General features: G+C 38.6%; 4 protein-coding genes, 1 long non-coding RNA gene and 3 pseudogenes across 13 annotated transcripts; 4 read left to right on the top strand and 4 right to left on the bottom strand.

Annotated features, from left to right (window-relative positions):
• Positions 1-3,435: 3,435 nt before the first annotated feature.
• HDDC2 (HD domain containing 2) lies at positions 3,436-18,220 on the top strand. The gene is made up of 7 exons (XM_070417628.1): positions 3,436-3,555; positions 5,091-5,212; positions 6,308-6,410; positions 10,333-10,401; positions 13,961-14,099; positions 17,825-17,917; positions 18,026-18,220. The coding sequence occupies exons 1-7, from the start codon at positions 3,475-3,477 to the stop codon at positions 18,133-18,135; spliced, it is 717 nt and encodes a 238-aa protein (XP_070273729.1). The 5' UTR covers positions 3,436-3,474; the 3' UTR covers positions 18,136-18,220.
• A 5,395-nt stretch (positions 18,221-23,615) lies between these two features.
• Positions 23,616-82,017, bottom strand: TPD52L1 (TPD52 like 1). Of its 5 annotated transcripts, XM_070417625.1 has the most exons (9): positions 81,802-82,017; positions 45,379-45,494; positions 42,254-42,402; positions 35,694-35,795; positions 33,294-33,308; positions 31,980-32,018; positions 28,713-28,773; positions 27,204-27,285; positions 24,159-24,233 (listed from the first exon to the last, which is right to left on the bottom strand). In XM_070417625.1, the coding sequence occupies exons 1-8, from the start codon at positions 81,818-81,820 to the stop codon at positions 27,241-27,243; spliced, it is 546 nt and encodes a 181-aa protein (XP_070273726.1). In that variant the 5' UTR covers positions 81,821-82,017; the 3' UTR covers positions 24,159-24,233; positions 27,204-27,240. The 5 variants fall into 5 exon arrangements, with proteins under 5 accessions (XP_070273724.1, XP_070273725.1, XP_070273728.1 ...); XM_070417623.1 differs by lacking the exon at positions 27,204-27,285 and having other exon boundaries at positions 23,616-24,233; positions 81,802-82,016; XM_070417626.1 differs by lacking the exons at positions 31,980-32,018; positions 33,294-33,308 and having other exon boundaries at positions 81,802-82,016.
• Positions 82,018-99,828: 17,811 nt separating this feature from the next.
• RNF217 (ring finger protein 217) lies at positions 99,829-213,466 on the bottom strand. Of its 2 annotated transcripts, XM_070417622.1 has the most exons (7): positions 213,165-213,462; positions 212,313-212,891; positions 142,716-142,949; positions 128,915-129,079; positions 112,487-112,688; positions 108,658-108,729; positions 99,829-107,278 (listed from the first exon to the last, which is right to left on the bottom strand). In XM_070417622.1, exons 1-7 carry the CDS (start codon positions 213,183-213,185, stop codon positions 107,205-107,207), a joined length of 1,347 nt encoding a protein of 448 aa, XP_070273723.1. In that variant the 5' UTR covers positions 213,186-213,462; the 3' UTR covers positions 99,829-107,204. The 2 variants fall into 2 exon arrangements, with proteins under 2 accessions (XP_070273723.1, XP_070273722.1); XM_070417621.1 differs by having other exon boundaries at positions 212,313-213,466.
• Positions 212,325-215,845, top strand: LOC139012145 (uncharacterized). Its single transcript, XR_011471815.1, has 2 exons — positions 212,325-212,510; positions 215,205-215,845. It is a non-coding gene; the product is annotated as an uncharacterized lncRNA (long non-coding RNA).
• A 63,899-nt stretch (positions 215,846-279,744) lies between these two features.
• On the bottom strand, positions 279,745-1,063,277 carry NKAIN2 (sodium/potassium transporting ATPase interacting 2). 4 transcript variants are annotated; one of them, XR_011471813.1, is made up of 8 exons: positions 1,063,030-1,063,277; positions 688,013-688,150; positions 625,965-626,045; positions 413,187-413,387; positions 306,047-306,107; positions 286,199-286,280; positions 285,459-285,572; positions 279,745-282,237 (listed from the first exon to the last, which is right to left on the bottom strand). XR_011471813.1 is itself a non-coding variant. In XM_070417620.1 (7 exons), the coding sequence occupies exons 1-7, from the start codon at positions 1,063,081-1,063,083 to the stop codon at positions 282,228-282,230; spliced, it is 627 nt and encodes a 208-aa protein (XP_070273721.1). In that variant the 5' UTR covers positions 1,063,084-1,063,275; the 3' UTR covers positions 279,745-282,227. The 4 variants fall into 4 exon arrangements, 1 of the variants encoding a protein (XP_070273721.1); XR_011471812.1 differs by having other exon boundaries at positions 285,484-285,572; XR_011471814.1 differs by lacking the exon at positions 1,063,030-1,063,277 and adding an exon at positions 974,451-974,520 and having other exon boundaries at positions 285,484-285,572.
• Positions 402,982-413,071, top strand: LOC139012772 (NADH dehydrogenase [ubiquinone] 1 beta subcomplex subunit 9 pseudogene; annotated as a pseudogene).
• Positions 1,063,278-1,099,274: 35,997 nt separating the features above from the next.
• LOC139012819 (microtubule-associated proteins 1A/1B light chain 3B pseudogene) lies at positions 1,099,275-1,099,607 on the bottom strand (annotated as a pseudogene).
• Positions 1,099,608-1,110,560: 10,953 nt separating this feature from the next.
• LOC139012818 (nucleophosmin-like) lies at positions 1,110,561-1,143,961 on the top strand (annotated as a pseudogene).
• Positions 1,143,962-1,153,433: the final 9,472 nt, after the last annotated feature.

The raw sequence follows: 1,153,433 nt of genomic DNA, 5'->3' as shown, positions 1-1,153,433 counted from the left end.
GCTCCCAACCTCTCCTTTTTTTCTTTTTTTTTTAATTCTGGGATTTATTTACCTTCTTTTTTTTAAAAATATATTTTATTGATTTTTTACAGAGAGGAAGGGAGAGAGATAGAGAGTCAGAAACATCCATGAGAGAGAAACATCGATCAGCCGCCTCCTGCACATCCCCCACTGGGGATGTGCCTGCAACCCAGGTGCATGCCCTTGACCGAAATCGAACCTGGGACCTTTCAGTCCGAGGGCCGACGCTCTATCCACTGAGCCAAACCGGTTTCGGCTATTTACCTTCTATGGCTGTCACTGGAGCTGAGAGCCGGATCCAGCTTGAGGCCTCGGCTGCTGAAAGCAGGTATCTGAGGTTTGTTTAGCTTCTATAATTGAAACACTGTTGCAGCTCCAGTTCTGAGGCCCGGCTGGCTGAAAGCAGGTATCTGGGGTTTGTTTACTTCTATAATTGCAACATAGTTGCTTAGAGTGCAGCTCAGAGCCCGGCGCGGCAGGCGGGGAACCTTGGCTTCCTCCATCGCCAGGGCAACCAAGCCTCCTGTTCGCTTCAGCTGCGTGGCTGCCGGCCGCCATCTTGGTTGGCAGTTAATTTGCATATCGCCCTGATTAGCCAATGGGAAGTGTGTCGGAGGTACGGTTAATTACCCTATTTGTCTTTTATTAGATTAGATAATATATAATTTCTATAAAGTGAGATGTACTTGATATAGAAAAGGTTTCTACTCAATTATTCCCTTCCAAGTTTTAAACTAAGATTCCTTGGCAATAGTGCCAAACATTGCTAAATGCTCCCTTGGCGGGGAAAATCACCTGAGCTTGAGAACCGCTGATGCAGACCAACTGTTAACCTTTTTATCCTTGAAGATATAGCAGCAGAAGCACTATTTCTTCCTGAGATGTCTTAAGCGGGGGAGAGTGGGGAGAACTTAGATTTCAGTCAGACTTGGGCTTTACTGTTTAGTTAGTTACTTGAGCATACTCATGAATGTTTTCTGGGCAAGTTTTCTCAGATTAGTCCATTGGTATGTATCCCCTCCCCCAATTCCCCCAATTCTTTGCAGGTAATGACAGTTTACAAAATCTTCACACACAGAATCTCACTTAATTCCACAATGATAAGAGGTGGGTACTGATAACCAATGATAAGGGTGTCCCAGAGAGAAAGATTTGGAGGAACACAGGCCAGAGCTTCGATGCTGGCATCACCGTTCACTAGTTATGGAAACGGAGGCCAGTTCCTTAGCTTCTGGGCAACTCAGTTTTCTCATCTGAAATGCGGGATTATTAATATTTCAGTGGGATATTGGGAGAATTTTTTTTTCTAGTTTATAACAAGAGGACCAAAGCTTTGTGAACTCTACCACAGCTGCACATGGAAGTAAGTTTCTCAGTAGTGGGAGGTTTTGCCCCTTTTCTGCTCAGAGACCTCTTCAAGGATCTAACAAGCAGAAAAATCCTCATAACTATCACAGCTTTTAGACACTTTTAGAATATTCACAGACACCTCAGAAGTGTATATTGAGTCCAGGTGAAGAATCCCTCTAATGAGAACCCTCTCGTTTCACCTTTTCTTCCAATGGACTCGAATAAGTGAGTTGTTTTCCTTGCCCATTGCTTTAAACTGGCATCCTCCTTCTGTGGGAAGAAATTGGCTTTTGTTTCCCCTTCTGGTTGGCCAACACTATTCCCCTTCTTTAAAAAAAAAATCTCTTTTCTAGTGGCCCCGTCCCTTTAAAATGAGTTGCAATACTTATTCCCATTCTCTCTGGAACCATTTGATTTGGAGTTCTGCTTGCCCCACTACAACGGAATCTTCTCTTATTCAGGTCACCAATGACATTGAATTTGCTAAGTCTGGCAGTTAAATCTCAATGCTTATCTGATATGACTTGGTTGACCATATTCCTTCCTGCTTGAAATATTTTCTTCCTTTGACTTCCAGGACACAGCTACCTCGTAGTCCTCTTCCTACCTCCCCGGCTGCTTATACTTGGTCTCCCAAACTCTAAATGTTGAGTTGTCCCAGGCCTTAGGCCTTAGGTAGCTTTTCTTCTTCACCCATAATTTCTCACCAGGGTCCCATCCAGGTTCATGGTTTTACATATCATCTTGTATGTTGATGACACAAAATTTTTACCTTTCTCCTGACCTCCAGATTATATATTTACTAGAGGCCCGATGCATGAAATTCGTGCGAGAGTAGGCCTTTCTTCCCCAGCTGCTGGCACTGGCTTCCCTCCGGCCCTGGCTTTGTCCGGGAGGACGTCCTGAATCACGTCTGGAAGGATGTCCGGTCTAATTAGCATTTTATGCTTTTATTATTATAGATCAGGACCCCTAGTAGGCATCTCCACATGTCCTAAACATCTGGTTCCTACCCTTCCCCACAACCTACTGTTCTTGCACTTTCTCCAACTCAGTAAATAGCAACTCCATCCTTTCAGTTGGTCGGGCCTAAATTTGTGGTCTTGACTCCTCTCTTTCTCTCAGACCCTATGTGCAATCTGTCACAAATCCTGTTAGTCCTACCTTCAAGTTGTACCCAGAATTCAACATCTCGGCACCTCTGCTGCTGTCACCCTGGACCAAACCAAAATCATCTCTCCAAAGCAGTATTTCAGTAATCTCCTAACTGGTCTTCCTACTTCCTGCTTGCCCCACATAGTCTATTCTCCACATTACCCCTCTCCCTGAGTCCTTCAGTATGCTCGTCCACCAAATGCCTTTAAAAATCGTTACCACTGATTGTTGACGGAATTAAGACAATGATTGAGACAGAGCCTGACCGACTTCGGGGGGTATGGGGGCTCTTCAGCACTTGAGGTGCTAAGGGAAGTTGTGATTTCATCCTGGCATTGTGCTCACTCTATAGCCCATTTATGTTGATCTCCAAATCCTTGGCTACGACGAACCCCAAAGTCCTACCAGTACTTGTCATTACTAATGAGCTTCTCTTCAAAGTACTTTCCTTGTTCCGCTGTGCAAATGTTTATCGTTTGCCCATGTTTAAGTAGAGTTCCTTATCTTTTCCCCCCACCAGACTCTGAGTCCCTAAAAGGCAAGATTTTGGTGCAATCTGGCTTAGCCCTCCTCCTCCTCCTCCTCCTCCAAACACGCACCTGCCCTCCCACCCTCACCCTGGAACTGGCATCCTTTTACAAGTTGGAGGGAGCGCAGGTAAATGGAGTTGAGCAAACCAGTCATGAGCGGCTGGCGTGTGCCAAGCACTGTGCCTGCCGTGGAGGGTGCAAGGCCCGCGGGTCAGCCACCAAAATCCTACGGTTTAGACAGGACAGAAGGGCCTGGGCAAGCCATGGCGAGAAGGCAGAGGAGGGGAAGAAGAGGAGGGGGAGGAAGGGGGAGAGGTAAGGGGAGGAAGGAGAGGGAGGGGGAGGGGAAGAGGAAAGAAGGGGGCGGAGCTACAGCAGCGGCCACGCGACTCGCTCCGCCCGGGCGATCGGTGACCCCATGGCTGCGGCCTCCTCCGCGGCCGCCTCGGGCCCCGCCCGGAACCTGCTGCAGTTCCTGCGGCTGGTGGGGCAGCTCAAGGTGAGCGGGCCGGGAGCCGGGTCCAGCGGGCGGGCCGCGCGGGGAGAGGCGGGCGGCCTCGGGGCACCAGGCTCCCCGCCCCCGCGGCCTCGGCAGGAAGCACCTCCGGGTGCCGTTGCCCGCGCGGGCGGCAGGCGGCGGGAGCGAGCCGGCGGGGACGGGGTGTCCGGGCTGCCAGACCGACCGACCGACCGATCCCGGCCGAGTGGGGTCTAAAGCGCCGAGTGTCCGGGTGGGGCGGCTGCCTGCGTTCGGAGGGAGGGGTGCGGGCGGCCCCTTCGCCCCGGCCCGCGTCCGCCCCTAGTCCTGGTGCCCTTGGGGCGCGGGGCCCCACACCTGGGTGGGTGGGGTGGCTTCCGAGCACCCCCCGGTCCGCAGATTGGAAGTGGGTGCGCCTGGGGGTCCCCCAGCGGCTCTCGGAAATGCCAGCCTTGTCCGCGGCCGCACCGGCCCGACCTCGAGCTAAGCAAGTGGGGCCCGGTTGGCACTCGGGTGGGAGGGACCCCGAGCCTCTGTTTTCCGGAGGGTGCGGTGGTCTACGCTTCAGTGACGTCACGTTCGGGTCCCCCCCCCCATCCCCGCCCCGCCCCCACATCCCCTCTCCCTGCCCCCACCGCCGCTCTGTTAAGATTTTGCTAAATTGCCGAAACCGGTTTGGCTCAGTGGATAGAGCGTCGGCCTGCGGACTGGAGGGTCCCGGGTTCGATTCTGGTCAAGGGCATGTACCTGGGTTGCGGGCACATCCCCAGTAGGAGATGTGCAGGAGGCAGCTGATTGATGTTTCTCTCCCATCGATGTTTCTAACTCTCTATCTCTCTCCCTTCCTCTCTGTAAAAACTCAATAAAATATATTAAAAAATAAAAAAAAAATAAAAAGATTTTGCTAAATTTCTCTAAGTTCATTCTCCAAAATTATCTGTTTCCTGCCACTTTTACTACAGTTTATACAATTATTGAGAAATGTAAGCTTCTAATCCCACAAGATCACATGTGATGCGAATAGAAGGAAGAGCCCTTAGAAACGCCTTGGCCCCTCTGCTTCGGCGTTTGGAAGTCTGTCCCCTGGTCAAGTTCAGAGCCTCCACCAGCGTTTTCCATCGGTGTCTGCCCAGTGGCCTTGTTGGGAGGCAGAACTTCCCCAGTCTTGTCGTGATGAAAAATAAGCTACTTTACACGTTTATTTTTGTCTAAAGGACTTGTATGGGTTCCGAGATGTATAGCTCAGTGACAGGAAGGGAAGGGGAACGTTAGGGGAGGGTGTTTTCAGTGCCTCGATTATTAGACCTTTGTGTTGTGTTCGTGGGAATTATCCCCCCCCCCCCCCCCCCCGCCAACCTTTCTCATTCTCTGCTGACTTCACTGCTTTATTTGATTCCAGATCTTGATCATTTCGGTTAGTTATGTTTGTTTTTTTAATATGTTCTGAAACCATTACCCCGTTTCTGTGCCCTATTTCCTGGATTTCTATTGAACAGCCTAGCAGATAGTGAAAATATTTATTTTATAAACTTCTTCCTCTAATTCATTTTCACCAGAGAGTCCCACGGACTGGCTGGGTGTACAGAAATGTCGAGAGGCCAGAGAGCGTATCAGATCACATGTACAGGATGGCAGTTATGGCGCTGGTGACCACAGATGATCATCTGAACAAAGACAGGTAAGCTGTGAACGTTGGCACCTGGCAGGCAGGGTCTCCGCTCTGTGATGATGCACCACTCTTCATGACTGAGGCCTGTGTCAAATTCTTGTAGGTTCGTTTCTACATGGGAAGAAATTATTTGAGGCGACCCACACAGGTTCAGGATTGGGGGGCGGGGTCTGTGTGTGCTGATTGCTTCCATTGTTCATTGCACTCTGGGTTTTTTCCTGGCCAGTGAAAGAGCCTGCCTTGGCTGGTGTGGCTCAGTTGGTTAGCGTTGTCCTGTGCACCCAGAGGTTACAGGTTCAATCCCTATGCAGGAGGCAGCTGATCAATGTTTCATTCTCACATCAATGTTTCTCTCTCTCTACCTCTCCCTTCCTCTCTCTCTAAAAATCAATTAAAATATTAAAAGAAAAAAAAAGACTGATAACTTCAGGTTATAAAGCTAGATGATCTGGTTATAGCATTTACTTACTGATACAAAATTCAGAAACAATCATTTCTCCAGTAAACTAGTTAGATGGCAAAATAAGGACCTTCATAGAAAAATGAATAGAGTTGGGCAGGTCTGAGTTCAAATCCAGTGACCAGATTGATGTTATCAAGCTTTTAAAATGATATTTGAAAAACCAGCCATTTCTAAAAAAAAATAGGCTATATCCTCTGCACTCTCATGTATTGTGTTGAATATTACTAAGCAGTTTTTTTTAAGTATATATTTTTATTGATTTCAGAGAGGAAGGAACAGAGAGAGAGAGAGGGAAACATCAATGATGAGAGAGAATCATTGATCGGCTGCCTCCTGCATGCCCCACCCTGGGGATCGAGCCCACAACCCGGGCATGGGCCCTAACCGGGAATCGAACCGTGACCTCCTGGTTCATAGATCAACCCTCAACCACTGAGCCACACAGGCCGGACTTAACAAGCAGTTTTGATTCAAAGCTGTTGAAAGTTTTCATAATATAGTTACTGTAGAAAATACTGCATTGAAATACTCTCTGAGGGTGGAGAAAGAAAAGTATATTATGTAACTTCGAAACAGTATAGAGAAGGGGTTTGTAGCGAATACGCTTCTGTGTAATTATCCACCATTTCTCGCCTGGTCAGATGTGTACGCCTAGCCCTGGTTCACGATATGGCAGAGTGCATCGTTGGGGACATAGCACCAGCAGATAACATCCCCAAAGAAGAAAAACATAGGCGAGAAGAGGTCAGTGTTGGCTGTTGACTCCACAAGAGACCACCAGCAGAGCCTGTCGCTGAAGCACAGCTAAGTCTGTTAGACCCGTTGGAGCAAAGGAGTGCGCCACCTCCGCCGGTCTCAGTGTTCAGGAAGGGCAGGGGAACGTCAGGGGAGGGTGTTTTCAGTGGTAGAGCCTTGGCTGGAGCATGCTTAAATGGATCTCACAAGAAGGGCAGCTAGTTGAGGCCACAGGCTGCACAGAGTTTAGGGCATAATAGTTTGGGTTGGTGGGACTGATGAGGCAAAATCTTAAAGACACTCTTGAAGAGTAAGCCATTAGTGCTTGCTCTGAATTGGATAGTTTATAGTTTTAGCTTCCAGAAGCAAGGATTTCCCTGGAGTAGGAGCCAGTTGGTTTCTGTTTGTTCTCAACCTTGCTTAACACAAGAACAGGAAAGTGTGCCTGCTCCCAGCCTTGTTTAGCACAGGGACAAGCAAACTGTATTGGTTTCCATTCTCATGAGTATGTGGACATAGGTAGCATGGCTTTCATTGGGACAGGGGAAATAGCTGGAACTTGAAGGAATTATCCATGCGAGTTAAGCTCTTTGGAGAGAAGTTCTATAAATTACAAGTATAATCAGTTTTATAATTGTTTGTTGGATTTTAAGTTAGTCCTTTAGTGGTCAGAAGTAAAGAAATACTTGTATTAGTAAGAAATGAACAACATCAATAAAATAGGAAATCAGTATCAGTTCAGGCTGTAAACCCAGAGGCCAGGGCCAAAGAGGAAGACATATTTACAGCAGAGGCCGCAATATCCGAGGGGGATTTTAATGCTGAATAGCTGGTTCTCAGTTCAGGGATCATTGCAAGCTACTTGTACTGTAGGCCAGAAATCCTAAACTGCTAAATGGACAAGCCCTTTATCAAGATGGTTTAACCGGGCAGGTGGCCTGAGTTAGCTGTTCTCGGAGCTGAGGAGAGACAAACTTAGCCAACAGCATTTTTGCCTCTCTACAGGCAGAAAAGCCATAAAGAATCCCAATTTAGGAATTTCAACATATTCTAAATTATGGGAACGAGAGGAATAGTATAAGGAATATTCTTCTTGCCAAAATACGGGTGTCATCACAGCCTATAGAAAGGGTGGAAGCTAAGGAAATGTTTCTCCATAGTTTATAGACTGTCATTGTGAGGTGATCACGTTCTAAGGTATAGATGTCTCTAATCACTGTGTTGTACACCTGAAACTAATATCATATTGCATGTCAGCTATGACTGAAAAATACAGTTTAAAAAATAATATTAAAAATTCTTAACACGTTAAGTGCCTAGCCTGTTTTGTCTTCCGGACGGAAAGTATAGTGTCAGTCACCAGTGATTGACATGGTGCTTAACATGTTAAAAAAAAAAAAAAATTCCTAGGTTGATTGACAGAAATGATTTAAACTGGGATCAATTAGCTCAAGATACAGAAAGGAATTAGCCCTCAACCAGAGGATGTTGAGAAATGACTTATGACATAGAGAAAAAGAAGGGGAAAACCTCCTCGATTATACAGCTCATTTCAGGATATATGGTAGTTTTATTCAAGGGTATATCTTTAAGGGTACATCTGGACATTGTGGACAAGAAATCATGTACTGAAATACCAGAGGGTAACCAGAGACCTTGAATGACATAGAAAGGAGAAAAGACAGGCCGTCCCTGTGCAGGTACACAGGGACTTGGAGGCTTACTCCATAGGGGAGCAAGTCAGAACCTTCTGGAGAAAAAGCACGTCCATAGGAAGGATCTCCAGCTACTGGAGATGGGAGGAGACTTACTTCTGTCCTGACTAGCTGAGTCCTGGCCTCCGTGGAGGGCACAGAGTAGACCTGAACCATCAGAGGGAGTGGTGCTGTCCTCCTGGACTCTGTATCCTGGCAATTATGGGAAACCTCATTAAACCTCCTGTCTGCTGCCCACTCCTTCTGATTCACAGCAGAGTGAATACCATAATCAGAAGGGACAAGGGAAGCATCTTAGAGAACCACAAGTTCTTGGGCAAGAAGCCAAAGGCCTAGAGAACACTGATATTCCATTGCCTCTTCCTGCTGCTGGCAAGGATTTGGGAACAGAGAGAAGGGTCTGGGAGATGAGCCATTCTTCATGCAGATGGTACTCATGAATAAGAGGTGGATGTCGGAACCAGGCATTAAGATAATTAAGTGAGGGTTTCTTGGCTCGAGGTGGATTGCACATGATGAAAAGCAGGGAGCATCCTTTGCCCAGAGGCTCGCCAACTGCATCAGGAAGGCTTTAAACCAAAGGAGGAGGGAGGAAAAGTACTTGATAAGCCTGGAGGCTGACTGTTTTGAAGGACAGCAAGTATTTGGATGGAAGGGAGGATGAGGGCGTAGAAGAGAAAATGTAGGGGCCAAAAGCAATACTTGTAGTCTGACCCCTTCCTACCAGGATAAAACATACTTTATATTATAACCCACGTTGGTAGAAGGCACTGTCAAGAACTACGGAGATGGAACATGAGGCTTGAGTACATCAGTGGCAGGTTATATTCCTTTGTAAAGGCAAAAACTTACTGAGACAGAAGAAGAGCCACGGTATATATGTATCTTCAAGGGTTAAAGTTGTTAAAGAACTGAGGTTAAAAGAAGAATCACCCTAGCTGATTTGGCTCAGTGGATAGAGCTTTGGCCTGCAGGCTGAAGGGTCCTGTGTTCAATTCCAGTCAAGGGCGTGTGCCCGGGTTGCAGGCTCAATCCCCAGTAGGGGGCGTGTAGGAGGCAGCCAATCAATGATTTCTCTCTCATTATTGATGTTTCTCTCTCTCACTCTCCCTCTCTGAAACCAATAAAAATATTAAAAAGAAAAAAAGAGAAGAAACAAACTGTATTATGCGAGTGAACGTGACAAGATGGAGAAATGAGAAATATAGTGAACTTTTTATACAGTGCTTAGTGTGTACCAGATAATAAAGACTTTATATATATAAACTATTTAAACCACACAACCATCCTTTCGGGGAGGTACCATTGCTTACCTCAATTCACAGATGACAAACCTGAAGGACAAAGAGTTTAAGTAACTTGCTCAGGTTTCCACAGCGAGTAAATGGCCAGCTGGTTTCAAACCCCATCTGGACTGATAGTTTGTAGTCGACTGCGGCACTGCTCAGCGTCACCAATGAGTGTGCATGGTGAATGATGCTCTCGTGCTAGTCACGAAACTGACGCAGATGTTTGCTGAAAGCTTCATGCAGCTCAGAACTTGAGGCAGAATCTTGACTGGGAATTATTTCTAAATCTGTGTGTGAACAAGGCTAATAGGTGGGAAGTGGGAATGGCAGGGCTTGCCATCAGGAAGGGAAAGGCCGGCGCCTTCAGCCATGTGACCTGGACTTTTGTGGAGTTGGTTTCCGAGGGTTATTGGAAACGGTGGGCGTGATTCTGTGGCATAGGCTGCCAAACAAGGAATATCGACTACCTAAGAGGCCTCGAGATGTGCACTTCTGCTTATATAGTAACAAATGATATGGGTTTAGATCCATTGCTCAATTTCAGGAAGAGAGCAATATATTGTTTATCTGTTTTGTTTTTTAGTAGCATGGCAATTTCAGTCTATAGGTAGTTCATTAATGAGTCAGTAATTGGATGTGATCTCCAAAAAGCCAGTTCAGTCCTAGGCTGCATTTATAGAAATACAGTGTCTAGCATGAGGCTGAGGCTCCATTCTGTTCCACTTTGGTCAGATCACACATCAGTAACTGCATTTAGTGCTGGGTGCATAACCTTAAATGGACACAACTGCCCTCGTTGTAAGCTGTAAATATTGTCCAGTATTCTGCTGCCCCTTTGAGGCTATGTGTGAGAGTTTGAGACCAGTACTTGGCTTTATAGAGGAGTTGAAATGTGAACATGATTAAAGTAATGGTTTGATGTTCCAGGAAGCTATGAAGCGGCTAACCCAGCTTCTCTCAAAGGATCTCGGAAAGGAGCTCTATGAACTCTGGGAAGTAAGTGCATATGGTGTGTTGCGTGGTGCCTGGGAGCCTGGCGCGGGTGGTATTGGTTACTAGGCCCAACAGGGTTCCTTTAGGCAGAATAGTCCCTTCTTCCGAAGTATGTACTTGCAAGCGAACTTTTGGAACACTTTGAGTGAGGGAATAATGGAGTGGAGTTGTGTTGCATTTCATACATTAAAAAAAATGGCTCCTGAGTTTATGAAACCAATTCCTTGTATTATCTCCTAAGAAGGAAAGACCTCAGGGTTTGAAAACCTTTACAAAAATTCCTACTCTTGTGACTCCTAATTATTGTAAATATGGTGGCAGTATCTGTTATTTTCTTAGTTAGCCATCAACAACTGGCTAAAGAAAGCTACCTGCAAAATTTACTTAACTACAATAGTAGTTTACAAATGAAAGTGCTACAACAGTCACTTAGCAAGACTTTGGATTTGGGAAACTGTAAAACACTGAGCGTTAAATGATCTCATAATCCCCAAACCAGTAACAGTTGTATGATCTTGTAAAAGTCGTTGGTTGATTTAGTTACACTTGTTAGAGAAGATCTCAGGACAGGGACAGTGGCCGCCCTGGGATGTGACAAGCCTCCTTTAGAATTGTTGCTGCCAGGCCAACCAACACCTACAAAGATGGCAGTGGTTAAATTTCTTTATTGGAGATGCTGTGGGATATTGAGGACTGATGTGGAGGAGAAGAGATCTGAGCTTGTCTACTTTTTGACATGAAGTTCATCTTTACGTGCTATGAAAGGGATGGGGAACTCGTTTTGTAGGTGTTTTGTGTGTGTGTGTGTGTGTGTGTGTGTTTTGGGGGGGGGGGGGAGGGTTGTTTTTTGTTTTTTATTAAGGGCCAGAGGAGAAAAATGAAGACCATATGAATAAATAGCAACATATTTTTCAGACAGAATTATAGAAATTTATTTCTAGAAAATATTATTCCAGGCTCTTAAACTCTCCTTACCCAATCAGCACAGCCCTGCGAATGAAGAGCTGCTCCAGCTCAGTAGGGTGGTCACAGGGGCCCAGAGGTACAGACTGAGGGTACACGTTAAGAATCCGTGTTTATTGGTTTGTTAGCAAAGAGGGTGAGTGTGTATGTGGGCTTCATATCAGCTCCAGGGAGGCTCCTTCCTTGCCTCTCCCTTGCTTCTGGTGAAGCCTCCGCTGGCTTTGGCACCCCTTACCCTGTAGACACATTGCTCCAGTCTCTGCCTCCACAGTCAGGTGGTGTTCTCCCTGTGTCTGTATGTGTACCCACCGGAAGTCCCCTCTTCTAAGAAGGACACCAGTCATTGCATTAGGGTCCATCCTAATCCAAATAGGCATAGATTCCAGAAAGGCACGCATTTTGGGGGAATATTATTCAAGCCGGTATACAAACTCATAATAACTTAAGCATTTTTATAATTCATGTCCAATATTATCAGTACATGGACTTCAATATCAGATTTCTATGTTCAAACACTGGCCCCTCTGTTTAGTAGCTATGTGATCTTGGACAACCTATTGAACCTCTTTGTTCCTTAATTTCCTCACAAATAAAATGGCAATAATAATAGTACACCTATCTTATAGGATCATATGGCAATCAAATTGATAAGTATAAAGCATTTAGAATATTGCCTGATACATAGTAAGCTCTATTTTTCTTCTGTTTCCATCCCATATGTTCTGATTTTGGATTAAGAAAATATAGTCATTCTGTACCCCAGGAACTTAAAATAGTACTAATAGGAAATGCCAGTTAATTGATTTCTGCAGCTATTCACACTATAAATAGCTGTCAGCCCAGAGTCACATCTGTTTAAAGCAGTTAAACATCCTTGATTATAATTTATCTTTGACCATAAAATGTGAAATCAAATTTTAGCAAGTCAAGAGAAAACATTTTCTTTCTCAAAGTATCACAGAAAGGAGCCTACCCCACAGCCTGCATTTTGCTTTGGAGAAATATCCCTGGTTGGAAAGTGAAATCGAACAATGCCAGTACCATTATTTTTTGAGAGAAAACCCAGTGATGTATATTTTGAAAATAAATATGTATTTTCCTCACTGTACCTGTTATAAAATATGTTATTTCCTAATGGTTTTGTAATCTTTTTTCCCACTTTTAACAGAAAAATCCTGGACTGCTGTGCTTTGAGTACTCCATTTATTTTTATTAAATAATGAACTTAAATTTATTAAATATAAATATATAAGTATAACTGTAAACAAACATTTAAATTAAGTGTAACTATTTCCAAGTGCCTTTGAAATAAAACAAAAATATATTGGTTTTATATTAAAATTATTTCTCTGTACAATTTTAAGCTCTATCAAAATTCAAATAGCTGTCTTAAAAGAATAAGGCATTTAACAAAAACTAAGAAACCATCAGTGATTCCCATCACATTATCTTGCCAAGAAAGCATGACAGGTTCATTATGGAACACATCTGGGGTGGAATTACAAATGAGGACTTGGCAGGGAAGCCAGTGGGAGCACTGTGGTGTTAATAGAATGATTCTATGTAGTATTAATTGGGACTTGTGTTCGTGTGGCATGGTCATGCTAAGAAACAGACCTCCTGTAGCCCGTTTCAGGGGTGCACTGAGGAGGGAGGGACCAATGGGAGGAGGAAAGGTAAAATCTGCTCCGTGTCCACTTCCTTCACCACCTCCCTGCCACACACGCCATGAAGAATTCACAGATCCTGACTGGATCGAGTCATAACCAGGACAGGGACAGACTGAAGCCCTCCCTATTTAGAAAGCAAAGACAGCCTGGCCAGCCTGGCTCAGTGGTTGCGCATCAACCTATGAACCAGGAGATCATGGTTTCATTCCCCGTCAGGGCACATGCCCAGGTTGTGGGGCTCGATCCCCAGTAGGGGGTGTATAGGAGGCAACCGATCGATGATTCTCATCATTGATGTTTCCCTCCTTCTCGCTTTCTCTCTGAAATCAATAAAAATATTTTTTTAAAAGAAAGCAAGGACCGATGTTCCAAGTATAAAGTGCTAACCAAAATTAAATGAGAAAGCTAGAAATTTCCTTGAAGGAAAAGAAAACCCAACATTAAATGGAGAGAAATAATTTGAGAAGCATGAGATGACATATTAGCTTGAAGTTAAAAAAGACCTATACCACTCAGGTGGATTAAAACATTGGTCACCAACTGTTGGTCCACAGACCACTGGTGGTCCGTGAGGTCCAAAAGTTAGCGACCTCTGGATTAAAGAATAATGAGATTGAAATGGAGACAAGATACTTAACAGGAAGAAAAATGCTTAGAGTGTCAATAGGAACAAATGGGACTTCCAAGGCTTGCATCTGGTGGGTGGAACACATGGCAGTGTGAGCACACCCTTCTGGCGTGGAGTGGTGATACTGGCTGTGAAATTACAGGGGCGCAACTCTGAAGGCTTTGTATAAGGTGGAGATGTGGCCAGTTCAGAACGTGCTTTTACTAGTAGCTGTGACTGCTTTCAGGTGGTAGAATCAGAATTTTCCTGGATTACCCTGTCGTGAGCCCTAATCATGCTGCTCTAATTGTCCCTTTCTTAGGAGTATGAGACCCAATCTAGCGCAGAGGCCAAATTTGTGAAGCAGCTGGACCAATGTGAGATGATTCTTCAGGCATCTGAATATGAAGACCTGGAGAACAAACCTGGGAGACTTCAGGACTTCTATGACTCCACAGCAGGTACGCAGTGCTGTTTCCAATAAGCATCGTCACCTTTTGGCTTCCTCCTAGTGCCGTAAGTGACGCTAAGCCAGTGAATCCACTGTTGTGACCCTCTTCTGACCTTTCCATGTGGAGCATCTCAAGAGAAAGTGGTGGGATCACGGGGAGAGCTGGCCTGGGGCGGGAGAGCATTGCCCCCTGGAGTCCGAGCTGCATGCCCCTGGGCAGTCTCCTGGCCTCGCCGTCTCCTCTCCGAGAAATGAGCATCATCATACTTGCCCTACGTAGGTCATAGGTCGGTTTTGAGATTCAGGAGAGATGATGCATGTGAAAGTGCATTATGATCTCTAAGTGCTTCATGGGTATAAGGTCATGTGGAGGTGGAGGTAGGAATAGAGATGTAAGACAAGAAAGCCCCAAATGGCTGAAGTCACCATACCTGTGTCCTCATAGCACAGACCTGCAGTCAAACTGCTTGGGTTTGAATCCTGGTTCTGCCCATAAAATCTGTGACCTCCAGTAAATTCCTTCACCTAGCTCTGGGCCTTAGTTTCCTTATTGTGAAAGTACAGATAATGACAGAAGTTACTTTTCAGGGTTGTTTGAGGATACAGTGGGTTAATTCATGTGAAGTGCTTAGAATAATACCTGGCAGGAACCCTCAGCTATCTTCCTTTTGAACCAGTTTCCAGAGTGGGGAGCCAAGTTTCCTGGATTAGTGATGGCTGGTGTGACGGCCGGTGTTCCTGTCTCTCCCTGGAGTAACACTCCACCTCCCCCCGGGAGCGCTTCAGGCTCAGCCAGCCCCCACGGGAGAGCCTTTCTGGGACCTCGCAGGACCCTCCTGTGGCCCCACCAAGGAGATGAGGCTCCCAGATCGCAGACTACGTCCGAAATGTGACTGCATTGAAATGAAGTTGATTGGATTTTCCTTCTCTCTTCCAGCCCACTCGGTCTGCGCTGGCCTGGCCCTCATTATTTCTGTATTGGGCCGTTGTTATGACCGCCTAACTGAGCTGGCTAGGCTCACCATTCATCCTGAGGGTTTGCTTTTATAACTGTGGTTTTCCTCTTCCTCAAAAATAAAATCCTGACACTTTTGAGCGGCCTAAGGCCACTCGCCTCTCTGGTTTCCTTCCCTAAACCTTCCTGTCAGGATGAAGTGTTCCCTTCCTTCTGCTGATCTGCACTGGTCCAGAGCTCACCATGGTGTTCACTGCCTGACCTGCATCCTCCTAATGATGCTCCTGCTGGGGTCTCTTCCCAAACCCACACTTGCTCACCCCACCCTAGCAGGTGTGTGAGGGCCAACACCAGCTTTGTCTCATATGATGTAGGCGGTGCTCAAAAATGTTTGACTTCAGTTAAATAGAATAATGTTGTAAACTGGGGGTCAGCAAACTGTGGTCCATGGGCTAAATTGGCCCACTGTACTTGTTTGTGTAACGTATTATTGAAACAACCACACTCATTCTTTATGTATTGTTTATACTGCTTTTGGGCTACAACAGCAGAGTTGAGTAATTTGCAAGATAGTCATGTAAGTTCACAAAGCCTAAAATATTTAATATCTGTCTCTTTACGGAAAAGGGTTGCTGCTGGGGTCCAACCCCAGCGGGTCCAGGGATTCCCAAAGGTGTGGACGGAGTCGGCGAAGAAGGAATGACACGGAGACCAGCGTTCAGTTGATCAGCAGCCTAGCCAGGATCTCTAGCCAGGAACTCCAGACAAGTTCTGGTCAGGATCTCCAGCAAAGTTCTGGACAGGATCTCCAGCGAGGTTCTGGCCAAGTTCTGGTTAGGAACTGATTAGGATCTCCATCCAGGTTCTGTGTCCATGTTCTCTTGCTAGGTTCTCCAGCCAGGTTATAGCCCGGATCTCCAGTCAGGTTCTCTTGCTGTTTTCTTGCTAGGTTCTGTCTCTAGGTTCTGTGTCTGGGTTCTGTCTCTAGGTTCTGTGTCTGGGTTCTGTCTCTAGTTTCTGTCTCTAGGTTCTGTCCCCAGGTTCTGTCTAGGATCTCCAGCCAAGTTCTGTAGCCAGGTTCTGTCCAGGATCTTTTGCCATGTTCTCTCGCTAGGTTCTGTCTCTATGTTCTGTATAGGATCTCCAGCCAAGTCCTGTCTCTAGGTTCTGTCGTCTGTTGTCTTGTTACATCTGTATTTATACCAGTTGATTCCAATCCTATCAATTTCTATTCCAAAGGTTAGGGCATTTCTTATCTCCATTCCAGGGAGTAAAGATTATGTAGCTTAAGCGTAATTGTTTGTAGTTAAAGTGATTAACTACCCACCTGGCACTTAGTTAAGGGGTTGTATCCCCTCCCTAACCTCAGGTAAAAATCCCCACCTGGGGAAACAACCTTTCTCAGAGAGGTGACCTTGGTTAAAACACATGGCACTAAGGAGAGCAAACATATTAAGAACAGTATGCTATATATGCCAGGTCCTTTGAAACATATGCTGTGCAGATGTTTCTTTCCTGCAGCGACTGTGTCAAGCAGCAAGGATGGACCGGCTCCCAGCAAATTCCCCCTTTTTTATTTTTTAAATGATAGCGCATGCAAATCAGTGGCCACCTCTCAGATTGGGCTGTTTAAGACTCGGAAGACTGACAAGCAATGATAGCAAGCATAGCTATAAACATAGTGGATGGAGTGCACAAGGAGTCTTGTTCCTGTAGAAGGTTGCTGGCCTCTTCAGTCAAGGGATTTCAGCTGTCCTCAAGTCGGTGGTTTGGTTTTCCTTGTTGATCTGGCTAGCAGGTGGTGTCATTGGCGACGGGCTTCCCGAAGCGTCAGAGCGTGAAGGGCTGGATCAAAGGGTCCATCAGGGCCGCGCTTGATGGCGGTGTCAATGTCCGGGTAGGAGTCAGCTGTGCCCTCTGGGTCGGCCGATATGGATAATACCGGGGAGGAGGAGGATGAGGTGGATGGACCGGCTCCCAGCAGGTTGCCAGCTGTGTGTTGTGTTTTTTTTTTTGAAATATATTTTTATTGATTTCAGAGAGGAAGGGAGAGAGAGAGAAACATCAATGATGAGAGAGAATCATTGATTGGCTGCCTCCTGCGCGTCCCCCACTGCGGGGGATCGAGCCCACAACCGGGCATGTGCCCTTGGCCAGAATCGAACCTGGGACCCTTTAGCCCGCAGGCCGACGCTCTATCCACTGAGCCAAACGGGCTAGGGCATGCCAGCTGTGTTTTAAGCAATGATTGGGTTCTAGGGTAGCATATTTACCAATAATGTAACTAAAATATAAGTAAGTCATGTTTACGTGGTGCTTTGCATTTTAACATTATCTTCCATTGACACATTCTCAATGAAAAACAAAAAATGAAATACGAAAATACTAGTGAAATAAAAATGTGGGAACTGGAAGGTCACCTAGCTTACACTCCCTATTTTACTGAGGAAGAAACTTGAGCCTGGATTAAAGAGGGTGACATGCCCATAACTGAGCAGAGAGCTCCTCCTGAGTTTCCCTGTGGCTCCTCATTCAGAGGCTGCCTGATGACGTGCCTCCTAGCTCCTGTCTAGTCGACAGTTTTTGCCTGATTCTCATCCTTATGAGCGGTGACATCTGGGGTAACGGAGAATAAACTCCAGGTGGTCCCCTTCGGCCCTGCTCCAAACCAGAAGGAAGGATCTGGAATTGTGTTCTGCGTTGGAGTAAAACATGGGTCAGATCACAGAGCCAAGCCCCTGACAAAGCCTGGGCTCAATCTCCGTCTTCTTGCCTTGCAGGAAAATTCCATCACCCAGAGATAGTCCAGCTGGTTTCTGAACTCGAGGCAGAAAGAAACGCTAACATTGCTGCTGCTGCTGCTGCCACCACCGGCGAGGCGCACTCCTGAGTTCTCTATGTAGTTGCAGTCCTGTAACCAATGTTTTATTTTCCCATTGAATGTATTGTGTTTGCCACTGTTGGTCTGTTCATTTCCCCAGATGCGAGTCTGTTTATTTTCAATTGCCTGGACTCCAGCAAGAAACATGATACAATTTGGGCCATAAAAGAAGCCGAGGAACAGGATGTGGCCATGAAAATGCATGGATGAAGACTTGGCGGGGTGTGGGGGGGAGGTGTCTTTTTATGAACTAAATAAATACATTTTAAAACCCTAAGCTTTGGAATATTTATTGGAGGTTTTAAATCTACTGAATTTATATCCTATGTTCCTGAGGGCCAGATTCATTGAACGATAGGACATTTAATTATGATTGCTTTTAAGAACAGGTTTTTCAGCCGACTTAGTGATAAGGATCTAGGAAAAAGAATGTATTATAATGCCTTCTCTGCTCAGGTGAAATGCTGCTTTGTTCAGGTGATCACTCTCCGGAACCAGATGTTTATTTTTTATTTTTTAATATATTTTATTGATTTTTTACAGAGAGGAAGGGAGGGGGATAGAGAGTTAGAAACATCGATGAGAGAAACATTGATCAGCTGCCTCCTGCACACCTCCCACTGGGGATGTGCCCACAACCAAGGTACATGCCCTTAACTGGAATCAAATCTGGGACCTTTCAGTCCGAAGGCTGATGCTCTATCCACTGAGCCAAACCAGTCAGGGCCGGAACCAGATGTTTAATTCCACCGTGACCTGCTTTAGGCCTCTGACCATGGATTTGTAAACCTGCTAACAGGTTCTGACCCTTCCCCCAGTTCTGTTGGTCACTTGGAGAATAAATTGGGGTATGCAATTCCACATGCTACTTGTCTTCCTCGGTGTATTGTTTCTTGTCTGATTTACAGATGTGCAGACTTTGATTATAGGAATGTTTACCAAGTGAGAAATAGGTAATAATAAGAGGATTGCCGGGGTCACTGGGCCTCATGTAGGGAACACGGCAGACCTGTTTCTTCCCCTCATTTCTTTCAGGATAAGTAGTCTGCCCGCTGGCCTGGCTCAAGCATTGAATGGTGAGGAAGGGAAGACAACTTGGTGCAGACCTGCTCAATATTTTGCACTGAGAGATTTTGGTGTGGAACATGATGCCTGTCCCTTTAATTTAAATGTCAGTTTCTATTTGAAGAAAGCCTTTTCAGCTGGCACGGTGAGCAATCTAGGCAGCGTTTCTTTGGAAACTCTTTGCAGTCTCCATGGATACCCAGTCTGCGGGAAGCAAGGTGCATGATCTCTTCAGAGGCAGCACACGCATGTGCACATAGAGAGCTGCTCTGCGTGGAAAAGAGCAACGCTGCTTTGCATCCAAATGCTGCTGCATCATAACAGTTTTTAAAAGGAGGTAAATGATTGGAAACCAGCAGTGTGCTTATTATTGGAGATGCAAGTTAGTAGGGAAACAGAACCACATCTATTAGTATTTTAGAGTGTATTCTCCTGGCACAAGAAAACTCCAGATAAGGTTCAAATATTTATGACCAGGAGATTTCCTGTGGCCCTTGAGTATTATTTGCGATGTTTTGCCTGCTATATTTTTTTGTAAATTCACAGAGAGACTTTGGAACCCTCTACTTGTCACTTAATCATCATCTCAGTTTCCATTTACCTACCAAGTGAGGGCTCACGCAGTCCCAAGCCTTCCTCACTGAGGTAATGTGTTTAAAAACAATGAAAATATAATGGCGCTATAAATAAAATATCATAAGAACAAAATTAAGGTCAATTTTTTAAAAAGCTGTTGAATTCACCAGCCAATGTCTACAAATATTTGAGTATTATCCCTTAAAAAATGTAGTTTTCGCCCCAACCGGTTTGGCTCAGTGGATAGAGCGTCGGGCTGAGGACTGAAGGGTCCCAGGTTCGATTCCGGTCAAGGGCATGTACCTTGGTTGCGGGCACATCCCCAGTAGCGGGTGTGCAGGAGGCAGCTGATTGATGTTTCTCTGTCATCAATGTTTCTAACTCTTTATCCCTCTCCCTTCCTCTCTCTAAAAAATCAATAAAATATATATATATATTTTTAAAAATGTACTTTTCACCTGGCTGGTGCAGCTCAGCATTTGAGCATCAACCCAGGAACCAAGAGGTCACGAGTTCAATTCCTGGGTTGCAAGCTCAATCCCAGTAGGGCACATGCAGGAGGCTGCCAATCGATGTTTCTATCTGTCTCTCTAAAAATAAAAAATATTTTTTTAAATGTATTTTTCTTGGGAGATACCTGCTACTTGCCTGGAATTGGTTTTCTGAATAACAAACCCTGTGATTATGATGCGGAGTAAATACTATTCTTGGCCTGAACTGTTGGTTCACAAACCGGCCCCCATACACAGAGAGCAAGAAGAGACCGAAGGAAGAGGCAGAACACTCCCAGTGGTTCTCAACCTTCTGGCCCTTTAAATACAGTTCCTCATGTTGTGACCCAACCATAAAATTATTTTCGTTGCTACTTCATAACTGTAATGTTGCTACTGTTATGAATCGTAATGTAAGTATCTGATATGCAGGATGGTCTTAGGCGACCCCTGTGAAAGGGTCGTTCGACCGCCAAAGGGGTCGCGACCCACAGGTTGAGAACCCCTGTGAGTCTACTAGACTGATAGGGGCAGGTTTAACGCGCAAGGGAACTGGGATATGGGACTTGTCTGGGGTGGCCACAAGGTGAGTAAATCGCTGCACCTGCCGGCATTACTATTCTTGCCCTTTGGGGCCATTATTAATAAGGGTTACTTGAACACAAGCCCTGCATCTGACCATTCAGACGGCTACTAAATGACTACTGGGTGGGAAGCATATACAATGTGCAGACACCAGACAAAGGGCTGACAGAGAGGGATGGCTCGAGATTTCATGATGCTGCTTAGAATGATGTGCAATTTAAAACTCGTGAATTGTTTATTTCTGGAATTTTTCATTTAATACTGTTGGACCGAGGTTGACTGAGGGTAACAGACTGCAGAAAGGGAAGTAGGGGATAAGGAGGACTACTGTACATTGTTGTGGTATCATTTTGTACAGACGTGGTCCTGACCAGATGTCATTTTGATTTGTTACTAAAAGGTCACGTTCATTGTGTGCAAATGCCTTAGCACTTGTGGAACACGACTACTGCCACTGTGTGTGAACTTGCACTTGCAAAATGAGGGTGAAACAGGCAGCTCTTGAGTGAGCAGGCAACACAGCAATGAAACCTCTAGCCCAAGACTACCTACCTACCAGCAAATGTCTTGATTATTCTAATCATTGATGTGGCTTGTTCATGCACATCCTATGACAAAATAAAAGACAACTCATGTTATGGTCCTTATATCACTCCTAGATATTAGAGTGAATAATTTTTTAAAAGCTTTGCAATTAATAGAGGTGACAAGAATATAGCTTTTACCAAACTGATGAAATGAAGAATGATTTAAATAGCTAAATATATGTGCAGCTTTGTGGCATCAACATTAACTTTCTTAATTCTTTTTCTTTTTTAAAAAACATATTTTTCTTGATTTCAGAGAGGAAATGAGAGAGGGAGAGAGAGCTAGAAACATCAGTGATGAGAGTGAATCATTGATTAGCTGCCTCTTACACGCCCCACACCTGGGATCGAGCCCAAAACCCAGGCATGTGTCCTGACCAGGAATCGAACTGTGACCTTCTGGTTCATGGGTCAGTGCTCAACCACTGAGCCACGCTGGCTGGGCTTGAGTATTTTTCTACCCAATTTTGATACTGTGCTTTCAGATTGTAAGGCTGGGACTACTGTATGCAAAAATAGTTTGGTGAATGAAGATACTTGTTTACTAGTACATAAGCGCCATAATTGCTTTTTTTATATTACAATGCGGTGTACTGAATGTGGTAAAAAATTAAATAAATAAATAAAGGTGATGAGGTTACAAAAAAATGACCATTTCAAATGCACTAGGCAACTGCAGATTCGGCACAGAGGTGAGTACCCACATGCAGTGGACGAGTAACATGGTCAGAAGCCAGTGGGGCAGGGCTCAGCTTCAGCCAACAGGCTGGAAGGAGAAATTAGGGCGATCAGCAATGCACCTACTGGCAGGACTTCTTTTTCCACATTTATCCACTCTGGTTCAAGTTTATAGACCTATACCTGTCTCTGCTATGTGTCCAGGACTCAGAGATCATGTGGCCCTGAGCCAGCTTGATTTTCAGTTAGGTACACAGACTGCCCTGCTTCATTCATCAGAATAGAATTTCACAGACTGGCTTTATTTCTAATGTCCACTTCTACTTAATAAATTTTAGAAATGAACAGTGAACATACTAACTATATACAGGCTACATATATTACATGGATTATATGTTATATCCTCTATAATAATAAAAGTGTAATATGCTAATAAGACCAGACGTCCTTCCAAAGTCCTTCCGGATGACCTTCCAGGCAAAGCTGGGGCTGCAAGGGCCAAGCCCCTTGCATGAATTTTGTACATCGGGCCTCTGGTTTATAATAAAAGCCTAATATGCTAAGTATCCGGTTGTCTGGTCGTCTGTCCAACCAATCAAAGCGTAACATGCTAATGATATGCTAAGGTCGCTCAACCACTCACTATGACATGCACTGACCACCAGGGGGCAGACAGCCGACTGGTCAACCAGTCGCTATGACATGCACTGACCACCAGGGGACAGATGCTCCAACTGCTGGGGTCCGGCTGATCAGGACTGAGAGACGGGGCAGACAAGCACTGGAGCCCTCCCTCAATCCCTCCCCAGCTGGCCAACCTCCCGTATCTCTCCCTGGCCCTGTGCACTGGTGGGGTCCCTCGAACTGGCCTGCACCCTCTCGCAATCCAGAACCCCTCGGGGGATGTTGGAGTGCCGGTTTCGGCCCGATCCCGAAGGCCAGGCCTAAGGACCCCACTGGTGCATGAATTCATGGACTGGGCCTCTAGTATTTATATATGTATCTAAGTTGTGATTTTTTACTTTAGTTAGTAGGTCTAGTTTATGTGCATTTTTAAAATGTAAGTATAGGGTATATCTCTGCTACCTAGTAACACATGTTATGTCCCATTTAGAGGGAAAGAGAAGCATATGATGTGGAAGGTAAAAGTTACTGCGGAAATCTGATTGCATTAAATGATGCTTTTTTCATTCATGTGACCAATTTTACAAACTGGCAGGAGTCTGCACTTTTTCTCTTTCTTTCTTTCTTCTTCTTTTTTTTTTTAAGAGACAGACTGGGAGAGGGACAGAGAGGAATATCGATGTGAGAGAAATCGATTGGTTGCCTCCTGCACATGCCCTGACCAGGACCCAGGCCCGAGACCAGAATTGAACACAAGACCCTTCGGTCCACAGGCAGAGTCTCTATCCCTGAGCCAAATAGGCTAGGGCGCCTCTCCCATTTTCTAGCTACTGTATTCCTTTTGCGGATACCCTTATATATTTAGCAGTTTACCTGAGTTAACTACTACTCTTTGTAGGTTAGAGAGACTTTTAGAATTGAAGTTTTAGCATCTTAAAGTAGCTAAGATTATAATATTTACCTATCTCTTTCCATGTTCACCCGATAGCAGAAGTTGATTTAAACTAGCGTCTGCAGAATTATTGCTATCACCTTTTAAGGTCATTGATATCCCTGAAGACTTAAAGAAATTAAGAACTCAAAGTCATCATTAAAGTCCATTATTTTAATTGCTTAAATAAATGTGTACTTAATGTAGGTGAGGCGGACCACAAGCAGTTTGATGAAATTTGCAGGGTCATCCTATTGATGGGGACAGAGGCAGCGCCCCCCAGTGGACAGACTGAACTGAAGGGGGTGCTCACTCAGCCTTCAGAGACATGCGTATGGTAATGGCGTTCAAGCAAAAATCAAAGCAAACATTAACTTATGTTTGAAAAATATGTCTGAATTACACAAAGAGAAGGGTCATGACCAATTTTGTACCTGCTCAAATCAGGACATTTTAAAAGATGACCACCTGTGACTACTTAAGGGTGCGGTCGAATGGTCCATTATCAACACAAATACAAATGGAAATCACTTTATGAAACTTTGTGGAGAGGCCTTTTGAAGGTCAAGGCCTAGGTTCTGCCAGTGGGATTTTGGTCTTCATATCCGTGTGGGTGCGCGGGGTGATGGGCTTGGGCTGGCAGCCCTAGCACTGCAGTTCCTCCTCCGCCCGCCGGGGGGCGCCCGCCGAGCTCTGCGCGCTGGCGTGGGCGGTGGAGCTGAGCACCTCTTCAAAGCTGCCTCCGCCCTGGTTCGTCCCCGCTACTTTCGTCTGAAAGGGGCAGAGAAGCAAACATGCAGTTAGTTCATTTTTTTCTGAAATGTTTTTATAACATCGACTACTCTCAAGTTCGGAACTACTTTTTTTCCCTTGAGACAGTCTGTAAAGGATGTAGAGAAGTCGGCTTCCTTTGGCAGAGGGCTAGGATGTCATGCATGCCTGGGTTCCGGGACTGGAATAGAAACTTAAATTTTGTACAATGGTAGCAACTCTCTCTCTTCTACATTCTCAATCCCTCCAGGAGCATAACCAGATCTGTGGATTCGAATCATCTCCTCACTCACCCAGAGAAACGATTTAATTCATAAAAAACAGACTTTAGATATATTCCCCCAATTTTACAAATGTATGGACATTTTTAAGTGACTTAGACTTAGGATTTCCACTTGAGATTTAACTAGACAATCTGCATTTCTGACAAATGTCTCTTGAAAAGGCGGAGTGGCTCCATGGAACATGATTGTTGGTCTCTGCTTTGAGAGTTGTAGATGAATGAAGTTTTAAGCCCTGGCCACTGCACATCTTTCTAGGCAGTTGCCTTTACAGGAGGAAAAGCCCTTTAAATGGCCCTTAACAACACTCCTTTTTTGTGTACTTGTTATTAAGCATAGACTCAGGAAGAAATCAATTTATAATTAAATAATACAATTAAGTATTTTGAAAAATTCCCTAATAAAAAGTTCTTCGAAAGTATATTCTTTAGTCAGCCAGAATGCTTAATGAAAGTCTTAATAATAGTTACATCAGCCTTTCTTTAACCATTAACAATATGGATAATCACTCTGAGGAAAAGAAAGGTATAGAAAAGGTTGCTATTCTCAAACTGCTGTCACGCCTCACTGTCACCAAGGTGATCCCTCACACGAACATACACCACTCTGGGGAAGCAGTGTATCTGCCTACGCAGCGATGGCGAACCTATGACACGCGTGTCAGAGGTGACACGCAAACTCATTTTTTTGGTTGATTTTTCTTTGTTACATGGCTTTTAAATATATGAAATAAATATCAAAAATATACATCTTTGTTTTACCATGGTTGCAAATATCAAAAAATTTCTATATGTGACACGGCACCAGAGTTAAATTAGGGTTTTTTCAAAATGCTGACACGCCGAGCTCAAAAGGTTCGCCATCACTGGCCTACGGCCTGGCCTGCCCCTTTAAAACCTTAATCAGGGTTCAAAAGCAGTCCAATCATTACAAGCAAACACACACTTTTCTCCAATTGTCACTAAGTGCCTCTCTACCTCTTTAATTACGAAGTTGAATTTTTCCATCAGGTGGGGTACGGGAAATCCATTGAAAGTGACAGATAAACACAGGGTGTCCCAAAACATGTGTATACACTTCACCAGCTGATAGCTCAGTTTTGAAAATGCAATGTATTTAATAAACACTGCCTTTATAATTATGCAAAGTGTGTGTATACATTTTTTGGGGACACCCTATATCTTAGGCTTGGGAATCACAAATACTCAAATTAGCCGTTGTAGAAAGTAGCCAAAGATGATGCATAAGTGAGTGAGCACGGCTGTGCTTCAGAAAGACTGTATGCAACTGCAGTGTGAATTTCCTGTAATTTCATTTTCACAAGTCACAAATATGATTTTTCTTTGTTGTTTTTTTTTTTTTTCAGCCATTAAAGAGGTGTAAAAACCATTCTTAGCTTACAGGCCCTTCAAAATAGGTGACCAGCTAGACTTGGCCCCCAAGCCTCAGGTTACAGACCTCTGCACAGAGCATTCGATTTTTCCTCTCCTCTTAGCACTGGGAAGGAGGGGGTTGCTTTCCATTAGGTGACTTTTTTTTCACGATGCTTATTTCTTTTCTGGGAGAAGCAAGATTAATCCACTGTGATTTACTCTATTAATAGTCCCCGTTCTCCTCCTTATTTTATTCGCATTCCTCTTTTGCAATACATGTTACACACAGTATTGAATCAGATCAGTACAAATTACTCATGTTTTCTTCTGGGCTTTGTTGCATTCTTTCTCTCCTACTTCTTGATTTTCTCACATCAAAATAGAAAAAAAAAAAAAAGAAGGAGGGGACCACTTTGAAATAAAGCTATTTGGCCAAAAGGAGTGAAATAAAGGAGTTTCCTAACTATGTGGGCCAAATGACTTCCTACTGCAATACTTGAGGCAAGGACTGGCTTAAGCAAAGATGTGAACAATAAACCACTCCATATCGCTTCCCCTCGTAATGGTTTTTCAAACACGAATTTGTCACTTTGTCCCCAAAATTATACTTGTTCTTTGTAAAAAAGTTTATTTGAATTAATGAATTGTGTTTCCTAACCTCTCATAATAAAATACCTGGTTGAAAGGACACAAAGAAACAATAAGTGTCTTGCCTTTTTGTTTAAAAATCAAGCTTAACGCAGTATGTGAGCATGGCAATGCAGCATATACTAGTAGACCTGCCAGGAATTCCACTCGTCCTGCTGATTCCCCAGTCAGTCCCTCAGCAGGCAACAGCCCCAGGATCCACAATTGAAGAACATGTCAGAAATGTTGTAAAAGATTTAGGACACAAAAGTAAACTATACAGAAAATAAGCTATATAAAAAAGGGCCAAACATCTATTATTTAGTCTGAAGAAAAAAAGAAATGAGAAATTTGCAATTAATGAGGAAGTGAGAGGTTTTACACAAAGCATGATTATTGGCTATTTTCCATCGCCTGGTGGGCAGAAGCAGAGGGACTAGGCATTGACCGTGACACAGGAAGCGGGTGGGCTGTGAGTCTTGTTAAACCCAGGGACAATCATGCCAACACAGAATTCACTTTCAGGAGGTCTTGACACGGGCTAGTTTCCAGCTGGCTGAGTTAGTTTTGTGCATGTTTGAAGGAGGAGACAGGCTCTCTGCCTTCCATCCCAGTGAGGTAAGGAAGTGAGAAGCTGAGAGTGTGAAAAACACTTAAATCACAAAATCATACGTGAGCTGTGAGCTTACCAGAGTTTCCTAAAAGCAAATGAAAATTGGTTGCTCTTTATTCTTCTTTTGCTTCTTCATAGCTCCTTCTTCTAAAGAAAACCTAAAAAGCATAACTTCTCCTAAGTCAGAAGGTGTCTAACAAGCAACAGAATCCATCTTCTTTGGCGTGTCTTGGGCTGAGAACCAAATGTTGAGAAATTGACTCCTAGGGGCTTTTGAGCCTTTTGTTTTAAGACGGGATATTGGAGCAAGAGAAATGTCTGAGATAACGCATGTCCCTCCCTACCAAACGTTTTCCCTGCCAATGGGGGCAATTCAATGGCTCCTACTGGTCACTCAGGTGATGATGCTGACAAGCACAGGGATGAAACTGCGCAACTAGAAACTGCTGGTAAATGAAACCAGTGAAGGCATGATAGGTGCTGAGTAATTATTTCATTCTTGGGCCTTCCACACCTAATCACAGGCCTAATAAAATAGAAGGTTTCTATGTTAAAGGCCTCCCCCTAAGAGGAAAGACCTTCTAAATCAAAATCAGTAAGAGCACCCAGGGCCTCTCGTGAGGAACAGACGCCCTCACAGACCCTTCCCAGGCAGTATGGTGACAGGGGATTCAGAAGCAGCTGGAATCAGCATGTGCAAATATCTGCTTTAGATCCAGTTAAAGATCATCTGTATTTTTAGTTTTCTCAGTAATAAGGAAATGCAGAAATGGATTCTCTACAAAACAGTGATAATGATACCAAGATATAGGTAAGTCATTGTTTAGGTGATATCTTTAAAAACATAATCTTAGCAGTTTCAGTGATTTTTCCTGCTTTAAACGTTCTATACATTTTAAGATTAGACTGAATTTAATTTCGCTCTTTTTTCCTCTGTAAAATAACTTATCTTTGCTGAAACAAAAAAAGTCAATAAAATTGTTTAGCTCTTACTATGTATGCCACAGGCATATTTTTAGTTTATACCCAGGGGTCCAATGCACTGTTATAAAATAATGCATCATGTGACTCCGCTTTATTTTCCCTGCATGATAACCAAACTGTGTTGTGCTTAATATGTGAATTGGTAAATACGTTAAGGCAGCTGACAGGTAGTGAGTGGCAGTATAACAAAGGCAGCCAAGTTTGTGTTTGCTAGTCCACGTCCATCCCAGAAGAGCATTGAACTGTTATTGAACTTACACTCTAAATTCAGAATTCACAGATCCTTTGGTCCATCCACATCCTCTTACCTACTTTTCTAGGAATAGCATTAGGAGGTCTAACCAGCTAACCAGTGCAGAGATGAATACATACCCCAATTCACTTCCATGAACAATTCATTTCTAGTGGCATATTTGTCAGGATACAGTGACACTACTCAAGCCTGGTTCTATTTGCGGATTTATATGTGAAGCCTGACTGTGCAAGGCCGCCTTCTCGACTGCACCGCAGGTTGGCAGCGCCACCCTTGGAACTAACCACAGCAATGACTATGCTGTCCTGATTCAATGGCCCGAGGACACAAAATTCACTTCATCTGTACCTTAAGACTTGTGACAGTTGTCTCAACCCTCTCCTCAAATGATTTGAAAGTAGGAGAATTCCTAAAATAACAAAAAAAAGAGAGGTCAGCTCCAAAGACCTGTCTGTGTTAGTAACTAAGCTGTCTGATTTCTGCTCTTAGAAACATCACTTCTGCAACAGAGCTAGCTGTCAATGTGGCATCTACCCGACCACGTTTTAATAACATGAATTTCACTTCTGCCAGGTTAGATTCAGAAACCATACTTGACATGGAATTTTTCCAAGTGGAATAGTGAGACACTCAACTGTAGAATTGTACAGCATTTGGCAACAGTACAAACGTAATAATTCCATCATGCACCGTGAGTCATTATCAATGAGTCAAAGGAGTGATAGCTTAATTTTTCATTTACTAATTGCTTCTATCACAACACTCTTTCTCCCAACTTTTTTTTTTATTTTGTAAGCATGCAGAATCTGTCTAAAGAATGTCATGTTTGAGTTTTCTCACTTGGAATTTTAAAGTTATTCATTTCAGTGTATGTGAGACAAGACAGAAATAGCTCAAGGAAAAGAAGGTTTATAAGTTTTTCTTTTCAGTGCCTTCAAAAGTAATCATTTGGTCAACTTTCATAAAGAAGTGTTTCTGAAAGTCAATGCTTTGATTATTATAAGTTGAAATATTACTTATTACTTGTCTAATGCTTTGTCAAAATGGTGTTATTAGTATGTGGCATTTTCCCTTCCGAAGAGGATATAACTAATTGTTCTCTTAGCAGAGCGAAACTTCACAGTCCACTGACATTTTATTTGTGACTCGTCATTGTGTTAAATAATCTATACCATTTGTAACTATAAGTGTTAAATACTTCATTTGGTGCCTTTTGGTTTCCTATACTGGGTTTGGTCACATGACATGATTTAATGACAACATTACCATAGAAATTGATATCACCAAGTCCAACTAAAGAAATAAAAACTGAACTAAAAATGTGTCTTAAATCTTGTGTCCATGTCAGCTTTCAGGAACAAGGACAGCCATCATTTTCACACCAAATAATTCCATTTAATAAGCCAATTATTATTCTCTCTTGAGTGCAGAGGAAAGAAAATAAGAGGAATGGCCTGGAGAAACTTCGGAAGGGAGAATGGCTATAAAATAGGGGCTTCATTGCATGGTGGGGAATGGAGCATCGCTCTAATACTAGGAAAGTAACGTAGAGGACATGGCTTTGAGGGAATCTGGCTTTGTTAGGGATTGCCGCCTAAGACTTGGATACTCCAGATGATCAAAAACGTATGTCTTTGCGTTCTGGCTGCATGAATTCACAATGGCGAGATCGGAAGGCCCACGCATGGCTCCGCACCTTGTATTTGATTCAAACATGAGTCAAATTCCTATGAGTGATCCTCCATAATACCTCTGTTTCAGGAGGAAGAATTAGTGAAATTACACTTGAATGACTCAAAAGTAGACACTTACTGGCACCTGACTTCCATGGCAAGTTCTATCTGGCCAGACTGCTCACGTGACTGCTGTCACCCGTCAGTTACATTAGGCCACACTGGGCAGACAGTTTGCCTAATGGTTTATGGGTATATGTTAGAAGAGTAACGTCATTTTTCTTTTTAAGTTAATTTCAGGCAATTTTATGAGGATTGAATTTGACCCATAAGCCACTAGATGAATTCCTGGTTCATAGAGCAAAATCATGTTAATTTCTTGCAAGCTCTAGACTTAAAATTTGACATAAAGGAGCTCAGAGCCCCTCAGGTTACACTACTCAGTCTGGCTGTTGTTACGCTGTGGGGAGCAAGTCATTCAAATAGGAACAAAGCAATCCTGAATCTATGCTCTCTACCACCAAATTAGGGAAATCGAATACTGTGATTAAATTCCCAAAGTAACCAAACAACCCCAGTGTAGAAGAGACATCGTTGGACATAATGAAACAGGCATTTCTCAAATTAAATTACAGTAGAATACATACTGGAGAACAGGGAGAAACTGTTTACTCAGATTTAATCATATTATACAAAACTACAAACTTTTAGCAGTGCAAATGACCCCAGAAAGGACTTGGCTTTGGTGCACTACAAATGTTAAGAGTAACTGAACCCTCTCTCTAATGTACCCACACCACAACATATGATACCAAGCAGGTTGAAGAGGCAGAGTTTTAACTAAAGTGGGTAGGGTCCCAGGGCCTTGATTCTGCTCCCCTTCCCCATCACCATGGCAACTCAAGGCAAACACCATGGGAAAAACAGTACATCTGGTTCTAGTTTCTTACTTATAAACATGATGAAACATATCACTGAGGTGAGTTTCCAAGGCTGCAAAATTCATTCCTGGCAGCCTTCGCCTACAACCTGTATCCTCTGATTTCCAGTCTAACATCACCTCCTCCATATGCTATGACTATGAGCTTGATTTTATCTGACTGTAACACAAACTCAAGCACACTGGAAGCGGAGGCCATCTTTCTCAGTTTTCATCTTGACAGTAATTTTAATGCTGTTTTTTATTGTTCAACAGATACCTCACCTTAATTTATACCTTAAAAAGCCTAATGATATCCTTTCTAAATCTGCTCCCCCTCATTTAAACTTTTCCTCTCATTTAAACTTTCTTCCAGCCTTGCATTTAATTCTGGGGAAATATATTTCTACCTTTGCAAGTGTGCTCAGAATGTTCTAGGCCAGTGATGGCGAACCTATGACACGTGTGTCAGAGGTGACACACGAACTCATTTTTTTGGTTGATTTTTCTTTGTTAAATGGCATTTAAATATATAAAATAAATATCAAAAATATAAGTCTTTGTTTTGCTATGGTTGCAAATATTAAAAAAATTTCTATATGTGACACAGCACCAGAGTTAAGTTAGGGTTTTTCAAAATGCTGACACGCCGAGCTCAAAAGTTTCGCCATCACTGTTCTAGGCCTTACATAGGTCACTTTGTTTATATCTCACAACAACTATATAAAGTAGCTTTTAATGAAGATGGAGGTAAATTAAATAACTTGTCCCAAGTCTCACATATCAGGAGATTTAAGCTGGGGTGTCTGGTCAGAAGCCCAAGCTCATTGCATCTACACTACTTTTACAGGATTGTCAAAGTATCACAGGTTCTCCCGAGGACCACCGGAAAAGAGAACAAAGTAGTTCATGGCACTTCCTTTCATATACAGGAGAAAAAAAATCCACCAGGTAAATATCAGTAAAGTAACAGTTCATACAAATTCTGCATTAACATTACGTAAAATAATTTACACACATTACCTCATAGCAGGCATACTTATGGAATGGCGAATGGAGTAGCTTCAGGGCAAAAGCAGATTAAAGGGAAGAAAAGAAAGAAAAGAGAAGATAGCACAACATAAGCACATGAGAAACTCCCTCCTCACCGTTCTAAAACAGCAATCTCAACTCTCTGAAGTGTTTGCTGCCCAACCCACCAAGATGATCTTTGTTTTCATTGGGTAGCATGGGCCACAGTCAATTCCAAGGGGACAAGGGAAGAATAGGCCGTACATAGTTGCATATTCTTTTACTTCCTGTAGGTGCCCCATAGGCCAGGAAGTCTGATGTGAATGTCTGGTTCCTTCCAGGTCAACCCAGTAGCCCATGAGCATTCTGTCAAGGGCCTGCTCCTTCTCCACCCCCTTCTCCTGGTCGAGAAGATGGGAAATAGAGCTGAGCTGGTAACAGCTAATTGTTCCACTACAGTGAAGCTCTCCAGAGGAATATAGGTAGTTAACACGAGACAGTCCATTTTCCACACGTTCCAACGCCATCCCTGCTTTCTCCCCTCCCAAGAAGCTAACTGGGAAGGGACCAAACTCATCACCCTTTCCCAACAATATCCACTGAGGCCATTGTATGGGTAGGACTTGACTAGAATGGAAACGAACGGACAAAGAAATTAATTAAAGAATTACTAAAATAAATTCATCAGCATTATCAATCTATTAATCTCCTTAAATAGAAACAGTTTTCTCAGAAAAACAAATTTTAAAAAAAGCATATAATGAGATTCCAGCTAAAAAAAAAAAAAAAGCTTAATTCAGGGCACAGTGCCCAACATATGTGCTTCTCCAGTAACTTTTTCCCTCTTCAACTTCAGAAGGTACGGAAAGTTGAAGATGAACCATCCTATTAACAACAGTCAAAAGATGTTCAGAAAACATGGCAGTCTAGAGAAAGTAATTTGCTGTTTCTGGACCTTACTTTCTGTAAGTTTTATAAAAATACACAACTCTCAATATCCATGTTTCTTTTTTCCTTCTCTCAGAAGGAACTCTGCCAATATAGGGAGAAATGATGCAGAAAGAGATTCCTAAGAGATTGGGCAGCAAGTGAAGCTGGTGTAAATGATTCAGAAAGGAGATAAATATGTGCTTACATAAATTCAAATGCCTTAGATGCCCCCCTCCACCTTCCTTCCCCATCGCCACCCCCCCTACCCCTGTCTGTAACTCCCTGGTCAGAACACTCTCAGGAAGAGAGACTTAGTTTTTGGCGGAGGCGCGCCCACACAGTGAAGAAAGACAGCTCTGGGGAGGAAGGGGCTGAGGGCCCCCAGGCAGCGCTTACCCGATGGAGTGGGACCTGCAGCCGGGGCAGCATGGAGAGAAGAGCAGGAGCAGCATTAGCACATCAGGAGGAAAAGATACACTACACTGGCCCTTGTCCCCTCTGCTAAGAGCCCCAAAGCAAACAGTAATTCCATTCATTACAGTTTTTGAGTCTACTGACTTCTAACTATTATTCTCATGGAAACATAATGATGGTGAAACTCTCTAATGAAATCATGTGCCTCCTCCAAAGATTTCATCTGCACCAGATCACACGCAGTTTGAACAAATTCCTGAGAAGTATCAGGAAGATGCCAATATCATAAAAGGTATTCCATCAGCTTGCATTTCTTCAGAATACTTTCACAAATGTGACCTCATTTTAACTTCACAGGAAACATTTTAATTTGGTAGGTTTTTTAAAAATTTGTTTTTACTGATTTCAGAGAGGAAGGGAGAGGGAGAAAGAGATAGGAACATCAATGATGAGAGATAATCATTGATTGGCTGCCTCCTGCAGGCCCCACTGGGAATCAAGCCACAACCCAGGCTTGTGCCCTGACTGGGAATCTAACCCCTGACCTCCTGGTTCATAGGCTGACACTCAACCACTGAGCCACGCCAGCCGGGCTAATGGGTTCTTTCTAATTTCTGCCCTACGGGGCCACCTTGTCACTGAGAATGTCCCTTAGTGAAGATAAAAACTAGCATTTTTCAAGTGCTGAATACATGGCAGGTTCTCTTCTGCTGCTTTTAAAATAACTTGATGGTGTTGTTACTCTTATCCCCATTTCATAACTGACACAACCCAGGTACACGGGAGCTAAGTTGCACCTGGCTTCCTCGGAACCTGACCATTTGAAGTTGAATCACCTGGGAGCTTGTTACTAAGCAGATTCCTAGATTCCACCCAAGACTGAGGCACAACTCGGGGAGGTGTAATCTTGAAATATGTATTTTAAACAAGATTCAGAGCTGCTTATAAGTCCCCTAAAAATGAAGAAACACTGAGGTCCCACTGTTCAAGTGAAAGATTTCAAGTAAGTATGTGGAGAATGAATTTTATAAACGTGGCAAAATCTATTTTCTTGGATATAACAGGTAATAGGGTCTTCCCTATTTAAGGAATTATTTAACTAGTTTAGATCAATGTTTTAATACCATTGAAATGATTACAAATTTTATTTGTAATAAAATTAAGGTTAATTGAAATACAGAAGGTTTATCTGTTAATCACATGCTGCCTCTGAAGAATTTCAATGGCGTTTGTTATTATTAGTACTCAGATTTCAATGGTGTTTGTTATAATTAGTACATTTCTTAACTCCAGCCTCATGAATACCAAGTTATTAATATGGTGCATTAATATTGGGCACAATCTAGCAATATTTGAAGTAAAAAAATAACTTAAACACAAAGATATAAATATTTCCCTCTAGGTATCAAAGTTGCAGGGTAATAAAAAATTAATAGTTTAAGAATCCAGTGAAACAATTCACACAGATCTTTTTAAAAGAAGAAATTTAAAAGGTACTTTAAAAGTTTTTAAAGAATGAATTTGATTTCTAGAGAAAAAGGAAATTGGTTTATAAATTTAAAAAATCACATAAGCATATCAGCTAAATTCCAAATAAACTATGATAGGTATTTAAACAAGCAAAAAGCATGAGCGTAACAATTCTATATAACTCCTTAGCACATAATATAAAAAATAATGGTCAATACTGCAATGTTTTTCTGGTGACCACAGTGAGGACATTTGGTTCCCAGTTCAAAAATCTTAATGATCACCTAATTTTATATAATAGTGAAATACCGAAAAATAACCAAAATGTGTACGGGGACTTCCATGCACTGGAAGATAATAAAGTCATTGAAAATGTAATAGACATTTATTGACATGTTCACAATATTGCTAAAGTGAAGAAAGAAAACTATCAGAAATATATACCATATAGTAACTTTTTGGAATAAAATGATACATACATAATGTATTTAGCATAGAAAAAATACTAGATGGATGTATATAAAACTGTAACTAGAATAGTTTATCAGAGCATATTCCACTGAATGCATATTTTAACTTATTGGTAAAATTATAATAATTAAAATTCATGTGTGCTGTGTTCTTTTGAAATCCCTTATTACCAGCGATTAAAGACAGCCTCTATCTTCTATTTTTACTAGGTTGGGTCCTAGTGGAAAAGGCATCTTTGGGACAGTCCTGCCACTAAACTGACCTCCAGTCAGAATATGTCCTAATATAATAATTTATCTCAGTCACCAATCACTATCTGCCCCATAAGATGTTAATCCAATTAAAAAAGACTATCTTAAGAAGACTAGCCAATAGATAACGCTCCTCCTCTCTCTAGCAGCCAAGGGCTGAGCACATTCCCGGGGCTCTCTCCCACGGTACCTCATGTCTCCGAACTTCTTGCTGATGGCCGTCCCAACATTGCTGAAAGCAGCAGTTGCCTTCTGCCCTGCGTGACTCAGGGTTTCATGTGTCTTCTTGTAGCTGGAAGTAAACAGAACAATAGTTTATATGCCATGATCACCCATAAAACATTCATCGTCCATCTCTCTCCTTAGTGACTGTTTCTAGTCATTGTTTTGAAATGATGAGTTGGCTGCCACTTATCAAAGGGACAGTCAGACAATTAAATCTGAACTCAGGGAAAAGATTCAGACACAAGTATCGATCTGAATGTGCAGATCTTTAATCGCAAGGAGTGGGACTGTTCCGAGAGTAGAGTCATTCTTAAAGAAGTGTATTAACTTTACGAAGAGGCACTTGTCAATGAAAGCCCTAGACATCAAAGGTGACACAGAAATTTAAAAATGTACATTTCAAAGAGAACTTTAAGCTTTTACTGTTACTATGGGTAAAATTAACCATAAAAAAGCAAATACATAACTAGTGTTTGACTTACTTTTCTAATACTGAGAATAAGAAAGGCACATGAGTTAATATAACACAGTGACTTTCTCAAAAACAGTTTTAGGAATGTAGTACTGTAATGACCTATCTCTGCTCATCGCCTAGGCCCCCCACTAGACTGACTCCTTGAGGGCGAGGAAGCCACTCATCTCTGTGTCCCCGGTGTCTGGCAGAGGGTTACAGGAGAAACTCAGTAAACACTAGATGAACGAACGGATGCTCAGAGAGGATGCGCCTTTGTGGCTCTGAACGGGGAGTCGTGGCAGGAAGAATGGAGAGGAGGTGGTGGGTCCCAGAGAGAGATGCACAGACTTGAGAGGTGATAAGTGACAGATAGAACCAGATGAAAAGATTGGCCTGGGGTTTTGAGCACAGTGACAGGAAGAACCGTGCTGTATCCATAGTTCTGAGAAATTTCTAACAGTTACTTAATAAAGTGGGAAACAAAAGAGACCTAACCTGAGAGAATCAAAATAAATCAAGAAAAAGTTTTGTACATCACTTCACAACATGCCAAGTCATTATGCCGTACACTTTAAACTTACACAGTGCTGTAGGTCAATTATATCTCACTGAAACTGAGAACAAAACAAGAATGTTTGTATAGATTAAAAAAGAATCATAAATTCTTATAATGTACGTACCACCTTCTTCCGGTATCTGCTACTCCCAGGTAAGTTCCCCCAAAGCTTCCTGCTGGGTCTAGAGCACTTACATTACCTGGTACCTCTGAGAAGACTTTATTTTATATCAAATCAGCTGTGTGAGAATGTCCCTTATCCCTCTATCCGCCCCTTCCATCTCCCGCGTCATGTCCTATCATACTTTAAGGAAATGCTTTAAAACATGCGCCTTGGTCTTCCTCGGGACTGAAATCACTTTATTAATATGGCATTCTACTACTGTCTTTTTGTTAGCAGCTTGGAATGAGTTTACCATATGTTATTTATTTACACAATGTCTGTTTTTCAGGAAGTGTCAAAATCATATTATCTAGATCATAAAACCAAACAAAATATTCATGTACTAAACAGACATTTCCTAGCGAATATGGAAAGACCAAGGAAAATAAGGGTCAAAGAAGAACCTGGTGAGTAGGAGGGAATTTGTGTGTCTGGCGAGAGCTGTGTGAGGATAATGGGAACTTTTTGTTGATTTCTTTTGATTATCTCAGGTTAGGTCTCTTTTGTTTTCCACTTTAGTCAATAACTGTTAGGAATTTCTCAGAACTATGGATATAGCGCTGTTCTTCCTGTCACAGTGCTCAAAACCCCAGGCCAAACTTATTAAGATTCAGTATCTCCTCCAGTGACCTCCCCACAGCTAGATCCCAAGCCACACACATCCTCTGTGCCTCCCTGAAGCCTAAAGACAACATAGAAGAGCAGCAGAGATCATTTTTTAAAAAGGAGGGGGGAGTATTTTGTGTTTACTCTTAGATTCTCTCAAACCAGGACATGTAAAAAACTATGACACAAACAGCAACAATAAACCCGGGACACAGGGGATCTCTTGACCTGCTATTGTATGGTTATCTTTCTAGAAAGGAGCTAATTTCAGTCTGCTGTGTAATTATTCCTACTCATCCAGTTCTGTTCCAATTTGAATCCTACCACAGACTAAAATATGCCAAGATCTTTCATTACCATCCCACAGATTTTCTTTTCATTATAAATCAAACTAAATAGGTCATGATTGCCTAATCAGTATGCAAAGTATTGCCTCTGGTAGTCACCAGCGATTCTCTGACAGCTAACATTCCTTTTAGTGCTTTAAAATCTAATTCTACCCAACTAACCCCATCCCAGTTCCCTCACATCAAAATGTTCACTGTATGAGCTACAGAGCTTGTCCTGGAATGGGTATCATGGACACTAACAACAGGGATTTAATTAATGAATGGAGAAAATCGATTTTGCTATCTGCCCCCTCCCCCACCCTAACATGTGAGTAAGACTTTTTCCCTTCCCTCAGCAGCCAAGAAAAAATGGGAGGAAGATGCTCTCCCAAAATTATGTTGTTGACAAACTTCCCTCTTAAGAGAGAGATTGATTCTTTCCTACAAAGCAAAGTTCACATCATCCCTAAAGATTAGTGAGTCCACACTCATCTGTATCTATGAAATGATCTCTGAGGCAATCTCCTCTAGTCCTATAGCTTTCAAGACATCAGAAGGCAGACGACTCCCGAATGTCCTGGACTTTTCCCCACGTTGTGCTCTTGGTATATAAACTCATTTGTCTACTGGGCATTTCAGACTTGATATGGCCAAAACGATTCTTGGGTCTCCCCACAAAATCTGTCTCAGTCTTTCCAAGAACAGTGAGTATGCCTACAAAGTGTCAGCTACCGTCCTACATCCTACACAGATATTATCTCACTGAATCCCCACTTCCTATGAAACAGGTACTAATATGACCTCAATCCGCAGATGCAGGAAGGCCTAGATTTTAACCCAACCCGCTGGAGTCCATAGCTCATGGCTTAGCCACAATGCCACACTCCCATTGCAGTAAACAGTACCCATACTCACCCAGTAGTCCAAATCCAAGGCCAAAGAGTTACATTGGATCCTTCTATTCTCCTCATCCCCTGCCTCCCAACCACTAGGAAATTCCATTGGCCTGACCTCCAAGTCCTGTCCGCTCCCTGTCCACAACTCTCCCTCACCACCATCCCCACTGGATTACAGCAACAGTCTCATAAAGGACTTTCCGGTTTCCACACCTGCCTCCCACAATCTATATCACACAAAGCAACTTCAGTGATCCTTCCGAAAGATGAATCAGAACAGGTCACTTCCTGCTTCAAACTCTCCAACAGGACCCTGAGCCCTGGGAAGAAAATCCCCACAGTTCCTCATGAATCAGAGGCTCTGGCCCCCTCTCCTCTCACTACACTCCAGACACAGCACTTGCTTTGGGCTCCTGAAACCTAGAAAGCTAGTTCTGGCCTCGGGGTCTTTGCAGAAGCCTTTGCCTTTGCGTGGAAACTCTTCCTCAGATCATCACAAGATCTTCCTCATCATTCAGGTCTCAGCTCAAAGCAGCTTCCAGGACAGGATTTCCCTGACTGGGAGCCCATCCCAGCAGCTTCTCCCCGGCCCCCTTCTCCTACTGTAGAGCATCACCCTATGCCATTTAGCACTTCCTGATATTTCCTTATATGTTCATTTTATTACTTGGTTCTTGCTCTTTTGCCTTTCGACACACAAAGAGAGTAGGAACTGTCCATCTTTGAAGCCTGTACCCTGTGGGCTTAGATTAGCCTTTGGATAATAATGCCTCAGAGTAGACACTCATTAAAGTTGCTGGATAAACAAACTGTCATGACCCCTTTAATGGCTTTTTATTGCTTGTGGATAAAGAATAACTCTATTTCTCCACCGGGGGTTGCTCAGTGGTTGAGCATCAACCTATGAATCAGGAGGTCATGGTTCGATTCCTGGTCAGGGCACATGGCTGGGTTTCGGGCTCCATCCCAGTAGGGGGCGTGCAGGAGGCAGCCGATCAATGATTCTCTCTCATCATTGATGTTTCTATCTCTCTCCCTCTTCCTTCCTCTCTGAAATCAATAAAAACGCATTATTTTTTGTCAAAAGAGTAACTCTATTAAGAGATGCCACAGGCCACTTCTACCTGCCATCTCCACAGCAGTGAGTAACTGGAGCCTCCTCTCCTGGGGCCTTCCCCAGGGAGCCTCCCCCAGGAGGCCCCTCCTGCCCCTGTGGCTGGAGAATTCCCACTCATTCTTCTGCTGAAACATCTCTTCCTCGGGAACCCTTCCCTGGGCCCAGCAAGACTCAGTCTGCTTTCCAACCTGACAGCACCAGTATTTCACACTTATCCTTTAACTGGTGATTTGTAACTACTTATAATATAAATAAAAATAAAAACTAAACTCTGTTTTCCTGACTAGCCTATACACTCTATACCCAGAGAATAAATTTATTCTATTCATTCAACAAAAATGTGATACTAAGTAGGATGCCTGACTATAAAAACAATGTGTTCTTCGAACATGGGGAAAGTACAAACTACATACTCTTCCCTGTGTGAAGAGGCTAAAAGCCTTCCTGGAACTTGCCTGCTCCAATTCCATGTCCCAGCAGGACTATGAGTCTCTCATCTCACTGCTCCACCTCCCACTCTGCCTCCATCACACCTAAAGCTAACTCGGGGCACCCTCTGCCCATTTGCCTGCTCCCCCCTCCCTTCAGCAACAAAGGGCCTGGCCCTCCCTTGGGCTAGCTTATCCCTGCAATGCGGTTAGAAAGGCCAAGCACAACATCTAGCCTGCTTCTTACACCCAGAAGGGAGTTCAGGTCAGTGTGGCATGAAGCCTCCAGATCTGGATTAAATACAGAGGTGACCAGACCCTAGGATTGTTCCACCTCACACTGTCAAGGCCATTAATGGGTCTAGGCCACCAAGGTGCAAAGACATAGGCCAAACTGCTGACACATGGGCTCATTTAATTTAGTGCCTAAAATCCAGCTACGCTTTTCAGGAGATTGTTCACATGGTGTTGCGTTATGTATTTGAAATGTATAAACATTGATGTGAGGTGTCTTATCTTCTATAATTGTTGTCAGGTTGGGAAGGCTGGTTAGCCTCTGCAGATAAACAGCTGGGTTCCCTGGCTCCATCCTGCCCTACTGTGTGCCCTGACCCTGTCTGGAGAGCCCTTGGGGTGCACAAGCACAGAAGCATATGGGGTTGCTAAGCTGATATAGGGGGAGAGAGTGGGTCTTCTTTCACCTGGAAACTAAAGAAAACACAGCGGGTAAACAGCAGACTCCTTTAACCCAACTCCTCCAACAAAGGGCACCGTCATACAGGAACAAAAGGTCTTAGACCTTAGCTTTCAGGAGTCAGCAGGCAAAGATGGCCCCCAACGAAACTGAAATAATGGCCACCCATCCCAGGTACCTCTTCCGACTACCAGGCCTCTGCATGTCCATTTACAATTTTATGAGAACAAATGAAAAATACATATTCGACAAATGCTTAAAAATCCTATATAATAAAAGTGTAATATGCAAATTGACCCTAATGGCAGAACGCCCGGTCACTATAACGCGCACTGACCACCAGGAGGCAGATGCTCAACACAGGAGCTGCCCCCTGGTGGTCAGTTCGCTTCCACAGGGGGAGTGCCGCTCAGCCAGAAGACATCTCATGGCTGGCCAGCACAGCGGCGGCGGCAGGAGCCTCTCCTGCCTTCGCGGCAGCACTAAGGATGCCCGACTGCCGGCTTAGGCCCGATCCCCCAGGGAGCAGGCCTAAGCCGGCAGATGGACATCCCCCAAGGGGTCCCAGACTGTGAGAGGGCACAGACCAGGCTGAGGGACCCCTTCCCAAGTCACTCTAGTACAGCGGTTCTCAACCTGTGAGTCAGACCCTTTGGGGGTCGAATGACCTTTCACAGGGGTTGCCTAAGACCATCGGAAAACACATATTGAATATATAATTACACATTGTTTTTGTGATTAATCACTATGCTTTAATTATGTTCAATTTGTAACAATGAAAATACATCTGCATATCAGATATTTACATTACGATTCATCACAGTAGCAAAATTACAGTTATGAAGTAGCAACGAAAATAATTTTATGGTTGGGGGTCACCACAACATGAGGAACTGTATTAAAGGGTCGCAGCATTAGGAAGGTTGAGAACCACTGCTCTAGTATATAATAAAAAGAAACAAAAGCCATGTCATATTATGGAATACTGAGCACTGGCCTCTACTATATAATAAAAAGAAACAATTTTTTAAAAATATGCAATAGCATAAAGGGATCTGAGTAAAAATACAATTTTAGTGAACGAAGTTTAATTTCATAAAGCTACTTTATGGAGCATGTTCCACACACAACGTTTTAAAAAAGATTGTTGAGGTTTTTCCCCTACTTTTAGAGAAAATAATCTTTTTCTAGCCACAGTACCAAGTCAGCCTTGTAGAAAAACATAGAAAAGTGGCAAGATGGCAGACTAAGTAATTAATTAGTATTCCATGAATGTACTTACGCAGTGGTGGTCTGCATGTCATGCCAGCTTTTGCTGAAGTTCTGTTTTAATTCATTCATCAGGTTCATGCCGAGTTTTTGCTTTATCTCAACCAGATGCCTTTCTTTCGCTGATAATACTTGTCGTAATGTTGTAATTTCGTCTTCCAGCTACAAGTAGGAGGGAAGCGGTGGGGAAAGATGTCAGACCAAGCTGAAACGTACACCTGCCCCAGGTATTTGTGTGTGTGTGTGTGTGTGTGTGTGTGTGTGTGTGTTTTCTGCCTTTGGATTCAAACTGTGATGTTAGCTCTTCCTGGGCCTCGAGCCTGCTAGCCTTCAGACTGGAGGCACACCCTGTTCCCCTAGATCTGCAGCTTGCTGACTAGAGATCTTGGGACCTGTTGGCATCCACAGTCACATCAGCTAATTCCCTATAATAAATCTCTTTCCGTATACAGAAACATATAGATAGATAGATAGATAGATAGATAGATAGATAGAATTGGTTCTGTTTCTCTGGAAAACCCTGACTAATACAGAAGAATGTTGCAGTAAGACATTATCGGTTATGAACACTTCAGTTGGTCACTAGCTTAGTCCAGAAAGAATAAAGGTTTGGGAGGAAGGAACTGAATCTGTAAGTCTAAGAGACGGGAGCTTAAGGGCACTGTGTGTTCTTCCTGGGGACCACACACCAAGGAAGAGGGGAAACCAAGAGTGGATGGAGGGAGCCTGAAAATAGGTTCTGCCTGCTGGATAATGCTGTCTGGTATTTTTTCTAGTCGTATTAATACCCATTTTTCTTGAGTCATTTTATCAAGGGGACATTGGCAGTTTCTAATTGTTATATAACTCAAATTTCTAGCACCAATGCCATCATTTCATCCTTTTCAAAAGCCACATCGCATTATGGAATACTGAGCATAAAATGCAGCTTAGTGAAATGACAGTGGGAGTAGATGTTCGTAGCATAGAAATATTGAGCAAGTTTAGTTAAAAAGGGATCCGGCCCGTTTGAAATGAATAAAACAAACAAAAAAAAGACCGTACCCTTTTATGTAATGATGTTTACTTTGAATTTATATTAGTTCGCACAAACACTCCATCCATGCTTTTGTTCCGGCCCTCCGGTCCAGTTTAAGAACCCATTGTGGCCCTCTAGTCAAAAAGTTTGCCCACCCCTGCCCTATACCCTCCTCCACCTCCTCCCACTGAAGGAACTTTGAAAAACACACGTATCACATGGCTACAGTCATAAAATAAAGGCTAAACTGTGTTAACAACAGATTCCTCTTTTAGAATGCAGACTTGACCTAAGATGTAGCCTTTTGGACAGTACTGGCTTATTTTACGTCTCCCAGCACAAGGGCAGGTCTTCCTAGTGCCAGCACTTGGTAAGCACACAAAGGCAGGATGCAATACCCCCTCATCTCTGAGAAACGCAGAAATAAGAGAGAGCAAACACGGAGGCATAATGCATTCTGGGGGATGAAAACGGGCAACCTGGTAACTTGAATACAGTGACGGGAGTCTGGTGTTATTTTCAGAATTCAGGCTCAGAAAGTGTTAGGAGTGAGATGCACTGGAAGCTTATTAATGTGGCCGAATAAAACAGGGATTTCTGAAAACACTGCGGGTTATTTATATTCATGGGGTCTCCGTTTAGAACCCAGGCTTACCTTTTCTTGATTATAAAAGTAACACATACTCACCGTTGAACATTTAGAAAATATAGAATGTGCAAAAAATGCATTGATAGAACCCCAGAACCCAGAAAAATCAAGTCATTTTCTAAAAGCTGGTCTATCACAGAGGTTGCATCTGAACTTAAACCTGGACTGTTATATGAAGGAGTTAAATTTTAGCATAGAATCAGTTGACTTACACTGGCCTACAGAACATAAACTTTGGACACCACCACTGACATGAACAGGTCGTGAACAGAATTCCAGGCTGTAAGAAAACGTGGAGCTGCTGCACGCTCAGTGAAGGCTGACTTTGGTCCGCGCACTCCGGAATGTGTGGCCGGGTTGAAGTCAACTGAGTGGTTCTGGATCAGTGGCCACAGACAAACCCAGCCAAAGAAGCAGGCTCTTTGATTGGAGGTTTGTGCTTACAAAAATAACTTCTGCTGTGCCAGAGGAATAAGCTGATTTTATGAAGTTATTTTAGGGTGTGTCTTGGGAAAGCACCTGAAAAATCTTCAATATGATTATGAACTGTCACGAACACACACTCTCAGGACCTCAGAGCTTGAGGAGTCTGCAGTGGACCAAGGGGGCTGAGGGTACGGTGGAGGTCGGAGCTCAGAGCTCTGTCCCCAGCCTGCAGAAGAGGCCAGAGCCAGGGGTGAAAGCCTTGCTTCCCGATGGACCAGGACCTTCCTGCCCTCGGAGCCAGGGATTCAGAATGGAGAGGGGATGCTGGCTTCACCCCTCTCGCCCTGCTGCGTATTGTACTCGGGAAGCCCCCTGTGTCCAGCCCTTTCCTTCTATAATGTAACCAACCGCTCCTTAGCCAAGTGTTCAAGGGTTAGTAGGTGCTGCAAACAAAATACTTGAACAGAGAGTTGCATTCACAATGAGCCAGGCATCCTCCTCGCCTCTAAGTCCAAATACCCCAACAACTACCTGAGATCTCATGAAGCCTACATCCAGCACAGCTTTCCTCTCTATCCCCAGAGCTTTATTCTTCTACAAAAGAGCACAACTCAGTAAATCCAGTTGCTCTATGACTAACTTTTTCGTGACAAAACTAAATTATTTCGAAGTGTTTGTTGAGCTACCTTCCTGACCTAAAACAAGAACTGCTCTTCAAAAGCAGCGTGTACTTGCAGGGTCTTGAAGGAATTCCACCAGGTTTGTAAGAGGTTTATCATCCCCATGGTATTGTGATACTAAAAGAGTAGGAGCTGCTAATTATCATTGTTGCTTAAGCAGCATAGCCATTCAATTTTGTGCTGTAACCAACAAATAATGGACAATTAGCATTACAAAATACCCCCCCCCAAATAAAACATCTTGCAATACTTCATTTATCAAATTTTACTGAATATAACAATTGTAATATGGGACTTATATAAAAGTAATAGTAACTCTCAAGATCCAGAGATAGTCATTGGAATAATAAGATTCCTAAACATACCTGAACTAATTCTGCCTTTAACTCTTCTCTCTCCTCGTCAGAGAGCATGCTAGAGAAGTCAGCACTGGCTACTGCGTCTTCATCTCTTCCTCGCAGGGGTTCAGTCTCCAACAGACCTTCAGGCGAGATTGATAAAACACAATGTTTAAAATGAATGAACAAATAAGACAAAACAAAAACAGATTTATAGAAACAGAGACCAAAAAGATGGTTGTCAGAGGGAAGGGGAGGGGAGAGGTGAAAAAGGTGAAGGAAAATACAGTAAATAATATTGTGATAAGTTTGCTGATGTAATCACATGGATGAAACTTGGGAACAAGATTCTGAGTGAAAAAAAAACAAGTTGCAGAAGCACAGAGTATGGCTCCACTTATATGAAGTTGCAAAACTAAATAAAGTATTGTTTAAGGATAGATTTATGAAGGAAAGCATTCAGGACCATGGTTTGCTCTGAGGCAGCGGGGGCGGAGAGGGAGATGAAGAGGATGGGAATGTGGGAACCTATAGGACATCTCTGTGGTGTTAATGGTAGTGGTCCATTTTTGGGACACTATGAATAAGTATTTTCTGTACTTTACAATGTATTTTGTAAATATTTTTTGTATACTTAGTATTATTATTCAATAAAACAATTAAAATATACATAGTTTGTTAAAAGTCAAAAGAAAAAGGTAAATAATTATCCTACAAAGTCATTCTAGTTAAAGAGTAAAAATATGGCCCAATTTGCAAAGTTCTTCTGAAGCTGGCCTCACCCTCTCTCTTTTTTTTTTAAATGACTACACTTATTTTATTTATTTATTTATCCTCACCTGAGGATATTGTTCTATTGATATATTAGACAGAATGGAAAGGAGGGGGAGAGACAGAGAGAGAAAAACATCTATGCAAGAGAGACACTTCGATTGGTTGCCTCTCACAGAAGCCCTCACCATGGCCAGGGGATCCAGTCTGCAACCAAGGTAAGTGCCCTTGACTGGAATTGAACCTGGGACCCTTCAGTCCTCAGGCTGGTGCTCTATCCACTGAGCTAAACCGGCTAGGGCTGGCTTCACTCTTAAGTCCACTGTACCCACATCTTTTTGTCTGAATCAATGGTGCACCATCAGCACTTTGTATTACTGCTGATACCCTAACACACATCAGTGAACACGGCATCTTGCTGACCCAAGTTCATCAGATCCTCGTCCCCTCTATGTACTCCAGAGGCCAGTTCCACTGCTCAGTAATGTTTTTTTTCATGAGTAATACCTGTTTATTATAGAAGATACAAAAATAAAATTATCCATTTCTAATTAAAGTCACTATTATTCACACCACTCCAAAATAATTATCCTTTTAGTCCATTCTTGCTGATATTTCTTCTGTGCATACATGCATATTTTTTATGTATTTTATATGCATTTACTAGTACTGTTGTGAAGTTGATTTATTTGTTCATTTGATAGGATATCATGAAAATCCTTTATGTCTAAAACCATGTATCAACGTGCGTACATTCTCGTGTGTGAATGATAATTTATCCTGTTTATTGGGAAGCTGCAGGGAACGTCTCCTAGCCAAGTCATAAGGCAAATCCTTGATGATTTCGTATACATGGTATTACCGAGTCAACGGGCACGGGACGGACCTTTTGAAACCCACTGCATTCATTCCCCAAAGAGGCTGTGCCAGTTTCATGCATATATCAGCAACCTACGAGAATATCTCTAGATTCTGTACAAAAATGTAAATAAGTCATTTAAAGGGGAAACACACTGTCATTTATTTCTGCGAGTAAATATTTGTTTACATGTGGCCAAAGTACTTTTAAAATATATTTTTATTGATTTCAGATAGGAAGGGAGAGGGAGAGAGAGTTAGAAACATCAATGATGAGAGAGAATCATTGATTGGCCGCCTTCTGCATGCTCCTTACTGGGGATCGAGCCCACAGCCCAGGCATGTGCCCTTGACCGAAATCAAACCTGGGATCCTTCAGTCCGCAGGCCGACGATCTATCCACTAAGCCAAACCAGCTAGGGTGGCCAATGTATTTTTAGACCGTTTTCTAGGATATATGTCTAAATCAAGAATCAGCAACAATTCCAAGCACAGGTTTAAGAGATGGGTCTGGAAGGTAAGCTACCCCCCTGCACCTGGGGCTAGGAAGCAGTATGGTAGGACATTCTGGTCTTCTCCCCGACTCAGCCTGGCCCTGGGACTCAGGGATATTGCTCAAATTTAGCTGGAACACAAATTCTCAAAGTTTCCTTCTCTTGACAGTGTGAGAGGGCATGTGTCAGGAAAGGGAATAGACAATAGTTCCAAGTAGTTAGACTTTTCAAGACATCAAACATTTTTAGTATCTTCCTATATTCTAGGAAGAAAATTCAAAATCCAACTGAATTGCTAATACAGGAATTGGGAAAGTTCTAGTGAATTTAGGGAAGGGTAGACCCCACATGCAGCAGGAAGCTTCTACTTTCCAGGTGGGAGACCCATAAACTTTATAAAGTGAGGTATTCTGCACCGGCCTTCAGCTCTGATCTGTCCTATGTCCCACTCCTCAAAGACGTCATGAATATTTCAAAGTCTCACTCCCAGAAACCAGCCATTCAGGAAATCTGCCTGGAGGCCAGGTTGCTAGTTACTTCACCTCTAATTAGATCAATTACCTTCTTCATTCTCATCTTTGAAATTAAATGACAGTTCCCCGTCTTCTTTTTCGACTTCTGTATGTATTTCCCTCCTACAGCCTCTTCCAGTGGGTATTCTCTGAGTGACACAGTTCAGCACAGTGGGCCATGTTTATATAAACAGAATGAAATCAAGACCTACTATTTTCACCAGAATATGCTCTGCTCACTGGGCTAGTGAAGCAGCAATCAAATCATGAGGTCAAAGGGTAATTCCAGAATCAAAAAGGAGTTGGTTAAAAAAGTGATTAACCAGTAAAACCAAATCAGAACCAGAAGGAAAAAAAAAAGCAAATGATAAGAGATACCAAGTGGTAGACGATAATGTGAGAAGGGCAGTAAAATGCATTGAAATTAACCTAGTTCCTATGAAGTAGATATTAGAAGAGATTAAAAACATATTTTTAATAAAAAATAATAGGGAAAACTGTTCAGAAAGCACAATTTTTAGCAGGTACAGTACATTATGAGGCAACTTCTTGAATCTGATTTTCTTTTCCAAATGTCCTCTTCTATAGTTCAGCTCTGGTCAAGTTCAAGAGCCCCGCCCTCTCCTCCAACCCAGGGACCGTATTGATTTCCTGCTGCTGTGCTTCTGAGGAGCTTCACCATCCCCTCTTGGTTTCCCTTAACTCTTCCCATCTTCTAATAGTCCCTTCATTAAGCTCTCTTGAATCAGGCACCCCCTTTGAGAATGCCATCCATCTGTTTCTCTCCTGGGCGCTGACTGATACAGAAAGGCTGCCCCAATTTCCTTTTTGAGCTCTAGAAAAAAAATATCGTTCAGGCCAGCCCACACCAACCTGGAGCACAGCCAGTGCCTGCAAACCAGACAGGTGCTGGGTAGTTGCCAAAATCGGTCCTTGGTGTTTACTTCCCCAACTGACACTTCTGCAGTCAGTTAATCATCCACGGGCTCCAGAACTCCCCACAGTACTTAGGGAGAATCCTGCCACCTTGGCAAGAGGTTGGTGCCCCCCGCAGCAGACACTGGGGTTACGGGCCCTGGCGAGGTGGAGAAAATCTCCCACCAATGAGAGCCAAGTGAGGCTGAATCAGCTTGGAAGGGCTACTGGGCCCAAACTCAGCAGAGAAAGACAAGATCAAGAGGCATATCTGCAGAAGTGTCAGCATCAGAAGATATCAGGCCCCAGCTGCTGGAAGAGCAACGGAGAACACGAGGTGCTACATGGGCCCTTCCTGCTTCCATGTACCTGATACTACCTTAGCCAGGGCAAGGGGAAGGGGCCGCTGACAAAGAAGAAATCTGAGCTAGGAGGTAATCTCACTGAGAAAATGGGTGTTATTTAAAGGGCTTTTTAAAATTATTGCATTGGAATGGACTAGACCTATTTTTCTTCCCCACTTCGCAAAGCCTAAGGGCCCATACCCACATCAGGTACAGATTTTTAAAAAATGGAGCCCATGTATATACACCATGATGTAGGGTAAATAAGTGTTGCCATCCCGCCATAGGAGTAGTTTGCACTTAAAGACAGCCATTTTACTTTCATTTTCATGCAATAAAATATACAGACTTAACAAAGGTAACAGATATCCACAGGCCTGACTCCAGTGCAGGAACTGTGCCTCTCCATCGGCTAGGTGACATTTTTGTCACCTAGAGCACTTGCTACCATGCTCCTGCTTTCACTATACCTACAATCGGCCAGTGGTGACTCATTTAAGTCTTCCATGTGGTGCTAAATGACATAACAAACTGAACCAGATCCACCTGAGAAGTCACTGCAGCTGGTCCCAGCCTTGCTGATGAGGGCCCTCACTCATGGGACCTGGCTCAGGGTCTGGCTCAGTCACATGTTGTTGGGCTCTCACTTAGGCCAGTCTGACTCCAAAGCGTATGTCCTTCTCTGTCTTACAACCACTGAAGAATAGTAAACAAAAGATGTTGGAAAGTACAAATCAAAAGGTGAGTTTTGGATCAGAGTGCCTCCTTTAGCTTTGAAACAAAATCTCCCATTGGTACCAACACACTTCTGATGCACCCCGTCAAGCACTCCAATGGATTCAGTGGTTCTCAACCTTCTGGCCCTTTAAATACAGTTCCTCATGTTGTGACCCAACCATAAAATTATTTTCGTTGCTACTTCATAATTGTCATGTTGCCACTGTTATGAATGGTAATGTAAATATCTGATATGCAGGATGGTCTTAGGCGACCCCTGTGAAAGGGTCGTTCAACCGCCAAAGGGGTCGCGACCCACAGGTTGAGAACCGCTGGATTAGGTCATGCCTTCATGCATATGATTGAAACAGTACAGACAGCTTTGTGTTAAAATGATTACAAACTATGATTTCAGATGATTGACCATATTTTGCATTGTTGAAAAATATATAAAAGTTACAGAATTTCTTTTTTGAAAAAAATATTTTTATTGATTTCAGAGAGGAAGGGAGAGGGAGAGATAGAAACATCAATGATGAGAAAGAATCACTGATGGGCTGCCTCCTGCACAGCCCACATTGGGGATCAAGCCTGCAAGCCGGGCATGTGCCCTGACCGGAATTGAACTGTGACCTACTGATTCATAGGTTGATGCTCAACTACTGAGCCATACCGGCTGGGCCAGAATTTCCTTTAAATAGCAAAATAAGCTTGCATATAGGTGTATGAGAACCATATTAAGAAATTAACAAGTAAATCCATCTCTATAACCAAGCAAAGGAATAAAAGCATATATTTGCAAAAAGAATACAAAATTATCCCAGGACTTCATAAAAGAAAGGCTGCAATAAAGAAGCTTAAGTAAAAATTCACCATGTTTTAAATAATAAATTTAAGACTGTAATATTTATTACTTAATTATACTTTCTTCATGACATTTGGTAAAAATAACTTCAGGCAAATATAAAATTTCAAAATATCTTTTATTTCTCAAGGGAAAAACTATTGAGCTAATCTCATTAATGTTGGATTTACGATTATCTTTAAGTGCACAAAATTTTATACATGCTAATTCTAGGAGGATGGAAATTAAAGTTATAAAACAAATTTCTTTATTAGAATCCTTTCTACACATTTCCTAAGCCTACCACAAAAAATCAAATATTATTTCTATAGACCTCCATTATTGAACTGCTTTTCATTCATTTACCAATAACTTGTATTAAATATGTCTGTAGCCCTGGCATTTTAGCAAAGGCCTCAAGTGCTAAGAACAATACAGTGGGAGCTTATCATTCCTACATCCTCGAGCCAGACTTTATCTTCTCATCTTTTTTCATCTCATCTGAAACCAGACCATATCAAAGGTCTCCGATTGATCCCATAACATATTCTCCCCAGAAACACATTGGGCAGGTGGCATCAAGACAAAGGATTTCAGATTTTACCCAATTTGCGAGCTAACAAGTTAGCCTGCCCATAGTTTCATGGGTGCTGGCAGAAGACCCACGACTCCTGGATCAGATACTCAGCATGAACATCACATTCAGGTTTTTTCCCTTGTCACCAAGTTCCATGGAGGAGTGACATGGAGGGACCTAGATGGAACATGCTCACACAGTGAGTTTCCATCACAACTGAAGAACCCAAGCTCAGGAAATCTGATTGCTTTTCATCGACAGCAAGCAAACCTGCTGACCTCCACCCTGGAGGGAGATATCATCGTTATTCTACTGGACTGTAGGCAACCTGACTTCTGCTCTAGAGATGGACACCATCTCTACCTTCCAAGGCTGTTTCCTATAAACATCCTTGAAAGGATAGTCCAGAAAAAAACAAGGTTGTCAGTATCTCTGCTTGCAAAATGGGCAGAAATTCAAGAGCTCTATGAAGAATCATTTTGTAGAGGTGGTTTCTCATTTTGCAAATGAAGAAATGATGGCTCAAAGTGTTAAATAACTTACCCAACCTTACATGGTTGGTAAATGGTGGATTTAAGCATTGAATGAAAGTTTATCAGGTTACAGAGTTCATGTTTTTTCAACTCGACCACAATATCTCATGCTGAGATGGGACAGGGCTAAAATGTCTCTCTATCCCACCCAGAAAACCTTCAGCTCAGCAAGACTGAGGTTTACTGAAGGTCAAGGTCTGTAAGTTTAAAATCTGTAGCCTCCCCACTGTTGAGCATTGCAAAGAGTTCAGGGTAGGGCTACATCTCCTAAACTCTCTTAAATTGGAGTTGCTCAACTAATGTTTACTGAATTAGATCCCCAAGGATAGAAAATCAAACTGTGAAGTCTTCTTGATGCCCTTTTCCTTACCGTTTTGTTATCTGTCATATTTGTCTACCCTTTTTAATTTTCATTGCCATGACAGTGATTTAGGTTTTATCACTACACACTCAACTACTGAAATCTTAGCTAAATTTTATTTCCTTGCTTGCAATCTCCCCACTACCCAGCCTACACAACACTCAAATCAACATTTTGAACATATTACTTTCATCATGCCAAAACTCCGTTCAAAACACATTCAGTGGATGGAGTCACTTCCAGCCTAAATTTGAAAATTTGTATGCTAGCATTCCAGTGATGATTCCAATTAGCCTGCCTATGATTTTCCCACCACACTTTGAAACCAGCCAGTCTACCATATGCAGTGTCCCTCAGTCATGCTTCTATTCAACCCTATGCTTTTATGCCTCCTCATCACTCTCAAAAGCCTCCACCACTTCCTCCTCAGTCTCCCTTCTAAGAATCCTACCAAGTTGCCAACAACACTAGAATAACAAGTAACATGCTGTGTGCCTTAAACTGACCTAAAGTGCTGACTTTTTTGCTTTCTATTCATATTACTATAACTTACTATTAAATATTATGTACAGTATAAGTTACATTATGACTTGCATTAAAAATTGCATTAACATACATAATACTATTGCTATAATTATAGCTAAACAACTTTATGAAAAAAACATTTCTGACTCTGTCCTGTATAAGTTTATTGTCCTTCTTAAAACATGAATACATGAGTCACCTATTAATAGCCCTGTTTTCTAAAGCTTTGGTTTCATTTAATAATGTAGCTAAAAAAAGAAGTCGCATCTGTAATACTCAGCTTGAGTGTGCACTAATCAGGTGAGTAAAGAAAGATTTTATGCTTTTTACTAAATATATTATCAGAAGATGCTTCTGAGGTTGTAGGAGGTTAGATTAAATTCTTATAATCCATTTTTCAGCTTAAAAAAATTCTGCTTAGGTGACAATTCAAATAGATGCCGATTAAAATTGACTCTAGTGTGTAAAGAAAAATTTGTGACTGGTCAAAACCAAATTTTGGCTAAAGATGGAAGTGACATACTATGAGATAGAAATCAACAATAGCCCTAGCTGGTTTGGCTCAGTTGATAGTGTTGTACTGTGAACCAAAGAGTCCAGGCATCATTCAGGTCAAGGGCACATACCTCGGTTGCACGCTCCTCCTTGGCCCAGGCCCTGGTTGGGTCTCATGCAAGAAGCAACCAATCAATGTGTTTCTTTCACATCAATATTTCTCTCTGTCTTTCCCTCTCTCTTCCACTTTCTCCAAAAATCAATGGAAAAAATATCCTCAGTTGAGGATTAAAAAAAAAAAAAAGAAATCAACAAATATATGGAAATATGCCTTTCCATTTCTCATTCACTCATATGTATAAGATGACTGTCTTCTTACTCCAAGAAGAAACCTAGCTTTGATGTAAAATTCTTAGGTAATTTGTGTATTGTTGAAGTAACCAATATTCACTAGAATACTAAAGATTGCAAAAAACAATGGTACCCAATAGTTAAATATGTACCATGCAGCCTTCAAGGGTGAGCAACCTTCAAGGAGGTCAAACCAATTAGGGATTCACAAAAACCTAAATTATCATTTCTGTGACTAAGGTCTGACCAGAACTCCTATTCAGCTCCAGGAATAATAATCCCAGAGAGCCTGAAGAGCACCCAAGTACCCCAGGCTTCCCTGGTCTCATGCCCAACTCATGGCTTTAGGGTGCTCCTGAAGGCATTGAGAGCTGTAGGGATTAGGGTGATGAATGGATAGGACCTGCTTGCCTGAAGGGGACTGTGACACTGCCCGGGACCATAGGAGTGGCTTGCTTCATGACATCATTTTACTGGGCTAACTACAGAAACTAGCATTGCATTAATACACAGCTTTGATTACTGTGTAAGGCCAGTTGGCCATTCAGGCTGGCATCCTCCGGTAGGCTGCCTACTGAAATGATACTGTATTCCAAGATATCACATATGAAGCTTAAATTCATTTCATTTCCTGTGGTTTGGTTCACACTGCAATGATGAGCCTCTTAGATGACAGTCTCTACTAACCAATCTCCAGGGAGACTGATTTGCCAAGTAGATCAAATAACTTATGGCAATTTCTGTGCTTTTTACAACCTCAGAATAAAATCTACTTGAGGGACTAAATGAACAGCAAAAGATGATTGGTAAGCATTGGGAAGACTGATTTTAGTTAACTGTTAATTCTGTAGAAAAATTTTAAAAAATTGTTTTATAAGTAGGTCAAGGGAACAAGTATAGGAAAGACAGATTTTGTTTTTTTTAAATGAAAGCCAGGAATAGAGAAGCTTACGTTTCTTACGGATGATGTAGTAAATGTGCTCCTCCAGGAGTTGCTTCTGAACTTCACTCCAGTGGGACCAATTTCAAACACAACCAAAGAGTGAGCCACTCAGACCTGAGCTTTTATGCCTCTCATGAGGTCACATGACCTCACCCACACCAATGGCTTCTGCTAGTCATGAGCATGTCAGTGACTACCCTCAAAACCACGGAGGTTAATTTTCAATTAAAAGATGTAAAATATTTATCACAAATCTCCTCAGCTTCAAATGGAAGATTTAAGCATTTAGGATGTTCTTCCCATTTCAAATCACTATTTGTTACCCTTGAAAGACACAGTTTGACACACTTACAAAACAGATGCAACTGTATAAAACAGCAACTCAGGCCACAATAACCCCAAAACAAAGACATAACAACACAGCAGCCACACATTTAAATAAACAACACCAAACAAATAGTTATAGAAAACCAAAAATAGCTAATGTTCCTGATGCATAGACTCTGGGAACTTCCTTTTCTGAGTAAACACCTACATCGCATGAGAAAAATAAAACTATTACAGGAATGTGTATAGACAAACCATACATAGGTTGACCATTTTAACCTTTATGTCACCCATTTTTTATGCATCTCCACCCTCATTTTACTCCCGCCCCTCCCCAACACACACACACACACACACACACACACACACATATTCAAATTTACCTCTTCTGGTACTTGGGAAAGGAAGACAAATATGACAAAAGATAAATCTCAGGATTTAACACCCAGACTTAGATTTCTGCCTTCAGCAAGACTGGAGACAGTCTCACTAGTATCAGTAAGAAAACTCCAGGGTAATAAATTACTCTAAATTCAAATTCATTAAGAAAAAGTAACACTCATTTAAAGAAAAGGAAGTCCCTCCTGTTTCTCCTACTCCTCCCATTCTCCTCCTTCTTAGACCATTAGACTTGAGAACTGGATTTTCCATTCATTTGCTTGGTGAGTTGTCCCGAGATACCCTGGAGACAGACAGATCTGTGTCTGCGGTCAGCTTCATTGGACAGGCTACATTCCCATTCTCAGTCATGCTCACTGGGCTTTATAAAGTGCTGGGCCATCCTTTAGGGCGAGTTCAGGAAAAGAGTAAAACCATTCCTGTTGCAATGGAAGACATCTACTATGGACATGAAGCAGGAACAAATATAACTCCCCCCTCCGAGGCATATTTGAAGAGTGGGGTAGATAGTATGAGGGACCTCTTCAGACAGGTCTGAACTTGTTAAAGTTCTCTAGCCCTGACACAATGCCAAGGCTATGGTTAGGATAATACCATGACGGCCACATGGAAAGCCTGGGAACATGACCTTTGGTACTGCAGCGAGACTCAGAGGCCTGATCATTCAAAAAGCATTGTCATAGGTAAAAACAGTCTTCCCTTTAAGCAGTCAGCTCAGAAACATTCCCATTTCTCCAGTTTTACTTATCAAATCTCTAGCATTTCAAATAACTGTTAATGACAATCTCCAAGAAAATCTGTTTTTCTCTGGAAATCTGGGTAGAAAAAAATAAATGCTAACAGAGATGAAAATGTGTGTTTCTGAATCATTCAAAAATAAAATATGCAAGAATTAGAGAAGTTTAAAGTCAGTCATACACAAGACAATGGAATAGCCAAATAAAATATGAAAAGACAACCTTACCAGTAACAAAGAAAATGCAAATTAAAATCGCAGCGATATACCATTTTTTCATCCAAGAGATTAGCAACAAGAATGCAAAAATTGTATCACAACCTATGCGGGCACTGTCGAGGAGAAATAGGTCCTCTAACATATCACTGGCTTCTGGGCTATGACAGCTGCTTGAAAGGCTTTTGAGAATCAATCTTATAGAAGAAAAAAGACAATCTAAGAAGGTTTTAGATATTTACTGCAGTATTATTGACAATGGTAGCCAACTATAAAAACCTGGATGCCCCTGGCCAGTGTGGTTTAGTGGTTGAGCATCAATTTATGGACCAGGAGGTTCGATTCCCCAGTCAGGACACATGCCGGGTTGTGTGCTCAATCCCCAGTGGCGAGTGTGCAGGAGGTGGCCAGTCAATGATTTTCTCCCATCATTGATATTTCTCTCTCTCTCCCTCCCTCTCTGAAATCAATAAAAACATATTTTTTTAAATAAAAACAAACAAAAAAACCTGGATGCCCATTAGTAGGGGGACAAATGAAACAAGAACAGTGCACCCACTGTGTTATTTTTGAGTTATTAGAAATAATGACCAGAAGGAATGTTCATTGTATATTGTCAAATGTGAAAAGCAAGTTGCTGAGTAGTATTTGCATGATCAATGTAGAGAGAGGAATAAAAACTGCTGGGAAAGGCAGCCTCGTGCATGCAGCCTTTGGACCCCCACTTCACCAAATAAGGATGGGCTTTGGGCCTGTAACACGTCTTACCAGAGATACAGAGTCCATTGAGCCTGTGCCTTGTGAGGGAGTATCTCCAGATATCAGGCTCAGTATGTGCTCTTTTGTACTGCTTCAGCATGGGTGTCAATGGCCCTCAGGCACACCCCCACCTTTCAGTATCTCAGACTCCATCGAGGAGGGGTAAGGGCTGGAGTCCTTCCCCCCATTGTTGATGGTGGTAGAAAGGAGAGGGGTATCCATAAGCCAACTGCCCAGTCTGTGGCTAGGGAAGTAGCGAGGTGCCCTGCTAGCCATGAGGGACTGATGCCCATTATTGAAGCTGATCTTGTTCTGTTCCTTTGTAAGTAAAGGGTTGTTCTATCCACTGCTCAACTGTCTTTTCCTTGGCAACTCCAATACCAACACACAGCAGTGTTTGGATTCCTCCCCTGGGACTGATACACAGTGTTCGGCTCTCTTGGGATTAAAACCAGTACACAGTACTCTGCTTCACAAAAATACCTTATATGTGAACAGAAATCCCCAGGTGTTTGTATGAGCACTGAGAAAGGTGAGAAAAGATACATACCAAATTGTTAATGCCAGTCACTGCCAAAGGGTGAGATTGGAGAAAGAAAAGATTAACTCTCTTTTACATACCTCTGCAATACTTGGCTGGTTACAACAAGCATGTGCAAAGGACTGGATCTTTGTGTCTCCCCAGATACATGTGTTGAAATCATAATCCTCAATGTGATGCTATTAGGAGGTGGGGTCTTCAGGAGGTGACTAGGTCATGAGGGTGTAGCCCTCATGAATGGGATTAGTGCCCTTATAAGAGGCTCCAAAGAGCTCTCTCATCCCTTTTACCAGGTGTAGACACAGCAAAAAGATGCCATCCATGAACCTGTAACCAGAAGTCACCAGCGGTAGCTGAAGTGCCCCACACTTGCAGACCCACAGCCTTCGCTCACTCTGGAGATAAATGACTACTGAAGCACATTTAACAATTAGGTCATGTTGAATTATTGAGAAACCATGTACATCTTTTGGCTCTATTTTCTGAAAACATTTCTGGTCTTTTGAATGGAAAGTTTTTCAGAGAAATATATATTTAAATCTGTGGCTAGTCAATTTTCAACACATTTTAAACAAATGACTGAAATTTAGAACTTTTTAAAAAGTAGAAGATCAAACTACCGTAAGAATTTATTAATGGAATTTATGGCAGGCTACATTTCCTGCATCAACACAGGAAGGGGCCCAAGTTTTCTTTTAAAATCCTTCCTAGTTGGTAAACAAAACTAAAAAATGAAAGCCTGCAAATGAGATGATGGGAAGAAGGGTTTTAATAATAATCAATGGCTTTAAAAATGTATGTTCCTTTTAAAGAGGTGTCAGAAGTTTAACGTGGACAAGCAACATTAGAACAGGGCAATGACTGCTGGCTCTCTCATGTGTCCCAGGGCACCCAGCCCAGGCAGTTGGGTGATGACCCGCCCACTGAGGTGACGTTACCTAACAATGGAACAGTATGGAAATGCAATGAAAGTTGAGCTTTAAAAACTGCCCTATGACTCCAAAGTGTTTTTATGCATGAAATCATTGGAAAAATTTTATCCACATCTGATTTCCAATATTTTGTGATGTAAGTACTCAATTCTATTTAAGGCAAGATACACTTAAATATCTCCTTTTTCCTTTACAGTTTCATTTGACTTGAAATAATACTTTATAGACAGAATTTAACAAGTGACCTTTTTCTTGGTGTCATACAAATATCAGCAGCAATAATTTAGTAAATTATACGAACCTATCAAAAATTTTAGGCTGTATTATTGGTAAAAATTAAAATCCACAAAATCTAGCCTTAGATCCTACAATCCATAATGCAATAAACTAGTTGAGTAGTTAGACTTGCTTATTTAAATGAAAAAAATTAACTTTCCTTTTAGAATCAAGGAAAAGTTCTCTTTCACCAGAATTGGATTGAGTTCCACAGCAGTGTCTAGCATCTCTGGGCTCTTTATCTCCTTCGGTGCCAGATGAGCCAGTAATGTTAGTACGTTAACAGTATTCACCACATTCTTTTTCCTAAGGATGAAGGAAAATCAGCCTTGTCCCTCTTCGCTATGACTATTTAGCCAGATGGGTTCCTCAGCCTGGGCACTACTGGCATTTGGGCAGGGGAATTCTTTGTTGTGTCCTGCGCATTGTGGGATGTTTAGGAGGACATATGGCCTCTAACAGCCAGATACCAGTAGCACCCTTCCCTCCAGGTGTGACTTAAAAATGTCTCCACACATTGTCCAGTGTCCCCTGTAGGACAAACGACACCCAGTTGAGACCCAGTGGGGAAGCTCTGCTCCCAGAGACAGCTCCGCACCCACAATTATGACTCTGCGCACGTGCTGACTGTGTCCACAGTGTGTCAGGCACTAGGCCAGGACTTCTGTGCACATTAATTCATATGGGTAGGTATCACTACCGCTAATTTATAGATGAGAAAGTTGATGTTCAGAGAGAGAGCGTGGTCAAGCTGGGTCCCCCGCTTTGTCTATATTCAGGTGGCATGCTTCAGTGTGTCCCTGGACCTCCCCGTTTGGAATCTAGCCATGTGTTTGTAAACACATACCCCTTCCCCGTGCATCCATGCATGTGTGTGCAAGGGTAGGACTGGAGCAGCCACTGCAAGTGAACAGAGGTGGAAAGTAAAAGAGGGGAACTTCCCAATGTTTCCATCTCCAGTGAAGCAGTGAAACATCACTTAACCTTGCCACTGTCGGTTTAAATACTCCGCAAGACACTGGGAATACAGTAGGCACAGGAGACTCAAACTGCCTTACAGGGTTTAAAGCACTGCGGAGGCCTCCCAGTGGCTGAGCTGCTCCTGCCCTAATCAGGATCCACTGGAAACGAACCACAGATTTTCTATTCTATCCTTGAACGCAGACAGACCTTGGGCCCCTTCTCCTCTCAGAGAGCCAAACAGAGTTCAAGATCACACTCACATTAGGCAGAGAGCCAGGGTCTTGGCTTGAGGCCCAGGGTATAATCCTAGTTGCTGGCAGGGCTTTGACAGTGGTGACCTTCTCGGACCCCAGCCTCTGCTTCTTTCATTGGAGCTTCAGGCCCACTCAGAGGTCCCCAGGCTAACTGATCGCCTTGACCAGAGGCGTTCTCCCAGCCTACACCTGTGAGCCCCAGAAGTGAGCTGCTGTTAACCACACTCTGTTGGGACATCTCCTACCTCCTCCTTTTATTTTCCTTCCGTTGGAGTCACCAGTGACTCTGCTGTTTCAGGTAGTGGATACCCACGTGCCTCTTTTAGACTCTTCGAAAACAGCTGATGCAACCCCTCACCTCTGAGGTGCAGCTTCAATTCCCCATGGAATCGTCTACTTCTAATATGAACACTTCACTTGCTTATAGTTCCTGCCTCTCATCTGAATCCTCGCACTAAACGGAAAGGATGAGCAAGCAACTTGGCACACAGTTCTAATCTTTTTGGGGTACACCTCATCTGAGACGCACTCTTGTTTCTGAAATGTGGCCTAACTTCAAAGAAATATTAAATTATATGTTATTTTAGAAATAGCAAGTTTTCATACTTGATTAGCACCTTAGTTATATTCTAAATTATAATGGAAAATAGACTTTAAAAAAATTTCCTGTCAACTATTCTGCCTCTTAAGAATTCTGAACCTCACACTTACACTCCAAATAGTCTTTACTTCAGGGCCAGGCAGGGAGTAAGAGGGGAGTGTCTCCTGCTTTGGGGGACAAACATTTCTCTAAAATTCTCCCTGGTAGAAAAAGAAGTCAAAATGGACATGAAAATGAGCTGTGGGAAAACTATGAAAGTTACATTTCTGGCATTTCTGAGCTTGTGAACTTGATTCAGCCCCACTCTAGACTGAATGGGGCTGATTGGTAGACATGTGTGGTTTAGAACTATTTAATCAGAGATTATGAAGGGAACAGATAAAAAACTAAAATGATTCCAGGGTTTGGAAGGCCAAAGTGGTAACATTAAAAAAACACACACACACACAACAGATTTATTCTGGAAAAGGCCATCTCTAGAGATTTCACACCAGGAGGGAGGGTGTGTTACAAGGAAAAGGGCACAGCCCTTCTCCCAGCGAGCAGTAAGCAGGACGAAACATTTCAGCAAGCATGATTTTGAATCTGTTTTAGGAAATATTTTTCAGATGACAAATTTAATGTAGCTCCTCATGGTCTAGAAAAGGTTGGGAACATCTTTTCTGGAGATCCCCAGTGGGAGAGTCACCACATGATTATTCTGATTAAAATCACAGACTTGGCCAGATAGTTCAGGAGTAGTTTTAAGGTTGTTGTCTTTTGTTTTCCTGGTCATTTAGAAATGTGACTACACCTTTGAGATGAATTGTAATGCCGGGTCTGCCGCTCACTGGGTAAGTGGCCCTGAGCAGGATTCTCATTCATTCTCACCTCTGTGCCTCCTACATAAAGCAAGGGGGACAGCATGTCATACCTAGAAGTCTGTTTAGATTCCATGTGATGAGGGAGGCGGTGAGTTTTAGAATAAAATCTGATATCAAATATGTACACGAATATAAGGGGAAAAGGAAAGTTCTATTTTCATGGAAATCTATTGTACAATTTAAGTGGAATCAGATGAACACCAAAGACATATTATAGATAAATAATCATTTATTTCAAGTTATTTACTGTCATGTACTTTATATAAACTAACAGAAAAATAACTATATAATATGTAGTACATTTCTTAAAAATAATGTGGTGGTTGTTGGTCGTGCATTGAGACAGAGCCTAGTTGGTAATTATTTATGTTTCCTGTATTTGTAGGACAACATACCAAAACTTGTTTATACCTTAAAACTGTAATTAAGCTCTGACATGACTGAAACAATAATTAAAACTTTGGAACTGCCCCAGATGTTTCTGTGGCTAATCTAGGTTCATGTTTGATCTCATTATTATCTCTGTGACAGTCACAAGGATTAAGGATATGAGATGAAGATTCAAAATAGAATATAGAAAGTCTTAAAAGCAACCACAACTTTGGAAGCTATGGATAGCTTATCTTTCCTTGTTTTCCTGAGCTTTTGATGATTCATGGAGCCAAATTTAAGAGCATCATTCCAGGCCAGGTGACACTGATGGGCAGCTAATGTTGAAAACCATTCATTTTAAATAATAGAATATGATGTAAGTGGTACCATGTCAAACTCCAAAAGAAAAGAGATTTCCTTTATGCTAAGCGAAATAAGCCAGTCAGAGAAAGATAAAATCACATGATCTCACTCATTTGTGGAATTATAATGAACAACATAAACTGATGAACAAAAATAGATCCAGAGCCAGAGAAGCATCGAACAGACTGTCAAACTTCAGAGGGAAGGCAGGGGATGGTGAGAGGGTGGAGGTAAGAGATCAACCAAAGGACTTGTATCATATAAGCATAACCAATGGACACAGACACTAGGGGTTGAGGGCATGTGCTGTGGGAGGGGGAGAGTGGCAGGGGATAGGCCAAAGGGGGAAAAAGGAGACATCTGTAATACTTTAATCAATAAAGAATAAACTTAAAAAATAAAATAAAAAAGAAAAGAGATTTCCGAGGAGAGGTAATAACTAGTTCAAAAGTTCTGGTTTAAAACATTAAAGGATCCAAAGATGCTCGTGTTGACTAGAGCGCCACAAGATGACAATAGTGTCTGTCCGGCATTATCGGGGAATTCCACACAAGTGTCTCTCCCATAGGCCTGAAGTTTACTTAAATTATTTAAAAATTATGCATTTTATACAAAATCTCTTGTTGAAGGGTGATACAGAAATGCAGGGCATAATTATCCTCAAAGAACTGAATATCCTCAATGAACCCAGCTAACTACAAATCAAGAAAGAACGTATTTAAATGCTTTATTTGCGGTCCAAACCATGCACTGTTAGCACAAATAAAGTTTAATTCCAGTAACAAATCCTAAAGGTCTTCCTAGAGATGTTGTTTGATGTTGGACTTATAAAATAAAAGAGATTTTCGACAGGTAGAGATAGGGAGGGAGATCTCGTAGGGAAGAGCATTGGCAGAGCATCAGAACCAAGAAAGTTCAGGTATGGTCAAAGGATGGAGAGTTGCTCGATGATCTGGGCTTAGGCTTTTGGGGGATGGCCTTGACTTGGAAAGGAGTTGGGAAGGAGAAAGGAGGCAGTAGAGAAGCACAGAAGGTTTTTGGGCCGAGGAATCATAGGCTAAGAGATGTTCTTTGAAGAAAACACTACTTTTCTGATGCTTTAATGTATTTAACTGCACTGATGACTCCAGGGGCTTTAACCAGCTTTAAACAAATGCTGAGAAGGGAGAGCTTGTGTTTCTTCCAGATCTTTCCCTGCTGTCAACTGCCATTTCTAATTCATTGTAAACTAGAAGGTGCCAAGGGAAACTAACAAGTCACACTTAATCCTATAACTGAGTAAATAAGCTTGAAATCCGAGGTGGTCCCAGTCAGCTCTTAGGGACTAAAAGGCAGGGGGCCTTGTATTAGCTGTTTGCTTTGTGCTATTTTGTTTACCTTTCAGAAAACTGTTTCACAGAATTCTCTAACTCATGACAATTGATCTATAAATTGAACTGCCCCTGTTATCCTCCCGGAAAACAAAAGCCCTTTGGGTTGTGAGCTCCTGGAAGGCCTGGCCCAGCCTTCATCCCCTCAGCCCCCCAGCTCACTCTGGAAGGCTTGGGGAAGAGCTGCTGCAGGGCGAACGCTAAGCTTTGCACTTGCTAATGCTGATGCTGGCCGGGGAGAGGCGGACATGCATGCGCAGTCTCCGTTCAAGCGGGCTACGTTCTTCATGAATATGTGTTTTGCATCTGCATGCCTTCCATGTGCATATATGTTTCCTATTTTAATATACATAGGCTTTTCATACACACAGGAGCCGTTTCGCACCCTTCCTCAGCACTCCACCGCGGTGTGTGCCACCTGAAACCATGTCATCAAACAGAAAACTCCACACACAGGAAGTCACTGGGAAATGGCTTGGGAATTTGTCAGCGCTCCTTCAGCCCACGGGTTCTCAGCTCCTTTTCTATCACTGCCCTCCTGGGGGCTGCCGTGGCACCTTCAGAAACAGTGACTCAGTGTAGCGGTGACCGTCAGTAGAGAGGACAGTCATGCCCCCCACTCCACCTCACCGGGAAAGTAAATCCGACAGAACAGGGGAAAGGGGGGGAGGAGGAAAATGGAAAAGGGCGATATAAACACAGCAGTGGAATAAAATGCCCTGAATCCTTCTGCCATACTCCTCCCAGTACACTGAGAAGCACAGTATAATAGAGAGTACGGCCTTTGGTGTGAGATGGGCCTGAGTCTAGTCCCAGCAACACATGGTTAGCTGAATAATCCTGGCCATCTCATGGAACTTCCCTAAGTTTCACTTTTCCTCTTCTGTAAAATAGAAAAAAAGTCACAGTAACTATCGCACACAGTTGTTTGGAGGATTAAGTGAGATTAAATTACATACACTGTCGGGTCCCATGTCTAACACAGGAATAATGAATAGATGGCGGCAGTGATTGCTGTAAACAACCAGCCAGGCAGAGCTGAACTGCACCGTCAGTGCCCTTATAATTAAATGCTTCCCACGGAGGGCATGGATGCTAATCAAGCCTTTCAAGAAACCCGGTGGGACACTTGGTACAGGCCCCGCTCCCACTGGAGTGGCCACGCGTGGGCCTGGCTTCATCGTAAGGGGTGTGTGGGAGTCAGGGCAGAGCATGAGGGAGGCAGTCCTGCGGGAGTGCAGGGGGAGGGGCAGATGCAGGCCCACCACCAAAGCAGACGGCGGCAAAGTGTTTGCAACCACAGCCAATATGCTCTTTTCTCTCTAGGCTCTTCATTAACACTCAGAAAAGTGGACTCAGCCAACTAACAAAGTGGGGGGAAATCCATGCTTATTTCCTTAGCAATGAAGCTGGGCAGTCATATATAGGCCTAGAGCTGAACGGCTGGTGTCCTGAGTGCTAGCCATGTGACCAGGCAAAGAAGAATTTCCACTTGGAATCAAAGCCATCCTCAGCTCCGCCCAGTAGTCTCACACTGAAGGCCCAGGGGACCCGTGATAGCTGGACATAGTTTTCTCCCCAACAGCATCTCTACAGACGTCAGCAGGAAAACAGGTGGCTAGGTAGTAGCTATGTCGGGTCCTTCGTTGATCATTTTAAATCTTTTATGATTTCACTTCAATTCTGCCTTTAGAATTGCAGGTTCCACATGCCATTATACCATGTATATATTGGTTCTTTTTCATTTTTCTTAAACTTACCTTGTTTAAAAAAATAATAGTTCATCATGACAAGGTGTGTTGCTGTCCAACAGAGCAAGGGATCAAAAACAGGTACCTGGAGGCCACTGAGGACTGTGAGATGCCCCACAGTTGTTCATTGCCTCCTTTATTCAGAGCTCTCTCCCCTCCGATGATAGGGAGAGAGACACGCTCAGAGTACGTTTGGTCTGATACTCAGAACATCTGCACCCTATTTCTCTATTTTGACAAACAACATGTGAGAATAGCCAACCAAATGGAAAACACCGCTATTCTCCGCATCTATTCTGCTGCAACAGTGATACTTAGTAGTGGGTAGGCTCCTCTACACCCTTTCAGTTAGAAGGAAGAATACCATTCACCCAATTTTGAATATATTGTTATCCTTTTTCCTGTCGAAATTAAGGAAAAAGAATTAAATCCATTATTTTCATGGAACCTGGAAAAGAACATTTGGTCTCTCTCTTCTTCATTGAGAAGAGAAGCGTGGAAAGCTGCTGTCTGTGCTCAGGGAAACACAGCCAGCGCGTGGACAATGGGCGAGAAGCAAGTGTCCAAGGACAAGCTGTTCCTCTGTGAAACCGTCCACTAGGAAAGAAGGCCAGGATGATTATTGAAATAAAGAGACGGAGAAAATACCATGTGAACAAAATAACCCAACACAAACACACACACACCGAAAGCAAAATAAAACCCCAAGGTCAGCGAGGAATTATTCCCTTTAAAAGAAAATGTTAGTTATATTTTAGAAGACAGCTGAATTAAAATTCCACATAACATCATATGCTGTAAATAAGTCTCCATAGTCAAACGTAGAGTGGAGACAAAATAAAAAGGGATATTGCATCATATTTCCTTGGTACAGCAAAAGAGAATGTATTGAGTATTCTTTAAAATGCGAAGGCATGCTGATGTAATGATGATGGCTCTTAGTCCCACTGGTTTCCTGTCATCAGTTTGGTTGTTGCAGTGACTCCCAGGCCACCTACTTTCGTGCGGTTTTCAGAGAGAACGACCTAGGTCTTAATTCTGAAAATGGAGCCCCAGAGGCTGCAGTCTGCTTCATTTGGGACTGGTCACAAGTTAGGTGTCTTATTTTTTGACAATCCTACAAACCAAGAAAAGCATATTAATTCTTGCCAGTCACAGAATCACAGCTGATAGTGTAGTTATATTATGGCCACTATAGTTCATAGAAACGCCTTCCAGTCTGGCACTTTCAGTTACTTTGAGGCTCACTGTTTTCAGCTACAGAAAGAAATGGCAAATGCCTTAAGAGCAGAAAGCTCTATCTATACTTCCTTTCCATCCTAACTCCCAATACTGTAATGTTGGCAGAGAATTCTAGCAAGGGGAGGAAAATGGAAAGCTGGGTCTTAGGAGGACCTATACTTTGACTTCCCCCATCTCAGCACCCCCTTTCTGTCAGGTGTCTTGTCAACTGGAAGCTATTGTCACTATTGCTTTTACTGTACATTCTTCTTTCTGTGCTGCTTATTAAATACCTTGAGGGGGAAAGTCTAAATTTATGTCAAATACTCATGTGGTAAGGAAATAAAATTAAGCTCCTATAATATCAGATTTGAAACTACTTCAGAGTTAGAAGGAAGTGGCAACGGGGTTGGTGAAAAGTCTTATGGAAAAATACCAAGAAGAGAGAGGTTGCCAGTCCTCCTCCTCTGCTCTTTCCCATATGATGAACGAGCTTTTGACAATACCACATCAAAGGCACCAATGTTAATTACTAGGGGGGAAAGTTAGATTAAATAATAAAGTTAATGGCAGACTATGACAGTCTTTCTCTCCTAATGAGTATTTTAAAAAATGCTTTTTAATACACATATTAAATTAGGTTTACTACAAAGGATGCCATAGGCAGAGTCCATTTTCATCTTCTTTTTGAAATTCTTTGTACCCAAATCCAGTTAGATATAACATACATCATTTTCCTTTGTGGTCAAACCCTAAGTCATGTTTTCGAATACTTTCACTTTATGAGCCTACATATAAGCCACCTCTGTGCTTCTGGCCCACACAAATCCTGAATTGGAATGAAATGTACCACTGATCTTACTGATCTTAAGAATTAATTTAGCAGTTTGCCCAACTGGGGTACTTATTATAAAAGAATGTACTTCGTTGTTCTTTAGTTTGCTATGGAAATTCTTTTTTTTCAACATGAGTATATGATTTTCAAGTCTACGTGGGAAAGATAATCCAAGAATGCTTAGGGCAGAGGTGAAATCAACTGAGATGCCTTCTATTTATACCAAGATGACCAGACTACTGTTGGGAAAAACTCATAATCTAAGGTATCAACCAGAGAGTAAAAAAGTATTTGCCCTCAGCTTAAGCTAATGCTCTAAAAGTATCACTGTGCTTTGCCTACGACTTGAAACTACCTTAAGGAACCTGCTGTCAGGATGTCTTCCGTATGAGCTGGCCTTATCAGCATGGACTAAAGAACAGAAAACATACCTAGGTCTGGGTTTGACCTCCCTGAGTAACTAACTACCTTGCCAGCCCAGTGGAAATCTTCTGACCATGGAATGCCATGCATGCAGTTTTGATAGGAGTCCTTTGATGTGATATTTTTTTCAAACTGCAGATCACTACCCATTGAATGGGTCAGTAAGTCAACTTAATGGGCTCTGACCAGCATTTTTTTTTTAATGAAACAAAATAAAGCAGACTCGAATAGAGCAGAAATTATTAGAAATGCACATAGTAAGGGCAAGCAATGTTTCATGAATTTTGGTGTCAGCTATAGTCATTATTTTATATATACAAATGGGATGAGGCCACTTTAGCTATACTCAGAACACAGCTGTGGAAGGAAGAACCAACAGCACATGAAGACAGATCCACTGAGGAATGCAAACGTGCCTTTCCACTGGATAACAAGTTGATGATGCAGCTGTTTAAACAGAGGAGAGAGGTACAGTTTCCACTGGGGTCGTTGGTTTTCCCAGCTACAGCAGCTTGTTCCGAAACCTAACCAGCTGTGAAGGCCTTGGTGAAATGAGCAATATGCTTGGATAACTGTGGAATAGCTTATTCAATAGGTGATGCCATAGAACCTGGACAATTTCTCATGAGAAACCTCCAAAACCAATCTCCAATAATTATTCTTAAATGTGAAGTGTTCCTCTTTCTCCCCCCTCGAACCCCCTGCTAAAACCCTTTGTTCTTCAACACCATTAAAAACCTTGGCACATAAGGCGGTATAAAAACAAAAGTGCATTTGACAGTTTCTGGAGTTAAGATAATACAAGACTTTGCTTATTTTTTGGCAATGTGTGTGTGCACATGTACATACATGATTATATATATACACATGCTTTTTTGCCACTGTTTGATAAAAATGGCATATTTATAGACTCCTCTGTATCTTGCTGCTCTTAATTCAGAATTCATACTAGATCTATGTGCCAAATGGTACAATTGTAAGTCATCCTTTACCACAATGCCGTGTCTAGTGTCACACATTTATTCTTCTGTAGGTCCTCTACATGCATTTTATCCAATTCCAAAATATCTTTGTTGGCACTTTGAATGGAATTAGATTAAATATAGTGATTAATTCATCTATTGAAGTTTTATATTCTTCTTGGATCAATTTCCGTAGTTTATATTTTGCTATGCTTTCTCTAGTTCAGGGGTCAGAAAATGCAGTCTATGGGCCAAATCTGGCCCCGTCTATTTTTGTAAATAAAGTTTTATTGGATCATGGACATGCCCACTTGTTTTTATGATGTCTATTTGTTTTTATGGGTCCTTTGAGCTTCGGTGACAGAATAGAGTGTGACACAGACTATTTGACCCACAAAGCTTAAAATATTTACTGTATGGTCCTTTATAGGAAACGTATGCCGATCCCTGCTCCATGTTTACAATTTATTTTCCAAAAAGTTGTACATGGTATTTTCCAGCTTCTAAAATTTCTTCAATGTTTTAGTTATCTTTCCTTTTTCATTTCTAACTTTGTTCTCTTTTTTCTGGAAATAGGTTCACAAGAGGTTTGTATCTTTTCTAAAATTAACTTTTGAATTTATTTATCCTTTCTGCTACTTTTCTGGATGCTCTTTCTGATTGTATTAATTTCTGCTTCCATCTTTTAAAATTCTTTCTTATTTTAGTGTACTTTTTTCTAGTTTCTTAATTTTAACTTGTATGATTTGTAACTATTCTGTGTCTCAGATTTTGGAGGTTCTCTCTTTCATTATTTTCTAGATATTTCAGAATTTCATTTTTACATTTGACCCAAGCATGTTTCTTAATTTCTAAGTTGTTAAATATTTTCAGTTATATTTTAATATTTATTTCTAATATTGTTGCACAATAATAAAAGAATTTTGTCTATAAAAGCTCTTCTGAATGTTTTAAGGTATTCTTTTTTTTTTTCTTCCTTCCAGATATGTTTGTTATTCCTACATTGTCTCCCCCTGTGTCTGCCTCCACTGCCAAGCCCCAGAGGCTGGCCTCCTCAGAGCCAGAGGCTCATGAGACTGGTTAGGTCAGTCAGAAGCCGTGGCAGCTGGAGGCTGCACTTCAACCACCTCTGCTGTTCCCGCAGCCAAGCACAGACTTGAAGGCATCAACTTTCTGTGGGGGAGGTCTCCATGTCCCCCCGCTCCCCCCCGCAACTTCATGGTATGACCCATTCATTGAGCTGCTGCAAACAGGAGCAGGCATAACACAGTTCTGCAGCCAACTGCAGGCGCAGCAGCTTGGTGACAAGGCAGGTCCCAAAGGGGTGGCTTGATCCCAAATGCTTCTGAATAGTAGCTATGGCAGCAGCAACGGGTGCCCCAGTTTTGGTGAGTAGCTGTAAGAGTTGTTCCTGAAAGCTTAGTCTAGAGAGTCTACCACTTCAGCCATACAGTGAGTCTGTGGTCATTTAACATGGCTCTGGAATGCCTTCCTGTTTAAAATAGGTGGGTGGATTCTGTCCTCTGTAATTGGACCCCAAGTCATACTCTCCCTTTCTTCCCACAGAACTCACAGCTTTTACTGAGACAACAATAATTTCGTACTTTTGGTTTTAGACAAAGTTTCCCTTTCACTATGTCTTTCCTTTTCTCTATTAAAAATCTTTATGTAGATCTTATCTTACAAATTCCCAATTACTACCATCATTTATTTACATTTAATCAACATTTGAGTGTCAATCAAGTTGCTAGAGATTGGCTTTGCAGGAAAAAAGATGGTTAAACCTTGATCCTTATCTTGTTGTTCTTAAAATCTTCCACAGATTTTATAAATGTTTTATTCTCACACAATCCAGTGACGTTTGGTTCATTGTTTTTGTTAAAAGCACTTTCCTTAAGATCTTTCAGTGGAGTCATATGGAGAAATATCAGGGACATCAATATGTGCTTCTAATCAAGGCCCTTCACTAGGCACTCTTCATCTACCTATGTTTCTTTCAAATGTTTCTGTCCTATCATTTCTAACTACAAAACCTGGTTCCAAGCTCACCCCTCCAACGGGTTCTCCTGTCCAATTTTGGGCCAACCTGGGCCACCCTGGCCCTGCTGGATGCCCCAGAATTCTGCATGCACCTTAGTGCTGCTTTCCAAATATACCTTCATCCCTCTTTCCATACCTTTTTTCCTTCATTCCTATTTATTGTATAAGGACTGATTCTATTGAAAATTCCTCAAAAAGGGGGAATTTGTCTTTTTGGCTACCCTCGTTGTTTATAATATAGTGATTGGTATAAAGTCTCAAAAATAACATTCCTTGCATTCTTAATCCCCACTGTGTGTGTGTGTGTGTGTGTGTGTGTGTTCATATGTGATATACAAACACACATACAATGCACATAGTGATTTTTGAGTACTCAGTGCACAAGCTACTTAAATCATCTAGGCCTCCATTTACTCATTGTGAAAGAGACACTGTCACCTACCACACAGTTGTGTTTGGGAGCTTAACTGGGACCCTGTATGGCAATGTCTCCTTAGCAGTTGTCCAGGGTACCGAGTAAGGAAATTGTAGGGATGATGATGTCTGATAGCCAAGCCAGTGCTCTTAACATCCTGACTCCCCCAGCTGTTCTCAGCCAAGGTAATGAATGTTTTCTTCTCTTCATGTACTCCAAAAGCAAGAGGAGGACTTTCAGACGCTGAGCCCAAGGCCTGGAATGTCATCACATCCAGATGGCAGGTTCCCTCCCTTCCACGTTCAACCACTTCTCAAAAACCACCCCCTCAACACTCGTCTCCTGACTATTACAGAGGGAGCCTCTTCTCTCCACCTCACTCTCTCCAAAAACGCAACTCCTACAGCGCTTTGCTCACGACTTCAGCTCACGACTCCTGAAAAAAGGTAGCTTGTATTTAAACGTAATCAAAAGTGACAACACTGTGCAGCTGTTCGGGTTTACCTACTTCCCCTGCACTCTATGTGCTTTTGATGTTTGTACATTTGCCTTAGAGAAGGCACAGTGCTGTTTACATTGATTTTTTTTCAATGCCCAGCCAACTAGCATGCTTTGACAAATATTGGCTTAATAAAGGCTCCCGGCAGTGACTCCGCATCGATGCCTAACTGTCTTCCCGGGGAGTCTCAGTCATTATGCTTAACTGGTTTCTATAAAGCACAGCTGCAAAGGAGCACAGTAGCGCCTTTCTGAAGCCAGAAGTGTCCCGGGGCAGCCCTGTCCATAAGCACTGTCCAGAAGGGGGGATTTGGTCAGGCACCACCAGGACGGAGGCTGTACAAAGCCAACTTTCCAAATGAAAAACTGCCCAAGAATCTCCCTCATGTCTCAGAGACTCCATAGACCCCACAATCAGCGCACCATCCAATACGGACTAACTCTAATTCTCCTGGGAAATCCTGGCCTTTGACAACGTGGGAGAAGAGAGAAACTGCCCGAAGACCTATGGCTCACACCATCCAAGATACACTGAGAAGGCCTGGATGTTCCTAATTATCTCTGCTGACACATTTTAGCATCTGTTTCAGTTCATCAGTGTAGCCCCAGAATCTATACATTGCCTAGCATACAGAAGAGTTCACCAAATGTTTGTCAGTAAATAAATATTATCTTAAAATAACATATGCTTCTATCTAGGTCTGTCCTCGGTTACTAGTATGAAACACCCAAATTCTTTTTTTCTTTTTTTTGGCAAATTATTTTATACATTTCAGTTAGATAAGGAAACTCCTCCTCTTACTAACCATGTAGTGAATGTTCCTACATGCTACCCCAGTAAATAGCATTAGATTACACTTCACAGAAGACATCAACATTGCACAAAATAGGTTCACCTATGTATTTTCTTAATCTTAATTGTTGAAAGTATTACATATGTCCCCTTTTTTCTCCCATTGACCCCTTATAGCCTGCTCCAGCCCCCTGCCCCATGCCTCCACCACCCTATTGTCTGTGTCCATGGGTTATGCATATATGCATACAAGTTCTTTGGTTGATCTCTTCCCTCCCCTATCTCCACCCCACCCATCCCCACCTTCCCTCTGAGATTCCACAGTTGAAACACCCAAATTCTTTAGCTATTCATCCTCTGGTATTTAAATCCCATGACACTAGTTAAGTCTCAGTTTGGTTGCCTCTCTAGAAAACAGACAGGATGTACTAATAAGGTAAAATAGCTCGTTTGCCTCGACACTAACACTGAAATCCCCAGCTACCTTAGTTCTTTGTTGTACCAGGACTAAAATGTTATTTAATTCTCTTGGTTATTCCTAAGTCTTCCTGAAGAGATATTATATTCAGACATCCCAGCTTTCCTGAATTTTGGTCTTGGCATTGTTACAGAGTGCAAACTGAAGAACAGCAATAATCAGAGCTATGGGCCAAAGATGATGGACACATGGTGTCAGGATGGCATCAGAGTTCTGTCCAGTGGAAGATGCAGGTGATCTTAGACTCCAGGTAGAAAGTGACTTTCCTTGTTGAAATGACTTTCAAACACCCCCCTTACCCAGATTGCTGTAAGATGCTGCTCCCCAGAGCAACATAGCCCTCTTGAAACCATCTCTGGATTTTTCTCCAAATGCTCAAACAATGGCAACGTGCGTGAGAGCAGAAAAGACTCACTTTAAAGAAGAGCTGTCCTCTCAGATTTTGGTTCCTACAAAGATCACTGGTGTTGAGTAAGTAAACTGAAGGAATAGTTAGTACCACAGAGTGAAAAGGAAGAAATTCAAGATCATTCTGCAACACCGAAGCTATCCTGTGAAAAAGAACTTGTGTGCTAAATATATACCAGGTACAATGAAATGATCATCATTGTAAAAACAAAACAGTAGTGCACATTATCATAAATCCTGCATAGAAAGGGAAAAGAATTATCTGCTTGTGAAATGCTTTAAGCGATTTTTAAAGTAAACCTTGAACTAAGGAAAACTAGGATTCCTATAGTGGTTCTTCGTTTACGAAGTGCTTTGAGGTGTGTGGGGACTTCTGCAACTCCTCTTCACACTTGAGAGATCAGGTCTCTGAGCAGTTGCCTGCAATCAGGAGCCTGAGTGGGATGACCCTGTGTGTTTGGGCTGCACTATCCCACCCTAGACATGTACTGAGAGTCTACTTGGGTTACCCATTGCTCTCTACACTACACAGTGATAAACGGGAAGCTAAACAGAGCAAAAGGCATGGCGTTTTTCCTCTTAAATTTCATTGTCTCCTGGAGAACTAAAGTTGACCAGGAAAGTGACTGGAGAAGTTGTGTCCAAATTGCAAGATAAAACCATGAGGGATGCCTGGAATTCAGTCAGCTATGTCTGTTAAGATTGAATAGTCTGAAGAATATGAAGGAATGCAGGGTTCCCGCGAAGATCTTTACGGTTGGGTGGACAGTATGCTTCCATTTTGTAAGAGCCAAAGAAATACAAAATCCATCCAAGTGATGTGGGATTGCAGGTTTCCCTTTAGAAGTCATGGAGTGGTGGACATGGCAATTATAAGTTCAAAGTATTCACCAGGGTCAAGAGTGGTAATCTAGTCCTAACCCAAATCTCTGGGACTTGTGCAGCCTCCGGTGTGTTCAGAAAGCCATGCCTCTCTGCTGGAAAGTAAGTTCAGATCAAGTCTGTGTGCAGAGTATCAATCTCAGAGAGGTGTAGAATCACCTACCACCACTCCCTCTACCCCCACATTCACAACCTTCTTCAATTTATTGTTCTCCTTAGCATTTACCAACATCTAGTATACTACGTCATTTATGAATCTACATTATTTACTCTTTTTCTCTTCCCTAGAATATCAACTTCCCGAGGGCAGAAATTTTCATCTTGGTTGCTTGTGTTTTTCTGGAATCTAGAACAGTGCCTAGCACTTAGATATTTTAGGTAATTATTGAATGAAGAATTGAATGAAGACATTAATAAAACCAAAGGTACAGAATTAGTATATTTGTGGGAAGCCATCTGAATATTTGGTATTTTATATTATGTTTGAGAGAATTTGGTCTATTGAGAGACTATCAGGCTTATAATTTCCATTTTAGTGTAACTTGATAATCGATTTAAATGTGATCTTTAAGGGGGAAATCCTACTAAATTTGCAAGTAATATCACAACATTTAAGAGAATGTTAGATTTACTATATCTATATATTTAATTTTTAGATCTAAGTACTTGGGAAGACGAGTCCATTAGAAAATTGAAGTACTTAAATACGAAATTGAGTATATCAGCTAAATTTGTATGTCAGTGATATCCTAGTATTTAAATATCACACTCTTCCAAGTTCCTTTCAAAGTAATTATTTACCTTTGGTCATTTTATAAGGAGAATAAGATTTGCCAGCTGAAAGTGTAAGGTGGGAGCACAGGGCTGCAAGGCAGAAAACTGAGTTCCTGTTCTAGCGCCCACACAGAAGAAACCAGCCCAGGCAAATGCCCTGGAGAATGCAGTGCTTTCATCTGCACAATGCGGAGATAGTATGAGATCGTTTATTAAGTCCCTCCCAACTCTAAATCACAAGACTACTTCTTAAGGACATAAGGCAGACCCATAGTGCTGTGGGAGTTGAGCGGAGAGGAGGATTACTTCCAGTGGGAAAACCAGGAGCTCATTAGTGGGATCTGACAAGCTGAACGGAGGGGAAATAGCATTTGAGGTGGACGCCTGAGCAAACGTGGGAAAGCAGAAAGTGGGTTTGGAAAAGGGGGAGTCAGAGAACATGTCCAATGGTGGGCCAGCCATCAAGTCTGGTCAAGAGAGCACTTCCCCAACATGTTGATGAAGATATGTCATCGCTCAAAACACTCATGTATGAGTAGCAGCCTTTACCAGGTCGACTAGGATGTCAGAGATAGTTTCATAGCACAATGATAGTATTTACTTAGGACCTAAACGAAAAACTGATTAAAGAAATTATTATACCATCTATTTACATAGCTTTTACAGGAAGAATCTGCTTTATAAATTACACAGTAACCTCGGAAGTTTACTTAAAAATAAGCTTATGCTAATTTATTAGTGTAAGGCTAGTGATGACTCAAATATCATGTTTCAGAATCCAAGTTGAGTTTCACGAAACTGAAAGAATAGCCACATAATCTGCTATTTCTGCAAAAGATTTCCTCTGCTCTATATTCTCAACAAAGCTAAAAATCCTCTTCATTAAAAGGTCAGTGAAATACAGAGGTGAATGGATCCATCCTCATCAATATTTCAAACCCTAGCAGGCCATCAGTGAGAACATGGGGGAGGTAGCACATTCAGGGAAGGAAATAAGTGTTTTCAGGTCTAGTTCAATAATTACTTTCAGCATATCGAATAACGTTTATAAGCAACACAAGAATATGGACATAGTTTCTCGTAAATGGCAATAAAGTAGCCAATCAGAGCAAGCCACAAGTGTATTACAGAAGAAAATGCCTCCAAATGATTGTAAATTCTATTTCTTCAAATGAGACTTTCATCTGTCCAGTTAAAATAATTTGAACAAGCCCAGCTGGGGTGGCCCAGTGGTTGAGTGTCGACCAATGAACCAGGAAGTCATGGTTCGATTCCTGTTCAGGGCACATGCCTGGGTTGTGGACTTGATCCCCAGTGAGGGGCGTGCAGGAGGCAGCCGATTAATGATTCTCTCTCATCATTGATGTTTCTATCTCTCCTTCTCCCTTCATCTCTAAAATCAGTAAAAATATATTTTAAAAAATAATAATTGAACAGGCGTTGCTGACCCAAGGTTTTCAACTGCCTGCAAACCAGCTGCCCAGGCGAACCATTCCCGTGGCAGTGGCTGCAGCTCTCTCCTCCTCATGCCTCCTCCGCCCCTTCGGAACCTCCGCACCAGGACGGAGAGAAAAACGGGCACTCAAAGCACGTGGTTATTTGCACATCTCACACTGACAGCCTAAGCATTCGCTCAATATTTGCTTAATGGAGATGGGGAGAAGCTGAACACCCAGTTCTTTGTTTGTAAAATATACATCAGCTATCCAGTCACCACTTTTCTCTTGAGCTGTCCCACATCAAAAGTCTATTTGCACAAGCATTTTGAACGTGCATTGCAGAATTTATTACAGATGCTACAAGGGACACTGAGGAGTGCTTTATAGTATTTCTTGGGAACACATCATTAGAAGCGTCTCTTGTCCTAAGTTTCTCTCCTCCGCCTCCCAGCATCTCATTCTCTCTTCCATTCTGTTTCTTCTCTCTCCAGGACTGTCTTTGTGGCTTTCCTCTCACTTCCCATATTTCCCCCTTACCCTCTCCATATCCCCCTCACTCTTTTTCTTAATAAGAGCAACTTAGTTCTATCTTTACGTTGACATACGCCTACTCCATGGTCATATATGATATATCTACTCAGCACTATTTATTCTGCCATTCGTCATTTTCCCCACAAGCATGGACAGATGCTTTCCATGAACCAGTCACTTCTAGACCTGGGGATATGGCCATAATGAAAACAGTCAAAGTCCCTGCCCTCAAGGAGCTTAAATGCTCCTTGGGAGAAAAAGAAAACAAATAATTATTCATAATATAAAGTGACAAAGTCCTATGAAGAAAAATAAAGCAGAGTAAAGGGACATAGACACATACATATTAAAAGTTTTTATTTGTGTCTTATTTTTTAAGAACATCTAAATTAGCAAGAGCAGAAATCTAAATTTGTCACTAGAAGCTTTTCGGGATACTCAGAAGTCTTAAGCATGCTGCTAAGCAACGGACACCAGGATCTTCAAACTCCTGCCCTCAGAGCACAGCCCTTTCTCCATGGCTTTGCATTCCGTCAGCAAGGCTTCACTGCAATACACTGCATCCCAGCTGCAAGATAGCAGAAATAAGAGCTGCTCACTGATTCCCAATCCGGGGTCCAACATGTGCAGGCTGTACACGTTGGAGAAAGTTCTGTAACTACTATCATTCAGTTTCCTCATCTAAGATGAGAATACCATGACCATCCTCATGACTTTGTTGTATTTATTAAGTAATATGATTTTTTAAAATATATACTTTTTTTTTTTTTTTTTTTTTTTTACTGATTTCAGAGAGGAAGGGAGAGGGAGAGAGAAATAGAAACATCAATGATGAGACAGAATCATTGATTGGCTGCCTCCTGCATGCCCCCTTCTGGGGATTGAGATATAACCTGAGCATGTGCCCTGACCTGGAATGGAATCTTGACCTTCTGGTTCATAGGTCAACACTCAACCACTGAGCCACACTGGCCAGGCTAAGTAGCATGATTAAAAAAAAGTTTTAATATATATATTTGTTATTGATTTCAGAGAGAAGAAGAGAGAGGGAGAGAGGGATAGAAATATCAATGATGAGAGGGAAACATTGATCGGCTGCCTCCTACACGCCCCACACTGGGGATCGAGCCCACAACTGAGAATGTGCCCCAACCGAGAATGGAACCATGACCTTTTAGTTCATAGGTCGATGCTCAACCACTGAGCACACCGGCAGGGCCTCACTTAATTGTTCTGCCCTTATCCAGGTGGGCTCTAAATGAAATCACAAGTGTCCTTAGAAACTGGAGGCCGAGGGAAATCTGAAACAGACAGCAGAGAAGGCAATGGGACACGGAGGCAGATACTGGAGTGATGCAGCCAATGAAAGCAGCCAACAGCCACCAGAAGCTGCAAGAAACAAATTCTTTCTTAGAGCACCCAGGGAAGGGACGCCCTGCTGATACCCTGATTTGGGTCCAGTGAGAGTGATTTTGGAATTCCAGCTCCAGAACTGTGAGAGAATAAATTTCTGTTGTGGTAAGCCACCAACTGTGTAGTAAATTGTTACAGCAGTCATAAGAAACTAATACAGCTATTAATCTGAATATATACCAGGGTTAAGTGGAAAGAATATTTTTCTTTTAACATTAAAGACACTGGGAAGGACAAAATCAACATTATTTCCTAGAAAAATGAAATATTGGAAGATAGTTTTAAAAGATCAGGAACTTTTCATTTTAAAGCACTACCATATGTTTCCAGAAAATGCTACATTCCTAACCAAATTTCCTCTCCAATACATCATTATATTAAAGAAACAATCTCTAGTACCAGGAAAGCAACTGGGAATGCTCACATCCTGTGGGCCCCCAATCCACACTGTTCTCCAGCCCCACCTCACAGCATCGTGTTGCTCATAATCCCACTTCTGAATGTTTTTGTTCTACCAACTTCCCAGAATGTGTCCTTGTTTTACCAAAAGTGACCTTTTCTTTTACAAGTGATCTTTTCTTTTACAAAGTTAAGTGATCTATTTGCAGAAGTTCACTTATGGAGCAGTTTCTGGGATTGGCTGCTGTCTTTATTGACACGTGCAAATGGTGCCCACAGCATCCGGTTGGTCTCCGGGAAGGTACAGGAGGCATCGCATCAGCAGCTGCCTACGTAACCTCCCTCATCTCTGTTCTCTGCAGATCAAGAGGCAGAAAGATAAGCCATCCTCACTCTGGGTAATTCTAACAAACATTGTGCTGATGACACAAACCTGCACAAAGGACTCTCTTAGAATCTAAGAGTCAACTTCATTTAGCCAGAAAAATATGCCAAGTGGAAAGATTTTCTCTTTAATATACACTATAAATGCTTTGTGAATAGTTTTCTTCTTAAAGAACTTTAAAAGCGGGGGGGGGGGGGGGGGGGCTTAAAATGAAAAATGTGAAGTACTGGGAAAATAAGGATTTAAGAGGTAAATATTCATCTCATTGTAAAAGTATAACGTGGGAGCCCGGCTGGTGTGGTTCAGTGGTTGAGCGTTGACCTATGAACCAAGAGGTCACCCTGGTTCAATTCCCAGCAGGGTTGCGATTTGATGTCCAGTAGGGGGCAGGCAGGAGGCAGCTGATCTCTCACAGATGTCTCTCTCTCTCTCTATCCCTCTCCCTTCCTCTCTCTCTAAAAATCAATAAAAAAATTTTTTTAAAGTACACCACCCTCCTTCATATTAATCAGTTATTTTTATTTTCTTCCTAAATGTTTTTTTAAATCTGTTCACTGTTCTCTTCGTGGCTGACCATCACCCTAATTCAAGTGTCCCTAGGCATACTGCATTCGCCTTTTTAACTTGTCCTCCCCACCCACCCAGGTCCCACCCCCTCATGCGGGGAAGGAGAGAGTGGCAGAGAGGCCAGGGGAGAGTAGGGGGCTTAGGTTATATCTTTCCTCTAAAGGTGGTGGCTTTGAGCAGGAAGGGACACTGAGCATCACCTCTGCCCCTCGTTACCTACTTGGTTTACAGGGAATTTACATCCTGTGCCGTCTCCGTCTCTGTGGAAGGGGCACGAGAACACTACCTACCTCCTGGGACTACTGTGAAGAAGAAATGAGCCAACACATGCGAAGCACAAAGACCAGAGACGGGCACAGGGAACGAACTTCACTGTTTTGGTTGGCACCTGCCAGGCCTAAAGTCTTTCCGTCGCTCCCTCTTTCCGCGTCATAAACGAAGCTGCAATTTCACATTTATCACATAACTCTCAGAGCAGTGTCTGTCTCTTCCTCTACTGTAGACTTCAGGAAGCGGGAATCACACCTGTGGCTGCCTCTCAGGTGAAGCAGGCCAGGGACCCCGCGGATCCAGCCTGCAGCTCCACGCGTCTTCGGGACTAGCTTTGCTCCAGCTCACTGAGCCATAGCGGGACCGGGAAGCTTTCAAACATACCCTCGGCCAGCCCCAGAGAGGCCGGTTTGATTGGTCCGGGGCTCGCCAGGGCCGGTATTTAAAACTCTTCAAATAATCCTCATCCGCAGGTCAGGTTGGAAAGTTCCCACCTGCTTCCATTCAGGAGGGAAGGCCTCCGAGCTGACTCTGCTTTTGAATTTGCCCAGCCTCGGGCGCGGGGGGGGGGGGGGGGGGGGTGAATTCTCCTTTCTTATTTAGATAATGGGCAGTTTTATGGACAGGAACTTGGCTGACGGAACAAACAGGAATGGTTCGCGCTGTTCAGACCATTGTAATCCTGGCAGCAAACCCGTGGGGATGGCTCCTGGCCCCGGTGCCGCCAAACCGCTCTCACTCGGGACACTTCTGCCCCTAGAGGGCGAGCGCACAGGGTCATGAACCTCCTCTTTATTTATTTATCTTAAAAGCCATCACTGAATTCCCTACACGGTGGTGTAGAAGAAAGGCGCGATGGTTGTTTTAAAGGCTGCAGAAAGCTGACCTCAACGCAGCCCTTCCTGGCGCTGCTCCCCAGACAGACAGACAGACCCCAGAATCAGCGTTCCTCCTCCCAGCCTCCTGCTCCACATCCTCCACCTCTGCCCCTTTCCAGCCCGTTTGTTCTCGTTCTGCATGAGTCCATCGGGCTTCCCAAACCCCGGTCCGAGTGTGACCCCAGACATAAGGGTGCCCTTCGCGAAGCCGTCGCGGGTTCCTCCAGTCCGCGGCCCCAGGAGTGGGGAGCTGGGCGACCAGACCGGCGGGGCCCTGCGCGCCTGGGGAGGCAGAGGGAGCTCCCCGATCGCGGGAAACCAGGGCGCACCTGTGGGTCCGGTTGCACATCAGCGGGCGGGCAACGCTCTCCTCGCCCGGGAAGGCCGGTCCCCGAGAGGCCAGCGTGTCCGGGAGACCGGGGTCTCCGCGGAGCCCCCACCTCGGCGCGCCCCGCGCTCAGCCGCGAATGTGGGAGCTGCGCGCAGGACGCGAGCCCAAGGCGCGGACCTCGCGCTCCCTCCCCACTCCCCGCGGGAAAGGGAAAGAAACGAGGGTCCGCGACCCCGTACAACAGGTCCTGGGATCCTCGCGAGGTTCAGGAAGCCGGACGACCGGCTGGGGAAAGGGGCGAGAACATGCCGTGGGCGCATCACCTACGGAGGAACCTCTCCACTGAACGTCTTCTTCACCCGCCCCGGCCCCACAGCACAGCCTGAGTTTGGGGAGCAGGAATCATCCCGCGGACCCGGGTGGGAGCAGAGTGGCGGACCCGTGAGGCTGGCCCCGGCCCGCTCTGTCCGAGAAGTTGGGGATGCAGGAGAAGCGCCTCTCTGCGCGCCGGGGAGCTGACCCTCGGGCGATCGGCGACCACTCACCTTGTGCCTGCGCCTCCATGGTGGCCGAGCTCGGGCTGAGCGCGGCGGGGACCTGCTCGCGGAGATCCAGACGGCGGCGGCCGAGTCCAGAGCGCAGCTGGTCGGGCCCAGGGCGCCTTCTCGCTGCACCCAGTCGCGAGCTCTGCGTGCGGGGGGAGAGGAGCCTAGGGCAGCCACCGCCGGCCGCTTCTCGTTACCTCCGCCTCTGCCAGTCCACCTGGCCTCGACCGCGCTGGGGAAAAGCCCGCCGAGGGCGCCACCTGCCGGCCACGCGGAGCACTGGGCGGACGGCGCCCCCTCCTGGCTCAGGGCGCGTGCTCAGGCCAAATAAATGCCTGACCCGGCTCAAGCGGGCCCTGAACTGGGTTGCACCAAGACAAACACCATGGAAGAGAAGAGGGAGGGAGGATTTGCAATACTGAACGATTATTGCTCCTGGTGGAAATACTGTGCGGTTTCTGTCACCCCCTGGACGCAACATTTTTGTCAACTGACCAATATATATCCTGGTTTTATGTGTGTTTCTGTTTAAAGATATCTTCCTTAACATATATTGTTGGTTAACTCATTAACATTGAGCTCAGGGCCAACAGCATCAGAACTCATACTGCATGACATTTATTAAGCTTTTTAAACTTAGGTATTTTGTGCCTGGGACACTAGAAAGCACTTCAGCACTGTGTTTCCGGGCCATTTTAAATAAAACACACACACACACACACACACCAAAAGCACCAAAAATGGTGTATTTGTAGTCTGTGAAAAGGGCGCTTTACAGTATGAGAGCTGAAATAAGAAGGTAGAGGTTAGCTTTGTTTGACCTCTGCTGGGAGGGTTTGTGTCTGTCCGCCCAGGTTTTTCAGGGATCTGCCCAGGTCTGGGAATGACCATGAAGTGCTGTATTGATTTGGGGGTCATACATACATTTCAGCGAGGAGGTAAAATCACAAATAGGGAACTTGCAAATAACTAAGCAGCTGTGTATATATTTTCTAATCCAAAAACCCATAGGCCATGTCTGTAGGTTGGGGAAGCAATCACACTTTCAAGAAGAGACTAGAAGCTTCTAGTTCTGTTCCAAGCCTGGCCTGGCATTGTGACTAGTAAGCAGGGCCAGGAGGAAGAGATCAGCTGGTGTCTCTCCCGCTCAGGCCTTTAGCTGTTACAGAGCTCCCCTATTTCTCCACATCTACACCATCTTCATCTGTAAAATGATATGGACTATTTATTTACATTTGGTCTTGGGTTGCCTTTTTTAAAGTTGTTTTTCTTTCTTTTTTTTCTTTCTTTCTTAAAAGAGATGGCAAAATCTGTCAGGGTAAAGTGACAGTTCCATCGTGAGCCCCCATATTTCCCACCAAAGAGCTTTATGCAGATTCATAGCTCAAAAACTTTATTGAATAAATAATGAATGAACCAGTAGGTTATCCATGCTCAAGTTACTGTCAAAGTACAGACTTAATAAACATTAATGGACTCTTTTTTTTTTTTTTAAATGAATGGACTCCTAAATCTTTGCTTGAGAGAAGGAATACACATGATTTCCTGGCACGTGTAAAAATACATCAGTGTTTCTTTTGTGATGTTCAATAAATTCCTGATTTGTAATCATTGACATTAAAATTGCTGTATAGAACAGCAAGCATAGGGCTTTTTACATGGATTTTGGTGGTAGTGACCATGGATGCACCAAGTGACAAATTAGAGCCAGTGATTGAATCAGTTTTAGAGTCTATTCAGTTGTTCTGGATTCCCTCCCCCCCCCCCCCCCACCTCCCCCCGACCATGGAAATTAAACACCAGGTTAGGCTTGACTCCCAGCTGTTGAAAGAGCTAAAAATAGTCAATGACTTTCCAGCTTGAGTCAGCGAACTTTCATCCAAACTCTGACTCATTTTTCTGATTTGTAAAATTTTAGGCTACCACCCCCTTAATATCTTTTATCATTGTTTATAACAATAAAATATTGATATTCATTCAGAAGAACTTACTGAATATACGCTGTGCCGGGAACTGTGTTAGATGTTAAGGAGATAGTGAAGGGCCTGTTCCTTTTTACCCAGGGAGTCCATGGTCTGGGGAGAAGGGAGTTAGATGCTTTATGTAGCAGTGCACTATGCTAAATGCTGTGTCAGGGGTAAGCCCAGAATGCGGGTAAGCAGTGAGGAAGGTCTCCTAACTCAGTCTGCTGAAGAGATGGAGGAACATCTCTTTGAAGATGTTTGCCTCCACTGAATCTTGAAGGATGAAGAAATTAACCGGTATGTTGCATGAGCCTCCAGATAATGGTTTAGCCAAGGGGGACTCTTGCTATGCCCTTCCTTTTTCCTTGTCACTTATGATGCGAATTTTCTTAACTTCTTTGAAGCTTAGTCAAACAGTCATCTACGTCCTCTGTTCTTCGTCTTTGTAAGGACTCCTGCAATGGGTAGGTGGTTACGTTAATGCAGTCCCAGTTCACTCCTGCAGATCTGATCTTTCTGCAGAGGTGGGGATGCAGTGGGAATCATACGTGTCCGAAGGGAAGGCGTAGTCAACAGTCACTTGTATGAGAGGAACAGGAAAGGACAAAGAAAGTATGCACTCTGGCTCACGAACGTTACACACACACTGAAGGAGAACATGGGCTTTGGGGTCCATTCGATTCTCACACTGAAAACTACTAACTGTGTAAGCTACAGCCAGTTTCCTAGCCTTTCTGTGCCTGGGCGTCTGCATTTCGTGGCAGGATGCTGTGCGAGGTGTTAACTGATGGTTCTTTCCCTCCCAGCCTACTAGTGCCTGTGTTTCTAGAGCAGTGGTCCCAGCCCTCTGAGGCATCAGCACCACCCAAGGGGCTTTAAACCATTTCTGACATTTCTGATACCTGGACCCTACTCCCTGATACTCTGATTTGCTTTGTAAAAAAAAAAATTAAGAAAGTTTCCACCCAGGTAAACAGAAAAAAGTGAAGAAAAAATAAAAAGTAAGCAGGTAGAGCACAGACTCCCCCACCCCTGCTTCCGGGGAGTTGGGGCAGGAAGAGAAGTTTGGAGAAGAGGTGAGAGGTATGTCTGTCTGTGTGTTGCTCTCACTCTTTCCTTCCCTACCCTCCTCACAGCAAGGAGGACCTGGCTTTGACAGTCCCCTCAGGAACTTGGTGGCCAGATTGCTTTGAGAAATGTTAAGGACAGAGTGATTGTCACTCTGTGAAACCATCTAGGCGTGTCCTGGAGCCCCATGTGGGGTGATGAAGTTAGGAGAGAGAACCAGCTGGTGGGCCAACATTCACAGGAGGCTGGAGAGAGACCAGGGGAGGGAGGGGGCAGCAGAGTCCCTCAGGAAGGTCAGGGGGGCTGCACACAGGGAGAGGCAGTGGGGAACTCTGCCTAGAGGGCCTGCTGTGCCGCCCACATCCTGCTACAGAGCTGGGCAAAAGGCAACGGGGAGACTTCAGTGAGGTCCTCCCCAGTCCTCAGGAGGACCTGGAACACGTCTCCTCTTCAAGTCCACCAGCCAGAGGGTGGGCTGTGGAGGCCAGGGGAGACAGGGGACTGCCGTCCTGCCAGGGCCACTGAGGCAGAGAGTCAAGACACGAACGTCAGATGAGTGCAGCATGAGGCTGTAGGGTTCAGACTGAGTGGTTGTGTTCTTAGCCCAATCTCTTTTCCTGAGAGAAGTAACTAAGAGGAATGAGAAGACATCACTTACATTGACCTTCAGGTTGGAATGGGACCATCCGACAGGAGGGATCTGAAACTCGGGGAAGAAAGCAGCCCCCAGGCCTGCACTGGTCATGGAATGGTAAGCGTTTGGTTTTCCTGGATTCCAAAACCTGTAGTTTGAGAAATTTTCAAGGTGATTGTATCTCTTTTGTTTGTTTGGGTGGGTTTTTTTGGGGAGTATTTTTTTTCTGTTTAGTGTTTATCTTGTTTCTGTTGAAAATGTTCAATTCTTTCAGTAGCACTAAGAAAAGAAGTGTGTTGTCAAGTCGGTCTAGGCCAGTACAGGACACAGCAGGGGTAATGGAAACAAGAAAACTCCCAGAGAGAAGCACAAAAGGACAGAATAAAAAGACAAAGGCCTCTACCACACCATTAATTCCTTCATTGTAGCAGGGTTTTCCCATTTCTTAGAGGATTTTTGTCTTGCTTATTCAAAGGTGCGATGCCTTTACAGCTCAGGGTCTCTTGTGCTGATTAGCAGGCTCTGTGGTTAGTGGCTGCGCTTCCTGTGGCTGCCCTTGCCAGAGCCTGACCTTCAGATAAATGGGTATTAGCACAGCACCCTCGTGAGTCAGAAGCAGAAGGTCAGGTGTGGTCTCATTCTTTTTTCAAACACAATGGATGCTTCTGGGTTAGAGAAAGGCCACAGAGAACGTCACAAGGATTATTGATAAAGTTCTTGGAGAAAGTTAAAGGCTCCAGGAGTGTGACATCTGATGACGGCACACCCATCTATTGTCCACGGTCTCAGGACAGACTGCACACAACACTGCAAAAGAGCAACGGATTGCTTACTGACCGCAATGGCTGTTTTCTAAAACTTCCAAGTGACCCTCACACTCTGAAATAATCTACACTGGGTTTTAAATGCATGTGACAGACAATCCAAATCGATCATAAAAACTGGGCAATAATAACATACCAATGTAAGCTCTCTTACACCGGCTTATGTCAAAGTCAAGCGCCTGGCCTGGGTAGGCAGGCCTGTCTCAGTTAAGACCCCATCAGAAAGCTCATATTCGTTATGTGACTAAATGAATAATATTAAATTTTGATTTTGCAAAGTGGAAAATGAATTGAAGCAAGTTAAATTCAAATTGGAAATACTGTATATTGCTCAATGTTTCAACGTATTTGTGGAAGACTAAAATAAATCCATAATTAATCATTATTAAAAAGAATCATTTGGAATCAGAAAAATTTTAAAGCACCATAAATTTTAATTCTTAAATATTTTAATATTTAATATTCTAATATTTAAGCTTTTGAATAAAAGCTAGTAGGAAAAGAAATGCACTTACAGGGTTGTGCAGAGGAACATTTTATGAGATCTCGCTGAGAAGTTCTTGTTTTCTGGTAGTCAGTCCTCCCCATGAGTGATGGTTAAAGAACAGAAATCGATTTATCCAAAGAGTTCTCCAGCAGTATGTTAATGAAACCACTGGTGTGAGAAAAATTAGCAAGTCAAAGATATTCCTTCTAATATTAAATCATAATTAATTTGAGAATTGTTTATATTTTCCATTCGCTAATTTCAAACACATACTCTAAAAGAAACTATAAATTTTATTTTGTTGCTTATGTAGAGTTATATGGTTGTCATAAGTTAAGTATTCAAAACTTTTTTAAAAAGCTATGTAAGCATAAGACAATTGCCGTATTGTAAAAGTCTGTGAAGTCTTTTACCAAGACTAAACAAAAAAAATGTTAAAGTACATTTTTAGAATTTGAAAAAAAATTCAAAACTTTTTTATCACTTTTTGAACATGATTAGGAATTTGGAACAATTTTAATTTATACATTCTTTTCACTTTATATGTCAAAATTAATTTCACAGAAATTAAAATATCAAATATTTGTAGGTCATAGAAAAGCTAGGAGAAAATGTAATTGAATAGAGACATATGTAAAACTTTAGACAATAAAAAAAAGAAAATGTAATTGAAGATTTATTAAGTTTTGAGCTATGAAAAGTACTTTCAAAGTTTAGATTTCATAGAGGAAAATAATTTGACTTCAAAGATTAAAACTTTCATCTATTAAAGATAACCAAAATTAGCAAATTGTAAAATAATTTATAACTATTGGGAAGTGGATGAAATCTCTAGACTCTAAAAGACCTTGCAGAGCTATAATCTTGATACCAAAAACCAATAAGAATAGTCTCAGGAGAGAAAATTATGAAAAATTACTATCAATGCAAAAGTTCTACATAAATGAAGGTGAATAAAATTCAACCGTGTAGTGTGTGTGTGTGTGTGTGTGTGTGCAATCTCCTTGGAGGTAGGTATTATTATCCCCATTTCACAGACAAAGAAACTGAGTCTGATTGGCCTGAGATTATTTAACTGACTTAGGTCAGACAGTTAATAACAGTGGAGCTGGGATATGATCCCAGACTAAATTCCTCAACCAGTGTTCTTAACACAGACAACAGTCTGCCTCCAATTTCTAATTTTCTTTCGCTCCATTCCTGGGAACAATTAAACAATTACTGTCACAGGTCATTCAGTAATAATATCAGAGAATACTCAGTGAAAATATAAATTAAAAACCATGTTTAATGAACGAAAGTCACCTAAAATAAGTGTTGCATAATGTTAATGGAAACATTCGAAGAAAACACACACACACACACACACACACACACACACATTGACTTTCTTTTAAAAATAATGACTTGCATCTGTATCTGGAAGCTCCACTTCTGTGAGTCTAAAGACATCGCTCATCAGTCACCTGTCTTTTTCGGAGGAAGAAAAGGGCTGCTCTATTCATGAGCCGCATCAGCAACGTAAAGCATTCACTAGGAAAAGGAAGAAAATTACCACAACCTGACACACTGCAGGCACTCTCAAGCAATGTGACATTTCAAACCAGTTCAGTAAGGAAACGCATAATTATTCCCCATAACTGTCAAGTGAGAATAGCAGGCCCGTACCTGCTGGTGCAGAGAATCAATCTGAGAGCAAGCAGAGTCTATCTAACTGCGGGAATAATCCAACATCCTGGAAAAAAAGATTTTCTTTCCCTTTTAACTCCTCGTATATATTCAAGTTTTGCTTCATACCTTAAATTTTTTTAATTCCACCGCTATCTCCAAACCACTTTTGCTAAAACACCACCCTGCACTACTATATACACACTCACACACTCACTCTGGTTATGATAACTCACAATGAGAAGATTCACAACCAATTTCCAGTTTCGTACTTGGTGTTTCACCAAGATCTGTACTTTTCAATAAAAGCCACACGGAAGTTTTTAAGTACACAATATAATTATTCAAGTAAAAGGGAAATATTTTCCCCATGATTTATTTGTGGTTGTTGAGCACTTATTCCACCTCTTATTCCATCATCGTGATTCTATTTGCTATTACTCAGACTTGCTTGCCATTGTACTAATTTCTGCTTGGAATGTGGTGTTTCCATATCATTCTAAGAAGTCTATTCTTCTGTCACGACTTTAAAAAAAACACACAAAAAACTCTCACCCAAGGATATGCTTAAAGAGAGGAAAAGAGAGGGAAAGAGAGAAAGAAAAACATTGATGTGAGAGAGAAACATCAATCCGTTGTCTCCCACACGGGCCCCTATCAACCTAGGTATGTGGTCTGATCTGGATTCAAACCCACAACCTTTTGATGTATGGGATGACACTCCAACCAACTGAGCCACCTGGCCAGGGCTATCAGGACTTCTTGTCTCTTAAATTGTTTCATTTCTTCCACTAAGCTCCATGATTTAATTTAATGAGTCTTTTTTTTTAGTACAAATTACTGCCTTCTTGTTTGTAATGTTCTAAAACTACTTTTAGCTCTCAGTTTAAAATTTATGACAACGCAGTGATTGTGTTATGTTGTCCATGTGGGTGATTCAGGCATAATCTCATTTGGCCACCTCTAATTTTTTTATTTTGATTTTTTTCCTACAATGTTTTTCCTTCAGCCACTCTACTGTTACAAATGATCTCTCTAAAACACAAATCTGATCATCTTTATTTTTTTTAAATCTCCATAACCCAGGGGCATTTATCAAAATTTATTTTGCCTTATAGTTTATATATATTTTTCTAAAATAAAAACAAATAAGGTATCATTTAAAAAAAATAAACTACTCCAAGATCAAACACATTAGAAAATATACATATTTTCCATGTATCTTTAATGATAGAATATTGGCTTTAGAAATATACTTATTTTCCCTTAAGAAAAAAAATCAGTTTAAATAAATATATTAAATAAGTAACAGCTCAGCCCTGGCCGGGTGGAATGTTGTCCTATACACCAAAAGGTTGTGGGTTTGATCCCTGATCAGGGCACATACCTAGGTTATGGTTGGGGCCAGCATGGGAGGAAACCGGTTGATATTTCTCTCTCACATTCTCTCTCTCTCTCTCTCTCTCTCTCTCTATCTCACACACACACACACACACACACACACACACACACAAATCACTAAATATATCATTTGGATATGGCAAAATAATATGCAAATAGTAATACCATGAGGAATCAGTGAGTAATCTAAACTGAACATTACCAATTCAAAATTGCAGTGCCCAATATGAACACCAGAGGGCTCCAAATCATAAGCACTTTAAAACATAAGCCTGTAAAGATGACCTTACTTTAATAGCAACAAGTCCAATGATAATAGCTCTCATTTCTTGATTATTTATTTTCTTTTAAACATTTTGCTAGGCAATTTACATATATAAACTCATTTTTTTCTCACAATATCCCTTAAAATTAGCTATTATTATATCAATTTTATAGATAATAATGTTATTGTTTTATTTTAATTTTATCTCTTTTTTAAAAGAGTAGTTTATTGATTTTTAGAGAGAGGAAGGGAGTGGGAGACAGAGAGAAAAAGAGAAACACTGAAGTGAGTTAGATGATGGCATTAACATTTTCCTTATATTTTTAAGTCTATTTCTTCACAGGAAAGCTCCTATGGATATTTTGGAACCAAGCAATTATTATTTTTTTAAATTTAATTTATTTTTATTATTTTACAAAAATACAATTTACAAATTAGTTACACCTTTATCATGTGTGTCTATGTATATGCACACACATGCATACATATATACATATACGTAGTAGTGGTGTGCTGGTAAACCACTTCTCTGCCCTGCCTTCATCGTCCCCCCGCCCCGCCCCGCCCCCACTCCAAATACTCTGGTTTATAGAGTTTGGAGTTTGCCAATTTCTGTAGTGTAAACACTCCCATCCTTGCTGATTTGAAAGTACCAACTTGATGTTACTGAACAAGGATTCTGGAAGAGATGAACATAATGGACTCTCAAAAGCTGATGGAAGCCAGCTTCAGGACATACACATCTATAATAATAAAAGTATAATATGCTAATTAGACCAGACGTCCTTCCAGACGACCTTCCAGATGAAGCCAGGGCTGCGAGGGAAGCCTGGGTCCCGGGTGCCAGAGGGAAGCTGGTGCTGACAGCCAGGGGAAGGAAGGCCTATTCTTGCACAGATTTCATACATTGGGCCTTTAGTATACACATAAAGGTGGAGTGTGTGTGTCTGTGTGTTGGAGGCTAATGTCATTTTTCTTACCTAAAATGCTTAAGAAAATTTGTGGGTATATTTACATGCACAATGTTCTGTGCTCTCACATCTCCTCAGCCCATCCTTGGACCTCAGCCATACAGAAGCCATCAGTTTCTAAGTGAGACCCAACAGCACCCCCCTCAGACTTCCATCTTGGGAGCTCTCTGCCTCTACTTCATTGGATGCTGGGCGGAGACTGGAGACCTTGAGATTCATGTGCAAGCATGGAAGTATGAGCGAGTTACTGTCCCACAGAGCAATCCTTGATGAATGGGGGTCAGAGCAAGTGGATAGACATCTCCTCTTCTGTGTTTGGGGTGGGCAGTTCTGAGGCCCAGTCTACCTGGCTCTTCAGAGGGTCCTGCGGGACGGGCGCTCGGTGCCTCAATATTGTATCCTTGGGGAAGCTGTCCTTCCTTTCTTAGTTCATTCTCCCAGTGGCTCACTTCTGTTTTGTGGATTTGCCGGGGTTCTTGTCCCAGGATCAAGAAGGGTTCAGGAATCTGGAAAAGGCTGTGCATAGATGACTTAGGAATCCAGAGACTAATAAAGAGTCGGGAGACGAGATATAATTTTGAAAGGCATTGGGGGTCAGAGGACCTTCAGCTAAAGGAACTGAAGACTACCTCCTTGTCTAGGACCCTAGCTTTTATTAACACAATTTGTCCTAAGGCAAGGTGGAGATAATACACTTCAAAGAGTAAGGTTTCAAAGGGTACAGAAGCATTGTCATTTTGGGGAATAGCCTACGGCTGTTCAGGTGTTTGGCCAGTAGGAGGCAATAACATGTAGATTAAGATGCCCTTTAACTGTCTGGCAACCACAATCAATAATTCCTTCTCAGGTTTGGGGAAATGCCTTTAGCCATTCCCAACAGGTGACTACATGTGTGACTCAACCCTGTTGAGTCCCCAAGTCTCATCAACCTTTTGGTGAAACTCTTGAAATTATGGCATGCTGGAACTGGTCCCCGGCATGGATTCACATCCCAAAATTTTACCTTCAAGTGAGGTCTAGTCTTAGTCTCTTCCTTCTTGGAGGGCACAGCCTGAGGTTCTAGGCTTATTGCCTGGGCTCTATAACGATAGCGATTTGATGAAATGTAATCTCCACCACCAACACTAAGTAGGTTGTTAGTTAAAGTTTCATCTACAAAATACTTAATTTGCATTATCTTTAGTTTAACTGCCAATTAAGACGATTTGGCTTAGATTGTAACTTCTAATAAAGAAGAGGTAGTTATGTGATAAAATCTAAAGGGGCCCTATAAAATGGAGAATATACAATGGTCTATTAAATCAATTGCCTTGGACTTCTTCTATTTAAGGTTTATACACCAGCAAATTATCAAAGACAAATAGATATACATTTACTCAGTAACTTATCTATTTCTCCTGCCCACATTCACACACAAAAAATAATTCTTATAATCACATACTGGAAGTATATATTTAATTCTTATGCAGTGTTTAAAACAGTATTAGAAACAGTTGTCATAATATTAAAATAGAACATTGTAATTAAGTTAATTTTCACATCCACAAATAAAAAGAAAATATTAATAATGAGTTCAGAAGGTAGTTTTAAGCCATCATCATTCTGGGTTATAGATTGGGTTATATTATTTTTGGCTTAGGTTTGAACTATTTAAGTATGGTAAAACAGCTATTTCTGATCAATGTATTTTTGTATTTTTCTTTTCTTTCAGATAGCCAGAAACCAAAAACTTAACATTGATGCCAGCTAATTCAAATCAAATAAAACAAGAAACACTTTAAACACACAGCATATCAAATAAATTAAGACAAATATAAAATTTAAATAGTCTTGAAAACTTTAATGGAAAATACCCAAATACATCATAACCAGATGAGTAATACTATACTTAATCTAAGTTGCTTATTTAGAAAGAAATAATTTTAAATTTTCCCCATTTTAAAAACACAGAATTTGAACACAAAAGAAAGACATGTACATAATGAGAATTTAGAACATACAAAAAAGAGTACAGGAGAAAATACAAATCACTCTAATATTGTTTGGGAGTGTTACTAGAACCCCATTGTTTTTGAGTCTGTCTGCCTACGTACAATGGCCCAAATAAGTCTACAAGTAGGAGTTTGCAGTATAGAAAGAAAAAATAGTTTAATATTGAATTGGCCAATCCAGAGACGGGAAGCTAATGCTAAAAACCCTACCCCCCAATAGTGTTAGGTTACAGATTATTTAGGGTGAAATCACAAGACACCATGGGCTAGAGGGCTCAGGGTTGTGCCAGGAACTGCTTGGTCAGAGAGAGGTAAGGGTAATAAATCATTTCTTCAGGTGCTAAGGACAGTTTTGAGATCTGCTCCCATGTTCCTTTCTATGGTCTCCTGAAAAAGTAGCCAAATTTTAAAAATTTAGATAAAGTAACAGTATTATGCAAAAAGCTTGAATTTTATAATAAAAATGTCTACCTAGCCGAAGCTGCTTTGGCTCAGTGGATAGAGCGTTGGCTTGCGGACTGGAGGGTCCCAGGTTCGATTCCGGTCAGGGGCATGTGCCTGGGTTGCGGGGCACATCCCCAGTGGGGGATGTGCAGGGGGCAGCTGATCGATGTTTCTCTCTCATCGATGTTTCTAACTCTCTATCCCTCTCCCTTCTTCTCTGTAAAAAATCAATAAAATATATATTAAAAAATATATATTAAAAAAAATGTCTACCTATAGTTTTAAACATATTTGTTCAGCCTCAAAGAAGTTTGGGTTTAAAGATTTGGGGTCTCATTTTGGTTTATTTAAGAGTAACAGCACCTGCCTGGCCAGTGTGGCTCAGCGGTTGAGCGTCAACCTGTGATCCAGGAGGTAATGGTTCAATTCCCGGTCAGGATACATGTCTGAGTTGCAGGCTCGATCCCCATTGTGGGGCACGCAGGAGGCAGCCGATCAATGATTCTCTCTCATCATTGATTTTTAATCTCTCTCTCCTTCTCTCTTCCTCTCTGAAATCAATCAAAATATGTATTTAAAAAAAAAAAGAAGAGTAAGAGCACCACATTGAGTTTCAAGAGCCACCTGGAAATAGATTTCAGAGGGTCATTTGCTTGTATTTGATACTCCTCAGCTCTGTTCCTGGACCCATGCCTAGTGAATTAAATTATTGCAATTTTCCAGGCCTTCATTAATGCGTTTGTATAGAAGATAAGCAACAAGAAGAGCGTTTTTTAAGGGCTCTTAGCAAAGATATGAAGTTGTTTGAAGCTGTTTCCTAATGACCTGGTAATTGTTCAGCAATGATGTGTGAGTGTTCTAACAGCAACCTCTTATTGCCTGAGGTAGCCTTAAAAAAACATCTGATTCTGCTATTTTCATAATTACTGCTACTCTAATACTGAGCTAAATTAGTTTAAATACAAAGTACTGGAATACAATTGCGTCAATTCATCCTTTCTAAATACTTCCCATTTAACAAAACACCATCAGCATTTACCTGTAAAGTGGGTAACTGATGAAGAGTCATCAGGAAGCAACTGTGAGAATAACAGAATGATGCTGAGTGACTCGGGAATTTTGCAGTGATGTGTGTGTGTGTTTAGTTCACAGATTGACTCCTCAGATGACAGAATGGTTCTAGCAAGGAGCTAGCTACATGACTCCAAAAGGCCTTTGAGCAGTCTTTATTCTTGCTGCTCAGGGGTCTGGCTAGGGCCTCCTGGAGTTAATTGCAGCCACAGCCTTTCCTGCAGGGCCAGCTGCTTTTATGGTCAGAGGAGATAAACAGAGGCTCAATGGGAGATCTATTTCTGGGTGTTGAAAGGGCCTCTGTGCTGCTGGTTGAGGGGGAAATCACCCAACCTCGCTCATGGAATGCCTAGATTCTAGACGAGTCTGAACTGGGCTGACTGGGCACTTCAAGTCTCTGCCCCGTATCTGTTCCATGCCAGTAGCTACCTCAGGAATGTCTTCATGGAGATGACAGAAACACAAGAAAGAGCAAGGCCTCTCGAGTTGTAGACTTAGAAGCACCATACTTGCACTTCTGCTTCATTCTATTACCCAAAGCCAGGCACATGGTCAAGTCTAGAGACAGAGGCAGAGGACACTTCAAAGTTAAATGCCCAAGGGGGTGGATGCAGAGAGGGTAAAAGATCATTCGACCCATCAGCAAGACCTATCAATTCTACCTTAGAAGTACTTTCCACACCTGTCCAATACTCCTTCTATCTTATTGCTACCACCACTTCAGTTCACCATGATCTCTCTTACCTATCACCACCTGACTGCTCTGTCCATATCTTTCTTGTCCATTCCTTCTCAGACCATTCTCAATGCAGCAATGAGAATAAACTTAAAAAGAAAACCTGCTCTGACCACGCATTTAATTAAGTCTGCCAAATGGTTTCCTATTGTTCTCAGGATAAAGGTGAAAATCCTGATTAAGGCCTGAATTGTTTTCAATTTTCAATTGAGGGGTTATTTGAAAGCAAGTAGGTGAACCTGGTGAAAGGGAGAAAGAGAGTGAAGAGGGAGTGTGGGAAAGAGAGGCTTTGTAATGACTTCCATGTGAGGACAGCCTGGGACCCCTGTCTCCAACCTCATCTCCTTCCATCCTTTCTTTCACTTTATGGGTGGAACACATCATACTTCTCCAACTTGTACACTATTTCAAACTTCTGGGGTCTTACTTGGACTGCTCTGTGTCCAAGTAGAGTTCTTTATTCCTCCTTTTGGTACAGATTCAAACCCCTCTGACTTTCCAGTTTCCTTCTTCAAGGGAAAAAAAAAAAGAGAGAAGAGCCGTGAGTGGTTTGGCTGAGTGGATAGAGCGTCTGCCTGCGGACTGAAGGGTCCCAGGTTCAGAGAGAGAGAGAGAGAGAGAGAGAGAGAGAGAGAGAGAGAGAGAAGGAGGAGGAGGGAGAGAGGAGGAGAGGCAACAGGATGGCATCATGCTGCTCTAATCTTTGTTTGTTTTAATGCTCACCTGAGGCTATGTTTAGAGAGAGGGAGAGAAACATCTATTCTATGTGATGGGAAAGATGGTTGCCTCCGTATGTTCCCTGACCAGAGATCGAACCCACAACCTAGGTATGTGCCCTTGTTATTGGTGGGGTGTGTGCTCTGTGTCCTCACCTGCTACTGACGGAAGTGGGCTTCTTGGGGTGCCACAGGAACAAGAATTTTCTGAGGCCCCATGGGAGGAGGAGGTGTTGTGGAAAGCTTTATTGATGAGGTAACATGACGGGAGATCCTCTCAGGCTCCCATCTCCCTACATCCCGCCGTGAAAGAAGTCCCATTTTGTCCTCAGCAGAGCTAGGATTAAAGGCAGTGCCCAGAGTTTCTGCTCCATATCAAAGCACAGTCAAGTCCAGCATCAGGCTAAGGTAGCTTGTGTTCCCACCTGCAGTCCACTGTGTGTAGGGTTTGCATGGCCATGGGCCATACAGCTTCTAGGAGCTCATGGTGGGCTAGAGGAAATCCACAGACCAAGCAAGTGCAAGGAAGCAGGAGCCAAGCAAGAGGAAAAAGAGAGAATTCCTTTGTCTGTGGATTATGTATTTCCAAATGGTTGCAGGCTTGCACTGGGGTCCACCCTCTTGATCTTTGTTCCCAGGTTAGACTGACAGGCAAGCACCTTCCCTAGGTGACGCTGACCTCACTGCCATGTGCCCATCTTCTCCTTTCCCCTCAGTGGTTTGCAGGGAATGGACTGGTGGTTTCCTGGGGAGTGTGAAGTTGCAGCTTCCTGGTGAAGCTGCCCATCGGACCATGCTTATAATATCTGGCCTCCCCTTTGCTTTCTTCCTATTATTAATTTTAATAACTTCCTAGTTACAACAGTAACACCCTGACCGGGTATTGAACCCACAAAAGTTTTGGTGTACAGGACGACACTCCAACCAAATGTTCACTGGCCAGGGCTCCATTTTTTTTTTTAATATATTGGTTTAGGACCCACCAATATCTCATTTTACCTTCATTACCGCTTTAAAGACCCTATCTCCAAATAGTCACATGCTAAGTTTCTGGGGGTTAGGACTTTAACATATGCATTTTGGAGGGACACAATTTTACCCATAACAAGGTCATACTGGATGAGAGGGGCCCTAAAGCCAATGACTGAAGATATTAACATCGAGGGTCCTTATGACTTTGATTATTTAGCTTTAAATCCTCGTTCTGGAAATCATGTTTTTCTCTCTCTCTCTCAACACAGAGACCTAGCCTTTCCCTTTGGATAATCAACAACCCTGGTAGCAGAAGCCAGTAGCCAGGACCTGAATAATGATCCCACTGCAGGAAGTCTGCAGGATGAAGATCACATCTTGACCTGTTATGTTTCAGTTCCTGAGCCCTAAGGTGGAGCAATTCTCTGGCTACTTTCTCATGAGACCAGACAGAGGGACGTGGCAAGAGACCTCAGAACTGTCCTCAAGGCCTATAATTTGGCACTGTCAAATTGTACCTTTTAAGTTATTTAAATTCCAAATCTATTGGAAAAAAGACAAGATTCTGCTCTCTTAAAAACTTTTATTAGGCATTGCTGGATGCTGCTGCACACATCATGGGAGTACACGGCACTCCACGAGAATCCATACAACAGCTCAGACAGTGACATTCAAAATAGTGGATTCCCATGACAGTTTTCATCCATCCCAGTAGAGTGAGTGTCCTTATATCCTTCCATGAGATCAGATGTCATAATTAAGATTACCCTTCCATTCTAAATCAACCAACAAAAACAATAAAATAGAAAGGCCCCACCTCCCCCCACAAAAGACAATAGGGATATCTGAGTGTCCAAAATTAGACTCCAAAATATCCCACGGTATCCATTTTGAAAGACTTGCCCCTAAAATTTGTGTGAGCTGACATTGGGTGCTTTTGCTGCCAGCAGCAAGTGAGACTGCATTTACTAAGAAGGAGCAGTACACCAATACATATTCATCGACCATCCTTGAGGTAAGAGATTTAAAAATTTCACTGCTTAAAAAAAAAGTTAATTTCCAAGTCCTGTCCAGCAGGACATATCTGTTGGCAGGAAGATTATTTTTCTGTCAAATATTTAACACATATTTGCACATACAGCCTGTGTCTGTTCTAAGCACATGATTTATTTTAATTATTCATCATACATTCATCATGAAAAGTTGAATTATATACTATGGTACATGAAGAATACAACAAAACTAGCTTTCTATATAGAGCTAACACAAAAGGCAAGGCCAAGAAGAGCAAAATAATATATTGTACACAATGTCTTGATGTCCATTGAGCCCACTGTGAATGAATAACTGCATGGAATAGTGAACACCATGTTTTTTTCAGCATCTGTGTGGAAGTAAATGACAGATAACATGTTGCCAAAGACAAGTTGTAGAGAACTGGTCAAATTCCTGAAGTAGCATATACTTACTTTTATTTATAATGCTTTTTGCCAAGTAACTTTGTCCTCATAGGAGCTATAGGTAACCATTCTCCTGTTTTAAACATTAATAATCATCATTCTTTTTTTTGGTTTAAAAATATGTTTCAATTATAATAATTTCAATTTATGGTGTTTAATTTTTTTATCCTTTGCTTAAAAATGAACAATGAAGTTAAGAAAAACACACTGGCTAACACTGTTCTAGAGACAACACTTTGGATTAAGATAGCAAATGCAGCCTATTTATACCCATAAAGGTTCACTGTCTCATCAAGGCCTTTAAATAGAGGGACCAGGGAACATTCACAAAAAATATATGGCTCTTTAGGTAAGAAACAAAGTCAAGTGAAAAAAATAAGGCACCAATAACATATATAAATGTTGTACACTCTCATCACACAAAGCACCGTAGGAAAGGTTATAGGGAACTATACATTAGTGCTATTGGAAAATGGTAATAAAACCAGTTTCCATAGCTTTTATTCACCAACTTCTTCCTTTCTTTTCAGTAATAAATGTATAAACACAAAAATGGGGTAAATTATATGTTAAAAGCACAATTCATGAAACCAACAGCACAAAATAATCATTTGGCATTAAGAAGTTGATTAAAGTCTTAAATACTCCTTATTTTCCAACATTTTCTCAACAGCATTTGTTTTTTCCTTTCTAATTTCCTTTCAGGGATTTCTACATGATACATTTTAAAACTTTATTTCTACCTGCCTCTTTGTTCAAATACATTCATAATGGTTTCCTCCACATAGTTTTATGAATACCTAAGCTAATAGTTTGACTAATGAAATGTAAAAAAAAGTTAAGAATAAAATAAAATATTTTCCAATATCATTGAAAAGAGTAAATAAAATCTCTTTTAAGTTAGGCTAATTTTAAACATAAAAATATGACATTATTTGGAAAATGACCACTAATTTTACACAAAATGAAAAATAAGTAATATAATGAGATGACAGACAAAATCTGGTACAAAGTACTTATGAAAGTCATTCATCTTACAATTAAAAAATTCTTCTCATTTGCTATTACTCATGGAAATTTAATTAAAATGGGATATATTATGATATTTCAAATGAGATGACAATTATTCCTTAGAACTGCAATTTCTGAGTATACAGCAATATATTAAACATCCAAACAATTTTCTCTTTAGCAATTTACACTCTTTGTGAAAAAAGAGAATGTGAATAATTTAATTGTCCCACAGTTTTGCAGTAGGTATATACACATATAAATATATTTGTTTCATGAGTCTTATAATCAATTTAGTTTAAAATAGAAATAAAACAACTAATTGTTGTGGCAACTTAATAAATAATGTACTAACATAAAAACAATTTAATGCTACTGTTTTTGTATTCCTTCTACATAAAAATGTTTGTGACCTAAAATCTACTACTGAATAATTGCTTTCATAAACAACAAGATTGTCAATTAATTTTTATATGAAAAATCTGTAACAGATTGTCCTTGTCAAGGTAACTGAATTTACATATCTATATCTATACAGTTATGTATCCATTACCATTCTAGGTATTGTATGAATTATAAGATTGGTTACTTTTTTTTAATACCATCTGTATAATTTTAATTATAACGGAAAGGGTCAAATATCAAAAGTAAACTATGGCCATACGGAACTTTTTAAAAAACGAGCCTTAGAAAAAGGGCTTGTAATCAGCTAATTTAAAAAATCATATACTTTATTTAGAATTTTCTTTATAAAGGAACATAAAGCATAATATTTATATCAAATATTAGGTAGTATTTCTTGAAAGGAACAGTGAAAGTATATTTTGACACAGGGGGTATATGTTCATTTTAAAAAGTTATTTTTAAGACTTTACTGGATTATTGAGACTGTTTCCCCAACTGGGACATGAGGGAACACCTAACAGCTTTGTGGGGAACCGATAAAGACAGCACAGCTTGGCAACTGCGAGGCAGAATCTGTGAAGTGCACTATTTTGCAACTTCTGGGGCCCTTTAATACCTGTGACTCTCCCTTGAACTTTCCCACATCGTGTACTAAACCGATATTAAATATGTATTGAGTGTGGCTTGCATCAAAATCATACCAACGAAAAAGGTGAACATTTGCAAATGACAAATGGTTTCTCATGAATAGGGCTAATATCAGTTAATGTGATCTACTGTAGATTACCAAACATTCTAATTCTAAACCCATCGTTGAGTCTTATATACAAATGCTATACTATATAAACACAGCCCCAAATCCAAGCTGTAGGACTTTTTTGCTAACACGAAGACCATAAGCCATACATTTGGCCATTTTGGATGAAACATGAATGAGTCGTTGTCAGGTTGGATGAATGTCTACATGCACTTTCTGTTCAACTAATAATGCAAACACAATATTAACCTTACAGTATTCATGAAGCAATTTCTGAGGCTTGGTTGTAGAATATTTTAGGCTCTATGATCCAACTGACATCTCATTCATTTTATTTCTTGTCAGAGGGCTGGGCAGGGTTCTCCAACTCTGTCCCAGGTACTTCTGATATATTTTAATTTACAGATAAAATAAGCCAAAGTAAGTTATGCTCACTGCCACTGCCTGATTATGAAGTCCTTTCAGTGTTTGCATTTCATTTCCTTAGTGTCAGAGGAGTTAACGGTGAGACAGAATTTATCCCACATTTGGCAAAGATGGGAAGGGAACTGCAGAGGGAAAAAGCAAGACAACCAGAAAATCTAAAAAAGAAAAGAGGAACTCGATGTTGGAGGTGTGAGAGTATCACTTCACACGTAGGGAAGAACATCATTTAACATTAATGGTGGAACAGAGTAACTAAAATGTGGGAGAGGCCAGAAAAAAATAGTTTAGATGGTAATATAACCTAGGTGATTTAGAGTTAAATACACCTAATGAAATTTCTTTTATAAGCTAAAAGGAACAGGGGGTGAGGGGTGGGAGGTGGGTGGGGGGGGGGAGTGAGGGAAGCAGTGGCAATCTTTTATATGTATATTTTTAAATAATAATGTATACAGCAATATATTAAACATCCAACAAACCACCAAACCAGCATACCATCTAATTTATTTTTCTACAGATAACTGTGGCCATTCATACATAAACATCCATTTATGTCATTTGCAGTGTGTCATAAGCATAATTACATGCTGCTAACATTGGCACTATGTGTGTGATATGTGGAGGCTCCAGCCAACGCTCCAAATGGACAGCCACAGGTCTGACACTGCTGTGCCTCTGCCTCTTGGGTAAAGGCTACACCTCCAGCCTCACCACAGTGGCATACAATGGAAGAGCCACACACTGTTAGCTACGAAATGAGTGTCAGTTCTATCCTTAAAGCCACAGTTACAAAGAGTTCCGCTGCCTTTCTCTTTTAAAGGTCTGCATCATTGGTTTGCACCCAAAAGACATTTCACAATATTCAATACTCCCCACCTTTTGGGCCTCTGCGTTTGTTCAGACCGTATCTCAATGATTCTATCAATCTATTTCCGTTTTATTAAAGTAATATTTGTCGTTATACATATTAAACATGGGAGTTTGGAACTTATTTTCCATAGGAGGAGGAAAATGTCATACTTAAGTTATGAAGATTTGGAAAACAAAAATACTCTCAAACTAGCGATTGGTGATAGTTTTCATTTATATCTCGTCAGTGGACTTTCTTTTATAGATTTCATGAAATAAGAAAATGCAGTTAAACCTTGCAGGACAAATTAACTTGATATTTTTAACAAACATCCCAACAAGGTTATTAGGTAGCATTTATTAATTATTTGCTATATTTGCACTCCTGAGACCAATTTTCAGGACTGCAATAATTTCAGAAACTCAGCTACAGTTTTTTCAGGTATATTTTACTTGTTTTAAATTTTCAGCTTCAGATTGCTCCCCAAATTTAAAGAACTGACACATAATTGCTAACACTGTTATTCTACCGCCTCCATCAAGTAAATGTAACCAGTTTCTTTCATTCTGTCAAATTACTTAAATGGCACAACTGTTTTAAAGTGCACAAATGACTTTTAAGGCTATATTTATGATATTAACACAAAACAATAAAGCTAACCACAGGAAAAATTACTTTCCGTAGCTGGGATAGATTTCAGCCACAAATATGACAGGACAGGCATATAATCCAATAGGGAGACTCACATTAAGGCATATATGCAGTTTACTTATAAAATTAAAAATGGCTTTTGGCATAATTTGATTTTAAATTTTGAAGTCCTTAATGAAGTATACCAAGTAGTATTATTTAGGCCACTAACTTTTAAAAAAAGTAATTATGAATTTAACAGGCAGCACAAAAGTCCAATTCTAAAAACAATCGCATTTGTTTAAGGGAAACTGGATGGATGTCTTGGCAAATGTACTCTAATTTGACACAGGTCAGAAAGGAATGCTGATGCTCTGCACATGCCAGAGTGTGTTTCCACCCCCTCCTGCCTCTCCTCTCGTCTTTTAGTGAACAGGAGCTAGAGCATCAGAATAGAGATAAATGAGGTGAGGGTGGGGGGATCACCAAGGACTAGAAGGGATGGATTACAGTGGTTTGAGGGTATTTTAGGGGAGCCATGAGCCATATATTTGGGTGGTAGGATTGAAAGATAAAGGCTCAATTAGGATTTAGGGACTCAAGAGATGGTGGGTGTGGCTGGACAAGGAATCTCCAGACAGGCACCACTGAATCCTGATACCGCAGTCTGGAAAGTACAATTAGAGATATCAGGTTGTAACCCGAGTGGTGTTTAATTACCTTTGACTGTTTTCCTGTCTGATCCACCTTCAGGATACAATAGCACCTATCAGAAAATCAAGGTGGTGGCAACACAATGTTGCTTGTACCAAAGGTTTGAGCCCTCTGGATAAGTCCACATGCAGAGGTTCTTAGGGAACTGCTAAGCTTCACTGTAAAAGGAATGTTTCACATTATTCCACAAGTTATAAACGTCCCAACAAACCACCAAACCAGCATACCATCTAATTTATTTTTCTACAGATAACTGTGGCCATTCATAATTGCCAAGATATTGCTTCTTACTTTTCACAATGGCATAATTAAGTTCCTTTGTGCAGCAATATGCACGGACATGGATAGTGTTTACCAAAAAATGGGACAAACGTGATCGGTTTGGTTATTTCATTTAAATCCCTCAAGTCTTAAAACTAGGCTATCCAAATATCAATGTACCTTCCTTGGATACCTTATAGACATCTCATTAAATTTTATTTTTATTAGAATAACATTAATTTTCTTTTATATGTCTTGGCAAGATATTTCTTTGGCTAATTAAGCAGGAGTAAAACTATCCTGCAAAAGATGCTTTTCTTTTAAAATTATGCACTTCTATATAATTGTTTTTTCTCCAAAAAAAAGATCTCAAATATACAATCTCTATGATCTCATTCACAGAAAATGCATTAACATTTTATTACAAATATGTTATCGGAATCAAATTTAAAAACTTATGGAAATGTTAACACAAAGTGACAACAATTTATATAAAGGACCCTCACTGATGCTTTGTACTAGAGAAGTAAAAAGTGATCTTGATATCAACAGGAGACTAATTAAATAAATTAAAGTATACCCCCACAATGGGATATGTAGTAATTTACAAAAGAATGAGGTAACTCTATTTAAACCCTTATGAAAAGGTGTCTACCAATATATAATAAAATGGAAAATAGTGTCACAGGACAGTAAGAATGCTAATATTCTGGCTGTATAAAACTAATATACACACAGACAGACACACACATGAACAATTGTTTGTATATCTGTAGAAAGTGTCTGGAAGGACACATACCAAATTACTAACAGTGTCTACCCCTAGAAAATAAGGAGTGGGTTAAGTAGAGAAATTTGTATGTTATAATTCTGTATGATCTGATTTTTTTCAAAAAAAGTATATATTAAATTTACGATAAAAACATATAAAAATGACAAGCTTTGGATAGAAAGATATTTTATGTGTACGCTTCTTTCTCCAAAGTAGTTTTTAGAATTCATTCCAAAAGTTATTACTATTGTTTTAACTTCAATGTTGGCACTGACATATAAATAATCCTTTTTAATTCCTTCTCTCTTTCTAAGTTCTTAATGCCACTTAGTTAAAAAAAATTACAAATAATTATTTTAAGTCACCAACAAGAAAAGGGCCCAACTATAACAACTTTTAAAGAGGAAAAACACACACATTTTTAAAAAATCCATGCTATAGAAAAAGGACAATCCTATGCAACACAGTACATGCTTGCTGAAGCATTGATGAAACAGCCTTCACTGGTAACAAATACCACTTTGTATTTGGAAAATTGGAACGTTTCCAAATAATATAAAAATATCTCCCAAAGAATAGTTATTCAAAGAAAGAAATAAAAATCCCTGAGTAGGCCAAAGGCAACAGACACAACACCTAAGAAAATAGATTATCTAAGACCAGAGAGTATATTATTTAGCGAGTTGGTATATATATATATGTATGTGGCATATGTATTCATATCCATCTATGGAGATATTATATATGCATACATATATATCCTACATAAATATATGGATAATATATATACATGTTTCTATGGAAATAGTATATATACACACATATATAATACACATAACCATATCCACTAGATTTAGAATTATTATATTCACGTATTGTCAAACTAACACCTAAGTCTGGAAGAGACAAATTTACAAAAATTAAGCACTTTAGGAAAGAATTACATGGATTTAAGATGGAAATTCTCATTCTCTCAGTTTTAATACTAGAGCATGGAGAATAAGCACTCAATAAATATTTGTCGAATGGATGGATGATGAATGAATGGAAAGATGATTTTGTGAAACTATATAGCACATTGCTTTTTCTGGTATCATGTTACGCTTTAGTAATATGACATTCCAGAACCATACGGCACACCCTCCTCTTACTGGAAATAGTCTAGTCCAGAAGCTACAGTATAGCTACTCTGAGTGTCATTCAGAAACTTCAATACCATGGGCTTTTAGATAAAATAAAAATCATAAATGTTCTTATACCTTGGAGTTCAACAAGACACACTATCCATGTTAATGCACGTTTTTTCACGTCATCTATTTCAACTCACACAAGGTTGCTGTGAAATTAATGCTATACCTATGCAGATAACTAATTTTACGCATTTGGAAACAAGTGAAAACTAGTCTTCTTAGGGGTCTTTACTTCCTTTCTGCTGATGAACTTTTGTGATGAAAACAAAGGAATAACATAATTTAATTACTTGTCCTTTTCAGCTTGGTAAAACTTCCTGAAAATAATTTCTTCATTTTTTTTTTTTTTTTGGTTTCCTTCTCCAAAAGCAGTTTATATTTTAGATAAACCCATAAACACAATTTTTTAAAAAATTACCCCTCCATGAAAAGATACCAACACATTATTCTGCATAGGAAGAGTAAACATAAGAAAAAATCCTTCAAAACTAGTAAAACTTGGGAACAAATTAAAAAGAGAGAAAGAAAGAAAAAGAAGAGGATGGAGTAAATAATGCCACACCTTGACCTAAAGCAAAATTATCTACAATTACAAGTTGTTTAAAAAATTAGCAGAATAGGGATCTGTTTAAAGGGTTAAGCAGTGTTTTCCACAGCAAACCTGTTATTTAAATTAACTAATTCTGCCTAAAAAATTTATTCATATAGTGAAACACGTAAGCCAAAATATAAGAAATCTGAAAGACTGAATGTTCAGGTCTTGAGAATTTCCTAAAATCAGTCAATCAGTTTTGTAAGTTTATAAAGTTTGATAATCCTTGGGTGACAAGGCACACATTTCTCTGTGTGTGTGTGTGTGTGTGTGTGTGCACGTGTGTGTGAGTGACAGAGAGAGAGCAAGAAATAGAAAGGGTCAACAATCGAAATAGCCTGTTGTCTAAATTGACTTTAATTCAGTACATTCTCAAATTATGCTCACAAAGGAACCATCATCTTTAAAGATATGAATATGTGGGAAAATAGTGTAGAGGCATGGAAGTTGACCAGTACAAGGTCACTGGGCCGAGTTTTAATACAAATCTTTATACACACACATTCATACCCCTACATGTATACACTTCGGTAACTCATGATTCTTTCCATTAATTTTGTTTCATTAGTTCCCTTTGGGCACTGAGATTTTTTTTTTAGACAATTACAGCATCTGAAGGAGGAAGGAATTACACTGCTTGGGCCACAGATGAAAACAGGGGCATATGGTGAGCCTTCACCTGCTGAAAGGTGGCCTTGCTTGTTGGTACAGGTGGGACTTCGGCTGTTCACACCAAGTCTCACAGATGGGCTGGAGGAGGGTTAAGGTACAAAGACAGTCCAAGCAACCCTCGGGAGAGGCATGCTCAGACAGTGCTGAGGATAACTGGTTCTTACTTAAAATAATTTCTTCCAAGACCCATTAAGAAGGTCAGAATTACGACATAGGTGTTTATAGTATATGAAAGTGACCATTCTGTAAAAGCAGCAATCAATATCAGGAAAGGCCAGGACACCATGTGGGGAGTGCAACGGAGCTAGAGGCATCGTGACCTGCAGAGAACCACGGAGACACGAGATGGCAGATGGGTCCTCTCGCTGTGTTCCAAGACGCAACTCTCAGACGGGTGTGCCATTCTGGATAGCTCTTCCCCGGACCAGCTTAGTTAGATGAAATGACGTGTACTTCACCAGTGCATACCTGTCCGTGATCGTTTTCTCTGTTTTTTACAAAGGCAATAGATAGGAAATACAAATAAACCTAGGGGTTAAAACAAAACAAAACACTGTAAGCTCATTAGAAGGAGAGGCATTTCGGTTTACACAGTTGAAAATTTTCCATTTTGAAAATGATTTACAAATCATCATAATTTAGCAATATGTGAAAATGAAAAGAGGAGAGATACCTATGGCACAAAATGTATTTACTTGTACAAGATTTCATTCTTTATTCGTTTTCTTTAGGTCTCTCCCCTCTTTCACAATCTCCAGTGATACCAGTTTGAAAATGGAACAATGTTTTCTATCAAAATATCAAACCTTAGGTTTAAGTCTTATTTATTGGCTCTAGTTATACCATTTGCATACTATGATATTCATACTTCAGACAGAATAATGTGTTACTTAACAGCATGGGCTGTGGAGCCAAATGTCAGGTTTCATTCCCAGCTCTCCCACTTATGACTAGCCCAGGAAGCCTTAATTTCCTCAACTGTAAAATGCAGATAACAACAGTATCTACTACATAAAGATTGGCTCACTGTCATAAATGTCAGTTACTTTATAATTCGATCTGTCCTATGTGTGCAAATTACTTGCTAAGTAGAACTTTACATATGAAAAGTTATTCTATTTAGAAAAAAATTCCATCCACTATGTGAAACCATCATCAGAGGCGCCTTTTACCTATAGCATTTAACTTAATGTTCTCTGAAGCGATGATTCTGAACGTGTGGTCTCTGGTCCAGCAGCATCAGCATCACCTGAGAAGTTTTTGGAACTAGAAACCCATGGGCGCTGCCCGGACACTGAATCACAAATTGTGGAGAGGGGTCTGCAACCTGTGCTTAAACCGGCCCTCCTCTCCAGGTGGTTTTAAAGCTAGAGTCTCAGAAACCACTGCTTTAAAAAGCATATTTTAATATATTTCTGTGCATAACACTATACAAATCGCTGATACATTTTCTATTGGTCTGGGCTCAAGTACATGTTGGGTATATGTTCTTATCACTCGAAGGTATCTTTTTCCACTCAGGGCACTCTTTCACTAGAACAAACCAAGGGAGTACCAGAGCCTCTTTTCTTTGATGATCCAACCGGAACTCAGAATTAAAAAAATCTGGGTTCTAGGCCACTGGACTCTTTTATTAAAATACTAGTTGTATGAATATCGTTATTCAAAGGGGGTTAATGATGCTTCATAAGATACATGGTACAAAGTGTCCATAGACTGAACAAGTGCCACACAAATACATCCTATATGAAATACGAGCCTCTGAATCTGTAAATCAATTGCCTATCTAAAGCAAGCATGGAACAGACATCATGTCCACTTAAAAACAGACTCACATTATTACATTTGCACTCATTCTCTATGGTACTCAGAGAATTCTAATCTCAGATACGTTAAGTGTTTCTTACCAATTACAACTGCTATGGCCCCTAGTGCTAATCCCAGGACCAGGATTAGAGGTGCAACAAATAATTTTCCAGCTGGAAAACAAAAGGCAAAACCAGTTAGAGTCTTAGAGCAAAGTTACCCAACAAACATTTCAGCTATGTTTGTTAATATCACAGTGTATATTATATTTTAAAGGAAGTCTAATGATAATGAAGGCAGTGTTTCTCTAAAGAAATATATCAGGTGTAGAACAATTATATACAGATGTAGGTTTAGTAACTTCACTGCAGTCCTGGGCACATTAGTCAAACATCTCATAAATCATTTATCCTTTATAAGCAAAAAAACTACCAAGCTACTGGCTCACTTTATTCTCCCAGGACTTTTCCTTTAGGTCTCTTGCATGTTCAATTTTCAAGATTCTAAAAGATTAAGGAGTGACACAATCTAAGTTGTGTCTCAAAAATATAATTAGCTCACAGAATGGAAAGCTAGTAGGTGCTGTAGAGGACTTCTGCCCAAGCCCTCCTCTGGAAAAGTGATTTATTTACTTCCGGGTCCAAAGAAACCAATATGAACACCTAATAAACAACTATAAAAGGATATTACAGTACTATTTTAGAGAAAACTACCAATAAACATACAATATATTGGAAGTTATTCGAGTAAGTCATCTTAACAAATTATAAAAGGAAGAACTCTATAATAAGTGCTATGTCTAAATGTTGATAAGGATGCCCAAAGGCATCAATCAGCCTTTTTTCCCTAAATAAACAATTGAGCACTGATTATAATAAACACCAGATATATGCAAACATAGCAGAGTTCACAATCAGAATCCCACTAACTTTGAAAGGCACTAGCACACACACAAAAGACTAATAGTTAATATCTTGTTGTTATGTCATAATCTTAATAATCTTCATCCTAAGGCATGTGACATAGCAGTGTAGATTCAGAGCCCAGACACACGAAGAGAGGAGGAAGTAATGGAGAGAGTTGGCAGTAGAATCACTTAGCTGTTTAAAAATAAAGCAGCAACACTATTCTACAAATGAAGGACAGTAATTTGGAATACCCAATTACATAAAAATAATAGAAACATAATGAAGCCAAAAAAAATGTCAGTATTTTTATTCTTAAGAAGTGGTCTTTGGAACCATTTGGAATCATGACCAGACAGATAGAAAAAATACAGTGTTTAACATGTAATTGTAAAAGATTGCCATTCAATTGACACAATTGACACCCTGGGTTTTACTTATAGTTTTCACCAACGACAGAATCCAATTAAGTAATATTAAATCTCATTGAACAATTACAGTTTGTACATTCTTAAAACTATGCTAAACTGGTTAGAATATATTGTTTGCATAATTTATTTATTAAAATATGTTTTTATTTATTTTTAGGAAGAGAGGAAGGGAGAGGGAGAAGGGAAGAGAGAGAAACATTGATGACAGAGAAACATCGATCAGCTGCTTCCCGCACACCCCCTACTGGGGATCGAGCATGCAATCTGGGTATGTGCCCTAACCCGGAATCAAACGAGTGACCACTTGGTGCATGGGTCAACACTCAACCACTGAACCACACTGGCTGGGCTTGGCCTGCATATTTTAAAAGACTCTGTTTCTCTTCTGTGCATGTAGCTCAGTATGTTCATTCATGTGGCCATACATAATGTAGACCATGGTTCCCACACTCCAGCTGTGAGAGAAGAGCAGCCCCTCTGTGCCTCTGCCCAAGAACATCTGGAGGCGGTGGTCCCAAACCAAGGGAGCAAACTGGGTTACATCACGTAAGGACAGCGGGTGGGAGGACTTCCTTAGGGTCAATCCTTCTTCCTTCTTATATGGCAGCAAAGGTAACCCTTTGACAGAGTAACCCCTTTTCCTGCCTTTTGTGCAGATGGGAGAAGTGGGAACCTCTCCACGAGGAGTTTGGTCCACAAGAGTTAGAGGCAGCTGTGCTGGAGGTGGAAGATCTGTGTGGGAGGGAGAGCTTATCCTAGGGCCAGCTGCTCCTACATTGCAGGTTTGTTCTGACACATGCACACACACACACTCAGAACAGAAATTAGGCCCAAAAGAAAATCATTTACAGAAAGCTGACCATAACCTTTTAAAATAAAAACAGAAAAGGAACAGAGAAAAGATTTCCCTGCCGACAAAGTCTATGAGCTGTGCATTCTACAGGCTGCTAACTAACTCGACTCTTGTATGCTCTAAGAAGAGGATTCTAGTGAATGGAAGGAAAAGAACTATCGTGCCACAGAACGGCACTGAAGTAGAAAAGAAAAGAACAATGCAAAAAATTTAGGACTTTGTGTTTGTAGGTTGTTCTCTGCATGCATAGACTTACAAATAGGTTACAGCTCAAAACTTAATTTGCAATTAGTTTTCTCATGGTATTACTATTATAAATAGGGGTTAGATTCCCTGAGTATCCCTCCCGTCTATTTAACTAGTAAGTAAATATTGGTTATATAATTATATCATATACCATTATAAGCAAATCAAGTCATTGAATTATGTTGGCTATGGTAAATTATGTTTGAGTTTCAGTGAGGGCATTTTTATAGAGGTTTTACAAGATTTTAGAAAATGATGGCAACTGGTCTCCATAAATTAAAGTGAATCCTAAAATACATGTTCTCTCTTTTACTTGATAGGAATGTATCATCAGCACCAGCGTGGGTCTGATTAACCATCATATGATACTGGAGAGGGGAGTGGTTTACATAGCAGTGATGGAGAGCTAAAGAGAGCTCTAAAACAGCTTCATGAAGGAACTAGGCAAAAGGAGGTAGAAAATGGGCAACGTGGAAGATCTTAACAAGTGTTGCATATAGATGGGAAACTACCACAGGAAGACATAATGGAGTTCTTTGTGATGAAAAGAGAGGAAGAAATCCCACAGTGGGTACATTCCAGGGGAGTCAGTGCTATTGAAACAACTATGAGGTCTGAAGAACTGCCCACATGAAGGTGGAATCAGGCCAGAGCAAAAACCTGTGTTTATGTTTGCATATCTGTGTATGACATTGTGTGTTGAAGATTAAGAAGGAGGAAAAACTGGGGTTTGTATGCTCTGAGGGCATTTGCTACTCAGTACATTAACTGTTAGCTATTAATATAATAGAAAAGATATAAAGTGACTTATCAACTATATGGATACAATGGAACTCCATTAAGGGCTCTGAAACATATGGATGTTTTTTATTGTATAGCATATCCTCTATGAACGAAGAGAGGGTAGGTATAAGATTCACTGCTAGGGCCCTGACCGGTTTGGCTCAGTGGATAGAGCATTGGCCTGCAGACTTAAGGGTTCCAGGCGATTCCGGTCAAGGGCATGTACCTTGGTTGCAGGCACATCCCCAGTAGGGGACGTGCAGGAGGCAACTGATTGATGTTTCTCTCTCATCAATGTTTCTGACTCTCTATCCCTCTCCCTTCCTCTCTGTAAAAATCAATAAAATATATTTAAAAATAAAAGATTCACTGCTAGGTATTGTCAATATAAAAATAAATGTGACGTTTCTCTCAATATGTGCCTTACTATAGGTTACGGAAATTTAAAAATTAATTTTACATTTCTGCAGAGAAATTAATAATTTGTATTTTGAACAAAATCTGGTGGCTCATGTAAGACAGTCCTGCCAACAAACTTAAGTTTTTAATTATAAACTCAAAGGGAGAGAGAATATCTCCCCCGTTTTGGGGTAAAGGCCCCACTAGGATAGCTGGCAGTGGTCAGCATTATCCTGGCTATTCCATTTCTGAGTTCTGCTATCACTGCTCACTTCCCCAGGGAAGATGTCTCAAGGTCATGTCCTGTACTTACCACAGACCGACCCTCGCACGAATCTCCTTAGATGAGGTCTCTCTGGGAGGTAGCGATATTTGCATCCAAATATACTGAGGTTTGATGTGTGGTCTCCAAAGAAACGGAGCTGGCGGTATCTCTCCCCACATCGATAACAAAAATTAGTGTTACATTGTGAACAGGTCATGTGATCACACCCTTCAGTTCTCTGGATGTGGATCTGTGTCCGCAAAAGAGGGAAAGGGAAGGAAAGGCGATTAAAACTTTCAGCAAGTAAATCTGGCAAATGTTACGGAACAACACTTACAAGTTTTGCCACTATATAAACCTTTCGTACATAGCAGTCCTGAGCCTTTCAATTTGCTTGTGATCATGTTCTCCAGGATCGTCTTTGTGTCAAACACTTCATGTGTGCAAAGCTCAGTAACATTTCAGGTACTCATGCTGTTGGCTGGTTATGACTAATGTTTAAACTAACACATCCCAAAGAAAGCTCACATGTCTTCTAGACATACACCCAACTCAATGGTCAGAAGGCATTTTAAAATGCTGGGAAAGTGGATGTTGTGTAAGCTGTGTTCAACAAGGGGACTGGGGGAATAAGAGGAGATAAAGAGTATTCCTTAAAAGCCCGTATTATGTAAAACTTCTTCTGAATAAACATCAAGAAGCAGAAAGCTCTTTGTGTGGAAGAAAATGATAGGAGCTAGAAGTGTATTCACAATACCATTTTAGTATCCAACTGTAATATCATTTGCAAATATGTTTATAGAACTGTTTGCAGAAGTCTATTTGTGCAACTAAGCACTTTCCTCAATTGTTGCAGTCAAGTTACATGAAACACAACTTCACCCTTAATGCAACAAGGCTTTTATTCCTTTTTCCCCCCCTCCACTCCCCTCCCCTCCCGCACGGAAAACAGCAAGGTTTTTATTCTTGAATAGTCCACCGCATACCCAATGTGGTAGTCACTGCTTCAGCCCTGAGGCCATGTTATAATCAAGATTTTACTCCTTGAGATATAATTGGATACTTGACACAGACAGAATCCTCAGGGACACTCATAAATTGGAGCCATCTTTCATTCCAGGATGTGCACAATTAGTTTCTCAGGTGAGCATTCATGAAAGAGAACTTAGTATTTCATTAAAAAGGTCTGGTAACACTGTCCAACTCTCATGTGATTGAAACAGGGCCAACTAAAAGCAGTCTTCCCATTTCACTACAGGGTAGGCACTTACTACATTCAAACGATAGCTCACTTATTCTTATCATATATATATTTTTAATCATTATATCTAAAGTTCTTTACTTAGGAAATATATTTAAAATGTCTCCAATACCATTTTGACTATTGAGAGTTTCTACCCATGACTTTGTTTTGGGACTAGTGTTCAGTGAATATTTTAATGCAACTGAGAACGTCACAATTAATCATGTGAGCCAAACCCTCAGTGGTTGCTTGACTCATTTTAGTTAAGCCTTGGCCACAGTCCATGGCTTTACATATTTCATTTAAAATAATGTTCTCCTTCCTCGATACACAGTCTAGTTCCCTGAGCTTCTGTAGCAGTTACAATTATGTTTTTCAAAAATGGACAATGATTATGGATAAAGTCACCCAGGAATAAGAGATCTTTAATGTAAAAGGAGTAATTAAAAGGTTGACAGATAATAAAAATTATCCATTTCAAACCCAACTCTGTTTTACAGATTTTGAAAATAAAATTTTTGAAGTTGCTAATTCCAAATCACATGCAGTGTTTTCAGTTTAGTGATTAAATAACTGAAATTTTAAACTTTGATTTAAAGAAACAATATGGATTTTAAAAGAATTTCTGAGGCTGCTTTTAAAATAACCAAAGATATTAATCATAGTAATGGTGAAAGTTTCTTGAGTATCTATATCTATCTATCTATCTATCTAATCTATCTATCTATCTATCTATCTATCTATCTATCTATCTATCTATGTATCTGCCTGCCTGCCTGCCTGCCTATTTATCTACCTATTTGTCTACCTAGCCATCTGGAAAGCTTCTAGGGGGCAGTGACAATTTTGAAGAAATAATAACTAAGCACAGGGCAGCATATTACAGGCACTTAATACAAGATCAGTGAAGGAACCAAGGAAGAAAAGGGCACTAAGTTTCTGACAGGATGTTAGGTATTAAAAATCATTAGGTGGATTGTAGGTTAAATGTCCATTCTTTCCTAGTGGCTGATTCTCAGCAGGTAACCCTCGACCACATAGGGAGGTTGAAAGAGCCTGGGTTTTGATTTTAAGAAGCCCTCTGTTTAAATTCTGGCTCCACTAGCTGTATAAAAAAGCTACTTGAGCCGGCCAGCATGGCTCACTAGTTGAGTGTTGACCTATAAATTGAAGGTCACAGTTCAATTCTGGGTCAGGGCATATGCCAGGGTTGTGGGCTCAACCCCCAATAGGGAGTGTGCAGGAGGCAGCCAATCAATGATTCTCATCAGTGATGTTTCTATCTCTCACTCCCTCTCTCTTCCTCTCTGAGATCAATGACAAAAAAAAGGTTACTTGACCTCTCCCAAGCCTCAGTTTCAATATTACTTACATGTGATAATGTATGTACAGTGCTTAACCCATTGTTTGACACATCCTGAGTCAGAACAATATAATATTGATTCCTCTTTATGCACCGAAAAATGTGAGTAACATGGGCAATGTAACAGCACACCTCCTGATTGCCAGGTGGCCCCCTTCCTCACTTCTTGACATGGGTAATTCTTAGGCAGATGCTGAACTAGAGGACACCTTCCTAGATAGGGAAGGGCTAGCTTGTGGTTAAGGGCAAATGAGCATCTGTGGTCAGAGGTTACTAACAATTCATTATTTGGTCCATATAGGCAAAACTTACTTTTTCTGCTATTGGCCAATCCATCCTTTTAAAATTGTATCGAGCCCTGGCCAGTTTGGCTCAGTGGATAAAGTGTCGGTCTGCGGACTGAAGGGTCCTGGGTTCTGTTCTGGCCAAGGGCACATGCCCGGGTGTGGGCTCAAACCCCTATAGGGGATGTGCAGGAGACAGCCAATCAATGATTCCCTCTCATCACTGATGTTTCTCTCTCTCTCCCCCGCTCCCTTTTTTTCTGAAATCAATATAAATAGATTATAAAAAAAAAAAACTGTACTTTTTATTTTACCTGACAGATGTAGGTTTTATGGGGCCAGAAGGTTATCTGATTTGAGGGCCCTCTTTAAGGAGAAGAATGTAAATTACAAACACAAATGAGATACATGCCTAAGAAGGGACTTGGCAGGTGAGGGTTTCTGAAGCCCAAGCTCTTTTGCTTCCAGGTAAACCCGCCCCCAGCCCAGCATTTCCCCTCTGTCGTGCCTGTTTCTGGGAACGATTCTGAAGAACGATTCCTGTGCCCAAATCCACTTAGCACAGCGGGTGGTGTACAGGAAGAATGTAGGCCAAAGGTCCTGCTGGACCTTGGCACCACTTCTGATCCTTCTTTAAACAACCTGAGCATGTTAAAGAGATCTGCTGGGCAGCCAAAATAAAGATGACTTCGTCATACACTCAGCTTTTTCACTGTGGGCTGTATTTGATCTTGAAATGGAGACAATAAAGCTTAACTTTTCCCGATCACAAAGCGTCGTGTTGCATTTGACTAGCAAAGAGAAAAGGACTAATATTTGTTTAGAGCACATCATGTGCCAAGCATTGTGAACAGATTAGCACATTTAAGCCTCATAACCGTACCATGAGACTGGCATTCTTACTCATAACCAGAGCTCAGAAAAGTAAGCTGTTAGAGTGAATAGGGAAAGGGTTTTGATTCATGTCTGTGTCTTTATCATGCTAATAGCCTCTTATTATAAACTTAAAGATAAAATCAGAGGTCAATCATCTTAGTTAAATGACAGCATAACCTTTGCATTAGTCAGACTGACGTTTCCAGTCTCCTGCACAAGGCAAATCTGAGTCTTCCTGCGTGTCTTAGCTTTTTGGGGGGGACCAACTCATTTCTTCCTTTAAAACAGTATCAAAACTTTTTCTGACAGGAAGCTTGTTCTAGTAAGTTCAACTTGTCACCGACAGTTCATTTTCCTCAAAATTTCACCTATAATTTTCATTGTCACATTATATCTGTGTAATATTGTTTCATTGACTTCTGAAATCTTTATGAGGCAAATTTACTTTTTCATTTAAATCACAAAGACAGTAATTTATAGTCTCTCTGAACAGTCTTTCCTTATTTTTAAAATAATATTCTGAGCACAGCAGGCAACTAAAATATTGTTGGTCCAATATTTCTGTACAGGAAGTGATAAAATTCCAAGCTCTGACAATACTCTACAGTAACCTTGTACACTGTAGGATTATATGTTTCTATAGATTAATTTGACCACTTCACACACATAAAGCAATGATTTAATCACCAGAAAATAATTTCATTAATTTACCAACTGTTAAATACACAGTACTTCCTTTAATACTACTGTGAATATATTTTGATTATATGAAAAGCCTATCTAATAAAAGACAAAAAGAGTAATTGACCGTACCTTCACTACATTTCCCATTGGCTAATCAGTGCCATCTTTGATGGTGGCTAATTTGCATACTGCAGGCAGGGCTGGCCAGCGCCAGACACCATCCAGGCCCCCTGTGCGACCCTGGGCCGCCGGGCTTAGGCGGCGCAATCGCATCACCTAAGCCCCGCCCCAGCCGGGACCCCTGTGTGCCGCCTAAGCCCCCGCCATCTAAGCCCTGCCCCCAGCTGGGCCCCCCGTGTGCCACCTAAGCCCCGCTACCAGCTGGGACCCCATGGCGATCCCAGAGCAGGCAAGTGCAGAGGGCAGGCAGCCCCCAGGTGGGCCTGCTCCTGGGATCACCATGGCAATCCCAGAGCAGGCAAGTGCAGAGGGTGGGTGGCCCCCAGGTGGTCCTGGTCTCTGCAGTGATCTGGTGATCCATGAGCAGGGAAGCGCAGCCTACATGTAGCACCCCACCCTGGCCACAGCTCAAGGGAGAGAAAAACACACAGTGGAGGCCAGGAGCCTGAGAGATCAACACAGAGGGGCGCCTGCTCCAAGCCTCCACGGTGTGGCTGGGGACAGGCCCCCAGCAGACACACACACACACACAGCGCCTGCTCTGAGCCTCCAATGCGGCTGGGGGCAGGTCCCCAGCGGACACATACACACACACACACACACACACACACACAGGACGTCCGCTCCGAGCCTCTGCTGCCAGACTGTGGCCATCAGTAGGACATCCACTGAGGGCTCCCGGACTGTGAGAGGAGCAGGCTGGGCTGAGGGAACCCACCCCCCAGTGCACGAATTTCCTGCACCGGGCCTCTAGTATATTATAACTTAATACTAACAGAAAAACAAATTGATACAATGCAAGTTACTGTGCAACAGGGGGTATTATTTTTCACATTTGTTAAGCAAGTTGTAATTTTGGTCTCCTAACACCCAGGGGATAATATATTTCATATGCTAAATGAGTTCCCTATATATTTCATTCAAGAGCACACTTTGACAATGCCATCTTTATTTTTAAAACACAGAGCCTTAAAATGTAGGCTTAAATTAATTTACATAAATTATTTTCTTTATCAATGAAGCTGTTTTATGATCATTTCAAAACATTCATTGATTTAGCTTGGCTAAAAAAATACAAATACATCACCCAGTGGCTATAATTTAGAATCAAAATTTTTGTTTTTACTTAAGAGACAGAAACAGAGTAGGACAGACCAGATATTCCTAGTCTATTAGATTGAAGCGACAACTCATAAACCACAAATGTCACTTGGTTTGATATTACTCACAGGGTTTTTCTCCATCTATAACAAGTAAGGATGGCTGGTACTTAAAGGAGTTGAATATTTAAACACTAAATGCTGTGAAATACCTCTTTACACTTCAAGTCATGGGATGAATGCTTGGAATATGCCCGATATTTCTTTTCTTTTCTTTTTTTTAAAATATATTTTATTGATTTTTTACAGAGAGGAAGGGAGAGAGATAGATAGTTAGAAACATCGATGGGAGAGAAACATCGATCAGCTGCCTCCTGCACATCTCCCACTGGGGATGTGCCCGCAACCCAGGTACATGCCCTTGACCGGAATCGAACCTGGGACCTTTCAGTCCGCAGGCCGACGCTCTATCTACTGAGCCAAACCGGTTTCGGCCCGATATTTCTTTAATAAGAGTTTTTGCTATTAAGTTCACAACGTAGTAGACAGAAATAACAAAACGGATCATTTCTGAGCCTATGTGATTCATAATACATAGCACCACCTGTAAATAAGAGATTATTCATAAAAAACACATATGCTTCTATAATTTAATTCTCATTATTGTCTGGCAACCTAAAATGGCATTATGTACTGCTGTGGCAGAAAGGTAATGGCAAGGCAATCTGTGTTTGGGCGTAATAGGTCCAGATGATCCTGAAAAACAGGTACGTAATTGGAAATATGCTTACTGTTTCCTAGGTAATAACAGCTTGTTTTTAAAACAATGTACCAAAAGTATTTTGATTTTTGCTTTTCAAAACAACATATTTTTTAGTAGCTGCCCTCCTCAATGTACTTGTGCTTCAATGTATTTGTTTTCTTTGTTACAGGAAATTTCATATACATCTCAGGCTAAGTGTTATGATTTATGACAGAAATTTTTGAAGAAGAGTCTAGAGTACTGTCCAATTCTTATTCTCCAGGGTAGGGCTGTACTAAAAATTAGCCCCTAATTTTCTTCCTTCTTCCCTGGAGCTTATGCCTCATGTTCTCAGAAATATTCAGACGCCAGTTTTCCCCTCCTTTACATTCACTTTGACCCCTTCCCCTCTGCACTGTACCCTGCTTAGCCTGTCAATAGTCCAGGTATTGCCACATCCTAATAAATCCTTCCTTTAATTCCACATGAACTTCTAGCCAATAATTCCCCTCACTCCTCCATTTTTATCAAGCTTCTTAAAAGAATACTCTATATTCTGCTTTTCTTTTTCTTTCTTTTGTTAATCCTCACCCGAGGATATTTTTCCATTAATTTTTTACAGAGAGTGGAAGGGAGAACGAGAGACAGAGAGAAACATCAATGTGAGAGAGATACATTGATTGGCTGCCTCCTGCATGCATCCCGACCAGGGCTGGGGAACCTGCAACCAAGGTACGTGTCCTTGACCGGAATGAAACCCAAGATCCTTGAGTCCGCAGGCTGGCGCTCTATCCACTGAGCCAAACTGGCTAGGGCTCACTGCTTTTCTTACTCATCTCCTCAGTTGGCTACAATCCCGTGTTACTGATACATCAAGATCCACTATCTTTTCTCCAGGAAACATTCAGTCATTCATGCATTCGACAATTATCTATTTGTCCATTGATAAAATCTGAAATGGTCCTGCCCTGGAAGAGCTTATAGTCTACGGTGTAGAAAGACATCACTCAATTGTACAAATAAATATATACTCATAAGCTATGACAAATGCTATGAGGGAAAAAACAAGTTGTGGAGAGAGTACTTGATAGGAGGCGCTTGATGTGGCCTAAGGGCCAGCAGAGGCTTCTCTAGGGAAGGGACATTTGATCTGAGAAATAAAGGTCAAGTAGCAGTTCACCAGTTAAGAGGACTCGGAGGTAGGGAGAACATCCCCAGCACAGAATATTCATGACACTGCATCCATGAAACGAGAAGCAACCTGTACTAACCCTGTCATGGCATTTCTTACTCTACATCTTAGAACTCTTCATCTGTATCCTTCCATCCAAACCCTCTACTCCCCGAGTTGATGAGCTCTAAAAGGACTCAGATCATGTTCATCTTGTTTATTGTTTTATTACAGAGACTTGCCCAGGTCCTGTCACATAGCATGTTCTCAATAATATCTTAAAAAAAACAAATGAGATTATCCATGACCTTCTAATCGTCAAATCCAATTTTTAGATTCTTATGTAATTGTATCTCTCAGTGCCATTTAATCGCTTGACCACTATCTCCTTCTGCCTTTTATATACTCTTGCTTCAATGACACCCTTATTCCAGGTGCCCCTCATAGCACCCTGAGGTTCCTATTTCTTCACCTATCCCTAATTCCACCCAGGGCTCACCACTTTGCACAGACTCTTTAGGTGATCTCTTTAATACCCAAATGGTTTCAACTTCCTTCAACCAGATCTCATTTCTTAATTTCCCCTGTGGACCTGACTCCTGAGCTGCAGACTCATGAAGCACCTGTTAGCTGGTAATATATACTTATGTGCCTTAAAGCCATTTCAAAGTCAAATAAGAAAAAGCAAATTCACCATCATCCCATGGCCCCCTGGTCCAACAACAAAATAAAACTCGGCCCATCTCCATATTTTATCTCAGGTTATGGCATCACCATCCACTTAGACACCCAAGCTAGATATCTGGTAGGTACACTCTTTTTACTTCCCACATCCAACTAATCATCAAGGTCAGACAGTTTTAGGCCTAAGATACTTACCTACTCCTTCTCCGCCTCTCCAGCTGTTTGACCACTAGCTTAGCTCATACTGTCATCATTTCCTCCTACATGTCCACAACTACCTTCATATAATCAACAACAACCAACATGAAAATATCTATCTGATACCACCATTCCCCTCCTTACAACTTTTCATCTGGAGGATGAAATACAAGTTTCTTAATATTGCATGCAAAGCCCAGGCTTCTGTTTGTTTCTATAGCCCCACCTTTACCACTTCCTTCTGTGAACCTTACGCTAAGGGAACCACAAAGTACTTGTGGCTCTTTGTTCACAGCACACGTTTCCTGGCTCTGTGCCCTTGTACCTCCGATTGTAACAGCCCCACTCCTGGATACCATCCATCAGGCCAAAATCCGTCCAATAATCCTTAACAACCCACCTCTCCCTGGATTCCCCAAGATGAATGAGATATCCCATTATAAATTCAACCTCAGGAGAGTGAACAAATATTAAAATTATTTGTGATAAAGATGGGGCATTGGATACAATACAGTTTAGACCGTAGAAAGTATTTGCCATCAAATAATCAGACTTATCTCATAACTAAGGTCTAGACTTTGGTACAAGAAAATAATAGCAGTGATAACACTGCTCCAAAAGTAATGATCTCAAGCAATCTGGAGAGTTAAAACGGATAATCAGTACTGAAGGAGGAGCTATTTTATTTTCTGAATGGGCACTATTTGAAAGCAGTCACAGGCCCCTCCCTGAAGGTGATTTTGTAGTGGCGTGTGTGATACCAGAGAACTGCAGGACTATAAGATCCAACATTAACATTCCAAGTCCTTCAGCAATCACAGCTCAGATATAAGAGCACACAGATAAGGCTTTTGTGCTAATTTTATGTGAACAGGGGCAAATTAATCATTGTCTCTGAAAATACTTTCTTGCCCAAAGCAACCTATTACAGGATTCAAGAGAATAAAATATCTCAAGGGAAATAGCATGACAAGTAAATTTCCTTAATTCCAAAATCACCATAAATTATGAATGAATATAATTCACTTTCCCCTGACTGCTTTTTCCAGTTACATAACCTCTCTGAAACTGTTTCTACATCTTGCAATGGGCAATTACCCTTTCCTCACAACTTTCTTTTGAGAATTAAATGAGACAACAAATATAACTTACACTAGTAGCCCAGTGTACGAAATTCGTGCACATTAAAAGGGAATTAATTGCCCTAACAGGTTTGGCTCAGTGGATAGAGCATTGGTCTGTGGACTCAAGGGTCCCAGGTTCGATTCCAGTCAAGGGCATGTACCTTGGTTGCGGGCACATCCCCAGTGGGGAGTGTGCAGGAGGCAGCTGATAGATGTTTCTCTCTCATCGATGTTTCTAACTCTCTATCCCTCTCCCTTCCTCTCTGTAAAAAATCAATAAAATATATTTTTTTAAAAAGGGAATTAATTACCAGAGATATTTTAATATTGCTATTTGCCCTTTCTCTATAATAGAAGAGTGAGAGATGAAAGAAAATTAGTAAAATGTTTATGAAAATAATGAATAAACAGTAACAAAAGGATATAACAACAACAGAGGCATGATATAAAAATGACAAAAACATTATATGAAAACAACAAAAACATGATATAAAAACAACAGTGATGCAAATAATGACTGACAAAGTGATTAAACTTATTCTAATATCTCCCTGTACACCACATTAAGAGTGAAAACACTTTCAGAGTGCTTGACTAATTTCCCTGTGATGAAGTACTTAGAACTTTAACTGTAACATCACATGCTCTTCAAACTTGAGAGAAAGCAACATATAACTGACCATGTGTGAAAACAGGTTCAGGTAGGAACATGCCTACTCTGTCTAGAGTTTGTCCTTGTGATTTATTAATAGTCATCACAAATGCTGGCATCACGGGAAACCGTCGTCGAATCAATTTAAATGGGAGGCCAGTGTCAGATGGGGACAAATTAATTCTTGGAGTCAGAACAGCCTCTCCCTCTGCAGATCCTGTTAATACTTCAGCTTCAATAATGTTAGGTCGTAATCTTTTGATAATAAATCTGGTACCATTACAAAGACCCCATTTACTATTGAGGTTTCTCAACAGCATGATGATTGCACCCACTTTCAATTTTAATTTATGACACGGCATTCCCGAAGAAGTAATACTATTAAGAAATCTGGTGGGAAAATTTTCCTTTTCAGCATCATCTGTGGAATCAATGGAATCATCACTCAAATATGTGTGAAAATCTCCATCGAGTATATCCAAATTTTCTTCATTTAATTTTTAAACATGCTCATTTTTTTGGACAAAGAATTGCACGTTTAGATATATTTTAATATATAGCAGTGGTTCTCAACCTTGGCTGCACATTTGAATCACCGGGGAATCTTTTTAAAATCCTGATTCCTGGGCCTCATCCTCCTGAAATTGTTTCTTTGTTATGGGGTGGGACCACAACATTAGTAACAAAGAAACAGAATTAAAACTTTATCGTGGGGAGCCGCTACAGTGTTTTGGACAGGTTCAAGCCTTGGACTGATGAGAGGGCACAGTCCTCTCATTGCCACATGCAAGTCCCAGCTTGGAAGGAAGGGCCCTCCCAGCACAATTATAGCCAACAGCTGTAGTTGTAAGCTTAAACCTATGGTCTGAACACGTGGCTCCACGTGCCTGAGTGATGTAGGCTTGATAGAGTTCAGGTGCATGTAGTTGAGTAGGATTGAAACCCAGGAGAATGTTGTAAACATCTTGGTCACGCCCTTACTTTGCCTGGTAGCATCTGCTATAAAATAAAGGCATGGATGTGGGTGTGGTCGCTGTCTCTCAGAGAAACTGCGTCCCACTGAGACCCGGCTTTCATTCTCTTGTCTGTCTTTTCTAAGCCTTTCAGCCGCCCCCACTCAGGTTCACCCTTGGCTGTGCTGGCGTGGCACACTTTATAAAGATATGCCTCCATGCTTCCAGGGCAGGTTCCTGCCTCAAACCCCGTCCTTACAGGAAACAGCTCGGGGGAGGGCGCAGCCATTGCCAAGACAACCCTTGCATGACTGACTTCCTTCTGCTTGGCCGTGGTTCTGGTCGTGATGAACACCACCCAGGGTTTTTATATAAGTAGATACTACATTACTGTGAAAATTCTTAAGAATTTTACCAAAAGGTACTGAATAATTAAAATCTAGATGGCACACTGGAACTTAGTATCTCAGGATTAAGGATCTGAAGGAACACGGAAGTATAAAACTACAATGGAGACTGACATGTAGCAACTATCAGTATATGTCAGACAGTATTATTATAAATACTAGAGGCCCGATGCACCAAATTTGTGCAAGGGCCTTGGCCCCAGCCCCCCGCCCACTGTGGCTGGGGGCCTCTGCTGCCTCTGATTCAGCTCCCGCCCGCTGCGGCTTTGTCTAGAAGGAAGGACGTCCGGTCTAATTAGCATATTACCCTCCTTTTATTATAGATAATTATTGTTATTGTGGTAAGAACAAAAAGGAACACAGAGCATTGTACAAAGGCATTTTCATGAATAAAATAAAGATGGCATATCATACTTCAGCACTCCCTATTCATATCTTGGCATTTCTTTAAAAAAAAAAAGTCAAGCCCTAGCCGGTCTGGCTCACTGGATAGAGTGTCGGCCTGGGGACTGAAGAGTCCCGGGTTCAATTCCGGTCAAGGGCATGTACCTTGGTTGCAGGCACATCCCCAGTAGGGGGTGTGCAGGAGGCAGCTGATCGATGCTTCTCTCTCATCGATGTTTCTAACTCTCTATCCCTCTCCCTTCCTCTCTGTAAAAAATCAATAAAATATATTTTTTAAAAAAAGTCACATGAGTATGACCAATTAACCAATGGACACAGACAGGAGGGGGTGGGGGCATGTGCTGGGGGGCAGAAACATGCAGGGTGAGGTCAATAGGGGGAAAAGGAGACGTATGTATAACTTTTAACAATAAAGAATTAAAAAAATAATTTAAAAAAGTGACTATCCTGTCACCTAGAAATAGGGAATATGTATGTTGACACTGGAATAAAATAAATGACTTAATTACTCATTAATTCATAAATCACATTACTTATATATTAACCTATCAAAATGTATAATTTTCTAATTAATTATCTCTATTCACTGTTTTAGAAAATGTCCTAAATTGAGATGTGAGATTTAGATAAGAGGAAAATTAAGGTGGTCAGCTGCATGCAATCTAGTTCTGTGACTATATTTGTACCAGAATACATAAATGTTTGTATAAATATTCCTCTTACCTTTGTATAAAAATACCTCCTTGGGAAAGGAATGTTTGAGGGATTGCCCTTTAATTTTCTAAATAAAAAGAAAGCTAACCATTTTGAGAAATATTAAACCAACTTTGCTTTAGTAAGCCCATATTCTGAGCAACATTTAACTTTTACCTGAGGAAGGAAAAAAAAAAAATGTTAACAGCCAAATCCTTACACTGTTGTGTAGACAAGCAGAGATGTTTAAACAGCTCCAGAGCTGGAATGTTGTAGCTTTCTGTTCCACTGTTACATTTTATTTATTTCTAATCGTGAACTATTTCAAACATTTTAAAAATCAGAGATAACAATGTCATAGACATACAGGGATTCACTATCTACATTTAATAATGGTAATATGTTGCAATATTTACTTGAGAAATACATTTTTGAAGAGACAATGCTTCCTTTATATACTGCCTTCTTTATATAATTGTTTCTTAACTTCCTGTTTACTTTAAACTGGCTTACGTCAAATTATCAGTTAAAGGGCCAGAAGATATGGTTACTCTTTTGGAAGTACATTTGTTAAGAAAAATATGCTGAAGAGGGCAGAAATCTGGCATTGGGAAAAATGGAGTTTTAACCATTTAAAACTTCATAAAGGAAAAACATGATATGGATAAGAGTCCAAATCTGGTTAAGACAAGTAACACTAATTAACTAATATTAAACCATTTGAGGAACAACCAGAAGATTGGATTATTAACCATTTTTACAAAGTTCTCCCCCACATTCTCAAAGGCTTCATAACTGCAATCTTTAATAAAGTTTAATATTATATTATACAGTAATACTGAGATTTTTAATTCTTCTTCTAAAACAGTGGTTCTCAACCTTGGCTGCACATTAGAATCACCTGGGAATCTTTTTAAAATTCTGATTTCTGGGCCTCATCCTCCAGAAATTCTGTTTCTTTGTTATGGGGTGAAGCCACAACATTAGTAACAAAGAAACGGAATTTCCGGAGGATGAGGCCCAGAAATCAGGATTTTAAAAAGATTCCCAGGTGATTCTAATGTGCAGCCAAGGTTGAGAACCACTGTTCTAAAATCTAAAATTTTTCAGCCTTTAGGAATATCTAGCTGGGGTTTTGCTACACATTTATAATTAATTAAAATAAATATTTATTTAAAAATTTGCTTTAAAGAAAGAGACTTTAAACATATGTGTTGAACAATAAAATTATTTGTGGTTACCACTTTCTGAAAACAAAACCAATAAAATAGATTACTTCAGTTTAAAGAATCATAATGAGTGTATACTTCAGAATAGTTTAAGTATTTCAAGCTTTCAAACAAAACATAAATTTAAAAAAAAACACCATTGCACATAAAAATGGTTAAGATGCTAAATTTTATGTTTGTTTATTTACCACAATACAAAAAACATGTGAGTCCTGATACTGTTTCCAAAGTCACATGCTTAAATGAAAACGGAAACCATTTGTATTCAAAACAGGCAATAAGAGATGACTTAAACTGACATAAATGTTGTGGAACTTGAATCTCACCAAACAGTAGATTCTCTGCTACAAGGTGGTCACTTAAACTGGTTCCACCTTCTTTGGCTCCTCTCCTTTCAGCTATTTCAAAGGTAATTCCCTTCGAAGCCCCTGCCTTTTAGCCACTGCCTCACCAGGGAACCAGCATGCATGCTTTCCCTTAACTGTGCATATTTGTGAAAACTGCGGGAAGTTTTCAGTGCATTCAGTAAAGTCATTACAGTTGGCTGCCTTTTCTTTGTATACGTCAGAGTCCTTTTAATGTTCGATGAGGGATTACAGGAGCAAAGGTATGTTTCTATGTATTACCTCAACTCATTCGGGATTTCCCACTGCATAATGCTGCAGTGTTGCTCATTCCGCATACAGTCTTACAGCCAGGCTAACAGGTAATTGTTTTCATAGCTTTCCAGAGAGATATAAGGTATACTTATGTACAAAAAGTTAAGTTAATGACTTAACAGCACACCTAAATTCCTACTGGCCTTCATTTAGCCTGAAACTGAGCAGTAGCTTTCAATAAACAGAAAAGACAACAGAGGGGGAAAGGCCTTATTGTTCCGTTGTCCATCAATGGATGAAGAATAAAATGTACTGAGCAGCTGGATCGGAAGAAGCCCTAAAATCGAAAGGATTAACTGCAGATGAAATTGCCATCTATAGGGAAAACAAAGAAAGTTTTAGCACAAACATCTTCACACCTCACTTTTAAGAGAGCCGGGTCATCTAAACTATTTCTAACATTTCTTCCAATTAACTAAGAACGTGACATGTTATTCCAGGCAATATTTTTATTTACTATATGTATAAACTAGTATGTGCATTTGGCATAGTGATTCATGCTCATTAACCAGCCTCAGATACTTTTATTGCTTCAAGTTGAATTCACAATGATTAATTTAAAAATTTGTCTGAAACTTCAAATTTTATTTATCTCTTGCTAAGTTTCCAGGAAAGAAATTGCAGAATTGTTCTTAAAGGGAAATAAAGCCCAACTTAGACATGATTTTAAAAAATAAATTTGGCAAAAAGTGGAAACCCCATATGGTAAACTACACATATACATATACACGCATACAATTTTCTAATGCGAACTTTAAAAAACAACTTCAAATTTCAACAATTCCTATTCTGCCAGCATCAAATCCAAAGTTTCCTGGCTGAACTGACTTGCTGCTTTCTCTTTGGACACTCTTTCAACATCAAGGTCAAAGCTCAGATACCTGCTCGCTCCTGCTTACTTGCATGATTATCAAGAGAAAGAGGAAAAATGGAATTCATACAATTCCTAAGTCCTGATTTTAGCGCTTAGATTTACAAGAGGCAAATGATCAGTTTACTGAAACCCTCAAGTGACGAGCAGTGGCAGAGGGAAAGACAAGCAAAGGGTCGCAGGATTCAGAGCCTGCATAGTGGAGAAGTTATTATAATACATGTAGCAAACTGGAAACAATACGTGGATACCATTTTCATACTAGCTTTAGCCTGTACACACATCTCCATTTGTAAGTGGAAAAGAAGAATTTGGAAGTTTAAAGACAATTATTTATATTCTAGAGGCCTGGTGCACAAAATTCATGCACAGGGGTGGGAGGTGGTTCCTCAGCCCAGCCTGCAACCTCTCCAATCTGGGACCCCCTCAGTGGACATCCCTCTTGCAATCTGGGACCGCAGGCTCCTAACCACTCGCCTGCCTGCCTGCCTGCCTGATCACCCCTAACCCTCTCTGCCTGCGGGCCTGATCGCCCCTAACTGCCCTCCCCTGCCAGCCTGATTGCTCTTAACTTCCATCCCCTGCCAGCCTGATCTCCCCCTAACTGATCTCCCCTGCAAGCCTGATCGCCCCTAACCACCTGTGCCTTGGTCCCCACCACCGTGGTTTTGTCCGGAAGGATGTCTGGTCTAATTAGCATATTACCCTTTTATTAGTATAGATAACCACTCTAAATTTTGAAATGTAATGCAAAAAGCATATACATTGTTCATATACAAAATTTGCAATTTAGTTATGTGATATAATTACTCTTCTAAAATGAAATAGCACATATACTTCTTCTCCTCACCTGCAATAATAAAGTCATACCTACAATTCACTCCAATGTTGTAATAATATTACTCAATGACATGCAGGTGCACATGTGTCGGTTCTTTCCACCTAAAGGTGAGCTCACCTTGCACTTTGGACACTTCTGGGCGTTCCGCTGGCCGTGCTCAATCTCGCTGGCCCAGTGACGCAATAGTTTGTCTCCTTTTTTGTACTCCTTGCAATTAACACCTTCATGCCAAGGAGAGTGGCACTTAAAACACCAGACGAATTGGCAAGTGGGGCACTGGATCTGTGTAAAGAAACATAGGGTTAAGCACGAGTAGAGAAATGCTGAAAGAGTCTAAAGGATAAGAATGGTGATGCTTGGAGAAATTAGCTAAATGATTATCATTTATCCAGATTTAAAATATCCCCCCCCGCCTCCAAGATGTAAACTACAATGCAATATGACTGTTCTGTTATTAAAGGAGGAAAGCAGTGCTTTGGCATGGATGATTCGGCTGTTTGTAGGCTACACTAGAATTAAACACTTGGGACATTCTGGAAATCAATATGGTCTTAAGAAAATCTCCCGGATTGAAACAGAATACAATCTGATCCACATCCACACACTCAGGAGGTGGCCTTTAAATTCACTTTCTCTTGAACCAAGTTTCCAAGCATTTCCATTGCTCTTTTTATCAATGGCTTCATTCACTTTTATAAAAATCAAAACGCCCCAGATGTTTCATCAAATGAAAAAACACTGGCAAACATACTGCATTTGCTATACCAGCACTTGCTATGAAGCACCACCTGAAATAATGGATAGCTCCTTTTTTTGCTATCAATCTAAGGGAGGCTAATGATAAAAGTAATACAAAGGATCCTATTAGAAGTATATCAGTCTTGGTGGTTCTGTGGCCTGTTAGCTAGGAAATCATCAGAAAGATGTCATTGTATTTTTCACTGTGTGGCAGTGTATGTGAGAGTGTGTGTGTCTGTTCATTGAAAACATCTGTCCTCCATGTAGCATGGAAGACTTAACCTGACTTCCTTTATTCTGAATGATAGTGGAATACCTAATTCTTACACAATGTTTCTGGTGCTCATTCTCAGAAGACATTGGCATGCCCTAGCCAGTGTGGCTCAGTGGATAGTGTCGGCCTTCAGAATGAAAGGTCCCGGGTTTGATTCTAAGCAAGGGCACATAACTAGGTTGCAGTCTCAATCCCTGGTCCTGGTCAAGGAGCATGTGGGAGGCAACCAATAGATGTGTCTCTCTCATATCGATGTTTCTCTCTCTGTCTCTCCCCCTTCCTTCTACTCTCTAAAAATCAATAGAAAAATATACTCGGGTGAGGATTAACACACAAGAAAGAAAGAAATATCTGTTCAATAAACAAACTTAATTTAAAAAACCAAACCAGAAAAATAACAACAACATGGCAGTTGTTGACTTTCCGACGTGTTAGATTACAGTGAATTAACAAAATAGCTGACTCTGAACAATACTGATTACTGATGATTTCTCTGAATTTCTGCATACTAATTACTTCACATGAGTGAATTTACTGACTACATTTTGAAAATCAGAATGTCTTTTGGTAAACAATACAAAGTCACTACTTACTTTTTGGAAAACTACTTTTTTTTTTACAACAGTGATTCCAATATATACATTAATTGAGTGGCAATTATAATCATAACTCAAAGCACTGCTGTTTTCACTTATGTCAAGAATAGACAATGCTATTCCCATGCAAATGTGAAGTAACAAAAGTACTTTTGCTTTTAATTTACATCAAAACAAAATAATATTTTGTCTACATTTTTTAATCTTTGTGTTTATTTGTTGAAATTGTGTCACATGGTAATGTTTATACTGCTGCATCACATGCATTACTTAGTTTCATCAACAAAATAATTCTGCAAAGGAGGTATGAACACAAGTTTACAGAGGAAACTAGGGCTCACAGAGATTAAATAACTTGCCCAGAGTAACATCACAAGTATGTGTTAAAAAGAAATTGAAACAAGAAGTCTGCCTGGCTCCAAGGCCAGCATTCTTCTCACTGCGCCAAAAGTCTTTCTCATACTAAACAGCATCCTTTCTTTAACGATTGAAAACCAAAGTATAGAAGGCAAAGAAGGTCATGTAACTGAACTATTCAGTAAGTCAGAATTTTACATTATTACCAACATAAGGTGAACTTTAAAAATCTTTTTCAAGATTTTACTCACATAAATTAAGATAATCCTTGACTTTTTTTTTAAAAAAAGGACTTTATTAGTCAGTCACTTAAAATAACCATTTTTTGCCTTTTACTGATCATTAAAGTGAAAATATGTCATATTTAAAGTAAGAAGACAAAGTTAAAGCATGTGAGTGCCAGATCATAAAAGAATATAAAGTGATCATTCCCCTATGTCACTGAACTGTGAAGAAAAGACCTAAATATTACATGGGGCCTAAGTGAATGTAATTTTCAAATGTAATGAATGAAATGAGGAAGCTGTCAGAAGAGGCTGCTTTTCCTCACGTAGCTGCCATTCTGTCAGAAGGGTCTAAATACTTAATTCAGTACCTTTCTCATAGACATTATTCATAATTCTCAATAACTGGGCTCTAGCACCGTCACATAAAATAACTCTCTGGGTTTTAATCAGTCAGTCTTAGATTATATTTATGAAATGAACAAAAGGATGAATGCAATGATGCTTTGAAACTGGGATTAATTCTATGAATGTTAGGTTCAAGGATTTTGTGGGCCAAGTGCTGAGCAATCACTTCCATGGCTCTCTAATGAAGACCATGAGAAATGTGTGATTCTCCTGAGGCACCAGAATAATAAGGCATCTGCCAGTTGGTGTCCCTACGAGGGACTCCGATCCATTTCTCATCCTGAACAACCAAGTCCTCCTGCAGATCCCGCTGCCAAGCCTCACTATCAACACAGACTTGGCGGCAAACTGTGAAAGGAGTTTTGCATCAAGCTCTCAAGTAAAGATGAATCCCGTCTCTCACTGAAAACATTAAAATAACTTTGCTTTGCTTTGGTTTAAACAATAAAAGGACGAACAGCCAACCCCAACAGCCTTGTTCTTCAGACTGCACCTGAATGCTCTGATTACTGACTTTTTGGTCTGAAGATGCCTTATTCATTCTGACCTTTCCCCTATTCAAAACCAGCCTTACCTAACACACACAGAGACATTAACGCTGCATCTTCCTCCATTCATTTATTGATGCCTATTCCTCCACATGCAGTGCCATCTCACAAGTACAGACCTCCCACAGAGCCCGTCCTCCGAGTAACTACAGTCACACGGGGATCACCGTGCTCTAACCTCGCTACTCTCAGTGTGGTCAGAGGAGCAGCACCCGGGAGCTGGTTGGAAACAAAGAATTCGTATTACACCGAGACCTACTGAATCAGAGCTGCAATTTCACAAGGTCCCCAGATGATTCAAAGACACGCTGACATTTCAGAAGCACTGCTCCGGACCATGTGACCCCATCTCCCCGGACACAATGGATTTACAGAAGGAATGCGACCCTCAGCCAAAAACATGTATCCAGGTGCTGGCAAGCAGCCTTCGAGGTGGCTGGTATGCACTTTGTGCAGCAGGCAGCTTACTGATGAATAGAGACTAGACAAGCCAGACTCTGTTTTTTAAAATTTATTTTTATCATTGCAAGTATTACAGATGTCCCATCCCCTTCCCCCCTGCCGCCTTCACCACACTATTGTCTGTGTCCATACGTTATGCATGTAAACTCTTTGGTTAATCTCTTCCTCCAGCCCTTTCCCTCTGAGATTTGTCAGTCTGTTCCATGCTTCTATGTCTCTGGATCTATTTTGTTCCTCAGTTTGAGGAGTGAAATGGTGATACACATACCCTTTGCCTTTGCTGTGGAGGCAAAGATGGAAGCGAGCTTAGTGACCATAGTGCGGATCATGGGACGAGGGGACAAGAAAGGGCAGTTCTGATTCTCCGCGGGGCCTGTCTGCGTGGCGGCGGAGACTGCTCTCCTGCCCTTCCTACTTCCTGCGGAGCTTTGCAGTGACCCTCAGTAAGTGAGAGAGCACATCTCTGTGCTGTGTAAGCGGAGAAAGTCCCATTAACACAATCTGTCTACTGAAATCTTATCCAGATCAGATGCTACTTGTTTCAAGACGTTTTCTCTGCTCCCCCGCAACCGCCCAACAGATTCAGTGTCTGTCTTACAGCACATGTACTAGTACACGTCTCACCTCCCTAGCGGCCTGCAAGCTCACAAGGGTGAAGGCTGCATCTCATTCATCCTGTCTGTCCCAAGTTAAACAGCACAGAGCTCCTGGCACATGGAAGGTACTCAGCAAATCATGTATAAAGTGAATGACTTTGCCCACAGCAAGTACTATATATTGGCTAACATTCAATGAATCCAAAGAAAAACCAACACATCTGATTTATGACCAGTGACTGAGATGTTATCACTACCTCTTAGGTCAGCCGATGAGGTTTACTAAATATTTTACCCACATGACATTTTGCTGAGCATCATGATTAATGTACAAACCCTTCTACCAGAGGCAGGGCAGCAAGTGTTTCAAGAAGAAAATTATCAGAGTTAGGAAACTTAATTAACGTGTCCCGGAATCCATGAAAGGTGAAATAACTTCATATTACATTTTTAACTCTTGAATTCCCTTAGTTTTTCCAGAAATCTGAGGTCACAATAACACTCAGAAGACAAGTTAAACCAATGCACTTTTCCTAAGCAAATGGTATTTTCTCTTGACAGTTCACCATGCCAAATAAAGAAATAACCCACAAAGTTAAAACAGAGTTCAAAACCGAAGAGCTCCCCAGATTAAGTTTTTCTTTGCCTAAATTCTATATATTCCTAGATACATAATTGTCTATCTATATAGTAGAGGAATATGCAAAATAGCCCAGACGCCATAATGTCACGACCGGCCAGCAGGGACCTCAAGCTACATGGCACCTAGCCGGGGCGAGGGACCTCAGGCCAAGCCCCTGACCCCGCAGGGCTTGACAGGGGACCTCAGGCCGTGCCCCCCACCTGGCGGGGCTTGATGGGGACCTGAGGCTGCACCCCCCCCACCACCCAGAGGGGCTCGATGGGTGTGGGGCCAGCTGGGACTGGGTCTCACCAAATGGGGGTGGGGCCGGCCGGTCTGGGTCTCCTGCGTTTTCGAAGTGCGAGCGAGTGGTGGGGGGGACTTGACTCCAGGTCCCGCAGCATGCCCCAGACTCTGACAGGGGGGAGATTTTCATATACATTTTACTAATTTTCTTTCATCTCTGACACTTCTATTATAGAGAAAGGGCAAATAGCAATATTAAAATATTTCCTCTAATTAATTCACTTTTAATGTGCATGAATTTTGTGCACCAGGCCACTAGTTTTAAATAAATCACAAAATCACTGCTTATCAAAGTCAGAATATTAGACAACACCCACGTGTAAATGTAGCATTACAAATACATGCTAACTCAGTTTCCCAAGAAGAATCTGCTTCATTAGAACTTCAGGTGAAGACAAGTACTCAATAAGGAAACATATTCATCAATTCATTTGCTCATTTAGCAAATATTTATTGAGCACCTTCAAGCAGCAGGTACTGAGTGTACTGATTTCAGGCACATAAATAAAAACAAAAATACTTGTCTTCAAGGAATGTACTGAAAGCAGACAGATATAAGCCCAGAGAGGTATGTAGCCATGTAAGAACTGCTAGAGGAGACGCTTAGACAAGTGGGTGCTATGGGATAGACGCTCCAAGGAAGAACGGAGGGTTAGTAAGGCCTTGAAATATGAGTGGAATGTCACTGGGACAAGTGACAATGGGGTAACACCCAGCCTGAGCCCCTACTGAGGCTTGAGAGCACATGGTGCATTGGGGAAATAGCAAGTGCTCTAGTGTAGCCCGAATAGAGATGTCACCTCAGCTGGCTGGACCCTGAGCCTTGCTGAAGTGTCCAAAAGCCAGGTCCAATGAGTCTCACGTTAATGCACCGATGCTCTTGATGTCTCTCTCAAGATACACTGTGGTCCAAAAAACTCCTGATATGAAACATGTAAAACTTAGGGCTGTCAGACTAGGGTCTGCCTAAAAAAACTGATCAATGTGTAAATCATAGGCAAGTCTTGAGTTCTAAAAAGCTCAGTAACAACTTAAGAAGTCGTGACACCTTCTAGACCACTTGATAACAAGCACCAGGCTTGGCTTGCTTTTCTACCCACTCCCCAGCAGGCCTCCAGAGAGAAAGGGTTCTTCACTTGTCTCTTGTGCTGAAGATCCAAGGGATGATGCGATAAAGTGAAAAAAGAAACAAACAGTTCTCAGTCCCACTGCAGGTCAGTGTATGGTAGTTGTAAGCCTTGGTTCTTACACTTATTGTAGTTTTTGTCAGAGGTGGGCAAAAATAGCAAATGAATCCCAACATTTGGCTTCACCCCCCCACCAACATTTTGTTTTTGTTGTTAGAAGTTCAAGCACAAGTAAAGACTCTATAAAATATGACGGCTAATTTATGCATCAAGAAAGGAACAGAGAACAACTTTAACGAAGCATGTCATTAGTAACTAGAGGGTGAAGTGTATCCTAATAAAATTTAGTAGTACTGCATCATAGCTGTGTGATATACATTTTTTCAGGGGTAAAATATATAACGCGCCCATTCATTTAAGCTTGCTTCTTTAAACTGGGTCAGACAACGTCATTTCTCTCCTTACAAATCTATGCTAGCAACAATCACTTAAAAAACACTTGTTCTCTATCGGACCCTGACATCAATAATGCATTAATTCCAGGAGAAAACAGTGCGTGTCACAAACTAAACTGATCTTGCAGGGCTGATACACAATCTAACGCTCAATTCATAAACACTGTCAACTCACTAAAGTGCTGGAGTTGGAGAAAAACCAAAGAGCAAAGCAGCATGCTAACTACACTGTCATGGGAAAACTTTAAACATTTACATGTAGAAAAATAACCTCAAGTCATCTCCACAAGAAAGAAGCTTAAGCACTATTCATTCTTTCATCTACCTATTTATACATGTAAGTTATTTATCAGAAATTCAACTATAAAGAGGTGCAGCTGGGATTTGAAAAAACAAAACAAAGGATTGACAGGTCCCCCAGAAGCAGAAATCGTGGACAGTAATTGTCACTGTTAGGGCTAAAGAACAAGGGAGTAAAGAAGTTTCTGGAGCCCAGTGAGAATAAGAAACACGGGTGAGAGAACACCTACGGGGAAGCTACAGTCATGTAGGGATACAGCTACTGTGAGAGCTGTGCCCTGACTCAGGAAGGGAGTGAGGAAGTAATGCATCCACTATTCTCTTTCCATCCTATCTTTTGCCAATGACAACCCTTGGCCGAATGCAAATAGAAATCAAGATGGTAAGGAGCCTGGAGAAGCAGTCCAGAAAGGCACTTTGTAGAGTACATGACAGGTCAGAGATGATTCAACAATAGACACGGAAGACGATTACCCAAATTCCAGCCGTTCACTTAAGCATTATTTAAATAACACCAATTAGGAAAAACAAACCCATTCATTTTATTATAGTCTTAAAGACCTTAGAAAAGCTCATATACCACTTGAGGAAATAATGTATTTGTGAGGTTTTATAAAATGTGATTTCTACCCAGAAGGTTTATAATTACGAGAAAAAGGAATGCTAAATACATAATGTAGGAACACAGGACAAGTTTTCCTGTTTTTTTTTTCTTTTCCCTTATGGTGAGTCCAAATACCATTTTGTGAGTTATCGAGGTTTTGCTTTATCTTTGTGGGAAGAAGAGTAGGGATTACTATTAGTTTTGCTTTAAGGAAACCATTAAGAGAATTACCTCTAGCACGTTCCCTGTGCTGATTTACGGTATGTCTGCCCTTCAATGCACTCCAAATCAATGTGAAAACGGGGATTTTTTCTTCATCTACACTTGGAAATAAGAAGGAAACCTAGAGCTGCTCCTACCTCAGTAAAATAACGACATTTAACCATTTTCAATGATTTTCATCTTCTCTCTTCCATGAAAAACTACAACTTGCACTAATTCCCCAAACATACTTTTTCCATTTCTGTGAATTCAGTGACCATCCCTCCTCCCAATTATGAACGCTTTCCATTAGATCACTACTGAGCATAAGATCCATGTTTCCTGGAAATCTCTTTAATGCCCCAAAGGGTCTTCAAACTTAACATTATCAACACATTTTAAACTGAATTAGTTTTCCACCCACTAAAAGCACTCGTTTTCCTCAAGACAGAGTCAGTTTCATCCCTCCTTTACTCCCACCATCCATCAGTTACCCAATCTTTTATTCCACTTCGATTCTTTTTGACTCCTCTATCCCCTTCCCAGTAACCCAGGGTTGCTCATTCTGCTGTCCTTGCCAAAAAATGAGAACAAGCATAATAATCTCTAGCGAGTGTTGAGAGCACTTAGGATATGTCAGAGATGGTGCTAAGCACTTTATATGTGTGATGTCATTTAATCCTTACTAAACTCTTATGACAGGTACTATTACCACCCCAACTACCACTAAAAGATGTAGAGACTATACTCAAGGTTATAGAGATGGTATGAGGCAGGGTGAGAGTTTATTTTTTATTTTTATTGATTTCAGAGAGGAAGGGAGAAAGAGAGTGAGAGAAACATCAATAATGAGAGAGAATCACTGATGAGCTGCCTCCTGCAAATCCCCTACTGGGGATCGTGCCCACAACCCAGGTATGTGCCCTTGACCAGAATCGAACCCGGGACCCTTCAATCCACAGGCCGACTCTCTATCCACTGGGCCAAACCACCAAGGGCCAGAGTGAGAGTTTAAATCTAGTTTGAAGTTAGTGCTCTTCCTACGTTTTCCCGCTTGGCACATTCAAAATTTCAAGGCTTAGTTTAATGAGTCTATTCTTTAATGAAGCCTTTCCAATCTCTCCTATCCTTTCTTTTCCTACGCTCTCAGTATTTCCCATCCACATTCATTATAACACACATTATTATTTATACATTGGCCCATTTATTAGTTCCTTTGACAAATATATTTTGAGAGCATACTCTACCGGACACAGTGCGTGATACAGGTTATCAGCAGTAAGCAAGCCTGGACCTGGCCTCCTGGAGACCAGTGGGAAAGAGACTTTAAGTAAATAACCACACAAATACACCATAAAACCCCAGATGGTAATTGCTATGGGGAATGACTTCTGGTGCTGGTGACATGTCTGTCTCCAGGCATCGCGTGAGTGCCAGGAAAGCTGCAACCTCAACCTTTTTATTTCCCCATCACTAACTTGTTCCCTGTATTGATACCCAGTTGGAGTTGAGGTAATAAATTACAGGAACTGTTTAGGTTAGAAATTAGATTTCTAATTGGAAAAAATAAAATTAAATATGCAGAAATGGAATGGTAAAACTTTTTGGCCTCATGACAAGAGTTGAAGGGACACGAAGACAAATATTATGAATGAAAAAGGCTGTCTCAATGTAAATCTCTCAATACAGGAATGCATTTGTTATATTTGATATAGTATGAGTTTGACAGAGTTCAGAATATAATGAAACCTCTATTTATTCAAACTTTTGCCAGAAGGGAGATGCTGAGTGAAGGCCTGGAAGCATAACCTGGCGCATGAGAGAGTTCTTGTTACTGCTTGTTGATATACTAGTATTCTGTTTACACCTTTTTCATCTACTGAGTACAAAAGAATTAACAAGTGGTACTTATAAATACCCCCCAAAACTATTCAAATGAAATCCCCAAATATGATACTTGAGATCTCAAATTTCATGTGAGATATCATCAAAGGTATTTCTTGCTATAAAATAACTGTGGTAGTTTCAAGCAATTTTCAACCTTCTGTGCTAAATGCTTTTGAACTGACAGCCAACGCCATAATAAATACTCAAAGAGTGACATTTTGGATTGAGATATTGTAACTCAATGACACAGAAAGAATAACATTGAAATATACATTACAAAGGTTTTATCAATAAATACAAAACCTGCTGTAGGCTGTAAACAACAATAGAAAGAGATTTTAAATTGCTCAGATATGTCACACAGTCATAGCAACCTTTTAAAATTTATTTGTTGTCTTATGACTCAATTTATTGCATTCAAATACTTGAATTCACTGCTCTTAAAGTTATGATAAACTTGCAAGTGGGTTCTATTTTTTGGGAAATGCAATTTTAAAAAATTCAGCAAACCTAAAAATTATTCCTTTGTTCACCACAAAGAAGGAACATTCTAGTCTCAGTTGGTTTGCTGGCGTATCCATGTCCCTACTCATAACATACAGACAGGTATAAACATGTAAATCAGGCAGTTAATAGTAATGTGAGACCTTGGAGTTCAATGGTTTAATGATGAAAAATGCTACATTAATATTACACTAAACAGTCAAATCATTGCTTCAGGAATTGTTTGAATGAGTCCTGGAACTTTGTACAATATAAAACAGAGGGATTATTTACATTTTCTGTTATGGATCTTCTATAAAAGTAAAAAAGAGTAACAGCCATAGGATCCTCCAATTCTCTGTAGCTTTATTTTTCTTGAAAGTTGCTTAATAGTTTAATTTTATATTGAGATTTTCATCCCTCACCCATTTCTGTGGATTTTAACTGCTGCATAATCAGTAACATTTGTGTGTATATTTTTTAATACATATTTTTATTGATTTCAGAGAGGAAGGGAGAGGGAGAGAGAGAAAGAAACATCAATGATGAGAAAGAGTCATTGATTGGTACCTCCTGCATGCCTCACATTGGGGATTGAGCCCACAACCCAGGTATGTGCCCTGACCGGGAATCGAACCGATAGGTCCACACTCAACCACTAAGCCACACTAGCTGGGCAGTAACATTTATTTTGTATTGAATTCCCCCTCTCCATAAATTTCCTTCTTTGCTCACCAAAAGTAGAAAACCAAGTTTATTAGATCTGAGACTTTGATCCATTTGCCTCCTGCTTCTCTTCTTACCTACAACTACTGCACTGACAGACATTGGAGGAAGCCTGATATTGGGAAATGTTATCAGAGTACCCTTGGTTCATTCAGAATTATACAAATATAGGGTCCTATAATTTTAATATTTTCTATATGAAATACTGTGCATTGTGATAAATTATGCTCATTATAAGATAATCTGGTGATTTGGGATGAAATGAAACCTGTAACATTTCACTATTGCTATAATTGCATCTTAAATTATATCGCCTTTTACCCACTCCATAAAGCAATATATTTTTAAATTGTTTCCACTTTGATTCAATTATCCTATAAAAGGGTAATATGCAAATAGGCTGAATAGTGGAATGACTGGTGGCTATGAGGTGTACTGACCACCAGGGGGCAGATGCTCAATGCAGGAGCTGCCCCCTGGTGGTCAGTAAACTCCCACAGGGGGAGCACTGCTCAGCCAGAAGCCGGGCTGATGGCTGGCAAGCTCAGTGGCAGTGATGGGAGCCTCTCCCGCCTCTGCAGCAGCGCTAAGGATGTCTGACTGCTGGCCTTCAGGGAGCGGGCCTAAACCATCAGCTGGACATCCCCCGAGGGCTCCCAGACTGTGTAAGGGTGCAGTTGGGGCTGAGGGACCCCCCCAACCCCCGAGTGCACAAATGTCGTGCACCGGGCCTCTAGTGTATAGATATTTTAATTGATACAAATTCTAAAATAGTATAGTCTGAGTTTATATATATATTTGTAAATATGTAAATTATAAATATATAAATTATATAAATGTATATTATATAATTTGTATAATATATAATTCTAAATGTAATTTAGAAAAAATTAAATATCCTACATTATGAAATAATAAGTCCTTCTAAAACAAGTAATTTCTGACAGCATCAGAAATTGGAATAACATAGAATTGGAATAAAAATAACCTAAGAATATATACAATCAAATAAAAGTAGTCTATTGCTAAGTCAGCATTCAAAATCACTGTGAGGGTATTATTTAAGTTATAAAATTTTGTAACCTCAAATGTACTTTTTAAGAGAAGAAAAAATGAAAGTTTTTTCTTCCTTATAGTTATGCCTTAAAGAGACAAACGTGCACAAAATCCGTAACAGTGATGGCGAACCTTTTGAGCTCACTGTGTCAGCATTTTGGAAAACCCTAACTTAACTCTGGTGCCATGTCACATATAGACATTTTTTGATATTTGCAACCATAGTAAAACAAAGACTTATATTTTTGATATTTATTTTATATATTTAAATGCCATTTAACAAAGAAAAATCAACCAAAAAAAGAGTTCACGTGTCACCTCTGACATGCGTGTCATAGGTTCGCCATCACTGATCTACAATAAACACATATCATATTACGATATGCTAATTAGACCGGATGTCCTTCCGGACAAAGCCTCGGTGGTGGGGGCCGAGGCAGAGGCAACCACTGCAGCAGTCAGGGGGTACGGGGAGGGGACCCCCAAGTCCCTTGCATGAATTTCATGCAACAGGCCTCTAGTTAGAAAATAAAAAAATTAACTAAGAGGATCTAGCAGTTTCAAAAACCGTGGGCTTTAAGAGGCTTTCACTAACCTAATCTAGCTCATCACTACAATGGTGTGGAGGAAACTCCTAACTAAGCCATGGTCCCCTCAAAGCTACAGAATGAATAATGCAGCATCTATCTCTTCCAAGCCACGGAACATGGGTGAAAACTTACCTTCAATGGAGATGACTTCAAACAGCCTTTGAGACCACTTCATCCTGCCATTCTGCTGTAATGACAAGGATGAAAACTACTGCCGCAGCCTCATCACTTTTCCACTTCCTTTACTGCAAAGTTCCCAGGGCTGCTGCATCTTAGAGTTACCTAGTGAGGCTCAAAAATTTGCCAGACAAGGGCCTGGGGCCCTGGTGTCTAAAAGCGCTCCAGGTGATTCCAATGTGCAGTCAAGGCTGTGAACTACTGACTCGCTCCCAGAGTTGCTGCCTTAGGCTTCTCTGCCTTCAGTCTGCCCTCCTGTGACATCCTCTATTAACACTGCCAGAATGATCTTCCTGTAAGGCCTACAGAATTAAAGTCACACTCCTGAGCACAGTGTAAAAGACTCCACAGGATCTGCTCTTAAACACCTGACCAGCTGCCTCCCACACTCTCTCTCCACAAGCTCCACCAGCTCTTGTTTTCCACACGTGTCAGCCTCAGCCTCTGGGTCTGAGCACTGACTCATCTCTTGCTCTGAAATGCTCTCCGCTGTTTTTGTCTGTTTATCTGCCTGGAGAGTGTCTTCTCTATGAAGCCTCTCCTAACGTCCTAACCCCCAGCCCCTCAACGTGTTCTCAAAGCACAAGTGCACGGGTTTCACGTTTGTTTGTCTGGTTTTGTTGTTTGGTCATATGGAAGTCTTATTTTAGAGCGCATTCTCTCACAATCATTAGGCATTTTTTGGAGCAAGGGGTATGTCTCATTTGCCTCTGTATCCCCCAAAATTAACACACTGCCTAGCGAATACTGACATTTCGTATTTGCTGAATAAATGAATGAACAGCATTTTATACTATTTTCACTTATTACCAACAGAGCTAGACGGGATTCATATTGGGTCTATGAACAACTCAAGCTTATAGTAAATTTAAGAAGTCTTAATATTTATTTAATATTTAGTAATAGTGAGGACAATTTCTTTAAAGATTAGCCTTTCAATTATGCTTCTAGATGAATGTGAAACATGGTTGAAGTCAAAGGAAAACCTTAATTACATCCTCAAGAGTGCTCTCTGATGATCAGCCTCCCAAGACCACACATTTTCAGAATCAGAGCCAATAGATACTCACCTTAGAGTGCGGTTAGGGAAGGAAGCCCACTTAATGCCCACCACAAGTTGGCCTACTTTGGCTGCTCCCATCATGTGACATCTAACCCACAACTCTGGTGAACATGCTTACTTTGTATTTGCTTTCTGATCTGGAAGGGGTGGGAATATGTCCTTTTTTCTTGAAGGTTGTAAAGTGCTTGCATTGAGGGCATGGTTTGGTGCTGGCATCAATACGGCCAAGTTCCAAGAAGTATTTATATTTTATGGAGTCTTCGTGCGTCAGGTTATAGACAACCGTTGTTTCCTCCAGGAATTCAAAGCATTCTGTGATAGGGCATTTGATTTCTACTTGGCCAAGCTGTACCTGCATGAGAGAGCAGATGGGAGAGAAAACAAAGTCATCAGTTATTGCATCTCTCTTCTTTTTCTTCACATAGTATTTTTTAATGATTATAGAAAAGAATCACCTGTTATTTTTTCATGGTTCCTAACATGGTAAATGCTAAGCACATTGGTACCTATATTGAGCAGTACCAAAATGATTTGTAGTGTGTCCAGCGGCTCTCAACCTGTGGGTCGCGAACAATGAAAATACATCCTGCATATGAGATATTTACATTACGATTCATAACAGTGGCAAAATTACAGTTATGAAGTAGCAACGAAAGTAATTTTATGGTTGGGAGTCACCACGACATGAGGAACTGTATTAAAGGGTCTCGGCATTAGGAAGGTTGAGAACCACTGGACTTTAAGCATTCTCTCCTATTATAGTATTTGTGAATGTCAATGGGCCTAAACCACAGGCTCACCAAAGTAGCAAATCATCATCCCACTCTCTGGAAACCCCAGGGTGAGACAGCCACTAAAGGAACAGCTGGAATGACAAGGTATTTCAGATATTTCAACCTTACCCCAGAACATGTCAGCACTAAAATTCAGGCACATGCAACCATTTTAAAAGGACAAAAAAGAGATTATGAATATATATCTATATGTGTAATTTAAAAACTACCTGCTTTAAGTGTAAATTACTACTTCCTTTTATGCTACTATTGTACAAAGCAGGATCCACAGAGGTTTTTCAAATATTTGCCCCAAATGATTTTTTCTATTTTTTATGAGTCTGCCTATACTTGCAATCAGATTTTATTACATCGTTAAAAGTTATGATAATGTTATTATATCCCACATTATGTTTTATCACAAATCATTTTCATTTATAGCTCAAGACAGAAGTCCCCTGAAGATTTTTAAATAGACAGAAACTATGTGTGCTATTATAAGAAACTGGCTTAATGAGATGGATAAGACATTTTAAAAATTAATAAATGTTTCCTCTTTTCACATTCTGTCGACATTTGTCCAGCCCACGTCTGAGCCAGGTACTGGGTTAGACACTGGTGCTTTGCAAGTGTCTATCGGTAAAGAGGCAGTTGTGACACAAAGTGGTGAATATGGCTAACAGAGTAGAGTGTCAGGGAGGATACGGGGGAGGCTTGGTAACCTCACACTCGGAAGTTTCAGAAGAGGCTTCTTGGAAGAAGTGAGGTTTCAAGTGAGATCTTAAGATTAGTAGGACTTTGTCAGATAACATACAAGATGTTTCCACAGAAGAAGACACTGGGCAAAGGCCTGGAAGTAAAGAGCACAGAGCACCCTGCAGGAGGGACACTCATATCTTTCCCACACGCCCAGTGGATCCAATATGTCCTCAGGTACATGCACCCTAAGCTAAAGATGGCAGCCTCAGCGGCACTGGCGATGAGCAGGAAGACTGAAGTGCAATGTGTAGTTCAGAAAGATGAGGCTGTACAGACAGATCAGAGCACAAAGGCAGAGCAGCAGAGCATGAAGCCATCCTGGACGTTTTCCTATGAAAATGGGAAACTGTGGTCTTAGCGTGTAAAGATGACTTCTTTCCATTCCACACAGAAGGGGCTCACCACTTGGGCCATCTCAGTGACTCTTATTTATTGGGAAGGAACATACATTAGGGGGTACCAGCCGGAATACTTTTTGTCCCAGGTCCATGTTTTAATCTGGCCTCCCTCAACTATAAATTTATTTGTTCGAACTATAGAAATGATAACAATGGAAGTAGCAATTCCATAGCTACCCAGGAACAGTCAGATCTTACGGGAATGGAATATCCTTTAGGGACCAAGAATGTAAGGGAGCTTCCGGGGAGTGGCTTATCACGTTACTCCTTCAGCGGCAGTGTTTGTTACTACACCGCATTAGGATACCTGCCATCTAACATCCAACCAAATACCTTTTCTTCTAAAGTGTTTCTCAAATCTGCCTGCAAATCTACTCCATCTCCATAGAACACGTAATTTCCTTATGCTTTCACACTGTCTGCATTTTGCCTATTCCATACCTTCTTTCTGAAAGCTCCAAAATCCCTACCCCACTACATTGAGTCAAATGATCTCATATTTTATTAAACAGAAGCACTATGATCATATTTCCTCATATTTCCACTGCTAACTGCCCCCATATTTTTTTTTGTCTTCCTTTCTTTTACAGTGTAGGGCCCAAATATACTTCCAGGACAATGGCATGAGTCGCTTGAAGTGTTTGTTGAAAATTCAAGTTTACTGGCCCACAAAGCACCTACAAAATTTTAATCATTGCTGATAAGCTAGTCACTGGCAATTTGGAACAATTACTCATACAATCCTTTGAATTACTCATACCTCTTCATACAAACAATATCCGTCTTTTCATAATGAAATGCTAGTCATGGCCTATATCTCTTGGCCTCTACAAGTCTATCTTTCCTCAGGATAACTTCCTGAAAAAAATCACTAGCAAACAAGTCATCATGATTAAGCAAAGTACATTCACTCAACAAGATAACGTATTTCATCAATTCAAGCACGCATTTTTTTCAACATTGTAATATCTCAGAAGTCAAGATTATCTTACAATCAATAGTCTTTAAAACTATGGCATTATGCCATAGTTTAATTTGCAGTGTTTTTATTTTCTTGGTGGCTCAGAATATAATACTACATCCTACAACTGATCATGTCTTAGATTTCAATGAAATGCGGTTTTTATGGGTTAGGCAGTATGAGGGACTCTGGAGAGATAAAGAGAGAGACAGGACTTCTATTGGAAGCCATTTATGATACACAAGTGAATAAACCAGGCAGACTGTTATCAGTTATGACACCAGAGAAGGTATCTGAGGAAGAGGCAACTTAAACTGAGAACTAAAGGGCGTGTCATGCAGAGAACTTGGGGGAAGGGACTGCAGGCAAAGGAAACAAGGATAACGGCCCCAGGGCAGAAGGTGCCCAGTGTGTCTGTGTTCAGAGAACAGAACTGGGTGACTGGAACACCTCCGAAACCAGCCAGGACACACAGGCCTTGTTGGCTGTGATAAGAAGTGTGAATTGTATTCTACTTTCAATATGAATCATTGACTGGTTTTGTGGTGAGTGACATACCCCAAGTTACATGAAAAAATCAGTCATACTCTTCCTGTAGAATGAACAGTAGAAGAACAAAAGCGGAAACTAGGAGAATAGTATGACTCTGGATTGCACCTGTTCTTACCACCACTGGCATCTAACTGTGGCCGTCTTCCAGGCAGGAAATGACAGAAGATGGAATTAGGTAGCCAGAGGTAGGCAGGGGTTCTGTATGGAAGTGAAGCAAACTGGGTTTGGTGATGAACCAGATATGGAGCATGACGTAAAGGAAGAAATCAAGGATGACTCTAGGTTTTTGCTTAAAATAATCCGATTGGTAGGTGCTACTTACTGAGTTTTTTTTTTAATAAAATATAGTTTATGTGGATATGTGATATTTGCTGGAAGTGATTCACTGCAAATTTATTATAGTAACAAGAATAAAGATCATCAATTCATCCAAAAAGCATATTGAGCTCCTACAATATCACACATAAAAAATATAAAGTAGTTTAAGTCATGAATCTTGCCTTAATGGAATATGAGGATACAGTAATTAAATTTGCGTTGACAGTCTTTTCTAGCAACTTGGATTTGACGGTACTAATTCATTTAATATTTTACCCAATGTTTGAAATTCTTTTGTTAGGGATAATCATAAACATATGCAAAAGTTGGCAGATGGGTATGAGACCGTAAGGACTCCTTCTCCAGCTTCAACAATAATCAACTGTTGGACACGTGTTTTTTCTGTGCCCTGACACAGATGACCCTCCCATATTACTTTGAAGCAAAAACCAGAAATTATGTCATTTCATTCATAAATATTGTAGTATTTATGAAAGAAAACAAGTCTTTTAAAAAACATTACCATGATATCAAATATCTCCCCAAAAGACAATAATTCTTCAAAATCAATTCAACAGTTTAAATAAGGTGTCACCAAAATTGTTTACAGGATTTTATGTACTTAATATACGTAAAACCAAGATATTTTTAATTTGTTATTTTCAAATGCTAATACTACTATTCATATCACTGGAAAATACACTTTCCAATTCTTCTGAACAAAAACATGCCCAATCTTGTAAGACAAAATTTGCTTAACTCTAAAACAATCTCCAAGAGTGCTAGTAAGAGATGCTCTTTTCCACTTAGTGCTCAAGCTGCATGGATAATTTGCCACCTGGGAGGACTCAAAAGTAGTTTAGTGACACAGGTGAAGGAGAACTCTGAAAAAGTGGCAGATTAATTAATTAAATCATCCAGGGAAAAGAAGAGAGGAAGCATAAACCTTCGACTTTGAAGCTCAATTTATCAAATGTATGGTTTATGATTTTGGCCTTGGTTTTGAGTGTTGGTCATGATAGTTTACAAGGTGCCTTGGCCTTTTGTTCACTTGATACCAGGGGATTTCATATTTCCATTTTTCCTTAAAAAATGGAACATGTCAGGCCCAGCGGGCGTGGCTCAGTGGATGAGCATTGACCTATGAAAGGTCACAGCTCGATTCCCCGTCAGGGCACATGCCCAGTGTGGGGCGTGATTCTCTCTCATCATTAATGTTTCTACCTCTCCCTCTCCCTTCCTCTCTGAAGTCAATAAAAATGTTTTTGTTTTTTTTTAAATGGAACATATCAAGGTGGCAGGGAGAAGAGAATACCAAGACAAAAGCATTAACAATAATGAAATCTATGCCATTCCCCCTACATGCCAAGCACTGTTTTAAGCACTTTCTGTGCATTACTGACTTTGTGGAGCACAACAGAGTCAGATTCATTTTCAGGTTCATGGATTTTCCCACAAGTTTATCATCAGTTTATTATAGGATGTGGCTGCTTTATTGATAAATGTGATTTTTTGTTTACAGAGCACTGAGCTAGGCACCTTTAATTATAAAAAATAATAATGAAAAACATCAAACCAAATATCCCAAAAGTTCCCTCTGCCCCAGGCAAGATAAATATACAGAAAATCACACTTAGGCACATAAGTAAAAGTTCCAAAAGCCAAACAAAAGGAAGTTTCTTAAAGCAACAGAGAAAATGATACCCCCACATAGAAAATTTTGGCCCCAGGTGCCTTGTGGGTCAATTTTCCTGAGAATTTAAGTATGAAACACCAATATTACACAATAACTCTGAGAGAACAGGGAAAGGGCTGGGGGAGGATCACTGCTCAAGTTGTTTTATGAGGGCAGCATAATCATGATACCAAAACCTGATAAGGATGTTGCAAGGAAGGAAAATTACTGACCTGTCTCTTCATAAACATAGATGCAAAAATCCCAAACACAGTATTAGCAAACCAAACTGAACAATACATGTAAAAGATAATATATCAAGATCAAAGGTTTATTCCAAGAATGTAAGGCTGGTCTAATATTAAAAAATCTATTCATATAACTCACACATTAATAAAATAAAGGAGAAAATCATATGATTATCTCAACAGAAAAAAGTATTAATAAATTCGACATTCACTCATGTTAAAATCTTAACAAACTAGGAAGAGATGAAAACTTCCTTTATCTGACAGAGTATCTGTAAGAACATCTACAGTGAATATCATATTCAATGATGAAGTCATGAGGGCTTTCTTCTCGAGTCTGGACATGGGGAAAATATGCACTCCTTTCATTATTTAACATTGACTAGGGCTCACAGCCAATCAAGAAAAGCAAAAGCAAAATGAACATAAAACAGCTAGAAATGAAACTATCTAATTCCCCATTTCTTGCAGATTGCAAGATTGTATATACAGAAAATCCAAAATAATCTACAAATAAACTATTAGAATTAATAAGTGAATTTAGCTAACTTGCTCAATAGTTTAGTACACAAAAATCAAATGTATATCTTTATGCTAGTAACAAGCAACTTGGTAATAATATAGAAACATACTCTTGAAACCTGTATAATCTTATTATCCAGTCACCCCAATACATTTATTAAAAAGATGGAATAATTGAAACATGAATATTCATAGGAAAAATAATAGCATTATAGCAATATTAAAAATATCAAGTATGAATGAATCTAATACAAGTTGTATAATACCTCTACACAGAAATATTTGAAATATTTTTGAGAAAATAAAAAGAAGCAAATAAGTGGAGGGATATATCAGGTTTTTGAATTGAAAGGTTCAATATAGTAAAAATGAAAATTCAGTCTATATTGACCTACAGATTCAAGGCCATTTCAATAAAATATTCAGTTTTCTTTCTCTCTCTTTTTTTTTTTTGAGGGGAAGGTGAGTTCTAAATTGCAAGCTGATTCTAAAAACGTATGGAGAGTCATGATACTCTTGATCGAGAAAAAGAAAGTAGTAAGACTTGTTCTACCAAATATAAGATGAAGCAAAAAGTTTTAGTAATTACAAGAGTGTGACGCTGAACCGAGGATAGATAAGGTCGCATAACAGAACAATAGAGCAGAAGAGTGCAGAACCGTACCATTTACACATGGACCCGTGATGTGTTGACACAATAGAGCAGTGGAGAAGATTTTTTCCTCCCAATAAGTTATTCTGGGTCACTTTCCCTTGGACTCCAAAATACGCTTAAATATTCTAAAAATTCCAAAAGCAAAAGCCATTGGTAGTTTAGTTATGGAAAACTACTCTGCCCTTCCACAAATCATAGTAAATTCTCTAACCAGCAGTCGCCAACTGGTGGTCCGTGAGGTCCGAAAGTTTGGCGACCACTGCAAACGACTCTGAAAAGTGAAACAAGAAAGCAACATTTTGCAAATATAGGTGATTTTGAGGTTTATGAATACGCAGGTTAGTGCTTTTAACTCAAGTGTGGACACATTTAAGGTAAAAGAGTCAGGGAAATTATTGCAAAGTTGACATGTTGGCCAGAAGAGTAATGTAACAGATCCCTAAATTTGTTCCGGTACACAGGTATTTTTAATTCTCTCTTGGGTCTTATAGGATGTGTTTACCCATGCTTCTTGGTTAAAGGCTCTTCAAATATGAAGACAGTTATTGTGTCCCTCCAGTCTCTTCTCCCAGGAAAACATCCTCACATCTTAGTTCCTCACATCTGGTTTGAAGTCCTTCCCTCTTCCTGGCTTTGTTGGTTGGTAACAGAGTGTGTCACCCAGAAACCAAAGCCATTATGCTAGTCTGGTCTGGCCACTGCGGAAATAGGATTATCCTCAACCACAGTAAAAATGGAAAGAAAGCAAAACTCAAAGAAAAAAGCTCCCAGGAATTTTAAGTTACCAAAATGAACCCAAGAAGTGGAAAACCTGAATGGGCCAATCACAATAGAAGACATTAGGGTATGTTGTCTTTTAGGAAAGCATCTATTCTCTGGGTTATCACCTGCTGCAAGTGAATAGTCTCTTATCTTCCCCCTCTTTCTCTCTGCTGTTTTATCTCTTTTCTCATCGTGTCTGCTTTACTTTCTTTGATCCTCAAATAAGGATCCTAAAAGAATTAATCTTTTATTTCTTAAAATAACCAGCTTGGGGGCTTGCTTATATTGTTTTTTGTGTTTGTGTTGTTGTTTTTTTTTTGTCTTCTTTTTAAAAAAATAATTATGTTCAATGTTGTTCTCTTCTGGCTTTTATTTGTTTTATTTTGTTATTCTTTCCCTAGTTTCTTAAGATGATTCCTTAGTCCCCTTGTTTTCTGCTTTTACTTCTTATGAATACAGTTTTTGCGATGCTCTAAATTTTGGGCATAAAATGTTTCGTTTTCACTTCTTCTTAGTGTTTTTATGCAGTTAAAACTTTTTGGTGTTTTTTTCTAATATTTATATTTAACTTTACTTGATTATGAATAGAGAAAGTGGACTGTAAAAATCTTAATTTTAAGATTAAGACTTTTATTTCTAGCCTATTAAATAACCTTTTAAAATGTTTCTTGGGCATTAAAAACCTCTACTCTAATCAAAAGATGTAAGATTCTATGTAGATGTCTACTAAATCATAACTTTGAGGTTTCAAGTAAATTCTTCTATGAGCTCATTAATTCTTTAGCTATTCAATCTGATCCTTAAAGAGGAGTATTAAAATTGCTTACTATAGTTTTTTCAGAGTATCTTTGCACTTTTAGTTTGTGCATTCTCAGTTTATCCATTTAACTGAAATGTTGCTGGTGCAAACAGGCTTATGACATATCTTCTTAAACAGTCTTCTCCCTATTAATGCTTTTACACTTAAATTCTCCCTCTACCTCATCAGAAATTAATACTGCCACTTCTCCCCTCTTCTTACTGGCATTTTCCTCCTGTGACTTTGCTCCTGTCTTCTCAACGCAACTTCTTGTTAAATCACTTTGCTGTCAATGATTCTATGGATTAGTTTTAATTCAATACCCAAGTATTTATTTAGTGCATGGGCAAGGCAATCGACTAGCTACTTGGGGGAATTTAAAGATGAATAAATTGCTACCCTCAAGTAATTTCCAGTTAATCAGTGGAGACAGACGTGGGCATCAACAACCATAGTTCCGGCACAGAAGCACAAAGGGGAACTTGGCTTGGGCTGTTCTTGAAAGAGAAGGTAGTATTTTAATTCAACCATGAAGAATAAAAAGGACTATTATGAATAGATGTGACTATGTCTTATTTCTTAAAAAATGTGAAAAGTAATACAAAAGACATTTGATGATTTCAGATAAGAAAACAATAAACATTGTGTTTATACAAGTAGGTAAAAGTATATGTGAAAAAACATGAACTTAGAGGGAAGAAGGACTTGCTAAAAATTGATTTTTTCAGGTTATAAATTATTTGTTTTCTTATTTACAGTTCTAATGTTTTCTGTTAAAATTTTGATCATACAGTAACTTTTTAAATTTTGCCTAAGTATTTTCTGAACTATAATAGATGATGCATCCGGAATAATTAGCAAAACCAGTAACCAAAACTTAGGATTGGCCTTGAAAATAGGATAGGACACTGAGCATTTGGGTAAAGGTTTCTACCTATCAAAGCTAAAATCTGAACATTATTTAAGTTTGTTTCTACATACTCTAGGACTCAGCGGTTCTCAACCTGTGGGTCGCGACCCCTGGAAATACATCCTGCATATCAGATATTTACATTACGATTCATAACAGCAGCAAAATTACAGTTATGAAGTAGCAACGAAAATAATTTTATGGTTTGGGGTCACCACAACATGAGGAACTATATTAAAGGGTCGCGGCATTAGGAAGGTTGAGAACCACTGCCGGTAGTCTCAGTTTATGTCGTACTAATGAATTCCGGGCTTTGTCCCAAGCCTCTGCAGTTTGCAGTGGAGAAAGCAGTCATGTCCTAAGTAAACTAAATGCTGCGGGAATCCGTCCCACACGCTGCCGTCCTCGGCAATGTTCCTTTTATGAAGGTGATGTCAAATATTTGTGCGTTTTTTAAAGAAATCCCAAACCTTCAGGGAAACTGTTTAACAAATAGAACAACAAAATAACTTATAAACTTGAAGGTAATCCAAGTTTGACATATGTTCTATATTTTTACTTAAAATGTTTTAAATGTTTTTCACCCCCCGCAGGTTTTGGTCTTTCAGTACTGGCAAGCATCAATGGTTTCCTAAACATCCACCAAGTTAGCACAGTTCTTTAACGTAGAAAGAGCAATTTCAACAGAGTCTTTCATGCCAAAACAAAGTATCTTTGTGCACCATCCACCCAGTTCTAGGAACAGTCTGTTCATTACCTGGAGTTTGTCGATTCCATAAAGAGAAAAATAATTCCTTCCTTCTTGGCGACTAGTTATTATTTCCAGATATAAAATGCTGTTTAGTGTAGAGTGACCAAATTTTCCTGAATATCTATCTCCCAGGAACAAAGCTAAAGTGCATTTGATTCTCTAAAAAGAGAAAAAAACATTGTCTTCTCTTTTGATGTTTGAATTGTATACTTCCAAAGTATAGAGAAATCTTATCCTAGGAGTATAGCAATGTCTTTAAAAAATTCTTTTAAAAATGTTGAGTGGGATACAGAGGTGTCAGAAAAAAAAACTTGCATGGTCAATGAAGACACTATAAATTTTACTGAAAAGTTCGGTGACTAGGTTGAGAAAGAACTGGAATAGTCACAATGCTAAATGTCTTGATTTACTACAAACACATTTTAGAAAATCCTACTCTGCCTCAAAAATAATGCTAACTGTCCTGTTAGTACATCATTGTTCTTTTGTATTTGCTTTACTTTTTTCTATCCAGTCAGGGAGATAGATTTGGGCAGTTACGTCATTCACACACCCCCTTGGTTTCCTGGGAGTCACCCAGGAAAGCAATGCAATTCCTGGGGAGGTTAGGGACTGAATATGGAAACTTGCCTACTAAAAGACGGACTTGATAAACTTCTAACTTTGATTCTCTATTTTTTTCCGAGAAAGGTTTTTAATGTTTATTTTAGTTTTATCCTTTCCAAACAGGAATGCAGAGTGCCCTTTGGCATTCTTTCTGCCACAGAAAAGTGGAGTATTGATGATGTGTTCCTGCTCTACAGTAAAGGTTTAAATTGTAAACCTTCCAGAAACGTCTGGTATTGTCAGATGAACTGAATAATAATGAGAACAGCAGCAGCTTTTGCTATTAAATGTTTAATATCCAGGCACGGTTCTATCCAGGCCCTTTCCATCAGTCACTTCATATTTTCCTGATTAAGATCCTACCAGGATCCCAAAGCACAGAAGAGTAAGCAATTTGCCCAAGTTCACACAGAAAGTGCTGATCTTTAATGCAGACCTAGTCACTGCCAGAGCCTGAACACGCACCACTATGCACCTGCAGGTGCCTGCCCAGTCTTGGCAAAATTAGCCACTTGGAATAATAATGCCATGTTGCTGTTGGCCACAGTGAGTTCTTAAATGCTTCATCAATGTAGGTAGTAAGTGCCTTTCTAAACATGGTATTTTGATAACTATAAGCAGTCCAACCTCCATCTGTCTCCCTCAGGCACAATCCTATAGACAAGCAGATGGTCTCCAAGCTCACCTGGATGTCATCACTCAGTGGCAGCTCTTCTCTGGGTCCCTCTGAGTCACCCCTTCGTCACCTGTGAACCATTTCTAATTTTTGCCTCCCTCCTCAAAGCCTCACCCCCAATCTTCCCTTTCAGCTAAGTGATGCAATCAACAATGTCACCTCCCACTTGACAGGATGAAGTCTAGCTTGGTCAGATGAGAAACCCTCCACTTTCTGTTCCCCATACAAAAGGGGGTACATTTTCTCTCTTTTAGTAGAAAACATGGCTGCCCAAACTTCCCAAGATGGCCTCACCAGGGATCTCAACTCTCTCTGGTAACTTCAGACAATTAAGCACATAAACATGCTCAAGTTTTTCTCATCATAAAAGGAAAACAAAATGAAAACTTATCAGGACCCTATGTGCCTTAGTCTTTACGTGTTTTTTTAAAAAGTATATTTTATTGATTTTTTTACAGAGATGAAGAGAGAGGGATAGAGAGCCAGAAACATCGATGAGAGAGAAACATCAATCAGCTGCCTCTTGCACGCCCCTGACTGGGGATGTGCCCGCAACCAAGGTACATGCCCTTGACCGAAATCGAACCCAGGACCCTTGAGTCCACAGGCCGATGCTCCATCCACTGAGCCAAACCAGTTCTGGCTAGTCTTTACGTTTTATTCTCCTTCAATTTCTGGCCAAGCTAACTGAAAGATAATTTAATGTTCTTGTCTCTGTGTCCACATTAAAAAACTCACCAGTATCTGTCTTGTCCCTCTACTTTGTCACTTTCTACAAAATTAGCAATGACCTTCTCATTAAATGCCCTTGTGAATCCTTATCTTATTCGTCTCCTTTATGCCTTGACACTGTTGACTGCTGCTTCTTTCTTGACCTCTAAGCCATCACATTCTCTTGGTTTTTGAAAATCCCTTCTGTCCTCATCTGCAGATTCTTCCAATGTCTATCTCTCAAAGCTTCCCGCGTCTCCGAGATTCCATTAACAATGAATTGTTCCGAGCGTTCCAGGGTTGGAACTCCACACATACGCTGAAGGCTTCCCCATGCCAACCTCCAGCCCAAATCTCTCCACTGAGCTTCTGACACCCGCAAGCAACTCCCTAATCCATGTCTCCATTCAAATACTTCAAACTCAGACTGAAACCCAACTCACTGCCTCCCCTTCTCTCCCTGGCAGCCCACTTCCCTTTATGTTCCTTTTCACAGGGAATGGCATAGTAACCAGAAAACAAAGTATTATTTTCTCCTGATTTTTATTCTGCCTCATCTCTCCTTCAACCAATCAACAAAATTCTACTTTATTCACTCTTCAAAGAACCACTTACATCTTTTGATCTCCACTGCCACTAAGTCAGTCCAGGCTCTGGAGTACTCGTTTTAAAACACAAATCTGATCATGACACTCCAGTAATTAAAATACTTCAATAATACCCTTGTGCTCAGGATTAAGTGATAATTCCCTAATATGTGAAATGAAGACCCGATTCATGATTTTACTTCTTTTCTGGATTCCCTATGGTCATTTCCTTCATGGCAGGCTATATCCTGAGACATAAGATGGTTTGCTCTGGAGTATGCTGTTCCTTCTATCTAAGAGAAAAAAGGCTGGCAATGCAGGGAAAGAAGCACTTCTGGCCCTGTCTGTTGGTCAGTCCATTCTTCCAGTCCAACTCCTTCAAAGTGTCCTAGGCTGCTCTGATTAGAGGGCATTCATTTATTTTTGTGTTTTTGTTTTTAATGCACCAGTTGCCAAAACTGTGTGGGCTGACCAAAATTCCACTAATCCCTACTATATATAATGGAACTATATAAATGCTGTCTAGTTTTTTAATATTCTCATCATTTTTGAGGGAGAATAGAAACATATTTTTCTTCCTTAAACCAAATAGATCTGGTTTGGACCTCACCTTCTAGAACTAATAGGAAACTGGGTATCTGTCGTATTGGGGGCCTGGAGTGTGGGGATGTGTTTGATAACAGTCTTGGGTGTCTCTTGTATGGCTGAGATTTTTTAAAGACCATTTGGAAAACTGCAAAAGAAAAATTAGGCTTTGTCTTATTCTCCAAATATGACCAATGTCAACATTTCTGTACATTTTTTCTAGAATATACTATATTTATTCTTTGTGCTTTCCAAATTTAATTTCCTATCTTGCAGTCCCATAACATGAGCATTTTCCACATTATTACCATCTGTATCATCATTTCTGAATATTGTATAACATTGCAAAAAGTAGATGAGCCACACTTAACCTGTGGAGGCTGTTTCCAATTTTGTGCTATTATAAATAATGTGGTTATGAATAACTTCACACTTAAAGCTTTTTTTGTATTTCAGATTACTTCCTTAGGATATGTAGATTCCTAGAAATGGAATTACTGGGTCAAAGTATGTGATTATTACGGGACTCTTGACACACACTGCTAAACTATTTTCCAAAAGCCAAATTTATTTACAGTCCATGACACTAACCACTTACTGCACCTTGCTCTATGAATGCCATCATTTAAAAAAAACAAAAACAAGCATGCAAAATAAAACAACATGAAAACCTATAAAACTTTTGCTTTTTTTTGTGATAAGCAAAAATGGCAGTATTATTTGAATGTGTGGTTTTATTTATTTATTTTACTCATTGTAACCTTTAATATATATCAGCATAAATATTGGTTGTTGTTTTTCCCTTTTCTGTAAATCTTCCAGCCATGTGCTGACCTGTAATAGCGTGGTGCTCTGTATATACTCTGCAGTATTCATGGAGGTTATATAACATTCCATGTGAAGTCAGAATAGTTTCCAGCAAGATGAGCCAAAGCAACAAGGCTGGATCCAGAATCCAACCCTGAACAGATGTTTGCTTGGCAGCTTCCCTGCAATAATTAACATAAGAAAGCAGGGCAATTAAAAAAATACAAGCAGATCTCACATCCATGAATCATGGTTCTGTAAATGTCCCAAACCATCTGGTAACGGGGCTCCACTCCTCCATTTTGAGAAAGACCGGCATGACAGTACGAAAGGCAGGGGCCTCTGACTCTTAAATCACTTCTCATTCTCTACCTTTTAATAATAGATAGTGATGTATCAAGCCCTCTTTCCCTGGACTCTATATATACTTCTCACAGGCACATACCACATTTTATTTACCTTGGTAGTCTAGGAAACCACCAGGACCCTGCTTTGCATACAGTAAGCACTTAGAATTTGTTTGTTGAAATAAATTGAAATAGAATCATCAAAGGCCTGGCAGATGTCTGACCTCAAGCCAGAGGATGTTTCTTAATTGTACTGGTAGTTGTTTATCATTGCAATAAACAGCTCTGTCTAAAGTCCTGCTGATGGTGGGAAGTCTGGCACAGGAAACACACCAGCCACACCGCGTACGAAGAGCAAAGAGAGAGAGAGAGAACAGTGCTTGGCTTCTGAGGCAGGTGGAGTGCCTTCCCAGCACGTAAGGTCCTTGCCCAAAAAGCTGACTGAGATATGCGGCAAACTGTGACTTCAGTTTGATAAACAAAATTGGCAAGAGACTATCATCTTAATGTACTTTGTTTTAGCCGAGGATTATTCGTCTCCCCCAATAAACAGATGGCAACAGGCAATTCTCAAAGGGAAAGAGAGGAGTGTCCCACCTGAATCAGCAACCTAGAGATTTTCATTTTAATGCCTCAGTATTATTTTTGATTGTTATATTTTCAAAGCATTTAACTACTGGTAAGATCAATCCCATTATTTTTAGGAAACATGCCAACTGCCTTCAATTCCACATCATTTCTTTTGCAAAATCAAAATCTTCACTAAGTCTCTGTACTTGCAAAAAATTGCCATAGTACTAACAAAAAAAAAGAAAGAAAAAAAAAAAGAATGCATGATTCTCCAAAGAACCCTGCTTCTTTTGGTGGGGAATGTTATTTAGAAACCAAGATCCAAACTTCAGATGAATTTATTTCTACTGGGGTATCATTATTGCCTCTAGACCCTATCAGAGTTATTAAATACACACATACATATAATTTTATATTTATATATTATATAAATTTAATATATATTTAAATATTTTAAAATATAAAACACATATTTAAGGTATTTTTCCGTTATTTTAAAGCTGATCATTTCAAACTGATGTCTCCAATTCTAGGCTAATGCTAAAGGGTTCTTTCTCACATCCCCTCACTCCATATTTATATCTCTTTTCTCCTATGGTGAGCAAATTGATATCAACATATTTATTTATTTGCTTTATTTTTCAATACATAAGAGTTTCTTTTTTAAAAAAATATATTTTATTGATTTTTTTACAGAGAGGAAGGGAGAGGGATAGAGTTAGAAACATCAATGATGAGAGAGAAACATCGATCATCAGCTGCCTCCTGCACACTCCCCACTGGGGATTTGCCTGCAACCAAGGTACATGCCCTTGACTGGAATCGAACCTGGGACTCTTCAGTCTGCAGGCTGATGCTCTAGCCACTGAGCCAAACTGGTTAGGGCCATATGTAAGAGTTTCTTAATTGCTATACCAACAAACTAGCAACAAAAAAACCACTACATAAAGATCAAGATTTATTTGAAATTCTCTTTGTACTCAAGAATACTGTATATTTTGCTGAGCACAAAGCACTGTGTTTAAAGTTGTCTGAATTAATTTTTCTGTGTCTTTACGCAATCAATTTTATAAGTTAGCTCCTTTATTTCCGATTATAGTCTATATTCAGGCTTGCTTTCTTTTTAATCTTTTTAATTTTTTATAAGTAAAATGTTAACATGGTTCAAAAGTCAAAACTATATGAAAGGGTATATAGTCAGAGCATTTTTACTCCTACTTTACCTTCCACCCCATTCCCACCCATCTCTATAGGTAACAATTACACTCTTTTTGGTGTATCCTTCCTATGTATCTTTTTGCAAAATTAAGCACTTATATTCATATAGCATACCCTTCTTTCACATTTTGTCCCAAAGTATTTTTAATCTAGTTGAAAAGATAAAGCATTCCCACATAACAGGCTAAGTAAAGAATGCAAGGCAGAATATCAGTGACAAAAGTAGTCCAGGAAATGCATGCACCTACTACTAAGCGTTCTGGTGGTCTTCAGTAAACTTGCCAGAGGTATTCAGATTGTAAACAAACTTTAACAATCAGTTCAAATGTGCACAGAATCCCAAAAGCCATAAACATCCAAAAATTTGCATTACCAAATATATGACAGAGTAAGAATAGAATTTTCAAAATTACCTAAAGCAAGCTGTAGTCAATTTTTGCACTTATTGCTGACCATAAAATGAGCTCTAATACGCTAGCACTTGACAGAAGGGTTATCACTATGTGGAAGACACTGGAAATCATAACTTCCACCTTAGAATTTTAAAAATGTTTAGTGAGAGTAGAAATAAGCTAAAAGTTCTTTTTAAAATAGAATATACAAGCTAATACTTCACTGTAAAATAGAAGACTTAAAACAAAGAGTTCTAATAAATAACTCTAACTGGCCCCAGAAGTAAAACTCTTTATTAGTGATATGACCTTTAACTAGAAATGGATTAAATATCCCGACATGATTATTTCTGGATTTAAAAGTAATTAAGTAAAGCCACATCTGATTTCGCATAAGGTTATCATAAACTTAATGGATTGGAGAGTAAAAATATATTTGTAGTAAAACATTAAAGTTGTATTATTATTTTAATACTACAGAACACTGATAACATATATGTGTCATTTTTGTTCTCTCTTCATAACATTCATGTGAGCTTATTTTTATTATAATTAGCGTTATTATTCCCATTTTGCAAATTATGAAATTAAGGCAGTTTAAAAGCGAAGTAACTTCTCTAGGGTCACAGAGAATAAAATATTGTCTATGCAGCTTAAAAATTAGAGTTAAGTCACCTATATGTGACTGTTCATCCTTTTTTCATCAATATTATATATGTGTGTTATTTTTAAGTCAAATGATTCTGACAAGGTAGATAATAAAAAAGAGACCCAACTCCCTCCATATTCTAAGAGAGAAAGAGTTAACAACTCTCATCTATTTCTTTTGTTATTACCTTTATATTTCTAGAGAATAGTCTTATGTTTTTATATTAGAAGATTTAAACTTAGAACTCTCATACCTTTCTCACCATTTTACTTATCTCATCCACCCAAGGGTTGTAACACAACTTTTTGTTAATTAATAACCCATACGTAGAAAACTGTGACTACAAGAGTAATATATACTATCTACTGCAGAGCCTACTAGTATATTATAATGATTTAATTTTTTATATAACTATTGCATTCCTAAGACATTTTCTTTGTTTTTCTATCTTCTAGCTTTCTATATATACTATCACTAATACTTCTTAAAGTTCTCCAACTGAATTATAAACTTTCCCTGAAGATTATTTTCTACATAATTAGAACAAATTCATCAAGTTCCATTTCTTCTTTCTGAGAGCACACCTTTTGGAGCCTCTGTCCTCTTGCTGCAGCATGGACTGGTGCTGAGCCTGCAACTCTTCTCCTATGTTACAAGCCCACAGCTTCCTGATTGCATGTTACCCGCTATCTTGCTTCATCTCCCCCGTGTTGGTGGAGAGCATCGTCATGGAGGCAGCACACAATCCATATTTCAGAGTGTGGCGGTGAGAAGCTGATTGAAAATCTGTGAGCCAGATCTGATTGCATCACTGTAATCATGTGGCAAGGTGGCCTTTTGGCTGGGAAATCACTCGTCAGCAACCATAGGTACTTCCCCTGGTGCTATCCACTCTCCAGAGAAGAATCCTCCAGTTTTAGACCTGGAAGTGTGGGGACGGCTGCCAGTGCTGGAGCCAGGGGGTCTGGAAGGTTCATTGCCCTTTATGTGCACTTGCCCACAGATCCCTATTTTCACTGCAGTGCCCCTCTCTCATCACTCTGGGCCTGCAGCACCCCTTCCAAAGCTCCAATTACTCTGACAGAGAGAGAATCACCTAACTGTGCAGGGTCCAGAAAGGTTAGGGGGGTGAGGTTCCTCTTCCTTATTCAGATTTCCCACTGACCCTACTACTTTCAGCTCCACAACTCATCACCATCTTCTAAATAATCTGGCTCCTCCTATTTCAAAGCTTTTCTGAGATCCCCTGGTGCAGACTTAACTTTCTTGTCGGTATCCCCCGCCCCACAGCCCCCCTTTTTTAAGCACTGAAGTTTCAAATAGCCCTGTTAGGTCAGCTATCCCTCCATTCATTTTCTCCTTTAAAAAGAGGTATGGATTTCTGGTCCACAGCTGTCTTCCCCCCTGTTCTCGTTGTCCTTGTGGTTTGAACTCCAAGTTTTGTGAATGCTAACATGTTTGGAAAGCCTTCAACTAAAATAAACAAGATATTATATTTTCAATGAAAATTCTTGTACTCAAGGAGATTTGTCCTTGAAGTAATATGATGAGCTCATTCTGGTATATCAAAATGAGATATGAATTAAGCTGAGTTTTGGAAGGGGGGGCAAATAAATAATTCTTTTTCTTTTTTTTTACTGAATACCAGTGCTCTCGGGATTACCAGGAAGTCACTTAATCTTATGGAAATAAAGAAAACTGTAACTTTCCTCAAATGTAAGGTGGAAGGCTGGACTAATAAATTATTAAAAATACAAAATAAAGATATGAAACAGTAGTACCTCTTGGTTCTGTACTTCATTACTTGATGCTAATGTCAAAGAAAGGGATCCTTCTACCATGCCTCTATACAGAACATAAAGCTCTTCGTAATACTTACATGTTACTCTATCACACACTCCTGAATAGCTAGCATTAAAAATAACTTGTGGTTCTACCTACAGAAACTCTAATTCTATTGTTTGTGCACTATTAGGTTGGATATAAACTAATAGTGCACAATCAATAGTGCACAATAAATTTTCAGATAGATTTTCAGAGCTAAATGCATATGAAAATTTTATTAAGGGAAATAATGTGGTAACTTTTGTTAAGTAAGTGATTCTCTATATCATTGGCTTTGTAATTCTATATACTTTATTTTAACCCTTTACCATTGAATGTGCTAATCCATTTATAATGCTATACTTGTGCCAAAAGAACTGCTGAACACAATTTGAATAGAAAGGTTAAAGTGATTGGTGCCCACACTGTAAAAATATACACACAGTTAAAACTTAATAACTTCTCAAAATACCAGTGGCATTTTAATATACATAACTAAGGAAGGAATTTAATCCCTATTTTAATCATAGGATCATATGTACTTGAGCTTAAAGGCCTATAGCACACATGATCCTTGGCCAAGCAGAGAGAAATGTGTACAATTCCCAAAATAGCATTACCTATCCAGGAACCTTTCTTAATCCATGATAGGTTACTATCTTTAGTTTATGCATTCATGTATATATTTTCTATACCTAATTTATAATTCCACAGGACTCTAATGCAGCTTATAAGAAAAACAAGGACAATAAAGTTGAAAAATAGGGGCTAAAGAACACCTATGTGGCCATTCACCAAAGAGCTAATGTTGATTAAACAGCTTGCTCAGGACAGCCCTAATTAAGTCCCAAATTTCACTTTGTTTTTCCCAGTGCAAAGACAAATGGGAAAAACCATGGCATAAATAGCTTTCATTATCCAATTTTTGAAGAAGCATTCTAACTCACTGGGAGAAAGATTTTTTCCTACGTGAATTTCTAAGAGAATTTGTATGACATTTCATACATTGAATACCATAAAAGGCAGAGTCATCAAATGTCATTTTCAAAAGATATTTTCATATGGCCATGTCTTTTTTCTTTTTAGTTGTTTGTACAGCGAAGATTTATGACAGCAGAAGGGAAAATAAGGAAAGAGAAAAAGTGCATGGGAGAGTCCAGAGAAAGCCAGATGCAAGTTTCCAAGAGTGCTCTCCCCGCGGAGTCACACAGAACGCAGGCTAAGTCCTCCAGCAACAGACAAGGTGTGTGAGTATCCTGGTTCATTCAGGAGCTCAGTACCCACAGTTTTTACTGGGAACAGCTCCTGTAAACTTCCTCTGCCTGGCATCTATCAAAATTCCAGACTCCCAGAAGTAAAGCAGGTTTTTAGGGAAAACTATATAGTGTGCACAGTTTAGGGACAGTGATGCACTCTAAGGGAAAGGTTTGTATCAGTGTAAGAAAATGCTTCCCACTCAAGTTTCCACATGTCAGCCAAGGAGCCAACTTGCAAGCAGGACTTTCTAAGGTTGGCAGGCTCAAGCCTGCTATGCTGAACTCTTTTCTGAACAGATCCCATTAAACTAAGCACTAACGGCCCACTGAATTGATTTCACAACTCATTAACGAGTTTGAAAACACAGTTTTAAAGTATCCCATTTTGAACACATAATATTGACACCATATTCTCCAAAAGGGCCTTCATTTTTCAGTTCCCTTGCATTGTAAAATTTGCCAGAGTGCTTTATATCTTACTTTCTCACTTCCAACTCAATGTTTAACCCTTTGCACTCTGCTGTCCCCTCTCAGGGGACATCGGAATTCTAGCATATCACTCGGATGTCCCCTCTCAGGGGACATTGCAGTTTATTAGTGATTACAGGGAATTGAGTTATTTCAACGCAACTTTTTGAGACATGCATGTTTCCCTGAAGTTTTATCTTGAAATGGCACAAGAAATTAAATCAAAATATCGTAAAATTACTAAGATATATACAAGAAATGTCAGCGGGTTTTGTGTCGGATTAAACAATAAACTACATATTCCCGATGTGGGACAAAGAAAACGGGACTGCATTGTGTGTTCTAACAGGAAAACACCTGGTGGCAGGCGTCAAACCACTTATTACTGTCAAACATGCACTAATCAGCCTGCAATGCATATTGGGGAGTGTTACAAAACTTATCATACTGTACAAAATTATAAACAATAAAATATTGGGTTTTTTTGCAAATATACATTCCTCGATGTCACCCAATTCATATAAGTCCAATATCATTATAATACGTTACTTGGTTCCAAAATTATACTAAATAATACGAGGGTCTGTAAATGCATGTTTCCGCCGCAAAGTAGCGTCGAGTAGCTGGTAGCCAATGTCCAGAATGGTTCGGAGTGCAAAGGGTTAATATTTTTGAGAAACTTTTAGATCTAGAAGAGTACAAAGAATAATGAAAAGCATAGTCCTGCCATCTAGTACTAGCTATGAATGTGTTATATTTGCTTAGACTTTCATTTATGTTTGTATGCATTTTAAAAAATACATAGTACAAATACTGATGTCTTCTTTAATCGGCCTCATTATTCTCATTTTCTTATTTCTTCTTCCAATGGCATCCACTGTCATTAGGTTGGCAGGCCTTCAAGTTCACTTTATACTTTTATGGACAAGTGTATCCATTTTAATAGACAGCCCACATATAGTGTTCTGTGCTGTGCCTTTTTCACTCAACATCTTTTGAGACTTACTTATGTTGGCAGATGAAGATTTAATTTTTTCAATTGAAATGCTATATAATATCTCATTATATGAATATATCCTATTTTATTAATACAATCTGTTTTGGGTGGATTTTGAGGTTGTTTCCAAATATTAGTTCTTAGAAATAGTTTACGCATGAATATCCCTGTAATGTTAGTTATGTGTGAATGAGTATCTCCAGAAGTAAAATTCTTGAGTCTTGGGAGAACTATCTCCTTTGTTACATTACTGTTTTCTTTACGACGATGTGAGGGCCAACGAGGGTGGCTCAGTGGCTGAGTGCTGACCCTTGAACCAGGAGGTCATGGCACAAGCCTGGGTTATGGGCTCGATTCCCAGTAGGGGGGCATGCAGGAAGCAGTCAATCAATGATTCTCTCTCATCATTGATGTTTCTATCTTTCTCTCCTCCCTTCCTCTCTGAAAGCAATAAAAACATACGTTTTTTTAAAAATTTAAGATGATGTGAAAATATGGAATATACAGACAACATAACTCTATGTAGTAGTATCCATATTTATCCACTATATGATTACATATGTACATATAGTTTAAATAAAATATAATAAAAATAAGAAGGGATCATACTATATACACTATTGTAATTTTACATTCGTGATTACTATATCATAACCATATTTCCTGTCTAAAATATTTTAAAGTGCTGCATATATGGCTGTCTCATTATTGAACCAATACCTACCATTCAGCATTTAGCATTTCCATATTTTCTCTATTATATAATATAGTGGTAAATATTTGTGTGTGCATCTGTGTGCATTTTTTATTATTTTCTTAGGGAAGCTCATATAATTGCTGACTTTAAAAGTATGAACTTTTAAAAAGATGTCTGATACATCTAATAGATAGATATTTTTACAGTCACTAATTATATGAAGAGAGATTTTACAAGGATGTAAAGTCATGCAGCCCAGGTTTATAGCTTTCTGAAGACATGACTTCAGACAGGACACTTTAAATGTGTCCCTTTGCTTCCTTTTCTAGAATATCGACAATTTTTGTTGACCTTCTAATAAACAATAGATAGTATATGCACAGAAAACTAAGTAGTTGCTAAGTCACTAGGTATTTAAATGGCAATGTTGATGGCTTTCTGTGAAAATAAAAACATGTGACTAAAAGGATATATACTCACAGGACCAGCTCCTCTCAGAACACAGGGGGTCTAAAGAATATCCTGAGCAGGGTCAACATGTTCGCCAGGAAGCAGCTTTGCTCATAAATTCAATCAAGCAAATGACGAAGTCCTCATCAATGCTATACTACAAATTATGTAGGAGATAGATGACCTTGACCTGAAATAGTATTAATTTTTAATTAAAAAGAGTACTTCCCTATATTACAAAAATGGATTCCTCAGAAAACTGTACCCCAGGTAAATGAAAGAGTCATTAGAGGAATGGAAGTCTTTATTACTGTCCATCAAAATGCCAAGTGTCTAACAAAAACTAAAAGTCTGATTTTTTAACTGTTTCTAACAATAATTGGCTAAAAGATTCAGTAGTCTCTTGAGGCTGATTATTCTACCAACAGCTGGATAATGTAATAAGTATACAGAAGAATTCATATCCTATTCCTACCATCAGTAAGGATACCGCTCAATTAATAGCTGTGCCAAATAATTTAATCATAATATTAAATAGGGGAAATCAGAACTGTACATCAAATATAATTTGATTTATTTAGATGTGCCTTGGTTTCCTTAGCAACACATACCTCATAGAGTTTTCCTGAGGATTTAGGGAGCTCATGCATTCATGGCATTTAGAGTAAAACCTGGCATGCAGTACAAATTTAGTAAGTATTAGTTATTATTATCATTATTATTCAAAATCTCTTCCCATCTACTCTACAGTGGTATTTTGATAAAAGCACCGAAGAGCTTCGCATCTATCCTGGAATACCTAGCTTACTCAGGGCCATCCATCTTGGCCAAATCCCGGGAACACTATGAATGATACTTCCTGGGGCTGTCTACCTGAATGGCGCACACTCTGGAGTGTGTAACATATAAGCCCTGAATTTTATCCAGATACAGTTTCCATTTAGAGAATAACAAGTTATTAAGTAAAAATCTTAAATATATTTTTTTTTGGTAAACAGACTGGTTGACTTCATATAACTTGCATATGTATTTTGGATGGACTGTATTTCTAGGATGTATACTAATTTCACAAATAATTAATTTTCTGTCTTAAAGCAAAACTAGTAACTGCTTTTATTTATTGGTGGTGTTACATGTCCTTTACCTTACAAACATTATCCTGAAAATAAATAATGACCATGTGGGGATTTGGACCTTGAACTACTTCACAAAAAATCTTGTGTCCTTTCCAGTTGCCACTCACTGAATGATTAAAATACTATGAATACACATGGAGTATTCTTATTATATCCCTTGTCTCAGAATTCATAAAATATTCTCTTTACTATATTACTTAACATGAACTAGATATGGTAGATGAATAAGAACTGTGCAATGAATAAATCTGCATTAAGAAACAGCAGAAGCTTTCAGATATTTTTTTAGTTCAATCATACTTCCCAAATTCTGTCAGGTAAGATACTCAGACTTAAAAATCTTCATTCTGTTATGCTTACCAGGACAGGTCTTTGTAATGCTTTATTTTAGTACTAGAGGCCTGGTGCATGTGCACTGGTGGGGTCCCTTGGCCTGGACTGCGGAGATCGGACCGAAACCGGCTCTCCGACATCCCCCGAGGGGTCCCGGATTGCGAGAGGACAGTTCTCGGGTGACACACCCTGGAATTGGGCTCCCTCCTCTCTGGTTCAAGTTGTGTCACCCGAGAACCCCAGCTGCCAAGTCACTGCAGCTCAGCAGCTCCTGCGTTGAGCGTCTGCCAAAATAATTTTGGCCAGCTACCAGTTGGATGGTCGAATGGTCTGATGGTCGCTTAGGCTTTTATATATATAGATTATATATACAGGGTGTCCCAAAATAATGTATACACACTATAACAGCCGATAGCTCAAGTTTGAAAATGAAATGTTTTTTAATAAACACTTTATATTAACATAACCAATGGACACAGACACTGGGGCGGTGGGGGCTTGCCCAGGGTGGGAATGGTTGCAGGGGGGAGGGGTGTCAATTGGGGAAAAAGGAGACATGTAAAACTTAAGATAATTTTTAAAAAACACTTTATAATTATTCAAAGTGTATACATTTGGGGGGATGCCCTATATTTAAAATATTTAGAAATACCTAGAATGCCTCACTTCCTTTTTTTAAACACACACACACACACACATACATACATACATATATATATATATATATATATATATGTATAAAATTGATTTCAGAGAAGAAGGGAAAGGGAGAAATAGAAACATTGATTGGTTGCCTCCTGGACGCCCCTTACTGGGGGATGAGCCCGCAACCTGGGTTTGTGCCTACACCCTCTATCCTCTCTCTCTGCCCCTGCTGCCTCAGAGAAAACCATGGCCCAGGAATCAAACCTTATGTAACCTTCTGGTCAAGGCTCAACCACTGAGTCATGAAGCAGTGCCTCACTTCCTTTCTATTCCTTAAAGTGTCTTACTGCTTCATTTTAAGGACTAGTATCAAACCACTTCTGATCATCTCTTTTATTTAATCTAGGCTTTTAGTAAAATTCAATATATAGTTGTTCCATGAGTATCCTTTTGAAAGGAAAAAATTGGCTTTTGATTTAAAAATAATTTTTGGCCAGCACCTCCTGATGTGTCCCTTTCCATTCCCACTAACATGCATATGAAGACAGAGCAAAAAGACCAGAACCCAGCACCAACAGGCATGGCTGGCAGTAATATGCTACGGGAGTAGACAGAGGAGGAAGAGTAGAGGAATGAAAAAACAAAATGCAATGGCAAACGGAAGCTGTAAGGGAAAATACCATGAAAGAAATAATACTTGGTTCCCAATAAGCACTCATTTTAAAGTTAAAAACGACTATCTCAGAACCTAATATTTCCTTGTTCTCTCACCTAAAACTTCTGTATCTAATTCAATGAAAGATAAACCTACACTAAGGCGTGTTTGCCAATGCGTTCTGACATCACCTAACCAAGAGCTTTTTGAGTTATTACATAACATTGTTAACAAAGCTAAAATAATCAGATCAAGAAACTGAAAGTCACAACCGATGGCACCTGACTGACGAACAGAAGGTAATAAACAGTGGCTGTGGTTACTCCCTGCATCAGAGAAGGTGAGAGCCCAAGGACACTCACTATTGGCTTTTAGTCTTTAACTTTCTACTGTCCCCTAAAGATTAACATTTTTGTGAAGTAAAACCCTACACAAAACTTTAAAATAAAATAAAAATGACTGTGGATTTCTGCTTCCTTCCTATTTCACATCCCCACCTCATTTCTTGAATTCTTGGTTCACTTGATCACCACCATCCTATCTTCAAAATCATTGCTTTCCAAAATGATTTCGTTCTAAACAATCTGTGCAGTGTCTGGCATGCCAATAGCTTAGTGTGTTAACATTTCCAGGTTACAACTGAATTTTACTCCTGTCTTTTTGGAGGTACATCTTAATTGACATCATAAATCTAAGAGCAGAATTTTAGGCACCAATGCAGACGAGGGAGGGTTAGACTTTGTAGCTGGCAGGTCATGCCTCCGAGCTCTCATCTGCTGCCCCCAAGAACAACAGCATTAGGGAGACTCCTAAGGGCACAAAAACCCAGCCCTGGCTTAGCCTGTGATGTAATGAGGTGGCTGGAAACAAAGAGGCGAAAAGCACTTTCCTATAAATGTTGCTTCAGGCATTAAATACCTGGGCCTAAGGGCAAGTATATATTTAAGCAAAAGTGGATGCTTTTTTCCTTAAATTCTAAAAAAATCCACTGTTTTGTATTGAATTTTAAAATCTCAATGGAAGAAGCATTTTGAACAAAACTTCCTAGCGTTTCCACGTGACGTATTTGTACCAGAATAGAAGTTGGTGCAAAACGCAATGCTCCCTTGGCTACTTCATGAACTGCTTATTGAGAAGACAATTATAGTAATGCAGATATTTAATATCATAACTTTTTACATCAAATCACTTCATACATTACAGTTAGCACATTAATACTGAACATATTTCATCAATAATAAGCCAAAAATAATAAAAAAACATGGTATACCATTCACTATGTTCTGAAAGTTCCTATCTTAAGAGGAAGTAATTTACAGTCACACTAACAGCTTTCTATCTACTACTAAATAACACTAGCTTTAATACTTTAGGGCAAACACTCAAGGAGACTAATTTAAGAAGATGCCACAGCTCCCCTTTCAATTCTGTGAAATGGATGAGATGCTGAGAAAACATACAGTACATCCTGAGTGGCCAGCCACCTGCTGTCCATTCTATTCTCTGTAAAAGCCAAACTGCCAATCTGAAACCCTGTCTGACCATGAGATTTCAAGAAAAGGAATGCTGAGCTGTCTTTGCATCAGCAAAAGTTGGAAAAGACAAGTATGAACAACAACAACAACAGAAACGTGTTTACTGAAACCAGTCTAAAACAACTGGAGTAATAAGAGAATATGAACATTTTTAACAGTTCTTTAATGTAACATGGATAAGATCAATTGAAAATAAACTTTCAAGAATATAAAGTTTTTGCAGAAATTTCTCTCAATGAATGGGCACAGAGAGGGAATGCAGCTTGTTAGCTGTTTATCTCTGACAGTAGCTGGGAAAACAAAGGCTTTGATATTTGATCAACACATGTCTGCGTGTTTCAGAGGCATAACACAATCGATACAGTGGTTCTCAACCTGTGGGTCGCCACCCCTTTGGGGGTCGAACGACCCTTTCATAGGGATCGCCTAAGACCATCGGAAAACACTTATATAATTACATACTGTTTTTGTGATTAATCACTATGCTTTAATTATGTTCAATTTGTAACAATGAAAATACATCCTGCATATCAGATATTTACATTACGATTCATAACAGTAGCAAAATTACAGTTATGAAGTAGCAACGAAAATAATTTTATGGTTGGGGGTCACCACAACATGAGGAACTGTATTAAAGGGTCGTGGCATTAGGAAGGTTGAGAACCACTGCAATAGGAGGAGGAAGGGAGGGAGGGAGGGGAGAGAGGGAGGGAGGTAGGGGGGAGAGGGAGGGAGGGAAGAGAGGGAGGAATAGAGGGGGGAGGGAGGAAGGAGGAGGAAAGGAGGAGGGAGAGAGACAAAGAAGAGAAAGAAAAGACGATATATATCTAGTTATAATACCGAGTATAGTCAGCTGTTATGAACCTAAGTCTGTGGCATCTTGATGCCCTATTACATGAATATAGCTCTCCATGGCGGATATTTATTCTCCCCTCCCCCTCTTGCCTCCTTCTTATTCTTCCTAGAAACAGACGCATCATCCAAAGAAGAAATCACTGCTGCTTCTAAGCAAGTGAAAACAATCTACTGTCCAGGTGCCATGTCTGTCAGGGGGCTGGACAGCAGGTGTTTGGAAGAAATGACAAGGGCTCGCTCCTGCAGCACAAAGAAATCTGCCCCTTTTGTCTACATCACCTACCTTTATCCCTTTCGTGAACCTGCTTACAAGTGTGCCTGAGAGAAGAAGAAAACTAGTTCGACAACAGCCTTGATTTTCCTGTCCTGGGCCTTCACCCAAGTTCCAGCATCAGCCCCATGAATATGAGGGGAAAAAATGGTGCAAGGTCAGAGAACAAATCCTCTCATCCGTACATCCTCGACACCTCTGCTCAGAGAAGCCCACTCTACCTCCTTCCTTGTTCTTTGTGAGCTAATTATATAAAATTACATGTAATGTAGTGCAAAAATTCACATAGTAAGGTATCATTTTCAAATATTAAATCGGGAAAGAACATTTTAAGTAATAACTGATTGCTAATGTCAGTAATAAGAAACTAATACTCCCATGCATTGCTAGTGGCATAGTAAATTAGAAACCTTTTTGAAAAGTAATTTGGTGACTTCAGTTCAATATGATGGACTGAGCTGATAGGAAAAATCTCTCCATTAGACACAAACACATAAAATTACTGAATAAGATAAAAACATTTTTAATACCTAATCTTGAAACCCAGAGAACACAATCTCCAGAATCCAGAAGAAAAAGGGATCCAGAAGGCAGGGGCCAGTTACAGGCGAGAGCTGAGGCCAATCAAAGGAAGGAAAAGGATCAGTCACAAGGAGATCGTGACCTGAGCTAAATGCACGAAGGGCTTCCCATCAGCCTCCACTGGAGGAAAAAAGAGAGACATTCCAAGAAGTTGGGAACCGAGGCCTGGACTGTGCTCAGGGCTGGATGCTCAGACTCATAGTCCCCCTGTGACTCATGGACCCCAAACAGAAACCTGGATAGATGACTGGTCTGGGAGAAGCTCATGCCCTACTTCTTTTAAGTCCGGTTCTGTAAACTGGAGCACAGGGGATGTCTCTGGGAAACAATCCCAGGAAAATGCCTGTAACCCCAAGAAAGTGCAAGGTTAAGAAGACAGAAACGCACATGTGAGAAGCATTAGACACCGTACACTAGAGATTTCTGCATCCCAGGCACTGGAGGCAGCAGGACACTCGGAAAAAGACTAAGCAGGCTTCCAATGCTCAAACGGATAAAAGGAAGAATACAAAACAAACTACAGTATTAGGCCAGAATAAGGCTGCTGCATGAAAAAAAGTAAAAAGGGGTGAGAGAGAAATAGAAATTCTAGATGAAAAGCAGAGCCACTGAAATAATCCCACTGACAGCATCCTAACCGGGGACGGTGCCAGGGAAGTGAGCTTCCCTGTTGTCTTTTCAGTGGCCCTGCAGATAGGAGCTGAGTATGACTAACCGCCTGCATTAGATGATGCCTCTCACTGAAATTTCTCAGTTACCATGTAAATTTTGGAATCTTGAGAAGCAAGATCAGGTCGATTTTCTCTTCATTCAATACAACTTAAACATCTCCAACATAAAGGGATACTCTACTGCTATGTTCCCCTCATTACTCACACTTTTTAACCCATATGCTTATGGGCAAAACCTCTCTGAGGAGCAGGAGCTCCTGGGAAGCATTCTCAGGCCTCCGGCCACTGGCAGGAGCTGCCGGAGAGGATGCAGACTTTGCCGGCACTTTGCTGGGCCTGGCAGAGTGCCTCAGAAAACATCTACTGAATTAATAGCCCATTACGGGGTTCTTATAAACGGACACCTTTTCTTACCTATGCCTCAAGGCCGCAAGACGGACACAGAATAAATTATCTTTACCTGCATTTTAAATACTATTCCTAGAAAGTGTAATATAAACCACGCCTGAATTTGTCCCACAAATCATTAATTTCCCATAATTCCTAATTAACCTTGAATGCCTTATGTTCTACAGAAAACCATATTTAATTAATTAGCAATCTATACTTAAAAGCTTTTTACTCTATGTCATTCAATCAAAGAGACTAACATACATTCGTATTTAGGATTCATGGTGTAGGAATTTCTAGCACTGCATCTTAAAAAACTGAAGATTAAGTGTTTCTTCCAAAGGTTTGGACTTAAGAAAAATTTCTTTCAAAGGACTTTCAAAGGAAGCTTTGAGGATCTGTTATTGCAAGCTCCAGTGATAACCACTTGATGACTGAAAACCCAATTCCAATATCTGCTGCTATCACCAAAAAATGTTCCTGCAGAGCTCGGGTTTCTCATCCTGCTGCCTGCAAAACAGAGAGTCTATCTGCTTTCTCATCATCCAGGAATTTCACCTTGTACCCTCATGTTATGCAAGATATATCTGTCTTTAAATTGCAGCGTCAACATCTTTCCACGGAATTTCCTTATTCTTTGATGTCTCAGTGTGCTGATATTTCAATGTCAAGAAGCCCCGGACACTCCCCCGAGTGATCTGAGGCATCATGTGTGAGGTGCAGTTTACAAAATCAGTCCTTTCCAATGTAACTATAAACCCTACACAGGTCCTTTAGAAAATTCCTTTCCCCCCTTTTGTCAACTATTTAAAAAAAAACACACACCTGAATACAGGGTGGGGTAAAAAAAAAAAAGGTTTACAGTTGTTCATATGGAAGAAAATACAGTAATTAATAAATAATAATAAAAGAATAAACTCTGTGTCATGTACTCACAACTGTAAACCTACCCTGTATTTGTGTGACTACAAAACAGTGAGATTGACTTCTTAAGAAACAATTCAGAAGTAATATTTCAACCTAAGCTGTGGCCCTTGGCCTTTGTGTATGTATTTATGCATGTACAAGTTCACCTCTCCCTTTGCACAGAAGGCTTGTAATGACCATAACAGAGGATCATTAAAAAGCTTCAGCCAGGCCAGCGAGCTCAGTGATTGTCGACCTATGAACCAGGAGGTCACGGTTCAATTCCCGGTCAGGGCACATGCCTGGGTTGCGGGCTCAATCCCCAGTTGGGGGTGTACAGGAGGCGGCCAGTCAATGATTCTCTCTCATCATTGATGTTTATCTCTCTCTCCCTTTCCCTTCCTCTCTGAAATCAATACAAATCTATTAAAAAAAAAAAGCTTCAGATCCTCCCAGAACTTAAGAGCCTTGTTCTTCTTCCAATGATGTTATCATGGCTTAGAACACTTCTGTACCTGCCTTTAGGTGCAATTTCTTAGACAGGCAAGAACATTGTTCTTATCTTGAATTTGCCTGGCATTTATTCTCCTTCCAGCTAGGGCCTTCACTGTTCTGCCGACTTCCCCTCCACTTCCACCCCCATCCCTCTTACCATGTGATTCATCAGCCACAGGAAAACTACCCTGGCAGGTGTAGTTGGAGGGTAAGGGCAGAGGAAAAGCACTTAGAGTTGGAAGGCTAAGGTGCAGGAGAGAGGAACCCACCCTGTGATGACAGCCATCACTACACAGGTCCACCATTAACTGTAGCTCAGTAACGGGGTTACAGGTGGATACAGGCCCAGCTGGATACAGAGAAATTACCACTGCATGCCATGTTTCTTCTAATAAATGGTTTGGGATCTGTTATTTATACATTTATCTAAAACTGCCCTAGTGGATTTTTGTCCAAAACCCCCTCTGAGAAAGGTAACCATATTTGATTGCAGAATTTTAAAGAAAAAAACTCTAACTCACCATTAAAGAAAAAAAGATCAGAAGCAAAAATCTAATTAGAGGACATGCATTTCAAGCGCAGAGTTTTTCGAAGTTGAAATCTTTTGGTTGTTGGACAATGAGACTAAACATAGATGTTGGGATCCATTAGTTCTGAGTTCCTATCACAGGCAGGCTCCCCGAACATCTCTAAAGTTCCATTTCTCCTCCCAATCCATTGACCTCACACGGAGATTTTGAGGACTAAAGGACAGTATAAATGAAAGGGCACCGTATGAGCTCTGACAATAGCTACTGACAGACACTCAATAAATACCTGGCTTCTCCTTTTTTACAGTTACCTTTTGAAGATGATAATGATGTTGCTGTCTATCGTCGTTGAGTGTTTATTATGTATTAGTTACTGCATCGCCATCCTATATAATAAAGAGGTAATATGCAAATTGACCCTCATGCTGTAAGACCGTCACAAGCGGCTGCTCTGTGTGGCTTCCACCAGGGTTCCTGCGGCCCCACAGGGGCATGGGGGTCCTGGTGGCCGCTGTGCCTGGTCCAGAGGCGGGGCATTGGGGTGGCACTTGACTCGGGCCATCTGGCAGCGTGCCAGCCATGCGAGGCAGGACTCCAAGAGTTGGAGTGGTCCCATGGCACTGAGGTGGGGGCGGGGTCACGGGTCTTGCACGATTTCTCGCGACAGGTCATAATAATAAAAGCGTAATATGCTAATTAGACCAGACGTGCTTCCGGACAAAGCCGGGGTTGTGAGGGAAGCCCGGGTCCCGAGTGCCAGAGGGTAGCCGGGGGAAGGAAGGCCTATTCCTGCGTGAATTTCTACACTGGGCCTCTAGTTATAACATAAGAACCCTGAGGCTTAGGGAAGTTACAAACTTTTCCAAGGTCACAAGACAATAAGCCATACCCTTCTGACTCCAGAGCCAGTGTTGTTTTCCACAAATGTTTACTCCCTTCTCTTATCCGTTACTACAGAAACATGCGGACACTCCATTCTGCTTCTTCCTGACCTGAACTGTGAATAAACCTATCATGTGTAACAATGTATTGAAAAGCATAAATCCCAGGTTGCCAATCACAGCTATGTATGTCATACTTCGGTAATAAATACAGAAAAATATTCAAAAAATATGAAAAACAAGAACTGTTTTTATTTCAATCAATGCATTGTAGACTAAATGCTAATGCTCATCACTAAGTCATAGTACTGGAAGTCAAGACTTTAAACCTCATCTACTATACCCACATATCTGATTCTTAGCCACCTTCACATGGCTGGGCATGAGGGTGTATATTTATGTATGTGTATGTGTATGTACTTGAATGACAACTTTCAAGTATAGATTGCTAATCAATTAAATATGATTTTCTATAGAACATAAGGCATTCTAACATAATTAGGAATTATGGGAAGTTATTATTTATGTGGCAAAGTCGGGTTATATGTATGTGTATGTATGTATGTATACATATCCTATATAATAAAAGGCTAATATGCAAATCTACTGAACAACAGAACAACCAGTCGCTATGACGCGCACTGACTACAAGGGGGCAGACGATCAACACAGGAGCTGCCCCCTGGTGGTCAGTGCACTCCCACAGGGGGAGTGCCGCTCAGCCAGAAGCCCTGAGCCAGGCTCACAGCTGGCGAGCACAGCGGCGGTAGCGGGAGCCTCTCCCACCTCCACAGCAGCACTAAGGATATCCAATTGCCGGCTTAAGCCCGCTCCCCCTGGGAAGCGGGCCTAAGCTGTCAGTTGGTCATACCCCGAGGGCTCCCAGACTGCGAGAAGGTACAAGGCTGAGGGAACCCCCGAGTGCACAAATTTCGTGCACCGGGCCTCTAGTATAATATACATGACAGCAAGTTCACTACTTTCTAAGGCAGGTCACTCAATCTTTGGCCACCATTATTACTAAATCAATCTTTATAATATACAGCCCAATTTTCTTCACTTTCTCCTTATCCTACAGTGGGGTTTCCAGACTCCATAGCATCCTGGTAGCTCTTACCTATCTGATATATCTGCCTTATACTGTGGATCCAGAACTATCACAATACAACCAGTGGCCTCCTCTGACTAACAGAGTTGGCAAGCCTCTCTCCTTCAACTACATATAACAGAACCAAATAGATTCCACAATATACATTAAGTACTTAGTTACATTCCACTCTAATGTGGGATATGAAGTGTTATAAGCCAGCACACAAGTCATGCGGACACTGGCAGAATTTAGAGAAGAGAGAAGAGGAGAAGGGACTCAGAGAGACTTCCAACAGGAAAGCAAAGGGCCAGAGTTCAGCTGACAATGGAAGAGAACAAAGGAAAGTAGGGTGGCAGCAACAGAAGTAATAGGGTCAAAGGAAATAACTGGTGATGAAGGGAAGGTATCCAGATTGGAGGTAAATGAGGAAATGAAAGCAAAACAAAGCACAGTGAAGCAAGCAATTCTTCTAAGTCCTGTTGAGGGTGGGGGTGGGGGTGGGGGGTCCAAAAGAGCACTGAAATAGAGACACAGAAGCAAAAGTACGACAGGAAGTCAAAGCGACTTAAGCCAGTTAGAGACCATGAAGCTTGTGATGAGCGGAGTGGAAGGCTTAAGGTCATGGTTTACTTAACTCACAAGTGAGCACACTGTTCCAATGTCTGGAAAGTGGCAGCTAAATTCCCCAGCAGCCAAAGAGGCTTCCTCACACTCAATAGCAACTCACCAGACAGGTAGAACTTCATTTAGAAGCTAACAACTAGACAAAGATTGGGATAACCAAAGTAGGCCACCTTGGGTTGTTATGCTTCCCAGTGTTTTGCTCTCTAACGATACCAAAATAATTTCATGCATACCATCCACTAGGAGTTTGACGTTTTTAAAAATTTCTGTAACTAAAGATCCTATTTCATATTTAGAATACAACAGCAAAAATTAGATGGGTACACTCCGCCTTGATGGAAACACAGTAATTCTAGAGGTCTGCCTCAGAACACCCCCTCATCTGTCAGGGATAATTGATGGGGTAACATTTGTTCTCCAGCTGCTGTGCATTTTTTGACTTATCGTTGCTCTGGATCACACCACTCAGCATTAAAAGATAATCATTTTGTTTCCCTCAGCACAAATAATACAAAATCAGTGATGCACGGAGGATTCTATTACAACGTCTTGCTATCACACAGGGAGAAATCCTATACCTCCTTCATATTTGTAGACTTAAAAGGGAAAACCAGACAAGTGTGTGAAATTCTAGTGGGCAATAATCTCTAATTTTAATAACTGTGATTCCAAGTTTTAACTTTATATTTTAATACTTAAAAGAGCATATTTCTGAGAATTATCAGGGGTTAACTAAATTACTCCAACTTATTTCTGTCGTATTTTAAATGCTAGTTGACAAAACTGTATCACAAAATAGTATCTTATCTGTCATGTCATAAGATACTAATCGGTGGTAAAATTACTATGGCATTCCATGTGCCAGTCTTCACCAGACCTTCATTCTATGGTTCTCAAATGAAATCCAACGCACCTAAAAGCACAACTCCACTTATCACTGACCTCAAAGGCATAGCCTCTGAAAACAAATGGTAGCAGGAGTGGAGTATGGGGGGGAGGGGGAGGGGGGAGAAGGGGGGAAATAATAGAGAGATGGATAACAAGGAAAAACACCTTAAGAAGATAGAAAAATATATAAATATTGAATTCAGGATTCCCTAATAGAACTCTAATCCTCAGAATACTTTTGCCTTCTTTTACTTCCCTTATGAGAAAAACCTTATAAATCAGCAGCCGGTAAGTATTAGTCAATAAGGAAATCGAAGAACAATTTAAAAATTAATATTCTGCAAAGTGCCAAATCAATAAGTAAAAGGTAATCTCTGAATTGATGATTGAAAATTTGTGACTCTTATAGTTCAAGGCTGTTTTGAAATTTTTAGATTATGTGCAATAGAAAGATAGTTCTCATATATTACACTTCTATACTTTTCAAACACCTTATAGCATTAAAAAGAAAAGGAGGAATAAAGATATCTGAGATAAGTATCTAATTCTTCAAACCTAAGATTTAAGCTTAATCTATTTTTTAAAAAATCTTTTTACTATAATAATCCATTTAGGACTACCTGTTCCCATTATAAAGCATGTTTTAAACTGGAACATGGAAAACTTCCTCGAAATGTGTTGGGTCATGAAATTATTTCTACACCCTTGAAAACATGCAGAGAGTCCACATTTCAGTCAATATATTTGGATAAAATACATTCTAATGTGTCTATTTCTCTAATATGCATACAAGTCTGAAATGTGCCATGTTTTCCTAGAATACTTGATTAATGTAAGGACACAAATTTCCTTAAGAAACCATGAAAAAATAACATTTAAGGGTGAACAAGTCAACAGTTGTGTTTTTCAAAAAATAATAAAAAGTTTCCTATTTATATTCATATAAAAATGACAGTGGTCAAATTATAACTCTTGTCTGACACCGCTACTACCTCCTGTTGTATTATACATAGCACATCATATAACATTATGTTTTAGTGCTTCTTAAACTGGAATCTAATATACAGTGACTACCACTGTACTCACAGATAGTTTTTTTTAAGTTCTGAAGACAGAACTCCTCTTCAAGTGACGATTTGTGCCTTACACCATTTAAATCGGATATGTCCTTAGATTCTAGATCCTTAAATAAATTAAAACACTGATTTAAGATCAAGATAACGACACAACATGGCAAGTTTTGTACTACCAACTGCCAGGGGCTAAAAGGAAAGTAACAGAGCTGTAAACGCAGAAAGTAAATATTAAATTATGAGATCCCATTCTATAAACTGGGTTTATCAGTAGTCCCAATGGAGACAAGGCTGGAGAGAACCTAGTCATAACATGACCAGTGGCAGAGTAATCAGGGCAGTTTTCATCTGCACTGATTTAGTTTCAGTGAAAAAAAAAAGTTCATTATACTCAACTGTTCTTGTTAATTTGTAGTTTAGTTATTGGCTGTATAACTGCATTGGGCTCTACATTACAATTTGTTTTAGCTCTAGACCTGTGTGAGAGGAATAAGTATGAAGCATGTGGAAAGTATAACCAGCTGTTTGTGTATATATTATAGAGTTAACTCTATAGCAGGGAGTCCATGTCAATATTTTTCCTTTAAAGGTGATCTGAATATTTCTCAATTTTAAGGAATCCTGCTCCCCACTTTCCAACGCAGTCTCTACCATTTCACCTGACTGCACAGCAGCCCTTCAGCGCTCCCCTGCACTGTGAAGATCAGGCTAAGGTGGCTCTGGGAGGTTACCTGCCTGCTCGTAGTTACACGTCAGGTTCTGGCTGACCACAGCGCTTTCCCCTGTAACACCACACTAACCATGTCCGAGAGGTGGAATTACAGTATTAAAGCTTGGGAGAGAAAAGGAAAGACCAATTGTATTTTGCTATTTTTCTAAAAGAAGTGGGAGAGATGAGAGAAGAAACACATTTATAGATCTTCACAAGGCAACAGGCATCCCGTGAAACTGGAGGAGAGAGCTGCCCCGCCTGTCAGCTAGGAAACCATGAATCCCTGCCAGCTCCGAGTGCCAACTGCCCCCTGCACCTGCGGTTAGCTGCTGATGTCACAGGCAGGCTAAAAATGGAACCTGTTTCTACAAGAGGAAATTGGAAATGAAATTTCCCAAGACCAACCACACTCGGGACTTGATTAGGAGACTCTGAACCAGAGCTAACAAGAGCCAGCAGGCCCTGCTTGTCCTCAACCATAGCATATTTTTCCTTGTGCGTTCATTACAGGCTCTAGGTCACCTTGAGACATGAAGTTGTGTGTGTGATAATAAATTTTGCTATAAATCAATTGTAACTTCTAGACTATTTATAAAGGTATAAACTGTATGTTTATTATTGAAAACAAAAGGTGGCAGCAAAAAGCACGTTTGAAGGATTCAACTTCATATATTTATTCAGTGCCTGTTATATGTAAGGCATTGTTCTTGAGCAAAATGGGAATATAGAAAGAACCCTTGCCAACTACAAGTTTGTCATCTTATAGGTGCTTATAGTCTTATGTTACAAATAATTACTATCCATTTGATAAGGGCTATATCTAATATAAAAAATAATGTACATGGGAAAATGGTAGTTAGAGAATTCTGAATTTTGGGATGTTGAGCAAAGTAAAGATCTAGGTAAGCTTATGGATTCACATTAACATTAAAAACACACACACACACACACACACACACACACACAAAAAAAAAACTTCAGTCGATGACTTCTCACTGCCTTCAGCATAAAGCCCCAAATTCTTTGCCCTGAATTACAAGGCTCTTTGTGACTAATTCCTACTCATCTCTCTGGAGTATCTCCTGCTTCTATTGAGCCACTTCAGTTCAATGGGAGAGCTATGCTTTTCCAGTTGTGGTTCTCTCAGGCCCAAACCTCTTTACTCAGTCCCTTCTATACCTGGCTAACTTCTACCTACTCTCCAATCTCACCTGAGACTCTACTCTTTACAAAATCCTCCCTGAGAAACACCTACATATCCTTCCTTCCAGTACCTGCTAAGCTGCAAGATAAGTGCTTTTACTTATATGCCTGCCTGTCTAGCCTGAAATTCCTTGACTTCAAGACATGGCCTTGGCTCTCCAGGACCCAGAATAGTGCATGGAGCATCTAGAAAGCACTCAGTGAATATTTGTTTAATTAGAGAAAAATCTTATTCTCTCATATTTCCTCAGCCTTTTCATCAAAGAAAGAAAAAAAACTACCTACCTGCTGGTCAATAGACGGGCTAATGATAATAACTTCAATAATAACAGTGTGAAGGGGGAGGAGGAGGAAGAGAAAGGCAATATTTATCAGCGCTTAGTACCTACCACTTACTATTATAAATACTCTGTATTAATTCATTTAACCAGAAAACCCAAAACACTTGTGAAAAATACAGATTCCTAGGCCCCATCCCAGAACTATTAAATCAGCATTTCTTGGGGTGGGGCCCAGAAATCTATTTTTAATAGGTGCCTCTTGCATTTCTGAGGTTAAGTCAGCTTTAGGATAACTGGCCTAGCAGTACAGAGAAAAAGAAAGTTCAAATGGTACCATGTGCAGTTCTCATTTTGAAGTTCAATGTTGCCTAATATTTATTATTCCATGATATGTACATTTGAGAATAATCTAAGTGTAGGCAGGGCCAATGATATTAGTTTCTCAGTTTATAACATGGACAAACATTCTGCTAAATTGCAGAATTTAGAAGGCTTCACAGCAGTGTCTTTTTCTGATATCTAAATATGACATCATCAAAGAAACTGTTTCAGGTAAAAGAGGCAGCTTGGTCTTATCAACAAATATGAATAAGTTTATTAAACTTTCGAGTACTTCAAAGTTAGAATTTGAGAACAAAGTATATTATAACAAAGAATATCTTTCTAAATAATTATTTACAAAATTTTAGAAACTACCAGTGTAATTTTAGAATTCAAAAGTTAATCTCTTGTAATACTTTAAGAAATAAAACAAAATTTTTAAAAAAGAGCTATTTGCAGAAATGGATATTAAATCTTAATACTTTTGTAGAGTTGATATAATGACTAATTGAAGCACATATAATATCATGATATTTATCTAACCTCACATTCCTGAGAGAAACCTTACAAAGTCATAAATTATGAGATTCTTTTAATATAGTTAGATTACATTTGGTAGGGCTTTTTAGACATTTTTAAATGTAACTATTCATAAGTGAGACAGATTCTCTTTTTGTGTGTGCCATTTTTGTCACTTTGGGCATTTAAGCTCTCTCTTTGTCAAAGAAATTAGGATTAGATGCCCTTTGAAATAAGAAGAATGTACCAGTAAGATTATCTGGTACCCAACATTTTTTGAGAAGTATTTCTTAAGTTATTTTCTAGATTTCTTGTTTAATTGTAATTCATTCTACTTCCTCTTGTATTAACTTCATAAATTTATACTTCATAAAATTATATCCTTTGATTTAAAAATACCCAGTTCTTCTTTAAATTTTTGTGTTTGATAAAACTATTGCTAGCATTTTTCCTTATTGTTCCTATTTAATTGCAATCTCCTAGGTTCTTTATAACATTTTAATGCACTTTTATTAATTATATCTCTTGTAAAGAACAGATCAAATTAACTCCAAAAAATTTCTTACTCTTTGATAGGGAAGTTTAAATTGCTTATATTTACTGATCTGACTTCTCCATCTTTGTTTTATGCTTTAAATAAAGTTAAATGTTTGACTAATAAAAAAAAGTTAATCTCACACTTTTCAAAACCAAATCCAAATTTTGTACAACAATAAAGCCAATTTCAACCAGAAAAACCTCCCCTTCACTCACTATTCTAAACTTTCATTACACAAACCAGAATGAACTACCATCATCCATTATTTCACCCTGTGAATCAGCTGCATAGCCATTACATTACATCTACACCTCATGAGAAATGCAAAGCATCACAAAGCATCCTGTCAGGTCTGGTCTTGGAATGAATGTTCTACAGCCTCTCAGTTTCTTCCTTTCCCCTGCTGGACTATGTATTATTTATGAAGCTTTCATCTGAGAATAGGGAACATGCTTTAATAGATGTAGCTGAATGTGAGACCAGCATTAAAGATAACAGCCAGTGTTATATAGAAAACATTATCCTAATTACAAAAGTACACTTTTGTGATAACAATGAATAAATGTCCTACTAAAATAATAATCAAAAGGAAGTGGTCCTTAGCATCCCCTGAATGCTCTGCAGCCTTACTCTTCAGAGTGGGATGCCCACACCAGCAGCACTGGCATCACCTTGGAGCTTGGTAGAAAGGCAGAACTTGGGCCCCATTCCAGACCTACCGAATTAGAATCTGCAGCGTTAACAAGATCCCACAGGGCCTTCATATGAGAAGTGCCGCTGTATAATTTTCATAAATAATTTGGGTCCACCCAGTCAGCATGCTTAGTTGGTGAGCATCGACCTAGGAACCAGGAGGTCACGGTTCAATTCCCGGTCAGGGTACATGCATAATCTAAGTTGTGGGCTCGATCCCCGGTGTGGGGTGGGCAGCAGGTGGCCAATCAATGATTCTCTCTCATCACTGATGTTTCTATCTCTCTCTTTCCCCCTTCCTCTCTGAAGTCAATACAAAATATATTTAAAAAATAATAATGTGGGTTCTCTGGGTTCAATTCCAATGCTGGACTAATGAATGACCTGTAGGACCTTAGGAAATCCATCACCTATATAATGAACTTCCTGTGACGATGAGAAAGTTCTGTACCTGGGCTGTTCAACACAGTAGTTACTGGTTACATAAGTACTTGAAATGCTGCTATTGAAACTGAGGAACATAATCTTTAATTTTAATCACTTTTAACTACTATTTTTAAATAGCATCATGTGGCTATCTGACAGTGCAGATCTAGAGACTTCTGATAATATAAAATCTCTTTCTGCTCTAAAATCTTACAATTCTAGATCCAGAAAAAATGATTTTTACAGAATAAAGTCAGGACTGTATTTAAAAGAAAGATCTGTTGAAGACCTACTGTGTGTTAAACCCTCATGCTTCATCAGTGAACAAAACAAACCAAAATTCTTATTCTCATGGTTTACAATCTCACAGGGAGAGAAAGTCAATAAAAATAAATACCGCAAATAAAAGATAACATTATTGGAAGATAAGAGGCTATGGGAAAATAGAGCAGATTAAGAAAGGATGTAGAATGCTGGTTCAGGGATTAGGGTTGGTAGCATTAATACATGGGGTGCTAAGAGGAGGGCACCAGGAAAAGCTGATATTTGAGAAAGGACTGGGAGCACGTAGGAGTGAGTCTTGTAAATATTAGGAGGAAGAGTGCACCAGAGAGAATAAATGGTTTCTGCAAAAGTCATCATGTGAGTAAGGACCCGATGTAAATGAGGAACAACAAAAAGTCCCAGGAAGCTGTATGTGAGTGAGCCATGGCAGGAGAAATGGGAGACAGAGTCAGACAGGTCAGAAAAAGCAAAGGCTCATGGTCATGTGGGGCCTTCAGGACACTCTGACTGTTGACTTTTATCCTGAGGATCCATTGTAAAGGAGAAATATGTCAGATCTCACATTTTTAAATGATTCCTCTGGCTTCACTTGAGATCATTCTACAAAAGTACCAGGGGGCAGAAGCAGGGGGGATAGTTAGGATCTTACTGCTGGACCTCTGGTCAGAAATGATAGTGGCTGGTTCATAGTGGCAGCAGAGGAAATGGTGAGAAGTAGCTGGAGTCTATATATATTTCAAAGGTAGAGCTAATAATAGTGTATGAAATATAGAAAGGTAGTGTGAGAGAAAGAGAAGAGTCAAAGTTGATGTCAAGGTCTTCATCTATGTAATTGAAAAAACGGAATGAACATAACTGAGATGGAGTGTAGAGCAGGTATAGAGGGTACTATAAAGAGCTGAATTCTTCACATGTTAAGTTTGAGACACCTATTACACAACCAAATGGAGTTGTATCACACAAAAGGATACCCCAGTATGGAGTTCAATGGAACAGCCTAAGCTGGAGATAAAAATTAGAGAATCAATGACATATAGCGAATATCTGCAGAAATTGTCTAAGATGACAAAAGGAGTGAGCAAAAATAGAGAGGACCAAGATCGCTGGGAGTTCAAACAAGTGAAGAAGTAATTCATAAGGAGAAAAATAAACAAAGAATCATAAAAGAAATATCCAGTGTGAAAGGAAAAAATCATGAGTCTATGATGTTTTTAAGCAAAGTGAAGAAAATGTTTCAAAATGGAGGGAGTGACTGTGTCAAATACTGTTGAGAAATCAGCCATGTTATAGCAAAAAAATGACCATCAGATTAAACAATGTGAAGGTCATCATGACCTTGACAAAAGAGCAGTTACAGTGCAGAGGTAGAAGCAAAGCTTGACTGAAGTATGTTCAAAAGACAATGGAAAGAAGAAAAATGTGATAGGGAGTATAGACAACTTTTGCAAAAATTTGGACTGTAAGATGAGCAGAGAAAAGTAATACTAGCTGCAAGGGAAAATGAGGCCACAGTGTTTTAATTTGTCTTTATTTTGTGGCTTTTTTTTAAAAAAAGAAAAGAGCAATTTCAGACAGTTCACGTGCTAATGAGAATGAGCCAATAAAAGAAAAAAAATCAATATAGGGCACAGTTTAGCAAACTATTTGGCCTGTTAACTGTTTTGTACAGCCCATAAGCTAAGTGTGATTTCTACTCTTAGAAATGGTTAAAAAGAAAAATCAAAAGAAGAATATTTCATGACATATGAAGCAAATTATATCTAATTCAAATTTCAGTGTCCACAAATAAACCTTTATTGACACATGGCCAGGCTCATCACTGATGCATTGTCTGTGGCTGCTTAATCTCAACAATGGCAGAGTTGAATTCCTGTGATGAGATGATAGGTGACATTTTATTAATTCCTAGTGCTGCACAGTGCTCTATGAATTACAATAATCTATATATATAAAAGCCTAAGCGACCATCCGACCATTCAACCATCCAACCAGTAGCTATGACACGCACTGACCACCAGGGGGCAGACACTCAATGCAGGAGCTGCTGAGCTGCAGTAACTTGGCAGCTGCAGTGCTCGGGTGATGCACCTGGAACCAGAGAGGAGGGAGCCCAATTCCGGGGTGCATCACCCGAGAACAGCCCTCTCGCAATCCAGGACCCCTCGGGTGATGTCGGAGAGCCAGTTTCAGCCTGATCCCTGCAGGCCATGCAGAGGGACCCCACCACACTGGGCCTCTGGTAGAGTTATAATAAGACAGCATTTCAAGTGCCATGCATAAAGTTATTTTTTTTATTACCAATGCAGTCAAAAGGAAATAAAATGGACATCAAATGCCATGCTTTGAAAGCACAGTGGAGTGTGGATTACTTTATTATTCAAGTAGATAGTAAAGGAGTTTGTTTGTTAGGTAGTAACACCATAGCTACACTAAAAAAATATAATAAGTGTCAACATCACCAGCCTAAGCACTCATCAAAATATGCCTTTCATAGAAAAACAATGGTCAGAAAAATTAGAAAATTTAACAAAGAATATCTACCACAGCAGAATTTCTTCCCTAAATGTAAAAACGAAAATGAAGCTGCAACAAAAAGTTTTTAAATGTCATAAATTTTAGACAAGCACCAAAAAAGTTGTTTACAAGTATAGGTTAATTAAATTATGTTATTCTGCATCTGTCAAAGATGTTTCTAAAGAAAAAAACTTGTTTAAGACTATTTGCCTTATGGTGAGAACACTCCTTACAAAGAGTTGCGGAAATTGGGAGCAATGTCAGTAGTCAATTTAAATATGAGGCAAATGATTTCAAGTCACTTTGCTTGGCTTTATCTACATTCATAGATGTATAGACACTGCTTTATTATTGTTGTTGTTTGAGGAGTCAATGCTGAGTCTGAAATGACAGAAAAATTAGTCTTTATGAACAGTCTGCAGGAAATATCCACAGGCAAGGGTATTTTTTAAGAAGTTGAGAAAACACAAATTCAGTACAACCTGAAGTGGAATCTGTTAAGATGTGTTTTAACAAATTGTGGTAAAAATATCTGGAGAATAGAAAAAGGTTAATTTGACAAATTTGTCAAAGCTAGTGAAAATTTAAAGTATTTAAAGGCTATGATTACTCACTGCATTATTCATCAGAAGGTACTTAGTGATACTCAAATCTATCATGCTATTGAACCAGTAGTGTCAACAGTGAAATTCACTTGCTTTCACAGCTGTAACTAGCTCTGTGAATTTTGAGAGAAATAGAAGCTGAATATCCTGACTTGCATGAACTGACCACACAGCAGTTTGAAGGGCTAACAGTGGTAACATTTAACTGCAATTTTTTGAGCTCAGGGTCGGCTTGAAAATTTTTTTTGAATGATAAGAACCACCTTCAATCATCTTCAGAAACTAGTTTTTGTCAAAAACGTTATACTGTTTATTAATGAAATCAACCTAAAATAACAGGAACTACAGAACTTATATGCAAAAGTTGTGCTTTAATAAAATCATTTTGACTACTAACATTTGAATCACAAGTAATGTCAAGCTGCTTTATATACGTCCTGTTTTGTGAAAAATTAAAATGAGAAGCAAGATCTCCACTCCCATGCAAATTTGCTGCAGAGATATTTTCTGAGCTCAATCTACAATTCCAACAGCATTTTGTAGGCCCTCATGCAGGTTCAGTAGCAAGTTCATATTTCAAAATCTATTTAATCTCAAAAGACCACATATGATATAATTCCATTTATTTGAAATGTCCAGAAGAAGCAAATCTATACAGATAAAAAGTAGATTAGTGGTTTCTTAGATCTGGTGAGCAGGGTGAGAGGAGGAGGCAGGGAGTGCCTGACTGCTAATGGGTATGGGGTTTCTTTAAGAGAAAATTAAAATATTCTAAAATGAGATAATGATAATGGCTTCTCAACCCTGTGAATATAGTAAATAACATTTAATTGTACAGTTTAAATAGGTGAACTTACATGTGAAATACATTTCAAGAAGATGTTTTTAAAAATCCATTTAATTGTGCAATTGAGGAACTTCCACCTAACCTTCAATTGGAAGTAATGAATTTACAATGTAATGACATTCTAAAAAGCAAATACCAAGGGAACAATCTAATGAATCCTATAAAGAAATACCAAAAGATAAATGTAAGTGCATGCTAGTGGGTTGATATCAGTGTTTGACAATGCCTATCTGTATGAAAAAAACATTTTAAAGATGAAATATGTAAAATCTCAATACAGATCAGCACTGACTGATGAATATTTTCAATTAACATTGATAATAGGAAACAATAACACTGAACCCAATTAAGCAAATTATCACAAAAATATAGATATTTCTTATTAGATCTGTATTACAAATAAAAAATACTGTACTATTACTTTATTTTCAAGTTTGTCAATAAATCTATAGAAATTTGTTTTTTCTCTTTTAAGTTCCTATACAATACTCTTGATTTTGCCTCTTGGCCAGCAAAACCTAAAATACTCATTATCCAGCTCTTTACATGGGTTTGCCAACCCATGACATAGGAAAAAGAAAATATAGATGTTGAAAAATTTAGTAAGCAAGAAAAGGAAGCTCTTGTACCAATGAGGAGGTTGGTTAAAAAATATGTATCTGAAATGATGAGGCACAATGACTAACATGGAAAGAGGACATATACTAGTAATCAAAACAGATTACAGCAAAGGCAGAAGACAACTGGGGGAAGAGGTTAATGATGGAAGCCATGCATATTATATCTTTGCTAAATCCTGAGAATACTTGAGATCCGTATTTGAAAATAATCATAAAGAAGTCTGTCGCCTGATGGCTGTCCTCTCTTTTCTCTAACCACAAAACCGCATCTTTATCAATGTGGTGGGAAGGGGGGAAAGAGGCTAACATGACAACAACCAAAAACAAAGTCACGAAAGAAGGTAAGGCTTTTATAGAAATAGTGAGCTTTGGCTCTGTAAATAGAAATACTAGTTTAAGATCAAGAATAATACTGTCTTGGCAGTGAAGACAGATGCATACTTGCACTTGGAATGGAAAGTGAGAATTACACTCCTTTAATGGAGATGATCATTTCTCCCTTTGTAACCTATCTAGACTTCTTCTCAAAAGGCCATGAAAGAACTGAAGGCAGAGAGGAATGCTCAGTTCAATCGTCATGTAATGTCCTGATGAATAATTATGGACTATCACATAGTTTCCATTAGAGAGCTTTGGCTAGTACAGGGTAACAAAGGTAGGGCAACACCCAAGAGAGTGAGTTTAAGCCCAATCATCTTGACTGTGGTATGCGGCCTTGTGCTTTGCAGACATGTGCTATCTAGTCAGAAATGCTCAGTTCACTTACAAAATTAGCCCAGATTATCTGTCACCAGGGATATCATAAGAGGACGATTACACAATATCAGAGTCAGAAGAAATCTTGGAGATTATAGTGTTCATATCCCTGATTCTACAAGTGCCACAGAGTGTTAAAGGGGACTTAAAAATAAAAATACTTATTTTCCAAAAATCAAACAAATATTAAAAAGTAGATTAATGCAACATACACATGTTCATAATATCCATTATTAACAAATATTAACATTTTGTCATTATGTTTTCTATTTTTAAATAAAAAGAACATTACAGATAAACCAATTCCTTACCATCTCTCTCTTCCCCTCTAAAGAGACTTAGACACTCTTATATATGGGTGTGTTTTTTATTCATAATATAATAAAACCATTATTTCTTCAATATGTCTTCTTTAAAATTTCACTGCTTTGAAGCTGCTTAAATTCTGAAACTTGGCTGTTTTTTACTTCACATTGTATTTTCAGTATATATTTCATGTTAATATCTATAGATACAGTTAAATTTAAGTGCATTTGATTGTTCTATTTTATGACTATACTAGAACTCACTCATCCACTTCCTAATAATGAAAATTTGTTTACAACTGTTCAACTATTACAAATAATATTATGATACAGTCTTGTACATGCCTCTCACACATGTGCAGTTTTCCTAGGAACAAGCAGTGTCTGAACATCCCTTTGCTCCCAATCCTAACCAGAACTTGGTTTGCATCAAACTTCTTGATCTTGCCACTTGTAAAATACTATTTCATTTTGCTGTTGTAAATTGATGATTTCCTCATTAGTATAAATCACAATGCACCCTAATAATGAATGTAACCTTTTTGTCTATCTTTTTTGGCCATTTATATCATTAAACTGCATTTTCCTAATAAGTGGTTTTTCTATTGATTTGTAGGAACATTTGTATACTACGGATAATAATCCTTTCTGATATATATATCAAAACCACTTTCCCAGGGTATTGTTCTTTACCCTCGTTTATAGTTTCATTTTCCACTCTCAGAGATTTTTGACTGATAGAATCAAACAGTAATTTTCCTTTAGAGTTGTTTCTCAGTTGCTACCTAAAAAATCTTCTCCTTTACCAAGGTTATTCAGACATCTGAAAATCAGTTCTACTAATAGATTTCAAATTTGACTTATACATACAGGCCTTTAATATAACTGGAGCTTATTTTTCCATAAAGAATCACTTTTAATTTTTACATGAAAAGCCAATCATCCTTGCATATTTATTCACTGCAATGTCCACTCTACCCTCATTGTTTTATGAGGAAATCTCCATTACACCCCAAGTCCTCATATACAGCTAGGTCTCAGTCTTAGCTCTTTTCTCTGTTCCTTTGACTTAGTTGTCTACATCTATAAAAATGCTATGCTATTTTAATTAATGTATCTTTAAAATGTATCTCAATACTTAGTTGGGCAAATATTCTCTCCCTACTTCTCCAAATTTTCTTTGTTAACCATGGACCTTTATTTCAACATATACAAAACATACCTGTTGATATACATTAAACTTAAAGACTAATTCAAGAAAACTGACATCTTTATTACACTGCATCTTCCCACTCAAAAGGACATATCTCTGCATTAATTGAGGTGTTCTTTTGTTCCCCTCAATGATTAATCATTTTTTCAGTAGAGATAAAGCTTGTCTTTAGATTTACTTCTAAGAACCTATTTGAATTTAATTTCTTTTTCTCACAGGGTCTGGCTGGTGAATAGTACACCAAGACTTCAGTGGACTGCCGCTGCATCAAGCAAATCTAAATCTCTTGTTGGTGCTAACAGCTTATCTCTGGATATTATAAAATAGATTTTTCAATATTAAGAGAGCATTTTGCATTCAGGAGATGAATTCCCCTTGATTGTGCTGTAACGGTGTTTTTTTAAAAATGCATTTACTGGATTTTACTGTCTAGCATTTTTTTTTAACATTTTTTAAATTAATATTAATGATTTCTACAATATCGTTTTTCTTGTTATTTTTGTATTCTCCAAGTCTGCCTTTATTTATCAAGCTCATACTAGTTTCATAACGTAAACACTGTCCAATGTGCAAAGATTTCTTATACACAAACCCATTAAATGCCCTTTCCTAGAGTCACATGATTGATTATTAAATGTCAAAGAATGAAACTCAAATGTCCTACCTCCAGGCTTCTTTTCAACTGGTCCAATAAGTAAACAATACATTTGATATAGGTCCACAAAGTACTGCAGGAATTAACTAATTAATTTAGTTGGGGTTAAAGGTCACTACTATGCACCTCCCCCCTGACGAAAGTGAATGTTTCCATAGCCGATAAAACAGAATGACCCGTATTTTTCACTGGTCATCTCTGTTTACATAAGTGTATGACTGCAAAGGTAGCTTTGATACATAGATATCTACCTTGAAATAGATGACCTCTAAGGTCCTCTCCAGCAGTGAAAGGTTAGGGCATAAATCCACTGAACCACTCAGGCTCTAAATTTACACCCGTCCTGGCCATATATTTATTCACTACCCCTGTGGATGAAAGGGGCCGCATGCTAACCTGACAAGCTCAGGGAAGGCCTGCATGGCGGTCTTGCAACCTCAGAGACCTAAAGTAACCACAAAGGAGAATTTGAAATTAAATGTTAACTAATGGTGGGTAGTTATATCCTAGGCTGGTATCTTCACTGACAAGGTCAACCTTCACCTTAATTGAGTCTATGTGTCTTTTTGCACTATGATAACATACCCTTGAAATGTCTGGGTAACTTGTAACTTCCCTTTTTCTGGACCCCTTGGGGTATAACCTAATGTGCTGGATGCCAGGACAGATACCACAAATTCCTTCATTATTATCATGTTAATTGTTCCTGCACCCACCTAAGTATGTGTCTATCATTTTACTTTTTGTCCAATCCCAGGGGTTTCCCCCCTTTGCTTTCTCCCACCTCTCTAGTCTATCAGCAATGGATTTCATATAGCCCACCTACATCCCTTCCTTTGATTGCAATCTATAATAATAAAAGCATAATATGCTAATTAGACCAGACAGCCAGACGACCTTCCGGACGACCTTCCGGACGACCTTCCGGACGAAGCTGGGGCTGCAAGGGCCGAGCCCCTTGCAGGAATTTCATGCATCGGGCCTCTAGTGTATAAATACAGATGTAACCTGCCATTCTCTGGAGCATTATCTCAATTCACTCAGGTTCTGCTTCCCAGAATATGTCAACAGTTTGGCTCAAATAAACTCACAAAAATTCTTTACAGGTTTGAATGTTTTTTTACATTAACATCCCTAATTTAATGTGTCTTCCCCAGTGCACTAAATAGCTGAATATTCAGAGCTCTAGCCCATATCTTGTTTCTCATGAACACCAAATAATCACCAGAATTTGGTTGTCTCTAGCTCCCAAGACATGAAAACCTTTTAAAGTTGGCGGTTCTAGACCTTTTTTGGGTAGTGGTCTGAAAATTCAATAATTTTTAAGGATCAACTCACAAGAAAAAACGCATTTTGCATAAGATTTCTGGGCATTTATAACCCTTCTGGCAACAATTCATGAACTGATAAAACTACAAGTTAAGAATTGCTGGGGAGGGAGCTGAAATAATAATGAACAGGAAACACATAGAAAGCTTTTCTTTTCCTTTAATACAAAGTACTCTGTAAAGGGGTCCTTCTACCATGAAATTACATTTCTTTCTTCCATTTTTCCACGTGATAGCAAATATGCTAACCAAGGAGCAACAAATGACTTCCTTTCTGAATTCTTTAATCTTACTAAAACACACACATCAAAAACATTTGAGTAATGCAAACCCATTTCCATTCTTCTCACCATAAAATGAGTAAATTACTTTCACATACCATAAAATCAAGAAGTTCTGACATTTTTTTTTTTCTTTATAAAGTCATCAATAATGTACCCAGGGTGACTTAGGAAACAAGTGTTTGTATGTCACCCAGAAACATTTTTTTAAGTCTTAGAGGTTGGGTAAATTTCATTTCTTTTCAGGTAGAATCTACCATAGCATCTAAAGTAAATATATTGTTAATGATAGATAGTCTAAAAGATGGCAAGAATAATAAATGTAAAATGTGTTATTTATGCAAAATGCAATATAGGAATACTTTCTTGGTAGCTGAGGATCAAGTTTAGAGTACAGAATTTTTATGAGATAGCAACCACATTTTTGCTATAGGAAATATCAATGGGGTAACATTGAAAAATATATCGCATTACCTTAGGAATTAGCTTTTATTTCTCAATAAAATGTTACTTCTGTAACGTGTTGAGGTCCAAAAATTAAATCCCATTCATACTCATGGGGGAAAAACAATGAATTCACTTTAAAATGAGGAAGATTAAGATAGGGGGAAATAGAGTTAGATTCCTTGCAAAGAATTGAAATGAGATATTATAAACCTAATGAATGTTCTAAACATAAAACATAAAGTCCAATTTTTAAATTACTTTAATGTTTGTCACATCTACACTAATAAAAGATAAATATGCAAATTGGTGTCACTCCGCTACCCTTCCCATTGGCTAATCAGCATATCCTTATGCAAATTAACTGTCAGCCAAGATGGCGGCCGGCAGCCATGCACTGAAGTGAACAGGGAGGCTTGCTTGCTCCAGTGATGGCGAACTCCAATGTTCTCCGCCTGACTTGCCGGCCTCTCAGCTGCAACTCTAAGCAACTATGTTGCAAATATAGAAGCTAAACAAAACCCTAGAAACCGGTTTTCAGTCAGCCGGGCTTCAGCCAACCGGACCACAACACTGTATCAAATACAGAAGGTAAAGGCCAGAAACCTGCTTTCAGCAGCGAGGCCTCAAAGCTAAAGCTGGCCCAGAATAGAAAAAAAGAAAAAAGAAAAAAAGGAGCAGTTGGGAGCTTCAGTCACCTGCCAGCCTGAAAACGGCCCTCAGCCCCTCAGCCAGCCTGGCCAGGCACCCCAGTGGGGCCTCCCACCCTGATCCAGGACACCCTTCAGGGCAAACCAGCTGGCCTCCACCCGTGCACCAGGCCTCTATTCTATATAGTAAAAGGGTAATATGCCTCCTGGCACTGGGATCAGCGGAGCAGCGAGGCTCCTGGCACTGGGATCAGTATGACAGGGAAAGGCGCCCCAATCCCCTGATTGCCCTGCAGCTTTGTGTGTGACAGGGTGTGGCGCCCCAACCCCCACCCCCCACGGGCCCTGCTCTGTGTGTGACAGGGTAGAGCCATAACCTCCCCATTGGCCCTGCCCTGAGTGTGACAGGGTGCAGCACCCCAACCCCCTGATCCGCCCTGCTGTGTGTGTGACAGGGGGCGGTGCCCCAACTCCCCTATCGGCCCTACTCTGTGAGTGACAGGGGGGAGCTCCCCAACCCCCTAATCGGCCCTGCTCTGTGAGTGACAGGGGGGAGCTCCTCAACCCCCTGATCGGTCCTGCTCTGTGCATGACAGGAGGGAGCTCCTCAACCCCCTGAACGGCCCTGCTCTGTGCGTGACAGGGGGGAGCTCCCCAACCCCCTGATCGACCCTGCTCTGTGTGTGACAGGGTACGGAGCCCCAACTCCCCTGATGGGCTCTGCTCTGTGAGTGACTGGGGGCAGCGCCCCAACCCCCTGATCGGCCCTGCTCTGTGCGTGACAGGGGGTGTCGCCGTAACCTCCCCGTCGACCCTGCCTTGAGTGTGACAGGGGGCGGTGCCCCAACCCCCCAATCGGCTGTACCCTGAGCGTGACTAAGGGTGGCATCGCAACCTCCCGATCCGCCCTGCTCTGTGCATGACAGGGGGCGGTGCCCCAACTCCCCAATCGGCCCTGCTCTGAGCCTGACCAGGGGCTGCACCTAGGGATTGGGCCTGCCCTCTGCCACCCGAGAGCAGGCCTAAGCCAACAGGTCGTTATCTCCCGAGGGGTCCCAGACTTCGAGAGGGCACAGGCCGGACTGGGGGACCGCACCCCCCCCCCCCCCCCCGCCCCGCCGAGTGCACAAATTTTTGTGCACCGGGCCTCTAGTTGTTTTATAAACACTAATGTACTCCTAGATACCACTCAGCCCCTGTGATTGCTCACAGTGTCTAATTTAAAAATATTTTAAGTTTAGGAAACACTACTGTTACTTAAATTACTTTCATCCAGTGGTGTTTTATGGTGACACAACCCACACATGGGACAAACCTGTTAAATACTTGAGGTTTTCTTATAAATTAAAAAAATATCATCTTATTACCTCCAACAGAAATATTACTAGTTATATGATTAACAGTCGAATGTAATTAGAGGAAACACTTCAGGCCTCTGAAATAAACAATGAAAGTATGCAGGGGCAGGGAACTCAGTTACTCAGCCTGATACAGTTACTTTATCAATGTACTCTTACTAAAAACAAAGAAAACAACAGCCACAATCAAAATAAAAGAGCTATTGTATGGTTAAGCCATGACCTCAGGGCCTTTCCCATTAAAGGCAGAGGAAGTGGAACTGACACCAAAGCGCACACTGTTACAAAAACAAGAATTAGAGGTAGGAGACAAAGCCCAGCTGGTGTGGTTCAGTGGTTGACCTTCGACCTTATAATGCAGGAAGTCAGGGTTTGATTCCTGGTCAGGGCACAGGCCCGGGCTGCAGGCTTGATCCCCAGTTGGGGACCTGCAGAAGGCAGCCAATCAATGATTCTCTCTTGTCATTGATGTTTCTATTTCTCTCTCCCTCTCCCTTCCTCTCTGAAATCAATTTTTTTAAAAAAAAAAGGAAGTAGGAAATAAAGATGTGTAAATAGGTAGGAATTAACTGAGGAAACAAATGACAGTCATCAAAACCATTTTAGAAAATAAGGATAAGAACTAAGTAGAATTACCCCCCAAAATTCTAATAACTTCCTCTGAGAACTAAAGGTTGACCAGTGATACTTCTGTTATCTGTGGGAACGGAAGGGTGGGAGATCTGTGTTGAGCAGAAATTGAGGAAAGAGCTAAAAATAACAAATTGCAAAAAATTAGGTAGCAGGAGATGACTCAACTTTTTGGAGAAATTGATTCTGACTATCAGTAATCTAAGAACTATGGACACCTGCATCAAAAGCTGTTTTCAGCCCTAGCCAGTTAGGCTCAGTGGACAGAGTGGCGGCCTGCGGACTGAAGGGTCCTGGGTTCGATTCTGGTCAAGGGCATGTACCTCAGTTGCAGGCTTGATCCCCAGCCGTGGTTGGTGTGAGGCAACAAACCCACACATGTATGTTTCTCTTTCTGTCTCTCCCCGGCCATGGAAAACTGTCCTCCGGTGATAATTAACCAAAAAATAAAAACCAAAAAAGAAATGTTTTCCTATTTTTCAGTCAGTAACTTGTTACATAGTGACTCTGGAACCAAACAATTAAAACCAAACAAATAAAACCATCCTACACAGGTAAAAGATGAGTGGAAATCAAACTGAACAAAGGTGAATCCTATGCTGCTTGAAAGATAAAGACTGCAGTTGGTACATGAAGCTTCACAACTTTCAGCCTCTGAATAAAAAAGGCTGCAAGAACTGGCATGAGCTGTATCAAACCCAATGCAGTCCCAACATATTTTAAAACCAAAACCCCAATAAGTAAGTGGTAGGATGGAAAACAAGGCCATCTCCAATGCTTGCCGACTAGTGAAAACCACTGTCTGGTCTACTGGTTTGCCCCGCTATCCAAAAGCAGAGCATTCCTATGGAACTTTGATAAGTTGAAATGGCGTAAAGCGAATAAGCAATTACCTTAGGAAACATCTTGCAAACGAATGCACAAAATAAATCGAGACACAGCACAGATGCTCACAGACACAGTTCAAACCTATGGCAGCCTGATGCCGGGAGCTGACTGTAGTTCCCCGGAGGAGCTTGGCGGGGCCACTCCCCCTGCTCCAGGTGCTCGCTGTCTTTCTAAGAACTCCCTGCAAAATTGAATATTCTAGCCCTTAGCCTTTTTCTTAAAAGCGAAAATCCTCTTTGGATTTCTTTCAGTTAGGGAAAACAGGTACCAATGTAGGTCTTTCGCAAAAGCGAAGTGGCATAAAGCAAATTTTCGAACAGCGAGGGATACCAGTACTGCCACTGCCTCCTCACCCGTTTTCCTGCTTCTTTCTTGCCACTCACGCCTGTTTATTCTCCACACTGAAACCAGAATCTTTTTAAAGCATGAATTATCATTATACAACTCTATTAAACTTGCCAATGATTTCGCATCACAGTTGGAATACAGTTTCAGTTCTAGAGACGGGCAACACAGCTCCAAATGATCGGACCAGTATCTACCCTCTGTGAGCCATCTCAGACCAGACACTCCTTTACTCTATCCCTCTGCCCGCCTGCTCTGCGCTGTGCTGAAGGCTTTGTTCCACTGACTATTGTTTACCATTTGGCTCTTACCTCTCCACCCGTATTTGCCATCCTGTCCACCCCAGCACCTCTGTATTCATGGTCACCTGCACACCTCACTTTATTTCCACAAGTGTGTTTCTGAGTATAAGTGCTTGCTCACTCCACCTCACTTGGAGAGACACCCCACCACCCCTAATTCCCTTCTTTTGATCTCCCTGAGCATCAACCATTTTTTAGACAATAACCAATTTCAAAATTTTCTACTCCCACAAACACAGCTTTCTCTTCCTACACCCACTTAAATCAACAATTAGCATCACATACTAGTAATTTAGTCATAAACATTTCCCAATCTTTGTGTAGAGAGCTTACTTTTCATGTACTGAATTTCTAAACTTGCTAAGAGTTTAAAAATTGTCTCTCCTTCTCATAGTAATTAGCATAGTGCTAAGCAAATATTCCCATTGAGTAAATGCTTATAGCAGAATAAGAATACTCTAGCTCCCACATTCCTTTGATTCCCTTAAACCAACTGCATAGTCGTCCTCGAATAACATCATTTTGTTATAACCTTGATGAGATGCCATAAGAACTTAACTTTGTATCAATTAACCTATGTTAAAATTGCTTTCCTTGTAAGTCGTTTCCCTTAAAGTCGCAGAACCTAACGAAGACTTTTAGTGAGTACTTATTGTAATAGAGAACAGGTGTTTTATGGCTCGATCAAAGTGAAAGCAAAGAAAGTTTTAGCCAGTGGAAAAGATTTCTCTGTAGAAATTTCTGCAACTCACTAATTATCTACTAAAGCTCGTGCTTTCTTTCTTTATTTATTTACTTACTTACTTATTTTTGCAGAAATGTTGATGAGATTAATAGTAATTCTTTCATCTTGTCTCAACTACAGCTTTATGATCAGAAGCAGACACTTTATGATATGACTATGTAGGGTTAAGGGTAGTTTATGGCCATAGATCAGAATGTCACTAAACAGCCTGTGGGAAGGCTAACTGCTAACCTTGACCTCATTACACACACGCACACACACACACACACAGGTGTATATACATATGTATACAGAATGACCCAAAAGTTCCAGTGATTTTTAACATCTTAAATTTAATTTTATTAATGATATAAAACATCTTTTTTAAAAAATAAATTTTATTGATTTTTTTATAGAGAGGAAAGGAGAGGGACAGAGAGTTAGAAACATCGATCAGCTGCCTCCAGCACACCCCACACTGGGGATGTGCCCATAACCAAGGTACATGCCCTTGACCAGAATCAAACCTAGGACCCTTCAGTCCGCAGGCCAACGCTCTATCCACTGAGCCAAACCGGTTAGGGCTGATATAAAACATCTTATTATCACTAGTAAAATTACTAATAGTTGTGAAAGCAATGTGTTATAACTGGCTTCCTTATTTTTAAAAAATCTTCGTTCAGCATTTAGTGATACTGGGGCATCTAAGGTCTTTGTTCAACTTATTTTCGTACATTGTTTTAATGACTGTCATAACAAAAAACAACTCAGACCAGTTGCAAAAAAAGAACATTGTTGCCTGTGCTTACTAAATCATTATGTTTACTTTTACGTCTCATCTACTAATTATTCAATGATTATTAATGAAATTCACCTAGTAAATTTAAAACTTCCCAAATATCAGTCAACTATTCTTGCAGCTAATCAGAAACTGCTAAGTTTTTAAACAAATGAGCTAAAAACTGTTTGAAGCAACTCATCTGGGTGACTTTTAAGCCTGTGGGGGAGGGGGACTGTTCCCAAGTTTTTAAAGTTTATAGTGATTTTTAAGGGGAAAGCATTTTTGAACAAACAGCATTATTTTTAGAAATCCTGAAAACTAAAAAAAAAAGCAAAATATTGGGGAAAAAATTATGATCATTTTACACATTTCCTCTCCAAGCATTCCTTCTGAGCTCTCTCTTCATCTTAAGGGTGAAACATCAGTGACTCACCAAGTGACATATTAAAACTAACAACAAAAAGAGGTAAACCCAAGGAATGCCTATTTTTGTTGATTCAAACTATATCTGAAATCCATGAATTTACCCAGAAATTAATATACTTGTATTTTTACAAATCAAGATCAGCAAATAATCCTCTTATGATATCAAATAATCTTGAGTCTTTGACACACACACACACACACACACACACACAATCTATACATATAAAAGCCCAGATACCGGAACGGCAGAACAACCAGAATGACCAGTGGCTATGATGCGCACTGCTGCAGCCAACCAGCCTGATCCAGGCCTTGATCAGCCTCTATCCCAGCCGGCCCGGCCCCCAATCGGCCCCCAACATTCCCATCAGGACGGGCCAACCAGACCCCACCCGTGCACAAATTCGTGCACCGGGCCTCTAGTTTTAATATTAAGCACGAATACACTGGACATATTAAAAATTTCTTTGTCTAGAAGCCCATTATTTTCAAAATATTTCTTTCACAAACAATCTTGAAGAGGAAAAATGGTTAACATGAAAAAACAACACTGAAGTTAATGGTAAGACTCGTTAAAAGTAGGATTAAATCAGAACTCTTGGGAATGCACCTGTCATTTCTCGCCAAGGGCAACTCTGGCAGGTGATAGCCCCACCCCCTACTCTCTACAGACTTAATGAAAGGAATTCTTTCTCCCACTGAGGCTCTACATTCATGTAAAAAGATCACTATGCACTAAAATCAGGCCATACTGAAGTCAATTCTGATTGGACCCAACAGCTCTACTTACACATAAACTAAACTGTAAACATTAGAAAAATGGCTTTAGCAAAGGAAACAAAGTCTAGTGAAAAACATGAGCAACTGTTTTCTTTTACCTGATGTTTTAAGTTGTTAAGCAACCAGAGGAAAGGCTGCAGTCATTTAACTTGCCAGGGACAACTCAGAGCTGATGAGCTTCAGGAACCCTGAGGATGGCCAATAATCAGGGGAGGAAATAAGGCAAGAAGCAACACCACAAAAAAGGAAGTAATTTGCTAGGTAGCCTATAATTAGCCTCTGAATCTTACCGTAGAGAATATTATTGAGGCAAATAGCTTAGGAAGATTTAAAAAAGGATTAGTTATTCACATGAATGAATAAGCCCAGAATTTAGTTACCTGAGCCAGGGAAGGGGGAGGAACACATCATAAAAGCGATATATGCCCCATTTCAGGGTGCACAGGTCCTCAACCAAAAAATTTTAATGGTTATGCTTCTGAAAATTTAAATGGTTATTTATCTGAGAGGAGACTAATCAAATGATAAAATCACCTAATCAAACTAGAATGCCATAAACAATGAAAACCCAATGGTGAGCCAAGTTAACAAAGATGAGCTGGGGCAGTTAATTTTAAGGTGTCATTAGATATAATATTATTTCTGTATACAATATGCCTGGCCTACAAAAAAAAATATCTGTTACATCAACTCTTTTTATTCAGAAAGATACCCAACTTTTTCAAATAATATTTTTAACCACTACTGAAGCTAAAAGTTTGATAATAAAAAGGAAATTAAGTGGTGTTAAGAATTAGAAGAATTAGAAGCTGAAACTGATCTTCAGACATTTCAGTTTACAATGAAATTATCTAAAATGTTTCATTTTGTTTATTTATTTTTAATATATTTTTATTGATTTCAGAGAGGAAGGGAGAGGGGGAGATAGAGAGAGAAACATCAATTATGAGAGAATCATCAATTGGCTGCCTCCTGCACACCCCCTATTGGAGATTGAGCCCACAATCCGGGCATGTGCCCTTGACCGGAATTGAACCTGGGACCCTTCAGTCCATAGGCCAATGCTCTATCCACTGAGCCAAACCAGCTAGGGCTAAAATATTTCATTTTAAAAGTGAATGACTTTTATGTAAGCTTTGCTTAACACTATATGAAGCTTAATTATCAAATTATTCAAGGATAAAGCACACAAAAACCATTCCACCAAAGTACATTAATCAAAATAATGAAATGAGTTGGATATGTTTAATTAAATGATTGACAAGACATGAAATATTTTTTTAAAAAACATTAAAATTGAGGCTCAAAAGCTTTACTATCTACATTCACACCATTTCTGATTTTGTCTGAAATAGCATAGTAACTTAAAAATATGGCCCCCAATTCTTTGACACCTTCACATAAAAAAGTTGGGGCCTAAGTCCCTTCCCCTTGAATCTAGGCAGACTTGTGACTGCTTTGCCCGAGATGCCGTGTGACTTCCAAAGTTAGGACAGAAAAGATCACGCAGCTTCAACCTGGGTCCCTTGAGACTCTGGCCCTGGAGGAAGCCATCCTTCATGTAAGAAGTCCACTGCCCTGGGACTGGCAAGCAATGCCACGTGTGGGCACTTCTGAGACAACCGCAGCTGAGCATCCTGACCGTAGCCAGCACCAGCTGCCAGCCAAGTGAGTGAGCTGACATTTGACTACAATCCCATGAGAAACCCAAGTGTGAACTGACCAGCTGAGCCCTTCCCAAATTCTTGACTCACATGTCACGATCAAAATAAAATGGTTGTCTCACACCCCTAGGTTCTGGAGGAATTTGTTAAGCAGGAGACATAGTAACCAGAACAAGTTTTATAATTAAAGAAGTACCTCAGTGACAAGATGGGATGCCAGGTTAAAGATTCAGGCTATGGAATTCTCTTGCTTTAAAAAGTTAAATATATTGTGGAATAAGATATCCAAAATTCAGGTTCAAATATCTACCTTACTTTTTCTACCAACCTAAATATATTATAAGTTATTTTCAATTATTCACTCAGTCTCTTAAGAAATACCTATTGAGCAACACAGGCACGTACCCTTGACTGGAATTGAACCTGGGACCCTCTCTCTTCTCACATAATTTACAATTAGTGGCATCATCTCATTCACTCCCATGGTTTCAAGTAACATGGGAGTGAATGAGATGATCCCACTAATAGTATATTATGTGAGAAGAGAGAGGGTTTGGGGTAGAACAATATAGACACCAACATTAAGAGATGGTAAACTAAGAAAGCTCAATTGGAAGCAAAAGGAATGGCCAGAGCCCTGGCTGGTTTGGCTCCGTGGATAGAGCATTGGTCTGCGAACTGAAGGGTTCCAGGTTCAATTCCAGTCAAGGGCACGTACCTGGGTTGCAGGGCAGATCCCCAGTGGGGGACGAGAAAGAGGCAGCTGATCAATGGTTCTCTCTAATCCAGCGGTTCTCAACCTGAGGGTCGCGACCATCGGAAAACACATATAGCATATTAGATATTTACATTACGATTCATAACAGTAGCAAAATTACAGTTATGAAGTAGCAACGAAAATAATTTTATGGTTGGGAGTCACCACAACATAAGGAACTGTATTTAAGGGTCACGGCATTAGGAAGGTTGAGAACCACTGATAGTAATCATTGATGTTTCTATCTTTCTCTTCTCCCTTCCTCTCTGAAATCAATAAAAAATATATTTTAAAAAAAGGAATGGCCAGAGAGTTAGGAAGAACACAGGAAAGTATGCTGCCACTGAAACTTAACAGCAAGTGAAATCATAGCTTTTCTAAATTCAATTCCTCTTGATTTCCTTACATGAAGATAAGGCTGAGTTTGGTAGAAATCTTTCTGGGGATCTAAATTTGGGCAAGAGCTTCTACTTCTTCAAAACATGTAACTAAGCGTCTTCTTCTTCTTGAACTGGAAGACTTGTGATTTTGTGCAACACAGAAATCAACTTAAAGGAAAAATAAAATTAATATATTTAACTTATAAATACAGGATGGGGCAAAAGTAGGTTTACAGTTGTAAATACACAAATGTTTATTCTTCTATTATGATTTACTAATTATTGTGTTATTTTCCACACAAACAACTGTAAACCTACTTTTGTAAAATAATAAATTTAAAGTCTGTAAAAAGGTCATGGGTTTTACAGCCAAGTGGGCCTGAATTTAAATCCTTCCTTTGCCATTTTCTAGCTGTGTGATGTAGGGCTAGTTACTTATTCTCTATACCCTTGCGTCCCCTCATAAGACATTATGCTACCTACAGCACAGAAATGAAGCTGTTCCTGATCTCTTGGATCCACTCTTATCAGAAAGCCAACCCCAGCACTGCTAATGAAAATAGCACTGATCATGGTTACATACGATCATCTTGTTGGGACATTCAATGGTAAATTTCAATCCTTATCCTGTTGAAACTTTCAGAAGCATTAGACAAAGATGATCACTTCTTCCTTTTAAAACAGTCTTTGTTAGGCTTCTGGGTAACCATCCTACCTTGATTCTCTTCCTGCCTGATTGGCCTGGCCCACCCCCTTTCAGACTCCTCTCTGGTTCTTTCATAGGTCCCAGGCTCCATGTATGTAAACACCAGTATGCCCAAACTCAATCCTCAATCCTCCACTAGCCACTAACACTCCCCAGGTGACCTCATCTAGTCTCATGGCTTTAAATATCATCTATATGCCAAAAAAGTTCAAATTTGTGTCTTCTGTTCAGCTCTCTCTTCTGAATGCCAGACACCAAATGCCTACTCAACATGTCTTCACGAATGTCTAAACAGCTTTTCAAACTTAGTACAAACTTCTGACTCTTCCTAAACCTAGTCCTTCTTCAGTATTCCTCATCGTATGAAATGGCAACACCATTCTCCTGTTTGGGCTCAAAAGCTGAGTCATCTGTCACTCTTTTTCTCTCATAACACAGCCAATTGGCAAATTCTGTTAGCTTTAACTCAGGATATATTCAAAATTCAACCACTTCAGATCATATTCACCTCTCTCAGCCTTATCTGAACTATATAATCTCTCCTCTGGATTACTGTCAGTCTTCCAAACTGATGTCTTTGTTGACATTCTTGACTCCTATAACAGTATGCTCTCCACAAAGAGCCAGAGTAATTAATCCCTTTTAAAGTTTAGGTCATATCTGGTTAGCTCAAAACCTTCTTATCCCATCTCACTCAGACAAAATGCAAATTCTCAATGGCCTTAAAACCTTATCCAGCCAGCTTTTCCCACTCCTCCTGCTGTTTTCTTCTTATTGCTCCTAATTTCATTCCCTGTGCCTTGGCCACATGCATCTCTTTGCCATTCCTGAAAACCCTCAAGCATGCTCCTGTCTCTGGAACTTTATACTTGCTATTTCCTTAGATAGCCTCATGGTTTGCTCCCTATCATCAAGAAGATCTATGCTCAAAAGTCATCCTGTAAAACAAACCCTCCCTGACAACTCCCCCCAAAACTATAAATATATAAAGAAATCCTCCCCCAATTTCTCACACCCTTCCATGGTTCCTTTTTGTATATAACCCTTATTTCCCCTAATATACTTTACTTATTTTATTTTCTGTCTCCCCTCCAACACAGCCTAGTATATAAACTCCATGAAGGCAAGGGTTTTATCTGTTTTTGTTCTCTGTATCTCCAATACCTACAACAGTGCCTGGTATGTAACAGGTAAGTAATATGTAAGTAAATTAAAATTACGTAACAAAATATGCATTATAGTGCTCAGAATATAGATGTTCAACAAAGAGTTGTTATTATTTGTGGAAAATTAAACACTCAGGTATTAATTACCCCCAAATCGATGTGGCAACAGTACTGGTGAAGTTGAAAGAGAATGTTGTATTCTAGGAATTATTTTCCTGTAGACACTAAATTTTTATTTTAAGACAGAACTTGATATGGGAGGTTCATTTAGTTTACCATATGAAACCCTTCTGACAAAGTGATTTTGAACAAAAGAAACAATTTTTAAACATGTATTATAACTTTAAAGATGTGCCATATTGTCATGAATGATCCAAAACAAATTTAGTAAAATTATGTTTTCTTTCAGTGCAGGGAATAAATATTTTGAAAGGAGCAAGATGTTTACTTGTATTCTATTTCCAACAATTAGAAAGAGCTCTAAGAAATACGTGTATAGAGCAGTAAGAAATGGGTGGCTTTATTACTTTAAATTTCACATAATAGGAAGAACTGCATTTACTGAAAGGTTCGCTGGTATTCCAGAATTGATTTAATAAAGTCTTCCCAGAAAGGAAACAGAAGAGGAAAAGAGACCCACAGATATCTTAAAACTTAAAGGAAAGCCTACGTATGTCACCAGATCAAGCTGAGAATACAAAATACTCCTAACAAGGTAGTAAGATGGCTTCTTGAGGACATTAAATACATTTTCAGAGTATCTCATGCTACTTGGCACATAGGAAGCCAATAAGCATTCGTTAATTGCGTAAATGGTAGACTAACAGATGAGTAAGTTAATTATAAGAAATCATTACTCAGCCAGCTGGCATGGCTCAGTGGTTGAGCATCAACCTATGAACCAGGAGGTCACAGTTCGATTCCCGATCGGGCACATGCCCAAGCTGCGGGCAGGAGGCAGACGATTGATGATTGTCTCTCATCATTATTGATTTCTCTCCCGCTCCCTTCCTCTCTGAAATCAATAAAAATCTCATTTTTTTTAAAAAAGAAATCACCACTCAGGTATGTCCATATTGCCCATCATAAACTCAATAAAAAGCTGGGAGCACAAGTTCTAATATTCTCCTTTTTCTGTCTCTTACATAAGAAGTAAGAAAGAACCTTCAATTATAAAATCTGAGCTCTACTCTAGGAGGAAAAAAAAATCACCACTCGGAAGTTTGAGTTGCTACCTTAGGTAAGTGGTACTAGTTATGTTGTTTGAGATCTCTTAGGCCAGTGGTTGGCAAACTGCGGCTCGCGAGCCACATGCGGCTCTTTGGCCCCTTGAGTGTGGCTCTTCCACAAAATACCACGTGCGGGCGCGCACGTACAGTGCGATTGAAACTTCGTGGCCCATGCGCAGAAGTCGGTATTTTGTGGAAGAGCCACACTCAAGGGGCCAAAGAGCCGCATGTGGCTCGCGAGCCGCAGTTTGCCGACCACTGTCTTAGGCAGTGGAGGGCGATGCAGGGTTCCTCTATGTCACCTCATCTCCAGACAGCTGGAAGAGACAGGTGACACCAGGCAGCCCCAGACCAGGTCCTGCCGGCCCAGAGCTCAGCATTGAACAGGGTTCCCTCTACAGAAATCAAATGCCAGTTAAAATAAGATTAGAACCATAAGAGAAAAAAATAAAGAAATGATTAAAGAGATATCAAAGGAACAGAAGAGGAAAAGAAGGGCATGAGTTAGTAAGGTATGAAAGCAAATGTTACCTGACTCCCCCCCCCCGCCGCCCCCCACACCCCAAATACACAAACACACAAATGAAAGCAAATGTTACCTCACCCACCCACTCCAAACACACAAACACACAAATTCGGTTCACAAAAGAGTAGGGTTACACAGTGACTTAACAGATTTCAGTCTCACATTCTTTGTCACATTTTCAGGACTTCCAGAATCACACCTGGCATGACAGGATCTGTAAATTCACCTGCGTGAAGGCGCCTGCATTCAAACTCCATACCAAACTCGGTGGTTTCTAAAAATATACAGGTTGCTTTAAGGTTTATGGGGGGAAAGTAGGTTATGCTTTTACCCATAAAGGTCTGGATGACTCAGAGTTTAATAATAGGATACGTGAGCTTTCACCCCTAGGTCACTGATTCTAGGACGACTACAGTAGACTGTCATTTGACGGCACTGCCATCTCGCAGCTGTTTGGTTCAAAATCTGTAGAAGAAATGTTCTGCGTGTCTCTATTAATACTCACTTGACAGGTGTATGCATTCCAACTCCTGTGCATCTGCCAACTGCGACCACTTTGAAGCGGAGTGATGAAAGCCACAACAGCTGCCACCTTGAGACAGCCCTGAGCCTGCCCAGTCCTCTCCTGTCTTTATCTAAAGTGCTAAATATTAATACTTCGTATTACAACAGATTTCACCGTCTAAAACCAAAATCATAAAGGAAAGAGATCTGTGGAGAATTTCTGAAATGAAACCAATTCACTTCACATCACTGTATACAACAAAGAAAGCAACAACTTTTCCTCCTAGGAAAATGTGGTAAAAGCCAAACCAGCTGAGAAAGTCAACATTTCTCATGGCTCAGTGACCTGTAGGAGACCACAGACATCCTTGGGACTGTGTGCTTCCGCCATAGTCATTGCTGCACAGGCAGGTCACCTGGAAATGCACTTCTAAATTGTACGTACCAAAGCGTCATGTACCCAGGCAATATGAACCAATATAACTCCCACTATATCTCTATCATGGTGCTCTACAGCCTCTCAGTCAATACCTATGTAGAGCCAAACTCTAAATTAATCAGTTCAACCTTTCACCATGGCAATTGGAAACTAGATGGTACCTACTACACTGAAAAGTCATCCCATTGCCCTAGCCAGTTTGGCTCAGTGGACAGAGTGTTAGCCTGCAGACTGAAGGGTCCCGAGTTTGATTCCGGTCAAGGGCACATACCTCGGTTGCAGGCTCCTGGCCCTGGTTGGGGCATATGGGAGGCAACCAATCAATGTGTCTCTCTCTGTCTCTCCCTCTCCCTTCCACTCTCTAAAAATCAGTGGAAAAAATATCCTTGGGTGATGATTTAAAAAAAAAAGTCATTCCATTAAGAAAGGTTCCCCACAGCCTCAAGTCATAGCAATACCTGGAGAAGAATTATGTTTTGAAAAACAAAACTATTATTTTTAAACCACAGTATGGAGATATTTGTCACTGACTAATTTGTTATGTCTGTACTGAAATAACGATGAGTTACCCATTGACCTTTACCACATATTCAGTCCATGGCTCAAATGGAAATAAGACTCATGTACAAATCTGTATTCCCATCTCCCATATCCACATTCATACCTCCTTTCAAAGAATGCGGTATCTCCTTTTAGGAGAAAGTTAATTTAACCAGGTGATAGTCCAAGTCACATTTAGGGTACATTTTTAATGTTTGTACATAATGCTTAATAGGGATCAGCTTTAAGTGATGTTAAATACTGCCCTATTTGGCACAGACTCGGAAAATGGTGACAAAATCACTAATAACTTTTTATTTGAAATATATCATCTAAATATATATATATGTACATATACATATACACACACATATATTGATTTCAGAGAGGAAGGGAGGAGAGAGAGAAACATCAATGATGAGAGAGAATCATTGATCGTGCTGCCTCCTGCACAATCCCCACACTGGGGATCGAGCCCACAACCCAGGCATGTGCCCTGACCAGGAATCGAACAATGACCTCCTAGTTCAGTGATGGTGAACCTTTTGAGCTCGGCGTGTCAGCATTTTGAAAAACCCTAACTAACTCTGGTACTGTGTCACATATAGAAATTTTTTGATATTTGCAACCATAGTAAAACAAAGACTTATATTTTTGATATTTATTTTATATATTTAAATGCCATTTTTTTTTTTTTTTTTTTTTATTTTTCGCTTAAAGTATTACAAAGGGTATTACATAAGTGTCCTTTCCTCCCCCCCCCCCCCCCCGCCCTTGACAAACCCCTACCTTCCCTTACCCCCCAGTGTCTTATGTCCATTAGTTATGCTTATATGCATGCATACAAGTCCTTCGGTTGACAAAGAAAAATCAACCAAAAAAATGAGTTCGCGTGTCATAGGTTCGCCATCACTGTCCTAGCTCATAGGTCGATGCTCAACCCCTGAGCCACCGCGGCCGAGCTGTATCATTTTATTTTAAAAGGTCTTAAGAATGCTGCAAGTTCAGGCTTGACAGATTTGCTCCTGTCAAAACCAAGACACCTTATAAAACAAGAAAAAAAGCACTAAGTAGGCCCTTTTGATCCGGTTTAGTAAGGCAACAAAACAAATCTGCGGTTTGATTTTGTTTTGCTTTAGAACTAGTGTGTCATTACAGATCATGAGCTGCAATTTCACTTCACTGATGAAGAAATTAAGACACAGAGAGGTTAAATGACACAGAAACACAGACCCTCTGAATAGAGGGGAACTTAGTTACAACTCCAAGCCTACATTTTTATCCAATTAAAAATAATGTCATTTTTTTTTACAAGCTAAAAGTTTGCCAAAAAACTCTTTAGTTCTAAGTTTAATAACAAAGTTAGCAACCCTATCAGTTTTATCTGTCTTCTATATTAAAACCATTAAGTCTTTGTCTTTTGTCTTAAACATCAAGAAGCTCAGAGAGAATTTAGTGCCCAAGCAGAACCCCACTTCCTAGTCGTGGTTTCTGGGGGTTATCTCATCCTTTCTTTGTCACTCAGCTTTTCACAAACTCAGTCACTATTAGTTGAGCATCTGTGATATGTCATACAGTGTCCTAGGTGCTAAAGAGACAGTAGTGAACAAATCATGAGAACACTCCTGTCTTTGTGGAAATTAATTACAGAAATATAAGTTACAGTATGTTAGTGTTATGGACAAAATAAGCAGGAAAGGAGATCAGGGTTGTGGGGTAGGGTTCATCTTTGAAAAGAGTGGTTAGTGAAGCCATAAGGGTGACATCTGTTTGCATCCAGACCTGGAAGGGGAGGAGTAAGCCAGAATCAAAGCTATTGCAGGCCCTAGGAACAAGTGCAGCAGCGGTCCTGAGGTGGGAGCATGCTTGGCCCGCATGAGGCATCTTTTCGTTGTTGTTTATTATTTTAAACAACACATTTTTCTTCATTGAAAGTTCCGTCAAATACTTTGGAAGAAGGTCAGGAACATGCATGCAATCGTAAGTGCTGCAAACAACCTTCAGACACTATGACACCTCAGAAGAGTTTTTAGTGGTTGGCTATTGCTATGATACTTCACCTTGCCCCTCCTACTCCCATTTCTTCTCCACTAGAGATCAAAACATTGACTTCCTAAAACTAACTCACAGAAGTAAAATAAAATAAAATAAAATAAAATAAAATAAACCTGCTCTGGGGGAAAGGCCCATCTTAATGAAGGGAATCAATCACACTGCAATGCAGAGAAGCCAAACCGCAGTGACTACCTCTCTTGAACTTATATAACCCATGGTATCTGTATCCAGTGTTTAACATTAAGCACTGCCTGGTATTGTCACTCTGTTTACATCTCACTATTTGCTACTTCGGATTGTTGTGTGCACATCTGCTCTCACAGTGACTTCCCTGGAGCAGGGCCCATATATTGGAAATGTCTGAATCCCATCACATGACTGCCCATGGATGGCACAAATATTTGTTTGACAGCTTAATTTTGTTTGACGGTGATGTCATTGAAACTACCACAACGAGCAGCAGACATCCTCCTGTTTTAAGTATCTGTTTGTGGATAAACCATGAAAGAAACACCATCGACTCTTACAGACATTTGGATAATCTCAACAATCTTGGGCAAGTTACTGTTTGTGTAACATTCCATTCTGTCTACATTTCCCTTTGCATTTTTCAGTTGGGCACAGGACACACTTTCCGTCTAGACACAGCAGAGATTAGCCACAAAACACAAAGGAGCCACACGGCGCTGCGTGAAATCCTGTTCAGTTCGCTTCAGTCAATGTTATTAAACACTATGAAAGGAAAGGGCCTCAACACGAAACTACCAGATACAAGGAATATAAGTCACTGTCCATACAGTCTAGCAAGACAAACCAACACATAAGGAGTAACTTCAGTGGATGTAAAACACACAGAAGTGTTTTGAAAGTATATAAACAGTGGCTTGGAGGGCCAGGGAAGGCTACACAGAAAAGCTGGCACCTGAACAGCCAGGGCTTGAAAGATGAACAGGCCTAGGACAGTCAGACAGAGATCAAAGGGCATTCCAGATTGTGCAAAAGACACTGGCAGAAACATAACATTGAAAACTGCTGGAAGAATGCATTCAGCGCCTGTGAAGGAAAACAGGTCTGTTGCCCTCCTAATCTTTCCGGGAAGGGGGTGGGGGGAGACACAACAAAAAACCACCAAGCTTTCAAATAAGGAGCAAAGGAAGAAAGTTTCAGCAGCACTTGTTTTGTTAAACCTCTTAGCTTTGCTTTGCCCTTTCTGTGTTGTTCCCTCTTAGATAAATAAAGTACTGTGCTGGAGAGTTCAGTGAGGAAAAGTACTTCAGCTTGACTGTGGAAAAAGAAAAACTGAAAAAATGGGCAAGGGCCAAGGAATAAACAAATTGCCCTTCTGAAATAGATAAATGGGAGCACATTTTAACAGGAAGCACTACCTGGTATTGTTACTCTGTTCACATTGCATTATTTGCTACTTTTTAAAATCAGATGATCATGGACCCTTCTGTTCACCAAGTCCATCCATACTTATTTTATGTTCACAATGTGTTAGTCTGCGACCCCAGGCCCGAGAGGCAGGCTCTACCTTGCAATCTAGTAAGAGAAACAAAGCAGAGGGCAATTCCCTGTGCCCTGTTCCTTCCGCGGCTGCCAACCAATGCCTGAAGCTCAGAGCAGAGTTAAGTTCCAGTCAGGTTAACCAGTGAGGAAAAAACACACACTGGAATAATTACATTTCAACCACTGACTTGCAAGAAACTGTCAGAGGCTCCCGGGAAGGGTGGGGAACACCTCTGCCTGTGAGCAGGGCGCGGGCGCGGGGCCTGGCTGGCCAGTGACTGGGGATGCTGGCAGGGCGCGGAGCAGGGGACGGGGCGCGGTTACCTGGGCGCTCAGGTAGACTTTGAGGCACTCCTCGCACACGGCCTTCTTGCAGCAGGGCAAGGGCTTGATCGGCTTGTCTTCCAGGCACACCCGGCACATCAGCACCATGAGGGGCGCATAGGGATCCCCGACCCCACCCAGGCCAGAGTAGGGTGGAGCTCCCAACAAGCTGGGCGCGGAGAAAGGTTCGGGCGCCAGGTAGAACTCCAGCTCGATGCTGCCGCCATCGGGGGGCAGGCGGTCCGTGGGGAGGGACAGCCGGGGGCTAGGGATGGAGGAGGGGGTGCCGGGAGCGTCCATCACCGGCGGGGCCCGAGGCGGCGAGGCGGGCGGCGAGAGCGGCTCGGCCGTGGGGTCCGGGGGCAGGACGTTCTCCACGCAGAACACGGAGCAGAAGACTTGCCTCCGGGCGGGGGGCGGGCGCCGCTGGCCCAGCACGTCCAGGACCAGGGCGTCCGGAGTCCCGACGCGGATCCCGGGCTTCGGCTCCTCTCCGGGGGGCGCCTCCGGCGGCTCACGCCCTCCCTCCTTTCGGTCCCCAGCTTCCTCCTCCTGCTCTTCCAGCTGCTGTGGCAAAGTCTGGGGATTGAGGGGCCCGGTGAGCGCCAGTCCTGCGGGCGGCCCGGGGGCTCGGCTCTCCGTCCGGCCAGGGGCCCCCCGGCTCCCCGCGGGCTCCGGGGCGCTCGTGTCCGCGCAGCCCGAGTCGCTTCCGCAGCCGCCGCCGCTCGGATCCGCGGAGGCGGCGCGCGGCCCGGGCGCCCCGCCGCTGTCCCCCCGCGGCCTCGGGGGCTCGGGGGAGCCCGTGGCGCCGCCAGCGGGGTCGCCCGCCTCCGGGACCCCGCCGCCGCTCACCGTGCTCTGCTCCTCGCCCATCGCCGCCCGCGGCCCGCGCCGCCGCTGCCCATCCAGCCGCCGGGACCCCCACCCGGCGCCGGCGGGCAGCAGGGGCAGCGGCGCGGCTCCACTCGCGGCTCCGCTTCTGCTTCCGGGTCCCTCCTCCGGGCCGGGGACGCCAGCAGCTCCCTCCGGGGAGCCCGTGCTCCCGGGCCGCGGCGCGCCGGGGACCGGGCCCGGGCCGCTCCTCCTCCTCCTCGTCCTCCCGCGCGGCCGGGCACCGCCTCGGGGGCGCCGAGGGCCGCTCTCTCCCGGCGCGAGCGCCCGCCCCACATGCAGGGCTGGGAGGCGCCGGGGCCGCCGCGCACCCCGGGCGGGGCACAGGGGTCCGGAGGAGGCGGCGTCAGCCCCGCGCCATCGCCGGTCCCCGCGGCGGGCCACGCGGGACGGGCGGCCGGAGGGCGGGGTCCGGGGCCGGGAGGCCTGTGGCACCGGGACGCGCGCGGCGAGGTGCAGCCTGCACGCGGGCCAGCCGCCGGGGTCCTGGGGACCGAGGCGGAGCGCACGACCTCCCCGGCTCCGGAGTCACCTAGCGCCCTCCTCACGGCCCCTGACCCCACCCCTTGGCGCACACCTCCCCACACGTACACGCGCGCAGGCACACGCGCTCACACGCGCACCCCGAGTGGGTGTGATCTGAGCCGCGATGCGCTCCGGCGCCCGGAGTTCACACTCGGCTCCAGCCAAACCCTCCCGAGCAGGCAGCTGCCCTTGGGGCTACGCACTGAGTAGAACTTCCTACCAAAGGACTCGATACTCAGAGCTGGACCCAAAACACACTCAGGGTTTGGCTTCTCTTGCTTCTCTTGGGTCCACCCGGTTTTAAAGCCCTCAAGGAGTTCAGAGAAATAACTCTAGGAATTATCCGTTCCAAATGCGCAATATACAACTTTCTGCCTAACTGGGTAAAAAAGAATCTTGGAAACCCACAAAATAAGACGAAAAAGCGCTGGAATCCTTATGAGAGCTGATAAGTAATTTACAAGATTTATCACTTCTTTTTCTCCTCTTCGGTGTTCTTTTAGGAACTATACTTAACCCTTTAAATGTTCCAAAATGGATAGCACCGGGTTGTAAAATGGCCTGGCCTAATTAATGGACTGGATCCCTGGTGGGAATCATGAGGAGTTTCATTAGCATAATCACATTTATTCCCAAAACTGTTTCCAAGACAACAATTATATTTGAGCCAGAATTTAATTATGTGTTGATCAGTCTTTATTTTACAGGAAGTATTAGTCACCCAGACTGGTGTGTTTTAGTTCCCTAAAGCCAATGAAAACATTTTTGGGAAGCCAGCCCTTGTGTTTTTCATCTTGAGAGAGCATTCAATTTACACATTCATGTAATAGGAAGGAGCTGTGAAGGGTGTACAATATTTTTTCTTATCGTGAAGTTGTCACTGGGTTGTTCTAAACTATTTTCCAAATCAGATAGAATGCTAGAAAGATGACTAGCTATGCAATACTAAGAAAGCAGTGTAACACCAGAGAATATGTCTATCGAGTGCATATGATGCTCGGTTGCATGCCAAAGGGATAAATCCAATTTAGCAGTCTAAATGCCACCTCATTTATCAGTCTGACCCAAGAATGAAGATTTCTTATTTGGAAGATTAAATGCTATTCATGGGTCTCCCACCCCTCCCCACCCTGTCACTCGCACACTCCAACTTGGCTAATTAATTTCCTGGTAGCTGCTGTTTTCTCCAAATGATACTTCTAGTGTTTATTGTTTTAAAGGCAGGAGCAAGAAGCCCCCCTATGTGCTTTTGTGTACCCCACCTGAAAACTATTCTTTCAGAAAGGATATAAAAATAATGTTTTCCAGGTGACCAGAGGCTGAGAGTGAGACCAGAGTATATCTCCACAGTGTCAGTAGCAATCAAATCCCTCAAGGTCCTCCCATGGTTTGGAAACCCCTCCCCACACACATTTGTCATAGGTATTCCAAGAATTTGTTCTTGCAAAGTCTACCATTTTGTTCCTTATCCCTCAGGTTTCAGTTCCCTGGCAATGGCTCTCCTTGACACTGAACCAACTAGAAGTTCTTGCTGGGACTCCTGAAGGCGGCCCATAGCTCTCAGCCCTGATTACTGCCACGACTTCCTTCCTACAGAGTTCATCTGGCCTTTGGGAAGAGAGAAGCATGGCATGTCATATCTTCAGCCCCCAGACAGACTCAGACTTGCCTGAACCATGGGCCCAGCATCCCCTGGAGTTCAATCTGGGATCCATGGGACACCTGGAGCATGGACATGAGTTAAAAGGCAAAGCAAAAACACTGGTTCTACCATCAATTTTCTCTGAAAAGAAAAGCATGAAGCACCCATCATGATTGTGCTGATAGGATTCACTTTTTAAAAAATTTATCTTTATTGTTGAAAGTATTACAGATGTCCCCCACTTCCCCCCCCCCCCCCCCACATTGGCCACCATCCACCCCCCACCCAACCCTCCCAGGCCTTCCCCACCCTATTGTCTGGTGCATGTAAATTCTCTGGTTAATCTCTCTCCACGCCCACCTTCCCTCAGCAGTTCCTCAGTCTGTTCCATGCTTCTATGTCTCTGGATCTATTTTGTTCATCAGTTTATTTTGTTCATTAGATTCCACAAATGAATGAGATCATGTGATACTTATCTTTCTCTGCCTGGCTTATTCACTCAGCATAATATACTCGGGGGCCCTCCATGCTATCTCAAAGGGTAGGAGGTCTTCTTTTTTATGCCTGCATAGTATCCCATGGTGTAAATGTACCACAGCTTTTTTATCTACTCAGCTACTGATGGGCACTTGGGCTGTTTCCAGATCTTAGCTATTGTAGGATTCACGTTTTTAAAAGGATTGCTTAAAAATAAACTCTGGCATAAATTTCACTTGCCTACCACAAGCTTAATATTCCTGAACATCCGTTCATGTCAGGCTATATTCAGTTGTTAGAACAATATAAGCACTATTGCCACTACCAGTTTCAGTTCTCAATATTTTTTAACCTGCAGTGAGCTATGCACCTTCCTTAAGACTTCAATATCAGGAGACTATGTCAAGTTTGAGAATTGATGAAGTCAACTGCTTTTAATCATTAATGAACATTATCTTTTCTATTAGCACTTTTCTTATCCCGGCCTTCAAATAAGACTTGTTTTGGTTTTCTTGAAAAATGTTATTAATTAAAAAATGAAAAAAACCTAGATTTATTAACTTATTAGAAAAATGTTATGAGGTATCAGAAAAGCTATAAATCATTAAATTTTACATATTAAAGGTGAAACTAGTTTCTTAACTGTTGTGGAGAAGAAATACATGATGTTTAAATACCATGAAATGATTATACAGCAAATAGCTGACTTGTATTTCTACCAGTTCTTCAACTATCCGACCAGGTAAAAAGAAATAGATGTCATTTAAAAAATGTATTTCCTGAAGAGGAATGGACAGGGCGGAATTGTTGTCTAGGTCTTCTTCTGAAAGGCACAGTGGAATGTTGGTCCTCCTTTTCCTATTTTCTCCCTTCTTCAGCCAGGGAGGGGGAGACCTTCGTATTATTACGGGAAAGGGCATCAAATAGAAAAGAGAGGAACACAATTGTTTCACTTTCTTTTTCCACATAAATTCCCTAAGGAAAATCCAAATAGCAGACTCTTATAAGATAATGTTAAAAAGAAAAGAAAAATATAAAATGAAAGCCCCAAAGCTTGGAAAACAGAAAACAGGAATAAGAAGGAAGAGGGTAAAAAAAAAAAAAAAAAACAAAGGAAGAAAGAGAAAAAGAAAGGCGGGGAGAGAAGGAAGGAGGGAGGGAAGGGAAGAATTTTATTTCCCACCACTCAAAATAGCCATTGAAACTATAATAATAAAAGCATAATATGCTAATTAGACCGGACGTCCTTCCAGACGACCTTCCGGACGAAGCCGGGGCTGTGAGGGAAGCCCAGGTCCTGGGTGCCAGAGGGAAGTGGTGCCGGCAGCTGGGGGAAGGAAGGCCTACTCTTGCACGAATTTTGTGCATCGGGCTCTAGTTTTAACATGATATATTTCATTCTAGCATCTGCATCTGTGTCTATTAAATATGTATTAAATGATGCATGCTTTTGTTTGTTTGTTTTTTAACTTAGTAATATATCCTAAACATTTTTCATATCATTAAAATATCTGTACATCAAGATTTGTGACCATAATGAATTTTACTATATAGATGTGCCATAATTTATTTAGCCAATTCTGTTTTATTTAAAAATTTGATCATTTATGATTTTAAAAATATGGAACACTTAATATGTTAATGTGTATAATATTAACATGTTAAACCTTGTACACATTCCTAACAGACCACAACATAAAGTCCTAAAAATTAAATTGCTGCAGCAAAGGGTTGATGTAGTATTGAAGCTTTATCACAGAAACTGAGCACCAATTTATATTCCCATCAATAGTGAGAGTACGAGAGAGGCAACTTGGGGAAGTAAGACCATTATAAGATTTTTGAAAAATAAAAAATGCTGTCAATAATATCTTACTTTTTAATTAATGAGCACATTTTTAAATAAAAAGGGAAAGATCAAATATCAACCGTCGATGACCCTTGGGATATTTGCAATGCGGCACTATATATTATGGCTCTTAATTCCCGAGGTGATGGTTGGGACAGCTTCCCCCTCCTCACCTATTAAAAAAGAACTCCTCTTTACCTCTTGTATTGACAATAGTGCTTTAAAACCGTTCAGAGCTAAACTCAGTCATCACTAATACTCTAAGTATACATCCAGGATGCCATCACTCACTTACAAAACACAAGTGTATTTACTCGAGTGCCCCACACTCCTTCCCAAATGAACACTGTGCCAAGGAAATCCATCTCTCAGCCCCCACCGTGGAAGCTCTGAATTAAGGCAAGAAGAGCTTCACTAACTGCAACACCAGCCCTTCCTGACCTGAGAGGCCAGTTCCCTCCTCACTGAAGGAGTCCCTGAGCCCTTGCTGTTTAAAGACAACTCAAAGTTTCCACCACTGTGGTTTTTGTTTACTAGAAAGATGTTAGCCCTATCTCTGCATCTAGAAATCCCCAGTGTCCTCTTCCCCAGCACATAGTCCCATAAAGAGAGAGGCCTTTGCTCTCTGTTCCCCAGCGGCCCTTCTGAAGCGGGTGTCAAGTCCCCGCTGCCTCCTGACAGGCTTTGTTTACAGGAGCCAGAGAAATTTACAGCCCGCTGGCTTCCCCTGTCCAGAGACTGGAATGCCTCCTGGTTGGGTAAACAAGGGCAAGATAAATCTCCTCTGGTACCATCGCCCTCAGCATCATCCTTGCTGGGTAATTCATTTTGTCCAAACTAAAGGTTAATCAAGCATCGAGGTACATGTACCTGACAACAGTTTTAGTTCTGAAAAGAGTAGATTTTCTTAGCAAAAGGGAAAGTAAATCTCTTCCAAATGAGGGAAGAAGGAAAAGGTCATTTAGAGAAAATTCATTTAAAACAAGGAAGAAGTGCTTACAAAACTATGCTAAGTGAAAAAGGCAAGGGACATTTAATGGGTACCATGATTACAACAGTGTAGCATGTGCATGATAAAATAAAGACAAAAGTAGTAGTGGTTATTCTGCTGAGCGCCCCCCTTCCCTGCTGCTCTCCCACCGCCCCCAGTCATCAAGGGTGATGGAAAAAGCAGGCTCCTCACAGAAAGGCCTTGGAGACCACCTGGAGCAGGAGAAGCAAAAACCTGAGGTTAGAGCAGGCTGAGACCCCAGGCCAGAAGTAACAAGCCGTCAGGGGACCCCACAGAGGCGTCCAGGGATGCCCTCCAGATCAGAAGTCCTGGAGAGGAGCCATAGAACAAGCACATCAAACTCAAAGGCTAACACAGGCCAAATAAACAAGGTTTAAGTTTATGTGGGTTGTATTAGTAGAGAGAAATCATGCACCTGCGTGTAAGGGAAATGAATGCAACACAATTATAGTAATCAGTCATTAGCGAACATTATAGTTTGTTATTAATAACTAGAGGCCTGGTGCACAGATTCGTGCACTAATGTGGTCCCTCTGCCTGGCCTGCAGAGATCGGGCCAAAATTGACTCTCTGACATCCCCCAAGGGGTCCTGGATTGCTGAGAGGGCAGTTTTTGGGTGACACACCCCAGAATCAGGCTCCCTCCTCTCTGGTTCCGGGTGCGTCACCGAGAACCGCAGCTGCCAAGTCACCAAAGTGTGGCAGCTCCTGCGCTGAGCGTCTGCCCCCTGGTGGTCAGTGCACGTCATAGCTACCGGTCGGATGGGCAAACAGCTGGCCAGTCGGCTGGTCGCTTAGGCTTTTATATACCAGTATATAAATTATGTATAACAAGATATTGTAAAAATTATGAAATTTTTATTAAAACGTTTCTCACATACTATTATATTGGCTGGGCCACAACTTTGACATGCTTGCAGTAAAAGATGAAATCGACCAGCCCATCCTTGAACTTTACTTTGTGAAACTGACCAGTTTCTGCAATTCCCCCAAACGGTTATTCCCCTTTGGGAAACACCTCCGCAAAAACTCAGCCATTGAAACTGCTCAGCCCTTCTCCATTTAACTGCAACCCACCCCCAACCCCCACCCAATCTTCTCCCTCAGGCCTTGACTGTTAGAAGAACCAGCTCACCCACTCAGCTGCTCCCACTCCCCAATAAAGTCCCTTCCTTCTGGGCAAAATAAACAAGAGTGGTTGTTATATAAGGATGGTGACATGGTGATGATTTTCCTCTCTACTTCCTAAAATTTCTAAAATGCTATGTTGCTTTTATAACAACATACAAAAGAGAGAAAAGATTTTCTAAAAGAGTGAAGGTTTTATTCTAATGAACAGAGAAATAGGCTTTTGTTGATAGGTGCTATTTGCATGCACACTCGTGACAGTTAAGGTAAGCAAGTCCTTCTAGTTGTTACAATTCAATTCAACAAACATTTCCTGTCTTTCAGATCCTGTGACAGCTCAGGAAAATTCAGTTTATTTATTTGTTCAATGGAGAAAATAATCTTTTCCCCAAATTTCACTTCTTTACTATTAACTTTATGATATATCTATTAAACATTTGAATTGTGCAGGAGCATATCTTACTTGTATACGAACATCCAGTTCCTAGCCTCCCGCACAAATTTAGTTCTCAATGAAACATTTTTAAAGGAAAAAATGAAAGAAGGTCTTCTATAATGACTGAAGCATTATATAGAACTGTGAGTCTCAAATGGTGTGCTAAGGTACCCCGAGGCACAGCAGCAAACTCCAGGGGCACCATGGGATATTTAAAATTCGTCAGGGAATCACATGTTGGACACCATGCAAATGACTACCGTTAAGTTGTTGGGAATTTCTTTTGGTCTAAAGGGCTCCATGAAAGATAACTAAGACACAATGCTCCATGAACCAAGTAAGTTTGGAAGCTTGGGTTGGAAACCTCAGGTATAGGGCAGAAACAATAGGATAGAGGTCCTGATCTCTTAGAATTCTTATTTAAAACTTACAAAAGACTCATGTAGTCATTGCCTAAAGGTTTGGTCCTTGCTCTCAGCTCCTAGGAGGTAGCTTCTAGGCAGGCCCTGACTGAAGGGATAGCCTAACCAGTGAGTCTCTTTGTTTCCCTGCACTTAGTCTATGCTAACAATGTGATGGATGTTGGGGTCTTAGGTCATGTGGTATCAGCTTGACCTGTGGAGGGGCTGGGAACTAAGATCAGCCATGTCTATCTCACTGACTTCTAATGAAAAGCCTGGACACTGATGCCTAGTGAGTAACTGGTTGGGAATATTCCATGCATGTTGTCACACGTCATTGCTGGAGGAATAAGTGCTGTCCGCACAACTACACTGGGAGAAGATAGCTGGTGGCTTCATGCCTGCTCTCTCCTGGTCCCCGCGCTGTGTGTCTCTGCCGGTTGTGAATTTTAACCTGCATTCTTTCACTGTAATAAACCATAACTGTAAGTTAACACTTTTGCTGAGTTCTCAAAGTCTTTCTAGACAGAGAATTATTGGACCTGAGGGTACTCTTGAGAACTTCCTCAACTACAACAATCCAAAAACAGAAGTTCATTAACGTTTTTAAGTTTTCATTTTTCTTGTTTTCCCAAGCAAAAAGATGGCATTGAGAAGGTATGGTATTCACTAATGCAAGAATAGGACAAGTTTAATATAAAAGGCGAATAAGAGAAATATGTAAACGTAGTTCTGGACACAAAAGAAGCTTGATTTTTGCTGATAATAGAGATTTAAAAAAACTGACTTTTTAAAAAAATTATACAGGTTGCTTGAATTCAGTTTTAACATTTTGTTGGACAAAATCTATCACGAGCATTACATGATTCTGAATTTTTCCAGACTGACAGCATAAACCATTCAGTTGTATTTATTTTATAATTATAGCAAATAATTTTATCTATTTATCTCCTAACATACTGTTACCAAGTTGGAATGGGAGGACCAGCTGCCTTTGGGGGCTGTTAAATATCACAAGCTGCTTCTCAAACATTGTGGAATCAATACAGCTCAAAATATTTTCTCAAATACTTTTCAAAAATCTCTCAGCCTGCAAGCATCTTAAGAATTTTTATTCACATAGTCCTAACTCATTCACATTTTTTTTCTTCTCTTTAGAAGACTTTGGAGCTGTTATTATGAACTTTATGAGAATGATGCTTTATCTCATAGTTGTAAAATAGGAAAAAGACAAGAATGGGCAAATGAGTATCTATATCTTAATCATATTTTGTCATTGATTATCTATTTGCCTGAACTTTTCCAGGCCTCAATTTTTGCTGCTGTGAAATGGGAAGATTGGACTGGATGACTCTAAGATTCATCTCAATACTAAAATCATTTTCAGTTTAACCAATAGATATTTATCTGAATGTGTGCACATTGTTGTGAAATGTATAGGGCTTACAAATGGTGAATATAACTTAATCCATGCCCTGAGGAATCTTGCAATTAAACAGAGAAGACAGATGCTTGACTATAATATCAGATAAGTTTTGATGGATGCTATTATAGAACTATAAACTCAGGGCCTTGGGAGTTGAAATGCAGGGGAGATTTCTGCCTGAGAGGATCATAGAACATTTCATGGATGGCCTGAAGATGAGTTAGAATTTTGCAGATGGAGAAGGTGGTAAGGATAATAAATATTTCAGTACGGGAATTCTATGAGCAAACATGATGACAGAACATACAAAGTGTCCCCCCAAAATGTATACACACTGTAACAGCTGATAGCTCAATTTTTAAAATATATATTTTTATTGATTTCAGAGAGGAAAGAAGAGAGAGGGAGAGATATAAACATCAATGATGAGAGAGAATCATTGATAGGCAGCCTCCTGCATGCCCCCCCACTGGGGATCAAGCCTGCAACCCGAGCATGTGCCCTGACCAGGAATTGAACCATGACCTCCTTGGTTGATGCTTAATCACTGAGTTATGCCAGCCAGGCTAATAGCTCAATTTTGAAAATGAAATGTATTTTAATAAACACTGCCTTTATAATTATTCAAAGTGTGTGTATACATTTTTGGGGACGCCCCATGTATGGTGCCTTGAGTGGCAGCTAGTGGTCCTGGGTGTCTGATCATACGCAATGTGTAGAGAAAGGATAGGAGGTGAAGCAGAAAAGATAAGTTGGCTCAAAAATTTTCAAGGATTTTGTGCTGGATAGTTCTATTTTCCCTTCTAGATCCACTTTCTGCTTTGTCTACCCTCTCTGCCTCACAACAAGATTTCTAACCCAGTTTAGTTACTTCTGCATTTTACATTTCAACAAAGTTTTTTCTATATTTTGAATGTCTTTAAAAATCTTAATGTTAGTCATAGAAATTAGTCATTATTATGAGACATACAGTATGAGGAGGGTGTGACTCATATACGTTTTTAAGATGGTGCCTCTGATTTGAAGTCTGTTATTTTATTAACAGATTCTTCTGATACTGTTCTGTCTGTGGGTTGTGGCTGGGACTTCTACCACATTTCCCCCCCACCCCCCTTTCCCTTAACTTCATGTAACAGTCTTATTTGCCTATGCCTCATTAGTTGATGCAATGCTTCCCTCTTCATATGAAAGAGTTAATTTAGAGAATTAGTCAATGTGTTTGACACGATTATCCATCTTGTTCTGTGATGTATGATATTTGTTATGTAATTGCTTGCTTCCAATTTTATGGGTGACTAAGAGATATTGTGAAATTACAACTCAACAAGGCTCTATGGCACAGGCTCTCCCACACTTAAGAAACTGTGCAGTCTGTGCCAGCATTTCTCCAAATGGCGTCTGTGGATGGAATTGGCGTCTGTGTCTGGGGACACAATATGCTGACCTCTAATTGTTATCGTGAGTCATGCATGGATCCGCAAAACCTCTCAGACCCTGTGCTCTAGAGAGCATTTATGTTATTATTTTAAGAACAATCCCTTTAAATTCATAGGGGAAATGAAGGAAGAAAATCAGGATAATTTTTAATGTTACCCGTGATAACTGCCAATGAACTTGAAGCAAACACGAAGGCTTTTGGGAAAACTATCATCTTTGTTTCCCTCAGACCATAAGATCAATAAAGTATTTTAAAATCTAGATATAATGCTTACTCTTTATGTTCATTAAAATGCAGCAGTGGGAACTCAGAGTGGATAATCATTTGTTTTTTGTTTATAATACTCATTTGAGAGATTGTTAAGTAAAAGTTAAAATAAGAACTTAGAGAGAAATTCAGTTGTTTATTGAAAAGTTATATTATAATTAAATTACAAAAAAAATAAAACAAAACACATCCAATTTTGGCACCTTCCTGGCTAGGGAGAATTATGATTGTTGGTTTTATGCCATTTTCCTTCAAATACAAAGCAGCCAGATTATTTCTGCTGAGATTAGCTTTGAAAAAGTATTGTGAAGGAAACATTGTGTGTTGGCGTTCCTTCTACCTTGTTTTGCTCATGGTATAGGTGCCAGAATCTTATGCTGCTACATGAAAAATACTGTTGCCCATTATATTCACCTGGCCAGAATTTTCCTTCATCATTTCCTTCATCAAAACCTACCTTACCTACCTCCAACTCCTTCAGGCCTCTGTGCTGCCTTCCAAATGACAAGGAGTAAATATTATCATCAATAATATCACCCATATCTATAGCACAATTTACAGTGTGTTTTTTCACATGCAATATTATCCCATGTCATTATTCAACATTATACCAAGGGAATGTCTGATATACAGAAGTCGGCAATTTTTTCCGCTTCACAATTAGAGGCTTTATATAGATCATTTGAATGTATTCCATCTCTAAGGCCTATAAGCCTGAAATGCCATCATTAGCTAAACTTTAAATAATTATATCCTTTCAGGTCTAAAATATATAAGCAGTTAACACAATAAAATGTGTCAAGGCTGTTCTATCATGACTTTAATTCTCCTGAAGGCTACGAAAGTAAACTGGGATTAAGTTTAACAAAAAATACAACTTTTCAAATACATATCTACTTTCCTTGACATGTTAGATACTATAATTGAATGTTTCCTCCTAGATATTTAACAGGTCTGTATGTTTTTCAATTTCAAAAACTGACAATCAAGTTCTGCTTCAATAGCCATGTAAGTTTCTATTGGACTGACCCTTCCTAACATAACAGCTCTGATGTCCCTACTCTCGGACCATACTTGATAGTTAATTGGAGAGGGCTGCTAAGCCTACCTGTTAAAGCCTTAATCACTGGGCTGGTAAAGAAATTGTAGGAGAATATTTTTGTGAGTTGAACATAGGCAAAGGTTTCTTAGACAGATTATGAAAAAATAACTATAAAAAACTAATTGAAAATTATCAATTTATCAAACTTTACAACCTTTCATCAAGAGACATGCATGAACCATCAAATTTAAGTCTGGGAGAAAATATGTTTAGAACAAATATCTGATAATGAAAGACTGGTATTCACATTGTACTAATAACTTCCATGACTTTAGAATAAGGTCAAATAATCAAATAAAAAATGGGCAAAGAAGACATATTAATGACAAATAAGCACAAGAAAAGAGTGTGTGCATCATTAGTTGTCAAGAAAATGCAGATTAAAAACCTCTACACAACCATCAGAATGCCTAGAATTGAAAAGACTGATAATACCAAATGTTGGTGGGGAAGTTGAGCAAGTTGAATTCTCATACATACTTCTTGGTAATGTAAAGGGGTATAACTACTTCATAAAAAATCCCAACAATTTGCCGAAACCGGTTTGGCTCAGTGGATAGAGCGTCGGCCTGCAGACTGAAGGGTCCCAGGTTCGATTCCGGTCAAGGGCATGTACCTGGGTTGCGGGCACATCCCCAGTGGGAGATGTGCAGGAAGCAGCTGATCGATGTTTCTAACTATCTCTCTCTCTCTCTCTTCGTCTCTGTAAAAAATCAATAAAATATATTTAAAAAAAAAATCCCAACAATTTGCCATAAAACTAAACATATACTTATCCTATGACCCAGTAATTCTACAAGATTTATCATAGTTTAATTCATAAATGATTCTTTATGAAAGGGAGAGGATAAGTATTAACAAGGTGCTATAGACTGAATATTTGTGTCTTCCCCAAATTTATACCAGTGTGTTGAAACCTCTTCCCCCAATTTGATGGATTTGTCTAGAAGAAATAGTTTCACTAAAGCTGTGGGATTAAAAAACATGATTATGAAGTGTTCTGGAAAAGGGTGAGTGATTAGCCATATATTTGCCATTAAAATTCCTTCTTTACTTCCTTAGCAAGCAAAACATTGAATACATTATTGCAATTTAATGGACTAAGTTGTTTGACCTGATTTTCCAGAAGAACATCCATGCAGATATATTTCCATTGCCTTAGATTTATTGGTTCCAAATGTAATTGTATCTGAATTTTCTCCCATTTATCTGAGTGTTATTCATTTTCTTTCTTGACAAACTCATAATTTTTACTGTCTTCCCCTTTGCTATAGTCCTGCCTCTACATCATTCCCAAGGTCATTTTAAAATGCCCAGTGGGATTAAAAATTCCTTGGGAAATAAAAAAGAGATCTCAGAGAAGACATCATAGAGAAGGAGATGAGATAAGTAAGTAACATAGCCCCACTTGTGCTATGCCAGCACAGCCAAGGGTTCCGCAAGCCTGAGGGGGCTGGGGGGCGGGGGGCGGTGAAGAATGTAGAAAAGACAGACATAGAGAGTAAGCTGGGTCTAGGTGGATCTTCCTGTGCCTGGCTGAGGCCACAGAGAGAGATCCAGAGGCAAGCTGATGCTTTTATAGCTAGAGGTAAACAAGTTAGTGGTCACCATAGTTACAGTGTTCTTGTGAGTTTCACTTGTTTTGGCCTCACTTGCTGCATCTCCCTCAGCCCATTAGCTACCCAGATAAGACCTAGGGAGTATCATAAGGTCAAGCCTAATTATGCTAAGAGGGCTGTGCCCTCTAAGCTGGGACTTGTTTGTGGCTTTGCCAACAGGTCAGTCCCAGGCTTAACCCTATAGCCGCTCCCTACACCCACTCTCACCTTAAGAAGGAAGGAAGGATGTGTTGTTGAGATGTCCTTGAGAAAGTGACTGGAGGGGAGCAAAGCTGTCCAGAAACATTAGACCCTTGGAAGGAACGTGGAAAAACACATAGAATTATACCTCATTTCAATCCAATTTGTCAATCCAATCAAGTTGGGTTTGAAAGATATAACCAATCAAGTTAGTGGAAAAACCAGGGTGTTATAGTGCCAAACCTGTTATGAATTGGTTTTATGATTCAGGCAAGTTGTCTAGTTTTCAAGTCTTCAGCTCTCATATTTGAGTGAAAATGGGTTGAACTAGGTGACCTCTAAGGTGTCATTTTGTGATTTCTCAGAGAAGTTTATATATGGCAAAATAAATAATAAAAATAAATGGAAATATTAGCCTGTTAGTTTTCTTGTGTAGATATAGACTCTACTGAATAATCTTTCTTTTTAAAAAAGTTTCTATATGTTAAGATGCTTTAATCATTTCTAGAAATTTATCAATTACTTTCATTTAGAAATTTTATATTTCTTTTCTTTATTGCCAGATAAATAAAATATAACATACTAAGAAGAATCCTCAAAAACCAAAGAAGAGGAATGTCAAATTAAAAGTTTCCAACTCACTTTATTTCTAAGTTATATTTATTGTTAAAGAACACATCTTCACAGTCACAACAAAAGGAAGAATTAAGGCAATGATTTTATTCCTGTAAGAACAGGAAAAAATATTTCCATTAGTAATGTAACATGGTATAGAAAGACACATGTTCCATCTGCTTAGGCCCATGAGAGAATGTTTTGCCCTTTTAATTTACTAAACTTCTCCTCTCTTTCCCAAGTAGCTTGCAATTCTTTCATTACTAGTAACATTTAATATCATGGCATGTGCTTATTCACTATTTGTAGTTCTACTATCATAATGTTTGACCAATTTTCTATTAATTGGTTTTTATAAAGTTATTAACCTGTTGTCTACTATAGATATATATTAACTTGCTTTGTAGATTAGCAATGCCAACCACACTTCACATTATTTAGTGATTGTTCTTATAGACACCATGGTTTTATTGGTGCAATAAATCAGACACGAGCTTATAGGTCAGTGGTCATATCTCTGAAGGTCTCATATGCACTTTCTAATGAGCTATAGATTTCAAAGTAGCATTACTAACTTGGGCCAGTAGGATTATAGCACAGTGCTTTCATTGCTAATCCAGTGAACTGGCTTCATTGGTTCTGTATACCTTATAGCCCTTTCCTAAATAATCATTTTTAATTACTCTGTGTATGCTTTCCAGCATATAGGACTTTATCCTCCAAGAGTTAAAAAGTATTAAAAGTGCCAGTATTTCAAAAGGAACCTGGGAAAAGTAAAGAAAAAGGAACCATTTTGGGCAATAAAGGCAAAAAAAAAAAAAAAAAAAAAAAAAAAAAAAAAAAAAAAAAGAAAAAGAGAAAGAAAAAAGAAAGAAAGAAAAGAAAAGAAAAAGAAAAAGTAGCTTGTCTTGACTTTATTTTACAACTAAAACAGTTCAAGAAAATAAGAGCATAGTTTTAGAACTAGAATTATAGAATCAGAATGTATACTTTGCTTAATTATATGTTCTTGGAAAATGCATTTGGGGAAACCTAAAATGATCATCTAATTTATTTAGAGTTGCAGTCCTATCAGAAGAATCCACATACTAAGAACAATTTTTTCTATAAAGAAGGAAACACTGGGCAATAGTTTTTATGTTATATTAAAGTTAAGTACTAAAGATTTCCATAGTTTCACATGATGAACACTAGGCAGACAAAACTATAACCAAGAAGCAAATGGATTATAATAGACATTATTAAATTAACCAGCTGTACATTCTAATATACAAGTGAATGTTGGAAGAAATTAAGACTTAGTTACTGTATTATCCAAATTAGATCATGTATAATTCTCAACAGAATGGTTTATCATTTCCCTCTGTTTCTTTCTCTTTTTTTTTCTTACTTGAAGCATTATTAAGTACTGAACATTTGTAAAAAATCACTTGGAGTAGTAATATTACAAAACCCTATTTCATCATTCAGATTAAGAGTTTTGTAATATTAATAATTTAAAATATTCCAGGAAATAATGTAATTAAGCAATTAAAATATGATCAATCTGTACATAGGATAGATCAATTTTGCCAGTTAATCATATTTCTCTTCTCCTTAAGGCAAAAATTTCAGAATTAGATTTTTAAAAAACCTTATACTTACATGAGTAGATGATATAAGACTTCCTTCATCATCTGACTTCATCTGTTTCGTAAAGAAATTTACTTTAAAAACTGTCCTTATTTGCAGACGACATGATATTATACATACAAAACCCTAGAGACTCCGTCAAAAAACTACTAGACTTAATACATGAATTTGGCAATATAGCAGGATACAAAATTAACCCCAAGAAATCTGAGGCATTTCTATACACCAATAGTGAACTTGCAGAAAGAGAGATTATAAAAACAATCCCATTTACTATCGCACCAAAAAAATTAATATATCTAGGAATAAACTTAACTAAAGAGGTAAAAGACCTCTACTCAGAAAACTACAGGACGTTGAAAAAAGAGATAGAGGAAGACATAAAGAGATGGAGGAACATACCATGTTCTTGGATTGGTAGAATCAACATCATCAAAATGTCCATACTACCCAAAGCAATCTATAAATTCAACACACTTCCCATTAAAATACCAATGGCCTACTTCAAAGATCTAGAACTAACTCTCCAAAAATTCATCTGGAATAAAAAAACACCCCGAATAGCTGCAGCGATCCTGAGAAAGAACAAAGTAGGTGGGATCTCAATTCCAGATATCAAGCTGTATTACAAAGCCACTGTTCTCAAAACTGCCTGGTACTGGCACAAGAACAGACATATAGATCAGTGGAACAGAATAGAGAGTCCAGAAATTAGCCCAACCCAATATGCTCAATTAATATTTGACAAAGGAGGCAAGAACATACAATGGAGCCAAGATAGTCTCTTCAATAAATGGTGTTGGGAAAATTGGACAGATATATGCAAGAAAATGAAACTAGAACACCAACTTACACCATACACAAGAATAAACTCAAAATGGATAAAGGACTTAAATGTACCACAGGAAACCATAAAAATTCTAGAAGAATACAAAGGCAACAAAATCTCAGACATATGCCAAAGCAATTTCTTCACTGATACAGCTCCTAGGGCAGTTGAAACTAAAGAGAAAATGAAGAAATGGGACTACATCAAAATAAAAAGCTTCTGCACAGCAAAAGAAACCATCAACAGAACAACAAGAAAACCCACTGCGTGGGAAAACATATTTGCCAACGTCATATCTGATAAGGGCCTAATCTCCAAAATTTATAGGGAACTCATACAACTTAACAAAAAGAAGATAAACAATCCAATCAAAAAATGGGCAAAGGATCTAAATAGACACCTTTCAAAAGAGGACATTCAGAAAGCCAAGAGACATATGAAAACATGCTCAAAGTCACTAATCATCCGAGAGATGCAAATCAAAACAACAATGAGGTACCAACTCACACCTGTCAGAATGGCCATCATCAACAAATCAACAAACGACAAGTGCTGGAGAGGATGTGGAGAAAAAGGAACACTTGTGCACTGCTGGTGGGAATGCAGACTGGTGCAGCCACTATGGAAGACAGTATGGAGTTTCCTCAAAAAGCTGGAAATGGAACTCCCATTTGACCCTGTGATCCCACTTCTAGGAATATATCCCAAGAAACCAGAAACACCAATCAGAAAGGATATGTGCACCCATATGTTCATAGCAGCACAATTCACCATAGCTAAGATCTGGAAACAGCCTAAGTGCCCATCAGTAGATGAATGGATTAGAAAACTGTGGTACATCTACACGATGGAATACTATGCTGCTGTTAAAAAGAAGGAACTCCTACCATTTGCAACAGCATGGATGGAACTGGAGAGCATTATGCTAAGTGAAACAAGCCAGTCAATGAAGGAAAAATACCACATGATCTCACTCATTCATGGATAATAAAGACCATTACAAACTTTTGAACAATAATAGATACAGAGGCAGAGCTGCCTCAAACTGATTGTCAAACTGCAGTGGGAAGGCCAGAGAGGGTTGGGGGGCAGAAGGGAGGGGAGTAAGAGATCAACCGAAGGACTTGTATGCATGCATATAAGCATAACTAATGGACATAAGACATTGGGGGGTAAGGGAGGCCAGGGGATTGTCAAGGGCGGGGGGGGGGGGGGGGGGAGGGAAGGACACATATGTAATACCCTTTGTAATACTTATTATAATATATTTTTTAAAAGAATAAAAAAAAAAAAAAAGAAAACACTTTCAAGATTGCCCTCGGACAATTCACTCAATGAACATAAATTGAGTTCCTACTGTGTGAGGAAATATAAAAAAAAAAAAAGAAATTTACTTTATTCTACAAAGCTTCTCTGTTAATTATAGTGTGGATCTTCAAATAATGAGTTAGCAGCTAAATTTCAATAAATTTAATACCTCATGTGATATAACTAAATTCAAAATTAAATTATCTTTAAATAATAAGGAAAAGAATAGAGTTTATGGACTACTATTTCTTATGACTAGCATAATGCCCAGGACATATAGTCTATAGATTTTTTTACATTTCATTTTAAATAATTTAATGATGTCTTTAAAAATCAGGTAATCACAGATTAACCACAATGTTAGAAACAGTTTTTAAATCAGATTTTTCTCAAACTTTTTTTTTCTTTTTTTGCTCCAGTAAGTGTAAGTAATTCTGGGAAAGGTCTTAGTGGCCTGGTCCACTGAGGGATGCGTGAGAAACTGAGGCCCAGTGTTGCTTATCTCTCCCATTCCAAATTAAATCACTCTTCGAGGTCATTGCTTCACAGACCTTTTGTATTGAGATAAGGTTTGAATACAAAAATGTTGTTGAAAATTTGGAACATTTAAAGGGCTTAAAACAAATCAGCAACATTTACAATGAAAATATTCTGCATATAATAAGATCATACAGATTTTTAGAAAAGCATCTTTATAGAAACATTATTTATTTGATGACTTTCTGAACCATGCCTTTGAGAAAAACTCTTTACTGCTCTAGCTCTGTCATATACTCATAAAGCAAATTTCTTGGCTCTCCTTGTAAATACGTTGTTTTTCTTTAACACCAGTTGGACATCTTTACAGCCAGCTTTATCTCTCTCTCTCTCTTTTTTTTGTCAAACCTACTCATCTAAATGTTCACATTATAATATTATGTATCTTCATTTCCCACAGAAATAATTTTTCCACAGTATAAAAATTGTCCACAAAGCATTTTGAATTTCCTAGTAACACCGTGAAACACAATGTGTCATGGCTGAGAAACATTCTCCTAAATCTAATCTGCTCATATGTCCATTTCCTTTTCTACTGATTCATGCTTTTATAATCTAAGTTTCCTATTGGTCTACGTCATTTAATATTTCCCAGACTTGTAGTCACTTTTGCTTCATTTCCTCTTTTTTGTTGCTGTTGAGCTATCAGCCTTTTCAATTCTTTTTTTATTTTTTAAATCCACTACCAATAATTGCTTTTCTATGGACTCATTCCAACTCTTGTAGTTGGTGTATAATGGAGAGAGAGAGAGAGGGAAATGAAAAAAATCCTTGAATCTAGGCGCTGAGGATGGGGGCAGAGAAACTTTGGGGCATGCTCTCCTTTTTCATCCTTCACGTAGTCTAGAATCTAGATCCACGTGGCTCTGGAGGAGTGCCTTTTTGGGGCTGGGAGACTTGGCAGAGGTCCAAAACCACAGTGTTTTAGAAGCCTCGCAAGTCATGAGCATGACTCATCAGGACAATGAAACTGTTCCACTGTACAAATATCCATTTTCAGCAGGAGCTGAGCTGAATCCTTTCACTCAAGCCGGGGCATAGTGTAACTTGCCTGCACTGCTTGTCTGGAATGACAGTGTGAACAACTTGAGGTCTGGACAGTGGCCAACCTTCAACCTTTCTGACACTGCCGTAGAGCACACTGTTTTTACAGCATTGTGTCTGTGGACCCGTATTTCCACCTGGCAGACCTGAGGACCTGCCAGGTGTTTGCTTAAGGAAGTCATTGAAATTCAATGCAAATCAAGGCCAGATTTCCAGGAGAAAAAAGTCAGCAGTATTTTCTAGGCACAAGATGCCAAGACGCGTTATTTAGATGTTTAATATGTGGTTATGGTACGAGTAGTTAGAATAAGTTTTAACTCTTTAAAATGCAAGCCCCATTGCGATTTGAAACAAGAAACACTTTGGTTGGGGTATATAATGCAGGATATAAAGACATTTTTTAAGTTTAGGGAAATTTTGTTTATTTAATGCTGATATACTGCATTATATCATTTCCTGGGGCCTTGTTCAAGATGCAATTTTCTACTGAGAATTTAAAAGTGATATATTGCCATATAGAAAAGTCAAGAAGGGCTAATTGTAGAGAAATTTAATAAAGATCAATAAACAAATAATATTCATTATGAAATTCATTTTTACTCTTCATGGAGCTAGTCAGGTGCTACCTACAAAAGAAGATCCGAAAATGAAGAAACCAGTAAGTTAAGGGACACATAGTCAAACTAAATGAAAAGACTAAATGAATAAATGACATGCTATATCAATGCCAAATTGAACGTTGACAACTTATCTAGATATAGCATTCATGGAGAAAAACCTCTCACTTTCTAGCTAGCATCCTCATTTTGTAGATGAGAAGACTCAGGTCATAAATTGGTAAGAGATTCACTTGCTGTCACACAGCTGGCATGGTTGAAATGACTCTCTGGCTCCCAACCTAATGCTAAGTGAACCAGGTAATAAAAAATTATAGCTCTGGCCAGCTTGCCTAAATGGTTAGAGCATTAGCCTGCAAACTGAAGGGTTGCGGGTTCAATTCCAGTCAAGGGCCTCAAATACAGGCTTTATCCCCAGCCCTGGTTGGGGCACATGCGGGAGACAACCAGTCAATGTGTCTTTCTCACATTGATGTTTCTCTCTCTCTCTCTCTCTCTCTCTCTCTCTCTCTCCCCCTCCCTTCTACTCTCTCTCTCAAAAATCAATGGAAAAAAAATATCTGCAGGTGAACATTAACAAAACAAAAAAATTATACATTAAACATATTCTTTAACCAATAATGTTAAAATAATTTTAACTTTGCAGTATTTTGATTAGAGAACATATTTTTACACATATGATTGTAATAATTAGCTCCTAATAACATCATAATCGATACATTCATATGAATATTGGAACAAACTGATACATATTGATAATAATATGAAAAAACATATTTAAAAACTTTATGGGCATAACTAAGATGATCACTTTTATTTAAAAACTAAAGGCCCAGTGCACGAATAAATGCATGGGTGGGGTCCCTAGGCCGATCAGGGCCTGCCAGGGGGAGGAACAGGATGTGGGAGGTTGGCCACTGGCCCCAAGGAGGGAGCTGGCCCTTGCCCCCTTGGGAAAGGGGCTGAGTCTTCTGCCACCCACTCCCTGATCCCTGTCTCAGCCTGGAGCCCAAAGGCCCTGGCAGGGTGGGGAGAGAAGGTGATGGTTGCTGGGCCAGATGCTGACACTGCCAGCTGGCTGCGGGAGGTTGGCTGTGGGTTCACACTGACCACCAGGGGGCAACTCCTGCATTGAGCGTCTGCCCTTTGGTGGTCAGTGCACGTCATAGTGACTGGTCGACCAGTCATTCTGGTCGTTCTGTCGTAACGGTTTCTTAGGCATATATATATATATAAAATATTTAATTGCAAAATATTCCATTTCATCCCAAGATGAAGCTCAGCTTATTTTCTCATCAGAAATATGAATTTATTTTCTTTTGAAAGTGTTTTGAGGCAGAAACAGGTATCTCTTTGGAAAGAAAATAGGTGCTTGGGAAAAGGGGCACAAAAGCCCAGGAAAATTAGAAAGAAAGAAAACAAAAAACATACAGTTTTATCTTCCGTAATCGAGTCGCTGAAGGAAGCCACTGGAGTGATTTTCAAAAGCAAATTAGATCAAATCTTGCTTTTGCTCAAAATTGGTCCTTGGTTTTCCGAAGCCAAGTAAAACAAAAAGTTCTTATCCTGGCCGCAAAGGGCAGCCTGCTTCCTCTGAGATATGTCCTTTCTCTCTTCCGACTCCACAGAGGACACCTTGGCTCTTTTACCCCGAAGTCATTGCCTCCTGGGGGCCTCCGGGCCTCTCTTCCTGCTGCCTTTTGTGCTTTGACCCCAGATGTCAGGGTGGCTGACCCCTGCGTGCCAGTTGGATCTCTCCACAGATGTTGCCCTTGCAGAGCCAACTTCCTGTAGCACAACCTCCCCACACAACGCTCTCACGCTGACGTCTTTATCCCATCTTATTTTACTGCCTAGCACTGACCACTACCTGAGATTGTTATCTATTGCCTGTCTCTCCCAAGGGGATATCACCTCCATAAAGGCAGGAACTAAGACTTTATGAAAACATACAAACATGCTTTTACTTCTATAAGAATAGTACGATTTCTTTTGCATTTACTTTAATCCCTGCATTGTAAGTGCTTTACATTCATTTTCTCATTTTCTCTTTATAGTAACCTTATTAGAAAAATACTATTATTATCATCATTTACAGGTGGGAAAACTGGAGCTTGTAGATGTTAAAATTTTGCCGTAAGTCACATAGGTAATAAATATTTGGTACAGTGTTCAACCTTAGATCTTTTTTACTTTAAACCCTGAGCTGAAAACCAATAAGAGAAATGGCGTTTCAAGGCAGTGAGGTGACAAAATCACTCATATATTCAAAGTGATAAAACTGAAGCAGAATGTAGGTATAGAGACTCTCAGGGAATAGACTCAGAAAGAGAATTTTTATACAGACCACTGAAAATGCATTATATCATCTAAGATAAGCAAAACTAAACATTCAGTAAGCTCTTAAAAATATTTGCATACATAAATGCAACAAAAAAAATTGTTCATGCTATTATCAAGTCAATTATTCCATCATGTTTGAATATAGAATTATGGATTGTTAGAAGTGGACACTGTTTTAAGATCTCATGCCCTGGCTTTCTGCTTCATTGAAGCTAATACCTGAAATGTCAGAAAGAGACTCTCTTCATATATTAGATATTCCTGGGGTAGATTTTTCTTTCCTTCCTCTTCATCAAGGAAGTTATTTACTCTTTTAATCTGTACTTGATTTTTTCTGAACAAAGTTTCTTTTGGTGAGTGTTTTTGTGGATTTGAGAAAACAATAGATCTGTGTGTCCTCTCAAAGCTCATCTTGGTTATAGATGTCCTTCTATCTAGTGGAGCTGCTATCCAGCTCTACCGACAGCAAAGAGGCCCCTTGCTTGCTCAGGAACCAATTCTTCCCTTTATATAAACCATGAAGTTTCAAAGCTGGCTGAAGGTATAAAAGAATTTCTCTTGCTCTGACCGGTGTGGCTCAGGTGATTGAGTGTCATCCCCTGCACCGAAAGGCCACTGGTTCGATTCATCGTAAGGGCACATGCCCAGGTTGCAGGTTCCATCTTGGTCAGTCAGGGTGTGTGCAGGAGGCAACTGATCAATGTTTCTTGCATTGATGTTTCACCCTCTCCCTTCCTCTCTCTCTAAAATCAATAAATATTTTTTAAAATGAATTTATCTTATCTATGAAGCAGCTGTGAAGTTGCTGTTTCCTGGAGTGATCATGTTGTCTTGGTTGACCCTTTGGGATTCTCAGGTATCCTGGAGTACTTCGTCAGAAGACTATGTCCCAGAAACACAAAGACTACAGTATCAAGTATCAAAGTCACCAAATTAGAGGACTGGAGTAGAAGGTGAATCCATTTTGGTGGAATACATCTTTGTCAAAACTGTTTAAATGCACAGATTACAAGCTAAGTATTCTACTATGAAACACAACTGGCTTATTTGCCTTTGGGTGCTTAAACAGAAAACTAAGTGTAGACTGGCTCAAATTACTGTCAGTGACTCAAGCTTCTTATGAAATTAATCAAACAATTATGTCTAGTACTGGCCCAAACATGCTGTCAGGGATTTGGGGGTAGGTGAGTGAGTAAGAGTGTGAACGAAGGAGCTAGGCCACGCAGGCACAGTTCCGCTAGTCACATATATTTCCTTTTGTGAGCCAAAGAGTAATTCTTGTCTTTACAAATCTCTAATGAAATCCCTAAAAACATGGAACATAATTAACTTCGGAGCTTTTCAGGTGATTGAGGTTGTCTGTGTGTATAAACATGCGGTTCAGTTGGACCAGCTTTAAAAATTCCGTGGTTGGCTTGTCTGTATTTGCTCTTGCTGTTCACAGTGCTTTAAAATGGCCCTGTTAAATCAGACTTTCAAAATAGTGAGGTTCCCTGTTTGATTTACTCATGCCACATAAACCCACGTGGGCTGTTATGAATGCCACATTTGAGAAAATCTCCCATTTGTGAAAACATATTGGGTCACATTAAAAAGGAGATTAAATGAGTCCCTTTTTCAAAAAGTGTTGGGTAGGTAGAAAGGAATGCTGAGGTGACGCCTGTGTAATGGTAGAACTACAGATGTCTCTTTCTCGTGGAAATCTGCTCTCTGGGCTAAATTTCGTCATATCGGGGAAGGGAGAACTATAAGAAGCACGCTTCAAACTAGCCTGCAATGGAAGGCTGGCAAGTTAAATCCTGACCTTCTACAGAGCAAGAAGCAGCCCACACATTTTCAAAGAAACCCTACTGTGAGCGTGGCTATACCTCAGCATTGCCAGGACCGCTCTCCTGCACCATTCTACATTGTAGCAGGCAGTCATTTATGTGTGTGACCCACTTATTTCTACAGCATTTACTAAGGGCACCCTTTGTTTGAAAGGTCTCAGATCCATTGTTTTCAAATGAAATTATATAGCCCATGGATTTAAATGCATATTTAGGCATATTACATAGTGTGTCCTAAGTTAGATAAGGTGGGGTTTTATGGAATCTGGAGTGTCTTCCAGAGTAGAGTGTGTGCCAATATCCAGCAAGGTGCATGTGCGAGCATAGCATGACTAATGCCTACTCTTGGGGACCATAATTCATGGGAAGCAGTGGGGATGAAGAAAGGGATGGGATGGTCAAGATTGAGCCATACCCTTCAATTTAGTGACCCTCCATGTAGGACCAGAATCAGGCCTGTACGGAATGATTCTCAACACTATTAACACTGTTATAAACAAAATGATAGTTATTGAAGAAACATGTTTAGGTCCCTTGGAATAATTGCTTGAAACCCTCAAATGGAAGGATTTACTATGTTATTTCTTTGAAAGCAGAAGAGCGAACAGTATTGCCACTCTTGTGTTTTGGTTATAATTTTACTGCTGCAAGACTTACATTTCACAAGCAAATAAAAGCTCTGAAGGATGTACCCTTTATTAAAGATACTTATTTGTGTCCTTTAACATAATCTGCTTATCAAGTGAGTCCCATGGGAGTCACATCTCAACTGCCGTTATAAACAATTACCACCATTACTGCATTGCTGGAGTTTAATGGGATAAGACATGTTCCTGTCACTCTTCAGGAGCTTTGCGTTTAGTGACCTCTCAAACTTAATTTCGATTCTGTCCCTTTAATATTAGAAATCAAGCCCTTTCCCATCTGGTCTAAGGTGTAATTTAAGGCCAATGTTTCCTTATTGATTTTCTGTCTGGATGATCTAGCATTGATGTAAATGGGTATTAGAGTCCCCTGCCATCATTGTAATGCTATTTCTCCCTTTAGGTCTCTTACTATTTGCTTTATATACAGGGTGGGGCAAAAATAGGTTCACAGTTGTGCATAGGGAAATTATTACAATCCTATATAATAAAAGTGTAGTATGCAAATTGTCCCCCCTACTGGGAGTTCATCCAGAAGGTCGGACAGGGCGGGGGGCCGGGGGCAGGGGCAGGGGGGGGCGGTGACAGAGGAAGGGAGGGAGTACCCAGCTGGCAGCTGGCAGCCACTAGGGACCCTACCAGTGTACGAATTTCATGCACTGGGCCTCTAGTGATAAATAAATAATAATACAAGAATAAACTCTATGTTTTGATTACTCACAACTGTAAACCTACATTTGCCTCACCCTGCTTTTAGGTGCCCTTATATTGGGTGTATAAATGTTTACAAGAGTTATAGCCTCTTAGTTGATTGATCCCTTTAAAAATATATAGTGTCCTTTATAGCCTTATTAGAACCTTCGTTTTAAAGTTTATTTTCTCTGATAAAAAATTGAGCTAATCTAGCTTTTTTGTTTGTTTGTTTCCATTTGCATGGCAGTGCCATTCTGGGGAAAAATTAGAAGAGAATTGTGGAGGAAATGGATTTAGAGTTATAGGTTAAAGAGAGCCCAAGGAATTACATGAATTCCTTAGATATAATTTGACATTCTCACTAAAATAATTTGTTTGCCCAGTAAATATATCTTGACTGCTCATTCTGTAGCAGGTTTTCAAAGCCGAATAAACTGAATTTGAAAGGTTTTTCCCTTTATCGTTCATTGTAAATGTAACTTGTAATTGCTACAATGAACCATAATTACCTAAAGCCAGATTAGATGAAATCTAAGTGCCATCACTATCTCCTTTAATTAGGAAAGGCAGGCTCCAGGGGAAAAGAAAATGGATCCGGTGATGCTGGCTTTTACTTAAGCAGAGCAAGGACATGACATTAGACTGTAATAGTTTAAATCTAAGTACATTAATGTATTAAAAAGCTTAGCATTTAAGAACTATTATTTCTATTATATTGGACTCATATCCCAATTCTCTGAAACCGCTAGTTTGGCCTTTTCTGTTAAAAAGCCTCTTTTTTTTTTTTTTGTGGGAAACATGTGTGTCCAATAAAAATCCCACTTCTGACAACTAAATATAGAAAGAGAATGACTTTATGGGTGGAGTCAATGGATGGGCTTCCCAAATTTAATATTCATGCATTTACTTTTCTCTTTAATGATATGCCAACTGCTTCTTTCCCCCCCTAGTATTTCAATTTATAAGGGAAGATAATTCTAACCTAGCTTGGCTGGAGGGGACAAAGAAAATAGCCTAACGTTTTCGTACAGAGAATATAATTCTACAATTGTAAAGACTTGTCGTATTTGCTTTCACATTTCTAGGGAGTTTTTAAATTTTATTACTGAGGTGGTTATAAATAAGTCCCAGAGAATTATACAGACAAACTGCTTCCAATTGTTAAGAAAATAAAACCAAAAGCAAACAGATTACAAAGATTGAGGCAGACCTTCTGCTGTGGACGCTCAGTGCACAATTTCCCACTGCGTCTTCATGAGGCAAGATCTTCCCATGCAACCCAGCGCTCCCAGGGACCGCTCGCTAGCACCTGTCTCGGAAGGCTCAGTAGGAGCATTTGACATGATTTAATACAGCTAGGAAACTAGTACTTTTCTTTCTTTCTTTAAAAATATGTTTTATTGATTTCAAAGGGAGAGGGAGAGAGAGAGAATCATTGATTGGCTGCCTCCTGCATGCCCCCCAGTGGGGATCAAGCCCACAACCTGGGCACATGCCCTGACTGGGAATTGAACCATGACCTGTTAATAGGTCGACAACCACTGTGCCTCAATGGCCGGGCAGTACTTTTTTTTCAATACACAGGTTTCATTATGGTCAGACAGGGCTCAAGAACTTTTGCTAATGAATTAGTCAAAAGGAGATATAGGGGGTAAAGACTTCTACTCAATTTATACTTGAACTGGGCTCTAAAACAAGATGATGCCTAAGTGTATAATATTCACAATAAGAGAACTAAGGGTTTGAATTACTCTTGTATGCCCTAGAGAACTCTTTTTTTTTTAAACAGCAAAACATTTTTTTTTTTTTGCTACAAAATAATGCATGGCCATTGTAATGAAAACATTCAAACCACAAACCACATCTAACAAATATGGAGTAAACCTTTATAATTTCTTTTTCTCTTTGGATCTTACTGCCCAGAGGAAACCATATTTACAGTGTGTACATAGGGGTCATTTTCTATGCATATATTTTTTTCTGTCATGTGGGTACTATTTTTTTAAAGAATTTATCTGACAGAAATACTTTTATTGAAAATTATGTAATTATGTGGATAAATTACTTTAACCTCTCCTCAACTTTAAAATTGGGGATGTTAATTCTTATTGCAAAGAAGTTTGTTGAGAATTCAATAAGTCAAGAAAAGCAAAGTGCTGCCCTGGCCAGGTTGCTCAGATAGTTGGAGTGATGTCCCACATACCAAAAGGCTTCATATTTGATTCCTGGTCAGGGCACATACCTAGATTTCAGGTTTAATCCTGGATGGGGCACATACAGGAGCAACCAATGTATGTTTCTCTCTTACAGCTCGCTCTCTCTCTCTCTCTCCCTCTCTCTCGCTCTCAAACTGACATTTGTATACTCACTTTCATAATAATCTTATTCACAATAGCTAAACAGTGGAAGCAACCTAAGTATCCATCAACAGATGAATGGATTAACAATTGTGGTACGTACATAAAATGTAATAGTGTTCAGTCTTAAAATGGAAGGAAATTCTGACATTCTATAATATGGATGAACCTTGAAAATATGATAAATGACAAAGTCAATCACAAAAAAGATGAATACTGTGTGATTTCACTTACATGAGGTTCCTAGGGTAGTCAAATTCAGAGAAAGAAAGTAGAATGATGGTTGCCAGGGGCTGTGGGGAGGAGGACTGAGTTAATGTTTAATGTTTAATGGGTAAAGAGTTTCAGCTGAGGGAAAAGATAGAAGATCTATGGCGGTGATGATTACACAACAATGTGAATGTACTAAATGCAACAGAACTATATACATTTAAAAACAGTCAACATGTTAACATCTGATATTTTTCTGTTCAGCCTTTTTATTTTCCTAGCTGACAAAAAAAGTAGATTTGAAGAGAAATAAAGATAATTTTTTCTGCTTATTTTTATATTCACTAGCCCCTTTCTGGGTCTTTTTTTTTTTTAAACATTTTTTTTCCCCAAAAATATATTTGTATTGATTTTAGAGATAGAGGAAGGGAGAGGGAGAGAGAGAAACATCAGATGTGGCCTCCAAATGCACCCCCTCTCCACCCCCTACTCCTACCCGACCAATTGGTGAACCAGTGACCTTTCAGTTCACAGGACAAAGCTCAACCACCTGAGCCACACCAGCCAGGGCTCTTTCTGGATCTTATTCTTGAACAAAAGTGATCTAGTGAGATTAATCAAATATATTCTGGAGGTTTCTGTGATGTCTATAAATTTTCCCAGAATGGAAAATCAACAACAGAATCCTTAAGCTCAAAGACAATTGAATCTAACTCCTGAGTTTTCCAAAGAGGCTGAGATCTGGGGAGATGTGAGGAGAGACCACAGCTATTCTCTGATGCTCTGGATCCACAGGTATTGGAGCTTTTACAGAAGCTGGGAGGTCTCCGGGCTGTACACAGCTTGTGGTGTAAATCCTATTAGCCAGGAAAACAAAGTGCTAACAAATTCCGTAAACATGACAGCTGTTGGAAAACAAACAAACAAAAAACAGGATAAGGAAAAGGCTCAAAAAGCCTTTGATCCCCAGTCACAGCACTTAGGCGTCACATGACCGAAAACACTAACCTGCTCACTTCCTTCTGCTGCAGGTTGGGTTTGAAGGGCCTCCATCATTGAGCTGCTATGAGGTCATAGAGTGTCTGGCATGGAGATATGCACTCTATCAATGTTAACCTTCGGTATATAAAATCTGAACTTATGTATTTCATAAGGAAAGTGAGGTGTTGTTTTTTGCGTGCTTTCCATAAATTCATCAGAACATAAGCATGAGAAATATTTGCCCCTGGAAGATCAAGCTGAGACACATTGAAAGGGAAACATGCAGAGGCATAGGTGTTGGAACACTGGGAAAGCCCTACGGTCTCCTTTAACTTGCTCCTTATCTTCCTTTTCTTTTGGCAACTTCAGGACAACCTCAGGTATCAGCAGATTCCTTCCCTCCTCCACTGTGGCTCCTCTCTCCTCTCAGCCAGCCAGGCAAAAAGACATCTCTTGGATTCCTTTTTCCTAGGCGTCGCTAAAGGAGCATGCAGGACCGTTTCGTTTGAAGGGTTTTATTGGTATTCTCTGTAGAAAAACAGAATACCATGCTGAGGAGGAGGAAAAGCTCAGGAAATCTCAGAAGGCTCTCATAATAGTCATTTTCTGGGTTATGCTAAACTACAAACATTTAGATTTGCCTTCTTCAGAGCCAGTTTCTTTGGAACAATTCTCTTATTATTTCTGATTCTTTTATTCTAAAAAATGCAGCAACCCAAATTCATAGAATGGCTATGATAACATAACTGTAAAACTATAAATTGATTGTGCTATAATCTTCATTGTTTTCTTTCTTAATTATAAATTTGTTCACCAAATTGCTGCCTCAAATACCTGGAAGATTAAGTTAAGAGATATTATTCTTAGATATTCTCTATTGTATTTGAAAGATGTAAGTATTAAATAGCAAACATTCTAATTATTTATACTTATTAGAAACTTATTAGCTATGGTACCTTGAGGTTTGTAGGTATGGCCAGAGAGTAGGCTGTAAGATTTGTAAGGAAAAGAACATCGTCCCATCTACGCTTCTCAAACAGTAGTGGCAGGCACATAATAGATGATTGCAGAATGGTCAAATAAATAAAAGAACGAAGAGAAAAATAACACATTGCCTGTTCATTGCTGATTAATATTGATACAGCCTTGATTATTTTTTCTAGTATGTCCCATTCATCTTTTATGTACTATTATTTTGATTAAATTCCTTCATTAAAAAATTAGTTATGGCAATAATGCCACAATGCTGGGCATTTTTTTTTAAAACTCTAGGCTCACTATCTCTGTCCTATGGGAACAGATTAATCCTAGCCATGATCCTGTATCCTGTGTTGATTAAGAACATTCTGACTCATCCCAGGGATTAAAGTTGGAAGAGGATCAGTTTGGGGACATCCAAGAATGAGTTGAAACAATGCAGTTACTAAGCAAGCAGGACTAGGCCACGGGCTTAAGGTGACATCAGTGAGTGTCAGGCTTCTGTCAGGACTAGTCTGAAAATGATACCAACTGTTGTTTTTTTTCCTTTCTATTAGGTACTTGCTTTCTTTTTTTTTCTTTAGCTACCCTAATTGATACACTTTTTAACATTAATTCTTATTTGTTTGGTGGTTGATATTTTGTCTTTTGCCCCTCACTTTCAATTTCACATCACCTCACTACCTCACTTCAGCTTCCCTTTGAGTATATGTTGACATCTAACTTATGGGCAATATCCAGATGCAAGGGCTGTTAATTTTATCTTATTTCTTATCATAAATAAGATAAAAATTTCTGCTAGCATTATTTTCTATCCCTCAAACCCTATAAGAACATTTACAAGGCATAATTATGTTGTGAAATAAATGTTGCAGAAACCTGATGTGATTTATAATCATTTTGGAACTGGACTAGGACCAGTAGTTAGTTGATTATAGAAAAAAAAAAAAACACATCTTGTTTGCTGCTGTCTGGGAAATAACTACTATATCTACTGTTCTCTGTGTTTCTCTTGCTACTTTCCTTAAAAAGGGTTATAATTGTTGCATAAATTAAATTTACGGTTATATACACTCCTAGGAAAAATTATTATTGACATTTGACAGAAGGGAATATAAATATTCAGAAAACATAGAAGTATAATTAAGTAGACGATTTCTAAACCCTAATTGATCTAATCTCTGAGTTACACTTAGCATAAGAAGAATGTAAAGAATTTGGCTGATGTGAGGAAAGGGTAGAGTCAGCACCTCTGTGACCCTGGTCACGCATCTTACTCAGAATCACTTGACCAATAAACTCGTAATTCTTCATTCAGGCATGGATTGATTTACTGAAATTATTTCCTTAAGATATAAATTCACATTTCTGTTTTCTAACTTTCTTACTATCTATTTTAGAACCGGTCCATGAGAATAATTTTGCTTTTTACTCCAGAAAATGTTATTTGAATTATTACTGAATTTCACATTACCTCACTACCTCTCCTAAGCTTCCCTTGAAGTGTATGTTGACATCTATGGGCAATATCCAGATGCAAGAGCTGTTAATGTCTCAAATGCTCTCTGCCGAACATTCATTAGCGTTTAGTTAAGGTGATTCAGTGAAAACTGTGGGCATTACCATTTACTAAGGACCAAGAAGATGAGTGCAATTAGCAATGTAGGGTTCCAGAGAATAGTGACAAAACTCATCTAATGATATGGGTAGTGTGATGTGGGGAAGCAGGTGGGAAGGGGTGCTAATTGATTGTCCTTCATACAAAAGGAGCATTTATGATGATGGCATCTAAGTCTTAGTGATAGGACTGCATGTTCTAGGAACAAAGAGGAGGCTAGGGCAGCAGGAGGGGAAGGGGAAAAGGAGAAGAATAACAGGAGTTGACATCAGAGATAGGAAAAAAGATTATTCTGGAGTTTGTGTTAAGAATGGACTATAGGTAAAAAATGTTCAGTCCAGGGTGAACAGATGGGAGGCCAGTGTAATAATCCAGGGTAGAAACGAGAGTGGCCTGGATTTAGTGGTAAGTGGTCAGGTTCTGGGTCAGGTTTTGAAGGCAGCACCAATAAGATTTGTTGATCTGTACAAAATAGAAATTGAGAGAAAGAAGATCCATTTTATAGTTATTGCGTCAGTCTCTGTGAATACATTGTGCTGCTTAGAAAGATAAAAAAGCACAGTTCCTGCTCTTAAGAAGCAGGTGACCTAGTACATTGCTTTCCCATTTTTTTCCCCCTGTAACAATAAAAGTTAAATTTTATCTTGTGAGCCAATCTGCACATACATATATCTGCATACTGAAACGAAGGTTTCAAGAAACTACATTTACCAATATCATGTAAAACATAAAATTAATAATAAAACATGATTTTAGTATTATAAACTATTTTATTTCATTTAAAAATTCTGGTAAAAAATCTATTAAGTCAGTAGTTCTTAAACGTTTTGGTCTCAGGAATTCTTCATACTCTTAGAATTATTATTATTTTTTTTAATATATTTTATTGATTTTTTACAGAGAGGAAGGGAGAGAGATAGAGAGTTAGAAACATCGATGAGAGAGAAACATCGATCAGCTGCCTCCTGCACATCTCCTACTGGGGATGTGCCCGCAACCCAGGTACATGCCCCTGACCAGAATCAAACCTGAGACCTTTCAGTCCGAAGGCCGACGCTCTATCCACTGAGCCAAACCGGCCTCGGCTAATTATTAAATACTCTAAAAAGCTTTTGTTTACATAGCTTACACATAATGATATTTACCATATTACAAATTTTAAAAGGTAACTAAAATATTTATCTACAAATGATAATAATAAACCCATTTTATGTTAACATAAACTTATTTTAATAATATCCTTAAGAAAACCCAGACAAAAATTAGTGAAAAGAGACATTGTTTTACATTTTGGCAAATTCCCTTAATGTATAAGGCATCTAGATCTCCTATCTGCTTCTGTGATCAGTCTGTCGCGGTACGTTTTATTTATTTATTTGTTTGTTTTTTTAATATTTTTTTTTTATTGATTTCAGAGAGGAAGTGAGAGGGAGAGAGAGAATCATTTATTGGCCGCCTCTGCATGCTCCTCCTGGGGATTAAGTCCACAACCCAGGCATGTGCTCTGACCGGGAATTGAACTATGACCTCCTGGTTCATAGTTTGATGCTCAGCCACTGAGCAACGCTGGCCAGTCAAGGTATGTTGTTTTACTTGAAGATTATGAAAAAGCCCTGGCCTTACACAGATATGTAGTTAGAAAAAGGAGAAACATTTCAAGAGCCTTTTGAGGGTAATGGCGGATATTCTTTGTTACTACACCAAAATTCAACGAGTGGTAGTTTCTGAAGGGTTACTTGTATCATAAAATCTGAAACCATGTCAATGAACTTTTTAAAAAATTTGCTTTTGTTAATATCACCATCCATCTCATCCGAAATGTTATTAAGTGTTGGAAAGTTGTCAAGCTCATAGTGGTGGATACGGTTTTCAAAATTCCAATTTTTGCTAGAAATCCTGAATTGTATAAAGGCAATGATGATATATATTTATGCTGTTCATATTCAAGACTGTTGGCCAAGTATGTTAGTCCAAAAAACAATAGTTTCTCAGTGTTCTTTCAAGTAAAAATAGTATGTCATTTAAAAAGTATGTAGTTCATCTTATAACCTAACTGCACAAGAATTTCCCTTGAGACATTTTACTTGGCTATTCCCATATTGCCCCAGAGAATATGGAAAAGATGTATACTTAAGGTTGAGATTTAATAAAATGAATACTTTTACTGTTTCATCAAGGACATTTCTAAGTGAAATTAGCATTTTTTAAAAACTGTGCGTGTGCTGCAGTGAAGAATGTAGTGGCTACTAGTACAGTTTGGTGCTACTGCCCTGGTTTTTGCTAAGGGTCTACTACTTTTGCACCATGATTTGAAGCATCATGGACTGTGTTGCAAATCCCAACACAATGGGAAAAGCAAATAACATCTTAGTGTTGTTATAAATGTAATTCTGACCTTACAAATCCCCTGAAAATATCTTGGTACCACCCAGGTTTTCACAAACTACATTTTGGGAACTGGAATGCTAGATCATTTGGTTACTCACAAAAACCCACTGACAGGTGGCAAAGCACAATTTGACATAGAATACACACCAAGGCAGAAATATTTTTTTAAAAAGAAAGAAAAGTGGAGAAAATGAAGGAAATATTATTGAATAGATTTTAGTTTTATCCCTAACCAAACAAAGTCATGGCTAAAACTTGGGGGAGAGGGACTTCAATTTAAGTTAACCAATATGCTTTCCAATATAAATGCCTCTCTTTAATAGGAAATTTCTGTGAAAAAAAATAATCATTTATTTTCCCAACAAATATTTCTTTAGTATCTGTTCTAAGCCAGATATTAATCTAGCATCAGGATTCCTATTATTTTAGGTATCACAAAAAGTAAAGTCTGCTCTTAATCCAGTGGTAGCAATATTTTCAAAAATGTAAAAAACAAACATAAGAATATTTCAGACAGTGTTAAATTCTATGAGGGGAGTATAGAAAGGTAAGAGCAGGCCCTGGCCTGTAGCTCAGTGGTTAGAGCATTGGCCCAAGCACCGAAGGATCTCGAGTTTGATTCCTGGTCAAGGGCATGTTTCTTGGTTGCAGGTTCCATTCCTGGCCCTGACTGGGGCATGTGCACAGGAGGCAACCAATTGGCGTGTCTCTCTCATATCCATGTTTCTCTCTGTCTCTCTGTCTCTCCCCCTCCCTCTCTTCCACTCTTTTTAAAAATCAAGGGGAAAAATATCCTCAGGTAAGGATTAACAACAACAAACAAAGGTAAGAGCAGTACTAGCCAGGCTCCATACTTTAAAAGACTTCACTCTGTCCACAAAGCAAGGAGTCTCTGGGGCCAAGTGTCATGGCCACCCCAAATCAGTAATTCTAGAATTTTCTACTCCCAGAGTCTCCCAATGCTGTTTGTATTCTAAAGGAAAGGATGAGCCACAGGCGTGTACTTCCCTGGGATGATTTCTGGAAGCAAGGAGCCTGAACTGAGATGTCCATAGGTAAGAGCATGAGGTCTTTCTTGGATGAAGTGGAATGGAAGGGAAGGTGGGTGTGGGAAGGAAGCGCCATTTATACTCTCCCTTCTCCTGTAAATGTTAAGGATGGGCCTGAGTAAAGGGAAAGAGAGACTGGGTATGTGATTTGGAACTTTCAATTGATAGATTAGTAGGTCATATTTTAACATGGGGCAGTCTTATAGAGGCCCTATCTTGTGTCAAATAAAACATATCAAATATGTAAATGTTAAATATTAATTTTTGCTATAAAATTACAGGGTTTTTTTTTTTGCTTTTGATAGAATTGATCCATGGCAACTCATTTCATTTACAACTGGCTGTGATTTGATTTCTTGCCAATTATACATGTTTGGAATTCTTGTGAAGAGGAACAAGATAAACAACAAATTATTTGGAAACAATTTTTTGCATTCTTAAATCATTTTTAAAACTGACAAAATGTGTTTTGCAATATTTAAACATTTATTAAGTTTAATTTTGAAGTTTGTTAGTATTTTGTAATTTTTTTTTCAGGTCTCATGTATTTCTCCATGTCCTTGAAAAGCTTATTGTGTTTTAATGGGCTGAACTCTCAGTATCATTTGATAGTCTAGGACCTAGCCTTAGACTGTGTTGTTCAATATAGTAGTCATTAGCCACATGTGCCTACCTAGTTAAATTAAAATTAAGTAAAATTAAGTAACATTTACAATTCAGTCCCTCAGATGCACTAGCAACATTTCAGGCACCCAATAGTCACAAGTGTTTAATAGCTACCATTGAAGAATGCAGGTACAGAACATCTACATCATCAGAAAGGTTTATTGGACAGTACTGATGTAGGCCAATCTATCTGTAGGCCCTGCTATCTGTAGACTACATATCACATTAGTTATGAGGTATTGCAAGCTCTCTCGATTGGGTTGTAAAGAAAAGGGGTGTGAAGAAGAGAGATGATGCTGGTAGACTGCTTTAGATGAGGTTCTTCAAATTGAGAACAAATGGCATGGAACTGAGAGCAACGTGAAAAGAAAGTCTGGAGAAAACTGAATAAGAAAGTGGGTGGAAAAGGTGATACAAACTGATCATTTAAACAAAGTCAAGAATTTGACACCGAGAACTGTGGTACATAGGGTAACGAGAGCCAATTTAGTCAGACAAGAAAAAAATGTGGTTCAGGTATCTGTCTGCTTCATTGAGAGGAAGGAGCAGATCACTGAGATAATACAGAGGAAATGCCAACAGAATCTGGCAACCGATGAAGTGTGATAGGGGAGAAAAGTTAGTGCAATTGAGAAGGTCCTGTCTGTAAGAACGGACAAGCCTTGGGAGGAAATGGGGACTTTAGTGCTTATCCTTTTCAGCTGAGAGGGTGGTCAGCGGGTGTCGCCATCAGAAAACAGGAAGAAGCGTGGGACTTGATGGGGTCAGGGGCCGGTGGGTAAATCATTCACAAAAACGATGGCCGAAGACCTGAAACAGATGGGCTTTCCAAGGCAGGAAGAAAATAACCAGCTTTTCTTGTTTGGGGGGCTCTCTGCTCAGTGAGAGGAAGGAAAAGCAATGCCAGAAGGACATGGTCAGGGAGGTGAAGGGTCCAGAAGAGGAACAGCTGTGAAAACCAGGAGGAAGATTTTAGGGAAAAGGAACAACACACACAATCACAGGTAGAAAGACTTGGGGTTAGGACAGAAAATTAATAACCTTTACCTGTAACTACATCACGGAGAACCTGTCTCTTAGTACTTGAATATGAGGGCAAGACAATGCTATGGTCCCAGGGCATGGTGGGCCACAGAAAATTCTAGAATCAGAGCTTTTCATGGCAAGGAGGACATGCACACTGGTTCCAGGGGCAATAGCAAACTGTAAGCCAGTGTTAAAAGAGCTGAGACTATGCATACAGTTAGTCACTAGAGCAGTGATGGCGAACCTTTTGAGCTTGGCGTGTCAGCATTTTGAAAAACCCTAACTTAACTCTGGTGCCGTGTCACATGTAGAAATTTTTTGATATTTGCAACCATAGTAAAACATTTATATTTTTGATATTTATTTTATATATTTAAATGTCATTTAACAAAGAAAAATCAACCAAAAAAATGAGTTCGCGTGTCACCTCTGACACGCGTGTCATAGGTTCGCCATCATTGCGGAACGAAGACTTGAAAAACGCTGTTGTTTCCAGATGCTATTCGTGAACAATTCCCCCAGTTCAGCCCCCACATGCTCCCTGCGAAGAAGGCACTCCTCGGGCCCAGGTTCCTGCCTGGACAATGGAGGAGCGGAGATGAGAAGATGACTATTTGTTTGGGATGATCAGGTCTATCTTCTGTGGCCCTCTGACTGCTTCTGTCCACATTCCTAAGGCTGCACTTCATGGCTTTGTGACCTGTCTGCCTTCCAATAATAACCAGGTCCCACCGTCTGTTTTTTTGAACCCGCCATCCAATTCTGCTGCATTAAATCTAATTGCCCTACAACAGTGGTCGGTAAACTGCGGCTCGCCAGCCACACGCGGCTCTTTGGCCCCTTGAGTGTGGCCACGAAGTTTCAATCGCACTGTGCGTGCGCGCCTGCACATGGTGTTTTGTGGAAGAGCCACACTCAAGGGGCCGCAGTTTGCCGACCACTGTCCTAGAACTATGTGATGCTTTAAAAGTTCACTCGTGGCCAGGAAGGAATAGAAAGGAAAGTGTTTTCAAAGGTGCTTTCTTGAGTGCATTTCTGTGTTCACAAAGTTGTTTTATTTATATTTTGGCTGAAACTTATTAGAAGTTAGTTCCTTATACCTCTGTAGGCTTTGTGTCTTTCTGATCTGGATGAGGCTGTTTCCTCATAGAAGAGTGGGGAGGAGTTTGGAATCTTAAAGGAAACTGAGAGCAACAGTCTTTGGAATCATAAAGGAAACTTACGCGTAGGTAGAGCTACACCTTGCTATCGGTTTCCACATAAAAACTTTTGCAAAAAAAGTCTATTTCTTTAAAAGCAAATGGGGTAACATTCTTATTTGAGAGCTTTAATCCAGAGCAGTTCGGGGAGCAAGCAGACACTTGTGCTTTCCACTTCGTTCCTGCCGTGTGCATCAGGGCACGTCAGAGTCGAGGCAATGAGCCTGATTTACGCTTTTTTAAAGGCTAAGGGCAAACCTTTCATCACCTTTGATGAACAGGTTAAGGAAGACAGACAGCACCTCATCAAGGTTATACTTTGCCGAGGCTCTTAGCTCATCCAGGGAAGAGTCTAGATAGATTGCTTACCTCTCCAGCTTCATCTATCAGATGCTCACCATCTCAGCCACACAGAACACCCCAAATACGCAATGAGGGGATGTCTCTGTCTGCGAGGTCTGCCTCACACCTCCCCTCCTCTGTGAATCCTCCGGAAAGACCCGAGGGCGAGTCAGTCCCCCTCCACTGTGCTCACACATGGCGCCCTAGAGACCCTACCGCAGGCATGCCTTGTTTTACCAGCTTTGCCTTATTGCACTTCGCAGATGGCATATTTTTCTACAAATGGAAGGCAAGACCCTCCAACAGCAAAAAGATGGCCACTCACCTTGTTGCCATGCTTGCTTTATTGCAGTCGTCTGGAACCGAACCAGCAATATCTCTGAAGTATGTCTGTACGATGGTTATTACTCTGTTCAGTCATTTGCTCATGCATTTCTTCAGTTCCAGTTTTTGAGCTCATTGAGGCAAAGGATCCTGCCTTAAATACTCTTCGTGGTTAAGTGAGAACCACACAATATTTTAATACCAAACACATTTATTTTATAGACTAGGTGTCCACTCAACAGAGCTAAGGCTGTGTGTGTGATAGGAGTTGGGTGAACTAGCAAGGGGCTAAGGTGTGAGTAGGGTTAAGAAATAATGAGTGTTAGCCATGTTGATGTCTGGAAAATTTGTTCTAATGTTTCCATTTTAAAATAGCTCATGTATAGTTGACTTAACAGTTGGAATTGAGTGGGGTATTACTTGGTGTCTCACTATCTGACAAAGCATAGGCCTTGAGTTTTGGGTCACTTGATGAAGGCACCTATGGTGGTGGTAGAATCATCCAGTCACTTCAGTGGAAGAATAATAAGGTCTCTTGGGTTGAACTTTAAAATATAATTTAAAGTAGTGACAAGTGTTATAGTAATCATAGCATAGCAGCCCAATGCAGTGGCTAGTTGGGGAAAAGTATGCATAATTTCTTATTTTGACAATTAATGCCAAATTCTTTTAATCTTACTAGAAGTTTTCTTCTAGTGCAGTTTACATGCTCTAAATTTGTGATTTCTAAAGGGTGTTTTAAAGAACACAGACTTTGCCCTGGCTGAGTGACTCGGCTGGTTGGAGCGTCATCCTGTGAACCAAAAGGTTCTCTCTCTCTCTCTCTCTCTCCCTCCCTCCCTCCCTCTCTCTAAAAATCAATAAAACATATCCTTGGGTGAGGGGTTACAAAAAAAAAAAAAGGAACACAGACCATAGAATATTAATTTATTTGAAGTTTCATTGGGAAACATTGGCTAAAAAGAATGAATGTGGTTTTTTTTTACTACTGTTTTTAGTACTTAATGCATTATAAATCTCTAAGACATGTATGTGGTGTATAGTATATTGTTTTATGTCTTCTTTACAACAGACTTCTCTAGCTTTCTTTAACTATGACTTGAAATCTTAGCCCATTTGTCTATTATAACAAAATACCACAGACTGGGTGATTTATAAACTATAGAAACTTATTTCTCATAGGTCTGGAGGCTGAAAAGTCTCAGATCAAGGCGCCAGCATGGTCGAATCGTGGCGAGGGATCTTTTCATGGTTTCATAGCCACGCCTTCTGGCTGTGTCCTCGCATGGTGGAAGGGGCAGAGGTCTCTCAGGCATCTATTTTATAAAGCAGTAGTCCCATTCATGAGGGTTTCACACTTAAGACTTAAGCACTTCCCAGGGCCTCTCCTCCTAATACCATCATCTTTGGGGATTAGGATTTCAACATATAAATTATGGGGGGGAGGGGTGGGTGGGTGGAGTGTTGAGGAGGACACAAACATTTAGACCATAGCACTTGAGTATCTGGAAAGTTCTTACGTTGGTGCTCATGTGGATATAAGTATTAGAGGCATTTACTCCACTGTCTTCTGATTTAAAAGAAAAACAAAAAAAGTCAGCAAGCCGATATTACATGATCCTGTGAGATTTTAAAAAATTATCCTTTGAACTATACTGATTACTGGTTTTGCTCGTAAAAGTGAGAAGCTAGAATCTGGATACTTAGTATTTATACATACACTAGAGGCCTGGTGCACAAATTTGTGAATGGGTAGGGCCCCTAGGCCTGGCCAGCGATCAGGGCCTATCAGGTTCCCTGCCCCCTCACCTCCCTACCTCCTCCTTCCCTCACCACTTGCTCGCCGCCACCCTTGTCCCCCCCACCCCCCACCTCCCTGCCTCCTTCTTCCCTGCTCCCTCAGCTGCCGCTGGTTGCCTGCTATGTTCTGCGCCACCCCCTGGTGGTCAGCACACATCATAGCAAGTGATCGAACTCCCATTCTCCCTCCCGGTCAAACTCCTGAGGGGACACTTTGCATATTAGCCTTTTATATATATACTAGAGGCCCGGTGCACAAAAATTTGTGCACTCGGGGGGGAAGAGGGGGTCCTTCAGCCCGGCCTGTGCCCTCTCACAGTCTGGGACCCCTCAGGAGATAACGACCTGCTGGTTTAGGCCTGCTCCTGGGTGGCAGAGGGCAGGCCCAATCCCTAGGTGCAGCCCCTGGTTGGGCTCAGAGCAGGGCCAATTGGGGAGTTGGGGCACCACACTCTGTCATGCACAGAGCAGGGCGGATTGGGAGGTTGTGATGCCACCCTCAGTCACGCTCAGGGTAGGGCTGATTGGGGAGTTGGGGCACCGCCCCCTATCACACTCCAGGCAGGGTCAATGGGGAGGTTGCGGCACCACCCCCTGTGATGTACAGAGCAGGGCCAATCAGGGGGGTTGGAGCTCCATACCCTGCAGGGCCAATCAGGGGGTTGGGTGCTGCCCCCTGTCATGCACAGAGCAGGGCCCATCAGGGGGTTGAGGAGCTCCCCCCTGTCACTCACAGAGTAGGGCTGATAGGGGAATTAGGGCACCACCCCCTGTCACACACACAGCAAGGCCGATCAGGGGGTTGGGGCACCGCCCTCTATCACCCACAGAGCAGGGCCCGTGGGGGGGGGGGGGGGTTGGGGCACCGCCCTCTATCACCCACAGAGCAGGGCTGATCAGGGGGTTGGGGAGCCGCCACTCTCACACTCAGGGCAGGGCTGATGGGGAGGTTATGGCTCTACCCTGTCACACACAGAGCAGGGCCTGTGGGGGAGGGGGGTTGGGGGCGCCACACCCTGTCACACATAGAGCCGCAGGGCGATCAGGGGGTTTGGGCTCTGCCCCCTGTCACGCTGATTTGGTGCCAGGAGACCTCGCGGCTCCGCTGATCCCGGTGCTGGGAGGCATATTACCCTTTTACTATATAGGATAGAGGCCTGGGGGCCGGCTGGTTTGCCCTGAAGGGTGTCCTGGATCAGGGTGGGGGTCCCCACTGGGGTGCCTGGCTAGTCTGGGTGAGGAGCTGAGGGCTGCTTTCATGCTGGCAGTTGACTGAAGCTCCCAACCGCTCCTTTTTTTCTTTTTCTTTTTTTTTTATTCTGGGCCAGCTTTAGCTCTGGCTCTAGCTCTGAGGCTTCCACTGCTGAAAGCAGGTATCTGGTTTGTTTGCGTTCTATAATTGAAACAATGTATAACTCCAGCTCTGAGATCCCAGCCAGCTGAAAGCTGGTTTCTGGGGTTTTGTTTAGCTTCTATATTTGTTACAATGTTTCTTAGAGTTGCAGCTCAGAGGCCAGCAAGTCAGGTGGGGAACGTTGGAGTCTGCAGTCACTGGAGCAAGCAAGCCTCATGTTCGCTTCCAGCTGCCTGGCTGCTGGCCGCCATCTTGGCTGAGAGTTAATTTGCATAAGGATATGCTGATTAGCCAATGGGAAGGGTAGCGGTCGTACGCTAATTACCATGTTTCTCTTTTATTAGTGTAGATATATATATGATTTGCTTATAACAAAATGTTATGACTGGTACATATAATATGTCATGGGAACTAAATTCTTATAAAGCTCTTAATTGAGAACAGTATTTCCCAAAGAGTGTTTCATTAAATAGTAGTGCCACCTAGATATATATTGTGTGTGTGAGAGAGAGTCCATTTGCTTAGTTAGACAAGCAGTAAACAACCCAATTGTAAGAAATTTTTGAGTTAGAAAAATTCTAAGAACATTCTAAGTAGGCAGAAATGGCTGAGACCTTGAGGCTACTGCTCAAAGGATTTGAATAGCACTGATGTGAAAGTACTAAATGTGGTAAGTTAGAGATATAGATAGATAGATAGATAGATAGATAGATAGATAGGGAGAGAGAGAAATTGATTTAGATTAGAAGGCAAATGTTCCATCTAGATCTATGAATTTATTTGTTTTTCTGTTCTGCTGTGGAAAACCATCTTAGAACATTTTTGTTTCTTAAACTAAACTGAAGATTTTCTACTTTCACAACAAACAAAAAGAGATGGAGAGAAATGGAGAAAAAAAGGAAATGTTTTTAACAGTAAATCACCCTGGGCTTGTAGAAGGCCCACACCTTTCAAGGAGTGAATTTATTTTGAGCAATGATTACAAAATGGAAATACCAGGGTATTTCCCAATGTAAACAGTGTATTTAACCCAAAGGAGAATACAAAACAAAACACAAGCAACTAAATATAGCATGAATTATAGAATAATGCTTATCTCTCTTTAAAGAAAATTTCTTGATTGAATTTCATGACAATTTGTACCTTCCTATTTTTGGCTTATTTTTGGGGGGGGTGAGGGAGTGGGGGGCGGGGGTGGGTCTTTTATCTTTCTTGAAAGAACCTGACAGGAAATGATTCTTTCACTCAGTCAAAGCGAGCATATTGACATAGTTCCTCATGATGTGACCAGGAAATCCTGTGTAGAAAAAAGTTGCAGAAAAAGGAGGAAAAAATGTAGTTTGCTTACTTTTCCTCAAACTTCCCCTGCCCCACCCCCCAGAGACATTTAAAGTAAAGTCTCTCTTTCTCTCTCTCTCTCTCTCTCTCTCTCTCTCTCTTTTTCTTTCCCTCTCTCTCTTTCTCTCTCTCTCCTGATAATGAAAACAGGTGGAGATTTCTGATGCATTTTTCTCTCACTCTTGGGTGTGCCCAGCCCCAACAGGGCTGGCTGAATCTCCACGTGCAGGAGAAGGCATTTCTTTCTGTTTTGCAGGTTTCTCATCTCTTGCCTGTTAGGACATCAGGTAAGATGTCTGTGAGCTGCCTGTGAAAGGCAGATGGGCTGCTCTGGAATCTCTCTCCTGAACGACAGTAGCGCTGCCAGCCAGGAGGGGGCGCCACTTCAGATTCCACAGCAACCGGAGCACCTACAGCTGCCGCCCCAGGGAAAACCAGATGCACCAACAGTTTGAATGTACTTTCAGGTTTGCTAGGAATGCGCAGACTTGCTGCAGTTGTTTCGCAGGATCCTGGTTTTTGAAAGCTGTTCCAAAGCCGATTCCAATGTGGATAATAATGTGATAACTCTGAGCATGAGGCATCATCTACTAAATCTTACTTGAGGGTTTGCACATTCTTACTAACCAGCTATAAATAAGGAAACGACCCAGCGTGTCTGAGGCTACGCGGTGAGTCAGGTCCATAAATGGTGATCAGAGACCCATCTATTCTCCAACAATTTCCAACCCTTTGTGTTTTACCTATAACCTTGGGTTTTACCTCGGGAAGGATGGGAGCCATTTACTGGTATTATCACCGAGGAAGGGAGAATTGGGACGTTGAATCCAGTGCTATAGAAAATCGTTGTTTTATTTGGAAGGAAGCACAATTATTGTATTTCAGAGACAGAAAACCACGGCTTTTGTATTGACTATGTTTGTCTCTGCAGCTTATTGGGAATTCAGATGGGACTCTGAGAACTCACACATCGCCCTTCTTTGTAAAGAAGGCAGACTTTGCATTCTCCTGATCAGATTCTTTCTTTCTACAGCTGTTTTTGTCACTTTAGAAAATGGGAGCATGACAGCTTAAGATCATGTCATAGAGCTCAAGGCTTTAAAGGACTTTACTTATTCCTGGTTCTATTGACCAAGTGTCTTCACCCTCCCCCTCCAAATGTCTTTTGATACTAGTGGGACTCAGTTGAATTCTTTGATCAGCTAATCAGGATTTTCATTAAGCAAAATCAACAGCAGGATAAACAAATGTCCTCCTGGGAGGAACTTCCCCTCCCGGAGATGATACCTCTAAGGAAGATACTGGCATGTTGCAGAAGCAAGGATGTTGTTTGCCTTGTTCTCCCTGTGTCTCAGGCCCACAGGACAGGGCCTGGCATGAAGTGGGAACAATAGAATATTTATTGGAGGGAAGCGTGAATGAATGCATAAGCAAATGAATAAATAGCAGACTTTCAGAAGGAGCTTCTGATGTTGTTCTGGGAAGAAGGAAGAAAACTGGGCCAACTCTCCTAGCTATTTCTCTTTTCCTTACCTTTAAAAACAAAACGTGGGTTGTGAGCATTAGAGAGGCTAAGATAAGGTCTCTGCCCTCAAGTCATTTCCATAACAGCCATTGATTCTGATGGCTGGCTTCAAGTCCCCTGGTAAGTGCTCTTTCAAGCTGCTCCCTAGATACAAAGAACATGAACTTGGTGGGATGCATCATTGTTTTTCATTTAGGGGGTCCCTTCAACTTTAATTCCCTATATATACTTGGTATTCCATGAGTATTATGGTTGAACTGAATTATTAAGTTTCAAAGCCATGCTTTCAAAGACAAATTTATAATAAAATTTCCACTAACTATAGCTCTTGGATATAACTTTATGCTATATAGGGATGCTTAGAGCATTCCCAAAAGTTCCTTGTCCCTGAACTTCTTTTACATAAGTATTTTTTTTCCTGTGTGTATATTTATTTTGTCTCTGTGTCTTTTTCTCACCCTCAGCTTTCTCGTGAGTAAAATGGGGATACTATTTACCTTTTGAAGGGTTAGTAACATGTAAGAGAGCTCACATGAAAACACTGAAATTGCTGCACATTGCAAGTACTCTGCTCAAAGCTGCCAATTATTAGCATTGTGTGGGATGGATATGCGGGGCAGGTGACAGAGACACTAACACGGAAAAGATCTTGACCTCACTCAAGCAGCAGCACTCCCCGCACTTAAATAGATAAATTGTGATACAACTGTGTGAAAATAACAATGAACAAAGTGCTTAGGAACAAAGGGACTGACCTCACCAAGGAGCCTCCAGGAAAACTTCCCAGAGAATGGGAATTTTGACTCCCATCTTGATGTGCCAGGCAAAGAAAAGAAAATGGGTCACTTCAGTCAGTGGAAACAGATCTGCAGAGACTTGATATATGGGATATGGGATATATGTGAAATAGAAGTTCAGAGTGGCCCAAACTCTGAACTTTGATGAGGGTTCAGATAAAGTGGAGGTTGGGGAGCAGTAGTCAAAGAAGTGGGGGAAGTTTGTTAAAGACAGACTGTGAAGGGACTTTCATGGTAAACCAAGAGATTTGATTTAATTTTCTGTAATCTGAGCTGCATTTTAGGAAATCACCTTGGCCCAGACACTGTAGCAGCGGTGGCAGCAGCAGAGCAGGGAGGCTGAATTGGCCTGCCAGAGCAGTGACAGGCCTGGACACTTCAGGGGCGGGGCTGAGGGGACTGGGCGCCACCATCTTTGTGATGGAGTGATGGTTGATTTGCATATTACTCTTTTTATTAGATAGGATACTTTCAACAATAAAGATTGAAAAAAACAGAGAACTGAATGAAACAACAATGTTTCTTAAAACATCGGTGAGGGAGCTTGAAACCATCAGTGAGTTAAATGATGGTTGATCACAGGCAAGCAATTACTGCTCAACATACTTTTCAGTTTTGTTTAAAAAAAGGGTTATTTTTGCCAATAATACCTGCTGAATTTTAAACAGTAATGAATAAAGAGGATGTCTTTTCTCATTTATACATAAAGTACTGTGTCAGTGTCAATACATTTATAGCTAACTACTAATTTACTTGTTTACTATGTTTTCTGCTTTCCAGGGCAAAATTATAATGATGATCTAGGAACCTCTGTCTGAAAAAATGGGTGGGCAGTTGCGATGTTTTGATTCACCAAATTAGCAGAGTCGGCACATATATGCACTTTGTTTGCCAACTTGTTAAAATGTATTGAGAGTTGAAACTACTGCAAAGAAGGATTAAGCAAGTTTTCTGTTTCAATATTTACTTGAGCAGTAAAGGGCAATAGTTAAGAATTCTAGTTTTTGTGGTCAAACTGCTGACCACAAGTTGTGTGGTTTTGAGTCAAGTAAGCAGCCTTTACAAGCCTTCATGGGTAAAGGATGACGGTAAGAGGACCTAGCTCAGAAGATGCTGATAAGTGAATTAACTTCAACTTATGACGTACAATGCCGATAAACTGCTCAAAAAAAGGTAGTTGGTTTTACTAGAATTACATAACTATCAATTCTGTATATGAGAAAGCTTTGACATGGAAATCTGATGAATAGCGTTTCCTGTATGTGCTTGGTATAAAAAAAACTTGAATGCTGGACGACTTGTAAAATTAGAGCCGAAGAAAGCCAGATAGATTGACCATCTGTGTTACAAGCACCGTATGAGGAAATTGCACGTCTATTATCTCATTTAGTCTGCACAGCAGCCTTGCACAATGGCAATTATTCTTTTCATTTCAGAATTAAGATAAGAGAAATCCTGGTAGGTAATCAACCAAAGACCTTATATGCATAAAGTACTATTATATACATGGACACAGACAATAGGGTGGTGAAGGCCTGGGGGGCGGGGCGGGGCCGGGGGCAGGCTGGAGCGGGCCAATGGGGGAAAAAAGAGGACATATGTAATCCTTTCATCAATAAAGATTAGTGGCAGAACCATCTTCAAATCCCCCAAACCCTATTTTTACTTCCTTGTAGAAAATGTGATGAAGCCATAATATTGATTGAATGGAGATTAATTTTTCCTCCTTTGGAGATTAAGCCATTTCAACTGATTGAAGCAGTTCGTGACCTGATCTTCTTCTGCTGTTGAGTAGGTAACTGCTGGAAGTTGTGAAGCCATTATGGTTTTCATAGTTGCTGGTTGATCTATGATAAATTGCCGGTATGCAGGTTACAAGATGTGACTGATAAAATTGTAGTTAGATACATAGATGGATAGATAGATGCAGCTACCAGGAAAAATAAAAGCCTGTTAGGTTTGACCATAAATGGAGAAAAGACTAATGTTTCTGAGATTCACAGAACTTGGGCATTTGTAAAACCTTAGGAATGTGCCCTTAAACCTTAGCAACCAAGAGAAATTAAGCTAGAAGAAGGATGTGATAAAGGGGAAAATAACCCCTCCCTCCTTAACGTTTTTAAACATCAAAAATGACAAATCATGACTCACTGGAAAACCTTTGAAATACTTGTATATATTCACATATATGAGTTGACATGCTGTTTTATAAACATGCATTGAAAGAAAACATTTCATATTAATGAAATTAGAGTTTATACTGTATTTAGAGCAAAAGATAAATTATTCTATATTCAAATCCCTGGATAAAGACTCAGAACTTTTTAGCTGTCTTTCCAGATTTATTCTATGATTTAGGTATTTTTTTTTGAATTTAGGTAATTTTGGTTCAGAGTTTGCTTATATTGAAAATTTGAACCCGGCCTACGTGGCTCAGTGGTTGAGCGTGAACCTATGAACCAGGAGGTCACATGCCAGGGTTGCAGGCTTCATCCCCAGTGGGTGTCGTGCAGGAGGCGGCCAATCAATGATTCCCTCTTATTATTGATGTTTCTATCTCTCTCTCCCTTCCTCTCTGAAATCAATAAAAATATAATAAAAAAGAAAAGAAAAGAAAGCTTGATAGTTTTAGCTTTAAGAAGGCTGGGGTTTTATTTTAATCCTAGTGCGCCCTCTTCTGGTTACCGGTAGGTATGAGAAATTCTGAATTTTATCAATGCGTTCCAATATTTGGGTCAGAATTTCTATCCACATTTTTATAATTAAATTTCTGAAATGTGACTGTAAATCACTAGATTTTATAGTTCATGAAATACAGTGTGTGATGACCAGGAACCATTTGTACGTACTGGGAACCTCTGTCTAAGGAGCTTACATCTGGGGCCCAAGATGCTTTGCATCTTAGGGGTTGAATGCGAACACCTTAAGGGAAAAAGAAGAAAGAAAGAAACAAATTGATGTTACTCAGTAGTTATCATATGTCAAGTGAGGTACTAGGCATTTGCTAGCCATCATCTCAAAGATTCCAGTGCTTTCTGGTTTAACAAAAAGGAAACTGAGGTGCAAAGAGTGTAAGTGCCTTTCCCAAGATCACATAACTGGTAGGGCTAAGCATCAAGGTTTTCATCCCACACCTGTCGTCTCTCCACCGACACAAGGTAGAGAGAGTGGTTTATGACAGAGAAGAGCATGTGACTCATGTCTCCAAGTACTCCTTTAGCAAGCATGATTAGATTTGTGGATTTTAGAGTATATATTGTAAACATAAGGCATACTTTAATTCATTACATTTTGGTGGGCAGGTAGAGTATAAATACTGTTGGTAAGGTAATCTCTTCATTATCTAGTAAGAAGTACTAACAAATTGTATCCTTCTTATCTTCTTTCTTTAAAACACAAAAAATTGTGTTTTTCTTATCCCTGAAAGGATGGGGAAAAAAAGAAGGAAAGGCTGGAAAGACACTTGTTTTTACTTAGTGTTTATTACATGCTCACTTGATTTATTGCTTACCTTACAGGCTTTATAGGCTAAATCACAACTGTGATTACATTTTACTCATAAAATAGAATTCCATTTTCAAAACGAAACACAGATCTTGCAAAAGCGACTGCTCAGGAATGCTAACAGCTTTTATAATTGCTCATGTTGTTGCTCTATAGAGTGATCACCATACAGTGCTTCACTCAGTCGTATCTGGAAGCTCTTATAACACGGAAAGGCTGTATTATTATCTTTATTTAATAGTCTGCCCCTTGATCTTCTATCTGATCAAGGTGTTAACCTTGTTGAATAATAATTTTACTAATGTGTTTCTGGTAAAACTGGGTCATCGTCAGAGAGGAGAATCCTTTATATTAATACTTTCAGGGCTGGGCTTGTCAAATGTGTAGGTGCTTGAAGTCCATCCTCAGGAAGGCTGCACGTGGAATCATCGGTGGAGGGTGGAGAGTGGGATGACAGCCAACTGTGAGGTGCACAGCAAAGGCACCTTGGGGGAAGAACTTACAGAAAGGCAGCCTTAGGGGCCCCTAGGAGGTATGTACCTAAAGACAAGCAGTTTAATCCCTTTTTTTCTTAAAAATATATATATTTTTAATTAAATTTTAGAGAGAGAGTAAGGGAGAGGGAGAGAGGAACATTGATGTGAGAGAGAAATATCTATTGGCTGCCTCCTGCCTACTGGGGATCAAGCCTGCAACCTGGGCATGTGCCCTGACCAGGAATCGAACCTGAAACTTTTCTGTGCACAAGCTGACACTCAACCACGTGAGCCACACTGGCCAGGGCTCACCCCCTTTTTCTTAAAGATAGGAGGCTCTGAACAGCCAGATAGTAAGATACTATACTTGATAAAACTCATTGACTTCATGGGACTTAACACATTTCTTCTTCCAGGAAAATTTAAACTTTAAAAACTTAATGGTAAACAAATCTCAGCATTGCTTGACAGCCGAGATAAGGACGTGTCCATATATCTGTGAGGGTTCAACGTGGAAAGTCTCAACGCTACTCTGACAGTTGGCAGGGCCTCTCTGAGGACAGCATTGCACATTTAGGTGGACTTAACCATTGTGAATGGTGATTTTTAAAATCTGTTCTCTTTCTGCATTTTGCTCCTGACATAGAAACCAAACTTACATGCTCTTTTTCTTCTTTCTCTTGGCTTGAAATAACATGTACAGTACATAATTCAAGTACACCATAAACTTTCTCACTTTAGTAGGAGAAACACTTTTGTGTTTTATGTCAGGAGAGAAGGGTGTGTGTGCGTGTGTATAATGAGGGCGAAAGAACGAAACATATTTTAAAATCTGCACTTTGCACAGAGGAAAACCAACCTGAATAATTCAAAAGCATTTCTACAAAGCCAGCTAGCTGATAACCTGTCCAATTTTTGCAAAATCCAATCGGAAGAAGTCTTTACCATTTTATCAGCATCTTCTTTCTCATCTTGGCTTGTTAGGGATCATCAAAATGTATTCCCAGGTCCATGAAAGGGACCTTCCCCTTCTTTTTCTACCCACATGTCCTGTGTCGAGCCTCTTCATGGCCCATAATCAGGTGAACTGTTAAGTGAAGATGGCCCTAGGCTGGAGGCCCCCTGATGTGTTGCCATGGAAATGCCATGATCACGGATCCAGCATCAAGTTTGGGGGCACACTATGGAAATGCACGTAGAAAGAAGGCAAGCTGAGATTTCCTTGAAAAGGATTCAAAATGACCTCAGTTATATTCATCCTTCGCTTATACAACAGACATGCCCTTTAAAGAGTATTTTTTATGTGTAACTTTAACAAATAAAATCCTGTAATAGATTTATTAAAGTAGCCAGATAGCTATAAGTTGTCTAGTTTGGAAACATAAAGTATGGGGATTTTTGTTGTCGCCTTTGTTGTTAGTGGGAACAGTACTTTTTCCCCTGGTTATATTATTTTAGGATTTAATTAAATACCCTGATGCAGGGAAAGCAGTCAGCATGGCATTTAACACTGTCGTCAGGATTTCTAAAACTATCCCCTTAAGATTCTCATTCCCTCATTATTCAATCAAACATGAACAAACATGAATCTCAACGTTGCTGTGGAGAGGCTCTACAGGTGTAATTAAGGTTACTAATCAGTTGACCCTAAAATGGGGAGATTGTCCTGGATTACCTGGCACTGAAATCATATTCGCCGTTACGAGCAGAAGAGGGAGGCAGAAACATTAGTTAGAGATGTGGCAGGAGAAGCCAGAAATACTGGAAGCACGAGAAAGACTCCATGCAATGTTGGTGTCAGCCTAGAAGTAGGGGCAAGCCTCTAGAACAGCGGGTCGCGACCCCTTTGGCAGAGGAATGACCCTTTCCCAGGGGTCGCCTAAGATCATCCTGCATATCAGATATTTACATTACAATTCATAACAGTAGCAACATTACAGTTATGAAGTAGCAACGAAAATAATTTTATGGTTGGGTCACAACATGAGGAACTGTATTTAAAGGGCCAGAAGGTTGAGAACCACTGCTCTAGAAGCTGAGGTCAAATCTAGGACAACAGCTATCAAGAAACAGGTACTCCAGTCCTATAGCTGCATGGGAATGGATTCGGTCAAACAACCTAAATGAACTTGGAAGCAGGCTTCTCTCCATATCTCCAGAAAGAAGTGCAGCCCAGCTCACCCCTTGATGTCAAGCATATGAGACCTAGAGAAACTGAGCCCAGAGGACCTCGGACCTCCAGAACTAAGGTGTGGGATGAGTGAATCCTAAGGCTGGGATCTGGAGTGCTCAGTCCCTCAGCTGGCAGTAGGCTGGGACTTCCGTAGGGACTCTTGGCCAGAGCAGCCACAAATGCCTGTTCAGAATGCCTGGACTTCCTCACAGCATAGCGGCCGGGTTCCAGATACAAGCATATGAGAGAGAAAGAGCCAGGCAGAAGCTAGAGCATTCACAAAGGTCCTCCAGGTTTAAGGGAAGGGGAAATAGACTCTACCTTTTCATGGGAGAAAGGCGAGGTTCTGGGGAAGTGTTGTTGTAGCCGTTTTTGTAAGACAACCACCACAGATCTGGAGAATGAGTAGAAATTAACTGAACTAAGAAAGAGGAGGTGGTGGTGGGGTTAATGAAAAAGGTGAAGGGATTGAGAAGTGCAAATTGGTAGTTAAGAAATAGTCATGGGGATGTAAAGTACAACATAGGGGATATAGTCAATAATAACATTCTACCAATAGTGTCAGGTGAATACTAGAATCATCAGGGGGGATCACTTCATAAATTATATGTGTCTAACCACTATGATATACACATGAAACTAATATAAATAAATGCTAAATGTCAACTGTAATGGAAAAATAAAATAAACAAAAAAATAAATAAAATAGAAAAGAGAAAGAGGGGCTGAAGGAATAAGAACACTCTAGTACAGCGGTTCTCAACCTGTGGGTTGCCAACCTGTGGGTCGAGACCCCTTTCACAGGGTGCCTAAGACCATTGGAAAACACATATATATAATTACATATTGTTTTTGTGATTAATCACTATGCTTTAATTATGTTCAATTTGTAACAATGAAAATACATCCTGCATATCAGATATTTACATGACGATTCATAACAGTAGCAACATTACAGTTATGAAGTAGCAACAAAAATAATTTTATGGTTGGGGGTCACCACAACATGAGGAACAGTATTAAAGGGTCACGGCATTAGGAAGGTTGAGAACCACTGCTCTAGTAGAAAAGAAAAAAACAGATCCCAGGCTCTGTGTGAGAGGAGTCAGGGGCATTACAGCTTCAAAGCAGATGAGCGGAGTGGGGGGCCTTTGCTCCTCCTCTTACAATGATACTTGTTCATATAATACTTAAAGATTTTTCTTGCCTTTTTCTTCCTTTGTACTTTATTCTAAAACTTGTCCTTTAAATCTGTAAAATGCCTCAAGCTTTTCTTTGTAATCAGAAAAGGATTTCAATATTAAATGAATAACAAATTAATGAATATTTAAGTAGATAAACTACTTTGCCCTAAGGGTTTGTAGTACAGACCTAGAAAAAAGAAAACCTTGTTTACCTTCTGGGGAAAAGCTTTGAGAGGCATCCTTTAAGATGTTTTTCATGCACATGAAAAGGAGTGATGCACTGATATTGATCTTCTTTGAACACAGAACCTGAGAAAATTATCTTGGGTATTAATTATAAATATTCAAGAACAGCATAGTTATATTTGTTAAAAAGAATTTCTGGATGGGGGAAATTGTGAACTATTGAAATGGATTAATGAAGGTAGTTGTGATTGGGACTTTTTAGACAATTCTTTTAAATAAGTTGTTTTCAACTGTCTGAGATTACTTAATTATGATTCCATGTGGAAAATAAGATAAAATAGATGGGCTAAAGAAAAAGAATTTTTAGAAATAAAAGATTATATGCGACTTTCCTAGAAATTTAGTTTTGGAAAAACAAAAAGGTATATAACATGTGATTTGAAAATGTTGTAATGATAAAAGTTTTGGTCATATCATACCATTACATCACATTTGAAGCGACTTTTAGTGGGATGCTTAAAGCAAAACACAACAGCAATTCAAATATATAATTCTTTTTCTTTGTTGTCTCTCTATTCAGCTTGAGAACTAGTATTCCCTTTGACTATAAATAAGAATTGCCAGCACAGATTCAATCATCCACCAAAACCAGAATGAATTTTAAGGTTAAAAATGAGCAATTTGAGAGATATTTTTGGGGAGCTCTTTTCACATTGCAACTCTAATTAGCAGGTGGAATTTACTAGAGCTAGTATTAAGCAGAATCGAATGAGGTAAAAATTGCTTCTCGATATACAAAAAGTTTTCTCATTTGCACTAGCTCTTTTTAAAGGAAGAAGACACTTAGAGTGTATCTACTGAGTACCTACGAAGGTGCAGCAAAATAGCAGAGAGAAAAGATATGTGTTTATGGATCGGAGATGAATTCACAGCAAAGTACACTGTATTGGGCTCCTGGTCAGAGATGCCTGTCTGTGTTGCACAGATTCCCACTTATACCACCCCCACCCCCCCCCCCCCATCCCCATCCACACCTACTGCAACTGCTGCCATCCAGTGTTCTGCTCTAATCAAGGGAATTTCCAGCCAGCCACTATTTACTTGGCTTTCTGTTCTCCTTGCCTGGGATGGACTAGGGTTTAGTATGCCAAACTATGGTCTGATAACTTCCTGAAACAACTTATTTATATTTACCCAACTTCCTGGTGGACTAGAATGACTTAGCCCTAAAATGCCTGGTGTTGGAGCTCCTGGCCCAGATAGGACTGGATAGTCGGAGCAGGCTCGGGGTGGTGGCCCTGGCAGAGACAGGCAAGCTGAGAGTGGGTGACTGTGGGGCGGAGTCTCCTAAGGACCGAATGGTGAGCATCCCCCCCCCCCCCCCCCCCGCCGCCCCCAGGTAGAAGGACAGTGTCCAGTGAGAGCCCCCACGGCGTGGCATTCCGCATCCTTACAAAGGCCTTTGTGAACCAAAGGGAATGCAGTCTGCTGCTTGGAGTTTTAAAATATTAGCCTAGGGTCAAAACACATAAAAATAATATGGTAGTTAAGGGTCCGGTGGTATTTGCACTGTGTGGTGTTTCCTTAAAATTTGCAATTTGTTTTGACTTTGTTTCTCAGTCTAAATCCTCCATATATGAGAGCAATATGAGTTTCATAGCCTGTAAACTCAACTCTTTGATAGTCAATGCATTTATAGTAAAAGGAGGAGAAAGAATGGGTCTGTTGCCTAAACCTTCTTATTTCCCATGTTGACTTTGCAGAAGTATTTTCACTGTTAGTTTTATATTTCATACATAACAATAACATAATTTAAGTACACTTTTGTTAACCTAGTATTGTTTATGACAGGATAAAAATAGCAAAACCAAGTAAGCTTTGTTATTTTGATAAAATTAAAGAATTGAAACATCTGTTTTTGGTAATGATGATAAAGAAATCTATTGGTTTGCTAAATAATTTTTCTGGTTTTTGATAGAGCTATAAAATTAGTTATAAAATAAAAATTTATTTAAAGATTACCAGCTACTGCTTAAATTTAACTTGGTTTGAATAAAACATCTCCTTCTATACCTTAGAGACTCTGAAAAACTCTGACTGTGCATTCTAATGAGAACCAATCTCTGTCTGAGGTCCCGCCAGACATCTCCTGTTAGAGTAGTGAAGAAAGAATTTAATTCATCTTATTGCGTAAGAATTAATATAATTTCTAGGGATTCATATGGTCTTGCAATTAACCATTTTATTGTTAGTATTTAATACAAAAATTTTAGAAGGAATACTTGGGATGTAAAGCCAAAGAATATATGCTAACAAAAAATTAAAACTAAATTGTTTATTTATTTTGTCTATGTAGCCTTTCAAACACTAGATGGCACTATAAACATAGCATGATAAATTGTGTTATCAGGAAAAAACATTGATTTTAAGACCTTATAAGATGGTGCAGTCTTTATATATATACATATTAATATATGTTTATTGATTTCAGAGAGGAAGGAAGAGGGAGAGAGAGATAGAAACATCAATGATGAGAGAGAATCATTGATCGGCTGCCTCCTGCACGTCCCCCACTGGAGATCGAGCCTACAACCTGGGCATGTGCCCTTTACTGGAATTGAACCTGGGACCTTTCAGTTCGCAGGCCGACGCTCTAGCCACTGAGCCAAACTGGCTAGGGCTGTTTATATTTTTAAAAACTTTTAAAGTGCTACCAGTATAACTGATTATTGAAATAGGTAATAAGATTACCCAACTGTAGCAATACATAATTCATAATTAAAATTGTTCAATGTGTTATTTCAGTGACCCACAGATATTGCCTTACTGAAGGCTTCTTCATCATCTGAGGTTGCTCCCCTCTAAGTTCACTAATAGGAAGAAATACTTTGCAAAAGGAAACAATGAATAGATTCCAGAACTGTTAGATAATTCGATTAATGATGAGACTTGATTCAGTCAAACACATTGATAAAAGATTTGAAATCTTGACATATGAAACTTCCTCCTACAAAGAAAGCATGAAACTCATGATATGCTACTGCATGAGGACATCTGTGATTCATGATTGATTTGTCATTGATCCAAAGAATATTTATAATTAGTCATTGCACAGAATTTTTTGATATGCTCTGATATATCCCAACTTAAAGGGTTTCCTCAATTTGATAGCAGTCCTAAAAATTGACTTATCTTCAATACCATTTTGTGAAACTGAAAGACACTTTTGTGTACTATTGATAAAAAACAAATCTGGATCGGCTATGCTAGAAGAGAGCTAAATTGTCTTCCTTGTCATATAGGGATGTGACTGAAGAGTGTAGCCTGTCCAAAGGGAGCAGTGAGTGAGAGAGTAATGGATGCCAGGGTTCCTATGGCTTCTGGATCTTGAGATATTTGTAGTATTTGTCTGCTTTTAAAAGCATCTCATTTGTTGGGACTTCTTTTCTCATTCCCAATACATATTAATTTTTCAAATGTAAACTTTGTATTCTTTTTCTTAAATAGGGTCCAAACAACTGTGTAAGCTCCAGACTGCACCACCTGGACTTGGATCCTCTCTGCTCCAACCCCTTCTAATTCCTGCTCATGCCTTGTGGAACATCACTTCAGGATATCCATGAGAGAGCAGGGGTTTTTGGAAAATGCTGGGAAACAGAAGGCAGCAGGAAAAGAGGAAGATCAAATATAAGATGAATTAGCTCCATAAAAGAAGCCAGAGACATGAGTCTACAGGAGCTGAGCAGCGCTGTCAAGTAGAGGGCACTGTGGACATCACTCATTCATAGAGTTACCAGGAGTTGGCACCAACTCAATGACGTGACACACCCAATACTTTCCTCCTAGTTAACTCTCTGGCTTTATCTATATTCAATCCTTAATCTTGTAGTCCTATAAAAAGTAATTATTCATTTTTATTCCACACAGTCTATGCTTTTAAAAATTATTGGACTTTTGTTTATGTTGTTCTCTCTTTTAAAAAATTTTTTTTAAAATGCACCTTCTGTTGGTATTGCCTTTCTAATGATTATGTGCCAAGACTGGGTTTTTAAATCATTTCCTTCACAAAAAGGACTCTGCTCTCTTTCCTAAATCTCTTTACTTCCTTAAGCCAGTCAAGAGTAATTTCTTCCTCACCTAGAAAAATGTATCTTTGTTTCTTCTGTGACACATGTCCTTGTTTACCTTGTATTATATATATATATATATATATATATATATATATATGAATGTGGTATTTTCCCTATTGGGCTCTTAGTTTCCGGGTGAAAGAGTCTAAATCTTTCCCATATTTGCATCCCTCATAATACCTACCATAGTGACTTATGCATCACAGAATGCATAAACACTGTTTGATCTGAGGGTCACAGTACATTTTTTCTCTGCCTGTTTATTTGAAATCTTAATATTTTGGTCTTAGGTGGATGCTTATATTTAAAGTAAAATATGCACCAGAGACTCTTGGAGAAAATAAAGGAAGGTGCTTTCTTCTATGTTTATAAGAAATCATGGTTCTGTCCTGATATAGACAATATTACAAGGTCTAGTTCACTCTTCTGGCATACTTCTAGGCTACATCAGGAGTCAGCAAACTACAGCCCATGAGCTAAATCCAGCCAGCTGTTGTTTTTTGTTTTTTTTTTTTTAAATCATTGAAGCATTATTGAAACACAACTATTCCCATTTGTTTTTACCATGTCTATGCTGGTTTTCAAGCTACAATAGCAAAGCTGAGTAGTTGTGACTGTATAGTGAACAATATTTATTTTCTCTAGCCTTTAAAAAAATGTTTTGCTGACCCCTTGTCTAAATCTTGGTGGTAGGTAGCTAGGTAGCCAGATGATTGGAAAGGAAAGCCCAAAATCCATTTATTTTTTAACTTAGATTTGTTCCACAGGAATAAAGTTGCATTACCACCCTAAAAAGAGTGATGTATTAATAGCCAAACCATTAGTACATTAACATAAAATATACCATTCCCTATAGTGCTAATGAACTAGTGTGTTATAAATGTATGTGTATTTGTAAATGCAATAGAAAGAAAGCTGACACCAAATTATAGCATATCTATTTCTATTATCAAAAGAATCTGTTTCCTTTTATATATCTTAATACTTTAAAAATGGACTCCTGAACATTAAGTTGAAAAACCCAACCAGCTGTCTTATACCTTATTTTTTTATCACCTTCCTAAGCCTTTTATCACTTTGACCATAGCCACCTTCTTAAAGCATTCTCTTGGCTTCTTTGTTATTGAAGTTTTGTCACCTCCATCTACAAAGGAGATGGAAGGTCCTTACCTGTGTCCCATTTCTCCTCTTCTCCTTTCCTCATAAATATTTAAGTATATCACAAGGCCCATGGCTGGTCTTGTTTCTCTTTGTTCTGATTTCTAGAGAGCTTTCTTTCCCATGATTTCAGTTTGTATTCCTATGTAAACAATCCTCAACTTCGTGTCTCTACTATATATGTTTATTTATTTTCAGCTCCACAACTTTAAATGCCTGCTGGGAACTCAATTTCTTTGCCACTCAGGAACCTCCTAACTTGGTCATTTTCTTAGTGACTTAAACTCAGTGTTATCTCAGTCCTGACTGCCATCCTTCTGTACCATCTCATCATCTCCCACAGTGAAACCACGTTTTCCCTTCTGCTCTAATCTCTCTGCCAAATCAAAACTACCTCACATTTGCATGATACTGAGTATTTTAATGAGTTTCCTTGTCTCTGCCTCTATACATGTTTCAAACTATGTTATACGTATTTAATATTTGAACGGGAAATGAAGATTCCAGAACATACATTCTCTTCATTAATATTATTCATAATTAAATCAAGAGGACTAATTTAATGATAAAGGGTTTGTTCATTCATTTAACAAACATTTAATTTAACACCAATGATATTCCAGGCCACTGTTCTAGGCTTTACAAGAGCACATCTGTAATCCTTTCAATAATAAAGATACATTTTTAAAAAAGTAATAAAACAGATAAAGATCTCTGCCCTAAACAAGTTCACATCCTAGTTGGGGGAACAGATAAGAAACAAGATAAAAAGTAGGACTATAGTTTGCTAATGTATCTGATAAAAAGAAAAATGAAGAGGGTAAGTGGACATGAAACGTTGAAGGAAGCTTCCACTGAAATGACTTGTATAAAGACATGAACAAAGGGTGGAAGACAGCCATGGGGATACGGGGAAGAACATTCCAGGCAGAAAACACAACGATAAATGGAGAAAAGATGCCTAATGTGTTTAAGAAATAACAGAGACCAGAGTTACTAGAACAGAGTGCACAGAACAGAGAGGATTGGGGAAGGAGGTCAGGTAAAGGAACCCCCTTTCTCCTTTAGCTCTCAGGACTCCGGTTCCTGCTGCCACAGGGCCGGACACAGGCTCCAGGCACCGCAAAGAAGCCATTCTCTGTTGGTCTCTCTGGAGACCCAGGGAGAAAAGCCCAGCATTTGTAAAGAGGAAGGATTTTAGTCCTTGCTTCATATACTCACCCCTGGGCAGCAAAATATGGGCACAGAAGTATTATTCTTAAAACCTACTCTTACCAACTTCCGTTTTTGAACAAAATTACACATATGCACCCTACTGTGCATGGTAGTGTTGACTCAGTCCAGTGAAGGATGGATCTGGTGTGGAAAGCGTGTGCTGTGCCCTGGGATTGGAGGTCTGCAACAGGAGACCTTCACCACTTACTAGACAACCCTCACCAGGCCTTGGCTTCCTCTCCATGCCTTTCACCTGGCCCCGCCGTCTCTGCACCACCCTTTCCTGTTCAGACCTATCTCCGACCTTCCAGCAGAAGGAGATCAAGTCATGGGCAGCACCTTTAAAACCTAGTCTCCCATGAAACACTGAAGGTGAAGGCGTTTCAAGAGGACACGGTGGCAGAAAAGCCAGCTCCCATGGGTGAAAAGGAGGTGGTTCAATAGCTTATGTGCTCCAAATAGTTCTCCATAGCCATACAACAGCAACCAAAAGCATTCCTGCTGGGCAGGCCTGGAGCTGCTGCCCAATTATCCTAAAGATTGCTCATGCACGCGAAAACACAGTGCAGAAACGAGGACCTTGGATGAAAAGACACAAAACTACAGAATATTTAAATTAAGAAGCCAAATAAAAATGCACAAGACATGCCATTGGTACAGAGCTAGAGTGGTTAACATCCTGAGAAAATGGAACCCAAGGTCCAGTTATTCAAGGGAGCAGACAATCGTATTGGCCCAGAATGCAGTGGGGGGCGGGGGGCGCCCAGAAGCTGAACCCCCTGCGCACAGGGCCACGTGCAGAAGCTTGCGCCGCGCTGCCCCTGGGGCTCTCCAGCAACCCAGACCCACCGGCGTCCTCCCGCGCCTCCCTCCTGCGCTGCTGGCTGGACAGGGCGCCCCGGGCGGTCGCCTGATCCCGTGGCCCCAGACCCAGGGGTAGGCGGCTGCGGACCCCTGAGAAGCCTGGAGGCCAAGGGGTGGCCGGAGAGGAGGCCGCTGCCGCGTGGCCAGCGCTCCAGGCGATGCCCGTGGCCGGGATATTTGAAACCCACCATGCAGCGCCGGAGGCATGTTCGGAGAAGGGTGTAAGGACAGAGAAAGGTTTGCTCAGGGTAGACCTGCAGCTTCCGAAGCGCGCACAGCCAGGTTTGGGGGAGCGGACGGGGAGCGGGGTTTGCGGGGGACCGGGTGCCAGGTGGGATGGGAGACATTTAGCATCTGAGCTCCGAGGCGGTGCCTGGAAGGCGGACGCGGGCCCCAGCGCACTGGCGGAGTCTCAGGCACCACCCTCCGGGGCCACGTGTCTGGGACAATTCAGATGAGGATGAAACGGCACTCGGTCTGTGGGAAACACACTTTATTCACCATCCAGACCTGATGGTAGATCCACTGGCTCCCGCCCAGGTCATATGGTAGCGCAGCCGCCTCTGCCTTCCCAGTTTCTTTGCCCGGTCTCAGTGACCCGCGGTCAACAGTGGGTTCAAAAATAGTAAATGGAGATTTAGAACTAAACACATTCAGACGGTTGTTCATTCTCCTGGGCATCGAGACCACACCTCGCTCTGTCCTGCCCGGGATGGGAATCGCCCTTTTGCCCAGCATATCTGCTGCGTGCCATCCCTTTAGTCACTCAGTGGTAACCTGGGCACCTAGTGCGTGGTACCCACGAGGGTCCTGGAACTAGTCCCGCCTCTCTCTGCGGGGGGGTGGGGGTGGGGGGGGGGGTGTTTCCATAGCATCACCTTGAAGTTGCTGCTTTTACTACCTGAAGAAAAAGGTGCAGTTTAGCTTCTCAGCGTTTCATTTTTTCCAGTGCGTCTAATACGAAAATGAATGTGTTTTTCCTGATACTTGAACTAGGGAACATTTCTTTTCATTTTTAATGTTAAGCCCCGGTGTTCGAAGTCCTCTAAGACCAGTGAGCTCACACATGCTTGGGAGCCTCCAGAGGAACAACAAACCGCCGCCACCTTGAAGTTAGCCCAGTGAAACCCATTTTAAACTCCTGATTTCCTGGGTATCTCAATATGTTTATCCTGGTCACCAAGTCGTGGTACTTTGTTACAGCAGCCATAGGACACGAATACAGCGATTTTATTCCGGAAACAAAATGGGGGTATGTTTGAAGTGGGGGTAGAGACAGAAGAATTTTTTACTCTTGGCCTTGGGAGCAAGCAGGGCTAGCTTTATGGGCATGTGACCTGAGCCATCACACAATGGTGCCCTGCTCAGAGGAGTCTGATGTTCGGTTTAATGCTCTATAATCGTCTCCATGAAATTCTTAATACAGCACTTTTGAGCAAGAGGTGAGCAGAGGAGATCCCTGGAGTGACAGCCCACGTGGACATTTGTGATCTAGCATCAGCACCCAGTGACAGTGGCTCAGGCCCCTGGGCACAGGTGCAGCATGCGGGGCAATTGGCCTGGTTTGCCTCAGGGCAGTCGGAGAAGCCACTGGGCTGAGGAGAGACCAGGGGTCAGATTGGCAGTGGTGACAGTGGCAGCAGCAACAGCAGCAGAGGTGACTGCTGTACCCCCGGCGGGAGTCAGGGGCCCTGGCAGCCCTGGGAACTGTGGGAGTCCAGCTCGTCTATTCATTCCCCGAGAGGGCCAGGCCCTGCAGCCTCTACACAAATATTAGCTCTGGCTCAGTGCTGGGACGGAAATTGCTGGGCTCAGGCAGTAAACTCTGTCAGTAAGTTATTACAAGATAAAAGCACACACAGGGACATTGCAATAGAGCGTATCGAAGCTATTAGAGTTATTAGAATTATTCAGAGTTTAGAGTCTCTGGTTTTGAAAACTACTGCAACATTGTAAAACAAATATCCACGGGCTTCCGCATGGAAATGAAGCTTAAAGATTGTAGCATGAGCAGTAACAGAAAAGAACTCTATTTTCATATGATGCTTCAGATGAACAAATTATTGAGATACATTTAAAATTATTTTTCTTATAATTGAAAATACAGTAATAGGATACACAGTAAGTAGGTATTTTCAATTATATTGAAATCATGAACCCATTTTGGCTTCTTGAGCAACTTCTACAAGTGACAGGATATGGCAGAGAAAACACTGAAATGCTACTGTATAATTTTTATTTGAAATTGAATTCAGACTTTTATGAAGGTTTAAATCTTTTTAGAAAAATTGTTTCATGAACCATAAACTCAAATAAAAAAAGAATTATTTATATTTCAAAATAACTTCTCAGAAACTTACCCCAATGTTGTCATCATTTATAAAATACTCTTCATGGCTCCAGTAACAGTTGCATCGGCAGGAAGATTCTTATCGAAATTAAAAATTACAAAAAAAATCAGTTGTGCTGCATTTGCCAAGAGTGACTGATATCACATTCACTATAAATCTATCGACAGCAGATATAATATTTTTAAAGGAAAAACCTTTACCCTGTAGTAGTGGTAGTTAACCAGGGTACTCTGAACCAGGCCCCACAAACTATGTACTCAACCCCGATGGCAAGAGTTACCCTTGAGGTGAGCCAGACATCTTTCTGAGCCTCTACTTTTTAACAATTGGGACTGACAGATGATTGAACTTTAAAAATTGAAATGTTTCTTACGAATATTTAACTGTCATCACTCAAAGCAACACAATTACTGAATATGTTTTGTTTTCCCATGAATCACAAGCATAGGTCCCAGTCGCTCAGTCTTCTGACTCTTCCCTATCTACCTGCTTTTGGAGGTGGGCAGGCTAGTTCCACAGTGTGTGGCGCACCAGGCTGCTACATCCTTTACCAAGGGAGGATTTTTCAGAGTCTTCACTCAATTGGATACTTTCCCAGTGACTTACCGTTTGTAACTCAGTGTCCATTTGCCTGACTCCACCCTGAGAGATAACAATGACAAGAGGCACTGGTATTCAGGTGGCCTCCAGTTTGAGGCTTGGAAGCTTTATGTCTAGACAGCTATGCGCAAAACCTCTCTGCACATGGAGATCAGCATATCCCCAAAGGATATAACGAGTAAAACGAGAAGAATAATGAAGAAAAATGACAGGCGCATGGGAGAGGAATACACAGGGCATGCCTCTGGTAAATAACTCCCCGAAGGACTCTTAGAAAAGACTTACTGATTAATTGAATCAATCCATCATCCTTGGGATGACAGCATCAATTTGCAATCTTTTTGGGAGTTGTTTTATTCCATTGCTGTTATGGCTTAAATTCATAAGAGGGTAGAATGAGAGGTTAAAAAAATATACCTGTTTTATTATTAAGGTGCCACAATTCTGTGCTCTCATTACAGAGAAGGCTCACATTAATTTTAATAACAATTTAGCCTGTGTCAGGGCATCCACATGTGGCTTATAAAAGGATTTCCCTCTCTGAATTTATCTTACAGAAGTCGACTTTCATTACCATCAAAATGTTAAGCTTATTTGCTTCTTAACTCCATAATGTTTAAGGATTAAAAAAACACAACTTTCTTGAAAACTCTAGAGAACAGAAGAAGACATTTTAGGAGGAACTCACCTTTGTTTTCTTTGTTGGCACTGCAGTCGTATCTCGTGACACCTGTGCAGATCCCAGTGGTAAACGAGACCCTTGGATGTATTACCTAGTTCAAATTTTTGTTGAGTTAAAAGGCACAGTGTATATAAATGTCTTAGAGATTTTGCTCTCAAAAGTGATTGTTTCAAGATACTAATAAGTTTAAAATTGGACATAATATATCAACCACGGACAGTGTCCTTTCCTTTCTTGAAGGCAGGTGGAAGGTAGATGTTGTACAATGAAGATAGCATTGAGAATGAGTCCTAAGCTAAGACCCATATATGATGAGAATAATTGGGGCTTCTTTTTTTTTTCTTCGATGTAAGGATCTTGTTATCAAAGCTTCCTGAGTATAAGTGTTGAGTGCCAAAATTTTACCAAAGACAGATAAAATGTCTGAAGGAAGATTATCTTGACAATCACAGGAAGTACTACTCAAGATGGGACAGTTTAAGTAACCTCAATGTCTCTAATATTAGCTATTCATAAATCTGTTGTAAAAGAAATAGCGCCCTAACTGGTTTGGCTCAGTGGATAGAGCGTTGGCCTGTGGACTCGAGGGTCCCAGGTTCGATTCCGGTCAAGGGCATGTACCTTGGTTGCGGGCACATCCCCAATAGGGAGTGTGCAGGAGGCAGCTGATTGATGTTTCTCTCTCATAGATGTTTCTAACTCTCTATTCCTCTCCCTTCCTCTCTGTAAAAAAATCAATAAAATATATTAAAAAAAAAGAAATAGCAAACATTTTAACCATGAAACTGAACATAATTAGTTGCTTAATATAACACACACACATATAGCCCTAGCTGGTTTGGCTCAGTGGATAGAGTGTCGGCCTGCAGACTGAAAGGTCCCAGGTTTGATTCCGGTCAAGGGCATGTACCTTGGTTGTGGGCACATCCCCAGTAGGGAGTGTGCTGGAGGCAGCTGATCGATGTTTCTCTCCCATTGATGTTTCTAACTCTCTATCCCTCTCCCTTCCTCTCTGTAAAAAATCAATAAAATATATTTAAAAAAAACCAAAAAACCCCCCACACACATATACAAGTATATATATATATATATATACACATATATATTTAAAAGAACTATAAACCAATAAGACATATTTAACATTGAGACTATGCTGAATCTAGCACACAATAATTTAGAAGTATTTGATGATTTTATACTATCTTGGGGTCTTCTTTATTAGGTTTCATTCTGACTTACACAGTCCAGGGTCAGCTGATAGCATCTGGAATTTGTTTTATTCTATTCTGGCCAGCGTATACATATTCTGGGTTTTGCTGTGGAATAGCGAGTTATTTGCATTTTCAAGATGTATGGTAATCTTGAGTAATTTCTTAACCTCCACGGGCCTTACTTTATTATCTTTATGATAAATGGGTTGGCTCTCAAAAATGTATTTTACAATGTGACCCATTTAAAATGAATTTGTATTTCTGAGTTAAATGGTCAACTTGTTATAGTACAAATGAAGATCTTGGTAGTGTTATTTACTGAAGGCATGCACTATTTAGTGGTGTTTTATCTTCTTTGAATTCAGAACATAGCTGGTAAGAGTCTTGCACTATTGAATTGATAACTCTTTTCTATTAACTTTTGTCTCTTCACCTTCAACTGAGATGTCTTGTGCATTGACCTCACAGTGCTGTAGCAACCACCTGACAGTCATCCCGTCTACTTCAATGAACCCGCATCAGCATGCTTTTCACACTGGGAGCAAAAGTCAACACAGACTTGGTCTTTACAAGACTCTCACCATGTGGCCCAGAAGTCAGGTACTGCAAGTTGATCTTTGGCTTCTTGGAATGCTACCTCAAAGCTTTCCTTGTTTGCGATCCGTTTTGGTTCTTTGGCTTGTGGAGCTGGTTTGTGTCTGTGTACAGAGAGAGAAAAGACACACCCCAGCCTGCCGCCTTCTGTCCCTTCAGTGCATACAGTGAACCTCAGCTGACATTATGGTCGGGCAATCGCCAATGCCAGGGGTTAATCTTTTCTAACTGCTTACACTACCCCAACATGCTTCACTATAGTTGCCATCAAAGACCATGCCATCAAATGGTTAATAAATGAGCTTTATAAGTTATTTTAAATTTGATTATAAAAAAGTAAAAAAGCTATGTTAAACAAGGGTTTTTAATATAGTGGCCTCACACTTTTGTCAGACAATAGCTTGATGCTAACTCTAGATTCCAGACAGAAGTGGGGAAACAGGAAAAAACCCTTAGTGATAGCAGATAATGAAAGTACGCGTTACCTCTATGACTGAGCTAAAATGGTGCCGTGACCTGGCATTTTCTCTTTCCTTTTGACACATCCCTGCACGGCATGCGACGGGCGTCAGCACCGCCTTCATGTGAGTTCCTAGGGTTTTCCTGTCAATGACATAATCACGGGCACCGGGAGGAGCGGCACGGCTTTCAGGGATGGCTCGGAAACGTGACTGTTTTTCCATTTATTTTTAAAATGCAAATTACACTGGTAAGTCAAAAAAATCACTCTGTTAAAAATACATTCAGAATTAATAAACGCAAAAAAGGAAAGGAAGAAAAAGACACATCAGGTTTGTAACTCTTGCCTTCTGAATATTAGGTTTATAACAAAAGCTCAGCCTAGAAAAATAGCATTCTTCACCGGGTCTTGAGGAGGATACAGCTGTACAACTTGCTTTTCCAGATGTAATCACACGACTGTGCTCACTGCTCCCAGCAACGACCTGTCCACTGATTCCTTTTAGTAGTCAACAATTGGTTTTGAAAAATTTTGGTGGCGATGATAGTAGTGGTTAGGTGGTAAGTTGGCTGCGACTTAAAGGAGGAAGATGAGGGCTTCTTCTCTGTGCATTTCAATTCTTATCCACATACATGTCCTGGAAGGAGGAATCTGATCACAGCATGAATGTACAATGAAACCTCATTTTAATTGTCACATTAATAGTTATATTAGAGTAGTTTCTGGCATGTAGAGTATTTATATTTTAAGAATCAAAGGACAGTACATTGGTAAATATTTTTCTCATATATGAAACATGCATGCCACTATAAAACGGTTAGGTGAGGTTTCACTGACATGTTTGTAATCCTGTGTTTTATTACATGTATGTATGGACAAACATATACAAGCCACTGAGAAAATTCAAGCACAAGTGCTGGAACCCCTTTTTGTAGTTTACGTTTCAATAGCAACCTTTGTTCCTTGATCGTTTTCAAGTGTATATGCGTGTGTATCATTGATATCCATGCAACACAGTCATGGGAATGGTTTATGTAGTTCCGGATGGAATAAGGTCCAAAGTAGGTTAACCCAATAACTGAAACTTCATAGAAACCAAGAGAAAAAGTTGCTTCATGCCAATGCATAACGTTTCAAGTCTGAATTTCGCTGCACTTAAGGATGGTATATTTGTTTAAAAAAATTTGTTTTTAATGTCTCAGGTGGATCCAAGAAAAAAACATGACTCATCTGAGTTCCTGACAAGCCTGAGCTAATTATGTTTTCCACTAATGAAAACCAAATAATGTTTGAATATATAGAACAAAATTTCCTAGAAATTCAGAATATTTCATAAACACAGTGACCTACTATTAAGTTTCCAAAGGCATCTTGTTGCCAACTACGTTAACAGCACAGTTTTTCTGCCACAATAATACAGGAGGATTCAAATACACTCTACCACACAACAGATCCCCCAATCACCACAAAGAGATCTCAAATATGTCACCAAGATAACTATTGCTCCCCCTGCCCCGCCCACCCCAAAAATAATCTCATACGCTGGAAGTTAGGAAAAAAAGTTCACCTACATAGGGTCTTCAATTTGAATTAGATATAAAAGAGTAAACATCGCTAATACATATTCAGTTGGCCTCTGTTGATAGAAATCCACAGCTGTTTCTGTGTTAGTAAAAGACATTTGTAGATACTTATAAAAGCACCTAGAGTGCGATAAATAAAGTCAGTGAGTTATGCCATTTCTGCTTCCAGTAGATAAATGATGTTAGTAGATTATTAAGTTTTACTTTGCCCCTGCCCAACCCCATCAGAAGCCCATATTTAAGAATTATAAAGGTGATGATGATGATTGTTGTTGTTATTGGTACTTGTCTCTTTTTGGCCACTGTGGAGGCTCAATAGTAAAGCACTTTGCTGACAGCTGGCAGTTTTCGTACACAGACACACTGGAGCTGCTGGGCTCTTCAGTCTGGTTTCTTGACATAAAACATACAGACTCGAACTCATTCGGAATTAATAGCAGTGTGTTAGCCTAAAGGAAGTGACTCGGGGATGTCTGCACTGAGATTCTCGGGCGCACAACTTAGGTGGGTTAAGGCAAGTATGTACGGGACAGCCTTTAGGGCAAACAACCTGCCATTTCAGACTTTGGTTACCAGGTCATCATGGCACGTTTTGTTTGTTGGTGTTGGCAATTCTGTTGCCTACGGAGCCGTGGTGCTATCAAGATGTCTGGAGTGCAGAAGACAGGACTCTCAAGCTACTTTGCCCTGGATGACTTGACAGCTCCCAGAGGCCCACGGGCTGAGCGGCAGAGGAGTTAGTGACGGCCAGCAGAGGGCACCAACACGTCTCCTTTTGAACTTCCCAAAGGCCTGGGAGAAAGAAGCCTGCTTTCAGGAAATCCGAGCTGGGCGTGTCCTGCATATTTGTCTGTTTCAGTTAGGAAGAGGAGGCCAAGTGGAACTGGTGTGTGTCTCAGTGTGTGTGTGTGTGTGTGTGTGTGTGTGCGCGCGTGCCCCGGTGTATGTGAGGCTTGGTGTTTGGTATGTGAGGCTTGGTGTTTGTTTTGTCAAAATGTATGTATATTTAAACTCAGTTGCTTCTTGCTCTTCATAAAATGCAGGAGGCCACTGCGAAACAAGTTTTTTTTTGTATGGTCCAAGAGCTGACATTAGGAAGCCATATGTATTATTTCGACCTAAGAGAGAAAGAGAGAAAAAAGACGTTTTTTTAATCAAGAGTGAAAGCTCAGCACCTTTCTCGACTCTCTAAGCACAAGAGCAAGTAAAAAAAAAAAAAAAAAAAAAAAAAGACCCAAGCCCAATTGTGCCTTAAATAGACACTTTTTTCCTTTTTTCTCAGTGCAATCTCCTGGATGGAGAGGCTGCTTATGGTAATTTAAAATCCACTTCTGGGGACAAATACAATGACTATGTATTGCTGTACAATTAGGCTGCCAGAAAGAATGCGATGTTTTCAAATGTGTCTAATAAGCCAGGGGACTTTCTCACAGTTTACACTGCAGGGAGCCCACACCCATCTCTGCTTGTTATGGCACTTAGGTCAGTGGTGGCCAGGCAGCCACTTGTTAGAAAATTAACTTGTGGACACGGGAATGTTTCGGTGAAGAAACTTCATAGCTATTGCTGGTTCCAAAGAGGTTTACCAAACTATAAAAACAAAATAATGATAACCTTTCCTTTTTAGGTGGATTGTAGATATGTAATCTGAAGATTTATAGGCCAAGAACATTTACTAAAGATACAAAATAAAATAAAAAGAGGACTGCCTATTCCTGGGCTACAGGGAGGGGTACACAGCTGTGATGGAAGGCAGGTGGTCAGTGTTTTCAAAGCTCTGCCTCTGAAACAGAAGATTTGCCGGGGACCATGGGAGCCTCACAGCTAAAATGGCACATTGCTTTTAAGCATTTCCTTTCCTAAGGAACACCTCTTACTTCCATTGCTATATAAGATTGTTAGGGTGCTTGACCGGCCCATGATGTTAAATCACTCTTACTTTACGAGACTTATTTATGGCCGGTTGACAGGAAAAGGTACCCCGGAGGATAAAGGTATAAGAGATGCTCAGGTCTGTGCTGCTCAGCAGGGGGTGAGGCTTATGTGTGAATCAGTTTCGCTTTGTCATAGGATTTGAGTAGACAGTGGCTCTCCGGGGATTGATTTTTGAGGTCCACAAAGTTGAAAAAGCCCTTCTTCATTCAATGCCGCCTAATGTGAAATTAAAAGGGGATCAAAGATACACAGAAAGAGGGGAGGGGTGCAGGCATGAATGCACGAATGGAAGCATGGCAGCTAAGTTAGTGTGAAGCAGGAGAAATAGGTAAATTAAGAATCAGGGAATGTAACACCAGAGCAGACTCATGGTCTGTCTACGAATTTGGAAAGAACACCGAACTAAGAGGCCGGAAAGCTGGTTGCGAATTGAGCTGCACACCTGACAAGTTGTGTGACCTTGTTTTCCTTCCACTTGACTCAGTTTCCTCACCTATAAAATAAAATCGTAGTATTTGAGGCCACTCAAATACTACGTGATGAGAGGAAGTTCTGTGGAAGGGATAGTAGTCATATTTTGTTGTTATATGTTGTTACATATTTTAAATATGTCTAACTTCCTAAATTTGAATGCCATTAAACATTTAACTTATTTCATGAGCAGTGAGACTTGAAAGCTCTTATATAATTTTTACTATTCCCTGGAAGTAAAGAAGAAAACATTACTTTTATTATTTTTGGTTTAGTATTTAAAGTATTCTATTTAATAAAATCACAAGAAGTTTGGTCTTCAAGGAATTTAATGCTGGATAAAAAACTTGCAGAGTCCCCTCACTAAAGACATTAGAATTATAAATGCTTGATTTGAAATAATATACTTGATTATGTATAATTAGCATTTTTATGTTATTATTATAGCTGATCCTTACATAAGTGGTTATATCTAATTTATTGTAGTGTGATCACATTTATTGATCATTCCTATTGACCAACACAATGAAATGCTGTGTGATAAAAATGTTATGTGCTATTGTCAGAGCAAGCAATTGCAAGCCTTGTAGATGTCCTGGTTTACTGTTGAGCACAAACATATTGTTACATGTTACTTGGCCTGGTGTTATATGAGATATAGTGTTTACAGAGGAAATCCTTTGGGAATGAAATACAGTGTATATTGATTTGTGACTTGATAAAGTCTTTCCATGAGTAATACTGGTTAGCATAAGCAGTATTCCTACTAATAATCCTATCTAATAAAAGAGTAATATGCAAATTGACCATCACTCCAACACACAAGATGGCCACCCCATGTGGTCAAAGATGGCCAGCAGGAGAGGGCAGTTGGGAGGGACCAGGCCTGAAAGGGAGGACAGTTGGGGGCGACCAGGCCTGCAGGGGAGGGCAGTTGGGGGCAATTGGGCCGGCAGGGGAGCGGTTAGGCATCGATCAGACTGGCAGGGGAGTGGTTAGGGGGTGATCAGGCTGGCAGGCAGAAGCGGTTAGGGGCAATCAAGCAGGCAGGCAGGCAGGTGTTTGGAAGCCAGCGGTTCCGGATTGTGAGAGGGATGTCTGACTGCCCGTTTAGGCCCAATCCCACTGGGGGATTCTTTTCAGAAGGGCTACATTTGCACCCAGATTTGAGAGGGTGCAGGCTAGGCTGAGACACACCCCACATCCCCTGTGCACCAATTTCATGCACTGGGTCTCTAGTAGATTATAAGCTTCAGGAGGATAGGGGTCAATTCTTATCCATCATTACATTTTCCTAGCATCTTCAAGCATCATCTGCATATGATTGGGACTTAAAAGTTATTAAGGGTTGAGGAGAAGAGATATGTTTCAACAAAACCTTCCAGATCTGAGTAGATCTCCAGGTTTTGATTAGGAGCTTGGACTTTGCTCGGTATGTAACAGGAAGTCATTGATAGTTTGTGGACTGGGGAGTGAAATGATCAGAGTGGTCCTTTAGGAAGGTCAATTTAGAGGCCACAAGAATGACGGGATAAGGGTTCTAAAATAAGAATGAGAATGGAAAACTTAAGGCCATGAATGCTAGAATTAGGGCAGTGTTGTGGGGATACGAAAGTGGGGATATGTGAAGTACAGAAGGAATGCTTTGAATGACACATAGTATTGCCTGATATTTGAATTGATAGAGGCTTTTCTATCAGTTATCAGATCTTCCAGGGAACTACAAGGGACACAAAGAAAAATGGAGGCATGCTGCATAGATCATTCCCCTTTTAAAAAGAAGCTGAAAAGGTATGCATAAAGATTAATTTCTCCAGAGAAATACTCCAAAAACACACTTGTTATCCTACATGCTAACGATATTAAAAGGTAAAATGATTCAATGGTGGAGGACAACGACAAGAAACACATATCTTCGAAGAGAGAAGCTCACATTTCAAAATGAATTGGAGTCTTACTTTCTATTTTGATCTTCGCTTGCAATTCAGCATATCACTTGATGCTGATATATAGAATTTGTTATCAGTTGTTATCCAAGGGAATTTGCCTAAACACAGATATAAAAATCAGGCTCTGATCGTATATCTGCTCTCTGGAGTGCTAGAGTTAAGGGTCTGATAGGTTTCAGTGGTAATAGTCTGGCTTCATTTTCACTTTTCAAAACACAAAAATGATAAAGTATTGCTCAGTTTTTGATTTTTTAAACACTATATCTAACTGGAGTGATAACAACACTTATTATCTAACTGGGGATGCTGGTAATAATTATACCAGGACAACCTGTGTAAATCTAGACGCTCCTGGGAAAACCAAAACATATGGTTTATATACAGCCACATATAACCACCTACAATGTTATATGATTTTAAGTATATGCAACTTTCGGGTAATTCAAAAATTAGTATATGATTAGAGGTTTTTTTTTTTCAGCCATGTAGTTGATACTTATATAAGACTTAAGGTAACTTTAGATGTGGCATTTCTAAGTTAAATTTTAAAATAATTATGAAGAAAATGGTATCAGAGTTATCCCAGTCAAAACGATATGAATAGGAGAGAAATGCTAAAGTATATAACTGAAGGAAAGTTGCATGCCATCTATTTTGTGCCACAGAAATTTCCTTCACCATCTTGTGGTACCCCAGATGAAAACCACCCAAGTAAAGTACTTACATGTACATAGGCTGCAGTTGTAAATGAGATGTCTTCTGAGGCCCTTGATAGCCATAAGAGTCAAAGCCACCTATGAAATCAACTGAAAAGGGACAATTGCCTTCATTAATTAACTTTTCAGAAGAGATCAACATCCATGATCAAGGTCTCACACCGATTCCTCAAATACACCTTTTAATAATCTAGTAAATGGAAAGTGACTAATCACAGAGGGAAAAAAAAAGATAGTTTCCTCAAGGAAGTGGTTCCCCACTCACCTGTGAGATTCTATTATTGCTTTACAAGAATCTATTCACTTGGAAGAACTTAGGTACTCCTCTCAAGCTACCAAGATCTAATTTTTGTAACAAGACTCACTTGCATATTAAACATGCTATAGGTGCCAGGGCTGTGTATCCCATTGGTTAGAGCATTGTCCTGATACACCAAGGTTGTGGGTTCGATCTCCGGTCAGGGCACAAAGAAGAAGCAACCAATGAATGCATAAGTAAGTGGAACATCAAATCTCTCTTCTCTCTCTCTCTCTCTCTCTCTCTCTAGTCAACACAAAATTGTAAAGATGCTATATGCCTTTTTATAGAGATTAGCTGCAACACATTACACATGTAAAAAATAATTATGGCTCAAGTGCATGTATCTATCGGCAATTGCATCATAGTAATAATGCTGTATATACTGTGGTTGTCAAGTATAAGGCTCTATGTTGGAGCTCATGAAAATGAACTCAACACGGCTGTCCCTGCCATCATGTGGTTTATAATCTGAAACAGATAATCACAAATAAAGATGAGGAGCAATGTCTAACCAAACATTCAAATGCAACAATACCTAGATATTTAAGGTATAATAAAATATAACAAGAGTTATTGCAGTAGATTATATTTTCCAAAATGCCAAAAGCAATACCTCCTATTCCATATGTGCTTACAATGTGATCTTGACACACCTCCCATCCAGGGGTTTGGGGCTATGTCCCTCCCTCTGGAAGCTGGGTAGACCTTTGTGGCTGCTTTGACCAATAGAGTATGCTATGAGTGACACTAATGTGACTCCCAAGGCTAGATCAAAAATGTCATATACTTCCTTCTTGCTCTTTTGGGATGCTCTCTCCTAGAACACGGTCACCATGTCTAAACTAGGAAATCCAAACTAGCCCACATGGAGAGACTGATGGAGAATCCAGGGATATGTATTTTGGCTGTGAAGCTAGCTGAGGTCCCAGCCAGTATTAACACCCAGACATGTGAGGAAAAATTGCCTCCAAATGATTGCAGCCCCCAGCTGTTGAGTCTGCCCAGTGTTGGAGTTTTCCCAGCTAAGATCCCTCATATTACAAACCTGAGACAAGCCATCCTCCGTGTGCTCTGTCTGAATTCTTAACCCATGGAATCCGTGAGCATAATAAATGATTGTTTTACACACTACATTTTGGCAGCAATGGTTCTTGGAACCATAAATACTAAGAGTATTGTGAAAACGTTTGCTTTTGTTTTCTCTTTTTCCATTCCTGGCTGTAGAAGTTGTGTGGTGGGAATAAAACGAAAACAACCAAAAGGATGACCAGATAGATGATAGGAAGGAGAAATAAAGGGAAATACAGGCTGAATTAGGATGCCCTTGGATATTTATACTTCTAGTATCTTATTCTATCGGCTTAGTTTTAACTAATTTTGGTTCTCTTTATAATGTCTTAAGTGTTACGGGTAGAAAGTGGAGCAAGGTGTGAAGTAACATAAAATCTATGATTTCTATTTGTCTGTTTAGTGGGGAAATCATTTTTGAAATTAGATTTTATTTTTTTGAGCAGTTTTAGGTTTACAGCAAAATTGAGCAGGAAGTATAGAGTTCATATATACCTCCTGTCCCCACAGACATACAACCTCCCTATCAACCTCCCCCAGAGTGGAACGTTTGTTACAACTGATGAAGCTACATTGACCCATCATTGCCATCCAGAGTCCAGAGTTTACACTGGGGTTTACTCTTGGTGTTTTATAATCTACTAGTGGCCCGGTGCATGAAATTTGTGCAGGGGGGTGGGGGTACCTAAGCCCAGCCTGCACCATCTCCAATCGGGGATCCCTTAGGGGATGTCTGACTGGCAGCAATCAGACATCCCTCTCACAATTTGGGACTGCTGGCTCCTAACCGCTCACCTGCCTGCCTGCATGATCGGCCCTAACTGCCTCTGCTTGCCTTCCTGATTGCCCCTAACTGCCCTCTCCTGCTGGCCTGATCTCACCCCCAACTGCCCTTCCCTGCCAGCCTGATCACCCCTAACTGCCTCTGCCTCAGCCCCCACCAACATGTCTTTGTCCGGAAGGAAGTTGGATGTCTGGAAGATGGCTGGTCGACCTGGTCTAATTAGCATATTACCCTTTTATTAGTATAGATAGATTATGTAGGATAGGGTTACTTAAATGGGGGGGAAAGCCTTTTTCATCAGGAGGGGATGCTCTTGGCAGACAAAAATACATAATCCCTATATCTGAACTGATAGCTGGCCATATGAACTATATTGCCAAACCGGTCATTAAAAAATCAAACTGCTTTCTTACACCTTACACCAAACAGCTGTTGCCCTTAAAACCCCTCCTCAGCCCCCACCTTAGGTTCTGCCTTCGCAGTTCACCCAGATTAGGTACTGATTAGTCGGTTTCTATGCCAGTCAGTGTCAAAAGCTCCACCTACTAGGCAGCCATTGGCTCCTTGCACTTCACCCAGATTTGGTTCTGATTGGTTGGTTTCTATGCCAGTCATAGGCTTATCTCTGGGCCTGATCAGAGAGGCAGGGCTTATTAGCAGCCTCTAGGTAGGCCTGGAGAAAAAGAGAGGTGTGGCTGCTGGCCAGGCCCAGAGAGAAAGAAAGAGGCAAGGGCTGATCAACAGCTGCCATGGAGGCTACGGATCAGACCCTGCTTCTCTCTCCAGGCCTCTCTCTGGGCCTGATCTGCAGTCTCCTCAGCAGTCAGTGCTGGGTCACCACGGCAACCCAGCACTGACTGCAGGACTAACTTCTGCTAGGTTGAGCCTTCAGTCATTTTGGACATTATGGACCCTGAGTTTTTATATATTAGGATGGGTTTTGACAAATGCATAATGATATGTATCATACAGAACAGTTTTACTGCCCTAGAAATCCTCTGTGCTCTGCCTTCTTATCTCTGCCTCTCCCCTAGTCTCTAGCAACCACTGATCTTTTTTAAAAATTTAAATTATTTATTGTTTAAAGTATTACATGTCTCCTTTTTCCCCCATTGACCTCTCCCCAGCCACTCCCACCTCCCAGCACATGCCCTCACCCCCCTACTATCTTTGTCCATTGATTATGCGTATATGCGTGCATACAAGTCCTTTGGTTGATCTCTTACCACCCCTGCCCCCACCTTCCCTCTGAGGTTTGACAGTCTGTTAGATGCTTTTGTGTTTCTGGATCTATTTTTGTTCATCAGTTCATGTTGTTTATTATATCCACAATGAGTGAGATCATGTGCAACCACTGATCTTTTAACTGTCTACATTATCTTATAGAATGTCATGTAATTGGACTCATACAGTGTGTATCCATTTCTGACTGGCTTCTTTCACTTAGTAATATGCATTTAAAGTGCCTCCATGTCTTTTTATGGTTTATATATAATTTCTTATTGTGACTTTTATTTTTCAAAGCAGAATTTCCCTTCTCATCAAAATTAAAATAGTATAATGAAAAAAACAGAGACCCTGATGTTGGAAGGATCATGGTTCAAATACTGCTTTGACCATTTGCCAGTTGGGTGACCTTAGACAAATCACTTAACTGCTCTTAAAGTAGGAATTATAATAATTACTTCATACAATTAGCTTGAGGATACAATAAGATAAGGAATATACAGTGCTGGGTGAGACATATGGTTTGGAAAAATAAAATTAAAAGCCCCTGAAAGAAATCAGGACTCATTCTAAGCCTATACAGTGTAGGAGAAAGACAGAAATTATTTAATGTGGGACAACTATGGAGCTATACCAAGTATTTTATAGAAGATGAGTGAAAAGAGAATGAACATCTTCTGTTTTCTGAATTACCCACATTTATACATTAGCTAATATAAGCAGAACCAGAAGAGCTAAATAACAATTTAATGGCAACTATATTTAAAGTTTGTATTTTGAGAAATTATTGTCGATGACTGGGGATTGCTGCAGATGGAGTCCAAATTCTCTTTTATTTGGGTTCACTCTTGTGAACACTAAGACTGTACTTGAGGAATAGTTTGCTGAGGATTTTCACAGCATTAAAGTTTATCTTTTCTGAGGTTCCCTTTCAGTGGGATGGTCCTCAGCCTGGAGAAGAGAGTGGCTTAGAGTAGCTCAAGATCAGAGTAGACGTAAACAGTAGCATCTCCTCCACTGGTATTGAGATCCAAGTCAAGCTCAGGTTAATGTGTTATTATTTTTAAATATTTCCTTAGGCCCTCCCGCCTCCCCTCAGGATTTCAGATGAATAGCAGAAAAAGGCAAATGGTAATTATCACCTAAAGATCATGGAGTAAACCAAGAGATAACCTGAAGAAACAAAGATAAATCTTCAAGTCCAGTGGATAGAATCTTGACCCAAAATGGGAGACAAAGCTTGAGTCCAGAGCAATGTACCTTCCTAAGACATGAGAAAAGGCTGCAGGGAAAATGAGGTATATCTAGCATGCATTGCAAATGGAGCTTGAGTTGCCTGGGGCTTACTATTATTAGCCATGAAGAGAAAAGAAGATTTGAATGTAACCAGGATGGGTTTTTACCATTTCATTCATTGGGTAGGTGGATGGGGGTGTCAAATTTAAACCAGAATTAAAGGGCATATTTCCTGTACTTTATTTTATATACATGCCTGTGTTCACAGACAACAGAATGAGGTAAGGTTATTTCCCACATGCATTCATTCTGAGTAATTGTATGGATGTCTTCCTAAATATCTGAGGGAGACAAATAGGAATAAATGGGATCTACTGACCCACTACCATTAATCTTTTAATGGTCAGAGTCCTCTATTGGTTGTAGATGTCTACCTTTGTTATTTATTCTCTAGTAACTTTTATCTGTTCTTTATAGAAAACTTCCTCCTTCATCTTCTTCCAAACTCCAATCTAATATTCTCAGAATATTCTGATGTGAACCATGATCAAAACAAAAACCCACCTGTGCTGGATTTGCCAGTGATAGTTACAAATAAGTTTTGATTTTCTGTGATGTACCTTTAAGAGGTGATATAGCAAGCATCTTTCAAGATTTATTCATTTCCTTTGTGTCTGATAACTCGTGCAGACATCATATAAACATTTAAGCAGTCCTTCCACCCAGAAATTATTTATATTCTCAGCCCCATCTTGTGTACCTCTGATTACAGCAATGTTTTTCAAAGTAAGGAGAGAGGTTTTCCTTACAGTTACTTGGTGTATTGTCTCTGCTATTTCAATGCTTATTATAAAATGTGAAAGACAGAGGAATTATTGAAGGCCTGAATTAGAATTAGGAGGATGAGAAAAAAATATGACAATGAGTACAAGATAAATAGAGAAAGGGATAGAAAACCTAGGACATGCCAAGGTTTTGAATATGAGGGAAGGGAAGCAAAAGGCAAGATTCAAAGTTGATTCTTAGAAATTAGTTGGCTAGAAGAATGTTGTTACCTTTACCAGAACAAAAAAGAATGTCAGGAATAAGTTGGTGTTTGGCTTAATTTGGAAATGTAGTATTTAATTTATAAGTGGCACATATAAATGGCAAGGACCAGGAAATGCTTGGAAAAAGGGAAATGTAACTGAAATTGGTGCAAAGCAAATTGGGGATTTGCTGTCATTAATTTTTTTTCAATTATTGATGACATTCAATATTTTATATTAGTTTCAGGTGATTCCTTGCTCCCCCCCAATAAATCATGAATTTATTTCTCCTCACTGGGCTTTATTTTGATTCACTGCAATATATCTTTACCTGACAAGTAGTAAATGTACTTGTTTATTTGTTGATTCTTCCACTATAATGTAACTGCATAAGATGGACAGTTTACTACTTTTCCTATAGCCCCAAGCCCCAGAACATAGATTGGCTCATGGAAGACCCTCGTATGCATTTACTGAATGAGCTGTAAAAAAAAAAAAAAAAAAAAAAAAGGCAATCAATTAGAGTATGGAAGATGCTGATAAAATTTCTAAGTGGGATTTAACTGAGTGCTTTTACCCTTTCCTTCATAAGGCCTTGAACAATAATAAAGAAAAGACCTTTAATGGGAGATCTAGAATGTGATTTGATGCCTGAGTCCTGTGAGATTAAAGAAACTTTTTGGATACCAATAGGGACAAGCCACCACTGCCGTTTCTTTGGCCTAGAGGAGCAGAAGGAAAGAGGGGAGGATATATTTTAGCATCAAAATGACTAGGGTGAGAGAGTCATCTACACTAATAAAAGAGAAAGATGCAAATTAACCATCACTCTGTCACTCCGCCACTCCGAAACACCCACAAGCCATGCCCACCAGCCAATCAGGAGTGAGTATGCAAATAAACCCAACTAAGATGGCAGTGGCCACAGAGCTGGAGCAAACAGGAGGCTAGGAAAGCACAACCCTTTGGGGGGATGGGGTGTGTTATCCAGTGATTGCCTGAAAGCTCACTATAGTGCGATGCTATGGAGCACTCTGGCAGGCGAAGCCGCAGTGAATGAAATGAGACTTCTTCCCTCCAGCACTACAGACACTTCACTCCCTAACCCTGTTCCTCCGGATCTTAGGGTCTTATTTTGCATGTTTCTCTCTTGGTTGTCTCAGAATCAGATCTTCAGTATTTTAAACTTGGAAACACATTCACATATGCTAAAAAAGGAAAGTGAAAAGCAGTCCCTACAATGGTGTCATAATAAATAAAACATTTCTTTAATGAGAAGTAGTATGAGTAATTACTTTGAGCTTTAGGTTCTAAAAACTTACAAAAATGAAATACAAGTTCCACCTGATAAACTGTTCTGTGTTTCTGCTGTTGTCTCTTTCTGCCGGTTCTCAGGGAGACACATGCTGGCTTTCTGCTGAGACTGGGATCTTTATCGAAGAGTCTTCTAATAAGAAAAGCCACTGCTCGGACACATCACAGGGACGCTGTGAAGTAGCGTAGAGATTGAGGGCTTTGGAGTCGAAGACCGGGGCTTAGCTTGTGCCTTCACTTCTTACCCGCATCTTACCCACAGGCAGGTCCCAACTGCTCTGAGTCTTACCTTCTTCCTCCGTAAGGGGGGGATGATAAAACAATCCAACTTCATAGGGTTACTGGGAGAATCATATGCGTGTAATACTTACAGGCAAGTGTATTAAAGACATCATGGATAGATTTGGGATCTGATCTCCTTTCGTAAGAGATTTATACAAAGAGAATTATTTGAGTTATGCTTTCAAACACACATCTAGGTTCTTTACTGAGAGGATGAGAACTTTCCATTAGAATTTACTAGAGATTCGCATGGTATGACGTCTGTATACTAGCAGAAGTTATCAGCAGAAGCTGCGAAAGCTGATGTAGTTCTACGGAAATCCTCTAAATGCCCACTTAGTTGGTTAACTGTGGTCTGACAAGCAATAGGAGTAGAAACGTAGAAATGCAGAAAAAAGGAAATACAGTTCATATAAGGAAACTACGTGTATCTGAGTTTCCATATTCCAAATATTTTTGGCCATCACCCTGTATATTATCCTCAGGACACAGAGAGGCTGGGACCAGCCTGGTCTGTGGTCTGTGAGTCTTAGGCACGAATGCAGGGAAAGGAACGATCCAATGGAGTGAGCAAGAATAAAGACACCGAGAGCTCAGCCTCCTGGATGAGGAGGAGGACATAGGCCAATGCTTGGTGGAAGGCTTCTTTGGAGAGGAAAAGCGTACCTACTCCGCTTGGACTTGGGCAGGGCTGTAGGAGGCAAAAGGATATTGCTGGTTTGGAGTGTTGTTGAGGTTCTTGGGGAAAGCGAGGAGTTTTTGTTTGATAGCACTGATTTCCTCAGGGTTTGGTCTTAGGCTTGAGGGGCTTGGAGAGGTTTGGAACGGGTCCTGCGGTGAGTCAGTGGAAGGAGTGAAGGCACTGTCAGCAGCAGGGGAGTGAAAGCAGTGTTGGGCAGGGGAGAGCACCCAGCCGTGTTCGTTGCTTTCTCCAGCAATGTGCAGCCACCCAGGACTGGGGGTGGAGAAACTGAGTCTGAGCCTCATCAGACATGGATGTAGGAAGGAAGGAAGGCTCAGGGTCCCAGTGGAGGGAGGCCCCTAAATGAAGATTTAATATGTTTCTCCAGGAGGGAGGCAAGAGAACAAGGTGGGAGCAAAGATAGGGATTCACGGTGAGGCAGATCATTTTGATATTGGTGATGAAGAACCCTTCGTTCTCCCTAAGGAAGATGATCCCAATGAGCCTCCCTGAGGAAGGAAGTCAAGGGTTTTTATGAAGTGAGTAGTGATGAGTCAGAAAATGATGCATCCAGATACCTTTCGGTAGATGCGGAGAAGCGTGCAGAACATGATGCAGTAACTGAACACCTTCAAGGTGCCTGGGCCTGCTTTGTGCCATGCGGTTTGGACAGATTAGATTCACCAGTGTTTTGTTCTCCCCTGTTAGAATTGCTTTCAATTATACATGACATGCTTTTCAGTTGAAATTGAGAGCAGTTATTACTAGCAATAGGTGAGCTAGTTAGACATGATTGGGTATGTTTCTCAGCTGACCTCCAGAATATACTTAGAATGCACAGACCATTTAGACGCAGTGGCTTTAATTGGGTGTGGGCACATTAATGTACGCATATTACGGAAATAAAAAACAAAGCATGCATGCTAGAATATTCCAATTGAGAAATACTCTTGCCTTGCATTTTTTGCTAACATAATCTGTGCATCATTTTGCAGCCTCCAGAAAGGAAACTCACAAAGCTCCTGAGCCTAAATGGATCATCTTTTTCTTAGAATAACTACTGCAGTTTCAGGAAAGAGAATGTCCAGCCGTTGCTCTAACCTTTTTATTGATAGTTGGGAAAGTCGGAACTAGATTTGCTATATCGAGCTCATTAAAAACACTTGAGATTACTCCTGTGTGAATTATGGCGTATATTTGGTCAATATAGATAAAAAAATGTAGTCCTCTTTTTAAAAGGCACATCTATTTTTGCTAATTGTACATAGCAAAGATTTATCTTTTAGGTTTCAGTTGAAATGTTGCTTCCTTAGGGAATCATTTCTAGTCTTAATTGGGCCAGGTGCCCTGGGTGCATTCCCACGGCACCCCCTACTCTCCTTGTCTGATGGCTCATTACACTTCGGCGTAATATCTCGTGTGAACCATGTGCTGGACCGTAAGTGCCATGAAGGCAAAGACAGTATCTGTTTGGTTCCTGCCTCATCCCTAGTAGACTAACCCCAGCCTACCGCAGGGTGGTCCTCGAGAACGATGTGTTGAAAGAACCTATCTCAGGTATCATAGCAAAGTGATGTGGAAAATATAATTAGAATCAAGAAACTTACTGTCTGCTCCCAGTTCTGCCTCTAGATGACTATTTGATTGGGAGCAAGTGTTGGAGCACTCCTTTCCTCTAAAATTAGAGGATTAGAGTAGGTGGTTGCTAATGTTGTTCATAGCTCTATGGTTCTGCACAATTCCATATTGCTGGGCTTGGTTTACATGCCAGTGATACCAACAAAATATTTACAAAGAGCAAATCTGCAAAGGCATAGTGAGCAGGGAAGTTAGTACAGAAGAATTAATTCCCTCTGGCTACTGCTACTATTATGCATTGATTTTTCTAGTCAAGTTCCCAGGGAGATGGGCTGCTGAATAGGGTATATGTGTGTATAATTAATATATATATATATATATATTTGAAAACTGAGGCATGACAATTCCCAACTGGAAAACAGAGTGATGGAAAGGGGGGGCCTGGGAAAGGGGAATAGGATTGACAGGTTTGTAGCCAATAGAAATACTGTCGCCCCATTCAGTTCATTTCAGTGATGTAGGTGTATGGATGTGTGACTGTGGGCTTCCTTTCACCTCTCTGCTCTTGGGAATTCCTTCAACATCAACTTCATTAGTTACAAAAGCAGCAATCCATATCCAGTTTTCTTTTTATGTCAGGACTATTCATGTATAAACTAAGATCCTTTGTTGGAAACACTTGCAATTAATCCCATAAACCAACAAAGCCAAAAATGCAAATTTTGCACTGCCCGCCCCAGCCACCCTGCTGACTCTGAGCCCTGACCACTGTCTATTATTACACAGAAATGAATTGAAGTTCCCACTTTGGGCCTAACCTAATTTCAAGTGATAATAGGCATGGGTTCCCAGAAGCACTCTATGCCTCTTGATAGTAACATCCTAATTTCCTTTTCTGGTAAATGTTTTAAATAAGATTTCAGCACCAAAGGAAATTAACCTTTAAATTAATTGTAATTATAAAATGCCATCGCTGATTTTTGTCTTCAGCCTAATTACTTTCTATTATTTAAACAAACCTCACCTCCTGCGAGCTTCTAGTTTGTTTCTCCTTCACTCCCTGCGACAGAAGGCCACCCAGTCCTGGCGGAGGCCTCCCCAGCCGCCTCTCCGCTGCTGGAACAGCCTCGTTTAAATGTCACCCAGGATTGAGGGTTTCCCTTACACTCGCCTACCTACAAGGAGCTCTTTCAGCGCTCTGCTCACGGTTCAGTTCTGCATACCCGGTGGTCTTCCTTAGAGATGCAGTACTCAGTACCCCCTGCTGTTAGAAAGGAAACAGCTAAGCCCAGCCTCCTGTTTCCATTAGCTGCCTCTTCCAGAAGGAAAGCACAACTGGGCATAATGAAGTGGGCACCCCCGCCAGCATCATTCATTATCACAAGATGAACTTTTAAAGTGCGGTCTCCTTTCTCAGCCCCAGGGCTTTCAGAGTTGTGCTTCCTGTGCCAGCACGCGGTCTGCTTCTCATTTGTTCTTTCCAGAGGGGCCGGAGGGACACAGCAACTTTATTTTTCGAGCACGTAGATCTACACCTGGTGCTAAAAGCATCCTATTTTTTTTGCTGCCACTCAGCTGCTTTCTTTCTCAGGTCGTTATCCATGCGAGTTTCAAGAGATGGTGAGGAAACAGATACAGAACCCCATGACAGGTGGGCGGGGCATCGCAAAATGGGAAGAAAGAAGAAGCAGAATGATCAGAACATCAGAATAGAAGATACTTCATGGAATCATTTCTGTAAATGTCACCACTTCTCCCGTGCACATGCTCTGGCTTTCTTTTCTATTGAGTCTGATTATAACACTTGAATATGATTCTTCTACTGGATGGCTTGATTGTTCTAAATGAAATACCTCCTCTATTACACCCCAGTGAAAGGCCTTCCCCTGCTAGTCTGAATAGTGTCAACATTGATTCGTTATAAACAAAGGCCTCAATATTGATTCTGTAGAAACAAGGGCCTGGTGCTTGCTTCTGTAACACATAAACTAAAGTTAGAATCAAGGTCCCTATTGTATTGTATCAACAAAAGATAGAGAATGAATCACTTTCTTTTCCTCATATTTTTGAATTGGAAACATAAGCCTTATTTAAAGATGACATGGTGCACATGTGTATGTGTGAATGTGTGCATGAGTGTGTATAAAAAGCAGTATAGTATAACGGAGGAGACATTATGAGAAAAGGGGGAGAGTAAGAAGTAATTGTTGAAGAATCAGACTCAACTTTGACCCGAATATCCAAATTGAAAGACAAAAGCTCATTTCTTTTCTCTTCAATGACCACAAGAGGGAGCAATTTAACAGCACGCTGAAAAAGAGAGCAGCGCTAATTTTGGGAGAGTTACTGTAAAAATCGCTCTGTCTCACTGTTGGGGAATGCTGTTGCCACTGACAGGAACTGGAATGTGATTGACAGGAGGCACATGTATACGTGGGCATTTGTTTCAGGGGTTGATCATTTATTTAGTCTCTTACATATGACAGCATGTTTTTGTTTCTCCTTTTATTCCCTTAGAAAATGACAAAAGGGGCTTTATGCTAATTGGTTATTCATTTAATCGGAATAAAGTGGGGTCTAAGGAAATGTCACATTTCCTTGGCAGTTTCCAAATAGTCCAGGAAATGTTTGTGCAGAGCTGAATGATTCATCATTGATTTCCCAGATACTTACTGAGTCCTGCTCTAGGTAGGGGATATGTTAGATGCTGGGGATATAAGCCATGGTCAAGACAGGTGTGGTCCTCAGTGGCATCCCTAACACGCTCTTACTCTGAAGGAGTCAATATGTGCTGTATTGGTGTCAAAAGTTCACAAACAAGCTCGGTGACCTTGGACACATCAATTAGTCCTAATGGATCTATGAAGTTAAGGTGTTGAAATAGAGCCATAGGCAATAGTTTTCCATTGTTTAAAGCCCTGAAGCATTCCTAGTTCAAAAGAAATCTTAAGTAGGACAAAAACTCATAAAATTAAATAAATGCAGAGCTGCTGTGCTTTGGGGAGTTGGGGAAGGAGCAACATGACACCTTCTACCTTGTCCCACTACAGTTCGGAAGAGCATGGCTAGAGATCAGCAGCATTAAAAGTTTGGGGCTCCAGTCTCGGATAATATGGGATTCTGTTCAGAGATGGGGAAAGTAATTGCAAGTTTTGTTTTGGGACGGAGGCTGGCAGATATGGACGATATCATTTCAACAAGTCACTTTCAGAATTCCAAAACAATGCTATAAAGAGATGATAAAACAATAATATATGATGCTTTCATTTGATTGCTTGAGTATGACACTTGAAAAGTAAAATAGACACATAATTCTCATAACTCTACCTGACAACCTGACACCCAAGAAGTTGGCACCTTTTTTTAAACTGCTAATTGCCTGCCCCTGAGGTTATGTATATAGAGTGATTTATATAAGTAACAAGAAAGAAAGCGCAGGCTAACAAACAGATGTATGGTGTGGCCCTAACAACCAGGTAGATGGACAGATGATAGATAGGAAAGAAGGAAGAAAGGAAAGAAGGGAGGAAAGAAGGAAGACCAGGAGACATATAATATGCCAAAATGCTGAGAACCAGTTCAGAATTGTGGGGGCATTCTATTTTTTTATATCTGCATTTTCTATACATTCTGCAGCCAACATGCAATCTTTTATAAACAGGAAGAAACACATATTTTTAAATGGGGGAGTAGCTCTCCCTGCTCCCCCCAGCCACCCCCAGCCTCCCTCACAGGTGGGAGAGTGTATATTGTGCTCAAAGAATTGCATCCAAACCCAATGATCTTGGCAAACAGGAAAAATGATCAAAACATACAGAATGGAGTTCAATACACAGACGCGCAGGCCAGCAGGCTTTAGAAGAAAAAGATCAAACAAAAATAACAGAAAATTATTAGCCTCAGAGAAGTGAATAATTTCCTGTGGTTTGCTTTTCAAATGAAAGATTCTATAAATCGATTGGGACTTTTATCCCAAGGCCAGTGGGTTTAAAGAATTCAGGACAGGTTTTTGTGAACTCGTGCTTGGTTGCTTGGTTCCTGCATGTGTGCGTCTACATGTTTAAACATCTAGAATTCATTTTTCAAAAAATAAGTCCCCTAGAATATATTTTTAAAATGACATGCCATAACCTTTTCCAGATTATTTGACTATTTAATAACACATCAGATCTCTTTTAGAAAAGATAGTGTCTACTTAGAAAAACGGACCCATTTTTAAAAAAGAGGACTGATGTTTAGTTTTAGCTTAGCTATGAAGCAAAAGGTTTATAAGAAAGCATAATAAAAATTGAGAAATGAAATGATTATTTTTTTCTATTATGGATCAGTGATTTTTTTTTTATCTAACGATGCTAATGAAGCAGAGACATATGTTCTTATTCCTATCACTGAAGTAGGCATCTGACTGTGGTGCAGAACTGAGGATTAAATGAGAGAAGAGCTGCATAGTATGTAATAAAAGGCACATCAGACCAGGAATCTCAGAACATCTTATTTCTTCCACAGACTATTGTGAAAGAGAACAAGTTGAAAAGACCAGAGGTCATAAGGAAAACTCAGCACGGCTGGCACCAGATTGTGTGGTGCAGAGCCTGCCACAAAGACGGGCTCAGCAAGGGGTGTCTGCTTTCCTGGAGAAAGCTTTTCCCCCTAAGACACACGGCTGCCTTTTCATGAACAAATCTAAAACAACTAGAGGCCTGGGGCATGAATTCGTGCACCGGTGGGGTCTGGCCGGTCCTCCCCAATCAGGGTGATCAGGCCAGGCCGGCCAGGGGGAGGGGCTGAACTCCCAGTCGAGGGGACAATTTGCATATTAGCCTTTTATTATACGGGACTAGAGGCCCGTTGCACGAAGAGATTCGTGCAGTAGCCCTTCCCTTCCCCTGGCTGCCGGCACCAGTTTTCCTCCAGTACCCAGAACCCAGGCCTTCGCTCCGGCCGGAGCCTTCAGTCATCGCTGCTCCGGCTGGAGCCTTCAGTCTTCGCTCTGCTGCTTCGGCCTATGTATGCAAATTAACCGCCATCTTTGTTGGGTTAATTTGCATACTCTCCTGGTTGGCTGGTGAGTGTAGTGGAGGGATGGTCAATTTACATGTTTGTCTATTATTAGGTAAGATAGGCTGGGATAGTTGTCCCACTCAAATAGGGTCCATGCATCAAGGCATACCCTCAGGAGCAGGATCCCAGGTGAGGAGCTTCTCATTGGAAGGCAGATCACCCTGACCCAAGCAGGAGGTGCTGACCCTATGCTCCTGCCTGGAGACAGTGAGCATGGGGCTCGGGAGGCCGATGGCACTGTAGCCTGGACCCTCTTACCCACAGGAAGCTGATGGGCCAGTGAGCCAAGGTAGCCCAACTCTGTGCCACATAAATATTTTCAAATATCTGGGAGCCAAATGATTGTGTGTGTGTGTGTGTGTGTGTGTTTGTGTGTGAATATGGGATGTTATGAACTGAATTGTGTCTCTTCTCTTCCCCAATTTATATATTAAAGGCCTTATCTCCCATGTTATTGTATTTGGAGATGAGGCCAAGAGGTAATTAAGGTTGAATGATGCCATAAGTGTGAGGCCCTAATTCAATAGGTCTGGTGTCCTTATAAGAAGAATAAGAGACACCAAGGCCATGTACACACGGAGAAGAAAGTCCATGTGAGGACAAAACAAGAAGCCAGTCATCTGTAAGCCAAGGTAAGAGGCTTTAGAAGAAACCAAACCTGCCAACATCTTGATCTTGGACTTCCAGCCTTTTGAACTGTGCGAAAATAAAGTTCTGTTGGCTAAGCCACCCAGTTTTTGTATTTTACCACTGCAGCCCCGGGTGACGAATACTTGGGGGCAGGAGTGTCCCATCTTTCTGTTTGACACCTATGGTCCCAGGGTGGCTGCTATCTCCCTGGAAGCACAGCAGATGGCAGTGGCGTCCTGTGAGTCTGCACAGCCAGCCGCCTCTCAGGCTGTGGCTCTGGCTTAGCTAATGAAAGGCTGTGACTCTGGTTTAGCTAATGAAAGGCTAAGAGACGTAAGCTTCAAGGTCCAGGCTTTTTCATAGGAAAAATCAATAACTTTGCATTCAAATGTCCATATAAATATTCATCAAACTGGGCTCTAGAAAAGCAAATGAGATCCTGTTTAAAAGGAGAAATAAGAAAAACAAAATTCTCAGGCATTTGACGTGCCTGCAATCTCACTCCTAGTTCAATGAGGGTTGATTGCTATTTCACGCATCTAAGTTTGAGTCCGAACCCTCTCCATCACCCCCAGAGGTCTCTGCGGCTCCCTCACCACACTTGCTGCTGAGGTCTGAGGAGTCAAAACTGAGCCCATGGCTGGTCAGCCTCATACTGACACCAAGAACATTGTAATCTTCCAGTTGCCATACTTGGGCTGTTACCTCACTTAGCACCGTTACAGAACCCAAACTGCTCTCTGTTCCTAAGGGGGCTCTGAGGGATGGAAACTTAACCCACTAGGCAGGCGGGTAGGTAGCACCTCCTCCTGCATGACACTCCTATCAGGATGCTGCATTACAAATCCACAGCAGGCAGGAGCAGACAGAGACCCAGCCCTTCCCTGATGACTCAGACATTAAACCTGTCCCATACATCAGGGCTTACTTTCTGTGAGTACACGCACATGCGTGTGTGTGTGTGTGTGTGTGTGTGTGTGTGTTTGATTTTCAACAAGCCAGGATGCTTTTAAAGGATCAAAATAATTTCCTCTGTGACATAATTACCAAAAATTAGACCGAAATTTCAAACCTTTACCCTTAAGCATTGGAAGTCATGTGTTCTAGGCAGAGTCTAGAGATGAACATACAAATGACCAAGACTATGACAATATATGAAAATATTAAATGAAAGCATTGTACTCAATACTCATAACTGTCTGGACAGAGAAGTAGCCCAGAGGAACATCTCCAGCAGGCTTAGTCCTGTGAACTCTAAGGTAATTCTACTAGGATATAAAAATAGGAAAAGTAATTCATATCTTGTCCACTGAGCAAAAATACTAAAATGATAAAACTTGCCTATGAGAAGTTGGGTTAATAAAGGAAGATAAAGTACTGTGGTCAAAATACATATAAAGACATAAGCATTATTTTAGAGTCTCTGGGAAAATAGTTGATTAGATGCTTGAAAGATAAACCTGATCTTCCAAAACATATTTGCCTTTGGCCAAAACTAGATCTAGGGTGAATTCCCTAAAATGTGTTTTCTGGAACTCCAATTCTCTGGAATATTAAGACTTCTTATGAAAAAGCATTCCGTGTTCAGGTGTTTGGGTTATTATTATACTTTTAACTTTTGTAAATTGATGTCTTAACATCTACAAAATGACCACTGGCTGATCCCAAGTAAGCCCTAGCTCACCTAAAATACCTGGAGACTTTATTTATTTTTAGATTTTATTTATTTTATTGTTTAAGGTATTATAAATAGTAATACATGTCTCCTTTCCCCCCCCCATTGATCTCCCCCTGGCCTCCCCTATCCCCCAGCACTTGTCCTCACCCCACCTACCCAGTGTCTTGCGTCCATTGGTTATGCTTATATGCATGCATACAAGTCCTTCGGTTGATCTCTTAGCCCCCCAACCCTCCCTGACGTCCTGCTGTAGTTTGACAGTCTGTTCTATGCTTCTTTGCCTCTGTATCTATTTTTGTTCAATAGTTTATAATGTTCTTTATATTCCACAAATGAATGAGATCATGTGGTATTTAGATAGCCCCAAACTATATTCTTTAATAGTCAAGTGAACATGCACTTCACGAGGTGCCACTTTTACAGTTAGCTAGCTAGTACTCAACCTGCTTAGCCTGCCTTACCCATTTCTTAGATGGAAAAAAACACAGTAAAGGTGTTTGCCCACAGTTTGCTCTCTCTCTCTCTGCCTTGTGATCTACCCTGGAGCTTTCTGTGTGGCCCTATGTGGCATGAAGTGTTCGCCCCAGGACACTATGAGTATAATAAAACTGCAAAACGATTTGTGGCTTCTCGCTGTGATCTGCATTTGACCTCACTATGTGTCATCCAATGTAATACGGCTCAATCGTGGATTAAGAAAAATTGAATATACTTCTTTATTGCAGTGGTCACAAAGATGTGACTGTGTAAATGTACATTCTAAATTTCCAATGTCAAACTTATTTGGCTTTGGGATCTAGTTTTGAGCAGTATAGCTTGTGGAACCAGTATTTCTAGGGTCCCCTCTGGGAGATACTATTCTTGAGAGATACTGATTATCTGTCTAGGTAAGTTGGCGTGTCAGTATTTTCTGAAGTAAAAAATGCACTGGTGTCATTGTGAAATGAAACCAATCATTATAGCCAAAGGAACTCAACTCTCATATGAAATTTAACCTGTAGACTTTCCTTTCATTAAAGATTTGGCACTAAAACACTGCATGGTAATATCTGAATGCACTTCCATAGCTTGTGGGGTCCGTGCATTTAAGAATCCATTAATCTATTACCCCTCCTAACTTGGAATACATCTTTTGTGCATAAGACAAGTACTCATAGATGTCTTCTCTTGCATATTAATTAGACATCTTCATCTCAACCTGTTCAAATGGAACCCATTTTTATATTCCCATTCTATTTTCCTCAAGTGACATTTCCATGTACCCATTCACTTATACCAGAAACCCAGGAACCTATCAGTGTCTTCATTGTCCCTTACACAGTACCACCCATAGCCCATTAACACTCTGTTTCAGCATGTCTCCTGTCATATCTATGCTGTCCCTCTACGACACGGTCCAGACCTCATGATCTCATATCTCAGTCATTGTCATGATGTCTAACAAGTCTCCCTTTCTCTAATCTGTCCCACTGCTTCTGGTCTTTCCTTCACACTGACAACACTGGGATTTTTCTCAAGTACAAATTTGATTATATTATTCTGTTTTTATAAGCTACCTGCCAATTGATTTGCCATCATGCTATACAAAATAAGGTCCAAATTCCTCACTCTGTCACACCATTTTTCTATTGTCTCATCCATGCTCTCTTTTCTAATCTTCTCTGGATGCCCACTTCTAGCACAGGACACAACCCAGTCATATTAACTTGGCTTCTGTGCTCCCAACATGACCAGCTATGAGATGCTTTGGTACTTTCTCACCTTTTACCTGGAATCACCTTACTCTCACACTGGCTACCCCTAGTCATCTTTCATCTATTCATCTTCAAGACCAAGCTCAAGAGTGTAAGAGTATCCTTCTCTATAACGACTATCCTGGTCCCTTTCCTATTTCCCCCCACTATGCACTCTGGAGGGTTTTATACTCATTTGTCCACACGATTGCTTCTTCCTACCAGACAGTAAATTCCTAGAGGTAAAAGATTGTGTGCTACCAATCTTAAAATCTCCAAAGCCTCACAGAGCACTTGATACACTGAAAAATGTTTTACAAATGCTTTTTTAGCAAAAGGGCCATCATTTCCTTTCATACATAAAATAATATAAACTATGTATTGTGTATTCCTCAAATCATCCTGTAACAGAGCAGTGAATTCTTGACTTTTTTCCCCTCTGTCTCAAAACCCCATCATTATGAATATTTTTGGAAACCAAAAAGCATGAGTCCCAATTTTGATTTTTTTCCTGAGTAAATATAGGTACATGGGCAAGTATCCAAGATAGCACTCAGAGAGACTCGAAGTCTTTTTCCAATCCCCCTCTTTCAGATCCTTAGGTGCAAGGGCGGAGTGAAACCTTGCACCTGCTGTTTTTGGAAGAGCAGAGGACAGTGGAGCCACTCGAGGCCTGCAGGAGGGCACCGCCGTCTCAACTCTGGACCAAGCAATAGGACTCAACGCTGAGACTCAGACACGGAGTTCTAGCCACTTGCATCCAAGAGTAGGAACAAAAAGGAAATATAAAAATTTGCTTTCCTAAAGACAAACTTCTTGAATTAATCGGAAGTTAATTCTTGTGAGAGTTTTAGGAACTATTGTTAATTGTTAAGGCTTGTAGTCCTGGGTAAAACTGATTAGTTATCAATACCTAATAAAAGGTTTATAGAAACAGAACAGTCAAGTTAACCAATTTTAAAAACCACTTCCATCTCCAGTTGCCCCTTCCTATTTCCTACTTGAATTGTTATAAGATCTTAACAGTACTTTCCAATAAAAAAGAAATATGTTTTCAAAATGAATCCTTCCCCAGTTGTTTTGATATCCTCTATACTTTTATGAAAACACTTTAGCCCTATGGATACGAAAGGCTTATCGCCTGTTCTAATGACATGTTGGGGGACATTGTCTGAGCACGAGGAAGGCTAGGCAGGAGGCAGTTGGGAAGATGCTTTGAGCTTGAAAGAAACAGAATAGAGCTTTAGTACTTACAGCTGTCCTCTTCTTCAGTTATACATTTCACAACATAACAGGCGTAGATGAACCCTGCCAGCTGAAACAAAACAAAGGTGCTTTAGACAGGGGGCAAAGGCAACAGAACTGGAGCTTGCTGGGGGCGTGACTTTTCAAAGGCAGGCAGTTTAGGACTAGGTCTAGTGTTCCAAGATGGTCCATCAGACGGGATCCTGACTCCAGTGTGGATTCCCGATTCCAGTGACGTCTATCTGCCTGATAAAGAAATATTTTCCTCTGACCTGCAATTATGTGTAAGACTTGCTAATTGCCAGGCAATCTAAAACAAGTTATTGTAGATGCAGGAAAAGGAAAAAGGAATTATGGCCACTCATTAATGCAATAACATTTGCATTTGTGCCAATCAACTTCTAATTTACCTACATGAGCCACTGACTAGCATAAAAACGCTTTCAGGGAAAAATATTAAGGAGATTCCATGGTATGTGGCATGAACACTCTATCAGTAAAAAGACCTCTTATTTAGACCTCAAACAGGAACCGGGCAGACCAAGTCTAATTAGGATGAGGTGGACGCCTGTGGGTGATGAGTATCCCAATGCACTAAAGTCAGGATTGCACACATCACATTGTCTTTTCTGAAACACACCGCAAAAAGGCCCCTATGGGCAGGCAAGTCTTCACTGACTGAAATGGGTCCCTGTACAGGAGCATGGCAAAGTCCTGTGATATCTGTCCCCTTAGATTGCATTCCCTCATATCAGTCTATTTATTTAGTCAAGTTATGAGCACTGCTGGAAGGAAGCAAACTATCATTCCTGATAAGTGGAAAAATTATTACCCAAAATAATCCAGTTAAATAATCTTTTTAAACAAAATAATCTTTAAAAGTATGTCCTCAGAACGACGATGAAGATTATTCACGATGGCATTTCAGAAAAGCGTTGAGTCCTGACCCCCCCCCCCCCCCCCCACAACAGCATTTGGTGTGGGGAAGGGAGGGGACCTTAGGAAAGGCTGCAGCCTCCCATCGGGAAGCTGAGGAGCAGGGCCCTGCGTGATGAGCCTACTGAAGATCTTGTATTAGCTGGCAGCGATCCTTCTGCAAGAGGTGAGCGGAGGATTTTAAGTCGGATGGGACACTGGTAGTGATGTAACGAGCATAGAACTATTTGGAGACAAAGGGGGGTCCAGTTAAAGGAAACTTTAGAAAATCTCTAATTTGGGTTTGAAGGAGAAAGTACCATGCGACAGTTTCAAACTCTCTTCCAAAGAGAACCGGTGTGGTATGAAGCACTAGCTATCCTGGCTCAGAAGCAGTAACCCTGCTCTGGGAGGAATGGATGGGAGAGAAGACTGTGCAACATATTCTTCAAGGGCTTTTGCTTTCAGATCCAGGATGAGAGGGAATGTGTACCCGCCCCCAATGCAGTATCTGAACCAGTGCACAAATAAACAGCTAAATAAAGATACCACCACTGATGTTGTATTAGCAGAGTTAGTTTTCTTTTAAAAAAAAGTCAACCACCAGCATTTTTTTTCATTGAATTATATGTTGCTATTGGCAATAAAATAGTGATAGTAAGAACTATTTTCTTATATAATAGAATCATAAGGATCATTGCTTTTACAGGACTGATTTTTCAAGTACAGAGGATTATTAAAAACAGTGTCTCCCATTTGGTTTTAGCAGAAATTTTGATTTGACCAAACAAAGTCATATGGTGATTTTAGCATTTTCATGGGTACTGGAGAAATAGATTATACTAACACTTAATCTTTTATCCACCAGGACCCATAAAAATCTCTAATCATTGAGTGGCCTGGCCCCATGGATACTCTGTCATTGGTACTTGGATATGATTGTAGCTAGGTAAAGAGGCAGTGGTTTGATTAAATGCCCCAGTCATGTCTATAGCTCCTTCCCTTCCTCCACATGAAGTCCTTACCATCCATGGCTAATTGCTACAGATTTATTAATAATTTATCTCTTATTTTCAGTTTTAAATATTTGTTACTTGAATTATCAATAAAACTTTTTTTTCACAAAATCACAAATTTTCTTTTGATTCTTACTATTTCATCACTTTTGGATATAAAAATGTAGGTAAACAACATTGATAGATTCAGGACCAAAAAAGTTTAACTTTTCATTAAGCTCCTAGATTATTAACTGCACCACTCTCCCAGAATTCAGGGAAGGCGCTGTATTCTGCTTACCAGTGATCTTTTAATTGTGTTTGGTTGCATTCTTTAACTATCAAGGGAGCAGCTTTGATAGAAAAGTAAATCCTGCTGCATTTCATTACAAAAGCTTGCTGATTAAGAGAACTTTAGCTTTTAAATTGGTCTCCTCTAAATACAAATGAAAATTTGTTTTTCCCAAATTAATCAAGATTCATAAACCTCTATTATCTTCTAATTTTCCTACACCATATAAATTTCCAATTAATTTTTACTCCCTCATGGTGATTTATAAAACTCACCTACAGAAGAGGGGTTTCAAATCATTTCTGACAACTCTGACTGTCTCCCATAAAGTGCAACTCTGCTCATTTGCTACCTGGCTGCAAAGATGAACTAAGCTAGGATTTCCAACCTCAGCATCATTGATATTTTGGGTTAAGCAATATTTTGTGAGGTCTCTTGTGCATTATAGCATGTTTAGTAATATCCTACCATCAAGACAGATGACATTTGGGGCAATAAAAATGTCAGCAGAAATTGCCATATATCCCTTAAAGGGCAAAATTTCCCCCGGTGAGCGCCACTGTTTTGGATACAATCCTATCCTACAGGAATTTGCAATCTTGTAGCAAAGATACATATGCGGTTATAATTTGAAGTAAATTGAGATAAGTGTCAGAAGGAAGGAAGAAAATTGAATGTCTACTAAGTGACAAACAAAAAAATCGAATGTCTACTAAGTGGTTACTAAAAAAAGTATGATATTTTTCATGGAATACAAACCCTTCCTAATGTTATACTTAGCTCCCTTCTAGCCTCATTTCCCACCACTCCTAGTCTCAAAATTGATGCCAGTAGTAAGCTGTTTGGTGGTTTGCTGAAATATATCAGGTAGTTTTCCTCCTCTCTTCTTTAACTCATTAGCCTATTCTAACCAACAAAGCATGTGAATGCCCTATGCCTCCTCCCTCCCCAGCCTGTCCAGCCTTGCACCTCTGAACAATTCTAACTCATCCTTTAAGACGGAACACAATTTCTGTCTCCCCCAAGAGCTGGCAATTAATTATCACTGTAAGGTGCAGGTTGGCACATTGGAGATAAACCTCAAGAGATGGAAGGACTTTGAGAGAGGAAAGGAGAAGACTTCTTCCAAGCAGATCTCAGAAAAGCTCTGGGAAGGTGTAAATTATTATTCATGGAGGAGCAGATGGCCCAGTTCTGAGAAGTTTGGGCAATGTGAAGAGTAGTGATGGTGCCCAAAGCAAACAGTGACTTATGTTGTCATAGTAAATCTGAGTACCTGGAGTTAAAATACAATAATTTTATTTTGTTCCTTTTAAAAGGTGGCTAGAATAATAATGAAAGACACTATGCTAGGCAAATATGCAATTATTCTCTTTGAAAAACTCAAAGTATTCCAGTTGTTTTAGCCTTTGGCATTCAAAGCTGAGCTAAGCCTAAATCTGTTTCTTTTTATTCATCTTTTCACCTTGATACATCTAATATGATTTGTTCACTTCTAATTCACCTGATAGGTAATTACATATCATCTTGATACCATTACTGGCTGAAAGGATATATTTTCTCTCTATAACTAAATCAGGTTGAAATACTTTTTTAAAAAATCTACAAACCAAATTATGATGGTATATCCCAGAAATTCACTTAGAAGCTAATAGGTAAGAGGTAATTGAAGTCTATTTGTAAGTGTTTTAAAAGATTCAATTGTAGTAATTGAAAGTATGACAACCTTAGTGTCTAAAATTCTATCATTTGAACTTCTGTTTCCAGGAAGTTGGAATAAATGTACTTTTCTGTAACTCCCCCACTAAGTACAATTAAAACCCTTGGGCATTATATATATAACAAACGTAGGGAGAATCTGAAAGGCAGAAAGAAGGTAGGTTGGCTAGTAATCTTGGAACCCAAGGAAGGACTACCAAAAGTTTATATACTGTATGATTCTATTTTTAGAATATTCTTGACATGACAAAATTATAGAAATGAGGAACAGATTTGTGTTCAGGGACTAAGAAAGGTGGTTGATTACAGGGAAGCCAAGGTGGCCGTAAAAAGGCAGCCTGAGGGATTCTTGTGGTGATGGAACTGTCTGGACACGACTGCATCAATGTCAGTATCCTAATATTGATGCTGTACTATAGTTTTGCAAGATGTTTCCATTGGGGGAAACTGGGTAAAGAGTACATAGGATCTCACTGTATTATTCTGCACAATTGTTTCTGATTTACAATTTTCTCAGATAAAAAGTTTAAAGATTATACATTTCAGTGTACTATTATTAATGTTAAAAACTTTTGTATTATAATTTAAAAATTTTAAATACATTTAAACAAGGTTGATATCTTTATTTTATTATCTACAAAGACATAATTTAATTCTGAGCCCTTAGACCGAATTGAAGTCCACAATAGTTTTTGATGTTGATACAATATCTAATCATTATTCAACACTTTTTGACTGGGAGTGGAGATTGGGGCTGGCAAACACTATTTTTTTTAAATCTACAATTATCTCATTCTCCAACATATTAGTTCTATAATTCGTTGAAATCAAATAACCTATTTTTGTTCTGAATTCATAATTCAGATTCTATAAACCCTTCCTTTTTTAATATGAATTTAAACAGATGGATATTATGCCCTTACTGAATATATTTTTAAGTTGTAGATATCTTATGTGCTCTTTTGCATCTTATTCCATTTATATAATTTGACATTGCTTCAGCAAAGGATTCCAATATGATTATATCAGTGCTATTAATGAAGGTCTTACATATCAATTTAATGGGGTTGATGTATCATCTCTGGTGTCTACCAGGTTATTCTGATCCCATACTATTCCACTGGTTGGACTATTAGGGAGCATGCTGCAAGTTTTTTTTTTGCTATGAATAATCCAGGTGCAGGTATCAATCTACAATAACTCATGGAGGATTACCTTTAGGGCTATTGTGAACGTTCACAGCCTACTGAGTCAGAAAAGCTTTGCAGAGGATCAGAAACATATCTTAATACTGGCCTTTAAGTATTGTGCTGCATCATCAAGCATGACTGTATTAAACATTTTTTCAAAGATTGAATAAAAGTAGATGTACATGCAAACTTGTATTATCTACTTAATGCTGGGAAATGAACCGAACCAAATGCCAACGCTGGCTTCACCAATAATTCCCATTATAAATTGACCTCTGGAAACTGGTAGTTTTTTTCAGGGCAAACTTGCCAAGAAGTTACCCAAGTTCAAAAGAGTCTAATGTTTTAGTAAAGTTGGCAGAGCAAAAGATATTCAGGCAGGGTGAAAGACAACCAATAAAAGTCAATTGTCATCATGGCTAATAGCTCTCTCAGAGTTTAAATATCACATTAACTTTAAAAACTGTATTGAGAGAGTCATTCAGACATTCTATACATATGAAAGTTGGGAGGTGATAAAAGAAATAGCTTATCTAGTTCAATAGAGTCACAAGATGCCTTTAGTTTTTGAGGTAGGATCCATAATGGTATTTCTTAATCAAAACTGTTCATTGAAAGTAACTGACATGTTGTGCACCTAAAACTAATACAGTGTTGTATGTCAGTTATATTTCAATGAAAGAAATGGGAAATGTAATCAAAATACCCTACCACTTTAGGAGTAAAACTAAGTTTAAGGTTGTAAAAAGTCACATATAACAGGGACTCTCATTTATTTATAATGAAACATTTGAGAAAGAAAATGCAGTTTTAAAATGTTCTGTTGAATGTAAACACTCAATATTGTTGGGAAGAAATTTTCAACGAAATAAGTACAAATGCCTTTGTGAGCAAATGATACAAATAACATAATTTTGTTCAGAGATAATAGGGAAACTAAAGCAAAATTAATTCTACTAGTAAGACATATGCAAAAGTAAATTGGCACAACTTAGGTATGTCAACATTAATAGACAAGATGAAAAATTTCAGTGTATTTCATTGGATGGAATGTGCTGTTCCAAGGATGATGGTGGAAATATAGGGCCAAATTTTTCTGAAGACACTACAGCAGTGATGGCGAACCTTTTGAGCTCGGCGTGTCAGCATTTTGAAAAACCCTAACCTAACTCTGGTGTCATGTCACATATAGAAATTTTTTATATTTGCAACCATAGTAAAAAGATTTATATTTTTGATATTTATTTTATATATTTAATTGCCATTTAACAAAGAAAAATCAACCAAAAAAAATGAGTTCGCGGGTTACCTCTGACACGCATGTCATAGGTTCGCCATCACTGCCCTAGAGAGTTGTATTGAATACTAGTTGCAAAAATAACTAATGTTAAAAGAAGATGCTAAAACTATATTAACATTTTTTTCTTTTTCAGAGGTGTTCAATTAGAAGATAAGGAAAATGTAGAATATATACTTCACCTGTGTCTGCAGCACATACGACAACACCATATTTCAAGAAACCATAAGTGAGATGACATCACTAGAATATGTATGTGTATATGTATATGAATATGTATATGTATAAAATATACATGGAGACTATACAGTGGATCTCTATCTGTTTAATGACCTAAACTCTGGGAAGAGCAATGATGATATCAGTTTAGAACTGGAGGAACATTTCAATAGGCATGCTTTAGGTATCTCACCTTAAGCCCTCTTCTCTATGACATTTCAAACTTCTTGAGGAAAATCAACAATGGTCTGAGTATCAAATTTCATAATTATGAAATGAGCAGAGTGGTCCTAGGTTATCTAAAGAGAATTACTGTATCTCAACAAGGGAGGTGAATAGCCCTGCTTCCATCTGGTCTTGTCAGTCAAAATGCTGACAGTGTTCAGTGTTGGTGCCACAGATGAAAGGAGACATCTAAACACAGTTGTAACCATACTGAAGAGAGAGAAATGAGATATGATGAGTAAACTCCTGGCTCATAGAAGCTTCTCAAAAAACATTTTGATGATGATGATGATGATAATGACAACTATGACAACGATGATGAAGGAGAATCCCCTATACAAATTGGTGGTTAACTGCTTCCTGGGAACATCACTGAAAACCAGATGACCTCTGTGATCACTTTACCTCAGATATTTTAAATGTAAAAAATGAATAAGTTATCATTGCTTAAAAGTAGTCCATTCAGATGTTTTCTGTGTAAATAGGCAGTTAAATTAGCATTTGTCAAAGGACAAAGTGAATACCTCAACCCATGCTAGATTAATGAGTATCCTGTATTCTTCCATGTTTAAGTAACTGTGAGGAAATATATCAAGCCATTCACTATTTGGGAGATGGTGAATAAGACATTATCTTTGGTCTCTAAGATTCTGTCTTACCGACAACTCTAGGGGAGTTGGGAGTCTTCTAGGATCCCTGTTTGGGCAGCAGTCATTCCTTCCAATTTCATCTGAAGATATTAAATAGCTTAGAACCCATTAGAGACCTTTCTGGAATTGGCCAATTATCATCTTCACAACTAAGAGTTAACTTCCAGTTAAGTGTTTCTTGACAAAAATACAGCTAAAAATCATGTCATGAAAGTATCATTAGGATAGCTACACATTGACCTCCAACTCTTTGCTGGTTTTATGGATGTTTAGGCTATGCTTGGAAACACAGGCTATCCTTTCATAGTCTAGAATCTTTGGCCTAGGCTGATTGGCTATGTTACTGGATATAAGAAAAAGTCAATGCTGCCCAACGTTGATGAATCTTCTTTTGGCAGATGAGTGCCAGAAAAGGTGATACATGATAAACTCATCATTATCAAAAATAATTTACTGACTAACAGTATATAAAAATGATACCAATAAGAGTAAAAAACTAAATAAAAAGGAGACATTACTAACTGTACTAAAAAAGAAAAAACTTACTGTACTGAAAAATAAAAAAAAACTAAATAAAAAGGGTCAGTAGCACATACCAGCTAGAGAGAAATGTTGTTTCAAAACGTTGTAGTAAACTTAAAATACAGTTAAATAGGAACCTTAGAGCAATAGGTCTCTTTACCATGGCATCCTTGGGAATAGCTTTATGCTCCATGAAAAGGTATTGTATGTAGCATTCAATGAAGCTTACCTCTGAAACAGAGTACTAGGTGCAATATGTGGCAGAGGAAGATGAGTGGTTGTGAAGGCAGCAACAGAAAAAGAACCCCCAAAGGGAATAAGATATGGATTGGGGATGACACAAATTTGAAGACAAGGTTTTTCCCAAAACAATTTCAAAAGGCACAAAACTGAATCAAAGTGTCACTTAAAAGGCTTGCCAATTCTATCCATGTGTAGCAATAAAATCTAGTTGGACTGAGTAATTTGGGAGTCAGAACTTGGCTATGATTGGTGTTCTTCACAGATCCTTTCTTCTTTTCTATCCAAGTTTCCTGATTTTCAACCTAAATCCCAGATTATCTTCTTCTCACACAACTTACAGTAGTATGAGAGTAAAAGACACTGTGTCAACTACCTCATAATGAAATGATTTCATTAATTACTGATGACACAATTATTACCATTTGGGAATATATAAGCTAGGAAAAAATGCAACTGCATTTGTGCTTTACTTTTTTATTTTTCAATGTTTAAACCTCAAAACACTGATTGCCTAACTAACCCTGGCAATGATTGGGAGGTAGAAAAGGAAAAGCTAGTGATTAGTGTTTAATGTTCAGGTAATAGCTAGCATTGTGGGAGTGCCCACTATATTCTGAGCACATGCTAACATCTTTATAACTATTGTTCTACCTATTCTTTCCAGAACCAAACAGAGTATTTCTATCATCACTATTATTTATAAGTGAGATCACTGAGGCTTAGTGAAAGTAAGTGATGTCCCAAGATTAAGAAATAATTAGCAAAGTACTTGAATCTGTCTCTACAAACCTAAAATCCTATGTTTTTTCTCTCCTAACACAGTATTGTTAACTTATCCAACTGGTAAAACTAACTATACTCTAAAATGAAGGGAACATAAGATTGCAAAAATCTGAGTAAATTCAAATTCAGAAAAGAAAATTTCTAACATGAATTTCACCTACTTTTCCAAGTTAGAAATTTGGATACAGGTGATAGTATTGAGTTTTGGATGAGCACAGCTTGGAAGTCAGCAAGAAACATACTGGCTTGGCTACCAGATAAACCACAGAGCAGTTTAATGCCGCTCGTGGGAAACCTGGAGTATCTAGGAGAACAGGAGTGTTCCTCCCCCTCATTTAATTACCATTTCAGTTCTCTTTCAGTGGTTCCAACTCATTATGATTTTATATTCCTCCTCTGATTTGTTTATATACGCTTTTACACACCACAGTGGGCTTCTAATATAAGAAATACATTGGTGAGCCACTAATTACAGTCAGTTTACTGCCGGTGAGCAAGGCAGGCCTCACATGAGGAGGTATGGTTCTAAGGGCAGGAAATCTCATCAATGGCTCTCCTTGCGCATCAGACAAAGCACTGATAGCAAAGCATTCAAGAACATACGTGATTTGTCTCCAGCCCACACTTCTACCTCCAAGTCTTATGCTCCCCTTTACTTTTCCATATTGAATCGCTGAGCAGCTCCCCCTAACATACATGCCATGTTGGATACCTTCATGCTTTTGAATATGTCATTTCCATATCTAACAAACACAGTTTAACACCATATTATGAGCACCTATATGCAACATGGGCTATTTCAAGTCTACTTCTCAGGAAAGTATTTCCTAAAAGCTAAAAGGCACAGGTATGCACTATTTGTGGTTTGCGCATATAGCATCCTATGAAATACCCATATTATACCCAACTTAATTCATTTCACTGTGATTCATATTAACTTTTAAGCTGGCCTATAAGCATTCTCAAGACTCCCCAAGAATATTTCCATTATCTCAGAAAGTTCCCTCTTGACCCTTTGTTATCACTATTCCTTCCATTCCATCCCCACATCACAATTCTGATTTTAACAACAATCCAATAATTTTGCTGGTTCTTGAAATTTATATAAATTGAGTCATATGTTTCGTGTCTGGCCTCTTTCATTGAGCATACTATTTTTGAGATTAATCCAAAATACTGCATGTACTATCAGTAATTTATTCTGTTTTATTTTCAACTGGCATTCCATTGTATGAATATCCATTATTAGTTAACTTTGCTACATAATAAACCACCCCAAAATTTAGGGTTTGAAACAACACCATTCATTTTTTGCTCATTGTTCTGTGGGTTGGCAATTTGGGCTGAGTTCAGATGGGCAGTTCTTTTCCTGGACATGGTTGACTTCTCTCGTGCATCTGTGGTTGGCTGCCAATCATCTAGGCAGATTTTTTTCCTGCAACATCAGTGTGAACAAGCAAGACCTAATTTTGGGGGGACCTATAGATTGCTATTATTCAAATTTCATTTTTAACTTTTTGGTATGTTTGTACAATGTCATCATCTTCCCAACATCTCATTATACCCTCAACTTCAGTAAAGTTTGCTATGCATTCTTATATGAGTAGTACTTTGGGGAATGAAAGAATCAAGGTGACAATGTACAAGATGAGATGTAAAGAGACAATAGAGAATTCAATTGAAAGAATGGAATTAAGGGTTTTAAGAAAGGCCCTGAGACTTTCCAGTATTAGTGCAAAATACATTGTACATGTGACGGGAGATTTTACTATTTTTTAATCCTAAAGAACAAATTGATCCCAGTAGATTGAAGGCTTTCTCTGGCAAATGAATAAGCAATAATGCCTAACACCTTGTAGACTATCAAGGCTTAATGGTTCCTATTTTCAGCTACTTTCAATCTTGTATCTTTGGCTAACTCATTTAAATAATTATACTTTAAAAATTCCTGATTACATAGTGACACAGAAGGTATATTTCATATTGTACACAGGTCATTGTGAAGATCAATGAAATTATAACTGTGAATGCACTTTGAGCTCCTTGGAGAAACACCATGTGTTGTAATGATTCTCCTTCTCTCTAAAAGTTCATCAGACTCAGACTATTCAGCCATTCCCATGAGAAGGAAGGTAGTTTTTAATTTCTTTTTTTGTCCCCAACATGTACTGAGTGGCTAAAGTGGTTGCCGTTTAGTTTAGTTTTTCCTGTAAGGGTATAGAAGTTGAAAACTGTCAGCTAATTTTGAGATTATTTTATGGAAACATCTTCTAAAATTAAAGTTTAAAAACATAGGGTTTAGAATTGTTTCCTCTACTCCAAATTTTAAAAATACTTTAAAATGTTTACATATTTAAAAAAATTCTTTGTTTAAAGTATTACATAAGTCTCCTTTTTCCCCTCATTGACCTCTCCCTGGCCACCCCCACTCCCCAGCACATGCCCTCGCCCCTGCTACTGTCTGTGTCCATTGGTTATGCTCATATGCAGGCATACAAGTCCTTTGGTTGATCTCTTAGCCCCACAATCCCCACCTTCCCTTATAGGTTGGACAGTCTGTTCGATGCTTCTATGACTCTGGTTCTATTTTTGTTTATCAGTTTATGTTGTTCATTATATTCCACAAATGAGTAAGATCATGTGTACATATTCTTTATTAGTACATATTATTCACATATCTGGGCTCTCATTCTTTCTATATTTATGCCAAACTATTTCTATCCAGATTATCTGCTCTTATTTTCTCCTTCTAATTATTATATCATTAAAGTTTCCTCATTATACACTTGTCAAAAATTATCAAGGAGAGTATAACATTGAGGACTCCATTAAAAAATAAGAAGGGAGGAGAAAACAAAAGTGTTTGATAAGGGTTTAAAGATATGGAGAGAGAGAGAGAGAGAGAGAGAGAGAGAGAGAGAGAGAGAGAAAGAAAGCTGAGAATGGCCCCTTATGCAAAGATTTAAAAACTTTTTATTTTTCATTATTTTAAAATTGTGATCCAGGTGCTATAAGAACCAAGTTTTCATTCTTTAACTGAATATATTAGTATTGACACTGACTTGTAATCCTCCCTTACCCTCCCGCCCTCAATTCCTGGGAAATATGTTCTCCATTTCGTTATATATATATTTTTATTACATTTGAAAAGATACAAAGGAGCACTTTTTCATAGCCCCAGCATCAGAACTCACAGGGAGAGGTCTTCTGTTTTTTCCCTTTTCTTTAAAAATGCTATCTCCCAGCCCTAACTGGTTTGGCTCAGTGGATAAAGCATCACCCTGCGGACTCAAGGGTCCCGGGTTCGATTCCGATCAAGGGCATGTACCTGGGTTGCGGGCACATACCCAGTGGGGAATGTGCAGGAGGTGGCTGATCGATGTTTCTCTCTCATCGATGTTTCTAACTCTCTATCTCTCTCCCTTCCTCTCTGTGAAAAATCAATAAAATATATATATTTTAAAAAAGATGTTATCGCCCAGAAAAGTGAGGCTTGATGACAATCTATCTCCTCACTTTACCTCAATGACTTCAAAACTGTTGAAACCTCATTACTGAATGTCATTGGTGAGCGCCTGTGTGCATTTGTGCGTGTAAGAGTGTGTGTGTGTGTTAGTGAACAATAATTTACATTTATATGTACCAGGCACTCTGTGGCAGACACTGCTCATACACAGATTCTTTTACTCCTCAAAGTCACTTTGTGGAGTTGGTATAATAATTATACCCTGCTTATAGGTGAGGAATTTGGAGCATAGAGAAGTTCAATGACTTACCTGAAGCCACCTGCTGGTAAATAACCCAGACTGGCTGGCTCCAGAATCCATGCTCTTAGCCACTACACTATGCTCTCAACCCAGGTTTGAGTCGTCATTTCTCTCACCTAGATTGCTGCATAGTCCCCTAACTCACTCCCCACTCCCAACCACTCCCCTCCACCCACAATTCACCTGCATTCTCCCTGGAACTATGGCTCTTCAGAATATTTATCTCAGGAACTAAAAGTTCTGTCTTGAAATGCAGCTGTTTAGGAAAGTAAACATAAATGAATACCAAAAGGCATATCTTTCCTTCTGGGCTTTAACATTATTTACATATTAAAAACTTGAATTATAGAGAATAACTTCTTTTCTATTTAAATCTTTAGGCATTAAAAAAAATCTGACCACATAATGATATATTTCTTTGATTACATTTCATTTTGCAGAGGTAAGAAATTTCAGGGTCACTTCAATTATTTCTATTTATTAGTGACAATTAATAGAATACTTCAGTCTTTAAGCTAAATTGTATATCTACAAGGAAAATAACATATAGATTCCCAGCTGTAGGAAAAAAGGAATTTTTAATTTTCTTAAGGGCAAAATAAGTGAGAAAAAAGTCACTTGCCCCCAAAATACATGAGTAATTATCATTATAAAGTGCCTATAATTTGAAGCTTGGTAATCTAGCTATTGTTGGAGAAATAAAAAAAAATACCTCTTAGAAAATATAGTATACTAGAAAGGTTTAATAAAAATAAAAATGCATAATAATATAGCTCGGGCTATATTACAATAGAAGGGCAGAGGAACACAAGCCTATCATAGAAATAAAATGTATAGTCCCACCTTCAGGAGCTTACACTATTTGGGAGGCAAGGGAAACACACACACACACACACCCCACATACTACCTGAAGCAGATGGAATAAAGAACTAGAATGACTGCACTTTCCACTAACTTTTTGTGGTTACTATCCCTTTTTCTACCATCAGGGGGCATATTGAGTGATTGGAGAGCAGATGAACAAGAGAGGTGAAACAATCCACCTTCTATTCTCAGTTCTTCTAGCCTAGAATTTATTTTTTAAACTCAATAATGTCAGTTTCAAGTATGATGCCTTCAGTAAACATCGAGTGTAGGGTATAGTACACCCAAGGGCTCTGGCATTATCAGAGGAAATCCAATGCTGTTCTATTGGGTAGAAACATAAAGTCCATAGTTAGGTAAAAATATCTGTGGAGACTTAATGAATGACCCAGGGAATTTAAGTTTAATAATTTCTCACAGGATGAACAGATATTTCTGCATATTGTTTCAGCACAAAAATCCCCCCAAACCGAACTGCAACTCGACTTAGAAGGATGAGGGCTGGTTTCACTTTCTCCAGAGATGCCAGCCTCAGTCAAAGGGAGCAGAGCATTGAAGCTGGCACAAGTGGGGCACTTTCATATTACTTCGTCCTCCCAGGCAGGACCACTTCAAATTTCCGTTTTGGTCCCTGGGCCCTGACTCTTGGGATACTATTGGTCCTTCAGCAGCTTGACCTCACTAAGAGAACAGAAATGTTCAAGATAGTAAAAGAAAAAAATCTTTATTTCAATTAAATCAGTGTCAAGAGGGTTCAGAAGCTGCCCAGCGCAATAACCTTGACTAATACAGTTTGGTTCCTCGCAGCATTATCATAGCTAAGATGGTGGGTCGCTGCTCAAGTTGAATGAAAGATTGAAGCTACGGGCATTTTCTCACCTCAGAGATAATGTTCTCTTCATGTTCACATGAAATTACATTTTTTTTTCATGGCAGATTGCAAGTTTTGAATGTATACAGTTATATTCTGTTTAAAGAGCTTTTGTGGGGGGGAATAAAATGGGATTAAACAAACATAAATAATGTCCTGTTTTCTGGGTGGTCAAAGTTTCTTAAATAGTTTAGAACTTGTATACATTTGTTGGGGATGATTTCCATTTATAATGTAGGGTTTTTTTTTTTTTTAAAAAAAGTCTGTCCTGTATCACCTTCTTAGGTAAAAACCATTAACCCAACAGGTGAAAATAGACATTCCTTTCAGGAGATTAAAGGCTATCTTCATCCCAACCAACTGCAAAAGACATGCAGAATGACTTGATGTATTAGTCTCCTGGGAAATGGGCAGGTATAGAACTCACGTCTGAGTTCCATCTTTGCCCATTTCAAAAACTGTCTGAATACTTGCTCTTGCCTTTGCCACTCTACCCTCCGAGGACCTAATATTCCAAAATACTGTAGGATTTTCCTTGAGGGCATACCTAGAATCTGACCACTTTTAACCATTGCTGTCTCCCAGCTCCGAGTTTTCATGTCTCTCACCTGGACTGCTGCAAATAGTCCTAACTCATCTCCCCACTTCCCATCATTCCCCTCCATCCAGAATCAACCTGTGACAAAGCGGCCAGAGTGATCATTTAAGAATACTGGATAAGTCGGATCATCCACCATTTTGTTCAAAACTCTCCGGGCTATCCCGTTAAGGTTTTCAGAGTAAAGGCCAAAGTCATTACAATGGCCCATGAAAGAAACCTAATCTGGCTGACCTGACCCTTTCCTCTTTTTCCCTTTGCTCACTCTTTTCTAACCACCATGAAGATTTCTTGCTATCACTTGAACAGGCCCATGGCAGCCTTTAGGCATTGGATATGCTCTCCGTAGCTCTTTTAGGTTTTGGTCAAATGCCTACACCTTCTCCATGAGGTGTATCTGGACTGCCCTGTTTTAAAGTGCACCTTCCTTGGCACGCAATGCCTTGAATTCTGCTCTATTATTTTTCCATAGTAATTTCACCGGATTCATGTACAAGTCCTTTTAATTCCATTTTAAAGCTAATTGTGTGGTTGATATGGGTTATCTTGGCACAAATAATTTGGATAGAAATTGCTAATTCTGGTCCCCTTTGGGGAAATGGAATAAAAGTTGCAATTTGGTCATGACATCCTACTTAGAGAAAACCCCCTCAAACTTTTTTCATGTTCAAACTCACCTCCATCTCTACCCATCCTGAAGGCCTCTGATTCTGTTTCCAAAGTCTTCATCCTCTGGGTCATAGTTGATCCTTTCAGCATGATTTAGATGCGGCACCCTTCTGCTTCCTTTCCTCATAAACTACCTTAACATCCACCTGGACCCTTAAATGTTCCCACTCTACTGTCCTTTTCCCCTCAGCAGGAGAACAATGAAATATTAAAAAGCTCTCTCTCTCTCTCTCTCTCTCTCTCTCTCTCTCTCTCTCTCTCTTCTCTCTCTCCCTCTCCCTCTCCCTCTCTCTCCCCACTATCCATTTGCATCCAGGCTTTTTGAAGGATTATTTTATTCTGCTCTTCATTATGTCTTTCATTCCACAATCAAGAACAATCAAGTTTCTACTTTCTCCTCCATAATAAAACTGTTCTCACTAAGATGATATTCTATGACTCTCAGGATGCTAACTCCATGGACTACATTCAGACCTTATTTTACTTAACTTGGCTTCAGTTCCAACACAACCGAAAACCCCACAGCATCCTGAAATTCTCACATCCCTTAGCCTAGTGACAATAGTCATTTCTGGCTTTTCTCTTACCTATTGATACATTTCAGACTTTTGTTTGTTGTTATTCTCTCCTGAGGATATTTTTATCATTGCTTTTCAGAGAGAGTGGAAGGGAGGGGGGGGTGGGAGCGAGAGAGAGAGAGAGAGAGAGAGAGAGAGAGAGAGGTGAGAGAGATGCATCAACTGGTTGCCTCCTACATGTGGTCCAACCAACCGGGAATCAAATCTGAGACCCTCCTGCATGTGCCCTTGACCAGGAACCAAACCTGAGACCCTTAGGTATACAGGCCAACACCTCAACTATGGAGCCACACCAGCCAATGCCATTTCAGACTTCTTTCTGGGTCTTTTTCTTTTAACAGAACATTAAGTAATTGTAATGTCAAAGTTGTCTCCTGGGATCTCTTAATTTCTCACTTCACTTACGTCTGTATTCATGCTCACATCTTGCACTGCGAATGGACTTAGCATCCTGAAGACTGGTGGATGTAATTTTACTAAGAACAGCATTATACAGAGAAGAAGATGGCAACCTCATTGCTCTGGATGGTGGACTGAAAGTCATATGAAGAGCAAGTAAGACAGATCCTTCAAAAACCTGGTTGCAAATGATAAAAAGACTCCAAAATTCACACCCGCAGTCCAGGTGTCCTTCCAGCACTACAGATTCTAATGCGAAGCTGCCCGTGGGCATCATCACTTGGATGAGCTGTGGTATCTCAAATGTCCTCTGCTCAGCACTGAGTCCCCTTCGTCCTCACCTCTGGCCCTCCTCTCTTGCTCCCTGTGCCAGTGAATAGCACTGTTATCCATTCCATTGCATTAGTCCAAATCCCAGAGGCTATCCTTGACACCTGCATCCTTGCTTCCAACCTACTGAATCCCGAGTTTCTACTTACGAAGGGTCTATACACTTGGTTTTCTCTTGTCTAAACATATTGCCACTGCGTATGTCTGGGACCTTACAATTTCTTACAGAGTTTACTGTAATAGGTTGCCAATTTATTTTCCACACAGCTGCCAGAGTGATCTTTCTAAAATGCAATCCTATCATGTCAGTCTTCTTTAAAAAAACCCTTCTCCTTCCTTCAGAACAAAATTCAAATTCTTTCACTTGGCATATGTGGTATTTCAAGATTTGCCTCCTGCCTGTCACACCAACTTTATTTCCATTGCACTCTATGTTCTAGCCACACGGAACTCCTTGCAGTGGTTCATAAATGCCATTCTCTCTAACAGGTTCCCCAACATCTAACAGCCTTTGCCCCTACTGTTCTTTCTGCCTAAAAGGGAGCTATGGCATTCACCTTGAGAACTTTTCCTATTTCTTCTAAACTTATCTTAGATGTCACCTCCTCATTCTTTGTTTAAGATCCCTACTCTGAGGCAAACCCTACTTATTAAAATGGAATTTAAATTTCATTAAGTTCAAAGTTAAGCTATGCTCACTTATAAAAAACTAGAAAGAAAAACAGAGAAATTACACGTGGTTCTGCCACTTAATCTCTGTTAACATACTCTTGTCTATCCAACATCTATATATCTAGTAAAATGTATATACAGAATACACATAAACCCATAATTTTTCAACAATGTTAAATACCTTCTTATTATATATTCTGTTTGAAATCCACTCTTTTCCCTCAGCAAAACATCATCAAAATCTTCCAATGGTAATAAACAGAAATCTCAGTCATTTTTTAAATGGTTACATATATATATATATCCCATCATAGATGCAGTATGCTACTCAAACCCTTATTATTTTCAGGTAGCTTCAATTTTTTTCATTAAAGACATTCTTTAGAACATACATGTTGGTTAAGTTATCAAATTACTTCTTTAGGATATATTCAGAATGGAATTGTTGGCATGGACACTTTAATAGTTTTACTCGTTTTGTAAAATGTTGTTTAATCCTTCTACAAACAATTTTAAACATAGTTTAAACCAGATAAAACACATCATAATACTTTTCCGAAAGGCCTCATGGTGAAAAAATCTTGTTTTAGACAACACCCATTTTCCTTTCAGGTCTTGATTAAATTAGGAGCCAGAGCTGTTGGGCTGGCCAAGATGCTCATGGAGTCAGACCCTTCAGGGGAGCCCCAGGGGCTTCTGAGAAGTTTTAAAAACAAAAACTTAGAATAAGCAGTGGCTGTTAACTAATGGCGAGATGAGCCATTTCTAGATTTCCTCTTGTTCTCTCTTTTTCACAACTTAACAGTGCTTCTGAAGTAGCAAAAGGAAGATAAACTGGGAATAATTTTTTAGTATTATTTTAATAATAGGTATAATATAGTGTTTGTCTATAAAAACAGCTTTAATGAAGGCATCAGAGAAAGAAGCAGGAAACGAGGGAGAATCACTGAGCTAATAGGAGAATACCGTTCAGTCGTCTGGGTGGCTAGTAGTCTTATAAATAACCTCTGATGGACTTAAAACAGTTAGATGTTAAGAGGTAAAATAATGACTCAGAGAACAGTTAACAGGAGACAGCAGACTTTAGAAGATAAAGAGGAAAGGGGGAAAAAAAAAGAAGCAAGGAAATGACAACGTGTAAATTACATAACAAAATTTTGCAATAGATGACAGACAGAAGCAGTTAAAATAGAAGATATTGTTACTGAAAAATGAAAACAAACCCCTTAATACCTCACTCTAGGAGGTCCAATTCTGTAGGGAAATGGAGTGGGATTGTAAGGTGTTTATCAGTACACTGTTCATGGATACACAGCTAGAATTTTGCTAAGAGGTTAGTGAAGTTTTATCACCTCCTTTCTCAGAAAGACTGAAATGAGTTTGAGAGTGTGAATGGAGACCAATAGGCAGGAAACAGGACATCCCCAAGAGAAAGACTGTCTGGCAAGAGAGAAGCGGATCCCAGCAGGAGAGGGGTTGGGCTTGTCCCCAGGTCCAGGTGATAACCAACATCATATTGCAAGATTCGGTTAGGCACTTTTAACTTTAAAACGTGGTGCTTTCATTTATTTAAAATAGCATGTTTAGTTTGTTAGTGTTTTCCTCTTCTGCTGTTCAAGCAAATATGTCCTCTATTTTCTCTAACTGCTATTGAATGTGACTGTTCTCATTTGAGGCAGCTATTGAAGTGTTGACAGAATCGTCTCTAGAGAGGGCTGCTACCTGCCTTCAACCAAGTTGAAGATAATAAAGGAAAGGAGATAATGCCTGAATTTCCAGAAAGTGTGGTATAAAACTATGCACATCATTCTTTCTTCTTCCCCACTCTTCTACCTAAAACAAGAGGGTCAATATAGAGTGTGTTCCAGGGACCTAAAACGGTCTATCCAGCTATGAGTCTTCAGGTGGGATTTAGGATTAACAGTCTTGCTTTATAAAATCAAATAGGTCTTGAGGTTGCCAGGTAAACCCATCAATCACTTATAATTAATCTAGCAACCTCAACAGTCCGGAATCTATTTCTGTTCCTTTACTGTTTAATGTGTCTGAATTAGAACAATAAGTAAGTAGGATCAGTAAAATGAATGTGTCCTTTACGCCGGTTGCCTGAAAGTTTAAAAACAATCTTTCTCATGGAGAGATGGAGAAAATTCTAAGCCCTTTTATAATTTTTCAAGTCAATCTAGTCAATATTGCCACACAATATATGAAGAATTCCAGTGACCACACATTTAAAAAATGACCATTCCTGGCGCTCTGAATTCTTTATTAATAGGAGGAACTATAGAGGCAGAGGGTGTGGTTTGAAGGGACAAAAACACATACAGAAAGTGTAGGCTCTGCTCTGGATGGAATCTTTTTCTTTCTAGTGTTCATCATTTTAAACATTTCCCCCTGCTTTTTCTTTGGGGAATGCTACAGAATTGTTTAATCATCTGGCTTCGGTATCTGACTGCCTAGGGCTTCTATAGCCTTTCTTATCATGATGTCTCACCATGTGTCACCCTTCCCAGACAGCTATAGGATCAGGATAAGAAAAATTATTTCTTCATGCTGTAGATCTGACAAAACCACAGGCCACTCACAGCCCACCAAATGAATGCCTAGCATTTAAAATCGACCTGAATTAAATGAAGCAGTTGATTATAACTGCTAGACACTCAATTTAGAAACTATGGCTTACAGAAAGAAACAACATATGACTATAGATTGTTCGTTTTGCATGAGAGGAAAAATGTGATGCTATGAACAAAATGAAATATTTTCTGAGGGGTGAGAGAATTCTAACAACTGCGGTGACCCAAGACATCTCTGTAAATGTGAAACTATAAAATGGGTATTTAAATGACATTGACCTTAATATTTCTTCTCTGGAAACAAGCACAATCCAGTAAGAGACAAGGTTTAAACTTTTATTTCATATACCATTATTAAAATACTGCGAATAAGGCAGAGAACAATCAAATAAAAAGGTGTTATTTTTCCCCTCTAGGTGGGAAAAATTTGCAGCATGGGTAATTAGACAATTCCTCTATCTAGAAAATGCTTGAGATGTATTTGGTGATTGCCATCTGTTTACATTTACTCAAAAGCCTTGTGTATGAAGGTTTTGATGTTGCTTTTTTAGTGTAAGAAGCACTGTCGGGTCAGGACAGCCTGATTTGTTGTTTTCCTGACAGTGTAGGTTAAGAGTCCGGGCTCTCAAATGGCTGAGATGGAGGGATGTTTGACAGAGTGGCCTGTGAGTGCTGCTGAGATGCTGAGATGACAGATTAGATTGATGTCTTGATAGAGAGCAAAGAACCTACTGAGAGGGCTGTTCAGCATTCTCGGAGGTGGGTGGGGGGTGGGTGGGAGGTGGGTGGGTGGGGGTTGGGGAAGTTATTTCTTCACACTGAAAGAAATGTAGAGTTTGTAATGCTTTCCTTTGCAATAAGGTTTTCTATAGAACTTTATTAAACATTTAATTTAATCCTAGTCTATTATATTCAATACTAGAGGCCCAGTGCACAAATTCGTGCATGAGTGGGGTCCCTCGGCATGAAGGCGACCCGGGCTGTCTAGCCCAGTCCCATTGGGGCCAATGGGGGCTGGCCAGCTGGGAAGGGAGCGTGGGAGGGTTTTAGGGCACGTCCAGCCCTCTCGCCCAGTCCTGACTGGCCAGACCCCAGCAGCAAGCTAACCTACCAGTTGAAGTGTCTGCCCCCTAGTGGTCAGTGTGCATCACCACTAAGTGTCGGTTGGACACTTAGCATATTATGCTTTTACTAGTATTATATAGGATTTCCACATATTATAGTAACACACCATCTAAAAATAATATAAATGCACATACTTAGTGTTTTTTAAGATATTCTCTTAAGTTAAATGATATTTTTTATTTGAAATGTTCTGGACTTTTTTTCTATAAGCAGTATGGGGACACAAACATTCTGTTTATTTTACTTTTAATGGTATCGCAAAGATTAGAAATCTGAATAATAAGTGGCAATAGCTACATAATTGTCCATGATTCTATAAATGCAAGTGAATTAAATGTTCCAATCAAAAGACATTGGGTGGCTGAATGGATAAGAGAACAAGACCCACACATATGCTGCCTACAAGAGACTCACTTCAGATGAAAAGAAACTCACAGAATGAAAGTAAAGGGATGGAAGAAGATATTTTATGCAAATGGAAATTCTTTAAAAAGCTGGGGCAGCAATACTTATATCAGACAAAATAGACTTTACTAGTAAAACAAAGGCTATAATGAGAGACAAAGAAGGACCCAGCAATTCCACTTCTGGGAATTTATCAGAAGAAACTCAAAACACCAATTTGAAAAGATATATGTATCCTTATGTTCATTGTAGCAATATTTATAATAGCCAAGATGTGGAAGTAACCTAAGTGTCCACTGATAGCAAATGGATAAAGAAGGGGTACATATATGCAACAGAACATGACTCAGCCAAAAAAAGGAGTAAAATCTTGCCATCTCTAACAACATGGATGGACCTAGCATGGTAAGTGAAATAAGTCATACAGATAAAGAGAAGTATTATATTATTTCACTTATATGTGGAATCTAAAAAACATGATAAATGGACAAACAATACAGAAACAAACTTATAGATACAGAGAACATTTTGATGGTTGCCAGATGGGAGGAAAGTTGGGGGGAAGGATAAAAAGGCAAAGGATTAAGATGTGCAAATTGCCAATTATGAAAACAGTCATGAGATATAAAGTATAACTTGGAAAAAAGTCAATAATCTATATATATAAACACCTAAGCGACCGAACAACCGAAATACTGGTTGACCAGTTGCTATGATGCGCACTGACCACCAGGGGGCAGACGCTCAATGCAGGAGCTGCCTCCTGGTGGCCAGTGCCCTCCCACAGGGGGAGCGCCACTCAGCCAGAAGCTGGGTTCACAGCTAGCGAGTGCAGTGGTGGTGGCGGGAGCATCTCCCACCTCCGCACCAGCTCTAAGGATGTCCAACTGCCACCTTAGGCCCACTCCCATGGAGAGAGGGCCTAAGCCATCAGTCAGACATCCCCCGAGGGCTCCTGGACTGCGAGAGGGCACAGGCCAGGCTGAGGGACACCCCCCCCCCCACCCCGTCCCCTGTGCATGATTTTCGTGTATCGGGCCTCTAGCATTATAATAACTATGGTGTCCAATAGGTACTAGACTTATTGGGGTGATCACTTCATAACTTACATAAATATCTAATCACTATGTTGTATACCTGAAAATAATATAATATTGTATGTCAACTATAATTGAAAAAATTAAAAAAATCTTAAAAAAAAAACAGGAAAGTGAACCATGTTGCTTCTTTTTCTTTTCCTTCTCCTTCATGAACACCTGAAGTTACACAGGAAGTTGGCATGAAGCACAATTTGAGACATATGAAACACAAAGTGTGCCCTATAATTCAAACAAAAAAGACATCTCGTGAGTATAACAGAAAAAAAAGATATTTTAAAGAATAATGCTTAAAGATGAGGAAGGCCCCTCCAATCATTTCTGTTTTCAATTCCTTTGTCTAAAACTTTTCTTTAAAAAACTTTAACATTTAAATTTATTTTTAAAATTACAGTTGACATACAATATTATATCCATTTCAGGTGTACAAAACAGTGATTAGATATTTGTTTACCTTATGAAATGATCACTCTGGTAAGTCTAGATGCCTAAAAAATTTCAACCTTTTAATCTATTAAATCTGTTAAAATGATTCTTTGGATTGAGAACACTTAATAAAAAAAGCAAGTTCTAGAAAAACATGTCATCTAGAGCCTTATCTTATTCTCCTGTGAATATTTTACCAAGACAGCAATCATGTAAGCAAACAGTTAAGCAAGAGCTGCTGTGCTTATCCAGTTTCTACAATACGGGCAAAGTGTTCTCAGTGAAGTCACATGCAGGCCTGGGGAACTGGAGCATTAAGGGTCTGAAGGGATCTTTCAGCGAAAACAGAAAGTGATGTAGGCACGCAGACAATACATGACCGTGATTTTGTTAGTAGGCAGAGGAGGGGATGTGTGGGAGGGACAAGTGGCTGAGAATAATTAGGTTTTAGAAGTTGGTATATTTGTGAGTGGAACTGGGCACCACACCCCCAGGACTTCTTGTCATTGTGCTCACATTTTTAAACACATTTTAAATTGATTTTTTAAAAAGAGGGGAGGTGGAGGGAAAGGGAGAGGGAGAGAGAGATAGAGAGAAACATCCAAGTGAGAGTGAAACATCGAAATCAGTTGCCTCCTGCACACCCCCTACCTGGGATCAAGCCCACAACCTGGGCATGCCCTGACCAGGAATCTAACCAGCAACCTTTTGGTGCACAGGACCATGCCAAATGAGTCACACTGACCAGGGCCCTTGTGTTCACTTTTACAAGGCAACCTGAGGTCCTTTTTCTCTCATTTTGGGCAACAAACATGAAATTCATCTGGACAACCTCAATAGATCTAAGAGGCACTTTAAATAAGTGCTTTGGAGAAGGCTCTCCAGTCTCCTGCAAGTCTAGAGTTTGAGGTTGCAGCTGGCTCCTTATGTAAAGCCAGTACCTTGGTACCAATATGAAATTCACTGAAAGCTCAATTTCATACCTTATGTTTTCTTTAAAATAAATGCCCATTATCTTAGTTGTGTCTTATGAAACGTTCTGGGGAAAGAAAAAAATTGAGGTAAAGTGCAGGATGCAAAACATGTGAAATAGCAAAGAACTAAATAGCTCATGAAAATTAATTTTAGAGATGGTTTTTCTTTTTTTTTTTTTTTTTTTTTTTTTTTAAGAAATATACTTTATTGATTTTTTAAAGAGAGGAAGGGAGAGAGATAGAGAGTTAGAAACATCGATCAGCCGCCTCCTGCACATCTCCCACCCGCAACCCAGGTACATGCCCTTGACTGGAATCGACCTGGGACCTTTCAGTCCGCAGGCCGACGCTCTATCCACTGAGCCAAACCAGTTTTGGCTAGAGACAGTCTTATAAAAACACAATAAAGAACCATCTTTGGGTCCCCAGAACCCCACAGTGGTTCTCAACCTTCCTAATGCCATGACCCTTTAATACAGTTCCTCATGTTGTGGTGACCCCCAACCATAAAATTATTTTCATTGCTACTTCATAACTGTAATTTTGCTACTGTTATGAATTATAATGTAAATATCTGATATGCAGGATGTATTTTCATTGTTCGTGACCCACAGGTTGGGAACCACTGCGAGGACCAATTTCAGACGGCCCCCCCGCCGCCCCTTTCAGCTCCTGTAAATGCTTGAACTTTAATGGAACTGGCATAGTGATAGTCCAATCCCACGTTCACCACCAGTTCTGGTAGTGCTATAATTTAATTTAATGAGATTAAAGAGGGCTCTTCAGTGCTTAGAGATTCAGGTGGTGGTACACCACAGGAGGAACTCCTACAAAGGCATTCCGTTATGTACCACGGAGGCTGGGAAGTCTCGACATTAATGCCTGTGCCTGCTCAGATTCTCCACGAGGCCTTCTACACCATTTCAAAGAGCAGCTCAAGAGGAGTGTGCCCTAATCTCAGCTTGAACCTCTTTGGCAGGGATAAAGGCTGGAGAAGATAATTTAATTGGCGAGACATAAGAGGATCCAGTGTGACTCTATGAAATGGTATCCAAGTCACACAGACGTCTTTCAGCACAGAAGTGCTGTGCAGCCGCTTGATAAAACCAGGCGCTAATGTGAGCCAAGAAACAGCAAAACACACATTTCCTTCCTGATTGTGGAGGCCTCTCTGTAAATGCAGTGAATTCACGAAGGGAGGTTTTTAAATATGGTTGGACAAATCTGGCCGTGGTCTCATTTGATAAAGCCATTGGAATTTCCGCAAGCTATTCACTGCGAGTCCAACCCTTCTCACAGAAAGGAGCAGGTATTTCCAGGGCAACATGCTTTGATTGCATTTTCGTATGCGCAGGTTCTTTGAAAAGAACGTTAAATGTTTCAGTGAGCCAAATATGTATAAAAATAATAAGGACTGTAGGTTGTGCTCATCCAGCAGCTTCTGTCTGAGGAGCTCAGGCATTATTTCATTACCCTTTAAAATCTTATCTGGAAGTGCTTTAAGTGGAATCTATCTATTTACATTTTATTCTGAGTAGAACTTGGTGAAAGAATGTGCCAAAAAGTTGCAAGCATTTAGGAAACCTTGTGATAAGTTCATTCAGTATGCTGAATTTCACCCTAAAGTCATACAAATCAAGAGAATAAAGTTTTTTTTTTTGCATCAACACTTAATTGATAGAATTTTCCTTAGTATGCTTTACTCCTTTCCACCTGATTTCTCCCTGCCTGTTCTGACTTCAGGGTAAACGAAATAAAAGAATCCATTTACAGTCAACTTTCAAGTGATAAGAAGCTGTCTAGGAAGGCTCAGAGGTATTGACTCAAAGAAGACTGATAAATACAGAAATAGATGGTTTAGTAGTCAAAGCAAAAACCTAAATACAGGTTTCTTACAGCAAGGTGGAGCAATAATACATGGTAGTGCTTCCCATATTTGAGTAATATATAGACTTCTTCTGAAGCATGGATTCTTAACCATTTTTATCCCATAAACAACTTGGATAGTTTGGTGTAGCTTTTGGACCTTTTTCTCAGAATAATATTTTTAAAGGCCTGAAAATTAAACTCAAAGGCTTACTGCAAAAATCAGTTAATACACAATTATAGTAATCAAAATGTTTAAAAATCATAATGTTTAAATAGCTGCATCTTTAGTAACACAATAAGTAATAAGATCCTGTAACAGGTTTGATGACTTCTGTAATTTTGAATTAGATGAGCTTAAAATATATTCAAGATTTTCACAATCACTGTAATTTTCTGTAAAAATATCAACCTGTTTTTTTGTGTGGTTTTTTAAATTTTTGCCAGTATAGTCATACACAGCATAACAACATTTTGGTCCATGATGAACTGCATCTATGATGATGGTCCCATAAGATATAATGAAGCTGAAAAATGCCTATCGTCTAGTGATGGTATAGTTATCACAGCCTCCTAGCACAATGCACTACTCACATGTTTGTGGTGATGCTGGTATAAACCTACTGTGCTGTCAGTCGTATAAAATACAGCGCATACAATATGTATAGTATATCATACTTGATAATGATAATACATGGCCGTGTTACTGGTTTATGTATTTATTGTACTATTCTTTTTATTGTTATTTTACAGTGTACTTTTTCTACTTATAGAGAAAGTTTGCTTTGAAACATTATGCCATGTATGTGGACAGCAGCCTCATATATCTGGTGTTCATTGTGTCTCTTCATTGCATCATTTTCTCTTGTGCTTGATTTACTCTCATGTTTTATAAATTTAGAACAGCCTAAGGATACAGCGTTTATAAAGTCTACAGTAGTGGGCAGTAATGTCCTAGGTCTTCACATTCACTCACCACTCACTCACTGACTCACCCAGAGCAACTTCCAGTCTTGCAAACTTTATTCATGGTAAGTGCCCTCTACAGGTGTACCATTTTTCATCTTTATATTGTATTTGTTACTATTGCTTTTCTGTGCTTAGATATATGTTTAGATACACAAGTGCTTTCCATTGTGTTATAATCACCTACAGTATTCAGTGTAGTAACATACTCTACAGGTTTGTAGCTTAGGAGCAATAGGCTGCACCATATGGCCTAGGTGTGTATAGGCTATGCCATCTAGGTTTGTGTAAATGCACTCTGTGATGTTTGCACAACAGCAAAATCACTTAATGGTGTATTTCTCAGAACATGACTGTCATTAAGGGACGTGTGACTGTATTCATTTTAGAAAGAAATGGTATATTTTATTTAGAAGTCAGTGAAAATAAGATATGTAATTATTTTCTCATCTGTCTTCAAGAAATTCACATTAAGAACTTATAATGGAGGGACTGAACAAAAAGAAACAAAAAGAGAAAGAACTCATGGACATGGACAACAGTGTGGTGGTAGTGGGGGGAGGAGGGTGGATGGAGGTGGAAGAGGATATGGGGGGATAAATGGTGATGGAAAAAAATAAAAAATAAAATAAAACTTATAAGTAAAAAGACAATCATTTCCTTTTGAGTACACAGTTGGAATCTGACTCAACGGAAGTATCCCATTTCTAACAAGGCCATTTTCTGACCAAGAAGTTCTCACTATTAACAGTCAATTAAATGTCCTCATTCCCTCTGTTTTCCTCAGAATTATGTAAAACTAGTGGCCCAGTGCACAAATTTGTGCACATTGAAAGGAAATTAATTAGAAGAAATATTTTAATATCACTCTTCACCCTTTCTCTATAATAGAAGTGTCAACCAAATTCACGATCAACAATGACAGATCGAAACACATGTGTGCGGTTGGTGCCAGTGAGAGGTTCATATGTATCGTGCACGTGCAAGTCAACTTAGCCTTTTATGGATATAGAATAAACTTGCTTAATTAGACCTTCTTTCTGATTTAGCTAAGCTTTTTCCAGCCCAGTGAAGCACCCAACTTCTTTTTCAGGTAATTGTCAGCAACACAGCAGTAAATATCATCACAAAGCAGATTATTATTGTAGATCACACAAGGAGAACAAAGGGTAAAATATTTAACTGCAGTAGAGTTTGACTATATTCTGTGCAGTGAGAAAACCTGAAGTCATTTTCAAGGTCCTCCATTTCTTACTTCTTTTCAGTTGGGTAAAATTTCTAAGCTTTCTAAATCTCTGTTTTCTGGCTAATGAAAAGAAAATAGGATTCCACCGAGTCTCCTATCTACCTACTCCAGGACTTCTGTGAGGATCAAATGAGATGAGGCATGGGAAAATGCTTCACAGACATTTGGTTAAAGTGTGAAATGTTTGCCCCTGGCTATAAAGCAAGTCGTGTTCCTGGGCTGAAGAAACTGCAAGGAGGCTAGTCGCTAGGGAGAGGAAGCTGGGCATTGCTACATGATGTCATTACCCAGTGCCCAAAGTGACTATTTCTGGGCTGGGCTGGGCTGTGGGCCACATTTTGCGCCATGGGGTCTTGGCAGTGTCGGCTGTGATTTGGTAGGGTGTTGCTCCGGGGTGGTGGTGGGGCCTGTGTCCCACTTGGGGGAAGCCAAGTGTTGCTTTGTGGGCGCCAGGTCCTCAGTGCCGTTTCTCTATAAATGGCCACTGTGCGAGACAGTAGCTCCTGCATTGGGTGTCTGCCTCCTAGTGGTCAGTGTGCATCATAGTGACCTGTCAGACGGTTGGACACTTAGCATATTAGCCTTTTATACATATAGATGGCTCGAAAACAGTGTCTCCTTGAGACCCCAGGCATCCAGTCCAGATTCACTTGCCTGTTAGGGGCTAATGAGGGATCCTGAATGTTCTGCCATTTATCTGCTTGTAAATCTCTTTAATAAGCACCATTTTACATTTACTGGGGTGCACTATTTGTCTAAATATTCATATACTGTTCATATAAAACCACTCTCATGGAACTTACATTCTAGCGTGGGAAATAGACAATGAACACATATATAAGTAAAATATTTATATGTTACATAGTGACAAGAACTTAGGAGGAAAATAAAGCAGGAAAGGGATATAGGACATCTGTGGGTGTCCTGTGTGTGTATGTGTGTGTTGGAATATTAGATAGGGTGGCCAGAGCAGACCTCACTGAGAAAGGGTCATTTGGGTGAAGAACTGAAGGAAATGAAGAGAGAACCAAGAAATTTCTATGAGAAAGATGAACATCCCAGGCACAGATCATTAGAAATACTATTACATTTATATCTTATATAATATAGACTAGATTTTTAGTGAATTTCATTAAATTAAAATAATTTTATAAATGCTTAGTAATAATTGCTGATGTAGAAAAAGTTTTGTCCAAAGCATGTTATGAGATTGAAGAATTTTTTTACCTTACTTATGAAACTCTACTGTATCATCAAGAGCATTGCATCTGGCACATATTGAATACTTGATAAGTCGTCATTGAATACGTGATTAAATAAATGATGAGCCACTGTGTGTGTGGCACTGCCCTGGTTGCTGCAGGAGATGTCTTCTATGAGTTAGATGCTGTACCTGCTCTCCCAGAATAAAAGGGCTAACACCAGGGACTTGGCAAATAAAAAAAAACCCCAACTATGATAAAGGTACAATGCGAGAGGGAAAAAAATGACTGGTGTGTTAAGGAAGTGAAATATAATACATGGTTGAAAAGTTAGAAAAGTTGGTTTTACAGTAGATACTGTTTAAAATCATATTATGGATACTCTCTTGACATAGGAAAATAAAAATAGTGCCCAGGAGAAGAGAAAATACAAATATGAAGAAATACAAGATGTTCAATTCTAGTGAAATAGAGGGTTTGAATCAGAGTAGAAAGTGATAAACTGAGAAAATGCATTGGAACCATACTATATAAGGCTTTAAATTCTGGGTTGAGGAATTTGTAGTTAATTCAGCAGAAATGGGGAGCTATCCAACATTTTTGAAAAGAGGGGGAATAAGCCAACCGAGCTGTAATTTAAGCAGAATTCTTTGTCAGGTTGGCTGCTACAGGGGACAGAGATTAAACAGTGAGCCTCTCCCATTGGGTGAGGCAGGTACTGGGGTCTAATCAAGGGGTAGCTTCAGGAATGGCTTGGTGGGTAACAAGAAAGTCAGAAGGAGGCCAGTGTGCATTGGTGGGAAGGGGGCATGTGTTGGGAGGAGTTGCTGATAGATATTTGAATACTTAGCAGTTAGAACTGGAGGCTGAGGCTGAGTCTCTTTTCAAAAATATTTAAAAAATATATTGATCTCTCTATAACACACTGGTAACACAACAAATAAAATTTTTGGATATTACCCTAATATTTCTTTACCAGTTTAACTTACTGAACTGGATGAAATGCCTACAACAATAAGGAATTCAGAGGCTATAGAGAAAACTTGGTTCTCCTTTATATTTTTCTATCTTCCCTTAAAAAAGAGAATGTCTTAAAGCAACAATATCTTATTTGTTAAGAATAATAAATATGCTTTGGCACTGATATTGAAGTGTGGGTTATTTTATGCTTAATCTCAATAGCAATTAAATTTGAGCTCATGTTCTTTAAAACTATCTAGGTCTATTTAATTTAGTGTGCCGGCATATTTTATATTTCCAATATAACAAGTCACTCCTCATTAGATTAGCTCACTTCTGGATAACCCTAGATAAAATTGTATGCCCCAGGATGCTCTACCTCAACAGGAACGATTACCTTTTAATGACTACACCCTGTCATGCTTTATTGCTTTGGAAAATGTAACATGTATCCCAGAGAAGCCTGTTTTAATTCCACAGACATGCATCAATATGTAGGTTGGTCTAAACTTAGATGAAACATCCCATCACTGTCAAACTCACTCTTGTCAGATGCACTACATTTTTATAAGTAGATGTATCTGGTTTGATTTCTGATCATGTTTAGTTGAATAAAATGTAAATGTTATCTTGTGAATTCTTCCTGTGGCACATGCATCTTGGATGTATGGGAGAAAATGAGAACAGAGATCTCAGAAGTTAACAATATGAATAAATATATGATAGTGACAGGAATTTGATATGCAGAATAAATGAATGGCATGGCAAATGAGGCATCTAAATGACCAAACAAATCTATAGTCTGTATGACAAAATGAAATGCAGGAACAACGAATGTGGAAAACGAGAGGAAATTGCATTAGAAGCCAGGTAAATAAATGTTTCAAATACATATTTTAAAGATAGTAAGGGATGAAATTACTTCTAATATAAAATTCCAGTTCTTTAGCAACAGTTGTTATTTGCTAATAAAAAAGAGGGAGGGCAGAAGGACTTAAAAACAACAACACAAACCTACAAATGAATATATACAATTCTAACTATGTCACTAAAGTCTACTAAAAATTCCATCATCCTACCTCTTTAAAAAATATTTTTATTGATTTCAGACAGGAAGGTAGAGGGAGAAGAAATACAAATATCAACGATGAGAGAGAATAATTGATCAGTTGCCTGCTGCTCGTCCTACACTATAGATCGAGCCTGCAATTTGGGCATGTGCCCTGACCGGGAATCAAACTATGACCTCCTGGTTCATAGGTCAACACTCAACCACTAAAAACATGATACTGGCTGGGCCATCATCCTACCTCTTGATTTTCTTTGGTATATAAGATGCCATTTCCCCATTTACTATAACTATTCTTTTAGTATCCACTGGTATAGAGAACAAGCACTCTTGAGTTTGGGCATTTGCTGAAGCCGATCATAGTGGCAGGGTAGGGAAAGTCTTAAGTGATCTTTCTCCTCTGTCACAAGGAAAACACTAAAGGGTTTACTCCAGCTTCATTAAAAACAGAAGAAGGAAGCTTTCCTCAAAGTACTGCCTCAATCTCACATTTAAGAATGAGGAAGTGGTCTTAGGCAACCAGCCTTGGCTTTTAGTTATTTTGGGCTTTTTTATCCAGAACCTCTGGAATACACGCTCTTTGGTAACATGTAGGCATGTTACCATCACTTCTTTTGCTTGCTCGCTTGCTTATCAATCAATCATCAATCAATCAATTAATATGATTTTATTTAAAATATATACTTTTGCAATAAATACATGAAAGAGCAGCACAAAATGAGCGCATGGAAACTAATGGAATCTACCAGATGTGTTAGTCTCGAGTGTGGATATTCATTTGTTCATTAACTCATTCAATAAATATATGTGTGCCAGACACTGGCTTAGGTATCAGGGCAGAATGCACTTTAAAGAGGATGGAAAATAAAACCTTATTTAATATTTTCATTTTTCATCCCCAGCATTTACTCAGTGACCAGGAGATAGGAGATCCTGTATAAATTCTAATTTAATGAATTAAAGAATGTGATGAGAAATCAAATGAGACAAGGAATTCAGTGTAGCAATTAGTTCAGTTTGCTGGTAGCACTCTTCAGAACATTATTATACTGAATGTTCTATTAGCTACATTCACCACCATAAACATTGACTAAGATCATCCCAAATGACTCCACATTTCCAAGGTTCTCAGGCAAACCTCTCAATAGCTACAGCACACAATTGCAAGCTCAGTTAATTGCAACCTGCTACTGATGCAGGTGTATAGTGGAAACAATTAAACAAGCGTTTTGAAAATTAAGCCTTTGAGGAAGTTACTGAAAGAGTCATGGATATTAAAGTTGAGAAAGATCCTATTGTGCTATGTAATTCATCCCTCGAGGACTGGAATGAGATTGTCTTTGGCAGCCCATTTTTCCATATATTTTCCTACTTGAAGTTTGAATGACTCAAACAAAAGGGTTTCTAACACTCCCATTGGGACAATATTATAAAAGGCCTCATTATTAAGATGTGTTTTTTGATATACATCCTGAATTTTTCTTTGCTTAATTTCACCCCATTAACCCCAATTACACCTCCCTGGGGCAACAATAAACAATTACAGCTTCTTCTCTGAAGGTGTACTCTTCAGAGACTGCTCATTCCTTCCTGGTGTGATATATGCACCCCAGCTGTGCACCTCAGTTCCTTTACTCTTGTTCACCAGCCAATCGTGGCCTTCTCATCACTTTTATTTCCTTTCATTGAATGCCATCTAATCTCTAGGAATTTTGACTCTTGATATAAATCCTCATATGCTTCGTACCCAATGTGGTCCACACATGTGAACTCTGATGATATAATAAGCTATCTCTCTCCAGATTGAACTGGGAACAGGAGTGTGCAAAAAAATTCTTAGTGTAAATGGCATGCAGGAAAAGCTAAAATGACAGAAATCACATTCTTGTTAGGATTTTCATCTTTCTGAATACAATTTTGTGCTAAAGAGATGATCTTAGGAGGCTGTGTCTGCTGTACTGTTATTGTACTGGCTGATTTATAATCAGACTGTGCAGTTTAGCAAAGCTGCATCTTTCATTCAGAAAGCGATTTTGCTTTGCAGACAAGGTGACATGAAACACTTGCCCTCTTAAAAGAGGATTAGAGACTTTTACACTCTAGAGCCCATTTTGGTACAATCACTAACATGAAGCCAGTTTCCACTTTCATATAAGAAAGATCTCTTTAGGAGATATCCAGCTTAATTAACTGAGAAATGACAAGGATGACAGAATTTCACACAGATAAGTATGACTCACTAGAAAGACCCTAACCCGATCTGACCTCTTTAGTTAAAAACTGGCCAAAAGAAGTGTTTAAAATTATGCCTGACCGTGAGCATTAAGAGCCAAGAGGACAAGAAATTAAAGTAATAGTCATCTAAAATTTGAATATTTTTGTTTATTTTGCTTATGCATGACCTATGAAATACTTAAAATATCTTAGCACATATGTCAGAATTCATCCATAAGTTTGATTTGATAAATATAATTTATTTAATAAATACAGTCCATTTCATAAGCAGACTTCGTATCGACCTTCATTGAATGTGTGCTTAGATATACACTCTTTACTTGACCTGTTGTATCAGTAGTATAGGAATGCGTATATGAGCTCCATTGACCAGCGAAGCTCTGCCAGATAACTGCAGGATACAATTGGTTGGTTATCATAAACCTTCACACTCTCCAAACATACAGGCACACACACACACACATACATGCACACACAAGATCAAAATACAATTTTGATAACCATAAAGTTTGATCATCTTCAGAATGGAAGATATAACAAGGAGTAGATGGGAGTAAGAAAGAAGAGAAAAATAAAAGCAAACATGAAGAAAATAAAAGAAGATACACTAGGAAGAAGGTAAGCAAATAACTTTTCTACCATTACTCCCCACTACTTACGGTGATGTCTGGAGTATATTTTAGGGAATTGGAGAATCAAGAGCTTTGGATAAATGTAAAGAGCAAAGGCAAAAATATGCCCCAAATATTAGGATTTAAAAATTCTTCTGGAGGATACCTGAGGTTAATCACAATGCTCTCCCAAGAACAATATGTGAGTCTCCCCTTCTATATCACCTCTTCTGTATTTAGAAGAATAGAAATGGCCGAAACCAGTTTGGCTCAGTGGATAGAGCATCGGCCTGCGGACTGAAAGGTCCCAGGTTCGATTCCGGTAAAGGGCATGTACCTGGGTTGCGGGCACATCCCCGGTGGGAGATGTGCAGGAGGCAGCTGATCGATGTCTCTCTCATCGATGTTTCTAACTCTCTATCTCTCTCCCTTCCTCTCTGTAAAAAATCAATAAAATATATTAAAAAAAAAAAGAATAGAAATGAAGTGAAGATGTGGACCCTGTAGTGGGGTTGTGACCGCCACTGCCTTTAATTTGAAGAAATGGGATTTGAAAAGCAGAGCTACACAACATTTTCTAAGGAATAACTTTTCTGAAATATGGACACTTCTACATATATGTTATATGAAGCCACATTTAAATCTCTACTTTTTAACCCAAGTATGCCTTTACACCTAGGCTTCGGCCATATACTTGCTCTACTGCAGCAAGGGCTCGCTAGGTTCACTTTGCACATCTGTAGAACTGCTGAGGTGCAGCATGATTGATAGATCCCATTAAGGAGTTTATTCACTCATGCCTATCCTGTTCTTCAAGGGACATTTCCAACTCTTCCCTCCTGAAACACACAGTTAGCTTCCTACTGACCATGCCTTGACTAAACTTTAGACACACCTCTTCAAGACTCTTTGCCCCTGACCTCCCTTTTCTTAGAGCACTGACTTTAGAAAATGGTTATTTGTAAATGCTTTCTCTGCCCCATTTGGGATGTAAATCTTTTTTTTTTAAAACTAAGAATTTATATATTGTGTCATTTCCATAGCAAAGTATTCTTAGAAAGATATATGTCTGATTCTTGCCATATTTGAGGTTAAGAAGTACCTCTAAATTATTTAATGGTGGAATTCTTGATAGGATTTACTGCAAACAATGGATCATCAACTGTGTAAATGTTAACCTAATATACATCCACTTAAACTATTACTTAGTACTCATTTGTAAATATATGCCTTTTTAAAAATTAAGGTGTAGTTCACAAACTATTCCATTTGCCCTTTTAAAGTATACAATTCAGTGGTTTTTAGTATATTTAGGAGGCTGTGCAGCCATTAGAACTATCTAATTCCAGAGTATTTTCATCACTCCAAAAAGAAACCCTAAATGTCCAACATCAAAAGAGCAGATATTATTCAACCCCAAAAAAGGAATAAAATACTAACGTGTGCTATAATGGATGAACCTTGAAAACATGACCCATGTGAAAGAAGCCAGACACAAAAGGCCACATATTGTGTGATTCCATTTATACAAATAGGTAAATCCAAGGGATGCAAATATTTTTGAAAGCTTCCTCCAGGTCTTACAAACCAGGGATATCTTCCTCTGGGTCCTGGGGGCCATCCCTTTGACATTTAAGCATCAAGAAAGAGAGCACCCCAATCTCCTAGTTTCTGTGGGAGGAAAGGAGCTTAGCTTCATTGGGCACCCTCCTCCAGCTTGTAATGCACCTGTCATGTAGATACTAGAAAGTTCACTTTTCCTTTGGGTAAGGCCAATGAGTAAACTCGTAGCTTTGACATTAGGGAATCTCCAAATATGTCTTATTGAGAATAAGTCAGCTGTTGAAACTTCCCTGTGTACACAATTGGCTTTCTTGTTTACTATTATTAAATTGATTGGCTTTCTAAGAATTAGCTACTGTCCATGTAGAAACCCAAAATATTAGTTTTTTAAAAAATTATAGTATCTTTTTGAACATTCTGTCAAACTGCACCGAGCACTCACTACATACAGAACACAGAGCCCTGCTTGAACAAAGGTAACAAGGAAATGGAAGGAACAGCCTTTTAGGAATTTACTATGGTTACAGAGATAAAGATGCAAACACAGACATTGCCATTTAGTGTCAAGACCACCAAAGAGATAAAAAAGATAAAATAACGCACAGTCAGAATGGTATACTTACAAGATAAATATATTTAGTTTCAATACAGCATATATAGGGCATCCCAAAAAATGTATTCACACTTTACAGCTGATAGCTCAATTGATGTTTCTTTCTTTTCAGATTTAACTTATTGGAACTGATAATTATTCAAAGTGTGTAAACATTTTTGGGACACCCTATATTTATTAAGTATGTACTATGTGTTAGTTACTATGCTAGGTTCTCCATCCATCCATCCATCCATCCATCCGAAACAGGAATTTCTAGAGGTGAAAAAGGACTGGTTTAGGAAATTTTAGAAATTTTAAAAATTAAGGGGACCATGGAAGAAGCACAGGGCTGCAGAGAAGCAGAAGGTACACTTCCATAGAATAGGGGAGCTGAAAACAGCAAAAGATCTATATTTACAAAATAAAGGAAGGAGGGGAGAAAAACCTCACATGTCCCATGTGAAAGTCTTGAGTTCAGAAGTTACTATACTAACCAGTCTAAAGGAATAGTGACCAATCAGAGGGGATATCAAGGCACAAAGACCTGCAGCCTTTATAAACCATGGAAACAGGGACTCAATAGGAGTCTGTGCTGTGAGATCCTTTCCCCCTCCCACATAGGAGTCTACTTGTTTTTCAATAAATTTTCACCTTTGCTCTACCACCTTCCGTCCGTGGTTTTCATTCTTCAATTCCCATGGACAAAGAACCCAGGAACCATTCTGCCCAGGGGGAACACTGCATGTTCCAGTCCAGAAATCCTGCTTCACATCCATCCATCCAAACTTTTTATAAATGAATAATTTGTGTCTTTTGTTAAGTGGCATAGAAAAATGATAAGACATTCTTGTACTCAAGAATTTCATAATGCACTAGAGGGCACAGATAGGTGTACGCATTATCCCTAAAATGTACTAAATACTAAGTACCAAGGCTTGAGATTAACTATATCCCAAGTTAGGCAGGCTAGGATAACTTGAGAGGAGAGATGGTGAAATGAGGCCTGAAAGAAAAATTAGTTTCTCTAGGGCAGTGGTTCTCAACCTGTGGGTCGCGACCCCTTTGGGGGTTGAACGACCCTTTCACTGGGGTCACCTAAGACCATCAGAAAACACATATATAATTACATATTGTTTTTGTGATTAATCACTATGCTTTAATTATGTTCAATTTGTAACAATGAAATTGGGGGTCACCACAACATGAGGAACTGTATTAAAGGGTCGAGGCATTAGGAAGGTTGAGAACCACTGCTCTAGGGCAAAGAATAACATTTAGCTAAGGCCTATTATATGACAAACACTGTGTTATATGCTTTTAGGTATATTACTTCCAAGCCTCAACACATCCCTGCAAAGTAGGTTTTAATAATCTTATTTTATTCCCAGGCCAGCAAGGCATCTGGTGGTTTAGTAAGTAGCAGAGTGACTAGTTCAAATTCAAATCAAAGTGGCTTCTAAGCTTATTTTATCTTTATTGCACCACATGCATCCGAAGAGAAGGGAAGAGGAAGTCCCTTCCAGGCAGAAAAAGCACATGCAAAGAGAAGCACAAAATGGCACAGACATTTACAAGCATTTTGGATGCTATAGGCAATGAGTAGGAAATTGTGAGAAAGGGGGCTGTATAGTAGGGTGGGCCCAAATTATGAAGAATTAGATTTGTCAGATTTCATTGTGTGGGATTTGGATCTGCAATAACGAAGAATTTTAGGCAGAGGACAAGGGTGTGAGTTAACTATCATAGCTCCCTGGGGGTTTCATTGGAACTGGGAGAGCATTTGGGGAACTGTCCAATAGACCAGGTGAACAAAGATGAACCCCAGCACCAAGGCTCTTAGAAGGTTATCGGGAGTCCTCAGATAGTGAGGAACTCTCCAAAAATGTCAAGAGTTAATGACATATTTTTAATTTTCTTTATTTATCCTGCAGAAATTAATGGCTTTCTTGTTGTGGTAGGCAGAGTAAGGCTCCTCAATATGCCACCTCGTATTCCCTGGAACCTGTGCACCTGTTACTTTACGTGCCTCCAGGATCTTGGCGGATTTGATTCCTGTCACAGATCTTGAGATGGGGAGAGTGTCCTGTATGTTGCAGGTGGGCCCAGTGATCACATGAGCCCTTTAAAGCAGACAACCTTCCTAAATGAGATGCGGCATGAGAAGAATGCCACTCGCCATTGCTGGACTTGAAGATGGAGGAAGGAGACTACAAGTCAATAGAACTGGTGGTCTTTATAAGCTAGGAACAAGAAAATGGGCACCTCAGTCAGACAACCTTAAAGAACTAAATTCTTCCAACAATCTGAACGATAAAAGGCATAAAATCTCCCCTAGAGCCCCGAGAAAAGAATGCAGCTCCGATGACACTGATTTCAGCTCAGTGAGACTATGCTGGACGTCTGACCTATAGAGTTGAGATAATACCTTTTTGTTGTTTTAAACAACTAAGCATATGGTAATCTGTTGCAGTTGTAATAGAAAACAAATACATTTGCATACTAATGTCAGAGCTGGGGGAAGCAGCAAATGGCTCCAAAGAAAGATTTAAAAAATATTTTCACACAGGGGCAGTAAACTAAATGGAGAAAATAGAAAAAAAAAAAAAAACCCAAATAAGGATACAAGATCCCAGTATTGTTATTATCTCTGAACAGGAGGAACGAAAAGGTCAAGTCTATGCTTCACTCTGGAATCTTTTAAAAGAAGTGAAGAGAGCAAGGTAGCTGCTCTAGGTGTTAAAAGGATGCCTGTAGATGTTAGCAGAAATGCTTATGTTCCTTTGTGCTTCATTCATTTATTCACTCACTCATGCTCAAATACTTGCTGAGCAGCTCTGAGGGTTGGTTAGGTGCTGCACGTCCCCCTACAGAACTCCCAGTTAAATGGGGGTGGAAAGGACTATAAATAGTTGCACCGTTGGAAAAGCTGAGATAAGTGCTTACGGGAATTGCTGATCACAGTGCTTCTCCACAGTACCTGTCTGGGACCATTGGCCTGTGATGACAATGTGCAGAGCTAAATGTTAAGAAACTTGATAGCAAATGGACAGAGTGATTTTATGTCTGTTGAATCTAATCATAAAAACAGGCTTATTTTCATGTTTTAAATGTATTTTGTGATAATTTATTTTCCTATACTTTATAAACATCCAGTGTGATAAACTGGAGAAAACCAACAACCCTAGAGAGTTTATTGGTCTAGAACAGCGGTTCTCAACCTGTGGGTCGCGACCCCTTTGGGGGTCAAACGACCCTTTCACAGGGGTCGCCTAAGACCATCGAAAACACATATATAATTACATATTGTTTTTGTGATTAATCACTATGCTTTAATTATGTTCAATTTGTAACAATGAAAATACATCCTGCATATCAGATATTTACATTATGATTCATAACAGTAGCAAAATTACAGTTATGAAGTAGCAACGAAAATAATTTTATGGTTGGGGGACACCACAACATGAGGAACTGTATTAAAGGGTCGCGGCATTAGGAAGGTTGAGAACCACTGGTCTAGAACTTAAAAGAGCCATCAAGAGTAGACGGGGTACACATACAGGGAAGGTAGGCCAATCAGGGGTGTCCTGTCTCAACTGTTGCTTTGGTCCGAGTTTTTAAAAGACCTTCATCAGGCAACATTATAGAACATATACGAAATATTTCAGCAGAAATAACACCCCTCCTCTGTCTGAACACAGGCCCCCTCTTCCATTTCTCCCGTTGGCGCATGTCTAGGTAGAAAGTTTCAGATAGCAAAGCTTTATGCAACTATTCATCCCAACAACTGATGATTTTGAAATCATTCCTATTTGAATACGGTTTCCTCTTTTCCCTCTGTGCTAGGAGCTTGGGCTAACTTTCCTGGGACCTTTACAGCTCTGGCTTCAGCGTACCCTCTCTCCTTCACACTCAGCTCTTTGCTGATAAGGTGCAGCTGGTGAACTCCATCACTCTCTGGACCAGTCAGGTTTTCACATCAGTTAATTAACAGGAGGCTTAATTATGGCTGTGAAGTCATTACTGGAAGAATCCCCCAAATCATTACAAAACAGTATTTTGTGATTAACTGGTTATGAAAATGGCACAATGAAAACCTAACACACAACCTGATGGGATTCTAAGAAGTGAGAAAGGCCTGATGGGGGTCAGAGCTCAGGGAACATGTGTCCCCTGACCTCTGACCTTACGCAGCATCTCTCCACCCAAGGGCCTTGTCCTACAAATCTTATTGAAGCATCCATCTTATATAAAAACTGCTGTTTGAAGTTTTAACCCTGCTATTTTGGCTTCTGTAAACACTTGCTTGCTTAAGTAATAAGGAAAATAAGACTACTCCCATTTCAGAGAGGCCATAAACTATGCCCCAGACAGAGTTGGCAGTGCTGGCACCAAGCCAGGCCTTGAGATATGGTCTCATGGCCCCTTCCCAGCAAGCAGGCCTTCTTTCTCAGAAGGCCCAAAGTCTCATTCCAAATTTGGGAAACAAAGGACTGGAAAAGGTACAAATAGAGAAAGTTTCCTCCATGTTGGGGGCTCAGAATTTGAAAGACTCATTTTTCTCTGGGTCTGTGCATAATTATAATAAAATGTAACTCCCTTTCTCTAAGCATTGCTTGGTTTTTCTCCAGTCTTCTGTAACATTATGGGACAATTAAAAATATTAAATATTATATTTGAAATTGTTTTAGAAGTTTAATATTACTATGAATACACCTAAAGTAGTAGTCATAGAAGGAAATAACCATGAGTTGTAGTTTGCTGCAAATGCCTATTAGGGTTAATGTATATATGACAACTTTTCTTGCTACCCACATTTCAGTTAGTCTTTGTTTACCTCAGGCATCAGAGAGTTAGTAATACATTATGAGTTCACAGAATTATAGAAGTGAAAGTGACCTTAGGAGGTGATCCAGTTTAACTTTTCATCATAAAATGAGAAAATCTTATGGACAAGAAAACAGACTCAATGAGATTAAATGACTTCTAGGTCACTTAGCTTATTAATGATTGAACCAAGTCTAAAAGTTTTCCTATTTCTTGGCCTTGAAATTTTTCTTTGTGTGATTATAAAAGTAATAAATACTCATTGCAGAAAACTCAGGAATTTATAAAGCAATTAAAATCCCGCATAATTCCTTCATTCAAAGGTAAGGATTCTCAATAATTTCTCACTATATGCAGGTATAGATACACATTTTCCCCCTAATGCTGGGATTTAATTGTATAGATTCATATCCTCCTCTTTCATTCAACATTAATATGTCAAAAATATTTTTGTTGCCATCAAAAAGTTCTCCAACTCTATTTTTCATATCTGAATTTATCAGTATGGTCCAATAAGTACAAATATCTGTGGCCATTGGTGAAGGGGAAACTTTTAGCAACTTGTACCTCTTTTTAAACCAGTGTTTTTTAAAATCTTTTGTCCATTTTCTCTATTTTTGATCATATCAGTCTCAGTGATTTATAAATGTTCATTATCTATTAAGGACACTAATTCTCTTATCTCCTTTCTTCATAGAGTATTAGGATATTTTAATGTTTATTATGATTCAGGGACATCCTTTTGAATTTCAGCTCTTACCATGGACTGAATTATGGGTTAACTATCTGAGATCACACAGCTGTTAGAGACAGACCTGACATTGACAAGCATGACATAGCAAACTTGTCTTTTTCTAGCTACACCACACTGCTTTTCTGTATGGCCAAGATCTAAAAAGTAGACATATACCCAAATTTCTAGACAGCTAATGAGAGTCTTACAATACAACTAGCAAACTATTCTGACAAGGAGTAACTAATAAAATCAATATCCTACATTTTTTACTTTTAATTTTCATTCTTTTTGATACCTGTAACTGAAACATCCTCATACTACTAAATCTTGAGATTGACATTCAGTTAATAACTCAACTTTTCTTTTTTACTTATGCATAGGATGTCTCAAGATTAATGACCAATTTAATAACATACTTATTATTATTTTAATAACTGGGCAATCTTATAGAAAGAGAATATTTACATAGACTTGTGCATGTAAATATTTGTCTGATTTTTAAAACACAGCAATGTCTAGATAAAGAATATACAGAAATATGGTAGAGAAATAACAGTACCATTAATATCCTTTTTGGAGACATGAAGTTTTCCTTATTTCAGTATCCATCATTGTTCTAAATTTGATATTTAGTCATAGATCTCAGTAAAGTTTTAAAAATGATATCTAATAAAGGATGTATAAAATAAATTTAAAATTTGTAATGTTATCACATTACTATTTCATATTTTTTTGAAAAGTGCAATTTAAACATTACTACAGATTCATATTTCTAATGATAAGATTTTTAGAAAATTTTGATACCTATAAAATTTTCACTACCTAGAACTATCCTGAATATTAGATTTATTTTTAAATTTCTCTACAAAATTCTGTCATATTAAATGTTAAAAACCCACCCAGTGATGGACAAATTGAATGCCTGGTAGTGTTTACATATCTACTCTCATATATTCATCTAGAAAGTCTTTTTGTAAAATCATCTTTAATTTTAAGTATGTGAGAATATTTACATATTCTGTCACTCACTTTCCCATTTTTTTAAATCATATTTTTTATTTTCTTTAAATTCTATTTTTGGGTGTTTTATAATAGGCACAATAATAATAATTATATGTCGCACGTTATACCTCTTACTGTGTATCAACTAGTGTTTTTAATGCTTCACATATATTATTTTAACTTTTAAAACACCCAATATACATATACTAGCATCCTTATTTAAAGGATCAGGAAGCTCAAGTACAGATAGGTTAAGTAACATAAAACCAATTAGCTAATAAGTGACAGAATCAAGATTTATTAGTACAGTAGTACATATACTTAACATACATAAATCACTACTTTTTATTTTCCATTTTGATCTCATTTCAATTAAAATCCTCCTTTGGGAACTAGACATATCTTTTGCAGTAACTGAACATTTTAGAGTATCCTGCATTAGACTAATTTATCTTCTCCACTATAGTATTAGGTGTCTGAAGAAAATTACTCAGGGGGGAAAAAAAATCAGAAAGGAATCCAAAGCTCTCCCAGCAATACGAAAGTGGTTTGGTATTCAAGCCAGGCAATTTACGGGCTGATGGGATCTTTGTTAATTGTGTGAGACATTTGGCCTTTACTGGAAAATGGAGTTAACATGTAGCCAAGGATGACATCTCCCTGTTTGAACTCTACCATCCTAAGAACATTTCTTGGAAATCATTTTAGTTTTATGCTTCTAAATGGACAGCATCTACCTCTTTAGTGCTGATAGGAAAGTGCCGATAGAGTGATGTGTTGGCAAACATCTCTGCCAAAATCAGCGTATTCCACAACTATGACCACTGCTAACTCAGTAGAAAGGGTTTACGTCATCATTTAATCAGTTGATGGGGCCCCTATGTAACCCCAAATGCATGAAGTAGAATAGATGTAATGTTACTTGCTTTCAAAGTGGTTGGGAATTAATTTCTAAATTATAAGCTTTCTGGAAATGTCTGATGATTACTATGTGGATATTAAGTAAGGGCCCACCCCCAAGTTTGAGAGAAAAAATATATAGATGCAGTCTTACTAATTTTTTTAACAGAGTAGCAGAGGGAATTTGGGAAGTCACAAGTTCAATCAAAGTCATTTGGATGAAATGTGAGCAACTAGAAATGTTACACATAATCACATCATCAGTGACTCAGATGATCTTCTTGTAATACAGATCTGCCCCTCTTTCCACAAAATAAATAAAAATAAAGGTCAGAGAATAAGGACTTGTCTACTTCCCCCTGTACACAAACCAGGTAAATGTATGTGCACGGGGACCAAAAATACTATTCTTATTTATCCTTATCAGGCTACCCTGTTTTAATTCCATAAGCCATTAATCAAAGTAACCATTGTACTCTGTTTCCAATCATCCTCAAAGAAAACAAAACTGGGGGGAAAAAAACAAATTTGTTTCTTGCTATCACTTGCTTTTTAATGTTCATTTTTCTATAATTTTTCTAATAAAATTGGATAATCACTATCTTTTTTGCTGGATAGTTTTATTTTTCATTATAAATTAATATATTGGTCATTATTAACATTTTACACTTGATCTTCGCCAAAAGGCCGAGAAGCGATCATTATTAACATTTTAATAAATTAATATATTACTATTGGTTCTACAGCAAACTCTGGCTATGGTTTATATCAATGTATTTGATGAGTCTCCTGACACTGATTTCCTCTGGCAAACTAGAATGTCTGGGAACCTTGAATCCTGGGATAAACAGTGAACTGTGATGATAACAGATGAGATCCCCTTGTTTGGGTTGGGGGTGGGCAGTGAACTTACCAAAAATACCTTCAACTTTCCTAATTTCAATACTGCCTCTAAGGGTCATGGACTTCATAGAATGGGAGAAACAGGATAGAGGGCAGAAGGAATAAAGTCTCAGGCATGGATTTTTACTCATCACACACACATTCTCAATTCTTAAACAATTCATCATCAATATCTAAAAAACAGTGAGGGCTTATTCAATTCTAAATTTTATTTGTGTAGTGGCTTATTTTAAAAAAGATTTCTATTGATTTTTAGAGAGAGAGAAGGGAGGGAGGGAGGGAGAGAGAGAGAGAGAGAGAGAGAAACATTGATGTAAGGGTGTGAGATGGAGGGGTGAAAAGGCACTCATCGGGGATCTTCAGTGTGTGCTAGGGAGGGAATGTTTCCTGAGGACTGTGTTTGTGATAGTCAAGTTAAGGCAACCTACCAAAATGACAAAATTAGAGCGAGAGACACATGTGATCCTTTAAAACGGATTGCTTTTTACAGGGCCGTGATAGCTTGGAGTATGAACCTGAGGAGTCAATGAGGGCAACATTCCAGCCTTAACATTGACCGTGTGAAAATATGAGCACTCTACTTTTGTTGTTGACTTGCTGGATAATACAGAACAAGTCACTGAATATCTCTAGGCCTTTGTTCCTCACTGATCAAGTTGAGCTTATACCATTTACCTATTAACTAACTCAACTTACTTATTATAAAACATTTGCTTTTTTAATGATTTGTATTCTCAGGAGGATCAAAGTGGCTTTCATGTTAAAATACATGTGAATTAAGACAATAAAAAAGACCAAAGGCACATAAATGTAGGCTGTGATGGATTAGTAAAATCAATTATAAAGCATTTTGCCTTCACAAATTGCAAAATGAGGGTATAATACAGAATCATAATCCCAATAAATAATAACAATAGCAGTCTTCAGCTGCTTTGCCCTGAGGTTCAGTAGAAGTTCAGCTCCTAATTTTCTACTCTCACCTGGCTTAGTGTTTCTATTGAGAGATAAGCAAACATTGTGTTCTGAGGGGCTGGGTGTTCTGAGAATGGATTAGTCAGAGCCTGCGTAGTGTTATATTTGTGATTCACACTGGTATTAGTTTCAGCATTCATTTTCAATACTTAAAAATCATTAGTTGCCATTCCTGTAAAATCAGAGAACAATTTCTACTAGGTGTATACTTTCAAGTTAATTTTAATGGAAAAATGAGTCATTATCTTAATATTCAATCTCATAGATCTAAGTAACATCTAAATATTGATAAATCCCAAATTTCTATTTCCAGCACTGACTTCTTCATTATGCTCAGATGAATAGACCCACCTGTCTGCTCAGCCTCTCTGCTTATTTCTATAGATCTCTAGCTTGATATGTTCAGTACAGAATCATGATTTTATTCTTTTGACTCCTTTACATCTTTTTCATCTCAGTAAATAGCATCACTATTCAACTGTTGCCCATTTAGGAGTTATTCGTGATTTCTCTCCTCATGTGTATATTTTGGGCAGATCCCAAAATATAGCCAGAATCTGAATATTTTTTTTTTTTTGCCACCTCCTCTTTTCTACCACCCTGATCTAAGTCACCATCTTTTCTCAGCTAAAGTACTTTAATTGCATGGAATTTCTATGGAATTTCACTTGACTTTAGACAACCAATTCTTTGCACTGTGGTTCAAAATATTTATAAAACATATAATAGATCAAATCCAAAGTCTTTATCACAGCCTTCACTGTCCCACTTGATCTGGCTTCTTCTCCAAATTTATCTTCTACTAAGCTCCTTCTCACTCATGCCTCTCCACAGACACTGGCAATCTTACAGTTCGTTGAGGATGGCAAAGTCGCTGCCATCTTAGGACTGTACTCTTGCATTCCCTTAACTACTTGGAATTTTCCTTCCATACATGTTAACATGGTTTACTGTCTCACTTCATTCAAGTCCTCATTCAAATAACATCAGACATGCTTTCCCTGCCCTTTCATATCTAAATAGCCCCTCCCACCATTTTCCCTCTGTATCTGTACATTGCTCTGTTTTTCTTCAAATAACTTGTCACTACCTCATATTACATTATGAATATGCTCATTTTCTGTCTACTACATTGGAATGTCAGCTCCTGGAAGGTAGAATCTTTGTCTGTCTTGTTCTTTAACGCATTCTCTGGGCCTCAAGCAGTGATTGACACTTAGCAGGCACTCTGCAAATATTTGTTGAAATAAATAAATACTTACATATATAAATTCCCTGGCTATATTTTATGAATTAGCCATGTCTTTACTATTGGCTGCATATCATTACTCTTTCTTCCCTAGTTATTATAATACTTACACTGTACATTTTAGTCATAATAATGACACGATGGAAAGGGAAAAGGAGGGTAATCAACCTTTGTTCTTTTCTGATGGGAGCCTTTGAGGGAAGACTAGAGAGAATGCAACTGACTTCCCTGCACAAATGGAAGCAATGGGCATTAAATGTCTCTCTAAATCGCTCTGTCTTGAGCAAAACATATTTGGAGGAGCATCCCCCAAACCACCGAGCATTTATACCTTCCCTTGCCACATTTTCAAGGTATGTATGGTGCCTCTTTCTTTCCATGCTTTCAACACTGTCAACTAAGCCACATCCCTCCCATATCCTCCTACCACCCCCAGAGACTATGTGATGATGACTATGGAATGTGTAATCCTGAGCTGGTTCCAACAATTCCTAGTAATGTCTCTTAATCATCATAGGAGGGAAGAGCCACAATACTACTAAGCTACCACCATAATTATTTGTGAAGAATGGTACACACACACACACACACACACACACACACACACACACGAAAACAGAGCCTTTAAAATGCCTATGATTAAATTTTGCCTATGCTGATCTTGCCATTGCCTCAAGAATCAAAATCTGGAGAGATTACAATGATTCTTTACACATTTTTTTCAATAATTATTTTGATCATCATAAGCACTAGGTAAAAAATAAAAATTTAAAGGAATGTATTAAATTAACTATATAGACAAACTGGAATTAACCCCTAGAGTGCTGGGGAGCCTGATCGCGCTCCTCCTGTCTTTCGCCAAAAGTGCCGGGAGCGCTATCACGCTCCTCCTGCAGAGTCACTATTAGATGCTAGTAGTTCACTCTTTATTGACAGATGGCACCTAAGTGCAGATTACTTATGATGCTGAATGTTTGTAGTTCTAAAATTGACCACTGGCATTTATCTGCCTGATTTTTTACAGGTACTACGATTTTATGAAGTTTACTCAGATTTTGTAGCCCTAAAGCTTCGAAATGGCGTCCAGTTCTAAGTCTGCTTTTATTAGTGATGATGATATTGCTAAATATGTCAATGTAGTAAAGGTTTCCTTAAGTTTTTGAATATGTAACTTCATTTACTTGCGATTCATAATTTTTTTCCTAAACTGCTGTAAAATCAGCAAAAATGCCTTGGCAATTTTAGCATAGTTCCTAGGATATTGGTTGGCACTGAAAGGGTTAATAAACCTACATTTGCATTAAAACTAATTGGGAATCATTGGGGGAAATAATCCATTAAAAATAAACAAAGAAATATAATAATCACTAATGTGTTAGATACATTGCAAGTTGCAAATAATGTTCTCATTCAATTTATCTTTTAGCTCTTATTGCTATATAAGTGAGATGTTGAGCTCTATTTTTTGATGAAGAAAATGAGGTCAAAAGAGATTGTGAATGATGACTTTCAGAATCAGAACTCCAACTGAGGTCTTTGGAAACTGCTCTTCATAGATGCACAGTCTAGGTGAAGAGAAGGTGCATGCATTCTTAACAATTCATGATTGATAATTAAGAACAGTATAAAATATTGCTATGTGGTATAGCAGTAATTTCCATTGTTTTGCCACTTACAGATATAAAAATATTACATTTATAAGGTAATATTATAACTTTGTTTTGTGGAATAAAAATAAGAAAAAAACATCCTGGCCAGTGTTGATCTATGAACCAGGAGGTCACGGTTTAATTTCAGGTCAGGGAACATGCCTGGGTTGCAGGCTCAATCCCCAGTAGAGGGTATGTAGGAGGCAGATGATCAATGATTATCTCTCATCAATAATGTTTCAATCTCTCCCTCTTCCTCTTCTCTGAAATCAATAAAAATATATTTAAAAAATAAGGAAAACATTTTAAAAAGAGCTATAGATTATTGAACTACTCCTTAGACATTTAAAAATTATTTTATTTTAAAAGTAGTTTTCATTTTTTTCTTGTTATATTTTATTATCCAAGAAAAAGAACTATGTTCTTACTATCTTGGCTTGTTGTATTAGATTGTTTTTGTGACAACTTTTTAAATGGCAGGCAGTTAGCCAAATATAGCAAACCTATAAAATATGGTTGAGTTTGCTGTTTATTATAGCCACTATTATTGCTAATTTTTTAATATTCAAAGTTTGATGCTAAGTGATCTAATGCCAATATCAAATAGGATAATGATGGAGATAAACATGGATCCAGGATATTCTTCTACAGGATCCAAACTCAGGATTAGACCATATTTGTTTAACTTTCATTCGACCTCAGAGACCATTTGGACCTTAAATCACATTTTATTTTACTGTTACCATTTTCTCTTGAAGTATTTATGACTGTATATATTTCTATTACTCCACACTTCCTCTATGTTTGTACATATTGTTTCTTATTGTGTTATTATAATGCCATTGGGATTTGATCAGTGGAATGGCTTCTTTAACTCAATTAAATATATCTGACAAACTGTATGAAGTTCCAAATTCCAAGGGTTTATTTTTAACCATGACAAGAAGATACATTATAATCGCTTTCTAGTTAACCTAGATTGGAAGATACTATCTGACAGAGAAACTATCATTGGCTGATGTGTGTGGATAACGAACTGAGAATGTGTCATGCTGTTAAGCTCAGACAACTGGCTTGCTGCTGTTGTAAATGTGGGTTATAGGTGCAAATAAGAATTCTTTTCTCAGGAGGGCTCCTCTGCCCTGCTCTTCCTTATATATTTTCACAGAGTTCTAACTATACTTGAATTTTTGAGAAAAGGCCGTTGTGAAAGTGGTGGTATACAGTTTTGGATGCTTCTTACCAAGGTTAATGATGTGTTTGGTTAACTCTCACCATGCCTGGCAGGTAGCAATTTCCTAGGACTTAGAAATTAGAAGCATATGTTATGGAGTCCTTTTAGTATTGAATGTTTTATAATTCTGCTTTCTTCAAAAGATTTTGACTTATTTCAATGCTTCACTATCCTTCTTTGCAAAGTACATTTAAGCCTAATGGGAGAAAAATACTAAAAAGTTTCACTGTCAATGGGAACATCATGCTAAGTCTGGTCTTCAGGCCCCTAGTAATGTAAACAGGGGTGGGCAAACTTTTTGACTCGAGGGCCACAGTGGGTTCTTAAACTGGACCGGAGGGCCGGGACAAAAGCATGGATGGAGTATTTGTGTGAACTAATATAAACTCAAAATAAACATCATTACATAAAAGGGTACGGTCTTTTTTTTTTTTTTTTTAGTTTTATTCATTTCAAACGGGCCGATCTGGCCCGGCGGCGGTAGTTTGCCCACGGCTGAACTAGCACCTCCCTTCCTCTCTTGACCTGTATTTCCTGGTTTGGGGGATCCTATAAGGTCCTCCCCAGTCGATCTCATCTCATCTGTTCTCCCCACTAAAGGACCCTTGTAATTTTCTCTCAAAGGTCCTTTGGCATGCAAGTGTCACCTGCCTCCCAAGGTTATTTCGCTGCTTCATGTTTAGATTATGCTTCTAAAGATCATGAGCCCTTTTTATATTTTTTGTGTGCTCATGCCATCCCTTAGTCACAGTGGTTCCCAACCTTCCTAATGCCACGACCCATTAATACAGTTCCTCATGTTGTGGTGACCCCCAACCATAAAATTATTTTTGTTGCTACTTCATAACTGTAATTTTGCTACTGTTATGAATCATAATGTAAATATCTGATATGCAGGATATATCTTCATTGTTCGCGACCCACAGGTTGAGAACCGCTCAATTGCTCAGTTACCACTCGTTGGCTAAATAAAACCATAGTTTGCTTCTTCTTATGTTTAAGAGAGTCAAGTAACGATGGAAAAGAAAATAAGCACCTCAGACTTCCAAACAGAATGGATGGATAATTTGGCTAAGAAAACTGCCAGCATAGCATCAAGCAGGACACAATTCCCAGAAGGTGGGCATTTGGCAAAAGGAAAGAAAACTGGGGGGCTCTGCCAGGAACTCTTCATGATATTAAGCCACTTTTATCTGTGATTCATCTCTGTTCTTCTGGAAAATGTCAAAGATGCTTTAGGTCCCTTTGAGTTCTGTATAGGAGTCTGTATTTTAGTAAAAATATCATACTGAGTAGCTATTCTATTCCAAGGTCTGGTGGAGACATCTATACTAATACAAGGGTAATATGGTAATTAGACTGAACGTCTTCTGGACGTCCATCCGGACAAAGCCACAGCAGCTGTGAGGGCCAAGGGGCGCGGGAGAGGCAGCGCAGGCTGGTCCAGTGCCATGGCCTCTTTCACAGAGGCCACAGGAGAGATGCCGTTTCCACTGCCCCTTTGGCAGAGGTGGTGCGGGAGAGCTAGCGGTGTGGTCCCGGTCCCGGCACCATGCCTCCGCAGAGGCTGGATGGGGTTTGACCTGCTGTGCCTCAACCTCCCACAGCCCTTACCCCAACCAGCCTGGCCCCAGATCACCCACACCCCACCCACCAGTGGGCAGACGGAGGGACCAGTGCTAAGATGTGAGGGCTGAGGGCCGGCAGCCACAGTGGCCGGCAGTGGCAGCAGCAGCGGGGTGATTGGGGTGGCACCTTCCCATGATCGGCCTGGTCGCTTCCCACAGAGGGAGGCCAGACTGAAGCTTAGGCCCACTCCCCACGGGGAGCGGGCCTAAGCCATCAGTAGGACATCCCTGAGGGCTCCCGGACTGCGAGAGTGGGCAAGCTGGGCTGAGGGACCCCCTCCAGTGCACAAACTTTCTTGCACCGGGCCTCTAGTTTGTAGATATTATCTCAAGGTCAAGAAAAACCAGAAGAAAGGTAATACAATCAAAAAGCACATAGAATTATTCTGGTCACTTCAGTTCTAGTCCCTGAGAAGCTTATGTGGAAATACACACAGGAAACAGTTAAAGAGCAATACCCAGATGGCAGGGCAGCCAGGGGGGATGTGCAATAGGGCGAGACAAGAAGCATCATTCAGTTAATGACTTCTGCACAGTAGGCTGTATTTAGCTTAGAAGCAGTTCTATTCCTGCCAAAAGCCACAACAGCACTCAAATCCTTCCATTCACTCTTTATGGCAGGAGTGGCTTCATGGGTATGAAATCTGTGCAGTCATACAGGGCCTCCTTCTTAGAAGGGTCCAGCACTTGGCTTAATGGAAGTATTAATCATTTTTGGAAGTATTAATCATTTTTGAACAAGGAGATCCATGTTTTCATTGTGCACAGGGCCCCACAAATTAGGTAGCTGGTCCCCCTTGCAGGTCAGAGTGAGATCGAATAGAGATGAATGAGCAAAGAGAGCAGACACAGACGACCTCGAGAAGGCTGTCCAGACTAAAACAGGCATCTGGCATCCGCACAAGCCCCAGTGGTGGTTCGTGGAAAGGGATAACCAGAATTATTGAAATATCGTTGGCAAAGAACCTGTATGTACTTTATGCCTCAAACTCTGAGCCAAGGCAGAACAGATTTACTGGGCAATTAAAGTAAAATCCAAGCTTCAAGAAATTATTTTGTTGCAGGATGATGTGATACATACACAGATAGGACACAAAAGAATAAATGAGAGAGAAGTACAATGTTTAAAAAAAGATGAGTATATAGACATAATATATATCATCAGTATATTTTTCTGAGTAAAGCATTTAAACTACATTATATAATTATACTAGAGACCCGGTGCATGAAATTCGTGCACGGGGGAAGGGGGGGGGTGTACCTCAGCCCAGCCTGCACCCTCTACAATCTGGGACCCTTCGGGGGATGTCTGACTCTCGGTTTAGGCACGATCCACAGGGATCGGGCCTAAACTGGCAGTCGGACATCCCTCTCACAATCTGGGACTGCTGGCTCCCAACTGCTCTCCTGCCTGCCTGCCTGCCTGATTGCTCCTAACTGCTTCTGCCTGCCAGCCTGATCACCCCCTAACCACTCCCCTGCCAGCCTGATCAATGCCTAACTGCTCCCCTGCTGGCCCAATCACCCCCAACTGCCCTCCCCTGACAGCCCGGTCGCCCCTAACTGCCCTCCCCTGCTGGCCTGATTGCCCACAACTGCCCTGCCCTGCTGGCTTTGGTTTCCTCAGCTTTATTCTGAGTTCATTAAATTAAATAGGTCAGGTTGTTTACATATGTAAAGTTTGTGGGGTTTCTTTTTGGCTGAAGAAGAGATTAATCATCTAGTCACATATTGCAAAATGTGGGTACTGTCAAAAATCAGAATTTCACTGCAGTGGGTACAAACAGCTGTCAGCTTAAGGCCAACCTGCCTAACGTAGTCTGGTAGTAAAAGAATATGACCTTGGCCCCTGGACTCATGTTCCTCACAGTGCTGGCCAGAGCTCTCCTTGAATTTATATACAGAGCCAATGGTTGTTAGAAGGTGGTAGAAGGTCATAGATTGAATTTTCTGTTTTGACTTCATGATACTAGGATTTTTCTTAAGTATAATGCACTATAAAATCTCCACATTTATACAGTTGTTAAGTTTCCATAGCAATGTATATTTTATGCTCTGTGAATACTTCCTGTATAGTACATTTGCACTTTTATAATATTTTTGTTCCCTTTTAATAACCTCTCTACAGTTCTATCCTGAATTATGCACTCTAAAATATGCTACTTTTGTGCTTTAAGAGTTTCTCTTGGCCTATTACAAGGGAATCTCATGCTTTATTTTCATTTTGCTTGTGGATTTAAACCATTTTCATCATAAATGGGGTGTTTTCCTCTGAGGTACAATAAAATGTTTGTGTATTTACTAGAGAGGGGAAATAGAGTATAAATCTCAAGAGTTTGCTCAACAGTGAAGCTTCTACCTGATTTGATACTTTGTAAAAATTTATTTGCATATATTCCAAAGAGTGTTATATAGCAACTGTATTGATTACATAAGGGAGATAAATATATCTATTCCTCTTCCTTTAAAAATTAATAACAAAATCTCTCTTTCTTTCCCTCTGTGTGTGTATTTATATATCTTACCTATACATACATATCTACATATACATATACATACATACATAAATATGTACACATATACAAATATATATATGTATATATATGTGTATATATATATATATATATATATATATGAATTTATTCCCGATAGAGAGATAACTGAGGGAAAGATATATGCACTGTTTCTGTCATTTAATGTAGTACCAGGCACATGGCAAGAAAAATCAAGATTTAGGGAAGGAATGATGAATTATTATCTTTGATTAGCTACTTAACCTTACCTTTTAAAAATTACTTACATTATTGCATTTTAGCAATACACAAACTTGTCATTTTAAACTAGTTATGATGTCCCATAAGGTCACTTAACTTTTTGATCTTAAAACCACCTCCTTAATCTCCCACTGACATCCTCTTTGACAAAATCTTGATATCAGAATCAATAAGCATCTATGAAATGTTTACCAAGAGCAAGGAAATATGGCAGGGTAGAGGAACAGAGTTATCTCCTTAGAGTACCTATAGTTTTGCATGAGGGAGTTGTATGTTACATGAGCCAAGTGAATGGATTGGAAAGCAAGTGTTACACATATTCAAAACCTTATTAGGAAATAGGTTTTGCAGATGTAATCAAGCCTAGACAAGGCCACGAGGGTGGGTTCTAAGCCAATATAATGGGTGTCATTAAAAGAACATTTGGGCACAGAGATGAGAATACTATGTAATGAAGAAGCAGAGATCAGAGTGATGCAGCTTCAAGCCAAAGAATGCAAAGAATTGACAACCACCACCAGAACCTAGGAAGAGGGAAGGAAGGATACTCCCCTAGAGATTTCAGAGGGAGCATAGCCCTGCTGACCCTTTGATTTCAGAGGCTGGTCTCTACAACTGAAAGGGAATAAACTTTCCATTGTTGTTTTAAGCCATCCCTGTTTGTGCACTGTGTTATAGCACCCTAAGAAACCCATACAGTAATATTGAGCCTGAGACCATAGCAGGATGATTATATGAAAATATTTACCAGGTAATTAGCAACAATAATGGAGCTAAGACATGGGTTTAAGTCTAGATTTAAAAAAAACACCACACTACTATATAATTGACACATACCATCAAGGACATAGACATAGCCATCACTTCCCAAAGTTTTCTCCCGCTTCTATTACTATTATTATTACTAGAGGCCTGGTGCATGAAATTAGTGCATGGGGGGGGGGGTCTCTCAGTCCGGTCTGCACCCTCTCCAATCTGGAACCCCTCAGGGGATATCCGAATACTGGCAATAGGACATCCCTCTCACAATCTGGTACCACTGGCTCCTAACTGCTCACCTGCCTGCCTTCCTGATAGCCCCTAACCACCTCTGCCTGCCTGCCTGATCGCCCCTAACTGCTCCGCTGCCACCCTAATTGCCCCTAACTGTCTCCATGCCTGCCTGATCTCCCCTAACTGCTCTCCCCTACCGGCCTGATTTCCCCTAATCATTTTCCCCTGCCAGCCTGATCACCCCTAACCGCTCTCCCCTGCCAGTCTGATCACCCCTAACTGCTCTCCCCTGTCAGCCTGATCGCTCCTAATTGCTCTCCCCTGCCAGCCTGATCATCCCTAACCACTCTCCCCTGCCGGCCTGATCACCCCTAACTGCCTCTGCCTTGGCCCCTGCCACCATGGCTTTGTCCATAAGACGTCCGGTCTAATTAGCATATTACACTTTTATTAGTATAGATTATTATTATTATTCATTTTCTTTTGTGTATGTGTATATGGTAAGAACACTTAACATAAAATCCACCCTCTTAGAAAATTTTAAGTATACAATATACCAGTGATGGCAAACCTTTTGAGCTCGGCATGTCAGCATTTTGAAAAACCCTAACTTAACTCTGGTGCCATGTCACATATAGACATTTTTTGATATTTGCAACCATAGTAAAACAAAGACTTATATTTTTGATATTTATTTTATATATTTAAATGCCATTTAACAAAGAAAAATCAACCAAAAAAATGAGTTTGCGTGTCACCTCTGACACGCGTGTCATAGGTTCGCCATCACTGCAATATACTATTACAAGCTATAGGCACTATTACTTTATATTTATCTTGCATGACTGAAACTTTGTACCTTTGATCTTCATCATACAATTTCCCCCTCCCCTTTGGTCTCTGGTAACTATCATTCCATTCTGTGCTTTTCTGAATTTGACAATTTTAGCTTCCACATATAAATGAGATCATGCAGTATTTGTCTTTCTGTGTCTGGCTAACTTTACTTAGCACAGTGTCCTCCAGGACTATCTATGTTATTGCAAATGTCAAAATTTCCCTTTTTAAAGAACAAATATCTCATTATATGTATATACTCCATTTTTCTTCATTCTTCCATTGATGGGCATTTAGATTGTTTCACACTATAGCTATTGTGAATAATGTTGCAATGAACATGGGAGTGCAGGTATCTCGTTGAGATCTTAATTTCAATTCCTTTAGATATATACCCAGGAGTGGGATTACTGGATCATAAGATAGTTCTATTTTTAATTTTTAAAGGAACCTCCAGACTTTTTTCCATAATGGCTGCACAACTTAACATTTCCTCCAACAGGGCACAAGGGTTCCCTTTACTCCACATCCTTGCCAACACTTTTTTTTAATGAATAAAAGCCACCCTCATAGATGTGAGGTGATATCTCATTATGGCTTGGATTTGCATTTCCTTGATGATTAGTGATGTTGAGCACCTTTTTACCTTCCTTTTCACTGTTTGCACATCTTCTTTAGAGAAATGTTTATTCAAGTCCTTTGCCCATTTTAAATTGGGTTACATTTATTATGATTATTTTGCTACTGAGTTGTATGAGTTCTTTATATATTTAGTTTGAAATGTGGGAGAAGTCTAAGTGAGAGAATGAGAACGTATGATTTTCTGAAGGAAGAAACTTGGATAGAACCAGAGTCAAGGCTTGCGTAGTAGTGTGCTAATAAATGTCTAACAACACTCTCCAAGAAAAAATTTAAAGATCCCTAATTTGCAACATTGGCTGATTTCCACAGTATAACTATTTCTATCATGGTTAATTTCAAGCTAGCTACATGATGTCACTGGCTTGCAAAATTAATAAGAATTTAATAATTGACTGTGAGCTCTTATAAACTGGTTCCAACACACTACTGCTATGGTATATTCATATTTTGGTTGCATGTGGAGGAAGTAAAACCATTAAATGAGATGAGGAAGTGCCTATGTAGGTATTAGGACCAGAATGGTAAATCATCAGGAAAGAAATCACAAGAAATATTTTTTTCGTCATAAGAAAAGAGGATGAGACGACACTCAACCAGCTGAACCATGCTGGCCAGGGCACAGCATGGCAATATATTTCTACACAGATTAGAAATCAGTGACTAGGGTGAGAAGTAGCTAGCAAATGCTGACTTCTCATTCAAGGTGAGCCAAACTCTTACTGGGTGTCCATAGATTCTTGACATCATGGCTTGCTTTGCCATAACCCTTATACTATTCACAATACCAAGCAAAGTACTGAAAACAGCCACAAATAGTATCATCCATACTTCTAGTATAGAAATTCCTCAAGATTTTTTAAAAAGGAGTCAGTTGATAAACTCTTTGTCTTCATTAGAAATTCACGTGAGTTTAAAACCCCACTGTAACACAGATGGTTCTGATCAAAATCCCCTGAGTCTTCAGTGGGAGTTTGTTCCTGATTGCATCCCTTCTGTGGAAGTACTGCAGGAGCAATAATCAAATACCACAAGTTATCTGGTTCTTATTGTGCAGGGGGAAAATGTGCATAGATCAATGTGCTAAGAACACCTTTCATGACTAATGAGTAAAAAATGTCATCTTGAAATCTCTCAGCAGTTTTCCTAAGGGACCAAACTTGCACTATAGCCTGAGAATGGATTTAGGTATCTAAATATAATAAATTAAACCATACAGGCACTGGAAGAAAACATGGGCAAATTTCTTTTTGACACAGGTGTAAGGAAAGGCTTTCTGTGACTCAAAATTTCATTAGTAAAAATAAAAACAGATTCATACCTTTAGCTACACACATCTATTTTTTTCTCCAACCCAAAACGCTATGATAAAAGAGAAAAGACAAGTGAAAAGCTAGGTGAAAATATTCACAAAATATATGACAAAGGGCTAATATTTGTAATATAAAGAATTCCTAGAAAGGAAGGCTGTACTTTTTACAGTTCCTCCCGAAGGTAACATGTTGCAAAACTATAGTACAATATCATAAACATCTACTGATACCATCTACGGATCTTATTCAGATTTCAATGGCTTTATTTGTACTTATTTGTGCTATTATTTTTTAATGGGGAACTACAGAAAAATGAAATGGTTGAGTCTTAGTCTCCTCATTTATAAAATGGGAAATAATAGTACAAACTTTGCTAGGTTCTTGTAGGATTACATGAGCTAGTCATGTAGAATCCTTACCACAGTGCTCCGCACATAGGACTGTTCAAATAACCTGTTTCATTCCACCATCATGACCTAATCCTCTGATCTTATTTCCCTCTTAGCCTTAGCTTTATGCTTAACTTCCCTCCCTCCTATTTCTCATTTCACCCAATTCTGCCATATTCCTCATCTCCCTGCAAAAACCTAAATCTGCACTTCTTACTCTTTTTCCGTGGTACCTCATATGTCCAATGGCCCTTCCTGTGTAGAGCCTCCATAGATGAACAATTGAGGGATGCTATTCCCACTCAACATGCAAAGGGAGGGCTGGAAAAGATAGACCACATTGTGTTAATGTTGTAGCTGATAAAAATGTGTGTTTTCTTCCATATTTGGACGTTCTATAGAATTTTCATAAGAAATGTTTTGGTGAACAGAGGTTAGATCATAAAATACTGTACTATTAGTATGGTAATTCATCCACAAGTGGGCTAAGTCGGCTTTTAAAGTTTTTCCTGAGATCCATTTATTATATTCATTCTATCAAAAAGGTTAAGTTAGTACTCACTGTGTTTTCCTTTTATATGAACTTTATAGACCCACTTCAGATTAAAAGACACACAGAGACTGAAAGTAAAGGGATAGAAAAATATATTTCATGAAAAAGAAAAATTTAAAATTTCCTGGGGTAGTAATGCTTATGCCAGAAAAAAATAGACTTTAAAACAAAGGCTCTAACAAGAAACAAAGAAGGACCCAGCAATTACTCTTCTGGGTAATGACCTGAAGAAACTCAAAACATTAATTCAAAAAGACATATTCATCCCTATGTTCATTGTAGCATTATTTACAATAGCCAAGATATGGAAGCAACCTAAGTATTCATCAATGGATGATTGGATAAAGAAGAAATGGTACATATATACCATGGAATATTACTCAGCCACAAAAAAGGAAATCTTGCCAATTGCAACAACATGGATAGACCTTAAGGGTATTATGCTAAGTGAAATAATGCAGACAGAGAAAGAAAAATACCATATAATTTCACTTACATGTGAAATATAAAAAAAACAAACAAAATAATCAAATAAGACAGAAACAAACTTATAGATACAGAGAACATTTTGACGGTTGCCAGGTGGGAGTGGGGTTGGGGGATGGATGAAAAAAGAGAAGGGATTAAGATGTGTAAATTTCCTGCTATAAAAAAACAGTCATGGGGATATAAAGCAGAGCAGAGAGAATATAGTCAATAATATTGTAATAACTATGTATGGTGTCAGGTGGGTATTAGACTTTAATAGAGTGATCACTTAAATGTCTAATGACTATGTTGTACACTTGACACTAATATAATATTGTATCTCAACTATAATTAAAAAATAAAATTTAAACAATGAACAAGTGATTAAACTTTCAGAATACAACCCCATTGTGCTCATTGGAATACTCTTGTTTTAAAGTAAATGTCATAGCCAGGTTTGAGTAATATAGGGAAAAACAACTTGGCCATATGGTATCCAGGAAAAGATAGGAAAAACTAGAAGTCCTTTCTTTAAAAGGGAACTAGAAATAGAATAGGAAACAGAAATATTCTAGGATGATGACACCCAAGTCAGGGAAAGCCCACAATCAGCTTAACACAAAGGCAAATGCCAGTTTGTCGGTATCCAAACTGTGACGTAAGAGTAGGGCATGAATCAGCGTTTTACTGGGGATGGGAGGACTCGCTGGGTAATTCAAGATGGTTAGTTAACATAATGGCTCATTTGGAAAAACAATGCATATAGTAGAAAGCAGATTTAATCAAAACCTTTAAAAAGAGGAAAGGGAGAAGACAGAATTCCTAGTAGACTTCAGGAAAATTGTAGTAGAGTTGATGAGAAAGGTGCACAGAAAAATCATTACAGTTTTATAAGAGATTCTCCCACACACCCCCTAAGAGAATAAAATAGTTATTAAAAGGGAGTAACTCAACCTGGGACTTTAGGGTAGACTATCCAGAAGAACAAAACAGCTCAGGCAAGGTCTGTGGAAAAATTTATGGACCAAAGGGGAATATTTATACCCAGACAAAACTAACCCAGCAAACCCTGCCTAATTTGTGCATTTAGAGTTTGATTCTTTATTACATGCAACAAACTGTGCCAAAGACTGAGAGGGATATGCATATATAAACCTATTTCCTATCCTTAATGTTATTAATGAACTACTCCCTATCTTTGTAATAATGTTACAATTGTTATCGAAATAATACCCATCCCATTCTTAATTCTAGAATATAGGGTTGGGCAAAAATGTGTTTGCAGTTCTGAGAATGCAAAATGCAGAGTCTATTTTTGTATTATTATTTATTAATCAGTATATAATTCTCTTTATGAACAACTATGAACCTACTTTTGCCCCACCCTGTATATATATGCATATATATGTAAATTTCTTTACAGTATAGTAAAAAAATAATTGAGTACACTACCTGCATAAGCTATACTTTTTATACAGTGGACTGAACTAGAGAAAAGGGAAGCAGCAATGAAAGATGGCAGGTACCCACAGAGTAATCAGTAGAAGGAGAAACCACTTTGATTTTACCCTTGGGTGGAGGCACTGAATAGTGAATGTCAAATATATCCTAGTAAAAATGTAAGTGCTTATAATATCTATCCTTTTAATGCCTCTGAGAGCAAAGTGTTCTGCACTAAATTAGTGACTGCAATTGTTAAGCCATGAAGGACAAGTTAGGGTCCATCTGATGCTGCACTCTGGTTTAGTTCAGTGGTTGCTTTGGTCAGAAAATTATTCATCAATTTTTGAAAGCCACATTGAGGCTTAGCATCTCAAACCTCCCAGAACAGCAGACTATTTAGCTGGAATGATATAAACTGGAACAAAATGCAGCCACTCTTCCCGGCTGCCTTGGTATTGGCTCATTGGATTCCATGGTTCAGCAACTCATATCTGAACAGTATGAAACTTTATCACGAAGACTTTCATTCTGCTTTAAAACTGCCAATGAAAAGTAATTTAGTTCATGTGCTGCAGCGATGCAAATCAAAACCCATAATATTTTTATTAATTGCTGAATGCAGACAGGGTTTCAGAAGCACAAAAGTGCCAGTACAGAAATCAAGAAAACACAATCAATCTGAAGACTGTGTTTGGAAAGACGCCCAGTATTTTGGAAGTGAAGGGTCTGCTTATACATGATTTTATAAATGTAATTTTCTTGATGCAAAGGCCGTATAAGAAGTTTAAATTTAAAAAATTCTTTGGCATAAACTAAAGCTTCTTAGTTCAAATCTTGACATTCAGCACCTTTTAACTCATTATTCACTTGCAGTGAAAAATAATTTTATTCCTCTTCAGCTCATGTTCCTACCCATTGTCATTTTGGACACAATTTCATTTTGGTCCTTAAGATCTTCTCTCATGATAAATAAGAACTTTCCCAAATAGCTAAGGTCTAAGGCACTGTCTCCTCTGTTTGTAGAAAATAAGTAGTACCTAGCACAGTAATCAGTGTGAAGGACTCAGACAATCATAAAATAATTGAAATGTCAACCTAGACTTTTAGTGCTCAAAAGAAGGAAAATGTATAAAAATAAAGATCATTGCTAGTATAGCTATAAGTCAGAGATCATTTTATATATATATATATATATGTATATGTCAAACACAAACACACACACACACATATGGACATAATGAAAGTGTTTATAGTTTCCCATCAATTTAGTGTTGATAACAGTAATATTCAGCAACACATTGTAAAGTGTCACTGTGTGGCTCAAAGACTTAGCTATATTCGCAAAATTATACATCTAGAGGTGACCAGTTATTAGTTGTTTCTACATCATCTCAATTTATTTATCCATATAAAAAGTGAGAGTTTTTTTAATAGCAAGTATTCTATTCTACACAGAGTGGCTGGGTGTTTTCTTTCTGACTTTGAGGCACATTCACATCACTCTCAGTACGGTAAGTTCTATGTCAATAGTCCTCACAAGAACTGTCTAAGCAACTTGTTAAATGATCACTGAGCCCTAATATTCAGAGATTTGATTCAGGAATCTGGATGTTTCTAATATGTTAATGAAATTATTTTAATATATGTTATCTGCAACCCAGACTTTGAAAGACTGTATAAAATTTTAGGTCTATCAATAATAAAATAAAATATTTAAAAATAAAATAAAATTTTAGGTCTAAATGTTAGCTGCTGCTTCATACCCATTAGGATGTAAAAAAAATGAAAATAAATGTTGGTGAGGATGTGGAGAAACTGAAACCCCTGAACACTGTTGGTGAGGATGCAAAATGGTACAGCTGGTGTGGAAAACAATGCGGTGGTTCCTTACAAATGTAAAAATAGAATTACCATGTGGTCTAGCAATTATACTTTTAGGTGTATATTGACAAGAATTGACAGCAGAGTCTTGAAGAGATATCTGTACACACATGTTCATAGCAGCATTATTCACAAAAGCCAACAGATGAAAGCAACCCCTGTGTCCATTGACGATGAGATGGATGAATGTATAAGCAAACTGTGGTATATATATATATATATATATATATACAATGGGATATTATTCAGTACTAAAAAGAAAGGAAATTCTGGCATATGCTACAACATGTATGAACCTTGAAGACATTATGCTAAGTGAAATAAGCCACACAAATAGGCAAATATGATTCCACTATACTTATATGTGGTACTCAGAGTAGTCAAATTCATAGACACAGACAGTAGAATGGTGGTTACCAGGGGGTGATTGGTCGGGGAACGGGGAGTTGTTTATTGGAAATAGAGTTTCAGTTTTATAGATGAAAGGAGTTTTGGAGATTGGTTGCACGACAGTCTGAATGTACTTAACACTTAGCCACTTAAAAGTAGTTAAGATAGTGAATTTTATGTTATACTGACTTTGAAGAAAAAGCAAAATGGGCAGCAGTTTGAAGAAAAAAGATAAAATACTTTTTTTCTTAATGGAAGATTCTCTAAAAAGACTGTAAACTGAAGGGGAAAACTCAGTGAAGAGAGAAACGTTGGTGATGCAAGGGAATTCAATATATGTGAAATATATTTGTATTTCACAACTAAAACTTGACACCTAGTAGAATCTCAATATCCTCAATCCTTAAATGTATACTTTACATAAGAGAATGAATTAGGTAAAATGCCTCAGGGATTCGAACTTTCCATATGTCCAAGAAGTAAGTGAAAGTGGGTAGGTGTCCTGGTTAAAAGTCTTTCCTACTTATCCCAGTGGAACCATGCCAGCATTGAAATGCTGAATGTTTTATTATCAGCTTTAGAAATGTCAAATGTAGCAGGAGATTCATCTCATTGTTCTTGCACTGCACACGCCTATTCATAAAATGAGTTAATGATGTTGATTCCATAAACAAAATTGGACTAGTATTTAAAAACATAACAAAACAAAGTTGGCAATTGCACTCAACTACTGAGGATAAAGAATATGAATTCCAATATTGGGAACTACATTTGATTATGTCTCCCTCAGCGTTTAGGAGTATTTGCATATTGGAGCTTATAGATCCTGCCATCCTTTTTCTCCAAATGGAACACTCTAGCTCTTGGGCTTCTCTGGACTTTGGGGAGGTGAGGCCACCTGGTGCTACTCTGCCCACACAATGCAGGACCACAACATCCCTTTAGTAATATGAGTGTCCAGCCTCCTAGGTTTTTAGAGAAAAATCTAAAGAGGGCGCTATGCCTAGAACATCCTGGAATACCGCAAAGCAGACACTGTTTCCCGTGTGGCACCTATTTTCACTAAAAATTTCAAAACATGCTTGACATGGGGCTGAGAGTATTTGAAAGGTAGCAATTCAGATATTTCAAGATTCCAAATCACCTATTTTTGCATGTATTTAAATCACTTAAGCCATGCATATATCCTTTTCCCATTATAATTTGCCTCACTTAGTCTGTCATAGCTTCCAAGTAATTGATCTACCCGCCTATACTTAATGAAACAGAAACAAAAACAAACTCACTTGTCATTGTTGGTTGAAGTGAGATGTCCCCAGTGAGTCCAGTGCATCACAAACAGGGCTAACATCTCCTGACAGCGACGTTGGTCTTTGCAAAAAGTCCAAACTCTCCTCCCATCTATTACTATAGAAGAATTTGACATATGGTCCTTGTGCTGCTTAATTACACGTTTCTTTCCACTCCAGTTAACATATTTCACTTATTTGTCATTTCTGGTATTTTAGCTAAAATTATGCCATTTTCTTCCTTTCAATTTGACTGATAGCATGAATCATGATTGCTAGGGAAAAAAAGACTCAGCCCTCTACAGAAAGAATGAGGATCTAATCAACAAAACTCCTCAAAGAACCTGACATTCTCTTTTGGGGATGCTTGGCTGCCCATAACAGGAGCATGTGTGGGAAACCTCCTTAAGTCTCTGTTATTTGATTAACTTGTAAAGGCTAAGATCAACTGACAAATTCAATTATACATTCAAATTATATTTCTAAATTGGCTTAATTTTTTAAAGTGATGAATGAACCTTAGGGGGAAAATTTCATTACAATGCGAACCAGCAGAAATCGGTCCCACCATTAATACCATGCCTGTGCCCACGAATGTCCTCATTTCTTTGCATTGGCAGGTGAGGCTTAAAAAACAGAAATACCTGGTTAAGGGTCAACTATGATGTTTACTTCCTAGGAAGAGACAGGGTATAAAGGAGAAAAAAAATGGTGATGTCCTTGGAAAAGTAATAAAAGTCCTCTTGGGCTGATTTTACCCTAGTAAAACAAACCATAAATCAAGAAAACGACTTGTCTACTGATTGTCTCTAAAGGCACCGAATTTGCTCATGACCGCCTGGTAGGTGTAGTTCAGGAAGAAGCCGCTGCTGATTGCAAAAGACATTTCTGAGTTAGATTCTAATACAGTCACACAATGAGAAGTAACATGTTGCTAAACATTTGCCCCCTCTGGAGACTTAGTGTACCATAGTCAGAGAGAGAGAGAGAGAGAGAGAGAGAGAGAGAGAGAGAGAGAGAGAGAGAATCTCTCCATATATTATCCTATTAAAGTTTGAAACATTGCCAACATTTGAGTACAGTAAATTCCAGTTTTATGGAATAGGTTGAGATCAAGACTATTACACAATTTTTTTTTACAGAAAATGGAAATGAACAATTTATACTAAGAATGCTATTGAAAAAAATAGTCTTGACTAATGATAGATGATAAAGCATAACACTATTTCTCCTTTTTTCCTTTTACTGTGTATCAACAAACTGGCACACACAAAGAGGTCAACAAAATAACATTTCAATTCATAAGTATTACTTAAATCTTCTTAATTAGTCATTCACTTTTATTCATCAAAAATGGCATGTTAAATTGAGTTTATCCTCTATTAACAAATGTTATAGATTGCAACTTATTTTTTATTCCTTAAATTTTACCTGAAAAATTTAGATTATTTAAGATCTTGTAAAGTAGTTGTGAAGACAGACCAGAAGAGAATGTTTGGATGTTTTTTGAGTTTCCTGAATAACATCCCTTTTGATGTTACTTTCTGCCAGGACATGTTGCAGATAAGGAAATAGAGGCTCAGAGAAGTTAAACACACATGCAGAATCACACAGCAAGTTCAAGTGCTAGATTGTGGAGTTGTGAAGATTGTGAATTTCCTCATAATACTTGATACATGAAAAGGCAGTGAGAAAAAAAGTTGTAAATAAATGTTTACAGTCACATTATTCATAGTAGGGAAGAGTGGAAACACCCAAAGATCCCTCAGCTGATGACTGGATAAACAAATGGGACACATTTGTTGTGCAAAAACTTTTTAATTTGATGTAATCCCATTTGTTTATTATTCCTTTGTTTCCCTTGCCCAAGGAAATACATCAGAAACAAAAACATTGCTAGGAGAAATTTCACTTCCTATGTTTTCTTCTAGGATTTTAGGAACATCTCAGGCCAGGTGGATTAAAGAAATTGCTCTTATTCTAGGGGAAAACTTGTGGTGGAATTATTTCAGGGCACACTTCCAACAACCACACTTCCTTAAACCTAGTCTAATATGTAGCACTAGAACGATAGCTGCAGCCAGAATCTAGGTGCTCTATTTTCCTTTTGGTTTGTGTATGTTAGTGAGGGGAGGAAGTGTGAGGAAGTCAGAAGAGAGGGTGGAAAGGACACCAGGTGTCAGGTTTGTGTTGTTTGGTGGAAGCAGTGACAAGAGGCTGGCCTGTGGTCTGCATAGGACACTAAATACACATTGTGACTTGATTCTTTCAACGGGTGTCCCTCAGGGACTCCTACCTGGTCATCCTGCTGGCTGCCTTGGGCGGGGTTGTGCAATGGTGTAAAAATAGCCTGCATGCAGAGGGGGAACAGGCGAAGTCCTACACACAGGATTCTTCTGGATTCTTTCTAGATCTGCCTACAGAGTAGTTGGAGGTGGGTGTTGGGGTGGGAGTTGGGAGCTCATGGCGATGGCCCCGCCAGCTCTGGCAGGACAGGGAGGGGGGAGGGGAAGTGGATATGAAGATAACAGGGCAGAGTGAAAGAGGGCAACTAGGTGGTGGACAAGCCCTTTCCCCTTCAACTGTTCCCCCGCCAACTCCCCGCTTTCACAAAGAGGTGGGCAAGCATCGTGTTTGGGTGGCAGCCACTCAACCCCACCCTCAAGCCTTGTCACACCTTGTTCTGGGCTGTGAAGGGAGACTCAGCAGCCGATTGTCAGATTGTCATTCTCAGCAGCTAGGAATTGGGAAAGCAGTGAGTGTGACCTGCCCAGGGGAAGAGAAAATGGAAAATGCCCATCCTTTTGAGGAGTGTGGCATGAAGAGCCATGAAGTGAAATAAAAAAAAACCTACTTTATCCCAGAATGTTCAGGGCACAGAAGGCATTAATAGTGTTAACCTGCATAATGAATTCTGAGTCTGTCTTCTCCTGGTACCTGACACGGCTGGCAATGCTTCTCTGATGGGAGTAAGTGCTGTCTGCCACCACTGGGCTCTCCCTCGCCGGCTTAAATGAGGAGGCTCCCATCACTCAGTGAGGCATACCTGCTTCCTGCTTCAGAGCCCCCGCTTCTTGGAAATAGCCTGTCAGGTTCCACCTGCTTCATGAAGCTGCCAGTCCCCTGAGCGTGGGACCCCCACTCCGATCTCCTGTCAGATGCTGGAAACCCAGAGGGAATAGTCCTTCCAATCTGCCAGAAATTGCTTTTGTGATCTCAAGGCTTGCCTCAGGGAACCACAATATACTATATAGTCAGATGAAAATTAGATTTGTAAGTACACCACTTTCTTCTCTGGGCGGCGTGCAAAACTTCTCACCTTTGTTAGTAGAGAGGGCTGCAAAGGCTTTAAATTTATAGCCATTAATAAGCAGGGTTGTGCGTAGCACAAATATTGTTTTCCTCTACCAGGCAGGCGTGGAGAAAGCCCCAGAATAGACAAAAGGCTTTTCACCAGTAAAAAATGAAAGTTACACTTCCACGTCATCGGCAAGCATGAAGTGGACTATAGCAGGTGCAATTAATTGCCATTACCTTTATTGGAACCTTGAAAACAATTAGCAAGGGTCCCAGTTGATATGACAGATTCATTAATCATTTGATATATCCCCACAAATTGATTTATCAATCAAAGAGCTACCTCTGGTTGAATAACTCATGACTGTGCTTGTGGCTCTATTCAGAAGTCTGGTCTGCTTTTTAAAGGAAACCTAGAGGCTCTAACTAAATTTAGATTCCCCCAGTTTCAGTAGATATATAGGTTACACCTCAATCTTGAAGCTACGGTCACTACAGCAATACAAGGGGCTCCAAACGCAGACACTTAAATCGGCTGGAAACAATGAGTCAGGGTCAGGTTTACATTCCTCAGGGGAAGAAGTTACCTTGACAGAAAGGACATATTTAGAAAAATGTAATATAATTTGATTTTTTCAGCTGGGCACTCCTTGTGTCCCAGGGTAAAGTGCTAGATCAGATGAAGGTCTGGTGCCATGCTGTTGTGTAGCCACATTGAATGTGTTGATGCTCTTTTTGGCCATTTGTTTAGATTGACACCTTTCTCCCTGCTTCTACTAGCCCTTATTCTTGTATCCAGCCTTTCCAGTCTGAATTTCTTTGAACTTTCATTCATTTTGTTCTCTAGGATTTCCACATTTTTTAATATCTCTGCTTTGACTTCCTGCCATTCAGGAAGAACCTTCATGGAATAAAGACAAGTGTCTAAGCTGCTATAGAATTAGGCTTCAGTCAGGAATAATGCTATCCTATCTAATAAAAGATAAAAATGGTAATTAACCGTACCTCCGCTACGCTTCCCATGGGCTAATCGGGGCGATATGCAAATTAACTGCCAACAAAGATGGCGACAGGCAGCCACGCAGCTGAAGCGAGCAGGAGGCTTGCTTGCTCCAGTGATGGAGGAAGCCAAGGTTCCCCACCTGCCGTGGCCCGGCTCTGAGCTCCATAAGCAACAAAGTTTCAATTATAGAAGCTAAACAAACCCCAGATACCTGCTTTCAGCCAGCTGCGGCCTCAGAGCTGGGAGAGCCAGTGATGGCAACAATGTTTCAATTATAGAAGGTAAATAAATCTCAGAATAAAAAAAAAATAAAAAAGGAGAGGCTGGGAGCTTCAGTCGCTAGCCAGCCTGAAAATGGTCCTCAGCCCCTCATGCAGGCTGGCCAGGCACCCCAGTGGGGACCCCCACCCTAAAGGGGGTGTGACCAGCTGCAAACAGCCATCAGCCCCTCACCCAGGCTGGCCAGGCACCCCAGTGGGACCTCCACCCTGATCCAGGACACCATTCAGGGAAAACCAGCCGGCCCCCACCTGTTCACCAGGCCTCTATCCTATATAGTAAAAGGGTAATATGAAAACTGACCCTAACAGCAGAAAGACTGGGAATGACTGGTCACTATGACACACACTGACCACCAGGAGGCAGACGCTCAATGCAGGAACTGCCTTCTGGTAGTCAGTGAGCTCCCACATGGAGGAGCTCTGCTCAGCCACAAGCCAGGCTGATGGCTGCCAGTACAGTGGTGGTGGTGGGAGCCTCTCCTGCCTCCTCAGCAGAGCTAAGGATGTCCGACTGCAGCTTAGGCCTGCTCCCTGCTGGCAAGTGGACATCCCCCGAGGGCTGCTGGGCTGCCAGAGGAATGTCTGATTGCCAGCTTAGGCCCAATCCCCTGGGGAGAAGGCCTCATTCAGCAGATGGTCATCCCCTAAGGGGTCCCAGACTGTGAGAGGGCACAGGCTGGGCTGAGGGAACCCCCCCCCCCCCCCCCGAGTGCACAAATTTTTGTGCACCGGGCCTCTAGTCCTATATAATAAAAGCCTAATATGCTAAGTGTCCAGTCGTTTAGTCAGCCATTCAACAAATCAAAGAGTAATTTGCTAATGATATGCTAAGGCTGCTTAACTGCTCACTATGACGTGCACTGACCACCAGAGGTCAGACAGTCAACTGGTTGACAAGTCGCTATTATATTCACTGTCCACCAGGGGCCGACAGTTGACCAGTAGCTATGATGTGCACTGACCACCAGGGAGCAGATGCTCAATGCAGGAGCTGCCCCCTGGTGGTAAGTGCGCTCCCACAGGGGGAGCACAACTTAGCCAGAAGCCGGGCTCATGGCTGATGAGTGCAGTGGTGGTGGCGGGAGCCTCTCTCACTTTCATGGCAGCGCTAAGGATTTTTAACTGCTGGCAGTTGGACATCCCCTGAGGGCTCCCAGACTGTGAGAGGGCGCAGGCTTGGCTGAGGGACACCCACCCCCCAAGTGCACGAATTTTGTGCACCAGGCCCCTGGTTGTCATATAAGAAATAATATGAATGGTTAAGAGCTTAAGCCTTTGAATCAGATAGCCTTGGTTTTAAATGAGAACTTCCCCACTTTTTAGGGGTGATCTTGGCTAAGGACCTGCATAAGCTCCATTTTTTCATCTATAATACAGAGGTATCAGCTGAATCTTATAGGCTTGTTGTGATGATAGAGTGAAATAAAGCATTGTAAGATGTTTAAACAGTTCTTGACCAGAGTTATTATTAGCTATTATCCAATTCAATTCAAACATATTCATGTCCCCCTAGGTACTAGGTACTGGGCTACACCATGGACAAAACAAAAATAGTTCCTGCCCTTAGGAGATTATGGATCAGTGGCCCTACCATCATCACCATCATTACCATTATCACTATCATCATTATCACCATCATCATCATCATCATCATCATCAAGGTCATCATTGACTTGTCTTTGTTGTCACCATCATCACTCTCTCTAACAATTCAAAGATCAGCAATGGTACTTCTGGGGAAATCTGTAGGTGCTTTAATTTACTGAGTCCCATTCTCTCCAAGCTTTCCTCAGCTGCTTCACAATTTTAAATGCTATTTCCTTGATATTTTTCTTATATATAATATATGCTTACTTAGGTAACCCCCTCCCCCCCCATAAATTCTATTCTAGCCCTTAATATTTTGAGCCTTAGTAATCACCATCTCCATTAGGTGCTCAAAGTTCTGGGTTTAATGGTACATCTTAAAATTTTACTCTAATTTTGAAAAGCTCATTTCATTTTTCCCCTTAAGAAATCTTTTTTTTTTAAGCTTTCAAAAATCAGTAAATAATTTGCCTATTTATAGTCTCTCAATGACTATCTATACTAATAAAAGGGTAATATGCTAATTAGACCAGACATCTTCCAGATGTCCTTCTGGACAAAGCCGCAGGAGCTACGAGGGCCAAGGGCCAGTGGTGCAAGAGAGGCGGGGCGGCACTGGTGGGCCCGGGCCGGTCCCACTCGCGCCATGCAGCCTTTAGTCCACAGTGGCAGGCACTGGGGGAAGCGAGGCAGCACCAGTCACAGCCCCTCCTTCCACAGAGGTGGTGCTAGGAGAGGCAGGGCGGCCCGCATTCCCAGAGCCTCCACAGAGGCTGGATGGGGTGTGACCTCAGTGCCTCAACCTCCCCAAACCCCTCTCCCAGCTGGCCTGGCCCCAGATCTCCCCCCCCAAAAAAACAAGTGGGCGGGGGGCGGGGCCAGTGCTAAAAAGCGAGGGCTGAGGGTTGGCAGCACTGGCGGCTGGCTTTGGCAACAGCAGAAGGGTGATGGGGGTGACACCTTCCCCTGATCCCCGCAGTCGCCTCCCGCAGAGGGAGGCCAGACTGTGGCTTAAGCTGGCTCCCTGGGGAGTGGGCCTAAGCTGTCAGTCAGTAGGACATCCCCTGAGGATTCCCAGACTGTGAGAGGGGGCAGGCCAGGCTGAGAGACCCCCCCCCACCCAGTGCACGAATTTTCGTGCACCGGGCCTCTAGTGTCTTTATAATTCCCCAAATGCTATTGATAACATCTCAGCAATCTTATTCACAAATTTTTCAATACCCTGGGATGCAATCTTTACTAAGTAAGAGATTCAAATCCATGTAGAATTTCTGGGTACTCCTTTTCCCTCCACTTGGGATTAAATTCTCTCTTACCAATGTTCTCTTTTCTCACATAAATCCATGACAACATAAAAAAGATAACAAGAAAACAGCTGGGAATTTCTGCATTTACCAAGTCATCTGATACCATTGTCAACTATCTTATCATCTGATTCATTCTCTCATATTTGTATCTTGTTCTGAACTTACCAGAAAAAAAATCATTTTTATTATTCTATTTATTTTTCAAAAGACTCAGTTTGCTCTACTTAATAATAACTGAAGGATTTCCAATCTTTTATATGTATTCCTTTTCAATGAGAGCTCAGAGAAAACTCTTTGCATCCAGTTTCGTTCTTCTACTTAGTTAACACTTTCTATCATTTGCCAAGTTTGTCTTGGTATGATCAGGGTTTTGTTCTGGGGAGCACCCAGTTTCTTTCTGAGCAATATTCCTTTTAAGGGCTTTGGGCCATTGGCTCATATCTTTTAGCAGAAAGCTTTTTAAGAGCAGAGGTTCTATTTGTGACTAAATCAAGCATGTCTTCCCACAGCTATTATAAATATTAAGATAATATTATCACATTCACAGGGAGTTTCTTGCATCCATTTTATTGTTAATTGCTTCTTCTTGGGTGGTCAGAATTAAGTGCAGCTAATACTGCCCCATCCCACCACCTTTGCTTCCTTTTCCTTTCTCCTAAGTTGAAACTTTATTAGATGCCATAGTTACAGAAAATGAGAGAATTAAGATATTTTTTTTCTTATAACTGATTTTAGTAGAATCTTACCATTTAATGATGAAAACTGTAATATACTTCCAACATGGGATCACTTTTTCTTCATTTCTCTCTCTTTCACCTTTTATTCAAGCATGCAGTCCATTATTCTATCCACAGTAAGATTTATAGCTATATAGTTGTGACACAGACTCTTTTTTACTTCTCCATTATAATTTTTTGGGGGATTAAGTTAGCTTTTCATTGCCATAAATCATTAGTCATTCTGACCAACCTTGGGTATACCTAAGAGGTTATATTTGAAACCCTGTATTTAAATTTCAATTTATATTGTTTAGTTAATTTCTATGAATCAGAATATAGATATTGTAGACACAATTTTTATGACCCATGTTCTTAATTTCTTCTTTCTACAATATTTTTACTAATGTTTTTAGAAAGTTCCTAATGCAGTGTCTGTTATACAGGATTATTTTAAAAAATGTTTGAATGAATATATTATTATGCTTAATTATTATGCTTCAGTCTCTGACACCTTCCTCTCACTGGTTTTACTTCAGGGAGGGAGTGCAGTTTTCTCTCTCAAATTCTTTCCAATGTTTTCAGTGAGGCTCATCTCACAACATGTCCTTTGTCATTATGAATGCCTTTAGGGCCATCCTCCTGTCTACACCAATATTTTCCAGGAACATTCATTTTGCTTTGTGTAATCATGGTCTAGAAAAACAAATACTGCTTTCTAGCACCACATACAGAGTTAGTTCTTTCTTCACTTATTTATTTATTTAGTTCAGAGATACTATTTTCAAATGGTAGAGATAAAAATTGCACACATGTGCTTTTTTTCTCCCTTCATGACATTGAATGTACTAAACATATATCTAAATCTTTTCTGGCCTATCCCAGATTCACTCACAAACTATCAGTAGTAAATATTTGTTAGTGAATTTTATGCTTCTTGTCAGGTTCTCAATTGTGCCTGGCAAGATAGCTTATCTCCTAACAGACATGTCAGAGCTGTAGGGTCACCCTTACTCCTCAGCTAAATGCACTAACTCTAGAACTAGTCTTGAGCTACCGGAACTGACAACTACTTTCCACACACTTCTCAGAGTTGCCAGTTTTAACATTGTACAATCATCTAATTATTTTCCTCTTGCTTATAGTATCACAAAATACAGTTGAATGCATGGATTAATTCAGTTATTAAAGTACCATATACAATTTAAAGAAATATGTAAGTTAAATAACCCAACAATAGCAGAATTTTCTGTTATACAAAGTCATCGTAGACAAACAACTTCCAAAGTTCCCCAAGAAAAGAAAGCGTGGGGAGAATTCATCAGTGCTGGAGGTTCAATGATTATGCTGATTTCTTGAGGTCTGAGAGGAATTTTCCCATATAAGTAATTGTTTTCTCCTTTTTTTCCCCCAGTCATTTTTTTTTTTTTTTAACTGTGGAGAGTGTTTTATCTACCTTTGAAGATTCCCACAGTCAACCCGACAGAGATAGTCTTCAAGGATCATTGATTTTTTTTTTCCAGATCACAGTTTTTGTCTTTTGGAGACCATACATTTGTGAAAGGTTTATACTTTCCTTAAAGACACAGAACTGGCTGCATCGGAATTTAAATGCACCAGTAGAACGATGGAAACAAGCAGTAATGCCCCTTTCTTGCATGCAACATTTACTCTATTCGGCACAGGAGCTCAAGATGACTTTTAAGCCCACAGAGCTTATTTTTAATTCGTTTTTAAATAAAAACGTTATCATGTAAGTAAAGCAGTGAGCCAAATTTAACTTTATGAAACCATACATTTAAGGAATGTGTTTGATTTGGAAAATTACCCACATAGCGTTGAGATAATCTCACTGTATTTTCAATTGCCATGTTTGCATTTTTAATGACTAAAGAGACTCTGACAGTCTTTGGGGCACAGAGATACAATGCCCAATGGCAAGGCATTTGTGCTGTCACTTTAGCTTTTAAAATTTTACGTTCTGCTGCTCCCAGAGAGCTAATGAGCATTGTCGATTTAACAGGAAAAGGGCAGTGCCAGCATCAAGGTAGGCGGACCCGGAGCGCAATGAATAACGAAGTTGAAAAGAAGCATCATGAGTCTATTTTTTGCCCCCTCCTCCACATTTTTTTTTGGCTACAGATTGCCTTATTCTGACACTTTACTTAAACTCAGTTATATCTATGAGTTGTAAAGCACAGATTTTCATAAAATTCAAAATATGATATACAGATAATGAATATTAAATATTCAGAAGGGATTCTAAAGCAGGTTAGAATAGTTTGTGGGTCTGATTTTTGATATTTATGCAGTTTTCATCACATATACTTGGTTTATAGGCAAACCTGTACCTATGGCAGTACTTGCATTTATTTGTATCTGTCAGTTAAATGTATTCTAATTTTAAACTATTCTCTGAAGAGGAATGTTTGAAAAATACAAATGGAATTCTAACGAGTTTGGCTCAGTGGATAGAGCATCAGCTCAAAGACTGAAAGGTCCTGGTTCAATTCCAGTCAAGGATAGGTACCCTGTACCTTGTTTGCAGGCTTGATTCCCGGCCCTGCTTGGGAGCGTGTGGGAGGCAACCAATTGATGTCTCTCTATCTCTCTCTCTGTTTCTCCCCTTCCCTTACACTCTCTCTAAAAATCAATGGAAAATATCCTCAGGGTAGGATTTTTAAAAAAAGGCAGTTTGCCAATCAAAAAACAACAACAACGAATGGATAAAATTGTATGCCCAATGTTTCTGAATTTCCATAGATGTCCTGTGTGGGCTCATTGTAAGTCCAGAGGTCAGTACAAGTCCCTTCCCAAATCCTAAAACTGTGTGACATCTTTATTAAGACATATACTGTTGGTTTACCCAATAATTCTGACAAATATATAGAACTAAATGATTGGTCCTCATGGCAGAACTGGTGATGGCCAAAAGCAATTGCAAAGCTTCTAGATTCTTAATATGAAAAATACAAAACTCATATTTGGTAAGGACACAAAGAAAACTATGTAAATATATGTTCCTATTGTTCTGAATAAGATAATTTTGTTTATATTTATTATCATGGGGTATTTCTTTGCCCTGAGAAACTATTATTCAATGTTATAGGCAATAGGTCCTAGTTAACTGATTGCATCTCCTTACTTTTCTAATTCCTTAAATATATTGTTTTTCTGTTTATTTTTTATTGTATTATATTATGTTGTTTATCTTTTAAAGCTTTCTCAAATTTTTATTAGTCAGAGAAAAATCATAATTACATGCATAACTAATCTATTTTTCAACAATATGTACAATAAATCATATGGACAGATATCTGAGATTAAGCAGCTCAAACAGCTTAGATCAATGAACTGTTCCTAAGAAAGAGTTTATAAGATCACATAACTTAATGTCCTTTCTCATAGTTAAGTATTGCAATGGAACTGAATCAAAGAAAAAAATGATAAAACATTATATAAAAAACACACACACACACAGGGGGCAGTGTGGGGTGGAGGGGTCAATGTGGAAAGAAATAGGATATCTGTAATACTTTCAACAATAAAGATAAATTTAAAATCAAATAAACAAACAAAAATTCCAAACTTGTGGCCTAATTTTTCCCCCCAATATGAATATAGTCTGGTTTATATATCCTTTGTTTCATCAAAAAAGGCTTTATTTTCTTAGCTAAAAATTCTAGATGATAGTACTACATGAATAAATAAAATAATTTAAAACAAGCTTAGTTTTCTTTCACCTCACCAAAGGATTTTTTTCCAATGATATTTTTAGGGAGAGTGAAAGAGAGGGTATATTTGGGGGGGGGGCGGCGCGGATGGTGAAAGACATCATCATGAGAGAGATACATTGGTTGGGGATAAACCTGCAACAGAGGTATTTGCCCTTGACTGGGAATTGAACCTCTGACTCTTCGGTCCAATGCTCTAAGTATAGAACAAACCAGCTAGGCCTACAATAAGCTTAGTTTTAAAAGCTTTATAGGACTTAGTCTCCACAGTTCCAAAATTCAAAAGCATTATTTTAAAACTAGAGGCTTGATGAACGAAATTCGTGCAAGAGTAGGCCTTCCTTCCCCCGGCTGCCGGCACTGGCTTCCCTCTGGTACCCGGGACCCAGGCTTCCCTCGTAGCCTTGGCTTCATCCAGAAGGTTTTCTGGAAGGATGTCTGGTCTAATTAGCATATTACACTTTTATTATTATAGATGTTCTAATATCAGTATTTATATATCAGGGAAGAGAGCATTTCTACAGGAAGAGCTGATGCATGCTCCTTTCTGAGGGGGACATAAGGTCAGCACTCTCATATTCTGTTGTCTGAGGATGAAAAATGAGCTCTGTGTTAGGGCACCCAGTTTGTAGGTGCATTTTTCTCTCTTATTTTGTTTCTGTCAGGTATTTTATGTTTTGCTTGCCCTAAATACCTATGAGCCAGTTTCTAGGTTAACGTCACTGAGCTGACTTGTAATCGGTTTTGGGGGGCACACTTTTGTCTCTTTGGTCAGTTATGGCTGCTATCATTTAGTTTAATTATCGGGTCATCTTTGAAGAAGCCAGGTAAAAATAAAATTACGCTATCCATTTGCAAACGGAGGTAGTCAGGCATAGGAATTCACCAGGGGCTGCACTGTGTTTTGGACATAAATTCTTTCGCCTTGTGATTATAATTTAATTCTCAGTTGTGATGAACCTCTTGCTTTTAGCAGAGAGCTACTAATGGAACTCAATACTTTGGGTTTTATTAGTGAGATTCTGAATGAACAAACTTAATACTAATCAATTCAGAATAAAATATATTTTTAAATGTTCTTTCCCACATCTTGGTGAGATCCTATTAAAATATTTAATGCATGGGTTATTTTCCCTTGTGACTTCTAGGATTTTGCCTGATTTTTCATCTAATTCCCATAATGTTAATCTGTAGAACAATGATTAGAGTCACTCGCTTAAAGAGTGAAAAAAAGTTTTTCTGAATATTAGTAATGAGGTGTGTTGGAAGTCATCAAAATGTGAAATTAAAAATATATCAATGAATCATCTTTATAAACACATATTTCTTTTAGAACTTGCTATGAGCAAAGAATTCTGTTAGATTCTAAGCCTACTTAACTTGCACAGTGCAAAAAAAAAAAAGAAGACAATTTTTGCTCCATTTATTTTTAGCTATAATATGAATAAAACTGTACTTTATCAACATTGTTGATCTTGATTAATTTTGTGCAGCATTTTTGTTTGGAAGAATAAGGGTTTGTATATTAAATTGAGTTATTTTCTCTAGCACTGTAAAGTTCAAGGTGTTTCGGCCTGAGAACTATTTTAACTTTCCAAAATGTGATCATTTTTTCATCACTATGCAAGAATTTATATGCCACTGGAGCCGACCCATTACCGACTGGAGATTCCACGTGCCAGAACCAGTCATCACAGGTAGAGGAAATGGTGTAGCGCGGGAAGGGAACGGGAGGAATATATTGGGACTCAGCAATATGGAAAGCTGCTCCTGAAGATGAAAAATTCTAGAACCGATCAAACAAGAACATGAACAGAGTGAATAATTACATATTCATCCAAGCATGAAAAATCAGCAAATGTTTCCTTTTCCCTGTCTGCAAGAATAGATGCAGGTTGAAATGTTAATTTTGAAACACTGAAGCAAAAAAAAAAAAAAAAAAAAAAAAATCACAGTTACAAATAGCAGAGAGTATGAAAAGGTCTGAACAAGGTGCAGAATATTCCAGGTTCTGGAGGACAGTATTAATGTCCAACACTTACTGAGAGCTCAAGATATGCCAGGCACTGTCTTAAATATGTGACTATTATTACTAACTCATATACTTCTCCCCCAAACCTTATGAGGTAGATACTATAATTGTCAGCCTAGAGGAGATTTTATTTTCCAATTATGTTTGCAATGACCTCTACCATCCCGCCTGCCCTTCTACAACATGGTCTTGCCACCCACCTCTTCCCCTCAGGAGGTGGAGTCTAGTTGTTTGCCTCATGAATGTGAGACTTCCAAGCCTAGGTCACAAAAACCTTCACGTTTCCTCTTGGGTCTCTAAGAGGCTCTCTAAGAATACTCTCCTCCAAACTAAGCTGCTATGCTATGAGATGTCCAAGGTACATGGAGAGGCTATAGCTCTGGTTCACCGCCCAGCTGAGTCTCCACTGGCAGCTGGCACCAACCGCCACTCATCTGAATGAGCCACCTTGGAAACCCAGGCCAGAGGACTGCAGCCCCAGGCCCTGTCATCATCTTACTGAGCTGATGATGGCAGAACCTTCTAGGCTGAGCTAGTCAACCCATAAAACTCTGATAAGTTATCACATTAAGCCACAAAGCTTTGGGTCAATACACAATTACACCTACCTAGATCGCATTCCCATTTTACAGATATGGATGTGGAAAGCACCAAAAGGTTAAAAAAGTTGCCTGATGTCATACAGCTAGTAAGTGAGATTGCAGGGACTGGAACGTAGGCAATTTAATGCTCAACCTTTATCCTGCACTCCCCTAAAAACATGCTATGTTGTTACTGGCAGTGACATAACTGTGGACTGCACGGGTGAGTCTGACGACCTCCTGTGGCAATTCAGTTCTTCTGTTTCTAACTTCCCTTCCTTTTTAATTTTTTTCCTATTGAAAACAACATTTTTTAAATTTCTGCTGAAACAGTGCAGTTGGACAGGGAAATTAAAATGGCACATCTGATACAGCTTTGAAAAATACAGCCCATAAATTACTATCACATTAAGATGATTACAACAGAGGAATGACAGTCAAAAATAATGAGAAAAGGACCTCTTTTTTAGAGAGCAAAGCAATTATCTGGCATGATTGTAAGCTGGCTGTGAATCTAAGATACGCTGCCTGCCTACTTCTTACACAGATCTGGTGTTGCTATGCCATTGTTATGTTACTTAATGATACCAATTATTTAAAAATTAAGCACAGGGTACCCCATGACATGGTGTTTATAACATCCAAGTGGAGGTGATTTCAACTTCTCTTCAGGGCCACACAGCCTTTCATGACTCCTGCCCATGCCTTTCATATTTTCCCTGGAGCTACACTTTTTATGCTAACACTTTTAGTGGAAATTTCCGACATAAAAAATTAAAAAGGTCAATTTTATGATGAAGCACAGTAGTTTAGATATTCTAAATGGCACCCTCGACTCAAGAAGCTAATTGCTTTCTCGTAGCACAAATCTCCGAAGTGCCTGAAAAGCAGACTGGCCTCCACAAAAGCCAGATGCATCTCTCTCTTCTGTCTCAAGGTCCCCTGGCACTTCCTGAGGTGAGTGAAGCTACAGAAAAGCCAGAAATCACCTGGAGCTTGTGAAAATTATAACCGAGTGAATCTACATTTACGACAGTCTTTGTCCACCTATCTCTGCGTATTTGCTTCGTGTTTCTTTACCTGTTTGGTCCCAAGTGTACTTTCAATCAAGTCAGAGGTGGCGCAGCCCCACCGAACTAAGACTTCTGAGAGGAGGACACACACATATCATTTCCAGGTCATTGAGACCGACCAACTGGGAAGGCGGGTCACAAGTGCATGTTCTGCCAGTAAGTGAGACACAGGAATGTTAGGGGAGGACTAAATGAAGGCCTGGGTTCTTCCCTGAGGAAGTGCTTTCAAAAATAGTCTTTTACTGATCACTGTTAGTGTACAACAGAAATAATACAATCTGTATGCTTTGTAGGAAAAATGAAAGTTAGCTATTTGGGGTAGAAACAATATAGGTAGGAAAAGTTAGTGTAGTTGATAGAAATAACAGATGCCTGTTAACCTGCATGTATTTTGCAGACCTGAAATCCTGCCTTGGTTTCTGCTGGAGTTCATAAAGGCATTGCATATGCAGAGTAAGTATCACAATGCCGTGTTCATCATTGAGGAGAGCTCTAGTGCAATAAAGACGCGAAAGTGTACTTATAGACTGCAGTATAAAAATAACAAATATTTCATATGATGCAACTAAGTTATGAGCTAAAAACTCAGGATCTATGCTAGGTATTAGAGGTTTAATGAGCCACTAGATTAAAAATCTATTGAGTAACCAAGGATTCAGCCAGAAATACTACCATTTCATTAATTGAAGTATACTTATCCACATGAAACATTTTTTCCTTATTCTTCATCTGATTCCCACACCTCATTCTGCCATTATTTTTACTATATATATTGCTTTTGACCAGTTACCTTTGCATCCTGAAAATCTAGTTAATTTGTTTTGGCCACTGTAAGGCCTAGGGATTCTACAGAAGCTCAAGATATGTGTTCTGACTATTAGTCTTTTAGTGATTTTACTGCACTTTAAACATTTTTTCAAGATTTAAGAATACCCTGGGAGAAAACTGATGAATATTATGATTTCTAGTTTATAATAGAGGTGACAGAGGTGATAGAAAAATAAGTCATTAAAGGTCATGCAGTGAGTCAATAGAAAAGATTCCTTTTTATTGATTGTTTTAAGCCTTCTTTGCTTACTGAGGCACTTACTTACTAAGTCCCAAGTGAGCTCATTTGGAACCCACATTCATGAAAGTGACAATGAAATCACAATGGCCTCAATAAGTCTGCTAGTGCCCGCTGCTGAACCGGCTCCTGAATTCTGTTATTTTAATCCTGACTTACACTGCCACTGCTGGTTATTTTCCTGCATAAAAGAGTTCTTTTCCTTTTTTGTACATAGATACAATCAAGTGCATGAAACAACATGCATGTATATACAAACAACTTCTTTTAGTCTCGAGAAGAGACCTAAAAGTGGTAGAGTTCCAGCAGTTTACTTGTTGGGGTGAGAGAGAGTTGAGTGTTTATTTCTGTTACTAGGGATTTATTTGGATTCATGTGACAGTGGCATAAGAAAGGCTTGCTATCGATTTAACCCTCTCATTATCTACTCCAGAGGACACCACGCATGGGGGCATATTTTCAATCCCACAGGTCTCGTGGAACTGGAGGTAGCTCGTGGCTAGGACACAGGACACGGGGAAAACTCTGAAGTGAAACCACTTTGTATTTGGCCCCCGATCCTATAACCCCGTATGTTCTATGAGCCTTCTCGCTATAGCAGAATTTATTTCCATTTTATTTTTCGTTTAATGTGATCCTAACATGGAGTTTTCTTTAATGTGTCATGGTCTTCTGGAAATCTATTCTCTTTTGAGTCACAAGAAAGACTGCCCAGAATCCTCTAGGCTCTGGGTTTAGGATGGACATGGACTGGGATGCCATGTTTCACCCTCTTAAAGTCTCAAACAGCAAGTGAATAAGTGGGACCGCACCCAAAGTATTCACAAGGTGGCGATGGAATATTTACATCTATTTGAGACTCATCTCATTGTTCAGGTAAGACTAGACTTGCCCCAAGAAACCCCTCAGGGAATTTAGGGGGCTGGGAGTCTGGGCTAGTCCACCTCTCTGATATGTGTATGCAGCTAAACCTTCTGAGAATACATTATTTTCAGAAGCAGGGACAGAGAGGGCAATTTACTAATTCCCAATAGATCACAAGGTGTTGTCCATATTGACAATCTGTTTTTCCTGGGCAGGCGATAGTAGCAGTAAATCGTATTAACCTGGTCAAAGTCAAATGAACACATTCAGAGAAACAGAGAACAGTCCTTCCACACACCCCTGAAAACAGTGTCCAAAAATGGGTGGGGGGAGAGGAGGTTGAAGGGCCGTTATTGTATATTATAAAAGTATTACTAGAGTTAAAAAACAACAACAACACACACAAAAATAGAACAAAACTTCTATTTACCTATTCATATATTTCAGGTAAGACAAAATTCAAATATTTTTATTAAATCTACCGGCACACTTAGCTGACTGTACGAATACAGTCTTCACTTCTGTCAATAAATATTCATGTTAATTTTCTGGATAAAAAATCAATTTCATGCTAGCAGACATACTGTGCAAAGTGGCTAGATTAAACTATGGCTCTCAACTACACGTTCCCAGCACCAAAAATAACCATATGGTATTAAGTGTGCACTGGTCACTCTGGAGATTCACTGTAATTATGTCAGGATGTGCTCACTGTTATGGCTTCGGCAGCCTTTCTTGCCTCTCTACCTGCTTTGTTCAAGAGCAGCTGCTGGCTTCAAGCTGCTGTCTGTTTCCAGCACAGAGGCTGAGTGAAGAGGTGCTTTCCAGGGAAGTCATGTTCCAAAGCAGGAACAGCAACAATGAACGGATTCAATGGGGGAACATAAAGTTCACTGGGCAAAAATCTAGTAATCAGCAGGTGCTAATTCAGAGCTGCCAGTTCCAATTGGTAAATAACCTTCCTAAGCAATTTATGCAGAGGTGAAAGGGATGGGAGAGGTATTTAATGGACACACTAGAATACTGCCCTGCGGAGTGCCTGGTAGCGATGGTTTCATTAAAAAGATCACACAGGGAAGCCTTGACTCCCATTCCTACTCACCATATGTGCCAGGACAGCAGAATTGTGGATGCCGGGGTGCAAAACATTCCATTATTTTTTGCTAAAGATAATACTCAATAAAGATAATACTCAATATATATATATATCTTTATTGAGTTTAACCACATACTCTATATTAAGTGTAAATATATGTAAACAGAAGTGCTTTTAGGCACATGCCTAAAACACTTAATGGAATGGTGTGTGTGAGATGCAGATTTACGATAATTGCTTTAGGTTATTGATTTTATGGTGATGGTGTCTGCTTTCCCTTTTAAAAAATGTTTTAGAATTGTTTTAGAAAAATGTACCTTCATTTTTCTTGGTTTACAGGTAAGTATGTAGGACTTAAACAGATGCAGGGTCCTTTTCCCACTGGCCTGCAGACAGGAAGTGTATAATGAAAGGGGGCTATAAGGAAGGGTGGGCTCATGGGTCCACATCAGCTCTGAACCTCCTTGTCTTTTCCAGCCACACAAACGCCTGCCCTTTCCCTCCCCGCCCTCACCTGCTGCTCCTGGATAACTCCTCATCCTTCAGGACTGAGCAGGGTACCTCATCTCCACCCCTGCCTTCCTACTCTCCCCAGGTGGGTTAAGTGTTCCTTATCTGAGTTCTCATATTATATGTGCTTTTTTCTATAATACTACTCACCACATCACCTTGCAATATGCATTTGTCTTCAACCTGGAATATACTCCCGAGAGCAGAAAATCTGTATGTGAAGTGATGCTGCTCTGACTTAGAAGACTTCCAAACGAACACTTTTCTAAGAATGTGACTTGAGAGATGTGACATGGACATTAGTGTAAAGTACAGGCGGCCATGGGTCCCTAACACCTGCACTGTGACACGGGCTGCCCATTGTAATGAGTTCAAATGCTACTGAGTACTCCCAACAAATAGGTTGGGTATTAAAAAACCATAAAGCAACATGGTTCCCATATCAAAACCATAGTTCATCTTGTGTGAATACTGGAGACTGCACCACACAACTGACTTTTTTTATAGTAAATGATTATAGCATATGGGATCCCAAGAATATCCATACTACTAATAAGAAATTATTAGTTTCTATGAGAGAAATAACCACCTTAGTTCTTAAAAATTATTTCAATGCTCATCCCAGTTAGATTTATGTTTATTTTTATGCTATGATATGGGGGAGGCACAAACAGCACCATATGAGACGAGGAATATTTTAACTCAGTGATTATTGTCATCTACAAACCTTGAAGTCATTTATATAAAGCTCTGAGAAAAATAACAAAGATGTTTTTGTTTATTCCTTCCACCCTACTTTCATGCCTCATGAAAATATTAAAAGAAAAACTAGCAAGGAACAAACTTCTCTGCTCATCGGTGAATTATAACTTACTCGTCACAATATGAGTTAAGGCAGTATTTCAGAGTAAGGCACAAATCTATTAGTAAATGTAGTAGTACATTTAAAATAGAGGTGGCTTTAGGTCCCTTTAAGAAATGACAGGAAAATGCTCAGTTTTATCCAAATACCACATTCCAAATTTTTATCCTGTACCATCAAGTCTCAAGATATAATTAACTGCATTTTGGCCACCTGATGACTTCGAGGCATAGTACGCCAGACATAGGGAACGCAGTGATCCGAGCCCTTTAAGACCTATATTTAAAAGAGAAACTATAAAGCACTTGAATTTGTTACCATGTGCTTTTCCCCATTGTGTGTTTCCTAACTGTGCTAGTTCTGTGTTATCTGAGGAGGCGGCCTGAGGAAGGTCTCATCTGTGATCAATGGGGCAAATGTCTTGGAGCCGAAAAACCAAATAGGTCAAACTTTTCTCTGGATAACGCTGGGTATATGGCTTTTCTCATCCTTGTTTGGTCCGGTGAACTTCCTGAGGGGTAAACATGGAAAGTAAGCTTGGATAATGCAGAAGAGAGAAAGGCAAAGCTATGAATTGACATAGGAACCAGTGGCTATACAACCTGAAGAGAAGGGACAAAGGTGGAAACACCATAAGAGGCCATGCACTCTAGTTTGCCTGAATGCTCATCTGAAGGGCCAGAAAACCCAATTATGAAGAATTTTAATTTTATACAGGAGTGACAGGGAGCAAATCCAGAGTTTAGGGAACTGGCAGGCAGTAATGCTGGTTTTGGCAGGAGCGTTGTGTGTGGATTGGAAAGGAGATGGATGGAGAGCCGTGAGGTTAAATGGAAATGAAGCTGAAGAGTCCAGGAGTGTAGTGATGAGAGCAGAGATCACCATCTGGTCAATGGGGATGGAGAGGTGATGCCTAGAGACCTTTGGGTAGAAGTGATCCAGGCTTTTGAACAATCTAAATATAGCACAAGACAACATGGATATAAAGACAAGCTTAATTCCATGCTTGGGATAAAAGTAAAGTTTTCTATAGTGAAATTTAGAAAGGGGCGAGTTTAAAGAGAAATAAAAAACGTTACAGCATAACCTGCTGCTTTTCTTGCATTCTCTTCCTCCCTCCCCCCCTCCCTTCCTTCCTCCCTCCCTCCCTCCCTCCCTCTTTTCCTTTCCCTTCCTTCCTTCCTTCCTTCCTTCCTTCCTTCCTTCCTTCCTTCCTTCCTTCCTTCCTTCCTTCTATATTAGACTAAGGAACTTATATTTTTCAACCTCTTGGCTGAAAGAAACCCATCGCAATGATTAGATATGTCAGATTATCATTCCAGATTCTCTTCAATGGTTTATTTGTTTTATGAAATTTATATTTATTTATCCTCCCCTCAAATATTTTAAAGTAATATTTTATGGGGCCTGTTATCAAAAATGTACTTTGGCTAATGAAGGCAGTGGTTGTCAAATTTCATTGTGCATCAGAATCACGTGCATCAGATTCCTGGGTCCCCTCACAAAGTTTCTGGTTTAGAGGTCTGGGCGTGGCCTGAGAACTTGCATCTGTGATAAGTTCCCAGACAGTGCTGATGGTCCAGGTGCAGGGACCAGACTTTGAGAAACCCAGTGCTAAGGGATCTCCACTACACGTAGTTAGGCTGCTGACTGCTACTTTATAGTTTAAAAAATGTAAAATCTTTTCAACAGATTCATGCAAACAAAATTTCAAGCAGAGACATAGTTCTTTTCTTATTGCCTGTGATGCTATCTGATTGCAGGTGTAACCAATTTTATGGAATTGGTCCATTCCTGAAACTTGAATCACTTTCCATCACTCAGGAAGCAAACATTTAATTTAATACGCAAGAGAGGAAAACATTTTTATGGTATAAATGCTCACTCCTAATTTGTTAGGCTTTATGTTTTTATTGTTTTGAAACTTACCCGTTTCTAACATGAACTCACCTGTAGAGAACCCATTCTCCTTTAAAATGCAGTGATTTTTACTGGGTTCCAGGGAGCCAAGACTGTCCCCAGCACCCTCAGAGTCCCACCCACACCAGCCAGAACCTTCTGGGCTTCGCCATTGACTGCCAAGCCCTGGATGGGCTCCCTCAGCTGAGTGCTTTTCCCCACTTGCCATGAATAAGAACAGCTGCCCCTTTTGTCTCTGCCTTTGAAGCTAGTGTGTAAGCTTGAGTGACCGAATCGAGCCTGGTGTTGGCTTTTCATGTGCTCAAAGCAGGAGGGGGATCCATTTGGTGTGTGCTCACTGCTCAGCCCCCACTGACTGTTCCCTATGGGGTCCCTGTCTCTGAGCCCTTCACATGGAATATGCTTGGGTGATGCATGACCCAACTCCCTTCTTCTAGTAAAATCGATGCAAGAACAGTAGCTTCTCTGAGTGGAGGAGATAATGACATGTGGGCAGCACAGAAATGACAAAGCGATTCAAGTCTTGATAAAGAGATAATTTCGTTAAACACAGCCTATAGGGAGCACAGGGAGATGTAAGGAAATCTCATTAAAAAGTCCCCTTTGGGCCCACATGGAAATATCTAGGCGTTTCAAGTCACTCTCAGGAACAGGCGTTCCCCTTCTCTGTGTCTACATTGAAAGGGATGGGAGCCTGCGAACCCTTTCTTCTGCTAATAGGATGTGACTGCCGTAGTGAATTAACACTTTCTACTTGTGGTTCACTCTCTTTCAGTGAATGACACCAGTGCTATTACACCTGTCAAGTATTTACTTATGTTTGTTCCCAAATGTGTTTGAAGAAGAGGGTGAAAGGGAAATCAGGCCTGATCTTGATCGGAGAACAGTGTGTATTCTCTTTACTTAGAGGGTTGGAAATTTATCATGACATATGCTGGCTGCACAGTCAAAACTTATCAACACCCACAACTTTGGAAGCTCGACAGGATAGCTCTGTGGGAGCCGCTTCCTCGGCAGATGCTGGTTGGATACGTCAAGTGCAGGACCCGAGTGAAGCCCAGGGAATCCTTTTAGTTGGGCCTTCCACGTGTGCATTGATTGGGAAATTTGCATTAATCTCGCCTCATAAAATTTTTAAGAAAAGCATTGTTCTATTCAGTTCATGGTCCTGATGGTCACGATTTTAAGTTAGAATATATATTACAGAACATTATTTACACTGGCCTTAAACTGTACCATATCAAGAAGCAAAATGTTATCCAAGTCAGCAAATCTAGTTTGTATTTTATCACAGGTATTGAGAGTATTTTTCTCTCTGGACTGCAGGGACTTTAAATATGATTCTGCATTCACAATTCTTCTTGAGATTTAGTACTGAGTCAACCTAATTATATCCTATGGTCATGAGTTCTTAAAATGATATTGGCCTCTGTTATAAGAACTTCATACCACATAATCACAAAGTTGAAATTTCAGCTAATAAAAGAGGTTTAATGTTTATGCCCCTAGTCAAACATTGGGACCTTTCTGTAGATCTCCATCATAAACAAATTAAAACTGTGACCACTTTCAAGTGCATGGTGTCAGCACATCTTTCAAATAGTTTTCTTGAAGATTTCTGACTTATGACTATAATGTTTTCCATCCTGCACAGGATGCTAGTCATTAAGTATCTGGCTCCTTAATGATACTAATCATCATAGCTCTCTGGCTCTTTAATGATTAGCTATTTCATAATAATTTGTTCTCTGAATCTGTGCACCATTCCATGTAGGTGTGTCACTGACTATATGTATTTATCGACACTGATTATGTATATGTATTTGGAACTTGAAGTAAATCTTAGCTTCCTTGAGGGAAATGCATATTACATTCTTTTCCAGTATTTGCTCTCCTCTTTACATTTCTCTGACATTTCTCCTGCCTTTCCTATGTCATTATCCTCCTGCCTCTGTTCCTTTCTTTCACTAGTTTCTCTTTCCTGTAAGTTTGTCTGCTTCACTGGTGCTCACAATTCAAAGTCTGAATTTCAATGATCTCTGTAGCTTTCATTTCTATTTCTGGTTTCTCACCTGCTTATAGGTGAAGGTGCTTAGAAGGATAGAATTACAAGACACACAGAAGATTTTTCTCATATGTAAAAGAAACGAGAAAGATCCTAAATTATATCCAATTATAGATTTTCCAGCCATTCATTTTCTCTGTCCCCATATATCCCAATCTCCACTCTTTATTCCTACCAATTGCAACAGAGAACATACATTATGCATTTTCTTTGGCCAGCTACAAAGTAATCAGAATGGAACAAGGACAACAAACTTACTCTCTTTGAAAACTGTATCATTCTATAGCAAGCATAAGCCAAAGGCCACAAAGATATTTACCTGAAAAAATACCAATACAATATTCCAAATGAGGTGTTATTTATTTTTTAAATAAAATCCCCCCCCTCCCCAAAGGAGTTAGAAGATAGTTAAGTGGCGTGACCTATATCAAACAAGATGATATTCTTAGTGCTTAGGTAGAAAGGATGAAAGGGGACCTTAATTAAAACTAATTTCTACTTCTTTATAGTTGGCCTTGAAAATAAATAAAGCTCTAGGTCATATTTCTTACAGTGTTAACAAAATGATACATAGCTAGAATCAATACAAAGATTTGGAAAGAATGTGGGGCTATGGACTAGGACTGGATTCTAGAATGGAATACTAAGAAGCCATAGAAGACAAAGAGTTCTTCAAAACATGGGGGAAAACATAAGGAATTAAAAATAAGAAAAGTAATAGTAAATTAAGGGAGTGATAAGATTAAAGTAGACATAAAATCCTAGCAAGCCAATCACAAAATAAAGAAAATTATGGTGTTTTGAGGAACTTAGAGCACTATAAGTGTCTTGCATTATTCAGGACAATGTTAAACATACTTATTACATATATCTTTGGTAAGGATGTAGGGCAGAATGCAGTGCTAACCACTAACAAAAGCAAAATAGAAAATATGACTTCCTAAGATTACAGAATAAAAATGAATTTAAAATTCAAGAAATCCAAAACAAGAAAGTTTAAAAAAAACAGCAACAACAAAAACACCTCAAAACAGATTAAAAACTTAAACATATGATCGGAAACTATAAAAATCCTAAAAGAAAGCATAAGGGGAACGCTTGATAACATTGATCTTGGAATGATTTCTTGGAAATGACACCAAAACACAGGCCACAAAAGCAAATATAGACAAGCAGGGCTATACCCAATGAAAAAGCTTCTGCCCAGCAAAGGAAATAATTAACGGAGTAAAAAAGCAATTTACATAATGAGAGAAAACATTGCAAACCATATGTCTAATAAGGAGTTATTTTCTAAAATACATGAGGAGCACCTACAACTTAATAGCAAAAAAAAAAAAATGAGTAAAATATTAGAATAGACATTTCTTCAAAGAAGACATACAAATGACTAAGAGGAATATGAAAAAATGCTCAGTGTCACTAATCATTAAGGAACTATAAATTTAAACCAGAGTAAGATATCACCTCCTGTCAATGTGGCTATTATACAAATATAAATAAATCTTAAAAATAGAGTGTTGGTAAGGAGGTGGATAAATTGGAACCCTTGTGCTCTGTCAATGAAAATGTAAAATGGTACAGAGCCATAATGGAAAATAGTATGGAAGCTTCTTGAAAAATTAAAAATAGAACTACATAATCCATAAATTCCACTGTTGCCTATTTACGCCAAAGAATTTAAAACAGGATTTCTAAAATATATTTGTCATTCTATGTTCACAACAGTCAAGAAGTGTAAAACAACACAAATGCCCATTGACAGATGCATGGATTAAGAAAATGCAGTATATATCTATAGTGGAATATTACTAAGCCTTCAAAGAAGAAAATCCTTCCATATGTGACAACATAAATGAGCCATTAGGACATTATGCTAAATGATATGGATAATGGTCACAGAAAGACAAATGCTGGTTGACTTCCCTTGTTTGAGGTCCCCAGAACAGTCACACTCACAGAAGGAGAAAGAAGAAGGGTGTTGCCACGGGCTTGGGGGAGGGAGAAATTGGAAGTCACTATTCTGCAGGTACCAACTTTCCATCCAGCAAGATGAAAGAGTTCCAAGATCTGCTGTACAACCATGTACATATAGCTAAAACATCGTGTTGTACAATTAAAAGGTTATGAAGAGGGTAGATTTCATGTTATGTGTTTTTGCCACACACACAAATGAGTGGATAGTATTGTTATGCCTATTGAAGGTGAGGAACCTGAGGCTTAGAAAAGATGCCGAACTTTTGTCTCTGTAGCCTTCACACACTGTTTCAATCATCTGAAAGGGTGAATCTGTTCCTTTGCCACCCACTTTCCTTTAGCCTTATTCACTGTCCAGTTATACCTACTTCACTCAGTCCTCTTGCTTATTCCACACTCGCTAACGGACAGACTCACTCTTTTCTTTTAATATTTCCCAGAGAGTCCTGAAGAACATTCGGTAGACTATAATTAACCACTAAGGATCCAGCTAACAGACTCATTCTTTTGGAACATGATGCCCTGACTAAAGGTCCCCTTTTGTGTTTTAGCGACCTGCAGTTAAACAGCACTGTCCCATAGTCATAAAGTAGAAACTCGGTTGATTGACAAGGAATCAGAAACAGACATAACTTAGCAAAACCAAGTCTGGAAGCTTTTTTTCCAGAAAATTTCTTTTAAAATGTGATAAAAGGCGAAAGAGATGAAAGCAATTCTCACATTCAATACTCCTGGAGACTATTTTGGCAGGAATTTATTGTGTGCCCAATATTCTAGAAACCATCATCTTAATGATGAAAGTAAAAATAATGGAGGAAACTTGGTTTCCTGGCTCAAAAGATTTGATTTCCTTTATTAGCTGGAGCCATGCGTCATTGCAGATTTGTAATTCCTTCATCGCACCTCTCTGAGTCTGAGAGCAAAAGTGTTAATGAGGCACAAAAAAATGGTCAAAGAACTTTCCTCCTTCAGATTAAAAATCTAGGCAGTGGTACGGGCATTAAGAAAGATTTCTGGTATATCTCTTAAATATTTAAACCATTCTTTACTCTTTCAAAAAAGTGTTCATTGTCAAGGAAAAGCAAAATATTGTATGGTTCTTGGTGGCCAATCGAATATTAAAGGTAACTGTCCCTCTCTGTACTTAAAATGACCTCAATTTGTAACTACTTGAATGGCCTCGAGTCATCTATAATTTAATTATGTTTATCCCAGCTCACCTGGAAGAACTCAAAATGAAATGGTGGCGTTGGTTTGTGAGGTCAGAATCAATAGCCATTAAGAGAATGAGATTTTTAAATCTAGGGGGAAAAACCAAGTACTTAAAATATCCCTCGGATCAGCCTCACAATTCTAGGTACTAGACAATACAGATATGGTGGATTTTATCCTGATGCATTACACTTATTTAGTGTCTGGAAAGGTAGGAGTTAATGCAAGAACTGATTTGTCAATCAGAGTAAGAGCTAAAAGTTCAGCTTTCAGAGTATTTTGGACTTGTGTGGCACATTTAGAGAGGCGACAGACCCTGAAGCGGACCGGAATAGATGAAAGCTATAAGATAGGAGAGAATGCTATGTAAGCCAAGCATATGAGTTTCTCTAATCATGTCATTGGCATCATGTAAATGCCAGACACCATTTTATATGCAGCTTATATCTAGCAGATGTTGGCATTTAAGTATAGGTTGCTATGAGAGAAAATTGCCCTTGAATGGAAAAGGAAGTTTATTGGTAGAGAAAAATGATTTTCTCAGTTAACAGTTATAACCCCAATAATAGAATTGTTTTCAATCAGAGGTGGTGGGGTGGGAAAGGAGGAGAGATCTAATGATACCTCAATTCCAGTCTGAAAGGAAATCAGCTTCCGTTTAAATTGCGGATGTGTGGGTTGTATACATAGAACCTTCTCCTCCCTCTCATCTCAAACCTCAAGGCTTCATGTTAAATGGAACAAATCACATCCTTCGTGGTTCTGCTCTGTTTGGTACAGCTGCTTGCTGCAGGTGGTGCCCTAAAAATACAGTGTTTGTTTATTTTGCAATATAGCAGTCTGCAGAGTGGTACCTAACAGTGCAACAGCTCCCTTCTTTCTCTGTCAGTGAACTAAATGATGGAAGACTAAGACCTCCGCCAAACCCAGCAGGGAATGGCCCAAATGAGAGGCACAGGTAGTGCTTGAGGCTCAGCTCCCGACAAGTTCCATTTTCTTCGGATTCACGAGGCAAAGCTGACAAGCAGACTATCTGTCATCAGAGCCTCTGACTGGGTTTCAGCAAAGGCAAAGCCAAGCAGCAAACTGCCTCTGTTGGGGGAGTCATTATTTTTCTCTGGAGATACACATCTGTAAACACATGGGGTTAAAAGGAAAAAAGAACCCAAAATGGATCACAGAGAGAAAATAAAAGTGAAGATTAATCTCAGGTAAATGTTGATGCAGATCTATATAAATAGAGCTTTCAATTATTTTTTTAAAAATTTCTATCTTAAATGATGTAATAATTTTCCAGCCAAACCCATAGGGCCCCCATTTGAAAGAGCTGTGGAATACAGCACAATAACTATGTGTGAAATTGTCTACACTATAGTTAAGATAATTATATACAAAATTACATTTTCATTATTATTATTCTAGACTTTTTCTCATTGAATGACGCTTTAAGAAAAACACTCCCCCAAACTGCAAGGTTTATATGAACTAATTGGTGCTGAGGGGGATCACTGATGATAGTGAATCATGCCAATCAACCTTTGGTAAGGCATAACTTACTGTAAAAACCTTATTTAACTTCACTGAGATTGTGATAGATTATAACCTAATACATAAGTAAAATTTAACACTTGGAAGAATTTTCTAGAGAAACTTTGACAAATATTGGCTTCTAGCCAGCAAATAACTAACGCTTCTCTAAGACTTAATGTCTTAGAAATGCATTTGGATTATTTGTACGGGAGGAGAGATGGCACCAGAATAGTGAAGATGATTCATGATTTCAACCTTCAAAAATGGGAATGATGTTCTTCTTCAGAACAGCGGTGGAGAAAAGGACAGGCAGGCACAGGCCTGAGAAGGGGAGTAGTAAGCTCACCATCTGGTGTGACAGGTGGACAGACACAGATAAATGGAATCAGGCAAAGTGAATTTAAAAGTTTAAAAAATAAATTTAAGGCTGATTCAAATGTGGGAAATAAAGAGTGGGAGAATGACCAGATTCTGAAGGAAAGTGTTGAGTATTTTAAAGAAAGAGGAGGATTTAAATAGACTGAAGGCAGAGAAAGAGGAAGGAAGACAGAGATAGGCAAGCTGCCTTGCTCTTGAGAATGGTGACCTGCATTTACTGGCTGCAGTCTGGTGACCATATTGCACATGATCAGAGCTGCAGATCCACCCTCACGAGTAGAGCTCCCTGCCCTTACTATCCATTACCTAGAATGTTCTTTTTTCCCAAATAGTTACATGGCCCAGCTCTCATTATACTCAGAACTTGGCTCAAAAATTACGTATCAGAGTTGCCTTCCTTGATCACCCTCTTGTAGCTCTTTTATCTTGTCTTCCTTTATTCTGCAGTAGAGCAGTTCTGTGGGGCACAGTAGATAGATATAGGTATAGATGAGAGATATAGATGATATAGATATAGATATATCTTCTCATAAAAATTTACATTCCATGAGAGCAGGAAGAGGCTTTCAGCAAATACTTGTTTAGTGACTGGATGAATGCAAGCAGTTAAACAATAGGGAGAAATAAAATTGCTTTAAATTTTAATCTTTATATTGAATCGATACAACCTTAAACTACTATTGAAAAACTGCAAACTTCAACCACTGGTAAGTGATGGTGTCTAACAGATTTAACTGAATCACTGATTGTATTTTTAACTGAATGATTAGTTTGGCTTTGTTTCATTCCAATTTGGCCTCGCTCCCAGGAGCAGTAGGGCCGAGGAGAGCTCCTTGGCCTGCAATACAGAGCCCAATAGGTGATGAATTAAATAAGAAAAGGTAATTAACCTTCTTTTTGGGCTTGAATCTATGTGTTAATTCTATATAAGTGAAACATGTGTGCAAGGTTAATAACTGAAGGAAGGGTATGTTCTGCATACAGCTCAGTTTCATCTACAAGGAAGGAGATAGAATTTCAGGAACATGTAGAATGACTAGTCAACTGGGTTTGCTCAGGACTGTTAATCACCCTACATCCAGTTGCTAATGAAGCTCCTGAATGCACAAGAAGACAGCAATTCTGACCCATTACTTCACATGCTATCCTGGCAGTAAGTTATGGGAAGCCTATCAGGTAGTCGTAATATTTTGTCAGAAGATAAATCCATTCCACTTTTGTGATATGGTTTCTCTAACTTAGTTCCTGATGAAGTACCACAGGGACCCTGAAGCTTTTAAGACATAAGTTTGTATCAAAGAAAGTGTGGGCACCACATGACTATCTCATTCCAATTCCGATCTCAGACTTGTAATTAAGTGGCCAAACATTTTCTCATTTGGTTTTGACCACTGCTTTATCATCTTTTCAGAATTCATCCTCCTTTTTAAAAAAAATACATTTTTATTGATTTCAGAGAGGAAGGGAGAGGGAGAGAGAGATAGAAACATCAATGATGAGAAAAAATCATTGATTGGCTGCCTCCTGCACACCCGCTTCTGGGGATTGAGTTTGCAACCTGGGCATGTGCCCTTGACCAGAAACGAACCCGGGGTCCTATAGTTCACAGGCCAATGCTCTATCCACTGAATCAAACTGGCTAGGGCAGAATTCATCCTCCTTTAATAACATTTCTCTAATGTGTTAATTTGTAAGCAATACAGACTTTCCTAGATTTGTGAAATAAGCACACTGCTGAAATAAATGCATGAACAACTATTGAATCACTGATATGGAACTTTCCCGTATCTCACAGTATAATTTCTCTTAAAATTGATTTTCATTGTAACCTACATAGTATATTAGGACTAAATCAACCTAAATGTGGCATGTGACTAATAGGATGGCTAGGATGACATGAAATTATGGCAAATATTATTTGTAAAATATAGAAATTTAAAAGAGAAAATTTACCCACAATTTTATGATGAAGAAATCAATAAAGTATGGAAAAGGAATAAAAAAAGGAAAGATGAAAGACTGAAAGACATTGGATAGTGAGAAGTAAAAGTAATGCTTTGCATTTATAAAGTTGCTGATAAGAAGCAGATCAAATTTAAGAGGTGGAGAGACTGAAAATCAATAAGGAAAGTAGAGCAATGCAGACATTTCAGAATAAAAAAAAGGACGTAAAGAAACTCAAAATATCCTTGGACCTATTTCAGTCCTTGACTTTGGAGTCATATTTGCAATTAGTATTAACCAAAATAATCATGTGACAAAGAGCTGACTCATGTAAGTATAATAAAATATAATATTGTATTCAGAGAAGTTCAGAGAAGGTTATAAGTGATAAACATATTTGGGTAAAATGATGTAGCCTTGACTCTCAGGGTTACTGCTTGAGAGGAATTTAAGAATGTGTGGGAATCAGGACAAAGATCAGAAGAATGAATGGCAGAGTCTGGACAAACACAGCCATGATGCCACACAGACAGGAATAGGCAAGAGAATAATGAGGATTAGGAATCATATACCGAGTTGTGTAGAAGAATGTGTGGGTTGAGAATAGTAGAGTTGAACATTCTATTCATAGGATTGGTACAAGCAAAAGGTACAGAAGGAATATTACAGATGGCTCTTCTTCTACTGTGTAAACACTATTTAGCTTAAGTATGTTTGCGCATACTGTTAGTCTTTTTCACTGAAGTATAACAAGCTAAACAATATATTATCCCTAAATTATAGCTGTCATTATAAATCATCTTTACATCCTTCCTTTGAGAATGCCTTGTTATTATTTGAAAATGCTAACCCATTCTACCATTATTATAACTATCGCTGTGTTTAGAAGTTCCTATAAAGAGAAAGTTGCCAACAAAGATCTATTTCTTAGAAAACGTTTTTATCATGGGCCTTCCGTTTCCTGGGAGCTGCAGCAGTGAAGGTGAGTGGGCAGTCCTGGCATTTTCGGAGCCAGAGGCCTACCTGAGCCAACAGTAGAAGGTGTCATGACTTAATAAGCAAGCTCTGTGCCACCTGGAGTCGTGGTGCATCCACAGGGACAAATAGCAGTACTTTGCTTGCTTGATGAGAGCTTGGTTTGAAGACCATAGGAATGAAAAGGATATGGTGAAGGCCACCCAGCTGCAAAGGGAGGCGGAGGATGAATTCTGGCCCCATCAACCATCCTCAGCCATTCATCTTCCCTGACTCTCCTGGGGGCGCCTCCTATGAGAGATGCGAGTGCTACAAGGTCCCTGAGTGGTGCTTAGATGACTGGCATCCTTCTGAGAGGGCAATGATCCTGATTAGTTTGCCAAGAGACAGCACTGGAAGGAACTGCAGAGGGAGAGGTAGAGCTGGGAGCAAGAGGTTAAGCAGCAGCTCCAGAAGGAAACCCCCCTCCTTCTCCTCCTCCCACCTCTGGAAACCATGGTTGGTGGTCCCTACACTGAAGCTTTGCCCCCCCCCTAACCCCCCCCCCCCCCCCGGCCAGCGGAGAAGAAGGTGATTTGCCCCCACTGTGGTGGCATATTGTGACCAGACCCCGGGAACAGCGCACACACACACACACACACACACACACAGACAGAGAGAGAGAGAGAGAGAGAGAGGAGACACCTCACTAGTTCAGCTTACAAGTGATATAAGTTACAGAAAATATACACACTTGCCCTAATAAAAACAACAAGGTATGTCTGATGTGTTCTGTCTGAGGAGTAACATGATGCCAGGTGACTGTGCCACTGTCTTACCATGTTTCTTATCAGTTGTGCATATGAAGAAAAGTGTGTGAAATGTAAATATATATATATATATATATATATATATATATATGTGTGTGTGTATATATATATATATATAAAATGTAATTATATATATAAAATTGATTGTGACTGAAAAGATATCCCAAAATACAAGATATATTATGATTTAAAAGAGGAAGTTGGTAACCTTCTGTTCAATAATTTCTTTCTCTCTGAAATAACTTATTTAATACACTTTACTATTTTATTCTGAAACAAATTCATAATTATCGAATTAAATATAAGAAATGGAATTGTGCATGGTTCACTGAACAATAGTCTATGCAGAGAACTTCAATTTAAATCTTACATTAATAAAGGAAAACCTAATTATTGGTGATCTGTTGTAGCCTATAATCCTCACCACCACCTTAAATGTATTAGTATTTTTATCCCATGATGTTTCCAGGCATTCTCATGGATCAAGTGATATTATGCTTTGGGGGTAAGCAAGCGCATTAAATAGTACATACACATAAGCAGATACTGCCCACTGACGCATAATAGTTGATGTGGGATATACGTTCCCTGTGTAGGCTAGTGTGTTGGTAGACTAAATAGTATCACATTGACTCTAGAGATCACAGTTTTAACTGGGGAGTAAGTATACTTAGCAGGATTTAGTTCATTTTTGCACATCACTGTGAATTAGCCTGAGGAAAAAAATATTCTCAGTGAGCAGTAGAAGAAATTGAATTAAGAAGAAAATAAATAATACCACTTTTATTGTTTTCAAGATAATTTCTTAAACATTATCTCATTTAGTTCATAATTACAAAATAGTTTATTATACAGCTGAGTGTAAGATTTACGGATTGTTACTCCCTGACTGTGAATATTTTACCTTATATTTCTGAAGTTGCATGTAGGGAATACATAGACCATTAAGAAAAAAAAAATTCTTCAACTTAATATATCTTTAGAGACTGTTCAAGTTCTTGTATTCTGCTTACTTGCTCACGAACTCACAAGAATACTCACCAATTTATAGGAATAAAGCAAAATAAAATAAAGTACATGATAACTGATTGTTCAGGGTTTACTGTTACCAAAGCTTTATTGACATCTGTGGATAAGACCTAGTGTTCCAATGACTTTATCATCTAGAAGAATTGTGAATGGTTATAAAGTTAAGCATGTGCCCGTTTTAGAAGTACCAATGAACCTTGATTATTTCTTACTAATTAGGGATACATCCAGTTGGGGTTCTAAAATTAGTTTGTGGAACACAGTTTATATGCTTTGTGGTACTCAAGTGTGCCAAAAAATATCCTTTCCTGTTTCTATTTACCATCTTCATTGTGTTATTTCAGAAACTTCATCACTGGAAAAACATCCTGTTCACAATTGTGATTCGGTTCTTCCCATATTTTTGTGAATATTTATATGAACTATTCTGATGTTACAGAAAGACCAGTCACATTTATTTCATTTATTGGGTGATGACCTTTGGACAAGTATGTCGGTGTACCCCAGGACCCAGGAAAACTAAAGTAGGTGCAGTGTGTGCAATATTTGAAGCTAAGCAGCAAAGCTATTGAACCATCACAAGAGCTAGGGAAGAAGCTGAGTGCTGTCCTTCTGGCCCTTTCCTTCACAGGCAGAAAAGTAGTTTTGTCCTAGGAAGAAAATTGTTGTACAGTCTGGCCACGGAACTAGGCATGAGAAGACTCAAGTTTTTCAGTTCCGGCTCTAAACCACCATACTCTTTAGTGTGGAAATACAGTAGACACAGGAGAGAAACACAGATTCAGTGTTTGGTGGCAGGCTAGTAATGCGATTGGCTGGACCCTGAGGAACTGTAATGGAAATGACTCCCAGGCCCAGAAAGGAGCTGATGGAGCAACCAGAGCTGTGGTACCATTTTTAGTATGATAGCATCGTCTTCCTGATCAGACACTATGTGTTTCTGAGCAATTCAGGGCAACAGAGAGATTCATAGTTTAAAAAAAGGGAAGACACTAATATTTCTGGTGAAAATTATGAAAATTGCACCCACCTCACATCTAAGGAGACAAAATTTCCAGAAGTAGGTCATGTTTATGGTAATCCTTTAAAAAAGCAATTAATTTCTATTCTTAGCCAGCATTAAGGACTAGAGTAGTGGTCTTTAAGCATCTCTAGTCCCATATGTTCTGAAAGAATTTTTAAAAATTCACTTGCAAACTGTGTACATTTGAAATTGATGTTTGAAATTTTTTCATCCTTAGTTTAAGTGTCTGCAAAGTGGCAATTTATTTTGGCATATTATAAATATTAATACTTTTCAAGAGATATTAGTTAATCTTTTAAATATATCTAATGAAATTTGAATGCCACTGTGATTTAAAATTCACCTTATTTCATTTAAAGACACATGTATATATTCTTTTAGAATAATCATAAATTTTATAGAGTTCCTTTTCTTTTTGAACTTGTATTCCCATTCCACTACTTCCACAGTTTTTCCTAATGTAATGTTTATTTGTTTGAAAGTTTTATACCAATCATTCTTTGCAACAAATATATATATAATACTAGAGGCCCGGTGCATGAAATTCATGCATGGAGTGGGGGTGGTCTCCTCAGCCCAGCCTGCACCCTCTCCAATCTGGGTTCCCTGGCTCCTAACTGCTCACCTGCCTGCCTGCCTGGTCACCCCTAACTGCCCCCTCCCCCCACTGGCCTGGTCACCCCCAACTGCTCTCCTCTGTTAGCCTGGTCGCCTCTAACTGCCCCCCCACCCCGCTGGCCTGGTCATCCCTCACTGCCCCCCCTGTGGGACTGGTTGCCCCCCAACTGCCCCCGTGCTGGCCTGGTTACCCCCAACTGCCCCCCCCCTCCAGTCAGGTTGCCTCCAACTGCCCCCCTGCTGGCCTGTTCGCCCCCACTGCCCCACCCCCCTTGCCGGCCTTGTCGCCCCATGCAGCCTGCTTGTTCAGTCATTTGGTTGTCCCTCACTAACCTCCCTGCCTGCCTGGTCTCCCCAAGCAGCCTGCTGTTCAGTCGTTTGGTCGACCCTCACTAACCCCCCTGCCGGCCTTGTCGCCCCACACAGCCTGCTGTTCGTTGTCCATCTGGTTGTTTCGGTCGTGATGGCCCCTGGCTTTTTATATATTAGGATATATATATATATATATATTGAGTGGCCAGATTATTATGACCGGCCAGATTATTATGAACACCCCATCAGTACAATGAAGTGAATTAGATATGCAAATAATAATAATAATAAAACCTTGAGAGTATTTGTTTAGGAAGTTTTCAATATTCAGTATTTTTGGAAGTTTCAATGAAGTACTGATGGAGTGGTCATAATAATCTGGCCAGTCATAATAATCTGGCCACTCAGTGTATATATATATGTGTGTGTGTGTGTGTGTGTTAAATTAAAGATGTGTAAACTTAAGTATGAGTTTTCTTTCCTAGTCCATAAAATATTTGTTTAAAATGTATTCTTTTTTTGACATTTAAAATATTTTTCAGCTTTATTGTGGTATAATTGAAAAATAAAATTGTATTTAAAGTGTACCTCATGGCGATCTGATATAAAAATAGGTTGCAAAATTAATAATTAACTAACACATCCATCACCTCACATATTTATCTTTTTTTGGTGAGAAAATAAAAATATGTTATTAATTGGGTTGTCACAATTATGATTTCACACAATTGATCAAAACAAAATAGTCTTCCACAAATGTTGACCAAAATCATTAGGTATAAAAATAAAATGTTTTTGAAATGCATTACTTGTTAGTACTACACTGAGTCAGAGTTCAGCATGAATTCTATTCTTTTTGCTTGTTTGTTTTTAGGCTTAAGCACCGGAAAATGTTGTTATAGAGAACTATTAGAGACCTTTTTTTTTACAATGCTGTCACATACCTCCTGCAACTTCTAATTTGTATGCCACAATTTACATAATTATCTAAACAATATTTCAAAGAATATACCAACTGATAGATCTATTAGGTTTTTTTTTCTCCAATTTTAACAAAAAGCAAAGAATTGAAAATTGCCCAATTTGCAATAGCAATTTCTTGGAAATAGACTAAAATCACTACCAGGACATAATCAACAACCAATAATTACGTTCTTAACTCTTTCTCTTAAAGACACCTAGATTAACCTGATTTATATAAAATGTGCTGGGAATATTAAAATGTTATTTAATTTCAATATATTTGTTGACATAGTATTTTTACCAAACTGTACAGTTGCAGATAGGGCTAATTTTGTTTATAAAAATGGCAAAACCAATAACATAAATTATTTTTCACTGTGAAACAAATCAACCAAATCAAACTTATTTTGTTTTTTGAGAAATCTGTCTTAATTTTTTTGATTCAAATATCCACTTCAGGATGCAGCAAAATAGCTGGGTATCAGCTCATGCCATTTCCTCACTTAACCCTTTAAAATGCTGCAAGTTCACAACATCAATGTATTATTTACTGCTCTAATAGCAATATCCTAAGCTACATGAAAATCGGGACCCAAATATTTGATAATCCAATCTTTGTGAATAAGCATTTCCAGATTGTAGGAGTCCAGTGGAATGTGAGCACTAAGGCTATTCCCTCTCACCCGTACCACACACATCAGCTACATCTAAAGAAATACTCATGTACCATTCCCAACTACAACCCCAAATCCACTTGGATAAAGGCATTCCAAGTCTTGAAAATTTCTTAGCAAGTCTCAGCAAGCCGAACGGCAAATATTTATCAGTAACTGGAAATAATTGGAAATATCAGTGACTCCATCCATTTGAAGATACACATTTTATCTTTAAAATTTTTTTACCACAGTCTGTTGAACAAGGATTTCCACAATTTTATAAACACTACAAGGTACACATTTTTCTGAATAGGGAATAGATATCACTGAAGGATGAACTTGGCAGTGAATCTGTGGACAGCACCAGGTATTGGAACCTATTCTAAAGTCTTCTATGACTTCCCTGCTAATTTATATATGGTTTCTAAGCCAAGTTTAATATCTGTGGGAAATAGTGATCTTATTTACATTTTTCAGTATCCTCTGCTCATCTCCTAAAACTAGTAATAATCAACCTGATTAGCCCTAGCTGGTTTGGCTCAATGGATAGAGCGTTGGCCTGTGGACTGAAGGGTCCCAGGTTTGATTCTGGCCAAGGGCACATGCCTGGGTTGTAGGCTCCATCCCCAGTAGGGGATGTGCAGGAGGCAGCCAATCAATTATTTTCTGTTATCATTGATGTATCTATCTCTCTCTCCCTCTCCTTTCCTCTTTAAAATCAATAAAATATATTTAAATAATCAATCTGATTAAACAATAAGAACGTAGAAGTGTGTCAGAAGTTAAAGAAATCAAGGAAATAAAGGGAAACACCTCCAGCAATTTTGGTTGGAGAAGTTTATATTAAATGTCGAGGTATTGGTCCTGAGAAGGTAGCTAGAGAAAAGAGGGACTGGACATTTGTTTTTGTTTCTGTTTTCTAATAAATTATTCGGAATCTTAACATATATTTTAAAATATAAAGCAACTTCCATTATTGTAATAAATGTTTTTTGTGAAAGCTTCATTTACTTACATTTCTTCGTAAAGCACCCTCCCTTTTCATTGTGTTGGTTACAGGAAGTGAGGTCCAATGTGTGCATACCAAATATGAGGCACAAACAACTCCATTCCCCTCACTCATAGCAGACATAGCTAATCAGTCATGCCATGCTTTGCCACTAACGAGCTAGAATTCGGGGGGCTTCAGGGATCCATTACGCATCAGCTAGTGCTGGCATACAGGTTGAGACATTTCCTATTGTTGGTGGCAGAGAAAAACCTAGGTCAGGATGTCCATCCTCCCTATTTACCAGCTAAGAAATCTTGGGGAAGGCTTTTCACCTGTTCTGCTGCCCTCACAGGACTGTTACATCTTAAAGGATTCAATTCCTGTGAACACGTTTTGTAAACCACGCTGTTGCAGTCACACATTTGAAGAAATCGGCTTAATTTTTGTAGGGTGCACACCACCAACCTTATAGCTGGTTTCCTTTCTGGCTCTCCCCATACATATTTATTTGATCTATTTTATAAGTGTGGGTTGTTTTTGTTTTTGGTTTTATTGAAACTGTGCACACCTGCACCCCTTTTGAATGTGACGTCTGATACTAACTAGAAGACAATGCCGCTGGAGGAGGAGAGAGCTCCCAGTCTCACACCTGGCTTGTCATTACGGTGCCTGGCAGTCCTTTCTGCTCCGCTGGAAGCTGTGTGATTAATAACCCCTCTTCCCAATTATGCGGATAACTCCTCTTCCTTTGGCTGTAGACAAGAAATATCTTATGTATGTGCAATGCAAATTGTAGGCTTTGTGAATGCTAATTTCAAAATCAGCTAGGAGTTGATTGGCAGAAAACCGAACAACGGGGTGACAGGCGTGCCAGGGGTCAGAAATCTGTGAAAGAAAGGCTTAGTGAAGGTGGAGAAAAGGCACTGGAGAGATTTGGAGTTAATCAAGAGCAATCGCTGGAAGAGCGGCAGTCTATGAAAGCAGATCTAAGCCAGACATCCTGGAAGAGACAGCAGGTTCAAAGGCTGGTGAAAACAATGAGAAGAGTGTGAGTTTAGCTGACTTTACAAAAAGCAGGCTGGAACTCAGAAGCCAAGATTATGCCACAAAAATGCACGAACTGTATTTTCTGTCTATCACATCCTTGAAAAGTGCACCTGGTTTGAATCCTTAGCAACCTCACCCCATTTTTGACTGTGACATCCTCAAGGTCAGGGATCCTGTCATTTGTTTTTCTGGATGCTGGCAGAGGCCAAGCACTCAGACAGTGTTCACGGGGCTGTCCTGAACTGAACAGTAGGTTGTCAGGGGCATGATTTGGGTAACACAAATCACTTTGTTTCTTAATCATGACAGCAGAGTGATCAGAATGAATACAGGAAAATGTAGTTGGAATCCATTCACTAGGTCAAGATAAGCCCCATTTTGATTTGCATTCTAAAACGAATGAAGATCTGCTAAATTTTCTGCACAACAGATACTGTCAGCCCAAGGCTGACTAGACTAAAGCAAGCCCAAAGAAATGTTGAAACTTCTCCAAGCAATTGGCTTGGGTACACTGTTACTAAATTACTCTCAGGTGATCCACAGTTGGCATTGCAAAAGAAGATGCCCCCTGGATAGAAGAAGAAGTGGAAAGGGGAGAGGTAAAAATGCCACATCCTGTGATAGCTTGTGCAAATGACTTCTCTCCACTCTGTTGAGGGCAATGTAGACAGAATTCAGAGCCAGTAGCTTGAAATATCAGTTATATCTGCTCTGAGGGCCACACCATCCATCGTCTTTGTACTATAGCCACTTTGCCTGTACAGATGGTTTTTACTTAGGATAAAAATACTTTTTCTTTAGGCAGTATGTCAACCTCAACATATGCTCCCATGTCCAAATGTATTTTTTAGAAAATTACACATCTGCCAAAATTTTACGTGGAGTTTAATAAATCTGTGAACTATACATACACACATTATTTCAACTAACTCTCTAAAATATAACTATCCATGCATATAAACTCTATCTTTATAGCATCCTTGACACATAAATGGAAGCTTTCCAAAATGCTTGGGTACAGAACAAAAGGCAGTGCCAGTTGAAGGAATATTTTATGTACAACCTCTCCCCCTCACGTTTATGAAGGTGTTTTATCTGTCTCCTGAAACCAGAAATATTTTACTTATCCCATGTGAAAATGAATACTTCATCTGAATGGATTTTAAGTAATGAAATGACTACTTCCATCCCATCAAATCTAACTAATCTTTATTTCAAGATAATCAAAATGAACAGTGTTAGAGTTCAAACATATTCTAGAAAGGTTTGTTTATTAAGAAGTGTCTCAGGTTGGACTTTTCCAGGGAATTCACTCAACACGTGAGCTAAGAACATAATTCAAAATGTGGAAATGATTTATGCTGGTTTCTAAGTATTTATAGTTCTCCCTTCTTCCTGGCCATTTTGTGACTGGGTGGGACTGTGAGATGGGTTCTGGACAATGAACTGTGAGCAATGAGCTTCTCCTCCCACAGAGGAGCATTTTCTGGCTCCAGATCTAGCTTGCTCTCTGGCATGGCAACCCATGATGACTCATGGCGGCTGCTCCACCGCCTCCTTTCCTTAGTGACAGTAATGGTAGAACCTCCTGCTGACTCAGAAGAATACACTTTTGTGGCTTTTAGTCATAACAGATTTGGAAAGTGCTTACTAGCACAGCATACTTAGCCTATTATAATAAAATATAATAACGCATATATAAATGAAAATATATGTGTATTGTATATATATGTATATACTTCACTTAAAAAATCTATTAAGTGAATATTTTAGTTATATAATTGGATTAGTTATATATATACATATATATATATATATATATATATATCTTTGTTAGTTATATAATTGAATACACACAGGCTCACATAGCTTTTTTAAATTCCAAAAGAATTTTATGTAAACTAATTGATACCATTCTACCCAGCACTCTGTCTTGTTAATTAAGAATTATGAGATAACATCATTCCCAAAGTAATTAACTGAAAAAAAGGTAAAAAGCATATCCTACTTGCATTATTTGTTATTAACAATTTTAAGACTATGCACATTAATTGCAGATCTACATGGAATCAGAGAAAAATATATGTGGACCGGCACCTATAGATATGTAATAAATAAATAGAGACATGTATAATACAGTTGACTTAATTTTATAAATCTCACAAATTATTCATTTAGCCTTAGTAAAAGTTTTTCCTGAGAAAAGTGTATGTTATTTATCTTATTTATCTCTTTGCCATAGTGATACAGTATAAAATAATATGTTTTATGTAACATAGGTATGTGTTATGCAAATATGTTCTACAAATACACAATAGAAAGGACTTAGGAGAGTTCTTTACCAGTATAATACTGTGCAAAAAGAGTGCATAATTGTCCGAGAACTAGAATTCAATTCAAAGAAAAGCTGAATTGTTTTGAAAGTGGGGGAGGGATAAAAGATGATGGATGGTACTTGGGGGAAATCTAAGAAGAAGATAGGGCAAATGGAGAAGGCATTTCAGGACTAAGAGTACACATAGAAAGAAGCCCAGGCTGACAGGAAGAACACCTACTGAAATCTTATACATTTGGGTGTTGCAGCACGTTCCTAGCGAAAACTCGCTGATCTTCCCTTCAGAATCTTTGCAAGTCTACCAAAAGCCAAATAATCAAACCTAAACTGGCTGGATTTCTTATGTAGAATGCTGAAGATGCCAACATCTATGTCATGATTGCTGAAAAGAATCAGCATGCTCAGTCAAAGGCAAGGCTTAACGTCAAAATCCCTATTAAAAGTGGCATTAATTAGGAAAAAACAAATAGCCATGTGTTACCTGCATAGTCCATTTGCCGTGCACTGAGATTGCACAGAAATAAAACAATTCCGGAAGCACTAAAAAGAGTGGTTGTCTGTCAACACTTACTGCGAGGACAATCTGGAGGGAACTATGAGCCACTTCTATGTACTGGTACTCCAGAACACACCCCGAGACCGTGATGTAGCGATGGTCTTCTGGGGCCCAGTCTGGGGCGGGTGTCACTGATGTCACCATACATCCTGGTCCATTCTCCATCCACCAAGATCGGTGCATTGAAATATTAAAAGTCAGGATAAGGTCTGTTTCCTGCAAGAAGGCAATTTATAAGGATGAGAATTACTTCATAAATGCTAGTTAGCTTATTCGGACTGACTTATTTTGAGTTTCCCATTTGGAAATGTGGGTTACCCCCCATCCTTACTTACTGTATTTTATAGGTAGAAAAAAAACATCTAAAGTAAAACTATCAGTTCTCCCTGAAAATGATGTACCTATGAATTCTACTTATGACAGTTTACCTGACTACACTATAAAAAAATTATTAGTAAAATTATCAGTGGCTTACATTCATTGTAAACCTGAAGAGTCCTTACTTCTTATGACTTGTATTTCAAAGGTTGTAATTTTAACTCTTTTGTTAAGTGAAGATCATCTTCTTTTATTTACTTTTTTAAAGATCATCTTATTTTAAATGTATTTTCCTCTCCCTCAGAATATTCACCTTTTGCCCATTTTAAATATTAAAGTTGTACTTCAATTTAGCAAAAGTTAATATAACGTTGCCACTAATACTAACATTTGTAAGACCTTTACTTAATAAAACATAATACTACCTTTTTTTTCCTGTCCATTCCTACTATTTTAGCAAATTTTTTCAAGGTCTTTTCAATCTTGTCTACTTGTACTATACAATTAGCCAAAACATTTCTTAAGAAATATCATTAGCAAACTCTTGCAGGGTGGAGAAAATAAGTCAACAACTCATTAGACAAAGTTCAGCATGTACATGTTTAGCTGTAAATGCAATAAAAGGCATAGATTTTGTACTTAGAGAGCTTATAATCACATATACAAACATGGACCAATGTCTTCTAGGAAGAAAATGGGGAAAAGGAATGCATCAAATACAATTTACTACTCAACAAGTCAAAAAATTCTTAATAAAATGCAAATGCATATCTTCAACCTCAATCATTAACTAGATGATATAATCTTATATTCTCATTTACTTCTTGTAGACATTTAAACAAGTCTGCGTGTATGTGCATGTTGTGAACCCTGAGGACTAAGAAGGGCTCCTAGTGGCTACCTGGGCTCAAATAAAAACAAAAACATAAAGCAGAACCTAGCAGCCATTTCTGCACAGTTGTCCCTCAGGCGAACCGCACTCCAGGGAGCAGCTCTGCACCTCTGCACCACTAGACTGCCTTCCTCTGGGCCACCAAACTGCCTGCCTGCACTGTGCTTCTGTCACTGGAACCAGCCCTTATAAAGTAGCTACTGTAGTCCTATTTCAACCGATAGGACTGAGGCTTTCCCCATTCTATCAGAGCTATGCAGTTCTGACTTATAGGAGCAGCTCTATTCTGACCAATCAGGGATCAGGAGCAGGGATTTCTGTCTATATAACCCAGTTCTCCTCTAGGTAGGAGAGCACACTTTCCATGGAACAATGAAGATTGTATTTCTTGGCTGGACCACTATAGAGCTGTTCCAGGGCAGTGATGGTTTACAGACACTCTGTATTCCCATGAGCTGTTTGCACTGCATAGAGTTTCCTTCTTCACTACATCCCAAGCTGGAGGTTCCTGTGGTATTGAGTTGGCACCAATGACTATCAGCTAACAAGATGTATATTATTTTAACCACAAAATATAAATTCTTGTTTGTAAAACAGACAATAAAAAGGTCTCCTATTAAATTCAACAGGAATTCCTGAGTGTGATCTGCTCCATGCATAACCAATACATTATTTAATTCTCACATATTTATAACTTTGATTTCAAAATAGTAAGGGCTTTTGAGACAAAAAACTAACCTCGGTACTAAAAAACAAGGCAGAAAGCCATAAGCCAAATCTTGTATATTCTGGGTAGATTTTTATTGAAAAACACACAAAATGGGCTCAGAATGGTAAGATTTGAAAACTTTCATATCTTAAGAAAACTTTCATAATTATTTGTTCAGATTAGAATACTGACAAAAAATGTTGTGTCAATATTTTTATTCATCTCTTTTAGTAAGCATTCAAAAAGTTCAGATTAAAGGACCCCATTTTTGGTCATGTCATTTTTCAAAATAACAGGGTCTGATGTGTGACATGAAAGTTGTTATTAGCACTGAAATGTGGTTCCTGAAAAGGGCTATGTGTATTCAGATCAACACAAGAAGTCTAATTGCTCAACAAATAATAAGCATTTGATAAAAAAAATTGACAAGTAAATGAGAAAATGATACTAATAGCACCTCAGAATTTCAATAAAAAGCTAAAATTTACTTTCACGGGTTATGGCATTTGAAGAAGAGCACACATACATATATATCTGTTCTGACAGTAAGCAGTGGAGGCTGTATTGCAGAGTTTAGAAGGTGGATGGTGAGAGTGAGAAGTTTTGAGTTGCCATTTTTAAAAATCTGAAGTATTTTCTTAGATTTCTGGAGTAGTCTACTACTTGGTTATTCTCTTGGAATAATACTGTTGACAATTGATACAGTCCCATTTTTAGGCTCCTTAGTTACTATCTAAAAGGCTAGAAAGTGCACTTCTATGTAAATGGCAATTAGGTTATAGTTATCATCATAGTTACTAACAAATTTAATTATTCATATGCCACATGCAAAACACTCTACCAGGTCATAATGATGTAAACAGATAGAAAATGCTATCACTAATATCACAAGCTTGTAGTCTTTTTGGGGGACGAGGTACAAAGATAAAATGTAACTATATGAGAAAGCGTTGGTTAAATATGCAATGAGGGGTGTGGGCAATCTGTGCACAGGTCCTTGGAGAGTGAGATGCCTGTGAACTCGGGTGAGACAGCCCCTAGAAGTGGGAACTCTGGCTGGGGCCAGAAAGAAGGGCCAGGCTTGGACAGGCCATCAGCCTGGGGAGGGGAAACATTTTAAGTAGAATGGACCAGATAGTAAAAATTGTAGAGCTAAGACTACTTATATTTTTATGGACCTGTAAGTAGCCTTTATTTTATGAGATGAGAGTTTGGAAGAAGGAGGATTATAAAATAGCTTTGGAAAGATAAGCTGGGGTTAGACTGGGAGAGACCTAAACGTTAAATCAAACATCCTAGCTTACTGAAGGGTGTTTGATCAGTGACAGGACGCTGGCACTGCCAACCATGAACCAAGAGTAATTACAATAGACATAATCAAGTCTCCTGTAGCACTGCAGGGGACAGTGGGGGAAACGTGATAAGTCCAGTGCAGGTGCTGAATTAACAACAGTCGTTATGGAGGTGATGACACAAATGCTGTAAGACCTGAAGGCTTGACCTCCGTCACCCAGACTCTTCTGCTGAGTTCTATAATGGTCCAGGGAAGCTCGGACCATAACCACTGCTTTCAACACTCTCAGAGTAGGAATGGGAACAAGTCAGCATTCACCTTACCTTAAAACATACATCTGGCGATAATGTTAGAGGAATGAGTGCCAAGCAAGCGCATTTAATTGAAAGAAGCAACTTTTAACAACAAAAATACTCTGGGAGGTCGAAATACTTACATCAATAAAACGTATATTTGGTTATCAGGACTGAGAATAAATAGTTAGGAAACTCTCTGATTGAATGATATTCTGTAATCAGCTGAGGAGGCAGGAGTTTGGATAGTGAGGAAGGCTCTATTTGACACCAAAAAAAATCACTTTTTTTCAATAAACTCTTATTTATTTACAATCCATATACACTGGGTTAAAGTTTAAAATATCATCAGAAAGCAGTGTGTTATATCTCATTGCTAATATCTACATGTAGATATTAATTCATAGGAAACCCTGAAAAATTCTTAAAAAGCATCATCATTCCTGGCTTATTTCTTGCTGGTGAACTTAATATTCTAACCCTAAATACAGCTGGTTTATTTTTTTTCTATCAATACATTCATAGATCTATGCAAACCTGCTTAGACATATAAAAACCCCAATGCTAAATTTGTCCTGGTATCATATGAATCAGTGAAAGCAAATCATGTTGTTCAAGATACAGAAAGAAGGAGCTGAGAAAATATGGTTTTAAAAAGATAAGCAAAATCACAAATACACTTTAACAAGTTGGATAAATGTTACATATATAGGAATGTAGCCCAGAACATAAAGAAGTTCATATCTACCAACTCTAAAATCCAAAGATGCGAGTCATGCTACGATATGATGAACTTATGAGAAGTAGATGGACCATAAAATATACATTTGTGCCCTCCTTTCTTCTAGAATATTCAACTGTGGGTAACCGAGATTTGGCTGATCATGGGTCATAAACTCAGTATGACACCATCACTAATATTGATTCCAGTGTCTGGTTTCTGTCATTAGTTATTCAAGAAAAGATTTAAGAAAATATTTCTGTGACCATGGTGAACATTACAACCATTGCTCTAAAATCAGATGAGAAAAGTCCGATGGTGTGTAGATTTCTAAAAGCTAGAGTTCTTAAACCAAAATGTGACTTTTCCCATTAGGTAGAAAAGCTTCACTAAAAATTTAATGTAAACCATTTAAAGTTCATTGACACTTTGTTTTCATTGTTTCTAGCCTGAAATGGGTTTCTCTGGTCTGTGTTCCCCCAAAAGGCCAGTATTACACTTTTCTAAATCTTATCCTGACTGCCTTCTGAGTTGAGACAAATGTTCCATATCATCACACAATTTGGTCTGCACTGTCTGCATCCAGAACATTGTTGCTGAAGTCGCTTTCTTATGAAATTCTCCCCAATACCCCCTATTAACATCCTCTATATCTCTCTGCATTAGAATTAATACTTTGGTCTACTCCTTCTAAGAAGCTTTTCCTGATTAACCTCATTCCTTTTTTAACATTACAATGTATACCTAATACTTCAAGAGCAATATTATTTTGGTCAATTGCTTTCTTTTTATGGGTAAAGGAGTATGTTAAGCCCCAATATAGTCACCTTTTTGCTCAAGAAATGTATATTAACTCTTGGCTGTGAAGAAAGCCTGCATCTGGAATATTAAAAAAAAAAAAAGTTGTTTTAAGATGATCCTTGCAATGATCTAAAAGAGAGAAAAGAAAAGCAGGAAGGAAGGGAGGGAGAGCGGATAAAAGGAAAAGAAGGAAAGGAAAAGAAAAAAAAAAAGAATTCAATAAAGAAGCCTCCATGCTATATTCAAGTTAATTGAACCTCCAGGCTTAAAAGTCCTTTTTTTATTTTTACTCCTAATGTTAGGACCCATCTGCTGAGTGGGATCTAAGTTTGGCAAAATGAGTCCGCTCTCCTCTCTTTCACACCCTCACAAGCAGATGCTCGAGGCAGAATTTTCTCAGCTGGTTACAATGATGAAAGATCAACTTCTCACTGACTTTATTGTTTTCTCTGTACGAAAATCTCCTCAGGCAGCTTTTCCTGCTGATTTCTCACCTTCCCGTTTGTTCCCTCCCTGCAGGTATGTTTTCCATCTTGTGAGTGTTCCTTTCCTGTCTTAGAGCTTTGAAAAGTGATCTGCATTCACCCGAGGGAGTTAGGGAGGCAGAGAACATGTTAGCTCTTTCAAGAGATGTTATGGCCATTTTAGCACTCACCAGAAGCCCACCCTGTCATTTGTTTTCAAAGCACATTTATGTGGGTTTTTAATTGCCATGGAGGCACAGAGGTTCAGATGATATTGAAGACTTGGAGAAAATGAAGGAACACTGCCATGTCCTCCCGAATAGTTCCACACCTTTACTACCGGTCATTAACTCACCTACATATGCAACCCACCTCTGGTACTGATGTCACTTCAGAAACTATGATTTAGACAGCCTCTGTGCTTGTCGCCAAGGATTTTTTAACTTGTCAACGGAATTGAATTGGGAGCCCAATTTAATTTGAATCCATAGTTTAAAATGTATATTGGTTTAATTTGTTACGAGAGATGCTAATAAAGTTTTATGTCCTTTCTTCATTCATTCTCTGGGAGAGAACATTCATGGAGAAATGACCAAAAAATGGTAGCAAGACAGAGATGAGCCAAGTGTTAATGTCACGGATGGACTGCATAGTCATTTTTTAGTTATTGAGAATGGCCACAACTGGGTATGAAGTGAAATGCTAATTAACAAAAAATTCCTCTGTAAAAATCTTTATAAGTCTTTAATTTTGAAGAAGTTCCGTTTTGCAGCTTATTGATAAATTTGAAGCAATCTATATTACAAAAAAAGGAAATAAAGTTTGTGTATTCATTGCCTAGTAAATGCTACAATAACATTTAGAAGTAGGGATCACTATGCTTACTTAATAGAAAAAATAAGGCTGAGCATGGATATATATCTGCAAAAGTTATTTTTATTAAGGATGAAGCTAGGTTTCAAACTTATTTTTTTCTGACTCATGCTTTCCTACTGGACCTTGTTGCCTTTTACAGAAATTATCTTGGCTGTCCAATCAATCGTTGCAAAATACCATATTTAGTCTTCGTTATGAGAATGTACTGAAATAAAAAAAATGGTGGACACAGAATTCATACAATTTATTTCAAAAATTTCCAGATGCAGTTCAGAAACCTACTCAACATTATAAAAGACCTTGACATGTCCTCTTAGGTGGTTTGCCAACACTAATACAAAATTCATTGCACCCTGCAGTTACAATAGTGTTGTATCTGCCATGGATTTGGATGAAGAAACTTTTAAAGATATTTTAGTTGTGCTTTATTCTCATGAGAGAATTTTTTTTAAGTGGTAAGATTTGTCTCCTGTCTTATTTTTATCCTGGCAAGTACATAGATCAATACTGCTTAGAATTTGTGGAGACAAATATAAATAAACCTGTAAGTCTAAATACAACACTTTTAAGAATATGTATCTATTTCATTTGGATTGTTTCCAAAGAGCTCTTTGTAGCTTTTGCTACGCACAAGGCCAAGAAGTAACTGGAGGTCACTGTCTAGAAGGAAACATTAATAAACAGAAAAATAGTCATCATCAAAGTGGTCATCCATAGCCATAAGCCAAGGAGCCACTCGAATTTATACCATACGGGTTAGCATATCCAATACGAGATTGGAAATCACGTAGAGAGAAACACGGTGGTATGATTTTAAATTATAGGTAGAGTTTGTGAAGCTACTTCAATAAAGGAATAATACAGTAAACAGCTCTTTTCTGCAGTGAGCATGGGAATTGTGTGGCATATAACCTTCTCATATACCAAAGAGACCTTACAGACTTCTGTCAGACTCTTTGGTTTGGTGTGTAGCAGACACTGATAAAATTGCATCCTGTGTCCAGGGTGGTTATGGGGTTTGAAAACCATGTCATATGAGGAGCCATGAGAGAATGTTGGTTGAATTGTCTGTAAAAGGAAAGAATCAGAAGGATCCTCATAATTGCCTTTAAATATTTAAAGAAGTACCCAAATCCAGAGGGATTGGACTCATTATTTACAGTTAACCCCAGAAAGGCAGGCACAGATTCAAGCTGATGAATTTATCTGGAAGGTAAGGCAGACCAAAGGATTAGAAGTGCTCTCAAACGGAATGGGTGGTATTCTGAATAATGAATTCCTATAGCTAGGTGGTCATTTAAGAGTGAAGACTGTACTCAAAACTTGTACAGTCTCTTCCCTCAATATGGCTAGTTTATGTTAATAGTCTGCCTCCAATGACCACTCATTTTATCTTTTACATACTATGCTATATTTAACAATGATTATATATAAATTCTCAGCATCAGGACACTTAGAGAATTGCTTTTGAAGTATCAAAATCATTTTAACTATCTTGCGAAAAGGAGCAATTTTAATAAATTTCCACCAATCACTGTCTATTCACAGCTAGAGCCAAGGGAAGAACCTGAATTTACACATTTAATCTGAAAAGATGCCAACAAAAATTCAAGCAATTTAAGAATTTAATCTAGTTAGAGTATTAAAAGTTACTTACTGTTATAGAGTATGGCTACATAATTTTTAGTAACTTTATACCCATCATGCATCTCTCAATGATGAGAATACACTGAGAAATGTATTCCTAGGCAATTTCACCCTTGTGTGAACAACATAGAGTGTACTTGAACCAACCCTGAAAGTATACCCTACTACATACCTAGGCTGTCAGGTATAGCCTATTGCCCCTAGGCTACAAGCCTCTATAGCACCTTACTGTATGAAACAACAAGAGATTAAATTGAGTACAAGAGAAAATGATCCAATCAAGAGGTGAAGTAAACATGAGATGTACTATGAGGATGCTGCCAGCATAAGACACATACTGTTTAACAGCAAACTTTTTTGTAAGTAGAAAAAGTACACTCTAAAATAAGAATTAAAGGTATCACATAGTTAATAAATAAATCAGTAACATAGTCCTTTTTTATCATTATTGAGCATAATGCACTGTACTTAATTGTATGTGCCATCTTATATAATAAAAGCATAATATGCTAAGTGTCCAGTTGTCTGGTCGTCCGTTCAACCAATCAAAGTATAATATGCTAATGATATGCTAAGGCTGCTCAACCACTCTCTATGATGTTCACTGACCACCAGGGGGCAGACAGTTGACTGGTCGACCAGTCGCTATGACGTGCACTGACCACCAGGGGGCAGATGCTCTGACTGGTAGATTAGCTTGCTGCTGGGGTCCGGCCAATCAGGACTGAGTGAGACAGGCCGGACATGCACTGGAGCCCTCCCGCGATCCCTCCCCAGCTTGCCAACCTCCCATGTCCCTCCCTGGCCCTGATTGTGCACCGGAGGGGTCCCTCGGCCTGGCCTGTGCCCTCTGCAATCCGGGCTGAGGGACCCCCAACCTGAGTGCACGGATTTTGTGCACCAGGCCTCTAGTACTTTTATATGACTGGTAGCACAAGGGGTTTGGTCACAGCAGCATCAGCGTAAACACTTAAGTACTACAGTTTGCCATGACATTACAACAGATACAGTGTCACTAGGTGATAGGAAGCTTTCATCTCCATGATAATATTATGGAACCACCATTGTATATTTGGCCAGTTCTTGACCAGAATATGGCTCTGTAGCACCTGGCTTTACTTTAAAAAATTCAGTCACAAAAGAACTGAAAGTTATTGTAGATCCCAAGGCTAACCAAATTCAAACCTGACGTTCGACTCCTTCCACTCTAAAATGCAGTTATTCATTTTCCCTGGTGGTACATTGCCACTTAGCATGGAATGAAGCTTTAGTTTTTATTAACTGTATAATTTGATTTCTCCCTAGTTGAGTCCATGTTAATCATTCTCCATAAAGAGAAATGTATGTGCCTGTCTGAGATTACTGAGAATAAAAGGGAAGAGTAAAAAATGTTTCATGTTCAGGAAAATTTTGAAAGAGCTCACGTAATGCATTGCAATCGTTTTTATTTTCAGGTCTAAATTATCCAGGTAATTATGCAATTTCTCTGCTCTGCTTACCAGTGGAAACTAAGATAGTAGGGCTGGTGGGAAAAGTAAAACTCTGTGAAAGAGAAGACTTGAGCTCATGACCACGGGCATCATTCTCCATATAGCTTTCTCTTTCTGTAGTGCAGAGGAGATAATGACCATCCCTTTCCAGGTAATTGAGTACCAGAGAAGTATAATGGGAATTGTTTCCTTGAATGAGGATGAATTTGGTCTTCGTGGTAAAGCTCTGTGAGATACGGACATAAAGAGATTTCTGATCATTTGTAATAACCATTTTCATCTGAAGAATCCTACCTTTAGCTGGGGATGAGCACATGGCTGGGAACCTTTTCATATCACTTTAAGACACTTTCCTCTCTAGCAAAGGATAGTCTTGCCATGCTTTCATGGTAATAGTGGCCAGACCCTATGATCTGGCTACTCCACTTTGTTACTTTGTCCACAGCACTTCTTCCCACTGCCTATCCTGACCTCTGCCTAAGTGTAGGAAGCCTACATTCACCTGTGTATATTTCTAAACACAACACTGGTTTAGCCACCTTGCTCTAAACCTCTGTCTCTCCATTCTAACCCAACACTTCAGACTCTATATGAAACTGCAGTAACTATGTGAAACCTTCCTATGCTAGCCATATTCCTCCTGTAACTTCCTGCCAGCATGATTTGAATTCAGAACCTGGGCCTTACAGTACCTGACTGCTTTCCAAGACATAAGGCACATCAACATAGAACCTAGAGTCTAAATATACTCACTAATTACTGGCATATGTATCCCTTGGATATGACAAGTGTCTAGTATAGCTTTCGAACTGACATTTATTGAGTCAATAGGATGCATGTACTTATAATGAATGTACGGTCTGTCTCTTTATAACTTGGTTTAACCTTTCTTTTTTGACTAAAACGGATTTCTGGAAAGTACATCATGTTGTTTCAATATCTTATGTTGAAAAAGGTTTTGATGTTTATCAGATTTAAACCATAAACAAAGAAGCTAAAGGAAATGAATAAGAAACTTGTGTTCAATTAGATTAATGATCGCAGTAGGTATTGCTTTGCTTCTCTTAAACCCCGGGGTACTTATTTTCTTCCACAAAATGTAAACAGAAAACAATATTTCTCCTGTGTACCTGGGTAAATTATTCCTTCCCATGGGCCAAAATAAATTTAAAAAATCATGATACACTGTTTGTTGGGGGGCATAATTTGAGATAGGAAATAGAATTGAATATGATATTTGGAGCTAGTCTGAGAGAAATCATTTCAGAGCCTTCTACAGGCAAAAGATAAACTGCCTTATCGTGTCTGACGCAAACACCTGAAATTTCAACAGTTAGTTTTGGGGACAAAAGTCCTTTGAAAGTGGGAGGACTGTTCTGGTTGACTTCTGGTCCTCTCCCCTCTGCATAGCTCTGGGGCTTACTTCTTAGACTCAATAGATTAGGAGAAAAAGAAAAAGTACTTATTTCCCACTCTTCAGGTTTTCAGAGATGAAAAACAATTTTTATTTTGTTTATCCTCAGGGAAAAGGATGGGAGAGATATATCTCCCATGTCTTTTTCTATCTCTTAGCCTCACCACCTCCATGAAGAGCAACTTATTTGATGGATAAGTTTGGAAATGGGAGTGAGCCTGCTCAGCTCAGCCAGAACTCTCCTCTTATTTGGAAACAGCTTATCCGCAGAATGCACACAATCTTTGTAACTCCATGGGGTGAAATCACAGTCTCATGTTATATCTTCTTTGTAGTGATATTCACATAGATATTTGATAAAGATATATTCATATGGATATTTAATAAAGATATAGTTACATATTGATGGTTATCATTCATAAAAATATGCAGCTCAACTGAATGTATGTCTGGAAGCTGAATGATACTTGACTGGAGGATGGGGCATGGACACCAGAGGCCCAAGGGAAGTACTGGAGAGAAGTCAGTATTATCCACAGGGCCCTATGTACCCACAGTCCACTTTTGAGGAATAGAGTCGGTGACCCAAAATTTTCCTACACAGCTAATTGGATAATGAATGTAAACTTTATACAGACAAAGATCAATAGAATCAGTTAGGTTGAATATAATACATTCAGATAAAATTAGCTGCATATCATTAAAGTATTCTTACCTAAGTCATTTCAGATATTCTAAATATGTCTTAATTTAAAACCTGAAATGAGAGCTTGAAAGGGCCTATTTAATGAAAATTAACCAAGATTCTAGTTCTTCAAGACAATGAAGGCCATCACTGTGAAGGATAAAATATAAATAAGACATGATTTAGCCTTCAAAGACTGTACAATCTGATAAACTGTCAAACAACATGTGTAATTACATCATAAGGTAAAACATGGCTATAACCTTAAGAAAGATAAAAAACACTTTTGAAGTAAAGGTCACATCTGCTTGAGTTATCATGAAAGGCTTAACAGTAGAGTGGATACTTTAAGTAGGCCTTAAAGAACAAAGAAAATTTAAGTAGGGAGAGATTTAAGAGGAAAATGTGGGCAAAGGTAAAAAGTGAATAACACAATTTAGAAAGAAAATACTTAAGAAATGATGAGTTGGTCTATGAGACTACAGTGGTTTGCTTTCGTACATGTGTGTATATATGTGAATGGGTATCAGTAGGTGAGTTTGTGTCAGCACAAGTGTATAAGTGTATGTGTGTGTGTGTGTGAACAAGCATGAGTATGTAAAGGTGCATGAGCATGAATGTGTACACTGTAAATGTGTGTGAGTGAGGGTGTGGATGTGAGTGTATGTGAGTGTGAGTATGTGAGTGTGTGTATGTACATGCTCCGGGACAATCACTGTGGGGGAAGGGAAGTAGCAAGTAGGGTGTGCTATAGGCAATTTGAGAACCATGGGGCACTAAAGCAAACAGCTAAGATTACTGAGTAGCTTGGGATCAATGGAGCACCTTTTTGAGTGTGATATCCACAAATACTCAGACTTTTGAGTTCATACAATCTAGGAAGCCAGCTTGGATGACTGAGGATGTAGAGTTGCATTGCATAAGAAAAAGCAATGGGTGTAAATTAACATATGTTGACACTTTACAGAAATGATCTCGTTTCATTCTCACTATACTCCTTTGGAGAGGATATCTTACACAGAGAAAACTGATGCTGGGTGATTAAGTGACTTGCTAAAGAACAACTAGGACCTGGACTGAACTCATAATTTGTCTTACTCCAAATCTCATGGTTTCTCCCATGAGAATTTGGAGTAATCACTGATTTCTAAATTTTAATTATTTGCATAATCTTCCTTGGTTTGACTTATTACCACTGTACTAGTTTCTTAGTATGGTTCTTGTAATTTATAACTTTATTTTGAAAAGGAAATTAATATTACTATTTGATGTGCTGGTTATGTTTTTCTAATACAAATTAAAAATTCTTATATAACATGGTATCCTCAGCTAGTACATTAGGTACCTTTTGTAATAAAAAGGTGCCCTCCAAATACCCCTCCTGCTCCCCCCAAAGCCCAGCTTAGCTCTGACTTAAAGACACAGGGCTTGGGTGAACAAAACTAAGATTTATTTCAGCCTCCACTTACCTCTTCAGGAAGATGCCTTGGGGCAGGGCATAACCTGCAGAGTGTTATGTGGTGGCCCTGCGTATACCTATTAAACTGTAAAAAGACAAAAAACCTTGCCTGGCTATGTACCTCCTTATACAGTCTAGCAGGCTTTTGGAAATCCGGCATTTCACAGAATAAGAGGAGGGCTGTCAGTTGTCTTGATATCTGTGAATTCCTCTTTAGCCTACAACTTACAGATGGAAGGCATTTAATGAGGCATGAGTCATTTCACAGAATAGATTTCCTGGATGTTTAGTGCATCTTTAAATGCGTGTTAAATAGATGGATTTACACACTTGGATATGTAAATTCTACTTCTTTGGTTCATGAATCTCCATAAAGTTGATGGTAACAGCACAGGTATCCTAGGACTGCCCCTGGATAGAGTTATATCTTGACTCCACGATTCATTTATGTCTATTTTTCAGAAGTTTCAAAATTTCATCAATTCAGAGCTGATCTCAGGTTCCTAAAAACTCAGGAGAGAGCTTTTTGAATGGGACTTTGGAATCTGGCCTTTCACCCCTGCTTTCAACTTGTAATACCCCATTCACTGTATTCCTACTTAGTTCAGATCCTGGCAATTACTTCCTCTTTAGATATTCATGCAAGAAGCAAAGAATATTATTTTTTTCCATTTTCAAGTGGTAACACACATTAAGTAAATTGAGTTATTTTTTAAAAAAGAAAACAATGTATTCTAGCAGAAAGAGTAGGGAAAAAGACACACTTTGAATCTGGCATTCCATAGTTTCTAACTGTGTAACCTTAGCCAAGTTAATTAACCTTTCTGCCTTATTCTTTAAAATGTAGATAATACTCTTAAGTTTTTCTGTGAGACCAAAAAAACATAAAGCCTCTGAAGCACAAAGTAAGTTTTCAATGAAAATACTTTCTTTCCTCCTTTCATAGTAACTTTAAGTTGTAAAAAGTGAGAAAAAGCTATTCAAGATTTTTGAAAAATATTTCTGCTGTAACACTAGTTCATATCCAGCTTTTTGGTATTATCAAACTAACCAGTTATTTCCTTCTTGCTATCATTTCAAGTACTTCTCACCAGATAATAGAACAAAACCAAAGGACTGTCATTCCATGTTCCCGAATTATAAGATCGAACATTTTCCTTCCTGGGTCACGAGGGTCACAACCTTATGGAAGAGCAGCACCTGCTCTGGCACCTAGCTCCCTGTGGTGACAGAGAAGGAAACTCTACTTTAGAAACTGACATGCAGTCAAGTGTCCCTTCCAACCGCTGCCTGTGCGGTTTAAACATTAGATTTTTAAGAGAAGATATGTCCCAGGGAAAGAAAGAAATTATACTCAACTAGGGCTTTGCAATTTATGGTTAGCTCTCTGATCATTGTAGGTAGTGCGTAAGTGGAATGAAGGAAACTCTAGTGTCAGGAAGATAGAGGAGGCAAACACAAATCAATATTGTGGAGGATGCTCAAGGAAATGACTTTTCTGCCTACCTGGTATTTTTGATATACGAATGATGCATCTTAGGGATTGGATTTTCTTAGTTTAGAACAAAATAAATATAGAAAAACTGGACTGAGAAAGCTGTAAGTTAAGATGGAAAATTTTAAGACATTAAGCATTACAAATGAGCCACTTCTGTCTATTTAAAACAACGAACAAGCAGACCCTATGATGGACTTTATTTTTTTTTTGTAAGTAACATAACCATTTGCCCTAGTGATATTTTCAGATCCAAACCTCTCATTTTAACAAACACATACTACAAATAGACTCAAAATCCTTGAGGATAACACATGGCCAGAATTACAGGTCTTATCTTAAAAAGTGTAATTCTGTTCCCTGCTTTTGGGAAAGTACAGGAAATAAATACTATTCCAGATATAATTTATAAGGCTTCCTCAGAATTGGAATTCTGAAAAAAAAAAAATGGAGGTATGCCTGTGAGAATGTCTTTTACTAAATCCATATTCTTTCACTTCAAACCATCCCACTATCTCATGAAAGGATAAGAAAATTGGTATTTAAGCATTAGAACTGCACTCACTTAATTTTCATCTTCTCTGATTTGTGTAATTTTTTACAGTGTTAAAAGCACAAAAAACCCCTGCAGAAATGATATTACTTTTAAATAGCAGGACCAGATGGAAGTCCCAAATTTCCTAAATCTCATTCTAATGTTCATTTTTACACTTTCATTCTTCTAGAGTGGACACATTATGCACTCTTATCCAGAGATCATCATTCAAGCAAACGCTCTCTATTTTCTATTCCTTTCTTCAACACCTGGAATTTGCTATCTGTAGGTACACTCACCAATTACTACTGACCCCATCGACTGGTTTCTTCACCTCACGTAAGAGTCCAGGAGGTTTTCTTTTCCTGAGAGTATGTCACTGCCGATGGGTTGTTATTATCTAAAACACCCCTTTTTCCTTCTTCTGATAACAGGAATACTACTTTGTTTTGGGAACTGCCATTCCACAGGATGTTAAACTGACCGATCATAGTATTTAATCCTCCTAAACACACTGATTTGTAAAAGGGAAAATCTCTGTTTCAAGTAGAAACACTCAAGAGTCCATTTGGGGACTGAGATGGACCTTGAAAGAAAGAGTGTCTTTCTTTGTGAAAATGAATATATTAAAGACTGAGAAAGTCTGCATAGGGGAACTCGGTGAGATGCAATATGGCTCCAGTAGCAAAGGCATCTGGGAAACGTTGGATTCTCTGTTTAACCTTCAGTGACTGTTGAACTCTCTGTAGCCTCATGCTTGGCTGACTACCCAGAAAGTTGGAATGCCGCCTGAAGCCCAAAGATAAACGCCATGCCCCCCAGGAGGAAGGTTCACAATGTACAATGTGATAACTGCCTGCTGTTATCTGTTCACTGAGGAATGCATGGTTCTTTCTGGTGGTCTACGTGACCACCCACCGCCTGGTTTTACTATTAACCCCCTATAAAAAGAGACCCTGTCCTGGGAGGGGTGTGGATAATTCCCAGCCAGTCACCCCTGGAAGCAGGCAGCTGCTTTGACTGTGTATGTAAGTTTCTCCTATTGAAGCTCTTATGAATTTGAATAAGGCTACATGTCAGTTCTTTGAAGTTGATCCTGAATTTAGATTTTTGAAGGTTTCCCCCAACAGCCTGTAGGGGCCTAGTACCATCTCTTCTACCACATTAGGAAGCATGTCTGGGAGTGAATTAATGACCCAGAAAAGAACAAATAATAAGAACAATGAAAAAAGACAAGCTTCTGGTAGATTCACATCTCTTGTACCCTTGGGTCCTATGAACCTGAAGTTTTTACCACCTCCCTAGACTTTCCAGTTCATGAGCTTTGCAAAACCTTCACTCTTTTTCTCTTAAACCAGCTTGAGTTGGGCTCCTGTCACTTGGATTTAAAGAGTTTTAATACGATATTATTCTTTATTTGCATCCTCAAATTTTCCACAGCTAATTGTACTTGTTATTACCCAGTTGTTATTCTTGACAACTTCAAGATATTAAAAAACCCCACCTTATTCTTTTTTTGTGTTTCCTTTTATATTTACATTTAAAGCTCAGTAATGTGTTTTGTGCCCTGAGGAATTACTTTTAGTCTTCCACTGATAAGCTGTACATGCTTAGGGGGCTTGCTCTTCTCATAATGCATGTTCCCTTTTTCTACAATGGCATGTCCATCCCAACCTTTCCTTTGCAGCCCACACCTGTGTGTGACTAGCCAAAGAAAAACTCCAAAGTAAAAACCTAAAACATGTTTTACTTCCCAGACAAAATGGCAATGAGAATTGTAGTGGTACCCTTTCCTCCACTCCAAATGTATCCACATCTGAACTCCCAGAACCTGTGAATGGGGTTTTATTTGGAAAAAAAACGGGATCTTTGCAGACGTAAGTAAGGACCCTAAAATGAGATTATCCTGGATTATCGGGGCCCACTCCAAATCTGAGGACAAATATTCTCAGCAGAGTCAGAAGAGAAGAAGACAGACAGAGGAGAAGGCATGTAAAGATGAGATAGAAATTGAAATTTTGGCCCTGACTGGTTTGGCTCAGTGGATAGAGTGTCAGCCTATGGACTGAAGGGTTCCGGGTTCGATTCCAGTCAAGGGCATGTACCTTGGTTGCGGGCACATCCCCAGCTGGGGCGTGCAGGAGGCAGCTGATCGATGTTTCTCTCTCATTGATGTTTCTGACTCTCTATCCCTCTCCCTTCCTCTCTGTAAAAAAAAAAAAAAATAAATAAATAAATAAATAAATAAATAAAATAAGAAACTATGAATGTGATTAAAAAAAAATTGAAATTTTGCCTCAACAAGCCAAGGAATGCTTGGAGCCATGGGGGCTGGAACAGAAAAGGAGGGATTCTTGCTTGGTGCCCCAGAAGAGCATGGCAATGCCCATACTTTGATTACAGACTTCTGACCTCCAGAACTGTGAGAGAATCAATTTCTGTTGTTCATGGTAATTTTTCTTTTCAGCCACAGGAAACAAATACAGGCATTATAAAAAATAAATGTGAAAATCAATTATTTCAGAACCAGTGAATGCACAGGTTGTTATTTTGGTTACTGAGGTTCCCAGTCTGGGACACAGCTTTGGCCTGCCCTTGGAGAGAACTGGCTCTAGAATAAGAAGAGGGAAAGGCAAGTGGATGCAAAGAAGAGAGGGGAAAGGCTTACAGCCACAGAACTGGGGGGAGTTTTCATATATAAGCAGTCTTATTTAGGGATTTGTTTATTTCTCAAATTCTTCATTAGGAAATAAATATTTTCTTCCAATCAAGCTGGTAATATCTTCTTGAGGCAGTGATATATATAGAGTAAAAGGTGCACGAAGCTATAATAAAACAGGTCTGAGTACAAATTATAGCTTCAGCCTCAGATGGGGGATCTTGAACAGTCTCTGATACAATCAGAGTAAATGAGACTTCTGATCGAAGTCTGAGAAAGAAGCCCTTGTTCCCTCTTATAGATTCAAATGTGAGAACAATGTAGTGCTGAGGGTTGCTGATTTATCTTCTGACTCTGAAGGGACATCTAGTCCCTTAGAATGGAGCCAACCAGAAAAATTGAAACCGAGATTGGGAGAGAAGTGAGGCATGGTTATATGATTTAAGGTTTCAAATTCAGCTCTGCTCTATCCCCCAGATTTTTTAGTTACAATACCCAATACATTACATTTTGTCCAAGACACTTAACCCAAAGAGTGTTGAAATACTATGTAAAGACACTTAATATAATTTCTGAAATGTAAAATATACATTATAAACACTATTAGCTTGGAATTGCCTTAGAGTAGTGATTTTTCAACCTTGGCTGCCCATTAGGATCACCCGAATAGCTTTTAAAATGTCCCAGTGCCCAGCAGTGGTCCATACCCATTAAATCTACGTCTCTGGGAGTGACACTTAGGCCTCCCTGTGTTCTTAAAGCTTCACTGGTGATTTTTGTGGGGCAGCCAAAGCTGAGAACCACTGTTTTATGGCTAACTCACAAACAGGATTTATAAGAAAAGCGGGTGGAAAGAGAAGGCTTTTACTTTCAAAGGCAACCATAAGTATTGACTATTCATTGTGTCAAGATTTTGAAGTTCACTGCCTCTGTAGAGACGGCTTCTAATCCTGTTTGTGTTCTCTCTGGGAAATTGTTGCTGGGTTCTTTAGCAGGAGTTAACAGAATATCTTTTTAGCTTCAGCAGGCTATGCTCATTTATTTTTATTCTATGAAAATCCCTCCAAGTTTTTGAGCTCGTTATTTTATTAGGAAGCAATAAATTTAACTTGACCATACATACTGCTACAAAGCTTAGTGTTCCATATGAGACAGCTTGATAGGCTGTGTTAGCTTTAAACCCTTCAGCTTTGCTTATGAGAGGTACTAATGTTATAATACTGATGTTAAATTGTGTGCAAATTATGGATTTATTAGGTTCCAGACTCTATGAGCATATGACACTGAACATCACTTATGATAAACCTTGGAAACTTCTAGAACAGTGGGATTTTGAAGCTAGCATGTGGTAAAAAGAAGAGCACTGGGTTTATAAGTCATAAAACAAATCTTTACCACTGAGAAGGTGATTTGCCATTCTGAACTTCAATTTTTCTCCTTTTAAAAATGATGTGAATAATATTTCACATGTAAATCTTACAGGATAAATAAACTACAGTCATTTGCATGGATAAGGTTTGTAAACCAAAATAAGGATAACATATAAGTTAGAATCTTTGGAAACACAAGATTACTCTACATGTGAGTTTTACCTGTATGATTTGAAAAATCAAGATATTTCAATAAATACTAATGTGATACTTATTCAAAAAGGCTGTGCCTCACGGTCAGAGGAGTATCGGAAGCCTGTAGAAATCATCCTGGTCTGTGGTACTATGTCATTTGATCCTTTTCAATGTCAGTTACATCAAAGGAAAAAAACTCCAATATTTGTAGGCATCTATTATGAGCCAGGCAGTTTAAAACATTGTGTATTAGTTTAACAATATTTAGTTGAGTACCTGATATGTATCAGGTACTGTCCCATTTAATCACAACAAGCAGGTGAGGAACCCAAGTCCTAGGGATGTTAAGAAACGTAAGGTTATATTGCAAATAAATGGCAGAACTGGAATTAAAAATCGGGTCTAACTCCATAGCAAACTGTGTGCCATGATGTCACACTGATTCCCAGGTCTTACAGAAAGACAGTTATTCATCTAAAAAGGGATAGAAAACACTGACAACTATCACACCCTTTTTCCTACCAATTATTTTTCATATTGCAAATTTGGAAGGTTGAGTTCAATGTAGGAAATGGGCTGATGAAGATTCCTGGTTCCCCTAACAAATCATTTGTCAGATTTTAGTCTGTTGGATGCTCTCATCACCAACATAGTAGCGCTTCTCAGAGACACTGGCCTCTGTAAAAGGACGATATTTTACAAAATGTATGCATTCTGGTTTCTGAGTATAAATATTTCTCTTAGGAATTTTGGATATCCCCGCCCCCCCCCCCCCCCATGGGAAGTGGAATTAGCTGGTCAAAGAACTGGATGCTTTCAATATCTATTAAATGTGTTTAGGGACCATACTGTTAATATGAGCTATTTTATTATTTCAGTTTCATAAAAAAAGATATCTGAGGCTTAGAAATTTGCAGAAATGGAAGAAACATATCTCAAATAATTTCCTTATCCACAACCCCCAAAGTTTAGGAAAGTAATCAATTTGGTAGAAAAGCTCTTCTTCCATTTTTATGGGAATAGAATTATAATGTCAACAAGGCAGAGGCTGAGAACCTTTGCAAACCAAAGGAAATGTCCCTCCACTGGCCCCCGACTCAGGTTCCATTTGATCTTCAGGTAATAAATCAAAATTGAAAAGAATTTAATCTTCATGTTCTAAGTATGCAATAGAATTCTCTTCATTGAATGATATGATAATTGTGGAAACCTTTCCAGGAACTTTTGGGAGGAGAGGAAATTTCTTTTTTTTAATTGTAGAAATAATAGCTATCACCTTCTTATTTTAAATTCATCCAAAGGACATTAGTTTTTCATTTGAAAAACTCATTTATGTAGAAACACCTGGCCATGAAGATGCTCAACAATGTAACAACAAACTATTCAGAAGAAATGGGTTATGCATATAATATACAAACCACTTTCTTCTCTGATTCCTTCATATTTAGTGGACCTACAATCTTGACATGCCATAGTCTCCAAGCTATCTTCTCATTAGCTGTTTTTTCTCTCCACTCATGAGGCATTAAAAAAAATCAATGAATTGCTTTTTACACTATCATGTCCCTTTCTTTTAAACATCTTTGTCTTTGCAATTATAGTATGTATTGTTCCTTTCAAACTTTACATTCATTATTAAGAGGATTTCAGATTTATTAGCTCTTGTCTGCAAAACATTTTGAATAAAATATTTGCCTTTTCTTCATTTGTAAATTGCAAAAAGCAAATCCTTTATTCCTTGCCTTCCTCACTCCAGCATTATTTTAATGAACTGTTCTTTAAGTCCAAGTATCCCTTAAAGTTTTCCATTTGAATGTCAAGGTTTAGCTGGCTATTTAAATCATTCATATATAGTTATAAATATGAAGAAACTATAATTTTTTATTAATCCCATATTTAGAAATATGTCTTCTCAATAAAATTCTTCTAATACATGGCACTCAAACCACAGACAGCATAATTCCTATTTGTGTGACAACAATATAGTTTTAGAATTCAAAATCCTAGTCATGATTTTCATAAGCAGCATATATCCTCCATGTTTAATCATCTAGCAAACATACTGCACATGAGTGAGTCCTTGCACCTTATGAGCTGATAATTCAGCAAATAAGCCAGCTAATATATGCTTATGAAGTACTATAATATTAGCTAGAACCTCATAGGTACATAAGAAATATAAAATTACGCTAAAGAGGTTTACAAGAAAGAAAGATCACTTATGCATCGAATGCTTTCAATTAATATAACATAGATTTTTGTTTCTGATGTAGCCAAGTAAGCTCCTGCCAGACCAACACCCCTGCAAGTAACAACTATAAACTGTAGGCTAAATACAAAAAGCCCAAAGGCAATGGAGACTGAAAATTATAGTCAAAAGTAGTGAAGAGTTGACACTTGGAAGAAGGGAATGGAATACTGCATGTAGTATATAAAATTCTCATAAAAACTCACAGAGTTTCTGGCCAGAAGAACCAGAGGACAGAGTTCAGGACAACCGCAGATGTTTGAAAATAAGAAAAAAATAGAAAAATTAAGATAGTCAGAGAAGAGTAGTCCCACATTTTGTGTATAAATCTGCCCAAATCTCTGGCTGTGCACTGAACCACATATGCACAGGGCAGACTCCAAGCATTAAGATGAAGAATTGAAGAACCACATGGAAATGTGAGCTATTGCTCAAGGGACAGGATCTGACTCACAGTTTGAATCCAACCAAGTTAATGGCCTACTAACTAATAAAGAAATGAGAAGTCAACACTCTTCAGAGTGAGATAACAGAATCCTGAGTCTAAACAAAGGAAAAATGACAATATCCACGTTAAAGTGCATAATAAACTCACATAATGTAGATTCAGAAAAATATTCTCTCTAATGAGAAAAATTAATAAACTAAGACTAACCTCAATAACTCAGATATTGGAACCAGCAGACAGGACTTTAAAGCAGCTGCTATAACTGTGGTTAATGATTGAAACAAAAATATGCTCATAATGAATGAAAAATAGGAAATCACAGTAGAGAAGCAGAAACTACATATGTAAAAAAAAATTCCAAAAGGAAATTCTAGAATCAAAATATACAATATGTGGGGGGAAAATACCCACTGCACAGGCTTAATATAGCAGATTGAATATGGCAGAGGACCGAGTCAGAGAATATGAAGACAGAGCAATAAAATGTATCTAATTTGAAGAACAGAAATAATTAGAATAGAAAAATGACCAGAATCGTATAAATTTGTATTACAATATCAAAAGGTAATATCCATGTAAGTGAAATTCCAAAAGAAGAAGAAAAAAAGAGGGTGTCAGAAAAACCATTTGAAGAAATTATAGATGAATATTTTCCAAATCTAGGGAAAGACATAAAAATTCAAGCAGGATAAGTACTAGAAAAAACATATATAGGCACTTCTAGATAAAATGCAAACCTAAAAAGATTTCTCATGACATACTTTGCATCAGAAACAATGGAATTGAGATTTCTTGCTTAAAATCAGCACAATAATGAAGTTGAAAACTGAAGTGGTACCAAGTGTGAGTAAGTCCCATTTATTTGCTCAGAATGCATTTCATGGCATCTTCTATAATTTAGGCACTTTACCAAGTACTTGACAAAGAGTGATGAACAAAACCAAGTCTTTGCCTTTCTGAGTCTTACATTCGTATAAGGGAAAAAAAGAAAGAAATGAAATACTTATTATTTAGTAATTCTACTTGAAGCGCTTACATATTCTGGGCCAGTCTAGTTTAAAAGATACTTATGTGCCATTATATTTGAGCATCTTTCTAAAATAAACTGAACACTGACATATATAAAGCAAGATTATTTAGATTCTCTTGGTGGAATCTCTCTTCATTTAGAAATAGGTTGATGAATGGAGTATTACTTAAGAACTCTGGGTAGTGCCTTGATTAATTGCCTCATCTGAAAATCTGGCCCCCTGTTTTGAATGACAAGACATTTTTGGCACCCAAGGCTTTTCATGCCCTGCATGTCAACTTATGTTAACTACATATCGTATAAGATTAGAGTAGTACTTATTTAATCACTTATAAAGAGAAATATACTTACATAGACTAGATTAGTCACACTGGCATGATCTCCACCCTATGATCAAACATGTGGAAAGCCAAATCATAATCAGAAATTCAACTTAATTTTTCACAAAAAATCACTGTGATAGGGACAGAAAATATTTAAAGTGTGTATCCTCAGTGCACTTTCTCCCAATAGACAGACTTCCATGAAATGCTAGATTATAACCAGAAGTAAGCTTGGTGAGCAGGAAGTCAGAACAAGGGGAGTCGGATAAATGAAAGGTCTAATAGCATCACTGTAAGACTGCCTGGTGTAGTCATCTCATTATGGGCTTGCTATTAACACCAAAATGCTTAAAGCACTCATTCTCACTTCCCACTGGATTATGATTGCACGGGCTCTGCCACCATTGGGCACTAACTCTCCTTTTTCTATTCTTCCAGAGCTGATTAATTCCACTACCGCACATTCATGCTTTGGATATACTGAAACATTCAAAAAGTTACATTCCAGCCCTGCTGACAAGACAGCCACCTGCTCTCTTTTGGGTGACTGTATTTCTTGCCTCTTGACCATGTGTATTTGGCAGTGTAATCCCCCAAAGATTACCCTATTACCTTCATTTTTGTACTTGGTTCTCCAGAAGTCAGATGTTCCTCCACACTCTCCCATGCAAGTAATAGATAATAACTGCATTGGTAATTATCATCACAGATATGTAGTCGGAAATAATTTGAAGCTATATGCCTTTTAAGATTTCTATTTATTTTGGGGGCATTGTGATTATATGTTTCCTGAAGTGTTTTTTTTCTTTTGATCCATATGTTTATAAAACTTAAAAGGACCTTAGAGAGCATCTCACTGAATAGGTTATCTTTCTAGGAGAGGAAAATGCTGCTTCAGAGATTTTTAGGCCATAGAATATGTAAGTTGTACATAGTGGAAGCTAAAGTCAGTATCTACTGACTTTCAGCCTCCCCTATTTGCTGTTTCCTGAGGGGCATAACACTTCAAGAATTAGATTTCCACAGAGATTTCCCTTGTATTTTTTAGGGTGGTAACACCATCTTTTGAATATTTGTGTTTTTAAATACCTCCCCCATATGGTAGGCACAGAACTGGAGACCCAGGTCATCATCTTCACTCATCCTCCCATGCCCCATGACAAGTGTCCAGATGTCTTTTTAAATTTCCCATATATCATGACTTCTAGGGGGCCAAGGACAGAATGAGTTTTAGAACTATTCTATTAAACAATTTGTAACATTTGGCACTTCTAAGATTTCTCTTCATCTTAGAACCTTTCCCAACATCCTATAAAACCATTGTAGGGTGAATGATGAAAGAATAAAGTAAAAGTGACTTTGGCCTCAAGCTTTGTAATGATTACTTTTGGCTGTTGTTCTTTTCTTTTCTTTTTACTTTTTACATTCCAAATACATCCATGAGAGGATTTTTGCCTTTTCTTGGAGCTGTGAGAAACAATATTTATTTTTCTTCATCAAATCACTTAAATTGAGGGGAAATGTTGGTCAGGTAACTAGGAGCATTGTTTGCATTCCAGACAACAACTGAAATTAGAGGTGGCATCCTGGTTTTCTGCCCACCCACCGACCTCCTTCCTGAACAATTCCTATGTTCACTTACATTAAGGTTTCCAAGCTCTAAAACCACAAATACTTCCAAACCCAGAGTTTCACTAGACAAATCATAACAACAAATAAGACAGCTGATTTTCAGTCATTGTGAGAATATACCAGTGATTGACAAATCTTTATGGACATATGTATTTCCTGGCTCAAATGTCATTAACACCTCTACCCTGCAGACAGGTGACAATGAGGTGAAGAATTATAGTCTATAGACACTTGCCTGTGGCCAGCAGTACTGCCTAATGAACACGCTGACCCTCTCAGTCAGCTTGTCCATTTCCCTATGAGAGGTCAAAAACTGTCAGCCCAGGGCTGAATGTGAGCCACAGAAATTGTTTGTTTGTCAGGGGCCATGTTTTAAAAAAATATTCAATACTTCAATGCAAAACTCTCTTAATAGTTGTATTTTTAAAAATCTACAGTGTTGAAGACTATAGCATTGAGATATTACTAATTGCAAAAAGCAAATAGAGGTGTGATTTTGAATTTACTTTACCCTTTGCTTCTGCTCTTTCCCCCTGTAAAAAAATGACTCTACCTTGAACAGAAAATGAGGTTGGCATGAAAATAACAAAATTTAAAAAGCAGAAGTCTTCTGGGAAAAGTTAGCCCTGGGATGCTATTTACTTTTCTTTGCTTTGAGATCAAGGTATTTCCAAGAAATAGAATATTTATGAATACAGAGTTGTGGGAGGTTGAGGAGCTGTACTACTGCTTTGGGAGGATTTAAAATTGAGGCCAAATGGAAAATTCAAATCTGTATAAAACTTAAATGATGAAAAATAGTACCAACCTAACATGAGATCTTTCCTTTAAGAAAGTATGTCCTGCCCTTCTGGTGTGGCTCAGTGGTTGAGCATCGACCTATGAACCTGGAGGTCATGGTTTGATTCCCAGTCAAGGCAACATGCCTGGGTTGTGGGCTTGATCCCTAGTGTGGAAGCGTGCAGGAGGCTGATCAATGATTCTCTCTCATCATTAATGTTTCTATCTCTTTCTCCCTCTCCCTTCTTCTTTCAAATTTACAAAAATATTTTTTTTTTAAAGTATGTCTTAAAGTCTGAAGTATTATCTTTCAAAAACTTTTGTATGTCAATAGAGTCCATCTCAGGGAACTAAATGGACATTAGGAATGTAGAACTCAAACAAAATCACTGGAGGCTCCAGTCGTCCAGCACTTCCTGTTATAGCAACTCCACTAAGAAGACTGTCCCCTGTTCTATACTATCTGTACTATAAAGGGATTCAGTACAAACATTGTCAGAAAACAAATATTTTTAAAGAAACTTGTTGCAAATACAAAGTTTATTTTTTATCTTTTAAGTAGCTATGGTAGCTTATCCTAAATTCATGAGATAGAGGGTTCTTCAAAATAATCTACAGCCCGGCTGGTGTAGCTTAGTGGTGCAGTGTCGACCTATGAACCAGAAGGTCATGGTTCCATTACCAGTCAGGACACATGCCTGAGTTGTGGGCTTGATCCCAGTGTGGGACATGCAGGAGGCAGCTGATCAATGATTCTCTCACTATTGATGTTTCTCTCTCTTTCTCTCCTCGCTTCCTCTATGAAATTAATAAAAAAAATATTTTAAAAAATAATCTAAAAAGAAAAATTTTGACAAAAAAGAAGTTTTTCCTCATTTTATATGGAAAAATTTGAGCTACAAAATTTATTGGGAAAATATCCCCATGAGATTCCCCATAAAATAATTTGAAATCCTGTGTATTCCATCTTAAATTCATTTTGGCATGCCTCATTATACTGGCAGCCAACATTAATAATCCCCCCTCTGACTTCTTGTAGTTTGGAATTATTCATGAAAAATGTGCTTAATTATATTCAGTTTAGCACTTTGTTGTACACAGTCTTGTATTATTCTTTAATTGTGCTTTGAATACCTTGCCTTCCATCAAGGTTGCATGCTACAGAGAAAGTAAAACCATCATCTACTTTAAATCAGCTATGTCATTTTTAAATAGTACCCGGCAAACAGCAAGGGCTCAATAAATGCATGTTACTCATGCCTCTCAAAGCTCCCTAACTTTACCACCAACATCCTCACAAACTCGGGGAATTAAAGTAATCGCAACCAGTCCATAAGTTTCCTAGCAATATTCCTACAAAACATTCCCTTTAATCAAAGTCATAACACCAACAAGATTGAATTTAGTTGTTAAAATATTGTTACAAAGCCACACAGAGCGGGGGTTATTATTTTTATTTATACCATGAAAGGATCTCTTTATGTGTTTGATTCATTCATGAGTTCACTGTGACAAGTTCAGAGGATGCCAGGTTTTTCTTTTCCTCTGTTTATTCATTTGACAAATATTAATGGGTGTCTTCCCAATACAAGACATTCTGCTAGGAGCTATTCTGGATACAACCATGAATCAGCAGAGATCTTGCCCTCAAGTCTTATGATGCTTTGTTGTAAGGAATACTGTCAAAGCAGGTGGTCAGGCCACTGAGCCTAGAGCCCTGAAATCTGTAACAGACAGATTTCCTACAACATTATATGCAAATGAGTAACATAACTAGGAGAGCAGATTCCATTTTTCAACTCAGATAAAATGCTTAAGGGGTACTTTTTAGTTGAGAGAACAATATGTACTGTCAATTTTATACTTTATATTTTTATTAAAATAATTAAATATTAACATTAATTAAAACACATATATTTTTTGGTGATGATATTGAGGAAAATTATCAGACATGGAGAGGAATATACAATGATTATTCATCTACTTCTATGAGAAGAGGAGGAAGACAGAAAAATAAATAAAAGGAAAACAGAAAAGAATAGGGAGAGACAGAGACACTGAGAAAAAAATTTAGAAAGCCTGAAAATTCAACACAAATTTATGGATAAAATGCAAATTGGTGGAAGGTTTTGACAGTTATTAAGATAAGCCCAGGAAAGGGCTAAGAAAGTAGTAGAAGTTTGGAACTATATCACATTATTTTAGTGTTTGTATTTAATTTAAATCAGTGATTCTCAAAATGTAGTGTGAATACAAATCATTCATGGATTTGGTTTAGATTTCATGTTCTTGAGCCTTGTCCTGAAATTTCTCATTCAGGGGACCTGGGTGAGGTCTGGAAATCATCTAGGGGTCCTCAGGTATGAAAACTACAAGAAAGACTGCTTGCACCTTTGCTGTGATTTAGCCCTTGGGTGAAAGCTATCATCTTGATCCTCCATGTAGATTCAGATTTATTGAGTCCCAGTTATGTGCTAGGGGAAAAAATAGAGGACCCCACATGGCAGTTCATGGATAGGTTTAGCCTCCAGATATGTTCTATGGTCCCTGCATAATGGTCTTACTACCTAAATATCTAAAAATTCGCATCAATACAAAAATGTACCTTTCTTTTTTTAATTGGGAGGATTGACAGCACTAGTCTTAAACTCCGCCTGCTGGGGAACATATTAATGAATCTGAGTCACTACTGTCCTCATTGGTTGGGCTCTTCCATTTACTCTTTATCCAACCAATCCACATTATCTAAATGACTGTTAATGACACCCTTTTCACTCTTGCTTTGCAAGTCTGGCCCGTCAATTGTCCAACCTAATTATCACTGGAAGTCCTTCAATTCCTCTACATCTCCATTGCCCATACCCTAGTCCAGACTGTCACTATCTGCAGGCTGGATATCTTCAGCAACCTCCTAACTGGTACCTCTGCATTCTGTCTTGCCCTGTCACCCATATTCCTACTCATATAGCTATTATGAAAGCACACTGCACTTCCTGCAATAGAAGTCTGACCACATCACAATGGCTCTCCTCTTCCTGGGCTGGGTCTTCTGTTAACTGCTACAAAATCCATGGTTGGCACTTCTATACTCCAACCATTGGAAATAAGCTCAATATGTGGCATTTCTAAGAGTATTAAGATAAAAACATTTGTCACAGATAGAAAATCTGATTAATTTGAAAAAGGAGCTTACTTGCTAATCCAGACTTCAGTAGCATAGACTTCTGTAAAAACTATGCAGGGTAGTTGTCAATGGACACAGGCATCAGAGCTTGAGTTCAAAAGATCAAAATCGATAGCATTAGAGGACATTCTTTCCAAAGCATAGTAATGGCATAGCTCCCATTGGTTTTAATGGAAGTCATGAAGCTAACATGCTATGTAACCTTTTTAAAAATGGAAGGATTAGCTTTCAACTGGAGATGCCTCACAGTGTGTCTATTGACAGAGCATTATGCACAGAGCTTAAATTGATCAGAGGGACTTAAATTTCTTCTCGTTCCTCTTGTGTAAACTGAGTACTTGTTATCCTCCCTACCTATATGATAATGGTTTGGACTTTCAAAGTGGAACTTACTGGGGACTCAAAAAAATACCACTGAAAGCAGGAGGTCAATACTTTCAATGTATGATTTATATGCCTTTGGAAGATTTTATTTAGATGATCATTTTGTCAGATAGTTCTTCTTCATCCATTAATTTAAGAAAAATATAGAAAAGGTCTACTAAGTGTAGGGTATTGTTATTTATTGAAAAAAATATTTCTTGTCAAAATGGAGAAAATACCTCCTACTCTTCCACCTATAAAAAATGTTTGTGCTCTAAAAAGTGTAACTAAATTATTATGTACAGGGGGCTTACCTAATTTTTTTCTGTGACAAATTAAAATAAATGGAGTTAATAAAAATATTCTGCAATTGTAAAAATCAAATATCAAATATATGCTAGATAAATTGAACTCTTTAGATTCTATTTACTGCTACCCATAGATCACTCAAATACTAAAATAATTTCAAAGTAAATAAATTATTTTCTTCTAAAAAACTAAACATAAACATGAAAATGTAAAAATAAATTATAAACATGAATTCCTGAAAATAAGTATTTTAATAGGGTTCTGGGGCAGCCCATAGTCATAGAAAATGTTGAATCTATATATATAAAAGCCTAAGTGACTGGCCAACTGGCTAGTAGCTATGACATGCAATGACCACCAAGGGGCAGACGCTCAAAGAAACATGGAACAGATTGATGAATCTCAGAGGGTAGTGGGGAGAGGGGAGGGTGGGAAGTGTTTAACCAAAGATCTTATATGCATACTAGAGGCCCAGTACACGGATGTGTGTACCGGTGGGGTCCCTCGGCCTGGCCTGCACCCTCTTGCAATCCAGGACCCCTCCGGGGATGTCGGAGAGCCGATTTCAGACCGATCCTCACAGGCCAGGCTGAGGGACCCAACTGGTGCACAAATCCATGCACCGGGCGTCTAGTATGACATAAATCATGATTCAAAACTAAATTTCCTTTGTAAAAATAAAATTTAATTTCAATCAGTTTGACTGCTTTTATAGAATAAAGAGCACATAAATATGCCATTGGTTTCAGATGCTTTTATGGCTTGCTGTGAAAGATAGTTGTTTCCACTTGAAAAAGCTACATATACAGATGGCATTTGGAATTTAGGCAAATGCTAACCTCTGAATGTTCAGTATATGTGTGGGTGTCCATAAACAGTCACTTATTTCATCCTCCTATAAACACTAGTTTCTGCAGTGATGGTGTGCAGTCACATCACAGCTTCTTGGTTTGCTAAAGTGAATATTAACACTCCCCTTTACTCACTGTAACATGGTTCTCACTCAAATAGTGGCCCCGTCTTTCTCCTTTCATATATATTCCCCAGATAATGAAATATTTTTTGGGAGCCCTGGAAACGTTAACCAGCACAGACTCACAAAACCATGCTGCCAGACCCTTTAAGGGTGATTTTGTAGCTCTGCACTACCTTTCATTTAGATAGACAGAATGTGCCTCATATATTACAGAAACTTGTGTTCTATTTCATCACACCCCAAGGATGTCACTTATCATCGCCCTTGGTCATGCAGAGCTGAAAGAACAGGAGAGGTAGATGTGCTCTGCCATTCATAGCTGGGCTCCCTTTTGGCTGCAAAAGAAAGCTCTTGACACACTGTGGACCATTTCTTAGCCATTCAGTGATCTTCAAAGAAGAGCAAAGAACACCTTTCACAAAAATGACATTTCAACAACTCCGTCTTTTCTTATTTCTAGCCCTCATTCAAGAAGTATCCACCATTTTAAGAGTTGCTCAGTTTTGAAGGGCACACAGGATACAAGTTCTGGCTGTGTCTCTGCCCCCACACATGGATTAAAAGTCATTTCTGATGACTTGGAGCTGCAGTATTGTGCTCTTTTTCAGCAGGCGATTTCCGTGGACCTTCACAGTGCAGGTAAGAGAAAAGACTCTTTGGAACTCCGATGTCTTGCTTCAAATAAAAATGTTTTTGCTAAAAATCCACATTAACTTCAAGCTATAAACAGATAATTCTTTTTCCTACAAAGAACCTCCATGTTTCAAAATCAGTTCTTGTCTTTCATACACCAGTTTATTTTACCTGATTTATCCTTGTTTTTCCTTATAGCTCATCACCTTTTTTCTCTCGAGTTATTATTTTTAAATATTATCTGCATTAAGATAAAACATATAAGATGAAACTTCCAAACCTGTAGGGGTTTAGCGGGAGGCAAGCAGAGGAAGTGATTATTAGGTTTTCCAAGAAGAGATCACTGGTTGGCAAGAAGCAGTTTGTACTCTGATGAGATTTTAGGCTCTTGAAGGAACCACAGTGGGACAGTAGGTTGTAACAGAGGAAACAGATCTGTGTAACTCATTTCCGTTCCTTGTCTATGAATCTGAATATTAGTCCCCTTAAAGGGATTCTAGAAATATCTGATTCACTTTCTTTGTGAACATAGAGGAAGTAAAATCTCTGAGAAAGGAACTTAAGAAACGATTGCATTTAGGAGCATGTGTACATATATCCATAAGCGGGGGGCCCAGCTACAAATGACCAAACAAATCTATGAACTGTTCATTAGGAGGCTGTGTTAATCACCAACTCGTGAACTTACTTGGTCATGTGGCTTAGTCTCTGAGCCTCTTTGGGCTTGAATTTTCTACATTCTTGCCCTGCCCTCCAGACCCCAAATATTCACTGCACTTCTCTATTGGGTTCATCTTCACAGGGCCCTCCTTGGTGCTCCTCCTTTTGGAAGGAGTATACTTCCAACTGCATTGACGTCAGGCTTGGCTGTGAACTTGCTTTGCTCAATGGGATGTGAGGGGAAGTGACATTCACCACATCCAAGCAGAAATGTTAAGACCCTTCACTTGGTTCTGCGTTTTTAATTGATTTTTTTTTTTTTTTTTTTTTTTTTTTTTAGAGAGAGGAAAGGAGGGGGTGGAGGGAGAGAGAAACATCCCCTCTTTCTTTGCATCAACAACCCTACATGACAGTAAGGGGATGCTAACTATGAAAAGATGCCAACAAAGCCCATTTGTTTAATGAGTTTTAAACCTACTGGTAGTTTGGGCATGTATTAATTAATGAAGTGATGTAGACCTGCCACTTCTATGGATCATGATAAACCCAAAGAAGTTGCATGCTTTTGATTCTTCATGAAAGAGAAGTTGGTTATAATAAAACATTCAATTATTTGGGGCATATAACTAATAAACTTTGAAGCATTCCAATCAGCGAGACTCACCACTAGTTTTTCCTTGAAATGTAATAATTAAAATGTTCAATTATAGTTTCTCAGAAGTACATTTTTAAGGAAGAAGTCACCCTAGGTAATTTTTCATAAAATGACTGTATGCTTTGAATTTCCTCAGAAAAGGTTAGACAGCTTCAAAGTTAGATGTTTTAAGAAGTGAGAATTAATGACTGTTTGACAGGTTGAAAACGTCGTACTTGACAGCAGGGTTATAGCTGTTTGATTGTAAGACTTAGATGTTCTGCTTTATTGAATGTCAGGCAGCTTAGCTGAGAGATCATCCGAATAACTTCTCTTCCTTAAAACCAGAAATTTTTCATTTAAAAGCATAAGAGTAGTTTTAATCAAATGATGATCCCTAATATCCTTTACAGCTCTAAAGCACTGTGATTTTATGAACTCAAACCAGTTTTTTTTTTTTTCAGGGCTACAGGAAACTAGAATTTCTGTTATTTCACTATTAACTGAAATCTGAATATCAAAAGCCCCTTAAAATTCTGGGGTGGCTCTGAGGTGGAAAATTAAATAATCTTATAACTTCCTTTTCAAATGTTAACACATTAACAACATGCGTTATTTGTTGCTATTCCTAATGTATTTCCGTTGCAACAAACCAAACAAGTACAATTTATTTTTTATATAGTGTCAAATGAATAAAATGAGCATGCCTGTCTAGATTATTACTCATTTAGGCATAGGGAATGGTAGTAGGGTTGCCAGATAAAATAGAGGATGCCTGTTTAAATTTGATATTTAGGTAAATCATAAATAACATTTTAGTGTTAAGTATGTCCTAAATGTTGCTTGGCTCTGTAATGTTAGCACAACTAGGAAGGAACAGGCAGGGTCTGTGGACAATGCCAGATAAGGGATCTAGAGTCCCAAATGGTATTGAAGAGGAGTTTAGACTTGTGACACTAGGGTCAAAGGTGAGCAACCCTGGTAAAGTAGAAAAGCATGGAGATCAAACCTAGGCAAGGAGTCTGAGTGATAATCATGGAACATCACATGGATTTTAATTTTCTCTGTATAGTCAGTATCTCTGCAATAAAATATTTCATTCCAGCCCTGGCTCAATGGCTCAGTTGATTGGATCACTGTCTTATACACCAAAAGGTTACTGGATGATTCCCCGTCAGGGCACATACCTAGGTTGTGGGTTTAATCCCTGGTCAGGGCATGTACAGGAGGCAACCGATCGATGTTTCTCTCTCACACTGATGTTTCTCTCTCCCTCCACCCCCTCCTTTCCTCTCTCTCTAAAAAAAAAAATCAATTAAAAAGACATTTCTATCTATCTCTATCTCATCTATATCTACACCTATACCTACATCTATATCTACATCTACATCTATATCTATATCATCATCTATTTCATGCCAAGAATGGTTTAAGAACATTAAATGTGCTAATTAAATCCTTATAATAAACCTATGCATTAGTAACTCTATTACTAACTATAATAACATCAGTATTTACATACTTAATCAAAACAGAAACCTGAAATTTACCTCAGGCTTCCCTTTTACTAATACTCTAAACAGTCCCCAAATCTACTTTCATAATATTGATAGGCGCCAATATAATCAGGAGGGTCAGAAAAGGCAGACAGAACAAATAACCTTTACGGGAAACAGCTGCAGCCAGGGAGAGAATTAAAGCACAGACAAGGTCTGATAAGAAGCCAGACAGGCAGAAACTTACACAAGGGAACATCCCCTGAGGGAGGAACAAGGGACTGAAATCTGATGAGCGGCAGAGCAAATGTTGACCCATACAGCAGCCAGGCCACCAGTGGAATGTGCCCCCCCATTGCTGAAAAGTATATAATGTGTGTTTAAACTCTTGATCGGGGCTCACAGCCGCTGCTCTGTGCTCAGAGTAAGCTGTGAGTCCCAGCATGCTGGTATCAATAAACCCTTTGCTTTTTGCATGAGATCGTCTCTTGGTGCTCTGTGAGTGCGGCTGGCGTTCCGGGCGTAACATTTGGAGGTTCCACCGAGATAGCTGCGGCCGCCTTCGGGTTCCAACAGACGCTTCTCCGGGTAAGTGACGGCGCCTTTTTGAATAGCGATCGCTTAGGTATTGGAAACACAAATCTTGTCGGAGCTGGCAAATCTGTTTGGTCTGGTGGCTGTCGGGGAGGGGCGTGAGCCTCCCCCGACTGCGGCTGGCAGACGTGTCGGGAGGTCGCAGGCCACATCCCCGGGGGACGCCCTGGTGGAGTCTGGAGAGGACCAGGGACGCCTGGATTCCTCTCGTCTGTTAAATACTGATTCTGAAACTCTGTTGCCAGCTAGGTCAATTGGCTTTGAAAAACCTTCCTTTTGGATCCTCCGTTTTTTATCTCAACGCGTTGTGTCTGTTCTGGTTATTTGTTCTTTGTTGTCTGTCATTAGTCTGTGTTTTCTGTTTGTCATGGGCCAGAGTGCTTCTACTCCTTTGTCCCTGACCCTGGACCATTGGTCAGAGGTCAAGGGACGAGCTCAAAACCTTTCTCTTATCATCAAAAAGGGTAAATGGCAGACTTTTTGCTCATCCGAGTGGCCCACCTTTAATGTCGGATGGCCCCCGGAGGGGTCTTTCCATCTGCCTCTCATCAGGGAAGTAAGGAATCTGGTTTTTCAGCCTGGCCGACATGGACACCTGGACCAGGAGCCTTACATTTTAGTCTGGCAAGACTTATGTGAGAACCCCCCGGCGTGGGTCAAGCCCTTCTTACCCCCTGGTTCTCTCCCTAGGTCCTCGGTCTCTGCTTCTGAGCCTGCAATCCGCCCTGTGAAGCCGGCTCTCCCCTCTCCTCCACCCTCTGCTCCCTCTCCTCCACCCTCTGCTCCCTCTCCTCCACCCTCTGCTCCTCCTGGACGGACGTTATGGAATGGACTCAGACTGCTCCTTTGGGTATTGTGATTGATCAGTTCAAGGAGATTTCGGGAGGCTTTAGAGCTCCCTCAGAAATTGGGAAGTTGTTAGGAATTGAATGGATTGTTTAAACTCTGAATGAATGTCTGGTGAAAGTATGTGAGTGTAAAGGCGGGGCGGGGGGAGGGGGGGGGCAAGCGTGCGGGAGCGCGGTGCGCGGTGACCGCAGCCCTCGCCCCGGAGCCCGGCCGCGCCGCGGGCCCAGGCGGCTCGGCTGCAGCGGCAGCCCTGGGGGCTCGGCCTCCAGCCCGGTCGGCGGCGGGCGCTGGGCCGGAGCTGGAGCCCGAGCGGCGCAGCCTGGAAGAGGCCGGAGGCCGGGAGAGGCGGCGGCAGCCCAGGCAGCCCGAGCCCTGCAGCTTGGGCCTGTGCTCAGCGCCATGGGCGGCGGCGCGCCTTCGGGGGGTGGCGCTGGGGGCTCGGGCCGGGCGCGGACAAGCTCGTTCGCGGAGCCTGGCGGCGGCAGCAGCCCACGTTGGCCGGCGTTGGCCCCAGGCTTGTGGCGAGTGAGTGGAGCCAGGTGGAGCGCAGGGGGCGGGGGCGGGGCCGGCGCGTCGCTCACGGGAGGCGGGAGCAGCGAGGCCCCTGTCGGCGTCGGTCCGGGGGAAGGTCCCCCGCGGAGCCTGAGGGCCGGACACTGCCTAACTTCTCCTTCCTTGGTACCCCTGAAACATCAGAGGGTACTTCTGGCCTCGATTTTCTTGGTTTTGGATTTGTTTGTTTGTTTGTGATAAAAACCGTTTCTATCTGAATAAGACATAGGTCAAGAATCCTGTCCTGGGATGTGGGAAAGGCCCCCACATCTGTTCCTGTCAGGCCCCCATCAGGGGACTTGGATGATGTTCCTGTTATCTGCTCAAGAGCCCAAGGCTGTAAAAATACTCGTTCACTGAAAAGGTGTAAGTATATATGTAAACACCTCTGTCTGTTTGTTTACTGGGAACTTTGATTTTCTATGTAATATTCTGTGCTGGGTTGGGATTTTGGAATTCTAGTCTGATTGGGACATTTAAGGATGGGGCTCACAGTTCCTCAAGGCAGAGACTTAATGGGCCTTTCCCCCTGCCTGTAAAGGAAGACAATGGGCCTTGAAATCTGTAAAGATAGGCGAGAATGAAGCTGGTCAGGCCCCACCCCCTATCATTCCTGACTTTCTTGCTGCAAGAATTGTCTCTTTTCTTGAGAGGGCTCCAGAGGGCGCACGAGGACATTTGGCTGCGCCTTGGCGCCACCCAGGCAAAAGGCACCTCCTGGAGCCTCGATGGAAAGGTCCCTACACCCAACTCCGTGGTGCTGATGACCCCCACCGCTCTCAAGATAGACAGCGTCGCGACCTGGGTCCATCACACCCACGTCCTGTCAGCGGACCCATCCATGATCCGGAAAGACTTCGTCAAGCTACGGCGTGATCGACCTGCCTGATGCTGGTAACATTGAATAGACTTAGATAATGCCTGCATCTCCATGGACATGGCTCCAAAGAGACAAGGACAATTTATAGAATCACATGTTTAGTAGCAGAAGATGTGGCTGCCTAAAGCGGCCATGATGCCTATATTATGTTTCATTGTGTTGATATGTCACATTAACCTTTAATTCTCTTGCAGGTTTGAATGTATGTTGGCTGTCCTGAAAGGATACTATGTGGGGTGAACCCCAAAAAGTAAAGGGTGCCTAGCTGCCAAGAGGGCAGGTGCCCACCTGGGCAGGGAACAGTGCCCATCAGGTTTTGGTCTCTGTTGAGAGACAGCTAACAGTTGGCAGCCTGTGTACTGCTTGCAGGCCTTTGTGACCATGCCCATGTCAGGGGTAGTCTGAACAAAAGCCTGTTTAGAGTGGAAGGTCTGAGGCATGGTTATACATAGAAAGAAAGTTTAATGCCAACAATTAAAAGGAATTGGCAAGGAAAGTCAGAAAATCTTAGAGTAGATCAGTATGTCTTTCTTCTTATGTAATTCCTCCGAAATTTGGCAATGCTAACATGGCAATACGTTTCTTTGCATAGATTCAATAAGACCGGTTCCTAATAGTGGTTTTATTAACGGAAAACTTTGACTGGAGTATCATGTTTTAAAGAGCCCTGTCTGAGCTCTAAAGACTTGAAGCCAGTAAAAATGCCACGAAGAAAGCCTGGTATTCTGCTTGGAAGCCCTGAAGATGGCTGGTGCTGGAGTGTCAGGCCGATGCCCTACCATCACTGGCGGTTGGTAAGAGTAAAAGGGGAGCAGTAGGGATGCCTCTGCATTCCTACGGAGCCCCCACACGCTCTGGGCCGCAACAAGTAGGAGGGCTACTGAGATGGGCTTAAAGCCTGGAGCGTGGGCTCAGGTGGAATTGCTACAGGTGAAGAATTCACCTAACTCAGCAGATACTGCAGGCGGGCCTGATGGCAGCTGGGTGGCGTGGCTTCCTGGCCCTACGGGGCACATTAAGATTCAACCATGAGATTCCAGCAAAGGTAGTCAGTTACCATTCTTGTTATATTTATGCAAACATCAGGACAGTAGATAAATTAATCTTAATTTGGCTTTTTGATAGCCATGGAGGAATTTTAAGAAGAAAAATCCTATTTCAATAGAAGTTGCTAGAACTAAAATAGTTTCTTTCCCCTCCACCAGACCATTTGTTAAAATATGCCCAGTACGAGCCTCTAGCAACGGTGGAATCAGTCCATCTCATGATTGAGCCGGAAGTTCCAAGACAAAGGGGGGAATGAAAGGGCGAGGGCTAGGTTGCCCCAGGGTAGGGGCTACGTCCTACTCTGCTAGCCACACCCAGGCGGCAGAGCACAGTTCTTTCTCCTCCCCTTACTCCGACCCCCCCCTATATAACCGGTCTCTGGGCGGGGTTGGCCCTCTCTTGGCCACTTGGCTAGCCGATGTGTCGGTGAGTCTGGTGGATGGAGAGCTCAAGTTAGCTTGAAATACAGATTCTTATGCTTTTGCATCGGATTGGATGGCTCCCTGATGTGGTTTCTTGGAACAGCCCTTAAGGACTCCCTCACATCACTCTCAGAAGTGGTCTTACAGAATAGACGAGGTCTAGATCTCCTGTTCATGCAGGACGGCGGGCTCTGTGCAGCCCTCAGAGAAGAATGCTGTTTTTATGCTGATCATACAGGGGTCGTAGAGGAGTCCATGACCAAACTCCGGCAGCGACTGGCCGAGCGACAGAGAGAGAGGGAGGCACAGAAAAGCTGGTATGAATCCTGGTTCACCCAGTCACCATGGTTAACAACTCTGCTGTTGGCGGTAGCGGGGCCACTGGTAATCCTATTGCTAATTCTTACAATAGGACCCTGTATCTTAAACAGGGTTATAGGATTCCTGCAACAAAGAATAGGGGATATTAAACTCTTAATTATCAGGCAACAATACTCAGCCTTGACTGAGTCTGAGGGTCTCTAAGATTAGAGACCGCCCACAGAAAAAGGGGGGAATGACAGGCGCCAATATAATCAGGAGGGTCAGAAAAGGCAGACAGAACAAATAACCTTTACGGGAAACAGCTGCAGCCAGGGAGAGAATTAAAGCACAGACAAGGTCTGATAAGAAGCCAGACAGGCAGAAACTTACACAAGGGAACATCCCCTGAGGGAGGAACAAGGGACTGAAATCTGATGAGCGGCAGAGCAAATGTTGACCCATACAGCAGCCAGGCCACCAGTGGAATGTGCCCCCCCATTGCTGAAAAGTATATAATGTGTGTTTAAACTCTTGATCGGGGCTCACAGCCGCTGCTCTGTGCTCAGAGTAAGCTGTGAGTCCCAGCATGCTGGTATCAATAAACCCTTTGCTTTTTGCATGAGATCGTCTCTTGGTGCTCTGTGAGTGCGGCTGGCGTTCCGGGCGTAACAATATCTCTTAAATTCTCCCTTCATCTTCAGCTTTAAATCACGTGTAGCAACAGCTTCTAGAACAACTTTCACAATGTAGTGACACTGATCTAAAATTCAAATTTGATTATTTCTCTCTAATGTTCTAAGTTTTTGAGTACCTTTTGAAATAAAGTTCAAATTTCTCAGCCTAGAAGATGCTACAGTAACTGACCTCTTCCTACTTTCCTGCCTATTTTTTCACTTTGAAAGGAAGTACCTCTCCCTTTTTCTTTTTTAATTTCGTTTTTATTTTGTTGTTAATCCTCACCCAAGGATATTTTTTTCCATTAATTTTTAGAGAGAGTGGGAGGAGGGAAGTGAGGGAGAGAGAAAAAGAGAGAAGCATCAGTGTGAGAGAGACACATCAATTGGTTGCCTCCAAATGGGAATTGAACCTGCAACCCAGTTACATGCCCTTGACTGCGAACTGAACCTGGGACCCTTCAGTCTGCAGGCCTATACTCTATCCACCAAGCCAGGGCCCTCTCCCTTTTTCTGCTTCCCTGGAGGTATGTACATATGAACTTCAGCTCTTTGGGGGTGATGTAAAGGAAGCTCCTGCTTCTTGCCTCCATTCCCCTCTCTCTCCTTCTGCTTCTCAAACAAACTGGTAGACTGGAGAAAAGATCAGTAAAAGTTAACAGTTATAATACATGTAGAGTGATGCAGCCAGATGACAACAGTCTTGGGGAAAACAAAGTTTCTAGGCAGAGGATGAAAGAGCAGGGTCATGAAGAATAAGAAGAATGCTGAAAATGTCTTAATTTTTCTTCACCCTTTTGGCCTATTGATAGGTGAGACACAAAGAAACCTTATCATCTTCTCCTTTGGATGGCTGAACAGAAATCATTGTCATTAGAGCAAAGCTAAATTCCAATGAAGAAGTTGAAGTAGAGAATTGTTCTGGGAAGAGGCTAAGGATTTAGAAGAGTTTGTTTACAATGGAAGTTAAGTTCCCCAGGGCACAGGAAATGGGCAAGCTGGATGGATATTAACAGAGGAAAGAATACACTGGTTTGCTGATGGAATATAAGAAAGTAGAGCCTTAGAGGGATTTTCAGGTGGATTTTGGTGGAGGAATAGTTGGCCTAAAGTTTAAAGTAACTATGATACCTAACATTTTGTGTTTCTTTCTACTTGCCTAGTATTTGTCCAAGAACTTTACATAGGATATTCTGCTTTCGTTTAATTAATTTATTTTTAATATATCTTTATTTATTTCAGAGAGGAAGGGAGAGGGAGAGAGAGCTAGAAACATCAAAGATGAGAGAGAATCACTGAGAGGCCGCCTCCCACATGCCCCCCACTGGGGATCGAGCCGACAACCCAGGCGACCCAGGCATGTGCCCCTGACCAGAATTGAACTGGGGACCCTTCAGTCCTGCAGCCCAATGCTCTATCCACTGAGCAAAACCAGCCTGGGCTGCTTTCATTTTACAGGTGAGAAAACTAAAGCAGAGGAATATGCCTTTACATAGCTGCAAAGTGGCACCTCCGGGTGTAAACGTAAACAGTACATCATAAGAGAAACTGCTAGCATGGTTTGGGCACAAGTGTTGGCGAATAAATATTTTCATTGCCTCTGCAACTTAACTCCGGGTGAAAAGAGAAGGTGAATTAAATCCTTTAAATTCTATAAATAGAGGTTTCCAAAGCTTTATAGCTCAGGCAAAATTTAGCTTTCCTCATATTCAATTCCCTTTGAACAGTTAAATGTTAGGAACCAAAATCATTTGGCAAAAGATAATACAAAATGAGTTTATTATAGATTAAATAGTTACTTGTATATTTCCAGGATTAAGAGGTTCCTCCATTGCAACATTTCATGGAAACCATTCATGATTAATGTAAACCTTCACTGAAACATTTTCTTTCAGGTTACAGATACCAGTCAAGAAAATATTATATATATTAGAAGATGATCATACAAAAACAACTACCTCAATTTCTGAAAACTGGCCAATACAGAAAGCACTTTTTTTGTTTTTGTTTTGTTTTGCCCTCTAGGCTAATGAATATAACCGCTGTCAGATCCCAAATGTAGCTCAAATTCTCTAGTCAAGGACACTTTCATTAGAGTGGCCTTTCTTTATCCTCGTCGGAATTGAGCTAGCCTAATGTCTTGACTTTTTGGGTATAATTCCTGTAAAAGAATGGTTGGTATAGTGACAACCGCATGGATTTTTTTACTCATCAAGTTTTAACCTTATCTTCCTTCTTTATTAACTCTGTGACCTTGCTAAACTTACTGAAATTCAAAGCTGTAATCTTTGAAGTGGTTAGAAATTTACCTGAAACCACATCCTTGCTCAGTTCTTTGCCGCTCCTGCTTCGCTTGCTTTGAAGAACTCCCCCATACAGCCCACACGCCAAATCCTTGACCCAAACTCTACGTTGAAGGACTTTGACCAAGACACTTGCTCCACTCCCACTCTTGTTTTGTTGTTCGCCATGGTGATGGTGGTGGTGGGCATTTTTGTTTGTTTTGTTTTTCAGCTAAGAATTTCCTTTTCTGTGAACACTTGGCTGGTTGGTTCCGTCTTTGACCTGTGCTCTGTCTCAGAGATTTCTGAAGACCTTGAAACATGCTTAATATTGTAACAGCTATGCATTTTCATTGTGATTCAGTGCACGTTTCTCCTCTAGACTGTATGGTCCAAGAGGGCACTGCAATTATTTTTCCTTTTTTAGCTTCAGAGCTTGGCAGGGTTCCTTATTCTCAGAATATATGAAATAGGAGTGGGATAGTCAACGGTGGGGGGGAAAGTAAAGAAGAAATATGTATTACCTATTTACTTATTCCCTTAACACAACAGTATCAAGAGCAACAAGAACAACAAGACCTTTTCAAATTGTTTTGGTAACAGAAGAGAGGCAGAAAAATGTATGTGCAATGGGCAGTAATGAGTATTACCAGGGAAAGGGAGCAGATAAGCACCTCAGTGGAAGAAAAGGCAGAGTGGAGGTAGAAATGGCTCAAGGCAATGAAACATCCCTAAAAGAACAAATTGGCTTAAAGGCTTGGCTCCCAAAGTTCTTCATTCCTTCAACTTCCTGTCCTCTCCACTGTAAGTTTATAATTTCCCTAAAGTTTTCTTCTCCACCCTCACACCCAAGCAGATTAGTTCTTTTCCTGTCACAGTTCTGTCCTCCTTCTCTCAAGAGTTTCTCGCCACAAGCCAAAAGTGTCTAGTGCTGTAAAGAATCCTATATAATAAAAGGCTAATATGCAAATCAACTGAACAGTGGAATGACTGGTCGCTATGACATGCACTGACCACCAGGGGGCAGATGTTCAACCCAGGAGCTGCCTCCTGGTGGCCAGTGCACTCCCACAGGGAGAGCGCCATTCAGCCACAAGCTGGGCTCCCCGGCGGGGAGTGGGCCTAAGCCATCAGTCAGACATCCCCCGAGGGCTCCTGACTGCTAAAGGGCGCAGGCCGGACTGAAGGGCAACCTCCCCCCCACACCCCCACCTCCCAGTGCATGAATGTTGTGCACTAGGCCTCTAGTTGACTTATAAAGAGACTTTTGGCTAAATTTTGTTTTTTCCTTACAAATCTAATCATACATTCCAATTTGTGACACCAACTTTGAAAACAATCATGTGCTTGTCATTTCTTGACTTCAATAGAATTTTCCAAATTTTCACAAGGGCAGGGCAAAAATGTCTATGAATGTCAGGCTCAAACTCACCAGAACCCAAAAAAAAACCAAATTGGGGATCCGACACCCTCTTCCCCTATCGGTGATGGCTGGGATTGATCTTTGTTGCTGATATACCTGGTGAACCTCTCATAGAAGGGAGAAATCCAAACATCATGTACCCCTTGAGTAATTGTATTTTCTACTCTTCTCTTGTAGATCCAATTGGGTCTTTCCAAAATTTCAGACACTCCACTTATCACCTACAACCTTGCCACCTCAGTAGAACTCAACCCTGCTTCTCTGGAGCTTAAAGACCCTGGCTAGCCTTGTTCTCTACTTCCCTGGGACTGGGAAGTTGTTCCCTCCTTTTTTAAACCTTCTGTGAAGCACCTGCAAAGTCATGTTACGAAAGACCCATACTGATATTTTCTTCATGACTTTGAGAGTCACCCAATACTTGATCCCCCGCCACCTCCTCCCCCCAATTTAATTCCTAACTCTCTCCCATCCCTTGGAAATACCTCCATTATGCTTGAAATGGATATGGGGCACTGTGCCAGGAGCCTTAAGGCTACAGGTCCTGACAGCAGGTGAATATGGCACCCCCCCCTGCTCCCAAGTTCTTGTTTCCCACATGTCTAGTCCCTGAGAACCCAGTGTATCTCCTGATACTCAATTCTGAAATGAAGATATATAGTATCAACATTTCATATATATTTTTTTTTTCAAAAAGTGAGAGCACAGGATTTTTCAGGCTTCTACATAAATGCCTTACAAAATTCCTAATGCAGTTAACATGTCATTCATCCAAAATGCAAGTTCTTGGAAATTCTAGTTTATTCGAACACAGTCCTGACACTGAATGTGATGCCCAAATCTCTGAGCACAGAAGCAATTGTCAGAAAAAGTCAGCACTGAAGTATGGCCTTAGGGTCTCAGGGAAGAAATTGACTGCTACTATTTAGCACATAATTATTTATTAGTTTGCTGTCTGAGTTTCCCAACTCACAGCCAACAGCTAGGGCAAAAGCAAAATAGAAGAGAGTTAACATGAGTTTATACTGAAGGTAATACAGCTGAGAAATGACTAAGAATCTGGTGAGTAGAAAAGAGAGGGCTAAAAGCAAGAATATTTTGCTGCATATTGGGAAACATTTTAAGAATTAATGCACAGTTTCTGCAATTAAAGATGTTCTTACCCCTCACATGTTTTAATGTTTAGAAATTGACATGCATGTATCTTATCAATGAGATATATTTAATATTTACTTTGTTTTTCCTAGAAGATTTTTTTGTAGTCATAAAAGAGGAAGTGTAACATAATAGTGTCCTTAAATTATCAAGAAATTTTAAATTTTATTGAAAGTGTATTAACTTAAAAAAAATCATAAAATATTTAATAAATATTTGAGTATCTCCCACAGGGGGAAAGAGATTAAATACGTAGTATTGAAGATTGTTGAAATTATAGTTTTTTTTATCTGAAAAATTCACTTATTGAATTCTCCAACACCAGCAGAAAAAAATGAGTTTTTATCCTGAAAAAAATCTAGTACTTCAGTGTTTGTTCTCTTTCAACAAGAGAAAACACTCTGCAAAACGAGCTATATTCTTTTAAAGCATTTTTGCACAATTTCTGTCTCTTTCATATTGATTTATAAAAGATTGGCATGTTATATTTAACTATATAAATATATATTTCTCTGATTTACAAGTTTACTTTTTGGCTTTTGCTTTTACATGATCCTATAAGAAACACAGCATCATTATAAGATATTAAGAAGTATAATATCTTATTTCCCATAATGAGAAAATACCCAAAATAGGTCACTGAAGTAGGTTCTCCCAATTGTGAACCACACTTTTTAAAATTATAATTCAAGATAGGAAATAGTTTCCAGAGGTTGCACAAACAGACTGAACCACAGAAATAACATTATTTCAGATAAATGATCAATCTCTCCATGGTCCCTGAGGCTTATTTTAAAGGAGCTTTCAGCTGGGGTTACACTAGAAAGTCTGTGATGCTTGTAATAGAATCAAGAGCTCCATTACAATCCCAAATTGGTAGCATTTCTGAGTATCTCTGGGCTCAATTTCTTGAGAAAAATATATGGGCCCAAAGTCCTAAATAACTTTTCATAGCTCACCCAATTATTAGTATACATAATTGAAAGTGAATTTCATTTATTGGCCTGATCCATCCTATAGGTTCATTTTAGAATGTGATATGTGAGAAAAAATGGTGGCAAAAAAAAAAAAAAAATAGTGAATCCAAAGAAAACAATATGATCAGTGAAGAAGTGTATGGTGATTACTATAACAGTTATTATTAATACAGGCCAGAGATTTTTAAATTCTTATGATCAATTTTTCCAAGTTATAATTGGCCATTAATATTTTAAAAATAAAAGGTTTCCTAAATCATGATAATCTTGGTAAAGCATCTTTTCAAATTTTTGGAAGCAAGATGGATGTGATGGGTTAAGAAAACAAATTACAGGAAATTCGTACTTACAGCTCTAGTACACATCATCATTTTAATAGTAATTTTTAATTAATTATCTCTCCATGTTACTGTGTTAGGCACAATTCATCGGTAATTAAACAGACATGATTCTTGGCTGCCATAATATTTGTACCTATGAGAAATCACTGAGACTTGAATGACATGTAGTGAAGTGGATATTGCAGTGGAACCCACATAATTTACTAGGGCCATGTCTAAGCAATGGAGCATGCTCCTTTAGTGATTTCTTACAAGAAAAGGAGTTTTCTAGAGACAGTGCTATTAGGAGGATTGGGAACTTGTTGTTAAAATGCTCTTTCTAAACACCCTGCTGGTTATGCTTTGTTAGGTTCCAATATGTTTAAATTTTTTCGTAAAAGAAAAGTCGATTGGCAATATGAGCAGAACGTTTTCTGTTTCCCATGTCTGTTTTCTACAAGGGGAGATTTTTCATAAACCAATCCAGCCCGCTACTCTTCCAATGGAGGTGGGATAAGTTGCCTGATGGAGGCCTGGGAGAGGACCAAGGCACCTGAAGCCCAGCTTCCACCCCACCTTCTCTTTGGGGTCTACCTGAACAGAGCATGTGTGTCCTGACTGGTTGGCCATTCAGTAAGCTTAGGCTTGTTGGCCTGGCCCTGATGTAAACCTGCTCATATTGGCCATAGCTGTGACTTCAGTAACTTGCCCACCGATGAACACTACATTTTCTGTTATCAGCTTTAGCAGTAATAAAGGAGGAATTGGGGTGGGGATCTTCTCTCTGTTACACCCCTCCCCCTTTTAACTTTTTGTTCCCTTTTATGATGATGATGATGATGATGATAATGGCAAAACTGAGACACATATGTAAATACATACATAAACATTTGCCCTTTTTAAAGTTTACAGTTCTGTGAGTTATGAAAAATGCATGCAGTAGTCAACAGATAGAAGAGTTCCATCACCTGCCAACATTACCCTGCACCCTTTGTCATCCACTTCTCCATCCCTAGCCGATAGAAACCAAGGATCTGCTTTTTGCTTCTATAGTTGTACTTTTTCCAGAATTTCATATAACTGGAATCATATCAATAACATTGTTCATTTTTAGTTTGGCTTCTTTCCCTTGGCAAAATACACTTGAGATCACCCATGTTGTTGATTTATCAGTACTTTGTCCCATTTTATTATTGAGTAGTATTCCATTTTATGGCAGTATCACAATTTATCTATTCACTAACTAGAGAAAACTTGGGTTTTTCCAGTACTTGATAATTATGAATAAAGGTGCTATAAACACTTGTATACAGATTTTTGTGTAACCATAAGTTATTTCACTGAGAACATTAGTGGGATTGCTGGATCTTAGGGTAATTGTACATTGAACTTTATTAGAAATTGCCAAACTGTGTTCCAAAGTGGCTGTACCAATTTGTATCTTGACCAGCAATATATGAGAATTCCATTCACTTCGCATATTTGTATTTAATATTTTTTGTTTTCTTCCTTATTTTAGCCATTTTAAAAAAAATAAGTCTTTATTGTTCAGATTATTACAGTTGTTCCTCTTTTTTCTCCCCATAGCTCCCCTCCACCTGGTTCCCACACCACCCCATGTCCTTACCCGCCCCCCATTGTCCTCGTTCATTAGGTGTTCTATTTTTGTCCAGTCTCTTCTCGCACACCCCCACACCCCGCCCCCCGAGAATTGTCAGTCCACTCCCTTTCTATGCCCCTGATTCTATTATATTCACCAGTTTATTCTGTTCATCATATTTTTTATTCACTTGATTTTTAGATTCACTTGTTGATAGATATGTATTTGTTGTCACTTTGTTGTTCATAATTTAAATCTTTTTCTTCTTCTTTCTCTTCTTAAAGAATACCCTTTAACATTTTAGCCATTTTAATAAAAATGTGGTGATAACTCACTGTGTTTTTAATTAGTGTGTTCCTAGTGATTTATCATTTTGGACATATTTCATATGCTAATTTGCCACATGTATATCTTCTTTGATCAAGCTTCTGATGAAATATTTTGCTCATTTTTTTTAACTTGCTATTTGTTTTTTTATTTATTTTTAAATATTGAGAATTCTTGACATAGCTTGGCTATAAGTCCTTTATCAGATATATCTGAAAATATTTTTTTTGTTTTTTTGTTTACGCATGTTTGCAGAACAGAGGTTTAAATTTTGACAAAGTTCAAATTATCATAGTTTTCTTTTATGGATTGGGCTTTTGGTATCTTATCTAAGAAATCTTAGCCTAAACAAAGATCATCACACTTTTTATCTTTGTTTTCTCCTAGCAGTTTTATAACTTTAGGATTTACATTTAGGTCTATGATTCATTTTTATTTAGTTTTTTTTTTATATGGTTTGAGAAATGGATCTACTTTGAATTAATACTAAACTCAAAGGCTTCTCAAAAGTTATTTTCAATGTGCAAATATTTGCAACCCATCAATGAACTTTTCATTGTTCCTCACAACAAAATTTATTGTTATACCTTATACCTTACATGAATCTTTTACATATGATTTTATGAAATCATATATTGCTCATTTGGAAAATATTTGCTCACTGAGTTAGGTAGATTTTCCAAATGTTGACACAACTCATTACAAAATATATATATAAAAAACCCATATATCTTAATGTTACCAAGAATCTCATCAAAAATATCTTTATATATTTGCAAGCTGTTAAGCTCTCTGTGGTTGATATAAATCTCAAAAATTCTAATTTATGCCTGAAAGTTCAAATTAGGGTGCATTTGTCCATTTTCACAAAAACATTTGTCTACCAAATATCAAAGTTTGTATAATCATATTTTATCTCTCAGTTGTTCTTAAAAGTAAATATCATATTCTATAAAAAAGTGGCTATTTCAGTTTGCAACTCAACCACACAGATGCTTTTCTTTCCAGACAACCATCATACTTCAGTGTGCAATACAAGTGTTTTATATCTACTTCCCATTTTGTCACAGAGAATATTAAAAAGCAGTGTCATCAGGGGTTAAAATGTAATAAAACTGATAATTTTTACTACTTGATTAACGATGTTACTAAGTGAAATTGGCTTTCTTTTCTTTCTGTGAATGCACGTTGGTGAAGAATACAATTTCTACTGGTACAGTTCAATGCTACTGTCTATTTGTGCTAAGGTGCCAGCAGTTTGATTTACCATTGCTTTTGCACCTTCAGCACACCTGTCTGCACTGTGAAAAAGCTACATAACAACACCTTAGCATATGAAGAAAAGATTTTTTACTTCATGGGCCCCTTCAAAGGGTACACAGGGACTCTCAGGGATTCCCAGACCACACTTTGAGAACCACTGTCCTAGGAGATTGAAAAGGTGAGGAAATTAAGAGAGAAGTAGCAACCGCTTTAGAAACATCCACTGAAACTTCATTTCAGGATCCTACTAAAACACACATAGATGAAGAAAGAACCTAAAAACCTTCCTTAGAAGGCAGCTTCCACAGGCAGGAGCAATTCCCTAGCAGGGGGCATGGGAAACAGGTCAGGTGACACAGGACTGAAGTTGCCTGCTTGTAGAGACAGCAGAGCTGTATTACTATACAGACCACACACAGCGCAGGCGCAGAGTGCCAGGAAGTCACAGCTCTAAAGGAAACCAGAGAGTCAGGAGGTTTCGGGAGACACAAAAACACCTCAGAAGGGGTCTGGGGTCAGGGCTCCCACTGTTCCTGGTTTCTCAACACTGAAACGAGGTAGCAATATTGCAAATTCTGTCCTAAGAGAGGAGACAGTTTTAATAGACAAATTTCATTTTTTTCAAGGTATAATAAGTGTGCACATCTGAAATAACATACATTGAAAGCATGATGGAATTTTCAGAGATCTAAGAAAGCACATAATGGAAGGGCTGGGGTACCACGGAGGTCTCCAGGTCCTTGAGGCCAGGACTAATTCAGTGCTTGCATCTTCCCTAAGGTTCGGGAGTCCAGTTTAAACAGCAAGCTTACAAAAAGAAGTTGTTTGCCTTCATTCTTTTCAGAAAAATAACTGCAGTTTAACTCCAGATGAGTTCAGCATGCAAATATTTTTCCATTTCCCTCCTGTGTCTCTAATGTAGACCTGAGGCAGATTTTTATACGCTGATATGAGGGACTCCCATACTGTGGTGTTCACAGAAGAAACCCCGATTCTTCTGCCCTGGAGAGACATTCTGGATAAATTTGTAACTGTGTGTCTTACAACGGTGACAGGTTGAGCAGCAGTGAAAACTAGCATTAATCTCCCCTTCACTAGGTACTAGGCATTCTGTGGATTTTTTTTAAGTTAGTAACTTCGGGAACCCCATGAGAGATGTGTTAAATTTTATAGATGAGGAAACTCAGGCTTAGAGAGTTGAAGTAGCCCAAGAGGGCACTGGCCATGGAGACTGGAATGGAACCCAGGTCTCTCAGAATCCAAAGTCCATAGGCTTTCCATTTCACCAATACTTTTCAACTATTTTTATTTGTTTTTGCAGAATTTTTTTTTTAAAAAAGAAAACTTTGCCTGGCTGACATGGCTCAGTGGTTGAGTGTTGACCTAGGAACTAGGAGGTCATGGTTCAATTCCAGGTCAGGACACATGCCTGGATTGCAGGCTCAATCCCCAGTATGGGGTATACAGAAGGTAGCAGATCAATGATTCTCTCTCATCATTTAAGTTTCTATTTCTCTCTCCCTTCTTCTTTGAAATCAATAAAAATACATTAAAAAACAAAACAAAAGCAAAGAAACTTTAAGTCGAACACTAATGTGTTAAAGCTCCTCATATAGCATCAACATCCATGACACTCTAAGTCTAATAAAATATTTGAGGAGCCTCAAAAGCACTTCCAAAGGGCACTCCAGATAGAAAACAGTGGCCCTGCAGCTGCCAACTCTACGTGCTGTCTCTTGTTCAACATCTGCTACTTTCTCTCTCTCTCTCTCTCTCGCTCTCGCTCTCGCTCTCGCTCTCTCGCTCTCTTTTCTTAAATTGCCCCCAGGCCTGAGATTGTTCATTCCAATGTTCCAATGCATGGAGCTTTTCCAATTAATACCCAAGCTGAAGGAACTGCTTCTGGTTAGATCCACCTTTTGTAGCTCTAGCTGCATATGAGTGGAAAAGCCGCTGTTAGCAGAGCACATAAGCCTCTACCCCTTTGTTCTCCAAACTGGAACACGCAGTGGCTTTTCCACCCAGCTTGGCTCTGAATAAAATTAGTTGCACTGTCAGAAGGATTTGGGTGGTGCATTTTACCTATAAGGAGAATTTAACATGAGTGCACCACCTTCTACATATCACATACTGTGCTGTATTTTACCCATATATTCAGTATACGTTATATTATGCTGTGTGTTCCACATATTACGCCAGGACTCAGCTTCAGATCTGAGAAGGGGATCACGCTGCCCTAAAATAAATCTTCAAAAATTTTTGTGTGTGAAGCTATAGTTTAAAAACAGAAGATTAAAAACAAGAAGAAAAAAATGAGCAGGTCCATATATTAGAAGTATCATTTTGTCTAGGATTTAAAATAATAATTAGATAGGTATATGGTTAGTGGCAAGAAGACCATTTTAAAAGCCCAGAAAAAGAGGGAAGTTATGATGAGTCCGTTTTAACAGTTCCACAAGAAGGCAGAAGAGGGAAATGAATAGTGAGACAGTGAGGACAGGGAGGAAACAGGTTTCAGCACATAATATATGGAAGAAATAGTTGAGTGAGACTTCCTGGTCTTTCTGCTCTTGGATCTACCAACCCCAATAGGAAACACTGAAGGAAGGACATGTGCTGAGGCCAGAACATCCCAAACACAGAACAGTAAAATCACATGCAATGTGTTCCACATCTTTGTGTCCATGGGGCCATTGACTGGCATTAAACAAATATGCTTCCTAGTCATAGTTTAAAAGAGCTATTTGCAGAAATGGATATTAAATCTTAACAAACACTTTTGTAGAATTAGTTGATATAATGATTAATTGAAGCTCATATAATATCATGATATTTATCTAACCTTACATTCCTGAGAGAAACCTTACAAAGTCATGGTAAATTATGAAATTCTATTAATATAATTAGATTACATTTGGGAGGGCTTTTTAGATATTTTTAAATGTAACTATTCGTAAGTGAGGCAGATTCTCTTTGTGTGTGTGCCATTTTTGTCCCTTTGGGCATTTAAACTCTCTCTTTGTAAAAGAAATTAGGATTAGCTGCCCTTTGAAAATAAGAAGAATGTACCAGTAAGATTATTTGGGATCCAGCATTTTTTGAGAAATATTTCTTGTTATTTTCTAGATTTCTTGTTTAATTGCAATTCATTTTACTTCCTCTTGTATTAATTTCATAAATTTTTACTTCATAAAATTATATTCTTTGATTTAAAAATACCCAGTTCTTCTTTAAATTTTTATGTGTTTGATAAAACTGTGGCTAGAATTTTTCCTTATTGTCCCTGTTTAATTGCTATGCAATCTCCTAGGTTGTTTATAGCATTTTAATGCACTTTATTAATTATAGCTCTTGTAAAGAACAGATCAAATTAACTCCAAAAAATTTCTTACTCTTTCATAGGGAAGTTTAAATTGCTTATATTTACTGATCTGACTTCTCCATCTTTGTTTTATGCTTTAAATAAAGTTAAATGTTTGACTAATATTATTTCCCTTTTGTTCTGCAATGATTTGAAAATTAGTCTTTTAAAAAATTATTGTTAACTTATTATGTTAATACATCTCATTAAATCAATACTTATTTTTTGAAAACAAAACAATAACAAGCATTTCATTTATGGAAGATGAAGAGTTTAACTATTTTCCCTTCTGTATTCCATTTCCCTGATTCTGGTTTCTATTTGTTTTGGGATTGGAAACTCCATTTAAAAGTTAAATTTCACATTCTAGATTTCTTTGACTACTTTTGTTTTCATGGTCCAAACAATCATTTAGTCTCTGTGAAATCAAGAGTTGCCTCACTCATATGGAATCTGATTCTAACATATCATCCATGTGAGGCAGGTGGAAGACTGTATGAAAGGTGAAAGGCTTGCTTGGTCAATGGCAGAAGTTGGGATTCCCAGGAGCAGCTGCAGGAGTCCCCCTGAATCAGTGACCTTGCAGCAGGGGAGGAAAACAACCCAGTAAGGAGAAGCTGAGTGGACTGCCAAAATGAGGAGACCTAAATGCACATTCTGAGAGTCAGAAAGTTCAGGCAACAAGGATAAATGAGGAGGAGAGCTTTTCTGGGTAAGTAAGTACCTCAGCTGGGAATGCCTCTATCTGGCACATACTTGGGAAAGGAATGACTTATTACCTCAAGACTCTGCAATGGGGCACGACAAATACAGTTATATTGTAGACTCCACTTATTCTGCAGTCACATTATTGAGTCTTACCTTTGACTTATTTCTTGGGAAACTTTCCCTGGACATTCTTCACTTCAAACTGCTCCCTTCCTATTCCTGCTGCTACTCCCATACCCTGTATCTGTCTCTGTACTTCCTCCATATTTTGTGGGTTACATATACTTTTACTGCAGTTCCCAAGTGGAATTCAGCAATTGTTTACTTTTCTGTCACTCCTGCCAGACTGGGAGTTTGCCAGGATTGGGATAATCTGTTCACCATTGTATCCAGTGGCTAGCACAGAGTGGGTCCTCAACAAATGGTGCTATATTTAAAATCACTGTGTATTACTGAGAGAAAGTTCACAGAGAGAAGGAAATGCTTGCACATTAGGAGGAAGAAGAGTGGCCATGAGAGACAGAGCAGAGTCCTGAAAGGTGAGAGAAGAACCAGCATAGTGCAAAAATCAAGAGATGAAAAGGGTATGAGTTGAAAACTCACAGAGTGAAATAATGAGTGTCGGAGGAGGAGGAGGACTAGGAAAATGTCACTGGACTTGGTAGTGGGGTGATCACTAATCACTTCAAAGCAGCAGATCAAATAGAATCATGAAGACAGGAACCAGATTGCAAGGGCAGAGTGAGTGGGAGGCAAGGAGGAACAAGGAGTCGATATCTTTGAGAAATATGTAGGTTAGGAGAGACATTCTGAGTCAGCTTGTGGGAGTTATAAGGTTGGGAATTGTTCTATTCTAGGTGAGCGATACATGTGTATGTTTTCAGGCAAAAGAAAAGAGCTGAAGTAGAAAGAGAATGGGACAGGAGAAAAATGGATAGTAGCTAGAAAGTGGTAGATCTGGAGAGGAGGAGATCAGATTAAACAGAAGTGAGGAAAGGGAGCACAGAAAATGGAAGGAGGACACATTATATTTTGATAGGGAAGAGGAAAAGAGTTTTTAAAAAGTCAATAAAGATAAACAGGGAAGTAAGAATTTTCTTCTGGTCTTTAATTAGAAAGAAATCTGTGATAAATGGCATCTATTTCAATAAATCAGGAGTAAAGCTATCCCCTAAAGTGAAATTGTTGGAGTAGCATTGGGGGCTGAGGAACACAGAGTTTAAATCAGCAGGAAGGAAGTGTTATAAAAAAATCAATGAGAAAATAAGTATAAGATGAAAACCAGCAATGAGGACCAAAGTAAGTAGTTAGTGTGAATTATTTGTGGTCTCAGATATGATTTATGGACATTCTCCAATACTTTTTGTTATTCTGGTGGTATAGTATGTACTAATGTGGATAATCAAATGGTGGTGTGAATCTAGACTGCAAGTGAGGGAAGTATTGACAGGATTGAGTCTGGATTCCAGACACGATAGAGATGGGAGCAAAGCCAAAATAGAAAATTGCATAAGTGCTAGGAAATGGAAGAGAGAAAAGATTAAGAGCATGTGATAAAAAATATTGAGTGATGGGTATTGGATAAACTTAAATATTTATGGACTTATTTTAAATAAGGACTTTTAAGGTAATTCCTCCTTTTTTTTGCTACAATATAATTTTGGCAATAATAACAGAAAACAAAAGCTAAATGAAGACCTTTTTTCCCATCTTCTTGTTGCCTTTTTCCTTAGTAAATAGCCTAGAGGCTCTCTTTCACCACTAGATGACCACCCTGCATTTGTAAGAGGCCATACAAATTGATTTCATGGTGGCCAACCAGAAGTGATGAACTGATATGTATTGACAATATAAATTCAGTATATCAAGGTATGGAATAACAAAACCCAGATTTTGGAACATGAACAGAATCTAAGTTAATTAATTGCTCCCTCGAAATTTAATTATCCTCTCTGAGAATCAGTTTTTTTCAGCTTGTAATTGGAAATAATATTAGCTATTCCTAACAGTTATAATACAAATTGAAAAAGTTAATATATGCGAAATGTTTAGAATAGCTCCTGGTACTAAGTACAAGTTCTCCATATCTTGCCCATAGATCCTTTTGTATCTATTGTAGAATTCATTCCTTCATTTGTTAAATACTTGTTAAGGACCTTACTATGTGTGTCAATCACTATCCTAAGTACCCAAAGTACACTGATGGAGGGATTGAATTATTGGCCTCAATTCTTTATCACTTTCTGTATCTCTAACTTTTGCTATGTATTTTCCTGTCCTTCTACTAAAGGCAAAGTGAACCTCTCACACTGAGACTTTGGGCTCAAACAAGTGACCAGCTTTGCAGAATGTGGGCTGATGTCCCAGTGAGCTAGTTCCAAGCCTAAGCCTTACTTAATAGGTATCATGTATTTTCACTTGCTCACTTCTGTTTTTAACATGACTGTGAGAAGAGTATCCCCTGGGCCCTAGCATTCACACCTATGAAGCAGACCAGAGCCCACCTGCAGCAAACAGTCAAACTCAACGAGATACACAGTGTGAAGTAGAGGTGCCCAGTCAAACCTCTAAATCAGGGGATGCAAACCATGTTACTGGGGTCAAATGCAGCCTGCGGCTTGTTTTTGTTAAGGCTCAAAAGCTAAGAATGGTTATTGTATTTTTAAAGAGTTCTTTTAAAAATGTCACAGAAAGCATATATGGTTTAGAAAGTCTGACATATTTACTATCCAACCTCTAAAAAAAAAATGTTTGCTGACCCTTGGTCTACGTCAGTGGTCGGCAAATTCATTAGTCAACAGAGCCAAATATCAACAGTACAACGATTGAAATTTCTTTTGAGAGCCAAAGTTTTTAAACTTAAACTATATAGGTAGGTACATTGTTATTAACTTAATTAGGGTACTCCTAAGGCTTAGGAAGAGCCACATTCAAGGGGCCAAAGAGCCGCATGTGGCTCATGAGCCGCAGTTTGCCGACCACTGGTCTAGGTCATCAACATCCAGCCAAATAGCAAACCATGAGTGATCCCACTGAGATCAGGAGAGCTGGGTCAGGCAAAATCTAGTTGTGAGAGAAGTAAATGCTTGTCATTGTTCTGCAGCACTATTGTGACCAAGCAAATTGATAGACGTGAAAGCATACATGGTGCCTATCCTCATGGAGCTCACATTTTGGTTAGGGAGACAGAGCTATTAAATGACGATAAGAACAAAGACACAATACAAAATTTGATAAATGTTATGAATTGAGCTATAAGAGACAGACTGGAGATTAGAAAACGGGAAGTGGGTATTTGAAATAGTCACAGAAGGAAAGGAATGGAGAGTAAAATGATTAGAAATGCATAGTATGATTGCTGACTAGCATTGAAGGCCCAACTAATTGATGATCATGAATTTAGAGACACACCCATCTGTCCTTTGTCCCATTGTCAAGCTGTTTGGTAAGAGGAGGTGTATAGTTTAAAGCACATTACTGGTTTCCTCTAGGATTGGGATTTACAGCCAGAGTGTGATAAGACAACCAGAAGGTATGAGAACTTGGTGTATTGTCAAGAGCTACTGCAATGAGAGTGAAATCTGAACCTCAAAAGAGGGCTGGTGGATTGGGAAAATGTTAAGAGGTCATGGCTTTAAGATCCTGAGGAATTTAGAGAACAAGTTGCATGACCATGACTGTGGCTTACAATGAAGGCCAAAGAACAAAATTTTATAGCCAGCACATGTTTGAATTAATGACTGTGAAATACATGTTATACAAACTTAGTTAGTTATGGAAACTCTCCTTCCTTTCCTTCCTCTCTCCCTCCCTCTCTCTCACTCTCTTTCTCCCCCTTACTCTCCCTCTCTTAATCCCTCCCTCCCATGCTTCCACCCTTTATCCTTCCTTCCTCCCTTCCTCTTTTATTCTCCCTTTCTTTCTGAAAAGTACATCACAACATTTATTGGAAAATTTTTATGTGTGAAATACTAAATTGTGGCTTTCTTTATATTCAATATGCCTTCCTAAACTGGAGTTTACTCTAGTTTAATTCTTGGAGATTTAAAATACATATTAGTATATTAATTCTAGGAAGTCCTGCAGTAAAGAGTCTTGCAAAACTTTGTTTAACTCAGCATTTCCCAGACTTTTTTGCTTACCAAAATCTTTTATTGCTTAATGTCCATTAATATCCTGCAGAGGAAAACAGTTTAGGTAAACAATGGTGTCAGCTAATCAATTGTATTAATGTATCTGAGAAAATAGTGTGTCAACACAAGGAAAAGAGGATTCATGGAGTCAGAAAGAGGAACCCCAGAGCGATTCACTCACTGAGTCATGTATTGGACAATTTCGTGACCTCTGGTACCTAACAGTCACCATAGAACAACGGTTCTCAACCTGTGGGTCACGACCCCTTTGGCGGTTGAATGACCCTTTCACAGGGGTCGCCTAAGACCATCCTGCATATCAGATATTTACATTACAATTCATAACAGTAGCAACATTACAGTTATGAAGTAGCAACAAAAATAATTTTATGGTTGGGTCACAACATGAGGAACTGTATTTAAAGGGCTAGAAGGTTGAGAACCACTGCTGTAGAACAAAAGGAATACACCATTGCCTTTACCCACAATTCAAGTGGAGGGAACATGACAGACACAAACTAACAAAATGAAGAATTGCTATATGGAATGTAAATACTAATTTAGACCTATGCTGAATTCTCTCCAGGAAAAGGACTGGAGTCTCTACCGGACTTGGTGTTAGGGGCAGGGGTGGGGCTGGAAGAAGGATAAGAAAAGGCTTTTAGGAGGATTTAAAACTTTAATTGGGCAGCCACATCTGTAATTTTCTTTAAAATACTGAACACAGACAATGATACTAATTGCTAGGTGGTTTATGTTTCAGTGATGGGGCAATTAGGATTGGCGAGCATCCCCACTCCAGTGGTGGCTAGCACTTCTTCAGAAAGGTCACATTCCAGAAGTGGTACTAGAAGTCCTCCATTATTCAGCTCTTGATCAAGATGGTAGGCCCTACTGCTTGGCACAGCAATTATGTTTTTACTGTGAAATTGAGTGGTTTTTATTTATTTATGAGGAATGTGACAAACGACTCTCATTGGTGAAATGAATAGTATTCAATTCTTGCAGACATTCCCCATCCTTTTGTAAGATCTAAAGCATATTTACCCCCTTGGAATTGAGATTACAACCCCCTCCCATTGAAATCCTATATTCAGCCATTGTTAGAAAGATTTCCTGTCTCACTCATCTCAGGCTTCTTTATCCACTACCCAAACTCACTCCAAAGAAACCTATACACGGCCAAACCATGTGGGATCAGTGCCTAATAAATTCTGTAAAGATGCAGAGGCATGAAACAGCACAATAAATGCAAGAAACCCTAAGTGGTTCCACAGAAAATGAAGGAGGAAGTAAGTCTATAGAGGGAGAGATTAAGTCTATAGCACTTAAGACCCCAGGGAAAATGGGGTCTTAATCTCATATTGAGATAAATGTCTTTTAAGAACGGTAACAGACACATCAGGTTAGAGTAGCCTAATAAAACACCCACTTAGACAGTCCCACTGATTTTCTTTGCTTTGATTATATGTTGACTTCTCACACAGACTTTATTAAGGTGAACAAATGTATGACCCAGTTAATACAATTATTCAAGTCTCTTTGGAAGTCATATTACTCAGTAAAATGTTACACATTGGCATTTTGGTTTATGTTCAATCTCGTTGAGGAGGTTAATATCAAACATTTCATTTCATTGAATCTGGTCAATTCTACCTGCACTCAAAGAATTAAGTTTCTGCACATGTGAAGTGGAGGTTAGAACCTTGGCTACAGTCCCTCCACTGCCCTGTGAGATTTTCCCTAAATTCATGGGGCTCTCCCAGACCCCAATCCCAGACAACTCTGATAGCAAGAGTTGAAAAAACCAGAGATGTAGAAGCTTTTATAAAGATTGGTGATATTTGGGTAGTGAAATGTGAGAAGTTTGTACAACCCACTAAGCAATAAAATCAGTCCGAGAAAACTGGGTGGAAAGCGGTAACTGGAGTGAAAATATTTGGGTCCTATTTACTTCACATATATTTAAAGTGGAGAATCAGTCTGTAAGAAGATTCGTGTCTTGCCTTTTTGAAACAATTTTGGTAATTATAAACACACCAATCTTGCTTTCATCCTGAAAAGGGTGAGAGGAGCGTATGAACCAGAGAGAATGTAAATGAGAGGTGGTTTAGAGAGGTGAAGTACAAGGACAGTAGCTGTGGAAATTTTAATGTAAATTTATTTTAAAAATAAAAATATTACCTTGAAATAAAGTATTTCAAGAAACTTGTTTAGTGCTACTGTTGTTTTAGGTCTCAGTTTATAATTAATCAAAATAATACTAATGTTCATAAATTACCCAGGGTTCAACTACTTTTGGAAATCTCTACAGAGTATAGTGCAGAGGGCTCAATGTGTAATCCAAGAACCCTTTCAGAAAAACTATTTTCATAATAATACGAAGACTTCATTTGCCTTTTTTTTGTTGTTCTCTCCTGAGAACAGAAAAATGCAACTGATATTAAAATCAACAATTGGCCATAGCTGGTTTGGCTCAGTGGATAGAGAAGGGACCTGTGGACTGAAGGGTCCTGGGTTCAATTCTGATGAAGGGCACATCCCCGGGTTGCAGTCTCAATGCCCCATAGGGGGCATACAGGAGGCAGCCAATCAATGATTCTCTCTCATCATTGATGTTTCTATCTCTCCCTCTTCCTTCCCCTCTGAAATTAATAAAAATATATTTTAAAAAAATCAACAATCCTCTATTAAACTAGACAGTAAAGAAATTCATGAGGTCAAATAATGCCACCTTTTTTATAATTTTTTTGTATTACAAAATTACTAGTGGCCTGGTGCATGAAATCCGTGCACATTAAAAGGGAATTAATTAGAGGAAATATTTTAATATTGCTATTTGCCCTTTCTCTATAATAGAAGTGTCAGAGATGAAAGCAAATTAGTAAAATGTATATGAAAATCTTCCTCCTGTCAGAGTCTGGGGCACGCTGCGGGACCCAGAGTCAAGTCCTTGCCCACTCACACACACCTCGAGATTGTGCGAGACCCAAACCCAGCCACCCCACCCTCACTGGGCGAGATCCAGACCTGGCCGGCTTCACCCCCGTCAAGCCCCACCGGGCGGGAGGCACGGCCTAGGTCCCCCGTCAGGCCCTGCTAAGTGGGGGGCATGGCCTGAGGTCCCCCATCAAGCCCCGCCGGGCTGGGGGGTGCAGCCTCAGGTCCCCCGCCCTGGCCCAGTGCTACGCAGCCTCAGGTCCCTGCTGATTGCTCATTACAGCTGTTATGGTAACCCTGCCTCTACTGTGGGTGCAGCTGCCTTGTGTTATGGGAACCCTGCCTCTGCACTGGGCACAGCCATCTTGTGACAGAATGAGGGTCAATTTGCATATTACCGCTTTATTATATAGGATTATTTTTTATGAAGATATGTTACTTATAGTAAACTCTAATGGGTTTATTAATGTTCTTTTTAAACAAATTGATAAAATTTAAAAACATTTAAAATTTTAATTGTCAATGTGTTCATTAACATCTATATAAACTAAAGCTTTTTGATGTCCTCAATAATTTTTAAGAGAATAAAGAGGTCTTGAGATCAAAGTAGTTTGAGAACCTCTAGTCCAGTCAAATACAGCTTTCAGTATTTGACCCTACCCATTTATTTATTTTCTATCTGAAATAAACTAAACCATGGAAAAAATAAGTTTCATGTGTGAGCCTAAGCTATTGTGGACTGAGACTGTTGATCTAAGTGGGTCTGAAGGTACTGGTGAATTTGCACTACATTTTTTATTTGAATAAGATGGTGTGTCTCAATGGCAGTAGCATGGAGGGAAAAACCTTTTTAGTCTTTCTACAATGGCAAATTTCTCTTTTTGATGACTTAGCATAACCAGCATCCATTCCACGGTATTATGTGAATTTCCAAGTGCTGAGATTGAAAAGAATTTATGTTGATTGTTAGACCCTCAGAACTAACTTGAAAAGTCACTATACATTTACATGACTATGAACTAAGCTTTCAGAAAACTCACAAAGGCACCAGATCCCAGGGACTTAAATCTTAATGGTAAATTTCTCCACAATGACAGACACTAAGACAGCATAGAGATAAAATATGAGATCTGCCCAGCCTGAAGTCAGTTCACCTGAATGTAAGGCACCGTGTGCAATGCTTTTGACTTATTATGTGAAGAATTCATGGCCATGCATTTGTTGACTGCTATCCAGAGAGCTGACAGCTGCAGATGGATCTTCTTGCTGCTAACAACCCAAAGTGCAAAGGAAGCACCCATTTTTTTAAAAAAACATATGCTATTCCAGCCGAAAGCAGCATAAGATATCTCCTTTTAGGATATATATACCATTAAAATAATGCAATGGAATTACACACACACAAAACCTTGTCCCCCACCTGTCCCAGTTTGTAGGGTAAATCTGTTACTCTTCTTTTCCAGTCAGAGATTAAGAAAAACACAAAGCAAAAGCAATACATTTAAACCACTGTGATCTTTCTTTTTCTCTTTAAGTCTTGCTACATAGAGAATGGTACTAAGAGAAGGGAGAGGAAGAGGGAGAGGGAGAGGGAGAGGGAGAGAAAGAGAGAGAGGGAGAGAGAGAGAGAGAATGAGCTAAGCAACAAAAACAAATTTAATGTTTTTTAAGTATTTTTTTCCCACAGACCAGATTGCAATTTACAACCTTGCCATTCCATCAAATGCTATTTCACTTCACAATGCCACTGAAATGCAAAATTGGCCAGGTTTAACATAATAGTTGGCTGCATATAACATAAGATTGCAAATGTCACAGGAAAGAGATGATGAATGGCTGTGGGATATTTATCTACACTACTTAGATATGTTGGCTAAACTGCTTGAAGGATATGTTAAAACCAATTATTTCAGCTACAGATTTGGACTGAAAGTGGTTTTCTGTATAGTAGGCATCTGGAATCTTAAGGTTTCCTAGGGTATCATGGTTTCTCTTATCCCAGACTTTTCTCTGGTGATCACTGTGCTTGTATCTATGTTGCTCTGTGCCCTGAAGCATGATAATGCATCATATCAAGGCTGATGAGGGCACTATACAGAGCTTAGTTTCTGTTTCTAGGTGGCCTGACCAGAAATTCTTGCTTTCCTATCACCTTTGAGTCTAGAAGGTTACTGGGTCTGGTTAAAAGGCCTGATGCCTTAATTCTCTCCCTGCTTCTGAAGTGTCTTCCCAAGGGCAGTCACATTGAGATGTGGAAGTGTTCAAATTATCTTGGCAGTAAATGATATACACACTCTTTGTCATTTTTCAGTTATTGATTTAAGCAAAGAACAATATTCAGAAAATACTCCATTTCCCCCCTCTGAGATAAAATAAGCAATAAAAATCACTGCTATATTTTACAATTATTAGTTTCAAGGTGGAATTTCTCTATGTCAAATTTAGTGTTATCATAATAAATCCTTATATAGTGTTACTATGTACCAGACACTGTCTCATTTAATCCTTATAACAAACCCATGGGGTAGCCTCATTGCTATATTCATTTTAAACATGAGGAAACTGAGATACAGAGGTAGTGAATAACTTTGCCAAGGCTACACACTAATAAGTTTGAGATTCAGGATTTAAGCTCAGGCTGGCAAAGAGTACATGCTTTTAATTATGATGCTATACTTCCTTGCCAATAGATAATGTAATACTAAAAACATAATGCCACATTTTTAATACCACATATAGTCATTGATCTCACTTTATGACCTAAAGGTCTTTGAATGAATACTAATATTGTGCTAGAGGACTTGAGGCTGCACAAACTGAAGTGTAGGCAGATGTATTGGTCAGAATAGACTAGGTCACACAGTGGTAACAAACAGCCCATTCTCTTGATGGCTTAAAGAAAAAAAATATTTATTATTTCTTTCTCACATTCCATGCCCAACATAGGCTAGCTGGGAGCTCTACTCCACATTGCCATTGTCCTCACACCAAAGTTCAAGTTGACTCAAGACTTGCTATCCATTCCAATGTAGTATTGCTGGGGGAAGAAAGAATGTGACAAAGCATTTGCCAACTGGTAAAGCTTCTGCCTAGAGGTGATGTATGTCATTTTCCCTCACATTTTATTGACCTGAAAGAATTGCACTGCACCCCTCCTATCTCTTAACTCTGAGGGGAAAGTATAATCCCCTATGTGCCCAGAAGAAATAAAGCTGGGATATATATAAACAGTCCTAAAGACTATCACAGTAGAGTCACCATGCTGAGGAGGAATAAGTAGAGACAGCAAGAGTTAGTCTCTCACCAAGGGCTGGGGACATTGATCCATGACACCTGAGAGTCATCTTAGTCTCAGCTTGAAACTTCTTTGGGACAACTTTTAGGACTACTCAGATTAGGATAAAAGTCCTGCTATACACTCTCTGAACACTGGCTTCCTCTTTAATATCACTCATCATATTTGTCATTATTTATTCTCTCCTGCACAAAATTTTATATAAGCTCCATGAAGACAGATAATAAATTTGTATTGCTCATTTGTATTGCTCAGTCATTCTCTACCCTACCCTGATGCTTCAAGATTCAAATCATCCCAATATTATCAAAGCAATAATGTATTAAATCAGGAAGAGTAAACAGGAAAAAGAATCTATGTAAGCACACACTATCTTTTTGAGCCAGTTTCAGGGAAGTACCTTAAGGCCAGTCTAAATTCTAGTATAATTTTTGAGGCAAAGAGAAGTCTCTCTCCTTCCTTCTCACTCGCCCTTAGGATATCTTGAACAAGAGACCAGAGTTTTCATTCTACAAATAAAGATAAAAATGCAACTATCTGGGAGAGTTACCTTATTAACATGACTTACAATCAAAGTGATTCTTTTCCTGGTTTGATAGGGAGAGAGACTTAGAAAGCCAGAAGGCTAATTTCTTTAAGGGAACAGAAGGCCAATGAAGGAAAAAAAAAAAAAAAAGAAGGAACAGAAAGGAGACTCTGGAAGTGAGGAGACTAATTTGGAGTTAATAAATGCTGTTACAGCCTCAGTTTATATTCACCTATTCAATCAAGGATCTTCCATTATGTCTTTATTTCATATATATACTGGCTTGAATACCTTCGTGAGAACAATGAAAGTACACATAAATCAGGAACAAGTATGAACCCATGCAAAAACAAAAACAAAAGCATTATGCCTGGCCTTCTTTAAATAGCACCATTACCTGCTGCTTTTCTCCCATTCAGTCCCATCACCATCATAAATTGAACAGAGAAAGGTTCAGATTTAGACTATGTTCTCTGGGAGAGAAAAGTTAATGGATTTTGAAGCACAAAGAATAACACAATGCCTTTTTGTTTGATCTAAAAAGCAATGGATTTTATGTCATGTAATAGATGGGCTGCTAGGTTATGTGCAAATTGGGGGGTAACTGCTAATATTTAAACTCATATTTCTATGATAATTTAAAATCACAGCACCTTCAATTTCATCAGAATGAGTTACTTTAGGAATCTGAGAGTATTAAGTCAAAGTGATACTCTCTTAATAATAGGGAATCCCTAGCTGGTTTGCTCAGTGGATAGAGCATAGGCCTGTGGACTGAAGGGTCCCAGGTTCAACTCTGGCGAAGGGTACATGCCCAGGTTGTGGGCTCAATCCCCAGTAGGGGGCGTACAGAAGGCAGCCAATCAATGATTCTCTTTCATCATTGACGTTTCTAACTCTCTCTCCCTCTCCCTTCCTCTCCGATGTCAATAAAAATATATTAAAGAAAATAATAGGGAAAGAAACCTTTCTAATAAGAAAGCCTTTTCTTTAAGCCAATCATACATAAATAAATGATATAGGAAGCGTCTAGTGTTCATAAAGCAGTCAGGCATCATAAGTTATGCTCCATGTCTGACCTCAAATAGAGCAGGATTATCTCAGAGGAGAAGCAAAATAAACATTAAAAAGCTCGGATTACACTGCATCCTGCAGAAAGTCCAACAGTGGGAAAAAGCCACTGATAGTGCTTCTTAATTCCTCTTTGTTTTCCTATCAGGGTTCCTGTTGTCTACAGGGACAGTACTAATTTGTTAAAAACTGAGTTATACAAGGTTGGGGCTTTTGTTTTGTTCTATTTTGTTTTCCTTAATCAGCATAGTTACTTGAATCAAAAGGGAGCTTTAGTCCACAAACACAATTGAAAAAGTAGGATTATCTTGAAAAAAGACAGATGTGCCTTTTTAGTATGGAGCTATAAAGCAGAATGTAACCCAAAGAGGGTGTTGTTGTTTTTTCCTATGAAAAGGCAAGCCATCTTTAGAGAAATCTCTAATTCTTTGTACCCTGAATATTAAATTCTTGAGTGTTAAAATCCATTTCCACTAAGTACTGTTTGAGGAATCAAGGTGTAGAGACATTTCTCCACAATAGGACTATTCTCACCATGATTTATTGAAGCTAATCTATAATGGCACCCAAAAAGTCATCAATATTTGCAGATGTTAATGTTATGGGTGAATCTTCTGCATCTTACTGTACAATAATAAGCATGTGGTATCAATGCTTGAAGCAACAGTGGCCAGACCTTTGTTCTGGCATTTACCAAAGCTAATTGTTAACCAATACATTGGTTTAGAGAGTCTTATATAATATAAAATGCTTTGAAAGAAAAAATGAATGTGATATTTCAACCATATATAAGCATATATTCAAAACAATTTCTCAATCATATATTTTTATATTACAAATTGAACAGCTAAGGTTTGGGTCATTATGTAGGGTATTGTGCTTATTTTTAAATGAAAACATTCTTATGGAGTTGAAAGAGTCCTTGATATAGAGTCTGAAAGCTGGATTCTTAACCCTATCCTTACAAATTACAAGACCTTAACAAATGATAAAACTTTGTAAATTTTAGTTTCCTCATCTGTAAAATATATAATACCTAATTCATGGTCATTTGTGGAGATTCATATTAACTACACCTCTCTTTACCTCAAGAGTTTACGGTGCAAAGAGGGACATTGATAGAATAATATTAAAAGTTTTTCCTAAGAAAGATGGAAATGATTAAGTAGCACATTGGTCTTTGAGCTTCCTTCAAATCAGAATAATAGTGGAAATGGGAAGAAATACACAGACTAACAACAAGGAGGAAGTAAGATAAAAGTACAGATGTTTTCCTATTATTGGGGTCTGTATTTTCACACAGAAAGGTCAATAATATAGTGCACAAACAATTGATACAAAATTAGAAGGTTTTATATGACTTTCCTATTGAAAAAAAAGACAAGAGCAAGCCCCATTTAAACAACTCATTGGAGGTCAAACTGTATCAGCCTGCTGGTGATTCAACTGAACACAGACAGAAGAGTAGAGGCATGGTGACAACAGCCTTCACGTAACTTCGATAAAGAGCTCCTTTCTCGGTCTGACTTTGTCAGCAGCTAAATAGAAGATAAGTTTTGTTCCTTTATTTCCTTTTGTTTCTTAGTGAGAGCAGATGGGTTCATATAATTAGTATAATTTAGAAACTAGGTGAGATAGGGTTGTCTGGATTATGAAGTGAAATACTTTTTAAACTTCTTAAAATTTTTTTTTTGTCTTTTGACTCATTGGCCTTCTATTCAAACAGAATCATCTATTTACCTTTGGAAAAATTAGGACACTTGAAGCAGAAGTACAGAGAAAAACAAAGAGGTAGAAGTAAGAGCTTGATATACAAAAGAGAATTCTTGAGTCACAGGAATACATAGTTTTGAAACCCTTGACTTAGGGAAAGCAAGTATTATTCTAATTTTTAAAAAATCACCTTTTTCTCTATTAAGAGTCAGGCCTGACCAGGCACATCATAGAAATTTACATGGCAGAAGTAGAGACTACATGATAGGATTTTACTGCCTGTCAAAAGTAAAGAGAATTTTGGTAAGTCCTTGTCACCTAGTATAGGGGATAAAGCCCACTTCTTCAGCTCCGGGGATTGTGAAGCACAGGCAGGAGAGACAGGCTGTCATCATGTCCAAAGTCCCAGAGGTAATAGGTGTTTGATAGGCTTAATGGAAACCTAAGAGACAGCATGAAGGGACCTGGAGAGAATTATGCTAAACAAAATAAGCCAGTCAGAGAAAGGTATGTGTCACATGATCTCACTCATATGTGGAATCTAATAAACAAAATAAACTGATGAACAAAATAGATCAAGAGACTTAGAAGCATGGAACAAACTGTCAAATCTCAGAGGGAAGGCAAGGCTGGGTGGGTGGGTGGGTGGGAAGAGATCAACCAAAGAACTTATATGCATATATGCATAACCCATGGACACAGACAATAGGGTGGTGAAGACCTGGGGTGGAGGGTTGCGGTGGGCTAGAAGGGGTCAATGGGGGGAAAAGGGGACATATGTAATACTTTCAACATTAAATATTATATATATACTAGAGGCCTGGTGCACGAAAATTTGTGCACTCGGGGGGAGGGTGTGTCTCTCAGCCCAGCCTGCATGCTCTCACAATCTGGGACCCCTCGGGTAGGGTCCAGTTCCATTGCAGCATGGCTCCAGTTCCCTGGAGCCTGTGGGCAGGGGGAGGGACCAAGATTCCCAGATCGCAATATGGCTCTGGTTCCCCAGAGCCTGTGGGCGGGGGGAGGGACCCAGAGGCCAGTCCAATGGCAGCATGGCTCCATTCCCACAGATCCCTCCTGCCACTGCACCGGGACCCGGGACTGACTCCCACGGTGGGCTGCTGGGACCCAGGAACAACTCCCGCCTCGCTGGCTGGGATCCAGGACTAACATCTGCCACGGGCTGCTGGGACCCAGGACTGACTTCCGCCGCGCCGGCTGGGACCATAGCCTGGTGTTTGGTTATCTTCCGGATGTTTCGGTTGTGATGGACCCTGGCTCTTTATATACTAGGAGATATATATATATATATATATATATATATATATATATATATATATATAATTTTTTTTAAAGCTAACAGCAGGGTGACTTTTGCCATGTTCTCTATTTGGCATCCATGGGACAATGCCACCCACCTGGGTAGCCCTGCACCAACAGCCTGCACACAGCACGGAAGTGCTCAAGAGGTTCCTCTGTAGCCCGAGTGACCTAGGAAGAAGCTGGGATTCTAGGTGGGAAATGTGTTGAGGCCCAACAGGAGAAGTAGGACTGGGTCTGAAGGTTTCACCATGAGCTGTCCAAGGGGGCCTAATCAGAATCAGACCCAGGGGCATCTAAAGTCAATTGCATCTGAAATTCCCTGAAAGCAGAGACTAGCCTCTGAGTTACACCAGCTGAGGGATCCAGCAGCAGATGTCAACAGGATGCACAGAAAGACCATGCCTTGCCCAGCAGATGAGACCAACATGCAGACCAGTGCAAAACCAGACTCCCATGGGCTGCCTGCATGCCTGAGGAGCTTGTAGGGTCCTTTCCTAAAGCTCAGAAACCATCTCGGGAAGAAGAAAGAAGAAAGGAGAAACAGTGCTCAGGATGAATTGACACAAATTGTACCAAATCTAAACTACTTCTAACCCAAAAGAGACACCCTTAACTCGTAATTTTAAATTAAGTGACTTTCCTTCCCATGGGGGTGGGGCTCATTAGGAGAAAGTAGCATCGGTTGTGGAAAAGAATAAGTTTCCGTTTGCTTACAACATCTGGGCAGTGTGGGTCAAACATGGCCTCAGAAAACGGAAGACGAAGAAGCAGTGGTTCTGGATTGTGGTGCTCCTCTGTGCAGAACAGATAACCCTGCTACTCCGAGGCGGCTTAGGGTCCTTCTCCATGCGGAAGTTTAGATCAGTTCAGGCTCCTAGTAACTCTATGCTCACACCAGAGAACAGTGCAGAAATGCTTTTGGCTGAGTCCCCCCTGCAGCTGAGAAACTGGTTTGGAGCAGCATTGATGCTCAGTGTGCCTGCCAGGAGCAGTGAGCTGTGAAACGTATCGCCAGGAGAGGGAATAAGTTCACCTGCTTGATATTTGGGACTGGAACTGACCAACTGAATTTTGAAGAAAATTTAGCAAAGACATTCATTTCAGTTTTGATGTAACTAAAGCTGAGCTATCATTTCTGTCTGTAGCTACCTACCAAGATCAACCGCCTCTCGATTGTTCTGGTTTATAGTAGTCAAATTCTGTCACTGGCATATGGAGAACACAGATCTTCCCATTTTCCTCTTGTAAAAAGGCACACTCCAGCCTCATAAAAAATACCAGTTTATCACCCTAGCTGATTTTGCTCAGTGGATAGAGTGGGCTTACAGACTGAAGGGTTCTGGGTACCATTCCCATCAAGGGCAATTCTGGTCAAGGGCACATGCCTGGGTTTTGGGCTCGATCCCCAGTGGGATCAACGATTCTCTCTCATCATTGATGTTTCTATCTCTCTCTCCCTCTTCCTTCCTCTCTGAAATCAATAAAAATACCAGTTTATCTATTAACTGTGTGATAAAGAGAAGATGTGCTTCAGATGATTTAATGGAATAATGTTTTAGGAAGTATCTATCAAGATATGCCCCCTCTCAACTCCAGGAAAACAGGTTTGCTAAATCTAAATATTTTCTATCAGATGCAGGTAAAACCTCTGGAGTTGGGCAGACTAGGGACTGAATTAAATCCTGCTGTATGACACTGGTCAAGTTACTTCTCTAATGTAAATGTAGCAGAAAATTGGGGCTAATGTTCCATAAATATACACTTCCTTGGGTTACTGTGAAGATCAAATGAGATAAGTACATAAAACCCATAAGCATTTGGCACATAGTAGATGTTCAATAAATGTTAGTTTTCTCCTCCTTATAACCCAGGGATCATAACATAATCCTGACCAAAATCTGACCACAAATCTGACATTGTTTGAGTTTTGCCCAATAAGGATTCATTGCTGAATTTCAAGACATTTTGCCAAATGAGCTCTGATTTTACAATTTCTCCTCCACTTGTTATTAAATATTTCTTGTCTCACAGAAAGGACTAGGGAACCTATAGACATTTCTGTTTCCTAAATAATTCCAGAGAGAAGTTTTTGCTTTTGTCTTTCAACCAAAGAGAGGATTTGAAAAGTCCTTCTGTTTGCCTTCTAGAGTAGTCTTTAATTGTGCAGTTTGAAGTAAATGACAGTGAAATATTAAATTATTCGAATAATCACAACAGCACAGCATTTCTTTTAAATTTTTATAAGTTTCTAGTTGCATAAATACATTTAGAGACCAAGTATTATGCCTAAACTTAAGCCATTAAGATGTTCAGGCTGTGATCTAGGAAATAAATGGGAAATGGTTGAGAAATGAATGATTATTTATTTATTTATTTCAGTAAGCAAGTGGCTCAACCCATAGACCCTGATTCTGAGATCCTTTCCCCTTCTGTTGGCCAAATGAGCATCAGGAAGATCCCCCCCCCCCCCCCACCACCACCAATATTCAAATATGTAGCTTCACTGGCTTGGCTACACTAGCTGTGTTTTATTGGAGAATTTATTTAACCCTTTTGGATAAAGTTTTATTCCTTTATATAAAAGAATATGCCAGATGACATGGCTTCAGTGTTTCTTTCACATCTAAAATACTATGAATCTTGATAGACCTATCTGTGTGCGTGAAGAAATGGTCTGATTTGGTGACTTAGATTAAAAAGGACATGAGCTAAAAGACTGCTGCAACGTCTCTGACTTTGGATATCAGAGAAGTGCTTGCCAGACTCATTCTGATTGGGGTGCCCCCTATGCATCCAGTGTTTGCCAGGCTCTGGGAATTGAAGGCAAACATACCCCACCTTCACGGGATTTGAAGTTTAGTTGAGAGAGGCAGACGTAAAACTAATATATATAGCCCTGGCCAGTGTGGCTCAGTTGGTTGTAGCATCATCTTGTGCACTGAAAGGTATCAGGTTCCATTCCTGATCAGAGTACATACCCAGATTGTGGGTTTGATCCCCAGTCTGGAACGTGTATGGGAGGTAACGGATTGATGTTTCTCTCCCATCAATGTTTCTCTCTCTCTCTCTCTCTCTCTCTCTCTCTCTCTCTCTCTCTCCCTCCCTCCCCCCCCCCCCCACCTCGAATCAATGAAAACATATCCTTGGATGAGGATTTAAAAAAAAAATCCTGAAAAACTAATATGCACACTAAAGAACATATATAATTTAGTTAGAGTACAGAGAGAGCATCAGAATATTACCAGTGGTATCACTAGTAGATAACAGAAATTGGAGTTTCTACCTGTCAAGGAACGTTTCTTTTAGAAAATGTCCTCTTTTCAGAGCTATGAGGAGTGTTTCAGGTCAGAACCAAGTCCAGCGAGCACAGAGTGGGTAAATCTGAGACTTTTGCTCAGTATGCTGTTGTGCAACGGGTCACGCTCAATTTTTAACGATCATCAACTGGAAACCAACTTCATTAACCACTGAGTAATTACTGACACTCTCATGAATAATGGTCAAGGTAATTTTAGAAACAGCCATTTAGCTGACACATCAAAGGTGACCAAACATGTCTCACAAAGTAATGACTCTGACCAGTGAAAAATTAAACCACATCCTCTCATCAATTTGTGTTCAGATCAGTTAATTGAGCCTCCTACAGAATAGGATTCATTTTTACTCTTTTGGCTTCATTTATATGACCTTGATCAGGATAGAGGAAATGTTTTCAGATAGAAAGTTGGCAATGATGCTGCCAGTGATTCTCAAATTTGTTATTCTAGTGACCTAGTAGAAGCTCACCATAACCACCCCCCACCCCTCACCCCCTACCCTTCCCCCCAGCTAAATATCACCTTTCCCTGACAAAAGCTTGGGTGAGATGTCTGTGACTTTGGAAACAGTAGTATTTCCTTTTTTTTTATTCCTTCAAGTGCTTAGAAAATAATTGTGTTCTCACTTGAGAAATGGTGCTGAAATATTGAGATTTGGTAGAAATTGGTGATGAGAGAAAGGTGTGTCAGAGACTAAGAGACTAAGACATGTAAGAGATAGGAGGTCAACTAACAAGGTCAAGGAATAAGAACTTAGGGGGAGATGGTAGCACTGCTGGTGTGAACTCTATTTAAAGGGAAATGAAAGAACTTGGTGTGGAAATTTTCTACACTTCTCAATTTAGTTACACAGTCCTCAAGTAAATTATGTAAAATAATTTACAGCTACAAATAAAACCAAATGTTTTTCCTATGACAACAGGCTGTTTCATCACTTTAATTCCTTATCTATTTTAATTTCATGGCTAACCATTACAACACTGAAAAGCTGACTTACAAATACCTTTACCTCCCTTTCCCAATTCCTTTTCAATTATAGTCACCAGGAAAAATCTCAATTTTAGGTTAATCAAATTTATCTGCATGTTCCACGCCTACATCAGACAACCATGATGTGACCTTTTATATTCATGACCACACATCCCAAAATGGCACTCCATAACACTCACAATTCTCCTTAATTCCTTAATATAGTAGGTTTCATGCTCTTCAACACCTTCCCGCTCCTCAAAATTCCACCACTTTTCTCCTTCACTCTTAGCTAATGATTTTGCCTTATACATTAGTAACACTAGGAAAAAAATAATAGAAATTTTCTACCAAAATAAAAATCTATTTTTACCTGAACCCACATTCTCTCTTTTATTCTTTTATAATAAACTAGAGGTCCCGTGCACGAATTTGTGCATAGGTGGGGTCCAGCTGGCCCACCCTGATCAGGGTGATCAGGCTGGGCCAGCCGGGGGGAGGGGGCCGTGGGCAGTTGGCCAGCCGGCCCCATCCCCTGGTCAAACTCCCAGTCGAGGGGATAATTTGCATATTAGCCTTTTATTATATAGGACTAGAGGCCCGGTGCACAAAAATTTGTGCACTGGGTGGGGGGAGGGTCCCTCAGCCCGGCCTGTGCCCTCTCGCAGTCTGGGACCCCTCAGGGGATGACCACCTGCTGGCTTAGGCCCACTCCCCGGGGGATTGGGCCTAAGATGGCAATCAGACATCCCTCTGGCAGCCTGGCAGCCCTCGGGGGATGTCCACTTGCCAGCGGGGAGCAGACCTAAGCTGCAGTCGGACATCCTTAGCACTGCTGAGGAGGCAGGAGAGGCTCCCACCACCACCACTGTACTGGCAGCCATCAGCTTGGCTTGTGGCTGAGCAGAGCTCCTCCCATGTGAGAGTGCCCTGACCACCAGAGGGCAGCTCCTGCATTGAGCGTCTGCCCCCTGGTGGTCAGTGTGTGTCATAGTGACCAGTCATTCCCAGTCCTTCTGCTGTTAGGGTCAGTTTGCATGTTACCCTTTTTCTATATAGGATAAAGGCCTGGTGCACGGGTGGGGGCCAGCTGGTTTGCCCTGAATGGTGTCCCGGATCAGGGTGGGGGTCCTGCTTGGGTGCCTGGCCAGCCTGGATGAGGGGATGATGGCTGTTTGCAGCTGGTCACACCCCCTTTAGGGTGGGGGTCCCCACTGGGGTGCCTGGCCAGTCTGGGTGAGGGGCTGAGGGCCGTTTTCAGGCTGGCGGGTGACTGAAGCTCCCAACCTCTCCTTTTTTTCTTTTTTTTTTATTCTGGGATTTATTTACCTTCTATGGCTGTCACTGGAACTGAGAGCCGGCTTTAGCTCTGAGGCTTGGCTCCAGCTCTGAGACCTCGGCTGCTGAAAGCAGGTATCTGGGTTTGTTTGGCTTCTATAATTGAAACACTGTTGCAGCTCCAGCTCTGAGGCCCAGCTGGCTGAAAGCAGGTTTCTGGGGTTTGTTTAGCTTCTATAATTGCAACATTGTTCCTTAGAGTGCAGATCAGAGGTCAGCAGCGGCAGGCGGGGAACCTTGGCTTCCTCCATCACTGGAGCAAGCAAGCCTCATGTTCGCTTCAGCTGCCTGGCTGCCGGCCGCCATCTTGGTTGGCAGTTAATTTGCATATCACCCTGATTAGCCAATGGGAAGCGTGTCAGAGGTACAGTTAATTACCATGTTTGTCTATTATTAGATAGGATATGTCCCAGTTTTTTATCAAAGGCCAACCCTCCACTTGTAGCTCATCACTATTCCCTTCTTGACCAATTATTTTCAAAAAGTAGTGCTATTCCTGCTCTGCATAATCATTTTCCCACTTTCTTTTGGATCAAAAAGATACATATAGCAGCTCTTTTATCTTTCATCTTAAAAGTCATCCTAGAGTCTAGAAGCAATGACACTATGGTAACATTAAGCATACTTAGGGCCAGATGGCAGTTTTTAAATACCATCTATAATAATAAAAGTGTAATATGCAAATCGACTGAACGGCCAAACAGCAGAACAACCGTCCAGATGACCACACTATGACATGCGCTGGCACCAGACCAGGCAAGGCAGGTGTGATATGACTAATCAGGGGGCCCCGCCATTGCTCCACGATCGCCCTGAAGAGGGAGGCGTAGGCCACCCCAGCAGGGTGACCAATCCCGGGGGGTGCCTCCGCGATTGCCCCAAAGAGGGAGGCCCAGGCTACCTGTCTGGCAGCACTGTAGTGAGTGGGCAGAGCCTCACTCTGTAGGGCAATGGATCGCAGAGCCCTGCAATTGATCATCCTAAAAGGGAGGACCAAGCTAACTGACTGGCAGCGCTTCAGCTGGTGGGTGGGGCCTCCCTCTGCAGTGCGATTGATCTCGGGGCTCCTGGACTACAGGAGGGCACAGGCTGGGCTGAGGGAACCCCCCTCGGGTGCACGTATTTCGTGCACTGGGCCTCTAGTTCTTCAATAAAAGTAACAAGGCTGAGTCAGGGAAAATATGTAATAAACATCTAAGGGTGCCAGAAAGTAAGAAAATGTGCAAATATAGAAATACACACAAACACACAGAGAAAAATAAAAGAAACTTATAAAAATAAAAATGAAAGTTTGGAACATACAAATAGGTCATAGAAGGCAATCTAAAAAAGCCTCCAGGGGCTAGATTTTAAAAATATTGAGCAATAGAATAAATAATGATAATATTGGTTAATAAGCAAAATAATACAATACATACTCAAGAGGTCCTAATTATATAACTATGAGATATAAATTATTTTATTGTTAATCCTTAGCCAAAGATATTTTTCTGTTTTTAGAGAGAGTGAAAGAGAGGGGGAAAGACAGAGAATAGAGAGACACATCGACTGGTTGCCTCCCATACATGCCCCAAACAGGCTGAGGTATTTGTCCTTGACCGGGAATCAAACCTGGGACCCTTCAGTCCACAGGCTGATGCTCTAGCCACTGAGTCAAACTGGCTAGGGCTAAGTGTTCGTTTTTTAAACCACCCAGTCTGTGGTATATTTGTTATAGCAGCCTGAGATAAGACAGGATAGAATCTTATCTATACTTCTGTTACAACCTTGTAGTCTCCCAAGAGGTTCAATAAATAAAGACATACTCAGATTTTACTGGATGAGATGAGATGAATATATCTGAATATATACATATCTTCTAGATAACTTCGGATGCTATTCAGAAATACCTGAGTACTAGCTTTATTTGAAGACATGGCCTTGCAGAGGACATATAAAAAGCAGATACCCAACAAGTTCGCAGCAGTTTTCTTAACTTGGGGAGCACAATGTCTACATGAACATTGTCACCAGTAACTGCTTGCTCTGTCGGGGAACTAAGGAACCATACTATGGCACTCAGGGAGCAAACTGAGGGAACAAAAACCACGCAGTGTTTTTCTGCTCCTGCTCTCTCTAATAATCTTGCTTTGATTAAGTTCTGCATTTTTGTCTCAATAAAATAGAAATTGGATGCAAGTGTGTATGAACTTAACACTATCGCTTGTAACTTGATCCATATATTATCTTTTATCTGTACTATTCTTTCATTTGTAAATACAACACCGGGATTTTAATCAGAAATGAGGGTTAAAAAGAAATCAGAAAGCAACAAATTGGTGTTTTTCTTCACTGTTCTTTTTTCCCTGGGAGAGCTTGTTCAAAATAGAACATGGAAAACAGTTGAAGAGAAGACAGCAGTCACTGAATGTTGCTATTTACTTCTAATGTGTCATTAGAGTATACAGTATCTGTCACTAACACAGAATCAAATAATCAAATTTCATGGCAGAATTCCTGAGACTAATGTATGTGTCATTTCATTTTGTAGCTGTTTTGCGGGTAAGTGAAAGCCAATTTTATCAATTATATTACCATCATTTAGTACATTGCACATAAACAACTATATCAGTGTCATCAAGTAAAGCAGTTAGCATTTGATGGGTGCACAGGACACACAAATGGAGGAAATTAACTATAATAATAAAATTAATTTATTATATACATGTGTATATATGTGCATGTATATATTTATATATATATATATATACTAGAGTTATGCTTTTTCCAGATTACTGTAAACTTTGAAATGGGGAAAATAATAGATAAATAAGTTAATTTAAAATTACGTTTGCCAAGTAACAAATGCTTTGAAAGGACAAAATAACTTTTACTACAAATTGTGTCAGTCATCTAAGGAATCTCACCATAAGAGTTAGCTGATATAAACTAGCTGTGTTGCTGACATGTATTTGATGCTACCTCACCCATGTTCTTATCTCTCGCATGGATTTAACCCATTGCTTGTCTTTATTGGAAGGGGTTATAGCTTTAGCAGTGAGAAGAGGAAGGCGTTTTCAAATTATTGTTCATTGTTTCTAATGAAAGGAAGCTAGCTCTCCTTCGTAAGCCTTAGCGATTATTTTCAAGTCTGACAGCTTCCAGCTTCAATTTAAAGAGCAAGTGACTCAAAATTAAGCCATTTTCAGGGTAGGCACTGATACAATTTTGCACACACAAGAGGTGCCTTTTTAAGTGGAATTCAGTCTTAAACCTCTGGTGGCAATACAGTTGATGTAAAATTGGAATATTTTCCCTCTCCTTTTTAAGTGAAGTGAGAAGGCCTTACCCTACCCTAATAGAAGAGTTTTAAGTCACCGCCCAGAGAAGGAGAATTATTGATTCTTCCATGCTTCGCTTGACTTATCAGTTACAGATTTAAAGGGATCTATCCGTGCAACTCTTTGTCCTCAAATTCTTTTCATTTTTATCTAGAGATAAACAAAGAACTTTTGGAGGGTATTGGATTTAAACTCTTAAAAACCTTATAATATTTAATTTAAAAGATAGGGATCTTGAGTTTCAGGAAGTTTTGAAGTTACTAGTAACCTACTTTTAATTTAAATATAACAATTGTGACTGGTAGGTTGAACAAGCGGGACTCACTGAATTTAATCAGGTACCGACTAGTTTTTTTTTTCCTCCTACTGTCATTTCAAATTTATCAAGGCGAAGAAAACATTCCCTACCCCTGGATCAGAATATAAGTTGTTCTGTGGCATGTCTGCTTTCTGTTAGTTACTTAAAAGTTTACTTTAAGGGGTAAAACACAAATGAAATTCTGTACTTAGAAGGCACAGTTTCATATACTTTTAAAAAGCTTCATATTTATCCCAAAATACTGTTGCTTACACCACTTTGCACAACTGTACCTGCTAAAGGAGAGAACCCAGAGCTGTTAAGGTGGAGGGGGAGGGCTGATCATTCTCTACTGCTCCTTTTCCTCTATCTTCAACAGAGATTTCTGACCCATCTGAGATTGGGTATTTAGTTGGAAGTTGAGTGGTGGGAAGAGAAGAAGTAGGAAAAGCTGTGAAGCTCTTACTTGACTCTAGTGTCACTGCCTAATAGCTATTTGGAACTGAACGAGTCTCTGGGGTTTCTGCAAGGCCCGGGTCCATCATGGTTCTCTCACAATGCAGTTTACCTGACCAGCGCACCTGCACTCTAGTACACCCCTGGACTCTAATGGCCTACTTGCAGGTCTTTCTCTACCAAGAATTATTAGCCTCTTGAGGCCTCATTTGACAGAATCTAATGTGACCCTGAGTCTGGTGGCTCTCCATCTTAGGGGCGGCCTGCATCTTCTCCTGGGAAAACAAGCATGCATTTTTACTTCAACAAACACTGGTAACAGACTGATCCCAAGGAGGTAGCAACTCTTCTCAGTCTTTGTTCAGCACTACCTAGCTTGTCTTTACCTTGCAGGTTTCCAGGCAGGGGTCAAATACTAGTCCAATGTGCCCACTAACTGCAGAGCTCAGAGCTCATGGTTCATGCCCTAGTTGAAGGGACTTCTTATCTTCAGGAGAACCACACCCTTTCCCTTGGGGAAGTGGGACTTTCTTCCTACCTATGGCCCTCGGCTAGAATCCTCTTCATTGTCTCCTTTCAATTCCCATCATCTCATCCTCTATCCATTTAATGTGGACTAGAGATTTCCTACTACTTTTATAAATTCTACATATAGTCTTGTACCATTTTAGAATTCAGCATCTTTTGGTATATAAGTCAAAATTTGTAGTTTAACACTCTATTACAAAATATTTATTTAAAAATCATCTAACACTAGTCAATGGCAAGACTTTCCCTTAAGGATTTTTAGTAAACACCAAATTGGGTCATAGAGTGGTAAAGTGTGTTTTGTTTTGAAGTTACATCTAATAACAATTGACATCAGTGTTCTTATTACAATGATGAGCTCATTAAGCCCGTAGGCAATTAGTATTGAAATTAAGTGCATAGTGATTTATTTACCAATCTATATTTTATGATGTGCTTGTAAAGGTATTAATTATTTGATTAGGTAGTGAAAGGATTAGTTGTATAACAGCATGTAGAGTTTTCCAAGGTAAATGGAATGTGAATTGTTATCAAGATGATAAAACATCAACCACATTTCTTAATTTTCAGAACAGTTGGTATGCATGGTGTATAGCATTTAAATTCAATTAAAGTTGTAAACATGGAGGAAATATCTAGTAAAAAGAAATATTCCTTTGACTTCACTATGGTGCTTTGATTATTTTTATTATTACTTAATATTCACTAAACAGCCATGCTGAGCAAAGATCTAATTTAATGTTTATCACGTGCTGTGAAGTACTTAGATAAAGGGGAAAAGTCTAGGATTATTGTATTTGGAAATTAAGACTATCTGCTCATCAAAATGTTTGCTGAACACGTGCTTTCCTTTTTTTTATTAGTTTTTATTTCATTCTTCTTTTAAAAGTTTGGAAATTATGAACATTATGATTTTATAGCCTACATTTATTTAGTTTATTGATAGTTTATATATAATAATGACCATGAACTTATGATAAACAAAGTTGAAGCTAAGGGGCTACTATAAAGACCCTTTTGTGATTATCCAATCTCTTTGACCACCTTTGGCATGTTAGACAAGCAATCTTATTATTGCATTGAGGATTTTAAGACTGAGAAGTGCCTTTATTTAATGTAAATTCATAGTCTGTATCTTGTTTTTCATTTTCTGCTAGGCAGTTATGAAGGTCTTCAAACAACTTGGAATCAGAAGACCTGGGTTGTGTTTCTACTCTACTTTTACCAGTTAGCAAGAACACCTATCTGAGCCTCTCTTTCTTCATTTAAATGATGTTAAAAATACCAAACTTTCATAGACAGGACATAATTTATAAAAAAAAAAAAAACCTACAAAATTGTATACCAATGTTAAGTATTTTTATTTTTGCTACTCATACCACCATACCTTCTCTTCCTTGAACCTAAGAGACAACTGGAGATTCTAGAGTATTTTGACTTTTAAATCTCAGTTTTATTTAACCCCAAATCAACAGTGTAGTTACAACATGCTATATATTTAAATTTTGAAAATAAGTCTGCCCCTTAAAGACAGGTAATATATTTTTAAAGCATTCCATTTTCCTTTTTCTTTAAATTTACATCCCGGCATTTTTCTATTTTCCTTATTATTTTTTTTAAGTTCATAGTCACTTTTGTTTATATCTAAAATTTAATTTTTCAATAAATTTCTTATACCTAGAAGACAAATTGCTAAATATATAATAGTCTCCTTTCTAGAAAATCAACATGCTCTGACTTTATGGTTATATCATTTTAAAAGGTGGGTATATGTCTCAGGAATCAGTTATTTATTGCAAACAAGCTTAAAAATAGAATAAAAAGCATATGTTGTATTGTCTGTCAATGAAATGTAGCGAGAGGCTAATCACATATTAGTCCTATCCAGATGCAACTTAAAAGATGCTAACACCAGTCTCATGGATGTCTCCAAGGAGATGGATGCCAGTTTTAGGAAAATGACTTAAACAACTGCTAACTGGGGTCCCTTTCATTTGTGTCACAGATGGGATTGGCAGAAAATATTGGTGGGTGTTTTAAAAACATGACCTAATCTTTCCCTAATTGAAGAGGCTTCTAATTGTGTAATAATTGGTTTTCACAGTTGAATGTCTCAGTGTTAAAGACATTTGCCAATGTATTAGCTCTAACACCAAGGAAAGCACATACTTTCTCACAAAGGCATCTTTCTATGTACATTTTCCAAAGTATATTTTATAATAATGGTTATAATTATAGAAGATTATGTTAACTCAGTAGTTAATATGTTCCACACACTGGGCTAGCCCTTTATATAAATTAATTCACTCAGCAACTTATGTAGCTCCATTATCTTTTCATTGTAAGAATGAGGAAATTGGACTTAGAGAAGTTAGTTGCTCATGCTGCCTATTAGCTTTATTTGTCTGACTGAAGTAATCAAGATGTTAACATCTATAATATACTGCCTACCATGCGAAATACTGCTTAGTACTCCTCTGGGGAGGATTTTAATGAGTCAGGAAAACAATGTCTTTTAAATAATCATTAGTAATAGTATACATATTTTAGAAATATAGGTTTAAACAAGTTGTATGTGTGTGTGTGTGTGTAAAAGTGGAAATAAGTCTAGGAAGAGCTAGTAATATTTAGTCAGTACTAAATATTTTATAACACTAAATCTCATTTTCTCTTCATAAAGACATTATGGAGTACATATTCTTATCCCAATCTCACAGACCTGTAAACAGGCTTAAAGAGGCAGTGTAATTACATGCTACTGCATAGCCAGTACACAGCTAAGCTAGGACTGAAACCTAGGGCCGGTGGCTCAAAAACTTTTGTTCTTAAGCACTCAAGTGAGCTATAGTTCCTTAAAAGAAAAGCAACAGAGATCATTACAGATGTGCAAAATTTTTCAGTAGTAACATGAAGAGAGAAAGACAGCTTTATTAATTGCTGGCATATTTAATTGAAGGAAACTGTTTTCAAAGAAAAAAGTAAATTATAAAATCAGCTGACTTAGACCGAGACTTAATTTGAAATTCTTAATTGCCTATCTGTACACCAATATGACTGAAGCTGTACTCTGTGAGGAAGTTGCCTTGTCATAGGAAATTTGTCTGTGATTTAATCCATAAAACTTTTAAGTATTTGCACAAATTACTTAAATTGGTTTCTTTATAGCCCACTATATCCTGCTATGCTTCCCAACAACATCATTAATTTGCTTAGAAATCAAATGTAAAATCCACATCCTTTCTGCTACAGAAGACACTGAGCAAGCATATTCCATACATAAACATTTTAAAACCTCGGTGTTTAAATAACAAATTTAAGATTGACTAGAATATGGCTTGAAAATATATAATGGGTCTTGCCATTTTATTTCATAATTATTAAAATATTTATTAAAACAATAAATTAATTAAAATTTAATTACTATTTTTCTTGCTGAACTTTAACAAGATATTCATTTTAAAGTAATGAACACATTATCTAGATTTAAATCAAGTTATAAAATATGATCCTGTGTGGAAAATTTATTTTAGATAATTAATCAGCATTCTTGCAAAAGGAAAATCCTAAAGATGAATGAAAGTATACATGCATGCATGAATAAAATTATTATACCTGATACAGTGACACTGTGTATTTTTAAAAGTATAAGTCAAACATTTACTAAAGCAAATGAACCCTTTACAACAGATTTCATGGTAAAAACAAAACTTGTGGGGTTGTAACTGGGCTCACTAATACCAGATTTGACCAAGGAGAGGTCAATAATGAACTGTGGATGTTTATGACTTAAATCAATGTTATCACATGTAGAACAACATAAATCAAGGTCAACAGATGAACACTTCATCTACTTGCCATGATTTGAGAAACTGTGATTTCCTCCCCCACCAGCTCTAAGTCTCAGTTTAGCAGAAATTTCCAAGTTTCTGCCGAGAGATGGTTTGTTTACCAGAAGGAAGCAGCAGTGAGCTGAGTCCACGCATGGAAGAGAACAGCGCAGTGGCTTTGCAGACAAAGGTGTAAAAGGTGTATACCTATTGGCTTATTGCCCCCATTTGATAGGAACTGCTTCTCCCCCGCCACAGGGTCACAGAGGTGGCACCATGTTTACCTTAGCTGGGGCAGGGGCTGCCATTCGGATGGAAGCTTGTCTGAACAGCCTTTTTTCATAAGGCTGAAGTTTAAAACGAGTGAGTCTCCGCTCCCCCTGCTGCTAGCTATTCAATGCACACTTTACTGTGAGTCATGTTTACTTCCTTTAGTTTCACATTTATTTTCCCTGTTTAATTGTGTGTTTGTCATATGAATCCCATAGAGGAAAAGATTTCATAGAGATGGAGGGAAAAAAAACAACCACCAAAAAACCCATGAGGAGCAGCAAAGGAGCCGGAGAGAGAGAGCCCGATAATCTGCAATTCTAGCCTTTGAAACCTAGCAGCTTCCCAACCCTTGAAGTGCATGAAACACCCCTGCATCCTTATGAGAAATTCTCCTTTTGAATAGGTAGGCTCATGCATTTTTCTGTTAGTAGCAATTGAGAGAGTTCCAACCAACGGAAGCAAGACTCAAAAAGAAAGGCGTTCGCTTGCTTGTAAGGCATCGGGAGGCAGGAAAGGTTCAGAGTGTGAGAAGCGTGGCACAGTGATGGCACATTCCCAGGCAGCACTTGGCCATTCAATGGGCAGCAGAAGTCACCAAGGAGACTTAAGATGAGCCCAGCTAGGGGGTGTGGGGAGGACAGGGAGGTGATGAGTTTTGCCCAGGGCTGGCCTGCTGAAGGTATAAACAAATACATACATCACACGCAGTAAGGATGCGGTTGCAAAGAGCTCCAGGGCAGAAAATATCTAAGAAGCCTTGCTAAAGAGAAGCCATTTCATGTCTGCAGTTTTACAATTCTTTCTCATGTCCCTTGATTCTTATGTGTTTCTTGAGTTCAATGGTCATTATTGGAAGTTTGAATTTTTTATTGAGTGATTTCTAGTTTTAGTTCAGTAGTTCTCTTCCACTTGCAAAGCCGAGGGTTGCCCTGTGCGTCGTGGCTCCGTGGAAGGACAGGCCTCCTCTCTGACCTGCCCCGGCCAGCTGCCCATCAGTAGGTTGAGAGCCAGCATCAGATTCCTTATCAAGGTCGTAAAAGAGTGATTCATTTATTTCTTAAGCCCCAACTGTTGCTTCACGCCTGAGGGAAGCAGGGAGGAGGAAGGGAGGAAATTCACAGGCCCTCCTTCTGGAACTGCTCCTGCCCTTTACCAGCCTAGAAAAAGAGAAACTTGCAGGCAGCTGTCAGTGCAACAATTTGAGCTCCAGGCATCTTTCAGCAGAAATTGAACTTTCATGGGAAGCAAAGTTACATAGCAATTACTTCAGGTCACTGGTGCTATCATTGGATTCTTCAGTGTAAACAGGCACATGGAAGTGACAGTAAATCTAATGAAGTATTGGTTTTGGAGCATTTAAACATAAAAGAATCCAGTATTTCTTCAGGGCAACATGGCGATCCTTTCTAATTAAAGGAACTGTTAGTTTTGTTTACTTTTTTATTCCAATAAACAATTCAGAGATTCTTGCATCACAGCTGACATTCGGTAACAAAACTGTCATGCTTTAAAGGCCAGGGGTATAGCATTGCAACAAATAACTTCTGACTAGAAATAAACTAGTAAAGTGAAGTAAGAATTTAGAGATTCAATGTGATTTAATTAGCAAACCAATCAACCAAGTCTTTTTTTTCAGAGCCTCTTGTGAACTCAGAAGTGTGCTAACTACTGTCCTAGATAGAGTGGGCTGATGTGGTCCTTACCCTGAGGCAGCTTAAAATCTAGTTGGGAAGGTACAATTAGTACAGGTAAAGCCTTAGAGAAAAAGATAAGAGCTAAGTGCTAGATAAGATTTTCAAAGGCAATAAGAGCTGAGAAATGCCAAACAAGGGAGGCAATGACCAAAGGAGTGGTGAAATGGGACACAGGAAGGAGAGAAGGTAGGGGATGCTGGGCAGAAGTGACAATGTGGATCAAGTACAAGCATTTTTCTTACATATTCCCACCTTTGCTTCCTTGGATAAAATGCTAAGGTATCCTAAAACCTAAACCAACTACCTGTCTTTCTCAATAATAGCTATCAACTTTTTGGTATCACATGCATTTAGTAATCAGCTATAGAGCTCCGGGAAGCACAGGGATAATTTCAAGTTCATTAGTTGGACAAAACAAAAACACACATGCACCACAGAAGTACTGATGACCATAATTTAAGGGCAATCCCAATAGCCCATAAATGTAGGGCGGAGCATCTCTGTGCGGAGCACTGGGCTAAGTAATTCAGGCGTATTCTTTATTCCTCACACTCTGAATGGAGTACTCTTGTTAGGTTTACTGACAGGTAAAGACACGGAGTGGTGGAAGAAGATACAAATCTGAGCCTTTAGTTCCCTCTCTCAATGTCCATGGAAGTTACATCAACGAAGCAGCAGGAACTTTTGGATTGCCATTATCTGCAAAACACTGACCTAGCTGCTCTAGTGCATTCTGAGTATATTGTACCATATGTGAATCAAGCCTCTAATAATTTACCTGACTTAAAATGAACATGTGGGAAAGCTAGTGATAGATATATGTATATTAACAATGGGAGCAAGCAAGATATTTTAAAGAAACTCTGAGAAAAGCAATGTGGGTTTCCAATCGGTGAGAATAAACATCTATGGTGTAAGCTTTGAAGGGTGTAGATAATTTGGAGAATTGATGGAGACAGGCATTTAAATGGAAAGACCAATGGAAGCAGAAGAGGATATGAGCATATAATGTTCACATGACATTTTATTAGAATAATCATGATTACTGGTAGACTACAAGTAACCCAGTAGCTATCCCAGAATACAAGTAACTAAACAAAGTGGAAGGTATTGGTTCACTTGGGACAAGTCACATGTTTCAAGAACAGGATCAAATTTGAAGTGCAAGGGCCAGGAGAAGCTGTAAAAAGATAAGCAGCAAGACAAGGCAGTGGAACCAGAGGCAGGCCAGTCGCTAAAGAGCTAAGTGTCCATGGTCAGACGTGTTGTAGCATAGAAGACAATCTGTATTCGATCTTTATGCATGTGAGAGAGAGCTTTGAAAACAAACAAATACGCAGCAAGTCAGATATACTAGATAACTCTCATCTCCTCCTCACACCTCTTGGCCTCACTTCTGACTCCGGCCCTGGCTTCAGTAAACAGTTCCAACAAGGTTTCACGTCTTGCTGACATCACCTTGCCTCGAATACGCATTACTGTCTTTTGCTTTCTGTTTTGGGAGTTTTTTTGGGTGAGAAGGAATATCTGCACCCCAAAGGAAAATTCTCTACAATGTTGGGAGGACCCATAGGACATGCTTCTCCCTGTCATTCTTAGGCACTCTATAGACCCTATGAAGTTTCTGGTGAAATCTAGTTGGCCTGTGAACTCAATAATGCACACTCTCATTAGCTTTTCTCCTTCTTTATTTCATTTTCCTGGCTTCTCATTCCTGCTCCCTGGGATCACTTCCCAAATAACTACCTGCATATAAGTCTTTTGCATTTTCTGCATTTGAGGGTGACCCAAGCTAAGTACAAAAGCAAGAAGAGATCACAGAAGGCAGAGTGAAGTATGAAAGAAGCAGTCAGGCCATGGGTAAGGGATACTCATGCCAAGGAAAGAACCTAATATGATTCCAACTCTTACATTATAGAGACACACCTATCTTTTCTGCAGGCATCATGAAGCATCAGAACGGGTAGAGAGATGGCACCCAGCCTCCTTATTGTGAGCAAGAGGAAACCCAAGGTAGTGAATGCTAGAACTAGCATTCTGGTATCTGGAATTTGAGTCAGTGTGCTGGCCACTACCTCATGATGCCTCTAAACTCTTTCATGCTGTCTCTAATAATCTCCAAATCTGGATACCCATGGATATGGGGATTGCATGTGGAACAAAAGAGTAACACCTATTTGGATTAGGACAAGAGGGGCATTTTCTAATAAGGAATGCATTTTAATTAGGAAAAAGGCCTAACCCAAAAAAGCCTATTTTGAGGCTTAGTTTAATGGGAGTTGGCAGAGAGACAAGGACAGATTGCGATATAAGTGGTCAAGCTACAGAAGAAAGAAACTCACAAAATTACAGTATAGAGAGCATCTGATGTTTTCACCCTACCATTATCCATTGCTTCTTTTTCTACTAAGACCACCACTTTTTGTCTGTCTCAGTGCAGGTGGGCAAGTCTGATGGCCAGTAGTATGCATGTCCTTCAGGCCTGCCAATCAGAGCTGTCCTTCCCTTAGAAGCAACACTATTAAGGGCTGAAGGAATACTAAATCTGACTCTAGTGGCCCCAAGTAGTCCAATGACACCAAATTCTGAGTATTGTCTGTCACTATGGGGCAAGAGAAGCTGGTTTCTAGTTTCTATTTGCTGTGCTATTGAGCTGATTGACTAAATGGAAAACCTGCCTGAGAGTGAAGTCAATGCAGAGAGATAAAGAGAAGAGAGGTGGATCTTGGTGACATTATTTCAGCCCCTACATTCAGTTGGTCCCTGGACTTTTCGATAGCATAAGCATGCCATCCATCCCCCCCTGCCCCTAATTTTGTTTCATTGTTCATCCAAGTTTGTTTCTATTCCATATACGTTAACAGCAAATGTTAAGGCAGAAGATGATGCCTAGGAAATAAGATTAGTCAAGGTGTAAGAGATGATTTCTTTACCCAAAAGGAACATGTAATTGACTACTGCCATGAAAATCAATTATTTGTATTGAGTCAAGCATAAGCACATTCTTGAGCATAGAAGGCATATGTTTTCAGAGTTGGCTGGAACTTTAAATTCAAACAAGGTCTAGCTTTATTCCTAACTATATACCCATATTTCTATCTGAAAACTTGATTCTGGTCATCCCTTCTAACTCTAAAATTCTATAAATCTGTAATCTTAGTTTATCCTCAATGGCATCTCTTAATTGCTTTAAAAATAATCTTTGCTGGCTGTTGATTTTTATTGATAGACTCTGCATATTGAAGAATAACTTATCTTTTTTTACTCGATTAAGAAGTAGGTGTAGTTGAAAAGACATTCTTTCTAATGTATTGTTTCCCTTTGAGGATTTCTACATACTTGGTTTCTTTAACGGAGACAGAAAGTTATTAATCCTCCAAAAGATTAGATAGTTTCATATTCCCCTAGGCACTGATTTTGAAGAAAATTACTAGACCGGAACTTGATAATATTTCTCGATCTGTGGTAATCGCAGTTATTGAAACTATTACAGAGTAGCAGTATTTTTAGAAGAATGGACTAAAATGATCCAGTGACAGTCAGTTCTTAACACACTTGTGCAAGGTGTCAAATCCCTTGTGAATGTTTACTTAAAAAGACAAAATACTACAGTGCAGCATTTGACCTATTGTGTAATAAAAACAGAAAATACGTCCTTCAGAATATATAAAAGAATGCCAAGTAAATAGAGGGCAAAAGAAAATGCCGAGGTAAAATGAAGAACTTAATGCTTTCCATAGAAATGTCTACATTCCCGTTGGTTCTCATTTCTTCCCAGCTGTTTAATGCATCTTTCTGCCTCCATCCATTGGTACTATCTTTGTTCAGGCTATCAGCAGCTTGCTATGGGTTGCTTTAACAGCCTCTTACTGGATCTCGCACCTCCAGCCTTTATTCCCTCCAAAGGAATCTCACGTCACTGCTGAGCTTCGTTAGTGCGAAACTAATCATATCATACCCTCCTTACCAAGTTCCCTGAGGGTGGAGTTTACACCCTGGCATGGGATGCAATGTGGTTAATAATTTGGTGGCTGTTGAGCTCTCCAACTTCACTGTTTGCCTGTAAAGCTTTCCAACTCCCTTTGATGGTGCAACCTCTACTCATCCTGAAAGACCAAGTTTAGGGATGTGTTAGGCCTTTCCTGGTATATTCCTGCCCACCCTGCTATACTCCCACTGGATCATCTGCATCTCTGTTAGTGCTCCAATAGCTCTCTATTGATCCACATCATAATATTAATCATGCTCTATCATGTTTGCCTTCCCCAAATGACCACATGACTGTGTATTGTACGTGTTCAACAACCATTAGCTAAATTTCTGAGTAAATGAATAGTTTTATTTTTACCCATAAAGTTGTTCATAGAGCAGATGAATGCAAAATCCATCATTTTGACCCTCGCAATAAAAAAGTATACAATGTGAAACAGAAGTCAGGAAAAATTTTATCCTTAATAATACACCTTCAGAAATGCTTGCTATTTAGAGACAGTCAGGAAAAGTATACCAGGTTGCTGAAAGTAGAGCTACTGACAATTTAGACACTTCAGTTGTTTCAGAGCAGTTGTTTTGAACAAGGCTGAGAATAAGAACTCATGGCAAGGGGAAAATCATATATTTCTTTATGACATTCTTAAATGTTATGTAATGTTTTTGCCACAGTAAGCACAAAAGAATAAGTCAAGTTATAATAAAAATCCAACTAAAAAGTCCTTGTGGTCTGTTCTTATTCCACATGGAACCATATTGACTATGCATGTAGTGATTTTGTAAATAAAAGACCTTGTATTGATTTGCCTATTTGTTCTAATTACATTAAAGTGTAGGTTAGATAATAACTCTGGGAAGGGTACTTATTTCTAGTTTTCTAAAGGCAGAAATGCTATAGCATTAGTTTCCACATTTCTAGGTAACATAGTAGTTATGTGGTAGTTAATGCAAGATGCAAAGTACAAAATCTATTCCTACAATAGCTAAAATTAATAAGGGGGAAAAATCAGACCAGAAGAGTAGTCCTGGAGATGAACTGTTTTTGGCTATGGTACTGAGAGTTTAGTATTACACATTAACATATAGACTCATCACACACACAACCCTTCTCCCACTGACCCAATAGTCCAGTGGTTCTCAACCTTCTGGCCCTTTAAATACAGTTCCTCATGTTGTGACCCAACCATAAAATTATTTTCGTTGCTACTTCATAACTGTCATGTTGCTACTGTTATGAATCATAATGTAAATATCTGATATGCAGGATGGTCTTAGGCGACCCCTGTGAAAGGGTCGTTCGACCCCCAAAGGGGTCGTGACCCACAGGTTGAGAACCGCTGCAATAGGCATTCAAGAAAATGGGTCTAGCCCTTACCTTTCTCTGACTCACGCATAATGATTAGAACTGTGCCTTCTATAAGACGGTGCCCAACAAAAACTGGTTAGTTGAGAGTCATTTTCAGTTGCAGCTTCCTCCTAGTTCCCTGGGCTCAAAAATCATGGATTCATTTTTTTCTTAACTGTTCTCTTTTCTAACTCCATCAGAGATAACCCATTATTAGGTTCTATTATCTTTTTTCCTGGGAATGTCTCTGCAATACATCTCTTTCTATCTCTTTTGAGTCCTTTTATACCTCAGCAGCCATCTATATATATAAAAGGCTAAGTGACCGTCTGATTGGCTGGTATCTATGATACGCACTGACCACCAGGGGGCATACACTCAATGCAGGAGCTGCTGAGCTGTGGTGACTTGGCAGCGGTGGTTCTTGGGTGACACACCCCAGAACCAGCGAGGAGGAGCCTAATTCCTTGCAGGGCCGCGTGATTCCACCTTTGCCGGTGGGTTATGTTGTTGCTGGGGCACTGTCAGCCCAAATCTGGTTTACTGCATACCAGCGTTTGTGTTTCACACCCTGTATAACAGCTACTTTGCAGAGTGCCCTCTCGCACTCTCGGATCCCTCGGGGGATGTTGGAGAGCCAATTTCGGCCTGATCCCAACAAGCCAGGTGGAGGGACCCCACCTGCCAGAGGGACCCTGCTCACTCCACAGATGCCAGGGAGGGATCTTGGGAGGTTGGTTCCAGGGCATGTCTGGCCCATCCCGCCCAGTCCCACCCTGCAGGCCACGACCCAGGACCACCTGCATTAGTCCCTGCACAGGAGCCAGTGCCAGGAGCTGGAAGACCCGAGTGTGAGTTTTCTTTCTCCTCCCCCGCCCCACCCCCACTCCCCAGATGGCCTTTGAGCCACTTCGCCGCCCAGGAATTCTAATTAATTTCCTTTCAATGTGCACGAATCTGTGCACCAGGCCACTAGTTATTATATAAACGGCCTGGAGGCATTCATCACTTCCATTTGGCAGAAAGAAATAACCTTGTGGTCCTCAGTTTCCCGGGACTTTTTTTTAAAGATATATTTAAGGAAGTGTCACATTCAAGGCCTTTCTAGGACTCCCTTTTGCCTACCATTAACTCTAAAGTCCTTACCAAAGCTCCAGTATTGTCTGCTATTATTCTTCTCATCTCCTGTCCTTCTAAATGCACTTGCTCTATGGATTTTTAACCTCTTTCTCAGAACTACTCCTCTATCCCAACTTCTTTTTTCTTTTGTTTATTAAATATATTTTTATTGATTTCAGAGAGGAAGGGAGAGGGGTAGAGAGATAGAAACATCAATGATGAGAGAGAATCATTGATCGGCTGCCTCCTGGACATTCCCTACTGGGAATCGAGCCTACAACCGGGGCATTTGCCCTTGGCTGGAATTGAACCTGGGACCCTTCAGTCTGCAGGCTGACACTCTATCCACTGAGCCAAACCAGCTAGGGCTATCCCAGCTTCTTTTGATGATCTCAATCACGTTCCTTACCATGTCTCACTTTTGCACCTTTATACATATCTTGCCCCTTTATACATATTATTATTCTTTCTATCTAGAATGCACCCACTATACATTCTACTGCATATGCATCACCTACTTCAAAATTTGAATTGAAATTTACCTCTTTAGTAAGCCTGATCTGCCTTATCATCAATCCTGTTTCTTTTTAAACTGCTGTATCTGCAGGTCTGAGCACCCTAGAACTCATTTTTGTGCTATGTTGACTTGTACTTGATACAAAACCTGGTAAGCTTTCTTAAGTCATTTTTATTTGTTTATTTTCTCTCCCCAATATACCTTTTTCAAAAGCTCCTTAAGTTTAGAACCACACATTCCAGATTCTTACCATCTTTCACCCACAAAGCACCACCAATAATATAGTGTTTGCTAATGTCCTCACTGTTAACCCTGTTATTTTGCATATGTAAATTAATACTTTAAAACAAAACAACAATAAAAACTCTGAGTTATATACCTTCTCTACCTCTACAGTATGGTGAATAAATTAGAATTAACTGCAGTTATTCATCTTTATAACAAAAGATAACATCCGAACCCATGTTGTAAAAACTGTATGATGTGAAGGAGAATGTCCTGAGCCACGTGAGACACTTTCCATTGATTGGTCTTTGTGGTTCACACCAAATTATGACTCATGTGAAGTTGCTAGGATCACGAAATTAAAAGTTGTACACAGAGCCAATTGTACTTTCTGGATAGATTCTAGTCTTATTTTGTTATATGCAAAACAAACAAACTCAAAAACCTTTTGTACCATTAATAATAGATACTAATTTTATCAGAAAACACCTCATTTGAAATTATTTTATATCATATAAGATAAAAAGGTTAAACTTTTACTGCTGATGGGAGATAGATAGATAATTCTAATCAATGAAAAAAATCATTTCTGAGTCCAGAATTGCCACACATACAGAGTATAAGGTCCTGTTGGCCTTTCAAATACTCCCTTCACATTCTCCTTCCCGTCTCTCTTTAAGATGTTGTCTCATTTTCCATCAATGGTTCACTGGGCTATAAAAGATACCCACAGAGCTTCAAAAGCAGCTCAGCCCTTTTCTTCAGAAACCAATTGTGTCCCTTCACTGCAGTTCTCACCTTCCACGTCTAAAAAGCTTGCAATTCCAATCTGAGCAATGTCTGCCGGCTGTGTTGGTGTTCACTGCACAGTCCCTCTTCCACGGGGACTTTACTTGACATCCGTGTACGGAATGTGTGTGGATCGGGGTTGGTAAAATACCTTTGGAAGTTTTCAGTGTTAGAGCCTCAGACTCCAGTTCGTTCGCATCTTACGCTACAGACCACCTGCAATAATGTCAAAATTGCCTCTAGTCATCAGCGCGATGAGAAACACTTATTCAATTTAGCACAGAGAACCAACTGAGGTAAAAGGGATACAGTAGAAGCTAGTGAGTCTGACAGCCTATGCAAATGCAAGAAACTAAATCAGAAGTCAACTTCTGTTATGAACTGGCTCTGTCAGGCTGAGAAAGTCCCTTGAAATTTTGTCACTCAAATGTGTACTCATCACACAAGATGAGTACACATGCGCTATTTTTTTCTTGAAGTTTTTCTGGGGCACAAATCAACAATACATGTAAAATATCAGAAAAAAACATATATCTGTAGATAGAAACATGTATCTATAGGGATTTTTACCTAGAAAGGTAGTATTAATACATTACTATTTTCATTATTTTTGTTTAAATGACAGTGAACTTTGGTAAGTTAAACAGTGTTAAGTTACAGTAAATTAATTATATAAATTGTTTTGTGTAGAACAGTAAAACTTCTCCAAACAAAAGCATAATTCTAGCATTTGATAACTAAATAAAGTTTACAACATTAGGAAAGGCTTATTTGTATTTGTAAAGAAACAATAAAAACACAATAATGTATAAACAAATTTGAGCATTTCTTGTAAAATTTGTGCTTATTTGCCAGTAAGATATTCCAAATTTATATTTCTAATAACATCATCACTGAGTGACTATATCTATCAATCTTGTTTCATACAGATCAATAACACATTTTCAAGACACACTTTCAGTTATTCCACACACAACATCTGAAAAAAATAGTAACTACTGAGTTGAAAAATATTACTAAACTCTTTTAAATGAGTAGTCATTTATGTAACATTGGAAACAAAGCAGGTCACTCCCAGACTTTCAATACATACAATTCTATTGGTTCCACTTATTCTGGACAGTTAATTATGGAGCTGAGAATTAATCCACTAATAACCAGACTACCACCTGCTATAACTTACAGTATTATAGACACACTACATTAGAAGTTCCTTAGACACAAGCAATGAATGAAGATTTGTGTCTTCTTTGAAGACCTTCTAATCAGGATAATACCTCCATAACCCATGCTTAAAACCTTAGGAACACTGGTTTTGGCCTCTTACAATCTTGTCCTTTCTGACCAGGGATTGTGTTGAGAGTACAAAAGCATAATTTCTCCTCTCCATGTACATCCTCATGGCAGTCTCTCTTTTATGCATCAAAATGAGGAAGTTTGATTAAAGTGTTTTTAATTCTGCCAAGTTCCAAATCACTATAAGCAACTTTCATTGATAAGGTGATTAAGTGCCAACTTTCCATTATGACTCACATTTGCTTCTCATTACCAGGGAATCCTTGGGGAAATGTATGGAAATAATACCTTTCACAGAAAAATCCCGTTAAGTATAGCCACACTCAATATGGCTCTTCCTAAAGACAATGGTATTGCCAAAAAATCATGGTTTAACACACAAAGGAGTATATGATAATCATCTTCATGTGCCAGACAATATAAGAGAAACTATGCCACTCATTTCTATGAGGTGGGTAAAATATATGAACATAATCCTGAACATAATCCTGAACATAATCCTTGTTTTGTGATATAGAAACTGGTTATTCTTAGTGACAGAGAGGATGATGGATATAAGTAGTGAGATAGTAAAGAACAAATGTTCACTTAAAAATCATTTTTGTTAACCTACAAAAACACCTCATAAAACTATGTTATTTTCCTCCTGAAATAGTAACAGAAAACATTTTATCAGTATAGATATTCCATATTGATTCAAACAGAAGCATCTATTTTAAACTAATTGGACTAAGAGGGGACTTTGCACATGGATCACCCATAGAGCTCCTATAGAACGGCAAATTCACACACAAGATAAAAATCTGTGGATAGTGTGTTTTTCTAGGTTTCTATTTGTAATAGAAAATAAGAGGAAACCACAGGTTTCCTATCACTTAAGCAGGTGACACTATAAGCTGACAAGAAAATCATAGTACCCAGCTGGAGAGCAAACTCAATGGCGACACTCCATTCACTGAAGCATTTTACATTTATTCGCATGCACAGACTACTCCCAAACCATATTATTAATACATGTACCCATGAAAGAATGCTCAGCATTTTAGGTTATATATTTCTCCAAATCATCCAATGAAAACCCTTGGAACAATACAAAATGTCATGCTGTGTACAATGAAGAACATATATGTGATTGAGTATAAACATCTTATATTCTATATTATATGGGAGCAATTTTGCATTACTTTAGTTTCTTTCTTACTAGAGACTATAACATGACTTTATTGATATTCCATTATATAGAATAGTGACTTTATGCACTGAACTCTGGGTCAGAAAAGTATTGTTTAATGGTTTGTAGTAAGTGTACAAAATAATCCATTATTCCTAGTAAAAGCCATCACAATAAGCAAATGAGTTGTGTGGGAGAGGGAAAATCAGAGAGAGCAGAAAATCAAGAAGCAGCTGAAAGACCTGGTGAGATTAGTATTAAGAGAGGATCACTAAGTAAGATATGTTTTCAGTTTCTATTAATGATTAGGAAACTAAACTTTAGGTAGTTCACTGAAGAGGGTAAACATGATTTTAAGGATAGGAAAATGTATATGTACACATTAAGACATAAACATATACACGTACTTATAAATAATTCATTTGCTAAAAGGAGCATTATATCTCTACTAGAGGCCCAGTGCAGAAAAATTTGTGCACTGGGGGCCGGGGGGAGGAGGATCCCTCAGCCCAGCCTGTGCCCTCTCACAGCCCGGGACCCCTCAGGGGATGTCCACCTGCTGGCTAAGCTGCAGTTGGACATCCTTAGCATGCCAAGGAAGCGGGGGAGGCTCCTGCCACCGTTGCTGTCAGCCCAGCTTGTGGCTGAGCGGAGCTCCCCCTGAGGGAGCGCACTGACCACCAGGGGGCAGCTCCTGTGTTGAGTGTCTGCCCCCTGGTGGTCAGTGCACATCATAGCAACCGGTCGTTCTGCCTGCCCTTAGGGTTAATTTGTATATTACCCTTTTATTATATAGGATGCTTGTGTAGTTTTTAATATGGCACATATACAGTATCCATAATTCATCTATTATAACTAAACATTTTCAGGGGAGAATTAGGCCCCTGTACAAAATATTTTGCCTAGTCTTGATTTCAAGATTATAAAGAGAAAATCACACTAATCTCCTAGGATTCACCACTCTGTTGACTGTATCCATGAGCTTTTTCTCTTTTTTTGCTTAATCCCTCCACACCCCGCCGCCACCAGAGAGCCTCCCCTGACAGCTGTCAGCCTGCTCTCTATGAGTCTGTCTTTATTTTGCTTGTTAGTTCATTTTGTTCATTAGATCCCACATATGAGTGAAATCATATGGTACTTGTCTTTTTCTGACTAGCTTATTTCACTTAACATAATGCTCTCCAGGTCCATCCATGCTGTTCCAAAGGGTAAGATTTCTTTCTTTTTTTGGGCCAGGTAGTATTTCATTGTGTAAATGTACCACAACTTTTTTATCCACTCACCTACTGATGGGCACTTGGACTGCTTCCAAATCTTGGCTATTGTAAATAACACTGCAATGAACATAGGGGTGCATATATTCTTTCAAAGTAGTGTTTTGGGTTTCCTCAGAAATATTTCCAAGAATGGAATGGCTGGGTCACAAGATAGTTCCAGTTTTAATTTTTTGAGGTAATTCCATACAGCTTTCCATAGTGGCTGCACCAATCTGCATTCTCACCAACAGTGCACAAGGGTTCTTTTTTCTCCACATCCTCACTAACACTTGTTGTTTGTGAATTCATTAGTGATAGCATTCTGACAGGTGTGAGGTTATTATCTCATTGTGGTTTTAATTTGCATTTCTTAGCCCTAAAGATGATTTTATATTATTGCTCCCTCTTTAGTTTGGGAGTGACTCCCTAAAGGGCCACTTCTAATTACTGAAGATATAACAAGATTTATGTTGAATGTTACATATACACGCATGACCAATAATTTGGTTATATCACCTGTGACTTCTGTGAATTTTACTTGAACTTAAGGGTTTTAACATATAATTACCAGGAAAAACTAGTGTGAAAATCTAATCCCCATAAGCCTCCCAAGATGCCTCTAAAACCAAGCGAGGGTGGAGGCTGTTCTTCAGAGTACATGTAAAGTAACTCTAATGCAGATCATATCCTCTGCGCTGGCAAAAACTAGCAAAATGCCCCTCACAGAGTAGACTCAATAGATATCTGTGTAATTCATTAACTTTTATTTGAAGATATTTCTATGTACCCAACATTTATAAAACTTGTTTAAAGTCTAAGAATAAAGCCCCTTGCAACTGTGAGATTCTAGTGAAAAACTGCATTGACTTGACATAAGGTGATTTGGTTTGCATTGTGTAATGAGCAGAGGAAAAGAGCATTTGGGGACACAGTGCAACTGTGTTGCAGGTCTAATTGGTGGTGGTACAGGTCTCATTAGGATGTACATCAGTGTGTGTGACTAAAACACACACACACACACACACACACACACACACACACACACAAATACACAGCACCTTGGGATGCTGGAAAATATAAATGTGTTTGGTGAAAGGCAAAGCTAAAGGACTGTTAAGATACTGCCAATGACAACACAATAGAACCAGGTGAACTTTGTGATTTTATAATGCTTCATGGAAAATGAACAAAAATGAATATCCAAAGGCAGAAATTAATCATTAGCTTAAAACATGTATTAGCACAGAACAGGTTGATAGATGGGAGTAGAGAAGGCCAGCATGATCAGGGAAGAATTGCTTTTTTTTTTTTTTATTACTGTGAAAACAAAAGCAAACCTTTTAAAAAATGTGTTGTCCAATATTTCATGAAACATATTGCCTGATATGTTCTTCTCTCATATAATTGCACTTTTTTCAAGTCTTTTATTTCATTATAGTCGACATATAAGGTCTATGAAAACTTCCATAACTACCCTGTTTAAAATGATTATCTCCCACCCTGCATTATCAATATCCCTTACTCTGTTCTTTATCTTTTGATATCACTTATTGTAGTCCATACTTTGTAGCATACTATATACTGTCAAGTATATTGTTTATTGTTTGCTGCTTGGTCCACTAGAATTAAGATCCCTCAAAGGTAAGATTTTTGGATGTTTTATTTTCTGATGCATCCAAAATACATAGAACAGTGCCTAGAATGTAGCAGAAATGCAATAAAATTTTTTGAAAAAATGTGAAGTAAGCATCACATAATTATGAAAACTGCCAGGACTCCCCAAAGAATTTCTCAGTAAATATTTAAAAGTGCCATAATTAACTACTGAGGACTCAAAGAAATCACTTTGTGATGGCTGAAAGTGAAGTAGGAAATAATTAGGGGTTGGAAAATGGGAGAAAATTATTAAGAGGAAAAGTGAAGCAAAGGAAAAGAAGGAATGTCCTGAAGAAAAAAGAACAGTTTAATTAGATGCTTTAAGGTTCTGATATATTTGAATATGATGTGAATAATGAGCCTAGATTCTGACCCTTAATCTGCCTGAAATATCTATTCTACTCAGTTATTATAAAGATTGATTTTTAATTGAATTTATTGGGGTGACACTGGTTCACAGAATTATACAGGTTTCAGGTGAACAATTCTACAACACATCATCTGTACACTGTATTGCGTGTTCACCATCCCAAGTCAAGTCTCTGTCCAGAGTAAGATTCTATAAAAATGTCTTTCTTTCTAGATGAAAGTCTCACAAATGCTATGCAACCCTTAGACTATTAGTGGGAAAAGATTGTGAACCACTTTCTGATGCCATCTATCTCTATAAATGTGAACCAACATACCTTTAATTATATATTAAAAACACTTCACCTCATTGCCATTTACTATTTTACATAATACTTTGGTTATTGACAAAAGGTTTATGTGGCCCCAACACCAAAATAAAGAATCTCAATTCTGCTTCACTAATTCATGTTGCTCTTGTCTCCTGGGGGACGTTTCTGCATTCCCAGGGGATGAGCCATGGCTGAACAAACACCTGACATTTTGCCGATTTTCCTAACAGACTCAGGATGCCATAAATATTATCTTTCTTTCTTTTATGATACCTTGATTTTTTAAAACATATTGTAGATGTACAAGTCTGGAACTACTGCTTATCTTTTAACTAACTGTCCCTCCTACCAGTAACAACAACATACAAACTGCAGCAGAGTTCTTACCAACTTTCATCTCTTTGTTGACAGTCCTCCCACAGATTTTCACCAAGTGGCTGTGCACTGTGTCAAGGGCTGCCAGTCAGACAGGCCATATGGCAACAGGCTCTGTGTTGAGTCCTGCACCTGGTACTTGCTGGGAGGATGCTCTTGTACTGTTTATGTTCTTAGAGCTATTTTAATTTTCTTCATGGCTACTTCTCTGCGACTCACTGTTGGCTTCCTGCTCTTTCTGATTACTTTCTAACATTCAGATAATTTAAGCAACTGGGAGTCACTGAGTATAAGTTTATACGGGCCTCGCCTCTCATCTATGTACATTCACTTTTAGTCTTAGTGGGACATAAAAGACATGCACTTTTGGTTAAATTCTTCTCTGGTCTGCCAACAAGAAACAGAGATTTTGAAAAATCTGTGGAAGGAAGTGGAGCCTCTTGGAGAGATGAAATAGGAAGATCATCACCCCATGATGTGTTTGGGGCAATTCTACTTCCTGTGTAGCTGCAGTATGTGGCATGACTTGAGAATGTTGTCAAATCTATATCCTTTCCATTATTCTCCAAAAGATGACTACAGTAATGGATCTGTATACAAAATGCTTTCAGGTAGCTGTGTTAACCAAGGGATCCCTAGGGCACATTTAAATTAAAGTAGAAGTGGGCATATATCATCTCTAGAGCAAATTCAAGAATAAATTCAGTGGCGGAAGTAAAAAGAAATTATTTTGAACTCTACTGCTTTTTCATATATATGAAATTTATTTTATAAATAATTTATAAATTATTTTGAGAATTATTTAAAAAATGGTGAGCCTTTTTGAGGGTCAGCAAAGGTGCATGTGGTAACATATGTTTGTCAAATGAGGACATTATTTTTCACCTTTAATTGTACTTGGCAGTTGGGTATGAGGGACAGAAGCTTGGAAAGAGGGTACAGCAAGGTGAGATTTGGTGACCCAATTCCCTGCTTGTTGCATTTTTTTTATGAGTAAATTAATTTAGTGGGATCTAGGGAGCCCAAGCATAAACCCCTAATCACCCCCAATATTTTCTCCATTGGGATGCTAATGCCTGAAATCTCTCAAGACCCAGAGGATTTACTCTTATTAAAGTACCACCTACAAAAGTGATGGCTCATTTACATATTACTTTGAATTATTTTTACTTCTTTAGTTGTTGGTGTTATTATTATCAGTTTTCAATTATTTTTAGCAGATATTTTCTGAAAACAGTTTTTAGAAAGATGGTGCCTAAAGAAAATAGAAATTCAGGTTTGACTGGGGAAGGATTAGCTATCTGCAAAAAGGTGAAATTGAGTGAAATGAACACAAACTGGATGAGGAAATTGTTTTTTATTTTTAATTGCCTTGGGTGCTCATGTGTGGGCAGTCTCTGTAAGAAAGCACAAAGTGACCTATGATTTTCTGTCCTATTTGAAGAAAAACATTCTGAACTCAGGGCACAGTCAGCTCTCAGAACTTCTCTAGGGTAGAACTCATCATGTTTTTACTAGATTTAAGATTAAAAAATGGCTTTAGCCTGTTTTTCTATTTGATCTAAAGCAGTGTTTATAATCTCTGAACTAAGTTACTCAGGATATGTAATAAATATAAATTTGAAGATTTTTAAAACCAATCTCTGGTTTGAAATTACTCCTAAGTCAACCACATCTTTCTCGCTGAGGACTTAGGATGTGTAATTGGTCCCTGTTTTTTTTTTTCCAATCTCATCAAAGCTGGTGTGACTCATTTGAAAATAGTTCTGTCAGCTCTGTCTTCAGCAGCATAGAGTTATCAGAATATATTCAGCGGTTTGCTTCCAGGTCTTCAAAAACACTTTGTGTGTATGTTGAGATGAAGTTATTGCTTTATCATCAAACCAAGAAAAATGCTTATTTTTGAAACACATCTTATATATGTTTACTAATAGGTAATGCTGAAAAACTGTAGCTCGACTCTTCCCTCAATATTTCGTGAAAAGGAATTATCTGAAATATTTTCTAGATATGGGTAAAAATATAAATGTTGTTAAAAATGTATTTTTTTTGAGTGGTCAGAGAAGAGCTATTAATTAAAATATTATACATAGCCTCCACACCCACCATTTAATTTACCATTAGCTCAAAACAAGCTGAAAGAATTGAGAACTCAGATGTCCATGTTTTATAAAATGTCAAGTTTGACACCTAACTGTGAATCAGATTACTTAGGATATAGGCCTTTCAACTGTAAATATCAAATGCATAAAGAACAGCATGAATCTTTTAACTTGATAAAGACAGCAGTGTGCAGACTCTACCATTTGGGAAAATTAAGTCACTTACTAATATTTATGAGGAAGCATGCATTTAAGCATTACACTGGACCCCTCGTGATCAATTATACAGATGTCAAAATGTCATACATCAGATGCTACCAAGATGTTAAAGGTCTTGGTTAAGGAAAAGACTCAAATGATTCCTCAAAGTAATTTAACATAGCATTGAAAACAAGATCCTTTTCAAATTTCCCTAGACAACAAGTAAAATTCTATTTTAGGGTAAATTGAAGAAACTTGGTTCCACAATTTAAAAATGTGCTAGACTTGGTCATTTCTAACGTTCTATGAGATGCAACATTTCATACAATTAAAAATATTATAATTTATTTTACCAAAGCACCAAGGATTTTAGCAAATTTTAATAACTAGAGCAATTATTCTTCTGAGGACATGTCCCTAGTTAGGGAACAACTGGAAAATGACAGGGATTAAGTGAATTGTTCACGTGTTAAATGAGGCTTTGGTTTGAATACATTTAGAATAACATCTTTTGTGTATGTTTCAGGAGCTAGGCAATGTTTCCTTTGACATTTGTTCTAAATAAAGATTTCAAATACCAAGTCTCCATTTACTTGGATCTTCATTTATTTTGAAATGAGCATAAAACTTATGTGTATATTTGATTATATCCTCCCAAAGTCCCCCCCCCTTTTTATGATGTAGCTTTTCTCATATGCTGCCTTTATGGAATTGTGTTTAATCAAAATAAGTAAGGGTAGACTTAGAAGACATCAGCCAAACCACCTGGCTCTGCATCTTGCTCATTTTAAGGATGATGTGAGAAAATTAATTACTTTCATAAAACACCTTGGCTTCTTGCTCACAAATTACTGAGTGGGTATAGTGTAAATGCAGTCATTTCCTGAGTGAGTGGCAGATGGTTAGATGATGGTTAAATGAGTCATGGGCTCTGAAAACTCTTGTTCAGAAATGCGAGTGTCATAGTGGAACAAAGTAGAGTTTTAACTAGCAAGATAAACCACAGGAAAAATAATTAACAGTAGCTTAGCAATGACCTATAATAAAGCAGTCTGTTAATTATATTGATGAGAAAATAAAACAAAACATATCCAACAAAGTCTTGGGTAACGTTTTCTACTTGTCCATATAGTTGGCATTCTATCCTTTCAGTTTTCTAGGATCATAAATTTTGCAGTCATTCTTAAATCACCAGTGGAACTGTCTCCAAGCTGATCACCAGTGAAAGATAACTTGTCATTAAGTTGAATGTGCACTTATCTGCTGGGGTGGGGAAGGGTGTGAAAATCCTTCTTATATGGTTTTCATTGGGTTATTTACCAATAGTAAGGGTGTATGATTTTCCCGTTAAGGCAACCAACTTCAATCCTATCTGAGCCATCCCTTTGCTTCAAAGAGCTCTGTTATGTGCTGAATTATAATCCATGGGCACAGACAACAGTGAAGGCCTGGGGGGGGGGCGGTATGGGATGGAAGGGGTCAATGGGGGAAATAGGGGGGGGGCATATATAATACTTTCAACAATAAAGATAAATAAATCATGTGTGTGTGTGTGTGTGTGTGTGTACAAACACCCAGTACCTGAGAATGTGACCTTACTTAGAAACATAGTCGTTGCAGATGTAATTAGTTTAGATAAGGTTATACTTGAGCAGAGTGGACCCTTAATCCAATAAGGCTGGTGTCCTTCTAAAAAGAGAAGAGACACAGAGAGCACACCACTGGAAGACATGGACATGCAGAGAGAAGACAGTCATGTGACTATGGGGGCAGAGACTGGAGTTTTGCAGCTTCAAGCCAAGAACACCAGGGCTGCTGGTAACACCCAGAAGCTGAGAGAAAATGGGCTCTCCTGACACCTTGATTCCAGATTTCTAATTTCTAGAACCGTGGAAGAACAATTTTCTGTTGTTTAACTTTGTGATTCTTTGTTACCAAATCTCTAGAAAACTAATTCCAGTTCATTAAATTTTCTCTAATTGGCTGCTTTTACATATATCTCAGTCTGTGTCTTAAACCTAACTTAAATTCTCAGTTATATTGCAGTCTCCCTAAGAGTGATGCCCATGAATTCTATCTCCTCACTTGGAATCCCTTTTTACCATGGCTAGGTACCATGCTGAAAGCAAATTTATAAATTTTGTTGTATTAAAAAACATCATACTATAAAATTTGGTAAAGAGAAATCAGCTTATGGTAGAATGATAGGAAAATGCTGGTATCTTGAGTGTTAAGATCAAGTTCTCTTTCTTTACTGTATGTCTATAAAATAAGCAATATGAAAAGCTGAATCTCTTTTACAACTATATTTATTACGAAAAAAATACATAGCATGCTGTAGGGATTTATATTATAGTTGAGAAAGCAATAGAGAAATGCTTAGACACAGTTCAAGATGGACACAATTATTGCCAAAGTAATATATTTAAACCTGGCATAAAACCACTATCATTAAAATATCATGGTATTGATGTCAGAATAGAAAGACATGGAAAAATTCAAAAGCTCTGTAATAGAAATATAAAATAAAGGCAGCATTTCAATTCAACACATTAAGGGAGATTTATTCAATTACTAATTCTGGGAAAACTGGTGGACTAGTTAAGAATTATGAAAACTAGATCCTTACCTCATACCAACCCTATGAAATAAATATGCAAATTTCACAATTTAAAGAATCATAATAATGCCCAATAATGACAAGTCTGAAATTGAACAGACCCACTCATATCCATCTGGTGCAAATAAAAAATTAGTAAGACCTTCCTGAGGTACAATCCAGAAATGTGTCAAGAACATTTTTTAAAAAAAATATATTTTATTGATTTTTTACAGAGAGGAAGGGAGAGAGATAGAGAGTTAGAAACATCGATGAGAGAGAAACATCGATCAGCTGCCTCCTGCACATCTCCTACTGGGGATGTGCCCGCAACCCAGGTACATGCCCTTGACCGGAATCAAACCTGGGACTTTTCAGTCCACAGGCCGATGCTCTATCCACTGAGCCAAACCGGTTTCGGTGTGTCAATAACTTTTGAAATGCTTACCTTTCAATTACATCTTTGGGGCTATGCACTTTAGTGAGTATTGTAGTAACAGAAAAGCATTGCCACTTCGGCCATAGTTTCCCAGATTAATGTGCACCCAAGTCACCTGGAGATCTTGTTAAGACTGCAGATTCTAATTCAGGAACCCTGGGTGGGGCCCGAGATGCTGCATTTCTGCCTAGCTCCCAGGAGATATCATCCGATGAATTTAGTCAGGGATGAGGGGGTACATCTTGAATAGCAATGCATTTTAGATAATTACCAAAAATAGCCTGAAAGGCCCAAGTTACATCTTTAAACACACACACACACACACACACACACACACACACACACACACACGGAAAGTCTAAGTGGCTAGTGAAGTACATTTATTTCTTAACCTTTTCTCTCTTTCTTCCTCTTACATGAAACTCTGATATCAGTCGTTTACAGAGAAAATAGCTCCACTAAAACAATATCTCTTGGGCTTTAGAGCTCATTATTTCTTTGCCCTGGGAAAGTTTTCCACTTGCAATTGCCCTAAAAACATTCTTAAACCTGGCTCCTATCATTGAGTTAAACTCTGCTGTCTGAGAGAGGAGAAAGGTATGAAAAGCTCAACTGGGGCCATTCTGGCAAATTTAATAGCTCTTCAATTCGCTGACCCTTTCGGGATAAGCCAAGTTCACTATTGCCCCTGTGGAGAGACTGCACATTAAGGTGCACTTGGTCAGCCCTTACCGCTCTGCACTCTGAACAGCAAAGCTTCATAGAACACTTCCTCTGACCACCTCCAAATTTGAACTTGAAAAGGATGTAGTTCAGATATAAAGCAATATAAAAAAACGCAAGAGTAATTTTTGAATACAACACTCTCCAAGCTACAGGAATAAAAGGTTTTGACCATTTTATCCCTAAACATACCTGAGGATAACCACCTCCTCTGTGGCTCACTAAGGCTTTCCCTCGAGGTGCTGAGTGTCAGGCCCTGACAGGTAAAGGAAGAGCCTGCAGAAACTCTGGAGTAAGGCCAAAATAGTTTTTTACAAAAGCCTCAGGAGATCTGGACATGTGCTCCATCCACAAGTCACTATTCCAGAGAGTGACAACCAAAAGAAAACTGTATTTTGTGTTAAAAGAATATCCACACTTATGCCTCTCTCTTTTAGATTTAAAGATATTTGACAGATTCAGTATGGTGATAGAACTTAATCACAGAAAAACAGGTCTTTTACCATCCTGAAACGTGTCCTGGCCTTTGAACACATTGTCTAGGTTTAGTTGAAATCCCAATTAAAGTTCTGTCTCAGCATGAAATTATTGTAGCAAAAGCTTCTTCTCTCTACACTGAACTAAAATTCTATGTCATAATCATGAATGGCAATTTGATGAAAGAATTATTTTTTATCTTAAAATATGTTTGATGTCTTCATCCAGGTTGGCTTTACATTTTCATTTAAATACATTGAATTTCTTAGACCAGCTACACAGAGCTCTCCATACTGAACAGGGGAAAATGCCACTTGAACTTCAAGGATCCATTAAGAAAATGAAATATGGCAGAGTACCCCACACTACACCGTATAGGTAAGCACAAGCAATTTTTCATCTCAAACATGAAACTGGATTTCTTTTAGTCTATATTTCTCTAATGCATATTTCAGAACCCTTTGGCATAGGTTCCATTATCAGTTGAGATCTAATTGTCATATTATATGTGTTGTATTCTGACACCTAATGATATAGTTTACAGGTGGATTTATAAATCTTTCCTTCCATTTCCATAATCAATGTATCATAACTACCAGAGTTGGAGAGCTGAGTTTGTGGGCAAGTCCATCAGCAATGTTCATCCTGTACTGAACTATGTCCACATAAAGGATATACAAGGAGGTAGGCAACAGCACAACGACCCCCGCTGCTATTTCAAATAACTGGTTCCTCTGAATACCAGGCAAAATCATTTCGTTCATACTTTCCAGAGTCCACTCATATGCTTAAAGTCATGGATCTTGCAGTAGCCTGGAACACAGGATGTGGCTTTTACAACTCTTTTGATTGCAACCTCATATAAAATATCTAATGCACGCTGTAGATATATATCCTTATTCTTCTGTGAGCAATGCTTGCTGATATTTTCAATTCCATTCACTTCAATTCTGTTTTTCCTATTCTAATATGATGAGGGATAGTTGATTATTTTAAAAATGACTAGCTTGTGCTAACAAATTTTAAATGTTCTTGATTGAAAACTGAGAATTCAGCACTTGAGAAACAATAATATAAGTATGATGTTGAGTTATTTCTTTACTATTTGTATTCAAAAGCAGTGAAAGAATTTTAAATGAATTTATAATCATTATAAAGCCAAAGTTAAAGTCAATTATTTTTCAAATAAAGTGTCATCATTCTTTCACAATGGCAATGGAAATTAGACCCAGTACCAAAAGAAAAAAAATATATGAGGCTTTATTAATATTATCAAAGTATAATTTTAACAAAGTTAAAAATATCATTCCCATGAAAAAATATAGTGAGAACACATCAAAGATTATTTAGTTTATTAATGAAAGAAACAGCAGAATGATAAAACTGGCTAAAAGGGGGATAGGAGAAGCTGGTAATGATTCATATACTGGTATATATTGTTTATATGTATATATTTATATATAAATGAATATATATTTTTATAAAATATATGTTATGTTTATATATATGTAATTGTATATATTTAGTGGAAATGAAGAATGCTTATGTTGATAAGTTAAATATAACTTACGTTGATAAATTCAATATAAAATAGGTTAATATTCTCCAGAGCAATAACAGTATAATATCTATGATTCTTTTAGAAATCACTATTTGTCAATCACCTCAAATTAATGTGTAATTTATAGAGTCTGTGCCCTGATTAATCAGTAGTAAATAATAATTCAAACAAAATTATCTTCCTCTTTAGAGTATCAAATTTTCCTCAGCCAGAACATTCTACTATGATATTGAAAGAGTATACAGAATTTGTTTTTTCTATATCTTGGAGTAAGTAAAGACCAAATATAAAACATAACATAGAAAACACTGACAAATTTGATAGAGCCACACATTTCATATTTCTGTAAGTGGGGCATTTGCATATATTTCTCTCAAAATGTATGGAATATACCTGGAAGAATTCATAATAAACTGATAGTCAGTGGCTGCAGTACACCTAACAGCTGGTGGGAAGACTTTTCACTATGTAGCCATTTATTCTTTCAATATAGCACTTATTATTTAAAAAGAATGTAACATAAGGAAAAATGCACACACAACCCTGAAATAACCTGCAATGATTGTACCTTTAATGTCCCCGTAACCAAGACAACCAGGGTCTGAAAAATAACTTTCTTTTTGGCACGTTGCTATGCACCACCCTCTTCCAAGCTGCCTCCTCTTGTCTTCACACATGACTACAAAGGTTTCCACAACTCTAAATTTATATTCCAAGCCCTATGCTAATATGTACAACCAGATAAGAAGAGAAGGATATTCCTGCATGTGAGCTGTCCCAGAGGAGGGAGCTCATGGCACCCCAAAACTGATTGTATGGAGGGGGTGGGGAGGTTGCAGCATCAGAGGTGGTGAGGGACTGCTAGATGGTGGGCTGGATCTCCGACACTGCAATAGGTTACGGAGTGTTTAATTAACACCTTGAAACATTTTTCCTTTCTTTCCCTTCCATCACAGCTAATTAGAACTAACTTACAGCATACTAATTATATGGCACACACTGTTCTAATACAGTTTCATGCATTTCACTTATACCATGAAATCACCTCATGGCATAGATAACATTTCTAGCTCCATTTGGTGGATGGTAAGCTGTCATTGAAGACCCAGGAACATACCCAAGTTCACACGGCGCATGAAGGAAGTGGGGTGTGAACCAGCACTTGGGCCCAGAGCACTCTACTCCCCCACCAAGCCGCAGTGGTTCTCCGTGGGCCAGGACTTCTGGGATGCCAGCTTGGAGGTCTTCTCTGGCTAACATGACTTCCAATTTCCTCCCATCAACCACACTCATTCCGAAGTTATCTGCACAAAGCACTGCTTTCATCAGCCTGCAGCTTCTCTGCTTTGTATTGTAGAGTGGCTCTCTACTGCTCATCGCTGAAGTTTTCTTTCGTGATTTAACATCTTGCCTATGTCTATATCTTTGTTTCTGCTGGGCCTCCTAGGCTTTTAGGCATACTCAAATTCAGCCTCTCATACAAGGCCCCCTTTTTCATGAAAGTTAGACTTAGAGTCTAAAATCATTTCTTTCCATTCCCACCAACTACTGCATTTAGTATGAAACATTCCAGGATGTGCTTATGTTACCTTGACTTATTTTGTGTGCATTAATCCTATTTCCTCATTTTAGATATTAAAGAATATATATATCATTGATTTCAGAGAGGAAGGGAGAAGGACAGAGAGACAGAAACATCAATGATGAGAGAGAACTCTTGATTGGCTGCCTCCTGCATGCCCCACACCAGGGATCAAGCCCTTAACCCAGGCATGTACCCTGAGCGGGAATCGAACTGTGACCTCCTGGTTCATAGGTTGACGCTCAATTAGCATCTCTGTCTCATTTCTGTGTATTTGCTGCAGCCCTTAGTGCAATATGGACACTGGACATGCATTCGGAAGTCAGTACATATACAGTTAACTGAAATATTATTACTCATAAACTATGGCTAGACTGATATTTCCCAAACTTGATTCCCAACTCGTTCCATAAAAAAAGTTCTGTTTACAATTGGGGAAAAAATTCAAACAGGTTTTTCAAAACTTTTATATGCTAATAAAGTGGGAATTAGACTAAATTGTAGTTGGTTTCACCACAAAGCTCCCTTGCTTTTTAATTATTTTTTATTTTTTACTTTTTAAAAATATATTTTTATTGATTTCAGAGAGCAAGGGAGAGATAGAAATATCAATGATGAAAGAGAATCATTGATTGGCTGCCTCCTGCATGCCCCCTACTGGGGATAGAGCCAGGCAACCCAGCATGTGCCCTTTATTGGAATCAAACCAGGGACCCTTCAGTCCACAGGCCAATGCTCTATCCACTGAACCAAACCAGCGAGGGCACTCTCTCGCCTTTTTAAAGCCACAATATAACAATAGCAATAAAGATTAATAACATTTATTGCGCCCTGACCAGCTTTGCTTGGTGGATAGAGAGTTGGCCTGCAGACTGAAGGGTCCCGGGTTTGATTCTGGTCAAGGGCATGTACCTCGGTTGCGGGCACATCCCCAGTCTGGGGTGTGCAGGAGGCAGCTGATCGATGTTTCTAACTCTCTATCCTTCTCCCTTCCTCTCTGTAAAAAAAAAATCAATAAAATATATTTAAAAAATAACATTTATTGCACTTAGACTATATTTCTGATACTGTATTAAGTCTTTGTCATGCATCATCTTATTCAGTACTGTTTACAGTTCTTGGAATACTACTACTTTCAGAAAGATAGCTTGGAAAAGTCCATCCAGATACATTTGTAAAGACACTCAGATTTTGATTTCTATTTGCATACTCCTTTTGTGTCCATGTCCAATAACTAGATGTGAAGAATCATGAATGCCCCCAAACTTGAAAGCAGATTACATTTTTAAATAGATTTAAGTATGGGGAATTCTTGGCCCAGAGAGTCTTCCTTCCTTCCATAGATGTAATGCTATAGAAATCCTTCACTGAGCTTTGAATCTGATCACAAAGACTCATAAGTCTAACTGAGACCAAGGGTGCTTCCATTTTTTAACCTTCTTTATTCTCTAGGATCTCACAGCCTTGTGAAGGGGCACAAAGACTTTCTTTGGGCTGAGTTGTCTACCTTTCACTGACAGACACAACACTTGTCTCTAATAGGTATAAATCAGCCTATGATTCTTATGTGAGCTGTCCAGAAGACAATATGGTCTGCAGCCAGAAACACAAGAGAAATCATATAACTGGGATAATGACAAGATAAAAAGCACTTTGGTGACTTGGTAATTTAATAATTTGTCAACTTTTCACTTTTGGTAAGCCCAGAAAGGATATTTAGGATATGGAACTCTCTAAACTTGTAAATTTTTAAAGTTTCTGTTTTATCTTTGCATGGGCTACTAGATCCACAGTTACCAGTAAGGCCTACACATAAGCTTTATAGACATAGATCTACCCACAAAACTGAAAAGCCAAAAATTCTAAAAGAGTTGCGAACTATAGCAAATGTATCGATGACTAGGATTACAAAAGCGTTACATGTAAAAGGACTTAATGATATGATATAAATCATCTTCCCACCTCATCCTCTTGCCACATATCATGGGTTAACACAGTATGATTACTCACTTTACTTTAACTGATGAAGAAATTATTTTAAAATACATACTAATTACCAAATCTGTCTCAAGTACTACCCACAGCATGTAAAATACTAGGTTCTCTGACCATGTGTAGTACCACCAACATATAGTGACAAAGAGAGTAATAAGAATTGATGATAGGCAAATCTTTTCCTAAGACGACATTCAGATTTTCTTTGATTTTCATCTTAATGAAAAATGTATGTTTTCAGTATCACAGCCCTAATATAACAGTGATCTAAGTTTCAGATTGTATGTATCTGGTTCAATACACTTTTGAGGCTTCTATCATATTCCACCCAATATAATTTTTCCTTTTTCTGGATCATTATGTTGAGATCCTTATAATTTTTATCATTTAAAACAATCCTACTCCTGACTCTCCTAGATGAGGTATGATTTTGAGAATTTATGATATGTGACTTTTATGGAAGTAGTATTCCTTGCTTTCTTCTTTTAAAAGAATTGCCTGTTTTGTTTTAAGGGGTATAACTCAGTAGTTAGTATAACTCATTTACAATTGGTAATAACCACCATCAAATGTAGCACAAATTCAGTTTAACAAGGAATTTTAAAAGTTTTTGTAAAAAGTTTATAAAAAGCTTCAGGGTGATTATTAGTCAATTATAAAGTTGAGGGTTGGGGCAATCAGTAGGAAGGGGTGCCTACTGAATCTCAGATCTCCATGTGTTTCACTGGGAATAGGCTAACAGTAAATAAAACAGACATAGCCTCTATCTCGTGAAACTCACAATCTTTCTATAGGCCAACAAAGAGCATGGCACACACCCCCTGAGCCCTGTGCTTAAGTTTTATTAGTTTCTACAGCATGTCCACATTCACATCTGCAGGTCCTTTCCTTCACAGATAACCAGGGGCATTCCTGTACTCTGAGCGCTCTACACTGAGACTACAGTTCAATCTGCTTGCTTGGCCACAGGACCCTCATGCATGACCCCTGCCAATCTCCCACCTCGTCCTCTTGCCACCTATGGGTTAACCCAGCATGGTTCCTCAATTCATCAATATGACAAGAATGAATAAACGACTTTTTTGTAACTTCCCTCCACTTTAAACTTTCTTGCTTTTCTCCCTTGGTTAGACTTTTTAAAAATGGAAAGGTATGCTACCCATCCTGTTCTTCTCAACTGAATATACTCTCCCTGAAGAGTTACTATCACCAGTTTGGGGGTTAGAGAGGATAGATTATAGAAATATACATTTTGAGAATTTCTTTTTCTTTTTATTTTTTTTAAATCTTTATTGTTCAGATTATTACATTTGTTCCTCTTTTTTCCCCCCATAACTCCCCTCCTTCCAGCTCCCACCCCACCCTCCACCCTCACTCCCCACCCACTGTGTTCATCCATAGGTGCATGATTTTTGTCCAGTCACTTCCCGCATCTCCCACACCCCTTTTCCCCCCAAGAATAGTTAGTCCATTCCCCTTCTATGTCCCTGATTCTATTATAATCACCAGTTCATTCTGTACATCAGGTTATTTATTCACTTGATTCTTAGATTCATTTGTTGATAGATGCATATTTGTTGTTCATAATTTGTATCTTTACCTTTTTCTTCTTCTTCCTCTTCTTAAAGGATACCTTTCAGCATTTCATATAATACTGGTTTGGCGGTGGTGAACTCCTTTAGCTTTTCCTTATCTGTGAAGCTCTTTATCTGACCTTCAATTCTGAATGATAGCTTTGCTGGATAAAGTAATCTTGGTTGTAGGTTCTTGGTATTCAGCACTTTGAATATTTCTTGCCATTCCCTTCTGGCCTGCAAAGTTTCTGTTGAGAAATCAGCTGACAGTCGTATGGGTATTCCCTTGTAGGTAATTGAGCCTCTTTCTCTTGCTGCTTTTAAGAGTCTCTCTTTGTCTTTTGCTCTTGGCATTTTAATGATGATGTGTCTTGGTGTGGTCCTCTTTGGATTCCTTTTGTTTGGGGTTCTCTGCGCTTCTTGAACCTGTAAGTCCATTTCTTTCTCCAGGTGGGGGAAGTTTTCTGCCATTATTTCTTGAAATAGGTTTTCAATATCTTGCTGTCTCTCATCTTCTGGCACTCCAATAATTCTGATATTAGACCGCTTAAAGCTGTCCCAGAGGCTCCTTACACTATCTTCACACTTTCGGATTCTTTTTTCATTTTGCTTTTCCAATTGGGTGTTTTTTGTCGAATCTTTGGTTTGATTCTTGAGCTCCTCTGGTCTGCTATTGGGTATAATATTCTTTATTTCAGTCCGTGTATGCTTACTTTCTAATTTCTTTATCGTAGCATCGAGGGTCTCATTAGTTTTCGTGAGGCTCTGTATAAATTTATGGCAAGCCCTCAAAATTGCGATTCTTAGCTCCATATCCTCCATTTCTGTCATGTTTTTTTGTCTCCGCATCTTTTGTGCTTTCTTGGTGCACCCCCTTGTGGCCTCTGTGCTCAGTCTTGTTCTAGCCAAGCCTTAATTGTTGTAGTTAACACTAGAGGGATTTGACCACCAGGCCGACTGGCTGAAGGAATCATCTGTGCGGAAAACGTCTGTCTTCTGGGGAGGCGCTAGTCCAGCCTTTGCCTGAGGCGATCGGCAAATGGCTGTGCGCAGGGCTTGGGCGGACGGGATCAACAGGGCGGGGGGAGGGAGCCGCTATGGCCGCTCTCAGTCCGTCCCCAGGGGTTCTGCCTCTCTGTCCCAGCAACCGCTGCAAACCTCGGAGGGACCGTAGCCAGACAGTCCCGCTTCTCCTGTTTGAGTCTGGGTCCCTAGAGACTCGCCCGGATCTGTAGCCCAGAGTCTGAGACTCACTCCTGATTGAAAACGACAACCGCGCCCTCAGCCGCCAGCCCGCTTTGCGCGCGCACCGCCGCACCACCGTACCTTTAAGTTTTCCACACTACGCCTCCTCTGAGCGTCGGAATGCTGTTGTTTTTGCTTCTAGTTGAAGAGTCTCTCCTCAGCCAGCCTTCCTGTGGTTCTGGTTGATGTCCGTTCCGACTTTTAGTTGTATTTTTGAAGTGGTTGTTTACGGCGGCAATCTCCGGTGTTTACCTATGCCGCCATCTTCGATCCCCGAGAATTTCTTATATGTAAATTAAAAGACACTCAAGTTTCCCTGAGCGTGGGGACAGACCTCTTCAGAACAACACACTGAACATTTTAAAGTCTTTTGTCTGTATTGGTCTCCTTTTCTAGAAACAAGTAGATGAAATTTTAAAAAGTAGAAATACACTCGATAGAATTTGCCTGCCTCAATTATTATTTTTGATTTCTTTCTTCTTTCTTTTGATAATAAAATAAAGCACTAGGAATAAATAGTATATAGCATGCAGTAAATGTTGAGAATTTTACTTTATATATATTATGTGTCCTATCTCAAGACAATTATTTTTCCAACCTCTTTAGCACTGCATTTCAAAACAAACTTCCACCTTTTTGTTACTGAATTGTCGAAAAAAGTGCTAGACATTATATTTCTGCTGGAACAACCATGACCACATATTATTGAGGTTTCTTATTAAAAGTGGCATTTTCATTAAAATCCCCTTCTTTGCTGTGAAAAGCCATGATGATGTATTATCTATTTTGAACAAATGTGCTGCAGAAAGTGCCTAGGAGGTAATAACACAGTTTAAGAAAAAAATTAAATATGATGGCCAGCCAAATGCAATTTACCCATTTGTGTTTTTTGGTGGCAAGTCATAGATCTTGTAAAAAGGAATGCACCTGAAGCGTGAGGAGAGGAAAAAAAGTTTGTGGCTTTAAAAAAATATAATAAAATAATAATACATGAAAAAGGGTTGCATAAAATCCAGATATTTTAGTACCAAAAAAAAGGTGCTAAAGCAAAAGCAAAATTATATCTTCCATCTGTTTTTCAAATAAAGCCTGCTGCCATTTACCCTCTTGTCGCTGGGCTATGATTCTCTCCCTGCCTTGAAGCCCCCAGGGGTAGCTAGGGCCCTTGTGGTAGCTAGGGTTGGGGCTGGGATTCAGCATGTCACTAACCTTTAGGGTAGAAAACGGAGCCCAGATAAGGGGTTGAAAACACAGTCCTGCCATTTCCCAGCTTTCTGACTCTACCCAGTCATCTCCTCACCCTGTACCTCATTTTATTCAGCGGTAAAGACGACTTCTGGGATGTGAGTGTAAGTCTAAACCCCCATCTTTCCAATAGAAAGCTTCTGTATTCTATTGTCAATCATACTTTACGCACACTGGTCCCAACCAAAACAAAGTGACTATATACTATCTGTTCCCCAAGCAGCATCTCTACTTCCCCAGCTTCATAATGTGCTACAATAGCTCCTTGCCCCTACCTCAGTTTCAAAGTCCAGTTTTGAAGCTACTGTGCTGTGGAGCCATCTGTAGCCCCCACACAGTGCCCTGGGCTGGGAATCATCATGTGCTTTGATAAATTCTCCCAGCATGTGATCGACAACTCACTGAAGCACTCACCCCTTTCTACCTTGCAATTCATGTACATGTTTTTATCTCTCTGCTACATTATGGGTTCTCTGAGGGCAGTACCGTGACTCATTAATCTTTTCATCTTCCCTTGGTACCTACCATAGTCCTGCCTGCAGCAGGAATTTAATTAATGTTTATTGTGTCAATGAACATGAAACAAAGGTTATCTATACTATTTTATTCGGGAGGAAGATGAGATGCTATAAGATCAGAGATGTGAAAGCCTTAAGAAAGTAGAAGTTTTATTGAAATGCAAGGCCGGAAGGCTGGAAAGTATCCACGCACGTTGACAAGAGAATAAAAATCCTGCGGGTTATTCACAACTGACAGAACTCGGAGGTGTGACTTGGCTACTAAAGAACTTCCTGGGCTATAAGTGTGGTTTCGCAAGAAATTGAGATAACATGCCTGGAGAACAGTGGAAGAAGTGAAATGCCAAAGAGAACAGCTTTCTCAGAGCTGTCAAGGCATCTGAATTTGTTTTCACGCAGTGAGACTTGTCAAACTGCCACCAACTATCTTGCCTTCTTGTCATAGCAAACTTTCTATATGTTGTGCCAACTCCACTTTCTTGGAACCCCCAAACTTTCACCAAAGTTTGATAAGTCCCTGCTGTGTGCCAATGTGCTAGCATCACTGCTGAAGTCGTCTATGGCTTGGGCACCTTCCCTGGGGGAAAGTCAAAGGAATCAGAGATGGGTCCGGAATAAAGGTCCAAGTGAGTAACTCTGCAGAGTTACTCTCAGGCATCATGTCTGGGAATCATTCACACTTTCCTTTATTTGGAAAGAATTAAAATAAAGACTAAGTCTGGGACTAGAAAAAAATGAGCAACCCAGACCTTGCTCCTCAAAGTTTGAACTGCAGACCAGCAACCTTGGCATCACCGGGTCTACTTAGAAATGCAGAGTCTCTGCCCGGCCAGTGTGGCTCAGTGGTTGAGCACCGACCTGTGAACCAGGAGGTCACAGTTTGATTCCCGGGCAGGGCATATGCTCAGGTTGCAGGCTTGATTCCAAATGTGGGGTGTGCAGGAGGCAGCCGATCAATGATTTTTTCTCTCACCATTGATGTTTCTATCTCTCTCTCCTCCCTTCCTCTCTGAAATAATAATAATAAAAATAAAAAACACAGAGAAGCATCGATCAGACCGTCAAACCTCAGAGGGAAGGTAGGGGAGGGTGGGGGTAAGGGGGAGAGATCAACCAAAGGACTTATATGCAAGCATATAGGCCTAACCAATGGACACAGACAACAGGGGGGTGAGGGCATGAGTGGGGGAGGAATGGGGGGTAATGAGGGGATAAGGACACATATGTAATAACTTAGTCAATAAAGAAATTAAACAACAACAACACAGACTCTCTGGCCACCGTCCACATTTACTCAGCGAGAGTCTGCATTTTAACAAGATCCTAGGTGATTCCTACTCCCATCAGACTTTGGGAGGCGCAGCTCTAAGGCAGGAGATGGTCAAGACAAAATCCACTTATTTTTGTACCTCATTGTGATTAGAAAAGGTTTAAAAATATAGGAGCAAAATTTCAAGTCCAATTCACCTAATATTTTAAACTTAAAAATACCTTTTAACACTCAGGAAATAAACTCCCAACCCTAAGATATTGCTTGTGGTAACCAATGTACTTCATTATCTTTCCAAAAAGCTGTCACCTGGATTCAGAATTACTAAAAATATATAAGCGCTTGCTCAATACCCCAAATCAGTCATGACATGCTTGCTGGTTGCCTGCTTCTTGCTAATCAATTATAGTTAATAGGCATTTTTATAACATTATCATAAAGCATAGATTTAACCAATATTTACAGAATATTAATTTCATTGCAATTATAGAGAAATATTTATGCTCCTAAGTACAGTATTTTTCATAATATTAGTAAGAACTAAATGGCTTTGGAAAAATTCAGATGATGAGTTCCCTGCTTTCCCTTTTTAGTAACACTAATGCTTGCTTTTTTTTTCTGAAAAAAGTTTAAATATGTATTAAAAATCAGGTTTTTCTCAATCAAAGCAACACTCATAAAAATAAATATGCATCCACTTAAAATATTCAAAAGTGACAATCAAATGACTTTTGGGTACTGACATTATGTTGCTTGGAGTTCAAATAAAAATTAAATATATTTTGGTTCATTGGCTATATTTGGACTTAGGTGATATTCAAAATTCACTTCACTATGTTTTATCTGTCATTATTTTAGATATATTTACAGAGCTTTACATGTTCTAGCTTGTCAATCTGCATTTGTGGTATTCTTACTTTAATAATCCTACTAACTTTATGAGAATCCTTATTTAACAAGATAACAGGATGAATGAAATCAAGTGTTCTAATTTTAAGATTCAGTTTAAAATGCTTTTAGGAAATTTAGAATCTTGTTATATTTAAAGTAGTGCTGCTTATATTAGAGGCATTTTTCTGTAAATATTCTTGTGCATTTTAATGAATATATAAAAGATTCAAAGGAGCATATTTTATTATTTGCTCAATACATTTATTTAGCAACTAATATGTACCAGGCACTATGCAAGGTTTTAAGGATACAAAGACAGCAAGACAATATTTCTTCTCTCAAAAAGATCAGTCTTGTAGGGAAGAAAGACAGCTAAATGAAGGCCATACCATGCATCCTGCATTATACCGGTAATAGAGGTAATGGAACAGGTATATTCATGATGGAGGTTGCTGTCTGAGGACTAGTCTAGAGAAATCAGGCAACTGTCATGGGCTGGATGTTCTGGAAGCAGAGCCTGAGACAGGGATTCTTGAGAAAGTGGTTTCTGGAAAGAGTGTTCTCAGGGGAAGGGGAGTGGGGAAAGCAGAGTAAGAGGGAGTAACGCTCAGTGTGATTAGGGTCCTGGATGAAGAAAAATTTCAGCCTGGACTCAGGGGAGGCTCGTGTGTTGGTTCCCCTTGAAGCAAGGTGTCAACCAAAGATTGCTTGTGGGCTAGTGGGTTGGGGGCGGAGGTAGGAAGGTTGTCTCCAGGAATATGCACAGGATTGGTAATGTTGAAGTTTACGGGGGAGGGAGAAGCTACGCACAGCATAGGAGATATATAAGGTGGAGAGATGTAGAAATATGAAATAATAGTCCCTATATGTAATGGCCAAGGGATTTCCAAGAAGTACAGAGAAAAGATTGTTCCAAGTGACGATTAGCTGCTAACTACAGAAATTAGTTCAGGTAATGTTAGCAGGCTAAACCCAGAGGACACGCTTCTTGATCATTATCAGTCATTTATATGACAGCACACCTAATACGGTTTGGATGTTCGTGACAAAATTTATTTCAATTTATATTACTCAGAACCCACAGAAGTATTTCCCAACTGAGATAATGCTCAGTGTATTTCTTCTTATTATCATTTTTATAATGCAAAAATAATTCTATGACATTTCTATGGGTTAAAATTGTCATATTCACTGACTTAATTCATTTGAAGGCTGCATTTGCACCACGCATTATACTTAGGCAAAATATGTTATTATGTATTTCTAATTTAGCTCATTATGCTTTAATAAATCCCCACTGTAATAAAATGATATGTGATCGATTCAATTCTCCCTCACATATTCTCAATAATAATGATAATAACAGTTGATTATATTTTCTGAGTGTTCTCACTGTGTGCTAGGCAAAGTGCTAAATACTTTGCATTTATTTTCTAATTTAATCACTGTATAACCCTATACATAGGTACGTAATTAACTCCATTTTATTGTTGAAGAAATACGCTTACAAAGGCTAGCATCTTGTCTGAAGTCATATACCTGATGTGCAATTCTGCCTTTTGATCACAATGGTGTATGTGGCATTTGTAAAATAAAGTTATTTTACATTAAATGTCACATAGGTTGTAAGGGCAACCCATTGTAAGGATAAAAAAAATTGCATATAATAAATTCATTTAAAATCTATGATGTAGACTAAAGCATAATAGCAAGACATATGAACTAATGTACTATTTGCCAATTAAAATTATCTATCTAGCTTTTAAAAATCTGACTTCTGTCCCAATTGCTTTAATGAAACTATTCTCTTAGAAATAATACTTACATGACAATGTTGTATGAAGATGATAAAAAATATTTTAAAATGTTTTGTAAACTATATATCATAACAGGTTAGCTATTACGATAAAATCCAAAGGGCTTTCCTTTGCCTTCACCTTTATTCTCTTATATTTTTTAGTGGTGTGAATCTTACCCTTTTTAAAAAAATCTATCATTACCATTGACTTCTATGGACTCCAGACACCATGACTCTTTCTGTTAGTTCTCTATTGTAAACTTAGGCTAATTTCTACAGGATTTTCTCAGGCAAGCATAAGCATGTATTAATGCACATGCCACTCTTTTATTTTTGTTCTTTATTATTATTATTATCATTATTTTTTTAATCTTCACCCGAGGATATTTTTTCCATTGATCTTTAGAGAGAGTAGAAGGGAGGGAGGAGGGGGAGAGAGAGAAAGAGAGAAACATCTATGTGAGAAAGACACTCCACTGGTTGCTTCCCCCATGTAGCCTGAGGATCCAACCTGAAACTGAGGTACGTGCTTTTGACGAGGAATCAAACCCAGGACCCCTTCAGTCTTGGGCTGATGCTCTAACCACTGAGCAAAACCAGACAGGGCTATTTTTGTTCCTTAACTAACATTTCATTTAACTGGATACAACCAATCACAATATTCAGTGCTTTTTGACTTTCATATGTTGTCACTAACCTCAATTAGAGACATTATCACTTGCATGTTTGGAATTGAGAACATTCTCTCTTATATTAACTTATCTGGTAATTAGCAAATTTTAAATTTGTTAGTATTATTCAACATTCTCTTCAAAGATGGTTAAGGGCTAGACATAAATCATTATCCACATCTCTGACTATTCCTTTTCAATAAATTACTAGCTATGAAAGTACAAGGTAAAAAAGGGTACAAAAATGTTTAAGGCCCTAGATTCCTATTTCCAAATTGATTTTTAGAGACTGCCCCCATTTGCACTCCAAATGTAGTAGTACATCATAGTACCTTTCTCATTGTGTTCTCAACAATGCTTAATAGCATTTATTTTCTGAAGTGGTAAGACTTAAATTATCTGTCTTATCAATAAGATAATTGAAAGTCATAAATATTAATTACTGTTCAGTGAATAAATTGGTAGAATATCTGGGAACAAAACAAAAACCCAGGGCTAAATTATAGTAGAATATTGCACAGCTCAAGTTTTGAGTCATGCTGAGTTCTACTTTCTTCCCTACCACTTACTGGCACGTGACTCAAATTTCCTCATCCGTAAAATGGGCATAATGTTAACTATTTCTATGTTATTTTAAAAAATGAAATATTAACACATGTATAGCATTTATCAAGTGCTTGATTTACTAATGAGGGTTCATCATTTTCTAGAAATTGATATTTATTTTCTCTAAAGGTATTAATTTGAAAGAATTTTAATCTAAACATTGCAATCAGAAATTTCTAAATACAATTATGTATTGCAACTTGGCATTTAACCAATGATAACAATAGGAAAGTAAGTAAATTGCTTCTGAAGTTTGAGTTCTTTCCAGAAAATATCTTCTATCCTAGAGCTTCAACTAAATACCTGATATGATCTTCAGGACTTAGAAAACATCAATCTTGAATAATGCAACAATGAGACAAAATGGACTCTAGTTCTTTGCTCTTATTTATAGAAAGACTAGAGGCCTAATGCACGAAATTCATGCAAGAGTAGGCCTTCCTTCCCCCGGCTGCCGGCACTGGCTTCCCTCTGGCACCCGGGACCCGGGCTTCCCTCCGGCCCCCGCTTCGTCCAGAAGGACATCCAGAATGATGTCCAGAATGACGTCTGGTCTAATTAGCATATTATCCTTTTATTATTATAATTATAAGACCATATTTTTTAAAAAAATGGTTGCACTTTGTTCACTTTTACTAAATACCGATGATTTCCAAGCTTAGGGATTATAAAGTATAAAGTATCCTAAATGAAATTTTCAAGCAAATTAGCCTCCTGCCTGAATACTCAGTGACAAGATAAATAAATAGTACATCATGATTCATTTAAACTCACATGACTAAAATTAATGGTATTACTACTTTCTCTTTTACCACATAGGAGGATAATGCACAGAGCAACATAACTTCACTACTGGAAACTTGAATATTTGCGTTGAAATGCACTTTTTCACATTTTAAACAATTAATTATTCATGTAAAATCAAGAAAAGAGAACCATAAGAAAATTTGTTTTAAAACAAAACAAAAACAAATCTGTGATTTTGTAGTTTCTTTTTCCTTTGAGGTGACTTTCACGATCCCTTGCAACATGCTACTCACTTGGCCTCATTCTATTTCTTTGGTAATGATGAAGGAGAATGACTTATCAACTTATACTCTACTGGGAACTAGGTTTTCTTTTTTTCTTTCTTTTTCCCCACAATGCTTGAAGAAACTTGACTTGACTGACTTATACTCTGGCTGCTGCCCTTCTTCTTTCTTCTTCCTTCTTTCCTCCTTCTTCCTCCTTCTTCCTTCTTTCTCCTCCTCCTCCTCTTTCTCCTCCTTCTCTTCTTCCTCCTCCTCCTTATTCTCCTTCTCCTCCTCCTTCTTCTTTTTTTCTTCTCCTTCTCCTCCTCCTCCTTCTTCTCTTCCTCCTCCTCCTCCTCCTCCTCCTCCTCCTCCTCCTCCTCCTCCTCCTCCTCCTTCTTCTTCAACCAACATTATACATTTTAAGTTCTACTGAGCCAGGTCAAAATGAATAGCCAGGGCCAAGTAACAAAGCCAATCTAATCTTGGCCTTGAGAGCAGTAAATACGAATGGATTACAAAAACCTCACAATTCCTTACATACACTTTAATATCTTTCTAGAAACATCTGTTGTCTCCTATTTTATTTTGTCAATTCCAGTTCCTGAATGATTGTAACACTACTTGTAGCTTTAAAGGGTGATGTGCAATGATGGTGAGGTCATGCAAGACCTGACCTGTGCCCCACTTGATGTCTCTCAGAGATTATTAGGAACACAGTAAGGAAAGCACCATAGTATTCCATGATAAAGAAATGTAAAGTTGACCTGCCTGTGTTGCTCAGTGGTTGAGCACCGACCTATGAACCAGAAGGTCAGGTTCAATTCTCAGTCAGGGTACATGTCCGGGTTGTGGGCTTGATCCCCAGTGTGGGGTGTGCAGGAGGGAGAGCCAATCAATGATTCTCCCTCATCATTGATGTTTCTATTTATCTCTCCCTCTCCCTTCCTCTCTGAAATTAATAAAAATATATTTTAAAAAAGAAACTTAAACTTGATATGAAATGTTTGGTGACCCCTCCATTTGCATTTTAAAAAATATTTTGGGGCTATGAGTAAACTAGACAAGGCAAAAGTGATGAAGTCAGAAACCAGAGCTCGAAAGCGATCATTTTAAGTCCAAATTTTCTTAACACTGAAAGTAGTTGTGGTAGCTACAAATTATATAATATCTCTCATGACTGCTCAGTTCCCACCACCTAGCCTTTTAACTATACTAGGAAGTTTTCTGGGAACTTAAAAGTAAAAACAAATAAAGTTTAGAGTTTGTAAGCCATAATAAGTGAACAAAACACCTCTCATTCCTTGGATTAAGATTCCATTCTTTCAATAAATATTTATTGAACACCTATTTTGTACCATGTACTATGCTAGGCTTGAAATATCATAGTTCCAAAAAACGTATTGTCTAGTGAAAGTCAGGCCTGAAAATACTATGGGTCATGACATATCACAAGTTCTATCAAATATTACAAACACTTGAGGGAGCAAATGATTAATTGCTCTTCCTATTTTATTAAGAAGCATCTCCCAACTTTAGTTACGCTGGTGCCCAGCGGAAACCAGCACATACCCAATAAAATGATCCACACAAAACAGTCCCAGAACAATGCAAATTTTATGAAAAGTGTAATAAATAACTCCCCAAAGCTAATTTCATTATATTGCTTCTAGGATTCCTGGTTGTCTCTATTAGAATCTCTACCATCCCATAAAATCAAATTAGTAATCTCTCCCCATCTTCCTAGCATCTAAAAAAGAGGTTGGAAACAAGGCTAAACACAGGTAGAGATGCTTATGTAAGGCAAACATTTTATTTTTATCCTACACTGTACTCTGATTTTAAATTTACCAACCAGTTGACAGAGATGCCTTAAATGGTAATTACTTCAGGGATTTGTGATGGACGTGTCTGGAAAATGGGTAGATAATCCCAAGTAGCTTTATTTTCCATTTGGAAACTTACAAGTGACATGATTGATTGTGCTGTTTGATGTTTCTTCCCCACTGTGGTTTCTGTTCTGAGCAGATAATATGATTATACTGACAAAGTACTAATACCTCATATTGCCTGGATAAGGTTATGGCTTAATTTAATTATAGTAATTTACAGCCCCATTGCACAAGGTTGTTAAAAAAATGTGCTGCGTGCAATGGACAGTAGGTTGACACAAACCAACAATGTACATTTAAACTAAACTACCTCATTAAATTTTAGGGTGCCATTATTCCTTGTCTTATTATTCTAAATACTGTGTTGTGGCTTCTATGACTCATACAGAGTAGTTCATGACAGAACTAATTTTGATGCCTGCTGCATTAGTCATGCTTTCCTCTCAATTTACGTGATGTATAATGCCACATATAAGGTTGCCATGTTACTTGAGGAAATTTCCAGTGTATTAGCTGACATTGTCATTAACACCGAGAATATAAACAAACATCACTTTGAATAACTCTTGGAGGACAGGAAAACAAAATCACTTGGCTTTACACTTTTGTGCAATAAAACATGGAAGGTTTCATGTTTGTAAAGGAGAGAGAACTGAACATTGTGAGAGATCCTATGTTAGCATAGGTCCTATGTTAATTTCCCCTGTAACCTTGGGCAAGTACACTTTCTAGGAATTAATAGTCTTGGAACAGACATCCTCAGAGCTCTCTCGGTCTTATTAATCCAAATGCTACGGAGGTATCTCTCACTTCTAATTATGAAATACAAATATAAGGGTGAGAAAAGTATGATCTCTGATAGACAAGGGTACTGCTATTTCTCTTTTATAAAAAGGTATATTAAATTTCTAACAATTACTGCTGTGAGAGTTGGAAATCAAGCAACTGTTTAAATAAATGTTCCTCATGGACTTGCCACATGGTCTGCAATTCCCATATTAGTTACTCCTTTGAAATTCTTTGTTAAAAGGCCATGCCAATTGGGAATATTAACATATTAAAGTTCTTAGTAAATGAAACTGGTGGACTATTAAGTGTGCAAATACTTGCATAGTTCAGAAATTTTATAGAAGAAGGGTTTTCTTGAACAAATGGCTGAGTCTCCATATGGATAAAGGCTATACTAATAAGATTGGAAGCTCAGCTTCTTCCATGGTGTTATGGCTTTCATGCATCCAAGGGACCTTGGTAAATAAGACTATCAGCAACTATAGAAGAGATCTTGAGTGAACAGATTCATTGGAAACAGAGCATCAAAATATGTCAAGAATCCAAGTAAGAAATTTAGACATCTCTGGACACATTGATCAATAATACTGTATATTAATGGGAAGGAACATTAACTTATTCTATAATGATTTATCTTAACAAATAATTTAGCATCAACTCTGACTCCCAGATTGCTTTACCCCATAAACCTGTTTGTGCTTACATTGATTCTAGTCTTGAGCTGACCTAACATTTAATCTACAAAAGACTTATCTATCACTATGGGAAAACTGATGCATTTAAACTACTATCTTAGCTTAAATTAGTTTATTATAATGGTTAGAAATATGTTTTGTGAAGAAATACACACAGTATAAGAAAATGGTAGCTTCAGATAGAGGGCAAAGCAAGGGTTGGTCTTGAAGACCATATCCAGTGAGTTATTGCAATTGGTTCTCTGGGGAACTAAGGAAGAACATGAAGGAGATGGGTGCATAGGGCAATAGGAGAGTTGATGAAGCTAAGAATAAACTTTCCTTTTCACATTCCATGAAGCACAGGTCTTCAAATACTTTCAAATAGAAGGTTACTGAGTATAGCAATAAAAAGCATCAGAAATTTCTAGAATGTTAGATAATATTTAGAATGGACCACACTCAACCTATAGATTTGTAGCTCATATCATTGTATTGCCTGGCTTTAAAAATATTATTTTTGGAATAAAGCAGTAAAGGGAACTGGTAAAGCCAAGACCAATATTTCAACATACAGGAGTGAATAAATGTGAAAAAAATCTTCTAAAAACAAATAAAACCAAAATAAATAAATAAAAACAAATAAAACAGACACATTGCACACATTCAAAATAAAGAGGAAGAAGTTTTTTCATTATTTCCCTCTTAGAGATATTTATCTACTTCCAATCTCTATTTCTAGTTTATAAACTATCCCTTTATATTATGCAAAATATTTCATACATGAGTTCTTATGAAATTCTGCTATGCAACATTCTGATGTTTCATATTTCAGTTGACTAGCAAAAGAGTTTTAAGAACTATTTAGCATACTCCCTATGTTTAAATCTATTTAATTTTTTAAAAGTATAGTTTTACTGATTTCAGAGAGGGAGACGAAGAGAGAGAGAGAAACATCAATGATGAGAGAATCACTGATGGGCTGCCTCCTGCACACTTCCTACTGGGGATAGAGCTACAACCTGGGCATGTGCCCTGACTGGGAATTGAACCTGACCTCCTGGTTCATAGGACGATGCTCAACCACTGAGCAACACCAGCCAGGCAATCTGTTTCATTTTGTATTATTGAAGTCTATGCCCTCTTATTATTCTCTGTTTCTTATAAACTATAAGGGATGCATGAGAAGAATCCTGGGTTTAGGGCCAACATCAGGAAAGACAATGGAACCTTGGCAATCTTTCAAGTCAGCTTGTTAAGGTGGAAGGTGGGCCAGAGTCAATAACTAAGACAACACTCTTCCACACTCAGCTTTATGTAAAAATTCCACATGTCTATGAGTTGGAGTCAAAGTCATCATCCAAGTAAACATGCCTCTCATGGGTCTTCCTAACATAACCCTAGTTGCCTGTACAACTCAGAGGACACAAGACCATGGTCTTGCTGAGGTTCGATTGTCTTTATTGATGTTGGCCCGAAACCCAAATACCTCATTCTGTGGTCTGGAATTTGAATGACTTGACCTGCTTTATTAGAGGAGGACTCAAGCAAAAGCAAATAGAGATCACAGGGGCATGAGCAGAGACTAAATAGGTTCCTCTTTTTTCAAGGTCTGAATTAAGGAGTCAAAAGATTAACCTACATTTATCTCCACTTAAATTAAAAATATGAGTGTTAAAATATATCTTAATGCATAGAATTGGAAAGATAAGCTGCAATACTATTTTCACTTTTTTTTTCCTGATTTGCTTTGCTTTATTACCTGCACTTACTGTTTTGTGACTCCATTCCCATATTCCTTGGGTGTGATGATCTCTTAGTGAAATGTATGACAAAGGATGCAAAACATATTTTCTTTCCTTTTGTTCTTTTGTGGTTATGGCATATGAAGTGATGTTGGCCAAAAAATTACATGATCAAAACTTGACAGATCTACTGCAGTGAACGCATTCTACAATTATGCAGCTGTAATTTCTACTTTGTTAGTATGATTGATATTATAATTTGCATTCATTTCTTATAGAGTGATTACCAGGGTTATTAGCAAAAATTTTACATAACATAAAGGTAAACTACTGCCATCTGAAAGTATATGATCATATACCGCACACATATTTTCAACAGAATCAAGTATTATGTCCACGGTGTGCCTCTTCCTTGGTAATTATAAATCTCAAAAGCCAGGTTTTACTTCTAGGAAAATTCTTAATCTCCTTGAACGTATTTAAAAAATAAAATCAGTTCTGAAGATGGCAACTGATACTTCCCCTAGATTTTGCTTAAGGAGATTCTCTCAAAGGTTTAGCTTGTCAGTAAGAACTCCTGGGGAGGAGCTCACTCGTCCATACTAACAAAGTGAATATGAAGAAGCATGTCTAGTCTGGCCTACAGTTTGATTTAATGCATGTTTGCATTTTAAAAGGCAGACATATTTTTAGGAAGTCAATATTTTACACATCCTATCTTTATTAAATTAGAAAGGAATTTCATTGAACATTTTAGAAATACTTGGGAACAAAAGTGGTTTTAGAGCCAAAAAAATCTTTTAAACTAAAGTGTATTATGAGGTGCCAACCATAATCAGTTTCAATTAGGCTCGTGAAGGATGCTAGGGTAGCTCAGTCTTTGAAAGAATTGCTGTAGTTAAAAATCTGTCTGCACGCTCATTATTAGTCTAATTTTTGAAAGGGTTATAACTCAGCCAGTTTAATTTGCTTTGGGAAGAGACTTGGCACTTTGCTTTCTAACCCAGATAAATTTTTGAGAATTTAAAAATATACACATTTAAACTGCTTTGACTTTTCAATGATTTGATCTTTTCCTTATTACTGCCTTCAAGGAAAACTATTCTAGACATTTTTTTCTACTCACTCCTGTAGGGCGTGGCTATAGGGTTAAGCCTCAGACTGACCTGTTGGCAAAGCCACAAACAGGTCCCAGCTTAGAGGGCACAGCCCTCTTAGCATAATTAGGCTTGGCCTTCTGAGGCTCCCTAGATCTTATCTGGGAAGCTAATGGGCTGAGGGAGGTGCAGCAAGTGCTGCCAAAACAAGTGAAACTCACAAGAACATTGTCACTATGTTGACCACTACCTTGTTTACCCCTGGCTATAAAATAAAGGCTCAGCTTGCCTCTGGATCTCTCTCTGTGGCCTCAGCCAGGCACAGGAAGATCCACCTAGACTCAGCTTATTCTCTTTGTCTGTCATTTCTTCATCCTTTCACCGCCCACACTCAGGCTTTCAAACCCTTGGCTGAGCTGGCTCGGCGCACACTCTCCGTAGGACTTTAATACCGCTGATAATACTTATATCTGTTTATGTACAAAGGCTCTTTGGAAGGCCACAAACCATTATCATAGCTTTTTTTCATCTCCCCCCAACAATTTTTGCTCTTTTGGGAGAAAATAACATACCCATTGAACATGCATGATCCACAGAAACACTACAGGTTTCTTGGGATCCACAGATTTTAAGAATTCTCTATTTATTAATGAATATGTAAAGAAAGTTCTTAAAATGAGATTTATTATATAAGAATGAAAGCTCAGTTATGACTTGCTTTGATATAAAAAAACTGGTAAAAGAACCTTTAAAATAATATCTCATTAAAGTTTGAAAGAGAAAATACTTTGTACATGATAAAAGTCTGCATCAAAGATTTGGAAAATAGAACTAAGAACAACTGGTATATTAGCAGGCTGATTATGATAATACTACCTCAGATTAAAGTGAATTGTAATTTTCTATTTGGTAATGGCAGAGGGTGATTAAATTATTCCTTGACAGACTTTTACAAAACGATATATAGTATTGATTATTTGGTAGAGAATAAGACTATCTGGGTTTGTAGGATACGATAATTTTAGAGCTGGAAGATATCTTGTAGCCCATTGTTCCCCAATTCTTTTAAAAATGATGAAGAATCTGAGATCCAAGGGTATTACCAGAATTATTTAATGCCAGCTCAAATCTGAGAATAGGATTTTCTTCTTCCTGTCACAGAATATTTGCCGTAAGTCTTAAGATAGTTTCTTTTCTTTGGGGGGTGGCCCATTCTAGAAAAAAAAAATCAGTAACTCTAACCTTCCAGGAAATAAATCACTAATAAACGATAGTTTTCCCCCATTCCTTGAACTTGGTTGCTCAATGCAACATGGAATAAAACTTAACATGAAATTCAGAAATCTAGACCTATGTTTTCAGGATGAGGATGGCATCTTCTAAGTGTCCAGTGTCAATTATGATAAGATCTTGCAATCAATAACATATAAGCCAAAAAGTCAAATAGCGGCATGCATATATCTTTAACATATCTGCTTCTTCATGTCTCACATACTCTTTTCTTTTCATTCACTGTAGGCTTTTCCTAATGTTCTTGCAAACCTACTAACCTTGACCTCTAGGGGATATAAGAGTAACTAGTAGTAAACTCTTTACAGTTTTTTCCTCCTCTTTTACAGCTGATGGGTGGCAAGTTGTAGCTGGCAGTCAGCCACCTGCTCACTTAAAATTTTAATCCCTGAAATGAAAAGCCTTTCAATATGCTGTACAGACATTAAGGGAAAAAACCCCCACAAAAACCACTTCATTACCTCACTTATTCTGATGCACCGAATCTGCATTTAACAAGGTCTGAGCAAAGTCTATGCATTATAATGAAGGAAAAAGCAAATGACCTCAGAAACTGGGAGATGGTGCCAAAATCTGAATTGCATCTAAAATAAGAGTGTCTTTTCCTATGCAATCTGTTTGATGCAGAATGCATTAGTGTCTCAGCATGGCACAGCTGTGACTCCATCTAAGGAGAGCAGTGCTTTCCCTTATGATTTTTTCTGTTGTTTTTTGTTTTTGTTTTTGTTTTTAATGTTCTTTCTAGTGTCCTTTACCGAAATTTAATCTGCTCCTGGTTTTTCCTTTCTTTTTTTTTTCAAAATAACTAGTATCTCTTAACATCTCTTAATCGAAAAGAAAAAGACATTAACTGTAGTTACAACTTCTCCATAAGCTCTCAAATTGTATTTTTACCACAGACTCTCAAACAAACAAAAACGGAAAGCCAAATTACAGTTTAAGAAAATATGCTGCTTCTAGATTTTTTTAAAAAAATCTTCCCATATATTGATTTAAGCAAACAAATTATTCAATAAAAAACTTGAAAATTTTAAGCTTTCAACTCTTAACCCTCTCCTATGTGATAACTTTTGCCACTGACAAAAGTCCTCCCACATGTAACGGCCTGTGTAGGGAGCTTGCCTTTGCTGAGACAACAGGGCAGGGAAAGCTCAATGGGATGGCTCATTCCATTCCATAAATGGTTTGGCTCCCATTTGAATTCTTAACATGAACTTGCTATTTAAGAAATGTTTTTGATTTACAGAAAGGTTGCAAAGCCATTGCAGAGTTTTTATATACCCACAACTAGTTCCCCTATTGTTAACATTTCACATTAGTATGGTGCATACTAATTACCAGAGCAGTTAACTGCTCCATGGCAAATGATTCACTGCATCCCTTCTCCCAGAGAGTATATATTTATGAGCTTCTTTTAGCTCTTACACTGAATGAATGGATATTGATAGATTATTATTAACTAACACCCATCCTTTACTTAGATATCCTTAGTATTTATCTAATATCCTTTTTCTGTTCCAGAATCCCATCCAAGGGACCACATTACGTTTAATTTAGACTAAAACTGTGAGTTTCTCACAGTTCCCTTGCTTTTGATGACCTTGAGATTTTTTGAGGAGTACATTTTGTAGAATGTGTTTTTCTAGTTCCCTTATGATTAGACTGGGGTAACATTTTTGAGAGAAAGGTCACAGCAGAAAAGCGCCATTCTCATCACATTACATGAAGGGGGCGTGCTGCCAACATGACAGGCCACTGTTGATATTAATCTTGATCACCTGACTGAGATGGTGTTTGTCAGGTTCTCCACTGTAAGGCTACGTCCCCCGTTTCCACACTGTATTCTCAGGTGGAAAGTTGCTATGGGCACCTACACTGACAGGATGGGTAGTTATGCTCCACCTCCTTGAGGGCAGAGTATCTGCAAATGGTTCTTGGAATCCTTCTGCATAGATGTGTCTATTCTTTCCAATCCATTTAATCATTTTTGTCTACCAGTATAAAATCATAGATATTTACTTCACACTTTGGGTTATAAGCCAATACTATGTAATTTATCTTGTTCAAGGTGTTCCAGCTTTTGCCATTTGGAGCTCCTTTTGTTGGCTCCTATGTCCCTTTGACATACCACCATCATTGCGTATGTGTGTTTTATTACTTTCTGAATTTCTGATGCTACCATGTGTACCTGGCTCATCTTGTATATTGTCTACTGCAGCCCTTGAATCAGTCATTTCTCCAAGGAACCTGCGTTCTTTTTGAGAATGGCATTTAAAAAAGATAGATCTGCATGCCGAATGTACCAGTCAACTTTTACTAGATAAATACAGCAGTGCCTTTGAATAGTATTTTCTAATCTGACATCACAATTAATATAAAGACAGATATTCTTCTTTTAAAAGCCCTTAACTTATACTTGTTACTACACAAAGCATTCAACTTAACACCTGAAAGGGCAATCATTCCGAGCTGAGCAAAATGTTCATAAGAGGAAACTTATGTGTCTGGTTTAGAATGTTCTTCTTTTTTAAAAAATATATTTTATTGATTTTTTACAGAGAGGAAGGGAGAGAGATAGAGAGTTAGAAACATCGATGAGAGAGAAACATCGATCAGCTGCCTCCTGCACATCTCCCACTGGGGATGTGCCCGCAACCCAGGTACATGCCCTTGACCGGAATTGAACCTGGGACCTTTCAGTCTGCAGGCTGACACTCTATCCACTGAGCCAAACCGGTTTCGGCATAGAATGTTCTTCTTTACCTTTCACCCACACTAGCAGATCATTGGCTTTGTGTTCATTGTCTAAGGGAGAAATGTGACCGGGTAAAAACCCAAATACCCTGCTGGTCTCCCTGGGTTTGTGTTCAAAGCACTGAAGCTCTTTGTAAAAGTATATTTATATATTGAAATTTACAGGGAGTTTTGAGCAGATCATGCGAGAAAAGCCTGTGATTCACTCCTAAGTATTGAGAAGGAGAGAGAGAAAGGTTATTTCAGAGGATTAGGCAGGGATAGCGGTATTGGAGAAGCGCCAGACAAGTAGATCTAAGCAGACAGGATTGGATGCAGACCTGCAAAAGATGCTTGGTGATCACGGAAAGCTGACAGGATTGGAAGAAGCCTTCAGAACCGGGAAAATAGGCATTTTATTGGTAACCTGTGTGTGCCACTGACTAGAGCAGGTGGTCCATTCCCCCGGCCCCCCCCCCCGCCGCCCCCCCCCCCCCGCCGCCCCAGAGCCTGACACTGGAAGAGATAGAGCAGACACCTGGTGTGAAGCCATAAAGGGAAGTTCAGAATTACAAATATGCTGTAGAGTACTAAAGCATATTTCTAGCTCGTTTGCATTGGTGGACTAGGACTCATACACACCGTGCCTCTCATATTTTCCTTACTCTGGTAAAAGATTAGAGCAAATCCATCACCACGTGAAAAGCTTTATAAGAGACTAGAGGCCCGGTGAACAAATTTGTGCACAGGTGGGGTCCCTTGGGGTGGCCTGTGGGGATCGGGCCCCAGCTCGTGCCCCCAGGCTCACAGCCCCAGCTTGCACCCCAAGCCTTGCAGCCCCGCCTGGAACCCCACAGTGGCCTGGCACGGCCCCCTCACCTGCTCCACCATCCTGCCTGCAGGATGATCGACTGGGGCCAGGTCGCCCGCCTGGCTCCCTCAGCACCTGAAGCCAGGTGGCAGCCCCGTCCCCCACTGCTGCCACTGGTCACCATCTGAAGGGCAATTAGTGGGGCGATCGGGCCCCCACTTGCATCTGCCTTGGCCTGGTACCACCTGCTTACCTGCTCCACTATCCCACTATGGTCCTGCTCTTGTCAGGGCCCATTGGGGCTGGCAGTGCCTCCACTGCCGCCCGTTGCCAGCACCACATTGCCAATGCCTGCCATGTTCCTCGCTGCCCCATGGTGGTCAGTGCATATCATAGGGAGTGGTTGAACTCCAGGTCAAACTCCCAAGTGGACAATTTGCATATTAGGCTTTTACTACATAGGATGTCTTTTAAGTACTTGGGACATCTGACAGAAAAAAAAAATAATGCAGAGTAGTATAGCTTTCTCCTTTCTTCTGCAGGGTTATCCAATTGTGGTTGGAAGCCCAAGACCAAATATTTATAAAGTACTTTCCATTCTAAGGGTGACACTCTGATTAAGGCTGCTGAGCATGGTTGTGTATGTACACAGATTCAGAGTTCATAGTGTTGTTAAGGCCACAAAGTTAGTTCATATTTGCAAAGAGGTAGAATATAGTAAGCATGATATCAGTGATTGTTAAATAACAGTAAATTATTTGTGCTATGATTTGGTGCTATCTTCAGATATGCTTCCTTTGTTATCACAATGCATATGGCATTGCTTTGGACAAGGAAACTCTTGGCTAAGCAATGTAAAGTCTTAACATTGACCACATTTAATTGGTTACTAAACTTGATATTTGAGAATTGGGATTATATATTTTGCTTGTGATTACTTTAGTAGATGAGACTTTGCTTTAAACATGCCTGTCAAAAATCAGGAGAATATACATTTTTACTTATGTTCTCAAACACACACACACACACACACACACGCACACGCACACGCACACGCACACGCACACGCACACACCTGAATTCAGTAAAAGAAACACTTTTGATTGATTGAAAACTTCCCTCAAACCTTTTGACAAGATCCAAATGCCTCAGAATTTGACCCAAAGACAAATTCTAGTCAAAACTTAGCTTACTTAGAAAATATTCTTTCTTTTAAAATATAAACACCAAATATATATAAGCAGTTACTTCTTGGTGAAATGATTCCCATATCTTGCCAATTAGGAGGAGCTTTGTTTGAAGTCCAAGGATGAAAACCTCTTTTTCTGTGCATTCTTTATACACATGCACTGCCACATTTGGAAGCTGTGCGAACAGGCATCTTCATATTCAGGAATGGGGAAAAAGCCATCATCATACAGATGTCGGAGAAGCCCTTTAAAAATCAGTGCTTTCTTTACGTTTTTCAAAAATTTATTTATTTATTTCCAAAAAATAGCAAGTGTTTCATTAGTCCTCTCACAAAAATCGTCAAATGCTTTTTGGGAAAAAAACAAATTCTAAAGTGTGTTCAGTCATACTCTATTCAAGCAAAGCACTGAAAAAAGTCTTTCAGTCAGAACTACAGCTCACCATAATCTGGTTAAAACTATCTCTGGCACCACCTGTCATTATTAATATGCAGGAAAAGGAAGACTACCTTCAGCCTAGCTATAGTGGTGGGAATGTGGCCCATCAGCGCATTGGTACTCTTATCATAATGGCAGTTACATTTGCAATCTCTCTTCAACCTTCATCAAATCACTGAAGGAAGCTCATGGTTTAATTTAAATGTGTTTTAGGGAATATTTCATTAGCATTTACATCTACTTATGGAATAAAACCCAAAGGTCTTTTACATGTTCTATCTTTAGGTTTTGTTAGATTTTTCAAGCTAAACCATTTTTGCTTAGCTTAAAAATGTTATGCTGTTGTAGGAAATGATAATATGCTAGAGCATAAGTACCAAAGTCCTAACTGATTAACTGATTTTAGCAGAAACTGGAGATACATGTTCTAAAATGCTTGGCTCTGAAAACAACTCATAATTAGAGACAGAAAAAATGAGCCCACCCTGTTCAAGCCCACAAAGAAAGGCGTATATATTAACTGAATTACATCTTCCAATATGGGTCCTTTCTGGTCACATGAAAGTCAGCTGAGCTGCATGTCTAATAGCCACTTTTTAAGGCTTGCGAAGTCTTTCCACAGCCTTTTCAAGAACTTTACCAGGATAGCTCTATGTTCTATTCCAGACCAATGTAGTACTGAAGTCTATATGGATCAAAAGAGCTACAGAACTAATTGTAAGAAAATTATACATATGTGCAGGGGTGTTATAATATCCTAGGTATATATAGGAAATACATATTACAGAGAGGCCCAAACTAGTTCTACTGCTTATAATTTGTAGGCACAACTATTGACAAATGTTATGTCAAGGAAAATTATTCCTAAACTTACAACATTTATCGAATATTTAATACTTAGCATGTGCTAGTCATGATATTCTTTTTGCCTTGTTTAAATTTTAGCTTGCTTCATTTTTAACTAAAAGTATATATGTGTATTTAAAGAGTGTTTGCACGCACATATACATACACACACATTCACAGTCGCACACACTGCTAGAACAAACATTCTGAGCACAATTATTAGAGGCATTTTTTAAGAATTACTACTTTTGTTTTCTCAAATGGGAGAAGCGATGCATCCATCCGTGTGCATGGCATGTTCATGGAGAGCTTATCTAAATCCTAGTTGAAGCAAGCTCAGAGGGTGTTTGCTTTAGCATAGACTGTGGTGATTTTGCCCAATTCCTGCTTATTTCCTTTTCCTTCTTTGCAATAAAAAACTTAAAAATAGCTCACAAAGGGGGAAAGGGCACCTTTAAATGATAAAATTTAGCAGATACCACCTTCACCTTAAAAAAGTAGATATTTTTCCCCTTTAAATACAACTCTAAGAAAATCTGAAGCATTTATATTTATTGATACTATACTTTGCCTCCCACTGATATGCAACAGTGATTTGTATTAGAAGATGATAATGCTGACTTTAATGTTTTCTCATATTTATGCAAATAGGTGAAAGGAACTATTGTTGGTGAGTACCTGAAGATTGTAATTTTTACTTGTGGATACAATTGCTACTTTTCATGGCTCTATTTGCATACCACATCTTGAGGAGTTTTGGTTTTATTTTATTCTTCCCCAAGTTTTGACATATGGTTTAGCAGTGGTCGGCAAACTCAGTAGTCAACAGAGCCAAATATCAACAGTACAATGATTGAAATTTCTTTTGAGAGCCAAATTTTTAAAACTGAAACTATATAGGTAGGTACATTGTTATTAACTTAATTAGAGAACTCCTAAGGCTCAGGACGAGCCATACTCAAGGGGCCAAAGAGCCGCATATGGCTCGCGAGCCGCACTTTGCTGACCACGGGTTTAGCAGAACTGCCGTGGAACTAGTGCAGGCAGCGAGTTCCAGATTAGTGGTTGGACATGAGGGTGATGACATATGGTCTAGAGCAGTGATGGTGAACCTATGACATGTGTGTCAGAGGTGACACGCGAACTCATTTTTTTGGTTGATTTTTTTGTTGTTAAATGGCATTTAAATATATACAATAAATGTCAAAAATATAAATCTTTGTTTTACTATGGTTGCAAATATCAAAAAATTTCTATATGTGACACGGCACCAGAGTTAAGTTAGGGTTTTTCAAAATGCTGACACGCTGAGCTCAAAAGGTTCGCCACCACTGGTCTAGAGAGACTGTTTTTCAGGAAGAGTCATCTAATTCTTCAGCAATGGAGCAAAAGAAGATCATGGAATTGTCACATGACATTTCCAGCAGCCTTTCATGAGTTTTATAATGTCTAATATATTTGTGAAGCATTTATATAGGGGGTGATCTTATATTAAAAATGTTCCAACAAATGCGAGAATTTACTCTTATAAGACTTTACCTGCATAAATCTCAACTCCCCTTCCTCCCAAATCACCTGGTTAATTCAATGAATGAAATGAATCCCAAAGCCAATGTTCTTGAATTTAAGACTACAATTTGTAAATGTTATTAAATAGCGCAGTGCTTTTCAAATTTTAAAGTAAATGAGAATTTTTTTTTAAGAGTCAATCTTACAAAGAACATTACTTTACTGTTTTGCCTGTGAAAGCTGCTATAGTGGAAGCCTGCCCACCTCATGCTCTCATCTGCCTGGTCAATTCCCATCACCCTTATTGTTAAACCCAAGGATTCTAATGAGCACCTCTAAAGTACAGTGTTAATGTTTTACAAAGATGCCTGCAAAAATAAAACTGAACAGTCATGATATGAACCAATAATCACTGGCTTTTTAGTACAAATTGCTTTACAAATTTAGTACAAATCCTGTACTGACAGAAATTATTTTAATAGCATAATTTTTAAATTGAGTGTTTCAATTGGTGGGTTCACTAACACCAGTTTTTCAGAATCCAACTCTTATTGTTGGGCGTATATAAGAGCATCACTGGTGAGTCCTGTTGTTTGCTCAAAAGGGCTGAAACAGGGAGAGGAGGCAGAAGATGTGGAATTCCAAGCCCAGCTCTCCCAATTTATGGCACAGCTCCACTTAAAAACATTTTCATATGGGGCGGCCATCTTGTGTGTTGGAGTGATGGTAAATTTGTATATTACCTCTTTATTATATAGGAGATATATACATATATGTGTATATATTCATTAGATGCAATGCAATCTAAAAATTAAAATTATCTAAAACTATTTAATCTTTAGAAAATAACAAAAGGTGCTTCACAATCTAGTCTTTTTATCTACCCTTCCTCTCCGTCCTCATCCTCTCCCATAATAATCCTAATAAACTAGAGGCTATTTTCTAAACCCTCTTATGCTTGCTCAGGCCTATATCATTGGTCATGCTATTCCCTATTCTTGATCCCAATCCTTGTTTGGATTTAAAACTTCCTCTGACCCGCCAAGTCTCAGCTCCCTGAGTTCTTCCCTGTCTATGCTCCTTGTCTCTGCTCCCAAAGCAAGCTACTATAAGCAGATAGCTTGTGTACAGATGATTTGTCGCATTCTTTACACTATAATGTAATTGTTTGCATTCATCCTACAACTATATCTTAAGTCCAAGTTGTTTGGTATTTATATACTGTGTGTTCCTTAAGGACAAGATGATATCTTTCTATTTTAATATCGTGGATATCATTACTATGCCTTATTCAAATTAGGTGCTAAACAAATCATTTGTGAATGAATAAATTCTTTCAGATTTTTCTTTTACCAAGATTGGTTTAATGCAACCTCTCAGAAAGTCTTTTATTTTTAGAGCTTAAGCAAGTCTTAGTTATCTGTTGTAGACATTTTGGTATGTTATCGTAAATTATGTGTAGAATAAATTAATAAAATATGGCAATGTTAGTATATTTGCCACTGTAGAGCATTTATATAAGAAAATGCTTTTCTAATTTCCTATTCATTTAGATGTTTAAATATATCAATATGATGAAGAGAAGTAATCTTTGCTGCTGCCGATAGATCATCCTACATAGTAAAATTTACTTTATAAGCTGTTTGATCATTAATAAAATCCTAGGTAGAAATAATAATTGAAAAATAAAAACTAAACATGTCTATTAAATTCTCAAAAATGTAAAATAATGTTTCATTTTGATTACTTTCCCCTGGAAACTTACCACTGACTTACAAAAGTAATTGAGTAAAAAATATCACACACACAAAAAACAAGATAGAAAACATATATATGAGCTAAATGAGCGAGCTTAAATTGAAGGATATTTTTCTGTTGGACTAATATTATCATAAGCATCTAAAATTATCAGAGTACTTGCTATAAAGTATGGAAAGTATCCTTACTTTCTTTCAACTTTGATACTTGACAAGTTCTTAATTACATATATGACCATTTTTTAACCAGAGAAAAAACTTTCTGTTACCCTATGTATATATGAGCTCAATATATTGACCTATCTCTCCTAATTGCAATGACCATAAAACCTGGAAGTTATTCTTGACACTTCCCTCACCCTTCTTATGCAGTCCAGTCTTCTTGTTGATTTACTTCCTAAAGAGCTCTGACTTTTTTCACCTCATCATCTCTTGTCAATAAGACATAATACATCAATACACATGCATCCAACCTGAGAGCACCAACATATATAAAACAATTCCTAACAGACCTTAAAGTTAGAAACGGACAAAAATACAATTATAGCTCGGGGTCTAAATGCCCCATTGGCAGCAATGGATTTTTGAAAATGATACATCCAATAAGGGACTGATATCCTAAATATATAAAGAACAAATACAAAATATATAAAGAACACAGCAACAAAAAATAAACAATCCAATTAAAAACTGGGCAGAGGATCTGAACCAACCCTTTCCCCAAGAAGACATACAAATGGCCAATATACTTATGAAAAGATACTTAACTTCACTAGCTATAAAAGAAATCAAAACCACAATGACATGCCACCTTACACCTGTTAAATGTTATTATTCATAAAACATGAATTAAAAGTTGCAGAGGATGTGAAGAAAAACACAAAAACCCTTGTATATTGCTGTTGGCAATATAAATTGGTACAGCCCCTATGAAAAAACAATATGGAGGTTCCTCAGAAAATTAAGAATAAAACTGCCGTATGATCCAGCATTCTCTCTTCTGCATATCTAACCCCAAAACTTGAAAACATTTATTTGTAAAAATATACATGCTCGTATGTTCACTGCAGCACTATTCACATTAGCCAAGACATAGAAACCACCTAAGTATTTCTCAAGATGATCGCATAAAGATGTGGTACATACATACCATGGAATACCACAACAGTATAGTGGTTACCAGAGCGTAAGGGGATGGAAGAATCAAGTGCTCAAATACATGATGAAGGAAGGAAACTAGACTTTGAGTAGTAAGCACACAATGCAATATACAGATGGTGTATTATAGAATTGTACACCATAAACTCATGTAACGTTATTAACCAATGTTACTCCAATAAATTTAATTATAAAACCTAACAAAATAAGATCTATAAAGAGGGCTCTGTAAGGAGATTAAATGGAGTGTCGTTGTTTTTTTTTTAAAAAATGAAATACACTCATTTTAAAACACATTTTGAAGTAGGTATATAGCATTATATTACTATTATTTCCATAAGCCAAAATATTAAAAAAGCCACAATAGGCCTTTGTTATATGCATTGATTATCAAGCTAATGCTAGATAAAACCAGCGTGAATTATAACCAGAGATTATGTCCCATTTCCTGAATATTTATAGATTGGATATATTCATCCATACACACACACACACACACACATACATTCATCTTATATTTTGGCATCAATTGCAAAGTTCACCATCTGGTCTTTGCGTAAAGTGTCCAAACATGCAAGAAGAAAAATGTACGGATCAATTAAAATGAACTATTTGGAAGAGATAACTTGTTTTTTTTTAAAGGGCCAGGTAATTATATCCACTGTGGTCTATTAATATATCAATTCCATCAAGATCTTGGATATCTTGAAGAAAAAAAAACTTGCTGAGAAGAATTATTTTCTATAGGCTAGTTGAGTTTTATACTGTTTTATCTTTCTGTCCTTAAATTTATTGCCAAAATGTTACAACTTTGTAACACCATAACTTTATACTCCACTCCGTCAGAAAAGTAAATAATAGAAAGAAAAAAACCCAGTGAGGGAATGCTTCGTAAGCAACGGTCACTTAGAGAAATAACTACACTTGATGGAAACCATTCAATCACATACTCAGGGCACCCAGGCACCAACAGGGCTGCTACATTGAGGAATTCTAGGCCCACCTTTCCATGGTATAATCTGGGAATATTGGTCCCAAGGTAGATGGCATAGAAGGGCAGAATTTTTATTAATAGGTTAGATCACTTGGTAAAATAAGACAGAGCATTATCTTGAACTTTTATATAATTACAAGGTCAATATTAAGTTGTTGAAAGAAAAATCAGCCACCTTTCACAGGAACTTTACTAAAGCTATCTGCTCCTTTGTCATAACATTGTCTGGTCTCATTTTTCGTTTGGTTTAAAATGCAAGTGTGCTTATTTGCTACAGTACAGTTGTATTCTCTGCCTCAGGCTGAAAGCTCCACTCTCCAACAGCAGCCTTGCCCACATAAGTGTCATTGATCAGTGTTTCTCATGGTCTTTCAGCATCTGGTAGAACTAAATGCAGAATGTAAATAATTAATAGAGCTATCATGTTTTTTATTTCTTTCAACTTATGAAGACAGTGGAGCAAAAGCCTAAATATACATGTATCTTGTAAACATAGATAAAGAGGGTTGAGAAAGGATATTCTGTTTTCTTATCATATTTTTCCATAAATTTATTAGAAAATAGAAAATGTCAGAAGAGCTTAAATTGCAAACATTAGCTAAGATAAAAAATTCTTATCCTCAAATTTCTCCCCATAGATGGCCTTGCAGCCTGTGCTATAATGGTGTGTGAAGTCACCACACTGGCACATAAATCCGGGAATAATTCTGTGAAAGCAGGAACCTTCATTACCAAATCCTTCTCCCCAGGGCTCAGAGCATGGACGTTTTCTGCTGTCTTTGGAACTTTGTAAACAGCTGGAAGAAGATGCTGCCCAAGGGCTAGCTGTTGACATATCGAAGAATACTTCGGTGGGGTTCACCATGGCTGGTCAGGGGCGGTTCCGGGCGGTGGCGTCTGCAATGCCTTCCATAAACTTTTCATAGTGGCCTGGGATCCTGGAAATTTTCCTCAATACACTGACATTAGTGAAGTAATGTTGTCTCTTGGACGATGAATATTGCTGCTATAGCAGTGCTCATTATATATTCATCTTAATTTTGCATTTATCATAAAAGCAACCCACCTTGTGCTTCCTTAAAATGTCTTGTCACTTTTTAAAATAAAAAAATAAAAATATTATTTTTATAATAATAAAAACTTACATCACTATCGATACCTTTTGCAAATTATTACTACTCTTATTTGAGGGGGTCTTTCTAGAGAGTCGCAGTGAAAAGTGATTCATATTTTGAAGGGAGGAGCTTTCTACTAGCATTGCATAGAAACAAGTTATAAAATTGTTGACTTCCATGAAACTTCTTCACACATGAGTTTTAGAAGATTTAACATCTTTTACTAATTTCTCTTATTTTTCTTATTCTGAGCTTAAATGAATTCTCTTTGCGACTCCATATGTTACTTAGACAAATATTACAGAATGCCTGCAGTGATAGGGTCTTTTTTTCCAAGTCTTATTACATGTTGCTGTGGGTCTCCACTGAGAAGACCTATTTTAATTCTCATTTTCAGACTCTCTCCTGAGAAGGAGAGCTGACGTCTCCTTTCAAGGTCACAGGATTTGATGGATGAGACGTACCAGCAGAGATCCCAGTTTCATTCCAAAGTGAAAGGAAAACAGAAAAGAAGATTAACCTGTCCCAATTAAGCTGCAATGAGGCCAAGGGCAGGTGACCCTTAAACAACTGAACACTATGATCTTAAAGCTGAATTACTGAATCATTTTTCAAGCTCCTTGCGACTGCTTCCTAAAAGTAACTTGTATCTCTCTCTATATAAAAACCTAAGCGACTAAACGACTGAACGACCAGTCGACTGGTCGCTATGATGCGCACTGACCACCAGGGGGCAGATGCTCAACGCAGGAGCTGCCCCCTGGTGGTCAGTGCACTCCCACAGGGGGAGCACTGCTCAGCTGACCGACTCGTGCCAGAAGCCAGATGCCATCGGGCTCACTGCTGGCAAGAGCCTCTCCTGCCTCTGTGGCAGTGCTACTGAGCAGCCAGCAGCAGGGGCAGGCGCAGCAGGGCCCGGATGAGTAGGAGCACACTGCTACATCCCTCAGGGGATGTTGGGCTGTGGGGATCGGGCAGAAACTGGCAGTCTGACATCCCCTGAGGGAGGCGGGGGCCCAGATTAAGAGAGGGCGCAGGCAGGTTGAGGGACCCCACTGATGCACGAATCCATGTACCAGGCTTCTAATAAATTAATAATCTAATAAAGATAAAATGTATACAATAGACATTAAACCAATTTTGGATAATGTTGGAAGAGAGAAGTAATAAATTGAGAACCATTATTTGCACTTTCCCTAAGCAAAGGTTGAGGTTTACAAAAAAGTTTATAGTTCATTGCTATTTTGCCATGAAAGTAAAAGAATGGTGATATAACTTCTTAACACCATTCTAGATATGTAATAAAGAATGTGAGATTTCATTAAGGTGTCTGAGATTGTCCAGTTAAAGTTATCATTCAAATAATTTCCTGTACCAACCTTACTATCTTCAGAGGTTACAAACTGCTAAATAGATGTTTTATACATTTCTAAATATTGCATTTTGAATGAAAACCTTTCAGGATTTATGCACAATAAAAATAGCTACAATGTTTAAATGACTTAGAAATGCCATGCCATTTTGAATAGCAACTGAATCACAAAGTAGTTCTTAAAAACTGCATTTAATAATAGCTCCATATACATGGTGGGACAAAAGTAAGTTTACAGTTATGAGTACAAGAAGCAGAGAGTTTATTCTTGTTTTACTATTTATTTATTATTGTATTATTTTCCATATGAACAACTGTAGACCTACTTTTGCCCCACTTTATATGCATGCATATAGTTTTTATAGTTAATTGCAATGGGAATTTCTAAAAAGGGGTGTCAATTTTTGGCAGAACAGGTTAAGGAAGGCATTGTGGCAGCGATATAACACAAAATTCTCTTAACAGAATTGGAAAGACTCAGATAAATGATAAGGAGGAAGGCGTTGCCAGAGATAATAGAGGGAGGGGTGCAGGGGCATATAAGCACCTGGAGATAGAAAATGGTAGATATTTTAAGGGAGAGAATGGAGAAAATGGTGGCTAGAACAGGTTTTATGTGGTAGAAAATAACTAGGAGATAAGGTGGGAGCAATGTAATAGGAGCAGATGGAAAATAGGACCAATAGGACAACTTTGTTTTCAGGTTAAGAGGTTTAAAAGTTATCTTGGAAGCATTAGGGGATCCAAAGAAAAACAAGACCTTTCGTGTTACAACAAAATGTGTATATATATGCACATAATTGGTAGACATAAATTGCAACATTTCTACATGATAGTGGCACTAATGAAACATTCTCTCTTATTGTACTTTATTGGCTTATTTTATGTTATGCAATAATGAGGTATTCTTTAAACTTAGGTTATCGGGTAAGTAAATGGAACATGTGCACACACATAGATATTTTTATTTTATTCATTTATATCTAAGCTTTATTTAAAAATTCCATCCTTTTGAGTGGTAACTGATTCAGGTTTAATCCAGTCTATATACTTGACTCAGTTCTCTTGTGTTGGGCCTCTTCACTCCACTGGCTGATGTTCTTTGCTGACAGGCCTCAATTACTTGATTTTCTCCCGTTTCTGGCTCAGAGGTTCAGCATGAAACTGTTTCTGCAGAGTTGTGGAATAGATGGTCAAGATTTTCTTCTTAAGGTTCACTTTAATTCTATTAGGTGGATTTCAATCCTAAGTCAGAGTATTTTGTGATCCATGCAAGTCATAATAATCATATTCCATATTTTCTCAGGTGTACTACACGATAGAGATATACATAGATGTACATGTAGATGAACATACTTAAAGATGGCAAACATTTCTCAAGAAATGTTTTGTAAATAAAGTCTTCTTCTCTAGAGTCCTAAATAAGCATACAGTAGTACAAAGTCAAAGAAATATTTTGAAAATTGGTATGAAAGGAAGATTATAAACTTGAACTGTCAGGCTGCCTATTCTAGATTACCGGACTCGGTCCATCTGAGTTATATAAAACTGGTGTTCCCTGTTATATGTTTGTAACTTTTTACATTTGAAAGCTGTAATATAAAGGTGTGAACATGCAATACGAATTAGGGATCTTACATGGGGAATGTGATACATTTTGTACTATGGGAAAGGTTTATACTTGGGGAAAGGGTGAGAGGTTTATTCCTTGAAGTAAATGGGTCGAGATTATTAATTATTTGTTTGCTAAGTACTAATATTTAAATAACTAAGTCTACTAGTTATAAAACTCAAACAAATTACCCACAGATTAAATTTAAATGATTAAATGACAGTGTTTTGTAATTATGTTGCTTTTAGTCTTTTGAACAGTATACTGATTTCTCTTACAACATTCACAGAATGGGGCAAAAGTAGGTTTAGTTGTTTATATGGAAAATAATACAATGATTGACAAATATTAATACAAGATTAAACCCTGTGTTTTGCATACTCACAACTGGATGTGTGAAAATTAAGGTTAGAAAATTCTACGTTTCCCATATTATTTGGTAGAAACATAGTGATACTGGTCTACCACAACTTTATTAAGTCAACATGTTAATAGTAAACCTGAAAAGACTAGAAATAGAATACACAGCTTCTAAACTTGCCTCTTGAACGATGGAGATTCTTCAAAGTAATAATATAAAATCCAGTTACATACTATTTGTAGAAGATAGACTTTAGCAAAATGACCTAGGGGATTTTACATTAAAGAGATGAAAGTAAGTTATAATATACCAATTGTATAAAAGCTGATGAAGTAATATTAACATTAGGGTAAATAAATTTTGAGGAACATAAAATTCAATCTGAATGCTCTTTTCTCTTCATAATGAAAACATGGATCATGAAAAAAACTTATAGAGCAATACCTGCTGTAAGTACTAGTAAAATTACTCAGAATATAGATAACATTATCATCATTAACGTGTCAAGATAGTTTTTCTATTCTCTTTAAGCTGTCATTTGCAATTATTACTGTACTTATAATCATGACAGAACTAGATTTATAACATGACACTTACCCCCAGTTTTTATCCCAGATAGTATGACAAAGATTTGCAATCTCATAATCTTTTGATATCATGTCACGTTTTATTGTAAATATGCTAATGCAATCTACCTTACAGTGCATCAGCTAGTGGCTTTGTTCAAGGACATACATAAGACACAGAACCAGGCACTGGCTGTTTTGTGGACTTTGTTCAGACCATTGAAGTCACTATATGAACCAACCTGTCCACCAAGGTCTAGGTTGATTTATTCTTTATTTGCCTCTGCGAACTCCTTCTCCTTTCATTTCGGTGGCCTTAAAGCAGCTTAGAATAATTTTTAAAAAATATATTATCAAGGGAATATTAATTTTGGATATTACACTTGCTTTGGGTGATAAAAAACTAGAAACTCAGTCAAAATTCACTACAGATCATTCAATTGCAGAGACGCCAGAGGTCTGAAGTCACAAGGGCTTACAGAAGGACTCCTTCAGTTCCTGCAATGATGGGAAACTTAGGGTAAGAATGGAGGCTCTTCTTGGCCCTTCTGCATTTGCTCACTTCTGACTGTGCTCGGATTTCAAAACATATTCCTCATAGGCAGCTTCGAGGGTCAAGTTTACACATTTGCTTCTAGTCCTCAGCTTTAAGAGTGGTCTGGTCGGGTCCCATGCAAATCACAGTTTTAAAGTTTTAATTGTGATGTCTAGATATAGTATTAAAAGGAGATCACGATAAAATGTTACAGTTCTATAGTTTTTCTCATTCTACATGACAACAGTCTCAGGATTCTAAATTGTATTTTTTTATATTTATTCCCATGTTTCTTCTGACAGAGTAAGTAATTTTAAATGTAAGCACATGTAAGTCTCTTTAATGATAATGGGATGGTACAGACATGTATGGAATTCCCACAATGGTTCATGTGGTTTGCAATTAATGATACATAGACTCCAAGGAAGATTAAGAGCTGCAGCCCTACAGCTACGTCTTCTATCCAATATACTGGTCCAGCTTCCTTTGAAAGTGCACAAAGCAATGGTATGTTTTTTTAACTCCTACAACTTTAAGTACCCTGCTAGAGTTTTAGCAACAACAAAAAGGTGTTAAACCTGCTGCACCAATTTATTTAGATTTGCTTTGGTTATTTTATACTAGAGGCCTAGTGCACGAATTCGTGCACGGGTAGAATCCCTCAGCTTGACCGGTGATCGGGGTTGATGGGGGGCCAGCCTGCCGGGGGGAAGAACTGCCCGAGGTTGGCCCAGCAGCAAGCTAAGGCACAGCCAATTCCATGAGGAATTGAGCTCCCTCCTCCCTCCTGTCTGGGTCCTGGGTGTGGGTGATCCAGATTCTGGGCTGTCAGGACCCAGCAGCAAGGTCTGGGTCAGTGTTTGTCATAGCTACCAGCCAGTCAGCTGGTCGTTCTGGTCATTCAGTCTTAACAGTTGCTTAGGCTTTTATATATATTCTACCTTAAAATACTTAAGTCACAGAACAGTTCTACAGAATGGTTCTTTGGTCATATGGCTTACTTTTTAAATGACTGTAATATTTCAATAAATTGCATGCTTTATTTTCCCAATAAATTTCCTTAGAAATGTATGCAATAAATCTACATAAGCCATACTAAATACAGAGCTCTGAATATAGAATTCTTTCAAGCAAATATGACACAGCATCAACTTATGTCCCAATTTAAAGGCTATCAAAAGCATAAATACTTCTTATACTGCAAAAAAAGTAATTTTCTAAAAAGCAACAAACTTGATCTCTTTAGCATCTTGCAATAATAAAAAATTATGCACCTTTCATGCACACAAGTTACTGAATAACTGATTCAACAAAGTAGATTTGGTTCTAAAATTAACAAATGAATGTGCTCCCCACACATTGTAGGGTTACTAGGAGCTCAAAAAAAAGGTACCAGGTCGCCCAGCTGGTGTGGCTCAGTGGTTGAGCATCTACCTATGAACCAGGAGGTCACCGTTCGATTCCTGGTCAGGGCATATGCCTGGGTTATGGACTCAATCCCCAGTGTGGGGCGTGTAGGAAGTAGCTGATCTATGATTCTTTCTCATCACTGATGTTTCTATCTTTCTCTCTCTCTCTCTTCCTCTTGGAAATAAAAAAAAATACATTTTAAAACAATCTGGTGAGGAATCTGCCCAGCATACTGCACTGTAGAACATGGGTCTTTAACTTTATTTTTAGATTATGAAGGCAATCTCAAAAGGCTTTCAGCCAAGGGGTCTATTAGGCTGAAGAGATGGGTGTTACACTACATGTTTGTCTATATGTCCTGTATATACTTATATAGATATATACAAATGTCTGTACAAATACTAACCAAATTAACATTATTAATTTTGGAAGCTGGGGATAGCAGGTACCCTTTTTCTTATTCCATTTTTATAGTCAGCGTTGCTTTAAGTAAGAGAAGCATTGCTAATTTCTAAAATAATAAACCAAAAATTGTCAGGGCTTCTCTGAAGTATAAACTATCATTTTCCATTTACTCATTTTCTCTAAGTGCTCAATATCATTTTAAAAACCAAAACAACACTTTTTGTATTTCCTAAATGTGTTTACACTTCAGCTGGTTGTACCTCTGTTTCAAGTGTTTCATCCTAAATTCTCTTTTTAACTGACAATTGCCTGTACACATATGTGAGTGGCCAGGCAGCTCCTACTGAAGATCAAACCTATTTTCAGGCACTCAACATCTATATCGTGGTTATTTCCAGGCAATAAGGACATTCATAGTTATTAAAATGAAATATTCATTGTTTTTCAATGATGAGCAACATGAATATTGTATGCGTGTTTCAGAACATGACTGAGTAACCTGCAGAGGTAAAGTTCAAAACTTTATAAACCTCATTTCAACATACATGATAGTACTAAGATAATAATATATGTTTGATTTTAATGTTAAAATAATCTAATAGGGTTGTGAAAGCCTGGGGTAGGAGGCGGGGGTGGGGGCGAGCTAGAAGAAGTCAATGTGGGGAAAATGGGGATATGTGTAATACTTTCAACAATAAAGTTTCTAAAAAAAATTAAAAAATAAAAACAATCTAAATAGTTACAGGTTGGTAGGCAAAGATGTATTGATACACAGACAAAATTGGCTTGCCTATGTTTCTATGTAACTTGTGGGTTGTCTAGTGGGGTGACTATTTATAGAGATACTTACATGCCATATCCAAATAATTAGAGAGAATACCGTTTTAAGTACTATCAAGTAGTTTTGAAATACACTGACTGGGAGTGAAATTCTTGGTATTATTCATACATTCCAATTCATGACAAGACACCCCTTTCTTCCACTCATGTGATCATTAGTCCTACTAGGAGAATAACTCAATAATAATAACTTGATAATTCTCTGAGCATGTTTTCAGAAAATAAGATCCTCACTACACTGATTTTTACCTAACAGAAAAGTGTATTGCCATTCATAAGATTTTCAGTTTTAAAAAAGGAGACCATTCATCTTAGACTACATCAATAGATTTTCAGCTTTTAAGGTACCACCAAAAATCATGGTTCTTTGTTTACTTACATAATGTCATTTACTTTAAGCAATGTAAAAATTATCACTCATATATTAAATCAAGAGTCTTACGTGCATATATTTTTAGCACCATCACAGGAAAACTTAGCACTTGCAATAATAATCTCTGTATATGACATTGCATTTGCCAATTCATTTCATGCTCTATAGTTTTATTTATATTACTGTCATTTTTATAGTCAGAGAATTTAAGTCTAAATTAAGACTACAAGTGAATAAAAATTACTTTTCTGATACAAAACTAGATACAAATAGCCTTTGAATATAATCACCATCCATCCTCACTACACACGGATCTCAATATAATCTGGTTCTATGTCACAGTCTTGTCCACATGTACCCACTAAAGTCAACATATAAACCAGTAAAAAACAAACAAACAAACAAACAAACAAACAAACAAACATATCAAAGAGCTAAGTATTTTAACATAATCCTCTGGTTTAGGGACAATCTTTGTCATAGCCACTGGTGGTGTTGATCCTGATTTTCTGGCTTTGAAGTTATTTTGCCCCTTTTTTCTCAGCTTATTCTCAACAAATTTACTTTTATACACTTAATGTTAGTATTTTGTTTCATGGATGTTCAAAGGAAAAATCAACATTTTCTTCAAATATGATGAAGGTTATTAATCAATGAATGATTAAAAAAATGTTTCCCTGTGGATAAGGAAAATCCATTTCTCTCATCCAATAATTTGTTTTGCTGTTTTCTCTTAATTTTAAGTTTCTTTAGAACACTTGTTAATCATAAAGAGGATACAAAATTTCGGTATCATTTTCACTGTAGATCACAGTTCTTTTTCCTTACCCCAGCTTCTTTTCTCCTTATCCTTCTCCATCCAGTACCATTCTCTGTCCCCCCTAACCAGCCTCTCTCCCTCTCCTTCTCTCTTACACATACACACACACACACACACACACACACACACACACAATTTCTGATGTCAATTAGGAGACTCCAATCAAGCAGTGAATATACAAAAATAAATATGACTGTAACAGTGTGATCCACAATGTACACAAATAAATGTCACTCCTGCCTTTATACTGGATACTGAAAGAATTTCTGTATGAAGAAGATTTAAAAGTAATGAACATTTTTAGCTAAATGTTTCAAAAATATCCTCTCCAATATTCATTATCTTCATCTAGATACTATTAAAAGAGAGAAAAAACAATCATTTTAAGTTTTGAATATTGAGTGCTCTTGACAGAGCTGTTAGAAAAAGTAAATAACTCTAAGTAAGACAAAGTAAAATATGGTATTTAAAGGTGTGGATGCCCCTTATTTGAGTACTTGAGAGTGAAATTAAATCACATCTATTACAAAACTTGGCAGGAAATAACCAAAAACTGTCCTTTTTGGGTACTGAGGTGAGAATTGTTGTCCAGGCTGTCTCTCTGTTTGGCATCTAGTGAGCAGAGACTAAGATAGCCAATTAAGCCTAATTGTGATAAATTATATACTTCATATTCATTCTAATGAAGAACTGCTGCTTAGCAGGTACTAACCCAAACCACTAAAATAATTGTGGTTAAAACCTTGGGTAAATGTAGAATGACTCTATATGTGAGAGGGTAGTGCTTCATGCAAGATGCCATTATTACTGCATCCCAATTTTCATATATAATTAATCTTGTGACAATATATAAACTTATTAACATTAATATGGCTAACAAGCCCCATCTTTCCAACATATCCTCAGTTTTTAATCTGAGCATAGCCTTTTTGGAAAACATAAAAATCTAAATGTTGTCTTTGAGTTGTACTCTATTTCTGTCATAGAGACATGAAATTCCAGTGTAGTTATTCTAGACTAACTTTCCTTCATTCCATATTTTTATTTAAGTGGTCCCAAATGTTTTCTTTTGTATGACATCCTTATCAATAAAAACATTTTATATTTGATATTTATAAATTTTAAACATTTATTTGTAAATCATAATCATGTATAAGTGAGCTAATATTATATTGATTATTAAATTATATGAAAGTATAAAAGTAGATAAAACAAACACCAATAGGAGTTCTAATGTGTTCATGCTCTATCCCAATGGGTTGTATTGCATACCCCATGGAGTGGTGGGCTCACTCCTCTTTGTAGACCAATGCTCTGGTCAACAAATTGAAGCTTGCAAAAGGAGCAATTCAGCACACACTAATTTTTAAAATCTCAATACAATCCCAGATGTATAAAATTAAGAGTTGGAAAATATTTAAGGGTTCATCCAAGAAATACTCTATTATATACTTGAAATTTGCTATGAGAGTAAATTTTAAATGTTCTCAACACACACACACACACACACACACACACACAAACTAATGATAACTATTTGAGAGGATAGACATGTTAATCAATTTGGTGGTGTAATCATTTCACAATGTATACTGATACACATTGTGGAAAGACATAAGCTGGGGGAAAAAGCATAAACAAACAAAAAGAAACCCAACCCTTCCCCTGAAACACCCTTCTTGGACACCACTGCTAGAAGGTTCATCCTTTTACTGATCTATGTCCACTTAGGGATCACAGGTTCGGTCTTCTTTCCCATGGTAGCCTTCCACATATTTGAAGAAACTTAACTAAGACTCCTCTTATTGATACTGTCTCCAAGTTACATATATTCACTTGCTTCAATCATCCTTTATGAGGTATGTTTTCTAAGCCACAACTGTGTTCTCTCCTATTTCACTCTGAGCAGCACTAGCTGTGAATGTCCACCTGAAAATGGGAACCCAATGCAAGCAACACTCTAGATAGGGTCTTACCACTTTGGAATTAGAGAAGGAGTATAACTTCCCATTGATCAATAACCCATTTTACATAATTAAATTAAAGAAATAGCTCTTCTTTGGAAATATAATTATTTGTCTCCACAAGTTTTAAAGGCAAACAGCAAATTTATTACTCCATAGTGTTGCATTTTAAACATCTGCTGTGCTATGTTATTTAAACACACACACACACATTTGCAAATAACAAAAAGATCAATGGGCCTAAAATAAAATGGAAAAATAAATATGAATCCACTAGGGCCCTACAGATAATGCAGTTGGCTTTTCTTTCAATGAATTTAGATAGGTTATTTCATGTGGAGGGACCTAGAATAATCATGATAAAATTACTTTATAGAAAGTGTGCCTGAGCTAAAAGGTTCTATTATTTTAACTGATTCTTTCCATTTCTGGTTTCACTGATGTATGTTGAGCCAATTTTTTTTTTGTATTTCTGCATAGCTGGGTTAAGTATTTTTTATGCCTCATTACTGATTTTTACATTATCTCCTAGGTAATAGTGAAACCTTGAACAATTAGTATAATATATGCTTAAATTTTAAAACTACATGGAGGTAAAGCACTGGTAGAATTCAAACAAAAAGAAAACATTCCTTCAGTAAAAATGTTATTTTGGTCAAAATTAACTTAAAAATAATGTTTTGCAAAAAATGACACTCAATCATCTAACAATCTCAGGTTCAAATGTGAGGAGTAAATTGATAGATTTATATTTTCACTGTATTTAAATGTTTGATCATGTAGATATGCAGAGTCTATTAAATAAAATTGTCTATTCTTTTCCTTTGAATTGTGAAGAATTTATTGTCATTATGAAAAATATCATCATCCTTACAAAACTGAATTAAAATTATAAATGTAGGCTTAAATTATTAATAAGAATGTCTTTTTATCTGACAGTGTTGATGTGGATTATTAAGATTTAGTCAATCAATTAATGATTACTATACATTCAATCATATAAAACTTGGATATCAAAAATTTATCATACTCACTATACACACATAAGAAGGGATTTTTCAGATTAAAATAAACAAAGTTTTAAGAATTGCAAATGCACTACATCTAACACTTAGAAAACACAACATTTTATATATATATATATATATATATATATATATATATATATACACACACACACATTCTAAAGCTTTCCATGTGATATATAGGATAATATAGAAAACTAGAGGCCCGGTACACAAGATTTGTGCACTTGGGGTCGGGGGTTCCCTCAGCCAGGCCTACGCTTTCAGAGCCCTTGGGGGATGTCTGACTGATGGCTTAGGCCCACTCCTGGACGTCCTTAGCACTGCTGCAGAGGCAGAAGAGGCTCCTGCCACTGCCGCTGCACTTGCCAGCCGTGAGCCCAGCTCAGGGCTTCTGGCTGAGCAGTGCTCCCTCTGTGGGAGCATACTGACCTCTGGTGGTCAGTGCATGTCATGGCGACTGGTCATTCTGCCGTTCGGTCGATTTGCATATTAGCCTTTTATTATATAGGATAAAATCAGGTCATAAATTTATTCTATTAATATTTGTAGCTGGTTCAGTGAATCATATAAACAAAATGTCTTGTTTTGAGAATGTGATAATGAGGATAAACATAAAAGGAAGAAAAAAATTACAACTAACCATGAAGTTGATATATGGAAATACCTTTTTTTCTTCCTATTTAAAGATGCAACTCTTCCCTTTAGTTGTAATAAAAATATTGAAATTAGCATTACAAGCTAAAGATTCATTCTGGGGGTTATTATTTGCTGGTTGTACCTATTTAAAGTTAAATCTACTTAATTTAATTTACTTCAGTCTTTGTCTATACCGAATCAAAAAACAAAGCAAATAAAACCTCTAAACAAAAGGTAACACCATATTACCAATCTGGCACTTCTGGATAATTTACAGCCCAGATCCAAATAGCATTTCTGGATTTGCTTCACAGCTCCACATATTTGGTCATAGAAGTATTCTAAACTACCATGACTATACCAACAGCTATTTCACTGACATAGTATTGGATATCCTCCATGAAAGCTCATAATGATTCACAACATTAAAATTTGATGTGTGAGTGTGCATGCAAAATTTTCTTGAAATGGAGGTCTGCATGCTCACAAGGTCTGAGCATAATAACATGGCCCTTCCTATCCTCACAACGCTTAGCCTTCCCCAGCACTAATTCGTGGGCATTCTTGTCCTGGCTTGAAAGATGACCTGCTGACTTTTTGATATCTAGATTTGTCATTTATCTCTATTTTCGGTCACGTGTAACAATGATGCATGTTCTCTGTTACTTTCTACTTATTCACAATATTGGCTGATAGATATCCTGGGCTCGGGGTGGTACACATGCTCGGCCCTAAACATGCCTCCTGATTCCTGCTTGGCTTTATGTCTCAAATATTTCTTTTATAAGATACAGCCACTATAAAAGCGGGGAAATACTGACATCCTATTACATGACATTTTCTGAGAAATAATATTGGAAAGTATATCTTTTGTAGGTAGCTACTTTATGAAACTGCAAGTTACCACTAACAAACACTCAAGTATTTCTCATGTTAAAACAAGGTCTCTTACCGGAGTTCTTAGGAGATTTTTAAGGAGCCAAACCTAAATGTAATAATATTCTTTAAAAGAGATTGTGAAATATTTATGTTGCTGTCTTTGAATACATATTATGGAGCACATTCAGTAAGATAGCCTTATGTACCTATTTTAAATTATTTAAGAAGTTATTTCATTAATAATTCCTTCTCCTTCAAAAGTGGTTATATATCTGGACAGCTTGACCAGGCATGATTTAAGAGATACACCATTAATTAATCTTTATATTTAAAGAGGCCAAATGTCTTTTTATACAAGTCAATAGAGCAGGTAGGGACAAGGATGGATGTTTTAAATTCCTATCATGAGTTCTATACAATAGGGACAATTGGCAGGCATTTGCTTTCTAAAAAAAATAACCTCAGGTTAGAATCTATGCCAAGGAGCTCCAATTCCGCTCTCAGAGTTTATTATTTCTTTAAGTCAGGGCAGCCATCAGAGACTAAATGGTTAATGTTGGATTACTAATATCCTAATATAGAAAATGTGTAGCTATCCACACATTGAGCTTAATATTTCCTAACCCTGTGCTGTAGAAATATAACTAAAGTGCAGGATAGGCTATAGGGCAATTGAATTTATTAACTTGTCAGGCAATGGTGGGCAGTGTCCCTTTGTTGGTTATCCAGTCTCCCTGAATGTGGATTGTATGGACTATATACAGGGCAAAGGAAAGGCGTTTTTGATTGGTTATCAAGGGGAACTGACAACAGTCTCTTGGTAGGAGTCACTAAAGGAGTGCAAATTCATCTGAGTACACAAAGAGTCCCTCGAAGGGGAAAAGAATAGTGCTAACGTTACGTGTGAATTCACTCAACAACAAAAATTTATTCAAAAGAAATTAGCCTCATTTGCAGAAAGGTCTAATGATGAGCTGTTTGAAGATCAACAAGCCTTAGAGTCTGCCATGATCAAACCTTTATGCACACATGCAAAATCTGAGCAGAGATTTCCTCTGTCAATACCAATCATAGAATTAAAGAAGGTTAGACCTTTTAACGAACCTTAGTGATCATTTATCCCAATGCCTCACTTTACAGAGAAAGAAACTGGAGCCCAAGGTAGCAAACAATAAGCAAAGAGCCATTCAGGTGACAAATAGCTAAGCCTGAATTCAGACAAGCGTTCTAACAAGTCCAATGTACAATGGAGTATTACAGTGGAAACTGAAAATAGATTCCCGAAACCAGAGAAACTGGAGGGTTTGTTGCACTGCATCACTTCACACATCACGCCAGTGAATTTACTCTAACGCAAAGGGCAACAGAATGGCTTGAAGATGTGACGGCACTTCACAGAGCAATGTGGAAACTGAGGACCCCCATGTCGCTGCATGGGGGTGAGGGTTAAGAACAGAGAAAAATGAGTGTCAATTATACCACTCCAAACTCACTGGGATTTAAAAACTTTCAGTCCTACAGAAGCTCCCAGAGTTACTGTGCCTTGTAGAGATGGGAGACAATTAAGCAGAAGCCGGGCTGCAATGGCTACAGGTAGTAGAATGCTTGAAAGATGTGAAGGCAATTAAGATTCTATGACTTGTATCATCTACGTGCTACTAAAGCGCCATTCAATCACTATGTTTTACATCTACTGCATAGTGAAAACACCTGCAACTCGCAGTTCTGCTTTAACTCGCAAACCTCTTTGTTCTGATTGAAATTTTATTTCCCCTCCATTTTCACAATAGTCAACCTCCTGCATCCATTACAACTGGCTTAAGGCACTTTCATCCTTCTGTCATGAAAACATCAACTAAAATGCAAATATATTTTAACCTTTAAAAGCTTGTCTTTATTCAGTAAGCATTCAACTAATAGTTATTGAGTGGCTACCATCTACCAGGCACTGAGGTTTTATTAGCCCAGGTTTGGTGGGTATATATACAGCGGGGCCTTGACTTACGAGTTTAATTCATTCTGAGACCGAGCTTGTTAAGGAGCTCATTAACTCAAATTACTGTATCAACTCAATGCAAAAAATCGGCCGAGAGACAGCTGGTATCTCAAAAAACTCGTTAGTCGGGACACTCGTAAGTCAAGGCCCCACTGTATGTATATATGCTGGTAAATATTACAATAAACTAATACAATGGAGGAACTCACAGCAGTGTTCTGTGCAAAACCTGATGAGGAGTCACCCCAAAATAAATACTTTAAACGTAATTAAACAAAGGGAAAGGGCATTGTAGGAAGGGGAAATTTTCATGGGAATAGCATGTGGTTTTGTGTAGAAAAGGGATTGAATGAGATGTGGAGTGTAGCAGGAGTTACAAGTAGTCTAGGATATCTCAACCCTGGTACTACTGACATTCAGACCTGATAATTTGTTGTTGAGACTGTCCTGTGCATTTTTGCACATCGTTTGGCAGAATCCCTGGTGGCCATAGAGTAGATGCGAGTAGCACACACTACCACCATAGTCCTGAGAGCAAATATGTCCCCAGACCTTTGCATGTGTCTCCTGGTGGGCAGAATAAACCTTAGCTGAAAACCACTGGGCAGTTGGTAGAAACTAAATCACCAAGGTTTCATATGCCATGCAAAAGAACATATGTGATCCCATATACAGTAAATGAGATGCCACAATGTCATTGCCTTTAAGTTGGCCCAGTAAATGAAATTCGTGCACAGGTAGAGTCCGTAGCAGCTGCAGGCTGCTGGCCGAGGCCTCCCTTCCCTGGCTGCCAGCGGGGGCCTGGGGGCCTTCCTTCTTTCTGTGCCACCCCCTGATGGTTAGCGCACATCATAGCAAGCAATCAAACTCCCGAGGGGACACTTTGCATATCAGGCATATCTATCATCTATCTATCTATCTATCTATCTATCTATCTATCTATCATCTATCTATCTATCATCTATCATATATCTATCTGACATTTTACAAAATTTTACAAAACTTTTATATTTTGATTACATGCAGTTTTAAAAAGAGGCTTAAGCTCTGCCCTTTTCAAAGGGGATCCAAATTCCTACACTAACAAGAACCACTAGAAATAGTTCTCATTATTGAATATTCCTCATGCATGCAACACCCTTTTAGAGGCAACATAGAGAGACAAAAAACACATAGAAGAAAAGAATAGCACAGTGATTGCGTTCAAGACAATGGGAGTAAAATAATAAACAAGATGTGCATCCTGCCACGGCTCAGTGAGCGGCATCCCTAGCAGAGCAAGACACCCAGCAAGACCAATACTGCACAGTTACTCCGCAGTTAGGTAAATGAGTATACTGTACCAAGTTTCACTTTCTACCTCATTTTAAATGCATATACAATTCAATAAAAATGGCACTTCCTTGTTTTGATTTTGATAAAATCTTACCAAACAAAACAGTATACTTATATGGATAGCAGGAATTAGCCACTGGCAATCATATACGTTTTTTACAAAGGCAATGAGGAGGGCATATACCACCCTAGCCTGGGCAGTAGCTACAGTTTGTTTTTTCAAAGCCCCACCACTTGACAATAATATTTGGTCTTCAGTTAATGCTTCCTTCAGTATTTATTATATGATTGCTGTTATGGTAAAAGATTTTAGGTGTTCACTACAAGCAGAATGTTGTTGCATGAGATTCCAAGCCCTGATCAAACCGTTGTATGAGGTCGCATGTTTGATATTGAAATAATGGTGGAGTCTTATTGATTCTTTTGGAAAGTTGCTCTTCCAGAGGAAATCAAATATTGAATGAGCTGAGAAACGAAATATAAAATTACAAGTATTTTTAGATAACACTCTAGAATCTCATCCCTTAATACTTACATGGACACTTATATTAAAATGTTTATTTCCTGAGGTAATGGAATAATAAAAAGGTATTTTAAAAATTAATTTTTACAGTAATAATAGCACATGAATAAGAAAAAAGCTCAAATAGTAAAAAAGGGCAGAAAATGAAAAGTGAATGGTATCCTCTCCCTTCTAACTTCTAATCCATTCCCCAAGAGGTATTAGCAATATTTTTGTATAACTTTCCAGTAAGTTTTATTTGTAAAAAAAAGGGAAAATTCTGTATCTTGTTGCTCTACAACTCTTTTACTTAAAAGCATATGCTGCAATGTTTTCCATACTGTAACAAAGTATTCTTTATAATGAGCCTATAGTCCACAAAATGCAACATATATTCTATTGCATGCATGTTCTCTGTTTTTAACAATTCCTTTCTTTGGATTGTTGCAGACTTTCGGTTTCTTTGTGTATACATAATTCTACACTGTAATTTCTGTACATGCATCCTTAACAAGTTCTATAAAATATTTAGATAATTCCTTCTCAGCATAAAATGTCTTCAAATTTGAATTCTTCATTTTCATAAAGAAAGCTAAAATATTACCATTTGTGACAACATGAATGGATCTTGAAAGTATTATGCTAAGTGAAATAAGTCAGACAGAAAAGGACAAGAACTATATGATTTCACTCATGTGGAATATAAAACAAAAGGCAACAAATGAACAAACCAAATAAACTCACAGATACAGACAACAGAATGGTGGTTAACAAAGGGGAAGGGGGTAGGATGAAAAAGGTAAGGAGGCTCAAATAGTGCAGCCACTGTGGAGAACAGTATGGAGTTTCCTCAAAAAACTAAAAATGGAACTTCCATTTGACCCAGTGATCCCACTTCTAGGAATATATCCTATGAAACCAGAAACACCAATCAGAAAGGATATATGCACCCATATGTTCATAGCAGCACAATTTACCATATCTAAGATTTGGAAACAGCTAAGTGCCCATCAGCAGATGAGTGGATTAAAAAACGGTGGTACATCTACACAATGGAATACTATACTGTGGTAAAAAAGAAGGAATTCTTACCATTTGCAACAGTATGGATGGAACTGGAGAGCATTATGTTAAGCAAAATATGCCAGTCAGAGAAAGATAAATATCACATGATCTCACTCATTTGTGGAATATAATGAACAACATAAACTGATGAACAAAAACAGATCCAGAGCCAGAGAAGCATTGATCAGACCGTCAAACCTCAGAGGGAAGGTAGGGGAGAGTAGGGGTAAGAAGAAGAGATCAACCAAAGGATTTGTATACATGCATATAAGCCTAACCAATGGACACAGAGTGGTGAGGGCATGATTGGGGGGTGGAGGGGAGGCAATTGGGGATAAGGACACGTATGTAATACCTTAATCAATAAAGAGAGAAAAAATATATCATGATGTAAAGAGACTAGATTTTGGGTGGTGAGCACACAATGGAATATACAGATGATGTGTTCTCTCAATGAGAGAGTATTCTTTCTTGTCTAATTTTTAGCTTGAAATTCTATTGAGAAACAAAGATGTTAGGAAACAGAACCTCATTTAATATGCTTTAAAACATTATATAACAAAAATATACCACATACAGTTGGTCCTCTGAATCCATACGTTCTGTATCTACCAGTTCAACCAAGCACAGATAAAAAGTATTAGAAACAGGAAAAGTTATGCTGTTTTGACATGTATCACACAGTTAGGCCCATGGTGGTTGAATCTTTACTGAACATGTACAGACCTTTTCTTGTCATCACAGTATTCCCTAAACAATACAGTTTAACAATTATTTACATAGCATTCACATTGTGTTAGATATTACAAATAAACTGGAGATGATTTAAAGTATACGGGAGAATGTGCATAGGTGATATGCAAATACTGCCTCGTTTTATGTAAGAGACCTCTCCAAAAAAATTGGATTTTGGTATTTGTGGGAGGTCCTGGAACCAATTATCCATGAATATATAAAGACGATTATAGAAACAGCAATTTTTAACTGGGGTGCCTCAAGAATTTTTAAAATACGCCATATCTGATTATTTTGTCAGGAGCACTGACATCTTTTCCCTTAGGTTGTCAAATACAAAAAAAAAAATGACAATAGCAATAGTCATACAGTGTAAATGAATCAAAATCATACCTATTTTTTTGGTCAGATAAGCAAAAAATATATTTTTTGGTATGCCACAGAATTTTAGTAATTAGTTTATATGTATCAAGAGATAAAAAAGGTTGAAATTTGCTGATATAGAATGAGGATCTAATTCCAGAATATAATGTTTATTATAAGAAAAGTTTGGTACTTTATATTGAAATAGGTATTACTGAATAAAAATGAATATTCTGACCTCATAAGTCATTTCACAGCATAAGTAATATGGTTACTCCAATTTCCCTTAAATGTTCTTATATGTGTATCTTATGGCTAAAGGCTTAAAAGCCTCAATCATTATGATACAACCATCTCAGTTAGGCACATACAGTGGCTTTGAGCTATTCAAGCGAGCTAAACATGAATTTGGCAAAAAAAAAAAAAAAAAAGTAGAATATTTCAAATATGGAAACCATTCATTCAGTCAAAAATATGGACAATAATTCAGTCAATTCATACTATGTACCCTGAAGGCAGGTCGGCTGTGGGAGGAAGAGGCACCAAGAAAAATAGCACTCCTAGTGAATCCCCATTCTGCAGGTGAAAGTTTCATTCAGCTATGTTTCTGTTTCAAAAAAGCAGTCATATGTTTATATGAATGAACACAAACCTAAGGCCCTTTTTGTCCCCCCCTATTGACTACTATAAATGAGATCAGTACTAAATTTAATGAATAAAAAATGTCCTGTATGGTATCATATTGTAATGGTAGAAAAATAATCATTTGTGAGCTTGAAATACTTTAACTGGAAAATTCCTTCTTGCTGCTATTTCTTCCTTGAGCTTTAGAGGAAGGGGCTGAGAAGGGCCTCTGAACTGCTTCTATGGGCAGGAACAACTGACACTGTTTCCTCTGGTACAGTGAGCTTTAAAGAGAAAACCGTAGGCCCCAATGACATCACTCAAACTGAAAGGCCATGAAACCAAATCTAGAGTTACTCTCCCCCAGAAAAGTAATCATAACTAGTTTGGAATTTTCTAGTCAAGCACAAGTAAGGTAATCTGTCGCATGGGTCCTCAACATCAAGAAGAGGCCATCTGTATGATAAAGCCCTTGTTCTTGTTCCAGCAAGAAAAGAAATAATCCTTTCTTTTCTTTTGTTAGTAGCTCCCTTATCCCACCCTTCTTCCTATAAAAACCTTCCATTTTGTATAACCCCTGGGAGTATCCTTCTAGTTGCTAGGTGGGATGGTGACAGATTCCTGAATAGCTTAATGAAGCTATGTAGATCTCCAAATTTGCTTCATTGAATTTTGGTTTTGAACAATAGCAAGAGAGTTAATAAAAATACTGATAGCCATTTAACATTAGCTATAATGGTTGTTAAGAATATTCATGAATAGTATATTTATTTTCCTATTTTAAAAATACCCTATTAGGTATATTTGATTCCCCGAGGCCAGAAAGAGAACTTAAGGGAGACTAACTTAGTGGCTTACCAAGACCTCTATGGTCTGCCCTCTGGCTTTCTTTTAATTTCTCACGCATGCTAATCAGTTCCTATCCTGGGGCTACTGTACCAGTATTCCCTCCCCTGAGAATGTTCCTCCTTGAGACCTCTGTTGCCATATTCCTTCTAGTCATGCAGATCTCACCTTAAAAGTCATTGCCTCAGAGAAATGTTCTTGACTCCCAAACTAAAATCAATAATGTCACTCTTTTTTTAAAAAAAATCTCACTCTGATTAGTTCTATCAAAAATTTGTGACTTTCTGAAACTTTTCTTGATAATTTATTTCTATCTCCCCTAATTAATTTACAAGCTAAGGAACTCAAAACTATATAAGTAGCAAGAACAGTTCCTGCATATAATATTTACTGAATGAATGTACAGAGAAGTTAAAACTCAAAATTTTGATCTCTTTGATTTGAAATTTTCTGCCCACCTTTTGCATACTTGACTCGACATGCTGTCTCACAGAGACTCAAACCCTGCACCGTGGAAGCACTTGGCTCCCACAGCCTCAAACCTATATTGCTAAGAGATTAGAGATGATAATAATAATAATAATAATAATAATAATAATAATAATGGTGGTGTTCTGTGGAATGTAATCTCACAAGATGATCTGATCATAAATTCCTAATTGGGCAGCTCATGGCAGGGAGTCATGTTCCAGACATATAAGTTTTTAGCAAAATGTTTGCCTTCAGCAAGATATACGCATTTGAAATAAACCAAGACCACCCTGTAGAGAGCACATAATCTTGTTAACAATCCTATAATCCAGTCTCCGCCTTGCTTTCTCCCACTTCCATACAATCTTTCTTATGTTCCTTCGTTAATTTCAAAAACATAAAAGAAGCTGCAAAATGGCTTTCCTTCGGGGCATTTGAAATCTTGCTCCCTGGTATATGTCATCAGTTCAGCTCAAATAAATTCTTATAAAAATTCTCTACATATTTGAAAACTTATGTCAACAACTCACAGGGCAGGAATGACTGGTGCTCAGTAACTAGAATCCTATTCATATAGAGAGTGAACCCTTTTCATCTCATTACACAAAACTAATTACTAAAATTCTGCAGCACGCCAAAAGATATATTTTTTGCTGATCTGACCAAAAAAATAGGTATAATTTTTATTCATTCGTACTGGATACTATTGTCTTGGCTTCTGTCCTTAGTTTTTATTTTTTATTTGACAATCTAAGGGAAAAGAGGTCAGAGCCCCTGATTAAATAATCAGGCTGTGAATGTTTTAAAATTATTGTGGCACACCGGTTGAAAATCACTGATATAGAGGAACATATTTTATTCAATATTTTACTCGACTGAATGTTAAAATAATTTCTTGGGAGACGTTAAAGTTTCATGATTCAATGAAGCAATCTGCCTATATAGTGCCAGTAGAAAGGCAAGCGACATATCCAGCAACTCAAAAATTTCCCCCTTGTATGTATGCCCACAATTCTCCATATGATCACACAACACTTATTGTTTTGAACTGATACTCTGAAAATTACACTGGGTAATGATGAAACCATCCTGAGTTGATTTTGAATACTAATCTTTCTCCTAGAAATTTGAGAAATGCATTTCCCTGGCTCCAGAGAGCAAAGGTTACAAGTGTGTCCTATGAAAACAAACCCTACCCATGGGTAATGTACTGAGGTAAGGACCCTCCCACTGAAAACTAATGCCTTAAGGAAAAGAGGCCTATTATAGTTTAGATTCTATAAAGTTATGCATTTCTACTTCAAAGAAAATCAACAAGCATTGTTTTTCGGTCTAATCTGAATCCACCCCCACCTCTCTACCTTTTATTTGCCTAGAGAACACAGCAAATGCCACAGATTAAAGTCTGATTTCTATGAGCACATAGGGGGCCAGAGGATGTCCGCTCTCCGCCACTGTGTCAGATGGATAATGATAGATGTAATGTATGGAACATCTCGGAAGATGAGGGATTTTTTCAGTGCATCCTGTGAGGACGCAGGACAGTGAATTAGTGTACTGCATGCCCTGACTGCCAAAGGAACATGCCACCAGCTGGAGCAGCAAAAACAAACAATCCCCAATGCCTCTGTGGTTAAGTGGTCATTTTTCAAAGAGATGCACATGCATGTGAATAGAGTGGAGAGGCTCCCAGCAAATGGAAGAAAAGTAATGCAATGTTTCACTAGCATTTCTGGGAAGACATACCATCAAATATTCATGGTAGCCTCCTGTCTATATGAGGCTGGTTGATAGAATAATAGTGCCGATTCACCTGGCACCAAATCGCGGCCCCCTTCCCATTCTCCAGCCAGTAAATCTGGGCTGTCAGTGATGGGAGCTGATGGGAAATGATAGCCTTATTGAGCTGCCTCGTGAACTGTAACTCATTTGTTCTCAAGACTCAAGACTGACAGCCCTTGCATTTCTCCCTTCCAGCAAAAATTGAGCATAAATCACTTTATCATTTTTTCCACATGACAGTTTATCAGAATTCTGGAATTCTATATGAAGTGATAGGGGCTGGTGATAGAAAATGAGACAAGTTCTATCCTGTAGCTGAGGAGGACTGCCCCTCCAAAGCCATCAATACAACCATAAAGCTACAACTGGGACTCAACTAGATACAAATTCTCTCCCCTTTGACAGACATTGCATCAGCTTTCTCTTCTCTGGAGTTTTCTGCATGACAAAGAGAGGGAGAGTGGAGTTATAGATTACAGTTATGTCTTTGTTCTAACAAGCAATGAAAAGTGGTCCAGTCCACTTTACTGCTTCTACTAAAGTTCAGTGCTGGTATCTTCTGAGTGAGAATGGTCAGTGCCAGGAGCTGATATTGAGGCCCTGCCAAGTTTGCTCTGAAGAAAACCTGTGAAACTAATTTAGAATAACCTGCCAGTATGCCTTCCTTTTCTTCCAAAATATTTTAAAAGTGCATCACTCTGAGGGCAAACTAGGGATACAAAACAACTGAGATGTCTGGACAATTTAGGGGCTCCCAATTTCATATGTGTTAGGGGGGTGCCAGTAAGCAAATCTGTAAGGTAGATGGTTCCTACAGTAGCCACATGCACAGGACACATTTGAGACACAGAGGAAAGGGTGGACAATTGTTGGGGTGAAATAGGGAGGGATCCAGAAAGACCACTCAGAGAGGATGACTATGAAGTCTAATCTATTCATAATTCAGTGTTTCCACCAAGTGGACCAGGTACTGGCCTAGTGTGGCCATAGAGTCTGGAAGTTTAGCTAGTTTATTTCACCTTCATTTCAATCTAAACATGTCTTTTTCTATTCAATAGTTTACTTAAACTTTATAATTATATATATATACATATATATATATATATGTATGTATATATATATATATATATATATATATAATCAATTTTTTAGAGAGAGAGGAAGGGAGAGAGATAGAAACATCAATGAGAGAGAAACTTCATTGATTGGCTGTCTGCTGCACACCCCCCACAGGGAATTGGGTCACAATTCAGGCATATCTCTTGACTGGGAATCAAACCGGTGGCCTCTTGGTTCCTGACTCAATGCTCAACCACTGAACTATACCGGCCAGGCTCAAACTTTATCATTTTAAATAGATCCCTCTAAAAATGGTCAGGAAACCTAAGATTGAACATGCATATATTTATAGATCAAGGATGAATAATATCATCCATCTAAACACCATACATATGGGACAGAAATCACTTATGTGTTTTGACAATCACATGCCAGAACTCACATTCCTTGCAGGAGAGGGAAAGTCTAGACTAAACTCTCCTTTGGGAACAGTACATCATGAATGTTCTGACCTGGGAACTCTTTGACCTGGAAGGCTGATCCTCATGATTATAGCATGGTCAGAACACATGAAGCACATAAGTAACTATACCATTTTGATTTAGTCATTTTTTCTGAAGAGAACCCAAAAATAAAGCACAAATAGGAAATCTACACGTGGGAATGTAGCCAGAGATATAGTAGTGAGTAAATAGAGAACTGGGAGCAAGAAAAATCAGTTATCCCGTCAAACAAGCCCCTGGATGCGGAACAGTTGGCAGTTTCTGTTTCCCAAGCAACCTTTGCCTGCGATCGAGTATCAGAATGAGCATCTCAATCCCACTGCAATCGTATGCACTGTATCAAATCTCCCTCGGAATTAGTCTCTCTAAAAATAGGCAATGCAGAAGTCGTTATCTCACTCTAATTTATTGCCATTTCACTCAATAAAGTTCCATTTACATTTGTCTATGGAGCTCATGCGTGTTAGGGAGACGTGAGCAGTTCTGAGAGCATACTGAAAGTTCAATGCATCCAAGTGGCGGAAAGCTTGTAAAGAACTGGGGGTGATAATCTGTACTTGAACTTGTGAATGATGGTTTAAAATGTCTCTCCATCAAGGGGTAGGACCTATGTCACTTCCCTGAAGCTGAGAGTCTTTGTGATGGTCTTGATAAATGTAGTGGAAGTGACATTGCCTGAATTCTGAAGTCATAAAGGAATTGTGTTTGCAAGTTTTTTGGGATGCACAATGTTGGAGCTCTGAGCTACCATGTAAGAAGCCAGGATGATGGAGATACTACATGGAGATACTACAAAGACAAAAAGAAATGCAAGACGCTCCAGCTGTCTGTGACTTACTAGCCCAAGTGACAGATGTGATTGAGTGAGTGGGCCTTAGGGCACTGCAGTCCCAGCCATGTGACTGTAACCACAAAAAAGACCACAGAGAGAATAGTCTCGCTGAGTCCAGACAACTTCCATAAGATAATGATAAAGTATCTGCTATTTTCTAAATCACTAAATCATTGAAACTTTGGATCGTTTGATATATAGCAATAGATAATGGTAACATTTGGTTCACATATCAAGTGAGAATGATTTGATCATGCTCATGTATTTTCAGAGAAACTTTTATTTTTCCAAATAACTTAAGACTTCCCAGCCAGTGTGACTCAGTGGTTGAGTATCAACCTATGAACCAGGAGGTCATAGTTTGATTCATGGTCAGGACACATGCCTGGGGTTGAGGGCTTGATCCTCAGTAGGGGGCATGCAGGAGGCAGCCAATCAATGAATTTCTCTCATTATTAATGTTTCTATCTCTCCCTCTCCTTTCCTCTCTGAATTCAATAAAAATATATTTTAAAAAATAACTTAGACTATTTTCAAGAATATAAAAAGAAGGCTTTTTTAACCTGAATAAATTAATTACCTATATAGTAAATTTTATCAAAGGATAATCCTAATTGTTTATTTTCCCTTAAAACAGTGATTTTCAACTGGTTTGCCACAAGAATTTTTAAAACATGCAATACCTGACTATTTAGAGGCCCTGACTTATTTTCCCTAAACTGTCAAACAAACAAACAAACAAAAAAATGAGAACACCCAACACAATAGTCATCCGGAGTGAGTGAATCAAATTTATACCTTTTTATTGTCTGATCCGCAAAAATATATATTGTTTGGAGTGCTGCAGAATTTTAGTAATAAGTTTATGTGTTCCATGAGATGAAAAAGGTTGAAAATGACTGCTTTAAAATAACTGAACTCAGTAACTCACATTATATATTATATCTCTTGGGTTTTCCAAAATGTTGAAATATTTTGTCTTTATTGCAGTCTTTCCTTTTGAAATCTTTTACATTTTTCCTTTTGAAATTTTCATTGTCTTATTTTATCTACCTGATTTTAATATTTCTTTGATCATGTAAATCATCTTTTGTTCAGCTTAGTTCCTGCTCCTGATTCTTTCTAGTATCAAATAATTATTTTTAGCATTTTCAAATGTTTACCCAGCCAGACTCCCCAGTAATTCAGTGTTGGCCAAGGAACACAAGGAGCTCTGGCAGCCAGGGTGGTAGCAGCTGCCAGAGACCAGGCTGTGAAACCCACGTCTGGGTCACCAATGCCACTGCCAGCTCATTAAAGCCACCTAGAGGTGGCCTGCCCTTGTCCTCTGCCTCTTGAGGTACCAGACTTGTTCATTTATGTACTTTGGTCATTCATTCCACAAGCCTATAAAGAACGCCCACTACAAACCCAAATACTGGCTTAGCACAAATGATGCAAAGAAAAATAAAATGTGACCCATGTCTTCAAATGCTTCCTTCTGGAAAGAGCCAGTGATTCTGCTGAACTTCTGGCCACAAGAGAAGTCGGGTGCTAAGGAACACAAGGGGTTCCCACGTCAGCCAAGGAAGATTGGAGATGTCTCAGATAATACAACACTGGAACTGGTCATGCACGAGAACAAGACAGATATCAAGGTTCATGCGCAGGAAATAGGGAGTAGTTGATTCTGCTGAAACGGAAGGGCTTCGGAGGGGTCTAGGGAATGGGCAGATTGAGACATACACTGGAAGGACAGGTAAGGGCTGAATGGTAAGGACCTTGCATGCAATGCACGTTCTCTACTCTTGGATAATCTACAACCCCATATGGGCACACGGTTACACACATGCACTCACTGATGCACATGTTTTCATGCTTGAGTGTCATTTACTGTTAAAATTGATTCAGTAATACCGGATATTCGAGTTATAAAATCCCACACCTAATCTTGGAAAAGATGTATCTCCTTCCTTCTACCTCTCCCAAAGAAGAGATATGATTCTCAGCCTTAAATATTTCCTCAGGTTCCCTGAGAATACCCTCTGAAGGATTAACTCCCTCCACAATTATGAAGGATTTCCTAGCATTTTGCCTCCATTCTTCCCGGCTGCAGCTTCCACTTAGGCTGCCCTCACTGACAAATGAGAATCATCAACCCCTAACTTATTTATAACATCCTCTTATATATTTGCAGGAGAGCTCAGGGAGCAATTCAAACAGAAATGCAGCTGCTTCAGTCTGACTAAATAAAAAACCAAGCATACTTAGCTCTGCCTCTCAGCTCGGCAGCTCGGCCCCATGATATTGTTAATAAAGAGATGTGTACCAGTATGGCGTGGAGGAACCCTAGGTATTGCCAGAAATCTGGGATTGAGGTTAAACATGCCTACAGCTCTCTGACGGTATTTTCTGTTTTGTAAGAAAAACTTACTCCAAGGAAATTTATGTTTACAAACTTAGTTTATGGTACTTAGGAGATGGTAGGAGTGGAAGGAATTCCAGAATGAAAGATTCTTAAAAACAATAAAATTGCTGAGTAAAAACCAGCAGTGGAAAAACTGCTAGATCTGCTATTTGTAGGAATATAGAGAAGGCATTTGTCGAACTAAAAAGCACTACAGTGGCACAGAATCTAGGTAGAAAGTGAGAAAAATAGAAAATGTCTTCAAAAGGATTAGAAAAATCTGCCTTTAACATTCCATTTTTTTAAGATAAAACCTAAGTACTATGTAATTCTAAATAATTTCTTAAAATGTAAGCATGTAGCTATGCCAGGTACAAATTCCGTAGCCCAAGATGATCCCCTTTCTTCATTTTGTGGGATTGGAGGCAGCAATATACTTCCATTACATCAGGCATGGTCCATGAGATCAGTAGGGAACCTGTTACCTCTTCCAACATATTAAGCATAGTTAGTAACTAATTCCTACATGTAATAAATACTAAAATATACAACAACAAGCTATGTAGTTGACACTATAGTTATCTAAATTTATAGATAAGGAAAAAAACAGATTGTACTACTTTGAATGTCTAGTTCCATATTGATTAGATGTGTAAAACCAGTCATCTATGCCTTGTTCTTGATTGTAGTGAGAAAGCAATCAGAGTTTCATAATAAATACGCGATTAGTTGTAGGTGTTTTTTCATAGATAATCTTTGTATATTCCTGAAGTGTATTATTTAGGTTTCAAATATTTGAGTTTTTCCCAAAGATCTGATATTTATATATAATTGAATCCATTGTGCTCAGAATCCTTGAGAATACTTTATGTGATTGAAAAGCTTTTAAATTTATTAAGATTTTTTATGGTCCATAAATGGTCTGTTTTAATAAATATTCCATGTATACCTATAAATAATTTGTTTCTTGATATTGTTGGTTGGTATTTACATAAATATCAATTAGGTGAAATGTTTGCTGGGGGTAAGGTGTTGGAATCTCAGACTAATTTTTGAATTTTTATTTTTCTCCTTTCAGTTTTATTGGTATTTGCTTCATGTATTTTGAAATTTTGCTATTAAATCTATAAATATTCATGATTTTTAGATTATCTTATTGAATTGACCCCTTTATCATTATGAAATGACCCTTTTTATTCCTGGTAATATTATTTTTTACTCTGAAATAAACTTTGGTAAAAGTTAATAAAGCCTCCCACCCTGCTCAAGGGCTTACAGCATGCATCTTTACCTATCACATTCTCTCTTCATGGGATATTGTGCACTTCACATATACTAAATGAACTGCACGTAATACTGGGCAGCTCCCAGCCTTCATGCTAGAAGCTGTCGTTTTGTTTCCAATATGCCACAAACTCCACAATATATTGGTATCATTTGTGTTTTGAACAATCAATTATTTTTTAAAGAGATTTGAAACATTAGGGACACATTATTTTACAATTAGCATGGAGTTAAACATTGCCGGTTCGCTGTGGTCCTTTGTGTAGATCCAAATTTCCAATTGAAATTATTTTAGTTTGGCCTGAAGGGCTTCCTCTGACATTTCTTGCAGAGCAGTCATGCTAAGTAATTAATTCTTTGACTTTCTAATTTCTTAATACTTAATTTGCTGTCAGTTTTGAAAGACGTTTTCACTGGGTGGAGAATCTAGGTTGACGGGTTATTTTCTTTCTGCACTTTAAACATGGCTCCACCTCTCATCTGCATAGTTTCCTATGAGGAATCTACTCTCACGCTTACTTTTGTTTCTCTGGGTCTAAAGTGTCTTTTGTCTTTGGCTGCTTTTAAGATTTTCTTTTAGTCACTGATTTTACACACTATTATGGTGTATTTTGGCATAATTTTATGCATGTTTCTTTGCTTTATGTCTCAATGTTATTGAAGGTTGTGGATTTATGGGCTTACAGTTTTCATCAAAGTTGAAAATGTTTCTGCCATGATTTATTTAAATAATTTTTTAACTGACCTTTCTCCTCCTTTTGTGTTACTCAACACAGTTAAGGTAATACTTGCAGTCATGACAGCAAACAAAATATCTGCAGACTATGCATCAAGCAGGGAGATCATGGCTGTGAATAAGAACATAATGGGCATCGATATTATCATGGGCAGCAGGAGGAAATGGAGCTTGTGATGATCATGAAGAAAGAATGCCAGAGACCAGGGACACCAAACGCTCCTACAGCAAATAGTCTGTTCTGGTTATATATTTTTGCAAAAGAAATCATTCCACATAACTGAGTGGCTTAAAGCAACAGCATTATTTTACAAGCTCGTATGTTAGTTTCCGTGGTTCAAGAATTCAGGGAAGGATGTGCATATGGTCCTGGGATAGCATCTCTCATGGGGCTGCTGTCAGACAGTAGCTGGAGCTGGTATGGCTGGGGATTGAAGTAGCTGGGGCTCGCTGAGTCTCTCTTTTCAACTAATTTCAGATCCTCTCCATATAGTTTCTCTACATGAGCTCGTTGGAGCTTCTGTATAGCATGACAGTTTGAGGTAAGCCCTGGCATAACTCTTGGCTGATAGCTTTAAGATCACTTATTCCATAGAGCAATGGCACAAATATAAAGCCATAGTATGAAAACAGCATCAGGGACGGGAGCTATTGTCGCAATGATTTTGGAAAATACAATCTGCCACGTAGTCCAAAGGAAGAAGATAGGTTTAAAAAGAAAAAGGAAAAAAGTAATAAATGCTAGTTATTATAGAGATCCTAGGTTAGATGAGCATTAAGAATTGATAATTGTGTTTGGCCACTAAGCATTCCTGGCATATTTGGCCTGAACAATTCTAATTGTCTTTGTTAGGTACAGAAGTATGTAAATAAAAATAAATTACAAAAGCCCAGCCAGTGTAGCTCAGGTGTTGAGCATTGACCTATGAACCAGGAGGCCACAATTTGATTCCCAATCAGGGCACATGCCTGGATTATGGGCTCAATTCCCAGTGTGGGGCATGCAGGAGGCAGCCAATCAATGATTCTCTCTCATCATTGATGTTTCTATCTCTCTCTCCCTCTCTCTTCCTCTCTGAAATCAATAAAAATATATTAAAAAATAAATGACATAAAGACAAAAATTATAAAATCATGAGGACAATGTTGTGAATAAGTAAAAAATGTTTACAATAGCATAATACTTATTACAGAGTTTAAATTTTTGCCTGTATTGTAATATTAAAATAAATAACATTGTTGAGTCCCTATCTTGTGTTAGGCAGCTGTATGTAACTTTCTTTAAAAGCTTTATGAGATAGGTAGTATTATTTTGTACATTTTACATATGGGAATATGAGTCCCACAAAGGTTACACATATTGGCCAAATTCACACAACTAATAACTGAGCTCATTTCGAAGTCTTTCTGACAACAGAGCTGCCTGTAAGATCAATGCTTGCACATTCTCCCTCTCTTTATTATTTATCAACTAATATTCATAGTAATAGTCTATCCAAACCACTAATGAATTTAGTCACTAGAAAATGAAAAAGTAAAATAATTCCATTTCCAGCACTGCTTCAGCATTCTGAACACTCACAGAAAAGAGTAAGGGTATCATTTTCACTTGACCATCAATATCAACAACAGAAACGTGTAACTATTTAGATTTGCCAAAAATGCATTTACATTCAACTATTTTTCTTGACCCTTTTGCTAAAATGTGTTTTATTATGTTTACCTTGGAGATTTTCTATCATTTTGAAAATAATTTTGTTTTGTATGCTATAAAGTTGAAGGTTTGGGGATTCATTCAACCATTTATAATAGGATCCTGAGGAACACATAGCAAATACTGAAACAGCCCTAAACACACACTATCGGTAAGAAAGGTCAGAACCTCGCAGGGTTTTCATTGAATCTTAAAAGACAAACAACTTCAACAGGGCACTGCTATGTCTCAGCTCAGTGCAATTCCAGCCCTGCTGAGAATAGTAAAATAAAGAAGATATGTGATCCAGGCTGCAAGAGAGCTGCTTTACTATCCTTATTTGTTGTTTATCATTGTTTTTATTTTATTTTCATTTATTTTTGTTTTGTTTTCTCTGCAGGCAAAGGCCAAATCCAGTTAATTCATTAGTTAAACATGAATAACCTATTAAGCCAAATTTGAGTGTGCTAACCTCACTTATAAAATCAAATCAAAGACTAAGAAAAGAAAATCGGGCTTTCTGAGCTAGCACATAGCAATAATTTGAAAATTGTTGTTACACAAGCTACCGTGGCAATGGTATACAGGGTTATCACAATGTATAATCTATCTTCAGAAATACATTCCAAGTTTTCATAACCCTTCTATTTTAGACCTTATAAGTATGTGAACTATTTACTGTTGTCTTTTGAATTTGGTAAAATATGTTTAAGACAGCTCCCCAAATAGCCAATCATCAGTATCTCCTATTCAGCTGCCACTAAGTAAAAAGTTTAATTTAAATGAGTGCCCTGGGTCAAATAACAGAATCAAAGAAAACTAAATGAATAATAAATCACAACATTACCTAATATTTGATATAATAAAATTATTTAATCCTACTACATCAAGTCATACTTTTGTTTTTCCTGTTGCTCTACAGGTTATTTCATTTGCACCTTCCTTCAATGTCCCTATATGAATTCATTCATCTATTTAAAATAATTTACTATTAAGTGCCAGGCACTGTGTTAATTATAATCCACAATTCCCATTATGTAATAAACAATGCTGTTTGACTATTGCTAGCATATCTTTTGATCTACCAATTTCATCTCTGTGATTAGGGGGATATGTCTTCTGAGTTGCATGCATTTACTCAATTATTCATTGTTGAGTATATCAGATAAGGGATGGTAGCTAAGACTTCATATTACAGAATAAAAGAGATCTATGTAAAGGATGACAAATGACAACCCATATAAAGGGAACTCATGTTGCATGTTCACACTTCATCGTTAACTCTGATATGCATTATACCACAGAATCATAAGTGATTATCCCTACTAGTGTATAACAATGAACAGAAGATAACAGCAACCCATTTACTGCTGCATCTATGAAAAATACTATGGTTAAGTCCTTGTGAGAGTAATTGTGATAAATATAGTTCAATTCCACAGAAATATATTTTTCATTGTCAATGCCACTTTTATTAATTTATAATTCCTATTTGCTGTTGTAGTCAAGCTTATACAGAGAAACAATAAAAAATTATAAGAGGAAGAATCAGAATGCTGTTACATGCCAGCATGCAAAGGCCCAACTCCAAGACAACAGAAGCTCCTTGTTTAAGACCCCTGCTCTATGAATCTCTGCATCTCGCTGCTGCATTGCCATCAATAAGGTATTTTAATTGTGTAAAGGAATGAATGGCTAAAAATGCCATTGAGTCATTGTTAACCAGAGAGCATTAGAGTCATTTGAAAGAAACAGGCAACTTCTAAACTGGTTTTGCATGAATTAAGAAAAATGCTGTGATTCTATCTAAATGATGTCAGATTAGAATCACTGAACAAGAATTAAGCAAATCTGAGAAAGACAAATATCACATGATCTCACTTATTTATGTGAATCTAGTGAACAAAATGAATTGACCAACAAAATAAGACCTGAGGCATGGAGGCATGGAACAGACTGACATACCTCAGTGTGGGGATTGGGAAGACGAGAAGAGATAAACTAAATAACTTATATACTTATATGCATAGCCCATGGACAGGGCAATGGTGGGGTGAAGACCTGGGGGGTGGGTAGGGGCTGGGAGGAGGGAGAATAAAGGGGGGGGGGGAATGGGAGGCATCTATAATACTATCAACAATATATATATATATATATATTAAAAAGTATTAGTAATAATAAAAAGTTAAAAAAAGAAATAAGCAAATCCTATCTTTCTGGAAACTTGGGAAAGTTGCAAAAAATAGAAAAAGATAAATGGTCACGTTGTCCAGACTGGAGGCTTTGTTCCTAAGACCGATGCTAACCAGAACCTAATGGTCCTGAGGGCTTAATGATGAAGGGAGTGGATGTGCAGGAAGGAGAGAGGCAGGTGTGGATGTTCTTACTTGGACAGCTGGATGCAGGAACAGCCGGATGGAAGAGATGCACAGGGCAAGGAATGGGAAAAGGGTGTGAAGCGTCCATGCCTTCTCTTGGCTCTACTCTCCCCGCACCTCCACGTGTTCACCAAACCAGAAGCTCTCCAAATCTAGTGGAACTTTCTGTTCTGTGTCATTTAAGAGCATATTTGACATCCGTTTGGTCATCATTTTAAAATGTGTTATGTCCAGCAAGAAAGGCCTTTCTTTATTACACTGCTTCATGATGTTTGCATTTTCTTCTAGGTGTTTTCTATGTTTTTGAATAGAGACATGCTTTTATTTTTAGTGAAATATGTTACTTAAGGTACTAGGAGTTAAACTGTAATACAGTGACTTTTTTTGTGTAATTACAACCAGGACCGAGATAACTAGTAGAGAGATAACAGGTGTTATGATATATAGTCCCTGTGAACAATTACTAATGCAACATAACTTTGTGTATAAACTTACCCATTAGATTCAGCTACTAAGGAAGGAAAGGGAAACTAAGGGAAAATTTTCTACCTACTTCAGCTTATCCTATACAGCAGCTATTAAAATTGGTAGGTCCTAAGGGTACTTAAGAATTTCTAGCTCTAGAAATTAAGTCACTTGACTTTGTTACTTTTCTTTATAAAGCTGTACAACTCAACACTAAGAATTTTAAGAGAAATTAGAAAACTTCTTCCCTCCTTGGTTGGCATACAGAGAAATGTGCCACAGGAGCACTTCATGGGGATAGACGTGATGTAACTCTTGGAAGTCATCTGAATGTTCCATCACTACTAATGCCCTACATCAATCTTAATACAAACTATTTGTTACATGTAAAAACTATCTTCCTTTCTGAACTCTTGAGGGCAGTTACAAGATTGAATATTCTTTTGGTCATTGTGGTTTTGGTTGCCAGCATAGCAAGAGCCCTCAAGAGTAGAGCATGGGATCAGCAGTTCAGGTGAAGAAGTAGGTAAACCTCTATGTTCTGAAGAGCAAACCAATGTCAACTAATCACTCAAGATATTTTTTTCAGCAAGTCCTTTAACTTTTCTGAAATGTTATTTATTGCCTAAAACACAGATGTGGGATGAAGTCATAGAGTACATAAAATATTATGTTTATATGTATTTGGTGAAATAGTTGCTGTAGGCATCTACTATTCTATTCTATTGGAAATCTTAGTGACATTTGTAGTTATAATTTTATTTTCAAAATTCTTTATTCTCACTGCATGGGAGAACATATTTTCCAATGCTATTTCAGATAACAATTTAATCTCCAAAATCTATAGGGATCTCATACAATTTAACAAAAGGAAGATAAACAATCCAATCAAAAAATGGGCAAATGATCTAAATAGACACTTTTCGAAAGAGGACATACAGAAGGCCAAGAGACGTATGAAAACATGCTCAAAGTCACTAATAATCTGAGAGATGCAAATCAAAATGACAATGCGGTACCATCTCACACCTGTCAGAATGGCTATCAACAAATCAACAAATGACAAGTGCTGGAGAGGATGTGGAGAAAAAGGAACACTCATACACTGCTGGTGGGAATGCAGACTGGTGCAGCCACTCTGGAAAACAGTATGGAGTTTCCTCAAAAAACTACAAATGGAACTCCCATTTGACCCAGTGATCCCACTTCAAGGACTATATCCGAAGAAACCAGAAACACCAATCAGAAAGAATATATGCATCCCTATGTTTAGAGCAGCACTATTTACAATAGCTAAGATTTGGAAACAGCCTAAGTGCCCATCAGCAGATGAATGGATTAAAGAAATGTGATACATCTACACAATGGAATACTACACTGCTATAAAAAGGAAGGAACTCCTACCATTTGCAACAGCATGGATGGAACTGGAAAGCATTATGTTAAGCGAAATAAGTCAGTCGGAGAAAGATAAATATCACATGATCTCACTCATATGTGGGATATACTGATCAACATAAACTGATGAACAAAAATAGATCCAGAGACAAGGTAGCAGTGAACAGACCATCCAACCTCAGAGAGAAGGCAGGGGAGGGGGGATAAGAGATCAACCAAAGGACTTATATGTATGCATATTAGCATAACCAATGGACACAGACTCTGGGGCGGTGGGGGCTTGCCCTCAGGGGTGGGAGTAGCTGGGGGGGGTGTCAATCGGGGGGAAAAAGGAGACATATGTAGTACTTTAAACAATAAAAAACAACAACAAAAAACACACGACAACAACAAAAATAAAATAAAGCTATATGAAAGCCAAATACAGCAGAGATAAGATAGTCCATATACAAACATAACCTCATCATTTGTCGAGACTCTTTGGGTATCTTTATTGTGACCCCACAAGACAATTGGATTACCAATATGGTTGACCAATCTGAATTGATCTGGGGCAATGTTGGAAAATTCAAAGGGAAAGTGCTTGGCACACTGTCAAGTGTTAATTGTTTTACTGTGCACATAATGAGAATCTACACATGGTTCTTTTTACAGTTTTAACTACCGAGAAACATATTTTTGTTGTCTTAAATAAATTACCCTATTGCTCTATTCTTCTCTTTGTAACTCTATTCTTCTGTATTTATATTCAGCTACTGTGAGTAATTTTAAACTCTATCTACACATAAACAAAAAAAATCTCATTTTGTTTAACCTATCCTCACTCCACTTCTTTCTAATCATTTCCATCTGAAACCAAATGTGCTACCTTAACTGCACTTTAATGGGCATATGCCTCTAGGAACTGGGTTTCCAAGCAATGAAGCTGAGACTAAGGCCGAGACAAAGGAAATGGGAACCTACTTCAACTGTCAGAACAAAAGGGGTTCCTTCATAATGCATTAATGGCCACAGAACTAGTGATTTGATTTAATTTTTTATAAGCTGTCATCAAAAGCCTGTCTTTTCAAATAACTATTTCTCTGAAGTTATTGTTTGATTTTTCTTTTCCTTTTTTTTTAAAAACAGTGTACTACCAATTTTAATGATCTTTAATTCACCCTGGCTAAATTAATAGTAGTGTTTTTCTAATTCTCCTTTCACAGTTCATCTTCCCTTTATAAGAACACTCTGTTTAGATAATAATATTCAAGAATAATCAGGACAAAGGGAGATATCTCACTGACAAGACAGTGTGCAACTTTCCCATACTACCAGCAGTGCTTCTGAATCTTGTATTTGTAGTTAAAGAAACTATGAATACAGGGAGACCAAAATTAAAGTCATTTTTTTGCTTCTCTTCCTAGTGAGATGTTGGACTTTTAAAAACTAACTTGCTCCACAGAAAGGTTAAGGCATTGCCAGCCTTGGAAGTAATTCAGGAAGGAATAAATAGGGAACGTAGATCACTATGTGCAATAAGCTGTCATCTTATGTTCTCTACTGTTGCTGAATGAATGGGTCATTTTAGGACTATGACCTTGTTGCTTCATGAGTAATAATAATAGTTCACCTGGATCATAGAAAGAGATAGAAATCTCTTCATCCAAACTATATGTGCATTTTTCTGGCGTAAAATTTGGAATTTAGTTGCTTCACTCTTAAGCAACTCTGTGTCTGCAATGGTTAGTATGTGTTTACCTGGACCAAACACAGTTCTCACTCCCTGCATTTGGCGCACCTTGCTTCTAACCAAACTACAATAACAAAGTCCCTTAGGTTCTGAGCTTCATTTCACACTGAAATTTTAGAGAACTTGCCATGACTGAGAAGGGGATCGGAATATGCTATCCACAAAAGGTGCCACTTCGAAATAAGATAGTATTGAGCTGAAGGCAACTGTGAATCAACAGATGCAGGAAGAATTATCTACTCTCCTGTTATCTGCCCAAAGCAAGGCATACATTTCCCTTTGAAGAAGGTGCCCCACCTTGTAGCAGGGAGAGAAGAGTGACTTTTATTGCAGACAAGGAGTTGACAGAAAGATGAGTTTGCATAAATGTAACTAACTAAAATAGCCCTTATATTGCATATAAATATTAATAACAATTGTATGCCCCTTTTCATGTTAATGTCTTTTGTTAGTTTAATCTGCATGCCCCTTCAGTCAGAATATGAGAGGGTAGAGACATAGTTTTTCCTCCTGGCATTGAGCTGGTATTAAAGACATAAAATAGTATGGCAGGTGATCAAATGTAAGTTCAAAGTCATTGTTTATATACCAGCAGTTTTTCTAATAGATGAAATTTGCAAAAACAATACAGAGGAATGAGCTCTGGAGTATGCACAGAAACGAAGAATATAGTAGATGCACAGAGAAAAGCTGAGGAGAGAGAAGAAAGTGAATGCGGATTGGTTGTAAATGGACAGAGTGAATGCTAATCACAGAATGGAAAGCAGACACAGATAATAAATTCTCATTTCAGAGAGAATCAATCCTTGGTTAAAACAAAAATACTGAGGAAGAATTTTGCAAAGCATATAAGGAAGATATAATGCTTCCTCAGAAACAATAGAAACAATTTGAGGTAGACTGTGTAATGTGAATCATTCACATATGCAAAGATTAAGCACTAGTAGGAGAAACTAATCAGATAATCCATCATTCCAGCCCAGGACAAAATGGGAGAAGAGTTCTAAGGGCAAATCAATGATCAGTACTGGGATGACACATCATTAGGGGGAGTTCAAAGAAGGAGACACCTCATTGTCTTGGACACAGGGATAAGAATATTTTCAGTTTCTGAATGAGGAGAAAGCACAAGTTAATATTGGCATGAACTATATAGTAGTTCCAGTTTGTTGTATATTTTGTGCCCAAGTTAACTATATAGCAATTTATATATATTTCCCATTTAAAAGTTACTCTAAGAAAATGGCAAAACTCTAGTAATGGGTTTAGTTTCTCTAACAAAATGCTCCATTATCCTCAGATTTCCAAGGTATTGGGGTATAACAATCACACAAATAGTGCCCTAGATATTAGAATACACTTACATATTCTTTAAAGTAAATCAAGAAGTAAAATACAGGATTAAGGATTCTGTAAGGAAATGGAAAGTATAAAGGAAATGACAGAATAGATTTGAAAATATTCAAATTCTAAAACTGAAAATTACAGGTACCAAACTTAAAAACCTTTTTAAAGAATATGTTTAAGAACAGATTACATACAATGAAAATGAAAGTTAGTAAACTAAAATCTAAAACAAGTATGGCAGAAGAAAGAAAGAAGAGGAAATGTAATTCTTATACCCTGCTGTGGGAATGTAAAATGGTATAACTGATTTTGCAAAACTATTTGGCAGTTTCATAAGAAATTAAACATACGATTCATATAATCCAGCTATTCCATCCATAATAATTAAAAGAAATGAAAGCATATGTCCATACAAAGACCTGTGCACATATTTTTAGCAACTTTGTGTTCAAGTCTTTGTATGGTCTTATGCTTTTTACATGGAGACCACGCAAAATTCCATTAATAGATGAATGGATAAACAAATTGTAACTTATCCATAAAATGGAAATCTAGTGAGAAATAAAGAAGAAAACTATTGACAAGTACTTCAATGTGGCTAAGTCTCAAAATAAATATGCTGAATCAAGGAAGTTAGAAAAACTAAAAGAGTACATACCATGTGATTTAATTTACATAACATTATGCAAAATGCAAACTAATTTATAGTGACAAGAAAAAGATTAATGATTACTCTGGGACAGCTCTCAGGTGGTGTGGGAAGAAATAAGAGTGAAGGATTACAAAAGGCCATGTGGAAGCTTTTCAGTGGTGATGGATGTATTTATTATCTTGATTGTGGTGATGGTGTCTAAGGTCTATACATATGTCAAAACTTATCAAATTGTACACTTTCAATATGGTAGTTTATTACATGTTAATTATGCCTCAATCTTTAATAAAAATCTAATCTGTTTATACAGAAGTACACACATAGGCACACACACAGTGTCAGTAATGAGTGACACTAAGGTAAAGAGTACAGGTTTACAATGAATTCAGCTAGTTTAAGGCTGGCCTACTTTAAATTTAATTTAAGAAAAATGCTAATTTTAGACGGCTAGAATTTCATTCAAAGCCCTAAGAATGAAGTAATGTTACTTTATTTTTATCTGTTGTTGTTTTGTTTTACTTTGTAAGCTTAGAATTCTCAGTCTTGGCACTGCAAAATTTATTAACATTTATGTTGTTTGGATTTAAAATAACATTTAAAGAGAGATTTTATACTGTTTAACTAGTGGGATAATTAGCCTGGGTTTCCTAATATTTTAGAATAAAAATGTTTTTATATTTATCTTGAGAGTGTGAATTCAAAATACTTTCAAAATATCACCAACAAAAACATCTTCTATATGGAGGCTTTACAAATAAATATTCCTTCCTGCATATCTGGATGGAGAAGAGAATATGTTCTATGGTCTGAAAATTGTCCCACAAAACTGTGTACCATTCCCCCAGGTTCCTTAGATTCATGATAAGTATCCATAAATTTTATGGAAACATTTTTATTATTTTCTACTAATATAATCCAAATATCATTAAGGTTATCTGTGGTTTTTACTATACTTTGTAAAACTTAGGCTAAAAATTATTTGCATAAATTTAGAAGCCAATAAATAATAAAAAATGGCCTTCTACTCAACTACGCCTATAATTTATGTCAGAAAATCCTTCCAGGATGAACATCAACCATTTTTATTGAGCATACAACCTGTCAAAAGTATTGCAGTGGGCATGATTATAGAAACAAATAGTTGGAAGACAGCATTCATTTATTCAACAAATATTGATTTGCATTTCCAATGTGGACCAGGCATTTTACTAGGTAATGGGATACAAGGATCAACAACAAAGATGTGATCTTGGGCTTCATGGCATTAACATTGCAATGGGAGGATAGAGACTAAATAATAATTTTCCCGTACTAAGTATATTTTGTTTGGGAATAAAATTAATAAAAAGAATCTCTTAATAAATTAAAGATACAGGATTTACATTTTAATTATATAGTAAAGTAAATGTATCTTAAATTCAAATTTAAATCCTGATAAATTTAGCAAGGTTAAAATATGTGTATGTAAATAATTCCAAACTTTTTGAAAGCATACATACAATATTCACAAAATAACTTTTTCCAGAAATTTTGATTCCATCACTTTAGTTTTTTTAGATAAACAAATAATTCTTGAAGATTTCCCTTCCAATAATAGTCAACTAAGTAATTCTGACCAATTCTCCTACTGAGTATATCAGGACTAGTGGAACAAATTGGAAAAACATCTGAAGGACTTAGAAATCTGACTAAATAGGAAGGAATTACTGGGTCAGTATTTGCAGAGGAAAAAGACTCGGGAGGTGGTGCCACTATTGCTTTGATGGTGTGTGCTGATTCCTGAGAGGGTGACTAAGGAAAAGTTTGGCAGCCTCTCTTGGCTGGGGTCCAGTGAACGCTGTTCAGGAGTCACCTAGAAGAGTTCCCTGGTGAACCCTCTACTCTTTGGATTAGGACCTGAAATGACTCCTGTCCGGGGATAAAAGTTAACCAAAAGTAGAGAAATCCTCCCGAGTATAGCAGCTTACCTTCCCATTATCTCTGTTCCTGTGAATGGATAAAGGTGACACAGGATTGCTAGTGCCCAAGCAATTACCAGAAGGCAAATTCCTATGAAGGATGATAAAATCATTCAAGACCCTAACTTAGTTCTACAAAATATTTCCAGATACAACGTCTGGTACATATGAAAAAACAATCAGATGTGATATCACAATGATGGATACATGTCATTATACATTTATCTGAACCCGTAGCATGTACACAAAGCATGAACCATAATCTAAATTAAGGACTTAATTTTCTGGGGACTGTTTTTATTTATTTATTTATCTTTATTGTTGAAAGTAAGGGTGGGAACTGTTGATAATGGGGGAGGGTATGCATGTTTGGGGAATGGGGTATATGCGGATTGTCTGCACTTTCTCTTTAATTTTACTGTAAAACTAAAACTGCCCTAGAAAGATAAAGCGTAAGTAAAAACATTTTTTAAAACTCACACAAATATATAAGGATGCAAACATGAATTAATAAAATAATAGGAAATAAAATCAACCCATAGTTGCCCTAGATATTAGAATATATTTACATATACTTTAAAATAATTCAAGAAGTAAAAAACAGGATTAAGAATTTTATGAGGAAATGGAAAGTATAACAGGAATGACAGAATAGATATGGAAATAACCAAATTCAAATTCTAAAACTGAAAATTACAGGTACCAAACTTAAAAACTCAAAGAATATGTTTAAGAACAGATTACATACAATGAAAATGAAAGTTAGTAAAATAAAATCTACAACAAAAACTATATACAGAAAGAAGCACTTTATTTTCCTATTTGTTTTTAGTTTTACCCCTCCGACTATAATGTCAACACCAAGTCCCAGGATCATGTCTTGCTCAATACAGTTTCACTGGTACCTACTAGAATTCTTAGTGTACAGTGCCACTTATTTAAAGAATGGGTGGATAGGGGCTCCAGTGGCACAATCGGTTAGCGCGCGGGTACTTATAAGAATGGCTGGATAAAAGAAATATTTGTTTAAAAATTGATTTGTATAAAAATTAAAACAGCAATAGCTTTGGCAGTGTGTGCTGATAATATGCTAACATAATTTTTAAAATAATTCTGTAAAGAAAAGGAGAAAAAGGAAGTGAAAGGTATTAGAATTAGTGAGGGAGGGGCAAAGGAAGGGGTGAGAAGCAAGGAGAGGGAGGAAGGAAGGGAGGGGGAGAGAGAGATCAACCCACCACTGTTGCTAGTCAAAGGTACTATGAATGGAAGATATACAAAATGGTCTACATAAAAATTATTACAATCAGTAAGTGAATTTAGAAAGTTGCTGGATTTAAGGTCAATACACACAAAAATTAAATTTATATATTTACTCTAGAAATAATTAGGAAATAGAAATTTAAAAGAGATAAAATAACATAAAAATGTAAAATACCTGTTAAAAATATAAAAATAGATGTGTAGACTACTCAACAGAAAGGTACAAAAATGGAAATATGTTAAATAAATGCTTGAAGAGGAAGAATATATTGAAATTAAATGTCCTACTTATGTCAGGGCTTTATATAAAGCTATAATATTTAAAATAAGTCATTCAGATACAAGCAAAGACAAACAGACCACTGCAATAACATGGTAACCCAGGGAACTTTGTATACATGGACACTTGATTACAACAAAGCACATATGATAGGAAAGAATAGTCATTTCAATAAATGGTGCTGGGCAATCAGATACGCATATGGAAAAGAGTAAAACTTGAATCCCAGTTCACATCTTTCATAAAATCAATTCCCAATTAGATTATAGATCTTAGTGTGAAAGGTAAATCAATATATCTTTTAGGAATGACTTTTTCAATAGCAGCACTATTGCCATTTGGGCCCAATTATTCTTTCTTTGAGAGGGTGTCCTGTGTGCTGTGGTATGTCTTTAGTTGAGAACTACTGTTCTAGGAGATAATATAGAAGAGTATTTATTATTTAGGATAAAGAACAACGTCTTAAACAGGACATGAAATGCTCTAACCAAAAGTAAAAACGGTTGAATATGACATTCTGTTCATCAAAAGCCATCATAAGAGAGTAAATAGGCAAGCCACAGAGAGGGAGAAAATAATAGCAGTCTAACCAGCAAGGGCTCATAACCAGATTTGATAAAGAAGTCAGTAAGAACATGGTGAACACTTAACAGAAAAATGATGAAGAGACTTCACAAAATGAGGACAACCCAAGAATCTCAAGTAATTGACCTTTGACTCTTAGAAATTACAATACCATGAGGTGAACCCTGAACCCATCCCAAGATAGAGATCCCCCAGGCCTCAGAAACATCATATACTTAAAGATATATACCACATGAAGCACCACATTTTTCAATAAAGTAAGAATATAGCTGTTGTTGATGTTTTTAAAAAATTTGAGACATTTTTCCCAAATCATATATATATGATTGATTTCAGAGAGAGGGAGAAAGAGATAGAAGCACTAACATCAATCAGCTGCCTCCTGCATGTTCCCCAACTGGGGCTTGAGCCCCAAACCTGGACATGTGCCCTAACTGGGAACCAAACTGTGACCTCCTGGTACATGGGTTGATGCTTAACCACTGAGCAACACTGACTGGGCTGAAAAGATGATTTTTAAATGTCTTCCCCTCAGGAGTATATACTCAGTAATACACAATTAAAAGCTCACTATATTTGTCTTTCTATTTTTTTCTGACTTCATGTCTGATTAGTCAACTAGTAGACCTGCTTACATCGTTTCCATGCCATCCATTACCATGGACAATACCCTAAGTCAGGTTCATAACATCTCACTTAAATGTGCACAATTTTAAATTGCTTCTGTAAGCCATTCTTTATACCACAGCCAGTTTTAATTGACATAACACACATACATGCTCAAAACCCTTTAAGAGCTTCCCAAACCCAACAGAGAATATAGACACTTTAAGACAGGAATATAAACTTGCAATCTGGATCTGCATAAACTTCTCCCAGTTTATTTTCCACCTCACCTTTCTTTTTCACCTCTGCGTAACCTCTGTCCATCAACCACATACCCTAGGTGTTTTACTTTGGTGTCTTTAGTCAACTCCTCCCCTTACCTTAGCCTACTAAGTTCTAACTCTAAGGTGCTATTCTGGCAAAAGCTAGATGGAGACCCACTGTCATCAAAATAACCTGGGACTTGGGATTCTGGGATTTGGACTCAGGTCCCTTTATTTTAAAGAAATTCTCCAGGTAATTTTTAAGCACAATGGATTCTGAGAACGTGGCTTTAGGAGTAGTTCAGGTCTTTCTTCTTCCAATAAAGCTAATCAAATTAAAAAATTAAAAAATAAAACAAAGAGTGCTTAAATTCTGATTCTGACACTTAAAAAACAGTTTTGATTTAAATAATACATGAATCTTCCTGAGCCAAATTTCTGATTTGAAAGAGAGGTAATAACACCTGTATAGTTGACATACTTGTTATATTGATCAATAAAAATATTTCCATGGGAACACAAGTAGAAATGTATACAACTCTAGTTTTTCTTTTCATTTGTCCCCCATTTCAGCACCTAGCCTAGTATTCTATAACATCGTGATTTAAGTCTTCGGGTTCAAAAGCTGGTTGAAATGCAAACCTAGCCACCCGAAATAACCTGTCTATGCCTCAGTACCCCAATCCATACAACAAGGATAGTGATGGTATCTATTATTAACAGGAACCAAGCACTTACCCCAATGACAGGTACACAGGCAATGCTCAACAGTTGTTAATTATTATTCAGAGCCATTCTTTACCATTGCTGCTCTTGGAGCTTACTGTTATTAGAAAGCACTGAATAATGTTTGATTTCTATCATAAGTACTTTAGAAAAAAGTAAATACTCATTATTAGTTGCTGAAAAATTACTGTTATAACTCTTTACATAATTTAAATTATAATATTTCTAAATTAATTCCCTGAAGAAAATTCCAAAGAAGGAATACTATGCTGTAAATGTCAAAACCATCACACAGCCACCTTTATTGTGCTTTTTAAGAATTATATTGAGGGAAATGTTATATAATTATCCCAGAGAAATGAATATTATTTCACTAGACCTACTGAAGTATCCACTGTTATGGTCAACAGCTCCTGTTATTCTATATAAGTAATGAAATCATGGTATAATGTACTTTAGTATTTTCACTACAACTTATAGAAAAAATAAGAAGATCTAATGACAACTAATACTTTTCCATAAAAAACCTAAATGATGTCTGTCTTACACATAAATTTCAAAAAATTAAAATTCCTCTCTTTTTCTATGTAACATTTCCATCATTGTGGGAGATGCAGCCATCTATTATGTCCCTGAGTCGAGAAACTTTCTAAGTTATCCGTGGGTTCTCATACTCCTCCCACATGTAATTCTATTTTGACAATATCTCTAATAGTTATTTCTCCCTTTCCATCTCTATACGTTCTTAACAGTCTCTGGCCTGAATCACTGAACCATATTTCTTATCAGCAGCTCTGCTTCTAAATCTTCTCCCTTCTAATTAAGCCAAAGTAACATGATTGAAATCACATTTCTGACTCACTATTTTATTTCATTTAAACGATTCCCATAAAATCTCTCCACTAGTCAGCCAAGACCTTCCACCCAATTCAGATAACAAACCTTATCCAAACCTCACTGCATTTCATTGCACCATTTTTTTCCTCCAGTTTCTTTCTCATTCCCCAGCCACTCTCTTTGCTTGAAAAATATTCTTCCTATCTTAGTATTATCTTTCCCTTTTCACATTCCATTCCAGTATTTACAATTTATTTTTAATGTTCCTCTAGCCCCCTACATGGTGCATATGGCATATCTTACAGAGTATTGTTAGATATGCATTGTTTTCTTTGGAATGATAAAGTACCTCTAACCTCCTATGCTTAAGAAGATAAATTTCTAGAGAGCAGGAAACTAGTAGTATCTTCTGTCTGGACTGGGAGCACTTGGAGATGTGTGTAAATAAAAAGAACCATGAAAGTTGCACCAGTACCTAAGCTTCTGAGGGCAGAAGTTTTGCCTGCTTTGTTCACTGTTATAGCTGCAGAGCCTAGAGGCTTAGCATATAGTAGTCACTCAATAAATATTTGTTGAACACACTCAATGAATAAGTCAACTAGTATAACCCCACAAGATTGAGCCATACTATGCAGACAGCCTGTATAGAGCATAAAACAATATTTTCAGCATGAAATGCAACAATGTTTATTTTGCTATGATGCAAGTTCAGCAACTGCTTATCCAAAGAGTTCTACATTCCATATATCATTCTACATATGAAAGTAATGATCATAGTTGGCTTGAGTTAATCTAACAGAATACCATAGTTTGGGTGGCTTATATGCAACAGAAATGTATCTCAAATAGTTCTAAAGGCTGGGAAGTCCAAGAGCAAGGCTCTCACAGATTTGATGTCCGGGGAAGACCCATTTTATGGCTCATAGAAGGTTGATATTTTGCTGTGTCCTCACACAGTGAAAAGGGACAAGAGGATTATTTGAGGTCTTTTTTATAAAAGCACTAATCTCATTGATGAGGTCTCTGACCTCATGGTCTAATCACCTCCACAGGCCCCACTACCTAATATCATCCCAGGGGGGATTAAATTTCAACATATGAATTTTGGAGGGATCCCAAATTGGCAGTAATCAAAAAATAATCAAATGAAAAAAGTCACTGATGTTGCTTTACCTAGAAATGGAATGAGGATAATTACCTTAAGGGTTTGAGAGAGAGATTTAATTCTACATTTCTATAAGTCACATGCCAAGTATCCCTTATGGCCAAGATATTTATCTTTCTAAGTTGGATTATATTAGAGATATCTATGAGCATCATGATCTTATTACTTTTTAAAAAACTTTTTTAGAATATTAGAATGAAACATTATGTGTTCACTACATCAGGTGAAATAGTGGGTTTTAAGGTTGTTAGGAACTTATTAGCAATAAAGAAATGATAGATACATCAATTTTTAACCTCAAATAAAGCATTCACTATTTGTCAAAGAGAGGAATCTTTTTCACAAAAATTGCAAAATTCTACAAATGACAGATTAAAGTGTTTCACAAAGATTTCTATTTTAAAAATATATATATATGTATATATTGATTTCAGAGAGGAAGAGAAAGGAAAAAAGAGATAGAAACATCAATGATGAGAGAGAATCATTGGTTAGCTGCCTCCTGTGATTGAGCATGTGCCCTTGACCGGAATCAAACCTGGGATTCAGTCCATAGGCTAATGCTCTATCCACTGAGCCAAAAGAGCTAGGGCAGGATTTTTATCTTCAACCACCTATGAATTGAATTGGATCTGGGTGGTCATTCTGTGGGAACAGAGGTAAATGTTGGCTACTAACTGGACAGACCAAGCTTACTGGAACATCAGCAAAATGGGGCACTCTTAAATTTTAAGCACTGAAATGATCTTCATGAGAATATCAGATTTCTTACAATTTCTTTAAACTTACTTTATGGTTTAGCATTGATTTTATTTGCAATTACATACCAAAGAGGAGTTATAAATTGCCTTTAGCATTGGTTCCCTTAAAACTCTTACTTTGGATTTCTGGAGAAAGGTTGGAGAGATCAAACTGGAGTTCAGGAAGTTCAAACCTATACTGACACTCGTCTTCCTGATGGCTTCAACGCCATGGTCAGAGAGCTCCACTGAGCAATCAAGCACTACATCCTGGGCAGTGATGGTTAGCTGCATGTGTCAACTTGACTAAGCTACAAGGTGCCCAGATATTTGGCCAAACATTAATCTGAGTGTGACTGTGAGGGTGTTTCTGGATGAGAGTAACATCTGAAAAAGGGCTGAGTAAAGCAGATTGACCTCCTTATTGTGGCTGGGCTTCCTCTGAGCAACTGAAGAGCTAAACAATAAAAAAAGGCGAGTTGGAGGGAACTCCTCCTGCCTGACTACTGAGCTGGGACATTGGAGTTAAATAGAAACATTGGTTCTTCTTGGGTCTCAAGGCCACTGGTATTAGCCCTGGAACTTCCACCATAAACCCTTCTGGTCCTCAGGCCTCCAGATGCAAACTGTAACTACTCATCACCTCTCTTGGGTCTCCAGTTTGCCAACTGCACATCCTGGAACTTTGGACCCCAAAATTGCATGAGCCAATTTCTTTATAATCAATTTCTTTTTAGGTAGATAAATAGGTGGTTATACAGACATACCTATCCCTAGCGTTAGCTAAATGCATAAAGGTATATCTCCTATTAGTTCTGTTTCTCAGGAGAATCCTTACTTATATAGGGGGCATTTATTTTTCAGAGGTCATATTTTACTTTTTTTTTTTTGGACCCTATGACATGATTTTGTTAAAGGAAGCCAAATAAAAGAGTAAAGAGATTGATAAAGTGTGCTTATAAAATTCCCTTACCTTCATGACTTGTTCAAAGTCATTATGCAGAGTAATGAATCATTATAAGAAAGCCAAAGTAAAGAAGAAATCTATACATTCAAAATATATAGCTCTTGAAATATTTGGTGATACAAGTGCTGTGCCCAGGACATAATATCTAGGTCTTTGCAGGCGCATATAGGTGCTTACTCTTGAATGTACTGGGTAACATCATAGATTTAACAATCCTGCGCTTCATTTCTTTCTCTGTTGCCTAAACATTGTCTAATCTTAGTAAACTGACTTTACCTCTTTTGGCCTTCATTTTTTCGTTTATAAGGTGGGGAAAGACATTTACTTAGGGGGAGTGTTTTGAGAATTAAATGAAATAATATATAAAATTCTCACTGAGTGGCATATAATGGCACATAACACATGGTCCTTATTGTTGTTATACAACTATATCTGTAAGTCATTATGTATGTGTGACTAACACGGGGCTCGGGATGGAACTGGCAGGAGCTACTTGCTGGGTATGCAGTGCTTACAGTGGGGTGAGGCTGGAGACTTGACTTCTTACCAGTCTCCGTGAGCGCATGGCATTTTATTATGACTCATTCCTTTAATTTTTTATAGTAATATAATTCTTTTCAACCATTACTCAGTTTCATATTTGATATTTCAGCAATGCTCTGAGTATTACTTTGTCTTAATTTTATAAAAGAGTCCGTATCTTTAGAAAGAAAAATGACTTGTCCATATCATAAATCTAGCAAAAGGAATAGTTGAGATTAGAAACCCGGTCTTCTGACTTCAATTCTTCCCACTACCCACTGTCTTATTAATATATAGGCATCAATTAAGAGCAATCACATGAGATATTTCCAAAAGAAATAAACCGTATTCCTACAAGTGACATGAAGAATTACTCTCATCAGTTCACAATTGTATCTCATGTATTGGACCACTGTGTAGCAGTGATGCTAATAAATATCTGAGTAGCACTTTATGGGTACAAGTTAATTTAAAGGTATATGTTAATTTTACATGCCTTAACTTATTTAAGTTTTTCCTATTGTTCAAGGGATAGAGTCAAACTAAACCTGGATTTCATTACTTTTAGCCCTAATGACATTCTACTAAGCCACAGCTGTTCTCAACTTTTCTGTTTTATATCTTATTGACAATCTGACAGGAAGTAAGGTCTAAAAGAAGAGACATAGATCAAACTTTTTAGAGAAGGAGGAAATAAGGAAAGACTAGGAGCATAGTTCTTAGGCGATTAAGCATAGACTAGAGAACCTGTTTTGCATGAGATAAAACCTCCAGGTTTTCATTAAGTAATTTGAAAATTCTGCTAAGTTTCTGACATTTCTGTCAAATGTAGCATCTTTTAAATTGTTCTACCTTTAAAAAATCAATAGAAGGAAGAATCATATCCTCCTCCATCATAAATACTCCTTTTCTATGTGGTTGGAACTAAGCCATGAAATCAACTGGCATGCTTTGACAGTTTTTCCAATGGTGATGGCTACAATCAAGCACAGCTCTGAAACTCTTCAGGCCAGGGCAAATGAAGTAGTGTTTCTCAAAATGCCCTCTGCTGGAAAAGTCTTCATCTGATCTTTCCAGGACTGAAAAATCAATCTGCTTTGCTTGTGATTTCAAAACTTTAAAGGTTATTTCTGACCAATTTATTCTTCTGTGTCTATAGCTAAAAAAGCAATAGAGGAAACAAAAAAGGACGTTAATTTGTTGATTTATCAAGTATTGATTGAGTATCTACTGTGCACACAGCACTGTATTAGGTGTAGGATACTATGGTAAATCAAAAGAACAGGGACGTCACAAAAGCTTACACTCTGTGTGACCTGTCATTCTAAGAATTCAGTTTCCCTGAAGACTATTTTGAAAATAATTAGAAATTTAAAAGATGCCGAAGTGTATTTTCCAGTTTTTAAAGTACTTTCAATTTGGATAAGAAAAGGAACAGTGGTATCAGAAAAGGTGATATAAGTACCTTTTCTGTAATAGACACGTAGATTCTACCCATATAAAGAAGCACAGATGTTCAGTGAACTGTATATATGAGGTGAAGTGGCCGTTTGGCATCAAGGAATAAGATAAATCACTTTTTACCTAGAGACTCTTGTTTCAGAAAAATAACCATAAGTGCTGGATTGCTAAATAGAGATTAGTAACCAAAAGAACCCATTAAATCCACTCTCTGACTTAGGTAGGAAGAAGGGTGGTGAGTTTGAGGACAGGGAGGTTGGAGGGCTCATAAGATCACAAGGAGTTCAAGTTTTGACCAGACTCTGTACAGCACCAAAAGTAACTTATAAATAGACTCTGTCTTTTCATGTTTTTCCCTGCTCTTTGAACTTCCTCTGGGAACACTGAGTTGAAACTAAGCACTCTGAATCCTAGAAGACAACTTGAAAAAATCATATTTAACCTTAGACTGTCGCCGCTGGGAGGTTTTCACTTGATGGAGAGTCCCCTCTGTGTGTTCTGACTCTTGAATGTGAAGAGGCAAGAAAGCAGAAGAGATTTCAGAATGGGTTTAGTCTATTGCTCTGCAGAGGTATATGCTCCCAACTGTTAAAGGGCTCCTCATTCATTGAACAAATATTTATTGAGTAGGTGCTCTGTGTCAGGCACTGGTGAACAAGACAGGCACAGTTCCGGACTTCAAAAGGTCATACCATGCCGGAACCGGTTTGGCTCAGTGGATAGAGCGTCGGCCTGCGGACTGAGGGGTCCTGGGTTCGATTCCGGTCGAGGGCATGTACCTGGGTTGCGGGCACATCCCCAGTAGGAGATGTGCAGGAGGCAGCTGATCGATGTTTCTCTCTCATCGATGTTTCTAACTCTCTATCTCTCTCCCTTCCTCTCTGTAAAAAATCAATAAAATATATTTAAAAAAAAAAAAAAAAAAAAAGGTCATACCATGCCAAATTGCCATGGGCAGATTAAGAAAACAATAGGTCCAAAGGACAGAATGATTACAGATACCTGCTAACCCCCGTTGCCCACACGTATAAACATCACATCATCAGCTGACAGGTATGTTTGTGAGGAGAATAATTTTCAGAATACCAACTCTCATTGCAGTCCATTTCCAACTTGGAGATTTAACGGATACTACTCAGTAAGCATTCATGTTTGGATTTTTTAACCTGGTTAGCAAGGCTTTAATCACTCAATGTGTATTTACTGATCACCTACACCTTGCACAGCGCAATGCTGGGTTACTGCAATATAGTTATTCATTTCATGGAAACCAGGATGAGAAAATGAAAATTTTTATTTAAATATATTGTAAAAACTAAGAAGTTTTCATCAAAATACCCAAGCAGTCCCAGAAGTATGGCCTTTAAATTTTTTCTTCATATGTTTCTTTATTTCTCTTTTCCTAGTTCCTCATAGTACTTGCAACAGCCTTTGCCATATACCGGGCTTCCCAGACGGAGGGCAGACTAGTCCCTTCCTTCCTTTACAGGCTTACTTTCTGGATTTGGCGCTCTCATACCTTCTTGAGCTCTCTTGTGCTGTGGATATGGCCCCTCCCACTAGCTCATGGGCCACGAAAGAGAGAGAAAGAGAGAGAGAGAGAGAAGCACATCATCATCTTCTGGGGAAGGTAAGATGAAAAAGTTCCTTAGATGATTCCAATATGTTTACCTTCCTTATAAATTACAGTACTGGGCCTTCTCTGATCTATTCTGTAGTGAATGTTTCTGAAGTTCTGTTCATGGATATCTAACCTTGGGATGGGATAGAAAATGTAAAATAGTTTTCTGCCTGTATTAGAAAATTTTCAGCTGCAGATGGTATTTCTCCCTTTGGGAAATACAGAAGCCAAACCTAGTGTTCAGATAGCATCTCAAAAAATAAAAGTCATTCGGCTGGTGTGGCTTACTGGTTGAGCATCAACCTGTGAACCAGAAGGTCACGGTTCCATTCCCGGTTAGGGTACATGTTCGGATTGTAGGATCCCTCCCTAGTTGAGGGTGTGCGGGAGGCAGCTGATCAGTGATTCTCTCATCATTAATGTTGCTATCTCTGTCTCCCTCTCCCTTCCTCTCTGACATCAATAAAAATATATTTAAAAAAATAAAAATCAGCCTTCTACTGGTTAGCACTTCTCAGAATAAAGTTCTCATTTAGTAATTTGCCTTCATAGTTGATCTCCATGCTGTTAGCTTTAGCCCTGTCTAATTGCTAGAATATTAAAATACTTCCAAACACTTAGTAAACAGCACTGCTCCAAGCTCTCTGGGTTTGGCACCTCTGGCCAGGCTACCTTTCCCAGAAGGCCCCTCCTATCCTTCTCAAGACTCAGCAATTGCTACTTCGCACATGGCACAGTAAAGGGCTTCTGGGACTCTGCTCACCCTACGGTTGGCTTCAATTCCGACTGGTTTGTGCTCAAGCCACACCCATGGTTACGTGTTTTGGATCAACACTATTTCAAATAAGGAAAATTCATAACATTTTGCTTCAGCGTTAGATGAGGATCAGCTAATGCAAGATAACTCCCTACCCATTCACCTCTGAATTTTTGATAGGAAAGCCTTTAGGGAAAAGGACCAGAAAAAAAAACCAAAAAACACACACCAAAAAAAAACAAAAACAATTTTGCACTGGTGGCAAACAGGAAAGAACATTAAACATTTATAGAGCTTTGGGCTGTCTTCCAGGTCTACTGCAATCGGCCTTATATCCATCCTCTCAGGCCGATGCTATGATAGCCTATGCCTCCAAATGTCTTCAGGGGGTGAAAGATGGGGACCGACAAGTGGCTTGTCCAAAGTCTGGGAATAGCCATTGCTATGACTGCTTCTGTAAGCAATATCCACCTGTGAGAGTTTTGTACTTCGGTGCCAAAAATGAGTTTCCAAAAGAGTCCATGATCTAGAAATGGACAGGGAATGAAAGTGGATGCCTTGTTTGATAATTAGTGAGTGTTATGACATTTTTTTCCTTCCTTATTTCCTGACATGCGAATAAGTGGGCTTTTATTTTCCTTCTTAGGTTCACTGGTCCAAAAACACTTAATTCAGTTGAACCATAATAATCAATTCAGATCCATAGACATACATGCACACACAGCAAAATAGGATGTAAAGGATTTGAACTTTTATCCCCCAAAAAGTTATTCTGCAACTTATCTTTTCTTAATGCTGACTTGTGAGGTGGTCTCTTTCCTCAGGGAGTTATTAGGTTTCAGAGAATAAGCAAATTAATCCATGCTAACATTGCAATGTCCCTGCACAGAGATGACATAGTCACAGTTGAATTAATTTACTTAGTAATATTTAGTAAACACACATTAAGTACCCAGCACTATGCTTAACAAAGGAAAAACTGAAAGAACATAAAATACAAACCCAGCCAAGTAGGGCATTATAAAGTCACAGGAGTATTTTTGCAGCACGTTATTTTATTGCTTAAAGTGTCTTGCAGATAGGAAGAGCTATTTGGATGCAAAGAAAGGAAGCTCTAAGCTCACAGGGCGGTTGGGAACAGTGGTGGGGAAGATGGTGAGAAAAATTTGTTCACAGTGGATTCTTGTTACTTGCGATAGTTTTCTATGAAATTGCTGCAAACACAAGTTAGTAAGCATAGAATTATTACTTCTACAGGAAAAATAAGATTAGGTTCCTCTGAGCTTCTGGTCAAAACGTAATCCATTTGACGTCTATTTCCCTTTTAAAACACCTTATATAATACATATTTTTGTCCATTAACATTGAACTCACAGTGTACAGAACTAAAACTCATGCCTGAAGGAAGCTTACATAACAAACACATTTTCTCCATAAGGAGCATCACCGCCTTCTGGTGCTTAGGAACACTAGTCAGCATTTCAGCACTACGTTTGGGGGCCATTTTGACCAGCAAAATCAGCAATAAAAACAAAACAAAGCAGCCACATGTAAGAATGTGGCAATAAACAGACTGGGGAAAGGGCACTTGTTTACAGTGTAAGAGCTGAAACAAGAGCGCAGAGCATCCCCTTGTTTAGCCTCAGCTAAGAACGTGTGCATTGGGTGGGTGACTCAAATATTTTGCTGCTCTGCACATGTGCATGAATTACCATGAAAGCGCTGTGAGCATTAATCTTGGGGTTATAAATACAGTTTAGCAAGCAGGAAAATTTGAAAATATGGAACCCATGAATAATGACATTGATTATGTATATCTATCTACTAGTATCTATCTATTATCTATCTATCTATCTATCTATCTATCTATCTATCTATCTATCTATAAAGAGAGCAGAAGGTCTTTACCAAAAATGACCTGGGAGAGGGATAGAGCTCAGTCATTTGGGAGATTTGTGCAGAAATGGATCTGTAGATCAGTGATTTTCAAAGTGTGGTACCTAGACCAGCAGCAGCAGCACAACCAGGAAGCCGGTGAGAAATGCAAATTCTTGGGCCCCACCCCAGACCTGCTAAATCTAAATCTCTGGGAAAGGGACTCAACAAGCCATCCAGATGACTGCAATATAAAGAACCACTGCTGTCACTGGTTCCAATCACATAGTGATGATTAAAAATAAGCATAGGTAGGTAGGTAAGTAGTTAGGGAATCATATAATTTGTCAGTGTCCTAATGGCCAAGTCAATAAAACTGATCTTCATCCAAAACTAAGAAGGTAATATTTTTTGGCTTTACAGGAGGAAAACAAGTTTGTAAAATTGGTAAGTAAGGTTTAAGGCCTAGAGCAGGATCTCTCAACCTTGGCACTTTTGGCATCTTAGGATGAAAATTCTTGTGTTGTTCGAGGTTTAATGTGCATTGTGGAATATTTACCAGTATCCCAGGACTTCACCCACTAGATGCCAGTCACACCTCTCCTTCATTGTGACAATGAAAAATGTTTCAGATATTACCAAATATCCACTGGTGGGCAAAATTGACCCTGGCTGACAACTACTGACTAGAGTAGTGTTATTTTATTAGTGATGTTTATTAGTTTATTCAGCTTACTTCAGTTAGTATTTATTAACCACCAATTAGATCTCAGTCTGGGCTTGAGTTAGAGAGGCAGAAATAAACAAGGTACAGTTTATGTTGACTTTCTCCCTGAGGTTTTACATTTAGAAACCAATTAACTCAGCTTTAAAAGGTGGGAACGAGTGTTCTTATTCTGATTTTATATAGATTTAAGCCATCGACTGATAGATTTACTTGTTGACATTATGGATGTGAGAAGAATCCAATTTTGAAACCAGGGAGCTCCACCAGTGTTAGACTGGACCTCTGTTACTGATACACTTTGGCTTTTGTGTGGTTCGTTTGTCACCTCAAGCTTCAATGAATGCTTGTCATCACTGAGCACAAAGCAATGGGTGAATAGAAATGGAGGTAATCAGGCAGACACTGGCAAACCATTCCTTTACCTCTGGCTCTGATGCTTTGTTTAAATGACAAGGGACAGGTGATACACGTTCTGAAGCACTTCAGTTCATGCATTCAGTTTCATGCAAGCGGCAGGCGAGTCATTTCATATACTCTGAGAGAATGCAGTGATCGAAGAAAACTTTAATTATGCCACAACTTTATTTTACAGAAGATGGAGGACCCTAGCTGTAACTGCTAGCTTGTCATTTCTCTGCTGTGAAATCGAAATCTAAAAAAAATACGTATGTATGTACAGGGTGGGGCAAAAGTAGGTTTACAGTTGTTCATATGGAAAATAATGCAATAATTACATAACAATACAACAATAAACTGTTTTGTGTGCTCACAACTATAAACCTCCTTCTGCCACACCCTGTACATGCATCCATATATACACATGTATAAATAAATGTATATATATCAAAGGAAGCTTAGTGAGAGCTCCATATATAGAGCATATCCTATATAATAAAAGGCTAATATGGAAATTGACCAAACAGCAGAACAACTGGTCGCTATGATGTGCACTGACCACCAGGGGGCAGATGCTCAATGCTGGAGCTGCCCCCTGGTGGTCAGTGCACTCCCACAGGGGGAGCTCCGCTCAGCCAGAAGCCGGGCTCACGGCTGGCGAGCACAGTGGCCGTGGGGGGAGCCTCTCCCACCTCTGCGGCAGTCAGACATCCCCCGAGGGCTCCTGGACTGCAAGAGGGCCCAGGCCATGCTGAGGGCCCTTCCCCCCCCCCCCCCGGCCCTACCCGAGTGCATGATTTTCATGCACTGGGCCTCTAGTACTAGTATAAGAAACAGTGGTTGAGAGGAAATCTTGATGTTGGACTCTCAAGAGGATTACTCTGTTTACCCTATGTACATAAAATGCATTGTCCAAACTAGCATTCTTTTATAGTGAAGTACAATAGTATCACTTCTTGGCCTTTTGGCTAAGATCTACTGGTATAGTAGAATAACAAGGGAATATAAAGACTGACCTGGACTGATGATCACATTAGCTATAGAAATTAAAATTAAAATTTACAGTGTTAGGAGGTAATGATGCAATCGGTCTGGCCAGAAGTCAGAGAATCTTTATGTTTAAAAATATACAAGAGTGGTTATCATCGTGCATTGTTGAGACAGACACTGGCTGCATGGGTACAGAGCAATATTAGAGGGAGGAAGCATCCCAGCAGGTCAATAATGGCCTCAAGGGATTGTGAGAGGGCTGTCAGCAGCTAAGGAACTCTTATATTTTCTTTCACAGCTTCTCAAAGTACCTCGTCCATCTCCCTGACATGCCCAGTTTCACTGATGGACTTCTCTACAGCCAACCTGTAAAAATGTGCAACAGAACTTTTTATACCTCCTAGCTGGCTATAAGAAAGCATATTCGTGTGTTGAGCCTTTTCCACTGGCTGAGCCTTTTCTCACTTGACCAGATATTTGGCACCATGATGTTATGTCCTATAGCAGTTGTCTCTTCTGGACTCTATTCTTACAATTTCAGGGATGTTATTTTTAAATGGTCAACAACAGTTAAATGATTCAGTCTTGGCCATTTAGTAACAGCAGTGGCTTACAGTTAGAAATCAAGTGAAGGAGGATTTAACAAGTGAGAGAAAGAATCAAATCACTGTCAGCAATTACGTATCACAAAGCAAATACTACCCTCACACACGAGCCCTTGTCCATCTCAATAATTTTTGTGATTAGTACAGACTATCGAATGTATCTGATAAAAAGGCACACAATTTAATTAAGTGACATCAAATTATCAATATAATCATATATAGTCTTGTAGAGCACCGTTTATTCTTGGTGAAGGTGATCCAGAGTAACTTTGTGCAATATCTGCATGTGTCTTTAATTCTACTTGAATACTTCTAAATTCCTTACACATGTCAGCTTTTTTAGGTTGCATCATATTCTATTTATTCTTTTCATGTATTCAAATAACATATATTGACTGCCAATGACATGCTAGCAATACAATTACAATAGTGAGCAAGTTTGCCAAGTTCATTGTTCTCATGAATTTTCATTAGCACCTCTTAGAAGACAGATGTTTAACATATATAAACAAGATAAATTCAAAGAATGGTTAAGTTATATGAAGACAATCCAATGGGAGAAAAGTATTTATATTATGTTCCCAGGGAATAGCTAATATTGATCATTTGTGTTTATTTAATAATTGCACTGTATGAGTCCATAACTAAGAATGTTACTCCTATAAAACCATCTCATATATACACTGTCTAATGTTAGTATAATATTCCTATTTTACTAATGGGAAGACTAAAAGCCAGATAAATACCGGTATAATAAATTGCTTCAAATCATTCAGGTAATAAGGGAAGGGAAGAGTTAGAGCCAAGCTAGCTGATGGTCCAGGCTTCTCGTGCAAGTTCAAGGATAGAGATGAAGACAACACACCCAAGAGATAGGTGTGTAATATGTACTAGAAGTACAGCAGTGGATGGGGGTGGGAACATAAGAGAGAAGGATCAGAAAGCCTTCTTTGAGACTGTCAGTGATCCAAGAGTCTGGTTAAATAGAGTTTAGCCAAAAGAAGTAAAAATAAAGGGGCATGAAGACAGAGGGAGTAGCAAAGACATGCCCATCAGATCCAGTGCAAGAGGAGTGCAAATACAAGGACCTGCGAATGGTGGGGGAGGCTGGGGAGTAATGAAAGTAGAGCTAGGCAGAGGTCAAGCTGTGGAGGGCCTTGTATATCACACTGGAGAGTTTGATTTTATTCTGTAGCTAACAGGGAGCCACTGAAGTGTTTCAAGCAGGTATATGACCTTAGACGATTTGCCCTTTTAGAAAGATCAGCCTGTTGCCAGTGCTGAAAATGGATTGGAGAGAGTCAGACAGGCAGCCAGGAAAACAATTGGGAAAGTTTATCTGCAGGTCAGTTGAGAGTTGATGATTTATGTCAGCCAGTAGCTGTGGGATGGACATTATCTCTAGCAATGGTATTAGGGGGTGAAATTAATATGACTTGGTTACTGTGAAGGGAGAGAAAGCTTGGGAGAGAAGTGAAAGCAAATCCCCCAGTTTCTGGCTTGAGGTACAGGGTTGAATGGCAATTCTGTTTGAGGAACAACAGAATTGGGAGAAGGAGATCAGGCAAATTACTAACTGCTAGTTTCCAGTTTCCTCACCCGCACAATGAGGAGGAAAAGAGCACTTACCTCACTGACTGTGGTGAGGACCAATGAACTGCAAAATACCTACGTCCTTTCGGACAATTCTGGACACATGCCAGAAAACCATTAGCTATTTCAATGCCATGAGCAACAGATCACACATCATTTTGTTGCTCGCTCTCTTTCTTTCACAACAGTTAAGTGGAACACATAGCCATGATTAAGTTATCACTCCAAATACAAGGAAGTTGGCAATACGAATGCAAATAGAGAAATCTGAAATTGGTAACAGGAAATAAATACTGTTGTTCACCTTGGGACATTGCGTGATATGGGACTTTTTTAGTCTCTGTAATAGATTAGGGCATTATTTTCTTCTGTTTACTCTGTCTGTGGGTACAATTGAGGACAGAGAAATCCCAAACTTCCCTGTTTTGCATTCACTGCCGTTAGCTCTGAGCTTCTCACAGAGAATCATATGACATGAACTGCCTCAATGCTGTGTAGCTTGAACAGACTTGAAAAGACTTATCAAGGGATATCTTCAGGATAAATCCTCTAAACCGAGAGCATATTACACAGAACTGTCCCAGATTGGGGCCGGGCCCCTCAGACAGAGCAGACGTTGAGCCCATATTTGTTTCCATTTGGCTAGGTGCCTGTCTCCTGATGATATCAGTTACATCTGATAGGAAGAGAAAAGTTGGAAAATGAATAAAAATATAGATTGCCCATAAATTAATTTTCCTTCTTTCCCTCTTGGACAGGAAGCATGCATCATAGATATCAACAATATAAACTGCACTTTTTTTTCTTTCCACTGTCAGTAGTCTTTGAAATAATGTATTGATTGAATATAGGATTATAGTAAAGCATTTGTCTTATACCTTTTATATAAATACAAAGAGAATAAGGTAACTGCATTACCTCAATCATAATTCTGACAAATAGAGAAAAAGAATTACTAGTCCCCAAAACTATCTGCAGTCCAAGATTCCTCTAAAAACAAAAACACTGTTTCAGTTGAACTGTTTATTATTGTAAATAAAGTGATTGATTAATTTGATGTGTCTGAAAACAAAGAGAAGTCATTTTGAAAGCCTTACAGTGAGGTTAATAAGCACAAAATGTGTGTTTTCATATTAAAGCGCTGGGAAGCTTAGAATCAAATAATTCAAATGTTAACATATGCAAATACTCATCTGTGGCTTAAAAGTAACATTTACAGATGAAGATTCCTGACCCATGTCAGGGAGACATTCAATTGTTTTTGTCCCTGAAGAATATAAGCAACTAGCATCTTTAAAAGTTCTCCAAAACTTTTCTGTTTGGCTGATCTTTATTATTTGGCAACCATCAACCTACTCCCCTTAATGGTAGATGTGCAGATATTCAAGTTCTATCAACTCAGTGCTACAGAAAAGTTCAGTTAAATATATGATATCTCATTCTTGGGAGTGAGGTAGAGATCTTAAGGGTGTGCATTAGTTAGAATATAGTTAACTGATATAACAGGTAGACCCCAAATGCATAATGCCTCAAGCTCAATAGAGTTCATTTCTTGCACCATAACAGTTCCTGATCAGCAGGTAGCTTTCTTCCACAACAGTGGTTCGCAAAAATTTTATCTTAAGACCTGTTTACATGCTTAAATATTAATAAGCTGTTGTTTCCACAGGCTATTTTATATCTATTAATATTTACAGAGGAAATTATAAATATGCATTAATTTTTAAGTAATAAACCCACTCACTGCATGTTACCATAAATAATACATTTTAATGAAACATAAAAATTTCCCAAACAAAAATTTGGAGAGAATATTGACATTGTTTTATATTTTTGTGACTCTGTAATGTTTGGCTTAAAGGACAACATAAGGACTCCATACCTGCTTCCTTATTTAATCTCCTGTGACATGTTGTTTTGGTTGCAATATACTTAAAAAATATATAGTCTCATGATGAGATGTACTAAACAAGGGAAAGAGGAACTTCATTGTCCTTTCAGATATTTATAAGCATTTCAAATAATAGTGGATAGTCTTCTTTGATACTATACCCAAACTCAATAAGTGGTTGTTTTCTAAAGGTTAGTTGTGATGTGGAATCTGGACCATATAAAAGGAACTTTCATACCTTTTATATTAAAATCCATTTGTATGTCTTGCACTTGGAATGGATTTTTTTTTTTACTCTGGATGATTTGTAACATAGGTGAGTCATTTGCAAATTACTGGTTTGATGAATTATGCAGATCTCCCAAATGTTAACTAATTTCATTATACAATATCAAAAAGTCACATTTACTAATATCACTGATGTTTTCTTCAGTGTTGTTATAAAAATAGTTTCAGACCTTGTGAAACAGTCTCTGGGAATCTCAGGAGTCCCAATGATACCTAAAGCACCTCTGCTCCATACGGTGACTCAGAAACCCTGGCTCCTTCCCGCTTGTAGTCCCACTAACCTCCTTAAGACCTCCTCACTTTGTCCACATCCAGCCAGTAGAAGGGGAAAGAGGCTAAATATCACACTTAAAATTCATTTCCCTGAGATGACACACATATTTCTGTTTGTATTCCATTACTGTAAACTATTTAGATGCTCACATCTAGCTGCAAGAGAGGGGAGCAGAAACATAGCCCCTGCGGTGTATCTTTCAACCGCAGCTGCTTGACAAGCCCATATTACTTCTTAAGGAAGTTCTAAGCATGGGTGAAAAAAGAGAAGTCAGGTCCTCACAAATGGAATGCAGCATAATTCCCTGCATCACGGAATCACCAGGACCCCAGTAGCTACAGTAGCTGCACCTTGTTTCTGATCATCTTTGCATTAATCACCCAACAATGGAACAGGCTTCTCGGGGTCTCTTTCTTGTCACTTTATTAGGTGACTAATAAGTGCAGGTAGTTAAAATGTGTAAAAATAGTTTCAAAAGACATATAAATTAACAAGTAAAATTCTCCCTCCATTTCAGTACCTGATCCCCTGCTCTTCTACTTGGTAAACGCATTGAATATTCTGGCATTTTATTCCAGAATTTTTATTTATTTTCTTAAGTTAAAAAAAAAATACTAACAGAGACTCTGGTATGAGACAGTGAACTTTTACAGGATAAATGGGCTACAATAATATTTCGCAAAGATAAGCCAAGTTGCTTTCATAATGTCTTTCCTTATGTGCAACTGACATTGTGGCTCTAACATTGGATGTCTTGTTGAAATTTTCAAGAAGATATAGGACATATTCTCTTCTGTTAGAGGTATTTTCTCATTATAAAAAGAAAATCAAGTGTAGTTACCTATTCTGCAATCAGAATTATTTCTATACTCCTAGACTTTCTCCAAGCCTGCTTATCTTGCTTTTTTCCTAGATAGAACTGTTGTGCCATTATCTTTACCATACATAAAACCTACATCAGTTAGGGCCCAATCAGAAACATAGAAAGCACTTTAGGAAGTGGAACCTGAATTAATAAGGCAGGGAATTGATTGCATACATGATGAAAGAACTGAGGAGGTGACCTGAGAATATTGAGAAAAAAATGAGAATAGCAGCAGCTGAGAGCTACCTTCAATCCTAGGCTGGAGACAGGGAATGGAACCAGAGCCGTTGGAGCCCAGGCCTGGAGGCCACTGTTAGAATCGGGACCACAGCAGGTACGGCCAGCAGAACACAGAGGAGATGTAGTCATGGTGGGATCTCTGGCATACAGGGAGAGGAAAATAAATATCCGGCTTCTTATTTCTTTTTGCCAATTTTCTACCAATCTGAACAGTACCTGTCATTGACTAAATGTAGAGAGAAGCCCTGTCACTGCCTCAATTTAGAGAGAAGCCAGATGAACACAGAACCTGAACGAGTCCTCTCTCTTGAGATTCAGTGCAGAGCACTAATATCCCAGGATCCTATTCCAAGTTCCAGAGACTGAATGGCAGGAGACTTATCAGGACAGCCCAGCATGAGTCCAGTCAGTGCCCAGTGGCCAGCAACTAATCCAGAAAATTGATACTAAAGCTTATTCACTAGTCAGTTCTCTGAATCTAATTTGTTCAATCGGTTCAGAAGAGCATGATGCTAATCCTATAACAGTTACAGGCAAATGGTTGTGTTGGCTCACAGTATCCATGAGTCCCATAGTTCATAAGTAACACTTGGCAACCATGTTGATGGCTCAGCACCTGTGCATCATTATTATTTAGAAAAATCAATGTTAAGTCTAAGCTCATGGTTCACTCCATTCATAAAGAATTTCCGGGCGGGGAATAAAAAGGACACATATGTAATACCCTTTGTAATGCTTTAAGCAATAAAAAAAAAACAAAAACAAAAAAACAAACAAACAAACAAACAAAAAGAATTTCCCGTTTCTCAAAACCCTGACCCCTTGCCCCTTTATCATTCAAATTGATGATTTTTGCCCCAGATTTTACTGAAGCACAGTGAAGCAATTACAGGAGAATGCCTTTATTGTCTCACTACCAAATCCACCAATTGACCTGCATCTACACTCACGAGCTCTCCATTTTCCTCTTGTATCGATGCCGCATCGCTGTTTAGCCCTGAATCCAATCTCCTCTCAGCTATTCAAGAACTTGGCCACTGCTCCATCAGTTTCTTCCTCTCACTAGATTTCCTTATCAGCATAAACATGTGCTCCAGTATCTGCATTTAACAAAACTTATAAAAGTGCACAAATCTCCCTAGACTGCCTTAAGGCTCTCCTATTTCTCTGCTTCTTACAGCAACAGTCCTTGAAGAAGCTGACTTTATTCACTCTCAATTTTCTCATCTCAGCTCATTTAATAAAACTTCATTATTTCTCTATTGAAATTCCTTTCTTTTTAAAGTCAGCAATAACGTCCACTTTGCCATATTTGGTATTGTTTTCAATCCTCATTCTTGTCACAATTTATCATCCCTCCATCTTATTTGTTTTGTTCTAACCTGAGTGGTGGGACACTCATCTCCTTCCTTCCTTCCTTCCTACTTTCCAGCCCACTCTGCCTCGTTTCCTTCACTGGGTCCTCCTCTTCCTAATGAAGTCTTAGATGCCCAAAGCACTGTCCTTAACCATCTCCTTTCTCTATGTGTCTGCCCTAAGAGATCTTATTTTTTGTGTGCCTTTCACTTCCATTTATATACTGATGACTTAAATGTACGTTTCCCATTCAAAACCTCTTTTAAATGCAGGACTCATGTGTACTTTTGTTTCCTTGACAACACTGCCTGGGATGTCTAATGGGCAGCTCAGACATAATGAGGTCAAACAGAGCAACTGGTTCTGCACACATATGCTTCCTCCTTTCCGAAATCTGTCCTGTCTGCCTGCAGCTCAATAAATGAAAACACCTAATTCTCCTAACGGCTTAGGGCTACAAGCCTGTAAGTCAACTCTGATCATTCTATTCCTACACCCTGCATCCTGTTGCCCTAACCTCACTGGATATTGAGAATTTAACTAGATATGATCTTGAATGGCATAACTTTTACTGTCTCCCCTGCTGTCTCCTCCATCTAAGCCAAAAGCATCTATAACTTGGACGTGAAAATATGCAAACTATGTTTCCTCTTACTACTCTTGCCTCCCCTATAGAATATTTTCACAACAGTCATGGCAATATTTTATAAGTAGAATTTTATAAATAGATCATATTATTCTTACCCTATTCAAAATCTCACCTGGCTAAAAATAATGGCCAAACTCCATGCATTTTTCAGAAAGCTGAGGACAATTAGGAGTTGTTTTACATTATTTTATTTAATTGCAACTTGAAAATTAACCTATAATGCTCAAATATTTGAAACAATGATCTATTCTTTAGTTTTTTTGGTACATTATATTAATAAGACATAGAGAAAAAACTGACCAGTAATTAGAATAATGATGATGGTATTTGCCAGCGATTGAGATATATATAATTTTGACACATAAACAAAGGTTATACTATGAAAAAACACAAAAAAATCAACGTAAAGTCATCACACATGGTGATTTTTGAAAATTCATGTTAACATTTTTTTTTCATTTACCCAGATATGTAAGTATGAACTCCTAAAGAGAACATTTCAGCTTGAAGTAAACTTGAGTTTCTCTCTTATAAGGCAGTTTATCAATTAAGATAAGCAAACAAACAAAAATCATTAAAAATCCCGAGGACAGCAATTCTATCGCGTTTGAAAGACTGGCTCTGCTCTCTCTGGGAAAGGCACCTTCTCAAGCCAGTGGACAGCTTCAGGGAAAATAAACAGATCGAACAGACCCTGGAGATCGGAGGGGTGATAGATGTCACAGACAGCACGCCAGTATGTGCTACTCCCAGTACCGTCTTTTCATGTTGATTTTGCCTTTAACACATTCTGGGGGAAACAGAACTTGAACTTTGGCCCCAAACATGGTCAAGTAATGATTTAGATTACAAAGTATCCTGTGAGAATATGTAATTATGAAGCCATATTTTTTTTCCATCAATAATACTTTAATTTGTTACAAGAGCTTTTTTGTTGTGCCAACAAATTTATCATCCAAACCATACTGGTTTCTCCTTTTCTCTGAATATGCAATTATTTATTCCCCTCCTTTTTCAATCTTCATGTGTCTTCAGATTTAGTAATTCCACAGTTGTCAAGGAAAATACTAGGGTTTGTGTCTCGTTTGCATTTCAGCTTGACTCTTCGATAACGTTTTCCAAATGAGATCATGTCACTTGTGCCCCTTAGAGAGATTTTGCTCTTATGAAATACTCAAGAGAATGGAATTATTCAGAAAATAACATGCTTATCACAAAGAAAGTGATCTAAACCTGGGAAATGTTATAACCCTTAAAAAATCACATTTACATTGTGGTTTTTTTTTTTTTTTCATTTTCTAAAAGAAACCCATAAAGTTGCTATAACTTGTCTTCTTTTTTTCTTTTCTTTTTAAAAATATATTTTACTGATTTTTTACAGAGAGAAAGGGAGAGGGATAGAAAATTAGAAACATCCATCAGCTGCCTCCTGCACACCCCCTACTGGGGATGTACCCGCAACCAAGGTACATGCCCCTGACCAGAATCAAACCTGGGACCCTTCAGTCCGCAGGCCTACGCTCCACCCACTGAGCCAAACTGGTTAGGGCATGACTTGCCTTCTTAATAAACATTGGAATTAGTCACAGACTGAGGGCTGACCTTTCCCACGTTAGGAGACTGCAGTGAAATACTCTTTTCTCATTATTTTATAACCAATTAATACTTTATGGTTTGTGCACTGTACAGTCACACCCATTATTTCTATTAGATATTATTCTGCTGCCTTTGTTTTCAAAACTGTGCTTGTGGCTTTAAATTTTCTGTGGAAAACCTTAAAGAGAAAAAATATCCGGCAGCACTAATTATTTGGCTATTTGGCAATATTAAACTTAGCTATCTTGGTTGTTTTTTGTGTTGTTGTTTTTTTGTTTTTGTTTTTTTCATTGAGTAGAAGGAAACAGGAAGCAAAGAGACAAGAAGAATTGAACTCATTATGCTGCACACCATGATGCCACAGTTAACTTACTATATAAATGCGCTAAAAAGTAAGTAGTGGGGGGTCTGGGTATACAAAAGGCTTAATGGATTAATTTCAGTGCTCGTAAAATCGGAGTGCAAAAGCTGGAGTCCATCCGTTGTGCAGGCTGCCTGATGAAGCCAGTGTATCAGATGTACCCCCAGGAGGGTCACAGCCCTTCCGAGTGTCTGGCGAGCGACAGATCTCTTCGGGAGCAAGTGCAGAGTGTGCCGAATTGTGTGATATTAGTCCCCCCTCGGGACTAATTGAGATCACTAAACTCATTCTCACTTGCGATTCAAATAAGATTGGAGGATCTGTCACTAGGGATTTTCCTGTCAGAGTGGGAAAGGGACAATGTCCCCATGGTGCCAATGCAGCTACTTCCCTGCAAAATGCCTCGTTTTTACACTAGAAAAAAGATGACATTTTTTTGAAATACCACTTAATTATTTCGGTTTTCTATATTATTCTACCTATGAGTGTGAGACCCTGGAGTCCTGCAATTGCCATTAGACTCATTCCTCTAGCAGGCTACATGCGCTAATGAAGGGGGAAAAAAACTAATTATAATTCTCTAAATAGCTGTTTATTAATGAGTCATCTTTTTCCTTTTAACCTTGTAAGCTGCTTTGCTGGTTGCATCAGGCTGAACACGCATTTTGCTTCATAAAACATCAAAAATAAATCTTTAAAGAGGAGGAGGCAAAGTAACACCTTAAGTGCAATGTTGGGGTATGTAAATCACTTTAAATATTTCAAAATTGCTCCATATAATTCTCAGTCAGGAAAGACATTTACATCGTTTCATTTTCTTTGTACTGCTTTACATCTAACACCAGTACTTACTGAACATTGCTCCCTGGTTACCTATGGTATACTGAGCTACTAATCCAAAGTGCAACTGTATTTTCAACGTAAATTTTAAGTACACTACGGAATTAAGAGTTGTTCTGTCATCATATAAAGGCATGGAAAATAGTTACTTATTTGTTCTTTCTGCCTAAACAAGCCTAGCTGCTAGAAGCAGAAAAAAAAATGGAATGGATTCATTTCACTATTTAATATTCCTTGGATTGTATTTTTGTATTTCCCATAGTTCATCAAAGCATCAATTGTCCCTGAGTGAATCCACAGACATAGAAATTGACATTTTGCCCTCCAAAGCTAATTTGGCAACTGCCAATTCCAATTTAGTTTTGAAATGAGTTCCAGGGGTCATGTTAGGATGGTGGTTTACAGCGAAGGGGGTGATTTTGATAAGGTTTTCACTGACTGAGAGCACACTAGGGCTTGGGGACCATGCTGAATCGGACATAATTCCCAAGTAAGTTCTGCAGCTATTGCAACATCTAAGGACCTACTTCACACAAGATCATTTAATGTGGACCAAATATTCCAAGATTTTTTAAAAAAAATTGTAAGTTTTCAATTTTTTAACAATTAAATTATTCTAACTTTAAAGCTATGCGGTTCTTAATTCAAACATATTCTTATATTTTTACATAGCTCTGTGACAGTAAAGCTACAAAAACAGGGTGTTTAAATTTGGGGCATAGAATAAAATTTCCTGTTCTACAATGATCCCTGTAAACTGAGCTTTAGATACAAATGAGGCTAGCAATTGCTTAGGCCAGTGGTCGGCAAACTGCGGCTTGGCAAACCGCGGCTCGCGAGCCACATGTGGCTCTTTGGCCCCTTGATTGTGGCTCTTCTACAAAATACTGGCTCTTCCACAAAATACCGACTTCTGTGCATGGGCCACGAAGTTTCAATTGCACTACGTGCGCACCGGCACATGGTATTTTGTGGAAGACCAACACTCAAGGGGCCAAAGAGCTGCATGTGGCTCGCGAGCTGCTGCTTGCCAACCACGGGCTTAGACCATGTCTGTATCTGCTTTATTTTTATTTCCAGCAGCATACTGTCTCAGAATACTAATCTCTGTACTTTTCTTTTTTCATACTTATATTTTGCAAACTTTCCCTAGTGAGTCAGTGACACCTTTACTTCCTCAAGGAGAATTACCACTGCTTTAGTAGGAAGGCAAAAGAAAGAAATGTTTAGTGCTCAATATTCTGATTTCCAAAAGAGACTCTCAAAGTCCACATCAGAAATACTAGCTTTGACCAAGTGCCCATAAGTAGATTAGTAGATTTAAAAAACCCCACAAAAAACAACTGGTACATATACACATCGCAATACTACTCGGCAGTGGAAAAAAAGGAAATCTTACCTTTTGCAACAGCATTTGGTAGACCTGGAGAGTATTATGCTAAGCGAAATAAGCCAGTCAGAGAAAGACAAGTACCATATGATTTCACTTATATGTGGAATCTAATGAACAAAAGAAACAAACAAAATAGAAACAGACTCATAGATGAAGAGAACAGAATGACAGCTGTGGAGGGAGGGCGCGGTTGGGGGCTGTGTGAAAAAGGTGAAGGGATTAAGCAAAAACAATAAATAAACAAAACAAAATTTATAGACACAGGCCACATTATGGTGATTACAGAGGGAAAGGGGGTGGGGGGAGGTAGATGAGGGTACAAAGGGGATAAATGGTGATGGAAAGAGACTTGAATTTGGATGGTGAACACACAATGCAATATACAGGTGATGTACTATAAAACTGTACACCTGCAATGTGTATAATTTTATTAATCAATGTCACCACAATATATTCAATTAAAAGAAAAAAAATTAGTGGTTTCCCTAAAGTTTGCAATTAACATTTGTAAGTAATCCAAGTCCATTTTTAAAGAGCCCTATACTACTTCATGTGCAGTGTGTTTCCTACATTAACAAAATAATTCTAATTTCTCCCTTTAAACCCTTGTACCATTGCTGTTATTTACAATATTTTACTTATATATAAGCATACACAAGTATATATATGCATATACATGTATGTATGTTTATGTATATGTGTATATATGTATGTATACATATATGTATATATACACACATGTAAGCATATATATATACATACACATATAAGCATGCATAATGTGATACATTGTTGCTATTATTCTTTTGAACAGATTTATCTATTAGATCAATTAAATGCTATGGGGATACTAATTAAAATTTATCCATTGATATTTTAAGAATAATTATTGATTTGCACAGATTTTCCAATGAAGGAAATATATTTGAAATACAACTATGGGTACCAAGAAAACTGAAGATCAAACAGGTCAGTCTTGTGTACCACATTTTTGTAATTAAGACATTCCATTACTGAATGTACACACTGGGTTGGTTAATGACTCTAATCTCAGTTTTGTTCATTAGAAAAAGGAAAATAGTTTAGAAAAAAAAACAACAAATAGAAAAGACATATGCAAAATAACCACACAACATTCTAATCTCTAGTAGATAACCAAAGATTGCTTTAACATCCTTGCTAATATTCACTGTGTGAAGGAATCAAGATTTACAAACTATTTTATGAAAATAAACACACTTCTTTCACATATATAAGACCATAGAATTTCCTCCCTGATTTAATTTCCCATTATTTCTCCCTCAGCCAAAAACAAACAGACCCATTTGTATGGTCAAACTATTTTATTTTTGGTGGGTGGAGAAAAGATTGTTTATATTCTGTAATCTAAGCATTGTCAGCAGTTTCAGGAGTCCCATTTTGAGTTTTCATATATCTGTACATTTTTCAATCACCATTGCTTCCTCCTGTCACTGTATTCCTTGAAGGATGTGAGGCAGTTACAGAAGCTACAGAATTAAATGGTACACATACTCCTTTCTCAAACCCTTTGAGGAGGAAGGGGAGGAAAAGCCTGGTGCAGGTAACTATTATAACTTTGCCCTTTATGGTTCTCTTTTAGATTATTTGTTAAAAATATTAAATTTTCATGTGCTCTGCAGAGCCTAGCATGGTTTATAAGATGAAAAGAAAAGAAATGTTATTAACTGCTGCACTGCCAAGGGATAGTCATTACCTGCCTGTGTGCATTAGAGGAATTCTTAGTCATTTGGGTTGCAACTGTCTTGAACTGTAATGTTTTAGGATGTACCCTTGCTGTGGTTTCAATGCCCATGTCCATAGCCATGAAGATCACACGCTTTATTTTGTGCCTGCAGTTATCACATGGAGCAGTGAACACAGAGAATATTTGTGCAGCTTGCTTGGCTCAAATCTCTCTCTTTCTCTCCCTCTCTCCTTTTATATTAAACAAACTGGCCTGCTAGGTTATTTTACACAGCTAATATGCCTGAATAAATGCCTTCCAATTCTTAAGGTGATTATTTAAAATTAAAAATATCATTAAGGGTCATTCTAGTGTGGACTGTCTTTGAATAAAGTGGATTATAGAGCAGCGGGGATGTATGAATTGGGTAAGGAATTCAAATCCTTGCGAAGTGCTTACTGCTTTTCTGACAGGGACACAGCAGCAGCCCTGTCTACGTCCATCCAAGAGCTACCTGAACAAGCCCTTTTCATTAGTCACAGCATCTTCGGGAAGGACTGCCTGCTGCCAGGGTGTGGAGGGCCATGCACAACTAGAATCATAGAAATGCCTCTATCGAGTCAGATAAGCATCCTTGCAAACGCTCAGAGCACTCTGAAAAACTCCTGTATGACAGATTATAAATGTGTATTACTACTAACCCCATCACTCAACCCCCCAAAATATATAGCCCTGCAAAGGTAATTCCTGGTGACTTTATAGCTCAGTTATTTTGCCTTTTAAAGCAGGTTATCATCTCTGGGGTTTTAAAATGTCGACGTCTCTGCAGGGTCTTTCTGTTCTAAACAGGGATAGGTAGAAGAACATTTTACCATCTGTCTTTTAAAGTTAATATTAAGAAATACAGGTTTGCAACCACTCAAGCATCTCCAGTCAGATACGCTACCTCCTTGAATGGATTATCTCATTTGACTTACCTGGTGTTAACTGCATTCCAAAAGAAGAAGGGTGCTGGTTTTCGAGATTTAAAAACTACATCATTTTAATAGTAAAGGCATTTGTGTTAGAAATATAAAGTCAACCTACACGCTCAAAAACAAGTATACACATACCTAAGAACAGCGCAAAATAAAGAAACGTAATGAAAAAGCAAGTATTGTAAGTCTTTCATAGACTATTTTAGAATAAAGTGTTCATTTTTTAATCTAAATAATAAATTATATGCCTCTGGTAACAACTGTACTCAATTAAAACCCATTCATTGTTCGAATTATTTCATTGCTATTTGGGCCCAATCAGGAAAATCTATACCAGAGCAATAAGCAAACTAAGGGAATTAATCTTCAAGATTTTATCTCTAAAAAAAAAATTCCTATTCTGCTTCAGAAATCCCTCATCAGTCAACATTTTAAAAGTCGACAGCATTGGTCAGTATAATAATCAATATTTCACATTAGTTTTGCTTAAAAATAAAAATACATTTTGTGACACACTAAAGCATATCTTCGATGGTAGAAATGCAGAGATATAGATGAGGACACCTTTCAGTTGACCTTCATTCGAGGCACAGTTAAGTGACAAGAGCAGGGCGAGACTCTGCCTTACTTAGGAAGAGACTTAGTAACACATTATTGATGACGCAGGCAAATCAGATGGCAAATTACCTTTGAGAGGTCCCCGGCCTCCAGGTAGAAGCAGATAACAAACACATTCCACGTAACCCAGAGGACTAGCCAGACAGCATACTGTGGGAAAGAGAGAGAGAAACAACATATAATTAATTTTGAATCGGCTGAGTAAGATTTAAATAGAACTTGAACGTCTGAACGCAAATCTTAAGATTAGTGGGAAATATTAGATATTGCTTCTTTCTAGGGAACAGGATGGGATGCACATTTATCTCTGTTGGTATGTTTCTCACTGTTATGGACTCTAGTATTATAGCTGAAACTTGCTTAAGGATACTTTTTAAGATTTAAGACAAAAGAAACACTAGCCCACATTCTGTTTTAAGGGGCAATGATTATGACTTCTAAATATCTAAAGAACTGGGTGCTCCAAAGAAGTATTAAATACAAACCATCAAAAGGAACTCAAAGCCCAGACCGGTTTGGCTCAGTGGATAGAGCGTCGGCCTGCGGACTGAAAGGTCCCAGGTTTAATTCCGGTCAAAGGCATGTACCTTGGTTGCGGGCACATCCCCAGTGGGGGGTGTGCAGGAGGCAGCTGATCGATGTTTCTCTCTCATCGATGCTTCTAACTCTCTATCCCTCTCCCTTTCTCTCTGTAAAAAAAAAAAAATCAATAAAATATATATTTTAAAAAAGGGGGACTCATATTTTTCTTTGGCAAAAAATCAAACCATTATAATACAAATTTTCTCCAAATTATTTGGGTTCATCCACAAATAGTCCTTCTACTTCTGTCCCATCTAATCAGCTTTCTCTTTCTGTGGTCTTCTTTTCATTTCCTTCTTTATCTTCTTATTTTATCCTCTCACAATCTCCTGTTACAGTGCTATTATCTTTAATTTTATTCTGTTTTCTATTTATTTTGTCTTCTTCCCTGAGGATGAAGTTTTCTTACCAAGACATAGTGCTGATCAGTCAGTCAACTACAATTGTTTAAGTATCTGGAAAATAACATGCTGGAAAGATATTGAGGAATCAAAGACCAATGATAAATTCCCCCTGAAAGCAAGTCAAGTGGTAAGGGTAGATTTAAAGGAAAAAAAAGATGCTTATTATACGAAAATCATCAAAATAATCTGAGTACAAGCAAGGAAGATGGAAGAAGTGTAAACTTATTCTGAGAAAAACTAGTCCTACAAAGCTTAACAGAAGAGGTGAAACACCTTCCATAAGAAGTGAATCAAACAAACATATAAACTTAACCAAAAATCGTCGAGGGTTGAAGGACTCTGGTGGAAGGGTGCTGTAAACAAAGAAAACAGTGGATGGGAATTTTAAAAAGTGGGATGAGAGGATTTCATTTCTCTGATAAGTAAACACCAATGGCTCCCATTATTTATACAATGAGTTCTAAAACAACTATTTTATCATTCAAGAACCTCCATAATCTTGTACCATGTTAAATTTTTCAGACGCATTTCATTTAATCTTTCTTTTCTTTTTTTTTTTTTTAAATATATTTTATTGATTTTTTACAGAGAGGAAGGGAGAGAGATAGAGAGTTAGAAACATCGATGAGTGAGAAACATCGATCAGCTGCCTCCTGCACATCTCCCACTGGGGATGTGCCCGCAACCCAGGTACATGCCCTTGACCGGAATCGAACCCGGGACCCCTCAGTCCGCAGGCCGACGCTCTATCCACTGAACCAAACCGGTTTCGGCTTCATTTAATCTTTCATCATGGATTTCAAAGATATTGAATTACTTACAGTTCCATGTATATGGGCAGTTTTTTGCCACCTCTGTGCTTTTTTAAATGTTATTCCTTTATCCTTTAATAATTTTTTTTATCCCTTAGGTACTCCTCTTACCATCTACCAATATTTTATTTTTCTTTAAAGGTCAATTTAAATATTACCTCCTAAATTATATCTAATTAGAATTGGCTTAATCCTGCTTAGTGTTCTAGTAAGACCTTGCTTGTCCTAATTTCATCCCGAATGTCTTATATCAATTTGCATAAGCTCCTTGAGAAAAGGGTCCATTAAAAAATTTATGTTTATGTCTCTAATTTAACTTAGTGTTTTGCACAAAATAAGCACTAAGAAAACATTTTGTAAATTGATGAATGAGGAGCAATATGGAAAAATCTTGATATTTTCAGATGCAGAACCTCTTCTCCCCTCCTAGACCTGGTTTCTATGGGTGTACTATGATCACTCATGTAATGTGAGGACTGAGATCCCTATATGATGAGTTGATGTGACACATAATAATGACTCAGCTATTTTCCAGGTGATGGGTTCATCTAACTGCTGGATAGGTACAATGTTAGTGAGACTAAAGTAAGGGCAAAACTAAATGGTCTAAGACAAAAAAAAAGAGTTGGAGAGACTGACTTGAGGGCTCAGGGCTAGAAATAAGGTAAAGAAGCTGAGCTGTCTGCAACAAAGATCTCAGTTCTAGCACACAGCTAAGGGCACATCTATGTTTGCTTAGTATTGGGAAGTGTAAATTCATCTCTCATTTTTAAAAAACAAAACAAAAATGTAAACTTATTCAACCGCTTTGAAGATCTAGATTTTAGTTTTAGAAATATGTTGAAATGTTGGGTCCTATTTTAAGGGTAACAGGGTGAGAAAAAATAAAAAGTGCCTGGAGGTTCCTGTGCCTTGGTTTAAGTGGCTAAGAAAAAACAAAAGAGTGAACAGAGTGTTTTATCATGTCCTTTGCTCATGGTGACACCCGCTCCTTCCCTTACTAATAATGGACAGCTAAATAAGCACTATCTTCAAACTTTTATCTACTTAGGATGTAAAACAGAAATGCTTTCTACATAAACTTATATAGAACTTTCTTCCACTAATTGAACTTGCAGTCTAGTCTTGTTTTCTTTGTTTCCCTAATGCAACATATTCCTCCCTAGAATAAGTTTCCTTTTTTACACCTTAATGCCAAAAGCGACAGATGGTATTATTATAAAGCAAACCTTGATTTTTTACAGAGAGGAAGGGAGAGCGATAGAGAGTTAGAAACATCAATGAGAGAGAAACATCGATTAGCTGCCTCCTGCACACCCCCCACTGGGGATGTGCCGGCAACCAAGGTACATGCCTCGGACCAGAATCGAACCTGGGACTCTTGAGTCCGCAGGCTGACACTCTATCCATTGAGCCAAACCGGTTACGGCAAAGAAAACCTTTCTTCATTTGATTTCATTAAGTGGTAATTTTGTTATTTCTGACTTTCAATGCTATAAAATTATAAAGCATTTTTCTATATTGTATTTCACGAGTTGCTCTTTTATAGTCTTAATTAGTAATGCTTGTGTTCTTTTTTTTCAAATCACACTATTTAAAATTATTGATTTTTAGAGAGAGAGAAAGAGAAATATTGATTGTTGTTCCACTTATTTATGTATTCATTGGCTCCTTGTTGTATGTGCCCTGATGAGGAATCAAACCCAAAACCTTGGCATATCAGAACGACACTCTAACCAAGTGAACTATCCAGCTAGCACTTTTGTTCTCCTTTTTTATTCCTTTCTGATCAGACTCATCCAAAAGGGTATTTTCATTTTATTGACTTTATTATAAACAAGTTAGTTCACCTGCACTCTTTTTCATTAAAGGTCTATTAGAGAATTGTCACCTTTAGTGATGTGGCACTTTAATAAACAGAGAAACTCACATTGCTACACAGAGGGTGACCTTTCATTTGCATCACCATCCAAAGGCAGGCCTTTATCTAATTTCACTGTATCTCATTTAACTTAACTCATTAGCTTTCTCTCATCTAACTTCTTATACAGTCTTCCTTCATTCTCCTCTCTTTTTTTTGAAAAAAAATTCTCTTTTGTTCTTGCTTTTCTCATTTTAACAACTGGCATTTACCTAAGTCAAATCTCCTCTAACTGGATTTTACATAGTAATTCTTTAATACTGAAGATTTTGTGTTCCCTTATATTTTAGCCAATGAATGATTTTTGTCAATAAATCCTATGGTTCACACTGTTCAAAATATTACTCATCATAATTATTTAAGGTTGTAAAAATGTGTACTAACTTCTTCCCAGTTGCTACAGCTAGTTGATGTGATATAATTGACAATTTCTCAGTTTGAATGTAATTGAAAATGATGTACTGCCCAGGAGATGGCCTAACAGGATGACAAAGTCTCAAGCTTGCCAGACAGAACCTAACTTATACTTTCTGCTACAATTTTTCTTTATCCTCATCTTTTTTGGCAAAAAAATATCTTATATTTTATGTTTAAGGTAACAATTATGAGATTATCTGTAATGATGGACAAATCCCATTGCATGATGAAACCTAATCTTTAAGGGTTGATTTCTGCAGGTCTAAGTGGACCATTTGAGAGATGGATTTGACTTGAGTCTCCAGCTCGATAGTCAACATTATCAACTGAAAAAACAGTAATTGAATCATCATGGGTTCCATATTGTATCTGGGGCTATAATGATGAAATCTAATTAGCTGTGCAAGATAAAAATTAGATAAGGCTGTCAATCATGATAGGCCAAAATACTGGCCAGATCCAGAGCCACAGTGATATTGCACGTTATGGTTCCATAATAACTAGGATGGTAGTGCCTCAGACAAAAGACTGATAAACATCTGCCTGGAAAATAATGAATCACACCTTAATAGCATTGCCAGTGTTTCTACTTCTTTCTCTTACAATTAAGCTTCCTAAAATGGAAGTCTATGTATTTTTAAGTTATAAAGGATAATTAACATAGACAAAGCACATGAACTTAACATCCGTTTTTCAGGTTTTCATATACACATATACAGACACAATTTTTCATTTTTATTTGAATTACATTCGATTCATAAATTAACGTGGGGGAAAACTCCAATCTTAATGGCATTTTATTACCAAAATAATTTCTTCTAGAAAAATTCTGGTAAAAAGGAGGCTAACATTTAAGACAAGTGAATTTTCCTATCTTTTCCACTATTCACAATGATCCTAAAAACAATTTCAGGGAAAAAAATATAAGTGATCTGAATCATATTAGTGAATTATACTTAAAAACCACCACAATTTAGAAACCTATTATTCAATCATATTACCATAATTATTAGAAAATGAAACACTGGCCACAGGCTTCCATAAGTGCTTAATTAGAAAAAGAGTTGGGCCAGTGAATCAGTTTATAGTTATTAATCACCAGCAGGAAGCAAGTGACTATAACAGATGCTGCAGAAGAACATTACAGGGTATAACTCTTAACTAAAATGATTTATATTGATCATTAATATCCAATCAATGCAATGTATTGAAATGTGTTCAGGTATGATTTTTTAACTAGGGAGCAATATCACTGATATATCTCTCATATAAAAAATAATGTAATCAGTTCTAATGAACTGTGATAGAAGCATTCCAAAGAAGCATTGGATTAGCAAACCATGTCTTACAACAACTTCTTTAAGCAACAGTTTAAAATGATTAACAATAGGTGTTTTAATATTAACAATGAAGTTGTTTTAATAGATACAAATGTATACCCATAAAACAAATATCCCCGGTTAAAATGATTAGAATATATTAATCTTTTGCTGAAAGCTAATTATATTATAGCTCAATTTTCTCAACTGCAACAGCAGTATCATTTAATCTGCTTAGGCATTCTCATGTTTCTCATCCATTGTTATCAGAAAAAAAGAGCAATAGTGGCCCAAATTAAACATCTCATTTCCAAATTCTTGATCATTTTATGACAGTCTGCCTTATGATTTAAATTCTTTCTTCTATTTCATAAATCCTGTTACATGTTCTTCATGATGTAAAAATGTGTCCCTTGCCCAGCCAGTGTGGCTCAGTGGTTGAGCATCTACCTAGGAACTAGGAGGTCATGGTTTGGTTCCTGCTCAGGGCACATACCTGGATTGTGGCCTCAATCCCTGGTAGCGGGGTTCAGGAGGCAGCATATCAATGATTCTTTCTCATCATTGACGTTTCTATCTCTCTCTCCCTTTCTCTGGAATTAATTAGAAAACATAAAAAATAAATAAAAATGAAAATGTACTTTTGGAGAAATATCTATAAAAATACACTATGACAACTCCTACTTTGATGAGGGATGATGTGATAAGGTAATTAGCCAGAATCTAATCATAAATTGTGTTGCCGGTCATAGAGTAAGGCCTATTTCTACTTTCCCATTTTTTCCAATGCTGCCATGATATACTCAAGCTGCCTTGTACTTTTATATTTACTTTGACATTGTAAAAATTTCATAACTCCTAGTTCATTTTAAAATCAGTTTTATATTTTCTTGCAGTTATAGAAATGTCTTACTATAGAAAATATTTAAAATTTACAATACCTAACTAAAATCATCAGTATTATTTTAATGCACATATTTCCATTGCTTTTTCTATAAAAATATGTTTCAATTATGTGTATACATTAAATACGAATCTTGATCATATTTTTTACCTAATTTTTTTCACTTGATTAAAAAGTCTCCTTAAGTATTCTGCAACATATATATCAATTCAATGATTCACCATGATCTATTCAATGAATTCTATTATTTATCTTTTATGTGTTTTTTATTGTTCTATTTTTATCAATTCCTAGATATTTGGATTATGTTTAAAAATGTTTAGTTTGACATATTAAATCATACTTTAATATATATTTTGCTTAAATAGACTATTTCTAAGACAGGCTATAAATGTTAGTGTATCCAAGGGGCATAATTTTAATGAACATTTAAACATGGCTATTAAATTTTATGCAACTCCAAATAAAAACACTCTCCCCAAAGGCATTCTTTTCTTTTGAAACAAAAAGTGAAAAATAATTCCCTTTGAAAAAACAATAACACTCATTTAGCATGTAGACACCTGTGTATGACTAATTTCTTTTTTTTTTAAGTGAGCAAAATAGTTTATTCTAAGGTATTTATAGTCCTACAACCCTAAGCCTAGGGGAATCCGACCGGAAAGAGCAGTTTTGGCTAATATGAATAAATCCATGAAGCAAAGTTCAACTCAGTGGCCACATGAAAACATAAATATATATTTTTCCTACAATATAATAAACTAGGTGCTTGAGTACTTTATAGGTCGCAACTATTCATTTGGAGATGCTAATACATCTGTTAATGTTTAGTAATGAGTGAAAACTGCATAGCTTTTTCCTCATCTTAAAAGCATTCCCCCCCCCCCCCCCCCATCAATTTACTAAACAGCTTGCCATTTACTATTTCAAAAGCAGGGCTCAGATCTACTAGCTTCAGGATTCTTTTGGTAAACTGGATAAAAATTAAAGCAAGTAAAAAAGCAACTGCTTCAGTTAAGAAATGTTTTTGGCTGCAAGTAACATAGGTTGAAGTACAGGTAGTTTAAATACAGGGTTTTAAAAATCTTTTCTCATACACGAAGTCTGGAAGTGGGCTACTATTGGCTCAATGGCTCCGTGCTGCCATGGCTCTGGACCTATACCTGTGGGATTTTCTTTCAAATCCTCACACAGTTATCCTCTGCAGTCAGAAAATATCCCTTCCTTCTGCAACACTTTATTCTTGCAGAAGGAAAAACATCCCAGAGGCACTTGGAAGACTTCTTTCATCTCATTAGGTAAAACTGAATCTCATGCCTACTTTCCTGAACCCAATCACTGGCAAAAAGGATTAGGATTATCCTGGTTGTTGTAAACCAACTGTAATTCATGCCCTGGACCTGAGAGAGAATCAGACCTCCCTGAGTGCTTTGCTAACCATCCAAATATCTGAACAAAATTCAGATTCTCTTAGGAGAGAGAGACAGAGAGACAGAGAGAGAGAGAGAGTGTTTGTGTGTATATGTGTGTGTTGGGGGGGGGTGCTATCTGCCACTGTAACCTATGCACAACCTAATATTTTGTTCTCTTTAATATGCTAATGTGAATCATTGCTAGAATTCCTTATGAGTCTCTTTTTTTCCCCCTAGAGAAATAGCAAAACTCTTTGCTTTAGTTAGACTATATATATTCAACTAAATAGAAAAGTAATTTAGTATTAAACCCAAAGTAAGTAAAATATTTCAGATGATCCTAGAGGAAGACCATGAATCAGACAGTGTCTTACAATCGGAAAGTTTCAACTTAAGGAGCATACAAAGAAGAAAAATACACATTGTGTTAGGTGTCTCATTAGAAATGTAAAACATTTCTATCTTTATTTTTTTTTTTTTTTTTTATTTTCCTCTTAAAGTATTACAAAGGGTATTACATAAGTATCCTTCCCCCCCCCCCCCCGCCCTTGACAAACCACTACCCTCCCTTACCCCCCAGTGTCTTATGTCCATTAGTTATGCTTATATGCATGCATACAAGTCCTTCGGTTGATCTCTTACTCCCCTCCCTCCTGCCCCCCAACTCTCTCTGGCCTTCCCACTGCAGTTTGACAATCAGTTTGAGGCAGCTCTGCCTCTGTATCTATTATTGTTCAAAAGTTTGTAATGGTCTTTATTATCCATGAATGAGTGAGATCATGTGGTATTTTTCCTTCATTGACTGGCTTGTTTCACTTAGCATAATGCTCTCCAGTTCCATCCATGATGTTGCAAATGGTAGGAGTTCCTTCTTTTTAACAGCAGCATAGTATTCCATCGTGTAGATGTACCACAGTTTTCTAATCCATTCATCTACTGATGGGCACTTAGGCTGTTTCCAGATCTTAGCTATGGTGAATTGTGCTGCTATGAACATCTGGGTGCATATATCCTTTCTGATTGGTGTTTCTGGTTTCTTGGGATATATTCCTAGTAGTGGGATCACAGGGTCAAATGGGAGTTCCATTTCCAATTTTTTGAGGAACCTCCATACTGCCTTCCATAGTGGCTGCACCAGTCTGCATTCCCACCAGCAGTGCACAAGTGTTCCTTTTTCTCCACATCCTCTCCAGCACTTGTCGTTTGTTGATTTGTTGACATTTCTATCTTTATAAGAAAGAAAAATACTATGGAAATACAGAGAATATTAATATAAGAATGAAACAGGGAATTTTGAAAGGTCAAAAGTAGGAAGTTAGCAATGACATTTTCAAAATTTATATAAATACTAGAGGCCCGGTGCACGAATTTATGCATGGGTGGGATCCAGCTGGCCCGCTGGAAGAAGCAAACGTGGGAGGTTGGCTGGCTGGCCTTGGCCCCAATCAGGGGGTGGGAGGACCCAATTGGGGGCCGGGCCAGCCAGGGGGAGGGACCGCAGGAGGTTGTCTGGCTGCAGTGTGCATTATAGCGACTCGTCATTCCAGATGTTCCAGTTCCTTGGCTTTTATATATACTAGAGGCTCGGTGAATGAAATATGTGCACAGGGGTAGGGGGTAGAGGTCCCTCAGCCCGGCCTGCAACCTCTCACAATCCGGACGCCTTGGGGGATGTCCAACTGCTGGTTTAGGCCCGATCCCGCCTAAACTGGCAGTTGGACATCTCTCTCGCAACCTGGGACTGCTGACTCCTAACCACTTGCCTGCCTGCCTGCCCGACCACCCCTAACCACTCTGCCTACCTTCCTGATTGCCCCTAACTGCTCGCCTGCCTGCCTGCCTGATGCCCCTAACCACTCCACCTGCCTGCCTCATCACCCCTAACCCCTCTGCCTGCCTGCTCGATTGCCCCAAACCACTCGCCTGCCTGCCTAATCACCCCTAACCGCTCGCCTGCCTGCCTGATTGCCCCTAACTGCTTGCCTGCCTGCCTGATTGCCACTAACTGCTCACCTGCCTGCCTGATTGCCCCTAACCGCCTCTGCCTCGGCCCCCACCACCGCAGCTTCGTCTGGAAGGATGTCCGGAATGACATCCAGAAGGTTGTTTGGCTGTCTGGTCTAATTAGCATATTATGCTTTTATTTTTATAGATTGATACTTCAATATGATATGGTAGATGTGTGATGGTTGAGAATTTTGACTGAGTAAGCATAGTCTATTTTTCCCCCCTTTTGGATTAGAAAAATAACCAGCCTCCTTTCCAGAAAACTTTAAATCTCTGCTTAGCTTTTCTATACTGCTAGTTTTCATCTTAGATTTGAAGCACTTCTAATAGGCAAACAACCTTCTAAAATACACAAATTATCCTAATTAGGGGATATGGTAAATCTATCAATATGACATTTAAAACTGTCTACTTGTTTGATTTAAGAACATTCAAATACAGATGTAGGTCAAAATACTTTCTGTTTTTGTCTTGTTTTAGACTGGCACATTAAATAAACTCCATTCATCTTGGGTCCTTTCTATTATATTAGATTGTAAGTGTGGGCTGGATATAAGGTTCTTCCAAACATCCTAAACTGCTACTACCATATAATCTCCTAACTTGCTTTTGGATAAGATTTCCATCAAGCCCTGGTTGGTTTGGCTCAGTAGATGGAGCGTCGACCTGCAGAGTGGAGGGTCCCGGGTTCGGTTCCGGTTAGGGGCACATGCCTGGGTTGCGGGCTCGATCCCCAGTGGGGAGCGTGTGGGAGGTAGCCAATTGGTGATTAGCTCTCATCATTGATGTTTCTATCTCTCTCTTCCTCTCCCTCACTCTCTGAAATCAATAAAAATATATTTAATTAAAAAAAAGAAAAAAGAAGTTGGGATAGAGGAGTGGTTCTGAGAAAAAGGTTAAAAATAGTTTTTGAGGACAAAAATGTAAAGTTACATGTTTCGCTTATTAATTAATGCCTTTGGTTTTACGTGAAAATTTGGATTTATAAATAAAATACTAATCAATCAGTGTTTTAAATAATCACTTTAGCAGTTTTCTTAAATTTATTTTTCTTTTAATTGTGGTAGGCAGAATGATTGCTCCCTAAATGTGTCCTAGGCCAATCCCTAGAACCTGTGGACATAGTGAGCGAACAAACTCTTTGTTATTGTATTATGCCATAGACATAAAACAGGGACATTATCAGGTTGACCTAAAACAGAGAGATCATCCATGTGGGCTTAATCTAATCACATGCGTCTTGAAGCAGATAGCTTTTTATGGCTGGTGACCAAGGGGGAAGTCAGAGATAAATGAAGAACCAAAGGCTGAAAACCATCCCAGGCCAGCAGACAGCAAGGCAATGAGGACCTCAGTGCTACAACCAAATGGAACTGGGTTCTGCCAACAACCTGAATGAGTTGTAAGTCCATGGTCCTCCCCTCCCTACCCTGGGCCCTGGAGAAGAGCACAGGACAGCCACTATCTTGATTTTTGTCTCTTTAGACCTTAAGCACAGTACTTAGCCAAGCGCCCCTGGATTTCTGACATTCAGAACTATGAGAGAATAAATGGGAGTTATTTTCAGCCTCTAAGTTTGTGGTAACGTGTTTACAACAGTATAAAACTAATACATCGATATGGAAATTTTCTATTTTTTATAAAAGATTTTTAACTGTCAAGGAATTTTTCAAGAGACCAAGTGTATGAGTAGACTGAATTTAATAGAGTCTTTCAGGCATATGTATTTTCTTTTGAATTCTAAGACATTTTGATATATAACCTCAATTTGCCTATGCAGATTTCTATAAATATAAGTATTAATATCACTTATTTAAATTAATTATTTAATAGAAAGATATATCTAGAAGTTAGGAGACCTGGGTTTAAATTCTGACTCCTTAATGAATCTACCTCTATATTCTGAAAAATATTGGAATTTCTGTCTACTTTTGAAACTAACATTCCTGGATGAATGGAAGGTAAGTTTATTATTTTTCTGGAGAAGTATATCCTTTCTCACATTACAAGCCTTAGCTGCAGTGCCTATGGGCTAGTCCAACAATGGTAATAGAAATAAATAGAGTATTTCACTCCTCATGTCAGTCACTTAGACAGTCAATCATTTTTATTGGAAGTAATGATTGCAGAATGATTTCAACCAAAATTATTAGCACTGGTAATCACGTTTTGTATTATTATATAAGAACACTTTTATAAAGAATGTATACTTTTTAAGGAATATATCTTGAGAAAAATCCATCAGGCCTTGTAATGGCCATTATGTAGTCACATTATTTGAAAGACTGATACTATTTAATCAAATGTGTTGTTGTCAGTAGACAGGGCCTTGGAGAATATGTTAAAATTATGCTCCCAAATTGATAAATGTTAATATACATGTAGTATTAAAATAACATTTGAATGAGAGCTTAATATGTATTAACTTTTCCAAAGATGAAAAAAAAGTCAAGTAATGATGATCTGCAAGCACTGATAATAGTTATGTTTCATCACACATATTAGTTTATTCTAATTTTTTAATCACTTTAAGGCTAAAATTACTAATGCTTAGCTTAAAATTTAGCATTCAAGGATTTAAAAAATTTAAAAATTGTCTTCCTCTTAAAAATGTTTCCTCTTACTGAAGAGTAAAATTGCATTTAGCTCAAATCAGCATAGGAAATGAAGTTTCATATTTGGATTGTACATTGTATCTTCACCAAAAAGTTATTGTATCTTCATTAAATTACTAGGCATGCCTGTGACTATTTAGCCCAGGTATTTAGAGTACTAATGAAGCCATGGTCTTGGACTGGATACCTATATATACTCCTGTGGGTTTTTCTGCTCAATGACTACAGAAGATAAGTCTTAGCAGAGACATGCCTTGCAAATACAAGGTTATAAGGTATTATAATTGAGTTATTATAAGGAATGGTGAAAATCCATCCCAACAACTTATAAAATCATGTTTATTGTTGGTGTATTAATAGTGTCGCCTTCATGTGGCAATCATATTTTTTGATATAGATCCTACATGTAAATTGGAAAAGATTCTTAATTTATTTTGGTACACACTTATTTCTGTACACAATTTCAGGGTGACAAACATGCATTTGGGATAAATAGGACTCAAATAAAGCATTCTAGAAGTCATACTGTAGCGAATGCTGTGGGCACTGCCAAGGTGCCCCTTTAGGACTGAGGCACTGATCATTATCCAGATGCCAGCGGTGTTGCCTGTTGGTGGCTCACAGCCACGTCCCTCATTGGAATTACCCGCGGTCACAGTGATCTGCCTTGCTTATGATTATGTTCACCTCCAGGACCAACCCTCACCTCATGACTGGTTGACACTGGTTGACAAAGCTCTCAGACCCTATTTTCAATTCAGGACATATATGGAAGCCCAGCCCAGTTTCAGAGCCCTGCATGGCATCAGCTGAGGCTTCTGGTGCTGCTGTGTTACAATTCAACTTCTAACCATTCTCACTGACCTCAAACTCACTCCATTACAAATGTTGTTCCTGAGAAGAGTCCCCCCAAATGACCTGCATGTGAATCGCAGAGTTCATTACCAGAGGAAGCTGATAACCATTAAAAATAGAAGTGGTCCTGCCCAGCCCAAGTGGCTCAGTGGTTGAGTGTTGACCTATGAACCAGGAGGTCATGGTTCGATTCCCAGGCAGGGCACATGCCCAGGTTGCAGGCTCGATCCCCACTGTGGGATGTGCAGGAGGCAGTTGGTCAATTATTGTCTCTCATCATTGATGTTTCGATCTCTCTCTCCCTGTCACTTCCTCTCTGAAATCAATAAAACGATATTTTTTTAAAAATAGGAGTGTGACACCCTAGGTAACAGTGAGTTTCCAATATGGAACCATTCCTGGGAAGACTAACATTCACTCTGTAACAGATAATTACATTGGGCGCCCTCTACCCTAAAGTGGGAGTAATTCATCTGAGCAGAAAGTGAAATACTGTGAATATGGATTGCCTTTCCTGTTTCTAGGCTTTAGAAGAACCACTAACTGAGGGCTGAAAGTATGTTTAGATCACCAACACAGCATCCCATAAAACACAGCAGTGGTACAATAGTTAAAGGAGAGTCAACAAATGCCTAGGGGATCTGTCAGTCCTAAGGCACTTAGAAGCTGTCCATCTCACACACTCATTTGGCTTTCAAATGTGCAGATGACTTGCTAACTTGGAGATGATACTATGCCAGGCTGTGTCTTCCTCCAGGATGCAGCATATGCCCAACATGAGTGTCTATTACATGGTCCTAGGTCTCCAATAGGTAGAATACATACATGGGTCTGGGAATGGAACACTGGAAGCAGGAGTAGCTCTGCTCACCATCACTCCCAGTGATGGATTTGGAGAATTTGTTCTTCCTGTTCCTATAAGTTAGGCTCTGTGCATCTGGAAACCCTTGGTTCAAAAGGAAATGCTTCTATTAGGGGATAAAGCTAGAATCCCACTCATTTTTAGCTATGCTGCAAGAGACTAACAGTGAGGAAAAGGAGTCACGCTCCTGGCTGGGGTAATAAACCCTGGCTGTCAGTGAGACCAAGGAAGAATATGTTTGGCATCCGGGTGAAACAGTGGGGAAACGCTTGCTAATTCCCTACCCAGTTTTGGTGGCAATGCATCGGAGGGATAGCCTCGCTGTACAAGCAGGCGAATGGTGACTTACACCCCTCAAGTTTGAGGGTCTGGATTATCCCAGTAGGTAAGCCACCTGGACAGATAACTAAGAGTCCATAGAACATGGAATGAATAGCTACTATTTTAAATATTTAAATGTGACTAGCTTTTTATTTTTGAAGAGAATGATATAGAAAAATGAATTCATTAGAGAAATCATTATGCATCTATATTTTTATTCCAAACAAATTTTCTTCCTTAGTGCAGACTAGCCCAAATTATATAATTATTTGTGAATGTGTCCATATTCATATTTTAATTATCTTTCCTATGCTCTTTAACTTATTTGTAGCACTCCATACTTCTATGAATATAGCATGGGATGGTTTTATTGACATTTAAAAATAATAATGGTTGGCACTTATTACCAATTTGATATGTACTAAAAATTGCTAAAATAATGTTACATGATTGCCTCATTGTATCCTCAAACAATCCTATCAAATAGATATTATTATTCCCAACATAAAATTGGATGAATAAACACAAAACTAGAAATGCTTGCTATCATCTCTTCTATTCAACATTATACTTGATATCCTAGGCAGCTGAGGAGAATGTAAAAAAAAAAAAAAAAAAAAAAAAAAAACTTGGAAAGAAATTAAACTTTCATTATTCATAGATGATGTGATTATTTTTAAGAGAATTGGCAGATTAATAGAATTAATTAAGAACTCAACAATAAAGGATGGTCAATACATAAAATCAATTGTATTCCTATACACAAGGAAAAATGGCAAGAAAATATCATTTTATTATTTTTTTTAATTAAATCTTTATTGTTCAGATTATTACATTAGTTACTCTTTTTTCCCACCATAACTCCCCTCCACCCAGTTCCCACCCCACCCTCCGCCCTCACTCCCCACCCACTGTCTTCATCCATAGGTGCACGATTATTGTCTAATCTCTTCACTCACCCCCACTCTCCTTTCCCTCTCAAGAATAGTCAGTCCATTCCCATTCTATGTCCCTGATTCTATTACAATCACCAGTTCATACTGCTCATCAGATTATTTATTCACTTGATTTTTAGATTCACTTGTTGATAGATGTGTATTTGTTGTTCATAATTTGTATCTTTACCTTTTTCTTCTTCTTCCTCTTCTTAAAGGATACCTTTCAGCATTTCATATAATACTGGTTTGGTGGTGATGAACTCCTTTAGCTTTTTCTTATCTGTGAAGCTCTTTATCTGGCCTTCACTTCTGAATGATAGCTTTGCTGGATAAAGTAGTCTTGGTTGTAGGTTCTTGGTATTCAGCACTTTGAATATTTCTTGCCACTCCCTTCTGGCCTGCGAAGTTTCTGTTGAGAAATCAGCTGACAGTCATATGGGTGCTCCCTTGTAGGTAACTGATTTTCTTTCTCTTGCTGCTTTTAGGATTCTCTCTTTGTCTTTTGCTCTTGGCATTTAAATTATGATGTGTCTTGCTGTGGTCCTCTTTGGGTTCCTTTTGTTTGGGGTTCTCTGCGCTTCCTGGACTTGGAAGTCTATTCCTTTCACCAGGTAGGGGAAGTTTTCTGTCATTATTTCTTCAAATAGGTTTTCAATATCTTGCTCTCTCTCATCTTCTGGCACCCCTATAATTCGGATGTTGGTACGCTTGAGGCTGTCCCAGAGGCTCCTTACACTATATTCGTATTTTTGGGTTCTTTTTTCATTTTGCTTTTCCAGTTGGGTGTTTTTTGCTTCTTCGTATTTCAAATCTTTGACTTGATTCTTGCGATCCTCTGGTCTGCTATTGGGAGTCTGTATAATGTTCTTTATTTCAGTCAGTGTATGCTTAATTTCTAGTTGGTCCTTTATCACAACATCGAGGGTCTCATTAGATTTCTTGAGGATCTCACTACATTTATCGGCGGTCTCACCAGTCTTCTTGAAGATCTCACTACATTTATCGGCAGTCTCACCAGTCTTTTCTTTTTTTTTTTTTTTTTCTTTTTTTTTTCTTTTTTAAATTAAATCTTTATTGTTCAGATTATTACATTAGTTACTCTTTTTTCCCACCATAACTCCCCTCCACCCAGTTCCAACCCCACCCTCTGCCCTCACTCCCCACCCACTGTCCTCATCCATAGGTGCACGATTGTTGTCTAATCTCTTCACTCACCCCCACACCCCTTTCTCCCCCCCCCCCCCAAGAATAGTCAGTCCATTCCCTTTCTATGTCCCTGATTCTATTACAATCACCAGTTCATCAGATTATTTATTCACTTGATTTTTAGATTCACTTGTTGATAGATGTGTATTTGTTGTTCATAATTTGTATCTTTACCTTTTTCTTCTTCTTCCTCTTCTTAAAGGATACCTTTCAGCATTTCATATAATACTGGTTTGGTGGTGATGAACTCCTTTAGCTTTTTCTTATCTGTGAAGCTCTTTATCTGGCCTTCACTTCTGAATGATAGCTTTGCTGGATAAAGTAGTCTTGGTTGTAGGTTCTTGGTATTCATCACTTTGAATATTTCTTGCCATTCCCTTCTGGCCTGCAAAGTTTCTGTTGAGAAATCAGCTGACAGTCGTATGGGTATTCCCTTGTAGGTAACTGATTTTCTTTCTCTTGCTGCTTTTAGGATTCTCTCTTTGTCTTTTGCTCTTGGCATTTTAATTATGATGTGTCTTGGTGTGGTCCTCTTTGGATTCCTTTTGTTTGGGGTTCTCTGCGCTTCCTGGACTTGGAAGTCTATTCCTTTCACCAGGTAGGGGAAGTTTTCTGTCATTATTTCTTCAAATAGGTTTTCAATATCTTGCTCTCTCTCATCTTCTGGCACCCCTATAATTCGGATGTTGGTACGCTTGAAGCTGTCCCAGAGGCTCCTTACACTATCTTCATATTTTCGGATTCTTTTTTCATTTTGTTTTTTGCTTCTTCGTATTTCAAATCTTTGACTTGATCCTTGCGACCCTCTGGTCTGCTGTTGGGAGTCTGTATAATATTCTTTATTTCAGTCAGTGTATGCTTAATTTCTAGTTGGTCCTTTATCACAACATCGAGGGTCTCATTAGATTTCTTGAGGATCTCACTACATTTATCGGCGGTCTTACCAGTCTTTTCGAGGGCTTCTAAACAGTTCTTTAAAGATCTTAAAAGTGTGGTTTTGAACTCTATATCCAACAGTTTGCTTTCCTCCAATTCTGTCATTTGTGTCCTGTTTCTTTGTCTCGGCATTTTTTTATGCTTCGCTGTGTCGATAGAGTGCCTTTCTGTGCTAAGTGTCCCAATTACCTAAGGTAGACACTCTTGGTGCACCCCCTTGTGGGCTTTGTGCACAGTCTTGTTGTGGTTAAGCCTTGATTGTTGTAGTTATCACTGTGAGGAATTGACCTCCAGGTCAATTGGCTGTGAGAATCAGCTGTGTCTGCGGTGGGAGAACTTCTGTGCTGGAGACACCCCTCTGGGGCTAGACTTGCTTCGATGGGGCTTTGGTGCTCACTGAGTCTGCCTCCTGAGTGTGTCTTTTATGGTTCCACGGAGCTTAAAGCTGGATGGTCCCACTCTGACCTCTGGGCTTCCTGGCTCCTGGATCTCTAGGGAGGTGCTAATCTAGCCTTTGCCTGAGGCTATCCAGCAAAAGCCTCCCTGCAGGGCTTGGGCGGGGCGGGTCCCACGGGATCAACAGGGCGGGGTTAGCAATTATGGCTGCTCTCAGTCTTGCCCTCAGAGGCTCTGCTTCTCAGTGTCCCAGTAGTCGCTGCAAGCCCCACGGAGAGAAAGCTGCCCTAGGGTTCTGAGCGATGCCAGACAGTCCCGCTTCTCCCGTATGAGTCTGGGTCCTTAGAGACTCGCCCGGAACTGGAGCTCAGAGCCTGAGACTCCCTCCCGATTGAAAACAACCTCGCCCTCAGCCTCCAGCCCGCTCCACATGCACTCCGAACCTTAGTATTTTACTTCAGCACTGCGCCTCCTCTGAGCCTCGGTATGCTTTTCTCTTTCCTCCTAGTTGTAGAACATCCACTCAGCCAGCTTTCCTGTGGTTCTGGATGATGTCTGTTCCGTCTTTTAGTTGTATTTTTGAAGTGGTTGTTCGAGGCAGCAAACTCCCGTGTTTACCTATGCCGCCATCTTGGTTTCTTCCCTCACCAGTCTTTTCGAGGGCCTTATTAAATTTATCGGCGGCTTCTAGACAGTTCTTTAAAGACCTTAAAAGTGTGATTTTGAACTCTATATCCAACAGTTTGCTTTCCTCCAATTCTGTCGTTTGTGTCCTATTTCTTTGTCTCGGCATTTTTTATGCTTTGCTGTGTCGATAGAGTGCCTTTCTGCACTAAGTGTCCCAATTACCTGAGGTAGACACTCTTGGTGCACCCCCTTGTGGGCTTTGTGCACAGTCTTGTTGTAGTTAAGCCTTGATTGTTGCAGTTATCACTGTGAGGAATTGACCTCCAGGCCAATTGGCTGTGAGAACCAGCTGTGTCTGCAGTGGGAGAACTTCTGTGCTGGAGACAACCCCCTGGGGCTAGACTGGCTTCATTGGGGCTTTGGTACTCACTGAGTCTGCCCCCTAAGTGTGTCTTTTATGGTTCCACTGAGCTGCAAACTGGATGATCCCACTCTGACCTCTGGGCTTCCTGGCTCCTGGGTCTCTAGGGAGGTGCTAATCTAGCCTTTGCCTGAGGCTATCCAGCAAAAGTCTCCCTGCAGGGCTTGGGCGGGGTGGGTCCCACGGGATCAACAGGGCGGGGTTAGCAATTATGGCTGCTCTCAGTCTTGCCCTCAGAGGCTCTGCTTCTCAGTGTCCCAGTAGTCGCTGCAAGCCCCACGGAGAGAAAGCTGCCCTAGGGTTCTGAGCGATGCCAGACAGTCCCGCTTCTCCCGTATGAGTCTGGGTCCCTAGAGACTCGCCCGGAACTCGAGCTCAGAGCCTGAGACTCCCTCCTGATTGAAAATGACAACCGCGCCCTCAGCAGCCAGTGGGCTCCGCATGCACTCCGAACCTTACTATTTTTCTTCGGCACTGTGCCTCCTCTGAGCCTCGGTGTGCTTTTCTCTTTCCTCCTAGTTGTAGAAATTCCACTCAGCCAGTCTTCCTGTGGTTCTGGATGATGTCCGTTCCGTCTTTTAGTTGTATTTTTGAAGTGGTTGTTCGAGGCAGCAAACTCTGGTGTTTACCTATGCCGCCATCTTGGTTTCTCGGTCTGGGAAATGCTCTTCTCTTACCAGCACTGCATGATCTGGGAAACGCTCCTCTCTTATGGGCACTGCATGGTCTGGTCAGTTCCTCAGGATGCCCCCTTTAGTCTCAGTTTTCCGCAATCACAAAATCCAAATCTCAAATCTCCCGGCGCCAGCAAGCCCGTGGAACTCCTTTCCCCAGTCAGGGGCTGTGTCTGTCCCAAGAGACGTGGCTGTCTGCCATGCGGTCTCCCTCCGACCCTCTGGGCTCAGGTCTGGCAAACTTTCCTGCCCAGATCCCTGGTTTTTAACCTTTCCAGGGGAGCTCTGCCCTTCCCGGCTGCAAACCGTCTCACCAGCTGAGTAAATTCGCCAATTCGGGGTGGGTGTTATTAGTTTCAGCTGCTTACTCCATTTGCTCCGGGACAAGACCTGGGACGCATCTGCCTATATCGCCGCCATCTTGCTTCTCGAAAATATCATTTTAAAAGCTATTGGTTTGGGGGCTCTGGCTTCCACTTGAGATATAGCTATGCACATTTTACTTCTCTCCAAAGTTTTTTAGAAACCAAACACACAACCAAAGTAGGGTAAGGGAAAGATAAATACTAGAGGAAATGGGTCCAGAGACAACAAATCTCAGAAAGTCCTGTAACTGAAAGATGTATCTTCTTAATATGAGAGCACTGTCTTGAAACACAAGACTCAAGGAGGCTTACTGAATAAGGCTTAGCTCTGAGAGGCAGACATGGCTACACAGAAAGACCATATATTGAGTCATTCATGGTAACAGGAGAGAAGGCACCCCTGCAGGGGTGATGTGGTAAAAGCTATTTTTATTCATTTCTGCTTTCTCAAAAATATCTCTTCCTAAAAGTTCTGAGAATTCTATTTTACTAAAACTAGGAAAAAAAGATAAAAATAAAGTCACCTCAAAAAAAAATGTGGCCACAAAAGATGAAATTTAAACTTTAATATTTCAAAATGAGCTAAAAGAAATTAAGAAAGCAGGCCACAAAAAGAACAAAAAAAAAATAGAAATAAGTTCAGAAATTATGATTAAATTAAAATGTGCAATTCCAAAGCAAACTAAATTGTAGGTGAATAAATGGTGTATAGGAAAGTATAAAGGGTAATACAGAAATAAGAAAAAATGTAAAATGGATTCAAGAATATATATATATATATATATATATATATATATATATACATATAAATATATATATATGGCATACAAACAATCCTCAAAAGGCAAGATTTAAAAAAAAAAAGAAAGCCAACAATACAATGAGAAAATGGGCAAAATCATGAAGTGATACTTCATCAAAGAGAATATACAGATAGCAAATAACCGTATGAGAAAGATTTCCAACATCAACAGACAATAAGGAACTATAAACTAAGGACATCATGCAATATCACTACATACCTATTAGAACAGCTAAAATTAAAGAAATCATGGCCACAACAAATGCTGGTGAGGATGCAGAAAAACTAGATCTCTCACACTGCTGGTGGGGATGTAAAATTGAACAGCCACTATGAAAAGTAGTTTGTCAATTTCTTAAAAATACAGAAAGAAACAAAGCATAAAAACTGCTTATCATATTATACAACAATCACACTCCTGGCTTTTATCCCAGAGAGATAACTATGTCCACACAAAAACATGTATGTGATTGTTCATAGCAACTTCATTTCTAATAGCCTGAAACTGGAACCACCCTAAATGTCCTATGACGGGTGAATGGTTAAACAAACTGTGGCGCATGCATACCATGGAATATCACTTAGCAATGTGAAAGAACAAATTGTTGATAATCACAACTACTTGGATAGATCTTTTTTAAAAAAAAAAAAATATATATATATATATTTTATTGATTTCAGACAGAAAGGGGAGGGAGGGAGGAAGGGAGAGAGAGAGAGAGGGAGACATCAATGATGAGAGAGAATTATTGATCGGCTGCCTCCTGCACACCCCCTACTGGGGATTGAGCCTGCAACCTGGGCATGTGCCCTTGACTGGAATCAAACCCGGGACCCTTCAGTCTGCAGGCTGACACTCTATCCACTGAGCCAAACCAGGTAGGGCGAAGATCTTAAAGGCATAATGCAGAGTGAAAAAAACCAGTCAATATCAAAAGGTGACACATTTTATGACTCTAATAATACAACACTCTAGAAATGACACAATTAGAGAGATTAAGATCAAATTAGTGATCAATAGTGATTGCTAGGGGCTAAGGAATGATGGAGACAAGCCAGTAGGTATACCTATAAGTAGGAGCACTAGGGAGATTTTTATTTTATTTGTTTATTTTTTTGGTGATGAACGAATGGTTTTGTATCATGATTACTGTGGTGGTTACACAAACCTGCATACATAGTAAAATAGCATAAAACCCCACACATTGTGTCAATGTCAGTTTCTTGTTTTTTATATTGTACTACTAGAGTCCCGTTGCATGAAAAGATTCATGCAATAGGCCTTCCTTCCCCTGGCTGACGGCACCGGTTTTCCTCCGGCACCTGGGATCCAGTCCTTCGCTCTGGCCGCAGTGGAGAAGCCAAGCCTCTTCAGTCTTCAGTCTTCACTCCGTGCCTGCATATGCAAATTAACCGCCAACTTTGTTGGGTTAATTGGTATACTCATCCTGATTGGCTGGTGGGCATAGCAGAGTGACACCAATTTGCATGTTTCTCTTTTATTAGTGTAGATAGTTTTGTAGGCTATAACCATTAGTGGGAACTTGGTGAAGGCTGTAAGGGATCCCTGGACTATCTTAGTAACTTGCTGGAATATATAACTATCCAAAATATAAAGTTAAGTCTATTTTATTATCTTTTTAGAAAATCATTAATGCTTACTCATTATAGCTAGAATTACTTTTAAAAAATGATCACCTCCAAGTGTTAGGCTTTATAATTTTGTTTTTAAATAAACTTTTTCATATTATTAAGCAAAGAGACAAGTGTATTCTAATAAAACTGATTTACAAGGTTTTGTAGGGCAATATATCTTTGTTTATGTATAAGGCACTTATCTCTTGGTTGGAATTATTCACATGTAACTCTATATGAAAAACAATTTTATCATGAGATGGCTAGATTATTATAGAACTTCATGTGTTAAAAATTACAGCGTTCCCATAAAGTACAAGTAAATATTAAAGCGACCATTTAAGAGCAAAATGTGTTTTATTCCTACACATTTTCTGTTTGTTTCCATCACAACTAGTAGTTGTTAAAACATTAAGTGCATATGGATAACATCAGATAAACTGATTTGCTTGTACAACTCCAGCCCAACATTTCTCGAGCAGCCATGCCAACATTTTCATCACTCGCGAGTGGCTGCACCACGGACGGTCCGGGGAGTGGTTCTGCAGGCCAGTGCTGACTGTGTGCCTATGAGTGAATCACTTAGCAATCGAAGCTCAGGTTGCTCCTTTATAGAGTGAAGGCAACATAACACACTCTATCCTGGCTCTTCGGTGATGTTTGTCGTAAACATAAATAATATCTGTCAAAGCACTGGGATCCTGTAGAATCGCATCCCTATGTAAAATTAAGTATCCAAAAGGTTCCTCCATTAACTATTTACCTTGTAAGTGGAATGCTTTATTTATTATTTTAATAAAACTGTTTTAAGTACAATTATGAGAGTAGCAAAGAAGCTTTATGGGTTTCTTAGGAAAACAGTAAAAGGGTCATGGAAAATTTAAAATAAGTCGGGAAAAGAGAGATGAAATGTGATAAAAGGAAGGCAAGATTGACATGGCTTGGATGATTTCAGTGAAAATATCTATTCCAACCACTTCCTACTGCATGAAATGCCCAAGAAATAATGAATTCTTGAACACTTAGTTGTGTTAGGCACTCTGGGAGGTACTACCTTTGAGATGAAACCCCATGGGCTGCTTGTTCTCATTGGCTCACAGTCAACAAAAGACATGCAAATGATAGCTGCTTACCGATTATTTAGTAATTAATGTGAATATTTTAATTCGTGCAATGAAAGTATGCTCAGGGGCACTGGGAACACTTATCAGGGCCCTCACTTTGCCTTGCTGTGCGAGGAAAGAATCGGATTGCCTCAAAAATCAGCAAGCTAACCGATTTCTATGTATTTTCTAGCTAAAGCTGCCTTTAATGTCTTCATTTGTCATCCTCTCTATGAAAGTAGTTAAGCTTTATAGAAGAAACTATTAGCTGTTTAGAACCCACACGCACCCTAAAAGTCTTCATAGTTCCATCAAGTTCACCACTTCAAACAAAGGATAAGGTAGTCATTGTACCTCGGGGTATTCATTGAATATCATGGATGAAATGTTTTAAATCAAAATGGTCAACTACTTTCACTACATTCTCACCATTCTGGCTAAATATTTATTCTCATAACAAACATTTATGGAGCCCATAAACTAGGCTGGGAGCTGCAGATATAGCAATAAATGATCAGCAGTTTGTCTTTAAGGTCTCAGTCCACTGGGGGAGATGGGCAAGGGGATGATTGATTTCCACGTGTGGAAACGTTAAGGGGGATATAGGGGAGAGCTCTCTGTTTAGGATGAATCTTATCCTTGGAAATTCTCCGAGGGTAGCAAAATGTCATTATTCAACTGCTTTTTATTTCTTTTTATTTCAAAGACCTTCTGAAGAAGAAACACAATGTTACAATTTCCTCTTTTCAGCTAGGCACTTGGTTTTATGGAAATAGACTACAGTTACAAGAATGTATTTCTTATAACATTAGAAACAAATGCCATTTTGGATGAACATTTAAATAAAAAACCTGGTAAGGCAAGAGTCTACTAAACATATGAACTAACAGCTAATACTTTAAATAAAATGGGAATATATCCAAATGTCAAGATAGCACTGATGATTTTAGCAATTAAAAGAGAAGTAGTCCTCCCCACATTTCACAAACAAGCAAGTTCAGCTTTGCCTCAATAAACCCAGGTTTCAATTCAAGGGCAGAGGGGTAATGAGCCAAAAGGATTTTCCACAAAGTCCACAGTGAAAGTGTGACATATTCCATTTGGTCACCTTTCTACATATATTTTAAAGCCTATTTAAAAATTGTGGCTTAATTTATGGCTACCAATTTCTCTATCTGATGATCTGGCTGTTACTAATTAAAAACTTAAAATTAAATTGGAAAATATAGAATTATCAATCTAGAAAAATAGAAAATAAAAGAGTTGACTTTGATTTTTCAAAATAACAAAGGGCAGAATGAAAATAAATTTGTTCTGCCCTTGTAACCTGATGCATAATAAGAGATTGAGGGGACAAACTCAATGAAATTAAAGGGCAAGATTCTTAAAATGAATGGGCATATTTATTTGCCCAGCATGCATAATGACATTTTTTGCACCCTCAGTTACTAGAGGTCATGGAAAACAAATAAAAATACCTGGGATTGAAAAAGAACAGAATGATTTTCTAAGTAATGAAAACATTTATAGCCAAGATAATGGCATGATTATATTGCTGTACTTCAAAGAGTATTAGATAAATTCTCACAAAAATCATCCTATCACTAATTAAATGTGGTAAGGGTTCTTTACATGTCTTTGAAGTCTTCCGAAATTTCTAGTGCTGAGTAAAGAGGTAACCAGACATATTTAATTTGTTAACTGATAAAATATATCTCTATATTTAGAGGGGGGAGCAAAGAGGGTATGGAATCATCAATTGATTCCACTTGGAATGTGAAATATTAGTTATGGCTGAAAACAGAATAAGGCTTGAAGTTAGATCTTGATTTAAATATATTCTCTTCTATGTGCTATTTTCATAATTGTTGGTCAGTCACAAATTCTCTGGGTAGTAGTTTTCCTACTTGTAAAATGGTTTATTGAAGCATATCACTTTCTTTCTAGGGACTGGGCAGGCCGGCCACAAGTTTATCTTTACATGCGAACTCAATGGGACACTAAGGCCTAAATAGGACCTGCAGCCCACCAACAGCCAGATAACACACCATTGCTCAAAGTACACAAGCAAAACACCTGTGCCCACAATTCTGTGTTAAATATATGTGACTGTAAGTAACTGAGAATCAACTTTAAGGAGGGAAATGTTCACAAATGCCTCTTGGTTCAGTGTAAGCTCCAGAGTTGTCTACTCAAGGAGCTTTAGAATCCCTTTCCTTTGGGGTCTGAGAATGAAAGCCAATCATTTGTCTTGTGGTCCTGGTCAATTATGGCGGCAGCGACTGGGTCTGGAGTTTCTAGCAGCCCAGTTGGGACTGGCCACAGCTGGCTCGACCTATGTGTAGTGGCACACATAGCAAGGAGGACTCAGCTCACATGTAGAAGCCCTTGGCCTACTTCTGTGTGCTCCCCAAGGTGGGAGTAAGCATGCTGAATGTGTCCCTGAAGTCCCACCACAGAGAGCATGAGAGACCCAAGTTCCTCACCTACCCCCATCTCCACATCATATCCAAGCCCTTTCCGTGGGGAGATGGTCACCATACTCTGTTTCATAATGCTCATGTGAATCCGCTTCCGACCAGCTTTGGAGAGGAATAAGGAAAACCTGATCCACTACCCAGGTCCTTCCATCCATATGCTTATAACAGGAGGTGGCTTAGAAAAATAACTTAGATGGGTCATGAGGGGTCCTAGCCCAACCTCAGAACTCCCTGCCCAGGATTCTGGTACTGGCCTTGGTATTTTACAAGACTTTGATCATACAGGACTGAATTACTTGCTCCCCTGATTGGGTTAGACCTAACCCTATGTTTCTACATTTAGCATTATGATTCTGTCATTTTAGTATCAGTATAACTTCCTTATCTGGCCCAGAAATAAATAAGTAAATATAAATATATATAAATATATATAATTGGGCATTCATATTCTCAGTTAAGTTGAAAGGTTATAAGTCAAAGAAAAGTAAGTAGAAGTAAAGAAAGAAAATAAATGTGAAAAGGACAGGGGGAAATTAAAAAAAAAATATCAATGATACTGAGGGATAATAATGTTAAGATAATATCAGAATGTGTTCCCAGTGTTGTTCAGTGGTTGAGCAACGTCCTATGAACCAGGAGATCAAGGTTCAGTTCCTGGTTAGGGTACAAGCCCTAGTTACGGATTGATCCCCATTATGGGGTGTGTAGGAGGCAGCTGGTCAATGATTCTCTCTCATCATCGATGTTTCTATCTCTCTCTCTCTCTCCCTCTTCCTCTCTGAAATCAATAAAAAATATATTTAAAAAAAAACAAGTCAGGGCACATGCCTGGGTTGTGGGCTCCATCCCCAGTAGGGAGCATGCAGAAGGCAGCTGATCAATGATTCTCTCTCATTGTTGATGTTTCTATTTCCCTCTCCCTTCCTCTCTGGAATCAATAAAACTATTTAAAAAACAAAACAAAACACTTAAAAAAATATCAGAATATAAAAACAAAACAAAACAAAGTCTATTAAGAGGTTATCCTTATCTTAAGAATTAACAATAATAATTATTTATTGGCAGATAAGGAAAATGTTGCTAAAATGAAAATACATAATTTGCTTCACTCTCTCCAAAGATAATTTGAAGGGAATGTCAGAAACAGACATTAAACTAGAAAAAACAAACAAATAACAAGATAAAGGATTATTTGAATTGCTAGGGGAAAGCATGGCAAATCTGACAAAATTTCAAAATTGGGGGTTGGTGATCTAAAACTATAATAAAAGTAAAACAGCAAAATTTGAGTACTAATTTATACTACATCTGTCATCTCTACATTTGTCATCTCTTTATGCTGGCCCTGCATAATATTTTTTATAAGAAGTAAAGTAGTATTGCTCACAATTTACTATGCAGTCTATGAAAAACTCTATAAATGCCAAAACTATTTCATGAGGCTTTAGCAGAGGAGATGGTATTGAAATTCTGAATAGAAATGATTTGTACTTAGCATTTCTCTGGCATTAGAGAAATGATTGAAATTTTTTCTTTAATTAAAACTGCCAGCATGGAAGGATTTAAGGATAATCAGAACAAATCCAACCAGGAAACTTCATTAGCCAAGAAAGTTACAGGAAAAGTAAAAGGCACTTTTTACTAGTGTTATATGAAAAGGGTCTACATATTATAGATATTTGGTGGAGTTATAAACATACTGAATCTCATTGTTAGCAGAATGTTGGAAAACTCTTTAACTAAATTTCCACATATCAATAGTTTGATGATTAAAATAATTGAAATAACATTTTTCTCTAGTCTTTTTCTGAGTATGAAGAAATATACTTTAGAGATCTGTAATTTAAGAAAATTACTCAGGTTCTGGTCAAGATGGCTGTGTAGGTAAACATGGTATTTGGAACCTCAACCATATCAAAATTATAAAAAAAACTTAAGGAACAACCATCATAACCACCTGAAATGTAGCTGAACAGAAGTTCTATAATTAAGGATATAAAGAAGAAGTCACATTGAGACTTGTAGGAGGGGCTGGAAAGCTGAATGGGCTGTTCCCACACTCATATGTGGTGGTTAAAAATAAGGAGGGATACAGAGGTCCCCCGTAAGGAGCGAGAGGTCCTAGCCCCACCTCAGAACCTCCAGCCCAGAATTCTGGTACTGCGAAGAGAAGTCTCCATAACTTCTGCCTGTAAAAACCAGCAGGGATTGTGGCTGAGTGAGATGGAGCATTGCTGGAGTCCATTACAGTTCCTCTTAAAAGGTCCATGAACAGACTTACTTGGACTCACTCCTTCTGAGCTCCAGCACTGAGACAGAAGTTTCAAAGGCTCCAGAGTCGTAAGGAAGGAATTGAATTGCCTGGCAAGGCCTGGAGGGGCAGCTTTCTCCCAGACAGAAGGGCTGGCAGAGGCCATTGTTCCTTTGCTGAGCCACTCCCACAGAACCAGCACCATATCTGAGTCATCACCAACCCTGGATAACACTGTTCACCTCACTCTGGTGATTCTCTGAGACCCTAATCCACTCAACTTGAGGCCCACCCACGCTTTTTCCAGTGGCTTTTCCATACAGATTACCTCTCTTGTCTCATGTTTAAGACTTTCCTAAAATCTCTCAAACAAGAGGCATATGGCCTCTGAATACCCTTACCTCTTATTAAGTGGCCTATGGCCTGGCACTAATGATAGCTGGCCTTGGTTAGCAGTGTGGCCTCTCCTGTGTACCTCCAAACTCAGAACAAGTAGCAGCCCTCTAAAGATTGCTCTACAGCTTGTGCCAGTTGGCCTTCAGCAGGACACAGGTGGTGGCCGCCTCCTAGGAGGCCCCTTTGTCAGTGTACCTGCTGGATAGCTTCAGACCATGCCAACCCTACTATCTCCAAGAGCTACACGCTCAGGGTGCTGACATGGTAGGTACCAAAGCTCCACTGAAGCAAGTCTCACTCTGTAGAGTTGGCCCCTGCACAGCAGCCCCTCTGCTGTAGTTGCAGCCAGTCCTCCTAGCAGAGCAGCCTGAGGGTCAATCCCTCCCAGTGACCTGTCAATTGCAATTTAACACTCAACTACAACAGGACAGTGCACACAGCCCACACAAGGGGTGCACCAAGAGCACCCAGCTCAGGTGACTGGGGAGGCTGCATCTCTGGGCCCTACAGGACACTTACTATACAAGGCCACTCTACCAATTCCAAGAAACCTAGCAGCTCTACCCAATACACAGAAACAAACACAGGGAATCAGCCAAAATACGGAGTAAAGAAACAGGTCCCAAATGAAAAAACAGGAGACATCTCCAGAAAAAAACTAAATGAAATGGAGGCAGGTATACAATCAGATACAGAGTTCAAAACAATGGTTATAAGGATGTTCAAGGAACTTAGTGAGGACTTTGACAGCATAAAAAAGGATATGAAAATCATAAAAAAGAGCCAGTCAAAAATGAAAAATACACTAGGTGAAATGGAAAATAACTTATAGGGCATCAACAGTAGAGTAGATGAAGCTGAGAACTGGAATATAAGGAAGCAGAAAATACCTAATTAGAACAGGGAAAAAATTTCAAAAAAATGAGGATAGTGTAAGGAGCCTCTGGGACAACTTCAAGCATACCTACATTCCCATCATGAGGGTGCTGAAAGGAGAAGAGAACAAAAAATTGAAAACCTATTTGAAAAAAAGGTTTTATTTGAAATTCATAACTTTTTTCTTACCTTTTTCTTGTAATTATAATAAAACTGATTAATATCTTTTACCACTTGCATTTTTTATATTTTTCATCAATAGTATATTATAAAATTACTTTTCTATCCTTAAGATTTTCAGAGACTTAGTATATAAAATGTAACTATGCAAATTGTTGTGTAAATTAATGAGACAGATGGCATATATCATAGCCTGCTTTATTTACACTGATTACACTGAGTCTATCCATCCATCAATCACCTTTTTCTACATGTTGATGTTCATTTCTGTCTCACACAGAAATACATAGTTATGAGAGCGAATACAAAATTTAATGACTATTTGATTATAATTCACTCTGCTGATATTTCTTCCATGATTCTGAGCCTCCAAGATGCAAAGTTCTAGGGAAAAAATTCAGGAATATTACAAGAATAGAAATATTCTCTGAGTTTCTAATACTATTTTTATTTTAACAGAAAATAAGCTATGTTTTTAATAAGAAATATAAGCAAACAATAATTAATGAGAAAATATCTGCACATTTTTGCATTTCTCACTGGAATACTAAAAGAACTGGACATTGCTCTAAATGTGCATTTTTGGAGGCAAAAACAAGGACATCTAGCAGGATTGTATCTTTTCTCCTCTGCACTCAGTGAACAAAGAGCCAATACAATATATTTTGTATTTGGAGATTCAACACTTTGGAACATTAATCCTCTGCCAATTCTATTCATATGCTAAGTCTTTACAATTAAAGACTGAAGTCATGCCTTCAGTATGTTGATTCTCTAGAAACTAGAGAAGATTTAAGGCTCTTTGCAACTTTTGATCCATAAATAATCTTATACATGCCAATTGCTTCCAAAATTGTTAAGAGTTTCTTCAGTCTTATGAGGTTTTATTTTTGTGCTGCTATCCTGAGAGAAATCATTTTTAGTGCTTTCATTACCTTCCCTGGCACTGTAAATATTTCTTTCTATAAATGATATCTGCTCATTTGCTCTTTAGAATATCCTATTGGGAAAAAAAAAATCCATAGCTTTATCTCTCAGTTCCTGCCAGTTTGTAGCCATGTGCCTGGGAACTTGGATGGCTTTATTGATTATTTCACAACCACAAGATGCCAGACAGGTTGATTCTGTATGTGCTAAAGTTCTTATAAATGTAGACATATCTACTTCATCAACTCTTGCTCAAGTATAAGTTCTATGGATTTTCATTAATGACAGTATACTGAAACTCATATATACACTACCACTTCAGGCCTATATTAATCATAAATTACCTAAAGAACTTATATAATTATTATCTTAAATATTCCACATTAGGGTTTTCATTTTACACTGAGAGAAACTGAGGCAGGCCCTCAATATAAACTGAAATATTCATACTATGTGTTAGGCCCTCATGAGATAAAATATCTGGTTAATATATGTTCAAACGGGAGCAGCTTATTTGAATGGAATATTAGAAGGAATCCATATGATTTCTGTAATGGATACTGTGGTGGTTGGTGCTCTTCCATATCCTCTCTTTTGTTGAGGGCTCACAGCCTCCTCACTGGGCATTGTTCCTGACTTCAGGGAGCTACCATGCCCGGGGCTGCAGCCCTTTCCAGAGGACATGATTCAGCCAGTGACCAGCTGAAGTGGGAGAGAAACGCCCCAGCCATAGCCTTGCCCAGAACAACTCAGAAAGGCTATGCCTGCTCCAGAAATCCTTGCAGGCTGAGCTGAGGCTTCATTAGCGATAGCCTTACAGCTTTTTCTCTGCCCTAACCAGTCTCCCTCACTGTCTTGTGGGTGTGTCTCCCAGAGCATTTCCCAATTAGTCATCTCACAGTGTATCTCATGAGGTGCTTCCATACAACCCAAGAGTAGAAAACTTCTAAACCTTTTTGTTTGCAACACTTCCTAACGAGTACTAATGAGGACATGAGTTCAAAGACAACACCAACACAAAGTGCCAAACGGAAAGTCCTGCGTGTTTTGTTCCTTTTCCATGAATGATCTGTGCCATGTAAAAGGTAAGGCTAATCCCTCAGTGATTTTTCTTTAAATTTGCTAATGGATGCTGAGAAGACTTTTTCAATAGTTTAAATTATCCGAGACTGGTACAAAGACACAAAGAAGGCACCTCACATTCTAAAAGAGTAAAAGCAATGGACTTCTACACCCATGGCTGCTCACCTACCTCCGCTCCCTCAACTTTCACCTCAGCCCTCCCATTCTAGCCTGTTTAAGCAGAAACTGAAAGGTAGGAAAAGGAAGTTTAGTGAGAGGTTGCCATAGCTTTCCCCAAACTTCCATCTCCCCTGGGAGCTCCAAGAGAATCCCTTGCAATGATCTGAGGTTTACGAAGAGGAAAGGTTGGATTCTCATTCAATAGGACATTCTGGTGATAAGCCTGCTGCTGGGCCTTCAATGCCTTGAAGTTGGGGGGTGGGGGTGGCAGAGGTTAACCCTGAGGTTGAGTCAGAGTGGATTTTCTGCATTGAAGATTGATTTTGTCATGAGGAGACTGCTGATGGATCCTTCAAGGAAATGACACATACTCTTTTAAAAAGCCAGCCCCGGGACACCAGCGACACCAAGAGTACAATTGGAAAAATTGCAATAATCAACACGAGAGAACTTTAATGCCATCAATTAAGTAATAGATAGCTAACCCCACCCCCCATTCTCTGATCACCAATATACTGAAGAAAGAATTCCCAAGAGGAGGGAGAAAACAGAAGCATGGAGGAAGCATATAAAAGTAAGCCATGGTCTCTATCTAGTGCAGGTACATGAGTCAGGGAGGGAGGCTAATGAGGAAGATAAGTGATGAATTGGATAAGTGACTGAAGTTTTATACTGGAGTGAACTGTAGTATTAATATCTCTAAGAGTTTGGGAACCTATGAAATCTGCCGGAGGTATTTTTAAATAATGGGAAATAGGGATCAGACACAGCACAGTAAAAAGTAATGATTGGAAGAAACAATGTGTCCACACCCTTGGTAAAAATGTTCAGGAACTAGTTATATTTCATTTCTGTAAATATGGGAGAAATGTTAGCCAACTATAATGGCGATGACTGACTTCATTTAAAAGTTTACTGCTTACTTGACAGAAAGACCAATTTTCTGTTTGCTAAATAAATTTTCAGGTATGTGTCTTCATTTCCAAATTTTCATATGCTTACATGAAAAAAAGTATGACAATGGCATAATCTTGAGTGAAAAAGAAGTTCACAGAGAAATGATGACTCCACTTACACGAATAAAAAGTGCATGATTATGTATGCACTTGGTCCTGGTGTATGCAAATAAAAAGTGCATTTTTATGTATGTTTATATTTACATACCTTTTTTTTCTCTGAAGTTTAAAATCAGAAATTAACAGTGGTTAACAGTGGTTACTAGGATTACCGGGGAGAGAAGTCAGACCAAATTTTTGCTTTTTTTATTGTTTGCATTTTTTAAAAGTATATATATATATTAAAGACAGGAAAATAAAGTCAAAAGACTGGATTCATTAGTCAGGCAGAGGACTCTTCTGCATGCAGGTTTCTTCAGAGATTAGTGAACGTTTCATGACTTTATAATTGCTAAAGATACCAATTAAGAATGGACTCTGTTGAGCATATAAATGGAAATCCAATAAGAAACCATGCTAGACAGTTTATTAACTCCATAGTGGTCCATGTTCATTCCTATTTGCTTCTTGCCTCCTGTTTACATTTGGATTCACATAAGCTAATGTTGTAGATGTGGTGTTTTGGACACTGGCTAATTTCTTAATCCCTATATTGAAAAGATAAAAAAAAGAATCTGTGATTTTGCATGGTGGCAGTGGTTATAGAAACACTCCAAGGTCAGCCCAGAAGTGTATTCACATTAGAAGGATGTGGGCACAAAGTGGAAGCAGAATGAAAATACAAGTGGGGAATCTCTTTGCTGAGTCTTTAATCTTATTAAAATGGATTTCTAATGTATCATTTTATTTTCTGTATAATTTTCAAGCAGGATACAGTTTTGTCAATCTGTGGGTCTTAATATGGGATCTTGCCCCAAATGGGGGCTTTCCAGGATTCTCAGAATCTGCAGAGGTGCTGTGCTATGTTACAGCCATGGACGGGTGGCATGGGGGTTGGTCACAACAATAGCGTGGGCTCGTGTGGCCTCCCTCAGCTTTCACTTGGGTATCTCCCCTTTTCTTGGCTCTCTTCCCATTAAAACGACTTTCAATAAGTTGATGAAAAAAGGAATCAAGGTTCAAACTTTTACAGGAAGAAATCTGAAAGTGGTACCGTCATACAATTTTATTTTAGGAATGAAACAACAATTGAGTTTTTGCTTGATTATGAGTCAGTGATTTGTTCAAAGAATGCAGTTCCAAACACTGGGATGTAACCAACATCAGGCTGAAGGCATTTCAATCTCAGTTCAGTGCCTTTCAACATAGCACACTGCCTGCATTTTGCTGCGAACTTCTTTGTTAGTCTCACTAACAAACTTTTAAGGCCTGGGATTCATAATATCCTCAGTCAAAATAATTGAGAGAGCTGTGGCTGTAAAATCCAGGAGTCAAGATCATAGTTGCTGAATAACATCACCAATTTCAGTGGAGATTTTGGTTATATTTGGTAGAATAGCTACTTCCAGCCTCAGTCAATTTTCTAATGAACCTACTCATCCTGTGAGAATTCTATGGCTACATTCCAGTTGCACTGTAAGTTCACAATATCTTCTGAAAGACAATAATATTTTCAGTCAATCCTAACAAATTATAACTCAGGGAGCGACATTTATAGTGATTTTGTGAGTTATAGCTATAACCCAAATTCTGCTTGTTAAAACACCAAAATGTATTTCAAATATTAACTTTCTAATCACAATTTCAGACAGAGTATAAAATATTTATCTTACGCAATTTAAGTCTCATCATTAGTGATGTGTCAGCAGCACCATTCTAAGCACGGATGGCAATGCAAGGCACTTCCAATGCAGCTGCACAAATAATAAGATTAAAATCACAACAAAATTGTCTACAAAAGTGAACGTGCTAACTTCACTATGTAAATCACATTCTAATTCCATGTTAACCCTAGTGAAACAGCTATTTGCCTTTCAATGCATTTTTCTTCATTTGGTTTAGTTGTTTGAATGCATTGTAGTGTTTAATCCGTTGCATGCTTCTGTAATGAACACTTTGGGACCACCTCTCCCCACCAAGTCCTATTTATCTGAAAGAACTTAAGTTTCTATGAAGCACATGCATTTTAAGTTTGGCACATAATAAGCTTAACTAAGTAGACTGGCCTCTTTTACTATTGTTTGAAATTGTAAATCCCAAAAGTGAGAATGAAGGAGAGAAGAGGACCAAAATAAAGTCAAGAAGGGAGGGTGTGGGGGGAGAGTAGCGTGGCCAATATGGCTCAGTGGTTGAGCATCTACCTAATGAACCAGGAGGTCTCGGTTCAATTCCCAGTTGGGCACATGCCCAGGCTGTGGGCTCAATTCCCAGTGTGTGTGGGGGGAGCATCCTGGAGGCAGCCAATCAATGATTCTCTCTCATCATTGATGCTTCTATCTCTCTTCCTCTCCCTTCTTCTCTGACATTAACTATATATATATATATGAAGCGGGGATACAAAATCAACAAAATACAGTCAGAAAAAAGGGACGTTATTTTATTAACATTTTGAGTAATATAACCTATCTAATAATAGACAAACTGGTAATTAACCATACCTCCAACATGCTTCCCAATGGCTAATCAGGGTGATATGCAAATTAACTGCCAACCAAGATGGTGGCTGGCAGCCAGGCAGCTGAAGCGAACAGGAGGCTTGCTTGCTCCAGTGATGGAGAAAGCCAAGGTTCCCTGCCTGCCGCCGCCCAGCTCTGAGCTGTACTTTAAGCAACTATGTTGCAATTATAGAAGCTAAACAATCCCCAGAAACCTGCTTTCAGCCAGCCGGGCCTTAGAGCTGGAGTTGCAACAGTGTTTCAATTATAGAAGCTAAACAAAGCCCAGATACCTGCTTTCAGCAGCCAAGGTCTCAGAGCTGGAGCCGAGCCTCAGAGCTAAAGCTGGCTCTCAGCTCCAGTGACAGCCATAGAAGGTAAATAAATCCCAGAATGAAAAAAAGGAGAGGTTGAGAGCTTCAGTCACCCGCCAGCCTGAAAACGGCCCTCAGCCCCTCACCCAGACTGACCAGGCACCCCAGTGGGGACCCCCACCCTAAAGGGGGTGTGACCAGCTGCAAACAGCCATCTTCCCCTCATCCAGGCTGGCCAGGCACCCAAGCGGGACCACCACCCTGATCTGGGACACCATTCAGGGCAAACCAGCCGGCCCCCACCCATGCACCAGGACTCTATCTTATAGTGTAAAAGGGTAATATGCAAACTGACCCTTACAGCAGGAGGACTGGGAATGACTGGTCACTATGACACACGCTGACCACCAGGGGGCAGACGCTCAATGCAGGAGCTGCCCTCTGGTGGTCAGGGCGCTCTCACATGGGAGGAGCTCTGCTCAGCCACAAGCCAGGCTGACAGCTGCCAGTACAGCGGTGGTGGTGGGAGCCTCTCCTGCCTCCTCAGCAGCACTAAGGATGTCCAACTGTAGTTTAGGCCTGCTCCCTGATGGCAAGTGGACATCCTACAAGGGCTGCTGGGCTGCCAGAGGGATGTCTGATTGCCATCTTACGCCCAATACCCCGGGGAGCGGGCCTAAGCCAGCAGGTGGTCATCCCCTGAGGGGTCCAAGACTGTGAGAGGGCACAGGCCGGGCTTAGGGACCCCCCTCCCCAAGTGCACAAATTTTTGTGCACCGGGCCTCTAATATATATATAATTTTTTTTTAAAGGAAGATTAGTGCATGCCATTAAAAGGGTCCAATACAAATGCCAAACAATGATAGAATATTATGTAGAATATTGTGACTGCAATGAGTCTATAGATCACACTGTCCAATTCAATCCATTCACAATTGAGAGAACAAAGTCTCTGAGAAGAGTACCCTTGTCCGAGGTCACAGTCATTAAATAGCAGAGCTGGAAACTAAACTCTTGATGTCTAGTTCAGAGTTCTTGAATGAAAAGTCAAGAAATACAAAGAGAGGAGTTGCAAGAAAAGTGAATTATTTAAATAAATATACAAAAGTAAGCTGTCAGAACGATAGTAGAAAGTCTTAATGACATAAAAAATGAGTAGCTATTTAAAACCTCAATAAGAGAAATGTCTACTACAACATAAAGTCATAATTTCATCACTCACTAGAATGTCAGCTTGATCACAGAGTATTACTTCAAATTAATAAAATAACCAAAACAGATATTTAAATTAGAAAATGCTCTTGGTATGACTTATCACTTCAAATAGCATGGTGTGATTGAAAAGCTACCAAATACCTAGTTCTAGGCTGGAGCCTTTTACAAGATCTTTATAGATTTCAGCAAATGATTAACCCTTTCTCAGATCCCAGTAATTCATTTAAAATTATTAGTTTCAATTTGAGGATACCTAAATTCTTGTTTATTCTAAGTTTCTGTAAATTAAATTACTGTGTAAGTAAGCTTCAGGTTCTTCCAAATTTAATACTTTTATTTTTATTCTAGAAAGAAGAGCCAAATTTCAAAGCCAAAATATAATGTTTCTCTAATCTCAGTTTCTCTAATCTTATCCATTTTTCAAGTCCAAGGTATTATTATTCTGTACTAGTTTTTCTGTTCAACTCTACAAATAAAAGTATTTGTTAATATACTGGGTTCAACTGTATCACATGTTCAATCCCTTGTAATCTGAATGGAAAACTCAAGTGTGGCCCTTTCATTGTTAGAAGATTTGGGCTCTAAATTAATTTTTCAACCATCTAAACCATATATTAATTTAAATGTACAAATTAAATAGGTGATAGATTACTCTAATGCCCAGCCATGACCATAACATAGTTGAAAACATTTAAGAAGTACTTAAATAGGCAAGAGAGAGCTGAGATTAAATAATTGGATCTGAATCTCTGTCTAAAGTAGAACAATACTTCATTTTTCACTCCAATGTTTACTGTTGGATGGAAAATCTCTGGTCATTAATTATTCAGAAAATATTTCAGCTGTGAACTTTTATATCTGTTTACTAAATATTAATTTTGATTATATTTAGATCACATGTAAACTTGATGTATTTTTAGCTGATAAAATAAATACCATTTCATAGACATAAAAATTGTGGTTATGAGGTTTGGTCAATCCTCCATCAAATAATATACCATGGTGTCTAACTAATGTTATGGTGACTAAGTTGCTTACTGTTTTCATTTAGAGTTATAAACACATTTTCTATACGCTTCACATTTCATATGTTTAAATTACAAATACTGGCAATTTATTCTTATATTAAAAATAATATATATTTGGTTTCAATAGACTCCTTAAATTTGTTAAAGACTAATACAACATATCTGAGAAATGCTTATTTCAAATAAATTATCTGATGCATTCATTTTTAAAAGTACAACAAAACCAGCATACTTTAATCAATAATTTCAAGATATAGTAATTTACATTGCTTTAAGAGGATATTTTCTTATGGATCATGTTGATAAACAGCAAAAATTCAATTGTAATTGTCAACTGTTAATGTATATTAAAAGCTTTCCACTTCCATCAGAGAAGACCATAGGATACACATGGCTATTGATTGTAAGCTATTTGTTCAGGATAGATTAATGGTTTCTTCTCCCGTAAATATAAATATTTTAACATTTGCTCATCAAACCTTCAAACTGTTAAACAACCATTAACAATAATCCACTCCCATTCACCCACCTACCACTCTTCCTTAGAGGTTTCTTGAATTAATACCTTGTGGAATAAGAAATAAACTGATAAACAAAAATTGAAACATACATTAATTACTTTACATATCCTGATACAACTGGGCTGTTAAATAAATTATTTTGTTCTTTACCTTTAGTTAGCAAGAACATTTTATAGTTTTCTTTTACTAGTGAATTGCAAAAATATCTGCTGGCTGCCTTACAATAGGTACAGGCAGACCTTACTCATTTGCCCTTTCTCCTGTTATGTAATTTTTTATCAGAAGAATAATTTTATTCATATTAACTAATATATTTATATATATTTTCTGAATTTAATCAGAAAATCAATTTCATATAGAGGTGTTCTGTTAGATATTTTGAAACAAAACATGAATTATTGATTTTTATTTTCTATTTAATGACAAAAATTAGATTCAATTAAATTTAGCAGCAAAAGATTGACATATATACATATGTATGTTACTATGTGTGTACATATACCCACGTTAATATATGTAATTTATTCACTCAGTGGATAGAGCGTCAGCCTGCAGATTGAAAAGTCCCGGGTCCGATTCTGGCCAAGGGCACATGCCTGGGTTGCGGGCTCGATCCCCAGTAGGGGGTGTGCAGAAGGCAGCCGATCAGTGATTCTCATCATTGATGTTTCTATCTCTCTCTCCTTCTCCCTTCCTCTCTGAAATCAATAAAGAAATATATTTTAAAAAGAAAAGAAAAAAATTCTCTCTCTTGTGTTAAATAATGAGAAGCATCAATATGTACTGTTAAAGAAATGGAAACAAATCATTTAACAAAGCATGACACTTAATTGGTGAGTTATCCTTTCATCTTATACATTTCTTTAGATTTTAGTAGACAACTTTAAGAAAGTTTTTAGTCAATAATTAAATTTAACCCAATTCACTTTAGTCCTTATTCAGAACAACAATCAAAAAAGAGAATAAAAAAGAAATGGCCCTGGTGAGTTTTCTCAGTGGTTAGAGCATCAGTAGAACATCAGCCCTCAGACTGAAGGGTCTCAGGTTCGATTCCTGGTCAAGGGCACATACCTGGGTTATAGGTTTGACAGGAGGTAACCAATAGATGTATCTCTCTCACATTAATGTTTCTCTCTCGCTCTAAAAGAGAGAAAAAGAGAGAAAGAGAGAGAGAACTGGAAAGTAAGGTTAATGTACACTTTTGGGAAAAAAGTGTAAGAAGGGGCATGGAATTTTGAATATGTTCACACTGATATCAAAGACAATCTCATCTTTATAACATAAAAATAGTATTTTTCCTTATTTTGCTTGCTTTCATTATTGTCAAAATAAAATATACATCATGAGTTTTTCTTGGAAATTCTATATTTAGTAATTCACCCTTGAAAAATGTCATTTTTCTTTTCAGGTGAATGATCTGATTTGAAAAAAAAAGCTAGGGAAGATATATATCTATGGAAAAATAATACTCTAGAATCTAGTAACTATTTAAAAGCTCTCTGTTTTAGAAGTTTCAATAAACCACACTGAAGGTGATAGGCAATTGACAGAAATCTATGTGTTTCCCAAAGGGAATTTTAGAAATGGAATATACTACAATTTTGTTTTCATAATTTCCTCTTTTATTAATTTCCTCATTTATGTCTTCTAGGGAATGATATTCAGAGGTCTCTTATGTTTATAATTATTATTACTATTACTGTAATCAAAATACTTCACAAAAATGCCCCGTCTTCTCCAAATGGTAACAGTCTGTCTGTAGGCATTTCCTGAAAGTAACAGAGTGTCCATGCTTCTTTGTGCCTGGTAGAGCAGTGGACTCCAACATCTTCAGAATCAATTAAATCTAAAACATTTAAGTGGATTAAGATGCTTATTCCTTGAATTTAGCAACTGGGAATGTTATTTCTTTACCGATCACAAGGCCCATTCATAAGCTACCACAGATGATTACTCTGGATATAGCCTTGATACATCGTTAGCTCTGATAAAACCATATAGTTTCTAAGGACTTCACAAAACTCCGGTGGCAGCCCTTACTACAGCATTCTAGGAAATCGCTTGCTGGGCCATTCTAAAATGGTTTAATGACAGCATCGCGACTGATAACAGGCACACTGTAGCATGGTCTTGGAAACTTCCACGCATTACCAATTCATTCATTATCTGCTGAGTTCACAAAAAATGAGAAGCTGCTTTTCTGGGATCTTTATCATTTTACATTTAAAATTATATATAATTTATACTTATGTTTATCATAGATGAATGTGGATGGCCTTATCACTTATGCCTGTATATAGACGATAACCCATACAAACAATCTTCAAATCAATAGAGCTGTTGACAGGTGAATTATAGGAATAGTGAGCAGTGGGAATTTTGGAACACCTTTAGTGCAGCAGCTTACCACCATACACGTTACTTATTTTGCTTTTTAGTGTCGAATTGAAAATGTTTCATTCCTAGTAATGGTTCTCATGACAATGAACAAGGTTTGAAAAAGTAGTGGCCCTTTTTCTGCTGAGCCCTGAAAGTTGGATATCATAATAGAAACACTAAAAATGGACAGAGATAAAGAAGAAAAGAAAAGCAGGTCTGTTGCTACTCAACATTTAGGTATAGAACTGTGACAAAGAGATGCATACAGAACATTTTTAAATTAAGTTCTGATAGAAGAGCACTGGAACCCTATTCAGAAGAGGACTTAAATAATTTTTATTATGTCTTAGTTCAGAAACTTTTTGTCTCCTAGATGATGGGTCTCTGCTACTAAGCCTTGATAAAGCATGACCAAGAATGATGTTGAAATCGACAAAGCAGTGAAGATTTTAATGTAACAGATGAGCATTTGAGAGCCTAGTTATGTCAGGTATATGCTCAATATTTCATATTAATCTTTCATTTTATACTTGCAACAACTGATAACTGCTGTGAAGATAAAACCGAAGCTTAAAGAGTTTATTTGACTTGAATAAGAGTGAAAAGGTCAACACATTTCAAAAGTAATAGAGGAAGATCCTTATCCTTAGATCCCAGAACATTGGCTATTAACAAATTTTATGATTTTTAGGGAAAAATTATATTGACTTATTTGCAACTGCCAATTTCCAGACAAGTGTTCAATGTTGTCTCGTATAACAGTGGGGATAGAGTCGTGGCTTTAAAAATCACTCATCAATAAAACTTTTCAGTAGGTACGCAGTTAGAGTTCAGATAGTCTGCTGCTTCTCTTCACTGTGTGGCAGACTGCCCAGGGAGGCTAGGCATTACAATTGATGAAGAATGAAAATTGCTATTTGCATGGAGGGGAGATCTTTGTTCACACCACTGGTGCAGACACTCCATTAGGTCTGCTAATGCTGCCTTTTAGTTATATAAGGGAAGCACCCACTTAACCTAACCTAAAGTCAGTAGAGAAAGAACCACTATAACAAGATCTAGTTTGCCCAGGCAAAGGCAAGTACTACATGTTGCTGGCTAGCATGCAAATTACTCAACGCCCCTCCCCTAGGAATCTGTAAGAATCTCTTCATTGACATAGACCAGCGGTTCTCAACCTGTGGGTCGTGACCCCTTTGGCGGTTGAACGACCCTTTCACAGGGGTCACCTAAGACCATCCTGCATATCAGATATTTACATTACGATTCATAACAGTAGCAACATTACAGGTATGAAGTAGCAACAAAAATAATTTTAAGGTTGGGTCACAACATAAGGAACTGTATTTAAAGGGCCAGAAGGTTGAGAACCACTGACATAGACTAAAACAATTTCTGGGATAAGGGAAATTGAAAGGGTCCATAACCCATTTCCTTTCCATTTGAGAATCAATATTGTTAGACTAAATCTGACTCCTGGGATAGAAAAACAGGGACCCCATGAGAAATTTCAACATAAGAATAATGTTGGACTAGTGACCCAAGTGTAATACTAGGGATTAGGACATCAGAAGGAAGGGCTGGGTGTAAGAATAATGAATAATTGATGTCCTAACCCTACTAAACCAGGCACCCTACAGGAGCTAGAGGGAGCAGAATGAATGGCAGCTGTTTCAACACTGGGAGAAGGCTTGTGCTCTTCCAGCTAGGCAGAGCTGGAAGGGGGTCTTTAAGGATCAGCTGCCATCAAAGCCTGAACCAGTCAGCAAAGACTAGTATCTGTGGAGGCTTGGAGTAATGCTGTGACAGGAGGCATTGGGGACACTAATCTCTGACCCCTAGTAGCTATGGCAGCAGCAAAAATGGAAAGGGCAAATTAACTGGACTATCCGTGTGTGGTCATTATACTGCAGCAGGAGGTGGCATTTTACGGAGCACCCGGCATTTTTGGCAGGTATTGTGTGGTCCCTTCATGTGGAAGTATATTTGAGTACAGATTTTATCAGTAAGATAAAATAATCAGGATTAACTTCTTGGACATGAATAAGCAGCCCTGGACATGCTGGGACATAATATTCAAGAGGGTGATGGAGTAGGAGGAATTGCACTTTATGCTAATCTGGGAAGATGTGAACTTGGGAGTCTTTAATTTGTATCTTAAAGGACCTATACTTTTATTTTGTTGCCAGCTGATGAGATCTAGGGACTTATAAATTCCAACTTCCAGTAAGGACATGTGAAGCTATGACGATTCTGTTCATTGGCAGGTGCCATGAGCATTCCACTGTTAAAGGATCATGACTTAACACTACCAGCTGCATTGTTATAACAAGACTTAGTTCAGCATAATTTATTTTGAGTGCAAGGAATAAGCACCAGGAATTTCTTTTCAAACCAAGTTGAAAATATCACTAGAGGTGTACCTCTAATGTTCATCACCAAGATTTTAGAAATGAGATCACTAGAGAGAATTCAAGACAGATTTTCACCTTCCTATTTAGTTACATCCCCACAACCTGGATCAAGGTTAGGGACATAACCAAATGCAGTGAATATTTTTATGTAAACTTTTACATAGATTATTTTTTTGATACATGAATGTCTCAATAAATTATTCCTCTAAAATTCAGTTACAAATTGTTGTCCCTGTTCCAAATGTGAAGAACAGTCATGGAGACCTGCCTTTCAATATCTAGTGACCTAGAATACTATCTATTTCTCAGAATATTTACTTTATGATTTACATTACAAATCCTAGTGACAAAAGAGCAAATCAAAATATCAAAAGGTGTCAATTTAAATAATAAAACAAACATTGTATTTTTGCCTTGGAAATATTAATAGTCATAATACTTAAATGTTGCCTTCCATTTCCTCTAAAACAGAAAATACATTGTCTGACTATGGAGTAGGAATGAGAGGATCTGTCGCAGATGGGAGTGTGTTGCTCTTAAGAAAAACATAAAAAGCAAATTATCAAAGCCGGGGTAACCATGATCTAATGAACTTAGCTAAATTGTAAGTGAAATTCTAAATGCAGGGGGTAAAGCTTATCACCAGGCCCCAGACAGCCCACAAGCCTAAAGAGCTATGAGAAAAACACAGGAAGACTTTGAACCTTCTGGGTAAGTAGCAAATGGCTTCATCCGAAGGCTTGTCCTTCTTTTTGGCCCTCAAAGTTACCAAAATCTGTGTGTTGGTGGCAAAGTAGTGAGCATCACTGCCTTCCAAAATTATCAAGATCATCTTAGTTTTTATATAATTTTTTTTTCCAGGACTGAATATTTCTATGTGATGACACTAAATATTTAAATAGCAAAATCAAATATAATCCAAGTTAGCTGTTTTCAGGTCTCACTGCCTCCTAAGACTATGATGAGCCTAAAGGGATGCTCCCACATGACAACAGCAAAACCCGTCTCCTGCTCTTCCTTATTAGCAAAGAATGAACTCAGTGTGTGAATTATAGAAAAGCCAAGAACCTTCCTTTTAGCCAATATACCTAAAAAGTATAATTGTTAGGGGCAGAAATAGAACAGTGGGGACCAGCTACAATTATCTACACTAATAAAAGAGAAACGTGGTAATTAGCGTACGACTGCTACCCTTTTCATTGGCTAATCAGTGAGTATATGCACATTAACTGTCAGCCAAGATGGCGGCCGGCAGCCAGGCAGCTGGAAGCGAACATGAGGCTTGCTTGCTTCAGTGAAGGAGGACTCCAACATTCCCTGCCTGACTTGCCAGCCTCTGAGCTTGCAGTTTGAAACTTTGTAACAAATATAGAAGCTAAACAAAACCCCAGAAACCAGCTTTCAGCCGCCGGGATCTCAGAGCTGGAGTTATACATTTTTTCGATTATAGAACGCAAACAAACCAGACACCAGCTTTCAGCAGCCGAGGCCTCAGAGCTAGAGCCAGAGCTAAAGCTGGCCCAGAATAAAAAAAAAAAGAAAAAAAGGAGTGCTTGGGAGCTTCAGTCAATCGCCAGCCTGAAGACAGCCCTCAGCCCCTCACCCAGACTGGCCAGGCACCCCAGTGGGGACCCCCACCCTGATCCAGGACACCCTTCAGGGCAAACCAGCCGGCCCCCAGGCCTCTATCCTATATAGTAAAAGGGTAATATGCCTCCCAGCACCGGGATCAGCGGAGCTGCGAGGCCTCCTGGCACCGGATCAGTGTGACAGGGGGCAGCGCCCAAACCCCCTGATCACCCTGCGACTCTGTGTGTGACAGGGTGCGGCGTCCCAACCCCCTGATCGACCCTGCTCTGTGTGTGACAGGGTGCAGCGCTCCCACCCCCTCCCCCCCCACAGGCCCTGCTCTGTGTGTGACTGGGTAGAGCCATAATCTCCCCATCGGCCCTGCCCTGAGTGTGAGAGTGGCGGTGCCCCAACCCCCTGATCGGCCCTGCTCTGTGGGTGATAGACGGCAGCGCCCCCCCCCCCCCCCCACGGGCGCTGCTCTGTGTGTGACGGGGTAGAGCCATAACCTCCCCATCGGCCCTGCCCTGAGTGTGACAGTGGTGGTGCCCCAACCCCCTGATTGGCCCTGCTCTGTGGGTGATAGAGGGCAGCGCCCCAACCCCTCCCCCCCGATGGGCCCTGCTCTGTGTGTGATGGGGTAGAGCCATAACTTCCCCATTGGCCCTGACCTGAGTGTGACAGTGGCGGCACCCCAACCCCCTGATCGGCCCTGCTCTGTGCGTGACAGTGTATGGAGCCCCAATCCCCTGATTGACCCTGCTCTGTGCATGACAGGGGGCAGCACCCAACCCCCTGATTGGCCTTGCTCTGTGCGTGACAGGGTACGGAGCCCCAACCCCCCAATCGGCCCTACCCTGAGCGTGACTGAGGGTGGCATCGCAACCTCCCAATCCGCCCTGCTCTGTGCATGACAGGGGCAGCGCCCCAACTCCCCAATCAGCCCTGCTCTGAGCCCGACCAGGGGCTGCAACTAGGGATTGGGCATGCCCTCTGCCACCCAGGAGCAGGCCTAAGCCAGCAGGTTGTTATCTCCCGAGGGGTCCCAGACTGCGAGAGCGCACAGGCCGGGCTGAGGGACTCCCCCTCCCCCACCCGAGTGCACAAATTTTTGTGCACCGGGCCTCTAGTCCTATATAATAAAACCCTAATATGCAAATTGACCGAACGGTGGCTATGATGTGCACTGACCACTAGGGGGCAGACGATATCAATGCAGTAGATGCCCCCTGATGTTCAGTGTGCTCCCACAGGGAGCACAGGAGCTGGGCTCAAGGCTGGCGAGTGCAGTGGTGGTGGTGGGAGCCTCTCCTGCCTCCACTGCAGGTGGGTGGTAGGGAGCGAAAGGTCCCGGACTGCAAGAGCCCCAGACTGTGAGAGGGATGTCTGACTGCCAGCAGGTGGACATCCCTCAAGGGGTCCCGGACTGCAAGAGGGCGCAGGCCAGGCTGAGGGACCCCCCACCCCAGTGCATGTATTTCGTGCACCGGGCCTCTAGTAAAAAATATTAATCGTGCTCTGTTAACCATGATGGTCCTGTTCTGATTAGAGAAAGCACATTCTAACCTGGCTAGGAGTTGTCCGCCCTGGGACATGGGAGCTAACATTGAAATGCAGTCCATCCTCCTTTTCCGAGAACTGCCTATCAGCATGGAACGATTTACAGCCTCGTGGCTGAAACAATCTAGTCCCAGAGGCGTGTGCCCTTTGCAACCCCCAGCCCTATTGCCTGTCACCACTACACTGTGCCTACTTTCCCATGCCTATAATTCCTACTTTCTCACATAATCTTTGTCCTTCTACCCAATATAAGCAGCTGGTTTATGGAGAGAGGTAGAGCAGATTTTTGTGGACGACCTGCTGTTCTCCCATACTGCCAGCATCATTGGAATAAACACTCATATACGATTCAACCCTGCCTCTGCTTAATTGGCTCAAGTAGTGACAGGCAGCCCAAACTTCTTAGTTGTCTGGTTACATACCATCATTAAAGATAACCGAATGAATGAACAGTTTACAGATTTTACAACATCCATTTTCCTGAATTACACTACAAGGAAACAAAACAAAGCAAAGCAAAGCAAACAAAAACCTCTTGTAAGATATCCCACAAAAAATATGTCACAAGTCCTCACCTATCAGACTTTCTGGAGGGCGTGTTTCAAAGGTGACGGCAGGCCCCACTCCCAGCTACTAATTCAACAGGTGGAGCCCATAGGTAATTTGTACTTTTAACATCACCAGGGGATGCTTTGGATACTACGGCCTTCAGGAGTCTTGAAACTTTTGTGTGAGAAAGGATAATCCTGTCCAGCAATTTTTAAGAGTTAGAATAAAATACGTTAGAAAAACCACTTACTTTAAAGAGCTCCTTCTTTCATGGTCTATACACGCTCCCATTCGCACAAGGATTCTGAGAGGACAAGTTAATTCAAAAGATTGGTTTGTACATGGAAAGTCCACTTAATTAATTTTGGAACACAGTAAGGGTACAAGTAATTAAATTTATAGATACATAAATAAATACCAAAACAATGCTGGAATTGGAAGAAATTAGATGTTTAAAACAAATGAATCAATAGAGAGAGAGAAAAAAACCATTTACTGTTAAATCATTTTGCTCAAAAAAAGGTAAAATTTCCCTAAATAAAAAAAAAAATCATTCATTTATTTGCATTTCTTTTCTGCACCACAAATTTACCATCCTCTTGTTTCATCAAGATCTTAGGAAAGACATAGACCTAGACCTTCCAAAGTCTAAGAAGGAAGCAAGTACAAGAGCCCTGAAAACAATAGGCACATCCTCACCTAGGAGATTAGCTACTCTGAAATTAAACTTGGCATTGTGGTTACAATGGACCCCCTAGATAATGGACATGAGCATGAGGATAAGGAAAGGCTTGGTAGGTATCTTAAAGAAGGAAGGGGGATAAGATTAGGAATAACTAAAGTTTTAGTATTTTCCTGGTGATGCATGGGTAGACTGTCTCTTCCAAAAAATGTGTATTTTTACTTGACTATTTCCTGGAACACGAAATTGAATTAAAATTAAAAGCTTATATTCACTACACATCACAATCATAAATGTATGGAAAAGAGGCTAGCTAGATAAAAATCTAAGTTTGGTAAGAGAAGGCTCAGGGTTTCCTCGATTGCTCATTATTAAAAAGACAACATAAACGTAGTAGGGATCCAGGGGTGCTTTCACATTCTCAACAATGAACTGGTTACCAACATCACATAAACAAAACTTTACACTATGAAAAATAAACTAAATAATAAAGTAGCTTTCATATAAACTTTCTAAATATTGAAACTTTACTATATTAAATAAGATATATAATATATAACTTTTACTTAAAATAATTTTAAAATGTGTACAGCTCAGCAATCATAATCTGATTTCACTTTTTACAAAAGCTACGAGCCTAACTCTTATTACTCCACAACCCCTTATCAAGACAAACTTTGGAAAACACATCCATTCAATACTTTTTTTGAGAAAAGATGAATAGCCATTGATAAAAAAAAAATGTACTATATATAATGTATTAAAGGTCACTCATCTAGCTTGATTTCTCTACAAAGAATCTCCATTTCTTTATTCTTTTTATTATGGCTTTCTTCGTACAGATATCATACCTATAATTATGCTGATATGTGAATCTGTAGCCACTTTAGTATCAATGTAATTCTTTCCCCAATTCTTGAATATATTTGATGAATGTGATACTTATATTTCTACATACCTCTATAAAAGAACTTGTAAGATGTGCTTTTAAAAATTATTCTTCTTGAGGTAAGGATACAATTACAAAATCCTTAACAACAGGCTGCAGGAGCACTAAAATAAATTGTAAAATCAAATATATGTGTGATATAAATGAAGAGCATTAATAGAAGAAGAAGAAGAAGAAGAAGAAGAAGAAGAAGCAGCAGCTATTCACAGAATAGAAGTATAAGAGGTAAATGGTATACAACAGTTATAATCTACTCTTAAATCTTCCATGTTTTAATGGACCTTGTAGTCCTTCAACTTGAATAGAAGATGAAGATGTGGCAATAGAAGAATAAAGTGGCCGAAGTGCAGGAAACAACCCTTGATACATGGTAATACACTGACGAAAATAATGTCTTAAGAATCCTTAACTTGCATTGTGAATATCAAACCAAAACAATACAGGGCGTTTAAAATGATTCTTCAGCTAGGCATTTAACTAAATTTTCAACTTCTCACCCCAGGAAAGTGTTGGCTGATTCACCTGAAATTTGGTTATGCAGATAAACATAAATATTTATATAGGCAAGACATTTACAAATTGATGGGATTCAGTGTTGGCTGCACCAAAATGTACCACTTTGGCATATTGATTATTTTGAATTAAAGTTACTTAAGAAATAGCCCATGAGGATGCTGTACTGGAAGGTAAAGGGACATTCTTATCACCAGGCACAGAGAGTTCAAGGCCGAGAAGCCTGTAGAGACGAACTCTATGACTTTACTAATTTACCACCTCAAGCCCAAACTTCTTTGTCTTATCGATTTGTCTAAAAGCTGCCTGTTTGGGTTACTTCTTTGACTCTCACAAGTGTAATAAACATTTAAGCCCTCCATCAAAAACTAGTGACAAGAGAATTAAAATAAGACATCTCCTGGTGCCAACTTTACTGCACTGTGAATGAAATTATTTAGAAAAGAGCAGCTTCATTCCCAAGGGGCACTTGATTGCACACACACCAATTTTGCATTCCATGACACTCCAATAAAAAATAAGTTCTAGGCTAAATGTGTTAAATTCACACAGGAAAACATTTCTGTTTACAAATTCTTTAAACATAAGTGGCACCTCTAAAAAAAGTAAAAAGGTGGAGAAAGAGAAAAAAATTGATTCCATTTTGCTCCAGAAAATGACAGGTCTAGGCAGACAGAGGTTTAACTGTGGAAGTTAGATAACATGTTCTTGTGCCTGGAGCTCCCAGATGAGTCAACATTTCCAAAAACCACTGACAAGATGTCTACAAATAAACACAGAAATGACCAGGAAAATGACAACTATTCCATTAAGGAATCATCTGGGCAATCAAAAGGCATCTTGCCATGAAAACTGTTCACAAGTCATTTGAAGAGTCAACTTCAGGGTATTTTGTGATATTGTTACAAAGAAGGATTTGTTTTTAAATAAATAGCACAGAGAATTTTATAATAAAGTGGTTTTGTAGTAGCTGCTACTCCCAAAGACCATTCTTCATTTAGTGTCAATTTGGCTGTTATTGTAAAATAATGAGTGTTGATAAGTTTCAGAATTAAATAACTTGAAGGTGAAATTGTTTGCTCAGTCAAAACCTTTATTTCTTTTAAAACAATGGTTTGTAATTGTTATTTGACACACAGACTGTGCTAAAAAATCCAAATCAAGAAAAGTCATAAATCTACATCATCAATTTGCCACATCCATTGCTATAAAAAATAGCAAATATACTGGAGGTGGTGTCCATGGTATGTCAAGATCCTGCTTCTTCCTATTATTGTAGAATGAGGAAGGAGGGCAAAAGCAGAAATAACTTAATGTCCATAGAATGAGAAAAAAAAGGGAATGAGAAAAGAAACCAATGTAATTGGTTTTTAAAAGAAAGATTTTTAAAAGAAAGAAATCAAATAATACTGGAACTCTATGACACTAACATAAAACGAGAGCTCCAGAAACAGATACTCTGTCAAAATTTATATTACCAGAATAATGTAAGAAGCAGAAAACTGGAGAAGACCAAATTCTGTAGGATGGATTAGAAATATGATTAAACAGCAACCTTCATGAAAGTACTAGGACCATATGATTTCATCATAGATGACTTCTAGGAAATATTAATAGCCCTGACACTATTTAAATTGTATTGGATCACAGAAGGAAATCTCCTCGATTTATTTTATGAAGCTTGCATACTTAGAAAAGTACAGGTATGCAAAGTAGGTTTACAGTTGTTTGTATGAAGAACAATGCAATAATTTTGTTATTGCCATTTATATTTAACACTTGCTTGGAGAGTCTTGCAAATACACTAAGAATGTAAAATAAATACTATTAACATCAAACATAAATGAAAAAGTTTGTGTCTAAAGATAGCACCTATAAAAACCAAAGAGATACTTGAAAAATTTCATAAGGGAATTCTGACATGAAAAATGTGCCAAAACAAGATATTTCTCTTATTTAAAAATAAACACTTACAAAGAGGAAAATTGTCCATTCACAATTGTTATAAAACTTACAAACTACATAAAAACAAATATAATAAAAAGTACAAAATCTACATGTTGTTAATTGAATTAATGATTTTAAATTTAACATTAAAGACTGATGGTGGAGAAATAGCCAAGGGAAGTATGAACAAGAGAAATATTAAGCAGATTTGTTTTATCATCTGTCAGAACATACTATAAACCCATTGTAATCAGCAGTTAGGTAGTGACATAGGATACAAATGAATCAGTGGAACAGAATAGCTAATTAGGGAAAACTATTTATGATAATTTAATATAAACAAATATGATGTTTCTATTATTTGAGAAGATAAATGCTGGCCCAAATGACTATCTATACAAAAGAAAATAGTGTTGGTGTCCCATTAAGTACTAAAATATATTCCAGATGAGTTAAAATTTTTCTATAAAAAGATTAATCAGTATCTTAAGAAAAATGCAGATTAAATACATACAAGAAACTATAAATGTTTTATTTAACAAAAATAAAAATAAAAATTACTTGACCAAAGTGACCAAAATAAAAACATAATATAAAAGAGATTTGGCCCTAACCGGTTTGGCTCAGTGGATAGAGCGTCAGAGTGCGGACTGAAAGGTCCCAGGTTTGATTCGGGTCAAGGGCATGTACCTTGGTTGCGGGCACATCCCCAGTGGGGGGTGTGCAGGAGGCAGCCAATCGAAGTTTCTCTCTCATCTATCCCTCTCCCTTCTTCTCTGTAAAATCAATAAAATATATTTTTAAAAAAAGAGATTTGGAGATTTTCAATACATATTGAAGAATATCAGGTTAACTTCTATAATATTAAAACAGGTTAATTAGCTATAAATACAAGCTAACTAGAAAAAAATAAACACAAAAGATGGGCAAAGATTTGGACATTTTACAAATTGTGAATTCATTTGACATCTTTAAAGAACAATTGAATAATATAAAATTAAATGTAAGAAGTTCATGGTAAGTGTAAAACAGGAAGCAAAATGACATGGATAAATACTATTTTTAAAAATAAAAAAGTATTTATGCATGTGGATATTAAAAATAGAAAATATATTTTTAAAAATTATAACTGTAATTCTTTCTGGTTACTAGGGATTTTAATGCTTTATTTTCATTTTTATACCTTTCTAAATTTCTTTTTCTGGACCCAAATACCCTTATCTTTCTTCAATATTCTTCAGGTTAGTAATTGACAATTATATTCTATCAGTTGTCATTATCTATAATAATAAAAGCATAATTAGTCCTGACATCCTTCTGGATGTCCTTCCAGGATGAAACCAGGGCTGCAGCCCTGGGATTGAGGCAGCTACCACGGCTGTGAGTGAGGGATCCAGGCACAGGGATCCACGCAGCCACCCACGACTTGAGGGAGGGTTCCAGGCAGCCAAGGCAGTGAAGGCCTACTCTTGCATGAATTTCATGCATCAGGCCTCTAGTTCAAGTATAAAGCTAGAATAATTATGAGCTCAGTAAAGGGAATTTATTAACTTACTACACATGTAAAGTATCAAAGACAGAATGTGTACACACACACACACACACACACACACACACACACACACAGAACTTTTATGTTGCACCATCATCCTGTGACCTATTAAATACTTATTGCCTATGTACCATCTGCCTTCCCCTTAACAGCTTGGGTTTTGGTTTTTTAAATGCTGAAATCACAGTGCCTAGGAGAGTATCCAGCACACAGTAAGAGCTAAATATTTGTATAAAAAAGAATTATTACTTTTATCAGAAAACAAATATACAAAGCTTTTTTTTTTTGATAAATTCATCAGGCCCTTTAGATAAAACAACCGAATGCATAAGAAAAGTATTGTTTTTTTCCAGGAATGAGACAAAAGATATATTTTTCTTATAAGTGTTTAAAGCAATGTTTTCAACAAAATTTTGTAATAAATAAATGTCATCAGTCTATTTCTTATAAAATAGTTTACATGTAGGTTAACTGCCATATTGCTAAAATGAAATTCTGGAGTAAAAATGTCCTGAAAGAACTAAAGTGATACAATACAGGTATAAAGTGCTATTGGTGTAGAATAGGTTACAATGGCTGTAAGAGAATATATGGACCATTTATCCTTTAGGCAATTCTGCAAAAATGTAATCTTTATTTTTTTAAAAATATATTTTATTGATTTTTTACAGAGAGGAAGGGAGAAGGATAGAGAGTCAGAAACATCGATGAGAGAGAAGCATCGATCAGCTGCCTCCTTCACACCCTCTACTGGGGATGTGCCTGCAACCAAGGTACATGACCTTGACTGGAATAGAACCCGGGAATCTTCAGTCCCTAGGCTGACGCTCTATCCAGTGAGCCAAACTGGCTAGGGCAAAATGTAATCTTTCTTAATGGAACTTTGATGTGTGTTGAGAAGCGTTGATTTTGAGGTTTTACTGAAAAAGTGCTAGTCTCCAATACCGGCTAACTGGAGGCCCAAGAGCTTCAACTGGCAGTTGACTGGCGGGTGGAAAGATACCAGAGAGCTGAGGAGTCAGATAAGGCTGGTACCTGACAATGAACACCACCCGCCTCAGCACACAGGCCGGCTAATGAGGCACAACAGTAGGATCATAGTTCTTTTCTAGAGAAAATACAGGGTTTGCCTTCACACACAGAGGGGAAATCTATGTCCCACAAAATCTACACCATTAAACTAAGCTGCAATTGATTTTAAACTAGAGGACTGTTTTGGGTGCAGGTATTCAATCTCCTATAGTCATTAAAAAATGATGATTTCAAGACAATGCCCCGAGTAATTTATAACATATACTGGTTGCATAATACACACTCAAATGATTGCATTATATAACTGTGCACAGGTGACTAAAATAGAGGCTAGTGAAATTATTGCGGGCTTCTCCCCTACCTTATTACATTTTTGGTGCTGACTACTTAAAAAATAATTCTTATCATGAATTCTGCATCTAGCAAAACTATTTCTCCAGTGTACAAAGGAAGAATATACTCAGAAATGTTATCTCACCTTTTCAGGAAATTTTGTGAAGACTATCAGAAAGAAAATTCACGGGATCTAAGCAAGCATGAATCTAACTCAGGAGAGCAGAGCAGGAAGACAGATGTTTACCAAACATAGAGAACAATCAATTCTGTTAGGAGCAAATGGACAAAATACTATGAGAGGAATAAATCTCCAGGGAATAAGAGCCACCATTAAACAAAAAGCTACAGATGAAATCATGGTCACATATAAAGAAATTGTCTAAATTCATGGTCTAAATTCAAACAGGAAAGTAATGAGTTTCCAAAATAAGAAGAAAAATAAATAACAAGCCATAGATTGAAGACAAATTAGAAATATATTTAGAAAAATTGTTTTTATAAAAAGGGGTGAGTGGGAAGAGAGCAACCAAAGAATCTGTATGCATATATGCATAACCCATGGACAATAGGGTGGTGAAGGCCTGGGGTGGGGGTGGGGGGGGGTAAGTGTGTGCTAGAAGGGGGGGAGGGGACATAAGTAATACTTTCAACAATAGAGATTTTAAAAAAAAGGTGTTTTTTTTCTTATAAGAATAAAGAAAGGCAACCAAAAGTCCAGTGGAGAGAGAAAGAGACTATAAAATATAAATTTAAAAATATATTAGACTACAATGACTTTGCTTTTACAGACATCTGAAGTATATATTCCAGAAAAATTACAAATAAATTAAGATCAACTGGAGAGGAGTAAGGAAAAGGACTTTTATGTCAGATTTTACTTTTTAGTTTAAAAAAGTATCTACATGAGTTAATTTGTGTTTTTTTTATTTTAGAAAAGAAACTAATACAGGCATATATATCACAACATATTCCTTTAAACATTTTTCTAAACCTATTCAATGATTTGCAAACATGAATTTAGATGGTCAAAATGTAGTGACTTATATTTACCATGTTCTGTAAATCTTTAGTCACAGCCTGATATCAGAACGCGAGCATCCAGTTTCTTCTTATAGAATAAATAGCCCATAGATCCCAGAGGGAAAATATCCTTTTGAGAATAAATTGCAGTCACCATGTCTCATTATGACATTTATTTTAGAGTGGGCTAAATTTGTAAAACTTGTAATGATGATGGGTTTTTCCTTCTTCTAGGCTTATGGGAAAAGACTTATTTTCCAAAACTAGTCGAAGTCATTAAGAGTAGTCACTGTTAATTTACTACTATTCCAAGTCTCTTTACCGCTAATCTACATTGATTTTCTGTCCTGAACACAGAAAGTGCACATTTTTAATGCTTTAGCTGCAGTGACTTTTCTTTTGGAGATTGTTTTTGCTCCTAGAAAAATTAAATAGAAGAGGAAAAACAACTATTTGAAAATAGGCAAACAACTTAAAAATGACTGCAATAGTGCATATATTTTTAGGGAGGTAACATTATTAGAGTGAAAGACGCCTATGGCGTGAAAATAGGACTTAGAGGGTGCCCTCCATTTATTCCTATTGGTTATATGGTACATGGGGATCCGGGTTCCATGAACAATTAAAATTCAAATCATGGCTGATCATCAGTAAACAGTAAATTCCAGAAATTTAGAAAAGTTTTCTTTTATAATACACATTGAGAATGTGACTAGCTGCTTTCACAGACCCTCTGAGGTGTCTATACATTTCCCAAGTTGCCACATTAGAATGTTTTTATAAACTAGGTCTGCTGTCTCCCCCTCACCGGGCGGCCCACAGGCCTTGCCCAGGATGATGAGGGTCCTTTCCTTTTCCACGCCGGCTCCAGGAAAAGCATGGTGAAGGAAGTCAGAGCAAGTGAAGCCTTGTCTGAAAATGCCTCACTATTGTCTTTCTATTCTGTGCCCTCCCTCAACGGGGAGACCTCATCGACAAGCACATGCCACACCTTGAAAGATACTTTGTGGTGAAAAAAACAGAAACAAAAACAAAGAGAACAAAACACCATTGTGGTCCAAATTAAGGGACCAAGTTTGGTACTCAGAAATAAGCTGAAACTACCATTTAAAACTTTAATACATAAACTGAAAGACTATTCAGTTCTTTTCATTATTTTAGAAGAATCAATGGGATATAATGATATACATAGCCTAACAGTTTATTACTCTTAAAACAAAAAGAATGAAAATGTATGAAGATTGGCTTGTCTTTTTAATCATCACAGCTTTGCTTTATCAAATTAGCTATAACCACATTATTTTAATCTCTTGGTTTTCAGGAACTAAACAAAATACAAAAAATCTAACCTTCCCCATTCATTTGATTTTAGGATTAGCTACTGATGTCCTGGAAAGAATCTCCATTAGATATGTAATATACACACATATTTTTGGTATATATTATGGGTATTTTTTTCAATTACATAGAAACAAATTCACCCATCAATTATTTGAAGTTCTTTTCAAATAATAAGTGTGGATGAATAATTATATATTCATACTTAATATATATCATATATAAATTATATTATATATGCATATATGTGTACATAAGCATTGTCAACATCAAAATGTTTATTGCTATAAAATATAATTCAAACATTAATTTCTGGAAATTAAGGATACCCTGTGATACTGTTCTTCCCCAAGACTAAAATATATATCACTAAGGGTTTTCTGTTCTTAATTCTTAAAACACCAAAGGCCCAGTGCACAAATTCATGCACAGTGGGGTCCCTTGGCCTGGCCGGAGATCAGCCGATCAGGGCAGGCTGGCAGGGAGGCTCACGGGAGGTTGGCTGTGGAAGTGCACTGACCACCAGGGGGCAACTCCTGCATTGAACATCTGGCCCCTGGGGTGGTCAGTGTGCATTATAGCTACCGGTCGTCCAGTCGTAATAGTCACTTAGGCTTTTATTTATATAGATGAGGTCATTTCTTCATTAAATACAAAGTTAAAAATGTAATCCTTAATATAGAGCTGGCCGACCACAATTTAAAATCTAATGTTCTTCCAACTGCAAATTCCATAATGGATTTTAAACTTGCCAACAACTTAACAAAACTTTTCAGCTAGATCATGGCCCTCTCAGCTGTGCTCCTAGGAGACAGTTCAATACAGCGGTTAACAGCATGGGTTTGGCAGTTAGGAGGATCTGGGTGCACATCCTAACTTTACCAATTCCTAGACATATGGGCTTAGGCAAAAGTGCTGGGAAGTTCAGGTGAGGTTTATAGGATTTGTAGAGAAAGGTATCAAGGTGGAGGGTAATGAAAGTGGCAAGAATAAAATATATGATTCTTAGAAATATTACCCTGATTTTGGAATGCTGTACTCTTCTACATTCTTATAACATTTGAGTAATACATTTTTAGCTATTTTTAATTCATATCTAGTTTTGGGACTGGGTTTCTTTGATCAAGCCAGTAGATCCAAACTGTATAAGGTATTTTTTATTCTTTCAAAAAAAATTCATTAAATAGAAAGAAGAAAAGAAAGGGAGAGAGGAGGGAGGGAAGGAGGAAGGAGAAAAGGAAGGAAGGAACAGGGAAGGAAGGAAGGGAGGAAGGAAGGAAGGGAGAAAGGGAGAAAATGTTTTTGTGTGCTATGGCATCATGTCCTTTGGCAATATCACCAAGAACACTGCTGTGCCATTAGCAATTAGAAACCTACACACTCCTCAGATTATTTGAGAAAATTTAAAGCAGTGCAACTCATTAACATTTTCTTGTCATTCATAATAAACACTAGATATCTCAAATCACATTTTGCTTGCCACAGGCCCAGACAAAGATGCATTAAACAATTCCACTTATGACATAAGGTAAAATAAGGTAATGCTTTCATGGGAGCCATGTATGTGTTTATTCATGAATTATTTCACCAGAGTTAATTGTGGTTTTTTGTTTGTTTGTTTTGTTTTGCGGGGGGATGGGGACTGATACTGTTGAGAATTACACAATTTAGATGCTTTCTGTGAATTCTGGCTTTAGGTTTCCTTTGCTTGGAATTGAAATAATCAATTTCATTTTCCTTCAATATATTACACTCCTTGAAAGCCAGAGGCCCTCAAAGAATACTAATGACTTCCTGTTCCAATTAACTGTTTTAATTTTTTTTTTAAATTTCTTCTTTACTCTTAAATATACCAATACTCTCTACATTTTATTTGTTGATCATGATCATGTGTTCTGTGTTTCAGATGATGCCAACATGCTTTTTTGGGGCTTTTTTTCCAGTTAACAAAACAAAACATAGAGTAAAATGCTGCATCAATAAATAAAAATCTTTACAAACAGCAAATGTGGAAAGAGATGCATTTCTTAGACTCTATTTCAGGGTATCTGCCTTTTTGATTTAGTAAATTTAGACCCAAAGATAATCAAGGCCTAACATTACACTTTTCAAATAATATATACATTTTATAATGTTTAAAGCAATACAAGAAATCTCAAAGAGAAAGAAAAGTTAATTTTAATAAGAGAAAAATAATAAGTATCAAATGAAAATTTATAATATTTAAATATTAAATATCTTTACTATGTGATCCATATATAGATAAACACTAAGACTCTAGGGGGAAAATGAACAATGAACACCAAAAGATAATCTCCCAAGAAGGAAATAAAAATGGTTAATGAACATATGAAAAAGCCCAACTCAGTAAAAATAAGAAAGGCAATTTAAAATATATTTTCTTCTCCTATCAGATTAGCGAAAGTGAGAACAGATAATATTCAAGGTTAGCCAGAGTGCAGTGAAATAGACTCTGCTGTACAGTGGTGGGAGGAATATTCAGTAAAATAATTAGGGATAGGTAATTCTCAGTTATATATTAAGAGCCTTAAAATTATTCATATTATTTCATTATACCTAGGAAATTCTTCCTAAGGAATTACATTGCAAGTAAAGATGAGGAATTTTTTGTGGAAAAAATAGGGAATTGTTTATAATAATGCCATGGAAATAGCATAATATATATAAAAACAGCATAATGTATTATGTATTATGTTGTGTAGTATAACATATAACATTAGTGTAATTGGTAGAATGCACAATGAATTGGTTATATAAGTTTCAAATTGTTTGATAAGATGTTAAACCCATGTCCTTCATTGACCAAAGTTTTTGGCATCTATGATGCCATTGAAATGTCTTTTAATTGTAGTAGCTATTGTTGTTTTATTCCATATTAAGGGAAATTGAAAAATTTTAATTTAATTTTTATGGCAAATTATCTACTTTCCTGATTGCACTTTTGATTTTCAACGTGGTATCACAGCCACCAGATTCATGAATGCAATTATACAGAAATGGTATGTTATACAGAAATTACACCAAAATAGGTAACTAGAACAGAAATTGGTGCTAAAACTTGAGTGGTACTGTAACACAAACCCAAAACACTCAGCATTAGTTTGGAGACAAGAAGGCAGGTGGAGGCCAGAGGGCAGCAAGGAGACTATAGGTGGAGACAGAAACAACATAAGGAAGCTGTTTCAGAGGGCCGGAGACAAGAGGACTCAGGAAGACAATTGTCAGAACAATTAGCCTGTCCAGAGCCTGCAGTAACTGGGAAGACAGAGAACATACCTATAAACTTGTGGACCAGGCTAAGGGGGTTTCAAGCAAAGAATTGACAGTGTTACTTGTTACCTTTTAAACACATATAACATGATATTTAAGAGAAAAATGAACAAAAAAGAATAATTCATTTTTCAAGTATAATTTACAGGATATTTTTCCAACTCAGGACTTGCTGATTTAGAAAATAAAAGTTTCACATTTACAGTATCTCCAGCTGTCAAGAGATTTTCCAAGTAAGACAATGTCTCAAGGAATAGATCAAATTCAAAATGCTGTCTGCTAGTCAAGATCAAACTAAAGATGTAGCTCTAAGACACCTTGTTAAGACCTCAGAAAGATTTCAGACTTTCTGAGCTACCCAAAAGTTCTAACAATCTTAAAGATGTCCCATGGCATCCTTTTTTTACCTTTCATGCTAGAGAGAGCAGCCCGTCTTGAAAAGATTTGTGGGTATGTATTTTATCTACAGGGATGGAATTATAATTTGATACACAGAAATCACGTACCATATTTTAGAGTTGTAGCAGCTTGGACTAAAAGGGCCAGAAATAGTACAACTAACAGCTTGGAATACCTTACTCTATTTTAAAGTGCCTGCCAGCCTATTGTTAATCTATACAGTTTAGTATTATTTTCAAATAATAATAACAATAAAGAGAACACTCTTATAGTTAACATTTATTGACAAATTTTTAAACGCCAAATTTTGTGCTAAGGACATTTTATAGAATATCTCATTTATTCCTCAAAACAAACCGCCGAGTGTTTCAGCTGTACAAACATTTTGATCCACACCTAGAATTTTGTCCCAAGAACCTCATAGAAATGGAGAAGACATATCTATATGTATAATGATCAGAGCGGCATCATTTGTAAGAATAAAATCATGGAGAAACCTCAAAGTCTTTTATTAATAAAAGTTAAGAATCTTTTATATAATTGGTTATAATATATAAATTAATTAAAGCATATGGATTAATATAATTATTGTTTTCATTTAAAAGATAGGGACACTAAGGATCAGTGAGGTTATGCTCTCTACAGTCACACAAAGTTTAGCTCAGACAGTTAGAGCATCATCCCAATAGGCCAAGTTTGCAGGGTTGATCCCCGGTCAGGGCACATACAAGAATCAGCCAATGAGTGCATACATAAGTAGAACAATAAATCAAGGTCTCTCTCTCTCTCTCTCTCTCTCTCTCTCTCTCTCTCTTCTTTCCTCTCTCGCTCTAAACTCAATCAATAAGAAAAAATATTAAAGTCACACAGAGTTTGGCAGATGCAAGATTTCAACCCAGGTATTATGACTTCACTCCCAAACCCTGTAAGAGTGTGCCTATATTGGATCAAAGTACAATTTATATTTTTAAAAAATGAACCATACTATTAATATCCTGTGCAATGAAAAACTTCACTCTGCAAGAGAACACATCTGTCTTTTTAAGAGATTTACATGGGCACACAGCCTTAGATATAACATGAACTCAATTTCTGGGTGTGCGCTTTGAAAAGACTATGAACTCTTTGCTCATCTTTAACCAGACAGTGAATGTCTGCGCCCCACTTGCTATCATATTGCCTATTTCTGAACCAAGGAGCATTATCTCGGTTCCCGGTGACAAAGAGAACAGGTCATAGGAGGCATCTTTTATGTGAGGGAGGGCTTCCTGAAACCCAGACAACCTGCAGGCTTGTGCTGAATAAGGCAGGGCTTCACCTGTGCTATCTTCTACGTCTACTTTTTACCACAAACTCACTTTATAATTTTAAATAAATGCCTATAGACTTTTCCTTTGTTAAAATGGAAGACAGAGGAAAAAAATGATGAGACAGAAAAAAAGACATTAATGAAGAGCTATAGCTGAGATCTGAGGCACATACAAAAGTAAAAAAAAAATCCTAAATTATGGTTCCCATAGCAACTGCAACACAGTTGGATTTCACTTTTATGTTAAGTAAGCTTAACTTGAGTGGGAATGCAAAATACTTTCTCTGAGCCAAAAAGGAAATCATGGAGAACACAGAGATATTGGTCCAGACTCTTTTGGCTTTCAAACACGTCAATTTTTAACCCTAATATGTATTAATATGTTCACACTGAAACTATAAATTCATTTGTATTAATTTAAACTATCCTTATTCAGTTTTAAAATATGATTATTTAAAATGGGAACATTCCCATTAAATCTATTAAGTCAGAGGCTATGACTTTATGCTTTAGAAGCATAGGGGCATAATTCCGCTTTTAATTACAAAAGAAAATTTGATGTAAGTACACTTTATGAAAACAATTGGATTACATTCACTGTCATATGCTTTAAATTTGACATTTTCAGCTATTATAGATGTCATTTGAAACTATGAAAACAAACATATTTACTTTAAGGAGAGGTTATGCATATAAAATTTTAAGACATTTTCATAGATTTCTCTATTTCAGTAACATTTGAAAAAGGTTGGAAGGGTACTTACTCCTTTTATGTAACGAGGTCTATATTGAATAGTTCCAAATAAACCAAGAATGACGATAATAATATGTACAAAATTTGCCAGGATAGGTGCCCACTGATATCCAAGGAAGTCAAATATTTGCCTCTCCAGCACACAAACCTAGAATAACAAAACAGGATATACAGGTGAGCACACTGATGAAAGAAAGCATTGGATCTCACTGACACCATAATTAGCAATTATAACTGCGGTACCCATATCTGGCATTAGTCTTTAACAGTGAGAATGCCATTTTCAGGTCTATTTCAAATGAAAACTATGGGAGCTGTGGGTCCATAGACACTACCAATCCTCTCAGTGTTGAGTTTGTGGAGGCTTCCAGCAGTGTTCACAGGATGTCATCGGTGCAGTCACAGGATAAATTACGTATATTGCCATAGTCACTGTCAAGCACGTGAGCTCATCAACCAGAAAGTTCTTCAGGGAGACCACAGGAAGGGTTTGATGTTAGTATCTGCTCAAGGTCCTAATGTGAGGGAATAGGACAAGAGGGGTTGATATAGAAGAAAAAGAACTATGGAGTACGTCAAGAGGCCTGAGTTTGACACGCAGATCTGCCACTGAGCAGTTGCAGTGCCTCAGGAAGTCATTTCCCTTTTCTAGGGGTCTGATTCCTCATCTGCAAAATGCAGGACTCCAACTAATATCTAGGGTCCTTCTAACCCTAAGAGTATTGCATTGCAAAGCAAACATGGCTTTTTGTCATACCCCGTTAGCTACAGTAACCAAGTAAAAGGAGGGCTCTAAAAGAAAATTAAATAATGGAATTAATTTTCTATTCCAATGGAAACAAAAAATAAAAACAAAGCATTACTGTTATAAAAAAGCAAGGGACTGAAGTCATTTCAAATTCTCCTACATTCATCTGTGCTTATAGTTTTACAATGAAGACACATGTAGATACGCAGTCAAGGGGGAGAGCAAACCAATCAACTAAGCAACCAAAAAACAAAAAAATACCAAATAAATAAAACTAAGATTGGTTCTAGTCCAGAAGTGGCATTTTATACTGAAAAGTGAAACCTGGATAGCTGGCGAGTCTCTCTTCTGATCTACTGAAGCAAGTGGCAAGGGTGTCTTAAACCTAGCTTTATTCTTCCTGCCCCGGGTGGAATGACTATAAACTGTCTGTTTGAATTAAAACACTGTGAAAGGACCTGATGTTCCAAACAAAGATTCAACAATTTTTTTTTAACTCAGGCTGTAAAGGAAAATTATTTGTAAAACCCCCATTACCAACATCACTGGTCTAAACTTAATTCTTGTCAGAAGGACATCCTAACTCTTGAAACTGTTAAATGAAATACATGTAGCTCAGTTTAAAGACCGCTTGAATGATCATCAGTCCCACTGAATTTCTTTAGCTGAGCAGCACATTTTTCCATCAGGCAGTGAAAGAGAAAAGAAGCTCACGACAACTGTTAGCACAGCACCTGTTTTTCCTAAGGCACACTGGGTACCATTGTCATGGTTGCAACGGAACAGCCCTGCCTAGTCAAATCTTCATTTTCACTTAGTCAATGGTGAAATTCACTTGGCAATGCTTACAAAAACAGCAGCTAAGTCTGTTCTAGCCTGCATAATATAAATTCACAAATGCCAACAGAGTCCCAACAGTGGAAAGTAATGTTCTGACTGATTAATAGACTGGCATGGAAGTTGCACGTGACCCCAGACTCACAACCTTGAACTGCCTTCTGATGAAACAGTCCTTCAACTGTGACCATGCAGTTAATACTTCCTAAAAAGGAGACCCACTGTGATGTTAGGTGGTGTTTCATGGGTCTTGTTGGAATACATCAATGGTATAAAAAATAGGTGGTGATTCTCAGAGCACCATTGCTAATCATCTGTGTAAAAGCCCATTCTAAAAGAGATTTCTCTTATCCATAGCCTATGAATAAATAGTGAGTAGGGATGTAAAACAGCAGCAAGAAGAATCTAAACTATAAATTGGAGCATTATAACTGTGGGGACACAACAGGGAAAAGTAGAGAGGATGAAGCACATCAGTCAAACAGCGGGTAATCCCCATTACTGCTTGAATTATGGAAGAAAATAGCACTACCGTCATTAATTATAAAGAATATATAGATGATAATATACTTGCTATGACTGCAAAGCTAAAATAAAGTCACATCAACATTTATCAGCCTTTTTTATGACAGAACTAATAGTCTCATCAAACATTATTTACAAGGTTATGCAGACTGAATAAGTTAATGTGCAATTCTTCACTTATAATATTTCTGCCTTTTCCTCTTTTTTTGATTGGCCCTATTAGCCATCATAAATAACTTTATCATGGATTGTGTAATTTAGAGCTAGGACTGAAAAAAATGGAAGATTCGTTGAAAAAATTCAGTGAGTATCATAGTAATGACTTAGAGAAGTAGTTATAGTTTTTTCCAAGAATCCCTTGCAACAGGATGTGGATCAATTATAAAATTACCGGGAGGGATGTGGGATTGGGGCAAAGAGAAAACATATTTGTTAAACTACATTTGTGCTGGGGATTCACACTATCCCAAGTCATGTGTTGTCTCATTGATTCTGCACAAAAACTGGGAGATAACTATTATTGTTCTATTTTTCAGAGTAAGAAATCTAAGAGATGGTGTGGCTAAGTGATCTGCTGAAGTCTGAGAAGTGGTAAGTGTTAGAACAGAAATGTAGGTCTCTGTGCATGGCCCCTGTGTCTGTCCCTACTGTGTGAACTCCAGGCACACATAGTTCCAAAACAAAACACTTTCACAGTTTATGTTGCCGACCTCTGCTTGATACAGGACACACTACCTTTTTACCTTCTTTATTTAGTCCAGAGAATGTCTGATCACACTTGTCAGATCATGACATTATACCATCATGGGTCAAGGCAAACCTCCTTTTTGTTTTGCTCATTTTATTTTCTTCTTTGCCTCTTTCAACCCATGTTCCCAGTGTTATCCCCCTTTCTCTCATTGGACCTTTTGTGTGTGTGTGTGTGTGTGTGTGTGCATATATATATATATATATATATATATATATATATATATATAAATTTTATGTTCTTTCAATCACCTGACTTACAAATATATGTACTAGCATATGCCTTGGAAAACATATACTGCTGTTGAGCATGTGATTTTCATATTAAAAGTTTTATGGAATAAGTCTCTTTCATGCTTGTCTATTTTACTCTCTATAAATTGTGGGGTATTTTGTATGTTTGGTTTCTGAACCCTAACCTATTTGAAATGCATTAGAGGCCCGATGCATGAAATTCATGCAAGAGTAGGGCTTCCTCCCCCCCCCGCTGCTGGCACTGGCTTCCCTCTGGCACCCAGGACCCGGGCTTCTCTCTGGCCACCATCAGGCAACTGGGTCCCAGGCTTCCCTTGCAGTCTGGCTTTTTCTGGAAGGTCGTCTGGAAGGACGTCCAGAAGGATGTCTGGTCTAATTAGCATAGTATGCTTTTATTATTATAACTTGGTGCTTTCCACAAAGAATTCTGATCCCTTCCATCACTATCACTGAGGAGGGTTTTTTTACTTTTTTAATATAAATAGGGGCTGATCTTTACCAATTATTTCTGCATCTGTGGAGATATATACTTTATACTCTTCTTTTAGATCATTAATGTGACTGACTATATTATCCATTTTTGTCATGTTCAGATATGACTTTTGATGATGTTTTATAAATACTGAGCGACACAAAGCATACCTAAGGTACTAGTGAGTGTGGGATTGGGAATACGTGATGAGATGAATCAGACAATTTGTATGTTATCTGGCAGAATCAGCCTTATATTATGAGATATGCTAATATCTGAAATGGGTTTTAGGCAGAAATTCTCAAAACTCTGAAGAGGGCCCAGGTGTAGCTGTTCAAATGATACCCTCGCTATAGATCTACGTATTTGGTTCTGATCCACTTCCAAGTCTATTCATGTGGCAAGTACATACAAACAAAAACATGCCGATGTGGCTAACATTACCAACACAGGGAAACGCATATGAGGAATGGGTTGACTATATTCAATAAGGGACTTTAGGAATTGGGCAGAATCAGTTGCTAAGTTCATCATTAGCATTAGCTATTTGTTCAGTACTGACTTTTTATTCATCGAGAGCTCAGTGAAAGCCAAGTAGCAAAAAAAGCTTGCAATGTTCTTAGTTTCATATGGTATTGCCTTCTCCTAGCAAATGCCTTTCTCTAGAGATAACTCTATTGCTATTTTTGAACAGCACAATCATATTAAACATATTAAAGCTGCCATCTGGAGAATTTGAAATTTGTCAACTAGGTAAAATTGCAGATATATATGTTTTTCTGAAAAGCTGATAAAGAGTCCAAACACATGCCTCATATATCATTATCAGAGAAGTGATGGCTAGGTAGCTCTCAGCTTGGGTCTTAATAAACACTTGTATATCTTTGTATGGATTTTTGTTCTGTGAATTCAAAACGAGGTAAAATGCCCCTCCAATACTCCTGCCCTCTCCCCATTGGAAGCGGTGGATTAACAATGTAATTGCTGTCATCAGTGTTCCCTGTTTAGCAAACGCTATCTATCTAACTGGGTTGGAGTTGGGGGGCGTGCGTACTATCTCAGGGAACAGCAGTGGATGCCATAGAGTCCTGCGCCTGGGGTCTTCCCTGTCTTCTTTCTCCCCTCTCTGCTCTTTCCCTGCTTAAAAGAAGACACGAGCCCTTCCAGGGCGCCGTTTATGTGACTGAAGCAAGGCAGCCATATGGAAGATGTCAATCAAACCTCTCAAACTCTAGGCTATGTCTCTTTCATAAAATTCAATTTCATAAGGATGGGAGATAGAGTGACAGCCTCACTTACTGACTGCTAAAGGCCAATCAAGAGTTGAAATGAAAGCACGAATGTTATCAAGATCAAGACCATGCACTGGCAGTCACTGTGGCGGTGAGTTATATCAGACATTGCAACTAGGAACACAAAAGAATAGTAGTTTAGATGCCTAGAGAAACACGTTAGAATTTGTCCTGAGGTACATTATTTTGGGGATTGTAAATACCATGTCTTCTGTGCCCTGGAAAGTAGCCATCGTATTGAATTAAACACCGATATGGAGGTTCTGTTTTGAAAAGAGGCAGTCATCATACTTGTTTTCCTGTTGACAAAAGGCGCCTATGGCTGTCCATAGGTGAATGAAATAAGAGATGATGTTCACTATCAGCTTTAGGGGTTCCACCATAGACTCCATTAATGTAGCATAGATAACTCGAACAGGCTCAAAATGTTATATTCTGTCAAGCTATGAAATGTATTTCATACCTTATGCTTGAAAATTCAAAGCATTACAAGTACTCCTAAATCATACACCTGATTTCTCTGTCTGCATGCACACACATTTTATATATACGATTACTATTCAGAGCACTATTCCAAGCATTTTACAGATAGAAGTTTATTTAATGAAACATAAAATATCATTTCCATTTTAAAGATGAGAAAATTAAGGCAGAGAGATTAAGTGCTCCAGGCTATATTACTGTTAATTGATGAGGATGATTTACCTCATATCACCTCTAAGTTAAAAGTAGTAATATATTGTCTGGCGGGTGTGGCTCAGTGGTTGAGTGTTAACTCATGAACCAAGAGGTCCCGGGTTTAATTCCCCATCAGGACACATGCCTGGCTTGCAGGCTCAATCCCCATTGGGGTTCCTGTAGGAGGCAGCCAATTGATGTATCTCCCTCATTGATGTTTCTCTCTCCCTAAAAATTCAATTTTAAAAAGTAGTAAAATATCATTGATAAAACATTCAATTAAATTTCTTGTATATTTTAAACAGTTGAAAAACAGTCTAAAGCTATCCATCAAATTTAACTGAGTTTGCAGAAAATAGGGTAAGTAAAAAAAAAAGTGTGTGTGTATGCACATGTATAGAGAGATATGGATATCGATATGGATAGGGATACATATATAGACATATACAGAATATCCCTTACATGAATGCAGTGAGAAGCCAGCCACTTTCAAGCCATATACATAGAGTTTCATCTAACAGATCACTCAAAATGTTAGAGAAAAATTATAAGAAATAATTTTTAATAAAAGTCTTTAAACCATTTCTTGATATGAAGTGTCATTATGAGTATTATATTGTGTCACAGAATTTGACTTAGATTCATAAAAGACATTACATTCAATCACGCACAACATATTTTGCTTCACATGTGAACAATCAAGTCAAAATAAAACTTGCAATCCAGATTTTTAAAAAGTCACAAAATGGTATTTCCTGCTTTGCCTTTTTAATCTCAGGGTTTTTTGTTGTTGCTGTTGTTTGTTTATTTTTTTTTGTCTGTTTATTTCTAGTTGAACTGGCTTTATTTGCTTCACTGATAATCACATTTCACATTTTGCTTTGAAGGAAACAATGCCAGTCTCAGACCTCAACCCCCAGGCTCTGCCTGAGCTCTGCCAGGTCCACCATTAGTCAGGCAGCTTGATCGGCATCACCACACGCGGCACTCCCTGCCATTCTCCCATTCCCAGTTGCTCCAAGAGGGTTGGCCAGTCTTGCTGGTCAAGCAACGTCTAAGCCCTCGTCTGTAATGATAGTCCTGTCAATGCACAGAGCATCAAGCAGCGTCAGGGTGGGAATTAGAAGTCAGCCTGGTCAGTAAGCACAATCTACTAATTACTTGCACTGATGGTTTTCCTGGAAGAAAATAATCATGGGTCTTGAGAAAAAGCAAACAAAATTACCTCAACTCCCTTATGTTATCTTATTTTAAAATAAGGTGGCAATTTTAGGTTGTTTCAATGTATCCATTCTCAAAGTCCTAAGTCTGAGTTACTTTTTAAAATCAGGTGTATTTTATAATAATGGTATGTGCTAGGAGTCCTGCATTAAGTTCATTTTAATTAACTAATTTTGTACATAATAGTATTGAAAATAGACCATAGAAATGATATATTTCTATTTTAATATGTTTAGAGCTATCATAATTTTAAAATTATAAAATGTTTCACAGTTTTTTTGTGTGTTTTTGGAAATAATCATAGATCAAGTTATTTATTGAAAATTATAAACCTGCACCTAAAACATAGATATAATTTAAAGTTTAACAATGAAAATTACATATCTTTCTATTAGTTTTTGCATATTTGGGTACTAGAAAGGAACCAAACTCAATGGGTTTCTATGAATTACAGAAAGTTGTGTATATATATATATATATATACCTATTTCTATTATGTACATGTCAATATCTATGTCTATATTTATAGATATCCATGTATATAATATACCTACAATTTATATGTCTACATATTTTAGATGTGGACTTGTCCATATAAAACTGTGATATTTATGCAGTGACTTTTATTAACCTGTTATAATATATGCATAATGACACAATTTATATGTAGACCCTAAACATATTAAAGGTTGGAATAGTGTTTTATTCACTACTTTAATAGCTGGCGTACAAAAATCCAAACAATATTTATATTAATTATTAACCAAGACTATAGAAGGTATAGATTTTAAAATACCAACTGAAAATTGAGGACTATTCTTTGAAGCTGAACCTATTCAAGAATTTACCAAGTGGTAACCATGTGAGGCAATGGATAAGTTCATTACTTTGACTGTGGTAATCACTGAACAGGCATACTTATATAACATATAACGTTGTTCACTTTATTGATGCACTTTTTGTAAATCACACCTCAATATATCTAGAACAAAATTAAAAATAACTTTCCAATACTGAAAAGGTACAAAAATAAGTCATTCCAACCTGGCTACTGAGCATTTGTTCTGAGGTTCAGTTTCATTCTAAGGTTACTGAGTGATGTCAGCTTTCACATTTCCCAGTGTAATTGATACTTAGTGATATAGGAGGTTTTATATCTATTTTATAGAGCAATTTCATCAGAAGTAACTAGCTAGTTGGAATAACTATAAATTTTTTTCTATATCAGACTTATTTTTAATAAGAAAAGTAACTTATGCTTGCCCTCACAAATCAAACTAAGATTTGGAAATATATATAAAAAAGTTAATAATCTTTAATCAATATTAGAAGTTTGATGCTTATTTCCCACTGTGGCTTATTGTTCTCCACACTTCCAGGTAATGTTTAAAGTTTGACTTGAATGTTTAAAGATTGGGCCTTGACAGAGGGTAGGGGGTGTTGAGATGAGGTGTCTGTGTACTGGAAGCTCTGAAGTTTATAATATGGAAGAAGAGTCTCAACAAATTGCTCTTAAATAAAATTTGAACATGAACTTTTTAATACAATCCTTCAATTCCTAATAGTTTCTTGGTCCACTTACCCTGCTATAAACTTAAATTAATACCTTGAAAATTAATATAAGTTTTTATTCTGTGACGCTGTTCTGCCTTGAACCCATATGAGCTGAGGAAATGCAATGTTTTAAACTTAGAAAAAACTTCAAAGGCTAGGAGAAATACTAAGAGGTAGTTAGATCCTAACCATAGGGTGATCTATTTCCTTCACCCTCTACAAGGAAGACAGACTTTCATCAGCTCCTTCTTAACATTCCTAAAAACGCATAAGAAAGCTGCTTCAAAATTGCCATGGCATGCACATTAGACACGATACTCCTCACCCACCATGAACCATTTGATGAAGCATAGATGCTTCTCAAATTTGAATTCATTATTGACCAGGTGATATTGTATACATCTGAGGAGTAGTCTTCCAAAGAGCTACATGTCTTAAAGAACCATGGGGACATACAGCATTTGTTAAGCTGGAAGATGGTGTTGTCACCTGTTATTATAAACAAATGAAAAAGCAAACAGGCATTGCAGGATAGATGATATGATTTATAAACCAGCTGTAATGTTGACCTTATCTGGACTGTTAGTTTGACAGAGGCTAGGAATTAACTACATGATGAATTTTATTTTCTTCTTGACAAGAAATGCAACTTGTAAAATGTATGAACATGACCACATTGTGAAACTCAGCGTCTACAGAGTGCCTCTTCAGTTGACAGGTAAAATATAGGTATGGAGTCAGGCAGGGTTGTCTCTGCAGAGCAAGGCCAGTGAAAAAATGCTGTAATTTGCAGCCTATACTTTTCGGCTTTATAGAGCCAAATGTTATTTTCTATATATGCCATTTGGTTTCTTCAGTTCCATCCCAATATGAATTCATAGTAAAACTAGAGAAAATGGGAGCTTCATAATTAACATGATTTAAACAAGTCTAGCATGTTCTAACACCAATAATAGGTATTCATAGATAGTAAGTCCTTATTTCATCCATTGTCTTAAGACCTGTTGTATGTGCATTAAATGTGCAAATGTATAAAATGCAGTGATTAGTCATTATAGTTACTTAGTATGGAAACCTTCGTATTTGTATCTGTAAATGGCTGTAAACATTTCATCTCCCTCATAGGTTTCATGCTGTTTGAGTGAGATATTAATGATAAACAACACTGATTAAGTGGTTGCTATGTATCATGAATTTATATGCATTACTTAATTCAATACTTATAACACACCTATGTGTAAGTTTCATTATTACATCCATTTTACAGATGAGGAAACTGCAGCATTGAGTAGTTAATTAACTTTGACAAGGTCATGAAGATTATAAGTCAAGTCCACACAGTCTGGATTGAGAGTCCACGTTTCCAACCAAAACAGTGCACTGGGTGATATCCCACCATAGCTTGTTATTAGTCTCCCATTCTTTGGCCTTTTCCTTTTCAAATCCATCCTCCCTATGCCACCAAAATTACCTTTCTAAAATCTAATCCTAACCCATTATTTCTTTATTACTTTCAGTGTGTTTTCACTAAATCCATATGTTCAAATTCATTCTCACATCTCAAAATACCCTTTAGCTTCTGACTGAAGTTTTCATTCCACTCACCCAATAAGCTCTCAAACACAGCTGAAACTTTACCTTAAAATCGAAACACATTTCCTCTCACCCTTCCACACCGTCCTATGCCCAGTGTACACTTCCTGGAACAAACTTCCTACTCTTCACCAGACAAACAACATCCACTGTTCAAGATCCTGACCAAACTTCTCCAGTGAATCTCGTAGTAGCTTTGAGAGAGAGTGGAGCAGTCTCCTTGGGGCTGCTTACCTCTCAGATCAACTTGTTATAGTCACTTCCTATTGTGTCACAATGATTAGTTTTCAGGTCTTTCTCCTTCTCTGGACTCTGAGCTCCTCCAGGATGAGAATGGAGTTTGATGTAGCCTTGGGTGATAAATGCCAGCTATCGGGCAAATATTTGGCCCTCAGCAGCATTTATTCAATGTCTACTTCATTTTCATATGAAAATCATTTAAGTCCCATATTAGCAGCCAGTTCAAAAGTTTAATGCAATAAACATTTATGGGACACTAACATCTGTAAGGCATTGCGGTGGGTATAAGCAGGTGGGAACCATACCTGGCTCCGCCCTTAAAGAGGTGCCAGAGCGGCTCTGGCATATTCCCAGTTAACTGGACACATTCCACTAACATGGTTATGTGTGGGGTGTTGGGTGAGCACAGAAGAATGACGATTAGTGCTTGGTGAGGAGAGAAGGAGAGAGCATGGATAGTAAGGCTGTATTCCCCCAAATTTTCATTTAAACCTCCATTACTAATAAAGTGTAATTCTTTACATTTAGCAGCTGTGTTCACCCACATCTTGATAACTATGACAGGCAGCGAGGTTGTTATTTAGGTAGCTCCATTATGATCTGAGGAATCCAAAGAAATAAAGCTGCTGTAAATAGTCCTGTTGGAGTGTTCATTCCCTGATAATCCAAAATGGAAAATGGCTAGTTGTTTGCACATAGAGTGATCTGGCAAACTCATCAATTAATGTTGTCAACATGCTTAGTTTCTCCTTGTAATAAAAAAAGAGAGAAAAGAAAAAAGGAAAACAAAGATAAATAAAACAGACCCTATTGGGCCACAGATTGGTTGGTTATTTCTGAAATATTTGTAGATGACATTTTTGTTTTGAGAGTTTTGGTAAGAGACCTGAACAACCACAGCATAAGAGTCAATTCTTTATGTGTTCCTTCTCTGTCAATGATCTAAAAGTCTACATATTTACATGTTCTATTATGGCTTCTGAAACATGAATTTCTTGAAAGCAGTTCTCTCTGGTTCTTTTTATTATTGTTGGAGGATATTTTTTCCATTGATTTTTAGAGAGAGTGGAGGGAGAAGAAGAGACAAAGAGAAACATCAATGTATGAGAGACAGACATCCATTGGTTGCCTCCTGCACTCACCTGGACCAGGGCTGAGGATGGAGTCTGCAAACCTTGACCGGGATCTAACCTTGGACCCTTTATTCCACAGGCCGATGCTCTATCCACTGAGCCAAACCGGCTGGCTCTCTGGTTCTTTAAGGTATTGCTCTCAGTGCCCAGGACTATATCTTGCACATATTACCCTCACCACAATTACTGAGTGTTGAGTGGGAATAATTACAAATGTAAAAGTTACAATTTCACCTCACAGTTCTTAGATTGCGTTAAATAAAAGGAGAATTTATAGGATTAGAATTCAATGGGTCTTGACTACATTAAAATGCTCACTATAATAGCTCATGAATTAGAGGATTTCTATGTGCCCTTGTTCCCTTGCAGTCTATTTTCAAGACAAAAGCCAGTGTGATCCTCTTAAAACATCCCCAGATCTTGTCACCTCTCTGCTCAAAATTCTCCAATGGCTTTGCATCTCCGAATAAAATAATGGACTGAGTCCTTCCATTATCTGCTTCTCACCTCTTTGACTTCCTCTTTTGTGACTCTCCCTGAACTCTTTCCACTATAGGCACACTGGGCTCCTTGCGGATTCTTGAACACAGCCGCCTCTCCTGCCTTACTGCTTTTTTTACAGGTTCTGCCTTATCTGCCTGGAAAACTCTTTCCCCTGCTACCTGCGTGGCTTACTCCCTCATTTCTTTTAGTTATTTACTCAAAATTCCTCTTTTTATTGAGACCTTTCTAATCACCTTATCTAAATTGGGTATCTCACAGTCACCACCTGTTCCAAATCTCCCACTTTTGCTTTATTATTTCTCCTTAGGAGCTGCCATTCTCTAACATGTTATGAATGTTACCTTCTTATCTTACTGATTTCCTGTCTTCCTCCACTAGACTGCGAACTCCACGAGGTCTGGGAACTTTTTCTTTGGTTTACTATAATATATTGAGTGTCTAGAATAGTGCTTGACCTAGTGCAAGTGCTATATATATATATATATATATATATATATACACACACACACACACACATATATATATACATATATATATATATATATATATATTTCTGAAAGACTGAATGAATCTCAGTAATGATATGAAGTATTTTTTAAAATAAGTGTTAAAAATTAGGAAGGGTACTAGTTTGCTACTGTAGTGACTTATAGATGCTATTCTAACTTTAACTAGTTGTGCAATCATTATTAAAGCTGATTCACTATCTTCAACAAAATCACTACCAATGAGAATCAATAAATAATATTAATCATTAATCTATTTTATACTTTGCTAGAAGACACAAATCCCTTAGGATGTCTTATTTGCAGAACGAATCCAAAAAACTTTATTTTTGTGTATAAGCTTGAAGAATTATGAAAAGGAAGAAGACAAAGTGTCCAGAGGAAACATCCCATCTCGGGCATGTGTGATCTTTAATGTAGGCTTGCAAAGTACTTTATGAATAATTGAGAAAATGTAAATTATCCAATTATCTCGATGTTCTGATAAATATTAGAGGAACTTCCACTGCTATCACAATGCCTTAGCAGTACACAACTTACTGCAGCCGGGCCCGGAGTGCACAGAGGGGAGAACTCCCCAAAGGACTAAAGTTAATTTTTTTTCACCGGCAAAGAAGAATGAAAGTTTAAAACAGAAACTCGTGCTCTTTTTTGGTAGGAAGTAAAGAATGTATCCCCTGCCCACCTGATATTCATATCTGCTCCATGTTCACTATTTTAACTTTGAAACAATTCTGTGCAGGAGAACCTAGTTTTCCTCATTTACAATTGGGAAAAAAATAGTGCTCAGAGAGTTCACTAGCTTCTCTGAAAATCTGTTTCCAATATTCTTTATCACTGCATCGTACAGTTCCAAGTTTTGCCAATATGATACTATTATATATTACACTAGAGGCCCGGTGCACAAAAACTTATGCACTCGGGGGGCTGGGGGAGGGGGATCCCCCAGCCCGGCCTGTGCCCTCTCGCAGTCTGGGACCCCTCGGGAGATAATGACCTGCTGGCTTAGGCCTGCTCCTGGGTGGCAGAGGGCAGGCCCAATCCCTAAGTGCAGCCCCTGGTCAGGCTCAGAGCAGGGCTGATTGGGGAGTTGGGGCGCCGCCGCGTCATGCACAGAGCAGGGCGGATCAGGAGGTTGCGATGCCACCCTCACTCACGCTCAGGGTAGGGCCGATTGGGGGGTTGGGGCACCGCCCCCTGTCACATTCAAGGCAGGGTCGATGGGGAGGTTGTGGCGCCACCCCCTGTCACTCACAGAGCAGGGCCGATCAGGGGGTTGCGATGCCACCCTCACTCACGCTCAGGGTAGGGCCGATTGGGGGGTTGGGGCACCGCCCCCTGTCACATTCAAGGCAGGGTCGATGGGGAGGTTGTGGCGCCACCCCCTGTCACTCACAGAGCAGGGCCCATCAGGGGGGTTGGGGCTCCGTACCCTGTCACACACAGAGCAGGGTCAATCAGGGGGTTGGGGAGCTCCCCCCATCACACACAGAGCAGGGCCGATAGGAGAGTTGGGGCACTGCCCCCTGTCACACACAGAGCAGGGCGGATCAGGGGGTTGGGGCGCTGCACCCTGTCACACTCAGGGCAGGGCCAATGGGGAGGTTATGGCTCTACCCTGTCACACACAGAGCAAGGCCCGTGGAGGGGGGTTGGGGCGCCACCCTCTATCACCCACAGAGCAGGGCCGATCAGGGGGTTGGGGCACCACCACTGTCACACTCAGGGCAGGGCCGATGGAGAGGTTATGGCTCTACCCTGTCACACACAGAGCAGGGCCCGTGGGGGGCGGGTAGGGGCGCCGCACCCTGTCACACACAGAGCAGGGCCGATCAGGGGGTTGGTGCACAGCACCCTGTCAAACACAGAGCCATAGGGCAATCAGGGGATTGGGGAGCTCCCCCGTATCAGGCACAGAGCAGGGCCGATCAGGGGGTTGGGGCGCCTTCCCCTGTCACGAACAGAGCAGGGTGGATAGGGAGGTTGTGGCCCCGCCCCCTGTCACACACAGAGCCGCAGGGCGATCAGGAGGTTTGGGCGCTGTCCCCTGTCATGCTGATCTCGGTGCCGGGAGCCTCGCTGCTCCACTGATCCTGGTTCTGGGAGGCATATTACCCTTTTACTATATAGAATAGAGGCCTGGTGCATGGGTGGGGGCCGGCTGGTTTGCCCTGAAGGGTGTCCTGGATCAGGGTGGGGGTCCCCACTGGGGTGCCTGGCCAGTCTGGGTGAGGGGCTGAGGGCTGTTTTCTGGAAGCGAGGGACTGAAGCTTCCAACCGCTCCTTGTTTTCTTTTCTTTTTTTATTTTTTTTTATTTTGGGCCAGCTTTGGCTCTGAGGCCTCGCTGCTGAAAACATGGATACAATGTTTTGGTCTGCCTGGCTTTCAGTCCGGCTGATTTCTGGAGTTTTGTTTAGCTTCTTATTTGCAACATAGTACATAGTTTCTTAGAGTTGCAGTTGAGAGGCCGGCAAGTGAGGCGGGGAACGTTGGAGTCTGCAGCAAGCAAGCCTCATGCTCGCTTCAGTGCCTGGCTGCCGGCCGCCATCTTGGCTGACAGTTAATTTGCATATACTCACTGATTAGCCAATGAAAAGGGTAGCGGTCGTACGCTAATTACCATGTTTCTCTTTTATTAGTGTAGATTGTTTTGAGTTCCTATGTTGCTTTCCAAGATTTCTTGGATGTAATGAAATACAAAGCTAAGAAAATAAAGCCTTTTGCAAAATTGGAACTTTAATCACTGAATTATTTTTACATTGATCTAATGCTTGCACCAAAAATAAAAGAATGAATAAATTAAATTAAAACAAAGCTTCCATGATGCAATTTCTGATCCTCATTTCCTTTTGAAGTAGGCCATAATGAAACAACCAAATAATGCAAATGCACAGTTGTGTGAGGGCAAACTCTATAGTTATGGTTCCTGGATTCCACACCCACCTTTGCTGCTTAGTAACTGTGTAAATCCGACCAATTGAATTGCTTTGTCTATCCTTCATTTCTTTTCATCTTTAAAAAGAATATCACAGTAGCACCTACCTCATATTATCATTTGATAACTAAAAGTGTTAGCACATGGCAGTTGCATGGAGGAGTGCTGGCATCCAGTGAGTGCTTTAAAAGAATGCCTAGGTTTTAAAGTAGGTAACTATTTCAAACTGGCTTTTTCTCTCATATCTGGGAACTAAGGATAGAAGTTTCATGTGTTTCAAATGGACTTCCATAAATGGTTACGGAAAATTAAGGAGGTTTCAGGAACCCTAATAATTTTAGGTTTATAATCATGGAGACTCCAATTAAATAGGATATATTCCAAGAGAAAATTCACTGTTCTGAAAGCAATGGGTGAATAAATTATTGCCAGGTGACGTGCAGGGCAAATTGCATTCTCGGAGCAAAAGAAGAGCTGTGAGATGTTTGGGCGGCCTGATCCCTGAAGCAAATCTGAAGCCACAGACCTGGAACGTGGCTACAGCAGTGAGGGGTTTCTGTCCATGGAACGTTTCAAAAAGAGCATGCAAGAGCGACCAAGGCTCAAGGGTAGAGATTCGCAAGAGTGTTTTACCCTCTGGTTAGTTGACGATAGCATAACGGAGGCGATAAAATATGTTAGCTCAAATTTCGTTAGTCGTCTGCTTTCATCCATCTTGACGATGGAGTGGTTTTTGGGTGACCAATCTGATGAGGGATGTGGAAATTGATCCTCTAGAAAATAAATCCATTCAGTGACATAGCCGAGGAGAAAGGCATTGACCATCTCAGGCATAAGATTTTATTTATTTATCACTTCTAAAAGAATGCATTGCTTTTTTATGTTGCCATGTATCATTTCTCATCTAATTTTTTTTTATCAAGAAAATCATGCTAATTGAGATATTTTTTATCCCAGGAAGAAAGACATTCTGGGAGAAAATGTGAAGATGAATTCTACCCTTGTGAAACACCTGCACATAAATTCTACTTGCTAATGTTTATTAGGGCTTATAATGTATTTTATAATATAAAGGGAACCTGGAATACCTGACCTCCTCAAGAATCCTAAGACATAGGCTAGTATGTTGTTGCACAGATGAAGAAACTGAGGCACAGATATTTTAAGTAAATTGCACAAGACCAAACATTAGAGGAGAGTTTTGAAACTAAATTTTCTGAATTCTAAAAATATACTACTATACTCTTTTTTAAAAAAAGAATATATACTCTTAATAGTCATGCTAAGCTATTAGGAAAAAATATTTTCGGTATGGAGCTGTAAAATGTACGATTGTATGTTTTCTCATTTTCTGGCAGTGATGTTGAAGTTACATAGAAGTTTAAGGATTGTCTGTTTCCATCTAGTTCCTGGGTTGCCTTTCTATGGGCTCTGAAATGGCAAAGGTGTGGTTACATTTAAGATGAACCAGCCTGCCTCACATTCTTCAACAAGGCCATGAATTATACATAGGCTTGCAGGGGCTCTTTGTACTATCTCATTTTTCACAGAAATAGGTGGAAGAAAAGCACCCTTCGTCAGAAACCAATGCGGTTTTCCTTAGATATACCTGTGACTATATCTGTGGGTGAAGACCTTTTGGGTTTTTACTGCAGCAAAATATTCCGACCATAAACTTATTTTCTCAGAGCCCAAGGATTGAAGATTCCTTTCTGTCCAATGACTGGCTGAGAACAGAGTAGCACATCAATACTACAGGGGTAATCAGCCTTGTAAAAGGCGATTTAATGAGATACCTAAAATGAACTTTCTATTCCACATCCGTTTGTTCCATGGAAAGGAGCTTCATAAAGATGCGATCCTGCTCCTTTACAATTACTGAAGGTTTTGAAGAGCAGCAGACGGAGCAAGGAAATGATGCCCAGGAGACACCAGCCACACTGAGTGTCTATAACATGGGTAAAGGGAAAACAGAACAAAATCTGTGGGATTTCTTTTTTTAAAAAATACTTTTTTTTTACTGTCACCATTATAGATGTTCCCCCTATTCCCTGCTTTGCCCACATTCACCCAGCCCCTGGACCCCACTTCCTCTGGCCTTCACTACACTGTTGGCTGTGCCCATGGCTATGCACATATGATTTTTTGCTGGTCTCTTCACCTTTTTTCATCTAGTGTCCCTCCCCCACCACACACACACACACCCACCACTCCCCTCTAACATCTGCCCCTCTATTCCTTGGATCCACGCCTCTGGTTCTATTTTGTTCATCTGTTTATTTTGTTCATTAGATTCCATATATAAGTGAGATCAGATGGTATTTGTCTTTCTCTGACTGGCTAATTTCACTTAGCTTAATAATTCTAAACCAAAGGACAAGTAAGAATACTTTTAATGCAAACATCTTATACCTGACTATGGCTCAGATGATGGTCTCAATACAGTTTGAGCAAACAGAGCTCCGTGTGTGTTTTGTGTGTGTGTGTGTTTTGGGTATCCATGAGCAATACTGACTATGGTGGGCTTTCTCTCATTTATTATTCCCTTTCTCTTATTTTCTGTTCATAACAAGTTTACAAAATGGAAGCTTTCCTTCTATTTCTCCATGACTGGCTGCAAGAAAAGATAGCACCCTCGCCTGGCTGCAGTGGCTCAGTGGTTGAGTATCAACCTATAAACCAGGAGGTCATGGTTTGATTCCTGGTCAGAGCACATGCCCGGGTTGCAGGCTCAATCCCCAGGCAGGTGTGAACAGGCGGCAACTGATCAATGATTCTCTCTCATCATTGATGTTTTTATCTCTCTCTCCCTCTCTCTGATCAATAATACATATATATATATATATCTAAAAAAGACAGCACCCTCTGAGAGACAGAATGGTCACATGGTTATCCAGCAGCCACACCTCATTAAAAATATCAGCATGAATTAACATGCACATTTTCTTACAGAGGAAGGCAGTAGACAACCACTTTGCTCTCCGCCCCCCTCGCCACGTTGAACTGTTCAGACAAATGTTTGAAATTAGATCTGTATTCTTTATTCTTAGCAGAATATGAAAAATTCACAAATACTGGTCTATGAGCACATAAACATTTCACCACTTCCCAAATATGCCAGTGTGAAATGGCTGTCATAAATACGAATGTTCATAGCTGTACACAAGACGGGGCCAACCACATCAGAGCGGCAAGCCTTCTTGCACTTTATCACAGCACTAAAATACGCAATTCCTTCCCCTGAAAAAGTGCTGTTAGAGGCATTATAAAGAAATAAGCCACAATGTGGTCTGGGCAATTATCACTCTGGAGGGAAACACAATGATGCAATTGAACAGGAATAGCTATTTAGACAACCGGACTCTACTCGCTCACTATCAGAGCCAAGGGGCCTCATTCATCACCTGGCCTCCAATTTTAGGAGCTTTCCATTCAGTGTGAGGGCTACAGCAGTTGGGGGACTGAACGGGAAAGCCTATTAAGCACAATAAAAAGCTGGCCATAAATAGAAGAGGCTACATTAGAGTAATAATCAGAGAGGTTCATGAGGAGATAAGGCATGTGTTAGGTTGCACTTTTGTGTGAAATGCTTTTCTTGTTAAAGCATTTCAGTATCTACTTTTCATCTTTTTAATATCAACATTTACGGTTAAGGATGGAGAAGCAGTGCTTAGCCAAACACTGCATCAAATTGTAGCTTCCTTTTAATGATGAAATAATGTCATAGAAATTCCAAGTCCATCATGCAGGTCTTCTTCATATTCAAAACCATTATTTAGGGCGGCATCATAGTTATACTTAGAGCTTTCCATTTTTTGAAAGCTCCATTATTTTGGCTTTTACAATGAAACACATAAACCCACCACAGAAGAAAGGAAGTACAAATCCATATAGACAGCACTGCTACACTTTCTAGTTCCTTAAAAAAAAAGAAAGCAATTCACCATTTCCAAAAAGCAGTCTCTTTATAAAACAAAGTACAATATTTGGCATATGTTTGTCTCCCAGGGATGCCTTTAAACATCAGCTACATAAAACAGACCAAGAGTGAGAACTGGCAAGATCGTGAAAATTGCTTCAATCGAAAATACAGCACTTAATAAAATAACAGCTGCACATAAAAACAAATATTAAAGAAAAGATGATATAGAAAGACATTTTCAGAGTTGCAGAGTTAGTTAACATATACTAGCAGAAAACAGGCAAGTTATTGCATTCTTTCCAATAGTGTCTACGGTTCATCATGCAAATTTTATAAATTGTATTAGGTAGTAAAAATGGCTCACTTCTGACTTTCAGAGTAAATAATAGTAATGATTCGAACACACACATATGCCCAGGTGCGCACACGCATGAGCGCGTGCACACACACACACACACACACACACACACCCATCCCTCACCATAAGAAAGGTACTACTGGATTAAGGAGGAGTTAAAACGGCCTCCAAACTAACAAACTACCCTAGGTGTGCCTTGTATATATTGAATATGTAATAATTGTTAAAGAAAAATGGAATTACTAGATTTAATCCATTTACTCAGGTAAAGTCACCTACAATTAAACATATTAAAATGTAGTCTCCCCAATTTGCCATTCAGAAATACATCTCAAGTACTCAGTGAAAAGAGGGCAACTACCCTACATAACTACATATATTCTGCCTCTTTTATGGTTCTTAATTATAATTACACAGATCAGGCCATATAAAAATTACTCATAAAAAATAAGTAGGAAAAAAAACACACACTAAAGCTTTAATTTAAAACTCAACATTTCCATTCAAAATATACACTATTTTACCTTGCATACAAAGTTGAAAACTGGCAGCCCTCCATATATATATTTTATATATTTTTTTCAATTTCAGAGAGAAAGGGAGAGGGAGAGAGATATATAGACATCAACAATGTGAGAGAATCATCGATTGGCTGCCTCCTGCACACCCCACACTGGGGATGGAGCCCATAACCCGGACATGTGCGCTGACTGGGAATCGAACATTGACCTCCTGGTTCATAGATCAATGCTCAGCCGCTGAGCCATGCTCGCTGAGCTAGTCTTCCATGTATCGTAAGTTATTTTCTTTATCAGTATTATAACCTTGTTTCCATAATAAGTACTATCAATATCTAAACCTTGCAAAACCATTATTAATAACAAATTGAGGCTGTCTTTAATGGACCTAACATTCTGATATATATATATGAAATATACCAGTCATACACCCACATACACACATTCTGTCTTTTTAAGCTGGTAGATATTATTTGGAGCTGTGAAATATTGTCCATAGACTAAGCATAAAAGCCCAGCCAGAATTGTGCTATTCAGAAGGAATAAACCAGTGTGCTTTCTCAACAAAGGTGAGGAGACATGAGCACGTGATTCCAACCTTCAAGATTTGTAAACCTCCTGTAAGCTAAAGTACAAATTTATTTTTAAAATGGTGTTTAGATGGAAAAAAGTGTTTGAAGAGTATAATAAAATGCACTCTACCCTTTACGTCTTGGATAGAAAATAGAGAACAGATGGAAAATTCCATTGTGTGCCTTCCTTGCCACCTGTCACCAGCTGAATGCTAGCCAGTATTACAGCTCTACCTTATTAAGTTGCATGATGGAAAAAATGGCACTGCTGGGGAACCACTATTCTTGAAGTTAATGATACTTAAAGCTTATAATAAGTATAAAAATATAGATTGCACTTGTAATGAAAACTTGGCAATCCAGCATTCTTCAGTTACTCAATACAATATAAAACATTTATGACTTTTTTGTTAGTTATTGAATATGATTTATAATTTATAGTGGCCACTCAGCTACATGTACAGTTAGTAAAGCTTACAAAGCCAGACTCCATATGAGTTTATTACCTCAAGCAGACAACGCTGATGGAAGGTGAAAGAAAACGTGTAACAAAACTGAACAGGATGTGAATGGTTAACATATTATCAGTACATACAGAAACAAGCAATACAACCATATTGTATAGTGGCTATAAGACTAGAGTCATGATGGACAATTGAAAGAAATAAAAAAAGTATAGTACTCACCTTTCTAAGGAGTATAAAATATTCACAGTAGAATTTAGTACTTGATAATGTACCTCTATTTTGAGCTTTTTAGTTGTTTTATTTAGAATTATTTTTTTTTTTTTACTTACCAGATCTCCTGGTTATTTATTTTATTTATTTTTTTTGTTAATCCTCACCCAATGATATTTTTCTATTAATTTTTAGCAAAAGTAGAAGAGAGAGGGAAAGACAGAGAGAAAGATTGAGTGGGAAAAAAACATTGATTGGCTGCCTCCTGCATGAGCCCTAACCAGGACCCAGGCCAGGGAGAAGCCTGCAGCCAAGTTACATGCCCTTGACCGGAATCAAATCTGGGACCCTTTGGTCCGCAGGCCGAGCGTCTATTAACTGAGCCAAATTGGCTAGGGCCAGATCTCCTGGATATTAAAGGCATATTGATGATTTTAAGGGCATAGCTAGCATTGTGCTGAATACAAATAATTGATTAATAAAATTATGTTGAAATAAATTTTTATTTAACTAAAACAGGACTGTGACTGGAATAGCAGTTTAGAAAAGATTTACATAAAGGGAAGAAGAACTAAGATTTGGTAACTATATCACTGGAGCATCAGATTCAATGATGCTTTAAAGTAAGAAATGGTTAGACAAATCTGATTCTGAAAAGTCAGTCTGCAAAGACTCCTCAGATGAACATACCAGACAAGAGGAAGAGCTAGAGAAAGTGAGAAACTGCTTGATGGAAGTTCGGGGGAAGGTTGACTTGATGGAAGTCCGGGCTACATACAGACATGATCTAAAGTCCAGGAAAATGAAGAAGGCAATGATTTATAAGACCTAAGCTATAGAGGAAAAGGTAAATGATATTGAGAACTGACAGTCCAAGGCAAATTTTTGTTGGTTAATAATACCTGAAAGATTTGGGGATGTTCATATAGTTTAGTGAGAAAGCATATAAATAGGTTTTATATCTCATTTAGTTTATTTCAGAATTTTTGAAAATCCCTATATTCTTCCTGGGCATTTAGATTAGACATCTCATAAAAATAACAAGGTAATACATTACAAAGATTTTAGGGGCATAGAGAATTAAATCTATACAGAGTCAACATATGGCATATCTTAAATTTGAAGACAGTAGATGACTTGTTTGGAACTATTTTCACTCTGTTTTCTTATATATAAGTGTGAACTCTGAGGAAAGAGTGATAAAGAACAGCAAACAAGCATATCCCTAGTTCTGTTCCAAAGCCTTGGACTAGGAAGATGGGTCACAGGCAAGATTTTACTCATCTTGCCTTGGCAGTGTCACTGTCGCCATCAGGACTCACTGTAGGAAACAGAACAGCAGAACTGGGACACCTGGATACACAGGTGGGAGAGAGCAAAATCCATCATCTTGTCAAGGAGGCAATGGATCCAGCCAATTGTGCTTCAATGCTCGGGCAGAAAATGCCATGATGGGACATAACAATGGTTTGTGCAGAGTTCTCAAAATTAAAATGTGGATATGAAGAGAATGTATTCTGCTTTCTCCTAAGAAGGTATTTTTGTCCTCTTAGATTAGCTCAAGAAGGATCATTTACAAGGCCAATACTACAGCCTAAGAGGCAAAGTGCAATAAATATTTTGAAGACATGTGCTAACACTATAGGAGGTCATAAGTCTTCCAACCATTAAGACCAAATAGCTCTTTCTCAGTTCCAGACTGGCTTCCAAATACCCCTGCAACTCTAGTATTTTCCTTTCCTATTTGAAACTACCACCCAGTCAATTTTTTTTGTGCGTGCGTGTTTTCTGACTGTAAACAATCAGTATAGAAGGACTGTAACCTTCCCATTGCTACCAAATAAGAGAAACTGTCATAATTTAGTTACAAGGTGGGAGCGGTCTGTGTGGATTCTTAATTTGTACAATAAACTGAGGGAAGTACAGTATGAGCAGTAGAACATACTGAAAAACAGTAGTTCCTGTCTTCTGAAAACAGAATTTTCCTCCTTAAAAGTCATGCATTAATGCAATTAGAAGCAGTGATAATTAGAGAATATTTTCTAAAAGTAAATTTCAGAGGAAAAAAAAGACATAGATTTAACCAGAAAAGGAAGAAATACAGACTTACAAATATTTAGACTTAGAGAGCTATCTATGTAAGGAGAAACATAAACTTGGATTAAGGATCAATGTGTCTTCCTTGTAAATAGTTTATTTTTTTTTATTGTACCCAACTTCTAAGGATTTGCTCAGTTCTCATTTCCAATTGGCTTATACTTTCCACTGAGTTTACATATTTTTTTCTTTACCTCAAATATTCTGTTTAGTTGTAGTTCTGTCTTTCTTAGCACTAAGGCTTGTCATGATTTTTTTGTGACTAATGGTCTATCATAGCTCTTCTCTATATATTTCCTTTCAAACATCAGTACCCACTAATCACCATTTCATTCCCTTGGCATTTTCTAGTTCATTCAACAAATCTTTTCAGATCAGGCCATTTTATAGTTCACTGAACAACCTATGGATGAAATACCCTTGAGCTATTTGTCCAGTGAAGTCTAGTCAGTTATACTCAGAGGAAGAGTTGAGTTACTAGCCTGCTTGAAGAGGCTGGAAAATTGGATGACCCCATGGTTGGCATGTCTAATACTAAGTTGAGAAATCAGGCAAGGGAAGGGAATCAAACATTTGAATGTTGATAGGTTTAAAGGAGGTTAGAAGCTCTTGTCTAAATCATATATACCTAAAAATGGAGTTGAGAAGTTTTGGTATCAAAATGTTATATTGTAACTACTTATGGAGGCTAATCAGGGAAGACAAAAATGGTAGGGCTTAAGAAATGAATGTCTTTTATTTATGTATTTTTGAATATTCTTTCTACATACATGTTTATTTATACGTATGTATCTTTGGAAATACTTGGAAATAATGTGAACATAATATACTATTAGAAAACACATGATAGGACTTTATACATTATGAGACAACTTCTTTATGACATATTTTTTAAGGCCCGGACTTGAAATTGTCCTACAGGTAGTCCCTATACTATGAAGACTAGGTAAAGTGAAATTTCAATTTGTTTGGGCTTACCTGATACTGCCACAGTCATACAAATCCATCTTCATTCACCAGTTATTAACTTGTGTCAAGTTTGTGTTCCCCCATTTCTTTTACTTTTTGTTACTTTTCTTCCATCTTCTTTGCCAATCAGAAGATTCCTATATTTAAGTACTCTCATCTGAGCGAGGCTAGTGTGGAAAATAGTTTGAAATGTTCTGGATACCTCCTTATGACTACATATCTTCTCCCAAATTTGTGCCCAACATGATTTAAGAAACACACCTTCAATTCTGCTCTGTTTATAATACCATTTCTCCACTTGTGATAGAAGGCTTTGCTTATAAGAATGCCTTTCCTATGTTTTTGTGAAAAAAGCCACACATGTTAGAATGTATGACATTAGACAATAGATACTATGTATGTCTTTCCACTGTGTATTACTTTGCATTAGTGAATAGTTTTAAAATATCATTTAATATTAAAACAACTTTGCTGTATAGTGAAGATTAATTTCTTAAATAGAGTAAGGACTGGCAATAGACCTATGTAAACACACAGGTAAGTGGGTAGGAGAATTGCTTTCTAGAATACAGGTACTGACACTTAATAGTACTATAAGTATACTAGAGGCCCGGTGCATGAAATTCATGCATGGGGAGGGGGTCCCTCAGCCCGGCCTGCACCCTCCCACAATCCTGGACCCCTCAGGGGATGTCCGACTGTTGGTTTAGGCCCAATCCCTGTGCAATTGAGCCTAAACTGGCAGTTGGACATCCCTCTTGCAATCTGGGACCACTGGCTCCTAACCGCTCATCTGCCTGCCTGCCTGTTCACCCCTAACCACTCGCTTACCTGCCTGATCACCCCTAACCCCTCTGCCTGCCTGCCTGATCACCCCTAATCACTCTGCCTGCCTGCTTGCTTGATCGCCCCTAACCACTCGCCTGCCTGCCTGATCACCCCAACAGCCTCGGCCTTGGCCCCCACTGCCCTGGATTCGTCTGGAAGGAAGTCAAGAATGACATCTGGAAGGTCATTCGGCTGTCCGGTTTAATTAGCATATTATGCTTTTATTATTATAGATAGCAGCCTATAAAGACTAGAGTGCAGATTGAAGCAAATGGGAGCCAGGTAATTCTCCACTACCATGGTTAGTCTCATATATTCCTTATGTCTATCTATTTGTCTCCCACCACCACAGGATTACTTGTGTTCCATGTTGGCCCAGAAAGCCCACCTTCCTTCAACTCTGAGCATTACCTTCCATGATCTAAGAAGTTACCATTGAGCCTGAGTTGGCCACTACAGGAATGGACTGGGGAAGGTACATGGGATACAAGTCATCAACAAAAAGCAGATATAAATAAAGTTTGTGACATCTTCAGAAAACTGTGTGGATTGTGACACTCTAAGAATGGTCTCTAAGCCTAAATTTATAACATTAATATTAATACCACTCCTTTAATTTAAGGGTGTTCAGATCTGCAAATATTCTAAATGTTTTACAATAAAAAACAGATTAAAAGATTAAATAGTCACAAAGCTTACAGAAACACACAGGCACTGAAATCCTTAGAGAAATGCATGTAAATGTAAATGCCAGCTTCAATATTAGATGATTTAGCAAAACAGCAAAGTTATAACTCTACTTTCTTTTAAGTCAAATGCATGAACCATCTCACAGAAAAAGGCTCAGCTACACAGGAACTAAAATGCAGGGAAAGTCAGCCTGTAATCAACATAAAAAGGATCCAAATAGAAATGTGTAATCAAGTTCCTCTAAGTACCATAAACACACTCGATAAGAATGTCTGCTTCAGGCCATCATATTTAGAATATTATTAGCAGTGTTTTTTGGCCTTTGGAAGAGTAGCAATGGTGAACTTTCCAAACTTGAAGAGCCATCTCTCTCAAAGAGCTAAACATATAAGAATAAAAATGTGTGGTTTCAGCAGCTTCACCTGTGAAATGGAGGTTATAAATACTCTATTTCTATTTCTTACAGGGTCATTGGGAGAACTCAGAGATATTTGTACAGTGCTTCTTACAAAAAGACACTTGTGCGTAAGAGCTAAATCCATCATAAGTAATAACACGATAAATAAAATGGAAATACCTCCCCAAATACCTCCTAAAACCTTACCTGGCAGATTTAGTAGCATTTCTGAAAATAATTCTTATTTGTTAAAAGCAGACACCACACATTCTCTTGGTCTACAAAGTAAAGAGTGTGTCCCTGTGCCTGACCAAAGTCTTGATTCTGACACTATTTGTCAAATAAGGAGATGAAGGAAAACTTCAAGTCAAAAAATAATAAAATAAAAATGTTTTGGAACACGTTTGCAAAAAAGAGACTTCATTTGAAGAAACTGCACTTCTTGGAAATTTGTATATTATATAAACTGTTATGAGCAACAACAAAAAATTCTGATCATAAAGGATGTAAAATTCAACTGACTTACTATTCAAATAGTTGGGGTTCTTTCACAAACTTTCAATATATTCAACAGTTCCCAGAAGACTGTCAACTGTCACACTCATGTAAAAATAACTTTTAAAAAAACCTTACAAAATATTCACTGACCTAGTAGCTTACACAAAAATATTAGTTATTCCAAAGCTTTTCACAATAACAATATTTTTTTCTGCTGGAATTGACAATATACATTCTCTCCTCTCATACCTGACTTACTCTTTGATGCCTTCAGTTCTGTAGTTCTGCTTTCCAAGTCACCAACATTTTATAGTAAACAGAAGGTACAGAATATAACTGATGTTTCCCCATCTGTTTCCTTCATAAATGGCATCTGCTGGAATGACCAGTGTATAAACAGCAAGACAGAATCACTCATCATACCATATACCTCATGACACCAGAGCTTTGTTTTGATAAGAATTTTCTAGACGGTGTGACGAAACTCTTCCTGTGTCTCAGAGGTATTTGCACATCTGGACAAGAAATTCTTTAATCAAAGTGGGGTATATTTTCTACAAAAGAGTACATACTTATATTTTATAGGGATATGATACATATTTTAAAGTAATAAAATTAGATTATCATAAATTTTATATATTTACATGCATATTTTACACATTCAATTTTATTTCAAAACATTACTATGATGCGTGACATAGCAGATGTTTTGTGATGTCATGAAGGTTCCAAATTAGAATTTATAAAGAGAAGTAATTTACTTTTGGAACCTTAAGCCAAGATAAAATTAAAAATAATTCCAAAATATTTCCTGTGAGTGGCAGGGATATCTTAGAGAGATGAAAATTAACTTTAAAATGGATATTTTAGAAAATGGAGGTAGATGGTAATAATCAAGTAGGATAGAGTTTAGATAATCAAGAATAGTTTAATATGAAACTATTGCATTGATATTATAACAGGTAAATGTAAGATATGGTATTAATTTTGCTACCACTTTATACCATCCTTAAACAGACACAGTACCATTAAAGTAAAATTTTCAATTCTTCCTTGAGAAATTCTGATTTCCTAAAAATAAATTATAATTTTATAAATTCAATTAAGAGAAAACTGATCAAAACAAAGATTTGGAAATATTTTAGTTAAATTCCTTATAATTCATCTCCACTTTTTATGAATATACATTCCTTAACACAAATCAATCCATATTGAATGCCAAGAAAACATATATAGAATGAAAGATTGGATGAATAATTAGATAGCTGTAGCTATTGGATATGCTTATTAACATATAGGGTATGTTTTTATTTTCTTAATTCAAGGTCGACTATACTACTTGATGGTAATATTTAACTGAGAATAATGAGAAAAATAGCTTGTACTCCCAAGTAAATCTTTATTCCTATCCAAGGAATGGCAGCATCTTAAAATACTATACCCCCTAGTCACAAACACTAAAAGGAACTGTACAAACCTAAATATTGAGAAAAGTTTCAAGGCTTATAGAGATTTTAGAAAGATGGGAGAGAGACCATCTTTAATGCCAATGTCCATGTCTTTGGGAAACAATCTACACTAATAAAAGAGAAACATGGTAATTAGCGTACGACCGCTACCCTTCCCATTGGCTAATCAGCATATCCTTATGCAAATTAACAGTCAGCCAAGATGGCGGCCGGCAGCCAGGCAGCTGGAAGCAAACATGAGGCTTGCTTGCTCCAGGGACTGCAGACTCCAACGTTCCCCGCCTGACTTGCCAACCTCTGAGCTGCAACTCTAAGAAACTATGTTGCAAATATAGAAGCTAAACAAAACCCCAGAAACTGGCTTTCATTCAGCCGGGATCTCAGAGCTAGAGTTATACATTGTTTTGATTATAGCAGTGGAAGCCTCAGAGCTAGAGCCAGAGCTAAAGCTGGCTCAGAATAAAAAAAAACAAAAAAGAAAGAAAGAAAGAAAAAAAGGAGTGGTTGGGAGCTTCAGTTAATTGCCAGCCTGAAAGCAGCCCTCAGCTCCTCACCCAGACTGGCCAGGCACCCCAGTGGGGACCCTTACCCTGATCCAGGACACCCTTCAGGGCAAACCAGCCGGCCCCCAGGCCTCTATCCTATATAGTAAAAGGGTAATATGCCTCCCAGCACTGGGATCAGCGGAGCCGCGAGGCCTCCTGACACCGGATCAGCATGACAGGGGGCAGCGCTCAAACCCCCTGATCGCCCTGCGGCTCTGTATGTGACAGGGGGCCGGGGAACAACCTCCCTATCCGCCCTGCTCTGTGTGTGACAGGGTGCAGCGCCCCAACCCCCACCCCCCCCACGGGCCCTGCTCTGTGTGTGACAGGGTAGAGCCATAACCTCTCCATCGGCCCTGCCCTGAGTGTGACAGTGGTGGCGCCCCAACCCCCTGATCCGCCTTGTTCTGTGGGTGATAGAGGGCGGCGCCCCAACCCCCTGATCTTCCCTGCTCTGTGTGTGACAGGGGGCGGTGCCCTAACTCCCCTATCGGCCCTACTCTGTGAGTGACAGGGGAGAGCTCCTCAACCCCCTGATGGGCTCTGCTCTGTGCATGACAGGGGGGAGCTCCCCAACCCCCTGATGGGCCCTGCTCTGTGCATGACAGGGGGGAGCTCCCCAACCCACTGATGGGCCCTGCTCTGTGCGTGACAGGGTACGGAGCCCCAACCCCCCTGATGGGCCCTGCTCTGTACGTGACAGGGGGCAGTGCCCCAACCCCCTGATTGGCCCTGCTCTGTGCGTCACAGAGGGTGGCGCCGCAACCTCCCCATCGACCCTGCCTTGAGTGTAATAGGGTGCAGTGCCCCAACCCCCCAATCAGCCCTACCCTGAGCGTGACTGAGGGTGGCATCGCAACCTCCCAATCCGCCCTGCTCTGTGCATGACAGGGGGCGGCGCCCCAACTCCCCAATCAGCCCTGCTCTGAGCCCGACCAGGGGCTGCACCTAGGGATTGCGCCTGTCCTCTGCCACCCAGGAGCAGGCCTAAGTCAGCAGTTCTTTATCTCCCGAGGGGTCCCAGACTGCGAGAGGGCACAGGCAGGGCTGAGGGACCGCCCCCCCCCCCCCCCCCGAGTGCACAAATTTTTGTGCACCGGGCCTCTAGTTTCTATATACTGTGAAAAGACCCGAATTCCTAAAACATTTGGACAGAAAAACAATTAAAAATAATTTTTATAGAAATGCTTATTCTTGGCTGAAAGGGAGGAATTTGAAGTTCCTACGCTTATCATCAATTAGAATTGCAATGTTTTTTTTTTCTCCAGAAAAACATTTCCCAAGTAAATGTATATAATATATTTCTGGGAGTTACAGATTGCTTACTAGCACTTAGAAATAACACAAAAATGAGAAAATATGTAATTATCAGGCAGAGAGTTTTATTGTCTTAAGCTACATAAACTAATGTTTCACAAAGATACAAGAATAGCCTTCATTAATTAATATATGTTTATTATATATGTTAGATGGACCATTGTCATAGTAGATTTGGGTCAAATGATTTATTTGAGTTCTGGCTATGCTTTGATACAATTGATATATTCAATATATTACCAAGTTCATTTATGGTACTAAGAGTTATCAAAGGACCGTAGTTAAGTAGCTCAAGAAAAAACAATAGTCAGGAATACCTTGTTCAAAATATAGATACAAATATGTATATACACATGTGTACACATATATTAATTTATATACATATATGTATGCATTTATGTAGGTATGTGTGTGTATATGTAAACACAAAAACACACAAAGAGGTGTTAGCCTCCCAAAAGTCTCTTATTATTGCCTATGACCGATTGGAGTATCAATCAAAAATAAACCCCAAAATCCTATATTGCTAAAATTATAGTTTTACATACAAATTAGACTAACAAAAAACTATATCCTCCACATGTACCATCTAATTTTAAACATTTTCCCTCTGCATTCTTGTCTGGACATAAATATCCACAGGCAGTAAATACTCTCATTCGCTATTACTCTACAGATCTCAATCAGTTCATTGTCTTTGTCAGCTAATGATAGGTGGTAACTATCCACGTCAGCAGATGATTCACTGGAAGCAAGTGTTCTAAGTAAATCTCAGTAGGAAGAATGTCTAAATGAGCCATATGAAAATAATACAATAATGAGTTCAATTTGTCAATGCAAATTGCTAAAAGAAACAAGTAACTGATGTTAACTTTATAAGTATTTTGTATGGAATCTTCAAACTGGTCCAAATAGAAAACTGTTGCTGGCCAGTGTGCTCAGCAGTTGAGCACTGACCGAGGAACCAAGAGATCTCTGCTTTGATTCCTGGTCAGAGTACATGACTGGGTTGTGGGTTCGATCCCCAGTAGGGGGGCATGCAGGGGCATGGATGATGTCATCAATGTTTCCATCTCTCATCAATGTGTCCTCTCTCATCAAAGTTTCTACTTCTCTATTCCATCATTCTCTTTCTCTCTAAAGCTACACTTCTCATAATTGTCTGTATTCATTCTCTCCAATTCCCTTCTTTCTATTCTCTATTAGTGGCCAGTAGACTAAATTTCTCTTTATTTAATAAATTATGTGGTTATTTTATGGATGCTGCTTCAGACATCGCATAAAAATGAATGTACATAAAAAAAAACTTACTTGTTTCATCATCTTTATCAGCCATGCAACTGTAAACTCAAACTAAATTGAAAATATGACAAGGATTTTCATTTACAGATTACTTATATTTCTATTTTTCATTTTTGTAAAAAAAAATAACACTCCACAAACAGAAAAACAAGTTCCATGTGCAATGCCATTTATTTTTAATCCCTAATTATATTTAAATTACTCTTCAACTCTTACTGCATTAACATAATTGTGTGTCAACTAGCAAGATGTGCTTATTAAATGAGGTATATTTAGAACATTCTGCAAGTCAATAATGCTTTTATATATCATTTTGCCAATTATATTTTACTAGAAGAGTTCCTCTTTTTCCTTTTGTTTCCCTGAAAATGTAGCTTTCTGAAGTTTCAACCAAGCTATTTGTCTATTCTTATCCCATAGAAATGGTATTATATGAAGCCCAATTGATTTCATTTTATGTATATCTTAGAAACTATTGGAATGAAGAATAACTTAGTGTAAATATCAGCTTTATATATGTATCTGTCAGCAGATTTTTTGCCAACATTGCAATATAGCCTTTTAATACATGACACAATGAAAGACTAAATATAGTAGAATCATTTACTCATGCAGTTGAGACTATAAATTGGAATTCTAAGATAAGAAAGTGGTCTAGCTACTCATGCTTCCACAGAACCAAATGTCTAAATAATTTTGGATAAATACACAAAACCAATACAAGAAATTTAGAAATGTGTATTTTTATCAGTGTTTAATTTCCAATAGAATAAACATAAAATCATGTAACAACTTACAGATGGTTTTCATTGTCACCAAAAAAAAAAGCCCTACACAATTTTTTTCTACCATGAATTAAAACAACAAACAAGACAAATAAAACAACTCTGTTACTTTAAAATCTAAAGTGTTTCAACTATGTGGTTATGCTTTAAGTTGTAATTATATGCATTATCAAAACTGTTTTCATTTTTATTTTTAAATATTAATTTATTTCCCTCAAGTAAATACTTAATCATAATTTAAAACCACATGTAATATTAAAACATATGCTATGAATAGCATTCTCCTACCTTACTAATTCAGTTTTTACAGCTACTTTATAGAATATAACTATTGCTAATAAAAATAATTGACTGTATATTGTTTCATTTGGCCTGGTAAATGGTCACTTAAAACATAAAATTTATAAAGTTAATATTAAGATGACAAAAATGTGTTATTTAACCATACTAAGAAAATGGTAGCAGGGGAAGCAAAATAGGAAGAAATGGACATTGTCCACAGTTAATCTCAGGAAATACTAGTGTAAGCCATTCTTTATAATTATGTAGTTACATCAAGAGATAAGAGCACTTGAAAGTGGTGGTTTATGGAAGCAGATTAGGAATTGAGAAGGAGTAAGGTAGGAGAATGTTATTTATAGCATATGTAGATCTGTAAAACAAAGAATCTGCCCTCAAGAAATCCAAAACAGAGAAAGGATGGATGTATGCAAATTACTCTAATGAAAGGTAAAAATGATACATGCCATAAGAGATACAGACACTGCGCCATGAGAAGCTCAGAGAAGGTGGTTATCGACAGCTGGAAGATCATTAAACATCCCATTAAGGATGATGTGATGTAAGATCTAAATTTGAAAAGATAGGTAGGACTTGGATATGGAGGGAGAAGACCCACAGACAGAAGGCATTATTGTTTAAATTCGCTTGAATAAAGGCACTGAAATGTGCAGGTTTATCTAATGAATTTAATGTTGAGCAATTCAACATCCTTCATGAATGTGCTTAGAGGAGAGCTATTAATAAACTGATTTTATACTCTCCTTTCCTTGATGATTCAGGAATTCGGTCCTGAAGTCTTTACTGCTCTAAAGAAAACCTAAAGCTTAGATTTCATGATTTGGGGTCTAATAATTACATCAAATATAAATTCAGTGAAAGAATTCATTAGAAAATTGAATATAACTTTAAACACTGAAAGGGCATTTAATTCATGGTCCAAGTCCTTTATATATATAAAGGTTTGGCAGAGAAACTATTGTTAAAATTTGAATCTATATTCATACTAGATATTTTTTTTAAAAATGTATTTAAATTTTGAACTTTAATAATGTAGCAAGACAAGATTTCATGATTTAGAATTTTGGAGATCTATAGTGTTGAGTTTAAAAGTTCACAAATAGCTTGTTACCGATACCAACGGCTTTCTTGACCGAACGGGTCTGCCCAAGGCCTCACGGTGATGTATCCTCCCAGTAGCCGCCAGAGGATCACCTCCCAGGAGAGATGCCATGAAGCAAACTTTCCAATGCCCCATCAACTAGTATTCTGATGTGCTTCAAGACTGACCAAATTATGCTAACTATTATCTCTAATGATGACTATTCATGCAGGCCTCAAAACTCTTGTATTTTCTGGACATCCCTTTTTTCCCTTTTAACATTTCAGTAGAAAGCATTAAAATAGGTATTAAAAGAGAAACAGATATTACTTTTTAAATATATACAGTGAGGGGAATTAATTTAAAAAGGATACTTAAAGTATTACTATTTGTAATACTTTAAACAATAAAATTAAATTAAAAAATTAAACAACAAATAATGGAAAAGTTACTAGTATGAATGGTTTAGGGAAGTTATTGCAAATGCCACTCAAGAACTGCAATGGGCCGAAACCGGTTTGGCTCAGTGGATAGAGCGTCGGCCTGCGGACTGAGGGGTCCCGGGTTCAATTCCGGTCAGGGGCATGTACCTGGGTTGTGGGCACATCCCCCGTAGGAGATGTGCAGGAGGCAGCTGATCGATGTTTCTCTCTCATCGATGTTTCTAACTCTCTATCTCTCTCCCTTCCTCTCTGTAAAAAATCAATAAAATATATTTAAAAAAAAAAAAAAAAAGAACTGCAATGGTCTAAAAGTCTTCCCTAGCTGGTTTGGCTCAGTGGATAGAGCCTCGGCCTGCAGATTGAAGGGTCCCGGTTAGATTCTGGTCAAGGGCATACGCCCAGGTTAGGGGCTCGATCCCCAGTAAGGGGGTGTGCAGAAAGCAGCCAATCATCATTGATGTTTCTATCTCTCTTTCCTTCTACCTTCCTCTCTGAAATCAATAAGAATATATTTTTAAAAAATAGTATCAAAGTCTGATTTTACATTTACTTTTTAAAAACAATGTATTCCCATTATTTTTCATAGCTCATAAAAAATAGTCATATCTTATTCCATAAACTGTAAATCTTACAAAACCAGATTAATCTAACAAAAACTATTCCAGAATAAAAGAAAGCCCATTATGTCAGCAGTTTTAAGCATGACTAACACTGTTGAGGAACAATACCATTCATCCAAAGAAAGGCGAATATATCAAACTGATATTTGGAAAAGCTGAAACATTTGTGTATTGGGCATTATTTAAGCAAAACACACAACTTACTGATTTTAGTATATTTTCTGAAAAAATATTTTGTCACCGTACAAACAAAAATCCAAAGATGAATTAGATTTTCTATCTAAATGTTAACTACTTTTTGGCGAATCATCCTGTTGGCAGCAGGCTATTGTATGCACCAAGACCTCAATGAAGTCCTCAGTCATGTGTGCACAGGACAAAGAAATCCTAGACGTTTCCATCATCTAGGAGGATCATTCCACCAAAACTTTAAGAGAATTCATTGAAAATAAACCCTTATCTCATCACTACCCAACTCAGCCTGTGATAGTGTCCAGAAAATAGCAAGTGCTCTGAATTGTCAATCATTTCTATGATCCCAGAACAGAACTATGTAGGGTCAGAAAAACAGGAATTTGTTAGGAGATATTGTCATGACTTAAAAGATCAAATATATTTTAGTTCTGTAACATTTTCTGAATGCTTATTCTGTTCAAAGTTCTTTTAAAATATATTTCCCCTAAGTGAGGATATTATGTCCTCTGAGAAACCTAGTAATTTCATCAGTAAAAAAATGTGTGTTTTTTTTAATAAGAAGAGTCAAGGAAAATTCAATAAATATTAATCAGCCTCTGATATTTCTATTGCTCCACTAATATTTGGCAAGGTGTCACCTTGTAATCATAGTTTAAATTATTTTCCTAATGCATTCAGGGTAGTATTATATGTCATAGTTTCCATTCAAGTACAATTCTTTAGAAAAGTCACAAAATATATAATAGAAATAAAGATATTTTAATAAAATTGTGTACAGGATAAAATAGCAAGAGTATAGGATAAAATAAACACACTATATATGATATAATGCTTTTGGGGTTGTTGCAATTTAATTATCTATTAACTAAAATTTATAAACTTCAAATAAAATGTAAATACATGTGTCACTGAGTCATTGAAAAAGCTTGTTGAAATCGCAGAAAAAAATCACAAGCAAACAAATCAATACAGAGTGGGGCAAAAGTAGATTTACAGTTTTTCTTGTGGAAGTAATACAATAATTAATAAATAATAATACAAGAATAAACTCTTTCATGTACTCACTACTGTAAAACTACTTTTGCCCCACCCTGTATATAAAGACTATTTAAGTTTGAATGATTCATTTTTCTGGTACATAAATAAAACCTCATATTTCATTGTTTAGATCACACCATATCAGTAGGCATCACACAACCTAAATTTCTGTTGAAGAATGTGGGATATTTGTTTGCTAATACATTTTAATGCATTAACAACCAATACTGCACCTACTAGCTGAACTATATTAGGTACTTAATATAAGGCAGGGACTGGACTAAATCTTGAACCCACACAAGTACATTATAAAGTACATATTATTAATATTAAAATTTGACAGACCAAGCAATTGAGTCTTAGATGCTAAGCAAGCCACTCAAGTTCACACAGCAAGCAGGCTCGTAATAGAGCAATAATTTGAATCAAGTCTTTTTCAATCTACAACTTGAGGTCCTGTTCTCCACATTGTACTCCACAATTAACACAGGAACAAGACAAAGTATCACAAAGATTTTTTCTGGTATTTTTACTATAAATTAATTAAATTACTCCAAAGCAAGTACCCAAGGCAAGTCGAATGCTTGTTATCCAGTGAGTCAGTATGGAATTATAATACATGGAACACAACTGTTATATTTAATAGGATTAATATTTCATTGTTTACAATTGAAACTGGGCAAGTGATACGCAGATTATTTGTACTGTGTTCTGTATTATGTTGCTTACATTGCTGTCCTGGTAACAAATAAATATTTATAGACTTTACTGCAATCAAAACAAAATAGGGTTTCTTTTATGTAGTGTAAAACAGATAGTTCTTTGACCTCTGTCTTTCAAAAATGATAAATTATGCAATTAAGAAAAATCAATTTTTAAATCCATTTAGTCATTCTTCCCTAAAATATTTGTTGAGAACAGTTATGAGTCAAGCACTGTGCAAGGCATAAAAAAGAAACATAATAAATTAAAGCCCTTGACAAGAAAAGTACCCTTAAGAAAATAAATGGAACTATGAAATGAGGGCTATAGTAAATATATAAAAATTATGTGGCAACATTGAGAAGAATGTAACAGCATATAGCGAAACTGAATGAAATTGTTTAGAAACATACGTTTTATTTACTCGCTGAAAAGGTTACCAGTTTTCAAATAAAATGTAGATTCTTTCAACTATCAAAGTTCAAATATCCTTAAAATTAAGAAGAGATTGAGAGGAAAACACATTACTAGAGTGCCTTTAGTAGATTTAAATTAAAGTTCTGTATTGTTTTAAAGTGATATGTGCTTATTCATTTATTCAGAGAGCATTTTTTTTGGACATTGGTGTGAGCTAGGTTATATGTATAATTTAACATATTTTGTTTAATAAGAAATAGGCTCCCTGACCACATATATTTGACCAATTCACATACTCACATTTTTTTCTTAATGGAGAGAGATGTTAGAATGTTAACCCCATGTTCTGAGCCTAAAGGGAATATTATCACCATATCATGTAAGCAGAGATGCAACCTATTATTTTTGAAATCAGAAGCCAATCTGGCCAACTGATTGTTTGTTAGTAACTGAGCTAATCTTATTTTTATGGATCATTTCTATTTCTCATAATTTAAACTTAGCTCCTTTAAGATAATCTTTAAAAGGGTATGTTAGAAAAAGAGCATAAAAGAAGGCTTGAAAATTTGTTAAATATGAATTTTGAGCAAAAATAGCTATATGACCCTGAATAAAAAAAGATAGGGGATATAGTTCCATGTAAATAATATTTTTCTGATATGTGAATGATGATTCAAGTTCAGTAAAAAAGAGTTATAATAATAAAACTAAAGAGAAAAACAATATAGTACTCAATATTGTTTACCTTTTTTTCTAAGCACATTAGAAGCCTACAATACAATAATCCTATACATAGGCAGAGCCTATTATATTGAACAATCTCTTAACATTTGTCATTCTTGAGACTTGGTTTATTCCAATTGGAAAGCTTTCTGATGTTTAAAAGTTTCTGTATTTGCTAAGTAAGAAACTACCTCAAGCTTGTTTTATACACTTAATCTTTATTTTATACTAGTGACCTGGTGCACAAAAATTTGTGCATGGGGGGGGGGGGTGTCCCTCAGCCCGGCCTGCACCCTCTCCAATCTGGGACCCCTGGAAGAATGTCCTACTGCTGGTTTACAGGGATCGGGCCTAAACTGGCAGTCGGAAATCCCTCTCACAGTCTGGGACTGCTGGCTCCTAACCACTCTGCCTGCCAGCCTGCTTGCCCCCAACTTCCCCCCGCCACCAGCCTGCTCGTCCCCAAATGCCCCCCGCCAGCCTGATCACCCCCAACTGCCCCTGTACCAGTGTGCTCACCCCAACTGCCCCCCCCTGCTGGCCTGCTTTCTCCCAACTGCCCCCCTGCTGGCCTGCTCACTCCAAGTGGCTCCATCTTCTATTCCATTTGTATCCTTTCCACCCCTAAGTTAATGTCCTGTCCTTAATATGTGGTTATGAGATGTCTCTGTGACTGAGCTGGGAAACCTTTCATGTTTCTCTTTCCTTTCCTTTCATCTCAGGATAACTGAGCTCTGTGGTTTGTGTGGGACCAAATGCCCTGGGAATACAATGCTGAGCCCTCTGAACTCATTTTATTCTTTATTGTATTATTTGATTCTTGGGGCTGAAATAAAAATGGAAACAGAAGAAAATATACCCTTAGATATAGAATCTGAGTCATTACCCAGAGATTTCTGTGGGAGTTGACACTGAGGCATGAGACACATGTGTTTATTGGTCAGTTTCCTCAACTATGGAATGAAGATTGATCCTGCCCCTCGGATCCTTTGGAGGTTGGATATGATGCATCCAGAGGGATTAACTGGCAGCTCTGAGAATAAGATCAGAAGTCAACAGACACTTGTTTCCTTTACCCAGACAGAGTTAGAAAAACACAACTCCTTTTATCATATCAGCAGCAAGGGCCATGCCTGTGGGTGGAGGAGCAGGGAACCAGGGCTTCCCCCTTGCTCCTTCCCTGCCCTCCCTCCCTCCCTCCCTGCACTGGTCCAGCTGCTATGCTATGGTGGAACCCCTCACTCAGGCTCTGGCCCCGCCCATGTCACAGGGAGGAGCATGCGTGCTTCTTGCAGACACAGAAGCAGCTGTGGAGTAGGGAGGTGGTGGTTATTCCCCTGAGCAGGCGCTGAAGTCCTTGTTGAAGTCTCCACTCTGGAGCCTGCGAGTCCGAGTTCTGGGAGGCTGCACAGTGGAGGCGCCACATTCCTTTCAGTAGAAACTGAAGATTGATAGGAGGCTGCTGGCTGAGGGGAAGGACCAGGAGGTCTGCTTTGCGCCCATTCCCAATCCACAGTCCCGCTTTGCTGGTCGAGCCTCCTGAGCCCAACACCGATGGCCAGGGTGCACACAGGGCGGGCTGCACAGGGGGCGGGGCCCCTGCCATTGCCTCCTTCCCTCTGAGCCCCAGGGCCGCCTTTGCCCTGCCACCTGGCTCTTAGCTGCCACCTGGGTTTCTGATCACCTTCAGGCGGCTTCTTCCATCCTTCCCCTTTTGCCTCCCAGCATTGCGCCTACATATGCAAATTAACCGCCATCTTTGTTGGCGGTTAACCGCCTTCTTTCTTGGCAGTTAATTTGCATATCGTCCTGATTAGCCAATGGGAAGCATAGCGGAGGTATGGTTAATTACCCTTTTTGTCTTTTATTAGATAGAATACTTGTTCTTTACTGCAGTAAGATAAAAAGTAACTATATTAAAACATAAAACCAAACAAACAAATATACAAAGAAACTACTATCACAGCATATGGTTAATTCCTTGGGCAAGGGCTTGTGCCTAAAGATGAGGGAACAATAAATAAAACAATACTTATGACTACAGTTGACACTCAGAGACAGGAGTGCTAGAGATGCTCAGAAACCCCTGGAAATGTAGTGTCAATTATTGTACTTGGGAAAAACTGTAGGTTTGTGCGTGCACACACACACACACACACACACACAGGTATATTTCCAGATAGGTTTCTAGACTATGCCTAATTATGGCAATCTACCCCAGGAAGATCAGACTTAGGAAAACAGTACGTTGTTGTTGTTGTTTTTTTAGTGCAAACATTTGTGTTCTTTGCAGAATGCTTTTACATGCATACTAAAGTCTATTATAAAAAAAAAAAGAAAAAAGAAAAAGAAAAGAATGGGGTACTGAAGGCACTTTTTGTTCATTAAACCAGGTATTTAAACAACTTAGACAAATTTGTATAGCAACCAGATGTATTCATACATGAAGGAGGCCTGTTGTGGGTTGTCAGACTTCACCCCTCTGCTATCTTTCTAATGATTTTCCCTCTTTACTTTCTGTTTTGTGATCCATACATTTGAGTTAAGATATAATGTCATAAATAAACCTCTTTAAATGTAAGTATCTTTAGAAGACTCAATTGATGAAGACACTGGCCACTCAATGTGAATAAGAATGTCAACAACTTGGTTTGTAGGTTTATATAAAGACTATAAATTGAGAGGCCCAGTTTATTTTGATGACTAGGTTAAAGGACATGGAAGGATTAATGAAAAAAATCAAACTCCTTAAATACTTTTTGGAGAGATAAGCATGAAGTTAGTGGCTTGGATTCTAAGCAGAATAGGATTCTGCAATACATGACTTAACACATAAAGATCAGACAGAGAGTTGTCAAAGCATCTACACTAATAAAAGAGAAACATGGTAATTAGCGTACGACCGCTACCCTTTTCATTGGCTAATCAGTGAATATATACAAAGTAACTGTCAGCCAAGATGGCGGCCGGCAGCCAGGCATCTGATGCGAACAGGGAGGCTTGCTTCCTTCAGTGACAGAGGACTCCAACGTTCCCCGCCGGCCTCTGAGCTTCAGTTGGAAACATAGTAACATTTATAGAAGATAAACAAAAGCCCAGAAAGCTCCTGTCAGTCAGCCGGGATCTCAGAGCTGGAGTCGCAACATTGTTTCGAATACAGAAAACAAAGGCCAGAAACCTGCTTTCAGCCTCAGAGAGAAAGCTGGCTCTCAGCTCCAGTGACAGCCATAGAAGGTAAATAAATGCCAGAATAAAAAAAAAAAAAGAAAAAAAGGAGAGGTTTGGAGCTTCAGTTGCCCGCCAGCCTGAAAACGGCCCTCAGCCCCTCACCCAGACTGGCCAGGCACCCCAGTGGGGACCCCCACCCTGAAGCAACAAGATGGCGGCTAATTTGCATACTGAAGGCAGGCGGCAGCAGGCAAGGCTGTGTGCGGTCTGGGACCCGGATCTGTGACCCTGCGGGGCGGGATCAGCGGAGCCTCCAGGCCTCCCGGCACCGGGATCAGCATGACAGGGGGCAGCGCCCAAACCCCCTGATTGCCCTGCGGCTCTGTGTGTGACAGGGTGTGGCATCCCAACCCCCTGATCTGCCCTGCTCTGTGTGTGACAGGGGGCAGCACCCCAACCCCCCCCCCCCCCCACGGCCCTGCTCTATGTGAGACGGGGTAGAGCCATACCTCCCCATCGGCCCTGCCCTGAGTGTGACAGTGGCGGCGCCCCAACCTCCTGATCGGCCCTGCTCTGTGTGTGGCAGGGGGTGGCGCCCCAACTCCCCCCCCCCCGCATGGACCCTGCTCTGTGTGTGACAGGGGGTGGTGCCCCAACTCCCCTATTGGCCCTGCTCTGTGTGTGACAGGGGGGAGCTCCTCAACCCCCTGATCGGCCCTGCTCTGTGCGTGACAGGGGGGAACTCCCCAAACCCCTGATGGGCCCTGCTCTGTGTGTGATAGGGGGGAGCTTCCCAAACCCCTGATTGACCCTGCTCTGTGTGTGACAGGGTACGGAGCCCCAACCCCCTTGATGGGCCCTGCTCTGTGCGTGACAGGGGGGAGCTCCCCAAACCCCCTGATGGGCCCTGCTCTGTGTGTGACAGGGTATGGAGCCCCAACCCCCCTGATGGGCCCTGCTCTGTGTGTGACAGGGGGCAGCGCCCCAACCCCCTGATCGGCCCTGCTCTTTGTGTGGCAGGGTGTGGCGCCTCAACCTCCCCATCGACCCTGCCTTGAGTGTGACGGGGGGCGGTGCCCCAACCCCCCAATCAGCCCCACCCTGAACGTGACTAGGGGTGGCATCGCAACCTCCCCATCCGCCCTGCTCTGTGCATGACAGGGGGCGGCGCCCCAACTCCCCAATCGACCCTGCTCTGAGCCTGACCAGGGGCTGCACCTAGGGATTGGGCCTGCCCTCTGCCACCTGGGAGCAGGCCTAAGCCAGCAGGTCATTATCTCCTGAGGGGTCCCAGACTGCGAGAGGGCACAGGCCAGGCTGAGGGGCCGGGCCCCCCTCTCCCCCCCCCCCCCCCCCGAGTGCACAAATTTTTGTGCACCGGGCCTCTAGTTATATAAGAATCATGTAAGACTTTGCCAATGAGATGCCAATTAAAGGATCTTTCTTAGCATTCAGGACAGTGCAGAATAACCAAGAGTATCCTATAATTGCTTTCCAACATTTTAAAAAGCAGCTACAATTTTAAAAATTCCTGTAAAGGCAAATCATTGTACATATCCAGATAAACTATGATCTTCTGTATAATATTGCCCATATGTTAAATTCATAATTACCTTCACTTAATATGGTATCTGTCCTATGATCTATACTCAATATATCTCTTGGGAAATATTCAAATGAATTGACTAATAAAATACAGTGCCTAATTATAAAATTGTTACCTATGCTATTTCTTTTTTTATTTTCATTGTCTATAGTGAATCAATACCATGATAATAATTTCATTAAAGTCCTAAAATTTTATGTATGGGTATTTTTTGTTTTCTTTTTATTTTAGGGATGGAGGATAAGTGCTGGATGTGAATGATAAGTAAATATAATGACATAAAACATTTTTCCATAGTATTTCCTATAGTTGTTTAGCAAGCAGTGTGTAGGCTTGTAGTATTAGACTAGAGAACTCTACTGTCCCCCAAAAAATTCCATGTTAGTTGCAACTGGTAAGCTTAGCATAAAATTTGGATTTAACTATCATGACTTCCAGAACATCCTTGTCCAAGAGAAATTTCATTTTTGTAACTGGAATATTCTGGCAATCTAATCATGAATAGTTTTGGAGTCAAATTTAATAGGATATGCTTCCTGATTAATAACACTTCAACAATTAAATCACATTCCTTTATTAGTATACTTATTCCATTTCTTATATAACCACTTACAAATCAAAATAAAAAAGGATCAGGTATCCTTTTTGGAACATGTATGTGTCACTAACATTGTTCACTATCTGTCTTTTTTTCCTGGTTTTTCCTTCTACTATCTTTCAGTGATTTACTATAGTGAACTTTCACAACATGCAGAATGTCTCTTTAGAACTAGGGTTTCAGTCGTATGCTCTCATTTGTCTTGAGACAAATATAGATAATGTGTGCATCAGCAACAGATTTTTCTTTAAGCAGACATCAGATTGTTGAAGTCTGTATTTTCGGTACAATAAGAGCAGTGGAATAAGGATGCCAGGCCAAAAAGTGAAATAGATGGTTTGCACTGAATTTACCTTTCTATTGGAATGGATGCTGAGTAGTATGCACACCACAAAACAATATTGATCTCCTGCTGAATGCTTTCTTATGATCTACGGATAACTCAGAAGTGAGGTAATCCTTCTGCCAAATCATTTAGCAGTTTTATTCCTCTATTAAATGTTCTGATTACTGTCTTAAAAATGGGCTCATTTTATCACTTTTTGGATATCCCATGTTTCATGGTGCTCAAACCTATGACACTGGTACTTAAAAATGTTTTAGAAAGAGCCCAACCGGTGTTGCTCAGTGGTTGAGTGTCAACCCATGAACCAGAGGTCACGGTTCAATTCCTGGTCAGGGCACATGCTCTGGTTGGGGGTTTAATCCCTATCATGGGGAGTGAAGGAGGCAGCCAATCAATGATTCTCTCTCATCACTGATGTTCTATCTCTCCCTTTCCCTTCCTCTATGAAATCAATAAAGCATATTAAAAAAAATGTGTAACGTTGTGAGTGGCTGTAATTTGCTAAGACTTCACATTGTATCTTCTCTCAAATTCTCACTATGAACTTTGCAGAAGATGCTTGTCCACTGCTGTTAGCAGGCATAATTTATGTATTATCTGTTCCTTTATTCATTCATTCAATAATACTGTATATACTTAAATTGCTAGTCTCTCTATTAGGTCTACAAAGAGAATTGGACCTAGTCTCTAACCTCTAAGGCAGTGATGGTGAACCTTTTGAGCTCGGCATGTCAGCATTTTGAAAAACCCTAACTTAACTCTGGTGCTGTGTCACATATAGAAATATTTTGATATTTGCAACCATAGTAAAACAAAGAGTTATATTTTTTATATTTATTTTATATATTTAAATGCCATTTAACAAAGAAAAATCAACCAAAAAATGAGTTTGCGTATCACCTCTGACACACATGTCATAGGTTCGCCATCACTTCTCTAAGGACTATAGTCCAATTGCCATGGAAACTTGAACGGTATCACTTAGCTGGTCTCGGGAAGAAGGGAAGTTTCACAGATGAGCTGATATCTCAAGTGGCTCACAGAATAACACAATACACTGATGGGTGCGATTGGCTTAAAAGATTAATATGTAATCTTAGGAAATAACCACATTCTTCTTGTTTAGGGACATTCCAGTCCCTTTTCAGACATAATAATTACCTTCTAATTTAGAAAGTTCATATTTTTTAGGAATATATATCTTTCAGTGCTTCTTCAGTCATACCACTGCCATTCTGCTAGTAAGTAAAAATAGCCTTGAATATTTTCTACAGGTAGTATGAAAATGATAGCTAAACACATTTGTTGATAAAATATGACCACATGTAAAATATGCTTTTAAAAGCTCAAATGTTGTTCCAGAAAAAAGTACCAAAGAAAAATTGGTATGCAGAAAAAATTTATTATTGTGTAGAGTGAAGTAATTCTTCTGTCACTTTTATAAAGAGTAAAGCAATGCACTTTTAGTTCCAAATGGAGAACATTTTTTTTTAATTCTCACGAGGATATATTTTACTGATTTTAGAGAGAGTGGAAGAGAGAGAGGGAGAGGGAGTGAGGGAATGAGGGAGGGAGGGAGGGAGAGAGAGAGGAGAGAGAGGGGAGAGAGAGAGAGAGAGAGAGAGAGAGAGAGAGAGAGAGAGAGAAAGAGAGAGAGAGAGATCGGTTGCAGCAACCTTGGTATGTGCCCTGACCGGGAACTGAACTGTCAACCTTTCATTGTATGGGATGATGCTCCAACCAACTGAGCCACACTAGCCAGGGCCAAATGGAGGACATTTTGATTAAACGAAATAACTTAAGAATATAGGCAGACCACTTAGCTTCCATTAGATAATTATTCTTTTATTTTTCCCCATCTTTGTAGCACATGTTTGAAAGAAAGTGAGAAAGAATAGTATATCTCTATGTATGCCCACAGGAGTAAAATGTTATCCTTTAGCTTTTTCAAGATTTTAATTATGAGAGTAATTATGTTGACATAATGTGCGAAATGTTGTGATATTACATTTTAAATTATTTAGTAATATTGGCAGAGTAGGACACAAGTCACAGATGTGAATATGTTTATTTTTGCTAACAATCCGTTGTTAAACATTACTGATTTTTTCATTGAATTTATAGTTGTGACATTGGTTAATAAAATTATATAGGTTTCTGGTGGACAATTCAATAATACATCATCTGGATATTGTATTGTGTGTTCATCACCCCAGGTCAAGTCTCCTTCCACCACCCTTTATCCGCACTTACACCCTCCTTTTCCTCCCCCCACCTCCTCTCCTTGAATTTTTAAATTATATGTAACAACTATAGGTAACTAATTTCCCTTAACTTCTCCTTCTGTTAGGATTCTTACTAATTATAATCATTGGAACTGAATTGAATTTTAAAACTAATATATCTCTTACATTTTTTTAAATTCTTTAAAAAATATTTTTATTGATTTTTAAAGAGACCGGAAGGGAAAGGAAGAGAGAGAGAAACATGGATGTGAAGGCAAAACATCTATAGGCTGCAGCCTGCACGCCCCTATCAGGGACTGAGCCTGCAACCCCACAATCCTGCAACCAGCTAGCAACCTCAGTGCAAGGGAAGCCACCCAACCAATTCAGCCACACCAGCCAAAGCTGTTTGATTCTCTTACCAAAAAGGTCACTCATGGGTCACTATATTTAAAGTGACAAATATCTTGTTTTTTTAAAAGGTAAACTTTATTTGATTGAGCACTTGGTTCAAATATGTTTCGGTGTTGAAAAACAACTGAACTATTAATGTAGCTTTATTTTAATTATGTTTCCATGTATATTGAATCTAATCATTTAAGCTTCCCGCAAGTATATATCTTCGAGCAAATAAGATACCCAAAGAAAAGAAACCAGTTACAAATGTCTTAGTATATGAAAAAGCTAGTTATGTTTTATTTTGTTTTATGCTGAAAATTCCAGTATGTAGGTATACAAATTAGATAGGAAAGTACAGTGTTGTCTTTGTTTGATGCAAAAATTCCTATAACTTTTCAAAGCACACACTAAAACCAAGAACCACTGCTGATAGCCAACTTTGACCCTGTCCGTGTGATCTTCTTGGCAACATAATTTGCACCCTGTAGCAATGGAGATGACTTTCTCCTATGACAAGACCGTGCTCAACACTGGTTAATTAGCACACAGATGGCAGGGAGGCAGCCCATGTTACCCCCTACCATACCAACCGCACATTTATATGCAGCACATATTGCAAAGTGGAATATCTGCACAAGTCGTATGGCAATAATCAGGTCCTCACTTTTGACAGTCAGAATAAAAAAGAAGGTAATGACAATGAACTTCAAAGTACAGTGCACTCAAATAATCGGACAAGCTTCATTGAGAAAAGACGAGGCGTCATTTATTGTGCCATTCTAATTTAATTCTTAATTCTTAGAAAAGGAAATGTACATGTGAAATTTATCTGAGAGACTTATGAATTGGCTGGTGACATAACTGCAGCATGGTTTGATACGGAACCAAACAGAGCTGGAATCCCTAGCCTAGAGCAATACATTCTCTGTTTCTTACCCCGTCCCCAACATAGACAGGATTTGCCCTAAAACCCAGGATGGCTACGAAAAGTTGAAATATTTATGTTCTTATAAAATATATTCCTCAGTTTAAGGAAATGACTGCGGGATGGGTTCAGAAGTTTCCTCCTGAGCTATAGATTGCCTTAAGCAAGTAAAAGTAAATAAGGAGGTGGTGAGTGCTCATTGAAAACTTATTTATAATTCACCTTATTTCAATGACATATGGATGTGGATAATCAAAACCTGGCAGAGCTTATCTAAAATAGGCAACATTTACATCTTGGTCATTTGTGAACAGGATCTCTTCTTTCTTTTTTAACTAACTTTCCTACTATCTTTATCACTAATTAAATTTTAAAAATCACTTAAAAGGGGGTATCAAAAATAATATTTATATGCTTTACAATTCAGTATTTCAAAACTATAGTTCTCCTTGAAGATGTGTTTGTTTGGTTTATCCAAGTTGAGATTGAGTCGTCACTAATATTATGAAATATGTTTTGGTGCACTATGCCAAAATAATGCCTGAGCAATTAAACCTAAAAGAACGATTACTGCCAAAACCGGTTTGGCTCAGCGGATAGAGCGTCGGCCTGCAGACTGAAAGGTCCCAGGTTCGATTCCGGTCAAGGGCATGTACCTGGGTTGCGGGCACATCCCCCGTGGGAGATGTGCAGGAGGCAGCTGATCGATGTTTCTCTCTCATCGATGTTTCTAACTATCTATCTCCCCCCCTTCCTCTCTATAAAAAATCAATAAAATATATTTTAAAAAAAAGAATGATTACTTCATTTACTGAAAGCACAAAGTTAATTTTCAGATCACTTATTTTCTAGTTATCTCATTCAAATGCTACAGAGGCATTCCATATTATAAAAATGTATAAAGTGTGATCTTTAAACAATTAAGAAAATTAGATTCTTTAGTAGGAATGCATATGAATACTATTCCTCTTTCATTTATTTGTTACTCTGATAAGACCAGACTGACCTTTCTGTAGGTTTTCTGGAACAGTCGTTGGGACTGACTGTATTTTCATGCTTCCCTGGCAATGACACTTTTCACTTTGAAGATGTGAAATGAGGAAAGGAAGCATCATATAATTTAGGAGTGCGAATGAATGTGAGCGCTGAGCACTGGCCATCCTTGAAGCAGAAAACGTAATGTGCATTCCAGACAAGAAGTCCATTGCAGGGGGCAAGGACATGGGAACACAGCCAGGTCTTACATTTACCTTTCATAATTCTTTAAAAGATCACACCATACCAACCCTTTTGGAAGGAAACTTAGTACTAATGGAATGGATATTACTTTTCCTCCCCCCACCTTTTCTTTTCAGTTCACAATGATTATTTTCAGCCACTTTTTAGGAAATGTATTGTCATTGTTACTCTTTGTGCAAAGTACAATCCTGACAGATGTCTAAAATTTTAGTAGGAGGCTTTGAGAAGTAAAACCAAAAACAGTATGTTGAGGAAAAAAAATTGTGGATACCACACTTCATTATTATAAAAGAACTAAAGGCCCCGTACATAAAATTCATGCATGGGGTGGGGGGTTCCCCTCAGCCCAGCCTGCATCCTCTCCAATCCGGGACCCCTTGGGGAATGTCCGACTACCAGCAGTTGGACATCCCTCTCACAATCTAGGACCACTGGCTCATAATTGCTCAACTGCCTGGCTGCCTGATCACCCCTAACTGCCCCACCCCCTCCAGCCTGGTTGCCCCCAACTGCCCCCCCATGCTGGCTTGGACCCCCCTGCTTGCCTGGTCGCCCCTCAATGCCACCCTCTGCCAGCCTGGTCGCCCCTCACTGCCCCCACCCACTGGCCTGGTTGCCGCCAACTGCACCCTCTACCAGCCTGGTCGCCCCTCACTGCCCCCCTCAGCCAGCTTGGTTGCCCCTCACTACCCCCCTCCCCCCGCTGGCCTGGTCGCCCCACGCAGCCTGCTGATCAGTCGTTTGGTCATCCCTCTCTAACCCCCCTTCTGGCCAGGTCACCCCACTCAGCCTGTTCAGTTGTCCGTTTGGTTGTTTCAGATGTGACAGCCCCCGGCTCTTTATCTACATAGATGTTGTTTAGAATATATTTGTAAGTAAAAAATCAGATTTCATGAAAAGTCCTTTGCATGCTCCCTTCAGTGGTGCTCACCCAGGCAGGGCAGGAGCCTGAAGAGGGACCCCTAGGTGGGGCAGGCATCTGGAGGAGATGGGCAGCTGTGGGGACAGGCACCATATGCCTTGCAGTTCCCTAGGCGCTTCTCTCATGCAAAGCAAAAGCCCTAAGACATAGGGGAGAGATAGTAAGATGCAATGTAGCTGAGGGAAGGGTGGAGGGGGAACAACAACACAAGAAAACCACAAGGCCCATGGGAAGCACAGAAAACCATCCTGGATCTAAGACCCTATACTTACTCAAAACCTCAATCTATCACTGGGGGGGAAACAGAAACTCTCATGCAAGGTCAAGGACAACAACAGATAGAAGGCAGAGAGTTTGACAGCCACGCAGAGGAGTCGCAGGCATGCTTAGAACTTCCCAACCAGAGCCCAGAGTGCAAGTCTTTCTCAAAACTGTGGCTTGGCCAGGACAATAGAGAAACCCTATTTCTCCAGTCAGGCCTACCACGTGATACCAAGCAACAGCAGTCTACTACTGGAGAAGGGAAGAATATTCACAGGTCTTCCCAAGGCCCTGGTGGTATAGACCTGCAGGGATGGTGGCAAGTTGAAGGCAGAAGGATTAGTATTGGAAAAAAAACAACAGCCCTCCATAATCTCAGCTTAAACACAACGTAAAGGTGGTCTGTCTCCAGAGGAATTTCAAACCTGCAGGGTACCACCCAGGGAGAGCAATGTTAAAACCCAAGTCCCGTCAACTCCTGACCAGAGTGACTCAACCCCCCAAAACCAGAGTAAACTATGTACATTGGATGATGATGTACCAGTGTTGGTTCATCAACTGTAACAAAAATGTACCACTCTGGTGTGGGATGCTCATGGTGGCAGAAGCTGTTTATGTGAAGGGGAAAGAGGGTATATGGGATCTCTCACTCTATTCTCTGCTCAATTTTGCTGTGAACCTAAATCTGCTCTCAAAAGTAAAGTCTATTTTAAAAAGAATTTCAAAAATTGACCACATATCTAAGAAACAGTAGTGTCTGAGTTGGCAGGGTAGGAGTTGTCAGAAATTAACTCTCTTAATGTCCTAATATTACATGTAATTTTTCTTGTCTGATGCCCTGTCATCTTAGAAGATGGGTCTTTTCTGGTTGAATTTTACACTGCATCTCTCACCACTGTATATGCTCATTAACAATCTGGGTATATGCTTATTAACAATTTGCAGCTCTGAACACATTGCCATACTAAAAATATTTAACGCAAGAGGAAATTCAAAATTGTCAATTATAGAGCCACAGTAAAAAGAACGTATTCTTCCAACAAATGTCTTCAACAAACAACCTGCCAGACGCGTTACTATTTTAAAAACAAAATATGTTCCAGTATGTTCCAAACAGTTGCGTGATGGGAAGTTTTCAAAGTCAAATAAGAAATCCAATCATTCAAATTGTTCCTGTACATGCTGCCAAGCATCTACATACAAGACTGAATGACTCACTTCTCAACTGAGTGGTTAAAAACCATCTAACATAATCACTCACATTTGTGCTGCGCTTTATAATTCACACAATGCTTTACACACCTCATCTCATCCGAGCCTCAGGATAACCTGGCGATATCGAACAATTAAGCCTCTCTCTTAAGTGAAGAAACTGAAGTTTAGAACGAATAGGTCCGTCTGCTAACTCCACATTACATCACAAAATGGACATGGGCTCCCTGAGGAACAAGCCACCAGAGGAACAGCCCACATGGAGTCTAGAGGCCAAGGTCTCCATTTGTTTACTTTTTCCACCCAAGGCACACTTTTATGTGTCTGTGTGCATGTGAAGGGAGTTTTGGAACAAGGAGACAATAGTGCATAAACTTAGCATAATGAGCGCTTTTAGGAAACCTGCCCTCTGATTCACACTGTTTTTAGTAAAAGGAGAAATCTACAAAAGATAATATAGACATCAAAGTACCGAGTGTCCATAATGTGAAGGCTCATTGTGTTCCCGACATTCTGCTTTACTACGTCTGAGCTGGGAGAACAATGATGAAAAGCTTTCCTCTCCCTCCGTGTGCAGCGTTCTAAAGGGCAGTCATTTCCACAGAAGAGGAAAGACATGCTTGTTTCTGGCACTTGGCCATTAATTTGTCCCAGGACAGTCTCCATCAAGTGTTTTGGATTCTTTTTTAACAGGCAGAAGCGCATCTGCACAGTTCGCAATTGTTTTTGCAATATTAGCCAGCAAAAAGAACCTTGGTCTAATATGGAGTTCCATTTCTATGGGTTTCTACCTATTTAAATTGTCAGTGGACACAGCTGGTTCGGAGCACAAACCCTTCAAAAACGATCCCTATTTTCACACTAAAATTATGAAATATATATGAGTGGTTTATTATATTCTCAGCATTCTCACGTTTGTTTCTTGGGTGACTTCTAATAGCATAAAATGTTATTTTTTTCTCCCTTCTCTTTCATGTAAGTACCTCAATGAAAAAGAATTCCTAATGGTGTATACAATTAGTTGACAACAAAAAGGATGATGTATTTTTCCTGCAAAAAAAATTCAGATACTAAGAAATCTGATGTTTACTTAAAATGTTTCTCCAAATTACTATAAATACTTCAGAAATAATGTTCGTCAAAATTTGTCTGGAGCTCTTTTTAAGTAGCTGTGTTTCCCCTCCTCAAGCTATTAGGGGAGGAATCAGGACAAAAGTTGAAAGATTTTCTATAACTGTTAAATATTTAATTATATTGAACCTGGCATTTGAGAATGGATTTTGATGACTTTGAGAGAGCCATTAAAAGACTGGAAACACAGCTATAAATTCTATCAAACTATTGACCAATAGGCTTACCGGCATATTTTAGGCTTACAGTATTCTCTGTGGGCATAGTTTCCAGAAAAAAGGATAAACTTAAGTAAGTATCTCGAATGCATAAAATCTTCTATTGAGGGAATAATTTACTACAAATGCCAATACAGAAAGGGCTAGGTCAAATAAATAAAAATCCATATGTTGCTTGTGATGGTTTTGTAATGTGTTAAATTGGCTAAACTACAATCCCCGCTTAATCAAATACTAATCTAGGTGTTGCCAGGAAGGTATTGTGTGGATGTAATTAACGTCCATAAGCAGTTGACTTTGACTAGGGAGATTCTTTTCAATAATCTGGTAGGACTAATTCAATCAGTTGAACAGCATCGCTGAAGACTCCCTGAGAAAATAAATCCCCCTATGGACAGAAGTTCCAGCCAATGCCTGAAAGTTCTAGTCTGCCCTTCCTGACAGCATGCCCCATAGGTTTCAGACTTACCTAACCATCCCCCATAATCGAGTGAGCTAATTTTTTTGAAATACATCTCTTAATACATTTCTCCTACTGGGTTTACTTCTCTGGGTGAATACTAGCAAATGGGCCCTAGGACTAAAATTCAGGCACAGTATAGAATCAATGAGTTTTATCATGCTTTTAGCTCTTAGCTTTTGAATTATGGGGCATTTTTGTTTTCTGAAATGGTTTCATATTATTTGTATGTTATTTTAAATGAAGTAAAATAATATGATTAATGAATCTATGGTGAGGAGACCGAAAAGCCATACATATCTAATGGTTCTAGACACAGGGACAGGTACGAATATGCAATTTCATTTTGAAGTATTTCAGAGCAAATGGTGTCATTCTTAGTGTATAATGTCTTGGTGAAGTAAAGGAAGCAACTAAAATAATCTAGGTTACAGTTAAGAATATGTGGCTATTCCTTGACAGAGCAGGAATCAAAACAGATTAGTAACAATTCTTAGGAGGGTCAGGAGGAGAAAGATGAGTTGGCCTTCAGAAATTGTGAGTCAAACTGCCTGTAGTGGAGCAAAGAAATTCTATTTTTAAGCAAATGCCATTGGTGATTCTGATGCAGCAGTGTGATGATTATACTTGGAGAATCACAGCATCATAGCCTCTGGTTTTATACCCAAGTTATAAGAAAAAGCCTGCAGATTGCACTATTTCTTGACAATTTTTTCATACAAGGGCTATTGCTCTTGGTCATTATTTTCACTTTCCTAGAAATATACTTTGTGGTCTCATCATAAACTACACAGTCTACCCATTTGGATTATGGCAGTTGTAACAAACAAAAGAGCTACAGAATTGAGTAAACTTTTAATGAAATGCCAAGATGGTTTTACCTATCCATAAATTAAAAACAGTAAGTGTTTGAGGATACATAGTAAAAACAGCACATTAGCAGATCCTGTTGGGTTTTTTTTCAATCATCTATGAATGACTAGTGGGTAAAAAAAAAAAAAAATCAAATCAAATACCAGGTAGATCATGAAGTCATCTCTAATCCATCCATATTAGGCTACTGAGAATTATCAGTAAAGCTAAAGCTATTTTTAGGGACAGATTAAAGAAGAATTCTAATAAATTGACCAAAAATTAAACAAGTAAAAGGAGGCAATTCTTAAGGCTTTTCTAGACATCTATGTCCCAATAAAGCTACGTGGAAAGGTAAAGAATGGATGAGCCCCACAAACAGCTCCAGGAAAGCATTTTATCTTCAGTAACTGTATGAAGGAAATTTTAGTAACAACAAAACAATTAAAAAACAAACAAGCAAACAAATTCATCCAGTGTTTTTTTTTTTTCTTGTCAAAATACCTTTTCTTTATTTTTTAATAAAGGAAAAGGATTAAAAAAAATCAGCCTCAACAACATCTAACAAACTGGTTCAGAAATGCACAGCCACTGACTCAGTGGCTCTAATGTTTACATTTTTCATATTCTTTCCCAGATAATCAAATATTTCTTATTGCCGAGTCTTCTTGAACCTTTTATCTACCTAATTAAAAACAGATACAGGGATTATCCACAGAAGGCATATTAATTTTGCATTAAACATATTTTTAACATAGTAATTTCAATGAAGTATTATGGTGGGGTAGTAGACACATTTATATTTGATAGATTTCCTAAAAATAGGTATGTATTTTAAATGCTTAATTTGACAAGGACTGTCCAAAACTTTAATAATTATATTTTGTTTTCGAGTCTGTATATACTTAACAATAGATACAAGCTACACACATGAAAATATCCTTTTATTCCCTCCCACCTTTTCCATATGCCAAGTGGCAGATTCCTCCCATGCTGCCTCCCCCGCCCCACTGTTTCCCCTGAAACACCCTCACATTCACTATGGGGACATACACTTCCAATCTTCTTTTTTCTCAGCTTCTACTGTACCTAATTTAGACAACAAATGATTTAAATGATAATAGAGTGTACGTTTTATTTGTCTTTCAACAGAGAATTAAAATCTAAGGGGAAATGCATTTTCATATTGTTTTCCTATATTATTTGATGTTGGTACTGCTTCTGTAAAATATCTAATACTGTCATAGAAGGACCTCACAATATTTAATTACAAACAAGAGGAGCCTCAATAAACAAACAGCTCTGTGCGTGTGTGTGTGTGTGTGTGTGTGTGTGTATTGATTTCAGAGAGGAAGGGAGAGGGAGAGAGATATAGGAACATCAATGATGAGAGAGACTCCACGCCCCACACTAGGAATCCAGCCCGCAATCCCGGCACATGCCCTGACCCCTGACCGGGATTCAAACCATGATCTCCTGGTTCATGGGTTGACACTCAACAACTGAGCAACACTGGCCGGGTCTTTTTTTTTTTTTTTTTTAAACAAACAGCTATGTTTAACCACATAAAGAAGATGGAAAACTTTGTACTATTTTAAGAGCTTTCATATTCTGTATACAAATAACAAGTATATTTACACACACAAAATGCCTGTGTTTTTTTTTTAAATATATAAAGGGGGAAAAACTGCTGCAATCCTGAATTTCTAGAATAACTTCTTTTTTTTTTTTTTAAATCTTTATTGTTCAGATTATTACATTTGTTCCTCTTTTTTCCCCCCATAACTCCCCTCCTTCCAGCTCCCACCCCACCCTCCACCCTCACTCCCCACCCACTGAGTTCATCCATAGGTGCATGATTTTTGTCCAGTCTCTTCCCGAATCTCCCATTCCCCTTTCCCCCCCAAGAATAGTCAGTCCATTCCCTTTCTATGTCCCTGATTCATTATAGTCACCAGTTCATTCTGTACATCAGGTTATTTATTCACTTGATTCTTAGATTCATTTGTTGATAGATGCATATTTGTTGTTCATAATTTGTATCTTTACCTTTTTCTTCTTCTTCCTCTTCTTAAAGGATACCTTTCAGCATTTCATATAATACTGGTTTGGCGGTGATGAACTCCTTTAGTTTTTCCTTATCTGTGAAGCTCTTTATCTGACCTTCAATTCTGAATGATAGCTTTGCTGGATAAAGTAATCTTGGTTGTAGGTTCTTGGTATTCAGCACTTTGAATATTTCTTGCCATTCCCTTCTGGCCTGCAAAGTTTCTGTTGAGAAATCAGCTGACAGTCGTATGGGTATTCCCTTGTAGGTAATTGAGCCTCTTTCTCTTGCTGCTTTTAAGATTTTCTCTTTGTCTTTTGCTCTTGGCATTTTAATGATGATGTGTCTTGGTGTGGTCCTCTTTGGATTCCTTTTGTTTGGGGTTCTCTGCGCTTCTTGGACCTGTAAGTCCATTTCTTTCTCCAGGTGGGGGAAGTTTTCTGCCATTATTTCTTGAAATAGGTTTTCAATATCTTGCTGTCTCTCATCTTCTGGCACTCCAATGACTCTGATATTAGTCCGCTTAAAGCTGTCCCAGAGGCTCCTTACACTATCTTCACACTTTCGGATTCTTTTTTCATTATGCTTTTCCAATTGGGTGTTTTTTGTCGAATCTTTGGTTTGATTCTTGCACTCCTCTGGTCTGCTATTGGGTATAATATTCTTTATTTCAGTCCGTGTATGCTTACTTTCTAATTTCTTTATCGTAGCATCGAGGGTCTCATTAGTTTTCGTGAGGCTCTGCACAAATTTATGGCAAGCCCTCAAAATTGCGATTCTTAGCTCCATATCCTCCATTTCTGTCATGTTTTTTTGTCTCCGCATCTTTTATGCTTTCTTGGTGCACCCCCTTGTGGTCTCTGTGCGCAGTCTTGTTCTAGCGAAGCCTTAATTGTTGTAGTTAACACTAGAGGGATTTGACCACCAGGCCGACTGGCGGTGGAAATCAGCTGTGGGAAAACTTCAGTCCTCAGGGGAGGTGCTAGTCCAGCCCTTGCCTGAGGCGATCGGCAAATGGCTCTGCGCAGGGTTTGGGCCGGGTGGGCTCAACAGGGCGGGGGGGAGGGAGCAGCTATGGCCGCTCTCAGTCCGTCCCCAGGGGCTCTGCCTCTCTGTCCCAGCAATCGCTGCAAACCTCGGAGGGGCCGTAGCCAGACAGTCCCGCTTCTCCCGTTTGGGTCTGGGTCCCTAGAGACTCGCCCGGATCTGTAGCCCAGAGTCTGAGACTCGCTCCTGAGTGAAAACAACACTCGCGCCCTCAGCCGCCACCCGCTTTGCGCGCGCACCCTCACCACCGCACTGCCGTACCTTTAAATTTTCCACACTGCGCCTCCGCTGAGCGTCGGAATGCTGTTGTTTTTGCTTCTAGTTGAAGAGACTCTCCTCAGCCAGCCTTCCCGTGGTTCTGGTTGATGTCCGCTCCGACTTTTAGTTGTATTTTTGAAGTGGTTGTCCACAGCGGCAGTCTCCGGTGTTTACCTATGCTGCCATCTTCGATTCTCCAAGAATAACTTCTTAACACATTGCGGACCAGTAGTTTTATTGCTAGCTTTACCCAGTGGCCAGATAATTTTCTATTGAACGAGTGTAGAAAAAACGTTTTACATAAATGTTAAAGGCACACTTTAAAATTAAATACCCATTGTATTTTGAAGTTATTTATTACATGTTCCTATAAGCTAATATATTTTTAAAGTATGATACTTTGTAAAACACTGTGTAATATGAAGCGAGAAGTCTTGTGATCTGTCCACCATGTGTTAAGTGAAAGTGTTCATTGAAATAACTTACAAATTAGACTTTTCAGATCAGTTATAGAAGCTATTAGTCCAGAAAAATAACACAGACCCTAGATGTAATCTTTTAATGTTCATTATATAAAGCTCATCTTTCTCTGAACATAAAGGATATTCTATGTATCAGCATTTATTTTTATGATTCGATGGGAGATGTTCTTTTCTGTTACAATCCTGAGGGTTTTGAACCTGACACATTGTACTTCTGTGACTTCTACCATTTGAAGAATTCCTCAGAGAACCAGAACTCATCTTTTTAAGCTGCATTAAGTGAAAATTGAAAGTTTTGCTTTAGGTAACACTACTAATGAAATAAATAACTTACTGGTACAAAACTATTGTCAGATGACATCTGCGAATTCCATAATGTGAAAGAGTTCACTTCAAGTTGCAGATATTAAACATAGTAACATTTTGCCATGAATTTCATTTTCAAAGTCAAAAGGGCCCTGGAATAGCCCAAATATAAATATGATTTACATTTAAATTGTGATATTGGAAGCTAATGAACACAAACAGAGTAAATGATGTATTTCAAGATATGGGAATTAGTATGTCATAAATTTTAATATGAAGAGAATGCTTTCATTTGCTCGTCCAACCAATGATAGAAATAGATGCACGTTGTGTAATAATTAACTCAATTTTCTAGTAATTAATTCCCTTGTCCCAAGTCTACTGCTCTGTCCATTAAAATCCATAGTTAACAGTTGTTGAAGAAATATAAATTGTAAGTCTATATTTAACAGATTTACTTTAGGTTTTTCCTATCTCTTTAATTTTAGTACTAAACAAAAATGTTATGTTTGTGTTTAGATTCCACCCCTCCCCCCCAATTAAAAGGACATCTCTTTAGGCCTGACTATAAAAAATATAAACCTGTACAGGTTGTTTTTCCCCTCAGGCTTAAACCAATCAGTTATGAAGCGTTTTGTAAGCATGGGTATAAAATAAAGTGTAGGGAAATGGCTAAAGAGCGGTTTGGGAATTTTTGAAATCTTTAAGCTTCCGAGACTGAAATACCATCTAGTTCGCTGAAAGTCTGACGGTTAAAGGAAAGGATGAACATGGAAGCTGAAGAGAAGGCAACATTTTAAGACCAGGGTGCCTGGCATATCCCTAAAGTAGCAGTTAAGTTTGATAAGTTAGATTCATTTTAAAATCTATAATAAAACAGTGTCTTCTTTGCATAATTTGAACATTTTCTCCCAAGAGACAATGACATGTCATCATTTCATGAGCATCTGGCTATTTCTTACTATCTGATGAGACCTTCCTTTTCTTGTTTTGATGATCTGACAGGATATGCATTAGGCCAAAGTACAAATAAAGTCATTATCAATCTGTATGTGCGGTGGCAGATGTCTCTATTCATCACTATTGCTACGGCTTTAAATGACAATCAAACATACATTTTTTAAAACATTTTCTGTACCGAAGGTGACAGTGTAAAATTTCAATCTCGAAAAAGTAACAGGGTTTTCTAATGAGATACATGCATCTGCAAATGAAATAATCTATCACATTCTGATATTTTATAGTTATGTGTAAAAAGTTGGAGAACATGAAATTCCTAGATGAAACCCAGCATCTCAGTTAATTAGGAAGGATATAAAATGAACTATTGAAAACCATGAATTGATGCTGCATCAGTAATTTACAGTTTCAAAGAAAAACAGACAGTGTTTAAGAAAAACTTTAGGGGAGATTTTTTAATAAACATTAACATGAAAATGTATTATTATACACCATTTACTAAGTCTAAATTTATATCTTTGGAGAATACTGAGACTATTTTGTAGAAACCAACAGTTAATTCTGCCATGCAAGAAACATATTGAGTGATAAAAATTTCAAAATACTTGAGCCTATACTCTACTAATTATATGTCTGAAGCTTGTTAACATAATTTATATCAACTTGTTGCTATATTTTTATTAGTAGTAAAATAATTATAGAATAAATAAAATATGTACTAAATTAGTAATAAACAATCATATTTATATTTGTGTATGTATATTTAAACAAGAAAATGGCAGCATAATTACTATTCTCCTCTTAATGCACAATTTGCTTATAATTGCAAGTTCTCATGTCTATTTTCTCCTTACATTATTTTATACCTATTCAGCCTGTTTTATGCCAAGACCTAAAAACTACAGTGAAAAGTTCCTCAGGAGTTTTCTACCTTGGCACTCCCCAGAGGGTAGACAGTCATAACTCTCAATCTACATTTTCCAAAGACATATAAAGGTTAGGAATAAGTGGATTGGTGCTAAAGCAAAATAATAATTAATTCCTAATCTTGTAAAAATACCTCTTTCACATATTCAACATTTTGATTCCAGTTATGTCTAGGTTTCATATTTGTAATAAATAATACAGAATGTACTGGTAGGTATATTTTGTAAACACTAAGATAATAGAGTATATTTTCAGACTTCTCATAAAATGAATGTTTCCCTATTGGTATTTGCCTGATCTACATTTTCCCCTATAATTTTTAAAGGGCTCAGAACACTGCCTGGAATAGATGCCATTATAAATGCTTGTTAAACACAATATAATAACCATCTGCCATCTGAATTACTTTCTCAAGCAGGCCTATTAGTATGAAGTCCAAAATATTAAAATGTGTACATAGAACAAATCTCCTCTCCTATCTTACAGGAAGCAAAGTTGGGGAATTTATTGGCTTCTTATCAAGCAAAACCACCTGGAACTAAAAGTTTCCAAATAGAATATGTAAATAAATTTAATTTTATATTATATCACTTGGATATTAATAGTAAAAAATATCAATTCAACTCAGCAAATATTTATTGAAGACCCCTATGTTCAACATATTTTATTGGTAACTTTAAGTAATATTTAGCTGAAAAGATGAGGTTCCTTTATATGGTATAGTTTAGTAACAATATAGGCTGTCTTAATTCATAATGAAGTGGTGATTTTATAAATACTTAAATTATATAGTGATTCGTTACAATAAACTAAATTGGATTTTCATGTTTTACCTAGATTGCTCTATATCTAAATCAATCTATTTACCTATCTATCTACTTATCTACCTACCTACATCTATCTATCTATGAAGGGAGAAATAAACTGAGGGGAGAGAAAGTATCATACAGGGCAGTAGGAAGTTTATTCATAATTTGTGGCTCTAAGCTCTGTGCAATATTTAAATATCTTGCTCCTGTAAATCAAGTAGTGTCAAGCTCTCACAGAAAATAAGAGTTCAATTACTACCAAAATTAGACATAATTATTTAAAATGACAATCAACATCCTAAAGTGCCATACATTATTTAAAATTTCTGACTGAATAGTACTTTGATTCTAATAAAAAATGTGTTTAATGCTTGCATATTGCTTCACAGGAAAAGAAACCAATATAGCAGTCATAGTAACAATCACCCTCAGAAAGTCATACTGTGAATAAAAGACCCAGTATCCAACCTACCTGCGGGTAATTGGTGACATGGAGAAATTATACCTTCAGTGCCATATCACTCTCCCTTAGGGTTCTTCTGTTTTCTATTCACTGACTTTCTCCTTCCTTGCTTCCTTCCCTTTCCCCTCAACAGTAATCTTATAACTTCTCTGGTCATCAATTTAAACTTTAATTATAAAAGTAATTAGAACTGTATAAAGCTGTATGTTTCTGTCAACTGTTTTCTCATGCCTTTATAAGACAGGTGCTTGTATTTGAGTTCATCTCTTTTTAATTCCAAATCCCTTACTGTTTGCATATGAGATAGATGGATAAAATGTTCAGTTTCAAATGAGACAGGAAAGGTCTTCAGAGCCTTAATTAATGAAGTTTTCCCCACCCACCTTCTGATATACTCAAGTCTGAAATTCATTGGTTTTTACTAAGTTGTGCTTAGGTCTGATCATAGTTTGGCACAACTCTTCCATATAGCCTGACATCTTTGTATCTTAATTACTCATCTTTATTTTGAAGTTATGATCTAGAAATTTATTTTATTTTATTTTTATTTGGAAGGCAACACTATAATGGTCTTTGCTATTGTTAATCACATTGTAGTACCTAAGTGGTATACCAATTGTGTTAGGTCAATGACTGAAGTCTGAAGCGAATGCACATTCCCTCAGCAAACATAGTACTATGTCTGGTGCAGGCTACTTAAGGGTCTTGGTGTTGTGCCATACTTAAAAATCTGAATTCATTCTTTGTATTCAGAATTTGATCTCTCCTTTTTGAGCACATTGTGTCCAAAATATTTTCAGAATCATCTTCCTATCCAAATTAGCCTGTCACATAGAGAGCATAAAGTCTTGAGCCAAACTGGCCAGGTATGAACACTTGCTCTCTAATGGACTAGGTCTGTGACCTTGAGAAAGTTACTCAACCACACAATGCCTTAGTTTCCTTACTCAACATACAGGGGCTATTTAATAGTATCTGCTTCATAAGGATGATATAACAATTAAAAGTTAATGTATGTACAACACTTAAAATCATATCTAGTATGCAACAATCTCTAAAAAATAATTAGCTTTTATTATATATTCCATTTTCTCAGGATATTCTTTTCTGACAGTCATTATCTGAGCCACGAAGAAGAATGCCAAGAGGAGTAATGTCCAGAATTGTGGCAGGATTACAACAGAAGTGTCACTCTTAAGGAAATCACTTGAGTCAGGAACTGCCATAATCTACACTCACATAGTAAATAGCAGTTCTTGCTCAACTGTTTCTACTTTTCCCTTATAAAATTATCCAAAACTTATATATCAGAGAAAACTTATATTGCTTCCATTTAGTCTTCTTGAATTTACTTGCCTCCGAGGATCACCAAAGTTGTTCAGATTTTTTGTAATGTTACTGACAATTTATGACTTGCAATAGTTTAAAATTCTCCTTCATTGACACTTAAAACGTTTGTAAAGTTTTCAAAAGTATTTTGGGGAGCAACTTGATATTACATATATTTTATTTTACCAAGATAAAACTTTTAAACAGGTGTGAAGCTGAAACAATAAAGGATAAATTTCATGCCAATAAGTTTAAAAACTACATAGAAAAACATCCTATATAATAAAGGGCTAATATGCAAATTGCCCCCTCAACCAGGAGTTCAACCTGGAGTTCGACCAGGAGGCGGGGCTGGCTGGCCAACTGCCCATGGCCCCTCCCCTGATTGGGGTGGGCTGGGCTGGCCAGACCCCACCCATGCATGGATTTGTGCACTGGGCCTCTACATAAATAATAAAAAACTAAAATATCAAGCATACTAGAAAATACTTTTATAAGATACAAGATAGGCAAAAGGTAATAGCCTTAATATTAAAACTTGCATATTATTTAAAAAGGCAAAATATAAACATATACAAATATATGAATGAGAAAATGACCGAAGAATACATACAGGAAAGGAAGGGGTAGTCAAAACAACGAAGCAAGAAAAAGGAATAAAATGTATCCAAATTAGAAATAAAGAGGTAAAAAAAATCTCTTTTTTTTAGAAAACATGATCCTATACATTGTAAATCCCAAAGAATCCACAAAATACAGTTAATCCAGTTGTTAATGATTGGTTAGTCCTGAAACCTAAACTGTGGACTAGAGGATTTCTGGTGAGAGAGGAGCATGATGCAGTAGACTCAATACTTAAAAAAAAGTAAAAAAGCAGATTATGATAACATTAATCTGCACTTGTGATGAGAGAGAGTGAGAAAGAGAGAAACACTGGGGAGAAATGTTTTTGTAGAGTAACAAGTTTAGTTTATTTAACAGATTGGAAAATAATGTTGAAAACCAGTGAGGCCACATTGAAAAAAAAATAAAAGTCTGAAATGACAAACTAGAGTTTAGCATTCATTCTGTCAACAGAAGTAAAACATGAAAGAGTGGAGGCATGGGAATACTTCTATTATTAACTTCCCATTGTATGAAGTTAATGATATATAAACAAAACATGTACCTACTAACTAAGTGGGTGGTAAATGAACCATGAATTGATCAGATCCAGATGTATGTAATTCTCATTTTTCCTTTAGGCATAGGCAGTCTGTATTATGTGTAGCTCCCGTCATATAGTTTAAGCACTTGTTTTAACTTTTGAATATCTTTGGAGAGTTCAATTATTTAAGTTTATGGCAGATGAATTAAGCAAATCTTTAATCTTGACTGTCTTAATATTGACTTTGGCTATTATAACATTCCTTGTGTGAAGCATTCTACTGCTGTTTTTCTACAAATGGTAATGCCTCTTTATAGATGTATTATCCATTATGTGAGTGTATAGCTGTCACCCAGGGTGAACTGAAGATTTCTACAAGCACTTCCCAGTTGTCTGTTAGATGAGAACCATATAATAACTGCTTCTTAATAGAATTCTAAGTGCAAAGAAAATCAATTGTGTTAATACCATCCAGCACCCACATTTTAATAACCTAAGTTAAAATGACACACATACAAAGTTTCCCATTTACTACTTCAACTTAAAATGGCCTATTTTAATAAGTCAGATACAGGTACTTGCAAAGAGAGGAATCATTTTACCAATTGGAATTATTATTAAAATCCCCAGATTTAATTGCAAATTCACACACACATGGCTTTTCACTCTTACTTAAGTGGTGACATGTAAGTGGTCAAAAAGGCGCCAGAGGGATAATGTCTCAGTAATACTAATAAACTGCAAGGACCTTGTAGGAGAGACTAATTAGTCATTTTCCCTTCCTCCCGGGCACCAAGCTTGCCTACATTTATCTGCTTTCCTTGTTCCTTGGTAAGATCATTCTATATAATAAAAAGCTAATATGCAAATAGACCAAAAAGCAGAACAACCGAAAAAACTGAACAACTGAGTAAGCGGTCACTGTAATGTGTGCTGACCACCAGGGGGGGTGCAGAACATGGCAGGTGTAGGCCGCAGTGGGATGGTGGAGCAGGTGAACAGGGGGGGCCCGACCAAGGTGGGGTGCCAGTCACTGTCATCGGGGCGAGCCTCTGGTGGTTACTGAAATTCTTTACTCCCGTGCGCCACAGTCTTGCCTGGCACTTGCACCTGCTGTCGGTGCCGGCCCCACTAGCTCCCACTGCCAGTCCCAGAGCCGCTGCTCGCATTCGCTGCTGGTGCCCGGTGCCGGTCCTAATCACTCAGCACCATCAGCAGGTGCAAGCAGTGGCTGCCAGGCCTGATCACCCGTGAGGAATTCTCCTGAGGGGTGATCAGGGCAACAGCCACTGCTCGCACCCACTGACAGCACTGGCCCCGCTTGCACCCACTGCTGGCGCCGGCCCCAATTGCTCTGCGCTGTTAGCGGGTGTGAGCAGCAGCAGAGGGAGCGAGGCTGTCAGCAGACAGGGGACCGGGGGCGCCGTGGCAGGAGGGGCCGGGCGGGGGCACAGAGGATGGGTCAAGACCTGCTCCTGTGCCTACCGCAGTCTCGTGGCCCACAGTTCCTTTCAAGGTGCACGAATTCATGCACTGGGCCCCTAGTATGATAATAATCAAATATGAGCAGAAGTGGTACTAACTTTTAAACCTGGCCCATAAACATTTCCTAATGCAATCCTCCCCTCATTCTCTTTGTCCTTTCTGTAATTGAATGGACAGGACTTACAGAAATTAGGTAAGGTATTGTGGGTAGGAAAAAAAGATGCTAGATCCCAGAACAACTCTGAAGATCACAGTACTGTACCTGCTCCAAGAAATAAACATTGATTGTGTTAAGTCACTAAAATTAAGGGGTTGCCTCTCATAGTAGTTAGCTTGTCCTGACCAATACTCTACTGCAAGTTTAAAGGTGTGTCTTTTTTCACTTTGTTTTCCCTGAATCTAGAAATGGCCTTGGATTTAAAGTGGCACTAGGTAAAGTTTGATTTAAAATGATAACTAGCCTTCGCTGGTTTGGCTCAGTGGATGGCACATCAGCCTGTGGACTGAAGGGTCCCAGGTTTGATTACAGTCAAGGGCACATGCCTGGGTTGTGGGCTCGATCCCCAGTGTGAGGTGTGCAGGGGGCAGTCAATCAATGATTCTCTCTTATCATTGATGTTTCTATCTCTGTCTCCCTCTCCCTTCTTTTCTAATATCAATATTATATATATATATGTGTGTGTGTGTGTGTGTGTGTATATATATTAAATGAAGACTAATCCTTTGAGCAGAAATCTGCCTTTATTGTGAAACTGAGATAGGCAATGTCTTAGTTTTCTTCTAAAGCCAAGATTCTGTCATATTCCATGAGTTGAGGATTCTAATTATTCTATATTTTGTGCAGGGGAAGAGGGAGCTTTTCTAAGCATACTTTATTTATTCAGTATAGATGTCAGTGTGCACATAGAAAATATTTCTTTAAGTCTTATAAACTCCCAAGCTAAATTTCCTTGTTTAATACAGAGTGGGCTGTAATAATATTAGGATGTAGAAATAAGAAATAGATACTTCAACATAATATCCCTTCTTGCCTTAAAATGACCAGGTAAACAAACTTTCTACTGCATACTAGAAATAAATGTAAACAGAATAATAAACTTCAGCCTGAAAGTATTAATTCCTTACTTTCAAATAGCAATCATCTTAGAAACCAACAATTGATTATCAAGAAATCACTGTCAGGTGACCTTTAAAGAACTGAGGTATGGGAACCATTCATTAATTATGATGCTAATATATATTGATTTATTGCATTAACCTTGAAATACTAAAATAATAATTATATCATTAGGGAAAACATACAAATCATTTCACTTACCCCATACTTTCAGAGTAAAGAAGATAAAATGATACCTGTTATCAACATTTACTTAAATTCAACTTTAAGTGTACTTTTAGAAAGAGTTGATTTTGTAGCTCTGTTATCAAGATATATCCCTTCTTTTTGGCCTTTGCAGCTTTCTATTCAAAATCTCTGAAAAGGGCCTATGAATATTTTCCTAAGAATCAACTTAGTATTTGTATACATAACTTTTTTGTTGCTTCTTTAAGGATCAATATTTTTGTGACACTTAATCCTTGTGAGCTGGAGTTTTTGAGGTAGGGATAAGTTAGCTTACTTTATAACTGCACTAAAATATTAGCTTACCATTACATTAGCTACTCCATTTCAGTTCACCCAGGAAAATACAGATTTTGATACATTTAATTAATTTCAAAATTCAGTAATGGATTTTATAAAAGTTTTAAAAAACATAGTACACCCCTAGCCATTATGGCTCAGTTGGTTGAGCACAGTCCTATGCACTGAAAGGTAACTGTTCGATTCCCTGTCAGGGTACATTCTCAGGTTGCCAGTTCCATCACAGGTTGGGGTGCATGAGGGAGGCAACTGATCAATGTTTCTCTCTCACATTGATGTTTCTCTCTCTCTCTTCCTCTCCTTTTCTCTCTTTAAAATCAATAATAAAAATATATATTTAAATAAACCAAAACATAGTACGGATTATTTAAAGAATTGAAAAGCTAAAATATTAAATTAATATTAAAGTCTGTGTTCTATAATATAAAACACTTTCATTTCTCTAATTAAAGTGGTCCTATCTTAGGAAAAATACATTGCTTTATTTATATTAGTATTATGGCAAATATCTTAGTTTTCTAATTGCCTAAAAAAATCCATCATATTATGAAAAAATTTTTCTATGAAGTACCTTAATAATCTATAGAAATCACTTCTCTAACATATACAGGGTGTAGCAAAAGTAGTTTACAGTTGTTTGAATGAAAATAATACAATAAATAATCCTATATAATAAAGCCTAATATGCTAAGTGTCCAGTGACCGGTCGACTGTTCAACCAATCGAAGAGTAATATGCTAATGATATGCAAAGGCCACTCAACTGCTTGCTATGACATGCACTGACTACCAGGGGGCAGACAGTAGACCAGTCGACCAGTTGCTATGACATGCACTGACTACCAGGGGGCAGATGGTCCAACTGGTAGGTTAGCTTGCTGCTGGGGTCTGGCTGATAGGGACTGGGTGAGACGGAGCCAGGCACATCCTGGAGCCCTCTCGTGGTTCCACCCCAACCCCGATTGTGCACCACTGGGGTCCCTTGGCCTGGCCTGCGCCCTCTCGCAATCTGGGACCCTTTGGGGATGTCAGAGAGCCGGATTCAGCCTGATCTTACAGGCCACTCCCCTCAGGAGGGCACCAGAGATGCAGGACTCATGGCTGGTGAGCACTACTGCGGAGATGCGAGCCTCTCCCGATCAGAACTGATTGGGCGCAAACCCACAGCAGGCGTAATGGGTCCAGAATGAGTGGGAGCAACAAGTAGGAGTTGCAGGTGGTATAGGATGCAGGTTTCAGCCCGATCCCCACAGGCCACCCTGAGGGACATCACCCATGCACAAATTTGTACACCAGGCCTCTAGTATAAGAATAAACTCTCTTTTGTGTACACACAATGGTAAGCCTAATCTTGCCCTACCCTGTATATTTTATTCTTATGTCAAATGTTGCCATTTCACTTCATATTGCTTTGACCAAATGAAGAGATGAAAATCTCTAGATCCTAAAATTGTAATGACATGCTAAATAGCAGCACCCAGGTTAAAAAATCTCAGGTAACTGACAATAGAATTAGCTCACAAGACAAAAAATAGCTAATGACAGAGAATCTTCTTTTAATTATTCTTTCGACAAATATTTCTAAAATACCTACTACATTCCAGGTACTAATCCTGGTATAGTGAACAAGACAAAGTCTCTCTCCCATGGTGATTAGGGAAAACCACATAGTAGAAAAATAAACAAACGAACATTTAAATAATTCCTTGTGCTATGAGGGAAAAGCAAAGCAATGGAAGATGATGGAGGGTCAAGAGGGGAGTAGAAACTAGTAGATGAAAAGACCAGGGAAGGTCATATTTGGATTGATATGTGAATTAAATGAGCAAGATTTACAGAAAGGGGGGGTGCTGCAAGAGGAATGGGAGAAGCCTGACCTTAGAAACTAATTTGGTTGAGTTCCCATTCGTCTAGGAAGTCCATCCGCCCTGCAACCCTCAAAGGACAAGGCTTTGAAGGGAAGCAGAGTTCGCTACCCCAATATATGCCTCTTAGAATACTGATTTTAAGCTGGTTATTCAGAAACAAAAGACTCAGGAAAAACCTCGGACCTTCCCTCTAACTGTCTAAGAGGAATTTACATAGAGGACCTGCTCCAATAAGGGAGATATCACAGTTTTTAATATCCCATGGGCAGCCAAAAAATTCTCTTCAAAATTCAGTATGATAGAGAGGAACCCAGCAAAGCTCCTCTGATGAAAGGTCTGTGTCCCACTGTTGAAATGGCTCAGCAACCATTCGTTGACCAAACATCTGCTTTTCTACGGCCACGTTAAGTGCCATCCTGTCCTCTGAGGTTCCAAACCACAGCCCTCTACCCGTTTCTCCTTAGCTTTAGAATTCCGTATAGACAGCAGCCGCCTAATGCCTGCTGAGGTATCATTCTTATGGCACTCTGGCATGTACACCCATAATGCATTTTGGACATTTCCTCCTGTTAATCTATCTCATTTTAATTGGATGATTAGCCCAGAAAAAAGAACCTAGAAGGTGGAAGAAAGTTATTTCTTTTTGTATTCCCACAGCTACTAAGGATATTCTTTTTAACAAATACCCTTGATAAAATTTACAAGAGGTTGTTACAACTCATTGTAATTATTCTACTTGATTCTCCTTTCAAGATAAAGTGTTGGTATCAGGGCTAATTTCACAATACTTAAATACATATAACTCTAATTGGTTAAGAAATTAATACTTTTCAAAGAATGGTTTATGATAAGTAGATATTTATTCCTAGTGCACTGCCAAAAATTTTAAAAAAGAGAGAGAATAAAAGCAAACAACAGATTTTAACTCCTGTTACATACACTGTTTATTATTTATTTTCTTACATAAGGGGAAATTATCTGTAACTCCTAGGTGATTTAATTTTAACAGTTTTAAATATCCCATGGACAGCCAAAAAGTTCTCTTTAAAATTCAGTATACGTGCAACAGTAGTCTTCCTACACTGTTACATAATTCTGAAAAATAATTTAAGCTATAACAAATGAGAGTTAAAATAATCCAATTGTCATCACAAATGCCAAGCCATTTCGAGAAATTTGAAGTATGATTGCTCTGACAGCGTTTTCCTGGTCAGCTGCATGTGACCTATTTCAGGCCATCAGTCCCAGCTTTCCTGTCAGGTTTTACAGAGTTAGGGCCAGCAGCTGTGGCAATAATAACTCAAACGGACAACGATGTAATATGATCGTATGCATTATTATTTAAACATTTACATGTTCAATTCGCAGAAATATTATAAGGCAGGACTGACACTAATTACATTTTGCTTCAAACTCTTCACCGCTGCTTCAAATGTAATGACAAGTAATTTGGCACCGAGGCAGAATAAATGCTTGACTTTTCTGTGAGCAGCAGAGGGATTTTCCAGAGAGAGACGGAAATGGTTAGGAGGACATCTCCATGGTCACATTTACTCCGATAAACATGACACTGCAATGTTTCAGGACTCAAATTAAAATGGCCAACTAATTAAATAAAAATAAATGAATCTGTGATGCATCATTGAAGTCAAAACACATGGACTGACTCCAAGAGTTGGAGGCTACATTTTACTAACAAAGCATTTTCAGACACCCGGTGTATTGGGAATATGTAACAAAAGAGAAAGCTGAATAAACTTCAGGATGACATCCTTTCATATTTCCTTAGTACTGAAGGTTTATATCCAGAGTTGAATTTTCCTGACCATTAGCAACATTTTATTAAGCCTATAATTAACGATTCTAGTTTTTCCTCCAGGGACATTCCAATTTCGATTTGAAAGGATTGTAATTAAAGAAAGCTTTTTAATATAGCTAAAACCATATTTTTTATTTCAAAATATAAACCATGGACACAGACACAGGCTATTACTGAAGTATTCTTTTTCACGTATGAGATCCCTGTCATTAAATTCTTGCCCTTCATGAAGAACTTAGATTTTGTAAGATATTAATGCTAATCAATAAGAGACATCTCTAAATATATATCAATAAAAAGAATGTCAGTGAGATGAGAGATTTCTGTTGGCCTCTTTCAAAACTGACCTTCACTGTTTAATAGTTTTCTTATGGACACATTTTAGATTCACAAACAAATATCAAGCAGCACTATTCCTTATACTTCAAGCATGTTCACCACAAACTCTTATACTTGAATGTTTTCTAACTACAGTAGATTTCTTTAATCAGGGAAGAAGAAAAGGATTCATCTGCTTTTTTAAAAAAAATATATTTAGGAGTCAAATTTCAAACTTATTCTAATTCACATAGATTAGTATTTTGTACCAATGAGTATGTGATTTTGAAGCATCAACAAATATAGATGCATCCGCAATATTAACAGGGCAAAGATCAAAGGCAGCCTACTTTGCTTGATATATAAATGTGATCAACATTTTAGAAAGCAATGGTGTAACAAAGGTAGCATAAAAAAAGCAGGATGCTGCAAGCTAAGCAGTGTGCTACTGCAACACAGTCTTGGATAGCAAATTTTATTTCTATTAGAATAAGAATATTACTATTTAAATACTAAGTAGTGGGAAGAGAGCAACCAAAGAACTTGTATGCACATATGCAAAACCCATGGATACAGACAATAGGGCGGTGAAAGCCTGGAGCAGGGGATGGGGGTAGGCTGAAGGGAGTCAATGGAGGACAAGGGGACATATGTAATACTTTCAACAATAAAGATTTAAAAATAATAAATAAACTAATAAATAGTAAATCCATATGCATTAGAACTTTACATAAAAGGACTTTATTATGTCTGGGGGAGTATCACTGCATTAAATGTTTAAACCCAAGGAATTCTTAAAAAGTTCCCTCATTATTAACATCCCTGAATGCTACACCCAGGCCGCAATGTCGCAATGTCCGGCCCTCACTGCTTGCCCTTCACTCACTATTGTTTCTTCTCCTAAGATTCCTTCTCTTCTGTACATGACCTTTCTGGCTCACGCAATTCTGAGTGTGTGATTAATATTCATGATTGTCTTTTGAAATGAAGCCTACATTTCCAAGTACCATAAACATTCTGGAAATGGAATAGCTGAGCATTGTAGAATAGTAAGATTTTATTTGCAGCTGGCAACAAAATTTCTACTCCTTCCTTTATTATAGACTTGCATAGTCCAATCCCTCTGCATTGTACCATCTCTGCAGCAATCGTTTCTCTTTAATGGGACAAAAAATAACAAAAACCCATTCAAGCTTAATACTATCTCATTTAAAGGGTATCTACTTGATGTCACAAAAATATCCAGAGAAAATTAGATTATAAGTGGATGATAAATCAGATAAATCATACCATCGTCCTATCTGTCCTTATTCCTATGGAATGTTTATGACCTGCATCAGTACTAAGGTATATGATCCAACTAATCCCCACATAACCCTCTGAGGTATATATGAATGTCACTAGTTCATCAAGGACACTGATGCTTAAAGAATCATCTGACCTGACTGAAACCTTGCAAAGCAAGCAAGTCAAACTCACGAACCATGGGCCACACGCGGCCCACAATGAATATTTTTGCGGCCCAGCCAATATAACGGTATGTAAGAAAACATTAATGTTATCATTGCTCTTGTTCTATTTTACACTAAACTTTTCAAAGTAAACCTACGTTTCTATGAAAATTAAAGCTTGTGTTTTTGGGGGGCCCACATAAATTTAAACCTTGTTTATTTGGCCTGTGTTAGCCTTTGAGTTTGACATGCTTGTTGTAAAGGTACAACTGAGATTTAATGTCAGGTATCTCTGACCTCCCCAGAAAAGAAAAGAATTTCTAAATATAGTCTATTTTTATTTTTACTTTCTAAGGCTATCACAGTAAACTTGGAGTCCCTGTTAAACTTAAAGAAGTTTAAACACAGAGAAATGTCCTGAAAGTTGCTGTTCCCATATAACATGACCTGTGCAAGCTTACTTTTAACATTTTGATCATTATAAACTTCAGGTTTCAATTTATAAAGGGGAAACTTTGATGCCCTTGCTATTTTCAGTGGCATCATTATTATCAATAAAAGCACTGTAGGAAATTTAAAAGATAAACTGAGTTTGCTTTTGAATATTTTCTATTAGTGTGATAATTTGTACTTAATAGGGACAACTTTCAACACTCCTTTCAAAGACAATTTCATTTACTGTCAGTCAAAAATGCAAATAAAAATAGTTAATCAATACCATGAAATTGTATATCTAAAAAAAGTCCTTATTGAGTAATTTCAGCAGAGAATAATTGTATCTTGAAATGAAAATAAAAATAAACAAACAAAAATGAAAAAAATTCTAGCTTTTCACGAGAAATTTCTATGAAAAAGCAGAAACCTTATACATAAAACTAAAAATTTAATTGTAATTTGATTATAAATTTGGGATTTCAGATATTCCCCAAAAATATATAAAAATTTTCATAGACATACTTACATATATCACCCTTCTCCTGGATCTGAAATCTCTAGATCTGGTACTTTAGGATAAACATAATAAAATTACTATATTTGTTTTAACTAATCAAATCCAGTCATTCTAGTAACTGGAATGTATGCAAAAACACTGGTTTTAAATGAACACTTATCTGGTCCACAAATCAGATATGTACTTGGAATTAAATCTAATATATATGTATATTCAGTATGTAACATATAACCATGCACATATTTAATGTGGCAAGTAGAGTTGTCCCCAAATATAGCTGTTCCAAAAGAAAACTTGAATATATTTTACTGGTAGAATTACTCCTATACGCTCTTGATAACTTGCAATACTCAAGTGCACTGGGGAATTATTGGCTCTTGGCTTGAGGATGAGAGTGGCACTGAGAATAGACTGATACTCTTAGAGCTTAATGTGAAAGAGAGGAGACTGCTATGTAGGTAAAGCCAGGGACTACTTTTCCTACCTTACAGTTCTGCCCCCTTTTTATTGCAGATCACCTCGCCAAACTGAACAGATTTCCCTCTAGGTATATTATCTTAAAGGAAGACTCTTTTCCTGATGGTACTCATGGGATATGCAAACTAGTGTTTATAGCTTCTCCGCTCCCCCCTTCCTCCCACCTCCCGGCCAAATGAGCCTCATTGCTTAGTCAGAATAAGCATCCTTGCCAAGTTCCATCTCCTGTGATGGCTTCAAAAAGAAGTAGGAAGAGAGAAAAAGGGAGAGGGCAAACACTGGCTGGCTGTGGAACACAACACTCTCACTGCCAGACCTTGCTTTAGTTAATATTTGTAGCTACAGATTCTGTTCGGCTGTATGGCATGCATGGTCAGGCTATTTCTATTTTTCTTCCATAGGCATAATTTGGTATTGGACATCTATATATATAAAAGTCTAAGCGACAGGACGACTGGTCGCTATGACACGCACTGACTACCAGGGGGCAGACTTTCAACACAGGAACTGCCCCTGGTGGTCAGTGTGCTCCCACAGCCAACCTCCCGTGGTCCCCCCTCCCCACCCTCCACCCCTGCAGGCGGCCAACCCCCAGGCTGGACGGGGAACCAGGGGTGGGTGACAGCAAATGCAGCCCCCTTCCCACTGCGGCTGAGGGTTGGCTCCTTCCTCAGGGCTGGTAGCCAACCTCCCATACCTTGTCCTTGCCCCGGCCAGCAGGCCCTAATTGGCCTGCCGCCCGCCCTCCATGGTGGTGGTGCTGTGGTGAGGGAAGGAGGAGGGGGGAGGCAGGGAACCACGTGATGCTGGGGCACCAATGATGGTGTCAGCGCTGGGCTTCTGTTCCTTCCGTGCCAGGCCTGGCAACCATTGTCTCCTCTCTGGCCTGGCCCTGAATGGCCCTGATCACCGGCCAGGCCTAGGGACCCCATCTGTGCACTGTGCACCGGGCCTCTAGTATCTAAATAAGTAAGATTTGAAAGGTAAAACTAGCTTCTTGCTCTTGGGTTTCTAAGGTCACTTCAAAGTTTCCCCTTTTTTTCAGTTCCTCAATTTTGATGATTCCCCTATTCTGAGACCAATAGGTGAATTCACTATTCAAATTGGACAAGACCCAATTTCTTCCATTTTTTCCTCTGCGGGAAGGCATTTCTGAAAAGTGGCAAAAGCAATGCATAATATAAGCCATAGTATAAATATTAGTTTATTTGGGTTTGAGTGTCCTTACATGTTTTTACCATTCCCTGACAAATTTTTCTTCGGGTGGGGCAATAATGGATTAATACATAAGGATGCTAACTCACCAGCCTTTGTTTACAGTGAGATTAGCACAAACCTAAAAGATAAAATTCTGAAGGCCTCTGTTATACTGAACCCTACTGTATCTTCTAACAGAGACATGAGATATTACTGTAAGTTTGCTGGTTAAGTAAATATGGAAATGCCTACAGGGGAAATTGTACTAGAAGTGAGTGAGTGAGTAAAAGATAGTTTACCATATCCTTATGCTCTAATTGCCCTAAAATATATGAAGCATACACATGTGTGTCAGGATTGACATCTATGCCACCTCAACTAATCCCCACCAAAATCCCATAACATATGTACTAATAACCCCACTTCACAGATGAGCAAACTGATGATTAAGATCAAGTAAGTGGTACAGCTGGGATATAAACTTAGGTCTCTCTAACCCCCAAAGCATATGCTTCTTTTAAACCCAGGTCAAGTGTTGGGTACTGACTATAACAGCTATTAAAGTAGTATCTGATGGGTTAGTTCTATGCAATATGAGAATTTGACAACTACAAAAGGGTTCTGGACTATAAGTGCAGAGTAAAATTAAATTTTGTTCTGTCCAACTGAATAGTGCAAGATCTTCATTAGTTAAGAGGATTTAAGTATCATGTGGGCCAGTCTTGGGTTCAATCCCAAGGTGCTCTGCATGTCTGGATAGAGAAAGAATAAAATAGTAAAGGTTATAAGTTAAATTTGATTCCCTAACTTCACCCTCCTCATCACAGAACATTTGAGATTTTAGTTATATGGATAGAAAAAAAAATAGCATTCTGGGATTGGTCAATTTATTTTGATTTAACAGAATTATATTGCACATTCACAATTTTAACCTGTCTCAGTCCAGTTTTCAGTGGGTTTATGGACTAAGTTGTGTGCCCCCTGCCCCCACCCCCGCTAGTTAATATCTTAAAGGTCTAATGCCCATATCTCAGACTGTGACTGTACTTGAAGATAGAGCTTTAACGAGATGATTAAGTTAAAATGAGGCTGTTAGGGAGGAGCCTAATCCAATCTGACTGTTGTTTTTACAAAAAGAGACTAGAACACACAGAGAGACACCAGGGATCCCAGTGCACAAAAAGATCAAGTGAAAAGGCAGCAAAACAGTGGATATCCACATGCCAAGGAGAGAAGCCTCCGGGGAAACAAACCCTGCCTGCACCTTGATCTTGAAGTTGTAACCTCTAGAAGTGTTAGAAAATAAATTATGTATTTGCAAAGATATATGCACCCCTATGTTTGTTGCAGCATTATTCACAGCGGCAAAACATGGAGACAACCAACATGCCCTGCAATAGAAAGGATTGGATAAAGAAGATGTGGTACATACACACAATGAAATACCACTCAGCTATATGAAGAGAGGAACTACTGCCATTTGAGACAACATGGATGGACCCTGAGATGATTATGCTAAGTGAAATAAGTCAGTCAAAAAAATCTAAGAACCATATGATTTCACACATATATGAGATATGAAACGGAAACTCGTGTACACAAACAGCAGTGTGGTGGCTGCCAGAGAGAAGGGGATGGAGTCTGGGTGAGTGTGTGAAGGGACCCTAATCTATAGTGACAAAGGATGATTTGACTTTGGGTGGCGGGCACACAGTGCAATATACAGATCTTATATCACAGAAATATACACTTGAAACCTATATGATCCTATTGACCAATGTCACCCCAATAAATGTAATAATAAATAAATAAATCTCTGTGTTTTAAGCCACCCAGTCTGTGGTATTTTGTTATGGAATCCCTGGCAATCTAATACAAGTGGAAAAAAATAGCTATATAGATATAGATGTATATTAGATTCTGTATAGGAATTTTGAAATGCAAGCTTTTGCACAAAACTACAGCTGTAGGTAGGTTGAGTAAAAGTGGACACAGATGAATCATTTTCACCTCTAACTAAATTTGTTCTCAGTGCTTATTCCACTTTAAAATGGTAAGCAGGTTGCATATATTAACATACATAAGTAACAATATGAAGTAAATCACAGTTTAAAAAGAAGTGAAATAATCGCACACACCCCCATCAGTGTAATTTCCATTCACACTAATGAGCTCAACATAAACAATCTGAGAGAACGACAATCTTAGATTGTTAAAAATAAAATAAAAAATAACTCAAGAGACTGAGTTTTAGAACCACTAATAGGAAAAGTGTACAAGGCCTACATACATGATGAAGAACAGAGTAAGCAAGACACTAAAGGGAGAATATTTAATAAACTCGCTCAATCACATGTCAGGGGTCCTCGGCCCTTCACAGAGATGTCAAGTCTGAGAGAGGTTTCCTGACTTGTATAAAGGACTTAAATGAATGAACACATGCAGGCCTTTACTCAAATATATACAGGCAAAAGGACCCTTATTCAGAGAGCAGAAATTGTTTTTAAAAAATTGAAAATGAATAATTCTAGAATATCTATATCAACCATTAGGACCGTAGCTAATATAAGGTGAGCTATAACAGAAAATACAGAGAGGAGAAAACCCATGTCCCAGATAGTTATGGGGTTACGAGGTAGAATGAAGACTTTTTATATACATAAATATGCATGGCCCTTTATATGAAAAAGAAACAAAACTGAAATTTAAGTATTGCATCACTTCAAAATATCTTCCTACTGATAGCTTTGCTAGTTCAAGTAATGGCCAATTAAACTGATGGCTTAAAAGAACCAGCTTGTGGAGGCAAAATGAACAAGCTTCGACAGCAAACATGCATCAGATGAAGATGTTTCAAAATTACCCGAGTTAATAAAAAAGTCACTTTGATTGCATCTTTCTTTGAGGAGCTTGGCTTTATTTTTTTGCTTTTTTTCCCCTCCAGGCATTACCTAATTAAACCTCAATATATATATATAGTTGTGAAATCAACTCTTAAGGTTCTTTTAAGAATCTTGTTGGAAAAGGAAACCTTTCATGAGAGCATTTATTTTAGCCTTTTTGTCTCTTTGTTCTAGGAAAGAACTGCATCTTACCACTGTCCTGTGCAGATTTGTTTGCTTCCACTCGCGTATTTGCAGCTTGCTCATGGACATGCAGCTCGTTCTCTAGAAGTGACCCGCCACCACCACGGGTCAGAAGTGACACTGCAGCCATCCGAGAAGCAGTCCCTGCTGTTGTTGACTGTCCTCGGGTTAGTGAGGGTGACCTGAACACTCAGAATGATGGATCCGCATGCCACACGTTGCAGTGTGTCTGGAATGAATGCTCAATGTGCTGGAAAAGGCTGGAGAACGCTTTCTCAAAGTCCCCCGCCTGCTTCCATCCTGTGCTGCTAAATAGGCATCATGTAACGAAGGGGGTGAAACAGAAAGTACAAATATCCTGAAATCAGTGAAAACACAAGTAGTACCAGAAAGACAAGACTTTGAAGCAGCAGTTCTAAACCAGGGATAATTTTGTGTCCCATCCCCACCCCTTCCACCGAAGCATATTTGTCAATGTCTACAGTTTGGGTTTGGGGTTTGGAAGACTTGGGAGGGGTGTGCTACTAACATCTAGTGGGTAAAGGTGCTACTAACCATCCTGCAATGCACAGGATCGCCTCCCACAACAGGAAAATATGCAGCCCCAAATACCAGTAGCACCGAGGTGGGGAAACCCCAATTTAAAGTACAGACAAAGAACATCAAAAGTGCAATGACCACTCTATAAAATCTTGGAAGACACGTCTAGTTAAGATGTAATTGGGTGGCAATGGTACTTTATATTGTGAACTATATCATCCATACAAAGGAAGAGATGTAATATGTTTTTGGCATAAAGGATGGAAATATAGCTGATACCACTGTAACCATCATCCAACTGAAAAAAAAAAATCATTAACAATAGCTTAGAATCCTGCTTACTCAACTACCTATCACATTTTTCTTTTTTCCACAGCATATTCCTGATATTAATTATTTCATTTCCTCAATAATTTTCTTTTCTCTATGTATGAATTCTAAATAACATATGTTCAGTTTTGCCAGTTTTGAACTTTTTAAAATGGAATCATAATGTATTTTTTATCTGTATTTTTTTAATCTTCACCAGAGGTTTTTTTTTACATTGATTTTAGAGAGAAAGGGAGAAAGAGAGAGAGAGAGAGAGAGAGAGAGAGAGAGAAACATCAATGCGAGAGAGAGCCATTGATCCATCGCCTCCCTTACACTCCCCGAAAGGGGATGGAACCTGCAACCTAGTTATGTGCCCTGATAGGGGATTGAACTCCCAACCTTTTGCTGTATAGGTTGATGTTCCAACCAACAGAGCAACCCGGCCAGGGCTGATTTGTATTTTTGCTCAATATTCCTTTCTTGAGATGCATCTATGCCAGTGATGGCGAACCTATGGCACGCGTGTTAGAGGTGACACTCGAACTCATTTTTTTGGTTGATTTTTCTTTGTTAAATGGCATTTAAATATATAAAATAAATATCAAAAATATAAGTCTTTGTTTTACTATGGTTGCAAATATCAAAATATTTCTATATGTGACATGGCACCAGAGTTAAGTTAGGGTTTTTCAAAATGCTGACACGCCGAGCTCAAAAGGTTTGCCATCACTGATTTATGTAGATGTGAGTATATTTATTTTAAGGCAGTGGTTCTCAACCTTGGCTGCATATTAGAATAACCTGGAAATCTTTTAAAATCCGGATTTCTGGGCCTCATCCTTTGGATATTCTGTTTCTTTGTTACTAATGTTTTGGCCTCACCCCATAACAAAGAAACAGAATTTCTGGAGGATGAGGCCCAGAAATCAAGATTTTAAAAAGATTCCCAGGTGATTCTAATGTGTAGCCAAGGTTGAGAACCACTGCTTTAAGGGAATAATTTATTTGAATCACAACTGGCTGTTGATAGTTTAAAAATATTGTGTACTTTAATCACCCACGGATATATTTGCATTCCGTATCTGCTTAGGACTTTGATAAGTGCTCTGGAGTTTTTAAATTTGTAAAATGTCCTCTGTGCTTCTAAGACTCATGGGGAGTTTGTAATGAGATAAAATTAAGAGGTTAAGTAATTTTCTCAGCATCCTATATAATAAAGAGGTAATATGCAAATTAATCCTCATGCCCTCACAAGATGGCTGCCTATGATCAGGCCGGCAGGGGGGTTAGTGAGGGACGACCAAACGACTGAACAAGCAGGCTGAGTAGGGCAACCAGGCTGGTGGGGGGCCAGGAGGGGTTACCAGGTCAGCAGCGGGGGGTCAGTTGGGGGCAACCAGGCCAGCAAGGGGGGGTACTTGGGGGCGACCAGGCTGGTGGGGGGCTATAAGAGACAACTAGGCCAGCAGGGGGTGCTGTTTGGGGCAACAAGGCTTGTGGGGGGCAGTTAGGGGCAACCAGGTCAGCAGAGGGGGGCAGTTGGGGGCGATTAGGCTGGCAGGGGGGGCAGTGAGGGGCAACTAGGCCAGTGGGGGGGCAGTTGGGGTGACCAGGCCGGCACAGGGGGGCAGTTAGGGGCAACCAGGCAGGCAGGTGAGAGATTAGGAGCCAGCAGTTCAGGATTGTGAGAGGGATGTCCAACTGCCGGTTTAGGCCCGATCTCTGGTATCAGGCCTAAACCGGCAGTCAGACATCCCTCGAGGGGTCCTGGATTGGAGAAGGTGCAGGCTGGGCTGAGGGAACCCCCTCCCATGCACGAATTTCATTCACCGGGCCTCTAATATAGAATAATTAAGTACGTGCATTTTGGAATCAAGACACTTGAATTTGGATCCTTGTTTTCCCATTATCTGTTGATTCATTTTTACTAACTCCATCTGTCTTCCCCTCATTTTTCATTTATATAATTAAAAAAATATATAGTTTATCTACTTTATATATTGTTGGAATAATGCATATAAAATGTAAAAATAGTAATTGAGAAAAAAATGAACACTGTGTAAATGATCAAATTTGCTATAATTAGAATATAGGCATTCCCTAATTTATGACCTAATTATTTTTCTTTCTTCCTTTAGGCACACATAATAAATTAGGTTTCTGTTCTTGAAAATAAAAATCGTAAAATCTAGGCTCTTTATGAAAATAAAGAAAATTAAAATGCAAAGATGTTATTTCAAACATTTGTTTAATATGTAAATTTAAGTACAGCAGCATAGTGTTTTGATATCCAACTGTGTGTGTTTTTCCAGTTAATTTTCCCCTTCCCTCATCTTCTATCAATAAATACACTTCATTCAGGAAGAGCTGATAAAGTGAGAACAATAATCACACTCAGCTTTTCTACTCTTTAAAGACTTGGAAGAGTATCTAGTAAAGCAATAAAAATTCTTAAATTCCATGGCTTTCAATGATAAAAAAATAACTTGAGAAAACTTTAATTTTTGTTTCATTTCTGAGTCCTGTTAGACTTAAATTACAGTAAAGAATTCATGATTATCTAAGAGATGTTTTCTCATCAAAAGGTGATAAGAATTTCACTGCTGGGCAGAGAAAGAGTAGTGGTGTTTACAGATTTCTGGTTGTGGCTCCCCAGACCCCTCCCTCTGTAGAATCCTGATGTGGAGGTGAGGCAGGATGACTGAAAGTCCAGGATAGATCACAGTCAGTTTTGGGGTAATCTCAGAGCAGAAGAGTTGTCCAGGACATTGTGTGAGGTAATACAAGACTTAGGAAAAACTTACAGCTAATGGGACACCTACATGGTGAAATGCCATTGTCTGAGGAGCATTCCTAGGCTGGGCCTGAACACAGCCCCACTACATCCTCTACAAGCCGACACACTACAGGGAGCTACACTGAGGATTTTGAAACTTCAGGAGAGTTGAGAAATGGTTGAGGCATGAAAATTATCGGAAGAGACATTGAGGTTGAATCCTAGAAGGCAAAGTGCATATAGACCTGAGAACTGAATGCCATGGTGGGAATCAGTAGATGCATCAGGAACAGAGGGAGCCGTTTCTGATCTAATAGGGTAAGTCCCACTCCAACAGAAGTCAGCAATGAGAGATTACCAAAAACTCAACTGCAAACCCAGTTCCCACATCCACACAGTTTCGTAAAACTCTCTTGAACCCAGAAGCTTTTGGGGGGGGGGGGGGTCAGCGGGGGAGAATAGGCAACAAAATGGACTACGAGCTGACCCTGTCAATCCAAAGTTGAATTTAAAACTAGAAGCAACCAAGTTACCATCAATGGAAGACGAAGCTTTCCTCCAAAGATAGAAAAGCAGACTCAAGCTAAACTGAACTTCCTGACACTTAACAATTTATTTTTTTATACTTAATATTTTATAACTGTAGAAAATTCAATTCCACCACAAAATAAACTTTTATGAGGATTGTTTGTTTTGCTTGGGCTAGACTGGCTGACACATTTTAAGCAAACAGTCCAAGAAATTTAGCGCAGACAATACTTGCTTTTCTTTGTAAATCCCCCTGAAGTAAGCACAGCAATCTTCACTATTCCCAGGGCACTAAGGTCATACATCTTGATGTTTCCCCCCATTTCTGATTCAATAAGGGTAAGTGGCTCCTGATATTTTTGAATGATAAATGCCCAGGACCGTTTCCCTAGTGGTTTAATTTCCAATGATCTCTTACTCAGCCAATTCAGTGTAATATTGGCAGCAATCTCACATGGCAATGGTCACTGCAAATTTGGTCCTACCTGAAGAATTATTATTCTCTGAAGGAAAGATTATAAAGGCTGAGGGTCTCAGGTTGAATTACCATAATACTGTCTCCATACAATTGGAAATATTATTAATGATGAGATGCATTTCTGGTTTGCAGAAATGATTTCATTACAGGAATGCGTATGGTTAGGGTCAAGCTAGAAGGATAATGATAAACATTTTATATTATAGAAAGAAACTACAGATACCCATCTCTTTTAAAACTTTGTTGCTGCATTTTTTTGTAATTGAAAAAAAATCTACAATTTTTACTTGGGTAATAAAAATACAATACAGAAATAAACACCCTTTGATAGAATTGGATAAGAATTTAATAATCAGCTGGTTCAAATGCCTCATTTTAGAGGTCAATTGAATAAGGTCCAGAGAGCATCCTGTCCCAAGGTCACACTGCTAATCAGTGAATAAGATAGCAGTCATTCCCAAATATTCTTAACATTAACCCACTGTAGGGAGGAATTGGTGGAGTGAAAAAAGCAGCACACTTTCTGGATCATTCCAGACAAGGAAGGCAACACCTCAATAGCTGAGCTCATAAAACCCACTGCATAGATCATGTCTTGTTAATGTTTTCACCTGCACCTGGTAATAGATAGCAAATTGTCTCACACCAACAGAATTGTCAACAACTTTTCAAATGATGAATAAATATGATGTGCATCATGAATTTATGCTTTTCAGTCATTCAGAGAACTCTCATTAGCTTTACAACCTACATACTGTGTATTTTGCATTATTCTTGGTGCCAAAAACAAAGATATTATACTTGTAACCATAGCAACATTTTAGATTATGCAAAATAAAGATCTTGAGGGTAAAGATTGATGTCTAATAGTAACTTGTGATCCTTTCTTGTGTTTCATCATTCCAATATTCAAATATACCTAGTTTTAGTTTAAGGAATTGCCAGTTTCCTTCTGAAGTTTCAAATTTTTATTTCCAGAAAATGTACTTCTGATATCAACTAGAAATGTTGGCTTCAGTTCACAGCCAATATTCTCCAAGATTGTTTTCCAGAAAAAAAAGGAAATTATTGGGACCTTAACTTTTGATATTGTATCTTCTTATGAGACAATAAGAAAAAATGAGATAAAAATGATTCAAGGTAATTTTCAGAAAAAAATGGTTTATAAAAGATCATAACAGCTATTTTCATACATAAATATCAGAGTAATATACTAATTTTATTTATCCATTAACTTTAATTTTGAACTTTTTATCAACTGCAATGAGTATACACACACACACACACACACACACACACATACACATATATATATATCTACACTAATAAAAGAGAAACATGGTAATTAGCGTACGACCGCTACCCTTCCCATTGGCTAATCAGCATATCCTTATGCAAATGAACTGTCAGCCAAGATGGCGGCCGGCAGCCAGGCAGCTGGAAGCGAACATAAGGCTTGCTTGCTCCAGTGACTGCGGACTCCAACGTTCCCCGCCTGACTTGCCGGCCTCTGAGTTGCAACTCTAAGCAACTATGTACTATGTTGCAAATGTAGAAGTAAACGAAACCCCAGAAATCAGCTTTCAGCCTGCCAGGATCTCAGAGCTGAAGTTATACATTGTTTCGATTATAGAACGGCAAACAAACCAGATACGAAGCCTCAGAGCTAGAGCCAGAGCTAAAGCTGGCCCAGAGTAAAATTAAAAAAAGAGAAAAAAAGGAGCGGTTGGGAGCTTTAGTCAACAACCGCCAGCCTGAAAGCAGCCCTTAGCCCCTCACCCAGGCTGGCCAGGCACCCCAGTGGGGACCCCCACCCTGAAGGGTGTGTGACCCGCTGCAAACAGCCATCATCCCCTCATCCAGGCTGGCCAGGCACCCCGTGGGGACCCCCACCCTGATCCAGGACACCCTTCAGGGCAAACCAGCTGGCCCCCAGGCCTCTATCCTATATAGTAAAAGGGTAATATGCCTCCCAGCACCGGGATCAGCGGAGCCGCAAGGCTCCCGGCACCGGGATCAGCGTGACAGGGGGCAGCGCCCAAACCCCCTGATCACCCTGCAGCTCTGTGTGTGACAGGGGGCGGGGCCACAACCTCCCTATCTGCCCTGCTCTGTTCCTGACAGGGGAAGGCGTCCCAACCCCCGATGGGTCCTGCTCTGTGTGTGACAGGGTGCGGCGCCCCAACCCCCTGATCCGCCCTGCTCTGTGCGTGACAGGGGGCAGAGCCCCAACCCCGATTGGCCCTGCTCTGTGCATGTCAGGGGGTGGTGCCCCAACCCCCCAATCAGCCCCACCCTGAGCGTGACTGAGGGTGGCATCGCAACCTCCTAATCCGCCCTGCTCTGTGCATGACAGGGGGCAGCGCCCCAACTCCCCAATCGGCCCTGCTCTGAGCCCAACCAGGGGCTGCACCTAGGGATTGGGCCTGCCCTCTGCCACCCAGGAGCAGGCCTAAGCCAGCAGGTCGTTATCTCCTGAGGGGTCCCAGACTGCAAGAGGACATAGGCTGGGCTGAGGGACACCCCCCTTCCCCCAGTGCACAAATTTTTGTGCACCAGGCCTCTAATATATATAACTTATCTTTATTGTTGCAAGTATTACAGATGTCTCCAGAGACATAGAAGCATGGAACAGACTGACAAATTTCAGAGGGAAGGTGGGAATGAGTGGCGGGTGGGAGAGATTAACCAGGGAACATATATGCATAGCCCATGGACACAGACAATAGAGTGGTGAAGGCCTGGGAGAGGCAGGTGCAGGATGGAGAGGGTCAATGGAACCCCCCTCCCAACAAATAAACAAAGAAAATATTTTACAAATTGAAGATCTATACTATCTTACTTAGAATTCATTTTATTATCCCTATGTATTTCATGTGAATCCTTACACAAAGGATACTGAATAATAAACTAGATTTTACTCACCTGGAACACATACATTAAACTATTTTCTGTTCTTCAGATAACTATTTTATACATTTTTGTATAAGTGTAATCACAATCTCTTTTTAAAAATCATTCTAAAAGATAGATGATTTTTGCCCTCCAATAATAATTCAAGGAAAGTAAAATGGGCAAGAACAATGATCTTAAGTGCTAAATTTACAATATTCTACAAAAAGAGAATAGAAAATAAAACCAAACATTTAATTCACCTGTCATACCTACAGTATGAGTAATTCATTAAAACTGTTCCTATTTACAAATGCCTGCAAATAAAGGCATTTATTTAAATCTTTATTAAAAGAGAGAAAATATACAGATATAAAGTAATTTTATATATAACACAAATGAGAGGTATTTTAATAGGATGTACCAGTAGCTGAAGAAATAAGAAACTTTAATTTCAGGCAGTGTTTATATGAGTTTTTATCAATGATACTGATGGCATTAGTATATGATCACTATATTTCATTTTTAAAGTTAGAGTTCAAAACATGGTTTTGATTCATCCCATGTAGTGGGCACCCGGAGCATTTGTCCAGAGTCCGACTCCTGTTGCCTGGGTAACAGCATCCTAATTCTCCTTTAGGAAGCTAGCTTTCCTACTCTCTTCCTTTAGGGCTACTCCTTTCCACCAGTCCCAGCCATCCTCCTCATAACAGATGAGCACCTGAATGAAGCAGGCCAACTGGAACTACTCATAGTCCATTGCTATATTTACTGGAGAAAAGTGATCTTCTTTTCACTGAGATTGCAGGGAATGGAATTCATGTAAGCCTGAAGCTGACAAGGACCATAATAACTTTGTAGCCAGATTTTTCATATTGGGTCCCAGATGGCAACCCCTCCATGAACCCTTGACGGTTTGATTTGATCTACTTCTGGCCTTTCAGTTATATAAATCATTTTTCTTTTTTCTTTACTTGCTGCTTTCCCTTACTTCTTCTCACTCCCCTCCCTCCCTCATTTCCTTCATTCCTCTTACTCTCCCTCACTTTATTATTTTCCTTAGATTTTCACCTCTTGGGAAAGGGAGAATACATATATGCTTGTGCAACATACAAGATAAGTAATTATGATGAAAGATCATGCTTTTTACTGAAAGTATTTGAGAAGTATTCACAATTCTATTTCAATTACCCTGGCAGCAGACTTGCCCTGTGATTTAGGGCAGTATGTCTCCAAATCTGGCCAGCAGGCCAGCAGGCAGGATAGGCATCACCCAGAGACTTCTTAGAAGCACCAATTCTCAGGTTCTATCTGGGACCTCCCACATCGGAAACAACCACCTAATTCCAGATGATTCTGTTTCACACTAAAGTTTCATAAGCACTGCTTTGGAGGAGTGGCATATGGGTCAGGAAGCTATTCAGTGATTTGCATATCAAATAAGCCTATGCTATTTAGAAACAGTAGTGAGGGAGAAGAATACAAACAATCAAGAGGAATGACTAACATTTTATGGATAAACAGTCACTGTAATAACATACATGGATAAATGAATGAATGTGAGTCAGAAGGGGGTGGGAGTAAGATTCATTTATGGTTTAAAGATGAGAAGACAGCTGTTTAAGCTCTGTGAATACACTGTCTGGATTTAAATCCCAACTTTGTCATTTCTTCCTTATGCTAAACCATTCTCTGCCCCAATTCGCTCATTTCTATTAAAGGGAAAATAAGAATGACTACTCCTTATGATTCTTGTGGGGATGAAATAAGTTAGCACATGTAAATTTCTTAGATTAGGCCAGGCACATGATACCTGCGCATGAAATGTTTGCTAGAGTTTAGTTCTGTAGTTGTCTTGACATATTCAGAAACCAATAGCTACATGTGACTAGATTTTAATTTAAATAAAAGAAAATGTTTCATTAACTACATTTCAAGTGCTCAATATCCATATAGATTATAGAACATTTTCATTTTCAGAAAAAGTTCTAATGGACAACAATGCTCCAAGCTGTAAGATTTTTCCTGCTAATGAAAGGGTCACAAAAGGTGAGGTAAAAGACCTGGTTTGTTATGTAAAAAATGACTCAGGTCTCCATGTTGTCAACACATGAAATAGAAATCACCAACCCCTTCCGTTTAAAGATCTGGTCCCTTCTCATGGGGCCTGCTGTCTCCTCCTGGGACCCTGAATCCCAGGTAGGAGGAAATATAAACTAAACTTGAACTTGGGTCTATTCACAGGGAGAACCTCCTATGGTACCCAGGGCTGACCCTCATGTATCTCAGTTAATGAGTATAACTTGGAAGGGCCCAGGCTTCTCCCCACTGTTAACCAAAACACCTGCCTCAATGGGACAAATGTGTCTTTCTCCTTAATCCTGAACTACATTTCCTGAGCTCAGTTTGGAAGGTATTAAACAGAACACCAAAGGAGACATAAATCTAAGTGTATCCTATTATCCAATCTCATCTCAAAAGTCACAAAATTCATTAGCAGATATTTCCATGAAGATATTCTACTATCATCTCATATTTAATTCACCCTGGAACTCAAGGCCATCATTAAGCATGATCCACGCTTCCATTAATATCATCTTTCTGAGCTCTTTCGTGCAGCCTCTATTCTGGTTAGCCAGGCTTCCTTTCTGAGCCATGACTATTCCATGTTCATTCACACCTCTGCACGTTTGCTCATGCTGTGTGTCCTGCCTGGAATGGCTGCTTTAATTCCCTCTGCATCCCTCCCAATCTCTTCATCCACAAATACCCAGCTCAAGTCTTAGCTTCTTGAAGCCATGTATGAATAGTTCTCACATCACTGATGCTGAAAATTATGTCCACAACACATAATTCAGAATTTATATATATAATTTATATACTCCTTTCTATATATGGCATGCATACTCCTCTAACTTAAAAAACATATCATATGTTTTTTTATAGTAGGAAAGCTGATATTGATATTTGAAAAATAATATTGTACTGCACTTGTCTATTGTAATGGAGGAGTGGGCAATAATTAATTGCTAGAGCAGTGTCCTTGAGTAGGCAAGGGCCATTCATCAACTGTAGATAAACTTCAATCACAGATAGGTGTTTAAGTGTGATTATGGAAGCTTGTGGAAGATTGTGATAGCCCCACTTTTCTTGGTGAGGCAAGGGCCATGTTAGCCAGATGAGAGGGTAAATGGAAGAAGAGATGGTTGAGTTTTGAATAAACTCAGAGAGAAATGTAAGTCTTTTGAATAAGGAGTAAGTAGAATGGTGTAAAGATAGGGAAAGGTAAGAGAAGAGAAAAGTTGGTAGGTTCAGATTCCTAAATGTAATTGAAGCATTCTGGAGATGGAGTGCTAGAGGAAGCAAGATGGAGGAATAGTATTGTGGCTGGAAATTAGGTTAGAGTTGAGAATGTGGAGGGATTGCAGGATGTGATCGTGGAGAGAGTACCCAGCTTAGGAAAATGATAAGGCCATGGTTACTGCAGGAGATGGGGTCAATGAGGCCTATCTGTGAAGCCTGACCATTGGGGATACCATCTATCTGATTGCTAAAAATCACCAATAATTAGGACAAGAGTAGCATTGAAGATACTTACAGTGAGCCAACAGCTAAACTCTGGCATTAGTCTACCAGGGATTGTGTCCTGGGTTTGACAAATAAGTATAATGATTCACTTAAAATGACCGTATCTAACCTACCGCTGTGTGCTTTTGTGGAAAAAGAAGATAGAAATGTCTGGTAGAAGCAATGGCAGTGAACGATAAGGAGTTTACTTACCCCAATCTGATGCCAGGAGTGTGAGCGGGGCCAGAGAAAAGAGCCACCATGTACAACTGAGAACAGTCTTGACGGAGGAGAGTAGGAAAATGAAAGAATGTACCCAGAAGAGGGTAAAGATATATAGCTTTGCTAATAATTTCCTTTTGTGCTTCTGGTTAAAAAAAAAAAAAAAAACACAAAAAAATATCTAGCACTTTAAAGTATATGAAATAAGACTCCATTCTGTAAAAGTTCTACAACTCAAATGTTTTCCCAAATTGTTAATGCCTGCGAAACATACTATAGATATGTGGCTTAGAAAGTGGATGTATGAAAAACTTCTATTACAAAATTTAATTAAAAGAAATATTTAATAATGCTTTATTATTCGTAATAACCAGCTATTTTATAAGAATGGCTCTGAAGGAGAACCGTTTGTTCCCTATTTAATTTCTATCAGCCCATACTTCTCCCCACCACCCCATTAGTCATCTTGACTTAACTGTGTATCTCTTCTCAAAATATGGAGAGAATAAAAATTGATAGCTCATAAACATTATTAAAGAGTAATTTGAGATCCACAGAAGAGAATAAAGAGGAACAGAGAAGGGGCCACTGAAGGAAATGCTATTGTGCAGACAAAATGAAATACTCCATATACTTGGATGCATGTATGTGTGCATCCCACACACAGAAAACTGAGTTATGACTCAGTCATAGGAAGCTGTTGTAAAACACTCATAAAATAACCAAAAATACTTATACACATAATTTGTCACTTTAAGGAAAGAACTTTTTTCCATATCTCATATAGCCACTTATGGCTTAAAAATATTTAGAATGGGCGATGTAGTAAATAGAATGTTGTTAAAGCTAAAAAGTGAAATAATTTCATTATAGGTGATATTCAAATAAGTACAGAATCCTAGTCTCAAAGACAAGTTTAAATGGAAAATAATGTTTTGATAACACAATAGAATAAATACAAGGTGCTTCACATCTGTTATTTGAATAGCGCCATTGGTTCCATGATATTAGCTCTATTTATGTGGGAGGTACACAGAGGAAAAGATGATAGTGACACCAACAAGAATAGCAAACTGTAGACAAAGATAAAAAAGCTCAGACTCATCCTCCTCCATACTTCCAAAGCAAATATCACCAGCATGTCTTGACTCAGAAGAACAATATTTACTAACTCGTGCAGGAGTGCATAAGGTAACTGAAGAAGAAACAAATGGATAAAAGACAGACACAAGTTGAGAAATGAGCCTATATGCAGAACTGAGTAGAAGGAAATTCACATTCTTATCTTGGTTAATATTTCTCTCTTCTACTATGCAAAGAATCAGGCTGAATAATTTCATTTGGAAAAAAATGTAGTGCCTGGCCGGTGTGGCTCAGTGGTTGAACCAGGAGGTCACTATCTGATTCCCAGTCAGGACACATGCCTGGGTTGTGGGCTCAACCCTGCAGGAGGCAATTGATCAATGATTCTGTCTCATCATTGATGTTTCTATCTCTCTCTCCCTCTTCCTTCCTCTCTCTGAAATCAATAAAAACTTATAAAAAATATTATATATATATAAAGTGTGGAAATTGTTTTCATGATAAATTACAGATTTTTCATCTTGAAATTCTACATATTTTAGATAATTCAAATTTTCATTAACAACTTCCCACTAATGCTGCACCATAAATGGAAATGCAGGAATTTATAGAATCTTTATAAATAACATTAAAATTAGTGACTTATTGATGTAACTATTGAAATAAAGACTTAAAAACTGCATATATTGACAGATGAAAATATTGCAAAATCTTTTCTTTCCCAACTATAAACATAGTAAGCACCTTTTCCAGTGCAATATTTTAATCATTTTTGCCATTAGAAATAAATAAAATGTGGTTATAGATTCCCTTATTTTGTCAATCAATAAATCATGAATGAAATATAGCAGCATATGGCTGCACCCTCCAGATGCGAAAGGCAGTAATAAAGTAATTCCAGGAGGGCTGTGACAGTTTATCCTAAGTGACCAGTGATATTGATGAAGCAGTATCCTGCCTCCTGAGAACAAGTAGACAATCCAATTAACCAGAGTCCAGGCTCGGATTCCTCTCTCTCACCATCTCTTGACATTGATTAGGCAATCAATTTTGGCTTCAAATGCAATGGCATCTCCTCGCAGTTTTGAGCGGTTTTGATTCATCACCTATAGACAGGAAAACGTAACACAGGCTAAAGGGCCCAGTCCCTGCTGTTTAGGTAGTACACGATCCAAGAGATCAACGTTTACTTATAACTAGGACCACAAGGTCACTATCACAACTAAAATAAAATGATAATGCCTTTAACATGTCACCCTCCAATCAAAGACATAGATCCTGGATAGTTTTTCTCATCAATTGCTTCATGACTGATATATAATCTCCAAAGGACAGTCTTAGAAGATTTTGTTATAAATGTACAACAAATACACATCCATGCAAAAATCTCTTGATTCTCATTATATGTCTAAGGTATAGTATCAGGAAATAAAAAAAATCACAAAAAAAGAGTATTTTAAAATTATTTTCTGTAGGAAAAAATCACACACAATAATTGATTTTTACATACTGAAATGCATTTCTGGCTCCTTTTTAATTCTCCCTAGTTCTTATTCAGCTGCTTTTTCTCACCAACATAACTGTGTTGCCCTAAGAGCCCTCCATGTTTCTACCCTCCCATATTCTGCCTTGTCCTTCATTTTCAGAGCCTATCATAGTAACTTCCCAGCAGGAAGTCTGTCCTGCGTTCAATACCTATTATTTGCTCAGCAGCACAGATTTTAAGGCGACCTTTAACATATTAATCTGATGGTTGAAGGCAGTGGACTTGAAGGCATCCTGCGCAAGCCAGTGGGCAGCAGTTTACATTTATAGGTTTAATTCTAAATGGTCAAGCTCAAGAAGAAAAGGTGGCTTATTTTGGAATATGTTCCCAGATATTTATCAAAATGAGTTTAAAATCATGGGCCTAGAAAATAAGTACTAAAAACCACATTAATTAAATCAATTTCTAAAAGTTCTATGCAATTCCTTTGTTTTCTTTAACACCAAGGTGGATATCAAATATTTTTGGTACTAGAATAGTAAATTGTGATGCTATAAAAACTTTTCAATCAAGGTCAGAGATTCATGACTTAAAGAGTTTTCTCAATTTGTAATACTCTTATTGATGATTAAAAACCAGAGATGGTCTAGAAAACATAAGTTTAAGGAAATTTCTGAAAATGATTTGAAATTATAGGGAACTAGAGGCCTGGTGCATGGATTTGTACACCGATGGGATTCCTCATCCTGGCCTGTGCCCTCTCGTAATCTGGGACCCCTCAGGGGATGTCAGACTGCAGGTTTCAGACCGATCCCCACAGGCCTGGCTGTGGGGATTGGGCCGAAACCTGCAGTCTGACATCACCCAAGGGATATAGTAGTGCGTGAAGCAGCAGATGGCCACCAGCCACAGCCACTTGGTAGTGCTGCCATGGAGGCAGGAGAGGCTCATGCCACCACAGCTGTGCTCATGAGCCCGATGTCTGGCACCCTTGGTCAACTGAGCGGCGCTCCTGCTGTGGGAGCACCTGACCACCAGGGGGTAGCTCCTGCATTTAGCGTCTGCCCCCTGGTGGTCAGTGCACATCATAGCTAACAGCCAGTTGGCTGGTCTTCCTGTGGCTTAGGCTTTCATATATATAGATTGCTAGTTATTTTCAGAAATACTATGGAATTTTGAAGTGTTATTGTCAATGTATTTCTATGATTTAACTTGTTTCGATTTGCAAATATGTGGAGTTACCTGAGCTCATGGTATTATCATATTAAAAATACAGTAGCAGGCTAGAGGTATAATAATTAGGACCTCTTTCTACTTGCTGAGAAGTCCTATAGAGCAATATATTTTCCTTAAAACTATAGGTTATAAAACTCTCCTCTCTAAAGTGAGTCTAATAACATGGATGAACATAAGTCTAAGTTGTGTGAAATAATTATTATTTTATTTATTTAAACTATTAAATATGTGCTTTCTTATCTATCCAGACTAAAAATTCTTGTTCTTAAAATAATTACATGTTCACAGTGTCCATTTTAATGGGAAAGGAATAAAACTATATATACTGCATGATCTTAATTTTATATGAAAAAATTTTATAAAGAAAAACAAGATTGGCATTGCACACTAACTAGTTATAGATGAGTGTGCAATTTTAGATGACTTAAATCACCTCTTTTATACCAACATTTCCCAAATTGTCTTCAATTACCATGAATCATTTTCAAAACAACAACAAAAATACATGTTATTTAAAAACACACAAACACACACTTTTTTTCCCCTGAAAGAAAATCATGTCTTGATTTAATGTAACAATATCAATGAAACACGAACATTTAGGCATGATCACGAATTCTTCAAATAGTTATCACCCTGTAGACATGAATGGAAAATATTACTCTGGAAAACTCACGGTTAAGATATTTGTGGGACAATATATTAAGAGATACCTAATGATGCCCATCCATCTTCAGTACCTGTAAATACACCAGAGGGACAAAGAAGGCATGATTAGAGGGTGACCCACTTAAAGGCAACCCCAACTAATTCAATAAGACTTTGAACTGACACTTTTAAAGAATATCATAAATAAGCTTTGAAGCATGCCACAATCTCAATTTGCTTCCCAGATCCACCAATCGCTGCTTTCCATTCAGCCACCTAGAACAAACCTCAACTTCTCCTTTTCTTTCATGTTCGTGGCAATCACATCTCATCAGTCAACATCCATCAATTCCATCTCAATAGACACCATCAAAAAGTTTCTGAAATATGAATGCATCTTATAAAAATTGGCATTTTTTAAAATATATTTTACTGATTTTTTACATAGAGGAAAGAAGAGGGACAGAGAGTTAGAAACATCGATGAGAGAGAAACATCGATCAGCTGCCTCCTGCACACTCCCCACTGGGGATGTGCCCGCAACCAAGGCACATGTCCTTGACCGGAATCGAACCTGGGACCCTTGAGTCCGAAGGCCGATGCTCTATCCACTGAGCCAAACCGGTTTGGGCAAAAATTGGCATTTTTGATATAATGCTTATCTTTGCTAAAAGCTTTGATTAGCCCAGCCTATGTTGCTCAGTGGTTGAGCATTGACCTCTGAACCAGGAAGTCAAGGTTCAATTCCTGGTCAGGGCACATGCCTGGGCTGCAAACTGGATCCCCAGTGTGGAGTGTGCAGGAGGCAGCTGATCAATAATTCTCTCTCATCATTGAGGTTTTTATCTCTCTCTCTCCCTCTCCATTCCTCTCTGAAATCAATAAAAATATATTTTTTAAAAAACTCTGATTCCCTCAATGGTGTATAATATAATTAATATCATCCTGGTACCAATGAAAAGTAGCATGTAAACATGTATATATTTAAGTTAGTGTATTTATCTACTCAGAACTAATAGTTAGTTATGGGTGATACTATTTTATTATAAATATTTTGTGTATTTGTTCTCCACCAATCTACTAATAATGAACATCTTCTAACTTATTGGCCATTGTTGGACCTTAGTGAACATGTTCCCAACACTGTCTTATTTTTCCCTTAAATTATTGGAAGTGTGTACCTCCTAGAAAAAAAAAAAAACTGTGCACAAGACTTCAGGGGAAGGTGAATGGTTAGGGCATGGAGAAAGGGGGAATTTAGGCATATCTATTTCTTTGTTACGCACTGCTAAATTTCTACCACCTTACAGAAAAGATTTCAGAAGAATAGAGATTTCAGGAACATTGGATTATGTGTAGCATTTATTGGTCTTTCTTCGCCTTTATTGCTTCAAAATAGGGAGCAGTTAGGGGCTAATCAGTACCTTCAGGGGATGATATAAGAAATTGGGTTGTCTTTAGAAACAATGTCATCAGATCACATAACATTTTAAAACTGTAGAGTAGTGATGTGTCATGACCTCTTCTTTTTACATGTTATTGCAATTCTGTGTGTATTGAATTAGCCAGACACATGTCCCGGGAAAGGGGAAAATAAAGATAACATATACTTTTCTATTTCTGGTAAAGTTTTTTACTTAAGAGGTAGAGTGATTATCAATAGGAAACTTATATATATTTACTGAGTGAAAGAAACATGGTCCAAGATCACACTAATTTAGATATAATTTGGGGCAGATATCTTCGGTCATTGCATTTATCCAAGACAGTGGAGTCCAGCAGCAAGACTGAGATCTAAGGACCTTGATTGCTTTACTTAGCAGCTGTGTGACTTTCATCAAATTATTTAGACTCTCTGTGCCTCATTTTCATGCCTTGTGGGTCAGGGATAAGGCAAACCACTTCACCAGAATTTTGTGAGGATTAAAGGAGATAATCCAGCCGAGCACATTCCCACTGCCTATAGGTACTCCATTAATCTTAGCTATATTGGTCTTTATACTGTTGTTATTCAGCAATGTTATGAAGTAGGTTCAATCATCAAATAGTCAGTGAATACAATGACCTGAACTAGTATAGTGGATAATTTGCAACAAATATATCTAGAATGTTTGTCTTAAAATTACAAGATCTGTGGGAAGTTCTGGAATGGTAAAGGCAATGCTTCCCAAATAGTTTTCTATGGGGAAAATTGGCCAATGGCTAAGTGCTCACAACTGCCTGGAGCATTAAAACTAAACAATGATTGCTTAGTGTTTTTTTCTTTTTCTTCGTTAAAATAGAGAAAGCTATAGAGTGCACTCCTGTCCCCGAGACTGGAACTTCACATTAATATATTAAGGGATAATGAGAGGCCCACAGGAAAGACATCTGGTTTCTTTGCTTATTTGAGCAGCCCTAAGCATGTTTTGCTATAGAATTCCTTTATCACAGAATTCCTATTAGCTTCTTGATTTACATATCCTCAAAGACACTACTCTCTGGGGTCCTAATGAGAACCATGCCAGTCATGTAAATATGAAGCAGACCAGGTACAGAAAAGGAAAATGTAAGGTATGAAGAAGGATTTCCATCTCTTCATATAACTACGTATGGAAAGCAGCAGGACAAGCAGGATTATGAATGGCAGCAGAGCCCAGCCCGAGCATCAGGAAGACAAAGTGTGCTGGTGGGAGCTGTGCAAACCCAAGGCCACATGCCCTGCTAACACGGACCGATGATCATTTCCCTTCAATACTGCAGGTCTAAGGTAACCTGACCTTCTACTTCTTTTTTCCCCCCTAAAATCCATATTTTCATGTACAGTCAACTCTTTTGTTTTTCATATTTGTAACCTAGATGCTTATGCAACCCATGCTTTGCAGGGTGTATTAAACACTTCTATGTGTTAGATACAGACCTCTGGACAACAATTTGAGACTTCTGGTATAGATATCAGGGCCCAAACCAATAGCAACCCATGTGAGGAAGGAATTAATATGCCCAGTTTCCTGATCAGGAGATCAATTTAGAGGTAGTTGAGATAGCTTGGTCAAGTTCAGAGATCTGGCAGGTGGAAGTGCCAAGACCCACACCAGGCCATCACCTCCATGCCCCCCAGGTGAGCATATATTTACACCTCCATTGGATGTGGAGGGTGGGGTGGGGTGGGGGTTGGATATTAGCACAGATTGCTTACACTCGTTCAATCTCCCTTATTCAGAGATGATGTGGCTCTTGCTAAAAGATTTACTTTTCAAATAAAGATGTCAACCACCTATTTGGGGATTTGTATCAGATATTACCTTATGTGATAACATAATTTTTTTGTCTCAGGTCTTCAAATCCTTGCTTTTTAATGGTTAAAATTTTATCCTGAGGAATTACAGACACAGAGGAAACTCTAAAGTGAAAAAGTCTTTACTTCTCTAAATCAGGAGTTGGCAAAGTGGTTCATAAGCCAAATCTGGGTCACTGCCTGATTTTGTAACTCAAGCTTTATTGATACACAGCTACACCTGTTTGTTTACATATTGTCTATGGTTGCTTTATGCTTCCAGAGCTGAGTTAAATGGTTCCTGAATTAAGACCATATGACCTGCATGAAAAAAGTATTTACTACTCTGGCCTGTACAGGACAAGTTAGCCAACTTCTGTCCTAGATATTCTAATTTTTTTTTATCCTAAGAACAAAATCAGACAATTATAGCCCTCTGTCCTTGGAGATCATTCTTTACAGACCCTCAGACAATTGCTTTTTACTGAGTTCCCTGTTTCTCACACCCAAAGGCCCACAATAAATGTAGATAAAATTTAGACAAGAAAAACGCCTACAATAACTGTTACTGTATTCATTGAGGATGTTAACCTCCTCATGGTGTTCCCCATGAGAATAATACATCTACAGTGAGAGTAGAAGAAAATGTCTTTTTTTTGTCCTCATGTGGAATTATCATTCATAGCCACTCTAAATCTTGTAAATAATTTGTTTTCTCTTTCCTTTAGACGCTATAAATTTTAAAGCTAAAACTGCAGTATTCTTACATTGCTGAGTATACCTTTTGACTTGCTAAACTTACCTCGGGTTTCATGGTAGCTTCCTTGTGTTGCTGCCTTTTTTCTTGACTTCTTCCTTCACTTCATGCTATCACAATGTGTGCATTACTTCAGCCACACCTCATCTTTTTAAATTAAGATCGGACATAAATAAATGATGGCGTAAGCTATGTAGAAAATGACCTGAAAGGAAAGATGCGTGTACCTTCTGCCCCTGTCACGGTAATCTTCTCCTATGATTGCATTGTGCCCTATCCCCAGGGTTCAGTTTGAACCTCCAGGAAATAAGAAGGAGAGAAAATACTCTGACCCTACAAAGACCTCAGGTGAAAAAAATCTGTGGCTGTGCAGGTCTGTGTCTTGAGGAAAGAGAGACCTGCCTTCCCTTAGCTAGTTAGAACACCTCCTACCTTATGGTCATCTTGCCCTCGTAGTTTTAAGGACTTTTATAGAGATCCAATTTAGGACAGAGTACATGCTGTGATGGCAGCTTTATATGGCAAGGCAACATAAAGTTGAAGGGGGGATGATACCGACATAGAATTATATTGATGCTACTAAAATCAGAATTGAGTAGAACACAGGCAGATGTTCAGGCCAACGCTCTGTCTTAGGGCCAAATAGAAAACACAGAGAATGCTGCTGCCTATTCTGTCCTGTCGCTTGCTTCCTGGGCAATCCAAAGTATTGAGAGAGATGCTATCAAGGGCCTCCGAGAGATCACCTGTGAGAAACTGCTTCGATTTTAGTGTGCATATAAGTGATCGGTACTGCTGAACTCCATTCTGTCAGCCTCACTATGGTATGCATCCCTACCTCCCACCATATATCCTAATGGAAAGGTAAATAATGAGAAAGGTAAGTAGTTTAAACCAAGAAAGCATTTTGTACCTAATTACTATACGATATAAAACAGAGCTTCATGTCATTCCCAAGTCCTCCTGGGTAAATACTTCCAATGGAAGTTTGTTTTTCAGTGTTGTTGTTTTTTGAGAAAAATGTTTTCCTATTTCACTCATAACAAGTAATGGTTAAGTAGTAACTAATAAGTTTAAATAATACCTGGTTTTTATCATTTTCCCTTAATTCGATCTTTAAACATGAATGTGTAACTGCTACAGTTACATATAGTTAGCATCCACTAATTAGAAAACCATCAAGCTTACAAGTTACCACATGTTTTGGTGATAGAAATATCTGCCTTACAGCTTCTTCTAAAAATGCTACTTCCTTATTCTCCAGTAAAATTACTTACTGCTCAAATCCAGCTTTCTACTAGATATTCACCGAAAACAGTGTTACTTTAATTATATTTTATAGCAAGTTTTTTAGGGTTCTTCATAAGAGAGTCTGAATTAAAACATCTTTAACTCAGCTATTTTTCAATGATAATGACCTACTACCACATAAGTTACAACACAATGTCAAATTAATCAACATTACACACACATCTCAGAAGTGTGCCATTCCATGATAGTCTAATATCACCTCAAGGAGGATCTCTTGGTAATAAAGATGAAATGCACTGACAAAATCCTTCCATAAACCAGAAGGTACAAAAAGTGCATGAACGGCTTTACGACACAGCCAGAGGGACTTCTCAGCATAAGCATGCTGCAGGCATGCAGATGGAGAAGTGAGCATACATAGTATTGCCTTATATAAGCTCAATTTTCATACAAATAGTCAAAAGAAATGGCCTCAGTGTAACATGTGAAGAATAACATTTTGCCTGAGTGACTGATATCATTCCAATAAAAACTATGTTACCGATTTCGAAGTGCTAACATGCTCTTAAAAATTATTTAGATAATGAACAACATAAACTAATGGACAAAAATAGAGCCAGAGTCATAGAAGCATGGAACAGAACGTACAACCTAAGAGGGAAGACAGGGGAGGTGGGGGTGGGTGGGTAAGAGATCAACCAAAGGACTTGTCTGCATGCATATAAGCATAACCAATGGACACAGACAGTAGCGGGGAAATGGGAGCAACTGGGGAGAGGTCAATGGAGGAAGAAGGAGACACATGTAATACTTTAAACAATAATGAATTTTAAAAATTATTTAGGGTAAACACAGGCCCCTCTTTCTAACTCCAATAAAATATATTAAAAATAGATATTTCATAGAAAATTGTATGCTTTAACTATATATTTCCATGTCAATTTGGGATACTTCAAAGATACATATCACACAAAGATACCAACATTATTAAAAACAAAAACTATAGATTTTAATTACTATATATCAACAATATAAGCTAAATTTTTTTCATATTTTAATATTTCTAAAATCAGGGTGGGTTTTAAAAGTGAAGGCATGTCATAGTTTTAATGACAGCTTGCTACATAAAATAATGGTATCCTATATAATAAATAGTTAATATGCTAATTAGTCCAAAGAGCAGAACAACTGTCCAGACAACTTTCTGCACAAAGCCGGGGCTGCAAGGGCCAGCTGAGGCTGCGAGGGGCTGCGAGGGGCTGCGAGGGGCTGCGAGGGCCGAGTCCCTTGCACGAATTTCGTCATTGGGCCTCTAGTATCTTATAATTGATGGTGTCTTTGAATCCATAATATACAAGCCTTCACCATAAAATTGACTCTAGTTTCTTCATTTTCAAAAATTTTCAAGATTATATTGCCAATGGAGCAGTGCTATGAATTGTTAAAACAGAAACATTTTTACTGCTGACAGGAAGGGGTACGTCTACATTTACTTATCACCACTGTTCACGGATGAATATTAAAAGCCACGCGTTTGATTTTCCCTAAGTCTTTTCTTCTTCTTAAGGGAAATCTATGAAAACGTTTGTTTGGCAACACTAAGATCATGTGACATGGTTTGAAATTCTCTTATAATCCTGGTCTTTCTTCCCTTGATACTTGTACGCAGAATATATAAAAGAACTTGGTATTTTAATGTTGCTTACCTTTGCGAAAGTGGATCAGTCTTTCTTATTTTGGTTAATATTATTTAATGCAGATTAAAGTTAATTATGTGTTTAGAAAACTTTCTGGGAAACTTTATTGATAAATATTATTGATAATCTAATTGGCAAACCCTTTACTAAATAAGCAGTCAAGTAAATCCATTATGTTCTATATATCTGGCTTACTGTTAAATCATTATTTCCCATTTAATATACTTATATTTAATTTTTCTACATAGTGACTCATTTGTTCCAACATGCTTCCAAACACACTGGTTATTTTGTCGCTTAAACTCTTTTATTACTGTGATGTGATCCTTCATCCTAATGTGGCACTGTCTAAATGGTCATTCCCCAGATTACTAATAACTGGAAACCTATACACATTCAGTTTCAAGCATCACACTCTTGGAACCACACATCCTGTCCCCCTAACACCTTAGCTGCAACAATAATTCCTCTAAGCAGCGCTGAGCACAGTTCACCACGCTCTATTGAAAACTCCAGTCTTGGTCTAGAAGAGCCACACCATCATTGGTTTCCTCCTTCCTCTCTGGCTGCTTCATCTCATTCTTCCCTGGTTTCTTTTAATAGATCCAATTGTGGAGGACTTTGAAGCTCAGTACTTAGAATTAATCTCTTTTCCATTTCCACTTACTCCTTTAGTAATGTCATTAAATACCATGGCTTTAAGTATTCAACTCTTTTCCATGTGTTTCTCCATGTCCAACTACATTGGGCACACTTAAGTCTTCTCTAGAGTTGTGTTGCTCATTCTCTGCCAGCAACAATGCCAGAGAAACATAGATGCGTTGGCCCTTGTCCCTTTTGGGCTTCCATCATTGTTAACATAAAAACACTCCATGCTACCTTTATCCCCTTATAACCAAGCCAGGACATCCTCACTGGCCCCAGTGGCTCAGCAGACTTCTACCAATTAGACCAAACACTGCTGTCAACCAATCCTCTGCCACAAGAGCTCCTCGAAAAGGCAAACACTTTCTGCCACTGTGCTAGGATTACACAGGTTTGCTTGGACCCATACCCAGATAGTGTTTTCTTGCTTACACACTGCTACCTGCCTAGGTTGCTATACCTGTGGCTACACACCAGCTACCCCATCCTGCTCACTATGTCAGACTTCATTCTTTACAGAGAACATGTCCCTGTCTGCAACCTTGATTTTCCCACAGCGCATCACAACCACAGTCCCCCCGAGATGCTTCTATGTACCCAACCTTGAACTGCAGACACAAGCCAGGTTCCTTCACGGCCAGAGGGGGCCCAGTCTCCATGTGAATCAGGGCATCTAAGAGGATTTTGAGAAGGAAGCATTGCTTATCCCTACACACTAGCAGCATGTCACAGCTTGGGGCCAGCGGGATACCGTTACCACAGAAAAATGCTAGCGGCATCCCTTGGCTATTGTAGATTAATGCTGTGCAATAATTATAGAACTAAGCTGAGATAAGAAATAATCTCATTTAGAACAAAATTAATTTCTCAGGTTTATCATCAGTGTGAGCACTGTATTTATTCACAAATCTCCAATACTATGTTTTCTTCCCTTTATTTTAGACAAGTTTTTAAAAGAATAAAGTTATATTTTTCTTATTAATGAAATATATCAATATTACATACAGACAGACATATATGTGAATTGTAAAAATTTAAAAAATATAAATAAATATTAAGAAGAAAATGTAAAATACTAATAATTTTCTAACCCATGTATAATTAATTGAAAAAGATATCACATTCTTAACTTTAGATGAAAAGTTATTGAAACATAAATACATGGCAGTCTTTCTGATAAAAAATCAAATGAGCATTTAATTTTAACTCTTATAACACCAAAATATCATTATCATCACCAACAACCACCTGAGTAACACAAAGAGAGCATTCCTCAAAACTACAGGCCATATGAAGTGACCGTAGCAGAGTTCATGCATAATTCCAAATTTTTTCCATGAAGATACACTTAGGCAAGTGTGAAAGCATTCTTTCATACTTTATATTACTTATCTAAAGAAGAAAGGAGACTGAGAGGGTAAACAGGTAAATTACAAAGTATATATACACTGAGTAGCCAGATTATTATGACCACCTGACGTTTGTAGGCAAATTAGCCATACACTGCATCATATGGGATATGGAAGGCCTGTTCGAACACCTTTGCTGTCTGCAGTTACCAATATAAAACGTCTCCAATTCGCACAGGAACACAAAGAAAAAAGTCTTATGGTCCGATGAATCATGTTTCCAGTTGCATCATGCAGATGGCAGGGTGAGAATTTGGAAGAAACAGCATGAAAGCATGCACCCCACATGCATGAGTACAACCCTTCAACCTGGTGGGGGCAGTGTTATGGTTTGGGGCATGTTTTCTTGGCATGATTTGGGCCTTTTTATTCGTGTGGAACAACGTCTGAATAGCACAACATATCTAAGTATCGTTGCTGATCAAGTTCAGCCTATCATGTTGATGGTGTATCCCAGTGGAGATGGCTTCTTCCAATAAGACAATGCGCCATGCCATGGTGCTCGTATTGTGCAGGAGTGGTTTCAAGAACATGAGGGAGACTTTACCTTGCTTAGGTGGCCCCCACAATCACCAGATCTCAATCCAATTGAGCATTTGTGGGACGAAGTTAAAAGAGCCATCAGGCAGCTGGTTCCACAACCATCAAATCTCACAGAACTGGACAGTGCTATTCATCAGGCATGGTGTCAGATTACTCGCATCACCTTTCAACATTTTGTGGAGTCAATGCCAAGAAGAATCGCCACAGTATTGAAGGCAAAAGGTGGCCCAACGAAGTACTGATGGGGTGGTCATAATAATCTGGCCACTCTGTGTATATATATATATAATTTAAAATCACAATGTGACTAAAAAGGAAGAAAGTGGCTTAGGTCACTTCTACTTTATTATTCCATTTTAAAAATAAGAAAAAAATGTATGCCTCATAGTCAATGAATACTTGTAATGACTTCTATACATCTACAATCATTCCATTTAATAGCTGCCATTCAAGTAAGTTTGAAGTCATTATTAGAAAAATAATTCCATGAATTACAGGGTCACCCATTCATTAGCTCTATGATCACACTTCCCAGATAGTTCTAATGAGCTTATATTACTAAAGATACTGATAGTAAGATGCTGTGAAGCATTAAATTAATAGATCCTAGAAGACAATGCAGCTATACTCATTCATACTACAGAAGACAGCTACATAGTTCACTCATGGGTTTTCCAGGACAAATGAATGTGAATATGCAAAAACTCAAAAATAAATCCTATATGTTGGTAATATTTAGAAAAATCCTATATTTTGATTCACAATACATTTTTCATGTAATCAAACTTCTGTGTAGATTACAATATATAACATTACTCAAAGTGGACTGGAGCAAAGCCTGGTTTCCTTTCAGTTCAGTCCATCTACATGCCTGAATAAGTTCCTTCCATGTGTAAGGGAAGAAAACTTTTCCTCTCTTCCCCTCTAGGTTCTTTTCCTGGCCTAATAATTCCATTGACATAAAACAAATTAACAGCAGAAAAACAAATTTAATGTTGCATGTACAGGAGCCCTAAAGATATGTCTCAGTGATGTGACCAAAGCAGGCTGCTTTTCTATCTTTTGACAAAACAAAGGGGTTTGGGCTTGGAGTCGCAAATGAATGAGTAGGTAACCAAATTCATTTATACAGCCTTCTCCGCCTGGAATTCTCTCTCTGGTAATAAGGATGACTTTTACCCTCCAGGTAAACAGAGGATGCCTCACATGGGAGTTTTATTTCCTGTTTTCAGAGAGACAGAGAAGGGTCCGAATGTGCTTCTAGCAGCAGCTGTTTCATAAGTAACTTCAATTCCAAACAACCAACCTGCCAACGTGGCATATTTTGGGATGGCGCATTCTGCTACCCTTCACATATATGAACGATTTTGATCGCTAACACATTACAGCAGTTTTATTTTACAGATAAATAACCTAATAATAATTTGTTCATGCGAAAATTTACACTTTCATGATTAGAACTTTAGTCCACAGGTTTCCAAACTACTGTTTATGTAGTGCAATGTCACACAGTAAGTGTTTCCAGGCAATGTGCAGAATTCTGCAGATATTGACTAACAAAACCAAACAACAACAAAACAAGGATTTTTTTTATCACGTTTAGACTAGCACTGTGTTAGCTCTTTCGCGAGGAAAACAAAAGCAACAGGATAGCCCTCCCTACCGACGGTCTAGAAAAACAAGAGTTCTATACTTGAAACAATTAGAGCCTATGAAGCAAAGACTGTTTAAATGCTCCATTACATTTTTTCCAGGTGCATTTTAAAAGGAGTAATCCATGTGATGAGAGTTATAAAAGGCTCTTTAAAGAAGCACAATGCATTTACCACAAAGGACATGCTTCGGGGAATTGCCCTGTGCACAAAGTCACATGCTTCATTTGCGCATCACCATAGATCAATGCAGATGGATCTAAAACAGAAACATAAGCCCACCAACTCACTTAAGAAAGTGTCTTGTGTTGTAATCACAGTCTTTCTTCTTGGGGCACCGGCCACTGCTCACCCAGAGTCACCCACCTCCAGGCTCTATCTACCTTAGCACTTCACACTAATTCACCTTTTGGATCATAACATTCCCAGTTTCCAAGAAAAGCCAACACCTGCTGAGATCCTCCACATCCGAACAGTTGGCCCTTCGTTTCTGATGGGAGCTGGAGCCTGGAATGAACTTAGGTTTCCAGACCCAGGCACAAGGTTCTCAGCCATAACAACTGGCAGAAAGCACAGGCCCAGGCTTCTTCGTGGCCAGAGGACCATGAAAGCTGGTGACCCACATGGGCTGTACCACCTATGTGGCCGCACTCCAAGGCACCCTGTTGGGTTTTTCTGATTCTGTGCCTGAGCAGCTACATTTCCAAGGTTCTGAGAGCTCACCTCCTTCTCCACTCTACTAGTACCTCCTCCCACGTGAGTGTCAGCCTGGCACATGCCGGTTTTCTTTCTTGAAGTTGGATGCTACACTAAAGCTGTCAAGGCTCTTGGTATAAGTTTTATTCCCTGCCCATGTCCTGAGTGCTGAGCCCAACCTTTTTTATAATTTATGGGGGTGACATTGGTTCACAAAACCATACAGGTTTCAAGTGTACAACTAAGTAAAACATCTGCACGCTGCATCAGGTGCCCATCATCCCAAGCAAAGTCTCTCTGTCTCCATTCCACCCCCTCTTTGCCCAGCTCCACCTAGCTCCCACCCCTTTCCTTCTGACCATCACCGTACTGTTGTCTGTGTTTGTGTTATGAATATGCTAATACTTTCACCTTCTTTCATCCAGTCCCCCAACACCCTTTCCTCGCACATCTAGTTGTCAGTCTGTTCTAGGTATTTATGTCTCTGGACCTATTTTATTTGTTGATTTATTTTGTGCATTAGATTCCACATGTAAGTGAGATAATATGGTATTTGTATTTCTCTGTCTTATTTCACTTAGCACAATAATCTACAGGTCCATCCATGCTTTTGCAAAAGGTAATATTTCTTTTTGTCTTTTCTTTTGGCCGTGTAATATTCCATGGTGTAAATCCACCACAGCTTTGTTTTTATCCACTTACCTACTGATGGGCACTTGGCCTGTTTCCAGATTTGGAGCCATCTTTGAATACTCCCCTTGCCTACTCCAATATGTTGAGAGTGACAGCGTCTGGAATTGGGACTCAGGAAGTTTTGCCCTGTGGAACCCATTTCAAGGCAGCCTGGAGGCTGAGTTTGTGGCCAACTTATGTTTCTTTAGTCCTTGTCTTGCGTGGGTAAGTAGGTCTCTGCCCAGCTTACTTGTGCGCATCTGGGGCCTGTGCATGAAGGCTCACCAGACTATACTCAGGCCAGCTTGACTCCCCTTAAGTTGGTCACTTTATTTAAAATTTTTTTTATTGGTTTCAGAGAGGAAGGGGAAGAGAGATATATAGAAACATCAATGATGAGAGAGAATCATGGATTGGCCGCCTCCTGCACACCACACACTGGGGATCGAGCCAGTAACCCTGGCATGTGCTCTGACCAGGAACTGAACCGTGACCTCCTGGTTCATAGGTCAATGCTCAACCACTGGGCCACACTGGCCGGGCAATTGGTCACTTACTTTAGATACTTGCACCCACATGCAGTACTAGGTAAGTTATTGCCCAGACTACTAAATTATATCTTCGTTTATATCCCATCCCAAGTGCTCTAATCTCACAACACTCAAAGACATTTTAGCTATGTCACGACAAACTGAATGGCAGGTTGGTTCTTTAGTCCCAATGAAGTAAAGTAGATAGAAAAAAATAATAATGCTTTGTCAAGAAGCATAAAAGGAAGTAATAGAAATGATGACTCCTGTCATTCTGTGCCCAGCAATAAACTAGCTAGCCGGGTATTTGTGATTTGTGGGAGGACTGACTCTTGGAGCCATTATCCCTAATGATAGTATTTCCTCTAAAATGGAATGGTGGCCGATCCTCCAGGCTGGGTCTAAGTTTGAGGCCAGATTCCCCCAGCACTCTTTCTCAGGCATCTGGCAGGTCTTTAGAGATCACCGACTTTCAGAGAAAACCATCAATTTTTTTCAGACGTCCAGATGGCTGCGTCAGTCCTGTATACTTTAGTGTCCAGGTGGCCATCCCTGGGAACCTAAAATGCCAACCTTAAAGTCTTCGAGGTCAGTTCTCGTTCACCTTGGCTTTGTCTGCTCATTGCTTTCTGAAATACATACGTGTGGCATTCCTACCAATTTAGGAGGTATTACACAATAATCAAATGGTGTCAGGATTATTGTATCAATGGGGGGAAAACTGATGTAAAAGTTAAGCAATTCTACCATACCAGTAACTATATTACATACCACAGGATAATTCTTTCAGTTATAAGTCTGTCATCTTCCTGGATTTTGTCCCCAACCCAGATATCAAGATGCCAGCCAGCCTCTTTGTGCTCCCTTGTTTCAATCAATTTGCCAGAGAATGATGTGTGTGCATGTGCGTAGGTGAGTGAGTGTGTGTGTGTGTGTGTGTGTGTATGTGTCCAGAAGTCCAGGGTCCCCACAACTCTCAGAAGTCCGCAGCTGAGTTCCTTGGTTCCTTACAAAAAAGCAAAACTGTCTAATTTAAATTGTCATGATGTGACATCAACATCCACATAGCAGAGAGAGATTCACATGTTATTTTTTTAGAAGCAGCGTATGAGATAAATGCATGCCAGAAAACTTGTTTGCTTTTGTTCTTACATTAATACAATAATATCTTAAAAAGACTTGTGTCTCTATTTATGGGTATACATCAATATTAACATAAACTATACTCTATTTGCTGCTGAATATTTTGCCATTTGGAGATGTTAAGAAATGTGTGTCCGGTTGGCTCTTTGTCAACAGTTGGCACTAAATCAGTGTTAAATTCAATACATATTTATAATGAGAGTTATACATATATTTGAGAGGCAAAAGTAAATTTTATATATCTGTATCTACTTTTCAAATACGATAAAACTATTTTTCTAAAGAATAGTACCTTCCAAGCCAGTTTCCTTCCACATAAATTTCACTAATAGTGTTCTTTTTACATTTAAATTACTTTCTAGCTTCATTACTTGCCCTGCATACAACTCTCAAAAATCTGCTAATTCAAAGGAAGCACTCAAGCATTCCTTTATGTCTCAAGGATCAGGAAATCTTATGAGAAACAATAAGTGGCTTTGTCAGGTAGTGAATGAGGGAGAAATTCCTTGCAGTAAAGAATAAGCCATGTTCAATTTTAACATGTAAAAGGACATTTCTTGAACTTGCCCATGATTTAAAATCCAAACACTAGAACAAAGGTCTTTAAAAATTAAGATATCTCTTCTAGAAGTCGGTCAGTATTCTAGAAGGCAGCAATACTGGTAGTAATTTTGATCCAATCTTTGAACCCAACTAAAATTCAAATCAAATTCAAGTGAGAATTTGCTTCTGGAAGAGGAATCCAGCAATGTGCAGGCTTCATACAAAGGCTTTAACCCAGTTTTCAGCGTCAGCACTATTGACATTTGTGTTGGATAATTCGTTCTTGTTGTAGCCTATCCTCTGCCTTATGGGGTGTATGACCATTAGGTCTGATCAAATAATTGAATCCATACCCCCTCCCCCGGGGAACTGACCTTTAGGCCACCTCACAACCGACATTGCCTTTCCCTTAGAACACATTCCACTTGCTGCGACCATTATCTTTCCCCTCAGGACCCACCCAGAGAATTCTCCACCCAGTAAAAGCCCACCCAGAGTCCTTTAAAATCTCTGACTCCCCATCCCTTGGTGCTGGCGCCATTTTGGGGTTCAGCCATCTGGTTTTCCAGATAACCTAACAAATTCATAATGCTTGGCCCCTTTCGGCCTGGTGCACTCTTCCTTCTATGCTCCTAACAATAATAACATTCCTGGGCTCCACCCACCAGATGCCATTAGGACCTCTCCTTCCCAGCTTCCTCTCCCCCTCCCCCCCTCACAAGTGCTGTGGCAGTCAATGATGTCTCCAAACCCCCGTCAAATGTCCCCTGGAGGCAAAATGCCCTCCTCTCCACCCTCACCCACCCCCAGAACCACTGTTTAAATCTCATTTCCTTCTAGCTACCTTTTCAATGGCATTTCCTTCATATAGCTATTTATTGAGCAAGAAAGATTTTACTTTAAATGTTTATAAAAATAAAAAGGTGCAGAGGCAAAACAATGTCTTTATATTGGTTTCCATAACTAAGAAAAGTGTCAAATGTAATGCCCTGGATGTTATCTCGGGTTCTTCTGATCTAGAGAGAGTGTAATTTGTTGATTAAAGGAATGTCTGCATTTTGGGGTCTGCCAAACTATATTCTCAAATTTCAAAATTTAACATTTAGAGGCTATGTAATTGTGATTAAGTTACTTAAATGCCTTACACCTCTAGCCTTCATATTAATAACCTCAGATAATGCCCTAGCCGATTTGGCTCAGTGGATAGAGCATTGGCTTGTGGACCAAAGGGTTCTGGGTTTGATTCCAATCAAGGGCAGGTACCTCATTTGCAGGCTCCTCCCTGGCCTGGGCCCTGGTCAGGGCACATCCAGGAGGCAACCAATCGATGTGCTTCTCTCACATCGATATTTCTTTCTGAAAATCAATGAAAAAATATCTTTGGGTAAGGATTAAAATAAGAACAACAACAACAAAGAATGTGGACTACAATAATATCTCTATTTTGCATAACTGTAGGAATTGAATGGGATAACATCCCTAACGGGCATGTACATATTAGACAATTCATTATTTCATGCTATAACCATAAAAGTATAAAAATATCATTTACTATGTGTGTTCTGTTTTATCTTTGAAATAGCATATTTGTTAGCTTTTTAATAATTAAACTAGAATTAAATCATTTGGAATATCCCCTGGTTCTCTAAAAAGTGAAATTTACATTTATTAAATTTGCTTTTATGATGAAACAAGGCAATAGCATAAACATAACTTTAGCTATTACTTCATTCTCATCTGGAAGAATCTGGCTGTATTCCTTCTAGACATAATAATAAAGGGAAAATACAGTTTATTTATTTTTCTGTTAAAATAATGTTTTTAATCTCACTAAAGGATTAATTAGACTGTCATTTCTTACAAAATCATCCAGAGATCCATTTTTCCTAAGCAGTTGTTTGAAACCAACGCAATGCATACTACTGAGATTAACTAGATATAGAGTTGGATATAATATTACACTTCAACAGGAATCACATTGGACACACTCTATTTGTATACAACACTTAAATCTGTTGAAGCATTCCTCATCTATGAGAAATTCAAATAAGGCTGATACTTGCCCTCAAGGGTGGTACATATACTGCATATTAAGTAATATGAACATTATGCTTTGTAATTCTTACTTTGCATGACAAAAGTGAAACTCTAATAAATGCATATAATTCTCAGAAAATAATTAACCCAAGTAACAACAATATATGTTAGGGGCAGAAATACTAATCATGCTTTGTTAACTGTGATGGTTCTGTTCTGATTAGAGAAAGAACATTCTTACTTGCCTGAGAGTTATATGCCCTGGGACATAGAAATAAACCTGGAATGTGGTCCATTCTCCTTCTCCAAGAACTGCCTATTATCATGGGAAGATTAGCAACCCAGTTGTAGAAAAAGAGAGAGTCCTGGAGCAGCTTACCCAGCCTGCATTCCCTATAACCTGTGACCCTAATACCCATTCTGATTCCTTTTGCCCACTTCCCATGTAATCTTTGTTCTTCTACCCAATGTAAACAGCTGGCTTATGGGGGTGCAGAGCAGATTTTCCTGGATGACCTGCTGCTCTCCCATACTGATGCATTATTGGAATAAACACTCATATATGATTCAATCCTTTCATGGCTTAATTGGCTCAGAAGTGACAGGCAGCCTGGACCCAATGGTTGTCCGATTTCATATAGAGAACCTGGTCATCTTTCCCAGGATGCATGATGTCCCCTCCTCAAATAAGCACCCCCTCTTCTTTCCCTGGGCTAACATGGTCCAGGACCCCCTTGGTCTCTCTTCACCCAGTGACTCATGTAACCAGCTAATCGTTCTTCATTTCAAAGTGACTAATCCAGGGCAAAAAGGTACAGTCCATCACTCAGGCAGTTTGAGAAACTGCCAAATAATATCCAGGAAACCAAGCCTCACTGAAATGCTAGCTGTACAAGACACTCCTCCCGGATCTTCCAACCTCCCACAGTAAGGTCACTTTCACTCTATAGTTTTCCTGTATACATTTTACACAAACATAAGTTAATGTTCAGAAAAAACAGTGTCCAAAGCACATGGCTATGGGCTTATTTATGAGTCAGCATTTCCAGGTGTAGAATTATTAACTTCTCATTTGTTTCAAAGTTTTGTCAGGCTGCTGACCTCACCTAGCATTACTGTCCACAATTCTGGTCTAACGAGATACACTCGCCGATTGTACACAAATAACTGAGTAATCTGAGCACTTATGGATGGATGAATTTAAACGCCAGCAAAAGCAAAAATGACAGGCTAGTTTTTATCTATAGTTCTATCTAATCTGGAGAACTTCTTAGTTATCTAAAAAATAAAATTGACATTCCAGCTTAAGTTATTGCTTATATACTAGAAGGAAAACAAAAGATAACTTTACTGAAATATCTTGGAGGCTTCTATAATCTTAAATATCATTATCCATAAAACAAAACATGCTTCCTTATTTAGTTGTCAGGGATTGCATCGGTTTTCCTAAATCATATTCAGTTCAACAAGTCTTACTATGAATAAGAAACTGCTCTAGGCACTTGGCCAAAAAGCCTAGTGAAGAAAGCAAACATACAGTGAGAGATCATTTTAATACTATAAGTGAAATGTAAAGAACAAAAAATTTACCTGCAGCCAGTCTGGAGTTCAGTGAAGGACTCCAGGGAAAGATGAATATGGTGTAAGTCTTAAAAGATAAGCAAGAATTTCTCAGAAGAAGAAGAATCTTCAGAAATAATAGGATCAAAGCTGTAGAACACTATGGTGCAACTAAAAAAACAATTTAGAATTAGGAGAGCCTAAGTGTAAAGAGTGGGGATCCCAGAACAGAGAGTTCTGTAGAGCAATGCATGGACTCGTTCATTATAACATCAAAGTAGCATGATTTCAGATGTGTATCACTTTGAGAGAAAACTTTTCCGATTAGGCCACAGAACAACCAGGTATATTTCAGCATGCTAAAGGAAGAGAAGGAGATGGCTGTTCTTTGACAATTCCATTTTTTTGTTAATGTTAGGCTGTCCTATACCATTTTGGAGACTATTGCATTATAAAAATGCAAGGAAATCCTGTAGTTGAAATATTTCACCTCAGTTGCAATCAACAGTGGCAAGTAGATGCTACTTATTCATGTGAAAACTATTATTAACTTCATTAGATCAAAGTTTTCTTTATCCAAGGTTTTCCTACAGTTTAGCTTTCCATACTTTGCTCCCTGCCCACAGACGAATAATTTGCCTGATCTTCCTAGATTAATAAGAAATTCTCCCAAATCAGCCACAGCAAAGAGACTGCTAGGTCCAGGGATATGCACATACATCCTGTCACATGCATACCCGGGTGCAAAGACAATGCAACTTTAGATTTTGATTTTCAACCATTAGTCCAGCTGTCATAACAGTATGTCTAATAGCACCCAGAGGAGTGAGTGAGCTTGATGTTTAATGCAAACCAGTTCGCTGAAAAATAGGATCACTTCGTATTATATTACAAAGCAATAAAATACAAAAGGAGGCCCTAGGGAGGTATTTAATGTGTATTCATAAGGTTTATCTATAGGGGGATGCATGCTTACTAAGGTAAGTAGAATACAGTAGTATAAAAATACTAGGCCTAGTATTTCCATCAAAATTATGTAGAATATGAAATACACTTGAGTATAACTTGAATTAAAATTAAGCCACCAAGGAGAGCAAAATTCCACATTTTGCTAAAAATGACTCTATAAAATGTATACTTTTGAAAGGGGGTATAGATTGTGTAAATGATACAATTAAACTAACATTTAATAAAAATTAAGTATAGTTCAGTAATATACACAATTTTGAGTTAGACCTACAAGTCTTATGTAGATTCAGAACACATCACAAGATTACATGTGGGCTTCCTGCCCAGGTCTTAGTCATAAGGAAAACACCCAATATTCACAGAACTAGATGAAATAAATTGATATGTTTGAACATTACCTGAGGAGGGTAAAAAATTCAAAGTCATCTAGCCAACATGTTTCTATTTACTTTATGATGGCTATTACTCATGTGACTGCTGGGTTGGCATGACATCATCCAGGTCAGTAGTTTTCCCACCACAGACTACTTCTGGGGAGGAATCTCTGAATTCTTCACCATACTTGTTATAATAATTCCATTGCTATGGACTGATTGTTTGTGACCCCCTAAAGTGTGTATGTTAAAGCCCTAATCCCCATATGATGAAATTTGAGTTGGGGGCTTTGGGAAGGTATTTGTATTTGAATCAGGGGGAGATCTATATCCCTATAATGCGATGAGGGACCACAGAGAAAGACAGAAGACAGGTCTCTCTCCATCATGTGATAGAGCAAGAAAGCAGCTGTCTAAAAACCAGAAATAAGGGCCCTACTAAGACCCTGAACATCCTGACATCCTGATCTTGAGTTCCAGCTCCTTCTATAAAAAATAAATGTTTCTTGTTTAAGCTGACTACTCTATGCCATTCTGTTATAACAGCCTGAACTGAATAAGACAGCTATTAAGTAGGATTTTAATGTCTCAATTCTACATAGAAGTAAATTGAAATTTAAGGCAGTGAAGTACCCTGTTCATAGCTACAAGGACAGTAAATGGAGACAAGAGCCTGGAACTCAGTAATTCTATCTATATGCAACAAAATGTAAATATACAATTTATTATAAAATGAAGATATGGCTCATTATTGTATAGCAGGTAAGTAAAGATCACTATATAATAGAGGAATGAGCTAGTTCATCTACTGAAGAGTATAAAAAGGTATAAAACTTTGAACGAGGTCAGCTTGATTCCAGAAATGAGCCCATAATTGTATGACGATGTAAAAAATGTTGTTATATATGGGCTCGGTGGTCATAAGTGTCAGTCAATTCTTTTGAGTTATGGCGCCTGAAGAACTAAAGGCAAAACAATGAAAATGAGACATGTAACTATATGATTGGAAACCGGCCCCAGCAGTTTCTGCCCAGTTAAAACTCAAATTCTAAGAAAGCTCTCAAATTTGACCTGTGATCTTTTTAACCTTCTTGGTCTCATTTCCAGTCTTCATTTAAAAAAAAAAAAAGAAGAAGAAAAAAATAAAAAAGAAAGGAAAAGCACTCAACGTATAGAGTCCTGTATATTTCTTATCCCACAACTGTTCTAAGGACCAATGCAAAGACAATTTATAAAGAGTAAGAAACATTAAAGTCACAATTACTAGACCAATGGTTTACATCAAATATTAACTAAAAATATTCCAGAATTGGTATTAGAAATGAAAAGCATAAAGCAGATAAAAGATAAGGCTCTGATCTTCAAATATTTTTTAATCTGTATAATGAAATAAAGCTTAATTACCTGAAACAACTAGAAAATAAAACTCTAGTTCTCTGATAGAGTGTTAGGTTCTAGAACATTAGTAGAAGTAAAAAAAAAAGTTCTGTAAATATTCACAGGAGAAGGTAAGTATTTCTTAGGGCTGTGCTGGGAGTGGGACCACATGGCAGACTTGCAACAAGGTGTTTCTGGGATAGGCTGAGGTCATCTGCAGCTCTGTCCAGACAGAGGAGAGCATGAGAAACATGAAAACTCAGTTCCATTAATCAAGTGACTTCCTTGTCAGTTAAAGTCAGGTCCCTAAAATCACATAAACATTGATTTTGGCATTTCAAATCCTTTCTTTTAGACAAGAACACAGATGATGCTGAAAACAATCCTTCTTAACGTTCTTTCCTTTTGCTATGCTCCATGAGATGCCTCATGCAATGAAGCAGGAATGAGGCTGCAGTTCTCATTTCACAACTATAACAACCTTCTCTATACAGTCCTGCATGTTCCTCTTCTTCAGGTTGTTTACAGACCAAGAGAAAGAATACAATCAATATTTCCATCTTACACATTTTGCTAGAATCATGGTTTTTACATGGAACTTCATTGACTTAAACTCATACATTAAACCAGAATACCAAAGTACGTATACATATTTCTGAATCTTGGAAAAGTAAGGATGTTATGCGCCCCCCTTCCCTCAAGTACTTAAAGTATTACACTAAAAGTATCTTTGAATAGATTAACAATAATAACATTTGTTGAAGGCTGACTGTGAAGTAGATGCTACTAACTGCTACTAGGTGTTCCACCATCTTTCACTTCAACCTTCATGACCATCCCATGAGTTCAGAAGTTAAGCATCTTGCTCAAGGTCACACAACTAGTAAATAGGGGTCCTGGACATGGACTAAGGAAGTGTGGCTTTAGAACTCATACACTTTATTATATTTACCCCAATTATCTTGGCAGCATCATTACAACAATAAGCTGCTCATCTGAAACTGTGTAAGGAACAAAGTCCTCTTCACTTGGGACTGTACATGTATATTTCTATTTTTATATCTATCCACTAGAGGCCCGGTGCACAGATTTGTGCACTGGTGGTGTCCCTTGGCCTGGACTGCACCCTCTTGCAATCCGGGACCCCTCGGGGGATGTTGGATTGCCGGTTTTGACCCGATCCCTACAGGCCAGGCTGAGGGACCCCACCAGTGCACAAATCCATTCACCGGGCCTCTAGTATGCATATAAGATCTTTGGTTAATCTCTTCTCACCCTCCTCCCTCCCCTCCTCTCTCTGAGATTCATCAGTTTGTTTCATGTTTCCATGCCTGTGTTTGAGAATCTTCCCCCTGGTGGTCAGTGTTCATCATAGCTATCGGTCGAATGGTTGAACAGTCAAACAGTCAAACGGTTGCTTAGGCTTTTATATAAAGAGATGTTTTCATAGACATATATACTTAAATGTATAAATTTGAAGGGGTAGTTCAATAGTTTTAAGTAAGCTTTATTTTTAACTCTTTGAGTGCCAACCAATATCCTAGGAACTATGCTAAAATTGCCAAGGCATTTTTGCTGATTTTACAGCAGTTTAGGCAAAAAATTATGAATCGCAAGTAAATGAAGTTACATATTCAAAAACTTAAGGAAACATTTACTACATTTGTTGTCATCTTTGACATATATTGTTTGCTGATTGCATTATAAAATACTAGTAGAAAAAAAATTTGAACAAAACATATAATGTTAAAATAGAGGGACACCCTTCTCCAATATCTTCCACAAAATCGTCATCTTCACAGCAAGAATTGACATATTTAACAATATCATCATCAATAATAAAAGCAGACTTATAACTGGACACCATTTTGAAGCTTTAGGGCTACAAAATCTGAGTAAACTTCATAAAATCGTAATACCTATAAAAAATTAGGCAGATAACAGCAAAAGAAACCATCAACAAAACAACAAGAAAACCCACCTCATGGGAAAACATATTTGCCAACGTCATATCTGATAAGGGCTTAATCTCCAAAATTTATAGAGAACTCATACAACTTAACAAAAAGAAGATAAACAATCCAATCAAAAAATGGGCAAAGGATCTAAATAGACACCTTTCAAAAGAGGACATTCAGAAAGCCAAGAGACGTATGAAAACATGCTCAAAGTCACTAATCATCCGAGAGATGCAAATCAAAACAACAATGAGGTACCATCTCACACCCGTCAGAATGGCCATCATCAACAAATCAACAAACGACAAGTGCTGGAGAGGATGTGGAGAAAAAGGAACACTTGTGCACTGCTGGTGGGAATGCAGACTGGTGCAGCCACTATGGAAGGCAGTATGGAGGTTCCTCAAAAAATTGGAAATGGAACTCCCATTTGACCCTGTGATCCCACTTCTAGGAATATATCCCAAGAAACCAGAAACACCAATCAGAAAGGATATATGCACCCTGATGTTCATAGCAGCACAATTCACCATAGCTAAGATCTGGAAACAGCCTAAGTGCCCATCAGTAGATGAATGGATTAGAAAACTGTGGTACATCTACACGATGGAATACTATGCTGCTGTTAAAAAGAAGGAACTCCTACCATTTGCAACAGCATGGATGGAACTGGAGAGCATTATGCTAAGTGAAACAAGCCAGTCAATGAAGGAAAAATACCACATGATCTCACTCATTCATGGATAATTAAGACCATTACAAACTTTTGAACAATAATAAATACATTGGCAGAGCTGCCTCAAACTGATTGTCGGACTGCAGTGGGAAGGCCAGGGAGGGTTGGGGGACAGGAGGGAGGGGAGTGGGAGATCAACCGAAGGACTTGTATGCACCCATATAACCATGACTAATGGACATAAGACACTGGGGGGTAAGGGAGGGCAGGGGCTTGTCAAGGGCGGGGGGGAAAAAAGGACACTTATGTAATACCCTTTGTAATACTTTAAGCGAAAAAAAAAAAAATTAGGCAGATAAATGCCAGTGGTCAATTTTAGAACTACAAACATTCAGCATCATAAGTAATCTGCACTTAGGTGCCATCTGTCAATAAAGAGTGAACTACTAGCATCTAATAGTGACACTGCAGGAGGAGCGCGATAACGTTCCCGTCATTTTGGGCGAAAGACAGGAGGAGGGCGATCGCGCTCCCCGGCACTCTAGGGGTTAAAATGCCCAGAGGGAATCATGCAGCTAAGATCTGTACATTTGTAATATTAAAGTAGATGAGAATTAGAGAGTATAAGACTTTCAAATTCATACTGGCAGGAAGCCTAAAGCAATGACGGTAAAAGAAAAACAAAATGATGCAAATTTAAGTGGATTAAATAGAGAGAAAAATCAGTATGTGTGGGGGGGATCTTTAATCAAGCCTAATGATAAAGACAATAGAGGCTGATGATATGGAAATGGATAATAGTTTTATATCTACTGAGATCAGACTATTCAGGAGAATTTTTTCAGTCCTTCTAGTTCTTAATAACTTACTCTGGTAAGCCAATAATACTTATACTGGTAGGACTGATATGAACTCTAAATGCAAAATTTTCTTTAAATGGTCTCAAAATTTGAGAGCTAGAAAGGAATTTAGATATCACCCAACCCCATCAGGAAAAATTGAGACCAAAAGAGGTTAATTCAACTTACTTGAGGTCACTCTAAAGTTGATTAATGTAAGCTTGAATAAGATAGTTATGTAGTGGCAGGTCCATAGTGAAATAATTTTAAAAATCTAGTAGTGTTCCATAAAGGAAATCTCTTTAAGATGGCCTTTAAACCCCTTTAAAAATCTGCAGCAAAAGATTATAAAAGATGGTAAATGATAATAATCATTAAGATAATTTTACAGAAAATTATTCCTTATATATTTTCTAAATTCTGATAATTTCTGCATAATCTTATTATATCTGAAAATGCACCCAACTACAAGATGTTCCTCTCAATTTCTCATACCCTAGGCAAGACATAAAATATAAAATATGGGCAATCAAAATTTTAAGTTTGTAAATTTTGACTCTTTCAAAAAGTTTGGGGTGAAAGGGCATATGGCATGTAGACATAAGGAATACTGAACTATTCAAAAAGCAAAAGAAGATGAAATGTAAGACTAAGGAAACACACAGTGGTATGAAAATTAAAATATAAAGATTGACCAGTGTGAGGTGGGAGGGAGTAAGATGCTATGAATGAGTTTGCATGCAAAATTGCTGACTGAAGAAGGAAGTTCAAGGTGAAAAGAATAAAAGATTAGGCTGTATTTTGGAAAGACTAAGGGGATGAGAGTACAAAAGGTAGAAAAGATGGACTTCAATGCACATGAAAAAGGGAACCACTAAATATAAACAACGTGAAGTAAACATTATTTGTGAGAAGCAGCAAGCTGATATTAAACGGGTTCCACAAGTGAGGCTCAAATATAGGAGACTACTAAGCAGGTGCTCCTCTGTAAGGCTGCAAGGTGACTGGCTTGCAGTAAATAAGTCCGAATTTGATAATAATACCCTACTCTAAACATTCAGCCATTTGTAAGAAAATAGTATTTTCATATTTACCACAGTCTGCTGGAAAATTGACGTGTAAAGTCTGTATCTATAGCAAACTGTTTTCCCATGATCTATATAGGTAGTTATGGTAATAATTATGTTTTAGTTTTTCAAATCTTCTCTCTTAAACGCTCACATTCTTTGATATAAACATATAGACAAAAACATGTTGATAAAGTAGAATATATACTTAAAGGAAGATTCTTGCCATCAAATCTCTCATTTCTCAGGAAGAACATCAAGTGTTTATGTGCCTACTTTAATAACCTTCCTAATTTACTCCTTTGTAGTGGTGGATTATAATGTGGTCTCAACATTTTATGTAAGGGACAACTTCCTTAGACCTCACAATGCATTGCTCAGGCTTCACATGAATTTAATGTTTATTTTACATTCATTTGGTTAGTCTTTTTTTCACTCTGAGGTTTGGTCACATGGAACATAAATTAACACTTGTATTAGATAAACCTAGAGTATGTCCTGAGCATTTCTGAATACTCTCCATTTGAAGGGGAGAGAGTTCACACATATCTCATGAATGCTTGCAGATAGCTTTCATTTCAACTTTTCCACACAAATAGGAAAGCAACCACTACTTCTGCTAAAATTCAACATAAAAAGCACACCCTTTATTGCCAAATAATGCATTCTGTCTTAAAGAAATTCTGTCTGCATTAGCATGGATAATCAATGATGACTTCAGGTAATTCACATCCTTATATAGCCCATTTCAAGGAGTAAGCTACAACCATGCATTTCATTTGATTTAATCAAGTGTAGAGCACATTACCAATTAAGTTGAGAGTAACCTGAGGAACCAATTTTAAAATAAATTAGTGCCGGAATAGATGATATATATCAATTCAGTCAATGGTGATTGACTGACTTTTTTTAAAATATTCAATCAAAATGATCATATCATAGTTAACTTGCACCATTTCCACCATAATTTTACACAGAATGTTATTTTACATAGAAGGTAATTTTACATAGAAGATAACTTTTTGAATGTTTAAAGGATTTTCAAAGGTCCTACAGGTAATATCTACAGCAACATTTGCCACTATTATACTATGATGAAGGCATGTAAAAATGTGGGCAAAGTTTGGCGGAAGTCATCAAAGTTTTTCAATGGAAATGTACAAAATAGACAAATAATAAATTTAATGGGATTATACATGAGTTCAGAAGGTTTAGCACATAAATACTACTATTTCCTTGCTAAACACAAACCAATGGTAATAAATAATGTACCATATGTAAATCAACCTACCACCTTATGCAGCCAACCAATACAACAATATTTTCTCCCTATGGCCTCTACTTAAATCCAGTGAAATTTTCTGGATTTCTGTTTTGATAAAGTTCCATTACTTGCTGCAGAAAGCAATTGTACTAGAGATAACCGTATTGAGCAGGTTAAAGCTGAATCATTTTTAAGAGCAATAAAAAACTTTTTAGTAACCAAATTGATGAGTAGGAAGTAAAGATACTTCTAAGATCAACATCAATTTTCCATCTCCCCAAGTTGAGAAACTTGTCAAGGTTTTGAATTGCTACTTCTGTAGCAGAGACATCGGAAAGACTGTCTTCTGCAAATAACTGCATTTATTTTTTTCTGCAAAACACATTTCTGTGCCATACATAACTTTGGCAACTTTGTTATTCACCTGCTTTATTACAATTGCTTTTAAGGATGTGTAACTCTAATATATACTGCTTATTCTGAAATAAATCCCATAGGAGAAGAGGAGAATGCATGTAATATAAACACTCTCAAATAACTGTGGTAAATACTTAAACTGCACAGTTTTGGATTCCACTGGGATATGCAAATTAAGTGGGTTCCACTGTAATAAAATCGTCAAAGAATGTTAACTAACATTCTCAGCTGTGTATACTCTTGGAGAATAGCCAAAACATCTTTCCCCAAAGGAAGTTACATGCCAAGTACCCAGGTCCAGCATTGCAAATCAGGTACGCTAATTTGGTTAAGATATCCAAGGTAAATACAGAATACAGGCTTTTTATGTGGAACTCTTTCACTCCTATTTCATAAGCACTATGTTTTCTTTATTTCTTGTTTTTTTAGTAGACTATTTTCTAAAAATACGTTTTTATTGCTTTTTAGAGAGAGGGTAAAAGTGAGAAATAGATAGAAACATCTGTGAAAGAGAAACATCATTGATCGGCTGCCTCCTGCATGACCCCTACTGGGGATAGAGCCTGCAATACCAGCATGTGCCTTGACAGGTAATCGAACCAGTGACCCTTTGTTTCATGGGTGATGTTCAACCACTGAGCTACATTGGCCGGGCTAATGGACTATTTTTAGAGCAGTTTTACGTTCACAGCAAAACTGAATTGAAATAGAGTTCTCATATCCTTACTGTACCCCAACACTTCCCCCATTATTGTCTTCCACCAGAGTGGCACATTTGTTATAATCACTGAAGATACACTGACACAGTATTGTCACTTGAAGCCCATGGTTTACATTAGGGTTCATTCTTACAAATGCACATTCTATGGATTTGAATGAATGTATACACCATACGCAATACTTTCACTGCCCTAAAAACCCTCTGTATTGCATCCATCCATCCCTCCCTTCACCCAACCCCTGGCAACCATTGATCTTTTCAATTTTCACTTTGCCTTTTCCAGGATCTCATGGTTGAAGTCATACAGTATACAGCCTTTTAAGATTAGCTTCTTTCACGTAGTAATATAAATTTAAGTTTTCCCCATATCTTTCATAACTTGCTAGCTCATTTCTTTTTTAATAATGAAAGATATTCCATTATCTGGATCTACCACATTTATCCATTTACCTAATGAAGAATAACTTGGTTGCTTCCAAATTTTGGCAATTATAAGTAAAGCCACTGTAAACATCCATGTGCAAATTTTTGTGTGGACACAGATATTTTAACTTCTTTGGATAAATACCAAGAAGAGTGATTACTGGCTCCTATGGTAAGAATATTAGTTTTATAAGAAACTGTCAAGTCTTCTTCCAAAGTTGTACCATTTTGTATTCTCTCCAGCAATGAAGGAGAGTCCTATTGATCAACATCCTTACCAGGATTTGGTGGTGTTCCAGATACTGGTCATTTTAGTAGCTATGTAGTGGTATCATATTGTTGTTTAATTTGCACTTCTCTGATGACATATAATATGGAGCACCTTTAGTATATCTTCTTTGGTGAGGTGTCTGTTAAGATCTTTGACCCATTTTTCTAATCAGGTTTTTCATTTTCTTTTCTTTGAGTTTGAAGAGTGCTTTTATATTTTGTGTAACAGTCCTTTATCAGATAGGACTTTTGCAAATATATTCCCCAGTGTTTGACCTGTCCTCTGATTGCCTTCACAGAATCTTTCTCAGAGCAAAAGTTTTTAACTTTAATGAAGTCCAGCTTATCAATCATTTTTTAATGGGTGTTACTTTGGTATTGTTTCTTCAAAGTTAGTACTATTCCAAGGTTATCTAGATTCCTCTTGTGCTTTCTTCTAGAAATTTGTGTTTCACTTTTAGTCCTGTGATCAAATTTGAGTTATTATTTGTGAAGAGTATAAGGTATGTGTCCAGATTTTTGTTTTTGTGTTTTGCATGTAGATGTCTAGAGTTCCAGCACCATTTGTTGAAAAAACTGTATTTTCTCCATTGAATTGTCTTTGCTTACAGTATGTTTTGAAGCTATTTAGCTCACACCAATTCCTTACTGTCATATCTAATACCATGACTATTGATACAGAATATATCTTCTAAAACTTACATAATCCATTTAGTTAAATGACTCCACAGTGCAGTAATCAGTCATATTTCTATCACAAAATTTTAATCATTATAATCATGAAATTTTCATATGAACTGGCTGCTAGAGAGGAGTAAACCAACATGTGGAGCAACTGTGAAAATATCTATGCTAATAAACAACAATCTATTGAGGTTTGAGAATGCAATATTTCTTTAAATCTAAATGGTGATTTGATCAATATAACACTAGTGACCTACAATAATGAAAGTCCTTATCCTATTAGAAAAAAATAAGGTATCTAAAAGTTATATTATCTTCAAATTTCAAGGACAATGAGTCTTTAGTTTGAATCAGATTACCCAGGAGGGAGATAAATGATGCCTTTAGTTTTGTACTTGTCTCAAAAAAAACTTATTCCAGTGACAGATATAGGAGATTGATGAGATTCTTAAAAAATATAACCATTTTCCTCCATGTAAATTAACACATATTGGCTAAATCTTCATAGCCTCTTATTCACAACTAAAACTTATTAAGCATTCATGCCAGACACTTTGTGGAGCTTGTGATCTGTACTGTCTCCTGAGGGGCAGGTAGGAGACTCATAAGAATCTGAAGTCATGCCTGGTGCATAGTTGTCTCTCAATATACATGTGTAGCATTCATGAATAATGTACTGTATTTATTTAATCCTTTTGAAATAACATAAGATAAATATTACTATTCCCAGTTTATTTGTGAAGAAATGGAAGCCAACAAATGTGAACCACATGCCAAGGAGACCAAGCCAAACAGCGTCACATCTAGGATTTAAGCCTAAGTCTGCATCTGCCAGCTACAAAGGCCACCTGCTGCTATTCTTCAAACTTGCCTATGTCCTCACGTAGTTCTGCAAAAGAGATACACATAGACACCTTGCAAGTGTGTATCCTGTATGTATCATTCAATACAATAATTTAAAAAGTTTTTATTCAATAAATTTTTGCTAAACACCAAGTCAGGGCTATTTCATTTCTCTTTAGCATAAGTTATACTTCGTAGAGTCCTTTCAGAAATAAACAACTAGAAAATTTATGAATTTTCAGTTCAATAGTTGCATTAAAAAACAGTGCTACAAATATGTGAATTCAAACTGGTGAGTGTAAAATACTTTGTTGAAATGCATTCAAAAATTTATTAAATAAAAGGATACTTTTCCCTGATTTTGCTTTCACATGATTGAGGATGACACAGTCAGTTTTTCACCACTATTCACAGCATTTGTAATTTATTTATAAAATGCATGTGGAAAACTGACTTATAAGGTACTGGTGTGAGCCTTCTTTTAACAAATGTTAATTTTTTTGAGCAAATATCACCATATCATTTACCTGCTGTGCACTGCTTTTTGGTGGAAAATGTTCTTTGCGTTTCTCAGGAAGCAAAGCAAATTTTTAAGCATTGGAATATTTTGTATTTTCTTTTTCTATAAAGACAGAGGAATAGCCTTCTAAATTCGGTTACATTCTTTTCATATAAGCTTTCTTCCTGACCCAAGAAGGTTCTTGTGGGATTACAGAACAATTACTTTGACTTCAGTTCCAGATGTGCCAATTTGTATGTGTTTGATCTCGGAGCCTTGATTTCCACAAGTGGATGGCAAGCATTCTTTTTCTTTTCTCATGTTGTCCCTTAAGTGAGATGAGGTAGCCCATGAGAAAACACTTTGAAAACTCAGGCTCTGTAGAAATATAAGATTAATACTATACAAAAATGTTACAAAGGAGAATATATAGTTTGGGTCTGAGATATGAGAGACATAATGTCCAAAACAGAAGGCATTCATCTCCTTCATCTACTCCAATTTGCTCCATATCCTTTTCCTCTTGTATAGGACATCCCCAAGATAGTCAGGCCAGAAACCTGAGATCATCTAAACCACGAGGTCTACATCACTCCAGATGGAGACCCTTGCCTTCGACCATTCTCATTAGATGACTGTAATGATCTACCCGCTGAGATCCTTGCCCCTTTATTTCAGTATCCCATGGCAGCCAAAATGACTTTCCCCAATGGGAAATCTAATGACACTTCATTCCTTGAAACCTTCAATTGGATCCTATTGCTCTCAGGGTTAAGGTCAAAACTTTTATTATGTTTCCTAAGGCCCTACTGCACTGGCCCCTCTTATCATGCTAGGAAATAGCCATGCTGCAATTTGCAATTCTGTGAAAACATCATGCTATTACCTCGGGGCCTGTAATAAAAATGCCATTACATTCATGTCAATTTTAGATACATGACTGTTGTCAAAATCTCTCTTAGAGTTAAGGGCTATTAGCAGAGTTAAGAAATGATATGGGCCTTTTTGTAAATATTCAAATTATAGAGACCCAGTCCATTGCTACAGATAACTCAGAGCTTATCTGAATGTGAACAGTGCATAGAAAAGCAGAAAAAGAGTCAAAGACTTTGATGAATATTAATAGATTGATTTGAAATGTATGCATACGTAAATTAATTAAAAATTCCTTATGAACATATAAGGTAGGTATCTATAATAATAAAAGCGTAATATGCTAAATAGACAAGACGTCCTTCCGGATGACCTTCCGGACAACCTTCTGGACAAAGCCGGGCTATGAGGGAAGCCTAGGTCCCAGGTGCCTGCCAGCGGCTGGAGGGAAGCCTGGGTCCCAGGTGACAGAAGGAAGCCGGAGCCGGCAGCCTGGGGAAGGAAGGCCTACCCTTGCATGAATTTCATGCATTAGGCCTCTAGTGTATTGATAAAAGACCCACTGCAAAGCATAATTTTATATTACCAAAATTCAGAAAAATCTGAAATATAGAGAAAAATAAAATAGCAATTATTATCAATTTTCAATTGAATTTTGGGGGGTGACATTGGTTTGCAAAACCATACACATTTCAAGTGTACAACTCAATAAAATAGTATCTGCACACTGCAGCATGCGTCCCCTGCTCCAAGGAAAGTTTCTTTCCATCCCCATTCCTCCTTTTGCCCACATCCACCTACCCTCTTTCCCTCTGGCTATCACCACACTGCTGTCTGTGTCTATGTGCTATTAGTATATGTTTTTTGGTTAATATCCTCACCTTCTTACACATTGCTAATTGGCCTTTCTATTTTCAAGAACCACCATAGCATTTTAACAATATTTTTTTTATATTATGACTCTGCTAAAAGATTCTACTCAAGTTTATTAAATTATAGCATCTTTTACTACAAGTAATAAGCAAGTAATTTTCCCTCCCTTAAGTTCCTTTTATAAACTGTATTTGCAAGAGAAAACAGAATTTATGAATAATTACCAAAGTCTATATGTAAGGACTATACTTCCACACTCTAAAGATAACACCATTTAATTCTAGTAAAGAGCAGAAAGAGAATATGTTATTTTAAAACAAATGCAAATTTTATGTAAAACCTAAGTAAATGAAATATGATCATTTTAGTAAACTAGTAATACAACCTTATTTGAAATATCTTAGCTGACTCTTCTAATCACATATTAAATTGAGTTACAGGAACACCATAACTTATATCTTTTGCAGTTATACTGGTAAATAAAATAAGTTCCTCTGTCCTCAATGGGTCCTTGGTAGATCAAAGTCTTTGAGATTAGAGGTGCCAAGTAAAAGCTACATACAGGAATGTCAATACGCAATACAAATATTTTTATGCATTTATTTATTTATTTTTAAACATATTTTTATTGATTTCATAGAGAAATGGAGAGGGAGAGAGTGATAGAGACATCAATGATGAGAGAGAATCATCAATCAGCTGCCTCCTGCATGCCCCACACCAGAGATCAAGCCCGCAACCAGGGCAGGTGCCCTGACTGGGAATCAAACCGTGACCCCCTGGTTCACAGGTCAACACCTAATCACTGAGCCACGCTGGCTAGGCTGCAACACAAATCTTTCATTATCAGACTAAGTGATTTTTTTTATGACTTGGAAATTCACTTTTATTTTACCTATATCATTACATGCCAATTAATAAGTAAATCCTTCAAAACCAACTTCTCCTTAATCTAATTTTATTATTATAAAGGTATTTTCACTGATGTAGGCAAGTTAGTTTATGATAAAAAAAATTAGTCTGAAAAGCATCCTGATTTCCCTGAAATTTCTGGCAATATGATGTGGCAATATGACATACCTTGTAATATAGTAGTAGAAAAATGTTAAGGATTCATGTCCCCAACATGTTTGTTACACAAATATTTTTTATCATTTACAGAAATAAAGAGCGTTAGGGGAAGGATATAAAAGGTCTCCTATAATGGCTGGGAAACTATTTTTGGCCAGTAGTTATGTGTGCGCTTGTATGCAAACCCAGATCCAATCAAGGACCTGTAAATTAAAGTGCTAATTATTTTCAGTGTATTTTCTTCCTTTTTTTAAATGAGAAATTTAGTTGTTATAATAACTTTAGGTATAATATAAACTCAAGGGACATGATTTTATAGCTTTTGGGAGATTAGTATAAAAAACATCACTAACAGTCTATCTGTACATTAAATACAAATTGGAAATTGATCAAACAAATATTTAAGATACACAGAAGAATTCAGTAAAATGTAAACAGTGATGTTCAAATTTTTAAAAATATTACTGACCACCATAAATGGTTAAGTGAAAAAGTAGTGACGAGCACAACTCGAGTGGATTGAGACTGATCTAGAAGAAACTGCAAGAGACCAACTAACCCAGTTCTAACCTCCAAGGAATTGGAAAGTCTTTCAAGTAAGATCTTAGAGAGGTTAGCAAATATCTGTGGCAAATCATACAGTATCTTCAATTTACAGATGTAGAGGCCTAAGGGAAAATGGGAAAACACATCAGCCAAGGTTGACTCAGATAAGCTGCCCAGTGCACGGAACCACCCTGGGGTCTGAGCCTCAGAAGACTGCTGAGCAAACCCCAGGTTCCCTATGGGCGTTAATCTGTATTTTACACTTCTTTAATTCTTTGATGCCAAAGCTTCCTTTCTCTTCTAGGTCTAGAATCCCATTCCTCCCACAGTTTCTCTCTGGGGACAATGTTCTTTGCTGTTCTGTTTTGTTTTTGTTTTTTTCATCTGAATAGCAATTCTTTCCCCTCTGTCCACTGCCTTTAATTTTGCCTTGCGTTATTTTCTTTTCCTCTCATGGACAGAGGAAGGCAGGGTTCCTGTGTCTCAGGAGGCTGTCACTTTAGGGTAAATTATACTCCCCAGTGCTATAGGCTTAGAAAAACTAATGGCATTCCCCGCACAAAGAGTTTTGAACTGACATAGCCTGCTGTTTATTTACATGTTGACTCAGTGGAATGGCTAAGCAAGAAGAAGGGGGAAAGGGAGCGTGGTTACAAGTCAGTAAACCATATCTTGCTTCGGCTATATGAAAAATTAGGACGCTATTAAATTTTTCAAGTGAGCACATTATGATATAAGGGAGGGGTGGGGAATCTTTTTTCTGCCAAGGGCCATTTGGATATTTATAACAGCACTTGAGGGCCATACAAAATTATCAAGTTAAAAAATTAGCCTGCTATATTTGGTCAACCATTTAATTAACTCACCCCTAATGCCTTGGCAGGGCCAGACCAAATGATTTCACAGGCCTTATACAGTCCTTGGGCTGTATGTTTCCCATCCCTGTAAGGTTATAAATATTTTTAAACTGTTTAATTGTATCCCTCTTCCTCACAGACAAACACAGAGGGGAAAACTCTCATTCATGCTTTCACATGGAAGATAAAATAGAATTCGAATTAAAAAATATATTTTTATTAGTGAGTTTCACCTCATACTGAAGAATCTTTCCCCAAGTCCACTAAGTTTTGGTCTAAATGGGCTAATTTGAAGTTTGACCACTTTCTTTGCTCCCACTGCTTGTGTCTGGTAAAGATATACCAACAGTTAAGGAGGAGACCACAGATTGGAAGAGAAAGAAGGAAAATATCCCAGATACATTTTTGTTAACATTGCCAATGTGAATAAACTCCACATTCTCGTTATTTCAGAAATAAAATAATTATATTAGGAAAATAATATTTAAACCTATAATCTACTACTTAAAAATAAAGTCTGTTTTACTTGGTTTATAATTGAGTTTTACTTGGTTTATTTTTACTTATACATACAAATAACATGTAGTCATCTTTGTTTTGTTCACTTAATGTGTCCTAGGTTAAAAAATCTCTAATTTTAAAACTGGTAAAAATATTTAACATCATAGAAATTAATTTAATAAAATATCAAGAGAACCTCTTTAGACAAAGATTACAGCATGTGAAAGATGAGAGTTCTTTAATTTCTTTTTCCATGCAGATAATTCTCAGGTTTGATTAGGTGTGTGGACTATGGTGTTAGACCACTTGGTTTCAAACCCGGTTTTGCCATTTATTAGCTGTGTGATCTTGGACAAATTACTTAGCCTCTCTGTGATACAGTTTCCTCATCTGTAAAATAGACTTAATATTAGCAACTATCTCAAAGGATTGTTGTAAGATTTAATGAGTTAATATTTGTAAAGTATTGACAATATTGCCTGGCACATAGTTGGAATTTTTTAAAAGATTTTTTTAAATTAATTTTTAGAAGGAAAATAAGGGAGAAGGAGAGAGGCCATAGTTGTCATTTTAATAAATATTTGTTGATTTAAAATTGACTTGCCTGAGGGGCAGGTGCAGGGAAGAGAGGGTCAATGGGGGAAATGGGGGACATCAGTAATACTTTCAACAACAGATATTAAATAAACAAATAAACAAATAAATAAAATAGATTTAACGTCCACTACTCCACAATGAATCCTTAAGAGATTATTTTCAGCTAGGCTAAATCAAAAGCAATAAATGTAAAAGTCCAAAACATACAGAAAACAGTCCTCTTGTACAGAAAAATTCCACTAAAATGGTTATCTTTCTGTGGGAATACTTGATTAATTCACATCTTCAAGGTCCAGCTCCCAGCCCTGCTTAAAAAGGTACCATGCCAAAATATTAACAAGAAGATATATTTATATTCTAGTCTCATAATAATATCCTAAATGAAAATAAAATTAACAGGATTGAGGCAAAATGGAATTATAGTAAAATGCAAAATAAAATAAATATAACCTTGATGCTAAGATATTTTTCATAACTAAGTTTTCAGTTTTCCATTATGAAATGTAATTCAATTAAGAATTTAAAAATTTGACATATTATATTCATTGCTCCTACAATGAGAAAACCAAACTTTCTAATTTACTTAGTTTGGCTGCTGTGCTGATGACATGTTTTGAACCCTGGAATCAGTTCATATTAAAAGACCACAGGGAAGATCAAGTAGATATCTCATGGACCATGCACAAAACCTCACCCACCTGAGTCAGAATTACCTCCCCGCTTCCTGTGAAATTGCTCATTCTGAGCTTATCCACATTCCTATCAAGTCTCTTACATGGTTTCCAAACTGACACAACTTATGAGCAGCATGAGAAGACGGATATAAAACACTGGACAGAAGTAAAATGCATGCGTGAAAAAATAACCACAGAAAAAAATTTAAAGAGTCCAAATGCCATTGGGTATGTGTGGGCATGTGTGCATGCTTACACACAAATTGTCCTAATGTATTCTGGCAATACAGTGCAGGAGGCTGTGACTATGCTGAAGCACAAAACTGACGCCCAGGATGATGGCTTGGAGTTAAAATGTATCAAGCATATTCCATTTAACAAGCCAAACAATAACTTGGTGTTACTTAGTACTTGCTAAGTGCTGTAGGTGTAAGTGCTTCATATACATTCATTTATTAAATAATTACAAGGTGCCTACTAAGACCATTTTCCATGGTCATATCTGAGACAGGATTTATGAAGGAGATAATGATAACCAAGGGTGAGGTAGTATTAACCTCTGTGAGGTCACAAAGCTGCTAGGAGAGAGAGAGAGAGAGAGAGAGAGAGAGAGAGAGAGAGAGAGATCAATGATGAGAGAGAATCAATGATGGGCTGCCTCCTGCATGCCCCCTATTGGGGATCAAGCCTGCAACCTGGTCATGTGCCCTGACCTGGAATCCAACTGTGACCTCTTGGTTCCTGGTCAACGCTCACCCACTGAACCACACCAGCAGGACCAGAAGGCTGTTTTTTTATATAACTACCTTACATGTAAGAATATCTCCACATAGTGAGGTTTTAATACATTTAAGAAATGTTTGTAAAGGGAAAAACTTCTCTTATTTCTATATTATAAACATCGACTGTATTACATAATCCATTTTCACCTTCAGGTGTTCTGTCTGAAGCATTTAGTGTACAAATAGCAGCATAAGGCAGATTTACTTCCCTTCACCTCCTCTTGAGCTAGTCTTTGTTTAGTAGTCAGCTCATAAACAGCCTCGCAACACAGAGACCTTCAATCCAGTACTTATCTATGCCACCAGGAAGCAAACCCACAGGAAGAGGGCCCTTGGGAATGTCAGTCACTGGACTCTCTTTTCCATTCCCCTCCAGTCAAGTGTCTTATCGCCCCCTTTATTGAGCCACTATTTTCAGCTCAGATGGCTAATATATGCTTCATCTTTTTAATACTCCTACTCCTGGGAAACTTTCTTGCTATTGCTGATAAATCTTCATCCTCTTATCATCTCCTTCAGTTATAAGTTCTTTGAGACTAAACTATTTCTACTCAAACTATGAACACTGGATTCAAGAACTATGTTTCAGGTCTAATGTTTTCTGGCAGCCAATGCTGGGAGTAAAGACACCACCCACCTGCAACTTCATGCAGCAGATTGAATGCTAATCCCACAGAGAGCCTGCCTGTGGGCCACACAGGAAACAGATGGTCCCTCTTTCCACTCCTATCCTGTGCATATACGAGTGAATACTGAGCATGTCTGGGTGCCATGTGCCAAGAGGGGCAGTTTTAAGGTGCTATACTTCCTTGAGTTTTATGGAAGCGATGCATAACACAGCTCTGAGTCAGAGACCTCTCAGTAGGTCCAGTCAAGTTATAGCCGATCTTGAAATGCATCTTAAAATTATGACAACAACGTGAATAATCCCTACCTTAATAACAGGTCTCAGAGCTTTCTGAACATTTAATAAAATTAATCTAACTCTGAGTAAGGTCAATTAAGATACCATGCTTACTAGTATATGCAGACATGAAAAATAAATGTTACACAAAGAGAAACATCAAACAGCTTGTTTTTTTTTAATGGCATGCATAGTTGCATGAAAATCTATACAAAGTTTTCATTAGAAGTCTATATGGGTTACTGTTTGTATTTTTTGATCAAATGATTGCTGCTAAGGGAGCCTGCCTAGAGGTTTTCCGATAGTTTAGAGCCATGAGGACTGCAGCAGCAGGTTTTCTCGGATATCATTGCACGATTGATACTGCTACTTAACATGTTTCAAAACTTAACTTAAATATTTAATGTCCATTGGAGGACTAACTGCAGTGCTATGGTAATTTTGATCAATATTAGTGAGTAACATCATTCAACAAATCTATATATATAAAAGCCTAAGTGACCGAATGACTGTTTGACCAGTCACTATGACGTGCACTGACCACCAGGGGGCAGACACTCAATGCAGGAGCTGTCCCCAGTTAGTGCGCTCCCACAGCACAAGCGCCGCTCAGCTGACTGACGGGTGCCAGATGCCAGCTCATGGCTGGCGAGCACAGCTCCGGTGGTGCGAGCCTCTCCCACCTCCGATGGCAGCGCTACTGAGTGAGCAGTGGGCAGTGGCAGGCGTAGTGGGCTGGGATGAGTGGGAGCGGCATGGCACCCAGCCCAGGCTCAGGGTCCTCCCTGGCTGCCTGCTGCTTCACACACTACTACATCCCTCAAGGGCTGTTGGACTGTGGTTTCAGCCCAATCCCCATAGGCCAGGCCAGGGGATCGGGCCGAAACCAGTAATTGGACATCCCCCAAGGGGTACCAGATTGTGAGAGGGTGCAGGTTAGGCTGAGGGACCCCACTGGTGCACAAATTTGTGCACTGGCCTAGTATTATATAAGTCTACTATGTGCCAGGCACAATGCTAGGCACACAAAGAATAAATAGGCTTTGCTCTCAAGGAGCTCAAGTCTGCTGGGACTTAGCAGGCAAGGATTCAGTAACACATCGAGTGCTGGGCTAAGGGAAGTCCGGTTCATTGTGAGTTCACAGTTGAAGGTAAGATAAGTCAGAAACACAGGCCCTAGCTGGTTTGGCTCAGTGAATAGAGCGTCAGCCCACTGTCCCAGGTTTGGTTCCGGTCATGGGCACATGCTGGGGTTGTGAATTCTCTCTCATCATTAATGTTTCTATCTCTCTCTCCCTTGCTCTCTGAAATTAGTAAAAAATATTTTTTTAAAAAAAGGAAGAAAGAAAACACAGGGTCCACAGCTAAGACCTTTAAGCTGAACGCTAAATGAAGAATAAGAGTTTGAAGAAACAAAAAAGAGTGGTTCAGGGTAAGTGACGAGCACAGGCAAAGGCCAGAGATGAGAAGAACTTAGTGAGCTTAGGCACTGAAAGGAACTCCACGAGGCTTGATCCTGAGAAACCCTTACAGCTGAATCTACTAAAGCTGCATTGTCGGGTCCCCTCGTTGTCCTCAGACCCCTTCAAGGCCCTAGCAATGGGTTCAAATGGTTACATGTGTACAGGAAAGAGTTCCCCCAGGCCTGAGAACGCCATTCTTGGAAAAGCATGCTTATAAGGCTGGCTCTTGGTTGGCCGCTAGGAACTTACATTTCAGAGGGTTCCCACCATTCCATAAATGATAAACATGTCTCACTGCCCCTAAACCATTTGTACAAGCAAAACGGTTTATGCTAAATCCTTGTTTTCCTGCTGGGACTTGGGAATCTGGGTATATGCAAGGGTGGCTACACAACCAGGACCCAATACAAACTCCTGGGCACTGAGTCTCTAGAGTTTTTCTGGTGGGCAACATTTCACACTTACCACCACACATTGAAGAATCAGGCGTGTCTTATGTGAAGCCACTGGGAAAAGACTCCTGCAAGTTTGTATCTGGTTTTGCCCAATTAACCTTTTCCCTTTGCTAATTTTGCTTGGTATCCTTTTATCATAATAAACCATTTTATTATAATGGCAGTGCAATTATACGCTGAGTTCTCTGAGTCTTCCTAGCATACTATCAAACCTGGGAGTTCCTGGAGACCCCCAACACAATATGTTTTAAAAGATGTTCAAAAGTAAAATAGTTTTGCATGTCTTTTCTTAAAGAGGAGTCCAAAATTGTCCAGCCTTTTAGCTCCACAAAATCTGGACCCTCCTTTGGCTGGGTAGGGTGGAAACAGCAGTGACAGGGGCATGTGTAATCAGACATTAAATTGGAGAGGTATGACAACAGTATGGTGGTGGCCAGAGAAAAGTGGGTGGGTGGCAGTAAAGGGTAATGGGGGGGTCAAATACAGAAGATTTGACTTTGGATGGTTGGCACACAATGCAATATAAAGATGATGTCTCATAGAACTGTACACTTATAATCTTATTAACTGAAGTCACCACAATAAAAATCCTACAAAGTCATTGGGAATCAAGATAGGGGAAGAATGTCCATTCCATGAAACTAGGGATCAATAAAAACAATAGATGAATAATAATCTATAAAGGACACTGTTGAGAGTATAACCACAGAGGTACACAGTTACAGAGGAAAAGAAATAAAACTTGGTTTGGTAAATAAAAAGATGCTTCCTGGAGAAGGGACCTTTTGCAATATTTATTGAAAATCTAGAAATTACTGACATTTTTATAGAGTGAGCCTTTGCCCTGCAGGCGGGGAGAACAGTGGGAACAAAGTGAATGGCTTAGAGGTCTCTATTGCCATTGAGAATGGCCTAGAGGTGCAGATGGAGGAAAGAAATGGCATCTTTGTCCTGGAAAAAAAGGTAATGAATGGCCAAACTGTGGAGGCTCCTGAAAGCTACAGGAAGATGAATTTTCTAATAGGGAATGGGAGTCATGCATAGGTGTTTGAACATACAGTCAAACCTCATTTCTCGAAGGTGTCTCATCTTGAACAATTAGGTTCTCGACCAAGTTGTTCACAGAAAAAATTGTTCTGTTGTGGAATCAAACTTCAGTTTTCAAACTGACAACCCTTTCAAGCTGAGACCTCAGCATGACAAAAAGCACCTCTAGGGCAACCAAGGAGAGAATGCTTTTGTTGCTGGCAAAATCAGGATTAGCACAATTTTAAAACATAAAGAGGCCATCAAGAGTGCTAATGTTGCTAAGGGTGTGAAAGAAACAATGATTGCAGACAATTGAAGAGCTAGAAAAACTGTTGTTGATTTGGATAAAGGAAACACAGTTAGCCAGTGGCAGCATTTTGGAGGCAATAATATATGAACAAGCAAAGATGCTGCATGCTGACCAGGAAGACACCCCTGGACCAAATGCTAAGAGTGATTCCTTTAAGGCTAGAAGGGGGTGATTCGATAAATTTAAGAAAAGACGTGTTTATTTATAGATTAAACAGTACATTAGACTTGTATTGCATACAAGAAAGGCTAAAACAGGGAATCATTTGGAAGTCTGGAACAGATTAATTCAATTTACACTATTTCTAATGGGAAAAAAGGATTCCGTTTTCAAACAAATCGCTTCTCAAACAGCCTCGTAGAACAAGTTAAGTTGGGGAACTGAGGTTCCACTGCAGGTATGATATATTCAGGTTGGGCGTGGAAGAGTGGGCAAAGCGGGAAGCCACACCTCAGCAATATGCTCCAGAGCCTGCTCTAGGTCTAACCCACCCCAGGACTGCCACTCGAGAAAGGAAGCCGTGAGATGAATGCCAAGGGTTCTTAGTGCAGCCAACAAGTAGGGTGAGGAATGGGAGGAAGACCAGCCCAGAGTTGAAAGTGATGTTTTATCAGAGCACAGATCCAGAATGAAGCAATGCATCCAGGTGTGAGGAACAAAAAGCAGGAGTGAAAACAAGCTCAAGAAGTTTAGGGCAGGCTGGAAGTCAGCCCATGATGAACAGGTTATACACAGCCTCTGGCTCATGGTCACAGGCTGAGCATAGCCAGAACAGAGGTGACAAGTTGGGAGAATTAAAAAGGGATGCAGGCTGCAAGTCATGCTCTAGACAAAAGTAAGTCCATTAGTTATCTAAAACAGGTACACAATCAATAGGACGAGAGCTCACAAGGGGCCGAGCTGCAGGAAAGTAGTGAGCGTTGTGGCTACCACAGGTGAGAAGATATAAATGAGACATATAGGCTTTTAGCCTCAAAGGAAAGACTTGCTGACGATGGTGTGGCCGAAAGTAAAATGGAAGTAGATACTGATTTGTTAGGTTATAAGAATAAATCAGTGATTGCCCTCAATGCCATCTTATACCAGGGAATTTACAAGCATGTAGAAAATGTCAAAAATGACCAACACAACAACGATCACAGCTTACCCCAGCCTGGAATTGGAGGTCAGCTTCACAAGAGGACCATCTGGAATTTTCTACAAGTGCCAGAAGGGGACGGATACCTGCTGGCTGATTGCTGAGCGAGCATAGCCATCAGTGATGCTCTTGGTTGAGGCAGGTGGCACCTGCTAGCAGAACTCAGAGAGTAAAAATAGCAATGCCACTTGTAAGCATGGCTCTCCTCCACCCACGGATTTTGAGCCGCATCTCCCCAGGGGGGCTGGGACTGAGCAAGCCACACACCCAGTCTGGACGTGCTGCAGATCGCCTATTTAGACATCCAGGAACTCCTTGTGTACTAGAAGGTCTTCCCTGTGCTCCCCTGGACTACACAATTGAAAATTCACGCCCAGGTATAAATACAGAATGGGGTTGCTCTCCTGAATGACTTGACTCTGGGTTTACTGTGCATGTTCTTAACTAGAGTGAGTGCAGCAGCCCGCTGTCTGGCCAGCTGCCCCAAATAGATGACTCTCGTAACTGAGGCAGCCAGGAGCACAGCCCCTCACTCAAAATTCTCCTGAAGCTCAGGGATTTTCAGCCGGCAATTCTAATGAAGATGGGTTCATACTGAAAATGTTGCTAGGTCATTGCTCTGTGGAATTGAGCTGTCTGTGAACAATTTCTAAGAGAAAATGTTGAAGAGAGGCAATAGAATGCAATAAAACCTGAGCGATAAAAGATGAAATTTCGTATGCACTGAAACAGAGACAGATGATGTGGTGGTCAACTGTGTTTGCAGAATGGCTACTCAGAATTCCTGAAATGTAAGAAACAGACAAGGATGCTTTCTAAATGGAGAGCGCTCCCTGTTACAAGTGGTCTCCCAGTAACACAGGGGTTATGGAAGCTGACCACCCACACAGTCGAAAAACCATGTATAACTTAAGTGAGCCCTCCATAAAGGCAGATTCCCAACCAGGAAATGAAAACAGCTGGATAGCAGACGTTTAAAAGGAAACAGAGGAGAGAGTTGTGGTCCCTGTGGACAGGAGCTCACATGTTTCTGAGGAGTCTCTGCAATAGCAGAGCATGACTAATGTACTAGTAAAGCTACTCCATGGCATGCCAGCCAAGTTGTGCCACTCCACCCAGGCCCATGGGACCAGACGGTATGGGTCAGAGCGCCCACCCTCCACTGCTCCTCTCTTAGAAGGTCCTTTCTCACTAAACGCTTCCTCCTTCCTTCCCGCTAGATTCCCAGCCGTATTGCCCCTCAGAAAACAATAATGAATGCCTTGATTATGTTGGTCCACTTCCCCAAAATTCATAATTAATGTGTCCTTCAAGTAAGTTCAAAAGATCAGTTGGGCAAGAAACACCCCTTTTTTTTCAGGCTGAAAAAAATATTATTTAATGGTGCACACATGTACCGACTAATGGCCCTGAAACCCATAACTAGGCCCATCCCATACTCCCCCTCCAAAACAATGGAACATCACATGCCTGGAGTCCTCTACTGAAATGTGCAATGTAAGTGAGAGTATGATGGAAAGAGTGAAAGCCAAGTTTATGGAACAGTCTTTTACAATCATTGGCTGAGAAAGAGTTGGAAAAATTATTTTAAGTCTGATTTCATTGACATACCCAATGTTGCATGTATTTTCAAACTCAAACTACCACATATCAGGAAAAGAAAGGAACATGTATTGAACACTACTATGTATCTTGCAAATGATATCATCTTCTCTCACTCAAATGCTACTGTAAGAGACTGCATTTCTCTGACTTTCTCATTCATTTTGTGGTAGTATAATTATTATTACTAGAGTGTTTTAAGAGGCTGGGTGGTAGAGGCATATTACTTAGGTTGGTATCCTTAATCTTCTACTTGCTAACTACAAAACTTTGAGTAAGTCACTAAAATCCCATATGCCTCCGTTTTCCCACATATAAATTGAGAAGAAAAATAGTACCCATTCTATAAAGCTGTATTATAAATTGCATAACTTATAATGAAGATTTCAGAGCAGTATGTGGCACACCTGCTATTATTCCCTCTTTACATGTCCATTTCCTCAACTAGATTGTCTTTTGTCACTGATTGTTACCTCTGGCTTTTATATGCCTGCCACCAAACAGGGGCCAGTAAATATCTGGGTAAGAGGATGGATTTAATGTAATCCACACCCTAGCCCTGTAAGGTAGATATCATTGTCATTATTTTTAGATTATAACTGAGGAATTTGCATCTTCAAGAATAAAGTCAAATGGAAAACAGTATAGAGGTTCCTCAACAAATTAAAAACACAATTGCCATATGACCCAGTAATTTCACTTCTAAGTAAATGTCTGAAGGAAATGAATGACTACCTCAAAGACCTATCTGTACCCATATCCATTGCATCATTATTTACCAATATCAAGACATGGAAACCTCATAACTGCCCGCCGGTAGATAAAGAAAATGTGATACAATGAAATACCATTCAGCCATAAAAAAGGAAAAACTGACATTTGTGACAACATGGGTGGACTTTGAAGGCTTTATGCTAAGTGAAATGTCAGACACAGAAAGACAAATATCGTGTTAATTCATTTATATGAAGAACCAAAAAAACCCCCCAAACTCAGAAACAACAGATTGGTGGTTGCCAGAGGCAGAGGTGGGTGGTGGGGGAAAGGGTGAAGGTGGTCAAAAAGTACAAGCTTCCAGCTATAAGCAAGTTCCGAGGATGTAATGTACAGCAGGGCAAGTGTTGTTAACAAGACTGTATTATGCAAGTGAAAGTTGTTTAGACAGTAGATCTTAAAAGTTCAAGAAAAAATTTCTGTAACTATGTAAGATGATGGATATTAACTAAATTTATTGTGGTGATCATTTCACAAGACATACATATATTGAAGCATCGTGTTGTACACCGTAAACTAATACAAAGCTGCATGTCAAAAATAAAGAAATGCAGCTAGTTAGTGGCAGAATGGAGATTTGACATCAATGGTCCATGCTTTCCCCACTGTACCTCACAGAGAAATGGGGTGTAATGATGTCAGGGCCTGCTATTGAGAAACAACGGCATGAAAGCTTCGCTTGGGATAATGCCCAAGAAATACCATCCAGTACAAAGTGTGTTTTTTAATGTTCTGCTTCATTTCAGAGATTCTCATTGTCATTCGGTAATTAGGTAGCTCATCCTCAGACTTCTATTTCTAGCATTTGCTCTGTTGCTATAATGAGCACATCCAAGTGAAGTACAGTGAGAACCAGGGTTTCTCATAATGGCCTGTGGTTGAAAAAAAAGGAGAGACTATGGCGTGAAAAGGAAGGGCAGGAACAAAAGAAGACAAAAATACAGACAGACTCAGGAAAATGGTCTTCATAAAATGGTGAGAGTCCATGCTCCCCGCACCAACGTTTTCCATAGAGAGGGTTCAGTATGAGAGAGATGTGGTTCGAAAATAATGTAATCCATGCTGGGTCTGTTCTAGCAAGAAAGCCCAGCTGTCACCCTGAAGTCCAACCTGCTCTGTCGGTCTGCCTCTGACTCCAGAGAGAAGAGCTTGGAAGAGGCTGAAAGGAGCGGAGTAGCTGATGAGAAAACTGATTAAAAGCATTGGGGAGAAACCTGCCATGGGATGCCCCTGGAAAACGTCCAGTACAAGATGCCTCTGTCACATTCCACAGATCAGCCAAAGAGGAAGCCGGCGTAGATTGACACATAAAGGGCATATTGCGTTTAAGATATTCTCGGGCTGGGAGCTTGAGTATGTGCTGCTTTTAACACAAACAATAAGGCAGCACCGTTGAAATACACTTTCAAGTTGCATCCATGTGTTTTGAAATAGGATCCTTACAATATGCTCTGCGCTCAAATGATTACATGCTTTCCTGCTTATTAAAGTGGTTACAGAAGCACAGGGAAACCCCTTCTAAATAACAAGTCTTTTACATATAAACACACATGGCTAAATCCGCTGTTATAAGTTTATTTTAAAAATTAAGCTCTGCTGCTTCTACTTCTCAAATTTATAATGGTCTCAGACCTGTTATTGCTCGGAGGTCATTAACACACTATTAATGAAGACTCCATTGTAATTCTAATGTGTGTAGGCATACATGAGCTATGAATCAAGATCCATAACTTTTAAAAAATAACTCTGCAGCGCCTGCTGGAAGTGCACTTTAGGTAAATACACTTTACTGCTCTGCCGAAGCAATTAACTAGCTAGAGCCATGCGTTTTCCTTCCAGTGCCATCAGGAGCTACAGCCAAACAAGGAGGGGCTAGGGCACAGTGATGGCAGACAGCAAAAGAGTGCCACATGGATAACAGGGCTCAGGACACAGAGAGGTAAAAATAATTTGCTATAGGCCCCAGATATTCCTATAATTCAGAAAAAACCCAACATTCTACTAAAATGACAAAGATCGAGTAAAAGGTCACAGCCTTCTGCATCGTTCTCAGCAAGACAAATACTTCATACTCCTTGGTACTGAGACCTGGAGAAGGAGTGAAAAAGTTAAGAGGGTGCAAGTTATATGAAACGTGAGTTATGTTCTGTTCTTCCTCATTTCCTCCACTCTATTCCTCCCATCTAGACATTCAATCACACTGTCACTCATGCTGGAAGTTACATGTACCAGTCTGCAGTTACATACGTACAGATATGTTTCCATGCGTATATCACATATATATGTATACACACTCACGTTGTTATATAAATGGAAACTCTGAATGCTTTTTAAAGTTATGTGAACTTTAAGAACTTAAAAGCAGGTGGAATAAAAGATTAGAAAGTTAAAGAACATACTGTGAAGATCATTACTTTTGTAGAAAAAATTTGTGGCTGTACTTTCTGTAACATTGTAAGTGTTTAAGGGAAGACAGAAAATCAAAACACATAACAGTAAGTCTGTGGCATTTCCATGGCTCACTTTTGAAAACTGTCTCACTTTTCTGGTCATTGGAAAGAATGACTGACTCAGGACCAGGAACTACTAAGCATGAAGATATGGACTAACCTCCATACAGAAGCCCAGAGAGAGCCAATTGGTCAAAAGCAGGAAGATAATGGAATAAGAACAACTAAACTTCCAGGTGTAACATCATGAAAACCATCCTGTGTTACAGGGAAGGAGAGGGCGAGAAAGAAGGAGAAGAACATGTGATAAACCAGATAATAGAGAGCATTTTTCTTCCTTGGGTGCCAACACTGGGAGCTATTTCCAGATCCTAGTGCTAATATTTAAAACAATAATACTAACAGCAAACATTCAGTGTTTGCTAGGTGAATGGCAGGCACTTTTAAGCACTCTTAACTATAATAACTTACTGAATCTTACCCTCATAACAACCTCATGGAGTGGGTATCATTATTGTTGCCATTTCACTGGTGAGGAAAATGAAGCATAAAGCAGTTATGTGCTGTGCTCACAGCTCACAAATATTCTTTGTGAAGTGAGGGTGAGCCCAGGCAGTGCAGCCCCACGCTATGCTGGCTAGAGCAACAACAATGGTTGAGCACTTACTCTGCACTAGGACCTAATCTAAACAACCTACTTACGTAACAATGTTTTCTTGAAACCCTATGAGAAAGTACCTTGATTTTTACATATAAAAACAGGATGAAAAACCTTCCAAGGTAATACATCTTTCTGCAGTAGAAATTGGACTGAAATCTAGATCTATGAAATGCCCATGGACCACAGGCTGACAGAAGTCCCCAGTCCTCCCATAATCTGCATCACCATCCCTCCCAAGGTTTTGCCAAGGACTACTGGCAACTTCTTACTCGAACTCAAAGCAACTGGCCCCACATGAGCTCCCAGAACATTCAAATGATTCTGCCAACCAACAATACAGACATTGATGCTCATGTATTCATACTCATTAAAAATGGTATTCATATACTTCATTAAACTATCTGTATGTATGTATGTATGTATGTATGTAATTATTTGTTTGTTTGTTTGTTTTCTACCTGTATTTAAAACTACGCAGGTCTCCCATGGTAAAATTGTAACATTTAAATTATTTTTATTTATGTCTTAAATATTTCATCTAAATTGGCATTCTTACTTGGTTCAGATTTCAAATGTCACCTCCTTGAGATACTTTGAGAGTAAATTTCTTAAAGTCTAGAATATTTTGACACCTTTCAGTTTATTGATGCTGACAGAAGTGGATTTGGAGGTCTCATTATCTAGTTTTGACTAAATCCACCCTCAAAAATGGCCTAAAATATTTCTGCAAAAACAAAACCCATAGATCAAAAGTGATATAATTAAAACAAGTGAAAGCAAATAATAAAAAGAAGCAGACCTGGTAGGAGTTCCCTGACTATCAGAATACAAGGTAAAAATTATGATATCTAATCATATCTGATATGGCTTTTATAAAATATATTTATTTTTAGCAAAATCAAATATTTTATAATATTTGTAAATAAGATAAAATGATTATTTAAAATATTCATATATAAAATTCAATATGGTTCACATATAATTTGTTTGTAAGTCAATTCTTTATGCTTTATAGTACATAATATATTTCTACAGTATAAATAACTCTATATATCTTTATAGTATGTTCTAAAATATATTTTATTCTCAGGAATGAGATATCAAAATAGTTTGTAATAGTCAATTTCATTCCAGAAATTACATTTAGCTATATGTTAATTTATCTTCATTTCAGGAGCAACTATATATAAAATAAATATATTGAAGTAGGATTTCCTTTTAATAAGAAAAACAGTGGTATAACAGAAGAAACAGTGAATTCAATGTAGATAGATGGTTCTGAATTTTTCTCTAAATTCTCTCAGTAGCTAGCTAAAAATTACATTTAAAGCCACCAACCATCAAATAGCTATGACTATGAATGACACTGGTAGTCAATATATCAATATTATTTCTTACAACAACCGCATGAGATACGTAACTAATCCAGTAATAAAAGAGAAGAGTGGGGGGCAGGGGGAGGGAGAAAGAAAAATAGTTGCCTTGTCACTAATCAAATAAATTATAGTTAAACAACATAAAGCTATTATTTTGCCCATTACCTTAGTAAAAATAAATTTTAATATATTCTGTCTAATCCTATATAATAAAGATGCAATATGCAAATTGACCGTCACACCCTCACACAAGATGGCCACCACAAGATGGCTGGCAAGGAAGGCAGTTGTGGGCTATCAGGCTAGCAGGGGAGGGCGGCTGGGCTGTGACCAGGCCAGCAGGGGAGGGCAGTTAGGGGTGACCAGGCCTGCAGGTGAAGGCTGTTAGGGGTGACCAGGACTGCAGGGGAGGGCAGTTGGGGGCAACCGGGCTGGCAAGGGAGGGCAGTTAGGGGTGACGGGGCCAGCAGGGGAGGGAAGTTAGGGGCGACCAGGCCGGCAGGGTAGTGCAGTTGGGGGCAATCAGGCTGGCAGGGGAGCAGTTAGGAGTCGATCAGGCGGGCAGGGGAGTGGTTAGGGGGTCATCAGGCTGGCAAGCAGAAGTGGTTAGGAGTAATCAGGCAGACAGGCAGGTAAGTGGTTGGGAGCCTGCAGTCCTGGACTGTGAGGGATGTATGACTGCCTGTCCACAGGAATCGGGCCTAAACCGGCAGTCAGACATCCCCTGAGGGGTCCCAGATTCGGAGAGGGTGCAGGCTGGGCTGAGGTGCATGAATTTCATGCACCGGCCCTCTAGTATTAAATACCATATGATAGTACTCTTAGTACTATTTGTTAATTGTGCATCCTTGGGTGAGTTAATTAACAGCTCTAAGGTACAATTTCTTCAATTTTTTTTTTGTATAATGAGAGCAATAATACCATATATTTTAATGACTGTTGTGAGAATTAATATGCTAATTTATGTGAAAGTTTATTCACAGGAGTGTCTGGTATATAAGAATCCAGTAAGTGTTAACTATCCTACACTGCTAATTACAAAAAATATTTTGAAATATAGATAGGAATATGTTTCAAAATCCACAGATTGGGTAATTAACAATATTCCATTCCTGGAGCTCATTCTATCCTAAGGAAAATATGCAAAATTTTGGAGAAATATACACCTGCACAATCACAAATCTATTAATTCTTATAATATATATCATAGCACTAAAATATGGGGGAAAAGAAATGGCCTATACTAGAAAAATTATATAACAATATATAGTATTTTCCTCATTAGAAAGATATGCTATAATTAACAGTGATATTAATCTTGATCTTAAAGTCTTTATCTTAAAGACTGTAAAATATTGAAAACCATTTAGGCCACAATCTATAATAATAAAAGGTTAATATGCTAATTAGATCGGATGTCTTCCAGACATCATTCTGGACGTCCTTCCTGACAAAGCCGGGGCCAGAGGGAAGCCAGCCCGGGCCCGGGTGCCTGCGGGTGGCCGGAGGAGGGAAGCCCAGGTCCCAGGTGCCAAAAGGTAGCCGGTACCGGAGGGAAGACATTGCCGGCAGCCGGGGGAAGGAAGGCCTACTCTTGCACGAATTTTTGTGCATTGGGCCTCTAGTTTTAAATAAAAAAATAGGTTAGCAAATGTCACATGCATGTTTATATTTTATTTGTATTTACATACTACTATGATGGAAAAGATACTTTGGGTAATAGATTGGAAAGAACTGTTTTAAAATAATAATGGTGATTTTATTTGGTAGATTGAATGATGTGTGACTATTTCCATTGTCCAGGGTGTCCCAGTTTCTGCACTGTTTATGTTGAAACACAGGTATAGTGATACTTTTTACTCTATTCTCTTGTCTCTAGTTCCACTTCACTCAGCTTAATCCTGATAAACCAATGAAGAACATTTTTTAAAAGGCTTGACTTAACTATAGGCACCATATCTAAATTTTTCTTAACTGACTGAGCATTCTGTATAGAAAATCTGAAAATAATTTTTGATATTGTATATTTGTGAATTCACTTCTGAGATTTTTGTAATAAATATTTTCTTGGGCAACAGCTCATTTTCTAAGGTTGCTGAAGTTGCGTGAGCAATATGAATAGTTTGTAGATAGTGTTTAGGAATAACATATCTCCCAATATTTAAAAATATACTTCTCAATATTTAAAGAAAAAAACAACTAGAAAAACATAAAAGAATCCGGAGAGTAGGAAGGAAAAGAATATTGAACAATTCTCCATTTCTTTTCTTTGAATACCAAGCTTTCTTGCCTTTTTATAAAAGACATTAATCGTGTAAGAAGTTTTTCATCATTTAAATTCCATCTTAGTTAATGGACTCCCCACTATAGAATCACATGAATTTATCTAATTTTTGACAAAAGGAGAAAAGAGAGAAAGATTAAAGACTTTTTGATAAAGTTGAAAAATGCCCTGCTTCTATCCTCCCCATAAAATAGCTATGAAGGTTAATGAAAAACATTATAAACCCCTAGGAGAATGTCATTACTCTGAAGAGTATTTCCCTCATCTCTTAGCATAAAAATGGTGTTGGATTCCTACTTATCAAGATGCATGTGCTATTCAGACTTGTTTTTCAATACCTATAATGTACAGCAATTTGTGAGCAATCTTAGCCAATCAGAGAAATAAATATTTAAAGCAATTTCCTCAATGCTGTATTATGTACTATCTTTCAAAGGTTGAAGCTTTTTGATCAAATCACGTGAACTTTTATTTTCAACATGTTTTATATATGCTGAAAGCTTTCTCCTAAATTGTATGTACTTACAATAAAAATCCATATTTTCACTAATCATAGCAATGCTCTTTTTTTAGTCATTTTTATATTGTAGTATTTTTCCATTGCTGGATATTTTGGTTGTAGTGGATGAATATTTTCATGCCAAAGCATTTGACAACACCCCAGAGAGAACCTCATGTTGCATATTTTCTTTGTGTGTGTGTGTGGGGGGGGGGGGGGGATGTATTTATTTATTTATTTATTTAAATTCTTTATTGTTTAATGTATTTACATTGACCTCTCCCCGGCCACCCCCACCCCCAGCACATCCCCTCACACCCGCCCCCCAATCTGTGTCCATTGGTTATGCTCAGATGCATGCAGACAAGTCCTTTGTTTGATCTCTCAAAGGATGCCTCTGAAAGCCAAATGAGTTTAATATTATGATCTTATTCCTGATGCTTATTCCTTTAGCCCAGAGAGTAATAAAGAGTTAACCACACCCTTCATTCATGAATATTCCTTGAGCATAGTTCCTGTCTGCTCCAGTTCTGTGCTGGATGCAAAGAAAAAGAGTTTAAAAGTTATGGTGTCTGCCCACAAGCAGTTTGTTCCTAACCTTGGAATCTCTTCAGACTAAAAGAGTGAAAATAATGTTGCATAAGCTTAAAGGAAGCCATTTGTTTTGTGAGGTACTTTTCTCTTCTTCACTCTGTGAAGAACGTAAGTGATGAATAAGCAAGGCCAGGCTGTGAAAGCACCTTGACAGAAAAAGGCTGCTAGACCTACACATAATCAGGCAAGGCAATACAAGCAAAATATTAAAATGGAAGGACAAAGAAATCAAAGAGATTTCATGTGCCCAGGGAGTCCATCGAGACCAGGGACCTAGACTAAACTTTGTGTGGATATCAAACTACCCACCTAGAGCCGAAACCTGTCGGAAGGGAGGATGAGAAGAGCAAAGGGTGGAACCACTTACTCACTGGGCGACCACAGGACCCTCCGGAGGACACATTCACAGAGACTGAGCACCCACCCTGTGCCAAGATCTGTGGTGGGCACTAGAGCTAGCTACCAAGGCCAGGACAGTAGAAAACAAAAGCTCGTGGAGCTTAGGTTCCTGATTTCTCTGAGTGGAAGTTCTGAGGAGCTAATAAAATTGAATAATAGAAAGAAGGGTGATGCCAGGTTAGACAGGGTTAAAGCAGGTGAAGACCTGACCTGCTAAAGTCAGGGAAGAGCATTCTTTCCAGCCAGAGGTATAATAATAAACAAAATATTAGTCTTTTGATTAATTCCTTGCAAAAGCCATCAGATAGTGACTAGCACAATAAGTTCCTGGAGCAGAAAAGTGAATACGCTGAGAGCACAGTGGAAAAAAAGGAAAGCTATTGGAGAGGATGTCCAAGAAGCAGGTAGGGGCTGGAATCAACAAGACCTCGTGTAGAATGAATTTGTGCAAGGACAGCGACAATAATATTTACACTTTAATAAATAACCATAGTTGCAGCCATTTGCATAAAATGCTATCTCGTCCATCATTTTTCCCACCATCCACGATTCTGTTTATTTCTTATTGTGCATAACAAATGTATTGAAATGTAACAGGGCTTACTGGCTTGATCAGGATATTCTCAGTGTGCGCCCTTTCATTGTCCCATATTATTATTAAGAAGACCTTTATTCACTCTCAAATATGTCCTGGTTTAGCCTAGGGTGGCCAAGCTTTTTCTGTCAAGGACCAAAGAGCAAGGACTCTAGGCTTTGCAGGTTGGACAACAACTCAGCTCGGCCACCATAGCACAAAAGCAGCCACAGATAATATGTAAACTCATGAGTGCGTCCCAATAAAACTTTATTTATGGATACCAAAATGGAAGTTTGGATCATTTTAATGTGTCACAATATATCATTCTGTTTATTTTCCCCCAATCATTTGAAAACATCAAAATTATTCTAACCTCTCAGGCCATACAAAAATAAGTGGCTGGATTTTGTTCATGGGTTGTAGTTTGCTGATCAGCGATGTAGATGATAAATTAGATAGTGACCCTTATTATTATAATATTTATTAACAGTTATTGAGGACTTACTATGTGCCAGGCAATCTTCATAACAAGCCTATGAGCTAAATACCGGTATTCTATGTGTTTTGCAAGGAAGGAACAGAGGCATGTCTAAGAAACTCACCCAAGGTCTCCATGCAGACAATCTAGTTGTAGAGCCACGTTCTTAACCACATTGTAAAGTATATCACATACACTTTCATTCTCAGCCTCCTGATGGACATTCTTCTTTCTTATTTTTTCCCTAAATCTTGCATATTTTCCTTCCCTTTTTCTTCATTATTCCCTCTTGCTTTCTTTTTCATACTCTTTTCTCACCCTCTATCAAAATTATATTGATAACCAAGTTACATTTCTAGGACCAGAAACTAAAAATTAAACTGCACAGAATAAAGAGCCAGTGCTTTCAGCTCATATAATCACTAAACCTTTGTAAGTATTCTAGAATTTCTAAACATAATCATTCCCGTCATATTCTTCAAATGAAACCTGCTTTGTCCATAAGAACTAGTTTTCTAGGTGGAAATGTGCCTATTATCTACATTCACTGCATTTCTCTTTTAACAATCAGTATGATAACAGTTGTTCTCCTTGCAATTGTGTTGTGAGCAGATCTCTAATTCTATCTCTCTTTCCTCATATCTATAATGAAATGGTGTCAAGTTAAACGAGATTTGAGTAAGTTACTGCACATTCTTAAATATATGATACCCTATACTCCTAGTGCATTAAACTGGGAAATTTATCCTCAGATTAAGTATTATAGGCTCTATATTTCAAACAACTCTCTTTAAAATGAATTCTTAGAACATAGGTTGCTTTTAATTTGGAGCCTTTCGGTATTCTCTGCCACAATGCTTTATGGTTTTAAAGCATTTGACGTGTTTCTTTAATGGTGGCTATTTTGATAATACAGATGGATAAAAAAAGAGGAGTGCACTCAATTCCAGAACCACTTTCATTGTTGAAGCCAGCAATGCAGCAGCAGTAAAGATCCAATAGTTTATAAGTGTCAGCAAAACCCTATCAACAAATTACTGCCCAAGTCATTTTTTAAGTGTCTTTTATTTGGAAAAAATATATACTTTTTAAGGGAGAAGAAAAAAGATTTCATTTTAATGCTAACATATGCTTCCATTTTTCACTAAATTGTTGTTAACAAATAAAAAAAATCAAGTTGAAGCTGCTGATTTAAGGTGCTCATTCCATACCAATTTCTGAAAATGTTAGGGTGGCTTTAAAATCAAAGATGCATTTAAGGAGAAGCATGCACGTAGTTTGGAAGGATGACTGAGAACAGCCTGTTTGGCTTATATTAAGCTTGCAGATTTATCAACACTGGGCATGCAAGGGAAAGAGAGCGAGCGTTTATGAGCTCTGTGAAAGAATTGATTTTTACAAGTCCCTGATTTAGCTAGAAGGGGTACCTACATATTTAGTTAGAAAAAGGGTTAATGAATTCAACCTTCTGAAAAATGCACTTCTTTGCATGCATAGAGCATGATGGATAGTTAACTGAATGCACATAGGTAAACATAGGTGAAAACAAATTAATTGGAAGGTATAGGGCATATTGTTTATTTTTTTTCTTGATAGATGGATCTCATTATTTTTCTTTGGCGGACAAAGCCATAACAGTTTCCAGAGAAAGGAGAAGTGACAGCTCCAGGAATCTGCTTACAGATGGACAGCCAGCAGGCTAAAAATATTACTTGTGTCCACCTCATCAATAAGCTGGCTCCACGAAGAGTGGCAATTATTCTTTTGCTGCTTGTGCTGCCCTCTGAGAGGCATGAAGATGATTATTGATAACTAGGTATGTAGAACAAAATGTATACAGTAACACAAACTCATTTACTCTGGCAAATCCATATTGGGGAGTACCACCGCCTTTCATGCCATTATTTCAAGTGGCAACGTGAACCCGTCAATGTCTTAGAGGATTATGCTGACACTGTGTTTTGTTACAATGCTATTAATTATTAATGATGCACATTTATTATTCACCTATATTTAGAGAGTCTGTATTATGCACTGCAAAGGGGGAAAGAAGCAGTGGAAGGAGCGGGTTCTCAATCTTGCCTGCATACACAGTTCACAAGACCTGGCCTTTTCTCCCTTCTTCGCCTGTGCCAAAGAGGGTCTTTAAGTTTTCTGTGACAATAATACCAAAACTTATGGATAAAAATAAAATGTTATATAAATCACAATCAAAGCTTGTTAAGAATTAAGAAACAAGATACATAGCTCTATTGTTCTTTAATATGAGAAAAAGAACTGTAGTACCAATTACTGTGTGAAATTAAAAAAATAAAATAAAAACCTTCTCAATTAAAGGCACTACAAAATAAATGACAGTTTCCAGGCATCGGCACAAAGCTAAAAGGATTTCAATGGCCTCATTACTTTTATTGCCCTGCATTGCTCAGACAAATCCACTGCAAGGTTGTGTTCGGCATAGGATCTGTGGCATACGTGGAGAAATGTGGGCAATGGATCAGCTCACCCTGCTCTCTGCAGATAGGAGAAAAGGTATCAACCAGGGAAGGAGTTGATAGGAAAATGAAAGCCAATTTCAGCCATAATAGGTAAATCTCGATATATTAGATCATCTAGTTTAAGGTATTTGAAGATATACCATTGCCTTTCCTTTTTGAATAGCATAGTTCCTGTCAGGTATATTCTAAAATAGATAAACATGATGCACATTTCTGCTCATTTCAACAAATGAGGGAATAGCAAAATGAGTCTTTAAAAGCCAGTCCAAATGAGAGAACATGCCCCATATTCAGCTAAAATTTTCAGATTCTTCCTGAAAGGTCACAGTGATTAACGGTGCTGTGTTAGTCTAGAGTTGCACAATTACCCAGTAGTCAGGCATTCCATCCAGAGCTGCCATGACCTGACTGGAAAAACACTTGTGCCCAGTTTTCCTAAATGTTTATTCTCAGAATGAAAGAGAAGAGTTCGTTCAACAGTGAACTGTCTTGCTGAGTTTAAAAAAGCAGCGGATAAGTAGAAAAAACAAACAAGCAACAACTAAATATCCATCTAATTCTCAAATTTCTTGCCTGTTTTAACTTCAATCTTGTAACATTAATAGATTTTTTTCAGTCTAAGACACAATTATTGTTTTTCTTATTTAAAAGATTCCCAAGGCACTAGTATATGAAAAGAAAATATTACTCATTCAATAATGCCATAATGTTATTATATTATAAACTATGCAGTCTCTTTATGCTGCCTTTTGTTATTTCATGAGAAAGGAATTAAATGCAGTGGTGATTTAGGAGAAATTGGGTACTTAAACTTTGTGAAATTTAGAATACAAATTGTTTTTGTCACCTCTCTATGATGAATAACAACTGTAATTCTGTACAGGTGGCAGGATTTATTTTTTAAATGAGCAACAGATATGACAAACTCATTGAAATAGTATTTAAAATATATTTCAACTAAATTTAAGCCAAATGTGTAAATTATTAGTTCTAACTGCAAATTAATATCCAATGACAAACTAATAAGGATTATTCATCTTTGAATTATATTGACATATATTCCTTCAAGAAAAATCCTTTGATCATTATCTTAGGGCACTTTAAATCACAAGTGACAGAAATTCAACAAAACACAGGGACACTGTTGGTTCCTCCAATCCAGCCACAGGATGGGCAGTTATGGAGTCAGCCTACTGGAACCAAGAACCTGGGACCTGAATACGGTTAGGATCCCTTCCCCTCATCTCCAATCTTGTAGCTCAAAAGCCCATTCCTTCCTTAATGACTGTGAACAGCAAATCCAGGTCACAGGAAATCAGGTTTGCAGGGACAAAATCTCCCATTCTGACCTTTTAGTTAGGTTGGGGGGAAGTGAAAGTGCTATTCCCAGAAGTCTTGGGCAGAGAAAAGCACTACCTGACATGGTTGTTGAATGTTACCAATGGTTTCTGCTATTTCTAGGCCAACTCTTCTAGCTTGATTATCTATTGCAACAGATGAAAATGATTAGAAACCTCAAATACTCTTGTAATATATTCACCCATTTTTCATAGATTACTGTCTGAATGAAACTTATAACTCATCCTCTCTTACAAAGCCCTCTTTGTATCTTTCTTGTTTTTGTTAATCCTCACCCAAGGATAGTCTTGGCATTGATTTTTTAGAGAGAATGGAAGAGGTTGGGAAGAGAGAGAGAGAGAGAGAGAGAGAAACATCCATGTGAGAGAGACACATCAATTGATTTCCCCTACCTAGAATGTGGTCCAATTGGGGCCAGGATTGAATCTGAAACCCAGGTATGTGCCCTTCAACAGGAATCCAACCCATGACCCTTTGGTGCTGGGGGAGACACTCTAACTACTGTCCTATACCAGTCAGGGCCCTTTTGTCTAAATTTAATGGGCTTTTCAAATTTCCTCTGTGATCATAACCTTAGGCACAAATCCTACTATTTGCAACCACTTGTTTTCATCTAGCTCTGTCCTATCTTACACCCCAGGACTCCCCTACCAGTCCACCAGTCAAGTGATGGAGCACACATTTCTGACTTGATCTCTCATCTGTATTCTGTAAGTAACTTTGCCTTAAGAGGCAATGTGAAGTTACAGGAAAAACAAGGCTTTGATGAAAGGACTGGTGTCTTGAAACCTATCTCCCTACCTATATTTGATGTGATTTTACTCAAATCCCAATGATTTTCTTAGCTTGACTTCTCTTTGGAGTGCTCTCGTGAAGACATCCTAGATAATACATCTAAAATGCTTTACCAAATATAAATATTAATTATTTCTATTCGTGCCATTAATTTATTATACTACTTTCTTTTTCTTCCTTATAAATAAACTCTACTGTCTCCCAATATCCTTACATTGGTAAGCATCAATCTTCTTACTGTTTTCTCCATCTGTAGGGACTTTGAAATATGAAAGGATAACAAATCTAACACACTAAACTCATCATTTCTAGAATTGCATAACTGCCATACTAATTCAGATTTAAAATTGTATGGTTCTTGGATATAGTTTTTTTCTTCAAACACTTTAAATACACTTATGTGCTCATCCCTGCGCCCATTTCAAACCTTACCACAGAGAGGAGAATGAAAAATGATCTAGCGATTCAGTGAACTGAATCCACTTCTTGGAAAACTGGTCTTCACTGTGTATTAGGAGCATACAAAGGATCAAGCAGTAAGAATTGTTTAAACAAGGTAACACCACGGCCTCGCCTTAGGAAATTGCTGGGATCATGAATTCTTTGTCAAGGACATCAGGAACTTAATAATGTAATGACTCTGCCTACATGTATCCAGGTATAGGCAGCAACCCACTACCAAGTGTAATGGTCTAGGATGGGAGGTGTTTAATGACCAGTGACTTCAGAGAAAAAGAAAAGAGGTGTAACTAAACATATTCTGTCTCTTGCTTGCAATCATTATTCCACCTCTCATTTTGAATTGGAGGTTTCTCCTCCGGTTTGGTATTTTTACATGCTTATTGTATGTCACCTACAGGCTGGTCAGTGCCCTGGATGTTATATTTAAGAAGTTAATCATTTTTGTTCCTTTCCCCACATCATTCATTCAAATTCTCCCTCTGTGTCTCACTTCTCTCCTCTTCCCCTCTGCTACTCCCTTACTTCCTTCTTCCCTCATCTCCATCCCTTCTCCTACCCCATTTCTCCCTTTCTTTCCAGATGGCCTCCATTCTAATTTCTGAGTCTTCACTTGTTTATCCTTTTCTATATCCACATTCAGATCACTGGTGTCAGAGATGAATCAATAGATTTAAGTCCCCTACATAAAGACTTATCTCACTCATGTCTACTATTATAAGATAGATAGCTCTTGATTTTCCTCATCCTCCTGCTAACTAAAAATGGGCTTTACCATTCTGTTAATACCTAGAAATACTTTTTGGTAGATAATTTGGGGCACTTACCATATGCTGCCATCTGTTACAGTCCTGCATACAAATAGCTTGTCTTTTTTTGTTTTTTTGTTAATCCTCACCCAAGGATATTATTTCTATTGATTTTCAAAGAAAGTGGGAGGGGGGGGGGAGAGAGGAGAGAGAGAAAGAGAGAGATAAACATTGATGTTAGAGAGACATATTGATTGGTTGTCTCCCGCACATGTGCCCCAATGGGGCCCTGGGATCAAACCTGCAAACCAGGTATGCACCCTTGACTGAGAATTGATCCCGAGATCCTTCAGTGTGTGGGCCAAAACTCACTCTAAACATTGAGCCATGCTGGCCAGGGCTAGCTTATCTTCTTTTTTTTTTAAAAAAAATTATATTTTTTATTAATTCAGAGAGGAAGGGAAAAAGAGAGATAGAAACATCAATGATGAGAGAGAATCACTGACTGGCTGCCTCCTGCATGCCTCCTACTGGGGATCGAGTCTGCAACCCAGGCATGTGTCCTGTCCAAAAATCAAACCATGATCTTCTGGTTCATAGGTCAATGCTCAACCACTGAGCCACACCAGCCAGTATAGCTTATCATTTTTGTACAGTTTATCTTGTAAAGTCTATATTGTTGTATTTGGGGGCATAAACATTTTATTAATTTGTATTTTTAATTAGTTTTGTAACTTTTGGATTAGGCTGTCCTTTATCAATAATTGTAATTTCATTTGTTTAATCATTTAATAAAAATCTATATAAGTTTAATTTCTACTCTCCAGGAACTTTTGCTAGCTAACAGAAAACTTGAAAAAAAAACATTCAAGTAAAATGCTTAGAAATATACATATATATATGTGTGTGCTATGTATAAAAATCTATGCTCCTTGACACTGTTTTCTTAGTAGAGCATGCTTTTTCACATTTGTGAAATACTTGCAAAAGAGCCTGGATTTATGGCATCTGACTGCACACATCACAAATAAAGTAGCCTTTTGGGGGTTAGGCAAAAAGTATTAGCATGTAATTCTAATCCTTTTTTCTGAGATCAATATACCCATGGCTCCTGACATTCTGGTTAAGTCCTGTTGTTTTAAAAGATAACAAAAACAGTTGTTCAAGCTATTATTAATATGGTTACATAGACACAGCTTTACAGTATGAATCAAATTTCCATTTTTAAATTTTGAGTATTGCCCGCAAATTATGTACACAGGAGTGTATTGATTCAAACAAGCATAAGCCTTGGTTAGTGACACAATAATATATCATATGTTAAAATACAGACTTTTCTGTGTGTTCCTTTTAGGAACAATTCTGCATTACGCACATTGTTGCTATATGTATTTAATATATATCCTCCCCAAACAACCTTCTTTGTGTACTTACATCTACCTTAAAAAATAAGTATATTATTGTGTTGTGTATATGGTATTTTTGTGTTTGTAAGTTTGTTTTGTATGTACTAGTGCCTTTGAAACTACAAAATTTAGCAGTTCCTGTATTGTTGTGAAAATTACTATTTTTACTCAAACTTATTTATATACTAGTAATATCCATGTATGTTGATAAAATATGGATGTCATTAATCCCCTTTTTATGCTTGCAGCTTATTTTGTGTGATTTTGCCATGTTTTACCTATCCATTCACTAATTGATAGGCACAGGGGTTGAAATTTCACATTACGGACAATACTGAGGTGAACATCTATGGCATAAGTATTTTTTGTGTACATTGTTTTCTTTGTGAAATTTTATTCAGTTTTCCTTTTTTGAACACATTTTTATTTGGAAAGGTCATTTTTCTTGCAACACTTGATGCTCTAAAGGGCCATTTATCCAAACAAATTAAGCTGTGAAAATAAGAATATACCACTTTATCCACTATTAACATACATCTGGTATTTAAAGGATTTAGAATCTGAATATATGAGTGAGTGAAACTATAATTTTTATAGAAAAGGGATTGTAAAACTCAGTAGTTACCTCAAAGAGAACTGCATCTTCTACCAGGGAAGATATATAAATCAGTTAGGGGCTATGTGATGAATGGGATTAAACAGTTCCCACAACAGTATCATCAAGTTAAAATAATAATACAATAAACAGACATGTAATAGTGATGATAAACAGATACATAATTGATATGGCTATGTCACTAAGTCATTTTGTGGTAGCTTGCACAAGCATGAACTACTATCCTATAACTGTGCATTAGAAGAGCTCTCAAATGGAATTAGGAAAACTGGGTTCCAATCCTACCTGTGTCTCTCAGATTGCATAGATCTATAAAGATCATTACATTATGTGAGTCTCAGATTATTCATCATTAAAATGGGCATAACATTACCCAACTCACAGAGCTGTTCTGAGTATCAAATAATATGTATGTGAAGGTTCTATAAAATTCAAAGTGCTACACAAAGAAAGTTATTATTGAAATTGTCATTATTGCCACATTTTAAATATACCTTGAGAGATATGGACTACAATCTACCACCTAGTTGGTACTCCATCTCTCCCCACTCCCCCAGTTAGTCAGGAGTTGGGAGTGAATTATTGTTATGGGCCAATTTTAACTGCTTTGAGCTTCTTCCTTTAGTGACACCACTTCCACTTCCCCTACACCTTGTAAGAAGTAAAATGCTGTAAACTTTATGTGCTTTTGGTCTTATATTGAGTACTAATAAATTAATGCTTCCAGAGAGGCCAAGGCTAAAATCATTCCATTCCCATAAATGAACTTAACCATTGTGATCAAATCATTTTGGTTCCCTTCATTGCATCCCATCCTGTATTCTTTTTTTTTTTTAATTTTATTGATTTTCCACAGAGAGGAAGTGAGAGAGACAGAGAGTTAGAAACATCGATGAGAGAGAGAAACATCGATCAGCTGCCTCCTGCACATACCCCACTGGGGATGTGCCCGCAACCCAGGTACATGCCCTTGACTGGAATCGAACCTGGGACCCTTCAGTCCGCAGGCTGACGCTCTATCCACTGAGCCAAACCAGTTTCGGCCCATCCTGTATTCTTGATATCACAAACTCCTAGTTTCTTCTGCAAAATATCTAATACAGAAAAGATGACTGACCACTTAGCAGACTAAATGACCATTTGTAACATCATACAATGCTATATCTCAATGGCATTGATGAGTCACTATTAAACACTGCACTTTCTGCACACTCATATAGCTGTTGTTGAAATCAGTAATAATCATATTAACACAGTACTTCATTTCCTTTCTCCAAAAAGCTCTCAGCACCTGGGAGGCATTATCTAATTAATCCTAATGCATGCAGAGAGACTCTGAGGGGGTGTTTAGGAAGACAAAAATTTCTATAAACCTTACCATGACTACCATTAAAATATTATGTATTCAAATACATGAACATAACACATGCCTTTAGCCACAGGAATTCACTTAAAATAATTTAAATAGCTTGTAAAATAAATAAATTTCTATTCACAAATACTATATGCTATTTAACCTGTTAAAACAGAGATTTTAAGGCATACACTTGATATTTAAGTTATTTTGACTCACATGTATTCCTCTTTCCCCCTACAAAAGGACAAAAGAAAAAGTATTTAAAGATCTTAATCTTCCACAAAATTCCAAAAACCTCTGGCTGATTCAATAGGTGCAATTGATTTTACACAGTCCTGGTCCTAACTTTAGGTTTTTTGTATCATTTGAAATATTCAAGTTTCAGAAATACAGGAAAAATTAAAATACTTTTGAATGGATTATATTTAAGAATTATTGGATTTAATTGGATGAAAATCCCTGCCTAAATTAAGAAACATTTTAAACATTGTAAAATATAAATGTAGTTTTTCTTCTTTGTGTTGACCACAATTTAACTTCATTACCCACACTGGCTTGTAGCGTCAGGTTAAGAACTCAAAAGGAACTTTATTCACCAATCTCTTTTTAGGGTAGTTTTCTAAGAAAAAACACTGAAGAGAATCCACTGACTCAATCTTTCTCAGTAATATAACAAGTATATTAAGACTTAGGAAGAGTGATACAAATATTGACCCTGCTTATTATGCAACTGGAGGATGGGACTCATGGTCTTCTTATTAACTTCACTGGATGTAAGATTATATATTTTACTTCTTCTTATGGAACCCTCATTCCATACTCTGATCAGCTAGGCTAAATGAAATCCCCTTGTCATATGTTCCTTTAGTAAATTGCCACCAAGGATTTATTTTTAGCAAAACCCACCATCTTTACTGCTTCAATGCATGAATGCTCCACAAAACTATAAACTCCATGGCATCAAGGAAACATTTCACTGTTCAGTCCTCAATTAGCACACTGTTTGACACAGCATTTAATACATTTTGAATGAGGAGTAGATGGAGGATATACGAAGTAACTACATTTAATGGACTTGCCTCCAGGTACTCTTCAGAGGCCTGATGGAGCTCTGAAATGGTTGGGAGAGATCTGGAAGAATCAGAGAGAAGGGGGCACAGGAACTTCGAGAGCCTCCCTTGCATCTTAGTGTATATACTGAGGAATATTTCCACATATTAATTTCAGTTGAGAGTGAAAAAGGCCCTACTTTTCATAATCATTTAGTATTCATTTTTTGAAACCTGTTATATGCAAAAAACTATGCTAAGCCAAGTGCAAACAAGCATATGACTTAAAAAGAGCTATGCATAAAATTACTTCATGATTTTAATATTGAGATTTCTATATTTATAAAAATAAAATAGAATTGACTCAAAAATTATCAAGGCCATGACAACTTATAAATCAGCACATATATATGTATATATATGTGTATATATATATATATATATATATACACATATATATATATATATATGCCTAATATACTAAGTGTCTGACCAATCAGTCAACCATTCGGTTGAATTCTTGACCAGTTGCTATGACGTGCACTGACCACCGGGGGCAGATTCTCCAACTGGTAGGTTAACTTGCTGCTAGGGTCTGGCAGATTGGGACTGGGCAAGATGGGCTGGACACGCCCTGGAGCCTTCCTGTGGTCCTTCCCCAGCTGGCTGGCCATCCTCCCACAGTCCCTCCCCGGCCAGTCAGCCCCCATCAGCCCTGATTGGGATTGGGTGAGACAGCCCCAATCGGTCCCAATCACCGACCAGGCCAAGGGACCCCACCCATGCATGAATTCATGGTATTTCTATATTTACTATAAAAAAGTAAAATATTTTTTACTAGTATTTACTATAATAAAGTATGTTTTAGAAATGATGCTATCTTGTAAATAAAACTAGAGTCTGCAGAATAAGCACAATAAACAATGTTTTCAAACAAAGTCTACAAGCTTTCTTCAAGAACACTTGATAAATTCATATTCAATTGTCTTCCAGCCTTTAATGATCAATGAGTCCAGAATACAGAACTAATGTCATTGAGAGATACACTTAGAAATATTACCATAACAACATTAAGTAGTTTGCTATGTGTTTGAACAAACCATTGCCTTTCCTTTGTTTACTATCCTATTGACAGCTGAATTTTCCAATAGCTTCTTACATCAAAAATAAAAATAGCTTTTCAATTAATTATAAACATCTCAGAGACTCAAAAATATCAAGAATTCAGAGCCCAGAAGGCTTTTTTTTTCCTCTCTCTCTCTCTAGCAGACTCAAAGTAATTGCCAGTCTTGTGTAGGTGCTGGCATATTTTCCACTACTAGAAGGAAAGATCGACTAGTCAGAACTGAATGTTTACTGATAGTGTCTTAACAGTGTCTTAAAATTCTTCCTGAAATATTTAAACCTTCAATACTTTTATACCAGTTATATAGAAGCCTGTTTAATTGGGTACAAAGTAGGTAGTCTCCAGGGCTCTGTCTCTCTCTCTTCTAATTCAGTACATTCATTGAACTATCTCAGCCACCCAATTAGCTAATGATTATGTGTAATGCTCTAAGTCTAGCTCAAATCCCTTTCCCCACTCTGTATAATTCTGAGTGACATTTCTCAAATATAAATACTGATCATATGTTTTCCCTATTCAAAATCCTATACTAGCTCCCCATTAAATACTGGGAAGTCCACACTCCATATCATACCAAAACCTTTATAATCTGAGCTCAGCATGTTTTGTGCCATAACCACTGTGACTACTTTATATTCCCCATTGTAGGTATTCCAACTGCTTCAATGTCTGTAAATCACAGGCTACTCATGTCTCTTTGCTTTTCTAATGCATTTCCCCCTCCTGGAATGTCTTCTCCCAACCCATGTAACTGGCAAACACATCAAAATGGAACCCGTAATTCAAATAGACTTTTTTTTTCTTTTATATGTCTTTGTCAAGGTACTACAAGTGTTTTCATTCATTGTATATCCTGCTTCAGGGCTTTCTTTATCCTTCAGTTTCACTTTCCTTCATCTGAGAAGATCTATCCTGAACTATACTATTTTCTCCCTTCCCTCTTGGATCTTTTTCACATACTCTCAACATCCTCAGTGAATTTTAAAGCACCATAAAGGAAAAGGGCTTGAAGACTTAGTTGTAATGGAAGTTGGACCTATTAAAATTTTAAAAATGTGTAAGGAGTAATGAAAGGGACAATCCATTTTTTATCAAAAACTCAAGTTCTAAATCAAATTATTATCCTTAAAAATATTTTTGAATGACCATTCCAATATATTTTCCTAGAGTTAGAAATCTCAGGATATAAAATCATAAAGATATGTATTCTTCAGCTACAGGACACAGATGTCTAATCTGAATATTGCTCATGTCAACTAACAGTTTTAGTATTCCTACTACTACCTAAATTTATTATCTTTCCATGTATACTTGTATTTATGATGTAATGAATATTCACTACCTTTGTTGAGGGTTTAAGTAATTAGTAGACATCTATATTTAATTGTATACACTTAGTTGCTCCTGTTTTTTCTGCAAAGTAACAGCAAAATAAGTACAACAGTTCTAGATTGTTTATGTCAATCAGTGCAAAAACTAGCTCTGTAAAGTCTGCTTGAAATATTTCTCATCAATCTTAGATGTTTTTCTTCAATGAAAATAACTTTATTTTCTGGAAATACAAAATTTCAGAACTGTGCCTAATGCTATGCTATATGATAAAAGGCTAATATGCAAATTGTCCCCTCAACCTGGAATTTGACCAGGAGTTCGACCAGGGGGTGGGGCCAGCCAGCCAACAGACTGAGGCCCCTCTCCCTGGCTGGCCCCGCCTCCAATTGCCCCCACCCATCGGGGATGGGGCCAGCCAGACCCAACCTGTGCATAAATTTGTGCACCGGGTCTCTAGTCTTAAATAAATAGCTTTATTATTACTTTAAAATTTTTACTTTTAAAACATATTCTTAGCAGTCATCAAACCTGCACAAATCCACAATATGCCTTGAGCACTGACAGAAATTATTGATTCTGCCAAGTCTCTAATAATAAACATATGGTTGTATTGTTTAGTTATAAAATGTTGTATTTAGTATATTTAAGATGACTTACATTCCATGTATAAATTGATAAATTAAAACGAAAGAGATAGCAAACGCCAACATTACTAACAGTCTTTCTTTGATGATTCACCAGGTTCTTTTGTATCACACAGAACTTCACAGACATCATTAGGAACATCCATTAACAAAGAAATGCATCCATATGGTGGAGCTGACAGAGACATTAAAAATCTATTCACCAAGACTTTTAATATATGAGAAAATACACAACACATACTATTAAACAAAATGAGTAGAATACCAATCTGAATATCGAACATGTAAAGTGTGTGTGTGTGTGTGTGTGTGTGTGTATAGAAAAAGGAAAGAAATATAGACCAAATAGTAGTAATTTCTGGGCAATGGAAAAACAGGCAAAATTTTTCTTCAAGTCTACAGAAAAGTGATTCGTGCATCAGGTTGATTTATAAAAATAAAAGAGGCAAATTAAGGACTTAGTATAACCCTCTAAAAAAATAATTTGATTCCTGCAGTTAATGCGTGGCTTAAAGTTCTTTTGGGTATTAAATATCCCCATTGAGAAGTAAGAAGAGAGTATACACAGATAGATGGTGTGGAGGTGCACTGGTGGGGTCAGGAGGGCTGGAAAAGACACTGGAATCTATTGAAACAAGTGTGTCAGAAAGTCGGTTGTTCAATTCTACAAAGACACAAGAAGGCTCAAGATTAAAGCATGGTAACTGACAACAACATTCATGGCGATATCATCCTGAAAGTGCTCAAGTACACCCAAAGCACAAAGTTACGTCCAGCGGGACCTAGTTAGTATTTGATTCACATGCCTGGGATCCTGAGAACTGCAGGAGATGGTTTTGGGGTCTACCAAAATAAGAAATAACTCCTCTTCATTGCCAAGCCACTGCTTGATTATTTATATCACAATAAAGTAAACATTGCTGCATTACAAGGGATAGACTAATCAAAGTTCATCACTCTCTCTTATCCTTGTTAGAATTAGTGCCAAGAATTAACTGGGCATTATTCAAATTGTTCCTGCTCTCTGCTTAAAGAAGGAATTGGTCATTATCCAAAACATCTTGGGATCCAGGGCTGATATCACTCACTGAGCTTTAAGGTAGATGACAGCTGGGTGTACAGCAGAGCCTTTTAAAGGCAGCTTGGAAGCCAGAGGAAGAGCTTCATTCCCTGAATTGTTTTACTCAGTACGATACTGTGTGGCCCATGACAACACTCTCACCTCATTGAGATCATGCAGCTAGCTCTTTAGTTACACATTTATAAGAGAAAATTTTCCCTATTTCTTTATTCTACTCTATATTATACTTTCCCCACATTATTAGAGATACACGAACAGCAAGCTTAGATTGACTTTCAACGAAGAGTCCAAAACATGGGATTTGTAGATTATCTCTATAGTCACCGGTTGCAAATACAGGATGTTTTTAGGAACGGGCAGCTATCGGAGACGCTTCACATTGAGCATTGCATTCACAGTCCTGCCAGAAAAATGTCACAAGGCAAATGAAAAGACCTAACATCTCACAAATTGGATTTATTTGAATGTTTTTCATGACAGTAATCAGACTGTAAAGGGTTAACCACAAAGTATCTCTTGAAGAAATAAGAAAAAGGACAGGTATTGGCCTTTTGCTCCAAACCTAAGATTGCTCACATGAGCTCTGCCTTGTCTGACATATAGAATGAGTTTTTATAAATCAGGAATGGCATTTTGAATAGCTTGATACATGCTCTGTTATCATAACAGATACCACAGAACTGCACTACTCTACTCTTTGTCAGCTTTTCAGCAAACAGTTCAGACATAGGTTGTAGAGCCCACTGATCTCATGGAGAAACTTGAGAGCTCAGCGTCTGCATCCCATGCTCAGGTAGCAGTGCCTTTCCTCATAGCATTCCAGCTGGAAGAGTGGTCTCCAACCCTTAGCATCCATCAGGATAACCTGGAACTATGAAAACACAGCTTGCTGGTCACCTCCTCCAGAGTGTCTGACTCAGAGGTCTGGGTTTTGCTTTTTTAACAAGATGTCAGGTGACTCTCATATTGCTGGTCCAGGAATCAGATCATGAGAAGCATTGCGATAGACAGATTCAGTAACTACCTGACCTACATGGGTACTACACTACCTTTTCCTCCATTTCTCCCTCCCCTCTTTCCTCTTTCTCTCTTCTCTCCCCCTTTTCATAAAATACATTTTGTTTGGAAGCTGTGTTCATGGCATGGAGTTGAATTTCGTTCCTTAAGGCAGTGAAAATATGCTGTATGCTATAATGATGGATATCTGGTATTATACGTATGTCCAAACCCCAAAAAAGTACACCACCAAGAGTGAGCCCTAATGCAAACTATGGACTTTGGATGATCATGATATGTCCATGTAGGCTCATCACTTATAAAAACTGTGCATACTGGTGAGGAATGTTGATAATAGGGGAGCCTATGCATGTGGGGAGGGGGCAGGAATGTATGGGAAATTCTGTACCTTCTTCTCAGTTTTGCTGGAAACCTAAAACTGCTTTAAAAAACATAGTCTTTAAAACAAAAACACCCTTATAATATTTGAAGAGAACTTTTTTTCTCCATCAAACGTGTAGAAAAGAACAAATTAGCAAGTGTGTATGATGAGTTCTTTATTATTTCATTCAAATGCTCCTCCTCTGAAATCTACTGCCATAAGGAAAGTCACAAGGACTTACACAAAATCAAGAATGGTCAAGTGGTCAAAAGAGCCTGGGAAACTCCACGTAAAGTGAAGTTTACGTTTCTTTATTGGAGAACTCCTCAGTGTGTTAAGTAAGCTAATGTGTATTGTGACTGTCCAGCTACAAGCAATAAGAATATTTTTTACAGACTGTGTTTCATTATGGAATTATTTCCTGGTGGAACACTAGTGTTTTGGGAATACAATTTGTGATATAGTCATTTCCCAAGGACTCAGATAACTGACTGACCTAAATTATGTAGGATCATTTTTTCTTTTAAATCACTTAAAAAAGAAAAGCATTATTTGTATACTAGAATGCTGCATACTGTATATGTGTAAAAAGGTTGATTCATTTTTAAGATAACCCACTCCAATATATTTAAGCCCACAGTAGAAATCAGGTTTTATTAGACCTTTTATTAAATCCAAATCCAAATTCAAAACTCGTGGGGGAAAAATGTAAAATACATTTTTCTTTTCCCTCTGTTAAATTGGGTAGCTATTATTAAAATGCCTAATAATTTATTTTTAACTTGATGGCTAAACCAAAAACTCACAAAAGACTAACAAGTTTTCATTTCCAGGCAACCTCAATTCCTAAATCAAATTTGTGAATTTCATAATTATTTCAATTTAAACTTCTACATGTCTGTAATACTATAGCAAAAGATCATTAAGCTATTAGGTTAAACACTGGTTATTTACTGAAAGGGTCAGAGATTGATAGGGATTACTATGAGTAACCTTTTAAAATCGTAATATATCAATTTCAAATTACAGAACATGGTTTAAATGTCATTTATACATTGACATGAGCTGAAACACATAATCATCATCTTCATGAAACTCCACTTAGCCTCATTTCTAATCCTCCGATGCAGACAAAGGCTACTAGGTTATGGTCCTTGTTTTCTATCTGATGGACATTAAGTACTTAATTTTGAGGACTTCATAAATCTCTTATACAAGGGCAGGCACAAATTGTTTTCTAAACAAGAAAGTCAAAACTATATTTATAACCACATAGGTAAACATTTCCACGGTCCTTATGAATGTGCTTAAATATTAATTATAAGTGTAAAACCAAGAAATTTCTATCTCTTTTATGGCATTACACAAATTACACAAAATCTTTTTATTCTTCCATAGCAAGGAGACACGCATTCTTTCATTCATTCATTCATTCATCCATTCAACCTGTATTTACTCAGCTCCAATGATATGTGAGATGATATGATACTATAGAACAAAAACAAACAAACAAGCAAAAAAAACCAGAAACACACTATAATGATATAATATATAGTGTATCAGGATAGTTTTGACTTGTAAAGAAATAACAATATATAAAGCTGAATGGTGCCATAAAAGAGAGAGCTTCATGAATGAAGAGACAGCTTTTTGATGAGCCCACAAAATTACCTCAGTTGGATAATTCTAAGCACGAAGGCAAAGCTGCTCTCCTAAAAAATCAGAAAACCCAATTTAGGCTGCTTGAGGGTGTCAAGGTGGGGTGAAGAGTGAAAGGCTTACTTCTTTTCCGCACAGTGATTCTGTGTACTCAACGTCAGCTCTACCCATCAAAAGGAAGGTTTCTTCTGATTATGTGTTTCTTTGCTGGTAAGAAAATTCCACTCTTAACATCTTTCAATGATAATTTGAGGATGCTGCGAAAAATACAGATAACTGATCGGCACTCAGGAGAAAGGCTAGTATTCTGCCAAAGCAATTGACCTGCGAAGGAGGAGGTCAAAAAATGCCATTTAAATTCTATCTAGGTGAATAACCTTGTTAAATGCAGAGATTGAGGAAAGAGCATGGAGAGTCCCCTAAAGGGGCCTGGGGCCTAACTAGCAATGCGTGTGGAATCAGCAGAAGTGCACTGGACAGAGAAGTGAGATGAATGGGCCCAGCACTCAGAGGGACTTCGGCTCTTTGGGCTGATCACCCACAGTTCCCCTACTCAAAGAAACATCCATATGTAACTGGCAACCGTTACTGAGGCAATACTACTTTAAAAGGCAGTTTACTGGTAAACTGGACATTTTCTGAAATGGGAGAACAATGAGGGATTAGTTCAGAGTAGTCCAGATCCGATGTACGTGGAAACCGTTTTTACAGTTTTTCTATTTGGGGGCCACACTTTCTTTCAGAAGCCTTAGAACTTTTCTACAGTTGAAAATTATTGCTTTGGTTCTAAAACTAATTTCATCATAAATGGTGATTCCTTAAAGTGCCTGAACCATCTTGTAAATGCCCATCTATATATATAAAAGCCTAAGCGACCGTCCGACTGTCCAACCGTCCAACCAGTAGCTATGACACACAATGACCACCAGGGGGCAGATGCTCCGACCGGTAGCTATGATGTGCACTGACCACCAGGGGGGCAGACAGCCAACACAGGAGTTGCCGAGCTGCCGTGACTTGGCAGCTATGGTTCTTGGGTGACACACCCGGAACCAGAGAGGAGGGAGCCCAATTCCAGGGTGCATCACCCGAGAACTACCCTCCTGCAATCTGGGACCCCTTGGGGGATGTTGGAGAGTCGGTTTCAGCCCACTCGCCACAGGCCAGGCCAAGGGACCCCACTGGTGCATGAATCCGTGCCTGGGGCCTCTAGTGTAATAAGGAGTTGTAACCCTGCTGGCTAATGAAGTGATAAGCTTAAGACAACATAAGAAACTGAATGTCTTACAGGAGCCCTAGAGATACGAACTAGTTCCTTTGTAATGTAAGATACCAAGGCTTTAAAATATTATGTAATTTGCTAAAGATCACAAGAGGCAGATAAGGACGGAAAGCGGAGTCTTGAGTGCCAATCCAGGCTTCTTTCCACCAGCCCACTGCAACTCACTAGAGTTTATGTGCAGAACACTTGTCCAGGTAACAATGAACAGGAACTAGTTACACTTCCTGCCTCTCACAGTAACTATAGGCTGTCTTGTTTTCCATTCACCAGGGAAGTCAGTGTTTAATGTATACGATCCTTATTTGTACAATACCACAAATACATGGTTTTCAAGCACAGAGCACCCCATTTGCATGTCACCATGCCTAATACAATGCCCTATGTATCCTAGCTACTCCAACTACATTTGTCTGAGAGTTGAGCATTCAAGGAATATAAGATAATCTACTAAAAATCTTCTCCAAACTCCAAAATATTTAAAAGCTATCATCTAAAGACATATGATCTTAGCTACCATCTGGTTGTTTGTTCTGACAGGTGTTTTAGTAAGTTCTGTGTTAATGCTCATGCTCTGTTTAAAGAGGCACTATTTTAAATATTCTCAAAATGGATTTTCACTGCCAAATGATTATAGGGTATTTTGTCTGTTGTGAGTTTATAAACAAAATTGAATTTCTCATCCCTTTTAAAAGAGCTTTGATATCAGTATAAAATAATTTAGATTGGTTGCTATCATATAGGTTAGAACTTTGATGGTGCACAGTAGGGACAGTTTAAATTAGCACCCTTTCAAACAAACAGTCTTTAGCGATTTGCCTAATATTTTAGTAGGTGTAGGGGTAAAACTGATTTTTATATTAAAATGTTTAATTCTCCATCAAAATAATAATAAACATTACACGTGCTAAATGTGTCAAACCCAGTCATTCTATTTGGAATTAACTTCATTTCACAGACAGTCTCTATTCATCCAGACTATGATACTTTTTTCCTCAGAAGAAAAGGCTAACGGATATGACTGCAAAATTTTTTTCAAAATGTGTTTTTTTCTAACTCCCATTTGGACACTGTATGTGTTTCAGTTCATTTAAAAATTATTTTGATTCTCAATAGTGTTTTAAAAGTTTAAGATTTTAGAAAATTGAGTGTGCAATTTATCTGTTAACAAAATTTCTATGGACTAAAACCGGGAAAAAAAAGGAATCCATTCGTTTATCCAAGTTTCTTTAAAACTGAGAAATAGCAATAATTTTTTTTTCAGTTTGTCCAAGTGAGAAAAGGCATGGGTACCTTATTTATTCTTGAAAATAATGTAATCATCTAAAAAAGAGCTAATGAATAAACAAATATAGCAAACTAGGAATGGTGTCCAGCAGTAGTAGTAGTAGTAATAATAATAATAATGGCTAATAGTTTCTATGGTAGTTACTTGCATTATATCACTTAGTTTTCATCTCATTAAAATAAGTACCATTTTTCATTCCCTTTTTCGTGATGAGTACACTGAGATTAAAAATGTTAAACAACTTGTTGCTGATAACATGACTTTAAAGATTTAAACTCAGGAGGTTTAGCCTAAAGAGAGACACATACTTAACCACAAATGCCATATGGGTAGCCCCAGAGTCTGCATCTGAAATCAGCCACATAATAGTTTTCTGGGAGCATTCGAGGATATCATCAAGGAGAGACTTAACATAGAACATGATACTTTGTAAATTTATGCTAATACCTATATATATAAAAGCCTAAGCGACTGTTAAACCAGTTGACCGAATGAAGGGTCGACCGGTCACTATGATGTGCACTGACCACCAGGGGGCAGACGCTCAACACAGGAGCTGCCCCTGTGGTCAGTGCGCTCCCACAGCGAGTGCGCCACTCAACTGACCAACAGGCGCCAGATGCACGGCTCACGGCAGTGAGCTTACAGAGCGGCAGCAGCTATATATATATATATATAGCTAATATGCAAAGTGTCCCCTCGGGAGTTCAACTGGGAGATTGGGAGTTTGACCACTTGCTATGATGTGCGCTGACCACCAGGGGGTGGTGTGGAACATGGCAGGCAACCAGCAGCTGAGGCGAGGTGCTCAGGGAGCAAGGGAAGGGGGAGGTGGGGAGGCAGGGAGGCAGAGGTGGGGGGAACCTGATTGGCCCTGATTGTAGGCCAGGCCTAGAGACCCTACCTGTGCACAAATTTCATGAACCAGGCCTATAGTATGATTATATAATGCATTCCTGTATAATGCATTCCCAGTAATCAAAAATAAATTGTTTATTTTGAAAGTCCTACAGCACTTTAAATCAGTCTTGATATTTGAAATAGAAGATTCATAGGAGCTACTTGCCCTGTCATATATTAAGTAATATTATAAATCCACAATAATTAAAACAGTATGACCTCGTGCTGCAATAGAACCTATGTATTGGCTTATATTCTCTCTATGTGTTAGTATATCAAATTATTTTTTACATTTTTATTTGTAATATTTGGCAACTTTTTGAATTTTAAAAATAAGCATGTATCAATTAATACTTTAGAACTTTTTTAAAAGATGTCAAAAAAGTTATGACTTCTGAAATGAAACTATTTGTACACTAATCATCCCAGTGATAATTTTATATCAATAGTCTTTCTCTTTTTGAATGTAATAAATCAACAGCAGTATAATTTGTTTTTCATAATATTTCCCAGGTCTCATTTTTTGAGCTCCCATAATTATCAGCTCCTGAGTAATCTTGGATTTCCACATCAAATTTAATCATATAAATAATATTTAATCAATATTATCTCCCATGTACACTAAATAATATTTTTTGCTTTTTAATTATTGACAATACTAGTAGCTCTGCGCATGAATCCATGTGCAAGTAGCTCGCCAGTAGCTCACTGCCGCCCTCCAGTAGCTCTCTGCCTGCTGTCCCGCCCTCCTGTAGCTCCCCCTGCCCCCTCTCCCCCCTCATAGCTTGCTGGCCTGCCCCCTCCTATAGCTCTCTGCAGCCTGCTTGTAGCTCGCTGCCCCACCCTCCTGCTGATCTGTGATCCAGTCGTTATGTGATTGGGCCTTACACTTCACGGTGTAACGACCATGTGCATGTTACATCTTTATTATATAGGATTACAGATGTCCCCCATTTGCCCCATTTGCCTCCTTCCACCCAGCTTCTGTCCCACCCCAGGCCAAATAATAACTTGAGGCAAATTTGGAAACTGCATAATCACACTTTGTGATTTTGTTGATACTTGGGTGTTACATTATAGTAAAACTAGAGGCCCAGTGCACAAAATGCATGCACGAGTAGGGTCCCTAGCAGCTACCAGCCACTGGCCGGGGTGCCTTCCTTCCCAGCCCTGCCTCCTGGTCAAACTCCCGGTTGAGGGGACAATTTGCTTATTAGGCTTTATTATATAGGATTTTCCAAAATTTAGGCTTTGGAATTCTATAATTGTCTGGGACTATTGATATAAAATTATCACTGGAATGATTAGTGTCCAAATGTTTTCATTTCAGAAGTCATTAAAGGAACCAATAAATTAAGCCTTCTTTGGGTAAAAATGTAATGCAGCAAAAAGTTTCTAAATTTCCTGAGTTTTATGCATCTACTTACTAGTATATCCTCATGTATCTCTCCCTGCTGGTACCTTCTGTGTTTCTCTCCCCCATTGTATTAAGGGATGAAGCTTCTATTTTGCCTTTTGCCAGAAAACACTGCCTCCCTTATCATCCCAGTGTGTGCCGGAAGCCGGTCCATCCTTGCTGCTTGACACAGTCGCTGCAGGAAGGAAACATCTGCACAGCATATGTTTCAATGGACCTGGCATATATAGCATACTGTTCTTAATATGTTTGCTCCCTTTAGCGCCATATGTTTTAACCAAGGTCACCTCTCCGAGAAAGGTTGTTTCCCCAGGTGGGGATCTTTCCCTGAGGTTAGGGAGGGGATACAACCCCTTAATTAAGTGCCAGGCGGGTAGTTAAGCTACATAATCTTTACTCCCTGGAATGGAGATAAGAAACGCCCTAACCTTTGTAATAGAAATTGACAGGATTAAAATCGGCTGGTATAAATACGGATGTAACAAGACAATAAACATCAGATCCTCATCAGTTCCTAACCAGAACTCCGACCAGAACTTTGGCTGGAGATCCTGGCTATAGGTCCTGACTAGGCTGCTGATCAACTGAAGGCTGTCTTCGTGTCATTCCTTCTTCGCCGACTCCGTCCACACCTTTGGGGACCCCTGGACCCGCTGGGATTGGACCCCAGCAAGTGTGGGCACCCATCCCACTGCATGGCAACAGGAGGAAGAGGTAATCAATGCCCGCAGTAGGGAAGAGAGAGCTTTCTAGTTTGCAAGTATCAGGTAAGGGCCTGTCAATTCTAACCTGACTAGTGTTCTCTCAGGAATACTTGGCTGCAAGATAAGAACAAAGCTTTATATAATCCAAATGCACTTTGATAGAACATCAACTGAATTTAGCAACAAAGAGCAACATTTTTAAGGTTCTAAATTTTAGCTGGAGGCAGAGGGAATACCAGAAGGAAAATAAATGAAAGCGGCTCCCAACTTCAAAAGCTAATCTTTGTAATGCTTTCATTAGCAGTTTAAAAAGAAATGATTCTGACAGTCTGATGCTATGGGATGTAGTTTAACTTCCCAGTCTTTAAACAAATAGGCAAGGTCAGGAATTTTTTTAACTGTTGTTGGGGTTGTAAAATATGTTATGTGTAAAGGAACTAAAATAGATATATAAGCAAGAGATTAGCTGGTGAACTGTTCATTTAGTTCCCTCAATAAAAGATAAGTATCTGTTATATTCACAGTGAAAGAGGAGATGAAAAGTTCTTCTTCCTCAACAAACTGTCCCCCCAGGCTTGGTGTAAAGTCACCATTTTCACTTTTAAACAAACACAGGATACAAATAATTTGGACTAGACTACAGAGAAGTTGCGATGGGAATGGCAAGCAAGTGAATCTACAGTCTCAATCGTCAGCAAGGAAGCGGAGAGAGGAAGGGAACAAGCAAAGATACTGTAAACTGAGTCTAATAGAAAAACTATGTGTGTAACAAAACCAAAACATATAATTCAAAGACCAGGCAATTTTGTAAAGAGAGAAATAGGAATAATCAAGATCATGCCCCCAACACCAATACTCTAAAAGATCCCCCACCCAAAGATCTGGCCTTGAGAACAGTCCTACCTGTCAGATACAATGTGGGTATTGTGGCTATCAGATCAATGGTATTATGGGGATAACAAATGGGCTGATATGTAATAGAGTTCCTAATTACACAGTCTCCATATGATATCAATCTTAAGGAGGAGACAATGTCCATTGTTTATTATTTTAATATCTCGTAATTCTAAGCTGTTTTTACCTTATCACAGTGGCAAGCTTTTCAAAGCACATTTCCAGCATCTTTGTTGTTTTCCTTCCGGTATTTTCATCACGTACTCCTGATGGACAAGTTCCTTTGGGACACTTGGCCTGCCCTTCCTACTATCCCAAGGATACCCCCCACACACGTTATGTCCAACCCACAAGCAGTAGTCCATGACTGTGACAGTGTCTTGAATTTCTTTTGCACAATATGAAAGTATCCCACTATTACGTAAAAGCACGGGAGGGTTTGAATGGCGGTGGAAGGGATGTGAAGCATTTCTGGCAGGAGCAGGATGATTCAATCACAAAGTTGGGAATGCTAATGAAGAGACTGTTCATAAGTCTTTAAGCACCTTTGCGTATCAGCCACTGTTATTTAGGCCAAGTCATAGACAAAAGAAGGGGACATGGTGATGAAATAACTGGCACAGAATCACATAGTAGGTGAGGTCACTGGGAAAGAGCAGGAATTACTTAGAATTACTTATATCTGAAGAAATAAGGCACCACCAGGGAACCAGAGCAGGATAACTGGAAGTGGTTTTGAGGGGAGCTGAGCAGCGTCCTGAGCACCAGGATAAGATGACGCTAGTACTTTTATTCTACAAGTATTAAAGAGATATTAAAGGGGGTTTTAAGCAAGCTGAGAAAAAAGGTATTCCACAAGGCAAACTTGCTTTATCCACAAAATGTGGTCTAATTTAATGTCTAAGTTTTCTAAGCTGGTGAGCAATGATCTTATACCTATAATATAAATATCTAATTTTGGCTAATTACTGGTTTTGTTTTGGAAACATCAAACCCTAATTTATGAACAACCAGTTGACAGGCCTTTTCCACTTCAGGTTTTGCAGGAGAGGCCCAATTTCTTTCTTTTCTTTCATTTCTGTAATTTGAATCATTATAAACATTGTAGAAGCATTAGTAGATGTTTGTCTTCATGTATTTGTGGTTACTTTTGGGGTTCCAATCAAACTATCAGGAAGTCTGCTTTTCTGAGAGAATATACATTGGATATAGACACTCATCACCTCTTTCTAAACAGCAGTGGTTAGAAAAAGGGTTATGATAATATGAATGTGGCTGATTTTAACACAAACCCTCACATCACTGATAAAAAAAAACAACATAATCACTACATGATTTCAAACTTTAGTTGTGAGAAAATAGTTTCCTTTTGGATTATAAGCATAATACGCTATACCTAGAGAAATATTTTTATTACTACTATATCAATAGAGAGGTATACATACTTAAACTAGAAAATATGTTTATCTCCATTAAGTTACTTCTAGAAATTCCAGATCAGCCATTAGACAATCCAGAGTAGCAATGCTAAAAACATTTTGCAAGAAGACTTTGCATTCGATTGTGTTATTCCTGTTTCCCTGACAACCTGCCAGCATTCATGACCTAACCATATTCCCAACAGTGTCACAGGACAGGCTTTCAAGAATGCAAAGGGCTCTCTTTTGCTGGGATGTTCTCTTCGTGAGAATGGACTCACCCATCAACAATCTGTTCATCAATGTTCTTTCAATGCCCAAATATGATTTAACCTTTGTTAACCAATTTTCAGATAATGTTGCACTGGATGCTAGTTAGAAAGTATCTGTGTAAGCGTGATGCAGTTGACATCCAAGGACTCTGAAGCAGCAGCTGCTTAACACACAATGGTTGGCTTTCTTCCACCTACTCGTATATCCCTAACTTATTTAAAATATTTTTTAACTTGTACAACTAGTACAAGAAGGGCAAAATAATATTCATTGAAATGTGTCCTAACAGGTATTTAAAAACTGAACAGTTTTTTACATAATCACCCAAGTTATTTTAAGGCATTAATGCAACACATTTAACTTTACACAATAGAATACTAATCTTTGTCGTTTCTCAAGTCCGGAGAACCAGACAATACACTACTCCTGCATATTTGTAAATGGATAATGCATCAAGTGATTTTCAATGATTTTTTTAAAACTTTTTATGTTTTGAATCACTTGCCTAAAAGAAAGAGAAACATGCTTGCTTTCCTTTAGCTGAGAATTTTGTATTAAAGAGTGTCTATCATGCCAGCAATAGGCAAAGTGGTTCCGTTTACTAAAACATGTAGGCTGTATGTTGTTAATCAATGGCATTTTATTGATTTTTTTTTCCTAGAGAACAAACCAACACAAAGCATTATAGACAAAAATAGGGCACCAGGCAAAAAGGCATTACCTGAAAGGAAATAATGTTATACTAGTGCCACTTAACCTTCCCTTGTTTGCAGCCATGGCAATAAAATGACGGAATAGCTAAACAGATCTTTCAGGGGAAAAAAATCTTACATTTGAATGCTCTGTTTTTAAAATATTTTATTATTTTTTAATTGGGAAAAATCAATGATGTTAAAAATGTTATCATTTCACTGTTATACTAACATGACAATCCTGATCGTTTCTTACATGGCTTTGTAGTTCTTGCCCTTGAAATTAACAGTGCCTTTCCCCCTAGGCCAGTGGTTGGTAAACCGTGGCTCGCAAGCCACATGTGGCTCCTTGGCCCCTTGAGTATGGCTCTTCCACAAAATACCATGTGCGGGCGCACACGTACAGTGCGATTGAAACTTCGTGGCCCATGTGCAGAAGTCAGTTTTCAGAAAGGAGATAGATGAAACAAGTATACAAGACGAGTGTGGATGCGAGAGTTGGAAGGGGTCGACCTCAGCAAATGTACCTCAATCAGATTGAGGACATTATTAGCAAAGGCCAGCTTAGGAGTACCCTAATTAAGTTAATAACAACGTACCTACCCATATAGTTTGAGTTTAAAAAAAATTGGCTCTCAAAAGAAATTTAAATCGTTGTACTGTTGATATTTGGCTCTGTTGACTAATGAGTTTGCCGACCACTGCCCTAGGCTTTTAATAAATATTCCAATATGAATCAGTTACCTACCTACCTACCTACCTACCTACTTTTATCAAAGAGTAAAAATGATGACAACAACAACAAGAAACTGTAAGGTACATAGGAAGATAGCACTTTCACTAGATGAAGTTCTAAAACTCCACAGGCAGATAATCATCGATTTCTTCTTTAAAGACTTTTAAGAAGATGGGCTCAACACTGTAGAGACAGATTTGTGAAGATCGTAGTGGAAAGATTACTTCCTGGCCATCTCTTGGTGTACTGAAATACACATATCAGTATAGTAACACTGGCAATCTAGAATTCTAAGTGCTTGGCATTATATTTGTATTTCACCATTCTTTGATACATTCTTTAAACCCACCTACCCCTAACTCATCTACATCAGCTATGTCTTTTATTTTTGCTTTCTTCCAGTAAATGATTTAAAAAGTGGTGGTTCTTTTCTTCCAGCCCTCTGCCAGGTCTGTCACTACACACACCCGAGAACCTGGTTGGTACTCCTTGAGATGTAAGAGCCACCCAACTAGAAACAGCGCGAGCATCTGTGTGTGGTGAACAGTCACTAAAAGGGAGCCGGTGGCTCTCTTCCATTTCAGGTACGAGTAGCGTTGACCTCCAGTTTAGTTCAGTTGAACAGATTTACTGAGCACTTCATACATTCCAGGCACTAAGCTGGATATGGAAATACATGAGAATAGTTTCATGCATCCCCAAAACAGAGTTATGTCATAGTTGACATCTCATCTTAAGTGAGATTAGTTTCTAGAGAAAGTACGTTTGATACATACAGACAAAATTATCCTTGTAAAATTCCTTAAATCATCCATGAAATCCTGTATACAGCATTTTATACATGATCGCCGTCCTCATGATTTTGCATTCAACATTGTCAAAACTGCTGAGCAAAACTCAAGGAAGAATAAAAAACAAGTTTTGTGGAAATGACTAGATAGTCAACATTTTCTGTTCATAATTATTGAATTATTAAGTGAATGGGGACATGGTGGAGAATTTTAAAGAATCCCTGCTTACCCATATCTCTACTCAATTCTATTTTAATATTGAACCTCACTTCTTTAAACAAAAGAATGATTTTATGAGATTTCAAACATGATAATATATTTATTTAAAAGCATCTAACTGAAATAGCACATAATCGTTACCAATTGTTTGCTGGATTTGATCTAAATCTTTATCAGATCTGGCTTTGAAAAATATACAGAAAAACTGGCCATGTGCTTCTTTGTCTTTCCAAACTGGTGCCACTGTGGCTCCACTTAATAACCATCACTCTCAGGCTCTGAACTCTGGCTGCTATAGGTCAAGTCCTGTGTCATTCCTTAGGGGGAGCTAGATTCTAAAATTGACATCTTAAGTTTAACTGCACGTTAAAAAAATGCTATGGTTATTGTGAGAGAAAAAACTAAGCTAGATTGAGACTTCAGTGAAGGCTTTATAGAGTGAATGGAGCTTAGGTAGAATCTTAAAGGATGTGTAAATTAGACCAGCAAAGAAAGGAGAGGGTATTCTAGATAGTGCTAAGGATAAAGATAAAATGTCACGAAGCACCATGGATTGTGGAGAGAATATCACATCTTCCAGTGTCATTGCAGTCTAAGAAGACCCAAAGGTATAGTTAGCTAAGAACTGGATCATAAAGGCTTAAATGGTATATGTTAAAGATATTGGCCTTTATTATCTAGATATTATAGAGACATTTAATGATTTTCATTGGGTGAATGGCATGGTTGGATTTTCATTTAAGATATATTTATTTTTCTTTACCTGCAGTAAAGAGTAAAGAAGCGAAGGAATTAGAAGTAAAAAGACTAGTTGGGAGGTGACAAACCTTGACTCAGTGCAGTGATGACAAGAAATGGAGAGGAAGAACAGAATTAAGAACTATTTGGAGTTCATTTGAAACCTGGCATGGGTTCAGTCGAGGTGAAGTTGATGTGAGTGATGTCCAAAGCCTGTGTCCTACTGGACTAGATGATGAAGGTATCCTTGGAAAGGAGAATCCAGTAGGTGCAGATGTTGCATGTGGGCTTTCTGTGGGTTATCTGAGAACAGATGGCCACCAGAAAATTTGATATATACAAGACTAAATATCAGGAAACTGGCTAAGGGAGGGAATACAGACTCAAGAGTCCTCAAACTATGAGTAAAATAATTAAAATCCTCAGAGGACATGTAGAGAATGAGGTCACAGTGGGCAAAGGACATCCCAGGGAAAACAACTGCTAAGGGGTGGGCAGCTTATGAGCTGTGATAAGGCAGGGAGAGATACACAGGGGACAGCAGGAGGGAAGTGAGGCAGAGGGAGTTCGGGAGCAGCAGGAAGATGAGAGCTGAATGACAGTGCGGTCTCAGGCTTACCTGAGACTTGTCAACAGATTCACTGGATGGAGAAGGCAGGCCACAATCCCACAATCGGTTGAGCAGTGCATGTGAATTGAGGGAGCTTGTGTAGACACTTTTTCAAGAAGTTAAGGAAAGGAAGAGCAACTATAGTGCTGGATTTTATTTTAGGATGGGAAAAATTACTTTCAGCAAAAAGATATGAAATGAGTCTGTTGTTTTTCTCTGTGTGTTTTTTCCTGCTAACACTGATTAGTAGTGGCTGTCTGAACATAGGTCAAGAACACTGTGGCATCTGTACAGTCGAGTGGGGTAAAGAAGAAGCAGTGATTGCTGATGAGTGTCTGCCGCAAGCAGCAGAGGGGAGTGGTGGAGTGGTTTCTGGATTTGCCTCCCCTTTACAGGCTTGCTCCAAACGTCTGGGGTTATTCACACAGGAGGTGCATATTGGACATGCTGGTAAACATTACAGCTTCCTGATATAAAAGAAAAGGACAACTGAAGAACAAGGTAATCAAGGAGTTACTATGCAATCCACTGAGCTACTATAGAAATAGGCTTCCCTAGGATCTGCTAAATTGGTTACTAGAATATCAGAGAAACAGAAATATGAACAGTAAGGCATTATTTCCCTAATGAACAACGTGTTTGAAGGACTTTTTGAAAAAGGTAAAAAAGGAAGAAAGAGGACACTGTCATTCATTTAGGACAGTGGTTCTCAACCTTCTGGCCCTTTAAATACAGTTCCTCATGTTGTGACCCAACCATAAAATTATTTTCATTGCTACTTCGTAACTGTAATGTTGCTACTACTATGAATCATAAGGTAAATATCTGATATGCAGGATGGTCTTAGGCGACCCCTGTGAAAGGGTGGTTCGACCGCCAAAGGGGTCGCGACCCACATGTTGAGAACCGCTGATTTAGGACATTCATTCTTTCAGTGTGTGTGTGTGTGTGTGTGTGTGTGTGTGTGTGTGTGTGTGTGTGTGTTACTAGAGGCCTGGTGCACAAAATATGTGCATGGTAGGGTCCCTAGGCCTGGCTGGTGATCAGGGCTGATTGGAGCCTTCTGGCTGCAGGCCTAGGCCTCCCTTCCCTGGCTGTGGCTGCCAGCTGGGGCCTTCCTTTGTTCCACACTGCCCCCTGGTAGTCAACACACATCATATTGAGCGATAGAACTCGCAGTCTCCCTGTCAAACTCCTGTGGGGACACTTTGCATATTAACCTTTTATATATAGAGAAAATTGATTTCAGAGAGGAAGGGAGAGGGATAGAGAGAAACATCAATGATGAGAGAGCACACCCCCTACCAGGGATTGAGCCTCCTGCATGCCTCCCATGGGGATTGAGCCAGAAACCCAGGCATGTGTCCTGACCAGGAATCGAACCTTGACCTTATGGTTCATAGGTTGATGCTCAACCACTGAGCCACACTGGTTGGGCTAATCATTTTAATTGTTCCCCTTGCTTATTTCTAAAAGCTGTTTTCTCCAGTGTGGGAGGACTTGCTTGGACTATGCAGTGCAGTGGAATATGCCCATATTCAGCAAGTGACTGTCCTATAATTCACATTCTGTTCTTTCAAGTTAATTACACACCATTTTATAAAAGCTACTCAATAATGTCAAAATATACTGTAAGTGATCTAGATGTATAAACTATTATAGCTAGCAAACTTTTTGAGGACTAAGCTGATAGGTTTGATTTAATACATATATTAAATAATATGTTTAACACTTCCTAAATCAGGGGAATAAAACCTATTGATAGAAACAAATGGTACATCATGCTAAAAAAAATCAGAAAATTTGAAATTCTCTTCTTGTACCAAAAATCAAGTGGACACTATTTGAGTGCAGGGTACAGTTTCTCTCCTTAACAAATCATCACTATCCCATTAAAAAACAAACAAACTAGTTTTAACCATAATCCCATTTTTTAATTTTTTTATAACAAACACATTTTAATTGTTTCCTAATAATTCTTAAGTATATTACACTTTGTTCTCTGAAGCCTGTAGGAGGGCAAAGGAAACAAAGGATGGGCAAATTAGCTATAATTGGAAGTTATTAACTTGGTCATTTAAATTGCTAATCTGTTTCCAAGTAGGCTCATTTGTAGATAACTCATCTTTAGCTGCTGAAATTGCTGTTTTCTTTTTAAAATAAATCTTATGTGATTTAAAATCCCATAATAATGTAAGGTAAAAGTGTATAAAGCTTGGCTTTCTTTCTGAGTCACTTTTAGAAAATTTCTAATGATTTTGGGAATCATATTCACAGCATATAATATTGAATATTCAGAGATGTAACATGGGAAATATATGCTATACAATTTGAAATGATATAATTTAGGTAATAATTCTGCCTAGACTTTAAGCTTATGAAACCTTTATTTTTCCCTAAGAACTCTATCTTTAGGATTTACAACTTACTCATTATTTCACTTAATGGCAAAATAAAATAAATGTCCTTATATTGGTTTTGATCCTCCTTCAAAAGATTAAATATTATCCTTATATAACAATATAATGTATACCAAATATTTTCCTGAAATATAGGGAGGTTGGGACAAGAAACTCTTATTCTATGTTACTGCTATTGTAGCCCATTCTGAAGATATAAACACAATAAACTTTAGGAAGTATTTTCTCTGATCAATTTTGTATAACTTACATAGGGAGAAATGATACAAAGACAATTGATCCAATAAAAAAAGTGTCAAAACACTGTTTTAATATTAATATGCAAAGGACATTGATCAATATGTCCATTAATTTTGAAGAAAAAATATTACTCCTTCACCAAGAAAGTCTGACCCATTTTTACATTAGCTTTTTTGAAATATAAAGAATAAGCACAGACAGCACAGGTATAACTATGCACTTCACAGGATCACAGGGGGAAAGTCCTTTCTGCTCCCTGCTGCCTTCTCTGTTCAAACATTAGGAAGCAGAATAGAGAGGTCACTCAAAGTAATGTTATTTTGGGTTGAAGTGAACAATGGTATTAAAAAGAATAAATATATAAACAATAAGATCCCTATCTTCAACAGCCCCTAAGCTATTCAAGTTTACTAAAAAAATAAATAGCAATAAATTACATTTTAATAGCTTCCATTAAACATTGTTTTTCATCAGTTTCTAGATGTAATGACTTTAATATTAAAAAATAATACAGTCTTTAATTATAATGGGAAAAGTGGTTAAGTCCAACCTGTGTGTGTGTGGGGGGGGGTGGGGGGGGGCGGGGGGTCGGCGCCTGATTTTTAACTGATCATACCAAGAATTTTGTACAGTTTCTGATAAGGAACTGTACAAACACAGTTAATGCATTGATTTATCTAAATGCAGATGATGAAACAATAAGATTTTCATACCTGAGATGTACATTTCCCTCCAAATAGATACCCTTATATTGAAACTGATCTAAAAATCTGTATCTTTTCTATAAGATGAACCATAATATTCATTAAGTTTTAACTAAGATACTTTTTTTCTTCCTGACAAAGAGGATGACATTAGGTACAGGTGACCAAGAAGAATGTATCGCTCTAGAAAGTACTTATAAGGATTTAGAAAAAAAAATCTTATATTTTCAAAATTGACAATTTAAATTAAACCACAAAATCAAAGACCTTTAAACAAGAAAACTTCAAATGCCATACGATATCTTATCTTAATTTACTTTAATATGCTTTCTTCCCATTGCCATAGTGAGGGAGGCAGGAATCATGCTATAAAAAAAAATCAACATCACTTTAAATGAGTATAACTTAAAGGCTGCACATTAAGGAGGGAATGTTAAGAAAAATAACACATGTAGCTAACAGGTTACATATTATGGTGAGAAACTGCACCCGAGTGGGCAGGTGTGATGTTCGGGTAGGCCTGTTGACAGTCTGGGGAGTCACCTCACTCCAATACAAACATTAGACATCTGCAGCGGTGCACACCTGGATTCAAACACTGGCTCCACCGCATTCCCTAGGCGGGCAAATTCTCTAAAAACTTGGGTCTTTTGTTATTTTTCTTCACTTGTAAGACAGAAATAATGAAAGCTTTAAGAGAAAAAAGTATGTGAAAGAATTTAAACCTGTGCATGGAACAAAATGGGTGACTAATAAAGAAGTTGTCTCTATAGTTGAGGGACAGTTGATGCTGCTCTTGGGGTGGCTAATTTATGAATAGAGAGAAGAGGCCGGTGGTCCAGGGAAGTGGCCTAAGAGAAAGTGAAATTATTTGAGGGACGAAAGCTGAGCAAAGGAATTTTATTTCAAAGCCAACTACAAATGTAATTTCTGCTTCTTCAAAACTGATTAGCATTGTGGACTGTGGCATGAATTCATACAGCAGTTCAATCTATTTAGAGCAAAAACTGATCACTGCTTTCAGGGAGAGCATGCGTTAAACTGCCAAGTTAATCAAGGTGCGTCATGCAGTGCATATAAATGCAAACTCATTTTTCATATCCAGCAATTCAGATTATTATATTTATGATTAACCAGTTTGTGACAGTACACTTTCTTGCAGCTTTAGTAAATTTCCTCATAGCTAAACTTGCAAGTTTTACAACAAAACCTGACCATGATTCCTTGGCCTTCATTAATAATTAAAAAGAAATATTTGGTTTCTTTTGCACACATAACATTTGCCAAGAGAGATCTAATATTGGTAGTTTTTACTTTATGTATTAATTGGTAAGTAATACTGTTGCCTTAAAATTTTTGGTATAAAATTTAAACTGTAAAAATTGGAAAAGATCCAAATAGTTTTCATGCAATTTTTTTTGAAATGTGAAACTTGTTCTATAAAATGATCACTGAGTTCACAGATCAAAATTGAAAATATTTGATGGAAAGCAAAAAATCTTACATTTATAAACAACTAAAAAGATAGAAAATGTGGACTACAGAAATTTCAGCAGTGTAGATGGGTTAATTGCACATGGAGAGGGAGAGGAAGAGATATGTGTTCCAGGACAGAAATCCAGTAATCATACCAGTTCATAATGCTTGTCATTATAGATGGTGGAATATCTCCCAGGGTATTTAGGGAATGATTAAAAGCAAACTTAAAACAGTATTTTCTCATGAGAAGAACATATAAATATTGACTCAGATAAGATGCATAAAATAAAATGAACAGAACTTCTTTGGACTGATCCTATATAATAAAAGGGTAATATGCAAATTTACCCTAATGGTGGAAAGACTGGGAATGACCGGTCACTATGACGCGTACTGACCACCAGGGGGCAAACACTCAACACAGGAGCTGCCCGCTGGTGGTCAGTGCACTTCCACAGGGGGAGCGCTGCTGAGCCAGAACCCAGCTCATGGTTGGCCAGCGCAGCAGTTGTGGCGGGAGCCTCTCTTGCCTCCGCAGCATCGCTAAGGATGTCCAACTAAAGGCTTAGGCCCGGGCTGCCAGAGGGATGTCTGACTGCCAGCTTAGGCCTGATCCCCAGGGGAGAGGGCCTAAGCAGCAGGTGGCCATCCCCCGAGGGGTCCCGGACTGCAAGAGGGTGCAGGCTGGGCTGAGGGACCACCCCGCATGCACGAATTTCTATGCACCAGGCCTCTAGTGTATATATAAAAGAAGATGTTATCTTTACTAATGACCCAGTCACAGCTAATGATTTTATGGCTAACCAGAGGCCTGAGTAGTTATGTTAAACTTACAGAACAGCTTTGCGGCACCTCATGGTGGTTTTTATTCTCAGCTGAGTCATTTAAAATGTGGTTATTTTAATGAACTATGAAATGACTCAATAAGATCCTCTCAAGCATGAGGCACACTGTGTGACTTACCTCATGGTGATGGGATTTTAAGAAGCCAGGACTCAATTTGAAAATTTAAATAAATAAGGAATTAAAATTTAAGACCCTACCAAAACTATCAGAAATATTGATAAACATAATTTGGAGAGAGAAAGAAGACTTGACTATATCTCTCTTTTTTTTCTTTTTAATTCTCACCTGTGGATATTTTTTCCATTGATTTTTAGAGAGAATGAAAAAGAGAGGGAAAGACAGAGAAGAATATAGATGTGAGAGAAACACATCAATTGGTTGCCTCCTGCATGAGCCCCAAACAGGGCTCTGGCTTGTGATGGGGAGGAGCCTGCAACCAAGGTACATGTCCTTGACCAGAATGGAACCCAGGTCCCTTCTGTCCAAGGTCAATGCTCTATCCACTAAGACAAATTGGCTAGGGCTTGACTCTATCTCTTTGAAGAGCAAAAAAAACCTTTTTTCTTAAAAAGATATTGGCCAAATTGGGTTATAGTCCTATTGCTAAAAAATTTCACTGACTTAGGCAAGGAGAATAATCATGGTTGGCTTATACCAATCAGAATTTACCCTCAAGAAAGGGAAAACATTCTTCTCTCTGAGCTGTCAAAACCCCAATACAATATGTGTTCTGTAGGCTAAGGAAATGGGAGAAATGCCTCTAAGCAGGCAAGTGGCATATGCCACTCAGACTCTGCTATTCATGATCTACGTTAAAGCTGCCTCAAAGACAATCTGGTAATATGAATCCCAGTCCCTCAAATTACACATCTCGTTGGGAAAGCAAATTTACCATATCAGAAGTTAGCCAATTTTAAAAATGTATTTATTTTAAAATAACATACTAAACCCATTACAATTTAAATATATAGGTATGAAAAATAACTCATTTACAAAATTTTAAAAAGCAAAAAGTATTATTTTTATATTTTTATGTACCTTAAAATGGCAGGCTTTAATGAAAGAAAGTCTGGTTCTCATTTTGGTTCTCCCTTGTATATGCCATTTTGGATGAAGAATATACACATAATCTAATTTCATACAGATATGTAGTTGGAAAAGGGAGGAGTAATATAATAAATAGCCATCCAATATTCTTTGATACTACACCAGAAGTTGAAAATCAGTTTTTAAAAGTTAAGTTGCAAAGTGGATCTGAAACTTTATTCATAAAAGTTCCATATTTTTATTATTAAAATAAATTGGTGTATTTTGCACTTTGAATGGATTCTTTGCCCATGAATAATTTTGTAATATCCTGCATTCGTTATTTGAAAATAATTATTTGTTGATTAATCAGATTTTCCAAATGTTAATTAATTTCATTAAATAATATCTAGAGTCATATTCATTAATACCAACCATCCATTGCTTAAGAAAAGTCTTCAAGTATTAGGAAGCTGATAAGCTCACAATGACAGAGACAAGTTTTCCAAAACTGAAAATATAAAAAATCAAATTTTACCAATGACAAAACTACTGTCAGTTGTCTTCCTCGAAGTGACAAACTCACTTTGTCCATTTTCAAGAAAATGTCTGAAAACACCTGTCTAAGTAATCACAGTTTGTCAACTGTTTTTCAAGAGAAAATGGTGTTAAGCATGGAAAAAGGCATCTAGTTCGGCTCCCAACGCAACTGCCAGGGCTCTTCCTCCAGCCAGCAGCCTCACTTCAGCATGAAGCAAAGTGCTGTAAGCGCACTTCCCATTTTGCCACAGGAAACATTGAGATGTTTACTCAAGGTTAAGAATTAGTAAAATTCATACTTTTTACTGCTTCATTAAGGATGAGAAGGGGTTTTTGTTTGTTTGTTTGTTTGCTTGGTTTACACTAACAATGACCACTACTATTTGGTGCCACCACCTTGATTCATGCTAAGGTGACTCTAACATCATTAGCTTTTGCACCATCAGCACAAGTGTTAACAAGGTGAATAAGGTAAACATTGTCTTCATATTATTAGAAAAATAGTTTGGCTTTCCTGGCTCCTTGAAAGATCTGCAAATCATACTTTAAGAGATGCCATTAGGCAAGTATAACAAGTAAATGAGTATAGTTTTATTCGGCACTACTCATATTCTAATCTTAAATCCTTACACATTGAGAAGAAACGGCACAACACCCCCTTCAAATTATACATGCCTATTTGTTAGGACTGTTGTTCGCAAAAACAGAGTTTAAGATTTATGGACAAACACTCCCTGTGTGAGTATGAGAGAGTATGAGAAAGACGGGGGGGTGGGGGAGCAGAAGGGGGAGATACGACAAACAAAACAGACACTTTCCAAAAACCAGTGGGAGGAGTTTTTAAAGTCTACTCAGTGCCGGGCATTGCCCTGGTGCATTCATGAGGCGCCTATTATTTGCTTTATAACAGGAACATCATGAATCAAAATAACTTCAGAATTACGAAAGTCTGCACATAAAGTGACTACACCTCACCAGAAGTTAGTTTCTGTTTCCACGTGTATGAAGGCAGGTGTGGAAATACAAGCAGTAAAAGTCAGAAGTCTCCATTTGGCCAAAGAACAATCTGTAGGTCTGAATGTTGAGGAACAGGGACAGGACACTGCAGGGTGTGGAGCGGTAGGAGCAGCCTCCCAGCATTATTTCTGCGCATCTGTAAAGGGGACACCCCATTCTCGGTAAAATAAGCAATAAAGCAGACTACTCAAGACTTAGACTTTCCTGAGAATGCAATAATCAGCTCTGATTACTACTTACCATTATGCTTACAAAACATGTGCTCTCAGCATCAATTGGAAATATAAGACAGCTAGATAAATATGCAGACTGGCCAGTCCTCTTCAGAAACACAGAGACAGATGGAGAGAAGAAAGGCAGAGCAGAGAGACAGAGACAAGAGACAAGACAAAAGACACACTGAAAGAAGAGAGAGACAGCCCAGCTGCTGTGGCTCAAAGGTTGAGCATCTACCTGTGAACCAGGAGGTCTCAGGTCTTGGTTCAATTCCCTGTCAGGGCATATGCCCAGGCTGCAGGCTCGATCCCCAGTAGGGGGCGTGCAGGAGATAACTGATCAATGATTCTCTCTCATCACGGATGTTTCTCTCTTTCCCTCTCCCTTCCTCTCTGAAATCAATAAAAATATATATTTAAAAAGAGAAGAGAGAGACAAAGAGATCCAGACAGATGGAGACGGGCAGAGAGAATGCAGAGAGAAAGCAAGAGGGACAGAGACAGGAGAGAGAAGTGAATATAAGGAACAGGCACTTCAAACTACCAGAGAAGTGACAGAAGGAAGCTTTGTATTTCAAGCTTACTCCTGTTCAGTGTAAATTTGTGATTATCAATATTAATTTTGACATACTAAATACTGTAGGGCCCAATAATCTATTTTGTCTTTTTAATTTTAATATAAATTTTTATTTCATGTACAGAACTATGGAAAACAATCTTTAAAAGCATATGCCCAGATCTCATGAGAAGCTTCTGACTTTTGTCCAAGAGCAGCCACAGTGATTGACAACATGCCAAATTATATTCAGTTGCATATATCAGCCTTCAGAGGGTCTACCTATGCATCAACAAGGCTACAGTTCACCTGGGCTGCATTAAGGAGTTTACCTGATCTTCCTGTCAAGTGTCAGTTTTAACATGTTGTCTGTTGCCAACACGGCCATTTATCAAGGCCACTGTTTTTGTTGTTTTATTAATCCTCACCCAAGGATATTTTTCCATTGATTTTTAGAGAGAGTGGAAGAGAGAAAGACAGAGAGAAACATCTGTGTGAGAAAAACACATGGATTGGTTGCCTCCTGCACACGCCTCAACTAGGGCGCAGGCCAGGGAGGAGCCTGCAACCAAGGTAAGTGCCCTTGACTAGAATAGAACCTGTGACCCTTTGGTCTGCAGGCCAGTGCTCTATCCACTGAGCAAACCAGCTAGGGCTATCAGGGTCACTTTTTAGGATGATGAACATGAGATTTAAAGCTTGACCCAATTTCTGGTTATTGAATGTCTCCTTTAGAATCCAGGGGATCAGCACAAGTTTTCATAAACACTCATGCAAGCAAACGAGCTTTGCCACAGTCCCTGCTACGTCTAAATTGCTAACTTCAGCTGGTCTTCTCTAAGGCCTCATAATGGGATTTGTTCTGATTCCCTGGAACTGCTTCACACATGCCATTTCCTCTCCTACCTAAGGGCCCCCCGGAGCACACTGATTTCTTTAGGGAACAAAAGACAACGATGTATTTCACATTCACACATTTACTGAACTAATAATTGCCAGCCTCAGGTTTGTGTACAGGACGCTTGGAGCCTCACACCCTTGCAGGTTCAACTAGAGGCAACTCTGGGTTTTTGCTAGAAAAGGTAAAAAACAATGACATTGGATCTTCTAACATAAGGTATAACTCTGCTAGGTCACAGAGGGCAGAGGAGTAAAAAAGTGGAAAGAGAGAGTTTTATTTCTAATATTCTAAGGTTTGATTTCTAATGTGTCGCCTGTGGCTCTACAGGAACTAATACCAATATATCCCTTAAACTTGTCAGTTACGTGAAACGAGAAAATCCCCCCCTTTACATTTGAAGCTAGATTTGAGTTCCTATCACTGGAAACCGAAAGAGCGCCAACTAATGCATCCTTCCTGAACTCTGCTCCACAAGGCTTCTCAAATGGAATTCCCATTTGGCATGACAAGGCCATCCGTGCACAGTCTGGATTTGAGCGACTGGACAACTTGATCTCCCCCAAATGCTGTGACCTCAATCTCATTTTACGCACCACGGTTTGGAAAAGCCAGGAGAGTTGAAATCGTGCTCGTGACATTGCTTTTCCCTGGAATAAGTTCCTGTGTAAATTCTACTTGTTCTTAAATGTGATGCTGCAGAAAAGTGCAGGTTTTTTTTTTTAAATCTTCCCACCCGTCCCTCCTCTCGGGACACCTCAGAGTTTCTCCTTAAAAACTGTGAGTCTTTATGGTATACAGACAGAAGGGTTATTTAAAGTAAATTCTATACAAACAATATACATAAAATAGCGTGTTTTAAACAGATGAAGCTTGTTGGAGTATAGAGATGGATGGGTAGGGAAAGAGCAACGCGGAGGAATGGGTAGGAGTCTATCACAGGAATCCCACAGTGAGAGGAAAAGGCCCACTGCAAAGAGGAACAGGAGGGATGAAAAGAAGAAACAGTTTTAAGTTTGGGGTGGGGGAGAAGGGGGGTTATGAGATTGGTGACAGATTGCCCCAGTGGTTGAAATGGCTTAAAAAAGATATAGTAACAAAAACTAGGCCTTCTAAATCATGTTCGATTGTCACTCTGCCATAATCATACCAGACCCTCAGAATAAAAATTATTTTAGGAAACAAATGGATGGAGTTGGCAATAGAAATGCATAAATGCATAGGACTGTGGTTTTATTTTTATATTTAAATGACCACACTATCTCCAAATAAAGTAAGCACTTTGCCAGAATTGGTGCAAAAATAATAATAAAATTGGCAATAGTATTTGAGACATGAACACAGATATAAAGTATTTCAAACCAAGGGTGCATACTCCATTAAATGACTATGACATATGTAAAAATACAATTTTATACATATATATATATATATATATATATATATATATAAATTCTATGATATACATATATACATATAAATAGAATTTTAATGTAATAAATTGGTTTCCAAAAACACACATTTATAGCAGTATGATTTAGATATTTGCAAATATTTGTAGTTGTCCATGCATTTTTTGGCATTAATAAAAAATGAGAAAATAATTTGTATTTCTGAATTAGATAAGAAGTGGAAATGGGTTAGTTTATTTTCTTGAACATTTGTTCAATTTTTAAGTTTAGTTTTCAAAAACTGTGGTTGATTAATTTTACTTCTTTCATTTCCTCTCCCTTTATTGCCTGCCCTTTCTTTTTTTTTTTCCATTGTCTTTTTTCTTTTAAACTACCCTCTTTCTGCAAATTATATTTCTGGCAAAGTGGTTACTCAATAAGTTCTTTTATTTCTCACAAATGTGTATCTGAGTGCTCTCGCGCTTCATTTCCCTTCACTGAAGATCAATCACAGAACCAGGTATTTTAGAATAAAAGAATATGATTGTGATTGGTTGGTTCTTCATTCAATTGAACAATACCACAACTATTAGTATACTAGATGCTACAATAGCCCTTCCCCCAACCAAGGAGACTTGAGATGGGAAGAGCATCCAAATAATTTTTTAAAGCTAACAACGACATTTTATCATTTTTATTTTTTTGAATCTTTATTGTTGAGAGTATTACAGATGCACTCCTTTTACCCCCTGTGCGCCCCCCCTTCCCACCCCACCACAGGCCTTCACTATCTTATTGTCTCTGTCCATGGGCAATGCATATATGCATATAAGTTATTTGGTTCATCCCTTCCCACCCCCTCTCCTCCCTTCCCTGGAGCATCCAATTAATTTTCCCCAATGTATTAAAAGTGACTCATGTCCCCAGTTTGGAAAATCATTTATCTGAAAAAGTTAGTCACTGACAAAATAATTAGCAGATGCTTTGGAATTAGCTTAGTATTTTAGTCTATACAAGTTATAGAGTGGCACACAGAAATCAACTTCCTGCATGGATTTTCACCTCTAGTGTTAAAACGTCCTGTCTCCATTTCTAGTCGAATTTCTGAATGCTGCCTTTGAAGTCTGGAGCTCTAGCCAAAACCTGATGGTGATCGCCTGCCTCATTGATATCTAAGCATCTACCACTGTATGTCTATTGCTGAGCTCCATTCATCCACGGTGTTCCCCGCTGCCTCACTTGAAGCCCTGCAGCTGTGCTGCTGCTCTGAGAAGGCTGTGCCCTTGGCCAGTGTCTAAGTCACTATCTGTACCTGTGCAATCAGCAGGAAGGAGCGCAGGCAGTTGTCTTCCCCCAACACCAAACCTGCTTAGCCCTTCAGGGTGTATTTTGGGTCATTCCCACTCACTTTGCCACACCTGCCCTGCCTTGGTGTGTACAAAATCCCATGTTTTATCAATGTCTCTAGAGACAGGATACCCAGTTAGTAAAACAATACCTGATATATTAAATACTCCATAGAGAAATACTTGGTGAACAACTGCATTCCATTAGAACAGTGGTTCTCAACCTTCTTAATGCCTCAACCCTTTAATACAGTTCCTCATGTTGTGGTAACCCCCAACCATAAAATTATTTTCGTTGCTACTTCATAACTGTAATTTTGCTACTGTTATGAATCATAATGTAAATATCTGATATGCAGGATGTATTTTCATTGTTACAAATTGAACATAATTAAAGCATAGTGATTAATCACAAAAACAATATGTAATTATATATTCAATATGTGTTTTTCGATGGTCTTAGGCGACCCCTGTGAAAGGGTCGTTCAACCCACAAATGGGTCGCGACCCACAGGTTGAGAACCACTGCATTAGAAGGTTCTGAGCAAGTATGGTTGTACCAAAGATGACGGTAATATCCAAGGTGATATTTGGGTTCTTTAATGCTGAGTGCATATGAACATGATCTTTATGCATATGTTGTCATGGTAAGAGTATAATATTAATTTAGAATATATAAGATCATCCCACATTAACATGACTTTTTTTTTTAGAAAAATGTAAGACACGTAAATGACCAAATTTATTTCATCAATTAGTAAGTCTATGAAAATGTAATTATGGATCTCTATCTATACCCTGATGTTACCACTTTTTAAAAAATATTTTTATTGATTTCAGAAAGGAAGGGAGAGGGAGAAAGAGATAGAAACATCAATGATAAGAGAGAATCATTGATTGGCTGCCTCTAGCATGCCCCACACTGGGGGTCGAATCCACAACTTGGGCTTGTGCCCTGACCAGGAATCAAAGTATGACTTCCTGGTTCATAGGTCACCATTCAACCACTGAGCCATGCTGGCCAAGCTGATGTTACCACTTTTTGATAGATGACTGACAATGAAATAAATCTTGGTACTTCATATTGTTTTTTAAAAATAATGAAGTATCATTTTCATAAAGAATAGTGAAATTTATCTGCTTTGAGTCATGAAGAAATATAATAATTATCCTCTGAGGAATGAAAGGGATGAGAAAAGAAAGTCCAGTTATGAATTCATTTTACCTACTTGGCTGACATAATGCTCCAAATAGAGCCACTCATCCCTGTTTCTTTATAACTCACAGCAGAGCTTAAGTTGGTTCAGCATGCTAGGAGAGCTTTGCTCAAAGCTTAGGATGGTGTGGACAGTTCAAAGCTTGCCAGAGTCTATTTATAATCCATACGGAGCCCTTTCTCATTCTCAGTAGACCTGAAAATTCAAATACAGTATAATGCTGAAAAGGTTGTCAATTCTTTCTCACTAAATTGTTTTCATGATCACTCTTCTAATTCATTTTTGTAGTAAGCAGAAAAGAAATTTAGCACTTTCTTCTGGAAAGAGCCAAGGTAAATGGAAATAAGCACTATAGCCAGGCCAAGTTTTTAACTACCTTAAATGCCAAAATAAAGCAGGTAGAGCTCATGCTCTAGAGCCAAAGCTGACTCATGAAAGGCTAATTTGGTGATAACATGCAGAGTGGATGATGGGTTAGGATAATCATTTTAAAAAAATAATTCAGGAAGAAAATTCAGGAAGAAAATAAAAGTCTGAATTAGGTGCAAGGTAAGGAGAAAGAAAAGGAAGGGGGCAGACCGGAAAACTCAGACACACAACTGTATGGTAGTTACTAGCAGGAAGGGGTTGGGTATAGTCAAGGGTAAAGGGGGTCAAATATATGGTGATAAAAGAAGATTCAACTTTGGGTGGTGAGCACACAATGCAATACACAGATGATATACCATGGAATTGTATACTTGATACGTATATAATTTTATTAACCAATGTCACCCAAATAAAATTAATTTAAAAAGTAAATTTAAAAACAAACAGGAATACTTCATTCTCTGCCATTTCTTCAGTGACCCAGCAACAGCACAAGACTTTTCTACTTCTTCCTAAATTATTCATTTGACTCAAATTATGCTACCTTATACAGTATCCCTGGAGGGATATGTTTCAAGCACCCCCCCCCCGCCCCCCCCCCCCCCCCGCCAGATGCCTAACACTGCAGACAAAACCTAAACCTATATACAGTATACTACTTTCCTATACATACATACTTATCATAAAGTTTAATTTATAAATTAGGCAGAGTAAGAGATTAACAATGATAATAATAGAACAATTATAACAATATACTGTAATAAAAGTTATATGAATGTGGTCTCTCTCTCTCAAAATATCTTATACTGTACTCACCTTTCTTATGATAGTGATGATTGATGATGATGTGAGGTGAGCAATGCTTATGTGATGAGATGAAGTGAGGTGAATGACGAAGGCATTGTGATATAGCTTCAAGCCACTCTAAGGGTTACTTGAATACAAGCACTGTTATACCAGGACAGTTGATCTGATAACCAAGATGGGTACTACTAGTAAGTAACTAACAGGCCGGTAGTATATGCTCAACAAAGGGGGATTCACTCCCAGCAGGATGAAGTGGCGCATTGCAACATTTCATCATGCTACTCAAATGGCATGCAATTTAAAACTTACAAACTGAATTCTGGAATTTTATATTTAACTAGAGGCGCAGTGCACGAAATTCATGCACAGGTAGGGTGCCTAGGCCTGGCCGTTGATCAGGGCTGATCTGTGGGGCAACCGGCAAAGCGATCAGGGGGCCCCCACTGGCACCCGCCTTGGCTGGCGTGGGGCTTGCTGGCTGGGGGCAGCTCCTGCATTGAGCATCTGCCCCCTGGTGGTCAGTGTGCATCATAGTGACCAGTCGTTCTGCTGTTCGGTCAATTTGTATATTAGACTTTTAATATAGAGAATATTTTCAGACTCTGGTAGATTGTGAGTAACTTAACACAGGGGAAGGACCTGAGGATGTGTTAATGACCATTTTTAGTGTTTGTCCTCTATCCCCAATCATACTTCGATCTTGGAATGTTCCTAATATTTAAGCATCAGATATATGTGGATCATTTAACTCACTTAGCGGGCACCCAAAAACTCGTATTAGTTTACTATTGGAAGCAAAATGTACAAGTTATGATAAAAACTTTATTATCATTGTTATATATTTACACCTTTTGGAAGTAAAATATGAAATATTTTTCTTTAAATGAGAATCTTTCAGAAGTGTCTTTCTTCTGTATCACTGTGGTGAAGCACTCTGATGTAGTCCTGGGTTCAATAAATGTTTTTCAATGAACAAGTTGTATAAAATTGTACTCAAACTAACAGTGACCATGATTCAATGAAGAAATACCAGCATAATCATAATACTAGGTAAATGATGTTTTTCCTTCTACTAACCTTTACTAGTATTTGCAGTACACTTATGCTTGTATATGTAATCAGAACCTAAGAGAACATCTTACACATTCTATTTAGAAAGTGGCATAAATACTGACTTATACTACTCATCCCTTATAGAAGTCACTTTAATTTTATTTGCATAACTCATTGTTCACCTTTCTACGCAATAATTCCTTAAAATATGTCACTTTAACACCAATAAATTCTCATTCTTTCATAAAGAGTTGACATTCTGTATTTCCATATATACAAACATATGAATATATATGTACATTTAGTTATAACACTACTAGAATATTTTTAGAAAATACATTGATTCATTATGACTTTTTTGTACAAAAATCAAGATGTTTACAAATGAAAAGCAATGTGTGAGATTTTGCTGTGTAGGCAGATGTCAATTTAAGAAATAACGTTTCTTTGTCCCATTTGCTATTGTTGAAAGTATTCATATGAAAATGAGGAACTAAATCAATTATCTTAATAGTTCTGGAGATCTGCATTTTTCATGTAATTGATCTTATTAGCTCAGATCTGCAAAATTGCTCATCTCCTTTTTCCTTCTTTGTAGATGTAGCTCCAGTCAGTCACAGTTTTCAGAATTGAATAGTTCTTTAAATAGTCTAATTTATAATCTGACACTCAAAGCCATTCCCTTCAGTGAATGGAAGCGAAGGAAAAATAAAATTTCCAAAACAAAGTTACTCCAAAAGCAATGAAAAAAAGAGATTAAAATGGGAGTTTCTCAGCATCACTAGATAGCATCTCCAATTTCCTGGTCTAGATCATTCTGAAAAGATGGATGGGCCTAGATGGTTTGGCTCAGTGGATAGAGCATTGGCCTGTGTACTGAAGGGTCCCAGGTTTGAGTCCAGTCAAGGCACATGCCTGGGTTGCGGGCTTAATCCCCAGTAGGGGGTATGCAGGAGGCAGCCGATCAGTGATTCTCTCTCACCATTGATGTTTCTATCTCTTTCTCCCTCTCCTTTCCTCTCTCCAAAATCAATAAAAACACATTTTTTTTTAAAAGAAGATGGATGATGGGCATGTGATATTTTAATGTTTTGTTCACCTATGCGCCAGGCTCTAGGCTAAATGCTAGGGATTTCATTTTATCTCAGTGATAAATAACTAGTTTACCTTTATAGATTTTTAGTTTACTGGAGCAGAGAGATAATGAACCAAGGAATCACACTATGATGAGAGAAGGGAGAAGGGACACCTCACAGTCATGCCACTAACAATAATTGTACCGTCTTTGGCTGCAATTTTGAATACCTTTTCTAATGAACAGCAGAAACAATAACAAGATTAAGCCTACGAATATGCAAAAATATATTGGTAATTCAGGGATGTTTGGGTTAATTTAAGAACCCACATTCCTAACATATTTGGGAGGGGGGTCAGTATCCATGGAACTGAAATAAAATGAAAAGAGATGACAAGGCTGTCTTCTTTCATCTGGTTTCATGGAATGTATGTTGTTTTCCCAGACTGAAATCCTAAGTACTTATGACCTATATTTCTGAGTTGCCAAATTCCTGGAATAATTTCATCCTTTTTATCTTCACTCCTGAGGTTTCTGAATAGTAGCTGATGAATTCCAAGGTAAATACAAATATGTTATCCTGGAACTACAGATGATTATTCTCACTTTAGACTCATTTGCATTTATTAAAATTCAAGTTCTGGACATTACATTCTGTCTGTGGACTCGTGGATTTAATTAATAAAATAGATGTATGTGTGCTAGAATTGAAATTCTGAGTCTCTTAAGAATAGAGAAGTCATTCCTTGTTACTATGTCCTTACCAAGCCATCATTTGTCACTTCGATGTTGCTAAGAAAGTGGCTTTTTGGGGTAGAATGAGATGTCAAGGAGATAGGGATTTTGTTTGTTTTATTAACCAGGTTACTAGAAATGCATCTTATTATGGCACTCTACTAAGAACGTCTGCCTGCTTTCTTTTAATTTGAGAAAATTTAGAAATAAATTGTATTAATAGAGCAATAGTATGTGAAAGACTTGAAGTGTTCATATGCCTACGTATGTCATACTAAAACTCACTGGCAACGGTTAAGTAGAAGACATCTCTAAAGAGGCAGAGATCGAAAGCACTCTATCAGATAAAACCCTACCATTCCCACATTTCTCTCTCTAATGTGCTAATGGGGGAGATGCAGTGTCTGACCTCTCATTCCTTGCAGGGAGTATCTGTGTCTAACAGAGACAGACCCTTGGAACGAATATTTAATCTTCACCTCCGAGCTGGCAAGCACATGTGACAAAATAAATGCAGTAATGTATTTCAACAATTCTAGGATGACTTTTTATTTTTCATATGTTCACAGTGTTGAAATTGAGATGAATCCTCCCTTTATCATAAGTCATGCTTTAATTGGAAGTACTTTTTCTTTCTTGGTGGTGCACTGAACATAATGCATCTTTGAATTGATGACACTTTGAGTGGATGAAATATAATTGCTCTCACCCGGTAGGGATTTCACATGCGGTAGCAATAACTATTAGAATTGCAGTAGGTCAAATAAAGACCCTGTGGATTTCCTGTGAATAAAGACGCAGCACAGTGGTTTCCCTGCCCCCGTGTCACTGTGACCTCTGTCGTGCACCTGCACAAACAGGCAGCTCTGTCTCCTATAACAGCACATTAGAATATAAATGCCAGGATCTCGCTTTCATAAATAATGCAGGCTGTAGAGCTATTTTACCTTGATTGCTTATTCTCCATTCTCCAAAGCTTACAGCTTATACCCAATTGGTGTTACCTTACCATTTGCATTAATTCATGGGTTTGAAACTGACCCTCTACAAGTTCCCTGGGGTAGTTTAGTTTCATTTGTATGCATGTAAATAACACCAGGGATGACATAAAAATTAATGAACTATTTATTTTAGGAGCCTTTGCCTGGTTCCTAAAAATCAAGAGAATGCTTAAGTTCATTAAAATAAAATTAAAGCTATGAAGTCTTAAATAATGACAGTATAAAAACCGATAGTATTTAATTTTGCAAAATGTGAACTAAAATGAAACTTAAGATGAGAAGTCCTAATTGAGGAACATTCATTTCACTTTTTTTGATGTCATCACCCCACCCACACCAAAATATAGTCTGATTCTTATACCCCCATGGAGTTCAGGGAGCCATCGAGTATCACCATACATCAACTAGGAATAATGGTAATTTACAGGATCTAGGATTAAGGCCAGCAATAACTGAACTTTTTTCTTTAAAACTGTGTTTAACTAGTGATGATATATGTCACCATTTTTATCGTCCTGATTACATGTTTTATGTATTTTGTCTATAAATTCCTCAAAGACAAGAACTGCCTAATTTGACCATGTCTCTTTAAAATACCTACCAATAAGTGCCACTACCATAGTCTATAAGAACCTTTAATTTCGGGTCTAGATTTGCCTCAAATTCTGAAGTTGTTGAGGTTTCCATTTTTTCAGGTTTTACATATTAAAACATGCAACACAGTACAGCTTTCTCTGGTTTTCATTGCTTCGGGTAACCAAACTGACAAGAGCCAAACTTTACCACAAAATGAGGACATAGCTCTCATTGTTAAATTTGACATTGCCTACATATGCTTATTAATCTTTATTAGTCAATATAATACATAATGAGTCTCAATAAGAATATACAGACACCAGTTCTTCCTTGGGGAATTTCTTCTAAGTAAAAGGAGAATATATAATTGAGAAATCCAATATTAATAATCTCTGCTTATACCAACAAATATTTTTTGTAAGTTGACTTTTTTTTCCTTCCATCTTTGTTATGTCAAAGAACCAAAGCCAAACCACTGTAAGTTATTTAAGAAGTGAAACCCACAATTCTAATGAACTAAAATGTTCTTGATCAAAAATAAATAGCAGGCAAGAAAAAAGAAATTGAACTGGTGTGGAAGGTAGAGGGAACTGGGAGGAAGGACTAGGAACTCTGCACATAACTGTTTTCAGAATTCCACTTGCAAAAACCTGGAGAAGCCAAAAAGCAAATTATTCTTTCAAAGAGAACAACAGATTCCAGCTAGTGACACATCCTCGTTCACAGATAAAAGAGCTTAAAAATATCCACTTTGCAAAATCCTTTATTGTTCCACATAAAATCATTCAGTGCCTCAAAGTAATTTGCTAAGTGGTGCTGGTTGGTAGTACCATTGTGAATTGGCCCTGGACCAAGACAGTTGGCCAAGTCTATCACCTGGAGGCCACTTTAACGTTACAAGAATGCCAGACCTGATGTTTCTCGATTCCTACCACATGGTACAGCCATAAATGCATAGAAGTGAATTAGATGAAACACGTTTTATAGGCTGGTTTCATTTAGCTAGGCTTATAGAGATCAGGCACAGGAATATTGCTCGAGAAAATGCTTGAAATAGGTTGTTCATAATGCATGATATCTACGAAAATTAGAGTTTGTTATTAAAACACATTAGCCTAAAATAAATAGAAGTTTATTCAAATACCTTAATATAATATCTTTATCTTCTGATCACACATAATAGATTTACTGATAATTGACAATGGTTGTTGTGTGCTGAAAGTTGCTACCCATCAGCTAGGCATAGCTCAGTTATATCAAATCTCTATTATTCTTTTAAGAAAAAAAGATTTATAATTTGGAACAAAATACAGGTCTGTATTTCTAAACAAGTATTTCAAATGGAAGTATCAAAATAAAGGTATTCACAACTAAAATGTTCTGGTTCCATTCCTAAAGATTCTATTGTATTTTACTATTTTAGTAAGGTGAAATTATCTGTCACTAAGTGGGCATATGCTGAAATGAAGCTCAAAGGGACTGAGATGAAGGACTAGGAGATCTACACACAACTGTTTTCTTGAAAGATGTTTACTCTGCACACAATTTTTTCAGGACTTGACAAGATATACATAAGAAAAATCTCACATGTGCTAAACTCAGTTAGGGAGTTTAGGTTTAAAGAGAGATAATCTATACTCTGTAATACCAATAAGAGCAAAGCGTTTTCTGATGCCCAGACATAAAAAAGGCAAGGCATTTATCACTAAAATGTGAGAAAAATTACACTGAAGACTTTGCTTAATAGTTAATCATTTAAAACTCCTTTAAGGAAATGTTACTTTTGAACTTTAAGCATCCAAGTTCAAATATAAAGATGGTCATCATGTTCTCCTCTTTGCACATTAACACTAATATGAGACATTATAGCTTGTTAGTCAACTTCCAATTTCCAGCTGCCAAGGAAACTATTTTTTGATTGTAAAATAACCTATTATTTAAGAGTGCAATGGCATAATATTTTCTTGAAATTTCCTGATAATAGTAAGCCACTATTAATATTAATGAGCAAGTCTTGTGAGTGTTACTGGGGGGGGGGAAGCAATGTTTACAGGTTACCCTTATTAATAGACCTGACATGTATTCTATTTTTCAGTAGAAAAGAATACAAGTCAATAAGGAGAAAAAAAAGAGGGAAGGCAGAAATAAAGAGGGAAGGAAGAAAGGAGAAAGGAAGGATGGCTTAAAAGTAACAACATTTAAGGAAAGGCATCATCTATATATGTTGATTTTTTCCCCTTCTCATACATCCTTCCATTGCTTTAAATATTGTTAAGATGCTAGCTTTGAGTATTTATGCATAGATCTCACTGATTCATGAAGATTGTAATTAAAAGTGAAACCTTCCCATTTATCAAGATTACAAGCTAGTTTGTTGAAAAATCAAAATAAATTCATTTTAGTATGTTTGGTTTTGACTTCAACCATAAATTTTAGTAATGTTTGTTAAAATAACAATAAATGGCAGATATAACGTATACTCAGCCAACTGATCATACTGGAGACTTTTTAAAAAGTTATAGCTAACCTAAAAATGATTATTGAGTAACTATTAAAGTATCTATCAACAAAATCCTCAAGAGAGACTTAATAACATTTTAATGTAAATTTACAAAAGAGTTAGTATTGTTCTAATAATGCTTACCTTTATAACAAAGGTGGCTATTTAGGACTTCTAGGTGATGGAGTTTAGTGCATCAGAAAAATTGTCAATTCATCTGATTACTCATTTGTTTTTTATCACATTTAAATGTATCATCTTTAAAATAGTGAGGTCACTACTAAGGGGCTTGTATATGGGAATTTACTTTTGGGGGGCAACTCCACATACCTGGCTTGGTGCCTTACATAAATTATTTGATTTATCCCTCAGGAAACCCCTTTGTAGGCAAGAATTATTAACTCTCTTTTTACTTTTCAGGAAACTTGCTCACAGAGTTCAGTCATGGGGAGGGATTCTGTTTCTGAAGGCAAGGTTTTTTTCTGTTACTTTCTCCCATTTCCAAACATTTTGCCTGGAACTGTCCTGTCCTTTTCTGTCACCTGGCTGGTTCCCTTGTATTCTTGGTATCTATGATGCCTACTTCAGTCATATCATTTGTTAGAACTTTAGAATTCATCCCCCTGCCCAGTAGAATGTGAGGTGCTTGTGGACAGGACTCCTGCCTTTCTTTCCTCTGGGTTCCCAGGCTTGCCAACAGTGCCTGGCCCATTGTGAACATTCAGCAAATGTTAACAGAATGAATCAGGCTCAGCTATTTTGTGCTTTTTATATTTATAGAGCTTAAAGAAATCAGAATTTGAACTTTCTTTATCAAGTTGGCCCTTAATTATGTTTGCCTTTCATCTCAAAAAGGGAGCATCACACAAATATGACATAATACAAAGTAATGGCAGAGTATAAAGTTTCTTGTGACCTTCTAATAACAAAGCAGACTCATGTAGTTGGCCAGTGTTAAATCATTTCTACAGCTCTAGCACAGGTACACAAAGGTGTGTGGATCTTTAATATACAGAGAGGGAGATCACATTGAACAGTAACTCGAAAAGTAATGCTTAAAAACAACACCCAACATGCTATTTGTAATTAAAGCAACACGCAAGATGAGGCAGGAGAATGACACCTGGAGTTTGCTTGGGTGCAGTGTATTGGAGGCGGGGTGAGGAAGTTGTAAGAGGACAGCAGTTGTAAATGGATGTTTTTCTCGCTGGTATAAGTGGAGAGTCTACTGACCTCTGGGGAAAATGCCCCAGGAGCCTATTTGCTTATGCAGCAGTTGAGCATAACCTAAAATAAAGTGGTAATTATGTCTTAGATCAGACACTCTAATCCTACTCCCCCTTTTGGACTAGCGAGAGCACAGGAATGTTTCCTCCCCATGGCAAAATTGAGCGGGGAAAAAATTTCTTCCTTCCACCCACAGTAGTAAATATTTGAAGAAGTTTAGGAGCAGATTGTCTTTTAAAACAAACGAAAACAAAACAGCCATTCTATGCACTATTCAGGGTCCCCAGAGGTATGCTGAGCAGGTTGGTGGATGCTATCACAGAATCTGGGGGGAAAAATAAATCTTGATTTCTTTGTCCCTCTCCCTTCTCCAAACTGAGATTTATTTCAGTGAGCCCTGTGGGCAAAACAACAAAATTTACAGCCACTATTGCCCAAGGACAAACATTCTAGTCTCAATAGAAATTTTTCCAACAAGCTGAACTCTCTCTGGGGATGTAGCATTGATGACTGTGGGCAATCTGGCTCTACAACTGAAATCTGCAAGTAGCCAAGACAAAGTGAGTTTTAGTAGTCATGCCAAGACCATGCAAGGCCACCCAAATGATGATGTTTTCTACAATTAGCTTAGTACGCAGCCATAATATATGTCAGCTGTAGCACAGTCCTGTTGGAAAAGGAATAAAATTCTTTCATAATTCAGAAACATCATAAAAACTACTTTCAATGTGATCCTTAATATGAAATGGACAGTTACTGATATAACTGAGGGCAGGGACATTGACATCAAGGATTTCCTTTGGAAGAATATTGGAACATAAGTCTTATATAAATCATAAAATGTACAAGCAAAGTAACTCTGGGGACAATGCACAATTGGCGTGGATCACCCCAGAAGCACCTAGTTGTCACGATAACTATCTACTTATCTTTCTTTTCATCTGTGATACTGGTATTGTCAACAGCAAGATTCAACATTAAAATGTTTTATTTAAGAATAGTAAGTCAGGAAATTGGACGCCAATGAAAGACATTTTATGTCTTGTAGCCATATGTATCTTGAAACACAAGAAGATAGTGTCCTTTTCAATATATTTTTTAAAAAGCACTTAATATGAGTTTTATCAAGTTTTAAAATTTATAGGCTAATGTTGTTCTTCATCTAATGCTGGTCAAACTGCTAAACTGAATAGCTGTTACCATGCTGATTCCCTTATAATTATCAAAATGAGTTTTTCATACCCCAATTGTATTATCACTTATTGATTATAATAAAATGAATTAGATTAGCACAACAACGACAGGAAATGATATGGATAGAGATAGGTGAATACCCTTGTGCCTTAAGAGCCCTATTAAGAAAGTTAATAATGATAATATGTTAACAAGAATTAAGTTTTCTTACGCGATAGAGTATACTAGACTTGTTGGGCAATTTATCCAATTTAATCTTCACAACACACCTCTAAGATAGGTGTATTATTATCTATTTTATTAACTGAGGGGAGAGAAAGGCTTAGAGTATTTATATAATTTGTCTGGGTTCTGAGAACTGGTAAGTAGTAGAGCTGGCCTTCAAACCCTGGTGCTATAACTAAGATTATGAGCTCATAATTTTCTTATATAGCTTATTTTAGAGGCAGACAGAAGTAAGAGGACCTCATTCATTTAGGTATCACAAGGAAATGACAAAAAAAAGAAATAGTGAATATATCTTGAAGTGACTCTGCTTAACTCCCACTAACAAAGATCACTTTGGACATTTGACTTTTTCTGATAAGATCATCCCACCTTTAGTTCTTCCAGTCCCAAATTTGCCTGCCATTAAGTGTTTTATGGTCTATTTGCTTTAAGTCATTTCTGTTCATAAAGGCAATATTTGTGTTTTCCATCATGTACCTTTTCATAGGTTTATATCTTGTCCCTCCAAATCATTACATTTCATATGTCTTAAACTCAAATACTTGTTGTTCAGATTTGATTGAATATTTGTATATACCTTTATGTTAATTTACTTTCTCCTCAAGGAAGACTCAAGATTTGGGTTAATGTTTTAATATTTTTATCCATGAAGTCCAGCAGCCTTGCTATAGTTCATGATCCTTCATTCTCCCACTCTGCACATGTTCTCCAAAATGTTCTACCATCTTCAACCTCTGACAACAATTAGGACTGGCCTCCCCTGACCCCTTCATTTTCAGCAGAAGTTACTTCACACTTCCACCTGTTAGGATTTGTAATTGTGATTCCTTTGACTATGGACAGTCTGCTTTCCCTTCTCTCTCATGTACACCATTCTTTCCCTTGGGAGAAGGAAGAAGAGAACAAAAGGATGTAGGAGCAAAATCAGTGGAGGAGATCTCAACCTCTACCCGTCTCCCCTCCATTCCAGACCTTTGCCTCTACTTCCACATTCCTTCAACTTCCAGCCCAGAGATGCTGCTCAGACCAGACCATTAAAAACAACTTCCTGCCTGGCTGGTGTGGCTCAGAGGTTGAACATCAAACTATGGATCAGGAGGTCACAGTTCAATTCCCAGGGTACTGCCAAGGGTTGTGGGCTTGATCCCCAGTCGGGGGGGGGGGGGGGCATGCAGGAGGCAGCCAATCAATGATTCCCTCACATGTTTCTATCTCTCTTTCCCTCTCCCTTCCTCTCTGAATTCAATAAAAATATTTTTTAAAGTATTTTGCTTCTTACTTACTAGTATGACATGAAAGGACAAAACTGACCACAAAAGACCACCCCAAGTTATTTTTCTTTTTTTTTAAAAAATTGTTTGTTTGTTTATTTATTTTGAGAGAGAGAGAAATATTGATATGAGAGACACATATCGACTGGTTGCCTCCCACACACACCCTGACCTGGGCCGGAATCGAGCCTGCAATCGAGGCATGTGCTCTTGGTTGGAATCGAACTGGGGACCCTTCAGTCTATGGGCTGATGCTCTATCCACTGAGCCAAATTGGCTAAGGTCCACTGTTTGTTCGTTTTTTTTCTAAATCTATCTAACCTACAGAAAATAAGGCTTTCCCCTCACCCTTTGCATTTTTTTATGTCCTTGAAAATATTTTAATTTAAAAAATCCAGTGGACATAATTCATTCTCATTTTTCATATTAATTGCTAAGCATTCCATGGCACTACTTCTTCCTGCATCTTGGAATCCCCACACACTTCAAGTTTTGTTCTCTAACTGTACTTCTCAGGATCCTTCTAAGCCTCACGTCACCATTATTTAGTCACTGAGAACCTCGTTTCTATTCTCACAGTACACTCTCTGCTTACCCCATCTCCTTCCTGCCAGTGACTTCAAATGCCATCTCTATGTCATTGACTTCAAATGGTAGCACTGGTGATGCTAAAGGGCAGAACCCTTCAGGGAACACAGGATCAAGTATGTAAGTACTCATTATGCATCTGTTAATCAAAATTGTAATTGTGGGCTTTTAAACTGCATTAAATAAGACAAGTTGACATTCCACAAATAAACATTGGCTCAAATTAATATTTTATCTCTTTAGAAAAATGAAGACACTAGCTTTTTTCTTTACTACTATTATTTGTACCAACTATTTCCACTCTTATTAAAACCTACAATATGTATATACATAAAATCATTCTGGATATATATTATCATTAGCTTAGTTTTATGACTTAGAAGACAGTAATTACATTTAATGAAATGTGATTTTACTATTTGAAAACCAACTGGTTAATCATTTAATTGAAACCAACTGTGACATTGTTTTGATTGTGTATACCGACAATAGTGTGGTAGGGCTGGGGGTGGGTGGGATACAGGGTGGAGGGAATCAATGGCGGGGGAGAAAGGGGACATCTGTAATACTTTCAACAACCAATACAAATTTTAAAAAATGGAATTTAAAAAAAGAGCTTGCCCAAAATATAGCCAATATCCAACCTAGCATATGACTAAAACTTTGAGTCAACAACATCAGAAACATAAGCATCACATGTTTGAGGTGTTTTGTGAGGGCCACAGGTGTTCAGAGAAAGGAGAGTTACTGGCAATATCACTGGCTGGGGCCTTCGCCCGGGAACCAAACCCCTTATTGCAGCACTGAGAAAGCCAACGGTCACATGGCCAGTCCTTCCCACAGCGCACTAATCTTCAATCAACCCTTCCAATAATTTTATAAAACCATACCCTTCACACAATTTGAAGTTGGCATTTGTTTAAATAGCATAGTATATAAGCCAATGCATATTAAAATGTTGATGTTTTGAAATAAGACAAGCAATTTTTAATGAAGACAGAGTAATCTAAGTACTCAAGGGAATTACATGAACATGACCTTTTTTACAGTTGGACATATTGCTTCATTCCTATTTTTTTTAACTCACATTTCCATCGCCACTGAATTTTATCCTAATGTAGTAAGTTTTAAGCCTGAAAGTCTTTTTATTGATATTTCGCTGCAACAAAAATACATATTTAAAAATGGCTTGTAAAGCATTTTGTGTGACTATATGACTCCTAAAGGTAAAACTAAAATTTCTTCCAGGTTGACGCTTAATTAAAATTACTTGAATTGCATAATTATGAAAACAATTATTAAAATTGTGATAAATATTAAACAAAGATCACATAATTACTAGACATGGACCTTATACTGAGATGGATGTATTTGGCTTCTTTTTTCTTTTTTCATGTATCCCATGGTGTTTACTCCTAAAAGAAGACAGGGCCCAGAATTCGTTTCCTTCCTTTCTTTCTTTCTTTTTTAGTTTCTGTTTTTATTACTATAACTGTGAAAATTCTTTGTTCACAAAAATAAAAAGATGGAAATGGAAGAAACTCCTTCCATTATAGCAATGTCATTCAATTCCTTAAGCTCCTTCTCAGTTATATGCCAAAAGTCAGTCATCTTTCATCAAAAATTATTTTAATCCTGTATGGGCTGACAACTCAATTAGGCCCTGCTGCAACCTTGCTTAAAGCGAAGGACGGTAAACCACCTGACTTGCACACAGAGTTGTTACCCACTCATCAGAGCTATTTCACCTGCCAGTATTACAACAAACAAATTATCTCTCTCTCTGTTCTTCTCTCTCTCTCTCTCTCTCTCTCTCTTTCTCTCTTTCTCTCTCTGTTGTTGTTTGTTTGCTTTTTTGTTTATTTCTTTTTTGTCTGCTCTCAAAGCTCTCTGGGTCTATATCCCAATGGAAAAAAAAACAACTCATACAACCACAGGGTTATGTACACTCCAGTTTAAAGTCCACTACACAATAGCATGATGGCAATGTGTATTACATTCAGATACATTCACTTCTCCTAAGAGTAAACCAGTAAGTGAAAATAGAGCGCAGAGTACCTCTAAATCAAATACTTTAAAGATCTCCCAAGGATCTTCCTATTATCATCAGCAATTACATACACATACACACATCCTCTAGATACACACATACATTAATGGTTCAAATATTTATGGCAATGTATTCAGGTTTAATATAAATTATGCAAACATATTCCCCCAAATGCCAGGACTTGTTTTATTTTCTTCAGCAAGGTTGTATTAGCCAAACAAGACATTGCATTTCTAGTAAAACCCATACATTTAATGGGAAAACAACTAGAAGGTATATTTCCTTAGTTAGGTTCTGAGAAAGAGGAAGTTGGCTCAAACCAAAACAATGTTTCCTATGAACACCATCATTCCTTACACAATTACAGGGGATTATTACGAAAGCAGCTAAACACCTAGTGCAAGTGGGGAGCAGTTTTACAGTTTCAGGCTTTCCTTGTTTTGCGGTAATTCCATAAAACTCACACCACCACATACACTCAATGTATCTAAGAGTACAACAAACTAGTGTGAGTTTCTTGTATCAAACACCACAACCTCAAAAACAAACACACAGAACAAACCAAAAGCGAATAGATGTCAATATTTTTCTGTGGAACATGGTTCCTTTTTGGTTTGTGTTTTCAGCATGTATTTGTCCTGGGATTAAGTTGTCTAAGAAGCATTACTTATTAAGAATGAAAAGCAAGGGTCAGGTGCCAGGGCAGCCTACAAGCAGGTCCAAAAGGGACCCTTGAAGTTGAAAGGTGTTACAGAGCTCAGCGGGACCAAGCAGAAGAAGAAGAAGGACAAAGACAAGGTGAAACTCCTGGAAGGCCTGGGAACGGGCAAAAAGGTGGTGGAGGAGGAGGAGGAGGAGGAGGAGGAGGAGGAAGAGGAGGAGGAGGAGGAGGAGGAGGAGGAGGAGGAGGAGGAGGAGGAAGCGGCATGGCCTGGACAAACGGACCCTGGCGCAGGCGGCCTTGGAGAAGATTCAGGAAAAGCAGCAAATGGAAAGGATCCTGAAGAAAGCCTCTGAGATCCACAAGCAAAGAGTGGAGGACTTCCACAGACACCTGGAAACACTCACAGGGCTCTAAAAGTCAGCCGCCCTCCCAGAGGATGGATTGGCACTTCGAGTCAGGCCGGTGGGTGAGCCAGGGTCTTTGCGGATCTTTGTGTCCCCGTAACCCCCCGCCCCCCACCCCCGCACGAGGATCAGACTGCATATGCTACTGGAAGAAACGATCTCTGTTGACATACATCTGAAGAAACAACAAATTCGGAAGAAAAATATTTAAGTGTTGGGTTGGGGGCTGTCATATGTGGACTGCAGAACAAAGCTAAAACAGTTCTTAAAAAAATGAAAAGGAAGACAATAAGAAATAAGAGAGCATTAATACCATAATGCAAAAAGTTTATATTTTAATTTATGAATGAATATTCTTCTATGCTCCCCCCCCCCTATTTTTCCTGTGGGAATTAAATGTAGGCTGATCGCCCCTCTCCAACAATACCTTTATATGCCATACCAAATAAAATGGGTACTTACTGATAAAGTAGTGATCTTCTTCTCATTCCTTGCTTTAAAAATCGCTCTAGCAGGCGACACCATCCACGCACCCTTTTACTATGCAGGGGCAGGCAGACTTCTTTGTTGATCCTCAGGGACCCACACCCTCATAGAATCATCTCCGTCTTTGGTATGAGACATACTGTGAACATCTTGGGCCAGCACTCCCTGATTAGGTTATTTGGTACAACTGATTTGAAGAAAGCACAAGTGTCTCCAGTAGACCTTATCCAATCACAAGATCCCTTTAAATCTGATGTAGAAATCAGAGAGAGATGAGGTCAGGGATGGGAAGCCCGAGTGGGAAATTCCCTGTCACTGGCAAGGTGTGCAGGTTGCCTCTAAAAGCTGACAGCAGCCCTGGCTAATATCCAGAAAGAAAACCAAAGTCTCAGGCGGATAATTTCCAGAACCTGAACCCTGCCATGAGCACGTGAGCCTGCACGAAGACCCTGAGTTGCAGATGATAACACAGTTCAGCTGACACCTTGATTTCGGCCCGTGAGACCCTAAGCCAGTGGTTCTCAACCTTGGCTGCACATTAGAATCACCTGGGAATCTTTTTAAAATCCTGATTTCTGGGCCTCATTCTCCGGAAATTCCTCCGGGCCTAAGCAGAGAAACCAGCCTCATCAGTCCAGTCCACCTGCGAGCTAACAAACAGGTGTCTGCAGGCACTGCTGGTTTGCAAACTGGCCCCTATACACGCAGGGCAAGCAGAGACCTAAGAAAGTGGGACATCACCCCAGATTGGGAGATAGTGGTTTTCACTGGCCAGGGCACTTACGCTTGTTTTGAGGGCCTCAGGAAGAGCCCATCTCTGTGCCTGCCCGCCAGAATCTTAAAAGTTTGCAGAGGCTTAACTCAGTGCAGTCATGTCACCTGTACCATCCGGATGCTCTCACCACCTCAGGCTTTGAGGGCTGCCTCCTTGGAACAGCTCCCTCTGTGGGAAGGTGGACAGAACACACATTCCAAGGACAGAGGAGGGGTGAGGAGCCTCTGCCCCTGTCCAGTTCACAGGTCAACCAGCGGTCACATCCTCTTGATAACCTCCTGTAACAGACATCGTGGTAACTTGCTATACAGCAACAGAAAACTACTTGGGGTGTCCCAGAAAATGTGTACACACTTTAACAGCTGATAGCTCACTTAATTTTAACTCCTGTTCAGGTTTAGCTGATTTGAAATAATGGGTGAGGCCCGACTAAGCTTTAAAAGAAGAAAATTTATCCTGAAGTGCCACTAGACTTTTTTTTTTAATGAGGATACATAAATGATAAAAGTTCAGGGTACAAAACTGGCAATAGTCAGTGAATTGAGGGTGCATAAATACTGAATGAAATGATTCTTGATGTTTGTGATTCCATTGCTTCACCTTGTCAGCAGTGCCTGGACCAGAGCAGTCATCAGTTTGAGAACAGGCATTGACAAAATAAAGTATTCATTTCTGTAGATTCTTTTAAATTTTGAAAATTAACTGTATGTTAATAAACACTGATTTTATAATAATTCCAAGTGTGTGTATATTTTTTGGGACACCCTGTATATATGCATTACACAAATGGATCATTAGGGAAATTGAAATATCTTCAAAATGTCTAAAAGGGCACTACCCCTTACCAGTCAGTGATAATAAAGGGTGGGAAAAAGTAGGTTTACAGTTGTGAGAATGCAAAACAGAGTTTATTCTTGTATTATTATTTATTTTATTATTTTCTGTATGAAGTACTGTAAACCTACTTTTGCCCACCCCTTTATATACAATGTCTGTTTATCTACTGTTTCAGGCGATGTACTTAGGACAAAAGCCCACGGGTGTCCACTAAGGAAAATATACTTGATGGCAACCAAGAATGGAAGCTATGACACATGTGACAAATAAGATATGAAAGAGATGTTTCTCTACTTCCCTATTTCTTACTCTATTTATTGAGCCTCTGAACGATGAACTTCACTATGCACTTTGCTATTTGTTATGTGCTTAGTGCATAATTGAGGCTCACTACATATTTATTGAATGAAACAATGCTAACAGTGTGATGTGCATCTTTCCAGATTTAGAATGCATGTAAATATATTTATAAATGGAATCACACCATCTATGTTGTGTTTCATTTTTGTTCAACAGGATGTATGAACGTTTCCAAGTCTATATATATATATATATATATATATATATATATAGATCCAACTCATGAACTTTATAGAATTCCATTTTTTGTTTATACTCTACTGTATTTATAAATTAGCTGGATACAATCCATCTTTTACCAGTAGAACTTTCAGTGCAATCAAGGTCCTTACACAGTTTTCTGCTTTATCCACAGCTTCACTTTCTACAGTTCCAGTTACCCATGGCCACCCATGGTCTGAAAATATTAAATGGAAAATTCCAGAAATGAACAATTCATAAGTTTTAAAGTGTGTGCTTCTAGTAGCATGATGAAATCTCGCACTGTCTCATCGCACCCAGGATATGAATCATCCTTTTGTCCAGCATATCCAGGATGTATAGGCAACCGGCCTGTTAGTTACTTAGTAGCTATCTTAGATATCAGATGGACTGTCTTGGTATCACGGTGCTTGTGTTCCAGCAACCTTATTTCACCTAATAATGCCTCCAAAGCACAAGAGTAGTGATGCTGGCATTTCAGATCTGCCAATGAGAAGCCATAAAGTGCCTCCTTTAAGTGAAAAGGTCTGTATGTATAGGAAAAAAACAGTATATGTCAGGTTCAGTACTATACATAGTTTCGGGCATACACTAGGGGTCTTCGATCCTATAAGGGAGGCTAATGTGCATACATATTTGGTTAGCTATACATTTATTTGATTAAAGTCCTTCAGGTGGGATCATTGAGTGATAAAAAATTGTAATTTTAATTTAATTGTAATTTGACATATTTTGCCAGATTTTTCAGTTTTCTTTTTTATTTATATTTCCATAAGTATTGTTAATTATTTAATGTTTTATCTTTTTATTTTAATTATTCTGTTAACTCATCATTTTCTTTTATTTATTAGTATAAAAAGTCGTTTATATTTATCTTAATCAATGCATGTATCAACCTCTATAAATCATTCAATAATGACCACATAACTGTGAAAATTAAATAGTGCAAAACAGCATTCTAGGTCAAAATTTTAAATCTTAACTCACTTATCAAATTCAGGAGCGATGACGGAATGGTAGTAACAGCTTTCTTAAGCACTTCCTTTGCTTACCCCAAACTTAATCCAGTAAAAACCCTCACTAGTAATATAGTATGTAGTATTAATTTTCATGAATAGGAGACAAAGAGTTTCAGCAGTACATGCACAAATTGAAAATAAGATGGTAGATACAATATCATTTTTTTAAGTTTTGATATTGCAGTGTAGGTTAATGTCCACATTTTAGATTCTTATGTAAGATATGAATTGTATTTTTACATATGTTGAAGTTATGAATAGCATATACCATTTCATGCATTTTCCAAATCCTTGGAAATCCATAAAAGTATATGTAAAAATTTAAGTAAAAGTGGGAACTAAATAAGTAAGAGAAGTAACAACAGTAAATAATAATAATACAAATAAAACCTGAGCTTTCAATTTAAAGAATATTGGTCCACCATTATTTACAAAAAAATTAACAAACAAAAGAAAATCATAAAGAACCACATGCCATAAAATTTTCCATTTCAATTTATAATAGAAAATCCTAACACTTGATATTGTGAATAGAAACTATATCCTCAACCTAATTTGGTTGTGAATCTGAACTACCAAATGATATTTAGGTCACAGCAAACACCATGAATATCTACTGATTAGACAAGAAGTAGGTAAGGGGAAATAGAATTAGAATATCCTTAGTAGGTAGATAGATATACACACACGTGATTCTGCAGATTTACAGACTCGTATGGTGAGAAGGACATCGCATCTCTTTTGATTCATGTACACTGGTAATCCCACACCAGACTTCCAAGTAATACATCAGAACCAAGGCCCCCTGACCAAGTCAAGTCCCTGCCCAGGGACAGGAGCTCAAGGCTCACCAGGCAGACTTCATTCCGCACAGTCTCAGTAATGTCAGGGAGCTAGTTCAGCTCTTTGCTGGGCATTTCACTAGAAAGTCCCACAGGCATTTCCAAATCAATCTGTCCAAATTCAAAGTCATTTTATTCCCTGCTGTGAAACTGTTTCCTTTCCTAAATGTTCCCTGTCATAGTTAACAGCCCTCCTACTTTACCAAGCTAGACCTTCTGGCATTTTCTTTGATCCACTCACATCCCCAATCCCACAGCCTGGCACACAGCAGGAACAGAATAACATTATGTAAATGAAAAGGGGAAAAAAAGGAAAAATGAAGGAAGGAGAGAAGGGAAAGAATAGGGGAGATAAGAGAAAAAGGGAAGGATGAAAGGGAGTTTCTTTCAATTTGGGGGTTAGATAGAGGCCCACAGGAACCCACATTTATATTGCATTTCCACATGATGACCCTTGGACAGGTACTTGCTATTTTTTATTGGATTATTGCAATAGCCTTTTGACTTGTCTCCTGCCACCTGTCCACCATTCTCTCATCTCTCAGAACTGTTATCCTGCCATTAAATTTATCATTCTTGTAAAGTGTCTTTTATAGTAATGGTCACCTCTGGTTTAAAAATATACTTAATGGGTTCCACTATTTATGATTCCTATTCAAACTCCTTAGCTTACCCTAGGCCCTTAAAATCCTATTCTTAGTATGCTTTTATAATTCCATCTCTAGCAGCCCAAAACCCAGCCCTTTTCCTACTCTGATATTCACCAAAGTCATCCAGAGACACCCGTGACGTGGACCCGGCGCTGTTGCCACATTCTTCATTCTGTGTTCACAAGTGGAAATCCTGACTCCTTCCCAAGTAAACCCTGTGCGGTTAAATCTCTCCTCAACAGTCAAAGTCACTTCTATAAATGTTTCTTTGACACTTTCAGAATTAAGAAACACCACCCTCTCTGTGTGTCTATAAAAGTTTAGGTCTATGACGTATTCATTTTAATCTGAACATAACTAATGCTAGCACATAACTGCATATTCTAGGATTCCCTGGGGTGTCAGCTGCTCTGACGGTTGACCATCATGCATCTCTACATGTGCAGCACCCAAATCAGAGCTAACAATAGTTCTGCTAATGTCATACTACTTGGTTACATGGGAATTCTTTTCCAGAACAAAAATTAGGTCACATGGCAGTAACATTTTTGATGGACCTAAAGAAAATGTTTAAGCTTATCGAAATGGGTATATAGTTTTAACTTGACTCTCCTCACAGTATTACAGTGTTCCAGGGGTCCTCACATCAGCTGTAATCAGCACCCCCCAGGTCACTCGGATACTGAACAACCTTAATAAACACTAACCTAGTAAGACATACTGATCTGGACCCAAGAAAACATCTCCATACCTTCTGCTCCCTCTGTCTGCTTGATCTCTCCTCCTCCTCCTCCTCCTCATCCTCCTCTCCCCACCCCCGTCTCTCTCCCTTCCTCCATTCTCCCTGCCTCCAGGCCCCCCAACACAAACACACACACACACACACATACACACACACACACACACACACACATCTCAGGAAAATTACGGCATTTTTGACTTAACCATCTTCATTGGTTCAGTACTCTCTCAATACCCAGTGATCCTTCATCAGTAAAGTAACTGGACACTATTCACCCTCCTGTGACTGTAGTTCTGCAATTAGAAGAGCAACCAGCCAGAGCCTATCAGAGAAATAAAACTCCAGGGGCTGTATAGCAGAGTACACGTGTTCTCCCTCTCCTGAGGGCATTAAGTTGGATTTCCATATTTTCTGCACCCGAAGTAACAGGACCAGAGAGTGGCCAATAGGATGGTCTGCCTTTACAGAGGATCTTTGCTAAGCCAGAAATCCGCATTGTGGAGCAAGGTGACGCACATGAGCCCACCTGGAAAATGTCTCGTTTTCCCTGGTCAGAAAGGCTCTAAATCAGTGGTTCTCAACCTTCCTAATGCCACAACCCTTTAATACAGTTCCTCATGTTGTGGTGACCCCCAACCATAAAATTATTTTCATTGCTACTTCATAACTATAATTTTGCTACTGTTATGAATCGTAATGTAAATATCTGATATGCAGGATATATTTTCATCGTTACAAATTGAACATAATTAAAGCATAGTGATTAATCACAAAAACAATATGTAATTATATATGTGTTTTCCGAATGGTCTTAGGCGACCCCTGTGAAAGGGTCCTTCGACCCCCAAAGGGGTCAGGACCCACAGGTTGAGAACTGCTGCTCTAAATGATCAGGACTACTCTGATCTAGGCATAAAGCCCACAACTAGATGACACCATCCCTTCAGCACTGCTTGAGTTGTCTATGTAAATTAAGACATTTACATATATATTATTGGGTTCATGTGTTAAAGAGATCTTCACCATTAAAGACTACCCTGTTCACAAAGCACAGAAGGATTAGCAGACAAAGAAAGATGACCTCAAGTAGCATAGAACACCCCCACTTAATCCCAGATCTCTCTTTTATTCCATTCTTGGATTGCGATTCAGCATTATGAAAGTCCACTAAGGAATCAGAAGTTCTATAGAGAGTAAGTGTCCCCTAAGCCTCACTTAAATAATTAAACAGAACTGACTTAATCACTCCAAAGCTTTTCCTTCTCAAAGATGGCACTCATTTTAGTATTCAGACCTGGTTTGGAAGTTAACCATGCTACTCAAACTGCAGAATGCCTAACATTCATAGTTCTAACATGGCTTTACTCTTGGGCATTAGTGACATGGTATAAACTGCTGGCATTTACAGAGTACTTAGCTGTGATACCAGTAAATCAAGATGACATTTCAGCAACACTTAGGTTTTAAACCTCTACCTCACTCACCCTCTGTCCCTAATCATTAGTGATGCATAACTGAAATCTTAATTCTCACTGACTTAGGCAAAGTCAAACCACTTTAGGAAACAATAATGCTATCTGACATGCATGACCTTTTTGATTAAAATAACTTGTCACTTTTACAAATGCCCCTTCCATATCTCATTAGCAGCTTCACAGCCTCTGATCTTCAAAAGACATTTATTTCAGGAGATGCCTAGAAAATCTGCTTTACTCTTGGAGGTGTCACTAGAATAATATTTACCTATATGTTATTAGCAGGAAGTACTCTGACTTCTATAATGAAACATGTCAAAGACTTAACAGCAATTATTAAAGCATCCCCAAGGATCCAAAATGTCTACATGCACATCAAATTCAAAAACATTTCCAATTTATTAAGAGCTCTCTGAAAATGCAAATGTTCACAAGTGACTGCCTAGTACCTGTATCATAATGTTGTCTAGCAATTCTGTAGATAGTTGCCGGAGATAATGGATGACATTTAAGTTACAGAGAAAGAGAAACACAAACACAAGCAAGAGCTATATCCTTTGCCGGGGCTTCACCGACTTGTCTTTATTACTCATTTAAACCAGGGTGCACTTAGAAGGGTGTTGAGGATATAAAGAAGCCTAAACTCTCATTCTATAGAGCATCTCTTTGCATTAACTGAACTTCCCAAAAGGCATGGGGCATTGAGGACCACATGTCAACCCACAGTAAAGATGAAGAGCAAAACAGTGCAGTGTGGTGCAATGGGATTTTAGTTTTTCATAATAATCTTTTCTGGTCCTAGTTGGGTAGGTGGAAATCAAAGAACTAGCCAGAGAGATAATTCTCCTCAATGCTGGATGGCGTAAACTACTGCACTTACAGAGGTGGTGGGCTCTGACATCATTTGGTGACTAAGAGATCTCAAGATTTTCAAAGTCTCAGAATACTGGTGAACCCCAGGAAGTCTTGGTGACAGTCCAGTAGTGCAGCAGATAATTTAGGCCAGACATGTGTTATGTTTGTGCACACACATGGACGCCATACCCCATATAAATACAATCCTGAAAGACTACTGCTCAATCACTTGATAATAAATTTCATCACCTTGTCAGCATCTAGAAAACATAATTTAAATTTATGATTTTCCAATGACAATGTATTAAAATAATAATTTTTAAAAATACATAAGCTTGTCTTAGAGTTAGGCATTGCCCATCTCAAATCACAATTGATGTTTTATCTTTCTGAGAGAGAGAGGAAGAATATAAAAGAAATTTTTATACAATAACACGGGGCAACAGTCATAAGCATAATTGCTCAGAATTTATTCTTGCAAGTGATAAATAATTATACAGTACCTCTTTCATCTTAGTATACCTCCTAAGGAAAGTGTGGGATTCAGTCCATATTCAAACACTTGATGAAATGCAATGATTTCCATACCTATAGTATAAATCAGTTACATTCATATGCTTTGGTATGAAGTTTAAAAAATAAAAATGTGTCAGCCTTGATTGAGAAGGCAGTGAGTCCATAGCTATTTAACCATGAAGGTAATTGGCCTAATAAATATTGAATGCTTGAATGTATTGACAATATACTCTGCCCTGTACTAGCAAGTCAATCAGTTGAGAACAAGCCTTAATGAATATATATGTGTATGTGTAATATATGTGTGTGCTTACTCACTCACACAAACACATGCATATTTGAGCTTCAGAAACTAAAAACAAAACAAATAAAAACAAACAAAAACCCTAGTGTTACCTTTGTTGTTGTTTTTAATTAAGTTGCTCAATAATGCATTCATTTTCTGGGAGACTATGATAAAGCCACGTTGCATATTTGACACTATACATCAACACAGATGGTTAGAATGAACATTCACTGTTTGATGCTTAAATTTGCATTGTCTCATAGTAATAACTGTTAATAGGCTACACTCTATTTACATTTTGCCTGAAAGTATGAAGTTCAATTGATGACTAAAATGATTTAAAGTTACAAATTTTAATGCATTTACAGACTCATAATTCAAGAGGGAAAATGGTACAGATATGTATAATTTGTTTAATTTGTATTTTAACCACCATTTATTTGGAGTCCTACAGGCCTCTGGGGCTCTTCATTTTATTGACCTAAATATAATGTGAGAAAACAAACAGAGACCAATTGCAACTGAACAAGAACATTCAAGGTCTTATTTGATATGTAGCTAACAAAAACAAACAAACAAATGTAATTTCTACAAAATACATTTTTAAATTAATGTATAGTGGAAATTTAAGTAAAGGGAAGAATTGTTTTTAATGATAACACAGAAAAAATGATGAATATTTGTAAGTGAAAAGCAGCATTTTAATACTTTAAATTGATACATATGTGTTTGTACTGCTTATCATACTCATCTACTATCATATATTCTTCCTCAAAATACATGTGCCACGTTTTTAAAAGTCTCATCCAACATATTGGAGGGTTTGTTCAAATAAATTTGAATATGAATACATGCTTTCATCCAAAGGGAGTTAAGATAAAAGGAAGAAAAATGAATCAACTGCTTAACAGAAAAATATGAGTGATGCAATTGTTTTTTGTATGCAAGGCCTGTACATTCTGAATTTAGAAAATATATCTGCATAACCCATTGTTATTCCTATGCCGACTGCCCAAGGATGTCTGAAGTTCAAACATGGCCAAGATTACAGAAGTAAGACTCTCTGCATTCATTAAACTAACTGTTGGAGAAAGGGCTTTGATAAGATATAAGTAATTAGCAAGGAAATCTGTCTTACATGTTAGTTACCATATTTTTCCTAAATGAAATATATCCTATAATCACTACTGAGTTACAGCTATCTTCTCAATAGAGAATCAGTCAACTAAAATGAAACCCTTATAGATACAGTTACCACCCTGAACTGGTTTTCTCTTTTCAATTTTTAAATCCCTAACAGAAACCAGATTTCTGATTTTAAGTTAATATCAACGTTAATGTTAAAATGCATTTATGAAGAGAAGGTTAATATCCCACATCTCTTTTCAGATTGTTCTAAACTGGAGAACGTCAGACTGAAACAGTCAGGTGGGTAGAGGAGAGTGAACATCGCCGTTGTGTTTGCCCCTGTCTTATCTGTTCTTCTAAATCCGTAGAAATTGAAATGCATTAACAATGACACTGAAATGATGGAAGGGGACATTTTTCACAACTCTATATAATTTGTATGCTTTGATTCTCAACTCATTCTTCTTGTAAAAAAAACAAAAACGTTGCTTCCAATGCAGCTAAGTATCCAGGTGGTATACCCTAAACCTTGGCCAATTGTGAATATATGATAGGTGATGGTTAATTTTAGATGTCAACTTGGAGGATTGACATGTGAAAAGGCCTCATCCAGTGAGTTGAAAACCTGAATAGGACAAAAAGACTGGCTTCCCAGAGGAAGAGGGAATCTCTAGCAAACTGCGGACTATATCTCCCCTACTGGTTACCCTGGTCTCCAGCCTGCCAGATCACTCTGCGGACTTAGAACTCGGCAGCCTCCGTAATCACATGAACCAAACCTAAATAAAGACTCTTTTTTCTCTATATATTAGATACAGGTCCTATTGGTTCTTCATCTCTAGAGAAACCTGACTAATAAATGTTGTAAAGACCAGTAACTTCCAAAAATTATTTCCATAAAGCAGTGGTTCCCAAACTTATTTGGCCTACCGCCCCCTTTCCAGAAAAAATATTACTCAGCACCCCCTGGAAATTTTTTTTTTTTTAATTTTAATAGTAATTAAACGGAAAGAAATATGTATTAATGTTTCTACCTTTTTTGTAAAATATAGTAAAGAAAGGTGTAAATTAGAAACATTGAAGTTTGAAATTATGAAACTATTTATTGAACTCAGAATAGAAAGGTAATACAAAAAAAGTTAAAACAAATGCACCTGTAGCCATCACCGCCCCCCCTGGATCGCTGCAGCGCCCACTAGGGGGCGGTAGCGCCCACTTTGGGAATCACTGCCATAAAGGAATTTTTTTATCCATAATTGAGTTGTAGTTCAGAAAGCTCTCCTTGTATGTGAGAATATCTTAGTTGTGGCGTGATTCATTTATGCAGTTTCTTATCCACATGGAAATAAGAAAGTTCTGTACTTTTTTTCATATTCAGGTGGAAAAAGGGAAACATAAATTGAGTAGTGGATTCCCTGAGCATTTCCATTCCCTCTAAACATGTATTATAACATTTCTTCAAACCCAGTTTAGTCACCATTTGTTACTTCTTAGACCGTACTATTTGATTTTATCCACTTAACCTTATAGAAAGAATACCTAACAAGTAATTCAATATTCCCCTATTATTTATAATGGGTTGTTGGCAAGACAGGTTAATGACTTTATTTTTCTGCCCTGATTTTTAAAGTTTCCCTCTCCTTCCACTTAATAACTAAATATAAGCTAAAATGAGGAAATAAATGGATTCAGGTCCAGAAAATTAATTCTTTAATGATGGGTAGCTGCAGAAGTCAAGCACACTAACATTTCATTATTATAACCATGACAAGTGCTTTATCTTCTCTTACCTTCTGCAAGACACACTCTCTCAAGAACAAGACAAAATGTTAACAAGAGGTGTACAGGCAATATCTTAGACTTCTCTAAGATCTATTAAATTTTCTGTTAGGACTTAAAAAATAGATACTGTCTGCTTTAATATCAGTTCCATTTCAATAGTCCCCACGGACCTGCTCCAACTCAGTTGCATAATCTTACCTCTGAGTTAGCTGACCTTTCTCTGGAGAACTGATTATACTGAAAAGTACATTCCTCAATTCGGTGGTCAACCTTTTGCCTGCACAAACTGAAAACTCTCAGCCCAAAATGCCAATGCAGTAAGCTTATATTTTGATGCTGTTTTTGTCTCCAATTATTCACAGAATTCAGATACTATACTTATATGCACAGTCTGTGATCTCCATTGAAAACATCACGGCCTCTTGTCAAAGCCACTGAAAGAGATGCTTGCAAGAGTCATGTTAATTTTTATTTTAACTGATACAGTCATTCTCCCCTTGAACACACATAGTTTTAATCTAAAGGAAAAAGAAACATAGCAGGAACTGATCAAGCCTGCTGCGGTCCTTACTTCAAAGTTCCATCTGAAAAAAAGACCTTATTTCTTGACTTGTTCTCCTCTTTCAGAGAAAATACCTTCTTTAGAAGAATTACAGGTTTGCTAATGTTGGGAGTTATAATGGCACTCACCACAGGCAGCTCTAGAAGATGCAAAGCATTTTTGTGTGCATCCTGTAATGCTTCATAACATACCTATTCAATTCCCTCTCTTTATTAGGATGTTCTCATTCTGATCTAATAACATTCTCTATAGATGAATGGATAGGTATTCAAGTTTCATTTTCCTCATTGATATGAAAGCACTTCTACTTTCACTTTTCTTTTTCTTTTTTTTTCAATGAAAAAGTTTTATGACTTTTAGCCATAATATCAAAAATTTCCAGGAAATGTTGTTTTTTTCTAACTATTATGCTTGATTTAAAAAAAAAACCAGGGGATTTATCTTATATAAATAGTTTTACTTTATTTTTAGGGCTGAGTAATTATCACAACATTGAGCTAAATAAGAAGAGTTCTGCCCTCTATAATTCCACAAACATTCTGGCCAAGTATCCAACAGAATAGCAGGATTCATAAATATGGTAAAACAGCTCATAGTATTTCATGAATAAGAACTGTGAACCTGGGATTATGAATAGCTAGGAACCCAGGAAGCAAACTGTAGTCCTGCTATCGTGATAAACTCAGATTTTTACCATTGAATGTGAAGTCTGAGAATCTTCAACTTGAATCATCTATTGCTAACCAGTAACCTTCTTTCTTCAATACCCCAGAAAGATATAGGCTACACAAGGACCTATGCCTTCCCCTGCCTTTTTAGTATCTCTTCCCTCTCTCCTGGTGCCTTCCCCCATTTCTTCCCCTCTCCAAGTTCAATTCATACCTCAAATCCTAGCCCATCTCTTATTCTCTGGGAATACTTTATTTAACTTGCTGTTTTTAACCATCAATAATAGGCTGTTAGCCTTAAGGTGTATGTACAGCTTGAGCATGCAGAGGCATAAAACAATAAGCTCTGATGGTGAAATTAGACTTCATGGTTTCTAGCAGGACTAATGTATTTGGGTGATAGCAACACTCTCCCCAGATGACACTACAGCACAGAGAAGACTGCTTAGAGATGAAGCCAGAACTCTCCTGGATCAATTGTTTAAATGTTAGATTTTTCAAACACACAATATTTATTTTGGTATCTGAAGAACAAAGAATAACTGGCAGCAAATATAAAAGTTATAAAATATATTGATCTCTGATTTGATAGTAGTAAGTCCCTGGTTTATTTGGTTAATAATATTAAATTTAGAAATACTGTGTGCTAACCATGTGTCAGACACTTTCTGAGCACAATATGCGTTTTCTATCATCTATGTAGAGCATATGACAGCCGTATATCTATGACAGGCCAAAATCTACAGCCCTACAATCTGCACAGCAGGAAAGAGGGCCTATATCTAGTAGTCAGAGAGTAAATGATATAGGGCTAAAGTAGAAAAATACCATAGGCTTATGAAAATGTGGGTTTTAGCAATGGTGTCTATTTTCTGAGTAGGAACAATGTCATGCTGATAGTAATGGGTCAAGAGGGACTTACTCCAAGCTAACACGGTGCTCTGCTGTCTTATAGAGCTTTCTACAACATCCAAAAGTCCCACAGTCCAATTATGTATTTATTTTTTCCTTTCAAGCACTCAATAATGTTTCAGACACTGGGCTAAGTGGCAGTATTTTCAGTTACTGAGATGCTAAAACTTAGCACCTATTGCCAATTTTCACAGTATATTAAGACCTTTGCATTTTGCAATTAACCTTCCACTATCCTATTTGTCACCTGAACCCCTTGAGTTCTTTCATGACCTAAAATCAAAGACATATTAAAAATTCACATTGATCAAATCTGAATAATAAGATATATATGTTGTCCAGATCATCCAGAAAAAAAATTTTAAAGCCCTCCTTTCACCTTTTTAAAGCCTTGTTAGGACTATGTCAACTTTTACTATATTGACCTTCATACACAAGAGCTAAACTCTCAGGTGGAAAATGGACATATAACCTGTCTGGATCTCACTACATTTCACTTGTCCAGGAGGCAGGAGACAGCTGGTAAGAACATTTTTCAAACCCTCCCAACACCAGCCAACACTGTATCTAATAACTGCTTAGCACAGATGTGATGGGGGCAATAAGCCTGAATAAAGGCGATACTTTTACCAGAATATTCCTAGAAGGTTAAATGTGCAGGTTTCCATCCAAACCAACACAAAGAGATTGACTAGAAAGCAGAGAATGTTTCCATCTTGACCAGAAAGTTATACCACACTGAGTATGCAATCAGAACGAGCAAACTCCACTGAAGCATGTAAAATATAGTGCAGTTAAAATAATTATAATTAATATATGTAACACACATATAATTAAAATAATTACTTTTATGTTCTTTCTACACTAAATGTGTCCTTGTCACAGAAACCTTATCTACCTAAAATAATCTACTCTTATCCTGCCCTAAGCACTCTCTGATCCCGCTACATTTTGTTTATGGATTTATCACCACTTATGTACTATCTACATATAGTACTGATTATTAGTTTCCCCCAAATAGAATATTATCTTCATCAGAATAAGCACTTTTTCTTTTATACCACATTTTTAATACTGAAACAGCTGCTGGCATATAGTAGGTATTTAATGAATACGAATTAAATAAGTGAATAATTTTGATACTTTATAAAACATATGATCACCATAGCTTATTATCCAAACCATTTTAAACACTGTCTTATTATGAAATAACTAATATTGTTAAGTAATGGAGAGAAAAAAGTAAATCTAACATGAAATCCTTATCTCTCAAATGAGAAAAGGAAGGTCCAAAAAAAAAAAAAGTTCAGAAAGTAAATGAAGGGCTGATTCTGAGCTAGGAGGTAGGGAGGAGATGCACAGGAGGATAGAAATGGGATTCTCGCCCTAACCGGTTTGGCTCAGTGGATACAGCGTTGGCCTTCAGACTCAAGGGTCCCGGGTTCGATTCCGGTCAAGGGCATGTACCTTGGTTGTGGGCACATCCCCAGTGGGGAGTGTGCAGGAGGCAGATGATTGATGTTTCTCTCTCATCAATGTTTCTAACTCTCTATCCCTCTCCCTTCCTCTCTGTAAAAAATCAATAAAATATATTAAAAAAAAAAAAAAGAAAGAAATGGGATTCTCTCATGGAGTTCACAGCCCGGGGGGAGAGAGGGAGACAGCCCCAGCACCCTGTCGGGGCCACACCCTCCACAGATAAATGTGCAGCTCCCATGACTTTGGGGAGGACGGATGGCTTGGGTCTACCTACGTGGGACAATCACTGAAATCTTCACTGCAGATTTAACCCTTGATATTTAATGAGGAGCAGCTATTTGAAAGGCAGATGAAGGCATTCCAGTGATTATGACCAAAGACAAGAAGGACCCAGATAGTTTCAGTCAATGGTCAAAGTCTATTATGAATGGAATCTCAGTATGAGCCATAGTGCAGCAGGAGACACGGGTTGTTCTGGTGGACAAGGGCTCAGCCTTGGGAAATTAGGATCCAATTCCATAGTTACAAATGAACGACGAATCTTAAGCATTAAAAAAAAACACACATCAAATAGAAGAAAGTATTTTTAGATGTGCTCAGATGATCCAAAATGGAGAATGTATATATTTAATCTCTTCAGATACAGAGAAACATGTTTAATTTTTGGAGGACTAAATGCACACTCAAGTTTTAAACATTTAGTGTCTAAATTGCCCTGCTCAGCTCCAAGATGGAATCACTGGACCACTACAAGTAATCATGTTCCTGGCTTTTCTGTACCCATGACTAATTGGAGGACCTAAGCCAGAGAAGCCCCCACCTACCCCCTGTATTACTAGTTCTTACAGCACAAGTTCCCCATTTCCTTTTACAATTTTCAACTTCTTTTTTTTGCCCTCACTCCTCACCATGATTATATTGAGCACATATTTGAAAACAAAAGGTTGGGTGAGAATTCCAACAGGTGTAATTAATGTCAAGTGCTCCTGCAAGTGGCATTGCTTTCCCGCTGCCTCCTCCACCTGCTGCCTTTCCTGGCTGCCTTCTTAATGCCGTGTCCATCTGTTGAAAATGTGCATCCAGAATTCATCATTTTACATCCTGAGAGGCACCTGAACCCTCTTCTCTTCTTGTGAAGGAGCCCTCGGAGTGTTACTTTATAGGCACAATTAGTTAAGTGTTGTGATGCCATGGAGATCAAGCACGCCAGTTCCTCAGAGCATTTTCAATATCTCAAGGTAGGTTTCTTCATATTCTCAGAGTTGGCTCGATAAAAGAAAGAAGAATTCCAATCCTATATTTTGCTTATAAGAAGAAAGTATGTGCTACGAACTAATATACTTTCTGTGTGTATGCATATGCATTACACATATATACTAATGTATGCACAAATATATGTTACACATGCATAAATATATATGTATATATGTATATATGTATAAGCACATATATGTGAAGATTTTCTTTCAAATGATGAAATATTGGCCCTGTTAAGCTTCTGTGTTCTACACAGACCTCCTCCCATAGGTGGAGGTGAAAAGCCACAATTAAGATTTTCCCAGCACCATTTCTGACCAAGTGTATTTCAAACATCAATGAGGACATAAAAAGCTGAGATAACAGAGAGCACAAGGTGATATAGTAAATGATACCTTTTAAGTTTCTTAAGAACAGAAATGGTGCTTGCCTCAGAGCTTACTTAATCCATTACTAGCTGGCTTCCCAGTGATCTCAGGTAGGTGCCATAAAGAGAAGAATCAGAGAAACTGATCATATTTATAACATAATTTGTATTTCCTGCAGAGCACTTTCCATTTCAAAGGAAACTCTCAGAGTCACAGTGACTTAAAATATACACCTGTACATGTGCACACACAATGTATTTCTGAGCATGAACTTTGAATAGGTAGATATGGCTGTTTTTTAAGGAATTATGAGGAAGCTACCCCAGTACTTCTCAAAACATATAACAAAAATTTGCCTATTCCAGTTTTGCATAAGAGCAGCTTTGTGTTTCCTTCCAGATGGATAAATACTTTCGGGCTTACTGCGAGGGAATATAAGTATATATACCTCTATGTCAAAACTTCTTGAAAGCCAGATGACTTTTTTTTTATTCTATAGGACTAGAGTCGTTTTTATAATACTTATGTAAACCATGTCTTTATTATTTTAATAATTAAATCATTAAATAATCCTATTTCAGATGAAAGCATGTCATGAGATCTAGAACCATGCCTGGGATTTTCACTGAAGTATTCCAAATAGTTGGCAACAATAAATATTTTTAAGTGAAAAATAGCCTTCTGTGGTAGGCGTTGATATTAGCATTTTAAAGGTGATGATCTCAAGGCTCAAAGTTATGTGACTTGATCAACTATGTTGGGTGCTTTTGCTACACAAACACATGAACCATGGTGTCTTGCTTCTTTTGACATAACCAACTTTTCCTAAGAAAATCCACCATCTACAAACTCTCTTGCTGGGAAAACCTCAGTCAGTATCAGCTTCAATCCAAGCAACAAACTATTGTGCTCAAAGTGTCTCACTACACTGTGCCCCCTGCTGATGCATTATAAAGCTAATTGTTGTCCTGGTGAAGAATACAATACACAGGTAGTAAAATCTATGAAAAGGTACTTTGGATGTTTTCTGAGATTCAGAAAACAAGAAAAAAGGGAAGTGCCCCTGCATTTCCGGTATTCTCCCAGCCAGAATTCCTTGGGTCAGACTAACAAATGGGGCATTAACCAAAGGAAAGATTCCTGAAAATGCCCGCCATTGTCCTAAAGTTTCAGCCACCCCAGGGCCAAGAATCATCCCTACTGATATTCAAGTTTCTATGGTCCCTGACCAGCAGGTGGCGTCAAACCACAGCCCAGATCAGGATGGGGTGGGTTTAGTAGTCGGCCCTACCTTGAGAGTTACAAGCCAACTAACTACTCAGCTTTGCCTATACTTAATGTATTAATCTCTCAATAAGGTGCACTAATATATTGAGCATTTTAGCGTTTAAGAATATTAATTAGACTGCATTTTATTGTACATCAATAATACAAGACAAAATTGAAAAATAGTTCAATTAGAGATGCCAAAACAAATCATTATGTGAATTCAAAGAAGAAAGAGCTCACATCTGATTGGAGAAAAGAGAAAATGAATCATGGACATAGTGGCATTTCAAATCTGCCTTCAAAAGCTAGATAGTATTCTGGTAGATGGAAATGAGAAGATAATTCCAAGTACAGGCAACAAAATGAACAAAAGCGCCAAGATGCTTACTGTGAGGAATTTTGGAAATAAAGCAGTAGTTCAGTTTTGTTAGATCACAGGACATGAGTAAGGGAGTGCAGCATATGGGGATTAAAGGAATGGATGTCAATTACAGAGTCTTGAATAATTTGATAAAAACTATGAGCAAAATGTGGGCAGCACTGGGAGACAACAGAATTTCTGAACCTGGAGTAAGGGACCTTAACATGATAGGCTACATGTGATCATCCCCAAACCAAACTTCCAGTTCTATCTATCAAACTAATCCCCAAATGCTGTCAGAACATTTCTAACCTTGCCTTTCACTGTAAACTATAAGTCACCTATTACTGACAAGATTATTATCTCTCCTTCTTGATAACCAAGTCCAAGTTATCAGAGTGCAGCACCCCCCCCCCCCCCCCCCCCCCCGCCACGCTCCCGGCATCTCTGGCCATTTTAGGACGTTTCTAGATTCAATAACTACAGAGGTAGCCAGGATAGGACTGAGGAGGGTGTCACTTCCGAGATTTCCAGCGGCATGCAGTGGGCATATTTCTCAGAAAAAGGCCACATGTGCTAGCAAGACATTCTAAGTACTGAGGGAAGTGAAAGCTAAATACACAGATATTCTGCATATGAGAAAAACTGGCATAGAAAACAGGAACTCAGTAACAACAAACAATAAAACCCATGGGAAAATGGTTACCTGGTCAACACATTTAAGCAGAGACAGACTCAAATTTAGAGGAGAAGATGGAAGATGAGTGATAGGTAAAAGGTGAGGGCATGAGCAAAGGAATCGAACCAGAGCCCAGGTAACAGGACCAGGAAATGAGTTCAGCTTGAGTCTGTTAGGTGAGCAATGGATGCAGGGCTCACTGAGTTTGCAATGTGGGCTGGCCTGGTGCCAGCAACAGGAGTGGCACTGAGCCTCCAGATGAGGCAAGGAAAACTAGATGGAGCCTGGATGAATGTGGGCTGGGGAACGTGCTGGGCGGCACTCCAAAATCCACTTGACATTTTCGCTTAAGAATGAGTTTTCAAACCCCTAATCATTTTTGGAACTTTTATACATGCCCTCTCTACATCCCCATGTCCTTTCTATAACGGGGTGAGGAAACTGAGATCTGACATAGAGATGAGAGGGGAATTAGGAAGTTAAGACAGAGGCCACTCTTAAACAGCCTTTCTACATCTGAGCTGGCATGACTAGGATTTATATTAAAGGCATCAGAGGCCATTCATGCAGACTTATAAAGCAATCCAATGTTGCTGACACAGAAAATGGACACTAATTAAATCTAAGGAAAGTAGAGAAGGTTCAAGAAAAGGCAACGGAAGGATCAAGGGATGAATAAGCACTGCATACGAACCGTGAAATGCTGACTTACTAAATTCTAGGTTACTAGAACAAAGGAGGTAAAACTTGAAGGCAGAGATGGTTTTCAAATAAATAAATAAATAATGGATGTAGCTAACTTCTATTTTACACCACAATGCGTTCTCGGAAATCATGCCATAAAAACGCTTGTATTTTCCCCTAGGAGTAATTTTATAATTGCATATTTTGTTCCTGAACAAGGATTCATTTTCAAATAAATCAGAGATATGATCAACAATATGTTATAACAGCATAGCGTTAACAATGTTAGGCCTGGATAATAATTGAAATATCATCAATATATTCCTAGTCCTTATAAAATGGGCATCAATGAACAGTGCATGTTGCTTATACAAAGAACCCAAATGCGCCATAAAACTGTACACATCACACATATTACAACTTAGCTGCCTCACAAATTTTACCTATCTAAAAATAAATATGAGTTATAATAGATAAAACTTAAATATTTAATCAACAATATTGAGTGCCTTCTTATAATTCAGTTAGACTATTTTGGAAGGCTAGTATCGAAACTTGAAAATGGGTATGGCGCAAGTTTCCTTGAATATCTGCTTTCTTTTTTTTAACTTTCTACTCCTATCTATCTATCTATCTCTAATGTTTGCTATGTTGCAGGTCCTCTTCTAAATATTTTATAGGTACTAATTTATTTCATCCTCATCACAACACTGATACTGGTGCAATTATTACACTCATTTTGTAGCTCAGAGAGGTGAGGCCACTTGCTCAAAGTCACACAGCGATAAGGGATAGAGCCAGGTTTTGAAACCAGCACCCAAACTTCTACAATGCACCACCTCTCTGGACAAGTGCCTTTTCTCTCAAAACTTCCGTGTAACAAGCAGAGGCATTCCAATGACATCTGGTCCACGTTCAAAGCTGAGCTTTCTCATTCCAAAAAGTCACTTCAACTTTCCTTGTGAGGATTTGAAGGGAAGAGTTTTACTTTGACTCTCTTGTTCACCTCTTCCCCTTTAATTTCCTCACTCCGAAAACATTAAATATTTCATAGAGAGTAAAAGTAGGTCACAAAAAAGGCAACTTAAAAAGTGTGTCTAGTAAGCAGCCCCGATGAGGATGGTGCTGGGGTAAGTGTGTGAGCTTTGTGGCCTTGACAACAGCCATCAAATCATTCTTTTTCCTCCCCTGCACCATGTCCTCCCCCTTGTACAAACAACCTCTTCCTGAATGAAGCAACATCTTCACCCACCACTGTAAGCTTAAACCACCAAGCTTATGGTAACAATGAGCCAATATGCGTACATTATCCTCACTGGATACATCTGAAAGGGATATAAGAAAATGTGGCCTCACTGAGACCTGACCAACTTGCTAAGCCTTCTTTACCTCTACAGGATTTGGGGCCCAGTGGCTATTTTGCATTTTTATTTTTCTATTCAGTATGACTGTATAGAATCACAAGGCCTTATTATACCTACTATGCATGTGTGTGCATGTGATACATGTGTGGGTATACACACATAATGTATATATGCAACTTAGCAAGATGTAAAGGCACCATTATTGGACTAGTGTTACTCCAAAACTGTTGGCGATGAGAGATTCAGTTACTTTAACGATAATTAATCAGAGCTTAAGATAATAATTTTATAACATAGTGGAAGTGTGCCAGTAGAAGCTTTATTGAAATTTGTATTTTAATGAGACAGGAAAAAATAATAGAAAAGTAAACTATGTAAAAACAAACAGTTTAGATGTTCATATAAACTTTATCGCTTTTTATATTGTAAATTAATGAGAACGAAAAGAAAATTATTTTGATCTGCAATATGACCATTTTATAATTAATCTTGTGCTAGCTTTGGCAGCACAAATCCTAAAATATAATTAATCTTAAGACAACTGGAAAAGAAGCATCTTATTTAGTGTATTTGAATGAAAACCTCTAACAGTATCACAACAACCAAACACTTAGCATTTATTTTCAAATCGGATTTACTCTGAAAGAATATGTGGTTTTTCACTAGGTCATTTGGGAGCATACGTTCATGTATTGGTCTATTTTTTATGAAATGCCATGACTCATCACTGTGGTCTAGAATTACGGTCTGACGGAAAGTCCCCGGCAGAGGGGATTGATGAATTTTGGGAGAGCAACATTTGACATTTATCATTCCAATGTCTGATACTTTCTCATTTCCTTATCTCTCCTTACAGAGGTGTTTAGAAGCAATGACTTTTTTCCAAGCCCTTTATAACCTTATTTATGATTTCAGTTTCTACTCTCTCTAGGACTTCCAAGTGCTCTAAGTCAATAATAGTTTGTACATAATATTATGGGGTATATCTTTTCTCATTTTTTTCAATCCCACCCCTCTATTGCTGACTGACTAATACTGCATTTTCCTTTTCATCACATACAGGGTGGGGCAAAAGTAGGTTTACAGTTGTGAGTATGCAGTAGATTTTATTCTTGTAATATTAATTCTTGTATCATTTCCCATATTAACAACTGTAAACCTATTTTTGACTTACCCTATATATACTGAAATGGGGTCCCTGGTTTAAAGTAAAGGTTTAAGAACCAGTTTCTTCTTGAACAAGTCTTCTCGTAGAAATTTTATTTCAGGATTATTCAAACAGCGTTTTCTAAGATCCATCCTCTCATGTGTGCATGGGTATGTGTGTGTGCATGTGTATGCACATGTGTGCATGTGTGTGCATGCAGAGAATGGAAGAGAATAGGACAGGATGGGATGCTATGAGGTAAGGATAGGTAAGAGGATGGTTGGCAATCACACTCATTTTGACAGATATTCGGGTTGGTGTAAAGCTAAAGCTTATAAAGTATTATGTCAACCTTTAACTAGAGTAGTTCAACACTAACACTTAACAACATTAACACTATACTTTGAGAAGTTGTAGAAAGGGGAAAAGCTTTATCTCCAGATGTTAAAAATGTATCCTTATCTATTATCCAACAGAGAGAAAATAGATTACCACAAATGGCAAGTAGCAGTGACCATTCTTGGTTCACACCATCATCTCTCCGATATAATCTCAGACATAAAATAAAAAATGGTTTTACAAGGCACTGAATATTATGAATATTCTGGCAAGTAAATATAGCCAGAGTGCTGACATAATAAGAATTCTATTAAAGATTTGCATTTTCTTATGCCTACAAACATAAAATGTTCAGAAAGTGGAGTAGACTAGAATAGAAACTGCATTATGCTGAAAAATACCAATAATAATATGCTGGCAATTGTGCTATAATTGTTCACATTTCTTCTAAAGTGTTTTTCTAGTCCATGAGCACGTGAGCTTTAAACAAGTTTGATTACATCCGCAGAAGTATTTAATGAATCAAGAATAATAGTGGTGTATGACCAGAAAGGCTTTATGTACAGTTTTAAGACTTATTCCGGTGTTGTTGTTGTAGAAAATGGGACACAGGAGGGAACAGACTGCATTTATGACAATGTTTTTTTCTCCCTTCTGCTTTTCCTTCTTTACTAGAATGTCACTTCCAGATTTATAGTCACTGATGTTCATTTCTGATCAGTGCAACAGCCGCAATTGCAGGCTGCAGGCCTGTACGGGGTGGGGGGGGGGGGGGGGGTAACACTCACATCTCCTGCTTTGCATCTGCCATTGCAGGTGCCTCTGATACCTCCAGTGTAGGGTCGGATAAAGATCATCAACCCAGAAATGCCACTCACAACTATTTTTAAATTTTTTTTTTAATTGAGTAAGAGTTGAAGACATTTCTCTCTACCTTGAGTCCAAAAAAACCTTGACATTATTGTCTAGTTTGGTAAATCCTGAAAGAAAAAAAAAACAAGGGCTACAGTAAACCCCACTTCCTCCCATTTATCAGAGGGGTCCATTTTTAGGGTGTTCATTCATCTAGAATGAGAGTCTAAGAAATGTTTGTATAGTAAGGGGATCTAGAGCATGGTGTAGGCCTCTCACCATATCTGAGTTTTCATCTTGAAGGGCTGGGTCATGATCCAACCTATTGAAAACGTGTGGCAAATGCCTGTGGCCCAGGCATAGGAGCAAGGGAGAGCACATAAGGGGCGATGGTGGAAAGGGAGAAGAGCTATTCAAAAGGAAGACCTGGGGGTTGAAATCACATGAAGCCTCACATCAAGAATGTCCAAGGAGGTACATACCGGAGGCAGGGCCTCCATCTCTGCTCACCAGATCCAGCCAAGCACTCTGGAGGAGAAACTCTCTGGATAGAGAGTCAGAACTTCTAGCAAAGTCTACCTACGATACACACCTTGCTGAATGCTTCAGGGAGAAAGAATAAAGGAAATCAGGGGCGGGGAGGAGCGTGGTCCCTCCACAAGGTGACTGGCAATAGCAAGAGCTGATGAGCGCATATGCAGTGGTAGGGATGTGGATAGGACCAACATGTGAGATGGATGCCATTAGATTTCAAGTAGAGATAACAAATGCTGGCCATAAGACAATTGCAACTCATCAGTATCTTCAACGTGGTGTGCTGCCTCGTGTCGACCTGCAAATATTTTCTTAAAAAGTAAATCAGATGCCAATATTAAAATATAGAATTTTTATGTCATATTTCCAGTTTATTGTAAAAATTATATACTCTTGCATTACAGCAAACCCACATGACAATAATCAGCTGGGGCTCATAGTGTTTATCTCTTTAGAAAGGTACATGTTCTCAGTTCCTACACTGCCATGACTCCTGACTATAAATGATGTTTTATTCATGTCTATAATATAAAAAGGAAAAGAGAAAAAAAAACAGATCAAGAGAAATATGTGCTATAAACTAAATATCTGTGTGTCCCTCCCCCGCCCCCCCCCCCCCCCCCCCCCCAGCCACACACACACACCTGTTATGTTGAAATCCTAATCTTCAATGTGATAGTATTAGGAGGTAGGGCCTTTGGAAAGTAATTAGCTCATGTGGGTGGAGCCCTCATGAGTGAGATTAGTACTTTTATAAAGGAGGCCTCGGAGAGCTTCCTGGCCCCTTCCACCAAGTGAGGACACAGCAAGAACACAGCCATCTGTGAACCAGAAAGTAACACTAAATTAGCCAGCACCCTGACCTTGGACTTCCCAGCCTCCAGAACTGTGAGAAATAAATTCTGTTGCTTATAAGCCACCCAGTTTATAAAATGTATTGTAGTAGCCTGAAGTAAAGCAACATGTCTTTTGGGGAGAAGGGGTTTCATTTCCCTAGCCACTCTAGTCATTGGGAACCTGAGTTACACAGCAAGTTAGCAAGTGTTTTTATCATTCAAGTAACATATTTCTGCCCAATGCATGATGTCAACAGGTTTAAGAAAAACAAAACCCAATTTGAGCTGGAGAATATTTTCCTTCATTTAAAAAGGAAAACAAATATATCCATTTGGCAATCACAATAGATACTGAAGGGCTATCATGTTCAAGGATGTATAAAAAATTGTTTTTACAACAACCACATTCTCAAAATAAGCACTGTAAAGTGAGTACAGCGGTTGCCAATATTAGATCTATGTCTCTCATTTGTCTTCCTTTCCCCTCACTCACACAAAGGGCTCCGACAGTGCAGGCCCACCACACGCAGGAAGACACGGGCCTTTTGACTCCGTGCCTTCTGACTCCATTGTGTGCTACAGGGTAACCAACTCTATGAGGTCTCGGTAATTTACAGGAGGCATTTATAGAGACAGGTTCACTCCTTAGGCCACAGCAAACTCGGGGCCTTACCGCATCAATGTATTAAATGGTCCCAAAGGGAGACTGCCATTCGCTATCTAATTCTACTGCCATAGAGACCTGGCAAAACATGGCTCATTTTCTAGACCCATTGACCTCCCTCTCATAAACCTTTTCTTTCCTATATCATCTTTTCCTCCCAATCCCTCCCTAGCCACTAAATACACACACTGACAAATTGAGTAAACCTTTCAACTACTTAAGAGTAAAAGCTTCACTGGAGTTGGTCTCAGGGAAAAATCCCTTCTTAATATAAGCTACATATTCAAGATCAATGGGCAATAATTGCTATGGAAATCACTGGCCATTTGGAATTTCTTTTCTCATTTGTAAAGATTGCTTCTACTTCATGAGGAAGAAGCATTCATTCACTCCACAAATATTTATTGAAATGCTAATTACATGATCAGCACTCTTGTAAACTTTGAGAATGAGGTAAACAATTCAGCCAACTCCTGCTTTCCTGAAGTTTATACTTAAGACACTTACAGAGATGAAGAAATACATAGTGTTAGTGAAAGTGAAATAGGGTAGGCAGTACATATGCTATTGAGATAAAGTGGTTTGGGAAGTCTTTTAGAGAAGACATTTGAGTAGAGAATAGAGTCAAAGTAAACATCTAGGTTAAGAATATTCTAGTAGAAACAAACAATAATTAGAAAGTTCCTATAGCAAGAATGGCCAAGACCACCTGGCTGGGAAGGAGTGAGTGGCAGGGAGTACTATGAAGTGAATTCAGACCAGAAGCAAAGTCTTCTAAGATTTTGTAACCACAGAGGAAAGTTATGTGTCATTATAGGCCACCAAGAGATTCTCATTGAATGCACGGCATGATCCAACTATGTTTCTGAAAGATCACTCATTGTATATTGTGGAATACAGACAGTGGAAAGAGACCGTGAAAAGAATGGTTACTGCAGAAGTCTAGCAGCGAGACGAGGATGGCTAGGACCAAGATTAGTGCTGTGCATATGGAAAGCAGCAGTACAATCAGGAAAATATTTCCAGGATAGATCCCAATATGATATGGTAATTGACAGATGAATGGAGTTTAGAGCTATCATCAAATAAATTTGTACAACGTAATATATTCATCGATATTCTAGGAGTTTGTGGGCAAAGTCAGCCCACAAGTAAAGACTCACAAGCCATGGTAAAAATGCAAACTTAATCTAATTTCAATGGGGCCAATATTTAAATCTGGCATGACTTGCACCAGCTGCCCTGAAGAGAAAGATAACTGGAAAGCGAAAGAAGCTACTGTGAAACAACTTTATACCCAAGTTGAGGAACTTTAAATCTAAGGTTCAGGGAGACGCACCTGGGCAATAATGGCCAGGGAGTGAAAGATGGCTCCAGGTGGAGACAGGCGACCAGAGGGGATACTGCTGTTCCTGGGTCACGTTTTGCCTCACTGGAGGTGCCCCAGCTTTCATAGGGATGAGGACAATAGATGGGACAGCTTAAGGTTCTAGATTTAATAATCCAATTCCTCTTCTCATGACATCTCATGAGTTGTAAAGTATTTTTATCCTACAAAAGCTCTTTCAACTTCCCAGGTCACAGGAACAGCATTGCTGGAGGTTATATCCTTACACTGCCCAGTTTCCAAGCTACTGTAAGACTGAGATCCTAAATCCTCTCTTCTTTCAGCCTTTTAAGGGTCACAAGTTTTAAAAGACAATAGTTATGATTAAGGGAAGACATACAAGGAGCAAATATTCCTTCCACTCCTAAAAACATTACCAGTATCATGATACATTATATTGAACAAATATTACCTATATATTTTCCTTCAATAAAACAGTTATCCAACCTAACCATAACATCATCATGCCCACATTGAATATTTGAAATGACAAGAATTTCAGTAGGAAGAAAAATCAAGTAATAAAAACACTAAGGATGAACGTAACAAAAATTAATTTTTAATTGCATTTTAACCTCTTACCTTCTCAATTATATTAAGAAATGAGTTGTCTTTTTCAGTAGTATATTAACTTAAACAATTGTAAAGATACAATTCTTCTAAGAATAAATTATATCACAAAGTAGATACTTCCATTGTATAACTTAAGTCCATACTACATGAACACACTTGTAAACATCTAAACTAAAAACAAAAGTATATCAGAATTGATGTTAGAATTAAGATCCTTAATAATAATTATATATATATATACATATATTATATATATATAAACACCACTTAAAATTAAAGAATTTTTCAAAAACTAAGTTTGACCTAGTTATGTTAAACATAACATTAACTAAAAATACCTTATTTGTGGAAAAACATAAACATATACCATGTTATTGCATTCATTTATTAAATGTACTTTTCTTGAGTTTTCATGATGTAACCAGCACTGTGATAGATACTGATGATACAAAAAGCCTCACACATCCCCCAAAGAAGTTCTACTGTGACACGTTTTGGAAATATAAAAGAAGAGATGATTCACTTACTGGTATCTATGTTTAAATTGAGTACTGATGGAGTGTTTAAATTACATTATTTTTCTTTTTAAAAATATATTTTGATTGATTTCAAAGAGGAAGGGAGGGAGAGATAGAAACATAAATGATGAAAGAGAATCATTGATCGGCTGCCTCCTGCATGCCCCCTACTTGGGATCAAGCCTGCAACCTGGGCTTGTGCCCTTAACCCAAATAGAACTTGGGACCATTCAGTCTGACACTGTATCCACTGAGCAAAACCAGCTAGGATTACATTATTGTTCTATAGGGTGACATTTTATGGAATGCTATGCTTCCACAGCCAATATTAATCCCAGTTGTATAAGTTAAAAAATAATTGATTTTAAACAGAGATTTGACAAGAGAATCATAGCAGTCTTTAGCTAAATTTGTTTTTATTCTTTCAGCATTGACCTACAGAGAGGGTAGCATTATCTCTTGAGTAAAACACTAACAAATGGCATGTCAGATATGAAGTGCAGTGTTTTCTTTCTCCTGATTCAACTTCTGACTTGTTTTGAAGTGTTAGGAACATATCTACTCCCAGAAGTTCTGAGAATCAGATGGTTCTACACTAGAATGAAGAGGGAGTGAGTGGCTATTCCCAGGCTGAAACTTACCAATCTTCCAGACAGATGTTGGTACTTGTGAAATAAGGACCAAATAACTGTTTTTCCTTTCTTCCTTAAGTCAAGCATCCAAGTAAATTTAAAGAAATACATACACCATTTTATATTTAATTCAATCAATTTTATAAATAAAATAATACCATCCTATATAATAAAAGAGTAATATGCAAATCAACTGAACGGAGGAATGACCGGTCACTATGACATGCATTGACCAAGAAGGGGCAGACGCTCAATGCAGGAGCTGCCACCTGGAGGTCAGTGTGCTTCCACAGGGGGAGCACCGCTCAGCCAGAAGCTGGCTCACAGCTGGCCAGTGCAGCAGCAGTAGTGGGAGCCTCTCCCGCCTCCACGGCAGTGCTAAGGATGTCCAACTGACGGCTTAGGCCTGCTCCCCAAGCCATCAGTCGGACATACCCCAAGGGCTCCCAGGCAGCCAGAAAGATGTCTGACTGCCAGCTTAGGCCCATTCCCCCAGGGAGTAGGACTAAGCCAGCAGGTGGACATCCCCTGTGGGGTCCCGGACTGCGAGAGGGCGCAGGCTGGGCTGAGGACCCTCTTGAGTGCATGAATTTTCGTGCACCAGGCCTCTAGTTAAATATAAATGTTTAACTGCACAGTGGTTTTAAGGGAATAATTATGACTACATATTTGGTTTTTGGAAGCTTTCATTGGTGCTCTTTACCTAGTTATTTCAGTAATGAAGAATGTGAAGAATGAATAGTGCTCCTGCAAAATGCCCTACACATATGTGTTCTGAACAGTCAACATGAATGTTTATGTAGATTAAATATATATGAGCAGTTTAGTATAACAGTCAAGTAAGTTCATCATGATATCCATAATCATTAGTCAGTGTCATGACAATTAGCTACAAATAATAAGTAAATTCATTAATTAACATAATCAGCTCTACATTTACATAGCCAACTGAAGTTTGGCTTTTCTTTTTCCCAGTTCCTCAGGATCTCCTTGAGAGTCAGCTATATACAATTCTACCCTATAACCACAATGTGTCATGTAATAAATGTTTGATTTAAAATGCTGAATGGTGTGTTTAATCAGCTCTATCTATATATGTCCTCCTCTCCTCTCTCTCTTTCTGCCCCCCCTCCTCTTCTCCCTATATTCTGCAACTCTTCCCCTAAGTACATCTCCACAGATCACAGATCACAGGTCCTGAATAGGGCTTCCCCAAATCACTGTTTTCTTCTCTGCTTCCAGCCTCTTTTACTGGAAATGTTCTTAACACATCTAATGCTCCCCATTCCCTCCAGAAAGGTCAGCTCTTGTGTACCAAAGGGCTCAAATGCTGAGATGGAATGTATGGAATTTTAAAAAGGACAAGGCAGTGTGATACTCAACAAAGAAGACAAGTTGGAGCGATGGCCCAAAGACCCTGCACTGAACAGCTGTGACATCCTGGGGCCGAGGCAGCTGTGGGGGATAAGGAAGAGGAATGAGCAGGAATGGATAAAGAGCTCTTATAGCCTTAGCGACCCATGTCCCTGGGTCTCAGGCTATGGCTAAGAAAAAGTGTACAATGCCAGAAATGTGCTCTCAAGTCCTTAATCATGTCTTGAATTAAAGCTCTCTGCACCACATGATTTAGGTAATATTCTGGTGGTGTTCAAAGGGGAGAGGGGAGGAAATTAATATGAAAGAGTATTGAGAGGAATGAACACAAGTTAATTTTCACAAATACAGTATGAGAAATGCTATTATCTCTTTCCCCAATGCCAAAATCCATAATCTGAATTTTCATGGGAAAACATAGACACACATGCTCAGTTCAGTTTAAGCTAGATGGGCTCATTGTTAGGTCAACAAAAAGTACAAGAGTTGTGTAAACCTTGATATACATTAGCCATAACATGCTTTCTTGGTCAAAATTCTGACAAAGCAGACAAAGAGCTAGAATAACTGAATTATGCAGCTGTACCATTTTTTCACATCAATTGGGGCACTGACCCCTAATGGCACTGTGGTCCAGGTGAAGGTGACACCCGTGCCTGATATTCCATCCTGTTGGTCAGTGTAGAAAGACAAAGTTGGAAGGACCAGATACATGACAGATTAGTAAAGACTCCAGCGGGAAAGGTCTTCGTTCCTGGGTATAATAACATCTACACCCCTTAAGGAAAGCACCTGAACCATAGGTTCTCAATACGGAGGGACTGCCAATCAATGCCTCCCATTGCTGCAATGACTCTCACTTTGATACCCAGAGCACAGGTTCAGGGGGCCTTTATTTTACACTTTACCAAACACCAAGGAAGGGGAGGGGTGGAGAAAATCAATATAGAGATTTTTGGGGATCTAAATACTTTGCCTTATAGAATGTATAGATTTTACTCTATCAGAGTCAGCTTGTTCTTGAAAGCTAGCAGTTCAGCAGGCTGCCCCCAATTCCAATTGTTTTCCCTTTGTACAATACAACCAATGAATAATCATCAGACATAATGTAACATGATTAATTTTTTAAGGCAAATCCTCTGAAAATAATGAAAAGCCTTCAAGTTCCTTAAGGGAAACATAAAATTTCCACGGTGCTAATTTTATTAACACAGTGAGAGTTTTGAAACTCCACGTAAATTAGATTTTAAAATTAAAGTGTAAATTTCATTTAAGGCACGTCCACCTTAACATGCAAATCAGAGCAATGTATTTCAAAGAAACATATTTTAATAATATTTTAGATAATCAACATTAATGGGGAAAATATAGTAAATAAATACAATTTCAGGGAAATTAATGATGTGTGTCACTGAAATTACAGGTGTTTATTCTTAAAATCATTACTTAAATGTAAGGTTCTTTTTAATTCCAAGAGATTTACTTTTCTGTACTCACTAACTAAATTCCCCATTAACCTCACAGAGTACAGCTTCCTTGTTGTGCAGCTGATTATCCTCCCTTTTTATTATGCAAATAAGACTATACAGGTGGTTACAGATTTTGAAATAACTGTTACTAATTATACATTATTCTCCAAAGCCATAATAAAAATGGAAGGAACCTGATACTGACATAAGGAAAATATGCAATTTAAGGGAATGATATGGTATCAGAAACAGATGTTACCACAAATTACAGTCTAATAATTTAAGGGTGAAATTGTGCTGAAGGCTTCGTCATCCACAGTGGATTTCTTTTTTACTTACCCAACAGGAATCAGGGCTAAACATTCTAAATATAGCTCATCTCACTTGAATTCTACATGATTAATTTGACAAAATTGACTAATTAGCTCAGAAATTCAATTGGTGAATAGAAATACTTCACTTACCAGGATAATGCATGGCAACGCAAGTTACAGTACAAAGGTTTACTTGCTGAAACACAAGGAGGGGAAAAGAAGGGAGTGAGTCTCACACAATGAAACAGGATGAAGCAAGCAGTGGCGGCAGGTGCCCAACGGGCAACCTGACCTCAGAGCCACAAGACTTGGAGAAAGTGGCAGAAGCTAACAGGTGCATATTCACAGTCACACAATCACTGGGGAAGCAGCTCAGACCCAACACTGAGGGACAAAGAGGGCCACTGAGTCTGGACTTCAGCTTCTCAATGGACCTCAGAGTTAGACTTAGAAGCTGTCTATAAGAGATACATTGAAACGTTTGAATTAAAAAGGTGTTCGTTCAATTAAAATTCTCAATATATTAGACATTTTGGATGATATTAGACATTTCTTTATTTTCTGCTGAACCAGGAGCCTCAACAATGAGAGTAGCTGGACCAGTTTTGATCTCAAAGATACATGCCCTGGTAAGCCAAGAAACAAAAAATTGCAGATATTGGAGATAAAGTTCTAGACTGTGTTAGCTTTAGGATATTGTCATAAATACCAGCATTAGCAAGTTTAATAGTACAAACCATAAGAGCAGGGGATTTTAGCATAGTAACTGCTTTGTCACATATAAGTGCAGTTATACTGACCCAGGACAAAATAAGTGAAGAAGAAAAAAGAAACATTAACTCAGAATGCTTTATCATTTTAAGCATTAACAAATTGTTAATTCATGAATCACCTCTATTTACCCTTCCTTAATAACTTTGTGCAAATATCTAAATGATGGTCCATAAATCTTGAGTTTTCCATGTACAAAATGTATGTGTCAGTATGTGTGTGTGTGTGTGTGTGCATGTGTATTTTCGTGTGTGATTTGACAGTTCCTACAACACAATTTCATTACTCTTACTCCTTAGACTAGAGGCCTGGTGCATGACATTCATGCACTAGTGGGAGGGGGTCCCTCAGCCCAGCCTGTGCCCTCTAAGGGAGCAGGCCTAAGCTAGCAGGTGGACATCCCCTGAGGGGTCCTTAGCACTGCCATGGAGGTGGGAGAGGCTCCTGCCACCACTGCTGTGCTCACTAGGGTGAAAGAAATATAAACATAAACCCAACAAAATAAAGGAAAATTCTATCCAAATCTTAAAATATGACCTTACGTTAGGGAGTTCGATGATACCAAGGTTTAGTAAATAATCCTGAGAAATTGCAATCTACTGCACGCTATCTGCATATCAGCAAATCCAAGTGATTGCTTCATAGTTTCACTTCATCCTAAAGTAAATTATCTTATTAAACAAGAGACTAATTTATCAAGGTTTATGTTTTCCCTTATCAAAGTGTTTACAACTGAGACTGGACAGAAGTAGGATAGGCTTATGTTTCTAATTAGACATGAATAAGAGGAGGACATGAGATATGGCTTCAACAATGGGAGTGATGTTAGCCCCAAGGAGGCTGGTCTGTAAGGCTTTGTGACCATGAAGACATGATTCTAGGTAACTTCCTCAACGAGCTGAGGAATAAGAAACCAAAACATAAAGCTACATAGTGGGTTTGGAGGAGTGTCAATAGGACAGAGCTGGGACTTAGGGAGAAAGTTGACTTGGAGGTTATCCTTTGGGATAGAGGGTCAAGGTCTAAAATATGATTAGAGATTAAAGTGGGAATCTCATAATTCTCACAGCCCAAGCCACAGGATCTACTATCTGGAAGAATGATTTAATTCTAAATCCTACCAGAATGGGGACGAACTGGAAAGGGAGCTGGTGAGCTGGTGATAGGCTGGCTATTCACTGCTTGCATCAGAAACTAGGAAAAATGAGAGGATGACAGGAAGTATGAGAAAAGAAAATTGGGCTGGCACTTGCCTTTTTTTGCTTCAGGCCCAGCAAATTTTGAAAGAAACTAGAACTGTCCCATAGGACTATAGAGCAAACTTCAAAGAATCCCTTTGGAATCAATTAGTGCCTACAAATATTTATCTAAGGAGTCACTCAGAGATATTTGACAGGTAAATACTTGCATTCAGTGAGGTCCAATAACATAGCCCTGTGAACAAAGCATGTATTTGTGTTCTTTCTAAAGAAATTACAACATTACTAAGCATTTGACAAATGAATGAAAATGGTATTATTGAGCTAAAATGGTCTGACCTCCAGAAATTGCTCTTCCAGCTATTCAGTTCAGCTGACTACCTAGAACAATGGAATAACAAGAGGCTAAGTTACATTAGAGTCTAATTTTTAATGGAGATGACTATTAAAGTCATATTGATTCTGTTCCTGGGAAAGACTAATAATTCTAGCTTACCTACTTGTGAGCCAGATACTTCATGTATTTTTCCCCTACAATCTTCCCAAAAACCAATGAGGTGGACATTATTTCCATTTTACAAACTGGAATACTGAGGCTGAGTTTAGAGGCATAGTCAGAATTGAGCCCAATATATCTCCAAAAGAAATTGAAATCAGGATCTCATAGAGATATCTGCACTCCCATGTTCACTGTACCATTCACAATACCTAAGATATTGAAACAATCTAAGTATCTGTCAAAGATGAATGGATAAAGAAAATATGGTATATGTACACAATGGAATATTATTTAGGCAAGAGAAAAAAGAAAATCCTACAATTTGTAACAATTTGGATGACCTTGAGGACTTTATGCTAACTAAAATAATTCAGAGAGAGACAGACAAATATTGAATGAACTCACTTATATGTGGAATCTGATTAAGACAAACTCACAGAAACAGAAAGTACAGTAGTGCGGGGGCTACAAGGTGGGGGGAATAGGGAGATATTCATCAAAGAGTAAAAACTTCCAGTTATAAGATTAACAAGTTTGGGGGATATAATAGCATAGTGATTACAGTTAATAATGCCGTAAGAAAGTAGATCTTAAATGTCCTCAGCATAAAAAAGAAATGGTAACTATATGACAGAATGCAGGTAATAGCTCACATATGTTGGTAATAATTTTATAATATATAAATGTATCAAATCAAAACCTTAAACCTACACAATGTTATATATCTATTACATATCAATAAAGCTAGAGTATACAAAGAACTGAGCCCAAGATTGCCGACTCCAAAGCATGGGGACAAGGTAAAAATCACTTCCAGAGGAATACTAGAATTCTTCCAGATGAATTAATCATGTATTTATGTCAATATTGTTCCTGAAGGACTCAAATAATAATTCAAGTCATATAAAATGCCTTTTTAAGCACTGATTTAGTACATAGCGTGAACACAATCTCTATAAATCTATCCTGATTGACAAGTTATTAAGGAAAGAATAATAGTCATATTTAATAGGTGTTAAGACCCTCTGAAAGATCTAGATGTATTGTACACACTTATTAATCATCGCTCAGAGATAACTAATAGGTTCCTTTATAAGCCCAGTAGATGTCAACATACTATAATAGCTTGTCAACTGTATTATTTTCCAACAACTCCTGACGGAAATGTGTAACTATTAAAACTACTAAAGTAAATGCAACCAAAGCAAAGCAAACCACATTGCAATATTTATGGCCATATGTTTTGTAATGCACATGGGATAGAATAACATGTAATAATTTGGCTGCTTTAAGAAAGAAAAAATAGCTTCTAACATAGCAGCTGAAACCTAACCATAGTTTACTAGAGTACTTGACTTACTTATGATATCAATAAGCTCTCCTACAGGAATGAACTCAATTGTTGTTACAATGAAGTCTTAAATGAAAAGTGGGGCCTTGAAAACATATACCAAATGTTTTGAAGCTATTGAGAAAGTGTATTAATTTAAATCATGGCTCAAAGGATAATATTTAAGAAACCAATCTTCTTCCATGATGACAAATCACACCTCAAAATCGTCCTCAGAGGCATAAAACCCTATAGCTGTGCAAGACCCTGAGCTGTCCTTCAGTCTGGCCAACACAAATATCAGCAATAAGTACTGCTCACATTCCACCTGCAGCCTAATCTAAATGAAGGTAAATAAGGCATTCATGCAAGAAATTAACACATGGCAGAAAATAATACTGAGCTCCAGGGTAAAATTCAGTCTTGTGTCACAGTAAAAATCAAAGAATCTCACTTAGACTATGAAATCCCTAAACAGTATCTGATTAGCATAATTCAGACTTTACTCCAGGGACAAATACTTTTACAATATTTACTTTAATCTTATTTTATCATGCTGTTAAAGGAATTTTTCACTCTCTAGAACAACTGTATAGGCAGAAAAACGCTATCAGTGGTTTTCACTTAGTTATTCAATCTCATTAATATTATGTATTTTTCTAGTAATATTAATCATTATTTCAGTTATTGCTATTGCACTGATTTAGAAGGTAAATGAACATGCTGTTCCAGTATGCTCAGTTTTCATTTCATTTCATAAACAAAAAAAATAATTTCCCCTGTGCTAATCAGCAACAAGTTTCAGCGAAACCATAGGGATAAATGTTCTAGGTCAGGAGCTCATTGGTAAGATATAAAAAATAAAGTGATCTAATTTTATACACACCTTTAAAAGGATGTTAGCAAAACTAGATGTCTCATGGCTACATCTTGCTCTGATACTTTGAGCTGGTCTGTAGAACTACAGAGTAAAGTGAAGTCAAACTAAAGCCGAAGCCCAAAGACAGAATCTGCAAAGAAGGGCTTAAGCAAAGAAGAGGTGGCAGATGGCGACACTGCGCATGTCTACAACATGACAGAGAGCAGAAAATCACAAGGGAATGTCTCACAGTATTTCCTTATGCAGACTCCTTTCTGAACTCTGAAGCAGAGCAAGAAACACCTGGAGATGTTGCTCCCAGAAGTTATGTAACAGCAGAGCAGATCAAATAAACATTCTGCTTAATGCTGCTGTGCTAATTTGAATGATATTTGTCTATGAAATACCCTCCTAAAAAATGAAAATAAAAAATATATATACCCCAAGGTAATCACGGAGTTCACAGCTTGCATGGTTTCAGCCAATGGTGGTTAGCCTGATGAGACTGGAACTTTGCCCCGGGTGAACTATTCATCAGTGTATGTTTCTCTCACTAGTGTGTCCTTTTATGCTGCTTATTTTGAGTGCTGATAAGCAGTCCTGGCCCTTAATGACTGACAAATTTGGCTGGGCTTTCTAGTAGAAAACAAGAAAACGCATAGCACTGGCTGTCAATCAACCTGCCCTAGGATGGCTCCAGGTTATTCTAGAAAATGGTGAAGGAAACACTAGGTAAAGATCTTCAGGACGTTTGGGATTGATGCAAGTATCTGGCATCACAAAAGGCACCACTGACTCTGTTAAGAGTAGGCAGATAGAAAGATAGGAGCTGGGAGAGGCTGGGAGAGGCTGGGAGAGGCTGAGAGAGGCCGCTGGGCTTAGAGGAAGTAAATGTGAGAGGCGACAAACTGAAAGTAGACAATGGAGGTGGCAGGCTCCTATGTGAGCAGGAAAAATTCAGAGACCTTCCAGGATGTGATCTAACCGGTGGCATAACGCCTAGTGAAGGAGCCTTATAGCTTTAACATCCTTTATTTTGAGACATAAGGGAGGGGGTGACTTGCTCCTTGCTAGGAGTGTTCCAGCCTCGGGGTATAAATCCTCTAAACTCCCAAATATCAGATCATTCAGGTCAGCCTCAGCTAGCTGAGCTGCCCCTCAGGTCTGATCTGAGTGTATTTCTTTCCTACAAATAAATCCATGCCTGGTTTTGCTGCCATTTGTTGTCTCTTGTTTGAATTCACCCCTACAAGCAAGGCAAGAAGTAGGGGCACAGAGTACTGTCTCTAGCTAGAGCTTATCTCAGGCCAGAGACCCCCTTGACGACTGCTGACAACTCCCCTGGAGTCTAGAAGGCTGGGACACTTGCATCCGTGGTACCTGGGATGAACTGCTGCTGGAGGAATCCTCACTTGAGGAATAGAAGAACACCAAAATCAGATGTTAAGAGTAAATCTTCCTTGGAACTAAGCCAGACCTTTCAAACTGCAGGACCTGACCCATTATTGGGTCATGAAATCAGTCTGCAGATCAAGGTCTTTTTTTTTCCATGCAATAATGTGATATATTTGAATAAAATGAAAAGATCACAGTGCGTCATTCACAGCAAACTGAACTATTGGCCATACCATTTTTCTCTCATTTCTAAAGTGTATCTGGTTATGTCATATAATGTCTAGCCCCAGGTAACATTTTAAAATGTCTGGAAGCCAATAGCCTAAGCAGAAACTACCACAAAGCAGTGCTGATTTAGTGTCTCCATTCTATGAAATATACTCCCCACAGAAAATGGGCTGCGAGAACACAGAAATGACCCCTCTGTTACAAAGCTCAGCTTGAGGGGTGCGCATGGTAAGGAATTTGTTTGCCTCTATATACTATTATCTTCTGCACCATGTTGCACACTGGGCACTTGAGTGCTAAGTGCCACCCACCAACACCACCACCACTCTCCTCAGCTAACTAGATCGTTGAGCTCTGGTCAGGTTCCTGAGAGGCACTCGGTGACTTCATCAAGATTGGAAACTTATCGAGATACCAAACTCTCTTGGTTCAAGTCCTAACATTCTGCCTAGATTTTCCCAGACTCTTCTTCCCATCACCTAGAACCTCTTGTTTCAATGTTCAAAGTCTGCCTGATGATCTGCTCTGATAATGAACTACAGCTACCTGACCTCTAGAACCATTGCTTCTAGGGCACTTATCCTAGCCACCAAAATTTTCTGGAAGACAAGGCTGGACAATACCATGTTCTTTGGATATTCTCGGTGATCTGTGACTGTTCCTCCAAGACCTAACCCTCCAGATAAGTCAGTTCTTCATAGACAATGCTCACTCTTTCTTTGCTAACTTTACAAACCAGTGTAAGTCTGAATATATGTCAGAACCTGAATTCAAACATCTTCCGCCCTGACTTTCCATGAATCTATCAATAGCCTCTTCCTTTCAGCTTCTTGGTAGCAGGTAGGCCTACAATACTCAATAAATGCAGGCCAACCTCTGAGTCTGCTTTGAGAAATGAATATTATATTTTAAGAACTGCCCTTGTAAATGAGTTCTGGTTTTATGGCAACTGCAGATTGTTCCATCTCTGGGCACTTGACCGAAGAATTGTAAAGGCGATCACAGTGAAGCACAAAATGCTCAAATCAACTTCTAAGAAATCAAAACAATTTCTGGAGTGTGTTTCCCTGGCATTTATCTCTTCCCTTTTATCTCTTCCCCTGGTGTTAGAAATGAGCTTATTCAATTCCCAGACATGTGATTTTAGTTAGGAATGCTTTTGGCTATAAGCAACATAAAACCCAACTAACCGTAGCTTAAACAAATAAGGGTATATTTTTCTCACAAAAAGAAGACTATGTGGAGGTAGATGGCTGCTGTTAATAGCTCAGGAACTCAAAAAATATCAGGGCTGAAATTTCTGGGATTATCTTGACCCTTCCCAATGCTAGTTTCCTTATGAAGCTCAGTGCGTGCTCAAGGCACAAGATGAAGGAGCAGAAAGGACACAGCCAACCACATCTGACCCCTTTCATCTAGACAACAAGCACTTTTTAAGGAACCATTAAGCAACCAGACTGGTCACATGGACACCTGCAGCTGCAAATAAGGCTGTACAAACTAGGAAAAAAATGCCAACATTAACTGAAGCAAATAAGAATCTATTGCTTGTGCTATTACAATCCAAGACAAATTGGGTTCTATTAAGAATGATGACAGTGGAAATGAGTATCAAGTTAACAATTAACAGAGTTGACTGCCTCCTGCAACCTCCAGCTACAAAGTCAATGGGTCAAAGAATGTAGATATTTTCTGTCTTTATTCAAGAATAGTTGAGTCTTTAAAATGTGAAATTTAAGAACCACCAAACATTTCTTAGTCCTTAGGTGTTGACTAAGCAACTTTTAGAAAATGCCATCCTTGTTTTCATATGTAATGGTATACTTTCAATGTTTTTATTATAGAAACCGGAACAACTAATTCTGCAAGAGCAGTCTGTATCACCAGTTGTAAAAATAACATGTTTAAATAACTAGAAGAGTACATGAAAGATTGGCATTGGAATACCTAGGTTGAAGATCAAATTGTGCCTCTTACCAACAGAGAAATCCTGAACAAATCAAAACCTTCTCTTGAATTCAAAGCCTTTTATGGAAACAAAACAGTTCCCATGAGAGCTCAGTTAGATTTCACGATAAATTTGCTCTAGCTCAAAGAATGATTTTAACTTTCTAGAACAGTTTAAGAGGTGGTTCCTTAGGTATAGGGCAAGGATTAGACTTGTGGCTTCCATATAGCCATTATATTAAACACCCCTATTGAAAAACAACATTAACAGACACCTTCAAGAAACTAGGTCAGAATAGCAAAGTCTTTAGTGGTTGTGATGGTGGTGGTGAACTGGCTGCTTAGAGGGACGGTAGCAGTGTGTAGTGGTCATGAAGCTAGTTGCAATTTCTCTAGAACTTAACTGGAAACTCACCTCCAGATTCTAGTTACAGTAGAAGAATGCCCGTTTTTAACAAAGAGATTTTAATCTCAGAATAACTGGTGAATCAGTGAGTTATTTCCTCTAGAATAATAATATTAAAGATAGTATTCTATAATATCAATTCATTGTGTATTCATTAATTCATTGCTTACTGAGTCATAGCTCCTTTAATTTCAGGCACAGTTTATCGAAGTAAAACATAAAATGTATTGGCACACAAATAATAATACTTCAGCATAATTAGCCTTAATCACATAGAAGTCTGCTTCATCCCTGCCAATTAACCACACAATTTCACTGTGTTATGACCAGAAAGCTTGTGCCTACCCCCAACTCCCACCACCAAAATTCACATGTTGGAATGTTAATGCCCAATGTAATGTTTAGTGCTAGAAAGGGAGGCTGTTGGTGGTGTTTGTTGGATCCTGATGGTGGAAAACTCATTAATGGGATTAGCACTCTTATAAAAGACACCCCACACCTTCCTAGCCCCTTCCACCAGGTGAGGACAAGAGGTGCCAGCTATGAACTGGAAGAGGGTCCCCACCGGAAGGTAGTGGTGCTGACACTCTGACCTTGGGCTTCCCAGCTTGTAGAACTGGAAGAAATACATGTCTGTTGTTTATAAGCTACCAAGTTTGTGTTATTTTTTTAATGCAGCCTGAACAGACTAAGATACACTGTGAATGTTGTCTCCATTTAATATATTAGCTTTAGATTAGTATCTCCCCTCATTTGGCAACTTCTTTAAGTGATAACATTTTGTAGATATATAACTTTTATTTTATTTCTGTATTTTGTTTTAGGACTCATTTCTTCCCATGACATCTTTTCATTGCCACTGCAGTCATTTCAATATGAAAATTTTATTCTCCTTTAGGTTTCTGTTCTTAAAATGTTTTCTGCAGTTATTGTGTTCCACATCTCAATATGTAAAAGCAATAATAGGAGTAATCAATGTTTTGCTATTTCACTCCTAGTTTATGCAGAGTAGTCATTTGATTATCCAATCCATCCAGGATCTGCAATTAGAGCGCGTTCCGCAGCTGCTCTCTTCTCTTCTCCCATGCATGTTCCTTTCTTTGGAACTGTTGTTTTCCAATGTGCGTGACATACAATACTCAGAATGCATCTTCAGAATAACTGTGGCTGCTCTTTTTATCTTCAAGGCCAAAATGCGGAGACACTGTATTGAGCTTTTCAGAACCAAAGTGGTGCTTTTAGTGCCTATATATCTTTTTGTGTGTGATATTTGGAAGTAGTCAGCAGCTTTGTCAATTTGGTTGTCACTGTCACTCTAGGCTTTCCAGATGTTCAAATGTAGAAATGTCATGAAATGCCATGGCAAAGATGAATTTCTTTTTATCTTTTTCTAGTCTATTTCCTCCCCTTAAAAGATGAAGGAAAGCCTAGACATACAAAATATGGCTATCCACCAGTCTCCCTAGATGGCCTATGAATAAAGCACAAAGAACTTACAGAATATGTTTGATGATTATAAATGTAGCACAACTTACATGGGTAGGCAATTAAATTGTATTTGAATTAGAAGAGGAATCAGTATTTAACTCTGCTATAAATCAGAGGTATTGTATTTATATGAGTAAATGATAAAAGGTAATTGGCATGTAAATATATCATTTATTTTTTCTAATTTGATATATTATTGGGATATATTTATATTTAAAATACCTTTCTTCTAATGATGTATAATAAGATTTTCATTGGGAGTTAGCTTTAAAAACTTCATACACCTACACAAACATAGGATCATAAATATCTAGAAAGTATTTAGATATACTTATATTTATCAAAAACGGAGATGATTTTAATTAATTTATCATAAGAATTTCACATGCATGCCTGTGTGTGTTTTTTTGGGAGAAAAATACCTTAATATTAAAATGCACTTTATAAAATAACAATAACTACAGAAATTGCAAGCCAACCACGTGTACACAGCCTCAGCATTTCACACTTCTTCCCCGGGAAAGACATCACTGCATAAGATTCCTCTACAGTGACAATTATTTTCAGGGAACAAGATAATAGAAAACTATTATTCCAATTATCTCTTTCTGGCTCCAATCAAATTTGAAGAAACAAGGCTGGTAAAGTTACCTTTTTAATTCATTGAAAAGAGCTCCTTAATTTTAATTCATTGAAAATTCTTTTAGGAAAACTGCTCATGTGTCATTTGGAGGGGGGAAATTATAGAAGCCAGATTTAACAACTCTTGTAGTTACTTGTGACAGCCAAGCTAAGGCATCGCATTTCAGATGAGTTTCAATGATTTCTATTTAAATTACAGAAAATAATTAATTTAAAAGTGCTGTCATGGTGACTGACAAAAATAAATTCTGAAAAGAAATTCCTTTCTGAAAGGCGCTCTAGTTCAGTTAAATTTAGAAACAGAAACCAGCTTATTCTTTAAGATTTTCTAGGAACAATCCTAATTCTTAGACATTACCATGGCCATTTTAAACCTCAGTGGAAGACCAGGTTCTCAGGACACACTGAATCTCGGGAGGGAAAAAGGACATAAAAGGGTAAGTAATGGCACACTGTAAGAATAGTGCACATTAAATAAATGGCCTCGAACATAAGGTCTGTAAAACCTCCGATAAAGGAGGGTTCACCATGGCTGGAGTAGTAGGGAAGGATTTTATAGAGAAGTTAGGCTCTGATATGAGTTTGAGAAAAAAGATGGTACAGTTCCTATCAGCAGAGTGAGTACTGGAATCGGGGCTAATGATGTGAGCCATACAGGGTGAATCAAAACAGGAAATGTAATCAGAGACATCAAATAGTCCTATTGTGTCACAGACAGGAGCTCAAAGTAAAGAGCAGTGTTATAAAATTAACTAAGTGGTTAACGAATTGATTATAAAGATTTTTCAGTGCTAGCCTAAGGAAATATGGGCTGTTACATAAACTCACACAATCACTTAAATTGTTGCTTTTGTTGTGCTGGTTGTTGTTCACTTTAAATACACGTCTAGGACCCACTCGAGATTCTGATTCCCAGAGGCTGGGATCTGTGACTATTTTTAAAAGGATCCACAGATGTAGCGCTAGCATTAGGAGCATGCAACCTGTGCAGTCTCCCAGGGCTCCATGGGAATAAGGGCTCCGAACTTACTTGAATATTCTGCTGTAGGCATGATAAAATTCTTAATAACGTTAGCATTAATCTTTTGTCTGCTGTCATTCCATGTCACTCCACTCATATATAGTGTTTACAATGGCCCATGAGCACAGAATAACAGTGGACCCAAAGTGGGTGTATGTTTGTGTGTGTGTGGGGGGGGGGGGGGCGGGGGGTCAGTAAGAGCCAAAGTGAATGCAAGGCAAGCTTACTACATCTACTGATGAATAAATGGGGAGTGCTGACAGACTGAAAAAGGCCGTGTTTTTTGCTCAAAACAACCTCTGAGCTGAAAAAAAAATCACATTCTAAGCAACAGAAATGACCAAGGTACCCTGTCATATATCCTTTCTTGCTTGAACTGCTTTTCCATATTAACCAACCATTGGAACCCAAGATGATGACACAGAATGGAAGAAAAAGATAGGGCAACCATAGTTTCTTTTACTTTCAGTTCTTCCTTCTTCATTTGTGAGCAAATGAGGATGCCACTAAAATGTAAATGTATCAAAAAGTTAAATAAAAGCATTGCAGTTCATTTTGTGTAGCATTTCCATGGTTCTGGTAAGAAAGAAATACGTTCATACAAACTACAGAATACAAATTGTGTATCATCAATGTTTCCGCATATAAGTGAAATGGTTTGATATTTTATTTAAAACTGTCACTGTACAACATAAATATGAACAGTAAAATCCATGCTAGTAATTTAAATGTTCAATTTTTCTTTACTAAGCACAACATTAAATGGAAATTTTAAAAAATGAAACATGACAAGTTTAGAGATCTTGGAAGATTAGAAAAATGTTATAGTCTAGTTCCCTAAGTGGCACTTTTTAAAATTTTTGAACAAGGAGCCTCACATTTTCATATATATACATATATATATATATATATATATATATATATATATATATATAATTGATTTCAGAGAGAAAGGGAGAGGGAGAGATAGAAACTTCAATGATGAGAGAGAATCATGATCAGCTGCCTCCTGCACGCCTCCTACTGGGGATCGAGCCTGCAACCTGGGCATGTGCCCTTGACCTGAGTCGAACCTGGGACCTTCAGGCCGACCCTCTAATCCACTAAGCCAAGCCAGCTAGGGCCCCACATTTTCATTTTGTACTGGGTCCTGGAAATTATGAAATTGGCCCTGCAGAAATGATTATGATGGTCAAGGCTGCTGGTGGAGGGAATCGAGACAGTAAAGAATTTTGAAAAGAGAGGTATTTCATGAGTTTAAATCTGTGGAGTCCCGATTGAAGTAAGAGAAATAAATGTACGGAAACCCATCTGAGATGTTATAACAAAATAGTGAGGAATAAAGACCTACACTAAAGTGAATGCAAAAGAAAGAGAGGAGAAAGTAATTAAAGGAAAAAGGAAGCTAAAGAAAGCACTGGTGACTCAATATGGCAATAAAAGGAAAGGGAGAAATAAAACATTATCTCCAAATGTTGGGACCTCAGTGAGTGGATAATAACAGTGCTATCCAAAGAAATGAATCAAAAGGCAAGGGGGTGGAGGAAGAAAAAGGTGCAGGATCTATAATTGTCTCAACAATAATGATTAAGCATGATGTCATCATAAAAAAAAGTCTCCACTTCATACACATTTATGTTTAAGTGGAAGAGAGGCATTGAAGAGTAATTGTCCATTGCCGTGTTGGACAGTGCAATTGAGCTGAAGGAAATCTGGCTACCATTATGGACATACAAGTTCTCTATGGTGTTACATTAAACTGTTGAAGGAAAGATTGTATAGGGAGAAGGCAAGTCACAGATGCCAAAACCTTATATGATACCACCACTTAGGAAGCAAGAGGAAACCAGCAACCTGTATTTGAGAGTCTGTCTTTTCTAAGCCTTTCATCGCCCCCACTCAGGGTCACTGAACCAGGCTGAGCTGACATGAGTATGCCATGGCCGTGCCGACTCCCCACATTTTATCACTGTGCCCCAGAGCAAGCAAGTGTGCTGCCTGGGCCTTCAATAATATCCCCACCTACTCCAGGGTTCCCACTGTTGCCCCGTCTCCAAATCTCCTACTCTTCTCTGTGTGGTCCATCTCTCATTCATTGTGCAAGAGATGTTCAATCATCTCTTGGTTATTCTTCAGGAGGAACCGCTCTACAGGTCTATGTATATTCCTTATATCCATGGCAAAAGTAAGTTCAGGGTTGTCCTACACTACCATCTTTTACTCTCCACTGTGCTGCTCATTTTTAAGATATGTTTTGCAAGAATACAGTTAAATAGAAGACAGGTTAGCAGAGTTAGTGGAATAAAGTGAAAAAAACGTTTCAAGGTAAATGAACAATAATTTTAAATATGTATTTATTAATGGTAATGTTTTTACCATTAATTTAATGTATTATTTTATAGACCACCTACAGTCCTTTGAGTAATCAAGAGACAGATGGATGAATAAAAGAAAAGCTAAAAGAAAAATGTGATAAAGCATAAACAAATATGTGGTCTCTTATTTATCCAACAATATGTATCTGCTGTATGAAAGGTACCATGAGGGAAAACAAGAATGAAAGTATAAGGGCTGCCCTCAGAAAAAAATGTATATATGGGCTATGTTTACAATTCCGTTGTTAACTAAATATCAGAGCAGAATCTAACAAAGGCCATAATAAAAGGAAGAGATAAATAAGCAAATTATTTTTTTACCCCAAAGGATCATGTAAATATTTAAGTGGAGAGTGAGAAATAGAAGCCTCTGAAAAGGTTACTCAAGGATGGTTAGAAGGGGAAGGAAAAGGACCAAGAATTAAAATATTAACACCTTTTCATCAAAGACCAGCAGGAAAGAGAAAAGAACATGTGAAACTACAGAGCTATGTAATGAGAAGATGCTATATTGAACTGGTTAATATGAGAGAACTCAGGCCACAAAGCTTTTATGGTCTCAGTGAGTTAAGAGGTAACCTCACCTGCTGAGAGAGAAGGTAAAAACATCTGTGAGAGCCTCTATAAAGAAAAGATCGATAGGACTTCTGACTGACTCTGTGTATTCACACTGCCTTGAACACCCACACCCCTTCTCTCAGGCAAAATATACCTAGTAATTTTTAAAGCTCATTTTCCTCTTGAAATCACCTAAGATTGCAACTGTACACAATAATCATCCTTCTTCCTGAATTACTATTATCCTTACAGTTGGTTCCACATGTTACTATACACTATTCTACTAGTTATCTTGTTTGTTTGGTTGTTGTTGTTTTGTTATTTGTTGTTGTTTTCTGAGTTTTATCTGTGCCTGACTAGAGGTTCAGAAAGACAGGGAGACATAACTTATTCTCAATCTGTGTCCTTACAAGTATCAGCAAAGTGGTTTTATAATAAATATTTCCTAATTGACTAAAAGAGGAGGGAGAAGTGTTACAAACACATAGAGAGATTCCTCTCCCCTCTATTCTAGGCAATTTAATATATTAAATTGTGTATCTAATACATGACTTGAAAACAAGATACCACAGAAACAATGTTTGTAGGATTCAAAAATACAGACTTCAGAGTTAGTTTTTCACCCCACTAGCTTTTATGAATTTGAAGAAAATTTTCCTTTAAGACGTATTCTAGATTATAGGAGCAGAATATAATTCTAGATTATAAAGTACATTTTTTTAAAAAAGCTGAATTATTACACATTCTATCCCCAACTCTACCATGAGGACTAAGAACAAAAAAAAGTAGAAAGTAGATTAAATAACTATGTAATCTGGATAATTCAAACCAAAATATATTCTGGATAACTCATAACTCTACAATTAAAAATATTATGAATAAAAGTATTATACAAATTATTTTGGCCAAAAAATGATTTTTTAAAGTATCCAATAACTGAGAGGGTTTTCCTTAATTAGTAAAATTATTTCATTTGCATTTTATTTTAATGATTTAACTACGTTGACTGTCACCATTCCCCAGATTCACATGACAATTATTTAACTTTCATTTGAATTTTGGAGAGTTTGTACATTGATCTTGTTTTTAAATTTAGATGGACTGAAACCTCTGAGTTTGATGAATTCTATTCATAGTAGATTTTCACTATACAATCCCCTGCAATATCACTTATAAATTACAAGAGATAAAGATCTACACAATGTAAGTTCTACATGCCACAGTGAGGGACGTACACACCTTTTACTATGTCAACTGGGAAATTTACTTGATCTGCAATATAATGAAAGGAATACTAATATAAATACTTTATAATGGATTTATTTTTTAGGTTGCCTTTAAGCAAAGTATCTCAGAACTCTGATCTGATTTGGATTTGGACACAGCAAAAATTTGGAATTCGTTTAATTTGGCCTGAGAAAATATATAAGGCAGTCTCAGAAAAGACATGAAATAGAGGCCTTTCATCTCTAATTTCTGCATAAAATGCCAGAGCTGGAATGACACTGGGGAACATAGATCAATCTTCTTTATCCTCTGCGAGAGAAGGTGAATCTCAGAGGGACTTCCCAACACACCCATTTGAAAATCCATGGCAACAAATTATATCTCAGCCATTCTGGGTCCTTTTTCACTCAAGAATACCAATTTTTCAATCATTTATTTTTCAGCATTTTTGCTGAAGTATAAAACACAGTTCAATCAATTACCACAAAGTGAACAGGCAACCAACTTCCAGATCAGGATATGAAACTTTGCAGTAAACCAGACCACATCTTCATGTCCCTACCTTGTCAATACCTTCTTTATCTCCCAACAAAATCCTATCTTGAATCTAACACTGTAGTCTCTATTTTATAATTTTACACCAATAGGAACATATAGTTTTTTTCCTGCTTTTTTGTTGTTTGGAAAAATCACCCAAAGTATTGCATATATCTGTAGTTTATTTGTTGCACAAAATTCTATTTTATGTCTATACCACAATATCTTTATCCATTATCATAATGAGAGACATCTGTCTTTAGTCCCCATTTTTCAGCTATTAGAAACAAAGTGGCTATGGACATCTTTGTTTATGTCTTTGGCATACATGTTAAAGCATTTATATTGGACATATGAGGAGAAATGAAATTACTGGCTCATACAGTAGACTATGTTCTACTTAAGTAAACATTGCCAGACTGTTTTACAAATTGGTTGTACCAATTCCCTTGGCCTGCTATATTTGGTCAAACATTTATTTTTTTTTATTTTACTTTTTTAAATATTTTATTGATTTTCTACAGAGAGGAAGAGAGAGGGATAGAGAGCTAGAAACATCGATGAGAGAGAAACATCGATGAGCTGCCTCCCACACACCCGCAACTGGGGATATGACTGCAACCAAGGTACATGCCCTTGACTGGAATCGAACCTAGGACCTTTCAGTCCGCAGGCCAACTGAGCCAAACCGGTTAGGGCTGGTCAAACATTTAATTAACTCACCCCTAATGCCTTGGCAGGTCCAGACCAAATGATTTTGCTGGTCTTATACGGCCCGCAGACCAGATGTTCCCCACCCCTGGGTTAGAGTGGCACAATATTAAAAGCCCAAACACTATTTACAGATACACTACAATGGTCAAAGAGCAAGATGATGATGATGGCTTATATTGCAATCTTTGCAGAAGAAGAGAGGAAAGAAAAAGACTAAACATGATGTCAACATGATGAGACAGAATCAATAGGACATGCCATAGGTTAGATGTGGATATAAGAAATAAGGAAGTATTCAGGGCTTTTTATTTTGTTGATGATTTTGTTGGCGCTGCTTGCCAAGATCAAACAGACCATCGAAAAGGAATATTTAGAAGAAGAAAAAAAAGTTTTCCATCTGGAGCAATCTAGCAGGTAATATTAAAGCTTTTATATAGTCATGCAATATGTCAGATAGCGTTAGTTTTTCCCAATGCCCATCATCATATTTTTAATTTTTTTTCCAGTAATGAACTAAACAAAGTTTAAATTGGCCTCATGGCCTTGGAATTAAAGATTACATTTCCCAGCAGGGAGGTGTGGCCATGTGATTAAGTTCTGAACAAGGGGATTTGGACAGAAATTATTCTATAAGTTACAGGCCATGGTCTTAGCAACAGTGGTTGGGCCTCTTCCCTTCTCATTAACTGAAAGGGAATCATTTCCTGTATATTTACTGTATATTATTTTAGACCTTTATCATAGAAATAAGCCTCCCTCTTGCTTAAACCATGTTCTCTTTTGGCTTGTTAAAATAACTTAAGTAATATCCTAATGTGCTTGCTTCAGCATACATACTAAATGATATCCTTACACATGGAAGCTAGAGACGGAGATGTCTAAAATAGTTCAGGGACCCAGGGGCCAGCTTATAGCTTCTATTCTCGTGCAAATAGAGGTAATTCCTTAGATTGGAATATAAGATAAGCATACCTACAAAGTATATTTGCTATTCTTGGAGACAGTTTCATTGACTAATATGAGGCTTTTTGAGTATACTCCATTCTGCAAAGATTTGAAATTCCCAAGGACAAAACAGAATGCTTCTGTGAAAAATCACAAAATACTATTTAGAAGCCTCAGACTACAAAGAACTTAATGGCCAAAAGGAAAGGAGTTTATTTCACTTCCATACAGTCATTTCAAAGTAGAGAGTCAAGGTTGGTAGAAACAGCTGAGTTCCAAGAAATCATTGGGGTAATTAGGTTCCTTCCATTGGGCATCTTCTCAGTGGTCAAAATGATTGCCTCGGCAGGAAGGGAAAAGGGAAAAGAGACAATATCCAATGTCCTAGGGTATAAGCTCAGAGGTATTACATGTCCCTTTTGTTCTCATTTCATTACTGGGAACTTAATCACATTGTCACATCCTAACTGCAAAAATGCTGCAAGTCTGCACTGTAACCAGGAAGAACAGGTTGAATTTGGGTAGATGCCCAGCAGCTTCTTCCACGTTAGGATAAATGAAAGATCAAAGAGAAGGGGGAAATAAGCATAAAAAATAAATGTGGATATGGATCAAACTATAATCTTAAAGATGAAGATTATGAAGGACCTGAAAGACTAAGTAACAAAACAAACAGTTAAAGCAGTGGTTCTCAACCTTCCTAATGCCAAGACCCTTTAATACAGTTCCTCATGTTGTGGTGACCCCCAACCATAAAATTATTTTCGTTGCTACTTCATAACTGTAATGTTGCTACTGTTATGAATCGTAATGTAAATATCTGATATGAAGGATGTATTTAGGTGACCCCCGTGAAAGGGTTGTTCGACCCCCAAAGGGGTCACGACCCACAGGTTGAGAACCGCTGACTTAAAGCAACAAGGTAATAACTGATCTCATTGCATGTCCAAAGGTTGACTGGAGATGAACTGGAGGTAAGGAAAGCTTTTGGGAGGCCACTATTTTAATTGATTTCAGAGAGAAAGGGAGGGAGAGAAAGAAAACATCAATGATAACATGGGAGGCCACTATTTTAGACAGAGAAAGCATGTACATTGTCCAGAGCAAAGCAATGTCCTTGGAAATAGAGATGAGGGCCAAAGCTTGGGCAATATTTCTAAAGAGTGTTGATGGAGGTTAGGGAGAGAGGGAAGTAGTGAAGCTCACTCAAGGTTTGAGCTTAGGAAACCAAAATAGAAAACACTGCAGCACGATTTTGGGGAAGTGAAGAGAGAGTCAGGTTTAAGACAGGCTAGATACACATAATTGTGGATCATTTACATAGAAATGTTCCAAAAAGAGTTGTAAATGTGTTCCTGCCTTTCCATAAAGGAGCTAGTATTTCACACAGCTGTGGCTTCAACTATGAGCAGAATAGAGCAGGAAGCAACGAGAATGAAGAGTAAGTAGTATGTGAAATGCTAGTGCTTGGAGTAAAAAAAAAAGAATCAGTGAACAAAACTAAGAAATCAGTTAGATAGTTTTGAAGAGAACACAGAAATGCTACGAGCAGAATGAAGTTCACCAAAAAGGGCCCTAAATCCTCACTAATGCAGTCAGAATGATGACTTCAGAACTATATCTTATGCAAATCTAACCAAAGCAACAACTATGTTCGCATTTTACCTTTATGACTTTAAAAAAAATTACATAAAAAACAACTTACGGTGTAATCCTATATAATGAAAGGGTAATATGCAAATCGATCGAACAGCAAAATGACTGGCCGCTATGATGTGCACTGACCACCAGGGGGCAGATGCTCAACGCAGGAGCTTTTCCCTGGTGGTCAGTGTGCTCCCACAGGAGGAGGGCCACTCAACCAGAAGACGGCCTGACGGCTGGTGAGTGCAGTGGCGGTGGCAGGAGCCTCTCCCACCTCCACGGCAGCACTAAGGATGTCCAACTGCAAAACGTCGCAGGCCGAGTTGAGGGACAGCCCTCCCCACAAGTGCACGAATGTCGTGCACTGGGTCTCTCGTAAATATATAATAAAACAGTGAAGTGGAGTGGCTTACACAAGAATGCTTCCGACTGCTCTAAACAAAAACCAAATCTCCTTCACAAATTAGTCAGAATCTATTCATAAACAGGTTTGAACAGATATCCAGGAGGCAAGTGCAAATGGAAAACAGTTCTAGTCAAGCCCACTTTGCTGTCTAGCTTTTGGATGTATCTAAAAGATTGCTAGTGTTTCTGGACCCGGCATCTTTTTATTTGGATCTTGATCCTGAACTCCTTTTCTTGAATACAAATTATTTACACAACGTTTCACATTCAAAATTTACATTAAGTATAAAAACATAAACCACCTGACTTCCTTCTTCTTCAGCTCAAACAATTTTCTGTTAAAAATATACATCATTATGCCCAGCTGGCATGGCTCAGTGGTTGAGTATCAACCTATAAATCAAGAAGTCAGGGTTCCATTCCTGGTTGGGGCACATGCCCGGGTTTCAGACTAGATTCCCTGTGTGGGGTGTGTAGGAGGCAGCTGATCAATGATTATCATCATTGATGTTTCTATCTCTCTCTCTCTCCCTCTCCCTTCCTCTCTGAAATCAATAAAAATATATTAAGAAAAAAATATTATATATATACATCATATAAGGAAAGTTAGTTCTTTAAATAAAACACCCATTGTAGCACCAATAAAAAATTATGGTCACTTAGACAAATAATTCAAAATTCAGAAAATTCCAAACCAAATGAAATATACTTGACGATTTTATAGTCTCTTCATAAACCTATTTTCTTTTAGCTTTAGTTACACCTTTTACAATGATAAAATAATAGTTATAATATTTTGCTTATCAATCAAATTTACTTAGTCAGGCTTACTCATCTAAAAAGACATATATATTAGTTTCACATATGCACATATGTCAAATGACCTTTAAGTATAACACAGTATCTTCTAGTTTTATTCTTTTTTGAAGTATGTACAAAGAGCAAAATCATTTCTTTCATTTTGTAATTTTTCAAAAGAAACAATTCCTCGAGAAAATTAGGAAGATACTGTGAAATCATGTTATAGTTAAAATTTAGAGGAAGATGCGACCTTTAGACATGATCATGTCCAATCCACTCATTAGAGAGGTGAAGAAATAGAGACACAAAGGTTAACTAAATGTTCCAGACCGACTTAATCTCATCTCTATTCTCTTTTACTGTATGCTATATCTTCATTACAGAAAAAAGAAAAAAAATCCTTGGGCAATAAATGAATTCCACAGATTACAATGCTTATAGAACAGCATCATTTAATAAACCTATCACTCTTTATAAATTATAAATGTCCGATCCCTACTATAAAATATATCTGATGTGATAACAGAAAGATTATTTACTTTTCACAGATCAGAAAACAGGCTCAGAATGGTTAAGTGATTTACTCAAAGTCACATTAGGTAGTGAAGTTAGCATTCTTTCTGATATTTTACACACATGTAAACAAGATTAAATATAAAATGACTATTTATACCACCAAACTATGGAAGTTATATCAGGTCAGAGAGCAAAGACTTAACAATACTGCCTCCTGGATGGAATTTTACAAATTAAGTTTAAACTGCTTTCAAACTGCCCACACAGGTGATGCCTGCATCGACCCAATAGCCTAAATCGTCAACTATATTTTTTCATCCCAATTGTAAACAAATAAAAAGACGCTTGACCAAAAAATGTTAAATTATCAAAACTCCAATTAATCTTAAGCATTTACATATACTTAAAACCATTAAAGCAAGGTTCCCATTTGAAAAGTCCCTTGGTATTGAAAATCAATGCATTGCCTGCTTTAGCAATTTTTTTCAGATATGGTCAGGTTCACATGGAGATGTCTGTCTCTTATAAATGGACATTAAAAATCTCACCTATCTGTTAAATGTGCCAATGCATTCTTTAGAGACAAGTAATATGGTGAATAAAATTTTTTAAAAAATACTTATTTCCTATGAAGCAAGCAAGTAACATCTTTGAATCTTTTAGGAGGGAAATATCTTAAAGGCTTATAGTGAAAAGTTACAGTTGCCAACTGTAATGCAAACCAAAACATCCAAAGTCTTTATTTAATTGTCATAATTACCTACCTTATTTATTTTTCCCAGAACCAAAATTAAGTGGGCAAATTTAATAAGTTGTTTTCTCAACATAATATTGGCAGCTAACATTAACATGGCTAATTATATGTATGATATCAGTTAGCCCCATCAATAACTCATTAACCTCATGAATTACTTTTATGGACCCAATTAGCAGAAGAGAAAAATGAAATACAAAAGCATTAACCTTGTCTGGGTCACCTAGGAGAGAAGACCCTCAAGTAGTCTGGCTCTGGAGCCCACATATTAGCCCTAATGCTATACTTCCTCCTTTCTTAACAGTCAGACACTGCCTACAGAAAGAAGCTAATAAGCATGAGCTAAGAAAAAAATCAATGTACAATCAATGTAGTACCAAAAAAAAGAACTCTATAATATTTAATCAGAAGTGGATGGTAAATTAGCCAAGTTCTAACTGTAGTACTGTAAATTCATTCACTATTGAAAACTAGCATATTTAGAAGTAAATTATGGTTCACATTTTGATAAAGAAGAAACTGATTCAGTAAAATATTAGTTTCCTAATGATCACCTACCACTTCTATCAATACAATAATTGAAAAATATTACTGAACAAACATAGAATGGATTCCTATGCACTATAATCCACTATAATAATGCACATTGAGAAAAGTGATCCCCATCAATCCTAGCAATAGTCAGACACTATTTATTACAACTATAGCATATTTTTCTAAATCTGGATTGTTCTTCCCCTTTCTCAAAAGTAGCCAAAAGCTGTATACAGAGAAATGCTAGAACTAGGCACCCACTAAGAAAAAGACTAAAAAAGGTATAAGAAATTTATAATATTAACTTAACAGTTTACTATCTATAGGGCTTTCAGGTACAGACAGAGTTCTACAAAAATCAATATGCATTAAGAAGTTACCAAAGCCTAACAGAATTGTCATACAGAACACAGTCACTCCCCAACAATTTACAATACAACACACACAGAAGATACTTAATCCAGGTAAGGATTTATTTTCATAGCCTGACTATAAGCTCTCCATTTCTCATTTCCATAGATAGTTTATCTTAGAATCTACATAGAATGAAGTTAAAATAAAATAATAATAACTGAGAAGTTTGGAAACTTGTTTAACTATCTAAGTTGTCTATCGACTAAGAGTATTCAAATGATTCAAATATGCAAACTCTTGAGAAATGAAAGAGAATTAAGTTGCTGGACAAGTTCATTCTGAATTTTTTTTAAAGAGAAAACATTTAGGCAGATGTCTCTGTAATGAAGATTGAAGGTCGGAAACCCTAAGAAAATTAATGGGCACTGCATAACAGTAGTCACACACCATGAAACAAAAGCACTCACTAATTTATAAACTACTAAAATTCATTCAGTTAGGCAATTTTAGAACAGACCAATGGAATAATGGCCACAAAGTGAGAATACCAGAATTTGATTTCCCATATGTGATATACACTATGTGGTCTCCTGCAGTAAGAAGATACACACTAGCTTATGAAATAAGAAAATTCCCCATCTTATTAGATACACCAAGTCATCAGATTCCCATTTCTCCATCTGACAAACTGGATGTAAGCAGATGAGAGCAATCAGAACAGTGAAAGACAGAATTGTGTCACTGGAAAAATAAAATAAATAAATACATATTTTCAGGGCTTTAGAACCTTAAATAAGGGCTAGCTACATTCAGCAACTGGCATAATGCCTTACATGTTATTGATGCTCATTAAATATAGACTCTGTGACTGAGGGGATAAATCAATTAATATACAAGTCTTTTGATGATTATTTCCAGAGCCAGAAAATTACTCTAGAATTGCAGAATTAGGTACAAGTTATAGGAAGGCAAAGTTTTGCTTCAATGTATAACAACATTATAAATTATAGCTATCCATCAATGTAACAGGCTGCCTCTAAAGATAGAGTGTATCCCAAAGCTGTGCCCATTTCCCTTAGGAGTGCTCCACAGATGGGCAATCGGTCTGGCTGATTTTTTTTAAATATATTTTTTTATTGATTTCAGAGAGGAAGGGAGAGGGGGAGAGAGAGAGAGAGATGAAAACATCAATGATGAGAGAGAATCACTGATCAGTTGCTTCCTGCACACCCCACAGTGGGGATCGAGCCTGCAACCCAGGCATATGCCCCGACCAGGAACGGAACTATGAACTCCTAGTTCATAGGTTGAAGCCCAACCACTGAGCCACGCCGGCTGCGCTAAAAATCTGTATGATGCTGTCATTTCCCCTCCTCTTTGAGTTTTGTTGTTGTTGTTGTTGTTGTGTGCTCTCAGTTCTCATTTAAACTAATAATTTCTGGTGCTTTCTCTCTTCCCTGAAAATCCATTCTTATTTCTGTCCTCATGTATGAGCAAGCACTATTAAAACAGAATAAATCCTCAGCTTCGCATTCATTTATTCTTCCTGCTCCACCACACAGTCACACTCCAAGTCCTGGTGAGCAGGGGTGGAAAGAACCACAGTGCTTTTGGATACTAAACACCATCCATACATAGAATTTTTTCTCTTCCGGTATGTTTTGCAATGACATTGACACATTTATTTTTACGACTTCAAAAGATGATAATTTGAGTAATGATAAAGATGTGGCTAATTTTCTGCTTTTGTTCATTAAAGTCATCTTGATAGACAGCAGGGGGTTAGTAAAGCTGAATAGCACTCTCCTATCTGAATCTGTCACAATTGAATAGATATAGACAAAATATGAATGTGGATATTATATGAAGATTTAGAGAAACCAAATTCTTTTCCTTATTCTTGGATGGGATGTAGGGGAGCAAACAATGATGATGTGTACAGGATGGCTGAGGTCAGACGGAGAATGAAGAAACCTCAGTTTCAGACCTGACATCACATCGCTGCAGCCAGATTCTCACATAGAAAACAGGGAATGGTGGCAGCAGCTCTTTGTCCTCTTCTGCATCTCAGGTTTTTGTGCATCTAAAATGAATACATTTTGTTCATACTCCTATATACAAATATCAAGTAGCACTGGCTCAGAAAATGGTGTTAAAGTCCATTAGTAGTTAAAGGGGTATGTGCCCCAAATCTGCCCAATTAAAAACCTGTCAATGCCATAAAGAGGCAATTACAAAGCAGGATTCTATTACCACCATTCTCAAAATAAAGTACTTATTCTGTCATATTGTTATGGCCACTGATCTCATGTACTTCTTTTTAAACTGCTTTGCAAAGACAAACCTACATGTTCTGCAAATGTATAAAATCTGTATCCCACACACAAAAAAAACAAAACAGCCCTTATGTAAATTATATTTCACATTGATTTTGGCTTTCCATTTACATTCATTGCAAAGTCAAGTCACACAAAGAAAATCGATGACTAAAAATTAAGAAAGCACTGTTCAAACAAAGGGATTACTACTACTTTGAAAACCTATTCTCTTTATTTTCCACATTTTGTAACGCTACATATTGGGGGGAAATGTATAACCGAATAAATAAAAGTTAATATTCTCCTGCCATTTGAAGAAGCAAAAGCATATTAGATCCAGGCTGGATTTTTTCTTTCTCCAACCCGCCAATGCTCTGCGGGTTCTTTATCAATATCAATGGCTTGAGACCATGTTATCCTGTGACTGCCATTGAAATGAATGGTACTGCAGTATCTTGTTATGAAAGGGCATTTGATGATTTGGCAGGTGAGAGATTATTAAATCTTGAATGTGAAATTCTGAGGCATTATGAAACTGCATATTTCAAACAACTCTGGAATCCACTCAAACTATATCTTTCTTCAGGGGCTAGAGTGCCATGTAGGTTTCTATGTTTAAGTGTTTTTGGAGGCTTTAAAAATGGAACACCTGCAGATATTCACACATGAACTTTGTCTTTGCAAGAGTGATCCATCCCAACAGCATTGTCTGTGAAAATATTATACTTATTAAACCATAGTTAATTTCTTTTGCAGTTTCGCATTAAAAGAGACAATACAGTTAATATTAGCTGTGCCGCATCTAGAAAACACAAATCTCATATCTGTCTTTCAATTAATGTTAATAATGGTTAAGAATGGCTTTTCTTTCCCTATATTAAATATGTTTGATAAATATTGGGGAAAACCAAAAGTTAAGGAACTCTAAATTTTTAGTAAGTCTCACATACACACATAATCTGATTAATAGAACTCACATATATTTTACTTTAGAATATTTAACATCTGTATCCCTGAGAAAGAAAAATAATTACATATGTCAGGGTTCTCCAGAAAAATGGAACTGATGAATGTATGTATAGGGGTGTGTGTGTGTGTGTGTGTGTGCCTATGAAAGAAATATAAGATATATACATGAGTTATGTGTGTGTGTGTGTGTGTGTGTGTGTGTGTGTGTGAAAGAGAGAGAGAGAGAAAGGGAGAGAGGGAGAGAGAGAGAGAGAGAGAGAGAGAGAGAGATTAATTGATTTAAGTAATTGGCTCACACAGTTGTGCTAGCTGGCAAATTTAAAATCTGCAAGGTAGGCCAGCAGGCTGGAAATCCAGGGAAGAATGGAGGCTGCAGGCTCAACTCAGTCTGCACACAGTTTCCTTCTTCTTTCGAAAGGTCAGTCTTTTTTTTTAATATATAAATATATTTTATTGGCTGAGGTAAGACAGAGAATTTTTACAGAGAGGAAGGGAGAGGGATAGAAAGTTAGAAACATCGATGAGAGAGAAACATCGATCAGCTGCCTCCTGCACACTCCCTACTGAGATGTGCCCACAACCAAGGTACATGACCTTGACTGGAATCGAACCTGGGACCCTGCAGTCTGCAGGCCAATGCTCTATCCACTGAGCCAAACAGGTTAGGGCGAAAGGTCAGTCTTTTTATAGTAGGATCTTCATCTGATTGGATGTGCTTCCCCTCACAATATGAAGGGCAATCTGCTTTAGTCAAAATATACTGATTTAAATGTTAATTTGATCTAAAGAATAACTACACAGAAATACTTAGAATAATATTTGACCAAATATCTGGGTACCATGGTCTAGCCTATTTAACAAATGAAATTAACCATGACAATATCCAACCTATGATTGCAATGGACATACAGGGCATTTTCATCAAGAATGTGGGTTAATATTTTCCCTTATTTGAATGAATACTAAGAAAGTGAAATGAAGAAAATTTGTGTCAAAATGACATAAGTGATTTCTTTGCTGGATTGAATGATAGATCATAAACACAAAAAGAATATTTTCTCAATGTCTGTGCTATTAAATAATGTGAAACCTTCACCTATAGCACATCTTTTAGTTTAATCTGTATTATTTACATTTTCTCCAGGACTTTCTTAACTCTAGATAATTAGCAAAACAAGAAAACAAATTCTGATTTGGAGTATTTGTTAATTTCTATAGTGTAAATACATTTATCATGGCCAATTTCAAGCTACTAATATAGTGTCACTTGCCAAAGTTGGGGAAAAACAACATGCAGTTACAGAACCCACTGACCCAATAGAGAATCTATCCTTAAGAGCATAGATAATTTTAAAAGGTAGTATTATCATTAGCACATAAAAAGCTTCCAGTAGAATCTCTGTTTTTAATGACCCCTTTTCTGGGTATCTATCCCAAATTTTTCAAAACATTTATTCACAAAGACATATGCACCCCTGCAGCATTATTTACAGTGTTTAAGACTTGGAAACAACCTAAGTGTCCTTCTATAGATTGTATAAAGAAGATGTGGTACATGTACATAATGGAATACTGCTCAGCCATAAGAAAAGATGAAATACTGTGATTTGCAACAACATGGATGGACCTTGAGAACAGCATGCTAAGAAATAAGTCAGACAGAAAAGTTAAGAACCATATGATTTCACTCATAGTTGGGATATAAAACTGAAAACAACAAATAAACAAGAAAAACAAAAAACTCACAGACATAGACAACAGTATGGAGAGTTAGCAGAGGGAAAGGGGGTGGAGCGGTAGGAAAAGCTAAAGGGGATCAAATATATGGTGATGGAAGATCATTTGACTTTGGGCTCACAATACAATATGAAGATCATGTATCATGGAAATGTACACTTAGAAACCATATAATCTTTTTGGTTGGTATTGTTAATCCTCACCAGAGGATATTTTTCCATTGAGTTTAGAGAGAGTGGAAGAGAGAGGGAAAGACAGAGAAAAACATCGATGTGAGAGAAATACATCAACTAGTTGCCTCCTGCAAGTACAGTGACCAGGGCCCAGGCCGGGGAAGAGCCTGCAACCAAGGTATGTGCCTTTGACTGTAATGAAACCGAGGACCCTTTGGTCTGCAGGCTGACGCTCTATCCACTGAGCCAAACTGGCTAGAGCAGAAACCGTAAAATCTTATTAACCAATATCAACCCAATAAATTTAATAATAAGAAAGAAAAAATAAGATTCATTTACTTGTTAGTTCATATAATTTAATTTTTATAAGAGCTGTATTAACAACCAGCTCACAGAGATTCCTAAAAATTTAACAAAGAATTTTTTTGTGAGCTGGTACGAACTGGCTCCAGGAAGTTACTGCAGCTTTACCTTTCCCAGTCATTGCTGGTGAATGAAATTTTAAAAAGAGAATTTCATCCACTTGGAATCAAGGATTCACATTAATAAAATATAATGAACTGCTCCTGCAATGTGTTCAGCCTTATCAGTTATTAACACTCATAATGAACTCACCTCTCTGCTCCTTTCCTGAGGGCCAGCTTTGATGAACAGTGATAGGGAGGTGACACGTGATGGGATATAGAAAAAGAAAATACAAGTGGGAAGGGAAATAGACTCACGAGGAGTCTCTCACAGACTTGAAATGTGCCAAATTGAACATTTAGGTTAGGACTGGCTTTCATGTGTGGTTATATATTGTTATGACATAAATGCAAATACTGAGGAATTTCAATTGCTTAGTTTTACTCTAAACTTTTATACAGAATTCAAATGGAGAGTTTTTGCCTAAAAGCACACATTCTATGAATGATTTGTAATTTCAAGCTCAAATTTCAGAAATGTTTTCTTAGGATATATGCTTTATATCTACTTCAAAATCATTTTATTAGCCTACAGAGAATATAAGCATTATCATCACAACCTAAGGCACACATGGATTTTGCGAGTATATTATATTTATGCTAATGGGAAATGGGATGAAATTCAAGCTCACTTGCCTTCATTAAATGTACTAAAAGAATTTGTGTCTTAAACAACTTTATAGAAAGTTGCAAAATCTGTCTTATAAATATTTCTCTTTTCAAGGTGTAGAATGAATTGGAAAGGCCAAGAGTGGGTGTGTGGAGACAGTAGTTACAAGCAGAACTCAGATGAGAGCTAATGTTAAGATATATGAAGGTAATGAGGATAGAAATAAAAGAGAGCAGGCCCAAAACATAATTAGGAAAGAAATCAAGAAGACTTAGTGATGGCTTAGAAATAGGGGGTGAGAAGAGAGAGTTAGGATTAGTGAGATTTTACTTAAATTAAAAAGAAAAAAAAACACTAGAGTGTATTCATAGGACATCTGTATTCACAAAAGCTAATTGATGAGTCAGGTTAATTACTGTTCTCCACATGTTGAATTTCTGACATAGTTTCTGTAAGCATAATTCAGCAACACAACAATGGCATTGACTGTCATGCCAAAACGAATTGCTAACATATGCAATTAAAAGAAATGTCTATGAGACATAACTGTCAAAATAGTAATTATGACTTGGTGAGCTAGAAACAGTCTGAAAACTTACTTAAAATTAAACTCCTGTCTTCTATATAGACTCAATATATTCCAAACCAAGGTATTAAAATAAAAACATTAATCAAACTCTTTATTACTGACTATTCAATAACATGATTCAGATATACAGTATATAACCGGGAAATGCTTTGAGTATTTTAATGATTTTGAAATCATGTTCACTTGAAATATATTTCCATTTCAAAGAATAATGAAGAACAAAACACTCTCAATTTTAAAAATGTAGTTACTCATGGCATTCACTACATGTAAATAAGTTTTCGAAAATAAGAACATCCTGCCAAACAAAAGTTAGAACTTTGGACGTGTATAAGGAGAATTTACTAAGCAACCTATTAGATTTGGCCAAGTATCCTATATAATAAAAAGCTAATATGCAAATTCTCCCCTTGGGAGTTCAACTGCTCCCTATGATGTGCACTGACTACCAAGGGGCGGTGCAGAATGAAAGAAGGCCCTAGCTGGCAGCTGGCAGCTGGCAGCTGGCAGCTGGCAGCTGGGGAAAGCAAGGCCCCGGCCAGCAGCCGGAAGGCCCCGATCGGCCCTGATCGCTGGCCAGGCCTTGGGACCCCACCTGTGCATGAATTTCATGCACCAGGCCTCTAGTAAAAATATAATGGGCTATCCTGGGGGAAAAAGTCATAGATTTTTGGATATAGCAATGAGATAAAAAGCTCTTATAGGTAAATAATCATAGGATTCTTCAAAACTAATATTCAAGAAGCAATCTTCTAGCAAATCTTCAGGAGGTATCAAATTTCACCAATTCTGAGACAGACTTTATTATTATTACTATTATTTTACATTTTAACATCTCTGAAATCAAGGTGCCTCTTACAATTGATATTGTCTTTTCATGCTGGGAAGACAAACACAAGAGACAGTCATTACGTGGTTGCTATTACCTGCTCTTGTGCAGAGCAAACTGTCTTCTCCTGACTGAGCCAGGTGCAATGTTGGTACCATACATGTTTCATTGAACTGCTGTTTCAAATATCTTCAAAATGTTCCCATCGTGATTCATCACTGAAACAAATTTATTGTTTATCCTGAAATGCATGGCAACAAATGACAGGGCATAAATTTGGCCTTAGTAAAATATTCTTCATCGGAGGTTGACTACAATTTCTGATTTTCTGCAAAGCAACAAACACATGCTCTATGAAACACAAGAAACATATCCATAATTATATGAAGCTATTATATTTTGTTACTGATATTTGTGCAAGCAAAATTGTCTCACATGCCATTCAGTGAAGTTTAAGAAAAGATAAATGTGCCCAATCCTTCAGAATAGATGATAAAATGTTTCTAAGCAGTGTGGGCCAGATGTGATGGATTCATAGGTTGGGCAGGAGTACCATTAATGAAATTGTCATAATTTTATTGCAGGCATTTTTTTTTTCTTTCTTAGTGATATGTGAAATGATGGTGCATCTTATAGTGAACATCACATTAGGTCCAGGATAATAAGGTTATGCAAGCAATGAACTGACAAATGGAAGAGATCTAGTCTCAGCTCTTTAAATCATAATCTGGAAAACCAATAATCTATTAATTTACCTAAGCTCCAATTTGATCACTTGTAAAATGAAGATATTGGGCTAGACCAGTGGTCGGCAAACTGCAGCTCAGCAAACCGTGGCTCTCGAGCCACATGCGGCTCTTTGGCCCCTTGAGCGTGGCTCTTCCACAAAATACCGGCTCTTCCACAAAATACCCACTTCTATGCATGGGCTACGAAGTTTCAATCACACTGTACGTGCGCGCCCCCATGTGGTATTTTGTGGAAGAGCCACATTCAAGGGGCCAAAGAGCCGCATGTGGCTCGCGAGCTGTGGTTTGCTGACCATGGGGCTAGACCATTGCTTAGGTCTCCTCTAGTTCTATGACATTATACATTTTCATTAATTTTAAATATTTGCAGCAAATCTACCCTAAAATATATATAGGAAAACACCTCACTAAAATTCCTATACATTTGAAATGCTAATACATATAAAATAGAAGTAACTAGTATTTCTTCCTATGAATGTTGTATTCAGGCTTTTAAAAGTAAAACATGATGGGAACCATACTAATAGGAGAAAAGAGCAAACAGAAAATGAAATATTGGGTTGAATAAAGATGTGGTCAAATTTTTATTTATTTACTTGTTTATTAAATACATACGTTTTTATTCATTTCAGAGAGGGAGGGAGAGGGAGGGAGATAGAAACATCAATGATGAGAGAGACTTATTGATTGGCTGCTTCCTGCACACCTCCTACTGGGGATCAAGCCTTGTATCCAGACTGGGAATGGAACCCCCAGATCCTTGGTCCATGGGATGAAGCTCAATCCACTGAGCCACCACAGCCAAGCAAGACTATTTAGAAATCATGAGCATCCTATATAATTAAAGCCTAATATACTAAGGATCCCGTCGTCTGGTCGGCCATTCAACCAATCAAAGTGTAATATGCTAATGATATGCTAAGGCTGCTCAACCGCTCGCTATGATGTGCACTGACCACCAGGGGGCAGATGCTCCAACCAGAAGGTTAGCTTGCTGCTGGTGTCTGGCCGATTGGGACTAAGCAAGATGGGAAAGACATGATCTGGAGCCCTCCCACAGTCCCACCCCAGCTAGCCAGCCTCCTGCATCCCTCTCTGATTCCAATCGTGCACTGGTGGGGTCCCTCAGCCTGGCCTGTGCCCTCTCACAATCTGGGACACCTCGGGGAATGTCAGAGATCTGGTTTTGGCCCGATCCTGCAGGCCAGGCCAAGGGACCCCATTGGTGCATGAATTCGTGCACCAGTCCTCTAGTTCCTAATAAAAGAACAGATGAAATGGAAGAGAAAAATAAAAATCATAACCTTAGTTTAAGACATACTTGGCTTTGTAGCCTTAAAAATTAGTTATACTATACTAGTAAATGTTGTGCTATATATGTGTTAATAATTTTCAGCTTATTTAACCTGAATACTATATTCGGTAATTTTAAGTAAATGAGAAATTATTATAAAGTACTTTGATACAAAACCTTATTATCAGATAAAAATTTAAATAATAACCTACCAAAGGGCATGTATCAAATTTGCATGAAACCTCATTTAACAAAGACAGTTACTATGGGAGGTGATAAAAGTCTGATGAGGTTAAAAGAATGTGGTAATGGAGATATTTTCAGTGAAGCTAAGCTTTTTAACTTGAGCTTAGAAATTGGTGATAATTAAGGTGAATAATTTCACTAAAATATAATTTACCAAAGCCAATGAAAGGTTATACAAAGGTATAGAAGGCCAAACAATTTTTAAAGTAATCTGAAAATAAATGAGATCAAGGGAAATTTTATGCAGATATAATTATTACTATATAATTGAAGAAATAGTTTAGACTGATTCTTTCTCATAATGGGTTGTCAATTTCAGTACTTAGTTTTAACATGGACTGTTAAAAGAAAATCTAAACCCTGTGTAGCAGGTAATTTTTTAAAAAGTTATATCATTTTAAAAGACAGGACACAATTCCAAAACCAACCTTAATTTGTAATAAATGAGACATACATGTTAAAATAACAATATGAGATGAAAATATATATTCAAATACATAATCAAAGATTGATAGCATTCAATTTGATGTATGACAGTGTATATGAATTCAATTTGGAGTTAAAGATGTTCTTGTCCTACTAGTAAACACACTATTTAGAAAAATTTATTGGTAAAACTAGCTCACTTTAATCTATATATATTCCCTGTATTTTATCTGAATCAGAAATATATACCATATGCACGCTCTCATCTTACCTTAGGTTAGCACCATCTCTGGTGCATAGGAGATGCATTAGGAGCTAGATCTCCATGGGTCTCTTCTATTTTTTAACATACTGACAGCAGAGAATATTAATTGCCCAAGAGTAAACTGCTTTGGAAGATTGTGTTTCCCATGGGAACTAGGGGCAGATTTGTTTACTGTCCTGTAAACTCAGGATAATGGCTCTTTCTAGAACAAAGGTCAGGCAGGTTTGTTGCTGACCATTATAAAAGATTCAGGTTCTCTAAACACAAGGCTCCTCGGCTGTGACAACAACCCACCATGTACTGTAAACGGTCCCCTCCCAGTCCTCTCCATGTCGTCCCTAAAGCACATGGAGGGATAGAAAAGTCATGCCACTAGCTGTGCCGTGAGTAATACAGTCTTTGTCTCTGATCCAAGAGTATCGTGTCACTTTCCAGAATCCGCCATGAAACTTGCAGACTAAATACTGGCCGGAAAGTAGGACACATTTTCACACCCTTCACATTCTTGACAGGAACCCAAACATTTCTCATAAAAAGAATGAATTAATTTCCCTAACATTTTTTCCATTTTCTAGTTTTTTAAAGATTATAAAATAGGAATTGGTCCCTTCAGTAATTACTTGTAAATATACAAATAATATGATTAATTTCAGAGATATTGATTTCTGAAAAATATAATCACTGGCCATTTGAGCTCTGATGGATTAATATTTACAGAACATACCCCCAAAACAGGCCAAACCAGTTAGCCTGTACCAACATTTCTGATATGTGAAAGTAAATGCATATCAGATCCATGGACATGTTCACTGAGTGAAAAGCCTATTAACTACTCAATTACAGACACTTCCCCCATACACTCCCATATCAGTAGAAAAATACCCAGTGTCATATTTAAGATGTAGTTGTGATTTACAAGAATCATTAAAGAAAAGCTGAACATTGCAAGGGTGTGAGGAGAGTAACCTGAAGAACAGCCAACTGGACCTATCAGGTAAGTCTACTGTATGTAATGTACGTATGATGTAAGTCAAGTTCTGTGCACAAAACAGGCAGATCATAAGCATTTGAAGATGACAGAAACACAAAGGTAACCTGCCATTGCATCTTGGTAACTGTTTGACATTTTGATAAACTTTCATTATATATCAAATCTATCAGAAAACAAAAGTTGCCAACATGCCGTTCCTAAATCAGATATATGTAATTGATTGTTTCTTGTTGTCTTTATAGAAAATTCCATATAATAAATTGGAATTGCTTTGTATAGTTTAAAGATAAAAATAATCAGGTGACAATTTTCAAGGTATGACTTTTTATCACATTAATACAAGTGTTTATTAACCATGTGTAAAATCAGATAAATGATATTACTACACTTTGATTATAGCCTGTACAAATTTCCAATATCTGATATGTCAAGATAATTGGGTCTATTCTATAAATCCAGTCCTGAAACCTATATTCCTGACAGCTCATAGTTAGCAATATAAAATTCAAGAGAAATCCAACCAATTGCTATAAAGTGAGAGAGGGCTAAGTTTGAAAGAAAAATAAGTGATATTAATAGCTGACAGAGTCAACTTTCTCCCCTTTTACATGATAGATAGCAATATCATGGGCCACTTTCAACATCAGAAGAGCCCGTTGAATATTACAAAGCACATCGTGAGACTGAGGAACCTTGATATTCTTCACCATTTAATATTTAGTATTCATGTAACTAAATAAAATCGGTTCCCCTTATTTTGTCAGGCATTGAAAACCGAAAAGTACTTTTTCCATTAGCAAAACACACACACACAAGTAAATAAATAAATAAATAAATAAATAAATAAATAATAAATATAGAGTCATGACTTTTCCATCTAATTTCCATTTTCAGCTGCAAGGAATAGAAGCAACAATTAGGAAAGAGCTAATATGGCAAGGGTTTCATGACCAACATCAGTTGCATTGTTTCGCATTAGCTGTTCCAACAGCCACCAGAAGATAATGACTTTCAGTCACTATCAATCAATAATTTTTTCAGTTGCAATTTCCCATAAGTCATTGCCATTATTACCAGTAATCAAGCCTCATCCTTTGTTTCTTCAAATTAAACTTGAACAATGCAGTATGACTAATTATCAGTAAATCTTCAATAGCTCCTACCAATAATCTGCCACTTTGGACATTAGATTATACTAGTAATAGATGAAAGCTCTGTGTATTTTTAACTTGTGGTGAATGGCTAAGCAACTGCACACGTATTATTTACCCTACTATAAATGAAGAGCATTATGCTGCCTAGATGAAGCTAGATTAAAATCAAATGAAAAGATGAGTTGGTTTTGTTTATAATGTATTTTTATAATTTATCTGACAGCTGTTTTCTGAATACCACAGAAGAATGCATATGAAGCAGATATAACCCCATTAAATAAATCGATCCTTCTTTAAATCTCTTTTGGGAATGTATTATCCACTAACAGGGTTGTTAAATCAATTCTGCAATGATAAGATTCATAATGGCACTAAAAACTTACTGATCACCAAGATTTTTGTAATTATGTTTAATGACGATTAATTACATGACTGGAAATAATGCTGTTTCAGTATCATATTAGGGACATCATACTATCTAGAATGCCATTTTATATAAAAATAATAATGCGACATATTATTATCAACAATGTACATATTGAAGTAGTTGAATTATCTAGCTCATACCTGATGAAGGAATTCTTGTCTTAGAGCAAAATAAATTGAAACATTTTCAATGGCTTTCTCATTTTGGTTTTGTTGGGTAAGACCATCTTCTGATGCACAGAGGCAGTGTAAACACAAAAACTTCTATTCCTAAGAGCCACTCATGTCCAATGGCAAATCCATCTAGTCCCCAGTAAGGTTCCTTAATGCAGTTATATGTTTCCACCTGCATATATCAGTAGTATCTTTACTAAATGCAATAAATTGTTTCTAGTATTTAAATTACCCACTACCCTTTTAAATATCCAGACCATAAATGTTAGGCTATGCTTCTACAAAGACAAAGACTATTCTATACAGTTTTATTTTCCTAATACTTGCCTAACAGCCCACTAAAATAAAAGTTACTTAATATAACTAAGACCATACCAAGGAAACCAGTGTCAGCCTCCTTATTTAAAGTTCTTCAAGTCTCAAGGTAAAGAAAGGATTGTGACCAAGTAGAGAGCAATTTATCCTCTTTTTCTCAATTCTGTAAAATTATCAGTTGTATCTTGGGAACTCTTGCTTTAGACCAGTTATAATAACAGTTCATTGTTCATCAAATGAGAATGAACAAAAGTCTCCATTCAAATACTTGAAATACACCCACACTACAGAAAGAGAATTGTGTGATGTTTCAGTTTCCCATTCAATAAATTTTCACTTTCTTTGCAGAAAAATGACTGATGCGTAGTGGCAGCAGGAAGGGACATGTCTACTACATTTACTTCTGGCCCATAAGGAATATTATTTGTGGCAATGACAGAAATCTCAGAATAAAGACAACATTCCCTATTAAAATTAGTTTGCATCTGAGTTTCTAAGGCAGCTGAGATGAGACACCGGCAAAAGAGGCCAGATGAGTGAAGTCTTTAGAGACTTAGGAGAGTGCCTGGAGAGAACTTGCACCATCCAAGTCATGGGATGGGAGTTTAATCTAAATTAAAAATCACTCTCCCCCTAGCCTGTTTTGCTCAGTGGATAGAGAGTCAGCCTGCGGACTGCAGGGCCCCAGGTTTGATTCCAGTCAAGGGCAGGTACCTTGTTTGCAGGCTGGATCCCTGGCCCTGGTCCAGGTGTGTGTAGGAGGCAAACTGTTGACGTGTCTCTCTCACATCAACGTTTCTCTCTCTCTGTCTCTCCCCCTTCCTTCTACTCTCTCTAATAATCAAAAGAAAAAAATATCCTCAGGTGAGGATTAACCAAAAATAAATAAATAAAAACTACTCTGAAATGCAGGATTGGGGTCCAGCTAATAACGAAGAGTGGGCTTTACATAAATAAATTGATTTAAAAAGATGGGTGATGATGATGATGATGCTTTTCCAATAAAAATAGGTAATTGATAGATTAAGTAAACTTTCAGACCTGGTGTTCATTAATCTAAATAAAGCCTTTAAGTCTCTAATTATATATTATGGGCCAGATAGAGAAGAAAGTAGGGGAAAATTTTAAAACCACTCTAAGAATCAGCAAGCTATACCTAAACATTTTGTACCCAGACAATGTTCATTATCAAGTGGACCTGAAGTTGGAGAAAAAGTGGTGTAACAGAGCTTTGTGATTTACTTTGCTGTTACTGTACTTCCATCAGTGATTTGTAAGAAACATATAGAAGTCACACTGCAGATAATACCAAACCAGGATGGAGAGCACAGGGGTATGCAGGATGAGATAAGCAGACGAATAAACTTATTATTTTTAAATGGGCAGGGACACAATTAAAGATTGTGTTTAGATTCTAAGGATGGATTGTACAAGTATAGGAGCAGAATAGTCTGACTGATAGCAGCCCAGACAGAAAAAAAGAAAATAAAACTCTTGGCTTTAAAAGTGATCACGAGTTCAATGTGATATGGTTGTGATATCCTGCTATGATTCATTATTCTTAGTTCTCATTTCCATTCTGTAGGTAGAAATATTGATGATGAAAACAGAATCTATAGAGAGTGTGTGAGGTCTTAAAACTATTAAGAGAAATAACTGAGTGAAGTGAGTATGTTAGTTTAAGAAGGAAGCCTCAAGGAGACATGCAAACTTTCTTCAAATAAGTGAAAGCTCATCATAAAATACATTAATCACTTGCTTTGCTAAAGCACAGAACTAACTAAGGCGGATATGTGAGAGGGACTCGTCTGGTTCAGTACAGGACAGCCAGAGGCACTAAGACAGCGGTTCTCAACCTGTGGGTCGCGACCCCTTTGGCGGTCGAATGACCCTTTCACAGGGGTCGCCTAAGACCATCCTGCATATCAGATATTTACATTACGATTCATAACAGTAGCAACATTACAGTTATGAAGTAGCAACGAAAATAATTTTATGGTTGGGTCACAACATGAGGAACTGTATTTAAAGGGCCAGAAGGTTGAGAACCACTGCCTGACTAAGAGAAAGAGGGTGAGATGGGACTCTGGAGCCAGCCATTACTCAAGCACCCAGTCATTCATAATTCAAGAATCAACAGACATTGTGATCACCCTCTTTATGCCACACACTGCTTGATAGAAAGCTGGAGGAGATATCCAAAATATTTAACAACTGTCTTGCATGAGCACCAGTTAATCAGAACAAATACCGATCAATCCTAAAAGACGCCTGCCACAAACAGCAGTATGGCCACTCCAGTACCTGCCCCATCAGCCGAGAGAGCAAAGGTCCGCGTGTAATTATGGCATCTTAAGACATCTGCTATGCTGGAAGTATAATAAAGAGTAGTATCAGCCCTGAAATATAACGGAATGGCTTAGAGATCAAATGGCATTTGAGATAAAACTTGACAAATAGGTGAACCAGCAAGTGAAGGGAACATCAGAAGTTATAAAACTGCAACAACATTTGTTATGTCTGGGGAACCGTACGTATCTTTAAATTACTATACCATCATGAAGGTTGGAGTGAGTGGCAGGTGGTAAGATTAGAAAGGCAAACATCCAGATAATGAAGGGTTATGTGTACTAAGCCAAGAAGTACGGATGCTATCTTTTGAGCTTTGAGGAGCCACTGAGGAACTGTGAATAAGAAAGTGACATAATCAAAATTATTCAATTGGGCAATCACTCTAATGGTACTAAGAAAGACAGATAATAAAGCTAGTGCGACCATGTAGGATTGCCCTAACCTAGAGAAATTGCATGGAGATAGAAAGGTGAATATCAAATATACCAGAAGGTAATTGTTCAGCATTTATTGACACAAGCAGGATACTGCATATATTTTCACTTGGTACACTGATGCTATTCACTGAGACAAGGAATGTAAAGTGCAAGGCACATTTGGAAACTAACAAAAATAACAAAGTCCATGTTTTTAGTTTGAGCATCCATCAGATATGAAGAAAGTATTTAAATTAGGCAGGGAACCTGAGAGAGAGGTGAGGTCTAAAGTTAATTTTGGACTTAGCGCAACTAAGACTGCCTTTAAAAAGTATATTGAATGAGAAGAAAAAAGGACTGAGGTCAGAACTCACTTGAGAAAATTGACAATTAACCAGTGGATTGAGAAAGAGAAGCCCTCAAAGGTGACTAAAGCCACAGCTTTCTAAGTGTGTCACCTTGGGCAAGTCACTTTGCCTCAATGAACTTCAATTTCTTCAACTCATAACTTGGGAATAATACATAGCTCACAAGATAACAAACCTTCATGCTTTGTCATGTACCCAGATGTTAGTTCTCTCCTTCCTTGTGGATATTTCGGGTCTGAGGCATCGATTAACTGACTCTAAGAATAAGGCATGTAAATTCCAACTTAAAAATTTCTTAAGAAAATAACTGAACAACTTTGTGTTGTAGGGGGAGAGCACACATCTGGAGTAAGATGGATCCGGATTCCTGACCTGACTTGACAATTTACTTAACCTGCCTGAACCTGTTCTGTCACTTGTAAAGTGAGTGTAACTGTACCTGCCTCACAGGGTTCTGTTGCTTCAGGGAAACAGCATAAACACCTCATCTCTCCTTGTCTGCACCTCAGCAGGTATTCAGTAACTGGTAGGTTTTTCTCCATTGTATCTCTTTGCTTCTCAAGTGCACTGCACCAGACATAAAACAACATTTCCTTAATGACTTGGGGTTATCATTACCCCGAACATCAGTTAATGTTACGTGTCTGGTATGCAGATGCAGCTGCAAATGCAATAGAACATCAGGCAAAATGAGCCACTCATGTAACACACAGTTGACTTGCCTCATTCTGTCATATGCATGATATTGAATCTGCAGGAGCGTAAGGTGATTTACCAGGCATCCAAAGAAATGTGAACAGCTGCCTTTCTAAGATTTGATATCATAGACGGGAGATGAACAAATGTTACAGTGATTCATCAACCTCTCAAGTCCAACGTTTGTTGTTCTTTTACAGCTAACATAACTTTCGTATGCGTCTGGCCTTGTCTTTTATAAATGAAGTCTGGAATCTGTGTTGTACCACACTGCACTCTACAATAGTACAACACAGCTCTGTTTACTACATTTGCGCCCATTACCTTGCAATGCTTTAGACTAGAGCTTAAGCCTGCACTAGAGATGCCAAAGGATCTCTCCTGGCTAACTTTACATCCCAATCCCAGTCTCTTTTGCCTAAGCATCCACATTTCATAGAACTGTGACCCCACCCTGACCCTGCTCCTGCCCTTGCCCCCACGTGAGTGACCCAAGAAACAGCACCAGATGCGTGGACAGCTGATTTATACTCTAGCATATGACAGCCCACTGGCAAGTCAGAAAGAGTGAGCTACGCCATTGAGAGCTTTTGTTTTAAAAATGTATAAAGGGAAACACCAAGAAACCATGCCAGGTGGTGGAGAAACAATGCCACATATAATTGAAAGTGTGAAGGAACCAGAAAAATACAGAGAGGACAAGGCAGCGAACAGAGAATGGATCAAATGTGCAGAGCGAAGCAGAGCTCAGAACTACAGAGAGAGAGAGAGAGAGAGAGAGAGAGAGAGAGAGAGAGAAGCAATCAGAAGAGAAGCTCACTTTAATCTGCAAAGATAACCCAAGCCCCAAGGGCTTTTGAAGCTCCACATCCACTCTGCATTTTTCTTTAAAAAAAAAAAAACACTGCCTTTTCTTGTCCTGAGGTAACATAAGAAGTTATTTTTTTCTTCCAATCAGTTTAGCCTGACTGATACATCACAGTGGTATTAAAACACAACTTACAATGCCTCAGTCAAGTTCATCTTGTCTAACGTGCTGTATTGCGATGGTTGCCATAAGCTTGGATTCAACTTAGAGATCAATTTCCGGAGCTTCTCTTCATCCATTCCCTGCTCCTCTCCCCCATCCACATGTCAAATTGTAGAGACATGCTACTCCTGTACAGAACCCTGGAGTACAAACGCCTCATTTCCTGGAGTTCTGGGTTTTCTTTGCTCAGAAAGCCCACTCTTTGCTGTCCCTCTCACTGGTTCCCTTTCTACTCTCTTGCTCTACCTCAGGTACTCTCATCCTTTTTTCTCCTCTGCTTTTCTGTTCTTGGTATCTTCTGTCTCATCCCTTCCCTTAAATCCTTTAAAAACATTGACAGCCAATCTGTAAAACCTTCCCTAATCTTCACAACCTGGGCTCTTCCCTGCCATTTCAAGTTGTTGTTTTCCCCTTTCGCTGCCAAGGTAATGGTGTCTAGATTTTCTTCAGTTATTACAGAGTCCTGAAAACTCTGAAAGCATGTTATGGTTCAGAAGGCTAGGGTCCAAACAGCTGGAAATTCTGACAGTGAGAGCTATCACAGGACTGAACTTGGTTCCCTTCGCCCCCATCATGAGCAACATGAGCCTGGCCATGCAGGTGGTGTGGCCAACAGCCAAGGACAGGACAGCGGAAGGCTCCAGAGAGACTCGAGCAATGCCCATTTTGTTTAGATACCTGGGACATCAAACACGGGAAAAATGCCCAAACACATGTTTCTAAATATAAATCTATTTTATATATTAACATATTAACACTTTCAACCTACAAACATCAGGCGATATCCTTCTGCTACCCAGAGGAAATTAGGGGAAACATCTCAATTTGAGATTGCAGGCCTTCTCTGAATTGAGAACGGTAAGTGGACATCCTTTCTCTGGGATAATCCCTGCCAGAGTCTTATAGAGAAGATACTGGCATGAGGACCCAAGGGTCGGAAAGGGTCTTATGTTAGTTTGCAACTTCTTCAGAAGCTTCGTGTGTATAATCTGAAATCAGTGCCATACACTGAGAGCAGGGAAAGACCTAAGAAAAAGGTAGATCAGTCCATATTGGTAGGTGGCAGTTTTAATAAACAAGGGAACTTACTTATGAGGCTTGTCGTGGGTGGCCAAAAACAAGGAGATGTTTGCACCCTCCCACCAAGTCTTAAAAGTTTAAATAGAGGCCTTACGGGGTTCAGCCACATATACCATGCATGTAGTCTCCACACCAGATTTCTGTCTCAAGGCTGTGTCCTTAGGGTAGCCTCCGGGAATGGGGAAGGCAAGCAGGATGCACATTTCAAGGACAGGGAAGGGTTGGGAAGCTCTAATTGCCCTAGTTTAGCTAACAGGACAGCTGTGGCCACAGTTCTTTGATGACCTCCCCAACATCTTAATATGTTATAGCTCTATATTTCTAAGGTTCTCAGGATAGCCTTTTGTTTGAATATTTGAATAAATCCTAATTATAAGGGAGAAATAACCCACATTCCAGACATTGCCCTTCCACTGAGCAGCCACATCACACTGAGCTTACAGTCACTTACAAGCTGAAGGCACCAGTTGCCTAATCCTTTAAAATGAGTGGATCACCCAGATATGCGCCAGCTCTTACAGCTCAAAGATTTTATAATATACATTTCTTTGATTTTTCAATACAACAAGAAAAAAAAAGTCTGAGCTGAGAGAACTTTTAGGAGAAGTTATTGATTTATATTGATAAGGTTCAATGAAAGAGCTATAAGGGCTAGAATTTTTTGCACACAATTTGTTTGAAAGAGAGGCAGGTAAGAATTCCCTATTTCAATATAAAGAATCAAAATTCATGTTCGTTGTTGTTCCTTCTGTTTATTACCTCTAACTTTTTTTTAGAAACAATATTAAAAGTCTGAGTTCATTCAACGTCAAATTGAAGGGACATCTGGAACCCTCTAAGGATATGCTGTATGAGAATTAAGACTGAAAAGGAGAACCCACTAACCAGACACACTTGGAAGGTCTGCACATGCGAGTCTCTGTGACCCCACCAAAGAGCAAGTTTTATCTGTTAGATGAAAATCTAGACTTGTTTCCATGAAAGTAGAAAGGAGCATGTTCCTCCCCAAGGAAGGAGTAAGAGTTAATCTGATTTGGGAAAGCCTAACAGTCAATGAATCATAGTCTCTTAGTAGATGGGGTCCATGTGTTAAAGGTCATCGCTTACTCACATGTATCTTGCGGCAAGTTATATATAATGCAATTTGACCTACCTTTGTTCAAATATAACAAGCCACTCGTTATTAATTTTTTTCCCCAACTTTAGGCACATCTGGGCAGGACCTACGCCTTGTGAAAAAGGAAAGAACACCTTTCTCTCTTCAGGTTTTCTGAGTTTTGTTGGGCAAATTAGGTTAAGCTTGTCCTGAAAAGCTGGCCTTGCCCACAGATCTGTTCCAAAATAGCTAAAAGGCCACCTGGATTGTGGGAAGAAACCTCATCATATAATACAGACGACCAGAGTTCTTCTTAATAAGGAAATGTGCGTCCTTGACAACCAATAAAAAAAAAACTGCTTTCATTTCCACTTTTTAAAAAAATATATTTTATTGTTTTTTTTTTACAACGAGGAAGGGAGAGGGATAGACAGCTAGAAACATCGATCAGCTGCCTCCTGCACACCCCCCACTGGGGATGTGCCCACAACCAAGGTACATGTCCTTGACCTGGAATCGAACCTGGGACCCTTCAGTCCACTCTATCCACTGAGCCAAACCGGTTAGGGCCATTTCCACTTTTTTTAGTATTCATGCTTTATTCCATTCAGTAAGAAAGAGAGATTGGGCATTTTCCTCTATACCTCAACTTCTAACTTTTCGGTATATTGACTAAAAATTTTGAGAATAAACACTAAGATTAAAAACTCATGGGAAAATGTAGCTTAATTTGCCCTATTTTTATTACTGAAGATTATCATGGTGACTATTTTTGTTTTATAAGAATGGCTGAATTTAGTTTATCAGAACTTTACATAGCTAAAGAAATCAAGTTTCTTATGGGGAACGAACACCAGTGCTTGAAATCTGATCGTTAGGAATTAGAGCCAAGTATTGGTGGATGGCATTAGACCAATACTCCAAATTCTGTTCCTCTTCACCTTGATGTGCTGAAATAAGGAAAACAGTAAAGAAACGAATTTGTTGATTCTTAAAAGTTATTCATAATCTCTTGAAGTGACCGATACATGATCTCAAGCTTTTTTTAATCAAATATACATAACAGAAAATTTATGATTGTAACCACTTATACGTGTACAATTAGTGGCGTTAAGCACATTCACAATATTATGTAACCATCACCACTATTTCGAGAATTTTTCATCATCCCAAACAGAAATTCTGTACCCATTAGACGATTTTCCCCTTCCATGAGTCCTGATGACTTTTATTCTACTTTCTGTTCCATGAATTTGCCAGTATTCTAGAACATAAGTAGAATCATGTATTTGTTTTGTGCCTGGTGTATCTCATTTACCATAATTTTTTCAAGTTACACCCATGTTATAGTATGTATCAGAACTTCATTCCTTTTATAGTTGAATAATAACCCATTGTGTGACATTTTATTTATCCCATTCAGCTGTGTTAATGCACATGTTATTTCCACCTTTTAGCTATTATAACTATGGCTGCTATGAACAAGGCTTAAGAGTATCTGTTTAACTCCTGCTTTCAGTTCTTTTAGGTATATATACCTAGGAGTGGAATTATGATAATTCTATGTTAAACTATTTTGAGAAACTGCCAACTATTCCACATGGCTACACTACATTACATTTCCATCAGTAATGCATAAAGGTTTCAATATCTCCAAATCCTTATCAACACTTGTTATTTTCCAGTTTTATTGTTGTTATTGTTGCTGTTTTAGTAACATCCATTCTAATGGGTGTGAAGTGGTTATATTGTCTTTTAAATAAGACTTGTGATTAAAATGGTCACTGACAATTACATACCCAACAATGAATTCCCACACCTTCTAATGAATTCCATTATAGGAAAGCAGGGGGTGGGGAACCTTTTTTCTACCAAGGGCCATTTGGATATTTATAACATCATGCCTTTAATATAATTAACTTAACATAAATTTGTTGCTATGAAAAAGCTCCCAGAGTTATTGAATTTTGAGTGACACCTGTGGTTACAGTTGCCTTGGCCTGGCCAGACCAAATGATTTTGCAGGCCTTAGATAGCCTGAGGGCCGGACGTTCCCCACCTCTGCACAAAAGTATCAACTGCAATTCCAGCTCCAGATAGTGATACGGATTAGTCCGCCCCTTGGCTCACGGTATTTCCTATTACTACTGGTTTTGGTCCAAGATGGATGCAATCAAACAAAATAAAAGGCTTTAAAAGGGCTTGAAAGATGTTCCACGAGATATCTCTTTTTATACTTTACCATCTACCCCAATACTATGAATAGAGAACACGCTGTCCTAGCTTTTCCTGGAGTTGTCTTATTACTACAACCAGCCTGAGAACAACACTGAAACTCCAAAGAGGACGGTGCAGAAAGAGAGGAAAAATCTCCATGATATACTCAAGCCAAAATCAGTCAACCAAAGAATGCACTCTACCTGTGGATGTCTTTTTATGTAAAGTAATAAACTGCTCTATTTTTAAAGCCATTATGGGGTAAAGCCATTGTGTGGTGGGGTTTCTGGTATCTAAAGCCAAAAGCATCCAAATTGATCAGCTGTAACCACAGCGTGGGACCTTAAATATGGACTAGAAAATGGGTTGAATAGAGTAATGGCAAATGCTTATCAATGAAAAGGTACAGATGAATGACAACCATACATATATGATATAAACATTATGTCATTTTTGTGACTTAAAAATGAGAAAAAATAGCAAGAATCAACCCCCAAATTAAAAGGAAACTAAAATACCCAGAACATTAATTCTATGTCCTGGGTTTATTTAAAAATTCAAAGATGAAACAGAATAGGATTATTTTTAAAACAGGTGAAAACATGAAGGTTAGCCATGTGAATCATATGCCCCCTAACCTCTAATACATTGCCAACATTCATGAGCTGATTTAATTTTATTTTAAACTTAATGACTCAACCACTGTTTTATTTAACCATATTTTCCTTTGTGCAAACTAGCATTTCAAAGAGTAGACTGAAATAAGCCTTTCCTTCAAGTCCTTTTTACTTGGGGCATTTAAGATTTTTTCCCTCCATCCCAAAATCCTGTTTTTCCTCTTCTCCTTCCTTACACCTTCTCAATCTTTTGTTCACATGGAGGCAGCCTGCTCCTGTCACCATTAGCAAATGAACTATACAGCTGATTCTTCTCTCCTCTCTACTGGCACTTGGAATGAATGCCAAGAAACCTAAATTTGGGCTGAGTAAGGGGTTCACTCTCAGGAGAATGAACCCAGTTGTCTTCTGTTTTAGGTCATTCTGGTGTAGAAAAGGGCAGAATATAATGGTCACCCTGAAAACATTCTTAGCCACTTAAGTGGTACACCTCATTTAGAATATTCCATTCAAATCAGCGAGCTCCACATGTCAACTCACAGTGCCCCCAAAGAAGCACTTAGTCCAACATAATAATATGATGACATGCACTATCAGGGGATGCAATGGAAGCATGAAAAGCCGAGATATAAATTACTCTTCTAAAATGCTCTGGCTTGGATGTATGATATACAGGTCAAGTATCACTTGCAAGGCACTCAGAAAGCATTAAAATAGAGAAAATAATATCTCTTCTGGGTCTTATCCTTTCAATACCATTCAGCGGATTGTTCTTGAAGGCCAGGTCTAAACTTGAAAGTGCACGATCCAGCTCGCCCTTCCGTAGCTGCTGTTTCACTCTCCACTCTGCTTAAAAGCAGCCACAGCTGAAAATAGCTCAAGAATGTGCAGCCTGCATGATGGTGCAGTTATCATTTCAAACATGCACAGAAAATGTTAAGTCGGAGGCTATTTTTCTCCACTTTGGACAGTTCCTAAGAAAAATAGTTAAAACTGCCCTCTAAAATATTCTCTGCAAATAGAGGTCATTAAAAAAAAGGAATTAATATAGAGAAATGATTTGGCCTCTAATTAGGTAGAAAGATATAATCCTCAAACCAAAAAAAAAAAGACCAGTTGTGTGTGTGTTTTAATTTGAACAAAGAAAAATAATTATTAGGTAAATTAAAGGTATTGTATAAGAACTTTAATACTGATTGCATATAGTTAAAGAACATGTCAACAATATCTCTTAAGGATTATTGAAGGGAAATACAAAAAGATTAAAAATACAATGTTGTCAAATGCTAATTCACAAAGGAACAAAACAATATATAAAGATTTTATATTCTATCTTTGTTTTCAAAAAGTACATATTAAAAACTATCAATTCAGGCTCTGGCTGGGAAGCTCACTTGCTTAGAACATTGTCCTGATATGCCAAGGTTGTGGGTTTGATTCCCAGTCAGGGCACATTCAAGAATCAGCCAATGAATGCATAAATAAGTGAAACAATAGATTGATGTTTCTCTCTCTCTCTCTCTCTGCTTTCCTCTCTCTCTCAAATCAATAAATTAAATAAAACTTAAAATAACTATCAGTTTAAAAAGGCCCAACTGAATAGTACTTATAAGCAATAGCAAAATAGACAGCGTGTTTGAAAAATTCATGTGCTCAAGATATTAAGTAAAGCTAACATAGACAGACCTCCATTAATCTTTATAACTCATGTTACATGGTGCTGTATTTCCTTTATGTTAAATTAGTACTATTAAAACAAACATTATCTACAATTTTTTAAAATGTGTTTTATTGATTATGAGAGAGAGAGGAAGGGAGAGGGATAGAGATGGAAACATTGATGAGAGGAAAACATCATCGATCACCTGCCTCCTGCACACACTCCTACTGGGTGGGGATTGAGTACGCAACCCAGGCATGCGTCCTGACTGGGATTGAACCTTGACCTCCTGATTCATGGGTCAATGCTTAACCATTGAGCAACACCAGCTATGCATTAGCCATACTATTAAAAGTGACATATATGCATATTGAGTAATGTGTTCTCTGTGTCTATGTTTCTTTGACTCTTAGTATTTATATTAAGAAACAGTTGCAAAGCACTTCACTTAATTCATCCCAGGCTCTATTTTATAGACCTTACAAATATTAGCTCATCTATAACAGTTACCACCATGAAATGGGTAGTACTCTTATTCTCATTGTACAAAGGAGAAAACTGATAGACAGGAAGGTTAAGTAATTTTCCCAAAGTCACAAAGCTAGTAAGGAATAGAGCCAAAATTTAAGTCAAGAAAGTCTGGCTCCAGCTTCCATGGTCTTAATTGCCATGCTATTGCAAGGACTCATTTGCAGGCTCTCAAAGAAAAAGGAAATGATGGATAATTGAACAACAGAACAAAGGTATGATTCTGATTTTGTTACTAACTACATTAGACCTTAGGCAATTTCCATAAATTCTCTGATGCTCTTATTGTTCATTAAGGAAATAGAAGATCTTTAAGATCTCTTCTTTCTCTAAAATTCTACAATTCAGCGAACTGTTGCCCTTTAATATATTTACAATAATTAAGGACATCAGCAACAGAGCTCCAAAAACCTGAGAGTGTAAAGGCAGCAGACAGTGCTAGGATATATAGACAAGGATACAGCATGGCCTGCTTTACAATTAATGCCCATTGTCATAGCTTTCCACTAATTATTCCTGATGTTTCCATCTGTTTTTAATGTTCACAATGGCTGCTCAGTGTAAAGATAAGTGTAAAAGTAACTGTAAAGAAACTATGGGAATAAACCAAACACATAAGTTAGAGCAGATAAGAGTGAGCTGCTTCTTAGCCATGGAAACTACAGCATGTCGTATCTGAGTTTAGACCTTGCTAATAGATAATATATTTCCACTAAATGTGACAAATACAGAATCATCTTTGCAAGTAGCTTAGAGGAGAAGTACTGACCTGCCCATTCTTCGAAGTGCCCACGAGGGATAGAAAATAGAGAATGTAACTACTTAATGAATTCCTATGTCATGCTAGAAGGAAATCTAAAGATGATCCAATACTACATGATAGTCTAACTAGCTTGGTTGTTCATTAAAACAATATCAACCAAACTTGCATTCTGATTTTTATAATATACTGATTTTAATATATAGGCTCGTGTTAACGGGACACTAATTTCATACAGATATTTCAGTAAATCAATATAATCTGCATTACAATGCATTGCCTCAATGAAGCAAGAGGATTCATTTTAATGATCTCCCACTGTGTCCTCCTATTAAATTTCACTGACTAAGTATTTTTTCAGCAATACATTTTTCTCTGAAAACTTGTCTATATAGCTGCAAAACAGCTAGTCAATAAAGTCAATTGAGGAATAATTTAATTGGAGCAACTGACAACATGTTTTACTATTCTAGAGAACAGCCAAACTGATTGATTTTCCTTTTTACTAAATTGGTTGGCAATTTTTGTGGACAATGCCATCAAAAATTAGCTTTATGTACTTTTACCTTTCTATTAAACATGTTCTCGGTTAAAGAGGGTATTTATTTGCTTGATTTTTAGTTTTCAATTTTCTTTTTATGTGCAATTTTCATTATCACACTGAAATTAACACAAATTTGTTGTATAAAATTCATCATAATCCCAGACACAACATCTCACAACATTCTTTATTTTCCTCCTGCACTTTTTCCAGTGTACATAGATTTTACAGGCTTTAGATAATAAAGTATGTATATTTGGTGTCTTTGTTTCTTTTTTTTAATATATTTTATTGATTTTTTACAGAGAGGAAGGGAGAGGGATAGAGAGTTAGAAACATCGATGAGAGAGAAACATCGATCAGCTGCCTCCTGCATACCTCCCACTGGGGATGTGCCTGCAACCAAGGTACATGCCCTTGACCAGAATCGAACCTGGGACCCCTCATTCCGCAGGCCGACGCTCTATCCACTGAGCCAAACCGATCAGGGCATGGTGTCTTTGTTTCTTATTTATCATCATATAACAAGCATATTCCAGTTACTTACCATTTTCCAAAAATATTTTAATGACTGCAAAATGCATTGTCATGTGGAAGTGACATAATACTCTATTAATATATAACGAGTTATTAACTGTATTTTTTCCTTTAGAGGGTTTTTAAAAATAAAGTCCCTTTATCAAAAAGTATGTACATTTTAATGACTGCATTAATTTCTGCCAAAGTATCGACTTAAAGGTTGTGTGGACATTCCCTTTCACCAGCTAATATACATGTTCTTCACCATCACTAAAATGTATGCTTTTGTACTTGTTAAATTTATAGGTAAACACGATTTAATCTGCCTGTCTTATGAGTGTATTTAAACATTTTCAGCTGCTTACTAACCATTTGTACTGTCTCTTCTTTGAACTGCCAATATCTTTGCCATTTTGCTTTTTTACTGGGAGTCTTATTTTTTTCGTTTGATCATTGCTCTAGCTCAACTGGATTTTTGACTCTTCATTGGCTGATGTGGAAAAAGCACCATAAAGTAAAAGTCTAGGAAAGTACTCTGTCCTCAAAAAAAAAATTAAAGAAAAAAAATGCACCATTTTTGGTTGCTTTTCTTGTCTTTGTGTGCAAAATGCAAAATTCGCACAAAATAAGAGGCGATAATGAACTAAAAAGGACCTCTGACTGGGAGGCCACAGAGTCTCTAAAACCAATGCAAGACAATATTATACAGCTCAGCAGTCCAAACATTTTTCTTGCACTTCCTTAGAACAGTGGCTGTTCTTGTATCACAGAAGAAGTATTTGCCTCTAATAAGAACTGAGAGATTCATTGTTAATTGCTTTTAAAACTATGTTGCCACAGTTATTTTCCTATTGTTAATTATTTATACTTGAGTATTTTCAAGCTAAATATTAACTATTTCCAAGAAAAACTTTCTGAGAAAATTAAAGCATACAAATCTAATCAACAAGAAAAATTTTCATCTAAACATATTCCCTCCCCCCCTTTTCAATACCAATGTGCAGCAAACGATTACAATATAGTTATTGTACCAGGACTAAAGAATAAAGGAATTAAACACCAAAGCTGTAGGAGGCCAAGTTGTATAGCTGCTAATCAGAAGCTATGCTGTCATTCTATCAGAGGCCAACTGTCCTTGCAGCCTGATTAAAAAGTGAAATCACACCCGAACCCTTGACATCTTTCAGAAAGAAAGGCAAATATGCATGAGAAACATGCTAACATATTTCTATGTGAATAAACCTATTAAAAGGCAAAAAATCAAATAAGGTACTTAAAAATATCCTATATAATAAAAGCCTAATATGCAAATCGACCAAACTGTGGAACAACCGGCAGAATGACTGGTTGCTATGACGTGCCCTAACCAACAGGGCACAGATGCTCGATGCAGGAGCTGTACCCTGTTGGTCAGTGTGCTCCCACAGGGGGAGCGCTGCTCGGACAGAAGCCAGGCTCATGGCTGACAAGTAGAGTGGTGGTGGCAGGAGCCTCTCCCACCTTTACGGCGGTGCTAAGAGCAGTGAGCCGAGAGGTAAGGAGCAGCGAGCCGGTGGGCAGTAAGGAGAGAGGGGTCCTGGACTGCGAGAAGGATGTCTGACTGCCAGCTGAGGGTTCCGGACTGTGAGAGGGCACAGGCCTGGCTGAGGGACTCCCCCACTTCCCAGTGCACGAATTTCGTACACCAGGCCTCTAGTGATTCATAAATACACCATAACTTTCTTCTGTCACTTAAAACTGGACCAAACCTTGTGAGTTGTTAAAATTGCCTCAGATTTGTACCTGAGATAATGAGAACTCCAATACGCAGATAGAACAAGGATGGATAATCAACACAATGAGCTGTATATTTTACACAAATTATATAGAAATATAGACACTGTTAACAACAACTGAAATAACCGGGGTAAAATCAAGACACTGCCTGTTGCTCATCGATAGTAATCTGAGGCGTAAGTGCTTACCATGTTCATTTTGTCACAGACTTAGTCACTGCTCTCCACACTGAGTTGAATGAATGCTTTAATCTAATATGATCAATGGTCATGAATTGATTGTAATGAATTACTTTTACTGTCTGTGATTTGTTAAACTAGGAAGTATCTGGACAGATTATCAGAATTACAGGAATGTAGAAATAGCAACCAACCCACATTGTATTGATCTTTTTGCTAAATTTCTCTGACTCAAGCCAAATCATTAGAGTACTAATTAAGCTAAAAGCAAAAGTATAAGGGATTCCTTTAGAAAATTTGTTTGCTCATAGCATACACACACACACACACACACACACACACACACACACAACTGGTGCGAAAAATATTTTCACTATCTGCACTGTTTTTTAAATCATAAGTCCTATGTTTGCTTCTTTAAAGGGAAGGAATGCGCCCTACCCAGTTTGGCTCAGTGGATACAGCTTCGGCCCCAGACTGAAGGGTCCTGGGTTCCATCCCGGTCAAGGACATTAACCTCAGTTGCAGAAGCAAGCAATCTATGTGTCACTCTTCTCTCTCACTCTCTCTCTCTCTCTCTCTCTTTCTCCCCGCCCCCTCCCTTCGGGTGAGGATTAGCAAAAAATATAAAATAAAATGAAGGAATTCATACTGTGTGTTTATACAAACACACAAGGGCACAATCCAGACAAAACAAAAACCACAAAGTTTTAACATCTTAGTTTTTGACAAATTTCAGTGTATTTTAAATTTATTGAACATGATGAGACACACAGACATACGGAATGCTACTACACTAATACATTTTGTTTTGATTTTCTTATTCCTTAAATAATGGCTCTTTTTATTTTCACTTCACTTTAGGGTGTTTTTTTAATAACATTAAACAAGTTAGCATGATTAATGAACAACAAATTTGTGCTGTAAGATTCCAGTTATCCAACCTTTAATTGCACAATTATTTCAATAACATGACAAAAAATTGACCTTATTATTGGAGAAAAGATTTTTGTTAACATAAAAGTAATATGTTCCCCAAACACACACACATACACATGCACACACACACACACACACACACACACCAATCTTAATATTGAGTAAAAGATAAATTCCACTTAAATAATGACTGTATTATTATTAGTCAGTTCACAATAATAAACAAAATATTTTGCATTCAATTTCATTGACAGCACCTGTAAATTATTTACTTCTGTAATTTTACATAAAGATTCACAGATAATCCTTGAAAACCAGAATAAAATTACTTCCCCTATTTAAAATATGGTATCTTCTATTTTAGTAATTTGATCTATGGAATTTTAATAATAATATCAAATAATAACAGTAATAGTTATGTTGAATTTCAGTGTAAAACCTTAACTCAAGATATACAGAATATGTCTGAAAGTATCCTGCTCATTCCAGCTCCCTTTGTATGATAAAAGGTCTATATATAATTTGTGTTTTTTTCTTTTACATACATGTGATGTATGTAAAAGAAATATATATACCATATATATCTATATCATGATAGCAGTTTACAGAAAAATAAAACATCACTCTCATTTCTGTCATATTAGACACTAGAAACTACTTAATATGATTTCATGCTTTGAACTTCAATTTTCTTATTATCACAGTGAAGCATTATATACAAAATTCACAAATAGGAAATATTTTTAAATGGGCATACACACAAAATAGATTCTGGAAACTGTTCCTTAAGAAAGATAATGCATTTTCTAGGCAATCGGTTGGCTAACATTTCTTCCTACACTTAAAGCCAAGCTAGTTCCCTACTGAGCAATCCAAATTATGACACTAGATACACTACATCGGGTTTCGCAGTAAATGGCCTCATTTCATTTCACATACTCTATTACTTCTCCTTCTGCCCTCCTTGGGTTCCCATTCAGTGGTCAGGGGAGAGGTAACCATTCTTCATATGTACAAACTTGTTTCTATTTTTCTGACTCATTCTTTGGAATGAAATCCCAGGCCATAGCCTGCTCCGCACACCATTAGCAGTCCCTGTTGGGCTTTTTTTCTTGCTCACAGCCTTGTCATCCTCTAATGTGACTTTGATGGAAATCTGCAGAATCCTATCTGGCAATTTTTTGTCACTCACACTAAAGCTGACTAAAGAACAACTTCACATTAGATGTTTTTCAAGAAATATTTACCATTCTGTCAAAGATAACTTTTTACAATAAAAGAGGGATTGAAGATGCAAAATGACATGAAAAAAAATCAATGTCTTTATTGTCCAAGCTTACACTTTCTGAAAACGAGAGTTTAACCTTTGACTGTATGCAAGTGATTCAACAAAGCATACCGAAATACATCTTATAGAAGGGGGTCCTAAAATATGGTGACAGGAGAAGATTTGACTTTGGGTGGTGGATACATAGTGCAATATACAGATATTATAACACAGAAACCCACACCTGAAACCTATATGTTCTTGTTGGCCAATATCACCCCAATACATTTAATAAATAGAAAAATGAAATACATAACATAAGCATAATTTTTATTACTATAAGTTCTAGCTAACTGCTATTTCTAAAATAAAGGTAGTGATAAACTTTTTATGCTTCCATCTCTTTAGGCTTCTTTTCAATAGATTGAGGCCCAACTGTCCTTGTCAAATATGCATTCTTTGTGTAGAGATTTGTGATGGAGCAGAGGGGCTAGAGGACCATTAAATTCCATTCTTTTCTTGCCCAGAAAGGGCGCTACAGCTGCCCAGATATATTGTCAAGTCTCCCTTGCACGTATTCCCATGATGCTAAAGTCTCCTCAAACAAATGTAAGCAGAAGTCCACTTAGTGTACAACATATTGCTGAAAATGCTAACCATCATGTGAGCCTTCACTGAGTCCTACTTTTTGCCAGTAGAGGGTCTTGCCTTGATGCTGATAACTGCTGACTGATCAGGTGGTGGCTGCAGAAGTTTGGGATGGATGCGGCAATTTCCTAAAATAACAATGAAGTTGGCCTCATCGATTGACTCTTCCTTTCACTATTTCTCTGCAGCACGCCATGCTATTTGATAGCATTTTACCCCACAGTAGAACTTCATTCAAAACTGAAGTCAATCCTCTCAAACCCTTCAGATGCTTTACCAATTAAGTTTATGCAATGTTCTAAATCCTTTGTTGGCATTTCAACAATTTTCATAGTATCTTCACCAGGAGTAGGTTCTATCTCAAGAAAAAAGTTGCTTTGCTCATCTTTAAGAGGTAATTCCTCATCCATTAAAGTTTGATCATGAGACTGCAGCAAGTCAGGCACATCTTCAGGCTCCACTTCTAAGTCAACTTCTTGCTATTTCCACCAGTATCCCTCAAAGTCGCCCATGATGGCTGGAATCATCCTCTTCCAAACATAATATTTTGACATTTCCCATGAATCACAAATGTTCTTAATGTCTTCTAGAATGGTGAATCCTTTCCAGAAGGTTTTCAATTTACTTGGTCCAGATCCATTAGAGCAGCGGTTCTCAACCTGTGGGTCGCGACCCCTTTGGTGGTCGAATGACCCTTTCACAGGGGTCGCCTAAGACCATCCTGCATATCAGATATTTTCATTACGATTCATAACAGTAGCAACATTACAGTTATGAAGTAGCAACGGAAATAATTTTATGGTTGGGTCACAACATGAGGAACTGTATTTTAAGGGCCAGAAGGTTGAGAACCACTGTATTAGAGGAACCACCTATGGCAGCGATACACTTATAGAATGTATTTCTTAAATAATAAGACTTGAAAGTTGAAATTACTCCCTGATACATGGGCTGCAGAATGAATGCTGTGTTAGCAGGTAGGAAAAAATATACATCTTATCTACATCTCCATCAGAGCTCTTGGGTGACCAGGTGCATTGTCAATGAGCAGTACTATTTTGAAAGGAATCTCTTTTTTCTGAGTACTATGTCTCAACATGGGTTTTAAATATTCAGTAAACCATGGTGTAAACATATGTGCTGTCATCAGGTTTTTTTGCTCTATTTATAGAGCACAGGCACAGTAGATTTGGCAAAATCAGCAAGGATCCTAGGATTTTTGGAATAGTACTTGACTATGGGCTTCATCTTAAAGTCACCAACATCATTAGCCCCTGACAAGACGGTCTTTGTAGCTAGGCTAGATCTTCTGGATAATTTCCTGCAGCTTCTACATCAGCACTTGCTGCTTCGCTTCCACTTTTATGTAATGGAAACCACTTCTTTACTTAAACATCAGGAACCAACCTCTGTTGCTTCAGACTTTTCTTCTGCAGCTTACTCACCTCTCTCTGTCTTAAAATAATTGAAGAGTTATGGCCTTGCTCTAAATTAGGCTTTGGCTTAAGGGAATGATGTGGCTGCTATGATTTTCTATCCAGACCACTAAAACTTTCTCCATATCATCAATAAGTGTTTTGCTGTCTTCTCATTTGAGTCTTCACTGGAGTATTACTTTAATTTCCTTCAATGACTTTTCCGTTGTATCCACAACTTGGCTGTTTGGCACAGGAGGTCTAGCTTTCAGTGTTTATCAGTTTTTGACATGTCTTCTTCACTAAGCTTAATCACTTCTAGCCTTTTAATCAAAGTGAGAGATGTGAGACTCTTCTTTTCACTTTGAACACTCTGAGGCCATTATAAAGTTATCAATTGGCCTAATTTCAATATTGTATCTCTAGGAATAGAAGGCAGAGGACAAGGAGAGAAATGGGAAAACGACCAGTCGATGAAGCAGTCATAGCACACATTTATCGATTACGTTTGCCATTTTACATGGATGCAGATTGCAATTGTAACATCAAAAATCATGGACCATGGATCACAATAATAAATATAATAATAATGAAAGAGTTTGAAGTATTGCAAGAATTACCAAAATGTACCAAATACAAAGTGAGCAAATGCTATTGGGAAAATGGCACTAATAGACTTGCTTGACATAGAGTTGACATGTAACATAAATTTGTAAAAAATACAATATCTTCAAAGCATAATAAAGCCAAGCACAATACAATGAGGTATGCTGCATTTTATTTTATTTTATTTTTATTTTTTATATTTTGTTTTATTGCTTAAAGTATATTATATGGATGGCATACTAAAAGAGAAAACAAAATATGCATTTCTTGTAAAATAAGAAACAAAAAATACTTTTCTCATTATTATTTGCTAATTCTATAGATATTTTAGCCAATGCTATCAGACATGAAAAAGAAATAAGAGGTATTGGAAATTAAAATATAACATTCCTGATACTTTCAAGTAATTTTTATGCTAGGAAGTACATGAGAAAAACATTATACATTTAAATCAATAAGAAAACAGGATAAGTTAAAATTACAAAACTTAAAGCTCATCCTATATACATGCAAATAGTTAAAGAAGAAATCAAGTAACTCATAAGGCAAATAACCACAAAATCATTAAGTAACCTATATTTTTCTAGTAAAAATAATAATATAAATAATGAAATACAATATGATTTTATAGAGTACACTGAAAACTTCTTAAATACTGGGAAAATATCCCATATTTGGGGGTGGAAAATATATATGAGCAGGCAGATTCTGAGAATGTAACTGTAATTTTCAGTGAAATCTAATGAAATTCCAGTGACAAAAATAATTACTAACCTCAGCAATCTGTTAGACTATATTAACAAATAGCTAGGCATATATATATTAATATACATATTAATATATATTATATATAATATATATATGTATATATATACACACAAATTGAAACAGTTAATATGATTATACATGAGAATTAACAGAATAGCAGAACTGCCCTGAAAATTCCTGGGATTATATATAAATTTCCTATGAAATAATAGTAATAGTACTAACAGCAACAACAATACAAACAATTTCACAACAGGTTAAACTGTTCAATGATTTTGGGGAAGTTTACTAATCAAAGTAAAAAAATCCTGTTTTTACAACTTCAAAATTGTTAAGTCAAATGAATCCTGGATGGATTGAACTTTTAAATAAAGCTATAGAAGCCAAGTTAATACTTATAATAACTTAAAGTCCCCTGAGCATAAGAATATGAAATAAAATTACAGAAGAAAAGGAAAATAGGATATATATATATATATCTTTAAAAAATAAAATATATATATCAAGAAAGTTCTGGACAAATTTAAAGCAAAATGTGACTAGGAAAAACTTTTAAGACATATTAGAAAGGTGTGCTTACCTAAAAAATTAATAACTAAAATATTAATATTCCAATAAAAACAGCAAAAAGAAACATGGATAAAAACATGGATATAAAATTCACAGAAAAAAATGTATATATTTATATGATAAAATGTTCAGCCTCACCAACAATTAAAGTAAGGCAAATTGAAATAAACAAATTACATTAAAATCCATCAGATTGGCAAAACTTAACAAAATATAATATGTTTTATGCATCTAGGAAGTTATCTGATAATATATAAAAAGACCCTTTAACATGTTCATACATTTTAACCAAATAATTTTATTTTAGGATTTATGCTATTGAAAAATCAGAAATGCTATTAAATATGTGTTTATAAAAATATTAACTTTCAGCATAATTTATTATTGAACAATCTGAGTGTCTAAAAACAGTAGGAACAACCTAAAAACCCCACAAATAGGGGGTTATGTAAAGCATATTATGATATATAAAATATAATGCAGTGATCAAATTTTCCAGTATACCTATATATAGAAAAGTGGGATACAAAGATAGTTTAAACACTTTAATCTCAAACTTTTAACTCTATACATAATCATCAATATTCATGTATTTATATAAACTTACATAGATATTTATATAGATTTACATAGATATTTATATATACTAGAGGTCTGGTGCACAAAAATTTGTACACTGGGGGGGGGGGGGGGGAGGGGGGTCCCTCAGCCCGGCCTGTGCCCTCTCGCAGTCTGGGACCCATCAGGGGATGACCACCTGCTGGCTTAGGCCCACTCCCCAGGGGATTGGGCCTAATATGGCAATCAGACATCCCTCTGGTAGCCCAGCAGCCCTCGGGGGATGTCCACTTGCCAGTGGGGAGCAGGCCTAAACTGCAGTCAGACATCTTTAATGCTGCTGAGGAGGCAAGAGAGGCTCCCACCACCACCACTGTACTGGCAGCCATCAGCCTGGCTTGTGGCTGAGCAGAGCTCCTCCCATGTGAGAGCTCACTGACCACCAGAGGGCAGCTCCTGCATTGAGCGTCTGCCCCCTGGTGGTCAGTGTGTGTCATAGTGACCAGTCATTCCCAGTCTTTCTGCTGTTAGGGTCAGTTTGCATATTACCCTTTTACTATATAGGATAGAGGCCTGGTGCACGGATCGGGGCCGGCTGCTTTGCCCTGAAGTGTGTCCCGGATCAGGGTGGGGGTCCCCACTGGGGTGCCTGGCCAGCCTGGATGAGGGGATGATGGCTGTTTGCAGCTGGTCACACACCCTTCAGGGTGGGGGTCCCCACTGGGGTGCCTGGCCAGTCTGGGTGAGGGGCTGAGGGCTGTTTTCAGGCTGGCAGGTGACTGAAACTCCCAACCTCTCCTTTTTTTCTTTTTTTTTTATTCTGGGATTTATTTACCTTCTATGGCTGTCACTGGAACTGAGAGTCAGCTTTAGCTCTGAGGCTCAGCTCCAGCTCTGAGACCTCGGCTGCTCAAAGCAGGTATCTGGGTTTGTTTGGCTTTTATAATTGAAACACTGTTGCAGCTCCAGCTCTGAGGCCCGGCTGGCTGAAAGCAGGTTTCTGGGGTTTGTTTAGCTTATATAATTGCAACATTGTTTCTTAGAGTGCACCTCAGAGGCCGGCAGCGGCAGGCGAGGAACCTTGGCTTCCTCGATCACTGGAGCAAGCAAGCCTCCTGTTCGCTTCAGCTGCCTGGCTGCCAGCCGCCATCTTGGTTGGCAGTTAATTTGCATATCGCCCTGATTAGCCAATGGGAAGCGTGTCAGAGGTACAGTTAAATACCATGTTTGTCTATTATTAGATAGGATATATATAGAGAGAGAGAGAGAGAGAGAGAGAGAAAGAGAGAGAGAGAGAGAAAAGATCAGAGAGTTAACCAACAATGGCAGCAGTAGTTGTCTTCTGACAGTGGGTTTACAAGATGTTATTATTTTCTTCACATATTTATATATTTTTCCAATTTCATATAGTAGACACTTTTTATATCAAACAAAACAATAAAAATATTTTTATATACTGACTCAATTTTTATGAACCTTTTTCAATGTAATGTATTTCATTTTAATGAGAATCAATAATTATGAAAAAACATTTCTACAGTAAATAATTATAGTTTAAAATTGCATCGATATTTTTGTTTCTAAAATATTATTTCATGTAGTGTCACCCTAAGCGCTTTAGGCCCTGCCTTAGGGACTATGCTGATTCACATAGCTGCTGAGATGTGTTCAGTAATGATGGTTTACAATCTCTGTTTTCCCTGAATCTTGCCGTTTACCAGTCAGGACTGCAAACAGGTGGACATGATTCTGAAGTTAGGGCCCAGCAGTCAAAGACAGGAGATTACTTAGATAAACCGGGTCATGAGGAAAGTCTGCAACGTGATTTTTAAATCAGAAATAGTCTATACATCTACTGACCTAGGGATACAATACAATTGTTTCACAACTAGGACTTAGGAATCCAGCTCAAGTTGTAGCCCCATGAGCAGAGGCAAGGAAAGCATCTCCCTCCTCAAGGCCCAGCGCGATGCACAGCCAGATGTTCTCCACGGGGGAAAGGAAGTAGCCATGGATGCCAAAATTGGCATCAAAAAGACAATGCATTTCCTTGGAGGATTTTCCTGAGAGGAATTAAAAAGGAGCAGATGGCATGATATGAGCAAAATTTTTCTTGCTCTTCCTGTATGTCAAAAATGTATTTTAACCAAACAAGATTTAAAATCAGGAAAAAAGGGGAAAATCATCAGTCATGAAGTACAAAGAGGATTCGGATGAATAGCATACATTTACCTACAGTGAAAACTCTGAGCCTGATGAAAAGTAAAGCAACACTGCTTAGAACCACTTGTGCTGGGTAAGTACAGACCAAAGAAAAGGTCGAAAACGGTGCTGTCATCAGCTACTTTGTCTCTCCTGCCAAACACCTAGGAGACATTATTCCTTCACCCTTTCCTCAGCCCTGTATCTACTCACAGTCAATAGGCTTGTCAATTCTACTCCAAAACAATTCTCAGAAGCTGCCTGTTTCTCTCCAACTCCATTGTCACCTTTCCAGTGGTCGGCAAACTGCGGCTCGGCAAACCGTGGCTCGCGAGCCACATGCGGCTCTTTGGCCCCTTGAGTGTGACTCTTCCACAAAATACCGACTTCTGCGCATGGGCCACGAAGTTTCAATCGCACTGTATGTGCGCGCCCGTACGTGGTATTTTGTGGAAGAGCCACACTCAAGGGAACAAAGAGCCGCATGTGGCTCGAGAGCCATGGTTTGCCGACCCCTCACACTGAAGAGATACCCTTCAGGGGGAGGGGATGGAGGCAGAGTGGAGGTAGTCAACAGGGAAAAAGGGGGACATCTGTAATACTTTAAACAATAAAGATTAAAATGAAATAATTAAAAAAGAGGTGCCCTCCATCACATTCTCCCTCTCCCTACTCTTGCCCTCATTATCCAATTTTCAGTGGAAACCTCAAAAATATAAAGCAGATCATGTCACTGCCCTGCTTAAAACTCTCCAATGGCTTTTAAAACAGTGATAAACCACAAAATCTGTTCCTCTAACACAGTGGTTCTCAACCTTCCTAATGCCGCGACCCTTTAATACAGTTCCTCATGTTGTGGAGACCCCCTATTTCATTGTTACAAATTGAACATAATTAAAGCATAGTGATTAATCACAAAAACAATATGTAATTATATATGTGTTTTCCGATGGTCTTCCTGGAGTAAATCTTCCCCAGCATTTCCATGCTTGTCTTCTTATCATCCATGCTCTAGGTGAACTATTTTCTCTTCAGAAAGGTCTCTCTTGAACATCCGATTTGTTTTCTGGTACCATTTTATTGCCTCACTCCATTTTATTTCCTTCACAGTTCTCATCACTGTCTGATATTTTTATTTTACTCATTATTTATTCATTGTCTCTCCGCACATGAATGTATGCACCCTTATCCATCTTGTTCAGCGCTAACTCCAGCACCGAAATCAGTGCCTAACGCAGGGTAAGTCTTAAGCAAATACTTGAGAGTACAAGAAGTTAATGAAAACATGTGTGATAGAAGAATATTTGGCTGTCCAATAATAATCTCAGGTGGTGTAACAGGAGTTCACTTTCTGGAGAGTTAAAAATATTATAGAATCCCATAATAAATTACACTTATGTTTTATTTTTTAAATATTTTTTATTTCAGAGAATCATTGATTGGCTGCCTCCTGCACACCCCACAATGGGGATCAAGCCCACAACCGAGCATATGCCCTGACTGGGAATCGAACCTCAACCTCCTGGTTCATAGGTCAATGCTCAACCACTGAGCCACGCTTACATTTTAGACAATTTTAATAAGGTAGCCAGCACTTATAAACATCTTTTCGTTTGGTGTATTCCTCCAAAATTGAATTATAAGAGCCAAGTGACTTAAGGGCAATGAATGTCTGCTTGAACCTGACATCATCTCACTTGCAGCACGCCTAATGAGTATCAGCTTTGTGTCAGACTTCTGGAGTCACAAGACCAATGCTGTCCATCAGCCATGTTTTATACAATAATGCAGCCGACACAGCCAGTGGCCTGTCCATGTCCCCTCAGATCCCTACAGCATTCCTGTGAACATCAATTCCTGGTGCGCTTTCAGTTCCAACATCACCACTTTGTCTTTTGCATGGAAGCGTTATCTCAGGCTTCTGGACCTCCCCTGGCCTCCGCCCGCAGACAGCCTGGGAACTACGTCCTCCTGGGCCTTCCTTCAGCACTGGCTCACGGTGCAGGGGTATCAGCAACCGGGCTCCGTGCCGCTCTGATGAGAGTAACTCGAGGTGTGTGCTCCCCTTCCTGCAAAGCTTCCTCAGTACGACTCCTCTCAATATTACACCCTTGTTTGGTGCCTTTTCCTTTCCAGGCTCACTTCACTTTTCTGCCAGCTTTCCTAAGAGCACTTTCTAATAAACTGCTTTCAGATGAATTTTGTTAAACTGAATGGCATCCTACATTTGAACAGCAACATTACAAGTTAGACGACAGAAAAGAAATGCCTTCAAATTCCTAAGAGATTGTTTCTACAATATAACTCTATGCTCAGGTAACTACTAATTGTGAGTGCAACAGATAATCAGACATGAAAAGGGACAAAAATGTTTCTCGTGCACTTTTTCCCGGGAAGCTCTTAGATGTGCACTCTGTTAAAACATGAGGATAAACCAAGAAGAAGCAATATATGATACTCCGGACACAGGATCCAACTACAGAGAGGAGGCAGAGAGGGTCTCTGGGAGATGATGGTTACAAAACTGGCTCAGAAACCAAGTTAGAGAGCAGCCAGGCCAGGCTATGGCTCGTTGGAATGTGCCAGCAAAGTATCTCTTTGGTGCCAGAGGGAAGCCGGTGCCAGCAGCTGGAGGAAGGTCTACTCTTGCACGAATTTCGTGCATCGGGCCTCTGGTATAATAATATCTAACATTTATCCAGTGATTATTATCTGTAATAGATCCATTATTTAATTCTCACAGCATCCCTTTGAGGCAGGTAACACTACTGTCCCCAGATTTTGGAGAAGACAACTACATTTTAGAAAATGTCAATCTTTGCTCAAAATCTCACACCTAGAAAGCAATCCTGGTAAAATTTCTCTTCTCACTGGTAGGAATGCTTATTCCCCAGAAATCCACATGGCTCACTGTCCTACCTCTTGCAGGTCTGTGTACAAATCTTACCATCGTAGGAGGATTTCCCTGACCACCCTATTTGAAAAGAAAACCAATTTCCTCCCTCGCAGCACGCACCCTGCAACCCCTGGCCCTCTCACCCACCCACCCATCCCTAGACCCCAGCACCAGCATTCTCTAATCCCTGGGTGCTTTCCTTTCTCCACAGCACTTCTCCATCTTTCCTTCTACACAATTCACTTATTTATGTTGTTTTTATCTATATATCATCAATTAAATGTAAGGTCCATAAGAACAAGGATTTTGCCTCTTGTCTTATTTGTGTTATCCTCAGTGATCAAAACAGACTAAAAAAAATGTTGAGTTTGCTTGAAAAGTCATGAATCTAGAATTTGAACTCTTTACCACCACCACATGATATTGTCAACTCTAGTGACTCACTGTAAAATGCTGTGGAGATTATCAAGTTTTGTCAAAACACTTTCAATGCATCATAAAAAGGCAAAGTGGGTGAAAACACTTTTATGGAAAATTGGGCCCTATGTTTAGTCTATAAAAAGAGCACCTCTTCTTCCCACACGAAAGAATGGCTTACAGCACTGTCTTAAAAATTAGCTTATTTACTTTTGCTTTCACCAGGGTAATCTTTCAAATGATTAACTTTTCCTGATAATCAATCATAAGCAAATGATTTGTTGTGGGAGGTGGGTCCCATAGTAGAGAAAAAGTCCGTTGTCGGGAAGAAGTTTTTGTAGGTAAACTAAACAGAAAAGCATATATTCCCCCAAAGTCTTCCCAAGAGAAAGCACCTGAAATTGCACACTCATTCAGGAAATGGATATGACTTGAGTTGAGTGACTTAAAATGTGTCCCTGTAGATGTTGAACTATGCAATTTATTCAGCTCCCACTTAATGACAAGAGAAACATTATGTTCCTCCTATCCCTTTTGTGTACAAACTACAACTCAGGATTGATGCAAGTTTAACGAGGTAATAATTTAGCTTTCAAATCAATTCATAATTGTATGAACTTAGCATTTTGGAAGGGGATGGAAGGGCTGAAGAAGGAAACCCACTCATTCTGTTGTTGATTAGACAAAGAGATGAAAAGCTATCATCTTCCCAGTTCACAGCTGTAAATACCTAATGGTCAATGAATTGGCCTCTGGAGATTACCTTTTCATATTTGAACACACTGAGCATTTTCTGATAAGAGGTAAATTAAGAGATAGGAATGTACAAGTCTGGGCCTAATCCAGTATTTACTATGCATTTAATGGATACAGTTACTGAGTTTAATGACAAAGCCACTGAAAGCAAATTTTATTTTTCCAAAACAATAACATACTTCATTAGTGGTTTTTTTTTTATTATTAGTCTTTAAAGATCTTTGGGTTTATGATAAAATGAACTAACTCTTCAAGATTTCTAGCTCTTTAGACATTTAGGTTTTAAAATAATAATATATAGAGAACATACTGGTGGTTGTCAGAGGAGAGGAGGGTTGGGGGACTGGGAGAAAAAGGTGAATTATTATAAATAGGTAGTTACAAATAGTCACAGGGATGTAAAGTTCAGCACAGGAAATATAGTCAATAATAATGTAATAACTATGTATGGTGTGCAATGGGACAATTTTGTAAAGTATATGATTGTCTAACCACTACGCTATATATCTCAAACTAATATAAAATATTACTGAATATAAATTGTAATTGAAAAATAAATTTTAAAAAACAATCAATAACAGACTTTATTTGGGACAGGAAACTTTCTCCTGATAAACTGTTTTATATATTTTTAATATATTTTTATTGATTTCAGAGAGGAAGAGAGAAACAGAAGCATCAATGATAAGAATCATTGATTGTCTGCCTCCTGCTCGCCCCCTACTGTGGATCTAGCCCATAATCCAGGCATGTGCCCTGACCCAGAATGAAACCGTGACCTCCTGACTCTAAACCACTGAGTGACATTGGCTGAGCTAAACTGTCATATTATATTAGTAGGTAGTTAACTTTCTTTCATTTTTATATTTTTTATTCTTTGTTGGTGTTTTTTAGCTATTCACTATCTTCAAAATACAAATAAGAACTGAACAGATGTTTTCTATCATTACCCTATTATTATTACTATTTTTCTAATATTTATCAGAATTATGAGTACAAGATATAATGGGTACATAAGGTGAAGCAACTATGTCTACATAAAATATGAAAGACCTTAAATGAACAAACCAATGGAGTGATTTCATCTATATCAACTTTTCTCTATTTACTTACACCCTTGTAATACAAAGTAGAGGAGGAGATTTATAAATGAATTTGAAATTTATAATTTCTAAACCATTTTATTTATTCACATTAAAATCAAATCAGTGATTATGAGCAAACTATGCATGCTTTACTGGAAAATTTCAAACTTGGACTACATCTTATTGATAGTTGAGAAAAATAGATTTACTTTCCTTTAAAGCATTCAGAAAAAATATCACAAGTAGTTTGGTAATTAAAAAATCAATTATTAAGTTCTAAAATACTTCTAATGGCAAACCAATAAGGAAAAAAATGTTTCTGCTAAACTTTATATTATCTCACAGACCTTCATTAATTTATTCCATCAGCCAGTCATTTTCTTCTTCAAATTGAGAAATTCTCAGTATCAACAGACTTTGAGCAATGCTAGAGACTAAAGAGATGCATGTGACATAACCCTGTCCCTATAAGGAGCTCACTACCTCAAAAAGAAGACTGGGTAAGCCAACAATTAGAACTCAGTATACAGGATGGGACAAAAATTGTTCGTATAGAAAACAATACATTAATTAATAAATAGTAATATAATAATAAACTTTCGCATACTCACAACTGTAAACATACCTTTGCCTCATCCTCTATAGTGAATAACAAAAGGATGCTCAAATACCACCAAAGCTCTTACCTGAAACAGAGTGTGGAACAAGGAAATGGGGCTGGGATACAGTGTGTTTAGGGAAAGCTTCAGAGAAGAGGAAACGCTTGAGCTAAATTTTGAATAAAGTCAAGGTAAGAAAGTGCATTTTTGAATGGAGAATGGTTTATGCAAGGCATAAATATTTGAAACAGTATAAAGCAACCTGGAAACTGCAAACAACAACAGCATTTTTGAATACCTATTATGTACCAGGCATACCAATAAGCATTAATTGAACAAAGGTTCAAAAGGTCTACATAACTTGTGCAATCACATAAAATTTAGACTTGAACTCAAGTAATTTGATTTCACAACTTTTGCTCTTAACCAATCAACAAATACAATGGAATTTCTTAAGATTAATAAAAATAAAGTGACTAAAGGAAAGAATATAGACATAATGAAATAATGATATAAAATTCTGCTGAGGAGTACGGACTTGTTCCTAACAGCATAAATAGCTATTAACAAATTTTAAGATGGGGAAGTGCATATGTTGAAGAAAATTATTATGAAATTCTAAGTGAGAGCAAAAAGATCTAAGAGTAACAATGGAGATGAAAAATGAAAAATACCTATATCAAGAGATCTTCAAAATGTAGGATCAAGAAGAATTCATTCCTGGCTGGTGTGACTAAGTAGTTGAGTGCCAACCCTTGAACCACAAGGTCACAGTTCGATTCTGGTCAGGGCACATGTCCAAGTTGCAGGCCCGATCCTCAGTAGGGGGCATGCAGGAGGCAGCCGATCAATGCTTCTCTCTCATCATTGATATTTCTATCTCTCCTCCCTTTCTCTCTCTGAAATCAATAAAAAAAAGAAGTAAACTTCATAGCTGATTAGGGTGGATGATAAGAGAGACAAAGATGTCTCTCTGGTTCTGGCTGGGGTAATAGATGGTGCTGTAGGGCTCAGAAGAACAGTCTAGAGAGGAAATGTGTTTACAGTCTTAAGGTACAGTTATAAAAAAAATCACCATGTAAAAACATGACAATTTTGTAAATAGGAAAGGTGGGATGGTAGAATTGGAATCTGAAGGAATATCAAATTTATGGGTCTGACAAATACTATTTTTAAGCTAAAAGGAAGCAACCCAGAAAGGCTGGAGCCAACAAGAAAAAGAAAGTAATGGTATAATAAATATGGGAGAGGAACAACTTTTACTATAAGAAGTCCATTTTCAAATGCTGCCCAGAAAGAAGTGAGGCAAGCACCACAAGTGCATGTACCATGTTTGCTAAGTAAGGTCCTAGTTGTTTCCTTAGAACCATCCTTTTGGAGTGTCTGGGAAGAAGGAGATTAGTAGGTTGAACAAGGAAAGAGAGTTGAAGAACTGAAACAATGAGTGTAAATTATTCTTTTAAGAAACTTGGCTGCCAAGGGTAGGAGAGAGACAGGGTAAAAGTCAGATGAGGTCAGAGGTTGGGGGGAGAGAGAAAAGTTTCGGTATGAGGGAAAAATTGAGGATATAGGAGAGAGGGGAAATGAATAAGCAAAGACCTTGAGGGAAATGACCAAGGGAAATTTACCTCTAGCTATATCTGCCGCGGGGAAAGGAGCTTTACTCAAGTAATAAATCATATTGTTGGTTTATTCTAGTGAGGAAAAACTCCAAAAACACCTCCAGAATCCTTCTTAGGATCCCTTGGAAGCAATTTGTTTTCTACCATTTTGCAGAGAGCTAGATTATCTGCCTAAACACAACATAAATAAAAAATAAAACACTTTGGTACATTGTACAATTAAACATTTTAGAAAATTTGCCTTGCGTAATAATTATATTATTAAGGGATTTGCACACTTTAAAATTTCCCTCACTGTAATTTATTCCTGCATTTTTTTTTGTTTTCTCAATATTCAAAATAACCAATCTTCTCTTTGTTCCATTGTCTCAAGCACTGTTGACGTTGGCAGTATAGTGTGCTAAAGGCTTGGCATAGAATCATGGAACCACATGGTCCCAGAGAGGTCCCAGGGAAGGTAAGCTCCTTGAAATGTTGAAGTTTATTCCTAAGAGTATTAGTATTGTTAGTGTTTTTATAAACAAACTATGGAATTATTACATTAAAGTTCAGGTTTATAAATATTTTATTCTATATAGAATACAATCCTATATAATAAAACCCTAACATGCAAATCGACCAAACTGCAGAACGACCGGCCACTATGATGCGCACTTACCACCAGGGGAAGAACAGCAGTGGTGATCGGGGAGCAGGGCTGGCCAGCGGGCGCCAGCCAAGGCAGGTATCAGCGCGGGGCCCCCTATTGCCCCACAGATTGGCTCTGATCGCCACTAGGCCTAGGGACCCTACCCTATATATTGGAAACAGTCTCTTAGATTTAAAAGTTAAAACTTGTCAAGGCTACTCTAACACTCAAAAGAACAGGATGATGCAGTGATGACATGCATGAACTCTGGCTTGCACATTTTGTGGTCAGCCCTGGTTCTGACACTTATAACTGTGTGACAAAGCCAATTACTTCTTTCTGCTCTGTTTTTCCACCCATAAGATGGGGGAAATGGTACTACTGCCTCAGAAGGATCATGTTATGTACTACTTTTTATAATCAGGGCAAAAATAAAATGTAGCTGCCCATACAACAGCAAGATGCCTTTCACCTGTATGAAAAGTATGGTCGCTGGTGCATGCACCATCCTGGATTGCAAGAGGAATGTCTGACTGCCAGTTTAGACCCGATCCCCTAAACCGGCAGTCGGACATCCCCTAAGGGTGCAGGTTAAGCTGAGGGACCCCCCCTCCTCGCCAATGCACAAATTTCATGCATCAGGCCTCTAGTATGTAATAAAATAAGTAAAATACAATGTATCTATCTCTAGTCTAACTCTTATTTTGAATCAACCATACAAATGAAAGCATAGTTATAAGAGTTAAGAGACGAGGGGGAGATTTCCATATAACTTAATAAATAGACAGTGTAAAAATGTTTCTTGCTGAAATAAATGCCATTCTAAAGTTTTCTTTCCATCAGGACACTTTCAGAATCAACTGAAATTAAAGACATCTTATCCGGATATAGTATCAGATACAGCTTTTTATTAACATTTAATGATGTTCTGCAATCTTCTGCAATATTTATTGCTTTGAAAAAAATACAAGTATCAGGATTAAATTACCAAAATTTCCAAGAGACTGATTTCATAAATGATACAATAGACATGTTATATATTAATTTGTCAATATTGATGCACTGCTCATATCAAAAGAACTGTGTTGGACCCAATGACAATTTTCAGAAATTCTTAAGAATATTTTTCTTTTCCTGACTAAAAGGGTCCTAAGAATATTTCGTCTTTTCTAGGACAGTTCATTTAACTTAATTAAAAGGAACAGAGAAAAACAATGTATTTGTCGAACACAGATAATCATAATAATGCAACAAAGCCGCAACAAAAGCAAAGATAATTAAGCATAATGTTGCTGAATAAAAGTTTAATTATTAAAGGTTGATATAATACTTTTACTAATTGTTCTATATAACCAATTAATTTTTAGTAGGTTAACTGGAATTCAGCTAGCACAATTTTTAAATTTCAATGGTAAATATTGTCACTTCCAACCATGTGAGAACACACACACAAAAAAAACAAAGTTAGGAAGTAGGCCCTTACCAGATATCTAATCTGCTAAAGCCTTGAACTTGGACTTCCTAGCATTCAGAATTATGAGAAACTAGTGGCCCAGCAGGCACAAAATCATGCGCAAGTAGCTTGCTTCCATTTGCCTCAGCTCGCAGCCCCGCCCTCACTGCTCATAGCTCTCCACAGCTAGTAGCTCCCACACCGCCCCACCCGCCTCAAGAGCCTCTGCTCATTTGGTTGTGACGGCATTATGGTGTTATGGCCACAGGCCTTTTATATAAGAGATAAATGTCTGTTGTTTATAAGCCACCCAGACTTTGGTATTTTTGTTATAGCAGTCCAAACAGACTAAGACTGCTTCATAAGATTATGGACTTAGTTTTGTTTACTACTCTACCTCCAGCTCCTACAGCACTTGGTATGTGGGAGACAAACAATAAATATCTGTAAATGAATGAATTTAAGAATCCACAGCTGAAAAGATGATTTATTTGATTTGGAAACAGATGCATCTGGATCAGTGAAATCTACTCTGTAAGTTATCCATGTCATTCTGCCTATTTATTTAGACCAGGGGTCCTCAAACTACGGCCCGCGGGCCACATGCAAATACAAATATTGTATTTGTTCCCGTTTTGTTTTTTTACTTCAAAATAAGATATGTGCAGTGTGCATAGGAATTTGTTCATAGTTTTATCTTAAACTATAGTCCGGCCCTCCAACGGTCTGAGGGACAGTGAACTGGCCCCCTGTTTAAAAAGTTTGAGGACCCCTGATTTAGACGATAAGGCTCATAATACGGGAACCTATTATAATCTCACTAGTTCTTAGAATGTTTAAAACAGGCAGTAGTGATCTGAGAGACCCTAACTGACAGATACCAAAATGTTATTGTATGGCTTCCTCATGCTTTCAACAACAGGAACAAAAGAAAAACAAAACAAGCTAAACCACCAACAGAAAAGAACACACAAACTCAGGCTGGAGGAGGCAATACCTGTACTTAAAAGATTATCATATGTTTTATGATATTTTGATCTTTATAGCTGAAAGTATTGAAAGAAGAAGAAAGGTATATACAAAATATAATCATAAACTGGTTCTTATCATTTAAGTATACCTTCCATGATAACTAAATGATGTGACTTATGACACAGAATTATTGTTCTGGCAGAAATAACAGGGCTTTGGCGAATTAGCATCATTTTTCTAGCTGAGGTGAAAAAAGTCAAGGTGAACAGGACAGGAGGAGGAGGCACATGTTTACTAGATGGGAAGAGAGTTCTGACCTTCCACACACGGCACGATAGCCCTTAGCACAGAGCATGGCATAGGCGCTGATGCTCTTCTAGGCACAGGCGGAACATCAGGCCAGGAAGGTTCTAAGGAATGTACCAACCCTGCTCCAAGCATTGCCCGTTGGCCAAGAGGACCTGCACACGGATCAGCTTCTCTGTCAGTTAATGCTGTAACTATGAACAGTTTTCTCAGGAGTGAAGTCATTTGATGACAACTTAACTAATGATACACTGGAAAGTCCAAGAAGAGGTCAGGAGACTTTCTCGTGCCTCTGCACCTTACTTCTCCAATTGGCTAGAACAAGTGGAAAGTTCATAGATGTTGTCTGTTTAAATAAGACGGTACCAAGCAAAAATTCACTTGGAAGTAAAACTAAAAAGTGAGGGGGTTTAAGTAAGTGAATTTGAAGCTCAGACAATGGTATTAATTGTTATAGTTACCTATAAACTAGGCCTAAAATCGCTGCAGACAGCCTCCAAACTATAACAATGCAGTTAGTAAATAAAATTTTAAAAATACCCAATTTAAATATATACTTCCGCCCTAGAAACTCTTTCAACATAACTGTTTTCTACTTCATCTCCACAGAACTCTGACCTTATGTCTTTGCCCTTGTGATTCCTTTAGGAGTATTAGAGAATCACTGTGTTTAAAGCTTTTGCTATGATGATGATTTGTACTAGTAAACCTACAGAAAATGACAGAACTAGTAATAAGAGAAGGGAGGGCTATAGACAGCTATTCCATTAAGCAATTAGTCATTGGCCACCTGCTATGTGTACTGCTCTGAATGATCCCAGGGATTCAATGGTAGCTAAGACTAAGTAAGTCTTTATCCAAGGAAGTTTTGCAATAGAGTAGGAGGAATATGACAGGTACATGTCTGATTACAATATATCTAGGATGAGATAAGGTATGTGACATAAGGGAAGGGAATTCATAGCATCTGAGGGTTCAAAGAAGATGATATTGCATGTATCTGTGGAATCCAATATGAGAAATGAACTGTAAGAATGGCTATTATAATGAGAAGGAATTACAGAGGCAAAAGGAAGAATAAGAAGGAGCAGGAAGAAGTTCAGTGTAAAGATCACAGGGTATATGCAGTGGAGCAGCAGTGGACGGACTGAAAGGTCATCTTGTAGAAGGCCACGGAGGTTAAGATGCTACATATGAACTTAAGAGGCAAGAGTCAGTATTAGAAAGAATCTAAACAAGGTAAGGGTATCACTGTGTTTATTTATTATGAATGGTAATCTAATAGCAATGAGGATGAACTGAGATAGGGGAGTGAGGAGATAGGATGGCTCATTAGGATGCAATCATCATAGTCCAGTCAAGCTGTGATAAGGGTCTGAATAAAGTGATGATAATCAAAATGGGCAAGAGCAATAGAATGAAGATAGAACAGAAACCTGGATTTGCAAAAGTTTGGCTACAGGGACACCGGAGAAGGGCACGCCAATGACAATTCTGCAATACTGAGTTTCAGTGAGACGAGGATGTACTGCACACTCTCCTAGGCACTTTATATATGTCATTCACACATTAATAGAACAAATGAAAAACAATCCTTTTTTTTTTTTTTTTACATACGAGGAAACTGAGGCTTAGAGATGAACAACTTGTACTACAGTAAGTACCAAAGCTGGGGTGTGGATTGAAAACTACTCAATTATATTATAACTTTTAGGAGGATAAGCATGGTTATACTAATATTAATAGCAAAACCATATTTTTTTTTATTCCAAGGCTGTTCCCTGATATTTCTAATTGGTATCAAATTATCAAATGCATGGATTTTTAATCTATTAATCTTATTTAACTTTTCTCACTTCTATAATACACAGTTAACTGACAATGTTATAGTACAAATAAGATTTTGATGCAAATCAGGCATCAAAATAAATTTTTAAAAAATAAAAAGAGAGGGAAATTTAATCAGAAATATGCGATATAACAATACTCAAAATCAAGATAGGAGGACAATCTAGGAGAAAATGTAGAAGTTATGTTTCATACTCTGGTGTTTTCTACATAGATTAAAACAATGAAATGAAATATCTATTAGGTTACTTGACATATTTTCTAGAGTTCTCTCCTCAGATGACAGAATTTGAGGCAGAAAGAAACATATTTTAATGTTACCTAAGGATAGAATCTCAATGAAATTGTGTGACTTTCAGGCTACTGTTTCTATAGGGAAATGATGAAATCTGACTATATAGCTTCAAATATCTTCCAATAAGTGTATCAGCAGGGCTAGAAACTAATGAGACATTACATTATGGCACATCATAAATTTTAACCTGAAACACATTTTACATGCTTACCCTTTATAAATTGATTTCATTTGAACACACATACAATAGAATATTAGACCCTAAAGAGATATTCAGAACACTGTTCCTGGCCTCTAAGAAATGCTACTGGAATAAAATGGACTTCTTATTTGTTTCTGATTTCAGTTTACATTTACTTTCATTCTTTGGGTCGTGATTTACTAGATGTATTTATTAAAGGAAGACAAAGATTTAGAGGCTTTGATGGTGATTGTGAACTAAGCACTTATATGGAAATCATCATCTGTTCCAAGTAAGTTAATGGGCACAGGAAGTGACATGATATGTGGAAAGAACACAGATTTGGGAGCTGGTCACCCAGCCTCTCTTATCCTCCATTCTCCACCAGACTAAAGAATACCCGCTTGGCAGTGCTGGGTGAGGAGGAGAGACTTTGGGAAGGCAGCCAGCAACGTGCCTGGAACACTACTGGCACTCCAAAAATGCTAGCTATTATTTCTGTTAGCTTCCTCAGGAGGCAAACACCAAGCTGGACTGAATTAGAGGCAAAGAGACATTACATTAAGAAAAGAAGTGCAGCAGAAACCGGTTTGGCTCAGTGGATAGAGCGTTGGCCTGCGGACTGAAAGGTCCCAGGTTCGATTCCGGTCAAGGGCATGTACCTGGGTTTCGGGCACATCCCCAGTGGGGAGTGTGCAGGAGGCAGCTGATCGATGTTTCTCTCTCATTGATGTTTCTAACTCTCTATCTCTCTCCCTTCCTCTCTGTAAAAAATCAATAAAATATATTAAAAAAAAAAAAAAGAAAGAAAAGAAGTGCAGCCGACCAGCGTGGCTCAGCAGTTGAGCATCGACCTGTGAACCAGGAGTTCACAGTTCGATTCCAGGTCAGGGCACATGCCCAGGTGGTGGGGTTGTGGGCTCAATCCCCTGGGTGGGGGTGTGTGCAAGAGGCAGCTGATCAGTGATTCTCTCTCATCGCTGATGTTTCTACCTCTCTCTCCCTCTCTGAAATCAATAAAAATATAGTTTACAAAAAAAAGAAGAGAAATGCAAAAGGGAAAAAAAAGTGTGTGAGAGAGAGACAGAAGAGAAAGATCATTTTTCATATATAAAAAGCTCTGGGATTAATAGCAGAAATTATTATGCAAACCACTAATTAAAAATCGTGAAACCCATTGGTGCAGTTGGTTCTCAAGCAAATCCACACCAGCAGCCCTATGTTTACTTTTTCTGGAGGCTACATATATTTTGGGATGCCTCCGAGCTTATTTTTCATTTTTGAGAAACATTTACAGAAGAAGATGGGTGTGTCGTTTTATCCACATGGATCTCTCTCTAGCTTCTGCTTGTGGGCATGATGATGCTCTGCTGATGGTTGGTGAGAGCCATACTAGGTATCATGTCCGAGGGTGTTCACTGCAGCCCTAAAGATAAATCAGTTCACTAACTAAATAGAAGGGGTGATTCTGGCCAGTAAACTCTTCTCACAAGAGACAGGAAAACTTATAGCTGACCACTGTTCTCACAGCATGGTGAAATGTGAGAGTGTTAAAGGTGAAATAGTTAGAAGACTGCAAAACCAAAAGACAGCAAAACCAATGGTTAGCTACTTGCTAAGATATTCCTTGTCAACATGCTCTTGGAAATGCTGCTAGACAAGATTTGGGGAAATCTGTCATGTCCTGAATTGTGTTGTTGCTTTAAAATGAGGTCTTGCAACTGAGCAGTCCAGGGAAATTTTGCTTGTTGTATCTTTGAATGCAGGGGGCCATTGGAGTATTTCTGTCATGACCAGCCCAATTGATTCATCCAACTCATCACATAACTTTTAAACTGTAATTCTGCCTCCTGTGTAGTTCTATTTATATAGAGAGAATGTACCGATCACATGGAATTGGTATTTCTGTTTGCATTGACAGCGAATTCTTACAGAGATTCAAAAGAAAGCTTCTATCTGTAATTTAATTTCTTACATCACTCAACAATAATGAGCTATTACTAAACTGTGTAATCATGTCCTGTGAGGTAATTCTTCATTTGAAATAGTAAATTAGCATTCTACTAACTAAAAATAATTATATATATATATATATATATATATATATATATATATATATATAAAATAGGGTAATATGCAAATTGGTCAGGATGCCAACACCTAACAACCAATCAGCAGGCTGCACGCGCAGCAGGCGCAGGTGGGCGGGGACTGCCATCACCAAGAGGGCCTCGGAGCAGCCCAGCCCAGGGGCGGCCCCCAGTGGAACCTGCACCTGCACCTTCTCCCCCCGGGCCAGCCCTGCGGATACAACACATTTGGGTCATGGTGCTGTCAGCTCTCCCAGAAGATGCTTCCTCTAAGCTGCTGAGAAGCAAGCTTTCCCAGGGATCCAGAGCGAGAGGCTGAGCATGCCACCCTCACCTCTGCACCGTCCTACCCTGCCGCCCTCCAGAGCCCCCCGAACACTCCCGAGAACCCGAGTCCTCCAAAGCCCCCCCAGAAAACCTCCTTCGAAGTCAGAGCCAGGTGGTCCGGCATCTCCTGCGGGAAAATGGCCAGAGCAGTGACCCCTCGGGCCTATGTCACAGAGAAAAGCGGTGCCCCTCCATCCTGCCCACCCACCCCCTCCACCTGTCTGGGCTCCTCTAGCAGCTCATCGCAGAAAGTCTGCCTCTGAACAAAATATTAAAATATTTCCTCTAATTAATTCCCTTTTAATGTGTACGAATTTCATGCACCGGGCCACTAGTGTATGTATATATGTGTGTGTGTATATGTATATATATATATATATATATATATATATATATATATACACACATATATATGATTATAAAGAGACATCAATAAAATTTTATCCTTTGGGTAGGAATATCTTTTAAAAAATAAGTTTGGCCTGGCTAGAGTGGCTCAGTGGTTGAGCATCGACCTATGAACCAGGAAGTCACTGTTCAGGGCACATGCCCGGGTCGAGGCTCAATCCCCAGAGTAGTGTATGCAGGAGGCAGCCGATCAGTGATTCTCTCTCATCACTGATGTTTCTATTTCACTCTCTATCTCCCTTCCTCTCTGAAATCAATAATAAAAATATATTTTTTTTTAAAAAATTAGTTTGTGCATCTGAGCTTTTGGGATCCTCAGAGCCCTGATCTCCATTAGAGCTTTTGGCACAACACCCACAGTTTTCATGAATTTCCTGATACTGACCTCAGCTGAGTACACAACTTTGTCTTCAACAGTGCATAGAACTCATTTCCTGCTCATTATTTTCAGATACTGGCCCAATACAGTTGGATTTTGATCCACACAGTCTGACTTGAAGTCCATTAGCCTAGGTTCTCGAATTCTACTGCCAAAGAGAAAAATATCTGCATGGCTCTAAATGCAGTAGTTGAGATCTCTAAATGAGATCTAGCCTATATTCATTCTCTAATTCCATGCCATCTCCTCCTTGAAATGTACACATGTACTTGGGCAAATTATATTTCCCCTTAAATACTCCGGACCTCAGTTTCCTCATCTGTAAATTAGGTTTAGAATTAAAAAGATAATACTAGAAAGGACAATTTAGTACATAATACATAGAAACACATTCAAATTCCTTTCTTCCCAAGAGTGCAAAATTTTCAGTGATCAGTTTTGTATCTCCATAATACCCTCTCAAAACGATGAAAGAAGCAATACATTCACACTGTCTTTGCAAGTTCTCAGATAAATCTTATACATCTTTGTTTAGCAGGTTACCCTTGTCGGGACAGGAATCTGTGTCATTCTCACCCGTCAAACATGATTGTACAGACATATGGAACAGCTGACTATGTTTGGGAGACATTAATTGAAATTATGAAAGGAGAAACTTTGATCTTCCAGCCTACAGAGTGTCTGATGAACAGAACTGATAGCTCTGTGCTTCAATATGTGTGGTAATTTTTCCTAAGAAACAGTTATGAAAATAAGTCTTTATTAAGTATGTTGAAACTTCAGAAGAGTTATACTAAATATGTATTTTGTCCTGTGTTAAATTTCTGAATATAAAAAAGGTCCTTTTTGTTCACAGAAGAATTCCATTGTACCCATTAATATCAGATGATTGCAAAATTGTTTAAACTATGTTGACCAGAGAAAAATATTTTTTAAATCCTCAAATTATTTTCAAGGCAAACAAATATAATAGCAAAACCAGATAATTGTAATCTGAATATTAAGATATATCAATCTCATATGTAGAATCAGAGACTATAGAGGCAGAATTTTTTTTTTTTTTGGATTACCAAATTGAATTCAGTAATGTACCAAAAGACACTTCTAGATACGTCAAGAGAGACAGAAACTCTTGTTCACAATTGGAGGGAATGTAGAAGAGTGCCACCACTATGGAAAACAGTATGGAGACTCCTCAAGAATTTAAAAAGAGAACTACCATATGACCCAGCAACCCTAATTCTGGGTATATATCTAAAAGAACTGGAAAAAAATGTCTTATAATATAAAAATTGATCATACAGTCTTATAAGGTTCGCCCATATCAATTTTAACAATATGCTTTGCTTTTATATGAAATTTTCTCTGGGTTTGTTCTTTCTGCAAACTTGAAAAACAGATTTTTGAGATTTTCATGGCCTATTGAATAAATGTAACCTTAAAAAAAACACACAATTGCATGTTTATAGATTCCTGCTATTTATGAAGTATCTGAAAAACTGTACTGATTTTTTTAATTCCATAATTACAAGCTTACATGCTTATAGCTCCTCAGAACCCATTATAGACTATAAATAAATAATATAATAATACTAGAGGCCCTGTGCATGAAATTCGTGCATGGGGGGGGGGGGGCATCAAATTCGTGCATGGGGGGGGGGGCATCCCCTCAGCCCAACCTGTACCCTCTCCAATCTAAGATCCCTCGGGGGATGTCTGACTGCCGGCTTAGGCCTAATCCCTGAGATTGGGCCTAAACCGGCAGTCGGACATCCCTCTCACAATCTGGGACCGCTGCCTGCCTGCCTGCCTGCCTGCCTGATCACCCCTAACTGCCCCCCCCGCTTACCTGCCTGCCTGCCTGATCACCCCTAACTGCCCCCCCGCCAGCCTAATCACCCCTAACTGCCTCTGACTGCCAGCCTGGTTGCCCCCAATTGCCCCTCCCCACCAGCCTGGTTGCCCCCAACTGCCTCAGCTGCCAGCCTGGTCTCCCCATGCAGTCTGCTGTTCAGTCATTTGGTCATCCCTCAGAAACCCGCTGCTGGCCTTGTCGTCCCACACAGCCTGCTGTTCGGTCGTTACTGTGACAGCATCCTGGACAATTTGCATATTCCTCTATATATTGGAAAGCCCTGGATTACACTGTCCAACAATTATCATATACACACAAAAAATAAATAAATCTCTAAATTAGAGGCCTGTTTTATATTAATTATAAGGTGCTAAGTCCTCCTGGCATGGGGATTCTTATTTTAGGAATCGGTGAGCTCTAAGTATTCTGTAAACCCTGATATTGTTTGAAAATGTGAGGTAGACATTTTTCCGGACAGTGGTTCCACAGCTTTTCTAGACTTCTAACCATCCATCATTCTGTCCCATCGAAACGCAAATAAAAGCGTATCATCCTTCAACTACAAAAAATAAAAATATTAGGAAGAAGATAAAGAATTAAATCTAATAATTGTGGTCAGAAAGTCAAAATTAGGTACCTCAATATGTGTGTCTGTCTATCTCGCTCCAATTTTTTTTTTCTTTAAGAACCAGAAATCACAGTTATTTATACTGCCCATGTGTGATAAGACTTATTCCATTAGAGGAGAAGGCCACTGAAAAACACCAGCTATTCTCAAGTGTAAGTGTGCTCAGTTACCTGGGGCTTCCTACACTGGGCGGTCCCACAGAATCTGCCTGATTAACAAGCACAGGGGGTGATGGAGATAATACAGATATAAGTAGTCAACAGAACACCTGCTGAGAAACATGGCTTTCCTTCCAATCCATCAACAATTTCTCCTTAAAAGGTTTGTGCTATGCTGTAATTTGTAAACCAGGCACCCTGAGGCAAGATTCTGTTTATTAGCCTTTTTTTTTTCGCAAAAAAGCAACCAAAGTTCTTATAGAACCTACAATAGAGAGTAAATATATAAAAAATAAACACTGGGGGAGGCCGGGGGAATGTCAAGGGGGGGGGGGCGGGGGGGGGGGGGAGGAGGAGGCATGTGTAATACTCTTTGTAATACTTTAAGAAATAAAAAGAAAATAAAATAAAATAAAAAAATAAACACTTACATGCCAAAGCTACTTTCAATAATTTTCAGAATATCAAATGACTAGAGGCCCAGTGCACAAAATTCGTGCAATCAGGGGGGGTCCCTCAGCCCGGCCTGTGCCCTCTCACAGTCTGGGAGACCTCAGGAGATGTCCGACTGCCGGCTTAGGCCTGCTCCCTGCTCCCCTTAGCTCTGCCACAGAGGTGGGAGAGGCTCCCTCCACCGCTGCTGCACTTGCCAGCTGTGAGCCCAGCTTCTGGCTGAGTGGAGCTCCCACTGTGGGAGCGAACTGACCACCAGGGGGCAGCTCCTGCATTTATTGTCTGCCCCCTGATGGTCAGTGCATGTCATAGCGACTGGTCGTTCCGCCATTTGGTTGGTATATTAGCCTTTTATTATATAGGATAATCTCAAAGGTCATTTTATTAACTATCAATCACTAAAACAGGAATATATAAAAACCACATAATCCAAAGTTTAGATATTACGTAATGTGAGATTAAAGGTGAAAATATAAATACAATTTGTTTTATACTAGAGGCACAAATTCATGCACAGGTGGGGTCCGGTTGTCCCGCCCCAATTGGGGCCAATCAGGCAGGCCAGCCGGGGGCAGGGGACACAGAAGGTTGGCCGGCTGGCCCCACCCCCAATCGGGGTGGGGGCGTGGCGATCAGGGCTGGGGCCAGCCAGGAGAAAGGGTCATGACTGGCTGGGGGAAGGGGCCTCGGGTTTTTGGCCAGCCGGCCCTGCCCCCTGGTTGAACTTCTGATCAAACTCCCAGTAGAGGGGATAATTTGCATATTAGCCTTTAATTATATAGGATTCCAGACTATGCCTCAGTTTAACAAGAATATTTTTTACATCCCTAGAATGTTGGGGTAATGTAACTACTGTTTTCAGAAAAACTGTGAGATCCCTTATTAATTCTCAAATATTCAATTAGCTTTACCTGTCTAGAAAAAAAAGAAAGAGGTTTTATTCCAAGGTCTAAAATAAACAGGCCATATAAATTTGACAGCTCATTATGATTTGTGAAAGAGTAAGAAACCTAAAGTAATCAGTAATATAGGTAACATTTTTAACCATTATTTCCAATTTATAACAGGTCATTTGTAACTATAAAATCTTGAAATATTGTGAAAGGATAAAATGCACTTAATTTGTAAAACTTCAAATGATACAACCCTGATAATTGCTAAAATGCATTTTACGCCCTGCAGGGTACAACTCACAAAACCAAACTAAAATGCCTCAAAATACAGCCATCATTCTAATCATTTCCCCATAAGTCTAAGCAATACAATTAATCCTCTGGCATTCATGCAAGTTTTCTACAGTAAATTCATGTGAACTCAGACATCATCAGGCAATATTTATGTACTTGGTACACAAATTATCGTGTCACTCAGGAACTGCCTCCTTAATTCAAAAACACCCGCCTCTCTGTCTCATTTCCATCATCCTCAGGCACGGCACAACGAGCACAGTGACGATGGCTGACAGGGAACTGGAGTCACCTGGCTGGTCTGCAATAGTCTGACAAGAATGGGTGGCGTTTAAGGTGATCTGGAAAGTATGGAGACCCCTCACCAGAAAAAAGTGAGTGCTGGGTAATACTGCTCATCACTTCTGGGTCCATTTGCCATAATCAAAGACCTCTTAAATAACATGCGTATAAAAATACAAATTTAAATGTTTGCCATTGAATTGCTTTCCAGAATCGGTAGGAAATATGGTGTCACCTTGGCAGTACTTCGCATGTGCCACCCCTATTTCTAAATGTCAGACTTAAAACATCCAAGAATATTTTTCACTACGTTTGCCGCAGCCATATGTATTGTGATAGAAGGGCGATAATATTTGTTCACACGATTTTAATTGATCAAAATTAGAAATGAGATGCTATTAGGAAAACTCCTAAGTGCAGTAAGTTGAAAACCTACAGCAATCGAGTGATTAATAAGGATTTCAGACAATGCCAATTTCACATAATATATTAAATCTGCTTATGTGAACGGATTCGTTTATACTATTTCCTAGGATAGCATTTCATTTTACCACTTCCCCAACTCATCTCTACCAGTTTGACATTCACCCGGGACAATGTAGAGGTATGCATGCTGCTCCCAGGACAGTAAAGAGAATGTTTCTGCCTCCGTGGTAGGTCTAGGGCAGGTGAGCAGTCACTGAGGTCCGGCCCAGTCCAGGAAAAGTTCAGGCGACCAAAGCTGCTTTAGATCTGCCTCAGGGTCCATCATCCTTCTCAAAGGCCTGAAGATCTCCTTAAGTTAATGACCTTATGCTTCTTTCTCAGAAAAGTTCAGGCAAGTCACACACCCTCTGCAGGCCATGGTGTTTCCCCGCCGCTTAGACCTTCAGCTGTCCTCTGTTAACATCAGGGACCTCACACAAGTTACTTGCGGACACTGCCTCACCTTCCTGGGCCCTAAAACATGGATACTGATCATTACTTTGTAATGTTGCTTTGAGGATAAAATGAGACAAAGTACATAAAGCATGTGACCGTGCCTGGCATATAAAAACTACTTCATTGTAGCAATAACTGTTAATGACGAATGATAATTCTTAGTATTTTAACAGCCAGCATAAGTTTGATCCATGGGACCATCTCCATTTCCAGCAAACAGCCAAGCATTGCTGTGGTGACATTTTTCCTCTGTAGAGAAGATAAAGCCAGACAACTTGGCATGGAGCATATGTTCTAAAATTGTATGAAGATACCAAAGGCAATGGAAAAGCAGACGAGAGCATTTTAAAGATTAAAATGCCTTTTGATTGCTCTGTGTTACTTCCTGTGTTGCAGAAAGGCACTGTCAGAATCAGTAGCTTTATAAATGATGGGTTTTGTACAGCATAAAAGGCATGGCGAAGTATATTTCAAATTTTGTTTTGAAAGCACTGATTACCATACATCTTTGAAATTAAATTTTCTCATGGTTCGCCTTTAAACTCTTACCCTGCTCTCAGACAAAAATAAAAGAAAAATTCTCCTTCACAACTCCACCCAACTTAGACTGCAGGTAAACATTAGAAATCACACAAATGAATTATTTTACGAGTCTAATATCTCTTGACTGAATACTCTCCTCCTTTTCTGTCATTACTACAAGTAACTGAGTATCACCTGTATATTTTCCTAAATATAATGGAAAGGCTAGTGTTTCCAACAGCACTTTGCTTCTGCTTATCTGATAATGCAATAATCAAGATTGCATTATAGCATAATAAATGTTTGAGGAATGAGTGAATGGAATGTCAGATCTGATTCTCTGCTTTTCTTTTGATTACTATTAAATTTTCTATAGTTCTCTCTTCTTTGTGACCACTTCATTTGATAAATAGTGAGCAATTCTTCCTCAGAAATCTTTACAATATATTTTGCCCACAGGCTAAAGATACCATTGAGTTTTTTTTATTGTAGATTTGTGAATTATGTATAAAAAGGGCACTTTGGGCATATGTTCGTTCAAGTTGAGTAAGGTTAAGGTGAGTAAGAAATTTTCTCACAGTTGTAATTACTAAATTCCCACTGTCACAATAGAAACCTTTTTTAAAAGTAAAAAGAACCAACTGTAGTAAAATGATCCAAAAAACTTAAACATTCACATTAAAATATATATTATTATTTATTGTACTGTGTGGTATAGAGTATAAAAAATGTGGGCTACAAAATAACCATGGTGCTCATTTAGGATATATGAATAATGGTACCAATCCTCAGGTGCCTGGTGTTAGTACCTGTTTCTAAAGGATGGTGCAACCGGTTTTAAAATTTAACTAATGCTGTATCATAGCACACATTTGACTTGTTCCTTGTCTCCAAAGAGTCATTTGGAGAACCACTTCTCATCTACACACCCAAAATTCCTTACTGGGTTTTCCATGACAATGAGTATGAAAGAGACTAGAAGTGTTTAAAGTGAACTCTTGGAAAGAGGATCTTCTACTGAAATACAATGGAGTGTTTCCTGCAAAGAAGAGTTAGAGCAACTAAGCAGTAAAAAGGTTCCCATAGTGAATATGGGTACAAAGTTCTTTGATTGCTTATGGGTTCAATGCAAAATATCTTGCCCAGCTGGTGTGGCTCAGTGGATTGAGCATCGCCCCATGCACCAAGAGGTCACTGTTTTGATTCCCAGTCAGGGCACATGCTAGGTAGGGGGTGTGCAGGAGGTAGCCGATCAATGTTTCTCTCTCATCTTACATTGATGTTTCTACATCTCTCTCCCTTTCCCGTTCTCTTTCTCTAAAAAAAAAAAAAAAAAATTATAACGTATTAAAAAAAATACTTGTCTCTATTGGTGGCATTCACTTATATCATTGGCTCTTAGCTCAAAACAACATATATCACATTGGCAACTTGCAAGTGCTATTATCTGCACTTTTCTCTGGTCCTTCCCAGTTATGTAGGCGAATGTGATTTTGCCCTTTTTACTGTGAGGAGTCTTAAATGAGGCCTCTAAATAACAGCTAATGTGGGTTTCTGCCATTTTTGCTGTGTGACTGAGCCCAGGGAGGTGTTCTGCAATGGGATCCATGAGGAAATTCTGATCACATCCAGTATCATTCCCGGTGCACACGTGCTGCAGTTTGAAGTTAGGGACCAGCTCCACCTGCATCTCAGCCCCAATACCAGCACCTGCAGCTCCCCATTGGCAGGCTGCCCGCAGACTGCCAGAACGTCTTTCCTATATCCACAGAGACAGGTAAGCACCAGGCAGTCCTGTCACCTTCCTACCCTGAGCCCTGACCAAAGAAATGAAGACATGTAAATACGCAAGTCCCACTGCCTCCTCATTGGAACGATACTGTGGTGTGCCTCACAGGTCTCCAGAGCTGTCCTGCAAGACTGAGTCATGCTACCCCCGCCTCCTATGAGATTTTCCTGGATCTCTTACTCTTGCTTCTCTTCCTTCCATTCCACATCTACTTCCCCACCCTGCTCCTGGATTTTGCCAGGAACACTTCCTAATAAACCTCATTCACATAAACCCCTTGTCAGGTAGAGCTTCTGGAGACAGGTAACTATTAATAGTATTACTAAGGGTGATTGAAAATAATACAAAGATAAAAAATAGTTTTCTTAAAAGTTATACAAAATGATAGAAAGCATGGATCAAGCACACTAAGTCCTCATTTAATGTCATCAGTAGGTTCTTGGAACTGAGGCAAAATGCCATATAATGAAACCAATTTTACCATAGACTAATGGATATAGACGAATGTTAAGTTCCTATAGCATCTCATCAATGTTATAACAAAATAACACAGAACAAAACGACGTTATTTAAAGACCTGCTGAAGGGCAACTTAAAGGGAAATGAAGTTGCCAAGTTCTCAAAAGGCCTTGAGTGTCAAGGAAATAAGGTTGTAACTTATTTGTTAGAGAGTCACTTCCCATTCAAATGGTTTTAAGTAGGAGAAGCCATAGCATACAGGATTTTAAAAGTTTAGCTTGAATAATTCAGTAAAACTATCATTAAAGTCCTACAACTTTTCTGTTCTTTATAGATGTAATGTAAGTGGGGTCTCTTCAAAACTAGCAGAGATGCTGTGCTTTGTAATCATATTTTCTCTCCAAATATGGGATGAAGTGCATTGAAGAAATGCTGACGACTAGCCAGAATCTGTCCGCTCTGAAATGTGGGTGCACTCTGAAAGTGGGCACACACACACCCCTGCTCTCAGTCAAATGCTCACCAGTCCTTACGGGGACTGGCAGCGTGCAGACACTCACACTTCAAAGTCATATGCAAGTTGGCATTAGTCTGCAGATGACTTACATCCTCTTCCATAGTATCCCATTGTTACGTATGGCTATCAATCCAAGCTAGATGCTCCGGAACACATTTCTAAAGCATCTTTTATCTTTAGACCACAAGATAACAGTGAAATGTTGCCAGGCATTGACATATATAGTTTCATGACCACAGTGACATTCTCTTTGAGGCAGCATTTCCACCTGCAGCTAACAGTCCCCACCATTATGATGGCTTTCTGATAAAGGATATTTGCTATTTATTTCTTGGCTACAGGTGGAGTTCAGTGCTCTAGGGGCTGGAATGTTGCTGCCTGACCATTTATAAAGGTCCTCATGTTTGAAGGACTTGACATTTAAACCGACAATTCTCACCCTGACTGCACAGGGGAATCAATCGGGAGTTTAAAAAAAGAAAACATGAGTCCCACGCTCCATCCCATCCTATTGCCTGGCAATGGTTTGTTTTTAAAAGCTCTCTAGGTGGTTCTCAATGCAACCAACACTTTAGACTGATAGGTCTGCATCTGAGTTACATCATTTTTTATCCTTTCCATTTCTTTCTTTATTAAAAAAAATTAATGTTGACATTACTACAGGAATCCACTTTCTCCCCTGACTCAATTTTAATATTAAAATTGAGAGTTGGTCCAACAATTAAAAACAATGATACATTTGTATAATTCCTATCAGTTTATAAAGTGTTCTCATAAATATCATCCCTATGAGACAAAAATAGTAATTATTTTAATAATTTTAAAGAAGAGGAAACAAGTCCTAAGAAGTGTATGGGATGCATGGAAGGCCGCAGAATAATGAACAGAACCAGATACAACTGCTAATTCCAGGCACAGAGGTCTATCTATCAAGGAATACACTTGGTCTGATGCTTAGAAACATACCAGTCTAAGGGGGAGGAAAAGATGAATGGGTAGAGGACAGAGGATTTTTAGAATAGCGACACTGGTCTGTATGATCCTATAATGGGGAATACATGGCATTAAAATTTTGTCCAAACTCACAGAATGCATAACACTGAGTGAATCCTAAAATTAACTATGGACTTTGGGTTTTATGATGTGTCAATGTAGGTTCATCAATAGTAACACATGTACCACTCTGGTGGGGGATGCTAATAACAGGCAGGATGTATATTGAGCAATCTCTGTACCTTTCTCTCAATTTTGCTGTGAACCTAAAACTGCTTTTAAAAAACTGAGTCTCTTGGGAGAAAAATCCTTCAGACCCCTTTGTTGAACAGTAAAACAAAGGGGTCTGGAATGATTTAATGTGAGCTAAGGAGATCATTATTACTCTAAGATTTAATCCTTTTCCACCATCTTTCAGTAAATTGGCATCCACATATTGAGATTTTTCCCAAGTCAGCTTGAGATAAAAACCTTCAAAGACTGTAGACTATGTTTCCCTTGTACATGTTCATTATGTGGGTATAGTTGTGCACTAAGGTGGATACAAATGCACTGATAATGGTAACCCAGGCTGATGTAGAAAGAGATGTAAGGGCATTTGGAAAGTATTAGCCTTTTAGCCAAGGTACAGAAAGAACTCCAAGGTAAAGAATCTGTGCCTAGTCAACAATGTCCCTCAGTTCTTAACCACCCTACACAATCCAGACTGAACGACCCATAAAGGCATATTCAACTGTGTGTCCCCACCTCCAATTCAGTGCCTACCAGAGAGTGGGCACACAGTAGATATTTGGAATGATAGAATAATCGATATGTGTGTGTGTGAGAGAGAGAGAGAGAGAGAGAGAGAGAGAGACAGAGAGGGAATGGAAAGCCTCTAGGAAAACAGATTTCTAACTGTATTTTCCATTAGCATCCTCACCAGGAAGCTGGGATTGGAAGAATATTGAAACCATGAATCCATGCAAATATTGCTTGCTACCTTTTTTCTCTGAGGAATCCACTGCTCCCCACATCTGTATCAACCAAATTTTCCTCTGATGCAATGTTGCTATAAAATCATTTTTATTCCCATTAACATCCCACTTGTTTCTTAAGAATTGAGATAATATCACCTCTAAAAGGCAAAATATAGAACACAAAGGATTAGAAGCCTGTGCAACAGATGTCTACAAGTTAGACGAGATAATTTCAAGAAAAACCCATGAGGTAGAGATTTTAAATAAAAACAGCAGCATAGCTACATACATCTTTCCATTACTTGGCCCCCTGCTCTGATAAGAATAGAAGCAAGTATGGAGCTCACTTTTTTAGGGCGCTGAGCATCTCTTAAAGTTGAAAAACCAGTGTGGTACCTGCGTTCTCTTCCAGGATGTGCTGAAGCCTTCCCAAGATGAATGGAGTAACATTCAGGACGCCATGGGAGCTGCCCTGGCCTTGGAGAGGAACCTGAATCAGGCCCTTATGGAGCTGCAGGCTCTGAGTTCCACCCACACGGGCCCTCATCTCTGTGGCTTCCTGTAGAACCACTTCCTGGATGAGGAGGTGAAACTCATCAAGAAGATGGGTGATAACTGACTCACCTCTGTAGGGTGAGCTCACCTTTTAAGCAGTGAGGCAAAAGCATGGCCCTAAATAGTGGCAGTAGGAAGAATTAAGTAAGCAAGAAAAACCATTTGTTCAAGCCCTTTTTACCACTTCTAGGTTTAATACACCTAGAAATGATAGGAGTGAAAGACTAACTCCAATTCAGCATATATACACTGAGTTCTGCTCCAAGTTTAACACATCAATAGGGCAAAAAAGTAGTTTCTTTCTAGTTAGGGAACTATAAGCTGCATATAAAACATTCATGTAAAAATACAATTATAAAAGTACAGTTATAAGAGTAGCATGGAAAGAATTAAAAAGAGAGAGACTAGCATGAGTCACAAAGACTTGGTAAAGCTTTCATAGAAAAAGAAAGAAGAGTATTTAAAGAGGCTAAAGAAAAAAGAAAGCAAACCAGTTTATCTGTAAGTTAAACATAGAAACCAAATTTTTATATAATTTTGTCAAACAGCCTTTCTTAGTTAGATCCTTTTATCATCACTGATATGGTGTCTTCTCTATAACTATCAGAAGTATGAGTTATATAATAAAATCAAGAAAATGAAAAGCAACACAAAATGTTCAATTCACTTGAGATAAATAATACAGTATTTGGCATAAGTATAAAAGGAAAATACATCACATAGGACAAAAATTGTTAAATCTCTACTTCTCATGTCATTTTTCTATCATTCTTTTTGATGACTGCATGTCTACTTATGAAATGTTTAAAAATTATTACATTTTGTTTCTGTCAAGAGACTTTTGAATTATTTGAATTTCATACCTTTTCCTCAACTATCACATCTGACTAGATTCTTTATATTATTGAATTGTTGTATTATCGAAGATATCACATTTGACAGTATATGCATTCAGACGTAATTCAGAAATATAGCAAACTATCAGCAAAGAGAAATGAAATACATAGACTGATTTTATTCCAAGTATGTAAACCTATACAGTTGACCCTTTAACAATATGGGTTTGAATTTGTGGGAATCCACTCATATGTATATTTTGTTCAATAAATTCTGTAAAAGTACCTTTTCCTTCCTTATGATTTTTTAATAACATTTTTCTCCAACTTAATTTATTATATTTATTATACAGCATGTAATACATATATCATATAAAATATGTGTTAACTGTTTATGTTATTAGTAAGGCTTCCAATCAGTGAGTGGGCTATTATTAGTAGTTAAGTTCTTGAGGTGACAAAAGTCGTACCCAGATTTTCAACTGTGCAAGCGTTGGTGTTCCTAATCCCCACATTGCTCAAGGGTCAACTATAATCAGAATATTCCTCTTCAACACCTCTATTTAGTCTCAAAAGCCTAAAATGGATGCGGGGAGGTAGAAGAGAGGGTAAAGAGGGGACCAATGGTGACAGAAAGAGATCTGACTTTGGATGGTAAGTACATAATAAAACATAGATGATGTATTATAGAATTGTACACTTGAAATCTATATAATTTTATTAACCAATGTCACCCAATAAGTTCAGTAATTTTTTTAAAAATTAAAATATATAGATATCCTTAAAAGCCAAAAATGCCCCTCAAAAATGAAAAGGTATCTACTCAATTAAAAAATAAGCTGTTTCGCCCTAACCGGTTTGGCTCAATGGATAGAGTGTTGGCCTGCAGACTGAAAGGTCCCAGGTTCAATTTCGGTCAAGGGCATGTACCTTGGTTGCGGGCACATCCCCAGTAGGAGGTGTGCAGGAGGCAGCTGATCGATCTTTCTCTCTCATCGATGTTTCTAACTCTCTATCTCTCTCCCTTCCTCTCTGTAAAAAATCAATAAAATATATTTTAAAAAAATAAATAAGCTGTTTCCAATTAACATCTTAACACATATTTTTTTCTCAGATAATGTTAATTTTTTTAATATTCCTCTGTCAGTCAAACTAAGTAATCTAGTTCAGCTTCACTTGTTGAGATTTACCCACAGGGCTGCCTGCAATAATAAATATGTCCTCAAATAATTCCAAGTTGGAAATGATTCTTGAGGAAGCATATCTCTAACACTGCATAAATATGGAAGCCATGTGGTGATATAGAAAGAACTCAAATGTGTACCTTAGAAATTATCACATCTGTTAGACTTATACAGCAAGGTTGGAATTAATTAATTCTATGCCACTAGCGTAGTTTTGATAAATATGTAAGCTTTGACATCAAATCTAGATTGGTAACTTTTTTCAGACAATGTCATTCATGATCAAACAAACGTCCATAAGGTATGATTAGATCCTGTCCACTACCTCCATACATCTGTCCTGGTGCTAATCTAAGCCTATATGGCCTGAAAGTTATTTTCTCTCTTTAGAAAGCTCATATATGCGTTAGCTACCTTAGAATGGTTCCGGGGAGGCAAGTAACAGAGTTTTGGTAGAGACCAGCAGCTAAAGGGGGTTTGGGCAGCAGTTGCAGAGAGTGGAGAGAAACAGTCCTACAAAAACGGTGATTCAAACTCAGAATTCCAGTATCTTGAAGATGTTAGTCAAAACCAGGTAGAACTAATAATTCCTCCCTCATCACCGATGTTTTAGCCAGATACTTAGCCCTTCAATATGCCCTGTATATCCACTTCCTTCTGCCAGAATCACTCCTCCCAACTCTTTAGCTAACTCTTCTTCACCTTCAAGACTTAAAGTAATTATCATTTTGTTAAAAAAAAAAAAAAAACATTATCCCAACTCCCCAAGTCATGTTTGGCTATCCTATTATTCTGTTATATATTCCTGTAACCCCTCCTAATTTTAACATTTAGTGTACAATACTATATTGAAATTGCCCATTTATTTAGGTCTATTCCACATCAGAAAGTAACTAAAAAAATAAAATAACCCATTTGGCTATCAGGCATATAAGGTATTAGTGTTACATCAAGAAAGATATATTGAGGAATTTCTTATTCACAATTGTGGTTCTTGCCTCTAGCCCAAAGACTGGCCAAAAGAAGAACAATGAAGTATTTGTTATCTGAATAAGGAAGTTTAAGAAAAAAAATGTGTCCCAGGAAACCAGTAAACTAAGGCATGAATTGTAGGACTGAATGCATAATACCAGGACCTTGTTAATAGGTTTAGGATATAGGACTAGACCAGAGAAGTGGAAGGAGGCTCATTGCTGGAGCCCACGTAGAAATTCAGAACAAAAACTGTAGACACACTTACGGATTCACGAAACTACTAGCATAAGGGCCCTTAAATGTCCCTGGTTTCTGAACAAGAATGATTCTCCAGCATGGAGTAGAGTGAATCCAGTAACTGAAGATTAAACTTTGAACTGCAGAAGAGAATTAAATTAGTCATCATTGCCAAGGACATCCAGATCCTGAAAGTGGTGACATTTCCAAAAAGTCCATGATAATAGATTTAGCTAATTATTTATACACTGTTATGGAATGAACGTTTGCATCCCCCCAAACTTCATATGGCAAACCCCTAATTCCCAATTAGATTGTATTTGGAGTCAGTACCTTTGAGGAGGTTATAAAGGTTAAATGAGGTCATAGGGTGGGGTCCTAACCTGATAGAGCTGGTGCCACAGGGAAAGGAAGAGACCTCATCTCTCTCTTTCTCTGTGATGTGAGGACACAAGGAGAAGGAGGCATTTACAGTTCAGGAAGAGAACCCTCACCAGGAACCGGGTTAGTGTGCATCTTGGTCTTGGGCTTTCCAGCCTCTAGAACAGTGAGAAATAAATTATTTTAGCCACCCATACCGGGTTTTGTTACAGCGGCCCCAGCAGACTAATATATATATATATCAAAATTAATTTTTGTGTATAAAGTCTCAAAATAAGTTGAACAAAGTTTATTTGTCCTGTCAGCATTATTTTACCATCTTGCAGGAAGGGGAAAAGTGCAAACCTGGATAGCTACTGCTGTCGGTAAACAGATCGTACTCCTAAACTCACAATGAGCTAATTAACACTTCTATTTCATCTGCTATGGAATTTGCCCATGATCTGCTAACAGCATCCAACAGTTTAGTGGCCAATACAACTGAACTTTCAATGAGGCTTTCTGGGCCCATCCTGTATCTGTCATTCTGTAAAAGTCATGCTATAGCTGTTCCCAAAAATGCATGACTGATAAGGTTACACAATAACTGATCCAAGGAAGCTCAAGCCAAGGTCTTAACGATGACAGAGGATCCCTTGGCTGTTGCTACTGCTAGTCTGGGTTTGTTTGTTTCCTTTTGCTGATGAAAATGATTGAAATGTCCTAAAAATCCTCAGCAGCCTGGATGTTGAGGGTCATTTAGGACAGTCGCAGCAGGTACTGAAGTTAAGTGGTTCCCTTGGTTCTTGGTTGCATTCCTGTCTTCAGGAGATGGAAGTCCTACCCAGAATGGCACATCTGGGAAACCTCTTCAGGCTGTGTAGAGCCTTACTGCTGCCGATGGATGGATGCCATATAAGAAAGTTATTGAGATGTGAATTACCCTCATAACTAAATTATTATTCCCTGAAGATGTAAGAGCAGAGGCTGTCTGGGTTCCAGAGGCGCTGCATCATATATAGCATTATAAAGCAGGTCCTTGCCTTCAGCCTATGTGTCCATATTTAATTATTATGGCTAAAAAATCGTACACTATACTCCGACATCTCACTATCACAACATTCACTATAGGACAGGGTTTGGTATCGGGTCAGTTTGTTTTGGACTCCATCCAAGAGAATTTAATTAAGAATATCTAAAATACCTTCTTATGAGATGATCTTACCAGTAAATTGGTCCCAAGGAGAGTGATGTGTTAAAGTTCCCAAAGATATGGCCCAAAAGTAAAAAAGGAGAAATTTAAGTTTCTTCTTTCATTTATGTACATATACTGCTCTAGCCATACCTTTCACACTAAGCAACTTTCTTAGAGTTTCAGGATTTTGATTGGAATTGCCACTGCACTTAAAACACACAAAGGGGCCCTGGCCAGTGTGGCTCAGTTGATTGAGCATTGTCTGTTGAACTAAAGATGGCAGGTTGGATTCCCGGTCAGCGCGCAGGTTCTATCCCCAATCAGGGGCCTTGAGAGAGGCAGCCAATTGATGTTTCTTTCTTTCTTTCTTTCTCTCTCTCTCTCTCTCTCTCTCTCTCTCTCTCTCTCTTCCTCTCTCTCAAATTAATACAAAAACTAAAATAATAAAAAACATACACAAACAAACACAAAAGGAAGAAGTCCTAGTTTGCAACCTCAGCCAATAGCAAAATGGATAAACAGTAATAATTCTAAAAGAATAATTCATTTTCCTTTTGCATAAAGCTATAAAATCCTATCTAGAATATACTCTAAATACTTTTCTAACTGCCTTATAGTAAACATTCAAAAGAGGTACATAAAGTATTGAAGTACTAAAAAAAAAAAAAAGTAATGAAGGGGTTCTTTCTATCACACATACAAATCCCAGGATGAAATAGTCTTAATGCACACTCTTTTCCCTTTTGGCACCAAAAACCAGGGTAAATTTTGGATATTCAAAAATATCTGTATAATGCATTTACTAGTATGTTTTTCTAAGTACTATAAAAGTTTAATAATGTATATTTTAAAACTGAAAAAAGTATCTCAAATACATCTTAGATCTTTCACATCAATGACTTCTTTGTTCTTTATTTTGTGATTTATATTCATTACTAGAGGCCCAGTGCATGAATTCATGCACCAGTGGGGTCCCTCAGCCTGGCCTGTTGGATCAGGCCAAAATCTGCTCTCTGACATCCCCCGAGGGGTCCCAGATTGCGAAAGGGTGCAGGCCAGGCTGAGGGATCCCACTGGTGCACAATCGGGGCCAGGGAGGGATGCAGGAGGTTGGCCAGCCAGGGAGGGACCATGGGAGGGCTTCAGGGCATGTCCGGGGCCTGTCTCACTCAGTCCTGATCAGCCGGACCCCAGCAGCAAGCTAACCTACCGTCGGAGCATCTGCCCCCTGGTGGTCAGTGCACATCATAGCAACTGGTCAACCATTCGACTGTCTGCCCCCTGGTGGTCAGTGCACATCATAGCGAGCGATTGAGCAGCCTTAGCATATCATTAGCATATTACGCTTTGATTGGTTGAGCGGACAACTGGATGACCAGACAGCATATTAGGCTTTTATTATATAGGATATAAATAGTAACTTGGAATTATAAAAATATAATCTGATTAAAACAATTATAAGTTCACCTTCAATCTAACTTGCGGCATAAATATGTGAGACTTTGCTTAGAGTTTTGCAAGCTTGAATATGCATCTCTAAATGAAAGGAAAACTATTTCATTTTTCCCTGTGTTGTATAATTTCTTGGCACAAGAGATATAATTTATATGCAAATTTTATGAGTACAACTTTCAGAGTTTAAAAAAGTAAATATTTTTAGTAACATCATATACCCATATAAAGAATATAGCATTTGCCTAAGTGCTCTTTGGATAATAGCAGTAATTAAACATACAAAAACATATATACTTAGGTGCACACAAAGTATTTGTCAATTATAGTCCCTGCTATATTTACCAAATTCTACAGGTTAGAAAGAAACTAAAAAAGAGAAAAGTTTTAGAATTTATTATGTTATCCACAATTTTATATCAAAAATAACATCTATTTAATTAAAAACATGGAAAACAAAAATTGTAATGAATTTATTTTTAATCATGTCCGGTTATAGGGACAGTTTTTAAATAGTCTATTTATTTTTAAGGGGTTATGCTTAGTATTTTTCTTTTATTTTTAAATTTTTTTACTTATTGACTTGAGAGAGAGAGAGAGAGAGTAACAGCAAGAGAGTGAAATCATTGATTTCTTATTCCACATGTCTATGCATTCATTGGCTGATTCTTATATATGACCTGACCAAGGAGCGAACCCGCAGCCTAGGTGTATCAGGACAATACCCTAACCCCGTGGTCGGCAAACTGCGGCTCGCGAGCCACATGCGGCTTTTTGGCCCCTTGAGTGTGGCTTTTCCACAAAATACCACGTGCGGGTGCACGTACAGTACGATTGAAACTTTGTGGCCCATGCGCAGAAGTCGGTTTTCAGCCAGGGCGAGTCTATTTTGAAGAAGTACTGTTGATATTTGGCTCTGTTGACTAATGAGTTTGCCGACCACTGCTCTAACTAACTGAGCTACCAGGTCAGGACCTCAGTATTTTTTTCCTTGACATATGAAACATTTTTCAAAGTGAATCTGCTTCTATCCTTTAAGAGGTCTTCTGATTTTGATAAATGATATTTTGAGCACTCTGAAAGAGTTTTCACTCCTAATGTGGTGTACAGGGAGATATTAGAATAAGTTTAATCACTTTACCAGTCATTGTTTGCATCACTGTTGTTTTTATATCATGTTTTTGTCGTTTTTATATCATGCCTCTGTTGTTGTTATATCCTTTTGTTACTGTTTATTTATTAATAAATTTATATATTATTTTCATATACATTTTACTAAATTCCTTTCATCTCTCACACTTCTATTATAAAGAAAGGGCAAATAGCAATATTAAAATATTTCCGCTAATTCCCTTTTAATGTGCACGAATTTTGTGCACCAGGCTACTAGTAGTAATTATAAATGTCACAACTTGGAAATATTACTTTGAAATTGTCACTTAGATTTTGTTTCTTTTTTTGGAGTATTTAGGTTTTGAATTCTTATGACCTTTCATGACCCTTTGCCAGCTGCAAGTTTAGGCTGTAAGGGTGTGTGTGCTCTGTCCTGCTAGCATCTTGAGCAGAGCAAACAGGACATGCAGAGGGAGCCTGAGCAGGGCAGGGTGGTTGCTGTCCTGGGTTCCTGAACTGCTCCACTCCCTGGACCAGAAGCACAACCAGACAGCTGAAACTGCAATCCCTGTATGAGCAGCAATTCTGCAGGTCAAATGGTGAGAGAGGATCTTCACCCACATCCAAAAAAGCACACTGCTAGCAGCATCCTTATGCATGCGAAAGAAGAAAGAATGAGTTCTCTAATCTAACCTTGAGAGGTAAATTGTCTTTTCCTAGCACATAGGGTGAACTCTAACACTCTCTGAAAGACACTTGATTTCAAATGTACATTTAAAAGGAAATTACCCCTTTAATAAAGATCCCCAGGTTCCCAGCTCCATTCAGTAGAACTGTAATAAAAACACTGCTTTAACATAATGATCCCTCCACGTGCTGTGTTTGCTTACTGTGTCTCTATTGACAGGCTGTTTTGCCTGAGGCACATTTATTTTTACTCTGTATGGGAAATGAAATACATATATTAGTTATTTCTTATCAAATGGCATTTTACAGTGTGTTTTTTTCAAATATAAAATCAAACACTTTCCAAAGAGTAAAAATTTGACATAACTCAAATAAAAAATGACTACCTTCATTCAGCAGGCAGCAGATATGAATAAGATAACTTTCATATCAAACACTGGTTTAGTGCTCTCTTGATCAACAATGAAAGGACAAGGACACTGTTAAATTATATAAATCATCCCTCAGAATTTATGAGGTAATAAAAGCTGAAAATATAAGTTCATAAAAAAGAGTTTGTAAAGTAGGATTCTAACCCACTTCAGTTAATTTATCATATATATATATCATTTATATATCATATATATATATATATAAAAAGTTTGACTTCAGGATTTTAGAACATCATATTTACCTTAATGCAGTTCTATTTATCGTTAAGATAAAAGAGAAAATTAAAATTCACTTAATCACTTCAGCATTCATGAGATAAACTTTCGGAATTAGATTTCTAATATTTTATGGAAAATACTATTTAGGGTATACTTTTCTTCCTATTATATGCCATTGTTTCAAAGTCTTGCTTCTTTCTTATGATCCTATTGGCCAGGAATAGTTGTATAACTTTAAAAAAAACTTGTCTTCTTTCTCAAATCAAAACCAAGTTCCATCTACAAAACTGCCCACAATTAGTGCCATTATTTCCATGCACAAGGACTTCTAGGAAAGAATATATTGAAAGGCAGTTTTCACATCACTTTCCACTGAACAGAACGTTCTACAGTGGAACAGTGATTAAAACTATCTCAGATTTCTTCTAAGTAAGAAATAATCCAACTCTAAAATGAACAATAGTAATGGGGGAAAGTTCAGAAAGAAAAATGGCAGTGTAGTAAGAACTTTGCTGTTATTGTGAGTGATAAGAGAGGTAAATGTAATTTTAAATGGAGGAAATATATACTTTTTGTTAATATAATCACTCAAAATACTGTGTTAAAGATAGACTCTGTCACCTGGGTAGAAATCAAGTAACCATGAAACAGATATTTACCTTTCATTTATTCCAAAACTATTGATACCATTTTAATGAGCTAATTATTAATAAAAGGAAAGGAGCAAAGAGAAGGCAAGACTTTATAACCATGCTCCCTGCAAAACACCAGGGGAAAAGGACTGGACTAAGGGATGCCCAGTAAAGCTGGGATGACTCGGGAAGGTGTTTTCTGTCAGTCACACCTGGGAGCAGAGGTCATTGGCCAGAATGGGTGTGGCTACTATAAGCCAGTGAAAACTTTGGAATACATAATCCCCTAAACAAAGGAATTCTCTCTTTTGGCTCTTGGTTTTTGGCTCAGGGGGCTCTCTCGTTCCCACTTCCTTGCATTCACCTGTGATTCCTCCATGGCCATGCGGCCCTGAGGATCCCACATGGAGTGATGGGCTGCAGCAGGGAACACAGGCTGAGCTAGGCTTCTGCTGAATTGGACTGTCCCAACATGGGATGGAAACTCTGAGCACTGACTCTGATTCTAGCCCTATTGAAGCCACAGCTACACTTGGAGGGACAATGGGAAATGGGGCCTTGAAACTCAGGAATAGAATTCCACAAAATAAACTCATTCTTCTGTGCATGTCTCAGAAAATTCTTTTTCTTGTGATATCTTAAGAATTCCACCTCCACAAGCAATAAATAGGTGGGGACATGGACCTCTCCCCACCAGTAAGATGAGGACTTGAAAAGAAAATCTAACACAACCATTACAGTTAAAACACAGTGTGGCTATCTTGATCCCTCACTTCCCACCCTCCCCCCAAAAAAAGAGGAGGAGGAGAAGCAAGTTAAATCTAAGCATTTAGATACTCAGACAACTTTCCTCAGAAATTAAAAATAAATGATATTGCCAAGGAAACTTTTGGGAATCATAACCACAAAAGATTTAAATATTGCATAATATGCATATATGATACTATTCTCAAATATCATAAATATGCATATATGCATATAGATAGATATAAGTATTTAGGAAATGCAATTGCAAATTATATTATTTCTGGGTAGATAGATGCAATACTTCAGAAAGACACTAAGGATATCTATAGACTGTCCTACAATAATGGCAACATATGTTGCTAGGAAACCCTGTGAAAAGAAGAAAAATGAAAGTTTCAACCATGTAAAAATCTAATATAAATCTCTAAGCCGAACAAATTCATGTCTGGTCTTTATGCTCTAACCTTTGCGGGACTTGCATTGTTCCATAAAGAATCTTAAATATGCAAGCTATGAAACCATGCAGCTACAAAAATATCTGGGATTGTCTAAATTCTTAAATCAATATCTCTCTATACCTGTGGAGATAATGGCCATTCATCCATCAGTTGAAAACACCTGGTATACAAAATCTTTCATTCATTTGTCGCTCACTGATTCATCATTCAAAAAAAAAATGTATTCAACACTGATCATTTGTCAGGCACAGTAATACAGACAACTGAAGAGAGAAATGGAGCAATGCATATTCCCTGCCCACTGAGAAAATAAAATCTATTGGCAGACACAGATACTAATCCAATAATCACACAAAGAAATATAAGATATTCACTGTCCTAAGTGCAATAAAAGAGAAATACAAGTTGCTTTAAATGGGTAAAGTTGACCTGATGAGGGTGATCAGGAAAAGCTCTCCTGAGGAAGTCACACTTCACAATGATTTCCAGGAATATGTGTTAACTAAGTGAGAAAAAGAGAAAATAATTTTGAGGATGGGTTTCTATGTCAGAAGGCAGCATTGAAAGCACCAAAAGACAGTGTGGCTACAAAAAGGTAGAAAAGAGTAAAAGAGGCTGATTCAGGTAGGAACCAGGCTATGCCTGTGTGGTAAATCTTATTAAGGAGTTCTGCCTTTATGCCAACAGCAATAGGATGGCTTTGAAGTGGTAACAGCAGGGGGATAATGAGATTAGATCTGCATTTTAAATATTCACTTTGGCTGCTGCATAAAGAGGACAAGAGGGGAGCCAGAGGACAACTGGATAGTTCCTGGTCCAGAAGACAAGGGTGGCTGTGGGAGAGACATGCGCCCAGTCAATACATATACTTAGGGGGTGAGAGACTTGGTAATGACTGCATGTGGGGTGAGGGAAGAGTCAGGAATGACTCTTCTAAGAATTTGACCTCCATTTACTTAACCTTTAAAGTTGTTTGTTTTCTCCCCAGATTTTTGGTCATTAGTTTGTTTTTCCCCAGGCAAATTATAGATCTCTTTGATACAAGGATTAAGGAAAAGAGGATGTCAAAAGCACTATCTATGTCTCCAGCTCATGCAGAAATGAGGCATTATCGGAAATAAAGAACAATGGAAGCAGTCCAGGGTTATCTGTCTGTTTGCTTGCCTGGTTGGTTACTTTGGCTACTTTGGGAAATTAGTTGAATTTTGGTTATGTTGAATGTGTCAGAGATGACTAGCTGTCAGCCAAAGATTTACATTTGACATTTCATAGTGGGGAATTACTGTGGAAATTTGCTGATCTACCAAGTACTGTATTTCCCTAGCCTCCCAGCTCCTTTGCATCGAGCTAGGACCAAGTAGTTGGTTCTCACTAATACAGTAGAGACAAGCGTACTAGTACTAGGCCAGGGAGCTTAAGAAGTGAGCAGTGTTTTTTCCATCTCCTCTTTCACCATCCACTGGCTTCCTGCAAAAATCTACAAGCCTTAAAATAGGGTAAGCTACGAGAAGGATGGAGTCTGCTTCCCTAAATGACGATGTAGAAGGCCGTCTACCAACCAGAAACCCTGAATTGGGCTGTTACATGAGGAAGAAATCAAATTTTATTAGGCTACACCGCTTGAATTTTGGACTATGTTTGTTACAACAGCTAGTAATATCTAACTAATGCATAGAGGTTGATGTGCCTTTGAGACATCCATGGGAAACTGTCAGGTAGATGAGATAAATAGATCTGGAGCTCAAGGGAGAACTCTGAAGATTTTAATTTTAGAGTCAACTGGGTAATGAAGATAATTAAAGCTGTTGACATGGATGAGATTGCTTAAGGAGAAAATACCGTCAGAAGGGGAGAGACTCTTAGTTCAAAGTTACAGAAGTAAAAATTTATTTTCTTACAGGTGTAGAGATATAGCAGATGGTTACCGGTGTGGATGAGAAGGGGCCATATAAACCTGGCAAGCTCATGGGAGGCCTACTTGGTGAGCCTTACAAACTCAGAGACCAAAAGTAACCACATCGGATGGTCTGAACATGAAACTTCCTAACTGATGCCTGTCATGGCAGGGAGTCAAGTTCTTGGCCTATAGCTTCCTTGACAAAGGTCAATCTTTACCTTAAGTGGGCTTTTCTACTGTCTTTTTGCATCTAAAATAGCATATCTTTGAAATATCAGAATAATCCCCCTTTTTTCTGACTCCTCAGGGCACAACCGCTGGTACTAGAGCAGAGAACACGAAACCCCTCATTAGTATCTTGTTTCCTGAATACCATCTCTATGTGCTGTAAATGTTAATTATTAGTCATCTTGTATCCACCAATGTAAAAGAAGTGCTAGTACGTATTTCTCTATTTTTCCTTTTTATCCAATTCCAGAGATTTCCCTGCTTTGCTTTTTCCTTTCTCCCTAATCTACCACCAATGATTTCATATAACCCTCCTTACCTCTCCTTTTGCTCTAATATACAAAATAAGCTGCAAACTGCCATTCTCCAGAGCATTTCCTCAATCCCTTGAGATTTTTGGTTCCAGCAACTATTGCCATTTTGGCTCAAATAACTCATAAAAATTATCTACAGGTTTGAACATGTCTTACATCAACAATGGTGTTCCCAAGTATCATCTCTTCAATGATAGCTAAGCAGCCTTCCTATATTCCTGTTTTTACTCATGAATATTTATTGAGCACCTACTGTATGTCAGGCACCACTGGGGCACACAGATGCAATGTTTATCAAGTTCTCAGAAATATCACCATGATAACTTGTAACAGTGGACCACACTGGGCCTGAAAGGCAGAGAGAGTTTTGTGGAGAATCTTTTAAGCTGAGGCCTAAAGGCTTAGTAGGAGCTAAGCTGGCTTCAGTGAGGAAGGTGGGTAGACCGTTCCTAGCCTGGGGACAGCGTGAAGCTCCTGAGATGTAAAGAAGCTGGAGACACTTTTGGAAGTGAAAGAGTGACCATGTGTGTGGTGAGGTGAGAGAAAGGAGGACCAAAAGTTCAGTAGGGATCAGATCATTCCGGAACCCTTAGGAGCTACAGTAAGAGTTTTGGACTTTATCACAATGGATGAAATACAATGTGATGATTTTAAGCAGAGGAAGGGCACAGAATAGTAACACCAGATTTTGTTCCGTGTTTGTGATTTTAAGTGGGCTTTCTGAGCTGTTTAACATCTAAGCACCATATTTTATTCCCAAGGAAAAACTCTTCCACAGTTCCAAACACTTTCTTAAAAGTTATCATTGACTCAAACTTCTTTGTTATTTGAATATTACTGCTCATATATTGTGATTTATAGGATATTCGGTCTTCATCCACAGTCCTGGAATCACAGCTCCCCAAACCCTTGGAATCTCTGAAGTCTTCAGAGTGATGAAGGTGTGTTTTGTTCTGTTAAGGAGGTGACTATTGAACCCCACTCAAGAGTGAGGGCCAGTTGCCATATACAGTGGGGCCTTGACTTACGAGTGTCCCGACTAACGAGTTTTTTGAGATACAAGCCGTCTCTCGGCCGATTTTTTGCTTTGAGTTGCAAGCTAAAATTCGGGTTACGAGCCAGCTTCAGATACCCCACCGCTAGTTGGTACAGCGAACGTCACAGTGAACGCCACAACATCAGCCCAGCATCACGTGTCTCACTCATTCACTTTTTGATTTGACATACGAGTAATTTGAGTTACGAGCTCCGTCACGGAACAAATTAAACTCGTAAGTCAAGGCCCCACTGTAATTAGAGGTTTGGGACTTTCAGTCACACACACACACACACACACACACACACACATCTCTATGGAGAGGAGAGGGACTGAAGATTGAGTTCAATTGACACTGGCCAATGACTTAGTTAATCATGAATATGTAATGAAGCATCCATAAATAAACAGGAGGACAGCTCCTTCGCTGGCCCTTTGTCCAAAAACTTCCACATTGGGGAACCAAATGCTTCCGGGGCCACCATGCCAGGCCCCACTCTCCATGAGGCCACAAGCTCCTTTGTTCAGGACCTCACCTCATGTATCTCCTCTGGCTGCTGATTCCTATCCTTTAATATCCTTTATTTATAAGGATATTTATACTAATAAATAGGGACTATGGTAAATAAATGGGTTTTCTTGTGTTCTGTGGGCAAATTAATGGAGGAAGGAGTCTTGGCAACATCTAATGTACAGCTAGTTGGTCAGAAGTACAGGTAGCAGCCTGGGCTTTTGACTAGTGTCTGAAGTGGACGGCAGACTTTTGGAACTGAGCCCTTTACCTGTGGAATCTGATTCCCTCTGGGGGCAGATAGTGACAGAATTGAGTTGAATCCTCTAAGAATCACTTGATGATGTGGGGAGGTTTCCCCATACATTGGAGTTGGGTCTGAGACCCATTTTTAACTGCAATGCATAAATTATCTATATAAGTACTTTTCAGCCAGCATCACAGTGTCACTATAGCTTCTACAGTGTTTCACCAACACATTTTGGAGCCCTCCTTATGCAGCTCAATTACGTTTAACCAATGACGCAAACCTGAATGGTCCAGGTAACACAGGGGCACATGAGTCTTGTTGTCTGCCCTCAAGAAGCTTACTGTTTAGAGGTAGAGAGAGAAAAATAATGTAAAGCCAGTGTTACAAGTTCTAGGCACTTGATAAGTGCAGAGGGAAGATGGAGGCCAAGGGAAGGCAAAGAGGAGATGATATTTGAGCAAGACCGCAATAGTTAAACAAAAGTTTAACAGATCGTGCTTGGGAGAGTGGCACTCTAAAGCAAGGGAAAAGCAAAATCAAATGAGAAATTAAATTTCATGACAATCATAAAGAAGAAAGCACTGAATAGCTAAGTTGATTCTAGAATGATCGTTTAGGCCAAGCAAAGAATTTTACATATTGATAACCCTTCATAAAATGGCACACACAGCAAACTTCATCTCCCTAACCTTGCACTTTTTTTTCTAACATAGCACTTAAATTTTAACATAATATATACTTTATATATGTTTATTTTTATTCCCAGTCTTTCCCCATTAGAATGTAAGTTCCATTACCAAGGTTATCTGTCATCTTCATTGTTCTGTTCACTGAAATAGCTAAAACACCTAATCAGTGCCAAAATAACATTCTTTGAGTCAGCTGTCTTCAAAATGGTTTTTATCACGCATACCTATCAATTAAAACTACTTAAGTTCACATCTTATATGTGTACAGTGGTTCATTTATAGCTGTATTAAGTTCACTAATATATGTATATATGATAAAAGTCACGCAAAGCAAATATTCTTTAAAAAGAGATTAAAATAATTAGAAATCCTAATAATTTCCTCCCCCCACCTCTCTCCAGTATATCACCTGCATCTCAAAACATGGTGTCTATTGTCATCACATCCCTGCCTAAGACCCACTACTTCCCTGTCTAATCCATTGGCCAGAACTAGTCCCAAGACCCAAGACCTCCTCCTCCCTGAAAGGGAGCCTGGGAAAGGGAGTTTTACTGTAGCATCCGTCCTGTCCATAGAGTAATCTCTCCCTCCATCCGTTCCTTTAGACTTGGGTGAGAGAGGGGGGCGGAGGAGCAACGAGGTCTAATTGTCGAATTCTCATAATGAAGCTCATGCTGCTTGGGTTGCTATGAATAACAAATTCCTCTGTCTCTGACCCAGGAGTCTCATGTCTTCTAATAGCAACCATGAAACAGTAATAAGGTAGAAGCTCTTCTATAACTGAATTAAAATTCTATAGTCCTGCCCTTACCAGTTTTGCTCAGTGGATAGAGCATTGGCCCAAGGACTAAAGGATCCCGGGTTCAATTCTGGTCAAGGGCATGTACTCTGGTTGCAGGCTTGATCCAGACCCTGGTTGTGGTGTGTGCAGGAGGCAACCAATCGATGTGTGTCTCTCACATCAATGTTTCTCTCTGTCTCTCCCCATCCCATCCACTCTCTCTAAAAATCAATAGAAAAATATCCATTGATTTTTAGAGGAAAAGTGAGAAATGAGGAAGGTAGAAAACATCATGGGTTATTTCAAAGAATGGGAAACTGTTAAAGAGACTGGCTGAAATAATTCAAGCGTATTATTCTGACATATGCTAAAATATACAATTAAGGTACATTGGAGGGTAGCCAGCAAAGCAAGTTTTTTTTTTTAATAGTAAAGACTATTTCAGGGCTACAACACTTTTTTTACAAATCCCTGCCTTACAGTTCCGTGGCAAAGATCAGAAGGTAGCTAGAAGATTAAAAAAAAAAAAAAAAAAAAAAAGGATATATTTTTTTATTCAAATATATCTTAATTTTAAATTGTTTTAAAAGCCTAATGGTTTTATCACTATTACTCTACACTTCAGAAGTTAGTGAAAACAGGATATTTATGGGTCTCTACTTACAGTCGCTTTTCAGAATCCTTTCAGTTTTACATGCAAGAAAAAGCTTCCAGTAGTTACTTAAAACAGGAGGGTAGCTGCATTAGGATTGCCTGAGCATCATTTTTTACAAAAGGAATCAAGCCATTCTACATTTTAAAAAGGTTTTTAAAAGAGGGTTGCAAGATTTTTTTTTTAGTTTACATCATTATAAATCATAGCGGTATATCGCAATTATCTCCTCACCCTTCCTTACCCTAGTGCCCCATTTTTAGTTCAATGTCAAACTCTGCAGAAGATTAGATAAAATCTTTCCTCTTAGGCAACAGAAGAAGAGATAGAGTAGATCTGAGTAGATTTCATTTAGCAAAATGTTGAGCTTCTTCTATTGGTAATTTAAAAATTAGCTGAGGTAAACGCAAGAACCCTCGTGCAAACATTTTACCCTTTTGCCCATTGAAAGAGCATTTCTACTTAAGAGTTTAAAGAGTCGGGGAGGAGACCAAGATGGCGGCGTAGGTAAACACCGGAGACCGCTGCCGCAAACAACCATTTCAAAAATACAACTAAAAGACTGAACGGACATCACCCAGAACCACAGGAAGGCTGGCTGAAGAGAGACTCTACAACTAGAAGGAAAGAGAAGAGCAAATCAAGGCTCAGAGGCGGCGCAGTGTGGAAAATACAAAGGTACCGAGGTGCGCGCGCAAAGCGGGCTGGTGGCTGAGGGCGCGGTTGTCGTTTTCTGTCGGAAGTGAGTCTCAGACTCTGGGCTCCAGATCCGGGCGAGTCTCTAGGGACCCAGACTCAAACGGGAGAAGCGGGATTATCCGGCATCAGTTGGAACCTGAGGGCAGCTTTCTCTCCGAGGTTTGCAGCGGCTGCCGGGGTTCTGAGAAGCAGAGCCTCTGGGAACGGGACTGAGCGTGGCCATAACTGCTCCCTCCGCCCGCCCTGTTGAGCCCGCCCCGCCCAAAGCCTGCGCACAGCCATTTGCCGATCGCCTCAGGCAAAGGCTGGATTAGCGCCTCCCCAGAAGGCAGACGTTTTCCATACAGCTGATTCCTATAGCCAGTCGGCCTGGCGGTCAAATCCCTCTAGTGTTAACTACAACAATTAAGGCTTGGCTAGAACAAGACTGCGCACAGAGACCACAAGGGGGTGCACCAAGAAAGCATAAAAGATGCGGAGACAAAAAAACATGACAGAAATGGAGGATATGGAGCTAAGAATCGCAATTTTGAGGGCTTGCCATAAATTTGTGCAGAGCCTCACGAAAACTAATGAGACCCTCGATGCTACGATAAAGAAATTAGAAAGTAAGCATACACGGGCTGAAATAAAGAATATTATACCCAATAGCAGACCAGAGGAGCACAAGAATCAAACCAAAGATTTGACAAAAAACACCCAATTGGAAAAGCAAAATGAAAAAAGAATCCGAAAGTGTGAAGATAGTGTAAGGAGCCTCTGGGACAGCTTTAAGCGGACTAATATCAGAATTATTGGAGTGCCAGAAGATGAGAGACAGCAAGATATTGAAAACCTATTTCAAGAAATAATGGCAGAAAACTTCCCCCATCTGGAGAAAGAAATGGACTTACAGGTCCAAGAAGCGCAGAGAACCCCAAACAAAAGGAATCCAAAGAGGACTACACCAAGACACATCATCATTAAAATGCCAAGAGCAAAAGACAAAGAGAAAATCTTAAAAGCAGCAAGAGAAAGAGGCTCAATTACCTACAAGGGAATACCCATACGACTGTCAGCTGATTTCTCAACAGAAACTTTGCAGGCCAGAAGGGAATGGCAAGAAATATTCAAAGTGCTGAATACCAAGAACCTACAACCAAGATTACTTTATCCAGCAAAGCTATCATTCAGAATTGAAGGTCAGATAAAGAGCTTCACAGATAAGGAAAAGCTAAAGGAGTTCATCACCGCCAAACCAGTATTATATGAAATGCTGAAAGGTACCCTTTAAGAAGAGGAAGAAGAAGAAAAAGGTAAAGATACAAATTATGAACAACAAACATGCATCTATCAACAAATGAATCTAAGAATCAAGTGAATAAATAACCTGATGTACAGAATGAACTGGTGATTATAATAGAATCAGGGACATAGAAAGGGAATAGACTGACTATTCTTGGGGGGGAAAGGGGTGTGGGAGATGCGGGAAGTGACTGGACAAAAATCATGCACCTATGGATGAACACAGTGGGTGGGGAGTGAGGGTGGAGGGTGGGGTGGGAGCTGGAAGGAGGGGAGTTATGGGGGGAAAAAAGAGGAACAAATGTAATAATCTGAACAATAAAGATTTAATTTAAAAAAAAAAAAAAAAAAAAAAAAGAGTTTAAAGAGTCATTCACACACAAGTTTTAGACATTTCTCCAGAAACATCCTTAATGACATCTCCATCACAAAACAGAACACCATGTTGGCTAGATCATGTTCTACTGTGACAGTATTGACTGCAATTAATTTTGAAATAAAGGGGCGAATGTCTTAAGTTCCAATAAAGGACTTACAATTTTCCTTTTCCTTGTAATTACAGTTTCTTGATGAAAGTAGCCATTAATAAAATTACCTTTAAAGGGTTTTCACCAAGTGTTCAGAGAAAAGAAGTAAAACCCACAGATGATAATTCAATAATATAAGTATCTAAAAATGAAGATAACTTTTTAATTTCTTCTACATTCCAACCTCTAACAGGAATGGAAAGGCTGGGTTATCAGGCTTCAAGCTGAAGGGGAAGCAGCCCTCTTCCTGCCAGCTTTTCCCAGGAGGAGCATCAGTGCTGGTGCAGTAAGTTACCTTGTGCCTCGAAAGGCCACGGGGAAAAATGCGGTTTTGCAGTGTTTCCGTTTTTCATTAAATTAACCTCCATCCTTATACTCCATTTCAGTCGTTGTATTTGGTTAATGAATATTATAAGGAACAAAATGAACACGATTGTTTGGGGAAGTCTCTTCATGCCTCTACAACCCTCATAATCTCAAGCATAAAATGAGAATTTGTCTGAATGATCTTTTATGTATAATCAGGATCCAACATCCGATTAATTAGTAAATTAGTAAACTTTGAATCTTTTTCCAAATAGGTAGGTGCTTGGGAGAGAGGGAAAGGATAAAGGACTGACCCAGAGTAAATCGAGTTACTAAAGTTAACAGTTATCTACTCATAGACCTGTCATGAAGTTCTCAGTAGTTGGGGTGAGGCGCCGGACCTAGAGCAGGCACTCCATTCTGGTCAGCGCCCTTTCATTCCAAAGCCTTTCCCACTGGCATTTCTACAGATGATATACTGCCAAGTTCAGTGAATATGTAACTTTTTCAAGGATGTTGTCTTAGATTTCCCTATAGCTTGCAAATTGCCAAGCACTGCCGAGGAATCAATATATGTTCAGACGATAAAGCTGATGAAAGGACCCTTGGAATATGACCCTTACTCCCAGGCCCCAAAGATTTCTGATGGAACATGTCCAGCTCATCTTCCAGATTACCAGTTCCGGGACCCACAACACCTTCCACTGCTCTGCTGGAAAGACAGCAGAATTGAGGATTTGTTGGGAAAACATGGGCAGAATGGGAGGGTGAGGCCTGGTGCTGCAGCCTCCTGCCTTCAACAGAAATGTTTCCCAAAGTTTAGAGATAATACAACTGGAATTCATTAGGCTCCTGTGTGTTACCTATTCGATATTTTAATGCATAAAGAAACCTTTTAAATGGTTAGCAATTTAATATTTTCCCCTTAAAGTTCACTCTAGTAACAATTCTAATAGATCTTTGCAATTTAAATGCATGAGGCTGCTATCCTGTGATGTTCTGAAAGCCTAACTCTACAGTCCAGAAATTTTTAAAGACAACAATGCTGGGGGTTCTTTTTCTCTTCCCTTGCTTTATTCCTATTTTCTTGTTTTAGATTTAGCCTTTGCCCTTTCAAAATAGAAAAGACCTTGGAAAATATTTTTAAGTATTTCTAGTTTTTACCATGTTAATCATAACACCATCTCTTAAAAAATGTAAATGATACCTTTGTACAAATAAAAGTCAATAATTTCACATTATTACATATTCATCTAAATAAAATTTGTTGAAAAAAATCTGATGTGCAAAGTAATAATACATAGTTATCTGATCTACCGGGCAATTTTATAATTCTGACTGATCACTAATATCACTAAAAACAAAATCTCTCAGATATTTGAATTTTATCTTTTTATATAATCTGTACATACAGGAGTAAAAAAAATATTACAGAAAAAGCCTAAGTTAAGCAAATGCATACCAGTGGCAAAGTCATTCCAGAGTTGTTCTGGAGCAAAGCGGAAATCTGGGACAGAAAATCCATTTGTTTAATTGGCCTGATCTCTCGCCACGATTATTAGCAAGACCAAGTGTCTAACTAGTTCTGTTCAAAATGACATTTGGGGAGTGCTCAACTACTTTTTACATTTTTATTCTTCAAGTTTCCCCTGGCCAATCTAGAAGCAAAAGCTAATAAATCGCTCCTTTCGCCTCAGTCCTTGCCATGGACCTGTGGATGCTGAGAGAGAGGCCTTGCTGGGATATCATCTATCAGGATTGTGCTTTTCAAGCAAGGATACCATGTAATGGGATCACCCCACAAAATCCATGCATTTCAGGGGGCATTGAAGGTTCTCCTGCAGCCCTGAAAGCAGCCATCTCTTTTTAAATGAGAACATTCATGAAATACAAAATAAAGTCTATTGGCAAACCACCGCAGTTCTTAATCACTTTTAATCGAAATCTTCCAGAAAAGTGCTTTGACTGATTTGCATTAGCAGTTTAATGATACTTATTCTCTCTCTTGAAATGAGCTGGGCTGCTGTTTGAAAACACATATCATTCTGAATGCTGCATAAGGGTTTTTATCATTGTTTTTAAAGCAAAGGAAATCTTTAAACACACAGTGGGAGATTTTAATAGATGGCAAAATAGGGGGGGTTCGATATTACTGAATTATACGAAGTGATTTTCCAAGCAAACCTCAACTTCAAAGTTGACTTTAAGACAGCAGACTATACCCATCTTTCCCCATCCTGAATGTTCTAAAGATCCCTTGAATGGTGTCTAAGAAAAATAGAAGAAGAAAAAAGAGTATCCATTGTCAACAAAGAGAACGGTGAGCAGTAATTGGCAGGATTGGGGCTGAGAGACACAGCATCCTTTCAGCATTAGGGCATTACCCTGCTACCTATTTTTGTGTCAAAATAGGTGCCAATCTGTCGGTGCACTCTGAAAACAAAATTTTCGACATACCTTATCAATTAGCTAGTATCAACAACCTACTTGCCTAAAAACACATTTTGAATACAGTTGCTATTTCACAGAAAATGGAAGATCATCTCTTAAAAGTTTTGGTTAGCCTTAATGACTGGAGATCTTTCAAAAAGCGTATCATGCACTTTCTTGACTTTTGCGACAAAGCCCACCGAACCCACCATTTCTTTCAGGTAGAAAAGCAGAGGCCACTGCCGCCTGCTGTCCTGCCTCCATCTCCAATCTAGTCCTGAAAGGCAACCCTTCCCCTTGCTAACTGGGTTATGAGACAGTAGCTTGTAAACTGTGAACTACTTCAGCTCCCACAATAATGCCTTCCAAAGGCAAGTCGGGTGAACAGGAGCTGATTTTACCCTCCCTCCAAATGTCCCCAGACTGCTACACTTTTTAATTCTTAAATCTGCTAGACTTACCTTTTGCCCCCTTAGGATGTTACTATGTCATGTAAGTTCATTGCCATCAGTGCAGCTGCCACAAAGCCCTTTCTCTACCTTGCCCCTAAAAACCGTCTGCTGTGGTCTACCGGATAATCATGTTCACATATGTAGGTTTCCATCTAAGCACAGGCAAGTCAGTGTGGTTGACCCTCGTTTGTGGGGCGCATGAGCTTTGACGTACGGACTGTGTGATGTTGGTCAGCCTGGCTGCTCAGGGGCCTTGTTCCCTTCTTGTCAGGATCCTATGTTATGCTATTATACACATTAAGATTATCAAAAAGGTCAAAAGTGCTTCCTCCAAGTGGAAATAATGACTTTCAGTTATGTGCAGATAAATTCTATTAGTTTCAAAAATGTCAAAGGTCATGCAGCTAATGGCAAATTCAGAATTAAATTCCAAGAATCCTGCCTCCCAGTTCAGAATGTTTTTTAACTTTTTAAAGAAATACTCTATATATTTTGCCTTCTTTTCCTAACTACTTGTCTATTCCTAAATCCTTCACGTTCATTTTCCTCTTCCTAATATAACTGTTTTACCAAAACTTTCCTGAGTTTTTAATCCAAATGAGACCCCAGACTCCTTGACTTTCTCTTCAGTGTTTTTCCCTTCAGGATGCTCCTTCTCCCTGTTCTGAGCCATCCCTGGATGATACACTACCAGATCCTTGTCTACCTATTCCAAGTAATGTTATGGGTTCACTCAGCGAGATAGACCACCGACTCAGAATTCAAATTTAAAAGCCTTTATTAAGCTGGCCAGCTGACTACAGTTATAGCACCCTGCCGAAGCAGAGGCTGAACTGCAGCGCTGACTGCAAGAGTTACATTTTATTATTAAATTTTGTGGAGGCCCAGAGAAAAATGTGTCTTTCAAATTCTGGGCCCCCCAATATGGAGGAAACTCTCTTTATTTATACTTTTTCCAGTCTTTTGTCTCCCAAATTTGGAATGAGACTTCCAGGCTTTCTGAGAAAGAAGGCCTGCGTGCTAGGAAGGGGCCATGAGACCATATCTCAAGGCCTGGCCTGATGTCAGTACCTTCCTATCTATGTGTTTTAGGAACAGACAGCACAGCATGACCCGTCTGGCCAAAGCACCAGATATGCAGCCCAGCACAGTAACAAAATGTTCTTCTATTCTTCCTTAATGCTGGGGTTCTTGTTCCAGCATTAAGAAGGGTTCAGCAACCTGGAGAAGGGGCTGTGTGTAACTTAAATAAAGAGTCCAGAGACGAAGCATAATTTTGAAAGGCATTTGGGGGTCAGAGGAGCCTAGCTAAAGAAACTAAGATCTCCTAGTCTCAGGACCCCATGCTTTTTATTAACACAAAGTGTCCTGAGGGGAGACAGAGATATACACTTCAAAGGGTAGGGTTTCATACACAAGCATTGTCAGATTGGGGGAATTTGCCTACGGCTATTCAGGTGTTTGGCCAGTAGGAGGCAATAACATGCAGATTAAGATGCCCTGAACTGTCTGGCAGCCAAGCAATCATCCCTTTTCAGGTTTGGGGAAATGCCCTTGCCACTCCACATGATTCAGCCTTTGCTGACAGACTGGAATTGGTTCCCGGCAAATAATTCCTTTTCCTCTTCAAAACCCATGAGTAGCATTTCTAAAAACTCAGTCCCCAGCCCTCTTCTTGCTTCCCACTAGTCAGGCAAGAACCAAGTCTAAGTTACTATGTTTGACCTCTCAATAAATTCTTCAACTGCGTGGGGGGGCATTTCCATCAATTTTTTTTTCCTCTTTTAATCTTTATTGTTGAGATTATTACAGATGTCCCTCTTCCCCCCACCCATTGTCCCCTTCCACCAGGTTCCCACCCCACCCCAGGCCTTCGCCACCCTATTTTCTGTGCTCATAGGTAATGCATATCTATATATATAAAAGCCTAAGTGACCGGCCAACTGGCCAACCGGTAGCTATCATGTACACTGACCACTAGGGGGCAGACGCTCAATGCAGAAGCTGCTGTTCTCAGGTGTTGCACCCAGAACCAGAGAGGAGGGAGTCCAATTCCGGGGTGCATCACCTGAGAACCGCCCTCTCACAATCTGGGACCCTTCAGGGGATGTCAGAGAGCCAGTTTCAGCCCAATCCCTGCAGGCCAGGCAGAGGGACCCCACCATTGCACAAATCCCCTCCCTCCTTCAGAACTTTGATTTAGCATCTGCTTAACCACTCTCTCCAACTAGCCTTGCTGTCATTCCATATCAACAATCACTTCTCTAAAAACCCTCTGGTAGCAGCATTTTGCCCTCTGTTTACCACCTGATGGAAGCCAGCACTAAGTTTCAATTTCTTCATACCTGAACTAGAGGTATTGTTGTATCAATACAGGTAATGGTAGGTCAAAGTATTTTGTAAAGAAAACACAGCTTTTTGTTTTCGTCAACATCATTGGTGTTATAGCTTTAATCAATCCTAGGCTCTCATTATCTTAAAGCCAGATTATTTCCTACTATAGATTAAAACGTAGGTGGTTAATAAAATAGAAAAAAAAATGCAGGTGGTCTCCTTGGCTGGCACCTTCCTCTAGTGAATTAGTCCTGTATTTTCTACCTAGTTTTCCTTAAATGCCACTTGGAACATGTCACTATATAATAAGGAAGCTATCCTGACTGTATGCTAACTGACCACATAAAATTTAAACTCTTTGTTAGATTTCAAAACTCTTCATCGTGACAAAAGTTGCATTTACTGGGTGCTTCACAGGTGCCAGCGACTGTTCTAACCATTTTCCATGCATTTAATTCTTCCAACAGCTGCATGAGGTAAACACTATGATCATACTCACTGTACAGAATAAGAAGGTGAGGCTCAGAGAGGCTCGGTAATTTGTGTAAAGTGACATACATCATGGAGTCAGCATTGGAGAATCTGCTTCCTGTGGCTAAGCTCTTCAAAACTACATTTTACTCTAAAATCCAAGATCTAACTACACATTCATAACCCCACTACACCTACATAAATATTCCAATCTATTCCAATATATGGAATATAGACATGATTAGGGGGAGTCATGTCTTTGATCAATCAAGTCTCATGCCTCCATTCTTCACTCTGCTGTTAAATCAGCTACATTTTATCCATACTTCTACACCTAACTAGACTCACACATCAATGAGCCTTCCCTAATACAGTTTAACCATTCCAGTATCGCTGACCAGGTGGAAGGCTCCATATCCTTATCTCCCTTCATTGCCTTTGATGGGGATCAGAACATGCTGCCCCCCAAATAAAGGATGTTGGCCTGTTCAATATTTTAAGGGGAAGGAGTTTGAGAAACCAACAGAAGCAGGGTCACTCTGACCTTCTCCTCACCCTTCTTCCCTAAAATAGACCATACAACCCTCATAGGGAAGGTACCCTCCCTGCACCAGGAAGAAAGGAGCATCCTTCTCTCTGAAGACAAAGAGATACCCAGAAAAATCCCAACCAACAGGCATTGCCAAGATTCTCCCAGTTCGCAATTACTGCAAACTCCTTAATCTATCATATTTCCACATGACTGCCCACTCTTCATCAAACCTAGCATAAATATGCCAAAACCGGTTTGGCTCGGTGGATAGAGCATCGGCCTGCAGACTGAGGGGTCCCGGGTTCGATTCCGGTCAGGGGCATGTACCTGGGTTGCGGGCACGTCCGGGCAGGAGGCAGCTGATCGATGTTTCTCTCTCATCGATGTTTCTAACTCTCTATCTCTCTCTCTTCCTCTCTGTAAAAAATCAATAAAATATATTTAAAAAAAAAGAAAAACCTAGGATAAATATACTCAGATCTAATTGTTTCTTTGGGGCTTAATTTCCTTATGAAGGCTCCTGTGTCACACAAAACTGATATTAAACAAATTTGTAGGCTTTTTTTCTCCTATTAATCTGTGTTTTCTCGGTTTAACTTTCAGACCTAGCCTGGGATGCTAAGAGTATGTAGAAAATCTTTCTCGTCCCCTACCTATTCTACAACATCAAGCTCAGTACAACTTCCATTGTATACACTGAATCAATATTTATTGACCAAATGATTTATCAACTCCAAAATGTATAATTCAGGTGGCAAAACTTAAAGAACATCAAAGAGAGATCTAGGCCTTCAGAAATGGCCAAAGTTAGAAAGCAAGAAGAGATCAGGGGACAACAGAGGCATAAAAATAAGTTGTCAGAAGCCCAAAAGTAATGTTTTCACAGCCATTGCATTGCAAAGAACTATGGCATTTGTGAAAATCAGTACCTTAATATGGCAAAGCATCTCATTAAATGTGGTAATAAGGGGCAAAGTATTACTTTGCAAGCAATAGCTTTGTTGGTTTTTTTAATCCTATATAATATTTTGAAACACAATTTTAAGTAAATGGTTATTTTACTTCAAGCATAAATTCACACAAAAAACAACACAATTTTTTAAGTATGGCAGAAAAAGTATTCAAATTCAATTAACGCTATGCCTAACAACTGACTTCTCTTTTCACATAGTTCAGCCCCTTTATTCTTACCAGCTTTAAGAACAAGATAAAAAATCTGAATCAGATTCTAAAAATCACTTTACCCATACACACATTCAAGGATCAAGGAGATCTTATAAGAAAACCATATTTTGTTTATCTTGCTGGCTCCCTAATCTTCCCACAACCCCATCCCTTGCCTCAATCCTCTACCTGCTATCCCCTTCACACACCCACAGTGGGTTCAAACTATAGGCCTCTTCTCTAGTTACAATAAAAATCACCAGCTTTTGTTACACAACACAATCTTCCATTTACAAAGACTGCGAGCAGTGAGCACTGGGTGTGTGAGGGAACGTTACAGGGTCTCTACACAGACTCTGCAGCTGCACAGTTTTGGGCTTTCCAAGTCTCTAAGTATAATGCAAAGTCCAATGCCAGACAAAAAAAAATAAATTTTAGAGCCAGCATGATCAAATCAGGGGACAATGATTCCCTTCCCACTATCCATCTGAGCAGTATCTTACATCAACATTAGTGCTGTCAGCACCTGGCCTGCACCAGCTGCTCTCACCTTCCCACCTGAAAATAAGACACCAGATCTAAAATAATGAGGACTAAAATGAAGGGGCCATCTTTCATTAAAGGGTTATTTTCAACTTCTCAGTTAAAACATTATTTGTATCTGTGTTTATGTGTGTGTTTCTATTGGCTACATACATGGATCACTTCTATACTTTCAGGTTAGTGTTCTTTATTTTCTTCCAAATTGTCCATTTATATAACGATCCAGTGATATGTGATTGGCTGGCATGTAATATTACTCATCAGAAACACAGTAGCAACAGCCCAAATGAATCCTGAGCAATATTGATATAAACCATCAGCTGCTTTGTTTTTGAGGCCAAATCACTGTGAAACAACTATGATGCTTTATCCTGTATGGCTTGTGATACAGTCATTCTATTTGCTTCTTTTTCTGTTTAAAGATAGATTTATAAGACCACATGTTGTTGAAAGATGAAAAATATAGAAAGGATATTCATTGCAACAATGATCATAATTTATCTTACAAAAAGGTGATATTTCAGAGCCTATTTGTAATTTTTCTATTGCTAAAAATTACTTTTCATCGCAAACTGAACTATGTGACTGAAATGTAACATGTAACCCCTTTTACTTTTTTTTAAATACTGTGTTAAGGTTTATTTATTGCAAAACAGGGAGGAACACTATACAAGTTCCTTTTTTATTGTTGACACTATTACAGATGTCCCCCATTCTCCCTGTTTGTCTACCTCCACCAAGCCTCCCCTGCCCCCCCCGCCACCAGCCTTCACCACACTGTTGTCTGTGTCCATGAGCTAGGCATATATGTTCTTTCCCTAATCTCTTCACCTTCTTTTATCTAGTCCTCCCCATCTTCCTCCCCTCTGACATCCGTCAGCCTGTTCCATGTATCCATGCCTCTGATTCTATTTTGTTCATTAGTTTATTTTGTTCATTAGATTCCACAAATAAGTGAGATCATATGGCATTTGCTTTTCTCTAACTGCCTTATTTTGCTTAGCATAATAATCTCCAGGTCCACCCATACTGTCGCACAGGGTAAGAGTTTCTTTTTTATAGCTGCATAGTATTCCATTGTGCAAATGTGTCATAGCCTTTTTTTAAAATATATTTTTCATTATTTCAGAGAGGGAAGGAGAGGAAGAGAGAGAATCATTGATCACACTTCCTCTTTGCACACCCCTCTCTGGGGATCGATCTCACAACCTGGGCATGTGCCCTGACTGGGAATCGAACTGTGATCTCTTGGTTCATAGGTTGACGCTCAACCGCTGAGTCACGCCAGCCGGGCACCACAGACTTTTTGTCCACTCATCTACTGGTCGGCACTTGGGCTGTTCCCAGGTCTTGGCTATTGCTGCTGTGAACACAGGGGTGCATACATTCTTCCTGACTGGTGTTTGGGGATTCTTATGATACATTCCCAGAAGTGGAATTGCTGGGTCAAAGGCAGTTCCATTTTTAGTTTTTTGAGGAAATTCCATACTGTATTACACAATGGCTGCACCAGTCTTCATTCCCACCAGCAATGCAGGAGGGTTTCCCTTTTCCCCACATCCTCGCCAGCACTTGTCATTTGTTGATTTATTGATGGTAGCCATTCTGGCAGGTGTGAGGTGATACCTCATTGTCATTTTAATATGCATCTCTGAGTGAAGGCTAAAACTGCAATTTTCATTTAACATGCATTATTTTAAAATATCTTCAAATATAAGAGATTTAAGTTATATTTTAACTTTTAAATATTAAGTTAGGTAGACTCTTCCTCTAGGCTTTAGAAAACGAAAGCTGTTTGGAGGGTATGGCTAAACAGCAAAGGTTGGTAATAATACCCCAATTCATTTCAAAGCAAGTATCAAATTTTTAAAATTCAAGTCGCCAACAAGACAAATAAATGTACCCCCGGTCAACCCATGATCTGCACTCACGATCTACAAAATGGCTGGGTAGATTCCGGTCCGGCACAGCTACAGGTTCATGCTGGCATGACTTGTCCAGCTGTGCAGCGTCTGCACGGTCAGCCTGAAAAGGCCTTGGGAGCATTCGAGTCCCACAGGCTGTACTCTGCTGCTGCCACACCAGTGGGAAACTGCATCTATAAACATGTCTAAAGAAGTGATCACGGCTACTCAGAATACAGACAGCTTATTTTAAAATTTCCAATGCAATGAAAAGTCCCCTTCTACCCTTTCTGGTCAGCTATGAAGAAATAAGTGCTTTATAAAAAAACTCTTTGTATCAATATTTCATTTCCTAGTGCCGGTAGAGAAATAGTGAGTCAATTTTGGCTACTTAAGCTGGAGAATGAGAAACTGTGATTTCTCAACGGCCAGACATCCACTGATCCATGTACCGGTATCTGTTTCATTGGCCACATACTTTTTTCCCTTCTTTTAATACTTTCAGCTTAGTCCAGTAGGTGACACATACAGATGTTTAATAAAATGTTTTGAAACCCTTTTTTTTATACAGCACTGCTCTTAAAATGGTGTGAATATATTAAAACACACACCACACACACACACACACACACACCACTGATGACAACGAAAGTCCAGGCTATTAAGGACTTAAGCCTGACATCTCATTTACAAGCCCTTACATATAGAAAACACACAGAATATTTTATCTACTTTTTCCCTGAGAGGTGATGTTTTAAGTGTCAGGTAATCATCTAAAATCATATCAGACTTTTCCTTCTCTTTCTGCTGTTTGGACAAAGAACTCTTTGAGCTGAAATATAAGGCATAACGTCACTGAACAAACAGCTTAGTTTAGATCGGTCGTGTTTCCCATGCCTTCCAGCGTGCCAATGTGCACTCATATTCTAGCCCAAGAGTTAACTTGGGGGCTGGCATGGATGTCTACATTTAAAAGCTAAGTCACTGTGTCCCTTTAATGTCTCTCCTGGAAGTGCATCCTAAATGATTCTCCCAGTGGTATGGGCATCTCTAAAGGCATGTCCAGCATCTAACTTCCCACTGCATTACTTTTCTTTAAAGCAGTAAGACTGGGAATCCTCCAAGTTCAGCTCATACTGGATTTCCTAATTAGACGATCGGAAAACTTTAATGAATAAGATGACCCCGGTATAAAAATCAGATCACACTGTTAAGCACTTACAACTAACAAATTTTAGCAAGCACTGACTTTTGCAAGTCAGCCAACTTTGTTAGTTCTCAACAATCCTTTAATTAGGCTAGACAGAAAGTAGCATGCACTAATGTGTGTCTTGGCGAAATTCCAGTGGGAGATCACAGCAATCTGGCCTATGAAAACTTCCACTGGTTTCATCTGAATACAGTAGACTTCTCCATTCTCTGTCTCTATTTCATTCTCCATTGGTGCTTTATGAGGGCTCCTGTTTTCCACCCTGAGCACTACAGATATCGAGTTAACAAGACCTGCTGAAAAACTACCCCACCCAGAAAAACAATGTACTGAGAAGTGCAGTGTATTCTAAGAAAACCCACACTCCTTTCTCATATATAGCCAGCACACTTGACTAAGTCAATTCCTATAAAAAGCATAATTTTCTTCTCTCCCTTCCTCCCATCCTACATTCACTACTCTTAGTACACAAACACACACACACACACACACACACACACACCACTTCCATACACCTAAACATTCATAGAGCCCACATACATCTTTAAAGATATGTTTTTACTGATTTCAGAGAGAGGAAGGGAGGAAAGAGAGAAAGAAACATCAATGATGACAGAGAATCATTGATGGGCTGCCTCCTGTATGTCCCCCATTGGGGATAAAGCCTGTATCCCGGGCATGTGCCCTGTCTGGGAATCAAACATGACCTCCTGGTTCATGAGTTAATGCTCAACCACTGAGCCACACCAGTCCAGCTGGCCCCACATACAGCCTTAGGAGGATTACACATAAATGCAAATTTTGAAAAGCTTCATATGCATCTATTTCTAAGTTTATTAAGGTGGGCGTGATTTTTTCTTTTGGCCTCTGTTACCGCTATTTTACCCTGTACTTTGTCAAAGAAAAATGCATGAGGTAAGATAATAATTGATCTCTATATAAATATGTAGCTGAAAATGCACCTTCTAGCCTGGATCTCCCAGAAAAAGGCATTGTTAAATGCAAGGTCTAATCATAAAATCAAACTAAAAGAACCATCACAAAGTCTTGCAATTTACTCCCCTCCCTCCAAGCATGCAAATTAAAGTCCACCAAAAGGTGGAGCTACCACAAGAAATTAAGTTAAGTTGGGCCCAGAGAAATGATACAGTCTAAGAGGGGATAAATTAAAAAATTAATCTTTGCTATTTTACTATACTTCTATAGCAATAACTTGGCCTTCTGGTGAATCAGGATATCAAATATTAAAATACTGTTGAATATTCTTGGGTTTGAGGGATCACCTAAAATATGACTTAAGTATTTTTTAATTAAGTTCCAAAAAGGCAATGTTGTAATTTGTGTGTGTATGTGTGTGTATGTGTTTCCATAAGAGTAAGGAAAGGTTTCCAAATTCTTTAGAGTGTTAAAAATGTTGACTTCATAATATTAACTTTTATCCAAATATTTTATTGGATTAAAGGCTCATAATTTGACCCAAAACTTCTCACATACCACTTTCATGTAAATAAGTAAATGTCTATCTCATATTTAATATCTGAAATCTTTCCTAAGACATTTCATGAAGATACACACATTTACACACACACAGAAACACACACTGCACATTTCAGCAGACTACTGGATTGGGAAGAGAACAAATTATAAGTGTCAGATACTCAGTGGCAGTCTTTACTGGCACCAAAGGAAAGATGACATTCACCAAGTCTTAGGTTACAGCCACCTGGCTCAAACTAAAGTGAGCAAAACAGCTAAGAATACAAAGGCTTGGTTGAGCACATATTGACCATAAAAAGTAGCTTTCAAATAAATCTAGATTCAACATTGCCTCTCCAGTTGATATTCCCGCAAATGCTTACTCAACATTCCCCTTGCCTGATATATGTCAACCTACATTCCAGTCTCCTGTATTATTCAGATCTAACAGATCTTTGCAATATGTAACTAATGTTGTATACACTATATTAAAGCTAGATAATATAAATTTAAAATACATAAATTAGCATTTTTAAAGATCTCACTCTTTTTTTAATGTGTATTTTATTGATTTTTTTTAGAGAGAGAAGGGAGAGGGAGAGAGACATTGATGTGAGGATTGAACCCACAAACTGGGTAAGTGCCCTGACCGGGAATTGAACCAGAGACCTTTTAGTGCACAGGATAACACTCAACCAACTGAGCCACACTGGCCAGGGGCATAAATTAACATTTTTTAAAAATGGACCATGAGCCCTAACCGGTTTGGCTCAGTGGATAGAGCGTCAGCCTGCGGACTAAGGGGTCCCAGTTTCGATTCTGGTCAAGGGCATGTACCTTGGTTGCGGGCACATGCCCAGTAGGAGTTGTGCAGGAGGCAGCTGAATCGATGTCTCTCTCTCATCGATGTTTCTAATTCTCTATCCCTCTCCCTTCCTCTCTGTAAAAATTCAATAAAATATATTTTAAAAAATAAAAAATAAAAATGGACCATGATGGCCCAGATTGCATAAACAGTATTTTTCAGCAACACTGATCTTATTTTTATTAAGCTTAAATGTGATCTTATATTAAATAATGAACAGAGAACAGTAAAGCATTTTAGCTACTATCATATTAAGTACATAGTATGGCTAGTCTATATATATAAAAGCCAAGCAGCCAGAACGATGGAACAACCAGTTGCTATGATGTGCACTGCATTGGCCAACCGGCCCAATCAGGGCCCCAATCGCCCCAACCTCCTGTGGCCCATCCCCCTAGCTGGCCCCAACCCTGATTGGGTCCCCCACCCTGATCAGGGGCGGGGCCAGCCGGCCAACCTTCTGCAGTCCCCCCATGCCAGGCCTGCCCTCAATCGCCACCCCTCCATCGGGGACAGGACCAGCAGCCAACCTCCTGCAGCCCCTCCGGTCCTCATTGGCCCCCATCAGGGCAGGACGGGCCAGCTGGACCCCACCCGTGCATGAATTCGTGCACTGGGCCTCTTGTAAATAAATAAATAATAAGCCTCAGGTTGCAATTTGAACCAATTTTCACTTATAACAAGCACTAGATATTACCAGTAGATCAATTTACGATAGAAACACAGCTTGACATTTCTTTCAGTTAGATCATATCCTAATTGACAAGAGGGTGGAAACATACACTTCATTTATTCAGCACATGTCATTATGCTATTCATGGGTGGACATTTCATAAATCTCACTTGATTAAGCTGATTTAGTAATTACTTAATTTCTTCCCACTGTTTGTTAATTCATTCATTCATTTTAAAACAATCATAACAGTGCTTCAGGGTAGGAATCGACTCCTGGTTCATTCCTGGAGTCTCTCTGGATCTTCTCCATCTCCCGGCACCTCAAGGCAGGGCCCTGGGCGCGCCTGGCTCTCAGCACGTGGCTGGCAACGTTCCCATCCCCTGCTGCATCCAAACCACATCAGAAAGACTTTCAGAGAGAAGTGTTTTGTAAAGAAGATGTTTTAATCTCACAGAATTATTTTTCACAGAGGAAGTTGAAATTCCTTCTCTAAATTGAGATCCCTGCCTCTGTCAACAACTTTGCTAACATTTATCATCCATGCATGCCTATCAAAGTTCAACATGCAACGTTTTTATTCATATTATGAAAGATTAAATTAAAAGATGGGCCTAGCAACAGCAAACATGCAACAGAACCCTTTTGTGTGTGAAGTGTATATCAAATTGCTATATAAATCTCAAAAAAAACCAACAACCTCATCGGAGTTTATTTCTCTCAATTTTAGGGGCAAGCTAACATTTCAGGCCATTTTGATACTTCACAAATCCATAGCCTCAAAGCAGGCGCAGTCACAGCGCATCATCACAAATTCTTTCTTGTGAAACAAAGTGAAAACCAATAGTTTTTCCCTTAAGGATTAAAATAAGAGAGGCATATAATACTGTTGTTACAAGATTTACAGTTACTAAATGTAAAGGGAACTTACACCATGTCCCTGATTTTAGGGCAGCTCTTTTTAAGCAAAAACAAATTGAGTCTGAGACTATCAAATGGTAAACTGGGAAAAGCACTGTCCCATACATCCAAGAGCCTGTGGAACTTCCCATGAATGATTTATATAAAACCAGAAATACGTTCTTAAGCAAACTCTTAATGAATTCACAAAGTCACAGTCTTCACTAGACCATCCTTTAAAAAAATATCCATCATTTTAGGTAGAATAGCATTACTTGCTTCTGAATTGTTAGACATTCACCAGACCCCACCAGGCGCCCAGTCCTGTAGAGAAAGAGGGAAACTTTAATACGAGGCCAAAAGAAAAACTAAACTTAGGTTCATAAATGCTACTAATGAGCTAGAACTTAACTACCATCCTTCAAATGAACAAATGAAGCCATATTTTATGAAAGATGGACAAAAATAAAACTTATTTAAAAAATTTAATTCCTGTTGACAAGAGTAAAAAACACATAATCCAACACCAAGTGCCAATATTTTAGAAGAATCATACATTACAGGTTCACTATCATCAGATTTGTGAGCCAACTTTATTTAAAAAGAAAGAAGGGAAAAGGAGACTCGGACTCTCTACCACCTGTGTAATATCAAATTCACAATAGCTTCTAAAGCTTTCAGATATTTAGCTCGCTCACTGCTCCCAATACCTATAGTTAAACACATTCACTGACCCAATCTCGTCTCTGCACCTCAGAGTAATCAAGTGGAACAAACAAGTAGCGTTACCATAGGTAGCGAGATATTAAAGGGAAATTGGACATTGTTGAGCCTAATGGGCTGGGGCACTGAATGGGCACATGAGCCTGTGTGCTTCACCAGGAGGTGGCAGCTTCACACAGACTCCAGGGGACTTGGCCCCCCGAGGAGACTCAATCCCTCCCAGCGAACAGGAAAGCTCCCCAGAAGCACTGTCCTGCCCTAGATACCAAATTGTCAGGGGGAGGGGGAGAGGTAGGCCCAGGCCCAATAGAAGTCAAAATGGCACACGGGGGAGGGGCTTGACCATAGAGGCCTGTAGGTCTAACTTGGGAAAGGGATCACTGGTCAGGGTTGGACCCATCAAGGCCCATTTGGGAAGCTGGTTATTTTGTTTTTGTTTTTTAAATATATTTTATTGATTTTTTTACAGAGAGGAAGGGAGAGGGATAGTTAGAAACATCAATGAGAGAGAAATATTGATCAGCTGCCTCCTGCACACACACACACACACACCCGCCCCCACTGGGGATGTGCCTGCAACCAAGGTACATGCTCCCGACCGGAATTGAACCTGGGACTCTTCAGTCCACAGGCCGATGCTCTGAGTCTAGCCACTGAGGCAAACCGGTCAGGGCGGGAAGCTGGTTATTTTGAAAAAGCTCCTGGTCATAACCCAGGGGCACAGAGAAGAGCTTTCTCGCAGAGCACACGCGACCATGCGGGCCTAGCAGCCAACTGGGGCGGCAGCCGCACAGGCTCCACAGGATAAACTTAAATATGAAACAAACTCGGCACACTGGCCTTCGTTTTGGCCTTAATGAAGGCAAGACGGGACTTTTTCAAGGGCGGGCGGAGAGAGATGGGACACTGATAACCCAGGGGTCTATTTCCACCCCAATAAATCTTGCCACACCAAAGTCTCCCATGGGTGGGACCTTGGCATCCTTTCTTCAATCCCATGAAAGAGCCCAATTTCCATTGGCAACAGTAGCACCTGGATACACCATATACTCTAGGCCAACCATGTCAAACTCAAAGGCTAACATGGGCCAAATAAACAAGGTTTAAGTTTATGTGGGCCGCAAAAAAACAAAAGCTTCAATTTTCATAGAAATGTAGGTTTATTTCGATAGAGACATGCTGAATACAAAGGGCTGCAATAAATGAGTAATCATTAACATAAAATAATAGAACATTTTAATAAAAATTAATATTTTTTCTTGAATATTGTTACCAGACACTGAATAACTGCACAAATTAATAAGCGTAATGCAATTAAACCTATTTTTCTTGTTCTCCGAAAGCAAAATATTTCCTGTTGTGCACACCAAAGGAGTCAGTCCAAGACTAATGACGTGGCCATCGGCTGCTAGAATATTCGCTGCTGGTATTAGTGGAGAGAAATGGTGTGCCTGTGCGTAAGGCACGTAAGGGAAATGAATGCAACACAATTATATTAATCAGTCATTAGCGAACATTGTAGTTCATTATTAATAATTATGTATAACAGGATATTGTAAAAATTAAGTTACGATATTTCTATTAAAACGTTTCTTACATACCAGCATATTGGCTGCGCCGCAAAAAATATTCGTTGTGGGCCGCATGCGGCCAGTGGGCCGGGAGTTTGACATGCTTGCTCTCGGGCATATGATTCTTATCTCACAAAGAGAATGAAGTCAGATTCCCTGTGTCATAAGGAGGAATGAATTCTGACCTCCAGGAGCAAGCTCAAGGCCAAGGAGATGCTCAAGACCAAGACAAATTGGTACCCCCCTTCTCCAGGGGCCAAGAACACAGAAAGCAGCACACCACTGGGCTATGATGCTCTCTTCTCACTGGAGCCTGGAGAAGTCCTCCCCATTTTCCCCCCAGTGCCATTAGAGACTGCCCTTTATACAACTAATACTTCAAGAGATCTGCCTTATATATCTCCTATGGCTAGGAGCCCATACGGATAAGGCTCACATGAATTCCCTACCACTGAACATTTCAGACATCACATTGACTCTCCATCATTTGACACACAGCTATCAGTTAAAGGATTTGAAACACCTCCTTATTCTTTTGTGCGATTAGCATCATACAAATGCATACAAAGACTTCTGTTAACAGGAGAGATCTGATCCCTCCATTCCAAACTAAGACCCATTTGTTTTCAAAGAATGCAACATTGTTGGGGTTTTAAATGTAGCACTGTTTTAGAGTGTATGCATTGATTAGAAAACAAAAGTGAGTATGAGGACTCACTCTTCACCACTCGGCCTGCAAAGGCAGAGATTTAGGATATGACGCTAGAAGAGTGAGTTTGGTTTTAGACGTAGGGTACAGACATTGCTCCTCGTCACCCTTTTAAAAGAAAGTGCTTCTTCAGATGCCCTCTGCCAGGTGTTCCGAAGTTCCGAACATCCTTGGAAACTTATTGCACCGTGTCCTCTTCTTTGCTACATCAGCAATGGGGCTTGACTTCATATCACTGTTAAGGGTTGTGATTTTAGTGGCTGAAACATAATTTCAAGAAACTCAAGTACACATAAAAGTAACAGCCACGTACCTGAAAACAAGGTTCCCTTCATTTATTTTAACTACGTGATAATAATATTCTTAAACATCCTTATGCATTCCTATATGTCATGTATCTGTTAAATGGGTTAAAACTTCCCACATCGAATTCTTAGCCTTCAAACATTGTTTAGATAAAAAACAGTATTAACTTTCGGACTGTATCATTAGCCTAGAGAAAAAATTTCACTGAAAGTGTTTCTGAAAATACTAGTTCCACGGAAGATTAATAGGGGTATCAGAAAGAAAGAGGTTCCTTGGTTCATGGTAAGCACTTTGCAAGTATTTGTGGAGATAAATGGACTTAAGCAAGGGTTTCTTCAGTTTAGGACTTCCTGGAACTGCTAGTATATTTTGTGACTCTTAAGGATAAGGTAGGAGAGGGAATAAAACCTGCAGTGCTGCAAAACTTATTTAACCTCAGAGCTCACGTTTAGCAGATCATTTTGCAGAAGTAGCTCCCACAGAACACAGTTTTAGAATTGCAGGGTTGAAGAGAAAGCCTGCTGACTCGTTTGCAAAATCTAAGTTTAATTCCTAATGGACACTTAAAGTAGGTACCTCAGACACAGCAGTATATTGTTCTGTCGATTTAAACCAACCGCACCTCGTGTTAAAATCCTTATGTATGTAGCACTCCCTCGGACAAAAATGATGGTGCGTGAAGAAAACATGTTTCTACAGGAAACTAGTCATGGCAACGAGGGGCACAGGTCAAGTGATATATCAGCATTCCAGTAACTGTTCCTACTCTGGCTAGAGGAACATTCCTGAAATATTAAACTATTAACAATTACCAAGATTTTCCAGGTATTGGCAGTAACACAACAATAAAGCCTTAAATGTGTGAAGCTCTTTCACGTCAACTTTAAGCACTGTTTTCTCCCCAGATGCTCCTAGGTGTTCCATAGGGTAAATAGGTCACGAATTACCTGCCCCACTTTTCAAATGAGGAAATGACACTCAGGAATATAAATGGCCCGAGCAAAGTCACAGTTATTTACTTGTCCAGTGTGAGAGCACTCAACTGGGCAGAGGCAAATCTGCCTTCTCACTTGGCCCAGTGCTTTCTCAGCATATTCCCACCTCTCTCTCTCTCTCTCCCCCAGGCAAAGTGAGAAGCTGTTCCAGAAATTTATAGACTGAGGGGTTTGGCTAGAAAGAGAGGCAGATGAAGAAAAGAATTCTGCTCCAGCATCGCCAGGCACACGGGGTATATTAGAGGCACGGAATCTCTTTCAGATTTTTCTATATCACTATTTATTGCAAAGACGCAAATGCTGTGAAAAGACCTTCTAGTTCCCTTATTTAAACTTCTGAATAGTGACTAAGCTAGAAGTCAGAAATAAGCATACTGGGTCCTAAAAAAATGGTTTTCTTTCACATGAACAACAAGTCAAATGAAGAAATGAGCTATTTATGTGGTTGGGTTGAAGAATTTCATAAACAGGTCATGCATTCATACACCATTAAAGAAGATCTGTGTTCTAGGCCTGGAGTTCTCAAAGTTTGGTCCCTGACAAGCATCAACAGTGTCCCCTGGGAACTCATTAGAAATGCAAATTCTAGTTCTAGGCCCTCCCCTAGACCTACTAAACCAGAACTCAGGTGTGGGCCTACTGATTTGCATAGAAAAGACCTGCCAATGATTTTGACCTCAGACTCCAATTCTAAAAGTGCTCTAGGATATTCAATGCACATTTTAAATAACCTGTACTAGCCAAAACCGGTTTGGCTCAGTGGATAGAGCGTGGGCCTGCGGACTGAAAGGTCCCAGGTTCGATTCCGGTCAAGGGCATGTACCTGGGTTGCGGGCACATCCCCAGTGGGAGATGTGCAGGAGGCAGCTGATCGATGTTTCTAACTCTCTATCTCTCTCCCTTCCTCTCTGTAAAAAATCAATAAAATATATTTTAAAAAAATAAATAAATAAATAAATAAATAACCTGTACTAGCCCGGCTGGTATAGCTCAATGGTTAAGCACTAACCCATACAACAGGAGGCCACAGGTTCTATTCCCAGTCAGGGTCAGGGCACATAACTGGGTTATGGGCTCAATCCCGGGGGGAGGGAAGGGGCAAGCAGGAGGCAGTCGATTTATGTTGATGTTTCTCATCAATGTTTCAATCTCTCTCTCCCTCTCTCTCTCTAAAAATAAATAAATAAATAAATAAATAAATAAATAAACAAATAAAACGCACATTTAAATAACTTATTATTCAAAGTCATTTTCAACAATAATTTAACTAATAATCTCACCAGTAGTAGCCTGGGTGGATTTAGGATTTGGGAAATGTTTAAACAAAGAAAAAACAGGCAAATGACATTACTCTACATTAGCCATTCGTCATGGAATGGTTTCATAAAGAACAGGAAGTTGAGAAAAATGAATACGTTTCTTCTTCCCATAGAATCTTCTCTAAGCGTACCTGAGAAGGTTTCCAAGCCATTACTGAGTGATTATTTCTCAATAGTTGGCCAGACATGCATAGAAGCTGTATCCTTTCCCCACCCCTAACAACAGAAGCACCAGCTCTCCTCAGCGATGACTGCTGTAGAGGAGAGCTGCACGGGTGTTTTTAGGTTAGAGCCCACTCACTCAACAAGAGGCACTGGTTCTGCCTGGGGAAGCCTCTCCTTTCATTCTCTAGCCCACTCAGCAGCAGCTCATAGTCGTGAAACCCAAGTGTACCTGGCCAGTCAGGTTTGGACAGGAGGCTGGCCTCAACCCCACCTCCAGTGCGTAGGCTAAGTCTTGTGTTGATGACTGTGCCCATCAGGAATTAGTAGGTATATGTTGCCTTTGTTAGTAAAACAAATGTAAGCTAAATGATAGAGGCTTATGTTACATGGAAAGGATGCAGAGTAGCTCAGTGCCACAAACTCAGTCTGTCTCCAAGTTGAACAGACGTGGATTTAAACGTAAGCTCTCCCACTCCCTTACTAAGAGGGAGACTTAAGAAAGTCCCTTAAACTTCCAAAGACTCCGTTTCTTCCTCTGTAAAATGGGGGTATTGATACCTATTACCTACCTCATAGGACTGTTAGAAAGAAATCAATGAAAATGACATATATTTAGTATTTAGCCCAGAACAAGCCTCCAATAAATTCCAACAGTTTTCATTATTAAGTACTTGGCAAAACTGGATTTTTAAAGCATAACAAGCTTTAAAAATACAAAATAAAAAAAAACACTTTTTTTTCAAAGTGCATATAAAAGTTAATCGATTTGTAACTTTTCAAAGTGTTTTTAGAGGGATAAAATTTAGCACGTGATCCATAAGTAATTTAAAAGGCACTATTTGTTAGCATTAAAAGTCATACTAACTCTACTCCAGGTTGAAAAATAAGGTCTATACCTTGCATTAGATTAAGAGTTACAACTATTTCTGTCAGTTAAACCCAGAGCCTGTTGTAGGGGTTAAGCAAAAGGAAAGCACTGCTTTCAAGAACATGGCGCAAGTAATGCCTTTACATATAGTAAGAGCTTTCAAATTAAACACACCAGAAATATTAAAAGAGGAGAAACCAGTTTGTTAATTTCATTTTACACCCTTCCTGGACAAAGAAAGCAATATAAATGCCTCCATAACTTTTAAATGTCCTTCACTTTCTTGGGGTTGATAAGAACACTGTTATTCCCGCCCTACTGAAATGAAGTATGTATAGACACAGTACTTGTTTCTTTGTTGTTATGGGGGGGAAAGAATCCTAGATAAACATCATATCTTGGTGACCTATGTATTTTACTATATTGACAATAAACACTAATAAGTTTCTATGGGAGAGAAAGGGCACCAAAATTGGAAGAGTTCTTTATCTAGATGAAAATAAAAAAGACTAGAAATATTTCTCCTGCATGTGTGTTTGATTTCTGACATTACATTTTTAAGGCAGGGATATAGGGTAATTTCCATTATTAGCAATATTTGTCTCAAAGCTACTTTTGAAAAAATTACATTGAGCTGCTTGAAATTCTACTAAGTAACTGAAATACAGCCTTTGAAATTTTAGCCATTAGTAGTATATATAAATATTTAATGCAATGGATGCCATGATGTTAATATTTTTATATACAGTATAAACGTAGAAATATTAAAATGTGCTTCTGTCTCAGATTTTATTTTTGGAGAGAGAGAGAGAGAGAGAGAGAGAGAGAGAGAGAGAGAATGCCATTCTGAAATTCTTGACTTGGCAAGAGGAGAACCTGACCCCAAAGTCAAGCAGCATCCAAGGGAAAGGAGGTGGGAGTGCCAGTCTGCATTCCTGGGCCCCCGCCCACACGGGCCCCCTGCCAGAGATGACTTTGGCATTCTGCACGGGAAACGCTGCCCATCCAAGGCTTTATTTTATTTGAGAAAGAGGAACATCTCTGCACAGACTGGCTATTTGAAACTTCAGGTGTATGAGAAAAAAAGCTGCCACTCGGTTTGTGAACCAAGGAAGAGAGCAGGACCCTGGAAGAAGTTTCTACATCTTTCTTGGTAAACATTAGAGGAGAGTAGTGCTGAATTACAAGAAAGAATATATATATATACATACACATACATACACACACACACGCACACATATGTGTGTGTGTGTGTGTGTGTCAAAATGTTGGGGTGCAAATATAGACAATGTCTAAAAAGAAGAAAGTAAGTTTACAACTTAGCAAACTCTTAGCATCCATTTACACTATATGTTTCTGAGGTATTACCTGGAAAGTTTTAGTCTTCTCCAGGAATGAGATTGATTAACGACCTCAAGATTGGATTATCAATGATATCGGAACCTAAAATGTTTAAATCTCTGAGCAGGAGCGTTTGACAGGTAAAATTCTGCAGTTGCAGAGAACTTTCAAACTTGTGAAAAGTGTCCTAGGAAAAGCATAACATCCTGCCTGCACTTTTCGAGGTACTGCTTTATTTTCTAAGACCTAACTAAACGGCATGCAAGTGTGAACACCGCACAAAATCACGATTGACACCACTGAGATACTCCATGGTTATAATAAGTTTGTTTCTGTTTAGTCCATCTATGTACTCATGGCCTTCTCTAATAAACGTGTACCCCTGAAAGTGCTTCGTAACAGTGTAGGAGAAAGCAACCGATCATTCTTACTTAAGTTTCAAATGTGCTTCTTCACACAGCTGCACACGCATGTGTACTAACCCAATTGTTGGTTGCACCTGCTCCAAGTTAGCCATATTTCAGAGAGCTCAGAGAGAATGACATTTCCAAGTGTTAATCTGTGGAATGTAAATCTGTGCTTTCTTTCAATAGTTTAGGACTCTTATGCTTTGTGCCACAAAGGAGCCTCGTGTATACAATGGGGGCGATTTTGAATTTCCTTACTAGAAAACAAAGCTGTCTTTGACATCTAAAGTAAGTTATATTCTTCCATATTATTACTGAGTGATATTTTTCAATATTTATATAAAGGACTCTTTCATTCAACCAAACATTTTTTAAAGCTGAAACTTTTTTTCAAACTGGTGCAAGTTGCAAATAAGACTTTAAATCAGTGGTTCTCAACCTTCTGGCCCTTTAAATACATGTTGTGACCCAACCATAAAATTACTTTCGTTGCTACTTCATAACTGTAATGTTGCTACTGTTATGAATCGTCATGTAAATATCTGATATGCAGGATGGTCTTAGGCGACCCCTGTGAAAGGGTTGTTCGACCGCCAAAGGGGTCGCGACCACAGGTTGAGAACCGCTGCTTTAAATTGTTCTTATCCTGCACCCGCTATATCCACCCCTTCAAATGCCATGATGATTTTTGTTACTCCCTGAAATCTTGAGTTTCTGAGCATTAAGAACAGCAATGATAAGAGGAAAATTACCTTCTTGAGATTATGAGCTTAAACTCCAGATTCTGCACGTGCAGCAAATCGGTTTCCAGAGATCACAGCCCTTTGGGTAGGAAACACCCTGAAACCTGAAGCTGGAGTAACTATACAGCTCAGAGAGGCATGACATGAACATTCTGTTTTATATCTCTGTTGTATGAAATTCCAATGTCTTGTTTTATAACCTGATTTCCTGATTTTTAAAGGAATGTATATTTATTCACACTTGTATTCTGCCAAGCATTAAATTAAAAGCATATTTAACAAATTAAAAGCAACTATATAGAATCTTGACAGGTAACTTTCTCTGCAGGATTAGTCTCTGTCCCTCACTTGTTAAAAAAGTGACAAATGAGGTTCCCGTTTCCACAACACCCAAAGCTATCTCGTTTGCTACTAAGATAGTTGCAAGTTTATGTAAATATAAATATTTCTTTAAGTCTAATAAAAATACACTCTTACTTACGGAATTGGAGGTAAATGTTTTCAGAAACTTAAAGGTACTTAAGAAAGAAATTCAATAAAGTTTCTATCTTAGACTATCACGGTCTTCAATTAATTTTAACAAACTAAAATTTTTCTGTACAGCTACAAAAAGACTACATCCAAATGTTCTAAGAACCCACACTGCACACTTCAGAAGTAAACAAAACTAAGTGAACTTTTGTGTCAGTCAGTGGTACATGAGTCATAACTTATTCTGGAAACCTGGCTACTTATAAAACAATCTTTACTCAAAATAGCTCAAAGATACAAAAAGTTTTACAGATCGATCAAGAGCAAAAGGAAATATATACACCCACCTAATTTTTTTGTTGTTCAGGGCTTTGCAACTATTAACTTGCAAAAGAATCCTTTTATTTAAAATGAAATACTATATTCCTAAGAAGCAACAATTACCAGAAATCTCTGAGGTCCTTTAAATGTGATCACCCCTCCCTATCAAGCCAATGGGATCTTCTTCCTCCTTTGTTTTTTGTTCTGCATCTGCATGAACATGGCTGCTAATTATATCATCCTGGTAGCACATATGTCTGAATGGGAAAAAAATATCATGATCCTTATTGAGCACAAAATATTTCCTGGGATTCAAATGTGTGTACTAGTACTTGCTTAGATTGAGCACTCCTATATTGCAGCAAATTCTATTTTGTTAGAGAACTTAGCTTTGATTCAGAATTTCCATTTCATTAGTGATGTAGCACCTTTCCTAAAACCCACTGCATGTAGGCATGCATATGAACACACACACACACACACACACACACACACGCACACACACACACATCCCTTGAGCCTTATCCTGCTACTTTGTGTATTTAGCTTCCCTATTTGCATATTTATGTTTTCCTTAAATTGTTTAAGTTCTTGAAGAGTTTGTAGTCACTTAAAACACCATATAGATCTAATGCCTACATTTGCCATAATAAAGCTCTACTATGTTAAATGGTTAAAGTTAAATCATATTTTTAAAACTGAAATTTAAAAGAGTATAAGAATGATATTTCCCACCCACTCACTCTCAGTTTTATGCTTTTACACAATGAATAAGCAAATGTTTTATTTTCTAACTCATATATGAATATAAAAATGTTTTGAAAATGTTTATGCAATTTGGCATACTTAGCCTAATGTAGTTTAACAAAGTAAGCTGTCTTATTGTTCTGATCAGCTTTATCATCAAGAGTAAAAATCCTTTATTTTAAAACATAAATTAATGTGTGGTAGAAAAAAATAAAGTGGTTTATGCATCATCAAGAAAAATTACATTCTTAAAATTATATTGATATGTCTATCTCCTTTTTCTTAATTCACAGGTCGAAATATATGTCATAAGATAACTTTCCTGGAAAAGATAAACATCCTGAGATAATATACAAGAAAAATAATTATTCAGCTAAACACTGAACAAAACAATAACAGCAACCACCACTCATGACAACTGATAACAAAGAAGAACACTTAAGGAATTCTATCAGTTTCATTAGCAAATCCTTGCTCTTCTGAATACTTTACTGATTGGACTCTCAGAAATTTCCTTCAGTCTTGTCCTTTCAGCCTTTACGAAACAGTTGTTCGAAATGTAAGTGGCTATTCAGATTAATATATACTTTCCAGGGAAAGCTATTTTATAACAGGAGCGAGCAAGTACCTCCTAGTTCAAATTAACCACTTACAGTGGTCTATTTTTCACCTCTAAAGTATTTTCAGCCCCTCTTTCTGTTGCCCTTAGGAAATTTAAATTCAGAGACATGGCACTTCCATTATTGGCTCCTTGCCTCTTTAAAACTGAACAACGTTCCTCAAAAAGTAGTACATATAATTCTCCACCCTATAGGATCAAACAATAGTATCTATTTCAGGAGCAATTACATGCATAATGTAAGACAGAATATTTCTTCCTTAGAACTGTTTGCAATAATTGTGATTTGAAGGCTACTGGTCCGGTCATTGGCAATGGTGTTGCTAAGTTCATCTAAGTATTTCTCTTCAATCTACATACTTTTAAAACTCAATGTGGCTTCCAGATCAAGCCACTTTAACCATACCATCTGCCCTACATAGTGGTTTGTAAAAGCATTATACTTTATAAGACAATATATTCCGTGAAAAATAACACGTCAATGAAGAAACAAAGATACTGCAAAAATAGGCGTATAGAAGTAAAAAAAAAAAAATTCCACATTTCTCTGATACCTGTATTACATGTGACGATCACGTTATTACAGTTATGGGAATGCAAAGCATAAAAGAACAACAGCTAATCTTGCTTTGCTTAAATAAATTAAAGACAAGTTTAACCCGCACCCGCCAAACTGTCTTCCGAGGGACAGCAATAGGTGGGGGGTGGAAGGCTCACCTCTGTACCACACCGTGCGTCTCCCTGAAATCATTTTAAATATAGACAATATATCTGTCACCTTTTCTCTGTTACTTTTTCTCCCATTCTCATCCACGGCAGACCCTATACTGACCCCCGCCCCCCCGCCGCCCACTAGCTCCGAGGCGCGTTACAGAAGAAGAGGACCCAAGTGCCACTTACCAGTTGCATGCCACAGATAAAGATCAGCGTGCACCTGCCATTGCAATAACCCATGGTTTCCGAGACCCCTGCCACAGCCAGACTGTCCCGCGTCGGCCACCGTCGAGCCCCCACTTTATCCAATCAGATCGCCGGGAAGGACAGGCAGACCTGCCGAGGGCTCGGGGGCTCCGGGCTGCCGCTGCCAGCGTCCTGGGAACGGACAGGCATTAGGACCTGCAGGCGCCGCGGCGGCGGCCGCTCCAGCCGCGCCCGCCGCACATACCTTCACTCGCTCGGTGCGCACGCCGCGCCGCGGGCAACGCCGCCCGTGGAGACGCGCCCGGGGCCCGCAGGGGCAGCAGCAGTGGCCTCGCCGCGCCGCCGCGCCCACGGGCATCTGGCCGCGAAGTTGCGCCCGCGCCCGCTCGCCCGACGCGCGCCAGCCACGCGCTCCCCGCCCGCCGGCTCCGGGGGCGGCTGCCCGCCTCCCTGCGCCGCGCGGCTCCGGGGCGCCCGGATCTGCGGGGCCAATGAGGGGGGTGGTGGGGCGGGGGCGCGGCGCGGGCCGGGAGGGGGCGTCCGGGATCCGCGGTCCCGGGCGGCGGCGGCGGCGGCTGCTGCGCGCAGTGATGCGGGATCCGCGCCGCGTCCTGCAGCCGCGCGTCTCGCCGCGGCGCGGCCCCTCCCCTCGCCCAGATGTGTTAATCCTCCTCCAACGGAGCCTTCAGCCGCTCCCCGCGCCCCTCCCAGGGCGTCAACTTCTGCCAGCCCGGCCGGCCTGCGCGCGGGGGCCGCGGGGTCTGGGCGAGAAGGAGCGGCGCAGAGGCGGCGGCGGCGGCGGCGTTGGTGGCGCTGGGGTCCGAGGGGCGAGGAGTCCGGGCGGCATGGCCGTGACTTGCTGGGCTGGTGAAGGTCCTGCGCCCGCCACGAGCCTGGAGCACTATAAGCAAGCGAGGTGTGAGAGTGTGTGTGTGTGTTTGGAGGAGAAGGGACAAAGAGAAGGGGGACAGGGTAATGACATGGGGGTGCGGCCCCAGCATCCCGCCCGTCCGGGAAACCTGCGTGGGGCAAGTGCGAGCCCAGGAAGAGAGGGGCGCCGCCAGCTGCCTAGCACCGGCTCCGAGGAGCTGCGAGGCCGGTGCGGGGACAGTTGCGGAGCAGACGCCGCTCTGGGAAAGGGAACCGGTCGCTGCGGGAGTTGTTAGGGAAATTGGGAACCGGAGGGAGTAGAGAGGCAGTGAGTTGCAGTTGCTGCTGCAAACGGTTGTTGGTTTGCACTCAAGAAAGGAAAAGATCGGAAACCGCGTCAGCACTCCAGCACTTGGGCCTGAAGCCCCGTCCCGGCGGGGTGAGGATTCCTGGAGGTCGATGCTGCCAAGCGCGCTGGTGAGCGCCGGCCGGGAGCTGTGCCGCGGCTCCGGTGACCTGCGGGGACGCGCGGGGAGCCCGCTGCTGCCATCTGCGGGCCGAAATCTGAAGAGCGAAGCCGACTGTCCCAGGTGGCGGCCCCTGGGGCCTGAGTCTTCAGGATGCAAGGGTCCAGTTTCCTTTGCAGTAGGAGGCAGCTAGCATTCCCGATTAACTGTCCCAGGAAGTGAGGATCTGCTAGGGTACCGAGTCATTGGAATGAGGTGCGAGACTGATAAGAAATGAGAAAGGTTCGGGAAACTCACAAGTTACCTTCCCGGTTCCCAAATGATTGCTAACTTTGAATAGATATTAACAGTGCATCAGAGTAACCAAACCTAAAGAAATGGAATAGGACTTAGGGACACACACACACACACACACACACACACCCGTCTCCAGAAGCCGGGGACTGAATTTTCAGAAATTTTTTGTCAACCATGGAGAATCAAAAAGGAATTTGATTTGTTAAATTTATACAACGCGAATATTTTACTATAATGAGAATGCCTACTCTTACACTCTTTTTAAAAAATCTATCTTTATTGATTTCAGAGACGGAGAGGGAGATAGAAACATCAATGATGAGAGAGGATTATTGGTTGGTTAGAGCATCAACTCAATATGCCAAAGTTGACAGTTCAATCTCTACTGAAGGCACATATAAGAACCAACCAATGAATATGAATAATTAAGTGGAACAACAAATCTCTCTCTCTCCTTTCCCCTCTCTCTCTAAAATAAATTTTAAAAAGCAATGAGGGAATGTAATTCCACAACATTTCCTAGAAATCATCTGAGTTCTACCTCTACCACCTCCCTTGACCAGAATCAAACCTGGGACCCTTCAGTCTGCAGGCCAACACTCTATCCACTGAGCCAAACCTGCCAGGGCTCTTTAGAAGGAAGATAAAACAACCTCAAAAAGAATGATGTATATAACGGAATAGTTTCCAGAGCATTCACAGATGCCATTTATGTTGCAAGTCTTCCTTCCTGAATTGTTTTCAATTTTCAATTGAGTGGTTATTTTAAAGCAAACAGATGAACCTGGTGAAAGGGAGAAAGAGTGAGGAGGGAGTGTGTGAAAGAGAGGCTTTGTAATGACTTCCATGTGAGGACAGCCTGGGACCCCCCCTTTCTCCAACCTCATCTCCTCTCATCCTTTCTTTCACTTTATGGTTGGAACACATCATAATTCCCCAACTTGTACACTATTTCAAGCCTCTGGGGTCTTACTTGGACTGCTCTGTGTCCATGTAGAGCTCTTTTTCCCTCCTTTTGGTACGGATTCAAAACCCTCTGCCTTTCTCCTTTCCTCCTTCTAGGGAAAAAGAAGAGAGAAGGGCCCTGACTGGTTTGGCTCAGTGGATAGAACGTCAGCCTGCAGACTGAAGGGTCCCAGGTTCGATTCTGGTCAAGGGCATGTACTCTAGGAGAGTCTTTCTAATTACCTTTTCCTGTCTGTGTGAGGTACACTCCCCTGGGGCCCAGTGCTATCCTGTGCTTATTTCTGTCATGGTTCTAGTCATATTGGATGGAAATAATAACTCTGATCCTCTTTTCTAATTAGAGTGGTTCTTAATCTTCCTAATGCCGCCACCCTTTAATACAGTTCCTCATGTTGTGGTGACCCCCAACCATAAAATTATTTTCGTTGCTACTTCATAACTGTAATTTTGCTACTGTTATGAATCGTAATGTAAATATCTGATATGCAGGATGTATTTTCAGGGGTCGCAACCCACTGGTTGAGAACCGCTGGTTGAGTATTTAGGGCAGTGGTCGGCAAACTACAGCCCCTCTTCCACAAAATACCACGTGCGGGTGCGCACGTACAGTGCGATTGAAACTTCGTGGCCACACTCACGGGGCCAAAGAGCCGCATGTGGCTCGCGAAGTGAAGTGGTTTCAAATAGGACTTATTCCTATTGCTAGTGTCACACTGGTTCAATTTAATAAATTGTTCCTCAAGCCCCATGCAGTCCTACGACTCATTTTACATATAAGCATTAATTGCTTTTTTTCAGCACTGCTGGCTTTCATGTTTTGCCACGTGGTATGGGCCTGTGCATTAGTGGTTTAACTGGGTCTTCTGTTTATTTCCATTGTTGGCACTATTTAAATGGTTACATTAGCATTCATATTCAGAGAAAAGCAAATTAACCTCATCTTTATTGTTAATGACTACTTTGTGCCTTGTTTTAGATCTACCCGGGAATAAGGGGAGTATGATTCTTTCCTAGTCTTCCTCCAGGAAGTTGATACTGTAATTGAAATCCTGGCCAATAGTCATCCTTGGTGTGGAAAGCAGGACTTTGTGCTGGGTCAGCTATGGCCAGCTTTCTGTTTAGCCGAGACCTCAGTCTGTGGGCTGGACAGCTTTTGTGGTCCCATGCTAGCCCTGGATGTAGTGCTAAGCTTTCAAAGCATAGCTTTCCTGAAAGATTTGAAAAGAGACTAAATCTATATAGGTTTGTAAGGTATATAGCTGGAAACTGATTTTAAATTTATTTTCATATATAGTATTCAGGACCCTTCCATGGTACCTACATGCAAGAGTATTTTCATTATCTTTTTGACACAAAGTTCCTTAAAAGACTGCTTGAGGGCTTTCTGCCTGTACATGGATGTTCTTCCCAAGTTTAGTGGCAAGGTTCAGAAAATTACATGGATTAAAGAAGACACTGCCCACAATGAAAAATGGCCTGGAGTCACTCCATCAGGCCTAAGAGAACACAGAATTACTCTGAGCAAGGCAATAAGCACTCAAGAGATTTGGGAGGGAGGGAAGGCAGAAGGACCTATACCAGGAAATTATTTGGAAGATTTAATGAATTAACACATAGAGTGTATTTAAAATACTGCATGGGGAAATATCAATAAAATGTTAATTATTATTACCATTATGATTTCACAAGGACCCATATGACCAATGAGGAAACTAAGGCATGAAGAAGGCAAACAACTAGAATTTTAGTTCTTAGATTCCATCTCCATTATGAACACCCTGAGAACTATGACCCCTCAGATCTGAATCTCTGTTGCCTGGCATAGCCCCTCCCTCCTAGAGTAGCTACTTAGAGAACAAAGAATAGAACACACCTGTCCTCACCATTTCTGCTTCTATTGATTAGAGACCTGTCTATTGCTATTACTAAGGTCCTGAGCCTTATTTTGGTATTTGAAATCATATTGCAAGTTAAAAATTAACTAGAAGATGATGAGAATGATGACATTGCCAACAAGAAGCAGAAGACTCCTAAGGATGACTAGACAGTAAAAAAGTAAAAGTTAAACTAAAAAAAGAAAAAAAGGCCATCCTGACCTATTCACTCTCCATTCTTGTCTCAGAATCTAAATGTGGTCATCTTTGAATAGAGCGTCTTGTCGGCCTGCTCATCACGGGCAGTGCCACCTGCAGATGTCATGAACTCTCCACCACCCAATCAGAACTACAATGTGAATTTGCAACAGGGGAAAAAGAAAAGAACAAAACTTCCAAGGCCCTGCTTTTTTTCTTGGCAGTATTGTAAAAAGGAAAATGTATTTCTATTTTTAATTTACATTCTACATTTTTGTACATATTGTTAGGGGTCAGCCAGTTTTAATGATCTCAGGATGGCCAAACCAGCCTTTGGAGCATTCTCTGTCCTTCTGACTTTACTTGTGACCATGTTCATTACAATCTCAAAGGAGAGAAAAAAGAACATGGTAAAAAAAGCAAAAAAAAAATCTAATTTCGAGCATTTCAGTTACATTTTTGTGTATGTACTTAGCTGTACTATATGTAGTTGTGATACATTGTAATTAACCTAGTTATTAATAACAGGAAAAGAGCAAAAGGAAGGCCAAATATTATAGGCATGTCATTTGGGCAGCTTCACCAGGAAGCTACAACTTTTCACTCCCCAGTGGTCCAGCAAAGGGAAGATAGACACAAGCCCAGTACAGTTTGGGTGGGGAAAGGGGAGACTAGAGAAGGTGCTTACTGTCAGTCACACCTAGAAACAGAGGTCATTGGCCAGAATTGGCTTGGCCACTGCAAGAGATATTTAATCCGCTAAACCAGTGGTCAGCAAACCTCGGCTCGCGGACCACATGTGGCTCTTTGGCTCCTTGAGTGTGGCTCTTCCACAAAATACCACATGCGGACATGCACGCACGTACAGTGGGATTGAAACTGCGTGGCCCATGCGCCGAAGTCGGTTTTCGGAAAGGAGATAGACGAAGCAAGTATACAAGACCAGTGTGGATGGGAGAGTTGGAAGGGGTCGACCTCAGCAAACATACCTCAATCAGATTGAGGACTTTTTTAGCAAAGGCCAGCTTAAGAGTACCCTAATTAAGTTAATAACAATGTACCTACCTACATAGTTTAAGTTTAAAAAATTTGGCTCTCAAAAGAAATTTCAATTGTTGTACTGTTGATATTTGGCTCTGTTGACTAATGAGTTTGCCTACCACTGTCCTAGGCTAATAGGTTAAAGGGAAGCATAATGCTCTCCATAGCTGACTCTCAGTGCCCTGCCCCTCGTCTATGGCCTGATACTTGCCTTTCAATACTTGCCCATCTTTCTGCAGTCACTTGGGACTGTCTGTGGGCTTTTTCTAGCCACAAGAGGTGCTTGATTCAAGAGTTAAGTTACAGCCCCGAGAACAACTCTCACCCAATAATGGATGGGAGTTGATGGATAAATAGCCCGTCTTCTCAACCCAGAGATGGGAGCCCCTGAGACATACTTTGGTCTACACCCGTGGTCGGCAAACTGAGGCTCATGAGCCACATGTGGCTTTTTGGCCCCTTGAGTGTGGCTCTTCCTAAGCCTTAGGAGTACCCTAATTAAGTTAATAACAATGTACCTACCTATATAGTTTAAGTTTAAAAAATTTGGCTCTCTAAAGAAATTTCAATCATTGTACTGTTGATATTTGGCTGTTGACTAATGAGTTTGCCGACCACTGGTCTACACCATTAACTTCCCCACCAGGGTTGAGCCTGTAGTGCCCACAGTTGCCCGAAGTGATAACCTGCTCATTCATGCATTCTTAAATGGTTTCTTTCCTTTCCTGCCTCATTTCCCTTCTCTTCTACCAGTGCTTCCTGGGATCACCTCCAAAATAAACCACTTCACTCAAGTATTTGTATCTGGGCTGCTCCTTGAGAAACCAACATCAGGCAATCGGCAAGGGCTTTTATTCCTGATCTGGCATCACTGGCACAGTGATCTCAGAATAGTGAACAGTCCCGGATTTATGCCATCGTGAGGAATTCAGCGCTATTCCTTAAGGTGGCTGTACCCTTCTTATTTCATTTCCTATTAACCCTGGAGTCTTAGTGAAAAAGGTGACAGAGAGAATTATCAACTTTCCCATAGAAGTGTATGAAGGAGAGACCTCAAATTGGAATGTCAGTTGCGCTTTTATTTAGAAGTCACATGCAATTCAGCTACATAAGACTTGAGTTGACTAGTCTGTTGACCTAACTATTGTTAATTATCTTGTTTCTGTGGGGAGAATGTGTTACATAATACACATCTCCACCTGGCTGACCTTAGCATCCTGCTTTGAAGCACTCTTCCAGGTTATTTCACACCTATTATCTGCTATATCTCCCAGAACAATTCATGGAATGCAATAGGTACACAGCCACAAAATGAACTGCTGTCTGCTAAATACAGTCATTTCAGCAAGAGCAGAGCTCAAGCCTGGCTTTGTAACAACACTGATCATTTCACTCTGAGTTTGTTCACTACAGTTTTTTCATTGGAATGTTTTTGGGGCAGTGGAAAATAATTTTCAATATATATTTTAAGAGGAAAAGAATTCATAATCTTTCCACCTAGCGATAATCTCATTTTTTCACAAACCATTTTTTACATAACTAGAATTATATCATACATAATATATTTTACTCTGCTTTTTCCCCCCACTTAACAATAGATCGATAACATGTGTTTAACTCATTAACTATTAAACTCATTGGCTCTACAGCCAAATTAACTTCATATTCCAAGCTCTGTTAAGCAACCATGTAACCCTGGGCAAATTACTTAGCTCTCTGTGCCCTGGTTTCCTTATCTCCAGAGGGGGGCCTGGGAGTAATAATGCACATTTGTGAGGGTTGTTGAGAGGATTAAGGAAATGTCAGGATATGCAAAGCTTTTAGAACAATGCCTAGCACAGTTAACATTTTAAAATACTTAATTACCATTATTCTGCATACAATAAAGCTTTCATTACCATATAACATTTCAATGTAAGAATGTATCACAATTATTTAATTATAGTCTTTTCTTAGACATACAGGTTTGGTGGTGAGCAGAATAATGGCCCCTCAAATATGGCTACACCAAATCCCAGGGACCTGTGAATATGGACCTCATATCGCAGAAGAGACTTTGTGTGATTAAAACGCTGAGTTGGGGAGAGGAGCCTGGGTTATCTAGGTAGTCCCAATCTAATTGCTTGAGTGGTTAAAAAGATAACCTTTTCCAATGTAGGGGTTTGGGGGAGAGGATAATGGGAGAAGGGGAAGAAGGGCCAGGAAGATGCCAAGTGAAAAGAGCATCAACCCACCAATGCTGGCTTTGTAGATGGAGGGAAGAGGCCATGAGTCAAGGAATGTAGGTGACCTCTAGAAGCTAATGCATTCATGCCCACAGCTTGTTTTTAGCCCACTGAGACCCATGCCAGACTTCTGATTTACAGAACTAACAGAATTAATGTGTTTCATTTCAAGCCACTGAATTTCTGGCACTTCTGTTATAGCAGCAATAACAGATCAATACAGTTTGTTACCAATGTTTCAATATTATACATTTTATAATATTTAATCTTATAGGTATTTTTTGCCTATGTTTTGATTATTTCCTTATGATAAATTTCTAGAAGTGAATTTATGAGTCAAAGAATGAGCAAAATTATGATGCTTTTCCTAAATAATAGTAGTTTTCCTCTGAGGGGTTCTATCAGTTTATACTTAGGAATGTGGTTGCCATTTTCTATGCCAGCGTCAGGAATGGATATTATCAACTTAAAAAAAAAGCTTTTCCATCTTGCATTTTAAGTTGTGTTTCTTTTACACAATAATTTTTTTATTAAATACCAAGTAAATGTGCTAAGATGGACTGCAGTCTCTAGATATATCGCATTGTCTCTCACCTTTCTGTGATGTTGCTCTTGAAAGTTCAATTCCATTTCTAATAATATTATCCAATGACAGATTTCATACATAAAACCTTAGCAATAAAAGTGCATTTATCTATTTAACTAAAGTGCTGGAGTTCAGAGAAAATTTTGCAGATATGTTGGTAAGCCAAGAAGACAGATTATGCCATGATAAGGACCAGAGCTGTACTTATGATCATGCCTCACCAATCATATTTTTATATTAAGTACATTTTGTATTGTATCTTTCTAAATTAAATTATTGTAATTTGTAATGTATATAATATCAAGTAAAGTGCCATGAATATGCTGGCATCTCAGTACTTATCTGCTGGTGATCAGCTGCATGCATTGACTTGAATATCTGTAACATTTCAGTCATTTAATATGAGATAGCCTAAGATATAAATACAATTATTTTATAAATGTAAGACAGTTCTAAATATTATTTTAGTAAATTATTTCATATAATACATGTAATTTTCAGAATAAAATAATTTCTCAGAGATTAAAAAGCCATATTTTCATCTTATTTTTCACTAAGTTATGCTGTGTTTTTTTTTTTTGAATGAAGAATTGGTAAATAAATATAAGGATAAGCCTGGTGTTCTAGGTGCTATTGTTATGTAACAATCCACTTCAAACATCATGGCTTTAGACAGTGACTCTTATGCTCACAGATTCTGTGGGTCGGGAATTTGAAGATGGCACAGTAGGAAAAGTTTGTCTCTCCTTCACACTGTCTGGAGCTTCAGCTGGGAGGACTCCACGGCTGGAGGTGGCTTTGTGCCTGGGGACAGGGGTGACCTAAAGATACATTCACCCACAAGTCTGGGCTGGAAGAGCTTGAAGACACTGGTCATGTGATCTACTCTCCGTTGAAGCTTGGCTTCCTCACAGCATGGTGGCCTTCTTGACACAGCAGCTACCACAGCTGAGGGTTCCAAGAACAAGGTTCCAGCAAACCAGGCAGAAACTGCACTGCCTTTTATCACCCTCAAAAGTCACCAAACTCCACTTCAACCATATTCTATTAGTTACCAGCCCACCCTGCTCAGAAGAAGGAAAACCTAGAAGCACATCTGTTAATGGAGAAATGTCAAAGAAGTTGAGGGCCATCTTTCCAGATGTCTGTTCTAACTTTCATCATAATTAAAAGAAACGCCGAAACCGGTTTGGCTCAGTGGATAGAGCGTTGGCCTGCGGACTGAGGGGTCCCGGGTTCGATTCCGGTCAGGGGCATGTACCTGGGTTGCGGGCACGTCCCCAGTGGGAGATGTGCAGGAGGCAGCTGGTCGATGTTTCTCTCTTGTCGATGTTTCTGGCTCGCTCTCTCCCTTCCTCTCTGTAAAAAATCAATAAAATATATTTTAAAAATAAAAATAAAAAAATAATAATTAAAAGAAAGTTACCATTTCCTGGAAATTAAAATAAGTTAAAATTAGACATTAACACTATTGTGTCACAATAAAAAAGTTACCTTTATACTAACATCTCAGAGGAACCAGCTGATTGCATATAAAAGAAAGTGTTGCTCTCCATTAACCACAGTATGAATTGATTTATAATAATTTGACTTTGGGTTTCATATACTGTGGACAAGGCAAATAGAGAGTATATGTTCTCTCCATTCAAATGACTTCACATTCTCAAGAGCAAGTTAAAAGTTGGGATTAATTTCCTACCATTACGAGATGAGAAATAGAGTATTTAAACCATTCAATGGAATGGGACTAAACAAATGATTAGTCTTTAGTGAGGCAAATGTAATATGTACTCTACATTTTTTCTATGTAATTAAGATTTATTACACAGTTTCAAAATATCTTTTCGGATAATGTAGTTACTGTATAATTTCTTTTTTGCTGTGCTTTCCCCGGTTTATCCTTCTACATCCATAATAAATACCAATTTAATAGAATATTAGAAAGTGACAAACAGAAATGTTAGGGAAGTAGATGTAGTGCACTTACTTATAATAGGATTAATTCAAACTCCTTACACAGTGGTATGTTTTGAGCTTCTGGAGGGAAGAAAAATAAATCCTTAAACACGCTGCGTTGGTTTTATAGTTAGACGTTCAGTAACATAAACATAGTATTCTAATCAAATGTTTGTTTTCCCTTTTAGAAAGGGAGGGAGTGAATTCTTTAGTGGGATACTGAACTTAAATTGTGCTTCTTAAATCCCGAGGTGGGTGAAGCAGAAAGGCATTTTGGGTTTACCTTTTTTTGCTATGAGCTGGAATATGGAACTGTGACCTCCTTGAAGGTCTGTTCAGGCTCCGTTGCCCATCCTGGAACATCCAAAAAAGAACAGTAATTCTGGGGAATTCCAGGAAGCTTTCCTCAGCTACTTTGTGGTAAATAAAGGTGCTCCTTTGATAACTTCTGAAAATGGTCTTGGGGATGGGAACATGACCAAGGACCCCACCCTCCCCATAGTGTTTTTGTCTTCACTTATGCCTTTTTGGCAAAACCACATAAGCACTAACTGTGAATTACAATAAATTTCTCATTAGTCATAATTCTGTTTAGCCTAATAACTAAGTCTCTGGGCATCACAACATTGTCATTGTAAGTCTCCAGCTGCCGGGGTGTTTCTCAGCATCTAGAAGGGTTCAGGAATCTGGCGAAGGGGCTACGGTAAATTAATAAAGAGACTAGACATAAAATATAAATTTGGAAGGCATTCTTGGGGGGAGCCAGAGGAGACTTAGCTATAGTAACCAAGTTCTCTGAATCTCTGGACCCCTAGCTTTTTATTAACACAAATTGCCCTAAAGCAAAGCAGATATACATATCAAAGGTAAAGTTTGATAAGCAGTAAATTATTATCAGTTTGGGGGAACTGCTTTGTTCTGGCAGCAGGTAATAATATATGCAGATTTTCAGATTTGGGGAAATGCTTTCAGCTATCCCAGCAGGCAATAATATGTATCTTCAGCCCTGCTGAAGCCTCAAGGTTCACCAACCTTTTGATGAACTTCTTGCATTTATGACCTGCTGGAATTAGCCCCCAGCATCCAGCCAAGCCTTCCAGCCTAACTCAAGAATCCTCTCTGAGGCCACAGAAAATTTCTGGAGACTTTGCTCATCACTTAGGAGTCCAGGGGACACCGAAGAACTCTTCCCAGGCCTTGGCTCTGCCCAACCACATCACCTTGCCAATGTTACTCTGCTGCTGCCGCCCCGTGTTGGGGCTGTGGTGGAAAATGTGGCAACAACAGTTCTCTTTTAGACGTTTCCCTCCATCTACACCCACCATGCAATGCAGAATTGTACCTCAACCAGAGCAGATGAGAAAGAGAAGATGAAACACCTTTCCCTTTGTCAGCTCCTCCTACTTCGGACACTTTCCACCATCCCTCCAGTGGCTGAAAATGCAGAGCTGTCCTCTCTCCTCCCTGTCAGGTCAGCACCCTCATCTGATTGCTATCTTTTTTTTCCAAGACAATAATAGAGGGTAGGTGTAGGGAAAGAGTAGCCAAGCCAGCTGTAAAGGGACAAAATTGTTTTACTTGTTAATAGCTGCAAGGTGAGTGAAAAGCAGATATTGCCTTTGGGGACAAACATTTGGAAGGTGGGGAGAAATTCTAAAAATAATCATAGCAAAAAAAATTTAAGAGCCATATATCCATAGAGGTGAGGGCAGTTCTGAGAAGGGGAAGTTTCTCCATGTGGGTAAATCAGGAACAGAGTATTTAAGCTGGCTCAAATCTTAGAGGTAGAAAAATCACAGATCCAGCCCCAGCAAGTAGGTCGGTTTAGCTGCAATGTAGGGCGACTGGAGGAGGATAGGGGGCAATGCTGTAGGAATGGTAGGTCTGAATGCCAGTCTAAAGAGTTTGGACTTTATTAAAAAGGCAATAAGGAACCTATTATAACTCTTGGTCAGAGAAATGGCAAGTACTATGCTTCAGGAAGACTCACCGAGAAGCTGTGTATAAAATGGATTGAAAAGAAGGGAGTATAGATGCAGGCAGACACCAAAAACTAGAGCCAGAAATCATTGCTCCGTGTTGTATACTAAAGCCAAGACATCTAGAAGTGTATTTTTAATCTAATATATTAGATACATGTATTTTTATTTCTGTTTTTCTCAATCCTTGTCAATGTAACTGTATATCATGAATTTAATCTAACATCCTTTGGCAAATAGTTTAATATTTGAAATCTAATAATTAAAAAGTATACTTTTCTTAGCAGTTGTTATAGTCACATATGTATCACCATACTCAGATCCAAATATATCATGAGCTTCATTTCTAAATAAAACATGGAACATTTTTTTTGTCTCTCAGGTTCATTATGCTTTAAGCTTAAATGAATTAAGACAAGTAAATATACTTATACATGTAACTTATTGTGTTTTTAATCTATCCCCATTAAAACTTGATTATTTGGATGAAAAGATAGGGATTAAATGTGTTTGTTTGAATGACAATCTATGATTAGCTATCAGTGTTTGACTCAAGGGTGTCATTTTAAAATAATGTACTATTAGAGAATGTGTTTATGTGGTGTGGGAAAAAACAAAACCAGGAACCTTTTTGCATAATTAAGGTACAATAAACATATTGAGAGTTTATAGTCCTTAGAGTTGTTTGTATTCATTCTAGCAGGGTTATAGTAATACTGAATTATGATAACTCATGGTTCCTATGAAGATGGAATGCTAAGTGCTTCCTTTTTCTTTCTCCTACAGGATTTCAGGATTTGATTGCCCAAGTGACATTTATACTGTCACATACTTTTGTGAAATGCTTTGTGTTAATTACAGTTTTCACATTTTGCATGGTGACAAAATTGTCATGTTGTCTTATGCTTTAAATCTTTTTAACGAAAGAGTTATTTTAGTAAAGAGCTCTTAACAGTAAAACTTTATTTTAACCAAGTAATAACAAATTTTGGACTTTTACTTTTTTTCTTTGCTAAAAGTGAAAGTATCATAAGCTGTAAAATGCCTTGGATATTCAAGTCAAGAAAAAAATTATACTATATTGTTATAGATAAAAAAGCTTAATGAAGTATGGTATTGGGGGTCAGTAAAATTGGGCAATGGTAGTGATTAACAAATATATAGCTCTCAGCAGGTTACAAAGTCTTTTCAAGGTTACCTACAAAAAAAAATCACTATTTCAAATATTTATTTCATATAACATTTACAACATAATTTATGTACTAACAACATATTTTGACATACTTTTTATTAATATAAAATATTTGTGATTATAAATATCAAAATTTATTTTTTCTGCTCAAAAGTAATGTAAAATTCAAAAGATATTTTGAAACCATTTGGTTTTACACTTGAAAAAAAGTACTATTAACATAAGTTTTCACTGAGCTCAAAACACTTCTGCTTGTTCAACACATTCTGTAATGTGTAGAGGAGAGAAAATTGAAGCCAAGACCTTCTTTTAGTAATGATCATTTTAATGTCTGCTATCACACTGGGTAAATAATATAAAGCTTCCAAATTTAGTCAGAATAAGCAATCATTTTTCAATAAACATGGATATTTTCTCTACATTTCAAATGTTAGTCCCATTATGATAATTCCTAATCATATCTTCAAAAGCTACTCTTAAAAATCACTGATCTTCCCTAATGTTATGGTCAGTTCATCTTGGTCGAGAATAGTAAACACTATGGTCTACCTCTTTTACTTTCATTTTTAGTGACAAATTTTTAAAAGTTAAAAAGAAGATATGAACATTAATCTAATAGAAATATATCCATTTTTAAAAGTACAGTATTAGTGGTAGACGGGGGTGGGGGTGGGGGGGTGGGGGGGGGGGGTGAGGGGTGCTTCTTCACCACTCCTATGCTCTGTCCCCTGGTGTGAGCTCCATGATTATGCCACTGCTGCCTAGCTCCGCCCTTTTATGCGCTTCTCTGCAGGGGAGGGGAGGGACTTCATCTGCATGGTGTCACACTAGTTCAAATGGGAAAGGACTATGAAGACATTCGCCACAAATTCCAGAAGCCACATTGTAATTCAGAAAGATAATTATATGAAAAGTGTAATCTGACCCAGTGCTTCAATGGGAGAATATAATACTAGATTTTAACTAACTTATTTTTTTAAGCTGAAAAGTACTTAAATAGCACTTATTATAAGAATTGTCTCATACAAACTCAAGCCTATTACACTGATAACAACAAAATATTCATTGTACTACTGTAATACAGTGAGATTACAACATTGTTATAAATTAGGTTCTAGACCACTCATCAAGAATAACACACTAGCTTTGTATCTATACCTCTTAAAGTAGTTCTTATTTGCAGTGTTGCTGAAAAATAACTGAGCAAGGATAATTAAAGAAAAAGTAGTTTATGTGCAAATGTTTCAACATTCAAGCCTTTTAAAAAAATAATTATTCTCAGTTGAATGAATGGGGAAGGGATTCTGAAGAACTGTAAAATGTTCCTGTTTGTCTACAAGGTTCACAACATTCTATTTTAAAAATAAACATTTGAAATCATAAAATACTTTAAATGGCATATTTATTGTCATAAAAATTAAGCAAAGATAATATAATAGAGTAACACTTATATTGGTCATGACCCACTAGGCTGAAGTTTTATGCACAGGTGTTAGTCTGCTTTCACTAAGTGATGACATGGTAACAATGACCTCAAATGCTCAGTGGCTTACAACAATGAAGGTTATTTCTTACTCAGTTATGTTTCACCTGCAGGTCAGCTACAGCCTTGGTTCACATGTCTGCTACCTGGAACCCAGGCTGAAGAACCAGGTCCTATCTGTGTAGACTATATTATTATTATTATTATTATTATTATTTTCAATTAAAATAAAGCTCACTAATGTTAAATACTCTTTGTGTGCTTGCAGGAATAATAAAAAAAGATCAATGGCAAAACCACACAATTGCTGTTAGAGCTTTTGCTAGGATGTGGCAACATAATTTTCAAAGCAAGTCATGTGGCCAAACCAATGTCAATAGAGCATGGAAGCATAATCTCTTACAGGGAGGGCAACATAAAATAGGGAATAATAGAATTTACCACAGCACGTATAATACATCTCACAGCAACCACAGGATATGAATTTTGATTATGCACTAAAATAGAAATAAGGCAACTCTGGTCTAGAAATCATAGAGCAAAAATAACTCTATTAGAATAGCATCTGCTTATTTCTTCTAACTGCAATGAACAGACATGGGTATATATTAAAATACCCTCACACACACATGCCTGCACACACACACACACACACACACACACACACACTTATGTTAATAATCAACAATCTCTAAAGACTCTACATTTTGCTGCATCTCAGTGTCTTTAATTGGATGTCAGTTGGGTTAGGAATAATTTCTGAGAATAATGGGAAAAAAATACCATGAAGGACAGCTGTTATCTGTCATGCCAGGTAGGTTCTATGTTCTGTGTCTAATTGATAGCCCTGCTTTGAAAGGTGAAAAATGTTCCTCTTTGTAAGAGAGTATATTTATTACCAAACAGGAAAAGAATAAGTTATTTCCAAATTTAAAAAAATGTATGTTATTTTTCACTCTACATGCAGGAATACTATAGGTATCAAAAAGTGCACAAAAAGTAGTCAATGATGAGGTCCTTCTAATTTTTAACCCTAAGAAGTGTCAATCAATATTCCAAGTATTTACACAAAATAGTCAAGTGCCCTGATATGACTTCAACGTATATTACATCAGATGAAAATGTAATGTTTAAAACTTGTAAATAGAAACAGGTTTAAATTGAACCTTATGGAACAGTAGCAAGCGGTAAGGAGCTCAATGTTTCATAATGGACAGTAACAGGAAGTGGAAAAGTTAGTGACTAAAATATATCTTCAAATTAACCAGCCAGAATGAACTTATTAGGTGAAAAAAATTAACAAAATCTGAAGTTAGTATATTTTTCTCATTAGTCATCTCTGGTTCCATAAAAGAGACAATGAAGACTACATAATCCTAGTTTAATAAGGGCTTGCCAAATATAGCTCTTCAAAATTAATTAGCCTACTAATCATAAGAAGAGGATGAATAGGTAGATAGACTCTCATGTTGAAAATACCCTGAAGAAGCACCAGACCCATTTTATTTTATTTAACATGTCTATTAGTTTTATCTCACATGATACTAATATTAAAATGCTGAATGGTACTCATAAATAAATAATTTTCCTCTTTTTCTTTATCCAATCTTAATAAAGATTTTATCATTCATGTCTCCAAAGAATCAAGTTGATAAATTTGTTTTTTAAAAGCATCCTAAAAATAAATAATTAGATCCCAAATATTCAATGGAGCTATTTATAAGAATGTGAGCATCACAATATCCATTCCTTTTCTCTTTCATATTTGAGAGGGAGCATATGAATAAAGGACCCTATTAACAGTGACACTCTAGAAGGCAGTTGAGAAAACAGAGTTGGGAAAGGATGTTGAAAAATTTGGACAGCAATGGGAAAAAGTGACCAATTATGGGAAGAAATTCAATTATCATATAACTCTCAATATTTTATACTAGAGGCCTGGTGCACGAAATTTCATACACTGGGTAGGGGGTCCCTCAGCCTGGCCTGCACTCTTTCACAGTCCAGGAGCCCTCAGAGGATGGGCCTCAGTCAGACATCCGTAGTGCTGCCACGGAGGTGGGAGAGGCTCCTGCCACCACCTCTGCACTCACCAGCCATGAGCCTGGCTTCTGGCTGAGCGGTGCTACCCCTGTGGGAGAGCACTGACCACCAGGAGGCAGCTTCTGCATTGAGCGTCTGCCCCCTGGTAGTCAGTGCGCATCATAGCCACTGGTCATTCCCAGCTGTTAAGGTCAATTTGCATATTACCCTTTTATTATATAGGATAATAAGAAAGCATATTTTATGTGGTTTCAAATGATCTTCAAAAAATATTGACAAAGAGAAGAGCATTAGGGACTTCTTCCATTTCTAGAATTTTATTTTCTACTAGAGGCCCGGTGCACGGATTTGGGCACCAGTGGGGTCCCTCAGCCTGGCCTGGAGGGATTGGGCCGAAACCGGCTCTCTGACATTCCCTGAGGGGTCCCAGATTGCGAGACGGTTCAGGCCAGGCCGAGGGACCCCACTGGTGCATGGAACACTGGTGTATGAATCCATGCACCAGGCCTCTTGTATGCATATAAGATCTTTGGTTAATCTCTTACTGCCCTGCTCCCTCCCCCTTCCCTCTGAGATTCATCAGTCTGTTCCATGTTTCCATGCCTGTGGTTTCCATTTCTGCATTGAGTGTCTGTCCCCTGGTGGTAAGAGCACATCATAGCTACTGGTCGGTTGGTCCCTTAGGCTTTTATATATATAGATGGTGCTTCTTGTAGCCACATAAGTGAACTAAGATAACCAAAAATAAATAACTTATACATGAGCTGATACACACATGATGTATTTATGCACTCCCACACTAATTCATTCAAGAAATATAGATTGTGCTGCCATGGTGTTCCAGGAAGGAATGCAGTAGGTCCTGAGGTACAATGCCAGTGTGACATTCCAGGGAGCTATTAACTAGACAGTTTGGATATCCTAGTCTGGAGCTGAAAAGAAAGAACTGGAATGAAGATATAAATTAGGCAGTCATAAGGACATGCATGATATTTTAAAAATGAAAATGAATAAGAGCAATTTGAGAGGTAGTGTAGAGAGAGAAGAGGAGAGGATTCAAGGAAGATTACAGAATAGCAATTATTTAAAGGCTGGGTATTATAGACATAAAACAGCTCTTGAAGTGAGAGAAAAAAATAGAAGAGGGTAGCATTATAGAAAGCAGACCAAAAAAATTCAGGAATAAGGGAGTGGTCAATTGTGTCTAATATTCCTGGGAGATCCAGTAAAAAAATGGATTAAACAGGAGGGTCCTTTTGACTTAGAGTCAAGGAGTTTGTTGGTAACCTTGAAAAAATCAGTTTTGGTGGCACCATGGGAGAACTAAACACACACACACACACACACACACACACACACTTATAATGTCCTCTGGTACACTGTATCTAGGATGTTCCATTCTCTACACAGCCTGGTATTTGTGTGACCATTTTTTATTTCAATAACTCTAAGTGCCTTAATTCAAAAAAAAAAAAAAAAACCTCTGACTAAAAGGAAGTAATAACATCATTGTTGTGGCCCATGGATTTAAAATATGCCACCTAAATAATAAATAATTTATTTCTTGAATTTCTTAGGATATTCCAAACCTAGCATGTTCCTTAAAAACCACCTGTGCAGACTAAATGACCAAGAGTCTTATATGCAGATAATTACAGAATTACTCTCAGGACAAAGTCAGCTCTGGTTCACATTATTAAATCTTTTCTTTTCTTAATCAAACTACCCTAAAATGTTTTAATTCTGGAATTACTAAAAATAATTGCTGATTTATCCATGAAATATTTTTTTTTTTCATTTTGAAGAAGTATAACTATGGTAAGTTAAATGTGTTCCTAAAGTATTCTTTGCACAATAGTCTATCTACCCTTTACCACACACACACTGTTTATTCAAGTCATAGATCTCAACCATTCAACCAGGAGAATCAAAATTTATGCAGTAGTTATAATTCATGCATGAACAACAGTGACCTCATGTGGCTAATACTTCATGTTTGAAACTATTAGACTAAGAACAACAAAAAAATAGTCTGGCTATACATCAAGGCTTATGTCATTATGAATGATGATTGGAGTTGCCCATGCCGTGCAACATAATTTCTTTTTTAAGGCCTCTAATCACAATGCAATCCCTTCTGAGAACCAGTGTGGATTCATGCTATCGGTTTTAATACGTTTAGTTGTTCAAAGGTTAATATTTTGGAAGAAGGTGTCTTGAGAGCCAGGGATTAAATCTTACTTCTTTGTGTCACCTAAAGCACTTAGTGCTGGTCTTTGCACATTGAGGTAACTTTCCAAAGCCTTTTGAATTCCACCCCAAGGGACACTCCTTGTTCTGGGATAAAATGTTAAAAATAAATGCCTAAATAAAATTTAGGAAATTTAAATGCCTAAATGGAACAGATACCATTGGAGCTTCATTTGCCAACTGTGTATAACTTTAGGGGAATGGCTGTATGTCTCTTCTGCCTGAGCAGTTCTCTTCACCAGGGTGAACTGGGAATAATCAGGACCTCCTCTCAATGATTGGCTCCAAGTATTTTACTGCATTATCAGCTAGAAGACCAACAGTTTCAAACTATTCCATAGCATGAAAAATAAAATAACTTGTGGCTATCTTTTCTTTATAATCAAGGGTAAATATCCTTTATCGTCAATTTCAAAGAACAGCTATAGTTCAATCATAGGCAAGTATCTAAATGCCCAAATATGATCTTAGGTGGGAAATACCCAATCAAATTGAAATTCCCAGGTAACATCCTATACAGTAAATGACAGAATACAGCTCTGCTCATAATTTACTCATTCTATCTCCTAGCACAAAGAATATGACTCTGGTGTAAGAAAACCTGGCTGACAATTCTGACAACATTTATTTGGTTGGGGGCCATTCACTATCTTCTCTTAGACTTAGACTACCCATCTCTGAAATGGGAGAAGGTATTAGCATCTACCTCATGAATTGATTGTGAGTCTTAAATTAGAAGACATATACATACAATTCGAAATGGTCTGAACATCTCCTCAAAATTCATATGTTGAAATCCTAACTTTTAATGTGACTGTATCAGGATGTAGGGCCTTTAGGAGGCGCACAGGTCAGGAGGGTGGAGCCTTCCTGAAGGTCATTGGCGCCCGTAGAAAAGAGCTCCCTAAGCCCTTCCGCAATGTGAAGATACACAGAGAAGCCTGCAACCTGGACGGAGGCCCTCACCTGCCACTCTGGCATCCTCATCAGACCCCCACCCTCCAGAACTGCGAGAACTAACTTCTGTTGTTTATAAGCCATCCAGTCTGTGGTAGTTTGTGATAGCAGCACGAATGAACTAAAATAGCATTTCACAGCTTTTTGGCACATAGTAAGGACTCAATATTCTGAGCTACGATTTTTAATTAAACTTACCTGTTATTTGTTATTTTTGCTTCTCTACATTTAAACTAAAATTGAGTTATAATGTATAGTTCATTATTTTCCCCATATTTTCTACCATTTTAACCTAATACTCTGTCTTTCTACACTTTACTTCCTTGGTTCTTTCCCTAGCCCAAGAAAGCACCAGTTAAGTAGTATAAGCAATTCTTGCTACTATATTATTCTTACCTAGTTGTTCCTTGGGAAACTAAAGTACATTTTGATAATATCAATAGTCAAGGAACTTTAGTCTGAAATTCTGGTTATCTAGAAAGACTTTTTATTACAATTAGACACAGTAAGTTTGATATCACATTTACTGCATAAAAGGATATATAGGAAAAAAAAAGTCTGTCTATGAAGGATAATATTTAAAACTTTGTCCAGTTATTATCTTGATGTTTATAAAGATAAGAACTAAGAAAATAAAAAATATATAAAATACTCTGACATAAAAATACATATCATAACATAGTAAAAATCACCTATATAAAATTTTGTACATTTAATTTTCATACCCAAAAGAAAGTTTATTTTTAGTTAACTATTTTAATTACCATATAAACTTATTTTTATTAATTCAACAAATATGTGTTAATATCCTGTTATGTGCCAGGCACTATTTTTGGCACAGCAAGTCAAGTCCATAGTAAACAGAATAGAGAAGATCAGGTTTTTTGTGTTTGCTTTTTTTATTTTACAATAAAAAATGTGGAAAGAAGAAAGTGAAAAAATAAACGTACATCAAGTATGTAGGGCATGGCTATAGGGTTAAGCCTCGAACTGGACTGACCTGTTGGCAAAGCCACAAACAAGTCCCAGCTTAGAGCGCACAGCCCTCTTAGCATAATTAGGCTTGACCTTATGACGTTCCCTAGATCTTATCTGGGAAGCTAATGGGCTGTGGGAGATGCAGCAAGTGCTGCCAAAATAAGTGAAACTCACAAGAACATTGTAACTATGGTGACCACTACCTTGTTTACCTCTGGCTATAAAATAAAGGTTCAGCTTGCCTCTGGATCTCTCTCTGTGGCCTCAGCCAGGCACAGGAAGATCCACCTAGACCCAGCTTATTCTTTCTGTCTGTCATTTCTTCATCCTTCGCCGCCCTCCCTCAGGCTTGCGGAACCCTTGACTGAGCTGGCTCAGCACACAAGTGGAAGTAGGCATGATGATGAGAAATAAGTTAGGATAAGAGGGATAGAGAACAATGGGGTATACTTTATCTAAGGTGGTTAGGAAAGATCTCTTATAAAATAACACTTAAAAAGACTTCAGAAGTTTTAGGGGAAACCATTTCAGGCAGTGGAAATAGCAAAAGCAAGGCATTGCGGTAGAAGCAGAGTGTGCAAGAAATTCTATGGCTCTAGTAAAGCGAGTTTGGAGATGAGTTCCGAGAAATAGTGGGGCACCAAATCCCATAAGGCTCTATCATAAAAGTCTCACTCTGGCTTTGGGGTACATAATGGACTGTGGGAGTAAGGAGAAAGGAAGATGAAAGACCAATTAGGAAGTTTACAGTCAGGCAAGAGACGATGGTGGTTGGTCCGGGATGTTTGTGGTAGATGTGGGAGAAAATATTTATATATCAGGTATGATTCAAAGCAGGAATTTAATGACACTTCTAATGGATTGGATGTAGAATGTAAGAGGAAAGAGGATTGAAGGATAGCCCAAAGATCTTTGGCTTAGCAGCTGGAAGAATGAAGATGTCTTTTGAGGAAACAAGATATCGACTGGATAAGCAGATTTTTGTGTGGAGGTGAAGGAGGCACAGAGGAGGGGAATGAAGACTTTAGTTTTGAGCATTTTGAAGCTGAAATGCCTTTCAGATATTCAAGTAGACATGTTGACTAGGCAGTTGGCTATTTTGGGCTGGGGTTTAGGGGAGAATTTCCAAAAAGAATTTAAAAATTTGAGGGCTATCAAATTATTGGTGCTATTTAAATCCAGGCAATCAGAGGAGATCACCTGGGTTTAGAGAGAACAGTGTTTTGAGAGGGAAGCCCTGGGGTTTTCCAGTTTCCAGGTTGATGAGAAGGAATACACAGAAGAGACTCTTAAGGAAGGAACTGTAAACTATGAGATGATTAAAAGTGTCCTGGAGGCCAAGTAAGGAAAAATTATTAAAAATAAAGGAAGCGATTAAGAGTATTTGGCTGATGGAGGTGACTTCCATGAGGGCAACTATAGGGAGAAAAATGGACTAAGGACATAAAACTTATGAAGAATCAGGGGACTTCCACATGAGAGATATTTTTTTGTAGTGAAATGGTCTGGGGAATTGTGAGACATCACTTTCAGTGTAAAGAACAAAGTGTGCCATCCTGTACTTCCCACCAGTAAGAAGGAAGCACAGTGCCTGATAGGCCTCTTTGAATTCAAAGGCGGCATAGTCCTCACCGAGGAATTCTTCTCTCCCCTTATTACCAAGAGACATAAAAGGCTGCCAGCTTTCAGTGGGGCACAGACCAGGAGAATTCCCTATAGTAGACCCAGGCAAGATTATGAGCAGACCTGGCATTTGAGCCACATGATCCAGTACTTATCTATCTTTTCAGAGGCATCTGTGATGGGAAAAGATGCCATGTGGAGGTTAAGGAAAGTCCCAGTAAAAGAGTGACAATGCAAATACTAGAGCTCTGAAGCAAAGCTGTGCCATTTACAGAAAAGAATTATATGCCCTTCACAAAGAGCCCCTGGTTTGCTGCTGGGTCCTATGACAGAGCACAGATCTTGGGACATCAAGTGACTATGCTGCAAGAACTGCCCACCTATCTGGATATGGTCAGATGCATCAAGGCATGTTAGGCCAGCCCAGCAGCAACCCACTGTAAAATAGAAATGGTACATCTAGATCCAGCACGAGCAGGGCTGGAAGACAAAGTTGCACTCCCGTGTCAACCACCACTACCACACTATCACCTTTCCCTGGACTAGCATCTATAGCCACATTGGGAAGGAAGGAGGGCAGCTCACAAAATCCCTGGGCTGGCGGGGAACAGCAGAAGGGCCAGGGTCCAGAAAGTGTGTTCCACTGGCCAGGCATTGGCCTGGATCCGACCCCAAAACCCTGAGGTCCTCATGCAAGGAAACTGATTTTAACCGATTTCCTTTCTTCCCAAGTAGAGTTCCTGGTGAGACTTAGTGTTTCTGCTTTATTTTTTCCAATTGAGAATCTACCCCAAAATGCTAGCTATATAAAAAGGTATTAGCACAGTAGGAGCAAGGAGAATAAAACAAACAAAACTTTTGTCTATTTCTAAATACCCTATAGGAAGTTGTAAAAAGATTCATGCATAACAATAGGATGTAAATTTAGGTAATGATTTGGATCTTTTCCAATTGAGCCTCAGCCTTGAAAACAATAGATTTCCTTAGAAATTCATTGTAGCTCAAACATAAAATTCTTGTTACACCATGGCTAATTGACATTGCACAAGCATATGTAATGAGTTTTTCAATAAAGAAATAAATATCTCTTGTGTAGAGGGAGAAAAGGGCCAATATGAGAGAATATTTTAGTAAATGAGTCAAGACAGGAATTCGGATGTTCTTAAGTCTTTTCATTTATATTTGCATTTATATCACTGATCTGTAAAATTTCCAAATGAAAAAGTTGCAGCACTCTGTGACTGAGGCATCCTAAGGTAATTATGGGGAAAAACCCTCAGGTCCCCATGTTTAATTAGTATAAAAGCATTAGCCTTGCAAATTTACAGTTTTCATTTCTTTGTTTTCTAACCCAGAAATATGGGGAAAATAATAACTAATATTTAATGTAGATATGAAATGAGCTCAAAACCACTGCTTCCTCAGCCCTTGCGTTTACTCAGTTTATTATTTTTGAATCATTTCTTGAAATTCTGCTAGTTTCTAGAAAAGACTTGACATGGCTTAAAAAAACTAAAGCAAGAAAAATAAGAGGGCAGGTAAGGGAGAAAATGGATATAATAGAGAACAAAACAAGGATGGAGAAGCTAAACTGAAGCTAGGAATTAGATGAGCATACTAAAAAAATGTTTTCATGCTGAGAAGTACATTTAATAGAGGACGGCTCATTTTGCCTGAACTTTCTAGCAGCCAACAACAGATTGACCACTCTGCAATGCAGGGGAAAGTCAGTGGATTAAGAAGTTAAATGTTCTGTTGCTGATGGAAATAAGGCCCCTGCACAGTCACAAGAAAAACATTTCAGGGACCCAGGCCTGGGACCATGAGGTGTAGGGGTAAGATTTATTGGAGTAGAAATAAAAGACTGCCCCAGAAAAATTAACGTGGGTGGTGTGGTGGTGCGTGGGCAGGCTAAATAGCCATCTCAGAGGGTGATTAAAGAAAATTGAATTTATTTAAGGAAAAGGGGATGGGGGGTGGGGATATTCAAAGGGAAGGGTGACACAGATAAGAGGGGGCCTTGGAGACAGGTTCAGGGGGTAAGCCTGAGATGAGCTGCTGCTGCCCATCGCTTCCCTGGTTGCAAGTCTCATGGAGTCCCTTAGAGGTTGGGGGATACGCACCTGTTGGGAATGGCAAGGGTGTGCTCCTCTGAGGGAGGGCACTCACTGGGTCCTTTGTCAGGAGCATATTCATCTCTTTCTTGCAGGTGGAAATCTTGGGGCAGGTCTCAGGGGAGGGTCTTAATAGAATATTCATCAGCTTCCCACGTGTGCTCTTTCAGGGTCGTGGTCTCACTGATGGGTTGGTGCCAGGACAGGGGGTCATTAGTCAGTGTAGCTGATCCTAAGACAGCCACAGCATCACTTGTCTGGTTTTGCTGCTTTTCTGGGCCTGGAGCTGAAATACAACTGAGGCCTGGATGTATTTGATTTCAGTCAGAACTTCATTGTTCTGGGTGTTTAATGCTTAAGATCTCTTCCAGGACTCCTTTTTATTCCCATGTCCTAACCTGATGACTAGCAACATGCCAGGGAAGGAAAGGTCAGGGTAGGGTCTGAACTGCCTGAACATGACAGGTGTTATGAAAGGTCAGGGGTCTAATCCACATGCCTACTGACCTGCTAGGGGAGGAAAGGTACCCTGGGGATAAGGTCCTTGTGTCCCAGTTTTGCCCATTGCTAGGCACCACTGGCTTTCTACATTGGTGACCTTTGTGGACGTGGGCAGTGTCCGTGCTCTTCTCATGCCTGCCTGCTACCTGTGAACGTTGGTGTCCAACCTGCCTTTGCTAAACCTGCATTGTCCAGTCTCAATTAGAATTCTGCTAAATCAGTTTAACAAGAATCCCCCTATCCATGACATTTGATCAAGCTCCTCATCTCCTACTTTTGTTGGGTAAGTCTTTTTTTAAAAATATATTCTATTGATTTTTTTACAGAGAGGAAGGGAGAAGGATAGTTAGAAACATCAGTCAGCTGCCTCCTGCACACCCCCAACTGGGGATGTGCCCGCAACCAAGGTACATGCCCTTGACTGGAATCGAACCTGGGACCCTTCAGTCCACAGGCCAACGCTCTATCCACTGAGCCAAACCGGTTAGGGCGTTGGGTAAGTCTTTGACCTGCCTTTAGCAAGAATCCTGTAAAGCCAGGTTAGCAACCCAACCCTGGATGTCTCTTCTTAGTAATTTTCTATCCACTGACCCGCCATCCCTTGCTCCATGCCTATAAATCCCCACTAGCCCTTGTTATATTTGGCCTTGAGCCCACTCTCTATAATACTCCAAGGCAATAGTCTTAAATAAAATCCTCCTTATCATTTTAACAAGTGTCAGAATGATTTCTTTCTTTAACAATATCTGGATTAAACTTTAAATTTTCTTTGCTGACCTTGCTTTTCATTGTGTGCCACTAGCTTGAACTGAGGAGCATTCTGGAAATAAGGAATTGCTAAAGAAGCAAAAGTTTTCCCTGGAAAACTTTAATAATTTTTATATAAAAGGTAATTGAAGTTGTGGGGTTTTTTAATTACATTCTAGTGGTGTCTGGGGGAAGACTCGGGAGAAATATCTCTCAGGTCTCAGCAACAAGGAACTGTTAGTGTAGAAACCTAGTTAGTCACTAATAAGGGAAGGGAGCAAATGGAATCAGACATTAAACCTAATAAAGTGGAGAGCTGAATCGACATTAAGCCTGATTCACTAGGAAGCCACAGCGTTCATAGGCTCCCCAGGGGAACGCCACCACATCCTCCACCCTCCAGGAACTAATCCCCTAAACTGGCAGGAAAAGACATTTCTGAAAACAACCCGCCCGCTACCTCGAAATGCCTTTGCTAGGCGCATGTGCAGGAGAACCCAAGATGGTGGCCATAAAGGGGAGGTGTCTAACCTGGGAAAACGACCAGGTTGATTAGGGAGAGGGCCAAGCACAAGCCCACAAAAGGCTGGGAAAGAGAATTGTTGATTTTGTTGCTGTTGTTGTTAATCCTCATGAGAGGATCCCCCCCCCCCCGCCCCCCATTGGTTTTAGAGAAAGTAGAAGGGAGAGAGGGAGGGAGAGGGAAAGAGAGAAACATTGATGTGAAAGAGATATATTGATTGATTGCCTCCTCTACTCGTCCCAACCTGGGTGGGGAAGGAACCTGAAACCCAAGTAGTGCTCTTGAACCAGGAATCAAACCCGAGATCTTTTGGTGGGCGGGTCGGCGTGCTAACCATTAGAGCACACAGGCCAGGGCGGTTGCTACCTTTTTAAAGCCTTTTTTCCCTAAGCCTAAGGAAATATAATCAAAGCTTAACAAAGGCCTCTCTTGGTAGCGGGCTTTTGCCTGATCATTCATTTGTTCATGCTCTCATGCTCTCCTGCCCTCATGCTCTCTCCATAGCAGCCATGGCCCAAGCAGGACCTTCAAGTGCTCCCCAACCATGGGCCAGGGCGTGTTTAAGGAGAGAGTCGCAGTCATTATCTACTGTGAGCTAACATTGAAGACTGTCAAGATCTGTCAAAAAAAAAAGTTTGCTGCTGAACATTTATACTTTTGGTAAGTACATCCATGTCTCAAAAAAATTAAAAAAGTCTGGAAACAAGCATCACTGTCTAATACATTATGTCGAGAATTAGAGGAACAAAGGACAATTAGTTGCACTCCTCATGTTTCCGAATGAAGAATCCTTCTTAAGAAAAATGGTTCTCAAACTTTTTACCTTAGGACAACTTTACACTTTTAACTATTATTGAGGACACCAAAGAAAGTTTGTTTATATGGGTTACATACAAAAAACTAAGAAATTTTAAAGATTTAGTTATTAATTCATTTAAAAGATCAGTAATAAACTTTTCACATATTGACGCAAATAACAGTTACATAAAATAACCAATTTTCAAACTAAAATATTAGTGAGATGAGATGCATCATTTTACAATATATATATCCTACATAATAAAGAGCTAATATGCAAATTGTGGTCACTCCCTTGCGCCCTCGTGCCCTTACGCCCTCGGGCTGGGGCCAAGGGATCTGAGGCTGGGCTGGGGAACATGAGGCCATGCTGGGGCCGGGGGACCTGAGGCCAGGCCAGAGGACCTGAGACTGCACCCTTAGCCAAGCGGGGCTTGACAGGGTGGAGCCGGCCGGGTCTGGGTCTCATGCGATTTAAAGGTGCTCGCGGGTGGGCGGGGACTTGACTCTGGGTCCGACGGTGTGCCCCAGACTCTGACAGGAGGGAGATTTTCATATACATTTTACTAATTTTCTTGCATCTCTCACAATTCTATTATAGAGAAAGGGCAAATAGCAATATTAAAATATTTCCTCTAATTAGTTCCCTTTTAAGGTGCACGAATTTTGTGCACTGGGCCACTTGTGTACATATATGGCAAATCCTTTTAATGTCGGAACTTAATAGAAGATAGCTGAGTCTTCAGATTTCCCTCTCATTCACATTGCTTTGGTTGAAGTATATGAAGAGGATCCAGTCTCATACAGACATGTGGTTGGAAAGGAGGACCTTGCATACCCTTAAAAGGAGACACAGGGATCTTCTGACCACACTTTGAGAATCACTCCTTTAAAGAAATTTTCCACCCTAGCCCATTTGGCTCAGTGGATAGAGTGTCGCTAGGGTTCCCGCCACTCCCCAGCCTTCTCCCTTCCCCCCCTTGGCTACTCAGTCCTACTTGTCTATATGGGGGGTGGGGGGCTAGGGTTGGCAGGTCAGTAGCTCTCCGTGGGTGGGAGGGTTGGGCAGGTGGGAAAGGGGGCAGGGCTACATACTCCAGCAGCAAAATCACAAGAAAAATAATAAAATAATGATAAGAATCAAAAGAATAAGGGAATGGATTGAAAACAAGAAAATAAATTATTTCAGAGGAAAAGATCCTCCTATCTGATTGAACTTGAGGCTCATAGTCTTGTAATCTTAGGGCATTGTATGCTGATGCACTTTGCCAGGAGTCAAAAAAATTGCTTATATCCCACACTTTAGTTAGTAGGTGTCAGATTTCACTAGCCCACCAAGAGACAGTGGGCTGCTCAGCCTTGGGAAATCCCTTCCTCCCCTACAGCCAAAACCAGCGCCAGAAGATAAAACACGCACACCAAAATAAAGCTGTCACGTCTCTGTCATTGTAACCACAGCCCACTAAAGTAGACCGTTACCTGCATGCTCAACATAAAGAGAGTGACTGTGACAATAACAGATCTAAATAGGACCCAGAACCTCTTCACATAATGAATTTCAACATAATAGACTGAATGCCCAGAATGTTGTTAAAAATCATCCATCACACCAAGAACAAGAAAAATTACAATGTGAATTAGAGAAGATAATCAAATGACACAAACACTGAGCTGAATCAGTTGTTGGAACTATTTGACAAGGATTTTAAATCAGCCATCATAAACATGTTTCAAAAATTAATTATAATTGTATTATGAAACAAATAAAAAAAGAAATCTATGCAAAGAAACAGTGGAGAGACATGTATATGGAAGAATGGAACAGAGTAGAGAACCTAGATATAGACCAACATAACTTCCTGACCTACTGAAGTACATATGCATAGTAAGATAAGCAATAATAGGCGAAACATGTATAAGACCAAAAACAAAAATACACAAATATTTAAAATTTTATAGTGGTATGAAATAAATTTTTCAATCCAATTATCCATTGTTCATGCAAATTATGTCATTAGTCCATATATTTCTCTTTAGTTTTTATTTTTTGCTACCAATCTTGAAGAAAATGAAGGCTTTAAGAAAGTATTTCTGAAAATAACCCAAAACAGAAGGAATACATTTCCACACTTCTGAAAGCAAGAAGTGCTCATTAGTCTTTATTTCATAGCCAAGAAGAACATAAGTTGAAACTAGCTTTAAAAAGAAAAAAGAGAAAGGACAGAGAATACTGACTTTCCTGAGGGTTTACAAGCAACCCAGCAAGTCTTTGGTTTATGTGGCATTATATCAATATTTGGCATAATTTAGTGTGACACAAATTAAGATCTTCATATTTTCCTTTTCTGAAAAGCCTCTATATTGTTTAAATATCATGTTTAATTAGACTGTACAACTCTCTAAATGAGCTAAGTGGTTCTACAATAGTGCCACTGAATCTAGGCTTCTGAGCAAGTGCTAACTCAGCATGATTTCTGAATAGTTGGTAAATGAAGCATCTGAATTCTGGAGGTTTTTTTTTTTTTTTTTTTTTAATGAAATCACTTTCTTAAAAAATCTCAGAATTACATGTCTATCAAAATAACAGTTCTAGCCAAAATACTTAGGTATTTGAAAAAGAAAGGGCAAATATTTCATTAACTAATGGATGAAAAGGTAATTATCAAATATGTTTCATTAGTATAACACTATGGTACCTCCTAAGGTAAATATAAAAGAAGAATATACTAAAAAGGGGTCACCTTGAAAGCATCTTCTAAATGATGTTTGAAAAACCAAACCCAATTCTGTACTTAATTAGTATGAGGACAGGAAGACAAGGCATCATTCCTGTACTCCTTTAGCGACAAGTCCTTCAAAGACGTTATAAGATTCCTTCAATCTAGAAAGGAAGTGATCTGATCAATTCATTCGCAGTAAGAATTCCTCTTTGATGACTAGTTTTATTTTTAAGAACGGGAAGAAATCATCAAATCATGAAAATGAATCTCTAGTGATAAGATATCTGGTGTCAGGGACTCAGTGGTGGAGGGTGTCTGACCTGTGTGCTCCAACAGATCTAAACCATCACTGCCCTGGCGGTCAACAGCTAGCTGTGGAGGGGCTGGATCCTGGTGGGGGAGAATCACAATGCTTCTTGCTGCCGCAACTTAACATTTGCAAGTTACAGAAGAGAAACATGTCACTGTCCGAACCATGACAGGAAGTAAAAAATAATGCAGTGCATAGATCTACCGTGAACGGTTAAATATGCCATCGTGCTGTGTCTGATGTGCAAATGTAAACATGCAAATCTTTTACCTAGAAGGAATCTACTACTGTCACAGCAACGTATGCCTTTCCAATCATAATACCTCTACATGTCCTCTTTTTGTGTAGCTGTGTGCACGGTGTCCAGAGGGTGTGACTTGTGTAGAATGTAGTTAAGTGCCACTATTCATGTTCCAAATCCACAGACCACACCCGATTAAGTGGCTTCTTGAATCAAATAGGGGCAGAATGATTAGTTTTGCCCAATAATCCATTCCCAGTAGAGTTTCTTATGAATGAATGAATTGACAACCAATAATATGTTTGAGACACTGTATTAGAAAATACAAAGATGAATATGACTACATTACTGTGTTGTTCGACATTCTCAAATTCTGGCTGAGGATAGACACAATAGAAAAACAACAACATTGAAACAGATACAGAGAAACACTTAATAAACATACTCAGAGTGAAAGAAATAGCCAATTTGTTTAGAGATGTGAGGGACACTTTAGCAGAGGAGGTGAATTTTAAGAAGACTGTCATAGAAGAAAGATAATCATTTGGTATGTACTGTATTTTTGTAGTAATTTCAAGTTGTTTATTTTGAGCGCTTCATGAAAGTCTGCCAACTAAATTATTTATGCTCTGTAAGGATATCATTTTTCTTTTGAAACTGTCTCAATTACTAACATATACTTGGCATTTACCAATTTAACACTTGGAGTTTCTATTCTTGTGAATAGTAGGCCTGTGATATGTTCTCACTTGTGATGTTTGATGAGGCACATTTTGAATCACAGCTTTTCGAGATGAGCGTGTGGGAATGACTCACATAGCTAGTAGGTGAGACTGGTGACCTCCCACTCTCCACAGTCTGACATGGATTTGTTGTACTTTCTTATCTGCGACATCAGCAAAAACACTTGTGTTGTGAAAAAAAATTGCAATTTCATCTAGAATACTAATAATAGAATAAGGTATATAATAGTGCCTACTTTATTTTAATGGGGAAATTAACCTTAACTATAATCTCTTCTGAATTTGTTGAATCAGTTGTCATTTCTTAGCATGTTCAGTTGTATTTTAATGCATATTTTAAGGATAACAATTTTATTTTATTTTTAAATCTTTTAAATTAAATTTATTAGGGCATCATTGGTTAATAAGACTATATAGATCTCAAGTGTACAATTCTATGATACTTCATCTGTATATTGCATTGTGTTCTATAGGGAATAGTATGTATTAAAGTATCATTGGCAAATTTGAAGAGTCACATTAGTCTGTATTATTTTCTCAGACAATGTAGCATGCATGCCATACTTTGCAAACCATAAGGAATCAATATATTCTTTCTAACTGGGCAAGATAAAAAGAGAAACATTTTTATATTGTTTACCCCTTTATAAACAATCTTCATAATTCAACTAATTGTAATACCCAATAAGGATTGTATTGGCTTAAACTAACAAATTTAAAACAATCAAACAAATAAAAATACTAAGAGGCAAACTAGTTGTTGACAATGAGTGTAAATTTCTTATTTACACTAGTTTGTAAAATGTTTCATAAACTTTGGCACTTAGTAACTAGTTGGCCTATTATTTCACTAATGATAAGACAATCACTAAAAAGAGTTTCCATTTGCCATTATTTGCCAGGCTGAGGGACTCCACCGGTGCATGAATCCATGCACCAGGCCACTAGTATGCATATAAGATCTTTGGTTAATCTCTTCCTGTCCTTCCCCCTCGCCCCTCCCCTCTGAGATTCATCAATCTGTTCCATGTTTCCATGCCTGTGGTTTCTGCTCCTGCATTGAGCGTCTGCCTCTGGTGGTCAGTACCATCATAGCTACTGGCCAGTTGGCCGGTCACTTAGGCCTTTATATACATAGATTTAATACCAGTAAAATGACATTCATTCTACTTTCTTTATTCTAATACACAAATTTTCTTCATAAATATGGCCAAATAATTATGCTGCTAGGATATATGCAAATATAATCATAAAGAGAGAGTAAACAGTTATTGTTAAATAAATGCTGGATGAGTCATTCCTGATAAGACACTTATAAGGGAAGTTATTTTAATGGTGTTCTCTTCTTTTAATATCATGATTTATGTTGCAGAGTCAAAAAATATTAGTTGTACTTGATTATTATTGACTTAAAACTAACATTTAAAGCAACATGAAAATTATCTCTTTAAATATCTATTTAAAGTATTTCTACAAACCCTGGTGGGGTAGCTCAGTTGGTTAGAACATGGTCTGGATACGCCAAGGTTGCAGGTTTGATCCCTGATCAAAGCACATGCAAGAATCAACCAATGAATGCACCACAAGTTGATTACTCTCTCTCTCCCTCTAGCTAAAAACCAATAAATAGAAGTAAATAAACTATTTCTATGAAGTATGTCTGGAGAATCACAAGCCAACAGTTCTGTTCCTCTGGTTCTCTTACTACTAAATGCTTTCCTTGCCTGTCAGAACCACTTTGTATCTTTCTATAGCAGACTGTCCTGCTAGATTAGGATGAGGGGTAGAATTTTTTAATTTTTTTGGTTTGTTTGTCTTTGTTTTGATTTTGGACATCAATTTCAGTTGCTCTTATTTTACACACATGCACACACAAATAATGCCAGACTTTTGAACCTACATCATGGGTAGGATTATTTCTCTGGTGTTTATTAGAGATCAAGTTTAGGTATTCTACTATTCTCTCTTCCTCTCTCTTCTGCTAGTCAAGGGAAAAAGTTAATCTCTCAGAATTTAAAAGCTATGCAATGCTGTGTTTCCCTTTATTTTTCACTCAATTTTAAAAGGACCATTGTGATCAGACAGAATTCCTTATAACATGTAAAGGCTGACTCCATAGGTTTCTTCCTAGTGAAAAGTCATTTTTTCTTTCACTAACATTAAAAAAAAATGCTAATTGATAAACTAGTTGTTCATGACAAACTGCTCTTCTGGGGTTTTAACCCTTTTATATCAGTGATATGTGGAAAGGGCAGATACGATATACAAAAGATATGGAGGATTCGGTCAGAAGGCTATAACTGTAACAAGCAGTTTACACTAACTTTGTTTTATTTCCAACTGACCAGGTAGAAAGAAAACTCAATTACATTCAAGTCAAGGGAGACCAAGAGCTGTGATGGAGTGCTCCCGGATTTACAATCAGAAATCCAACCAGTTCCATTTCTGTCACTTGGTAACTGTGCAACATCGGCGGCACTTGGCCTCTTTGAGCCTTCAGTTGTGTTTCTAGTAATTGAGAATAAAAATACTTCGGGCCAACAGTCCAGCATTATATGGTTGAGAGTGTGGATGCTAGAGCCAGCCTCTCTGAATTTAATTTCTGGTTCTGCCCTACACTAACTGTGATGTCAAGCAAATTGCTTCATTTCTTGGTGCCTTGGTTTCATCATCCACAAAATGAAGATAAGAATAATAACCTATTTCTTAGTATTATGATGAGCATTGAGTTAGTATATGTAATGTCTTTGACATAAGTACTCAATGAATGTTACTATTTTTTATTTTATTTTTATTCAGGGGATGTAAGAATTAAGAAAAAATGTAGACAGTATCCTAAAATCAAATCATTACACAAAATTAAAGAAGCATTATATAATTAAGTAAATTTAACATAGCTATTCTATTTCTAATATTAAGAATCCTTGGTTGGGTTTACTTACATAATTATAGCATCACATACAAATCCCTTAGAAATTTGTTACATTTTATGTTTAATTTTCACCTAGCCTCAAGGAGTTAAAATAGCTTTTTTAAAGCACCAACTTTCTGAATTTGGCACCATTTTTCAAAACTTATTAATTCACAAAAGTTGGCAATAGGCCATGAATTCCTTCAGAAATAATTACAAAGCAAGTGCATTCAACTGCCTTAAAAATAAATTCAACTTTCCTCCTAAAGGGGGAGGAATTTATAATAAAATTCTTACATTTTATCTTAAGTTAATTTGTAGACATTATAAATTCTGTGTTTTAGGAATCAATCAAACATAATTTCGATGAACTATACACAGAAATCCCAATAAATAGAAATAAACTTTTAAAAATTATCATGTTGTTCACAACAACAAAAAAGAATCCTCACAGAATTAGACATGTCCCTGCACAATATTATAGGTTTAAATATACAACTCAGATTCCAGAGCTATTATTATGGTCTCAAAGTCTGAGAGTGAAACTGAAAGATGCACTTCAGCAGCAAATATGTGGCAATTATCATGAAATGAACTTCATTCCACATTTGTGCTAATCACCATGGTAACCTGCATTCGACGGATTCTTTCTGGGAAATATTCCAGACTCTATCAGACATTTTTAGTTTAGAAGGTTAGAATATTTTTACTTACTTGGTTGCTTATTTTGTTTCTGGCAATGTATAATGGCATTATAAAAGAATGTTCTAGAATATTGAAATTGTTAGGTAATTACAACCAATGAGGGTACACTAATAAGGATCTTGTGTTAGAAAGGCAAGAAGAATATTAAATACTAATATTTATTAATAATAGTTCATACATATGCTAATGAATCCAGAAGCTTAAAATTATTTTTAGTATTCTAAGTGATTTAAATTCAACATATATTTCAACTGTTAAAACAACTTCACTTCAACACAGTCTTAAATATTAAATATATTGCATATAACATTGAGTTTTATCAATAAAATGTTCTTAATAATTTCTCATTCTGCCAGAAGGAAAAAATAATGTCCATTTTGGCGATTTAATGTTTGGAGAACTGTATTATCTTAGGATGCATAGCAAAAGAATGATGAGTGTTGGCTCTGGAACAGAATCACCATTCTCAAGCCCACATGCATGGCTTGGGAGGTGATCAGCATCAGAGAACCAGGACACAAAAGAGAGAGTATGGACTGGCAATTCACATTATCCTTATTCCTTTATGGGTAAGATGTATTTTGCTCTTATGTATTTTGTATTGGAAACAATATTCCCTAACATTGTCTTTTTAAAATTTTATTGGTAACTTAGAATGCAAAGTATTTTATTTTTAAACTTCTAAACTTTAAAACAAGGCTGCTCAGGTTAAATAATATAGTTTTCCAAAGCTTAATGTGCTTGCTTGGAGCTCAACTTTACTGCTTAAAGTACAAAAACAACTTTCTAAAACTCCTAGGTGAGACACTACTGTTTTGAAGATTTGTGATTTAGATGAACTGATCCAATCTCAGTTGGTAACATCCCTTTTTTCCCCGTTGGTAAGGGTTTAAAAAATTCTAGAACAGATGCATTTTTTTCTAGTCTTACACTGACAATTTCATTCCAAATATCTCCTGAGAGGCATATATCGTATACAGGAATCCATCTTCATCCTTCTCACTTTCATACGCTTCCGATATCGGTGTGGACACACTCACCATGCTGTGCCCATTCACTAACAGGGAGAAGACTTGATTAGCTTTGAGCTGTAAGCACCTTCTAATTATCTTGATGAGTTCACTCATGTTGACATGATCAGGTACAAGAAACTTGGTTTTATCCAGGACAGGAAGCTGCTTCTCACCCTTGTATCGTTCTATTATCACTGGGTTTTTATTTTCTTCTAATAAATTTACTGATTTAAATAAAATAAACATGGTCTTTAATACATCTGGACTTCGTTTTTGGTGAAAGATGAGAAATGATGATTTAACCTTAGTTTTAAATGGACAGTAAATTATGCTAAATTGATTTATCAAATAATCCACTATTGCCTGCTGACCTCATACATCAATTTTATCATCTAAATTTCCATGTGTAGAGAGTGCTACTTATATAGTCTTTATTTATTGTGTTATCTCAAGTAGACATTTTAATAAAGAAAAGATCTTTACCCATGAAGAGGGAGAGAAACTTTTTAAAAGTGTTTTTGCTTTGTTTTGTTTTACAATTTTTGTTATATATTTCAGTGGCTATTTTGGGTAAAATGTCCAAGAAAATAATCAGGCAGGGTTTCATGTTAGAAATAGAAAACACTCTAAATACTTAAAACAAGAAGTATTTTAATACAGGGACTTAAATGCTTAGCAAAATTGTTGGATGAGGTAAACCAGCTGTTTCTAGTTTGAGGTTCTTGGAATAACTCCAAAAAAATGATAAAACTCACCATATGAGGCTTCATCATCTCATGTCACCACCAGTTGTACCATCTAGGTCTAACGTTGCGGTCATTCTCAGGACAGTCTCCAGACACAGGACAATGGGAGAATGGACACTTGAAGCCGGCAACCAGAGGTTAGGGGTCAGGTCAAATTGCTGCTTCTGCTACTATTTCTTGAAAATGAACAGTGGCAACTACTACAGGGAATCCATGACCTTCCAGGTCGGTGGTGAGAGCCAGAAGCCACAGGAATACCTCTGCCTCAAGGGCACTTGCAGTTTTGTGAAATTGCATCTAATGGGTAGAATCTGAGCTCCTTGAAAGTATGGAAACTGTAACTCTTACCTTTCCAATCTCCTCAAATAGAAGCTGGGTGGAATAAAGGCCGAGAAAGTCTCTAAATATCTACCACCACAGGTTAAAAAACATATTTTAGAGCAAATTACAAAGAATATCACAATAAATTATCAATGTTATTTTAAGTTAAAGGCAAGCAAAGAATTTAGTTCTGATGTGTGGCAACTGGCATATAGTTAGAGGTCAATACATTTTTCTGGAATAATTTCGTTTATAAATTGTTAGAGAAGAGAGAGAAGAAAAATGTCATGAGTAAAAATAGCATGTTTTTACATTCCACTTTAATTTTAATGATTTTAGAAAACTCTTATGCTTCTTGAAGCATAGAAGAGGTATTTAAAAACTTTTAAGTGAATAGAATGCTGAAGATATCATTTCAAATGAATGTACACAAATTGTTGAAATGGCATCACAAAGTTAAAGTGAAATATTTCATTAAAATACACTATCCCAAATTGATAAAAATTTTCTTAAGATTTTAAGCAAATGAAGAATGTTTGAAAATTTGAAAAAAAATACTAGGGATGTATAAAATAAAAATCTTTGATAATTTCATTGCCATTATAAGATACTAGAATCCCGGTGCACAAAATTCTTACACGTGGGGCGGGGGGGTTCCTCAGCCTGGATTGCAAGAGGGTTCAGGCCAGGCCTAGAGACCCTACCCGTGCGCAATCAGGGCCAGGGAGGGGTGTGGAAGGTTGGCCATCAGGGAAGGGACCAAGAGAGGGCTCCAGGGCGAGTCCAGCCCATCTTGCTCAGTCCCAATTGGCCGGACCCCAGCAGCAAGCTAACCTACCGGTTGGAGAGTTTGCCCCCTGGTGGTCAGTGCATGTCATAGTGAGTGGTTGACTGGTCATCTGTCTTCCCCCTGGTGGTCAGTGCACGTCATAGCGAGTGGTTGAGCAACCTTAGCATATCATTAGCATATTACGCTTAGATTGGTTGAATGGATGACCAGACACTTGGCATAGTAGGCTTTTAACATAGGCATATAGGATTTTCCTCCTGGTTGCTCTTTCACTTTAAGTATTTTTTTTAATTATGGAATATCCTGTATTACAGTTTTTATCCTGTATTTTTCACATAGCAACATCATTAAGCATTTTTCATAATATTAAAGTTACACAAGTAATAAAATTAAGAGCTGCACAGTAATTCTTTATGTGCGCAAAACATAATTCATTTGTACTCATTGTCACATATTTGTGCTTATTGTAATGTTTCACATTATAAAAAATGCTCCTTTATGAACATTTATTTTATCTACATCTTTTAATAGAATTACTAAACATTTCTCACAAATTTGTTCCTAAAGAATTCTTACCTCCTAATACTTGTGAAATCTATGCTTTCTTTAAACCTTAAAATTTCATGTATGTTGATCAAATTGTCCCTCATCCCCATCAATAAAATTTATCCAATTAAATGAGTTATGAGATAGAAAAAAAAAGATAGAATTATAAAAGATGCTGGTTTAGGGCCTGAAATAAAAGAAGTCAAGGATTTTATATTTGGGAACCTGAATGGAAAAAAATAATTGTTAAAAAAAATTGAAGTTTTTCACAGAACTGAGAGAAGTAGAATTGTTTTTGGTTTATTGGGAGATTAAAGCATTAGTCCTGCAAACAAATGCTAAATTTTGTTTGGTTTTGACTTGTGTCAGATAACAGCTTTCTTACATCAGTTAAGAACTTCAAACTTTTAAATGATAGTTTCTAATTTTCATCTTTGCATTGGCATATGGAAATCATTGCCTTTTGTGATATTATGTCTTTTAAATATATCTTGGAAATATCCAAATAAATAGCCACTATGTGTGTGTGCATTATATCAGCAGTACTACCTGCCCCATTATTCCAAGATTAAGTATAATTTTATGTTGTTTACTTAAATAGTAACTACATAGCCATACCTTGCATAATAATTTTTGATTGAGGATTTATAAACAGCTTTACAACAGTTATCTTCTTAATCTTTTCAACTTGCTCTGAGGGCTTAACTAAGTAACTCTAAGCATTTCTGATTTATAATGGGGAAAATGAAATGGGCAGGTGATATTATTTATTTGTAATAGATATTGACTGAGCTGGGAATGAAGCCAGGACTCTGGAGTGTTGTTCATTCTCTAGTCTCGTGTCTTGGTTATAGAATCTAATGATTAATTATTTTAATTGAGTTGCAATAACATAGCAAATTAGCTGACATTCTATCAAATGGAACCACATACCTACAGTCCTATAATCAATGAGGTCAACAGCAGCAGCATCTCTAACATACTTTATATTGAGGGCTTTCTGAATCTAAACTAAATCAATTAAACTGAAACACTAAATGACAATTGGTAAGGCTGTCCCCAGAATCTTCTACAAGGCTTTATCATCTCTTACCAGGGATGTATTAAGAAGCCATTTAGGCCTCAATTTCTTAGCAAGTTTTTCTTTTTTTTTTTTTTTTTTAAATCTTTATTGTTCAGATTACATTTGTTCCTCTCCCCCCCCCCCCCCCCCCCCGCATAACTTCCCTCCTCCCAGTTCCCGCCCCACCCTCCGCCCTCACTCCCCACCCACTGTCCTCATCCATAGGTGCACGATTTTTGTTCAGTCTCTTCCCACATCTCCCATTCCCCTTCCCCCCCAAGAATAGTCTGTCCATTCCCTTTCTATGTCCCTGATTCATTATAATCACCAGTTCATTCTGTACATCAGATTATTTATTCACTTGATTCTTAGATTCACTTGTTGATAGATGCATGTTTGTTGTTCACTATTTGTATCTTTACCTTTTTCTTCTTCCTCTTCTTAAAGGATACCTTTCAGCATTTCGTAAAATACTGGTTTAGTGGTGATGAACTCCTTTAGCTTTTCCTTATCTGTGAAGCTCTTTATCTGACCTTCAATTCTGAATGATAGCTTTGCTGGATAAAGTAATCTTGGTTGTAGGTTCTTGGTATTCATCACTTTGAATATTTCTTGCCACTCCCTTCTGGCCTGCAAAGTTTCTGTTGAGAAATCAGCTGACAGTCGTATGGGTATTCCCTTGTAGGTAACTGAGTTTCTTTCTCTTGCTGCTTTTAAGATTCTCTCTTTGTCTTTTGCTCTTGGCATTGTAATGATGATGTGTCTTGGTGTGGTCCTCTTTGGATTCCTTTTGTTTGGGGTTCTCTGCGCTTCCTGGACCTGTAAGTCTGTTTCTTTCACCAGGTGGGGGAAGTTTTCTGTCATTATTTCTTCAAATAGGTTTTCAATATCTTGCTCTCTCTCATCTTCTGGTACCCCTATAATTCTGATGTTGGTACATTTGAAGCTGTCCCAGAGGCTCCTTACACTATCTTCGTATTTTTGGGTTCTTTTTTCATTTTGCTTTTCTGGTTGGGTGTTTCTCGCTTCTTCGCATTTCAAATCTTTGACTTGATTCTTGCCCTCCTCTGGTCTGCTGTTGGGAGTCTGTATAATATTCTTTATTTCAGTCAGTGTATGCTTACTTTCTAGATGGTCCTTTATCACACCATCGAGGGTCTCATTAGATTTCCTGTACATCTCATCAAGTTTATCGACAGACTCTAGAACCCTCTTGAGAGACCTCAAAAGTGTGGTTCTGAACTCAATATCCTCCCATGATAGTTTGTCCTACTTCTTTGTCTCCGAATTTTTTACGCTTTCTTGGTACACCCCCTAGTAGTCTTTGTTCGCAGTCTTGTTGTAGTTAAGCCCTGATTGTTGTAGTTAATACTAGAGGGATTTGACCACCAGGCTGACCGGCTGTGAGAATCAGCTGTGTGGAAAACTTCTGTCCTCTGGGGAGGTGCTACTCTAGCCTTTGCCTGAGGCTATCCAGCAAATGGCTCTGCGCAGGGCTTGGGCGGGGCGGGATCAACAGGGTGGGTGGAGGGAGCAGTTATGGCTGCTCTCAGTCCCGGTCCTAGAGGCTCTGCTTCTCAGAACCCCGGCCGCCACTGCAAACCTCGGAGAGAAGGCTGCCCTCAGATTCCAACTGATGCCGGACAATCCCGCTTCTCCCGTCTGAGTCTGAGTCCCTAGAGACTCACCTGGATCTGGAGCCCAGAGTCTGAGACTCTCTCCTGGTTGAAAACAACAACCTCTCCCTCAGCCACCAGCCCGCTTTGCGCGCACACCTTGGTACCTTTATATTTTCCACACTGCGCCTCTTCTGAGCTTTGGTATGCTGTTCTCTTTCCTTCTAGTTGAAGAGTCTCTCCTCAGCCAGCTTTCCTGTGGTTCTGGGTGATGTCTGTTCCGTCTTTTAGTTGTATTTTTGAAGTGGTTGTTTGCGGCAGCAGTCTCCGGTGTTTACCTATGCCGCCATCTTGGTTATTCTGTCCTTAGCAAGTTTTTCTACCCTCTTTCTTTTCTTGACAAAAACCTTCTTATCATTTATGATCTTGAAAGATAATCTTGTCAGTGCTATAAATCTATGCCATAAAATGTTGAATTGTCAAAGCAGACTTAAATGAATAAAAAATTTTTACCCAACACCAAACTCTTCTAATAGTTAATAAATTATGTGAGCAAGCCACAGCTCCACGTGGAGAGACTGTGTTGCACACTTCTTGTTCTTTCCTTCTACCAGGCTGTTGCTCTGTCCCACCTCAGTCTGGCACCCTTAGGCAGCACTTCACATTCAGACTGACAACACGGTCTGCTTTTCCAAATGCCCTCTCTGTTCTTGCAGCTGCCCTCTCACACTGTCATTGTGTTCAGGAGATTCTGATTGCATTTCATGGTGTTTGGCTACTTTTGTATGAAGTGGCACATATGAATTCCCTAGAGAAAGCAATCCTTTTGTTGTTATAGGCCCTTTGCATCTATTTCCTTCTTCTTTTGTTGGTTCTTTAGCATTCCTAATTCCTGAACTTTTGGACCTTGTCTGTATTCATGTCAGGTAATAGAAACCACTCAATATTTTTAAGCTGATAGGAATTCAATACCAGAATTAAGGTGCTTACAAATTGTGCTGGAGAGGTTAGAGGTCAAGAAATGCTACTACCATTCACAGCTGCCATTCACCCACATGCATTTCACTGGTGTAGACAGACAGGCTGACTCTAATATACACTGAATGGCCAGATTATTATGACCACCCCATCAGTACTTCATTGACACTTCCAAAAATACTGAATATTCAAAACTTCCTAAGAAAATACTGTCAAGGTTTTATTATTATCATTATTATTTGTATAACAAATTCACTTCATTGTACTGATGGGGTGGTCATAATAATCTGGCCACTCAGTGTATAGAACATCTGCTGCGTCCTGCTTATTGGCCGCTCCACTAAATAACCAAAAATGGCCTCACCTCTTCCATGTCCAAATTTTCATTGAGATGAATGTGTGCATCTCAATGGTATAAGCTAATCTCATGCAGAAAACTAGTTGCATGTGGGATATGTAGTCATTACCACACAGCCCTGGTTATACAGGGGGCAGGAGCATCAAATCAGAGAAAAGTGGAACACTCCATTGAGTGCAAGCCAACAATACCTAACACATTTACTTATTACACTTCCACATTTTCAGAAGCTCATCTTATAACTTCAGGGTCCTGAGTCCACACCTGACATGACACATCCTTTCTCCCTCCTTCCAGCATTCCTCTGTCACATCTCTTCAGCAATTCACATCCTGGAAGAAGTGGCAGTCAGCCTTTCATAATTTTTTAAATTAATGATAATAGATTAATTGTTTGACTTCTGCAGTATCACAGAGGCCTTCTGTAATCATTAACTTAATTTTAACAATATTCGATTGGGAATTTCAGGTCCCATGGCCAGCCGACATGGGAAATGTATTACTAGTAAAATTTTGAAGCCTCTCACTTTAGGTCATCCATAAAACCACCTTTTTGTCCCTGTCCCAACTAGCCCCAAACCATGGTAGTGTAATATAACCAATTTCTTATTTTGTGATCATGAAATTAATAATAACGCACAAAATAAAAGGACTTTATTCTTGCAATATTTCTAGAAGACCAGAGTGATTTATCTATAAAAATAAAAGCATAATATGCTAATTAGATCAGACAGCTGAACGACCTCTGGATGTCCTTCCAGACGACCTTCCAGATGAAGCCGGGGCTGCGAGGGCTGAGCCCCTTGCACGAATTTTGTGCATCGGGCCTCTAGTTACTTATAATAGTGATAAAATAAAACTATGAACTTCAAAAGCGACCAAAAATGTTTAAAAATAGTTTGGAATTAATCTCCAAAAACTGTTTGTCTTGATCCCTTCTATGTTTTAGTCAGTAGAAACTAAATTGAATTCCTATCTGCTTTAGTCAGAATCATATCCCTTCAAAACCTTAAACTAATAATTTAGAAAATGATTTAAAGTTCCATATTTGGAACTTCCTACTTATATGATAAGAATGAACTATAACATGGAATAAAAAAATATCTGAAAATGTCTCCAATATTGTATATCTCATGAAAATTATATTCTCAACTTTCTTATCATTTATTCCCTTGCCCATTCTTTTATCTTTCTTCTTCTGACTCTCTTGTCTCACTGTAAAGAGTAAAATATTCGTTATTTTTCTTCAACTAGTATTTTATTATTTAAGAGCATTTTTCATTGCTCAGTCTATTTTTTTCCAGTGAATTAAGCACTGCTACAAAGCTGATATTTTTGATAAGTGTAGGGTTTTTACTATAATTGTACAGCACACCAGGATAGGAACATTATTGAAAGCAAAATGTTCAACATATTGTGACAGGACAAAAGAAGAGACCAAAAAAGAATATAATGTTACGGGGTTTTTCTTTTCTTTTCTTTCTTTCTTTTTTGCCTTTGGGCAATGAAAATTTGGTGTTACTGAGGATGCTGCTTTTTTACTGAGATACACTATTGACTATTTCTTAACAAATTCTTCTTGCTAATTATTATCAGGTAGTGTAAACTACAGAGGATATAAAGTGAAAAGTTTTAATCAGCCACTAAAAACAAATAAAAAAGTCCCCAGATTTGTTCATAAAGTGTCAGAAAGATGAGTACTTGTTTGCTTTACTAAATATCTGAAATATGAGTAATGTTTAGATGCAAATACTCCATGCATCTATTATGAACTAGTTAAAAATATGCTACTTACTAAACTACAAATTATACACTAACATGACTGTGATAATGTATTTTTTTGTAATTTTCTCTGAAAAAAACACACCAAATGACATCATTTTAATAATAGCACTTTAAAATGTTCACGGACATTTAAATATTTTGTTAAGTGGTAAGGTCTAAGTTATTTGTATGAGACATGAGCCCCTGTAGCATTTTTATAAACTGAGAATAAAAAAGGGACTGGTGAGCACAGAGCTCCATTCTAAATGTCTTAAAAGCAACCCCATCTTAATCATGCCCGTGCCTAGTGCTGCACACAAACAAAGTGTCCCTCAACTATTGTGTATTAAATGAAAAGCAGATGCTACAATAGCAATATGAAATAAAATGCTCATTATAAGTATATTATAGCTTATCATTGGGAAAGATTTGAATAAAGATTCAATACTTATTTACTCTTACTTTGTGCCCTGTGCTAATCTCCTTTGCATGCATTATTTTATTTACTTCTTTCAGCAAGCTGAGCATGCGGTGGGAGGAGGGGATAAACATAGTTCATTCCACAGCAATTTTATGGCATTAAGATGCAAATTAAAAAGAAAACATCAGAAGCATATCACAGAAGTGATAGTTGTTATCATGCCAGAAATTGTCTGGTTGATCAAGAAGCAAAGGATTCTGACTGAGGAGATGCTGTGCCTTAGGAGGCATGGCCATGTCAAGCATATACTTTCTGTACCATTGATGTGCAAGCTGTGGCTGCTCCCAGGACACTCTGAAATCCTTGTCAAGCATAGGAGTCACTTTAAAGGTAGGGGAAATCAATGCGACCCTCAGGAGGAGATAGGCTGCTTTGACAATGGGAGTCAGAAAGAGGAATCGACTTGGACATCTGTTGGTGCTCCCTTACCTCACTGTCACTGTGAACGGTCATGTGCAGCAACCACAGACTAAGAAGTATATAAGTTAGAGAAAAGAAGAAGAGGAAGGAGGAGGAAGAGGAGGAGGAGGAGGAGGAGGAGGAGGAGGAGGAGGAGGAGAAGGGGAAGGAAAAGGAGAAGAAGAAAAATGTCAAGAAGTCACCGCCCTCAGAAGTGAAAGTTTGGATCATACCTCCATGGAACACCATGACCTGTCAAGGTGCTTGGCGAGGAAGAGGGGACTCTGAAATAAATCGTGGAGGAGGGAGAATGTGGAATGATGGCAGCTCCCAGATTAACTGCAGAGATTGGAGCTAGCTGTAGTTCTCACAGACCTTCCTACCCAACATTTAAAATCTTGAGAGTATCAGCATTTCCCTCAGGAAGAGAAGCCTATGGGAACAATGAGAGCTTTCCTTTGTATAAGTGTGGAGTGAGGCAAAGGGCAGGGTGCCAGTCACGAAGATGCCCCTCTCAGGGCTGAGAGCAGAGCTCACTGAGAGCCCAGCTGCTGTCTTCTGACATCCGTTGCCACCTTTTAATGGAGGTCACACTGCCCACAGGCTGGTCTTGCCAATGGGTGAGGGTGGCAAGGATTCAGAGGCAGGCCTGTTCCTGGGTTAGACTCCTCTGACAGCAATTTTGGCTCCCCAACAGCCTTGCCAAACTTCCCTTTGAACTTCAGTCAATGACGTGTCCAGCCAACATTGCTTCCTTTCTTTCCTCCCTCCTTCACTCAGAGTCAGATTTGAATCGTGGTTGATGGCTCTCCCAGCCTCCATTGGATTTCTCCCCATTGCTCTCCCAGCTTGCTTCTCACAGGGCCCAGGCTCGCTAACACACATACTGACGGGGGGGGGGGGGGGGGGGGGGGGGGGGGGGGGGGAGAACCTGCCCCCTTCTTCACTGAGCAGCTTTGGCTGGAGTTTCATAATGAGCTGACAGCACAACAATCTTATCTTAGAAGGCTGACAAGCCTCCTATCTCCCAGAAATTAATCAAATTTTCAGGCCTGTAGAAGAGACCTTTCTAGTTTTCGCTGCTCCTGCAGATAATTATCTTAAATTTTTGCTCATTTCTTTGTTCAATTCAATGTGGTGCTTGGAGGAAGAAGTAGGTAACAGCATTTGGGGAGAGAAAAGAGATAATAGCCTTATTAAATTGAACACACCTCTTTTAAATCTTCAACATTGGTTTCAGCAAAGTTAAACTTTGCTCAGTTTTAATGGTCTCTTTTCCCACCTCACCATAGACATTTTTTACACATAGTTTTCATCTGTTCCCTTTTATTTCTATTACCAAATGTTTGATTATCAATCTCAGCACTATTCCTCCCTCAATTTGCATTCTTCCCCTTTCAAATGCTTTCACTGTCTGCTTACTCTTTATATCAGTCATTCATTTTAATCACATTTACTGAAAATCAACTGTGTGCCAGGCAAGGAAGGGGGATGAAAAAGTGAATATAATGTAGGTTTATCCTCAGGAAACTAACATTGTACTAAATACAAAACAGTCTAGAGCTTTTCAGTAGCTAAAAGCTACTTAAGGAGAGTAATTCTGCCTCCTTTTCAGCATAACTCCTGTTTCTGCCTTTGCTGTGAGCTACCCTGGTCATGTGACCTTACAGGGAAAGATGTGCAACCACAAAAAAAATATAGAAAGTTAACAATTTTGTGCATTAATGGATGCAAAATGAAGGAAAATTTATGTAACTACCACACAAAGGATGCTATAGAAAGCACATTTTTCCAATCAGAACTTTTTTTTTTCAGTAATCATGGAAAACTGCTTATCGTTAGCACTTACTACCAGTTGAAATGATTCTTTAAGGAAAGAGTGTAATTTTGAGCTATATCCAATTGGAAGTTTATCATAAAGCATGATTATTTGCCTTAATGCTTTATATACAGTAAAAATGTATATTAATAAGTTAAAAATCTGTTCAGATGTTTATGAGCTGCTCTGTTTAGAAGACCTTGCATGCAAAATTGACAAAGGCAGCCCTGGTGCAATTCCATCCTGTGAGTCTGTTCTGAGGAACAGGAGTCCTTTATCTCCATCTGCCTCCTGTCACCTAAGTGAGTGCTCCCACCCCATGGAAGATTTGGAGGGCATGGACACGAGCCCTCTGAAACCCAGAACTATCTTTTCAGTTGTGAACTAAAAGCTGACAAAGGTTATCACTTTTAAGGTGAGTGGTGATGACAATGAGCAATTATTATCTTTATGAATGGTCAGTTGAGGGGCTGGTGCAAAGGCTGAATTGTCCATTGTTGAAGCAGAAGCAATGAATTATGAAGGCAGTCCAATTCAAGTAGCACTGGCATCTTGAAAATGTCTGTACAGTCAATGCTTTGCCTTGGCAGCTTTGCAATAACACCACCTGTGATCTTACAGTTGAAGTGTGGTTCATGGCCTGTGCATATTAGTGGACAGCACTTAGCTGTGGTGGGAGATGCAGAGTCAGAATATGAAGAGGAGGAGGATGTGAAACTCCTTGGTTTGTCTGGAAATCGTTCTTTCCTGGAAGTGGTAGCAGGTTTCCACAGAAAAAAAAATAAAACTTGCTACTGCTGAAGGTGCTGTGGACAATGATGAGGATGAGGATGAAGATGATGCTGATGATGCTGATCTGATGCTGATGATTTTGAGAATGAGGAAGTAGGAAAAAAAGCTCCAATAAAGAAATCCATATGAGATACTCCAGCCAAAAGTGCACAGAAATCAAACCGGTATGGAAAAGACTCCAAATCATCGACACCCAGATCAAAAGGTTAAGAATCCTTCAAAAAACAGGAAAAAAATACCTAAACCACCAAAAGGACCTAGTTCTGTAGAAAACATTAAAACAAAAATGCAAGCAAGTATAGAAAAAGCACCTTCTACAATCCTGGGCACTACTGGTAAATTAAGCCCAAAGATGGAGAAAAAGAGAGAGAAGTATAGCTCATACTAAGTATCACCCACAGTCCAGACTGAAGTCTTCTATTTTAATCTCAGTCCCCTTTCCTGATTTGCCATTCACCCAGGCCCCCTTTTGGACTGAAAGAAATCTCACTCTTAATCTCCTACAGCACTTTTGACTGCTGTGATTAAGTGAACTTTTCTTTCTACTTGTTCATTTGCCTCACCTCTTTAACCATGTTTCAGACACCTTTGTATCTACATAGCTGCTCAATAAGTATTTGAATGGATTAGAAAATGACAAAAGCATACTCTCAGGAACAAAATCTATGGAAAACAAAACAAGAAAAGGAACCAACAACAGTAGCATCTGTCTATGAGTGCTCCTGAGAACTTCTCCTGTCTTTGCATTCTAGTTTAAATTTACTACCTCCAAACTCAGATTTTATCTTGGAACTTGATTTCCACACTCATCTCATAGATACAACAACCCTTCTTGGCCAATCTGGTATCTGACTTCAGTTTATTGGTAATAACTTATTGAGCTCTATCTTATTAGAGCTCTCCTTGGTTTTCCATTTTGACCGGGCCAGTCCTTTTATTTTCTTCTTCAAAATTTTATTTAAAAAATTTCAAACATGCCATAACATTCTACCACTGAGATTAATAGTTAACCATACTGAATTTACCACGTACATGTACTGCTACACATCCAAAATTAGTTATTTTTGATGCATTTCAAATTAGTTGCAGACATGGCACTTCAGTGTGCATATCATTAACTAGAGTTCAGTAATTCTCTATTGTTCTATTTGATTTTTAGGGGTGCAATTTATAAACAAGGGAATGCATAGATCATGAATATTCTATTCCAGGAAATTTTTGGGAAAAAATGCTTTGACTTGTGTAACTCAAACCCTGTGGACATATTTCTTTCATTGTTAGAATTTCTAGTAGCTAACAGCTCATAGCTCAGAGACACATTGACATGTGGGTGAATTTAGCTGGAACAAGAAAATCCTTATTGGAAGATAAACTTGTTTTAAAAACAGAGTCATCTTACAAGTAAGCCTAACTACATATTACTATGTAATATTGTCATTTATTACATAGTAATAATGGCAGTTAACCCCTGTTACCTAGACAAAAAAATGTCACTTGTCTTTCATTCCTAACGCTTAAGAAGAAAGAAATAAAGTTTTATACTTTACTGAATAAATAGAAGTTGAATATTAACCTACACAAATGTGTCCAAACTGATAATGCATACATGTATCTTTTTCTTTTCAAGTACATTAGTCCTTGGGATTCGATAGCAAGAGTTTGGACTACAATGTATGTGTTGTAATATGCTAATTAGACCGGGAGACCTTCTGGGAGACCTTCCGGATGTCCTTCTGGACAAAGCCATGGTGGTGGGGCTGAGACAAAGGCAGTTAGGGGTGATCAGGCCAGCAGGGGAGGGCCGTTGGAGGCGATCAGGCTGGCAGGGAAGGCGGTTGGGGGTGGGCAGGCCAGCAGGGGGGGGCAGTTGAGGGCAAGCAGGCAGTCGGGGGGAGGCAGTTGGGGGGATCAGGCTGGCAGGGGGGCAGTTGGGGGTGATTAAGCTGGAAGGGGGGGCAGTTGGGGGCGATCAGGCCAGCAGGCAGACTGGTAGAGTGGTTAGGGGCAATCAGGCAGGCAGGCAGGTGAGTGGTTATGAGCCAGCAGTCCCAGATTGAGAGAGGGTTGTCCCAGATTGGAGAGGTGCAGGCCTGGCTGGGGTATACCCCCCTCCCCTGTGCATGAATTTCGTGCACTGGGCCACTAGTGTGTGTGTGTGTATATATATATATATATATATATATATATATAATGTGTGTGTGTGTTTGTGTGTATTTTAAAATATGTATGCTCCTTAATTCCTAAATATGTATTCTGCCAGTCCAAGTACTTGTTTGACCTCTAATATAGGTCAGAGAATCAAAGTTTCATCCAGATGAGGATATCTGTAAAATGCTGGCTTAGCATGGTTCGCTAGCCTAGTAACTACAGGTGAGAGAATCTTACTATGAGGGATTGACTCTCTATTCTCCTATTGCAAGACAGCAGGGCTGCTTCAGGTTAAAAATGCAATTCCAAATTTCTATAGACTGCATTATTTGACAGAAAAATAAAAAATAAAATGATGATAGAAAGAACCAGAATCTTGAGATGTTTAGGAGTTCCCATGAGAACTGCTTACTTCATCCCAGCAAAGACTATTCTTAGCATGTCCTTAGCAGAGGTATCACTGGGAATAACACCCTCTGAGAGTCATTGCTATATTTTGTCAATTGCTGAGAGCATGTAAACCAACACACACTATTTCATGTTTTCAGAATTATTCATGTTGCAAATACTCGTCTCTGCAAGGGCTCTGCCTCTTCACTACTGCACAGCTTTCCTTACATCTCCATCATAGCACTGCGCCATGTCCTCAGATGGCCCATCACTGACTATTCTACTGGCAGTAACCTTCCTCAACCTCCCTAGTGTACAGAAACATAAAACAAGGTTACCTCAGGAGAATGAAAAAAAGGTGAAAGCAGATCTGGGCACTGTACAGATTAATGATAAGAAACAACCAAAATTTTCCAAGAAAGAGGCAAATCAGGCTGTCAAGTCTGAAGAAGACCAAATCTAACTTAGATGAAGTTAATAAAACTAATGAGCGTGGAAGCTTGCTTCTCAGCAGGCCTATGGAAACAGACTCCACAAAACCTTTATGCAAGCTGACTCTGACATACTAGGCTCTCTTAGGTGCCTTCACTAGTGTGCACTGAGTCTTTTCCTCTACCTGCTGTGACCCTTACATGATCACTAATCCATCTTTTATCTTTCTGGACCCCCAGCCTCCTGCATATTCTGACTTCTGAAAAAGAAAAGCATGTGCTATGGTGTTGATTAACTTTACATGCTCTGATACTCCAGATAACTTTTTGCTAGGATGCTCCTTTAGTCTTGGCATTTTAAGCTACCAGCTAAGAGCATTCTGCAGTGTTATCAGGTAACCAGGATTGAAGTGAACCATAATAGATTTTTTTATCCATTCATTTATTCAGATATTTATTGAGACTGTCATATGTCATGCCATTAACTAAGATCTGGAACATAAAATTAAATACAATCTGACTTCTGTGCAAAGCCATGATATGAGAGAATAGAAAAATATTCAAGACATAATTACAACACTATGTGATAGGTACAAAAATACAGGCATAAATTCCCTTTACTTGGATAGGAATGGAAAATGGTAGAGCAAGCCTACAGAGGAGACATATAAACTGTCTTTAAGGATGAGAAGCTTGCTACTGCTGGGAATTGCAGGCAGAGAAGTCTAAGTAAATTGATAAGGTTGTACAGATAACAAATTGTAGAGTCAGGATTCAAATGCAGACTTCTATAGTAGAAGTATCAACTAAAGTATCAACTAATTCTATAATAGAAGTATCAACTAAAGTATCAACTAATTCACGATCAATAATGACAGATCGAAACACATGTGTGCAATTGGTGCCAACAAGAGCTTTATATGTATTGCACGTGCATGAGTCAACTTAGCCTTTTATAGATATAGAATAAACTTGCTTAATTCGACCTGCTTTCTGAATTAGTTAAACTTTTTCCAGCCCAGTGAAGCACCCCAACTTCTCTTTCAAGTAATTGTCAACAACACAGCAGTAAATATCAACACAAAGCAGATTATTTTTTTTTTTAATATATTTTTATTGATTTTTTACAGAGAGGAAGGGAGAGAGAGATAGAGAGTTAGAAACATGGATGAGAGAGAAACATCGACCAGCTGCCTCCTGCACATCTCCCACTGGGGACGTGCCCGCAACCCAGGTACATGCCCTTGACCGGAATCGAACCTGGGACCCCTCAGTCCGCAGGCCGACGCTCTATCCACTGAGCCAAACCGGTTTCGGCTACAAAGCAGATTATTATTGTAGGTCACACAGGGAGAAATATTTAACTGCAGCAGTGTTTGAGTATACTAGTATTCTGCTCAGTGAGAAAACCTGAAGTCATTTTCAAGGTCCACCATTTCTTACTTCTTTTTAGTCAGGTCAAGTTTCTAAACTTTCTAAATGTCTGTTTTCTTGCTAATGAAAAGAAAATAGGATTCCACCAAGTCTCCTATCTATCTACTCCAAGACTTCTGTGAAGATCAAATGAGATGAGGCACGGGAAAACAATTCACAGACATTTGGTTACAATGTGAAATGTTTCCGCCTGGTTATAAAGCAAGTTGTGTTCCTGGGCTGATTAAATTCCAAGGAGGCTAGTCACTAGGGAGAGGAAGCCGGGCATTGTCATGTGACATCATTACCCAGATGGACACTTAGCATATTAGCTTTTTATATATATACTAGAGGCACAGGTGGGGTCTGGCTGGCCCATCCCAATCGGAGGATCGGGGCCAGGCTTGTAGGGAGGAGGAGATGGTGGGAAGTTTGCTGGCCCACCCCAATCTGGGCCCAATCAGGGCCAGGCCAGCTGGAGGGCAGGCCCCGCCCCTGATTGGGATGGGGGACCAATTGGGGGTAGGGCTGGCCATGGGGAGGGGCTGTGGCAGTGGGCCAGCTGGTCCCACCCTCAAATAGGGTGGGGGTGGTCAATCAGGGCCAGCTGCCTTGGAGAGGGGCCATGGGTGGTTGGCTGGCTGGCTCTATCCCTGATTGGAGAGGGGGGGCAAATTGGGGTGATGAGGGCCCATCAGGGGTGAGGGTGGGGTTGGCCTGGGGGAGGGGCTGCAGGAGATTGGCTGGCCAGGCCTGCCCCCGGATTGAGGTGAGAGAGGCAATCAGGTGTGGGGCCGGCCAGGGGGAGGGGCTGTGGGCCGATTGGGGTGGTGGGGGTCCATTGGGAGTGGGGCAGGCCAGGGGGAGGGGCGCAGGAGTTTGGCCAGCCAGCCCCGCCCCCTATTGGGGTTAGGGGGGTGATCAAGGGTGGGGCCAGCTGGGGGGAGGGGCCATGGGAGGTTGCTACTGGCCCCACCCCCCAATCGGCCAGTGGGCGTCATAGTGACCTGTTGTTCTGGTCATTACTGTGTTTTAGTTGCTGGCTTTTTGTATATATGGATAGATTATGACAAAGTCCCTGCTTGATAGTTCTAAAATCTGGGTCATCTCTGAGTCTGGATCTTTTGATTGCAGTATTTTTCCCCTGCTTTTTTGTGTGCTTCATAGTCATTTATTACATGCTGAGAATCAGGTATAAAGCAGGAAAGACTCTGGTAAATAACATTTATACCTACAGAAATTCACCCTTCTTCTTTCAGGCATGGTGGCCAAATTTTGTTTTGTATCTGCCTCTTTTCTAGTCATATTCTGCCTCTTTTCTAGTCATATTAGGATAGAACACTGGTTCCAGAACTCCTTTCTGCTGCTGTCTCTGTGATAGAGGGTTCTTCTCTTCTGTCTTTCCTGCCCTGTCAGTGTGCCCTTACCTCTACCCTGAAGATGCCAGGGTTTGCTGTTCCTCCCTCAGTGTCCTTAGGCTTTTGCTCCATATATGAAAAGGATAAGGGGAGTAGTGTGGGGTTCCATAACTTTCCCTCCATGGTGACTGATCTCCTCCATGTTTACACCACCTTTGGGGGGGCTCTCTGCTCTCCCATATTTTCCCCCAATCTTTCTTATGAGCAAAAAGTGAAGGTTCCTGGAAAAGGGACTATGAATATGTGCAAATTCCACTTGGGTCTAGGTCTCACAGAGATACTATTTCATCACACTAGTCCACACTTGACATTAAGAATTTATTTTTTAAAATATACTTTTTATTGACTTTAGAGAGGAAAGGAGAGGGAGAGAGAGACAGAAGCATCAATGATGAGAGAGAATCATTGATCGGCTGCCTCCTGCTCTCCCCCAACCAAGGATTGAGTCTGCAACCCAGGTGTGTGCCATGATCGGTTCACTGTGAACCCCCCTGCCACTCCCACATCCTTGCTCATAGGTCCGCACACAACCACTGAGCCATATTGACCGGTCAAGAATTCATTTTTTTTATTTTACTTGATTTATTCTTATCCACGTGTGCTGTCTATGCTATTCCCCTTGTGACAAAATCCTTGTGCTTTATCTTTCCTTAAAGAGGTCTGCTTCTTCTGGGGATTCAGCCTACTTCATTGCCTTGCAACACTAACAATCTGATGAATTTAATAAAAGCTCTAACTTTGTAGTTGATCCAGATTTCTCTCATTGTTGGGAAGGAGCAATGCTCATTTCAGCTTTCCACATCTTAGGCAGAAACCAGACTGCTTTTAATCATCACATGAATGTATCCTTCCAAAGTAGCTGCGAATTAGATAATTTAGGGCTTACATGTATATGAGATTCAATTTTATTCTGAAAGGCAGATAGATACAATAAGATTTTAAACAAGGGAATAACATCATCAGATTTGAGATTTAGAAAAATAACTTCAAAAGTAGTATTAAAGGCACAGGTTAGAAGCAGGAAGATGAGTTAGGCCTGAAATATTCTAGGAATAAGACGATGAGCACCTAAATAACTAAAAATAGGCCTGGGAAATGTCAACAAGTTTTCCACACAACGACCAATTAGTTGAAATTTAAAAGGTCATTATAGTGTAACTTTATATTCTAATTGGCCAATATACTAAGCGTCCATTTCATTATCAAACATATTCTCATTTGAATGAAAAATTAAACTATATTGTCAATTTCAGCATAGAATGTCTGTAAGGTTTTCAATTTGGGAAACAAGAGTATAGTCATTAACATGGTTGAGATATGCTTTAAAGGGAGCCAATATTGGAGGGAAGAGAATAGGCTCTAAGAATATTACTGCATTTCCCATCAGGTACTCTTCAACAAACAGATGGATATTTGGGTCTGGAGATCAGAAGAGAGGCCTAGGTTGGAGATATATATTTGATGATCATTAGTAGTATTGGGATTTATTGATATAAATGAGATTGTCCACAGAAGCTAAAGTTAGAAGAATCAGGAAAGGAGCCTGATGGAGAATGACCAGAGAACAATGAGTGTCAATGTAAAGAATTGCCTTGAAAGACAAGAAGGTAGAGTTTAAGCATAGAATGGTTAATAGTGTCAAATAGTCATTGAGTGGAGAAAAGGTAAACTTAAATTAAACCAATGGTTTTTTTTTTAACCCAGACAACAAAGGAAACAGAGACCAAAGCCCCAGAATGCATATTATACAGATTGTGAAATCAAAACAAGCACTCTTCCACACATATTTACACTTCTTATCTCATATTATGTCTCAAGCAAAAACATTATATTTGGAAGAATAAAATTGAATGTAGTAATGGTATGTTTCTTCAGAAGATGGTGCTCATTTTTTCTCATATTTGTAGCTTGATGAAAAACTTTTTCAAAGTCACAATAAATAGAACTATAAGTTATAAATCACAATGTATTCAGCTGATTTGATGTATTATCAAATTTTGTGATTTATTACATTTCTTACTGTTACAAATACTCTCTCCCTCTGGAATGTCAGACTGTGCAATATATGGGAAGGGGTTTTTGAAGACCGGAAAAAGATTTTAACAAAGACCAAAGAGTCTGTGTGTGTGTGTGTGTGTGTGTGTGTGTGTGCGCGTGCGCACATGCACTACTGTTTCATTGCATTAAAGAGTGTGATTAATTGATAATTAAAAATTCTAATCTAGCCCTGAACGGTTTGGCTCAGTGGATAGAGCGTCAGCCTGCGGACTGAAGGGTCCCGGGTTCGATTCCAGTCAAGGGCATGTGCCTTGGTTGCGGGCACATCCCCAGTAGGGGGTGTACAGGAGGCAGCTGATTGATGTTTCTCTCTCATCAATGTTTCTAACTATCCCTCTCCCATCCTCTCTGTAAAAATCAATAAATATATTTTTAAAAAATTCTAATCTAGTCCTAGCCAGTTTGGCTCAGTGGATAGAGCATCAGCCTTCATACTGAAGGGTCCCGGGTTCAATTCTGGTCAAGGGCACATGCCTGGGATGTGGGCATGATTACCAGTTGAGGGCATGCAGGGCAGCTGATCAATGATCCTCTCTCATCATTGATGTTTCTATCTCTCTCTCCCTCTTCCTTCCTCTCTGAAATAAATAAAAATACATTGAAAAAAATTATATACTGGGAGAGTCATTTCAAATTGCCCTGTTTAGAAGATTGAATGTTCAATATTGAAGAGTCAATGTTTGTCCTCTGTGTCCTCTTTTATGAGTAAATTTAAATTAGTCATCTTGTCTTCCTGCATAAGACAAAATAATTTATCTGGATTTATGGCTTCTTCTCTTGGCATTTTTTTTCCAAGAGTAGATTTTCTTTGCTTAGAATTTTTTATTTTTGCAAGTTTTAAATAGCATTTGCCCTTTCTCCATCATTTTATAACTTTAACCAATTAAGACATAGCTATAGTTAAAACAAAAAATCTTTTTGAAATAACCTTTATGCACGTTTTTCCAAAACAATCATTTCTACTATCCCATTAAAGATATCCTCAATTTTTTAAGACATGTTACACTCCTTCACTTTTACGAAAGACCTATATTAGTTATCATTTTGCTAACTGAAATAAAATTGAAGAGGATTTCCACTTAAAACACACACACACACACACACACACACACACACACACTAGCATTCAGCATTAGCCTTGCTTCGAGCTGTTATGGAAGCAGTTGCAACCAGCAGTGAGAGCGGTCTCACCCATCTCCTTCCCCTAGAACCACTCTCAGCATCAAGCCCCATAGCTTTGAACTGTATCTCTGAGCATCTGTGCTTTATCTTGATTTATGTTGTGCATTTGTTAGCGAGATGTGTCCTAAAGTATCAGAAAGCTCATTAAGGGCACTATGCTTAGTGTAGTTCTGGACATAATTAAGCATTTCAATCCTAGTGAACAAAACGGCGATGTGTGTGTATTGAATTTGCTTTTGTCCACCATTCATACTATTTACATGAGAGAGAAATAAATCTTGAAAGCTGCTAAAATTATTTTTGGTCCTGGTGGTAGCAAAGTGGCTTTTTCATCAATATCCAGGAATGGATTCAATGGAAAGTCTATTATTTGAGTGGACTGATGGGTATACAGATGTGGTGTTTCATTATCTTATACTTAAGCAGAACTCAGTCTTCTTAACCAATGAAACTTTATTGCACATACATTAATTTTACTTTACACAGTGCATTTGTCAGATTCGGAATGGTTTTATTATATGTTAGTGTTATTTTAGGTCTAGCGTGTTATTTGGTATGATTTGATAGGGGATCTGGGAACACTCAAAATGTTTCCTTATACATTAATGATAATTGCTTCTTTGTTTTATGCCATTTTAGCTTATGAAAGATTTTATAGGAATGTTCTATTTCCAATGGGGGGAAACCTGAGCTCTGCCATTGCAAACCTTTTTATTCCTTTTTCTCCTTTTGTTTCTGATTATGTTTCATGTAAACCTTTTATGACCTGTCTAGGGACCCCTCCACCTTAATAGTGTTGGCAGTGATTTTTCTTACCCTTAATTGTGCTCTTGACTTTGGTTTAGTTTGTCCTTTTCCGCTCTGAGCTTCAAGGTTTATCATTTCAAAGAATTCATCCGTCTGTCAGTCACTTTTCCCTCACTCTTTCCGTAGGCACTCATAAAACTCTCTCTTGTTATGCTCTGACTTTTGCTCTTTCTCTCCCTGGGGCTTAGTCTGGAAAGAGAAATGGACTCTAATCCTTTCATTATCTTTGGAGTGGGAAGCATCGACTGTTGCTTTCACAGCATCTGTTTGTAACCCATCTAAAATACTTTCCCCTCAATTCCACTTAAACGCTTCCTCTTTTTTGGCAGGTATTGAGGAAGGACTGTTCATTTTCATTGATTTCTTTCTTTCTTTGCCCTGACAATGCTTCTTTCTTTCTATTTTCCCTTCCATCAGTTACATATAATTATCTATTTTTCTTCTTTCTTTTTGTTAAAGTATCTTTGTCCCTCCATTGTCTTTACGCCTCAGTGGTATGTCTTTCCTTGTCATGACCTTTGTATCGGCTTCCACTGAATCTACTTTGGGAGTTGTCAACTCTCCCTGCACATTGAAATTACCCGAGGACTTAAAAGAACAAACCAATTTCTGGTGACACAGCCCACAAAATAAATCTGACTCTCTGGGGGTGGATTTAAAAGCTTCTCAGGTGATTTCAGTGTGCAGTCGGGAATGAGACCATTGATCTACTTATTCTTAGCCGATTTGTTTTCACTTACCTTCCTGTTTCAAGTAAGGAAACTCATGGGGATATCCTTGCAGTGTTTTTTATTTAGCTGGTAGTGAAATCACATAGCATTTGCAAACAGTACTGATAATCTCTACCCAAACAGATAGGACACTTATGAATTACATCATATTCACTGTCACTGGATGAGAGCTAGGTAAGGCAAGAGATACAGAGAAGAAAATAAGGCAAAAAGATAAATAAGTTGTGGAATGGGGAGGCTGAGAGACACAAAGAAAGTAAGGAGAGAGGATGCAAGTGTTCCTGAAAGTGTTACCATCACCTAGGGATGCGTGTGACATATACAGATTCCTGCCCATTCCTAATGGACTGTATCAGAGCCATTCTACGAGGCTCTCTAATCATTTTCAAGATGATCTTATGCCTATTGAAGTTTGAGAACACTAACCCTGGCTAACAAAAAATTGACAAATCTCACTAGAAGTTGCCACTCTTTTTTCAACACTTAATAAACTGGACATAAAAAAATTCATTGAAGGGTGGTCTCTAATAAGGCAGAAATGCCATGTGTGTGAGGATGTAGGGGGCAGATAAATGGTACTCCTGGTTGTACATAATACCATATTTTGCATTATTACCCCAAATTTTAAGATCACAAGATTATCTGGCTCACTTGTTTAACATTTACATTTCTGAGCTCCTTAATGGGACAAAACTAATATTTTGATTCAGCAGGTCGGGAGTGGTCTTCAGAAGTGTGTGTGTGTGTGTGTGTGTGTGTGTGTGTGTGTGTGTACCCACAAGTTCTGTAGGTGATTACTAGATAAGGAATTATTAGATATGGGTGGTTATTACATAAGGGAAATCTAGAAAGCACTGACGAGGGGCAATTTCAGAGAATTGATATGATATTTCTGAACATTTAAAATAGTCTGTTTTCTAATGCCAGAAATGTGTTTATAAAAGGTCACTCATTTGGTAGATATAAGGTATAGATAACTGGTATCAGATTATTTTTAATGATTTATTTTAAAGCAAATGATAGAGGAAGGACATACAAACAATAGAGACATGGTTTGCTTTCTTTGGTCATGTTTTTTGTTAAATGGATTTGTGCAAGTAGCAAGACTGATGTTGTGGGTGAGGCGAGGAACTATGGGCTCTGCATCCTTGAAAGGGGAATGTTGACAGTCCAGCTTCACTTTCAGGGAACTGAGTGGAGAAAGTGGGAAAACGGATCCCCTCTTTGTCTCCAATGTACTCTTTAATGTACATTCCTCCCCAGAGGTCCCCAAATTCTGCTGAGCTCTGCTCTGCCCCTCTCCCAGCCCATCACACTGCCTGAGAAACCCTCCCAGAAGGTGGCTTCACTTTCTTTAGGAAGTGTGTCTGATTGTTTAGCCTCAGGAAGTATTCAACTTCTAACAACTAGTGTTCCATGTATGAGGAAGGAGAGAGAATCCTATCTGCCAGTTTTGCTATGGGTAATGCAGTTCATTAATTGCTCAGATGATTCTACTTGAACACCTGTTCTCTTTTCATTTATACATTTTACTATGAACATCTTCGGATCTGATCTTACTATGAATCTTTCTAATGGTTTCCTCTCGAGCTTGTTTTGAGTTTATGTGTTTTTCTACTCCTGTCAATCCAGTGCCATCTATTTTCTCTTCTAAGTGTTTCTCTCAATTGCTTTGATGTTGATCACATCCTTATTGGTTTTAAATGCTTTCTGTAATTTTAAAGAATTAGGATAAGAGGAGGGGAAATATGAAACCAAAATGGATCAAATATTGTATTAGTCAATTAGAAAAAAAACACAAAACCACAGACCTCTGATTAATTTGAGCTGAAGTGAAATGTATTGAGAGGATATTAAGAAGACTTGCAGACTTGCCCTAAATCCAACGCACCTGTTCTAGGATCAAAAGAGGCTGAGAAAATGAACATTTGAAGCGAGATTTTATGACAGAAAGGAGGCAGTTAGGTCTTTTTCAACCTTAGTCTATCAGTCACCTTCTGGCTTTACTTTTTGCAAACACTGCTCAACTTTCCAGTGATGTACTCATTACCACCTTAAAATATCCTTGTATATTTAACCTTGCACTGTGTCAACTTGCCAATCTTCAAAAGTGAATCACTCCACCATCTGTTTTTCAGGTTTTATTCCCAGGTTGGCGGACTTTGCTGGATAAATTCTCAAAATTATGCTGACTGAAAATTCATGCTAACTTAATTCTGAGTCATGATTTTGCCCGTTTTTCCTTGACCTTTCTTTGTTCCCTTCATTTTTTGTCCATGATCAACTACAGCATAAATGAAGGAGTAGAAACTGGCATGAGAAAACCTGATTTTAACTCTAGGTCTATTGCTTGTTAGTTGTATGATTTAGGGAAGGACTCTTCATTTCACTCTGTCTCAGTTTTGCCTGTGACATGAGTAAATACTTAAATTATAGGATGCTTGTAATGAATAAAAGAGGTATACCTGTGAAATTAGCTTCCAATCTACATTATATCCACTTAGGTTAGCTATGTGATGCTTCTTAGGGAAAGCAATCTAAAACCTTTATTAAACACTCATGGCCTGGTGCACAGATTCGTGCACATTAAAAGAAAATTAATTAGAAGAATATTTTAATATAGCTATTCGCACTTTATCTATAATAGAAGTGTCAGAGATGAAAGAAAATCAGTAAAATATACATTAAAACAATATATAAATTGATTATTAAATAAACAATAAGAACATGATATAACAACAAATACATGATATAAAAACATGTTATAAAACAACATTGATAAAAACAATGACTAATAAATTGATTAAACTTATTCTAATATCTCCCTGTATAACGCATTAAGAGTAAAACACTTTCAGAGTGTTTGACTAATTTCCCTTGTGATGAAGTATTTACAACTTTAACTTTAATGTCACATGTTCTTCAAACTCGAGAGAAAGCAACATATAACTGACCATGTCCGAAAATGGGTTCAGGTAGGAATATTCCTACTCTGTCTAGAGTTTGTCCTTGTGATTTATTAATAGTCATCACAAATGCTGGCATCACGGGAAACTGTCTTAGAATTAATTAAAAAGGGAGGCCAGTGTCAGACAGGGACAGTTGTGCCAATAGTCGGTCTTCAGACATATTCTGTCGATGACAACGCTTTCTTTCAGCTTCAGAATGTCAAGAAAAACAACAAAATTCATGATCGACAATGACAGATCGAAACACAAGTGTGCGATTGGTCCCAGCAAGAGCTTTACATATATTGTGCATGTGCGAGTCAACGTTTATTTTTAAATTGCCAGTGTGCATCATATGTACCCGCCGGTCAGTCGGTTGGATGGTCAGACAGACATATGGTCAGTCATTTAGCCTTTTATATATGTAGACATTTACTTGCTAATATCTTTTCTATGTATGTTCATTTCCAAATTTCCAATTCTATCTGGACAGTTTGAAATCTCTACTGACACATCAAACGAAAGATATCTATAACAAGCTTCACCGTTTTTCTACCAGAACTTCTCTTCTTTCTGAAGTAAGGCAATTCTGGTTAATTAAGAGAGATTCTTCTGTCTTGCATCACCTTGTTGTTCCATTCCCATCATCACATTTTTAAACATCTTTCCTTCCACTTCATTTTGACCAAGGACATAATATTCTGTCCTATCAATTTGGTATTAATGACCAGAAGCTGGAAACCTTGTTTCATGTACTATTTCATAACCAAAGCTATGATCCAATCCCTGGGATAAGAAGAAAATTTTGAGTAATCCAAGCTATTTAATCACTTTATTTAATTTTAATTCCAAGAAATTCTACAGTTCACTTCATAAGCCCATTAGATAATATTTGCAAAACAAATACTACATTTATCTCTCGAATCAGATTTTATGCCATTTCACTTGTGTCCTTCACATAGTTATTGAAATATCCATATATTGCTTCATTCTAAGAATTGTGTCTAAAATTCTGGAATCATCACTGCCACAGAAGGCCCCTCTGCTGTCCTGGGCTGACATCAATGAGTATGTGCAGAAGACCTCTCCACCCCTCGGGATCTTTGCTTCCATGTGCCAAATTGTGTGAAATGTCTGCTCCTTCCTAAAATCCTCTCATTAAACTCAGGAAGAAGGATTCTTGCAAACCAACTGCAGACACTGGATTGGCTTTTCTTGCGTTCACAATGGAGAGGTAAAAATATCTGCTGGGGTGCAACGTTGAGCCTTTTCTCTTGGGAGCTGCAGGTGGAAGATGCAGCTGCTTTCCTGCAAATCAGCTGCCTCCCATCCGGTCTCTGTTATTCATTTCCCAGAGAAAGTTCTTTTTTAACAGTGTATTTTCTCACACAATCTAAATTATTTTCATACAGTCAATTCTTGAGATTCACTTTTAACACTTTAAGATGACATCGAAACTTTCCTTTCTTTCTTGTTTTTTTTTTTTTTTTTTTTCTGCAAAAAGCCTTATTGTTTCATTTGGTCCAATGCATGGGAGAGGGCTTCAGGGTCGTTAAAAGAATGGCTAGTAGTTTTGGGGAGAGACTCAGGCAAAAGCCAGACACCAGGTGGATGCAGAGGGGCCCCTCAAAAGCCTCTGGGCTCCAAAGGCTCCTAGTGGTGCTTGAGGGTGAATCTTTCGAAGAGACACTCGCCCAGCCCAGCCTGGGGGCCGGCAGCCTGCGGAGGTGAGGCAGGTGTCGCCCATCTCCTTGATGAGTTTCACCGCCTCACCCGGAAGTGGTTCTACAGGAAGTCCCAGAGCTGAGGGTCTGCGAGGCGGAACCCAGGGCCTGCAGCTCCACAAGGGCCTGGTTCAGGGTCCTCTCCAAAGCCAGGGCGGCTTCCATGGCGCCCTGAGTTTTGCCCACTCACCTTGGGGAGGCTTCAGCTTGTCCTGGAGAGAATGCGGCCGCCATGCTGGTTTTGGTTGACGCTCAGCGCCCTGGGCTTCTTCTCCGCCAACTCTCAGAAGAAACGGCCCCCGCCCTGGAGAGCCACGTCACCGTTGGTGGAAATAGAAGCCCAGAGAGAGGTACGTGTGGGAGGCCCACAGAGGCAGGCTGGCCAGGCGGTTGACCGCAGCCTCCCCCTCGGTGGAATAATTGATGAATTTGGGAGCTCATGTGTTTAGCAATAAGGAAGTTAAGGTAGAAAAAAACAGGTGTGTTGGCTGGTCCCGGAGGTGGTTTGAAGGTGGTGACTGATAAGACACAGGAGAGTGGCCGGAGGCTGGGAGAAGGGGCGTCCCTGGGTCTGTTCCATCCAAACACTGTTGAAGTAAGAGAGATCCAGGACCACTGAGGGCGCTGCCTGCCTTACTTTCACTGAAAATAGTGAAGTAATTGCATTCTTTAATCTCAAAGCAATAAGTCTAGGATTTCCTGGCTGTATGGTGGAGTGATTTCATAGTAATGAAGTCTGAATTATATTCATAATTGATACAATTAATAGTTTTATTTGTCAGAGATTCAGATTCATAAATTCTGAATAAGGGACACAAATAACTAGTACACCTTAATGGGTTGAAAAGACTACTTTGAAAAATCAAGTATTTACATAGATTTTTATGAACCAGGGCTGACACCATTTTGCCTTTAAATAGGATTTGCTTAACAAGAGTGGCTCAGTTATATATTCACTAGATATTCACCGCTGTGTGATGTACTTTTAAGAGGAAATGTAATCAATTTGAATATATAGATATGTCTTTCTCTTAAAATTTCCAAATATATACAGTATATATTTTCTGCTTGGTGATTTTATGTGACTTTTCTGGGAAATATTATCTATAGCTATCTATCTTTCATCTATCTATATTAACTAGACAAATATTTCCATTTTTTGCTAGCTTTGCCTGGGTAGACATACATTTATGGTATTTATTAATAAGGAGGCAATAAAAATATTTTAGGATAATTGAAACACCATATGAATATCCTCTTTTGTAATCTCTAAAAATCAGTTTAATCTATGTACATTTTTCTAAGGGATGTTTCATAGATAAACCTTTAGTCAAAAAATAGAGGTAACTAGTTAGGTCAGGGACATGGAATCATTGAGGTCCCCCTGGTTTATGTTGTAGACTTTTGTGTAACTTTAAGGGAACATATAACACTTTCATCACAATTGACACAGCATGTATTTTACAGTAATTATTTGCTTAGAAGAGGTGGTAAAAGCTGGAAGGAGCCTGGCCTTCAGTGATGTAATGTCAGCATTTGAGAGCTGCTGTCAGCCTGGGCTCCTGGACCTGGGAATGGGTCAGTCAGGCTACAAACATGTGCTATTTCAAGGCGTTGGGGATACAGAAATAAAACACACAGTTTAACTAATTGAGAGGGCTGCAAAGTGAACCTGACTATACATAAGATGATTTCAGCAATCAAAAAGTGTTATGAAGAAGATAAATAATAGTAGAGAATGGCCCTCCACCCATGATGTTCTGGAAAGAACTCTGGGACCAAGTACATTTCCACTAGGATCTGAATGCTGAGGAAGAGGCAGCTATGTAAAGACATGGAGGGAGGGGGTTTCCAAGTAGGAAGAACAGCAAGTGCACAAGCCCTGATCCAGGAAACAGCACGATGTGTTCCAAAGGCAAGGGGAACAGCTAGTGGTTGGAGAGGAGTGGCTAAGGGAGAGAGTGCAAGGACAGGAGGCAAGGAAAGCAGCCCCAGGGAGGTCACAGAGGACCTTGTGGGGCGTGACACAGATGTCAGATTGTATTTGTATTTAATGGTAACTGGTAACCACTGAAGTTTTAAAAAGGTAGTGAAATTATATGATTTACACCAGGGGTCCTCAAACTGCGGTCCGCGGGCCACATGCGGCCCACCGAAAACATTTATCCTGCACGCTGTGTGTTTTTGCCGCCGCTGTGTGCATAGGAATTTGTTCATAGTTTTTTTTTTTAAACTATAGTCCAGCCCTCCAACGGTCTGAGGGACAGTGAACTGGCCCCCTGTTTAAAAAGGTTGAGGACCCCTGATTTACACTTTGGAAAGATCATTCCAGTTGTTGTGTGGTGGATATACACTGGAGATAGAGGCAGGAAGAGCAATTAAGTGGAGCTACTGAAAATTCAGGGAGAAATAATGAAGGTTTGGAACACAGAAACATTAATTGAGGTAGTGAGAAGCTGTGTATTTGGAATATATTTAGAGGAAGAGCTGACAGGACACACTGATGGGTAGCACATAGAGTATATGAGAAAATAATTGACTATTTGCCTTACTTTCCTCACATTTTCCTCTGAAAAGATTGTTTATGTTATAAATATAGGGGAGCAACTCTTCCTCTTCTCCTCATTTTTTTTTTTCAATATTTCTCTAACTGGTCCCATGGCTTTTTTTTAAACTGTATATTTGGACGTCATAGTATAGAATTCAGAACAAACAAAACAAACACAACAAATAAAAATATTTTTCTACTCTCAAGGCAAAGAAAATCATCTGTGCTCATCAACATGTTTCTTTGTGAAAGCCTATCTTGCCTCTCTTCTTCGACAATGAATGAATTATGAAGTGCAAGGACAGAGCAGTTGCACACTTAGCATCTCCTGTGTATGTCTAATAACAAGAATGGAAATAGGATATTACATCCTTTTTCAAGTGAAAGCTAATTGTTGGCTGGAGGCTAAGTACAAGAGAAATAATAATGGCAATTGTATTGTGAGTGCTTGCTCTGTGCCTGGCATGGTTCTTCATGCTTTATGTATGTTAACTAATTTAACTCCAAACAATCCTATGATGTATTTCAAAGATGAGAACCTGAGGCACTGAGGTGGACACACTTACTCAAGGTCATAGAATTAATGCATGAAAGAGCTGGTATTCAGTTTTAGGCAGCCAACTCCAGAGGCTGTGCACTTTCCCAGCATGTTGATATTCCTTCTCATCTTGGTGCAGTTTTAGAAAGAATGGAAGAATGGCTACTATTTTTAGCATCCTCTCTCATGGTAAAGATACAAGCAACATAGCCTCAATCTCGGAGGCAAGAGAAAGTAGCCCAAATGCTCATTGACCTCTAATGATGGATAATAGAGGCGACCATACATGCTCACCTTCCTAATGTTTTAAAAAATGAATTATTATTCTCTAGCATGAAAATTTCCCAGCAAATACTTGAAAAACATAGGTCTGGTGTGGAAGGAGCCACTGGTATACTTTTTGTATGTTATCACCTTGAAAATTCATAATAAAACTCATAAGTATTCTTAATCTGGTATTATGAATGGGATTTAAAAAGTGATGAACTTGTTCAGGTCATACAGACAATGTACTCCAGATTAAAATCCCCATGTAATTTTTAAAACATTGGTAAATTATAAGAGCCAAAAGCACTTTTGCCCAGTTTCAGATATCATACTTAAATGATAATGTATTGAACTGATATAAAATAATACTTTACTAATGCTTTGAATCCAATAGGACTTTGATATAAAAAAAAACCTATGAGAATAGTGTTGTTCCTTTGTTTTTCCATTTATATTCACCTGTGCTATAAGAAAATTTGAATGATTCTTTTAAAACAAAACCACTGTAGCACAAAATAATATGAAAGCATCATTGTTCTGAAGAGAGGAAACTAAAGAAACAATACAAGTTCTACTTTCCTTTATGATTCATTAATCAGGAGTTCTATTTTTTATTTCTATCTTTTCATCCACTTTAATGGGCATTTTTTCCTTCCACGGACTGATTTTGCGGTTTCATCCCATCATTTTGTTCCATGGCATTTTCTTTGATTGGGTGGCTTTTGTTTTGTGCACACATACGCATATGTGTTTTCATTGCAAAAGGTAGAACCCTGCAGTAATTGTAAACCAATAAATTAACTTAATCCCACTTACAATGGAATCTTCCAAAGATATAGACAATCAATTTAACCCAAAAGAATGAATGTTCTATAGCTGAAGAGGGAGAATAATTCTTGAGTGGTAAAATGTGAAGGTGGACTGGAACTAGACAGGAGTAAGTCTACTTCAGACAGAAATCTGCAAGGTGTGCAGGTTATTATCTAGTTTGACCACTGGGACTACTACATTCTTGATTTCACTAGGTCAGTTGAATAAGTCCATCTGATCCAAACATCTACCCAAATCAGTATTTTACAAAGTAATTTTAAAAACCTGGCCATTAGAAATAGCCAAAGTAACACTATAGATTGAAAACCACATATAGTTTATATGTAATTTGTTTTAATTATTAATACTAAATATGGCTCCTCTGTTCCAAGTTTAAAATGCTTTAGCTTGTCCCAGTTTGGTCCTAATATACAGATTTCAAACTTTCTCTGCCACACCCTGATGCATGTCCACTGGTTCCTAAAGCATTTATAAGTAGCCTGGAATGTGATTGGAAGGTGATATCTGAAGGCATATCAATGATTTGACATCTTAGACTCTGAGAATCAATCAGGAGGTGATCTACTTGTGGGATAGCTGAGTGGAATTTTGGGCCTTAGTGGTGATGGTTCCACCCATGTGATGGGCAGCCGGGTAAGACCAGTTGTCCCTGTGTTGTAGAGCATGGGTCCAAGCTCAGGCCTGGGTGCAGAGTGCAGCCGGGAGCAGAGATTAAGCTAGCCAGATAAGACAGAGACTGAGTTGGACTAACCTTTGGCATGAAACCGAATTCAGGCAGCTTTGGAACCCTGGGGATGCCAGGCCAATGGCACAGAATCTCTGGACCTGGAACCTTCTTCTGGGCTTTGTGAAGACAAGGCCAGACTTCTTCCACAGTGGGACTGAGCTGAGCCACCTGGTTGTGGATAAGACACCGCACACCTGGGGACAGTTTTTTATTTCCACTCCGATTAATCTTACTACTACAACTCATCCTTCCAAGCATGGTCCCTGAAATGCTTTTCTTGCAACTCCGTTGAAGAACCCCATTTCTACCGGCAACCTCATGACAACAATTATACCAGAAACTGATTATTGATGCAGTTATAGACTAACTGTGTAGCCTACATTATGTCATCTGATAATTATAAAACCTTGTGAGGTTGAGATTTTATTCCTTATTTACAGATTAGGAAGCACAGTTTTGGAGAGAATAAATGACTTGTCAAAGGTCATTGAGTAGGAGGTAGAGTCAACATTTCAACTCACATCTGTAACCCCAAAACACTGGTCTAACCTTCACACTTTCTGGGCTCCCGCTACTCAACATTGCTCATCCCTTGGTTCAGCTACATGAAGTATGGGTATAAATAGTAAATTGATTCGGGGGTAGAAAACCTCGAAAAACTAACCTCTGTATGTCTGAAGTGTTCAGACAAATCATGAGTTAATTATATATTCTAAAATTATGCAAATAATCCTTTTAGTTGTGAATTAATCAATGTTAATCACTTGAAAAGCAGCTTTTAAGTTATTTTTTTTCTTAGAGATGTGTCAGAGTAGTTGAAATTCTCTTAGTAAGCTTCCTTTTAAAAAATCCCATTTTTTTTCCTGGCAGATGAAGACTACTTGAGTTATTTTGGTGTTGAACAACAGTCACAGTGGGTGATTAAATTAGAGACAGGTGTAAAACTCCTAAGAGTCACCAGCGCTCCGTTTTCTGATCTCTGGAGTCATGGATCAGGGGTAAGTTGCTAACATTGGAGTGCCTTTCTTTTGTTTAAGAAGATGCGAATGTGACCTGCTATTTAGAAAGAAGAGTCAATAAAGGAATATCATGAATACTGGATGAGGAAGATATGGCTCATCTGTTTATTTGAATTCAAAAGCAACACATTTTCATCTGTGGGTATTTCAAGTGCATGTTAAGAAAAATGCAAATAGAGCAAATGGAATGGCAACCCTCTTTCCTTATCAGCAAACAGTAACCTAGTAACTCTTCATTCATTTTCAGAAGACCTTAATTGAGTGGCTTTAAGTAAAGTTTCTAAAGGTCCTCTGGTAATGCAGTTCATTCCAGTATATTATTGACCTATATTATTTTGTAAAAAAAAAATAGAACTGCAGAAATACTAGTATAACATGCATACACACCCTGACTGAGGATGGAGCCTGCAACCTAGGTATCTAGGTATGTGCCCTGACTGGGAATCAAACCGCATGCTCTTGGTGTAGGGACGATGCTTCACCCAGCCAGGGCTAAGATGTATTTTCAATCTGCATTTTGCTTAATGGATATGCTTCCCCCGCCTCCTAAATAGGATATAGAAGCACCTGAAAGATTTGGTTTACAGGAAGGAATTTTGAGATGTCCTAAATTTAATTATGGTGGTATAGGGTGAGAGAAAGAGATACCAGTATTTAGCCAGTTAACAGACATGGGCCAACTAACTGTAGACTACTCACATTCCTTAATGTTGGAGCTTTGAAACAACTTCTATTAAACCACCCTGTGTCCTGCATACACATAAACGTTCAGGACTGTTGCTCACCACCAATCAAATCAGTAAATATGTCTTCCTTATGGATTAAGTGTTATCAGTGGGGTGCCCTCTATGTCCTACCCACTGCCGATTGAAGTCGAATTCTTGCAATGTTCTAAGGAAAGGAATATCCTGAGACTCATGAGGGAGGATGAGTGATCTCTGTTTTCATGGAATTAAACCCCTGGGTTTTAAATGTCCCATTTCCCTCCGTCCACCGTGGAAAAAGTCCAGTCTTGCCTTCAGCAGGGCTAGGATTAAAGCCACTTCATATCCCAGAACCTGGCCCTCTTCTGGCTAGTATGTGGCTCAGTAAACCCTTTCTTTCAGAAAAGCTTTTCACTGTGAAAGCTTTTGTTTAACGTGGGTATCAGAAACTATTTTTAACATGAAAATTCCTAAAATTTATTGCTCTTAGGTATCTGATATGTTTTGGCATGTCTATGAGTGTTTCTATTTCCAAATACTGCATTATTTCTTTCTTTTTGTAAAAAATGTTTTAAAATGTAAATCTTTGTTTTTAATGGTTCTTACATCCTATAATTCTTAAATTTAGCAGCGTTGTATGGTTTGAAGAGCTGAATGTTAATAAGATATGGTTTGATTTCTCCACTGGGTACTTATATATTGGATGTACATAGTGGATGATTCTTCCTGGATCAGAGTGAATTATGATGATGGACCTACAAATTAACTTTTATATCTAGAACATAACAAACATACAATCTTTGGAATCCTTTTTTCCCAGAGTAGTTAAAGATGAAACATTTTTAGCTGTCACACTTTAACTGCTCTAGGAATGACTGCAAATACATGTTCTTTTTAAATAAAATCTTACATGAATCTTTAAAATAATTTATTAGTATAGTAATATTCCAGAATTTCTTATACCTTGCAATCACAAGTATTTTAAAAAAGTGCATTTAGGTTCCAGTTTCTAGTATAAAGTTATACTAGATAAAATAGAATTAAAGTTAGTTAACTAATAAAAAATACTGAGATTTTGGAAACAAGAGACACAACATGTGTTTTCTAGTACTTTATAGTTTCAAATACTGACACAACCTTGAAATGTTGGCACTCTTTTGCATGGTAATCTGTTAAAAACCTTTAGAGAGGAGAATTAAATTCCAGTAAATACTTGATATTATAAAATGAATCACAAAATGACATATTTTAAAACATCTAGATATGCTTTTAGTTCAAAAAGTATGTACATTACACACACATCAATATTTAGAAGATTAATAGATCTTCATTGATTAAAGTTTGGTGACAAGAAGTATATTTGGTAACCTAGGAAATAAAAATTCATTAATTTGAGAAAAATAGTAGAAAAATCTCAATGAATAGAGAAGTGGGTATTATATTTTTCCAAAACTATACTGATTTTTGTTTGTAATCCATAAAGCTTGACCAATCATTTTAACATTTTTTTCAGATGGCTAAACAAAAAAGTATCCTAAAATAAAGAGGCAAGACATAGAATGTTTGAAATCTTACTTCACTTTTCATTGATTATAGTCATTTCGCTTCCATTTATTATATATAGATTTTCTTGTTTTGTTGACAGTTTATTATGAAAGGAAATGGAATATGAGAAACTGAGAGGCTATGATTGCTAAAAGTAAGATGGCTTATTACTGCTCTAAAACTGCTTAAATATTTAACAATAGTTTTTGCAATAAAATAGAAACAAAAGAAACCTATACAAGTAGAAGTTGCAGTGAAAGTAGTTATGGAGACTTTTCTGGTCCTCAGAGGTTGAGGTTTGTCAGTTTCACAAGTATGTTCATTACCAAATCTCCTGACTTATTCCTATGCCTGCACAAGACGCCTAGATTCATTCTTTCCACTGTCTAAGGTGCAAAACTCAGCCTTGTCTTTTGCTTCCACCAGGAATCTAATCATACGGAGGAAGGCACCAATGTAAAGTACTAAGTAGTCTCACCCCCCGCTTTTAGTTTCCGTAAATGTTTCTAAGGTGACCACTCATGCTGATTTTCCTGGAACTACCCCAGTTTTAAAACTGCAAATCCCCACCCAGCCAGCCTGGCTCAGTGGTTGACCATCGACCTATGAACCAGGCGGTCATGGTTCGATTCCGGTCAGGGCACATGCTTGGGTTGCGAGTTTGATCCCCATTGTGGGGCATGCAGGAGGCAGCCAATCAATGATTCTCTCTCACCATTGATGTTTCGATCTCTCTCCCTTTCCCTTCCTCTCTGAAATCAATAAAAAAATGTATACTAAAAAAAAGAATAAAATTTTAAATTTCAGATCTGGGGGGCAAACCAGAATGATTGATCAACCTAGAATCCCATATTCTCAGTGGTCCTCCAAATCCCAAGACTCCTGTCTTATAAACTTCTGTGGTGTTCAAGTATTCTGCCTTCTTCAGACTCTCAAGGATTTGGGGGACATTTTCTTTTAAATCTCTTTCTGAGTGAAAAATAAACACACCTAGTAAGTTTGCTGCACAGATATTTATTGAAGGCATAGAACAAGCATGGCATTTATTTGACTTTTTTTGACTTGTGCTCCTCCTGAGTGGCTGGGCAAGGATTTTCTCTGAACTCACTTTCTGGATTTTCTCTGAAAAAACCTCCTAGTAGCTTATGTTTTGGGAACAACCATGCCCAGCCTATGGTGTTCTCCACTCCTGGCTGGTCAAAGAGTGGTTCCTCTGTCAATAAAACTCAGGGAGAATTCAAGGAGCCTGGAGAATGTGCACTTGTTCTATCAAACTCATCAGTACATTTTAAAAGTGATGCCAAGCCCCAGCCCCTGTGTTTGAAGAAACATAATCAGATGGATGTCTTATCTGCCTTTTGCTAAGTTAATGTGATGCTGTGATCACCCAGCATTTTTTTTTTTGAAACTTAAACATAAAAGGGTATTTATTGGTTCACATGATTGAAACGTCCAGAGGATATACTGGTGTCAGGCATGGGTGGATCCAGGGCCACAATCATTGTTGTCAAGACTCAAGTCTCCCCATCGTTGGGCTCTGCTTTCCTCTTGCACTAGCTTCATGCTGATGGCTTATTTGATATGGTTTGAGCTTTTTTTACCCTAAAAGCCTTAGTAAATAGAGTTTCTGAGCTTCTCCTCTTCCACAGTTCAGTAAAACTCCTAGGGTTGAGATCACTGACCAACCCATCCAGCATCTTTAGAGTTTAGAAAACGTGTAATTATGGCCTCTGCCATATGGATTGGCATTAATTTTAGAACAAAGGAAAGAGATCACCTTAGAAAAGAGGTTTATTCATTCCAAGATGAATCTTTCGGCCCAAGAGAAAGTTTAGCATAAAGACAGAGACAGGTTTGAGCCCCAGACCATTCCCTGAATCCCTGGCCTCACAACTAGGTCAGACTTTCCAGTCTCCCTTGCAATTAAATGTGCTTATGTGACTGAGATCCAATATATTTATTTAACTCATAGAGCTGTAGTGGTTGTTTTTTTTTATAATAAGAAATTTAAGTACCTCTGTATAAACAGTCTATCCTTTGGGTGTCTCTGTAACTCATAGTTACAAAAGAGCTTCTTAAGATTTCTCAGAAATATTCTCAAACACTTCAGTAGTTTTCTTCTACAAAAACTATGCCAAAAAGAAAAAAAATGAGATTTTTAAACACATAATACCCGTGTCTGCAATAATAAGACAGGTACACTGGCAAAGGCAGGGCAACTTGAAAAAGTGGGTACTTCTCCCTATCTCCCCCCCCCCCACCCCCCCGCCGCCTTCTTCCATCTATTTTGGGAGTGTCTCTAAGAGCATGTTGGGAAAATTGATAGGGCATATGAAATGCAATAGTTGGACCAGGGAGAAAAATTTTCACAGTAGTGTTACACTTAAAATGTTCTGCAGGATGCATTAGATTTCCGTCTTTATTTCTGCCAAATTCTCTTATGTCTGTGCATAATTTTAATCCTAATAAAAGGATAAACTAATCATGAGTTTATTTCTAGATACAGTTCTGGCAATTTATATGCATATTCACCTTAGAGATATTTTGCCCCCCACAGGCAGGCATTTGCTGACATTTCGATTGAGAGAGTTGCAATTATAGACACTTGGTATCTAAATGAGTTGTGACAGCTCAAAGAAAAACTACTGTTTTAAAATTTTCTTTCATATGCCAAATCACTTCATTACTTAATTTACAGTGACACATTTAATGGCATTTTTTCATCACGATAAGAGTAACACAATCCAGAAATCCATGGTCTTTTGACATGTCACGTTTTTTGACATAAATAAAAAAAATCTATTAACAATTTAATTCATACCACATTATCGGTCTCTAGCTCATTTTCTTTTATTTTTGGATGTCTTCAATCTATAAGGTCTCCTGAAAATATTTAAGAACTTTCTGACCTTTCTAAAACAACATGTTTGATGGTTATTTATTTTGTAAGGAGATTGAGAAAAGTTTATTTACTAGACTTCCCCAGAGGTGAGAGAAAATGCGGACATTTGAAAAATCCTCTGGCTGCAAGAATGTCTCGAGGGGAAATGAATTGCAGTGGGCACAAGCTTGACTACAAATTCCAGCATTATGTATAGCAAGAAGGGTTCCACATCAGCAGTGGAGCTTTCCGATGGTTATAAAACTGTACGAATTAAGAGGAGGAGACCTGCTACAACAGATAGAGGCAGCAAAATTGGAGTTAACTAGAGGAAGGGATTCACACACTTTGTAAGCAATTCTCCCTGCTACCACTTCTTGTAAATATTCACTGAAACCACAAATATCACCCTTGTGTTTGAGATAGAGTTTCTGTCGAGGTCAATAAGAAGCAGATCCAGTCGGTGTATTTGAACTCGGGAATAGAGATACCTAGGAAGCTGAGAAAATAAGATGAAATTGGGGCATATCCTTGTGCAAGTGGTGCCTCGCAAAATGCACTTGGCATAGGGAGCAGCTAAAACTGCCTTTTCAGATATTGATTTTAAGAAACCAAATATTCAGAATATTTGACCTTCCTCTTTCCTGCCTAAGAGATTCAGATGGAAAGGCCTGATCCGGAAAAGAAATCCTAGCATGTTCACTGTAGCCTAATTTGAATTAATATGGTAGAAAAGAAGACTCCAGGCAGGGACCTGGTAGCTAGATCACCCCTTTGTCCCATTGAAACAAAAATTTACCTGCCATGTGTGTTCTGCTCTTTCTCAACTGCCTGTAAATTGCCCATTCTCACTTCTAAAATCTAAGACCCCAACCCCCACTTTTCTCCTTTGTCTAAAATGTCTTTTATACCTACTCTTGCCTCACTCTTTGGAATTTTCATGCTTATGTGAATTTTTCCTGCATATGTATTAAAATTTAATCTCCTATTTATTTGATTATTTGCCCATCGAGAATAACTAATTATAGCAGTTCTCAACCTGTGGTCAAACGACCCTTTCACAGGGGTCGCCTAAGACCATCATGCATATCAGATATTTACATTACGATTCATAACAGTAGCAACATTACAGTTATGAAGTAGCACCTAAAATAATTTTATGGTTGGGTCACAACAGGAGCAACTGTATTTAAAGGGCCAGAAGGTTGAGAACCACTGATAGAAGGTGGGAAGAAAAGTTTTGTTTTTGTTTTTTTAAAGCCTCCACAGCCTCCAGACACTTGTTTCAGTCTAGTGAAACTGATGTCATACTCTTTTCCTCCAAAATGGTGAGAGAATCAATTTCTGTTGTCTTAAATAATGTGTTACTACAACCCCAGAAAATTATTAATCTATCATCTGTCAACTATGGTATATAATTATCTCATATTTTTACTAATCAAATTTCTAAAGGCAATTTACTATGATTCAGAATTTTCATTTTGAAACTTCTTTGCCAGTTAGATAGAGAAAGAGCAAAAAACTAGAATATGACATGATTAAAATGTACCAAAATATGATTGTTTCATTAGCAGTATAAGAATAGCCACCTCAAAATAAATGAAGTGAGGCTACTATTAGTATCTACTATAAAATTATATGCTAGTACATATTATCCAGACCAATTTAATTTTCATCATGCATCAGAGATTCTTAGCTTATATAAAAAATGTTTTATCTTTTTATAGAATATATTCAAGATTATAATTTTAGACACAATTCTTTTTAAAACAATAGAAAATAATATGTATATCTTTTAATATATATTCTTTAAAAATAATCCTAAATAAATCAACTTCATAAACACCTTTTTAAAATATAACTTTGTAGTTTCTATAAAACAGGATTTGGCAGAAAAATAATGCAATGTTTATTTACAAATGTACAAAATAATTTACAAAGCATTTGTAAAGTTTACTTCACTTTTTGAAAGATTTTACACTCAAAATAATAATTGGTGAGCTAGGTTGATAGTAAGTATTGAAATATTTGAAGTAAAAAAATATGAGAGTAAAATTATGAAACTGAATAAAAAACACTAGAATAAATGTTCAGCTTTTATCAAACTAAGTAGCCTAAGAAGTTTGAATATAAATCTTTGCGTTTGAACAGATCATGTTTTAATATATTGAAGAATTAGTTGATATGGACTGATGGGATATGAAATGGAAATTCAATGCCATACTAGAGTATTTACTGCATCCACAAATATAGGAACTTTTAAATAAAGTACTAGAAAATAGAATTAATCTGTTTATTATAAGAATAATTATACATGAACAAAATATTTTCCTAGGAGTTTAGATAATTTTATTCCAAATGAGAAATATGTTAAGAAATAAACCATAGTTAAAAAACATAAATAGATAACTTGAGAAAAAAGTTACATAATGAAAGAAATAATCACTAATTATTCTTTAAAGATATAACCTAAAACACATTTTTCTATTTTTTTCCAAGCGAGTTAGCTATAATTATTTTTTTTATTGTGAAAACTCAATGACAACAGATGTGTCCTGAGATAAAGCCCTCTCCTACTTATCAGAACATCATTTAAGACAACACATTTAGAAAATTGTTTGGCAATAGTTTTCAAGAATAATAAAATATTTTCATTATTTGACCTTGTAATTCTATTTCTGGGAATCTCCCCTAAGAGAATAATTTAAAATGCAGATGCTTTTTGCTCAAATATATTCATTACAGCATTATGAATTTTGGAAATAATTTTATGTGTGCAAAACAGGGAGATAGTTATGTTTGCATTGGGTAGAACCAGAAGAATAGCTCAGGTAAAGCTATGGGTATGAGCATAAGAGGAACACTTTAATAATATCAGAAAGAAAAACTGTAAAAGTAGTATGTAAATTATTTTAATTTGTCCATTAATGTTAACAAGTAATTCAAGTTTGAGAAAAGCTTCCTCTTGTTACCTAATAACTTTTTACATATTTGCCACATCAGAACATCTGTTTGCATAATGGCTTTTCCAGTGTTCTTGAAATAAAATGTCAATTGGCAGGTAACATTTAACACTTCAAAATGTCCTGAAACTTGGGATTTGTTAATTATTTCTCCATTTTTCTGTCTTGTTACTATTTTCTTTTTGGAGCAGTTCATTTTCCTGAAGGCCATCTAATTAATGGTCAGGCATTGAGTACATGCTTAGCATTAGAGTGACACAAAGTCTATTAATTCTGACAGTAACTCCCTAACATTTTTATGCCAGTGCATAAACTCATGAACTCTGACTGTGGTTAGAATTCATTTGCTCTAACCTTTTTTATATACCTGAGTCTCTCCAATCAAGAGTTGAAGTCCCAGAACTGAGATGCCAATGGTCCCAGCTTTGGTTAGCTGTCCACCATGCCAGAAAACAACAGGGCACAGATGGCTTTGGGGAAAAGCCCCCAAAAGGAAATGGGGTTGCTGCTCCTAAAAGAAGGGAGATGGCTGCTGAGTATGAAAGGCTACAAAACACAAAACATGTACCTGGAACTTTCCTTGATGAGAACTAGCTAACAGACAAATCCCCAAGTTATCTTCAGGCATATTATTTCAATTTTTTGTTAACAGAATTTAAAACAGAATTTTTGATACTGCTAGCAAAATGAAGTTGTTTTTAATTTTTAAATATTTATTTAAAATAAACATTTCTTTTTCAAAGTAGAATCATTTCCATCTGGAATCCTTTAGATCAGCGGTTCTCAACCTGTGGGTCGCGAACAATGAAAATACATCCTGCATATCAGATATTTACATTATGATTCATAACAGTAGCAAAATTACAGTTATGAAGTCTCAACAAAAATAATTTTATGGTTGGGGGTCACCACAACATGAGGAACTGTATTAAAGGGTTGCGGCATTAGGAAGGTTGAGAACCACTGCTTTAGATGAAAGCAACAAGAACCCCTCACAGCTTGAAAGAACGGTTGTTATCCAATGGGTTCCCAGCCACTTTCTGAGAGTCGATAGCAGAGAACTTGAGGCTCTCGGAATAGACAAGCGGAGTAGACGGAGTGCCTGCAGGATTATGAGATATTCAATAAACATCTACACAGGACCTAATTTCAGGTCCAGGTACATGCTAAAAGCAGTCAAACAAGAAAACTGGCGGGCCAACTGGAACCCAGGGTGAGGGGAGGAGCGGGCATCACTTTCATTTAGAGAACTGCGAAGTGAGGCTTGAATGGCGAGGAGAAGGCAGCAGCACAATGACCTGGAGAAAGAGATTTCCAAGCCAGAAGAACATACCGGTATCTGGCAGGAGAACAAGCCAGGCATATTATAAGGCAAAAGAGAGGCTCTCCTGACAGCAGCATTGATCAGAGGGATGAAAAGAGGAGCTCGGAGAGGTATTCAGGGCCGTGTCCTACAGGACTTGTCGGCATGGAAGATGTTTGGATTTTATTCCAATTGAGAAATCATTGCGCGGTTTGAGCCAGACAGTGATCTGGTTTGACCATTGGTTCATTGGTTTGTGGGAGGTGAGAGAGCTCATATGTTTTCACAAATTAACCTCTCTCATTTAGTCGGCATGTGAAGCGCCAGGTCGTTGAGAGCCTTCAAAAGGAAGCAGTTAAAAGACAAAGCTTCTTGCAGTTTTTTTGTTGCTTCTCAAAAACAGACTCTGCTGTATGATTATATTAATAGATCCCCTGCCTTCCAGGTGCGAACAAGGGCAATGGCACAGAGAACCTCACACTGTTCGCCAGTGGCAGTCTAGTGCTCTTTCACAGGCCAGAATCCCTTTGAAGCGGGGACAGCACCCGATTAGATCCCCAGACCTAGTATAGTACCAGAAAAGAACTCAGTTACTGTGGGTTGAAGGAAGAAGAATCTATGGAGGGAATGGAGAATGTCATTGTTCTCTCAAAGGATGGTTGGTTCTTGATGGAATCTACTTGTATGCCCCCGTGGCCATACCCATCTCCTTTAAAGAGTGCTCTATAGCTCACTGCAGTCTCCTGACATTCAGGACAGATTGCCATGTCTCCTTGAAAGATTTGAGCTTTCATTCCTTGAACTACAACTAGGTGAGTTCCCCCTATTGCTTGCTTGCATTTACTTAGGTTTCAATGCAGAAAACAATTAATTAAAATGAACCTGAAGATTGGATTGAAAAGGGATATGTTTTTTTTTTTCCATTTGCATTTGAAAATGCAAAGGACAGGATCCAGAGTTCTAAGGATAGGATGGTGATTGACAGTAATGAGTAACAATTCAGAAGAGTGAAACATTGCTGGAGTCACAAAACCTCTAATGCCCCAAACATTTCCCCTCTTTTAAACATTGGCCTTTTTCTGCATTACCTTTTTTAATTTTTGTCAGAAGAGTTGTAGCTGCCATTCTTAGCTCAGTTTCTTTTGCATTTATGCTCACGAAGAAACAAGAGTGCAAAGCACAAAAGCTGTACATTTATATGTTCAGATGAAAGGCTGAAATCCCAAACACAGAAAGCTATTGACAGCTCTGACAGATCCATCTCTGGCTCTAACAGTCAAAGATGGTTGCATGGAAACACTAACAGTCAAAAATAACTCCTTTTGTTACAAAAAAAATAGTAATGAGGAGGAGGTGAATTGAAAGGCTTTGAGCCCCAAGTGAGTATCACAAAAATTATTCTAAAATTTGGACCTGACATTTGTCTATTCCTTTTCATTCTAAAAATTTCAAGATGAGCCTCAGAGAAATTTGCTTCACAGGTTGCTAATTTGAGTTTGGAATAAAATACTGTGAGTTTAGAATAAAAAAAGTGACTTTTTCACAAAGGCTCTTTAAAACACTGCAGTCTAATTTTCCCTACTGTGATTGATACCCTGAGCCTTACCTTAACTCTATCATCACCCTCCTAGATCATTGCTGAGGGTTCTATCTCAGCTTTTCAGTTCTACTTTCTCAGCTTGACTTCCATCATTGTCATATACAGGGCATTCCTGTAAAATACATTTTCTCCAGTGATACTTTATGCCATGGTTTGATATAAATAGAAAATAGCATGGCTAAATACTTAGAGGCAATTTTGAAGATTCAGGAACTCAGAGTAATAGTTCTGTGAAACCATTAAACTGGCTATTGAGGAAAGATATTCAAAAGTGGTTGTTTAATGAAAATTTTCATGTTCTAGTGAGATTTATTGGCAGCCTATATAGCAAGTCTTATTTCTCAAAAAGTTTAACTTGTCTGAAAAAGAAAACAAAATGGACATTGTCACAGTTTAAGAAGGATTGACATTCAGCAGGACTCATTTTCCCATGTCTATAAATAACTGTTCAAATGCACCGCCTCACAAAATGTTTCTTTTCTACCTACAAAACTCTGTCTGAAAAGGGCCCATCTCTCATTAATATTCATTGGAATTATTTAGCTCCCTAATTTTTTTCTGTGTGTTTTTTTCCTATTCTCCAAGCAAACTGTTGTACCTTAGGGGAACTAAGAGTCATTAATTTTTGACCGACCTTTGAGATTTAAATTTCTTTGTGCACTTTTACCAAACTGATTCTCTGACTTGTTTTTCTGGCTTAGACTGAGCTTGCTTTATTAGAAGACAACAGTCTAATTGATGACATTTGGTGAATGAGTTGGTATTTCAGAAGGCAAATAAAATTTGAGGCCATATAATCACTTCCTAAGCCCTCATCCTTACAAAAGGGCATCAGATTTTTCATAGTTTTGTAGGCTGCTTTTAGAATCCAGCAACACACTGTGATGTAATTTTTTAATTAATAAAATGTCTGTACTTTTTTTACTCAACTATATCAAATATTAAGTTTACTGGACCTAACCTTCTGAGGAGTGCCAGAGTAGCATGAATTATGGTAGTGAAACAGAATCATTTGACCAGGAGAACAGCAGATTTTCTTGGCTACGTAGCATATACCATACCATGGGAATCACACTCAAGCAAAAAGAGGCTTCTTGAACCTCTGATGAGATCTCAAATTATATTGATTTCCCTATTATGCTTTTTAAAAATATTTTTTATTGATTTTTTACAGAGAGGAAGGGATAGAGATAGAGAGTTAGAAACATCAATGAGAGGGAAACATCGATCAGCTGCCTCTTGCACACCCTCTACTGGGGATGTGCCCACAACCAAGGTACATGCCTTTGACCAGAGTCGAACCTGGGACCCTTCAGTCCGCAGGCTGACGCTCTATCCACTGAGCCAAACCGGTTAAGGCTCCTTATTATGCTTTTGATTTTATCTCCCATCCAAACATAATAATCACTACAAACATGATGTGGAGGGCATATGTACAATGGAAGGAATCAGAGTAATATCAAGGGAGATGCCTGCTGTCATAACCTGACTACATTTGCTACTATTCCAAACGGACAGCTGAAGCATCATTCCGTCCCTAAGAGAATGGCTTAGTGTGGGAACTGGGTTTGAACTCAAAACTTTGCCATGGGCCAATTGGGTGACCTTGGGAAAACAGTTACATTCCTCTGTCCCACAGGTTCCTGATTAGTAAAATAAGGAATAAGTATGCAGCCTATAGGATGTTATGTAGCTTAAATCAGTTAATACACATAAGAGCCCTCACAACAGTGCCTGGTGCACACTGATCATGTCTTCATACTTGTTATTTGTTATTGATCCTTTCGATAGTTTGTTCATGAAAGGACATAGTAAATACATGCTCTATGGAGAAGGGAGATTTGTCCTTTTAGAAAAGATGATTAGTAGTAAGAAGGACATCAAGGATTCCTCCAAGCCCCATGGTACGAAAGAAAACACTGCCCCGCCCTGACAGGCTGCATGAGAAAAGGGTTCCTCAAGGGTAGGCCAATGCGCAGGAAAGTGCAAAGGTGACAGGAGCACGAAGTAGAATTCGAGGATTTTGCGAAGGACAGACTACAATTTTCAGGTGGTACTGAGGCCTTGTTCACGTGCAGTTTTCAAGGAAAAAGGAAACAACAAATTAGTCTTTGTTTCTTTCCAAACTGTGTATAATATTCTGGATTGGGGACAACTGCATGTTACCTCTCTTTCTTGATTTGAAAGGGATTAGTCTCTTCCCATTATTACATATTGAGTATAGATTATTTAAATTTATCATTTAACTTTAGGTTTAGATTAGAAAAAAATATACATACATGCACAAAATATACATATACCAGATCAAACAGATCAAAAGTATTGCTCATCACTCAGAGATGAATCAACTGACATGGTTTTTTTCTTTAGGGAGGAGATGAGTGTGTTTCTAAGTGTATGTGGGATAACTGTGTGCTGGTAGGACAGGGCATTATATGTATATATAAATATATATATATATACACACAAGATAGAAAGTGTGTGTGTGTGTGTGTGTGTGTGTGTGTGTGTGTGTGAGTGTTTGCACTCATATGCAGAATTAAGAGGAGGCATATCTTGGTCAGCTCTGCACACTTTTTATCATCTTGTGAAAATAGCATCCTGCTCTTTGGGCAATTGCTTCTTGCCCCTCTTCTGTTCCCCCTCAGCCCCCCTTATTGTGGAGACTTCTGGAAAGGCTGCCAGTCATTGTACTGAGCCACTCAGGCCCCAAGAGATTGGCTTGGGCCAAAGTGCCTCATTCTCCTGGTCACAGAGTTTGATTGATGTTTTTGTGATTTAAGGCAGACCAATAAGGATCCATCCCTATAATTTCTATATATAGTCATTGGGAAAGGACAATTCTCTCTTTCATCTGGGGGTCATAATCTTGATTAATCAGAATGAACCTGGGCTATCTACAGCCATGCCCATAACTTGCCCCTTCACACAGAAAATGTCTTTATAAAATAGGAGAGAATGAAGTCAATAGATAGATGAGAACTGCTGAAAAAATGGAGAAAGTCCTGGTAGTATTGTTTGTGTCCCTGAATTCAAAGACATGTAAAACTATCCATCTCTGTTTAAGATTCAGAATAGACAGGAGAGAATTGGGGTTTATTGATAAATGGGGTTCTTTTTCAAATCCCCAAAGATTGGGTAAAAACAATAACCCAACAAAGAGTAATGTCAAGAATAGTGGGCTGAGAACCAGGACAAGTGGCTTCTAGTTCAAGAGCTTCATTAATAATTCATGTAAATGTGGACAAGTTAGCTGTTTCAATTCTTAGTTCTCTCCTCTATAACATGTTTTAACTAATTCTAAGATCTTTAAACTATAAACATGCATGCCCCAGGCACTTCTAAACTAATTACACTTTGAAATAAGTGCTCCACCTTTCAATAGGTGCTTCATAATTGTTTTCTTATAATAACATTTTTCCCCTTTGCTTTAAGTTTTCAGTTAAAAGAAGTGTGATGTTGTTAGAGTAATCCAGTAGAATGTAAATGTAATCAGAGACTACATCAAAAGTGTCTGTAATCCACAACATCTCTAAAGGAAAAACAAAATTATATATCCTAATTTGAACCAGCTGAAGTAACTACTGATTTTTTATAGTTTCATTGAAATAGCGAATTGTCAGAATTGATTGTCTCTGCAAATTACAACGCTGAGCACTCATGTACAGAGAGAAACAGCAGCCCCTGCACCAAATTGAGAGCGTCATGAAGTTTAGCATTGGAAATGCTCCTGTGTGTCCTTTCAGTGGGGTCTCAGCCCTCTCAATCCATCCTTCTGACTTCCTTCTCAAGCTCATGCAAGTAAACGCATCATCAGGGCCAATTGGAATACACTGCAGGGAACACTGGGTTGGAGAGGGTATCTAGACTGTATCACAGGATGCTGTGATAAATAAGTGGTGTCTGCAAAGGACACAATCCTTGAAAAAGTGGGTATATGCCACTCAACTGCGAACTTGATTTTGTATTCCGGATGTTTGCCTTTTATAGAAAAATTTCACATTCAATTTCTAAATGATAGGACTGAGCCTTTGATTTGTGTATAACATCCTTCCCTATTGGGTAATACATTTTGGGATGAGGGTACTTTCTACGTTATTCTTTAAATCCAACCAACTATTCTACTTATTGACCATGCAAAGACAGCATAGATTTATATCTTTGGTGCCTTTCACAAGTCCAATTTGTTCCCAGCATGAAAGACCACTTATATGAGTTTGAAATTCTATTCTAAACTTAGAGATGACGATTTCTGTGTAGGATGTAAAGTTGACAAAACACGTACTTTTTTCCTAATGCAAATCTTTCAATGCATTGGCTTTCAGGTAGTTAGGCTAACACTTTTGGGGGCGTGTAAGGCAGAAAATAATTCCTATTAAACAAAAGGGTAAGGAGTGAGGAAAGAGGAACAGATCTAGTTTGTTAAATGGAATTTTTAGAGACACAGACCAAATGGTTCTGTTTTGTTTTGAAGGAGATTAAGACTAAAAATAAGGTATCTAAAATGAGAGTGAGTATATCTTAGGTTAAGGAAAGCCGACAATCTGCCAGTTGTGACAACATTTAGTAGTATTCAAATTAATTATAATATTGAAAATGGAAAAACCTGACTTCAAATGAATAATGAATAACAAAGCCAGATACAGCTCTGAGGTGAAATGTGATTTTCATGAGGATGGGAACATTTAACATTTATACAGCAGTTCATATTCTCAAAGCCATATATCAGCGACAACTGTAAAATACATCTTTAATTTGAATTGATGAAATACTCTGCAGGGTTACATTCAGGAGGTAGTACACTTCCCTCCCTAAATAAACCGAGAGCAAGAGAGAGAGAAGATTTGGATAAACGAATGCTTTAAAAGTGCTTATACAAATGTAAGTCAAATGCTCTGATATCCAATCATTTGAAATGATTTAATTCTTGGTAGGTATATTTTTGTTATTCATTCACACGAATACTCAGGGTATGTTATAACTCATCATGTGCTTCGAGGTTAAGGGTAATCCACATTCTGAATGCAAAAGGATTGATTTATAAATATGAAACTATAATGCTTAGACAGTAATTTAAATAAAAGTGTTTAGATTATATATTTTCTCCAAAATTGCCATCTCTGTTCTGCTTTCCCCATACCCTTGCCTTGCTTAAACTTTAGCTAAAACTTTTCTTAAAGCTCACACATGCCCGGAGATTTCAGCTCTATTAGCTACTTCTCTGCTCCCATACTCAATCTATTAACATGGCTACGGAGAACTCAAAAGTACGCCTGTGGTGATTTCATCCCTAGTAATAGCGTATTAGTATAATGTCACTGAACCCTCAACTCTATAGGCTTGCAGTAAAGTAGAGCATGGCCAAAAATTGCATCATGGAATAGAAGCAGCAGTGCTCCATGTCACTTCCAGGCCTGCGCCACAAGCAAGCCTGTCCCCCTTTGGCTGGCTGCAGTGGCAATAACAAGAACAACATTGCAAGTCACATAAAGATGGGAGAACCGCCATTATCCTGGAGCTCTAAATGAGCCTGTGGAGATTAGCTGCCCACTAACCTGGAACACCTCCGTGGATTGTAAACTTGAGAAGGATGTAGGTTTTATTTTGCTGGAGGTCTTTTTGTTTTTGCTTTTTTTTTTTTATTACTCTAGCTAATATAAGTCTAGATTTGCTGCTATAAACATATGGTTTCCAAACCCACCTGGCCCCTCAGTGGAACTCTGCAATTCTTAAGAAGCTGCCACTTTCTCGGCCTCAGCAGCTTTTTGAAATCTTCAGAACTCTCTTCAAGATGTCATTCTAGCCTCCGATCCTGCCTTTCTCAGCAGATGACATTGACTCAGAAAATGATGCCATCAGGCATGAATTCCTTTAATTTTCCCCTTTGCCAACTCAAAAAGTATTCATATGTGTCCCAATCATTTTTTGAAAAAAGTATATTTTTATTGATTTCAGAGAGGCAGGGAGAGGGAGAGAGAGATAGAAACATCAATGATGAAAGAGAATCATTGATTGACTGCCTCCTGCACACCCCCTACTGGGGATCAAGCCTACAACCCGGGCATGTGCCCTTGACCAGAATCAAACCCGAGACCCTTCAGTCCGCAGGCTGACACTCTATCCACTGAGCCTAACCAATGTTAATTCTTTTCATTTTATTAAGAATTTTATTTGTCTTTAAAAGTACTCCCCTCAAGATTTTTAATTTTACCCTTTAATCTGCTTAAAACTTCCTCTATAGTACTTATTTCTCCCTCATTCTTGTATTTCTTCCCTTATAGTATAAATATGATCAAGACTCTTTGATCTTTAAAAAATTCTCCTACTTTACTCTGTATCCCCCTCTGTTCCTCCATCCATTATTCTCTTTTGCTTTTCTTATAAGTTCCCTTCAAGTGTATTTTACTACTCTTTTCATTTTGTGATCTCTCATTTACCCCACATTCTATAACCTGGCTTCTATTTCTGAGGCTCCCTTGAATTGTCTTAAGGAAAGTGTGAGGATTACTTTGCTGAGTCCAGTATTTCAAAAGGTGAATTTGATCATTGTATGTTCTTTGTTAAAACACTTCAATGTTACTCTCTACGGGAGTTAAGTCCAAACGCCTCAGTATGCCTTATAAAATACTTCATTCAGTATCTGACTCTAATTTATTCTCCTGTTTCTTCTTCTATGGCTTCCTCCCAAATACCCTGAACTAGTTCAAGTTAATTATGTTTAAATCTTTATATTCTTTTTCTGAGTTGTTTTCTCTACCTTGGAAGTATGCCCTCCATGAACTATCTATTTAAATAACTTCTTATACTTTAAGACCAGCTCCAGGATTTTCTTCCTCTTAAAGCTTTTCTTGTTGCATTACATCTTCTATTCTGTCACCCAGTGTATGTTGTTTACTCTGCCCCAGAATTTACCGCATTATAGTGTTTGGTATATCGTATTTACTCTCCTACCAGACTATGGAGGCAAAATCTTTATTCATTTTGGTATCACTAGAAAGTAGACTGGTGGTGAGGGCAGAGTAAAACGCTAATATATTTGTTGAGCAATGGAATTAATGAGTTTAAGTTATTTTCTTATTTTTAAATAAGCTCACAAAGTTAGTGAAGGTTGTATTCATTAAATGATATATGAGATACAGCATATCATATGGTTGATAGTCCAAACATCAAAATGTCAGAACAAAATGAGGACATTAGAAATGCCCATTTAAATTATTTTTTGAGAAGAAATTTGTATCTAAGAACTTATCAACAGGTATTTTTTATAAGAAAGGAAGGTCTTTATGCTTTTGTAAGAAAATTTTAAAAAGTATAAATAAATGATAAATTGCTTTGGAATAACAACTGGGACTACAACTGGTCATATCTGATAGACTTCAGAGCAGAAAGCAGTGATGTAAATTGTGGACTCCACAGGGGCCACCTACTGCAGGATTTGCAGATCCTTGTAAAGAGGACAGAGGGAGTGGACGGAAGCCAGCTCCTGGAGAATGGAATCTCTAAAATGGAAGGAGCGTCATTGCCTTTGTTACTGAAGACTGGATTGACGTAGGCAAATTTCTAAGAGAATGTTTGACAATGCCAAATGTGTGTGAGCAAAGAAGCCTGATATTGGAGACTCAGGTATTCATGAGTCAGAGTTAAAGAGAGGAAAGTTTTTAATTGCACTGGAATGCCTTCTGTCATTTGAAACGAGCTGGATTACACAATTTCTAAATAATCAGATGGTAAGCCAAACCTATGGAAGGACTTTCAACCTCTGGTTAAAGAAATGAGCACTGGCCACTTAGAGAAAGTAATGAGGACAGAACGAGATTTTCCAGGACACAGGTAGAACACAAAACAATCGAAAATGAACTCGACAGCAGTGCTGAGATGAAATGAGATTAATGAACTAATAGTTCAATTGAGGCTTTTCTTGTGATTCTGAAGACTAAGTTTATCACGTAAATTTCAGAGGAATTTCTAGGTCATGTGATGAGATTTCCAGGTCTGATGAAAGCAAATACAATCAAATGGCCCCCAAGTTCACTTTCAGTGTTTCTATTTTCTTCTAAATATCTTCATTCTAAAGTTTACAAAGCCAATATTCTTTTTTCTCTATCAATTTGTTTTTGCCAAGTTTTTCTTCACCTACAGGGCCAAAAGCAAAGCATTTTTCTTTTGTCTATTTCTCCTGGTAGGTTACTTCAACCAAGGCAGTAGGACAGTAGCTTACACTTAGCTCAAATATAAAATTTTCTTATATTTTTAACATTCTGTCCTCAACTTCTCCCCCTTTTCTCCAATTCATTCCCATTGATTATTTATCTTTGTGTTCATTAAAATAACCCTGAAAACTTAAGCTCACAAAACAGTTGATGGTTATTATTATTTTAAGATCCAAGAAGAGAACTTTTAATAAATGTGTTTTTATTGATTTTTTATATAGATGAGGGGGGAGAGAGAAAGAGAGAGAGAGAGAGAGATCCACTGGTTTCCTGACTGGGAATTGAACCCAGGACTTTTAGATGCACAGGATAATGCTTAACCAACTGAGCCACACAGGCCAGGGTGAGAGCACTTTCTATCTCAATTAGATAGCCCACATATTTACTTGCAATCTAATTGTATAATATTATACAAAATATTTTTTTCAATTTCTTTATTTCTATTTACCACCAATCTATACTAATAAAAGAGTAATATGCTAATTAGACCGGAATCTTCCAGATGTCCTTCCAGAAAAAACCACAGCAGCTTGGCGGCTGCGAGGGCCAGGGCTCAGGCTGGGCTAAGGGACCCTCCCTCTCCTGAGCGCATGAATTTTTGGGCACTGGGCCTCTAATTTATTATAAGTTATTCAATGTAAGCTGTTTGTGTCTATACATTTAGAAACAGAAGATCTTAAGAAGTAATGTTAAAATTTTATTTTCTCTCGGCTACCTGTAGTCCTTGAGAAACAGAGACTCATGGTAGGTAGCTATTTACTCCATAGAATGTCCTTTTCATTACTCTATCTTAAAATTGTTTTCAAAAATTATTGTTTTATTTTATGATTTTCTAGTGAAAACCAAAATTCATCAACACTTCTCTGCTTGCCTTCTGAACCTTTTATATTCTTAAATTCAATGTGGATGAAATGTCTTGTTCACAGCCAAATGCAGTAAACATTTTTCTGATCATTAGTTTATGATAATAACTGATGGAGCAGTCAGCTTTTTAAAAATCGCTTTAAGTTCCCTGGCCGGGTGGCTCAGTTGGTTGGAGCATTTTCCTGAGCACCAAATGGTGGAAGATTCAATTCCCCACTGGGGTGCGAGCAGGAAGGCAACCAATCAATGTTTTTCTCTCACATTGATGTCTCTCTCCAGCTAAAATCAATAAAAAAATAAAATAAAATTGCTCTAAGGATGAATATTTTTGTCTTCTAACTTGAATATTTAGAACACCTGGTAAAACTCACAAGGAGTGATAATCAGTATGAACAGGTTGGAGAGGGAGTTGGACTAAATAAAACGTTTAATAGGAGAACAAACAATCAAGATTTACCTTGGACTTATATAGACTCAGTCATTTAATAATGGCAGGAACAGTTGTTTTGTATGCATATGTTATCGAGCAGAAAGAGTTTGTCCACCCAGCACTAGCAGAGCCAAGCACTAGACAATGAGAATTACAGTGGAGAGATATTGGCTATTTTATTATGAATGGTAAGCTAATGCTTAATGCTGGATGACCCCGATGGCTGGCGTGTAGGTTACAGATTATATACGGCAAAATTGCAGGACACCATGGGTTAGGCTGCAGGGGTGGGCAAACTTTTTGACTCGAGGGCCACAATGGGTTCTTAAACTGGACCGGAGGGCCGGAACAAAAGCATGGATGGAGTGTTTGTGTGAACTAATATAAATTCAAAGTAAACATCATTACATAAAAGGGTACGGTCTTTTTTTTTTTTATTTTTAGTTTTATTCATTTCAAACGGGCCGGATCCGGCCTGCGGGCCATAGTTTGCCCACGGCTGGTTAGGGGCTCAGGGTCCTGCTGCAAGCTGATTGGGGAGGTAAGGGTAATTCATTTCTTCAGGTCTTGAGGCTAGCTCTGAGGTCTTGTCCTACAACTCTTTGTCTGGTCTCATGAGGAAGTAGCCAGGGGGTTGTTTCACCTTAGATCTGAGGAGCTGTAACATAACTTAGGTCAAGATGCTATCTTTAGCCTGCCAGAGGTTCAGACCTTGTGATT

Source organism: Myotis yumanensis, unplaced genomic scaffold (assembly GCF_028538775.1).
Source record: "Myotis yumanensis isolate MYYU_CA2020_CCGP unplaced genomic scaffold, mMyoYum1.0.hap1 SCAF_6, whole genome shotgun sequence".
NCBI classification, from domain to species: domain Eukaryota; kingdom Metazoa; phylum Chordata; class Mammalia; order Chiroptera; family Vespertilionidae; genus Myotis; species Myotis yumanensis.
Note: the sequence above shows the minus strand (reverse complement) of the source record. Positions and strands in the feature narration are given on the sequence as shown.

What these genes read in the sequence shown, in the direction of transcription:
- HDDC2 (XM_070417628.1), top strand. Translation starts at nt 3,475, where the DNA reads ATGGCTGCGGCCTCCTCCGCGGCCGCCTCGGGCCCCGCCCGGAACCTG. An exon ending in CTTCTATGACTCCACAGCAG is followed by an intron (nt 14,100 to 17,824) that starts GTACGCAGTGCT and finishes CTTGCCTTGCAG; the next exon opens with GAAAATTCCATCACCCAGAG. An exon ending in TGCTGCTGCTGCCACCACCG is followed by an intron (nt 17,918 to 18,025) that starts GCGAGGCGCACT and finishes TCATTTCCCCAG; the next exon opens with ATGCGAGTCTGTTTATTTTC.
- TPD52L1 (XM_070417623.1), bottom strand. An exon ending in TAAAGGCAGAATTAGTTCAG is followed by an intron (nt 42,403 to 45,378) that starts GTATGTTTAGGA and finishes TCCTACTTGTAG; the next exon opens with CTGGAAGACGAAATTACAAC. An exon ending in CAACTGTCACAAGTCTTAAG is followed by an intron (nt 24,234 to 28,712) that starts GTACAGATGAAG and finishes TGCCCCTTTCAG; the next exon opens with ACGAAAGTAGCGGGGACGAA.
- RNF217 (XM_070417621.1), bottom strand. Translation starts at nt 213,185, where the DNA reads ATGGGCGAGGAGCAGAGCACGGTGAGCGGCGGCGGGGTCCCGGAGGCG. An exon ending in AAGTCTACCTGAGCGCCCAG is followed by an intron (nt 142,950 to 212,312) that starts GTAACCGCGCCC and finishes TCTCTCATGCAG; the next exon opens with GTACAGCTTGGCCAAGTAGA. An exon ending in GGCCATAGCAGTTGTAATTG is followed by an intron (nt 107,279 to 108,657) that starts GTAAGAAACACT and finishes TTTAACCCCTAG; the next exon opens with GTTTATTTGTATTTCCTATC.
- NKAIN2 (XM_070417620.1), bottom strand. Translation starts at nt 1,063,083, where the DNA reads ATGGGTTATTGCAATGGCAGGTGCACGCTGATCTTTATCTGTGGCATG. An exon ending in AGGCCGGGGACCTCTCAAAG is followed by an intron (nt 413,388 to 625,964) that starts GTAATTTGCCAT and finishes GCCTTCTTGCAG; the next exon opens with GAAACAGACCTTATCCTGAC. An exon ending in CCCTCCAGATTGTCCTCGCA is followed by an intron (nt 306,108 to 413,186) that starts GTAAGTGTTGAC and finishes GTTTTGTTTCAG; the next exon opens with CTGGCAGGGTTCATCTACGC.